This window comes from Acomys minous (genome assembly GCF_964271855.1).
Source record: "Acomys minous genome assembly, chromosome: 9".
Taxonomy (NCBI): Eukaryota; Metazoa; Chordata; class Mammalia; order Rodentia; family Muridae; genus Acomys; species Acomys minous.
Window position 1 is genome coordinate 120,303,288 of NC_140490.1, and position 1,153,433 is coordinate 121,456,720.

A 1,153,433-nucleotide genomic window follows, 5' to 3' on the forward strand; every position below is an offset into this window, starting at 1 on the left:
GACCGAGGGGGACCTCCTCCCCCAATAATTATTTTTATTTTTAGTGCATCTACTGTAGGATAATTTTCTTCTTGGAACAAGAAAGTAGTAACTTACAAAAGACGCGAACTTTTCTTCCGTGTACCGCCGGCTCAGCCGGCCGCTGCCCGCGGTCGCAGCGCCGCCTGCTGGACACAGGCTCCGACTGGCGTCCTGCGGGCGGCTCCCTCCAGGTGGCCCCGAGGCGGAGGCTCTACAGTGAGGGCCGGGCGGAAGGGGCGTGGCCAAGTCCCCGGCCGGCGCGTGGGGGCGTGGCCCTTGAAGTGGGTGGGTCTTACGGCTGGAGAGAGCGCACCTAACTGGCTCGTCTTCCCGGAACTTCCGGTGCGCTGAGCTTGGGTATGGCGTCACTGGGAACCTGAGCTCCCCGCGTGAACTTCGCAGAGTTGGTGAGGGTTTTCGGAGCACCCGGGTGGAGTGGTTTTGGCGCGGCGGGGTTTCCGGCCCAGGCGGTTCCGTGGGCTCTGTTCCGCTGACGTCTCCCAGGCTGTCTAGCCCTCGTGGGCGGTGGACCTGCTCGGTGTCCAGGCCTGAGACCTCGCGGCCACCCCTCGGCAGGTTCCCTGTTTTAACTGTGTCTTCATCACTGTGGTCAGGTAGCGACTCTGCCAATCCCTGGTTCCATTAGGCTGTGGGTCTCCTCTAGGCTTTCTGTGTTTCCAGCTTAGCAAGCGTCTCTTGTCTTTCGGGTCTGTGACGCTGTCACCTGTGTACACTTCATGTTGATGTTAGTATTATTTGTGCACATGAAATACCTGTGCTTGAGTGTGTGTACGTACTATTTGTCGGTTCTTTATTCAGGGTTAGTAAATGATTAGTGAATACTAGATGAGAGGTTAGATGGGGGGTGGATCTTAAATAAGTTGAATGGCTATAGTTGGTTTTATTACTGTCATCATGTATATTCTGTTATATTTTGAAGCATAAGTACTGAGTTCGAGTGTACGTATATTGAGGCTGAACTGTTGGAAGTTTTAGTCAAGATATAAAATATGAGCAAAAGAAAGGCAAGATAGGACAGATGTTAAACTAGAGTCAAGAGTACTAAAGGTATAATAGACCAAGACATACTCCCCGTATGTGTTAGGACAACCATTTATGTTTTAAAGTTCAGGACGATTTATCATTTCATAAACCATGTTTAAAAAAATTTTTTAAAGATTGCCAGTGTAGCTGGCTTGTGCAAAAACTTGGGAAAGTTTTAGTAAAGAACCAGATAAACAAACACCATTGTTTTTGTGGGTCAGAGTTACAGCAGAAAACCACAGCCACAAGCTGTGCCTATGCAGCAGTAGGCAACTTTTCCCTCCATGAGCTGCAGTATGACATATGAACCCTAGTCTAACTTGTATGTTTTAAATCTTTGCATCACTAAACCAGTAAGATGGGGATAATAGTATTTACCACAAAGGGTTTTGGTGAGGAATAACCAAGTTAAACCACATAAAATTGTAGTCTAGGATAGTTTATACAGTAAAAGCTCAGTAAATGTAAATTATTGTTATTTTGAAAATTGTTTCTGAGGTGAATTCTTAAACTTAACAGAAGCTTCTAAGTATAAAAAAAATGTACAGAAATGTCAGAGAAATTGTTGAAAGGAATGTGAGGGAGGTAGGAAGTACTAACAAGAAGAAAGAGTAAAAAGGGAGGAGATAGTATACGTAATATATAATACAGACCAGGATAGTAGTGCACGAACTTACAGAATTGCTGCCTGTTTCTGCTGTACAATGCTGCAGACAAAAGGTGGTCTGCATCCCATAAACTGGGTGTCTAGACCTGGTGCTAGGGATGCAGGAAAGATTGGTGTGCCTGCCTCATTCACACAGCAAAATGTCTAAGAGTGAAAGACATAGGATTTATGTAACAACTTTTAAAATAATCGGAATTAAGATGGACATTAAAATTGAGTAGCCAGGCAGGCAACAGTGGTGCACTCCTGTAATCCCAGCACTTTGGAGGCAAGGCAGATGGATCTCAGTGAATTTGAGGCCAGCCTGGTCTACAGAGCCAGCTCCAAGACAGACAAGGCTACATAGAAACCCTGTCTGAAAACCAAAGCAAAATTTTAAAGTTGATTTTTGGTTCAAAACCTAAGCAGTTTAACTGAACCCCTTTCTTTTCTAGATAATGGCCAAGAACAAATTAAAAGGGCAAAAGCCCAGAAATGTATTTCACATAGCCAGCCAAAAACCCTTCAAGGTTAAAAACAAGGCAAAACCAGTCACCACTAATCTTAAAAAGGTGAGTACTTAAATTCTGACTTTATTGTTTACAAACAAAATGTAGTTAAACTACTGAACAGTGAGATTTTGCTACTTAAATTAGAATTTATCCTTTCTTACCAGGGAAGATTATTTTTAAAATGTTAAGATAAATAACTTCCTTTTTAAAATACAAATTTAAGAGGGTAGAGACAAATTTAAAAAAAAAACACCCACTAACTGCATAAATGAAGAGGTTCCACACAGCAGCCTAGTAGCTGTCTGGACCTTAGAACTCACTGCTAAGACAGTATGGAGGACAGCTCCTACTAGTTCTCTCTGAATTATATTCAAGATTCCACTAACAAAGGTGTACAGTGGCAGCCAGCAGCTTGGCAGCCATATCTTGGAACTTAGAAGCCTGTAAAATGAAGAATTTGGTTGAAATACAAAATTTGAAAAGAAAGTTTCTTGTAGAGGACCAAGGTTGTAAGCCTCCATGGCTGGAACTCCAGTTGTAGGGGATCTGATGTCCTTTTATGGCCTGCGGCACTCTCATGTATATGGTGTACATAAACTAAGTGCAGGCGCATACACAGATAAAGATAACGAATCTTTATACTTCAAAATATGAGAATTTCTTCTCATAATTGAATATATTCTGTATACTCTTAGACTGTTTCCTATCTTAAAAAATGAGCCAACTCTTTAGGATGCAATAGTTGTCTTAACAGTCCATTAAAACCTGGCTTTTGGCTGGGCAGTGATGGCACATACCTTTAATACCAGTATCTGGGGAGGCAGAGGCAGGCAAATCTGAGTTCAAGGCTAGCCTGGTTTACAAAGTGAGTTCCAGGACAGCCCCGGCTACCCAGAGAAACCCTGTCTCTTGAAAAAACAAAAACAAAACCCTAAAACCCAAGAACTTGACTTTTATATCTCTCAAGAACTTGGATACACTTACTAAAGGAGATCTGGGATTTTATAATTATGAAGGAAGTAAAACTGTATAAAACAAGAGGCTGGAATTTTTCACAGGATTGTCTTTATAATTGCAAAGACCAACAGAGAGGAACTAATAATACTACAGAGCTAGGAAATCCTAGGAGCAGCATCTTTTAAGAATATTCCTCACCCCATGTGATGAAAGAGTGTAGTCTAGTCTATTTAAGGAAGATTACTTTTTTGAGCTCTGAAATACTAGAACATAAGCTGATACAATCAGAGAAAATGTATATCTAAGTAGGTATAGAAATAACCTAGTTGGAGTATCAGTTTCTTCAGAAAGTGGCTTTAGAATTGGTATAAATATTAGATTGAAGTTTATAATAATCAATTTAATGAAACCAGCCAGCCAATTGTGACTTTAATCAGCTTAAGAGCTGGATTCAGAATTGTTCACTTGTGTTTAGCCAGGTTACCAAGCAAATTTTGTCAAAGGATAAAAGAGAAGGAAAAAGAAAAGTATAAAGAAGTGATTGAGTAATAGTGAAGGAATAAGGTGAACTGTGAGGATTGTAAAAGTTTTAGAGTGAACTTCTATTGCGACTAGAACAGGTGAACTGTAAGTTGAAGGTATTTCCTTGGAGCAGAAGTTGACTGAAAAAGATCCCACAGCCCTGGACCTTTAGGCAGAGACTGTTTGCTAGACTGGGTTTGTTGAGTTCACTAAACAAGTGATTCCATGCATAGAGTAGTCAGTCAGCGTTTTGAAGTCTTTCACAAAGCAGCCAATGGTGTTTCTGGGTGACAGTAGTCAGGGAGGAGTATTGGTGTTGTCATGAGGATTGTAGGACAAAGGAGCCAAGGGGCTTTTGTGGAGAAACTTCTCTGCTTAGATTCCAGAGGACCACTGAGGTGTCCATTGAGAGAAGGGGGCCCAGAAAAGGGCTCAGAGAGTCTACTATTCAAAAGACCTAGGAGCATTAGATCCAGGTTTCTTGTTTTTATAAAGAGCTAAGCACCATGGCCAGGACTTGTCACATTAAAAAAAATTTTTTTTTCCACGCCAGGTATGGTGGCGCACGGCTTTAATCCCAGCACTTGGTAGGCAGAGGCAGGTGGATCACTGTGAGTTCAAGGTCAGCCTGGTCTACAGAGTGTCCAGGACAGCTAAGACTGCACAGAGAACCCCTGTCTTGAACAACAAAGACCAAACCAAACAAACAAAAAAAGTCTTCTTTCCCCTTAATATGTTAAATGCCACTAATACGTGGCCTGCGGAGCCCAGAGAGGGTGTAACGTTACCTAGGGAATGGGAGCTGCACATGGCAGCCAAGACTGAACGGGTCCTCTGAGCCATCTTTCCAGCCCCAGATCATGTATTCTGATCTTTGATCAGTTTATGTCAACAAAATATTAAGTATGAAGTAAATCCACAGAATTGTTAGTATTGAAAACCCAAACCTTCTGACTAAAATTCCTAATAAGACAAGTAGTAGTCTTAGTGTGAATTATCAGGTGGAGTCAAGAGGTTATTGGCTTTTTAAAGGCTTTTTAAAAATTGTGTGTCTGTACTACATGCATGACATGATAGGAGACAGGTGTTTAGGTCAGATGATCACACTCAGGCCACCTAGCATGCAGAGCAAGTGCCTATACCTGCTAAGACATTGGGGCAGCCCAGTACTTAATTTTTTTTTTTTTTTATGCTTAACAAGATTAAAACATGAGTAAAATTTATCTTTACTAGTGATAGGTTTTGGATGTTTTCTTTCATAGATAAACATTATGAATGATGAAAAAGTCAACAGAATGAACAGAGCTTTTGTAAATATACGGAAAGAACTTGCAAACTTTTCAAAAAGCCTTTCTCTTACTTCTGTGCAGAAAGAACTGGTAAGTAAATATTAGTTGCTTCCATGACTGGTCCTTTGAAGGTGAATAATAGTTTTGAAGCGTAAGTTATGCATGTTCTGAACAATCAAAGAAAGAGAGCTACTCCAGGATGAATTAAGGCTTTCCTGGCAGCAAGGAGATGACAGCCTCTATAGACTGAATCTAGAACAGACTTGCAAAAGTATATTTATTAATTGTTCCACAAAAGTTGTTTTTGGGTGAAACAAGTTCCTTATACCAAAGGAAAACATTACACCCTGTAGATTTTGTCCTTATTGTACACTGTTGCAGGACCCAGCAGTGCAAGACGTTCCAGGTGTGCCAGGGCATCTTGTGACCAGAGCCTTGCAAAGGCTCCTTCAGAAGAACAACTCTTTAAGTCACATTTCTTCAAGGTCTAAGCACTTCTAGGAAAGAACTAACTATTCGTTCTGATGTTTACCCTGCACACAGTGATTCTACTGGAATCCCACTATAGTAATTTTTACTTGGCATTTTGTGTGTGTAGCACATTCAGTCATATTCAGGCTCAAACATTACATCTAAATGTAGAATGAATTGCATTTCTAAAGTGTACTAGAGGAATTAAACTAGGTTAACAGTTTATATTTCAAGGAGGTTTGGTTTGCTGCTACTTAGGTTTTTGTTTTCTTAATTTTTTTCCCTTTTGATTCCTCAGAAGCACCGTGAGAGTGAACCAGCTAATGTTGACGAAGCAACACGACTAATGGCTCAATTGTAATATAGTGACAATATATCACATTCCCCAAAGATCAATAAATTGAGTGCTTCATACAGCTTTATTTTTAAAAAATCTTGTTAATGTACAGGCATTGGCACATTTAAAAAACAAACTACATAAAGAGATCTTTCCTATACTCTAGGAAAGTGGAATGTCAGAAGTCAGCAAACTGATAGACTTAAAGTGCTAAAACAGAAGGCACTTCACAAAAATCTGTTCACACAACAGTGACATCCTTCATTTTATATGAGGCAGTGAATGTCTGAAGGACACATAGAGACAACTCTGTGGCAGTAAAAACAAGACAAATCGGTGGTCTTCTGGGCGATGTTTTGTTGTAATGACCTGAAGCCTGCTTTAATTTTCGGGAGAGGAAGCTACAGAGGAATGTAATTATTGGAGGGCGTGCTGGCAGACAGTTCGTCATCGCCCTCGCAGCAGTCAGAGCCCTTTTCAGTTCTGTGAAGTAAAACATTAATGCTAGGGAAGAATACTTCAGAGTCAGTGAACTACAAAGGTGTTACATTCATAATTTAAATACTTAGGTTATTAGGAATCCTAAAACGTTACAGTTAGAGGTAGATAACAGTCCCAGGTTTCCGTGGAATCTAGTAATTTAGTATCTGAACATCAAAGAGATCACAAACTCCTTCATTATCATCTAAATGAAAGTTGTAGTCATCTGCTGGGGTAGGAGAGAGCCGTAAGAGAGGGAACACTGCAAAGGAAAAGCAGAGTCGCTGTTAGAGTCGGTTTCTACATAGGAATTATGATGACTAGCAGAAAACCTCTCAACTCTGAATCCAAAAACTGGTATAAAAGTCCAGAGAAATTATTAACAATTGATTTTTTAATAATTCTCACAATACATTTCAAAAAACACTGGCTAGTTTAATTTTAGTAATAGTTCAGTGATTCAGGTGGGCAGCTTGAAATTACCTGCTGTGGGTGTGTGCACAGAACTGTTGATGGATACATGCTCCTCAGTTACTCTTGGGCCAGTGTGCAGTAGTGTTCAATAAAAGTGGTAAGTGTTCCTTATGGGTTCTTTCCCTCAAAATGCAAGTAAGTCTAAATTCTGAAAGATGCCTGTATAATACTGAGTCACATGGCATTTAAACTGTAGGATAGCGATTATATCCACTAGGAAAATTTTCAACTACTCACCATCAGAAGACATCAGTTCATCAATGATGTCTCCACTAATAGATCCTGCTGGAAACACAAATGTGATAGGGCAATTATGTTTCAGTATTGATAGTCACATCACTAGTTTGATGGGCAGGATAAAACTGAAAGTACTAGAGCATTGTGGAACGACGATGTTCATGAGTACCTACTTTGTTGGCATCACATTTAAACTTCCAAACTGATGACACAGGCAAAGCCTCCTCATTCTTCTAAAGCCAAGTCTGTGTCACAAATGTGATATAATTCTACTACTCAACAGCACTTCCTTTCTCCTGTTCACTTTATATCCATATCTTAATACATCAAAAGTTACGTTCTTAGCCTAAACAATACTTGTCCCATCTGTTCATTACTTCTCTTTCCTATCCCCCGGTATCCTAGCCTTACTGTTTTCTCAGCTGCAGTAAATGCAAACATCTAGTCTTCAGTCTCTGAAGCTTCTGAAATGCTACCTTGTGCTTCCCAAAAGCACACTATTTCCAAGTCCCCCTACCCTCATGTCCACCACCATTGACCCTTAACTTTTACTTTCCCATGTACAGATCTTAACTGGCATTTCCCCTGATACTCAAAATGTCTAATGTGCGCCCCCCCCCACCACCACCACCAAATGAGACACAGAAAGTACTCCAATTTGCTAAGTTTTTTGTTTAATGCTCTGTGGAAGCCAAAATACCAACTGGGTTTAAGCTAAAGCATATACTGTTTGTTTACCTTATATATCCCAATTAAACTGAAATTAATTAGTACTTTAAGATGATATTTTCTCCTGTGCATCTCTTCAGCTATAGCATAAAAATACTTATAGAAAGGAGTGAGATCTATGTCCAATTAAAGCCTTTCTAGCTCCATGTTACTAATTATGAAATCTCAATAGAAACAATGAGGTTTATCCCATTAGCAAACAATATAAATTATATGTACTACAGCTTTTAATATCTGCTGTGGTGTTTGTATTTGCTCAGAAACAAAAGTTCTCTAGTTTAGCACCTGTAACTGATTATATTTCTGTAATGTGCATATACACATATATGCATGTGCATGTACATATAAACACATACATGCATATGTCTAACAATATAGGAGACAAGATCTGCTTCAGAATCTCCCTTACATCCACTCTAGAGACAGGCGTATAGACTAGAGAAGATATTAAATTAAAACATGGAGTAAGATTATTTTGCCTCAGATACAAGAACTGACAAATTCAGAACAGCTCTCTGATCTGTTTCATATAGTATTCATATTTTCATTGAAGTTTCTATACCAAAGGCTTTCTACCAACCTGAAGCTATTCCTGTGGCTGGTGTCTGCTGGAAACTCTGGCTTCTTTCAGAAGCATGCTGCTCAGGCAGGTTCTGAGCAGCCATGGTGGATTTCTCTGGAGTCACTGATGGGGAAGACTGGGAGGAAGGCTGTGTGAGGTCGTCAGGCGGGGGGACAGGAAATACCACCGGCTTAGATGAACTGGACTCCTTATTTATAAGCAGCACATGGATAGGTCCTGAGTGGCTCTTTAAATTTATCTGGTATTTCTTTTGTCCATTCTGACCCTTTGAAGTAATTGGGTATAAACAAATGAGTATGACCACTGCTAGCTAGCGTGAAACAAAGGCAGGCAAGGTCATTAGGGTCTAACAACTAGATTCACACGACAAAATCATTCGGTTCCAGCACAGGAAGAAACACCACGCAGAATGGGAATACTAAGGTCTGTGAAAGCTATGTGCCCCTAAAAGGTAAGCGTTGCTCAAATGATGGTCATCACAAAGGTACTTGTAGAAGTCTACACAGCCCTTTCCTCGTCCTCTTCCACTTCTTTCCCAGCCCTCATTTGCATTTTTACTTGATAGACTTTCACTGTCCAGGTTGGCTTCAAACCCCAGTCTCTCACATGCTGGGATGATTACTACCCAGGTACATTGGTGTCCACGTCACTGTAATGTTACCTGGTAGTGCTCAGTAATGCTCTGTAAAGTTTCCACATGCATGATCTCCAGTTTCTGGAGAAAACTACCCAACTGTGGTAATTTCAACATCCTGTTTGAATTTACAAATTTCTCAAAAACTTTCCCACCCATCGAGCCACAGACAACTGACTTGATTTCCTAAGTAGGTTAAAAAAAAAAAGTCTTCCTTTTCAAAAAGGTAATTTACTTCTTGAGGCTTTAATTCCTAAATACATCAAGAATAGGGGAGAAGGGAAGTCGAGTTTCATTCAGCCACTTTTACCAAAGTATTGAAAATGTCCAAATTCAGATATCAGTGCTTTCAGATATATATATATATATAGATATATATCTTGATAACAATAACTCAAAAGTGTTCATAGTCTTAATTCTTGTTCAGCTCAAGTAAATACATCTGTCTCTCTTAAGACAGTAGGTCTGTTTTTTTCACTTGTAGAACAGCTGTGCTACATACCATTTCTGGAATAGGTACTTCCAGCTGTGTACCAGAAGGTGCCTGAATGGCCAACAGTGTATCACCTGGCAAAATAAATACATACTTAACAACTGTAGGAAAGCTGCAGATCAGAATAGATGTGGTAAGAACGGGAGAGCTGGACTCAAAGCTGTGGGTTTAGCCCCAGGCTACCAAGGGTGCTGGTGTGTGTCTAACCTCAGCACTCAGGAGGTGAAGGGAGGAGAACTAAGAGCTTGAGGCTAGCTCGCTCAACAGTGAGCTCTTGGCCAGCACAGGCTACTTGAGAATTATCTCAAGAAACAGGCTAATAGTGTAGCTTAGTTGGTGGAATGCCAGCCTACTAAAGAGCTCTGGGTTCCGGCCCCAACCCCACACACGCCAGCACATGACTATGAATTCCAGTGCAAAGGGGAACAGACAGGAGGGATCAGAAGACACGGTCATAACTGGCTACACAGTGAGTTTGAGGCCAACCTGAGACCCGAGACCCTGTCTTAAAAAGAGAAAAAACCCAACAACAAAACAAAAACAACTTAGGCCAGATGATGTATGTCAGTTTCAATAAAAGGAAGGTCATGACAATATGGCTGTACCCTGGACATTAAATGAGGACATAAAAGAGTCACATTCTCAGAATTAGCTGCTAGTCTCTTTAATTAAAAATTAGCTCTTTAATTTTTCTTATCCTCGGTGTTCTGTGAAGTCTGAGACTGTACAACCCTTTGAATCTTATATAAGTACGGTTTACTTAAATCAGTCAAACCATTTAAACAACAGGACACTAGAGACTAGGTATGCTAGAGTAACAGGTTGCCTTTAAGTGAATTTATTTTTTAAGCCATATTTTACAACAACTTTTATACAACTTCAGATTAATAAAGCTTTCCTCAAATTTCATTAAAACACTAAGAACTGTGCTGGTAAAGTAGGACAAGGCCATATGGGTTTCCCACAGTCCATATGTTTGCATTCGAAAAGATAACTTGGCAAATTTATTACTGTGTGGGCAGTATACATGCTATCTTTTTAGTAAACACACATAATATTTTAAAATTTTGTGATAGTCTCCTCCACTTTATTTAATGCATATTGTCACTTCAAGTGGTAAAGATGAGGTACAGAAGATGGACCAGGACTAGGAACAAGATTCCTAGTCATAAAACAGGTTCACTTCACTGTCCTCACTGGGTGTCACCTGCTCTAGATTCTCATGAGCCAGTGCTTGTGTTTCAGGCTCCTATGGTCTAGCAAGCCTTGTTGTTATTGCCTGTGAGCTTGAAAAGTCTGGCTGCTAAGTCCTGCTGATGTAAGTTCCTCTTCCCTTGGCTCCTGGCCCTCCCACACATGAAGTAAAAGCTGTGAGAAAGTTTACTGCCATGAAAAGAGAAACAGAAGCAGACTATCATTACACCCAGAGAAAGGGAAAACTAGTTCCAACTCCTAAATATACTGACAGGCAGAGTGTATGGAGAACTGTGAGAATCTACAGTCAACAGGTATGTTCAAAGGAAGAATGTAGCTGGATGATTGTGGCCCACGTCTTTAATCCTAACAAGTGAATCTGAGTTAGAGGCAGCTTGGTCTACACAGAAAAACCCTGCCTCTAAAATCAATCAATCAATCAATAAATCAATAAATGAGAAAAGGCTGACAGTACTTACCATTAAAGCAGTTGCAGATGTCCTCGTGAGTTACATAGGAAAATGTACTGTCATGAGAATTAAGGAACAACATTTATATTGAAGTCTACCTGTGTAATAAGCCTGAAGGCCAAACTGGAATCCCGTGACTGACAGTGCTGCAGCAAGGTCACACAGAAAGTACCACTCTAAAAAGACCAGGACAGAGGTCTGTAGGCTGAGTTTCTATGTGTTGTTCTAAGAAGCAGCCATCCTGGTTTGTGACATCTGAGGACTTTGGGGTGTGCACAGAGAATGGATGGGAAAGACCAGCACTGTGGCTGAGAGCAGCCACACAGCTGCATCTGCCTGGGTAACTGCTTCTCTTCTATGAGCTGACTGGCCACAGAAAGAGAAAAGAGGCTCCGGAAAACCAAATATATTATACTCAGCTCCTAGAGACCTGTGACAAGTGTCACAGGTCACATGGGAAACAGATCAGTGTGGTAGGAAGAAAGCATCAGTTCCGTACCTGTATCAGGTCTTCACAGGAAAAGCAAGGTGAGGAAGGAAAAACACTTCAGAACTGGTTTTGTTTGAATAGCACCCCAGGTTGCCTGGCCTTGTGATGAGGAAGACAAAGCATTATTGCCTGCTAGCTGTGTGGGCCAGATAGGAGGCAGATAAGGTTCAGGACTGAAGAGTCTACCACAAGTCTGCTCCTGGCTGAGCCCATGCCATTTCTAAGAATTGGCTAAATCACAGTGTAGAAACCTGGGCATGGCCAAAATCTTGTAAAATATAAAGCAGGGCAACAAATTCTAGATCATTTCAATGGTTCTGCATCTTCAGGTTCCACAGAACAAAGGTTGGAAATCCCCCCTGTTCTCACATGATTATGTTTTGACCACTACACAAAAGTAACAAGTAAGACGGCATAAACAGTGTAACACATACATTACTCAAATATTTCTATGAGGTGAGGAAAGATAAACTGCAGTTTCCATGAAAGTCCAGGTGACCAAGCACAGAAGCTGATGTGTAAGTAAAACATGGACCACATCACTACTGTCCCCTGTGTAGAAGGAGAACCCATTCCTGGGCTAGTATTAGGCAGAGGCATCATGAATTATAAATTTATGATACACCTTTAAACTAAACTTGTTTTTCAAAACTGAAAGCTGCTGAGTTTTTACTGCCCCAGAACTGCACATAATTATTTAAGGAGCCTTACACACTTACTAGCAAATACTGCATCACGTCAGTTGTTTCACTGAAAGTTCATCTTTCTCGCCTCTCTACCAGAATGTTACTATTACTATATAACTTAAAATGATAGCATTTAAAAATACCAGTCTAAGTTATTAGAAATTATGAAATGCTCTATTCATTTGTAAAATGTAACTGCATAAGCACCAGATAGCTGACATGAGACTAAAGAAACATGGCACCTAAGTATTCTGCAACTATGCATATAACTTACTCGGAAGGATATCTGTTATTAATGGAGTCTTCCATCACATTTTTGATGCTTTGCTGTAGCCACAATTTCTGCTGATCGAGTTCTCTTTCCTTCAACTCTAGATCTTCAATTTCAGCTTTAAGAAATCTTAATCTATCTATAACTTCTTTAGTATTACAGCCAGCACCTACACCCCTTAAAAGCATGAGAATAAATATCCACAGAATCAGACAACCACTTAAGTATCATTTAATTTTCTAGCAATAAAGCTGACATATAGATTAATCAAAATGAGTTTGCAGTCTTCTGAAAGATCAAACATTAAAATCCATATAAAATTTAAACACCAAAGCTCTATCTAAACATACTTGCTTGGAGATTTACTGACGGGTCTGGAGAGATGGCTCAGCAGTTAAAAGTACTGGCTGCTGTTCTTCCAGAGGACCCAAGTTCAATTCCCAGCACCCATATGGCAGTTTATAACTATCAGTCCAGGAATCTAGCACCCTCACGCAGACATACATGCATGCAAAATACCAAATGCATATAAATAAATAAATAAATAAATCACATTAGAGCCAAAGAGCTAAATTTTACACTCTGCTAATAAACATCAAGGTGCTGGTAAAGTTTGCTATAAACTTCTGGTATTTGGGCAGAATTCTAACAAAAACTGAGGCCAAAGCAAGTAAGGTCAGTCAAAATATCATGTCATAGTGATAAATGCCACAGTGGGGAGAACACGGAACCATCCAGCACACAGTGGACAATGACGCAGGTCTCTGTCTTTGGACAGAGAAGTGTTCGGTATGATTAGAGGACTAAAACTAAGCATTTGGGAAAAAGAAAATTTTGAAGTTTGATTTTTATTTTATCAAGTACAGTTTTGAAGAATGTTGTAACTTACTTCCACTGGATACTGTTCTTTGATTTTTTTTCAATTAGATCAATTCCTTCTAAGACGTTGGTAATGTCATAAATTCTTCGCTTTTGCCTTACAGCCAAAGTATCTGCAGCCTGTTTAGGACAAAGAGAACAAAGAAAGCATAGTCTATGTTTATATTTTTAAAGTCAAAGAGAGTGTTGACTGTCAAGGTCACACCAGGAGTGTCTAATCCCAAATCCAACCCACTCGGTGTCTTCAGAACAATAGCTAGATATATTTGAAGCATTTCCAAGATTTTGCAAATACCAGCCAAGTTTCTCCACCTAACGACTAACAGATGTTGGGAAGAAGAAAAAAATTAACAGCATAACATAAGGCCCACAAAAATAAAAGATCATAGTAGTAACTCTGTCACTTTGTGTAGTAAGCTGAGGAAAAACTATACTGTCAGTTTCTATTTCTTTCTTCAGAAAAAGCTTATCAAAAGACAGCCTTACTCTTATGTACCTGGGCCTTTTGGCAATTAAGGAGTAAGGGGAGTCAGAATTATGCACAAATTATAAGCCCACTTAATTATAATCTGCATCTTAAAAGTTCATACTAAAACATGGATGAATTATTCCATCCCAACATCATTAAATCAATAAGAAATAAAAACCTGTAACACAGTGGAAGTTCTAGCAATGATTTCAAAAAAGCATGGTGGTTTGTTTCCTAGAAGTCTAGAGAAGGTAAGATTAACACAAATATTGAAGCAATGGAAGTCAGAAACTTAACTTTGAAGACTGTAACATGCAAAAGGAGATCACTGGACATAAGAGTGTAGGCCATGGAGGAGAGCCAAAGCTACAAGGGACACACAAGTAAGACATCAATTTGATTGTCATCAGGAGACCGACATCTCAGGAACAGGTGGAATCCACAAGATCCACCTAACAAGGGAATGAAGTGTGAAAAATGAAAGCAACCTGACCCCGACACAGCAGGACATGTGGGCAGGGATGGGGGTACTCGAAGGAAGGAAGGGTAGGAAAGTTAGAGCTGGCCATTCACTGCGGAGAGACAAGGCTCAGAGAAGACCACTGACCCCTGCGGTGGGACGAGGCTCAGAGAAGACTACTGACCCCTGGACGGAACGATGCTGGCAGGGAAAGTGGCTCTCATGGACAGAAGGAAAGCTAGCATGGATAATGCCTTTAAAATGTCCTGCTGCAAGGAGGAACAAAGACGGAAGGCCATAACTGTGGGCATCCTGAGGCCTCCAAGAAATTTATTTTTTCTTTTGAAGATAGGTGCTACTTCAACCTGCGTGTACACGGATAGGGATAATCTAGCAAACATAAAAAGGTAATTAACAACACAGAAGGGAAGAAGTACGGTCCTGGAACAGACTGTTATGAGCCAGACGGAAGGGATACTAGCAACTGAAGCCCAGCACTAGGCTAAGTGCAAGTAACAGAGCAGATGATTCCTTCCTAGTTATTTCTGATTTTCTAATCGACTTTATTGTAGACTGATGGGAGCAGAGGAGAAAGTGAAGTGCAGACACACAATAGTGGACAGCACAGAAGGAATGCTAGGCAGTACTACTGCCCTTCAAAGTTAGTGGTTATGGTTATTTGAATAGGCTTGGCTCCCAAAGATTTGAATGCTCGGCCCATAGGGAGAGGAGTGGCACTATCAAGAGGTATGGCCTTGTTGGAGGAAGTGTGCCTCTGTGGGGTGGGCTTTGAGGTCTCATTATATGCAAGTTCCACCCAGTGTGAGTCAGTCTGCTCCGGTTACCTTTGGATTGAGATGGAGAACTCGTGACTCCTCCAGCACCACGTCTGCCTGCACACTGCCATGCTTTCTGCCACAGTAATGAACTGAACCTCTGAAACTGTTGAGCCGGACTCAGTGAAATGCTTTCTTCTCTAAGAGTTGCCGTGGTCACGGTGTTTCTTCAGGGAATGGGAACGGCGACTAGGACAGTGACCGTGAACTTAAAGGGGAGACTCATGTGTTGTCACTTCTCTGATGCTGTGATAGAGCACCATGATCAAGGAGGGAAGGGGACATTTTGGCTTCTGGTTCCAAAAGAACAAGAATCCATCACGGCAGGGAGGCATGTTAGCCAGAACAGAAAGCTGAGCGCCCACACCTTCAAACACAAGCGTAGAGTAGAGAGCACAAACAGGAAGTGGCAGAAGGCCTTTTCTCTCACACTGCCCACAGTAATACACTTCCTCTAACAAGGCCACTCCCTATAAACTTCCCAAACAGTGCCACCAACTTGGGCCCAAGTGTTTAAATAAAACCATAAAAGTTGCATCTAACTATCATACAAATCAGTTTATAGTCAAAATAAACAAGCTCTAAGATAGCCCTCTGGAAGAAAGTTAACTCCCCTCTAAATATTGGGTGCTTTTTAAGATTGTCTTTCACAAATGGGAAACAAACAACGTGTACAGACAGAGCTGTATTCAACCTTTGGGATGCTGTTACCAAGTGGGCAGGCCAAATAAAGTATAAACTAGGACCAATAAAGTATGGTCTAAGTACCACAATTTTGCTTAATGAGGTGACACCTAAAAACAAGTTCAGACAACTTCCTGGACTTCAGATTCTACCTGCAAAGCAAGTTCTTTGTTCTCTCTCCATCACAACAGGTAAATGGCATGCATTCAATAGTCTGGTGACTGAGACTTACAAACTTACATGAAGACATGAGCCAGAACCCCAAATTAAAAACACTGTAACAGCAATGCTCTATAAAACCAAAGACATTCCACCTAAAAAGGAGGCGGAAGCAGTGGCCCGGCAGGTGAGAGTGCTTCTTGTTCTGGAGGACCCGAGTTCTGTTCCCAGCACCCACGTGGCGCAGCTCACAGCACCCTGTCTAACCCCCACAAGCACCTACACCAACAGCACAGACACCCACACCAATACACAGACATATAAATAAGGAAAAACAAATCCCTGAAGTATTAAGGCAGGATGGATCTTAAGTGCTACACCAAGATGGGACAGAAAATATCTTAACTAGAATAAAAAACTTTAACACTTCAAATGTGGAACATGGCATTTTATGTTCATCCATTTTCTTAAGTTAATTACTACCTAATTTCAAACTCCACTCATTATAATTAATGTATAAAATGTTTCATTTTAACCTACAAGTGTAGGTTGTAACGATCCTACAGATGTTATCTATTGGAAAACCTAAGCGGCAGGCTCACCTTCAGTAACCTAGCAACAGCGGCATGTCATCACCAACCACCAAAATGCAACACATTTTTTTTTTGCGACACATTGGTGTTGACAAGGAGTTGCAGATTCTTCCTTTGCGTGTGCGCTCTACCCCCTTATAGAAAGCAGTGCCTTCTTTTCCTGCTTGGTCCCCGTCCACCCTTGCTCAGAGGCAGCCTCGGTATACCCTCTTCCCCAAGAAAATTCTTGCATGAGATCTGCTGTATGGTGTGTGATCTCTTTGCGGCATACCTTGGCTCAGACTTGCCAAGGTACTTCTGACAATAAATCATAACGTTATCTAATGCAACACTCAATAGTAATTCTGCAAAGTACATTTCTCATTTTATAGAGAAGCCAAAAAAGCTAAAGAATACTGGCAGAATTTGACATTAATGTTCATTCATGAAACAAACTTATGACAAAAAGTTTTATGCAATTCAGAAGACTTTAAATAATTTGCACATATAAGTCAGTTATATACTTGTACTGAATAAGGAGTTCAAATACAACACATCTATAGGTTCCATAAAGAGTATGCAGAAAAGCAGAAAATTTAATTTCTACTTATTTCCTTATTAAAGAAAACATGCATATTTAAGTCTGTGCCTACGTAGATAATATATCCTAGGATGGGGTTTAAAACACTAAGCAGAGGGAGAAATGGCGTGGCTGTTAGGAAAAGCACTTGCTGCTGTCCCAGGGGGTCTGTGTGGTTCCTAGCACCCACATGGACGTTCATAAGAATGGGTAACCCTAGTTCCAAGAGACACAACTACCTCTTTTGACTTCCATGGGCACTAAATACAGGTGATACACACAGACCCACATGAGGCAAAACAACAGTACAAATAATTAAATAGATTGCTTAAAATAAACACATAAATTGAATAAATCTTTAAAAAGGAAAGAATAATCCAAAAACTACAGTGATAACAATTGCCAAATATGTGCCAATCCCTATCTTAAAACCCTAGAACAAAATAAGAGAGGGAGAGAAGGTCATGAGCACTAGAGATGTTAAAATGCTATAAACTGGTGAAGGAGCAGGAGAAGGTAAGGTGAGGGCAAAAGAGAAAATTCCTGGGAGAGGCCAACATGTCTTCAATGGGCATGTAAACCAACAAGGAAATGGCATACTAAAGACTGCTGACTCTGCAGGCATGCAGCCCCCTCCTGAAGCAGCACCATTTATTGACACAGTAAATGTTTCAAGCTGCATCAATGCCCTAAAGAAACTGCACCGAAACATAAAGAATAATAAGAGGAGAAAAAAAAAGATAGTTGGTAGTGTCTATTTAACGAGGAAAATCATAGTTATCACTTGAAATCTAAAAATTCAAATTTCTAGAGATTGTTTGCCTACATCCACAATTGTATAATTTGAGAATCTTGTTATATAATTATTTTGGCTGGCATACAAAACAAACAAACAAACAAAAAACCCAAACGGTTACACTGTGACATGTCATTATATTTAATCTGTTATTTGACACCCCTTCCCCTTTATCTCCCATCCCCTCTTGCTGTGTGCTCACATGGTCTTTTCTGTTTGTGAAATGCCCTACTGTCTCTCTGCATCCTAATTTGCTGCCATAGGGACACTGACCAGATTTAAAGAGAGCACATCCTGATGGTGTCACTTAACTCAGGCTTCTGTCTAAGGACCTACCTTCAAATGCAGTTCCATTTTAATGAATGGGTATGGGGCGCACTAAGTGCAAGTGCGTAGGTATTGGGGTGATCAGTTTAGCCTGTAACCCTTTAAGCAGCTTCCATTCTATACTGCCCTATCTTTTGGCTGACACTCCTCCTTTGTCACTAAGAATCTGAGTCCTTAAATAGGAATCACACACTAGGGGATGGAGATGGATCAGCAGCTAAGAACACTGGCTGCTCTTCCAGAGGACCTAGGTTCAATTCCCAGTACCTAAATGCTCACTCTCAACCATCTGTAACTCCAGTTCCAGGGGATCTGATGCCCTCTTATGGCCTCCACAGGCTCCACACCCATATGCAGTGCAGACATACATGCAAGCAAAAACACTCATAAAGTTTAAAGTCATTAACACTTTAACACTTATTACTACAGAAATGTTTGCACCTTTAGGACAGATCCAGATAACCAAAACAAGACTATTGAATATCAAACTTGTGCTATTCGATGCCTGAGCCTGCTGCCATACATGGGAGGGAAGCCATATGACAAAGTCTAGAAGGGAGGACAGAGGTCATTGGTTTCTGATGAGCATGTTTCATGACAAACCATTAAGCCCCAGTTTTACCTGGAAAGCCCTGAAATTCTCTTTTTTTTTTTATACTGGCAGTCACCCATTACAGCTGAATTTAACTTTGAACAGCAGATTTCAATGGGTGTTCCGTAACATCTGAGGTTTCTCCGCTGACATCATTACTGCCGGTGAAACTGGAAACCATACCATTTGAATTCATTACAATTTGAATATAGTAGATACCCACTAAAGCACTTTTAAGGAGGGAAAGAAGAGGTTGGGGAGGGGAGGGAAGAGAGTACAAGGAACTTTCCAAAGTGAAAAAAAAAAAGTTCCAAGAATTACATTTCCAGGCTGGAGAGATGGCTCAGAGGTTAAGAGCACCAACCGCTCTTCCAGAGGTCCTGAGTCCAATTCCCAGCAACCACATGGTGGCTCACAACCATCTATAATGTGATCTGATGTACATTATATACACAATAAATAAACAAATATTTTTAAAAAAAGAATTACATTTCCAACTAAGAATAGCCACCCACTGCCATCTACACCCAGGAAAAGAGGGGGCCACCCAAGTGCCAACAAACCAGTGCCTCCCCTGGTCCACAAACAGGAGTACACTCTGCAGGAGAGCCGGGGAAGACTGGCGTCTCTGGCTCAGACACTATTTGAGTTGCCTTGAGGATGGTAAAGGCCTCGAGCCAGGAAGGTACTCGGTCCCTAGGAGCTTCCAGTTCTCCCAGTACAGCCAGATATAATTAGAAGTCGGAGGGGCGATCATCTGTGACTGCAGACTCCTGAGCAATTTTGTTTGTTTTTGAAGTATTGGCTCTTTCTTAACCTCCATGTACTAGCTGAATTTTAATTCACAGATCACATACTTTTTTTTTTTTTTTACCCCCTACGGATGTGGAATCCTTCCAAGTCTTGCCAGGAACGGTTAAATCTCTGTATGACTGAATAGCTTTTGATGCACGCTGTCGTCTTAGGGAAAAAAAAAAATCCTAACTGTAGCAGAGAACGAAGTAAACATACTTCTAAAGCCAGAAAAAAGTGTAGTAAGTAATTCCACCCCTTAGTCTGAAAGCAACAAAACCCCTCTTGGTGTGACGGCAAACCTCCCATCTAGAAGGCCTTAAGATTTCAAATTAAGTCAACAAATCACTTTCCAGCCACCGATGAAGAATTTTCCCTTCTAAAAACTATTATTCCCTCCTTTCACTCGAAAGAACTGGCACGAAAGTTCTTGAGACATGAATAAAGTCGGACAGTGCGGTGCATTAAGGCATCAGTTTCCAACCGCAAACCAAGCCCGGAGTGAGTCCAGAGCAAAGCGCGAATTCCTGGGCGCCGCACTCGGGGTGCTTCTTTGTGGCCAGGGCCGCGCGGTGGGGACCCCGCAGCTCTCCCGCGCCCCCCCCCCCACGCTCCGGGACGCTCACGGCCCATCCCGCCCCAGCTCCGGGCTCACCGCCTTGAGATCCAGGACGCCGTCCTGCGCCTCCTGCAGCAGCGACACGAACTTGGTGGTGAGCAGCCCCAAGCTCTTCTCGTGCCGGCTGCTGCCCGCCGCGAGCCCCGCGGGCGGCTGCGAGGATGGCGCCCCAGGCGGCGGCGCTGGCGGGGGCTGGGCCTGCGGCGTGGGCTGAGCAGAGCTCGCGGGCTCCGCCGCCGCCATCGCCGCCCGCAGAGGAGGCGTGCGACTCCGCTCCCGCCCGCCCGCCCTCGGCGTCCCGCGTCCCGCAGCCGGGAAGCACGCGCGCCGCGCCACACTCACTCCGGCGAGCGGCCGGCGCCTCGCGCGGAGGGTGGGCCTGAGTTTAAATGGCAGGAAGTGACGCCTCGGCGTTGCCTAGAAACGCACTCTCCGCGGAGGGGCGGGGCGGGAGGCGGGGTTAGGGAGGGAACTGTGGTCCAGCATAGGCCCTGTCAGGAATGCCTGAGGTTCCAGCGACTCAGCTGTCTCTTTTACACCTGCATCAGGTGCAAGTATTGTAAGGCATGAGTAGAAGAACTCAGCTCCTCGGAAGTTTCTGGGTTCGGACGCTCAGTCCTTTCGAAAGCCCTTTCTGCACAGAAAAGAATTTGAACCTAGAGGATGGAGGCGGTGGATGCCCCAACTCTTGCCTTACCTGCCCTTAATTAGCCTTCGTTGGCAAGTTATGTTGTCTTTCCCCCCAATAATCATATTACTTGTATATGTATAAAGCAGCATCTTGTGCTTTAGTGATATCCTAAACTCTGGGTGGATAGCGAGATCACACAGATATGAGAGGAGGAAATATGTTCCCAACCCTCATTTTACTTTCGAATTTGAGAATCAGGATTAAAAACTTCGACAACTTGGTCTTCGCACCCAGTGAATATCGTTCACACTGAGCAAATATTAGGTCAAGGCAACACAGAGAAACCCTGCCTCGAAAAAACAAAACAAAAACAAACAAACAAAAACAAGTATTAGGCAACTAAAACGTCATTTGGTAGGAATTGATGAAGACATATCCTACACTCAAAAATGCCCAGTTTAACGAGAGAGAGAGAGAGAGAGAGAGAGAGAGAGAGAGAGAGAGAGAGAGAGAGAGAGAGAAATAAGCAAAATGAGAGGGGCCAGCTGACAGCATTAATCATCAAATCCTGGAAATCGTTTTAAACAAAAATATGTTTTCCCTACATAAATACTAGTTTATTAGTCACTGTTTTAGTCCAAAGAACACAATAAGCAAAGTTTGGGATTAAAAATCTGAAATAAAAAGAAAAAAATCAGTTAATACAACTAGATAATGTTATATATAGTAAGTAAATCAAATTTTACAAATTAGTTTATTGATTATAAGTTTCTTGACATTTTATTTTCTTAATGGCATCTTTCCTTTTTATTTATTCTTCTCTCATATGCTATATTCTAGGATGAAACCTGCAGTTTCCCCTCCCTCTCCTTCCACCGTTCTGTCACTCCCTTCCCCCCTTCCCCTCCCCCTCCCCCTTCCCCTCCCCCTCCCCCAGCCCCGCCCCTTCTTCACCTCCTGTAAGAAAAGAGCAGGCCATCTGGGGACTTCGACTAAATACAGCATAGCAAGCTACAATAAGACCGGGCGCATATTCTCATATCAAGGGTAGACTAGGCAACCAAGTAGTAGGAAAAGGGTCCCAAAAGAGAGGCAAAAGAGTTAGAGACAGTCACCCCTGCCCCTCCCCCTTCCCCAAACCCCCCAACCTCCCCGCTCCCATCTGTAAGGATTCCCACAAGAACACACCAAGCTGTATAAACATAGCGTGTATGCAGAGGACCTAGGTTGTGGTGCCAGCATGGAGCTAGAGTGAGGTTGTGACATGTCCAAACCCCGAAAACCTCAACCTTTAGCCAAGGAGTAAGGATCAGGGCCCCCCTCTTCGGTGCCTGAGTGCCCCGGCCCACATAGTCCTGCAGCGGCAACCCTCACAGTTCTCAAGGCAGTAGCAAAGCACCTGGAAAGCCTCTCTATACAAATGAGGCATCTCAGCACCTTAAGCCCCAGCCAATGAAAAACACTCACCCCAGAAGTCCTTTCCCACTCCCCAAGGTTCATATAACATTTGTTCACTCCAAATAAACAGACACAAGCTAAGAGCTTCTATTCACCAGGAGAACTAAGAGAGCGGTAGCACTGGAATCCCCGGGAAAGGCATTCTCCCCAGTCACTCCCAGCCTGACTCGGATCATGCAGACCCCGCCCATTCCAGCCCATTCCCAGCCCCTGTGGGGAGAAAGCAGAGCAGAGCACAACACTAGGTCAGGCGTCTCATACAGGCTGTGCGGTCTTGGTGTACCCACTTGAGTCCTGGTCAGTCAAATCTGTGGGCTGTGTTCTGGTCATGTCCCTGAATCCTGTCTACTCCTCCAATTCTTCCTTGCCTCACCTAGTGTTTGGCTGTGGGACTCCGCATCAGCTGCCATCAGTTACTGAATGAAGTCTCTCTGATCTCTCTGATGATGATTCTGCTAGGCCCTGTCACAGCACAGCCCGAGGCAGGACAAACTGTGGGTCTGAAGTTTTGTGTCTGGGTTGGTTTCCCAATCCCTCCACTTGAGGCCTTAACCCTCTTACAGAGGATGGCCAATTTAGGCTCCATGTCCCATTACTAGGAATCTTCGCTAGTTTCACTGGACTCATAGATTCCATTGCAGTAGGCTTCTACCTTACTCCTGAAATGCCCTCAAGTTCCAACATCTTTCCCAGGATTCTCTCCCTCAACCCCACACCCTCCCTGACCCCTCCTGTTTCTATCCCTGTCAGCTAGTCACACCAACTCAACTGGCAGGGAAAGACCCCCCTCCCCTTGCCAAGGATTCCCTTTGAAAACTTTGTCTGCATTGTAAACCCTCAAGGCACACAAAGGCCTAGGCTCCAGCCTGAGGAAGTCAGAGGCCAGGCTCAGACTCCAGACTTCCCTGATGGCCCTAAAGATCATTTTCTAAAGGCTGTAATGGCCAGCCAGGAGGCAGAAGACTGGCCAAGCCCTGCCCTAAAGGAAAAAAAAAAAATCACAAATCCCTGGGTTTATCCCAAAGATTAGGCCACATGTTCCCTCCAATCCCAGGCCACCCTGAACAGCTTTGTCCCCACCACCCATATAAACCCTGTGTTCTGTGCAGTTCTCTGCTGCTTCTCACCCTAGCAGAGGCAGCCACCATCCTGGCCTTTTTCCTCCCAATAAATCTCTTTGGTAAGCTTGTCATGCAGTGTGACCTTGTGGTAGTCCTTGGATCCAGACTGCCAGGATACCTTTCAGGGTCAGAGCTGTAACACTTTCACTGGGGAAATTTTCCCAAACTGGAGCAGAGCTCTTACACTTGCCTTGGGGGAATTTTTCCAGGCCTCTGGAGCAGAACTTCTGTAGCAGAAGCCTTTTCTTTTCCTTCAGAGCTGCAACACATACACCCCCCCCCCCCCCCGCCCAGTCCACCTGCAAGTTTTATTCTATTTCCCCTTTACCACAAAGATTCTTATGCTTCCCACCCCACCCCTACCCCCCAAAGCCCTCCTTGTTACTTAGGCTTTCTGGGTCTGTGGACTGTAGCATGGTTACCCTTTACTTTATAGCTGGTGTCCACTTATAAGTGAGTATCTACCATGTTTATCTTCCCAGGTCTGGGTTATCTTACTCAGGATTACTTTTTCCAGTTCCATAGATTTGCCAGAACATTTTATGATGTCATTTTTTTGTTTCAATCAGCAAAGTAATACTCTGCAGTGCTAAGATACAACTATTTTTTTTTTTTAATTCATTCCTCAGTTGAGGGAACTCTAGGTTGTTTCCAGTTTCTGGCGATTACAAATAAAGTTGCTATGGAGACCAATGCCGATGCCGCTCCCGTCCAGCAGGAAAGACACCAACACCGGGAACTCTTCTTGCAGCAGTTTTTATTCAGGATCATGGAGTGACCCCAGGAAAAGCTCCCACAGAACCTTTTATAGTGTGCCTGTCCTATCAGAAACTGCCACGTCGTCACTCCTGGTTGGTGCATTCAGATCACACCACCTCACGCCATGCCTTGTCAGATCACACCACCTGACGCTATGGCTTGTTTGAATCACGCCACCTCACGCCATGCCTTCAGGCATGTGCATAAGGGGCTTGCTCACTGCGCATGCGCATAAGGATTACTCACTGCGCATGTGCAAAAGGTTTTCTCACTGCGCATGTGCAAAAGGGGGTGCATTGCGCCGGTGAAGCAGCAGGGGGCGCTGCTATCTGTGGCTCTCCACAGACCAAGAAGGAAAGAATAGGCTGAGATCAAGGAGTTCAGTGGGAGAAGGAGCCAGAGAGGTCAAGGACACCACAGGAAGACCTACAGAGTCAACTAACCTGGGCCCATGGGGGCTCACAGAGACTGAACCACCAACCAAAGAGCATGCACGGACCGGGTCTAGACCCCTTTCCCATGTGTAGCAGATGTGTAGCATGGTCAGCATGTGGGTCCTCTAACAAGGGGAGTAAGGGCTGTCCCTGACTCTGTGACCTGACCTTGGATCCCTTCCCCTTGGCTGGGCTGCCTGAGCAGGCTCCAGTGGGAAAGGATGCTCTTAGTCCTGCTGGGATTTGAGGTGCCAGGGTGGGTTGGTACTTCTTGGATGCCTTTCCTTCTCTGAGAAGAAGAAGAAGAGAGGGGATGGGAGGAGGCCGGCTTGAGGGTAGGACTGGGAGGAGAAAAGGGAGGGGGTGGGATCAGGCTGTAAAGTGATTAAATTAATAAATTTTTTTCAAAAAGCTGCTATAAACCTAGTTGAGCAAGTGTCCTTGTGATAGAATGGAGAATCCTTTGGGTATATGCCCTAGAGTGGTATAGCTGGATCCTGAGGTAGACCAGTTTCCAGTTTTCTAAAAAAAACAAAACAAAAACAAAAAAAAAAACCCACCATATTGATTTCCAAAGAAGTGATATTAAGTTTGCACTCCCAACCAGCAATAGCGGAGTGTTCCCCTTGCACCTTCCTATTCCCCATTAGTGTTCTATTCAGAAAGTTGTCTCCTGTGTCAATGTTTCCAAGGGTATTCCCCATTTTCTCTTCTTTCAGAGTCAGTGTTTCTGGTTCATGCTGACGTCTTTGACCAACGTGGACTTTAGTTTTGTGCAGGGTGATAGATATGAATCTATTTTCGTTCTTCTGCATGCAGATATCCAATGAGATCAGTGTCATTTATTGAAAATGCTCTCTTTTTTCCCCCATTGTATAGTTCTGGCTTCTTTGTCAAAAATCAGGTGTACATTAATGTGTGGATTTATTTCTGAGTCTTCAATTTGATATCATCGCTCAACAGTTTTTATGCCAATACCATGCAGTTTTTTTTTATTGCTATTGCTCAGTAGTACAGTCTGAAATCAGGTTTGATGACACCTTCAGAAGTTTTTTTATTATATAGGATTGTTTTAGTTATCCCATGCTTTTTGTTTTTCCATTTTAAGTTGGATAGAGTTCTTTCAAGGTTGGTAAATAACTGTGTTGGAATATTGATGGAGATTGTGTTGAATCTGTAGATTGCTTTCAGAAGGATGGACTTTTTTTTTATATTGACCCTACCAATCTATAAACATGAGAAATCTTTCCGTCTTCTGATATCTTCTTCAATTCCTTCATCAAAGACTTGAAGATTTTATCATAGAGTCCTTTCCCGTGCTTTCTTAGAGTTACCCTAATTTGTGGTTTTTGTGAAGGGTGTTACTTGTCTGATTTCTTTCTCAAATCCCTTGTTATTTGTATATAAGAGGGCACTGATTTTTTAAAAGTTAATTTTTTTATCCAGCCACTTAGCTGAAGATGTTTATTAGCTGTAGGAATTCCCTGGCAAAAATTTTGGGATTAATTTTATACTATCATATCATCTGCAAATAACAATACACTGGAAAAAATCAATACATTAACTTCTTTCTTTATAATTGGAATCTGCTTGATCTCCTTTAATTGTCTTATTACTCTAGCTAAAACATTAAGTACGATATTGAATTGATATGGAATGAAAAGCCCTGTCTTGTCCCTGATTTCAGTGGAATTGCTTTGAGTTTCTCTCTATTCAGTTTGACATTGGCTATAGACTTGCGCTGTACCCCCTTTACTAATGTTAGTTATGTTCCCTTATTCCTTCCTCTCTATGGCTTTTTTTTTTTATCATGAAGAGGTGCTTTTTGTCAATGTCTTTTTCAATATCTAAGGAAGTTATCATGTGTCTTTTTTTTTTCTTTCGGTTTGCTTACATGCTGGATTACCTTGACAGATTTTTGTATAGTGAGCCATTCCTGTGTGTCTGGGATGGAATTTACTTGATCATCTTGATGTATTCTTGGACTTGATTTTTTATTGAATATTTTTGCATCAATGTTCATGAGGAGACTTGATCTGTAAATCTGTTTCTTTGTTAAGTCTTTGTGTGGGTTGGGTATCAGGGTGACTGTGGCCTCATAAAAATTTTGGCAATGTTCCTTATGTTTCTGTTTTGTGGAGTAGTTTGAGGAGTACTGGCATTTGCTCTTCTTTGAAAGTATGATAGAATTCTGTGCTAAAACCATCTGGCCCTTGCTTTTTTTGGTTTGGAGAATTAATGACTGCTTCTATTTCCTTGATGATAATAGGTGTATTGGTTGTTTATCTGATATCAATTTATCTTTAGTAAGTGATATCTATCAAGAAAAATTTCGATTTCTTTTAGTGTTTCCAATTCTGTGGAGTGCAGGTTTTTGAAGAAAGAGCTAATGATTCTTTGGATTCTTCAGCGTCTCTTGTTTTCCCCTTTCCATTTCTGATTTTGTTAATTTGGGTATCCCTTCTCTGTCTTTTCATTATTTTGGGTAAGGGTTTGTCAATATTACCCATTTTCTCAAAGAACCCTTTGTTTCATTGTATTGTTTTCTTTGTTTTTAATTTGATTTCAGCCCGGAGTTTATTTCCTGTCTTCTACTTTTCTTGGATGTTTGCTTCTCTTTGTTCTAGAGCGTCTGGGTGTGCTGATAGTATGAGATCTCTCCACAATTTTTTGAAGCACTCAGTGCTATGAATTTTCCTCTTCACATAGCTTTCATTGTGTCCCATAAGTTTGGGTAGTTGTGTATTCATTTTTAATTGAATTCTAGGGTGTCTTTATTTCATTTCTTCCTTGACACAGTGGTCATTCAGTATAGTTAATCAATTTCCATGAGTTTATAGGTCTTATGTTGTTTCTGTCATTGCTGAAATTCAGCTTTAATTTGTAGTGGTCTGATAGGTTGCAGAGTGTTATTTTCAAATTTCTTATATCTGTTGACATTTTCTTTGTGACCAGTATGTGTTCAATTTTGGAGAATGTTCCATGAGGTCCTGAGATGTATATTCCTTTGTGTTTGTATGAAATGCTCTGTTCATATGTTAGGTCCATTTGGTTAATAACATGTTAGATCATTATTTCTTTTTAGTTTATGCATGGGTGACCTGCCCATTGGTGAAAGTAAGGTATTAAGGACTTCCACTATCAATGTATGAGGATCAATGTGTGATTTAAGCTTTAGTAATGTTTGCCCTGCAGGAGCATAGGTGTTGAGAATTGAAATTCCATCTTGGTGGATTTTTCCTTTGATGAGCATGAAGTGTCCTTCCTCATCTCTTTTGATTAATTTTGGAGTCTATTTTGTTAGATACTAGAATAGGTACACCAGCTTGCTTCTTGAGGCCATTTGCTTAGAAAATCTTTTTCCAGTCTTTCATTGTCTTTTTATTGGGGAGTTGAGTCTGTTGATATTGACAGATATCAATGACAAATGATTGTTAACTCTTGTTATTTTATTGTAGTTGTTGGTAGTGTGTGTGTGTGTGTATGTGTGTATGTATGTATGTGCCGTTTCTTGAGATTTTAATTAACATTCTTCTATGTATGCGAGGTTAGAAATTGATGTAAAATAAAATTACTGTTTCTAAAACAGTTTGTGTCTTATTTAGCTCATATTGTTATCCTGCACCAGAAACTGGTCACTTAAACTCTGTCTATATTCCCACAGTCTAGGAGGCTACACAAGCCTAAGTTCAAGGTAGAGAAATTCCTTAGTTCTGGTTAGGACCTCTTCGGGCTTGTGGATGGTAGATTTTTGCACTGTGTCTCCAAGTAGCGGGTGAACAGCTTTGAATTTCTTTTCTTTCAAAGGCACAAACGTACCATGAAAACTTCACCCTCATGAAGACATTGTCACGGTAATGATCTCTTAAAGCATCTCCAAACAGCATAGAGGAGAAAGGGCTGGGGGCTGGAGGGTAGTTGTGGTTTTTATAATAGAATTTTCACTTGTTCAAATTTTCTCAGTTTCAAGTATAAATGTATTAATGAATTAACAAACATTTCAATTAGCCATCAAAATCTTTTGTGTTTTGTTGCCTGATCTTAAAAAAAATTATAATACTATTCCCTAATTTCAGAGATAAAAACGGTTATAAATGTAGACTTTTTGCCTTTATTCTTTTATTTGTTGTAAAAACATTTTATAGATGTAAAATTTATACACAATACAATTCAGTCTTTGAGTGTAGGTTGTAATATATAGCTAGAGCTGTGCCACTGTCATCAGCATAATCAAACACAGAGCAGTGAATGGCGGTGCTAAGTCCAAGCCCTCAGGAGCACATCCGCAACTGAGAGAGATGAGACCATGACCTGGAGGGTGGTGCTTTCCAGTCTCAGTCCTCCCGTGCCCAGTCACCCTGCGAACAGTGAACAGCACAGTGAAAAACAGTGACGGTTCTTTTCCCCCAAACATCGCTGAAAAGGAGATTGATGGTGAAAAAGTCTTTCTACTACTAGTGGATCTTTTTTTGAAATTTCTCATCGTAATGCAATTTTTAAAAACCAGAATACAAATAATGTAAAGATGCTACTGTTCACTTAACAAACACTAGCTGACTAAAAACATGTTTTTGGTTTCAGTATGATGTCAATTTCCATGTTCTATTTGCTAGTATTATGGAGACAGCTCTCCCAAATGCGCCTGTGCTACAATTAAGTGTGCCTTTTTGGAGGAAAGCCTTAGAGGTCTTTGCCTCAAGTTAGTGTTTAAACTGGTTGGCAAGCTCCAAGCCAGATGTTTGTGCACTTGCTAGTACAACGGAACTAACCTATATTACACTGACCTGTACAGTAATATTTCCATGCTAGCAATCTCTCAAGAAATTTAGGTTAGTCTGAGAGTTGTGTGGACAGATACTGTGATATGTTGTAATATTATTTAATGAGTTTTCATACATTTTAGAAAATAACTATGTAACTCAGGACTCGGTTGTTAGATGTGTTACAAGCATTTTGTAACGAAGAGAATAATTTGTAAGTTCACAGCTTATTGGGCTTGAAGAACATAACATTTGTGAAAGATCACATATGCCATTATCATGTACATAGGATAAACTAAAATTATGTCCTGTCTTGTCATAATGTAGTAAATATTTAATAGACATTTTTATTTGATGGTGGCAATACACTGATTTTTTTTTGCTACCCCTCCCCCCACCAGGAGGGCAGTACTGAGGATTGAACCCAGGGTCCTGTGCATTCTAAATACATGCCCTAGAACTGAGTTATGTCCTCCAGCATAACTGAGTGAGTTTTAAATGAATAAGCCTATTCAATGGACATGGATATTTGTAACTTTCAACTCTTAGATCTCCCTTGAGCTAATGGCCCATCAAAAGCTTCTACGTCAGTACATTACCTCTTTGTAATCATTTAAAACCAAATTTACCTGTTTTTCCTTTCAAATGCTTACATCATATAAACATTTATCTTCTGCATTTTTCTAGGTGAAAAATGTAGTTAAAGATGTTTCAAGGATAGTTAATCCTCTTATGATAAATGCCCCTGTTCATGGCACTCATGGCACAGAAATATGACAGATAATGCAAAGGCCTTTTTCAAGTTTATATCCTGTGACTACAAGCAGGAAGTACAGGCTGTATTTAAACAGAATTGTCACATAGTGGAATGATTTTAGTCTTATACTCTTGCTTTGCTTTGCCAAAAGAATATATATCATAATAGTTAATTTAATAAAATGCTGCCCTCGAAGAGTGGCACTGAGAATGTTTTCCATTTTGACATTAGTTTTTAACAGTAGCATTCATAGCAATGGTTTTTACGAAGGCACCCATATATATATATGTATGCATATACATACATATATACATACATATATATATGCCACTATTCTCATTTATTCTCCCCTCACTGCTTTTCCTTGTGCCCTCCCCTTCTACAGCTGTTTCGTACCCTCCGTCTATTTGCTTTCCTATTCCACGCATTCCATTGCTTTATTTGCCTCCTTTATATCTTTTCATTACCCTTATCTTGATACAGAACTTACAAATATACATGTGTGCATTCTTGTGTGTACCAAACATATATTAATAAAAATATCAACATATAATTATATATAGTTCATTATATATTACTCAAATATACATAAAATTTAAGTCCTGCATGAGATGAAATGTATTTTTCATTGAATCTGTTCATCTTGCTTAGGAATGATTCTAATCACATCTATTTCCCTACAAATATTTTTGTTCTTTCTTTATAGTAGCACATGTATTTATGTACCACATTTTCTTAATCCCTTCATCTGTTGATGAGCAGTTAGGCTGGTTCCAGTTCCTAGTTATAGTGACTAATATAGTCATCTGTGTGGTATGCTCACTTAGAGTCCTTTGGGTGTTTATCCAGGAGTATACAGCTGTGTTATACGGCAGGAATCTCCATGCTTGACTTCCAAAGTGCTTGCAAGAGATTACGTTCCCCACCACCAATAAATGCTCCTTTCCAACATCCTTCTCTTCTCCACATTGTCACCAGCATTTACTCTTTACTCCCACTCCCCCCTTTTTTTTTTTAATACAGTGTTGTAGTCCCAGCTGTTCTGGAACATGCTTTGTAGACCAGGCTAGCCTTAAACATAGAGATCTGCTTGCCTCTGTTGGGATTAGAGGTGTGGGCCATCACTGCCCAGCACCATTTATTTTCTTGAGGACATAACATTCTGACGAGGGTGGTATGGCCTAGCAAAGCAGTTGTAATTTGTATTCAGGTACATATTGGCCATGTTAGCCCATTTATTGGTTAAATAATTTGCAATTTTTGGTGTAAACTTTTGTAGTTCATGTATCTTTCATTTTAATCCCCTAATACATGGTAAAGCTTCAGTTTTCCCGTTCTTTAAGCTGTCTTTTCACTCATTCTGATAGTTATTTTCTTGGCTGTGCAGAAGTTTAATTTCATGCAATTTCTATTTAATAAATATTGGAGTTCTTTCTTGTGCTTTTGGGAGTCTTTCAGAAGTTGTTGCCTATAGCTATACCGTGAGATGCATTAGCTGTTTTTCTCTGCAAGTTTAAAGTTGTAGATCTTACAATAAGGTCTTGATCCATTTTTTAATTGATCTTGTGGAGGGCAGTTGATATTGACCTACTTTCTTCTACATTTATAAACCTAATTCTCCCGGTGTCATTTGTTAAAGGGGATGTGTCTTCTCTAATGTTTATTTTTTGAGACCTTTATCAACTGTTAGCTCATTCTAGCTCTGCAGACTTACTTCTTAGTCCTCTGTTTTCCTTAGATCTACATATTTATCTTTATGCCAATGTGATGATGTCTTGTTAAGCTCTGCTATACATGTGGACATTAGGTATTATTCATCTTGCTTTGTTCCTGATAAAGACTAATTTAACTATTTAGAGCTTTTTGTGCTTCCATATGAATTTTAGGATTTTTTTCTAGTCCTCTAAAGAATTCATTGGGGTTTTGATGAGGTTGCATTGAATTGGTAGACTGCTTTTTGCAGTATAGTCACTTTTTACAGTATTAGTTCTTCCAATCCTCAAAGTCTTTCAATCTTCTTGTGCCTTCAATTCTTTCTTTAGTATCTTAGTTTTCACTGTAAAAGTATTTCATCCCTGGGTCATCTTTCTTTTTCTATTGTGACACTGAGATTTTAAAAAATGCATTATATTTGTGTGTGTGTGTGTGTGTGTGTGTGTATGTGTGTGTACACAAGCGTGTGTATGTACTTATGTGAAGTTCGGAGGTCAATCTGTGGGATTAATTTTTTTTTCTTCTGCTAGGTGGGTCCCAGGGACCAAACTGAGGTCCTCAGGTTTGGCAGCCAGCGCCTTTACTAGCTGACCCGTCTCACCAGCTCAGCAATGAGAATGGGATCCTCACTTTCCCTATGCTAGTGCTTATGATCTGCGAAGTGAAGCCTGAAATCATACACATTAGAGCATAGACATCATGCTAATTTGTTATGAAAAGAATAATTCAACAAAAATATACTGCAGGGGCTAGAGAGATGGCCTGGCAGTTAAGAACACTGGCTGCTCTTCTGGAATCCCTGGGTTCAACCCACATGGCAGCTTACAACTGTCTGTAGCTCTGACTCCAGAGCATCGAATATCCCTTTCTGGTCTCCATAGGTACCGGGCACACATGTAGTGCACATACTTACATGAAGGCTAAACTCTCATACATAGGAAATAAAATAGTAATAAATTAAAACAAAAAAATATACTAAAAATTTCTATTTACGCCCCAGCAGCCTTAAAGTATATTCTTGTGGGTAAAATGGAAAAACCAGACTGTGGTCATTTATGGAAGCTGATGTCATTGAGACCCATATCTTATCCCTAATTGTATGGCTAATGGACAGCAGAAGGAAATATAGCCCATAATTCCCATGTTTCCACATCTGCTGCTGGCATAGTATGCCCATCAATAGTAAATCAGATGAGTTATCCAGATTTCTTGATGAAAGTAAGCCAACTGAACTGTCACCACAGTGTTGGCAATTTTACTTTTACCCCACTATATGTACATCTCTCTATTATTTGTCACAAAATGTCTTTTTTAACATGGCTTGTAAGAATATTGACATAAAGGCATTTGTCATTAGCCATAAGTGATGCATAAAATGCCACTATAGTTGAGAGCTTTGATCTGTATTCTTAGGCATTTTGACAAAAAAAAAAAAAAAAGTGAGGAGTTAAGCTATTATCCTTCAAAACATTCCGGATTTTGCCCCATAGAAATGTATTGGAATTCCAACGGATAACAGTGACTTATCTTTTCTAGTTATTGCTCAAAGCATTCAACTAGCCCTTGGAATCTAACATCTTGGGTCGGTAGAAGTTTAGCAGTCGCAGAGAGGTGATCCTGACTTTGGGAATTTGGTTAGCTGTATGCATAACTTTTGAGTTAGGATATATTAGAACACAAGTTCATAGAATAGTATGTAAGTTCAAAGATCATTAAGATTGGTTGAGGTAAAAAAACAAAACAATAACAAGAAAAAAGATTAGTTGAGGTACTTTTAAGTCAAGAATTCTTGGAGAATCCTCTAGATTAAGAAAATTTAGTGATTCCTAAAACTGGACTTCAGTGACTGTATGGATAATCTGACTCCTCCCGCCCCCAAACCAATGGGTTTTCAACATAGTCTGCTCCTAATCATACCACAATCCTATGATGAACTTAAGCACTCCATTTCTCCTTCTGACAAATAGGGAAGCCCAGGACTCTGTTGACAAGCAGAAGTGATGAGCTCAGGATTGTGGTAGTAATTAAGCAAGGTTCAAAGAATGTTTGCCTCTGTAGAGATCACTAGGGGATTCCACAGCCTTCCTCAAACATCCTCCATTTTATAGTGTCTGTGGTGACAAATCTGTGCCAACCAAATTCTGAGCCTACCACCAGACAGAAAACTTATGGATATATGAAACTGGATATGTCAGGCACTGGTTAAGGTAAGAATTAGACTTACTGTCAGCTACCATTTGGTTACAGTATGTAGCTCAGTTACAACAAAAATGTAAGACCTTCTCTTCAGGAACACTTACAGAATTGGGTTCCATTTACTTTTAAAAAATTAGTTTACTAATGATACTAATTTTCAGATGTGTTAAGTGTTCTTCCTCTCAGAAACATCACAGGGGTAAGGACATATGTTTACCAACATAAGAGGTGACAACGGCGAACTAGCAATACAGGAGCAGACAGGAAGTGAATGAGTGTTTCCAGTTGCAAGGATAGACGTCTTTTCACACAGTGACTGGAAGTGTGAATGAAGGTCGGCAGCTGTGCTCTTCTGGAGCAGACAATATGTATAAAAGTATAGATATCACTTTTAATAAAACAAACGCACTAGAAACCATGTGGAAATAGCTTAACCTCTTTTCTAAATGACAACACATTATTTTTTCTTTATCATATAGACTTTAAATATTTTTGGGCTATATCTTACATATACTTTAAAAAAACGGAGCTCCATCAACTAAAGGACAACCTGTAAATATTAGTTTTGCACTAGCACAAGGTCAACAACAACGATTACTTTGTCGTATCGTTTTTATAGTCAAATTCTAACATTCCTTTACAAGTCTGCAAGGGACTGTGTCATTACCAAGATACAGCACAGACACAAGAAAAGGTGCTTTAAGGCTAGCATTAGGATAGGTCCTTCTAATAAACATAATCATTAACATTTTATTTTTAAAAAACCTACATATACAATTAATAATTCATCAAGTCTCTTAAAATATATTCATAGTGAATGTGTAGAAAGAGACATTTCAAAGTCACAGCAGTTACTACTGTTACAGTATTTAATAGTTTTCATAATAGGTCTGCTGGTCCATTTCAATTGAGTTTGTTCCCACCAACATCACATTTCTTTCTGAATGTCACTTATAGCACTAGCAAGTTGCTTAATTTTTCCTTCCATGGCTTGTTTGTTCTTGCATGTTTCTTCCAGAAGTCCTCGCATTTCTTCTTCAATTTGCTGAACCTAAACCAATGTATACATTTTACATTTTAATTTTCTAAAAGAATGTTTAAGTGCATTTGAAAAGTCAACGATGTATTTTATGTACTCTATAATTTGTGGTTCATTAAAAAAAGTTAGTAAGATGCAACTTTTTTCAAATGATAAAATGGCAAAGTATATAAAGTACTTTGGTGTATATTACCTATTTAGTCCTCATAAAAGTCTCCTGCAAAGGATAATTTATTGTAACTGCATTTTGAGTTTAGGAAATATGAAATTTGTATTTTACGGCAAGAACAGAAACCCATTTTCCTGAGTCCACCATCCCACTGCCCTGAACTGCCTCTCAGCACTGAGCTAACTTAAAGCACCGTTCCTTAAAGATTTCCAACTCACACACTTCCTTCCCAAGGCGTTTTCTTCACTTCGGTCCCTCCAGCATTTCTCAATGTTTTGTTGGGTTCTGTCGAAATTTCATCTTTGAAATATAATTTTAAACATCCATTCTGCGCCCACATTGCCCTGAGATCTGTGTCTTCTATACTACAGACCTCTGCTTGAAAGCTTCTATTTAGCTCAGCATGTCTGATACAGCTACTATGACCACCTTTTTCTGCTACTTCATTCTCCATCCCCGTAATACATATCCCCTACTTTCTTTTCTCTCAGAAAATTCTTTCTTAATTAATTTATTTTTAATTTTTTAGATTTATTATTTTATGTGTATGAGTGTTTTGCCTACATATATGCAGGTTTACCACAAGCATACCTAGTGCCCGTGGAGATCAGAAGAGGGCATAGGTCCCCTAGGAGTAGAGTTACAGACGGTGTGAGCCACCATGTGGATGCTGGTGACAGACCTTGAGCCCTCTCTAAGAGCGACTAGTGCTTTTAACTGCTGAGCCAACTCTCCAGCCCCAGCTTTCCCTAATTGAAATTGTTACCTCTCTGTGATGCCTCAGGATCTGTATACTTCCTATGTCTGAATATTATTTTATGCTCTGGTTCTATTTTTCTAACTTTTAGAAAAAAATTTAAAGTGGTTTTGTTGTTTTAGAATCAACTGTATGCCGTTAGTGCAGAAGCTGAGGATGCCTAATGTTTCCAGCTCTATCAGAATCAGGTAGAATTTGGTATCCACGTCCTTTCTGTTCATCTCAGAGGCTTGAGAACAGCAACTGCTTTCTTAGTTATGTAGAGGAGGTCTTCAGGACAACCAGGCCTTTGAACTCAAGATTCTCAAGAGCTTATTACATCACGAGACAGACTTGTGCGGCACCGGGGAGTCACCCAGGACCATCCTGAAAAGAGAGTCTTGTAACATCTAACACAACAAACTTGAGCGTGTGTCCAAACCAACAGAAGAAAGCATTTCTTCAATTCTTTACCAAATCATGTTGGTAGTAAGTCCAACATTATACTCGGTATTTTTGAGCCAAAAGCCCAATTCATGAAGTTTTACTTGGTATTACTCACAGAACCTTTGTATCATGATAATAAAAGATCTGAAATTCCCACTGACTTCAAGTGAAATAGATCATTATGCTGTTTACTATTGATGATGTAAGACTGTTCTTTCTCTTTGCAGAGAAAATGGTAAAGGTACCGCTGTCTCTAAGACTTACTTACTTATGTTCATGTGTGAGTACCTGTCTGTATGTGTATATGCACATTTGTGTGTGTTTGCAGGCCAGAAGATGGCACTGGATCCCCCAGAACTGTAGTTACAGGCACTTGGCTTGTTACACAAGGGCTCTAGGATGTAAGCTCTGGACCTTAAGACTTCTCAGTGCTCCTAAAAGCTCAGGCATCTTTTCAGCTCCTCCTCCTATCTTCTATGAAACAGGCTTCCTGTTTAGTGCAGTCCGGCATGAGTACTTACTTGATCTTCTTGTCTCGTCCTGAGAGCTGAGAACACAGACTAAGCACGCATCACATGTTTTCTGTTCTTGCTTTCTGATTGTTCATTTCTGACTCCTATGCACCGTAGTTCTTTTTGTTTTTTCATTACCACTTGAAAATTGATGAAAATTTCAAGTATCTTTGAATCTAGTTGATCCCAACAAAGTGGTCATATCAGAATATTTGTGTGATTGTTAAAGTACCTTGATCTGACTCCTTACCCTCCTGAGGTAATACGCACATGATGGCTGACTTGGCAGCACCTCAAACTCCTTCTTATCAATACAAAGCTGATTGGTTTACACCCTAATGGATAGGGAAGTGGTCACTGAGAACTTTCTCAACACAGCGGTAGACTGAATCTCACTGTCCCCTGGCCTGTGATCAAAGGGATGTTCACGGAGACCGCCTGGACCACGGACAGGTGCACACAGGGCACTAACGCACTTGTCAGTTCACTGGAGTTATTACCTATATGTGATCCAAGTGTTGCTTGGATTCATGGTAACTTCGCAACATATTCTGTAATAGTTGTGTCATTAAAATATGCAGCCTTTCCTCTTTTAGTTTCTAAAAATCTAATTAATTTAAACATAATTATTTCATATTATTAAAATCAATCTTAGCTTACAGTACCTTTAAATTTGCATTGTCAATATATTTCTGCTTCTCACATGCTAGTTGTATTATTTCAGCTTGATGAGCTTCAACAATTGCATCAACTTGTTTTTTAAAGGCATCATCCATGTTTTGCAGCTTTTCCATTGTATCCCTTAAAAAACAAAAAAAGCACGAAACACCTGCTACACATATGGGTACACAGAATTAAGTGTGCTTCTTCTTAGGTGCTGTGAGAAGCTATCTGCAGGCTTTGTCATGAATACAACTCTGCATCTTGAAATAAAAACTAGTCATTAAACGTTATTAACTATTTTTTATATAAATTCAATATTATAAATTATATATGTGTGTATATATGTATATATAATAAACATATATATATTTCATACCTAATTATTAGGAGAAACTATTGCTTATTTACTTTATAGATGGAATGGAATAACTTTTTTAGCAAGTTACCCCCTGCATGTCTTTGGCATTTTTCTCTCTTTACATGCATCGCACCCCTTCCAGTGTAGTACGCATGCTTAAAGGGATCCCACATCCTTCATGACTTAATGCTTACTTTTGTAGCTCAAAACTTTTGTCTCTCTCTGCCTTAAGTTTCTTTTCCTTGTTTTCAAATTTTTCTTTTACTTCTTTTACTTGTGTTTCAAGATGAGAGAGTAGTTCTCCTTTTTCACGCCATTTCTGATTTAGTATGCTAAAAAGAAAAAAAAATTGACTTTAAAACTAACCAAAGAAGATAAAATCATTAATCTAAAACTTTTTCTCAGTGTCAAGTATTGTATAATACCTGTATGCTTTTCTGATTTCTTCCAGTTCTAATTCTTTTGCTTTCAACTGTTGTTTTAGTTTTTCCTTTCTTTGATTGTGTCTTTCCAATTTCTCAATCACATTATCTAGTTGTGAACATTTTTCATTAAGTTTCTCTTGAGAAGACTTTTCTACAACAGTGAGCTTTTCTTGCAGCAATTTGTTTTGCTTGTCCTTTTCTTGTAAACACTTAAAAAATCAGTAATTTGTTTTAGATGTTGCATATGGTATAGGTTAAGATCTAACAGGATATGGAACATAAAATATTAAATTTTCATTTGATTCCTCATCTTTTACTGATGACTCATACTTTGTTATTTCAACGGACAGGCTTGGTGCCACATCTCACTGAGTTTTAGGCTAGCTTTGTACCTAGCCAGCCAGGAATACCCTGTCTCAAAAAGCAGTAATATAAAAACCCAAACAAAATCAAAGGAAAATTCAAGTTAAGAAGTATCAGATAGTAATTTTAAAAGCAAGGGTGAAAAGCTATAAAAGGAAACATTATATTCTGTCTTTAAAATCTATACTAGTTGAGAAACACAAAGACAAATTATTGTTTTTCAAATCTGCCACCAGCTTTTTTCCCCAAAGAAAATGTTAAGCGTACGTCTTTTAATTTTCTGATGGTTTCAGTTTGGTCGTCAATGATTTTGCTCTTTATTCTCAACGCATCACAGTCACTTTCGTGGGTTTTTCTCAGAGATTCATTCTCTCTACACAAACTTTCAATTTGGGCTTCTAATTTCCCACGACTCTGGGCTAGTGACGAGCCTAAGAAACAATTACCAGTTAGAAACTTAATATACCTTGGGGATTTTTGCACATTATGAAAGCTTAACATAATAAGGTAGAAAAACTCATTTAAAACCCAAAGTATACAATAATGCAAATCAACAGAGAAAGCCTTTTATACATTTATACATCTGAGCTATTAAAAGCTCTGTATAGGTAAAATGAAGCAAACACAACCTCATTGGAAACTACTGTAGAATAGTCAATGCTTTATTTTAACCAATTATCTAACTATTCAAAAATGTTAAGGTATCTATATATGTCAAGACATAGTATTTATTAGCTTTTGCTATATTGTAGTTGGAAAGTAAATAAGACTAAGGGTTTACCCAATATTTACAGTGGTTTTTCATTCATGCACAATTTTACTTCCATCCATACAAAATGTTATGTTACAAATATGAATACTCATTTTAGATGCTGTATCCCATGAAAATGTACACTTTTTAATTTTTTTTAATCTATCAGTTAAAAACAAGTTCAAATAGAAAACTAAGTATCAAAGCTATGGTCCCCTTGGCTCGTCTTGAGTGACCTTCGTTTTCAGCCTGCAGAGCAGCAGCAGCTGTAGGCCTGAGTCTCCAGGCCACTTAGACATCCTGACTGATGAAGTGATGGATTTCCTGAGGGGCGGTCCTCCTCCTCATCCTAGCAGCCGACGACGCACCGCTCTTACCTTAGCACTAGTGGGCAGTGCGGCGCCCTTTTCCCCAATGCCCACGTGTACTTGCTTTCTAACAACAGCTATTTTTCACTGGAAACCTTGGGACATTTACCTTGATATGCCAGTTCATGTCCCCATACTTTTCTTTCTGTCCTTAAACCATAAATCAGTGACTCTTTGGCTGCTAGCTCTGAAATAAGCTGGTTTTTTTCATGCTTGAGAAGTTCTATTTGAATGCTCTTCTGCTTGTCATCTTCAATCAAAATTTCAACAGTATTGATTTGATTCTATATACCGGAAAACACAAAACACCATTGATTTAATTTAATTATAAACATTAAAATGATATGCATAATAAAATTTTAAAGTAGCTCTTTTTATATCTTATAAAAAAAGTGCTCTTTGAGCAATCAAAAAGTAAACATTATCAAGCTTTACAGCAAGTTCTAAGAAACATGCTATAAAACAAAATAAAATGCCAATATTTAAAAGGCTATATAATTGTAAGATAAAAATTGAAGCTGTAATTGTCAAAATTTCTCATGAAATATTTAAATCAACAGTCTATTTTCAAGGATTTGAGATTTTAGGTGAAGTAGCACAAATATTAAAGGATGATTTAACAGCTATCGTGGCTAAGAATATCTGAGACCATTAGTACCATTATCCAGTTAACAGCAGAAATCCAAATACTGTTTCTCAAATCTTAGCACCTTTTGAGAATCACTTTCCCAATTTTTGTCATATCACTGTATAACTGGTAACATCTTTATTTTTATTTATTTATTTTTGAGATGGGGTCTGGCTAGGTAGGTGGATCTAAGCTTGAAATGTAGACCACAGTGGACGTGAATTCAGAGATCCATCTGCCTGCCTCTGCCTCCCAGCAGATGAGGCTGAAGGCATACACCATCATACCAATATACGCACACATTTTGACAAAAGCAGCATCTATGAAATCATTAATTCCATTAATACACCACAATGTATGATTAATACAATCTCCAAGTTAATCCTGACTACTTTCCTAAAAGCCACTGCTCACACTTGAGGTAACGTGAATGCTCCAAAGGAACGACACTGCAGATTCTTGCCTGTAAATTTGCCGCTGCTTCCTGTTTCAATTTGGAGACTTCTGAGAGCTTTGTCTTCTGTTGCCTCACCATACAGGTCAAATCTTTAATTAAAGAGGAAGATTCGTTTTCTTTTCGTTGAGCCCAAATAAGAGCATGTTTGCTTTTGGCTAACTCAGTTGCAACATCTTCAAAACCATGTTGAACCTGTATTTCAAAATCATATTATAAATAGCAGCTTTCCAAATTGAAAATATTTGCTTCTAGAAACAGTTTACATTTTTCCCTTTAAAACGTTTCAGCTTTAGCAAAACCAAACTCAGAGGTAGCTTGTTTCAATCTAGTAATATCTAGAAGCTAAAACACAGACCCAGGGAATTTGCTACTCATTTGTCTAGTTACCCAGGAGTCACTTGTATGACACATATTCACTGAGCAGCTGCTGTACGTCAGCCACTGTTTGGCACAGCAATGTACCAATGGACAAAACGGGCTAATCTGTCTTCTGGTAGGTAGGGACTAACAACCCTATACCAATAGGCACAAAGCAGGCATCGTGAGCGTGTGTCGAAGGAATATGCTTTTACTAAACACAGAGCTTACAGGGAGAGGGCAAGAACTGTAAGGGGAATGTTCACTGTGAAATGACATTATTATCAAGAGGTTAACAGGAAATTAGAAAAAGGATGTGAGAACGTAGGGCAGGTGTGCTAGGAGGGAAGGCGCTTCGAGGAACAGTACAAGGGCCGGTAACTTTGGAGTGCCAAGACGACAGCATGAAATCAGACAGGTCATACTGAGTAAAATGTGGGGCAAAGAAGTGTTTGAGTGTGGAATAACATCTAACTTACTAATTCTAATACAAAGGTGGTAAGAAAGAAGGCTATATATTTTTAAAATAGTATTACAGAAGCTCTTGATGTTTTGGAATTTCAGAGAAGAGGAGTTAAGATTAGCACTAACAATTTGACATAAGCACGTAGAAGGCTGGGGAGAGCATTAATGGGAAATGGAAACACTGTTGAAAGTAACTGTGGAAAAACTCCAGTTCAAAGGAGATGCTACAGAGGCAGTGGGCACCTCCGGCCTGGGAGGGGTACAGGACCGTCAGCTTTGCTGGCCCTGCTGCTGTCCAAGTGCAGGGTTCCCATCCACACCCTGGCTCTTACTTTATCTCACCTGTAGTACTATAATTAGTTTTTCCAACAAGCAGCAATAAAAAGTAGCTATTACTATATGAGGAGATAAAAAATCTTAAGAATTCATTTTTGTAGCCATCATATAGTCATCTAAGTATGGGTGGGATTCTAAAACGAGGCCTCTCATCAGCAGAGCTAGGCACCAATTCTTACGTCTCTGAATCTTCTGGCTTCAACAGTTAAAGCAATACGGAATTCGTTTTCTAAATCCAAATACTGCTGGTTTAATACATCGATTTTTTCTTGGTATTCTTTTACTTCTTGCTCATGCTTCCTTTCTTCTTTGGACATTTCCTTAGCCAGTATGTTCTGGAACTCAGCATCATTGAAAAACTCCCTAGTTTCAATTTCTTTCCTGAAATGAAAACCAAAGCAATGCATGCGGTTCACATAAATAGAAACTCAAAGGTCTTTCAATAGCTTTTAACATTTTGTATTACCTAAGGTTAATGGAAAACCAATTCCTTCTTTTAAAACACAGAAATAGTACAGACAAGGTTTACAGTCTATTGCTTTAGAAGAATAAATACTGATTAATTTTTACAAAGAATTATTTGGAAGTCAATTAGCATAGCTTCCTCTCTATATGATGAACAAGTTTTGGTCAAAGAGGAAATGTAAAAACCAGGTGCGTTATTATAACACTTACTTTCTTATTGACACTAAAGTACATATTTGTTTTTTAGCTGCCATTTCTATAGGACTGAATCTAATGCAGATACAAACATGGTATTTTCCATGAGTTAATTCTGATTTTAATCTTTCACTATATTGACTGGCTGATGGATTAAGTATTCGTGTGTTATGCACAGAAGTCACAGGACAACATATGGGAGTCGGTTTCCTTCTATCATGTGGGTCCCAGGACGTGAACCTGTCAGGGTTGGAGACTAGGCCATGGCGCCTACTGTCCATGAGTTAATTCTGTCAGACTTCACCAATGGTCATCACTGGGTGAGGACAGAACCAGAAACGTTGTTTTACATTTTTAAATGGCAGCATTAGCTTGATGAGCGTATGTTTCAGTTACCTGTGTTCCTGTTCTTTCAGTGCCAGAAGTTCATGGAGTTGTTGCACTTGCTCCTTTTCTTGGTGAAGAGAGGTTCGAAGTAAGTTTATTTCTCTATCAGCAGCTGAGGCTTTGAGCTCCACCTCTTGGATTAGTCTCATCTGAGTGAAGGACACATGATCACCAGTCACAGTCATCCCTCTGCTCCTACAGTCATCTCCCTGCTCCTACTTTACATCCAGCCCCTGTGTTTAAAGGCCATTAATTTAAAAGAAAGCCACAGAGCAGGCAAACTTGAGATCTTTCAGCTGCCTAGAGGAGCAAGATGGAGAAGAGGGCGAGGAAAGAGTCATGCCCTTTTGAGTTAGGCATGGGGGCCAGTCGGGCAGGCACAGATGACAAGTGAGAGGTAGCTTTGCAGAGGCTGAAGCTCAAAAGTGCTAGAGCATGCCCAGACTCAGGCCAGTACTAGAAAGAAAGAAGGAAAGAAGACAGGAAAGAAAAAGAGAAAGTCCTCACTCAGAAAGACGGGCAGCCTGAGGAGCGTCATGGCCACCTCAGTAACCACCCTGCTTCTGTTTGAATGCCAGTGTCTACATTTTGATTGGATGGCATAGTCTTAACAATTAAGCTGTTTTCAAACTTTATTGAATTAAGAACACTATTATTAATATAGAAGCACCAAATTTACCGGCATCAATTACTGTTGATTTGTATCACATTTTTAAACTCAAATTTCATGCCAAAAGCACGAAAGTGAAAATCCTTCAAGTCCTCCACATACTTGAAAGCTATTTCTTTCAAAAATATGATCCTACAGACTCTATGACTGTGATATTAAAGGTAACAGTGATATAATTTCTGCACACAGCCTGTCATCAGCCATGACTGTCTACGCACATCCTGGTCCATTCAGGGGTACCTGCGCCTGCTGCTGCTGTGCTTTCTGCTTCTCCATCTTCTCCAGCGCCCTTTCCAGGGTTCTCATGTGTCTGGTGTGGTCTTCCTGCTGATCTCGTGCTTTCATTAACTCAACAGTTAGTTTTTTAACTTCATTTTGAAGTCTGTGAACCATAACTTCAAGTTGAGCCTTGGAATGTCTCTCCTTAAAAATAACATCCTTTAGTCTGAAGCATAAATTATATATGTAATGGTAAAAATGTTACAGGTGCAAAAGTAATGAAAATTGTAGACAATGTAAAGGCCGAAAACAGTGATCAATATCTGAAGTATAGTCAGACTCTAATTCTACTAAAAAGGGAGGTGGGGGTTACAAAGCAATATATGCATTTGTTCTCAGGCTAACATTTTGCTGTAAGGGAAAAACATTCATCATAAAGAAACATAGGCAAACTTATTATTCCACAGCAATACTTTATGTATTTCAGCTTTGGGCTGGATGTAAACTTTTTTTAATTAAACATTTTTTATTTTTTATATATACATTTATATTATTACACATATATACAATAAACTACCTATAGCAAGGAGAAGAATCATGACACAATCAGGAATTATATGTTACATTCTTGGTGTTTTGGCTATTTGTATTTGACAGCCTTGAAGAAAACATCTTTCCTATCTTGGTGCATCTAAAATTCTGAATATAAATCAATCTCCGTCACATCTTGTCATTATCAACTTAAAACATCTATCTTGACCTAAAAATATCTTAACCCATAAACTAAGCCTCATTGTAAAACTAAACTACCTGATCTTCAACCCCATCAGAGACTTTAATTTTAGATACAGTGGTATAGAATTCAAATGTTAGATTACTCTCTCTATATATACACACACACACACATATATGTGTATATATATGTGTATACACACACACACACACACACACACACACACACACACACACATTTCTACTCTAATATGAGGTATTGTACCCATATAACTCAACTATAATACAAGGTTTACTTCCAATACTTTGAAAGTTCTACTGCAGGCTATTTAGGATAAATAAGTTACACAAGTTAATTGTTTGTTGAACAAATCATGGTCATGTGAATTATTAGTCTACTTTTATCACAAGAATGTACATCTTAGGTGCAACAGATAGATATGATTCTATAGAAAGATAAGGTAAAATAGATAAGGTCTTTGAAAAACTCAGAGACATACAGAATATGGCATTTAAAAATGTTTTTATTATTTTAAGGATTCACTGACAATGAGACAGGTTAACTCCTGGCAACACCCAGCCTACCTCAAAGAGGATGATGAGCATCAAAGAACCTCCTTATGGAGATGGCTTCAAATGTGGCAAACACACCACTGGGAAAATTGTCCTCAGTTCTACCACAGACAAAATTCTGCCTAAAAATGGACAAGTTTGGATATAGGCAGAGTCGATGGCCAAATTCTGCCAAGACTGGGTAAGCAAATCCACAAAAGTTTCTGTCTCACAAATATATGTCAGATATATTGGGCCAGAAGGCTGAAGAAGATGCTCCAAAGTTATGGAGAGTTTTGGGTGACTATTTAGGTAGAAAACTGTCTCGGTCATCTTCTCATTTGGAAAGCTACTAACCTGGACTCCCTGCATACTTACATGTAAACTTTTTAAAAGCACTCAGTGTGAATATCCTATAGTGACTGCCCTCAAAGAGCTTGTGTAAGGCAGAAGGAACCAACTTGAAAGTGCTGTATAAGTAGCTAGCCAGCCTGACCTCCCTGTATCTACCACAGATGAAAATACTGGTCCCAGCTTTGTATGTGTTAGAATATTTTGAGTGCAACTGAAAACTTAACTAATTTAAACAAATAGGGAACATTTTCTGGCCCATATAAGAAACTTAGATAAACCTACCACTGAACCCAAGACTGTAAGTCCCAACAGGACTGTACCACAGAGTTCTTAGGAGCAGGCTCCAGTGTTCCAATGTGCCACAGTGTGACAGCAGTTAAGGGCAAGCCACAAACATGTCTGAGTTTATATTCTTTAAGGCTTTTTACTCATTGTGTTTGTATATGCGTGTGTACACATGTGAATGCACGAAGGTCTGAGAGCAGTGTTCAGATGCAGGTCTCTCCTTCCACTGTGGGTCCTACAACTGAATTTAGGTTGTAAGGCTTGTGTGGCAGGTGCGTTTACCCACTGAGTCATCCCACCAAGTCTGGGTTTACATTCTAACATTCACAATAAGATATTCTTTGCTTAATTCCACTTAGAAGAGCCCTAAGAGACTCTGATTAGCTCATTTTAATTTATATACCATTCATTGTGAACAAGGCTTATCAGATCACAACTTAACGAAAAACTGTTTTTGGAACAGTCTTATGAATTACTGAGCTAAAGTAGCCACCACAAAGTTTATCAACTGTAATTTCTAGGATGTATACATACATATTTATGATCAACTGCTCTATGATGGTAATTTTTCAATTCTTATTATCTTTCCTTTTGTTTTTAATGAGAAGAATTTTCAAAATAGTCTTCCTTTATTAACTCGATTCCAGTTTGACACAAGAATGTGTTAGACAGGGCAAAGAGATGTAGGTAAGTAGGACTTAAATAATTACCTAAGTAACAAAGCCTAAACTAAGGGGACAGTTTTAGGATACCGATAAGAAACATATCAATACCAGCTGGCTTTGAGATATAAGAAAGAGGCAGCAGAACAATTGTTTCTAGTTTGGGGAGAGGACAATATTAACGAGACACCATTTATGAAGGCAAAGAATACAAAATAAGCAAGATGCTTCTCTCTCAGGAAGGGCTAATCTGAAGCCACTTATGAGAAATAGAGAAAAGCCATTTCTGGTAACTGATGAGATCAGTAAGTCCAAGGAGGTTGAAGCAATAAAGATAATAAATGAAGATTCCCTAGCTGTCAGCCTTAGTATTAAGGGCAGTGGGCACAAGGCACACATAAGAACATAAAGAGCTGCGAGGCATCATCTCAAGGTACCAAACAAACATGGGTGTAGGTAGAGACAGCATCAGAACAACCAGGAGTGACTTTTCAGGTGAGCAATGAGCATGGAAGTATGTTCCAAACCTCCCAAACGCAATGGAATATGGCAATTTCTCCTAATACGCTACAGTTATCTATAAAATGAAATAAAGCAAACTCTATTCACATATGGCAAAAACAAGAGATCAAGAATGCTGAACTAGGCACAGTGGTACACGCCTGTAATTCTAGGCACCTGGGAGGCAGAGACAGGTGGAGCTCTTCTGAGTTCTAGGCCAGCCAGAGCTACAGTGAGAAACTGCCTCAGAAATGCAACACAACACAACGCAACACAACACAACAAGAATGCTAACACTCAAAGGAATTTCAACCATGCAAGAGGAAATAAAATTTAATACGAACAACTTCTAAAACAAACTTTGCTTCATCCCGAAGAGGAATCCTGTTTTCTGTCTTCCCGAGGCTCACCCTGGGATCTCTACAAACAGGCCTCGTCTTCTGAGAACTCTCGAGCATTCTTCCCTTCCCCATGCTGCTGCCTCACTTCCTGACCAGGATGCTCTTGTGTCTATTTAGAGTGATTCCTCAGTTACAAATGAAGCAGGTCGGGACAGACGCACTCACACAAGCGCACAGACACCTACATACGCAGCCACAGTGATTCTCACAGTGGACCTATTTAGGTAGCATGACTGCCTTTCTCATATTACGCAGAAACGGCATATAAAAGAAGCAGTAGGAGTTTTTTTGTTTTTAGAAGTATCAGTATCATACAACCAAATGTATAAAATGAATTAGGGATCAGGGTAGAAACTGTTTCCCTCAATTTAATACAAGATGAGGTCTTGTAAGAATTAAGCTAGTAAGCAACTTCCAAATCCTACTTATGGGCAACACCAAGTCTGAAGACCTAGTGTTCCTTTAGATACAAGGACAGACAGAATTTACAAAGAACTCTGGGGAGAAACAACTATATGAAGCAAGAATTACTATTTTCATACTATACAATAAAACAGATTTATATTAAAGAAAGTACTAGAGTGAAAAAATGCTCAGACAAATAGGAAACTGAATAGACAAAAAAAAAATAAATAAATAAATAAAAAAGGAATTAAGAAACTTGGGCTATATGGTACCAAAGCTAACATAGGAAATTAGTATCTGATGAGATTAGGACTCATAAACTTTAGAGAGAAATTTGCCAGTGCCAGCCCTTTATAAATACAGCACTCCACAAAGCATGTTACTTCCACGATACACTGGCTTTTCTTATTTTTTACTTATTGTACTCACCTGTCTGACAGCACCCATTGACACTGTTAGGAGTAGCACAAGAAGAGCAAGCTACACAACAGCTCAGGTTCACACAGGCTCCCTGGTTGTCGGTTCAGTGTCTGTGAGCACGTATGAGCCCAGCTTAGTTGATCCTGTGGGTTTTCTTGAGGTGTACTTGACCCCTCTGGCACCTACAATCCTTCCGTCCCCTCTTCCACAGGATTCAGAGTCCTGTTTTTTGCTTACCTATCTGTGGTAATGAGAGCCAGGCTGTGAACATCTTTTTTCTCGCTTGCTTGCTTATGTAGCTCATCAATATAGTCCATAAGTTTCTTTTCAGTTTGCTCAGCTTTCCACCTCATCTCCCTCTCTTGATCTAACTGTTCCACCAGGGACTAAAAGAAAACAGCAACGTATTATGAGTTTGGAAGAAGTTAGGACACTTCTCATTGCATCAGTTTTTTCATTTGCTTTATAAAACCAGTGGCTATTGTAGGAAATCACAGTGCTAACTAAACCAATGGATGTAAAGCACACAGAATGGAGCAGAACAGTGCTGGGTTCATAACCACACCACACGGATGCCAGCTGCCACCGACGTGCGAGTCACAGAAGGCAATCCTATTATTACATTTCTACAGTGCACAGTAGAACATAAGAATTGTACTCCAACATGTAAGATGAGGGCAAGTTAACTCATGTATTTAGTAAGTCTTGAGTTTTTAAGATACTTTGAGCATCTCTGAATCCTTTCCAAAGCTGGGTTTAAGGACAACTAACAAGACAGTACACAGAATTCTCCTTTGAGATTTCTTTCGCTATCTTAAAGGATCCAGGATCTCCTTCAAACTAGGAACTATTACTTTGGGAAACAGGAACTGAATAATTCCTAATGCTTTCTCCTGCTACAAGAATGCAACATCAAAAACAAACAAAGAATGTAACATCATTTCAGCTGATCTAACAAATGTAAAAGGAGTATTATTACACAAAATCTGCAAATTGGGAAGGAAAAAATTAGCCAATATCTATCACTATGAATATCTAACTATGAATAACATTTTTTTTTTGCTCATAAAAAATTGGTTAACGTTCTAGGACTCCATACTTTTAAACTACGATTATTAAGCTTTTCTTGACGTTCTAAGCCGTACCCTGTAAGTGGTGTCATCCAGGACACACTTGTCTGCTTTCATTATGTCAGTCTTCTGCTCATCTAAGTCTCGTAAGACATTACAGTTTGCCAAAGATGATCTGACGTACAAATCTTTTAAGTAAGGCTGTCTCATTTTACGATTACAACTGCAAAAAAATCAAATGCAGAAAATAAGCAAAAGTACAGTTTATGCTTTCCAGTACAAACATCTGGAGCCACATATGTAGCAACCTTTTAAAAATATTAATTATAGGGTTAGAGAGATGGTTTAGTATAAAAGCACTGGCTGCTCTTCCAAAGAACCTGGGTTCAATTCCTAGCGCCCACATGGCAATGCATAATTATGTGAAAGCCCAGGCCCAAGTGATCTAGCGCCCTCTTCTGTTCTTAGTGGACACTAGAATGGTGCAGACACACACGCAGGCACAACACCTGTACCAACATAATAAATACTACTTTTAACAAAACAACACATTAAGTAAGATAACAGTAACTTGGAAAGCTAATCCATAAATTTTATAAGGGATACACTTTGTTGATTTATTATTTCGTGTTTCAAGATTTTTAAAAAAAATTATTTCATATGTGTAGTGTTTGATATACTCAAGATGAAATAGACTATGATCATATAATACAAAAACTTGAAAAAATGATTCAACTGCCCTATGGAGCTTAAGAGTTTAAAATTGGCACAATACAGCAGAGTAAACAGATTCTATCAGTACCCAGAATAAAAAGAAATTCTTGGGTATATCGTGCTTGTTAAGAGGACTGGATGATTTTTATATATGGAAGTATAATTGGACCACTATGAAGAACTGAAGTAACAAGAGTTTACATTTAAAAAAGAATTATGCAAAAAGTGGACTGCACTGGCTCCGGGGCAGTCTGTTCTGAACAACCACCACGGTTGAAACCCTAGCTAGGAAAATACAGATTTCTACATCTGCATGTCAAAAGCATAATCATCTCACTTGCCTGTGATCCTAAGTCAGCTGGTACTGTTTAAGCAGGCCTTGTCTCCCAGCTAAAATCTGTCTACAGATACAGTCAAGGAAATGCAGGTGTATCAGCCTTACTTCCCACTGCAAGTAATACAGTGAGTGGCCTTTTGTTTGGTATTATACATTAATTTCTCAACTTTGGTAATGACAAAGCGAAAGTAATCTTTTATATGAGTATACAATTCTCTGCAGAGATTGGCTGCAGAACCACCCACCAAGTACTAAAATCTCTAAGTGCTCTAGTCTACTATAGAGAATGGCATAGCATTTTATATACAACACATTTAAGTACATATTAAATTATGTAGACAAATTTTAATATTGATATATTATCCACCATATAGCTAATAAAATTAAGTTTTTATACTGCATTATTTAAGAAATAACAAGGATGTTCACTCATGAGCAATAATTTTAAACCTAGTGAATGGTTCATGTCGGTAAAGATGTATTGCTTTTGTCTGAATTTATTTGATCAGTGGTTGGGTGTATGCATGGATACAGAAGTGTAACATACGAGGGACAGATAGTTGACCAAAGCTGAGCTTCCAGACTGAAAAGGAAAATGTCTCCGATGTCAAAAACGGACAGGTTTCTTGTCATGAAACAGTTAAGAAGAAACTATCTGTTACTCCTGCCTATGTGTCTTATATGTGCTACCAAGACCAAAGCAAGTACCTTACAAAAGCACCGCTGTTTTTATTGTGGTGTTTAATAGTTTGAATAGTTCTGGAATAATACGGACTTTTCGTTCTTCTAGGAATTCTTCTGCTGCACTCTTTTCTGTTTCCATAGTCACTTTCAGAAGTTATATCCGTGTCTCTTTTTGGTCTGAGATCTTTCTCAGGAACATTATCTATTAAAGAATTAGAAGTCTAGAATATTTCAAAAAAAAAAAAAAAAAAGAAAGAAAGAAAGAAAAAAGAAAAAAGAGGGAAACCCTGTTAAAAGGCTTTTTTTTTTTTTAGTTTTTTGAGACAGAATCTCTTGTAGTCCTGGCTGTCCTGGACTTGCTTTGTAGCCCAGGCTGGCCTCACAGAAATCGCCTGCCTCTGCCACCCGAGTGCTGGGATTACAGGTGTGTACCCCCACTCCCCGCCTAATATTAAAACGTTTACAAGATTAAAGATTTATAAATTATATGCCTTTGAAACTGAAGAAAAAACTCAAGTTCTGGCAAGGAGAAAATGGGGGAAAAAAGAGCTTTTAGTAGTTAAAAATCTCCTACAGACAATTATAGAACCCTGGGAAAATGGAAAAGAAACAAAACAAAAAACAGAAAAAGGTAAAACTATTTAAAGACCTCAAAAATGAAAAAAATGGGAGCTGATATCTACAAAACTGACCAGAATGAGACCACGCTTCAATCTGAGGTTATCGGGTTCCTGTGGAGAAACTGTAACCATCACGTATAAAAAGTAAAGACTTTTGGGGGAACCACCAGAGGTTATAAAAGACAGTTTCTAACACATGAACTGACACCTAACAACTAAGGAAGGAAAAACTAGAATCCTCATGAATTGCTATTAGACACTCAGAATGTCCCAGCAACTGTGAAAAATCTGGCAGTTCCCCAAAAGGTAAGATAGGGACACGCAATTGCACACATAGGTACACAGCCAAGAGAAATCAAAACATACATCCAGTTAAAAACTTGAATATAATGTTCATAGTAATATCACTTACTTGCCAGAGGGAAACTAATCAAATGTCTTATGAAATGTGCCCCATTCACAAAACAAAACAAAAGAAAATAACTGCTGGCAATACAAGTGCTGACACTCATGGTGAAAAGTAACAAAGAAAATGAGTGAAAAGCAAATCCCATAGTTTTCTACCACTGTGACTGTATATAATTCTATTTCTGTAAAAGAACAAAACAAAAACAAAAACCCTAAAATACAGATGCAGTTAACCTGCTGCTGCGGGTTGGTGAACTTATGTATAATTTCTACTTTATAAACCATTCTTTTTTCAGTAAACATATATTGGGCTTCTGAATAATAAAAACCAATTACTTCGTTGAGAAGCTGGAGGATTTGATCATCTAATTTCTGAAGTTTCAACTCATTCTGAAAATCGTTTTCATGATTAATTTTTTCTGGTTCAGAAGATGGACACACAGATAAAAGTGAGGTCAGAACATTATCTTCTGGTGTACTTGTGAACTTCTCCAGAGGAGGCAGCACGTCCGCTGGTGGTGCTGCCATCGGCATATTGTCAATGACCTACAGCACGGAAACAAGCCCAAGGCCTTTCAAGTTCATATTTGGACACATTAACACTTGAAGTTATCTTTCCTCTTAGAAAAGCACCAATACACTACCTCATCTTCACTTATATTCAGGGGGGACTCAGAAGAAACTAAGTTATCCAAAAGACCTTCAAAGCACTGTAGGTGTGATGAGTTCATTTCTTCCAAATTTACCAGCTCACCAAATATGTTCTTGCAATCTAAGATTCTCAGCTGTGGTAAAGTCTGGAGAATGATTGCTCGGTACCCTTGGAGACAAAGAGTTCGAAATCAAACCAGAAGTACTTTAAGATATTATTCTGAAGCAAACCAAACTACTAGGCATATTGCCTGAATAAGACCACTCAGCACTAACAAGCTGGGGATAAACATTAGGTACTCAACATCTTCAATGTGCGGTCAGTAAATACAGGAGGCAAAGCATGCCCCACCCCACCCCACCCCACCCCACCCCAAACACCATTTCTGATAAACCCAGATCACTGAATCACCTTGTCTAAAAAATTTCCTCAGGTTTTTAAATGCATGAAACCCCTGGCATTCTACTTTGAGAAGGAAGATAAACAGGTTTTTTTTTTTTTATTTAATATGACTATCATAAAAGGAATCAAGATGGCAGAATTCCCCATAGTGAGACACTAGTGAAATACCACACTTTTTCTTCTTAATAACACATAATATCAGAATATACAACATATCAAGTATCCAAGAAAAAAATACATTCACTTTTCTTAATTAAACAGCCAGGTGCAATGTTCACATTTGTAATCCCTAATCCCAGCTCTCGGAGGCAAAGGCAGGAGGATCTCTGTGAGTTCGAGGCCAGCCTGGTCTACACAGCGAGTCCAGTACAGGTAAAACTACACAGAGAAACCCTGTCTCGAAAAACCAAAAGGTGGAGGGGGAGAACAATTTAAAGGAGAAATCTGTCAAATTAGCATTACATTGCTATGTAACCTAATAGAAACATTCAATTTTTTTCAAGTAACTTCTATCCCTCCTTCATTAAAAAAACCAGTGTTTAGGAATTCTGACTGTCTGTGATGTCTATGTACATGTGTGCCTGGTTCCCCCAGTGTTTAAGAATTCTGACTGTCTGTGATGTCTGTGCACATGTGTGCCTGGTTCCCAGCACAGGGGGTCAGTACAGAGGGGAATGAAGGCTGTGAGCTGCCATGTCAGCTCCAGCACTGAGCCCCGGTCCTCTGCAAGAGCAGCCAGCACTCATAACCACTGAGCCGTCTCTCCAGCCCCCTCAACCAATTCCTTCCTTCCCTTCTTAAATGTGTGTACGTTAAGGGGCAACTTGTGGAAGTCATATTTCTTCCTTTACCATGTGGGTCCCAGGAACTGAACTCTGGTCATCAGGCCTGGTGGCAAGCTATACCATCTCACTTACCCCTCAAGTAATTTTAGTAACAATTATTTTTCAAAATGATCAATCAAGTGGTTGGAATGACTCCAAAAAGGAAAGATTTAGAAAAATCAAGGCTAGAACTTTTTATTTTTTAAGATTTATCTTACGGATTTGAGTGTTGCCTTTATGTACGTATGTGCCACATGTGTGCCTGGTGACCATAAAAGTGAGAAGAGGACAGTGAATCCCCTGGAACTGGAGTTATGGACAGTTATGAGCCACCATGGAAGTTTAAGCTTTCAAAAGACCTATTTATTAATAATCTAATGAATTTACATGGCATAAAACTCAAAAGCTAGATAACAGAGTTTCCCCAACACTTCTCAATGTCCAGCTTTTAAGTCCTGCTACCAGGAGTTACTGTGCAATCTTCTAGATGTCATGTACTCACATACAGGTATGCACAAATACTACTTGCTTTTCTTTCTCTTAATATTGGTGGGGATACGTGGGCATTAGCAGATAGGTATACGCTACATTCTCTTTCCATGACAGTATTACAATACTAGAGTATACTTGTGAGAGTTTGAATAAAAATGCCCCCACAGGTCCATAGGGACTGCGTTAAGAGGTGTGCCCTTGTTGGAGGATGTGTGTCACTATGGGGGTGGCTTTGAGGTCCCATTCGGTTAAGCCACACCCAGTGTGGCTTACAGTCTCTTCCTGCTGCCTGTGGACCCAGATGTAACACTCTCCACCAGCTCTGCCACACCGTGTCTGCCTGCGCGCCACCATGCTTCCCGCCATGATGACAATGGACCGAGCCTCTGCACGGTTCCAGCCCCAACTAAATGTTTTCCTTTTCTAAGAGTTGCCGTGTTCGCAGTGCCTCTCCACACCAACAAAACCCAAAGAGAATACCATAGTCATAAAAATGTAATTTTGAGCTATTTGCTCACTAAGCATACAGACTGTTTAAATAGAATCACCAACCTGCTCTCCCTGCTGGGGATGGAGCTCGGTAGAGGACATGCTTAGGATGCATGATGCCCTGGGCTCAATTCCCAGCACCGCATATAACTGGGCACAGTGGTGCACAGCTGTGGAGGGAGGAGTCATGGCTAACCTCTGCTCACCCCCAGACAGTCTGGGAGATAGGAGATATTGCCTCAGGGGGTAGAGAGAGGTGGGGGACAGGGGAGGGGGAGGAAGAGGGAGACAGAGGGAGAAGGGGAGAGAGGGAGAGGGAGAGGGAGGGAGGGAGGGAGGGAGGGGCTATTTATCCTATATACTTTAAGCAAAGAAGCAATTTAGTTTTCTTCAATACATTCTTTAAAATTATGTTTTCCTAATACACACACACACACACACACACACACACACACACACACACACACACACACACACACAATCTCCATAAAGCTTGAGACTAAAATGAAAGGGGTCATAAACACCAATTTCAGGAAATGCTTTCACATTCAAGTGTTAGGAAGGTATTTAATTAACTGTTTCATACCTGGTACATGACAGACAGGATTACCTTCTCCATCTTTTTCCAAGATAAGTGTGGTTAGGAAGTGCAGTCCTACTGTGCACTGAAGCAAGTGGTGGATACTATCTAAACAGTTGCTATGTAGGTCGATATATCTAAGCTTGTATTTTAGGCCATGAAGGGGCATCAAGCCTGCAACAAGAAAATAAATTCTTTTAGGGCAGAACATCAGTATATGAGGATAATTACTGAAATTCTCTTAGTTCTAACAATTGTGAAACTTTATTAGTTCTATCACTTTAATAAAAAAACAGGTAACAGTTTCAAAATCCTCCTAGACATGGTGAGGACATGAAAAAATTATTTTAACTATTACGATACAAGCCCCTGGGAATCATCCATACCTATGTTGTATAATGTAGTAGTCAATAGTTGCTTTTCTATTTAAGTTAAAATTTAATTAAATCTTCAGTCCCTTGCCCCACCAGTCACATTTCAAACCAACAGTCACATCTGGCCACTTAAAATTTAATTAAATCTTCAGTCCCTTGCCCCACCAGTCACATTTCAAACCAACAGTGACATCTGGCCACTGGCAGCCACAAGAGAGGGCACCGAAAGTTTCCATCACTTGAGGTGCTAACGGAACCACCCCTTCTAGTGAGTATAGCCGTGAATTATTTACGTTTTCTCATGACCCTCCTACAACAGGTTTTCCTCGCTGTAGCTTTTTCTCCTGCTGATCTTACTGTTGAGGCCTGGTCCTTTTGGGCGTACTATAGTCATTTTTGTTTCAGCCCTAACAGCCACATCATCTCAGCTAGTTGCTGATACAGAGCGATCTCTACTGCTGCTCTAACAATACTTGTCTTTATTTCTACTTTTTACTCAGGTATTGTTTTTGGTAGCAACAAGAGTTTTAGTAGAAATACATTACTTGGATACAAGCCTTGGTCAAAAGATCACTATGCTTTGAAGTTTTCCAACATGGAGCTGCGTCCTCACACCTTGCAAAGCTGCAGTTGCAGAAACAGAAGTAAATCTACTTACCACTGAGATCATTTATGTGATTATAAGACAAATTCAGTTTAGTCAGATTAACCAGTGCTTCAAGTCCTAAAAATGAAGGGGGAGGGGGAGTAAAATATAGCCTTTATAAGGTTTAAATAAAGAAACAGCCTATTTCACATTGATAGTAGTGAAATCAACTGTTGTTTCTGGAATATTTAGCTATTTAAAAAGACATTTTCATGGAAAAGACCATTTTGTATAGTGAGTTTTACGGTCAATTTATGATTCTATTAATTCCACTCTTAGAGTAAATAGATTCCCCCCTCCTTTTTTTTTTCCTACACAAAATACCACATGTAATAGTTTACAAACCTTCTATTCTTGTGATCAAATTGCAGGACAAATTTAAAGTGCATAGTTTTGTCAGTGTGTTTAGTCCTTCAATTTGACTTATTTGATTGGATGACAGATCCAAATGTCGTAGGTTCCAAAGGTGATCAATGGATGTGATCTTGGTGATGTTGTTACAGTGCAGATTGACGGCATGTAGAGTGGAATCTAAAGATAACTCTGATATACTGTAAAATAAAATATTATAAAAATACATTTCAAAAAGCACAACCAAATAGTTAAAATTAATCAAGTAGCATGATGGTAATGAGTATGTACTCGACTCACTTTAGAAAAAAAGAGTCCTTCCTGTTTCTGCCTTACAATGTCTCATTGCTTACTGCAGAAACTAATATCCTGGTCCATTTATACACAGAGATAAAGATGGGTAACTGAATATTCTAGCTTGTATGTGCTCACTGTCATACAGTAAAGGCAGTGTTGACCAGGCAGTGATTATAAAGGCTCCTGAATGCTAACACAACATTTCACATTCCTGTTCTGCTTCCTTCGCTATTCTGAGCTTCTGTAACCCCGCCCCCTCCATATAAACCATCTTAAAGAACTTCATACTTTTGATCATATTGACTCTCCCTCACCTCTTCCTTTCCCACCCAGCTTTGTGTCCTTTGTGGTGGGTTTGCTTTCACAATCAAGGCCCATTTCTGCTGCCCAAATATCCCTGTACAGCCTTTCATTAGAGTACAGTAGGCTTATCAGGAGGGACATTCTTAGAGCAAATTGACCCTTCGTCTTCTGGTAGCTAAAAATGAGCGATTGCAACCTTTAAAGCGGTTTCCTTCTCTTATTTAATTTTCACAATTCTTAAGCAGCTGTGTCTGATTGTGGCGAAACAGACCAACAGAGACCTGCCCGGCATGAATCCAGATCTTATGCATGAGTTTATAACTTTATTTTCTTTACTGTCTGCCATAGCTAGTTAGTCCAGAAGGTAGGCAATTTCTAAGAAAACCACTAATTATTGCTCTTTCTGGCGAAGAGGCTCTTGTCCTCTCTAACTGCAGGTTGGAATGCATTTCTCTAATTATCTCTTAACTCTCTCAATTACCACTTACAAGTGGAACTTGCCTGCTAAAACGCAGCAGTGGCTCCACTGAACCACAGTGCTCAGAGGTGCTAGAGGAGCTGTTTGGGGCCAGCACACACAACAGCAAGGGCATCTGTGGTAGATTCTGTGCTGCCTACTAAAAAGCTGCAAGAAACCTACTAAATGGTCGCGGGGAAACATTTGCAAACCTCAAAACACCAATTCCTAAAAGTGTCTGTTTGAAGTACTTGCCAATTACCTAATAATTTACAGATCTTGCATGTGTTACTATATGCGCTTTAATAGCAATTTGTTTTCTAACACATCAGAAATTAATACTGTTTTACTTAATTGTTCACTTTTTCCACTGTCAGGCAAATCATATCCAAAATATCCCAGATTCATTGCTTACAATAAAAACAGCCTTGCATAATTACAATGGGGATTAGTAGTAAGGCACCTAACATTCACATCGACGGCATCCTGGAAACGATACCCACTATTAAATATAAATGCAAGCATTCCTTTGGAAAACCTCTTCCTTGGCAAACCTTAAATTGGAACTGAGACTAAGCTGTTTCATTAGATTATAAATACCAAGGTTCAGATCGAGTAGGGCATCTCCACAAAGACATGGAGACTCCAGCAAAGGAAATGCCTGGACCTCAGTAACAGCCACTTTAGCTGTTCAGTGAAACTCAGGAAAGGGCCTAAGTTGAACCGGTAAGCAGGCTTAAGGAAAACACTGATCCGGGCAGCACGAAACAGGGTCATACACCGTCACCAGGTATATATGGCTGTGTGACCCACACTGCCTTGTGCAAAAGAGATTTAAAAACGGGTGAGAACTGAGGCAAGAGCTGCGAACAGGGAACAGACAAGGCTTGCTGCTTGCCGGCCCGGGATGCAAGCCCCAGATGCCATTTTCAGGCACAGGGAAAGGAGATCCGGAAGAGCAACAGCTAGCGGGCGTGAAAAGGGGGACGGGCAGGAGACACGGAGGATCCAGGGAGGAACCCGCTCCCCCCCCCCCCCCCCCCCGCCTAAGCCCGAGGTCCAGCCGTGTCGGGGCACCTACCTCTGCAGGCCTTTGTCCATGAAGCACATGTCCCCGCAGCTGCTGTCGCCATCCTCGGGTTCGACTCCCGCATCCACCGCCGCCTCCATGGTCCCGGCGACGGCGGGGAGTGGTGGTCACGGGCGCCCAGCGCTGGGTCCCTCCCAGCCTGCCCACTAAGGCGGAGTGCGGGAAGGCAGGCGGGGGCCGGGGCGGGGCTAGGACTCGCCAACCGCCCGCGGCACTTTTCCCGCCTTTGCGCTGCCGCAAAGCAGCACAGAGACGGCTCGGCTTTTACGGCATCTGCCTTTAAAGCACAGCCTCCCAAGCTGGTTGCTTTGGGAGAGAGTGTGTCTGTCTGTCGCAGGTCGGTGTACGTGAGCCAGGTTTATAACCTACCACCATGTGAAGGTCTCTCCACAATAGTCTGGTTTTGTTGTTGTTGTTGTTGTTGTTGTTGTTGTTGTTGTTGTTGTTGTTTTGTTTTGTTTTAACTTCGTGACATGATCTTGCAGACAAGTTTCACCTTTTGGTCGCTGGATCTCCTGTTGACTCCTTAAATATCTGTCCCCTACCTTTATGTATGTTGGTTCTCCTTGCATTGAGGGGGAAAAAGTGTTTAGGTTTTTAAAGATTTAACTCAGGAGACACCTTTTAGGTCTCTGCAAAGCGAGCACTCCAAAGATATGTCACTGGGGCGGTTCCAAGGTAGGTTTGGCAGTACAATGGGCTTCCCTTGTGGATTTGTGTGTGTGTGTGTGTGTGTGTGTGTGTGTGTGTGTGTGTGTGTGTGTGTGTGTGTGTTGATGACAGTCATGAAATAAGTTAACCCCCTTTCCCTCCCAAATTATAGGTTGCTCTCCCTTCAGTGTATTTATTTCTGCACTCCTTCAGAAAAGGTCACAAAATCGGGAGGGGATGTTGAGACATTGATGAAAATGATATTCAATGGAGCCAAAGCATTTGCCCATCCTGGCGCGTGCATAGGGACAGGAAACTGTCCCGATGCTTTAGTTTTTTATATACTCGGGCCAACCTGTCTGCAGCCTCGAAGATGCTTGGCCACAAAAGGACACTGAAAAGGTAAAGAAACAAAGCCACCAAAATACAGTTTTCTTAGTCACCACATACGTGACTTATTTTGAGACAGTTGAAGGTCCTGTGGTTGATGTCACGATAGATTATTCGTTAAAATATTTTGCCGTTTTAAAAATAGAGGTTTTGAGGCCGTGGAGATGGCCACGTGGTTAAGAACATTTTCTGTGGAAGCAACTGAACCTGAGTTAAAATTCCAGACCAGAGATAAAAATCAGTCATGGTTGGGCATGGCATGTAACGCTAGCACTCTCAGTAGGCTGAAACAGGAGATTCCTTGGGGCTCGATGACCACAGCCTAGTTCCACGTACAGGGAGAAACTTTTTCTCAAGGCAAACAGTGGTAGAGTAGGGCACCCAAAGTCCTGATCTCAGGATCATATATGTGAACATATCAGCACAGGTCTGTGCATACCATACACACATGTACCAACCTTACATTTGTACACATACACATACACACACACACACACACACACACAGAGAGAGAGAGAGAGAGAGAGAGAGAGAGAGAGAGAGAGAGAGAGAGAGAGAAGGGAGAAATGTTAAAAATTGATGTTTTATATTGACCGCTGAGCTAAAGTTCTACAGAAGATTGGCAGGCTGTGACAAACAGGAAATAGCACTTAGGCTATTTCTTCACTCAGATCCACTTACATAACTGAAAGGGCCAATGATACACATAAAACCACAGTGATATTTAATTTCTTGAGTTCTTTATATATTGTGGATATTAGACCTTTGTCAGATGTGGGGTTGGTGAAGATCTTTTCCCATTCTGTAGACTGTCGCTTTATTCTCTTTACCGTGTCACCTGCCTTACAGAAGCTTCTCAGCCTCATGAGGTCCCATTTATTAATTGTTGACATTAATGCCTGGGCTGTTGGTGTTCTGTTCAGGAAGTTGTCTCCTGTGCCAATATGTTCCAGGCTCTTGCCCATTTTTTTCTTCTAAGTGATTTAGTGTCTCTGGTTTTATGTTGAGGTCTTTAATCCACTTGGATTTGAGTTTTGTACAAGGTGACAAATATGGGTCCAGTTGCATTTTTTTACACATAGACATCCAGTTAGACCAGCACCATTTGTTGAAGATGCTATCCCTTTTCCATCGAATGGATTTGGCTTCTTTGTCAAAAATCAAGTGACCATATGTGTGTGGATTCATATCTGGGTCTTCGATTCGATTCCAATGATCAACCAGCCTGTTGCTGTGCCAGTACCATGCTGTTTTAATTACTATTGCTTTATAGTACAGTTTGAGATCAGGTATGGAGACTCCTCCAGAGCACCTTTTATTGTACAAGATTGTTTTAGCTATTCTGGGTTTTTTGTTTTTCCATATGAAGTTCAGAATTGAACTTTCAATGTCTTTAAAAAATTGTGTAGGTATTTTGGTAGGGATTGCATTGAATCTGTAGATTGCTTTTGGTAGGATGGCCATTTTTATTATGTTAATTCTCCCGATCCATGAGCAAGGTAGATCCTTCCATCTTCTCATGTCATCTTCAATCTCTTTCTTTAGGATTTTGAAATCTTTTTCAAACAGGTCCTTCACTTCTCACATACTCTGGTGCCTCACCTTTGACCATGTCCCCTGGATGGGGAGACCTGGTGGCACTCAGAGGAAGGACAGCAGGTTACCAAGAAGAAACTTGATACCCTATGAGCATATACAGGGGGAGGTAATCCCCCTCAGGAACAGTCATAGGGGAGGGGAATAAGGGGAAAATGGGAGGGAGGGAAGAATGGGAGGATACAAGGGATGGGATAACCATTGAGATGTAACAAGAATAAATTAATAAGGAGGAAAAAAAAACTCTTGAAACTGTAAAAAAAAAAAAACAAAACACAGTGACCGATTCTGGCCAGGGAAACAGGTAGGCTAACGACAGATCTTCACCTCTTTCCTCCCTTCCAAATCCAACTTCCCAATCTCATTCCCAGCTCTGCGTCCCATTCTCCATCCCCAGATCTGGTGGAACATACAGATACTCCCATCCAAACTGGCTTCCTCCCGTTCATAGCTTTACCTGAGTCATCCAACTGCAGCACACATTCCGTGGAACCCATAGGACATTCACTCTGTCAGGTGAGTGGGTAGGCTGCCTGCAGACCTTCATCACTCCTCCCTCGTCTCTAAACCCAACCCCCTGATTCGCACCTCCAAATCACCTGTGGCCTCTTCCTTCTCTCTGTTCCTCTCTGCAGTGGAGCACTTAGACCTTCCCCTCCAAACCTCCTCTCCACCATGTTATTCCAGGCCCTAAGCCCAGTAGGCATCCCTACTTATGTTAGAAACACTTTCACTTCACTGATCTTGGGAGACTTCAATACCCCATTCTTACCGATAGACAGGTCATCCAGACGAAAACTAAACAGAAATGCTAGAGCTAAGAAATGTTATAAGCCACATGGGGCTAACATATTTACAGAACATTTCACCCAAACACATACAAAAAAAAATAACTTTTTTTCTGCACCTCATGGAACTTTCTCAAAAATTGATCCTATATTTGGACACAAAGCAAGCTTCAACCCAAGAACATTCAAATCACACCCTGCATCCTATTGACACTACAGATTTCAGCAAGAGTAGAAAGCTCAAAGTGTCATGGAAACTGAATGAAAATAAGTCAAGGCAGAAGTTAAAGATTTTCTAGAAATCAATGAAAATAAATAGAAAACAGACCCAAAGTTTTGTATACAGTGAAGGTGATTCTAAGAGGCAAATCTATTGCACTCAGTGCCCACATAAAGTGACTGGAAAGGTCTCATATTAGTAACTTAATTACACACCTGAAAATTCTAAAACAGAAAGAAGTTATACCCGAAAGGAGTAAGTAGATCACAAGAAATAATCAAATACAGGGCTGAAGTCAACAAGATAGAAACAAACAAAGAAAAGTGGAATTGGTTCTTTGAAAAAATCAGTGACACTGACAATGCTTTATCCAAAATAACTGAAAGGTGGAGAGGGATGACAAAAATTAAAAATTAAAAAAAAAAGAAAGAAAGAAAGAAAAGAAAAGGCGATGTAACAATATATATCAAAGAAATCTAGAAAACCAAAGGACATACTTTAATAAAACTTTTACTCAACCAAATTGAAAAAAATCTAAAAGAAATAGATAATTTTCTTGATACATATCACTGTTGGGATTCAGGAATAGCCCACACTGACCACTTGGACACCAGACTCAGGTAGATGGAAGTTTATTGAATATTGAATGAAGACTGACCGGTCAGGGATGCAGCGTGGACTAGGGAGCCAAACTGTCACACTGGTCAGTTTTTTGTAAGAAAAACCATAACCAGGTAACCAGGTGTAGGAAGCAAGGGGAGGGTAGCACTACATCATTTTTGCTGGCTAAACATAGCATTTCTAACTGACCTTTAATGTAATTGGTCCTCCTACACTTGGAGCTTCTTAAAAGAGGCCATGGGTCCAAAATGTGAGGAAATTCTCCCTTCAGCCTCAGAGGAGTGTGTAAATGTAAAGGAGGAAAATGAAAACGTAAAAACCTTTCCTGTGAACGAGGAAAGCCCTGATCACGAGCAATAGGAAGAGGATGATGACCGTAGGACCGCAACTGATGAGCATTCAGATCCCCAGGATGAATCAGTTTCAGAAGGAGAAGATGCTAAAAATTATGATTTTAACTGCCTATTGCTGATGAGCTCCAAGCCCTCCAGTAAAAAGAGACCTTCTATGTTATCGTTTACAGATAGAGGATTGAGGGGACCCTCGAAACAAACTCAGAAGGATGAGGACATGTCCTTTCCAGTTACATTTGATATTAAAAAAAAAAAAAAAGCATCGCACACTGGGAGCCACTCCCATACAACCTGTTAAAGGTGATTAAAAAAAAAAACAACAACTGATGAGTATGGCCTAATCTCTCCGTATAGTCTCACAGTGGTGGAAGAATTACTTAACACATGAATGACTCCTTATGATTGGGTTCAGGTTGCAAATCCTGCCTTACAGCAGGCAACTTTTGCTATGGAGGTAGAATATAAAGAGTTAGCAAAGACGGAAGACATAGACAAGGGGCCAGTGGATATGTTAACCATCACAGGAGAGTATACTTCTGTGGAGATCCAAATACAATATTCTAAACTTCTTTTACATAAAATATCTGCCCTGGGATTTGCTTCTTGGCAGAGGCTGCCTGTACATAGTCAAACTCTCCCAGGCATTGTTAATGCTAGGTAACAGGCTGATGAATCATTTGAAGATTTTGTGGCCAAGCTTACTAGAACTGTTGAGCAAGCCATCACTAATCCTGAAGCTGCTCATATGATAATAAAGCAGTTGGGTTTTGAAAATCCTTCTCCCACGTGCCAAGCTTTTATTCAGTCCATTAGAAAGACAGGAGACATCACCAGTTATGTTAATGCCTGTACAGAGGTAAGCCCCTCTTAGTGGGCATAGCCATAGCAGCTGCCATTAAAGGCCAACGCATCACACAATTTATAAAAAAAAAAAAAATCAGGGGGGAAGAAAAGCAGGAGTTTCCAAGACCCCCTCCTGAACAGAGGGGAGCTTGTTTTAATTGTGGACAAATGGGCCACTTTAGTAAACTATGCCCAAAGTGATTACCTATAAATACAGTTAATGCTGGTGCCTCTCCTGATCTTCCTAAAACCTTATGTTCACTATGTCATTAGGGGTTTCATTGACTAAGGGAATGGCTTTCTAAATAGTACAATGATAATGTTTTGCTTTCTGCTGCCAGACACAGTAATATAGCTAATTTCAATAATGAGAGGTCTACTACCATTTATCATCTGGGAACGATTTGGGAACAGCATCAAGCCCCATGAAAAGTGGTGTTGGCCCGTAAGTTTTCAACCATGAACCCATTTGCACCACAAGGACCATGCATGAACTCCACAGAGTGTACAGCAGGAAATGCAGGATTGGGTCTCTCTTCCACCACCCCAGCAGTATTGACAGCTGATTCTACTGCAGTTTGTTTACCCACCAGGATAACAGGCCTGCTTCCATTTAATGTGATGGGCCTTATACAGAGAAGGAGGAGGAGGAGGAGAAGGAGGAGGAGGAGGAGAAGGAGAAGAAGAAGAAGACGCTCCACTTCCTCACGGGGGATTCATGCCATCCCAGAACAATTGATTCTGATTTTACAGGAGAAGCTAAGATCATGATTGAACCCCCAAACTAAATTGTCACGATTTACCTTGGTCATGGAACATGATCAGCGTTTGCTGCTCCCCTTTCTTCGTGCAGGAGCTTGTATATCTAATGAGGCCTGAGACAATCAGGGTTTTGGCTCTGGTGGAGCCTCTGATGTTGCTTTTTTTTGGTGTGGAAAATAAAAGACCAGCATTCTACTGAAGTATGTAAAGAGCAAGGAAAACTGACCTTGTGATCCTGTGAATACAGGCTGATGTGTCGCGCCCAGCTGGGAAAGGCTGGCCTTCAAAATGGCCTCCACGAGTCACCCCCTCTGTCTTAATTGGGTTTGGAAAAGTTGCCAGTGTGGGCAAAAGCTCTCAGCTTTTAACATGGGAGGACGAAGGGAACAGTGTAGCTTTTGCCTGTGTGCTCTCCCTTCCGAGTTCTTTCACTCTATGGGGATGAAGTGCCCTGAAACAGATGGGGGGGGGGTCTTTCTATTAGTTCCTCCGATAAAGTTACAGCACAGATGTTACAGATGGGATTTTGTCCAGCACAGGTCCTGGGAGAAGGACGCCAGAGTGGATCGGTTCCCATTATGACCATAGCTAGAACTGACAGGACCTACATAGGATATCCACAAGATTTATTCTAAGGGCCACTGCTCAAATAACAGCAGATATCATACGATGAAAATATTATGTTCCAATACAGGTGGGTAAGTGGCCCCTTGTTAAAGAAAAGCTTGATACTGCCATGATGTTAGTGGGGGAATATATTTCCAAGGTTAAGAAAACTGAAACCCCAAATTTTAATATGTGTTGTTTAAGATTTTTAGGTTTATTTATTTTTCTCTTTTCTCTTTTCTTTTTATTTTTCTTTACGCACATTACATCCTGACCACAGCATCCTCTAGTTTCATCATTCCTCCTCCTCCTCCTCTCACTTCCCTGGATCTACTTCCTCTCTCTTCTGCTCCCTCCGCCCCCCAAACAGCCTCCCGTGGGTATCAACTGAACAGGGCAAAACAAATTACAGTAAGACTAGGCACACATACTCCTCTAAGGTTGGATGAGGAGACCTAGGAGGAGGAAAAGGTTCCGTGCATAGGCAAAGAGGCCCACTCCTGCTCTTAGTGGTCCCACAGTAACATCTAACCACACAACCAAAACATTTATGAAGAGGACCCCATGCAGGCCCAGACAAGGTTGGTGATTGTTACTTCAGTCTCTGTGATCCCCTACGAGTGCTGTTTAGTTGACTCTGTGGGGTGTGTTCTCCATGGCGTCCTCAATCCCTCTGCATCCTGGAATTCTTCCTCCACCTTTTCCGTGGGGTTTCCATAGCTCTGCCCAATATTTGTCTGTGGGTTTCTGCATATGCTCTTATCAGCTGCTGGATGATATCTCTCTGATGACAATTAGGCTAACTCCAGTCTATGGGTGTAGCAGGATAGCATCAGGAATTATTTCATTGTTTTTTCCCAGTAGTATTTAGTTCTGGGTATCTGGGCTGGCTTGCCTCTGGTTTCTGGCTATGCAGGCAGTGTCAGGCATGGGCTTCCTCTGTGGCATGGGCCTCAAGTTGGACCAGTTATTGGTTGGTCACTTCCACAAATGTTGCAGGGTATTTGATCATATTGTGGACCTTGAGATTGTGAACTAAAAAGACATGTTTCTTGTTGTGGAGTGGCTCAGACCCAGAACACATCTTTAACTCAAGAGCTTTCTGTTTGTTATAAACAAGCACTTGTAGTGAGGCTCAGCCTTAGCACACACCTTTAACCCAAGAGCATCCTGTAAACAAAAGCTAAATAAAATCAGCCATAGGTCAAGAGGTGGAGCAAGGAGCCAGCTGACAGGGAGCGAACATAAGAAAATACATGAAGGAAGGACATTGAGTTGAAGAGTTTAAGACAGCGTAGAGAAGGAGAAGGGGCTTTTTGCTTCTGGGATGCTGGCTGAGTAGGATGGTCAGCTGCATGCTTTCTCTTTCTCTTTGAGCTCGCAGGCTTTTACCCTGATATCTGGCTCTGGAGGTTTTGTTGGTAAAATAGAATATTTGGCATTTTGTTAAAAACAACAACAACAACAACAACAACAACATACAAGTTCTGTGCCACCATTACTCCAGCGTATCTTACAGGCAGGACATATTGTAGCTCAAAAGTTTTGTAGCTGGGTCAGTGTCCCAGTTGCAGTGTTCGGAGCCTGGCCTGATTACAGAAGATGGCCATTTCAGGATTCCTTTCCCCCACTACCAGGAGGCTTTGCTAGGCTCGCTCATAGATTCCAGGGAGGTTCTACTGCATAAGGTTTCTACATTGCCTTCCAAATTGGGGGGGGGGGCAGAGTTCATGCTAAAGGCAGTCCCAGGTCTCCCCACAACCATGAAGAATGAGCTGTCCCTTGGCCATATCTGAACGGGGGCTCTAGGTTTACTGCATGTGTTGTCTTTGAGCAACAGCTTGTGCAGGACCCCTGGGCCCGTATCTGATGGCCTTGATGGTCTCCTTGTGGGGCTCCTGAACTCTCTGGGTCTCCATGCCCCCCCCCCCCCGCCATTCTTGGAAACCACTCTCAGCATTCCACCCAAAGTCCAGAACGAGTCCTAGCATCTGTCTCAATCCCCTGATCGTTGGAGTTTCTCAGACGACATCTCTGTTGGGCTAATATCTACTTATAAGTGAGTATATACCATTGCCTGTCTTTCTGGGTCTGTGTTACTTCACTCAGGATGATAATTTCTAGTTCTATCTATTTGTCTGCAAATTGTAAGATTTCCTCAGTAGTATTCCATTGTGTAAATATACCACAGTTTCTTTATCCATTCTTCAGTTGAGGTTTGTTTCCAGATTCTGGCTATTATGAACATTGTTGAGCAAATGTCCTTGTTGTATGGGATAGCGTCTTTCAGGTATATGCCCAGGAGTAGTATGGCTGGGCCTTTAGGTCGCACTCTTTCTAGTTTTCTGAGAAAGCACCAGATTGATTTCCAAAATGATTGTACATATTTGCACTCCCACCAGCAATGGAGCAATGTTCTCCTTTTTCCAGATCCTTGCCAGCATGTGATGTCACTTGAGTTTTTGATATTAGTCGTTCTGATAGGTGTAAGATGGAATCTCAGAGTCATTTTGATTTCCAGTTCTTTGATAACTAAGGATGTCGAGCATTTCTCTAGGTGTTTCCCAGTCACTCGATGTTCTTCTGTTGAAAATTCTCTGTTTAGCTCTGTATCCCATTTTTTAAGTTGGATTATTTAGTTTGGTGGTGTTTACTTTCTTGAATTCTTTATGTATTTTGCATATGAGCCCTTTGTTGGGTGCAAGATTGGTGAAGATCATTTCCCAGTCTGTAGGCCAGCAGACCCACCATTTACAGATTCAGCTCTCGTCTTAGTGAGGATGGAGACTTGGTGGCACAATCTAGTGTTTCAGTAGCCTCCAGAAGTTCAAGACAAGGCACTAACTGATAGCAGCCAGCAGGCAGCCAACAGGGAAAGCTCGGGGGCACCCCTGAGGCCGAGTGGCAAGTGGCATGTGCATGAGTCCATGGTTTTCTTTGCTCTGGGATTCAGCTATTGCCCACATTTTCAAGTTTATCAGGTATTTCAAGAAGTTAGTCCTTGTGTAAAAGAATGTTAATTCAGAACATGGATGTTCTGTTAAGAGGTCACACCCAAAGATCGCCTGTCTTTGTGATCCAGCTGGAATACAAACACGCCTTTAATTCAGGAGACAGAGGCAAACAGGTCTGAGTTCAAGGCCAGCCTAGTATAGAGCAAGTATCAGGTAAAGAAAAGCTTAGATCCAGGCATGGTGATACATGCCTTTACTCCCAAATAAAGGTAAAGTTAGTTTGTAAAATAAAATACCCATGTTTGAAAGTGATGTCTAATTGAGTGGAAGAAAAGTGACAAATCAGAGATGAGTTGACAGAATAGGATACACCCAACTCTCATGAGAAGAGAGAAAAAAGGGAAGCTACTTAAGAGGCAGTTTTTCAGAGAGAGCAGGCAGTTTTACCAGGAGAGTAATAGAAAAATGGGTTGCAGAGAGAAAACTCAGGTAAAGACAGAATGAGCCAGAAAATGAACCAAAAGATTAGGACAGATTGATGAGTTAGTTTGAGGCCGAACAGAGCAATTCTGGGCCAAAAGAAAAGCCAAATTAAGTACGTCAGCTGGGTGAGGAGTTTAAACCGGAACAGCTGAGTTGAACCAGCCAACCCAGAGCTCAGAAAGAAAAAGGGTGAGGTTATTATTAAGCAGTGAGCCTCCCAGACAACAATTGAGCCAAAAGAATAAAATTTACTCTTACAATCATGGGTATCCTAATAAAGAACATAAAATAATTCTCAACCCTTTCGGGGAGGTCAGTGGACCTTTTGAGCCAATTAAGAAAAACTGCAGTTTTTACAATATATCACAAAGAGGTAGAAAGACTCATTTGCACAGTCAGTGCAGATCACTTGTGACTTAAAGGAAACTTCTGTAAATTATATATTATATATGTAGTAAGAATGATACATTTTCTTTAAAAAAATAACATTCTTTAAATAAACTATGTCATATAGAAAACTGTTGTGTTCTATAATGATAAGGCATATGGGAGTCAGAAAAGTGCCCAGACCCTATATTTAGAGATCTTGATGCTGAAGGAGTTCCAATGTAACTGCAGTCACTTTACTATAGACTGTTAAATGTGATTGAGATGTGCAGATTGTTGGTTGCCTCATGAATGACTGCATTCCTATAATTTTGCTTGCGAGCCTAGCCTTTAATTTCTCCAACCCATGGCTGTATTCTTAAGACACCCTTGACTGTGTTCATTGTCATGATTGATTTCCAGGATGGGATTTACTTGGCCTCCTATGTTTATTTCAGAATTAAACAGGGGTAAATAACTAGACTATTGTATATTGTCAAAGATAACTAATGCAGTTGACAGTCAGATATGGTCGCAAGATAGTTAATAAAGTAACTTAAAAAGAGAGACTTGATACCCTGTGAGCATATACAGGGGGAGGAAATCCCCCTTTGGAACTGTCATAGTGGAGGAGAATAAGGGGAAAATGGGAGGGAGGGAAGAATGGGAGGAGACAAGGGATGTGTGTGTGTGTGTGTGTGTGTGTGTGTGTGTGTGTGTGTGTGTGTGTATTTATACAACGAAACACTATTCAGCTATTAAGAAAAATGAAATTCCCTAAAATTTACATGAATCAATGGATCTGGAAACAACTACTTTGAGGTAACTCAGACTTAGAAAAACCAATGTTATTTTTTATGTCATCTATGAATAGTAGCTTTGGATCTTCAGATGTGTTTCATTTGGAATTTTCAGAGGCCAAGAAGTTACTAAGGAGCAATAGGGAAGACCTTTTAAAGGAGGTGAGATAGAATGTGGTGAAATAGGGGTTAATCAGGGGTGTTGGAATAGGAAGGGTTAAACTGGGGTCAGGGAGCAGAGTAAAAGGTAGATTAGAGAGTACCAGGAAGGCTGAATGACACTAGAGACCATTTGAAACAGAAATATGGGAGTAGAAATAGAATACTTGCAAATATAGAGTGTCCTGTAAAAGGGCAGCAATGGCCCTTCTAGACACTAGAGGTTAAAAACCAAAAATGTAAGTGCCAGTAATGGGATACTTCTTTGGAATTGATGGCAAGCGAGGTCCCACAAATTCCTAAAGATTATAGGTTAATGCCAATGGTATTGGTTTTCCTTCTGAAGTTGATGGTAAGATATTAATTGCTGAAGGTACCACATACATGAGTCATGCATGGAACATAGAGAGCCAAATCTTCTACTGATTTGAAAACTTCACCCATACTTTGTAGTGCTGAAAGGTGCTATCTATGCACATAGTAAGAGGAGAGAAGTAGTCATGAATCATACTCAAGTATGTACCATGTGAACTAAAAACGACTGGCCTCTTTCTGATTGGATATATGCCATACTTTACATTAATTTATACTCATTTGTGGTACTATTATTGGTCCAAGAACCTATGGATATCCAGGCCATAGGCCACAGGAGACAGTTTACTATTATTAATTTGCTCCATGGACATAGAATTAATTCAAGCAACTCCTAATGACTTATTGTGACACCCATAGATCAATTCAGTTCTCAAGCTCTCATCTGAAAAATGTCTTTTTGCAGTAGATGGTGATTAATGCAGTGACCTACAACTAGCCATACCCACTGCCCTCTAACCTCAGTAACCTGGGATCGTTGTAGAAGAAAAGGGGACAAAGAGTACAAGAGCCAGATGCTGCTGATGAGTATGAAGACATTTTGTCTTTTGGAAACAGCAGGACAGTTGTACATAGACACATACAATGGTTGTAATAGCTTGTCAAAACCTGTGAAAGCCAAGCCCGACCATTTGTGCCTAAGAATGGAGATGAGGGTTTGGAGTATAAAGTCATTCATAACTGTGGAGCTTTGGTAATTGTTTGCTGCTGAGAAAGGGGAAAGATAGTTTTCTTTAAGAATGCTGTCCTTGGATAAATTGGCCACATTCCAGTGAATATCCAAGAATATTTGAGAAAATCCAAGTGGTCCTGAAAACGTAAATAAAAAATAAAATAAAAAAGGTCTCAGACGTAGATGGGTATGAAAGGGGACATGGAACTAGAGTGAATTGTGGTATAGAAGTAAATATGGTCAAATATAGTATATGAAACTTGCAAGGAGGTCAAAGTTTTTTTTTAAGTTACAAAAAGATTACTTAAAGTTTTTCTTTTATGGAAAATATATATGTTTCTCATACAATATATGCTGTGTTAGTTAGGGCTTTATTGATGTGAGTAGATGCCATGATCACAGCAACTCTTACAAAGGAAATAACTTACTTGGGGCTGGCATAAAGTTCAAAGGTTTAGTCCGTTGTCATCACGGTGGGAAGCAGGGTAGCACAGAGGCATACATGGTTCTTGAGAGACAGCTGAAAATTCTGCATCCAGATCCAAATACAGCAGGAAGAGAAAATAATACAGGGATTGACGTTAGATTATGCAACCTCAAAAACCACACCCTGTGACATACGTTCTTAAACAAGGCCCACCTCCAGCAATGTCACTTCCTATGAGTCTGCAGGGCTATTTTCATTCAATTCACATGTCTTAGAGTTTTATGACACATGGTGAAGAAACACCGTGATGATAACAACTCTTATAAAAGGAAATATTTAATTAGGGCTAGATGACAGCTTCAGAGGATTATTCCATCATCACCATGGCAGGAAGCATGGCAGTGTGCAGGCAGTAGGGATGCTGGAAGAGCCGAGAGTTCCACTTCTTGATCAGAAGGTAGCCAGGAGAAGACTGTCACACTGAGCATAGCTTGAGCTTTTAAGACCTTAAAACTCTGTCTCCACAGTGACATACAGTCTTTTTTGGACCATAAGATGCACATTTCCCCCCAAAAGTGGGAGAAAGGGAAAATTAGGGAGTGTCTTATGGTCCCATTGCTGTCTATTGGACATCAGCAAAGAGGTCACTTACTGATGTCTTCAGTGTGCCAGCCAAGGAGCACGCATAGGGTTCGGCGTGTCTGTGGGAACAGGAAGAGGTATGAGCATTTCTCTGAGATCCCTTGTCACACAGAGCTTGGTCTCCACCCACCCCCTCATCCTGCCACCCCACCCCCCACCTCTGCTATCGTGCTGATCTGAATGGTATGATGATCTTAGCCTGCCTTATAAGCTGGTGCAGGGCAGCTTGCTGCATGGAGCAGGGCAGGGGTAATTCAGTAAATTGTGTAGCAATAAGGAAGCTCTATTTGTCCTTCCTTGACTCCAGTGGGGCCACATTCCTATGCAGAAGTCGTTACTGGGCATATGGGAGAAGACAGAATTGTTCATTCTGCATATGTGAAAAGACAGATGGATTGAAAAAGTGTGGTCCAAACGTCCTTCAGGGCTTCTGAAAAAATCTGCATTATTAGTGCTTGACCAATTAGCAAAACAACACATATTTTTGTTGAGGTCTTTAATCCACTTGGATTTGAGTTTTGTACAAGGTGACAAATATGGGTCCAGTTGCATTTTTTTACACATAGACATCCAGTTAGACCAGCACCATTTGTTGAAGATGCTATCCCTTTTCCATCGAATGGATTTGGCTTCTTTGTCAAAAATCAAATGACCATATGTGTGTGGATTCATATCTGGGTCTTCGATTCGATTCCACTGATCAACCAGCCTGTTGCTGTGCCAGTACCATGCTGTTTTAATTACTATTGCTTTATAGTACAGTTTGAGATCAGGTATGGAGACTCCTCCAGAGTACCTTTTATTGTACAAGATTGTTTTAGCTATTCTGGGTTTTTTGTTTTTCCATATGAAGTTCAGAATTGAACTTTCAATGTCTTTAAAAAATTGTGTAGGTATTTTGATAGGGATTGCATTGAATCTGTAGATTGCTTTTGGTAGGATGGCCATTTTTACTATGTTAATTCTCCCTATCCATGAGCAAGGTAGATCCTTCCATCTTCTCATGTCATCTTCAATCTCTTTAAAACCAGAGACACTAAGTCACTTAGAAGAAAAAATGGGAAAGAGCTTGGAACATATTGGCACAGGAGACAACTTCCTGAACAGAACACCAACAGCCCAGGCATTAATGTCAACAATTAATAAATGGGACCTCATGAGGCTGAGAAGCTTCTGTAAGGCAGGAGACACTGTAAAGAGAACAAAGCGACAGTCTACAGACTGGGAAAAGATCTTCACCATCCCCACATCTGACAAAGGTCTAATATCCAAAATATATAAAGAACTCAAGAAATTAAATACCACCAAACCAAATAACCCAATCGAGAAATGGGGCATGGAACTAAACAGAGAATTCTCAACAGAGGAATATCAAATGGCTGAGAAACACTTAAAGAAATGCTCAACCTCCTTAATCATCAGGGAAATGCAAATCAAAACAACTCTGAGATTCCATCTTACACCCATCAGAATGGCTAAGATCAAAAATTCAAGCGACACCACATGCTGGCGAGGATGTGGGGAGAGAGGAACACTCCTTCATTGCTGGTGGGAATGCAAACTAGTATAACCACTTCGGAAATCTATCTGGTGCTATCTCAGAAAAATGAGAATAGGGCTTCCTCAAGACCCAGCTATTCCACTCCTTGGAATATATCCAGAAGATGCTCCAGCACACAACAAGAAAATTTGCTCAACCATGTTCATAGCAGCCTTATTCATAATAGCCAGAACATGGAAACAGCAGAAGTGCCCCTCAATAGAAGAATGGATAAAGAAACTGTGGTACATATACACTATGGAATACTACTCAGCTATTAAAAACAAGGAATTCCCGAAATTTGTGGATAAATGGATTGAGCTAGAAATGATCATAATGAGTGAGTTAACCCAGAAGCAAAGACTCAAATGGTATATACTCACTTATATCTGCATATTAGCCCAAGGGGCATGTCCCATGAAAGCCTTCACTTACCAGGAAACTGAGACAGAGGAGAGGACATTCTAGTGGGATTCTAGATGAGAGAATCATGGGAGAAAGGCAAAGTAGAAGGACCCAGAGGGTCCTAGAAGCCTACAAGTAGAACATTATGATAGGCAGATTTGGGCACAGGGGTCCCGCTCAAACTAAGGCACCAGCCAAGGACAATACAGGCGGTAAACCTTAAACCCCTACCCAGATCTAGCCAATGGACGGAACACTCTCCACAGTAGAGTGGAGAGTGGGATATTACTTTCTCACGTACTCTGGTGCCTCACCTTTGACCGTGTTCCCTGGAGGGGGAGACCTGATGGTACTCAGAGGAAGGACAGCAGGTTACCAAGAAGAGACTTGATACCCTATGAGCATATACAGGGGGAGGTAATCCCCCTCAGTCACAGTCATAGGGGAGGGGAATAAGGGGAAAATGGGAGGGAGGGAAGAATGGGAGGATAGAAGGGAGGGGATAACCATTGAGATGTAACAAGAATAAATTAATAATAATAAAAATAAAAAAAACCAACACATATTAGCGGAACAACAACAACAGAAACAAAACAGATTTAAAGAGGTGAAGACCCTTCTAGTTGTAATTCCTGGGAGGGGGGTGTCTTACCAGCCAGTTGCAACCTCTTGGTGTTTCAATCAACAAACCACCTAAAGTCTTTATGAGAGAAGAGTGGAACAAATGGCTGGCTGCTGGGAATCATGATCTGACTCCAACAGGACGAATGAAGATGCCTGCTATCACTCAAGTTTGTGACTGGGTTAAAACATCATGATAGTCAGTGAAGGAGGAAATCATACGATCATTAAAAATATGTGGCATTAGCCCAGCTTTAGATGGAACTGAAGATAATATCATATATGAAGATAACAAAGAAAGTGATTCAAGTGATTGTCGGCAGCTGAGCTTCCTAAATTCTGACACAGAAAACTAGAAAAGTGCTTGAGTCTCTGAGTCTTTCCTCCTGTTGAGTTAATGCTGCTTAGTATTACCTTATTTCATTATATTTTAATAAATATTTTATTATACTAGTGCTAATTTGGTTCATATTATGTTTTTCTTGTTTTACTGCACTAAAAACTGAATGCATCTTATGGTTAGGTGTGTCCTATGGCCTGAAAATTATGGTAAGTCTAAAAGGTCTTTCTTTATATGTTACTTGGCAATTTTCTCTTGCAGCTTTTAATATTCTTTCTTCATTGTGTACATTTAGTGCTTTGATTATTATGTGGTAAGCAGACTTTCTTTTCCAGTCTGGTGTTCTGTAAGATTCATGTACATTTATAGGCATCTCTTTAGGTTAGGTAAATTTTCTTCTGTGATTTTTGTTGAAAATATTTTCTCCACCTTTCAACTGGGAATCTTCTCCTTCTATAATTTTTATTATTACATGTGGTATTTTTATAGTTCCAGATTTCCTTGATGTTCTGTGTCAGGAGCTTTCTAGATTTAGTATTTTCTTTGACTAATGTATAAGTTTATTCTATTGTATCTTTAATGCTTGAGATTCTCTCTTTCTCCTGTGATATTATGCTGGTGATGCTTGCAGCCATAGCTCCTGTTCACTAACCTAGGTTTTTTTTATTTCCAGTATTCCCTCAGTTTGTGTTTGCTTTATTGTTTCTACTTCCATTTTCAGGTCTTGAACACTTTTTTTCCATTTCCTTTTCCTATTTGATTGTATTTTCCTATATTTCTTTAAGAGATTTATTCATTTATTCTTTGAAGGCCTCTATCGTCTTCATAAGATTGGTTTTAATATTAGTTTCTCTTGCTTCAGCTGCTTTGGAATATTCAGGGCTTGTTGTAGTAGGAGAGCTAGGCTTGTGTGGTGCCATATGGCCTTGGGTATTATTGATTGTGTTCCTTCCTATGTTGTCCTCTGGTCATCTGGGTTTTGGGGTTATTGTAAGTTTAGGTGCTGATTTCTGAGTTTATCTTTGTTAGATGGGTGTTTTTGGATTTTTTCCTTTGGTTTTGATTTCTTGATTTTTGGCCTGGGTGGCTTGGGATTCTGGTGACAACTGAATCTTCTAGTCCTTTAGAGTATCTCTGCTGAGTTTTTGTGTCCAGCATTACCTCTGGGACTTGGAGTACCCATGTTGACTCTGGGTTCTCAAGAACCTGCATGACCCCTGGAAAAGCAAAGACCTTTTACTGAAGCTGTGGGTCCAAATTTGGGGCCCAGAGTATGAGGTATAGTTTACAGCTGTTGAGTGCACTTTAAGGAGTTGGTGAGCACGGAGCACAGAGTAGAATCTTACCTGGTGTCCCTGGTGCTAGCATGGCCTTCAGGAAAGCATGTGTAGTTGTGATCCGGAAACTGTAGCTCAGAGGATGGGGTACAGTTTATGGCTGCTGGATGTGCTCTAAGGGAAGTTGGAAAGCACAGGGCATAGAATGGGGTCTTACTTAGAAGTCCCTGGTGCCAATGTGGCCTCTGAGAAAGCAGGTGGAGATGAGGGCTGGAAAGTGGAGGTCAAGGATGGACTGCAAGTTACAGCTGCTGTGTGTGCTTCAAGGAGAGTTGGCAGCCACGGGGTACAAAGCTGAGTCTTATCTGGGGCTATTGTGGACTCTTGGAAATCACTCCTAGCTGGCTCACTAGGGTTGCAGTAGGGTAAATTCTATTTTCATATCTTGATTTTGTTTCTTACCGAATTCATCAGTTTATTTATGTTTTTATGCTATTCATTCCAGAATTTATTGCTATCCTCATTGAGTTTCTTGACTTTATTTATAATTGCTACATTAAATGTTTTATTGTCCTGTGTGCCATCTTTTGGAGAAGATATATTGTCTATTTGTGTTGATTGTGTTTTTATGTGTGACATGTGTATCTCAAGTTAAGTCATTCATAGTACCTTTTGGTATGGAGTGTGTGTGTGTGTGTGTGTGTGTGTGTGTGTGTGTGTGTGTGTGTGTGTGCTTTACTTAGTAAGAGTTTGAATCTCTGCTTTCTATTCCCCCAACATGAATTTTTGGATAACAGTGCTGATCGAGGTAAAATTTTTGGGACTACTCAGTGTTGAAGTGCTAACGAGGTACCAGAAGCACTTCCAATTATATCATTGAATTTAATCTATTTGATAAGATACTTTTCCTGGACTAAATGAAATAAGATGGCCTTTAATTAAACTGAGGTACATGGACCCAGATCTACGTAGGCCTTATCAAGTGAATCAAAGTGCTAACATTGAGTTTCTCCCGTCTGTATATAAGTACTACTGTATGCATATTGTTTCTGGTTACAAGCTCAGTCTATGACAAGATTTCCTTGATTTAATAGCTTAGTAGTATTCCATAGTGTAAATGTACCACAGTTTCTTTATCCATTCTTCAACTGAGGGTCATCTAGGTTGTTCCCAGATTCTTGCTATTATAAATAAGGCTGCTATGAACATAGTTGATCAAATGTCCTTGTTGTGTGGTGTAGCAACTTTTGCGTATATTCCAAGGAGTGGATTTTAATTTCAGCATTTAGTGGTATCAACCTCACTCTTAGAGTTGCTTTCATTGTGTCTTGTAAGATTAGATGTGCAGTGTATTTATTTTATTCAATTCAAGAGAGATTTACACTTCTTTCTTTATTTTTTCTTTTTCTTTTTTTGGTCTGAACCCATTTTTGATTAAGTAGAGAGTTTTTCACTTTACACCTGAGCTTTCTGTTTCTTCTGTAGTTGTTGATATTCAGCTTTAATATATGATAGTCTGACAGCATGCAGTTATTTATTACAATTTTCTTGAGGCTTGCTTTGTGGTAGAGGCTTGCTTTATGGTCAATTTCAGAGAAAGTTCCATGAGGTACAGAGTAGAAGGTATATTCTTTTGTGGTTGAGTGAGAAATGTTGTGTAATATCTACTATGTCCATTTGGTTTATAAAGTCTGTTAGGACAAACGTTTCTCTGTTTAGTTTTTCTTTGTTTTCCCTGTCCATTGTTGATAATGAGGTATTTAACCAGGTTATGAGGGTCAATATGTCATTTTACCTGTAGAAATGTTTCTTTTACAAACTTCTGTAAGGCAAAGGAACTGTCAACAGAACAAAATGACAGCCTACAGAATGGGAAAAGATCTTCACCAACCATATATCTAACAAAGGGCAAATATCCAAAATCTATAAATAACTCAAGAAATTAAATACCACTGAAACCAATTAATCCAATTAAAAAAACTGGGTACAGAGCTAAATAGAGAATTCTCAACAGAGGAATACAGAATGACTGAGAACCATTTAAAGAAATGTTGAAAGTCCTTAGTCACTAGGGAAATGCAAATTAAAATTACTCTGAAATTTTGTCTTACATCTATCAGAATGGCTAAGATAAAAAAAAAACCTCAACTGACAGCACATGCTTGCAAGGATTCGAAGAAATGGGAACACTCCTCCATTTTTGGTGGAAATGAAAACTTGTACAACCAATTTGGAAGTCAATCTGACACTTTCTCAGAAAACTGGGAATAGTGGTACTTGAAGACCCAGCTATACTACTCCTGAGCATTGCCCAGATGATTCTCTACCATACAAGAAGGACATTTGCTCAACTATGTTCATAGGAGTCGTATTTGTAATAGCCAGAATCTGGAAACAACCTAGATGCCTGTCAACTGAAGAATGTATAAAGAAACTATGGTGTATTTACATTATGGAATACTATTCAGCCACGAAAACAAAAAAAAACTTGAAATTTGCAGGCAAATGGATGGAACTAGAGACAATCATCCTGAGTGAGGTAACCCAGACTTAGCAAGACATGCATGGTATATACTCACTTGTAAGTGGATATTATCCTAACATAGATGTCCTCTGAGAGACTCTACCCAGTGAAGATTGGGACAGATATTGAGACTCAAAGCTGGACTTTTGGTTAAGATCTGGAGTTATATGGAAGAGATGGGGGACGGAGGGACAGGGTGGGGTGTCAGAAGCTCCACATGGAGACAATCAAAGCTGGCAGTTATGAACCCAGGGAACCCTGCACAAACTAATGCACCAACCAAGGACATTCCAAGCAGAGAACCTGGCTCCCTGTTCAGATGTAGCCAATGGACAGCTTTTTCTCCACATGAAGAATGGGAGGGGAAAGCCTCTGACTTGAACTCTCGTTCCCGAGAGTTGATTGCAGCCCCTTGGTGGAGAGGCCCTGTGGGAACACAGAGGAAGGGGATGTGGGTTATCCAGATGAGATTGGATAGGCTGTGGTCAGATGGTGGGGAGGAGGACCCCTTCGGCCAGAGATCTAGGTTAGGGGAATAGGGCAGAAGAGGAAGGAATGGTGGGAACAGGTAGACAAGAGTGAGGAGATTACAATTGAAATGTAATGTAAATCAAGTATAATAAATAAATAAATAGTGAAACCACCATGAGCTCAAAAGAAAATTGAAATGTAGAAAAATCTGGCTTTTAGGACTACAAATGGCATCACCCAATACATACCTCATCTCAGTAGCAGACTGTCAGAGACTATGGACTAAATGAGTGACCTGGCTGATGACTTCAAACACCAATTTCTGTGTTTCCTGCTTGAGAGGGGGTACTCCAGCACAAGGGACACACAGTTGAAGCCCATCCCACACCACAGACGGCTACAGTGTCCAACAGGCACATGTGATCCTACAGTCCCTGGACTCCACACTTATTGCCTACTTGAACATGTCTTCTGAGTTCCAGAAACCTAATGCTCTAGAATCCGGACCCCAGACTCTTCCTACCTCCTAATAACAATTACCAGATACCAGGGACAGAGTCCCAGCACCTGGTCCATGGTTCTATCAGTCATCCTGTGGAGAGCCACTGGGCAATAAGAGCATACAGGGCCATGATCCAAGATGGCAGTGCCTAGCAGAGTCTGAGCACCAGAAGTGTATTGTCTGCAGGGCAAGCAAGCCACCCTGCTGACTCTAAAATGACAGCTTCCATTTGTGTTTACCCAGACAAAGGAGAGCATACAGGCTACCAGATGTACCACTCTCAGATCTCCTGGATATGCAAATTTAGCCTATTGTTCAAGGCTCTTCCAATTATATTGAGGAGATTTGCAGGACCTCATAGATTAGAAACTTGTACCCTAATTCCCTGCCTATAGGTCTGACTGGGACACAATCAGCAGAGCAGAACAGAGGTGTAGGCCAAGTGAGGAGATTCATCACTGTGACCTAGGGCTCTCTGAAGAATTCCAGGAGGATCCAGAAAGTCAGCGAACACAGAGACAACCAGATGGCTAAAGACCATAAATCAACAAAAATGAGTGCAATATGGCAGCAGCTCTGCATATGGTATCACAATTGAAACATAGAACAATGACTTTAAATCTATGCTCATAAAGACGATAGAGGCCTTTAAGGGGAAACAAACAAGTCACTTAAGAAATACAGAAAAACACAATCAAACTGATGAAGGAAATGAATAAAACCAGTCAAGACATGAAAATGACAATAGAATCAACCAAGAAAAAACCAAACTGAGGAGATCCTGGAGATGAGAAACTCAGGGAAGAGAACAAGAGCCATGGAGGTAAGTATCAGTTTACAGAGTACACGAGATGGAAGAGAGAAGCTCAGGCTGAGCAGATTCAATGGAAGAAACGGATACATCTTTCCAAGAAAATACTAAATAAAAAAATTCCTGACACAAAACATTCAGGAAAGTAAGGGCACCATGACAATACAAAACATAAAAATAATAGGAATAGAAGAATGAGAAGATTACTTGCTCTAAGGACCAGAAAATATTTTCAAGAAAATCACAGAAAAAATTTAACCAACCTAAAGAAAGAGACATCTTTAAAAATATAAGAGGCTTACAGAACATCAAAGAGATTAGACTGGAAAAGAAATCCTACTGCCATATAATAATCAAAACACTACATGTACAGAACAAAGAAAAATATTAAAAGATGCAAGGAAAGCTGGGCATGGGGGTGCATGCCTTTAATGCTAGTACTCAGAAGGCAGAGGCAGGCAGATTGCTGTGAGTTCAAGGCCAGCTGGTCTACAAAGCGAGTCCAGGACATTCAAGGTTAACATAGAGAGACCCTGTCTCGAAAAACCAAAAAAAAAATGTGTTAATATAATAATTTTTTTTTAAAAAAGAAACAATAAAAAGATGCAAGGGAAAAAACAAGTAACATATAAAGGCAGACTTATTAGGATCATATATGACTTCTACAGAAACTGTAGAGACCACAGATGTTAACCCAGCCTACTATACCAAGCAAAGCTTTCAATCACTGTAGATGGAGAAAACAAGATATTCCACAAAAACCCACAAAATTTGAACAACACCTATGCAAAAACCCAGCCCTACAGAAGATATAAATAACTTCACTACAGCAAGACCCAAAGAAGACAAGTACCCAAAAATGCTACCAACACCAACATCATAATAAAAAAGCTAACAGTCATTGGTCATTATTCTCTCTCAAGATTAATGGACTCAACTTTCCAATAAAAATACACAGGATAACAGAATTGATTGTTAGTAGACCCAACATTCTACCCAACCAACAGTACTTCAAACTGTTGGTTGAAGAACTGGCTAGAGGAACAAGTTGTTGTGGAGAGGTTGAGGAACAGAGGAAAAAGAAATACTTGGAGACTCAGGCAATCTGGTACAAGCTGAAGGTCTGAAAGCCCAGGAGAACTTTATTTTCTGTCTCTCTATCTGCCTTTTCTCTGTCCTGCTTGCTGTCTGTCTGACTCCTTGCTCATTGTCACCCATGTTTATCTCTTTCTTCCTGCTTGCTCTTACTCAACTTTGTATCTCTCTTCTTGTTTAATGTTACCCAACTTCTCTCTCTCTCTTGTTGCTTGCTGTTCCCCATCTATCTAACTCTCTTCTTCACAAAATTTGCAGGCAAAGAGTAGAACTAGAAAAGATCATCCTAAGTGAGGTAACCCAGCCCCAGAAATACACACATGGTATGTTCTCACTTATAAGTGTATTTTAACCATATAGTGCAGGATAAACATACTATAATTCATAAAACCAATGAAAATAAGTAACAAGAAGGACCCTGGGGAGGATGCTTAAATCTCAACCAGAAGGGGAAATAGAATAGACCATGGAAGATGGCAGAGGGAGCGCTGATAAAAATGGAGGTGGTGATCACACCTTAAAAGAGTGGGTTGGAGGTGAGGACGGAGAGCTTGCGGAGAGAAGAGAAACTATGGGTGGGTGGTCTCTGTGACAACCTGGAGATTTAAGACAGGGTAGGATTCTGGGAGGATATGGGGTGACTCTAGCTGATACTCCAGTAGCTCATGGGTCCTTAAGACTAAACAGGATGCCCTATAACTAGATTGGACTCTTAATGGAGGGAAGGGAACACCAACTCACCCACAAAAACTTCAACCCAAAATTTACCTTGACTGTAAGGTATGCAGGAATAAAGATAGAGCAGAGCTGAAACGAATGTCCAACCAATGCCTGGCCCATCCTGAGACCCCCCCTTGGTAGACAGCCAACCGCTGACACCATTAACGACACTATCATATGCTTACAGGAGTCTATCATGGCTGTCTTCTGAGAGGCTCCACCCAGCAGTGGATTGAAACAGATGCCAAGACTCAGAGCCAAACATTGGGCAATGCATACGGGAGTCTTGTAGAAAAGTGGTGGCACAGCCTGGCGTGGTGGTGCACGCCTTTAATCCCAGCACTCAGGAGGCAGAGGCAGGTGGATTGCTGTGAGTTCAAGGCCAGCCTGGTCTACAGAGTGAGTCCAGGATAGCCAAGGCTACACAGAGAAACCGTCTCGAAAATTAAAAAAGAAAAGAAAAGAAAAGAAAAGTGGTGGTAAAAAAAAAAAAAGAAAGAAAGAAAAAGAAAAAAAAAAAAGAAAAGTCGTGGCAAGGATAGGGCTCCACAAGAATATTAACAGAGCCCAACTAGCCAGGACCCAGAGTGGCTGGTGGAGGCGGAAGGACCCAACCGAGGACCACAGCTAGACTGTATGTAGCCCCCCTACACAGATGTAGCAGATGGACAGCTATGGCTTCATGTGGGTCCTCTAGTAAGGGGACCTGGGACTGTCTCTGACATAGACTCTGTTGCCTACTTTTTGATCACTACTGCCTGGTGCAGCTGCTTTGCCAGACCACATGGGAAGAGGACATGCTCCGTACTGATGTGACTTAATGAGTTGGGGTGAGTTGATGAAGTGAGGGCTCCCCTTTACTGTGGAATAGGAGATGGGGGATGGGGAAAAGAAAGGGAAGGTAGGATCAGGAGGAGAGAAGGGAGGGGTTACTATTGGGATGTAAAGTGAATAAATACATACATATACATACATACATACATACATACATACATACATACATACATACATACATTTTGGAATGACTCAGGTGTTGTGGCGTGTCCTGTAATCCCAGCCCTCTGGGAGGGGGAGACCGGTGGAGCTTTGTGAGTTCGAGGCTAGCCTGATCTACAAAGCATGTCCAGGACAGCCTAGGCTACACAGAGAAACCCTGTCTCAGAAAAAAATTTAAATGTATTCTTGGTAGACTTTATTTTGATGATTATGTAGTGTCCTCTATCTCTGTTGATATGTTTTGTTTGAAGTCTATTTTGTTAGACATTAAGATGGCTATACTGGTCTCTTTTTATTTTAATTTTGATGAATTTATACTGTCCTCTATTTCTATTGATGTGTTTTATTTGGAGTCTAATTTGTTAGAAAATGGCTAAACTGGTCTCTTAGGTGCATTTAGTTGTTATATTTTCCTCACCCCTTACTCTGATTCAATGTCTATCTTTGATGTGTATTTCTTGGGTGCAGCAAAAGCGTGGGTCCTATTTCTCCTTCCGTTCTCGTAATCTCTATGCTTTAATTTGGGAATTGATACCATTGATATTGTTGTTGGTGATGGCAATGATGCTGTGTGTGAACATGTGTGAGTGTTTTCCCTTCCTTTGATTTTGATTTTCTGTATTGTTTGTCCCCTGTATTTTCATGGTTGTAGTTAACCTTCTTAGGTTAGAGTTTTCTTTGTAGTATCATGTATATATCTGAATTTGTAGAAAAATATTGCTTTACTTTGGTTTTATCACAGACTACCGTATTTTATCCCTATATGGTGCCTCAAGGTTTTACTGAGTATAGTAGCTGGCATGACACATGTCACCTTGGAGAGTATCCAATATATATGCCCAGGGCATTCTTGTTTTAGACTGTTCATTGAGAAGTCAGGTGTAATTTTAATAGGTTTGCCTTTATATGTTACTTGTTTTTTCTCCTTTGCAGATTAATATTCTTTCTTTGTTCTGTATGTTTAATGTTTTGATTACTATGTGTGTAGGAGACTTTCTTCTCTATCCAATCTATTTGATGTCCTGTATACTTCTTGTATAGGCATCTCTGTCTTTAGGTCAGGAAGTCTTCTATGATATTGGTGAATATATTCTCTGGGCCCATAAGCTGTGTTTTATCTCCTTCCTCTATTGCAAATATCTTAGGTTTGGTCTTTTCCTGACCTAGATTTCCAGGATTTTCTTTTTTATGTCTCTCAACAATTTTAAGCCAGTATTCTTTTTAAAAAATATTTCATTTAATTTTAATTTATATGCATTGGTGTGAGGATGCCAGATCTTAGAGTTACAGACAGTTGTGAGCTGCCATGTGGGTGCTGGGAATTGAACCCAGGTCTTTTGGAAAAGCAGGCAGTGCTCTTAACCACTGAGCCATTGCTCCAGCCCCGCCAGTATTCTTTTGAGTGCAGTATTTCATGAGTGCACAAAAAATCTCTAGAATCCATATGACCTATGACTCTTAACAGATGGAACACAGCTGTTTGTTTTTACTTTTATATTATTTTAACTGTATAAGTGTTTTTCCACATGTATGGTTATACAATACGTGTACATGTTCATGACTGTAGTCTTCAAAGCCCAATAAAGTGGTGTTGGAACCCCAAAACTAGTATTACAAAAGCATGTACAGATCGTTGTGAGCTGTTGTAGAATCCAGCTTTGATGTAATAGTTTTTGCTCTATTCTCTTAGCTTATGTTTTCTTATGTTTAAGGATGAGTGAATGGAAACCTAGCCATTAGGGTAAAGGTCAACAACTGAGCTATATAACTTGTACCTGCTAGGAGAGAGAAAGTCAGTTTTCTCCAGTTATGTGACCATTGGTGTATCAGCCATTGTAGGGCAGGCCTGACATTCAGGAGTAGTTGACTAACATGTAATTAACTCCCCAGTTCTGTTTGTGGATGCTTTTATTTTGTTAGAGTTTGGTGTTTTGTGTGTGTGGTTTAATATTCTTTTCTTGGTTTTGGGGGATTGTTTTGTATGTTTTGTTAAAATAATTTTTGCAAAATCATAGAAAAGACACAAACAAAGGAAAATGAGCAGGCAAACATCAAAGCAAGAACATAGCATCAGAGACTAGCAGAGAACTAAGGAAGCTAACATGCGAATATGGAAGTCCCAGGAGAAATCAGATATAAAAACATACAAAGAAGTACCATCTTAAAACTTTCCATGTCTTATCTAATATCTGGCTTTAAATAAAAAGCCAGAGGGACTGGAGAAGTGTCTTAGAAGAAGAGAACACTTTTTGTTCTTCCAGAGTTCAAATCTCAGCATCCATGTCAAGTAGACTTTAACCTGGGGACCTGATGCTTTCAGCTTCCTGTCATGTGCATATACCCACATACATATACATAATTGAAAAAATAATATTAAAAATCTTGGGAGAGGCTGGAGCCATGGCTTAGTCATCAAGAGCATTGGTTCCTCTTCCATAGAGCCCAGATTCGGTTTTTCTTTGCACAGCACTCATGTGGCGCTCACACCATCCGCCTTTCCATTTTTAGCCATCATGGAGCGCTCACACCATCCATCTTTCCATTTTTAGCCATCATGGAGTGATCACACCATTTGCTTTTCCATTTTTAGCCATCATGGAGTGATCATGCTTCACAGCGGCTTCTTTGGGATTCCATGTCAGAACAGTCAGAAATCTCATCCCCATAAAAACAAACAATGAATTCTAGGACTGATGTGTGGAAAGAAGCCAAATATACTGCCAAAATGACTGTGAACTCATTGGACTATAAATAAATTACCTTGGAACTTTAAAAAAAATATAGAATTACCACATGCTCAATCTTTGTGTCCTCTGCATATATAGTCAAAGGATAGAAGCTAGCCTACCACAGAAACACTTGTATACACATGTTTATTGCCACTGTCTCAAAACTTTAAACATGGAATAATCTGTTGTAGAAACAGAGAGGAAATTACTTTGAAGGAAGTTGGGAGCCGGGAAGGAGAGACTTGAGAGATGGGAGCCTAGTGGGGACAGTAAGTCTGTCAGCGTGGAGGGAGAGCAGCCAGGCACCGAGCACTGACTGTGCGTCTGTCAGCGTGGAGGGAGAGCAGCCAGGCATGGAGCACTGACTGTGCGTCTGTCAGTGTGGAGGGAGAGCAGCCAGGCACGGAGCACTGACTGTGCGTCTGTCAGCATGGAGGGAGAGCAGCCAGGCATGGAGCACTGACTGTGCGTCTGTCAGTGTGGAGGGAGAGCAGCCAGACACAAAACACTGACTGTGCGTCTGTCAGCATGGAGGGAGAGCAGCCAGGCATGGAGCACTGACTGTGCGTCTTTGGCTAGAGAACACACATTCCTTGGCTCAGCCAGCACATTACACATACTTTCCCTTTTAGTGAAAATATGCTACATATGACTAGGGACAATTCTACTTAAACGTCCTATAATTTGCTGAGCAGCAAAGTACATTTACCAACATGCAAAACCAGGTATGTCTCCCTTAGTGGGAAATAAAATTTCCATACTTTTAAAATACCGTATTTAGAACATTTAGTCCCATTTCTACAAACTATTCATAGGAAAAAGGTGTTTAAGAGCTGGAATTGAAAATTTTCAACAAAATTTTGGTGTGCACATAATGTAAACATACATTGTGTTTAAGAGCACATACGTCAAAAAACAAAATTGCAATAAAATTGTACTCATTTTAAAAAACATTTGTTTTGCTTCCTTCTTTCAAATATACTTCTTTAGGATCCTGGGAAGGAATTCATTTGTCTTGCTCTTCAGATGGGGACACATTGAAAAGCAACTGCAAGTAACACGCGATTGTGTCAAAGCAAGCGGTGTGTCTGCTAAGGCGAGCTTGAAGCCAGTAAACCAGAAGTCCACAGAAAATGAAGGCGACCTGATAGACCTGCTCTATACCAGGAGACTGAACTATTGGTGTGAAGATGAGAAAAGCCGATGAAGCTATAGATCCAAATACAAATGGCAGCCACACCTGAAAGAAAAAAGAGGAGTAAGAGTTTTTTGGTTTCATGGTAAGTTCCTATAATAAATAGCACAGTAAAGATGTTACAGAAGTCAGAGGTGAGTGCATGAATACCTTCAAAGGCTTTAGATACATTGTCAGATATTTTTATTTAACAGTCTTGGTATTAGCTTATAGAAAGTAAATTCCTTGCAGATTAAAAATTCACTATGAAGGTACCTGCAGTGTCCGTAAATTTTTAAATCTATTTATCACATCAAGTCTTCATTCACTAAAGCTAGTACTTTATTTTATTCTTTCATGACATTTAGTGTTGCTGATGAATGACCTGGCATGGCTTTGGTGTGCTTGGACTTTAAAAGTCAGTGTTTCATTGCAAACCTCAGAGAATTCGTGCGATCCCTGAGTAGATCTCCCTCATCACAGGCACTCTTCCTCCATACATTCTTTCTAGGATGTACGTTTCTGGTGCTCCACCCCAACTTATCTATTTATATATAATAGTCAGGAATTTGAGAGGAATTGCGCAGGCTGTTAATTAGTGATTTAATCAAATTATTCTTCAGAAGATTTATTTTTATACTGATAAATTAATTTGATTTTGATATTAAAATCTATATGAAAGAATCACATTCACCAGCAGTGTTCAGTAAAGTGAAACTTCTATATTGATCTTGACTGATGATTATACGCTTTCTTTTTATTCTTATATAAATATAGTAAGACTAAAAAACATTTCTCCCCATACTCTGAATTACATATATTAGTGTCTGAAATATAACAGGGATATTTATCCTATTTATATTTCCCCTTTATTAACACCTGAGGAAGAAGTGATTACAAGAAAGTAGAATGTAGAATACGGTATAGACTGACACTTCTTAAAATACGTCAGTATTTCATTATTTATAAATATCACAACATAGGTTATTTCAGTACACTTTCCTGTGGCCCCACAGAGACTGAATGATTCAGAATCCATAAGGGAATATCTGTGAATATGGATTTTATTAAAAATACACATGTTTACTGTAGTCGCTGTCATAAAATACAGATTTTCAAAAAAAATTTCATCTTATCTCAGAATCATGATATAGCCCAAATCTTGATAAATGTGTAGGGGTATTGATGAGAAGAGCAAAGATGATAGAGCTTCCTTGGATGTCTGTTTTGTCAGTGTGTGAATGGTACAGTACAAAGACAATATAAGTGAAATTCATCCAAGACTCGTCTTTATTTAAATTCTTGAATTAAAGAAAAATAATTTAAGGAAATAAGGAATAAGAGGAAGCGACCTCATTTATGTTAATTAGGAGGTGAGCAGGTTCATTTGGGCATGGAAACTATTGTTTTCTCTTTAGTATTATTGTTTGGTTCCAGGAAGACGATGATGACATCTGTATTCTTCGCATTGTATCATTTTTCATTTTTCACACAATAAAAAGAATACTTAAATGTCCATATCATAAAATTGTGAAGGAAGACTTAGCACAGTTGTTTCATGTATTGTGTTTGCAACTGTTTAAAAGAATCTAACAGAGCTTGAACAAGGTGACATTCAACATTAGTATTTACGTGTCGACTTACTTTATAAGGTCGTGGTAGATCAGGGTTCTGATATCTTAATTTAAGCAATCCAATCAAAGCCAGCAAATATATACACCATGCTCCTAGACCCACGTATTTCACTAGATAGGTTAAATCTGAAGTTATTATTGCAACAGAAGATAAAACGATACTCTGGACGACAGCTACAAGAGGAGAGTGACGGTCATTAAGCATCGTGTAGATGAGAGGAAGTTGTCCCTCTTGACTTGCACGGTAGAAAATTCTAGATGCTGAAAGTATTCCACCAGAAATGGTGCCAACTATAAATTCTGAGATCAACAAAGAAATTATCCATTTCATGGATGGAAAGACTCTGTTCATCCACATGACGGCAACAGAATCTACAAAATATAAATGAAAATTCAGAATGTCTAAGTCCCTTTTGCTTGACAGAATTTAGAGCAGCATTCTTTAATTTTTCCTGCAGCCATGAATTCGGTATTGTGACTGTCTGTGAATGGAGTCTCTTACTGTTTGAATATGTAGTACATTGTGATTGGTCTTGTCCAGTAAAGAGTGTTAGAACTGCCAGACAAATCAGTGTCAGCAGTATCAGTTCTTTTTCTCTCGTTGTTAAGTGGCCCATCTCATGTATTAGAATATATTACTAACCTGGTTGTCAGTAATAAGCAGGAAAGAAAGGCCACTCTATGTGTGGAGCTCCGTCACTACCTGATAAGCGATCCCAGTCAAGTGGTCGACAACTCAGCTACTTTGCTGTAGATCAAGTAGTGAGGTTAGTGCAATGCACACTTCCTCAGGTCTTCCCTTTAACTCCCTGGGTTGCAAGTATAGTTGTAAAAGCTCCAATCCAGTGTCTGCTTTGACTAAGGGCTCCCTGCCAAGTATATCTTTAAATTCTATGTCATTTGAAACCAACTATAGAAGAATGAAAATATTCTCAAAAAACTATATGTGCCCCCTTTGATTATCATACTTTGAAAATCGATGGCCTTCAGAGGAGACTTGATACCATATGAGCATATTCAGGGGGAGGAGGTCCCCCTCAGACACAGACTTAGGGGAGGGGAGGGGAGTAGTAGGGGGGAAGTGGGAGGAAGGGAGGAATGGGAGGATACATGGGATGGGCTAACAACTGAGATGTAATATGTATAAATTAATAAAAATGTATTAAAAAAAAACTTTCCTCAATAATCTTCTGCTGAAGGAACAGAAAACCAAAGATCTAGTTTAAACAAGAATAGGCAATTACTTCCCAGGAAAGGATTTTATTCCTTTTTGACAGCTTGTCAGTCAGTGGTGAGTGAATGAGGACGGCTGCACATTCCTATGTGACTGTGGTGACCATCTTTGGAAGAGTGAACCATGAAACGTGCTGCTCACATTAACATTCTAGACTACATCAGTGTGCTAGACTGTTCAGAGTGCGACTGAGAACTGGATGTAACTCACTTTCTGCCCCATTGTAGATGATGCAAGTGAAAGCCTTACCTAACTTCCTGACACTAGTTTCTACATTTAAGAAACTAAGAAGCGGTTGCCTATTTGAGCATCTGAATTATTGTAAAAATGCAGATATACCCTGAAAGATGAAGCATCTGTAAATAATATATGTGCCTTGTATCCTTGTCTGCTCATATATCTTGTCATCTTTATCTGTGCTCATTTCCTCCTCTTCTTCCTTTTTCCTTTCTTTCAGTTTCAGTTGGTATATATGTTACTTGATCTATAATTTAGTTGTTAAAATGTGACTGTTTATTTTTTTAGTTGATGGTTTTGGTTATGTTTTTCTAAGATTCATTGAAAAGCCCAAAACAAGCATGCACACACACTACACACTACACACACACACACAGACACACACACACACACACGGTTTCTCTGTGTACCCTTGGTTGTCATAGGCTCTCTTTGTAGACAAGGTTGGCCTTGAATCATATCAGCATTACAGCATTCCAACTGTCTATGCCTCTCTGTGTGCGGGAGTTAAAGATGGGTGCACAAATCCCAGCTGCATAAATATTTTTATATCACAGTAGGTATACAAAACATAACATCAGCATATTATATTCATCCCTGATAGAACACCCTTTTAAAATGGTGTCCCATGAGACTTCTGAGTACTTGTGAGAAAACTTCAAGAAAGGAAGACTAGAGTCTTTCTACTTGAGTTTCTGAAAAACATGGAATTGTTCTTAGAATGTATTGTATTTTCATTTTTAAGATTTTTCTTTACTCAGAACATTGGGCACTTTATACTCTAAGAGTTGAGTTGGCTATTACATGAGAGCTTAGTCTGTTCATTTTGGGTCCTACTTTCAAGTTCATGATGGTAATTAGTTCATCAAACTCACCCTCACCACAGTTTTCCTGAGCACAGAGGCATATTTATTTAAATTTACTCCATCTTACCTGAGGAGATGATTTCCTGGGGTGTCAAAACTGCCAAGTATGATATATTAGTCAGTAAGTACAGCACAATCACAATGGACAGGGAAGAAATTATAGATTTTGGAATTGTTTTAGCAGGATGTTTTATTTCCCCTAAGAAAAAGAAATAAATGCATCATAAAAGGATACACCAAACATGTGAAGTTTTAAAATTCCATGTCATAGAGACAGTGACATTAGGTCTTTGATAAGCTAATTATTTCTGTCACTATGGATTGTCTATTGTCTTCATTTCAGTGATATAGAAGCATTGATGCATATAATATCCAATACATGTCTTCATGCATTCAGTGAGCCTACGGGATGTAAAGTAGTGATTTGGTGTCTTTTTTGCTTCTTAAACACAAGAATCTAGCCATATTAACTCTGTTTTTTAGAGTTATTAGAGTTTTAGAGTTTTTAGAGTCATTAGGTAGAATGAAATGTCTCACGAGACAATGTGAAGGAAACAATTTTGTTCATTCAAAATTACTAATTGTATTATCCAATAATCTAAATATATAAGCTTCACATAATAAAATTGTAAGTGACATTAATGTGTTGTGGTCTCTGATATCAACTACCATTCAGGGCAGTATTACCAGGGCTTAGGTTCTCAAATATTGGGTTATTCTCACATATGGGGTCATTTAACTCAAAGCAGGGATCACAAGAAATTGGCAACAACTAAAGTCTTTTAGATGTGATACGCCTAATATTTATTCAAAATTAAGTACAAACCAAACTTCAGGTGTCTCTCACAGTGCTCAAACTTGTTGGATAACACAATTATGCTATACCCATGTATCTTAAGTCATAACACAAGCACACTGTGTACTATAGGGTCATCACACAGCACAGTATCAACAAATTCTAACCACAATACCTCAGCTCAGATGTTACCCATTTGGATGTATGAATTTGACTGTACACATATTGTTTTCCCACCATAATTTTAGGAAGATATATGTCCAATGGACATGTCATTGGACACCATTGATGCAATGTTTGATATGAATATTGGTGATTGAATTGCTAACCAAAGTTTCATAATTTTTATGATAATTCTAACCACAGTTGATATCTCAACACTAGGCAGAAGGATTTCATTGTGGCCCATCCCTACATGAAGAAAGATTTAAAAAAACGTGACAACTGCTGAGAGTAGGAAATTTATTCTTAACAATGAGTGAGCCCTCTAATTGGGGTGGCTACCCCTAGAATTCTGTATATGCAGGAAACTCTAAATGTGCTCAGCAAGTTATATTTATATACCTTTATGTGTATATATGACAAAAATGATTAAATCAGTTGAGGCTATGAATTAGAGAGAGGGTGGAAGGGAGGAGATGCAGGGGAAATAATATATTTACATTTCAATTAAAAGAAAATTAAATGTTAAAAGAAGTCTTGAGATTAATACAAAATTTCTAATAATAACTGAGCAGGCCCCACACTACTTAATTTCTACTGCTGTGACAAAACACCATGACCAAGGCCACTTATAGAAGCAAGGATTTATTTAGGCTTACAGTTCTAGAGTGATGAGAGTCCATGACGGTGAGGAGCCCTAGGCAGGCAGGGTAGTTTGAATAGGATGTTCAGAGCTCACATGAAGAAAACAAGCAAGAAGCATAGAAAGAATGCAGGTAGTGGGGTGGGAATATATAGAAACTCAAAGCCACTCAAGCGATGTACCTCCTCCAGCAAGGCTCCATTTCAAGGGCCTGCCATCACTTTAAATAGCACTACCAACTGAGGGGCAAGTGTCAAATACCATGAGCCTCTAAAACACATACTCATTGCAACCATCACAGTCCCTAAAAATACTTCTGCTATTTTGTTTTTTCTACAAATCTATCTGAGATGGCCTTTTCAGTATTAACAGTTATGAAACCAAAATATCAACTGACTAGAAATAAACCCACACATCTATGGACATCTGATTTTTGACAATAAAGCCAAACCATAAAATGGAAAAAAAGATTGTATCCTCAACAAATGTTGCTGGTCTAAATGGATGTCTACATTTAGAAAAATGCAAATAGATCCATATCTATCACTCTGCACAAACTCATGCACAAGTGCTTCTAATACATCAATATAAAACCAGATACACTAAATCGAAAAGAAGAAAAAAGTGGGGAATAACCTTGAAATCATTGACACAGGAGACAGCTTCCTGAACAGAACACCAGTAATTCAGTCTCTAAGATCAGCAATCGATAAATGAGTCCTCATGAAACTGAAAGACCTTCTGTAAAGTAAAGGATGCTGTTAATAGAATGTAAAGGTACCCTACAGATTGGGAAGAGATCTTCACCAACCCCAAATCTGACTGAGTGATAATCTCCAAAATATATAAATAACTCAAGAAATTAAACAATAGCAAACTAAACAACCCAATTAAAAAATGGGTATTCAGAGCTAGAGAGAGAATTCTGAGCAGAGGAATCATGAATGGCCAAGAAACACATAAAGAAATGCTATAATGTCCCAAGAATAATCTTAGATTTGAAGTTTATACCAATATATCAAAACTAAACTTATTTTGCATCAATATACAAATTCTATATCAATGAATTAAAAATAACCTTATTTATGAGCAACAATTAAGGCCTAGAGTTAGGGAGTAGAATTCAATAATCTATCTTTTGTTTTACCATCTGTCTGTTTTCCTATATCCCTCTTTCTTTTGTTTCAGCTCCTATCTCCTTACCTATGAAAGAAAGATGAGGAAAAGAGAGACACCCCTGAGTTCAACCTAGTCAAGGAGCTATTGAAATTGATAGCTGGTGGAAGAGAGAGTGTTCTTTAAGATTATAGCCCGTAGTTAGTTAACTACAGTACACCTGAAAGCCATAGTCCGGCAATGTACGGAATCCAAAATTGGACTTGATGGGTTAAAAAAAAAAAAGGAGACACTATTGAGTTGGTTTGGAAAGAAAGTAGATTTTGGGGAGAGTTGTGATAGGCAGGATGCATATGATCAAAAGACATTTTATGGATGTCTTGAAGAAATAATAAAGAAAACAAAGGAAGAAAAGACCCTAAATGCCAAGAAAACAAAGAATCCCATGTCTGTATTTATTGTTGCTCTATGCACAAGAGCCTGGAAATGGAAACAATCTATATATCTAATAACAGATAGTTAAAACACAGTCCATATATGTTGAAATATAATTGAGCTGCAATTAAAATTTTCAGATAAATAATCATTCTGAGTAAGAAAACTGAGACCCAGAAAAATATCACGTAGTTAAGAAAGCCAGGGTTTGCATTTGTGGTCCATTTTCTAAATGTTGAAAAATTCCTGTCTTAATAGGAGTCCTGTGTGGGACAGTCTGAAATGCTGGACCCTTTGGGGTTAGATGCTTTCTACAGCGCTGTCCTGGGAACTGTCCTGTTCTGATGGGTGACAGCAATTGAGGGCTGGAACATGGAGGATGCAGGATATCAGTATCCAGCTCCCTGAGAGGAATGAATCCTGCCAGGTCTGATCAGGTGTCAGTGTCTGGTTCTTCTGTTCTGGAAACATAATTTCTCACAAGAATTATATTATCCTCAAATTATAATTGGATGAGGTGTGTGAGACATACAGAGCAATTAAGGCTCGTTGTCTGCTCTTTGTATGAACAGAAGTAAGACATCTCCAAGTCTTCAATTATGCCATATGAAAAAAAGCATCTAATAATAAGTCAAAAAGAACCTGTGACCAACACAAAGCCTTGTCTATGCATACACCTTCATATCTCAGCCATTCTCAGAGCTGATCCCATGTAGTAGGATTACCAATATAAATCGCCTGCTTGTTCTGTAGTTTGAATTCTTTTTGTTGTTTTGTTTCTCTTTTCTTTTCCTTTTTCTTTATATATATATTTATTAATTTATTTATATTAGACCTCAATTGTTATTCCATCCCTTGTATCCTCCCATTCCTCCCTCCCTCCCATTTTTCCTTACTTCCCTCTTCTATGTCTGTGACTCGGGAACCTCCACCCCCTGAATATGCCCATAGGGTATCAAGTCTCTTCTTGGTAGCCTGCTATCCTTCCTCTGAGTGCCACCAGGTCTCCCCCTACAGGAGATGTGGTCAAATATGGGGCACCCGAGTTCATGTGAAAGTCAGACCCCACTCTCCGCTCAACTGTGGAGAATGTCCTGTCCATTGGCTAGATCTGGGTAGGGGTTCGAAGTTTACTGCATGTATTATCCTTGGTTGGTGTCATAGTTTGAAATTTTTGGACAAATGGGTTGAACTAGAAATGATCATGAGTGAGTTAACCCAGAAGCAGAAAGACTCAGATGGTATATACTCACTTATATCAGGACACTAGCCCAAGGGGCATGTCCCATGAAAGTCTTCACCTACCAGGAAAGTGGGACAGAAGGGAGAACATCCTATTGGGATTCTAGGTGAGAGAAGCTTGGGAGAATGGGGAAATAGAAAGATCCAGAGGGTCCTAGAAACCTACAAGTAGAACACTATGATGGCCTAATCTGGGCCCAGGGGTCCTGCTTAACCTATGGCACCAGCCAGTTTGAACTATTTACAGCTCAAGTGTAGCTCCCTCTCTCATCGCTTTCCAATCCCATTCCCTCCCTAATCTACTTTCCCTCCCTCCCCTACTTGTTAAAAAGGGGCTACTTCCTCCCCTAACATTTGACCTCAGCCTATCCAGGGTCTTCTGTACACTGTAACCTCTTCCTCTGTGGCCTGGCAATGCCACCCTGCCAGAGGGCAAGTGATCAACACTAGGAGACCCAAGTGCATTTCAGAAGTAGTCCCTACTCCCCATATTGTGGGACCCACAAGGAGACCGTGCTGCCTATCTACTACATCAGAGCAGAAGGTTGAGGTCTGTATCCTACATGGTCCCTGGTTGGCGCATCAGTCTCTGTATTGTAAAATGGTTAACCTGAATTAAGTGGCTACCATCTGCTTATGAGTGAGAATATGGCACGTGGGCCTCTGCCAGAGCACTAGTTCAACAGGTTCACACAGCAGAACATGTTAATCAGCTTTCAAAAAATGCGTTCTTGGGACTAATCAGTCAAGAAAACATTGATACAAATCTCGAGGGTAGGGTAAATTATTTGGGAGAACCAGTCTTATTTATAGGTAGTCAAATTTTAAAAATTAAAGTAAGATTAATTATTTCCTGTCATTCACAATTTAAGTGGATTTGTGTCACTCCATTTCCACACAATGCTTCTAAGTGATCTGGGCACAGGTAACTTCCCACCTCCATGGTCTGTGGAAGAATTCTGAGTTAGCATGCAGTCTTTACACCAACAGATTACAGCCACAAGCTCAACACCACTGGAGCCCACCTAGGCTTTCGAGGTTGCAAATAGATTCTTCCACTCTCTCACTTCTTTTCTCTCTGGACAGAGCTTTTGATTTATTATCATCAGTTTGGTGGTAATCCTGGGAGTTGTGCTTATTTGACTCTTGTCCTTTCAGTCAATATCTGAGGACTGAGAAAAGCCCTACATGCTGCACAACATGATCTATAGACCCGTTAAGTTAACAAATGAAAATGCGGTGAGGGAGATAGCACAGCCATATTTAATGAGAACAGCAAAAGTCATAAAGGCAGCACAGAAGCTTGACAAAGGTCCAGCAAAGCTAAGCCGTATGATGTAAGTACCATCATGTTGTCTTTCACTTTTGGTCTTGATCTTCCTGTGTCACATGCTCGGGGTGTTTTTATATTTGCACTATTTGGGATATTCAGAACTGGCTTTCACCAGGGCTGGCTCCTGGTATGTTTTCCTTTGTGTAAGATGAAATTTAAAGTTTTTATATTTGCATTGTTCTAATTGTTAAAGATAATAAATACTTTTTGAATATTTTTAGTCATTTTTATTTCTTTTACTGAAAGGCTCTTTTTTTTCTTTTAGATTCCTATCTTATATTTTAAAATAGGTCCTTTTTTTCTTTGACTTTGTTTTGTTTTTTTTTTAGGTTTTTATTGTGGATATTAATCCTCTGTTAGAGGTATAATCACAAAAGTTCTCTCCCATTGTGTGGGTTTCTTCTTCCCTTGATTATTTCTTTACCTGTACAGAAACTTTAATATTTCTATGAAGTCTCAGATGTTTATTGTGGGCTTAATCATTGACAAGTGGGGTCCTATTTTGAAAGACTTTTCTTATACCTGTATCTTTTAGGTCACTGCGTAAATTTTCTACTAGCAGTTTTAGTGCTTCAGGTTTGAAATTGAATTCTTGAATTCACTTGGTTTTAATTTTTCTGCATCACAATAAATATGGGCCTAATTCAATCTTCTTCTTGTAGATATCCAATTCTAAATGCCATTTAATGGACAAACAAATAATAAAAATATTGTAAGGGAAACAATGGAATATTATTTAGCTGTGAATAAAAATGAAATCAAGAACTTTTGAAGTATGCCAAATACAAATAGCCAAAATATTGAGAATACAACATTTATATAATTCCTGATTGTGTCATGATTTTTGCTATAGGTAGGTTATTGGATATAGGTGTAATAATATAAATGTATATGTAAAAATAAAACAATATTTAATTAATGTAAAAATTTCAAATGTAAAAAATAAAATAAAATTGACCTTCCAAAGATAAAAGAAGAAGAAGAAAAAACAATATCAGAAAACATGTTGTGAGACATTTTCTGACTGACTAATACTAGAACACTTATAGTCTTATGGATATGTTAAGGTGGAAAGGTAAAAATCACAGGGTCCAATTGCTATAGAAAAATCTCAAGAAAACAATGATTATTTTTGGAAGAGAATTTGCCTCTCTCAGGAAGGAACTACCTTATTGTTTATCTACTACATAATGCTTAGCCTTGAAGTCATGTATATGAACAAAATAAATAGATTCAAAAGATATATATATGTATGTATATATGTATATGTATATAAAAGGAAAAGAGGCTATCAACTTGAGAAGGAGCAAAGTATGGTGAAAACTCAGGCAATTCTATTCCCATTAAGACATATAAAAATAAAATTATATCTGTATGTGTGTTTAAGTAGGTCATAAAAATAGAAATATTTTAAGGAAAGATGTGAAAATATGGGGGGGTGTCAGTAAAAAGGATCCCAGACTATATGTGGTAAGAAAAGTGTAGGACAACAATTAGAAAGAGGAAGTGGAAGCAGCCACACAGTGGCAGGAGGAATGGAAGAAAGTTACTGGGGAGAAGACCAATTGCTGACAAACTATGATGTCACATGTAGTGCTGCTTACTTTTATGTCAACTTGCCACAACTGTGAGTCATTTTAGAAGCAGGAATCTTAACTGAGAAAATACCCCCTCCAGGCTGGCCTGTTGGAAAGCCTGTGGTGAATTGTGTTGATTCATGGCTGATGTGGGAAGTTACACATCCCTGTGGGTGCTGCCACACTTGGCTGGTGGTTCTGGGCTCTATAAGAAAGCACAGTGAGCTTACAACAAAGAGGAAAGAAGTGGAGAGCATCTGTCATGATCTTTGTATCAGTTTTGCACTGGGCTGCTGCCCTGAGTTCCCTGCATGAGGAATCTGTAAGATGAAATAAACCCTTTCCTCCTCAAGCTGCTCTTTTGGTCACAATTTTTCTATCACAACAATAGAACACAACTGAGATGTCATGATGAAAATCATCTCTCAGCATGTTAAGTACATACTTCATGGTTGGCTGTTGTCTTCTGTAAGTCTGCTTTTGTTCTGAAGGGAAACGGGTGTGGGATGGGTTAGAAGGAGAGGGGAAGTGGGGGAGAGCTTTGAAGAGTGGGAGGAAGGGAAACTGTGACCAGGAGGTATTGTATGAGAGGATCTATTTTCAATAAAAAAGAAAAATAAGTAAAATGTACACAGCACACAATGAATTCCTTTCTTTAAAATTTTCAGATATTGCAGGCAGAGTTGTGTGCCGTAATTACCAAATTCTCTTGATATTGTGACATCGACATGAGAAGTCCTGCTTCTACACAAGAAATATTGAAAAATTTCAAATGTTCCTCATGAAACCTCTTTCTAGTATTAAAATGTCAGAGACACTTGAAATGCTCACCATAGTGACAAGTATCAGCTCAGAATGTTTAGGTAACATTTTAATAACATCTAGTCTTCCAAGACAATAGAATTTACCTGGTATTTTACTAGTCCCAGTGACAAATATACAGGATAGCAAATATAGTTTTCAGGGTAAATGCTCTAAGAGTGATGATGATCCATAATAAGTGTGAGAGTGGGCATTTCTGGGAAGAGAAAACATCCCAAAGGGTTGAGGTGAAATACAGTAAAATCTTAGTCCTGGGGTAGCTTTATAAGTGTGCATTTGATAATATATTTCTTATGTAATTAGTACTTAAGTCAAGATGGTGGAGTTGCATGAAATAGAATTGAGAGTATTGTATGATCATAGTTCTAGCTTGAGAGTTCAGGGCATCTCCATGTTTTATATAAAAGGGGTGACTTGAAGAATATTAAAACCAAAGCAGTCTTAATTATAACTACAGTGTAGAGGATACTGGACTTCACGGCAGTACATGAAACCATCATGCTAACCATTCCCCAATGTCTATGCATATTTTTAAGAATGCATTTACCTGCTATTGACAAATCCTTTGTACAGTATCAGATATTTTTATGTATTATGATTTACCTGCTATGTTGAGGATGACTGATGATCCTAAGTATGAATAGAACACTTGCAGCATGGCATCTGCAATCTGCGAAGCGTTAGGAAGTTCAGCGTCGAAAGCGTTCTCAAACCTGGAAAGATGCTCCTTTTTCCCATTCACTATGAGCACAACCCCAGTTAGAGAAAAGACACAAAGAATACTCGTCTTCATCAAACTGTTGATTGTCTGAAACCAAGCTACTGTTTTAATCCCTCGAGCATTGAGAATTCCGAAGCACCACAAAAAAGCCAAAGCCAGACACTTCTTTGGGAGCTCTGGAGCTGGGCACCCAGCATAGAAAGACTGTATCAAATTACCAGCTGCTGCTAAGCAAAGAGCACCAATGCCCAGAAAATGAGCAAAAAGCTTAATCCAAAGACTGAGAAAAGCAGCAGAGGGTCCAAGTGATCTTTTGAGGAAATAATAAGATGCTGCACTCACAGGGAAGGTAGTACCAAGCTCTGCAAGACAGACAGCATTCATCATGCTCAGCAGGCCACAACCTACCCAAATACTGAGACAAACAGGGATGTTCAGTGAGGAGTATTTTAACACTCCTGCAGGAATCACAAAAATCCCTGTCCCTATGCTTGTAGTAAGTAGCAGCATGTGTGCATGGAAGAATCCTACTTTCCTCAAGAGTTTCATAGTTTTGTCTTTTTCTCCTTTTCAAATCTTGAAGGACAGAGTGTTTCTTTATGATGTTTCTCTCCCAATTTCAGCACAATCCTGTCAAGGGCATTGCCTTGAAGAAACCATCTATTCTTTATGAGTATATTTAAGTCTGACGTTAACTTGGGTTTGACAATAATTAACTTTTGAATTATCCTTAAGTTCTATGACTTTTTTTCAAAGGCCACAGCTAACATATTGCCTGTTCGTAGTTTTTAAAATATCAACTATGCCAACGACCATGTTACTTGACACTGATCAGGAGAAGCAATTTTAGTAGTTCTGAAACTATGGAGGTAATGCTAGCTGTACTAAAACAAATACATGGAAAGTAATTGGCAGGAAGGAAACAGGGGTTTTCCAGTACCTGATTTTGGAAGAAAAAGGGAACATATTCCAATTACTACACACACACACACACACACACACACACACACACACACACACACACACACACACACACGCACACACGAGAAGTGAGGAGAAAGGAGTGAAGGGGGGGAGCAAAAAACAAACAGGCAAACCCAAACAAACAAAACTCAGGTAAGTAAAACGTGTGAACAGGCTTTTTTTTTTTAATTTTCTCCTTTATTAATTTATTCTTGTTACATCTCAATGGTTATCCCATCCCTTGTATCCTCCCATTCTTCCCTCCCTCCCATTTTCCCCTTATTCCCCTCCCCTATGACTGTTCCTGAGGGGGATCTCCTCCCCCTGTATATGCTCATAGGGTATCAAGTCTCTTCTTGGTAACCTGCTGTCCTTCCTCTGAGTGCCACCAGGTCTCCTCCTCCAGGGGACATGGTCAAAGGTGAGGCACCAGAGTATGTGAGAAAGTCATACCCCACTCTCCACTCTACTGTGGAGAGTGTTCTGTCCATTGTCTAGATCTGGGTAGGGGTTTAAGGTTTACCGCCTGTATTGTCCTTGGCTGGTGCCTTAGTTTGAGCGGGACCCCTGGGCCCAAATCTGCCTATCCTAATGTTCTACTTGTAGGTTTCTAGGACCCTCTGGATCCTTCTACTTTGCCATTCTCCCAGGCTTCTCACAGGCTTTTATAAGGTGGTGCAAAGGGCAGCAAGACAGACATGCTGGGAAAGGCTCACCATGCCGCTCTGTTCCTACTTTCTTTTTGCTTTTCTTGACTCTGTCAGAAGTAATGCAATCCATCCCGACCTCCTGGACCTTGTTCCTGGAATTCTTCAATCAAGTGCACTTTTCTACCAAGTTAAACATTATGAAAACTTACTCTTTCTCAGTCGATGTAAACGGCCGAGGAGTGAAGAGCCCTCCCCATTCTAATGTGAACTGGTCAGAAGGATGTTCTGGCTTTTGTCAAGCAAAACATAATTATTCAGCAGTGAAACTTTTAATCAGTTAGTCTTGATTTTCTTTTTTTTTTATTAATTTATTCTTGTTACATCTCAATGGTTATCCCATCCCTTGTATCCTCCCATTCTTCCCTCCCTCCCATTTTCCCCTTATTCCCCTCCCCTATGACTGTGACTGAGGGGGACTTCCTCCCCCTGTATATGCTCATAGGGTATCAAGTCTCTTCTTGGTAACCTGCTGTCCTTCCTCTGAGTGCCACCAGGTCTCCCCCTCCAGGGGACGTGGTCAAATGTGAGGCACCAGAGTACGTGAGAAAGTCATATCCCACTCTCCACTCAACTGTGGAGAATGTTCTGACCCTTGGCTAGATCTGGGTAGGCAGTTAAAGTTTACCGCCTGTATTGATTTTTTTTAGAATTTAGAATGCAGTATTGAAGGGGCAGTTTAGTCTGAAAGGACAGCTCTGCAGGGAGCAGTTCCTGTTGTAACATCATTAAGCAAACCTAACATACCACCTCATGCATTTACACAAAGACAATGTCTCATAGCTGGAGTAGATATTGTCTGCTTTGGATTCAGTGGGCAAAGATTTGAACTTCATTCTGCCATTTAACAATTTTGGATAAGGTGCTGCTATTTCAATTTCAAGGAATGAATCCCCACACCCTCATAGTTATTGCTGCACATTACTCATACTCATCAATGCATTTCAACTGTGATGGTTTGCCACATGAGTATGTTGTGCTTTGATTAGCACAGAGGTTCTCAGTGGTTTCCCTTTGAGGTGATTTCTGTGCTCTTTGTAAATTTGAACAAAGTGAGAAAGACAGGGGGTCCTAGCAGTGACTTTTTAATTTTCTTGAATGGTGGGAGTAAAAACGTAAGCTAACTTCACAGGATAGGATCAGGCTTGAGTAAGCATGACAGACCAAAGCCTTACCACACCTGGAATCACCAAACATGATAGGGAGGAGTGTTAGACAGCCTTATCCTTTTAGGCTGTAGCAGATGGTTGATTAGCTTTCTTCAATCCTGGATTTGGTTTGTATAATTCTTGGGATGGTCCAGAGCAATTCTTAAATGGTTTTTCTTGACTGTTGAGCCCTCAGATTAACCTCCTTATGGAACATAGTCTTGTGAGTACAGCTTAATTTTTCTACTTTGTCTGTGCTGGAATAGTATGATCATTACAAATCCCTGTGAGAAGATGAAGCACAGGAGACAGAACCTTCAGCAAGAGCTGCCAATTACAAAGACATATTGTCTCAGTCTATTAGGGATCATGGACTCTCACCTTAGATGATCCAGCGGAGACAGTGAAACTTAAATCTAGTTACAGGATCAATCTCAAGCCCTGACATAATAGTTGGATCTTAGTAGTATCAGGGTAAGAAGAAAAAGAAACAAACTAATTTAGAATTTTGATTGAGAGGATCCAAACAGCAGAACTAGGAAAAACATAGAGAAGAGCCATACCGAGGTAAAGAAAACAAAACAAAACAAAAACAAAAACAAGGCATTTGATGTTGAACTTTGATCATGAGTCTCATGATTTAGATTGCTGAATTTTGTGAGAATTGCCTATTAAATATTGTGTTAACATCTTTGGCTAGTCATAGCTGGTTAATAGAAAATATCATTCTTCTTCAAGGAAGAGACATAGCACCCCTTTCAATTATTTAAGTGATAAAATTCCCTTTAATTTTGAAAGCTCTTTCCACTAGTGAATATATTTGGTTTTGAAAGGTAGAAATACTCTGAGTAATGTCTTGTGAGCTATCAGAAGGTTCTGGACATGATGCTCTGCTGATGTGAAAGAAAGGGGGGAAGACACTGACTCCCCTACTTATTCTAGTGATTAATTGATCCCCCTTTCTACAAGAAGGAGAATTAATTGTAGTACTACCCATTTAGTCCTGAAAATTACTTCCAAAGAAAGCTAAGTTTTTGGGTTGTTGTTGTTGTTGTGTTTTTTTTTTTTTTTTTTTAGAAATTAGTCTACAGTAAGTGTTAATTAAGTTGGGGTGCATGTCCCCACTCAGTTGGCTGAGAAGCATAGGGTAAGATGTGACCCAGCACATGACAGAAAATGTTAAGTTTCAAGGCCAGTGTTGGAATTAATTGTGAATATATGGGTGAGGCTTTCAATTTATTTTCTCAAGGTAGATTAAGATGGCAACAGGATAGCCCTAGTCAAACATTAAAAAGGGCCCTACAGGATGTCCTATGTTTCAAACCTGGTTTTGTTTTCACAATGTATGAAGTTTCTTTTGGCATCTAGCAACATTCATCCACTTAGGGTTTCAGAGGTGAGTACTCTTTAAGTGTCTGTGGTTCCAAGGTTAGAATCATTATCCCAGGGTGAAGTGTTCGCACAGAGTACAGGCTGCCTTATGCAGCCTTTTACATTTTATTTCTATGATTAACTTCTATAATTAATATTGCTTACAATTAACCAGAATATTACACAGGTTTTCAAGGCATACTTTCTAAGATACAGTTAAATAACTTGACATGGGGATTGCACAGAACTTCCCTTCAGTTTCTGGCTATTCTGATGCACTGGGCTACCTGGAGTTGGAGTATGGTCTCTGAAATTGGAGGATTGTGTGGATGTTTATTAGTCCTTAGAGAGGTAAATGGAACATGGATCCTCGGTTGAATTATTTTGTTATGCCTTAAAATCTTTAATCATTCAGTTAGTCTATATACATTTGCATGTAATTGTAGTTTTAACAGTACATTTATTTTTGTATTTTGTATTATGTATATGGGTATTTCCCATGTGTAGGCAGTTTCCACTGGGGCTACAAGAGTGCATGATACTGAGTCAAAGACAACTATACTTCTTCATGGGAGTGCTCAGAAATGAACCTGGGTCCTCTGCAAGAATGACAGGCATTCTTAATAGCCGAGTCATCTCTCCAGCCCTCATATCTATAGTTTTGAGAAAATAAGGGTCGTTAATATTTATCTTATGAAAGAAGCCATCTCTGTCGTATTCTGGTGGAAAGTCATTGGGTTAAAATTGGGTCGGTACTGGTAAAACGGCTGATTGAATACGGAGAAAGGTCAACAAAGACTAACTTCCTTCTCCGGCTTAGGATTGAAGTTATTCATAAAGACTTGGTGGGTTGAATTTCCTATTAATGAATAACTATTCTGGGAGCTAGAGTAAATATAAACACTCCTGGATGTTAGGAAAGATTGGTCACATTTTATTGAAATGGTAGGACACAATTTTGATTAACAATTATGCATTGCTTTCAAATTTGTTTCAAGCATGGAGAAGAAGTAAACTCAATGAAAATAAAATGATAGCAAGCAGGAAAAGGAGCAGAATAAACGTGGATTTGTTATTTGCTATGTATTTATTTATCTATTTTTATTTCTTTTTTTAAGAGGATTTGAAGCTGTCCAGGCAATCATAAAAGTATCTAGTTCTAGGCAAATTGTTTGGTTGCTCAGGTGTACCTGTGTTATTAAGACCTTGATCCAAGACAGATGATTCCAACCTTCCTGCCACTGCAATTGCTGCGGAAGTGCAAATATTGGTGGCTATCATCTCTTACATTTGGATTTAATTGATAAATGAGAGTGCACAGGCCTGGTCTGTTTGTCTAACTATTGATATTAAACCCATCCCAGATAACAGTCTATTTACTATAACCACAGTGATATCTCTTCCCATTGGGAAGGAATCAAGTTTTGCCTTTATGGTTTTCCACTGGATTATCCTAGGAAAAATTAGTTGGATTCCTGTAATCCACCAATATAATTCCTGTGTGTTTGTCCTTCACTATTTATCATTTTCATTTTTTGACTGTGTATACGCTCTGTAGCTTATGCTTAGAATGGAAAATGAGCAAAATATGAAGGGACTACCACCTTAGTACTATCTGTTTTGCTCCCCCCCTCCCCCCAGTATATGGACATGTAGCATTTAAAGCAATATTTTTTTTTCTTATTGAGTTTCTGTTAGATCTTCTGTTGGGTACCAAGGGCATCTCCAACTATGCATGCCATAATTTTGACTTCTCATTTTTAAAAATTGGTTTGTTTTCTTACTCTAGTTTCTAGTTGTTAGAGACCATGAATGTCTATATCTGTATTTGAACTGTCCGATGTCTCATTTGTAACTTCTTGAACTTTCATTTAATATATATTAAATAAAACACACACACACACACACACAAGTCAGTGTTGGAATCAGTTTCTGCTTGAGGGGTCTCTGCTCAATTTGTAACTGGAGGTGTTTGACAGAAAGCCATAAAAGTCTGTTTGTGTGGCACTTCAACTAATTTGCTTGTCACTTCAAAGCACATCTAATTGCAACATGGTATTGTAATTTAGGCTGCTGTTAAAGATTCATTACTTTTGGTTGTCTAACTTATATTATGGATTTACAGTATTGTAAGAGTGGAGAAGATCTTTTCTTTTTTTCTTTTTTAATTTTGGCTTACTGGATCAAATTCTTTCTAAATGTTTATGATTATAGCCAGGTGGAGATTCCAATGGTATTGAGAAAAAGGGTTTCTCATAATAGTCTACAAGAAAAAAATTGGGAAATCTGAGGACAAGGGTGTTAGAGATCCCGTGATCCTCTAAAGGTATCTCTCTGAAGCACCTCTGGACCCTCCCGTGAGTCCTTTAAGCATCTCCATCTGTTCCTCATCTTTGTGTTTCTAGATGCCTTTAATACTTAGGCAGTCTCTGGTCCCACTTTACTTGGAGCTAGCTTAGTAGGGTATTGTTTATCTCCAAGTATTGAGTGTTTGATCTGAGATCTTTGCATTTTGATAACTCCAATATATCATGTCTGACCAAGATTTTCCAATATAAACATTTTAATGTATAGTAGCAACCAGGATAATGGAGGGGGCATTTTTGGCAAGACTTAGGAATATAGTCTCATCTTATTTCCTACAAAGTAAGCCTACCAGATGTTGGAAGACAATGTTTATTAGGATTATATCTCTCCAAATTTTGCTATGAAAAGTAATCCCAACATAAATTTCCATGGAAATCTTATACATCTATCACATCACATGTGTCATAGCATATATAATCACAGTAAGAAAATACTGTAAATGAATTCCATAACCATCTATCCAATGGAAATATTAGCTTATATCAATTAAAGATACTTGATTAAAAATATTCTTTTCAAAGGTACACATTAGTAGAGTACTCACTTTCTAGGGGAAATGAAATATAAAATTCTTATAATTATTTTAATAATGTTTTTTCTAGTTATTTTGATTAGAATTACAGAATCTTAGTGAATTTATTGGTTGTATTCTTATCTTTTTTTTTCTGTCTTCAATTGGCTTGTGTTTAATTTTTGGGAAGAAGTTTTTAAGTGATTTCTGTACCTTCAGATATTATTATAAGATGCTTTTTGTAGCAAATCAGTTTTCTTATCTAGAAAGTATGGATGGGACCAAGAGATGAGGATTCTTGATACACACACACACACACACACACACACACACACACACACACACACACACTTTCAGCAAATGTTTCAGCAACTAAAAAATACAATATTCTATTTAGTCTGAGAATTTCACATACATATGTAATATTTTGCTTCAATCTATGGATTATTACTTAGGAGTTGTGCTATACTCAACGAAATTTTTTTCTTCCCACTAACTTTGTGTCTTCTGTTTGTGAAATTGTTTTCATATGTATTAATTATGTGTACTTCTTTTAAAATTAAGTTTTTGTGCAGAGAATCTAACCATTATTATGGGATTTCTACTTCTGACATATTTCTGAATTCTTCATATACTAATATTAACCCTGATATAAAAATTGATTTGAAGTGGACAAAATTTAGAATTTTCATTTTATATTTTGTAGTCATTGTTTTATGATGGAATGATTTTCATTTTAGGTAGATAGATAGATAGGTGTGTGTTTGCATGTGTGCATATGTAAAAATATATTTGCCACACTGTTGATTGTCTCTTAGCTTTATTATCTATGTTCTTTGCTAATCATAAGGTTGTTAATAAATTTCATGTAATCCTTCCCACATTTAAATTCTTGTTTTTACTTCTTCAGCTACTAGAGCCCTATTTAGGAAATGCTTACTAGGTCAGTATTTTACAACTATTTTTCTTTAAGCTGCCTAGCAGTTTTGCATTTCAAGTTCTATATTAAAGACTTTGATTTTTCTTTAGCTTTTTTTTTTTGGTAGAGGGTAATAATTGAATACTTTCTATGTACACGTGGATATCCAGTGTTCTCAACATTAATTGATAAAGAATCTTTATCACTTCCAGCAAGTATTCTATACTCCTCAGTTAGAAAGTAGATGCCTACAGATTTTGGGTTCGTGTTTTTCTCTTATAATCTATTCCATTAGCCCAGTTATAACTTTTGAGCAATGTCATACTGTTTTGCTCATATTATGCCATAGTGGATATGGTCCAATTAGTACTGCCTCTCAATATGCTGAGAAACTCTGTGTTGAAAAAAAAAAAACCAAAACAAAACAAAAAAATCAGTAGCCCTCCTTTATACAAATGATAAATAGGCTGTATAAGAAATTAGGGAGACAATACCCTTCTGAATAGCCACAAGTAATATAAAGTACCTTAGTGTATCTCTCATCAAGCAAGTGAAGAAGTGCCATATTCATCAAGCTCCTGGCTCTGAAACAACATCACTGCTTCCTCCCTCGAGAACTAAGCACTTCCAATGACTACAGATAACTTTATTTGCTAGGTAGGGATTAGGGTACTCAGCACACAAATATTGTATTATATTAACATGCTCAAAGAATGCGGAATGAGAATGCGGAAATAATTAATTCAAAGACTGAAGGAAACAACTGATCTAAGAGGGATCGATGGAAAACAGTAAGGTGCTGCACTCACAGGAAAGGTGTGTCCCCAGTCTACCTAAACAACCAAGCAAACAAACAAACAAAACCACAACCAAAAACACTCACCATACTCATCAAGGCACAGCAACCCTCTCAGCGAGACAGCTATGCACGCTGAATAGTAGTCTAATACTGTTTTCAGGTACACAAAGAGACACCCATTATGGTATCAAATAAGAAAATGTTCTCATAAAATAATCCTGTTTCTCTCAATAGCTACATGTTTTTGCCCCTTTAAAATTGTATCAAGTTAGAACTTCTCGCTATTAGATATGTTTTACATGTTCCTCCAATTTCTACAAAGCTTCTTTGAAACCAATGTTCTCTCAACTTAGTTCTCTAATTCATAAATAAAACTTTACTGTTTTTTTCCTAACTAGGCTCTTTAAAAAGTGGTTAACTTTGAATTGTTTTGTGATCTCATTCTGAAGCAAGACGTGGGCTTGTTCTGAAGCCATAGTGAAAATGTGTTAGAGGATAATTATTCATCAAAGTTATATATGCAACTATTCAAGTTAATCACTGCTGCCTACCACTGCAGGATTTTTATTACTTCCAGAAATGTTTAACACCATGAATAAAAGAATTCGTCAAAACCAAATTAGAGTTAACCAGTTACCAGCTCTCTTTTTTTCACCATGGAGGAAGCTAGTGCCCACTCCACCAATAAGTGACTCAAGAAATCAAGTGTTTTGAAGGACATTGATACTGAATCATGGTATATGAAGACAACAAGCTCACAATTAAACGATGACTAGGATGTTTTCATCTGGACATATTTCCTCTTTTTTAAAGATGAAAATCTAGCAGGAACTCTGGATGCCACTTTGACTTTTTGAGGCAAGTTGCTGTCATTCTTTAGACAAATTGTTTTCTGCAAGTTAAACATTATGGTAAGTTGAATGATTTTTCTTAGATACAAAGTACAAAGGATTCAGGATTGCAGCAATAACCATTACTGTGTTCCATGAAATTTGGCAACTGTTCCAGGCTTTGTAAATATAAGAAAGGTTATGTAAAACATTAGAATTTTAGTCATTCATGTGTATCTTTGCTTAAAGTTAAGAAAAATAGTGCCATGTACCCTGGACACAAGACCTAAAAGACTCTTGGTAGTTCTGACTTGAAACGCTCGTTCTGTGAAGACCTGGTCTATAGTATGGGATTTTAGTATCTAAGATTCCAAAGAAGGGAAGTTGCCAACAGGCCTTCCCTCCACTTACCCTTGTGAGCCAGTATTTATGACCAATAAGACACAATAACATTAAGGGCTCTTATATTTTGGAAATAATAGAAAGATCTCTAATTAAATTAAGACCCATTCAACAGATGGGAGAGATAGTGAGGTTATAGATCTTGGAGGAGAACTTGATACCATCACTTTACTGAACCAGTATAATTCTTTTCTGCTTCTAAATATTTATACTCAAAACCAAGTTGGTTTTGTGCCAACTTGGCAGAAAAGTACTGTAGTCAGAGAAGAGGGATCTTTTTGGGGTCTGGAATCATGTAAACAAAACTCCAATACACTGTGTAGTGGAGCAAAATGTTTATTTTTCAGGCAACAGTTACTGGCACCTGAGACACAGTTTCAAAATCAGGGTTGAAAACCACAATCATGAGCAAGGTTTTATAGTCTTTTTTAAAGAAAAACAAAAAACAAATAAAAAACCAACAAAACAACAGCAAAACAAAACAAAACATAACAAAACAAAACCCCTAGAAGCAGAAAAGTTTGTACAGGAAGGAGGAGAGTAATTTTATCTGGACTGGTTAGTAACAGAAGGAATCCTTATGTTTAACAAGGCAGAAGTTGGCAGGCTCTGAAAGGGAGTCAGCAACAGCAATCTATCTTGGGACTAGAAATATCTGCCTGTCCTTGGTTAATATATGGTCTCTTTGTTTTCCCAGAACTTAAGGTCTGTGTGTATTAAGATGGGGGAAAGGGCCTAAGATGGCATTAGGGCTGTTAGTTTTTTCATTTTCAAGTGAGAAAATACATCTATATCATCAAACTATATGCAACATCTTAACTAGTCATTGATATAGGACATTTTCTTAATTAGCATTTGATGTAGAATGCCCAGCACAACCTCTAATTGGTTGTGGGTGTTAGTGCTGAGATAACATTCATGGGTTCAAGATCCAAGATGGAGGCGAGCGGTGTGGACTGTGTTTGAAAGCTCCAGTGAACAATTCAGGGAATTGCACAGATTTCTGAGCCAGGAACACCAAGGTCCCCACACCACGGCAGCAGAAGTGCTCCACGGTTCGGAGGGACCAGGGTGTGGAGGACCTGCTTGCCCCTGCACACGAGAGGAGCGCGGACTTTATCGGATCAGAGCAGCAGCGGCAGAGACAGCAGTATCACCAGCGGCACCAGCGGCTCCAGCGGCTCCGGCGGCGGTGGCTGAGGTTTGCAGCTCAGAGCCTTCCAGTGGAGGCGATTGGTGTGGTGGAGGGTGGGAGTTGCTGCGGGAGAGGGGACTCTGGACAGGATTTGGGTCTCATGGTGCCTTGAGACCCAAACTGGACTCAGCAGACAGTTCAGCCCCAGAGTCCTGGGTTTGCTCAGTGAGCTGTGCCGTGGAGACACTGGCTCAGCTCAGCAAGCAATTCTGCCTGAGGCTCAACTCCCCTGCTGTGACACAGGCTTAGCCGAGTGCTCACTTCCACCCTAGGCACCAGCTCAGTGCAGCCGCAGTTTTCCTGCTGTGACGCAAGCTGGGTGGAGCGTTTAGTTCCACCCTAGGTGCTGGCTCAGCGCAGCCGCAGTTCTCCTGCTGTGGCAGATGGTTTAGGCCCTGAGAATCTAGCTGAGCTCGATGCGAGGTTCGGGCCCAGTATCCCTGACTGGACTTGGCAGGGGACCCAAAAGGCTGTGGATACCTTGGCCTGATCCAACGCTCATTCAGAGACCCAGAACAATTGCAGGACCCACAGCAAAGGGGAGCTGAGGATCACTGGCTGTGAGAGCCCAAAACGACAGTGCTAACCTCCTGCAATCCACACCAGTGAAGTATCAGGGCTTCCAGCCTATGGAAATCATGAGAAAACAAGTGAATCTATCATCAGACTCCCCCCCCCCACCCAATTCTGGAAGTTACCCAACAAAAACAGAGACGGCAAGATGTCTAAAGGATAGCGTAAAAGCATACACAAAAAACCCCAAAACAACATGGCATCTCCAGTTTCCAGCTATCCCAAAGAAAACAACCCAGATAACTCAAATACAACGGAAACACAAGAAAATGACCTCAAATCCTTGGTAATGAGGATGATAATGGAGGAAACAAATAAAATTCGAAATCAGATGCAGGAAGACGCAGCCAAGCAGGTGCGAGACATAAAAGAAGCACATAGAGTGGAACTGGAAAATTTTCAGGAAAATGTAAACAACCAGATGAAAGAAATAAAAAAATCTGTTCAAGATATGAAGATGAAAATGGATTAAATGATAAACACACAGACAGAAGAAAAACGAGAACATGAGGCCTCGGAGAAGAAGGCGAATGACACAGTGCTGAGCTTTTCTAACAGAATCCAAGAGATGGAAGAACGAATCTCAAGTCTAGAAGATACAATCACAGATCTTGAAGCAACCATTAAAGAAAATGCCAAATCTGGAAAACTCCTGACACAAAACATCCAAGAAATTAAGGACACCATGAAAAGAAGAAATCTGAGGATAACAGGCATTGAAGAAAGAGAAGATATCAGACTCCAAGGCCCAGAAACTATTCTCAACAAAATCATAGAAGAAAATTTCCCCAATCTAAAGAAAGAGATGCCTATAAACATACAAGAGGCATACAGAACACCAAATAGAATTGACCAGAAAAGAAAAACTGTCTGTCACATAATAATCAAAACACAAAACATACAGAACAAAGAAAAAATATTAAAAGCTGCAAGGGAAAAGGGCCAAATAACATTTAATGGCAAACCTATCAGAATTACACCCGACTTCTCAGCAGAAACCATCACAGCCAGAAGGGCCTGGACAGAGATCCTGCAAACCCTAAGAGACCACAGATGCCAGGCCAGACTACTTTACCCAGCAAAACTATCAATAACCATTGATGGAGAAAACGAAATATTCCATGACAAAACCAAATTCAAACAGTACCTATCCACAAATCCAGTTTTTCAGAAGGAAAACTCCATCCCAAAGGGTCAAGCTACAAGCAAAACTACTCAGGAAATAGATAACTATACCATGCAAAAACACAACTACACAAACGCTCGACTGGAACCAACATCAAAATTAAGACTCTTAACAGTAACTGGTCATTAATATCTCTCAACATCAATGGTCTCAATTCTCCAATAAAAAGACACAGACTAACTGAATGGGTGCATAAACAGGATCCAACCTTCTTCTGCATTCAAGAAACACATCTCACCCATAATGATAGGCATTACTTCAGGATAAAAGGTTGGAAAAAAATATTCCAAGCAAATGGTCACAAGAAGCAAGTAGGCGTAGCCATTTTAATATCAAACAAAATGGACTTTCAACCAAGATTAATCAAAAGGGATGAGGACGGACACTTCATACTCATCAAAGGTAAAGTCAACCAAGATGACATCACAATTCTGAACATCTATGCTCCCAATACAAGGGCACCCACATTTGTAAAAGATCTGCTAAAAAGGCTTAAACCACACATCGATCCCCACACAATAATAGTGGGAGACTTCAACACCCCACTCTCTCTGAAGGACAAGTCATTGAAACAGAAACTAAGCCGAGAAATAACATCATTAACCAATGCCATGGGTCAAATGGATCTAACAGATATCTATAGAACCTTTCACCCAAACAAGAAAGAATATACCTTCTTCTCTGCACCCCATGGAACCTTCTCCAAAATTGATCACATCGTAGTTCACAAAGAAAGCCTCAACAGATACAAGAGGATTGAAATAATACCTGGTATCCTATCAGATCATCATGGGCTTAGGCTGCAATTCAACAACAGAAATAACAAAAAGCCTACACGTATGTGGAAACTAAACAACTCTCTGCTAAATGACACCTGGGTCAGGGAAGAAATAAAGAAAGAAATCAAGGAGTTTCTGAAATTCAATGAAAATGAAGGAAAAACATACCCAAATTTGTGGGATACATTGAAAGCAGTGCTAAGAGGAAAATTCATAGCACTAAGTGCCTTTAAAAAAAAATGGAAGCATTGCACATAAGCACCTTAACGACACAACTGGAAGCCCTAGAAAAAAAAGAAGCAGAAACACCCAAAAGGAGTAGACGTCTGGAAATAATCAAACTCAGGGGTGAAATTAACAAATTAGAAACTAAGAAAACAGTCCAAAGAATCAACAAAACCAAGAGCTGGTTCTTTGAGAAAATCAACAAGATAGACAGACCTTTAGCCAAACTAACTAAAAGGCAGAGAGACAGTATTGAAATCAACAAAATCAGAAATGAAAAGGGAGACATAACAACAGACACTGAAGAAATACAAAGAATCATAAGATCCTACTTTGAAGGCATATATGCCACAAAATTTGAAAATCTAAGGGAAATGGATGATTTTCTTGATCAATTTCACTTGCCAAAGTTGAGTGAAGAACAGATAAACAAGCTAAATAGTCCCATTTCCCCTACAGAAATTGAAGCAATCATTGATAGTCTCCCAACCAAAAAAAGCCCAGGGCCAGATGGTTTCAGTGCAGAATTCTACCAGACCTTCAAGGGCGAGCTAATACCGATACTCTTCAAGCTACTCCGAAAGATAGAAAGGGATGGAACATTACCAAATTCATTCTATGAGGCCATAGTCTCATTGATACCTAAACCTAACAAAGACTCAACAAAGAAAGAGAATTTCAGACCAATTTCTCTTATGAACATCGATGCAAAAATACTGAATAAAATACTTGCAAAATGAATACAAGAACACATCAAAGATATCATTCATCATGACCAAGTAGGCTTCATTCCAGGCATGCAGGGATGGTTTAATATATGGAAATCCATCAATGTAATCTACCACATAAACAAACTGAAAATAAAAAACCACATGATCATCTTTTTAGATGCAGAGAAAGCATTTGACAAAATCCACCACCCATTCAAGTTTAAAGTTTTAGAGAGATCGGGAATACAAGGCACTTTCCTCAACATAATAAAGGCTATATATAGGAAGCCAATAGCCAAAATCAAAGTAAATGGTGAGATACTCAAGGAAATTCCTCTAAAATCAGGAACAAGGCAAGGCTGCCCACTCTCTCCATATCTCTTCAATATAGTACTCGAAGTTCTAGCCAGAGCAATAAGACAACAAAAGGAGATCAAGGGTATTCAAATGGGAAAGGAGGAAGTCAAATTATCCTTATTTGCAGATGATATGATAGTCTACATAAGTGACCCTCAAAATTCCACCAGAGAACTCCTACAGCTGATAAACACCTTCAGCAAATTGGCTGGATACAAAATTATCTCAAAAAAGTCTGTAGCCTTCCTATACACAAATGACAAGCTTGCAGAGGAAGAAATTAGGAAAACTACACCCTTCACATTAGCCACAAGCAATATAAAGTACTTAGGAGTTACTCTAACTAAGCAAGTGAAGGACTTGTTTGAAAAAAATTTCAAAACTCTAAAGAAAGAGATAGAAGATGACATGAGAAGATGGAATGATCTTCCTTGCTCATGGAACGGGAGAATTAACATAGTAAAAATGGCCATCCTACCAAAAGACATATACAGATTCAATGCAATCCCTATCAAAATACCTACACAATATTTTAAAGACATTGAAAGTTCAATTCTGAACTTCATATGGAAAAATAAAAAACCCAGAATAGCTAAAACAATCTTGTACAATAAAAGGTGCTCTGGAGGAGTCTCCATACCTGATCTCAAATTGTACTATAAAGCAATAGTAATTAAAACAGCATGGTACTGGCACAGCAACAGGCTGGTTGATCAGTGGAATCGAATCGAAGACCCAAATATGAATCCACACACATATGGTCACTTGATTTTCGACAAAGAAGCCAAATTCATTCGATGGAAAAAGGATAGCATCTTCAACAAATGGTGCTGGTCTAACTGGATGTCTATGTATAAAAAAATGCAACTGGACCCATATTTGTCACCTTGTACAAAACTCAAATCCAAGTGGATTAAAGACCTCAACATAAAACCAGAGACACTAAGTCACTTAGAAGAAAAAATGGGAAAGAGCTTGGAACATATTGGCACAAGAGACAACTTCCTGAACAGAACACCAACAGCACAGGCATTAATGTCAACAATTAATAAATGGGACCTCATGAGGCTGAGAAGCTTCTGTAAGGCAGGAGACACTGTCAAGAGAACAAAGCGACAGCCTACAGACTGGGAAAAGATCTTCACCAACCCTACGTCTGACAAAGGTCTAATATCCAAAATATATAAAGAACTCAAGAAATTAAATACCACCAAACCAAATAACCCAATCGAGAAATGGGGCATGGAACTAAACAGAGAATTCTCAACAGAGGAATATCAAATGGCTGAGAAACACTTAAAGAAATGCTCAACCTCCTTAATCATCAGGAAAATGCAAATCAAAACAACTCTGAGATTCCATCTTACACCTATCAGAATGGCTAAGATCAAAAATTCAAGCGACACCACATGCTGGCGAGGATGTGGGGAGAGAGGAACACGCCTTCATTGCTGGTGGGAATGCAAACTAGTACAACCACTTCGGAAATCTATCTGGTGCTATCTCAGAAAAATGGGAATAGGGCTTCCTCAAGACCCAGCTATTCCACTCCTTGGAATATATCCAGAAGATGCTCCAGCACACAACAAGAAAATTTGCTCAACCATGTTCATAGCAGCCTTATTCATAATAGCCAGAACATGGAAACAGCCGAAGTGTCCCTCAATAGAAGAATGGATAAAGAATCTGTGGCACATATACACTATGGAATACTATTCAGCTATTAAAAACAAGGAATTCCCAAAATTTGTGGATAAATGGATTGAGCTAGAAATCATAATGAGTGAGTTAACCCAGAAGCAGAAAGACTCAAATGGTATATACTCACTTATATCTGCATATTAGCCCAAGGGGCATGTCCCACGAAAGCCTTCACTTACCAGGAAACTGAGACAGAGGAGAGGACATTCTAGTGGGATTCTAGATGAGAGAATCATGGGAGAAAGGCAAAGTAGAAGGACCCAGAGGGTCCTAGAAGCCTACAAGTAGAACATTAGGATAGGCAGATTTGGGCACAGGGGTCCCGCTCAAACTAAGGCACCAGCCAAGGACAATACAGGCGGTAAACCTTAAACCCCTACCCAGATCTAGCCAATGGACAGAACACTCTCCACAGTAGAGTGGAGAGTGGGATATTACTTTCTCACATACTCTGGTGCCTCATATTTGACCATGTCCCCTGGAGGGGGAGACCTGGTGGTACTCAAAGGAAGGACAGCAGATTACCAAGAAGAGACTTGATACCCTATGAGCATATACAGGGGGGAGGTAATCCCCCTCAGGAACAGTCATAGGGGAGGGGAATAAGGGGAAAAGAGCAGGGAGGGAAGAATGGGAGGATACAGGGGATGGGATAACCATTGAGATGTAACAAGAATAAATTAATAATGAAAAAAATTAAGAAATAAAAAATAAAATAAAATAAATATTCATGGGTTCTATAAAAATGCAGACTCAGCAAATCATGTGCGGCCCACCAGTACACAGCAATCCTCCTTGGCCTTTGCATCAATCAGCCTCTGTCTCCAAATTCCTGCACCATCTGAATTCCTGTCCTGCCTTACTTTTATGATTAACAGTAATGTGGAAATGTAAATCAAATAATCTCTTTCCTCCCACCTTTGGTCATGGTGTTTCATTACAGCCATTGTATTCCTAATTTATACAGAAATTGGTACCAGGATTGTGGGATATTGTTGTGACAGTGTTGACCATGTTGTTTTGGTTGTGTGATGGAAGGACATTGGAACATTGGGCTAGAAAAGCTATTGAGTGTTCAAAGACTGATAAGCTTTTCTGTCTGAGCTCAGAAGACAAGAATATTGCATGCAGTGCAGAAGGTAAAGGCCTAGTTTGTTAAGTCCTAGAGGGGTATTTGAGAGGCACTTAATGAATCTTTATGGAGGCCTTTGCATAGTTTGAGTTGAGAATATATGGTTCTTGTTAGCTGTGGCTGAAGAATCAGCTGTGATTACAACAGATAACAACCACTTTTTATAGAGTTTCTGACCCCTGGGACCTAGTTCAATTATAATTAAAAGATTTATTGGTTAGTGCTCTGGAGACAATGAACTCTAAGCCAAACTTGATATTGCTGTGTACAAGGAGTTAAGAGAAGGGTTTTTAAACGCAAAAGCCACAAGAAGACCTTCATTAGCTGCCCGAGGAAGCCAAGACTCTCTGCCCTGCTAAGATTAGGTAGTCAAGGCACCCTCAAAATATTCCTTGAATGTCTGCATAAGTAGGTGAGTTATATTAACCAAAAAGTAGATAGTCATAACATAGCAAGTAGATGATCATGGCTGTATATTTTGGGGTTTTAGGAGGGGATTATTGAGTCAAAGTTACTGGAAACTTATCTTCCAGGAACTGGAGTGAAAGGCAAATGGCTAGTATGTACCAAGATGGATAAATAGAATAAAACAGAGTTTCTTTTGTCATCAAACAGTTAAGTAAAACCGTTGCTTTACTGGGATGATTGATATTGGTTACCTGGAATCAAGACATCAGTGGTGATTTAGAAGAGAGTAGCATTATTGAGGTTAAATTTTCTGGAGAGTGTCTTCTCAGAGTTGGCATAGAAAAGCTACACTCCAGAGTTGGCTAAGGTTGTACTTCAGTCTGGAATCTGGGCTTAGTATCGTGTCAGAATCACCCAGAGAGTGCTGGTTTTGAAGGCAAGAAGGAGTCGTGAAAAGCAGCTGAGGTTTGGCACTGTAATAGACCATGATAGGTCATTAGAGAAGATGCAGCCTTGTAGCACTTGAAGCCCTAGCATTGTAGGAGTCATGGAGAGATGTAGAAGCTTGGTACCACAGAGAGAGCCAAGAAGTTATTGGGGAAAGTGAAGCCCACGTATATCAGAGAACCCAGTGTTTTCGAGATGCCAGTAGCATAGGATGTCCACCAAGAATAACAGTCTGATGACCCCCCTCAAAAAAAAAAAAAAAAACAAGTTGCATGTGCTGTAAAGGGTGGAGCCAGAGAAGTGACCTTAGCCCCTTAGAGGAGCCCAGAAGATTATAAGTGAATCTCAGATATTGGAACTTTAGCTATTTATACTTTGGAGCTTGTTTTTGCTTTGCTTTGGTTGTGACTGTGCCCTGCTTCTTCCCTTTTGAAGTAAGAATGTATTTAATTTAGTTGTGATTTCCCAGGAGCCCACAGTTGAGAGACTTTGAACTTTAAAAAATTTTTGGAATTTTAAAGACATTTTATATTTTAAGGAGACTGAACTTTTAATATGTTTGAATTTGTAATGACTGTGGAACTTATTTTAAAATTTTACATTGCGATAGTAACATGCCAACATGGTATATATGAGAAAGGAAAAGTATTAACTGGAAAGTGATGTGTTTGTGTTTCAGAGTAACAAGAGGTCAGTTGTACTGGCTAGCTTTATTTAAATGGGTCAAGATAGAGTCACCAGAGGGAAGGGAGCAGTAAGTGAGAAAATGCCTCCATAATTTGGCCTGTGGGCAAGAATTTAACTTCTGAATGATGTGAGGCATTTTCTAGTTGGTTACTAATGAGGGAGGACCCAGCCCATTGTGGATGGTGCCACATCTTGACAGACAGTCTTGGGTTTTATTAGAAGACAGGGTAAATAGTCAGAGACCATTACAGAAGGCCATAACAGTGGCTCCAAAATGTAAGGGAAACTTCATTTATGATATCTCAAAACATGGTTGCCTAAACAATATCAGAAGAAGTACAACTCTGATATTTATGCTAACTACAAAGAGGAAGTCTCTTGAGCCCCAACACCTGGAGAAGCTACAGGTGACTAAGGAGTGCTGAGAGTAGGAGAAATAATAGAGATGTTATCCCTGTTTTAGGGCTTCTGTTTTTGTGATGACACACCATAAGGAAAGCAATTTGGGGAGGAAATATTTATTTGGCTTACATTTCTACAGCACTGTTTATCACTGAAGGAAGTCAAGACAGGAACTCATACAGGACAGGAACCTGGAGAAAGGAGCTGATGCAGAGGCCATGTAGGGGTGCCACGTACTGGATTGCTCACCATGGCTTTTCCAGCCTACTTTCTTATAGAACCCCGCAGGAATCAGAAAAATCCCTGTCCCTTTGTTGGCAGTCAGTAACAGCATGTGTGCATGGAAGAATCCTACTCTCCTCAAGAGTTTCATAGTTTTGTCTTTTTCCCCTTTTCAAATCTTGAAAGACAGGGTTTTTCTTTATGATGCTTCTCTACCAATTTCAGCACAATCCTGTCAAACAGGGCATTGCCATTAATAAGCCATCTATTCTTTATTAGTATATTTAAGTCTGAAGTTAAATTGGGTTTGAAAATAATTAACTTTTGAATTATCCTTAAGTTCTATGACTTTTTCATGATAATTCTCACTGTATTTAATTTATTTCTTAATAGAAATGGGGATATATAGTAGATATAAACATGTTTTTGTTTTGATCTCAAGTGTGAGATGTTAAACAGACGTATAACAGAACACACGGTGTTTGTCTACTGGAAGAGGAACTGCCTCTTGATCTTTCCCCACTGATAAATATCCTAGTATGGACTCTGAGAGAATATGTGTGTGTATATATCTATATCTACCTCTATATCTACCTCTATATCTATCTATCTATCTATCTATCTATCTATCTATCTATCTATCTATCTGCCCAAAACAAGGGACTTTACTTTTTTGTTTTGGCATCATTTCCTATCACTCCTTTTGAGGTGCTCCTAGAAAGAAACAATCCAGAGAAAGCTTCGAGGTTCTGGGTTTAGGCTGTTGTGCTTGCAGCTACCTTTGCTGAATTGCTGGTTTGCTGTTTAAGGGGACTGCTGGAATCCTGACGTTGAACAGTGGAATAGATCAAAAAAAAAAAAAAAACTGAGTCTGACCATGTCTACTTCTCCTGTTCACGTCAGCCTCTGCTCCTTCCTGTCTAGGGTTGGAAGGGAGGGTTATTCCTCCAACTAAGGAACCCCAGATAAAGCAGGTTTGAAAATGTTCAAAGCCCACAAGAAAGGCCGTAAGCTATGAAGGCATGAAGCTCAGGACAAACACAAAGTCTCACATGTGTTGCTCCGTGTGCGCTTCAATACCAACGCGGACGTATTGCTCTGAAAAACAGAGCACTAAGGAAAATAATGAGGAGGCTGCAGAATATGCTAAACTTTAGGCCAAACTAATGAAAAAATGCAAAAGAGAAACTCCAGAAACAGACTGCCAAGAGATCTAGTCTGTCCTCACTGAGATCTTCCACTTTTACATCAAAATCCAGACAAAGAATAAGTTTTTAAGAGGAACAACTAATCAGACCTTGAATATCAAAAAATTAAAATAATGAACAATAAAACTGACAAATTAAATTTGATAATTTGATATAAATTCACTGTGTGTGATTACAAAATCAGTATTGTTAAATTTTAAATTTACTAAATGACAATTTTATTGATGTTTAATAATAATAATAATAATAATTACTTAGGAAGTACATTGTGAAATTCAATGGATGTTAAACTCATAGAAAGTAATAAAGGATGAAATTTAAAGTTGAGAGTTTTTATCTAGCCCCAGCTAGCCCCAAATAATTGACACAGAGACTTTGGTTTTATTAAAAACTTGTGCACATAAAATAACTGACCAACACTATTCTAAATTTATTCTCTAAGATAATCTAACTGCCTCCTAGAGTAAATCCTGTGTTACTTGCATTTCAAGGCTTTCTCTGTTTCAGGTGTTTTCTCATCCTGTCTTCTGGACCTTTCCTCATGCCTGAATCCTGCTAATTCTTCTCCTTGCTGAAAACAGAGTACAGCCCTACCTCTCTACTGCTCAGTTGCTGGCTGATGAGTTTTATTGACAAACCAGACCTTAAATGAGGAGCAATGTCTATACAAATTTGAGACAGGAGATTCTTAGAATAAGTCTCAAAATGCTATGTCTAGATTAAAACAAGATATGAGGGCAGAGAAATCAGCATTCTAATAATACAAGAATGATTTTTACGTAGTGCACAATAATATTGTGCCAACAATTTAACATTTTTATATAATTTAATTCTGTGTTTAGAACCTTTGAGTTCCTTGCCTCTTGATAGTCACAAAAATTACTGAAGCTCGGAGGGTACCTTGTGTCACACAATTTTAGGATGTGGCAGATAGATGTTTATGTAGTAAATGATTACATAAAATGTACTAATTCAAACAAATTATATTGTTTTATATTTTAATAATTTTTATAGTACTTTTCCTCTAAGACATAAAAATTTCATCTATATTTCAGGCGGAGAAACATTAAATAGCAATTGCAAATAACAAGTGATCTTATCAAAAAATGGAGAATGTCGATTAAGATGAACATGAAGCAAGTAATACATAAATCCACTTAAAAGAAAGATGGCCTGGTAGGTAATCTCTATCGTGGGAGTCTTAAACATTGGCAGAATAAGTATAAACAAATTAGACGATAATGTCCCAAGTAGGAACGGCAACCACACCTACAAGTAAAAAGAAAATTAACATAAGTCATGAATCTATTTTCAAACAAAAATTTTTTTATGGTTGACTAAGAACTATAAGAAGACTAAAAACATGTCCTAAAATATATTTAGTGGCTCAGGCTCAGCTTCACAGACTAAGAAGAAGATTACTCGGAGGCACAACACTGTAATCAGAAGTGACTCCATTTACTCCACATATTTTAGGAAATTCTCTCACTGCATAAAACTGTGACATTCGTCCACTAAAATAAGTGCTCTTCGCAGGCATAGTTGGATGGGAGTCTTTAGAAAATATAATCCTCAGAAACAGAATTTATCCTGACTGTTTTTGTTATTTTTGTTATTTTGTTATTTTGTAATTAGTTATTGCAACTTCTGATTTGGGTAAATAGGCCTTAACTGTTGTAACTGAGTATTTACTCATAATACATATTTAAAGCAGTGTGGACTAACTTATTCTGAAGCATCATCATTAAATAATAAAAATAGAAGAAGTACAGGACTCACAGATACTGTGCTTGAAATACAGTAGTCACTCTCTTGGTCATATATGTCTCCCAGAGTTAGCCACAGAACAGCACCCGCATGAAACGTACGGACTTGGTTACATGCTTAGGACACATAAAGCAGAGTCCTGTCAAGAAAGTTAGCTCTCACTCTCCAGCCTTGTGTTCTGGGTCACTTAGTGAATCAGTCACTCATAATGTTGATCTCTAAAGTCCATTATGAGAATCATATTAATATACTTCAGGATAGTGTGCTCCACAGTATTTTTATAATTCTATTCTCCATCTTCCATGAAACTATTATGATGGTTGTGATGTAATATTGGTCCCCATTTTTTTCTGAACCACTGATAAGAATGCCTCAAACAATTGAGGCACTCAGATTGTATTTTTAAAATCAATGCATGAATAAAATAAAAAAAATATATATCACCACTCAACATGGAGAGTCGTTAAAGAAGATATCTTAGAAAGAAAAGAATGTGAGAGATTTAATAGGTTAGTATTTCTTAAAGCATTTCTAGTGTACCAATCTATACAAGAATCCCATAATGAATAATATTTTCATAGCTTAATGGAAAAGAAATAAACCTGTATTTCCAGGGGTCAGTCTGTGAATTTAAATTTCAATAAGAAAACACAAATATATATTATAGTGACTGACAGGAAGCATAGAACTATCAGTTTATTGCAACTTCAAATAAGAAAGTATCTGAAATTTACTATGATTATAATATGATTAAGTCATAATGTCTATGACATCTCATATGATTCATATTGTAGCAAGGTATAGCTTGTATTTGGATAAGATTGATTAAATAAGAAAATAAGGGCTGGAGAGATGGCTCAGAGGTTAAGAGCCTGCTCTTCCAGAGGTACTGAGTTTAATTTCCAGCAACCACATGGTGGCTCACAACCATCTGTAATGTTATCTGATACCCTCTGCTGCAGATAAAGCACTCATACACAATAAATACAATAAATAAATCTTTTTAAAAAAGAAAATAAAATGAAGGAAATAAAGATACAAAAAGGAATATAACTGGTTAAAAATAAGGCATGCCACCAAGCTCCAAGCTCTCTATGCATTCTGAAAGCAGACACCAAAAGTGCTGTAAAGGCTCACATGCTTCTGTGCCAAAATTAGAGTAAATTTCCACAATATGTTCCTTACAAAATAACATATTCATCATGTTAGGAAATGAACGTGTGGCTCTTGTTCCCTTTTGTTAGTGTGCTTAGCATGAGACCTACACTTATCTTGTGGGTGTGTGTATGGGGGGGCATATTGAACAAAACATACCAGCTCTCTGGCTGCGTCAGCATGCTTGCTTCTTGTTTACTGGATATTCTGTTGTCAGCAAGGTCTTTTCAAGAAAAAGCTTACATTAAACATGGCTGGCTGCACCTATCATAATGGCAAATATATGTTGACATCTATCTTTGTTCAGCACACTAGGCTTTGCCTCACTTTGCGACTGCAGCTCACTAGTGGATAGGTTATTTCAGGGAACATATGCTGGGCTCTGTGCATACAGGTCAGTTGTAAAGCAGTTATCTGATTGATGTGTTTAGTTCCAACCATAAAATTTAAACCTGTGAACAAAAAATGTTCTAAGAGTTTATAGTAGTGATTCTATCTTGTTAATAAAATGAAAAAAAGTTTAAAATCACCTAATTGATGATTTCATTATCATCTTACAGAAATTAGGTACATCTAGAAAGAAGATAAGGGTAAATAATTTATATTGGGTTGTTAACTAAGGAGATACTTTTGAGCATGTACAAAATTTTAGCATCCTCTCATTATTGCATAGTCTAGGAAAGTTGAAGAAAATGACATTTATTTTTCTGTGAAGAATTAGTGCTAAGCTTTTACATAATAAAAAGCAAGCAGAATGATCCATATCCATAAGCTGTAGACCCATATTAAATGTTTTGAAGACTGGTATCACAATTGGTGAGAGGCACATATACAGCTGAAACAATATTATTCATGTAAAGCAAGGAGAAATGTAAAGCCTTTGTTTTGATTTACCTTGTAAGGCCTATGTAGATGGGGCTCCTGGTACCTCAGTTTAAGTAAAGCTATCATGTATAGTACTTCGACAAGTGAGCTTGCCAACATTAAGTATTTGATTAACTTGATTAAGTTTGAAGGAATTACTGCAACGGAAGATAGGATGATGATCTTAGTGACAGCTACAACTGGGCAGCTGTGGTTGTTAAGCATGGAGAAGAGGAAAGGCAGCTGTCCTTCTCGGCTCGCAGAGTAGATGATCCGTGATGCTGAAAGTATTCCACAGACAGTAGAGTTCAATATTGAGAGGGAAACCACCAAAGAAATGACCCACTGCATGAAAGGGCACACTCTGTCTATCCATATGCCAGCAATAAAATCTATGAAAATTAAAAAGAAAGTGAAAACGCCAAATTCAATGTCACAACAATAACAATTGTCTATTTCTTCCCCTATAAAAATGTGACTTAGAGGCTATGTCCTTGAGCCAGAGTCTCTTTCCTCACTTAGTGACTCTCCTCTGTCCTTGTGTGTTTTGACCCAACAAATGAATCCAAAGTGGCTGCTTGCCAGCTGGTAGCCTACGCCTTGTGAGGTGTATCATGGCTCTTGTCCTTCTTGTGTGCCACACTGCATACATTTGTGTACAAACAATGGGCATTTCCAGCTAGGTTATCAGGGAATGGGGCCATGCTAATTCTAGAGCAGTGACAACACATGAAATTGTCTTGGAATCACAATTGTCCTAGGGCTCAGACATGTCACAATGGAATATGTTATGGTATTTGTATCAAAATCGTGCTCCATCATCCAATGACCTTGTGTGGCAGGCACTCCAACTCTCATTTATCCCACATGGTTTTGTTTGTGCTAAAAGTACCCCTGCACATCTTCCATCCAATCTTCATGGGTATTGGCTTCTCATTCTCCTTCCTTCCGTTCCTCTTCGCTGCGGCTCTGTCACATTGCCCATCTAGATTTCTTCCTCTTTTCTTTGGCACAAACATTTGCCCAAATGCAGTAATCACACATATAACACTAGTTTAGAATTTGCTTCTGCAAATGACAGGAACTAACCTCTTGGGGAGACTTCAGGGTCCATGGGCAGCCTGATCATGGTAGCCTTCTAAACTGCAGCAGTCTACAGACATGAAAGGTCCTACAGAGAATAAATGTGCTCGGCTGAACATCTCCTAAGCAGCTAAGCTGAAGCATGTGAACTGAATGCATGGTTTTCATATGCCAGAAAAATACCTAAAGATCTGTCAAGAACCAATAGGCAAGTGAAATCGTTGAAACTCTTGTGATGTAAATTGAAGAGTCCGATATTTTCTGTAGAAAAAATATCTTCTTAAGTAGTAAGCATAGCATAAGGAACATAAGAAATTTCCAATATGCTTTAAATTTGATTTAAAAACATGTACTATAAGATTCTTTATAAACTGAAGTCAAAACAAAGTGAAAAGTTTAATTTATGAAAGGCTTATACTTTTCATGACAATTTGATGAACTAATAGCTTCAGAACTTTCCCCTATTTCCAATAAAAATAGCTAAATACCTAGCATTTTTCTCCTGTTTACTGCAAATCTCGTGTTAAGCTTTTTTTCTCTGACATGTCTGGTCCAATATGCAAAAGGACTGTTATTCAGATGCATCATTACTATCAATATTTGAATACAGTCACTTTAGTCCATTTCAAATTTGGAAACTACCTACAAGGCTCCCCAGCACAAGATACACTTATAATTCACAAACAAAGCATTTGCACTCAGTGACCATGACATTAGAATCAGTCCTAAAACAGGCAGCCAGAAGGCTTGTGGTCCAGGCTGTCCATCCAGGGGGGGCATGATTGGGCAGGCAAAGGGGAATGAATTTGTTCTGGAAATAGCAATTTTTTTAGAGTCTTATGTGCCACTGTGCAGAAGAATCCCAAGGTTTTTCTGAGTAGGAAGATCAAACTGTTTCCTGTGTGTGTATATACATGTAACACATATGTATGTATGTGTGTGTAGTGTTTATGTGCTCACTTATGTGTGTACATGCCCATGCAGAATTGTGTGTATGTGTGTGTTGTGTGTGTGTGTACATATGCATGCAGGAGTATGTGTGTGTATGTATATACAGTCACAGTTTTGTTTGTATACAAGCATATACAACTGTGTATGTACACACACATTCAGGAGTATTGCGGGTGTGTGTTTGTATGTATCTATATATGTTTATATTATGTACAAGTGCAGTTGTATGTTTGTATGCATGTGGGGCATATGTGTATATGGTGTGTGTGTGTGTATGTGTGTGTGTGGTGTGTGTGTGTGTGTGAGTGTGTGTGATTATACTTACACGTACCTGAGGAGATGATTTCCTGAGGAGACAAGACTGCCAAGTAGGACACATTAGTCAGTATGTATAAGACAGCCACAGTAGACGTACCAGAAATCAAAGTTTTGGGAATTGTTTTACCAGGATTTTTTACTTCTCCTACAAAACAAACATTAGCAAAAGGATGTGTCATTGTAAAACTTGAATGTTTCTTTGTAAAAAGTAGTCTAATATTGTTTTTTCATTTGCTTGGTTTGATTCTGCTTTTTTCTTATCCATCTTCCCTGGAAAAATGGCATTTTCTATAATCTTACACTAAAAATGAAAGGATGTAAGTTAGTGAGTATTCCTTCCTTCCTGTAAGAGAAACAGAAACATTTCAACCTGCTATTGAAGAGAGGATAAAACTGTGGTTAGGATAGTTCTATCACCAGAGCCTGCTGTCACCACAATGGATATGGTGATGCCTCAGAGACCAACACACGGCCTGTCTAAAGTCAGGCACACGTCTCAACAAAGTAGCCTGGCCCTTGGACGTGTATGCCCCCTCCAAATTAAGGATCAGAAAATGTGGCATTACTTTTATTGGTGCTAATCAAAAATGTCAAAGGGCAAATGCATAAATCCATAAAATTCTGGATCCATGAAGATCCATGAATTATGTTATAAGCAATATTGGTGCACGGCTAATGTGGCAGCTAGCTCCATCCAGTGAGGGTTTGTGATTCCGCCCTGTTGGTATGCTCTTTGAACACATGTGCCATCAAATGCAGCAACCCTTAGTTTAAAACAATAGATTTATAACCAGCAGTGATCTCAAAATGTGAATGTGTCCTGGTGCAATGTGATGAAGTTGGTTGGGTTAGAAAGTTATAATAAAAATTTTCTGGATTGGCAGAATCCAAAGTCTTGAATAGATCTGGGTCAGCTTCCACGAGGTTGTTGATTTTATTAGTTAGGTTTTTGTTACTATGGTAAATACATGACGAAACAGGTTGATTTTGGTTCACGATTGGAAGATATAGTTAGTTCACCGTGGAGGCAGGAGGCAGCTTAGCACACAATCCACCGTCAGGAAGCAGAAAGTGGTTTTGTGAAAAATGAACATGCAGTCTGGGGAGGCTCTGCTTTATTAAGCCTTCAGGCTCAACTGGAAGACTCAGGAAGCCAATGCTCTGAGATTGTCTTTAATCCAGTTTCCTACGTGTATAGACTGTACAACATCATTTTTCGGCTTTCCTGTTATTGGCGGGTGATAGGCTTGGATGTTAGATGACAGCACTAGGGCCACTAGGAAGCAAAGCGACAGAACTGGGGTAGTTAAGGTGAGAACAGCTATTTTGTGCCTATCTATTTCTAAAAAATTGAGTTTCATCTGAGGTGGGAGGTAAGATTTCAGAGGAGGGATATGGAATATACTATTATTAGTCAAAAATACAGTTCATGGTTTTTTTTCCAATTTTTCTTATCAGAACAAATGCCAGAGCCAATCTTTTTTTCTCCTTTTTATTTATTCTTTAACTCACTCCTATTGGATACTGTCCACAGTTAAAGGAATCTTTCCATTTGATTAACCTAATCTACACAGTTCTTCACAGATATGTTCAGATGATTCTAGATTCTATCAGTTGACAATATTAACTACCATATTAATTACCAGCTTCTTATTTTCTAGTTTTGATAGAAGAACAATAGCCTCTAACTTTTAAAAAAGACATCTGCCTTCTATTGAACCTTTGCTAACTAAACATCTCTTTTCTCAGACTATAACAGACTCTTCTAGGGAAAGTCTTAAGCTCCAAACAGAGGAGGGTTACATCTAGGAAAACCACAAAGGAAGCATCGTCAAGAAAAAAAAATCAGAGAAAGAATAACTAATATAATGAAAGTATAAAATTGCTATAAGAAAAAATATATATAATGGTTATTTTATTGGATTAAATATGTATTTCCTAGGATTAAGAGAAAAATAGAACTGACAAATTTAATATATATTGTTTAAATTGTTTGAAGTTTATTTTTATTTTATGTGTATGTGTGTATATTTGTGCACCATGTGCATGCAGTGCTTGTGGAGGCCATAAGAAAGTTTCAGATCTGGAACTGGAGTTACAGTCAATCATCCGGCATTTTGGTACTTGATACTGAGCATGGATCCTCTGGAAGAACAGCTAATGCTATCAACAACTAAGCCATCTCTCCAGCTCCAAATGCTAATAGGTTCTGATAAGTATATGCAACTTGTAATCATTAACAGGTTATATAACTTTATAAGGCATACGATGAATATAAAACGTGTTTCTAATATATAACAACAAAGGGCCATTTTATAAGAACTATGCATTTATAGGAGAAGTACAGAGATAATTTAAAAGGCAGTTCCCTTAACAGTCAGCATGTGGCAACAAGTCGAAAGTTTCTTTATTGTCTCCCAGCGCGCCGGCCCCCCCCCCCGTGTGTGTGTGTGTGTGTGTGTGTGTGTGTGTGTGTGTGTGTGTGTATACAGTTTACTGTGTGATACTACCTAAATGTATATTGCTATTTGGGATATCATTTTCTAAATGCAGAATGCTAACGATCAGGAGAAATGTGAATTTTCAAATGAGGGTCATGTCAAATACTAGTCCATTTTTGTCACAAGAATATACATCCAAGCTTTAACAGATAGATATGATCCTATAGATAGATAAGGTAAAAAAAGTTAAATAAGGTCTTCAAAAGCGTGAGAGACCTACAGAATATGCCATTTAAAGATGCTTTTAATAGCTTAATGATTCTTTGACAACAAGACAGGTTAACTCCTGGCAACACCCAGCCTACCTCAAGAAGATGATGAGCATCAAAGAACCTCCTTATGGAGATGGCTTCAAATGTGGCAAACAAGCCACTGGGCAAAATATCCTTGTTTCTGCCACAGACAGAAGTCTGCCTAAAAATGGGCAAGCTTGGATGCAGGCAGAGTCAACGGCCAAACTCTGCCAAGACAGGGTAAGTAAGTCCTCAATAGTTCCTGCCTCACAAATATGTCTGTCAGATATATTAGGATAGAAGACTGCAGATGATGCTTCAGTGTTATACAGAGTTTTGGGTGACTGTCGGGCACCAAACTGTCTCTGTCATTTTTTCCCTTTTGGAAGCTGCTAACCTGTACTTCTGGTTCACTTACATAATTAAGTTTTATTCCTTCTCAAGTCTCTGATGGTGTTGAAGACCAGACAGTTTAGTCCTACAATTAAGCTTAGTTGTTTTTTTAGGGGTTAAGAGGTTTTTAGGTCAAGATAGATGTTTTAAGTTAACAGAGATGAGATATGATATATATTGATTTTTATTCATTATTTTAAACTCACCAAGAGAGGAATTATGTTTTATACAAGGTTTCCAAATACAATTAGTCAAAACAACATTAATGTAATATTTTTAAAAAATGGTATCTATCACTTATCAGTTGCTTTATGATAGTTTTATAAAAATTTTAAGTATTTAATAATATTTTATGTTATATTAAAGACAATTATGTTTTCAGACTTTTAAAGTAAAATATATGCATTAATTTAAAAAAGAAATGTTAGAGGATAGTAGAGTAAGTAGTTACAGATATATTTAACCCATTTCATGTATCTTAAAATCATATATTAAATATATGCAAATCTACTCTTAAAGTAAAAATAGAATCCTTATTGAAATATCCAAATATTGACAAATATAAATTTGAATCAAGGGATCTTTATGGCCACTATTCCTGAACAGGATACAAAAGCCACAGTGAACATGCTGAGTAGAAGAACAGATGCGTAAACTCAATACTCAAGCATGAAAAGTTTCAAGGAATTTTGATCTCAGTAATGAAGAGAGAAATAAGCAATTCATAGACACCCACTGTAGTCTAAAGCCGATGAGGATGGGAACATGTGCACAGCTGTAGCTCTACTGTCTAGATTAACGAAATTAATCTCAGCGCATGAGCTTAATTAATTACCATTAATTAACTGAATTCCAGAGACCTACTATGGGCTTTACAACAAGTCAAAAGAACCAGATAAATACACAAGAAAAGGTGGAGTCTGGGGAGTTAGTAAGCCCGTAGTTTCACATAATAAGATAAACTTCAACAAAAATTTACTATATTATAAAACATGGGAACCCACCAGTTTTAAATACTTCAAAATTTATACTTAAATGGCTAGCAGAAATCATTTAACTTAGAAAAAGGTAATTAATTGATCAACATTCTTATACTGCAGTGTTTTGTTGTGCAGCACAGTGGTCTAGCTGAGACAAGCAGCTGAAGAAAAGCCCTATGTGTTCTGAAGAGCACGAGACAGGTCCAGATCAACAGCCCTAAGAGTATAATATAGAATTATAAAATACATTTTAAAAGTAGCAGGAAAAAGGGGTGTATTTATGTTGCTATATGGAACTGTGCAGCTATTAAGATCCAAAACTTTAGCAAAATATTAAAAGGCTCAATAGTCAAAGACATCCTTGAAATAGGTCACACACACACACACACACACACACACACACACACACACACACACACAACCAAAACAAAACAAAACCAATTTTCTGTGCCATTTTCACATTACAATATGAAAATTAGGGTCTTATGAGCAATGAAAAGATAAAGAAAAACTTCTCAATCAAAGATGTCTTAATTTTTCCTTTTCAAAACAAATATATTTGTTTGTTTGCCTCTTTTGAGACAGAGTTTCCCTGTGTGGCCTTGGTTATCCCGGATTTGCTTTGTAGAACAAGCACTGGCCTCAGACCCAGATATTCACCTGCCTCTTTCTCCCAAGTGCTGGGATTATAGGCGTGCCCAACCACGCCTGGCTACTTCTGTATTTCTGATGTAATTAATTTCTTTAAAAATATCTCAAAATGATTAATGCAAATGGGACACAATTAGAAAATACAGAAAACATTAACTTACTTTTGAAAACCTAAAACTCTAAATGTATGAGAGCCTAAGGAGCATGCAATTCCACGCAGTTTACTTGAAAGACAGAAGTTCAGCAACAGCCATATAATACAGAGAAAAATAAATTCAATTACAGAGTGTAAAGCTATCACTGCTATCTTTCCACAGACATTCTGACAAACACATTTTCCTGCTACCAGATAGGTTTATGGATGTATTTACCTGCGATGTTGAGCAGGAATGTTGTTCCTGAGTATGCGTATGAGCCTTGGAGAATGGCTTCTGCTATATGTGCAGCATCAGGAAATTCCGTGTCTAAAGTATTTTCAAACCTGGACACATTCTCCTTTTTCCCAATCACTAACAGCACAACTCCAGTAAAAGAAATGAAACAAAGAAGACTCATCTTCATCAAATTATTGATAGCATTAAACCAAGACAGTGTATTCACACCTTGAGCGTTGAGAATTCCAAGTGACCACAAAATGGCCAAAGCCAGACATTTCTTTGAAAGCTCTGGAGCTGGGCTTCCAGTATAGAAAGGTTGAATTAGAAAACTTGCTATTAGTAAACTATTAGTAGCCAATCCAAGGGAATAACTAAACACATTGATCCAAAGATCAAAGAATGCTATAGAAGATCCAAGAGACCTTTTCAGGAAATAATAAGGCGCTGCACTCACAGGGAAGGTAGTCCCCAGCTCTGCAATACATAGAGCATTCATAATTTTTAATAGGGCACAAATTGCCCAAATACTCAAGGAGATAGGGATGTTCAGTGAGGAGTATTTTAATACCCCTTTAGGAGACACAAAGATCCCTGCCCCCACTATCGCACCAAATAAGAACATGTTTCCATGGAAAAATCCTACTTCCCTTAGGAGTCTCATGTTTTCCTATTTCTTCTTTCTCAATCCTCCAAAACAGATTCCAAATTTCATATGAGATACTACTGCCACAATTCCTCCCAACTGCAAGTCTCCCTAACGTAGCATATTCTCTAGACTGAGCTGTATTGTCTATTCCACATGACATTTATTTTTGAACTTGAGTTGCAAATAATTAGCTTGAGAATTGTCATCATATTTTATGATGTTTTATTTTTGAAACCAGAGTTAAAGTAGTTAATGTTAATAATTATTGTTTTTGTTGTTGAAGATTGAACCAATGTCCTCACCTAGCCTAAGCAAACATTTTATCACTGAGCTGCATCTTCAGCCCTGTTAATAGTTTTTGAAGACACACATGCCATTGGTTAAATAAGTAACTCCTAATATTGAAGCTAAGGTTTTAGCAGTCAGTCAATGGGAAGATTATCAGAATTTTTCAAGGACCAACACTCCAAATGCAGGGAAAACTTTTATTTCATTAAAAAGTATACCTTGGGAAATTAATGACTGGAGTGACTTTTATAGAGCATAAAAGAAAGTGCAGAGGCCACAGTTGGTCCCCTATTTTATTTCTATATCCTTGGGATTCATCCAGCACTCCTGATGCAAACTCGTGAGTCCTCTAACTCTTTCTCCTTTGGCATCCTCAGCCATTTGTCCAACTCATCCTTATTTCTTTGTCACCCACTGCTGACTACAAACCTGTTGTTTTCCAGGGAACTTACAGTGACTACACTTGGTGGGGACTTAGGTAGGCAAGTAAGGCCCCTTTCTCTCCTCCATCTGGTATGTGTAGTTAGGAGGGTTTTGTGAACCCACCAATGGTAAAAATAATGACACAGAGACTTTAATATAGTTTAAAGCCTAGGCCTTCAGCTGGTACAGATTCTCAGTCACCATCTAGACTTAACCTGACAATTCTCACCTGTGGCCCCGCCACATGCCTACCTCTCCGGTCCCGTTCACACCCACCTGCTCTCTCCCTTGTCTGCTTCTGAATCTCCCATGTCTGGTTTCTTCTCCCACTGTCCCTCTCTTTCCTGGGTGCTTCACTCTGCACTCTCTGCTCCAGCCATTAGCCATCAGATCTTTATTACAGTCAGTCAGTGTTGCTTGACATTCAAGTACCCGAGCAGATGTAGAAGGACAAATACTTACAAGTATAAAACCAGTGATCAGCCATAGAAATGATGACAAAATCTGCCAGTACAGAATTTACAACTGAAAATACAGAGACCTTTCGTCACACAAGGTGAAGAAAAAAATACCTCAACATCTCCCTCTTTTAATCCAAGAACAACCTTATCTTTAACAATAAGAACAATTATGAGAACTGTCAAGTAAGAGCTGCACGCACGTTGTCAGGTCCATTTGTATTGGGAAGCCATGGAGAATGCTCCACTATCTGTACTGTCTTGGTGAGCCCAAAGTTCTGCACCTAAATATCTTCTAACATTGTTCAAGGTTTTATATCCCAACCTCAAAACATATTCTTAGACCCTAAATCATTTTCATAGATCCTAAATAACTTAAGCTTTTATGCCTTTAATCTTTACAAACTTTACATCTTTTTATGAGTATTTCTCTTCTGAATTCAATAACAAGGAAAACTGTAAGACTACAATTATCTAGTCTTTAACTTCAGCAGAGACCCAAGAAGGAGAAGGATAAATTCTACCCAAGAAAACCAGAAGTACAGAGCAAGCATCTTTCAAATCTGTAAAAATTACAGGGACTAATGGGTATCTGGTCAATCACCCAAAGTTCCTTTTTATCAGTGAGGGATCCATCTTTGGCTGTCAGGCCCAGAGGATCTGTCAGACATTTCTGTGAAGCAGTAATTTAGAGGGACTGTCTTACTTGACCTCAACAAAGTTAAGCAATTGCCTTTCAGGTTTCATGCCTGCCCAGAGTTTGTACACCATGTGTCAGTGCTTGAGGTAAGGGGCAGATTTTTTTGCCCAATGTCCAGCTTTTCTATATTTGAAGCAATCTCCAAGTAGAGGTACTTTGATGCCCATCATCTTCCTCAGAGTAGAATGGCAGTGCTGCCAGAGGCTGATGTGTCTCTCTGTCAGAAAATCCTTTTATCATTACAACATATTAAATTCCATATTCTTCTGATATCTTAAGTGTTTGAGGACCATCTGTTCACCTAAAGTATATCTAAATAGAGAAATGCTGCTTTGTTTCTTAAAGTCCTGGTTGTTTCATGGTGGGAAGAATTGAGCAGGCAGGGAACAGAGGGTTAAGGGAAACAAACTATTGGTGAACAACTAGCTATAGCAACTAGTCCTTGAGTAGAGACTGAAAAAAGGAGAAGAAAAGAAATACTGAGACCAGGCATAAATTGTGGTACAAATTGAAAGATCTTCTAGCCCAGGAGAACTTTATTTTCCTTCTGCTGCTTTCTTTCTTGGGCCAACCCCTGCACTTAATTTAAAGTGAATTTTTTCCATCACAGATGATTTCTCATCTTTTACAATCAATGAAGTACTTCAAAACCAAAAGAGAAAGAAAACAATCTAACACAGAAATGTAAAAGTTCTGTATTATCTACAAGAAAGCATATACCCAAACTTAATCAATATCAAATCAATGGTCAGCACGACCTGATTATTATTTCATAAAGAATACTTGGGAAAATTTACTCATAAATTTCCCTGGGCTAAAGATATTGTGTTTACATTATTGTCATAGTAACTTGAAATTAAATGCCCTTAACACAGAAAAAAATTGACTTTCTTTCAGTCCCAAACCATCAGGTGTGCTATCCAAACCTAGGCTAACTTCCAAGGGTTCCTCTGTTGTAAAATATCTATTAAAGCATGATGTTCCAAGCTCATATTCTGTTACTTTCAAAGCAAGTTCTAAAGAAACAAGTTTTACTTTTCTACATCTAACAATATTTAACCAAACACTGTTATGTCAAAGTCCTAACTTTCTTTTCAAGCAGTTTCTACTTGGCTGCTCGCAACAGGCAGAGCCAGGACTCTCTCACTGTCTCAAGCCTTTGGCTAGATGCCTTCTTTCAGTATTCTCTGTGGAAAAATTTTCAAGTTTATTTTTCATTATCTCTCATAGTCAAAGTAAGAAATAGAGAGAAAGACAGTTTTAGGGGAAAAAAACAGATTTCAAAGTAGTTATTAGGCAAAATTACACCCAGACCATACATACTATTTAAGGGAAGTGATGATTAGTTGGACATCTTTGGAGCTTTGTCAAGCAAAGCCGTTACAACTTGCCCTCATGTTTGTGATGGAAAACATAAGCAGGAGGCTAAATAAATTGTATTTGTGTAATTAAGTAAACTAGTACCTAAAATCACTACAAGTGTAATTATTATAAATGAATGACTACAAACTTAAAAATTTTAAATTATGCTTAAGAGTTTACAATAGCTTTCATAATACTAGGACATTACATTAATTTTTAATGAGTTGCATGGGCACAATACCTTAAGCAAGAGTTACATCATGTATGCAGTATGTTGTGGCAAGCATAACCTTTATTTCTATCAATATATGAAAATACATACCAATATAAAATATTTGAGACTTGTAGATTTTTAGTCTAACTGAAGACCCAATAACCTACCCATTCTTTTCCCTTGGAAGAAGATACAATTTCTGAATCCTTATAGCCCACATTTCCCCTTTACCCTCTAACACTAGATAGAAGAGAAAGGATAGAGGGGAGAAAGAGATCCTTGAATCAAACCACCTTTACTTTGATTCCTCCGTGATCATAACCAATAAAAATGTGTAACCAGCTCTCCTAAATGACAACAAACAAACATAAACCACCAAACAACCAAAACCACCCACTTTACCTTTTAGGAAGAGGATGTCATGTTGTTTAAGTTGCTTCCTGTGACCACTTCCCCCTGGTAAGGTGGCCTTGCCACGCCACAGAGGAAACGGATACAGGTAGTACAGATGAGACTTGATAGGTAGAAGTGAGATGTTAGGGAGGAGTGCTCCCCTTCCTGAGGACTATGGGAAGTAGAGAGAGGGGAGGAGGAGGGAGGGAGGTACAATCAGGATGTGAAGAATTCAGACTGCAGAACAGGCAGGTAACTTATACTGCTAATCCCACTACATGTGAATAACTCTGAGGCTGAGACATGAATGTCTAGGCATAGACATTGCTTCTTGTTGGCTACAGAGTCCCTGTGAATTATTACTAGATGCCATTCTTCATATGGTATGAATGAAGATTTACAGATGACTCCTTTTTCTGTGCATACGAACAGCAGAGGACTGGCCTTAATTGTTTTGAGCATCACACACACATACACATCTTAAACATTTATAATTTTTAGGACTGTATAATGCTCATAAGAAAGTATATGTTTTGAGAACAAAACAACTGGGCACTGCTGCTGGATCAGACATGACAGGATTTATTCCTCTCAGCATGCTGGACACTGACATCCTGCATCCTTCATGTTCCAGCACCACGTGCTTCACTTACTATGTCTCATCAGAACAGGGCAGCTCCCAGGACAGCTACAAAGACAGCTTCCAATTCCAATTGGTCCAGCATTTTAGACTGTTATACACAGGACCATAAGTAAGCCTAGAATATTTCAACATTTAGAAACTGGAACACAGATGCTATTCCTGGCTTGTTTAACCATTTCCCCCCAATTTTATTTGGGGCCCTATAACAGTATTGTTTGTCCGAAATGAGCCAGAAGAAACCTTAAGAGGATGACACCGCATTTCCCTTAAGAGGTGTTAGGTAGGTTTTGGGTTGGTTTCTTGAGTGATAGATATTTATTTTGATCAGGAGTTGGTTTTAAGTTATTATTGGCCTTATTTAGAGAGGAAACAAGGTTGAACTCAGGGATGTCTCTCTTTTCATTTATCATTCATTCTTAGGTTTGGAGATAGGAGTTGAAAAGAAAGAAGGGGGAATATAAAAAACATAGGGATAATAAGACAAAAAATAGAGTAATGAATCTACCCCACAACTTAATGCTTTAATTGTTACTCACAAGGTTATATTTAATTCACTGGCATTGAATTTTGTATATAGATGCAAAATAAGTTTAACTTAAAATACAGTGGTATAGAACTCAAATTTAAGATTACTCTTTATACACTATATATCTATTTTTACTATAATATGTGGTATTGTACCCATACAACTCAATTATAATATAAGGTTTCCTTCCAACATTTTGAAAATAACTTAGAAATGCAACAAGTCCAACTTCAAAATTTCCCATAGTCTATCAGTCTGAGTGCTATTTAAACATCCAAGTCTCTTCTGAGCCTCATGTAATCTCTTAAAAATGAAATTGAAAAGCGGATCACATACTTTCAACATACAATGAATGGCACAGAATATACATTTCTTTTTCAAAGAGAAACAAAGGTATCTTAGTCAAGAAATACTGGAGCAAAACAAGACCAAAACGAGCAAGGAAAACATCAAACTTTACATCTTTAAATCTGATGTCAAAACAATCTTCAGATCCCCAACTCATTTCAGCTTTGTTGACTACAGTTTATTTCTTTTCCTTGGGCTGGTTCCACTCCTTGTTAGAAACTTTCTCTAGCAGGTATCCCAGGGCTCTGGCAACTCTGACATCTTGGGTTCTTCAAGGCAATTCAGGCTTCCCCTTACAGCTTCACCCAATGGGCTCTCCAGGCCTCCACTCAGGGATAGTCCTGCCCCACTCTTGGACTTAGCAGCTTCCTCAGCCATGAAGTGAGACTCTATAATCTGTTTCTTGTATTCTTGACTCTGAAGTCAGAACAATGTAGCTGATGCTGCCAAGTTCTGCTGCTTGCTGGGGCTGGAACATGGCCTTCTCATTGAATGACATATTGACACCAGCTTCTGTTTTTCAGGGATTCCATCATTGCCTAAGTTTGACTGTTCTGAAACTCACTCTGTAGACCAGACTGGCTTTAAACTGAGTGATTTTTATACCTCTGTATCTTGAGGGCTAGAGGTAAAAGTATGCATGACGACACCTGGTTAAACTTCTCTTTAATTCCTTTTAACAAATTGGAAGTTTAGATGGGTGGAGTTTTGCTCTGAAGTCAACACTCTGTTTATTTCTATTAGCATTGGCCTTTTCTCTGATCTGCTTTAACTTCATGGTACTCCTTTTCTCTTCCAACTACACATTTGATATTTTTTTCTTGCTTAACTTGCTCCTTTTTATTATTGATCTGGAAAAGACTGAACAGAAGTAGCCACACTCAATGCCAGGTTGTTTGGAAATCTATGCCAACACTGTTAATTCACGACACTTCACTTTAGTCTTACGATTACTTTGGCAAGGGTAGAAATCAGCCATGTTCCTCTTCAAAATATCACTAGAGCAGTCTCAAGGTCACATAAAAAATTCTTCACCTTTGAAACCCTTGAGCAGGGCCCCATAGTTCAAATCATCCTCAACATAACTTTCTTCATGCTCCTACAGTGTGGCTCATTAAACACTGTTTAATGTGTTCAACTACTTTTCTTTTTTAAAATTTTTAAATTTTATTGTAATATATTCACATTACATCCTGATTGTAACCCCCTCACTTTTAGCCTCCTGTTCCTACCCTACCTCCATCTCCTGCCCTATTCCCCTCCCATAGACTTCTGACTGGTGGTGTCCTCCTGTCGCTACCATCTGACCACACCACATCCTGTCTCATGTTGATAGCCTGCATCCCCTCCCTCTGTGTTCCCGCAGAGCCTCCCTGCCAGGGGGCATTCATCAAATCACAGGCACCAGAGTTTGTTCAGGAAGTTGTCTCCTGTGCCAATGAGTTCAAAGCTTCTCCTCATTTCTTCTAACAGATTTAGTGTGCCTGGTTTTATGTTAAGGCCTCTAATCCACTTGGACTTTCATTTTGTGCATGGTGATATGTATGGATCTATTTGTATTTTTCTTTATGTACATATCCAGTTAGACCAGCACCATTTGTTGAAGAGTCTGTCTTTTTTCCAATGTATAGTTTTAGCTTATTTTTAAAAAATCAAGTGTCCAGAGGTGTGTGGGTTTAGTTTTTGGGTCTTTGATTTGATTCCATTGACCAATCAGCCTATTTCTATGCCAGTACAATGCTGTTTTTATTATTGGTGCAGTACATCTTGAGATCTGGTATGGAGATTCCTACAGAAGACCTTTTATTGTACAGGGTTGTTTTAGCTATTCTGGATTTTTTGTTTTCCATATGAAGTTAGGAATTGATCTTTCAAGATCCGTAAAGAATTTTGTATGTATTTTGATGGGAACGGCATTGAATCTGTAGGTTGCTTTTGGAAAGATGGCCATTTTTATCATGTTGATTTCCCAATTCATGACCATGTGAGATCTTTCCATGCACTGTTATTTTCTTTAATTTCTTTCTTTAGGTACTTGAAGTTTTTTTATACAAGTCTTTTACTTGATTGGGTTAGTTACATGAAGATACTTTATTGTATTTGTGGCTATTGTGAAGGGTTAGTTTCCCTAGTTTCTTTCTTTGCTAGTTTGTCACTTGTATACAGGATGGATATTGATTTTTTAGGTGATTTTGTATCTAGCCACTCTATTGAAGGTGTTTATCAGCTTTAGGAGCTCCTTGGGGTCACGTATGTACTCTATTATATCATCTGCAAATGGTAATAACTTGATTTCTTCCTTTCTAATTTGTATTATTTTAATCTCCTTTATCTGTCTTTTTGCTCTATCTAGGACTTCAAATACTATATTGAAAAGATAGGGAGAAAGTGGACAGCCATTTGGTATTCTTCTGTTGAGAATTCTCTGTTTAGTTCCAAGCCCCATTTCTCATTGGGTTATTTGGTTTGGTGGTGTTTAATTTCCTGAGTTCTTTATATATTTTGGATATTAGACCTTTGTCATATGTAGGGTTGGTGAAGATCTTTTCCCAGTCTGTAGGCTGTCATTTTGTTCTGTTGACAGTGTCCCCTGCCTTACAGAAGCTTCTCAGTCTCATGAGGTCCCATTTATTAATTGTTGACCTTAGGAATTATATTGGCAGGATTTTTCTAATCTCTCCTGCAAAACAACATTACATTTGCAAAAAAAAAACCCAAAAAACAAACAAACAAACAAACAAACATATGTTTCATGATATCTGATCACACTATGTACCCCAATGTTGTGGTATTTACTTGAAATAAAAACCTCTTTTTAGTTGTGTTGTGGCTCAGCCCTTACACACACCTTTAATCCAAGAATGTTCTGCTTGAATATAGTAAACAGGATTAAAGAAAGTCAACCATAAGTCAGGAGGCACAACAAGAAACCAATTGACAGGAAGTGAACAGAGGATTATTAAGAAGAAAAAAAAAGAGAGTAAGAGAAAGTCAGGATGACAGATATGAATATGCAAAGAAATTAGAATGGAGGAACATTTTGGTTGAGGGGTTTTGAGATGGCATGGAAGAAAAAGGGGTATCTCCTGGGACATTGGCTGAAAAGATTTTTCCAGGGAACAAACTCAGCTGGGTGCTTTTTCTGCCCCTCTGGGCTAGCAGGTTTCATTTCAGAGTGTGGCTCCTGAATCTTTATTGGGAAAAATGAATGATTGAGATTTTGATAAAAACTGGGAGATATTGACTGGCTACTTTCCATAACCGGATAACTACTCAAGAGCTAAGTAATTTGTTTCCTACATTACAAGGTGATAGGTATTTAAGTAGTCCAAGGAAATCATCAGCTGAGGTAGAGAGGGAATTGGCTCTGGTAAAAATAAATTACAAGATGCACATGTGAACCGCTTAGGTTTACAGCTGGACTAATTTTTGTTATTTTGGCTTCTACTAATTCTCACACAGAAATTCTTATTCAGAGAAAAAAATAATATCCTAGAATGGATATTTTTAGCACACAGAGTTAAAAAAATGAAAGGCCTATGCAGGAAAGAGTTCTGAATTGATTCTGAAAGGAAAAATGAGATTTTGTCAGTTGGTAGGAATAGAGACAGAAGAAATCGTGGAACCATTTAATAATATGGATTTTGTCTCATTATAGAAAGAAAATGAACATTGGCAAAGAGCTTGCAGTAATTTTTTGGGAGAGATTAACAATAAATATCTCAAAGCAAGAGACACGAGTTTATAAAAAAGAAATAATTGGATTCTTGCTAATATAGTAAAAAGGATACCAATCTCTGAAGTCTCTACGTTCTATACTGATGCAAATAAATAAGGAAAGCCTGATTATAACACAGGAATGATAAGTAAAATTCCTCAAAGCCCCGTGGTTCAGTTCAAAAATCAGAGCTGCATGCCATTCTTGTTGTGTTACTGTATTTTCCTGACAAAGATGTCTGGTCATGGGAGGCATGGGCAGAAATGGAAAAACCTAACAAATTTATGCAAGACAGCAAATTTCCTCTAGTTTATACAGGCAAGATAGACAAAATGTCTGGAAATAATGAAATAGTGGAGAAATTGGCATCATGTTTAAGATTAGAATACAAAGATTTTTCCAGGGAACAAACTCAGAATAAATTAGCAAGAATGATATTTGAAAAACTTGAAAGTTTTCCTGTAACCCTAAAAAAATAAGGGGAAATGAAGAATCAGTTAAAACAGTATAACCCTAATCCATAGCCAGGCAATGGTTCATGCCTTTAACCCTAACACTTGGAAGGCAGAGACAGGCACATAAGAATTACAGTGATTTAAATTCCAAAGCTTCTTACAACCTTTTCTAATCCCTGATTTAGTGGAATTTCATTGAGTTTCTCTCCATTTCGTTTGATGCTGGTAACTGGCTTACTGTATATAGCCTTTTTATGTTTAGGTGTGTGCCTTGTATCCCTCATCCTTCCAATACTTAAATATGAGTAGATGGTGGATTTTATCAAATACTTTTTTGGCATCTAAGGAGATAATTATGTTTTTTTTCTTTCAGTTTGTTTATATGATGGATTACATGGATGGATTTTATATATTGAACCATCCCTACATGCCTGGGATAAAGCCTATTTGGTAATAGTGAATGACATTTTTGATGTATTCTTGGATTCAGTTCATGGGTATTTTATTGAGAATTTTTGTGTCAAGGTTCATAAGAAAAATTGGACTAAAATTCTCTTTCTTTGTTGGGCCTTTATGAGGTTTAGGTATCAAAATAATTGTGTCATGGTACTGCCATAGAAACCGGCTGATTCAAATAAAATTGAAGACCTAGAAATAAACCCACAAACCTGTGTACACTTAAATTTTGACAAAGCAAAAACCATACAATGGAAACAAGATAACATCTCCACCAAATTGTGCTTGTTTAACTGGATATGTACATGTAGAAAAATGCAACTAGACCCATGTTTATCACCCTGCACAAAATGAAAGTCCAAGTGAATTAATGACATCAATACAAAGCCAGACACAGTAAATCTGTTAGAAAAAAAATGAGGAAGGGCCTTGAACTCATTGGCACGAGAGACAACTTCTTGAACAGAATACCAATAGCTCAACCTATAAGATCAACAATTAATGAACCTAAAAAGCTTCTGTAATGCAAAAGACACTGCCCACAGAACAAAAAAACAGCCTACAGACTGAGAAAAGATCTTCAAAAACCCCACATCTGACAAAGGGCAAATATCCAAAATATATAAAAAACTCAAAAAATTAAAAACCACCAAACCAAAAGAGCTAAACAGAATTCTCAACAGAAGAATATCAAATGGCTGAGAAACACTTAACTGTTCAGTGTCCTTAGTCATCAGGGAAATGCAGCTCTGAGATTTCATCTTATTCCTATCAGAATGACTAAGATCAAAATCTCAAGTGACAGCACATGCTAGAGAGGATGTGGAGAAAGGGGAACACTCTTTCATTGGTGGTGGGAGTGAAAACTTGTACAACCAGTTTGGAAATCAATCTGGTACCTCCTCAGAAAGTTAGCAATCGGGCTACATCAAGACCCAGCTACTCCGCTCTTGGGCACATACCCAAAGATGCTCCACCACACAAGGACATTTGCTCATAAATGTACGTAGCAGCTTTATTCTTAATAGCCAGAATCTGTAAAAGAAAAAAAAAAAAAAAAAAAAACCTAGATGTCCCTGAACAAAAGAATGAGTAAAGAAACCGGCACATTTACACTATGGAACACTACTCAGCTGTTAAAAACCAGGAAAATTTGAAAATTTCAAGCAAATGGATGGTACTAGAAATGATTGTCCTGAGTAGGGGAATCCAGACCCAGAAAGACGTGCATGCTATATACTCAATTATAAGTGGATACTAGCACAAGTAGATGTAGCCTCTGAGAGACTCCACTCAGCGAGGGATCAGGACAGATGTTAGGAGTGCTGAGAGGGTACGGAAGATGGGGTGGAAGTTCCCAGGGGGGTCACAGGACCATCAAGGCTGCCAGATCCGGGCCCATGGAGGCCTACAGAAACTGTTGCACCAACCAAGGAGAATGCATGTAATAACCCTAGAAGCCCTGTTCAGATATAGCCAGTAAACAGCACTTTCTCCACAGATGGTTGTAGGTAGAGCAGAGCTAGCATTTGACCTGAACGCTGGTGCCCCAGATTTTGTCACTTCCCTATAGTCGGGAGGCCTGGCGGTCGGGGCACACAGAGGAAGGGGAAGCAGGCTATCTGGATGAGACCTCACAGGTGGCCATTTGGTGGGGGAGAAGGTACCTTCTGTCAGAGGACTAGGGGAGGGTAATAGGGCGGATGAGGGAGGGTAGGAATGGAAAGATACAAGCAAGGTTGACTCCCAAGTCCACTGAATACTTGGTTATGGTCAGTCTTGGGATGTGGCAGTCTAATGAACCCTCAAAATCTCAGTGTGGAAAAAAAGCTCCTTGTAAAAAGTAGGCTAAAATTCAAAGTGAATGTCCTTTATGATCTAAAAATTGATACACTTAAGTGTTGAACTTATATATAAGAAAAATAGAATTTTTATCCACATATATGTGTCTACTTTCAAATTTCAAAAAAAAATTTTTTTCTTGAAATATTTTGGGGTTGAAAGACCACAGCACCCACCCCCCTGAGTTAGGTCTGGGATAAGGCTTTTCTTGTATCTTCCTAGGAGAATAAAAGTATCTAAGTAAGGAATTCAGAGACCACTGGGAAAATGAAGTATCTGAAGAAAAAGGGCAGATCATCAAAAGAAAATGTCCCAAGAAAAAGAACAAATTGGACAACTGGTATAGCCCATATCCAGCAGGGCTCTGCTGCCCTCTACAGACATAAGTGACAATTAAAAATTAAAGTTGGCAGCTTTGAAGAAAACATCTTTCCTATCTTGGTGCATCTAAAATTTGGAATGTAAATCATATCTCATCAGTATCAACTCAAAACATCTATCTAGACCTATAAACACCTTAACCCCTAAACAAATGAGCACAATTTTAAAACTAAACTATCTGGTCTTCAACCTTATCAGAGACTTGAGAAACAATAAAACCAATTACCTGAGTATGCAGGGAGTGCAGATTAGCAGCTTTCCAAATGAGAAGATAGCCAAAACTTTATGAATGTAACATTTATATAATTTTTCCTGATTTTTGTGGTTCTTCTTGCTATAGGTGATTTATTGTATATATGTGTAATAGTATAAATGCATATATAAATATAAATAGTGTAAATGTGTTTTTTGCAATACAGAAAATTTTTATGTATTAATGGTCCCGCTTTATAATTATTGTTCTTAGGGCCTGTGTTATTAACTTTATTGCAGAAAACCTTTTCCTGAATTATTGAGTTCAAGACTATTTGCTAATTTCCCTGGCATTGGTTTCGGTGTATGTGGCCTATGGTGAATTCTTTCATCCACACACTTTCATCAGTGTATTTTGTGCAGGATGCCATATATGGATATATTTGAATTTCTCTCCATGAAGTTATTGAGTCTGAACCACACAATTGCTTGAAAATGACATTTTCCCATTGTGTACTTTTCACTTCTTTGTCAAAAATAAGGTGTCCATAGGCATATAAATTAATGTCTGGTAATTCAATTTTATTCCATCGATCAATGTTTTGTTTTTGTGTCAAACACATGATATTAATATTACTATACTTCTGTAGCAGAAGTATAATCTTCCAGCAGTTCCTTTATTGTTTGTTATTGTTTTAGATATGTTAACTTTTCTGTGTTTCCGTATGAAACTCAACATTTTCTCGACAATTTCTGTAAAGAACTGTGTTTGAGTTTTGATGGACGCTGTGTTGAATCTGTGGTTTACTCTGTGTATGACAGCCAAGTCCATAGTACTAATCCTGCCTATGAACATGCGCGATCTTTCTACCCTCTGAAGTCTTCTATGAGCATGCGCGATCTTTCTACCCCCTGAAGTCTTCTTCAATTCAATGGCTTCAATTCTTACTACGCAAGTCTTTCACTTGTTTTGTTTGACTTACTTCAAGGTGTCTTCTTTTGTTATTTGGTTGTTGTTTTTGCCTATTGTACAAAGTATTGTTCCCTTGATCCTCTTTCTCTACCCATTTGTCATTTTTATATGAGACGGCTACTGATACTTCTCCGTTAACCTTGCATCCCTGCTATTTCACTGGAAGTGTTTATCAGTTGTTGACACTTCCTACTGAAAGTTTTAAGGTTATTCATGTACACAACAATATCATCTGAAGATAAAGATACTCTAATGTCTTCCTTTGCGACTTTTAATCATCTTGTTATATTCATCAGTTGTTGTGTTGCTTTAGCTGAGATGTCAAATACAATACTAAGGAGCTATGGCGAGAGTAGACAGCCTTGGTTTGTTCCTGATTTTTCTGTAAATGCTATGAGTTTATCTCCATTTAGTTTGATGTTGGTTATGGCTTTTAGCATTTTGAGTTGTGTTCTTTGTATTCCTAGTCTTTTCAGGAATTTATCATGAAGGATGTTGGATTTTGTCAAAGGCCTCTTCTGTATCTAATGAAATAAACACATGGTTTGAGATGTCTGTTCCCCAGCCCCACTACTGTGGTTAATTACATTTGTTGATTTTGTTTTTTGAACCATCCCTGCTTTTCTTAGATGAAAATTAAATTATTATGTTGGATGATATTTTGATATATTTGTTAATTTGGCTTGTAAGTATTTTATGAAAATACTTATATCTATATTCATAAAAGATTTTTTGTCTGTAATTGTTTTTTTTGGGGGGGTCTTTATGTGGTTTAAGTATCTGGTAAACTTTGGTCTTATAAAATCTTATGAAAGAAGCCCTTTTTATCTTGTGCAATAATTTAAAGAGTCTTGGTGTTAATTCTTTTAAGCTCTGGTAGAATGTTGCACTCAATGCATTTGGCTCTGGGCGTTTGGGGGTACATAGTCTTTTATTTGCTCTTCCTCTTTCTCCAGATGATATGTATCTTTAATTGCTGGTTGTATCTTGGTTTACATATTCATTTGTACATATCAAGAAAATTTTCCATTTGTTTTAAAATTTCTAGCTTCATCAGATACAGATTTTTATGGACTGTCCTTATAATTGGTTGGGTCTCCCCGAGTTCCTTCTCCCTAAGTTCTTAATGCAGCCATTGTTTCCTTCCATCTTCTTTGTACTTTTATATATTATGCATGCTTTTTCTTTACTGACCTTTTAAAAAGAAACAAGAGACAACACGTAGTGTAGGATTTCAACTTTTCTAAAGATTTGTCATTCTATTGTTAACCACTAAAGGTTTAGAACAACCAATTCCATGTCATTCATGCGGCCAATATGGGTATTAAATTTATAATCTCATTCTTCGCTGTTAAGCTTCTTTTTAGATTTGAAGCTATATTTCACAGTTAGCTTCAATAAATAAAATGGACACTAGATGTCTCCATGAATGCATAGACAATGATAATGAAAAAAAGTCTCATTGAGCTGAAGAATTTGAAGACACTGTGACTGTGAAATTTTTCATAAAAATGAAAATTTATGGACAGCTTAACTAAAATAAAGTAAGTTTTAAACTACTACTGGCTTATGAGTTACAATGCGCAGGGTTTTAAGTCTCCTTTGTTGACGAAGACTCTCTACTGAATGCCTACCAAATGCCAGGTACGGGCGGCTGCGCTATCGGGACACGCAAACCGAATACATCCTATCCATGGGAAGCTTACTGGCAAAAGAATCTGGAAAGCAAACAAATGATTATTAGTAACTAACTATGACATTTTAGCTCTGCAGAATTCTATGAAAAGTTGCAAACTTCAAAGGGAGCACAACAAGATATCTAGCTTGGTAAACCTGGGTGAGCAAAAAGCATCAACAGTTGCTATTAATCAGGAAAATGTGTATCTTATAGGGCATGTAGGGCACTCGTGATGAAAGCCAATATACAGAGGACTATAAAAGTTATAGTCTGAGGTCATAAGAGAAGAATAGGAAATAATGAAGTAAATGTTAATTTTCATAATAAAAGACTGATTTTTCAATTTGTGAGTTTCTGGGTTCACGATGGCTTGGCAGAAGTATTTTTCTGAGCAAGAGTATTTAACTAGCAGTACAGTGTTATGTATAATTCTGAAGCAAGTTTTGAGATACTCGCTGTGTCAGATGTTATCTCTTCAGCCTATGGGTAGGTGGGCAGAAGGAAGGTAGGGGTAACTTTCCTTTCCTTTTCATTTTTCTCTCTCTCTTTCTTTTTTGAAAATTTATTTTTCATGTTTTACATACACATTTATATTATTACACATATATCCCCTAAACAACTAAGCTTACTTTTTTTCCTATTCGAATGTTGAAACTTTCTCTTTAAAAATTCTTGCTCTAGGAAGATAGCTAAAACTTTCTTAATTATTTCATGAAGCCCTTTTCTTTTCAGCTTGTGAACTCACACCAATTCTGAGCATCATTTTTCTCTTTCATGTTATCTGGGTGTCTGATTGATTCATTCTCTGACTTGTAAAGAAAATAGGCAATAGTGATTTTGATACTATATAAAAAGAAAAAATTAATAAATCTGTGATAAATAAAAGTTTGTTTTATCATTGCTAAATTAGTTTCAAGATACACAAGCCATATACTTTTGGCATTGCTGGAGCTGGCCAGAGGGTTCAGCAGATCACAGCCTGTCCTGGTCATGTAGGAGACCTAAGTTCCACGTCCGCACCTGTGTCTGTAGCTCACACAACGCACACGCCCAGCTCCACAGCCTCTTCCTCCTCCAGCTTCCCAGGGCATGTGCACTCACACGCACAAACCCATGCACATATACATGATTAAAAACAAACTAAATTTCAATTGTTTTCTCAACTTTCTCTCAAAGTACATGTAGAGTATTTATCACAATTTACTTAATGCAGGTTTCCTTTCTGCTAGGATATTTTTGTTTCCTCAGTAAGTTCTTCTTAGGGAAAAAGCTTGAAATCTGAATGTTTAAGGGTACTCTGGGTAAATCTCATGAACAATCAAATTATGAGACATGGGTCAGCTTAATATATTACATATTAACATATATAATTATTAGACAATGCTAAAGACCAATTAAAAATCAGCAATAGTATTTTTAAGGGAAATAGATTTATATTTTATCACATTGATGCTTTAAAAAGATGCTGTAGGAAAATTTGGGGGCAGGTTAGAAATAGATTAAAAAATTCCACTGAGGACACCTAAACCTTAAAGACACTTAAAAAAACTTACACATTGGGTATCCTCAGCGAAAAATTCAGTGTTGTCTTATAAATACAAATTCAGCATCTATATTGTAGACCAAACTTAATTTCAGCTCATTAAGTAGTAACATTCTCCTAGTTATGTGACACTCTTTTTTTTTTTCCAGAAAGCAAAATAGAAGCTGTGTCTCAGAGGGCCATAATTAGCACTCAATCAGTCTTGTAAATTTCCCTTGCTGGGACGAGTTGTAACCTTTCATGGTTGTTTCCTAAAGCTTTTTCTCCCCACCCCCATTTGTGAACTCACACAACTTCTGAGCTTCACCTTGATCTTTTGAGTCAGTTGTGATGCTGACTGATTCATTCTCACACCACTGTTTCTTTCTTAATATATTAGCATTTAGGCCGTGGTGGGTCAAGTATCTCTGGTAATGGACTTGGAAGCTGGCATGTTTCCAATACTGCAATATTAAAGAAAGTAGGGTTATTTAAAAACATATAAACACTATAACTGTATACGTAAAAAATTAAAAATATGAAAACCCCGCCTCCATATACACACTCTTCATGCTATTCTTCAAATAGGTTGAAGCATCATATGTAGTGGATGTAAATATGTTTTTATTTTGATCCCAAGTGTGGGATGTGAAACAGACTTGTGTGAGGGTGTGCTGTGTTTGTCCGTTGGAAACGGACTTTTGAGAGAACACGTGGTGTTTGTCCGCTGGAAGAGGAACTGCCTCTTGGGAGGACATGGTCTTGGGCAACTGATAAGCATCCTATTATGGACTCTGAGAGGATGGGCCATTTGGTCTTGGCATTGTTTCCTACTGTTTGGCTGTTCATTGCTCCACCTTGAGATGCTCCTAGAGAGAAACGTCCCAGTTCTGGTGGTTGCTTGGGATTCCAGCTGCTGCGGTTGCAGTCACCTTTGCTTACTTGTTCGTTTTCTGTTTAGCAGGTCTGCTCAAATCCTGACTCTAGTCACTCCGAGGAACTGAGTCTAAAAAGTTCTACTTTTTTCCCCATTAACTTTTCTCTCTTATCTAGGCTAGGTGGCTTGGAAGGGAGGAACATTAAAGAACCCCAAATAAAGTGGGTTTAAAAAATTCAAAGTCTACAATCATATTGGGTTTCTCAATAATTATGAGTCACACAACTGTATTCATGCTGACACTATGTGACTGTTGATGAGATCATTTCCGCAGTGGTGTATTTCATTAGTAAGCTGTTCATATTACTGTCGCAGACTCACAGGCCCCGCTGGGCTCTGGTTAGTTGGCTCTGTTGATCTCTTGTGGAGCTCTTATCACTTCTAGGTCCTTTTACCCTTCCTCCCACTATTCGCCTGGACTCCCTTTGCTTGTCCCAGTGTTTTGAGATGGAAGGAATGTCCAACCAATGCCTTACCCAACCGAAGACCCATCCCACGGGAGAGAGCCAAGCCCTAACACTGTTAACTATACTTTACTATGCTTGCAGATAGGTTCTTATTAGGGTTGTCATCTGAGAGACTCCTCTCATCCCTGGTTTGATGTTGACACTCACAACAAAACACTGGGTAAAGATTTCATTTGTTAATTGTTGATCTCTATACCCTTATAACCAGTGTCCTGTTCAGAAAATTTTTATGAGTTAAAGACTGTTCTGTATTTTCTCTTCTGTCAGATTCAGAGAAGCTTCTGTTGATGCCCTTAATCCATTTGTAGTTGAGTTTTGGGCTTGGAAATTATATATATATATATGTATGCAACCATATTATCTGCAAATAAGGATACTTCGACTTTTTCTTTTCCCATTTGTACCCCCTTGATGTCCTTCAGCTGTTTTGTTGCTCTAGATAAATCTTCAAGTACTATATTGGGTAGTCACTGAGAGAACCAATAGACTTGATGGTAGTTTTAGTGAAAATGTGTTGTTTCTCTACATTTAATTTGATGTTGGCTGTAGAGTTGTTGTATATATCCTTTATTATTTTGAGCTATATCCCTTGTATCTGGAGTCATATATAAACTATCTCAAGCATTCAAGAGCTTTGATACTGTGATGAGAAGATCTGGTTTCTTATCCTACTTCTAATTAAAACTACGTAAGTGGTGATGTGGAAAAATGCTGAGCTTTTTTTGTGATTCTGTGGTTCCATGCAGAATGAGAAAATCGGTCTACATAATTTCTAAAACACTTTTTACCTTAAGAGCTAATGTTTATAAACATCTGCAGGAGCCACTGTATTTAGAAATAGTGTCACAGGGTAGGTAGATTTCTCATCCTGTCCATCTCAATTTAAATTGTAATTAATGGCATAGCTCCCGAGTTTTGTCATCATGTATGTGCTTTGAAGGCAAAAAAGACCATGTCATATCATGACTGCTTTGTATTAGTTACTTTTCTATTGATGTGATAAAACATCATATGTTAGACAACTTATAAAAATAAATCACTTAAGTAGGATTAAAATTTTATTTATTTTTCATTTAATTTTTTACATTTATTCACTTTACATCCCAATTGTAGCTCCTTCCCTCATCTCCTCTCAGTCTCACCCTCTCCCTCCCTCTTCCCCCCATGCCCCTTCCTTGGTTCTCAGAGAGAAAGGGAGTCTTCTTCCTCTACCAACTGACCCCAGCCTATGATGTCTCATCAGGAATGCCTACCTCTTCTTCCTCTGTTACCTAGTAAGGCACCCCACCAGGGGTAAGTGATTGAAAAGCAGGCAACAGAATCCATGTCAGAGACAGCCCCTGTTCCCCTTACTAAGGAACCCATATTGAGACTGAGATGCCTATCAGCTACATCTGAGCAGGGGACCTAGGTCGGCTCCATGCATGGTCCTTGTGTGGTCCATCAGTCTCTGCAGGCCCAAATGGGCACAGATTTGTTGGCTATGTTGGTCTTCTTGTAGGATTACAATACTAAAGGGTGTGAGTCTATGGTAGAGGAGAGAAGGCATGGTGGTAGGAACACCTGAGAGCTCACATGTCTAACATCAAGCAGAGATGAGAAAGACATGGGTCTTTTCAAACCTCAAATCCTGCCATAAGAGACATACCTCCTTCAACAAAACCACATCTTTTAATCCTTCCAAAACAGTTCCACCAGATTTGGGATCAAGTATTCAAGCATATGCGTCAATTAAGGCTGTTCTCACTCAAAAAGCTAAAGGAGGCTATTGAAGAAGAAGCAGCATCAATTGGTATTGCGTAAGCACTGACTCAACAAGAGGAACTTATCTGTGAACATAGTCAAATGGGTCAACCACCCACTTTTGCCCGTTATGGCATGCATATTTAAATTTCTGCTAGGTTATAAGCAAATCACTGACGAAATTGTATTTTTCTATTTTTTATTCCAATTTTTAGAACAGTAGTATTATTCTTTTAGTAGACCATAAATCATAAATGAATAGATAAATAATCTTCAACATCTCCTTATGTCTGACAATGACAATGTGTGGAGTCATGTTGCATAGCTTTTGGTGACAAAAAAGCATCCGTGAGCACCTCTGTATTCAGAAGAAAGCTGCTAGCCACAGGAAGCAGCTACACAGATACCCATGGTACTGGAATTCTCTAACCTCTAAAGATTTTACCTCAGATAGTCAATTTCATCTTATAACATAAATTATTAAAGTTTCATCTTTTTATTAAAATGTATTTCAAGGGCAAAATCTAATCTCTTGAAATTTAAAAACTGACACTTTCTAGTGAATATTTATAAAGAATACTGATATAGACTAAGTTTTATCAGTATCTCAGGGCTGTCTTTTTTATCTCTCCTTGATAATGTGTTATTTCCACACAAGCCGACGAGGGCTGAAACATCATTTTAAATTTATCTTGGAATCAACTATAAGACACACACACACACACACACACACACACACACACACACACACACGCGTGCGCGTACACATACACACATATACATGCACTCACATACATAACTCATGATGTGATGGCTATGTTCTATGAGAGCATACTGGGGAACAGACTCCATGTTGTGGAGATGTATGGACCATAACCACACTGGCATCACAGGGCAACTACTCCTAAGGCTGGGTTGATGAAAACAGTAGCTACTGAGCTGTTTTTGGCAGCCATGTTGGCTCTTGACCTCTGTGCCCTCAGTGAAGCACTCCTCTGCTTACTCCTTAAGGTTCCAGTTTCACAGTCCCTCCTGCTTTGCTCAGAACTGCACTTCAAGTGACTTGCTCCTGTGAGCCTGGCATGTCTGTGTCCCAAAATTTCTCCTATTCTGGGTACATCTTCTCCTGCCCTCTTTGTGCCTCTGATGCTGAACTTACAGAAGATTCCTCCTCCTTTCAGACCTCTCCTCCCTTCCAACCCATCCCTTCAACTCCCAGCGCATCATGTGGTGGGAGATTTGTCCCTTTTCACCTCAGGTGGCTTTGGTCTGGAGATGCCTCTGGAGCAGGGAAGGATGGGGGACTCGTGCCCTGTGGGCCTCTGAGCTGCCTGCAGGTAGACCTGGTGCGGGTCATGTGCGACCCTTCCTTTCCCCCAAGGATCGTGAGCTGAAATTGGTCCACAAGGGCAAAAAGAGGTCGAGTGAACAGACGATGCTTCGCTGAGGGGGTGGGGCGCAGAAGCCCAAGGGTAGTACAGAATGACTGATTTCCGGAGGCATCTCCAATGAGGCAGCTCAACTTTATTCAGTGTGAGCGAGAGTTATATCGTTCTTGGGGCGTGGGTGAGGGGTTCCCACGGTAGGCGTATGCTACTGTCTAGGGGCCCAAGGTGACAAGAGTGTTGTACACATCAGGAATTACAGATTACTTATCAGGCTCGTTTTTATCAGGAGAAAGGAAACCGAGCGTGCGTTTTGGCCATGGGGATGCAATTTCCCTCAGGGTTGGGGGCTCAAGCTTAGAAACACTCTCCAGATGAGCTCTGGCAGAGAGAAAGAAGCCCCTTGATGAGAACGGGAGTCATCTATTCTGCACTGAGCTTGAGAGAGCTTTCCAGACACAGTACACTGTGACCTCAGACAGCGTGGTCTTCCAATACCTGCGCAATAGCTTGAAGGCTCAGCGGAACATCGACAGGGAAGGTGTGGTGTATGTGGTATACCTCCTCTATTAGCTCAGGCCCTTGGCTCCTAGAAGGAGGCCGAACCCAGCTCTGCTCCTCCCACATGTTCTTAACTAATTAGTTCTTCCTAAGAATAAAAAAAATGAATAAAAATAAGAAACAATAATTATGTAAGCCATTCCTTCCCTTTACTCCCTCCATCCCTTCTCAAATATCCATTCTTGCTCTCTGTGAAATGATGTCCTTTGTTTTCATTGTTTTTTCTGTTGTGAAACCTCTACTTCGTTACATAGCTCACTTTATAATTTAGTTATTTGTTTACTTGGTGTTTTAGTTTAGTAAATTATTTATTTTGGACAATAACTCCATTGCACGGATAGCTCTCAGAGATTTTCTTTCATTCTGTGTGTGGCTTCATTATTCCTTGGAAAGTATTTTTTTTCCCCTGTATAGAAGCTTTTAAGTCTCATGAGTATTTATTTCTCTATGTCCTGTGCTAGCGGACTCCTAGTTGTAAAGTTCTTCCTTTAAACCTAACTTTAAAAGTATGCTCCCTAATTTTTACAGTATTTTCAAGCTATCAAGTCTTATGGTGATGTCCTTAACCTGTTTGCTATTTGTGTAAAGTGAGAGATAAGGGTGAAGATTTTTTCTCATATTAATATTTAGGTTTCCCAGTACCTTATATTGAAGCTGCTTTTTTTCTATAATGTATACTGTTGAAATTTTTGGGGGAAAAGGTATTTATACTTGTACAGACTTATATCTGGGCCAAGGATCCTAACCACTGATCCTTTTGTCTCTTCCTGAGCAAGCAGCAGCTGCCCTTATTACTATCGCTCTAAATTATAATGTGAAATTGGGTGTGGTGATGGCACATACGATATTCTTTCTCCTCAGGTTTCTTTTAGGCTATTGTCATGCCTTTGTGGTTCAAAAACAGTTCTTTTTAATTTTATATGTTTGATACTTGAAACATTGTTTCAGACGTTTTTTTGGAATTGCACTCTTTCCAATTTTTTCACTAAAAGCAAAACTGTGATGCAAGACACTTGTCACCAGGTGGCAGTGCCACAGAACTCTTTGTCAATGTAAATAGATAATATACTACAATACTTTTTGTGTGTGTGTACATAGTTGTGTACATAATATGTGTTGAAAATCAGAAGGGTGCAGCTACTAGCTTTTAAAGGCCCCATATAACATGCAACTGAATGTTTGAAATATAAAAATGAAATAGCCAAGGCTAAGATTTGTAATTAAGTGTGCATGCACACACACACACACACACACACACACACACAGAGAGAGAGAGAGAGAGAGAGAGAGAGAGAGAGAGAGAGAGAGAGAGAGAGGAGATTATCTCTTAGTTGGAGTCAGTCTTTTTTCTGAAAGGAACAAAATCCTGCTTTATTACTCAACATGCTATCTGAGGCTTTCAGTAAATTCACCAAACATTCCTCACCCCTCAAAGGACAAGCTCTTTCAAGCCAGCATTAGCCGGTTGGCCTCTGACATCACAGATGGTTTCAGAAGTCAGCTGTTGTATGTTGCCTTCTCAATTTCTCTTTTCTTTTTTATCATTTATTCACATTAAATCCCAATTATAATCCCCTCCCTCATCTCCTCCTGTTCCCAACCTCCCTCATTTTTCTCTTTATCCCTCTGAGTCCTCTGAGAGAGGAACCCTCCTTCCCTTCCATCCAACTCCAGCCTATCAGGTCTCATTAATAGTGTCTGCATCCTCTTCCTCTGTGGCCCAGCAAGGCTGCCCTTATAGGGGGAAGTGATCAAATTGCTGGCACAAAAGTCCATGTCAGAGATAGACCCTGCTCCTATACTAAGGGACCCTCATGGAGACTGAGCTGCCCATGGGATACATCTCAACAGGGGTCTAGGTTCTCACCATGCATTGTCCTTTGCATTGTCCTTGGTTAGTGTATCAGTCTCTGCAGCCCCCACCCCCCAGTCCAGATTTGTTGTCCTTTTGGTCTCCATGTGGAGCTCCAGTCCTCTCCAGGTATTTCTATCCCCCTACTATTTCATATGACTCCCAGTGCTCTGCCCAAAGTGTGGCTGTGAGTCTGAGCATCTGCATTCATCCTCAGCTGTGCAGAATCTTTCAGGGAACATCTATGTTAGGCTCCCATTCCATCTTTTTGTATCTTCTTCAGTTTGTTTCTTCAGAGACTTAAAATTCTTCTAGTGCAAGATTAATTAGAGTTACACTAAAATACTTTATATTTTTTGTGGCTGCTGTGAAGGGTGTTATTTCTCTAATTTCTTTCTCAGCCCATTTGTAGTTTATATACATGAGGGTTACTGATTTTTTTACGTTAATTTTGTATCGAGCCTCTATGCTGAAGGTATTTTGGGGTCACTTATGTATATAATCATATCACCTGTGAATAGTGATACTTTGTTTCTTCATTTCCAATTTGTATCCCCCTGATCTCCTTTAGTTGTCTTATTGCTTGCTCTAGCTAGGACTTCAAGTACTATGCTAAAGAGCTATGGAGAAAGTGGACGGCCTTGTTTTATCCCTGATTTCAGTGGAGATGATTTAAGTTTCTCTCCACTTAGCTTGATGTTGATTATACGTTTGCTGAATGTTGCCTTTACTATGTTCAGGTGTGTGCCTTGTATCCCTGATCTTTCCAAGTTTTTTTTAAAAAACCATAAATGGTTGTTAGATTTTGTCAAAGGCTATCATTCATTGTGTAGTTTTTCCCCCATATACCATGTGAGTCCTGGGGATTAAACTCTAGTTGCAAGGCTTTATGGCAAGTATGTGTCCCTCCAAGTCATCTCTATAGTTCTAAAACCAATATATGATGATACTAATTTTCTATCTCCTACAACCTCATTGTACATATATGAAAGGCAAATGGAACAGTTGGACATTTAGGGGGAGACGTGGAAACCTAGAACCTATGATGGTGACCCTAGCGAGGACTCCTAGTGATATAGGACATGGGGCCAGAACTGGCCGTCTTTGTAACCAGGTGAGGCTCCCAGTGCTGGGGCTGTGGCACCTACCCAGCCCCTAGACCTACTACCCACAACCTGTCCTGTCTGCAAGATTCACTGGGTCAGTGGTGACTCAGAGCTTGTAGAAGTGGCAAACCAAAGACTGGGCTAACTTGATTCCTAAGCCAGCAGAAGGAGCCCATGCTCAATGCTGCCCAGATAGCTAAAGAATCAGAAGTTAAAGCTGGGTGGCTCAGAGATATAGGGTAGAACTGAACAGTGCTGACCAAAAAACAAAACAAAACAAAACAAAACAAAAACAAACAAAAAACAAAAAAACAAAAAAAAAAAACCCAGTGAAATGATTCCTAATGATATTCTGCCTATCTGTTCCTAGCCCAGTTATTAGCTTCCTGCAGCAGATGGTGGAGATTGATGCAAAGGCCCAGAACCAAACACTAGGCAGAACTCAGGGAACCCTGAAAAAGAGCAGAGGTGAAGGATTATCAGAGCCAGAGGGGTTGATGACACTAGAAGAACACAACCTATAGAGTCAACTAAGCAGGGCTCATAGGGCCACACAGGCACCACAGAGGCAACCACTGAGCATGCATGGATCTGCAATAGGCCCTCTGCAGCTGTGTTATGATTATATAATGTGTTGTTCTTGTGTGACCCTTAACAATGGGAGTGGAGTGTGCGTCTGACTTTTTCCCTGCTCATGAGACATTTTGCCTTCTACCTGTTTGTCTCATCCAGCCTTGATATGAGGTATTGTGCCCAGTTTTACTGCATCTTGTTATGTTGTGTTTGGTTGATATCACTGGACTGTGGGGGTGGCTGTTTTCTCAGGAGAATGAAAGGATAAGCAGATCTGGAAGAGAAGGAAGGTGGGTAGGGACTTGGAGGATTGGAGGAAGGGGAGGCTGTGGTTGGAATATATTATATAAAAGAAGAATAAAGAAACAAATTTTAAAGTCCAATGATTATTTTTAGCTTCCTGTTAGCAAATTTGTCATAAAGAGTCCAAAACTATCACCAGGAACATGGTGCACCTTTTTCGGCCTAGTCTCATGATTTTTATTGTTCAATTGTCTCATGACTTTTCTGTGTAAATGTCCTTATTGTAAAATTAATAAATGGAGATAGGAGAGGGATAGCCGCTTACATAACAGATTTGTGACTTGAAAGTTGGAGTTTTGAGTCAGTAATCAATATTCTTATGAAGGACGCACTGTCATGAGCCAATGCATAAGCCATGCAGCTTTTCCCTAGAATGTACTGACCACTATGAATCCTGCATCCTGATGACTCTTGTGGTTTCTTCTGAGTTTAGCTGATCAAGGTGTTGTTTTGCTCATGTTACTATGAAATCCTGTTAAAATAGTCGACGTTTTGTTAAACTCTTCTGTATTTTTAAGAAGAAATGTTCACACTTCAGAAATTAACCAATAATCAAAACATCTAGTTTCTGGTGTTAAATCTTGGCTCTTTCACCAAGTGTATAAATATCTTTCAAAATACATTCTCACTGCTTCCATTTTTATGTGAAAAACGAGCAGTTTGAGGATGTAAACTTGACTGATATTATAAAGTTTTTAACATTGGGTAATTTCTGGCCCACTTTTGCTAAACCCTTACAGCATTATTTTAAGATATTGCTAATGGTAAGTAGCATCAAATCATTAGAATAAAAAGTCTTGGGGTGCACAAAAGTCTTCGCCTACGAGGAGATTGGGCTAGATGTGAGGACATCCTACTGAGACTCTAGGTAAGAGAAATATAGGAGATGGGGAAATAGAAGAACCCAGAGGGCCCTAGAAACCTACAAGAAGAACATCATGATGGGGGTAGATTGGGGTCCAGGAGAGTCTGCTCAAACTATTGCACTAACAAAGGACAGTTCAAGTAGTAAACATCAAACACATACTTAATCGAACTGATGGACAGAACATTCTACACAGTTATGTGGAGAGCAGGGACTGACTCTGACATGAACTCTGGTGCATCATATTTGACCATCTCCCCTTGGTGGGGAGGCCTGATGCCACACAAAGAAAGAATAAGCAGGCTACCAAGATGAGACTTGATAGCCTATGGCCATATAGTGGGGGAGGAGATCCCCCTCGGTCACAGTCCTAGGGGAGGAGAATAGGATGGATTAACTTTTCATCACCATTGATTTTGGATAAAGATGGATTAACTTTTGTTCTCCATTGGAACATTATTTCTTCTGCTGGACTTGTGTGATCTCTGTATAGTTGGTCCATTGCCTACACAAGCTTTGATTTTGGTCTTCAGAATTATCTCAGAATACAACCTTTCCAGGATTTATCAGCTAAATTTTAGTATACAGACATTGATTGATGTAATTTTCAGACAGAGAAACACTACATTATTAAAAAACTCAGTTATTTCAAAATGTTTTATTTTTCCAAGACATTAGAAAGATACTTATGGGAGTCCATGAACTCTGAAACTTACTCTAATCAGTGGACTCTGTATGTAAGGGCTGTCTTTGTTGATGTGTCGATAAAAGAAAATCTTTGAAGAGCAACATACATTTTTCACATAATCAAGACATTTACAGCTTGGTATTGGTATTGGAAGAAACTAAAAATTTTAAAACATAGGTGAAAGAAGTTAGTGGTAACGAAATATGTCTTCAGTATCCAAACACAGCCTATATTTCACTACTACGTGCTTCTGAGCTAGTATAGATTTTAATGAATCACCTTGCTTTCTAAGCCATTCTGCTACAGCTAAATGAAAAATGATATTAATATAAATATATTAACACCGATTTAATGAAATATAGTAACAAGGGACTAAAGCTATTAAGTCTGACATTTTGATAGTGTACAAAGGTAAAGGTAAGAGATCAAATAACCAAACTAAAATGACTTTTAGAAAACAAAATACCCCCATACACTTTTATATGTGTATATTTATGGAACAGTTTTTCAAAGTTCTTATATAGCAGTGTGTCCAAAAAGCCATAATCTGTCTTACTACATTATATAGCAACTGTGATGGGAGCTCATTCTACTCTCTAGATTTCCAGTATAACTAATCTATGATTACATGTGGAACCCAGGAAAGCAGAATTGGGAGTGATTTTCATAACAACAGATGAACAGATTAAAACACAACACAAAATAGATATAGTGAGTACATGATTCCTGAAAAACTCCATAACTATTTAGTTTATTAATCCTTAGACAATAAATAAAATAAATACAGTAGAAACAATTACTAATTGACTGTATCAAGTAGAAGAAAGACTATGAGCATAGAAAGAGAAGGCAGAAATTCTGTAGTCATGAATTTATACAAACAAAATAAAACAGCATGGTAGCAATAACTAAGAACTTGGGGACATGACCAAGAGACCAAACAGAAGACTTATGGTGTACAAAGGAAGCTGTGATATACCGTAAAGTTACAGGAAGCCGATCCAACAGTTTATAGTTCCCAAATATAAGAAAATGTATGAACATAAGCATAAGAGACATTTAGAAGCCTAAGTAGGAACCATCAGAGGACATTTCAATGACACATTATAGTTAAACTAGTAGAATACAGAACAATTAATGAATATTAAAACTTGCAAAAGAAAACTGTCGATTCATTTGCAAAGGCACACTATCAAAAAATATCAGACATCTCAGAAGAAACTCAGAGAAGCATGAAATTACATATTTTAAGCCATGAAAGTAAATTAATGGGCAACCTACATTGTTAAAGAAGTTATCCTTTAAGAAATATCTGTGATTATTTTTAATTTTTGTTAAACCATTTTCTCCTTCCCATTCTTTCCTCCAATTTTTCCCATGTATACCCACTTTTTCCTCTCAAATCATGACCACTTTTTTTATTGTTACACACACACCTCTAAATATATAAAAACTTGCTTAGTCAATTTATGTTTACTTATATGTTTATAATTTCAGGAATGACTATTTGGTGTTGGTTAATCAATTAGGGGTCTCATTGGTCATCTGTGAGAGATACTATTTCCCCAACATTCAGTATTCCTTAGTTACCTATAATTTTGGCTATGGGTGATATTCCCTGAGATTTCTCCCTTCAGTGTTAGAATATCTATCACTGTACTTCATATTTTTGTTATTGTTTGTGTGTTGGCAGTCATATTGTTAAGATGTCATAAGTGAAGCTTCCCTTTCATTTCTAGAAAACACATTTTCAAGCAGAGTTGTAGCTCTTTGCCTATTTCAGTGTTTCCACATACTCTTTGGTGATGTTTTCAGAGTCTAAAGTGCAGGATCTGTGTTGTAGATTTATCAACTCTGATGGAGTATGACACAATCATTTCTTCTCTGTACTGTGACCTGTTGTCATGTTCTGTAGTAGTTTCTGTCTTTTACAAAGAGTTTTTTTTATGAGTGGTGAGAGTTTTATTTCTTTTTAAAGTTTATGGTGAAATAAAGATACTTGAAGAAGTGCGTTAGCTGGATTGATCATTGGTTGTCCACTACCATAATTTCTGCACTGTCTTTATACCAGGACCTCGTATAGTCAGGATAAATTGTAGGTCAGAGGTTGTTGGTTGGGCTGATGACCCAATTCCTCCACTGGCAGTTACAGGAGAAGGCCAGTTCAGGCACCATATCACCCTGTACTAAGAGTCTTATCTGGAGTTAGCCTTGTAGATTCTTGGGAGTTTCTATTGCACTGGAATCCTGTATCATCCACAGATGCCCCTTAATTCCAGTCTCTCCCAGTGCTCTTCTCCCTCCATCCTCTCCAACCTGGACCATCCTGTTCCCATCCATACTCACCCCCACTACCCCCACAATATGCATTCTATTTCCTCTTCCCAGGGAGGTTCATGCATCTCCTCTCAACCCCCATGCCCATTGAGCACTTCTACTTAGCTTCCCTGGGTCTACGTAGCATGGCTTCCTTTACTTTGCAGACATTATCCATTTATAAGTGAGTAAAAGCCTTGTGTCTCAGTTAGCTCACTCAGGGTGACTTTTTTAAAAATTCTATCCATTTGCCTGAAATGTTCATGATTTTATTAACAGCTGAGTAATATTACATTTATGAAAATACACCACATTTTCTTTACTCATTCTTTGGTTGCGGGACATCTAGCTTGTTTTCAGTTTCTGGTTATTACAAATAAAGCTGCTACAAATATAGTTGAGCAAATGTCCTTGTGGTAGAATGGAGCCTCCTTTTGGTATATGCCCAGGAGGTATTGCTGGGTCTTAAGGAAGATCAATCTCCAATTTTCTGAGAAACTGCCTTATTGATTTCCAAAATGTCTGTAGCTGTACATGTTTGGACTTCTACCAGCAATGGAAGAGTGCCCACCTTACTCCATATCCTCACCATTATGAGTTGTCAATTTTGGTTTTAATTTTAGCCATTTTGGCAAGTTTAAGATGGAATCTCGAAGTTGTTTTGATTTGTATTTCCCTGTGACTAAGGATGTTGAACATTTCTTTAAGTGCTTCTTGGCCAAATCTCTGTTGAGATTTCTCAACAGAGGAATCTCTCTCTAGATCTCTACCTAATTTTTAATTGGATTATTTTGTTTGTTAATGCCTATGTTCTTGAGCCATTTACATATTTTTAAAATTAGCCCTCTTTCATTTGTTGGTTTTTGTTGTTGTTGTTGTTGTTTTTTGTTTGTTTGTTTGATTGATTTTGGGTTTTGAGACAGGGTTTCAAAGTACTATTGTAGTGGATATGAAGATGTTTCTGTTGTGATCACAAGTGTAGGATGTGAAACAGATATGTGTGAGGGTGTGTGACGTTTGTCCACTGGAAACAGACTTGGGAGAGGGCACATGATGTTTGTCCTGCCTCATGTGCGGGCATGGTCTTTGCCAGCTGATAAACATCTTGGTATGGACTCTGAGAGAGAGAGAGATGAGCCCATAACCAGATGCTTGGCTTTTGTTTTTTTCATCACTTCACATCACTTGGCTGTTCATCACTTCGAGATGCTCCTAGAGAGAAATGCTCCAGAGAACTCGTCTAGCGTCTGGGTCCTGTCCTCTGCAGCTGTGGTTGCTTTTGCTGAGTCTCTGGCTTGCTGTTGATCGGTTCTGCTGTTATCCTGATGACCAGGAGTGGAATCCACTCAGGGAACTGAGTCTAGAAAGATCCACTTTCCCGTCTCCGTTAACCTCTTTTCTCTCCTAACTGGGCTAGGTGGGTTGGAAAGGAGGTATAGGCATTAAAGAACCCCAAATAAAGCAGGGAAGTTGACATTTCAAAATTTGTAATATTATTTTTGTTTTAAAAGAGAACAAATAGAAGTTTATCCAGAGAGGTTGGTCAGCGACCCACAGCTAGGTCAGTAGCACAGTTTGAGTGAGGTCCCTTGTCTGTTCGTGTCAGAGATATCATTGGTGACACTTCTCACCAACCTGAACTCTAAAGGCCAGAAACTCCACCACATCACCAAATCAGATCTTCCCTAGTGTTAAATATGTGCTCTAGACACATCTGTGAATATAGCAGTGCTGTTTATCGCATGATGACAATTGTTTAAGAGTTCAAACATTTTCTTAGAGCAGCAATGACAATGGACATTAAGCCCCTTTGGGCTGAAATGGTTTTGAGAGTTTAATCAATCATTTTAGGAGTGACAGCAATATTTTCATTAACAATTAATTTTGGAGACTGACTTTACTTACTTTTTCAAAAATAAATAGAAGGCCAGTTTATGAGTAGGACTGTTTTCATTCATTTCATGGGTATAAGATATTTCCGTAGTCAAAGTAGACAAGTTCTCCAGATCAATTCACTTAAAACTTACAATTCATTTAAATTTGTCTTTTTTTTTTTTTTAACCATTTCTAGGCATGGGCACTCTCTACTTTCTGTTTCCCCTCAATGTCCCATCTTTCTCTTTATTTCTTCTCTTACATGTTTTCCCAAAGAGAGTGCAAATGTTAATTCCTTTTTTTTCTTTACTTCTACATTGTTTGCTTAATTTGAGTGGTAGTCACAATGTGTGCTCCAGTTTTTAAACAAAATTTATTTGCTCACCATGAAATTTATGGTTGACAAATCAAAGACAATTAATGCATAAAAACATCAAGCTAATTACCAAGTGTAGAGTAATTCTTTTATTTATCTTGATGCATGCAATGGCTTTTATGTGAAATATTTATGTGAACTGAAAAATATGATTTCTTTCAAGGGTTCAGAAAACAACTTTAAAATTTAGGCATGAAAAATAAGAATTATAGGGCTGGAGAGATGCTTCAGCGGTTAAGAACACTGTCTGCTCTTCCAGAGGTCCTGAGTTCAGTTCCCTGCCACAACATAGTGGTTCACAACCATCGACCCTGGGATCTGATGCCCTCTTCTGGCCTGCGGGTATGCATGGAGATAGAACACTCACATACATAAAACAAACAAACAAACAAACAAACAAATGCTTTTTAAAAAACTAGTTATGCTAAAAAAGAAACCATGAATTCTGAATTTGGAACTGGGGAAAAGAGAACTAAAACTGTTAAAACTGTTTAACTCAGTCAAGAGTTATACAGACCTTAGGGAATTAAGGTGCCTAGAATCACACATCTTCTCTACCTACCTGCGTCCTGGGAAAGGCCTGACCGTAAATGAGTGGAACCTGGAGACCTGCCAAGTGTTAGGAAATCACAAAGATGCTCCAGACGATTTGGATGACCACGCTGTAGTTTTGACTCCCATTGTTGTGATAAAAATCCATCACCAAGCCCAACTTGGAGGAAAACAGGATTTATTTAGCTTACTTTTCTTCATCAGACAACATCAGCAAAGGAAGTCGAGGCAGAAACCTGGAGGCAGGAACTGACAAAGGGACCATGGGGAAAGGTAACCGGCTTGATTTTTATATTGCTCAGTTTTCTTTTTTTTTCATCATGGTATCTCCCCTGCCAGGTGTACTCAGTTTGCTTTCTTGTACAACTCAAGACAAATCTCCCAGGACTAACACCGCCAATTGTGGTCTGGTCTCTCCCACACCTATAAATAATCAAGAAAATATGCCACAGACAAACTCACAATAGGGACAGATTTTTCAATTGAGCTTCATTCTTCTCAGGTGACTTCAGTTTCTATTAACTTAACAAAAATCAGTGAGTACAATTCATTTCATTGGTTGTTAATATGAATAAACTATTTATAAGCACTTCATTTTGTAGCATTTATGGATGGCATTTCCACGAATAATTTTTCTAATTTACATAATTCTTAAGTAATGATTATGGCTGTTAATTAATATATTCTGTCTATCTACTGGAAGGCTATGAGTGTTGCCACGGAGTCAGCAATGAATTTGACAAAGCTGACTACAGTGTACATGGGGAATATATTTGTGAGTTTTCTTTCTGAATGACAAAATATTGGCTCCAAGCCCCTTCTCTCATCATATAAGTTTTGCATTATATTATGTTACCAGTTCAGGCAGCAATTCAACGTTAATCAATGCAAGAAATATGAGAAAAATTGTCTCAAATATATGTAATTTATAAGATTTCTTAAAGGATACAATATATAATGTAAAACAGAGTAATTTTATCATAAAATTATATTGTAAACACTTAGGGTAGAAGACATTGTCTGTTTTGTGGTTGCTGTTAGCTTTTTAAAAATTATTTTTGTTTTTTTAAATATACATTTATATTATTACACATTTACACAATAAACTACATATAGCAAGAAGAACCATAAAATGATCAGGGATTGTAATAGATGTTATATTCCTAGTGTTTGGCTATTTGCATTTGGGAACATCTTTCCTATGTTGGTGAGTCTAAAATTCTGAATGTAAGTCAATATCTATCATATCTCATCTCTATCAACTTAAAACATCTATCTAGACATAAAAACATCATTGTAACTCCTAAACAACTAAGTTTAATTGTAAAGCTAAACTATCTAGTATTCAACTCCATCAGAGACTTGAGAAGGAATAAAATTAATTACCTGGGTAGACAGGAAGTGCGGTTAGCAGTTTCCAACCAAAACGAAAACAACATGACAGAGATAGTTTGCTGACTCAACAGTCAATTGTATTTTAAAATGGAAAAAAGTAAATAGTAAATGTAGGCTTTGAGCTTTCACAAACCTATTTTATTTGGGGTTCTTTAATGCTTATACCTCCCTTCCAAGGCACCCTAGATAGGAGAGAAAAGATGTTAATGGAAACAGAAATCAGCCTTTTTAGACTCAGTTTCCCCTTGGAAGAATTCCACTGACCTAGTCAACAAAATACCAGCAGACATGTTAAACAGCAAACCGGCAATCCAGCAGAAGTTACTGCAACGGCAGCCACAGAAGGCCAGAGCAGCAGCCAGAAGCCGGAGCCTGGAAGCACTCACTGGAGTGGCTCTCTAGAACTGGCTCAAAGTAGAGTGATGAACTGCCAAAACCAAAAAGCCCCACCTCTTCTTTTGGGACCACATATTTATCTCCTCTCGTAGTCTGTACTAGGATGCTCATCAACTGGCAAAGACCGTGCCCCACATGAGGCAGTTTGTTTTCCAGTAGACAAATATCACCTGTCCTCTCACAAGTCTGTTTTCAGTGGAAAAACTCCACACACGCTTATACAAGTCTGTTTCACATCCCACACTTGGGATAAAAAACAAAAACATGTTTAAATCCACTACAAGTAAGTCTAGGCCAAGTTAAACGCAAGTTTGAAGATTTTCAAACATACTAAAAATAGAATTACACAATATTCTCATCTATACTCAATATTCAGATAATTTTCAATGTTTTGTGTGTTTTATGTATGCATTCCTTGTTTCCTAGAAAATTTAAGGTCATGCAAATCATATGTGTTTCTAATTGATAGATAATCTTGCCAAACTTTTAGAGCACTAAAAAAAGTTCCAGGGGTGAGAAATTACATATGGTGCTGTCTCCAGCAATCGGAGCCTTGTTGTTAGTTTGTGGAGAACAAACTGTTGCATTTCCAACAGCTTTTTCTATTGCTCATCCAATGTCTGGCACCTCTTCTTTCCATTTCTTGTAATCTGTTGGTAAAGCTTGCCTCTGTGGTTCTTGTGCTAGTCCCTAAGATTTTCAATTTTCATATTTTCTTTCAGCTTAGTTTTTTTTAAATTGCATTTCTATTTTCAGGTCATGAACAGGTTTATTTATTCCCTTCCAATCTTCATTTGTGTTGCCATGAATTTCATTAAGGGATTTCTTTGTTTTCTCTTTAAAGACTTCCATCATCTTTTCCTCCTGGACTTCCTGGAATGGAGGAAAACCAGGTGAGACCGCTCTGCCTAAGCCCCAACTTGCTGGGTCTCCTGGGATAAACTCATTCATGGTGAGCTGTGCCCTGCCCCCTGTGTGCTCTGTCTCCTGGCCCACAGCTCTGTCTGAATTCCCAGAGGCCTGCTGGCACCCCTTAGTCCCCCGTCTGCCACGTTCTCCCTCAGGGCAATCCTAGCAGCAAGGATCTGTGCCCTGTCCCTGTGCACTCCATGTTCTAACCCGTAGCTCTGCCTGCGTTCCCAGAATCCTGTTTGCACCAGGGAACACCAGGTCATATATACCCTTCCCTGCCTGCCAAAACCCTGTTAAGCACACCCAACAATGGTAAGCATCATCCTCTCCTCTGTGCTCCAATTTCTGGAGCCCTCTCTTCTTTGCTGAAGGCCTGTTGGCACCAGGGACAACCAGATTACTAGAGACCATGAAAGCACAGTCAACAAGAGCTTGGGCGTTATGGCATCACCAGGGCCTCGCCATCCTACTACAACCATCCCTGCATTCCTTAGAACAGCTAAAGCACAAGAGGATGACTTTACATTCCATCTTAGGAAGACGACAGAGGCCCTGAAAGAGGAAATGAATAACCCCCTTAAAGAAATACAGGAAAATACAAACAAACAGATGAAGAAAATGAATAAAACTGTTGAAGACCAGAAAATGGAATTAGAAGCGATAAAGAAAACATAAACTGAAAGAATCCTGGAGATAGAAAACCTAGGTTAGAGAACAGAAAATACAGCTGCAAGCATCACCAATAAAATACAAAGGATGGAAGAGAGAATCTTAGGCATGGAAGATCTCATAGAAGAAGTTAATACAATAAATAAATAAATAAACAAACAAACAAAACCAAAACCAAAACCAAAAAAAAAAAAAAAAATGAAAAATAAATTGAAAAAACACAAAAAAAGAAGTTGATACACTGGACAAAAAAAAAAAAAGTTAAATCTAAAAAGTTTATGACACAAAATACCCAGGAAATTCAGAGCACTATGAAAAGACCAAATGTGATAATAACAGTAATAGAAGGAGAAGAATCCCAGCTCCAAGGCCCAGAAACTATTTTCAACAAGGTCATAGATGAAAAATTTCCTGACCTAGAGAACGAGATGCCTATAAATATACAAGAAACTTACAGAACACAGAGTTGACTGGACCAAAAAGAAAAAGGAAAAATGAGAGAGAGAGAGAGAGAGAGAGAGAGAGAGAGAGAGAGAGAGAGAGAGAGAGAGAAAGAGGGAGAGGGAGAGAGAGAGAGAGAGAGAGAGAGAGAGAGAGAGAGAGGAGACTGCAGCAAGTGATCAACTATAGAGATGTAGATGATACTAGCGGATCCATTCTGAGAGGCAGAGTAAGGAGAGATCTAGAGTCAGCCGACCTGGTTACCTGGCAGATGTAGCCTTTGGTTTACCAGGGGTGCCTCCTGGGTAAAGGAGCTGGGATAAAGCTACGAATTGCAGGACGGCTATACAGGATGGAAAATCTGTCAGAGTGGTAATCCAGAGGAGATGAGGGCAGGGGAGCAGAAAAGCCTGCAACAAGCTGTTCTGCTGCAGAGCTGGAGTGAGGCTGGGGGATTGATCTGTGGGAACAGAGGGAGAGATGAAGGTCTCCAAATCATCACTAAAATGGAAGAGTATGCAATGTGGTCCTTTTAAATAAATACAACTCTTCACAACCTACCTGGTTTCCTGACAGGAATGGCCTGTATCTATAGTTCTATATTTTAATATAGTTGTCTTAAAACACCCTTCCTTATTGCTTGGTTTGGAATATCTTTAAAAGCTCTCTTAAAAGTACTTCTACTCGAAGCAGATTTAATACAGCCATGTTCTACAAGGAGTAAGGAAAGTATACAGATACGTATGCATACAGAGAGAGAAAGAGTGCAAATGAAATACTTGATTATTCATATACGAGCACATATCTGCATATATTCACACAGATACAAATAGAAATGGACGCATATATGAAGCTGCCTGACTAGCATGCTGTGTTGACATGGCATTAATATGCAGGCACTGCCTTCTGGATGATATGCACCGATACACGTAGAGAAGCATCACCTGTAAATAAAAAGCTGGTGACGTGTTAGCTGAGGCAGGGAATAGGAGGTGGGAGTTCTCAGAGAAAGAGGTGAATGCTGGGATGGAGTCAGAGGCAGGAGAAAATCACTCTGGACTCTGAGGAAGGCAGACTCATGAAACGGAAGAGAGGTAAGCAGCCATGTGGCACACATAGAATAGAAAGTTATTCATAAGTAATGTCTTGGAGTCATTATTTTGAGAACTGGGGTGTGCAGATACATCCAACGCTCTTGCCAGCAGAGGCTGTCATCATCATGGCTGTCCTAATCATGGGAATGCCATCATTGTGATGACCTGGCTGTCTTTGCCATGGGCCTGTGAGATCCCTGCTTTGGTTTGATGTCTGATGAGGTAATATGTATCTACTGCTATATGTACCAAGTGGGGTGAGACTGACTGAACTTCTGATGCACTTGAACATTTGATGGAGGACGAGAGATTGAGGAAAATGATGAAAATTTTGGAGAACTAGATGATCTTCATCACTTATTATGTATATTTGAGATAAAGTCATGAATAAAGCGTTATAAAATATAGGTAAATGTAACTATGGGTTTTCCCTCCCACACCCCAGTTCCAGAAATAATGACTTTGAGATTTTATTATTCATGATTAAGTAGCTAGACCATAAGCTTTGGTTCATTGCCTGACGAGCTGAGCTCACAACTTATTTTGATCTTTTATTCTCTTCTCTGTGGGCCACATGGCTGGTTACTCTCCTCAGTTTTTTTTGTTTTTAGTTTTTGTTTTGGTTTGTTTTTTGTTTTTGTTTTTTGTTTGTTTGTTTTTGTTTGTTTGTTTGTTTGTTTGTGTGTGTGTGTGTGTGTGTTTAGAGACAGGGTTTCTTTGTATAATAGCCTGGGCTGTCCTGGAACTCGCTTTGTAGGCTAGGCTGGTCTTGAACTCACAGAGATCCAGCTGCCTCTGCCTCCCAATTGCTCCTCAGTTTTATGTGTCCTTCATTTTATGTGCCCTTGTTCCTCAGAGTACAGGGCAAATCTCCCCTCTGACTCTATCCCAGCTCTCTACCTCCTATTCCCTCAGCTAGTAAACCACCAGCTTTTTATTGACAGGTGTTGCTTCTGTACAGTACACAAGGGATTTGTCCTACAAGTAAACATCCTAAAGGGCATAGCTTATTTAATCCTTAAGTATGGTTAATCGATGCCAATGAAATTGCTTATGCTTCAAATCTCATTAAAATTGAAGAATATGTAAAGTGTCTCTTTTAAATAAGCACAATTTTTCACTTTGAACTTTCTTATTGTTCTTGAAATATAAAATTATGTAGTAGCATCTTCTCTTAAAAGCTTTTGGGCTTCTTTGTCTATAATACATGGCTTTTGTGGCAGAAAAATACTTTTTAACTTGACACTGATCCAAATGGTAAGTACATGTAACATTTGTTTTGCAAAATTTTTGAGCACACACTTAAAATTTTCTAAATTATCTGTTATATGCATACATATTTCACAAAAATGTTTTAAAATAAGTAGGTACTTATTTTGAGAAGTGTTTAATTGCACTAAGAATGTGGAAATAAAATTAGTGTTATCTGTACATTTTCTCTGCCTAATTTCCCCTTCAATATAAATACGGCTTTAATTTTTATAATAAAGTTTAATCATTATTTAATTAAAATAGAGTCCGATATTTTACAGTAAGACATGGTGAATACCAACATGTAGCAGAAATCATAAGCATGTTCTTTAGTCAGATGTATTATATAAACAACTCAAGCTTGTAATTAATCTTATATTGTGCCTATGTAAGCACTTGATAAAATAAATATACTTTAGCTGCATCTTGTCATAATGGATATGCTAATTTTGTATCCTAGGCCAACAACTTGCTATCTAAATGAGTCTTACCATGATGTTCTCTACTTTAAATGAATACCACAATATTTGTCTTCAGACCAGTGCAAGGATGACAAGTCAGCTCAGTGCACTTTCTAATAAGGCTGATGACTTGAATTCAGTCTCTGAATGGTGGAAGGAAAAGTCTGACTCCCGTATGTTTTCTTCTGACCTTCACATGTGTGCACAAGCATATGTGTAAGCCTACACACACATAATATATATATGTATATATATAATTTTTAAAAAACTAAAAATTATTATGATAATAAATGTTTTTCTCTCCACTGCTGACTCCAAACTTCTTGAAGTCATATGAACTAAAGATAAAGCTTTGTTATAGAATAAAGGCAATATTTTTAAGTTGTGCCTATGTACATCGCTATTTTGATGTTGATAATTTTGATTTATGTTACACGGGCTTTTCCTTCTCACAAACACTTGGTAATGACAGCCTGTTATTTTTTTAATCTCACCTTTCTTATGATCTATGATATCATACCTATATGGCTATCAGTTTTTATGTGCTTTCTTTTCCTCCAATTCTTATTGAAGGTTAAATGCTGAATAACATACCACTCAAAATTATGATTAATTGCTTCATGTTGATTACATATATTGCTTATACATAACCTTTTTATACATCAAGTCTGAAGAAGAAATATAAATATAATTATAAGAGAACAATAAATCTCAGACTTATAGTGCTTCAGGTAGTTTTAAAATAAAGCCTGTCATTTAATATTGAACACCTTAGGCTAATTTTAAAACTTGATTAATGGGACTTTCATCTTATAATTTAATTTTATCCAAAATAAGCAAAGAATTTTTAGTATAAGGAATTCAGTAACTGTTGATGTTAATGGCAATTAATTGCATGCAATCAATGAAAGTAATTTGACAATTCTGTCAGTAATTGAGCATAATCTAGGCCTATAGGAGTTTGTTGCTGAGTTGTAAACTGAAAGGCAAGCAGTGCTACTTCCATTGTTTTTCACAAATAGCTCCTCAGTTCCTGCCAGGAAAGGGTTTGGTTTTTTTTTTTTCCCCCCACTGAAGTCTAATTAAAATTCTAGTTTGGTACTAAATTCTTTTATCCTCCAAACAATATACTTCTTTAATGTGTATTTGTACATTCAAATTAGTGTGGTTTTCTGAACTCCCTTTGTAAAGTGAAATTGATTTGTGTAGAAACTGTATTGTTTTTATTGTGACGGAGTGTGAAGTGGACAATGGCTGAGGCCTGGGTCATTTGGCAGTATGCTCCTTCTCACACCTCTGTCTTCTTCCTGGTCACTAGAGTGCATGTTCACTTTTTATTTGGCAGGTTATGATCCTTATAAAGTTTTGGTGTCTAGATAATTATTTTTGAGAGTTATGGCACCACTCTGTTTCTTTATCTTCACTTCTTAATTTCTACATTTGCTAAGTGGATGCATTGCCAATTCTGTCTTCATTGTGTTTTCTGAGCTCTAAATATGCTAACATGTGCAAAACTTTCTGAACACACGCTCAGGCGTGTGGGCAGTGTTAAGTCTCAGACCCTGAGACAAGTGGCTGAGCTACCTATTAAAGCAGCCCTGTCCGCCAGGTTCTCCCAGCATCTTTCAGCCCCTGCCTTTTATAGGGTACAGCTGTCATGCCTTGTCCTCAACCCTGAACTCCGCAGCCCAGAGTCTAGACTGCGCTTACCCAGATGCTTTTCCTGTATAACCCAGCCGATTTACTTATCCTCCCTTTTTGTACCTTTGACTTCCTGGCTGCCGAGCCTGATTCCGTTCTAGCCCCTCTCTCCTCTTCTCCCCCTTCTCCTCACATGGTGCAGACTTCCCTACCTTTTGGACTCTCCCAGGAGTCTTTGACTCTAGCGATCTTCTCTCTTTTATCTACAACAAACACTCCTCTAACATACCTAGTAACGCCCTTTCTGCTTTATTTCTTTTTCATTCATCTTGTACCTGGTTTTGAAACCCTGGAGAGGCATAAAAGAAGGAACTCCGCCACTCTGCACAAATCTGCTGACTAGACTCTTCTAGGGCACGTATGAATCACTCATTTCTGGTGGCTTTGACACCCGCCAAATTCAATTCTTGAATTGGCCTCTTCAGTTCTTTCTTCCTCCCACTTTATGTAACCATCCATGTCTCCTTGTCTATTCAGCAAATGTCCGTTCTGTCTGCAATACCTTTTGGGCCACCTAGCACATGAGCATCTCCCTGCAATGCATTTGGGTTCCGACAGCGTCGTCAATCCTACTCAGTAAGACACTTGCTCCATTCCCATTATTGGAACCCTCATCTTCAGACACTATTTCCCAGTGTACCTCCCTACCTGTTTCTCCCTCTTCCTGCTCTAACGCCTTGTCTCTGCCCTTCTATTGGTTAAGGGTCACTACGGAGCAAGTAGCTTGCCGACACAGGGGTGCCAGGAAGCTTCCTCTCACCCTGCTTTCTTACCATCCCATGGAAAGAAATGCCTCTCCTCTGTGATCCGCGACAATTCGCTCGGACAACTCTCTCTGTCAGCTTGGGGATGCCCAGGATCGAAACTCTTGCTAAAACACTTACTGTAGCTTCTGCTACTTCATGTGTCTTCTTAGCTCCTTCCTGAAACCACCTCCTAGGAGCTGTCTACTAAGTTCCATAGCTTTTCTACCTGTCTAAGGGCTTGCAACCCTTTCCTTGCTTTGCTCCCCCTTGGAATTACCTGCTCTGTTTCTTCTTGTGCCTGTACATTGCCAATATCCTTGCCTCGCTCTAGGAGTTGCCTGTTAAGTACCACAGATTTTCTATGCCCCTGTGACTTCTACAATATTGGAACCCATCCTCAGGTGGAGTTTTTTTCTTGCTCCTCTTTGTCCCTTATGGCTATACTGTTCTCTGTTTCTTAGCTGTCTAAACCTTCTTTATGGTAGAGTTCATTTTGTAATTCTTCCTTCTTTTTTTCTGTGAACTGAATTTCATTTTGGGACTCAAAGGTTTTCTTCAAGCCTCACACTCCTACTGAAAATGAATTGGCCTCAAGTATAGCTTGAGAGCCAAGGATGGCTCACTCTAGTTCCAAATTATTGCAGATTGTAACAACTTCCAGCAGCACAAACAATTCGAAAGTCTCTATCTTCAAGGTTCTACAACTTTTCACTTAAATCTTTTATCTCCATAGTTTCTCTGCCCTTTTCTCTGAAGAAATCTTTTAAGACTATTCTGTAAACAGTCTTTATCTCAGGATTTGTAAATTCATTGGGTATGGTTAAAGAATCTGCAAAATTCAACAAAATTTGGCTTAAAACTTACCAAAATTGGTCTATATTTAAAACCTATATGTAGAAAGAAATAATTACTCTGTACATATTAATTAATATAGGAAATTATTATGGCAGCAATTTTCTTTAAGCAGCCAGTTTCCCAATGATTGACACAGAGAGACTGTGATTTATTATTATTTATTATTAATCTTTAGGCACTCTGCTGGTCTAATTCTTAGTTATTCTAATCCCACTACCCTTAAAACCCACATGAAGGCCAAACACTTGCCAATCTGATGGTTTGTGGATGGCGTCTTCTCAGTCAGTCTGTCTTCATGGTGAACTTCCTTTCACCTCATGCTCCTGGTCCATCTGCTCCAACAGCTGAGAGCTCTTTCGCCCTCCCTCCTGCTACAGATCTCCTGCCTCTCTCTTCTCGTTGTGGTCTTCTGATCCCTAAGCACCTCCTACCTCCCTTCTATCCAGTCACAGGCTTCAGCCTCTTCATTAACCAATCAGGAATAATAGTTCAACATTCATAACAATGTCCATGGCAGGGCGGTAACCAGATCACAGAGCACTTAAGTCAGCATCTGAAAACACAGTGCATAGACCCTCCTCCAACACCTATACATGAGTATTTTAATTTGCTAGACTATCCTATCTATGTGACTCAACTCTGGTTTAGAGTACACTGTATATAAAACTTGGAATTAACTATTGTTTAAAAATAGGTCTACTAAGAAATAACATGTTTTAAACTAAAACCACGTGGCTGATGACCTCATCAATATGTGAGCAGCCACATGACTGGCAGCCATTTTTACTAAAGTTAAAAAGCACATGACTTGTAACTTTACCATTTTAAGATGGCCACATGGTATAAACAATAATTATAAAACTTCTCAGTCCTTCTCAGTCCTTAGTTTATCATTGTATTTCCTTTTAGACTGAAGAAGAAAAAAAAGTCTTCAAAATATTTTGAACTGGCATAGATTTTTGTATGATAATAAAAATTTAAGGTAATAAAAGAATACTCAGATTAACAAAAATGATTTCATTATTTGGTATTGAAAATTTTAGACTAAGAAAAGATGACTTAGATATTTATACCAACTTCTAATGTCTTTGGAAAGTGTTCAGATTAACAAAAGATAATTTATGATATATGTGTAACTACTTATGTTTTTGCTCACTGTTCAACAACAGTCTTCTAGGGAATTTAGGTAAGTAACAACATATGTCCATGGTTACTTATTCTCCAAATTTTTATCTGTTGTAGAACTCTGTAATAATATCCGTCTGTTGTAATAAGGTTCTTTGGATGAGGGGTGAGAGATCTGTGTTTCTCTGAGTATAAGGATACGTATTTAGAATACAGTTAGAAACTATATTGATTTAAGAAAATCATAGGGGCTGGAGAGATGGCTGAGAGGTTAAGAGCACTGGCTGCTCTTCCAAAGGTCCTGAGTTCAATTCCCAGCAACCACATGGTGGCTCACAACCATCTATAATGAGATCTGGTGCCCTCTTCTGACCTGCAGGTCTACATGCAGACAAAATACTATATACATAATAAATAAATCTTTTTTTAAAGGAAGAAAGAAAATGCTAGTGCCTATGAAAATTATGACTTTTAATTTTTTCTGAAATATTTATGAAACTATCTCATATTATTCTATATTCTCGTCATTTTGTTCATGTAAAGTAGAAAAAATATTCTAGAACAAATTACCATGAGTCACTCATAGAGGGCTGAGTGTTTCTGCTTCAACTGTGAGGCATCAATATAGTAACATATTCTTAAATAAATGAATCTCCCATACATTAACAATGAATATTGTCCCGAAGCTCAAAACTTTCCATACAGAATCCAAATATAGACTGAAAAGTCTATTTTCATTAGTGCCATTAAACTGGTGACTTCTGTTCCTTTATAAAATGTCTAATAGAAGCTGTGATCAAATTAATTATGATGAATGGAGGACTTAATTCCAAATGAAATTAAAAAACTTGAAGTACCATTTTCCCCACATGTTAAGCTACTGCATTATTCATAATTGCTTAACCATTCTTGGTTCTAGAGATCATTTACCAAATCACTGCCTTGATTTCATGTGCATGAACTCAAGACATATAAATTATAATAATTTTTTACTGTTCCAAGAAAACCCATTTGGCACTTCTTTAAAAAGAGCTTATTCATATCAGAGATATTTGTGCACTAAAGTAAATGCTGACAGCTAAAAGCACAGCATGAAACATCTGAAAAATGCTTGCTGTAGGCAACAGGACTTTAGGGCGATCATGCTGTTTGTCCACATGCTCTGCAGCTCTTCATCTTCAACCACGAAGATGAAGAGAAGAAAAAGAAAAATGCTTGAAAAGTGAAAAATAATTCTTTCAGATCTGTTTCGGCATTCTGTTCAATATTTATAGCTTTCTTGACTCTGAAATCTTCTTTGACTATAAAGGACAGAATTCTAAATATAACTCCATAGGCTCTTATTACCTAATAAACTGGGAAACAAATGCCTTTTTCTTTCTCTTCCAGAAAAATAAGAGATGGCCAAAGCTAAGCACTTGCCATCATTTCATCCACCTAAGAACTTGAAGGGAACTCCAAAGTTGGATACAATGCTTAATCAATGAGCACATCACAGGGGTGTGTACCACAGTCTGACATCGTCACCGATAGCCCCTGATTTCTGTTGTCTCTCCCTCTACTCTCTCCCTCCATTCTCCACCAATTTATTTCTCCTGCTTTCATACCTATCCCCCTCACCAAATCACTCCCACAAAGTCTACCCATTAGGTGTATTCTATTTCCTTTTCAGACTGAGATTCATGCTTTATTCCTTGAGTCCTCCTTGTCACATAGCATCTCTGGGTTTGTGGATCGTAGTATGATTATCTTTTTCTTTACATCTAATATCCACTTATAAATGAATACACACCATATTTGTCTTTCTGGGCCTAGGTTACTCACTCAGGGTGATTTTTCCTAAATCCATCCATTTAACTGAAAATTTCATGGTGCATTGTTTTTTAACAGCTGAGTAATACACTGTGTGTAAATGTACCACATCAGCTTTATCCATTCTTCAGTTGAGGGGCACCGGGGTTGTTTACAGTTTCTGGCTGTTACAAATAAAGCTGATCTGAGCATAGTTGAGTAAGTGTTCTGGTATGGTGGAACATGTTTTTTGGTATAGGCCCAGGAGTGGTATAAATTGTTAATAAACAGTTTGTCACAGGTATAGGTTGCTCTTGAGATAGAAGTAGTCCCAATTTTCTGAGAAGCCAATATATTGATTTCCAAAGTGGCTGTGCAAGTTTGCATTCCCAGCAGCAATGGAGAAGTCTTCCCCTTTCTCCTCCTTTTCTCACCAGCATAAGCTATCACTTGTATTTGGTTTGTCTGTCTGTTTGTTTTGCTTTGTTTTTTATCTAAGCCATTTTGACAAGTGTAAGATGGAATCTCAAAGTCATTTTGATTTATTTTTTCTCCATGGCTAATGTTAATCATTTCTTTAAGTGTTTCTTTGCCATTTAAGAGTCTTCTGTTGAGGATTCTGTTTAGATCTGCACTTAATTTCTTGATTTTGTTTTTGTTTTTGTTTTGTTTTGTTTCAGTTTTTGAGACAAGGTTGGTCTGTGTAGTCTTGGTTTTCTTTTGTAACCCAGGCTGGCCTCTGCTTCCCTGATTGCTGGAATTGCATACATGCTGCCACTACCACACCCACCTTGTACCTCAATTTATAACTGGATTATTTGGTGTGTTGATATCTAGTTTCTTGAGTTCTTTATATATTTTGGAAATTAGTCCTCTGACGTATCAATGACTTCAAGTTCTACTGCAAAGCAATAGTAATAAAAGCCACATAGTATTGTAAAAAAGCAGATAGGATGATTAATGGAACTGAAGACACAGACATAAATCCATTCACCTATGAACGCTTGAATTTTGACAAAGAAGCCAAAATTATTAAAAAAAAAAGAAGAAGAAGAAGAAGAAAAGAAAAAAGAAAGAAAGAAAGAAAGAAAAAGAAAAGAAAAGAAAGTGGATATTGGGATTTGGGAGAATGCAAATAGATCCATATCTATTGCCCTGCATAAAAGTCAAGTCCAAGTGTATCCAAGGCCTCCACAAATAAACAGATAAACTGAACATCATAGAAGAGAAAGTGTGGAATAACCTTGGATGCATTGGCTCAGGAGACAACTTCTTAAACAGAACACCAGTCATGCAGACACTAAGATCAACAACTAATAAATGGGACCTGATAAAACTGAAAAGTTTCAGTAAGGAAAAGGGCAAAATAACAGCCTACAGAATAGTAGATTTTCACCAACCCTATGTCTGATAGAAGAATCTATTTTCAGTAAAAAAAAAAAAAAAAAAGAAAAAGAATCCTTGAGTCTAATAGCACATACCCCTGTGATTATGTAGAGCTTTCTATTAGTCCTTGGAATTTTCCTGTCTTTGATATTATAAAGAAATCAGGAAAATTTAGATTCTTATATGACCTCAGATCTATCAGTGCTACTGTGCAGGTAATGGGGGCTGTCCAGCCTGGTCTCCATGCATCATCTGCAGTCCCTCATGGATAGAATATTGTCACTGTAGATATATTACTACTGTACTACACTGCAGATCAGCTAAAACCTGAATGACCAAATGAGAATATATATTCATGTCACTGTAGATATATTAATATCTACAATATATCTTCATTCATTCCTCTAAATCTGGAGGACAAAAATTTGTCTTCTCCATGATTTTAATTAATAATAAAGCATCTATGAGCAGATACCTATGGAAGGTGTATATACTACCTATGAGGCGATATCAATAGAAAGTATTGCCACAGGGGATGAAAGGTGACCAGTGACCGTATGTGATCCATTATATGAATAATATTTGGGTTGGTCACCCTGAGCAACAGCTCTTATAGTTCAAGCCTACTGTCCCCTAATGGGGACCAACTGGACAATAGGATCATACAGGGACCCATTGCAAGATACTCAGACCCAGAAGAGTCTGACAATGATGAGCACAGTATCTGTGTGTGAACAAGCTGCCACTCTGTGGACTATGAAATGCCAGAATCAATTCTCGTTTCTCCAGAGAGAAGAGGGGTCCTGACTGCCACCTTCAGACCTACAAGATACTCCTGACATCCTGAGGGCAACTTCAGATTTCAGAGATGTGCAGATACATCCCACAGATGTCAGCAAAGTTTCCAGTCACTATAGATGGAGAAAACAAGAAATTACAAAACAAAAGCCAAATTTAAACAACAGTTATACACAAGTCCAGACCTACAGAAAACACTAGAAGGAAAACTTCAACCCAAGGAGGTTAAGTACACCCAAGAAAACACAGATATAAATAACTTTACAACAGCAAAACCAAAATGACAAGCACATAAACACACATCATTATCATCATCATAAATAACAACAACAACAACAACAATAATAACAACAATCATTGCTCATTAGTGTCTTTTAACACAAATGGACATAATTTCCTATTAAAAAGACAAGGCTAACAGAACATATGTATACATATGACACAACATTTGGCTTCATACAAAAATCACACCTCACCAAAAAAAGATAGACATTACCTCAGAGTAAGGGGCTGGAAAAATGTTTTCCAAGCAAATGGACACAAGAAACAAACTGGAGCAGCAATCCTAATATCTAATAAAAGAAAATTTCAACTAAAATTAATCAAAAGATATGGGAAAGGACACTTCATACTCATCAAAGGAAAAATCCACCAAGAAGAGATCTCAGACATGAACATCTATTCCCCAAATAAAAGTATACCTGCATTTGTAAAAGAAACATTATTAAAGCTTAAGTCACACATCAGTCCCCACACATTAATACTGTGTGAGACCTCAACACCCTATTCTCACCAATGGACAGATCACCGAGACAGAAACTAAACAGAGAAATAATTAAACTAGCAGATGTCACGAATCAAGTGGACCTAAGAGACATCTACAGAACTTTTCTCCCAAAGACAAAAAAAATACCTTCTTCTCAGCACCACATGGAACCTTCTCCAAAATTGACCATACAGTTGATCACAAAGCAAACCTCAATTGACTCGGATCCAAGATGGTAGAACCGAACATAGACCTTGTTTGATCAGAAGGACAGCAGTGACTGTACAGAAACCTAAGGACCAAACTGAGAAATACAAAACACCTGTGCTATTGATTCACAGGTGAACCGTGTACAAATTGTGAGCAGCACAGGTGGGTCTGGCCTCAGGCCACCCTTGGTGTGCCTTGCAAGAGTGCAGTTTCTGACTTCCGGAGCCCAGAGTGATTGGTGTGCTGCAGAAACTCCAGCATCTGTGGCTGCTGACTAACTGAAGATCCCACAGCCTAGAAAAAAAGTGGATCTGACTTCAGGGTCCCAGACAAAACCACAGAAGCTTCCACAATCCCCAGAGGCAAGAGCCCGGGCCAGTGATTGGTTGGTGGCAAGTTGCCTGCCTTGAGTGTAATCTTGCTGTGCGTGCTGAAAGCAGGCGGAGCTGACCTCCCATCCCAGGCCAAGCCGCGGAGGCTTCCCTGCTCTCTGCTTGGCTAGCTTCAGTACAAACTCTGATCTCCTGGGCACAGAGGGAACTGTGGGCTGCTAAACCACCAGGGTTACACGTTGTCCTCCAAACCCTAGAGGCAAGCTGGCTAGCTGTTCTTATAGCTCTCTGCCTGCTCCCCAGCCTACCTTGGTCACAACCAGGGAGCCACCAAAGACAGAGACCAAATAGAGGTGCCTGACCTCTCTGGATCATAAACAGGGAGCCAAAGAGACAACGGTCTCAGCAGAAGTGAGTAGGGAGTGGGGCCGAATCCCCATTGTCTATACCTACCCCTAAATTGTCTGACGATCAGCTAACACCGGAGTCATGCCAACGGGAATAGCTTAGGACATATGCTTCCTATGAACTGCGTACAGACTTCCATAAAAAAAAATGTTAGAGAAATGAACATAGAATGCAGCTATCCACACTGTACTTTTCACATACTGAGTCACTAACTCAAAAAAATTAACATATATTTGTACACAAATTTTTTTTTCTTGGAGCAGCTGTCCAACCAGGCCTTATAATCTTGCCCTACAAAACATCAGGTAACTTTTATTAATTAGGGCTATCCATAGAAACAGAAGCAATGAGGACAGGCACGTATACACAGGCTTAGCAGAAGTAAGTGACACATTAATTTATGAAAGGATGAACCACGCTAAGATCTTCAAGTGATTCTTCAAACTGCGTGGATCATGATCTAGGAAATATTTGAATTTCAGTTTTAAATTTGTCTGAAACAACAGCAGCAGCAACAATAAAACTGAATGTCTCAGTGATTACAAAATCTGCAGGGGGAGGGGGCACATGTTTCTCTCTGGAGTTGTGTTTGCCAAACATGCCCAAGGAATTGAGTACAGTATAGCACTGCAAATACCAAGCCAAATGAAACAAGAATGTGATTGCAGGTTTTGTAAAGTGCACTAGCAGGATTTTATTACTATTTCAAGGTAGAAGTGCTTCTGCTATTGCGCTTATGCTATTTTTCCTGCATCTACATAATAATTTTATTTTTTTCAGAATTTTAGCGTTTTATTTTTATTTTTTAATTTTTAAAAATTTTTTTTATTAATTTATTCTTGTAACATCTCAATGGTTATCCCATCCCTTGTATCCTCCCATTCTTCCCTCCCTCCCATTTTCCCCTTATTCCCCTCCCCTATGACTGTTCCTGAGGGGGATTACCTCCCCCTGTATATGCTCATAGGGTATCAAGTCTCTTCTCGGTAACTTGCTGTCTTTCCTCTGAGTGCCACCAGGACTCCCCCTCCAATAAAACAAAATAGTAATTCCTTCAACAAGAGAGTCCAATTTTGTTGCCGAAGGGCACTTGGCACCATCTGGGGATGAGTTTCATCTTTACCGCCTCCTCACTGTGGCAGTGTTACCTAGTGGGTGGCAGCATGGGATTTTCTTACACGCGCTGTACAGCACATCGTAGGCATAGGTAGAGGAACAGCCTGGTCCCTGACAGCAACACCGCTGTTTGGAAAAATCTGCAGTGTTATCCAGAAGATAGTTAGTTGCGAACATGTACTTTTGTCTATCTGAAGAGATTCTCACTGAAAAAGAGAATAAACGATTTCAAGGGTGAAAAGTTAAAACAAAGTCCTGAAATTGGCCGACTGTCTTGATGATGGTGACCTGAGATACTCTCAGCTTTCCCCCTCAGATTAATTTTCCTTCAGCACGTGGCTGAGTTTCTCTCAACGCCGATTCTTCAGATCTTCATTAAGCTCAGTATGAAGGCCGGAAGTGTCATCAGCCTTGACTAAGAAGTACTTTCCTCTTAATATCATCTGTTAGCAAAGGGGCTCATTGGTACCAATTATCATATAGACAATAATACTTCCCAAGCCTGCAACCTCTGTCAAGTCACACTCAGATATCCACCATGTTCCTTGGAGGCGATGGATGTAGTAATAGTGTGTGTGTTCTCTGTGTGATTTTAGGGCTGAGCTGTTAGACTTTGGAGCTGAGGTGTTAGGTTAAGGCTGGATTCATGCCTGTTAGTGTTCTTCAGGAGAGACCCTGGAAAGGGTGTGATATGGGATGCTACTACAGTCTCCATCCCAACTCCTTACGTCAGCTCAGCTGAACTCCAGTATCTGTACACACACACACACTGTAAAGGCCTCACTTAGTCATAAAAATGGGAAGGAAATTATTTTGTACAAGATGAAACTATCCTTCTTAGAGTGATACCTTTACAATTGTGTATTGGGAACATAAATCAATTACTCTTTTCATCTGCCGCTGGGACCCAGAGCCTTTAACAACTGGTCAATTTTCATAGTATGGCACCGATATGCCTTTTCTTATCAATTTTGAGATAGTAATGAGAACTGTGAAGGTTATCATGTAAGTAACTTATTTATGTTAACAGAGGCGTTCTACTAAAATGTAATGTGTTTGTTCCTATTTTCAATCAAACAATCTCATTTAGATTTCTTATCTGTGAAATTTATATATGTAGATTTCTATTATAGCTACAAATCCGGATGGGCAAGTCATAAAAGTAGAAAAGCACTTATTTCAGGAAATATGATGACTATAGTAACTGGTCACCAATAAGATAAGGCTATAGTGATGACTTTTCCAAAAACTGAGGTTCTGGGGATTTTATAATGAGACTATTTATTCTAATATCTGGCAGGCTTCATTTTCACAACTTTTATTTTAATATATACATGGATTATTTCAGCCTAAGGTATTTTATTTTTATTGTCTGGAAGACTATAGCTTTTCTTTCATCTATGAAAGAGACTGCATAATATCTTTCTAACTTCAATGTACTCTTCAAACTATAGTGTTAGTCACGCATAAAAGCTCATAAATAGCAGGAATATCCTTTGTTCAAAAGATATATTGTATTATAATCAGGTCATTACCTGTAGTGAAATGGTCATTTAGCAGGAGGAAAAGTAACAGCCATTTTTTGGCTCATGAAGCCATAGCTTAGATCTAGACAAAATTAAATAAAGCATGATAAAATTCTTCTGAGATGAGAATTTTGGTTTTTTTTCCTATTTCCTAGTTTGATTTCAATAAATATGTTCCAGACTTATTAATTTGATCGGGACTCTGCTTCAATGAGCCTGAATCTCCTTTCAGTTTTAGCTATCGATTTTTCCTTCTCCTACTCAATTCACCCCTCTTTTCTCACTTTTATTCTATATTAGCAGATTATGTATCACTTATTAATTCCAAATCTTGTTAATAGTTTAATGTAAGAAATTATCTTGAAAGCTTAGTAACTTAAAATGACAAAACAAATATGATCTAAATTAGTATCTAATTTGTAGCTGTACAAACAAGCTTTCTTGGGAGAATGCAGTCTAATGCAGGCTGCGGAAGTGGCCGCTTGACAGCTGGGCTGTGTTGGACCTCATTTCTAAAGTGGCTCTGTAAGCACTTCACGTTGCTGGTTGTGACTACAAAGTCTCAATTCCTGGCTAGATTTTTTTTTTCCTCCAGTGCTGTTGGAGGGACACGAGGAGAAAGAAAAGGTGGCAGCATCTCTGTAAACGGGTGTGCAGTCACACCTGCCACTGGTTCTACTTTGCTGTGCGTTAGAAGCAAGTTGCTTCCCTTCCACGTGTCAGGTTTCCCCTGTTGGCACATGATGTTGCAGTCACATGTAAAGCATCCCTCCCTACTCCATGGTTTTTAAATGGCTTATGGAATTATTACTTCATCGTGAAGAATGGCCCTTGTTCGGAACCTTGTCATTTGTCCGACCCTCGTGCTTTTGAGACTAAGTGATTATAACTCCTTTATCGTAGCTCCTCAAGATGGGAAACTTCGGATCAGAAAGACTACCTGCTCAAGAGACAAATTTCGTTTTCTCTAATTTGGAAGTCATAGGACAGCAGGACTGGCTATTAGATAAAGAAGCAGTTCATATTTAAAAAGAGGGCATGTGAAATACAGTAGGTCACGCATCTACAGAAGCTGTGAAAATTCTGCTAGGTAAACAATGGACATTCCTCAAGGAAGAAACAGTTCTAAGTCTGGTCAAGAATAACCCTCCATTATGCTTTACTGTAGTCTCTCCTCTGGTGATTGCATTATTTTAGTCTCCTTCAAGAATGTTTGACTTGTATAGTTTCTTACAGTCTCCAAGTGTAATTTTCAAACTTCTAATTGGTATTAGTTCTGTGCTTTTAGTCTAAACTAGAAGTATTTCTGCAAAGAAAATCTTAATTTTAAAACCCTGAAGTTTCTTTTTGATATCAGTGCTAGATAAATTGACATAGCCATGCGTCTTTTTAGGATAGACGTTTTCTCTGTATCTTAAGCTTCTGCCAGTATGGAAATAGTGGCCTTTAAGCATCGTGGACATATTATTCATATGTCAATGAGGCACATATCCTTAAGCTCTTTACAAGGCTTTTGTCTGAGGAAAGGGCCTCTCCTAAGCCCCTTGCTTATCTCAGGAAGGTGCTAAACGTGATGACAAGTCCTGAAGCCAAATCCTCTGCTTAATACGTTGTGATTTCCTTTCCATGTCCTCTTCTTACTTTTCCTTCTGCATGTTTTCACAGTTTAGCAGCTTTTGTACTCTGCTAAGGTTCAGAAATAAATAATTCTAGCTGGTTTAAAAATAATATATTAGTAATAAGCTGTTTCTTTATTGAAAAGAATGCTTGTGTTAGAACTGGAAACCTGTCTCCCATGCCTATTTCCTTAACCCCACTCCTGTATTTCTGAATGTATGTAAACATGATGATAAGCTATTTTCATATAACAAAAGATTCTCCTTCCTACGGATTTTAATATCATGTCTGTCATTTTTCCTTATGGCCACACCAGAAGTCTACTCCCAAGATCAAGGTCATTCTAAGTAACATAGAAAGTTTGAGGCCAGCCAGGTCTACACAGACTCTGTCTCAAACCACAGCATCCCACCAAAATAGACTAGAACACTTGTGGCGTTTAGCTCCTGACTTTTGAGGATGTTTGTTGCATAGGAAGAGATTAAAAACAGAGGTTTTGGTAGCTATAAATTCAGTGTACCAAAAGACAATGAATAAATATGCGGATGTGGTAGTGAAAAAGTCTGGGAGGACTTTAAGAAATGTATTAGTGAAAATCTCAAGTGTCATGAATTAACTCTTGCTAATGGTGCAGTTAGTAGCTTTTGTAAGATTAAAATTTTAAGTTTTATCTTCGTTAAGTTTGAGTCTTAGAACAACAACAATTTCTGAATTGAAGCCCTTTTAGTACCAAAATGAAGCTTTTAATCATAAATGCAGTCCACATGGAGACTGGCAACTTTACTTTCCTGGTCATAGTGCACCACTGTCATTCAGTGTCCAGTGGGTGGCTTAGGTTGCACATCTGGTGGGTCAGTCCAAGTGCTGCTTGATTCCAGTGGAGAACAGACAGGCCTTGACCAGCAGTCAAGCCCCAGGCATCCAGCAGCAATTCATCCGGAAAACAAATGGAGTCTCAGATGGTCATGGTGGTGAATGTGTCTGATTTGCTCTGTCTAGGGTTTCCACAACACTTAATTTGCATACGTTGGTAGAGTACCTCATTTACATGCAGGAACCCAGGGTCCTATCACAAGACGGAGAACACAGTACTTAATTACCCCCATGGCTCAGGGAAGAACTTCTAGGTACAATTAAAGGTCATTTGCTTAAGGCTCAGATCTACTCAGCAGAGTGGGGCATTCCAGGAATCCACAGATGCTTGCTGAACAGGTTTCTTATGAGGAAATAGTGGGGCCTGTAATCTTTCCCCGATGGCTATGTGCTCTTCTTAGAGTTTCTAGGGTTCTAAGAGTGGACCATGCTGAGAAAGAGAGTTTACCATTATAGAGTTCAGAGGCTATCTGGAAATGTTAGACTTCAACCTCTCCAGTGGTGCCCTACACATCATTACAGGATATAACATTCTTATATGGATCAGTTAATTAAAATAGCTTAAAAAAGTAAGCAAAGACAAGAAGGTTAGAAATACACTTTTTTATTTTTGTAACCAACAGTTAGAATATTATTAAGCTGCAACCTATTTGGATACAACAAATTGTCAAATTTTATTTGTTGTAATTCTTTCTTTCTTTTAAAAATTTAATTAGATTACATCCAGATTGTTATCACCTCCCTTGAATCTTCCCATTCCCACACTCCCTCCCTCTTCCAGCCTATTTCCCTCCTCTAGACTTCTCACAGAAGGGGACCACTTCTCCCACCATATGACCACAGCCTATCAGGTCTCATCTGGAGAGCCTACTTCCCCTTCCTTTGTGTGCAGCTGGGCCTCCTCATCAGGAGGATGTGATCAAATCCAGAGGATCAGAGTTCATGTCAGAGGCAGTCCCCACTTTCCCCACAACCTTGGAGAATGAGCTGTCCATTGGCTAGATCTGAAGAAGAGGTCTAGGTTTATAGCTTGCATTGTCCTTGGTTGGTTCCAACAGTTTGGGGCAGGAAGGCCTGGGTCCAAATCTTCTGGCCTTTTTGGTCTCCTTGTGGGGCTCCTTAATCCTATGTGTCCTTCCAAACCTCCATTCTTCCATACCAGTCTCACCCAGAGTCAACCAGCAAGTCCCAGCATCTGCTGGATGGAATCTTTTAATACATGGGACCTCATGAGGCTGAGAAGCTTCTGTCAAGCAAAGGACACTGTCAACAGATCAAAGCAACAGCCTACAGACTGGGAAAAGATCTTCACCAACCCTACATCTGAAAAGGGCTAATTCCAAAATATAGTGCATGCCTTTAATCCCAGCACTTGGGAGGCAGAGGCAGGCAGATCTCTAGTCTACAAAGTGAGTCCAGCACAGTCAGGTCTACAAGAGAAACCCTGTCTCGAAAAACCAGGAAAAAAAAAAAAACCCACCACCACCACCACCACCACCAACAACAACAACAACCCAAAAGACCAACTCAAATTAAATACCACCAAACCAAATAGCCCAATTAAAACATGGGGTACAGGGCTAAACAGAGAACTTCCAACAGAGGAATATCAAATTGGTGATAAACACTTAATGAAACAATCAGCGTCTTTGGTCATCAGGGAAACAAACCAAAACAACTCTGAGATTCTATCTTATACTTAACAGAAAGGCTAAGATCAAAGACTCAAGTGACAGCACATGATGGCGAGGATGTGGAGAAATGGGAACACTCCTCCATTGCTGTTGGGAGTGAAAACTTGTACAACCACTTTGGAAATCTATCTGGTGCTTTCTCAAAAGACTGGGAATAGTGCAACCTCAAGACACATCTATAACACTCCTGGGCACGTAACAGAAAGATGTTCCACCATATAATAAGGACATTTGCTCAACTAGCAGCCTTATTTGTAATAGCCAGAATCTGGAAACAACCTAGATGTTCCTCAGCTGAAGAATAGATAAACAAACAGTGGTACGTTTACATAACGGAATATTACTCAGCTATTAATGCAGTGGCCCCTCAACACAGTTTCCCACGTTGTGTTGAAGCTCAACCATAAAATCATTCTGTGGCTATTTCACAGCTGCAATTTCAGAACTTCTGTGAATCACACTGCAAACACCCATCATGCAGATGGTCCTTAGCTGACCCTGGAAAAGGGTCTTTCCACACCCAAAGGGTCATGAGCCATATGTTGAGGACCACTGTTCTAAGGCCTTTGTTAGACTGCCTTTGACAGGCTGGTTACACAGTTTCTGGTGTAGTATTTGGTGCTCATAGCTGTGGGCTTAATTCTTTAGCCATTTATTTATTTATCTATTTATTTATGATCACATATAATGGATATAAAACATTTTAAAACTTAAAATGCCCCATAGCCTTATTAAGGATTTTTTAAAAAACATGTTCCCCCCAAACTCCAAATTTTAAATTTAAATTTTCAGTAAAACTCAAATTTTCTTCTTAAAGAGGTTTAAAATCTCTCAACTGTGTGATCCTGAAATATCAAAAATAAGTTACCTTAGTTACTTAAACAGGGAAATAAAACATGGCACAACTATAATCTGGACAAGGCAAAACCATACTCCACAATGCAAATAATTCAATACTCCAGACCTGTAACTCACTCCTAAGGGGACTTCTCTAAGGGGTCTGAGTCTGCTCTCTGGCACCAGCCTCAGCTGAATGCCCTGCCTGACTCCTAGACCTCGGCTGGCTCCATTTCATTCAGGCTGGTGTTTCGATGACTATCACATTGCACGTGTAGATTCTCCCATTTCACCTGGGCTCTCTTTAGGAACTCCAACCTTGCCAAACACTGGCAAGTCTCAGCTGTTTTTCATGACCCCATCATGTATTTAAAGTCAATATTACCTGGGTGGCTCATATATTACAACGCTTGGCTGCCATTGCAAGGTACATTCATGTATATGTATGCATGGAGGGTCAGCTTTAATAGCTTATCAAACAAGCACTGCTTTAAAATCTTCTTTTATAGCTCTTGCTTTCAGAATAGGAGCTATTATACAAAGATCCATCCTAATCTGAAATATCTTCGAGACCAATTGTTGATACTTTGGTTGGCCCACACCATATTATCACCTTAATCAAAATGTTATCTTTATGGCCCTATTATGTATGGTTTCAGGACTGGCAATTTTGTATTGACAATAATTAGCATGCTCTTCCATGGGGCAGACAATTTCTCCTTTTCTCAGCTATCTTTAGCTACCTGGAGTTATCTGTGTAGCATTTAGGACTTGTGGTGTTGCCATTGTCATTTTTTCAGCTCATAGTATGGGTTATTTAGTTTTCTCCATAAAAATATATGTATGTATATATGTAGTTAGAGGAATATATATATGTTTGTATATTATTATTACTTATATATAAAACAATAGTATATAGATGTATGTGTGTGTGTGTTACAGTGGTTTGTATGTACTCCTTCCACACCAAGTCTCTATACCATGAGGTAATCTTAATTACAAATTGGGTGACAGTAGAAATAACTGGTTTAAATGAGAAATTAGAATTGATTGGATGTGTAACATGATAGGCACCCTTATAGAAAGCTGTCCATGCGATTGAGAAACACACATGGGCCATGTATGACAATAAATGTGAAAAGCATAATGATGTAGCTCTGAAGCAAGAAGCACCAAACACTGTCAGCATCCAGAGTCTAGAAAGATGCTGGTCTGGAGCTCTACCTGCTAGAATAATGAAACAATGTTTTTGTCTGTCTGTTTGTTTCTTGTTTTGTTGGTTTACAATAATCACTTTAATAACCATAGGTACCTAACACAGTCACATTTGCTTAGTTTTTTTTTTTTTTTTACAAATCTTTTCATTTCCTCTTCTAAGGATAAGGATTTTTTGTTGTTGTTGTTAAAGGAATTTTCTTTTTCTAATATATGATAGTTTTTTCATAGAAGGAATCTCTTGTGTATTGTATGGACACAACAACTGTCAATTTAAAAAAAAACCTATGGCCTGTGGCTAAGGCAAGAAACAGGTGGGGCATCCTGCAGGCAGAAGGGAATCTGGGACATAGCCAGGTGCACCAGAAACCAGCCCACCAGATGGGAAGAGAACGGGCTTGTGGTGCCTGAGCTCAGGTACCCAGCCACACGGCAGGATGTAGAACAGTATAAAGGGTTAAGTCATGACCTAGCCAGAGAAGAGCCTAGCTGTGTGGCTTTGGTATTTGTATAATATTTAATGAGTCTGTCCCAATGTTCTGGGAGCTTCGGGGTGGGAGTAAAAACCACTTGAAACATAGTGCCCTCCTACTAGTGTCTTGTCAAGGTCTCTTCAGTTTTTAAAATTTGTTGCTTCTCCTCAGGACCACCACTCTCTCTTCCAGATTCAGTCTCTGGGTTCCTTCATCTGCCTTTCTTTTTCCAGTGTGACAGTGAATAACACATCAGAGCTGCTTTTAGCAGTTTCTACTGACAGAGAAGCACTTTCTTTCTGTGACTTCACACTTGCTGGTCTCACTTTCTACCTCTGAAGACTGCACTAGAATCATCTAGGCGCATTACACACGTTTCCCCAAAACGCTGTTGTCTGGTGCCAGGGTTCTGGCTGCTCTTTACATACAAACTGGATCCCATGGGATGTTTCATCCTAGTAACCATGTACGGCATGAAAAAAAATGCTTTTATTTGGGAGCCTATACAGAATATATATTGTGTGAAATCAATACTATATTGAAACTTGAAGTAAAGCTAAAATGCTATGCTTCTTACAGAAGACACTATCTGTCCTAATTATTGCTCATCTACTGTGCTTTAGGCTAATTCAATAAATCCTAGTCCATCTGTGTGGTTATTTAGATAAATAGCTGGATAATGAGTAACTGGCGCATTACTAATGATATGAATGAATAATAACTATTAATAATCATCTGACAGGTATGGATAGGAAGGAATTCAGCAGGCCATAATATCCACTTGTATACCCACTGGTGTGACCACCACGAACAGATGATTAGACTCAAATATAAGATCATATGCATGGCCCTAATTATACTCTGTAGGACACTAAACAAATTCCAAACTAGTAAGTAGAGGAATGAGATTTGTAGGTAGGAGGGGAGCTACTAGAGACAGGAAGAAACGAGGAAAGATTAGTAGGGGCAGGGGCCAGAATACGTCATATGCATCAATAAAATTGTGAAATAACAAAATTTACTAGTCAAATAAAATTTAATAATTAACTTTAATAGGTTCTTGAGGATATTGGTCATTGACAGTATAATAATTGTTTAGTTTTCTAAGATGAATATGGCTTTTGTTTTTCCTTGTTAATTCATGTTGTGTATGTCACAGTATAATTTTTATTACGTGTACAAGGTTTAGTTGGTATGGGCTAAGGCAAAGATTGATATTTGTCAGAGGGCAAAATGCTCAACTTCCTCAGCCTTTGACAGCCACTTTAATTTATTTGCCGTGTGTGTGTGTGTGTGTGTGTGTGTGTGTGTGTATTTGCCAACAAACACAAGATCATTTAGTTCACACTGTTGTGTATAATTGCTTTGTGTCTGCCAAGCCCTGGGTGAGGTGATCAAAAATTTTGGTGTTAAAAATGTACTTGCAAATTTTATATTTTCAAAAACTCAGTTATAGTCGCATATTTTCATTCTTACAAGAGTTGGGTTAAAATGAAAATAATTGAATTTCAAGCTGTAACCATCTTCACTTAGGGAACAAACTTAGTGTTTGTCCCACTTGGGGAACACTTATGGGGACTCAAGTACATTTAGAATGAATATGCACCCCATTTGGGGACACTTATGGGGACTCAAGTACATTTAGAATGAATAGGCACCCAGTGTGTTATCCATCTTTTTTTCTGGAAAATATTAATTTCTCTATGTCTAGTGTTTATGTTCTTCATTTAATTCTTTTATGGAAATTCAGTGCTCATAAAAATGTTCATGTAATAGAAACACAATGTTTTTTATTCTGCAGTGACTGGGCAAACAGATGTTAGGTACATGTTCTGCCTATTACCACACGGACTTTAACTGCAATTTAAGACAATAATGTGAAGCATAGTTGAACATTTTTATGCACAGTTATTCTTGAATTCTGTTCACTTGCTGGAACATCACTAGTCTTTTGCTATAAAGCAACTACGGTCATCATTATAGTGACATCAGCTTAGTTTTTACTCCCCAGGTCTTTGTATATGATGCCCTGTTCAGGTGTGGAAGGAGGAGTGCAAGAAAAACAATTGACTTTGATTTTCAAAGTGTGATCCTATGGTTTAGCCACACACAGTCACCACAGTAGTCATGCATAACACATGCCTTTCCTTAGATGTATGACATAAAACACCATGTCTCTACTAATTTTTTAGTGATTTAAATGCAAATTGAGTTATAAAGAAACACTAACATAGACTTTTGTAGGATGGGATTTAATTGTCTTGCCCCAATATTCATATATCCAGCAGAGTAATTATTACTGGCTTCATTAAATGACTCTGGACCATATAGTATTTACTTGCTTGCAATATAAAACTACAGCTGCAATTGAAAAAATTCAAATTCCTTTAATATCTAGTTTCAAACTAGAATGGATTTGTCTACTCATTCTTTACAGTGATTTTCCTTAAGATTTGCACTTAAAGCTTGGAGGTTGTGGTAGTGCACGCCTTTAATCTCAGAACTTGGGAGGCAGAGGTAGGCGGATCTCTCTGAGTTCAAAGCCAGCCTGGTCTACAAAACGAGTCCTAAGACAGCCAAGGCCACACAGAGAAAACGTTTTTTCAAAAAACAAACAAACAAAAATAAAAGCACTTATGAAGCAAATGCCTGATGTTAAAATTGTATCTCAATGTCTTATGAACAGGTGAAATCTGTAAAAGCAGCAAACAAAATGCTGAACGTGTGGAATAATAATATGCGTAAGGCTCATCTAAGACTATGGGATTAACCTGCCATCCTACGTCTGCTTAGCCAGCTCAAGCTTACTCGGCCATTAAGAGAATGTTGTAATCAACAATATAAGCTGTGTGTGGGGTTTCCCTTACAACCAGATTTTACAATCTAAGCTAAATTTGTAACTTTAACCCTAAATTATGTATTCTTCTACTCTGACTCAGAATAAAGTATCTGTGTGTTATGGTAAATTTTTTTTCTGTAAATTGGCAACAGGTTGGAAGCAACCTTAAACAACAAATATCCACCATAATATTTGGAAACAACCCGAGGTTATAGGTCTGTGTGGTATATGGGAGTATGGCGTACGGTATATGGAATGTGGCATATATAGTATGTGGTGTGTGATGTATGTTTGTGATATGTGTTTACATATCGTGTGTTTCTGTTATATATTGTTTGTGGTCAAAGGTATTGTGTGTGAGATGTATGTGTGTGAAGTGTTTGTGTTGTGTGTTGTACGTAATTACGTAGTGTATGATGTATGCCATATATGTGTGTATGGTGTGTGTGTTATGTGTTTTGTGATATGTGGTTTGTGTATCATGTATAAACTTGATTTTAATAAATATTGTCAGATTTCTTCCAAAGTAACTAACAAGTTACTGTTGTGTGCGTAACTCACTTGGTGCTCCTATTCCAAGGTCAGTATCAGGCATGGAATGGCAGGAGATCCATTTAAATGATCTATCCCATACTACTGTGCAATCTTAAATAAATTAAGACTTTTTAAAAAGCCTCTCAACATTAAAGGAGGAGTGATTGATAGATGCCAGATTTTATTTCTAAATAACTGCTTCTGTGAGAAGAACAAAACTGCATCAAATAAGGACTTCTGCATCTAGCTGAAGATGTGAGTGTAATAGTTTACTATCTATGCATGGACTGGATTGAACAGAAATTCAGATTATAATGAAAACACTGACATTTATCATTTGTATTTACAACTTAGTTTGAGATCATAGAGAGATAATATGTAGGACCAGCCTGAAATATATTCTTCCTATGAAAAGATTTATGTCTGATTTCATCTGTCCCAAATTTATGTTGCTGAGGTGACATTGCTGGAGGTCTTCCCAGGACATAATTTCTTGAATTCACAGTCATCAGTATGTACTTAGTAATTGCTGACTCTGCACATCCAACTTGTCAGAAACTGAGAGTAAGCACTCTCTTTTCTTCCCACATGGAGGAGGTTAACAGATCCTTTGATAGCTAGTTTTCTCTGTTTTTGTTTCTTGTGTTCTTTTTTCCCCAGTGTGCTTTGCTTTCTTTATGCCTCAGACAAACACTGCTGATTGCAGTCTTCTGGGATGCCCCATTCACAAATATTTGGTTTTGTTTATTATAACATCAGACCTCAGCCTCTCTGATGCACTTGGCCTCATCAAAGGTGAAGTTTCAGAGCAGGCTCGGGATGGATGGAGAGGCTTGAATGTCTTTATTCAGGGAGTGATACACATGTGACCCATGTATAGGCCTGTACACAGTGCATTGTCACCAAAAACTGCAAGAGCTTTGGATACAAATTACAAGAATGGTAAAGGGAAATCCCACTTTCAGTCATACAGAGTGATGGTGAGATATATACTTTTTACGGTGTAGCGTTGGAGGTCCTGGTCAGAGAATCAAACATCCACTAGGCAATGGCTTTCAGGGAACTTGTTGCTCAGGAATCAAATGAAAAGAATAAGTATTACATTAAGAAGAGAGATTACATTAAGAAGGAGGTCGTAGACACTTGGAAGCACCACATGAATTCCTCATATGTTTAAACAGTTTTAAAACCACAATCAATTTCATGCCGCAACTCTGGACTTAAGAGGTCTGATCACCAAGGGTCAGAGCCCTTGGTGCAGAGGTTGGAAACAAAGGCTATGAGAACCTGTTAAGGATACAGATATGGCTCAAAGAAATTTGCAATTAATCAATGAAGATGGAAGGATAAGGGCCTTTTGCAGCCCTCAGAACAACTGCAGGGAGGATGGGAGTTTATCCCATTCAATGAGTGGTACCTGTGTGGGGAAGTACAAGGGCTTGAAAGTGCTCTTCAGGACAGGCTTCCCTATGACACCCATGAGAGTGTCTACACCCTGCGTCTGTATGCCGGCTATACCAAGGCTATGCTCAGAGCAATGAGTTGATAGGGATCTCACTTGAGTTTTTCCTGTAGAATTCCTTCGTCTAGTATCTTTAGCTATTTGACTTCTTTTATTGGTTTTAATATAAACTTTTGGTGATTTAAAACTCTTTCTTTTTTCTCTGTGTCTCTGTCTCCCTGCCTCTGTCTGTCTGTGGGTGTATTTCTCGTTGTCTTTCTTCTTCCACTCCTCCAAAGCAAATATCCACATCTCCACCATAATCTGATGCCTCTGGCCTCCTATATACCTCCTACTTTTCCCTCACAATCATTTTCTTTAATGCATCTTTGACATGTTTAACCTTATCTTCAGGCCTACTTCTTAGAGGAAACTGGCTAATCCAAATTCTAATTAAATATAGTATAGTGGGATTCTGCAAACCCTCAAAGGAAACGCTGCATTTGGAAGTCTATGTATGAAGTTTTTCTTTGAAGCTTGTTACACAGATAAAGAGATTTCCATTGCAGAATATGAAAACATTTACTCTCAACTAACACTCCGCAAACTGTTTACTACAAATTAAGAGATGCCATAAGGGAAATAAAAAGTTCTTGAAATTAAACATACTTGGAAATATCGTGTTTGTTATTGTGAAAATTCATGATGTGCATTAGTATGATAATGTCTCTGTCTGTAAAATTCTTTAGCAAAGGATCTTTATTTCATTTAGTAATACCCCTAAATATGTAGCCACCAGCTCTTCCCACACAACAGTGACGTGTTTCTAACCCCTTGGAGAAGAATACATTTTGCAGCACATGGTGCCAAAACCAGGACAAGGACATAGTTTGTTGCTCCAGTTGTAATGAATTTCTTTGAAGATGTAGATCATAGAAACAATCAGCTTCAAAGTTAAACTTTTTATCTTATATAAAAATTCCCTGATTCATCTCATCTTTTTAAAGGCATTTCTTATGTAAATATACTTAATCTGCAACTTTACCTTTGCCATTTCTATTGCTACTTTCTCATCCATATGTTAAATCCTTTACCTTCTGGAAAAATAATCATGTCTCAGTAAAAATCCATGGACCAAACTTTAGGAAGAGGACATAAGTGTCCACTAGATTTACTTTCTTCTTTCCACAGTGACCTTGTAACTCCAATGGTTATATTGAAAGTTATATATATATATATATATGGCACATACTATGCTTTCTTTTTAAGATGTCCCTGACAAATTTTTTGAATGCTTGATGATCTGTAGCTTGTCCATTATTAATTTGACACCTCACAGACCATTCAATTTGAATAATTATAATACGGTGACACTTTCTTCAGAGCTGTTTTTTGAAAACTGCATAAAACAGGAATGAAAGTAGCAACAAAAAGTGCTTTTGTGGTAGCTTAGTCAATGTTCTTTTTCTGTAAAGAGACACCATGACCAGAGCAACTCAACAAATTAAAACATTTGATTCAAGTTTGCTTGCAGTTTCATTGGTTTAGTTGATTAACAACACGGTAAAAAGAAAAAGCCTCACAGTAAGCAAACAGACATGGCACTAGAGAAGAAGCTGAGGTATCTACATCCAGATCTGCAACGGACACTGGGCCTGGCCTGGAATTTTTAAACTTCAAAGGCTACTCCTAGTGACACCCTTCCTTAAATAAAGTCAAACCTACTCTAAGGAGACCACCACTTCCAAATTCTTCCCAAGTTGTGTCACTCCCAGATAACTAGGAATTCAAATATATGGGTTTATGGGACCATACTTATTTAAACAACCACCTTTAATTTTCTGGTCCCCATAGGCTTGTAGCCATAACCACAAGGTGAAAATTCATTGAGGCCAACATCAAAATTCCCCATAGTCATTCAGTCTCAACAGTATTTAAAAGTCCAAAGCTCAAAGACTCTTCTGAGATTCATGGCTATTGCTTATCTGTAACCCCCTTTAAAATCAAAATAAAAAAGCAGATCACATACTTCCAACATACAATAGCATAAGATACAGTATCATCCCGAAATAGAAGAAAGGGAACGTAGTGAGAAAAAAATTGGACCAAAGCAGTACAAAAATCACCAGGACCAATTTCAGGTTCTGCATACCCATGCCTGATGTCAGAGCATTCTTCCAATATCCATTCCTTTCCAGCTTTGTTGACTGCAACACTTTTCTCTCTCCTTGGCTGTAGCCTTTCTAGAAAGGTATCCCATGACTCAGGTATTTTCAACACCTTGGTGTCTCAAAAGTGATCCAGGCTTCATCTTCATTGCTTCACCCAGTGTCCTCTCTGGGCTTCCACTCATGGGCATGTGTCGGGGATATACATACAAGTCCTCAGGCCTTGCTTGCCAAAGTTCCAGAGACCTCACACTGCCCAGCTTGAGCTCTGGATACCCAGAACAGCTGTTGAAGCTTTGCTTTAAATAGTTCTAAATATCTCCAGCTGATCACCAATGCCCTTAAATATTATGAATGGTCAAGGTGTAATTTTGCCTAAAAACTATTTTGAAATCTACTTTTTCTCTAAAACTTTCTATTTCTCAGCCCTAATGAAATTTACACTGGAAAACCTTTTTTCCCACAGAGACTATTAAAAGAAGGCATCGGGTCAAAGGCTTGAGACAATAAAAGAGAGAGTGTGTGTGAAGAAAAATCTTAGATTTAAATTCTATACCAATGTATCAGAATTACACTTATTTTGCATCCATATACAAAATTCTATACCAATGAATTAAAGATAACCTTATTTGTGAGTAACAATTAAGACCTTGACTTTAGGAGTAGATTCAATAATCCACCTTTTGTTCTATCCTCCCTCTATATTTCTATATCCCTCCTTCTTTCCTTTCAGATCCTATCTCCTTACCTATAAAAGAAAGGTAAAGGAAAAGAGAGACATCCCTGAGTGCAACCTAGTTTTCTCTCTGTATAAGACCAATAGTAACTCATAACCAACTTCCGATGAAAATAAACCTCTGTAGACCAAGAGAAAAAACAGAAACATACTCAGCCCCCGTTAGAGGAAATGGGACATCATTCTCTTAAGGTTTCTTCAGGATGATTTATGGCAAATAATACCGTTGAAGCCACTCCCCTCCTCGAACTGAGGAAAATGGTTAAGCAAGCCAGGCATAGCATTTGTGGTCTAGTTTCTAAGTGTTGAGAAATGCCGGGCTTAATAGGAGTCCTATGTGAGACAGACCGAAATGTAGGACCAATTGGGATGAGAAACTTTCTACAACACTGTCCTGGAAGCTGGCCTGTGCTCGTGGGTAACAGCAACTGAGGCACCTGGGGTTGGAACATGGAGGATGCAGGATGTCAGCATCCAGCATGCTGAGAGGAATGAATCCTGCCAGGTCTGACTCAACATCAGTGTCCAATTCTCTTGTCCTAAAAATGCCTTACAGCAAGATCTTATGGGGTCATCTTCTCAGTTGAGTTTTCCCCTTCTCAGATAACTGTATTTTGCTTGTCAAATTGACATAAGATCAACCATCAACAATATTTAGGATTGTTTTTGTCTGTCTTGGGAGGATTTGTGTTTTTATATGAGAGAGGGAATAAGAGGAAAAGGAAGAGGAGAGCAGAGTAGGAGAAAAATGGAGGTAAGGAAAATGAAGATAAGAGGAATTTGTCGTGGTACTCAGTGACAGGCACCTAAAATTTTATCAGTTGTTTAATTTAGGAAATATCTATTTCATATTTTATATCCATGGCTGATCTAAGTCAATTGAAACCACATGCATGGATGGAGTTTTAGAACTGAAAATTTACTTCTTTCCATTACTTCCATTTTTTTTAAAGCTTTTATCCACTAGAGCTTTAAAATATTCCTATTTTTTCGTATCTGCTACCAGGCCCTTTGGTTTTAAAACCTGTCCCTTTTCTCTTCTGTTTGTTTGCTTTCTGTTTGTTTAGTTTTTGTTGTTCATTTATTTTTATTTATTCTTTTTTCATACAACACATCCCACTGCAGCTTCCTTCTCCCTCCAGTCCTTCCTGCTCCTATACCACCTCCCCTTTCCCCTCCAGAACCACTGCTTCTTTGTTTGTTTGTTTTTTTTTTTATAAGAGGAAAGACTTCTCAGGGATATCATCTCACCATGACTTAAGTAGATGCAATGAGACCATGTGCAAACCCTCAGGTCAAGGCTGGGTGAGGTAAACCAGTAGGAGGGAAAGGGTTGTAAGAACAGGCAAAGGAGTCGGAGATAACCGCACTCCTACTGTTAGGAGTCCCACAAAAACCCCAAACCAAAAAGACCTAAAAGTTAAAAAAAAAAAAAAAAGTAATGTATGAAGAGGTTTTAGCATACAGTCTCTTTGGTTGCTGCTTCTGTCTTTGCAAGCCCCTGTGAGGCCTTCTTAGTTGAACCCGTGGATCCTACAATTCTTTAAGGTTCAGTGAGATCCACCTAATGTTTGGCTGTGGTTCTCTGTATCTGTTTCCATCAGCTGCCTGCGGAAGCCTGTCTGATCTATGAGTATAGGAGAATGCCACTAGGAATCATTTCATATAATTTAATTGACTTCTTTTCCTTTTTGTCAGTAGTGTTTCATTTTACCCTAGGTCTCCCAGCTATCCAAGTTCCTGTTTCTGCTGATCAAGGCAGTGTCAAGCATGCATTCCATCTCTTGGCTGGAGATTCAAGTTACACTAGTCATTGGCTGACCCCTTGTACCAGCTCTGTGCCTCTGTTTCCCCCATCATGTCTTCCATGCAGAACAAGTATAGGTTAAGGTTTTGTGGGCGTGTTGGTGCCCCACCCTACCACTGGGAGCCTTGCCTAGTTGTAGAAGATGACTCGTCCAGGCTCCACATCCTCCATTACTAAGAGTCCTCTCTAGAGTAACACTCATAGTTTCCAGGAAGCTTGCAGTGCACTAGGTTTACACATTCCCACTAATGCCCACCTACTGCAGCCTTCTCTTCCCATATTCTCTCTCTCTCCACTCCCCCCCTCCACCCATTTCCTCCTCTTACCATCCCCATCTAGCTGAAGGTGTTTATCAGCTGTGGAAATTCCGTGGTAGGACTTTTGAGGTCACTTATATATACTATGATACCATCTGCAAATAATACATTGAGTTCTTACTTTCAAATTTTTATATCCTTGACCTCCTTAAGTTATCTTACTGCTCCAGCTAAAACCTCAAGTAATATATTCAATATGGAAAAGGCAGACAGCATTGATTTGTTACTGATTTTAGTGAAATTGTTTTAAGTTTCTCTCCATGTAATCTCACATTAACTATAGGCTTGCTATAAGTTACCTTTATTATATTTAGGAATGCCCTTTGTATCCATAACATCTACAGTATTTTTATCATGAAGGGCTGATAGATTTTGTAAAGTGTTTTAAGCAACTAAGAAGATGATCATGTGGTTTTTTTTCTTTCAGTTTGTTTAAATGGTAAATTACACTGACAAATCCCTGCATGCCTACTTGATCATGGTGGATGGCCTTTGTAATTTGTTCTTGGATTCTATTACTGTTATTATTATTGTTGCTATTTATTCTTCTCTCATATATTATATCCCTACCACAGGTTCCCTCCCTCCTCTCCTTCTAGTCTGTCCCCCTCAATTCCCTCTTCCCCATATTCACTCCTCCTACATCTCCCGGCAGAAATGGCAGGTAGGCAGCAAGGCACATCTCCTCATACTAGGCTGGGAGTTGTTGTTGTTTCTGAATTTTTTTGTGTTGGGGGGAATAAGGCTGTCTGTTTTCTTATAAAATAAATTGGGAAATATTCTTTCTTATTCTTTCTGCTTCTATGTGAAATAATTCTGCACTATAACCATGTGGCTCAGGCTTTTCCTGGGGGCCGGGGGGTTGGGGAGACTTTCAGTGACCACTTCTGTTTCCTAGGGGTCTATTTAAGTTATTGATCTGACCTTGATTTAACTTTGGTAGTTGGTTTCTACCAAGAAAAATTATCCAAGAGAACGTTTCTTCTGGCTCTCTGTCTGTCTCTGCTCTGTCTCACTTGCTGCCCATCTGATTCCTTGCTCCTTGCTAGCCTGCTAGCTTGGTCTCTTTCTGTCTAACTATCTCTCTTCTTGCTTGCTGTTACCAATCTTACTTTCTCCTTGCTTGCTGTTGCCAATCTTTCTAATTTTCTTACTTGCTGTTACCCATCTACCTACCTCTCTTGCCCTTTCCCATCTATCCGTCTCTCTTGCTGTTCCCCCATCTCGCTCTTACTTACTCTTTCATATCTATTACTTGTTTGCCCTTTTCCTTGGGCCAACCCCAGTATTTTATTGAAATAAAGTTGAATTTTTCTCATTACAGATTACATCATGACTTTTTTTTCCATCTTTACAATCACTAGGGCAATCAAAAATCAACAGGGTAACAAGGAAATACAAAAAGTTCTGTGACCTACAACAAAACATGCAATAAAAATCAATTAATTTTCAAACAATTAATTTCCAAACAACAGTCAGCATAACCTGCTCATTAACTTTTAAACAATACATGGAACAATTTAATCATAAATTTCCCTGGGCTAAAGCCCATGTGTTTACAAGATGGTCATAGCAACAAAGCTTGAGCTAAATATTCTCTAAAGAAAGAACTTGACCTACTTCCAATACCAGACCAACAGGTATGCTATCTAAGCCTAGGCTAACTGCCAAGGGGTCCTTTATTGTAAAATATCTGTAAAGCGTGACATTCCAAACCCAGCTTCTATTGCTCTCAAAGCAGATTCTAAAGAAATGTTTCTATAGGTAACAGTATCTAGCCAGGTACTGTTAAGGTCTTAACTTTCTTTCATGCAGTTTCTGCTTGGGTGCTCACAGTCAGAGCAAAAACCTCTATCTTTGTCTCAAGCCTTTGACCAGATGCCCTCTTTCAGCATTCTCTATGGGAAAAACTTTCTTCCTGCATGATTTTCCTTAGGACTGAGAAATATAGAGAAAAAACAGTTTTGAGAGAAATAGTAGATTTCTAAACAACATCACGCCTGGACCATACATAATATTTGTGGGCAGTGGTGATCAGCCAGAGATCTTTGGAACTTTGTCAAGCAAAGCCTCAACAGTTGTTATGGATGTGTAGTGATTGTGTTGTACAGTCTGAGGTCTCTGGAACTTTGTTAAGCAAAGCCTCTATGACTTATCTTCATGCTTGTGATAAGACAACTTTCTGAACAGAACCCTATAAGCTCAGCCTCTAAGATCAACAATGAATAAATGCAACCTCTTGAAATTGAAAAACTTCTGTAAGGCCAAGGACAGTGTCAATAAAATGAAAAGATAGTCTATGGTTTGGGAAAAGACCTTCACTAATCCTACATCCAACTAAAGGCTAATGTCCAAAATATATAAAGAACTTAAAACGTTAGATACCAACAAACAAAATAACCCAAGTAGACACAGAGCTAATCAGGGAATTCTCAACAGAGGAAGCTCCAATGCCCAAGAAGCACTTAAAGAAATGCTCAGCATCCTTAGTCATCAGGATAATGCAAATCAAAATGACTCTAAAATTCCATTTACAATTGTCAGTATGGCTAGGGTAAAAATCTCAGTGATGGATGTGGATAAAGGGGAGCACTCCGCCATTGCTGGCAGGAGCACAAACTTGCATAGCCACTTTGGAAATCAATCTGGTGCTTTATCAGAAAATTGGGAAGAGCTCTACCTCAAGACCCAGCTATACCATTCCTGGGCATATACCAAAAAGATGCTCCACCATACAACAAAGACATTAGCTCAACTATGTTCATTGCAGCTTTATTTATAATAGCCAGGATCTGGAAATAGCCTGGATGTCCTTCCATTGAAGAATGGATAAAGAAACTGGTACAATTGCACAATGGAATACTACTCAGCTATAAAAATCAAAGACATCGTGAGATTTTTCAGGTAAATGGGTGAAACTAGAAAAGATCATCCTTAGTGAGGTAATCTAGACCTACACATGTCATGTACTAACTTACAAGTGGATTTTAGCCATAGGATAAACACACTATTATTCACAGACCTAAAGAAGATAAGTAACAAGGAATTCCAATGGATGATGCTTAAATCTCACACCAAATGGAAAATAAAAAAATTCAGAGGTAGTTGTTTTAGAGAGGGAACAAGGTAGAGGAGGGAGTGAAGAGAGATCTGAGGGTGGAGAGCACACATGGGGAGATGGAGCGTGGTGTGCGGCAGTGGACAGAAGGCTGCAGAGCAATGAAAACTGTAGGTAGGGCATGCCTCTGATGAACTGGAGATCCACTTCAGGGTGAGTACTTGGGAGGATATGAGGGAAAGGGACTCTAGTAGCAGGGGGCCTTAAGAGACTGAAGAGGACACCCTCTAACTAGCATGTCTCCTAGTAGAGGAAGGGGAACACCAACCCACCCACACACAAAAGTTTCTACTCAAAAATTTACCCTGCTTACAAGGTGGGAAGGGATAAAGATAGAGCATATAGAGCAGAGATTGAGGGAATTCCCAGCTGTCTGGGCCAACCTGTGATCCATACCATGGGAAAGAACCATTCCCTGACACTATTAATGATACTATGCTACGCTTGCAGAAGCATCGCCTCAAAGCAGATGCTGAGACTCACTGCCAAACATTGGGTTGTGTGTAGGAAGTCTTGTGGAAAAGCAGAAGGGAGGAGAAAAGAGCCTGAAGTTGACAGGAACCCACAAGAGGACCAGCAGAGCCAACTATGAAGGGCCTGGAGTGGCTAGCTGAGACTGAAACGTCAACCAAGGAGCATACATGGACTGGACCTAGGCTCCTACAGAGAAGTAGCCAATGGCCAGCTCAGGCTCCATGTGAGTCCCCCAGTAAGCAGAGTGGGGGCTGTCCCTGACATGAACTCTGTTGCCAGCTTTTTGATCACTTCCCACTGACGGGACTGACTTGCCACAGGGGAAGAGGATGTGCTCAGTCCAGATGCAACTTGATGAGCTGGGCTGGATGGTAAGGGAGTGGGGTTCTCCTTTTTTGAGGAACAGGGGAAGGGGAGAGGGAGAAAGCATGGGACTGGGAGTTGAGGAAGGATGGGACTATGGCCAAGATGTAAAGTTAATAAATTAAAAAACAAAACAAAAACAAAAACATTCTATTATAACTTGCTTTCATAGAGTTTATAAATTAAGAATTTCCATCTTCAGCCCTTCATAACTTATATTTATATGCCTCCAAAATTGTTAGACTATCATAATTTTAGACCTATATAACTTGGGGACTAGGAAAGGTTGGTGGTCATATAGTTTCCTGACATAAAATGTAGGTTTGGATCCAGGTGGTGGTGGCACACGACTTTAATCCCAGCACTTGGCAGACAGAGTTGGTGGATCCCTGAGTTTAAGGCTAGCCTGGTCTACAGAAAGAGCTCCAGGACAGCCAGGGCTGTTACACAGAGAAACCCTGTCTTGGAAAAGCACAAAGCAAAACATAACAACAATGTAGGTCTGGATTTGATTCTGTTAAAAAAAAAAGTCATATCAGCCTGAGTTGAGAGTCAGGTGTCTTTGAAGAAAGGACAGAGGGATTTAATATTAGTATGAACCATTTTATGTAAATAATAATAATGTCCTGTGTTGAAGAAGGGGTAAGTATGTTGATTTCTGGGCTTTGGACGAGGGTAGCCTGGAGGGAAGATGAATGAGCCATAAACAATGACAGCAACTTGACTTACTGTCATATCAGCACTATTACTGTCTTTACAGATGAGTTTTTGATAAGAGATGTGCAGAGGGATAGGACCTGAGCCTGGAAGTAATTAGATCCTTTTCAAATTAGGAATTGAGAGAGAGAGCAGGAGGAATAGACTGTGAGGGGTCGTAGAGCTGAAAGGAGAAATGGCCACATGCTACCATTTGTAACTCAGAAGCAATCTCCAACTGATAAGGCTCCAAGGGAGTCTCACTGTGAAGACAAAACACTCATAACAATAAGCTTAATTCCTCATTATAAGTGTCTAACAGAACATCAATTCAATGGCATCATTGAAGGTTCCTTATGTCATAAGGTCATCTCTGGATTCTTTTATTAATTTTATTATATATACATACAATTTTCTCCTCTCTTTTTACCTTATAGGCTCTCTTAATATATATTTTGCCTTCCAGTTTAGTGTTTTTATGAGATTCCTGAGTGTAGGAATGGGTTTGCTTCTGTTTATTGTGCATTCTCTGGGTTCTTTTTCTTTTATTTGTTTGTTTTGTCCAATTCTAATGTGTTATTTTTGTTTTATATTATTATATTATATTTTGTTATTATTACACAGACTCCTACTTGTTTTCTAAAAAAGAGGCAGATGACGTGGATCCAGACGAGAAGGGAAATGGGAAGAGGTTAGAAGGAGTAGAGGGAGAGTAAACTGTAATCAGAATATATTATGTGAAAGTCTATTCTCAATAAAATGAAAAAAACTGTAAAACCTTCAGACACCTTGACATTTTATCATAGTTATAAACTTATGTAAATATATTTAATATAAATATAAAATGTAATATAAATATATAATATATTATTATAAAAGGTCTATTGTAAAAAGCCTTGTATTCATACTATAAATATAAAATGTCTCTTGTAAAATCTCTTTAAAACAATTTAGGTGTTGAGGCCTATATCCAATGCTGTTAGGTAGTAATGTATTTTCAACCACTAAATATAGGATCTGGGTACAACAGAGGATTGTTTGCAGATTATAAATTTAATAAAGAAGTAAATGTTTGCCTATTTTCAAGTAACACCACACTCAGGAGGTTATAAAAGTATCTTGCTAATTCTATTTTATGAGTTTTTAATTACATGCTTTTTGAAAACTAATTGTGCAGTGACTAATAACTTGATAAATATTTTCTACAGTTGCACAGTCAAAAATACTTATATTTTAAAAATATATATCTTAAGTACTATTTTGCTAGATTTGAAACAAACAAACAAACAAAAGAACTATGTGTTTGACCTGTAAAAAGTATACCTGTTACCAGCTCAGAACTATAAACAAAATTTCACTCTGTCAATGAACAGATATACCTCCCCTTTCTCCTCGATGCACTGCTCTTCCATTTTCCTTCAGTACAGAGCAGGCCTCCCAGTGACATCATCAGAACATGGCTCAATGGGATGCAATAAGTCAAGGCGGAAACTCCCATATCAAAGCTAGTTGAGGCAAACCAACAGGAGAAAAAGGGTTCCACTTGCGGGCACTAGAGTCAAAAACACTGCTACTCTCATTGTTAAGGGTCTAACAAATCCACAAGTTAAACAACCACAGCATGGGTACAGAGGGCCAAGTGTAGACCCGCACAGGTTCCCTGGCTGCCATTCCATTCTCTCAGAGCCCCTATGATGCCCGTGGGTCATGTTCTCCTGGTGCTCTCGACTCCTCTGGGTCCTACACCTCCAACCCCTGCCTCCACCTTCTATGGAGTTCTCTGAGCTCTGCCTAGTGTTTGGCTGTGGGACTCTGTATCTATTCCAACCACCTGCAGATGATGGAAGCCTCTCTGCTGACCACTGGGCTAGGTACTAATCTATGAGTGTAGCTGGCTAGTATTAAGAATCATTACATTGACTTCTTTGTTTGTTTGTCAGTTGTGTTTGGTTGTAAGCTATGTCTCTGGATTATCCAGCTTCCTGTTCCTGGTCATCCAGGCAGCGCCAAGCATGGGCTCCCTCTCACGGCATGAGCCTCAAGTTAGACCGATCATGGTTTGGTCACTCCCACAAGCTGTGATCCACCATGGCCCCGGTGAGTCTTGCAGGCAAGACAGGTTGTGGGTCACAGGTTTTGCAGCTGGGTTGGTGTTTCATCTTACCACTGGAAGCCTACCCTGTTTACAAAAGATGGCTGGTTCGGCCTCCATATCCTCCACTACTAGAAGTGCACACTAGGGTAATACCCATAGGCTTCAGGAAGTTTCCACTGCGCTGGGTTTCCACCTTGTCCCCTGAATGCCCCACTATTCCAGTGTCTCTCCCCATACACTCTCCCTCCAACCCTCCTCCCTCCCCCCATCCCTCCTGTTCACACCCCCCACCTGGCCCCAGGCCTCCCAGGGAGATCCTCCTAGACCTCTCAACTTTATCTAACTTCTCTGGGTTAGATATGTGGGTCCTCTGTGGATTGTAATATAATTTTCCTTTACTTAGCAGCTAACATTCACTTACAAGTAAGCGTATTTGTCTTTCTGCATCCGTATTGGTTTTTGGAATAATTTTTTTTTTTTTAGTTCCATCCACTTGTCTGTAAATTTCATGATGTCAGTGTTTCTAACAGCTGAATCGTATTCCGCTGTATAAATGTCCCACATTGTCTTTATCCATTATTTGGTTGAGGGATGCTGAGGTGGTTTCCAGTTTCTGGCTGTTATGAATGAAGCTGCTATAAATATGGTGGATCAAGCGTCCTTGTGGTAGAATTAGGCATCTTTTGGGTATTTGACTAAGAGTGGTACAGCTGGGTCTTGGTGTGGGTAGATTCTCAACTTTCTGAGATACTACAACATTGGTTTTCATAGCGGCTGCACGTGTTTACACTCCCATGAAAAATGGAGGAGTGCTCCTCTTTCTCCACACCTGCACCAGCATGAGCTGTGCTTTGCACTCTTACCTTCAGCCATTCTGACAAGTGTAAGGTGGAATCTCAGGTTTGTTTTGATTTTCATTTCTTTGATAGTTAAGTATACTGAACATTTCTTTAAATGTTTATCAGCCATTTGAGATTCATCTAATGAGAATTCACAGTTTAGAACTGTACCTCATATTTTAGTTGGATAGCTTTGTTTGTTGATGTCCAGTTTCTTGAGTTCTTTATATATTTTGGATATTGACCCTCTATTGGATGTAGAGTTTGTGAAAATCTTTTCTTATTCTATTGATGATCTTTTCTTTCTTTCCTTCTTCCTTCCTTCCTTTCTTTCTTTCTTTCTTTCTTTCTTTCTTTCTTTCTTTCTTTCTCCCTTTCATTTTTATAGAGAGGTTTCTCTGTGTAGCCTTGGCTGTCCTGGACTCACTTTGTAAACCAGGCTGGCCTTGAACTTACAGAGCTCCACCAACCTCTGTCTCCTGAGATCTGGAAGCCATGCCCAGCCTTTTTTCCTAATCCATAGGCTGCCATTTTGTCCTACTGATGGTGCCCTTTGCCTTACAGACAGTTTTCAATTTCATGAAGTCCCATTTAATAATTGTCTACACTAGTGCCTGAATGGTTGGCATTTGGTTTAGGAAAAGGTGTCTTGTGCTAATGAGTCTAAGGCTACTCCCTATTTTCTCTTCTATCAAGTTCAGTGTCTCTGGTTTTATGTTGAAATTTTTAATCCACTTAGAGTTAAATTGTGTGCACAGTGGTAAGTATGGACATATTTGCATTCCTCTACATGCAGACATCCCACTAGACTAGCACCAATTGTTGAAGTTGTTTTCTCCTTTCCATTATGTACTTCTGCCTTCTTTATAAAAAATCAGGTGTCTGTAGCTTTGTAGATTTATGTCCAGGTCTTTATTTCCAGTGTGTCTCCTTTTATGCCTCTACCTTGCAGTTGTTGTTACTGTAGCTCTATGCTGTAGCTTGACACTGGGTATAGTTACCTTGCAGTTGTTGTTACTGTGGCTCTATGCTGTAGCTTGACGCTGGGTTTAGTAGCACTCCAGGAGTTCTTTTATTGTTCAAGTTTGTTTTAGCTGTTCTGAGGTGGGTTTTTTTTTTAAATATATGAACTTGAGTATTGTTCTCTCAAGATTTTTTAAGCACTGTGTTGGAATTTTAAGATTGTGTTGAATCTGTAGGTTGTTTTTGGGAGGATGACTATTTTACTTTGTCAATTCTACATTAAAAAAAACATTCTTCATGTATCTTTTATTAGGCTGGATATTGAGAATACAAAACAAATAAAATGATTATGTCTTTGTTCTCCAAAAATTTATGTTTTATAGGAAACAAACTTACAAACACATAACTAAAGCACAATGTAAAATAAAAGATATGAGAAAAACATACTAAGGTGTGGTGGAACTGGCTGACTCTTGGCATTAATGAAGAGAGGAAGTGATGGAGCCTTGTGGAAGGTCTCACACGGCCAGCACCAGAACTCTATTGTGTTAGCATTTGAAACTGTATGCTGGATATTTTGCTTGGATATGAAATTTAACATTTTACGCAAATAAATACTGTCCCATAAGCCGTGTTCCTCAATCTTAATGCCAGGATTTATAATTAGAAGGTCTATGTTAGTATTAAAAGTTTAATTTGCAACTTGCCTGCTCATGTCTGGAGCATCCTTTTTTTCTATCTAACTTACTTACACTGTCATTTGCTGGTCACTTCACCACAGGCACAATGTAACAAAGCCAGATTGTTAGCTACATGCTGGGAACCACAGCTGTGAGCCAAATCTCTTTTCTTTTTTATGGAGTTTCTTAGGTGTGGTTTATAGGGAAAATAATCTGGCTATTTTATTTAAAAAATTGGAACAAAAGCTTATACTTTCTGGTAATAATTGACATTTTAAACATTTTATTTCATGTCTTTCAATAGCGTTCTTTAAATTTTTATAGTCTATTTGCATTTGTTTAGATTTACCTTGAATCTTTCAGATATTTATATATATTAATATTTTGTTTGATTTAGATTTCCAGTTTCAAATTTTCAATGTTGCTATAACACAAAATTAAACTGTTTGCTTTCTTAATTTTACTTTTGAGATTACAATATAATTACATTTTCTTTTCTTTCTTCCTTTCAAATCTCTGAATATATATATATATATATATGTATATAGATATATGCATGTACATATATTTCATATTATACTTTATGTATGTATAATTTTATTTGTATCTATGTTTTCAGGGCTGACCATTTGACATTAGACAATTATTGTTCTTTTGCCTGTGAAAACCCTACCACCTTACTTGTTTTTTCAAAGCTTTTTACAAAGCAGTTTTAGGTTTATTGTTAAAATGAGAAACAGATGCAGATATTCCCTATGTGCCTCCTGACTTTATGCTTACAAAGCCTCCTCCACTCTCAGCATCCTCTTCCGTAACCGTGTGTTTGCTACAACTGATTCATCTAAAATAGTCTACCGTAATCAAGGCCTGCAGTTTTTATTAATGTTACTTCCAGGTATTACAGATTTGTGAGTTGTAGAGGAATTTTAATCCAGCAACATGGCTACTCCGGGAAGAGATCACATCCAAAGACCTAGGTCTATGTGTTCCAACTGGAATGCAGATATGTCACAAATCAAAATGACTCTGAAATTCCATCTTACCCCTATCAGAATGGCTAAGGTCAAACACCCAACTGGCAGCACATGCTGGTGAGGATGTGGAGGAAAGGGAACACTACTCCATTACTGATGGGAGTGCAAACTTGTACAACCATGTTGGAAATCAATATGGTGCTTTCTCAGGAAATAGGAAATAATTCTACCTCAAGACCCAGCCATACCACTCCTGAGCATATACCCGAAAGATGCTGCACCATACAACAAGGACATTTGCTCAACTGTGTTCATAGCAGCAGTTCTTAATAGCCAGAATCTGGAAGCAACCTAGATGTCCATCAACTGAAAAACAGATAAAGAAACTTTGGTACAAATGGAATACTATTCAGCTATTAAAAACAAGGAAATCTTGAAATTTGCAGGCAAATGGGTAGAACCAGAAGTGACCGTCCTGAGTGAGGTAACACAGACCCAAAAAGACATGCATGGTTATATACTCACTTATAAGTGGATATTAGCCCAACATAGATGTCCTCTGAGAAATGGATCCTGTGTGTTTTAATTCTTCCCAAATTTTTGGGAAGCTATTGTGATATAACTTTACCATCATGACAGTTTTTAAGCATGGTCCATTGCTAAACATATTCAGAATGTTTTGCCTCCATCACCACCATCTTTTCACACAGGTCTATACAGCGTGAAATATTGAAAGTTTGTATCCCTGCACAGTAACACCTTGTCTCTTCTGACATTAGTTATCAGCCATTCTTTCTATGGCTGTGAGCTTAAACCTTGAGTTTCCCCTAGCTTTCTATGACTGGTGTTATTTACTCAGCACGAGGTCCTAAAGGCTCACTCATTCTCTACATTTAAAAGTTTGTATAATACTCCACATGTGTCAGTGCCACTTTATACCATTTCTTACCTCAGCAAACACTTCTATGGGCTCTAAGTTTACCCACTATGAATAATGCCTCCTGCTATTAATATAAGTATAATCATTCTGTTCTATTCTTTTGGGAAATCCACAGAAGTAGATGTACTAACTCATGTGCTAATCCTATTTTTTTTTTAAATTTCTTGAGTAACAAAAACAAGATTTCTTTGCATCAATACACACTATCTTCAGACTTTGAAAGTGAATACTTTCACTTTCTCAGTCCCACTGGAGCCAAACCTAACAGTTGCTCGTAGGCCACAGTAATGTAGATACAACTGGACTGCTGAATTATTTATGTCAGGAACAGATTTATAGTATAGGAAAATTCAGATAATTACTATTAATGTGTTCATATATTGTAGTGTTTTCCTTTTGCTGTGTATAATCTGCTCTTAATCCTATGCATTGTGTTTCCTACCTTGTAAACTTGGTGTGTCATTCATCATCTGTGTGTCTATTCATATGCAAATTTCTCCCAGATTCTTGAACATAATAAATTCAGTTATGATAATTATTTTAATATTCTTATAAGTTGATTATATAATCTGTGTATGTGTGTGTGTGTGTGTGTGTGTGTGTGTGTGTGTGTGTGTTTGTGTGAGTGCAGATGGGTATCAGAAGACAGATTTTAGTATTTGTTTCCCTCCTTCTGGGTCCTCAGGATTGAATTAAGGTCATCAGTCATGCCTGGAAGCATCTTTAACTATTGAACAATTGCATGAGTTTGGAATTTTAGATACATACACATGTATCTCTGCATATATACATATATATATATATATGTGTGTGTATGTATAGAACGTTTGTGCCAGACAGTCCTGTACTTTATAAGAATATATTTGGTGGGTTAATACATAGAATGTGTATTCAAATACAAATCATATTAACCAAGTTCTAAGCCTAGAGAAATCAATGAAGGCATCTGGAAGCATATGGAGGTGACTTTAGCTGAGGCTCCTAGCAGAGGGGGACATCAAGACTGAAATGTCCAGCTCATAACCAGGCAGGATTTCTAGTGGAAGGAGTTGGACACCAACCCACCCACAGAACCTTAACCCAAAATTTACCCTACCTAGAAAATATACAGGGAAAAAGATGGAGCAGAGATTGAGGCAATGGCCCACTAATGACTGGCCCACCTGAGACCCACCCCATTGGAGAGAGCCAACCTTTGACACTAGTATGATACTCTGCGATGCTTGCAGACAGGAGCCTAGATTAACTGTCTTCTGAGAAGCTCCTCCCCACAGAGTATCGATACAGATGGCAAGACCCAGGCCAAACATTAGCCAGACCTTGAGAGTCTTTTTTTTTTTTAATTACAGGAAAAGATTTATTTAGTCTCTTGTATATGTTTTCAAGGTTAAGCAGATTGTGCATAGCTAGAAACAAGCAATATTTATCTATTTAGATAAACTGAGATAGATAAATTGATTGTTCAGTTTACATACATAGATAGACACGCTTGGTTATTCACTATGGTAAATACATAGATGGTCTTCCAACACTTCAGAGATTTACAGAATATGGCATTCAATAAGAAAGGCCTTTCCTGACAGAGAGACACAGCTGCTTCTGGCGGCACATGAGAGTCTTGTGGAAGAGTGGGAAAATGATAGAAGGACTCGGAGCTGGCAAGAACTCCACAAGACCAACAGAGTCAAGTAACCCAGGCCCTTGGGGCATGGCAGAGACTAAAGCACCAATCAAAGAGCAGGCATGTGCTGAACCTAGGCCCCAATCTTATTTAAAACTGAAGGGCAGCTTGGTCTTCATGTGGGTCCTAGTAAGTGGGGCTCGTGCTGTCTCTGACGTGGACTTTGTTGCCTGTTTTTAGATCACTTGCCCCTAGCTAGGCTACCTGGTCTGGCCTCAGTGGAAGAGGATGTGCTTGGTCCTGATGCTGCTACTAGATGTCCCAGAGGTGGGTTGGTTCAGGGGTGGTGCTCCCCTTTTCTGAGAAGAAGGAGATGAAAGAGTGAGAAAGAGGGTGGCAGGGTGGGCCCAGTAGAAGAGGACTGGGAGAATGCCCTGTCCATTGGCTAGTGTAGAGTGGGGTCTGACTTTCACACAAACTCTGGTGCCTCATATTTGACCAAGTCCCTTGAATGGGGAGACCTGGTGGCACTCAGAGGAAGGACAGCAGGTTACCGAGAAGAGACTTGATACCCTATGAACATATACAGGGGGAGGAGGTCCCCCTCAGTCACAGTCATAGGGGAGGGGAGTAAGGGGAAAATGGGAGGGAAGGAGGGATGGGAGGATACAAGGGAGGGGATAACAATTGAGATGTAATATGAATAAATTAATAAAATAAAATTTTAAAAAAGAAGAGGACTGGAAGAGCTCCATTTGGGTGTAAATAAATAATTAAGCTTAAAATAATTAATAAAATAAACAGTGGGGGGAGGGAGAAATTTAGCATTGCACACCAGTGGCCCATCAGGTTATGAAGTTTGCAACAAAGCCTGAGATCTGCATTTGTAGAATGGAAAGAGAGAACTCATTTGTTCAAGTTGTCCTCTGATCCTCCACGGAAACTTTGGTGCATATAAACACACACACACACATTTAATATATAAAGTAGATAAATAAATAAATAAATGGAAAACTTAAAAGTAAATTTAACTGCAGAACACTTGCGTAATTGTTTTGTTTTGTTTTTCATAAAATTTCCAAAATACTTTATTGACTCAGGGGCCAAACATGGCACCATTTGGTCAGTTATGAAAGGCACCTCATTGAAAAATACATCACAGTGCTGTCAGGCTATTCCAGTCCCAGGATGTGAGGGTGAGAAGGACAGTCTTTGAATGATTTAGTGCAAGGCATTTTAGCTCCGCCCCCTCACTGTTTATGCAGCTGAGCGGCACGCCTAGCCCTTCTTCACTTATTTAAAGGGTTCCATGGATGAATGAAGGCAAAGTTGTAGGACTAGTGTGTGCAGGGTGGCTGCTGCAGGCTTTGCCAGCAGAGCGGGTGACTGTAGCACATAAGAAGCCGTGGGATCTGTCTCCCTTTGCTCCCCACAATTCCAGTAAAAATGATTTGCTGAACCACCAAGAGAAGAAATGTATTTAAGGAAATTGCATTAAGGAAGTAATGAAAGTTTAGTCTGATAAAATGTCTCAGACGCATTTTGCCTAACACTCCTTGCGGTTCTCATTAGCGTTTGATAATTCATGGTTTATTCATCAGGGTCTATGTTTCTTTGAGTGATTTGAATCAGGCAGAGTGGAAACATTCCTTGTTAGATAGAAACTCATTAAAACCCAGAGGCTCTAAAGGAAGGTGAAACAATGTATCCTGCAGGGGAGCTTGCTAAAATTCAGGAAGTAAACGATCCGGCAGCTACAAGAAGAATCTGAAATAGACCAAGTTACCAGATTCCCTTTCAAGCTTATGTAAGGAGGAAGGATTGCGCAGAGACGGTTTTCAGATGGGCCAAGCTGCCTTAAAGACCCTGAGACTGTGAGAGCTGCCTCTGCCTAGAAGAGGAGAGAACAACTGAACTGTCTGAAAAAGGCATGCTCCAGTCTGGTGAGCTGCGGGCAAGCTGTTTACTGAGCTTCAAGTTTCCAAATTTCATGAGCTGCTACGCTCGCTGAGGTGTGCCTCCGGTGATGCGACTGTCAGTAATTTTTGCTGTGAGTAACTACCCGTCATTACTCCTATAAGTAACCCTAATTAAACTTTTAGCTTTAGCAAGTTGGACTTAGCAGTTATTCAAACTTTGTCCCACTGTCATCAGTTCTGTATCTTGGGGGAGGAGACACTCGTCATGTCTCCCCAGAAATAATGTCACACAACAGCACGAAAAAATGACTGACAGAACTTTAAGTGAAGCTACACAAGTTGTGCTTAAGCCAAGTAGAAAGAAGTGTATGAGACTGGACTCCTAGAAGTAAAATGGAAGCAATCTCTCAATCAGTTACCAACACTGACTGTACACAAAAAGGCAACGGGAGATGACTGTTCACCCACCGCCCTAAGTATACATTGTGTCCCCCTCTCTGATTCATGTCTGCCTTCTGTGGTTTTTCTTGGAGTTAAGGAATTCTCCACTGGTGTGAATAGCAGACATAAGTTTAAAAGTATTATAGTAATTTTACCCTGCAATGATTATTTCTGTCAAACTCTTTAGATTGTGATATTTTTAAAAAACACATTTGCGTAAGACCCAAATGTTTTTAGGATGTGATAGATAAACACATGTCAGCGAGTAAATGAATAAGCAACTGTTTAACATCCTCCTTACATACAGTGGCCTTCATAAAAACGCACACACCTACCCTTCCTGGTATTATTATTTTCAGTTTTGTTTTAATCATATATTTCATCCCACATTTCCCTCTCCCTCCTCTCCAGTGCCCCCCCCACCTTCCCTCTCCCCCAGATCTACTCCTTTCTTCCCCTTCAGGTAAGAGCAGGCCTCACAGGGATATCAACAAAACATGGCATTAAAAAATTACGTTAAGACTCAGCACATAGCCTCGTATTAAGACTGGACAAGGCAACCTAATAGGAGGCAAAGTGTCCCCAAAGCAGACAAAACAGTCAGGCATAGCACGTACTTCCAGTGTTAGGGGTCCTACAAGAACATTAGGTGGCACAATAGTAACATACATGCAAAGGACCTAGGTCAGACCAATTCAGGCTCCATAGTCCACAAAACCAGGAGTCCTCATTAGGGCCACTTTCACAGATTCCATGAAGTTTCCACTGCACTAGGTTTTTATAACTCCTCCCAAATGTCCTTGCCAATCCCAGTCACCACTCCCCACACTCTCTCTCTCTTACCAACACATGTCCCTCCCAGAAGACCCTCACATCTGTCTATATCCACCCACAGCCCAAATTCACAAGCCTATTTTATTTCCCTTTCTCAGGGAAATCCAAGTGCTCTCTCCTTGAGCCTTTCTTGTTGCTTAGTGTCTCTGGGACTATATATTATGGTATGATTATCCTTTACTTTACAGCTAATATCCACTGTTGGCATAAGGTTGTTTTGTAATTTAAATGCTTATTTTTGTGCCCTCTTTATCTGGTTCTAAGCCTTGTTCTGAGAGTCCCTTGTCTCAATGTTGTATAAACTCTGTTCCCTAATTGCCCTCTGGTATGCCAATAAAATAGCTTACAGCCAATCACTGAGCAGGGGAGAGAGTAGGGCTGGACTTCCTGCCAGCCAGGGGATTCAACCTCAGGCAGAGGTGCAGGGGAGATGAAGAAGATTCATCTGGAGCAAAGAAAGAACTAAAAAACAAGGAATGGGGGCTTTGACAAAAATGAAGTGAGGATAACATAGAAGGTTTGGAACATACGTATATTGCTCAAGATTGTGTTGTAAAGCCTCATAAACAAGTATAAAAGTCTCAGTTATTTGGGTGATATCCAGATTAAGAAATAAACACAATTTTATAAAAATAACTTGAACAGTCCTCTTAATAAGTGAGTTGTATACCATGTTTGTCTTTCTGGGTCTGGGTTACCTCACTCACAAAGGTTTGTTTGTTTGTTTTTTCTAGTCCAATCCATTTGCCTGAAAATATCATTATGTCATTTAAAAAAAACAGCTGAGTAATGCTTCATTGTGCAACACAGCACATTTTCTTTATCTATTTTTGGTTGGGGGTTATCTAGGTCGGTTTCAGTTTCTGACTATTACAAATAATGCTACCATGAACATAGTTGGGCAAGTTTGCTTGTGGGGGGATGGGGCATCCTTTGCATACATGCCTGCTTCTTGAGGTACACTGATGCCCAATTTTTGAGGTACACCGATACCCAATTTTCTGAGAAATTGCCATATCATTTTCCAAAGTTGAAGCACAAGTTTGCATTCCTACCAGCAACGGAGGAGTGTCTCCTTGCTCCGCGTTCTCACCAGCATGTGCTGCCACTTACCCTTTTGACCTTAACATTTTGACAGTGTAAGATGGAATCTGGGTCATTTTTATTTGTTTCCCTGGTGGCTGAGGATGGTAAACATTTCTGTGTTTCTCGACCATTTGAGATTCCTCTGTTGATAATTATCTATTTAGATATGTACCTCATTTTTGAACTAGAACTAGTTTATTGATGTTGAGTTTCTTGTGTCCTTTATATATTTTGGAAATTATCCCTGTGTCGGATGCGGAGTTGGTGAAAATCTTTTCTCATATGGCAGGTTCCCTTTACTAATTCTTGATCTTAGTGCCTGTGCTTTTGGTATTCTGTTCAGGAAGTTGTGTCCTGTGCCAATGAGTTCAAGTCTAGTCCCATTCTTGCTATCAGTAAGAACAAATGGACAAGAAGACCATGGCGTCTCAAGAGCTACTAGAACATCTGCAGCCTGAATAGAGTGTGAAAATAGTGTTTTAATATTTTAAATACATGTTCAATTCTACTGACATTAAAGAGTAAATGTGTTAGTTTTTAGGGCGTATCATAGTTCTAGCAATCAGAGACATTTAAAAGAGAGTTTCAGAGTAAATAAAGGGCAATGACACAGCATCTGATTCCTGGGAAATGTAGAAACAAGTTTTGATGCATTTTAGAAGATGAAGCTTTTTAAATTAACCGCAGACCTAATTTCATTTGACTGCCTTGAATTCTATAGTTGTCAAGAAGGAATTTAGTGCATTAACAGAAATTTAGAAAAGCCAAAGAGAAAGCCTGGTTTTCACAGTCTTAGGACAAACTGTCAAAGACAATGATTATGGCTATTTTTCTTTCTATTTGTTTGTAAAAAAAAAATTGAAGCTTTTTCCATTAACACCTAAAAACAAAAGTCATTAAAGTTAATAATGCATTCTTTCAAGCATAAAGCTAGACATTTTAAGACGCCTAAAAATAGGATAAATTGAACACATGCACATAGGAAAATTAAGACTCTAGCTAGAATTTCTATGTCAATATTTTCTCCACTAGGACAGAAAATTGACAGCACATACAGGCCAGACAGTCCAGTTTGTATTTAGATAGTACACTGATATAGACAGCGGCTGTGAATCAGCTAAAACATAGCCAACACTAAGAATTCAAAGGACCACAAGTCAGATAAGAGTGGCTGAAACCAGATGTCATTGGAACCCAAAAGTGAACACTTGTATAATCAATTATATATATAGTTGAGTGTGTCAGGGTTTCTTACTCTCGTGTAGTTCTGGCTGAGGGGCTCTTTATTAGTTTCTGTGTGCTGTAAAAAGCTTCTCTGATGGTGCTTGATGACATACTGACACCATCACCAAGTGTATCATCAGAATATTATCAGGACTCATTTTATCACTACTTTTTCTTTTCTTTTCCTTTCCCTTGTTTTCTGTTTATGCTTTGTTATGTTTTTTGTCTTTGTCTCTGTTTTTTTGTTTTGTTTTGTTTTGTTTTGTTTGAGATGGATTTCTCTGTTATAACCTTGACTGTCCTCAACTCACTTTGTAGTGGAGCAGGCTGGCCTCCAACTCACAGAGATTCACCTGTCTCTGGCTCGCTGAGTTCTGGGATTACAGGCATGTACCACTGCACCAGCTTTCCTTTTTATTTTTTATATTTTAAATTGTTTTTATATATGCATTTACATTGCTACACATATATAAAATAAACTACATACAGCAAGAAGAGCCATAGAACAATCAGGAATTACGTTCATGTCACATGCATAGTGTTTCAACTGTATGTATTTATGTATTTGGCAACCTTTGAAGGAAACGTTTTCTTATCTTGGCGAGTCTACAATTCCGAATGTAACTCAAAATCTATCATATCTCATCTCTTTCAACTTAAAACATACATCTAGATTCAAAGACATCCTAACCCCCAGACAACCAAGTTTACTTTTCCTTTTTTAAAGATCAGTATTGTTTGATTTTTACCCTGGGTCCTTGGGATATCTGGGTCCCAGTCTCAGGTTCTTGGTTGTATCAGGTGTGTTGTAGAGCGGCCTTCAGTCACATCAGTTATTAGTTGGTTGCACCTACGCATTCTATGCCACTCTTGCAGGTAGCACAGCATTGCAGATCAGAGGGTTTGTTCCTGGTTTCTCTTTGTACCAAAGAAGATATTTAGGCAGAAACCAGGGCTATAAGATATGAAATTATGAAAAGAGAATAGACTGAGCACGAATGTAGATGATGAAGCAAGTAAATATGTCAGTAGATAAAAGTAGAAAGGAAGAGAGAAGCTGCCTCTCATATCTCCGGGATTTGTGAGTGAGGAGGTAGTGTTACTATTCATAGGCCTCACTGGAGAGAGACTGTTCCAAGTGGAAACACAGGATTTAATTTGAGAGGATTATGTGGTCTCCAAATGAAAACATCCATTGAGAAGCTGGCTCTAGATTCAGAGCACAAAGCCTTACACCTACTTCTGCAAATCAACAACATATTATATGGCATTAAAATCTGAGAGAGAGAGAGAGAGAGAGAGAGAGGAGAGAGAGACAGAGAAACAGAGAGAGAGAGAGAGAGAGAGAGAGAGAGAGAGAGAGAGCGTGCTCTGAGTCTTAGAGGAAGTTTATACTGAATCAGTGTGCAAAGAACCAGCATGTTTATAATGTCAAACTTACTATGTAAATTTGTTTGTATTTTGAAGTCCAAGATCTCGGGAAGTAAGCCTGTCTTCTGTTTTCTGGTTGGTGCCTTTCTGCAACCCACGTAGGAGGAATTTGACACACTATTGCCTCTAGGCTCAGAGGAGGACAAGAGACTTACTACCAACCCTCTGGTCCTGGTTCTGGGTCCAGCTAGTTGGGACATCTGGGTCTTTTCCATCTCTTCCCCACTTTATTGGTTGTTCTTTCCATGCTGGTCTTTCCATGTCTGCTACTTTGTGTCTATAATTTTGTTCAGTTTGATTGTTGCTATATGTCTCATATTTAGGGAAGTAGGCCAAGCTTCATCTACTGGCTATTCATACCTTGACTTAGTCTTGATTCATTTCAAAGATTAAAAAAAAAAAAAAAAAACAGCTAAATCAGGATGACAAAACCCCAGTACTGTTGGCATAGCCTTGTCCCTTGCCTGGATCAGGCTGGTGGCAAAGCTGGGATGTGTCATTGCTGTGGTGGGACCAAAGCCAGTGGCTATCCCTAACAGCCCTGATGTCCGATGAGAACTGAATTCATCAGATAGGAATGTTCTCCTTTCTTGAAATTACAGCTGGAGGAAAAAAGGAAAGCTTTGTCTGTCTATTTTAAATGTATAAATGTATGTGGCCACTATACGTTTGTTACCGATTACTCCTAAGTGTATGAGTTTATTGTACTGTATATGTTTTCATTATAGAATATTGACTTATAAGTTATTGGGAATGGTTAAAACTCTGTAACATCTGTAAAACAAACAAACAAAAAAGATGTTGGCCTAAAACTTGTAATTCACTCTCTTTTGGTTTGGAAGAGCCTTTTTGGAAGGAGCCCCAGGTAAGAGATAACGATCCTCTCTGGGCCGGCAAGAACAGCACAGAAGCAGCTGGCATGGCGTAGATAAAACAATATCTAGGAAAGAGACTTCTGGGGTTTAGAGTAGCTCAAGAGAAAGCTAGACTATCTGGGTAGAGTGACACAGATAAAAAGTGATTTATAAAGAGCTAGTAGTTTATTTGTAGAATCAAGTTTGTAAATAGATACAGTGTATATAGTTCAGAAAATAAAGTTACCTGGCTGAGCTAGCTGATTTTTACTTCAGTTTACATCTCCAGTGTCTTTATTCCTATAAATATTAGGTGTTTTTTCCTTAATCTATTTATTTACTTTACATGCTGATCGGAGCTTACCCTGCCTCCTCTCCTCCAAGTCTTTCCCTCTCACCTTCCCTCCTCCTATGCCCCCACCCCTTCCTCCTCAGAGAAGGGGCATTTTCCCATGGATATCAACACTCCTTGTCATTTCAAGTTGTAGTATGGTTGGGTGCATCTCCTTCTATTGAAGCTAGGCAGGCCATCTAGTTAGGGGAAAGAGATTCAAAAACAAAACAAAACAAAAATCCAAAAACAAATAAACAACTCCCCCCAAAAAACCCAAAACAAACAAACAAAACTTGTAACTCATCATCGAAGCTGTTCTCAGCAGCAAAACTTGGCATGAGCCAACCAAGGATTAAGGTCTCCAAAGATACTTTTAAATTGAGATAAGAATTTTTATATAATTCCTATCCTGTCACAATCAGGTTTATAAAAGATAGTACTTAAAACAATGCTTGTTTAATGAAGAATCAAAGCTGTACTGCCATATATCCATATTTAGGAGAGTATTTTGCTGGCATCCAAACTTTGTGCATAAGAGTAATCTACTTGGTATTGATTTTAAATTGTTTACAGTGTTAAAAACAGGTTTTGACTTCTACAAATTATGTTTGTGCTCTGTGTCTTCATTCTTGAAAAAAAAACTCAATACTTTATTTTGATATTGCAAAGACACTTATATTGAGCAGTTTTAAACTTCCTTGAGTTTTGTTGTTTACAGAAAATTAAAAACTAGATACTTTAAAAAACAGTTTTTAAAGTGTTTAGATTTAGGGGCTCCAAGTACGCGCAGTATCTGAACAGCAGGACAGCAGTGAGAGTAGAGAGACAACATCTGTTTCCCAGGTGATACAAGAGGCCAAGGTCAGTGAAACTCGCAGGTACAACCTCAGGTCACCCAGCTAAACCTGGGGAAACTCCCGGGTTCCCGCCCTTGTTGTGTCAGCCTCAGGCCACATACCTTCCGTGGATAACTTCCAGGCACCACAGTGGCTCATGGCTTCAAACTCGGACCATCACATGGAGAGAACACCTGTCTGGTAACAGGGCACACAGCTCCAACCTCGGGCTTCCCAACTAAGTGAGCACAGTGTCTGGACATCGGTACCGCGTTAACCTTAGAGCAAGAAAGCCAATAGCTGGGCAGCTGATTCCAGGACTTCGCTTGGTAAGAGGAGGATCCACAGGCTCCCGAGGAGCCCACTTGGTCCCCAGGAACACACATGTAAGAAGAGCCCCAGCCAAGACCCTGAGAACCACCCACTAGTCTGAGGCCAATCTGAAGAGGCCCCCTACAGGAAGTAGCTTCCTGATCAGGGCTCTTCTGCTCCCCTCCCCCCAACCCGCTAAACTCCAGCGGGCAAGAATATCTACCAGCTAACACATGGACAACCAGCGTAAAAACACAATCAATAAAAACCAACGGCAAAGAGTCTTGTATCCCCTAACACAACTGAACCTCAAGAAAATGACATTAAATCTATGCTTATAAAAACGGTAATGGAGGACACAAACGAAATCCTTAAAGAAATGCAAGAAGGTACAAGCAAACAGTTTGAGGCCTTTAGAGAGGAAATTAATAAACCACTAAAAGAATTCCAGGAAAATGCATACAAACAGGTGAAGGAATTGAACAAATCGTTAAAGAAATAGAGGAAAATACAGTCAGGCGAAACAAAGTTCAGGCAGAGCCCTGGCAAATGATGAGGCATTGGTGCTGCTTTGTCCAGTGGTTAGCAATACCGCAGGCCAGGTAGAGTTACTCATTGTCTTCTTGGAGATGTTGGTGTCATTGCTAGGATCTGAAAGTCTGTCATATAATTTTATCTTAAATGCCATATTCAACAACTTCTGACAGCTTTGAGGGCTAGTATTCATCAATCATATCTGGGTTAAATAATCCTTGCCTGTTATTATTTGTTTTAGGCTATACCTTAAAGTATATACAAAAGGCTAAATAAGGCTTATTTCTGTAATTAATTACAATAGTAATTTAGTTTGACTAGAAGCATAATTCTGAAGACATTAAAGAAATTGATTATTTATAAAGCAACTGACTTAATTTGCACTTCTTAATTATCCTTACTACTTTTCAACAAGTTATTAGTTTTTATAAAACTAGGACTTTATGTTCCATCGCTGTTAGGTTAAGCCTTAAAATAATGAGCTGATGGATTGATTTATGCTCTTAAATACTTTATTATCATTCAGCACTTGGAAGGGCAATACATATTCTTGAAATATGATTTGGATTGTGACTTTTGTCAAGGATTGAAGGACATATTATGGTCTTTGTACATCAAGTTAATGTCCATGCCATGAGACAAGTGGAGAACATACCCAGAAGATATTTCAATGAAGTTGCACTGCTTTATTATTGGAATTGTTTGTATGTTCATGCTGAATATTAAAACAAGTGCAACCCAAAGGAAAAAAAACCACACACCGACTTTGTTTTAAAAGAACCAGTATTTATTAAGAAATTATGTGCTGAATGGGGCTATAGCTGGTGGGGATTGTCTCTCCCATATCCGCTGCACAAGACAATAGCAGAGAGTATTTGGAAAATGCAGTGCTTGGGAATGGAGGGTTGTGAGACCAGGAGATGAGAGGGAGGGGTGTGTGCACTAACTGAAACTTCTGGGTCCCAGTACAAGACAACCTCTTTCTCTTTCATCTACTTCTCGTCTGTGTGAGTACTGAAAACTGTCCACAGAATCTCAGTCAGACTCGAGTCATAGGCAATGATAGGATCATTTCAGCTCACTAGAGCCAAGCATGCTCACGGGTCAAACCAAAGTCCTTAAACTGTTGCACCACTTCTGAAATAACCGCGTTCGTCATTAATAAAACGGTGCTTATCAAGGGCAGAAATATAGCTTTTCAAATAGTTTTCCTCATGGTCTAAGGTACTTTATAAATTAGAATTAAATTATAAAAACTAGCATACAATGTATATTTTTTCCTTATGACATTGTTGGAAACAAGCTTTAAATGGGGAGCTGCAACACCACGTGACTGTGTGATCAACAATGACACATGCTAATCATAAAAATAGCTTTTACAAATATACATTTGTATACAGTGTCTCTTTCATCACTCATTAATGTCCTTCACAATCTGAGACTAAAAAAAAAAAAAACTAAGCAAAAGAGAAAACACATTTACAATGTAAACGATAAAACAACAATTATACAGCTTGTAACATAGAGGAAATGGCATTTCTGAAAGTGAACAACACTGTCCATATAACTGGGGATTTTACATAAACTGAATCGGAGATGCTTCTATGATGAAACCATCTTGCTCTCCTTTCTCCACATGTCACAGTTTCTGTTTTCTTCTTTTGCATTATTGTACACTACTTCAGATCACTTTATCTGTAGAAACTAAGAAAGGAACAATTATTTTTTAAAATGCAGGAATTTATGTGTAATTGTTTTTAGCATGCGTTGTTACAAGTTAAATCTGAAGAGGAAGTTAGGCATGAAAATAATGCAGTTTAATCATATTCACCCCTTACTCCTCCACTAATTCTTCCCATGCCTACCCCATCCCAACCTTCCTCCCCTCCCTCTCATAACCTATAAAGTATTATCTGTGCCCATATACTGATGGTTATGGGACTATTCACCAAAGCATCTAAAATGCAAATTCTAAGAATATACTAATCAAGAAACATTGATTAGAAGAGAGCTACAATCTTCATTGGATCCACATATGTAAATATGCATTTGATCAAAACCATATAAGTGTGCAATATTAAATTATCATTTGTAATATATACTTTCAAAGGATAGTGCATTGGGATACTACTAATAAGTAATCAATGTGAAGAACTTTACACAAATAAATTATGTGGAACTTCAGAAATGACACAATTGGAAAGAAATGTTATAAAATTTATAGATACATTGTTGGAATCAGTGACTCATACTGAATGTATATCTGGGATCTGTATTCTAATTTCATACCAGAAAATAAATGTTGCTGTGAAGTTATTTGGGATGGCTTACTGAGGGTTCAATCTACAACATGCAAACTGAAACAGTAGGTTTTTTATTGATCAGGTCAACTAATACTTTGTTTAATTTTAAAATATTGAACTAATAACTGATTTGAAATGCCTTCTAATGTGTAACTAATCTTAATTTTAGGTCATTTAAAAATAATTGTAGTTAATGAGCCAATAAAAACGTGTTTCTGTTAATTGTTGAGGTGTTCCAAAGGGACCCTTTATATATTGAAAACTTATTTCAAAATAATCATAAATTGTGCCAATTTTACACTTTTGTCAAACCAAACCAAATGAAACAAAAATATTAGAGTTACTCTTCCCCCACAAACTTCAAATGTCTTGGACTAGATGGAAAAATAATATATTTGTCAACAGCCAAAAACATGAAATCAAGGAAAAGACTAAGAGCAACTGGTGGTGCTAGCTGCCCTGGCTGAACTCAGTGACCTGGGCAGTAGTTTCTCTTCCTCATCCTACTCATCCTTTATGCTATGAAGGAATGCCAATCACATGAAATGCCACCCTCATTAGTAAATGCATACTTTTAATTATACAAACTTCAACTATGTATAAAACACTTATTGGACTGTCAGCCATACTGTTAATACTTTTACATTGAGAAAACAATCTATGAAAGTTTGTTCCCTTAAATACTTGATGTAGTGTAATGGTCTTGTGGCCATATTATTTAGGACATACACTGAAAATCTGATTGAGTCACAAGGTTTTAGGCTTTGGTTTTGTTTTGCTTTCTGAAATCTTACTATGAATATTCTGTTGGAAACTTAAGAAAGCTAAGTCATACTGAAAATTTTAATATATTAGGTAGGAGGACCTTTTTCATTAAAAAAGACTACTTGCCAAAACAAACAAAAAATGCCTGTAAATAAGATACCAAATATATTAAATCACAATTTACATTTAAAATGTTTGAACATCAAATCATTAGTCAAGGACTATTATAAGTGCTTTATGGAGTTTATGTATTTAGATGTATTATTGTAAAAATATGCATTACAATTTTGACTTTTCAACTTCAGTAAATTTTACTTAACTATAATTTAACTTAACTGTGAATAAAACTTACATCTGTATAAAAATATCAACATAGGAATATGTCAAAATGTACTTTGATACTGTATTTCTTTTCATTCTTTTTTTCTTTTCTCCTGTTTTTTCTCCTTATCAACCTATACTATATACTTCTTAAACATACATTTAAAAATTAAAACATTATTCAATAGTGTTCACCTAATTATAGGATGTACTTCTGTGTATAGAAAGATTCAATTAGACTATAAAGCACAATGTTTTGAACTCCTGCTTCAAAATCACATAGAATTGTGAGTGTGGAGTAAAGGAAGTTGTGTACATAATTGCAAGTTCATGCCAAAACAATCTATCATTGTGAAATATAATACCTTAAGCAATGAAATTAACCCACAGATGACTGGGAAGGTGTGGAAATCGGTCATTGTAGTACTGTAGTCTCATTGTTAACACTTGAGTGGAGGAAGGCACTAAGGCACCTGAAAGGACTGTAATCATCACAGTTTTTCTCCAAAGCATGCACTAATGATTTTCTTATTATGAAGTAAAAGTGCTGAAATTACTATTGCACCTGTGTTTGTAAAGATTTCAGTCATTGTATTTCTCCTAGTTACATTCATGACACAACACTGGTTTAGAATATCCACACATTATCCTGCACATTTCAGAAGTAATGGAATACCTAGAAATTATATACACTTACCCAACACTCACACTGCCTACAAGAAACACAGGGATAAAGATAGAAAAAATAGAGCAGAATTGAGGAAATGACCAACCAATGCCTGGTCCAACTCAAGACCCATGCCATTGAAGAGAGCCAATCCCTGACACTGTTAACAATACTCTGCTGTGCTTGCAGACAGGAGCCTATCATAATCATCCTCTGAGAGGCTCCACTCATCAGGGCTCTGAAACAGATACTGAGAATCACAGCCAAACATTGGACAATGTATTAGAAACCTAGGGTAAAAGCAGGAGGAAGGATAAAAGGACCTAGAGGTGGCAAGAATTCCACAAGAAGACTGACAGAGCCAACTAACCAGGGCCCAGAGGTGGCTATGGGGTCTGAAACACCAATCAAAGACCACACAATGACTGGACGTAGGTTGTCTACATAGACGTAGCTGATGGGCAGCTCAGGCTTCACATGAGCCCTCTAGTGTGGGAAGCAGGGCTATCTCTGACATGGATTCTGTTGCTTGCTTTTTGATCACTTCCCCCTGAAGGGACTGCCTTCCCAGACCACAGGGGAAGAGGATGAACTCAGTCCTGGTACAACTTGATGCTGTGGGGTGAGTGGGCAAGGGAACTTCTCTTTTCTGAAGACAGGGGAGGAGAAGGTGGAGGTGCTGGGGGGGGGGGTGGTGCGGATTTTGCCATAAGGTTATTGTGTAATTCTAATGCTAATTTCTGTATCCCCATATCTTGTTGTAGGCCTTATTCTGAGAATCTCCTGCTCCCCAGTTGTTCCCTTGCATGTCAATAAATTAGCTTACAGCCAATCACTGAGCAGAAGAGAGAATAGGGCTGGACTTCCTGCCAGCAAGGGCGAAGAGGAGCTAGAAGAGGAAGTAGGGGATTCAGCAGGGGATACAGCCATAGGTAGAGAAGCTGTACAGATGAAGAAGATTCAACTGGAGCAAAGAAAGAACTAAAATGCAAGGAACTGGGGGATTTTGGCAAAGATGGAGTCAAGATAACATAGAGGAATAAGAACGGACTAAACCTGCTCAAGATTGTGCTATAAAGCTTTATAAATAACTATAAAAGAGCCTCAATTATTTGTGTGATAGGCAGGTTAAGAAATAAACTAAGAGAAACAAACACAGTTTAATAAAAAATAGTCCTCAACAGGGAGGAGAAGAGGTAGGGGGCTATGACTAGGATGTAAAGAAAATAAATAAATGAATTAATTAATTAAAAAGAAATAATAGGAGATCTAGCAATTATCTTCATTATTAAAGAGAAAACTAGCAGGCTGCAGACCATTGACCATCTATTATCCTTAGTACACCTTTAAAATTTTCTTCCTTTGTTCTTTAGTTATAAACAATTTTATTAAATGCTGATTTTAGGAGGAAGAAAATAGGGCCTGGAAATAATTTACTAAAATTTTCTTTCCATAAAGCTATAAAGCCTATGTCTAGTATAAAACAAAAACTTTACTTAGTGATATGATGTTATTACCCAGATAGAAACATCACATGAATATAAATGTTCTTATCATCAAACAATGAAAAGTATATTCTCAAAGATTCCATAGAATTTCTGATGTGAGAAAGGCTTCCTTCTGGCTTCTAAAGTCCTGGGGAGAAGGAGCAATCTGTGAGATTTCAGATGCTTTAAAACAGTCATTTACAAAATTGGTTTGCTTAGTATAATTGTGCTCTCTTGTGAATAGTGAGTAATTTATCTCCTTGGTGTATGGAAGCTTGAATGGTTTTAAAATGAATTTGCTTGGTGATGAATGTTTTATCAATTCTCACTTACTCGTATTTCTGAAAAACAGCATAGGGAGTCACTTACATGGGACTAGATTCTTTTCCTTCCACCTGACAAAGGTAAAGAAGACACCATAAATCCCAGGACAAGTCTGCTTACTTTTAAACCCCTGTATTCATATAAGTGCAATTAAAGAGGTAAAGCAAAAATGTGAAAATAAATACAACTTATTTACAGTTTTACAAAAAGATAATACTTTTATAGAGGTTTTATCATTTATCCGAAATGTTTATCTTTCTAAATTGGGATGTTTAACTCATAAGAAATCAGAGAATTTTGATATCACGTATCATTTGTGCAGTATCTTCAAAAGAAAAAATGGTGAAGAAACAAATAATACTGAACACATACATAATCGTAATGCCGAATCAACATTGTTCACATTACTAATGTCTAATTACTTTGACATGCATCCGTTTATGAATCTTATGATTATAGAGTGCTTTAATACACTTCTCATTACACATGAGATAAAATTTATTTCGTGTTTTTAATAACATCTCACAAAATATATTTGGTATTAATCAAATATATCAATAAACTTTTGGGACCAAATTTTATTTTTACTTTTAGATCCAAGAATCACTTCATGTAATTGAATAAAAGACAAGTTGACAAATAACATTAATGAACAGCCAAAAATGAAGGTACATAGGACATCATATAATTCTCGAAATTGAACAGACTAGGTCCTGTAGCTAATGACCATTGAGCTTGTTGGAGGATATGGCAGGGAACAACAGCACAACCTAAAGAGTGGTAGCCAATAAAAAACATGGAAGTGAGGAGTTTAGTTTGTCTACTCAGTCTTTAGTTTTAATCGTCAGATGCATGTGATAAAGGTAAACTATGAAATCTTGAACGGCAGTGGGCTTGCAGGCACTTGAGACATGGCTAAAATTTAACCAATACTTATTCTATCAGACAAAGAAAAGGGATGTTGATCAGAAAAATAGGGGAGTCTTGGAAGGAAACTTGGTTGTGTCCACCCACGAACTATCCACAAAGGTGTCCTAGTAGTAGTCATGAGCCTGGCCTTGGGCAAGTGTGCTGCTACAGATAGGTACAGCAGCAGCCCATGCATATTCAACCATGGCCAACTCCACTTTAAATCCATGTCTTGAAAAAGAATGTCTAACTTTAATGTCTAAATTTTACAAACTGGGAGAGAGTGCTTAGGCCAGAGACCTGGCATGTTTAGTTATCAGACTAACAGCAAAATCAGGAACAGACATGGGTATATATATATATATATATATATATTATTATTATTATTATTAATTGATTCATAATTACATCTCAATTGTTATCCCATCCCTTGTATCCTCCCATTCCTCCCTCCTGCTTACCCCTTACTCCCCTCCCCTATGACTGTGACTGAGGGGGGACCTCCTCTCTCTGTATATGCTCATAGGGTATCAAGTCTCTTCTTGGTAAAAAATATGGAATGCTTCACGAATTTGCGTGTCATCCTTGCGTAGGGGCCGTACTAATCTTTCTGTATTGTTCCAATTTTAGTATATGTGCTGCAGAAGCGAGCACCAGACGACATGGTTTTTAGGCTACTCTGCGGTAGTTTCCACTACTGTGACCACACCTCTGAGTAACATCCACACAATGCCAGAAATGTTTACCAACATTGTTCTTTCAGTTTCTTGGGATTTGCTACGTGGTTGGTTAGTTTTTGGATGCCAACCGTTGCTTTTAAATTTGCAGCAAGGCTGAACTATCACAGGAGAATGGCATTACTCAACTCTTGGAACCTGAGGAGCATAGATAAAGAGGGGCAGAGACGGGTTCTACCGTTTAACTTCATGCCCAATTACTACAACCAGACCCCACCTCTTGACCACTCATTCAGCTACTAACCTATGAATGCATCCTTGAAATCCACTTATCTTTTGAGATTATCACTCGTTGGGGATTAAGCCTTCAATAGAATGGCCTTTTAACGAAATATATCTCATCAGAAATTGAACACAATTGATTACTAAGTAGCTAATTACCATTTGACAAAGGTATTGGTACTTAAATTCTCTGGGTCTGTAAGACTAGTCTCAGACTGTGGCCTGTGGAGAAAAGTCATAAAACTGTAGACCTGCCTGTCTGCTACTTGATCCTGTCTGGATTTATAAAATTTGCTTTATATATTTCCAAAAACCTGATGAAAACATTTTTTGAAATCATGGCAATGTGCATGGGTTTTATTGAAATTGAACAGAGTGAAAAGCTGTATAACTTTATTTTTAGATAGATGAGTGAGATATTAATATCCAAAGAGTTTGAAGGACAAACCTAAGAAGTTGCTAGAAGCCCTGTAAATAATCAGGAACCTGAGTGCTTTCAGGAATCCCTAGCATTACTTCTGTTCATTAAATCTACTAAGCACTAGAGCTGTCAAGTGATCTTTAGAGTGCTAGATTCTGATTTACCTGTTCCAGGACAAAACCAAGGATCGAGTTTCCTCGACTTGTCATAACTTTATCTGGGCCCCGCCCTCCTTGAGACCTGCTCCACTTGGCTGCTGGGAGGTAGTCCCTTGGCCACCACCCCTCCTGATTGTTCTTTCCCAAGGACTTGCAATTAGTCATTTTACTGACAGTCTTTTTAAAAAAACTAGGTACCTCATTTCGGTAGGGCATCCTCTATTCCTGAAATGTAATTTGTCTCTCTCTCTGGACTGCTTACAACACACTGAACAGCTGGATTTCCTAACATCACATTCTGTCTCTGTGATGTGCCATACAGCATGCAGGATCTACCTGGCCTTCCATCTTGAATGTAGGTTTTTACTTGGGACTTAAGGCATGAGATCAGTCATCCTGTCCAAAAGCATTAAAGGTCTTTATTTGAGACATGACTAAAATATAACCACGGCTGATTAAATCAGATGAAGAAAGAAGGCATTGATCAGAAAAAGAGGAGAATCTTGGATGGAAACATGGTTGCATCCACCCAAGTACTATCCACAAAGGTGTGTTAGTCTATGTTTGGCTATGTGGCCAGTAACAAGCATGTTACTATAGATGAATATATCAGAAGCCCAAGAATATTCATATAATAATATAAAATGATTCATACTGATTTAAATACAATTAGCAAGAAGATCTCTATTATTCATGGTATTTTATTACCTCAAGAGTCTCTTGACAACTCCTAGAAACTATCAGATTTTTTTTTTGGCTATGTGGCTTTGGAGGATAGCCTGATTATTTGAAGAAAAGCCAAAATCTTCTGTACTAACTATAAATACTGGAAACATTAAGCTCACATGATATGATAACTGCAGCGCTTCTTGACAAGCCATGGTCCATGGTTTGGTTTTTTATTTATTTATTTTTTTCATCACACTTGGCCCACTGTGTTCAGGGTGTGTTGGCTCACTCCCTCTGCTGCTTTCACTGTATTCTCACTCTACTTCTTCAATTTCATCATCTTCCTCAACTACTTACTCCTAACTGTTCAGCTTTATAACCCCAGCTAATTGCCATGTCCAATAACTATTTTCATCTTAATTTAGTGTTTCTTTAAAGAATTGCAACCAAGAGAAGGAGCCTCAGTTAAGGAAATTCCTCCATGAGATCCATCTGTGATAGATTTTCTCAATTAGTGATAACTGGGTGAAGGCCCAGCCTCTGCTGGTGGTGCCTCCCCTGGACTGGTGGTCCTGCGTTCTATTAGAAAGCAGGCTGAGCCAACCATGGGAAGCGAGCCAGTGAGCAGCACCCTCCACGGCCTCTGCACCATCTCCTGCCTCCATGCTTGTTTCGCTTGGTTTTAAGCCTCATTTTGAACTATGTATATGGTTATATTTACTTTTAAGAAAAATTAATAAGCCAACATTTTTCAAAGCATTAAATGGAGCAGAAGAGAGGCCTTAGTTGGCAAAGTACTTGCCACATAAGCATGTACACCTGAGTTTGGATCTTCCGTTTTCATGGTAAAAAGCTATGTGCAGTGTAGGTTTGTCCAGGCCTGTACTCTCAGGCAAGAAGTTCCAGGGTTCTTGATGGTCATTCAGGCGAGCAGAGTCAGTGACTGCCAGGCTTACAGAGAGACATTGTCTTAAAAATCAAAATAGAGAGAAATGAATGGACATGCCTAACTTCTAACCTCCATGTTCATGTATACATACAGATATAGACATATTACATACATACACACACACGTGCATGTGCTCACTGGCAGAGTCACAAAAGCATTAAGTAAAATCAATACCAATGGTATATAGATATAGCAATATTAAAAATTTAAATTAATTGAATTTGTACACTATTAATGTATCTAAGGCTGCTAGATATTCTGGCTTCTGTTAAATCTTTATTCTGAATTTTAATAGAGGCATGATTTTGAGCAATTTACTTGGCTTTCTAAAATCAGTCATTTAGTAAATACAAACTCTTTAAAATTATTTTACTCATAATCAGGATGATATAAATAAAATCTCTCACATTGGGAGTTGAATTTTTTTCTTCCTCTTTCTGTGTCTTCTTCAATGTGTGCACTGAGAAATGAACTCACGGCTTTTACAATCTCTATCTTTGAGCTACATTCCTAGTCTTCGTATGCTTGTCCTTCGTGTCTAGCTTCCTTGTCTCCAGGTCTCAGATGTTGCCCAGGCTACTCTCACGTTGCGATCCTCCCGCCTGAGCTCTGGACTAAGGGAGATGATAAGCCCGTGACACCAGCTATAGGGCATTGGTTCTCCATCTCATCCTGTCCCGTAGCCTGTGGTCGTTGTGCAGAACCATTCTGAAGATGGAGAGGTTTAGGGAAGGACCTTGGCTGAGCTAGCTGGAGGTGCCTCATGACTCCAACCCTTGAACGTTAAGCGGACACACGGCTTCCACTGTCTGAGTGATCCTTGGCGGTGCAGGTGTACGGAGCAGAAGGGGAGCGCAGACACGCCTCTTCGCGCTGTGAATTTTGCCTGCAGACACACTCTGTGCCACTGGGTGAAGATATACGTTTTAGGATTCAACTTCTAGAACATGGAAATGATTCTAAAAGGTAAGAACCCTTCTACATGATAAATCTTTTTTTCCATTGTGATATTCTCTGTGGAAATGAATAAAACTGGGAGAGGAAAGCAAAGCAGCTTCCTTTCTTTAAATTTCTGAATTAATGAAATGTTTCAAATCTGTTTTCATTTCCTCTGCCACAGATGACTGGAGTAGTTGAGCAGGGATGATATTAGTCTCCATAGGAAATACTATTGTTAATGACTTTTCAGTCTGCCCAACTAGCAAACTGCCTTTGGCTCGTTCATTTTCTTTATTATTGTAAGAGTTTTTTAACCATATATTTTATTTTCAATATAATTTAGATAGTCAGGGGGAGAAACCAGTAAGACCTTTCTGTGTGTTGCTTCCTATGGAATGGATCCTCAACACGTGGGAGATTTTAAAAACTTGACAAATATTGATTTGGCAGACCAAGTTTTTAGGCTACTATCTCCAATGACTGTAAAGGCAGTTAAAGATCAGCATTTATAAGTAACTAACTGTCCCTGAAATGTCTGTTTTCTAAACCCTAAATACGATGTTGGGATTTTTTGTGTGTGATTTGAATATATTTTATTTAAGGCATTACGTGAATGAACTGTTTGATATACTAAAAAATAGCGTTTTCTATATCTATATAGAGTAATTTACTTGTAAAATTGTGAGTTTAAGATAAAATAAAATGTATTAACTAAATGTTATTATAGATCTAGTATTGTAAGTAATACTGCAGTATTGTAAGAAAAGCAATGCTATTGTGGAGAAATGGAATAAGAAAATGATGATAATATTTTTAAAGTTAGTATTCATGTAATACTAGAGTTAGAAAGTTGTACAAATACATAACTGCGGCAGGAATACAACATGTGCCATTTAAGAGAATGAAGGGAAGTGTTTCTATACACATACTTTATATAGCAATCAGCTGAAGATACGTGAGAGTTTGGAGCCTTGTATGTTTTTGCTAGGAACACAAAGTAGTGTGTTCATTATCCAAAACAGTGCAGCACATTGCTACAGAGTAAGACTGCATCTGCCCGATGACACCCTGGGTCCCCTCTTGCGCATTGACTCAGAAGAACTGAAAGTAGTTTTCCTCAATATTCTTCATTGCAACTTATTTCACAACTGCCCAGAATTGTCTAAAAACTACATGTCTACTGATAGATGACTGTATTTCTTAAAAAGTGATATATATGTCCAGTGGAATATTGCTGGGGCATAAATGAAGATGGTTTGGTTTTTATTAACCCACACAGTTTAACCATGAAGTCATCAGGCTAAGTGGAAAAAAGAAGGCACAGAAAAGCAAACATGGCTTGACCCCACTTATATGAATCCTATGAAATACCCAGATTCAGAAAATCAAAGAAGTGTTGACTTGAGGCCTAGAGGAAAGTAAAACAGAGTCGTTAACCAAAGGTAAATTCTAGAGTTCTTTTGTGCAAAACTGACTATTCTGCAGGAGCACGCTGCTCTCTAAACAGGGCAGAGCGTACACCTGCCTCACTGTGCACGGTTCTCTGTTTTAAACACTGAAGAGTTAAAAGGTCCCAAGAAGAACGGATACAATGTGACACAGTGAACACGGGTCTCACTAGAAACCACAAAATGAACGTAGAAAATGTAAGGTATGCATTTCATGCCTCTGAATGGTATTTCCACAGTAATGGTTCCATTTTTTAAAATGCCTTTAATCAAAACAATTTGGGAAGTCCTTACCATAGTCTTTTGCCACAAACTCTAGGTAATTCTAGTTGAAATGATCCTTTAAAAGGCAAATGAGGCATATCTGCAGCTCTCAGGCAATGGGCAAGGTATGTCCTCCTCACAAGTGACTGACAGAAACATGGAAACATTTTCAAAATATATATATTAAGTTTGCAATTTAAACTACAAGCAAGGGTTCATGTATTTTTAAGTTGTTTTGTTATCTTGCCTGTAATCCCAGCACTGAGAGAAGCAGATGCAGGCAGATCTCTATGAGTTCAAGGCCAGCCTGGTCGACAAAGCAAGGCCTAGAAAGCCAGGGCTATCTGAAGAAAATTTGTCTCAAAAACAAAAACAAAAACAAAATGAAACAAAGCAAAAAACAAAACAAAACAAAACAAAACCCAAATCAAAACAAAAACAAACAAAAAAGATTAATTAAAAAGAAGGACAAAGCCATAAGAAATGCATGTGAAAGCAGAGGCACACACATTTGAACACAGAAGAATCCTATAAAAAACCCAAAGCCTTTTCCTTTTTTTTTTTATTCCCTGCCTTTTTCTGCAATCACAGTGGTGACCAAACATAGTAATTCCCTAATGCATTTCTATGCAATGACTGATTAAAATGTATTGTTTAGTATCTAGACTTTATTGTTATAATTATTTCTTAGGTTATTCAAATTTCTAACACCTATCACTTCCACACAATTTTGTAACCTCATTTAAGTGGCAAATTCAACAGATTGATCTTTTATGGGCCATTCCTTTCATTTGATTATCTGAAAAACTTGCAAAAATTTCTTTCAACAGACATCCTGTAGCCGTTTTCTCAGAGACTGACGCATCCCCTCCTGCAGGGAAACATCTTTATTTTTAATTTTTATTATTATTATAATTTATTCACGTTACATCCTGACTGTAATCCCCTCGCTCTTGCTCTTATCTTCCTGTTCTCACCCTCCCACCATTTTCCGTTCTATTCTCCTCCCCTAGACCTCTGACAGGTGGGGTCCTCCTCCCATCTGACCATGGCCTCTCAGGTCTCACAGGGTAGCCGGCATCCCCTTCCTCTGTGCTCCCATAGGGCCTCTCCCCTAAGGGGCAGTGAACAAATCAAGGCCACCAGAATGCTTATCGTAGGCAGCCCCCTTCTACCCCCCTCCTCCTGTGGAGAATGAGCTGCTCATTGGCTGCATCTGAACAGGAGGTCTAGGTCTTCTGCTTGCAATGTCCCTGGTTGGTGCATCAGTTTGTGCAGGTCCCCTGGGTCCAGATCTTCCAGCCTTGATAGTCACCTTGTGGAGCTCCTGACAACCTGCCCCCCATAGTCTTTCCATCCCCCAACTCTTCCATACAATTTATAGCTCTTAACCCAGAGTCTAGTTGCATCTCTCAGGTCTAATGCCCAAAATATATAAAGAACTCAAGAAACTAAACACCACCAAACCAAATAGCCCAATTTCCAAAAATGGGGCACAGAGCTTAAACAGAGAATTCTCAACAGCGGAATATCGAATGGCTGAGAAAGACTTAAAGAAATACCCAACATCACTAGTCATCAGGGAAATGCAAGCCAAAATGACTCTGAGACTCCATCTCACACCCATCAGAATGGCCAAGATCAAAAACTCAAGTGACAGCACATGCTGGTGAGGATGTAGGGAAACTTCTTAAACCAGAAGGTTAAACAACTCAAAACAGCTTCAGGAAGACCTGGAAATTGCCTTCATCCATTTTCCTGCATATTTCATGATGCCCTTGTTTTTAATAGCTGGGTCGTATTCCACTGCGTGTATGTGAGATTTTGTAGCCTTGCCAGATTTCCAGCTCATTCTCTCTGTTCCCTTTGTGTGGTTACAATGTGATCTCTCAGATTCTCTGTTCCTGCCACTTGCCACTGTGCCTTCTCTGCCATTATGGACATCTAGCACTCCGAACTGCAAGCCAAAATGAGCTTCCTTCTTTACTCTGCTTTTGGCCAGTGTTTTACCACAGCAACAGAAAGTAACTAATATTGGGTGTTGTCTTCCTTGCCTGTCTATCGTCAAGATGAAACATTTTTTTTCTAACGTTCACCTGCCATTTATCCATTCAGACCTGTCAGTTCAGACCTCTCCATATTGGTGTGATGATGTCTTTGGATTGGCAGTGTGGTTTTACTTCTTAAGTTTCATAAATATCTGGAATCCAGTAGAATGTATACTTTAGATTGATTTGTTTCCTTCCAGTGCCATTTCTGTGCTTCTGTGTACATAAGACTTAACTTTGGATTGCCACTCATTTACAAGGAATGTTAGATCCTTTCTGTCTTCTTTTTCTCTTGTTCCCCAGGCACAGAAACTTGGAAATGATTAAAATATTTCGTTTCATTTGGTCTTGTATTCACAATTCATTACCGGCCCCCGAGTATATTAGAGGCAGACTGAAAATTTCACATCTCCACTGGTCTTTTCCTCTCTCTGTTCCCACAGATTCAATCCTCTGCAACAGAACACCAATTGCAACCTTGCTTCATCCCTGCCCGTGTCTCCCGGGGATACCATAGACCACACCCATCTAACCTGCTTCCACTCTTTGCTAGATCCCATCTCCCAACCCCAACATGTACTCCTTGCTAAGCCTTTCAGAAAACCAGGTAGGCTGCCCTCAGACCTTCTCTTCTCTCTCTGTTTCTCCAGACCCAATCTTCTAGTCTGGTCCTCAGCGCTGCAGCAGCACGCCATCTTCAGCCTACCCTCATCCGTGCTCACACCTCCTTGGGATCGCACAGGCCATTTCCTCCTACGCTCCCTTCTGCCACTTGTTCTTTTGAGACTCCCTGCCTCAACTCCAGCAAATATTCCCTACTAACCCAAGGGCTGCTTCTCCTGCGGCATGAAGTAGGCTGAAGGCAGACCCACACCTCTCCTACTGCTCCTGAGATCCAGAACCAAAGCATCGCCCTCAGCTCTAAAGCTGGAAACCTCATGAGACCTCCCTTTCCTCTCTGACGCATCTTCAAGCGGCCACAAATACCTTCCCCTCCAACCTTTCTTCCTCACACTCATCCCAGTTACCAAGCCTTGAGCACCAACAGTCATCCCTGTGGACACACCAGCTGAACAGGCCCAGAAAAGAGACAACACCCAGCCAGAACACTGCCCTAAAATCCACAGGGGAAGCAGAAACCAAGAGAAAAAACCCAAAGCACCTATCTAACAAACACAAATCCAGAAATCAGCACCTTTTTTCCTTCAGTTATTTTAATCCCTGATGCTAAGACACCAGTTTCAAAGCACAATCAACAGCAGCCAGGACGGTATGTCTCCAGGAGAACCCAGCTATTGACCATACTGAAGCAAAAGAAAAAGACCTTAAAACAGCTTTAAGGGATATGATAGAGAGTTTTAAAGAGGAAACAAATAAATGCCATAAATCTTGACCTCCCTAATGCTGCAGTCCTTTAACACAGCTCCTCATGTGGTGGTGACCCTCAACCATAAAATCAGTTTCGTTTCTACTTCATAACTGTAATTTTGCTCCTAGTATGAATCATTGACACAGGAATTAACTTTCTGAACAGAACTCTGATAGTACAGGAATTAAAATCAACAATTAATAGATGGAACCCCATTAAACTAAAAGGCTTCTGTAAGGTAAAGGATACCTTTATTCAGACAAAAGTGGCAGCCTACAGAACGAGAAAAGATTTCTACCAACTCCGCGTCCAACAGAGGACTAATTTCCAAAATACATGAAGAACTCAAGCAACTAGATAATTCAAATAAACAGTAAGTAACAGGTCTAAAGAGAGAATTCTCAGTAGGAGAATCTCAAATGGCAGAGTAATGCTTGAAGAAATGCTCACCATTCTTAGCCATAAGGACAATATAAATCAAAACTACTTTGATATTTCATCTTACACTGCCAGAAGGTTTAAGATCAATAACACAAATGAGAGCATATGCTGGTGAGGTGGTGGAGTAACGGGGACACTCCTCCACTGCTGGGGGGAGTGCAAACTTGTACAGCCACCATGGAAATCAATATGGCATTTCTCAGAAAGGTGGTAATAAATTTACCTCAAGACACAGCTACACCACTCTTGGGCATATACCGAAAGGACCCTTCATCCAATTCAAGGACACTTGCTCAAACTTGTTCATTTGGGCCTCATTCATAATAGCCAGAAACTAGAAATAAAGTAGATGTCCTCCAAAAGAATGGAGAAAGTTATTGTGATATATTCACACAATGTAGTATTACTCAGCGGTTATAAAACAAAATGGCATCATGTAATTTGCAGGCAAGTTCATGGAACTATAAAAAAAAATTTCCTGAGTGTGGGGACCCAGACCCAGCAAGATAAATACGTCATGTATTTACTAATAAGTGGATATTAGCCACTGAGTAAATGATAACCAAGCTGCAATTCATAGATCCAAAGAGCTTAGGTAAAGAAAAGTCTAGGGCCAACACAGGAGTCTCGCTGTGAGGAGGTGTGTGGTGAAGGGTGTGAGGAATCCTGTAGGAGAGAGGTGGGGTGGAGGGAACAGTGTGCGCATGGCGGTTGGAATTGGTGGGGTGGAGGGAAACAGTGTGTGCATGGCGGTTGGAATTGGTGGGGGCATTTCAGGGTGGGTGTAGAAACCAAGTGCCGTGGAAACTTCCTGGAATCTATGAATGTGACTCTAAGGAAGACTCCTAGTACTGGGGGATAAGCAGCCTCACCTGGCCTCACTCTTGCACCCACCCAGACAAAGCTTCCAATGCAGGCAACTGTGATGCATTAAATTGAGCTGTTGGCCAAGAGGGAGTTCCATGCAAATCCCATATAATCTGGGCTGAGGCTAAGACAAATGATTACTCTGTGAAAACTGTCAGCAGCGGCCCTGTTTGCTGAGAACATCTACCCAACTCATTGAACACGGAGAACCCAAGCTGATGCTTACATGGAGCTTTCACTCCTAAGTTCTAGTCTCTTTGATGCAGGAAGGCACTGTGTAGGTCACTGAGAGAGAAACAGCAACACCAACCCAGCCATAAAACCTTTCTGTCCTGGCTACAAAATATGCTAGGGCAGTGGTCGCACAGAGCATGAGGCCCACTCCAGAAAAAGGAGCCCATGACGGACACTGCTTGGGTAACCAAGAATCAGAGACTAGATAGCCCAGAGAACTAGGGTAAATCAAAATACTACTAGGCTAAAACTAAATTAATTAATTAATTAAGCTAGTAACTATTTAATTAATTAATTAAAAAGAAAAGAAAATGGCCAGGCCAGGGGGCCTTCACCCTAAAGTCCATTTAAAAAAAACATGAATCTGAACCTTTTGTTCTTTTATCTGTAGTATACATCAAAGCATTTTCCTTTTTCACCTGGGCACACTTTAGTTTGAATTTTCTAGAATCTATTTTTGTGTACACTTGTGTTCTTTCATGTGTTTGTGTTCTCTGTACTTTTTGCCTTTGAGAATCAGGAGTTAGAGGCAGGTTTATGTTCTGGCTTGCTCAGTTAAAATTCAGATTACTTCTGGTTTGCATTTTTATCACTCATGGGAGATGATTCTACAGCAGCAGTGAAAAGGAGTGGAGCAGAGTCAAGACTACCTTCCAGGACTTGCTTTGAAATCTCCCATTTCCCCCACAGTGTCTTCAAGAGGAAGGCTGTCTGTTGCACGAATGTCCTTGGGAATGTTATAAAAAAAAACTTGTTTGCTTCTGTTTGTGTAATAATCCCCTAAGTCACAGAGAGAGTGCATATAGAGTAGTAGTCAGAGCACAATCTAATCACAACTGACAGTAAAATATGCTTAAAATGATCATAACAGTATGTGGATGATTGAGGACAGTTTCTCTTTATATTTCTCTGAGCAAGTGTTTATTAATACTGATGTATGCTAAGTGTTGCACTAAAGAAAATTTCAAAATAAAATAAACCCTGAGAGATTTGCAAATCAGTGTAGCCAAGAGAAGAAAAATCCTTGTTTCTGTGCAGCAAGTTAAATATGACTCATGCGCTGAGCATAAAGAAAGGAACACAATCAATAATTGTGTGATAGCTCACTGGCATATTCATGGAACAAGTGACTCTTGATATGCTAAGATGGCCACAAAGAGATGACATGTATTCTGGACAGATAAAATAGACTGGAGGTTATTGAAGTAGGGACAAGCAGCATATGTGAGGGATGCACGTATGATGCAGTGTGTCAGAGAACACCTAGAGTCCAGTACTCTTTTATTCTGCATCCCATGCAGTCATAGGGTACTAAGTGGTGTAAAACAGACTGGAGAGAAGGGCCAGCCTGGGGATGAATTTCCTGTCTAGAAGAAATGACAGCTATGCTGCAGCAGGCATCCTAATGGAGAGCCTGTGGTGTTATCTCCAATTGGCAACACCAGGAAGCCTTTGCGGCATTTGTATGGTTGGAGTTGAGTAGTGATGGATCCTCACCAGGATAAGTGCAGAAGTATATTCTAGGAAACACAAGCCTTCCCCTAACTAGCTTTTGTTATTTTTGTTTGTTTAAATGTAACGATACAGTTCTGGTATTCACATCCATTCCTGCACGTCATGATGTCAACCCACGGAGGCCACTCTCAGGAAGGGAGTTGCAGTGTTATCTGAGACTGTTTTCAGGTGATGCTTTCTAGAAGACTGATGTTTGTAGGAAAGTTTGCATGTGCTTACTTCACAGGAAAAGTAATCTGTTTGCCTTCCTTCTTTGTGTTTGAGTTGCTGGACCCAATGCTTGCTATCCCTGGTCATGCATGCAAACTTGTCAAAAGCAATCATCAATATTTTAGGTATAGAGAGGAGCCCAAGTTTCAACATATGGCTTCTACTCCAGAGTCCTCAGACTTCAGCAGGCAGAAGCCTTGGATGGGATGCCTATTGGAACACAGATGACTAGAACCAGGTTCACTCCTACTGTTTTATAGGCTGAGAAGTTGTATTTCCATAAAGGCTTCACCATGTGCTGTGATCCTCGTAGTTCCAATGCTTTCCTGCAAACAAACAAGCCGTGCCCCAGGAGGTTCCCCTAATTCTTTCTAGAGTTTCTTTTTCCCATATTCTGTTCTCTCCCGTGGAACCGACTGTGAGCCAACCGTGCAGCTTCTCTCAACCTTAGTACCGCCACCTGTGAAACCAGAGTATGGGAGTCACCTGTAGCCTCTTGTAAATGAATTAAGTCATGACCCATGTCACTGTCATAATCCGTGTAGCTTTTCCTTTAGTTAAGAGCTGGCTCAAATGGTCAGAAACTTTGTTCAGGAGAACCTGGAACGGCCTGCCTTATTTTTCCAATCTCTAGCCATTGGAAATACCTGGCCCATTAATAGTTTGTCAATATTTTACTTTCCAAAGACTTCTATAGTTGTTCCTTTAGAAATTATTTTATGCATAAAGGTGCTTTTTCTGAATGTATGTCTGCATGTTATGGGCATGTCTGGTTCCTGTGGATGCCAGGAAAGGGCACTGGATTTCCCAGAATTGGAGTTACAGGTACTTGTGAGTTGCTATGTGAGTTCTGGGAATCAAACCTGAGATCTCTGGAAGAGAAATCAGTGATATTAACTGGGGAGCCTTTGCGTCAGCCCTTTGTAGTTGTTATTTCAATGAATTAATGACTGGATGGCTAAAGAAAATGTGACATCAAAGGATTTTTGCATATGAAGATAGTCTATAAAAGAAGTTGATTAATTTGTGAAATTTATAGTTAGGAGCAAAAAACCAAAATTGAACATCATAAATCATTGATGACTCTGGTTAATACTGTCTAAAAGACAAAGCCATGGGGAGAGCGCACTAAGTTCTTTTCAATTGAATGGGTTGGCAACTACTGAATCAAAGAAATACTTAATAAAACAAAATCAACATATATCCCAGAATGTATTATACTTGTTTATTGACTGCATTCATGTGAAATAAAAAGCAGTTGTTTATAAAGTTTTTAACATTCTGAAGTTCCTTAAAGATACAATGCCCTGCACAAAATTGAAGTTTTTGGAAATGCAGTAATGCTTTGCTTTACTTGAAAACTACAATACCAGAGGCCTACAGCTTCTAAATTCTCACATTGGTGGATTTTCGAGATGGTGGCAGGGGAGGAAATAAGGACCAGATAAAGTTATGAGGGTGGGGACCATGTAATAAACTACAGCCCTCATGAAAAGAGAGAGACATCTAAACCACCTAGCTGTTCTGTGCTAGGAATCAGCTGAAAGGCTTTTAATAAATACCACAGTGACATTAGCACCGTGATCCAGGGCTTGCTGGCTTCCAGAACTGTATAACTGGAAGTATACAGAAATGTATAACTAATCCAAACAAAACATTTACCTGTACACGTAACAAGGCCTGCGTATTTTGTTATAGCAACAAAAAAGGAACTAAATAATAAAAATAGCAAAAGTGGTAACAGTGGTTAGAATTTTCTTGTTCACTTTGTACCAGTTTTTCATAGACTATATAGAATCCCCCTTTTTCCTTTTCAAGAGTACTGTGAAAGGATAAGAATATAGCTCACGGGAAGAGCACTAACCTAGCAGGCAGGGTTATCTGAGTCTGATCTCCAGCATTCACTCTCCTTCTCTAGTGTTCTCTCTCTCTCTCTCTCTCTCTCTCTCTCTCTCTCTCTCTCTCTCTCTCTCTCTCTCTTACACACACACACACACACACACACACACACACACACACAGGGAGACACATAAAAACCAACCTTATAATGTAGTTTTTCTTATTCCAATGTCATAATTATATCAAGGCTAAAACAAGTTAAATACTATGGTCAAAAGATAGCCTATAATCTTTTCTCTAAACAGGTTGTCAAACAAAATCCAGAAAGTCAGTTGAATTTGAGGCCATCACAAATAAGAAAAAATGTTGTATAAGTTTATTCCATATGACACATAAAACATGAATCCATCACAAACCTATTCATTATTATTCTGAAATGCAAATTTAACTGTGGGGTTTGCACTTAGATGCTGCCTCTGACGATGCCACATCTGTATCATTCCACAAACAATTTACCCCGACCACCAGGCAGCGGTACCTGCTAATCTTCTTGTCTATACAAGCAGGTTCTAATTTACTCACTTGATATCTGACAGCACCGAGGCCCTCGTGGCTTTGCCTCTGTTCTGCTCCCCACAGTCTGAGAGGCTATGTATGGCCAGGCTGTGGGGCAGGAGCTGAGTCCTATGACCCTGGAGCGGGGAGAGCCAGGTGCCAGCCGGAGAGATGACTGCATCAGGTCATACTTGGCCATGTGAGAACTTGCTTTTACTCTGAGCCAGGAGGTTATTGGTGGTGTTTAAGTAGGCCCATCTGGCTTGCCTTCAGCTTTACAAATGCATATGGAAGCTCTTCAGAAAACAAGCTGAAGAGAGGAATTCCTGGACCCTGGGGCAACAGCTCATGTTACTTTTCTTGACTGTAATATTCATGATTCAGGCACAGACCCTGGGATCTGAATAATGTGTCCGCAACAGGAATTTGGGAGAAAACCATCCTTCTCCTAGCTTAGGTATTGAACGTGCTATGGCTTCTCTGAAACAGTGACTCTGTTTTTTGTTTTGTTTTGTTTTGTTTTTTTGGTTTATCGAGACAGGGTTTCTCTGTGTAGCCTTGACTGTCCTGGACTTACTTTGTAGACCAGGCTGGCCTCGAACTCACAGCAATCCTCCTGCGTCTGCCTCGTAGTGCTGGGATTAAAGGCATGTGCCGCCACCGCCTGACCGAAACAGTGACTCTGAAAGGGGCCTGGCAACATCTGCTCCCTTTGGAGACTGTATCTATCTTTCTGGAGGAGACCATATTGTCTCGGAGCAACATCCTCAACAGAAAGCAGTTGCTGGATGTTTCAGCAAGGCGGAATTATCAAGAGGAAAGCACGTAGTGTGAAGATAACAGAACCATTTAATCATACTTGATCCTGACTGAGTCACTTCTCAACCCCAGAAACATCTAGGGAAGGCCGTGAGCGGGAGGGGTGCACTGCGGCTTTGAAGAGGCTGACGAACAGCCAGTGCTTTGATTATTAATGTGCTGTGACTAATGTTACTAAGCCAAGTTCGGTCTGGATTGGTAGCATTAAGGTTACTAAAATTAAAAGGAGCGAGAGAAGATAATAAAATGAAAATATACAAAAGGCACCAATTTTTACTGCAAAGTCTTGTGTAATTTCTAACTGAATGTCTTTGCGACAGGGTCTCAAGACATGTCATTGCTTCTCCACAGAGGCCCTTGATCAAACGCGTGATTGTCAACTCTGCTTTACATACAAAAGCCCTGAGTCCTGCGAGGTCTCGGATAAGCAGCTTCTACAGAGTTGTGAGGGGTTTGGAATTGTTTTGCAGCACACTGCAAACAGAGGCCTTGGTTATGAATGATGTCACCTGCAGCCAGGGGAGAATGTTGTCTAATGGGTTACCAACATTCTTTAGCTGAAATTAAAACTATTCGAATTAGGTGAGATGTCAAGAACGGCGAGGCTAGAATTTTTGATGAGCAGCCAATTCTTTTTGGAGTCAGCAGAGCTCCCAGAGCGACAGACTCCAGGGCGGAAACCAGAAGTGAGATACCACCGCTCCTGTATTACTCTTCTGTTAATTTTTCAAGAAATATAACAGAAAGGGTTTATTTATTTTTTTTTCACAGTGTGACAGTACAATTATCCTTTCAGGGAAAGCATGGCAGTGAAAGCTTGCTCCCAGCAGCCTGGCTGTGAACGCAGATTAAGGGCAGTGGTGTGCTGAGGTGTCTTCCACTATTGCTCTCCAACTTTATTTATTTATTTATTTATTTATTTATTTATTTGAGACAGAGTTTCTCAGAAAGCCTGAATATTACTACTTGGCCTATGCTGGCTGGTCTCTTAGCTGAGACCTGTCTGTCTCAACCCTTCAGCCCTGGGGTTACAGTGGGCACACCACCATACCTTGTCCTGTGACTTATGTGATTTTGCGCCCAGGGTCCTGTGCTTGTATAGCCAGAACTTTATCCACTAAACCATTTCCCTAGCCTCACCATGTTCTCCTTTTTAACTTAATTTCGGACTCCAGCTCAACCATGGATGCTGCAACATTTCAGGATCTATTTCACAGAGGTGTGTGTTATCAATATCAATATATAATAACGAGTGTGTATCAATCCAATCAAGTTGACAAGCAAAACCAACAATCAAGAGTCCTCCCTTTGTCAAATCAATACACACAAACACCTTATCCATCTTCATCTAAGCCCATTTAGCTAGCACAGCTTTCATCAAAGGCCCAGCCACAGCCAGCAGCAATGGAGGAATGCTCCCCTTTCTGCATGTTCTCGCCAACATGTGATGTCACTTGTGTGTTTTATCTTAGACATTCTGAGAGCTGTAAGATAAAATCTCACAGTCATTTTGATTTATGTTTCCCTGGTGACGAAGGACACTGAGCATTTTTAAGCGCTACTTGGCCATTTGTGATTCTTCTGTTGAGAATTTCCTGTTTAGCTCTGAGCCTCATTTCTTAATTGAGTTATTTTGTTTGCTGGTGTTTAATGTTTTTCATTCTTTATATATTTTGGATACTAAACCTTCGTTGCATGTAGGATTGATGAAGATCTTTTCCCAATCTGTAGACTTTCATTTCATTCTATTGACACTGTCCTGGCCTTGCAGAAGCCTTTATTTTCATGAGGTCCCATTTATTAATTTTTGATATTATGTGGAGCCTGAGCTGTTGGTGTTCTGTTCAGGAAGTTATCTCCTGTGCCAATGAGTTCAAGTCTCTTCTTCACCTCTCTTCTAACAGATAGAGTGTATCTGGTGTTACTTTGAGGTCTTTAGATCCACGTGGACTTGACTTTTGTGCAGGATAATAAATATGGATCTACTTAAAGTTTTCTACATGGAGACATCCAATAAGACCAGCACCATTTATTGAAGATGCTATCTTTTATTCCATTATATGGTTTTGGCTTCTTTGTGAAATATCAAGTGTCCATAGGTGTGTTGGTTTATTGCTGGGTCTTCAATTGATCAACCAGTCTATTTCTATGCCAGTACCACACAGGTGTTATTGCTGTTACTCTGTAGTGTAGTTTGAAGTCAGGGATGGAGATACCTCCAGAAGTTCTTTTATTGTACAGGATTGTTTTTGCTATCCTTGTTTTTTTTTTAACTTTATAATATGAATTTGAGAATTGCTCTTTCAGAGTCTGTAAAGAATTGTGTGGGTATTTCGATGGGGATGGCATTGAATCTGTAGATTGCTCGTGGTAAGATGGCCATTTTTACTATGCTATTCCTACCAATCCATGAGCATGGAACATCTTTCCATCTTCTGAAATCTTCTCCAATTTCTTTCTTCAGAGACTTGAGGTTCTTATCATAGCGGTCTTTGGTTTGCTTGGTTAGAGATACACCAAGTTACTTTATATTATTTGTAGCTATTGTGAAGGGTTTAGTTTCCCTAACTATTTCTCAGCCTGTTTGTCATTTCTATACAGGAGGGCTACTGACTTTTTTGAGTTACCTTGTATCCATCCACTTTGATAAAGGCAGTTATAAGCTACAGGAGTTCTCTGGTGAAAATTTTGGAGTCACTTATCTACACTATCAAATCATCTATGAACAGCAATACTTTGATTTCTTCCTTTCTGTCTTCTATCCCTTTGGTCTCCTTTAGTTGTCTTATTGTTCTAGCTAGAACTTCAAGTACTATATTGAAGAGATATGGAAAGAATGGGTAGCCTTGTCTTGTCTCTGATTTTAGAGGGATTTCTTTGAGTTTCTCTCCATTCAATTTGATGCTAGTTATTGGCTTGGTGTACATAGCTTTTCTTGTGTTCAGGTATGTGTTTTGTGTCCCTGATCTCTCCATCACTTTTATCATGAAGGGATGTTGTATTTTATCAAAGGCTTTTTTTGCATTTAATGAGATGATCATGTGATATGTTCCCTTCAGCTTATTTATATAGTGGATTACATTGATGGATTTTTAAAATTTAGATTTATTTATTTATTATTTTTGGTGTTTTGAGACAGGGTTTCTCTGTATAGCCTTGCTGTCCTACACTTACTTTGTAGACCAGCCTGGCCTCGAATTTACAGATCTGCCTGCCTCTGCCTCCTGAGTACTGAGACGAAGTGTGTACTACCACACCCGGCCTCATTGATGGATTTTTGTATGTTGAAAAATGTCTGGATCTGTGGAATGAAAGCTAATTAATTGATCATGGTAGATGATATATTTGATGTGCTCTTGGATTCACTTTGCAAGAATTTTACTGAGTATTTTTGCATCAATATTCATGTGTGAAACTGGCCAGAAATTCTCTTTCTTTGTTGAGTCTTTGTGTGGTTTAGATATCAGAGTGTCTGTGGCTTCACAGGATGAATCTGGTAATGCTCCTTCTGTTTCTGTTTTGTAGAATAGTTTGAGGAATATTGGTATTATCTCTTCTGGTAGAATTAAGTACTAAAACCATCTGGCCCTGAGCATTTTTTGGTTGAGAGACTTTTGATGACTGCTTCTATTTCCTTAGGGGTTATAGGACTGTTTATACTGTTCACCTGATCATGATTTAACTTTGGTAAGTAAAATGTATAACCACTTTGGATATCAATTTGGCACTTTCTCATAAAATTGGGAATATCTCTACCTCAAGACCCAGCTATACCACTCTTGACTATATACCCAAAAGATGTTACACCATAAAAACACGGACACTTGCTCAACTATGTTCTTAGCTGCTTTATTTGTAATAGTCAGGATCTGGAAACCACCTAGATCTCCCTCAACTTGAGAATGGATAAAGAAACCATGGAACATTTACACAATGGAATACTACTCAGCTATTAAAACAAAGAAATCATGAATTTTTCATGCAAGTGAATGGATCTAGAAAAGATCATCCTGAGTGAGGTAACCCAGACCCAGAAAGACACACATGGTATGTCCTGACTTATAAGTGGATTTTAGCCATATAGTACAGGATAAACATACTACAATGCACAGACACAAAAAAGAAAAGTAATAAGGAAGATCCAAGGGAGGATGCTTACATCTCACCCAGAAGGGGAAATAGAATAGACAGAGGTAGTGGTTGAAGAGAGGGAACAAGGTAAGTGAGGAAACAAAGATATGAGGATGGAGATTAGACCTGGAGAGAGCATGGAGGGTTGGTGGGAGAACGAAGGCCTATAGAGAGAAGAGAAAATGTAGGGCAGGGCATATTTGTGACAAACTGGAGACCCTAGTCAGTGTAGGCTCTGGGTTGAGAGCAGAGATGAGCAAAAAATATGAGAGAAACTCTAGCAGGGACGCCCACCTAGTGTCAGGGGCCATAGCGACCTAAGAGGACACTCGCCAACTAGACAAGTCTCCGTGTAGAGGGAGGGGAATTCCAACCCACCCACAAAAATTTTGACCAAAATTCACCCTGCTTACAAGATTTGCAGGTATAAAGATGGAGCAGATGGATGAGAGATTGAGGATATATCTCACCAATGTCTGGCCCAACCCAAGATCCACCTCATGGGAGAGAACCAACCTCTGACACTATTAATGATACACTGCTTTGTTTGCAGACAGGAGCCTAGCCAAGTTTTTGTCTGAGAGGTTCCACCAAGTAGGACCTCAAAACAGATGCTGAGATTCACAGGCAAACACCAGGTGATATTTAGCGAGCCTTGTGGAGAAGTGGGGAGAAGAAGAAAAGGACTTGGGGGTGAGAGGAGCTTCCCAGGAAGACCAACAGAGCCAACTAACCAGGGCCCAGGGTCCCTGCTGAGACTAAAGCACCAACCAAGGGCCTTGCATGGACTGAACCTAGGGCTCCTACAAAGATGCAGCCTATGGGCACCTCAGCCTTCATGTGGGTCCTCTAGTAAGGAGGGGGGTTAGGGGCTATTTTTGACACAGATACTCTTGCCAGCTTTTTTATTACTTCCTCTTGGTACAATTGCCTTGCCAGGCCACAGGGGAAGAGGATGTGCTCAGTCTTGACACAAATTGATGGGCTGGGTAGATGGGAATGGTACTCCCCTTTTCTCAGGGTTAGGGGAGAGGAGAAAGGGGATTTGGAGGGTAGGTGGGACTGGCAGATGGGGCTATGGCCAGAATGTAAAGTGAATAAATAAATAAAGGTATTAACAAACAAAACAGCCACATCTCCTTTCTGCTGGCTTTTTTTTTTTTATCCTATTCATGACACTGGTCATACTATGAGACGACTTTCCTTATTTTTAGTCTCTAACCTAAGAACAGGAACAATGTAGCACTGGCTAGACTGGCTGAGCTCAAGGGAAGGGTCGCTAGAAGTCAAGTTAAAAAAAAAAGTACCTAACTTACAAGGATTAAAGAATCACTTTTTTTACTTCCCTGTGATTTGTAATTCTAATTGATTCATTTTCCTCTAGCCAGCATTTTAATTTAAATGATAACAAAAGAAACAGAAGCAAGGAGAATATCCAGGTGAAGGATTTCACCCGAAAAAGGTAAAAGAAGTTTTTAAAAAAGATATCTGCAGGCTTGTTTATAAAGAAAGGCCAACAATATTGATCAGAATGCTTTGTCCTTTTCAGTTTTCAGTGATTTTACCACAATGCTTACTTTGAGTTCTCTTCAACTGCAGGATTACATTGTGGTCAGACCTTTCCTAAAGTGCATAGAAATTCAATATCTGGAAGACTCTGGAGTCTCACTGCTTACTTGAATGCTTTTTAAGTCCTAAAAGAGGAATAACAATAGAGTGCTCAGTTTGCATGTCTAATCATCACATGCCTAGCTAGGTAATTCTGTGATTCTTACTAATATTGCCTTGATTAGGTGGCTTGTAGTCATCAGAAGGAAATGTCATTGTAAATAGAATTCAAAAGAATTCAAGTTCTCCCTAATCCATTCAGATGCTCTGTGTAGCTACAACATCTCTAGGGCATGAATGATTTTGCTTTGTAGTTTCAAACTTCAGCCTGATGTAAGTACTGATTCCTGGACAGCTCGTCCAGATGGACTCACCGGCTTTTTAGTACCCAGTAGGTATTACATGTAAATTGGCCAGGGAAGAGTGTGTTCATCTTTGTGAAGTAGCAGAAGGCTAAGTGCTTTTCTAGCTACTTTATTCATGATTATATTAATTTCTATAAAAAGAATATGTTTGGTGGAAGTAAAAAGAATGGAATCACTTGAAAAGGAAACATGTTATATGCGAATTTACATGTCCTGTCACATGAAATGTATAATCTACATTTTCTTTCTCTTTGTGTGTGTGTGTGTATGTGGGGGCGGGTGACACTAAGTGTGGTGTATGCAGACATGTGTTAGTATTTGTCCATGCATAGAGGCCCTATGTGTAGAGGCCACAGGGGACATTCAATGCCTTTCATTAACATTCTCTGACTTACTGTCTTCAGAAAGAGTATCCTACTGGGCCTCGAGCAAGGCTGACACTGGCAATCCCAGAAAGGCTGTCTCTGCCGTGAACATTGGCATTACAGGCGCACACAATCCTGTTTGGCTTTATCATGAGTTCTGAGAAGCCGAATTCAGGTCATCAGAGCTGTGCAGCAAGTGCACTCACCTCCTATGCCATCTCCTAAGGCTTCGGAAGGATTTTCAATTTTAAGTAGGTATTCTCTAAGGTTGTGTAGAATAGTGAGCGGTGATTAGAAAACTCTTTCTCTGACAGAAGCATTGCAGTCTCTTTAATCTGACACCTTTCAAGGTGGAGCTGGAAGCTATTATGCCAGGACAGTGAACTATCTGTGCTCAGTGTGTGCTATTCTTCTCCTAAGAGCTCTTTCCCACATTGCTGTCACCACCTTACCTTCTTTCTTATACATTTGGCTTGTGGTCTTAAGAATCAGCAAACGCTTATCCCTTTAAGAAGTAAGATTTTTCATTCTTTTTTCTTACAGCACAAGTTTGTGACATTCATTTAATGAAACCTTGTAAATGTTTGCTAGTGGGTATATTTACAGATAAGAGTAGAGTGGTGCTTTGGTAGTGTGCATGTAGCACATTGGTATTGAGTTTAATTGTAAATAAATTCTAATTTGCTTTCAATGTCCTAATAAATAAATTGGGATAGAGTACTATAGCTTCATGAATTTTTAGCTTTGGGTGGTTTCTCATAAATAAATGAAGACCAAGTCTGCTTTTTAGTGCATGAAAGGATTCTGCTATGTCTCTGCAATACTAAGCTACCCAAGACAAGAAGTCATTGCCTTAGTGTCATAATTTCACACTTGAAGCAGTCACTGTGGCAATTTTTGCAAGTCTTGACAGTACCATGTTGATGCTAAGGAAGTTTCTAATGCTTTATGATTAGATTGACACGGGAAGTTGAATTCACTTGGTGGATATTCGGTAGATGTTGCTTAGCAGCCAGTGGTCATGACTTCAGCTCCTTCTTGTCCCACACAGGACCTGTTAGCTATCCCACTAGCTCACTGTGTTGGACCTTAGTTGGTTTACATTGGATCCCTACTTCCTTGTTTATTCTCCTGGAACAGAATTGTGCTTCTGCCTGAGTAACCACCTGGGCATTTGGGAAGCAGGTTATCTTTTGATTTCTGTCCCCTGCTACACTGCATCACGGTGTCATCTATCTGCATAACTATATTATCCTCTGTTATGGCAAAAGAGGAAATCTGTGCTTTTACTTCCACTTTTTGAACATCAAGAATGAATTCATTCATATGGTTGGCAAATGAGAAAATAGTGTAAATACCACCAAGAAATATCTTTTCGACTAATAAATGGGAGGGAGAGACTCGCTAGGTTTTGGTTTTGTAGCAAGGACTCAACATTAAAAACAATCCATACTTATTATAATCTAAAACCCAGAACAAAGTAAAGTACTCTATATAATGAGTTAATTCTTTAGTTCCTCAAGCCTCCAATTATAAAGAAAAGACTCAGGGTGGAAATCTTAGTGCATCTAGTTACCAATGTCTCTAATCAGTCCTTTCTTAAGGCTTGGGATTATCCACATGACTGCATGATCAAGTTCTACCCTATTAAACATGTTGCTTTTCTGACACATGACTCAGATGCATGGTCAAATGACATGGATTTTGACTTGGGATGGGGAGACAGCGTGGCCTGTACACTCCTTGCTGTACAAGAATAAGAAACTGAGTTAACATCTCCAGGACCCATGTGAGTATGTCAGGAAAGAAAAGAATGGAAGGCTAAACCAGGAGTAGGGATAGAGACAGGCAGATCCCGACAGTCCCCTGGCGAAGCAGTCCAGCCTGCTGGTGAGACCCAGGTCCACTGAGAGACTCTGTCTCAAATATGGTGGAAAGAGAGCAAAGAAGACAATATTGATCCCGACCACCCGCCAGCACAGGCAGGGACATGTCCACCCACACAGGAGGACCTGAATAGTCATGGGCTCCCACACATGGCACTGCACACACATATGCATACACATATGCACACACATACACACACACACACACACACACACACACACACACACACACACACATACACACACACACAAATCCACAAAGACATTTCTGACTTAATCTTACTTTGTTGAACACAATAAACTTAAGGCTCAGCAAAAGATTTGATTTGATTAGAAGGTGACAGATCTGGGCCTAAAACCATACATGCAACATTTTTTTTGTCAGTCCAGAAAACATGTGAATCCCTTATTTCTTAGGATAGTTGGAGGGATCTCATGATGGCCGAGATGATCCACTCCTCACCTGGACCCCAGTTCTTGAGATTTTTATCTGTGGTGACTTGTGGTGCTGATACTTCCTAATTGCCTTTCTCCATTTCTCAATTCTGTAACCCTGGTGGCACTTTTTTAAAATACATTTTTATTAATTTATACATATTACATCTCAGTTGTTAGCCCATCCCATGTATCCTCCCATTCCTCCCTTCCTCCCACTTCCCCCCTACTCCCCTCCCCTCCCCTAAGTCTGTGTCTGAGGGGGACCTCCTCCCCCTGAATATGCTCATACGGTATCAAGTCTCTCCTTGGTGACCTCTTATCTTTCCTCTGAGTGCCACCAGGCATCTCCGTCCAAGGGACATGCTCAAATATGGGGCACCAGAGTTTGTGTGAAAGTTAGATCTCCTTCTCCACTCAACAGTGGTGAATGTCCATCGGCTAGTCCGGGTAGGGGTTCAAGGTTTACTGCCTATTTTTTCCTTGGCTGTTGCCACAGTTTGCGGAGGGCCCCAGGGCCCAGACTCGTCTGTAGTTTTCCAGGACCCACTGGATCCTTCCATTTCCTCAGGGACATATGCTCAACCATGTTCATAGCTGCCTTATTCATAATAGCCAGAACTTGGAAACAACCTACGTGTCCCTCTATAGAAGAATGGATAAAGAAACTGTGGTACATTTACACTATGGAATACTACTCAGCTATTAAAAACAAGGAATTTCCAAAATTTGTGGACAAATGGATTGAACTAGAAATTGTCATAATGAGTGAGTTCACACAGAAGCAAAAAGAGCTAAATGGTATATACTCACTTATATCGAGACACTAGTCCAAGGTGTACGTCCCCATGAAAAACTGTACCTACCAGAATAGTGGGTAAGAGGGGAGGACATCCTATTGAAACTTTAGGTGTGAGAACCCTGGTGGCACTTTTCTTCTCCTTGTGCAGGTTATGAGACACTGCCTTAGTGCACAAGCTGTAATTCTGAATGTGGGCTCTACAGGAACAAAAAGCAGCATCTCTGCCTTCATTTTGTATCCGTTTCCTATGGGGGGTGCGTAACACTTCTGCTCAATTTTCCACATGTGTATATTCAATCATGAAAGGAGGGTCTGTCTCAGAACATGATACCCAATTTATCTCATCCTCTTTGTGGGATTAAAGCAAAAAGTCAAGAGTAACCAAAGCATCCTACTGTCAATGCTGTGATGTCTTTCTACACATTCCCCTCAAAAAGTCACCTGAAAGTCTCTAGTTCTTGTTTGAAGACTGAAGCCCTTTGGGTTCTGGGAATAGAAAAAACTCTCAGACAGACAATTCTGGGCAGAGGTCTCTCGTACATAGGAGCAAATATTTCAGGAGGACTAGACTGTCTTTTCTAGTGACAAGGATATCTCCAGAACTACCCTGAGGATCTAGAACAGAGGTAGCATACACGTCCCTCCCCCAGTCCTCCACACCCTGAGGATCTAGAACAGAGGTAGCATACACGTCCCTCCCCCAGTCCTCCTCTGTGGAAGGCAAAAGCTCTTGTTGAACACAGAATGTGCTGAACGCTGGGCTTCCTGTTTTCCTACACGGCATTTTGGTTGTAATGCTTTCCTTTCATTTCCTGTTGTTTGCTTCATCTGGGGCCAGTGGCCACTCAAGCCTGAGAGAAAGAGTCTGAACAAAGAAGTGGATTCAGTCAGGGAATTTGTGGTGAATGCATACCTCACATTTTGCTGTGATTTGGAGGCAGAAGTAATAAGTAACAGAAGAGGAGAAATAACATCTTCATTTTCACTTTCATAACTGTGTACGTGGGCGACAGTGTTTACTCAGTGAGGAAGATTTGGAAAGACAGCAGGAAAATAATCAAGACTACTCTGGCCATTTGTTTGAGATGTTTACTATCTCAAACTATCACTCGATTAGAAATACAAATGTAGATTTAGAGTTCCCTAGTCTGTAGAAAAAAGTTCTTAAAGTTCTGATATTTCATGATTTCAACTTGGGAAAGTGATAGGAATAGTAAGTAGCAACCACAACGCTCTGGCCTACTTGGGCTAATAGGGAGGATTGCGTAAGAGGTATGTCCAGCAAGGACTGCGTAAGAGGTATGTCCAGCAGAGGACTGCGTAAGAGGTATGTCCAGCAAGAACTGCGTAAGAGGTATGTCCAGCAAGAACTGCGTAAGAGGTATGTCCAGCAGAGGACTACGTAAGAGGTATGTCCAGCAAGGACTGCGTAAGAGGTATGTCCAGCAAGGACTACGTAAGAGGTATGTCCAGCAGAGGACTACGTAAGAGGTATGTCCAGCAGAGGACTACGTAAGAGGTATGTCCAGCAGAGGACTACGTAAGAGGTATGTCCAGCAGAGGACTACGTAAGAGGTATGTCCAGCAGAGGACTGCGTAAGAGGTATGTCCAGCAGAGGACTGCGTAAGAGGTATGTCCAGCAGAGGACTGTGTAAGAGGTATGTCCAGCAGAGGACTACGTAAGAGGTATGTCCAGCAGAGGACTACGTAAGAGGTATGTCCAGCAGAGGACTACGTAAGAGGTATGTCCAGCAAGGACTGCGTAAGAGGTATGTCCAGCAGAGGACTACGTAAGAGGTATGTCCAGCAGAGGACTGCGTAAGAGGTATGTCCAGCAGAGGACTGCGTAAGAGGTATGTCCAGCAGAGGACTGTGTAAGAGGTATGTCCAGCAGAGGACTACGTAAGAGGTATGTCCAGCAGAGGACTACGTAAGAGGTATGTCCAGCAGAACAGATGACAGTGAAGACACGGTAAACAAAGGAAATCTCGGAGTAAAGGAAGTATGTACTTATGTGCAGTCCTGCTGAGAAACCGATCAAGAGAATCAACCATTGGAAACACAACATGAAGTCCTCCTGGCAGACCCCTCAAAAAATACTCAAAGGGATGTTAAATGAGAACACATAGGGAAACTATGCTATTAAGTTAGGCTTTTGTCTACAAAGGCACTGAGAAGCCTTCGTCCTTCTTTCTTTGATCAATTCATTCCATTATAATTCCACACCAGTAGGCAGACCTCACAGTTTGAAAAACCTCAATCTGAGGCGAAGGTTTGAAGGAAACATGGTAATTGCCGAAAGCTTATATTGGAAAAGCTTAAATGAGTGTGCCACAAAATTCAAATAATGGTGGATGTTAAAAATCAATATAGAATGCTGACATTACAACTTAACTGAATTGGTTGAGAACTTTACCACCATATCAAACAATGCCAATAACCGTAACAAAATTACTTAAGCAATAATAGGTTTTAAAACAGATGGGAATATAATATTACTAAGAAGAACCTGTTATTACACATTTAGTAAATATATGCATATATAAGTAAGATCATCTATAGCTACAATTGAGAGGTAACCACATACAACACACACCTGAACATACACTCTAACATACAAATATTCATACTTTCATCTACCTTTACTAATTAAATTCTTTGTGATATAATATTTAATTTCATGGTTGAAATATCAACATGTTTTTACCAAGTGTCTACTATAGTTGACAAGGAAAGAGTGCCTGGAAATGAACAGTATACTAATTTCAACATTGGAGAAACAAAACACAAAAGTATGGTCTTAGCTAAATTCCTAAACAATAATGATTGGTTATCAAGCAACGCTGACACTGGAAATGATAAGGTCACCATGGGTTGCCATGGCAGGCCAGTTGTGGAGAGGGTGGCTGGCCACACAGCTAGTGCATGTGACTACTGTCAGTAAGTAAAACTGTTGAGCTACAGGTATCTGGAACTCCAAGATGGCTCAGTGGGAAAGTGTGCTCGCTATAAGGCTGACAACATGGCTCTTCCCTGGGATTGGCTAACTATAGCAAGTTGTTCTCTGACTCGCATCCATGTGTTAAAGCATGTGTGTACATGCATAGACAAAAATAAATAAGCAAACAAAAATAAGTAAAAGTTGTAAAAAGAGGATCCATGTATCTTGCAAGAGATGTTTTTTTTGTCACTGGCATATTATGTGTACCTACACATTTAACTATACAAATGCAAAATTTCTCCCATGATAGAGAATGTGGGAAAGAAAGCCTTTGATTTGGGACTTTATGTATACCTAACATTGGATATAGTACTCATATTTTACATTCATTTCTACCCTCATAGTTTAAATTAAAAAAAATATATATATATTGAGCACTTGCTATGTACAAAGCACCATAGTGATGTGCCTTTAAATATATTCATACAAGATTTTAAAAAGCCTCACATGATCTCATTGCTCGTTGGATATAATCAAATGCTACTGCTGCCACCCAGCAGATGTGGACTCCATGCATTGCATTCCTACCAGCTCGTGACCCCCGTCTTCGTCGAAGTCCTCCTCCACCCCGTCAGTCATCTCTCCTCCGTCCGCCTCTTGCCCTCCTTCAGCAGGCTCCTCTGTGGAGTGGTCTGCGTTCTCGGACACACACTCATCTTGTATCAGCTCTATTCTCTCCTCCAACTGCTTCTTCTGAGCTTCTAGGGGGCAGAAAGCACATGGCTACTACCTTGGGTTGCTCATAAGTCGTTTAGAAAAACCACGAAAGAAGAAAAAAGAAAAACAACAACAACAACAACAGGGAACTCTTAAAAGGGGTGAGCTGTTGAGAGCCTGTGAAAGACATGGATATATTCAGTAACTTATTCAATCATCTAACTACATGCATATGTCTTTGTATGTTTGCATGTAAGCAAATCTATTTAGAAGTGAAAATGGGAAAAAGTAGGGTCTTGAGATGGTAAGAATATATAAATAAATATTTACATTACACTGATCTACCTATATACATGATTTTACATGAGACTCTGAGAAAGGTAGTCTCTCAGTGACAAGCCTGGTCTAGAATCACAGTCAGGATTTATTACTTAGTGGGAATGTGGTGCTTTACAAGGAACGAATGATTGCCCTGCTATGTGCCTAGCTTCTCTTCTCTGCGTGTGATAAATGCTTCCTAAGCTCTTAAGGTTTGATGCAGAAAATAAAAGCACTAGTCCAGTAGTTTGCAAATAGTAAGTGCTCAACAAGAGAAACCACACTCCACACTAACAGAATTCCCTCTGCCGGATTGGTACATCCCATTTGCAGAAATTCATACATGCAAGTAATACTGGCAACATAGCTAGCAGTTATTTCTCTACTGTTTTTGTCATCTCCTGTGAAAATTCCAAGAAACAACGGACAAGTAAGATGATATTTTGTTTCTCTTTCTCCAGCTTTCCCCTTTGTGCTCAAACTGCTAAAAGCTATGTTGTTTTCATTAATTTTGCATACTATTATTTTATTGAAGTATTGTTCCACTGTTTGATTTGAGCTTTAAATGGACTGCATTTTAAGCTTACTTACTAACTTTTCATGACAATGAAAACAACTTGAGAGTAAAAATCCGGAACATCCATTTCCTATTTTTCTCATAATGTGAGTTAAGAGGATATTAGCCTTTGATCTATAATATTTGATGAAACATAATAAGCTTTGAAAAAGGTTTATTAAATAAATACACAAATAAATAAATAAATAAATAAATAAATAAATACGCAAGTAACCTTTTCTACACATTGTTGAATATTATCACAGTATTTTTTTCTATAAATAATGTGTGTCTATACACTCTCTTATTTCAATTCTCCAAATGATAAATGTGGTGGGAAAAAAGGCAGAAAGGTGTGATATGGCCCATCCTCTGCCAGATGATAGGGCTCCAATGGTATTTAAGTTACTTAGCAGTGGCACTGTACTTCATTCTAAGCTTTGCCGTGTAATTACATCCTATAAACACATTTGCTCTCTGAAGATTAATAATATATAATGCAGAAAATATTTTAGAGACTACCAAGGATGGCACCAATGTGTATAATTGCATTAAAGGGAGACAGTGCAATCTCTCTCTCTCTCTCTCTCTCTCATATATATATATATATATATATATATATATATATATATATATATACATATATGCATACATATATATATTCAAGCCTCAGCACCAGCAACAGTATCAGTTTGGATCAGTGAATGATGATTAAAAATGTTATAGATATCAGGCCTTGTTTCAAAATATGGCCACTTTCCTCACAAAGTCATTGCTAGGCTCGTAGGAACAATACAAATGTTTAATGCAAACGGAGGTTTATTTTAAGGCAATCTGTTGATACATTCTGTTATTCTTATTTTATATGGCTTATAAATAGAAATGGTGCCATAAATATTAGAATGTAAGACATAGGGTACATATTTCTGCTAGTTACTACTTCAATGAATTGTAGTTTTTGTTCTAAAAGTTGAGCTAAAATGTAGTATTAAATTCCCAAAGCAGTTGTTTTCTTGAATGATGAAAAGATGTGAATGTGCCTTTAACTGCAGAGGCCACAAAAACACACAAGCATAGAAGAGCAAAACAACTCTAAAGTGTATCCTTTACTATTTGATTACTATACAGAAACTATCTTATAAAAGTATTTACTTTGGATTTTTGAGAATGTACTGAAGAGATAATTTTTGTGTACTGGCTTTCACATGACCTTTTTATTTCTGTTTAAACAAATGTAAGATATTAAATTACTCAACTGTCTTTCGTACACACAATATGCATGCAATTCCTTTCAGAGTATATTTCAAAGACAACAGTGCGTTAATACAGTTCAAGTTTAGAATAACAAGCCTGTAAGCTATCCTCCATTCATTAGCCTGAAAGCTTAAATGCTTAGCAGATATTATCTGGGCTGAAAATATACCCCTTAATTATGATGGTAATTGATTCATGGGATTTTGACAGAAATGAGGCTAGCCTGCATTTTTGTAAGGTGTGGTCAGCATAGACCATTGTCACTGGCTCAGTGGGTGTGGGGTGTCACAAACCCTGAACAATTGTAGGATCCATGAATAAATCACACATGAAATCAGTTGTTCATTAAGCTGCTGTTTTGCCTCTGAACAATCAACTTTGGTTCAAAAAATATTTTGTTATAATTAAGGCAAAGAAACTAATTCTGTTTTTTGAATTATTTATTTAGTTATCTATTTCAGAAATGAATAACATTGTTTGATTTAATCTAAATTTTGTAGCTTTTGTTTTATATGCATAATCCTTTGCATAAACATGTGAGAAAATACCTACATATGTGTTGTGTGTATGCGTATACACATGTGTGCGCATTTATATTTATCAGCAGAGATTCTTTGGGGCAGAAATATTGGTATATATATTTTCTTTCTTTCTTTCTTTCTTTCTTTCTTTCTTTCTTTCTTTCTTTCTTTCTTTCTCCTTCTCTGTTGTCTATTTTGTAGCCTTACATAGAAACATTTTCGAATATATTCATCAGTTGTATGGAATCAAATAATAAAAACCTCTGTCTTCATTTCAAATTCTTCTTACACAAACAAAAAGACAGTTGAATTTGGCACCATTGTAGCAAACTAAAGTTCTGAGGAGTCAAAATAAGCATTACTGCCACATCCTGTACTAGAGCCCATAGCCAAGATGGTACTCTTAGAGGAGAATTGTTCATGTTTGTACTGACAACTCCTCAAAAGAAAAATAAATGTGGAGTATCTGTGTGTTCTGGAAAGGTGCTACCTTTGTATTTTGGCATCTCTTAGAGCCTCTCTGTTGTGTTGTTTATGTCAAAGTGATGGATTTCTTTTCTGAGCAGAGAAGTGAGTTAGTGTTATAGTTTTGTTAGAAGTATGGACAAGGACTGCAAGAGCAAGCAGTTAATGCCAAACATAATATGCAGTGTTACCTAAACTATAAGATTATTACAGCAGGAAAATATTTATAATGACCACAAGTTAGTGAGGCAGTGAGTTCTTCTAAAGTGATGACCATGCAACGCATGGGCGCTAGTCTTAGAATACATGTCAATAAGATATTATTGTTCATTTATGCACAGGTAAACTGAGGCATAAGTGAAGCAAGGAGTAAGAATCCATAGGAAGACTTCTGATTCGGGAGGCAGGCTCTGCTGTCTCCTAAGCATCACCGGGATGCAGAGGAGCTTATCTGACATTCTGCAAGATAATACTTTAACTTTCTTCACGGAGGGGATAATCTCCAAGCTGAGAATGAAGAAATCCCTTCAGTAAGAGAACAAACTTTAGCTAAACAATGACTGTAGAGAAGAAGGAATGCAAATGATTGCCATTTTTGTTTAAGGGGAAATATTTATGGCTCCAAATGACATGAAAAGAAATCATTTTTTTCCTCATATTAAAATATTTTTCAGCATATCTAATTTTACTTCAAACACTATATATTTACTTTAAAAGCTATATTTGATACTGGAAACAAATTGAAATTGTTGGAATTTGTCACCAAAACCTTTCTATTAAATTGTGGTTTTGTCACAGTTATCAATATAACTGAAAATTGGTTGAGGTGGCAATTAGCTTTCTGGCATGCTTGTTTATTAGATAATTACCAGCTGAATGGTACCTAGCAGATGACAGAAAAGACTGTTGATACCAAAACACTCCCATTATTCATTACAGTTAAAATGGTATTCTGAAATCATTTTGCATACCAATATGAAATTTTTGAAAAAATATTCTATTTTAAACCTCTATATGAGTTTTAATTCAAGGATTTAAAAATGCTGCTACTAAATATTCAATTCATTACAGATGGTATTACTAACAACCACATGAATAAAATTTCAGGAAGATTACATATGAGAAATTTCTTGATTAAAATATCAGTTACATAAATGATTTTTAGAGAGAATAACTCCAAGTTGTTCACAAGGCTTTATATAAATTTTAATGTAAATTATTTAAAAACAACAAAACATGATTACTTAAATATTGTGATTTTGAGAAAGATTATTGTTTCTTTCATCTTGTAACTTTTGTGAGGAATTTTCGAAATGTCTCAGAACTAGTCAGTTAGATTCAATCTCTATGGGGCACCTAACTTTGACTCACGCTTATCTGCAGCCTTCTGTTTCAGTAATATGGATCTACTCACCATAGGGAAGATGAGCCAGACAGGAAACAACTGAGGGACTAAAACGTGTCTGAAGTGAATTGCGATGGTTGGACCAGTCAGTGAAGTTATCACGTCACTGGGTGATAGTCTTAAAGTGAAGTATATGTGGAAGACACTTCAACAAGGATATTACGGTGCAGGGAGCAGGGGAGGCTGCATCGACACTGGATGTGCAGAGTGGGCTTGGGGAAATAAGAGCTATCGGATGGAGTGAATCTAACAGAGTAAGATTGGGAAACACTAGCTACCCAAATGATAGAAGATAATGCTGAACGCGGAGCACAGACAGGACACAGAGCAAGATCATATCTGGTGTAGCAACCTAACAGTTCTCACCGACAGCTTCTGTGCCCCCCTGACCTTATCCAAACTTTACGGAGGCTTCCTGCTGACCCCAGACTCCCTCTTAGAATCGTCACTTTGGCAGTTTTAGATTTAATCTTTTTTCTTTGCCCAATTACGATGTTTATCTTTTTCACCCATGAATGTTTTCCATTTCTAGGACCTAGCCCCTGACTGGTCTACATATGGATGGACAGATTTAGTCTCTCAGTCTGTTTGGACATAGGCGCCTAACTTTGCTAAAGGCAGTTGTCAGTCACAGTTTGCCTAACCACATTGGCCAGATGCTGCCAACACCTCACAGCACAGCTCAACCAGTTTATCTGAAATTTGAATATTTTCTGGCCTGATCTTTACTCAGAGTTGTGTTCTGCGCCCAGCGCAGATTGCAATAGTCTTGAAGAGAGTCTTGCTAATGGCCTTTGCCTGTGGTCAGTGTATGTATGCTTTTCTGTATATCTGAGGGTTTGGGAGAAGATTCTTGACAGTCTTCCTCAGAGTCAGCTTCTTTACAAACATGCAGCTTTTGTAGTCTAGTATTAATAAGTCCTGTTTTGAAGAACAGGATGTAATCTGAATAAATTATAATAAATTAAAATTTTATTAATACATAATTAAATGTTAATACATCTAATTTCAATGTGTATTTTAACATGTGACTTGTTGGTAAGGTTTTTTGGTAGCCTGCATATCTGGAAATACCATTTAGTCATCCGCACCCTTAGTAGTTTGGGTATTAGAAATAAGTATTAGGCGGTCAGGTCCTTCCCCAGTATCTGCAGGCCTGGTCCCTCTTTCTGTCTCTGTCTCTCTTTCTTTCTGTCAATCTCTCTCTGTCTTTGTCTGTCTCTCTCCCCCCTCTTCCCTCTCTCTCTCTCTCTCTCTCTCTCTCTCTCTCTCTCTCTCTCTCTCTGTGTCTGTGTGTGCCCTCCAGCTTTCAGGGTAGCTGGTGGGAGGACATACTCTCTGGTTTTTTCTCCTTTTCCTCACAACTTCAAGATTGTCTTTCTGTCTCAGGCTCTAGGATACACAATGACATCATATGGTTTGCATCTATTTTCATGTGCTTCTTTAGGAACTCAGTAAGTAATTTCAAACTGGTTAACTGTTAAATTCTCTCTCTCTCTTCTCTCTCTTTTATTCCATTTAGTATATATTTCTCTCTCTTTCATCTTCGTGCCCAGCTCTATTATAGCCTTTCTCCTGAGTTTCTTCATCTTTGCCCCTTCAACCACTAAGTTATTTATTTATGACACCATAAGCTAATTTCTATAAGCTTTGGTGTGCCTTTTGAACACTGAGTCTTATAGGTTTGTTGCTATTTCACCAGCACAGTTCTGTCTCTCTTCCCCGAGGATATCCGTCGGTTTTGGTTGTTTTGCTTCCTGTTGTGTTAGAGGCTTGTTGTCCTGTACCCTCTGCTTCCTCTGAGCTCTTCCTTCTCTTCTGCTGCTGCCCTGTAACGTTTTCTTCCACCTGGCGATCATTGTAGTGTTAGGGGAGTGCTGAGGATTCCTAGCTGCTATGCAAGCACAGAGGGGTTTTGTTTCTGTAGGGCGGTCTGCTCTACCACTTCCTTGGAGATGCATTTCGAGTGTTTCTTTTGGGTTATCTGGTCCCCAAATGTATGTTCCCCTAGTATCTTGTGCTGAGGGGAAAGAACCTGGTACAACCATTGCAAAGCTATAAACTTTTCTTCCCTCTCTCTCTCCTTTCTTTCTTTCTTTCTTTCTTTCTTTCTTTCTTCCTTTCTTTCTCAAGCTTACTTATTATCTATGGACCCCGATACCTACTGTTATAGCTTTTCTATGAAAACTTTTTAGTCCTCAGGCAAATTATGGCAGGGACAACTGAAGAGGACCTCGGATTATTTTATATTCTTCCACACATCTTCACCCATTTTTATTTATCCCTGGGATACACAGTACATTTAATTTAGAGCCTTGTGGGAATTCTGATATTAAAGCTGGACTTGGACTTTCAGGCGGTATTCAGTTAGATACACAAATCTCTTCTGCAGTCTGACATGTGAAATGTTATTCTGTTTTCCTTGTGGTGGAGCTTCACTTCGCAGCGTTATCACTTCTGTCAAGCAGTGCAAGGAAGAAGCTGGGTTCAAACCACTGTGTCTAACTGTGAGCGTCATGGGCTGCATTCAAGGACTCAGGCAGCAGGGATGCACACCGGTGTTCACAAGAGAGGAGGAGAGTGAGGATCTGCCCCGAATACTCCTTCCTTTGAGATTCAAAGTCTGAGTTTGACTCACTGTAGATGGCCAGAGAGGAGTGATGCTAATAGCTCAGAACACAAAATAAACAAGAGAAGCAGCTAAGTGACTTGCTGATAGCGTCTTAGGCATGAGCTTCAGAGGGGATCCAGCCAAAACTTGAATTCAGTTTAGATGAACTCACAGGTTAACCATGTTAACTCCTCTTTCCCATGCGTTGGAAAGGTAAAAGCATTAGAGATGCTAAGATTTTTAAGTGACTGTTATATGTACATGGCATTAGATGACAATAAAGAAGAGTTGAGTCAGTTAAAAGCCAAAAGACTTCTGAACTCTGTAATGGGCAAGCAGCTAAAGCTATTGTGTGGGCTGGATGCACAGCAGATCTCACTGAAAAGTCTCTCAAGGTGTAGACGTTTCAAGCCTGAATATCAGGGTTAAATTTTTCAATATTTTTTACTGAGAAGTCCTACAGTTTGATATTTACTTATAATATAGCCATTTTTGAACACTACTGTTTTAGAATGTTATGCTGCATGAAAACATACGGGTTAAGATCCATTCATCCACTCTGACTGAAGTTTGTGGCCTCTGTGATAGTCAGTCTAACTCTCAGTTTAACATTGTAACCGTGCAGGCAAAGCTGCTGTGTATGTATTCCGTATGCTCTTCAGAGTAAATCTAGACCAAATAATGTCCACCGTCTTTTGCATCCTTCTGTGATAGAGATTCGTTTTTAATGTAGATTAATTCTGCCCACTGCATGATGTACAATCTCTGCCTTTCCTTCTTGCAGTTTGCCCTTCTGGTTATTTCATAATATAAACGAGCCGTATAGACATACAGCTATAAAAACTGTGTGTGTGTGTGTGTGTGTGTGTGTGTGTGTGTGTGTGTGTGTGTGTTTGTGTGTGTGTATGTGTGCGTGCATGTAGGATAAGTTACATTTGATTCCATTTAAAGAAGCATCTAGGAATAAAATCTAGTTATAAGCTACACTGCTATGAAGAGCTAATTGTTGTTTTCCATAATCTACCTTCACTACATCCTTCGAAATTTGTTTTATTCAGTGGAAAAACAATATATGCATGGTGGAATCATAGTAACCATAATTTTAAGTGACTGAGTATGAGTTGCAGGACATTATCTGTTCCTAGAGTTTCAAAGGTCTGAAGCATTGCTACACACTTTGTCATAGTAAATGATTCTACAATGTGTAAAATAAGGAAAAAATATGACCTTGTGCATAAAAAGATTATACTGTAAAATAAAGAGACAGAGATCTGTTAAAAGTAGTCTACAGTTTAGACAGTCTATAGTGATATGACTGTTTTGTAGCAATTTTGTAAGACAGTTTGAGAATTCACTTTGAAATCAGTGGGGAATGAACCCTGTGAAGCTCACCCCAAACCTACCCCATTTCATGCCCAGGCCAGGCTCTGCATTTTCTTTCTCATCATTTGTTTCCTACCTCACACTCCATTTATATTGGAAACATTCCTTATTAAATGCCTAATACCAAGTATGGGATGAGATATATAAAGAGCGATAATGAAGAATAAGTGCTAGCTACCAAATAATTAGCTTTCAACTAATTAGGCATAAAAATTAGTGCCTCTGAATTTAATAAGGAGGCTTTGAGTACCCGTCAGTGAATTTTAATGCATTTCATTCCTCTCTCCCAAACACAGTGTTAACTCTTTCTATATAATTCTGGTTTCTTTGCACTGAGAAAATATAGGAAATAAAGAAGAGGTTTGTATAATCCCTATAAAAATAGACGGTACTCAGGAGACAATTATGATGACAATGAAATTACAAATTAAATACCTTCATTTTCTTCATAGCATGTAAAAGAAGAGAGATGCCAACAGCAAGGACAAAACTTGTCATTTTGAAAGTAACAGTCTCATGACTGAGAAAAGTTTAAATATGAGCAAAGGCAAGATGACAGCTTTTATAAAAGAAAATCAGGGCTTGAAGTAGTGTTGCATTTATAGATGATCATCCAGCAAGATCTGTGGCAGGTATTATTCATTGCAGGAAACCGGAAGGTATAATACTCTGGAATAAGGATCACATTTTTCTCTTTGAGGTGATTTATATTTAAATGAGTTCTCTATAATCCTTTAAACTGAAGTGCAAATTGGTTATCAAAGTCTTTTGCTGTAAGGGTTGTTTTACATAATAATGAATTCTACAGAAGTTCCTCAAAGGGAAATATTGACTTAAGCAACATCACAGGATATTTCAGTTACAGAGACGCTTTAGATTATAGCCATAGACAGTGCACCAAAACTTTTTAAAACTCTAAATTTCTTTACGGAAAGTATAAGCAACGTAGCTTTTCTCAGTATAAATTATGCACTGTAAAATTTTTCAGTAAAAGTTGTTTAATCTATCACGTCTCTTTCATATTAACATGCTGGGGAGAATTACTGACTCCTGTTATTTTTTATGAGATATTTTAAAGTATAGGATGGATATCGTTATTCTGAAGTACTTTTGACTAGAAATGTTCTATAGCTCAGCCAGGAGGCTTCAGTTCTGGTCAAGAATCAATAGGGAGGCCGACTCTTGCTTAAACTTCAGGTTAAGGTCTGTGGGTTCAAGCCAGGAGCCCGATGGTCCAAGCAGGACCCTCATCCGGGACTCTAGTCCCCATTAGTTCTCAGCAGCTAAAAGTAACTTAGTAGCTCCACTTCAAGGATGCAAGGAATACAGCTGTGAGGAAAATCCGAGACCTGGTCATAAGATCAGGTGTGTTACAAACCACTCCCATGGCTGTAGCAATTGAATTATGCCTATAAATCTTTGCTTGCATTCTGTGAAAGGAGCTTGGATTTAATAATAACTTTTCAAAATTGTATTGTTCATTGACTTGATTTTTTAAGAAGGGAAACTGCTAGTAAGTTAAGTCCCATGTGAATCTCAGTAGTACACACACACACACACACACACACACACACACACACACACACACACACAGGGTTATCAACACAATCCACAATCCTTGGAGCAAGGCTTGAGAGGAGAACACACAAGACTTGGTAAACACAAGTCTCAAAATGTGGAGAGGCTCTGCGTTCATCCCAAACATCATTTTCTGTGCTCTTAAAAACAACATTCAGGAAAAAATGTAGTAACTGTGTTAAAGGAGGAGTTATGCTCAGAATTCAGAAAAGGCCCACTCACTGGGCAAGGAATAGCCAATAATTTGACCTGCAGTTGCCAAGGACATGCTGCAGACTCCCAGGTTTCTGAAATTGGGCAAAGACAGTTCACAAGGTGGCAGAAAAGACATAAGTTGGGCTTTGTAATGATGGCTTTTGGAATTTTTTTTATTGTTCTGTGGTTAATTTCATGAAATGTAAATATTATGTTAGCCTGATAAGGCTATTCACTACTTACCTTTATTTTCTTAATTAAAATACTTAGTACAGAGATAGAAATTTTCAACTGCGATTCTACTATTATTGATTATCCCACTAAAATCCTATCCTCTTTGAAATTCAGCCTTAGAAATACTGGTTCATATTCCTCAAAAGTAGTTTCATTCCATCAGCGCAGTTCTTGGCTTACAAGAGTTGTTCGTGGCTTTGTGTTGGCTTAGTGACTCAGTTGATGTCTCTCTGGCCTGCCTTCCATGACTGGTAGTGTGAGGTTCATTCCAACTGTCTGTGACTGCAGATCTCTTTCCACTCACCTGCTTCTGCGTTTTGCTGCTTCTCGATCTTCTCCAGGCGCCCTAGCAAGGAGTCAATTTTAGTTTTGATCTGGGTCAATTCTTTCTTGATTGTCTGTAACTCATCTGATTTCACTGGAAGGGGAAAAGTGGAAAGGAAAACAAGAAGATATCAAATGGACCACTTAGAACACAATTCAAGGCACAGTGCTTCTCAAGACTGTCTTATAGGATTCCCACTAAATCCTCGGCTTCCTGTTACAGCTAGTCATCCTGAAATTTTCATCTTTGCTATTCAGAAATAAGGATCTTAGTGACATAAGAATATGATACTCAATATTCTAACTGCAGGTCACGTGAAACAATAAAAGAGTCTGACAACATTTTCGATAGAACAATGCCATGTCTTGACTTGCTCAGGCAAGTCAGAGAACAAGCCTTCGCAAACCCTCAGTTGGAAAAGTGACTTAGTTTAAGGATTAGTGACACCTGTCATTAATACTACTTTGAATCATCATCTTGTGGTGTTACTATTCCGTGTGTTTTGATTTTGAGACAGGGTCTCAGTAAATAGTCCACGATAGAAAAAACACTCCTCCATTGCCACCGCTCACGGCTAGACAGAAGTGAGTTTTTTAAACCAGGTCTTGGAAGATCGATTGATACAAAAGTGTAACACTTGTCCTCTAGAGAATATGCTACTTCCTGATCTATTTCCAAAAACCAGTGTGACAGTTGTGCACACCTATATCCTTAAACCATGGAACTTGTAGGGGAAAAAAGCACAAAGGAAGTCCACCCAATTATTTTTATCAGAATTTAATTGGTGATTACCTATTTATGTATTTTGAGATAAGGTGCCCTTGAATGCCCCATCCTTCAGCCTCAGCTTCCTGAGTGCAGGAAAAATAGATACATAACATCATATATCACCTCACTGATCTATGGATGTCATCAATTTGTTCCAAGTCTAGCTTTTCAATGTTTAATCTGGTTTCCAAACAGAAAATGGGGTTTGATATGAATGGCAACTTTTAATATTGATAAATGGCATTGCCAAACACAACAAGCATGTGCTGGATATTTAGCTCAGTGGTTTGTGTTTGACTTGCAAGCAAATGGCTCCACACTGAGCCCCAGCAATGGAGAAGAAATGACTAAATATTAGATAAGAGAGCCACACATATCTTATCAAGTCTTTGTCAATTAAATTAAGCATTTATTTTTTAAGAGGCTTACAAAAAACTCCTGGGCATATACCCAAAGGATGTTACATCCTGCCATAAGGACACTTGCTCAACTGTGTTCATAGGGACTTTATTTGTAATCTCTGAAACTGAAAAGACCCTAGATGTCACCCAAAGAGTGGATAAAGAAAATGCGGTATATTTGTACAATGCAGTATTATTCAGATGTTAAAAAAATAACAACATGAAATTTGTCAGTAAATGGATGGAACTAAAAAAAAAAAAATCATCCTGAATAAAGTACCCCACACTGAGAAAACAAAGTATGTACTCACTTATTTAAAACTTTAGATGTAAAGGATAATCATATTGCAACCCATAGACGCAGAGAAGCTAAGTAACAAGGAAGACTCAAGGGGCATGTGGGGCTCTCCCTGGGAAGGGGAAATAGAATAGATTTTGTGGGTTTACTGGGGGCCACTGTGCATGGGAACAGGAGGGATCAGGGGTCAGGGTGTGGAGGGAGAGAACACTGGGAAAGACGATGGAAACTGGTGGGCAGTTTGGTGCAAAGTAGAAACCTTCTGCGATGGAAACGACCAGGAACCCATGAGAATAGCCCTAGCAAGGACCCCTGGCCGTGGAGGACTTGGAGCCTGAACTGGCATCTTCTGTAACCAGGAAAGGCTTCCAGTGACAAAATCTTCCCCAGCCACAAAAATCTTCAACCTACGATTTGTTTTGCCTGTAAGATATACTGGGGTAAAAGTGGCACAAAAATTGTTGGAGTGGTCACCCAATGAGTGGTCCAGCTTGAGACTCACGCCACAGCAGGGAGCCCAGCCCACGCCTGACACCTTCTGCAGAGTCAGGAGCCAGAGGCCAACGGTAGAACCAAACACAATGACTGGCAGAAAAATGAACAAACAGACCCCCCCAAAAGTCATTGAAATGATTCCTAATGATACTTTCCTATGCTCCTAGACTAGAGCCTAGCATAATTTTCAATAGACAGGCTTCATCCAGCAGCTGATAGGAGCAGAGGCAGAGATCCACAGCCAAACATTAGGCAGAACTCTGGAAGTCCTGTGGAAAGGTGGAAAGATTGCAGGAGCCAGAAGAGTCAAGGACAGCACATAAACATGACTCACAGTATCAACTAACCAGGGCTCACAGGGGCTCACAGAAAACTGACATGGCAACCAGGGAGGCTGCATGCCTATTTGTTATGGTTGTGTAGCTTGGTGCTCTTGTGTCATTTTTATTTCAAGTTTATAATTACACCAGGTTAGATATTTTCCAGTATTATGAATAAGTTAGTGTTAAGTTTGAATCATATATATTTGTCAATTATAATATGTGAAGTATTATACTATACATAATATAGATGGTGTCAAAAGATAGAAAGAAAAATTTCCCAGTCCAAAAATAGAAATACTTTCTTATTATTAAATCAGAATTTTAAAGCTAAGTTTTCTTTCTAGTGCAAAGTACTTTGTAACATAAGAACTGTAGGAAACAAGAGTCCCCTGCAATTCCATGTTAGAATTGCCTAACTAAAAGGAGAATGCACTTTAAACAGTGACTCACTCTGGATGTCAATTATTTCACATATCAAAGTATCATTGTTGAATTGCAGCTAAATTTGAAAAACATCATCTGTCACTCCAAGAAATTGATTCTGCTTTGAAGAAAGATATTCATTTCTTTGGTGGAGGCATATCATGTAGTTTTACTTAAACCTATCAGATTTAATAGAAAATATTTTATCTGACAAAAGGCTTCAATGATGGAAAATGGAACTGTTCTAGGAACTAGTAGAACCTATTTCTCAGGAAATAAGCCAATCCTTAGCCATAATAGATTAATTTCAATTGATTTATCATATTAGAAAACAAAACTTGATAAGTCACCAACATCTCAAATGATTAAACTGCATTAGAATGAACCCAGTTTTCATGACAGAAACCTGTAACTGTCCTGGGAGCCAAGGCTTGAGGTTTAGATTACAGGAGGTTCAGATTCAGGTTTTGTGAGACTAGAGAGGGTTATGTTAATATGTCAGTCTAATTAACATTGCTGAAGCTTGAAACAGGTGCTCCTTTGCTCTTCCTATATTTCTAGACTTAGAATCTTAGAAGTCTGCAAAGTTGCTATTTATGCTTTTCCAAAAACTGCACGTTAAATAAGAATTAAGCACACCTGTAGCTCCAATATATCTGGATACATGTTTATTTACTCTTATTTGACCTGTGCTTTTCCACTCACCTTGCCTCTTTCAAACAGTCCTCAACATAACATTTAAAAACCACCAGCCTTGTACTTGACTGAACACTTCCAGAATCTCTCTCCTTTCTAGAGCAAGAGAGGCAAGAAACACATATTTTAGCAGTGTTCTTATATAATCCCAAATGTCTTCCATATGGTTGGAGCTTTGAGAACGTTTGGCCCAGCTGGTGGCGCTATGCTGACAGGATTCATAAGCTCTAGGAGATGAGCTACGGCTGGAAGAAGTCGTTCTCTGGGGATGCGTCTCACGGGTACGTTTGTCTTGTCCACGTCTCTTGTTTCTTGGTTCTCTGTGGTATGAAAAGTTATTCTCTGCTATGTGCTCACCTACCATGACATTCCCTTCAATACACTAGGCCAAACCATGGAGAGCCTTCAGGAACCCTGGGGGGAAAGCAACCTTCCCGGCTTTAACTTGCTTCTAGAATACGGTCACAGTCCAGGAAAGTAATTAATGTACAAGTGCAACTCTTTTACAGTGGTCTGTGGGATCTTCTGGAAGTGTGTGTTGAACTCTCTGCTACCTGCTTTCTCTAAGCCCACCTGTCATTAACAGGACAGCTTCCTGTTCAAAGGGAAAGCTATGTCTGTGTGCCCTGGGGAAGTGCCCTGGAATGCTAGGTGAAGTTTCTCCATGGCTGCATCTTCTGCCCACTCCCTTACAGGAAATAAGCCCAACAGTCTTAGTACCATGTTCACAGCATCAACAGGAGCCCTAAGTGGTAATAGGACTTTATGCTATTATTATACCATATTATTTTGTAAACATGCTTCTCTGATCAAAGGCTTTTTCTGTTCCCAAATGTGTCTCTAAAAATCTGTCCAAGGCTTTAGGGTTTAGACTTGTTTGCATATGAATTTCTCTTTTACAAATCCACTGAGGGGTGAGTCTCTCACCTGTAATCTATTTAATGGTACCTCGCATTTACTGCTACATGTTCACTGATTTTTTTTTTTTTTTTTTTACTTTTCTTTTGCATGTCTGTGTTCCACAGTAAATGGTAAGTTTCTGGAGTGAATACCTCTTGATTAGGCACTCAGGAAATTCAACAGCCTCATTCTATGTGTTTTGATAGCTCCCTCATCCTGGTACTGATTAGTGGGTTCCTGCCTTGAGGTTTAGGCATTGAGTCAGTCTTCTTTATTTAAAAATGATTTTAGTGGCTTAAAAAGAGATGTTAACTCAGGTAAATTGCCAAAGGAAAATTCGTGTCTTGTTCTAATAAATCTGATTCTGAAAACGTGTAAGTAGGATTTGGGTGAGCTGTGAGACCCAGGTAAGTTGGCCGCTGTGGCCATCCTCAGGGGCGAGCTGTGAGACTCAGGTAAGTTGGCCGCTGTGGCCATCCTCAGGGGCGAGCTGTGAGACTCAGGTAAGTTGGCCGCTGTGGCCATCCTCAGGGGCGAGCTGTGAGACTCAGGTAAGGTGGCCGCTGTGGCCATCCTCAGGGGCGAGCTGTGAGACCCAGGTAAGTTGGCCGCTGTGGCCATCCTCAGGGGCGAGCTGTGAGACCCAGGTAAGTTGGCCGCTGTGGCCATCCTCAGGGGCGAGCTGTGAGACCCAGGTAAGTTGGCCGCTGTGGCCATCCTCAGGGGCGAGCTGTGAGACTCAGGTAAGTTGGCCGCTGTGGCCATCCTCAGGGGCGAGCTGTGAGACTCAGGTAAGTTGGCCATTGTGGCCATCCTCAGGCTCCAGAACGAGAGCTGTTCTTCGGGAAGAGCGCCTGCAGTTCTGTCTTTTCTGCTATCATATGAACATTAGAAAGTTTCCAGTCTCTGGAAACAGTAAACAACAGACACTAGAGAACTGCAGCATGTATGTATGCAGTGTGGCCATTTCATTCTAGCTTCAACCGGGATAACACGCGTTACCTTCTAACATATGTGTATGTGACAGAAACCAGAATTCATAACACACAAGTCCTAGGAGCTGACTGGCAAACCAGGAGACAGTAAACGCCCAAGAGGTAGAAGAACCATGTAGCTGTAGCTATGCCCTGTCAAAATTTTAGGATAAAAGAAAAGGCAAGTACAATTTTGGCAACTAACTTTTAAATTTTTTCCTAATTTCTCTTTAATTCATAACCCTCATATTTGAAGATACATTGCATAAAGTACACTGTCCTTTCTAATTAAGTGTGAAATAGTTACAGTAGAGAAATTTTGAAAGTACTTAACATTTTCGGTCTACTTACTGTTGGAAAATTATGGTAAATTATTTCACTAGCAACTGAAAAATTAGATGTAACTACTAAAGATTATGAGTTTTATCATTGAAAGTTTACAAATTTGTGAACGTTATTTGTTTCATACATTTGCAGAGCATGTGCCCCACTCTAACCTCTGCCTTTTGTTTTGTTCGTTTTGTTTTATTTTTAATACTCAGAGGCTGTATTCTCAGCTACTGGCCATCACTTAAATGTGTCATGTAGTCTCAGACTTGTCACTTTGACCTGGAATAAATCAGTCAGTTCTGAAATAGTTCGAAGTTGCCCACACTAAGTGTGTCCTCATCCCCAGGGTTGCTCTTCAGCAGGTCACCCTCCTCCTCCTCCTCCCAACCTAACTTCTCTCATCCGTTATTACTTCCACTTCTTTTTTTTTTTTTTTAAACATCGTTATCTGACAAGATCATGGTTGTTTTAACATAAATGCTTGAGATATAACTGAAAATATTAATGGAAGTATATTATTGAAATCTCCCTCCAGGAAGCGGCAGATACTGTATTGGGCAGTAGAAGAAATTCCCTATAGCTATGGAACTCCTATTTTGGATGAAATAAGGCATAGATAGAGATAAAGAAGAAGTTAGGAAGGCCCTGGCTTTCATTTTATATGGAGTAGTGGGTGTTAGTAATTGGGTACGGATGACAAACAGGACAACAGGCATCTCAGCGGCCACCTCAGAAACCCAGCGACAGCAAAATACATCATCGCCAGCCTCTAGAATGCCACGGTCCCCGAAGGCGTGTGTGCCCTTTCTACACATGCGCTGGGTCACCTTATAAGGGGACTTGTTCCCATGCCTGGCTCTCTCTCTTGTATTCCCCAGGGACAGTCAGTCTCTGTAATCCCCTCCCATAATAAAACCTCTCACTTGAATCACCCAGGTGCCCTGATAAATCCTAATGGTGCCACTGGGGCTACCGATCCTGCCTCTTAAGCTCCAGAATCCTTTCCTCCTGTTCCTCTCTGGACCTGCCTGCTTGCAGATCCATTTTTCTGCATACGGGATAGCCAGGTTTCTGCACTCAACACAGAAGGAGTTGGCCCTTTTTACTCAGTGTAAACACTTCCCTTTGTCCTAGAGACTGATGGTACCTCTCTAGTTCACTGCGTGAGCAGAGGTACCCCAACCACAGTCTTCATGATTGTGGCTGGCCGTTCATGATGATCTTCAATTAGGACTTTTCCCTTTGGGTGAGATCTCCTCTCTGGCAAGGTGTGCCTCCTCCACCAACCCCCCTACCTCTCCTGCTAAAATCCTAGTGTGTTAGGTGAACTGTGTCTCTGGGCTAAGCTCCTTCCTGTTGGGGCTGTGCTCTTGGACTTTGACCAGTGCTTACAGGTAGTTGGGAAAGATGCACCAATATTTGAGTTAGAGTCTGCTCTTGGGATACCTGAACACATCACCGACTCCACTTCCCCATGGGTACAGTCCATCAGACTGTTCCTCCAGGTTCCTGTTTGGAATATCTTCTGGACAACTTCAAGTTCCTGCATCTAGCACCCACCTTAGGGGCTTCTGAACCTACATGCCTCTGCCATCAAATCTGACCTCAATATCCTTTAGATAATGAATCAAGATGGCCAATTAATGGCACACTAAATCCCAGTATTACACAGGACCTTTTAAGCACTGCCAGCAATTGGGCAAATGGAAGGAGATTCCCTAAGTTCAAGCCTTCTCTCCTCTTCGCTCCAAACCTGCCCTCTATTCTTCCTGTTCCTCCACTCCCCTCCTTCTAGCTATAAAGCCTCAACCCCGGAATCCTCCACCACTTTCTGTCCTGCTGATGAAGCCCTGCCCTTCTGCCTTCAACCCACAGCTCCTTCTCTCTCTCAAGGTCCTTGCTCCCCTCTCAAGTTTCTTCCTCTCTCCCCATCTTCCTCAGCCTCCTCCCCTCCAGCCTCCTCACTTCCCTCTCCTGCAACAGGCCACTCGAACTGTCCTACTTCGGCTAAGAACTTCACACCACCAGCAGCTGTCAGTCCCCGCATCACCTGCTCTTGCTCCGCAGAAAAACCTCCTCCTCCTCCACCTACTCAAGCTAAACCATCTCCACTTCTTCCTTGGCGGGAGGTGGCCAGCATGGGTGGCTTAGTGGGGGGCGGGGTGTTCCCTTCTCACTAGCCGAACTCTCTCAAGTGGAAAAGAGACTGGGATCCCATACATCTAATTCTTCTACTAACATTAAAGAATTTCAATATATCACGCAATCCTATATATCTCTATACACACACACATATGTATATATGTATGATATTACATATATCTTACCAACAACCTACCACCTGAGGAGTGTAGGCAAGTTTGGGAGCAGGCAGATGAGATACACCAAATTAATACAGCACACTTGGTCACGGTTCAGGTGGTGCCTGACCTGGACCAAAAATGGAATTATAATATCCCAGGACGCCAGAAGGCTTTTCCACCAGACACCAGTTTACGACCTGCCTCCTGGCTTGTCTCCACAAGGCTGTCCTCAAAGCCAAAAAAATTATGAAAAATTCCAAGACGTCATTCAAGATAAAAATGAAAATCTGTCCCAATTTCTAGAGTGCCTTACAAAGGCCCTCTTAATATATACAAATTTAGACTCTGAAAATCCAGAGGGCAAACTACTCTTACTGACCTATTTATTTTTCCGGAGTTACCCCAACATCAGGGCTAAACGTAAAAGTTTGGAAAGAGGACTTCTAACTCTGCAGGGAGAAGACAGCACTGGCCTTTAAAGTGGACGATAGGAGAGATGAAAAAGCCAGCAAACAAAATACCAAATGCTGGTCAGGGCCATCTGACTGGCCCCGGCAATGACCCATGCTTTGCATCTCTGTGACTCAAGGCCACAGGGTCCCTGTTACAAATGTGGTCAAAGGGGTCACTATGCCCTGGCCTGCCCTAACCAGTGCAGGCCAGGGAGGCTTTGTCCAAAGTGACATCAGGAGTGACACTGGGCTGATACCTGGCCCGTGTCTTCCATGACACAGGGACATCACTCGCAGATCACCCTCTGGTTGGTATCCTAGGCCTGGCCACAGATAACTGAAGGTGCCCGGGTTCCCTCACTCCAACCACTGCCATCTCTAACAGGGAGCCATGGGTAGGGTAGTTATGATAGTATCTGGACACCCCATCTCCTTCCTTGTGGACACTGGAGCCACGTAAACATGGCACTGACGGGATACTGGTGACCAACCTCTTCTTTTCCCCTATTGTCAGGGTTGGGGGACAGCCTCGCCAACTTTGCCAAACTCCACCACATAATTGCATTTTCAGGAGTATTCCCTTAATTTTTTTTGTGTGTGTGTTTAAATTTTTATTAAATATTTTATTTATATTATTATACATATACTCAATAAACTACCTCCAGCAAGGATAATGATGACACAATCAGGAATTATATAAATGTTACATTCTTAGTGTTTTGGCTATATATAATATAATATATGATGTATATACTACATACAGAATATACATCATATATTATATACATATTATATATAGTATATATAACATATATACTGTATATATTATAGATATACTAATATATATTATACTAATACATCATATATAATATATAACATATATACTGTATATGTTATAGATATACTAATATATATATTATATACACACTATACCAGCTACTTGGTGTATCACCCAACCCCAATACCCACTCCATCTCAAAAGCCTCAGGGGACTCAAGCCCATATATCTGGCCTTCTGGCCTTCTAAGAGAAAAAATTTATTCGTCCCACTTCTTCTCTTTTTAACACTCCTGTACTTACAGTGAAAAAGCCTAATGGAACTTTCCATCTGGTTCAAGACCTCTGGCTTCTCAGTTCTGCAGCCATCCCACTCCACCCTGTGTGGCTCACCCTATACTCTGCCTTCGGCTGTTCCCTCAGGGACATCCCAATTCTTAGTCCTGCATCCAAGGACTCATTCTTTTCCATCCCCCTTGGTGCTCAGTCACAAAACGTCTTTGCTTTTACCTGGGCTGACCCTGACACCCACTCTCTCAGCTAACCTGGACTGACTTCCCCGGGGCCTATGGGTCAGCCTGCACTCACTTTCCCCGGGGCCTATGGGTCAGCCTGCACTGACTTTCCCCGGGGCCTATGGGTCAGCCTGCACTGACTTTCCCCGGGGCCTATGGGTCAGCCTGGACTGACTTTCCCCGGGGCCTATGGGTCAGCCTGCACTCACTTTCCCCAGGGCCTATGGGTCAGCCTGGACTGACTTTCCCCGGGGCCTATGGGTCAGCCTGGACTGACTTTCCCCGGGGTCTATGGGTCAGCCTGGACTGACTTTCCCCGGGGCCTATGGGTCAGCCTGCACTGACTTTCCCCGGGGCCTATGGGTCAGCCTGCACTGACTTTCCCCGGGGCCTATGGGTCAGCCTGCACTGACTTTCCCCGGGGCCTATGGGTCAGCCTGCACTGACTTTCCCCGGGGCCTATGGGTCAGCCTGGACTGACTTTCCCCGGGGCCTATGGGTCAGCCTGGACTGACTTTTCCCGGGGCCTATGGGTCAGCATGGACTGACTTTCCCCGGGGCCTATGGGTCAGCCTGGACTGACTTTCCCCAGGGCCTATGGGTCAGCCTGGACTGACTTTCCCCGGGGTCTATGGGTCAGCCTGGACTGACTTTCCCCGGGGCCTATGGGTCAGCCTGCACTGACTTTCCCCGGGGCCTATGGGTCAGCCTGGACTGACTTTCCCCGGGGCCTATGGGTCAGCCTGCACTGACTTTCCCCAGGGCCTATGGGTCAGCCTGCACTGACTTTCCCCAGGGCCTATGGGTCAGCCTGCACTGACTTTCCCCAGGGCCTATGGGTCAGCCTGGACTGACTTTCCCCGGGGCCTATGGGTCAGCCTGGACTGACTTTCCCCGGGGTCTATGGGTCAGCCTGCACTCACTTTCCCCGGGGCCTATGGGTCCGCCTGCACTGACTTTCCCCGGGGCCTATGGGTCAGCCTGGACTGACTTTCCCCAGGGCCTATGGGTCAGCCTGGACTGACTTTTCCCGGGGCCTATGGGTCAGCCTGGACTGACTTTCCCCGGGGCCTATGGGTCAGCCTGGACTGACTTTCCCCAGGGCCTATGGGTCAGCCTGGACTGACTTTCCCCGGGGCCTATGGGTCAGCCTGGACTGACTTTCCCCGGGGCCTATGGGTCAGCCTGGACTGACTTTCCCCGGGGCCTATGGGTCAGCCTGGACTGACTTTCCCCGGGGCCTATGGGTCAGCCTGCACTGACTTCCCCGGGGCCTATGGATCAGCCTGGACTGACTTTCCCCAGGGCCTATGGGTCAGCCTGGACTGACTTTCCCCAGGGCCTATGGGTCAGCCTGGACTGACTTTCCCCGGGGCCTATGGGTCAGCCTGCACTGACTTCCCCGGGGCCTATGGGTCAGCCTGGACTGACTTTCCCCGGGGCCTATGGGTCAGCCTGCACTGACTTTCCCCAGGGCCTATGGGTCAGCCTGCACTGACTTTCCCCGGGGCCTATGGGTCAGCCTGGACTGACTTTCCCCGGGGCCTATGGGTCAGCCTGCACTGACTTTCCCCGGGGCCTATGGGTCAGCCTGGACTGACTTTCCCCGGGGCCTATGGGTCAGCCTGCACTGACTTTCCCCAGGGCCTATGGGTCAGCCTGCACTGACTTTCCCCAGGGCCTATGGGTCAGCCTGCACTGACTTTCCCCAGGGCCTATGGGTCAGCCTGGACTGACTTTCCCCGGGGCCTATGGGTCAGCCTGGACTGACTTTCCCCGGGGTCTATGGGTCAGCCTGCACTGACTTTCCCCGGGGCCTATGGGTCAGCCTGCACTGACTTTCCCCGGGGTCTATGGGTCAGCCTGGACTCACTTTCCCCGGGGCCTATGGGTCAGCCTGCACTGACTTTCCCCGGGGCCTATGGGTCAGCCTGCACTGACTTTCCCCAGGGTCTATGGGTCAGCCTGCACTGACTTTCCCCGGGGCCTATGGGTCAGCCTGGACTGACTTTCCCCAGGGCCTATGGGTCAGCCTGGACTGACTTTCCCCGGGGCCTATGGGTCAGCCTGGACTGACTTTCCCCAGGGTCTATGGGTCAGCCTGCACTGACTTTCCCCAGGGTCTATGGGTCAGCCTGCACTGACTTTCCCCAGGGCCTATGGGTCAGCCTGGACTGACTTTCCCCAGGGCCTATGGGTCAGCCTGGACTGACTTTCCCCAGGGCCTATGGGTTAGCCTGGACTGACTTCCCCAGGGCCTATGGGTCAGCCTGGACTCACTTTCCCCAGGGCCTATGGGTCAGCCTGCACTGACTTTCCCCAGGGCCTATGGGTCAGCCTGGACTGACTTTCCCCGGGGTCTATGGGTCAGCCTGGACTCACTTTCCCCAGGGTCTATGGGTCAGCCTGCACTGACTTTCCCCAGGGCCTATGGGTCAGCCTGCACTGACTTTCCCCAGGGTCTATGGGTCAGCCTGCACTGACTTTCCCCAGGGCCTATGGGTCAGCCTGGACTGACTTCCCCGCGGTCTATGGGTCAGCCTGGACTGACTTTCCTCGGGGTCTATGGGTCAGCCTGCACCTGTTTGATTAGGCTCTAAGCTCTGATTTACTCTCCTTGTCTCTCCCTAACTCTAAACTTCTAGACATGAAGATGACCTTCTCCTCTGCAGCCCATGCCTACAAATTAGCCGAACCTCTGGCCTCCTAAATTCCTTGTCTACCCATGGCTATAGAGTCTCACCTTCTAAGGTCCAGTTCTGCACCTCAGGTCATCTACTTGGGACCAATAATTACCCCAACCCACAATGCCATTGCCTTAGATTGAAATCACCTAATCTGGTCTTCAACAGTTCCCTCCATTAAAGAGGTGATTTTGCTATTCCTAGGAATGGCTGATTGCTTATGCTCCTGGATCCCTTCCTTTTCCCTTCTCACCTGCCTGATTTGTGAGGCAGCCCAAGGCCCCTTATATGAACACCTTCTCTGTCTGTAACCAAGCCCTTTCCCAGGCTCCTACGGACCCTTCTCAGGGCCTCAGCTTTACATCTCCCTGACCTAACCCGCCTCTTCTCCCTCTGTGTAACAGAGAAAGAGGGATATGCCCTTGAGGTCAAGTCATCAGCTAGGGTCCTCCTTTGCCTCTGTAGCATATCTGTCAAAGAAATCGGACATAACCACCCGGGGATAGGCACTTTGCATATGTGCTTTAGCTGCTGAGTTCCTTATTTGTGAATAGAAATAACCCTAACTTTTGGGTCACCTATTACTGTCTTTTCTTCTCACAACCTCTCCCACCTCAACATAAAAATGCTTACAAACTCTACCCCCTTCTAGAACCTCTCCCTCCAGGTGGCACTAGGAGAAGACTCTACACTTACTTTACAACCACGCCCCCTCTTTATACAACTAATCTTCCCAAACCTAATCCTAATCACTTCCCAACTTATTCCTGAATTCAACCTTAGAGAAACTTTTGCCCCACCCCTCACACATCCAGGAGGGCACATTGTCCCAGGCCCTCTATAGTTGGTACACAGATTTCAGGTCCTTTGTACACAAATTATCTCAAAAAACTGGTTTTGCCACACTGTCAAATAGTGAGGTTGTTGAGGCACAGGCCCTCCCTGCCCATACCACTAATCAACAGGCAGAAATAATAGCGCGTACCCGATCCTTCCAATTGGCACAGGGATAATCCTTAACTATCTACACTGACTACAAATATGCCCTTCATATCCTCCTGTCCCATGCTGCCATCTGGAGAGAGCACAGGCTATTTACAACAAAGGGAGAATCAGATTATGGCTATGCTAAAAGCCTCCCACCTTCCCACAGCTATTGGAATGGTCCACTGTCAGTCACACCAGAGTGCCAATTCCATAATCTCTACGGGGAGTAACTGGGCTGATGAGGCAGCTAGGGCTGTGGCCTTTGGAGGCCTAGACTCATCTTACCCACCACAAGAAACCGTTATACTGCATCCCACACACCCTGGGGGCCTCCTGACACTCAACAAATTCTGTCCTAATTACATTTAATCTTTTATCTTAATAGCCAAGCCTCATATAACTTTGTTAATAACCAACCTACAGCCCACTTCTGAAGACTTATGTTTCTTAAAGCCTATTACTGCCTCCTGTAAGGTCTGTCTGATGTCAGACTTCAGCAACAGATATCACAGCCCCCCTTCTCCTACCCACCAGGCTAGGGGTGCTCTCCCCAGGCCTGATGCAAGAGAAAATTTTTAATTAGCATTAAAGCAACCAGAACAGCAGAGCTCTCTAACTCATAAGTGCAGGTCAACAGGTATTCTAGCCCAAGGTCCCAGATGATAAGTCACAAAGAATGCGGAGATAAGAGACAAAGGCCTACTGAGTGTTCCAGGGACCGGCTGGCCATAAAAGATAGGGAGGATACACAAGGACAAATTCCTGAGAGAAGCAGGTACCGGACATGATCAAGTGAGTAATGAGCCAAGACCCCTCATCCAATTTTATGGTGTTTACTTAATCCTCTTTGAGGCCCGCACACAATGTTCCAGGTTTGAGTTTAACCAGATGTGTTGTCAGCTCAGATAAAACATCTACCCTCGGGTTTCAAGAAAAACAGGAACCAAGGACTGTTCCCGTATGATTAAGTCTGAGCTTACCCCAGATCTGCCTACGCAATTTGCTGATGTTCAAATGTTTGAAACAACCAATCGTGTGTAGCCGCGCCGAAACTTCCCACTCCCCCCGACCCTTGCCCATATAAACCCCTAACCCCTGGGCTTCTGGGTCGACCCCTCTGTCTCCTGCGTGAGATACGTGTTGACCCGGAGCTCCGCCAATAAACTGCCTCATGTGTTTACAGCAAGATGGTCGTTTGTGTGTCTTTGGGTGCGCGCCATCCCGAGGCTTGAGTGAGGGTCTCCCTTCGGGGATCTTTCACTGACAGGCAACTTGATATTACCCACATGCCCACAGTTAAACATGCCAGGGATCTCCTGGTTCTGATGGATACTTTCTCATGGTGGGTGGAGGCCTTCCACACTACTAGCAAAAGGGCTCAGACAATTTCTGACCATGTTCTTAGCGAGATCTTCCCTCAGTTTGGAGTCCCCGCCTCCCTCTAGTCAGAGAATGGTCCTGGGTTCACCTCTCTGGTTCCCCAGACCTTATATAAAGCACTAAATATTCCTTGGTATTTTCATATTCTACACCACCCCCAGTCCTCAGGGAAGACAGAACGCACTAACTTGTCCTTTCAAAACATTCTTATCAAACTGTCATAGGAACTTCATGTCAACTGGGTAAAACTCCTGTAGCCCTTTCTAGGCTACGGGCTCTCTCTAAAAGACCTCTTTTAATTTCATCCTTTGAGCTCATGTATGGACAACCAGCTCTAACTCCCGGGTTTCAACTTAATCTTTGCTCCTCCTTGATCATCTACTGTGGGGACCCATGCCAAATTCTGCCGTGTCAGAAATCCTGTGCTTAGGCTGTATGCTGTGACCTTCGAGTTGCTGACCTTTACCTCACCATGAGGTCTTGTGTTCTAGGCTATCCTTGGACTATTTACCTTTGAAAGAAGTAGAGAAGTCTCAACTTGGAACCACCCAGAGGATCTAGGAAGTTCTTACAAGGAACTACTCAGAGAACTAGGAAGTTCTACAGGGAGCGATTTAGGCTATTGCATTCATGCCCGGGGGCTAGGGTGGGTGAGATAAGAATAGATCCTATTGACCTTGCCCTATATATGTTCCTGCTAGTCGGCAATAAAGTGAATCTTGATCAGAAATTTCCTGACTTGATTTGTTATTTCTCGTGTCTCTGTATCCTACTTTCAATTCTCACCCCCTCATTCAGGTGAACCCTGATTCAATTTTCCCGTGGGCTGGGACCTGACAATCTACTCACCCCCTTATTCTGTCGTCTCTGCTCCCTACTACGGGACACCATTGACCACCATCTATTTTCACCCACACACCAACTCCTGTCCATCTCCAATCAACATTGAAGACCAGGCTCGTATTTCCATTCCAGACCAATGTCCCTCAGCTCTTTCCGCTACATGGCAGGGCCCCTTCAAAGTAATCCTCGCAACCCTCACAGCAGCCAAGCTGGAGGGCTTTGCTCACTGGATCCACCGCTTACCTCAAGCATTTTGACCCCACCTTTCAAGATAATGTCCATTCCTACATATTAACTCCAACAAGATCCTGCTCCCTTAAGCTCCAGAAGACTCCAAAGTCAGCCACCTTGTTTCAATTCCAGAAGTATGAGGCTTTACTCTGGGAACCATATTCCACCCTACTGGATTGGATATGTACTCCCCCCCTTGTCTATTCCTGCCCAGGGCAACCCATAAAGATGGACATTCAGGGTTCAAGAAATGCTCATTCATAACAAACGCTCTCTCCAGATAGGGTCAGGAAATTGCTTGACGGAAGGCTGTCAGAAGCTGAGTGAAATCATCAACCCCACATCCATCCTTTATTTCTTATTTGATAGAATTTTTGTTTGCTTCTCCTTTCACCAAATAGAAAGTCATTGCAGGGAATGGCCAGATACATCTCGGCCCGGTATTGGTCCTCCCAGATCCACACTCCAGCACAGAAGAAGCTCATTCACCTTTTTAGGAAGATCCTCTTCTTCATCCAGGAGCTGTGGGATCCCAGGTGGAAACGGGCATCCTCGGCAAACTACCACCTCTACTCACCTGAACTTCTGATAAGTACAATTTATATCCAGAGAAAATGGATCCCAATTACCCAGTCCTTCAACATGGAAAAGGTGGAAAAAGTGATTAAACACTCTTCCAAAGTCATTGCCTGTCTAACATGCCCTTTCTCAATAATACAAACCTGTCATTTCATCTCTTACTTCAGACTCTGACCTTGGCCTATGAGAGCTCCTTAATGTCACCCAGCCTGGCTGCTTTGTATATTGCTGGCTGTGTGTGTCCCCTGGGACCATCTCAGAACTGCTATTAACAGAATCCTCAGTTACCCTGTTAAAAAAAAAACCTCACCTCACCTCGCCACTCATCAACTGCCCTAACTCTGGTATTGGCACAACTACCTACTTTTTCCATATCACCCTCTTTGGCATGGTAGGCTGTTTCAAAGCATCTGGGACACACCTTGAAACATCTGGGACATCTGGGACTTAACCTTCTATAGGAAAGTTAAGTTTCCTAGACTGCAACACAACTATAACCCTCAATACCTCGTCTCACCCCCCAGTGACCTACCACTCATAACACCTTGATTCTGTGTGATACTCAGATCTACCATCATCGACCTCCTGGTTTGTCAGGGGCTTGAACATTGGTGCTTCTCTTCCAAGAGTTTCAGATCTACCATCGTCGACCTCCTGGTTTGTCAGGGGCTTGAACATTGGTGCTTCTCTTCCAAGAGTTTCAGATCTACCATCGTCGACCTCCTGGTTTGTCAGGGGCTTGAACATTGGTGCTTCTCCTCCAAGAGTTGGAAGTGATACATGGAGAGGCCCTTATAATTTCTAGTTGTGGACTCAATTGCCACCTGGCATAGTAAGAGTACAATTCAAATCTTACCTCTCCAGGCTGTTGCGGGACTCACTGTGGGTATCAGAACCAGGACAGTAGGACTGGGCACTTCACTATATTACCAGCTTTCTTCCCAATTTATCCATGACTTCTAGCAAGTGGCTCAGACATTACTAACTCTTCACAGACAAATTGACTCTTTGGTAGCTGTGGTACTTCAAAACCAACGAGGGCTAGACCTCCCTACAACTAAAAAAGGTGGCCTTTGCCTCTCCTCCAAGGGGAAAGTTTCTTTTATGTCAACCAGTTGGGTACAGTAAGAGACAAAATTCAACAACTCCAAGCAGACCTCCAAAAATGAAGGGAACAATTCAAGGTCTCTAATCCCTGGACCCTTGACAATCCCATATGGAAGTGGATTCTGCCCTTCCTGACCCCTCTCCTACTCAATTTTTTTTTGCTCTATTTGTAGCTTTATTAACTTCTTCTTTGCATCCCTCCAGTGTCAAATGCAAAAGATCCCTAACCAAACCATTCATCAGTTATTTTTACAGGATTATCAACCCCTGGCCACAGAACCAGATGCTGATGACTAGCCAATATGCCTTGATGGTGAGGATCATCTGTGCCCTGAGAATGACAATGCCTCTGTTCATCAGGAAGCAGGTCGGTTAACATGAACTTCATCCCCACTCCATCTCCTCACCATCACCATCTTCCCTGGATTTGACTATCACAGGGGGCTTGATACCCAATGGGACAACAGGCATCTCTTAGGCCACATCAGAAACTCACCAATGGCAGAACATATTATCACCAGCCACCAGGATGTGAAGGTCCCCTTGGCCATGTGTGCACTTTCTGTGCATGCGCTGGGTCATCTTATAAGGGGACTTGTTCTAGTCCCCTGCTCCCTTTCCTTGTATTCCCCAGAGACAGCCTCTGTCATCGCCTTCCCTAATTAAACCTCTCTCACACGGATCTGCCATGTGGAATGATTTCTGAATTTGTCATATAGCTACATCCCTTAAATCCTAACAGTGAGGAGATTTTCAGCGATAACAGGATATTTCATCAGAAATCTCAGTGAAAGGAGGAAACAGGCAGGGGGAGTTAAATGTTGGTTGTTGGGGCAGATATAGAACAGAACAGTATACACACAGGATAGAGAAAGAGCATAGGACAGAATTTGGAAAATAAATGAATGTGCCTGGAGGAAAATGACTAAGTGGAAGGAGTGTGTAAGGCCTCAGTGAGTGAAGCAGAGTGGAGAGATGGTTCTGGGTGCCAGTTGGAACTGTCATGCAGCTAAGAGCTCCATATTGAATTTTCAGAGTCTGTAGACTGATGGGCAGATGAGTGGATCACTGCTTCTCTGAGGATAGGTCCAGGGAGACTGATGATTGGTCAGACTGGACCAAAGCATTAGTGTTTGTGTGAGGTATCCAAGTACAGGAGAAAACTAAGCCAGCTGAGTATGTGACTATAAAGTTTAGTGAAGAGGTAAAAGGTGGGAAAGAAGCTACGGAGCTGACAATAAGAGGTGGCATTCTTGGTTAAGATGCACAATGAGTCTTTACTAATACGCATACAATACTGGTCATGTTACAACATATTTTAGGAGAGTCAGTAATGACACATTCAAAGAAAACCTCATTGTATAAATTATCCAAAAACATGAAGCATTACAAGAAAAGCAAGTATCTTGTCATAATAAAACCGCTTTGTCCTGTCCTTTTTATGCACAATTCCAGTGCCTGAATTTAGAACTACTAAATAACATCAGAAGACTGATAAATAAAAATAGTGCTAGCTCATAAGCTCCATTAGATTTTGTAGAAGGAGGACTGGAACTCAAGAAAGTAGGAGTCAGTTTTTAATCATACAGATAAAGTAGTTTTCCTAAAGTACCGCCATGGAATTTTGTTAAAAAAGTAAAGCCATGTCAAATCATTACAGAGCTGGTTTCTCTAGAATACACTGATTTTGTGATAAATATTATTGCATTTTGATACAGTGAACAAAATTATGATTGGGCCTTTTTTGTAACATGGGATACGATCTATAAAGGAAATTAGGCATGCAGGATGACACCATCTGCCTATATACAAATCTCTGATTTATGTAGTGAAAAATAATTCAAATTATTTTAGTCTCCTCTAGATATCCAATATACCCAGACACAAATAAAGAACCTGGAGATATGTCTCCAGATCAATGGTTTTTAATGGAGGGTGACTTTTCCCTGTAGTGGACATGCTACACTAACTAAAGAGAGTTTGCACATTATGACTGGAGTGTGGTATCTAATGAGAATTTGATCTGTTGACTACAACGCACAAGCTGTCACACCATCATGCAAAAATTTATTGGACAAGATAAATAGTAATAATGCTATATCTTTGAAATTCTGGGTTTCAAGGGCGGAATGTATATTTGATATTCCATGTTTGGTATGCATAACACTACAAATCTATTTTTCTCATCTTTTTGATATTAAAATACAATCAAATCATTTGTTTCTTCCCTTTCCTGAATCCAAAATTTCCCATATATCCCTACTTACTCTGCTTCAAATCCATGAGATATATTTTTCAATAATTGTTGTTATGTGCATACATGTATATGTATGTACATATCAGTTCCTAAGTATAACTGGTTCAGTGAGGGTATGAGGAGCGACACTGAAACCTGAGTCAGAACGGTCAGGGCCTCCTGTCCCAGTTGTCAGGCTCCATATCAGGTGGGTGATACAGAGCCCTGTTCAAATCTCTTCAATGTGTAAAGGCAAAGTGATTATGGGAAAAGGAACCAAGTCAGAACCATGGTGCACTGAGAACTCTCTGCACAGCCTTTCTCTAGGCAGAACCACCAAGGACCCTGAGGGCTGGCCGGTCTGAGTCGCCCAATCTCATCTGATGGCTCTTGGACAAAGCAAGCGTTGGGCAGGAATGGGCAGCGAGGGAGTTGAGGAGGAGGAGAGGAGCGCCTCTTGATAAAGGTATGGAGAGGGAAGCCCTGAGTCCATAACCCAGGGCCAATTTCAGGTGGAGATGATGGGCATCATCTAAGCTTTGTCCAAGGCTGGGAGTATAGGAGTGGACACAATGACTTCAATGGGGCATCACTTAAGACCTGTGAAAGCCGCGGTGCAGCCAAAGTGCACACAAGTCCAGCTGTTGGTCCACGGCTGCCACCTAAAGCCTTCCCATCTATTTTAAGGTCCACCATACAGCCATGGTGGGGCAAAGGCAGAACCAGCCCATGTGCCAGCAGCAGGTGATTGTGTGACGGGTCTATTCACAGTTGCGTTAGCTGTGCACACCTCTCGCAGAGGAAACTGATTTCAACACACCTTTTTTAACCCCAGAAGTTCAACCAGGCAGACAGCAGTTACACTCGACAGATGTTACACAGTACAACTTAGGTATTTCCAATGGACAGGAACTTAGTATCAGAACATGTCTCAGGATGAAGTCTGAGTAGAGCTTCCTCTCCAGTACTTTGAGGTCTACAGATGTATCTAGAAAATTCACTACTGTGGAAAATGAAGACTTAGGTTGGATGGGGAGCGGAAGCCAGGGCCCTGGTGACTAATCGCTGCAACACTGTGCTTTGGGCACCTGTGGCAGCTTCGTGTTCTCTTTTGACATCATCAACCATCCAAGGTCCTTCAGGATGACTTTGATGCTGTGGCAGTTCTGCCACTTTGCCAGCCCTGCCATGGCTCTTGGATCCACCACTCCATTTGAACTACTCACTCCGCTCATATTGACCTTTATTACAAATCTCACAGACATGGGTGCTTCTGAGGATTTAGGCTCACATTCTATTTTAAGGCTGTATATTTGGTTTTCATAAATGATTCTTAGAAGCCCAATTATCAGCCCTGTCCACCTTGTAAGCATCATGTCTTTGTTGTCCTCTAGACCTCCTCTAACTGTGCTGTCACCTTTTCCTTTCTGGCCTTCCGGCTGTTTTCCAACAACCAGAAATTTTGAGAGACTTTTACTCCTGAGCCTGTGGTAGCTGCCATCTTGCATCGCTATTGCTTGAAGGCCAGCAAAATGAGCTCATTTCATTCAATAGCTGTCTGTTAGTTATCCATTCTGTGCATCTATTCATCTATCATTTATTTAGATGATGTTCTTTATAAGATATAAAATATTACAGGCGATAACATTTACTCCTTATGATAAATATGTGGAGCACATATTATTAAAACACTTTGTGAAGCATGTATTGTTAAGATTACTTTGTGGATTAAAACAGAATATAAGAGAAGTAATGTACTTAGGATTACATAGATCGGAAGCATTGAAGGAAAGTTTAAGGAGGAATGAAGAAGACTATGTCTGCCCGAGTTTCTCTTTACCCTTCAGCCATGAACTACTTACAGTGAGCTGCTTTCCTGACCTCGAGGGATTTATAGTTGGTGGGAAAACCATGAAAACAACTTATAAAGTATAAGAAAATAAATAATTAGGTAATGAGAAATGTATGAAACACTCCTATTAATTGACATTGAAAATATGTCATCTTCTCATTTGGAAAGCTACTAACCTGCACTACCAGCACACTCAGCTAATCAAGTTTATTCCTTCTCAGGTCTCTGAAGGAGTAGAAGACTAGGTAGCTTAGTTTTACAATGAAGCTTAGTTGTTTAGGGGTTAAGATGTTTTTAGGTCTAGATAGATGTTTTAAGTTGATAATGACAAGATGTGATGGAGATTGATTTACATTCAGGAGTTTAGACGCATCAAGATAGGAAAGATGTTTTCTTCAAGGCTGTCAAATACAAATAGTGAAAACACTAAGAATGTAACATTTATATAATTCCCGATTGTGTCATGGTTCTTCTTGCTATAGGTAGTTTATTGTATATATGTGCAATAATATAAATGTATATATAAAAATGTTTTGATAAAAGAAAATTCCTCCCAATAAAGTATGTCCACCAAATCATAACGTTTTAATAAAGAACCATGTTTATTTTTTCTTTGTTATATTAGTTCCTCAGTATGTCTGCTTCATGTATGAAAAATAAGGCTTATCACATGGTAGGTGCTAATTGAAGTTGTGTGAAATATTGAGAAAATAAATAATAAGTTATTTTTATGGAATTTTATTATTGATTTTAAAAATAACCATAATATACTAGACTCCTGATCTAGACTAGAAGGCTCTTGTAGACTTCAGCAAGAAATATAATTTTCATTAAAATAAAAGGCAGGTCTTATTGGAGAACTTGAAAGTACAAAAAAGACTGATTTCTTTTACACTTTTAAGAAATGGTCAGGGCAGGGTTTGCCTCCATTTCTCTCATTGACTAGATGTAGTTAGTAACTCACATGTTAGCTTTCAGCATTGTGAAAGCTACAGTTCATATTCAACTGTGAAACAAACAGATAACAAAGTCAAAATTGAAAAAGCAAAAATATCAGTAGTATGTTCTACAAATATTTGAGTAGACTCTGAAAGATTTAATTAACTTAGCTACATTTCTCTAAAAACAGGAGGATTATATGTAAACATAAATAATAAACAAGAGGCATGGGGCCCAAGTCCCATAAGATCAACAACTTGCTCGAGTTTGGAGGACAGTGATGTTGAAAGGTCTAAATTTGGACACAGAATACTGCTACCTGAGCTGGACCTTGGATATAGGGAAATTGTTAGAAATATTTATTAGTGCATTAGTAACATAACACAATGATCCAATAAAGTATTTCTTAAGATGAAGGAGCACTTTCATTTAGAGTGTTTTCAATTAGAAAACTTAAGATTCCAAGTCATCTCAGGAAGTGTGTGGAGAAGAATGAGGGGACGAACAGGCCAGAAGCTCCAGGAGAAACAATTGTTCTGGATTACTTTTTGGTGATTGTTAGTAATTTTGATTTTGGTGTGAAACTGGCAAAGATGTAGGGTTTTGCTGCTTGAAATACAAGAGTAATGAAGAATACGAAGTCAGGGAAATAAGTCAGAAGTCTGTTCGAGTAGATTCCATTCTGCTTAAGAATTGCCCTGGTTATAAAGCTGAGGAGAAGTAGAGGTGTGCTATAGGGTTACTGGCAGAACCTATGCTCATCATAGGTTTGACAATTCTACGGTGGGATGACTGGATCCATCTTGAGTGTTAGTGGAGCTCAGAGATGTCTTAGAGTAATTTAAAAAAAATAATAATTTATTAATGCAGCCTTGATAGCAGTACATATTTGCTTCATATAAAGTATGAAGATAGCTCTATGGTAAAAGTCTTATTTTGAATATGAAACATGGAAACATTCCTTAAAAAACATACCTTAAAATAATGTCACAGCCAACACATGATTCTATACACAGCAGTTTCCTATCCCATGCTTATATTTAACAGCTCTTTTTTTTTTTAACAGAGTTAATTCACTTTATTTTTCTTGTATAAAAACCCCTATGTGGTAGCCACATCTGAAGCCAGGTCCTCTGAACAGAGACTATGGTATCGGTTTTCACAGGATGATCAGTGAATTCCTGTTGAGCAATGTTTTGAGTGGATGTAACAACTGTCAGTAAAGCAATGCTTAGCCAATCCACTGGACAGAATGACAGGAAGTGGAAGGTGGGACTTCCAAGAGAGGGGGAGAAACCAGGAGTTTACAGTTGACTGGGAGTTGGAGGAGAGAAGCCACTGAGAATCAGATTGGCAAATGCTTGGGATATACGTAGGTTATGAGGATTAGAGTAGTTTATTTTAGTTTATTGTTTAAAAAGTAGCAGTTTAGATTCTGCCCAGTTTAGTGCTTGCAACTTTGAATTACATTTCAGTCTCTTTGTGTCAGTTAATGGCTTCCAAGGCTGAACAGATACATTTTAATGTAACAAATTGGCGCCCAACCAAACACACTTGAAAGAGCATACTTTGTTATAGTTTGGTGGGGGGAATAGGCCACCCTGGGCCTACTCAGCAACCCTGAACTCCAAAGGACTCTGTTACAAAGACTGAGGACCATTTTGGCAGCTTCTGGATCCCCTTCCCCCATCTCCTCCCTGGACTAGGGGAAAAAATGCCTTATATGTAAACCCTGGGCTTTCATTAGCCACGCCCGCCCCACTATCACACAACAGCTTTACAATCTCCATGACTGTGATTACCTCAATGAGGCAGAAAAAAAAAAGTCCCAATTAAACTTCTGGCTTAGTCCATTTCTCCCTCTACTCAGGACTCTGCCATGAATCTGGAATTTCGGGCATTTCCAGTTAATGTCTATCCCACCGAGGCTGGATCCCTCCTCAAAGTCAGATTGCCACTGTAAACAGTTTTCTCCAAGGGAGCCTAACAGGCAGCCCTGCCAACAGGATAGCATGATTAGTTAGGCCTCCATGGGTTTCCAGCACAAGACCCCACCTTGTCTAGCCTGCACACCCTTGCCATCCTTCCTACCTCCCTTTCTCAGTCAATATTCCAAGGAGTAAACAAACAAAGAGGCTGCCCCCTCCCTGCTTACCTGTTAGACAGTGCTGTTACAAAGCCAACAGGCACATGCCTGTGGGAGCGGAGGTCCTTTGGGATATACATGCATTGCTTTCCCTGCATAATGCAAGGCTTGGAGGGGACACCAAAACAAACCAAACAAAAGGCAACGTCTGCTGCAGAAGGGAGGGCATGGATGGTGACAGAGAGAAAAGGATTCCTGGGGAGCCACAGACACAGCCATATGATGCTGAATCCCCTAGCTAAGGCTGCACATACCTATTGCCTGTCAGCTTTTTCTGCTACAGGATTGCCTACACAGAGCAGCAACATCTAAATTCCAAGAATGACAGACAGGGGTTTTCTGCTGAAGCAAGAAATACCACAGCTGGCCCATAACTTAGAGTTTTCTTGCTTTTTTGTTTGAGTTTTGTTTTAAAAGTTGTTTTTCCACTAAAAGTGGGAATACCTTCTTATCAATGACCTCTTGAGGGGAGAAAAATCTAGGGTGAGCTAAACTTCTAATATAAAACCAAACACAGTCAAGACATAAAGTACCAAGTCCATGGTGTTTAAATCTTCAGTATTAGTCATTCATTAGATGGGTGATATGTTACTGGTTGATTCAGAGGTAGATCCCTTAAGAAAAATATTTAATAAAATAAAAAGCAGTTTTGCCTTTTTGGGGATTGCAGATTGCACCAAAAAAATACCAGGAGACGATTCTGCTGATTATATGGTTTATAGGATGGGCCTACGAGGAATCCAACCGCAGAAGGTACAGATCAAAAGAGATCCTTTGTAAACTCTTGGTGGCTTTCAAATATTGCCTGTGGATATTGACTGGCTACGGCCCACTATGGGGTCAGCTACTCAAGGGCTGAGCAGTTTATTCTAAGCCTTACAAGGTAATTTGGATTTAAATGGTCCAGGAAGATTATCAGCTGAGGCTGAAAGAGAATTGGCTCTGACAGAAAAAAAAAATTCCAGGAGGCACATGGTGTTGATCGCTTGGATTTAGAACTTGATTAAAATTTGGTTGTTGTACCTTCTACTTATTTTTTCCCACAGAAATTCTTATACAGAAAAAAACATATCTTTAAATGGATGTTTTTCGCACATAAACAGTAAAAACTTAAAAACATAAATATAATAGGTTTCTAAGTTAATTATAAAAGAAAGAATGGGACTTTGTCAACTGGCAGAAATGGAGCCAGAAGAGATTGTAGGGCCTTATGTGATTACCTCATTATGGGCAGCTGACGAAAACAGACAAAGAGGTGCAATAAACTTTGGGGAGAAATTAACAACAACAACAACAACAACAAAAAACACCCGAAGCAAGTGACTTTGATTAATAAAGAGAACTAATTGAATTCTCCCTCGTATAATGAGAGAAACACAAATTTCTAAAGTTCCTGCCTTTTATAGAGATGCCAGTAAATCAGGAATGACACGTTATAAATCAAGAAATATAAGTAAAGTAGTTCACAGTCCTTATCCGTTAGTTCAAAACTCAGAGCCATGGTTCTATTAGATTTTCCAAAATCTCTTAATATAGTTACTGACCATCAAAATGCAAACGCACTGTTTCACATTTAGAAACTACTAAACTTATTCCAGATAATTAAAAATTAGCTTTTTTATTCATACAACTACAATTAGAAGCTTAAAAAAAGGATATAATGTTAATATTAGGGGCTTAAAGAAAAAATTTTCTATAACCTGGCAACAGAACAAGAAAATTATAAAAAATTATCCTACTTGTTCTTTAAATATTTCCATTACCTGCTGGGAGTTACTTGAAAGGTACTATGTCCTCAAATGACAGAGGGATACGTGTCATTTTGCAGGTTTAAAATATTTAAGTATGTATATCATACACGATACCTATTCAGGATTTCCATTGGTTTCTGCCTTGAGTTCTAAGAAGACTAATTCTGTTATTACACATTCATGAGAAGGAATGACCGTCATACGAATGCCTTAACAGATTAAAACTGATAATGTTCTATCATAAGTATCCAATAATAACACAAAACATGTTACTGGTATAACTTACAACCTTACAGGTCACACAATTATAAAAAGATCTAATGACACCTTAAAGTAACACTTCATAAAACAAAAGAGGGATATAATGTCTCCAGAGATAGGTCACAGGATGCTCTATTGACTTCAAATATTTTTAAATGTCAGTGAGACAGGCAGCCCAGCTTCAAAAGCAAAACAAAACAAGACAAAACAAAAACCCACTGGATTTTAGAAAAGACTTTTGGTTTAAACCAACCCATATAAGTCAGAAAATGTTTTGCACTGGGAAAGAGGTTTTTATTATGGTTATTTTTATAAAATTGTGTCTGTTTCTCAGTTTCTCTCTTAATCCAGCTGTCACACAAGTAATTGAGACTCTTTTATATTTGTTTAACAATAAGCTTCACGACTGCGTAGTTATCACTCTATTCTTTTTTTTTCCTCAAGTAGAATTTTTTATTTTTTTGCATTTTTTCTCCTTTATTAATTTATTCTTGTTACATCTCAATGGTTATCCCATCCCTTGTATCCTCCCATTCTTCCCTCCCTCCCATTTTCCCCTTATTCCCCTCCCCTATGACTGTGACTGAGGGGGATTTCCTCCCCCTGTATATGCTCATAGGGTATCAAGTCTCTTCTTGGTAACCTGCTGTCCTTCCTCTGAGTGCCACCAGGTCTCCCCCTCCAGAGGACATGGTCAAATGTGAGGCACCAGAGTATGTGAGAAAGTAATATCCCACTCTCCACTCTACTGTGGAGAGTGTTCTGTCCATTGTCTAGATCACTCTATTCTTTTTTATTTTTTATTTTTTTATTTTTTTCTCCTTTATTAATTTATTCTTGTTACATCTCTATTCTTAACCCTGTAACAGAACCTGGCTTCCTCCCAGCGTACGTCCCAGAGATACTTAGTGTTGACTCTTCCTGTTCCAGCTGTCTCTCCTAGACATCTCCTGTGACCGAGTCTCTTACTTCCTCCTCTAACTCTTCCTCCCCTGGCTGGCAGGAAGTCTAGACTTATTCTCTCCCCCATCAGCGGTTGCTGTAAGCTGCTTTATTGGAACATCAGGGAGCAATTGGGAAGCAGAGTTTATAAAACATAGAGAGCTCAGATTCTCAGAACAAGAATTGCAACCAGAATGGGGGTGGGGGGTGGGAGAAGATACAGAAATTGGCATCTGAACTACACAATAACCTTATGCTAACAGGTTTTGCCCTTTTTTCAACAAGAAGCAAAAACATGTGGGCTCCTTCAACGTTAATTAAGATTAGATTTAAACAGGGAAGACCTCCATCCTAAAACTTTTGACTGCTGACGTGGAAGAATGTCTGAGACCTGAAAATCTCTGCAACAGCCAGTGAATCTCTTTCGCTGCTTATTATTACCCACCACCCATTCATACGGCATGGATGCTGATTCAGGTACATTACAGTTTGGTGACTCAGTCAGAAATGGACTGATAAAGTTGATAGATGCCTTTTACCTGCTCAAACATAAAGAAGAGAACCATCATTTGCTTATTTGTGGACCGGACACAGCACCTGGCTGAGAGTTTACAGGACAAGCTTGACCAGGCTATGGCTTCCACCATGGACACCCTTGAGTCCCTTCAAGTGACAAATCTCCTCCCCAGCTGGGCTTGTTCTCCAAACTGGAAAGCTCTGGACTTGCTGCTGTCTGCTGAGCAGGGAGGGATTTGCATTGGGCTCGGGGAGGACTTTTGATTCTACATCAGAGAATCTGGACTCATGGAATAAAACGTACAAATGCTCCAAGCTCTGGTGAGATCTCCAGGCACACTACCTGCCCAGCATCCCTATCCATGGTACTGAAATCCCCTGAAGGCTAGGCTCCTCCCCTTCCTTTGTCCTGAGTTGGCTTTTGAGACCCTGCCTCATCCATTTTCTAAAATGACAGATAAGCAGCATCGCAAAAATCACTGCCAATCAAGTTCTGATTCAATGCCATACTATTCCCAATATAAATATTGACCATGATGCTTCTTTACAAAACAAAAGGGAGGAGCTGTGGGACTGTAATAGCCCAGGGCTGTGGACAATGTGTTGAGGAAGTTTCAACCCCAGATCTCATAAAGAAGGGAGGAGCTGGCTACCTCCCTTCCCCAAACGTGGTGCCAGAAAGACACCACCATCAACCCTAGTAGGAATTTGTTACCCTGACAGCTATAAGGTTTCATTTCTTGTTTGACCTTATAAGAATTTTCTCCAGATCCTATAGCCTCAGAGTATGCAGATTAAGCATCTTCCAGTGCCCTAGGCAATGACACATGGCCTCACAAAATTTGCCCCTTAGACCATGGCCACTTCCCGAGAAGAATAAATATCCCCCACAATAATCTGAAACAGTTCTCTAAAGCTGTTCCCGGGTGTGTATATTTCCTGTACATTACCACTTACCAAGCTCCTCCACTGCACCCACCCATGCTCCCACACTCTAGGCCAGCTCGGTGCCAACAAGCCTGACTGCCGTAGGGAGGAAGCACACTTGGGGCAGGACTAGACAGCCAAGCCTCTTATCTCCTTTGATACTGCCTTCTAGGAAGAATAGTGTCTGGTTTCATTTTTTCCAGACCAAATAACCTTTATAACCTTAATTTAAAATTTTTCTAATAGGCTTTCTATAACTACTTTGGCCAACTGTCCCCACTGTTTTTATAGTCTCAAAAGCTGAATATATTAATACATTGTCCTAGATAGAGGATTGACGGAGTGCTTGTTGTGACTTTGTCAAATATTAATGATATGTCTTTAAGTGATGTTTATACCACCATAATCACATATTTGTAAGGAGGCTCAAACTCAAAAAGTCTTACTATTGAGAAAAGCAGTCGATAACCATTTCTTATACTTGATTGGTCTACTTCTAACTTCCTGTAGAGGCTTTGTGGCTTTTAAAATAATCTGTCACTTATTTTGTCATTGATGTTCCCTGAAGGATATCAACTGTGCTTTCTCCACGCTCTACTCCCATAGGCATTATATTTAACTTAATTGAAGATATTGATTAGTTGGTCCTTTTTCTCTAGAAGAAAAAATAATTTTGCAATAAGAAAATGCAGTTAATGTGCATGGGTAATTATGTCTCAACTTTTATAAGGTGATTATCTATAATTTGAAATCTTTATTTTATGTCTGTGATATAGGGTGGGCAAAGTGGTCATAGTTTTAGTCTTGGCAATTTTAAAAGGAAGTGAAATACATATAGGAAATATAATTTTATCTAGCCATTTTAATTATTTTAATGAAAATTATTCTTAGCCAATACACTGAAAAATTGTGTATATTAACAGTATAGAATGAGATGCATTGTCTAAAGTCATTAAAGATAAACATTTCCACAATGTATACATATATATACATATTAGCAATTTTATGTACTACACGGGGGAACACATATATTTCATATACTACATTGCATATATATTTTCACATGTGTATGCATGTGAATAATCACTGTATTATGCAAGGGTATGTTATCAATACATATTAAGTATTGAGCTTAAATGATACTTAAATCTGCAATGGTGAAATAATGGCATATATCTATATCTATATATCTTGGTTTAAAGGGTAATTGGATATAAGGCCCACTCAACAGGAAGGAATCAGTGCATAGTACTGTAAACTCAATAACTATGCATTGCTGGCGAAGACAAGAAAACTGGAAGTGAACCTACTTCTGCCACTTTCCAAATCCATCGTTATCTTTTACTGTATTCTAAGTACTTATCCTGATACCAGTACTAAAGTGTAGCTCTCACCTGTATAAAAAAAAAAAAAAAACTCGCCCCCACAATTAATTAATAATCCCTGTGCTGAAAAGCTCAGAGAATATCAAGGAAAAGGGAGCGGAAAGAATGTAAGAGCCTATGACTGTGGCTGTGGGGGACCTCCTCCCCCTGAATATGGTGCTAGAGTATCAAGTCTTTTCTTGGTAGTCCGCTATCCTTCCTCTGAGTGCCATTGGGCCTCCCCAACAAAGGGACATGGCCAAATATGGGGCACCAGAGTTCCTGTGAAAGTCAGTCCCCAGTCTCCACTTAGCTGTGGAGAATGTTCTGTCCATTGGCTAGATCTGGGTAGGGGTTTGATGATGGGTGAAAGTGGGAGGGAAGGAGAAATGGGAGGATGCATGGGATGGGATAGAAAATGAGATGTAATAGGAATTATTTTTAATTTTCAATAAAAATGTGTTATTATTAAAAAAAAGGATGTAAGAGCCATTGGATTAGGACATCTGTTGATCAGTTTTGATATTGTATCACACACAAACACACACACACGCACGCACGCACGCACGCACACGCACACGCACACGCACGCGCACACACACACGCACACACGCACACACATGCACACACATGCACACATGCACACGCGCACACTCACACACATTATATGTCAGGGAAGCAGCATCCACAAAACCTCCATGAAATGGTTCTTGTTGTCTAAATGAACTGAACAGTAAGAACACCAGTGAATATGCTAATACGATGGGGCACCCTCTCACAAGGGATCAGCTCTAAATGAAGAGCTGCTGGTCCTTAATGAGTATTGATAGAAAGATAACCAGTCTTCCCCTAACATGAACCCTCTAAATAATGATCTATTACCAAACGCCAGCCCTAAACACACATACTCATAGGCACATGAGTGCATGCACACATGTGGGACTCTGCTGGATAAGGTTGAAGTCTGACTTGCACGGATGACTGTCTCACTATCAGCCTGTGAAGGCAGGGTTCCCACTCGACCTGGTCAGGTAACCCCAGATTTCCTAAGGAGTGCCATATGGCCCTAACAAGGGACTTCATCAAGCGCAGGGAATTCCTGGAAGTACACCACCCTGTGCTGAGACCCTAGTCTACAGCAAATGGCCTTGATTTGTCCCCGGAAGGCATTCCCTTACACACAGAGGATAAGCGCTGTTTTCTCCATCTTGTGATAGAGCCCCATGTTCCTGACTATACATGAGGCACTGTACCACTGTGTGTAGATTAAGTATCCTGGCACTGTTAGCCCTAGGAATCAGACACATTCACCCTCAAAACCCCTCCCCACTGCCCAAGGCTTATCAATAAAGGCTGGCTGGCTTGTGGGGGTCATTCTCATGATCTCTTGCTTGCCATGACCGTCTGAGACTCCCATGTATTCCAGGGGAACCACCACTGAACACTTGGCTGTGAGGCAGCAATGGCGGAACTGCGTTCGCAGCCACTGGGGCCTGCTCCATCACCACAGCTGGCTAGGTGCTGACCACCGGTGAAGTACTGCCAGCCTGTGTCTCACCAGATCTGGCTGCCAGCAAGTTTCAGACATTTGCCTGCTTCTGCTACTGTGCTTGGCATAGCAGCTCAAACAAGGAACTGTAACACTTGGTATGATCATGGGTCTGTGGAGCTCCCGAGTCTCCATTGCCTTTTGAGACCTGCAGTCTCATTCTAAAAAGAGCTAAGCCATGACACCCTGTGGAAAACTCATTTTTCCGCCTCCTTCAGAAAGGGCAGAAACTTGGCCTGGAGCCCAGACTACAAGCCTCACCCTAAAGCATTCTAGCCACCGGTGATGGAGAAATGGAACGCTTGATCTTGAGGCACATCCAGTCTCTTCTGCAAGTGAGCAGCACCTGGGCTAACCCACAGGATGTGGACTCAGGACACCCCCACAGGATTCTGAAACAGACAGACAGACAGACAGACAGACAGACACACACACACACACACACACACACACACACACACACACACACCAGTGAATGAATTCATCAGGTTGTGTTTATATGTAAATATGTATATATACATTTCATTACATCTTTTTCATTAATCCTTTTTATATAGATACTTATTCCTAAACACATAGAATCAATTCAATCTGTGTAATGTCATTTGCATGCATGTTTTCAGGGTGAATAAATGTATGATAGCAGGTAACCAATTGATGTTTTCTCCCCTGGGAGAAGACTGGTTCTCCCAGTCTCAGGTTTCCTTAGTTTCTCATATTTCTATGTATGGGGTTGAGGCTTTGTGTACTTCCACAAATCAACATTAGCATGACTATTGGTGTCTTTATTCAGCTCAGGGTGAGGCTTTATGGATATAGATAAATCCTAGGAGATACAGTCTCACAGTGAACCACTTGATGTTCCAGACCTTACCTCTCTCTTCTGCAGTGATTCCTGAAACTATATTGTAAATTTTTCCTTGGGTACTAGGCTTCAGAACTCTGTGTTTTGATTATTGTGGTTTTCTGTAATGATCTCTGTCTCGGGCAAAGGAAAATTTCTTTGATGAGTTTTAAGGATTATGCTTATCTGTAAGTATAAGGACATACACGGAATGCATTCAGGAGTTCTGATGGTTTGATAAAGTGCTGCTTGTAGGTTTTACCCCCAGACTGACTGATTAATTTACTAGCCAAAGGGATTAGGATAGGGTTTCAAGACAGGTGGGCTTAATTTCCCTCTTGTTGCGTAGGTCTTATGTGCAATTAGAGAGCACTAAGACATGCATGCAATCGCACCCTTAGCTAGAGCCTTGCTGGGCTTCATAGCGTGGTAGAATAGGTCCTAAGTTCCTTCCTTTGGAAGACTGCAGGGTGCCTTCTTGTAACATGGAAACTAGTCCTCAGAGAGGAGGTACTCAGAGGGCTCTGGGCCCATGGTATGGAGTACATGGTATCTTTACCTATAGGGACTTACTTTCTACATCTGGAGGGCAACCAAGAGCAATAAAAATAACTTACAATGTTGTTGGTGTCTCTTGGACAGCCCCGACCAACAGTTCAAAAGAGGCGGAACTTGATTATTCCTAGAAAATGGGACTAATTATACAATAAATCGGATAGAGCTGGAAACAATCACACTGAGTGAGGTAACCTAGACCAAAAGACAAACACTGCATGTTTTCTCTCAGTTACGGATGTAAGGTTTGAATTGTCAGATATATACATTTCATTTTGAGTACCCATAAAGGTAACTTTACTTGACACCAGAGATAAATAAGTAAGTAAATAAGCTCAGTGTGAGGAATGGGTTACTCCTTTTGGTATTCTTAGCTAGTGAGGAGCTATCGTTCCCCCAACCTTACAGCACAGTGCCAATGTTCTCGGTTTCCTTCCAGAACTTGATGGTGGGAGCCACACACCTGAGTCGTAGGATATGAAGGACACGAGCTGGTACTAATCAGGAAGCCTCAGCTCTACTGGCTAGTTTTCATAGTGATGGAAGGTGCTGTGCATCCTACCGGAGGAAAAAAGCTTATCCCTCTGTGAACTTTGTGGGCTATAATAATGACAGGCCTAGAAAGACAACCACTGTTACGACATTGGTACAAAGCATGTGAGTGAGTTCCGTGTTCTGATTGGAGAAGCCCTGTTTCAGAAGACGAAACTCAAACCTGGTACAATTATCAGTTGAAGAACCAATGCATAAATGGGACATAGATTCTAGGGAAGAAACTAATAATACTATTTTGTTAAATGGACATGGTATCAAATGATCCTCTAATTACTTTTCATTATAATCCTAGGTTATTGCCTCTCTCAATGCTCACCAGTGAAAGTTCAATTTTCAGTGGATGGTGATAAACTGGAGACCTACAACCGGCCAAGATGAAGACCCTGGAGTTCTCAGCCCTGCATGGAGCATGTATACCACATCCCTTCCTGCCAAAGTCCAAGTATCATGCAGAAAAGGAAGCAGAAAGAGTGCAAGAGCCATGGGGATGGAAACAGTGTCTCAGATACACATGTGAACTCAGCAGTTACGACAGCATGGACAAGACTTGTGCAAGTCCAAGCCAGACCAAATCCAAGAACAGAGAGGACATGTGGCCGGAAACCTCAGCCCTTGGCAAGAAGCTGTGGGTAGCTGATAGCTCATGGTGGGGGGGGGAGGGGAGGGAGGGAGGGAGGGAAGGAGGGAGGGAGAGGGAGGGGGAGGTGGGGAAAGGAGGGAGAGGGAGGGAGGGAGGGAAGGAGGAGGAGGAGGAGGGAGAGGGAGAGGGAAGGGAGAAGGGAGGGCGAGGGAGGAGAGAGTTCTAAGAGGGTAGGTAGGTCAACCATGCTCTAGTGGATGACTAATTATCCACAAACATTTGGGCATGAAAGTATATTCTTCTTAATGGGGAAAAACACAAATATTGGGTACATTGGAAGGAGGATGTTTATTGAAAAAAATGAGGAAAGGGGAAAATATGGTGAAATATTATAGAAGGATGTAAAAGAACTACTTCTGAGCAGAGAAGAGAGTGAATATAGAGCAGACTGTGCTGTATCACAGTCTTAGAAGGCCTGGATGTACAGCCTCTACATCCCTGTTCCTCTAGTCTGCCCGGCTTCCAACTGTTACAACTTTAGGAAATTGATGTAGGAAGCAAGACAGAAAAAAAAAAAAGAAAGAAAGAAAGAAAGAAAGAAAGAAAGAAAGAAAGGAAATGCAACCCAAAGATCCAGATGGCAAGCACGAAGTAAAAGCATCACACAAAGTAAAATTCAAGGTTAAAATAGCAAGTTCAGTATTATATATTATAACAATTACAGTTCTGGAAAGGCACAAACTCAGACACTTATGCCATGCACCAGAAGCTTGTGATGTGGCTCCTGCCTCTGTTACTGATAACTCTGTGGTTTGCAGAATGTTTCTGCCTTTTCACACGTGTAGAATGGGAAGATTCTACAGATGAGAATATTAGCAGGATATTCATGAATAATGAATAAACTTATATATATGGTATTTGAGGTTACAGCTATTAGAAATACTAAAATAGAATTACATATTATTTTCCTCTAAGTACATAGAAACACCTAAGGAAGAAAATGAGGCATGCACATGATGTACATGGAAGACTTTACAGACGTCCAGAAGTTTCGGGATTGCATATATAAACCTGCTGCCATGAAAGCAACTCTAAAGAGGATGTGTATGTTTCAATCTGCACCCTATTTAATACCAAACATGGCTCTATGGCACAGGAGAAAACAGTCTGCTTGTGTAGAAATCATTGTTTTAGACCTAAGAGAAATTCTTAATATGATCTTGAAAGGGAAGTTGGCAGTTCTTATCTTCTCAATATATCTAGAAATTTAAAAAGGTTGATAATAAATAAAAATTTAAATAAAAGGAGAACAGGGCTAAGTAAATGATTTTAATATTGAGGTACTGGCTTCCAAGCAACCTTTAAAAGCTCCTGTTTATCTCAGTCTCTTGCTAGTAATGCAAGGACAATTCAGCAGGTGAGGTTTATAAGGTTGCACCTGCCATAAAATGGCCAAGTCATAAACCAAGTGTGTTCTTAAGTCAATGCCTCCAAAACCAGGAGGGGCCATCTCTGCTCACACACTTTACGCTGAGCTGTTGCACCCTAGGCTTTGAGGTGAGGGATGATAAATGTCCTGCAGAGTTGAGGTGAGACTCAATGCTGAGCTGAATATTCTGAGGCCAGTGGTGTTTCTGTGGATACATCTCTGTACCAGTGAGCTCGGGACAAAAGTATATAGTGATTTTGATACTTCTCTTTTTTAAAAGTTTAACATAAAAAAAAATGATTCAAACCCAGAGTGAAACCTGGTCTTCATGTTCTCCCAAGAGCAAATTCAATAGCTCTGCTAACTCTTAATGACCATCTAAAGGCACATTAGAATGTTTAGGTATTTACAAGACACGAATGCTCTCTTATGCTGACTCAAAACAAAACTCACATCACCCACTCACAGAATAAACTTGATAAGGGCATGCACAAAGATGTTTGCTGTGGAGGCTGCATTATCTGAAGCTCAGGGAATGTAGCAAACTTGAGTGTCCAAAAAGCATTTGTTGGCTCTTCTTGAACTATTTCATAGGTCACATTTACAGAAAAATAGAATAATTTGATGGTGAGCTTTAATATTTCTAACGATGTGGCACTAAGTGTCATCTACGTCTTGGTGTGAGAATCAAATGCCTGGCTTCTGGTTGTGACCGTGCTTACTGTCACGTAGCTGTTCTCTCTGTGTGGACACATTTCCTTTTGAAGAGAAGGTCTCTATGACTCAGGCACCAAACACAACTTGCATGTCTCTGGAAGCTTCTGTCATTTACAAGATATATACCTGCTCCCTCCCAACCCAGGCTTAAACAAGCTATAGCTCCATTTATCTATCTGTCATTTATCTATAATATATGTACATGTAATATATACATAAATATATACATGTATATGTGACATAAATACACACATATGTATGTGTGTGTGTGTGCGCGTGTGTGTATGTAACTGAGGTGCAAATCATGCAGGGAGTTGGAGGCATGCAGCTTTCTTAAAACATCACCTATGCTAGGTGCCTTTAAGTGACATGGCTGCTTTTAAGTCATCAACACTCCTATGAATAACCACACATCCATGCTCCTGTAGCCCTAATAAACTCATTGACTCACTAAGATGGACTTGGACAGAATTGCTTTTTTGGTCTGTCATTAGTACTAGATCTGGGTCGAATAAATGCTTGCTGTCGTCTTTACATTTCCATAGGAAAAGCCACACATTTGCTTAGCAGTAAAGATGGGACGTTTGTCTCCCATGTCTTGTGATATGGACTAAGCATAACTCCTATCTAGCTGCCCTGGGGCAGGCACTGTGTTCTTGTCTTTAGCCACAGTCTCCAGTCTCGCTTTTTTTGGCTTCAGCGGTTTTTTTGCTGTTCAACTTTGACAGTTTGGATGTCTGACTACCATCCCTTGGCTTGCCTGGTGTGCTAAGAGTCTGTCCTTCTGCCCCTCAGGTCTCAGGTTTCTGTCCAAATATCCCTGGGTGCAGACAGCCGCAGGCCACCACGTGAACGATAGCTTCCCCAGCTTCCTCTAAGACTTCTGTTTTTATATCCGCCCAGTGTATCATCTTATCTCTACTTTTTCTGAATTAAAATATAATTTCAAGGAAGACAGAAAATTTTGTATTATTTTCTTTAGCCATTGTATCCTAATGAAAATGTAGAGATTTTCTCAGTCAGTCCATAGGAAACTTTCAAACATACATGCTTAGTTAGACAACTGTTGTCTTTACATTTTACTGACTTACGTGAAATCATGTACAATGTTTTAATTATTTAGGAAATATATAATCAGATTCATATGATTTCAAACGACCCAGGTAGTTGGTAAGTTATACTTTAAAAGCTCTATTGAATCATTTGTCCAGTTTTAATCTAATTATTCTGATTCTAAAGTATTCAATGTAGATATTTTTCACATCTTTCTCTGAAAAGAAAATAGTCTATACTCTTTTCAAGTGATGGTATTTCCTTATTAACAGCAACACATTCTATTTCCAGGCTCTATATATGGCAGAGAGCACACTGTAATTTACAATGATAAAAATTCCATTACAATCAGTTCTGGGTTACCTTTTTGATTACCTGTCTACTCTATGCAACGTGGTGAGAATCAGGAATAGATAATTATTGCCGTTGTTGCGCTAATAACTACCAGGTAACCATTCATTATAGGTCTTTATGTGATGATGGTTATTCCTACGTTACCGACAGGGAAATAGAACAGGTGTGTTACTTACATTTAGAGCCTGATGAAGATGACCCACCAACAGCAGATCTGGATCCCCCCTTCATGGAAAAGACTCCTTTACCCCTGCGCGTGGTGGTGACTGCCACTCTGGGACGCTTAAGTGGGATGACGGCTCGGGGAGGCGGAGGCACACGCCCATGGTAATCAAACAACCTTCGCAAACACAGATCGTTGAAAGTTGGTAAGATGCTTAAATATTATATGAAACATGGATTATTCAGGTGACGTTCTAGTAAAATGTTATGGCAAATGTTTACTATTTGGACAAGGTATTTATCAGTCAGTGTATTTTTCAGAAAGCAACAAAATGCTCTCTCTGCTTGCTAGAATTTGACATGGCTCTCAACTTTCGTAACATATGGAAGGGCTCTGCTCTGATAGCTGTATGAAATCTGTCCAACTCAAGCTGACTTTTGTCCCCTGATATATTTCCTTAACAAACAAATTTACCCTAATACTGAACATATACCATCTTGTACCCTGGAAACTTATATTGCACTGAGTGTGGAATGGTTGCACAAAATCATGAACAAAGCGGCAAACAGAGTCCTCAGCGTAGATGGAAGGAAGTATACGGACCATGTCAGAATGATGCCCAGCCTCCTAAGGACCCACCTCTGACCAAGGCTGGGTTTAAAGAAAACAGAATTAGCACGGGGGTTCAAATATGTTGGCTGTATCATTAGAAGGAACTGATAATTAGAACATGCCATTATTCTGACTGTTTTCCAGGAATGTAAATTAAAATAAAGTCATTTGTAGAGTTAGCTACTAACATGTTTTTTAGCTGAAAAGAAAATCAATAAAATTCCTACTCTGACTAAAAGAAAAAAATGATTTTACCACAAAATATATTTCCATCAAACACCAAAAGGAATAAAAGTATGTGGATGTTAGCTCACATAGAGAAATATGTGAGTCATATGATTTATTCTGCATACTTATATGCATCAACATTTTATATGATAGCATATTTGAGAAGCATAACAGCTTAGTGACAAAATGCTAGGTTATACTTACTCATTAATTTTTAAAATACGTACTAACAAACAAGATATATAGTTATATTACCCAGAACAAAAGAAAAGGCATTGTTGATTTATATTCATGATTGTTATATATTTTATTTTTGATAACATTATATGAATTTTAATTTTGCAACTGATTTAAAGCAGTCAATGAATAAATCAATGTGACATTCAGAGAATAAGACAATATAAAATTCAGAGAAGAGAAACTAGAATAGGAAAAACATAATTAAAACTTTTCTACAAGAAGTTTTTCATAAAAGAATATCTGTGTACATATGCTTCTGAAAATATAACACTCTTTTGGGAAAATAATACATGAAACATAATAAAAGTATAAAATTGTTTTCACTGGTCTGGTAAAAATCCATTTATAGATATTGCATGATAAAATAAAAGGGTAATGTTTAAGTTTAAAAAGGAAACTTTTAACACAAAGACCATCTCCTACATGCCTAGAAAGGAAGTCAAATGTGACAGAGGTCCAGAGGGGCCCTATGTTGTGAGAACTGTCAAAGTCCAATAGAGCCGAGGACCTGCTGGCAAAGAGCAGTGGATGTCAGCACACCAGGGTTTTCTTCAAAGTCTACACCTGGATGAGGAAGAAAGGGTTGTGAATATAATCCACACCAACAGAGAGCTGGGAAGCAGAAGGGTCAAGAAAATTTGCCCCTCATTTCAATCACAAAACAAAGTGTACATTACTTATTTATAAGGTGAAATCACAGAGGTCCCTAAGTCAGTGGACCAAAACACAATACCCAAGGCTATCAGGAAAAGGAAAATATGACATCTAGCTCATCTTCAGGTCAGAAATTACCATTTGAGGTAAGAGATTTCCCTATGTTTTCACATGCATTGAGGAGGTTCACTAAGTAAGAAAACCTAATAATTGGGTGGAGGAAATCCCCAGAGCACAAAGAGATACACAGAGAGGTAAGAACTCTGTGGTGGATGTGCTGAGCAAATGAGCTTCCATAGTCACTGCCGTTCCAATTACCATGCCCTCCAACCCTTAGCAATGTCTTCTCGGCCCCTGAAACACCTGTCGATGTTTTATAGCACTCTCTATGTGCTGCGTTCCAGAATCTTTGTCTAGTGCTGGGTCTTCGCTCCTCTCATCTCTCAAAGGCAAGTGGCTTTCTTCAAAGAATCCCTTGGGATTTTCACCAACTCCATTGCCACTCTGATGTGACTGTAGGAATCCTAAGTGTTTTTGAAATCATATGTGACACACTAACGAGATGAAAAGGAGGCATGGACACCTCAAGTGTGGGCAAAATTCTCATTTTTATAATATCTAATGCCAGTGGAAGCTGTCTTAAATATCTCTGGACACATTTGAGTTTATTTCAAATATAAGGAAGGACATTGGGCTCTAATGCATAAAATTTAACATGACAGATGGGAAGGGGTCAGTTTTTCTGGCCTTGGGAGTTGGGCTAAGGTTTCTAAATACAGAGGGTAGTATATGTGGGGGGCAGGTGAGGAAGAAGGAAACAAACTTTTTTTCAACAGAAAAATTTATCTACAGTAAATTAAATTAGTTTATCTTTATAAATAGCACTGGGAATTAGGACAGCTCATTTGAAATTACAGGCTGAATACAGAAACTACAGCCAGCACAATGCGATGGAATCAGACTTTCAAAGGTTGGTTCAAATCCTTTAAATGGCTTCTATCATCACTGTATAATTTCACTCATTCTCACAAGTACATTTCTACTCCTTTCCTTTAGGTATCCTTAATTTTCCCTAATAGTGGTTATTATTAGGTTATTATAGAAAAAAGTGTCTTCTAATACTTGTTGAATAGATAAGGGTTATTATGAAGCCGAACATATAATTGTTCCTTTCCCAAAGTTAATTTTAAAACGAATGCTTGAAAACTCTTTCTTCTACTTGCCAGTGAAATAAATGTAATAAGAGTTAGTGTAAGTACAGTCCTTAGAAGAATTTTCAGAGTTCTTTACAGAAAAATTTACAAGTTTCAAGTCAACTTATTGTGTGTGACTCTTATTTGCTTTAAATAAAAATAGAGATTGATGATAGTATTTCTAAGCAAAAGTTAAAAGATGATAAGCCTAATTTTGGTTGATAAGATTGTCGTAGCTTGTCTCTTAGAAGGAGATTAGTTTTCATCCCTTCTCATCAAGGCAGGTGTGCTATGGATAAAAGTGATTTAGTGCCATATTAACATAGGTATAGAAAGCGAATATAACCTTCCTCTCTCTGAGAATAGTTTATTGCTAGGCTTTAGCAATAATGGTGTTTGGGGAAATATATAAACAAAGCCCATGTCCCTCAACTTTTTCCAATGGGGCAAATGCTATAGTCTTCTGAGTTCTCCCTTTATCTATTTATACCTTTTTCCCATAACCAAAACTATAGCATATATATATAAACATAAACAAAAGATATATCTGTCTGCTATATTAAAAAATTTCTCAAGCTTCCTAAATGACTTTATTTATGTTTTTGATGCATTTATTTTTTTAAATATAAGCTCTACTAAATAAAAGCCAAGTTGGTGAGGGTTTTTTGTTAATAACTAGTAAGATTTCAAAAATTAAAAAAAAAGAGGTTGAAGGCTAAAAGTTTAAAATGTGCATATATTTTATAACCAAGTGATAAACTTTCAATGATAATTTCAAGAGCTTTGATAAATATCCATTTGATCCTAAATTTCCCTCTTGAAAATACTTATTTCTTTTCTCTACTCATGAATCAAACTTTTTTTTGCAATATAGTTATTGCTAACAAAATGTAATATGGAGTAGAAGCTGCTCAGAGGCTGGCTTCTCATAGCACTATCTTTGCTGTATCCTGTTTCATCCTTAAACTCTACTTTAAGCACACTTGACTTCAGACAAAGTCCATTAGACAAGTTAAAATGCTCATTTCATTTATAAGAAGGTCTACATACAAAATCAAAACAAATTATTCTCAGAAGTCACCACTATGAGGTGGGCAATTTTATTGCTTTTATTTATTTTTTATTAATTACTAAACTTCTATAAAGTTTTCAGTTTGGTTCCTCTTGTTTGTATGCAAATATTTCCTGACCTTGCTTTCAAAGGCAAATAGTTGCAAATTTGAATGACCATTTCTGCAGGTTTTCACTTTAATGTAATTTAATGTAAACTGTAGTACTTTTTATTTAGCTCATTAATACAGGGTCAGAATATTCCAGAATTGAACACTGACCATTTTCAATCATTTTATCAATATACAGCTTGTGTATATTGTGAAACATGCATGTTAGGTTTGTTGTTGTTGTTGTTGTTTTTGTCTTACAGAACTTTATTCTTCACTAGTGTGTATAAAGTACTTGGTGGTTTTTTGTTTGTTTGTTTTTGTTTTGTATGTGTGTGTTTTTTGTTTTTTGGGCATTTTTTTTTTTGGTGGCACTAAAGTAAGTATTGGATTAAACTGCCAATTACTCAGAAACTGAAGACATTTTCTGTGAGCACTCGGCATGCTTGGGGCAAATCTCTTTTTACTTTACTTGCAAGCATATTTAGGTCAATGCTTGGTTCTCCTAATATACAACTGCCTGCATTCAGCTGTATCAACTTTCCTTAAAGAAAATACCAGTGAAGGCTGAAAAAATATTAGATATTTGCTTTTTTTCAATGCAATACTCAGAGTAAGTACAAGAAAAAACTATGTCTGGGCCCGAGTCACCCAATTACATTAACACCCCCGAACATGCAGACGTGGGGTGGAAATATGAACATCTATGAATCACGTATGAAGCCGTTGCCTCTGAAGGGCGACCTCCCTGCAGCCACAGGTGGGGTTGTGGTTCCCCGGGACCATGTTTCTGCAGTGCGAGTTTCCGGCTTCCCATTTGACTGGGTATGCTAGAACAGGAATTCAACATGGATCAGGAAAACGAAACATTTGTTAGGCCTACCGTTGGTACTATCACCTCTGCTTTGATTCTCTACCCTGGCAATAGCAGTTTATTCCAACAGCAGCAGGAGGATCCAGCTGGAAGGACTTGTGTCATTTGTTTCTTCACACACCCTCCAAGACACGTATAGCAGTGCTCCTCCTTGTAGGTCCTATTCATGGCTTTAGCTCAGCAAGGCCCATTTTGTACAGTCAATTTAAATATCAGCAAGTGCCTTGCTTCTTGGGATTGCTAATTTGATTATGCTAAAATGTTTTTGTTTTGCCCTTTCAGATTCTTAATTCTTATTTAGCAAAGATTTTTTTTTAAGCAAGTGTCTCTGCTAAACATAACCAGTGTCATTTATTTAATTTTTTCCTAAACAAAGAAGCATGATCTTAAGAAATAACACCACGCTCATTTCACTATCTCTCTGCAGGAGTGCTGAGCTACAACTGAAATGCCAATCAAAGGCATGACCATGGCCTGTGATGGAACCACTCTCGCGTGATGATCTTATTGCCTTGATGTGTAGACATGGCCACACAAATGGCAGTATAACACACATTTACCATCATTGTTAATGTTGTTAATTTATGCCAACATTTGACCTTGATTCAGCACTGGAAACATAGTAGGAATATTGCTAGTTATTACATAATTTTACAAATGAAAAACAAGAATGTAACAAACAGCAGGTTTTGCCATATTAAGTAACATACCCCAGTTTGCAGTACTGTACAAAATATTTGGGGAAAGCCTACATAAACACAAGCTGAGCATATCGTAGGCAGAATAATTGTTTGACTGCTGCCATGCCTCCAGGTCCATGTATCTCGTCCAGCCCTTCTTGGTTGGTTTCCCTTTGTGGGATTCTGTGTTTACAGGGAGCTAAGCCACTACTGGCAGATGCTTATGTCTCTCTTAGCCAAGTGTTTGAAAAGAGGAAGAGAAACTAATGAGAGCACATACTGTTTGGATAGCCTGTTAGTAACATAATCATGATTACCTACTGCATACTTAGAAGCGAAACACATTGTATATCAGACAAGCAAGTAACATTGAAAATTGGCTGTAGTTAGTTTTTTTTGTGTATGCAGTGGAAAGTCCTCAGAGAACTGCAGGCTCCATAATATTTTGACTGCATAAGGTCCTCAGTCTTTGCAAAGTAAGGTCTATTTTCCACCTTCCACCTTAGATAACTATTTTATAAACAGTAAAATAGATATCTATCCTTTTTAATTAAATAAAAAACTAATTAATTACGTGTGTGTGTGTGTGAGAAAGAGAGAGAGGGAGAGAGAAAGACAGAGAGACAGAGAGGGAGGGAGGGGAGGAGGGAGGAAGAGAGACGGGGGAGGAGAGGAAGAAGAGGAAGTGTGTGCCACATGTACTGAAGTCAGAGGACAACTCTGTGGAATCAGTCCTCTTTGTCTGTCTTTCTGTGGGTCCTGGTAATTGAACAAAAGCTGCCAGGCTTGCATAGAAGACGCCTTTACCTACTGACCCATCTCACCAAGGCGTCTGTATCTTGTCTTTAACAATGAGAAAACTGCATATTGGATATTTTACAAGCTCAGAAGTCTTAGTGTCAAACATGTTTGCTACCTTATAAAACAAAAATCATTTAAATTGAAATTCACTTAGAAAATACTTAGAAAAGGGACCAACACAATGTAATTTTATGTAATTTTGATATACCATTAGATAACATACATTAATTGAAAACTTATTCAGTGTAATTAAGACAATGTTTTGTATCCTCATTAAATTCCAGCAGGGAATAGTTTTAAAACTATCAAAGGTTTCATCAAATATTTCAGAGAGAAACTCAGAGTTTTTGAAATGCTAGTAAATTGAAAGCTTTTTTTCTGTTTATTTTTTTATTTAAATAATTTATTGAGATTACATCTTGATTGTTATCCTCTCGCTTGTATCTTCCCATTCCCCCCTCCCTCCCTCTTTCATCCTAGTCCCCTCCCCTAGGTCTGTGACAGAAGGGGACCTCCTCCACCACCATATGATCACAGCCTATCAGGTCTCATCCTGGTAGCCTGCTTACCCTTCCTCTGAGTGCCACTAGGCCTCCCCACCAAGGGGAGGTGGTCAAATAGCAGGCACCAGAGTTCTTGTCAGACTCAGTCCCTGCTCTCCACACAACTGTGGAGAATGTTCTGTTCACTGGCTAGATCTGAATAGGGGTTCTAAGGTTTACTGCATGCATTGCCCTTGGTTGGTAAAATAGTTTGAGCAGATTCCCCCCTGGGGTCTGCAAGGTCATGCTTTTAATCCCCTCACTCAGGAGGCAGAGGCAGGAGGATCTCTATGAGTTCGAGGCCAGCCTGGTCTACAAAGTGAGTCCAGGACTGCCAAAGATACACAGAGAAACCTTGTCTCAAAACAAAACAAAACACCCAATAACAACAACAACAAACTATCAAAAGTTAGAGTTTTCCAAAAAAGGTATGGGAGAGAGAGCTGAGCTGGATGTGAGAGGGCCCAGGGAACTCAGTTCAGTCTGGGAGTAGTATTTCCAATGCGCCCTAAGACATGAAGTCAAGTGAAGGAGACGGTCAGAGTTCTGAGGTGGAACAGCACACAGAGAGGACACATGGTTGTCTTGTGGAAATGAAATATTCTTCATAAGTGGGAAGGAAACCCTCAAGGGATCACGAGGCTCCTTTGCCCTTGGGATCTATTAACTCACAAAAGCCCAAATCAGCTGTGTGTGACAAATGGATAAACAGACAAATGAAGGGATACGTACAATAAGGCAAGCATTTCCCCCTGACTTTAACTACAAGTACTATTAAAACAAAGGCATCCAGGGACTTAGATAAAAACCAGGGGAAAGGTTTTTAGTAGGTGATAAAGGGCAAAGGAGCCTAGTGATCCTTTGCAATAGGTCTGCATATCCAAAGATCTTGAAAGGAGACAGTGCACAATTAGAATGAGGCATTTGGGCTGATGTAGCCTCAAAAACAACCATGGTAGCTCACAGAGCACAAGACCGATATTTGCTCCAGATCCTAAGTCACCTGATGAAAGGACACATGTCTCTTCTCTGTGGAATGGTTTTGATAAATTTTACATAAAGACATAAAACAAATTCTCATTGTCATTTGCCCCTGGACTTTTAGTGCAGAGCCTCAAAGGATTTGTGGAGTTCTGTTGAGCTGCTGGCTCTAATCAATTCAATGTGTCAGAAAGGTGGATGGGTTTTAGGTGTTGTGTCCTTCCTTCCTTCCTTCCTTCCTTCCTTCCTTCCTTCCTTTCTTCCTTCCTTCCTGAGTCATATTAACTCTCAACTTTGAGAATTCTAAGTCAACAATTGGTCTAGAAAATAATTAAATGTTTAAGATGTTATTCAAATATTACCAACGAAAATTTTGGCTTCAGCAACTCTAATGTTCAATTCTAATTCCAAGACCTACTGCATGTCAACATATATAACAATACTAAGAAAATATAAATATATCTGTGTGACAGTTGTAGAAACTTCACATTTTAAATTTGCAATCATAAAATCTTATTTCAAGTATTTTAATTAATAGCTTCACTAAGTAAAATGCATAACATAGAAGATAATACAGGTTACTGAAAAGAAGATGAAAAATTCACATACCGATTGTAGAAATCATCTCTGTAGTAATCATAGTCAAAGACATAACCACTAAGGATGAAAAAAAAAAAGAGCAGCAGTCAGTATGTATTTATACCATGTTTGTTTTAATATTCACTTTTTATTTTATTGCAAGAATAAACAAAATGGTTACTTTATACCAACACATTTTAATGTTATTAGCTTATAAAGGGCATTATGAGATCAAATAATGTTCAATTTCCTATATTATATCAGACTATCATTACAGATTGGCAATTTATGGTATTAAAATGGGTTCAACACATGAATTTCAGTGATGAGGCTGTTAAGCCCAGCTTCCTAGAGAATAGAAAGCGAGGACTACCTACATCTATTTGGATAATGATCTTCTGTGAGGCACTTTATATGCATTTTAATTTTAGTCAACAAAATTACTCTGTTGTATAATGTAACTACAGTATAGAAGACCCATGTGGTCAACTGAATTCATTTTGTTCTCTGTGTAATACCCCTGGCTGACCTGGACTCACGTTGTAGACTAGGCTGGCCTCGAACTCACCAAGATCTGCCTGCCCCTGCTTCGCGAGTGCTGGGATTAAAGGTGTGCACCATCACACCTGTCTTGAATTCTTATCGCTACCAAGTGGCAGTTGAACAATTTGTGATGAAACCTGAATCCACATCTGGAGCAATTTTTACCCTTTCAGTATTCCCAACAATAACAAATCTAAATTCCGTAGTTTATGTATTTCATAAACTATAGAAGGCAGTAGTTTTATTCTGTATTTCTTAATTTAAGTTTTTGTTTAAACTAATTTTTAAATTTTACATATACATTTATATTATTACATATTTATAGAGTGTTTAACTGTTTTCAGAACCCTTTTATGACTTAAGGATAATTATATATATATATATATATATATATATATATATATATATATATATATATTTATAACCATCACTTATTTTGTAACTACTTTCATACCAGAAAAATTGAAAGCCAGTATTAAAGTGGGATTGTCATTCTTGGTTTTAAGAGCAAATGTACGCACATCTCCTCAGATTTACTGCCTACAGAAAGAAAAGGTTTAATGTCTATGTGAGTCAGCTGTCCTTAAGTGCTGCCTAATGCAACACAGGGGGTCTGAGTCGAAGTTTGGAAAAGTTAAGAGAAACCCTAGTTCATATTAAGTATGTGACTAGAAGACTGCACAATTCTGAGTTCTGGCTACAGGAATGCCGTGTCTATTTCTCAATCCCAGAAGACCAATGCACTCACTGCTTAGAGAGCAAAAAGTAAAACAAAACAAAACACAAAACCTCACCTGTGCTTGTTAGTACAGATTAGTAAGTGGAGTGGTGTCTGCTGTAGCTTGTGTTGCTTGCATGGACATGACTGTGTTGTTAACTGAGGGATTTTTCAAGACAACCTATTGGTTATCACCAAGCTCTGTGACATAAGTGGTGGGACCTTCCTAATGCAACAACGCATAACTTTCCTCCATTGAATAACGAGTATCCTCAGCAAAGCGGACAGAAACACTCGCCTAAACCTTCACTGGGTTGCCTTTTTTCACATTAGACTGCTCGCTCACTTATCCTAGGTGTCTGTGTCTGATGAGTTTTTAGACTATGTGGGTAAAAGACAAATACATATGCAATAGAACTGATATTTGTATAGTATCAATGAGGTCTCCACAAAATAAAATAAAATAAAATAAAATAAAATAAAATAAAATAAAAAGGCCAAGCCAAGCATTTCATTTTAAGAACTTTGAACAGAATGCGTTTGTAAGCCAATGACCTGGAGAGGAAAATATTCTAATTTAAATTGATATTCTTTGTACATTTATTATGTAATCCCATTTAGTCCTCACTATGCATAAAAGATACAGTGATCTCGCTTCAAAATTTGGTAAACAGCATGCCGTCAGGAGGGAATAAGGCACTTGGACCCGGAAGCAATCATTTCTTCCTCAGACTGAATGTCAGTCTGGTTGTGTCAAAATAACCCCCTTCCTCCTGCTTCAGTCAGATTTTCTCCGCTCCAGCCGAGTTGGCTCCACTCCAGCCGAGTCTGCTCCACTCCAGCCAGCTTTGCTCCACTCCAGGGCCGTGGCCTCTGGTTTTTCACGGACTTTAGGAAACTTACATTGACCGCTCAGTCTCTACTCCTCTAGGATGTAATTTCAAAGCTCTCTCAGCTTGACCACTAAGGGACAGTTTCCTTAAGTGCATGGGTGCCTTCCCATTGATATAAAATTATCAATGGCGACATCTGAATGAAACTCCTCTGTGTCCTTACTTTTGCCGCCTGCCCCACAGCCTCCACTGGTCACTAGTACACTCTATCTTGTTAAGGGAATTAACTCTTCTGTCTTCCTCATATGAGAGGATGCATAAGCAAGCAGGCATTCTACAGCAGGTGCTCCTAATTTTTTTTTCTACTTGCAGCCTCCTTTTCACTCTAAAAATTTTATATGTTAATTTTATAAATTGATTCTTTAGTATGCATCTAATTTTACTATTTATTAGGGTCAATTTGCGTGCCAATATGATACATATTCACATTTGCTTTTCCATAAGAAATTAAATCCTGGATGAATCTTTCATACTGCAAGATGTACAGTATTTTCAGCATTTTCTGAGGTGATCAATATTTTAATTTATACTTATCAATGTTAGAATTCAGATTCACATCAAAGTTGCAGAAGTGCATTTTTAGGGGCATTTGAGATAGTTAAAAAAATTTTGTCCTAATTACAAACTGAATTTAACATAAAAACATTTTATTTCATGGAACTTCCATTATAAACTCAAGGGGCAATTTTGATGATCAAATATTCTAAAAATGTAATACAATGATATAATAATTTGCTGCACACTAAATAATGATAATAGGAAGATATTAAAATTTACTAGAAGATACTAAAAGGTTTGGTTTTATAAAATTAAGCCATTATGTATACTTTTTCTTTTCTTTTCTTTTTTTTTTTTGAGACAGAGTTTCTCTGTGTAGCCTTGCCTGTTCTGGATTCACCTAGTAGACCAGACTGGCCTCGAACTCATATAAATCCACATGTCTCTGTCTCCCCTGAGTGCTAGGATCGCAGACATGCTCCACAGCACCTGGAAAGCCATTATATTTCAGCAGTGGCAGTAAAACTCTTGTAGCTATTAGCGTGAAAAAGTCTCTAATCTGCCAGTGGTTTTTAGGCGGAATTTGCTGGTCGGGTACAATGTCACAGCACACACTGTTTAGAGTGAGCGCATCATGCTTAGAGTCAAGGCTGCAATGAAGTCACATGGACTGCATGAACAGATGCATGCTGTCAAAATATCTCAGATTCACGATGCGTTTGCTTTCAAATCATCATTTGCTCAGAAACCTTCTACTGCTGCCAGTTTTATTCATGACTTCTACATTCAGTTTTGTGACCCTATATGAGGTCACAAGATCAATTTAAGAAGCTCTAGCAGAGTATGGCCCTTCAGTCACAGACGGCTTACGCCCATTTTGAATAAGGCAGGGAGGGGGATGATCATTCTCACTACAAAGAAAGATGGGTGTCTGAGGTGAGGAATGCAGGGACTACCTTCCTTGACTGCTATCCACCATGTGTGTGTTTTGAAATATCACACTGTGGCCTATACACATGTACAATCATTAAGTGCTTTTTAAATCAAAGGGAAAGATATTTCCATTCACTGCCTAGGTGCTCAAATTAAACAAGGCCTAATTACCAAGCACGGATCTCCCTGACCACACTGAGCAACCCCCCTTTCTTTTTGAACCAGCTCAAATCAGCTCCTAAGAACTCACTGGCCTTATGTTTGAGTGAGGTTGAGTTGAATTTTTGTCCCTTTCTGCATTGTATGTATTTCAAAGTCTTCTTTGCCTATCTCTCTGAAAACGGTCCCCATCTTGCCGGCTATTAGGCCTTGCAGTTGGCCATCTACTCAAGCATGTCTGAAGCCATTCCTTAGATGTGATCATAAACAAGTCTCTATATTAAGCCTGTTTTGTAAATGCACTGCTTTCATCCTACACACACTCTGATCAGTCTTCATAAAGATTTAAGGAGGTTTCTGTATAGTGGCACATTTCTCAAGAAAATTGGTCATATAAATATTAGCACATCATTAGTACATTATCACATGGACATTGCTTTTTCTGAGGTATTAAAGAGTATTTTAAGGCTTTTGATTAAGATGACACAAAAGTTTCGATTTTCAACTTTAACAGTTACAAATGCCCCCTCTCACACTTCCTTTCTTAGCTACATTTTCCTGGTGATGTCTAGAATAAATGTGTAATAATATAAATCGAAATAATATCAAGAGAATGATATTGAGCAGTTATTAATTCTGACAGCTTCATTTGAAAATTGTACACCAGATACAACTCTAGAAATAAGAGATTCATTAAGTAGCTACTGAGTAATGGGAAAAATCCTTTTCCTTTAGTGGAAATTCTTAAGATATTCAGATGTTTGGGGAGCTATTTCCATAGTTCAAGAGAAAGAATATATGGGTGAATTGTTTTTATTAGCTTTTCTAAAAGATAGTTTAATTATAAAAATAATCCATGACACACTGGATAATTAATAAAGAAGTTATTAATATAGATGACAATAATGTTTATACTCAAAAGCACTTTTGAGAAATGCTTCAATAAAGTAAGGATCTTCTGGAAATGGAAAGTGTGCGAGAAGAAAATTTTCATTTTCGCTTTTCTCATCAGCGATTTAAATTATCTTGTCTAGCTTACTTACTTTCTGTTCCGTCCTGACTGTAGGAGACGCGTGTGGTCATGAGTTAGAATGAAGTGTCCTACTCTGTGTGTGATTCTGACATCCCACCTCCTGCCCCCATGAACTCAATTCTGCCTGTCAAAATTAAAAGGGAATAGAGTGCACACTGTGTGGCTGTCTCGGCAATCACACAGAGTCTGCTCTTCTCTTAATAGCTTGCCATAGCGACTACTGCCTGAGACCCTGAGCCATGGGATCACCCTAAATTTCCAAGAAAGAAGAGATTCCAAGATCTGAAATGTGACCCCCTGTAGCCCACGTCTCCTCAATTATGCCTCTACAGCATCCCTCTGTATTCTTCCATAGACTCTGCCTCTCTCTCTCTCTTCTCCCTGCCCCCCCCCCCACTACAACCACCATCACCACACTGTGGAAATCTCTATTTAAAATTACCTGTCAAATGATGGTAATCAAATTTGCAAAGTGTTTTATGTATCATAGCGTTGTATTGCAGGGAAGGAAAAATCGGTCTTTCGTTAAATATCCAGGCCAGCCCACATTCCTTTTTTTTTTCCTCTTAGTGGAAGAAAGGTATTGCTTGGGATAGTACTGCTATAATCTGTGAAAGTTCTTTATATATAATCTTATTTAATGTATTTTCTTTAAATTAACAATGAGTAATCTTAAGATGTGCTCTCTCTAACTTATGGTAAGAATCTCATAAAAATGGATGCTGACATTGCTAATGCCATGTATAAGGAAACATCAGAAATATAAAGCCCAACCATCTCAGATTATTAATGACATATATTCTTATGAATATCAATTATGAGCCAAATATAACTGCTGTACACACTAGAGGCCATTTTTAAAGTTGAAAAATACATATATAGAAAGAAAATAAATTCTACTCCAGAGGATTCCTCTTTCCGGTTAAATATTTGTTAATATCGTGTAGACAGAACTGTTATTATAACCCAAGCGAGACCATGTTCAATTTCTTTCTTTTTTCAAAAAAAATTTTTATTCAACTTATATCCTGATTGCAGCTAAACTATTTGAGCCTATAAGACAGGACTCTTTTTCATTTATAATATCAGTAGTGTTGTATAACAATCCAATCTCAGGCACCACTGGAAACAAGGTGATAATGAGTTGGATGTTCAGGGCACTGTCTAGGCAGAAAGTAAAAGCACGAAACGCAAAGGTTTTGTTTATCGGGTCACTAAGGCAGGTAAGAGATGAGGAAAAGTGAGTAGAGTCCTTAACATCAACAAACATTTCATGCTGATCCCTTTAAAATCAGATATTCACTGTACTTGCTAATATACTTTTATTCTTTTTTTTATATGCTTTCATTCTAATAGCTTAGATTTCCTCAACATTTACTGGAAGTATGAATTGTACAAGTAATTGGCTAGGATCATGAAGACACACTATTTCTTTTATTGGTGAAGATTAAGTGAGGACCAAATAACTTTCTTGTAATTTAATTTAATTTTTTTATTTATAGAAGAAATCACAATTGATTGGGTTTTACAATATATGCAATCAACTTTAATCCCTTTGAATTAATAAAACCAGTTTTATTTGAATATACTAATACACACGGCACTTTTTTTTTTGCCTCACAGAACTTCATTAAAACATAATCTTACGAATATTAATAAACACTCTCACATAAGCAGAAGGCGGATCACTGGTTTCTTAGCAGCCATCCTGCACATAATAAATCTTACCAGTGCATTCTCAGTTACTGTGTCTGGCTCCTAAATTAAATTGAAAGATCAGTTATTGAGTCCTTATTTTAAGTCAGGTATATTAGTCAAAGGTATTGATAATGACAGCTGAGAACCTCAGGGAACGCCAATCTAAGTAGAAAGTATTCACACATGTGCTTGTACTCACAAGCAGAGTTCAGGAAATGAGTAGACAGAGTAATGTCAGTTTTCTTAGTTAGTGAAGGCACACCATAAGGCACCTCTGATAAAGGAGAGCGTTTCAGAGGATTAGCCCACTATTATCATGGCGGGGAGCACAGCAGTGTGTAAGCAGATGTGGTGCTAGAAAAGAGCTGAGAGTTTTAGGTCTTGACTTGCAGGCAGCAGAAGGAGACTCTGTGTCACAATGGGCATAGTTTGAGCATATATGATGTCTCTAAGGCTGCCCCCACAGTGACACACTTCCTCCAGCATGGCTACGCCTACTCCAACATAGCCACACCTCCTAATAGTGCCACTCACTACGGGTCTATGGAGGCCAATTACATTCAATCTACCACACCTGCTATGAGATCTCACAGGTAGAAGAAACAGGAAGTTACTCAAGAGATGTAGATCAAACTAGGCTTGTTGGAAATGATGTAATTTTTATCATACTTGTAAAAAAGAAGGATACAAAGTAATTGTTGAAAAGCTAGCTTTTTGTATGTAATTATGTATATTCATGGTAGAAAAATGTGAGACAATTGTGGATAGGACAAAATGAAAGTCACATTTAGTCATTTTTCATATAGATAAACACAAATATATGATATATGCCGAATTTTAAAAGGTTATAGCAAATCAGAAGTATCTTCAATTGTACCTATAAAATCATTCCTAATTCACACTATTCATAGTTGAGTAGATTTATAAACTTCAAATATGTTCATTTTTCATTTAAAAGAAGACACATAAAACTGTATATTTACTATGTATTGGCAATGAATTTTGCTATGTACATATATTCCAAAAATAAGATTGATGAGGTAAATCTCTTAGTGTGACTTCCATTGGCAACCGTTACTCCGCTCCAAGTGTGGTTAGAATAGAGGGGGGGAGGAGGAGGAGGAGGGACACTAAAGGATTGCAAAGTATTCAGTAGACGTGTTTTGAATCCTAACTAGTTGTGGGTTAGGATTGTTTTTTTAACTTTAAGAAGGCTGGAATGGTTCGAGTGACAGTATGATTTCCTAAAGGCTCGTGTGCTTGAACACCTTGTGCCTAAGTGATGATGCTCTTTGAGGAGGTCATTGCATCTTTAGGAGGTGCAGCCTTGATGGAAGAAACGCAGTCACTGAGGCCTGGCTTTGTCTTCTGCCTACTTCCTGCTATATCTCTGGACAGTTAGGCTGGGATATTTCAGCTTCCTGTTCCTTTCCCTGTGGCCCCTCCCACCATTATAAATTCTCTCTCTAGAATGGTGAGTGAGGCTGAAATGTTTCTGTCTGTCGCTTGCTTTTGGTTATGGTATATTATCATAGCAACAGGAAGGAGACTAACACTAGGCAAGGACAGAGGGGAGGACATCCTATTGGGACTCTAGATGAGAGAAGCATAGGAGAATGGCAAAGTAGAAGGATCCAGAGCGTCCTAGAAACCTACAAGTAGAACATTAGGATAGGCAGATTTGGGCACAGGGGTCCCGCTCAAACTAAGGCACCAGCCAAGGACAATACAGGTGGTAAACCTTAAACCCCTACCCAGATCTAGCCAATGGGTAGAACATTCTCCATAGTAGAGTGGAGAGTGGGACATTACTTTCTCACGAACTCTGGTGCCTCACATTTGACCATGTCCCCTGGAGAGGGAGACCTGGTGGCACTCAGAGGAAGGACAGCAGGTTACCAAGAAGAGACTTGATACCCTATAAACATATACAGGGGGAGGTAATCCCCCTCAGGAACAGTCATAGGGGAGGGGAATAAGGGGAAAATGGGAGGGAGGGAAGAATGGGAGGATACAAGGGATGGGATAACCATTGAGATGTAACAAGAACAAATTAATTAAAAAAAATAAAAAAAAATAAAAGACTTCAAGCAAGTGAAATAACCCACAGGAGCGAGATCTGCAGGAGGATCAGGAGCTTATGCTGACTTTCAACAACCCTATAAACTGCACCTTGAGCTGCAAAAACACCTGTTTTAAGACACAATACAGAACGACAGCTGTTTACGTCCCTTACATCGCTTACTCTAGTCAGCTTTTCCACATACTTAAAACTGTACTTCAACTGAAACACCACCAATGCTTCGGGAGAGGAGTGGAGTTTGCATATCAGTGAGAAGGAAGAGCAAATAAAGTTTCTGTCTCTTGGGTGGGTTTACACAGTTTTGAGTTTGTACGGTCTGTCTTGAAAGAATATCAGTGGTGACCTTTCTCCATGAAATACTACTCTGCGAGGAAAGGTATTAAAACATGCAATTCCCAAGCGGCCGTGATCTTTCTCTTCTATCTCTGGGTCTGTAATGAAGGAAAAGAAATGCATACGTATCCAGCTCACGATTTTACATGGCATCCTGGTTATTTTCTCTCACTGTAGTGAGAATGAAGAAGAGCAGAGTGGTGTGTACCTGGTCAGAAAACTGTCACGGTGAGACAAACCAACCCAACCTGCAAGGGTCTCGCAGGCTTGATTTAGAGATGTCCGAGCTCCACAGGACCTGCCTGTCTGGATCCCAAGAGTCCTCATGTACTCTGACCATCATTCTTTTCTTGCTAAAAACATTACAGTGACAGCTCAATAGCAAAGTTGTGTCAGTTACTGCCCAAAGTCTGTAGGACAAGGTACGAACTTCTCCAGGGTCAGGGACTCCTCTCATGCAGCTCTTTCTCCCGTTGGTCTCTGCATCGCTCAGCGGCTCAGGCCGTCAGCAGTCCTCAGCACCTGCTGCTTCCTTGGCACTGCTCTGAGAGCGGAAAACCTCAGTATCTGTTTGATATTAGCTCACATCTCCCACAGCATTAACTTCATCGATTGCTCAACAATTCTTGCATCTGCCAGCGTATGCCACATCTCCTTGCTGTGGAAAATGCATCCATTTTTTAAAGGGTGTAACTCAAGCTCCACATTTTCCTCATTTATAAAATTTAGTTAGATTAAATTCCAATTCTGGAGCTATCCTGAGGTTCTAGTCTTTCTGTATTTATATCTGACCCACTCTTGCCAGCTCTCTGCTTTTCTTGTCCCACAGTTTATCTGTACAAATTCATTTCTATCAGCCTTTCCCATCACAAGCCATCCCTTCTCTCCCATTAATCATCTTTGTCTTTTGTCTTTAAACTTAATCCAATTCATCCGACTTCCTTGGCACTGAAGTTTTCACCTAAATACTCTGGGAGGGCCCACGTCAGAATGCAAGAGGGTCCTATCCATCTCGTGTTTCACTTGAACTTCACGATTAATGTTCAGGTCTCAATCTTATGGCATATTTTGCACAGTCCTGTGGAAGCCGAAATTGCATTTGACTATTTATAAAGCTGCCTCACTCCATGATAAACTCTGAAAAGGCAGAGTTTTGGCAGCCAGCCAGCTGACAGTTTGTGAATTCAGTGTTCCAATTTCATGGAACTTTCTTCTATTCTGCTAGTATCTAATTTTTGAAATGTTTGTATTAGAGTATAGGAATGCCTAAGTATTGAAATTAGAATTATGACACCATTACAATCACCAGTTTGGGATACGGATACGTGTCTTTCACTTATCAATTTATGAGCTCTCTACATGTTACTTTGAGATTAAAGGAACCAGATTCCATAATAATTTCTCCTCTTCTGGGGCACATCATCACACACTGCCATCACAGACAATCAGAGGAAAACCTAGGAATAGGAAAGAGGCAAGGGCATCTGCTTCCATGTCCCCTCACCTTTTCCTCTTCCTGCTGTGGCTAGCTCACTGCGGGTACCAGTGACCATTACTGTCCAACAGAGGCTTCCTACTCATCTCTTCAAAGGCCAGAGGACATTTAACCAATTTCTCTACTGTTCCACTAGGGGCAACTATATCCACTTTAGTGGAAGATGAATCTCAGCCTTAAGGATCTCTTTAAGGTTGCTCTTTGCATCTTCTGTTCAGTCTCCTTTTGCACCCTCTTTGTAAGGAGGGTTTTAAAAAACCTATTTCATAGTGCTTTATACTATATTATTTGTTATTTAGATTTCTGGCATTCTTTTGATTTCCACTCTTTTAACTAGATGCAGACGGATACTTTTCAGTCTGGGTACTTTTGTATTCTATGTGTTTGAAAGTGGCTTCTTGTCACATATAGTAAAAGGGATTGTGCTGCTTACAAAAAGGCCTTTCATAGCTCATGCTATTTAATTTTTTATTATAATGTTCTTACTTACTGGAATACATATAAATATACATAATCCTTTCATAAATAGATACTTTGCACAGTTCATAGCATTAGTATTTGATTATTATCAGTTAACTTACTGGATTTTAATTTTTTTAAACAAAGTTTTTCTTCCAGGATAAAAATATAAACTGCTCAATTTAATATGATAAGGATTAGCTTGAAAAATCATACATATTGATGATATAAAATATATAAGTTGTTATAGTTAACAATAATAATATTAACAGTTAACATTATTCGATAATGTTATAATACTTTATATATACCAAATCATGTATTTTAAGAATCCTGTGATTCTGGCATTAATTTTGTATTTTTACAAACAAAATAAATAGGTATTAAATGGATCAATTAATGTTCATAGCATAATCACATTTGTGTTGCTCCATTATATAGGGATGTTAAAATTGCTCAGGTCCTAATTGTAATTGTTAGTTAAATATCACTGTAAGCCATGCATCAGATACGGAACTTCAAAATCTATTGAAAGTTTAGTTGTCCAGTGTAGTTCTTTTTCTAGGTAATGATTCCACTGCACTTGCATGTTTGATACATCACTGGGAAAATTAAGTGTAATATGTCAGTGCAGTTCTGCAATGATTTAAACATCTGGAATACATACAGTTAAGGGAAATTAGAATTATACAGTATCTCCAAGCAAGACCCAATAGGAAAGTAGTCATTGAAGAAGGTTGCTTATTCTAGAGAAGAAAGTCTTTGAGAAGGATGGCGGCTACTTGACTATTTCAAATGCTGTTAAGTGGAAAAGCAATGGATGCTCTTCATTGTGGCTCTAGGAAGCAGTAAAAGCATTAATGAATAGCAATTATGAGGAATAACATTACTGCTGATACAGTAAAGAAATAGATTAATGTTTCACATAACCTGAGCAGGAAATACTATGGCAGAGCCTTGTGTGACCCAGCATGATACACAGACATGCATGCACCAAGAGGAGCCTAAAATCATTCCTTAGGATTTTGCAAAGTTGAGAGTTGATACATTGTGCATTTCTGGAATATATTACAAGATAAGTTTTAATTATAAAATTATTGGTTTTAATAAAATCCAATTATACTACTTAAATGCAGCATCCAGGTGTTCAAATGCAGGCTGGCTCCTCCTGCTTTCCTTAGTGGCACTTATGCTCTCCAAAAGTAAGTCTCCTCAGTCATGTGAAAGCCAAATGTGGGAAGAGATGCAAAAGAACGCTCACATTCCAGGAAGAATTAAAAGAGCTTGCAGAGCATTAAAAACTCGACAAAAAAAAAATGATAGTTTTTGATGCTCTTCTCTTTAAAGTAAGAAAATGAAAACTAGGAACTCAGCCCTATTTACACAGGAAAAGCTTGAAATGTAATAACCCAAAGTAGGCCAGTGAAAGGAAATTAGTGTCAGGTTCAAGCCTGCAAATACGCCAATACACTCAAGCACACTGACAAACAGAAAGAGGAAAACTGTGATTCTATCAGTACATGCTACAGACTGTTGATAAAATTTAGGTGGTATTTCTTAAATTCAAAGTAAAATATGTAGTATACTACTAAAAAACAGTAGCCCATAGGCCAAAAATAAGTGGAAATACTGTTTTCCATTGAAATAGTGAAAACACTTAGCCTAACATCAAAAGAACAGAATTCATTGCCAGAATTATTTAAATTGTCTCGAAGGTTTTAAGTAAATCTTTTTTAAAAATTTTTTCCTTTATTAATTTATTCTTGTTACATCTCAATGGTTATCCCATCCCTTGTATCCTCCCATTCTTCCCTCCTTCTTCTTTTCCCCTTATTCCCCTTCCCTATAACTGTTCCTGAGGGGGATTACTTCCCCTTGTATATGCTCATAGGGTATCAAGTCTCTTCTTGGTAACCTGCTGTCCTTCCTCTGAGTGCCACCAGGTCTCCCTCTCCAGGGGACATGGTCAAAGGTGAGGCACCAGAGTATGTGAGAAAGTAATGTCCCACTCTCCACTCTACTGTGGAGAATGTTCTGTCCATTGGCTAGATCTGGGTAGGGGTTTAAGGTTTACCACCTGTATTGTCCTTGGCTAGTGCCTTAGTTTGAGCGGGACCCCTGTGCCCAAATCTGCCTATCCTAATGTTCTACTTGTAGGTTTCTAGGACGCTCTGGATCCTTCTACTTTGCCATTCTCCTATGCTTCTCTCATCTAGAGTCCCACTAGAATGTCCTCCCCTCTGTCTCAGTTTCCTGGTAAGTGAAGGCTTTCGTGGGACATGCCCCTTGGGCTAATATGCAGATATAAGTGAGTATATACCATTTGAGTCTTTCTGCTTCTGGGTTAGCTCACTCATTATGATCATTTCTAGCTCAATCCATTTATCCACAAATTTCGGGAATTCCTTGTTTTTAATAGCGGAATAGTATTCCATAGTGTATATGTACCACAGTTTCTTTATCCATTCTTCTACTGATGGACACTTAGGCTGTTTCCATGTTCTGGCTATTATGAATAAGGCTGCTATGAACATGGTTGAGCAAATTTTCTTGTTGTGTGCTGGAGCATATTCTGGGTATATTCCAAGGAGTGGAATAGCTGGGTCTTGAGGAAGCCCTGTTCCCATTTTTGTGAGATAGCACCAGATAGATTTCAATCTTAACTAAAGGTGAACAATCTACTTTACATATTCTCCAGAATTGTTGATTTGTAGACATAAGTGGAATATTGGAGCTACGAGCCTCATACAGTGGGTAAAGTACTTGACATGCCAGTGTGAAGACCGAAGTTACTCTACCCAACCCCCATGTAAATCAGATGCATCCCTGCACGTGTAATCCCAGTGTTCTTATGGAGAGATGAGGACAGAAACAGGAGAATTATGGAAGCTTCCAGGCCTGCTTGTGTGGTGTACACAAGGCAAAACAAGACTAGTGTTTTGATATAAGTGAGTATATACCGTTTGTCTCTTTTTGCTTCTGGGTGAACTCCCTCATTATGATAATTTCTAGATCAATCCATTTGTCCCCAAATTTCGGGAATTCCTTGTTTTTAATAGCTGAGGAGTATTCCATAGTGTAAATGTACCACAGTTTCTTTATCCATTCTTCTACTGAGGGACATTTAGGCTGTTTCCATGTTCTGGCTATTATGTATAAAGCAGCTATGAGCATGGTTGAGCATATGTCCCTGTTGTGTGGTAGGGCATTTTCTGGGTATATTCCAAGGAGTGGGATAGATGGGTCTTGAGGAAGCCCTGTTCCCATTTTTCTGAGAAAGCGCCAGATAGCTTTCCAAAGTGGTTGTACTAGTTTGCATTCCCACCAGCAATGAAGGAGTGTTCCTCTCTCTCCACATCCTCGCCAACATGTGGTGTCATTTGAGTTTTTGATCTTAGCCATTCTGATGGGTATAGGATGGAATCTCAGTGTCGTTTTGATTTGTATTTCTCTGATGATTAACAAGGATGAGCATTTCTTTAAGTGTTTCTCAGCCATTTGATATTCCTCTGTTGGGAATTCTCTGTTAAGTTCCAAGCCCCATTTTGCAATTGGGTTGTTTGGTTTTGTGGTGTTTAGTTTCTTGAGTTCTTTATAAATTTTGAATATTAAACCTTTGTCAGATGAAGGGTTGGTGAAGATCTTTTCCCAGTCTGTAGGCTGTTGCTTTGTTCTACTGACAGTGTCTCTTGCCTTACAGAAGCTTCTCAGCCTCATGAGATCCCATTTATTAATTGTTGACATTAAAGCCTGGGCTGTTGGTATACTGTTCAGGAAGTTTTCTCCTGTGCCTATGTGTCCCAGGCTCTTCCCCACTTTTTCCTCTAGCTGAATTAATGTCTCTGATAACCGCTTATTTTCAGACTCTGGTTTGTATATTTGAGAATTATGTGTTAAATGATTTTAACTACTTTAAAAAGTAATATGAACTGCAGAAAAGTGATCATAGTAGATACTTATCAAAATGTATTTCAGTATCATTCTTATAACATTGTTAACATAAATGTTTACATTCTCTACTAAATTCTACTATAATAAGAGCTTTTGTTTATGATTATTACAATATGGATGGAAGTCTGCATGTTTTAGCAGGAAACAATTCCTTCTCCTGGATTGGTGCCAGCAGTTCATATTGTTAGTGATCACATAGCATTTTTACATACTCCATGCCCATTAAACAATAAATTTGTGTCCTTGATGAAATTGGATAGTTGTTCCTTGCACAAAAGTCAACAGTGCTATCACATCTTTTCTCTTGAGCTTTAAACCCACAATGACAGCCTAAGAAACAGAAATGGGGATGGTTGCTTTGTTTTATGAAGCACTCCCTTATCTGTGTCTTGGCAGCCTCCTGTTAGCAGCTGGAGTGCTTAGCCTTCCTCCAGAGACTAATACGGACAATCCGGGCTCCTGATTTACAGATTTCCTTTAAATTGCCTCCCTGGAATGGCTCACTTCTAAAAGGCATTTTAAGATTTTTAGTATCTAGGTGAGCTGTATAACATGCTTCATTGGAATATTTTAGCCTGCGTGATATGATAATTTAGCCAGGATCTGGAAGAAATGTGTTCTCAAGTGTTTTGTCTTTTACGTTCTTCTAGCTGGTGCTGAGGGGAAGTTCTAGCCAAGAATGAAAAAACATGTTGTATTTTTAAATTCATCTGTTTTTGTGAATAGTTGGCTTTTTTTGACTATGAGGCAATTCCTTTTCTGATGTAGAGAGACTCGTCTCAAAAGTGTGAAAGCAGTTACCAGACAATAACCAAGGGTGACGGTTTTAACTTCACCCACCTTCTCCTCTTGGATGCTTGTATGTGTATATTCTCTCTCTCTCTCTCTCTCTCTCTCTCTCTCTCTCTCTCTCTCTCTCTTATTTCTTATTTCCCTGTAGATTCACAAATAAGTTAACAGACCCAGAGCCTTACCACCAGCTTTTAAGGCAAGCAGGCGGAAGTTTACATTAGCCTGGGGAGCTCTCCACTGTGGTTTGCCCCTGTCCAGGAGCTGATCTCAGATTAAAAAAAAAGAAAAGAAAAGAAAAGAAAGGCCCTTTACAAACTGTGGTACATTTACACAGTGGATTACTACCCAGCCCCTAAAAGCCAGGGAATCCAGATCCAGAAAGACACATATGGGATATACTCACATATAAGTGGATATTAGCACAACATAGATGTCCTCTGAAAGACTTCACCCATCAGGGATCAGTACAGATGTTGAGACTCACTGCTGGACTCTTAAAGGAGAGTGGTATGGAAGAATAGGGGGAAGGAAGGACCCAGAATGTTCAGGAACCTTACAAGGAGACCATCAAGACTGGCAGATCCGGGCATTCTTCACAAGCCCCTCTGTGAATGTGTGTGCCCTAAGAAGTTCTTGAGGCACAAGTGCTCCCTGGATTTGGCTAATATTTGGGAGCTCTTGGTTGTACTGGATAGCTAATATGTTCTCCAGAATTCAGCAGAGAATCATTTGAATCAAAAGGCATTTCTGTGCTTTGAAAATGTTATTAACACTACTGAAAAGGCCATGTCTTGAGACTGATGACACATCAGTCGTTTCGTGGAATGAGCAAAATATCATTTGGAAATGAGTCTTTAACACTTTCTTAACAATTTTATAGTGAAAATATTCAATACACAATGCCTCAAAAAACAAACAAACAAACAAACAAACAAACAAAAAACAGTCATTACCTTCCAATACATAATTATTTCCTGAATGACTCACAGGACCACTTAGACATTTAGGACGATCCAGTGACAATGTCCTGCAGCTGAAGATCTGTGTCTTGATGAATATGACCAATCTCAGCAGCTCAGTGTTATAACAGGAGGAGCAATGACAAGTGTTTTATCTGCACGAGACCCAGCAGTCACTGGCTAACAAAAGTAAAGGACAACTGACCTTCGGGTCCCTGTTCTGTGAGTGCTACTTCTGTTGCTAGAATGGATTTGTGTAATCATCTGGAATTCAGCTGGATAGTTGATTATGAATGTTCCATGAAGGCAGGAGGAGGATCATCTTTTCAGATGGAATTTACTAGTTCTCTTTCTTTTAACATGTGTTGAAGGTGGATAAATGAATGCAATCCTCTTTACTTCTTACTCTATCTCCTTGTGAATGCATGTTCTTTGTAAAAGAAAATATGTGAAAATAAGATTTTTATATTTCAAAGAGACTAGGTTCTCCATGTATTATCTCCATATACAACATCAAAATATATTTATTCATATACAGTATTTCCCTCATTAGTAACACTACCTTTTCCAGTGTGGCATATATTTGAAAAGGCTCATGATTAGGGGTTGGTGGGAAAGCTCATGGAAAGAGCACTGCAAGACTATCAGTTTAATTTGTACGCCTGGAAAAGAACAGTAAAGCAGCCGAGAATAAAACCAATTCCCAACCCAAGAAAAGGTGCTGGTAGCAGTAGCAAGACAGTGGTTATAAATCTGTCTACATCTTACAGCTCTGACTGTATTAATTTGGTTCCATAGCACTACTTATTTGGCTCTTCTCAAGAGTTAGATCTTATACATTTTAAATATGCTTCCTGGTTTCTTATGTATGAGAATTTCTTGTCAATAAATTGTGAATTGATTTATAATTGTATGGTACAAAGTGTCCCCCAGGCCTCCACAGACACAGACTTCAAGCCTCACTCTTTTAACATTGTTATCTGGCAAGGATGCTACCCAATGGCGTTCAGAAGTTAAATTATTTGGCCAATGTCATTTTTTATATTTTATTAATTTATTCATATTACATCTTAATTGTTATCCCATCCCTTGTATCCTCCCTTTCCTCCCTCTCTCCCATTTTCCCCTTACTCCCTCCCCTATGACTGTGACTGAGGGGGACCTCCTTCCCCTGTATATGCTCATAGGGTATCAAGTCTCTTCTTGGTAGCCTGCTATCCTTCCTCTGAGTGCCACTAGGTCTTCCCATCCAGGGGACATAGTCAAATATGAGGCACCAGAGTTCGTGTGAAAGTCAGACCCCACCCTCCACTCAACTGTGGAGAATGTCCTGTCCATTGGGTAGATCTGAGTAGGAGTTCAAAGTTTACTGCATGTATTGTCCTTGGCTGGTGCCATAGTTTGAGCATTGGCCAATGTTATTTAAGCTTACAATTTTGACAATATTTTATCATAGACAGACACATAGCATATAATATCCTGGATGACTCTCTCTCTCTCTCTCTCTCTCTCTCTCTCTCTCTCTCTCTCTCTCTCTCTCTCTCTCTCTCTCCAATCCTCTCTCTCCCCAATGATGAACATCAATCTCATCTCAATTTTTTTGAGGGAGAAGTTTCCTACAATATACAACAACAAAGACCCTCAAAGGGAAACTAATATAGATTATGACATTTGTGTTAATGTGACACTTTATTACATGAACAAATTAGACAGTACTGGAAGTGCTGATAATACTGTTTTGAAATATCATCAGCTATAAAGTAGTACACCATTGCTTCCTTTACTGAAAGAACTTAAATAAATCTGCTTAATGATCCTATACATTTTTCTCTCCCCATGAAGCTATTTTCTTTTCTGCTATAATCTGCAATTATTTCCTTTTCCCTGAGGAGAAAATTTCACCAAAGAAATAAAAGCCATTTCACTAACAATTGTCTTCTCTGTACCTTACAATATTTTTCTTTTATTTGTAGAGACTGAGGAAGATTCTTTAAGATGACTCTACTGTGTTTTATTACTGAAGAGTAATGAGAGCTTGCAACTTAAAAAATGGGGTCCTGGGGCCCATGTTTTCAAGACACTTCTGTCACAATATGCACACACATGATTGATTATCCAATTTATAGGTAATATTTCATATGCCATCATGGTGCAGTTTAAATGATTTTGACAAGTACAGAAGAGTGTCATTGACAGGTGCAGAAATAAATGATGGGTTTAAGCCTTCAAATGTTTTTTACAGCATTTCACTGAGTGGCAGGTTGATAAATTAAAATTACAGTTGGAGCATCAGGCCTGAAAGCACAACTGCTTTAGATGACAAAAATAGCACTGCGGAAACTTTGTGTACTCTCTAGAGAAGTAGCCCAGAGGGCCCTGGGAAAGAATGAAACCAGTGCAGTTACTAAAGAAATCATTAATTTTGTTGTAGTGTTGTTTGAGTCTATAAAACAACAAAAACATATTTTTAGGAAAGGAAAATTGGCTTTATCTCTTTATTCCTGTTTTCCTTGGAGATATGTAGAAAATTATAGCCACACTATCCACAGTACCAACCGACAAGGATTGAGTTACCCGTCAGTGATACAAGATGGTCATGTTTTAAAAGGAGGCTAATTAACCTTCTCTCAGTATCTACAGTGCAGCCAGACCATAGCTTAGACTGTTGCCCTGGCTCAATACAGGCCAACCAAGAAAACAAACTACCACATTGACACTTATTCTGATGTACTCAAAGAAAATGATTGCTGCAGGCGTTTTCACTGTTTTAACATTTATTTCTAGCTTATGTATTTTCAAGCCATCTCTAAAGTATTGTAGTTAGTTCTAAGTGATCCTAGACATCATCCTTTTAGAAAATATCACTCTTAAGCTAAAACAAAAAGGCAAGTCTGTGATCATGCAAAATACATTGTATGCTTTAATTTCTACTAATCTTTGGTTTCTCTTTGTTGTTGTTGTTGCTGCTGCTGCTGTTTTGGTTTGCTTTTTGTTTTTGTTTGTTTGACTGTTTGTTTTGAACCTTTCAAGTTTGCTAATATATGTTGGGCTTAGCACAACGACATCTCTCCTGTCACCTACCAGATATTTTCTCCCCAAAATGTCATTTTCAACACAACTGTACTAACAGCTTATCTCCCCTTAAACATGAAAATAGCTTCCATTTGTGCCTTGAAATTTTTCCAAATATTCCTCTCAATGGTTTTTAATTCTAAAATTTGTAAAACTTCTTAATTATTAAAAGAAAAACAGACATTTGTGTAATTATACTTTTACATTAGGCTTTGCCTTGATGAAAGCCTGAAGTCAGCATAGTTTCCTACTGTCCACATTTCTATTACGAAGGGTTTAGTATAACACTCCATACTATACATCAATCTGATATATTTGTTCGGACTTCATCTCTTTGTGATGTGTCTTGTTTTTCCTTGGCTGCATCCCTCAGAGACTATATGCACACTATGCAAATTTCTATGCTAATTTGATTCTTTGTTGAACTTCTCTTCTCATGAGTCAGTCTCATCACGGCCGTGATGTAATATCCAGATACTTGGATTTTTATCACTTAGAGTTTCTATGACTCAGTAAAACTTACCTCTTGGGGAAATACCTTAATTTATCATTTCACAAAATATTAATAAAAATTTGTATTTGTTTCCTGTTTCCTTTGTGTCAAATGTTGTTCTAAGCATGTGGGGTAAGATCTTATTGATCATGACCATGTGAATTATAGAATGCCATAGGGTGAAAACAGATTCAGAGGAGTCAAACCAGATTTCGAAGTTACCTAAAAATGCCAAGACGGCACTCAGATAAGAGAATCAGCTCACAGAGTTTGGACTCTTAAAGCACGCAGCTAATAGTATTATGATTTGAAATCCCTATACATTAAGATTGCCTATAAAGCTTGGAGTGATATCCTTGAATTCAATAAGAATTTCAAGGTTTAACTGAGCTCTCATAATGTGGGGCCATTTTTCAAGTAGCACCATTTAATGAAACCTAGCTACTAGCTTCTTGTGGTCAGTTTTGGGTATATAATGAATTCTCCTATCCCAATATTATTTGGTTCTGTAGTTTAGACTTAGTCAAACAGCTCGTGTGCATCTATGAGTCCCAGAGGTCCAGGTATGACTGGCCTTGATAAGCTCATTCATACAACCTATTATATGAAAGAGAGAGATACACAAATTCTTGTATTTTTATCTCTGGTGCATTGTTGCACGTTTTCCAACCAAAGCTCAAAAATAACATTAAAATTTTCTCATATATATCAGCATAACTTTTAGATTGCTCAGAGCTTTAGAAATTATTCTAACATGGTGAAATAGGCATGGAAAACTTTACCCATCTAATCATCATCCTCAAAGTAAAGATACTCATGGAAAAACTCATCAGCTGGAAGTTTAATACACTGTCTCATAATAAAAGCATTTTAGGAATGTTGGCTTCATTTTGAGAGGGTAAGAGGAAATAACTCAAATGGAAAATTTTCTTTTTCTCTACTGAATGTACTTTAAAAGGGTCTAAGGGTCTCAAAGTGTCAACAGCCCCAGTGCTTGCACCTGAGGAAAATTTATGGGTCTTCTTGAAAGATCCTTCTCTCTCTACAAAGTGGACGTCAAACTTCCTGTAGTGGCATGAGCCTTTCCCTCTCATAATCATGTTACATTTGAAGATACTGGGAAGGTTTCAAAAGGCAAGACTTTGTTTAATTAAGTTTTTTTCTAAGACTGTTACTGGAGACAATCATTTTGCTCTTATTGCTCTAAAAGCAAACTTGACTCTTATTTTCTCGAAGTTTCTTTTCGATAATCACTATTTATTTAATGGCTTATAAAGTGAAGTATCTAAAAGCCAAGTTTAATTAATTTTTCTAAAATTTAATATCCTAAAAATGATTAAAAATCAGTAGTTTAATGTTGCAAAGAAATATGAGTAATAATGTTATTTTGTTTTACTTAAAATTATATCTACAGATGTTTAATGTTATGAATTTATATTATTCATGTATATTAGATGAGTGTATATGCACATATGCACGTGTATTTCTTCTATTGCTTTGGGTTTATACATGTGACTCAAAGAACTGATATATATATATATATATATATATATATATATATATATATATATTTATATATTGTTGTTCTCTGAGATATTGCAGTGATAACTGATTGAGTTTTTTTGTTTTGTTTGTTTTTTAAGAGATTTGTCATATACATCCTGAAGAACTGTAACAAAAGCTGACATTTGTGAACAATTCATGTGTGCCAAGAATAGTATTAACTGTTAATTCCAAGCATATTCCTTAATCTTCAGGTTTCATATGAGAACCTGATTCAAAAGAGTTCAAGAAGTTATCTAAAGAATGCAGCTAGCAGGTAACCAAGAAGAGACTTGATACCCTATGAGCACATACAGGGGGAGGTAATCCCCCTCAGTCACAGTCCTAGGGGAGGGGAGTAAGGGTGCAGCTAGCAGCAACTTGCTGAGACTAAGAGAGCCAAGGATACTTTTGTGAACACATATTGACAGATATTTTTATATACTGATAGATGATGGATTATAATATGCACTATTTGGGGGATTTTTGCTAACATGATTTACATGGGTTTTATTGAAAGCAAAGTAAACATATGTGGGCTAAATTCAACATTGCATATCTATGTGTCAACTAATTTATCTAACTGTAGACATGCATTTTTTTGTTTCACTTTGTGCCTATAAATTAATTCATAAATCCAAATTTGTTTTTACAGACTTTTTGGTATCTTTTAGGTTACAAGATCAAAAGATCTTATTAAGCAGAGGCAGGAAAGACATACATGTATACTTTAAAACAATATTCTTTAAAATAATGATCTCATAGGGAAATGGAGATATTTATTTATTAGTTACAATATTCAATTAGCAAGAACATTTTACCTTTAAGACATATGCAGGAAACAGCAATATACAGTTAGTACCATGCCGATATTCCCACATGGAGCATTTGCTGAGTTACACAATATGCTTTTAGGGATAGCTTCGTCTCCTTACTGAAATACTGAGCACTAAACACTTGATAAGCTTAAAACAAAGATTGCTTAGGATTGTTCTTTGTTCAAGAGAGGTGTACTATAAATAGATGGATCCGTCTAAAGTAATGCAAACAGAAAAGGCTGCAGACACATTATTAAGTGAGGCACGAAGCAAAGCTATTTCAGCACTCTTGACTGGAGGTCAGACAAGTATGCATCCAAATAGGATTTCTTTGTGGTTACAGATTGTTAACAATAGGGGCTGATGATCAAAGCAGGACAGAAGTAATCTGCAATGATTTTTTTTAATCATAAGGCCAACTTGATCTTTACTTTTTCATGAAATTCTATAATAAAATACATCTGCCCCCTTTTTAACCTGCCCTAACAATCATTTTGATTTTCAAGAGGTGAAAGGCTCACTGAAAAGCTTTGATGAGCGGAAGAGATTTGGGAACCATGTTGTTCAGTAGATAATAGAATACTCTAGAACTGTGAACAAAATGAATTTTTTAAAAAATTGATCTGAGGATTTCACAGTCTGTTCCTGTTCAGGTGTCTGATCACTAAGCATGTACACAGTGGCTGCAGCATTGTACCTTTTCCTGGGTCAATTAAGACATGACTGTTGGCTCAGTTTATTAACAATTAAACTTTATTATACAACCCAACTAGCATATACAAGAAGGAAAAAAAGGTTAAAGGGACAGAAGATTAAAACCTCCTGGAATCCGTTCGGCAGGACGGGTCCTTAGGTGTCTCAGTCCCACGAGCTGGTCCGGTCCCTTCCTCTCTCTCTGCGCCTCCTCCTTCTCTCCTCCTACCTCTTGTTTTTCTCTCCCCCACCTTCCCAGTCATATGCAAAGTGCGGTCCCTTCTCCCTTCGAGGGTCAATTAGGAAAACAATAGCCACGGTGGGGTTCCTAGGTAGGCTTCCTGAATTCCAAGCCCAGGAAGGCTCCAAACAGTCTCTCACAAGGTATTCATGGTGTGCCCCAAGGGTAAAGCCCGCCAAGACTGCTTCCACCTGGGACAAAGCTTAATCTTTCCCACACATGACAACAGTTTTCGACTTTTTAATGCAAGCATTATATTGCTAAGCAAGTGCTGACCTTGTATGCATATTTGTGTAAAAAACAAAGGATTATTCAACACACCAAAAAAGATACAACACTACTCACTCTCAGTTTTAACAGCCTAAGAATGCATGACGTTAGAAGAATGCATGGCGTCACAAAACAGCATCAGGAGAGCTTCAGTTAAGTCTTTATGAAACAAAGCTAGCATTGTCTTTCTGGAAGTGGCAGGCAATGGTTGCAAATATGATGCTACATGATTAGAAATATCACTTATGTAGTCCTGCTAAATTTAAATTAAAATACTCATTTAAAACATTTATTTGTAGACTCACCCAACAGACAGGAATGGCTCCTTTGATTCAAGCCTATAAAATAAGAAAACATCATTTTAATATTACAGTTTGCTAGATATTCAAACATTAATTTTTATATGGTTATGGCAAAATATTGTACTAGTTTGTATGGAAATGTGTTTTATAGCAGTAAAATTATATATACATATTACACATATAAATATATGTCTCACATCATTTAATTTGCATATATAATATATAATATAGTATTTACTATAGTAAAGGTCCATACACACTCATGTTCTAGTTGGATTGGGAAAGCTAAATTAAGTCAAGGCCTCAGAATGAAAATGCAACATTTAAAGATGTTATCATGGTGAGAGTGAAAGTCTAATTCTTAGGTACACTTTGTATGTAGCTACATTTGTTAATAGTGGCGATTTTAGTATATCTATTAGTTGTAATAGTAGAGCAATCTTCAGTAAACTTGGTTAGATATTAGCTGGGTAATTGATTTCTAGGGAATATACTGCACAGTGAGGAGGAAGAGGAGGCGCCATCGTCAATCATTTGCTTGGGGTGACACCTTGGTGGAAGAGGTAACGTCACACCACAGACTGGAGTCATTCCTCCCAAAGAGCCTGGTGCTTCCTCCACCTCACGAGAGCTCAAATCTGCAACGGCTGCTTAGTTGTGACATCTGCAGACTCTACAGGCCTCTGCAGCTCACTCTTCAAGAAATCATACAGAAGCACTTCCAGCTAATTTCCTGGTTTTCACGTGACAACTCCACATTCCTTACAAAAGGTCAGTTTCTGGGTATATCTGAATTAACAGCTGAGGATATTTAAGGCAGGTATGCATTTTTGTTATAAATTTCTTAGGCAATTATGGGCCAAATTAGGTCAATAGTGAAATGTTTTAACTGAGTACTGGTGTTTCGTGTTTAAACGCAAGGCAACCAGAGGAGAACCACTGACGTCATTCCGCAGGAGCCAGCCGGTCCAGTTTTTGAGACAAATCTTATCATTGGCAGAGAAGTCAGTGAGCAGACTATGCGGGCAAGCCAGCAGACTCCAGAACCTTCTGTCTTCACTTCCTCAGCCCGGAGATTACATGTGTGCCACCATGCCTAACCGTGCTTGTGCTGGTTCCAGGGACAGAACTCAGGTTCTCCTCTCTACAAGATGAGCACTTAAGTGGCTTAACTATCTCCTTCTCCCCTATAATTAATATATTTACAATGGTTATAGGAAAATGACAGGAAATGTAATTACACATCACTTACTGAGTGGCCGTTATTTTTATATGTTCAGGTAGGTAACAGACATAAATGGCTGCATCAGCATCAGACGGACCATGTCCATAGGTTGCCATGTATTAAAATATGACCTGCTGGCAACACATCTCAGCGCATTGTGGACAGAGCCTGGATGAACTCTTCACTCAGACCATGATGCCACAGCACAGAGGAGGATGTGAAAAACAGGAGCCCTAGCAACTGCTCTCTACAGCTACCAATAAAGAGAAGCACGTTAAAACAACAGTTGATGCTGATGTCCAGGGATGTGTATTTATGTAGCCTTTTCCCTTGGAAAATTTTAAGTATTCACATTTATACCTTTAGGTAAACTAATGAGCATCTTTTATTTGTTTGTTTTTTCTTGTACATTTGTGATATTGATAAGCTAACAAACGTAGAAGGGATTATGGAGATTAATAATGACACAGAAGACTTTGCCTTAATTAGACCTGTGCTTTCCATCTAATAACCCTGAGAAGCCGGGAATATATGGGCATTACTTGGATTATTTCTCCAATACTTGCCCATAATTTTAGCCTAATGTTTCCAGACTTTAGTGTAAGTGTGAGATCTGCATGGATGAGGTGAAATGCTTTAGCTTCTAGTGAATTCACTTAAGACCTTCCTTGAACTGCATTCCTTAAGAATGTCACACATAACCCAAATAATAGCAAGGCTTCCACTGTACTTTTACTCACAATTATTTAAAACCTTAGTTCAGAACATCTTTGAACTCCTGGCTTTTGTTGTTGTTGCTTCATAAGCATTTATTCTGGACTTCCCATGATTTTAAAAAATTTTTTTTTCATTTTAATTTGTTCACTTTATATCCTGATTGTAGCCCCCTCCCTTGTGCCTCCTGGTCCCACTGTCCCTCCCTTATCTCCCCTCCCCTCCTCTCCGGGTCCTAAGAAAGGGGGGCACGCCTCCCTAAACCTCTTAACAAAGCCTATCAAATCTCATCTGGACTGTCTGATTAAATTTTCATATTTTTTGAAGGTTTCAAATGCAGTTGTTACATTGAGACATGCAGGGATGTATGCTATCTTACTGCCTTTTAGATGTTACTGTTTTTGGCTAGATTATCTAGCTTATTGCCTTTCATCTCTTACTGTTTCATTTACTTGACTATTTTCCTGTAATTATTAATACTAATTATCAAATTAACACAGTCAAGAATTATCTAGGAAATGAGTCTCTGGATATGACTTTGAAGAAACATATAGACTGAGTTGAGGTTGGAGAACCCATATAAATTTAGATATTCCCATCTTTAGATTTGGGGTCTTGGACAGAATAAAAAGAATTCGAGATGAACATCAGCGTTCTGCACTCTGCGCTTCCTGAGTCCTCATGCAGTGTGACGAGCTATCTCGTGTTCCTGCTCTGAGGGACTGTACCTTCAAACTGGGAACAAAAATACACCCTTTTTGTTCTGTAAGGTACTATCGTCCAGTATTTTGTCACATCAACGAGAAAAGCGACCAATACATCTTTCAAAGGTTTCATCAAATATTTCAGAGAGAAACTCAGAGTTTTTGAAATGCTAGTAAATTGAAAGCTTTTTTCTGTTTATTTTTTATTTAAATAATTTATTGAGATTACATCTTGATTGTTATCCTCTCCCTTTTATACCCCTGTTGCCCTCTCCCTCCCTTTTTCACCCTATCCCCTCCACTAGGTCTGTGACAGAAGGAGACTTCCTCCAAATATGATCACAGCCTATCAGGTCTCATCCTGGTAGCCTGTTTACCCTTCCTGTGAGTGCCACCAGGCCTCCCCACCAAGGGGAAGTGGTCAAATGGCAGGCACCAGAGTTCATGTCTGAGTCAGTCCTCGCTCTCTACACAACTGTGGAGAGTGTGCTGTCTGTTGGCTAGATCTGAATAAGGGGTCTAGGTTTGCTGCACGTATTGTCCTTGGTTTATAGCAGTTTTTGCAGCCCCCCATCCCGGGTCAAGATCCACCTGCCTTGATGGTCTTCTTGCAGGGTTCCTGGACCCTGTGGGTCCTTCTCTCTCCCCATTCTCCCATATCTCTCTCACCTGGAGTCCAAATAGCAAGTCCCAGCATCTGTCCCAATCCCCCGCTGACTGAAGACTCTCAGAGGCCATCCATGTTGGGCTAGTGTCTTTGATAATTATTTTAAAACTGAGGTTGCGGTATTTGCTACATGCCTTTTATAGAAAAAAATCCCTATTCATACTACCTAATTATATTTCTTTAAGGAAATGGAAGCAGCTTTTCAATGAAATAGTGACGCTACTTTTAAAATGTAGAAAGATCTCTCCCAGATTTAGAAATTCATAGTAATTGTAATTGCTTCTCTGTTTCTGCAGAGACAGTGACAATTTCCTCCAAGATACCACTTTCAAATCATCATATTTCTTGACAATTTTTATAATCACTGGATGATGACAGAAGCTTCTAGTGTTTCCCAAATGTGCACATGCTTGTAATTATCCCTAGCCCTTTTCCAACAAAACAATTCACCCAAGAGTAATGGCCTATTTGATGCCCAGTCTCTCTCTCTCTCTCTCTCTCTCTCTCTCTCTCTCTCTCTCTCTCTCTCTCTCTCTCTCCCTCCCTCCCTCCCTCCCCCCTCTCCCTCCCTCCCTCCCTCCCTCCCTCTCTCTCTCTCTCTCTCTCTTTCTCTCTCTCTCTCTATCTCTATCTCTTCTGGTTGTCTAGGGTCTTTGATGTTCTAGTTCTATAGCAAAATGTTGTTTATTATCTTTCCCTCTATGAATGATGTGTTAAGTTTATGTCAATATAACATCTTTCCCCACAATGATCTCTGGGTTTCCACTACTCAAAATTCTCACTGGGACATAGTCTTGAAGTATGTAATATATTAAAAGCAAACATGGAGTTTCATTAAACCTGGCAGAAATACTAACATGGATCTCAGCTGAGCAAAGAGACTGGTAGCACTTTAAAGCTTGTCTTTCTTTGGATTCTACTTTACGATGCTTCATGGACTAAGTAGGAAAGATGATATTGGCCATTAGTCGTGAGAAGCCATAGATTCCAGTACTCCTAAGCATCTTGATGGTGAAGCAGAACAAAAACTTATAAAAAGGAATTGTCATTGGACATCAGAATGTATCTTCTACGTGAAGACACTGCAGAAGGATGTCACAGTAGCTCATGTTGAATGATTCTCTGCTTTGGTACCACATGCTCACTTGTGGGTCATCATTTTTCATTGCAGTCTCTAGCCTTGAAATATAAGGAATACCATCTATGATTATGGTTCCCAATTATATGATAGATACCCTTACCAATCAAGGTGCTATTGTGAACAATAGGAGATTCAGTGCTTAGAGCATCTATCAGAGTTCCTGGCACTGACTGCATACTGTGTATAGGTCTATGCTAAAGACAGATTACTGAAACTAAACACAAACTACAAAAGTGTATGACAAGCTTGTTTCAATTCTGAAAATTAAAGAAATAATGCAAAAGAAACAAGCCAATATTTCTCAATTTAGTGCTTAGAAACAGGTGTACATTGTGATATGCCCAGAGAGAATCTGAGTTTTTATAAAGTGATTGTTTTATGGAGAAAGGGTTTGATTTTATCTTTCCTAAGATTTAGTTTTCACAAGAAGTGAGTAGTGAATTTAATAATACTTTATTCAGGGCCCATGAGAATTTAGCAGTAGAATAAATGCACCATAGCCCTTAGAAAAAAGTGGAAAAATGGTAAAGAACATAGAATTAATACCAATATGGATAATTAAAAAGATTAAAACCATATTTCACTGCAAACTAATTGATATTTAATAAGGAGCAGCCATCATTCAAAATGCTTCATCATCACTGACTTACTTAAAGGTTATAATATTCTTTGAGGCAAGAATTACTATCCACTTTAAGAAACAGTCTAAAAGACTATAAACATGTATCTTCTCTCAAGGTCACACAACTGATAGGTGGTTGAGAGTTGAATTGAGGAGCTCTGCCTCTACAGTCTCCACCTGCAGTCCTGTGTGGTGTGCTGCCCTACAGTCCTCTACCTCACAGTTTGCCTCGTTAACACAGCACTGAGGTACGACTGCATCTTCTCAGTTGATGCTCTTGTGCTCTGTTGAGAACCCACAATTGTTCGCCCATGACATCTTCGAACTTCACAGACTCTGAGACTTGTGTCCCTCACACCGTTTGCTTCTGATATATGACCATGAACATCCAGCAAACTTTTGCGAAGAGCCTCTAAGTTGAGGGGTTCTAACTGAAATTCACGTTCTCCCCTTGTTCCGCTCTTCCTTGCTTATTACCTAACTCTGACACTATGGCACTCGAGCCAACGAACAAGGAATGTGGGATTCTTCCTCAGGAGAACCTGTTCAGCCATACTCACTTCCAGATCTTCATAATGCTGTTTATTCTGCTGCCAAAAGACTTTTTTCATTCCGTTCTTGGATCTCTGGCCCCAATAATCACTCTTAAAGCAATCCTCAAACTCTCATAGGAACTTTTAGGAAAGCTTTATCAGAGACTTTATTCCTTCAGTGATCTTTGGAGTAGCCACCTCTACCAGTAGAACTGCCTTCTTGTGCCCAAACACTCTCATGTCCCTTCTCTCGTCGCTGCACTGGGAGTGCTCTTCGGAAGTCTCACCATAGGGCACAATGGTTTGTTTTGTGACTACGGTCACAGCATCCTACCATGCTTAGCCATATTTGTTAACAATGACTAGTGTGATTGAAAAGTTCCTCATGGAGACTGTGCCCCCTACAAAAGGGTGAGCTCACTGTATTACTTGCCTTATTTGGTTAGTTTTCTGAGGCAGGGAGCTATTTTATCCCACATGCTGACCTTGAAATCATCATTCTCCTGTTTCAGCTTCCCAAAAACAGGGATTAAGAGCATGCACCGTCATGTATAACATATTACTTATCAGAGACTCACAGGAATGGTTTGCCAGTAAATGTTCATCACTTTGCCAGCTCCTAATATTGTTCTTATAGAATAAGAGACAAAGTCCTTAAAATAAGTGATTTTGTGCACAATCTATATTCAATGTAAGTCTTTGTCCTTAGAGTTTCACTGTTTCTGTGTCTGTGGCCTGTGAACCAGCCACAGTGATCAGACTGCTCATTGTCTAGGTGGTATTTTGATTTCTCATCCTCTTATTGTGTTTTTATAGACACAATTTCTAACATTATTGCTTTTCTAGAAAACTAAAACATTGTAGACAGACTTAGAACTATAAAATGTGTACTATAAATATGAATAAATGTTCTTTTTATAGTTACAGGATCTTACAGTTAAAATGCCAAGTAATGATACAATTCACTGATATCTGATCCATTTCCTTTAGCAACCACAGCCTAGTGCACATTTTGCATGCACATGGTAAAGAGCGGAGGGACTCCTGTATTTGCCTAATTTTATTCTCACTGTGGGGCTTCAGAAAAATAAAGAACTTATCATTGTGGCTCACTTGTCTGAAATGGGGAATACAAATAATGGTAAATCCAGCTGGCAGGCCTGCTTCGTTCAGGAAATATACACATTCAGTTATGAAGTAAAGAATAAGTAGACTGATGATCAGTACATGTTGTAAACCCGGACAATCACAGGACTCATATCAAAGTCAATGCAATCTTCTTTGCTAATCTTTGATGTTCTGTGAAGATGAAAAGAACCCAACAGTTGCCACACCGGCTAATCTTCAATAAAGCAGACCTTATAAGGAAGACAATGATGTCCAGGTCACTCTGAATTATCCTTTAGCCAACTGTTTGATAAATTGAGGGATAATTTAACATACTAAAGATTTTGAAGAATGAAAGAAGCCTTATTTTGATATTTAAAATCTATCATATGTATTATAATCAATTATTTGTGGTCTACTTGTAGACCACAGGAAACCTTCTTCAAGACACTGATTTAAGCAAGACTTTCTTTATCTTAATGAAGTGTGAACAAACAATGATGTCTTATAAAAATATAAATACCTGCAAAATAAATTTTAATCTCTTCCATATCGTATATTTTGTGTATCAAAGTACAACACACTTCTATTGATCTGCTTAGACAGTCCTTAACTGGCAAAGGAAATTTTTAAAAGATAAGCTTCTTCATGTAGCTAGAAAAGGAATTCATGGGCAACTGTAGTGTTTGTTCTGAAGTGCTGAAAGTTGGAATTTGTCTTTATTGAAACAAAACAAAACAGTCTTGTGATCCTGCATTAATGATCTAAAAATGCAAATACATCCATATTTATCACCCTAAACAAAACTCAAGTCCAAGTTGATCAAAGACTTCAATGTAAAACCTGATACACTAAACCTATTAGAAGAAAAAGTGGGGATCAACCTTAGACTCATTGGCACAAGACACAACTTCCCTGAACAGAACAAAAAAGGCTCAGTCTCTAATATCAACAACTACTAAATGGGACTGTATGAAACGGAAAAGCTTCTTAAGGCAAAGAACACTGTCAGTAGAACAAAATGGCAGTCTACAGATTTGGAAAAGGTCTTTGCCAGTCCTACATCCAAAATTTCACGAAGAAGAGGAAAGAGAATAGACAGAGGGCGTGGCTGAGGAGAAGGAACAAGGTAGGAGAAGGAGCATAGAGAGCAATGAGGGTGGAGATCAGACCTGAGGGAAGAGCGGGCAGGGGAACAGAGGGCCTGCAGAGAGAAGAGCGCTTCAATAGCTAGGAGATAACCCTTTTGGAAGAACAAACGTCTAATTAGAGAAAAAGGAAGTTTCCTTGCTCTATAGCATGAGATAAAACAAGCACGGACTTCCTAACCTCTGTCCAGACATTGGCGTTCATCATGTTAGCTCAGATCATTCTTTGAAACAGAGTCCAGGATTCTACAGTACAAAAGCTTGGCACAGGCACTCAGAGTTGATTCTTGTACCAACCACATCATTTCTCTAGTTATGGCTACCTAGATTGGCACGGCATTGAAATGCATTACAGGGACTATCCATAGAACAGTCATTTCCTGTCACCAACATTGAGGAGTTGGTGGCAAAGAAAGGGTCTGTGTTAGACTGTGAGTGGACGTCTGGGAAGCTGCAAACATGAGCAACCATTTCCTTAGAGCTGGCATGCTCCAGAGCTGAGAGGTCAAAGAAGCTCTAATTTTCTTGTCAGCTCTGATTAATTGATGATGGCTGCTGGGAACAATGTGTTGACAAGAACTCTAAAACCTTCTTGGGCCCGAGGATGTGAGAGGGTTGTAATTAGCCTATGTCTGCTGCATAGGTTGAGGGAGAGTAGGGAAGGAATTTGTCTAAATATGTATTTGTCCACATTGTATTGACTGAAAGCATGAAAATTTATTCAGGGTTCCAAAAGGAAGGAAATGTTCAAATTCTCTAGTATAAAAGATTTACAGACCATGTACCAATATGAAGATAATAATGCATAATTTTTTTTAGTGTCTTCTACTTTATTGGGACCATTTTTAATTTGGAAAGAGGCATTTTAACACATTTTAACCCTTTGAACCTTCTGGTGTGCAAAGTTGCCATCATTATTATTTCTGCTTTATAAGTGACAAAATACAAAAAGGATTGTTTGTCTTTCCTCAGCTCATAAAGCTAGAAGAAAACATTTCAGAATAATCACAGAAAGCATGCCCCCAGTCTTAATATTTCAGTATATTTAGGTCTTTTCCTGTATTTGTTTGTTGACCACTAATAAACCAAACTAACCTGCAGCTCTGAAGAGAAACAAGCTTGTTCACTCCTGTGGTAGAATATTTCTCCAGTGGATTCAATTTCTTTGGAATAAAAGGTAGCTTTGCCCTCTACTCCTGTAATACCATTTTCAAGTGCTTTCATGCCCAATTGAAATCTCAGCTGACGGCTACCATCAGGCCTCTCGGTAAGCTTCATTTGCAGTTACCACCATCTGCACTGCTGTCCCCAGGGACAGATTAATAGATGGCTGTGGGATCAACAAAGAAGCTCAGTGAGGTTTTTAACACTCACAGTCCTGACTCTTGCCTCATTGGAAATTGAGGCTGCAGGGCTCATATCCCTTGGACAGTCTATAATGTTATTTTGTGATTCTGCCAGAGGACGTAACTATAGCGAGAAAGGAAGCGAGGCTTCAGAAGTACCTCCTGGCAAGAAAGATCATTAGCTCTTGTAAGATTCTCTTGGGAGGCTTAAAATACTTTATCTTATACCTCAGGGGTCTTCAGCGGGAGTGGGAAGAACATTTGACCAAGGCAGCTTGGTGGCTTGTGCCTTCTCCAATGTGACCCTAAGATGCACTTCATTGTTACACAGTGGAAGCGAAGAAGACATTTTATTTGTGCAGACATTTTTTATTAAACTAAGAAAAATAATTTCCTGAAAAGAACTCTCAAACTCAATTGTTTTCAAAAGGACATTTTCTCATTCATGTTCTAAGCTTAGGATGAGAGAAGAGAGGGACACAGGAAAACCAGCCAGCGGCTTCTATGTTGTCTCTGTCAGCTATGTTTAATTCCTTGCAAATGGCTAATAAATCCTACAGATCAAATCCATCTACCCAGAGTGTCATCTGGGGAAGCAGAACATCAGTCACTGAGTTATACAGTTTTAGATATCAGTCCTCGGTCCTGTCTATTGCCCAATTACGGTACCATTTGTCATTGTTATACATTTGGTGATAAAGTCAGTACAATTCTATGTAGTCATCTGGTGACCAGTCATGCTAAGTCATGGCACGTATGAATATGTGTATCTTCAGGACACAGTAAAAAAGCAGAATACCTGATATTTGCCTTCCCAGGGATCTGAACTCTATTACCTTTTGCCCTATACTCTGCAACTGTGTGCACCTTCTCCCGCACTGCAGACTCCAGGTTCAACATTAATCTCTCCTCTTCTCTTAGCAAAGTGCATAACACTCATTTATATTAAGTTGTAGCTAATAGTTGATAGAGTGTTTGAAAATAACAGTGTATTTTTGTGTGCATTTTCTTAGCAGGATTGCTGTCCTCTTCCTAATAACAAGTTAGTCTGGTAGATTAATCTGAGTTAATACATTGGTAACCTCAGTTTCTTTTTTTTAATTAAAAAAAAACTTTTATTAACTATTCACTTACATCCTAGTCATAGGCCCCTTCCTCCTCTCGTCCAGACCCCACCCTCCTTCTTTGTTTTCTCCTCCACTCCTCCTTAGAGAAGGGGAGCACCATAACCTCCCAGACCAACATATCAAGTCACATCAGGACTGAGAGCATCCTCTTCCCCTGTGGCCTGTTGGATTAGTTATATGAAAGAAAAGTGATCAAAAAGTAAAAAGCAGGAAACAGAGTCCATGTTTGAGACAGCCCCCATTCCCCTTAATAGGAGACCCATATGTGGACCAAAATGCCCTTTAGTTACAGCTTAACCCCAGTTTCTTTTTGTTATAGCTTGCAAGTACCTGCCCACATACACTTAGCTTCCTAACAGAATCAAATATTGGCACCTAATTTCGAAATATTATGACTTTACATCTTTAAATGCATTTATTTTTATGTGTATGGATGTTTGTCGGCAGGAGTGTCTGTGCAACATGTGCATGCAGTGCCTGTAGATACTAGAAGATGGCATCAGATTTTCTGCAATGAGAGTTGGAGGTAGCTCTGAGAGGCCGTGTAGGATGATGGGACTTGAATCTAGGTTCACTGGAAGAGCAGCCATTGCTCTTAACCACTGAGCCAACTCTACAGCCCAGAAGACAGTGATCTTCCTTGCCTTATGTTGATTAAATTGTGAAGTATCAATTACCAAAGGAGTTATCCAGAGTCCCTTCATCCTGGAAGAAGACCCCCTAACTAACTGGCAATGCAAATATCTTTCATCTCCCTCTGAAACTCTAGGTGTCCCAAAGCACATGGGCAGCTTATTCTAGGTCCCACTCTTTCTGACTTCTTTCTGTATTAACCTGAAGAATTGGGTTAAATCTTTAAATTTGGTGAATATTAGGTCTTGTTTGTTCTTTTCAAAATCTTTAAATAGCTTCCACAATGCAGAGTCCATAAGGAACTGTAAGTCAAAATAAACTTTGAAGAACATTTGAGTCAATATATTGTTACTGGAAACATTATTTACCGGTTTCACACCATTCAAAGTGGCTCCCTAGTTGTTCCTTTTAAGCTGCTGTTTCGTACTTCATGAGTTAGAATTCTAGAATGCACTGTCTGAAAGTCTATCTTTATGCACAGCTCTTCTTATCCCTTCTATTTGAATTTCATTTATAAACAGTTGCTTATGTACACACCCAGTCCAGACTCTTTTTCCTAATTCCAGACTTGATATTCACCTCTTCACTTGACAGCTTCACGCAGCTGTCTCACAGACATCGCATCGTCAACATGTCCTAGAGCTGAGCAACATTCACCCTCTACGACCTGCTCTATCTTCTCTAAAACCTCACTGTCTCACTGACACGACTCCATACTTACTTGACTCAAGATTCTTACTCCTAAGACTTTGGATGTATCTCAGATAATTAGTCTGATGGTCAGTAGCTCCTTTCTTCTGCACATCAAGAGGCAAAAACCAGTCTATGCACTTGTAACTGGCCCTAATGGAAAGAGGGCGGCGTGGTGAAAGCCGTGAGCCTCCTGCCTCAGCTTCCCGATTTTTGGAATTCTAGATGTATGCCATGTCCAGCTTTCTTCCTCTTTCTTGAAGTCATTCATCACATAAGAATTCTAACTACTTCAAGTTCTCCTTAATGTGACAAGTTCTTCACTAGTCACAGGAAAGGCTATGTGGAGAAAAAAGCACAACCAACACAACGACTGCACCACTCTAACTGATGCACCAGATAACACCAGCCATTTACTCACCACACAGAATAGAGGGTTTTAACTAGACATATACAGACCACCAAATACATACATTTAAGGTAATTGGCAATACATGACAAAAATATGCTTGACTCCATTCTTTCTCTTAGAGTCCACATCCACCATGCCAGCACTCTTGTTGGCTCTGCTTACAAAGGATGCCTGAATTATCTCAGCAGTGTCACCCTATACGTTGCTTGGTTTTGTATATTCTACCTTTAGTTTTCTTCAGAATATTTTCAACACATAGCAACTATGACACTTCTAGCTATATTTTGGGTCTACACCCAAAGCTTGCACCACTCCAACGTCTTCATTTCACTCCGAACAGAATAGAGCAAAAGTATTTCATAGGCATTCAGACCTTCTCTCATTTGTTATAGCTTCAACACCACCCACATTCCTCTCTCTGCTCTGCTCCAAAGACATTGGCCTTCTGTTGTCTAAAATATGGGAATATTCCTATGATACAAGCCCTAGCCATTCCCTTTACTCAGAACCCTTCCTCCGGTATCAACTATCCAGCTCACCAAGCCTTCGAGTCTACCCACCAATGTCACGCCAGAGTGCCCCATTCAACACCGTTGCACTTCCTGTGGCTCACTAACCTTCCCAGGTTACACAGTTCTATGACATCTGCTACCTCCCATTTGCAACACAGTGTGAAGGCAGTGTCAGGGATTTGGGGCAATTTTGTTACCTGGTACATATTTGGTAACAAAAATATGTAAATTAATCACTATTGGTTTAATTTAAAAATGGCAATTTTGTCTCATCTTTTCTTCCACTCCATGGGTTGAGCAGGTATCTCTAATATGAGGGGAAGCTTATTAATCTCTGAGTTGGCCTTGCTGACAGAAGCTAAGATGTTACCTATGTTTTCAATCTTCGGATATTATTATCTTCTCAAAATTGCTGGGGTCAGATGTCTTTTCATCTCCAGTGTTTCCAGTGATGACTCATTTGAAGGAATTACTTGCTCAGTCATCTTTCCATTGACTTGGTCTGTATCTAAAATTAGAGCTGTGCATCACTCCTAAGTACTAATGCCTGTTACGTCAAGCTCTGTCGTGGAGACCAGCTACTTAAATTGCCCAAATGCCTCAATCTTTTTTTTTTTTTCAGTCAAAATCTCAGAGCTGAAGTTTTGTTTAGGATGGTTGTCTGTACCCAAAAGGCCAAGTGGCTTCTTTTCTTGGGAGTGATGCTTTCCAGTCAGAAGATCAACTGTCCAGCAAATTGCCTACCTACTTGTAATTCATTCTCACACCTCATTTTCTTATGTCATCTGTTTTTGAATTGCATGTAAAGATACATATGTCTTCTTTTATAATTTAAATGAATGTCTGCTGTAATTTATTTCTAATATATAAATTTATGGCAATTAGTTTAACTTTGTTGCAGCAGTTTAGTTTGTGTTTTCAAAGGCTAGTCATATGTACATTTACTCAGCCCCTAAATAAGAGATGTTTTTCTAATGAAGAAATATAATAATTACAGGATGATAAAAGACAATCTTCAACAATCCAACAGAAATAATACAATTTTACATATCTCTCTGTAATTGTGTCATCCTCTTAGTTACATCTTTGCCCTTGGTTTAGTCAGTTGTCCTAGTTACAGAACTCAGGGAGCCAACACCACTGTGTAAAGCAATCTTAGACAGAGTTCTGTCTCACGCCTGCTTATTTTTAATTTGTAGTAATTTATTTGAAGAAATAGAAATTTATTTGTATTCTTTACAAATTCAGGAATTGGCTGATGCTTCATTCTTAAAAAGCTTCCAGGTGTGTGTGTGTGTGTGTGTGTGTGTGTGTGTGTGTGTGTGTGTGTTGCTCTTTGTTTTCTGTTTGTATATGTGCTTTCCTTTACTGTAGTTTATGTTTTTATTTGCCCGTATTTCTTCTAAAGAGAGAAGTAGTAGGCATAATGCTGGTAAGTAGAGAAAACACAGGACTAGAAGAGGGAGGAGAATGTCATCAGAATATAATGTATGAAAAAAATTAATTTCAATAAAAATAAATTAATTTTAAAAGCCTTTATGCTGATGCTATATCTGCCGACTCCTAAACAAGGTTCTCCTTGTTCAAGTGGACTCATGGCTATGCTCTGCATACTATGGCTTCAACCTGGACAGATGCAATTGTTGCTTGTAAATAACATCCATTGCCTCCCCTCACAGCAGCAGAAAAACCGAGGGAATCACAGGTTTAGGACAATGAGGGTCAATTGGAGTCAGGCAGAAACACTGTCCTGTTCTTTGCTTGCTAACCCCAACTCAGAGGTCATCAGCAAGCATCGCTGCTTACTCACTTCATTGCAGCACTTTGATGGCTAATCCAATTTGACTTTTTCATTTTTGAGGATGAGATCAGTTCATCTGATCTCTGCATACACCCTGCTCCTCCATTCTTTTTCACAGGGGAGACCCATGTCCTATTCTACTACTAAGTGACTGACACAGCACTTCAGGCAGTTAGCTCTGACAATGACTTTATCTCCACATGGGTGGCTGGCCAGCACTGAACTGTAAGACTGAAGTTAATGAAGTTGCCCTTTTAGAAAATTAACTTTTCCCCATAACCGTGGGGACTTGTGAGGATGTGGGGTTGTATGGAGCATTAAAACAAATCGTCACTGCTTTTCGCCTGAGTGCTTGTGCATAATGCGTATCATTTGCAACTGGAACAATCTGCTCCTTAATGTGTTTCTTTAGTTACAAAAATACCTCTAAGGAAATTTTAGTGTTAGGTAATAAAACTGGAAGAAAACACCAGCTAAAGTCCATCACAGTTAATAATTTTGCTTTTTGGCTCTTCACACATCCTTTAAGTACATGTGATGGTCTCTATAAGAAACGGTCCTTATAGGATCATATATCTGAACACTTGGTCTTCAGTTCATGGGGCTTTAGTGGGAAGTTATAGAATATTTTGAAGGTGTAATTTTGCTGAAAGAAAATAATCACTGGGCAGTCTTTAAAGGTTTACAGCCTCCCCCACTTCCTGCTTACACTCTCTGTTTCCTGTGTGTGGTTGTTATGTAACTTTTTTTTTTTTTAAACAGAGGATTAAAGGTAAGAGATGGCTTTGAATCTTAAAAGAGATTTAGGGCTTCTGACTTGGGGTTTCTGGGCACTGTTGAGCCTGTTAAGGGTTGCAGCGGTTTTGCATTTTGACCACATATTTGATTGTGATATGAGCATGAGCCTATGTCAGTCAGGGGTAGATTGTCATGGTTCGAACAGGAAATTCCCTTACAGGTTCACGTATGTGAATATTTGGGTCTCCAGTTGGTGTGTTGTCTGGGTGAGTTATAAAACCTTCAGGAAATGCAGCCTTGCTGGAGGAAGCTGTGGCTGGGGCAGCTTTGGGAGTTTGTAGTCTCGCCCACAGTGCACACTCTGTACTTTCTGTGTGGGACTGAGATGAGATCTCAGAGCTTCCTGCTGCAGGTGCGCGCCTTTCCTGTCACTGTAATCCAAAATAAATTGTTCTTTTAGACGCTTTTGGCCATGATATTTTATGGCAGCATCAGAAACTTAACTAATACTGTACGTGTAGTCATAATTTCATATGGTTTCTTTTCATTTCTCTAGTCAAATGTCTATATCATTTTACGTCATTTTCTATGTCATTTTCTAAATATCTTTTGAGTGGTTATTATGATCAGCATATGCATTGTTGGTCCACATTTAGCTAGATCAGATTATTTTGTGATAATAAATAAATCTGAAAACAATATCTTGGGAACAATTTAATATTTTTACGTCATATCAATATCTACTGTTATCTCCTTTCAGTGTACACAGTGTCTTACTTAGAATATGTATTTGGTCTGTTGTATAGTCTTTGAAAGAAAATGTGGATAAATTCCACAGTGAAGCCTGGCTGTTCCTCTAGCCCTGAACAGGAAAACAGTCTTAGATGACTGACAATGATGATAAACTAAAAAAACTGTAGGTCGGAGTCCTTCTCTTAATGGCAGAAAAAATTACATAAAGGGGGTTGAATTACTTGTAACTTCAGAGTTGTTGCAAGAGATTAGCCTCATGGCTGCAGGTTCCAGGACATCTTCTCATGGCTGGTAATTCTGTCACAAGTGCTTATTCCTGCCTGAAGAAGGAATGTTTATGAAAATATTGAAGCAGAAACTCTGTGGCACCTCAATGTCTTAGGTTTAATGGACTATGATTCTCCTGTATTGCAAACAGCAACAAAACAGTCACCGACTTAGAAAAGGAAGATGCCTGGATATTCCGAAATGTAAAAAGGCCAGTGAAATTGATTAACAATCATGTAATTCCACTGGAAAGAATGTTTTGAAAGTTTAATAGTTCATTTCCCATGGGAATGATTTCAAAAGTGGGCAATTAATAATCCAGGAAGGCCACGATGCCTCTTTATCTTCTTCTGTCTAAGCACAGGGAAGGAAGCATATTTGGGTTTGTTTCTTATAGATAATGGTCAATCAGAAGAACTGCCTTTTAAAAGGAGCCAGATAACTTCCACAAGAAAAAAAATTGGACTATGCCTAATAAATATATTTTAAATCAATCTGAACTAAGATATTATGAACTTCAATTTTCTAGGTACAGACTAGTATAGTTAGCCTTTAAAAACTTTACAATATAACACTTTATATTACCTTGTAGTTTGTAAGAACAAATTTCAGTGTTTAATTGACCAGGACAAAGTATAAATGACATAAAATAATCTAATTTTATAAAAATAATTTTGGGGTGAAAGTCATCCACATTAAAAGGTGAGGACTGAGGAGAGAGGAGGAAGCATCATATCATTTGTCACCATCCCGTCATCCATCAATATTTTTGTGCACTTTTAAGTAGATTTTATTTATTCACCTGCCTATTTCTTCTACTCATAATATGTAAAATGGGTTTGAATGCTCTTCTACATATTCACATTTTTCTTCTTATTTATCTTGTTGACATATGATAAACAACTGAAAGAACATAGTTATGCAATGGTGGTTTCTCAGGAAAAGTCCTGGTTGCCAATTTTACAAAGCAATCCTGGCGGCAAATGGTCCCAACTAAGGTGAGGGAGTTTCATAAGAGCTTTCCACAGGTGTTACAGAAGCCTGCCCTCACACCACACTCACCTGTGCAGCCTTAAAACTGCAAAAGACCTCCAAAACACTTAGATTTTAAAGGAGAAAAATATGAAAGGAATTTTGGAAATCAAGTCAGGAAATCTGGGTCACAATTCAGTGTCTAGGATGTTTTGTCTTACCTTTTACTCTGAACTTGATTTTCTCCTGCTTATGGGGGCAAATAGGACTTAAAGTGTGAGGCTTCTTCTTATTGCAGATATGCAACCTTCCTTCTCTTTTCTTAAGTAAACACACTAACACCCAGGAAAATGTTTAGTGAAAGGACTTTCCCGTGTGTGTGTGTACACTAGAATTTCAATTTCTTAATTTCGTATGTTTCTTAAGAGTCTCATGGAATTCAGAATATTCATATGTAAACTGGAATATCAGGAAGGATTGGGCTCCTGCAGTGTATGTGTATATGCTGTAATGTGCTATAATTTATATGGAAAGTGAGGTATACATATTCATATTTTGGGCCTGGATCCCAAAACGACAATAATTAGATCTGTGGTTTTGGAGACAAGAATGCATACAGAGAGGTGTGATTTCATCAATGAAATAATCCACTGATGGGTTTTTAATTGGATATCACTAGTGGGAGGTGATGAAAACAACTTTCATGATCTAAAACTTTTGAAACGTCTGCCCAATCTTTGCTGGAGCTTTTCTTCTTTTAAATTGTGTCATTTAGGTTGTGAGCCTAGCCTTTAATGGCTGAGCCATCTTGCCAGCCCTGACTGTTTAGTGGATCTTCTTGTTGTATCTCGCTTATTATATATATATATGTGTGTGTGTGTGTGTGTGTGTGTGTGTGTGTGTGTGTAATAATTTAAATGTATATGTAAAAATTATTTTTCATTTCCAGAAAAAAATTGTGTCATTTGTGTATTCACAATGATACAACCCTAACTGAATACAAATATACACCAAAAAGACTGTAGCCTGAGCACCTGAGTGCCTGAGCGCCTGAGCGCCTGACTGCCTGACCGTCAAGGACAGAACAATTTTGGATGCTGTGGGAAGAGTTTGGAAAAGTTTAGAGATGTAGGCTGGAGAAACCCTGGAAACAATGATGTATGGAGAGATCATGAAAAGAAAAAGAATGCTGACAGGAATGTAAAGAGTGTAAAAATTGTGCCAGAAATTTCAGGTGAGAATTATATTGGGAATAAGATTACAGGATATTCATGTTTTTGCCAAGAATCTGTTTACATTCTGCTCACGCTTCAAGACTTTTTCAAGAACTAATTTAAAAGTAACAAGCTATTTGATTTGATGGAGAGACTTTCAACACTCAGGATGTGGTGTTACTGAGTGCGTTTAGCCAGAATTACTGTGATAACTGAGTGACGAGCGAGCACGGTACAGAGATCTGAAAACTTGTTAGAAAATAAGTGTGAATAATGTTGTAGCCAGTGAATGTGTGGTTTCTAATGAGATAAGCACCATCACAAAGAATCCAAGTACATTGCACATGGAAGGAAATGTGCTATGACTACATCTCAGAAACTGGCTAGATCCCACCTATCCTATGTCCAGGCATATAAAGAGATAAACCCTTCTAAATGACTTTGTTTTTGAGAAGAGTGAACCAGGATTTCTTTCTTTCTATTTGTCCATATATTTATTTTATTTTAAAATATATTTTATTAATTTATTCACATTACATTTAAATTGTTATTTCATCCCTTGTATCCTCCCATTCCTCCCTCCCTCCCATTTTCCCTTTACTACTCTCTCCTATGACTGTGACTGAGGGGGACCTCCTCACCCTGTATATGCTCATAGGGTATCAAGTCTCCTCTTGGTAGCTTGCTATCCTTCCTTTGAGTGCCACCAGGCCTCCCCATCCAGGGGACATGGTCAAATAATGGGGCACCAGAGTTCATGTGAAAGTCAGACCCCACTCTCCACTCAACTGTGAAGAATGTCCTGTCCATTGGCTAGATCTGGGTAGGGGTTCGAAATTTACTGCATGTATTATCCTTGTCTGGTGCCATAGTTTGAGCAGGACCCCTGGGCCCAGATCTGCCAATCATAATGTTCTTCTTGTAGGTTTCTAGGACCCTCTGGGTTCTTCTATTTCCCCATTCTCCAATACTTCTCTCACCTAGAGTCCCAGTAGGATGTCCTCCCCTCTGTCCCACTTTCCTAGTAAGTGAAGACTTTCATGGGACATGCCTCTTGGGCTAGTGTCTAGATATAAGTGAGTATATACCATTTGACTCTTTCTGCTTCTGAGTTAACTCACTCAGTATGACCATTTCTAGATGAATCCATGGCTGAGAAACACTTAAAGAAATGCTCAACTTCCTTAGTCATCAGGGAAATGCAAATTAAAACAACCCTGAGATTCCATCTTACACCCATCAGAATGGCTAACATCAAAAATTCAAGCGACACCACATGCTGGCGAGGATGTGGAGAGGGAGGAACACTCCTTCATTGCTGGTGGGAATGCAAACTAGTACAGCCACTGTGGAAATTTATCTGGTGCTATCTCAGAAAACTGGGAATAAGGCTTCCTCAAGACCCAGCTATTCCACTCCTTGGAATATACCCAGAAGATGCTCCAGCACACAATAAGAATATTTGCTCAACCATGTTCATAGCAGCCTTATTCATAACAGCCAGAATATGGAAACAGCCTAAGTGTCCATCAGTAAAAGAATGGATAAAGAAACTGTGGTACATTTACACTATGGAATACTCCTCAGCTATTAAAAACAAGGAATTCCCGAAATTTGTGGGCAAATGGATTGAACTAGAAATGATTATATAATTATTTTCATGTAGAAGTGAATCTCTCTGTAGCCTACATTGACTTAGATGTCACTATGTATCCCTGATTGGCCTTGAACTTGTGACAATCTTTGTGTTTATCTTCCCAAGTGGTGGGATTAAGGTAAACCACCATGTAGTACTATGTAACCTAGCTCTTCACACAACACACACACACACACTCTCACACACACACACTCTCTCTCACATTCTCTCTCTCTCTCTCTCTCTCTCTCTCTCTCTCTCTCTCTCTCTCTCTCTCACACACACACACACACACACACACACACACACACACACACACAAACCTCATAACTAGGATTCTGTCATGAATCTCACAGAAGAATTTCAACTAGTACTGGAGAAATGTTAGTGTTTTGAGAAACTGAGTGTTCTGAAGATGAGCTAAATACTTTTGACATAAGAGGTCAGCCTAACCCTCTAATGGGAGCTGTAATGTTATGACTATGATATGCATAGTCTCCCAAATGTCTTATGTATTGACTCTTGGTTGCCAATGGTCAGAGAAAGGGGTTTTGGGAAGTGATTTATCATGATAGCTTCGACTTCATTAAGGTGTTAACCTACTATAGATTCATAATTTGATGACACGATAGTTATGGGATACAGTGGGTATTAGGTCACTTGAATGTGGACTTGAGTCATATTTCTAGTGCCTGGCCTTTTTTTCTGTTCTCTTGCTTACCACAAGGTCAACATTTTCCTTCCACAAGAGGCACAACCATGGAAACAGTGGATCAAGGACTGAATCCTCTGAGTTCTGAGTGAAAGTAAATCTTTCATGTTAAAATCATTTTGTCAAGTATTTAGTCACAGAAATGAAAGGCTAACTAATACAGACTGTTTGTAGGAGTCTAAGTTCAGGGGGCACCATGTCTTGAATAGTCAAACTATCTCCTGTCCCTAAGACATAAGAAGGACATTTTTCTTCCTCTGGAAGTGAATTAGGACTCCATTACCCAGGAATATGAGCATGAATGGTGCTGTGTCCTATTATTTCCATTTTAGTGACTATCTCACATATATTTGCATAAGTGTTAGTTGATTGGTTGTGAACACGTATTTTGCAAATTGTTTGTGATATGAGGTGCATCATGGTTTCAAGCCTTTTCGTTTTCTACCACATTTGTGAACACAATTCCTGGGATGGAGAAACATTTTGATTTAATATCTTTGTTAACAGCAGAGTGAAATGGCAAACCCCTCACATTGCAGTGTTTACTGTTCACTCTCAGTTTGTTATACTGGAGAATTTAAGCTCACTTCCATTTCTTTCACAATCACTCCCTCATGGTCCTATGGAAACGTAATGACTCTAGAATAAATGGATCACCAGACATGGTGATAATTTGACATAAAGGTAAGCAAAAGAGGGGTGGGATGAAGCTTCCAAGTAAAAAGTGACTATGAGGTGGCCTTTCAAAGTAAAAGGTAACTGACTTGTATCTCATATAGCAACCACAAGGACCAAAATATTTTACCAAGTCTCTTCTATAACAAGAAAACAAGACACCAGATTAAAATGCAGTAAAAAGAACAACAAAAAAAGGTGAAGAGAGCAAATGAGATGAACACAGCCAATAAAGAAATTTCAACCTATGAGCAATGAGTAACATTGTTTATTGAAAGATAAAAAATACAAAGCATCTTCCTCCGATCCATGGAAAAGATGAGATGCACATCCCCATAACTAGCTCTGGTGTAGACATGCAGTGTCCTGCCTGCACTGGAACCTCAGTATCCTTAATCTAAGGAGAAATCTAACATCTCAGTGCCAGGAGCACACAGTGTTAAAGGCTATATAGGAGTCTTTTTTGATTAAATGATTTGGTTCAAAGAAAAAAGACCATGTATTTTCATGTATGAAAGAAAACAACTAGTTAAAACAATCTTCAGGCTGTAAAGTGAAACTTCTATCTTATTTCTCACCTGCAGACCAAGAGAGTGCGATACAAATTCCATCCTCCTCTACATCGTGATAACAACGTGTTCATCCAAGTTTTCACTTTGAAGAAGAATGAAGTACAGTTTCATCGGCCGCTGTGTGAAACGTGTAGATACTCAAGCATGCTTGTGTGTTCTATAAATTTGAAGACTAGATGAATAAGCCATCAAGTGGTTATCCCCAATTTTTATGTCTTCTGTAAGGATTCAAACTGGTGGGCAATTTCAGCTCAGGAGACCCAGAATTTTCAACCATCTGGAACTCCATTGAGAGAATTCTATTAGGTGGTAAATTTGCCAGAGGATGTCACAGGATGGAAAAATTGCCTTAAGTGAGTTATAAAGGAATCTTTGCTGGCTTCTTTGTGATAGTTTCCTTAGCTGTGACACTTCATGAGAAAAATACTATCAACATTAACTGTTTCTCTCTCTCTCTCTCTCTCTCTCTCTCTCTCTCTCTCTCTCTCTCTCATGTGTGTGTATACATGTAAATTCCTGTTATATTAGATGATATTTGTTATATTTATAGATGATGACACTAGGTAAAACTCTATGCAATACATTTCTGCCAGAAAAGAGAATAAAGAAAAGTAAATTCTCAAATATTCGAGTACTTTCCTTTACTACACAATTAGACAAATTATTATCCCTCCTTTTTAAAAATTGCCTGCCAGGAATCTTGTAAAATTTGATACTCCCACGTTATCCTTTATCTTTTAAATTCTGTGTTCTGGGGTTCATCTAGATAATTTTTATTGGCAAACATTTCTATAGGACTGGTCAGTTTCAAAGAAGATATACTGGCTTGATCTTTCGCATTGTTTTAATTTTTGTGATGGATTGAGTAATGGGCTTCTTTTCTTAGTTCCAAGTCAGGCTGGACTCTGGAGAGAGGCCTGTAAACCTTTGTAATTGTGTGCATTTTCTTCATATAATTGTTTGTCCTGATCCTACCTCCCCTTTAATTCCTGAGCTGTTACTTCCATATTCTTAAAAAATTGGCCTCAAACTGCACAAACAGATGCTGGGATTTTTAATAATATGAATGGCAAAGGTCTTACACAGATCCTCTGTGCTAAGGAACTGCATGCAGCAACCCTCTATCAGTATCATGTCCTTATCCACGGCAAGGAAGGCAATGCTAAGTATTTGTACAGTAACCAGAAAATGGCAAAGAGGCCATTCCTTAACTTAGCAGAGAATTGCCTGCAGCAGGACTATTTTTATTGGTATTGTGTCAGCATTTCTTTGAGCACTTTCAATGAAAAGGTCCGTAACTTACACTTGCTTAGCATTAAATTATGAGAAATGTACCATAAGCAAAAGCATTAACAACCTTTTGCTTTAGATAACCAAGTGGCAGCTCTGAAAGCATGCACGCATGTAACATTCTATACACTGAGCTTGTTGAACTTATGTATTTAGGAGTGTGTGTTGGTGTGTGTGTCTCTGTGTGTGTGTAACAATAGTTAATAAAGAAAGAGGTGGTGTATATTGGAAAAAAGGCAAGGGGGTTTGTATGGGAGGGTTTGAATGAGGAAGGGGAAGAGGAAGTGATATAATTACAGTACAATCTTACAAGATAAAAGAAACAATTTTTAAAATAACACAATACCTACAAGATGTAATAGAGTACAGGTCAATAAAAAAACCTTTGCTTTGAGAAGTTATAGGATACATTAACTGATTTAATTGATTGTGAGTTTATCAACATTAACACATCCAACTGTTCACCTAAAATAATCTTGTTTGTCCCTTTCTGCCTCTGATCTTCCCCATTGGAGGTCTCCATCCCCAGCTTCGCATGAGCGTTTTTCATGAGCATCCTTCACAAGCATTATGCCCAATGCTCCTGTTCACTGTTCTGTGCCCTCACCAATGTCCCTTTTCCTCAGTTGGTTTCCTTTAGTTTCCTTAGAGTTCACAAGTTTATGCTGATGATTACAATTTCTGTTGCAGTGGCATTGCCTTTTGGTAAAATAAATCTGATTTCTAATGTTTTGAATGCACATTAGACACTTTTAATGTGTAATTAAAAGCTGCTCTAATTTTTTAAATCATTTCCATTCATTTTTAAAGCAAATATAGTATAATATGTAAAATAGATGATTTCTTTCAATAATCATAAAAATGAGCATAGTTAACATTGTATAATTGCATAAAAATTCCAAGCTCAAAAGCACATCCTCTTTTAAGGAAACTATTATTTTCTTCCCTCATGAAGCCAAAGAAGCTGAGGAATGAGAGGTGAAGTTCACAGAGCTGGCCATACTGTGTTTGCTAAGGAGCTGCTGTCCAACACTGAACCAAGACTACTCACATCAAATATTGGCATAGCTCTAAGCTATCAATGAACTGCGTGCTTGGAATCTGTTCCGCTAGAAAAGCATGGCAACATCCCTAAAGGAATGTCCTAAAAGTTCTAAAGAACCTTAGTGTGAGAGACTTTATCCTGAAGTACACAGATTTATTAAATTTTAAATGTAAACACTTTTTTGGTACTTTCTCTTAACAGTTTTAGCAACTATATCTCAGTAATTTTTAGGTATAGGAGTACATATGAAATTTATGCACAGACCCAGCACACATGTATGTATGTATGTGTGTATATATATGTGTGCATATGTGTGTGTGTGAGTGAAATAAACCAGGTATGCCTGCCAATGCTGAGGTCCTGTCTAAATTAGGATAGAATGCACACATGCAGGGATAGGGAAAAGCACTTCCCTTACATACTCACATTACACCTGGAAAGTAGCCTTGCGAGTGGCTCTACATAACTAAAAAGAGGAGAAAGAAAGATGTCTTTGCTGGAGCTGGAGGGCCCACAGAGTGAATAGACTTTGGCAAGTGAGGGTGTTTTTCTTGACACTCTCAGAGAAGTCAGAAAGCAAATACAACAATCAAAAGCTACATGGTGGTCAGTGGGCAGAGGAAGCCAACAGGCTAGAGATGTCCAGGACACATCTTTTGCAAACTGGTTTCATTTTCAGCAATGAATGAGAACTTAAGCCCCATAACTTTAATTTCTATTGTCAAGATCCTGGAAGGCACTCTCTGATGGCTGGGAGTTTCTTTTCCTTGCAATGTTCCAGAACCATTATGAAATATTACAGAATTCATGTTGATGGAATGAAAAATAAATCACCACAGATACTTTACTATAGTCACTTTGCTTAGACAGGCTCTGATTTTGACCAACAAAATAACCTTCGCCTCATCTATGACTTCCAGTAACATTGAGGATAGCCCAGAAAAGATGATTCTGGTACCCAAAGACTATCATTTTCCAATTTTAAAAGTCAGGATTTTTTTCCTGGGGTCTTGAATAGTCAGGTCTCCTTGGGTACAAAAGGATATGTGTGATGCTCACAATATTTCAAAAATGGCACTTAATATTCTCTGTGAAATTAATGAAATGAATCTTTATGTGTCATCCATCTTTCTAGCTGTGTTCTCTCTCTCAGAAGCTGCCACTACTTAACTAAAAAGCCTGTATTTGTTTATCTCCAATGAATATCCCTTTGTCCTTTGGTATATTTGTTGTTTTTATAAAAGCCAGAGAGGAAAGGCCTGTCTGCTTTACAAGCAGAAGCAAAACAGTCAAATAATAATTGTCATTTACTGATTATTTAGCATTAATTGTAACTTAGCATGTTAGAAAACTTACTTCTTAGGGGAGTATAATCATTTCAGAGCACCATAGATAGTTTGCAGTGTGCACAGAAGATTTGAAGGAGCAATTTATTAAAAGTTACAGTATTTTCCCTGCAGAATGGATGAGCTATTCATGATTAGGACTAGGTCCAATATTTATGAAATATTCAGAAATGATTAATTATATTTCATTTACAACTGGGCTCTAATGGGAGACATTTTTTATTTCAAGGGCTATTTTAATAAATTGCCTGTCTCTATGGGTTCATGTTCGTGGAGAATCATTTAATTTTTCTCCTTTGTACAGACTTTTTACATCTGAGCTTTCAATGCTTATCATGTCATTCCTGTTTCTCACTTCTGTGATCACTCCCTGTTTGCTTAAGCTAGAAATTCTGGGCATTTCTCCCTCCCTAACACCTCATTTCCAACAAGTTAAATATTCAAAGTATCCCTTGTTGTCCACAGAATAAAAGCCTAATATTAATATCATGTATAGAGGTATTTACATCGTCTACCAACATAATGTCCTTGGTCCCTTCCAGGTTAACCATACGAGCTCTCACTGTGGAATTCTCCTTTTTCTCCTCCGTGCTTCTGCCCTTGAATGTTTTCTTTGCTCATTGTGCCTTCACTTTTATATGAAGGCCTTACTTGTTTAGAAGCCAGCTCAAGCAGCCTCTTTTCCTTCTGATTTCTAGAGGTTTCACTTCCTTCCACTCAGAAATGAGGCAGAATGCTTTCACTTATCTTCTTCCAGAGGGCATGCAGGGACCTAGGTTTGTCCTCATCTGTGTCTGTACATAACTTGTGCATCATACAGTAAGGTTATTTTAAGTCTCATTATTTTTTGATCTACTATTTTTTTTTACCATGTAACTTAAGCATACAGTAGGTGCTAATGAAAGTTGCATGACCGAATTGAATACCTCTCTGAAAATGAGATATAAAACATCACTCTGTGTCAGTGGGCCATTAGTGGGAAGAGAAGAGTGTGGCTGAAGACAGTGAATGACAAAATAGGCAGTGGGGATGGGCGGTGAAGAAGATGCTACCGTGGATTAGCCACGGCCCCAAAGGAGCAATGTAGGCTCAATTTTCTTAACACATATATTTTATTATGAACTTATTAACTGAGAGTACCTAACTTATAACCCAACTAACCTAAACAATAGGAAAAGGAAATTAAAGAATACAAAAATGAAACTGTAAGGATATGTGTTCCAAGGAACGATTCTCCTGGCATAATCAGCAGGATTTTTTTTCTGCTGAAACCTGGAGCAACCAGAACCCGGAACATCAGCTGGAGCCTGGAGCCTCCAGCGGTTCTCTCTAGGAGCATCTCGAAGTGGAGGGATGAACAGCCAAAACTATCCTCAGTCTCCAAAGGCCCCACCTCTTGTTTTTGGCTCACATTTATACCTCCTCTCAGAATTTGCTCACAGATGTTTTTCAGGTGCTTAATAACCAATTTCCCGCACATGGTGGTTCGACTTCTAAGGGGATAAACATCACCTGCTCTCTCACAAGCCTCTTTCTCACTCTGCACTTGTGACCTAAACAAAAAAATATGTTTATCTCTCTTTCAGGGCATAGTTATAGAGATGCAATAATTTAAAGCCCTGTAATCATAATAAAGAAGTGTTCTATGGATATTTTAAAGTATGTGCATTAGCAGCTGGTTGAACAAGCTGACCTATGCTATTTCAGGGAGGTTAAAGAAGTAGACGCAAAGCTCCAAACACTGGAAAACATAGATTGGGCCATCCCAAGCTGACATGGCCTCTTCTGAATGAAGCAAATTATTCCATCTCACCTACAGAATCTTTTATGCTCAAGAAAATTACAGCTTGGTCTCCTGATATGAGTGTGTGTTATTCTAGGTTGCTAGAACACTGAGGAAGGAGAATCACAAATTCAAGGCCTGACATGTGTTGTGGTGTGAGCTCAAGGCTGGCTCGGGCAACTTATCTACTGTGGTCTCAAAGTAAAATAAAATAAAATAAAATAAAATGAAATAAAATAAAATAAAATAAAATAGAGAAAGCTGTGTAGCTAAGTGGTACGACATGTGAAGGTCCCTGACTGCAATGTCAGTATAGAAGAAAACAAGAAAAAAGGAAGGAAGGAAAGAAGGAAAGATTGGAAGCAGTGTGCTGGATAACTTGCAGCTAAGATCTTACTATTGCACAAGTAGATGCCAAATATTGTGATGTATCTAGTATGCCATCCTTGCTCTGTCAGCTGCTGGCATGGTATTCACAGGCAGAGACATGGCTGGTTATTGGTGCAGGTGACTTGAAAGCCAGGTTTTGTACAATCTGCTTTTGATAATGTGCTAGAAGGTGAGTGAATGTTAGATGCCGTGTTCTAGTGACCAAGTCACTGGACTTAGAAGCTGATGACCAGACTTCAGTTACTAGCCTTGCTACCTTGCATTGAAAAAAATATACTGTTCTTTTCAAAACGTAGATTTCTTCTTTATACAGCAAGGTGCATAATCTCAGCCTGCAGGAATTGTGTGCTGAATATATGAATAATGGCTGTGGAAACATTTTCCCTATAAAAGTAAAATACTGTTAAACCTGTGTAAGAATGAGAAAATATGTAAAGGAAGGTGGGGCTTTTTTGGCTGTACATCTTTTTTGCTCTCTTTGTTACTGTTTGTCAATTTCCATTTACCTCAACTTTATTTTCTTAAACTGATAAAGCTAGGACAAATGAACATTTTTCCCACTGATTGTAATTTATATATAGTACAGCATATTTAAACAAAACTTGTTTCTAAATCTTTTTTAGTTTATAACTCAATATAACTTGGTAGTAGAAAAATAGCAAAAAGACAATAGTGTCTTGTCATGAGCTTTCAGCTCCATAAGGAAATCAAAACAATCTAAGAACACAGAAAATATGAAAAGTAATACCATCCTACAGATACTAGTAGTTCTGTGATGAGAGAAGAAAGAAGAAAAAAGCACGCCAGTTTGTTTTGTTAATAATCGAGTACATGACTTTCAAGATTCTTCATTAGCAACAGATACATATGCACACAATTAAAATGAAACTGAGCAGAAAATAGTTTGTATTGCTTAGTTTTGCCTCAAACAAGGTGAAAACACTGCCATTTATTTGGTTAATGATTATATCCTTGTCTTTTCCTGTCAATGAAAATTACTTAAGGGCCAATTATCAGTATTTATTTTTGTTGCTTATTGTTTCGTATAAAATATTTTACTTAGATTGGATATCTTTATTTACTTATTTTCAGATTGAGTACACTGAAGCATCCAAAATAAGAAGAAAATACATTACTTTTTTTTTCCACAGTGGCTATGCCTTGGATAAACTTAGGATCTTCAGTGTACATAGGACTTTCCTTGAAATCTGTTTATAACCTTTATCTTCTAGTTTGGGAAACGAGACTGTGTGTCTGCTCTTTGTTTAGAGAGCGCAGTCAGGAGGACAGCACTGGACCTTCTGGTGAGCACTCCTTTATACTGCTCCTCATCAGAACACAGCAGTCAGGAGGACAGCACGGGACCTTCTGGTGAGCACTCCTTTATACCGCTCCTTATCAGAACACAGTCTATCTGACAGCACATTGCTTAGTTCCCTCCTAAGGAAATGATATCCATGAAAGAGGAAGCCTTGCTCAACACTTCTTTTAGCTCTTTCGCTGTGGATACTCACTGAGTGATGAAACATATCTGGGAGAGTACCAATAAATTGGATGATAGAGATCTCAATAGCCCGGAACTACTTGCTAAATCTAACTAAAGTGAATTTTACAGAGACAGATGCAAAGTCAGCACTTAAAGTTAAAAAAGAAAAGTGTAAAAGTACACGAAGTGGGTCATATGGCTTAACTGCAGAGCAGGCTTAAAAAGTGGTTGTTAAAACAAAACAAAAACAGCAACAACCAACCAACCAACCAACCAACCAACCAAAACCCTTGAAAGTTTTATCACGTCACACTTGTCTTCTTTCCTAGACCAAGCACATTTTACATTTGTTAATAAGAATACATACAGAGCAATCAAGGTCTAAATAGAATATACTTTGAAAATAAGTGTAGATACTGATGAACTGATACAGAAATAGGAGAGAAAAACAGGATGAAAAATTATAACCACTAACCTTAGTACAACTGTGGTGGTTTGAATAAATATGGTCCCCATGGGCTCATTGGGAGTGCCACTATTTGAAAGGATAGGAGAAGTGCCCTTGCTGAACTAGGTGTGGCAGTGTTGGAGAAAGTGTCACTGGGCGTGGGCTCTGGAGTTTCAAATGCGCAGCCAGGCCCAGTGTTTCACTCTCTTCCTGATGCCTGCTGTTTCCGATGTAGTACTCTCGCCTCCTTTTCCAGCACCGTGTCTATCTGCTGCCCCCCCACCCCCTTCCTCCCCTCTCTCCTGCCCCCCTCCACTGCTTCCCACATGAGGAAAATGGACATCTAACCTGTAAGTCAGCTCCAATGAAATGTTTTCCTGTTTAAGAGTTGTCTGTGGTCATGCTGTCTCTCCACAGTAATAAAATCCTTAAGTGAGACAGACACTAAAGGGATTGGATTGTTTAGACAAGAGAACTACGTTTGTCTTTCTGAGAGAGAAAAAGACGTGAGATGATCTCAGACGGTTTCACAAAACAGGCTCGATCAACTTATACTTGGAGGAAAACTGGAGCGCGATGTCTGCTGATATGGGCTTGACTGCTGGGTATCGTGCTCACTGATAGCCTGACCTGACACAAACCACTATGAAATGCCCCTTCAAGTTCTTGGTCTATCACAGAGTACTGAAATAAAAGCACACCAAGTAGCATGCAGACAGCGCAGTACACTTAGGAGGTGGTCCGCAGTGCAGATAATTCGTGGTCCTGGCAGCACGACTCATCTTCTCGGGAAAAGCTGCAAGCGTTCCTTACCACTGAGCAATCGGTCTAGCTTCGTGGAATGTTCACTGCCGAGGCTGGAATATGAATGACTCTTTCAAAAGCTTACGTGTTGAGCCCTTTGTTCCTAGCTGATGGCACTGTTGTCGATGGGATGGGGTTATGAGGATGCCGACTGAATAAATGTACTGCGTTCATACTGAGTGGGCTAATAGAATGCAGGTCCAGTTGGAGGAAGTAAACCACTCAAAGTATGCTTCTGGAAGCCGAGCCGTACTTTGATTCCTTTGTTGTCACCTAGTTCCTGCATTCCACGGAGAAGACAGTTGTGTTCTTCCCTGCCCTTTCTCAAAAGCAAACTGTCTCACGATGAACCCAAGAGCAATCCAGCCAGCTAACTGTGTACGGAAACGTTCACACCATGGGCTGAGATGAAGTATGTCTTCTTATAAGTTGTCTCTCGCAAACATTTTGTTATAGCCACAGAACACAACTGGCAGGTATATCAGAATATGTGAGGGGGCCGGAGAGATGGCTCAGTGGTTAAGAGCATCGGCTGCTCTTCCAGGACATGGGGTTCAATTCCCAGCACCCACGTGGCAACTCACAACTGTAACTCAAGTTTCACTGGAGCAGACTCCCTCACACAGACACTCATGCAGGGTCAAACACCAGATGCACCCTCTTCTGACAATCTGATGCCTTCTTCTGGCAATCAGGTACACATGCAGCTAAAGCACTCATATACATTAAATAAAAAAGTAAATCTTTAAAAATGTTTAACATTTTTTTGGTAGAGTATTTTTTCTGTTTGGATTTCTTTTTTAAAGATTAATTTATTATAATTTATTTAGATTATAGCTCAATTGTTATCTCCCCACTCTTGAGCAAAGAGTGTTGTTTTAAATTACTTAATTGTTTGCATATCATTATTGTCTTATAAAGTGGCAAAACTTTTATACATGTAATGGGATGGTATTTCTTACTTACCTGTAAAGTGCAGACAGGGGCCTCTTGTTTCCAGGCTTTGGTCTGTATGGTTTGGGTTCTCCTGCCATGTTAATATCTGAAAATATAAAATAGCATGGTTTAATGCAGCTATTGATAAACATTTTGCAAGTATTATATCTTAGAGTTTTTTATTTACTTTTGTAAATCCGTTTGCAATTTTATTTATTAACTTATATTGTGTGTCTCTATGTGATGTTTTATCTATGGCGCTTGCATGTGTTCATGAACTTCCACGCGAGCACATAGGCAGGAGGCCAAGTGGGCACATATATGGAAACCCTGGGCCAAGAACTGGTGCTTTCCCTTGATCTCACCTTTGTTTTTTGAGACAGGGTCTCTGACTAAACAGAAAGCCCATCAGTTAGTGAAGGCTTTCTGGCTTCGCTGAGCATCATGGATCTGTCTCTACCTTCACATTAGTACTAGAATTCTGGGAACAAACCTACTTCCCAGTCCTTTGATGTGATCCTGTGGTTTCGAACCCAGGTGTTCATGTTTGTGTGGCAGATGACTTATAGGCTTAGAAATGCCTCTGTTCCTTCTTACACACATCCTGTATGCTATTTACTCTAAAATGTATGGAAACTCTCGTCCATGAGACACTTTGTGGGAATGGTCACACATGCATAAAAAGTTTAGATTGTTGCTCATCTGGATTTTATTACCAGAAACTAAAAAGAAACTAAAATTTGCCAGCACAAACTGTTACAACAACAAAAGACAGTGCATGCAGCAAACTCAGACGCCCTGTTCAGCTCTACCAATGGACAGCTCATTCTCCACGGTTGTAGGGTGAGTGGGGACCACCTCTGAAATAAAGTCTGGTATCCCCTCTTTGATCACTTCCCTTTGGTGGAAGCACACGGAGGAAGAGGAAGCAGGCTGTCCAGATGAGCCCTGATAGGCTGTGGTCATATTGTGGGGGAAGAGGTCACCTCTGTCAGAGGTCTAGGACAGGGGAATAGGGCAGAAGAGGGAGGGACAGTGGGACTAGGAAGATACAAGTGAGGGGATAACAATTGGGTCATAATCTGAATAAATTATAATAAATTAAAATTTCAAAAAGAAATTCAAACAGAAAAAAATACTCTACAAAAAAATGTTAAACGCTTTTTAAGATTTACTTATTTATTTAATGTATATAAGGGCTTTAGCCAGAAGAAGGCATCAGATCACAGTATAGATGGTTGTTAGCTGTCATGTGGTTCAAGGGAATTAAACTCATGGCCTCTGGAAGACCTCTGGTACTCTTAATCACTGAGCCATCTCTCCAATTGGAAGTGTTAAACTTTTAAGAAATTATAAAGCTGAGCTTTAGAGAAAGTTTTCTGTAGTTCAGGATGTCCTCAATGTCATGGTACCCCTGAATCAGCCTCCAATGTTTACTATAATTTGTCACCATGATAAACTTTTTAATGAATAGGGTTATAATAGTTAGGTATTTGAAGGGCTGATTATAAAGTTGAACCCCTACTTTCCACTATAATAAAGATAATATTTAAATATAAAAAATAAAATATTTAAAATTTAAATGGCACAGATATGAGAATGCATTTAAGAGCTTAAAATATGGAGTGATGATCTTATACCAGACATTAAAAATACAATATTCATAAATGTATGGCCTTAAAATATAATACTTAGGAATTCTATTACATTAAATTGGCATTTTTCTTATCAAAACTCACATAAAGACAGCATAAAAAAACTAAGAGCCTGTGACAAAGGATTTGTGTTTAGAATACATGATGTCTCTTCATCACAGGGCAAATGAGTCAAAACACCAAAAATAAATTTGTCAAAACCAAAAACAATTAGTAACTCTACTAATTGGAAATGTGATAAATGAACAAATAAAAATTCCTCATTTTCATCAGTAGCAGTAGGTCTAACGGTATATCTAAGTTAAAAACAATATGAGTATTGAGTTCATATTTCCTAGACAGATGATATCAAGAGCTTTGCAGGGTTGTATATACAATGTATGCATAGGTATAAATTAGTGAAGCTACTCTGGAAATAATTTTCCAGCTTTAAATGAAATATAATGTTTAAAATTGATACATGTGAAGACTGTGCTCCTAAAGAAATTATTGCAGCACATTTCATGGTTTTTTCTTTTAACCTTCAAGAGCAAATTGAGTTGAACTGAATCTTCCTTGTCCTAGTAACATTGTACAAATAATGGCTTAAAAAAAAGTTGTAATGCCTCTGGGTGGATATAATTTTGTGCTTGTATTTAAGATTAAAAGTTAAATAAATCACATCAGCTTTCTAAAAAAAAAGAAATTATTGCATATGTGTAACATATGACTTGGAAAATTGTGTTCAGAGAGATACACTCATGGGTAATAGGATAGATGCCTTGAGCCAACGCGTAATCTACAGGAGGAGATCTTAGAGGAGAGGAGAGGGAGTAAGAGCTGCCGGCAACAGCTGGCTCTGCTGAGGAGCTCTAGAGTCACAGCACAAACAAAACAATGTCCCTGAAAAACACTGACAACATCAATATTTTATCTAACTTAAGGTGAAAGTGGAAGAACTAAAGTAAGAATAAATTGTATGCGATCTGATTAACTAAAGGGCTTTATAGAGGCAAGCGATGGATTCAACAAAGGATTACCTCTCAGAGGGTAGGTCTGGGAGACCATGAAGAACTTTGATATCAAATCATAGGTTTGATAAAGATTTTATAGAGAGCATGGATTAACATGACAGTATTATTCTTAGTAACAAATATTTTATATATTTTATGGTAGGTAGTGAATAACTAATACTTTTTTAAGTTTAGAATAACAGTGACAATATTTATACGTTGCTATACATCTGGTTCAGAACCACCAAGGTTCGGTGAACAAGTGAATCAGCAGCAGCTGGAAGCTGGTGAGGAGGTAGGTGGCAGGGAAAGTGTCATACGTCGGGGGTGTATTATTGAGCACGAGAAAGCATTTGAGACTCTAGTTAAAACTTCAGATTTGATTTGAGTTGGCTATAATATATTATGCTTAGCTGAGAATAAATCAAACGGGAAATGACTCTTGTGTGATTTACAATAAGGTCCTGCGGATGTTGAGGCTGTTTTTAATTTGTCACATGTGCTATAGTTGGAAAAATACGTGAAGACGGTGATGATGGCAGAGGTGGCCTGTCTTTGAAAGTATAATGATATTTACTGTGTTGTTCTATTTTAGATATCGTGACTTACAAAATGAGAATGTGAAATTATCCTCATAAGTAAATAAAAATATGAGACAAGGCTGTCAGTGAAAAATATTGTCAGTATCCTTAATTTTTTTTTTTATAATGTGCTGTCAGTGGTTGTGAAAATAGGAGCTGACAATATATTAAAACCAGAGAAAGCCTTTCATGACAGGCTGTTAAATATGTACTTCCAGACATTATTAGCTTCCCATCAAAGGTAATAAAAATGACGTGAGGGGCAAGAGAGTTGGCTCCGCAGCTGAGAGCACTCGCTGTTTTGCAGAGGTCCCAGGGTTGAATTCCTATCGTCCAATGGCAGCTCAACCTGTAACATCAGTGCCTGGGGATCTGATGTCCTCTTCTGACTTCCATGGGCCTCAGGCATGCACGTGACCCGGCCACAATGTGCCTGCAAAGCACCCATAGACATAAAGAATAAAATAATATCTTTTAAAATTACAAAAGTGCACGAGTCCTTAGTTTCTTCTCAGCAAAGAACAGTGCTTAAATGCAGGATTCTCCTTCAAATACATCAAATTTATATTTACATGTGCAAATGTGTATATTGGCAGTGCTGAATTGACCCTCACCTAAAGTTTGGATTTATTGGACAGAGACCAGCATCTCAGCTAATCATTATGAAGAGAGAGCATTGGCAGAGGATAAATGAACCAGCCTTTCCTTGAAATGATCGTTAGAGATAGAAGATTTAATGATGTTATGCGAATAACCAAGCTTTGTGGGAAGTCAGTGCTCAAATTCCTAAGTATCACAAGCTATTGTCCTGAAAGAGTAAATGGCATTGTGGTATTGTTGCACAGACCTGCTGCTTGCCTGGCAATGCGTAAGGTGCAAACAAGCAGAGTAAATGAAAGGCAAATTAACTTCAATTTGTATCCACTCTGCTGAACTAGGGATGTTAGAGTGAAATGCCTATACATAAAAAACAGAAAAGGACATTTCTTAGGCTCCAGGTTTATAGATTTCCTACTAATATTTAGAACTGTTCTCAGCTGGTCTGACATCTTATAATGAGACATTGTCATCTACAGGGTTCATGTTTTACAGTCACACATTTCAGTCACAGATAAACTTAAAAAAAAAAAAAAGAAAAGAAAGAAAAGTAAAGCCACACATAATGAGTTGAGTGAGTTTGTGATTTTTATGTTAGACTATATTTATTATACCATTTAGACAGGATGTGCCTTAAATAATTATCAGCAAATTGTTTTGGCATATCTCCCAATTAATATTTCAGCTTCTGGTCACTGAGTATAAGTACATAAATGATAATCATTGGGTGACATAGCCTGATTTTCTAGCTACTAAAATCATATCCTCCTGAAAAGTACCAGTAAAATCAGGTAACCTTCTGTGTGTGTTAGTGTTGATGAGGCCAGTGTGGGTACACGTCATGCACTCTTGTGGATAGCTTTTTGGTCCACCCCTCCCAGTCATAGAAAGGAAACAGAAGAGAAAGAAAGCTGTTCTTGTTTTTAGGAAATAGCAAAGCACAGCTTGCTCTCACCTAGAAATGGGGTGTTACAGCACTTTTTCATTAGGTGAATTTTATAAGCAATTACAAAATGCTCAATAGAGTAGATGTGCCCTATTTCAATGTAATTTTGATTTAACAATTGATTTTACTAATTCCAATTAACATGAAAAACTGATGAAGTAAAGATATATTCTAAAATTATATTTATTAAGCCTCAGGTTCAAACACCATAAAAATACATCATTGGTCTAGTTGCAAGCATACCTCCCAACAGTAAACTGAATTGTAACACATGCAAACCATTCTCAAAATTCCACTTTTTATTTGGACTAAATAAGCAAAACCATGCATGATACCATGGCAGAGACGGAGGTAAAGGTGCAAAACGATGAAGAGTCAGTGAGCTGGAACTAACTTTTATTGAGGCAGATGAGACAGATTTTATTCTGAAGTGTCTTTCTCAAAAGTAAAACAAACAAACAAACAAACAAACAAACAAACAAACCCAAAATAGGGACACGCATCCATCTGTAAACCCTCGGCAGAAGACTCCTGTCACTTCTCCCGTCCTTCGTGAGTCTGATGCTGAGACGATTCCCCAACACATGCCATTGCACCTTCGAGCCCCAACTTAACTTTCTTATTCTCATTGCACAGACTACCACTATTTGTGCCCTTTGACTTTGAACTTCCGAGGAGCTGTCACCATGTCGCCAAGCTCTGCTCCTCGGTTCCTGCAGTGCTTTTGCCCAGCGACTGCTCAGTCATTTTATTGCTAACGTAGAGTGTAGAAACCAGAAGGCAGGTTTTGTGTGGAGCCTATGGCTCCAAGCAAAGTATATCAGTGCATTTGCTAAAGTGATAGTGACCTGAGTTATGTTTTGATGATGCAATTAAGTTTCCAAATTAACTACTCAGTTTAAAATAGGCTAGAAAAGTGCTATTTTGTATATTTTATATTTTCTTGGATAATTGCCAGAACATTAACAGATAAATTCCAGAAAAGCAGAAAATGAAGTATATTCACTCATGTATTACTCACGTGTACGGTTCTAGAATATTTTGGAACAATACTGCTGTTCATATTTAGTAAAATATACCTCACATTCCAGGTTTGTGAGATACTTTGACAAATTGAGATTTATTTATTTGCCAAAGATTCAATTTGAAACATTCTAATTTTAAAGGTTTATATATATATACATATATATATATATATGCCATGTGGGAGACATATCTAGTCTACCAGGATATTCAAATCGATAATGCTACCTTCTGAATTAACAACAATGTTTTTTCTGGGGAGTTACTTAAAAAGAAAATCTTTATTCTGAGAGTTATTTCCCTCCTCTTTCCTATATTTAAATAAATATCTAAATAATTCAGCTATGGCATATAGAGTGCCACGGGTAGTCATTCAGAGTATTTTATTGTTCACATTTAGAAGATTTAAGGACTCATTACGATTCAGTTAAATGAAAACTCAGGAGATAAAGAAAACAGTGTGTTATGTTTGACAAGGGAATGCATATAAGCATATAGTACCCAAGCACAAGCCTCGTCCTGTTAAAAAGCCTTTCTTTCCTGTCATTATTAGTTTTGATCCAAAGACTACCACAAAATAAATAGAACAGGGATTATTATTCTCCCTTTATACACTTAGGTGTTTTAGATACCGGGATGTCAATATCATTAGCTCTATTTGCTACAAATGTCTTTATTACTGAGCACACCCCATGTTCAGAGCATTCAACTAGGAGAAAAGGACACACCGTGTCCCTGCATAGAGAGATGACTATCTTAGGGTTGGCCTTGAAAGAGACTGCACCAGACTAACAGAATTACCCTGAGCTTACTGTGTCTCGTTGCTCTTGGCCACCAAAGTCCAGTTTGTGGAAAGCAGCCTGCAGAGCAACTTACTCTTGAGTTGGAGTGCTCTGGTACTATAGGGAGGGTGGGAATGTGAGTAAGTGGGGGCTGCAGGGAGATTTGGGAAGAAAGTCTGTTAGAAGCACTCTGGACTCCCCGCAGTGCTGTCTAAGCCCGCCTAGCCAGATGAGTTTATGACCTTAACGTTCATAAGCTGGGCTGCATAGAAGTGCTTGTTACTATTAGTGAAAAAAAAAAAAGCAATGTTCTTGCAAATTCTAAGTATAGCTACTCTGTGCTCTAAAATTTCGAGCAAATCAAGCCAAAAGCTGAGAGTAAAAACAATTTTATACTGCAAAAGCAAATGGCTTCCTAATCTTGTTTTTCCATCCCTAGAATCAAAGCTGGTTTTAACACTTGAAATATGTCCCTAATAGTATGTTAAAATATTCACAGTTATGAGAATGAAACTGTAGTCTAATTTTACTGGGCAGCCACTGAATTGTGACCACTTTAATGAGCCTGTGGACCCAGTTTCATAAATTAGTTCTGACACGGCACCATGGTGCATTGGCCTCTGGTTATTAGAATGCTAATGCAAAGATCACTGACTGGCCAGACTCCCATTTGTTACCGGAGCATACTCTGTGCTGGCTGGGTCTCTCTGCAAGGACAAATAAAAGGGGAAACCTGAACTTCTTACTAATCATGGTAAGTCTGGTCCTTGTGTTTTACTTATTCAGACTCAGACTGATTTCTTCCCCAGCGGAAACTGAAGTGAAAACAAACAAAAATAAAAAGTACAACTATCCAGCCCTTTGGTAGTTCTATGTTTTTCTAAAGTTTACATTAAGAATTCATTTTTAATTTATTTTTTTTTGATAAATGCATACATGAGTACTGTATTTCCACCAACTACATGGGGTAGTGGTTGGAGAGAGAAGAAAGCAATAATCTTTTCTCCAACAACTGAAGACTAACGAAGCCCAAGTGCCACAACATGGACGCCTCCCTTCACTGTTGCGCAGTGCAGGGTAAGATGTAAGGAGTAAGTATGGGGAAGAAACCATACAGGCCTTAGCCATTGGCTGTGGCTGCCTCACAGAACTTGGCGGTAAGTCCTGTTGCAGAAGACACTACATGCTTTGGGCATGGGACTTGGAGGATTGAGCAGGAACTGGCCTGCAAGCCTCCTCCCTGAAAACCAGAGGTGCTTTGCAGGCTTCCAAAGAGAGAAAAGCAATCAACACTTGTAGGTGGCTGTCTAGTCTATGAATCTCAATGACGGCTTTGCAAGACATGCCAGTGTGGAAACAATGTCACTTATACCTCAGGATACCAGATGATATCTAATTCGCCCACTCAGTAGAAGGGAATCCATACCTCTTACTGTAAACTTACCTGAGAACCGTGGCTGCAGAGGTCATAACCACAATTGGTCAAAATTAAGGGAATAAGAGACCACGGAGTGCCTAATACCAAATGGGGTATCTAAAAGTACATAATCAATCATTCCTTTTCATTGATCAATTAACTGTTTAATATACAAAACCTGCTGGTCCTCATGAGAGTGGAACAGAGAGCAATGAACCAACTGCTCCCTTACACACGTGATGCCTCATATTGAAAACTCTGGCTTCACTTTCTCTGAGCATCATGACCCTCTCTCTAGATGAAAACATGCTGCAGGGCCCCTTCTTGGTCCAGGAGAAGACTTACTGCAAAATGCCAATTCCAAACTTAGGTTTTTCACAGAAAACCATCTCTTACCTCTGAAAGTCTGTTCTATGAATAGAGTAGAGGTGACCAGTTTCTACTCTTCCTTCTCCGAGATGTGCATTTGCTACCAAAGCTCCTATCAGCCACGTGTCAACATGTCCTCTAGTCACCTAATGACCTTGAAACAGTGCGACTTTGGCACGAGCTTAACAACTGCTCTTTGACTCGAAAGTTGCTAAGCAGAGAACACAGCATGAAAGCAAACACCACACTAAAAAGTAAGTACCAAATGGTCCTAATTACAATAGCTGATCATACTTAATTACTACAAAATGCAATTTGGTTAGCTCTTTTTCAATTATCTTGTATTTAATTTTATAGGCAAATTTTCAAAAGTATTTCAAATTTCATGAAGATCTTTATTTCTTTAAAGGTTGACATTGACGACTATACTTTTTATTGAGATTAATTTTCCAGAAACCAAGCTAATTAACCACAAAATCTAGATGTATGCTAGGAGTACCCTGAATATGTCAAACACTTTGACCTAATAGCCATTGTTATACCTGCTGGAGATTTGCACAAGTGTGACCAAAATCATTTCGTCATTAACTGAGGAGGGCTAGTAGAGGTCCAACACTCCAGAAAGACTATTGACAGCTCTTGGTTCCTAAAAGAATAGGGAGTCATTTTCTTCAGTAGTGTAACCACTGACTGCATATGGTCCAATAAAGAGGCCATCACATAAGATCATTTAAAGGAGCTTAACTAAACCCAGTAGTAGAGTGCACGCACACGCACACACACACACACACACACACACACACACACACACACACACAGGCACAGACACAGAGAGACAGAGACAGAGAGACAGACAGAGAGGACAGGGAAAAGGGAGGGAGAGACGAGAGACAGAGAGACGAAGACAGAGAGACACAGGGAGAATAGAGAGAGGGAAGGAGAGAGGAAGGGAGGGAGATACATACATCTACACATTCACATACACACATATAGATTCACACATACATACACGCATGCTTTTAGTGATTTATGGATCAATAGTAGAAACTGTTATGCTAATTAAGAGTAAAATTATATGGCACAAAGCCAATTAGGTTATAATCCTGGAGTAGTGACACATTCAGACCCTGCCTCAAAACAACAACAACCCTAACTGGACTTATACTCATCAAGAACACACACCTTTAGCAGTGCTGATTTCACCCCATGTATCACAGTTCCTTAGTTTCAGATATAAATATAACCATTTAAATCAAATTCAATAAAATATAGATTTCCTTGAGAACACTCAGTTCTTCACACTAGTGAAATACAGACCACAATGTGAATATTTTTTCCCACCTCTCAATTCTTTCTTTTTATATGTGAACTTATATGTTTTTATTAAGTTCTGTTATTTAGTGCTCTAACTAGATATTCACAACACCTTAATTGTTGTGCTGCACGTGTTATAATTTACAAACGAAATGCTAAACATGTTTCCTGCACAATAGTACATGCCAGAGCAGTTAGCAAACATCCACCATCTTCATTATGCGGAGGCCTGTCAGGAATTGGGCATCCAAGTTCTACGTCCATCACAGAATCTGGGGTGTGACAAGATCCTAGGTGACTTAAATACACATTTCAGAATATGGCATCTATCCTACAGTTACTCATTTTGACAGTTCCCTGTATTTGTGTAATGACTTTTAGCTGCATTCTCTTCTTGCTCTCCCCTTATCTTCCTCTCCCTCTTCTCTGGAGTTCTTCTTCTCAAGAATTCCTGTCCTTCTCGTGTGTCTGCCTTTCATAAGTGGCCCACTGGAATTAATTAGAGTTTCCCTAGCCTCTGTGGGAAGTTGTTCCTTTAGCAAGGGCACCCCATGCATGGCTAAGCCACTGAAAGCAGACCACACTCCCTCCCCAGCAACCTTCAATTGGCTGCATTTCCTTAGGGACAGTTGGTCCTGATGACCCCTCGTCCACCTGCAATGTAATGGTGAAGGGTAGAGGCTTCTGCAGTTCATGAGTGCAATGGCAACCTCGGGTCCGAAAGATGTCTTTTTTACTGCATGTCTCATGCAGATATGTTCTACAGTCTAAAATTTTAAAGTATTTTGCAATTATAGTATTTAGAATTCTGAGAAGAAAAACAGCTTTTAGGGATGCCCTTGATATTGTTTAGCTAAAGGATTAGTATATAATAATGCCAGCTTAATTCCATCTTTGAAAATTATATATATTGCTATTATATATTTATGATTTAATACTGAATTTTCAAACAGGCACATAGAAGTGTAAAGACTTTGTATTGTGGGCTTTACTTTACTTTAATGCAGTTGAAAATAATATATTATTTGCATAAGATATTACTAAAAAGAAATATTATCAACACTCCAAGCGATTACTTAAACACTGTATTCTGCAGATGAAACATAATTTTAATTTAGCACATACATTGTCTATAATGTATAAAACACATTGGCAAGTGGTCAATTATTTTGCAGTTTTTCATCTTAAAATAGATCATTTTTTATCCTGCCAAAGAGCATGTGTAAAACCAAAAAAAACCCATTAAATTAAACTATTAACTAATAATTTGAGACAAGGTTACACGTATCCTAGTTTCTCCTTTAATTTCATATCTTCTATCCTCTTTCTCCCAAATGATGGGATTACAAGCTTGTGCTGGCAACTCTCATTCAGAATTTCAGGAGATGCCCAGACTTTAAAGAGTTCTTCAGACTGAATATGTAAATCTGAAAGATGGAGGCAAGAAGCAAAGAGATACAAAATAATGACTATTCCCACAAGGCATGAACGGTGAACATGAGAGGTCTGAAAATAGAGAGCCAAGCTAAAATAAGGACGAGAGCGTGGGAAAGTCAATGAGATAAAGCTCCTTACGGTTCTGCTGAAGCGAGCACTGAGGTCTCAGCAAGCTCCTGAGGCCGTATCACATGGTTTGCTACTTCTCCCTTCTTCCCATCATCCCCATGTTTTTTTTAAAGCTACAATAAACAGTTAGATATTCTTCTACTTTGGCCATTTTTCTCTCCCCTGGCTAAATCTTCCCTTCGTTATCCATGAATCAATTCCTCTTTCTTCCACTTCTCTGCTACTGTTACTTTCTCATTGTATATTAGTGCCAAGTGTTGGTCAGCCTCCTCCTCATCCAACCTCCTGACTTAATCTCTGTTTTCCAAAATACTTATCTCCTCCTAGTGCATGATAACATGTTACATTTATTGTCTTTTGCTCATAGTTATGACATCTTCTTTCTGCTCAAGTGAGGACAAGAATCATTGATACATTCATAAATATATTTCAAAGTATCTTGATTATATCACAAGTATCTATAATAATATTTGGTTCAGACATAGGGCTTCAGAGGTTTTGAGCTTAGGAATAAATTAATTAAGGAATATAATTGTATTATATGAGCTTCCTCAGCAATACAGCTGAGTAATGGGCAAGGCTACATGTAGGGAGGCATTTGTGATTTAGCGTCTAATTTAAATATTTTCTTGGGAAGAAAAATGTCTTTTAGCTAAAATTATTAAGATGCATAGTTTTGAAAAACTAATTATTGGATGAATAACTTTGAAAGTCACTAATTATATAAAATGTAACTAAGGATTATTAAAATATTTTAATTCTTTTTAATTTTTAAGGCAACATTAAAAGAAACTTTGACAGACTATTTAAATGTTCACAGTGGAGAATTAAATGTTTCTGCAACTTGTTGTTTTGTATAGTGTGTGAGTGTTTTGTTTGATTGTTTGTTTGGGGGACAGATTATGACTGTGTAGCCATGGTTGGTCTGAACTCCTATATAGGCCCTGTTGGCTTCAAACTCATAGAGATCTGCCTGCCTCTTTCTCATAAATGCTGAGATTAAAAGCATGTACCACTCTGCCCCAATCCTTTATCCAACACTGTGGTAAAAATAAATATGCAATATTTATTTTTCTCATTTGTAGCTTTCATTAACTCTCTTAGATTTTCAGATATTTAGTATTGTGTCCTTATCACTGGTTGCTTTCACACTCTTGACATTTACATGGGATTCTGAGTAGTAAAGACATTTTTAATTAAAAGAAAAGTAATTCCACTAATAAATGCTTAGCAAATTTGATAAGTAAAATTTCATTTATGATTTTATTTTGAAATGTGCAAGTATTTCAGTCCAAATATTTGTATTGGTATTATGTTTTAACCCATATTCACAGAGTTTTTTTGTTTCAAATGAGATAAAATTTAACAAAAAATTCTGAACATTCTTATTTCTTGGTAACTATAGGTGCCTCCTAACCACTGGCACTGAGAATTTCACTCCAGTATACTATAGAAGAGATCCACTTAATTTCAAGTAGGAACTACAGTACAAGATTTTCATTTCCAGCATCAAGAGATTTTTAAAGCATTAATAATATACATTAAGAATGCACAGTCAGGATATAGTGTGTGAGAAAACATCTATTTAATAAGAGGAAATTGGAATTAATAAAAGTTGTATTACAAGTGATGGGAACATGATAATGGGATTTTAACAGATTGGTTTGGTCAAGAGTATATTTAAAAAATTAAAACACAATAAACTTAAAGCGGCAGCCTACAGAATGGGAAAGGAGGATCACTGGGCCACTTCATCCAGCCTTAATAAGAAGGGAGTGCCTAGCCTTATAGCAACTCGATAGGCCATTTTGATTAATGTCCCTGGGAGGCCTGCCGTCTCCTGAAGGAAAATCACGGAAGTGTGGGTGGGGTGGGAGGGTAGGGGACTGGAAGGGGAAGCTACAGTCAGGATGTAGTATATAAGAGAGAATAAATTAAATTTAAAAAACGAAAGTGTAAAAAAGGAATAGAGCTCACATATTCTGGATATTTCATTGTCTGATACGTTTGCTTTCTGCAAGAATAAATTCATCTTTTACTTTGTGAGACTTTCTTAGTTATGGGTATTTATTTTAAAGATTTGAGAGCAGAAAAACTAGCTCTGGAGCTCAAGATACCTGCCATCAAGTCTGATGACCTGAGTTTTATGCTTAGGACCCTCATGGCTAAAGGAAAGAACAGCCTGCCAAAAGTTGCATGGATGGATTCACAAATATACGCAACACACACACACACACACACACACACGATAAATGTACTACAATATTTTTAAAAGTAGATATTTGCCCCTCACATAAACATTTTAATTTAAAGTTTTTAAGTAGTTTCTAACCATATGTAACCTAAGTTAAAAATATTTATTAGGTTATTCTTCAAAAGACCAACATTCCCAACAATTCAATCCAACACAGTGCTGGAATTTTTAATTTTGTTTTTGCATAGCATGTATATAAAATAGTGATAAATCAGTAAAGCTTATACGCATTGATAGAATAACTGAGTCTGTGGATCCAGTTATGAATATTTGTACACTACAACCAACTCCAAGGACATGCTTGTTTCATGGGCTCCCCAAATCACTAGGAATAGTGTCACCACTATGCTCTCTTCCATCCTGGTTTGTGATAATATTATTTTTGAAGAATAATCCCATAAGTTTATCTCAAATGTTGCATTTATAAAACATGTAATTCATGTTATCTCCAGAAACACTAGGATCCCCTAACTTTATAAGAACTATGTGCAGGACTACATTAGTTTATGATCTGTTAGCGATTTCTTAATTAAATAACTCATCATTGCTGTCTAAATATCTTACAGTTATTATTATAAACAATAACTGCCCATGAAACAGGAAAGCAGGAGAAAATATGATTTTTTTCCTGGTCATTATCTGTCTCAGTGACTCCAAGGGAAATCACTGGCCAATTGTTAAGAATACAATTTTAATGTAATATTACTCATTAATGATCAAAATATATATGATAAAATATAATAATATAACAGATCTAAACTTCCTTAATAGAAGATACTCTATAAAATTGAGCTTCAGCAAAAGATTAAGAAATCAATGATGATGTGAACGATAAGTTGCTATGTACAGTTCCTATGCAATGTCAATTTTAATTTATTAGGGTTTTTTGGTAGAACACAAGCAAGAGAACACTTTTCCTAAAACTGCAGAACAGAACTTAGATTAGATAGAAATTGGCTTCTGACTGCAGTGATATGCTCTTTAAACCTAAGAAATCCCACCCACATTAGAGAAGGGATTTTATTTTGTCGCCGCTGGCAGCTGCAACTGACTGAGAGAGCAAAGCATGGTTGTTTATCTCCACCGGATTCAGAAGCAAGTGCAGTCAGCTCCCAGCCTGACGGGTGCTGATTAGATTTCTGGACTAGATCCTTCAGGTTACATCCTTCTGAAGTAAAAATTCGGAAGGATCATGTCCTAGTTACGGTTTCTATTGCTTCATTGAAATGCAACGAACAAAAAACAAGTTGGAGACTAAAGGGTTTATTAAACTTACACTTCTAGATCGTAGTCCATCAGTGGAGGAAGTTGGCGGGAACTGAAACAGAGCTGGAACCGGGAGGCAGGAGCTGGTACAGCGGCCATGGAGGCCTGATGCTCAGTGGCTTGCTCAGCCTGGGTTCTTATACAGCCCACCCGTAATTGGCTGGGCCTTCCCTCATTGATCGCTAGCTGAGAAAACGCCTTCCACCTGGATCTCATGGAGGTATTTCCTCAACTGAGGCTCTTTTCTCTCCGGTTACTCTAATTTGTGTCAAGTTGACATGCAAAACCAGCTGGTACAGGCCAGGATCCAGAGAGAGAGAGAGAGGGCAGGGACACGCACGGATATGGGTGAGTGCAAGTGTGAGAACGTGTTTGTGAGTACTACACAACTGCATGTGGGTCACATTTACAAAAGCATGGCGTTCATTCCTCCGAACCTGCTGGGGATGTTCTATTATGTAGTAACTAAAGTGTTCTTGTTTGCTCAAATTTTCAACTATAATCTCTAAAGGAGGTCTTACACAGAGCTGGAACTATACAGAGAAAGCTCCCCAAGGATAGCCTGTGCTAATTTTATCAAATATGGGCATCGTTTTATAAGGACACAGATCACTGAAATGTTCATTGTTTAAAGATTTCTTGGTGTTTAAATATTTCTCCAGTCTGTAGGTGTCTGAATCCAGCACCACTCTGGAGATTGACGCATGTGTGTGACCCACTCTCTCCTAGCCCAAGACCGTACCCAATTGTGTGGCCTACGCACCTTCCCCTGTGTAGTACCAGTCAGCTCTGGACTGTTTATTATAGCTAACACAATGAAGAAGTATAGAAACAGTGATCATTCCATGTTGTTTGGAAAGCAGTGACAAGAAAAGCCTGTATTTGTTCATTCCAGGCTAAATTATGAAAGACAGTTGAGGAATGAGGCCACTGTTGGCTCCATAAAAACTGAGTGTCTTTGACATGGTGAACTGGACTCCAAGCCTCCTCACATCGCCATGTACTTGTTCGCAAGCAGTGGAAAGCATAGTATGTGACAGTTTCAAGGGCTTTTTAAAAAATATTATTTATTTATTCAGTTTATCTCCTAAAAGCACCCCTTTCCTCCTCTCCTTCCTGTCCTACCTCCACACTCTTCCTCTTTCCTCCTCTCCTTCCTGTCCTACCTCCACACTCTTCCCCTTTCCTCCTCTCCTTCCTGTCCTACCTCCACACTCTTCCCCTTTCCCTCCTCCCTTTCTCATCAGAAAGGAGACACCTGCCCCCTTTACCAACCAAACAACTGTATCACATCCAGTCACATCAGGAATAAGCGTATGCTCTTCCACTGAGGCCAGACCAGGTAGCCCAGTTAACGGGAAGTGATTCAAAAGCAGACAACAGAGTCTGTGTAAGAGACAGTGCCTGCTCCCCTTGCTAGGGGACTCACAAGAAGACTAAGCTGCCCATCAGTTACATATCTGTTGGGGGGGGGGGCCTAGATTCAGTCCATGTATGCTCTTTGCTTGGGGCATCAGTCTCTGTAAGCCTCTATAGGCCTAGGTTAATTGGCTCTGTTGGTCTCCTTGTGGAATTCTTGTCCCCCCGCCCCCCACATCCTTCTGTCCCTCCCCCACTCTTCACCAGTCTCCCTGAGCTCCTCTTAATGTTTGCCTGTGGGTCTCAGCATCTGTTTTGGGTCTCATCCATCTCCTGGGTGGAGCCTCTCAGAGTATCATTAATAGTGTTAGGGGCTGGCTCTCTGCTGTGGGGTGGGTCTCAGGTTGGGGAAGTCATCGGTTGGCCATTCCTTCAATCTCTGCTCCATCTTTATCCCTGCATGTCTTGTAGTAAGGTAAATTGTCAGCCAAAGGTTTTGTACGAGGGTTGCTGTCCTCCTCCCCCCACTAGAAATCTTGCCTGGCTCTGAGATGGCTGCTTCAGTCTTCAGTTTGGGTTTGGGTAGTCAGATTGAATATTTTTAAAATCTATTTTCTATCCACAACTGTTTGAACCACCAGGCAGAGGGAGTTTCAGATACTTAGGGCTCAGAGCATTTGGTAGTCAATTGCTCCTGTGGCAGGTTAAAATGTATGCCCACAAATTATGTGATGCTCATGGTAGGCAGATAAGTTTCCTGGAGAGTTGTTAGTTTTTTGTACTTTAAAATGTGTTACATTATGTAGCAAAGGGAAAATAAACTAATTTCAAAAGAGTGGGATAAAGTGAGTTATCAAGATAGACTCAAAGGCAATAGTAAAATTTTTAAGTTAAGAACGAGAAAGAAAGAGACAGAATACCTTTGACTGTGGGAGAAGGGAAGCATTATTGAGGACACCCCAAAATCATGTAGAAGGAGGAAGGAATATGAAAACATACTCTGCCCTCTAATCCTGCAGAGCAGAGCCTAACACCAGCTTTAGCTCTCCCACAGGCGTATGCTGGTGCTGCCCTAATCTCCAGAACTGTCAGGTGATGCCAGCACACTCTAAGATCATTTTTATTCTTAATTATGTGTATGTGTGTGTATGTGTATGTATGTGTATGTGTGTGTGTGAATGTATGTGAGGTATGTGTGCATGTGTGAGATGTGTGTTAAAATATGTGTGTGTGGTGTGTGTGAGTGTATGTGTGTGTGATGTGCGGATGTGTGTGCATGTATGTGTGTCTGCATAAGCATGTGTGTGCCTGTGTGAATGAGTGTATATGAGGTGTGTGTGAAGTGTGTGTGTGTGCATATGAGGTCAGTGTGTGTGTGTGTGTGTGTGTGTGTGTGTGTGTGTGTGTGTGTGACCCACAGAGATCCAAAGGCATCAGATCTCCTGTATCTGGAGTTACAGGCACTTGTGAGCCTTCCTTGTATGTGGGTGCTGGAAACCTAAGTCAGGTCCTCTGGAAAAGAATAAAAACTGTTAATGGCTGATCCATCGCTCCAGCAAACAACCAAGATATTTAAGTAATTGAATTCATGATCATTTGCTACAGAAGCAAGAGAAACCTGATGTCATCTCTATCTTTAAAGAGAATGCCAAGTGTTAGCTGGAATCAATGATTATTTCAAATAGATACAAAAGAACAGAAAACAGAATACCTTGTCCCAGATGGTAATGAAATGCTGGGATTCAGCCAGGGTGTTCTTCTGTTTACTTTGGGGTTTTCTATCCACGGAAGGGATAGAGGGGGCTACAGAGAAGCCACACAGTGAATAAATATCAGGATTAAGGGAGAGAATCCTGCCCAGCTAAACCCTCACTTTCATCCCTCAGCAGAAGCCACACTTGCAAAAGCGAAACAAGCTCCAATGAGGTGATGCTGTCCCCGGGTTTCCAGCCCACACTGGAGGAAAAATAACAAATGTTGAGTCCTCCTTCAGGTGCTGGTCGCTGGAATAATGTTACGCACTGATAGAGAACTAATTGTGCTGCCCTAAGGTTTTTATTTACTTAATAAGGGAAATCTGCACCCAAAGCAAACACTGCTCATTAGAGGAGTATTATTCTTTCCTTCCATCTAAACTTTCCTGTGAATGTGCATATTCTATTGGAAAGTCATGGGAAAGTCATCCCTTATTTTAGTATAAGGATGCATGCTGACATTTCTATAAATATGTCTTAGTCAGATTTTATTCAGATTGTAAGTGGAATTATAACCTCATTGTTGAGAATAAAATTTCTCAAAATATTAAATCTTACTGAAGATACAGTCTTCCATTTTTATACTTTTAATAGAGATAAGCTGTCAAAATAATTGAGATCACCAAAGGCAATTAAATTTTAATTTGCCTTCTGTTCTATGTTTTCTTATATGTTGCTTTCCCCTGGAATTTTGTAACAGAACAAAGCATGAGCAAAACTGGGGTTAAGCAATTAAGTTTTTTTCCTTTCCTCTATAAGAATGTTCTCCAGGTTTCAACTTGAAGTATAACGACTTTAGGATAACACATGTGTCCAGTGAACAAATAAAATACCTTATGATACCATTACAATACCATATACTAGGTAACAGGTTGAACTGGCTGTTGAAAGAACCCTTTCTGAATATAGTTGTCATTGGCTAAACAAATAGATATACTATCACACTTATTACATGGTGCCATGCCCAAGGTTTCTCCTAATTTTTCATATAATTATATAAATATTCTGATCACAAATTCAGTATTAACAAGCCTTTAAGTGCTATTTTATCGATTATAATTTCTGGACAGTTGAAATGTCATTTAGTAGATAATTCTCCCCTCTACATACACACATGTAGGAAATACAAAGACTTCACTTGGAGACACAGGTTTTCCCAAGAAAGTGAATGAAGTTCTGTTTTTAAACATTGCCTTAGAGAAAGCTGTGTTGTTATAGAAAGATGTTTTAATTATTTTTAGTCTTAGTTTATACTTTTTGAAATGAACTATTTTTACATTCTCTTCTTTATATTAATGTGTCTGTGTATGTGTGCATGTGCACACATGTATTTGTGTTGGGGGGGGAGAGGGATAGGGAGAGGGAGGGAGAGATCAAGCATGTGCCAAGGTATGTATGTGGAGATCAGAGAACAATCTGTTAGTTCTATCATTTTACCACATGAATCCCGGCTAGAACTAATGTTATAGCAATGCCTCTACCATAAGCTGGAACAGTTCATTGGATATTGATCATATACTTTTAGCTTGGAAGGGCATCTATTACTATGGTGATATTTGTATAACAATTCTCCTGAGTTCAATTAGAAGGAGATAGTTTATATTAAGAATTGTCAAAATATTTCTAAATTTTGTTTATACTAAGAAATAAACTAGATCTGTATGCTCTACATGGAAGCATGTAGAATTCAGCTATGCAGAAGCACTTAAAAGCTGACTTTTCAATTCAGATTCCCCTTTTTTATTTTTGTTTTTGAGAGGAGCTAACTTTGCAGCCCAGAAATGTCTTCAAATTCTCCTGTTCCTTCAGCCTCAAGTGCTGGGGTAGCAGACATGAGCCACCACACTGAGCTCCTATATTCCTTGGTACAGTGTTAATGTGACCATGATTACTGTTAATGAAGATAGATTACTGTCAATAAGAAGACAGATATCCAACACATGGTTCCTAGATTAAGACATTAGTAAAGAAGAAAAATATTAGCTCACCTTTTTAAAAGGAAAACTGTATTTGCTTTACTCAAACAGTAATCAAAATGTACTGTCATTGTGTAGGCAAAATGCTCTAATCTACGAATCAATTAGTTCTGCTAATGAAAACGTAAAACAGTATTTTAAAATACAACCTCTTATTATGTCTCTGCCTCCCAAAAAGAGTTTAGGTAGTAAATCATGACAAAGAATCATTATCAACAGTGTGAATATTAAAACATAACTAATTAGGCATAACTTCTTCCTTCTGAGCAAACGCTCCAGCACCAACAGGAGATGTTGAATGAATCATCAGCTAACAATTCTGCTGAAGGACGTAGGCTAGTGCTACTCATGGACTCAGAATATATGCACATAAAATTGCATAAAGCCATGGACATTAGCATTAGAAAGATTCAAATCCAGCACAGCAAACATGTTCTAAATATAAGTGTGGTTTGCAAAGATGATTTATTGCAACTAGAAGGCTGAGCTTGTATTCCAGGAAAAAGACATGGAACTCTACTTCAGGGCTGGCATGAGCCTCTTCAGGTGCCATGACACTTTGCAGGGCTTGTGTGAGCCTAGATGAGCCTTTCTCATTCTCACTGCCTTGATCTATGCTTTGATCCCATGATTATTTCTTGTCATTTTGTTGACTGTTTAGAAATATAATTATTTTTTTAAAATTTTTGTTTTTTTATTAATTTAACTTTTTAACATATACATTTATATTATTACACATATATACAATAAATTGCCTGTAGCAAGAAGAACCATGACACAATCAGGAACTATATAAATGTTACATTCTTAGTGTTTTGGCTATTTGTACTTGACAGCCTTGAAGAAAACATCTTTCCTATCTTGGTGTTTTTAGGTCTAGATAGATGTTTTAAATTGATAATGACAAGATATGATGGAGATTGATTTACATTCAGAATTTTAGATGCCCCAAGATAGAAATGTAATTATTTCTTAATCGATTCATTTTGCTTCTTTTGTTTGTTTGTTTTTAATTAAGGCCCTTCACACATATCTGCAAATCCATAAAGTCTACCTAGAAGGACATAGGACTTTACTTCTGAGTAGCACTTAACTAAAAGTTAAATCCTCCTTTTTATTTTAGTTTTTATGAGACAGTTCATTTTGCAGTTCAGGCGATTCTTAGATTATTTTGCTTCCTCGTTCTCAACCTAGCTAGTGCTGGGACAACAGCTGAGCCACCACACCTGACTCACTCCATGTCTCGGTTCCTGTTCGTTTTGTTTTGGAGTAGTGGGTGGATGTTAGAAAGTTGATAAGCAGCATATTGTATTGGTCCAAATAAATTTATCTTATAATTTATGCATCTACAACTAATCTGATACATTTAGAACTATTTTAAATCCTGAGCTTTCTGTGGGTTTTCGAAACCTCAAAGCCCACCCACCAATGGTACAACCTCTCCAGCAAGGCCACGGATCCTAACCCTTTCCTCAATTGTCCACCAACAAGGCGGGAGACACTCGCTGTATGAGCCTGCAGGGGGCATTCTCATCCAAACCACCACATTACTGAAGGCACTCGTAAAGAAACGGATGTCAGATCACCTGAAGATGGCCAAAGAATGATGCCAGGAGAGAAAAGACAAGACAGAAAAGTCTCCCTTTAGCATTGGGTTAAAAACACATCAAAATATAACTAACCATGAATGTAGTCATGGTAATGAAAAAGAGGAAACATCTGATGGGATCCAACCCCTAGACAAAGAACTGCAGACAACTAATGACTATTGGGAGAAGAAGAATTAGCCTTTTCCAGAGCTGGGCCCATAACTGGTTATTCAGTATAAAGTAATCAGCCCTCACATCATATGCATAGAAGCCATCCTAAACAGCCCCAGCTCATTGTATTTATATATTTGTCCAACTATCTGTTTATGTAAAAACAATAATAAAAATGAAGCCATATATTTGAGAAGGAGTGAGGGGGGATTGGCGGAGTTGACAGAAGAACATGAGATGTTTTGGAGGAAAGAAAAGAGAAGTAGAAAGTAATGTGATAATATACTAATTAAAATGTATTTAAAATACAACCAACAGGTTACATAGTAATTGTGCTACTATAAATACTACAAAAACTTGAATTAGAATTGCCTATTTATCACTAGGCATTTATATTCATCCAGAGAAGGATTACATGATTATGGCCAGTGGTCCAAATAACAGACCTTTTGGGAGTTAAAACGCCCAGTCAGTCCCGGCCTAACCGTAACCCGTCCTGCTCAGGCCCCACCCTAACCCTTCCTGCTCATAATAGCTGCTTGTACGTAACACAGAATTTGAGATTCGGCAAAACGAGTTAGGATCCTCATAGATCATCTAATCTGATAGAAGCTTCCCAAAGATTAAAAATGCCAGAGTCTGAAGGCAAGCAGACCACTTCCCCCGTGAACAGCTCCTGTGCTAGCTTAGTCGCCCTGCCCTTCCTGTACCACCCAAGCGTCCTGACCGCAGAAGCTGCACAGCTACCCCTCCCTACCTGTCCGATTAAGAACAAGAGTCTGAAAGCCATTCTGACGGGAAGTAGAATCCTTTCCTCTGGTAAGATTAGAGGACTTGACTGCAGCGGAGCAGGAATTTATGTACAATCTAAATGGAGCCAAAGAATTCAATCTTTCCTCCCAACCATCTGGAAAACGGTTTAAAGGGATTAAGATAAAACTGGACAAGTAGGGACAAGCGATTCACCAAGTTGTAAAAGCAATTCTCAGCTGAAATGTGTGGACTTGGTTTCTGCTTTGACAGAACAGATAGAAATCAACAGAGAGAGAGAAGCCGAAGAAACTCGGTTAGAATCTGGAAAAGTGTGGAATGAGGTTTTTCTTTGGATCATATATGAGTAGGTCACGTGTGTCCAATCAGAATCTTAACCTGGCATCTATCTCTTTCTTCTTGCTTATTTAAAATTTTGTAAATTGATTTAAAAGTTAGAAAGGTAAACAAAACAAAATGAAGTCAGAATTATTTTATTTCTGTCCAATTTTAATATTTGATATAAAATTATAAAATACTTCATTTAAAAATCAAATATCAACATAATTATCCTAAGTTGGTAACATCTACAAGAATTACTTGAGCTTCAGGAAGACTAAAACTCTTGCATGCTAGATTTATAACTCTTACATTTCGGATATTTAAAATGTGGAAAGATACTTCTGCCACAGAAGCAGGGTAGGCTAACCGCAGATTGTCACTTCTCCCGCCTCTCCTCACCCCTGGTTCCTTAGCAGATGACCAGCTGTGGCTCCCATCTCTCTCTGCGCCTACCAGCTGAGTGGATCACACAGCTTGTTGTCCCTTCCAGATGTCCTTCCCCTCAAGCACGGTGTTTCTACCCCTGGACTACTGCAGGCATTAGAGGGCCCCGGGCCACTCCAGCCAGTCAAGCCAGAAGGCAAGCTTCAGAGCTTCACTCTCCCTAGCTCTCCGTAAACCAAGCCCCAGTCTCATCCCCAGCTCTGCAGCGCACTACCTGCTCCTCCCTCCACTTATATACTCCGTCCCCGTTTCCAGGAGACTAAGCAGATATCGGTGGAACACCCTGCTTTCTTCTCTCCTCTGAGCCCCCTCGGAAAGACCGTTCCTAGCTGATCTCCATCCTAACTATCAGTCGCTGATTCTTAGGGGCAGTTTTACTAGGAATCTACAGTGGCCACACACAGCAGGCTCCCAGAAGATTTTGCCACCAGGCAAAATACAGCCATCATTCTCTTCAAAGAACAAGAGAGGGAAATAGAAACCAAACAACAAAATACCCACACAATAAAGACAAGGGCAGATATAAGCACCTAGAATTATAATTCTCCCGTACATACCCAGATACCAACATCCCCGGGTTAAAACACAAAAACAAACAGCGTATCATGTCTCCACTAGAGCCCAGCAACCTCGCCACAGCAGGCTCTGAGCATTATAACATAGCAAAAACATAAGACAAAAACCTAAAATACCCTTTATAAGTAAGATAAAGGTCCTTAAGGGAAACAAATAACTCCCTTAAAGAATCTCTGAAAACATAAACAAAAAGTGAAAGGAAATAAAAAAAAATTCTTCAAGACGTAAAAGCAGAAATAGGACCAACATAGGAAACCCCAACTGAGGGAAATCTGGAAATGAAAATTTAGGGACTCAAACAGGAATCTCAGCGGCAAGCCCCCTCAATGGAAGAGGTGGAAGAGAACCGCAGACACTGAGAAATAAATACCAAAGTCAAAGAAAATGCTAAATCTAAAAATAAAAAATCTTGAAACAAAACACCTAGGAAAACTGGGACACTATGAAAGAATAAACCTAAGGACATCAAGAATGAATGAAGAAGGGGCAAAAACCAAAAAACCAAAACCAAAACCAAACCAAACCAAAACAAAACAAACAAAAAAAACCCCACACAGCACATAGGTTATTTTTCTACAAAATCATGGGAAAAATAAACTTTGTCTGACATAAGGAAGTAGATATCTGTCACGGCACAAAATAGACTGGATCAAAAAAGAAAGTTCTACTCCTGCATTGCTGGTGGGAATGCAAACTAGTACAACCACTTTGGAAAGCTATCTGGTGCTTTCTCAGAAAAATGGGAATAGGGCTTCCTCAAGACCCAGCTATTCCACTCCTTGGAATATACCCAGAGGATGCACTACCACACAACAGGGACATATGCTCAACCATGTTCATAGCTGCCTTATTCATAATAGCCAGAACTTGGAAACAACCTACATGTCCCTCAATAGAAGAATAGATAAAGAAACTGTGGTACATTTACACTATGGAATACTACTCAGCTATTAAAAACAAGGAATTTCCAAAATTTGTGGACAAATGGATTGAACTAGAAATTGTCATAATGAGTGAGTTCACACAGAAGCAAAAAGAGCTAAATGGTATATACTCACTTATATCAAGACACTAGTCCAAGGTGTACGTCCCCATGAAAAACTGTACCTACCAGGATAGTGGGTAAGAGGGGAGGACATCCTATTGAAACTTTAGGTGTGAGAAGCCTGGGAGAAAGAGGAAATAGAAGGATCCAGCGGGTCCTGGAAAACTACAGGCGAGTCTGGGCCCTGGGGTCCTCCGCAAACTGTGGCAACAGCCAAGGAAAAAATAGGCAGTAAACCTTGAACCCCTTCCCGGACTAGCCGATGGACATTCTCCACTGTTGAGTGGAGAAGGAGATCTAACTTTCACACAAACTCTGGTGCCCCATATTTGAACATGTCCTTTGGATGGAGATGCCTGGTGGCACTCAGAGGAAAGATAATAGGTCACCAAGGAGAGACTTGATACCGTATGAGCATATTCAGGGGGAGGAGGTCCCCCTCAGACACAGACTTAGGGGAGGGGAGGGGAGTAGGGGGGAAGTGGGAGGAAGGGAGGAATGGGAGGATACATGGGATGGGCTAACAACTGAGATGTAATATGAATAAATTAATAAAAAAATGTAAAAAAAAAAAAAGAAAGTTCTTCAAAACACTGAACTTACACCACTAGGAAAGAATATTGGAGTTGCAAGGGGAAAAAGCCAAAGGAACATATAAAGGCAGAACTGTTAGAATAACATCTGACTTCTTCATGGAGACTCTAAAAGCCACAGGGGACCAGACAGATGTTCTATAGACTTTTAGAAGCTCCAGATGCCAGCTTAACAAAATTTTAAATTACAATAGATGGAGAAAATAAGACATCCCACGACAAAATCTAATTTAAGCAATACCTATTTACTAATCCAGCATTACAGACGGTGCTAGAAGGTAAACTTCAACCTAAAGGGGTTAACCAAACCCAAAAAACCCTGACACACACACACACACACACACACACACACACACACACACACACACACAGAGAGAGAGAGAGAGAGAGAGAGACAGAGACAGAGACAGAGACAGAGACAGAGACAGAGACAGAGACAGAGACAGAGACAGACAGAGACAGACAGAGAGGCACATACACACATACCAAAATGATAAAATCATAGAAATCAACAAGCTCCTGATTTATACCTCTTAGTATCAATGATCTCAATTCCCCAATAAAGAGATACAGAGTACCAGAATGGATGTTAAAACAAGATACATCCTTCTGATGTATCCATGAAACATACTTTAACATCAAGGATAGACATCACCAAATGCTAAAAGGATGAAATAAAAAGATATTCAAAGCAAATAAACCGAAGCAGCAAGCTGGTATAGCCATTTTAATATCTGATATTATAGAATTAAAACCTAACTAATCCGAATGGATAAGGAAGGACACTACATACTCCTCAAAGGAAAAAAAAATCACAAAGAGGGCATTATAATTCTCAATATCTATGTAGCAACCACAAAGGTCCTCAGGTCAGAAAACAAGCATGAATGTAGCCTAAATTACATATTGTTCTTCACATTGATTTTGAGAAGCATTAATACTCCATACCTACCAATAGGTCATCCAGACAAAATCTTTTAGAGGAATTTTAACCTAGAACATGGCTTCTCTGGTAAGAGATCACATTCAAAGACCTTCTATAGTCTGTGTGATCCCACAGAAATACAAACACTGCTTTAATCCAGGAGGCACAGGCAAGTAGCTCTGAGGTCAAAGACAGCCCGAAACAGAGCAAGTTTCAGGTAAAGAAAAGCCTAAATCAAAGCAGTTTGGTACACACCTTTAATCTCAAAAATATTGGTAAAGTTAGTTTGTATAAAGAAACACCAATGTGTGGAAGTGATATCTAATTGAGTGGCAGAAAACATGGTGAAGCAGAGAAAGAGTTGACAGAATAGGATGTTCCCAACTCTCAGGAGAAGAGAGAGGAAAGGGAAGCCACTTCAGGGCAATGCAGAGAGAGAGAGGTAGTTTTACATGGACAGTAATAAAGAGACGGGTTGCATAGAAGGAAGTCAGGTGAAGACTGAATGAGCCAGAGAATGAGAAGGAGCCAAGAGATTAGAAAAGATTGCTGCAGTTAGTTTGAGGCCAAGCAATGATATGCAGAGGCTGGGATCAAAGCCAGATCAGATAAGTTAGCTGGGAGAAGAGTCAGCCAGCACAGCTGAATCAAACCAGCCAGCCCAGAACTCAGTAAGACAAAAGAGGTGAGCTTGTTCAGCATTCTCAGAGGATGAAAACATTCTGGGAATAGGTTAGATTGTACAGAGGCTAGAAACTTCCAGGACTAGGCCTAGGTAAGCAGATGGAGGTGTTAAGCCTCTGAGACAAGAACTGCCTTGGGAGAATAAATGTTCCATTTCCAACAACTAAACGGAGAAATGCTGAAGATAACCAACATTATAAGCCAAATGGGCCTAACAGATATTTATGGAACTTTTCAACCAAATACAGAAAAACATATACCCTCTTCTCAGCACTTCATCGAATACTCTCCAAAATTCATCGCATACTCTGACTGAAAGCAAGACTCAACCAGAAAATTGAAATAGCATCTTGATGCACACACAGAGTCAACGGCCAAACTCTGACAAGAAAGAGTAAGCAAGTCCTCAATAGTTTCTGCCTCACAAATATGTCCGTCAGATACACTGGGCCAGAAGGCTAAAGATAGTGCTCAAGTAGCAAACTGTCTCTGTCATCTTCTCATTTGGGAAGCTGCTAACCTGCACTCTGATTCACTCAGGTAATTAATTTTATTCCTTCTCAAGTCTCTGATGGGATTGAAGACCAGGTAGCTTAGTTTTACAATTAAGCTTCATTGTTTAAGGGTTAAGATGTTTTTAGCTCTACATACATGTTTTAAGTTGATAATAACAAAATTTGATAGAAATTGATTTACATTCAGAATTTTAGATGCACCAAGATAGGAAAGATGTTTTCTTCAAGGCTGTCAAATACAAATAGCCCAAACACCATGAATGTAACATATATCTAAGTCCTGATTGTTCCATGATCCTTCTTGCTGCAGGTAGTTTATTGCATATATGTGTAATAATATAAACATATATGTAAAAATAAAAAATATTTTTACATATCCTGAATTTTATCAGGCCAGCAAAAATTAAAGCTGCATATCAACAAAAAGAGCAAGAACAGAAAGCTTACAAACTCAGGGAAACCTAACAACTCACTGTTAAATGTAAAATGGTTAAAGAAGAAAATTAAAAGAAATTAAAGACTTTCTAGAATACAGAGAAAATGAATACACTGTATACTAAACTTATGCAATACAAATATAGTTTGAAGAGACATGGTCATAGCACTGAGTAACTGTGTAACAAAATTGGAGAGATCCTATACTAGTAAATTAACACATGAAAACTCTAGAACAAAAGGAAACAAAGAAGTCACACACAAATGGAATAGGAGGCAAAAATCAAACCAGGAGCTAAAATCAATAAAATACAAACAAACAAGCAGACCAAAAAAACAAAGAAAAAAATGAAACAGTTGATTCTTTGAGAAAATCAATAAGATTGACAAAAAACATTTCAAATTAACTAAAAGGGAGAGAGAGGACATCCCAATCAACAAACTTAGAAGTCAAGGTGGGGATGTCAAGAGACAGTAGGGAAATCCAGAGAACCATACAGATGCACTTCAAACATCTGTACTACACCAAATTGGAAAATCTAAAAGAAATGGTTACTTTTCTTGATACATTCCACTTAGCACAGTTAAATCAAGATCAGATAGGCAAGTTAAATAGATGTATAAGCCTAGTGGAATAGAAACTGACATTAAAAGTCTACCAAGCTGGGGGAAAAAGAAAGCCCAGGGCTACATGGTTTTAACGTCGAATTTTACCAGACATTGAAAGAAGAGTTTATGTGAAGACTCCTGAAATTATTCTGCCAAACAGAAACAGAAATTCATTTTATGAGGCCACGGTTACCATGATACTCAGGCCACATAAAGGCCTAAAAAAGAAGAACTGTAGAAAAATTTTATTCATGAGCATAGGTGCAAAAATTCTCAATAAAATACTTGCAAACTGAATTCAAGAATACATCAAAAAGACCATCCACCATGATCAAGTAGGCTTCATGCCAGAGATAAATGGATGATTCCATCTATCATAGAAAAGAAAGAAGAAAAACACACACACACACATGATAATCTCATTAGGTTAAATATAAAGGACCTTTGGCAAGATCCAACAGCCCTGGAGAAAGGAGGGATACTACAAGAGACATAACTCAACATAATAAAGACAGTTCTCAGCGAGCCAACACCTAAAAATTTAAATGGATAGAATTGGAAAGGAATTCCACTAAAATCAGGAAAAACACGAAGATTTCAACTTTCTCTGTACCTAATCAATATCATACTTGAAGTCTTAGCTAAAGCATTTAATGCAACTGGAAAAGATCAAAGGTATGAAAATTGAAAAGTAAAGATTTAAAGTGTCTTAATTTATAGATAATATGATAGTATATATGTGAAACAAAAAAATTCTACTATGAAATATCCTCCAATTATTACTTTCAGCAATGTAGCTAGATACAAAATTAACTCAAAATCTAAGTAGCCCTCCTATATACAAATGTCAAACAGACTGAGAAAGAAATCAGGACACTCATATCTTTCTTTTTTTTTTTTTCTTTTAAATTTTTTAAAAAATTTTTATTCATTCATTCATTTTATATCTCAATAGTTATCCCATCCCTTGTATCCTCTCATTCCTCCCTCCCTCCTGCTTTCCCCCTACTCCCCTCCCTTATGACAGAAACTAAGCTGAGAAATAACATCACTAACCAACACCATGAATCAAATCATATCTTTCTTAATAGCCTCATATAATATGATAATATCTTGGAGTAACTAACACGTATGTGAAAAAAATTGTATGATACAAATTTGAGACATTCAAAAAAGAAATTGAATAGGACATGAAAAGATGAAAAGATCTGTCGTGCTCATGAATTGTAGGATTAGCATAGTAAAAATTGTCATCCTACCAAAAGCAATCTACAGATTCAGTGTCATCCCAATCAAAATTCTAATACAATTCTTCACAGTTCTTAAGAGAATAAGTTTCAATTTCATATGGAAACACACACACACACACACACACATGCACCTGCGTCCACACAGCTAAAACAATCTTGAATAATAAGAGAACTGCTGGAGGTTTTATCTCCTTGATTTTAAATTGTCCTACAGAGCTATAGTAGTAAAACTGCACGGCGTTGGCACAAACAGAGACATGGTGATAAATGGAATCAAATTGAACAACCAGACATAACTCCATAAACTTACAGATACCTTCTTTTTTATAACAAAGCAAAAATACACATTGGAAAAAAGATAACGTCCCTGGCAGATGTGCTGGTCCAACTGGAGGGCTGCATGTGGAAGAATCCAAATAGATCCTTACTTGTCACCCTCCATGAAACCCAACTACAAATGAGTCAAAGACCTCAACCAAAGACCTATTATAAGAGAAACGCTGAACCTATTATAAGAGAAAGTGGCGGGTAGCTTGGAACACACCGGCACAGCAGAAGAATTTCTCAGCAGAACACCATTAAAGCAGGCACTAAGATCAACAATTAATAAATGAAACCTCAGACCGTGAAAGGCTTCTGCAAGGCAGAGGACACCATCATTGGACAAAGCAGCTGCCTACAAAGTGGGAAAAGATTTTTATCAATTACACATCTGATAAAGGGCTAATATCAAAAAACATTTAAAGAACTGAAAAAGCTAGATATCAAGAAAATAAATAATTAAATTTAAAACTAGGGTACAAATCTAAACAGAATGCTCAAAAGAGGAAACTCAAATGACTGACAAGCCTTAAATGTTTAACGTCCTTAGTCATCAGGGAGACACAAATCCAATTTGTGAAAAAAATTTTAAGTTTTTTAAAAAACTTCATCTTACACCTTTCTAAGAATGTCTAAGATCAGTACAGTGACACTAGTGCTGGCAATGATGTTGAGTAAGAGGAATATTCTTTGATTGCTGGTCAAAATGCAAACAAACATGTACATCCACCATGGAAATCAATGCAACACTTCCTCAGGAAGTTAGGAATTGATCTACTTCAAGACCCAGCTATGCCACGTTTTGGCAATCTACAGAGACACTTGCTCAGTTAATTGCTGGTCTGTTCGTAATAGCCAGAAATTATATTCAACCTAGATATCTTTTAATAGAAGACTGCGTAAGACGATGTGGTAGTGCATTAACACAATGGCGCATTAGCTGTTAAAAAAAGGATATCATGAAATTCACAGGTAAGCAGATAAAATTAGAGAAAAAAAAAGCCATCCTGAGTGAGATAACTCAGACCCAGACACACAAATACGGTCAATCCTTTGCTCAGCTATTATGAGAAAACTCTCTCTCCTGCAGCAGATGAGAACAAATACAGAAGCCCGTTACACAGAGGGAGACCTTGGAACACTCAGTCCCAGTGGGATGGTTCCGTCAAATCTCTCCCCTGGTGCTTGGGGAACTGCAGAAGAGGAGGCAGGGAAAGTGTAGGAGCCAAAAGGAATGGAAGAGACTAAGAAAGCAGGACCCTTTTATTCAACGTGCTGGAAGCTAACATGAGCCCACAGAGACGGTAGCAGCATGCCCTGGGCCCGCAAAAGGTCTGCACCAGGTCCCATGTGTATACATTACAGCTTCCACTTTGAGTGTTATGGTATCCCCGAGTGTGCAAAGAATTGGATCATAATGGGAGGGGAGGTGGGAAGTGATTGGGAAGAGTAGAGAGGGAAAACCAAAACCAATTCTTTTTGTGAGAAAATAATCAATCTTAGAAAGAAAGAAACAAAGAAACAAAGAAAGAAAGATTCCTGAAGTCCTATTATGGTTCCAAACACTCAGTAACTAGACCCATGTTGGACCTTTGCTCTCTTTTCCAGCAATAATTCACAATTTTCTGTTAACATTGGCCTCTTTATTGGAGGCAACTGTCCATTTAAATCTCATATTAATATATATATATATGTGTGTGTGTGTGTGTGTGTACGCACACACACACACACACACACACACACACACACACACAATGATAGTGGTCACAAAGAAAAAAAGGACGTCTAGACCTACAGGACTGATGACCATATGAGCTCACAGAGCGTGCGGCAGCGTGCACAAGGCCTTCCCTAGGGCAGGAAGAAGAGGACACATGCACTAACCAGACCCGAGGACAATTTCCAATTGATAAACACTTGCAGATGAAAATTTTGTTTCCACCAAGACAATCTCACTGGGGAGGCAAAGTACTCTTAAGTGTAGGCTCCACGCCCAGCAGTAGATGGCCAATAGAAAACAAAATCAATGCCATATTTGGAGGTTTCTCGTCTGATGATATGGAGTTAGAATTTTTTTTAAATCTTATTTTAAGATCAAATATGCTTTGTTAATAAAAGGGCACATGGACTGTGTGACTGGACAAACTAGCCTGGCGCTAGAGTAAGGTCAAGACATACCCAAACCCTGAAGAGTCTCAGTCTCGAGGCCAGCAGGAATAAGGCTTGCTCACCGCCTGCTCTGTGCCTCCATGGCCAGGGCAGCATGTGGTCTTGCATCCCCCAGCTCCACAGTTCTCAAGTTAGTCATGTAGCCAAGCAGCTGGAATTGCTTTCCATGCAAATGAAGCATTCTCAACACCTCAGCCTGAGCCAATGATGTTCAGTCACCAGAAAAAAAAACCCAACAACAACAACAACAACAACAACAACAACAACAACAAAAAACCCAGTTCTCCAAGATGTAAACAGCCCCATTTGCTGCCAATAAAAAGAGCTGTATCACTGGAAGAGCTGTGCTGCAGAAGACGCGCGCAGGGCTGAGAGGGTCCTGCTGGCACTGGCCCAGCTAAGCTTCCTTTCCTCTGGTTCAGCACCTGGACCGTTCGGAGCCTGGACACTCTGAGGGGAAGACAGAAGACTCGGGCTCTGGACCATGCACACACACACACACGCGCACACACACACACACACACACACACACACACACACACACACGCACGCACGCACACACGCACAAATATATATATATATATATATATATATTTTTTTTTTTTTTCCAGTTCATTGTCTTCATTGGACCCCTAAGTGTGAGCATGATAGGTCTCTGTTTCTTCTGCCTTTTCTTGGGGTTCTTTCCTTCTGTTTGTTTTGTCCAACTCTGATGTGTTAGTTTTCATTCGGTCATATATTATATTGTACTTTATATTATTATCTTTTAGAAGCTTATTTGTTTCCTAATAAGAGACAGGAGTGCTGGATCTGGATGGAAGGGGAAGTGGGAGGGACTAGAAGATATCGAGGGAGCGAAACTGTAATCAGGATTTATTCTGTTATATGAAAAATATACTTTCAATAAAAATAGGAAAGAGAAAAAAAGTAGCATTTAAGTATGAAGGAATCTTTCTACCAATAAACCCCAGGAGACCAGGAGACAGGCACAGATCTGGTCTTTTTCGAACCCCTTCTGAAGGAGCATAGCCAGATTCATGTCTGGAGCCTAGTTTGCCAGCCGTTAGAACTATGAAATGGTACATTTTTGCTGTTTGCAATGCTCAGTTTATGGTACTTTGCTACAGAAATCCTAGAAAACTAATATAGCCACCTATGCCAAGCCTTAAATTAAATTAACACACAAATAAATATTTCTAGATGTCACTTTATAGTAACTTAGCAACTCAGTTCGTTGTAATTACTGAATCACTTTGTGTATGAGACAAGGTGTTGTTGTGTGGCCATGAAGTCCTGTTTTCACTCTCGGATCCTCCTAAGTGTTGGTGTTATAGGCGCATCCTGCCGTTCCTAGTTCCTGGTCCAGTCCTGGATCTGTTTTCTCATTGTCATGTCTAGTATTGCTACTTCATTACATTTTTTAAAATTTCCTATTGGCTACACTTCTTTTTAAAAATTAAATTTGTCTAAAAGTAAAATAAAATATTGAAAAACAGGTATTAATTGTATACATGATGAAGATAATATAACTAGCTATTAAGTTTTATCCCTTCTCAAATCTCTGATGGGTTTGAAGACCAGATTATTTAGTCTGTCAATTAAACTTAGTAGGTTAGGGGTTAAGATGTTTTTAGACCAAGATAGATGTTTTAAGTTAATAGAGATGAGATATGATAGATATTAATCTCCATTCTGAAATTTAGATCCAAAAAGATAGGAAAGATGTTTACTTCAAGTTTGACAAATATAAATAGCCAAATCACTATGAATGTAACATTTACATAATTCTGGATTGTCTCGTGGTCCTTCCAGCTGTATGTAGTTTATTTTACCCATGCATAATAATATAAATGTAATGTTAAAAAAGAAACATAATAAAAAATTTAAACAAATATAATAAAAATTAAATTTGTTTAAAAATAAAATAAAAACATTGAAAAAACAGGTACTAATTATCTGCATGATGCAGACTATATAACTAGCTGCTTACAATGAGTTAACACTGTGGGAGCATCAGTGTCTTCAAAGAGAACCAGCCTGAGGTTTAACCACAGGACACAGAGTGTTAACCTGTCTCTATGTCATCTCCACATCTAGGGGCTGGTTTTAAAACACGGTGAGATGAATCAGAGTTCCTAACATAATTAAACTGTACAATGTGACTGAATAAATGAAATGTTAACATTTAAGTGTGTTTAACATCATGTACATAGAAGTAGTTCAATGGTTGTTAAATGTCTTAAAAGGCTGTCTCATATTTGGCTGTTAAAGGAAATGTGAGCTGTCCTTTTCCTGGGTGTGCTGTTATTGGGGGAAGCAATATCAGATTCCCCACCACAGGTCGTTCTATGGTCTCTCAACTCAATGCGTAGAGATAGGTTGTTCCTGTGCTATCTTCAGGGAACAATAGGTATTTTCATTTTTTTTAAGGAAAAAATTAAAATTTCTTTTTGTTGCCTACAATTTCTAAAGAAATATGACTTCATAAAGCATTGACTTTGATGATATACACTGAGAGGCTAAGGGCTGCCATTTATGGGTCATGACTGATACCTTGTTTCCTCTTCACCAAATACTGTGCTTGAGTCTTGATTTGATGGAGAAGCCATTGTGCACTTTGCAGGGAAGAAAATTACTTTAGCAAAACTGTCTGGCCTGAATTTCAGAAACAGAGAAAGCTATCTGTCAACATTTCATCAGAACTCAGGTTCTTTTATGCTGTTCACTATTCAGCTTTTGTAGCTGATATGAACATAGGCCAATCTCTAAAGATTGTGTCATGAAACTAATATTTATTGCACATTATTATAATAATTATTATTTCCATTTAATTTTGAGTAACTTTCCCATCCTGAGCAAGTTACCTACAGTCTTTGGAGAGCATTTGGTTTGTACTACAGGAATGCAAGGAAAAAAATTATGAAACAAGTTTTGTATTTTACATCCAGATTACGGCTTTAGAAGCTGAAGGCAGAATATAATCACAAAATCCAGGCATTTAAGAGATAAGGAGATTTCCTCCATCCCATTACCCCTGTGAACGGCAAGAGATAACCCACAGACTCCATCACGGGTGCTTTCGCATTCCTGAGCGGATAAGGCGCCACTAAGCTGGCTGACCTGTGGGTCTGCTTGCCTCAGGAAAAGGACGGACATGCAAGAGACATCGAAGCTAAAACAGATGCAGGAGTGGGAATCGTTTGCTTTGTTCTCCAAAGGGTGTGGGAAGAAATCGGAATGGATATGTATTGGGAATGAGCAGTGGGAGGCAAACGTCTCAGGTTCAACAAATGGACTGAAGGAAAGAGAAAGTCACTCGAGCTTCTACAGAGAGCGTGGAAGTCAAAGGACATTTGCATGCATGATAAGAAGTGTCCCGAGAGAGTAAAATTCTGTATAGACGTGCTGTGCAGATTGGAGACCTCATATAAAAGCACAGAGTGGTTGCAGAAAAAAAAACACACACAAAAATACATTTTTCTTGCATGACCGATGAGTCAAGCATGGACGCATGACTCCACCTTACCTAATACAAGCACTTTTTTTTTTTAGTATTCGTTAGTAAGAGCAGCCCTGGTGCATTTAGTAGCTTAGGTTCATGGGTTAATATGGCAAATAACAACAATCAGGAATTCTAGTAATAATATATAAAAAAAATGGAACCAATTTAAATGGCTATATGGCTTTACATGTGTGAAAGCATTACTGAATACATAAAGGCTACAATAAAACCCATTTTGGCTTGAAAACAGACCCACCATTTTCTTGGAAAATGAGTTTTAGAAGAATAACTATGCTTGTGAAATAATGAGAGCTATAGACGGAAGGTTGTCAGAGATACTAAATCACAGCAGTCTGACCCCATGGGCCTGTCCTCCTCTGGGGGTCACCGTATATTTACATTATGATTCATAACGGTTGCAAGCTTACAGTTATGAAGTAGCAATGAAACAATGTTACAGTTTGGGTCAGAACAAAGCAACGCACCAGATTACAGGGCCATGGCGTGAGGGGGTTGAGAACCACTGGTATAGAAGGTAGAAATACCAGAAACATGTGACTGGGATTATTAAAGATCCAAGGTTTTATTCAAGACTTAAGAGGTGTGTGTGTGTCTGTGTGTGTGTACATCTGTGTACTATTACTATTTATATAGATTTAGGAGAGGCATTACCCTATGGCTGGGGTAATGTTTTGTTGAAATAAATCTCTGTGTCAGGACACAGAAAATTCATAATATGCTAAAAATTGTTTCCATAGGATATTGATTGCTTTTGAACAGATTGGAATTTTCACAGCAAGTGCTCTAGCAGTATTGCTGCTAGTTAACGATTTCCCCATCAACTTCTCACCTGTGTTGTCTCTTTCGAGAACACAAAATGTTCAGAATGAGAGCCATCGGACTCCATTTTTGAGCACCACACTCCCATAACTAGGATTCATTTTCTCACAAATGGGAAGCATTCCTGGGCTGAAGCTGAGAGACTCCGGTCTTTTGTCGCTAGACTGGCAGTCTCTAAAATGTGTCTGACTGATGCCCACGTGGAGGTCCATATCCAGAACGCTATCATCTCTTCCTTATGAACGGCAAACACGCCACGCATGAGGGGGGGGGGGGGAGCTGAAATATCTTAACATCTTTAAAATGTATCTTGCTTTGTTTGAGTGAGACCTAACAAGAAGACATGAAAGCAGATTTATCTAGCTAGGTTCACTAGCATTTTTAAGCAAAACAAACACCCCCTGATTGGTGTTGAGAGTTAGGTGGTGGGCTCACACTCCACCCTTGTACCTGTCTCAGAAAGACTAGTGCTGAACCCTGTGAGCTGTGAGGCATCCCAGGGACTTTGACCTGACCTCAGATCAGGGATATTACAGGCTGAATATTATCTGAAGAGTTAATCTACTTCCTGCTCATCCCTCTCACAGTTCTCCGACGTCGATCTTTCCTCCAATTTGCTTTTCTAAAGTGCTTTAGATTATGGTAAGATATGCATAAAATAAACGTCACAATTTTAATAATCACCTGTAAGTGGAAACTTGAGAGGGATAAGAGCACACTCTTATCATCCTGGAACCATCTTCACCAGCATTGCTTTTCAGATGTGTTCCACCTTCCTAAATGTAAATTTGGAGCCACGAAGCACTAAGCGTCCACTCTGCCTCTCTGTAAGCTCTGCTAGCTGTGTTTGCAGTCTTTGTCTATAGATTTGACTATCTTACATAGACTATGCAATGAAATTGGAATTGTTCAACATTCCTCCATTTCTGAACACAGGGCAGTGCCTCCGAGGTCCATGGGTCACTGGCAGGTGCATGGATTCTCCATTTCGGAAACCTGAATATCGTTCTGCCTAATTTCCTTTCAATGTCAATTGGAAAACAGAACATACTAACTTCTTCTGCATTATTATATGGGCATAAACACCTTCCAAAGGTCATTGCCAGAAGCTTGGTTGCCAACCGATGTTGTAAATGGGAGGTGCAAGCAGCTTCAGGAGGCAGGAAGATGAGAAGGGATATCTCATTATGATGTACCCTAAAGGGCCGCATTGAGACACCCACACGCTCTTTGCTTCCTGGAGGCCACGAGGTTAACAGTCCCCTCCATTATGTGTTTACACTGATTTAATAATAACCACAGGCCTCAAGGCACCCAAGCATAGACACATAACCTTAGGCTGAAATCTCTGCATGCACGAGACAAAAACAAACATGCTTCCCTGTAGCTTGTTTGCTTCAGTTACATTGTCACTGGCAAAGCTGACGGTCCCATTCAGATCCTGTGTTCTTTTTCTGTCTTGTATGGTCTGGAATAAAATAGGATCAAATACTCTTCATTGCGCTGGTGGCCTGAGTTGAAATGAATATGTGATCACTTCACATGCTTTTCTTCAGAATCACCTGACCTATTCAGTAAACTTCTTAGCAATGAATAAAATTGGGGAGTAAATTGTCAGGAATCATCACTTAGGCCAGCCCATCTTCAAATATTGATCTCAAACAGACAATGTCTCTATATGAGACTCTTTCAGCTTGATAGAGAAAGAAATTCAGTCTGAATGGTAAGTGACCTTTAGTCATTAGTTGTATCTTTCATTTTTGGGGAGTTCTTAGAGTCAAACACTGTTTGAAATGAATGTGGAAGAACTCAATAGCAGAATGACCTTTTGCTGCTGCAGAAAATGTAAGGAGTGAAAATCTTCTCCATTTCTCATTATACCTTGTCAGGCAATCACTGCCTTATTTTAGACTGCTGTCAATTGAAAGCTTTGAAACACTGTTCAAAGAAATAATTATAATCATCCTAAAGTCCATTTTCTGAGTTAGTACATATAACAGCTATCAAAAGTGCTTTGAAAATAATCGAATACATCCTTAAAACTAACAGATACCATGACAAGAATTTACTCTCTTGAGATATCCAGGATATAGGCAAGGAAAATAACTCTGTCAGGCAGCAGAACGAGCAGATTGACTAATGCCAAGCTTCATGTTAGTCAGTGACGTCACCTGGGCAGTGAAGAGAGGTAATGACTGCTTCCTGTGTCTGTCCATACCAGGAGCCCAAAGCATCCTAGCCACTTGCTAATTTTTCTTCATTTTAACTTTCTCTATGAATACCAGCCTGACAAAGGGCTGACAGCTCTGAAAGGCAGCCTGCCCTCCTGTGTCCCAACACTGAGAGTAGCATGCGATCCGTGGTTCCAAAAATATCTCATTTCCCTTGGGGAATATTCCATTTCACTCAAACTTTCTTCCTTTTCATTTTTTGAGACACACGGAGATCATCGACCTATAGTAGTGGTGTCTGCTCAAAATATTCCCTAGTTCCTTACCACTCTGTGGAGACAGAGTTAGGGCACAGAAAGAACATAGATGAGGTATCTGTTATGTGGGTGGATTGCTCTTTCTTCCCCACGTGTAGTTAGCTTCTTTATAAAAGTGAGTACTTTTAAATGTTTCCTACTGGTAAGTATTGGCAAATATTTTAATAGCTATGAACTTTGCCAATTATAGTAACATCTACTGTCATTTTATTTGTTGCTTGCTTATTAGTGAACACTTGTAATTATTTACTCTTTGCTATGGGTATCTTTCCAGTAAATTCAAAAAATATGTAGTCTCGAATGTTTTTAAAGACACAGTTTGACTGAACAGTGAAGCTTTTTTGTTGGCAATTTTAGTGATTAGAGACTCTAGCTGTTAGAAGTGCGAGCTGCCATATAAAATGATAACCAACCGTCCATGCAGACAGAAGGATAAAGCTGTATGCAACACAGTTTGCTGCTTTTCTACTTAAACAAATAGTAAGCAAGATTGTCAGGGACGTTTAAGTGCCTTCAGAAATTAATTCTTACTCGACTTCAAAGCTATCTTTCAAAGAATCCTATCCCTTCCTTATCTTTTCTCATGTCCTCTTCTTACCCTACTTGGCCCATCTCAGTCCAAAGATTTAAGAGAGGATTAAACCAAAATGAAAACTTAAAATAATATTCCTGGAGTAAAAGGCTTGTCTAATTTCTAAATCTTGGATGTTACTGAACTCCTTCAGTACAAAATGTACGTATTAAATCTTGTTAAATATAGCATTTCTTTCTGTGACCCTGTGTCTCTTTGTTTAATTATGACTATATGTTCAGTAGCATCCGTGTAACAAATAACAGGGAGTTGGGAGCTATCAGCAGTGCCCGGAAGGTGAATAGCAGGGTCCTTATGTTCTTTGTCCCATCCCAGATGAGACACGGCCTGTTCTGAGTCACAGGCAGAAAACAACTCCAAAGCTATTTTCAGTGGGGATGCCTGCTCGCATCTAGTAGAACATTTTGTTAACTAGACCAAGGTAAGATGACTCTTTTTTTTTTCTTCTTTTGCCCCCTAATAAAAGTTACTCTTTCTTCCCTCCCCCTTTTCTACTTTCTTTGATTCTTGTCCCTCAGGTTCCACAGACCTCAGTGTGCACTACATAACAGAATAAATAATTATAATAATCAACTAAATCTGATACTTCAGCCGCACTAGGCAGTTAACCCTTGTGTCGCCCGAGCTTTCTCAATGCTGACAACCACATAGCTAGTCTGTCATACCATCATATTCCCACAGTGCTGGGCCAGGGTAGCCCTAAGGGCTGCCATTTGGTTTGACTGTCTGCGGTTAAGACACTACACAACGTATTTACTTAGGCTCATTCTAACCCCTAGGGTTATTACGCAGGTTCAGTGACACCCGAGCGTGCTGTGGGGATGTGGAAGCTGGTATACAGTCGGGGGAAAAGATTCAGGTCTGGAAATACACTCTGGGACTTGTGTTCAGTTAAAAGTGCTTTATTGTGCATTAATAATGTAAGAGCATAGCTGTCATCTTCAGGCTCTTACCTCAACTGTAATAATAAAAGAATCTTCTGGAAATGACAGCTTTCGGCTTTAGAATGGGTTGTGCTCTGAACTGTATTCTCCTTTTCAGGGTATGCATTTATTCTGACTTCCACGTGCCTCTCTTCTTCTGATTTTCAGACAGTAATCTCTAGTACTTTCTTTCTCAATATTTGTTACTCATCTCTGACAGCGTTTGATATCGTCTCTTTGCAAGGGGACGTTACATCCACCTGAGTATCGATCAGGGAACGGAGCCTGTCCTCCTAGTTCCCGGCCACCTTGACCAGCTGCTCCCTGAGACGCGCGCGCTTGGCTGTGTTGTTTTGGGCGTCTTCCCTCCTCTGTACAGTACGAGGCTTGGCTCTTGGGCTTTGTTCTTTCATACTCATTTTCTGCTTAAGCTTGGAACTAAACTTCCAGAACAAGATTTTCTTTCTATTTTAAAGTATCCCTTTAAAACAAACTCATTATACACAGTGTGCTGCCGGGGTTTCCTGATCAATTAAATAATTGTTTTCATTACTACTTGTATTGTTATACTAGTTTATTAGATTATCTTAAAATGGCTTTTTAGAGGTTTCCAGGAAATCATACTTCACCAATATGGTTATCATTAAAAAGGATTAAGCTGCTCATTTAAAAATATTTTACCTTTTTTGTTTGTTTCTTTTTGTTTTTGAGAATTACATTTGAGTACTGCAGCTATTTTGTTTTAACCACACTGCTTAAAATTATGCATAGGCATAGTTTTAGCATTCTGTCACCCTGTTTCCATTGAAACTATATTTAGATATTTAAATTTCCAGACGGAATACCCTTTTCATTATTCACTAGTCAGTAATTTTCACTATTTTTTCAAGACTTGTACAAAAAGTCAATTGGAAAAGTTCCCTATAATTCATACTTTTTCCTGCACATATTGTGTATTTTATTTGCTTTTGTTTTATTTTTTACTTTATTATCTAATTTTTGTTTCTATTGAATTTTGCCTTTTCTTATTTTTCTTTTACTGAGTTATAAGCTGTTCCAATTAACAACCAATTTTGGAGAGATATTTCTTTCTTTCAAATGATAATATCATGTCCAGAATGTGTCCATTATTTTTGCATAAACGAAAACACTTGATAATTCTCTATGAGCTTAGAAAAAAACACAGTATTAAACCTAAATATTTTCTTCCAAAAATAATCATTGAAATGAGCTTAATTCTCAATATGAAGTACGGAGGTAGCAACATATGAATGCAAAATTTTTAAGTTAAAAATACAGCTTAATCAGGCACTTATTAGCTTTAAATTTCCATTATTTTATTTTACACTTTTTAATTTAAATATCAATTTTGAAATATTTCTTTCATGGACACTTAATATTTTAATTAGTATTGTAATAATTTAATTAGGATGATTAATTTAAAATAAATATATAATTTTGGAATTATATTTCATCAGTTAAGAAAATATTCAATTTAAAACTTCACAAAAATTGTAAACACTAATTAACCTATCAATAAGTTTGGGTAGTTATTTGGAACTCTTTCCCTTGGTAGTTGGGATATTTATAATAATATAATTACACAAATGTCAGAATATTCAGGGTTGTAACTTACAACACTTACAGTATGGTCATCTACTGTAGTGAAATGGCTTATTTATTTATATGAATCTCATATTAGTAACAATATGTGGCAATATTAACCAAGACATAACTAAATTGTGTTCCTTTTCTAATCTATGAAGAAAATAAAAGTAAAAAAATGAACATCTAAGAATAACATCTGTGAAAGCATTGTTGATGATGGTACAAATGTGTGTGTATCTGAAGAGTGTCTGTGAGAAATGTCCCTATTTCCTGCTGAGAGTCCTGCAGTGACCACACATGGGTGTCAAGACCACGTTTGACACTGTCACTTTAGCGCTGGAGTGAGTCACCGCCTCTCTGACTAATTTTTATTACCACGTCTCTTATGTCTCTTACAGGTTTGCTGCCTTTCTTCCTGGAGATCCTCTGATTTTTACCTTCAGTCATTTCCAACCCTCTTTCCCCTTAATTCCTACTCTTCAAAGCTCAACTCGAAGATTCTCCGCTTTCTCCGACGATGTCTTCCAATGTGGACGGCACCCTCCCAGCCTCCACGGGCTGCTCAGCACCCTTCTGTCAAAGGACTAAGGCAAGTTTTTACTTTTCTAAGCCTTTTATTAGCTACAAGCTCATGATGGAGAAAAGGCTTTATTTTGTTTGGCTACCTGACAGTACCAATACAATGTCTGATGCTGTCTTCACCTAGACAGCTTGTGATTGTTGCAAATGTATCTCTCAATATCCTGGATGGTAGGCTGTCCAAGACTAAGATGGTAGCAGAGGAAGGGTGTAATAAAGGTTGAATGCTGGGTAATAGGTGGACAAATATTTGTTTTTTCCTCAAGTTACAAAGAGTCAAGGGTCTTTCTGATGTGGTTTTTAAGGGTGTCAGGTCACATTCCATTCCCCATGCTTATCGCTTCCCAAAGGCCCAGTTCCTTCCTTCCTATTGGCGCACTAGATAAAATATAGAAATGTTTAGAATAGCTTACTAAATATATTCATGTTAAAAACAAAACAAGCAGTCTCCTTCCATTTTGACTCCTGATAATATGTAGGGTACAACAGTTGCATTAAAGGTTAACATAATATTTACATTTGTCAGCATACTTTTCAGGTTAAAATTAAAGTAAGCAATTTTTACATTTTAATTTTACTGCAATGAAAGGTAAATAGAAGGACTAAATATAAAACTGAGAATTTCTTCATGTCCTATCATTTTAAAACATGTATCTCTTAAAATCGTGGTACTGAGTGCCACGGGATTAGTAGTCACACAGTCCAAACCTTGTCTACTGCTCGCACACCTCTGAAGTCTTCTTTAACTGAAAGACCAAAGCCTCATTTGAAAGTAGGAACATCATATAGTATGGGGCCAGGTATATAAGCAGGCCATAAATATACCGCCATTTTAGGAATATTGTTATGAACTCGCTGTCTAGCAAATCTTTCAGAGGAGTTGGTTAGGGTTTAAGAAAAGAAAACAAACCCAAAGGCAATTAAAGTTGTTTGTGGCCTATGAGCTGGAGAAGAGATAAACTGTTATCTGTCTTGAACTATGACACGAATACTAATGACTTCTCTAAACATCTAATTAAAGAATGTGTTAGATGAGGCAGGAAGCTGTGGAGAACTCATTCAATAAGCTTAAACAAATGCGTGCATATGCACAAACACGTATATATGGAGAGATAGACAAACAGACAGAGAGACAGAGATAATGTTTAAACAGAGTCACACTGTAGGGTTGACGACAGCGTTACTACACACTACAAGCTAACAAATACAAAGCAAATACAGCAATGGGCTATCTGCTTTGAAGTTATTGACCAGTGAGCATCCAAACATGCCCAGCTGCTGTCAGTGCTGCTGGCTGCTCCCCAGAATTTGAAGGTATTATCCAGATGCTAAAGATACCACATGCCTGAACATGGGCAGATGGACCTAGTACTGACCTGGAAGCTTCGTCCCTAAGGCTAGCTGTCATGGTGCCAGAAGCTACCGGATATACAGTGAGTGCAGGAGGTGGAAAGTAGGCATCAGTCTTACCCAGCTGTGACCCCTGTGAGTGGCAGGAACATATGGCAAGACACGCCATCTTCTGCAACAGCGACATGAATGTCTGGAGTTTAAACAACCATTTTGGGATGGAAAGTACAGCTCAGTCCATTAGATAAAACCCATATCTAGCATCGCTAGGGGGTCAAAGAACCTGTGGCTTACCAGGGTCTCGGCCTAGGGAAGAACCCAGTGCTGTTATTGTGTTAAGTGGACACAGATTTAAACCACCTCCCGATGACTTATTGTGATTCTCGTAGATTAATGAATTTATGAACCCTCATCAGAAAAGTTTCTGTTTAGAGTAAACAGTTAAGAGGAATCCACAACTTGTCTAAGTGCATAGAATACGGGTCCATGGAATAATCTGCCCTAAATGGGGCATCCACATCCTACCGATCCTCCCAAGGCTCAAGGACCAAAAAGGAGATAGAATGACTGTTATATAAGAAGAGACGCCTGAGTGTGAGATCCAAGAGGTAGTGGACAAGCAGGCCAGGCACACACACAAACTTACAGTGGTTGTAACAGCACGCATAAGGCTTGTGCATGCTCAAGCCAAACCAAATTACACCATGACATAGGGGTATGGGCGTTAACCCCCAACGCTAGCTATTGGTAACCGATAGTTGCTACAAGAGGGAGAGTCATGTCTCTATAATAATGTGACCCCTTAGAAAACTGACCGTGCTCTAGGGCAAGGCTACGCATCCAGATAAACGTAAGTAGCACAAATCGGACTAGATGGTTATAAACGAAAAATTGGGAAACAGAAGTTGTGGTCTAATTGTGGGTAGAGAGGGAGTGTAGAACTGGGAGATGTTGGGGGAGAAAGTGCTTATGGTTGGCATTTTCATGTTATCTCTGGGTACTGTGAAGTGCCTTAAATTGATTACTTTTCTGTGTCTCTTCCCACAATATGTGTTTACATTGATCCAGACCTTCAGCATTCACCTTAGTGGAAACCTGATGTATTAATACTCCCTTGTTGTCGATAATGTTATTTTCACTTAGAACAGCCAAGATTCAGAGTTTGACCATGCTGTTGCTCTAAGTGTAATCACCACACCTTTAGTACTATTCAGAACTGGAAACCATCCCATAATAACTGCTCTTTGGTATTCTGTACTGAATATGTTTCTTGATTAATTCTGCTTTTACCAGGATTAATGACAAAGATCTAGCTCTTAGAGTGTGTCATTTCTATTCACAGAGCCAAAACTGTAATTCATGAGTACTATGAAGTGTGTGTGTGTGTGTGTGTGTGTGTGTGTGTGTGTGTGTTTGCATGCGTGCGTGCGTGTGTGTGTGTGTGTGCACGTGCGTGCGTGCGTGCGTGCATGTGTGTGTGTGTGTGTGTATGTGTGTGTGTGTGTCTATGAAGCGCGTGTGTGAAGACCAGCAGTTTACTTGGGGAATTGTCCTCAGGCATCATCAGGCATCATGCACCACTTGTTTCTGAGACAGGAGTTCTTACTAGCATGGACCATGCTACAGAGGCTAGACCGTCTGGTCTCCAGGTCTAGCAACCTCCTTTCTGTCCTCTGATGCTAGAATTTCAAGTGCACACCACAAAACCCAGATCTTTTTATATAGGTACTGAAGATTAAGCTCAGATCCTCAGGGCTGCAAAGAAAGCATTTTCTCAAGGAGCTATTTCCCAATCCCTGTAGTATTATGTTTAATTTTGTCTTAAAAAATGACTATGTATAATAAGAAATGAAGAAAAAGGAAGTTACAAATATTTAAAGGTGAGCAGTGTCTTCTTGCCAAGCCACTGTAATTTTTTCCCTTCCACATATAATTAATCTTCCTCGGACTAGAGTGATCTCTTTATTCTTCCAATCTTGTTAATTATTTGGGAAAATTCCATTCCAAACCAAGCTAAACAGCAACCAATTTGTCAAGGTCACTTTTGTACACCTCACCTCCACAGCACTGCCCAAATGGTTCTGAAGGCGACATTATAATTTCCATTGTCAGGCCACAGGCACTGCATCTTTAAGACACTCAAAGATTCTTCAGACACTGAAATATACAGTATATAAACTCATAATTTCCTAAATATCCCCGAAACCTGTTCTCTTGTCAGTGTGAAAGACAGGCTCTGTTTTCTTTATCTTTCATAAGCCTCTAGGCTTTCATGTCGTTCCTGTCTATCCAGGTAGGTCCCTTATAGTTTTGTTGGTGGTGTTTATATTCTTCATTATATTCCTCTCTCTTCCTTTGCTTCTTACAAACTTATTTTTCATTTTTTTGGAAGATATAGTGAAGAAATACCTATTTATAGGCAGCACAGAAGGCCACTCTTTCTCTCTCTTCACAGCTCTTTGGTACTCAAGTGCTGAAGAGCTTGCCTAGTGAGAAGATGGATATCTTCGGGATGAGGCTGTGTCCCAAATTGTTATCAACATGGCTGTATCTCAAAAGTGATGAATCGCCTCAGCTTCCTTATCTTAAATGTAGTGTGACTATTTATGATACTGGAATTGGGTAATAATTTTTAGTTTTGTTTTGTTTTTGGAGAAAGGGTTTCTCTGTGCAGCCTTGGCTGTCCTGGACTCAGTTTGTAGATGAGGCTGGCCTCGAACTCACTGAGATTTGCCTGCCTCTGCCTTCCAAACTCTGGGATTAAAGGCGTGCACCACCACCACCCGGTGTGTAATGATTTTTTATATGGAATTGTTGAGAACAATATCTAGTATATGACAATGTAAACAATTTCATGTTATGACCATTGTAAGGGAATACATATTTGAAAACATATTATAAATCTTATTATAACATCTGTGGAAAAAATAAACAAGCAGTAGATCCTCAGCTTGACAACTTCCCTAAGCACTGCTTCCTGCCAGGAAAAACAAATGGCTACAATTTGACAACACCTCAGAGATGGGAAAAAAATTTAAAATGTTAACAGTCAACTCATTGGATATGAGCAAATGTCTTCAAGTATTGGCGTTTTGTTGTTGATAAATACTTTTTTATAAATTTCGCTATCTTTATTTGGTACTCTTAAATAGCATTTCTTATTTATTCTTTGAAAGTTTCATACATCTATGCAATCAACACTATTGATTGTCATATGTTTTATTGTGGTCAGACCTTTTCTGGAGGTCATATTGTTCTGCTTCCTCAGCAAAAGCTAAGCTTTGCAAAGTGTTTCATGCTTGGTATCATAATAGCCCTGACGCATAGAAACAGAGTACTTTTACATCTCTAAAAAACAACAACTATATAGTAACAAAAAGATTACACAAACTGACACAAAAGGACCAAAAAAAAAAATCCTCAATTGGAATGAATTATCCTAAGAGAAAGATAACAAAGAAAGAGCAATAAATGAAGTCTTGGTCTTAGCCTATAATATATTGTTTTAATGAATAATGATATTTTCTCATTGTGAAAAAAACTATTCCATTTAGTAAATTAGATTGTCAAAAATTTAAATTAAGGGGTGATATGCACAGCAGGAACAGAAAATGGAATTAACAATGGATGATATTCCAGTACAAGCAGAGATAAATCTGCCTGCCCACTTGCTGATCTAAACAGATGGCAGAAGGTTTATGCTACAGTTTGTGTGCATAAATCATGCAGGTTTTTACACAAAGATCAGCGTACTTATTAACAACAGTATCTTCCAAAAGATTGAATGCATTTTCAAAAAGAATACTTTGTTTGTGGAATTAACTCAGTCTCTTTGCATCTCTTCAATGATTTTTGTCAATCTCCTTCGAAAATGTAGTGCATCTGCTGTTGACACCTTATGTACTAGAGAAATATCCCATGAATTGGTCAGTGGTGGGAGGCCGGGGGCTTCCTTGCTAATGACACTAATGGCTTCCATCAATCCAATGCTCCTTGAGTACCATGCACAGCACTGAGGAAGCTTATAGATTTATTCTTACTTTAAAACCCCACTACTATCACTGCTATATAAATCAGAATATATATTGTTCACAGATTCAAATTTAAATTTTAAATTTCCAACTTAATTTTTTCTTATTAGTACCATGTTATCAGTTTCTCATATCCTTAAGATACACAACTTAGCTCACCTTTCTCTCCTCAGAACATATTATGCTACATCACTTTATAATTATATGTGTTTCATAAAGAATTTTTCAGAATATCTTGATGAGATAGATCTGGGGTGAAATCATGGATTGTAAAAATGGTAAGAGACCCTGGAATGCAGATAGCTTAACTTCTTAATAACAGAAGGGAATCCAAATACCAATATGGTATGTGAGGAAGTCTGTCCTAAAGATGGAATAACGACAGGAGTGGTTTGCTTGAGTAGGTCTGTTTATTCTGGGCGTAGTCTTTTCAAGCATGGTTCTTTTGGGCGACAGTCATAATTGCCATGTGTCCGACAGCAATAAGCTTTCGCACACCAAAATGATCATTTAATGTTGCACTGATCCAAAATTCCATGTTAATTTATCTCTCTAAAGTTTCCCAAACTAGATTTTCACTCTGTAAAACCAGTGTGGGATACATACCTGTCAGACTCTGTTGTTAAGGTCGAAGTCTGGCCTTACCAGAAAGCCCCTGAGCCCAGTGCTAAAAGACCACTCCCTTTCTCATCTCCACCTGATCTGAGGAAACTGCTGGTCCTCTAAGGAGTGTCACATAGCCCGCAGGCAGATTACAGGCCCAACCCTTTCCGATAAGGAACTCCCTCAATGTGCACCTGGGTATTCCTGGAAATACCCTCCCCCGTGCTAATGAGATGTCTTCTTCGTACCTTTAGAATCTTTCTCTCACCCCCTGTTGCCCATAGGATAATTAACTACAGCACTTCCTCCTGTAATAGGACTGTGCTGCTGCATGTAAATGAAATATGCCTGGCACTTAACTCCACGGAATCAAACACATCCAGCTCTAAACCCCTCTCACTGGCCAAAGGCTGATCTTGTCCCTGAAATAAGCTCTCTCTCCCTCCATTCCTCCAATGTGATCATCTAAGACTCATCATTTATTCTGAGGAAAGAGGGCCTCCCCAAAGAATTCTCTACCGGACCCTCAGGCTTGACTTCCGGTAAGGCAGCCAGGTGTTGCTGGCCGCCTCAAGCTTCCGCCATTCACCAGCATGTCAGTGTGGTGTGCTGCCAACATTTTTCTTGGGCCACTTGGCCCACAGCAGTGCCCCTCTATGGAGGTGAGTGGCCAGCAGTTCTCAGAGCAGCCATCCTACCTACCCAAACCAACTGGGCTCCCACCACCACCACCACTGCCGCCACTGCCACCGCCACCGCCATCACTACCGCCGCCGCCGCCGCCTTTTGGTGTTGGATCTCCAAGTCTCTGTTTCCAGCTGTTCTTGAAGCAGCCATTGACTCATCTGAGTCAGGCCAAGTCCTCGCTGCTGCCTGGCTTGGGTTTTGGAGCCCTGAGCTCCCTGCTGCCACTTGGCATGGTGCTGGCAGCCCAGCTAAAAGAGCAGTCACATTTACTGTGGAGAAATGTTTTGTTCCACGTCTCCAGCTGAATCAGAGATCTTCTCACATGAATCTGCCATGTTCCACCTTTCTTAGCCTGGAGACTGGTGAACCTTTGACTCAGTGCTTCACCCTTTTCTGCCCAGAAACCTACAAAGTCCTTGCCTTCCGGAAGAGGAGCGCGCACTTCTGGTTCAATGCTCTGTGGGGCCCGAGCTTCCCAGGAGAGTATCCAAGAAGGCCCAAACTTCCTCCAAAGGCAGGACACCATATATCTATTTTTTTTAGAGTACCTATTTAATGATGGTCATATTCATAAGCTGAATTTTGTCACTTAAATTATGTATTCCAACCTTGTCAGAACAAGTTTGTAGGGACAAGTTTCTGTCCCCTAAGAATGTACATTAGTGAATGAGCTTCTGGATTTTAAATGCAGCCTACATTTCCTATCACGTGTGACCCATTAAAACTGCCAGTCACTAAGAACTTTATGAGATACAGGTTCTCAGTATAAAGAGTGAAGACACAGGATAATTTCTCATGCTGCTCTTGAAAGGAGAACCAGATGCTAAACAATTGTCACACAGATAACACAGGGCCTGATAACAGTCTATGAAAATAGAACTTGTTCTTGGGGTGAAGGAAGAATTGAGAAAAGATAACTCTTAACCTGAGGGCTGAGGGTCCTCAAGGTACATGTTAAACAAGAAAAGGTTAGTAATTCAGGTAGGACCAAGGGACTAAGGGAAATAACAGACTGAACAAAGTCTCGTTATGTTCCGGAACAAGAATCGAAGCCACAGTGAGACATACCAAGAGGACACCACCATAGCAGCCAGGCACAAAACACCAAGAGCTCCATTGCAGGGAAGGCACAGAGAAGTGGGTGAACTGTAGAACAGGCTAAGAGATAAAACCAGTAATGCTTGGTGATCAATTAAAAATGGAGGATAAAGGAGAAGGTTTCAGCGATGATTACTAAATCTATCACTCACATAATCCCTGCAGATACTGTTTGTGGTTGCTTTCCAATGAACAGAAAATCTTACTGCATGCTTTTTGGTGATAGAATTTCCTGATTTGTACCTTCAAATAAGCAGAGCTAAACAGTTGCTGTGAAGGGCAAATGGAAAATGTTCTGACGCAGCCCAGCGCTCAGCTCCCTGCACTGCTGGTTCCAGGCCACAGGCAACTGGACTAAGCTTTCCTTTACCCTTGAATGAAGGTGCTACAGCATCTATCAAGTAGAGATGTCCTTAGAAAACGCAACTGTCCGTGTGGCTTAGTTCGCTGTTAATTTGCCTTTTATTAAATGGAATTTTCAAGAAACATTTCTGCTCTCCCAATACACATTCTTGTCCGTGTTTTCTCTCTTCTGGACTTGCTTCTGTATTACCTTTATTTTCTCTCATATCACCCTATCTACTCATTTTTGCCATCACTCTTCTACCCATTATTCTTCTCATCCTTGTTATTAACTCACTAACAGGTTTCTGTCATCTCAACTTGATTTTTTACTTCCTCTTTTATATTAACCCCATTTTTTTCCATTTTAGTGTGCTAGAAGCTATTGACCATCATTACTTTATATTGCTGGATAAACTGCGTCATTAATTTTTCTCTCATGAGTTTCCAATCACTGTTAATATTACTGGTATATTAATATTTCTAAACTACTAGAGTCATAATGTCCCAGCACCCAGTACAGGACAACCGACAGACAATAAAAAGAACACATACCCTGACATAAAAAGTTCATTTTGTTTTTTGGTTTTGTTTGACTTAGGTACTGTATCAATAAGACTTTCTGTCATGGTATCACTACTTGAGAAAACAATTTAAAAGCCAAACTAAGTGTTTGGACTAACTGTTTAATGAGTTCCAGCACTTAGGCAAGTGGCTATTATTGTGGGCTGTGAGAATCAAAACACTGTCGCTCACCTTATGGCAGCTGGAAAGCAGAGAATGAAACGGGAAAGGCTCGGCCCCAAGACACAGCAGTAACCTCCTTCATTCAACTAGGCCTTCATTGCTCCAGTTCCAATCTCTCTCAAAAGCCGACTGAGATTCTTAAAATGGTTGGTTAGGTCATTATTACTCATGAACTAATCGTCTCTGGAAATACATCATAGACACATATGTAGAGGTATGCTTTATTAACATTCCAGTGCTTTTATTGCTCTTAATTATAATAGCACAGAAGGATCTTCATTCAGTGTTTGCTAAATGAACTCACAAATTTAAAGCTTTTGTTATTTAAAATAAAAAATACATGGGCTAAGTCCATGAAAAACATTGAGTAAATCTAAAAGGAGTCAAGATGATTCCATCAAGGCATTAGAAACTGACATCAGCCTTGACTGAACTGATTGTATAGCCATAAGACTCAATGGCATCTTCTATAAAGTTGACATAAAAATCCCTTACAGCTTAGGTCTGAAGACATTTTTGAAATTTACTCAGACTCTCAGAAACATATCTCATATTTTACTGGACATAGCTGTATCACTATCAATCGTTTATGCATTTTGGACAAACTATTGAAGATCTTCTAAATCCGATGCCTACTTGAATTGAATCTCATAACTTTATTTCCAGCAAAGTCATCCAAAGGAAATGCTAAGCTGATATGAACTCCAATTATCTTTTTAATTATCTAAATATACACAGTATCTTTCCCTTCTTGGGACTGTTTCTTTATATATCTTTTTTCCTAGTACACTTATTTAACTGTCTCTCAATTTTAAAAATATATCAGATATATTTCAATTCTACTAGGACCTAGTAGGATATTTTTATTAACTAAGTTGTAGTGTTGTTCTGTAACCTTTGTGAGATCAGAGACTATCTTTATTTACTTTTGCCATCACCAAATAGTTTAGCATAGAGGAATCTTCATTTGATAAATGTTTTCTAACTCTACTCACAAATTTAAAGCTTAAAATAAAAAAATACCCAGGCTAGGTCCATGGAAGACAACTAGTAAATCTGGAAGGAGTAAGCAGAATACATCAAAATCACTGGCTCTTCTATTAAGAATAATAATTAGACCCATCATACATCTTATGTCTATGTTTATATACAAATTTAGTTTTGTGCATCTGTATATACATACACAAATATAATCTTAATATATATTATGATTCTGTTATTTTTGTTTTCAAACATAAGTGCATGCTAGTTTTGTTTTATAGGCAGTTATTAAAATGACACATTGATATTTTTTCATTCTTTACAAACACAAATAGAGTTAGAATCATGTTACGTTACAGCTTGTATTTTGCATTCTTCCAACAGCTAAGGATATCTGCAATAGTACCTGACAGATACATGCTTTGTGTTTCCTCTCTGTTCTTAATACTTATCTTCAAGGCAGACATCCCATAGTATTTTATCTATGAAAAAAACCTTTATGTAACTGTAATCAAGATCCATTTAATTACTATTTAATGAGTTTCTCTAGGTACCTAACTATTTTTTATATAATTTATTCATATTAATTACAAGAAAATTGTTGAAGGATTCTTGATTTTGCATAAAATTGCCCCTTCATCTGCATGACATTGACAGAAATTCACTGATGTTCAAATCTCTTATATATAATGAGGCAGTAATTTCACACAATGTTCACAATCTTACATCACCTATTTAAAATACTAAACAAAGTAGTATGCATGTACACAGCACATAGGTAATCATTGTAGGGTTAACCAAATAACATAATCTCAAAATTGCTGAATTCACAGGAATAGGACCCTGTGAATAGATACAGAAGGCCAAGAGTGCTGAAGTTGATAAGAGCATTTCAAATCAAGAATCCTTAAAAAATTCTCTTGTAATTGATATGAATAAATTTCATATATTTGGATTTACTTTTAAAATGTATTTTTCTATTTATATCTGTATGTGTGTATGTATGAAGTGTGTGTGTGTGTGTGTGTGTGTGTGTGTGTGTGAGTGTGCACTCATGCTATAGAAGACATGTGAAAGTTAGAAAATAACTTCTGAGAGTCAATCGATCTCTCTTTCCACCATGTTGGTCCATGGGACTGCACTGAGCTCATCAGTCTTTGTGACAAACACTTTTACCCACTGCGCCACCTTGCAGGCCATGAGTTTACTGATATAATATGGAATGATTTAGTTGGTTTAATTTTTGAATAACTAGAAATACTTTATCTCTTTATATTGAGCAATGTAACATTATATCATTGGAACATGTATTTTTACTGTCTTTATTTTACATATAATAAGAATAAGTGATTTTTAAGTAAGATTGATAAATGTTATTGTTTGTTCTTCCTATATATGCTTACAGAAAAAAATATTTTTGTAGGTTATTTACCAGCTAGAATAATTTTCCACGACCTCGTATTTATGAGTAGTGAATATGGCGATCTATATTAAGGCAACTATATAATTTCTCATAGCGACTCAAGCTTCTACCAAATGAGTCATAAAAACACATGACAAATATCCACACCCAATTAGAACATAACAAGGTCAAAATGAGTGTTACTAAAAGAAATAAAGTTAACAAAATTAATTTTTCCGAAAGGTGCTATCTGTCCGAGGATATTGTCCTTTGTTTAAGCATGGACTAAACCAGGTAATCTATTTTCTTAGTGATTCCAATCTTATGTAAGACCCTGATTAATATTATGCTTGCTGCTTGATAACTGATTGTGCTCTTTGTTCAAGGTAATTAACTACCTTTATCACAAATCAAAGTCTCCCAGTAATGGGCAAAGCAACAAATGTAGCCTACATCAATTCCTGATAAGTCCTTTGTCATGACAACAAAACTTCATGTACAATTTAATGACCCCAGCGATCACATTATATTTATAAAGTAAAAAATAACTCCTTCAGCCATTTCATCAAAACTGAAAAAGAAATCTTCAATAAAATTTGAGCTGAAATAATTAAAGCTAGTATTGGTCTAGGTAGATCTTAAACCATAGAATAATTTATAAAATATTCATGCAATACATATAATTATAGCCTACATAACCAACCTTCTTACCTGCCATAAAAGCATACTATCTTAAATAGCAAGATGATTACACATCAAAGCAAAATTTATACTTCATAATTAATGAATGACTGTGACATAAGGAATTTTCAATGTTCATAATACTGTTACCATTATGAACAAAGCATTATATGTTCTATTGGAAGCCAAATTAAGCATTGTGCAAAGTACAATAAGGATTACTGACTTATTTGATGATTCTTTGGAACTACCAAGCACAGATTCCAGAAAAATGAAGAATATACATTTAAGATATTGAACAACCTCGTTTACATACTGTACAAAAAATGATGAAATATTACTTTGTGGATTGAAATTTTTCATCATTGTAGTGATAAAAGAGATATGTACTTATTTGGCTTGGTTTTTGGTGCTTAATTACAATATAATTATCTAATTTTCTTTTCTTCTCCTTCTTACTATCTCTCTCACGTGTCCTTTGGCTGCTCAAATTCGTGAGGCTCCTCTTCTTTTAACTATTTTTGCTACATATACATGTAAATTGCCCTAGACTGTTTTATGTCAGCTTGACAGAGTCATCTGAAAGGAGGGAATATGACCTGAGAAAATACCTCCCTGAGATCCAGCTGTAAGGCATGTTCTTAATTGGTGATTGATGGAGGAGAGCGGAGTCCATTGAAAGTGGTGGTGTCTCTGGGATGTTGGTTCTGGGTTCTGTTAGAGGGCATGCTGATCAAGCCATGAGGAGCAAGCCAATAGGCACCACCCTTCCATGGCCTCTGCATCAGCTCTTGCTTCCGCGTTCCTGCCCTGTTTGAATTCCTGTTCTGGCTTCCGTCAGTGATGAACTAAAATGTGTAAGTTTAGGTCGAATAAACCCTTTCTCCCCAACTTGATATTTGGTCATGGTGTTTTTATCACAGCAATAGAAAATCTAAGACAAGTTGGTAACAGGATTGGGGGTAGTTCTGTGACAGACCTGACCATGTCATTTTTGGGGAAGATTATGGAAGGATTTGGAACTTTGTGTGAGAAATGTCATTGAGTGCTCAAATACTTGATGATCTGTTCTTTAGTAGCTTGGAAGTGGAGAATGTTGAAGGCAACGCAGAAGGTAGAGGCCTAGCTTGCAAGGTTTCAGAGAGAAGTGTAAAGACTCTATTGGTGTCATATGCTATTTTGAATTAATGTTCTGTGGCTTTCCTTAGCTGGAGCTGAAGAATCTGCTGTGATTAACAAGCTAACAGAACCCTCCACATGCCAGTCTTGTGTGAGTTCCTGTCCTGGCTTCCTCTGATAATGGACTGTGATCTGGAAATAAAAGCTAAATAAACCCTTCCCTCTCCAACTTGTTTTTTGGTCGTGATGTTTTGTCACAGCAATAGAAACCCTAACACATACATAAATGAGTAAATATATAAATACAATCTTCTGAGTCTGTTCATGGTGCCTGCTTATATTTTTCTAGGACTAACCACTTGGTGTTGGATATGCCAAGCAAGCCATTTCTCCCACCTTCAGCATGCCTTAGTTGCTCATAGTCCTTTGTCTAGGGTGGGACCCCAAAAGATTTCCCCCTCCATATTATCATATTCATTATTGTACACGTTTATTATAGCTTCCCTTGTCACAGCTAGAAGTCACAATAGTGCAGCACACATCCTTGTCCTGTGGCCCTCATCAACATTCTGCCCCATCTTCCCTGATGTTTCTTGGGCCTTAGATATGAGGGTTAGATTGCAGACGTTATCCATTGGGCTGGGCCTCCAGTCCCAATTACCTAACTGAGTTTTAACTATCTGTGGCTTTCTTTAATTGTCTCCTCCTACTGCTAAAATAACTCAATGTACCTACTGTGATGTGAGATCAAAATTTATCTGGGAGGAATAGACCAAGAATAAGTAATAATTATTTACAGTAAAGTTAAAAACGTACACAGGTTTCAGAAAATCCAATAGGAGGCTCCATTTTCAGATCTATGGCCTATCAAGCCATAAACGTGTTCTATGGAACAGTTTAAAATTATCTGGCAAATAACAAGACAGCTCGGAATCATCGATTTAGAACTCTTCAAACAAGGTCCATGGTTCTGGGCCAAAAGAAAACAAGAGATGAATTCTGATGAAACGTCAATGATGAAATTTTAAGTTTGTTAGAAATTGGACAACAATCAAGAACCTTGGAAATTTTCCACTGTCAAAATGGTCAATATAACAAATATTCCATTATTAAATTTTTGCATGTTAAGATATTCTTAGCATTCTAAAATGATGAATGAATTATAGCGTATTGTTGTTAATTAGAAGATGGAGACTGTTCTTTGTGTGACTTCTCAGAGACAGAAAATGTGAGGTTCTTATCCTGTGAATGAGAATTCTTATTAAGTTGCTATCACTGAGCATTTATACTTAACCATTTATAGCTACCTTCACTTCTAGAAACTTCTAATAATATTATGGCTTCCTCAGGTATAATCTCTCAAAAACAATCTTTTCTTTGCAGTTGTAAATGCTTTGTGTTCTGTGAAATTCTAACTGTGCAAACTCGACACTAGTCAGAAAGAAAGTTAACTTGATTGAATTATGCTACATTCAATAATTAAACTGAAACCAAGTAATTCTTAATCAAACATGCTCATTTTCATATAGACACACACTGATACAAGACATACACAAAGATCATCCGATGAAATGTATACAATTGAGGCATTAGACCTTGTAGATCTAACTTGCCTGACTACATTCCTCTTGTTTTTCTTTCTGTAATGGAACATGGCCTTCTCTAAAGGCATCCCAGGAAGAGTATAAATATCCCACACTACACGGAATTCAAACCTGGTCCCCAGCAACTTCAGTTGGCTGGGTGCTAGAACCAATTGGAGCAAGACATCTATTAAATTATTCACAAAGTTAATATTTTATTTATAGTTCTTTATTGAATGATATATTACTTCTCTAATAATTTTATGATTTTTACATTATTTAGGCTAAAGAGTAAAAATTCTTGGAACTTTCAATCATCCTTAGGACACAAATAATAATGTATATTTATCTCTTACACTTTGGGTTGTGAGTCTAGTCTTTAATGGCTGAGCCATCTCCACATCCAACAGAAGACTGATATCCAACATAAAAAAATTCAATTAACTAAGCATCAACAAACCAAATAATCCAACTTAAAAAGTGGGAGAATTATCAATAGATGGCTTAGAAACACTTAATGAAATGTAATACAAGCTAATTGTTAGTTGGTCAAAACGTGGTCATGTCAATTGCTAGTCTATTTTGATCACAAGACTATGTATCCTAGCTTTAACAGATAGATATGATTGTATAGATATATAAGGTAAAATAGTTATATAATGTTTTCAAAAGACTCAGAGACCTACAGAATATGGCATTAGGGATGTTTTCTATTATTTTAAAGATTCTTTTACAACAAGACAGGTTAACTCCTGCCAATACCCAGCCTACCTCAAAGATGATGAGCATCAAAGAATCTCCTTATGGAGATGACTTCAAATTTAACAAACCAGCCACTTGGCAAAATGTGTTTGTTTCTGCCACAGACTGAATTCTGCCTAAAAAGGCGCAAGCTTGCATGCAGGCAGAGTGAATGGCCAAACCCTGCAAAGACAGGGTAAACAAGTCCTCAATAGTTCCTGCCTCCCAAATGTGTCTGTCAGATATATTGGGACAGAAGGCTGAAGATGATGCTCCAATGTTATAGAGAGTTATGGGTGATTATTCGGGCAGCAAATTGTCACTGTCATTTTTTCATTTTGGAAGCTGCTAACCTGCACTTCTGGTTTACTCAGATAATTAAATTTTATTCCTTCTCAAGTCTCTAATGTGGCTGAAGACCAGATAGTTTAGTTTAGTCTTACAATTAAGTTTAGTTGTTTAGGGGTTAAGATGTTTTTAGGTATAGATAGATATTTTAAGTTGGTAGAGATGAGATATGATAGATATTGATTTTCATTCAGAATTTTAGACTCACCACGATAGGAAAGATGTTTTCTTCAAGTTTCCCAAATTCAAATCACCAAATCACTATGAATGTAGCATTTATATAATTCCTGACTGTTTCATGGTTCTTTTTGCTGTATGTAATTTATTTTATTTATGCATAATAATAAATATATATATGTAAAAAAGAAATATAATTTAAAAAAGGAAAGAAAAGAAATGTTTCACATCCTTAGCCATCAGGAATAGATGTGCAAATCAAAATGAGTCTAAAATTCTATTTTATACCTGTCAGAATGGCTAAGATCAAAAACTCAAGTGGACGCTCATGATGGTGAAGATGTAGAGGAAGAGGAACACACCTCCATTGCTGGTTGGAGTGGAAACTTGTATAACCACTTTGGCAATCAATTTGGAAATTTCTCAGAAAATTGGGAATAGTGATACCTCAAGACCCAGCGCTACCACTTCTGGAAATAAATCCAAACGATGCTCCACCAGAATGCAAGGACACTTGCTCAATTATGTTCATAGCAGCTTTATTTGTAATACACCAAAACTGGAAACAACCTAGATGCTTCTCAACTGAAGAATGGATCAAGAAAATGCGGTATATCCATACAATGAAGTATTACTCACCTATTAAAACAAGGACACCATGAAATTTGAAGGCAAACAGACAAAGATGAGAAAAAGAATTTCCTGAGTGAAGTAACTCAGACCCAGAAAGATAAATATGGTATGAACCCACTTATAAGTGAATGTTTGTCACCGCATAAAGAATAACCAGGTTCCAATCCACATACCCAAAGATGCTAATTAACAAGGAGAGAGAGCTCGAGGGGAAACACGTGGATCTCACCGAGAAGAAGAAATAGAATAGACTTCGTGGATAGAGACAAGAGAGGAGGCTGAGTGGGGTTGAGGGTGGGAGTGTAGGAGGGAACGGGAGGGATCAGGTCCAGGGAGGACAGAGGGAGAAAGTGCTGGGAGAAACAGGTAGACTTGGGCAGTGTTTGGGGGCATCTCTGAGATGAGCTAGAAACCTAAGGCTATAGAAACACGCAGGAGTCTGTGTGGGTGACTCTAGGGAAGACTGCTGGAAACGGGAGATACAGAGCCTGAACCAGCCATCTCCAGGCAAGACTTCCAAAGGAGAGAGTGGGACACCAACTCAACCACAAAACCTTCAACCTGCAATTCGTCCTGCCTACAAGTTGTGCAGGGGTAAGGACAGAGCAGGAATGGACGGAAAGGCCAACCAATGACCGGACACACTCTGGAGTCATGACATGAGAGGGACCTACCCTCGACAATGTTAATGATATTCTGCTATGCCTGCAGACAGGAGCCTAGCGTAATCTTCACCAGAGAGACTCTCTACCCAGTATGTGATGGAAACAGATGCAGAAACCCACAGCCAAGCATAGGTGGAGCTTGTGGAGTCCTGTGGAAGAGGAGGCGAAGTGATTTTAGGAGCCAGAGGGGTCAAGGACACTACAAGAACACCTACAGAATCAGCTCACCTGGGAACATAGGGGCTGAACTGTGAACTGGGGAGCATGCATGGGACTGACCTAGGTCCTCTGCACTTTTATAACAATTGTGCAGCTTGGTCTTCGTGGGTGACTCTTAACAGCAGGAGCAGGGCCTGTCTCTTACTACATTGCCTGCCTTTGGGACGCTTTACTGCTACTGGGCTGCCTCTTCTGGCCTCAATAGAAGAAAACGTTCCTAGTCTTCCTGCAACTTGACGTACCAAGGCTGCTTGATATCCATGGGATGCCTCCCATGTTCTGAAAAGAAAAGGAAGGGTGGACGGGGGAGGGAGGTCAGGCTAAGGACTGAGAAGGGAGGACGGAGGGGAAACTGTTGAAGTCTGGATGTGAAGTAAATTAATTTAAAGAAAGAATGTATAGTAATTTCATTTTTTAATAAATATGTGTGCATATAAATGGATTATATAAATTATGGATATTTTCTTGTATTTATGTCTTGTTACCACAGCCATGTGAAACAAACACATCACAAAGATAATTCATACAGGATATCTGTAATAGGAAATATTCTAAGTTTTGTGCATTAGGTTTGATGATACTCTAGGAACAGAACAAACAGGTACAGTAACATTACAGAAAAGAAAACCTTTTTATAAAAACACCTCAAAACCTTTACTTTATTCCAACGGCCTTTTTTTCACTTTTTAAGTTTTCAAGTTGAGAATGTGCCAATGCTGAACACAGTGTATGAAGTCTCGGTTTCGGTCTATTTAGTGCCCAGCATTAGTTATTGAAACAGATTCTACAGCCTCGTTTTGAATCACTGGAATCCTGTGAAAAGCTTTTACCTGCAATGACTTTAAATGGTTTGAAAACAAGGGGCACTTTTAGTTATAACTCAAGAACTTCCCAGTGATAATAGTGCAGTGTAGCAGGAATATAGAAAGGAGAGTGAAAATAGAGTTAAAAAAAAAAAAGGAGGCAGTGAAATTTTATTTCTATCCTAATGATAGTCCCAGATTTCAGCCCTGAAGAGCAAGTTAGTGACAGTGACTTATTACATACGGCACAACGCCTTAACCTTCATAGTTCAGGCAGTGCAGCCTGGATTTGGTTCAATGTATTCATCCCCATCTATGTCGTCGTGATGTTGAGGTCTGAGGAAAAATCAATCACTGAGTTACTGCTGAAATTAGTAGCTACAAATCTGTGAAGAAATAAACAATTTGTTCCTCTAACTGATGCAAAATTGATTTAGGGAATAATGAAGCTGAGCCACAAAGCCAACCTTGGAATGAGGTTGGAGGATATAAAATGTAGAAAACAAAAGTTAAATTATAAATGTGTTATCAAGCCTTTAGTTTTTGAGCCACAATTGAAGCAATAATAATGACCTCTTAACTTAACCAGAAACTAGTAAGTTGTTTAAGGATTAAATTTCAAATAGTTATTGGGGAAAAGCAATCGAAGTAATTTATTATTAGTTCTAATATATGCTTTAAATTTGCGGCTATCATTGTGAAGTTACCAGGATATAATTTAAATATTTTCACATTCTTCTGAATCTCTAAAATATATCCTACAAAATATTTTGTGATTTTGTATTTTCATTTTAATTGTGAGTCAGCCTTTGATTAATTAGAGATAACTAATTATGTACAACTAAATATTACAATGCTGTTTTATGCACCTATAACCATTATATTTTGAAATTTTTATAAACTTAGGGTTGATTTTTACACAAAGTTTCAAGAATAGTTCAATCTGATAGTGCAAGTAAAAGAGGTAGGACTTTTAAATTAACAAACAAATGAATTGAAAGACACTATTCTACTGTGAGAAGAAAAATGGCATGAAGGAGGCAGAAGCGTCCAGAGAGGTGACTTCAAAGTCAAAATTCCCATAGTGCTCACAGTCTATTACTAAGACAGATACTGGCAATTTAAAAAAGAATGTGTGTTTACTTAAGGAAATGCACCCAGCTGTCCCTCTAAGGCAGTTTCAAGTTCACCAGGGTGTCAAAAAACCAATCTAATATAAAATATAACATTCCCCAATGATAAGTAACCCAGAGCATGAGGCATTAACAAAATATATGCTGCACACCATAAGAGGGTTTGAAGAATGCGATCCTTATCTTGAATCCAGATGAAATTCTGTATGTAACAGAAGGCCAGTGCTAAGGAACAAGAGACACATTACAGCACTGCGTGAACTAAACATGTTAGACACTCTAAAGTCGGAAAAGCTAAGGAACAGGAGACACAGTACAGCACTGCGTGATCTAAACATGTTAAAAACTCTAAAGTCAGGCGTGCTAAGGAACAGGGGACACATTACAGCACTGCATGATCTAAACATGTTAAAAATTCTAAAGTCAGGCGTGCTAAGGAGCAGAACACACATTACAGCACTACATGATCTAAACATGTTAGACACTCTAAAGTCAGGCGTGCTAAGGAGCAGAACACACATTATAGCACTACATGATCTAAACATGTTAGACACTCTCAAGTTGGGCGTGCTAAGGAGCAGGAGACACATTACAGCACGGCGTGAACTAAACATGTTAGACACTCTCAAGTCGGGCTGTAAGTCCAACTCTGTACATACTACTTATTTTTTTGTAGTTTCTGTATCAGGAGCTAGAAAACAAAAAGCAAACCTACAGTTTAATATTCCACAGTTCTGTAGCAAGAAGAAAGTTGCAGTGTGTATTGACAGTGACTTGCTTGCTGCAGGACACTTCACTTTTCTCTGTCTTAGAACCTTTCACTGTTAGCTGAGAAAACATCTGGAGGCATCTGTGCTCATCTGTGCTCTTGTATATGCATACACATGTGCATATGTGAGTTTGTGTGTGTGTGTGTGTGCATGTGTGTGTGCGTGTGTGTGTGCGTGTATGTGTGTGCGTGTCTGTGTGAGTGTGTGCATATGTGTGTGTGTGCGTGTCTGTGTGAGTGTGTGCATATGTGTGTGTGTGCGTGTCTGTGTGAGTGTGTGCGTATGTGTGTGTGTGCGTGCATATGTGTGTGTGTGCGCACGTATGTATGTGTGTGTGAGTACGTATGTGTGTGTGTGTGTGTGTGAGTGAGTGTGTAGGATTGAGCAGGATTGGTTTTGTTCCATATCTTTTAAGCAGTAAGAACTTTGTCAAACATCATTTTCATTTGCCTTTTTATTACTTTTTATTAAATTTTTTACATATACACTTACACTATTACACATATATACAATAAACTACCTACAGTAAGAAGAGCCATGAAACAATCAGTAATTATATAAATGTTACATTCTTAATGTTTTGGCTGTTTGTATTTGGCAGCCTTGAGAAAACATCTTCCCTATCTTGGTGCATCTAAAACTCTGAATGTAAATCAATATCTATCATATCTCATCATTATCAATTTAAAACATCTATCTAGACCTAAGAACATCTTAACCCCTAAACAACTAAGCTTCATTGTAAAGAGACTTGAAAAGGAATAAAGCTAATTACCTGAGTATACAGGGAGTGCAGGTTAGCAGCTTCCCAAATGAGAAGATGACAGAGATCGTTTGCTGCCTGAACTCATTTTTTCTTTTGTAGTCAATCTCTCAGTTTCTTTAGGGCACATGTAAAGTTTTATCAGTACACCTAGCTTAATATATTTTTGAACTTCCTATTTCCTAGAGATGAAAAATGATAACATTTTAAATTATAACTTATAGGTGAATATATTCTTGTATATTGTAATGAAAAGTATAAGTAATATATTCTTGAATTATGCTCTTGTTGATTACATGATCATTTTTGTTATGGAAATTACATCATTCATCTGTAAAGATTAAAACAGTGCTTTGTATATAGTAAAATCTGGTATACGATTAATTTCATTTTGTAATTTTGAGACTAATTTACTTGCAGTAATTTCATTTCCTATTTGGATAACAATAATACTAGAATATTAAAATTATATTATGTTGGCTCTCAGACCTTTACAAGGAGTACTTTAAGTTTAGTAGCAGGTAGAGTTTATAATTCTCTGATCATCTTCAAAGTTTAAATAAATCACATGCAAATAAAAGCTCTTCAATCTATATAAGCTGAATACTCTTTGAATTTCTTCATAAAAGTCTCAACTTTACAACACCATTTTCTCACACAAGTACATATTTTACTACTTTAAGTGGTAATCTTCAAATCAACTTTAAATGCCTTTGACCTATAGTAAAGGCATTTACTCCCACCTTGTGTTGCTCATTTCTATGGTAGCTGGTACTCAGATATAACCATGTAAAACCACCATCCTGTCTTATTAACACAACTTCATGTAGTTCAAATAAATATATGTTCTTCAAATTATAATTATATGAGTTCATGTTGTTTGGTTGGTTGGTTGGACTGGGAGAAGGGAATCTCATGTCGCCCTGACTGCCTTCAGTTTTCCCTACATAGCAGATTTTGCTGTTAAACTACCGATCCACTTGTCTCTATGTCCTCAGTTTTACATTACAGGTAAGTGTATGGAGCTGGAAATAATCATTACTCATGGTGTAGTCTAGACACAGAAAACAGAATTCCCCAGGTTCTTTCATTTCTAGATGTTAGTCATGAATATTCAAATACCTATGTTCCATTTTGAAAAGCCCATGGGTTAAGAGCTTAGTAAGAGTGCTTGTGGGGGAAGGGCTTTCAAAAGAGGGGAGGTAGAACACAGTGGTGTAAAAGATTAGAGTAGAATAGAGTCAAGAAGGTTAGCATGGGGAGGTGTTGGGCAGGAAGGGACAAAGACAGACTATGCGGAGGGGCAAACATGGAGAGGTGTTGGGAGGGCAGGGACAAAGACAGACTATGAGGAGGGGCAAACATGGAGAGGTGTTGGGAGGGCAGGGACAAAGACAGACTATGAGGAGGGGCAAACATGGAGAGGTGTTGGGAGGGCAGGGACAAAGACAGACTATGAGGAGGGGCAAACATGGAGAGGTGTTGGGAGGGCAGGGACAAAGACAGACTTCGAGGAGGGGCAAACATGGAGAGGTGTTGGGGGGGCAGGGACAAAGACAGACTACGAGGAGGGGAAACTAATGCTACTGGATTTTTTGAAAATGTCCCCGTACAGAAGCTCCCTAAAACAAAGAAATAGACACATATAAAAAGTGTTATTCTACAATGGTGGGACCAGATCCCAATTAGACACCTCATGTCAGAGTCAGTCCCTACTCTCCACTCAACAGTGGGGAATGTCCTGTCCATTGGCTAGATCTGAGTAGGGGTTCAATGTTTACTGCTTATATTTGTCCTTGGTTGGTGCAGTAAAAACTTGCCACTTTAAAAAACAATGATTCTATTTTATGTACATATCACGCTTTATTTTTCTGTGTGTATCTTTGTGTGCTATTGTTTAGAACTTGAAAAGAATAAGAGGATGCAAAGAACTTTCTGAAATCGATTCTATTTTATATTTTGAGTGTATATATGCAAAATTGGTGGATTTTGTAGTTCTATATTTTATTTTTATTTTTATTTTTTTACTTTTTATTTTTTTACTTTTTATTTAAAAAAAGATAATAAAGAAAATTTCAACCAGTTTTCCACTATGGCTGTAACCATGTGTATTTTTCTTCACATCTTTTGTTACTCCTTATCTTTCTGATAATTATCATTTTAACAGCTGTAAGTCAATATCTCATTACGGTTTTAATTTGCACTATTGTCATTGCTGAACAACATTTTGTATATATGTATTCTATACATATCTTCTTTCAGAAATTATCTTTTGGGTCTTTTGCTCACTTTTCTCATTAGGCTATTTGTTCACTTACTATGAGCTGTTTGAGTTCCATACATATTTTTGAAATTAAGAAGTTATTAGAGAAACTGGAATAGAAAAAAAAGCATGTGCCAGAATACCCCAATAGTTATCACATACGTAATCCACATATTTACGATTAACTGATTTTTGACAAGGGTGCCAAGAACACGCAAAAGGTAGAGGAAATTTTTCTTCTAAAAATAATGTAGGGAAAACTTAATTTATACCAAGAATGAAATAAGATATTTATATCCTGGCACATTTCTCCTTTAACAAAAAACATGTCAAATGGATTAGAAAGTCCAGTGTAAGATTAGAATTGGTAAAGTTAATAGAAGAAAACAACAGAGAAAGATTTCCTGACACTGTTCAGTTATATAGTCTTAGAATGAGCACAAAAATACAGACAATCAAAGAAAACCAGACAGACGAGATCACCCTAAGTAAAAAGAGCTTCTGCACAGCAACAGAGGAAATAAATCCACAGAGGAAGAGATAACCATGGGGTGAGAGGAGATATTTCTGAATGACAGACTACAGGGTGCTGAAGAGTTGGGTTGAACTCTGCCTTTGCCAGCAATCTCATTTTGTCACCTGCCTAGTTTGTTTCATGTGTATAATTTGTTCTTAGTAAATATATACGCATATTATTTTTAACTGTAACATTCCTTGAGTAGATAAACGACATTCTGAACCTTGTGCCTGAACACCTGGGGAAAGAGCCAATATCGTGATCTGTATGCGAATTTAGGAGTCGGTGCAGAACAGAATTTTAAAACATGGGAAATTAGAAGTCGTTGTTTGAGATTTGAGTTTTTGTTGGATAATAGAGAGGAGAAATGTTAAAAATGCAAAAAGTGCTTTCCTTCTACAAATGAGATTTGTGTGTGAAACATTGTTGAGTAGAGAAGAGAGAAAGAGAAGAAGAGAAGAAAGGAGGGAGGAAGGGAGAGAGGGAGGGAGAGAGAGAGAGAGAAATAATAAATCTGTGTTACTTCTGGCATAACTAGCCACTGGCTAAAGCCTGTAAAAGCCTGTGGTTACGCACGAGGCAAACTCTATCTATTTGCACTCAAGGTCAATCTGTTTCAGGAGGATTATCAGTCAGCATTTGTACATCTCTAACTCAAGGCCGGCATTAACATTCCCAGTACGCATACTCAAAAGAACATCTCGAATCTACTCATGTAGATGGAATTCCATGGAGGAATGTATAAACCTACAAATCCTCAATCTATACCACTTACAGAATTCATATTGGAAAAATAAGCAGGCTAGAGAAATTTCAGTTGTCAGACCAGAATTTGCAAAACATCAATACTAGAGAAATCAAGAGCTGAATTTCACAGTGTGCTCTAGAGAGGTTTCACCAACAAAGCTTCAAATCAATCAACTGTGTAGAGTAATATTAAAAATACTTTAAAGTATAGATAGTGTCCGTCATTAGATGTATAACAGAAATTGTCAGTATTTCACATGTGAACTAATTTGAGAATTAATAGCTAATGAATCACATAACCATCATAGTTAGAAAGAAATCACTAGCAATAAATATCTGTTTCAAATAATCTTTTTATCTTGATAATTTATAATAAATAATTTCATTAAATAACTATAATAAAATAAACCCCTGTCTAAACTTGACACAGCAATAAATATAGAACTGGAAGTTAGGGCAACTCATTTTCTAACAACAGAACACTAAGGGTGCTTGTTCTGCACTACCTGAGACTTGAAGCAGGCTTCTTTGACCTTTTCAGTAACCAAGACAACTTACAACAGTTCTACTAAGTTACTAATTCAGTTTCTATAATACACTTTATAGATGGGTAGGGTTAATGTATCAACAATACAAAGATACTAATAAAAATAAAAATTTAAAGAAAAGAAAATGTACCTAGTTAAATAATATATTGTGACCTCTGAACATCTACAGTTGCTTATGAAATGTAAAGATAATTTTTCCTCCTCCTCTTCCTCCTCTTCCTCCTCCTCCTCTTCTGGCTTTTTGAGACAAGGTTTCTCTTGGTAGCCCTCTCTGGCCATCCTTGAACGTGCTTTGAAGACCAGGCGAGCCTCAAACTCATGAGTGCTAGAATTAAAGGTGTGAGGCACCACCACTCAGCAAAAATGCCATTCTTTTGATTGTTTATTGTGTTCTACAAAGCTGTCTCACGTAAGTCACTTACAAGTAGATGCACGCTATGTGTATACTCAGTTACAAGTGAGATGCAACTACATCCTGGTGCTAGGTATGTTCTATTTGCTCTATACTTCTGATACCTTTGACTTCATCTGCTTCCTCTCATTTCACTTAAAAAGTCCTGTCCTTCAATTAGCCCATGTCCCCCGAGGGACTTTCTTGCTTATATTGTTCCATACATCCTTGCACACATCCTAGACCTATAACGAGAACTACTTATTGAATCCTTTAAGTTATCTGATTTGATGCTGTCTTGCACAGAGTGGCATTTCACAGCTATACGATTCAGAGCAAGTATCTCGTTCCACCTTCCAAATTTTCTTTGTTTTTTTCATATCAAATATTTACATTGTGTGATTTGTACTGTATCATCTTCCAGTGACCAGAAAAGCACTATATCATACACTACTGTAGCGCCAAGACTACAGTGGTCTCTGAATAGTAATAAATGATTAAATAACAATTTTTGAATGATTAAACTTTTCTTAAGCATGCACCAACTTTTTGAAAATACCTCAATAGAAACAACAGATTATTGGAATAAAAAGATAATTTCATATGTACAATAGAGAAAAAAAAGTTGTCTACAACAGTGCAAGGTATTATCCCAAAAGATGAAACAGTTTACCTACAAGTTAGAGAAAAATAACTAAAATGACAATTTGAGTGACACTTTACACAGACAAGATATCTGCATATTCAAATGTATCCACAGGAAGAAACATGGTCAAGGCATAGAGACAGGGACTGAGTGCCTGTCAATACGTGTCAACAGGAGGTACATGGCCAAGGTAGGAGATGCAGGTTTAATTCAGGTTTAAGCATGATCCATCGGTCTGAAAAAGACCAGATGACATATTGGTAGTTTCAGCAGACAAACAGCAAGAAGATGACTACTCTGTAAATATGCATGTCTATATTCACTTTCTAGGTCAGTAATTTTCTGTTTTTCCTAATATAGAATTCTTAAACACTGAATACGTAAGATGTGCCTATCACAAATTCAGTATCAATAAGAATTTTCACCAACCAAGTATCCACTTGTATTTATGAATTGCAGTGTAGTGTTTTGATTATATTTAGTGGCAACATTTATATTTATCTAATATTATCTTTAAATGCAATAATTTATATTAAATTTATTTTAGAACCTAAATAGTTACATACATGTATGTGTATATGTACATACATATCCATAGGAATATACATATGTATCTCTCTTCATTTGACAGGCAAGAGCCAACATCCATGTGGATTCAAGAGCACTTTAAGGCCTCTGTGGTCACCCTTGAGTCTAAAGACTACAAGCTTAGAACCAGGGTGCCAGTCAGGGAGAACCGTACACTGCATGGGATTGGAATGACAACGCAAGGCTTGTGTGGTGGAGGAACTGAAGAAACAAGATGGAAGACACCCTGGAAAACATCTTCCAGCACAAGTTACAGAAGAAATTGCACCCTGAAGAAATGATAGACAGTGGGATGGATTATTTATAAGGAGCTGTGGTGGCTGATACTCAGCTCCCACAGTAACCACATCAATTTACTCCACGGTGTCTTACATAGGGTTTCTATTCCTCTGACAAAACACCACACCCAAAAGGCAAGTTGAGGAGTGAAGAGCATTTGGCTTATACTTCCATATCACTGTTCATCATCAAAGGAAGTCAGGACAGAAACTCCAACAGAGAAGAAACGTGGAGGCAGGAGCTGACACGGAGGCCATGAAGGGAGCTGCTTACTGACTCCTTCCTCATGGCGGATTGCTCAGCCCAGGGCTGGCACCACTCATAATGGGCTGGCCCCTCCCCTATTCACTGATGAATGGTTTGAAGACCAGATAGTTTAGTTTTCTAGATAAGCTTAGTTGTTTAAGGGTTAAGATGTTTTTAGGCCTAGATAGATGTTTCAAGTTGATAATGACAAGATATGATAGATATTGATTTACACTCAGAATTTTAGATGCACCAAGATAGGAAAGATGTTTTCTTCAAGGCTGCCAAATACAAATAGCCAAAACACTAAACATGTAACATTTATATAATTCCAGATTGTTTCATAGCTCTTCTTGCTGTAGGTAGTTTATTGTGTATATGTGTAATGATATAAATATATATGTAAAAATTAAAAATATTTAATAAAAAACAAATTAAAAAAAAGAAAATGCCTTACCGCTGGATCTCATGGGAGAATTTTCTCAACTGAGTTTCCTTCCTTTCAGATAACTCTAGCTTGTGTCAGGTTGACATAGACTAGCTGTACCATGGTAAAAAGGAGAAGGTGAGTGAGCTCATCCAAATGTTCCATTAACAATAACAAAATTTTAAAAGCCAGAGTAAGATTTTTAAAACAGGGTTATCCTGATCTTAATGTCCTCTGTAACATGCCAAGTGGGTTCTACACTCCTTGCCCTCTGTTTTTATTCCTGAAACACATTCATTTTTTAATATCTAAAAGTATGCTTATATGTCTTTCAAAAGGCTCCCAAGATATTTTCTCAAGGTCATCTGGAGTTTCAGTGAGGTTCCAGGTACACCTTGTTCATGCATAACATGAGTTTTCCAAAAGTTAAATTGTACATTTTAATAAATATCCTTTTTAGAATATATGAGAATTAATATGAAATACAAAGGTTAAAAAGTCATACATACTAATGACTGTTTCCCAGGCAAACTAATATTTAAAAAATACATACTGAGAATTAGACTTTCATAAAGTGATCTGTTTGGCTTCTGCAAAAATCACTGCTTGACACATGCAAACATATTCCAAAACCACTGAGCAAACCACGTATCTGAGAGCTGATTTGCATTTGTGCAGTAAGAAGTTCACTGAAAGAACACTGAGGGTGAGCATTTCCCAATGCAACTGCTCCTCAGATTTAGGGGGCAAAGTACATTAGCCACCTAACTAACTAACTAATCCAGATGTGAGTGAGGATTGATTTAAACATCCCACATGGATCTTCAAAGGTTTAGTACAAATTATATTTTACATTCTCTCTTACAAGATGCTTTGCTTTCCCAGTTTTTCAAAGCTTTGACACGGCCATGTGTACCTTTTCATTCATCCTGCTGGCTTCATTAAAAGGAGATTGTGTTAGTTTACTGAGAAATATTTATAAATATCTTTAGGAAATGAGAAAGTTGATGTATGAACCATTTTGACTTAAAAGAGAATTACAAGAATACATTATTTTCTATCAACAGTGAAATTTTGTTAAGTGTGCAATTATTGCCTTAATTGCAGTACAATTGCCTTGGAGAACATAATGTGTTTTACATGATCAAACACACATATGAAAGATATGAGAAGGGGAAATGGCTTGGAAGTTGGTTACATGGTGATTTAGACACCTTCTATACCCACTGGATGAAAAACAACCATATTACATTCTTCTCTCACAAATACTATTTGTGCAAGATACAAATTCATTTAAGGATTCTATCTTTTCTGCTAGGCTTTTTATACATTTTAACTTCCTTATATCCATGGTGTCTGATGTTGTTCATTATTAGAAAATAGAAGCAGTTAATAGAACATAATGCAGTTAACTGATACAATTGAACATAAGTAACACCTTGCATATTTTTAAGCTACAGCGTTTTAGTTCACCCTGCTGTGCTCTTCTTGTATAATTATACATCTCCTGGTTTGTCTCCTGTAATTCACCATTTCCTCCTGCTGCTTAATCGCAGACTTCAGCAAGCACATTTTAGTGGGAGAAAGACTGCGTGTGATTTTCCTGTGAATCCTTTATTTGCTATGTGCATTAAGGCGATGATTACTCTCAAGGGGAAAAATGCGGGGGTGTATGAAAGATACAGAGGTATAGAGACTAGAGATAGGTTTAAAGCCCATGCATAATTTAGATTCATTCTTGTAGGAGGAAATCACGAGGAAATTAATTATCAATATATTTGTACACTTAACACCAATTATGTTTATGGGGAAAAAACTATAGCAGATTGCAATATTATATCTCGAGTCTAAGCCAGTATCAAGCCAATAGCCCTAGCACTCAGAGGTTTGTGTGGCACATGAAACTTCTCTGAACAAGGACAATATTAGTTCTGAAGTCTAAAGTGAAAACATACCAAACAGTAAACGATGAAACACAAGACTACATCTCTATCAGGTTCGGGATTTTTTGACAGATGAATTGCTGCTGATACTCTTTCTGCTTCTGAAATAATTCTACAACATCTAAACACACTGTAATGAAAAGTAATAAAGCACATATTTGGCTTAAGAACGGGATGCCAATACCTGTGTGAAATGGCAAACCCAGTCAGCGACAGGCCATTTGGAGCTCACTGGTTATTTTCACTTTCCACAACAGAAAAGACAAAGCAAGAAAGTTTTACTTACTAGAGAAAGATGCAATTGGAAGGTTTTCATGGGAGGTATATTGCTTTGCCATAAGACAGTTTTATGGTCAGTCTTTGATTTTCAATTAAATCCTGAGGGTTTGGGTTCCATAATCATCTATGTTGTGGGACTTAGCTTCATTCCTTTTAAGTGAGAATCCTTAGGGAGGATGCCAGATGATTCCTTTTAACCCTTTGAAACAGTGCCCCGAGTGAATTATGTTACAAATACGCTCTGGACCAATAAGTTTGGCATTGCATAGCCTATTAAATATTCACCTTGTCATTCACGGCTAACTATCCCTCCTCCGTTCTGAACTGCTTTATTTCCCTTGAGGTTTTGTAATTGAAGCTGGAGGCATAAATAGAAGTTTTACACTGGCTTCCCAAACCTTCCAATAGGCTTCCAAGAAAGAAAAATCTATCACTCATAGAGAAAAGAACTGTCCAGCGCCCTGCATGAATGAAGGCTGCTGAGCTAGGCTGAAACTGCATTGGATCTGTTTCTCTGTTGATTTTGTAAACCTTTTCAAGGGTTACCATAGTAACAAGCAAATTATCTCCTGTCTCCTAACATCTTTCAAGCATGTAAGGGGGTAAAGATAAAGGTTAGGGTTAAAAGAGCTACAAAATCTCTCCTACTACCAGCGTGTATCGGAAGGAGTCATGATTAGTCTTTTAAGAAATCAAGTATGTTTTTCTCACTACAGTCATATGAGAAAGTTGGGTCAGCAGCTACTTACATCTCTGATGTCTGCGTTTGCTCCTGTACATGGTCATCTGAAAACGGGAATGCCGACTTTCTAAGAAGTAATTGGTTTGACCACGGAGACAAAGAGATGGGTTCTGCTCCTGCTTTGCAGTGAGGCTGTTGCTCGCTGACAGAAGGTAACCAGCAATCACACAGTGAAAGCCAGGGCAATACCATTCTTGTAAAATTACAGGGATGTGCCACTGCCTGTAACTACTCTGTCCAATGCAAATCTTCCAGGGAAAATTATAATTTGCTCACCCTCAACCAATATTAGTTAAGTTTCTTTTTTAAAAAAAAATAAGATCTAGACTACTAAAGTGTTGTGCTCAAAGCAATGTTGAATTAGAACCGAAGCATACAGTTAGGGGGAACAGTAAAGCTGAAAATTAAGAGTGTGAAACATCAATTCCCTTGTTTGGTATTTTCAAATATTAAAAAAGTATCTTAGGAGTTCCCAGATCCTTTGGCCACTCAAAACTGCTGAGATTTGCATTTTGTTATCTTTAATAATCCTTTCCTTCTTTGCCCCCTCATGCATTTTGTATATTTAATTACTAAAACAGTTATTACTTTCTCTGGTGTATATTTCCTCAACTAGTGTGTACTCTGACAACAAAGCTGAACTCCATGTTTAACATTTGACCCAAAAAAATGGAGGAGTACACAGTCGGAACTCAGACTCAGAGAGAACCTAATTCACACTAGGCACTATGCTGCTCCTTGTCGGAAGTTTTTCCAGAACCTTCCATCTTGCTGAAGCCTCATTTCAGTCCTGTATTTTCACAATATTGGGGTGAAACCTTACCTAAGCATGTTTCACTGGCTCCTTGGATAGAAAGTATGGCCGCTGTGACTTTACGTGCAGCACACTCTACCCAGAGAACAATCTTGGGCAACCAGCTCAGTGACAGGCCTTGCCAGGTGTGTCTGAATGTTCGTTCATTTGTTTTGTGGGGTTTGTTTGTTTGTTTGTTTGTACATTCACACACAACAGTGAAGCATTTCTTGGTAATAAGACATCTAGATTTTGTAGTCAGTTCCCCCTTCGGTCAGCGGAGCAAACATAGCCATGTTCAGGTGTCAAAATTCTTTCTTTAGTGAGAATTGATACAGAAACATTTTTTGTGTACCTTAATAAAAGGATTATTTGAGTGTAAAGATCATTTTATATTCTAGTGATTACTACGTTCCATAATTGGAGATGTCAAGAATGTCATCTACTAGGTTGTCAGTAAAATGCACAGCGCCCTACACTTTGCCCCACTGCACTCTTCAGCAAGGCTGCGAGAGACAACACTGGATCTGCTCTCAAAGAACAGCTGCTTTCTGCACGCTACTTGCGTGTTCTTGCATGGTTTAGCATGTGTCCCATAAGCTTTTCTCCTGGTTAGTTTTCTTCATAATATTTGGCAATTATCTATAATCGTCCATGTTAACTTGCTTCAATTATCTCTTGTATGAAGACATTTGTTCTTTATCACAGAACTTTGTTTTCTTTAGTAAAGAATATACAGAGCTCAAAGTGGCAACTGGCACCGACTAGGAGCTCATCACTTGCATAATACACTAATTTTAATAAATTATAAAGTCCATTAGTTATAAATTATCCATGAAGTCAGACAAGTACAAATATATGTGTAGTGACCTTATTAAATCAATACTTATTTTTTCATATATATCTTTTGTTCTTTGAGTAACCTTAATGTTCTCTGATTTGCATTGAATTGTGAAGGTGTAGTTTAGCTTTACTGAATCAAATAGACACTGATATGGAGAAAAGGGAGTTATTGATTATTAGGTAGTGGTAGTCTAAATGTTATAAGGAACACTAATGCCTGCAATTATAGCATTGCTCTAGAATTATATATAGCCAATGTATAAATTTCCTGTCTACAAAAATAGTTCTCATTTTTATCATTAATATCAACTTGAACAATTTTTATGCAGCCCACATAATTCATCTAGGTTTTCTCACACCCCTCCATCATCACAGCTGTTAAGTAAATTTCCCGTCATGTATTCACCTATAGCTGGCATCCCTTATCAGGTACAATTTGTACCATCATTGGCTTTTTCAGCGTGCATAGAAGGAATCCATTTTATCAGTCTTTTCTAGTGTTATATTTCTCACATCACAGCATACACTCCTGAGTTTCATAGTTGAGCCTAGTGCCTTAGACTATAGTAATCGGGCCCCTCAGACATGCCTGGGAAGACAAGACCAGTAGGCATCCACCTTGGCACAGTCATAAAGGGCAGGAGAGAGAAAGCCAGATGGAAACGAAAGCATGTGGTCTTCTAAGAGTAACCACGTAATGGACATGTGTTCTGGGAGGCGGGTGGGCACTGAGAGGGAGAAACAGAGGCAGAGACAGAGAGAGAGAGTGCACCCTTGTGCACCTTTGAAACATACACATTTCAAACTTTTTAGAGAACTTCTTTTCCTTAGATATCACTATCGTAAATTTGGAAACAAGAAAACATCCATAGCATAGTGACAAGTGTAGGGTGGTGTACATCTTATGTATCTGTGCTGTGACAATTTTGTTAGGAACTACACCAGTAAGAATTAAGTCTACATAGTGGAAGTGCTGTGGGTAACTTCAGGGGCTGCTTGTTGAAGGATCCTCTAAGGCACTGGAAAGGCACAGAAAAGCGCGCGCACGTTTCCTGTGCTGTGTGGCTTAGTGAGAGCTGACACTGAGAGAGAACCTGGAAGATTCTAGACTCCCCTAAATTTTATGTGAATGACTCCCAAATACCAAAATCACCCTCTGATACACGGGTTTCTAGTAATGCCTTTTCTAATATCATCATCGCCGTCATTCTCAATGTTTAAAAAAAGTGAGACTCAGAGTTTAAGTCTCACACACAGCATGATGTGCAGTGTCCTGCTTCGAATCTGACTGAATGTTCTTAGACACAGCAGGATACAGAGTGCCTTCTTAAGGTGCAAGGGATATGATCAGAGCTGTGCAGGAGATAAGTGAGAATCCCACCCCTCCAAAATATGTTCAATAACAATTAGTAACGTTTAGGATAAATGACTGTAATAACTGATATATATGTGCATATATGCATATGTAAGGAGAGAGAAACAGGATAAATGAATGGAATAACACACATATATACATACACACATACATACATACATACACACACAAACATACATACATACATACATACATACATACATACATACATACACAAACACACACATATATGTCTCAAGTTTGATACCAGAGCTTATTTGGTAGACACAGCGAGTCTCTTCAGCTCAGATGGGATGATGATTTTCCTTTTATTTATGCCCTTAACTGTCTTCTCTCCCTACCACATATAAGACACTAAACATCTCTCCGATGTCCACAATGTCAGATTATTAGTAAATCTCAATGTCCTAACTGCTTATATGTTGTAAAATATTAAAAAATCATCTTCCCCAAAGTTTCTATGAAATTCAAGACACCAAAAGTTCTATGATTTTTTTATTATTGTATTCCTCTTTTAACATATATGTTTGTATTATTCTACAGTAAATAAAATTAACTACATGCAGCAGATTTTATCGTGACACAAGTTAAACTGAGGGATACCAAAATATGTCAAATAAATATTAGAGCTGAAGTGATATGATGTTACAGCACCAAGATCCTTGGGTGGGTGGCTGGCATACAACTGGTGCCTCTTTTTTATTTTTTTATTAATTTATTCTTGTTACATCTCAATGGTTATCCCATCCTTTGTATCCTCCCATTCTTCCCTCCCTTCCATTTTCCCCTTTTTCCCCTCCCCTATGACTGTTCCTCAGGGAGATTACCTCCCCCTGTATATGCTCATAGGGTATCAAGTCTCTTCTTGGTAACCTGCTGTCCTTCCTCTGAGTGCTACCAGGTCTCCCCCTCCAAGGGACATGGTCAAATGTGAGGCACCAAAGTATGTGAGAAAGTCATATCCCACTCTGCACTCTACTGTGGAGAATGTTCTGTCCATTGGCTAGATCTGGGTAGAGGTTTAAAGTTTACCACCTGTATTGTCCTTGGCTGGTGCCTTAGTTTGAGCGGGACCCCTGGGACCAAATCTGCCTATCATAATGTTCTACTTGTAGGCTTCTATCTGGTGCTATCTCAGAAAAATGGGAATAGGGCTTCCTCAAGACCCAGCTATTCCACTCCTTAGAATATACCCAGAAGATGCTCTAGCACACAACAAGAAAATTTTTTCAACCATGTTCATAGCAGCCTTATTCATAATAGCCAGAACATGGAAACAGCCTAAGTGTCCATCAGTAGAAGAATGGATAAAGAAACTGTGGTACATATACACTATGGAATACTATTCAGCTATTAAAAACAAGGAATTCCCGAAATTTGTGGATAAATAGATTGAGCTAGAAATGATCATAATGAGTGAGTTAACCCAGAAGCAGAAAGACTCAAATGGTATATACTCACTTATATCTGCATATTAGCCCACGGGGCATGTCCCACGAAAGCCTTCACTTACCAGGAAACTGGGACAGAGGGGAGGACATCCTACTGGGACTCTAGATGAGAGAAGCATGGGAGAATAGCATAGTAGAAGGATCCAGAGGGTCCTAGAAACCTACAACTGGTGACTCTTAAGAGCCGCTGATGGAGAAATTCAGTTAGAGAGATGTTGATTATCTCAAGGACTTTGCACCATGGAATTCTAACAGGGCTTTGAAGCTGGGAGCTTTTCAAGCATCACAGAACACACCCTTGAAAAGTATTTGTTTATCTTCAGTGTTGTGAGTTACCCATATCTTACCTCTGCTTGCCTCAGTTCTCCTCAGATCTGAACAGCTACCACAGCTTACCTTTGCTTTGTGGCATTCTTACCGTGAAAAGCAAGGGTTGCTCATAGCATATTCTATCTTATGCCAGCTGCCCCCCTGGTACCACCACATCTTCTCATGTCTCACATAAAGGCTTCTTTCATGGCTGAAATATCTCTTTACAAGTACAGTTTATGTTAGCTGTTGACACCAACTTAGTATCTGCTCAAGGTGACAACCAAATGCCTTTCAACTGCTGAGTAAGATTCATCTTGCCTTTTCAAGAACTGAAATGCATAAAAATACCTGTACCATGTCTCAGACGTATGCCCACTCACTTGACATCTTGTCCAAGTGTCCTGGTATTGGACTCACATGTACTCACTAGAAGGCAAGTGTTCTGATAGTTGATAATCTAAAAGACATATCCAATAGCTATCACTTTAAGGTCAATTTCCTGCCATTTCATCTAGAACCTCATTTTATTTTCTACACTAAATGTATCATTTTTAAATGTATTTTCACTTCTTTTAAATGTACTTCTAATAAGCATTGGTTCTGTCATACAGTGAAGGTGTAAAATAATCGTGGATGAGTCCCTTTAGGGTGACAAGCATATTAAGGGGCTATCAAGTGCAATGAATTAACTCACAGGCATATGAAAACAACAATATCACCTGTTGGCAGTGTACATTCTCAACTATTTTCTGATTTTATGACTTTCCAACCAAGCTTATATTTTGAAATGTTTTTTAAGGGAAGGAATATAAAAGTACCTCAAGTTCATTTGAACTTTTCATTTTTAATACTAGCTCAGATAAAACTAATTTTCAGAGTAATGCTTTTTTATTCCTGACTGTGAGTGGGGTGAAGTAAGAAAACAAATCAGATCTGTAATCATTGGCTTCTTCTTTTGTTTTTTGTTTTTTTTTAATTAAATATTTTAAGTCATCTGCAAAAGGAATTCTTTTGTTTTAGAAAAACATAATTGGATTTTATTATGAAGCCTTTATTCATGCCTCTGGAATTTCTCCAGTTCCTTGTGCTCTAACATCAAAGAAGTCTTTGAAATAATTAAGTTTTTGAAGTATTTAATGCTTATAAATATTAGGCAAAGCTAAATCGTGTCTTCCTGAAAACTCATCACACAACCCATCTTAGTTTCAGTAACTATCGTCAGTGGCAGTGCGTCTTGAGCCTTCCTTCCTATTGCTTCCCCCCCCCCCCCTTTGTCAGTGGCAGTGTGTCTTGAGCCTTTCCTTCCTATTGCTTCCCCCCCCCCCTTTGTATGCTTGGCATGAAATCTTATTTAAGTTTCATCTATTTTTCTTAGCTTGTATTTAATTATCCAGACTCAGACATAGTGTGTCATTGTTTTGAAATGTATTATTTTCCATTTATATTAAGATTAATTTGCGGCACTGAAGAGTAGTAAAAAATTTCTCCTCTAAGTGAATCCTTTGGATATACCCACATACTTAATAATATACAAATAATTTAAAGAAAATAATACATATACATATATAATTAATCTTGAATTTATTAAAGAGTATTGCTAACATATGAAATAAATTAGTTTTGTTTGCATAGATACGTACTTCTTTTAAATATATTTTTAACAAGTGATGGTTCTATCGTGATGGTTCTATCATACAGTGAAGGTATATATAAAATAATCCTAGACTCAAAAGAAGCATAAGTCTCTTAGGGTGACAAGCATATTAAAGCACAAGCACAAAAACTTTCAATGAATTAAATCACAAATATATGGAAACAATAATATCTCCTGTCGCTGGTGTACATATATATTATTATTTATTCACACACTACATACCGATTGTGAGGACTCTTATCTTCCCGTTCCCGTATTCTCCCTCCCTCTTCTGCCCTATTCCCCTCCCCTATGCCTCGGTGAGAGGGGGGATTCCTACCCCACAATCTGGCCACAGCCTATCAGGTCTCATCTGGATAACCCGTATCCCCTTCCTCTGTGTGCCTGCAAGGCTGTCCTGCCATGGGGCAGTGACGAAATCACGGTTCCCGAGTGCCCATCAGAGGTTCAGAGACAGTCCCATTCCCCCCACCACCGCCACCACTGCTTTGAGAATCAGCAGACCATTGGCTCTATCTGAATAGAGGGTCTAGGTTCTCTGCATGCATTGTCCTTGGCTGGTGCGTCAGTTTGTGCAGGCCTCCCTGGATCCAGATCTGCCGGCCTTGATGGTCTCCCTGTGGAGCTCCTGACCCCTCCCGGTCCCTCCATTTCTAGTTATTTTCCGATTTTATGACGTTCCAGCCAAGCTCATATTTTGAAATGTAATGCTCGTGGTGATGGTATTTGGGATGGGAATTTGTGGGCGGTGATTATGTTGTGAAGCAGGCTTAATAATGAGGCCTGTTTGCAGCAAACTGTTTCTGTCATCTTCTCGTTTGGGAAGCTGCTAACAGCAAAAATGCAAATGATGTATTTCAAAATAGAGGATACTTAAGAGAAATTAAAAAAAAAAAAGTCGAATTTAAGTATCTAAAAAAAAAAAAAAATGAGGCCAGTGCTCTTGTTCCAAATAATTAGAGAAACCTTTCCCCTTTCGACCAGTGAGGCTATGCCACGACACTGCCTTCCTTGGTCTAGAAACGAGGTCTTTCACCACAGCTCTGAGTCGCCCAGGATCTTGACTTGGACTTAAAAGCCTCTAGAACTCTGGTTAATATATTTCTACTAGACTAGGTCAAGCAGCTCACTGCCTTTTGCTTCAGCCATCTAGGTAGACTGGAAGGTGTGTGGAGGGTTCCGTGGTGCACTTTCTCCTGCATAGCTTTCGCTTTTGTGTGTTTGGGAGATGAAAGGTACTCGACGCACTTACAAAGGAATTAAAAACTTAATCTACTGCTAGTTTCTGTGGCCATGAAAATTTGGGGCTATATTTTGACATCACAAAACTTGTAAAATGAGATGTGTATATTTTTTGTCTGTTGGAGTACCTCTTCCTCCATCTATCCACGCGTCATCTGTATGAGGATCTATTAATTTATGTTAATAGACACCCAGTTGTTGAGTGTTGTGGAGCCATACTAGGAGCTGCTGTGCCTGCTGGGTGAGTGCTGCTCCAGTGGACAGTGGGTAGGAGAAGATCGGAGAAGGCTGGCCATACAGATGAAGACCAAGGATGCTGAACAGTAAAGAACACTTAAGGAGCAGGCAGGCAAATGCAGACAACTTAAGTGGACATATAAATGCTAAGTAAAGTTTTACGCAGGTTTCTCCTCATTTTCTAGAGTTTTCCTTTTCCTTTCCTGTATTTATAGGTAATTTCTACCTTCAAGCTTGCCCGGACTTTCTTCTTTCTATGCTTGAGCAATATCACCACCTAGTTTACTATTTTTTTTTAATCAGGTTTTTGCCCTCTCCTGTGTTTTGTCTACTGTCAACCTTCTCCATCTCTAGGTCCAGTGTCTGCAAATTGAATACACTGTAGATAAATTATACTTGAAGAGAAGTTGTATTTGTAATGAAAGTGCATGAAATGTACTCTTCTAAAATGTAGCACATCTATTTATTTATTTGTGTGACTAGTGGGTTAGTACGACTGTGCGCATGCAGAGGTCGGAGGACACCTTGTGAGCATTGGCTCTTCCATCACGTGGGTTCAGGAGGACACCTTGTGAGCGTTGGCTCTTCCATCACGTGGTTCAGGAGGACACCTTGTGGGCGTTGGCTCTTCCATCACGTGGGTTCAGGAGGACACCTTGTGAGCGTTGGCTCTTCCATCACGTGGTTCAGGAGGACACCTTGTGGGCGTTGGCTCTTCCATCACGTGGGTTCAGGAGGACACCTTGTGGGCGTTGGCTCTTCCATCATGTGTTCAGGCGTCAAATGCAGTCTGTAGGCCTAGTGTGAGGCACCTCTCCTGGCCGAGCTACCTCTGCAGAGGTCGGAGGATACCTTGTGAGAGTTGGCTCTTCCATCACGGGTTCAGGCAGACACCTTGTGGGCGTTGGCTCTTCCATCACGTGTTCAGGCGTCAGACCCAGTCTGTAGGCCTAGTGTGAGGCTCCTCTCCTGGCCAAGCTACCTCTCTAGTCCCACACATTTATCTTGCCATTAATCTTTAAACATATCACATTTAAAATCCTTAAATAAAATTTATGCTATAATAGGTACTGTAGGCTATATAGAGGAGAATTAAAGCATATCAGAAAATCACTATACACATCTGTAAACAATTTGCCATTTTGTGTGAGGAATGTCACATTCGTTACCCACAACAAGAGGACTTGGATGCCATCCCATCTGGAAACCAAGGGAGAAGTACGTGTAAACTTCTGGTTGTGTACATGCAACGAGTGGGCGTGATTGACATTGAGCTCTTACTGTCATGTGTGAGGGAAAAAATACATGATGCTGTCAAACGGATGAGCTACAATTGGATCATAGTTCAGATCACGTTATAGATGTTTTTTAAATTTTATTTTATTAATTCATTCATATTACATCTCAATGGTTATCCCCTCCTTTGTATCCTCTCATTCCTCCCTCCCTCCCATTTTTCCCTTATTCCCCTCCTCTATGACTGCGACTGAGGGGGACCTCCTCCCCCTGTATATGCTCATAGGGTATGAAGTCTCTTCTTGGTAGCCTGCTGTCCTTCCTCTGAGTGCCCCCAGGCCTCCCCATCCAAGGGACATGGTGAAATATGAGGCACCAGAGTTCATGGGAAAGTCAGACCTTACTCTCCACTCAACTGTGGAGAATGTCCTGTCCATTGGCTAGATCTGGGTAGGGGTTTGAAGTTTACGGCCTGTATTGTCCTTGGCTGGTGCCTTAGTTTGAGCGGGACCCCTGGGCCCAAATTTGCCTGTCATAATTTTCTTCTTGTAGGTTTCTAGATTTTTTTTGGCACCAGGCCTAGAGTCCACCAATATCAGCTTTATAATATAAACACTGGATTAAATACATATGAGAAGTTTACATTTAAATGGTTGACTGACTAGTTTCAGAACTGTAATGGAATCACAATCAGGGAGTATTTTCATTTTGTCTTAGAGTTTATTTTTATTATATTAATCTTAAACATATAAGAGGGTAAGACTCACCATCACATTTACAGACAACGGAACTGACAGTCAAAAGTTGAAATCAGAAAACTGGCAAAAAACAAACACACTAACAGAGCTAGGTAACTTTCTGAACCACAGAAGCCATCTCTCAGCCAAAAAAAAAAAAAAAAAAAAAAAAAAAAAAACACTTCCCTATGAACTACTGCCGATGAAGTCAAATTCAGAAAGGTTAAAGAAAACACTACCAAATATTTCACTTTAGTTCAAACTACTGAAGGCTAATATATTTTATTTCAAAGCTTAAGAACATGAGAAATAAATTCGATCTATTTTTTGTTAATACAGAACATATTCTGACAATCATCTCTCCCCCGTATTTCAGATAAATGATCTTAGGGTTTCACATATTACAGTTTTAGAGATAAAATTAATGTCAGAACTGGTGTCAACCAATGCATAAATCCTACTGAAATTGTGTATTTAGACTAAAGTGAATAATGTGCTTCGGAAATAGGTATCATACAAGTTAGGATAATGTAGAGGAAGTTCTCTATTAAAAGAAAAAAAACTAGGTCTGAAAGTGTCACACATACACAGACATGCAGGAGAGCACAACATTTTGACAACATTGCTTTGGGTATTAAGACACATCCCTCATGGCTCAAACCTAACAATCCTACCCATATAACGAGGGCCACCATGGTGATATTACTCTAAGGGTTCAGTAGAGGCACTTGCCTTCGCAGTAACTGACATCTCCCTTACTGGACTTTAGATCTGCTCATCAAGAGGGAAATCAAAGCTAGTACAGGAAACCGAGACAAATATCTAGAAGAGTCATGGTTCCTCAAGGATAAGCTATGACCACCTCTTTACTAAAACAGCACGATGATCCCTAACCACATTCTAAATGCCTGCCCTTATGCCTATAGGTCAGTGTAGTACTAACTTCCGTTTGGAGATCATCATGTGCAGGAGCAACTGGTCAAATAGAGAGGGTTGCGGAGCCCAGCCCCAGTGGATACGCTTACAAAAGAGCCCCTGCACCTAAAGCTCAGGAAGCCCTACAGGAAATGGGGCAGAAGAGCTGTAGGAGCCAGATGACAGGAGAGGTTGCAGTGAGATTGTGTCTTCTAGGAACATCAGAAGATACATACGTAAAGTCTATTTAAATATGAGCTGGGAAAAGACAGCGAAAATAGGCATGCTAATGTTGACAGGGGAAATGCCAGGAGGCCCTAGCCCGACGCTGAGGAATACAGGCAATAAACAAATGCTGAGAATGGAAAAAATGGTGTCCAGAAAAGAGCATACCACTTGGTTATCCAGTGCTCAGGCCCGAACACATATGAACAGTCGACACTGTACAAACTTTGAAGGTAATTAGGAATATATATTCTTAAGAATAATATATGTGTATACACATATATGTGTATGCATACCTGCGTGTGTCTACAGCAACAAATGATGAGAGAGAGAGAGAGAGAGAGAGAGAGAGAGAGAGAGAGAGAGAGAGAGAGAGAGAGAATTGAAAGAGATCAAGGAAGAACACATTGAAGGCTTAGGAGGAACAAAAGCACAGGAGGAAATGATGTAATTATAGTATCAAATAATAAAAGTATTTTAAATGTCAAGATCAATTACCATATATGTTGTTCTCCACATATTAAAATCTTCAGCAGTTTTATACACCGTTGTAACGACTGCCATTCAGTTTCACCGCTTGTTCACTTCTCTCAGCCCGTACCTGTCCCGTGGAACTCTCCCTCTCAGCCCGTACCTGTCCCGTGGAACTCTCCCTCTCAGCCCGTACCTGTCCCGTGGAACTCTCCCTCTCAGCCCGTACCTGTCCCGTGGAACTCTCCCTCTCAGCCCGTACCTGTCCCGTGGAACTCTCCCTCTCAGCCAGTCTGGCTGCCTTTCCTATGTCTTGTTTTTCAGTGTGGCCCACTGAGTTTAACTAGATTTCATTGCCCAAGAAATGGGTGGGAAACTTTTACTGGAGAAAGGCACTGGCACCCTCCTTTAGCAAGCATTGATGGTAACTAATCAGGGAGGGCTTATGATAGTGCTAAATAGATGACGTTAAGTATACTGTAGTTTCTAACTACAATTATAGGCTTACTCTAAAATTCCAAACATTTTCAATGTAAAATAACATTTTCAATGTATAATTGATTTTGGATTTTTGCCTGTCTGCAAAAGTAGTCTTGACAGCAGCCCTGTCCTACAATTGCCTTTTCTATTCATATTTAGTTACAATTATCACATGCACTGCTTCAGCCTGCTGACTTGAATAGAATGCACGGCCAGGTATAATTTGGCATTGTACATCCCCAGGGGTATTTTAGGAACCCATCTCCAATTTTCATTTTCTGTGGACCTTTTTATTATTATTATTTGCTAAGGGGCTTAGAACAACCTAGATATTCTTTGACCTCACACATGTGTTTGAAAGACAACTATTTGAATAAACTCTGCATTTGCCATTACCAGCACAGCAGTATGCAAGCAGTAAATATGTAAATGCAATTTAAGATTCCCTTAGCATAATAAAAAAACAACTTTATATATTTACTTAAATTCCTCTTTATACAGCAAAAAAATAATTATGAGAGGAGAAAAAGACTGAAAATTTAGTTTCAAAACTGTCCTTTAGTGAAAACTAAATTTATGTTTTCTTTAAATGACATTCTGGGGGCTTTGGAAATCCCCCGAAGTGCTTAGTAAATATTAAATGAGTCACTAGAAAACTCCTACAATATGAACAGAAATAAAGCATATGACAAAGTGATAATTCAATTAAAGTTAATTTCTATTTCTAAAATCATTTAAAGTCATTTTTTGGTAAGAAAATAAGATAGCAACAAAAAAGGTACCAAGGTTTCAGCTTGTAACTGTGTGGTCTCAGCTGAATAAAATACATCTGTGTGGACATTTTCTTAGGTTAATGTTGCATCTACTCCAGTATCATAAACACCTTCTTCCCAGCGGGCTGAGATTAATTGAAGCCTAATAAATCCCATAATTTTAAAATGAAATATAGACGTTCATATGAGATCTCCTTTGAAATTAAATAAACTTGAATTATTTTCATATATTCAAATTTGTGCACTTAAATAGTGTCATCTAATTAATGTAATCATGATCAAAAGCAGAGATGACTGCTCCTGTGGAGCTTATTCTCAGAAAAGAATACACATACTCCTGCCCCTAGCGCCATTGCACGTGTGGCTGCAGTGTCACGTCTGCACCAGTAGGTGGCAGAGAGGAGAGAGGCCATGTCTACTCACGGTGTTCAGACCTGGGAACATCCAAGTGGTTAGTAGCCTGATTATAGCAAGCTTGAGGCGACCACCAATCCAATGGCCATGCGTGGGGCAGCAGTGAACACGAGAGAGATCACTGGGGCCACTCATGTGGGTCAAAGCACGGAGTGAGCCAGAGACACCCACCAGAGTGGGCCAGGGTTATAGCCTGAAATTATCACCAGTCTGGCACCGTGCAGAATATGCCTGAGATGACACCTGCCCAGTGCCATGATGCATAAGCAGGGCACAGCACTCCTGAGACAACCCCCAGATACTCAGAGACCCTGGGCGCCCTGAGAGGAGAAATGGAAAATAGGAATAGAAATATGTGGGCACAATGAAGAAAGGCAGAAGTGGAGGCATGAGGGTAGTGAGGAGCTGCCTGATGTGAATAGCTGCGGATGCCACCTTGGACCACGGTGGGCTCCGGGCCTGGCCTGCCAGAGGCCTTGTTTGAGCCCATGGCCCTACATCATCAGGGGTTTGCTATCCCCAAAGGCCAAGTGGATATCCCTGGTCTGGGCTCCTGCCCGGGGGCATATTGAAGTCTGAGGCCTGTGAAGAACTAGCTCCACTACCTACCTGAGCATCTTTGGAGAGCTGACCTTGGGGTCATGAGAGCAGGAGAGCTGACACTGCCCGTAGGCAGCTTTGGTACTCAGGCTAAGGGACTAAGCACATTGCAGGTGTTGCATGTGAGCCTCCCAAGGATAAGTGCGTCAAAGAGCTGGCCTTGCTACTCATCTCCCATGAAGTAGCGTGGACTAGGAAGAGAAACCCTCCTTCTCCCTCACCTCATACCACCTGTGGCACATAGCTGACCTAGCCCTGGGGTCACAAAAGCAGGCTAGCTGTTGTTCCCCCTCACCAGAGCATACCCTGTATCTCACTTGGGTAGCGCAGTATAGCTGACCCTGATGACTGGGTTATGGGAGAGCCAGACCAGAGGGTATGAGCACCAGAGATCTGACACCACAAGTTGTCTGCCACTCTATGATCTGGGAGAGGGAGGGTTGCCCTACCCAACCTTCACACCTTGTCACCTATGGTAGGTGGGAAAGGTGGTCCTGGAGTCACAAGAGCAGGAGATCTGCCCCTACCTCTTGTCTGATGGGCTGTGGAGCAGAAGAGGCAGGACCACCCTCCTCCTCTTCCTGGTCCCTCATCATCTATGGCAGGCAGGAGAGCTGACCTCAGAGTCATGAGATTGGGAGAACTAACCAAGTGCCTCACTAGTTACAACACCTGTGTGAGCAGGCCATGCACCTCACCTGGGCAGAAGAATAGAACTGGCCTTGGCTGTTGGAGTTCCTAGTGAGCTGAGGGCCCTAGGGCTTGATAGTAGGAGAGCTGGCAGGCTGACCAGTTCAGATACCTCTCAAGCCCAGATCCTATTGGTGAACTATTAAAGAGTACATGAAGGGGCTGGTCCTACAGATCCAAAGCTACAGGATCCGCATGACACAAGACAAAAGGCTGTCTGAGAGGAGTCCCAGAGAGGTCCCAGTGTTGAAAGAGTATCAGAAGCCAGAGGACTCCTACCAGGCCCAGGAGTTACTGATATAAACATATCAAGCAAAGAAGCATAGGCAAAAGCGTATGCAGCAAAGGCTACAAGGGTGGAGAGAGGGTTTGAGGGGAGGGACGGATGAGTGGGATTCGGGTACATGATGTGAAATTCATAAAAAGCGATGAAAAGGTTTTAAAAAAATATTTTAAATACAAAATAAACACAAATACTAATCAATTATCTCACGAATTAGTATAATCTGTCTAGCACAAAAACAGCAAGATAAGGCTTAATTCCTATCCAACAACTAATGGTGACAAGTTTTTTGGACGACAGATCCATTATCCCATTGACCATTACTTTCTCTTTTTTTCTTCTGAAAACCATATACTTTTTTATATATGCCACATTTCTTTCACCTATGCACCTCTTGATGGGCTCCCAAAAGGTGATTCCATATCTTAGCTACTGGGAACCGTGCTACAGTAAATATGGCTGAGTACGTTTCTTTCTTTCTTTCTTTCTTTCTTTCTTTCTTTCTTTCTTTCTTTCAATTTTTATTATTTAATTAATTTATTTAGATTAAACCTCAGTGTTTTCCCGTCACTTGTATCCACCTGTCCCTCCCTCCCTCCCACTTTCACCCTATTCCCCTTCCCTAGGTCTATGACCGAGGGCGACCTCCTCCCCCACTCTATCACTTATCTGGAGATTGGGATAGATGTGAGAACTTCCTATTGGGACCCTAGGTGAGAGAAGTATGGGACAATGGGAAATAGAAGGACACAGAGGGTCCTAGAAACCTACAAGTAGAACATCATGATGGGTAGAACTGGACCCAGAGGGTGTCTGCTCAAACTACTGCACCAAGCAAGGACAATACATGCAGTAAACATTGAACCCCTACTCAGATCTAGCCAATGGACAGGACGGTCTCCACAGTTCAGTGGGGAGTGGGGACTGACTTGGACATGAACCCTGGTGCCCTATATTTGACCACTTCCCCATAGTGGGGAGGCCTGGTGTCACTCAGAGAAAGAATAAGCAGGCTACCACCATGAGACTTGATAGCTAGCCTATGACCATTACTTTCTAAGAGAGTAATAATTAGAAGGTGTGACCCTATGCCCCTATTAATCCACACAGGAGTTCAATATGCACTATACCAAGTACAAGAAGACAAACCTCAAACCCAGGGGAGACTAAGCGGAACATTAATTTACAGTGGGTGTGACATGAACCTCTACATCTCTATAGAGAATATCTTACTGAAACTATTTGATATCTATATCTAGATGGAGAGGAGTATGGCTTATCCAGTATATCAACACTGCAAATGGTGGTTCTACTTCTGCAGACATGGCTGTCAGGGGAGAAAGAATACCTAATAAGCTAACAGTGAATATACCACAGGACTCGCTCACTCACATGCAGACCACTGACCCAGCATTTGCCAAACTTTAGACGCAACTTTATAAGTCATTTCTGTCTTAGAAACCATTATAGAAATTTGAGGTAGTATGATAGCTGGTCACCACGCCATAATTTAAACAGTGACAGCTATCCAGTACGGTGGAAATGCTCAACAAAACAGATGGGTAAAATGTACCAAGCCATGGCGTCCTACAGTTAGTGAGTAACAAATACAACTTTGTAAAATGAGACTTGTAAATCATTGATAAGATTATCGAGTCAAGATTTTGGGTAATTGTCTTCTACTTGATATTGCTATATGATAATATTAACTTCTTCCTTTAAATTCCATTCTTCCCAGCCACACTCATTGTTCACTTCTCAAATTTGTATTTATGGGCCAAGTATCTGTAAATTTCCAGTGTCAAATTAGGCAGTTATTAGGAGCCTGGTGATTTACACCTCAGATTCTAAAGGGAAAACATTCAGTTACTTGAGTCCAGTTCTGCTCTTCTGTGACCTGGACCAGTCTGCCTCATAATTACCCACTAGTTGACTCCACCAGTAGTGTATTTTCTTCTATTACACACACAAACGAATACACACATGTATACACCAGTGTCATCAGAAAAAAAATTCTTCCTTTGCTATTTTACTACATAGTTTTTATTTTTCTTACTTACTTGCTCTGGCTAAGAATTCCAGATGCAAAATTTCTAATTCATACAACATTACATATAAGTGATAATAGTATATTTATTTTTTCTGTTTTTTAAATTATAATTTATTTAGATTACATCTCGATTCTTATCCATTCGCTTGTATCTTCTCATTCCCCCCCCTCCTTCTATTGCCCTATTCCCCTCCCCTAGACTCTACAGAAGACCTCCTCCCACACCATATGACCACAGCCTATCCAGTCTCATCTGGGTAGCCGGCTTTCTGTGTGCCACCAGGCCTCCCAATCAAGGGGAAGTGATCAAATTGGGGGCACCAGAGTCCATGTCAGAGGCAGTCCTGCTCTCCCCACAACCATGGAGAATGAGCTGCCCATTGGTTTGATCTGAACAGGAAGTCTAGGTTTACTGCATGCATTGTCCTTGGTTGGTAAAACAGTTTATGCGCCGCCCCCTCCCCGGGTCCAGATTCACCAGCCTTGATGATCCCCTTGTGGGGATCCTGGACCCTCTGGGTCCTTCCATTCCCCATTCTTCTACACCATTCTCACCCGGAATCCAGCAGCAAGTCCCAGCATCTGTCTGGATCCTCACTAAGTGAAGGCTCTCAGAAGACATCTATGTTGGGTTAATTTATCTTGAGTAAAATGTTTGTAATAACGTTGTCATATAATCTCTTCAAAATTCTCTCATATATTGCATCACATTGGAGTTTCCCATCCCTCCACTCTTCTAAGCCCTTCCCCAACCTTTCCCCCATATCCACTTGTGTGTTTCCATTCAGAAAAGAGAAGACTGCTCAGGGATATGAACCAAATATGTCATATTGATTAGCAATAACATTAGGCACCAACCCACCTAATATCAAGGCTTGTTGAGGCAACCCAGTAGGAAGACACAGGTACCAAAAGCAGGCAAAAAGCATCAGAGACACATCTTACTCCCACTGTTAGAAGTCCTACAAAACTACGAAGCTACACAATCATAACATATATGCACAGGAACCAGCTCAAATGCATACAAGCTCTCTGACTGTTGCTCCAGACTCTGTGAGTCCTAGTGAGTCCTGCTTAGTTGATTCTGTGAGCCATGTTCTTGACTGCCCTCAATCCCTCTGGCTGCTACAATTCTTCCTTTCTGATCTTCTGTGGGGTTCCCTGAGCTCTTTCTAAATTTCACAGTGGGTCTCGACATCTGCTTCCATTAGTTGCTGGATGAAGCCTTTCTGATGATGGTTTGGCTAAGCTCCAGCTTATGAATATAGCAGAATCCAATTAGGAATAATTTCGTTGGCATCATCATCATCACCATCATCATCATCATCATCATCACCATCATTATCATCATAATGATCACTATGATCGTTATTGCCAATTGTGTTTGGGTAAATCCTAGGTCCCTGGGTATCAAATCTCTGGTATGGTCTTGGTAGAGTTGAAACATGCTACTTTTACAGCAAATTTATTGAAGCCTTCTCTTTTTTACTTATTAAAAGACAATTTTGTGGATGCTTTTCAAACTGTCTGTCTACGTGGGAGAATACAAAGAGATCCATACTTGTCACTCTGTACAAAACTCAATTCCAAATGGATCAAAGACCTCAACACAGATAAACTGAACAGGATAGGAGAAAAAGTGGGCGATAGACTTGAACTCATTGGCATGGAAAAGGATTCTCTTTACAGAACAACTATATTAAAGACACTAAGATCAACAGTAAGTGGACCCTCATGAAACGCTTCTGCATGGTAAAAGACAACATTATTTGGAGGAAGCGGCAACGTACGGAATGGGAAAATATTTTTACCAACTATACACCTGACAGAGGACTAATATCCAAAATATATAAAGAACTCAATAAACCAGATATCATTAAAGCAAATAACTTAATTTACGAATGGGTTACAGACTGAAACAGAATTCTGAACAGAGGAACTCAAGTGGCCGAGAAACACTTTTAAAAAATGATAAACGTACTTAGCCACCTGGAAAATGAGAGTTGAAACCACTTTGAGATTTCATCTTAAATCTGTCAGAATGGCTAAGATCAGAAGAAAAATTGTCATGCTGGCCAGGGTGTGGACTCATCCATGGCTGGTAGCAGTGGAAACGTGTGGTTCCTCGGGAATACTAACCTTGCCTGAAGACCCAGTGATAGCTCTCTTGGTCATACATCCAAAGGATGCTTCTTCCTACCACAAAACACTTGCTCAACCCTGTTCATCGCAACTTTACTTATAATAGGCAGAAACTGGAAACAGCCTAGACGACTTTCAACAGAAGAATGAATAAAGAAAATGTGGTACATTAACATAACTTTGTATTACTAGGGTAAAGCTAACAGCCGAACTGTTGCTTGTACCTGTTGAGAGCTTTCTCCAGGGGTGGCGATGAGTATGTCCACCACTCCAGGACTAGGTCTCATGTTTAGGGGCACATATAAAGGATCCCACGACACTTCATGTGCTCCTCTTTTGTTAGAGTTTGATGGGTTTGGGTTTTTTTTTTTTTGGTATGTTTTTATTTTCTTTTCTTAGTATGGGATGTTTTTGTTGTCTTGTTGGGTTTTTGTTTGCTTTAGAAAAAGTACTCACAGTTGGGTGGGCAGGGACTGAGGAGGATCTTAAGGAACATGGGGAAGGGAAGAATATGATCAACTATATTTAAATTTAAATTTATTCTAAATGATAGAAATATAATAAAAATAAACAAATAAATCGGAAAAAGAAAGAATAAAGAAAATATTATGAGTTTTTGCTGGCCTAATATATTTGTTGGCTCCTGTTATTGATTCATTATTTCATCCTAGTGCTACTTAGTCACGGGTAGCGATTTATTTCATTCAGTTTGCTAGTGTTTTGATAAATATTTTGTTAGCATTTATATTCTTCAAGGCTATAGGCATCTGCTTAATATTTCTTTTTGTATCCAGCCTTGCTTTGGCTCCAGGGTAACATTGGCCACATAAGATGAGACCTCTCAATTTTTCATTTGATGCCACATGTCCAAAAAACAGCCCAATGTTTGAGATATATGACTTTATCCTCAGCTACATAAGAAATGAATTGAGATATTAGTTTTCCATTGTTTCTTTAACAACTTATCACAATATTAAAGGCATAAAATGACAGAAACCATTGCTATATTCCTGAGAGACAGGAATGTTAAATAAGTGATTGATTAGTCTACACTCTATCTGTAATATATGTGCACATATATTACATGCACACACGTGACATGTTTGTGTGTTGTAAGTGTGCCTGAGTATGTGTCTGTGCACCATGAGCATGCTAGAGCCCATATAAGCCCAGAGAGGGCATCATATAACATGGGACTGGAGTGAGAGGCTGCTGTGAGTCTCCCTGTGTGGGTACTGAAACCGAAGCCAAGTTCTTCACAAAATCAGCAATGTTCTTAATGGCTGAGCTATATCTCCAAAGTTCAATGGAGAATCTGCTGTTGGTTTCCAAATTCTGCAGGTAGTACACCGTTTTGTCTCAGAAGACCTCCTCCATATTCAAAGTACATCACTACAATCACTAAAATTTGTATGTTCTTTACTTTGGCATTCTTCATTTCCATAGTAAAAAAAAAAGCACTGTTTACATTGCCCCACCTAGATCCCCCAAAATAATTTCTACCTGAACACTCAATTTACAAAAGAATATAGCATATGTATAGGGACTGGGGATGAAGATGTAGGCAAGTTTGGTACATTGTTACTCTGTCTACCAAAAAATGTATCCTCTGGTTTCCAAATACCCAATCACATTTACGACATACAAATGATATACAAAATACATGTTTTAACATTTTAAACCATGAAAGCATGAATTCAAAGTCATGATCTCACTAACTCTAGTGTCTAATATATCACCTAAAAGCTCTAAATCAAACATAAGTAGGACTCTGAGTGTAGTCCAATCTGGGCTAAATTTCTTCCCATTTGTGGATCTCTGAGACTAGAAAACAAGTTCCGATCTCAAAAGAATGTTAATGGTGAGTCACGGATGGAATAAGACCTACAGACATTATCAAAACCTGGAAGGAAGAAGGAGGAGTCCTATTATCTTTCCTCTGACTGCCGCCAGGCATCTCCATCCAAGGGACATGTTCAAATATGGGGCACCAGAGTTTGTGTGAAAGTTAGATCTCCTTCTCCACTCAACAGTGGAGAATGTCCATCGGCTAGTACCGTATGAGCATATTCAGGGGGAGGAGGTCCCCCTCAGACACAGACTTAGGGGAGGGGAGGGGAGTAGGGGGGAAATGTGAGGAAGGGAGGAATGGGAGGATACATGGCATGGGCTAACAACTGAGATGTAATATGAATAAATTAATTAAAAAATAAAATAAAATAAAATGTTACTTCTCTAAAAAAAATGAAAATGGTCAACTGGAAAAATAAAGAAGCACAGCCATCTTGAAAGATTAAAAAAAAAAAAAAAAGCAGGAGGAGTCCGTAACTAATAGGTATGAGAAAACTGCATTAGGTTTCACATCCTGGGAATGATCCTTGTGACATTTGGCTCCTCGGGACCTATCTATCACTCAGTGATACATGGCAGTATTGAATCATTTCCATTGAACTAATGAGCTTCATGGAACTGAATCCAATGAATTAAATACAATAATAATGAGATGTACAAATCAGTTTCTTCTCAGAAAACATTTTCCAAATTTTGTTTGGGGTTGCTTTGCATGCAGAAGAGCAGAGTTCATGCTAAGTATATTCATACATGCACACACACACGTACACATGCATATGCTCGTAGTTTGACACCTAAAGTACACACCCTAAAGTCCATAAAAAGGCTTCCCTATGTACAACCAGGTTAGTGTTTACACTGTGGTGTAGCACAGAGAAGTGCAGGGATGAAATCTGTAGAGACTGACACATTTTCAGTAAACACACTACGTAACTAGTACAAGACATTTTCTCTTCCTCCTTTTTCAGACTCAGAATATTCAAATTAGAAATAACATGAAGAATTCTTATGTTACTCTTTTGAACCTCATCAATTTAAAACCATGCACACCTACTACATGCTTTTATAACAGTCAGCTATACTGGTGTGTTTTACAATTTTCTGTTCATTTTTAAACTTATTTGCTATCTGATTGTATAAATAAATCAAAACTCATTTTTCTATTCTATTGTGGCTATAATTTTGGATTCACACTTTGGAAATATTTTAAATGGCAATATCATAAATATATGTTTTACTTTGATAAATAAATGTAATCATTTGTGTGTACATATTATTACTGATATATAATTATGAGTTTACAATGTATTATGATAAAGTTTACTAGAAATTACAAAGACTCTATATCTTAATTATTACAGTTTTACGATGTTTAACAAAGCATTCCTAAACATTAGATTTTCCTAGAAATGTGTGAGTTCCAATTCTTCTATATTTTGTATTTATTACAATCATATATTTTATTTTACTTATTTAGTTTTAATACATTCATTTCACTTAGTTCAACTTATTTTATGCTAACTATCAGTAGATGAGTAGGAGAAATCATCATGGTGTTAGTTCACAAACTCCTTTAGTAAATCATGAGCTTCTGTGACACTAAGTTTTTGATCTGCATTTCTTTTCATTTTTCTGTTGATTTCTCTATATGTGTATTATGATAACCCTTTGCTAGTTCATAGGAATTCTTTACAGGTTTTGAATGTGAGTCTTTCTTTTGATGTTCACATTGCATGCATTCCTCAGATGCCTCCTCCAATATTAGTATTAACATGCAAAATGATACATTTGATAAAAACTTCAAAAGGGACCTTTTAAAAAATATATTTTCTCTAGTAGTCATCATTTTTATGATCTACCAGAAAGGTTTGCCCTCAACAAGATAGTGAAAATAAGTTTTTATGACTACTTTTCAAAGCTCTATAGTGTTTACACCTTGATTTCCAACTTAATTGTAATTAATTTGATGTTTGCCATTTACAAAGTGACCTGGATTCTTGCTTTCTGAAAGAAGATTCAATTGACACAGAATTTAAATGGACAATGTCATTACTACTCTACTATGGTAGAGTAATACATTTTAGTTAACTAGATATATATGATATATTTATTTCTGTATTCTATTTTCTGTATTCTTAAATCTAGTGATTGATCATTGCCATATACTGCTTTACTTTTATTGCCTTTAATTAAGGCACAATGTTTAGGTCTATTAAGTCCATTTACCTTTTTCATGATCATTTTTATACTTTTAAACTTTATATTTCCATGCTAAATTACAGAAATGATCATTTTTAAAAAGGTCATTGGGAATTTATGATTGGGTTAACTTTATAGATTAATTTGTTGATAAATGACCTCTAAGGTCTTCAAATCTTAACACAGGTTTTTAAAATTTCAGGATTCATCTCACATCTTTCCATAAATTTATTCTGAAAATTGGAATTTTAATAACATCATTGCTCATGGTTTCCTTTTGAAATGACTTTTTCTATATTTCTGTTGTTATCATGTGCATGTAGGAAAAAGATTTTATGTACTGACATTTTGAAATGACTTAACTACTTGTAATTGATGCAATTCAAACAGACTACATTGCTTTAGATTTTTCTATATCCAATCAAGCAATCTATAAACAAAGCTATTTTGGTCCTTACTGTAGTAACCAACCTTCTGTGAAGTATTAGTATCAGAGTAATGAGTATGGCAGCTTGTTCTCATCCTTGTTTCCAGAGCAAATATTTCAATAGCTCTTTACTAAGTATGATTATGTTAATGTGCATGATTTTTTATTTTCAGAAAATTCATGTTCCACTGAAGATACTCTCCTTCAGTTTTCCAAGAGTTGTTTTGTTGTCTGTTTGTTTTAATCCTGATTGGATATTGAATTTGTTCAGATATATTTACTGCATCTCCCGATGCATTTTTCTCACTTATTTTGACCTATTTAGCTTCACTTTAAAATGCCTCATCAGATCTGCTCTTCTAGAATAAATTCACATGTGATCCTGATGTCGTAATCTTTCTATGGATGATTGCATTTGATTTGCTAATATTTTGCTCTTGGTTAGCATTCTTGCGTCTACTTTGCCACTGAGTTGTTTTTGTATTAGGTATCTTGTGTCTACTTTAACTACTCACAGTATTGCTTCTCTGCCTTTGCCCCAGGAAACGGACACATGCTTTCTTCTGTGTTTACACAGCACCTTAAACAGCCCTCTCCTAAGGATTTCACCACCTCCACTGAAGACTAAGGGAGAAAGTAATTGCAGCTTTGCAGTTGCTCGGTGATCTTTCTTAAACACAAAGAGGCTGTTCTATGTTCCTTGTAAATATAGTCAGATAATGACTGGAGATCTCAGACTTTATTTTTGAGTTATTGAATCCTTCCTCAATTCATTATCATTTCAGCTATTTAGAGATAAAAACATAGTATTGTTATTGATATGCACAGTTGAATTATGTTACAGCAAGAGTTAGAAAGTTGAAATGTAATCTGTGCTCTCAACTAGCCAGAGATAGTAAGAGTGCCCTGCATTCAATCTCCAGAGAGTCATGTGGAGAAAGATAATACTCCTTGCAGTCGTGAACGTCATACTTTATGTATGGCAGAAGACAAAATCCCTTTGGCTCTCCTTTGGTAGCAGCTCATCACAGGGCCATTTATCATTTTTCGATCTCTTATAAAGCTATCCAGACAAACACCACAAAATGTTTGTACTCCAGTAAAAGTGAAGAAAGTAATTTTAACTTTAGGCTTAATAAATACAAGCCATGTGGAAATTCTCCAAACAGTGTTACGACTTCCCTATGAAATATTGTAACTGTAAAGTGCTCACAAAAGCTGGATTTCTTTTCATTTTGACATAAAAAAACACTCTTATATAGATGAGGAATTGTATCAATCACACTACTTTAAAGTAGTTTCGTTGTATTTCTCTATCCCTCTGGCTTTTGATTATTGGACTTAAACACAGATTCCTATTTTTTATTATTTTTCTGTATGAGACAGCAAATAATCTTTTAAAAGAATTATTATTGTTTTGAGTAGAAATTTTCACCACTTTTTTGTTTTTCTCATGTTATTAAGAAAATATACAAATGAAATTTAAACATATATAGAATCCAGTCTGGTATTTTGATAAAAATATGTATCATCTCCCTCTCTGTGTACATGGCCTTTTATGTGGTAAGAGAATTTAAAAATATACATGTTAACCTATTGGAAGTGTATTCTAGTCAGTTACTGGGACTAGGTAAATATTTACTAGTCACAGTTGCTGTAACGTCCACTGGATCTTTGAGGTTTTTCATCCTACATGACTGGGGCTTCATAACCTCTCACCAGGATTGCCACATTCTCCCTGTCTCTGCACTCCTGGAAACACCAACCTATCCCATGATTGGTGCTTCCATGAGTTCAGGGCTCTCTGAGTCTCTACGTAGGTAAGATCATACAGAGCTCATTTTTGTGTTCCTGGCTTGTTTTACTTTGTATCACATTGTTTAGTTTCATCTGGATTCCTAAAATTAATAGAATTTATTTATTTTTAATGCTAACTCACTTTTCATTTCACATATACACATACACAAGGTGGTCAAGAAAAACCCAATAAAATGGTGGCACTCAGAGGAAGGACAGCAGGTTACCAAGAAGAGACTTGATACCCTATGAGCATATACAGGGGGAGGTAACCCCCTCAGGAACAGTCATAGGGGAGGGGAATAAGGGGAAAATGAGAGGGTGGGAGGAATGGGAGGATACAAGGGATGGGATAACCATTGAGATGTAATAAGCATAAATTAATAAAATAAAATTAAAAATATCTTCTCTGCTAATTCAGGATGAGCTAGAAAATGAAAAAAATCACTCTGACACATTAACTTCACTTTGGTCAACATATCTGGTCTTGGCTGATATATACTCAGTTGTGAGACTGGAATTTACAAAGTTGCATGGCAGTTACTTTTAATTTTTGAGGCATCCTCATGCTCTTTTCCATAATGGGTCTACCAGTTCATTAACATCAAAGATATAAAAAAGTTTTTCAACCTATTCATCAATATTTGGTGGTCTTTTAACACGACAATTAGTAGTATCAAACATATTTGGACATGTGCTTTTTTCCTTCTGGAAAAAAATCTTTCCAGATCATTTTAAGAAAAACATTAGTTTTCTTAATCAGGTTGCTTTCTTTCTATCTATTTTTTTATCCTCTGTATATTTTGAACATCTCTATCATTATCAGATAGCTTGCCAATATTTTCCCCAATTAAAAAGGCTATTTTTTATGCCATAAATTGTGTTTTGTTGGCTGAACAGAAGAATTCTATTTTGACACAATCAGAGTCATTTTACCTTTGTAGATGAGCTTTCAGTCTGATAACTAGAAACATCAATGCCCAAAGTAATATTACAAATGTTCGAATTATTTTGAAGGTTTTAAGCCATGTGCCTAAGTGTCTAATTAATTTGGGGTGATTTTTATATGCAGGATTATATAAGATTCCTCTTTCTTTTCTCCTCCATACGAATATGTAGTTTTTCTATTTATTGAAAATGTTCTTTCTGTATGTTATAACATACTTTAATTAATCCCACTGTATTTTTTTCTTTGTGTGTTTTTATGAACTTTTACTGACTATCCTATACTTTAGTTATTATAGCTCAATGGTGTGGTAATTTTACAAAGGTGTTGGGAAACCCTGATGCTGAGGTCCAAGCCTGACAAAAAACAAAACTGTGGAAATGACACTCCCTTTGTCAGCAAAGTTTCCTTGTCTTCCGCAGGGGAATCTGGAACCAACACCCTCTCTCTGCCTGAGGAATATCACACTTAAGGAAATTACAGGTCCAACTCCCTTCCTCCCAGTTCAGAAAGGGCCTGGGGTTCCTGGAATGTCCCCCTATGCCAACAAGCTATCTCAGCAGCTCAGCCTCTCAGCTAATGACTTTACACACCTAGGATATTCCTACTCTCTCCCCAAAGTAGGATAAAAGCTTCAATCACATGTACACACACACACACACACACACACACACACACACACACACACACACACACACACACACACACGCACACGGAATAAAATTGGTCTGCCTCCCCGAAGCTCATCCTAGAGTGTTGTCATTTTTATTTGTACTCATAAGGCTTCCAAATTCTTCATCTGCCTCCCTGTTCCATTTGCCCTTGTGGACTGATTATCTGCCAAAGAACCCCGGGGGGCAGGGAGGACCACACACACAGTGCTAACCTCCCTAACTTAATATGCATTTTAATTACCCCCGTCTCTTTTCCCCTCCCTCCCTGCTCCCTCTCTCTATACATACATACATGCATACATACATACATACATGCATACATACATGTGTGTATATAATGAGAACTACATGCAAATATACAGTATACATTTGGACATATAGATATAGATATATAGATGTATGTATATAAATGAGAGAGACATTACCAATATTAGTATCATGACCAATGTGAGTTTCCTGTCATTCTTATATTATCCTCATGGGTAAAATGGCAAAGGTATTAACTTAGTGAAAAGCAGATGAGGAAATGAAAAATGAGAACTGGAACCGAAAGACATTATGTCTTCGGATGGTAGCACACAATGACTTCTCTACCTGGGCAACTTCTGAGCTCATGGGAGGTGGTTAGAAAGTTCCTAATGCCCAGAGCAATAAAAGGAAACAGATTTTTGTGGAAAACAGAAGACGCTTTAGACTACCTCTGTAGAACGTTTTCTGAAATCCTTAAGGAGAGAATGACCCACTAATATTTGGAAAAGGTTCTTTGAGTTTGCTACTGATAAAGCACACTGCCACTTTTGTAGCAGCTCTGTATCTCAAGCACCTATTGCACTTGATATTAATACTCGCTGGTAGGAAGCAATAAATTGCTAAAAACCTTGAATAAAGGTGTCTTGAAAGCAAGAGACAAAAGGTCTTTGATAATCTGTGAGAAAGATAGCCTATTTCCATCAGAAAGTCAATTAATAAATTATATTTGCATGAATTAATATTGCTTTTCTCTCACATATTTCTTTCTCATTCTTGGTACCTTATCAGGACAGCTTTGAACTCATACACATGAACACCCAGGGGAGAGCATTCGGAAGCACCGCTCACAAAATGTAAATTTGAGAGCAGAAACCATCTACCCCTCCCAAGTTTCCTTTCTGTGCCCAGGTGTACAGAGGATGTTATCTATTGAATAAACAAGTATTCCCTTCACAGCGCCATGGTGGAAGGATCAGGTATTTATCAACTGCAATTTTTATGATGTCCCTTGTGCATAATTTCTGGTTCAAAAGTAATATTCTGAAGGAAATACGAAAATAACAGAAACTCAAAAGACAACTCTGTCTTGAAATAGTCACGTGCTTGTCCTGTCCTTTTTGTAAGTTCTTTTGTATTTTATTACTTCTTATACTTTTTGTGACATAGTATAATTATGTAATTTCCCTTCTCTTTTCTCCCTACACACACACACACACACACACACACACACACACACACACACATATATATGTCATTGCTCTCTTCAAATTCATGACCTCTTTGTTCATTAATTGCTGTAATATGAATATATGTATACACATGTGATACAGTACACCTAAGATACATGTTAGAATATATACCAAGATATATATTTATAAATACAACCCCTGTAGTCTGACTATTGTCACTTGTATGTTTTCAGGGCTGACAATTTGTACTGGACAAGGGTGAACAAGGACAACAATACGCGTGCTAAATCAAACAGAAGAATTCCCAGGAGCCTTATTCATCCCTACTCAAAGAATTACCCACAACTAAGGAATGCTGAGAGTGGGGGAAAGAGTATTATTGTAGGTTCAGAACCACTTCCCCATTGTTTTTCCTATAAGAAAGCCACACTGCTCAGTATACGCGAGGTCATTTGTACAGTAAGAGCTTCGTTAGGCTGGCAATTTATCCATTGCAACCAAGTTGTCCATTCCCTTTATTCAACCAGGATATAGTTGGAAAGTCAATAAGACCAAGAACAACAACAACAACAACAATTAACAGATTTTGTGGAAAATAAATAAACGTGTGGGCTTCATCTGTAGAATATTCCATGGAATCCCCTCTGCACAACTTTAGCAAATGATACGGAAGCTTCAATCCTAGATGAAGAGCTACAAACAATTAAAAACCACCTAGAAGGGGATGAGCCCCTTAGGACGTGATCCAACATCAAGCGGTCAGTCCTAAACACACACACACACACACACACACACACACACACACACACACACACATGACCCACGATACACTTAGCAGGTTGTATTTCCATATTTATTCACCCACATATGTGGCAATAACAATTCATAAATGAGATAGCGTGACTTTGAGAGAGACATGGAGGAGGGGGTAAGGGAGGGGTTGGAGGGAGGACGTGGAGAGGGGGAAGTGATATGAGTCTTAATTAAAAGCTAATAAAATAGAAACAAAGAGTTTCTTTGTAACTTATAATATATTTAGAATGTGACGTTCTGAGCTGATGATTTTTTTCAAGTCCACTGGTAATAGAGAAAAGTAATATTGTGGGGCTTCACTCTGAAACATACATTCTAAAAAAATCTATAGCCCCAGTAAGCTTAAGAAGTTCAACCTCCTGAAAAACAGAAATAGAACAAGGTTTATTTTCCACTTGTGCTGTACGTGTTTATTTCTTGAAAAATGTCATGTGCAGAGGAAAAGGGGCAAGTAGATCAGGCTAATAATTCAAACTGGAAGAACATTCATTGAAGCATTGAATTTCCCATAAAAAGTCATCACGTCCAGGAGACCCAGGTTCACAGTGTGCCAAGGAGTATTTCTTGTAAATAGCCTCCACTGAAAAAGTATCTGAAGTAACTGCAGTTTTTATTTTCTTTTATTGCATTAAATACCAATGACTACTACTGGTTCTAAGAATTTCCTATTAAAAAACAATATTATGTTTTTATTTCTAAGTTTATCACTAGTTTAATTTGTCCAAAAGATTCTGTTTTAGATACATTTTTCTGAGTTAAAATGTTTCTGAAAATGATATTTTGCCATGATCATGAATAGGGAAATTATTCCTAATAATGTAACACACATTTTCCAATTAGATAACTCATTCTCACTCTAAGTTATGTTGTTCAATTTTCTTTTGAAGTATATAAATAGTAGAATGCCAAGTTGGCTTATTTATACCATTTCTACACTTACTGTTCTGGAGAAACAATATTGCAACTCAGTAAACTCTAAAAATACAACTTATTTTAGTCTATTTAATGAAGGTAAAGCCAAGATTAAGTTTTATCCTACCAGAACACTGATAATTGGAGACAGATTAGTTAAACCCTTAGTCTTAACACAAATGTCTTTGCTTTGATGAGGTCTTCCTCTTCTTGCCTTACTATTGTTTTAATTCCTTATTTTTTCCTCTAACATGTGAAATTTCATTACACTTATACATGTATACATAATCAAACCTGGGCAAATGAAAACAGTTCAAACGAATTACTAATTCTGCACTTTTTTTCTGTCCTCCTCCGTGATGCTACACACAGAAACCTAAATAACAATTTTTCTTGAGGCATAAAAATGGCAGAGCCAGCTACTAGTTAGCCTCTTATTATGCATAGTGAGGTAGGAGTGGATGGGAAGTGTAAACTGTCATTTGCCACAAATTGTACTCAAATCCCAATCTGTAGAGACAGACTGAGGTGTGTTCTGGATTTGTGACTACACAGGTTTGGTTGTGAGATTTGGGAGAACAGTGAGTGGAGGTATTCAACGGAGCATAATAAGCTTACCAGTGGTCATAACCTGGAGTGTCGAGGAAGGTGTGGGGGAGAAGAACTCTTTCCTCCTTCGGCAAGGCTTTCCTTGTGATGGTGCCTCAGTAAATGGTGGGGCTTGTACAGCCACACTTACCTAGGGCTTCAGCTAAGCCCATATTTCAGCTGTTTTGATCCTATGTCAATCTTATATAGTTAATCGCACCTAGTTAGCCACATCCTGTAGGGCTCGTGGCTGTGCGAGCGATATCATTTGCAAAAGACAGCGTTTCACAACACCATTGCTTATCTTCTGAACAGTCTACGTACAAATTAATTTCTTAAAAATATCTCAAAGCTTGAATGATAACTTTTACAACTTAAAACAAAATTTAAAACAAAATCTGGGGAATCAGACATAGTTCATTTAGTTCCTTTATTCAAAAGGCATTTAAAATTACCAGGATCAAAAGTTATTGTATGAAAAATAAATAAATAAAAATGATTGAAAACTAATATAATTATTGGATTGATTAAACAACCATAAGTATTTTTGAAAAAAGTAATTCTTCAAATTAAGATCACAATTTATATTATCCAATTCCATGAAACTAAAAAAGACTAAGCAAATCTAATAATATTGACATAAAAGAGAACTGTATTTTTCAATTAATGCAAAATTTAAAAAAATCTCTCAAACAGCTTTTTTTAAGTCTTTTTTTTTTTACTTTATTAATTTATTCTTGTTACATCTCAATGGTTATCCCATCCCTTGTATCCTCCCATTCTTCCTTCCCTCCCATTTTCCCCTTATTCCCCTCCCCTATGACTGTTCCTGAGGGGGATTACCCCCCCCTGTATATGTTCATAGGGTATCAAGTCTCTTCTTGGTAACCTGCTGTCCTTCCTCTGAGTGCCATCAGGTCTCCCCCTCCAGGGGACATGGTCAAAGGTGAGGCACCAGAGTATGTGAGAAAGTAATATCCCACTCTCCACTCTACTGTGGAGAGTGTTCTGTCCATTGGCTAGATCTGGGTAGAGGTTTAAGGTTTACCGCCTGTATTGTCCTTGGCTGGTGCCTTAGTTTGAGCGGGACCCTGAGCCCAAATCTGCCTATCATAATGTTCTACTTGTAGGCTTCTAGGACCCTCTGGATCCTTCTACTTTGCCATTCTCCCATGCTTCTCTCATCTAGAGTCCCAATAGGATGTCCTCCCCTCTGTCTCAGTTTCCTGGTAAGTGAAGGCTTTCGTGGGACATGCCCCTTGGGCTAATATGCAGATATATCAAACAGCTTTTTAAGTATATAAATTTAAGGTAAAATAAATAATACTTGTTATGATATTTGTTTTTAAAACTTTCATCTTAGTGTATTGGCAAACAGTGATATATTAGAACCAAAATAATTAAAAATAGATAGTAATGAATTTATGTCTTTTTTTTGCCACATATTTTGTAACTACACTTAAGCACTAGCTTTTTACAGATATATAAAACAAATTCAAATCAAACTGTATTTATTTTGAAGAAACTCTTCAAAGGTGTTTTAGAATTTTGGCTTTCACACACTCTCTCTTACTGAGTACCCTGAATACACTAAAGACTGTTTTAAAAATGTTCATCATCTTGGCCCCCATAATCAGGCATTTTTAGTGAAACAATCATGAGGAGTCCATTTGCGGTGCATCTGGGGTGCTTTGTCATCATCAAGGCTGCGTGATTTGCCTCGTAGAAGAAGGAGAGACAGAAGCCTAAGAAGACATAAGAGTGCAACATCTGAGGACTTGATGAAGAATGAGGGCGGGGCTAGAGGAGGGATACAGACAAAACAAACAAACAAAGAAACAAAAAACAGGGAATAGGATTCTAGACTCTCGGACAGTTGTGCCATTCGGAAGACACACGTGAGGGGATAACAACAGGGATGTCATCTGAATAAATTATAAATATAAGTAAGTAAATATACAATGGACATATAACTGTAGAAGAAAGAAACAAAGAAAATACTCTCTTTCTAAAAGGCTCAATTTAACACCTGTAATGTATAGAATTTGAACTGTCAAATATCTAAGCACATTTCCAGTTCTACAAACGCAACGCCTTTGTGATAGCTTTGTGAATAGGCTAAATCAAAGCCTATGCAAATCCACGCAGCAGATTTACACTAACGCATTATAAGAAAATGCAATGCCTTATGGTATACACATTATAAAGTTCTAGTTCTTTATAATTATCATTAGACCTCCTGAAAGTTCTCTCCTGAAATTCTCCCAGAAGATGATCATCAGAAATTGTTAACTTCTTTCCAAGTATTATATTCAATAGAAGCTAAAATTCAGGCAGAAAAGGTTATGAATAATTCTTAAAATGGAAAGAGTATAAAGAAATAACAAGAGACCTTATACATAGTCCCAGCGGTATTGCTAGGGTCTGAAACTCTCCACTTGGAGACCACCGCTCACACGTACAATTGGCAGTAGTGGTTTTATTTGGAGAAAGTAAGAATACTGCATGCAGGGGTCAACCACTTTACAAAATGACAACTATGAGTTGTGCTCACAGGCTCTTTGCAAGGCCAGGGAGGGGAATTCCAAATATAGGTAGGTCTTCATTCCCATTGGTGTAGATTAGAAGCGTGGGTACAGGTGGACTGGGATTGGCTGGTGCCATGTCAGGAGTTAGTCACGAGTTAGGGACCTACTTAAACCAGCAGCTGAACCTCCTCATCTCCTCTGGCCCGATGTCTTGGCCGGTTCTGATTGGCTGCCCATTTTCTGTGGTTTTCTCCCCTGTAACTGAAGTCTCCATTTCTGATAAACAGAAAGTTAGACTTAGGCTGGCGCAGTGAGAAAATGAGTCCCTGTCAGTCATGGAGTCGGTCAGGCTTATGTAAGCAGAGGAAAAACATTAGAACGGACTCTGGGCTGGATCAGGGAGGGCTTTCATTATCCTGTTTTATTTTGCAATGTGACTTGGTAACATGAGCATACTAGGCCTCAGTAGTTGTGCAGTAAATACCTAAAAATGTATGGAGAAAGTGAGGTTGAATAGGTCGCTTAATCTCCATCAGCACTCCTGATACATAGCTTTCCTTTTGAGAGATCTGCTCTCCTCTCCCTCCCTCCTCTCTCTCTCTCTCTCTCTCTCTCTCTCTCTCTCTCTCTCTCTCTCTCTCTCTCTCTCTCCCCTTCCCTTCTCCTCCCTTTCTCTCTCTCTCCTTCTCTCTCCTTCTCTCTCCCTCACCTTCCTCCTCCCTTTCTCTCCCTCTCTCCCTATCCCTCCGTCCTCCCTTTCTTTCTCTCCCTCCCTCCCTCTCTCTCTCCCTCCCTCCTCCCTCTCTTTCCCATTCCTTCCCTCCTCCCTTTCTCTGTCTCTCCTTCTCTCTCCCTCCCTCCCTCCTTGTGTGTGTGTGTGTGTGTGTGCATGTTAGTGTATTGAGTTTTTCTATTTTTTAATCTCACGATGCCTACAGAATGCTCACCTGTGTGCGTTCCTGAGACATTCCTTATCATCTCACCAGCTCCAGCCATGCTGAAAACCGACTCTTCTCACTCACTCTTAGGAAAACATGGTAAGCCTCCATTAGCGTATAAAATGCACGGAACAATGCCGGTGAATAACTGGATACTAAGCCTTGAAATCTCAGTTTTTAAACAGCATCCTTAAATGCTCCGTCCCATTAAAGCTCCTCACTGGCTGTTCTGAATACGGGTCAGCAAGGGCAAGATGACCCAAGGAGGCTTTTGGAAATAACTATGTCATGATTTTGAATATCAATACCAATTTATACATATATATTAATTGTCTGTAAGCTACTGCACTGATGCATGACCAAAGAATTGACTAGGGAAAGAAATCTACTAATACAAAAATATCAACTAAATTCAGGATTAATAGAAAATCGATAATCTGTAGTTTGTGATGAAATATTGAATTTAGAGAATTTTTAAAACTATCTCTAAAAGTCAAAAGATACTTAAGCAAATGGTCACTGGATGAAAGCACTTCATTTCAATTACTCAGCTCAGCGCTGGACTGAAACTTCTGATAAATTCAACCTAAAGGAGGAAGGGCTGGTTTTGAACTTGTAGTTTAGGGGCACAGCTTGTCATGGTAGGAACTCACAGAGGAAGTCAGGAACTTGAGGCTGCTGGTCATGGGGTTTTCATATGCAGGAAGCAGACAGTAATGAATGTTCTGCTCCTTTCCCCTTTCTGTTCAATACAGGATTCCATTCCATGGGCAGGTACCCAAAGTAGCGAAGGCCCGCCTCCTCACGTCAGCTAATCTCAGCATAACTGCACAGGCATGTCCAGAGACAAGCCTCCAAGGTGACTGTTGATCCTATCAAGTTTCAATCAATATTAACTATCACATAACTGGAGATAACTTGATGCTATCACTGAAAACTTTTTACTAAATGTTGATTGTTGACATTACTCATGGTGCCACGCATGAGTAATCCTACTACTTGGAAGGCAGAGGCAGGGCAGAACAGCATTAGTTCAAGACCAGTGTCTTACTTAGGGCTTTGGTTGCTACAGTGAAACACTGATCAAGAAGCAAGCTGAGGTGGAGAGCATTTATTTGGCTTATACTTTACATTGTAGCCCACCATTGAAGAGAGTGAGACAGTTTGGCAAGTTGACCCTTTGTTAACTTGACAAGGAAACACATTACTGTTACCGGTTGTTACATTTTTGTTCTTCCCCCATATTACATGTAGATCACACATTAATATCAACACTACAATATAAACATTTCAAATTTTAAAAGTCCCTATAGTCTTTAAAAATCCAAACACTTAAAAAGTCAGTTATTTCAGTCAGTCTCTTTAAAATCTAGAGTCTTTTCAAATTCAAAGTCTCTCAAATAGGGGCCATTCAAGCAAGCCAGAGCAGGTCTGAAGTTCTAAGTTAAATAAAAGGCCATGTCCAGATAGATAGATAGATAGATAGATAGATAGATGATAGATAGATAGATAGATGATAGATAGATAGATGATAGATAGATAGATAGATAAATAGACAGATGATAGATAGATAGATGATAGATAGATAGATAGGTAGATAGATGATAGATAGATAGATAGATAGATAGATGATATATGATAGATAGATGATAGATAGATAGATAGATAGATAGATAGATAGATAGATGATAGATAGATAGATAGATGATAGATAGATGATAGATAGATAGATGATAGATAGATAGATAGATAGATAGATAGATAGATAGATGATAGATAGATAGATGGATGATGGATGGATGTTGGAGTTTGTCTGGTGCTGTGTATTCAAATGCTAAACACTATGCCCCCCAGATCCTATTGCTGCCCAGATGTAGCTATTTGTATTAAGGAACCAACTTTAAATTGAGGAGCAAGATTTGCACAGTAAAGGCTGGTGTACCTGAGAATGCGCTCATCTGGGGACCCTGGGGACCAGCATTGAGAATCTGAATACAAAGCGCCAGATAAGCCCACAACAGGTAGAGAGCTGTTGCTGACGATTCTGACATCTGCTTATCTCTGTTCTCCACTCATACATACCATGCAAGGGAAAGTCTGCCTGCAAACATATGTGCACAACAGACAAACATATGTCCACACAGAAACAAGGGCCCTTCATGAAGGGTTAAGGTAACTGAGAATTGCCGGGCTATCCTGAGAATGGTGGTAATGTGTTGGGGATTCAGTGATACTCACAAAGACAACCTACACTAAGTGAACATAATGACAACTAGAAGACAGCCTGCTGAGGAGTCATGAGTATTATTGGTTCTCACATTTTGGAATTGACTTATTTCATTTTTTTTAAGACAATGGAAATTAGAGCTCTTACAAAACCATGAGGAAAGCTGTATTAAGACTAAAAAAGGCAAAAAAGAAAAAAGACAAAAATGTGGATGTTATTAAGTATGGCTGGTCCCAACTTAAGGAGAAGAGAAGAAATGGGGTAAATGATATAGAATATTCTAGGAGTTGCCACATGTGTTAATTTGACACACACACACACACACACACACACACACACACACACACACACCAACCAATCAACCAAACAAACAAAATAAAACAAAACAAGACCAAAAACAAAAAACAAAAACAAACCCACCAAGAAATAAGTGGTCATAGCAGGAGCTTCCCTCTGGACCTTAAAAACGTGTGTAGTAGAGAAACAATAGGTAAGAAAAAAAGTTACCTAATGAAAGACACATCACACTGAAATGAAGTCACTGAATAAGTTAAATACAAATCACACCAAACAAAAAGAAAATAGAAGCTGTTAGAACCATAAAATGTGGTGGATGTGCAAACCAAATTGTTCAGACGGCACACATATTGGACTGTACAATCATACAGTGGTAAAGATTTATGTCTCAAGACATATAAAGTAAAACTGAAAGAAAAATGTCAGCAAAATGAAAACAATTTATCTTAGGAAAGAGGTGACCTTAGTGTTTGTGTCTGAGTCCCCAGCTCACCAAACAAGAGTTCTTCTCTCTCAGTGTGTAAATTATCAGTAATATTATAATGCATTTTAAGTGTGTACAAATATACTAAACTGCATGTGAAAGTGCCCTAACTGCTTTTAATTTTCCTTGGGACTATAATAAAACCTGCACCCTAATGAATCCCAATTATAATGTCAAAGACTAATAATTCAGAAAATTACATAAATGATAAAATATATTACTGATTGCTTGAAAAACAAAAGGAAAACTGAGTATTAAAATTAAAATGATTCTTAACTTTACCTACATGTTTAAAAATGTAGGAGAATAGCTTTATTCAGAGGTATGCCAAAATAGAGCAGACCAATCACAGTGGGCACTGCACACACACACACACACACACACACACACACACACACACACACACACACATACACACACGTGAACATTGCAGACTCATGCTTGTTTCTAATGCAGCATCCACCTCCTTCCCTGGAACACATCTTCCAGTATTTCTCCTGCTCAGCTACTTTTTTCATCTATTGATAATCACTCTACATTCAAATATCAAACTTACTCTTCTACTTCTTTTCCCACTGATGATGAGAGGGCTGCTGACTTCTGACGCTGCCTTTGGGCTTTAGTAAACCTTATCCTTTGTTCTCTCAACCTTCAACTTGTAAATATCATTGTCCACCACTTAAATTTTTGATTGTTAACACACTGGGTCTTGCAACTGTAGTCTTCTGAGTTAACAGGTGTAGTATGAAACTGAAAAGCAACAAATTGCACCCTGGAACCCACAACGTTGAATGTAGAAGTTTTTCTTTCTGTAGAAGTTTTTCTTAATCCTCTTCTCCTAGCTCACTGTGTAGTATTCCTTTTTTCCCCTCACAGCTGCTGCCTGTTATCAGCTCTGGAGTCTTAAGCTGTTTTAACCCTTATGACTCCTTTAAGGAAATCCTGCCTTCCCAATGGAAGTGCTCCTGCAAACTTGCCAGTCATTGGAAGGCATCCATTTCTCATGACCAAGACATTCTCATGAGCCCTTATCGGATGACTAATCCACAAGGGATAAAAAAGGGGGGCTTCCTATTCTCCCTAGGAGATGACCTCCCCAGTTACCATTAGCTCCTGTGCTGTGCCTGGGACAGCCAGGACTGCAGATAGTTCATGTTTCCCCGCTTCCTTATTCCTCTTCATAAGAGCTTCGTTCCCCACAGCAATTCCTTACACACATTTGACATCTTAATTTCTGCCCAGAATTTAAGTCTTTGAAACCCAAGCCAATTCACTTCTGTTAGTTGGCCCAGCACCTTTGCTAGCAGCTTAGAAGCACTCTGATACAACCCATGCCACCAGAGCCCCGGATCACCAAGGAGACATGCTGTCATCTGACAGTCATTGTGATACGGAAGTTAGCTTTCTAGTCAAAAGCCAGAACTAGTGGCACAAATGCCCCTCATGCAATAGTGTTTCCTTATAGACCGCTTCTGTTCTCTTTAGGGCACCCATATCGAGCTGCAGACAAAAAGCCACAGGGAAATCTAATCTCACACGTGAGCAATATTCCATGGCAGCTGCTCACAGGACAACTCCTCTCTTCACTGCCGTCTCTGAAGAGTTCTATCCACAGTGCCCATCAATAGCCTTTTAACTTTCCTTGTCCTCACTTTCACCTTTTTAATATTTAACAATTACAATAAACACATAGTTTCTTCACCTCCATATACACCTCCTGCCATCTATAAGAATATGTGATGTATCCACAACTTATTGTCTATACACATTCTTAACATCAAGAGTGGAAATGGCATCTATTTTCAGAGAAAATGGTCTGCACTGTTGAGGTAGATATATACTTAATAATGAAGGAGAGCAGTCTCGGCCTAATCTGGGCATCTCCACTGCTTGCAACACCCTCTTCCTGACACCTTCATCCCTCCAGCCTGTTCTAGTAGTTGATGGGGCCTTCTTCAGCCAAGACTGTCTGTTGCCTATCGCTGCCACAGTCTGATCTAGAGTTGGATTCACAGCTTCCCAGGCTGCTCTCTTCTTTCAGGAGTATGTCCCCGTTTAGGAGGGATCAAGTGACACCATGCCTGTCCTTCAGAATGGAACTTTCCCTGATCTGTTTCCTTCTCAACTTTGCTCCATCCAAACTTCACAGAGTAGAAATTAAGCTGAGGGCATGCATCTGTAGGAGAAGCCTGCTTACAACAGACACACTCCCCAATTTCTTCACACTTGCCCTTGCATGGTCTTCCAAGACCTGTTAATAATATAGTGCTGTCAGGAGAAATCGGAATCACTTTCTGATCATATAGATGATGTCTCAGACAGCTTGCCCGGCAAAAGCACTGGGGTACTTGCAAGAAAGATATATTCCCTTTGCAATTATTCTTGAATTCTTCAATATGTTTGCCATGGACAATGTTCTTTTCTGTGGCAATAAGAGAAAACTAATTTAATAAGTGGACAAATACTTCAGCAATTACTTTATAATGGATGAGGCTCTAGGCAATTACTGAGGGTATAGCATATTGAGAAAAATTTGCTATTCAACTAATTTATAAGAGAGGTTTCCATTGAGATAGTTCAGCAATTTCTGCATATTTTACTCTAAGTCTGTGAATACGCACAGAATATCAGCCTGCTATTAGATATATAGCACAGATGATGGATCTCTACACTCAATAGCTGAACTTTCTTTTATTCTTCTAATCCTGAGCTCTGCAATATTGTTAGCATTATGTAAAATCTGACTCAGCAACTTAGCATAAACTCATTTTTGTCATGTAAATTTTTTCATTGTCCCAGGTTTTAGCTACTAATTGACAATGACAGTCAAGCAAAATAGAAGGGAATAACCTAGGCTTCCATAACTGTTTAATGGGAAAATAACTAATAGATTGGTTTCGTTCAGTTTCTTAAACCCAATGAATGCTAAATAAGATGTAGCGAGTTTTGTTCATTTTATATACATTTTAATAATATTTAAATTATACGGGTAGCTCTTTCATTAATTTTCACAGTACACTAATTATTGTCTTAAGTTCTTGGGCACACTTCCATTCCTTCAGTAGGATAATATTTGAGCTAGAACAGGATGCAGGGGATAAACAATTTCTACCACAAATCATGACACTAGTTCTTCAAATGCCTGCTTTAATTGTCATTTTTGTTTTAGTGTATATTTTTAAATGTTATCAAAACTACAACAGTCAGAATAATGTAGGTTGGTGAACCTCAAGGAGAGTAAACATCACATTCAGAATCAAAAATAGTTACTATGTTGCCTGTGATTATATTACATATAAAGTCAACAAAGGGAAGGTTAAGCTTGATTGGGAATAAGACGGCATCACATGTCAGTAATGTTTATCTCAAGTGACTTAAAGGACATATATGTCCTTCCCCTCTTTACTAGATGGTGACCTCCAGTACTTGGGTCACAAGTGGGGTCTGACTGCCTCATGCCAATTCTTATCATTTGAAGTCTGAGTGACAGGCACACCAACACTCATCCAAGGCAGGCTCAGAGCATTGCCCAAGGCAGGCATGCCCAACGGGGACACGGTGGGGAGACAGACAGAACAGGCAAACCACAGGCACACCTGTAGTTCTTTGTGATCTTGTTGCTCTTCCTGGGTGTTAGGTACACGGAATGAGGGAAGACAGGCACCCAGTGAGTGGGAGGCAGGGCCAGGCACCAGGTCTGACACAAACACCTCCTCAGGATGCCATCCTACCCTGCTGCTGCGCCCTTTGGCCATCACTGTCCTTCCTGCTGTGACCACTGGATGCTTTGTGCTCTCTGTGATGTGTCACTTACTGGCTGTCACTCCCCTGAGCATTTGCTCAGCCGCTGATGTAATGTCTTCACACCTACTGCCGCATCTGCAGAGTCACCAGCTGTTATCCCTTTCTGGGCCTCTGGCTACTACTCCTAGGAAGTCTTTCTGACTGTCACTTTGACAACGTCTGTATATTTGATTCTTTAAAGTGTCGTTTGTATTATCCTAGTAATATCATATAGTAACACTATTCTAATGTTGTTATATAGAATGATACAATAATAATAATAATAATAATAATAATAATAATAATAATAATGACAATTTAAAGAATCAGAAAGTATTCCCCTCCCTAACCCATTCATACTTCAGACAAAGCTGTAAATACAGTCTCCATGCATAACAATGTGAAGCTTTGGTATTGTCATGCATATTCTGCAAACTACACAGGGCTCTGGAAACTGCAGTGACAAGCGAGCCTCTGGCACCATCTAGGGACAGCATGGCTTCACTTTCACACCAAAGCACATGAAATCAGGATTAAAGGAATAATTCTCAGCCCTGGTTTTTTGGTAAGTAATGCAAGCTTCAGCCGTCAGCGCTGACAGCTGTTGACGCATTGAGCATTCAAATGTACCAGCGAGTTTATGCTTCACCTGGGAACTCAGTGTAGCTTTTTCTGACTAATGGAAAACACGTTCCTGTGTTTGCAACGGCCAATCACTGAGAGGTATTTATGCTGAAATATCCTCCTGAGGCCAAAAATAGGTTTGCTAGGGTTAATTGGTTTTGCCAAGTGGCTTATTTAACTTCAGATACATGGGAGGGTTATTAACATAATCTTCTGTGGTACTGGCTTTGTAACTAACAGCCAAAAGTCATCCAGATTAAAAGTAATAGTGAAATATTATTACTTATTGAGGTATTTTGTCACCAAGCATTCAACTTATTCCTTCCAACAATGTAAAAGTACAAAGCAATTAAACCCTTATATATTTCAGATCTTTAAACTGAATGTTACCTTTATGTATATTAGTCCCCATTAATCTTTCTTGAAACTTTAAAATATCTCCAATGATTTTATTCCTTCATTACTATATAAAAATCACGATGATATTGTGCATATTTTCTTTGCAATGCTTATAGTTTTCTTTCATGGCATATAAACTCTAAGACTGCGGTTTCATAACTTTCATTCACGATAACCACCAAAACTGTTGTCAGATCATTAACTGGCATGCAGTCCATATCCACATAGAGTTTTTAAAGGATTGATGTATAGATAGTGAAAAATAAGCTAGGAGTTGACCATGGACTAAATGTACCCAGCACACTTTAAACGTTCTTTCTACTAATAGGAACTTTCATAGTATGTACAATAAAAATCTTTCTATGTATTTTATTATTCTAACTGTGAACTACTCTAGCATGATATCATGTTGTGGTAATCTTTTCTTTCAAATGTCTCCTCATAAACGAGAAAGAAGTATCTGAAGTGTCTGAGAGCAGGAGAAATTATTTGTCCCAGGGAAGAACATCACAACTGTTTATCTAATAACAAATGATCCACCTGGAAATATACATACAAGTAATATCATACAGACTTACCAGATTATCACTAGGAATATACACAGCTATACCAACAATACCAATTAATGAAAAAATAGATAAATTTTAAAGAGAGCAAGAAGAAGTAGCATATGAGAGGGAAGAAAAGGAATGGAGATGTGATGTAATTATATATTTTTTAATTTTAATTTTAATTTATTATAATTTATTCGGATTACATCCTGACTGTTATCCCCTCACTTGTATCTTCCCATTCCCACCCTCTCTCCCTCTTCTGCCCTAGTCCCCTCCACTAGGCTTCTCACAGATGGGGACCTCCTCCCCCACCATATGGCCAAAGTATATCAGGTCTCATCTTGTTGGCTGCTTCAACTTGCCTCTCCACAAAGAGTTGTTCAGTTCCCATGTGTGTGTATGCATTTGGTTATTTTTGTTGTTGTTGAGGTCCAGCTTTATTCCATGGTGGTCTGGTAGGATACAAGGTATTATTTTGATCTTCTTGTGTTTGTTGAGGCTTGCTTGGTGACCTACTATATGGTCAACTTTGGAAAAAGTTCCATGAGGTGCTGAGAAGAGTGTATAATCTTTTGTGTTTGGTTAAAAAGTTCTGTAGATGCCTGTTAGGTCCATTTGATCCATGGCATCTATTAGCGTCATTACTTCTCAGTTTAGCTTCTGTTTCCTTGACTTATCTTTTGTTGAAAGGGAGATGTTGAAGTCGCCCAGTACCAATGTGTGGGGATCAATGTGTGTTTTAAGCTTTATTAATGTTTATTTACAAATGTGGGTGCCCCTGCATTTTGGGCATACATGTTCAGAATTGTGATGCCATATTTGTTTCCTTTGAGGAGTATGAAGCATCCTTCTTCATGTTTTTTTAATTAATTTTGGTTGAAAGTCTACTCTATTAGATAGTAGATATTAGAACAGCTACTCCATCTTGCTTCTTGGGTCTATTTGTTTGGAAGACCTTTTTCTAGTCTTTTATCCTGAGGTAATATCTATATTTGCAACTGAGATGAGTTTCTTGACTGAAGCAAAGTGTGCCTTGTTTATGGATCCATTCTGTTAGTCTGTGTCTTTATTGGAGAGTTGAGACCATTGATGTTGAGAGATATTAATGACCAGTGACTTTAGGTCCTTTGATTTTGATGTTGGTTGTTTGGTTGTTTAGCTTGATATGTGTTTGTGTATTTGTCTGGTTTTTGTTTTGCTAAAGTGAAGTTATCTATTTCCTGTGATTTCCTGGGTGTAGTTCGCCTCTTTGGAGTTTCTCTTCTACTATCTCTTGTAGGGTTGGGTTTGTGGATAGGTACTGCTTAAATTTGTTTTTGTCATGGAATATTTTATTTTCTCCATCTATGGTTAGTGAAAGTGTTGCTGGGTATAGTATTCTAGACTGGAGTCTGTGGTCTCTTGGGGTTTTCATGACCTTTGCCCAGACCCTTTTGGCTTTTATGGTCTCTGCTAAAAATTCAGGTGTTATTCTGATAGGTTTGCATTGTATGTTACTTGGTCTTTTTCCCTTGTTGCTTTTAATATTTTTCTTTGATCTGTACATTTGTGTTCTTACTATTATGTGGCAGGAGGATTTTCTTTTCCGGTCTACTTTATTTGGTGTTCTGTAGGCCTCTTGTATGTTTATATCCATCTTTCTTTAAATTGGTGAAATTTTCTTCTATCATGTTGTTGAAAATATTTCCTGGGCCTTGGAGCGCAGGTTTCATCTTTTCATGGTGTCCTTGACTTCTTGGATGTTTTGTGTCAAGATTTTTTTAGATTTAACATTATCTTTGATGATTGCATCAAATTCTTCCATTGTATCTTCTATACCTGAAATTATTTCCTCCATTTCCTGTATTCCATTATAGATGTTTACCTCTACAGTTCCTGTTTTCTTCTCTAAGTTCTTTCTTTCCATGCTTTCCTTGGTTTGTGCTTTTATTATTGTTTCCATTTTCACTGATTTTCTTCACCTGATTGTTTGCATTTTTCTGAATTTCTTCCAGTGATTTTTTTTTTCATTTCCTCTCTATAGGCCTCTGTCACGGCCTCTCTAAGGTCCTCAATCTATTTGGCTGTATCTTCCTGTATTTGTTCATGGATTTTATTAATTTCTTCCATCATCACCTTCATTATAAAGGATTTGATGTCATTTTCTTGTGTTTCAGTTGTGTTTGAGTTTCTAGGGCTGATTGCATTGGGATAAATGGGTTCTGGAGATGCCATATTACTTTGGCTTTTGTCATTTGTGCTTTCACACTGTTCTTTAGTCATCTTGCCGTTTCTGGTTTTGGGTGATTATTTCTGGTGTCCTTCACTGGCTGTTGCGAGCAGCTTCTAATTGAGATGTTTGTTATACATTGACCTGTGGCATCATGGAAATCTTCTGTGGACCAGGAGGAGGACATGGGTTCAGATCCAGCACCCCTCTGTGGATTGTGGTGTGCCTTGAGGTCACATCCACACGTGTTCCTCCAGCTAGAAGACCCAGACACTGGCACCTTGAGACCCACTGCTTGGTCAGTGTGAGTGTGTTATGTATCTGCAGAGGTGCGGCCAAGGGTTGGGGACTGGTCCTGTGGCTGCATCTGCTTGGACCTGGGAACTCTTAGTGGATTGGCCTGGTGGCCTGAGGTCAGATCTACCTGTGCTCCTCACCATGGGGTCTCCCCTGGGATAGCAGACCCACACACAGGTGGCCTGCAGCCCACAGTTTAGTCTGAGAAACTGGCTCCAAGACTTATATGCAGATGCTTCTAACAGGCAGGCATTCAGACTCTAGCACCTGGGCACAAGCCCACAGGGCTCCAGGGAATCCTCTGTGGACCAGCTGGATGGTCCAAGGCCAGACCCACAAGTGATCCACACAGTTTGGACCCCTGTCACCCAGGGTACTGCAGCTCTGGTGCTCTGTAGTTCCCAATCCATCCCTCGGTTCATGATGTAATTATATTATAATCACACACACACACAAAAGAAAATTAGAGAAAAGACAGTAAAATTCAATAAAAAGGTTAAATTTAATATATGAACTATTGAAACAAAAATAGTAGAAAAGTACATAAATAACGTATAAGAATAACAGAAAAACCCACATAGATAAACAGAAAGCAGTATTTTTTTAAATGCAGGGACTCTAGAATAAGATGCTGGGAAAGACTTGGGGTTCAAAGACTTGGGGTTCAATTCTTTAGATGTATCAGTGAATGTGATTAGAATGAAACTAAAAGAATAGTTTTAAAGTGGCTTGTAAACCAAGGCCAAGCTCACTGCTTTATACAAGACAAACCTGTAAAAAATTATTCTAGAAGTTTAAAACAAAATAATGAGGAAATATTTTATAGGCATAAAAAACATAGAAATTGGGTCTCTAATTCTGAGCCAAAAAATAAAATAATAATAATTAAAATATAATAATAACAACAACAACTCAAGGCTCAGATGCTAACTATGTAAAGGATAATAAGGTTAAAATCCCCTACTTGCAATCCAGAAATCTAGACAATCCATGCATGGCTCTTTCCTTCCTGCTGTGGGTGGGTGGTGTTGGCTGCCTGCCTCCTGGTACTTGGCAAGAGTGTCCACAATTCCAGAGGCTGAAAAGGTATCCCAGTCCTGAGGTGGGACAATGTCCCAAGGGTACCCTGAGGCATGGGGGCTCTGAGAGAAGGCCTCCTCCACAGAAATGCTGCACCTCCCAGGGGAAGAGTTGTCCCAAACCCTGAAGAACTGAGGAGCGCTGGAGTCTGAACTCTGCTGCTCCTCCGTTGCAGCTTCCAAGGAGAGTTACTCAAAACACCTGAGCAGGTGAGGCAATTAGGAGCCCTACTCCTTCTCCCAGGTAGTGTCTGCCCCAAACACTGAGAAGCTCAGGAGCCTTGGAGCCTGAGATCCACTCCATCATTTCTCCTTTCTTCTTCTGATGAGAGAGACACATTAGGCCATAAATCCCTTAAAAGAGATTTATTGGAGGGACAAATCCAGGAGTGGCCACCTCTGCTCCTGGGACGAGACATCAGGGAACTGGGCAGACACCGCCTTTATATAAAGTTTCTTAGGGTCGTCACAGCTTCCTGGGACAGGGAAAGTGTGGACTGGTGGGATTTCAAGCCTGAAATTGGAGAAGTTCAAGGGTTGGTGGGGGTTTTTTTTCCAGACTTCCCATTCCAAATTAAAATAATCTGCAATGAGCCCTACTGAGGGGCTGCACATGGCAGTTACAGAGGTCTTGGGGGACCATGGGAGGGCGGTTAGGCTGCTGGAGCGTTCTCCGGCAGAGGTCTGGCCACTTTTCTACCTTGAGGGGTAAGAAAATTTTCCAAGGTGTCCAAAATTTAGAGAGTTTATTGTGAAAGCAGTCAGCTGAAGCATTAAAGGTGGCTGTCGTCATCGTGGACAGCTCCCGTGGCGGCGACAGGCTTTTTCCCAGTAGTCTGCTGAAGCAGTAATGGTCACACCATGGACAGCTCCCATGGAGGCCGAAGGAAAGATGTACAGAGTCAGTTGAAGCTGAAATAGTCACTATGGACAGCTCCCAGTGAGGTGCTGACAGGAGCCACCATTTTGTCTTCTGTCTCCAAGCCCTGTGTGGGAAGGAAGGGCTGACTGCTCTGCATGAAGCAGGAGGGAAGGAGGACCGGCAGTGGCAGCGATCATTTTAAGTTTTAGTGGCCTGCTGCTCATAGCTCTTGCGGTGGTGATACAGTGGGACAAAGGGCAGCTTGGGGAAAGTAGCATGTCACAAGGCTGCCGGGAGTGTGAGGGCAGAGGGCAGCTGAAGCAGCAGGCCACTACAGCTTGGATATTGACCAAAATGGCTATGGGTCAGACAACTGTTGATGCCCCAGGCAGATCCTTGAGTCAGCGCACCACGGCTTCCACCTGAGTGGGAGGTACGTTGTGGTGGTGTAAGGCTCAGAGCCACCCCAGTGGGTTGCTGCAGCTCTGGTTTCTCTCGGCTGCAGCAGCAGCAGGTCTGATCTAGCTGTGGCCTTGGCAGTGGAGTTAAGAAATCTCTACATCTCCTTCTTGAAAGAATAAATGAACTCATAATGCACAAGCCAATTATGAATCTAATAATGATTTATTACTAGAATGCCAGCCTCTTTGGACAGACATTTCAGGTGCATTTTTAAAAATTCATTTCTGTCATTTTTGAAAAACAAAAGTCTAATACATTTTGGGAGCTCATTAACTCTGTGAAATGAGAATAGGAGTTCTGATTTTTGCATTTATGATGCAAGTACAAAGAGAAGATATCTAGTTTCATCAAACACTTGGATACATTCAATATGGTTTCTATAACTAATAACAGTGCCTGGTATCTAATTTCCTCTCATCACTTTGAACATGATAATATAGGTCTGAAAGTATAAAACACATAATGTGCTACATGAATGGAATCTTCATCAAGTGTTTTTATAAAAAAGCAAACAGTTTTCAAAATGTAGCAGAATGGTCTCTTACTTGATAAAAATCACACTCTCCCATGATGGAGCATTAAGGATACAAACTTTCACTATAATAAAATGCTACCAAGTATTTTCTAACTATAGCAATTGAGTATATCTACATATAAAGTTATGAGAGTAAATAAAAAATGAGTTTATAAGCCTATACTGTTTAACTCATTTTCAGTGATCAATAAATAAAACATTTAGTAAATGGAGTTCTTATTTCATGGCAAAACTAAAAAAATCAAGAGTCTCATGACTGCTGTCAATTATACTATCAGCCAATACCAGGCACTGCTGTAGGATCTTCAAGTTCAAACAAGAATTATTATGTAGTGTTAAAGTCTCCCATCCCGTAAGTGCAGTGAGCGCCAACCTGACTCAACATGCGAGTTTACTCTCTCCACATCGTTAGTGTATCAGAAGAGGAACTGTGGATACAAGGGTTATCTGTCAAATCAATATACTGACCTCTTCCCTCTCCTTCTGGCCCTCCCTCTCCCCATCATTTTTCTTTATTTTTAACAGTAACATTTTTTGTTTGTTTTTCCTCACTAGATTTCTCTGTGTAGCCTTGTCTGTCCTGGACTTGTTTTGTAGACTAGGCTGGCATCGAACTCACAGAGATCCACCTGCCTATGCCTCCCTGAATGCTGGAATTACATGTGTGCACCACTGCACCCAGCTTGAGTGACCTTTTATTAACTTTTAAAATAAAAAAATATATAAATATATCATTGATCCTCATATCTTCCCTCTAAGCTGTCACATGTACCCCACTCCACTCTGACTGATGGTCTATCTTTCTGTGATTATTATTGTTACATTATCTTATAAATATATAAATTCAGCCTGCTGAGGCAGTTTACTGTAGTTGTTATGTATATAATTTCCAGCCTAGCTAATTATCCTCCCCAGCAGTCATTGGTTGCTTGTAGTTGTTTGTCTAGGGGACTGATCTCATGAGATTTTCAATTTCCACTTTAGCACGCCATTATCATTGTGCAGATACTGTGTAGGTAGCCATAGAGATGAAATTACATGGCTGATGAGCCCATCCTCATTAGGACCTAACTCAACACAACTCCTGCACTTAAAGCTCATGAAAAATCAAGGAAGAGGGGGAGCTGAAAGATTATAAAAGCCAGAGGATCAAGAGACTGGCTATAAATCTATGTCTTTTATGAATGGCATGGTTACTAGACTGTCTTAATGCCATGGACTTCTATTTTCTCTCTTGATACATTTTATCATGGTTTCCCAAGTAACTTTTTGCCCATTCCTTATTACTATGTTACTGAACATTATGCTGTGTGAATTTTAATCCTAGGAGCTTCTTAAGGATCTCTCTCTCTCTCTCTCTCTCTCTCTCTCTCTCTCTCTCCTCTCTCTCTCTTTCTCTTTCTCTCCCCTTTTCCCTCTCTCTCTAATTTCTGTATTTAAAATCATTATATCACATATAACATTTATGCCAATGGCTCAAAAAATAGATTTACTGTTGAATCCCACTGGTGAGTATAATAAATCAATTATGTCTCTACTAACTACAAAAATAATACTTTTGACCATTATTAATGTAAATAAAATATCTTACAGAAAAACTGAGCACTTTCATGATATCAGATATGTGACAATATGTAATAATCTAGTTCTTATCTTCAAATCCCCAAAACAGATTTCGTGGGAAATCAATCTCAGCCATTTGTGGGGTTTTATTTTCATCTCTATGACCAGCCTTTGAGTGGATGAGCCAGGGGGATTACTTGAGTTCAAAAGTTTGAGACAGGCAAAAGCAATAAAATGAAACCCTGTTTCAACAAAAGAGACAAATAACAACAAAACAAAGAAATGAGCAAACACTACAAAAATAGAACAACCTCAAATTAGAAAAATGTTTTTCAAATTATTCTATTAGGATAAATGTTTTCCTCACCATTTCTGTACAATGCAAGACGGAGTTCAATGCTTCAATAAGTCAGAATGTTTACTTCACTATTAACTCAACTACAAGTAATCAGAAATAGAAGTCATTTTATGTATATAACACATGCCATATCCTATATGGGTCTACCAGGCCTTGTAGCATAAGGTAATTATGAAATTTATCAGCTATTAATAGGAAATGTGGTAGAAGCCTCAGAGTTTCATAAGAAACACACATTAACTGCAATGATTTGAAGCAAAGATTTTTTTAAAATAACTTGGCAACAAGCAAAAAAAAAAAAAAAAAAAAAAAAAAAAAAAAAAAAAGAAAGAAAGAAAGAAAAGAAATGTCCTACCTCTTACTGGTATTACCAAAGTACAACACTTGCAGGATGTAACACAAAAGGTACCCAGACAGATGCTTTTTGGCAAATAGACGTGTAGGCATAAGGTTATTGTGTAGTTTAAATTCTGATTTCGGTCCCAAAGTTGTGTAAACACTGCTCCCCAATTGTTCTCTGGTATGCCAATAAAGCAGCCTACAGCCAATCACAGAACAGGAGAAGGAATAGGGCTGGACTTCCTGCCAGACAGGGAGGAGGAACTAGAAGAAGAAGTAAGAGATCCATGGAATCCAGCCACAGGCAGAGGTGCAGGAGAGATGAAGATTCAGCTGGAGCAAAGAAAGAACTAAAAATCATGTGACTTGGAGATTTCAGCAGAAATGGAGTCAGGATAACATAGAAGGTTAAGGACAGACTTTCTCTGCCTCTCTGAACTGCCCGGCTTTCACTCTGAAATCTGGCATCCAAGTCTTTGTAGGTCAACTCGAACATCTGAGATTTTGTTAAAACCAGTATCTTGGTGTTCCCACCTCAGAGGCAATGCTGCACTCTGAGCTGAGGACCTTGCTTGTGGCCCTTGGGACTCTATACTGTGTTGTGATCACTACAGTAATTTTATTGCTAAGGATTGTTTTGATGGCTTGCTCAGGCTGTGGTGATGCTTACTTAATTTCTACTAAAAAGAAATCCTTGGCTTCTACTGGCATGACTAATATTGGCTGGTTCCCAGAGAAGGGCACAGTTTGCAATTCACACAGTTACTTAGGCTACATCTGTACTGCTCCTACTTTACAGTGCTGCCTTAAGGCTGCTTCCAGTAATGATCGACCACTTTTCATTACCATCCGGTCTCAGGACTTAATGAGGATTAATTGTTGTCAGAATAAATGAAAAGACTAACTTATTCATTCCTTAATTTAATTTTTAAAAGATTTATTCATTATTTATACCATGTTCTTCCCACATGTGTGCTTGCATGCCAGAAGAGGGCACTGGATCTCATTACAGATGGCTGTAAGCTACCAGGTGTTTGCCTGGTAACTGTCTTCAGAACTTTTGGAAGAACAGACAGTGCTCTTAACATCTGAGCCATCTGTCAAGGCTCCCTTAATTTAATTTTTAACTGTGTTCTAGGTCGATGCATCCTGACTGAAATATTGAGCCTGCTGCACAGTTGGGCAGATATTTATTGCTTTCACTCATCTTTTTTCTATTCTTAAGGTTCATAGCTGTATTCTTAGAGCTAATGACTGCCAGAAGTGTGAAACAGTGGATAGCAAAGTCTTTAGTTCAAACAAACATTTCTCTCGTATTGCTCCCTGTTATTGATGTCTATACAGAACAGCTTGGAAGATATTGTAGTGACATGCTGAGTGCAAGTTGTCATTATGTGCCATGGAGAATGTCAAGTTGAGTTACATGCATCCTGGTATCAGCAACGGAGGGGCATTTGGAAGAAGTGAACCTCAGTTAAGAAAGTGCCCCTATCAGATCGGCCTGTAAACAAGTCTGTCATATACCTTTTTTCATTGGTCACTGATATGGAAGGACCCAAGTCACTGTAGGCAGTGCAGTTTCTGTATTCCATGGTCATGGGTGCTGTACGAAAGCTGTCTGGGTAGCCATGTCCCCACAGCCTCTGCGTCAGCCCCTGCCTCCAGGTTCCAGCCCCACTTGACATCTGACCCTGATTTCCTTACGTGATGGAATAAAATGTGGAAGTGTGAGCAAAATTAATCATCTCCTCTGACATTTGCTTCTGGGCATGGTATTTCATTACAGCCATAAAAACCCCTATTTAAGGCAGTTCCTCTAGTTACAATATCAAAGTGCCCTAGACTGGGTGTCATATATCCAACAGAAACTGACTCCCAACAGTTCTTGTGTTTAGGAGCAACCTACCTTCTGGGTCACTGATGGCCTGATCCAGCTTTGCCATCAAGGATGTAAACAGAGAGGGAGTTGTTCATAAGGTACTAATGTCATCCATGACCTTATCACCTCTCAAAGCCATATCTTCTAATGTCATCTCTTTGGTCTCAATTTCAACATGTGCATTTGGGGTTTAGGGGGGGGGAAAGTCAGATCTTTGTTGTATATAAAATCATTGCATAATGAAAATATGTAATGTCAGCTTGGATTGTACATCAGGTCCCAGTGTGTGTGTGTGTGTGTGTGTGTGTGTGTGTGTGTGTATGTGTGTGTGTTTTTTAGCAATAGTACTAATATTTGAATTAATACTACATAAGTCTTCTCAGAACCTATACGTAGTAAGTCTGCAGAAATATAGTGAGTGCCATTATATGTTTTATGTGTTTACTTTTTATATTTAAGATCATTTTATGTGTATGTGTGACTATGTGTGCGTATGTGCGTGTGTAGATGCCTCTGGAAGCCAGAAGAGGGAGTTAGATCCCATGAAGCTCAAATTACAGGTTGCGAACCACCTAACATGCGTGCCAGGAACTGAAGTCTGGTCCTTTCCAGAGGAACAAGCACTCTTAACTCCTGAGTAAAAGCTCCTTGCATATTATCAAGAATGAAATGTTAGACTCAAATGGATAAAGACTGTGTGTGGGCCATCCTCAATATACTAACAAAGACATTTCTTCAATTTAATACTCTCATATTTCCTTTATGCTGAATCACTATATCTGTATATACATATCTATGTACATATATGTATGTGTACATACCTATCATGGTCTAAGTAAAAAACTACATTTTAGCAAAATTAAATAAACCTTGCAGAAATGCACTACACACAGTAGAATGTAACATGGTCATAAGTAACTATTCACAGATTTTAGATAAGAACAATCCTAATTTACATCGTATATCTTTATTCAATCACTATGAAAAAAAAGCTGTTTTCAGTAGTTTATATTTATATTTTATTTTTCAACAGTCTCTAAAAGCTCATGGCTGACTTGTGTTACCTCTTAAACAAAATATAAACGTTCCTAGAAATTTTCTGACAGTCTAAATATTTGACATTACATATACCATTTCATTGAATGAATTAAAAAGCAAAAAACAAAAAACAAAGCAAAACACACACACACACACACACACACACACACACACACACACGCACACGAAATGTGAGGAAATGTGAAGAACGGGTGCCATCGCGTGGTCAAACGTGGTAATGCAACATAAGCAAAGCATAGTAACTCAAATTTCTGTTAGAGGACCACAGCAGAACTGAGACAACATAAGTACTGCAACGTATCTGACTCGTGACAGAGCTTGGATCTCCCACGTGCACCCCAGTGCAATGCGCACACCTTTCTCCCAAATTGTGTGCTATGCCGCTTACAGGCTTTTACGACAGCTAAAACCGTTCAACTTTTTCATTGGCAATTGTTCCTTTTCTGCTTTCCACTCAACCCCATCCCTATATATAAAACGATGATCACGTTCTGTAATTTAAAACCTTAAACTTTTTCCCTTATGGCAAATTCACTCACTTTTCTACCCTGTTGTCATCCTTATCGTCATCAGGGCCACCTTCCCTTAATTAGCATGCATTCCCTAGCCCTTAACATTTCCCTCCGCAACGCTAACACAATATCTCCAGGAAAATGCAACACAGCTTGATGTTGAGGCTCCTCATTTCATTCCAAGCCGAGAAGCCCACGTCATCACTGTCTCAAGATCAAGCTTTAGCCAGTGTTGTTCTTGCTGTTTCTTTCATCCGTGCACTGTGACCAGATAGTGCTGAGAACCGGTGTGGTGCGTGGCGGAAATGGAATCTTCGGTTTTAGACTCCCGTGGCCTGGGACACTGGGTTTTAGTACACACTCTGTTAGCAAATCACTTTCACCTTTATCTCTTTCAGTTCACAGAGCTGAGAATCGTTGTGGCATTAAGACGAAGAAGCCGGAAACTGTAAGTAAGCTTGCACACAGTAATCACCGATCGAAAGCAAAGCAATTATAGCTGCTCACTGTAGTATCCTGCTATGTAGTAAGCGAACTCAGTGCCCGGTGTTCCGAGCCACGGTGGACTTTATTCTGCCACTCGCCCGATTTAGAATGCGTTTCCTGTCTAAACTCCGCTGACAGCTGTTCAGTAAAATTTGCCTCAGGTGGGGATTCTAGTACAATGGCTCAACCGCCCACGCAAAGCTACTCAGACTGGTTTTCTCAGATCCTGATTACGCTGTCATTTCACTGACTATAGTAAATCAAATTATTTGGGACCATTTCTCCCAAAAACCTTTTGGGTGGAGATTATTCAGGAGATAGTTAGTAAGATCTGATAAATGGCGGTGGAATTGAGCTGAACTGAAACCAACTTATTAGAAACAGTTTTATCCCCCCCTGTAAATAAACGCAATGTCCCCTTTATCTGAATTTTTCATAGATAAAGAAAAATATATGATGAATTTCCTTTAGTCATTTAAATTAATTTATTTTCTCTGTACTCTGATATATCAAGGAAACGGTTGCATTTATTCCTCACTATAAACAACTGGTGTTGGCGTTCAAAGGATGGCTCAGCTGTTAAGGTAACTTGTGGCTTTTTAAGGTGGACTCAGATTTGATTCCTGAAATCCACACAGTGGCTCTCAATCGTCTATCATTTCAGTCCCAGGGGATCTGCTGCCCTCTGCCGGCCTCCGTGAACACCAGGAGTGAATTAGGTGCATATTCATAGATGTGACAAATTACTCATATTCATAAAATAAAGTGCATACCTTTAAATTTTTTTTAAGACTGATGTTCAGGCCACGTATGTATCTGGTACTTTCTTATGGGCCCCATACATTAAGAGGAATTTTGCGAGATGCGGCATGTTTTCCAAGGATGGAATGGGTGTGAAGTTGGACTGTGCCTATCAGGGAGATGAAGCATTCCTCCAAGACAGGGGACAGGGACAGGACATTATAGCGGCTGAACCCTTGTAAGAGAACTCCGTTATGGCGAAGGAAAGGCTGTATTTTAGTTTTGGTCACTAGTCTATAAAGTAAATCAAGAGCAAATGAACAAAGGGACTGAACCTAATATAAGCATGGTTGGCAGAATACAGCGCACACGAGTGCCCAGGCAATAATTCCCGGGTCATGCGCAAAGGTCACTTTATAGGACAAAGTTAATACTCACTGATGCACTTAAGGCTATGAACTTTAAGATGGATGGTCCTGTATCCTGTAGAGACTCCAGTGTAATCACCTGAACCCCTCCTTCCACACGTGTGCGTTATCCTGCATTCATCTCCCTTTAATGAGGAGCTCTCTGCCCCTCTGGGCCTTTGCTACTCTTAGAGATGATCAGGTCTGATGCCCCTCCCAGAGCCAATGGCATGGCGGTGCATCCGTCAGCCTTCCAGCATGAGCCTGCCCTGCAGACGCTGGACTCTGCTCTGCCACTCAACCCTTCATCCCCTCCCACTGTTTCCCCTGCAGGGCTGTTGGGATTATCTCTCAGTGCTGAAAAAAGGTCAATGACCTTTCTGCTCACCTTCCCAGAAAAGCCCTTCACAGAGTTCGATGTAATTCATGCCTTGGACACATTTTAGTTGGTAATGTCCTCTCTTTATCAATTCTCAGGGTCGTTGATAATATCAAAATTATGCAAATACAAAATGAATTTCACTTGCTATTGGTGTCTTGCCACTGGACACTCAGGAGGAGACTGAAGAGGGAATTGTTTTCAGAACACTGAGTTGAGGATTTATTAGTTTCATAAATATAATTATCCTTCCGACTAACCTTCCTGCACATATCACAGAATGAAAATGAGAAGTAATCATTATTTTGTTACGTGAACTGAATCAAAGTAGTGTTTCATGCTTTGAGACTCATTAATTCTTTACCTAATGAAAAATCTGCTCAACAAACATTTAAATAGTGAAGTGAAAGAACATATCGGATCCTCTATAAAGGCGGGGCATGCAAGTGAGCTCATCTTTGAAAATAAAATAAAATAAATAAAGCAAGTTCTTTATTCAGCTCCATACTTAAAGTCCTGATACAACGACCAGCATTTTCCTCACTGAGGCTCACGGATTCCACAGATGACTCTTAATTATTTGTGTCTTACATCTTAAACATACTTAGTAGGCCATGGGTCCGAAGAGTAAAATTAATTAAAAAAAAATTTAAAGTCATTAAAATTTTAAAGTTGAAATCACTTAAAGTCATTAAAATTTCATGTAAATATGCTGGGAAAGCACTGAAATTGTAATTTTTCTAAAAAGCTTTGATCTTATGCTAGTATGGTTTTTACAGGCAGTTTATTATTATGTATGTAAAATCCTCATATATGCATCTTAACTCTAGAGAAGATATGGGTGTGCCTGGCTTTAACATTAAAACATACTTCTGATTTTCACTTGTTTCTTTATTTCATTTTTAGTGTTAGACACTTACTGTAATTTGAATGTTCAAATGATTAAGACGGCATGGCAGAATAAATAAACTAAATATGCACATAAGTAATACACCCCTTCTCCAGTTTTGAGCCCTAGACACACAAACTCTAGAGGCAATTTTTTTTCTTTTCCCTCATGTTTGCCAAATCAGATTTTGAGAAGTCAAACCAAAAAACTGTAAAACCTCCTCAGAATCCAGAATCCCAGATCACGTGTTCAAGGTAAAGCCTGGAAAACAGCCTGGCCTAAGTAGTAGTTTTTTCATATCTGAGTGTGAATTCTGAGCTCAAAGAAAAGCGGACTTGGAATTTCATTTACCTTGCCTTACAGCAAACCCGGCTATGTTCTTCTTTATGTATGGCAAACATGCCACTCACACAGGCACATGAATTAACAGCGGGTGCTCAAGCTGGCCCTCTTAAATAGGGACAGACGTTTTGAGTGGGGCCCAGCTGGAAGTGTTAAAGCTCAGGGACAAGACAGACTGATGAGGAGTCTGTGACATTTGCGTTTCTTATCTTACCTGTGGCGGTTAGTGTTGCCTGTCAATCACCTGGGAAGGTTGGTGCAAGCTGTCAATCACCTGTGAAGGTGAATGTTAACTGTGATCTTGATGGGACCTTATCAACTCTTACATAAGCTTCCGGGAATATCTGGAAAGGATTATTTAACCTTCTAGTCATGTCTGTTAGGGATAATTTTGATTCTACTTGTTGATATGGGAAGATCTGCCTTAGCTGTGGGGGAAACCCTTCCTTGTCCTGGAATTCTGGAGTGAGAAAATGATGAAAATGAGCTGAACATGAGCATATATCACTCGCTGTGCTCCTTAACTGTGTATGCAATGAAGTCTCTTCAGTCATCTGCTACCTAGGGTTCCTCGATATAGTGGTCTTTTATCCTGAACTGTGAGTTGAAATAAATTCTTTGCCCATTGAGTTGCTTTTGTTATGATATTACACTGTAGCAACAGGGAAAGAAACTAATGTGCTGTCTTTCTGTCCTTAGCTGCTTCTCCGATGATTGCTACCATAATTGCTTCTTCACTGGACCAAATATACTAAATACCTCGGACCAAGACCTTCATCACCGAGAAACATCAAACCTCTCCTGTTTTAAAATATTACCTCAGTGTTTCCTTACCACAGCAGAAATCTGACCATCAGAACCTCCTACGAGGCTTTGGCCAAGCATAGTCTAAAATAAAACAGATAGCCTTGAATTTAGTAAAAAAATAAAATGTTAAAGCAGATAAATTATTTTTGTCAGCACTCATTTGTTTTATGAAATCTTTTATCTTGGTCCTTACAGAATCTGTTGGCTTCTGGTTGACAGTACGTTACTTAAATGGATTGACTTACCTCTTCAAAATAGTCATAAAAATAGAAGCCAAAATTGACTACTAAGGGCCAAAGTCCCACTAAGGACTATCGTGCTGCCAGAGTTTCCATTGTCCGCACCTGTTTATCTTTTTTTTTTTTAAATAAAGATTTTAAATATAGAAGCAGGAAATGGACTGTCTAAAGCAGATCCATTTGAGACATAAATGCTAACACAAGTAGATGATTTTCCAAGAGTACACTGGATCTAGTTAAGTTACTCAAAGTAAACTAAGTGTAATAAAGTATAGAGAAGTAGGTAAAGTATGGGACAAATGAGACTCGGAACCAGGGAAACAGGCCTGGAGCCTGAGTGAGGTCGGCATCTGTCCAAACCTTGAAAACCTCATCTTGAGACTGGCAGGAGTGAAGATCTCTCTGTCCCTGTTCTGCGCCTGCGTGCCCTGGTGGATGCATAAAAGCCTTGCTTACCTCCACTTCCGCCACACTTGCAGTAGTCATGTAGCCTGGTGGCCAGGTTTCAGGCTAACACTTCCTGTTCCCTTATAAAGGACAGGCCCAGCTACCTCCTGGGATTATTCTAGGAGCAATTGAAGCAGTCCCAGTCAGTGATGTGAACTCACGCAGAAAACACCTACCCACCTCCCCAAGTTTTATAGCCTTTATTACCCTGAATAAAGAGAGCTGTTTCACTGAAAATCAGCACGGAGAAGGATTCCCTACCACAGCCACACTCGCCGCATACAGAGGTCATGCTTCCCTACCCAGCCAACATCTATGCACAACAGTGCCTGGATGTCCTAAGGCCAGAAGCAGAACCTGGAATGGCAGTAAAAGCCACTGCATAATATTTCATAAAAATGTAAGTGACCGAGGAAGCGGGTCATTTGGCAAAATACTTGCTGTGCAAGACAAGGATATAAGTTTTTGTTCCCAGTTCGCGACTGGAAATTCCAGATGGGGTAGCTTGATTCTGCAATCCCAGGTCTGTGGAGCTGCAGACGTGAAGTTCCTTAGGGCTTGCTGAATTAGTGAGTGAGCACATCTCAAAAAATAAGGTGGGGGCGTTTGAGGAAGACACCTAATGTCAACCTCTGGCCTCTCTATTTATGCACCCACATGCTTGTATGCCTGTGTATGCACACACAAATGCAGATGAACATACTCAAGTGTATATACATATAGTCTAAGTCTCCTATAACTTTGTGGGAAAATACTACTAGAAGTTAAAATGTAGCTAATGTCGATTTATTAAATAATTTTTGGATGTGCTCTAGCTATCAGGCATAATGAGAAAGACTGAGATTATAACAGCAAACAAGGAAATAACAATTTACACCCATAATCCCTGTTTGTTTGTCATTCACAGACACTTTGAAAGGAACTCATTGCTTTACAAAGGTCAGGCATGCATGTGGGATCCAGTCACCATATTCTCCTGGCTAACTGAGAAAATCTGTTCTGTGGGTTCAAACTATTTTATAAAATGTCACACCATCTAATATATGTAAATGTTTCCAAAGAATACTGTGTGAAACAAGAGAGCTACAGCCTTCGTTCCTAAGGGGAATGGCCGACCCTGATTCGCCAGGCCTCTGTGAAAGGACGGATCCAGGGTTCAGGATTTCTTAGGTCCTTTTTAACTTCTCTAAGTAGGAGGCAGTAAATCATCCTCAAGTTAAATAATCTATTATTGAGAAAGGCAGAAGGACAGGGTCCGCCTGGGTGACAGGGGAGGCACACACAGAAGGAGAAAAATCGGCCTCTGTTTCCCTACTTTACAGAAACGTCCAAATGCTGAAATTGATATCTGAAATGAAAAGGCATCTCAAAGCAACGCATCGTACCGCAAATAGGCTGACAGACCTCAAGTTCAGTGGAATTACAAACCCTGAGTAGTATCTGCTTCAAGGCTCCTGAGATAAACTGTCCCTGAATATAAAAATGTAGGGACGTTCCTGACTGTAAAATATAATCCTGAACAAATTAAGAAAAGATCTGAGTGGAGGTGGGACCTAGGAGGATGTCAGGACTTCAACCGGTCACTGTTATTTACAATCGTCCTTCCTTTCAGTTTGCTCTTGTAAGGGATCAACAGAGCTTCACCAGTGAAACAGGGTCTTCCCTTAGTTACACTGAACCATCATGTGAGGTTTCACTGTTCCTAAAGACAACTTACTTCCCCTTGACATATCAAAAACGAGGGTAGCAGTAGTTGCTCCTTCATTAAATGCTACTGAGGCTTCAGTTAGTTACAGCATGAGAGGCACTCCCTAGATTGTGTTACTACTACGACCAAGACAGCACAGCTCTGTAGTGTGAATGTGGAGAACGGATTATTTCACAAGACAACTAGTTATGCCCAAAGAGTTAAAACTTTTGTGTTTTCCTTTCTTCAAGTGAGGGTTTACAGACCTTAACTTTATTAAGCATTCTTTTTTAGTTTTCATGAAAATTGAAGATTTGGGGTTTCAGACAATACTTCTGGAAGACAAGTGTGACTCTGCCCACTTATATCCATTTACATTGAAACTCTGGTTGCTTATATATCTTTGTCATATTTGATTAAATTCTTTACTTAAACAAGTCATAAAATCTTAATCTTTTCAGGAGCTTCTACTGAGCCTAAACTTAGATCACAAGTAAATATGTTTCAATCATCCTAAAGGGAAAAGGGAAGATAATCCATTTTGCACAGTGGATTTTACAACTGTAACTGAATTAGTATTTACTGAAAAGGACAAGCAATTTACATGTAGTGGCTATTTTGTTTGTTTGTTCTTGGCACAGTGTCACAGTAGATTCATTCTCATGCATGTAAAAACAACATTAGCAATGCTGCTTCGAGTGCACTGAGCAGAAGTTGTTTCATTCTTTTTATTTCTAGTTTATTCTGAAGACATGTAAATGTTGCTTGTAATTTTCCTTTCTGTACTAACTGATATCAAGTAATTCTCTAAGAAAATATAGACCTGTATATTTTCTAACTTCTCTTGCAATTAAAGTAAACATTCTTTAAGAAAGGATAAGATGCCAGCCATGGTGGTGCACACCGTTAATCACAGCACTCAGGAGGCAGAGGCAGGCGGATTGCTGTGAGTTCGAGGCCAGCCTGGTCAGCCAAGGCTACACAGAGAAACACTTTCTCAAAAAAAAAAAAAAAAAAAAAAAAAAAAAGAAAGAAAGAAAGAAAAGAAAAGAAACTGCAAGTGTGATAAACGTCATATCTACAAGCAGCACTGCTTGCAGCGCAGGTTATTATCACAAGAAATGCTTTCCAATTCAACTATGTCTTTTTGAACAATTTTATGACATTTGCCAACCTGGTAACTGATGTAACCATGTGTATTTATATGTTTTATAGTCAACAAATAATCATGAGTATTTTGATGCTGTCATTATGGCAACTGAAGTTTCTTACACTTCACTGATACACATTATAGATAATAAACTATAAAGAAATAAAACTAAATTTGAGTACTAGAAATATAGAAAAGTTCTTATTATAAAACATCATGGCAGTAAGTCAAAGCATAACCAGAAAATGATTAGTTTATGCTAGAAAACAAGCTAATAGTCTTGTATTTAAATTTTTTCTTAATCAAGCTGGTGTTGGTCAGGAAGTTTTATCCCTATTGACTAGCATTTATAGTGCTAAAACGTGCTAATTATGCTGCTGGAGGAGAAAGTTCATCATCAGTCTTAATCAGGTGAGAAAACTGTAAGGTATAGTGATGACCTTCCTGCCACTGGCATGGTGTGCCTACTGATGCAGTAGTGCTGCAAATGTCATGAGAATAAACAACCACTTCCTGATGGGATTTAAGGTGCACTCCACAAGATAGAACCCATGCCTGTCACAGTTACCAGAGCTGAGAACTTGTGGCTAGGCAGGCCACAGGCACGGAGGAAGGACCAACTGCTATCACTCTGCTAATGAGACAAAGTGTAGAACTGATTCCTAATGGTTTCTTATTACACCCTTAGAGTAGTGTACTGTTTAAAACTCCATTAGTGAAGCTTCTGTTTGCAGTAGATGACAATGAACATAGTGGCCTACCACTAGTCAAGGTGCAGAAATGCATGACTACAAAACGGCCATCCCTAAATGGAACACCTGTGCTACACATGCTGTACCCAGGGTGTGAGAATCATTGCAGAACAGGAGGAAGGTTTATTACAACAGCCACAGTCTTCATATGTGTGGGGAATGATACCAGAAAATGGTGGTTTCCAGACACCACAGTATAGTTGCACATGTGAACTTACGGCAGTTACGATAGTTACATACAAAGATCTATGGAAGCTCAATCTACATTTAGAAAAAAGAAGTCCAAGCATGGAAAGGCACATGGACATGAAGGTCCACTCTGAGTTGAGGAGCTGTTAGCAAGAGAGATTTAGATTTCTTTAAAGGTCTGGTAGGCCTAACACTGTCCGGTAGATGGCCACATACCAAAGAGTACACAGTGAGTTCTCATGAAGCTCCGTGGGTTAAAAATTGATAGGGACAGAACTTGGGTGGGAATGGAATGAGTGTGGGAGGAGATGATGAAAGGGAATGACATGCTCAGAACACAATGGATGAATTTATGGTTTTTAAATATAAATTAAAATTGGAGAAATCTTATAAAACTCTTAATAATAAGAAAGATAAACACATAGAACTATTTTAAAGTAATGGTAAATTAATTTTTAGAAATTGATACTTCCAAATACACACGAAATAGTATTTCTTCACAGTTACAAATTCCGTATTTGCTTCTCTGGAGGCGGTAAGTCACTTATAAACAAAGCTGGAAAATTATGCTACTTGGGGCACAAGATGCTCAGTGAGTGAAACATTGCCGTCCAAGCCAGAGGACCTCAGTTCAAACCCCAGAGTCTACCTAAAAGTAAAAGGGAAGAACAAACTCCTCAGAATTACCTGCATGTGTATACGGTGGCACGTGTACCCACACACACATATCATTTGCACACAACAATAATGTGAAAGTATTAAAAGAGTAATCTGCTAAGTGGTGCCCTCTATGGAAAGATTCTATCATCTATCTATCCATCTATCCACCTATGCACTGATGTATACACACACACACACACACACACACACACACACATATATATATAACAGAGAAATATGCATTCAATAAATCTTATAAAAAGTAAGTAACAGATATTCTGGAAAAGTACAATGTGTGTAAATAGGCAATGTTTGGCTATACCTTACTGCAGTACTCAAATGTAATAAATTAATTCATCAATGAAATTACTAATTTGTAATATGCAAATATTTATTCAGTGTCTTTTTAACCAAACCTTTAGATACTATGATGAAGTGTCCAGCTACAATCCTAGCTTTCATATAAATACTCATATATACATGTAATCAACATGCTTATATGTATCTAATTTCTCCATGTAATACTTAACTATACGTTTTCTGAGCTATGAGTCAAGTAGCAAATTGTCAATGCTGACCCTGAATTATTTTCTGTTCTAGATCTGCATTTCTTAAATCTTATAAACCAATGTGGTCTAAGAAATAGCAAATGGCTGCCATTCTAGGAAAAAATATCTGGCAAATTTTTTTGTGTGTGGAGAATGTGCATATCAGCACTGCTTTTCTATAAAATTAATCAACATTATTTACTTAAGACAGATAAAAACTTCTTAGAAGTTAGTGGCATTTTCATCATCAAGCCTCATGGCACCAGATGACTTATCTGAAGAAATACATCTGGAATGCACTCAGTGACATTTTCTTGAAATGTTACTTTAAAAAACATAAAGGGTAGAATTAACTATGATAAAAAATAACACAGTGAATGTAGCCATTAAAATCCAAATAACTAAAAGCAAGGGAATTCTAGTAACGAGCACTGTTGGGTGCATAGCTGCTTGCAGGAGGAACAGGAAGTAGATAGTGTGAGCCTGTGGCATCCAACACCACCAGATTGCAAGGACCACAATGATAAACAGCACAGTGTTCTCTCTCTCTCACTTGCCTTCTGATGGAGACATGTAACATGGGCATCAACTAAAAGTGCTCCATATGCTCAACAATGGGATGATTTGAGCAACCAAATGAGGATGTTGCCCAGCAATAAGGTAACCTAATAACTCCACGCTGATATAAGTAAGTGATTGACTATATTGAATACACTTATATGTACAAGTAACTGCAAATGAATATATTTACTCCAAATGTAAAGATGTATGAATTCCCTACTTCTTACATGTGGGCTTTGCATGATTACTTCCTCTAATAAGCCCCTCTAAGAAGTTCTACATGAGGAAGCACACCGAGGCCAGTGATTTTCAGTGATAGAGCTGAAAGCTGGTTTCACGATCAACCAAGATGAGCTTCCGTAGGTCCGTCTTGTGGTTACAGGTGCTCTAGATTGGAATTGCACGGGTTTGACGTCTGTGGTTTTCCTTCCACACACCCATGAGAGAAATGTCAAACAAGACGCAATAGTAGAAAGTCTTACAAGACACCTGAGCATTTCTCCTCAAAGCTATCAGGGTCATAAAAGCCAATCAGAGCCTGAGAAATCTTTAGTGGTGGCACACCTAAAGAGACACAAAACACACTGCAGCATGGAATCAGAATGGGACCCTCCACCAAAATAAAAGCCTTCAAGTTAAAAAAGGAAAACCTTTATGCACTGCACTTGGCTAACGATGCAGGGATATCAGTTCATGATTCACAGCGCACATGTCATGATAATGCATGGTGTTGGTTCAGGAGCTGCCCTCGGCTTAGAGGATTGTAAATTGTTTTGAAATATCCAAATTATGGCCCATAAATTAGAAATCAAATTCCAAGCTTTTCATCCATCACAGTGAATTTGAGATGACTAATAAATAACTTTGTGGTGGCACATTCATACTGGTGTGATCCATACGTCAGGCACACAGAGGCAATATGAGCGGACGTGTAGGTAACACAAACTGAAACAAAAGAATCTGCTAGAACTCTATAGTGGAGCAGTAGGGAACCCTTCTGTCCAGCGTACAGTGCGCCTCACCAGGTCCTTTCTATTTAACGGGTCAGAAAAAGAAGAAAGGAGATTTTATTTGATGAGTTTCTAATACAAGGCACTATTAATGATGGTTTATGTCAGATTATCATCATCCTTATTAGTCATAGCTCTGGCACATGCACGAGTCTCACTCCACACGTTCCCAAACTCCAGATGTTGACTGAAGAAAACTATGATGCTGATGCTTGAACCCCAATCACAGCTGTTCCAGCTCTGAAGATCTCCCATTATCCATGCCTCCCTATACCTTAGAAAGAACTTATCAAACCTTAGGAACTCCGCTGACTGTGCACATCGTGTGGCTATAGAAGGTCATCTATAATGCTTCAAACAAGTCAGAGAATTCTCTTAGCTGTACTGCATGCAATGAAGAAAGATGAACAAAGATAGAAAACTCCAAGTTAGAGTCTGGCTGTCTGCAAGATCTTAAATGTTTATTTTCTGCAGCTGGAGGGTATTTGTTTCAGCTCAACTCTCTGACTTTCACACTTAACACCTGTCAGAGTTCAGATTCTGGACTCCTTGGATATATGGCCTTGGCTCTGTGCAAAGCTCTTTTCCTCAAGTTTTTATCTACGTATTGAATACATAGTTTACCAAACTTTTTGTTTATGTAGAATATATTAAGTGGAGATAAAAATCTGTGTTTCCAAGGATGACTCTTATCACCAGTAATTTAATCTTTCAAGATAAATTATTTTTATGCTTCCTAAGAAGAGGAGTATATATTTAGTGGTCATTAACATATGTTTTAATTAAATAGAAATCAGTCAGAGTAAATAAAACCTATATTTTTCTTAAAACTCCTGAAAGTGAGCATCTGTATAAAGACCTGTGGTGTATGCAGTTTTTAAAAAAATTAGGAATCACTATTGCCATGACAAATATATTTGCATTGCTTAAGATGTAATCTTGTAAAGTCTCAGAATCATATGCATTTGGAGAAAAATAAATTAATGATATTTTAGTATACTAAGAAAAACACATTCCAGCTTTGTGTCCTCTGTTTTTATAAGCAATTATATTATTATAGTATTTAATTTATCAGAAGTATTTACATGTCACTATCACAGCACTATATCAAATACAAAAATGGGTCAACTTCCTTACTATGACAACTTAATTTGATTTAGACATAATTAAGTTGTGTGATTGAAATATATGGCAGTGACCCATCCAGCTGTGAACTACTAGCCAGGCCAACAGGTCTCCTCTGCCCAAATGTCTCATTTAAAAATATTATTGTCCTAAATATTTCTGACTGCCTTATGAACTTGACATAAGGGAGAGTGAAGCAACTGGCCTTCCTTTATCACACTTCAGCTTTAGGAGTAAGCAATTTTGAAATTCAAGTTGAATGACACTGGAGCCATATTTAATTACTTTCCAACTTAAACTGCCTTTACCACTTCCTCCAGTTCACCATCAAATCACTGCAAATATAACTGACAGCTGACCAGAAAGGGCAAAACCCACGAAACAACAATGTGAGGAACAAGGATTCTTTTCTGGTTTTATTCCTCTTATAGCATACAGGAATGGGAAGAAAAGAGAAGCAATTGAGAAGGAAAACAAAAGCATCCATAAATACAGCACGAAAAAAATTAGAGAGAAAAGTAATGGTGTTGATCCAATTAGGTGAGATAAGAGCAGTAAAATAACCATCCTAGAACGACTGAAGGAATGCCTCTTGGGTGGGCAAATTCAGACTTTTCCTTAATCTCTCTCCACCTCTTCCTTTTCTCCCTCGCTTCCCCTCTCCTTTCTCTTACCCTCTCTCAATTTTCCTCTTCCTGAAGCACACATTCCTGTGAATAGACGGTATTCATTACCCATCTGCATAAAATCTTTGGACTAAAATAAAACGCTGCTCCGTGACTATGGGAGCAAACCTAGAACTCAGTTCTGAGACTCTGAACGCTTCCCTGTGTCGCAGACTGGTTTACCCCCATGGGACAACTCTAAGCATCTATAGTATCCTGCTCCTTAGTGACTGTGCCATTGGAATTCTAGATGTAAACTTAAACCCCTGTATCAGCATCTCTTACTTGCATACAATCAAAGGGCTTTGAATAGAAATCACAGGTTGGATAAATGCGTAAATGCATATAGCATCTACTTTGACACAGGAACATGCAATGAAAATATCCTGTAATTATTTCTGGGAAAAGATGAAACAAATAATATTCAAGTAAATTATTAGGAACTTTATATCACCTTCTTCATATAAGAATGCTTAGTGTAGTACAGGGCTCAAAAATGTATTTCTTTTGTTTGTAAATTAAAAAAAATTATACAAAAATATCCTCAGCCACTACTAATTTTAAGACTGGAGATACATGCCATCAAATAAATTTAGATGTTATTCCCAAAGGCAATGTCAGTAGTACCTATACTATATTCCTTCTCAAATAACTAAGGATTTTTGTTGGTGATTGTTTATTCTGTGTCTATAGAGGAGGAAGTTAATAAATTCTTTCGTTTAAGGTCAATTTACCAAAGAAATAAAGTGGAGTAATTCAATGTGCAAAAGAGTACTAAAACATCCTTGCAATAGCAAAGTAAATACAAACTGAGTATGATCCAGACCAGGAAACAATGCAGAAGACGTGGGCTACCCTGCGGTAAATGTGAGATCAACAGTATGTGGGGAGTGGACATCCATGTGAGGCCGGCTGGTGTAGGGGGTACAGGCTGGTGCAGAAACCTACAGGTTGCAGTCTTAACTAGGGTCAGAGTTGGGAGCTATGTTTTAACCCAGTGTAGAACTGGTGTTCTCGGTTCTTCACAACGGCTGGAACAACACTTTGAGAAGGACAATAGGTTAGCCAGTGACCGGAACATTTTCAGAGTGTGCCCCTGACATGACAGACTTTAATCTAAACAATGAAATTAGTAATGAGCAAGGATGAGTGGCAAAGAATAAAACCAAAGTTACAGACAAGACCTAAACAATATAGTTTAAAACATCTAAGCTGTGAGTAGGGCTCAGCCTGCAGGTGGACAATGGGTTTATATGGTAGTCTACACAGAAGCTGTAGGTTGACAGGTATGAGAATCAGGAAAATTACAGAAGGAAGGAAGGAAGGGAGGGAAGGAGAAAGGGAGGAAAGGAAGGAGGGAGGGAGGGAGAAAGGGAGAGAGGGAGGAAGGGAGAAATGGAAAGGAGGGAGGGAGCAAGGGAGGGAGGGAGGGAGGAAGGAAGGGAAGGAGGGAGGGAGGGAGGGAGGGAGGGAGGGAGGGAAGGTAACACTGAGGGAGTAAGAACACATAATGTGAATACAGTGATGACAAGTGATAATGATGGAGGTGATGTTGGTCCTCATGCTGATGAATAATACAACAACTATGATGTAACGACAGTGACAGTGCATCACAGAAGATTTTCATTGGATAAAAATAACTTTTTTGAGAGTTTCTAGAGAGTTTTCTCTGTGATACTCATTCATGTTTGTAAGTAAACACAGAGGACTAATGCCTGTATGGTTATACTTAGGTACCCAGACCCGGGATTATGTACTAAGATGGAAATCCTAATAAAATTCATAGTTTAGATCACAAACTGTAGTCACTAATAATCTTATGTATTTGTTCTTATTCTCTTATTGCACATTAGAAAGGAAATGAGGAAGAAGGTGAAAGAGGAGGAGGGAAGAGAAAAAGTGAGAGTAAAGAAATGAGGGTTGGCTGAAAAGTAAAATACAATTCCAATCAAATTTGAAGACCTCTCTTATTCACTTTATAATAAAAATGCACATTTCAAGGGTAGTGAGACAGCTGGATTTTGGGAAGGTAATGGAACAAAACCTGTGTGTGCACACAGAACAGAATGAAGGACCAGAAGGCCCAAAATCATCTCCACCACATGATGGCACCAAAGAGCTTTGGAAAGGTTTCCCTTCTGGCCGTCCAGCATGTGATGCACTCACTGTGTTACTTCATTTATCACATGTAATAAGTAAAAGCTACAGAGCATTCCTCATTGCCTAAAAGGGAACTGGGAACCTGACAGTTAAGTTTCCCTGGGTAACAAATCCCAAATGTGATGCATTGATGGATTTCAAATCGATACGAGGTTTAGACAGGGGATAAGAACAGATGGAAAACAACACTATTAAAATATAATACAATTTCCAAGATAATAATATCATGAAGAGGCTGTGGTACACATTTCTATGTTTAAAATATACTTGGATAAATTATTTAAATTAAAATGCAAATTAGAAGGAAGTAACAACATTCCTAAGAAAGACTGACTGACATACTCTAGAGGCAGCAGCTGTTGAGGGAAGGCTCTATTTTTGGCAGTCAACATGCAGATGGCAACCGGTGCATCTCACACCAACCTCACAGTTGCAATGAGAATATTGCTGGAAATAGTAAGGCTGCGGGTTGCATATATAAACAAGGTGCAGAGGCAACTGAGGTAAGTACAAAAAATCCTAAAATGGAGATCTTGTTTTGACAGCTTATCAACCACATGATATTAATGACATCTTTCTTTCAAGTAACATAAAATAAACTGTTATTGTAAACAAGGCATAGAAACACTCGCGTTAGAAAGCTGGTCAGATATGTTGACGGTTGTACCACTAGGAGAAGGTCACTTACAAAAAGGAGAGACATCCTTCTAATTTCCAATTAATACAGAACACATTAAAGGAGCAAGAAACTTAAGAGTAACTTTAATTTAATTTCTGGCTTCCACAATGTTAGTCAGTTACATATTTTGTGTTCATTAACTGTAGTCTAATAATAATAATTTAAAAAAAAGACCAGGCTAAAAAGTAACACTATTTTAAAAATTGAAAAAAAAAAAAAAGGAAAAAAGAAATGAAAAGAAATTAGAAAAGAAGACAAACTAAACCTGAAAAGCGGCTTTGAATAGATGGTTATATTTGTGTAAGATGCATGCATATCCTTATGAACAGCCATTTTAGCAGATTTGAATGAAGTGACAGTGACCCACACAGATAAAGCATCAAACTGTAACAAGAGGATGCTCTCTCCAGCTGCAGTGCAAATATCCATCTGTGTCAGAGGAATGTGGGTCATTATTTCAGTTTTTCAAACAAAGGCCAGGCTGGACCCCTAGCCTGCAATACTTAGGGCGCATGCTGGGTCTTTCTGTGGCTCACCTGGGATAGCAACGCCTGCCCTGCTCTGTTCCTCCCTTCTCATACACACGCAGATTGTCAGCCCTTTTGTTTCTTGATCCAAGTTAAATCTCATTCCATAACAAGAGTCTTTTCCTCCTATTTTCTTCTATCTGAATTTTTTCCAGCCATCTATAGCCATAGTACTTGTACAGTGTAACAGTTCACTTATCCGTTTATCCAAGAATCATTTGTTATGTTCCAATTATACTTTAGAGTCCATGAATGTATATGTATTTTTATTATCAAAGTGTTTGCTAGACTACACACTAAAAGGTACTCTTCCTAATATCACATTATACAGAAAAACATTTCTATAGGTTACTACAGTAATACTGCATCTTACTCTGTTGTTTATTATGGACATTATTAAAAGTGTTTTTAGTTGTGGATAGGCACCTCATAATCAGAACCCATTATGGTTTTCTATAATATTCTTCCTTTGCTGCAAAGTGAAGCTACTTTGGTGTGTGAGAGATATTTTGACACAAGCTACTTATCTGTGGGTTTAAGGGTAATTTTTAGAATGTAGTTTATTCTAGTATGCTAGTCTAATGTCTTAGGGTTTTATTGCTGTGAGAGATGGCATGGCCATGGAAACTTTTATAAATGAAAACATTTAGTTGTGTCTGGCTTACAGTACAGAGGTCTATCTAGTTCATTGTCATCTTTGTGGGAATCCTGGTGGCATGCAGGTGGACATGGTGCTGGAGAAGGAGTCGAGTATTCCCCACCTGGAAAGGCAGGCAGCAGGAAGAGACAATGGCATTGGGCCTGGCTTGACCTTCTGAAACCTCAAAGCCCTCCTGACACACTTCCTCCAACAAGACCACGCCTACTCCAACAAGGCCATACCTCCTAATAATGTCACGCCATTTTCATCCTAACCACCGGGTCTAGTAAAGTGGTAGTACATTTCCTTCTATAATATAGCCCCAGGGTCATTGGCTAGAGCTCCTGAACCTGAGTGAGACTCAGGAAACATCTTGGAAGAGAGAGAAGAAAGTATAAGACCCAGAGGAACAAGAGGTATGCTGTGAGACTGTATCCCGTAGAAACGATGTTCATTTCCTAGAAATCTTAAGGAGCCCTACTGATGAGGCTGAGAATTAGTCATCCATAGGGATAAGACTTTTACAATGCTATCCAACCGAATCATCTACATGCAAGCAACACTGAATGAATCAGCAGATTGCATTTATATATTTATGCATTTATGAATATATGTAACAATAATAATTGATGAAAACAAGGCCATGAATTTGACAGGAAGCAAATGTGGGAACACATGGAAGAGTTGAAGAGAAGAAAGGAAAGAGAGAAATGCTGTAATTATATTTTAATCTAAAAATATGTGTGTATAAAATCTTAAATTAAAATAAAATGTATATGTGTGTTTATGCCTCTCCTCACTGTATGAACAGATAAGGTGATGTTCATATTCCAAAAATATTAGCCTGATTTTTCACATACATCACATGCTTAATTTCTATATCTTGACCATATAAATGGAAATAATTGTAATTGGTAGGCATAAAGAAAAAATGCATTATATAAATAAATTGAGGTCTAGTTTTCAGTACACCTTAAATGCTCTGCAAAGTTCTGGAACAAACTTCATGGACAAATGGCACTCAGGTGTTTCCATTAGAGACCCACTTTGGTAGCCTTCTTGGTAAACTGATTGGAATGAATTGAGGCAGGGAGATCTATTAAGAGCCTGCTCCAGATGTTCAGGTGAGCAATGCTACAAGGAGGGAACACATAGATTCAGGGTTATTACAGATAGAGAAATTTCTTTGATCCTGCCAGAAAAAAAAGGGTGGAAATGTGGAGATATCTGAAATACCTTCTAGGTATTTGACTTAGACAAATGAGTACACAAAATGGCAAATATTCAATGTTTCAAAATTGGAATTATTGTTGCTTGTGTTTTGGTGCAATAGGAATTCCCTGAAGTACAGGTGTAATAGTCCGATGCATATGACGTCACAGGGAAGGTGATTTCACTGTGAAACCGTGTGGTTCTGTGACAAGATAGGGGCGTTAACTTGGAGTCAGTACGCTGAAAAACCAAGTGCAGCAAGAAAATGTAAGAGGCCAAGAAAAAAGCTTGGGAAATGTCATTATTTAAATAAATAATATTATTTAACACAAAGGTAATTAATCAGTCAACTAGTCTAAAAAGCTAGAATGAAGATTTCAGGAGCAGGAAGATGAGGGAAGCACCAGTAGTTTGTTATGTGTACATTTTGATGTTCACATTTGTATTCAATAGTAAAGGGCAGAATATCCTCCTAACTAATCAAAATCATTAGGGATTTATTTCTCTCTCCTAGCAGTAGGTGGAGAGGAAGACGATACTGGTTACGTTTGGTAATTCTTCTAAGGTAAGCTCTATCTGGGCGTCTTTGTCTCTGACTCTCTTTCCCGTCCCTGCCTCATTCTCTCTCTTCTCTTCCTCATTGTAAAATGGTGGCACCAATTGTATCCGGTACTTTTGTGTACAAGGCAGAAAAGGCTTGCATGCGACAAGCAAAGCCATCTGATCTATATATGATCTGCTATAAATCCTGTACCAGAATCCTTGACAGGGGATTGCTGAAAAAGAGGGTGTGAGCAACCTCTGTTACAGCTTCTGACATGGTTTCAACTCTGTATCTGACTTTATTTTTCTTCAAGTTTGTATCTTATCAGTGAATAGTATAAATTTGAGGACTTGACCAGTCTATGTCTATCAGTTTTCTTCATCTATATTTTCCCCTACAAAATGGGATTATCCTTTACAAGATTATGATAGATAATATATTATAGATGTTAGTAAAGCTTTAGCAAAACCTTGCTTTATATATATTGTACACTTCATCAAGTGTTTTCTGAATGAATGAAAAAGTTAAAAAGCCTAATTATTATTGTGTTAGCCAAAACGACAATTATGTAACTAATTGAACTTAAGCCATCAAAACACTAAACTTGCAGCTTTTCCAAACAAGTGGACATGTCAACAGTTGCTGACGTTTATTTTTAGGGACAGACTCTGATGGTTACTTCCAGTGTGAAATTGCAAGTGTGTCAGCTCAGAATCATGTCAATCCCAGTGATAAGCTTTGTTTGGGAGAAGCAACATTATAGAAGCAAGTCTTCAAAGTTCCCTCCTCATTTTCTCAGACCATCCAGCCCATCTTGGCAAAGGCCTCTTTTAACAGATGGACTGAGCACAGAATCCCAAAGGCCTGCCAACACAGATCTGGAAGGAGAGAAAAATGTCAGCCATGCTGCAGCCTTCCCAAGAGAATGTTCTTTTGGAATACCAGTCTTGCTTTACCTACTCTCTTAAAGGGCAGACCTCATGTGTAGTCTACAAAGGATCAGAAGGAAAAGAAGAGAAAGTAAAGGTAGTCACAATGTAAACTTAAGACATAAAGCTGAGAGATAGAGTCTAATGCAATCAGAAGATGTATGATCCTAGTTCACAGTCAGTGCAAGCTCTGTGTGGTAAAGAACAAAACAAACAAACTTCTCACCCCCTGAGGAGATGGTATAGTCTGACATGATTTGGGAAAAGTTGAGAATAGAATTTGGTGACTGCAGGATAAGTCCTGCTTAGGAGTGAGAATTAAAAATGGAGCAGCTTACTAAGTATTAGATCTCCCTATGTCCTTAGTTTTGGTTGAACCTCACGCCACCTCTTCCTCTCTCTTACTTGTTGCTTAAACCTTCCTTTCATCAGTATGTTTCCTTTCAATTTCACACTACAGGTGTTCTACTACCCTCTCTTCCTCTTAACAAACAAGGTTATATAAAAGTGTTTAAAGAATAAATTAGCTTTAATTCATTTTTATTATTACTTTATTGTTGTCATTTTTATTATCAATCTTTTTGTCCATTTTTATTATTTCTTTTGTGTTTTGAAATTATAGTATAAGTAAATCTTTTTCTCTCTTCCATTTCTTCCCCACAAATCCTTCTGTATATGTTTCTTTGCTCTCAGAATTAGTGGTCTCTTTCTCCATTGTTGCTGATATTGTTTTTAACCTTGTATAAAGTTCCACCTAAATACTTTAAATGCTGTTGGTCTACTCAAATATCGAGTATTTTCATTTATTTAATACACACTCATAGATCCATTACTAAGTGTAAGACTGATATCCACTGAGGTGTAAAAGAAGAGCTTATCATTCCAACAAAACTAACATTTTTGTGTCATAGTTTCATAAAATATCCTGGCAATAAAGTTGCAGAATATTTTGGTTGGAGACAGTGTTAGTTATTATTTCATTGAGACAAAACAATTGACAATGATCTTAAAGGGGGGTAAGGCTTATTTTGGCCCACAATTTTAAAGAGATCTCCATCCTTATGGTGCATAGGCATGGAAAAGCAAATGGCTTAGTTTATGGTGCTCGTGAGGTGGTAGTTTGTTCACATAGTCAATAATGGGAACCTGAGAGCTAAACTGAAGCCAGTGACTGGCAGAGCATTCAAGGGAAGGCCCAAGTTACCTGCCTCACTCAGCCAGCGCATATATCTTAAAGAATCCAAAACCTTCAAAATAGTCCTATAAGTTGGGGACAAACATTCAGAATAGAAGTCTGTAGGGCATATTTCAGAGTCATACATCAATAAAGACCTAGAAAGATTCATTGGATGAGATCAATTAAATTTTATCAAAGGAGAGAGAAACATTTAAGGAAGAGAAATGTGTGTGATTCCACGAAGGGGACAGAAACCAAGACAGAACTTAGCAACATGTTGAACTTCTGCTGGGGTGACTGAGGTTCAGGTGTTATGTTCAGGAGTCTAAATTTATGCAGCAGGTGGTGGAGTACTAATGATATATTTTTGAATAGAAAAGCAACAAGGTAAATTTCTCTTATGGCCACCTGGTGAACATTTGGGACTTTGTAGACCCTTAGTCTCTGTTCTCACTAATGATCTACGCTATTAGAGAGCTAAACCCACAGACCATGTACACTTTCATTGTACACAAATGAAAGTGGCTATGCTCAAATAGACAGACATTGATAATGAATTTTGTGTTAGTTTAACATTACAAAAATGTTACTCTTCTTAGAATTTCTGAAATATTTAAAACAGGAAAATTTAATTTTGTTTGTACAGTATACAAAGGAACACAGCTGTCATATTTGGCTCATAAGATATAGTTAGCTACTGTTCATTCTATATTAATTATTATGACCAAATCTCCAGAATATGGTTTTGAAGAAACAAGCCTAGAGTCCATAAAGAGGCATGTCAAAATACTATTTCTACCCCTCATTGGTACTTTAGAAAAATATTTGTCTTCTTTTTCTATTCTGATGTTCATGGATACACTTCAGTTTGTTAATTTAAACAATTTATATTTTTTAGATTTGCACATAAGTTGGTTCCCTAACTTGTTGAACCTTTTCGGTCTAAAGTCTCTTGTGTTCTGTCCTTAATTACCTATTTATATTCTGCTATGTTCCCATCTTGCTTCTTTAGCAAGGTGATCATCCGCTTTCTGAATCATCCATATCAGGAAGATCTCTCCAGCTGCTGTACACAAAGTAAGCCCCAGGGAGAAGGCCTTGAAAAGTAAAAGAAAAATCTGTGAAAAAAACCATGCAACTCAAGCCAGAAATTCCTTGCTATTTACACATAATGTAAGTGAGAATTATTCTTGGGAATTGAAAGAAGGAAAAAAAAAGTCTGTAGCTATTAAACAGCCAATTGTAGAAAAACAAGACACCCAGGGAAATGTAAATCACTTCTGGTTCTGTAATTTGGGTTGAGTTAGTTTCACTTCTACCCATGTTCCCACAATCTGTTTGGCCACAAGGGAAGTAGAAATAATCAAACAGTTTAATTAAGGCCAACGAATTTAGGGTTACCTAAATTGGAATTTCTTGGTAATAGGCAGGCATAGCTTAAAGAAAGGAGTAAAGGTGTTGTTTGCTGAGCATAATTATTTATCCAACCCCCCCCCCTTGACTGATAGCTACTATTCTGTCTCAGTGTGATTCAGAGGAGCTCACATGATGGCTTTTCCAGAGAGACATAGTTTTCAAATAGCTGCAGTAGCTGAGGAAAATCCACACAATGGAAAAAGCCAAAATACAGACCAACTGTCATATGGATAATGAATAAAAATATAGCAAAGCACCCTGTGTAACTGGTGAAAATAGCCACTCCAGTAGGTTTTCCTGAAACATGCTAATATCCATTCTAATAACACTGTCTGTGTATCAGAGTAAAAACGTCTCTGTTACCCATTTCTTTTTCCCTTTATTGAGACAGCACAAACTAAACTGAAACTTAAAATATAAAAATATTGTAATTTTATAATTACATTTTAGTTTATTTCATGGTGACAGAATAGGTAATAGAATTCCTTATATAATAAATTCTCTGCTAAGAGTTGAATATTGATCAGTACAGAAGATGACAGCACTGAGTGCATACTGTATCTGAGTAGCAGATCAGAGACTGTGGATCAGGTGAGTAACCTGGCCATTGGCTCCAAAACACCGAGGCTGGAGTTTCCTGGACAGCAAAGGACAGGCTGGGAGCTGGGGAAACACAACTTCAGGCGCCATCTTCAGCTGTCTCCCAGGTCCAGGAGTAGCACAGAGTCCTGGTCTTGCAGCCTACTGCCTTTCCACAAACTCAAATGCAGATCCCCAGTTCCAGAGCTGCTCTGCTCCAACAATACCTCAGGTTCCTCCTGCTTTTTGAGGAGCTGTATGGAGGAGACCAGCAGGACCTCACTGGAACACAAAGGTGAGAGAAACCCAGCAGGTTCCAGGAATTAACAGCCAATTCCATGGACAACCAGATGGCTAAAGGCCACCATAAGAACACAGTTGACAAAACCCAGGGCAACACGCATCCATCAACCCCCTCCCAAAACACTAGCTATTTTAATGCACCTGAAACACAGGAAAATGACCTTAAAGTTATGCTTATGAAGTACATTGAGCCATTTAAAAGGGAAATGAATAAATCCCTCAAAGAAATACACGGAAATACAATCAAACTAGTGAATGAAATGAATACAATGATTCAAAAACTGAAAATGGAAATGGAATCACTAAACTACACACACACACACACACACACCAAAACAAAAAAAACCAAAACCAAAACCAAACAAACAAACCTGTAGATGGAAAACTTCGAGAACAAGAGCCAAAGAGGTAATCATCACCAACAGAAAACAAGAGATGGAGGAGAGAATTTTGGGAGTAGAAGATACAATTGAACAGATCATACACCTATCAAAGAAAATACTGAATTGAAAATGTTCCTCACACAAAACATCCAGGAAATCTAGGACACTGTGAAAAGATGAAACCTAGAAATAATAGGAATAGACAATGGAGAAGATTTCAGGCTCCACAGACCAGAGAATATTTTCAAGAAAATCATAAAAGAAGATATCCCCAATCTGAAGGGATGCCTTTAAACATACAAGAAGCTTCCTGAACACCAAAGACATTAGATCAGAAAATAAATTCTTCTCACCACATAATAGTCAAAACACCAAATCTACAGAACAAATAAAAATATTAAAAGCATAAAGGAAAAAATGCCATGTACCATATGACGGCAGACCTATCAGAATCACACCTGACTTCCCCATAGAAACTATGAAAGCCATAAAGGCTTGCACAGATGTCATGCAGACACTAATACTAATACACCACAGATATCAGCACAGCCAACTATATACAGCAAAACTATCCATCACCATAGAGGGAGAAAACAAGATATCATATGGAAAAAAAAAACACCCTACAGAAGATACTACAAGCAAAACTCCAAACCGCCAAGGTCAACTACACACAAGAAAACACAGGATATAGATAACTTCACAAATCAAAGCTAAAAGAAGACAAGCACACAAACACATATTACCACCAACACCACAATAAAAGGAACTAACAATTAGCGGTCACTAATATCTATCAACATCAATGGACTCCACTCTCCATTCAAAAGACACAGGCTAACAGAATGGTTGTGTAAGCATGATCCAACATTCTGCTGCATTTAAGAAACACACCTAAGCAACAAAGACACCCTACCTCAGAGTAAAGGGCTGGGCATGTTCTTCCAAGCAAATTGACCCAAGAAGCAAGCTGAAGTAACCATTCTAATACACATTAAGATAGACTTTCAACCATAATTAATCAAATACATAGAGAAGACACTTCATTCTCACCAAAGGGAAAATCTACCAAGAGGATATCTTAATCCTGAACATCTAAGCCCCAAATCCAAAGGCGCATGCTTCTGTAAAAGACACATAATTAAAGCCTGAATCACACATCGATCCCCACACATTAATACTAGAAGAATTCACTCTCAACAATGGATAGATAATCAAAACTGAAACTAAATAGAGAAATAATAAAACTAACAGAGGTCATGAATCAAATGTACCTAGTAGATGTCTACATAATTTTTCACCAAAACACAAAGAATACACTTTCTTCTCGGCACACCAAGAACTTCTCCAAAATTGAACATAAAATTGTCATCTGATATAAGAAAGTTTAATTAACCCATTGTTCTTTATCATATCACCTTGGAATAAAGCTAAACATCATCAAAAACAGAAATAACAAAAGCCTACACACTCATGGAAACTGAACAATTCCCTGCTCAATGACTACTGGGTCAGAGAAGAAATTAAAAGAAAAAAAAAAAGAAATCGAAGACTTCCTAGAGTTCAATGAAAATGAAGGCACAATAGCCCAAAACTTATGGGATGCAATTAAAGTAGTGGTAAGAGAAAAGTTCATAACACTATGCACCTTCACAAAGAAATTGGAGAGGTCCTATTCTAACATCTTAACAGCACACTTGAAAGCTCTAGAACAAATATAAGCAGACACACCAAAGAGGAGTAAATGGCTGGACATAATCAAACTCAAGGCTTAAATCAATAAGTTGGAGACAAATAGAATGATACAAAGAATTTTTCTGAAAAGCTGGTTTTTGAGAAAGTCAACAAGATAGACAAACCCTTAGCAAAACTAACTAAAAGGCAGAGGGGAAGTAACCAAATTAACAAAATCAGAAATCAAGAGGGGACATACCAACAGACACAGAAGAAATAAAAAAAAATTATCTTACTTCAAAAACCTATATTTCATAAAATTAGAAAATCTAAAGAAACTGGATGCTTTTCTTGATAGATTTCACTTACCAAACATAAATAAAGATGAAGTAAACACTTTAAGCAGTCCTATAACCCCAAAGGAAATAGAAGCATTAATCAAAAGCCCTTACAACCAAAAAAGGCCCAGGGATAGATGGTTTTTAGAGCAGAATTCCACCATGCATTCAAAGAACAGCTAATACCAATACTCCTTATGCTATTCTATAAAACAGAAACAGAGTGAGCATTGCCAAACTCATTCTATAAAAACAGTCACCCTGATGCCTAAACCACAGAATGACTCAACAAAGAAAAACAATTTCATACCAATTTCACTCATGAACATTAATGCCAAAATACTCAACAAAATACTCCCAAACAAAATCCAAGAATACAACAATTACATTATCCACCATGATCACATAGGCTTTGTCGTAGGGATGCAGATATGATTCAACATATTAAAATCTATTAATGTAATCTACAGTGTAAACAAACTCAAAGGAAAAAAATCACTTCATCATCACATTAGATTCAGAAAAAGCCTTTGACAAAATCCAACACCCCTTCATGATGACAGTCTGACTGGATGGCTATGTGTAGAAAAATACAAATGGATCCTCCACCGTACAACAGGGAAACCTGCTAAACTATTTTCATAGCAGCTTTATTGAGATAGTCAGAATCTGGAAACAACCTAGATGTTCCTCAACTGAAGAACGGATAATGAAACTGTAGCACATTTACACATGGGGATAATACTAAGCTTTCAAAAGCAAAGAAATCATGAACTTTGCAGGCAAATGGATGGAACTAGGAAAGATCATCCTGAGTGAAGTAGACCCAGAAAGACACCCATGGTGTGTACTGATTTTTAAGTGGATTTTAGCCATATAACACAGGATAAACATACTGCAGATCACAGGCCCAAAGAAGATAAGTAAAAAGGAGGATCTAAGGGAAGAAACTTAAATTTCACTCAAAAGTAGAATAGACAGAGGTAGTGGCTGAAGAGAAGGAACAAAGCAAGAGAAGAAGCACAAAGAGATAAGAGGGTGGAGATCAGACCTGGGGACATCCAGGGCAGCAGGACTGTGGGCAGGAGCTTCTCTGTGACAAGCTGGAGACCTAAATCAGCTTAGGCTCACGAGGGAATCTGAGGGGGACTCCAGCAGATACTCACTGTAGCAGGGGTCGTAGATACGGAAAAGGACACCCTCTAACCAGACAAGTCTTCTAGTAGAGGGAGGGGACCACCTACTCACCCACAAAAGTTTTGACCCAAAACTCACCCTGCCTTCAATATGTGCAGGGACAAAGATAGAGCAAATAGAGCAGCGATTGAGGGAATGCCCAACCAAAGCCTGGCTCAACCCTGTGGAGAGAGCCATCCCTTGACACTTTTAAAGATAAACAGCTATGCTTGCAGACGGGAGGCTAACAGAGTTGCCCTCTGAGGGGTTCCACCCAGCAGCACTTCGAAACAGATGCTACAACTCACAGTCAAACATTGGGCAATGGGTAGGGAGTCTGTGAAAAAGCGGTGGGAAGGAAAAGAGAATGTGGAGGAGAGAGCAGCTCCACCAGAAGACTGACAGAGCCAACTAAGCAGGGCACAGAGGGGCTTGCTGGGATTGAAGCATCACCCAAGGACCATGCATGTACTGAAACCAGGCCCCCTACACAGATGTAGCTGCTGGGCATCTCAGTCTTCATGTGGGTACTCTAGTAAGGGGAATGGGGGCTTTTTCTGACATAGACTCTGTTGCCTGCTTTTCACTCACTTTCCTGTGGCAGGACTGCTTTGTCACCCCATGAGAGTATATGTTCAGTCCTGATGCAGCCTGAGGAGTCGGGGTGGATGGGAGTTGGAGGGGATGGGGCATGAGGAAGAGGGAAGGAGAGTGCGACTGGAGGGATGGGTTATGACCAGGATGTAAAGTGAATAAATAAATAGCTTAAACAAACAAACAAACAAAAATGTTGAGTATTGCACTGATCTACAGGTATAAAAAAAATATGTCATTTAGAGTCACCATATTTCTACGTTCCTTTAGCAGACTAATTGTAGTAAGGTTTTCCATGGAGCTCATGACCACTCTAGTCTCATGTTTTAGTCATTTTTGGCAGTGTCAGGAATGGGCTGCATCTCACAGAATAAGTCTTAAATCCAATTTAAAAAGAAAGGAAAAAAAAGCAGTTGGTTACTCCATAACATTCACCCATGCAGCTTGCAAATAGGTCTCTGTTGTAGGCCGGATGGTTTATAGATGGGTGATATTGATGGCTTAGTTTCTTTACTGTTAGTGTCAAAGTACCTACCAACACCATGAATGCTTGCTAGTAGGTGTGATTAATTTATCCATGCTTAGTCACATATGTAGGTGGTGTCTTCAGAAATACAGCTTTACTGTTAGATTGCAGAAAGTACTCAGTAGCCTAAGCAATAGCCAAAAGTTCTGGGAGGATCTGTGGTACCTATTTGGTGAACAACTCTACAAGATGCAACCCATTTATGGACTCAAAGTTCCACTCCTAACCAAGACATTTTCAATTAGTGCCACTGGGTAATGGAAAAATCAGGGTTTCATTCCAAATGAAGTGTCACTGATAAACATGCTAAGGAGTAGTGAGTCAATACAAAATTAATATGTTTTTTTTTATTGTTTGGTTGGTTTAATTTTGTAGGTTTTTTTTGTCTTAGTTATTTTTCTGTTCTTATTTTGATTTTTTGTTGAGAATGATGAGGCTGGGAGACTCTTCCTGTTTGCTTTTCAAAAAGAAGTTTTGAAAATGAAATCAAGGAACTAAGATGTTAGTCTGGGTTTCTGTATCCAAAATTCCATACAATGTATACTAAAAAACCATCTAATCGGTACCTAATCATCTCAGTGATCCTTCTATAAAACATCTAAATTCATTTATAGGAATTTTGTTCTTATACTGTGCCAAATGCTGAAATGCTTCTTAAAATTAGATTGATGCACCAATGTGTATCAATCACAACATGTAGTACTGTTTTTTTAACATGTTTAATAAAATCTGAGTTTCTGTCCTGGTTTTTCAGTTGCTCTGATTGAATATTCCAACCAAACTTTGGATTTTACATGCTAGGCTTCAATTTTGTAAACACCGCCCCCACACAAAGACACAGAAATGAAATCCTTGAAAATGTAATGAAGACATTAGCATGGGTCCCAATTCAGTTTGAGTAGTGCCTTGTTAAGGACACAACATCCCCACACACAGGCACACAGGCACACATGCAAGTGGGGCGGGAGGTGTTGAACAGTGTGTCACATGTGTCACAGACATATAACGGCTTGTGCGTCTTCCAGTATCCACCAGTCAAGAAGCACACCAGGGATGCCAGCCAAGGGAGACGCATCACATTTTCCTTCTAAGAGTTGGAAAGAGCCAATTCTACTAGTATCTTGATTTCTAACCTTCCGAACTGGGAGGAAATAAATTTCTTTTGTAAACCACCCATCTTGATGTACAATGTTAGAACAGTCCTTGAAATCTGACACAGTGCCCGAAGGTGACATGTCTGACATATAAAATAAATTCACTATGGCCTCAACTTTCTTTTCCAGAGACCTTATTTCACCTTGGAAAGTCAGATTTATGGAACACAGTTTTCTAAACTATGGTATTGTGAACACCAACACTTTGTCGCACAACTTTATTTTAACATTTAAGGAGTGAATGAACAAAATAATCAAACATTTATTGAACGTAAACTTTACTGAATATAAGGCACAAGTCAGAGAGATGTTTTTCTTTGTGTAGCATGGTCAAGGAGAAATATTTATAGAAGTGAAGTTCCAGGGTTATATTTAGAAAAGCTATTTTTATTTTCAGAACCTCATCTTTATAACCCAGTCTATTCTGGGAATAGCAAAATTATTTTCTTTCCATGGGATGAGCATAGCAGAATGCCATAATATCAAGGAGTCGAAATATTTAAGGCACTCTGTTATGTTGACCCTGACTTCAGTTGGGTGCACACGAGGGTAGTAACCATCTGATTTGTTCCTGCCCCACATTCGAGGCTCTCTATTCTAAGTACCTAATTCAAGAAAAGCAGATTACTTGGGAACATCTCAATTGGAACTTTGGAATTCCAGAACTTTTAGCATATGGGATTAATGACAGGTCCTTAGAGTACTGGTACATACTGTCGTGGGAACTGTGTGACTCTTCCAACATCCTGTTTTACTTTTATGTAAATGTGGGTTTCCGCAAATTATACATACCATCCTCACCATAGGCTATTACAATCATATGTACGTGCTCTTGAACTCAGAATTCCCAGATCCTCTAAGTCTCTTTTATATTAGTTCATTATATTAGCAGATATAGCTGGCTTATGCACCAACAGAGGAGTGTTAATGCTGTCTGTAAGAATACTATACATCTCCTCAGAAAGACACTATTGACATTTTGACAAAACCAAAGCAACTGATGGTTGCTAAGGAGAAAAGTCAGTTTCCTTCAGGGATTTGGTTCCTGAGAAGCTGTCTACGTGCCAGTAGATGGCCCTACACCCAAGCATATACAGGTAACGTATGTGCTCAGTGGTATTCACCTAAGCATGTCACAGCAATCTAAAAAGCAACGTATGATATACATGCATACATATATGTTTGTTTTTTATTTTCTTTTTTGTCATTTATTCTCAATTCACAGATTTAGAATTCACCTATGCTGCATACAAAACAACCACATTATAAAATGCTATCATACACAATTATCACTGAGACATATAGGAGAAACGGACTGTTGGGAAATCAAAGCTTCTAGAATTCCAGAGAAAGAAAGGATGAAGAATTGCAGTTCACATTTTACAGAATCCACTACATTGAAATCATTAAGGCATGAAGCCATGTAGTTAATTAGGGAAACACAGGTCACATGTTATCAAAATGACACACTCTGCAGAAACCACTTGTGAAGGACCTTAAAGTCCCACCATCGTTACTTGCAGATATGCTTGCAGAAATGCTTTATGTGATCAAATTTATCAAAAGACTTGTGCAGCTGTTGTCTGGAAGGAGTTTAGGATTCCACCTTGCAAAGCAGCCACTCTGTTACTTGAGAGCTATGTGTGTGGTCATGATATTTCTGGAATCCACAGCCCTCTGAAATGAAATTCCTGTGTTCCTCTTGCCTGCCTCTTACTGTCCTTCCTCAGGACCACGCTGCATGTTCGTCCACTCATTTCACACTGCATCTCCTTACGCCATATTTGAAGAAATGATCATTGTTGTTAAATATACAAGTTTTAAGCACCTTAGCCATATACCATCGTGCTGACTTTTAACCCTGAGCTATAGCCTTTTGAAATATTTTTTAGTGTTGATTTTGAGTTGTGGCAATGGCAAGGTTCCAGCATCAGATTCCGAATACAAGATATACTACAGAAAATGCTGAGTTTTGTTTTACATTTAAATTTCAGACCAAACATATGTATATGGCTTATGGTTACTGATCATGTAAATTTAGTAATGACCAAAAGAAACCACTTTCACAGCCTTTGCTGGCCCTTGTATAGATGTCGAACTTCTCTGATATTTTTCTTTTTTATTTTTAGGGAGATAATAAATTAATTATCTTATGGCTTTCTCTGAAAATCTGAATCTTAAAGACTATATATCTTCAAGTGTGCAGAGGAGAGGAATTAAACCACAGAGAGCTCTGTGCTGTTAATGATAATCTACGGTCACTGGAGCTAAAGCGCTTTCACATGCCCTCTTCACAGCTCTCAGTAATTAGATCCTCTCATTAGAACATAATCCATTCATCACTCTCAATGCACAGATAATGAGATGATTGATGTCTTTGTCATTGGCTACATGATATAGAAAGATTATATATGGCTTTTTAATAATCAGACAGAAAAAGATTGTCTACATATATTTCAGAGTCATGTGCTTCCTATTGTCTTTTGGTATACTTATTTTTCTAAATTGGTATGGAGAATTTGTTTCATTAATCCTCTGGTTAGAGGATATCCATTAGTAAAAATTAATAATATAATTAGGCTTTTAGCTATGAGTTGGGATAATATGACATGATTTAGCAATTTCAAGGTGCTTTTGATTCTTAATATGTTATACAATCTGATACATATACATATATATTACTATAAGGCAATTACATTTATATTGCATATACTTACATGAAAGCTATACAACAATATATTCTATATACACACCTTCCATTTTGTTGATATAATTTACCAAAAAGATTATGAAAAAAATTTAAGCCTATTTTGTGTTATCTATTAATATAATCAATTTTAATTTTGGGCTAAGCCTGTTGTCTCTAATTGTCTTTTTTGAACAGTATGAAAATAGTAAGATACAAGCAGAAGAAAGCTGCATTTGTCTCTAGTCTCCCAATTGAGGATGTTATTAGGATGAGCCCTTTAAAGCTAATGACATGAATTTCCACAACATCCTCTATGAGGCGCCAGTCAAGCCTAACAACAAGGCAGATTAGCAGGTAAACAGGAGCCAAGCTACATCCCTGTGAGTGACAGCTCCAGCCTCGAGAACATCTGATGGCACACTTTCACCCAGGTGCTGGCCATTCCTTCCCCTTCCTTTTAGCTTTGCAGTGGGACTTCAGAACCCCAGCTGGGAAGGTCTGTTTCTTCTGTTGTTAGTTTTCTCCAATTTTCACTTTTTGGCTTTTGTCCTTTCTTAGGTAAAAATGCCAAAGTCAAATTGGAGATGAACGCATCAGTCACCTGTAGCAGGTCCTCTGCTGCTCGCACCTGGACATTGCCTCTGACCTTTTGCAAACACTAGCAATTCTGTGAGACAGAATTGTGTTTTCTTCCGAGGTATCACCTGCCACTTATCATTACGCAGTGAAGCCTGCTTTCTGTACTTGAATTATATACAGCCTAGAACACTTCCCACTTCTGTCAACCATCCCTATTTGCACCTCTTATCTCCTGGATCTCCTGAACCATTTGACCCACTGTAAAGTCCAGTAGTGGGTGTGCATGGAGGTACAGACACACAGCTTTTTTCCTCCTTAGTTTTGCATTTCTTTTTAACACACACACACACACACACACACACACACACACACACACACACACACACACACAAATCAGTGACTTGGATGAATATTTGTATGAGGCAGCAGGAATAGTTCAAATGTGTACATACTCCTTGCAGAATCTTCTCTGGAAAGCATCTGTTGTTCTCACAGTTTCCTTACCTCACCAAGACATCAATCTGGGAGAACAATGCCATTCTGGATCTTCAAGGAGAACATGAACTTGAAAGGGATTATGTAGATTGAAGAGGTAGCAATATCTCCTACGTTTTTGTGAGGTATCTGGGGTTAGTAAATATCTCAACATTCTTTAGAAAATAACATTGTCTGATCTTTGGCCATCCCTTGCAGGGGCTGATAGAAAAAGCTGAGGGCTGATGAGCACCCCAGTATTCCACTCTTTTGTCTGATGATTTCTGCTAGATTATGGATACTTAGAATCTATTTTCAGTTTTAGACATTAAGTAGCAACATGACATGCATGGAAATAAAAGCATCTAACTTAAATTTTAGAGATCACAGATCATAGTGGATTTCCTGGAAAATCCTCAGTGTTAGTATTCTTTTTTTTTTTCAGAAACACAATATTTATTAAAACTAACAACAACAACCACCTTTAGTTAGAAAACAAAAACTAATGAAGTTTCATATTTCATGTCAACAATAGAATTTCACACTGATTCCTGTCTCACAATGAAAGTTTTCCATATCATATCATTTTGGAAATACTGCATGTTATAACACATAGCAATATAACATACAGGGAAATGTTCTAAGAAATATCAAAATTACATTTTTACATAATTCTCACTCAACCTTTCCCAAATTTGTTAGACTTCACAGTAATCAGTCTGTATAAACTGCTTCAGAGCAAGTACTTATGGGTCATAATTTGGGGAACCTATCTTCAAAAAAAAAAAACCCAAGATGTTCCTCAACTGAAGAATGGATAAAGAAAATGTGGTACATTTACAGAATGGAATGCTACTCAGATATTAAAAACAAGGAAACCATGCAATTTGCAGGCACATAGAAATAGATGGAACTAGAAAGGATCATCCTGAGTGAGGTAACCCAGACCCAAAAAGACACACATGGTATGAACTAATTTTTAAGTGGATTTTAGCCATATAGTACAGGATATAAACATACTACAATTCACAGACTCAAAGAAGCTAAGTAACAAGGAGAGAGCAAGGGAGACCCTTCTTGACTCTCACTCAGATGGGGAGGTAGAATAGCTAATGGAAGTGGATAAAAAGAGGCAGCTGGGAAGGAGAGGGTGTTGGGAGGGGAACGAGGTGGGGGGATCAGATGTAAGGGGAGCGGGAGGCCAAGGTGAGAGGGCTTGGAGAGAAAGCGGAATCCAAGGGTGGGAAGGGGGAGCGGGAGGCCAAGGTGAGAGGGCTTGGAGAGAAAACGGAATCCAAGGGTGGGAAGGGGGGGTGTGATCTCTGACACAAGCTGGAAACCTGTGACAGGGTGGGCTCCAGGGAAGATATGGAGATGTCTCCAGCTCAGCCTCCTAGCAGTGGGGAATATGGAGACTGAGGAGGCCACCTTCTAGCCAGGCATGGCTTATAACAGTGGAGGGGAACACCAATCCATGTACAAAACCTTGAACCCAAAATTCACCCTGCCTACAAGATACACAGAGATAATGAAAGAGCAGAGACTAAGGGAATGTCCAACCAAGGCCTGGCCCAGCCTGAGACCCACCCCATGGGAGAGAGCCAATCTCGGACACCATTAATGATATTCTACTATGTTTACAGACACGAGCCTAGCATAACCATCCCTTGAGAGGCCACAGCCAGCAGGTGATTAAACCAGATGCTGAGACTCACAACCAAGCTTTAGGCAGAGATCAGGGAGTCCTGTGGAAGACTGGTGAGTGTGTGGGGGAGGGGGAGATAGAAGGACCCAGAGAGGACAAGAATGCCTAAAGATGACGAACAGAGTCAAATAACCTAGGCCCATGGGGGCCTACAGAGATGGATCACCAACCAAAGAGCATGCATGGACTGGGCCTAGGCCCCTTACACATATGTAACCGGTGGGCAGCTTGATCTGCATGTGGGTCCCCTAGTAATTTGAACAGGTGCTGTCTATGACTTGGACTCTGTTGCCTGCTTTTCGATCACTTCCCTTAATGGGTCTGCCTTATCTGGCCTCAGTGAATGAGGATTAGCTCATTCCTCAAGCCACTTGATGTGCTGGGTGGGTTGGAGGTTCCCCTTTTCTGAGGAGAACGGGAGGGTTGAAACAAGGAAGAGGGTGGGAGGGTGGGACAGGGAGGACAGGAGGTGGAGCCTATGGTAGGGATGTAAAGTGAATATATAAATTAAAAGTGAATTTAAAAAATTAAATAAAACACCAACATATGTGGAGGCATTGATCTGTGATTGTAGCTACTCAGGATACTTATATAAGAGTATCACAAGGTCACGATCTGCTTGAGCTTCCTAGTGAGGATATTTCTCAATTTTTAAAAAACAAACCAGAGATGTAGGTCAGTGTCAGATCATTTTACTATCATACACAAGCCATCAGTCTCAGTCATCATCATCATAAAATAATAAAGTGAGAGGAAGTCTACTAAAACAGGATGATCATTGGTGGCCATTTTAAAGGGGAATCAGCTTAATAATACTTTAAAGTGGGCTATCAGTGCCTCAAGCTGAGGGTCTCTAGGAGAGAACCTTTCACAGGAAAACCTATAAACCGTAGAAACACTCGCCTGAATGTAAGCTCTTACATTAAACTGAAGGGCTGGCTCAGTTTTGTAATCTGAGTGAATGGAAGAGCATTCCAGTTTAGGTGCAGGCTTATTCTATAAGCTGTGTTCTTTTTTTATTACTTTTTTATTAATTTATTCATATTACATCTCGATTATTAGCCCTTTCCCTGTTTCCTCCCATTCTTCCCTCCCTCCCACTTCCCCCCTTCTCCCCTCCCCTATGTCTGTGATTGAGGGAGACCTCCTCCCCCTATATATGCTCTTAGAATATCAAGTCTCTTCTTGGTAACTTTATAAGCTGTGTTCTATAAGTAGATGAAAGTAAACCTCAAGGAAGAACAGATGCTGACTAAACCCTATTTACAATCTCTGTTTCTCAAGTGTAAGTAATGTTCTGTAAAGCCTATGGTGATGTCACTGAATGCTATGTTTAATGATACATTCTGTAGTGATCAATATTTTTGCCTTGGACAGTAGAGACACCAATACTGTTATTTAAAACAGAAATAATGAACCAAATTGAGCCATGTTCTTTTCTTACAGTGAGATATCCATTACAATAGTAAACGATATGGTATTCACAATGCTGAGTCAAAGGAGAAAAAAAGAACACATGGTTCTGCAGTAGACTTGCTGTGTAATTAGAACATTACATTAGCATTTTAAAGATTAGGAGGACCATGGGATTTACTTCCAATCCTAGAAGTATAAAAAAATCCAAAATGTACTGTTTTTCAAAGGAAGCAATTATGATGATTTCTCAACTCAATTGCACTATCTTTGCAATAGGAATAAGCATTTAATAGTGAGATTTTTAAGAACCTAGAGAAAAAAAATTAAAGTACTTGACATACAAGCATCTGGGTTTGAGTTCAGATCTTTAGAGCACATGAAAACAGCTGGCATGGCAGGCTATGTTTAAATCCAGTCAAGGAGATGGGCTCCTGGAATTCCCAAGCCAGCCAGCCTAGCCAATGACCTCTAGTTCAGTGAAAGCACTTGTCTCAAAAAGTAACATGAAGACTTATGGAGGAAGATACTTTATGTCAACCTCTGTGCTCAACATGCATGTGCTCACATGTACATGTATGCCTGCATGTACATGTGCCCCTACATTTACCACACATAAATAAATAAATAAATACATAAATACGAAAATACTAGTTTTTCTTCTTCTATAGACACTATCACTAGTTCATATTATAGATTTCTTATATATCTATACCTCCATCAAATTAAATATAGGTTCTTTAATGTAAAAGGCTATTATTCCATGAACCTAGCTGTAGTTCCAATTCTGTGCATTCTAAAAGCACAAAGCAAAGAATTCACTCACTCATACAAAGTGTCTAGTCAATAAGTGTGACTGACTTGTACTCTATTTCTGTTCTATGAATCCCCAGAAACTAATCACAGGCTACTTAAGTTTTTTTTCCTTACATGAAAACAAAAACAAAAACAAAAAACCCATAGAACAGCAAGTATCTACTACTTAAAGTTCTCTATCTCATATGTATTAGTGCTCGGTATGGTTTGCAATCATCCAGAATCAGGAAGATAGTATGAATATTATGTTTCCAATGCACCATAGAAAGACCTTTGCATACCTGATCTCTGTGTCAGTGTGTCGGACTCTGTACGGCAGCTGTACTGTACTTAGCTTTAGAGAATGAAACATTTCCTGATTTCTCTTTCTCCAATATGTAACTGGTTGCTCAATATATTTGAAATACTTGTTATCACGTAAATAAAACGATTTTTGAATGAATAGAGTAAAAGACCATACAGGAAACCTGCAACTAGAGACAATCCAGAGACCAGTGGATCATGAGGAGCCCAGCACAGATGGATACAGCTAAACCATAGCTCCTGCAGCTGTGGCTCAGGAATACTGCAGGAGAGAGGGATGGGAGAGGGTAGGAACCAGACCACCAGGAGGCCTGCCGCAAGACAATCTCTATTACAAATGGCTACGTAGAAAGACTGAAATGATTGCAACGACAATAGAGGTGCTAACATAGCAGGGGCGAAATACCAACTACCCCTAACCCTGAGCACAGAACTACAGGCGACAAATGACTTTTGAGAGGGGGATAATTAGCTTTTCCCAGGGATGAGCCTCCTAATGTGTTAACCTGTGCAAAACTGTCAGTCCTGATTGGATCACACAACAAAAATGAGCTCTTAGCAAGTTGTATTTATAATTTGTGCATACATATACATGTATGTGAATCAACAATAATCAATTTAAAAAGATGTGCTAAATTTGGGGGAACACGGAGTAGGGGGGATGGAGGGAGAAAGTGGTGATTGGAAAGTGATATAACTATATTTTCATTTAAACTGTATAAAAAACAAAATACTAGAAAATTTAGTGTGTGTTATTGCTTGAATATTATTTCAGTATAATTTAAGATAAATGTAACGATGTCATCAAAACCATATCCACTACAATATGGACATGGAAAGTAATAATCACTCAACATACATACATATATGTGTATAAACACATATATGAGTACATCTTAATCTCAATATATTAGCCTCATTAGAGAAATGTTGTGTTTAATTATCTCCCTTAACTAATAATGCTAATTATTATCAGTAATAACATTGGCAACCATAGTCATTAATAAGCATTTACTAAGCTCATAAGATGAGTGAATAATGTACACAACACTAAATCAGATTTTTTCCCCAGATGCCTTTCCTTCTAAATTTCAGAGCCAAGCTAGAAACAAACATGAAAGAATAAGGCTGACAAGTTAAGGAAGGACTAAATGATATCAGCCTTATATATTGTCTCTTGTTACTTAAAACAAAGTAAAAGACTATAAATTGCCTAACCCAATTCCTCACTATCTCAAAATAATATCCCAAGAAATTAATATGGTGGATACACAAAGGACTTCAAGGACCAGTTGCCAATAGCGTCCTAGGCCTGTAAATCACTTCTATACCTGTGATGCTTCACTTTCCCCAAGCTTTCTATGAATGGCTTGCATTTGTTCAATAGTGAGATGCTCGGTGCCTATGGCAAGGCTTCTCCTGTTTCCGCGTCATCAGCGAGACTTCCTGAAATCATCCTGGTTCTTGTTGGCATAAAGCTTCTAAATGTATACTTGAGTTTTGTGTTTATCCATTGTCAGTCATTTTAGTATCTTGAACTTTACAGACACGTATTATAAACAAGCACTAAACTTTTCAAACTGAAGACCTCTGGCTAATAACTGCATCCTTTTCAAGCCTCCATATCATGGATGATTCAACAATTAATTATATACCAAGATTGCTGCAAGAGTTTAATAATATAAGATATTGTAGTCGCCTCGGAATATTTATCCTAGAGCACACGATAAAAGGTTAATTTCTAAAATATATTTTGTAGTTGTGCTACATGAATGCTCCAGTGCCCCAGAAATAAAAAACAAATTAAAGATTTTTTAAGACCTCAAAGTAGATAGAAAAAGGGTTTATTAATCAAATACTATCGCAATTTATTATTTTCACTTTCTGTAAATAACCGGGTTTCTGAAAGTTTTCTATAAATCTCATCAATAAGTAAGTTATAAAACATAATCTCACAGTGGTATTGCTAATTTAAAATTAATTGAAATTAGTTAAGGAGGTGTTCTCTGATTTGAAAAGTTTACAAGTAGCATGAACTAGGTCATTGATTTGGGCCAATTAATCATAACATTGACTCAGAAAGTATCACATATTCCTAACAATGTAAATCAAAGAAATCATGCAACTAAACGGTGTGGGGATCTTCAGCAAGGTTAGAGTTTACTCAAGAGGCAACCCACAGCCTTTTCCTCCAATTAAACTATATAACTGAAAAGTAAACTAGTTAGAAATAGCAAGCAATACTGTTTATGATATGAAGTGGATCTTTATGGATATATGCCTTTGTTGTGTTTAGAAATATACTCAAAATTTGAACAAAACTCTCTGTTTTATATATCAGCAGCTGCATATGGTTTCAAGCATTCTGTTTACAGATAATGTTGACCAACTTTAATTTTTTATTATAGTTATTGGAAGATACAGCTATGTTGAAACATGCACAAAGAGAAAATCCATCAGCACTCTAGTGTATTGAAATACACAATACAAAGTTTTGATGAAGCTTTGTTTACATTAAAGTAAGAATCAGTCATGTTAGAGACAACAATATCTACAATTGCATTTATTTAGCTATATTTTTTCAATAGATGCCCAGTGAACTGTGCTATGAATCCATATTTTATTATTACAACAACACAAATGATCTTCTGACAGCATCTTCAGAGTTTCTAACAGGGAGCACAGCTTCTTGTATACCCTGTTAAAGACTAATCCTCCAGCATCCGAGGAGGCCGTAAACATCCAGGAAACGTATACAGAGCCATGGGAGGATGGACGCAAATGCAGCAAATGAAGAGGAAGGGAACATGGCCAGACGGATCCGCCAGATCGGGCATGGTGATCAACAGAGGGACAGGTATCACTCCCTGATCACTCTCACATCCAAAAACTGATCTTTTACATTAGTACATGTCAAAATTAAACTAGAAGATTGTACTATCTCTATTAAGTATAATACATAACTGCTAGCAGTTTGTGTTAAAAATTCAGGAAAAAATATATAAAGCATTTGTTCATTATGTACCTGACACAATTACACATAATTTTATTAATAATTTCACTTAATATCATTGATTCCTTATTTCAAAATTTAATCTTATTTTTATTAAATAGAAGCAGAAGGTGAGAGAATTCAAGTAATATAATAAAAATGTAGAGGTCATAGAGACTGAATTTAAATGATTTATTATGATTATAATAGTCATCTAAGACACTATTAAAAATTATTGAACATGTCAGAATCTAATGTCTCTATAAGGCTCATACTATATCTTAGCCAATATAAATCCTTGAAACTATGTACCGGGCATGCAGTAATGTTTATGTCAGACTGCTGTGTACAAAATTACATCTCTTTATTTATGTGTGAGGACAGTTTACATCCATATGGAGTTACTATTGTATTACTTCATGTATTTAATAAATAAACAAATAGGTGAGAATGAATTATCAAATATTGTGTTATTCTCTGTGATAGTACCCAGCATCTGTGACTATTGATCAGACTGTAATGCTCTATGAGCATCAAAATGTTCTATAAGGAACATGCACACAAAGGTTGCAAAACTCAAAAATACAAAAATTTCTAATGATTATTTTATTGCTTAACCATTAAAATAATAACATTTTAATATCACTTCAACAGCTCTGTATGGAATCTATGTTAAAATGGTAACAATTTAGGTAGTAAGTGAAATAAATGCACTATAAACATTGTTTATTTAACTTAATCTTCCTTATTTTTCATAGAACATCTAGTACTTGGCTATGCCTCAGCTCTCTGGCTCATATCTTTATTTTTTAAAAGCACTGGATTGAACTAATACTTGTTTAGGAAGGTTATTAAAAGTGAATGAAATAAAAGAGGAGAGAATAAAATTAACACTCTTCACCTGACAATTTAAAAAATACGAAAAGCAAGAAGAATGATTTTAGTTGATGCAATGATTTCTTTATTCTAAGACTTTTGGTTGTTTCAACTTTAAACTAAGCATGAGAGACTGGATGGTAGAAACATTCCACATTGCAGTAGAGGTGATGCCGTCCTATGAGGGACCGTCCTATGAGGGACCGTCCTATGAGGGGCCGTCCTATGAGGGGCCGTCCTATGAGGGACCGTCCTATAAGGGACCATCCTATGAGGGACCATCCTATGAGGGGCCGTCCTATGAGGGGCCGTCCTATGAGGGGCCGTCCTATAAGGGACCATCCTATGAGGGACCATCCTATGAGGGGCCGTCCTATGAGGGACCATCCTATGAGGAACCATCCTATGAGGGACCGTCCTATGAGGGACCATCCTATGAGAGGTCATCCTATGAGGGACCGTCCTATGAGAGGCCATCCTATGAGGGACCATCCTATGAGGGATCATCCTATGAGAGGCCATCCTATGAGGGACCATCCTATGAGAGGCCATCCTATGAGGGGCCGTCCTATGAGGGACCGTCCTATGAGGGACCATCCAATGAGGGGCCGTCCTATGAGGGACCATCCTATGAGGGGCCGTCCTATGAGGGGCCGTCCTATGAGGGACCATCCTATGAGGGACCATCCTATGAGGGGCCGTCCTATGAGGGGCCGTCCTATGAGGGACCATCCTATGAGGGGCCGTCCTATGAGGGGCCGTCCTATGAGGGACCATCCTATGAGGGGCCGTCCTATGAGGGACCATCCTATGAGGGGCCGTCCTATGAGGGGCCGTCCTATGAGGGGCCATCCTATGAGGGGCCGTCCTATGAGGGGCCGTCCTATGAGGGACCATCCTATGAGGGGCCGTCCTATGAGGGGCCGTCCTATGAGGGGCCGTCCTATGAGGGGCCATCCTATGAGGGGCCGTCCTATGAGGGGCCGTCCTATGAGGGGCCGTCCTAGAGGCCATCCTATGTGCTGCCAGATTTCAGTGAAGTCAGGGTACTTTCTTGATTATATTTTATTGTTCTATTTAGAATAATATTTTTAAATGTATTATTTATATTTACACTTAAATATTAGAAAAACAACAGTTTCCAAGTATCTTAATTTTCATCAGCTCTACATTTATTTGTTCTATTGTCTGTCCCTTGTTCTTATAGCTTACCCATTTTTCTATATTTTTTCTGCCACTTAAAGCAGAGGTCAGCTTGATAAAAATCCATAAAAGTTCATGATCTTTAGAAAAATTCAACACTTTAAGAAATATTAATATTTTTAAGTATGAGCACTGAAATTGTTCATAACCCATGGCTAGGGAAGTCACAGGCCTCAGAGGGAAACCTATTGTTTTGTTTTTCTAAATATCCATGCTTTCCAATTGCCTTCAAATGTTTATGTCCCTGCTCATAGGTATTTGTGGCTCCCAATCTTGGCCAGGGGAGCTTCTTATTGCCGTGGGTAGCGGTCAAAGCTAAATGGCTTAACTCTTCAGCCTTAGCTGGGGCGTCTGAATCAAGGGCCACTCAACATTCTGAAGACGAGGAAGAATATAAGCCAGAGGATGGGAAGAATGCCGTGAAACCAGCTCCCCTGGGCATGACATGGCCGCTGCCCATATGTGGCTGGCTGTGTTTGTCTTCACAAGATGAAGCTAGTTAAAAACTCCAGCACTGGGACCTGGAGTTCCGGAGGGCCCCTTAGTTCGGGGATGTCTGGCAGTTGGTGGATGCAGGGAGAGTGAGAGTCATTTTTCTTTAGGAAATAGCTCCTGGTGGGCTGCACTGGATGACACACGTGGCCTTGTGCATATGGACTGACTTGACTCAATGGGTTATATAATATAGATACTTAATAAAATATTATAGAAGGAGAACATGAAGTTCATATGTGGGGCTCTGGGAGGAGTCGGACGGGGAGTTGGAGGTTGATTCCAGTTGAGATATATTGTGCACATTCACGAAAGTTTTAAACAAGTAAGATTCAAAAGCAAATAAAAAGTTATTATTTCAGTAAAACCGTGGCAGAGGACCTGTAAAGACGGAGGTGTTTTTATAAGCTCAGATTAGCCTACAACTACGCGTTTGCATCCCTAACCTAACCTCCGACCACAGGTTGTGTTCTTCTAACACCAGCTAACACTGCCTGCCTCCATTGCTCACCATTGCGCTATGTTCGTTCTGGACTTCACTGCACCTGGCAGGCCGCTACAGAGCTGCCACTGGGCTCATGTTAACAGTCTGACGTTTAGCTTTCCCTCCTCGGCTTCAGTCAATCAACCATTTTAACTTCGTGGATGCACCTTGCAAAAGAGGTGGATAGTGTCAGTCTGACTAAAACCTGAGAGATTTGACTGTTTCCTTCCCTGGAGGAAGTATGTAATTATGCCAAGGGCAACTATTGCCTTGCTTGTCTGATGGCCTTTCCTTCAGATGTTCCCCTCAGAAAGACCTGAAACCTGTCAGGTAACAGCTGTGCGGAGGAGGCGGCGTCACCTCTGAGAAAACACCTGTCAGCTTCTATGTAGAGTCACAAGGTCGCTTAAAAAGGTGACAGAAACGTGGTAGAATTGCAATAAGGAAAGGAACCAAGGGCTAGAAAACACACTGACCAGGAGTGCTGCCTATGGCCACCGGCTGACCGTGCTCTGCGGTAGTGTAAGATCTCGTCAAGGTTCAGGAGTTAGGTAAGCAGGGTATATCCGTGGAGAGGCCAGATGTTACTCCCGCAGCAACAACTGGAAGGGTTAGAATGTAACTTTACGCCGGCGACTGTCTCAAGAGACATTTGTCATCTATCATCTCTCTTTATATTTATATGCAATACACATATACACACGCAACACACATTCCATTAACCTTGACATAAATGCTGTGAACTGGAAACCCCGATTGCTTTCGTTTCATATATAGGTAAATGATATGGGACCGAGGGTACACAGAAAGCAAATATTGAGTCCACTTCAAGCTGCCTCTAGAGGCCATGACATTGCTTCTGTCACACTGTGTCCACCTGAAGAACAAGTGACACCTGGAGGCATCAGTTTGGGTCACAGAGCAAACGCATCCGTCATCCACATTCACTACAGTCAGGCAAAATAAGACTTGATCCAATTTTTCTGAATTCAAGGTGTATGCTCTCATCTGTTCTGAAATTCAGTGTAAATATTCAACTCTGAAATTCTGTCTATTTATGAAAGACAATATGCGTTCTTTAAAGTGTCTCCTTATACTTAAATTTTTTTCACATTAGATTTGGTGCTTATCTCTGGGATTTTGTTTATATTTCTGGGATATAACAGAAGCTCACATAAGGCTCACAGTTTACATACATGAGCATGCTCACATTCATAGCCAAAATTGAAGCATTTTATTGAGTGTCAATTTTTTTTTTTAAACCAGAAGAAGGTGTTTGGAGAAAGGTATGCCAATTTTTCCTTATAATAAATGATTTTATTATCAAATACAGTATTCCTCATAGTAAGTTATTATAGAATAAAATATGCAGCACTTTCCTTCTCAATATTAATGACTGAACAAACCATTATAAATGTTCTTACTGCTTTTCAATTAAGAGAAAGTATGAGAGAGTAATCAATGATTCTATATACAATGTTCCCTTTCTACAGCTAGAAGGTAATCAAAACTGCAACTGGATCGAATTATTAGCTCTCACAAGCAATTGCCAGATTTAGACAGTTGAAATCACTCACCCAAATCTTTAGAAGTTGCAGTGATAAAAATAAATTTCCCTGGCCAACCCCGACCTGATTAGTAGAAAGGGCTTGGCCTTGCCACAGTCCAGCACAGCACACAACTCTCACTGATGCACTTGTCAATGCAGAAAGAGATCTCACCATATTACCAACACAAAGCTTCAAACAACAGTCCCCTACTGATGAAATTGTCCACCTCCCAATCTACACTTAACCTCTCACTGAGCAGCAGTGAGGCCTCCACGTGACCAGGAAATTGTTTCCAAGAAAGTTTTATCCTCAAACTAAACTAAAGGAAAGCAATAGGATTGTATCTAGAAGTTATATATATATATATACAAGTCAGATCTTAGTGGTCTTAGAATTAAACACTCGTTATTCCAAGTTTTATGTGTATATTTGAATATAAATAGGTTTGGTTGTGACTTAAAAACAAGCAGCAGACATGAGCTTTTTATGGGAGAGCCGGTAGTACTGGAAGAAGTGATACAACACTTAATTTGTCTTATGGAATGAAAGGTAATGGTATTATGAAAGACACAATCATTTTCCTATCTAATTCACAGTCTAAAGCTACATATAAACCATCTTCCTGGCACTGAAGGAGATGAGAGCCTGAGACTATTGAAACACCAAGTGAAAACAACCAGACATTTCTGCATTTCACAGGGGTTGCTTGATTTGATGCAGACGCTGCTATTGTTGAATATGGGGAGGGAGCATGAAAAAAAATCTTGAATTTTATCTTTATTAGTAAAGCGAAGATATATCTAATTTTTTTAAAGACTAGAAATGTGAGAAATAAAACACTCCTACTATGGTTAAACATGGAAATCTCATTAACTTAGTCTGCCATCGCTTCAGAAACAGCTGCAAACCTGGGCAGTATACGTGGAACAATGCTGAGAGGGAGGCTACGCCAGGAGACAAATTAATATGAACGTGGGCATGAGTCTTGGCACTGCCTACATTCTGCCATAACCTGCTTTCTGATCACAGTCCAGGCAAGGTGGGAAGGGCCTGGGCAGGGACAGGCAGCAGTGAGAAGCTTTCTCAGATAGGGATTTAGAACACACAATGAAAACTGAGGCTGAGGTTGGGAGAATACACAGGGCAGAGAACAGAGGACGGGGATAACTTGGCAAAGGGGACCCAGAGGTCTGTAACAGGACCGCTGACTCAGTTAGTGTGTCTATAAGCCGAACATTGTGGACAGAAATCCTTAAGATTAATAGTAAGAGACAAGCATAAAATCTGTTATAAAAAGTCTAACACTAGAGTTCACAAAGACCTGGAGACCCTTGAATGCCCATTAGACAGATTGTGAACAACCAGGACATTAAGAAAATAAAAATCACATTCAATTGTTGCATAAACATAGTTCACCGTGAGAAACTTTTCAGATACTCATTAAAAAAAAACCCAACTAACAAAGTAAATTAATTGTTTTCAGGTTAAATCTAAACACAGGTTAAAGCAAGATAATTAAACTCAAAAGGATGCAGTGATAGCAACATAAGTTGATAATGTCTGGTAAAAATATTAATCTTACTAGTAAGGTCATGACAATATTCTGCTGAGAACTACAACTAGATAGAAAAGTTAATTGGCAACAGTAAAAGTTGACTTATATTAAAGTACATGAAAATAATGAGAAATAAAAGGTACATAGAAGAACAATTTCAAGGCTAAAGCACTAGAAGTAATGAATTCATTAGAGGAGACTCCTGGTTCACCGCAGATCGTGCAGCGACAAACATCCAAAACAAGCAAAGATGAAACCATGGTAAGAACCTCAGTATCCCAAAGACATTTAACACATACGGATTTCCATAGTTCAAATATTTTGAGAAATGTTATGGCTTAGGCTTTTCTGAGTCTTGAAGAACTCTTACAGAATGCAATCATTTCATAAAGTCTTTGAAAGTAGTGGATAAAGACATCGCTCTCACTATGGAACTCATTAGAAGAATGGGGGAGTAAGTTCTCATAACACTAATCCAAATTTCCTGAGAAGTGATTCTTCCCTATCCAATATAAATACAGAATGGAAAGAAGTATTCATAGAAGAAGAGATATTACAAAGAAAATATATGGGAGATGCTGGCAGACAAATGAATAAACATAGCCACTTGGAAAATCGAATGCAATTGTGCATTCAAAAGCATAGGCTTACAATCTAGCATGACTGCCATATTTTCAAGAGGAAAGGAAAGAGGGCATGAGTCCAATAATTTCAATAAAAGAAAATGATTATTTCCCTAAATGTATTACAGTTAAAAAACAAATATTATACTACCACACAAATTTGGGGTTATGCACTGTTCAATTCAGCTGCTTTCTTGTATTCCTTCATTGACTCAGATAATTGAACCCCAAAGGTCAGTAGCAGTTTTAAAAACTAAACAAAAGAAGTATCTCTTTTGGTTACCTTATCCTCTGAATGAACACCAGAGAACCCATATATATTTGTAATAATAATTTAAAAAAAAACATAGGCTGCGTGTTGCCAGGAGTTAACTTGTCTTGTTGTCAAAGAATCTTTAAAATATTAAAAGCTTCTTTAAATACTATGTTCTGTAGATCTCTGAGGCTTTGAAGGACTTCTCTAACTATGTTGTTACCTTATCTATCATAAGATCTATCTATAGGATGTACATTCTCGTGATGAAAATAGGCTGGTAGTTGACATGACCATGACTTGATCAATTAACAATTAGCTTGTATCACTTAATTATCCTAAACAGCTTGCAGTAGCACTTTCAATGTACTGGAAGTAAGCTTTGTATTATAATTGAATTGTATGGGCTCAATACCGCATATTACAGTAGAAATATATACATATATGTATAATGTGTGTGAAGAATAATCTTAAATTTGAATTCCATGCCAATGTTTCAAAGTTAATCTTATTTTCTATCAATATACAAGATTCTATACCAATGAATTTAAAATATCAGGTTGAGGACATCAAAGGACCTCCTTATGGACATGGCTTCAAATGTGGCAAACCAACCACTGGGCAAAACATCCTCATTTCTTCCACAGACAGAATTCTGCCTAAAAATGGGCAAGCTTGAATACAGGCAGAATTGATGGCCAAACTCTGTCAAAACAGGGTAAGTAAGTTGTTCTCAATAGTTCCTGTCTCAAAAATATGTCTATCAGCTATATTGGGCCACAAGGTTGAAGATGATGCTCAACCGTTATAGAGAATTTGGGGTGACTGCTCAGGCAACAAACTGTCTCTGTCCTCTTTTTTCATTTTGGAAGCAGCTAACCTGTACTTCCTGTCTATTCAGTTAATTAGTTTTATTCCTTCTCAAGACTCTGATGAGGTTGAAGACCAGATAGTTTAGTTTTACAACCAAGCTTAGTTGTTTAGGGGTTAAGATGTATTTAGGTCTAGATAAATGTTTTAAGTTGTTAAAGATGAGATATGACAGATTTTGATTCATACTGAGAATTATAGACTCACCAAGATAGGAAAGATGTTTTCTACTAGGTTGCCAAATACAACTAGCCAAAACACCATGGATGTAACATTCATATAATTCCTGATTGTTTCGTGATTCTTCTTGTTGTATCTAATTTTTTATTTATGTGTAGTAATATAAATGTATATGCCAAAAATAAAATAAAATCTAAAAAAAATTGATGAGAAACTACAACAAAACAAACAAACACCAAGGCTCCTAATGCCCTATAACAGCTAAATTGTGAGTTAGAAAGATCAGTTTCTCTAAAAATTGTAAATACACAAAACATATTCTCAGCTTTGTCATAACTTTGTAAACATAATTAGCCATTCAGTCTTTAATTCTGCTTCTAGTTTTGGAGAAGAGCCCACTGACTTGCTTGTTTTTTCAGAGCTCCTATACTCAACCTCACAAATCTGTCACAGTGTGAACACGTTTCACTGTCCTTCTGAGCTGCTGAAGAGCAGCGCATTTTCAGGGTGTACTTTTGGAATATTCTTGCTGCAGAAACATTCTCTTAAGGAGGCAGAGAGTCAGGGCAGAGCATGAGAAATCACGGAATGTTCTATGCAGCTCAAGAGCATCGTTCTTTCTTATAAAGACATCCAAACGGCTCACTGTCTAATGGCCCCTGTGGAAATACACACACCACACTACTCCCATTATCGGTCGGCACTGGCGGCCAAATGACTGAATTTTTCCAAATTCAAATAAATTGCTTTTGTGTTCAATATACTAAGGCAGAAGGCAATTAATCCTTTTCATCTTTAATTACTTTGGGGGCAGCAGAGAGAAGCAAAGAGAAAACTCATAATTTTGTGTTTTGTTTTGTTCTGTTTTATATACATTATTTAACACTAACAGTCCTCTGAGTATGTAGATTCAGCTACATTCTACAGAATCAGAATTAAAGGAGTTCAGAAAGATCGCTTTTATTGTTTCTGATTCATAGCGTAACTAAACTGCAAAGTTGAAAAAAAAATTAGCCTGAATTAGCAGGACTCCAAGTTCCTCTCATTTGAAAATCATATGAAAACTGCAGTGTTGTTAATTACATTAGGGTGTCCACTTACTGTTCACCATTGGTGTTTTTAAATCCTCACCCTCAACATGTTACCAGCTGAAGGAAGCACTTCAGAAGAACAGGCCATAATGATGTGTGGAGTAGGCCGATCATCTGAGTCAGACAAAGTGAAGACTCCAGAACTGCAGGTCAGGTGAGCTAAGAGTTTGACATTCTTGGGATGAACTATACTCTGACCGCATACCTAGCATAATTTAGGAGTGTGCCTGAGGACAGCATGGGCTTAATGTGTGTACACTTCACAGTTCTTCCGTTTGAAATTCTAACCTCCAATATGATGGGGACTGGAGCAGGTGTTTGACACATTCTTGGGTCTTGATGGCATAAATGCACTTTTAAAAGTTTATCAAGCTGGGCATGGTGATGCACGCCTTTAATCCCAGGACTTGGGAGGCAGAGGCAAGCAGATTGCTGTGAGTTCAAGGCCAGCCTGGTCTACAAAGCGAGTCCAGGATAGCTAAGGCTACACAGAGAAACCCTGTCTCTAAACCCTACCCCCCAAAAAAATGTTTATCAAAGTTGTCTGTTATCCTCTGCTGTGCAAGAACACAGCGAGAGGGTCTGCAGTGGCCTGTCATCAAAAACTGACAATAACCGCACCCTCATCTCAGGCTTCTGACCTAGGACACTGTGAGAAATTTCTATGGCCAAGCTACCCAATCTCTGGTGTTTTCTTATCACAAGAAAGAACCCCTCATGAACAGTTTTCCTTTTTGCTTCATGTCTGTGTACTATATTTATCTCAGTCCCCTCCTTCTTCCCACTTCAACCCCTCCTGTGTCCGCCCAAACCCCTCTCAAATTTGTGCTTTTTCTTTAATCATTATTGTTACACAAACACATACACATATGCATACATATTTATATACATGTTAATATACAAATGCATTGTGATGTGTCCATTTGGTGCTGTTCATATGTCAACCTTTAAGGCTGCTCATGTGGTATTTGATAGACAAATACTGACTCATCCTTGGGGAAGATGGCCTCTTCCTCTTTCAGCTGTCATCAACAGCCTTTAGTTCTTCCATTAGGAGTGGGGCCTTTTGAGGCTTCCCCCAAGGATAGTGGCCCGTCAACTGGTGTTGCCATTATTCAGGACTTCTTTAGGCAACCACAATATTGAGATTTCATGGTGTAGCTCCCCTGTCATTCACAGAAGATACGATTTCACAGCAGATGTTCTGGTCTTCTGGTTCTAACAATATTTCCGTTTCCTCCTCTGTTTTGTTTGCTGGTCCTTAGGTGTAGTGGTTGTGTTATATAGTTAGCAACTGAGAATGGGTCCTCCATGGCCAATTGTTCTCTGTATTATGGGTAGCTGTAGATTTCTGCAATTATCTATATTTGCTGCATAAACAGCATCTTTAATGAGAGGCAAGAACTACATTTACCTTTGGGCATGAAGATAAGGATTTAATATGCCATTAGAAATTATACTGGTGTAGGAAACTGGCTGTGGTAGGATCTTCTCCGGATTTCATGGCCTCACCAGTCATGAGTAGTTGACTAGATGTCAAGTGCCAGACATAAATTCCCTCCTAGAGACTGGACCTAAAGTCCAATTAGACCCACAAAATAAAAGTGCCACTACTGAATATATGAGGACATCTTGCTGTGCTGCTGAGAGAAAATTCAGTAATTTGCCTTAGAATCATTCTTCGGATGTTTGAAAGAATTCACTAGTGATAGTCAGGAACCTGATACTGGTTAACAGTAATTTATTTACCTTTCAGAATTTCTAATTATTAAGCTAAGCTGAAATTCTTGTATACCACTTATTTAATATCAGAGTGCTAGGGTATATGCTGAACCTCATGTCTGGACATTTCAAGGTCTCAGAGAGCACCAAATGCTATTTCTCAGAAAAAGTCCCTGCATGCATGATACAGAGTTATGCTCAACTGGAATACTGGCAAACATCCTCCATTGCTATTTTCGTTGTCATGGACACTCCAGTGTTATCAATGGACCTCGTAGGTAAGGAGACATTTGCTGTGGGGCAGCTTAAATTGCCACAGACCTTTCTCCTTCTCTTTTGTCCCCTTAAACCTGTGAGATGGGTTACTTTGCAAGCAGGTCGAACTTTGTACTCAATGTATTACACGCACTTGAATAAGCTCTAAAAGTAGTACTATGCATTAAACCACCGTTTAGGTCATAATTGATGTAGCAACTTTAGTTTTTAGTCTGTGGGGTGTTAAACACAGGCTTTCACGCATGCTAGTCAAGCACTTTACTGGTGAACTACATCCACAGCCCTGACAACTTGCCTTTTATCTTGATGTTTATTTCTAGTTTGCCTTGGGCTAACATGTGCTTCAACAGACTTTAGGAACTTCACTGAGATGACGAGATTACCATGACTTACAAGTCCATTTAAAGTACTCATCACTTCTTCCTATTAGATTCAAGTAGCATAAGATCATAAGAGTAATTGATTGGGAATCTTTAGTAGAGACAAACTATGAAGATTCTTTATGCTATGTAAATGTAGGAGTCAGGAAAATCAGCCCAAACCACAATGACAAAGGGGTAGAGTTATACCAGCCAACTTCCAGACCAGGAAACTGTCAGTAGCAATCTACATTGTATTAAAATTAACATATTTACCAGTTGTACCTATAGTGAGTTCAGCAGATATATAATTTTACTTATTTTGATCCAACTTTCATAGAATCCATTCCTGCCTACACTTTAGGTCCATGACAGCATGGAGTATCTTCAAAGAGTTGCCGTTCTTTGGCATGTAAAACATTACTTCTTGGGCAATATTTTTGAAACATAGTAAGATGTGATCATAGTATGGATTTAGTCACAGTAAGAAATAATCATTATTTTCAAATTTACACTTGAATTTAGTTCACGTTACATTGTTTTCAACTTCTGGAGAGAAACACAGAGAGAAAGAGGAGAGAGAGAGAGAGAGAGAGAGAGAGAGGGGGGGGCAGTCAATCTAGTCTCTTCAAATACTGGAAAACATGTCATTTTTAGTAGGCTACAATTCTTTCTTTCTTTCTTTCTTTCTTTCTTTCTTTATTTATTTATTTTGGTTTTTCGAGACAGGGTTTCTCTGTGTAGCCTTTGCTGTCCTGGACCCACTTTATAGACCAGGCTGGCCTCGAACTCACAGCGATCCACCTGCCTCTGCCTCCCGAGTGCTGGGATTATAGGCGTGCGCCACCACGCCCGGCAGGTACAATTCTTAACAATAGATTTTGTCATTTAAAAATTAATACCATGTCATTTTTATCAACCACCATCTTAACTCTGATAGGAAGTATTTATTAGGATTGTGAATTCAAGTAGTACTGCAATACTACAATCCATAGATGGCATTTTGTGTTTATTAGCAATTGTTTTGTGAAAATAAGAGCTTTATTTAAACCTCATGTGAGTGTTACCTGATTCACAAAAAGCAATCTGAATTGAGGGGTAACATGCCTGAGTTTGTCAATTTCTCCTAGTCCTTCCTGAAGCGCATTTCATACCATAGCTGTTAGTGTCCTCCAAGCTAACAGTTGAAACCATATAGATGTCACTAGCATGAGCTGCAGGTAAAAGGTCATTACATTACATTACAGGCATTTGTTCAAGCATGAATTTCATAAATACTGTTACATCTTTTTATTATTTATTTAGGGTGTTTTGAAATTTTCAAACTCCTGAAGTTTAATTTTGTCTTCAAGAAAAGTTCTAGAACAATCTATTTTCAAGTATATGCTTTTAAAGCTATTAATAATTCTTTATAATTTATAATGGTTTAAAAATTCACAAAACTTTTTTTTATTTTCAGTGTACTCCTGTTTAACCATAGAAATATTCACAAACAAGACTGAGCTGTAAAAAGATTTAATCATGCTGAAATAAATATTTTGTATTTGAAGCCAGAAACAGTACATAAGCTCATTGTTCAAGAAACTGAAAATTTTGATATTTGACAATAAAGTTAATATCTTTTCTTTGCATGCCAAATAAGTAATTTTGGGGGAAAACGTACTTTAAAAAACATACCTTGGCAGAAGTATAACTACTGGAAGTTCTATAAAAGCAGTGTCAGCTGATGAGCCTGGTTTACCATTGTCTGTGTTTATGACGAGATTGTTTGAAAGTAATTTAACACTATTCACTGCCCTTCAAAAACTAAAAGAGTTAACTCTTGAGATGGCTGCTAACATCTAAAATGTACAATTAGCTAGGCAGTAGTGGCGCATGCCTTTAATCCCAGCACTCAGGAAGTAAAAGCAGGCAGATCTGTGAGTCTGTGGTCTGCAGAAAGAGTTCCAAAACAGCCAGGGAAACTCTGTCTCAAAATACAAAACAAAACAAAACAAAAAGAGTGGGAGTTTGCACTCTAATAAGGTCTCATGCAAAAGGTTTGACGATGTCTTATTAAAAAAATAAAAATTTAAGGCAGTTTTATAAAGGGAAGTTATGAATGCAAGCTAACAAATGCAGTCTGTCTTTGAACAAAGCAAAGCCTTGGTCTTACATTAAGAATATAACCTACATGGACACAATATAACATAGCATTTTTGTTAAATCTGAAAAAGATTATTTTATGCAAACAGAATTGTTATATTTTGGCTTCTGAACAACCATTTCCACCAAAATCAGATTATTGCTGAGTATTAATTGAATTTGGTGCAGCTTGGGAGAGCAAGGTCCCAGGATGCATTTCTCTCATTCTGTCAATGCTTTAAAATACCTTTATTAGGATGCAATCCTTATTATTTACAAAAGCTATTAAAATTTTGAAGGAAAAACTGACAAAAATAAAAATGATTATTAAAATGTCTGAAAGCAGGGCAGAGGAAGAATTAGTATAAATTGTGCCAGAAATGGGGGGAGTGGGGAAGGAGAGACAGTGATGAGTGTATTAGCTCTCTTTTCTCATGGCAGTGGCCAATTGACAATAAGCAACTCAGGCAGGAATGACTTATTTGGGCATATAGCTTTAGGGACTCACCTACCTCATCATGCTGAAGAAGGCAGAGCAGTGAGCAGACAGGCCAACCGGAAGCAGCACTGATAATCACACCATGTCCTGCCCACAGTGGCACTACCTGCAATCTACCCAGCTTCTGAATTTAACAACCCCAAACGGTACAATTGTCAGTCAGGTGAAAACACATGAGCCATCAATCATTTTACCTTGCAAACTGTAGCAATGGCAGTCTTCAAATATCTGAGTTTATAATCACATGGCGTGTGCATATCTAATCTAAAGATGCACATGGTGAGCTTGAAGAAATGCGTTAGTGTCAGAAAATAGAAACCTAAATGTAGTTCAGGTTTCAATTTCAAATGATTGTAGTTTGTTCTTGAAAGAATTTATACCCTATGAGCATATACAGGGGTAAGAGGTCCCCCTCAGTCACAGTCATAGGGGATGGGAGTAAGGGGAAAATAGGAGGGGGGGGGAATGGGAGGATACAAGGGATGGGATAACAACTGAGATGTAATATGAATAAATCAACAAAATATATTAAAAAAGAATTGATGCATATCCTACAGAGGTGTGACAATGCTGAAGATGAGATTGTGTTAGAAGTGTTTAAACATCCCCTCACTTTCCAAAATGTATCAGTTTAACACAGAAGTGGACCTATGACCAAGTGGAGAAAATTTGGACCGAGATGACTAAGAAAGGTAGAACTGCTTAACATGTTCTAGTACCAGCTTTTGCATCAATTATGACAATGCTGAAGCTATGATTGATAGAAAAAATAATTTTGGAAGCATGAAATGTAAGAAGCAAAAATATAGTTATAGTTCATTTATATGAAAAAATGCTTCTGTTAATGTTGTGTAGGTATGTCCTTAGTTCTGAAACAAACACAGATACATTTTATATAAATTTGAAGTTATGAAAAATATAAAAACTATAAGAGCTAAGAGGATGACTTTAGTTGTAAGTGTGTTGGCCTGAGTTCGAACCCTAACATAGAGGTAAAAAGCCAGTTATGGTTGCGCATGCCTGTAACTGGCAGAAGGTGACAGGGAGGTGCCAGGAGACGGTTGTCCAGCCAGGCTAGCAGAGAGCTTTTGTCCCAGTGAGAGACCCAATCTCAAAGCAGTGACAGTGAGATAAGTAAAAGATACTTAGCATACTTCTCTGAAATATTTTACACGGTTGCCATTATTACTAAGAATAAAATTTAAACAAAACAAGACATAATATGTTACAAAATATTTAATAAAATCTGTGATCCAAATACACCCCACTACCATGTAACTAAATCCATGGAATTATATTTTTTGACTTTCAACAACCTAGAGACATCACATAAAGCATTAACTACAGCTTATTGAAACGAAGGTTTATTTCCAGGGAAGCAATTTCCTGCACATAAAAGCAACAAAGAAAAGATCTAAGTTCACTGCACCATATCAACTTCTGGGACTTAAAGGAGAAATGTTGCCCAATTTAACCGTTCAGCTTTGCTTACACTGAAGCTCTAAGTTAGCCCCACACTGGAGATATTTCTAAAGCAAAGCACAACATTTCTCTTGGGATCCCTTGGAATCTGAAGGCAGCATTCTTGATAAAATGGTTCCAAGACAGTCAGGTTAAATACCGGAAGAGGTACCTGTCCATGCAGCTATATCGGAAGCAATGGGCCTGTTCCCACTTCCCCTATCATCTTTCATGGGATTCAATGATAATTTCCATTTAAAACAAATAAAATTTATTCATATTTGTATAGATTCATGGGTATAATTGCTGTTGTAAGTGTGGTATCTATGAATTGATGAAATGTTTTCTACTTTTTAAAAATGATTTATTTTCTTTTTGTTCATATATGTGTGGCATGTATGTATGTGTGTGCGCCTGGGTTTATGTGCACATTAATGCAAGTGCCTGCAAGGGACAGAAGAGAACATTGGATCCCTAGAGCTGTAAGCATCTGTGAAATACCTTACGTGAGTGATGTGAACCAAACTAGGGTTCTCTGTAAGAGCAGTAAGTGCTCTTAAGCACTGAGCCATCTCCTCTGCCTGGATTTCTATTTTTTTTATGAACTGATTTCTATCCCATATGAAGGTCCTTCCATACACTGTGTTGTGCTACATTCTCTGAATTGAGTATATTGACTTTATTGGAATTTCTCTGACAAAGAGTCTCTGCTTTTCCCCTTTTTGAATAATATTTATCTTCACTATGAGGATTTACATCATAGCTTGGCTCTAAGACAGTCCTTCTGAAGGCATTTTCTATTCTCCTTCATTCTTTCAGCCTGTGGAGATTGACTGAAAGCTGAAGCATAAGAGACACCAAGCTAAAGAGAGAGATTGTCTCCGAGTGCCCAGAATATTGTGGTCACTGCCTTGGCCTTCATGGCACCTATTCTAATCACTGAGAGGGATTCTATAGCTTAAATACAGTCTCTATGCTAAGGTTTATTTTTAAAATTATTTTTATTTATTAATTTATTTATTAATTATATTTTAATTTACTTATCTACTTTCCATCTCAATGGTGGCCCACTTTATCCTCTCCTCCTGGTCCTACCCTCCCTCCCTCTTCCCTATGTCCCCATTCCCTTACCTTTCAGAAAAGGGAAACACCCCACCCACCCCACCCACCTACCCATCCCAGCACACCAAGTCTCATCAAGACTTAGCACATCCTCTAACATGACCCACCAGGGGGAAGTGATTGAAAAGCATACAAGAAAGTCTTTATCAGAGACAGCCCTGCTCCCCATACTAGGGGACCCACATGAAGACCAAGCTGCCTATTGGGTATACATGTGTAGGGGACCTAGGTCCAGTCCATACATGGTCCTTGGTTGGTGTTTAGTCTACAAGACCCCCTGGGCCCAGGTTAGTTGGCTATGTTGACCTTCTTGTAGAGCTCCTGTTCCTTCCAGGTTCTTTTATCCTCCAACCTGACCCCGCCCAGTTCTCCACTCTTCCACAAGGCTCTCTGTGCTCTGTCCAATATTTGGCTGTGAGTCCTGGCCTACGTTTTTAAAAATATATTTTATTAATTTATTCATATTACATCTCAATTGTTATCCCATCCCTTGTATCCTCCCATTCCTCCCTCTCTCCCATTTTCCCCTGACTCCCCTCCCCTATGACTGTTCTTGAGGGGGATCTCCTCCCCCTGTATGTGCTCATAGGGTATCAAGTCTCTTCTTGGTAACCTGCTGTCCTTCCTCTGAGTGCGACCAGGGTGTTTTGATCTGTTGCTGGGAGGGCCTCTGAGGGGACATTCATGCTAGGCTCCTGTCTGTAAACATAGCAAAGTGTCATTAACAGTGCCAGGGTTTGGCTCTCTTGCATGGTGTGGCCAGGCATTAGCTGGGCATTCCTTCTATCTCTGCTCTCTCTTTATTCATGTCCATCTTGTAGGCAGGATAAATATTGGGTAGAAACTTTTTGTGGGTGGGTTGGTGCTCCCTTCCCTCCACTAGGAGTCCTGTCAGGTTAGAGGGTGGCCTCTTCAGTCCCCATGTCTGCTGCTAGGAGGGCTCTCAGCTAGAGTCACCCCAATCCTCCCAGGAGCTTGTCCTGTCACAGGTCTCCAGCCTGACTCAAGAGATGCCCCAGGCCAGTTTCTCTTCCTTGTGCAAGCCCTCTATCCCCTTGCCCACCCCCACATCAGATCCCCACCCTCTTTTCCTAGTCTGCTCCTCTCTTTGAGCATGTCCGCTGTCTATTCTATGTCCGTTTTCAGTGAGATGCATGCATCCTCCCCCAGGTCCTCCTTGATGGTTGGTTTCTTTGGGTCTGTGAATTGGAGTATGTTTATCTTGTCTATATGGCTAATATCTATCTATAAGTGAGTACATACCATGTGTCTTTTTCTGGGTCTGAGTTACCTCACTCAGGATGGTCTTTTCTAGTTCCACCCCTTTGCCTGCCAATTCCACGGTTTCCATAATGCTCAGAATATAACTATCTCACCAGTAAGTCCTAAAACGCACATACAACAATGTCCAAGCTAACTGACTTCCTCTGAAGGAAATCAGATACAATTTCCTAAGTCGGCTCTAAAGCTTCTACCTCCGAGTGCCCAGCTTACAGAGGAGGCTTTGAGCAGACTAAGGACCGTTTTGTCCTGTTTAAGTTTCTATTCCAGGAGAGAGACTCCTATTTCTACTAATTGAACACTCATATCTCCTTTTTTAAATAATAAAATAGCTACACTCATCTGTCTTCACCTAACAAGTTCCTCTAGTAACACAGCTTCTCCAGATTTGATGAGATTTACATACTTGCTATCAGTCACTTCCCCATCTCTCTCCTGCCCCGAGGAAGAATGTTTTCCTGGTATCAATTCTGTCTTCCCCCTCTTTGGCTTTGCTGAAATAATTTTAAAACTCACTCTGAAGAATTCCTGAGCTTTTCTGAAGCAAACACTCTCCACTAAGATTGAAACAGGCTACAGAAGCAAGCACATAAGCAATCTGTGCAAGCCACCGCTCTCTTCTGCGTGCAGAGGACATCACCTTATTTCTTTAAGTCTGTTCTGAATCCTGAAGAATGCTTTCAATGGAAACTATCAATAGTTTGAGAGATATTATTGTCCGGGTGGAGGTGTCTTCCTCAAGCTCATGTTAAAACCTAATGTCTAAGGTGGCTATATGAGGTAGGTGTTCTTTGGGCGATTCCATCAAAAGCAGAGCACTCATGAATGGGATTAGTGACATAACCAATAAATAGAAATGTTATTCTACTGTCTTTTATTTTCTACTGATTCACAGGAAAAAACTAATGCTAGATCAGGCTTTTTAATGTTTTATTTATCTATTTATTTTTGCATGAGAATTTAGGATGTTTCTTCAATCTTGAAGTTTAAGAGCTTTATTAGAATAAATACTTCCTTTAAAATGCAAGCTTTTCTGACATTTTAATAATATACTGGTGGCTCTGGGTAACATGTCTGTGTTAAACATTTCATCGTAACCATGCTTATACTGTCTATCCCCCAGAAAGCCATGTTTCTTTCTCTTGCCTCTAGGTTTTTTATCTTACAATATTTCTGCTCTGTGCTGAAATCGCTCTTATTCTAGATATTGCTCAGTAACAATGCTTAGCATTTATTTTTAAGTCCTTGGCTGAGTTTCATGTTTAAATTGTTTTGCATTTCAGTAAAAGACTCTGTATAAATTAGTTCCTTAATTGTTCCTTAGCTGTTTTTTTTCCTAACAAATGCTTAACGTGTTTCTTTGGTTGGTTGGTTGTCTGTTTTGTTTTCCACTCATTTCTAGGTCCTCTTTAAGGACACTTCTAAGAAAAGTCTCTATCTTTGTTCACAAGTATACTTTGCTAAAAAGAATCAGACAAAATAACCTGCATTTCTATTCCTATGGCCTGAAATAAGCCAGGAGGGGAAGACCTTGCAGTCCACCACCCAGGCTATTTGGGCGATATCTCTGCTCCAGGTTTCCTTGAGGCATAATCCATCACTACCACATTGGAACTGTGAGACATCCCGATGCCTGTGTTAAGCAGTCCTCAGTATTCTTAGGACCACGAAGAGAACAGTGAGTATCATTTCTCTCCAGAATATGTTTCTCATTAGGCCACTGCAGGTCTTGTGACCAACCCAAGGGACACTATGTCATCACACATTTTTCCTAAGTCTTTTGTGCTGTTCTTCACAGTGTCCTCTCCAGGTCTAGGTCTAGAACTTTCTGACTCTGTGGACTTTCTTGTGATTATCTGGACTGCACACTAATAAAAAGCCATGGCATCAGTGTGACATGTAAGGAAGTTTAGACAGATGCCTCAAGAAATTTTTTTTTGTATAAATAAGAGATTGTGTCAAGTTAAACATTTAATGTGTTTACAGTTACCAATGCTCTTTTTTAAAAATGCTATTTACAAAGTCTAAAGAAATCTGTATCTTACCAAATGAATAGTTGTGTAGCTCATTCTCATTAAATCAATAAACGCACCCTGAAGAACTTAATTTTCAAAGTACTCTGCAATTAATTTTATCATATTAGGTACGTTCTTACATTAAATGAGGCATGTATAAATTAAATCTGGTTATAGCATTCATGGGATAAACTCATAATTATGCCTCTCTGAAATAATCTGTAGATTACATTAATGCAATGCATTGGTAGAAATATCAAACTGCCAGTTTCAGTGGAGTAGGTGTTGCACTGCACCATACGTGAAGAATATTGATAATACTGATATTTATGTTTCTGGCTGAGTGCATTAAAAGTGAAGCTATTCAGCAGTTAACATCAGAGAAGCCAGTTTTAATTTCACTGGCCAGAGGCCTCATATGTCTTTGGCAAGTGACACTGTAATGAGTAAACGAGTAAAACAATTAGAAAATAAAGCTGGAGAGCTAACTAAATGTTTTGTGTGCATTTATTGTTGCTCCGGAGGATCCAGGTTTGATTTCTGTCCCCTATGTGACAGCTCACAACTGTCTAACTCCAGATCCAAGGATTGAGGTTGCATGACACAAATCTAGTAGCAGTTTGTTCAGGGTTGTGTTTTAAACACTCGTGTAAGATGTGTAGATAAGCGAACATGCGTGATAATTAAGTGGGGTTCTAGTTTCTAAGAATTGGCTTGGTGAACAGTTAAATAGAAAGAGAAACCCGTATCTGCTACAGAAAGAGAGTGACTCCAGGTAGAGAGCCTGAAAGGCTCATGTGCAGCGGCATCCGCAAGGATTTGTAACTGTGCAGATGCATTCTGTCTCTTTGGTTATGGGCCCAGCCTTTAATGGCTCAGCCATCTCGCCGGCTCCATGGATGCTTATTTTATTGGCCCAGGTGCCTAGGTACTTTAGTCATGAACTTTTTGAAGATAAAAATGGCATAAAAATCTGTGTGTATATGCTGTACTTTTTCATCTACCAGAGCAATTATTGTCTAAACAGTATTTTAGGTGTAGTATGTATGCATTAATAATTCTAGTTAGAATCCTGTATTATAAGGTTAGACTAACTGACCATTAATGCTAGTATTTTTTAGAAGAAATGTGATTTTCATGGCCCTTTTCATTATTGTTCAGAATGATTTAATCACACAGATTAAAGGTTTAAGCCATTGTTCTTTGAAACACATACATCATGAGCAAATTACTAGACTTAAACAGTTATATAGTAAGAACAACTAAAATTGTTCTCTTGGTAAATTTCCATTATTCAACATAATTACTATAGTCTTCCATGATAAACATTAAGTTTTTAAAGGTATTCATTCAACATGATGAAAACTCTGTGCTCTCTGACTTACATTTATCCATCTTCTCTATTCACCCCCAGTCCTGCTTTGGCTAGTTGACCAGTATTCCTTCTTCTTTCTGTTGCTAAGGGTTCAATGTTCTTTGAGATTTACATAAAAATCAGACGTTATCACACACACACACACATATATATGTGTGTGTGTGTGTATATATATATATATATATATATATATACATATATATATATATATATATATATATATATATAAACTCTAATAGACAGCATCAATATCACTCTTATGAGATGCCTGAGTCAGGAAATATTGATGTTTCAGAGACTAATACTAATGGTACAATGCTTAAACTATTGAGTTTAAGGGATGAAAGAGACATTGCTGGAAGAAGAAAAATAAGATCTATTTTTATATATAACATTTTATTTTTTAAGTATACATTTATATTATTACACACATATAAAATAAGCCTCATTTGGCAAGAAGAACCATGAAACAATCAGGAATTAGATTAATGTTACATTCATAGTGTTTTGACTATTTGTATATAGGAACCTTGAAGAAAATATTTTCCTATCTTCATGAGTCTAAATTATGAATGTAAGTCAAAATCTATTATATCTCATCTTTATCAACTTAAAACATCTATCTAGGCCTAAAAAAAATCTTAACTCCTAAAGAACTAAGGTTAATTGTGAAACTGAACTATTTGGTCTTCAACCCCATGAGAAACTTGAGAAGGAATAAAATTACTTACCTGAGTAAACAGGAAGGGCAGTTTAGTAGCTTCCAATTTGAAAAAAAATGACAGTGACAGTTTGCTCCCTGAACAGTCACCCATAACCCTCTATAACATTGAAACATCATCTTCAGCCTGGCTCAGTATATCTGACAGACATATTTGTGAGGCAGGAAGTATAGAGGCCTTGCTTAGCCTGTGTTTGCCCATCAACTCTTCCTGCATCCAAACTTACCTACTTTTAGACAGAATTCTGTCTGTGGTAAAAAACAAGGAAAAATTTTCCTAGTTGTTTGCTTGCACATTTGAAGTAATCTCCGTAATAAGGGTCTTTGATGTTCATCATCTTCTTTGAGGCAGGCTGGTTAGGCCAGGAGTTAACCTATCTTACTGTCAAAGAATCCGTAAAACAATAAAACATCTTGTAGGTTTCTAGGACCTTCTGGATCCTTCTACTTTGCTATTCTCCCATGCTTCTCTCATCTAGAGTCCCAATAGGGAATAAGGGGAAAATGGGAGGGAGGGAAGAATGGGAGGATACAAGGGATGGGATAACCATTGAGATGTAACAAGAATAAACCAATTTAAAAAACAAACAATAATACATCTTTAAATGCCATATTCCTTAGGACTCTGAGGTTTTTGAAGACCTTGTCTAACTATTTTACTTTATCTGTCTGCAGAATCATATCTATCTTTATACCTAGGATGTATATTCTTGTGATATAAATAGGCTAGTATTGACATGACCATGATTTGATCAATTGACAATTAACTTGTATAGTTTACCACCCTAAACAGCCTGCAATAGCACTTTCAAAGTATTGGAAGTAAAATTTGTATTCTATTTGAGCCGTATGGGTACAATACTTCATATTAGAGTAGAAATACACACACACACACGCACACACACACACACGCACACACACACACACACACACACATAATGTGTGTGAAGAATAATCTTAAATTCTATTCTAATGTATCAAAATTTAACTTATTTTGCATCAATACACAAATTTCTATACTAATCAATTAAAAACAACCTTGTGAACATAATTAAGGCCTTAAGTTGAGGAGTCGACTCAATAATTTACTTCTTGTCCTGTCATCCCTATATATTTCTAAATTCCCCCTTCTTTCTGGTCAGCCCCTATCTCCAAATCTAAGAAAGAAAGATAAAGGAAAAGAGAGACATCCCTGAGTCCAACCTCGTTTTCTCTCTGAATAAGACCAATAGTAACTTATAACCAACTTCTAAGCAAAATAAAAATCTATAGCCCAAGAAAGCAACCAAAGATCTACCCAACCCCTTAAGGGAAATGGGGCCTCCTTCTCTTAAGGTTTCTTCTGGTTGATTTGGGACAAATAATACCTTTGGATGGGCCCAGATAAAATTGGGGAAAATGGTTAAACAAGCGAGGAATAGCATTTGTGATCTAGTTTCTAAATGTTGAGAAATTCCAGGCTTAATAGAAGTCCTGCGTCTGACAGTCTGAAACGCTGGACCAACTAGGATTGGAAGCTTTCTCTTCTTACTACAATGACCTCCCTAGGATTTCAGGCATCTCTCCTCACTCAAGGAACATTCTTTTGCTACTCCAGCACAAACCTGGGTGAATGGGGGAAAAATCTTATTTAGCTCAGGGTTCTTGTCAGATGCCTTATGTTCTCAGACGCACTTGCAACTCCCTGTCCTTCCAGTACTCCAGTCACAGGCTGCATCACTGCCACCGTGGGGGCTGACTCACACTTTCTGCCTATGCCCATTTCATCCTGGTTTTGTGAAATCTGTATTCAATATCAGATGCAATTGATACCATGTTCTTTTTTTTGTCCCCCTCCACCATGTTACCTTGGATTAAAATGTTTTTGACTGTAGAATAAGATGGAATCCAATAGAAACAGGATAGTTTTCTGGCAAAGGAAATCACTAGCTTTAGGGGAAATGGGTTTCCTTAATAAAGATGTCATTGTGTTTGCAGCTACAGTGTGTCTATGATCTGTGTCTCTTCAGAAGCAGTTTGGTAGAGTTACCTCTCACAGCTTTATCTTCTTGTCATTGATGATATTTGTGAGTATCCAGACCAATTATTTAGCTATTTTTGCTTTGAGAAACTGCATATGTTATTGTTTATGTAGCTTAGTAAGTGCTATGGGCTGTAGAGAAAAATAGTGTCTGGGTAAACTAAATGGTTGTACACTCTCTTCTTGATATTAGACCATTGCACAAGAGGGATGGAAAATGTGCTTCCCTTCTGTTCAGAGAGCAGCACTGTCTATTTGCCTACAAAGAGTCGTGGTGTATGTTCCATGCAACTAGGGCCAGAATGTTTTGTCTAAAAGGCACAGTGAGTGTCCAGATACCATGCTCTTTCCAAACTCTCAGCTCCTTCAACCTCAGCATGTCCTGCTGGATGCTTGTTCCTTCATCTCTTGCCCTTCATGGTTGGCTGCCATTAACTCCATATCCTGACATGATTTAATCACACTTAAACATGTGACCATTTCCTTGTCCCAGCCTTTTATGTCTAACCTTTCCCCACATGAATCTCTGAAAGTCGAAAATAAGTATTGTCATATTTAGTAAAAACTTTCAACAGCCAGCTCTTTGTCCAGTTACCTTTCATTCAGTAATTATATATGCTTTTCAGGCTACACTCTATCTTTTCCAGTGCTCACATTATTGGTCAAAATTGGCCAGTCTAATAGTCTAAAGTCACATTAATTTAGATAAAAATTTAATAAGCATAAAATGCACATTCATTTCACCTGAAGTACATATCAAACAGCTGAGAGATTTATATTTTGTTAATAACTTAAAATTAAATGAAGAAATGAAATGAATAAAAAGTGAAAGTGGTATCACATCTGCTTTTTGGTACTTTTATTAATGATATCCTATAGCTCTATAGAAGTTACATAAAATTCCTATTGGATTTTCAAATAATTTTATTCTTATTTGCCCAAGTACAATTATTTTTATATTTCACACTGTATACTTCTATGACTTTGGAATGATTACTAGCTTATGCCTATTCAATAAAATGATTAAACTGGAAAAAACTACATAGCTAAAAATCACTCATACAAATAACATTATTATTTTTTTCAAGTAACTTGAAAATATCATTCAATGACTTTTATAAAAATGATAGATAAAGAAGCATGCAAATTGGTAGAAAATAATACTCTGTTAATGGACACTTAATTATTTTATAGACAATGATAATGACATGAAACTATGATGAGTGTTTAATGGGATGCATTGTATTATATGTGAGTTGCTGTTATTGCTGATTGTTAAGTTTCTGCCCTCACCATCTCAGCACCATAGAGAGGCCAAAGGCTGCGGGCCCCTTCATCACAATGTGGAGAATGGTTTCAGGTGCAGCTGAACTCAAAGCAGGGTGTCAAGGATGAAATCAGACAGTGCTAAAAGCAATTACAGAGGACAACCGCCACTGAAATTTACATCATTTGTTGAGAACTCCGCTCATGCCACCTAATTATCTCTGTAGGAGAACTTGCACCTCCAGTGACAAAAAAATTTTAAATTCAAATTTCACTCTATAGAGGCCAACATAAACCAGTGTGGCGGGGGAAAGCCAGTATGATTGAAAACTGGGAAATAATTTAAACCCTACCGACAGGATTTGGGGCCAATAGAAAGAGTACATAAATGGTTCAGCTGGTAAAGATAAGAAATAACTTGCATAGTGAATCTATAAAAATTACTTAACTAAGGAGCAAATAAATGTGCTGTTTGTTTATAAATAAAAAGGAATGTGTGCATGAAATGGCCAAATAATTCACATGTAGTGATTTCTTACCTTTCAAATGCCATTTTTCAAGGTATCTATATACTAAAAACTATGAAAATGATAGTAGTAACATCTATTTTCATACTGTCATGAGGCCCTGTATATTTACAAATTGATGCTAATAAAAATAGGCAAATTTATGCTTTGAAAATACTGTTTTGTGTAGGAACTATGGGGCCCATCAAGTAAAAACATAATTCTTGATAAGCTGAATGTTGAAGCATTTGATATTTTTTATGTTACTTAAAATGGATCAACATGAAAATAGCTACAGGTGTTGTGCTTGCAGCTCAAGTATAAAATAAAACAAACAAAAAAATGGTGATATCAAAAATTCAAAAGGTCAGCTTATTATAATGTGATAATGGCACATCATGCTGTGAAATTGCAGCTTACAAGATGAATGCATACTTAACGTGTCCCCAGAACTCTAGTACAGATCACTACAGTATATATGATTATTATATTTAGAAGATCCTCTTTTTCTTCTTTCAAAGCGGATTTTTAATTCAATAACTCAAGCATTGCGCCATTAATACTAACCTCTGAAACATCCATGCTTCCTAAACCCAGGGTTCTCACAAAGTGACAGTTACGTGCTTCTTTTAAATATTTTAAAATTTTCCTTTGGGTCAGAGACTGAAAGTCTTGTAACTTCTAATTTTACTCAGATGTATCACTATCCTCTTTTATTTTCATTTCTTATTTTGTAATTAGGCCAGGAAACTAGACTGGCAATATTAAATTTGTGTGCAGAAACTTAATATTCCCTGTTGAAATAGAAAAGAACAGCAGAAAGTGCTAATTCTAATACGAATACCAACTTTACATAGGAATCTGGTACATACATAGTCCTCGACGGATCAGATTACAACGTGGGTCACTGACTAGACATGAAATGATACATACATATTGTTCATGGAGAATGTGCAAAACCACAGAAAACTTCTCTTAGTCTGTATGGAAAGCAATTATAGGGATATAATGAAGACATAGCCTAGCTCCTCAGTGTGATGTTCCCTTCCCTGTAGTCAGATTCCCATCCTACCTCTTCCACCCAGCAACCTCTAAACTCATCGAGTCTACCTCTGGCCTGCCCGATCAAGGAGAAAATTACTTTGAAGAACACATGCACGGTAAACTGCAGTCCAAAGAAATAATAATAACAACAAGTAGGATAATTTATGAAGACTTTCTGCATGCAGAAAGCTGTGAGGCAAAGTAAACAAATATGCTACCTATTCCAAAAATAAGGGCACATGTTTACAGCTACACTATTGGCTGGCACAAGGACAGCAATACTGTTCTGCACACCTGTGATCTGCAGGATGGAAATATAGTTCTAAATCAACTCTTTACCATGAAAGGTGTACGGTTCTACCGAAAATATACAGTTTGGTGTTATTACACAACCAGGAGTAACTCAGAAATGCTTGTTAGAGTGAACATTCTCCGCCTACAATGTGTTTCGGTTAACATAAAATATTAGTGTTAGTACTTATTTCCCATTTGGGTGATATGCCGGTCACAGCAGTTTTTACGGTGTGTGTTTGCATCAGGCAGTGTTCGCTGTTGTGGGTCTCCTGGTCATACTGATGAAGTAACCTTGTCCAAAGCAGGCCACAGTCAAAGCAAAGTACCAGGATGGCAGAGCTGAAACAAATACTGTTTAAATTTTATTTTTAAAATATTTTTATCAGGCTGGAGAGGTGGCTCATAGGTTAAAAGCACTGCTTGCTCTCCTGAAGGTCCTGAGTTCAATTCCCAGCAACCACATAGTGGCTCACACCCATCTATAATAAGATCTGATGCCCTCTTCTGGTGTACATGCAGACAAAGTACTGTGTACATAATAAATAAATATTTAAAAATAATATTTGTGTCACTTTATTCATCTATGTGTGTTTTGGGGGTATGTATGTTTTGTGTATTCATGTGCTTGTGTGTGTATGTGTTGTGTGTATATGTGTGTGTACGTGCATGCGTGTTTGTCCATGCATGTGTGTGTACGCACGTGTGTGTGTGTGTGTGTGTACCACTCACTACAAGTGGTTCAATCTCAGAACACGCCTGGCCAGAGTCAGTTCTCTCCTCCCTCACTGTAGGTCCTGGGGACTAAACTCTGTCCACCAGGCTTTGGGCTCATTATCTTTATATGCTAAGTCATCTCATTTGCTATTACATGTAAAATTAAAACTATTTCTAAAACAGTACCTATTAAGATCATCCAAACACTGTAATCCCAAATAAATTTTAAAGAAATTCTGACAGCAATCAGGGAAAAATAGTCTTCCTACTGGTATTGTGACAAGAGTGTCAAATACTGAGACTATTATTTAAAAAGTTATACAAAGCAATGATTTGGTGGCAAGTAAATAGCAACACTCCTTTCTCTCTTTGTCCTCAATTATGGAATATTGTATTAGACTCAAGAGGGCGTCTCTTCCCCAGCTAGCTCACTAATAGTCAGGAAAGACCTTTTCGCTTTATAACAGCTTTCAAGCACTATAACTGGGCAGGTATCCGTGCTCTAAGCTGTTTTCCTATTTCCCAGGCACACAGCCCAAGTTACTTGCCATAACTGTTCCTGCCTGGGCTGCTTCTGTTCCATCAGGTCAGCCCTCTTGGCCAGGTGCCACTTCCTTCTTCCTGACGTCTCCTCCTGCTATCTCCTCGCCTCATGGTCCCCTTCTGGCTCCTCACTCCCCCTACTTCTCTTCTACCCAGTTAAAGGCTTCTAGCTAATTTGTTTAACCAGTCAGAGAATATTTGCAAGCAAACTTCACACATTGTCATTTGATATAAGTGAGAATGCACTTGTCTGGGTGGCAACCAGATCTTGGGGGCCAGTAATAGCATTAGAATACGTAGCACCAGACCAACCCCCAACAGTGCTCCATAGTAGCTAAGAGTTCATTCTATGAAAGCAAACTGTTTTAGTCATTCTCCCACCCTTAAACCAATTAACTGTTCGCTGAATTGCACAATCTCCTGTTAATTAATATACTTTGGAACTAGTAAATTAAAAATACCTGTACTGCAAGGCCATCCCTCAACAAGGATCAAATTATAAACTACGGTTACCCTTCAGATGTCTGAAGCTTCACCATGCACTGATATACTTCCCATCCCTGCTCCATCATCCCTGCTCCATCATCCCTGCTCCATCATCCCTGCTCCATCATCCCTGCTCCATCATCCCTGCTCCATCGTCCCTGCTCCATCGTCCCTGCTCCATCATCCCTGCTCCATCGTCCCTGCTCCATCATCCCTGCTCCATCATCCCTGCTCCATCATCCCTGCTCCATCATCCCTGCTCCATCGTCCCTGCTCCATCATCCCTGCTCCATCATCCCTGCTCCATCATCTCTGCTCCATCATCCCTGCTCCATCATCCCTGCTCCATCATCCCTGCTCCATCATCCCTGCTCCATCGTCCCTGCTCCATCATCCCTGCTCCATCGTCCCTGCTCCATCATCCCTGCTCCATCATCTCTACTCCATCATCCTCCCACTTTGTTTAAAGAACTGGTATGTCCAGCTCAAGTATCCACATTGATAACAGTTAAGACCATACGTCATCTTTGCCCTTATCAACTTAAAAACCTTTGTTTTACTTTTATGAATTGCCACATTATTCCTGTAGGTGTACAGGTTATGGCAATGATCCATAAAAAGACTCTAGAAATCACACAGGAAGATACTAGAAGGGGAAGCACTTCCCAAGAGCTACTGCTCTTTCTGGTACTTATGACTTATTATAAAAAGCAATCTACCTAAAATAGTGCAGAATTTGAGCAATATGCTGGCCTTTGTCCACCTGCCATTACTTTATTTCACTCTAAACTTCCAGCCCACAGCTTAATATTTATGTATCAATTATTTTGATATTCAGCTTTAGAAAAAATGTTATACAGGATTAAAATGAGGGTCATAAACTAGAGAGATGATCTATCCAGTGAATATGTGGTTATTTTCAAGAAAGTCTCAGAGACAAAGTTTTAGAAGCTAAATATATCAACAACAGCAACAAACTCAAGCCACTTTGGCAACTATTAAAATAGATATGTAGACTTTTCTCAGCAATAACACAGTATATTAGACTTTCAGGCAGTCACATGTCCACTGTTTAGGAAAACTTTCTCCTACCAAGGAACATTGTCAGTTCTTAGAGATAAGTTGGAAGTTTTCTGCAAGAGTGAGTCTGTGGCATTAAACAGCCTGGTGAACCTTCCAAGATCCCATCCAGCAAACAAACACAGGTACAGAACAGGCCTTTTGCCAGCCTGCTATCAGGACTATAGTGGTGCATAAAACAGAGACTGCACATATTGTCATGGAAATTGCTAGATGAGTGTTAGGGTAATTGAGGAGTCATATCATATAATCAGGCTACAAATATAAGTACAACGTGGAGACAGAAAATAATTCTTGAAAATGCCTCAAATTGTCCAAAGATACAGGTCTTACATTATTAGAGCTGACCTATCAGCATACATGTAGACTCATCTTTTGTGCAGAAATAACTTATGAAAACTCAATAATATAGGCTTGTAATGATGCTTGGGAGTCTGAGGCAAGATGGTCAGTCACACCATGCAGGCCAAAGTACACAGTCTGATACTATATGAAAACAATCTCATTGGGCCCAAAATAACATTTTACCCCTTTTCTCTAGTTTTAATGTTGCATTCACCTAGGATTTTGTATATAGGATACTTTTGAATTTGATGGTCTGTAGAGTGTGTGGATGATTGTCATTTTGATAAGGAAGTGAACTGTGTTATTGCTGAGAAAAGTAGTCTGCCCTGGTGAGTGAGCAAGGCTCATAGGAGCTACCTGTGCTAAGAAGACGCCAGATGGTTTGCAGTAATGACACAGCATATCAACAGGTGAAGACCTGTTGATCAACATTTGTATACATTTTGGCTCATTTATTTGAAAATACTTCTTAAAGAGCCAGCCATTTCATTCTTGGATTAACACTGTATGTACTTACATTTAAAAATAATATACAGTTGGTAGTTATTAGTCCAGTTGTCATGATGTCTTTTATTCCTTCAAAGGATGTTTGCTAAATATCCAAATAAAAGAGTCTGACTGTAAATAGCTAGTTCCCAGATCCTTAAGTGAATGATCATCTGATTAATGTAAAGAAAAAAATTCTGAAATGATCTGAGCTAGTGACAAACCATTACTGCCTACCCGTGAAAATAAATGTCTTTCAGCCGTGATCATTTAATTTTGCCATTATAAATTACTATTGACTCATGATAATCAAGTTTCTAAAAGAGGCTTAATATGTTTTAATTAAGTAAGAGAATTGAAGGAATATGAAAAAATAAAGCTCTATTAAGGATATGATTTTTGTCATACTGACCCCTCTGTCTTAAAAATTGTTTTATAGATGAGTTTAATATTCTAAAACATTTTAAAATGCTTATATGGATGTAAAGGCGCTTCACCTTGCAGCAAAGGTTGCTACAGTAACTGCCTTTTCTGACTCTGTGACTTTATTTCAGTAGGCCAGCAGAGTAAAATATCTACTACCATTGATACACGTGTAAGAATTGGCCAGTGACAATAAAATATCTACTACCATCGGTACACATGTGAGAATTGGCCAATGACAGCACAGGCCAAGTCCATTAAATTATTCTAAAGGTCCACTCTCACCTAGAGTGTGACTTTACTTGATTTTATTACCTAACTTTCATTAAATTCTCATCAATTTTTCCAGTTGTCACATAGGTCAGGAAACTAGTGAGCTTCATTTGTCCTACATACATCAAGGAAGGGATGCCTCCTTCCCTTTAGAGGTCACTCAACAGCTTGTAAGTTACACTTTCTGGGACCGTCTCCACTTTCAACTATGTTTAATCAAATTGAAATAATCTGAGGTACACTGGGTCCTCAGAACAGGGTCCCATGGGAAGGTATCAGGACACAGTAGAAGGTTCTCCTGGAGACTTGTCTTCACGCCGCTCAGCTCCCCCAGGCTCTTCACTAACAGCAGCAGGGAGAGAAGCTCCACCATGTGTAATTTCTGTGAGCTCAACATTGTATGAAATTAATATAGTTCAATGCTTCGATACATTTCCCACTTTTACACATAAACCCGTGTGTGTGTGTGTGTGTGTGTGTGTGTGTGTGTGTGTGTGTGTGTGAGGGTGGGGGGTATGTGAGCAAGAGAAGGAAGATGTCCTCCATCCCTCCTTCAGGGCCTTTCTTCCTGACCTTTGTTGATGTTCAGCCATTTTATTTACCATGAGAGGTTATGAGAATGAGAGAATTTGAGGGGGTCACATGGGAGAAGTTTGTGGGGGATAGGGAGGAGTGGAATGAGTAAACTATGATACTCACATATAGAATTCTCAAAAATAAAATAAAATGAACATAATGTGTAAGCACATAGGGGCAGGATACCAGTGTTCTCTTTCATTCTTGTCTCCCCCCATTTGGATTCCTCCATTAGTCCAGTAACTGTTTATCGCTGACAGCCATCTCCTCTCAGCTTGTCTCAGTTCCTCTGGGACTTGCCAGATCCATACCAGCCATCACACTTGACCCAGATTCCAGAGTTCTGCAAACTGCCTTACTGCAACGTCCATGACTTCCTTCCCATCTTTGAGACACAGTACCAGTCCGTACTGCCAGGGTAACTCATACGAGGCTCTTCAAACTGTTGATGGCACGTGGTGGTTACGGGGAAATAGACAGCCTATATAGAAGCTTTATCTAGAAACACCAAGAAAAACTGAGATACAACCCTAGTGTGAACTGGCTCCATCCTGAACTCCCTATGCACACATACCCACCTAGCCACGGTCACTGCTACCTTATTCTCGATAGCTAGTAAATAGAAGCAGCCGAGAATCCCATCAGCTGATGAACAGATAAAGAAAATGTGGTATATTTATGCAGTGGAATATTTATATCAGTGGATGGATTGAGCTGGAACCAATCATTCTAAGGAAAGGACTGCAGATACAGGAAGACAACCATCGCCTGTTTCTTTCACCTGTGGATGTGAGATTTGAGTCTTCAGATAAGTGTACCTTTTTGGAATTCTTTTCTCTTGATATATCTGTTCTTACGCATTGTTTTCCCTTTTGAGAAGAAATGTGGCCTTCTGTTATAGTCTGTTTTAAAGACACATGTGTTGGCTATTTTAATTATATGTGAGTATATGCATGTGCTCTTGGGAGATTAAGGGATATGTGCATGAGAGTGTGGTTTCCTGCAGAGGCCAGAGGTATCAGATAGACATGCACTGTAGTTGTATGTGGCTGTTAGTAACCGGACGCAAGTGGTGATAATCACACTCAGTTCCTCTGACAGAGGGTATGTGCGCTTTAACTGCTCTACCATCTTTCCAGATTGGTCTTTATATCTTTTTTTTTTTTTTTTTTTTTTTTGGTCTTTATATCTTAAACCTGGGTCTGTTCAATGTGAAAATGCTATTGGTTTTTCTCATTGTAATGACTTACTTTAACAACTACCATCTCTTAAATAGGCTTATTGATATTTTCTAATGTCACACAACATATTCAAATATTCAAATAATATTTAACTAATATTTTAATTATGTTTACTTGAAAATTACATCGCTCATATCTAGAAATAAATTTAAACATTAGAAGAACTGGTAGTAATCAGCAATTGCTTTAATTTTGTCTGATGTGTCTTCTCTTATTGTGTTAGGATTCCAGCTTTACTTCTGTATATCAGTCTGTGTATATTCAGTATTTGAGAGAGAAAGATACAGCATTGCTCAGAGATTGGGAGTTGCGAAGAAAACAGAGCATTAAGGTAAATGTGTGCTGAATTTTGTATTTTTAGCATCTATTTAGATGAGACTTTTCTCTGTAAGTCTTTAATTGTAAAATGTCACAACTTATCAATGAAATCTCTAATACAGTACCACAAAGCATTGCTCAAATACACCACACTTGATTATAACATGTTAGAGATTGTGATGTTTAGTTCTATTAGAAAAATTTTAGGGTATTTATACTGATTATTTTTTTACCCATTTCACTTTGTGTTAACTTCAATGAATCATTGTACTATACTTTGTGTATCCTATTTATTTGGAAATAGTCCTGGGTTTGGTGGCATCAAATAACCCAGACCTAAGTATGTTTTTAGGTTAATAATATATTTCACACTATGTGCTAAATCTGAATTTCTTAAATGTTTTTTCACCTGAGACATGTTATGGAATGCTGGGCTTAAACATACAAAAGGGTATTCAACTTAACAGTTTGAAGATTGTAAATACCTAAAAAATAAATATTTTTGTTATTTATAAATGTAATGGTGTCACTCACTACACATGAAAGAAAATTTACACATAAGTGGAATGAATGTACTAACTTGTTTTTATATAAAGAATTACATCTTAACTGAGTACTTCCTACTACAAGATACACAGCATTGCCAATATTTTTCTTAATTGGGTGACATTTTGATTCAGTCTTCAGTGAGGAATGCACACTTCATATAAATACATAGAGTAAAATGGCGGACGTATGCTATGTTCCATTTCAGAAATTGATGGAAATTCTGTCTTCATCTCAATACAAAATTCATTTAATGACTGCTTTTAATGAAACCACAGTCATCAACTCAAGGAGTGATTTTCAAAATCAATCATTCTCAAATAGATTAATTCAAAGTTATAATGATTTTATCCTAACATACTGAGATATGATGGCAGGGATGTAGTCAAAGTTCTTGTTTTCTAATATTAAACCATTACACTTATAATAGGACGTCTTCAATTTGACATAGAATCCCATACACGGAAATTCTTATGATCAATGATATTAAGATAGAATGTATGTCTTTGTCATCTTTGATGAACAAAGATAAATGTCACCATTTCTATCCTTCAATAATATTCTCGAAGTACTATAAAAAATAAAACTACAGATTTGCAAGAAGCATTTTTGTAGACATAGAGTACATGAAAATATTATAATAAATGCTATTTAATGTTAATAAATACTATAAAAAGCATAAGTATTATAATAAATTACAATTTATGTGTAGAAATGATACCTTGAATATGCTAAAATTTACTGTAACATCAGTAGTTTTAATATTATATAGAAGCATATATGCAACTACATCTGAATTCAGCGATACATATACGTTGTTTACCATGTATTTATCTATCTAATCTATCCTCTGTGTATCCATTCCTCCTTCTTGACTTACTATACTAGCTATCTAAACTGGCTTATTGTATTTTTACAAATCTCTATGTCTCAAAAGGAAGGAAACAGCAATTTCTTAAAAAAAACAAAACAAAACACTTGTTATGTACTTAAGTGATACTCAGTGAAGGAATCACACTGAATTCTATGTAACATACAAAAGTCAACTCAAAAGTATTAAAAACTAAATGTAAAATGTATAAACAACACATAAAAAGTCGTTCAGAATGAGTCAAGAAAGATGTGTTCATGGCCGTGGAGTGTGCTAGCTGCCTGGATACACAGCCTCTGCGACTGACACATGGACTATTCTCATCCATACAACTGCTCACAAGGGAGGAATCAGGTCCAAACAGGGAAAGTTTACAAAACCTCAGCCCCTGGGAGAGTGAAAGTCTCGGACAAGGACCCAAGTGTTTTAATTCATTTCTTCAGCATGGTTTCAGATGGCTTTAAAAAGGGGCCTAGGCCACTATCTCTTCTGGAAGCCTACATCCACGCTTTCTGCCATGCCTTGGGTTCTTTTGAGAAAATTATTTATTCCTTGTACATAAATCTATGTTAAAATATACTTATTAAACTCAAAATATAATTCATAAAATGAAAGAGAGTTTGATGTCTAGTTCACTGTTTGGGTTTCACGACATTGTCTATTTTCATTGAAATGTAATCATTTTATAGAAATCGATGATTTAGTTCATCCTCATCACATCCTTCGTATTGGCTCTGCTCTGAGCACCCCCAGTTCAAAGGCAAGTACGACAAGCAGGCGCTTACCAATGGTGACAGACATAGTAGCTGGGAAGCGGGGATTCTAACACTGTAAACCTCCCAAATATTTTTAATTTCTGTACTCTGAATCTTATGAGTACAGTATCTAGGATATTTCTCGAAGATGATTATTCATGTTTTTTCACTTATGACAGACTAAGAAACAGCTATATTAATAACTATATTTTCTAAATGGTCCAATTTGATAACAGTATCTGTTTTTCTGTTCTCATAGTGCTTGGTAACGTGCATTTGATAATATAATATATTATATTGAACTCTCCATATCTTTTTTCATGTTATTTCAGAACACCTTTATTACACAATTGCCCCAATAAGAGTTCCTTAAATACAGTCAAAATTCTTTAACCTTTAATAATGATCAATAAGTATATTTTTTCAAAGCCTGTGTTACACAGTGATCATACATTTCCCATCTTCTTTTACATATATATTTTATTCCAGAATGGAAATTTCACCAAGAAGAGTCACCATGATTCTGTTTCATGTCTTTATTTCTTAAGGCAGGACAAGGTGTTTAGAGGCCTTTGGGTAACTTATGGTTACTGAGCATCTAACATTATTGTCTCATACAAGTGCTGCAGATTCAACTGCTCATGCCAGGGCAGCAGTGTGAAAATGGCTCAAGAACGACCTTCCCTCATTTCCTTCCCCAGCTTGAGGTTTTGCCTTTACTTGTCGTTATGTCTAACTCATGCTAGAGATTAACCACAGGTAACTGCACCGACTAAGACTCCTTTAACACTGCTCAGGGATGGTCAGAGGGAAGACGCTGCACTCTCTGCCTCTGCATTTTCTAAGGTAGGTTCATGGATGGAGTCAATACCCAATTTTAGAAGCAGAAAGCCAATCCCCCAGGGTTTATATCGTACGTGAGGCCAAGCATTCCCATGCCTGACAGAACTCCAGTTCTGTAACTCACTCTGTTGTAGAAGTTTGCTAATTAGCTTTTGTTTATAACATTTTAAGTGGCTCTGCTTAATTACTGGAAACTTGAAATGTGCTGTGTTTTACGGTCTGCAGAGCATTGCTATTTTAACACTTATGAACTGATGGCAGTGAAGGATGAGGGTGAACAGCTTCTAAATAATTACCAGATAGTGTGTGCAGTCTTTGGACAGTACAATTGAGGTCTATGTTCAGTATTTTGAGATGTTAGTTTAAAAAAAATTCTATAGTGTTTGTCTTGATGAAAAAGACGTTAAGCTCTCTTCAGCTTTTATAATATGTTTGGATTGCCTTTCCTGACAAATGAGATTAACTGTGTAGGTACTTGAATTAAGGAAAGCCAGGTAGATAAAGTTCTTAAGTGTGGCAGGCTACACCTTAAACTCCTTTAGAAGATGATGAGGATGTTTTACAGAGAAGTAAAATATTATTACAAGTTACTAATATGTAATTGTGATATTCTGTACAGCTACGGAGAAAAATAAGGAGTGATTTGTCCTTAAGAGGCTCTCATAGTGACTTCTTTACAATTACTTCTGTGCTTTTCAGCCCTTCCTCATTGTGTGCATAGATTTTTTTCCTCTAAAAGCAAAGGAATCACCTACATATGGCATCCTGAAATTAATAATCACTTAGAATGTCTACATTGTTATAATATAATACAGTACAATATAATATATAGCATGTTGGAAAGTTGCACGTGTGAATTACAAGGTTTCAGTAGATAACTATTTAGGAACAGAAAATTTTAGAATGGATTATTGACAGCTTCAAAGACTAAGGAACATTTAAAGAAACACTAGTTACAATACGTTTATATCCTTACTGCCAGGAGTGTTCACATTAGCTGAAGGATGTGCTTTCCACTTGTTTCATGAGAAGCTGAAGCTCGCTCTCACCCTAAGCAAAGCCCATCACCCTACGCGAGCACGCTAGCGATGTGTTCTTAAACACGAAATAAAAGCTGGGATCTCTTCCTTGTTTTCCATCAGTTCAAATAATAGAGTTATATAAGCATGGGTTGATAAAAGTGTTCTTTATAACCAGCCACCGTCTTTAGATATTTTCCGTAAGATTTTTGTGACTTAGACATTCCCACAGGGTTTGTGAGCCTCTTCAGGTGATGATGGGAGGGGTGGGGTAATAGAACAATCCATTGTCGGATGTGATGATCTGACCTTGTCACGTTACCCTAGGCCTTCTGTCAATCTGCTCTCACTAGATGTTCAAACTCTGTATCTAATTTGTACCCGAAGGGATATGCTAGAGAATAGCACTTCCTCAGACAGAAGACCATGGTGCAAGGGAGGGCGGAGTGAGTGATCTAGGACATAAAATGCATATGCCACAGCTCATAGTTTTTCACAATAAAATTTATGTTTAGTCCCTAAACAATTAAGCTTAATTGTAAAACTAAACTATCTGTTCTTCAACCCCATCAGAGACTTGAGAAGGAATAAAATTAATTACCAGGAAGTGCAGGTTATCGGCTTCCAGAAGTGAGAAAATGACAAGAGGCAGTTCACTGCCTAGACAGTCACCCAAAACTCTCTATAACCTTGGAGCCTCATCTTCAGGCTTCTGGCCCACTGTATTAGAAATTTAATGTATTTAGGTGGTATCAATGAAGAATATATGTCTGAGATTGAGTGCTTGAGTAATCTTAGAACTCACAATATTTTTTTAACTAAACACTTTTGTGACTCTCTTTTTCTTCATAAGTTTGCATGGTGTTCTAATATGGATGGATGGAACAATTTAATGGGCAAGAAATCACATCTCCAAAGGGCAATCTGCCAAGATAATGAGAACAATGGCTTTTTTACCAGTTAGATTTAAAAAATATAACAGTATAATAGATGTGTCGATTTCATAGGCATGCCAATTTTTTCTTATTTTTGTATTTTATGGGATCAAAGATACCTGTTGAGACAAAAGGTAGGCTATGGTTACAAATATGTCAAAATTTCTCAGTTATTTAGTTTTATTTTTGGATAAGTAGAATGATGTATTTTTACACTGTTATGATTTTTAATTTTTTAAAATATATTTTTTTTAGTTTTTTCAAGACAAGGTTTCCTCTGTAGCCAAGATCCTGTCCTGGACTCATTCACTTTGTAGACCAGGCTGGCCTCGAACTCATAGATATCCGCCTGCCTCTGCCTCCCCATTGCTAGGATTACAGATGTGCGCCACCATGCCTGGCTATGACTTATTGTTAGAGTAAAAACAACAACAACAACAAAACTGTCTTAATGTAGTTGAATTGACTAAAACTACTAGAAGATTTCTGAAAATAACTGTTGCTTATTTAGGTATTTAGTTTGGTTAGTTAAGTCAGTGATGATTTCTAACTGTGGGCGATGTGTTTCTTGAGAAATGCTACGTAATGCCGTGTTTCCTTATCACAACCTAGAAGGAGTGTATCTGGTATCTCACATATGAAGTGGGTAGACATCATATAATGCATAGTACAGGCCTACAAGTACAAGCACTGCCAAGGCTGAGACATAATGCTATACTATTCTAGAAACATTTGTGTAGTGCATGCACTGCAGAGGAAAATTTGTGTGTGTGTGTGTGTGTGTGTGTGTGTGTGTGTGTGTAGTGTAGTGTATATAAATAACACAGTGATATTATATATATTTCACTGTATTATTCAAAAGAGACTTAGGATAAAAAAATTCCACCAAAAGAATTATAGTTATTTAGTGACACATGTCAGGAATTCTAGAACTCAGGAGACCAAGGAAAGGGACTCTCAAGTGTGAGGGCAGCTCGGGCCATAAAATGAATTCAAGAGCAATATGAAGTACACAGTGCAAATCTTGCTTGAGAAGTGGGATAGATATGCTTGTGATGAAAGAGTTCTCTTACCATTCTTAAGGACCCAGGCATGCTGGGTACTCAGCAATCGGTGGGGGTGGGGGTGATGACCGTAAATAACTTATACAAAGTAGGTTACGTTTTCATTCCTGAAAGACTTCATCTGTGCAGATGTCCTTTGTGAATTTAAAAAGAATAATTAGTAAACAAGTAAACAAACAAATAGATATATCACTAGTGAGAGAAAACACTGTGCACATAAATGACACATTGCAAAAAGAAGAATATAATAGTCACATAACCAGTAGCCAATGTGAAATAGACATTTGAAGCCAACCTTCATTATACTTAAGACTCTTTTTCAAGTATTTATTAAAACTTGGACTCAGCATTTCAGACATTTGAACTTTTCATAAAATGGCACCGTTTTTCCTCTCTCACCTCATTCCTGTAAGTGGTCCCTGCCAGAATTAAGACTGAAGTATAAACATTCATCCACCTGGAACTATTTTTCTGTCCACCCCCATCCTTTTAAAATATTTAAAAATCCACTCTGTATAGAAAGCTTCTATCAGCTTTGTACCAATCTTGTTTTCTACCCCTGTGACTTCCCATAAGCTGTACTTAGCACATGTCTTAGCTACTTTCCATTACTGTGATAAGGGACAACATTTGGTGTGGTGACTAGGATACTCATCCCTTGGGACCCTGCCTCCTCTCAGAGATGGATGTAGAAGATGGAAACATCTTTTTGTCTTGATCCCAAGTGTGGGATGTAAAACAGACTTGTAAGTTGTGTTTGACTGCTGAAACAGATGTGTGAGAAGACACGCGCTTTTTGTTCACTAGAAGAGGAACTGCCTCTTGCATGTCTTTGCCAACTGACAAACAGTCCTTGTACAGACTCTGAGAATGTGTGTGTGTGTGTGTGTGTGTGTGTGTGTGTGTGTGTGTGTGTGTGTGTGTGTGTATGTGTGTGTCCCAAAATAAGAGGCTGGGCTTTTTGGTCTTTGTGTCCTTTCCTATCATTTGGCCGTTAATCACTCCACTTCGAGATGCTCCTAGAGAGAAATACTCCAGAGAAAGATTTGAGGATCCGGGTTCCAGCTGCTGCTCCCGATTCCAGTTGCTGTGGTTGCAGTCACCTTTTCAGAGTTGCTGGTTTGCTGTTTAATGTGTCTGCTGAAATGTTGACTACAGTCACTTTGAGAAACTGAGTCTAAAAAGGTCAACCTCTCCTGTTCCCACTAGCCTGTTTTCTTTCCTATCTAAGGTAGGTGGGTTGGAAGAGAGGTATAAGCATTAAAGAATCCAAAATAAAGTAGGTTTGAAAAAATTCAAAGCCTAAAAATGAGATACCTTCCCAAGCCTCGGGGTTGTGGGTTTCCTGAACACCTTCCCACCTGATCAGGAAGACCAACAATCCTGGTGGTGAAGTAAAGGCACAGCAGTAGGAAGAGTGAGAACTTACATCTTGATTAGCAAGTAGGAAGCAGAGAGAGAGAGGGAGAGAGAGAGAGAGAGAGAGAGAAAGAGAGAGAGAGAGAGAGAGAGAGAGAGAGAGAGAGAGAGAGAGAGAGAGAGAGGACAGACAGACAGACAGACAGACGGACAGAGGGACAGATGTTGGAAATGATGAGAATTCTTTGAAACTTCAGAGCCCATCCAGAAAGACAGACCTCTTCATGTAGGGCCACACTCGTAATCCTTTTCATTACTTCCACTGGTTTGAAACCAATTATTAAAGTATATACTATAGGAGCCATTCACATTCAAACCACCACACACAGCATAAAATGATGTTGCCAGAACTAAATGTGCATACAGATTTTCTACAACTCTTATAGGATTATTTCAGAGACTGAGATCTCCATGCATGAGTCTTTTCAACAGTATATGTAAGCAAGGTCCAGTAATGTCAGAGACATCTCAGTTGTATCTTATTCTCTACAACAGAAACTCTAAACTATTCATCTTAATGGCTAAAATAAACCCCAACTTCTTATTAAACACTTAACTCCAGGTGATAAAGAAGCTGTCTAACAAGGATTTCACTTGTTCTGGTCACTGAATTACTCGTGGAAGAAGCTTTGCACCCAAACTCTAGTAGATGAGGTCAGGTGATCTAAGCCTGAGGAAATGATACTATTATTTGAACTGCAAAATCGAGCACTTCCTTCTGCTATGAACATCCAGAAGCGGTCTTTTGGGGGATGATTGGACCATGAGCATTCTTACTTCATCACTATGTGTTCAATTCACGAGGTTTCATGTTTCTGAGACACTGGGAGATCATAGAAACTGTAGAAGGGAAGGTCGGCCTCCCTGTTAGAACGTAATCACTGGGATTGGCCTCTTGCAGGATGCATTTTATCCCCTAACCCTCACTTTCTGTCTCTCTGTCCCAGCTAGCAAGATGTGAAATGCTTTATTCCATAACACCACACAGACACACACACACAGACACACACACACACATTTTGCCATGGTCTGCTATCTTCTAGAGGCTAAAACAGATATATCATCTATTTGTGACCATGAGCTGAAATCTCTGAAATTATTAGACAAAATATATGCTTTCTCCTTCGGAGTTGCCTTTTAAATCACAGTGATAGAAAGATGACTAGTTCAGAAGAAGAAGGATTGCAGGCAGGTTCTTCACTTACAAATGATGCTCATAGGGGAAAAATGTTTGTGTGTGTGTGTGTGTGTGTGTGTGTGTGTGTGTGTGTGTGTGTGTGTGTCTTTGTAACTTCCTACTATTTAAAGCTGACTTCCAAAGTTCATAATTTCTGTTTACTTCAGGCAATGGAACAGTGAGATAATCCGAGAAGACAGACATTACAAATGTTTATTTATAGCCCATGAGTAATCAACCAGTGTAATCAGTAGATGCATGAAATCAGCACTGATCTACTTCAATTTCTATCCTGATATCTATGATGTGTTCCTACAAAAGAAGAATTTTTGCAAATTCTCATCCATGAATAGTGTGAAATATTTTTAAAGTTTATTTTACTCTCCAAGGGAATGTATTTGACAGAATAAAAGTTCTTATGGTTAAAATTAGTTTTAAAGTATAAACACACATTTCTATACTTACAAGTGAAAGAATCAAAATTCAGTGAAGATTAACAAGGATGTGTCAGAAGTGCACGTTAGTTAAATGAAATTTTATTCAAGTCAGTTAAAAAATCAAACCGAGATACATTTTTATTTGAGAGAGATGGGATCTATTGGCAACTTTTGATTCCATCTCTGTGCTATGAATCCAGAAGAAAAAGAGAGCTGTTCCAATGGGCAGTGAAGACATGCTGAAAATTTTCAAATGAGTATGTAATGAAATTGTACTATTCCCTTCCTTATAAAATCCAAAATACGATATTTTGAATTGTTTTAAAAGGCAGTATTACCAAAATGAGACTACATTGGCGTTATGCTATCCAAGAATGCATGACAAATGTTGCTTATGAATTTCAATCCAGCAACATGGGTGCTCTGGCAAGAGATCATATCCAAAGCACTTCTCGGTCTGTGTGATCCAGCTGTTATGAAGACGTGTAATACCACACATCTTTAATCCCTCTGGCTGGAGCACAGACACGCCACATCTTTAAATCCACAATGACCTGCAAGTGTGTGGTAGACAGATGGGAGAGAAAGAGAAGGTGAACCGTTTGAACACTACGAAGAGACTTGGAACTGGAGACACAAGGATGGAGAGGGACAGCGTATTGTATGCAGCCAGTCCTGCGTCCTGAGGCCATTGTCACATCACAGGCCATGCTGCCACCAAGGGCCGCGTCTTCACTCATATTACCACTAAAGACCGTGGCCACGGGGATGTCCTTGGTCTGGGCTACTGCCGGAGACGAAGGTCTGTGCATAGCTGACCCTGCCCCTTCACTGGCTACATCCATCTGGAGACCTAGATCCACCTCTCACTGGCTCAAGCACTTGGCAGAGCAGGTCCTATACCTCACCTTGGCAGCACAGTAGACCTGGCCCTGGTAGTAGAGGTGAAGGTGAGGGTGAGCCCACCCCGAGGGCATGAGAATGGGAGAACTCCTCTTTCCCCTTGCCAGCTTCAGCATTGAGTGAGCTGGTCAAGGCGGTGCTGGAGAGCTCCCACTGGTGGTGTGGATGCAGGAGGCTGGTGGGATGAACAACTCAGCTACCACCGTAGGCCCAGATCCCAGGCTTTGAGTTGGCCCACCCAGCGTCTACCTCAAGCATGAACTAACAGCTGGAGCACATGAAGGGGCTGTCCCTGCAAATCCAAAGCTGCAGGATCTCCATGCCACAGGGAAAGAATGGAATATCCTAGAGGAATCTCAGTGAGGGAACAGTACTGATAGTGTAACAAAAGTCAGAGGTCTTGAACCAGACCAGTGACTTATTGAGATGAACATTTGCAAGTGAGATGTGCGGACAAAAGGGTTTACCATGGAATACACTACATTTCCTTAAAAAGATGTTTTTTGTTTTTTTTTTATCTTTTCTTGTTGTGTTGTGTTTATTTTTGGTTTGTGTTTTCTTTAGTGGGTGAGATTGCAAGGGCAGAGGGCAGACATGAAGGGACAGGGAGATGAGTGGACTGGGGTGCACAACGTGACACCCACAAAAAATCAGTAAAATGTTTAAAAGATAGGGGAAATGTGAACGACCTTGAAACTGTCACAGTCTGAAGAGGTAGCTCAGCGTCACTCGAGGTTGCCTGAATGTACTTTGTTCTATAAAGCAAAGGCACAAGCTTTAAAGGAAGTATAAAGGTAGCTATAGAAATATCTACCTCACCACTGAGTCTAGGACATGCTTTAAATAAAAGTTATCAGTGATTTCACATGTTGTTGTTTGAGTTACATACCCCCACTGTGGTCCAAACAAACTAGATGAAAAACTTAGAGACACGAAATTGCATACATTTACAATACCACTAAATGTCATACTTGTAGTAAGTTATTTATCTTAAGATTAGTATTGTGATTAATTTATAAATTAAATTTCATCATAAGTTTGATTTAATTGGAAGATGTATGATACAAAGACCATTCAGTGCTATTTGTGTGGTTTCAGAAATCTACTGGAGGTCATGGAAAAATTCCCAAGTTGTAAGGAAAACTAATATAAATTAAAATAAATAAAATAAAAAAAAGATGCAAGAAAAGACTGTCTTTATGGTTTAAACAAGCAAGTATTTTTGCCTTTGTTTAATTACTTGGTAATAATAATAATACAGAAGACAAGCCCTAAAGAAAAAAAAACTCTAATTTAATTATTCTCTATATGATATACATCTCTAAAAAAACTGTTAGAGAACATTGAAGTTTCTCATGTTGACAAACTGTGTGGACCACTGAACTAAATGAAGGTATCTTTATATATATATATATATATATATATATATATATATATATATATATATATATATATATATAAATTCTGAACTAGGACTTAGGAATCTGATTCAGTAGAGTAAGAATTAAAAAGAGAGCCAGTAGCTAATGAAGATCAGATTGTGACCAACTAGCAAAACCCAGAGTAGAGGGAAGGCTGAGCTCCAACTCCTGATCAACCACAGTTACTTTGTGCTCTGTGACTTGAAGGCAAATTTTAATTCATATACAATAATGCCTTGTTGTATATGAATTAGAAAAACACATAAATTATATCTTTATTTGGTCTGTCAAAACCAGAATTGTGTAACAGTTTCATAGTAGATGCTTTTACTGGAATAAAAACCACTCTATGTGACAATAGACATATGGAATTGGTACTGTAAAAAATTCATATAGAGAAAAGCCCATCTGGACCAAATCTTCAATGTCTGGCTTTCAATTGATCTCTGGAACATTTCTATCATGTTAATAATTTTGTTGAAGACAGGCAGTGATACTTGGCTTGATAAATGTTTTCTACAATGCAGTGAGAATTGGTCAGACAATACTGACTTAGAAAGAATTTTATCCTAAAAGGCATCTGATATATGTATATATATATGATATATATAAAAGATATATATATATAAGAGCACTTTTATTAAAACATTCATAACACATAAAAGATAAATCATTGGAGATCTTTGGTAGTCTAGCAATGACAACTAAAGTACATTACAGCTAGCACATCAGCCATCTAACATAGAAACTTTAGAAAGATTGTAGTCTGTGCATTTTCTGATGCTGCAATAAAATACTTTATTAGCACTTCATAGAAAGAACAAAAGTTATATTTATAAGACTCTGGCTCTCCCACCAAGATTTCAGTCTTAAGGCGAGAATTTTTGAGAATTATTTCCACAATAGCAATGCTTCAATAGCTGTTCATTCCTCCGTTTTGCTTTCCTGCAACTTTTGCACTCCCGAGCTTGACTGAGTATGAACTTCCATCAGCAACAGTGGAGCATCACCACTGTCTTGTTGATGTGAGATCAAACCAACACAGGACTATATTGTTGGGTTAATTTCAAGCTCCTGAGGATACAAAGACAGATAACCTGTGCGGGAACCCTGCGACTGTCTGCATAAGCTGGCTATGGATGTGTGGAGGCCAACCATGTAGTAGACACATTTTTTTTTCTGTCCTCACAGTAAGTGTCCTCTGCAGTGTCTGCAGTCTGCTGCAGGACAGACCTCAACTGAATCTGTGTGGTGGTGAATAACGGTTGTCGGCTCCACTGGCTTTGCGGTCACCTGGATAACGCACCTCTTACAGAGTCTTTGAAGGTGCTTGTAGAAAGAATTGATTTAGGATAGACCTCTAAAATGGGTGACATCATCCCATGGGCTAGGGCTCAGACTCAACAAAAAGGTTAAAATAAATAAATAAATAAATAAATAAATAAATAAATAAACAAACCACAATCTGAATGTCATCACTCACCTCTTTCCACTGAGTATTCTGTTAAGAAAGGAAGAAAACTGATGGTTTGTGGGATTTTGTTAGACCAACCTCCCCACACCAATGACTTGAAGAGAGTTTTCCCATCCTGGGCAGATTTTTGTTTTGTTTGTTCACTGTTACTTCTCCTGCTGCTTTGCTGTAAGGTAGTCTATGAATCTTGGGAAGTTCAGTCATACAGAATGATATCAGCAACTATTTAATATACATAGTGTAACATATGTATTTTGTATTTTAAGTAAGCTTATAAAGTAATTATCCTTTATGGCTTTTCGACTATCCTTGGTATTATTTATCTCTCCTTTTTTCCTCTGCCTCTGTACTATACTCCCTCCTCACTGTTATCTCAGATCCCCCCCCCCCCCCCCCCCCGTCGAGACTCCACACGTCTCCTAACCCCCATTTTGGGGCTGGAAGTGGTATGTGAAGGACCACAGCTAGGATGGACACCAGCAGGGCCGCAGGGATAGGGCAAATTCAGGAAGAAGTTTCAGAAAGTGCATGCACACTAAGCTGGAAAATGAATTTTCATTCCAGTCTTTGCCGGGTGTTTATTATGTTTATTAGAAATCTTCTTCCTAGGAAACCACTCGCACCTACTGCATCTCATCCAGTAGTCTCTTCCCATCCAGTCTAGGCCACACGGGAAATGTATTCATCCCTAAACCCTTAGCGCAACTTGTTTTGATGACTCATAATTATTACCCTTTGTTTAAATGTCTTGGCTACTTGGGGGCATATATTTGTACATATGCCCATGTATCTTTGAGGATGTCAGATATCCTGACTAAAAAAAAATGCTCAGTCCCGAACTTATACTTTTATATCAAAACATTTTTCCTCTGGGAAAAATCCTCTCATCCTGCAGACTTTGTATGATTGTCCAACAGAGAAATGTAGGCTTGTTCTTGATTTTTTTTCCATCTTTAATAACCAGTGAGAAACTACTTTCTTAAGTTTTAGTGAGATTACCTCTTCTCCCACTTCCATCTCCATAATATGGAACTTGAGTTTGTTGTAGAGTTCCATTACACACCTATATTTTTACCACACTAACCCACCCACCATCCTGCTCCCTGACCTTTGCACTTGCTGACATCTCAGCATGCTTTTCCCATCCTCAAATTCTCAGTTTCTTCTTGCACTTACAGCATCAATATGCTCAATAGTAATATCTGCCACTTAATCAACAGCATTGGATTCATCACATGATAGTCTCATTTTAAGCATCTACCTAAGAAGCTAAGAACTCGCATTAGGATGTTGACTATTCTTTAGGAGAACTGATGTTTAACTTTTAAATTCTATTTTAAAATACATGGAGAGGATTAAAAGATTGCTTTGGGAAGATGCGTACATGATTACTCATTATATAAGATACAAATATTAAACATAGGTTTAATAATTCAGGCTTAATCTATTTGAAGTCCTCCTACTCTAAGGAGAAAGAAAGGCTTAGACAGCACGTGCTTTACATCATAATAGCCCATCATTATGTCCATCATCAATTCACTGCATGTGGTGGCAAGTCTTGTTGTCTTATAAACAATTAGTTTGAAAGTAAATAATAATTAGGAAATCAGTCAACTGACCAGGGCGCAGAGTGTCCACTATTGAGGGAAGTGAGGGTTCTCTCTAGCATGGACTCTCTTACCAGCTTTTTGATTAGTTCTCCATGAGGGACTGACTTGCCAGGCCACAGGGGAAGAGGATGTGTTCAGTTCTGAAGCTGGGGAGGGTAGGTAGGGGAGCTCCCTTTTTCTGAGAAATGGGAGATATAGGGGAGACGAAAGGAGGCTGGGTCTGGGAGGTAAGGAAGAATGGGGGGTAGCACCAGTAAAATGAATGAATGAATGAATCAATCAATCAATCAACCAACCAACCAGGAAGTCAGCAACCAATTTATGTGAAGTCATGTTTTGCCAAAACGCATGGTAATTGAAGATGGAGGTGAGCATGCAGCTTGGAAAATGAAGCTTTAATCCCACATTAGTCGGGAATCCACTCCAACTGAGAACAACAGTATGTCTTGCCTTTGTCTGAATTTCTAGTGATCAGAGTTAAGAAAAGATGGTTATATTCAAGTAATTGACCTGAAATGCAAAGTTATTATTTAAATTTTGAAGCACCTACTTCTTGTAAAAGTCTTCCCGCCACAGCAGATGAGGTTAATAAACTAGATTCCACCTAAATGAATACAGTCTTTATCATGGATTTGGATATAAAGTCTGATTGAGGCATATGCTCTGGAGATTGTCCTGTGGGAAACACTGAGAAAAGGCACACTTATGGCTGAGAATAAAAACAAAACAACAAACAAACAAACAAACAAAATGCTACCATGAGAAGCAGGATTTTACCAATGCACTGGAATCTGAAATCATCATTTGTATGCCTTGGGTTTGCAAAGTCAAGACACTAAGGCTGGAGTTAGATTTCTGTCCCTTTGTCTACTAGATGCTTTTAAGGTTAATGATCAGCTGAGTGGTGACAGAACACAAGACCCCAAAGATTTATTAGATACAGTTCAGTCCCAAGAGTATCAGCACTCGATTGACTTTATAGCAGTAATTATTTTAAAGAGAGTAATACGCAAATGTGTTTCTACAAGGTCACGCTAGTTTCACAGTAATGAGGATACAGGCAATAGATTGACCCTGAAGTTACCTGGAATGTAGCTCTGAGGAACTACAATACTTTCTAAATGCTTATTACAATGCGTCTAAAAAAACAAGCATCCAGAAAACTCCAACATCAAGGTATGTATGGGAAATGTAGATATTAAAGAAACCGACTGAGCACCTGGAAAACAGACTGGACTATTGGAAAATATCACCATTCCTTACACTAGAGAAAATGAACAATGAAGTTGTAAATGAAGACTAGCATTTCACAGAATATATGTTTGGGATTTATATCAGATAATATATTTTAAAAATTTACTTTTTCAAAATTATACTTCAGACTTCACTCACATTTAATAAATACCTTAATTTCCCAATGTTTTTTTCTCTCATTGTGTAACCCAAGATTATTTCAGATTTTCCATCTTTGTATCTCAACCTCCTCTGTGCCAGGATTTACACTTGTATTCCACTATTCCTTGCAGCAAACATTTTCCTCAATTGATCAAATTTGATAGTATAGTATTTTTCATGCTTGTCTCACTTGATTATTCAGTACTGTAAATTGTTTCTTTCACACACAGTTTTGTCTTTATGCTTGTGGACATAACAAAGCAACATATGATATAAAATATCTCATCTAGAGAGTGATGAAGGCTACAAAGGCATTTGTAACTGTCGAGGATCTGTAGTAAAGCAAGCCTTTTAAGCTGGTCATAGAGGTTTCTATGAGGAGGTAGTTCCTAACAATCAAGGGAACAGATAAGTAGCAGAGAGCAGCACAGACCCAGAGCCTGTAAAACAGGAGCACTCCTGCCATAGAGGAGGCACATCAAGGCGGCCATTATGACTGGAAGAGTGTAGGAGGACAGGGCAGGGGACAGGACTGAAGATGTGACATGTAGAGAGGTTCACAGGACAAAGATGGGACATGATAGAGCATACACACTTTCTGTATGGTATTCCATGAAGGATTAAAAGCAAGTTGATGACATTTTTATTTTATAAACTAAAAACAGAACATTATCCCAGAGCACAAAAAGCAGAGCGGGCAGAGCCTTTCCATGGGGCCCTGGGATTCAGCTACACAAGATGGCCTGGTAGCACAGACTGAGACAAAGGCAGAGCTTGGGATGCACTTGACATGAGATATTAGTCTGCAACTGAAATATAGGTGGAAGGAAGAGATTGAGGTTTTTATCTTAAAATCTATAGCTGGGAATTCTCACAATTAGAGAGACGTTAAAAAACCGTATATGGGAAGATGGAGTTATATTTAGTCAAATGGTATACACTCATATCTAGACACTAGCCCACTAGACACTAGCCCAAGGCACATGTACCATGAAAGTCTTCACATACTAGGAAAGTGGGACAGAGGGGAGGACATCCTATTGGGACTCTAGGTGAGAGAAATAGGGGAAATAGAAGAATCCAGAGGGTCCTAGAAACCTACAAGAAGCACATTATGATGAGTGGATCTGGGTCCAGGAGTCCTGCTCAAACTATGACACCAGCCAAGAACAATACAGGCAGTAAACATCGAACTCCTACCCAGACCTAGCCAAGGGACAGGACTTTCTCCACAGTGGAGTGGAGAGTGGGACATGACTTTCACATGAACTCTGGTGCCTCATATTTAACCACGTCCCCTGGATGGGGAGACCTGGTGGCACTCAGAGGAAGGATCAAGAGGAGACTTGATACCCTATGAGCATATACAGGGGGAGGAAGTCCCCCTCAATCACAGTCATAGGGGAGGGGAATAAGGGGAAAATGGGAAGGAGGGAAGAATGGGAGGATACAAGGGATGGGATAACCATTGAGATGTCATATGAATAAATTAATAAAACATTTAAAAAATTAAGATAGATGTTGAATTTTCAAAATAGTATATAATCTATTTGGAACACAAATCTGTCCAGGACAATAAATATAGACTAGATAAGCATTGATTGTATTTGTCACATGGGAAACTATATAGCATTTTGATGTTTCTGTCTCTTCAATAATTATAAATGTTTTCTTCTCATTTTTATTTCACCTCACATGGTACTGTCTTTTCTTAGCAAAAACTCAGTATTAGTCCTTGGGCATGAAGCATAAAGTGAGCACTAGGTGCATAGAGGATGCATAATATACACCATCCCTAACCATTCAGGAAAAAGTGAGTTGAGATCCTTTCTATTCTGGAAAAATGTATATATTTTTTACTATTTTTAGAACTTTCCTCCCAAATAAAAATTGTAAATAAAGACAATGAATTATTCTTTTAGGACAAATCTTATACTCAAGGACATTAAACTCACCATATGTTTTGTGGAAGTTACACACTATTTCAAGTCTAATAAACTTAAATCAGATATCTATATTGTATGTGCCTGTATCAAAATCGGTGGTATCACAAATAAATTTTTAAACACAAGCTTTTATGTTTGTTGAGATAGCTTCCTGTAAAATGATACAATCTGCACTGGAAATTTATAACAGAACAAGTGGTTAAGGAAGCAGTAGATATTATAGGGATTTTAACTGTTAACAACTTCAGCCATACAGCCAATGTGGGTAGACTAGAAAAGGGGGAAACGCTCAGCTGAGCACGGCTTACCAAGAGGCTGGCCCGCGATGACTCTGGCGTTTTCTCCAGCCACAGCAGCTCTCGCATGGCGCTCACTCATGTACTGGACGAACGCGTACCCTTTATGAACAGAGCAGCCGACGATTTTTCCATACTTTGAAAAAATTGCTTCAATATCGACCTTCTTGACGATGGCTGTATTTAAGTTCCCGATGAAAACCCTGGAGTTGATGGACTTGGGGTCATTCTTATTGGTAACGTTGCTGGTCTGTGTCTTGCCCGTCATGGTTGGCTCACCTTGTTTTAATCCTTAAACAAACAAACAAAACATACTAATCAGAAAATAATATAAATAAATTCATAGATATCGCTGGTGTTGAAAGGTATCAAATTGTTATCTGGAAACAAATCCCTGAGTAGTACTGATCATTTTGTTTTAAAAAATTAGTAGTATAAAAGGTACACATCACTTGACTAAATCCTGTTGAAAAATTCTCATAATTAATTACATACAGTTGTTTTTTAAAATGTCTCAATTTTGTATACACTACTCAGCTCCAAATATGACTGAATGTTCTTCATTTGTTTTATTTTTAAGTATAACTATATTTGTTTGCTTTTTTTTTTAAAGGTACCGAATAAATCATTTTATTCTGTAAAAAGAAGCAAAGACCATGAAAGTACGCATGCGCTAGTCTAACGCATGCATCAGCAGAGGCATCCTGCGGTCAGAAGCCAACAACTCATCAAAGGCTATGGAACAGAAAAGAGAAAAGGTGTTAATATCAGGAGTGTGATGAGGATTATTTTTCCATAGGGAAAGAATAATTAGTTCTATTTATGATGTTAAATTGAACCAATAATATATCTTGCCACAGTTAAATGTAAACAAAAAGTCATATTCTGCTATGACTCATCAATACTCAAAATTATGCAGTAAAACTGGTGATTTTTCCCCTCAACTACATGTTTTAAGTAAACTCAATGAATCTTTCATTTGAAGGCATTATTTCTTTTCACATCATTATTAATTTTATTTGTTTACTTTTTAAAAATTTTATTAATTTATTTAGATTACAACTCAATTGTTATTCCATCACTTATATCTTCCCATTCCTCCCTCCCTCCCTCCCGCTTTCACCCAATCCCCCTCCCCTAGAGTCCATAGCCATATTTATTGGTTGTTGATGTTTTGCTTGGGCCCTTTTGCTTAGAGAAACCACTATGTGAAATAATAAATTTATGAGGATTACACTCGGGTGGGGTCAGTCTTTGTTGAAGCTGACCAATCTGCAGTTTCTTGATGATAGTTACAAACACTCTTTTAAAACATTGCAGCTATAAAATAACAACTGCAACAAAGCTTAAGAATAGTTTTAAGTGACACTTTTCATTTCATTCTTAATCTACTAGAAGTTTCAAAGCCACATACAGGATTTGCTTGAAGATTCACTCACTATGCATTTAAGTGTTTTTGAAATCAAGCACAATCTAGTAGTACTAAAATATTTCAAATAAAGCTATACATTACTACATCTAAGGTTATTATAACTTTACTTCAAAATAGGCCCTTACATATATCATTTTTATGAAGGTATATATAATAATCAAAACATTAAGCCATTTACATGAAAATTAAAGGAAATTATTAAAAAGAATGATTTTAAAACTGCCTTATATTATTCCAGCTTAGCTACATTTGACTTGCCCTTTCATCATGAAATATTCAAGCTAGAATTATAGAAATTAAAACTAATACTTTTTCCCTAGTCATTAAATTATACCTACTGCATAACTCATGACAAATTTTTGAAAATGCAAGAAGAATTAAAGTACATACTAAAACATCAGCTGCTTTGTATAATCTAGTATAGATTCCTTTCTCACTAGTACAGACCAATGTCAGTAATCTAAACTCCAGAAAGCCTGTTTTCATTTTATTGTTGTATGTCAAATGCTTTCTGAAGTACCATATCCGTGATATAGTCAAGTGTAAGCAATTCTTATGGCTGACATTTATTTTGTAGTCAGGGGCCTGCTGGTTAGGAAGTAATCGTGGAGACTTTTGGATGAGGTCACCTGGCTGAGGTCAGACTAATGATTTGTGGAACAATTCAATGTGAGGTTGCACTTCCACTCCAAGATCTCCTTATAAATGTCACTGTGCTACCTTTATACCATCTTCAACCAAATATATGATTCTCAAGACAAATTTAAGACATCAAATAGAGCTGAGGACAGAGTGTATGCCTTTATTCTCAGAACTGGGGACACAGTGACAGGCTGACCTCTGTGAGTCCCAGGCCAGCCAGACATAGCACATTCCTGGCCTACACAGAAAGACTCTGTAAAAAAAAAAGAAAATGTTGTTTTTGAGCATAATCAGGAATATGAAGCACTCTGAAATTTGTAGGCCTTTATCTCTCCCTTTAAAACTGCTTTGTAGAAAACACTATGCCTACATGCATGACAATGGCAGTTCTGTTGAAATTATCTGGATATCATGTCAACTTTTTTCAAAAATCTATCCTTGGACTGGTTGCCGTTTTCTTTTTCCTACACTTCTACTGAACTATCTAACCCGGGCACCTCTATTACGTAAATTTTTAGACCATCAAAGAAGGGCTCTCGCTTACATCCGTGATGATATAATGGCAACCAAATGTCTCAAATACCTACAAAAGCAGGTAACTATAAATGAAGCGTCTGTTACTCAGACAATACTTATGACTGACATTCATCTCCTAGGCAAGGATCTACTGGATGAGAGGTGAGATACAAGAACAATTCAGTGAGAGCTCCAACAGTGAAGAGCTGTGGCATCTGAAAGGAGAAGGAAGGCCATGGTTCATCCCGTGTGTCTGCCTGGGTAGGTGCACAAGGTACGCAATAGATGAAGATGGTGTGGACCACTGCGAGCACACATGGTAGACTCGCAGACACGAGCAGTCGGAAACAAGACTTCAATGTGTCTGAGAAGGCCACAAATGATGAAGTAGTCTTCTTGAGAAAAGAGCTATGCAGAAAAAAAAAGTGAAGTCTGTTGAGAGAAGATCCTGAATCTATGTTGATAGCTAAGACTGAAAAAAAAAAAGAGTCAGATGTCAGGTCATAATTATAAAGCTGTTGAAAAGCTGTAAGCTGGTGAATTAAAAGACCACGGATATTTGAGACTAAGCCAGGTTCCTCCCAGGAGCGGTAGAGGATCACCACTAATTCCTGGGTTGTTAAGATTAGAAGGCCTGGGCCTTGGTAATGGGCACAAATAATCCCTATTACTTTCTATGGGATCAACATTGCAAAAAAAACCAACCAACCAACCAACCAAACAACAACAACAACAACAAAAAAAACCAACCCAATATGTGTATCACCACAAACACATGAAAACATAATGATCAAGCTCTGCTACAACCCAAATGCTTTTCAGCAAATAGCATATACATTCTTTAAAAAAAAACCACAAACTAACAGAACTGGAATAATCAACCACGTAAGACTCGCCATCTTAAGGATGCAACTAAAAACTCCTATAGTTAATCAGTTTAAGGAATATTACTACTTACCAACAGAAAAAAAATTAAAGATGAATCTAATAAAATTTTAAAGATGAAAACTCTTATTTCTAAAGTTTGAAACATATTCAATGAATATATGTACATATATACATATATATATTACAAATAACAAGTCTCTGTGGGACAGGTATGTAAATTTAAGGCTGTAGAAATATGGAATATCCCAAATGTCGTAAAAAGGGAAAACACTGGGGGAAAAATGTACTAAGTAGCTTCGGAAAGCTGAGTGAATGGTATTGCACTGTTTATCATACATATATCCAGAGTCCTGGAGGAGCTAGCAGAAAATATTCAAAAATATGATGGTCCTCAATCCTCATAAATTTCATAAAAATGATAATATCAAAGATCTGAGAATCTGAATGTATCCTGAGGAGAAAAAATATACAAAGGAAACCACACGAGATGCATCATAATCAAACTGCTGAGAGCCAGTCTGAGGAGATGCTAGGCATTGGAAGCAAGCCTGCATTCTGACAGAGAAATGGGAGGAACAAAGACATCCCGTAATGATAAAAGAAACGTAAACTCTTCTCAAGGGAAACCCTTTTTTTCCTTTTGATCTTTAAATAATAAGTTTGCAGGGAGCCATAGGGTCTGTGAAAATGCTGTGAAATAAAATAAATTTTAAAAAAATTAAATTACTGTATTGGGGTTTGGTCCGGTTGCTGCCCAAAATGAGGAGACTCATTACATCCCAAAATGTTTGTAACATTGCCTAAGAACTTACTCCTGTTTGACCAATAAAAAGCCAACACACTCAGGATAGAGAGGTTCTTGGGAAAGAAGCAGTCAGAAACCGGCAGGGGACCTGAGGAAGGAAAGAGGTAGAGGAGGGCAAAGCCGGCAGCCGTGGGTGGAGGTGGAGGAAGAAGCACGCGGCCAGCATGGATGGAGCATCTGGCCCAGATGAAGCACACTAGCAAGTAGTTGGGATTATTGCTGGGAGGTAGCTCGATAGAAATTCTGAGAAGCAGATGACACGGGATTGGAGCAGGAGAAAAGGAGGTAGCTTAGGGGATTCACGTCTGCCCTGCCCCAGGTGAAGGATGGCTAGTTTAAAATAGAACAGATGTCTGTGAATTCATTGATGAAGAGTGGGCTAGAAAATACCACTGTAATAGTAAACTAGGCTAAAAATAAACATTTCTTAGGCATTACCTTTAAATTGACAGCAGCACTACTGTTGCCCCATAGAGCTTTGTGTGGAGTTTGTACCTACACTACCCAGAATAAATCTAATTAGTGTACCTGGATTCAGAGTTCTTGAAATATCACAAGCATAATTTGGGAGCTGAAATTTAGATGTTTTCCTTAATTTAAAATGGTTGCATTCTACTGGAATAATCCACTCAAAAGATTGCTGGAATTTTGAACTTTGAATCATGTCAACATATAATCAGAAATAATGATTACATATGCTTAATTCATTCTTAGAGAATAAATATGTTTTGAAACTTAAAATTTAGGGCTCTGGTGGTATTAGATATAGTTTAAATAAATAACAAATAAAAAGTCCAAACACTTACTATTAGGTAAGTACTAAAACTACTAATGATTTTCATTTTCAAAATAGAATGAGTCAATGAATCCTCTGGAAATCATGAACAGTGTAGTTAGAGTAAACAGGCATTTCATCTATACATGAAAGTTTTATGCTCAAAATCTAGCAAGATACATATAAACTAAAAGAGCTTTGGTGTGGTTTAGAGAAAATACTTTTGAAACAGACAAATTGGCACATGGTAAATCCATCCTTCCCCAAGGCTCAGTGGGCCCGATGCTGACAATCATAATTGCACAGATACTCATATGCTCACTGAATAAGGAGCAAACGACAACAACAAAAATACTCAGGCACTTTGGAGAGTCACCCAACAACAGCAATTCATCTGATATTCGTGAATTCAGAAAAGGGCTAAGAGGATGCATGAAAAAGAATAAACTGTATCACAAAGGCGATCACACGCTGCAGTCTAGAGCTCTTGTCAGTATTGCCCTACAGGTGCTACATATCAAGTACTGCAAGAGAGGAAAACTGAACATGTAATTCAGAGAAAGGAAGATAGATACAGAAATGGAAAGAGAAGCACGCAGCAGGCACACAGCTAGTTAGTGCCCATCATATGTGAGCGTGCAGCAGGCACACAGCTACTTAGTGCTCATCATATGTAAGCATGCAGCGCGCACACAGCTACTTAGTGCTCATCATATGTAAGCGTGCAGCGGGCACACAGCTATGTAGTGCTCATCATATGTAAGCATGCAGCAGGCACACAGCTACTTAGTGCTCATCATATGTAAGCATGCAGCAGGCACACAGCTACTTAGTGCCCATCATATGTAAGCATGTATAGGCACACAGCTAGTTAGTGCTCATCGTATGTAAGCATGTATAGGCACACAGCTACTTAGTGCTCATCATATATAAGCATGCAGCAGGCACACAGCTACTTAGTGCTCATCATATGTAAACATGCAGCAAGCACACAGCCACTTAGTGCTCATCATATGTAAGCGTGCAGCAGGCACACAGCTACTTAGTGCTCCTCATATGTAAGCATGTATAGGCACATAGCTAGTTCTCAGCACACTTAAGCAGGCAGTTGTTTTCTAAGGATTTTAAACTAGTCTACATATATTAGATTTTTAAAATTAAACTTGTTAGCATAAGATTACTTATATTCATTATCAGAAAACATGGGTGCAGATCTGAAACAAACTAATGTACTTATTTAACCTTATGTTGTTTAAGAAAAATAAGTCAAAGTAGTACCACAAAGCGCCGGATTAATTCTTTTTTTTTTTTTTATTTATCCACTTTACATCATGATTGTAGCCCCTCCCTCACTCCTCCTCACCGCTCTCTCCATCTTTCCCCCTTGCCCTTCTGAAGTCCTCAGAGAGTAGAAGCCCACCTCTCCTCCCAACTGACCGCAGCCTATCAAGTCTAACCGCCTGCATCCTCTTCCTCTGTGACCCGGTAAGGTACCCCGCCAGGGTGAAGTGATCAACTAGCAAGTAACAGAGTCTACGGCACAGATAGCCCCTGCTCCCATAACTGGGGGACCAGGATCCATATGGAGACTGAGGTGCCTATTGGCTACATCTGTGCAGGGGGCCTATATGTCCTCTCCATGCATGGTCTATGCATGGTCCTTGATTGGTACATCTGTCTTCCCATGCCCACCTGGGCCCAGATTTGTTGGTTGTGTTGGTCTTCTTGTGAAGTTCCTGTCACTTCTAGGTCCTTCTATTCCCCCAACTCTTCCATAAGACTCCTTGGGCTCTACCCAAAGTTTGGCTGTGAGGCTCAGCTTCTGCTTTGGTCCCCTGCTGGGTGGAGTCTTTCAGAGGATCTCTATCGTATGCTCCCGTCCTGTTCCCTCTTCAACCATTTCCAGTGTCTAATCTACTTGCCCTTCTGAATGAGATTTAAACACCCATAAGGTCTTCCTTGCTGCTTAGCTTCCTTAGGTCTGTGGATGGTAGTGTGGCTATCATCCATTTATAAGTGAGTATGTCCTTCTGAGTCTGGGTTACTTCACTCAGGATGATCTTTTCCCATTCCACCCATTTGCCTGAAATTTTCATGATGTTCTTGTTTTTAATAGCTAAATATTATTCCATTGTGTAATGTGCCACAGTTTCTTTGTCCATTCTTGAGTTGAGGGATATCTGGGTTGTTTCCAGTTTCTGGCTGTTATGAATAAAGCTGCTATAAACATAGTTGAGTAAATGTCCTTGTTATATGGTAGGAGCATCTTTTGAATATATGCCCATGAGTGGTAAGGCTAGGTTCCTAATTTTTTGAGAAAGGGCCAGATTGATTTCCAAAGTGGTTGTACAAGTTTGCACTCTCACCAGAAATGGAGGAGTGTTCCCATTTATCCACATCCTTGCTAGCATGTGCCGTCACTTGAGTAATTGATATTAGCCATTCTGGTATGTTTAAATGGAATCTCGAGTCATTTTTATTTGCATTTCCAAGATAACTAAGGACTTTAAGCATTTCTTTAACTGCTTCTTGACCATTATTCATCTGTTTAGCTCTGTAGCCCATTTGGTGTGTTGGTGTTTAATTTATTGAGTTCTTTATATGTATTGGACTTTTCACCCAAACACAAAAGAATGTACCTTCTCAGCACCTCAAAGAACCTTCTCCAAAATCGAACATACAGTTTGTCACAAAACAAGCCTCAACACATATATGAATACTGAAATCCTTTGTATCTTATCAGACCACCATAGACTAAAGCTAGAACTCAACAACAATGGAAGTAACAAAAAGCCTACACATACATGGAAACTGAACAGCTCTCTACTCAATGACAAGTGGGGTCTGGGAAGAAATAAAGAAAGAAATTAAATACTTCCCAAAATTCAATGAAAATGAAGGCAAAACATACCCAAATTTTTGGGACACAATGAAAGCAGTGCAAAGAAGAAAGTTCATAGCACTAAGTGCCTTCATTAAAAAATTGGAAACATTTCATACAAGCAACATGAAAGCCCTAAAAAAGAAGCAGAAACACACAAGAAAAGTAGATGGCTGGAAATAATCAAACTCATGACTGAAATCAATAAATTAGAAACAATGAGAATAATTCAAAAATCAAATAAACTAAGAGCTGGTTCTTTGATAGACAAGATAGACAAACCCTTAGCTAAACTAACTAAAGGGAAGAAAGACAATGTCCAAAAACAACAAAATCATAAATGAAAGAGGATCATAACAGACATCAAAAAATCCAAAGGATCAGTAGGTCTAAAAAGACTATATGCCACAAAATGTGAAAATCATGCACGATTTTGAAAAATGTGTTTTAGCTTCTTACATCACTGAAATTTTTTCAGCAACTTGTAAGAAATAACTACTTAAATCATGCTAAAATGTCAAAACAAAACATTTATAAAAGTATTTTAGGAAAAATATGTTGTTTGTTTGGCAGTGGAAAAGAAAATCACCAGAGGCTATTGGGTAGTAGCCCCTCTATTCCTAAAGATAAAGATCACATCTATAGTAAACAAGTAAATCTTAAACTTTAATCTGCTTTATGGAATAAGCCATATGTAGCTTCCAGTAAAGATTTGTGGAAAATGTAAATTTGAAGGATTATATATAAATAGCAGAGAAAAATGTAATCCCACTTTGAACACACATGAGATTTACAACTTCGTGTTTTATCAGTTTTAAATTCTTAGAAAAATATAAATTAAGAGAATGTCATTAAAATCTGTATTTCATATATCATTCCCTATTATTTGAACATTTTATTATTCTCTTGTCAAATAACTCTGTTATGCAAGACTTAAGGGGTTACATATAGAACTATACAGTTTTTCTATATACTTCTTGGCCATTTGTCTAATTTCTAATTTTCAAACTAAGTAAGCACAGATTGGCACAGCTAAAGCTCTGTAGGTGGGTGATATTCATCTCCAGGCATTAAGTACTTTCCCAAAGTGTTAAGAGTTCTCCAAGCATTGTCTCCAACCCATTCTTATCTGGAAATGTACAGAAGATATCTATGATCTCTTTTGTTAAGCAAATTCTTTATTAAAGCTGCAGAATAATGTTAAACATATGGATGCTTGAATAATCTATTATCTTCTTTTCTTTCTCTCTCCCTTTCTTTTTCTTTCTTTATCTAGTTCTTTCTTTCTATAGTAAATATAGATTATTTACTATCTATCTATTTTCTTTTTTCTTTCTTTCTTTCCTTCCTTCCTTCTTTCTTTCTTTGTGAAAAATGCCAGATAAAACGATTTAAGTTTTGGGTTACAGTAGGAGACAGTATAGTATAACATGGTGGTGAAGCCACAGCATTGAAAGCTTGAGACATTTGGTAGGCAGCTGTTCACTTTTCATCCAGTCAGAAATCATAAAAAGAGAAATGCATGAACTCTGGTGCGCCATTTTTGACCACTTCTCCATGGTGGGGAGGCCTGGTGGCACTCAGAGAAAGGATAAGCAAGCTACCAAGATGAGACTTGATAGCCTATGACCATATAAGTGGGGAAGAGATCCCCCTTGGTCATAGACCTAGGGGAGGGGAATAGGGTGAAAGTGTGAAAGAGGGTGGATACAAGTGAGGGCAAAACAATTGAGACGTAATCTGAATAAATTAATTACATAATTTAAATAAGAGAAATGCTTGTGCTTAAATAACTCTCTCTTTTTACTCCCTTTCACGGAGACTGGGAATCCAGCCAAATCAATGGTATTGTCCATACTCAGGGTAGATCTTCCCTTCGTAGTTAAACATCTGTGAACACTATTTCACACACAGACTTAGAGGCATTCCTCGTCAATAGTGTAGATGATTTTAAATCATAATTAACCATTACACTGGTCTTCTATGATTATTAAAGAGTTTGAGTGTTTTTAAGGAAAATTAAAGCATTACATATACAGCCTCTATCTTGGATGTTGGGTCTATGACTCAGTAAGATTGGCTGTTGAGCAAACATGAGGACTAGAGTTCATATCACCAGTAAGAGATAAGAATCCAGCTTATGGTCAGATTCAACTGTCACCCGAGCACCGTGGGGCACGAAGCTAAAGAAAATTGCCAGGGCTTACTGGCTGTCCACCTAGCTCCAGTTTCAGTGAGAGATCCTGTCTCAATGGAATGAGGCAGAAAGCAGGAAACCTGACCTCCAAGTTTGGCTTCCATATGAAGGGGAGTCCACACATCCACACATGTATGCATATACCACACACACACATAACACACAAGTGTTCACATGCAATACAAATGTATCTTGAGAAGTTAGCAGTCTTTTCATTCCGTTATTACATCTATGAATAACAGACACAGTAAAAATAAAATTTCATATTCACTGTTTTAAAATATTAATTATAGTCACAGTGAATTCAGAGTCTAGTAACAGTGAATACCTGTATGTCCCAGCTCCTGCATCTATGGGTAAGGGAATTTTATAGGAGAGGTGTCAAAAATATTCTAAGAGCCAGAATACAAAAAGGTCTACTATGAAGCAGTCTGCATAAGCAGCTGGGTAAGGAAGACAGGAACAAAAACAGTAGACATTTTAACATGGAAGGAGGAAATTTTTTTGGGTTCCATTCTGAGATAAAGAACAACAGAGAACTATTGACTCCCAAGAGAAGAAGAATTAACCTCTCTCAAGGTCAGCCTTAAGAACACATATACACAACCAACAGAAATGGACCCAGCAAGTCTGATCTATATATATTTTGTGCACGTGAGCACACATATCTATTGTAGTAATACTATGGTATAGAAAACTAACAGTTCAATTTCAATACCCCTCTTATTAACAAATTTATGTATAAAATTGTACAATATATTTTGTTTTAATAAGTGACTAATTAGCATAGAGTTGACATAATAAATTTCATATTTAACTCAGTGAATAGAACATGGAAAGTGTTTCAAAACAAGGCAAGTGATACTTCATGTATTCCATGACATTGACTGGTTTCTGTTATTTTACTTGTCAAAAAGCCATGAAACGTGAAGTGTTGTTTCTTTACTTTGTGAATGAGCAGCATTATCCAATGGAAAATAAATCTGTTTGAAAAGGCTCTTGGCCCTAAGATAGAATTATGCATTCAGAGTAATGTGGAGAAGAAACATTCAATACTACCTCCATTCTCTGAACACGCCATCTTTTATTTTAAAACTTTCTGCATATACTGCTAAAAAGGCCCATTATGGAAGAATTTAAAATTTAAAACAAAAAAATTATTAGGCTACTTAAAAAATAATACTATATAACTTAGTTTGTATGTAGTAAGCACAGCAACTTATTGTAAACCTTCCATTGGCTTAAGTACTTCCTCAATATTCATTTATAAAGTAGTTTTCTTGTTAGTGCCTCTTGCATCTAGAGTACGTCCAGTAAAATATAGGAGGGTTTTTAAGGAGATCCTGAATGCCACAATTAATCATGTGAGGAAGAATTTTAATCCAGCAACATGGCCACTCTGGCATGAGATCATATCCACAGACCTAGGTCTGTGCGACCAGGTTGGAATACAGATGGGCCCACAGTGTACACCTTTAAAGGCTCTGGCCAGAGTACAAACCTACCATTAGTACACACCTTTAATCCAAAACAATGACATCTAATTGAAGGGCAGACAAACTGATGAATCAGAGAAAGATTTGGCAGAATGAGTCAGAGATAAGATATTCCCCACTCTCACAACAGGGAGGCTACTTACGAGCTGTGCGAAGAGAGAGTCGGACAGCACAGTACAGAAGGAGAGTACAACACAGGAATACAGTACAGTTTGTGCCGTCATCACTGTACAGTTCAGTTCAGTTCAGTCTGGTGCACTACAGTTCATAGAGTTCGGAGGCAGCTTTTCTAAGCAGAGCCATTCAGTGAAAAGGCAAAAGGCGCCAATTAGAAGCTTGGAGAGGAGTTGTTGAGACAGAGCAGAGGAGCTGAGCCTGTCAGCCAGAGCTCAGAAAGAACTAGAAAGGCTGAGAGACTGAAAACCTTCTAGGCCCAGGTTTGCTGACTGAGGCTGGAAGCTGAATCCTTCAAGGGCCGGGCATGCAGAAGATCAGACTATATGGAGGCCTAGGCCGAGGGATACTTAGACAGAACTGATCTGGGCTAAGTCAGAGCTGTTTATTAGAAAAGCCTGGGTAAGGCCCTCATCTCATTATCCTACCTGAGGAAATAAAAAACATCTGCAACTAAGGGGGGTGGCTACAAACTGCCCGGGTTTCCTTTCCTTTATGGTTATATGGAGAGATGTCACTAATAAAGTATATTTCAGATACTCAGATATTATTCATTCATATTCTCTCTGTCTCTCTCTCTCTCTCTGTCTCTCTGTCTCTCTCTCTCTCCCTCCCTCCCTCTTTCTCTCTCTCCCTCCCTCCTAAGACTTCCCTGCGTACCCCTGACTGTCTGGAACTTCCTCTCTGCAGACGAGGCTGCCCTCGCACTCAGTGCTCCTCCAGCCTTCACCTTCTGAGTGCCAGGATTACAGGCATGTGCCACCACTGCCCATGCTCAGATATCATTTTAAAATCATTATCTAAAAATTTTGTCATTTTTATGCCTTTTTAAAAGTTTAGTTTCAGTAATAGCTTGTAGAAAACACAATTTTGTATCCACCTTTTCCTGAGTAACTACTCAGGAGTAAATGGTTTGGCATTGATTACGCTCATGAGGTTTAGTGAGGCGAGAATCAAGACAGAAATGCTGTTATTATGCACTTGTAAGTAATCTATTATATGATGCCAGCGGTGGAGAAATAATAAGAGGATAATCCTTTCACATACACTGGAATGGAGATTGGCTACAGTTCCCAAACTCATTCACTGAATAAAACATTTCTCTCCATCTTAAATTTCCAAGCTATTTGAAGCTGAGTTTCAGGAGCTTAAGCATTGGTAAACACACAGGAAACTTTCACCCAGTTTTAGTTAATAGGTCCTTTCTCTTTTTTCCTTTGTTCAAACTGCCAGTCATGACAGTTCCCTCAGGAGCTAAGTGTTGGCCCTGTGTGATTTCACGCCGGCTCCTGATCTGCTGGCGGAACGGAGCAACTTACAGCCATTGCTATGTTGTTCTGGCAGACTATCCCGGAGCCAAAGGTCTTAAATCCCACAACCAGTTCCCTGACATCTTTGCTTCTTGTAAACCATCTTTGTGTGTGTCTGTGCATGTGCGCACACATGGATACACACACACATGCACACACACACACGCATGTGCTTGCAAGCACATCTGTGTTTTCATTATTTATCTATGTGTATTTATATATGATAAAAAAACTAGGGGTTTACAATAATACAGTCATATAGTCAAAGTCAAAAACTTCTGAAATTTAAATAGAGAACTATTGGAACTCAGGTACAGTGTTCAAAAAGATTCAGATTTAGGGGTATTTTAGATTTTTAAGTGAGCAAAACTCAGTTGATGAAGTTTATACAAGAATTCAAAAATCTGCTTAACACTAGCACCCAAAATTTGATCTGATACATTTCCTATTTTAATTCTTTTTTTATTAAATGCTTTTTACCTATACATTTATATTATTACACATATACACAATTAACTACCTACAGCAAGAAGAACACAATCAGGATTTATATACATGTTACATTCTTAGTGTTTTGGCTATTTGTATTTGGCAGCCTTGGAAAAAAAGGCTTTTTCTATCTTGAAAGAAAAGGTTTTCTATCTTGGTGCTCCTAAAATTCTGAAACCATCTTTTTACAATATTTGGGATGGAGAGTCTACTTCTGTAAATGTGAATGTTTAGCAATTACTTTTTTATGTCTGTAGATCCCATTTACCAATCCTTGAATCTTAACAGTATGAACATAGACCCACTGCTTACATATATGCACCTCGCTAAAGGAGATTAGGTCATTCCCACTGCTTACATATATGCACCTCGCTAAAGGAGATTAGGTCATTTCTTAGGGGAATAAGTTCTACCACTATTGAGGAAAGAACTTATGAAGACACAGATTTTACTTTTCCTTTGCCTCCAGCTGTCTAAGTTAAGCCACAGTTAAAAAAAAAAACACTTAAGAGCTATGGAAATTAAAAATTGAATATATTCTATATATAGCAGATACAATGTTAATATATTTTATATCCATTTATAAGCTTAGTGTGGCTTAAGATTTAAAAGCTGTTTTAATCTACAAGTAACAGTAAAGAGAGTGACACTAACCACGAGATAATTCTACTACCAAGTGGCATAGCGCACTGGGCACTTGTAGTCTGCACACAGACTCTTGCTGCCTTTTAACACTCGCGTAATCAATGGCATATCTTTTCCTCACTTGCAGAAGAGAACCACTTTCAGTTTTAAGGATGCTTTGTTATTATGGTTATACAAGCAAAAGTTCAAATGCCAGGTCCACCTTTTCCCGGGCGAGTAGCTTTAAGAGTCTATTGAGCCTCTTTGATGTGAACCTTCTATGATTTAGACATAGCACTTGTTGCTATGCCTTTGGGCATTTAAATAAGCTAGAGTATGATCTTGGCACATAGTAAGTGATCAAAATGATAGTATATTGCGACTATAGATAGTATAGTGCGACTATAGATAGTATAGTGCGACTATAGGACTATAGATAGTATAGTGAGACTATAGATAGTATAGTGCGACTATAGATAGTATAGTGCGACTATAGATAGTATAGTGCGACTATAGATAGTATAGTGCGACTATAGATAGTATAGTGCGACTATAGATAGTATAGTGCGACTATAGATAGTATAGTGCGACTATAGATAGTATAGTGCGACTATAGATAGTATAGTGCGACTATAGATAGTATAGTGCGACTATAGATAGTATAGTGCGACTATAGATAGTATAGTGTGACTAGATAGTATAGTGCGACTATAGATAGTATAGTGTGACTATAGATAGTATAGTGCGACTATAGATAGTATAGTGCGACTATTCATCTTCATTGTCAACTTGATGGAATATAAGATCATCACACTACAGGTTATGGCGTATTTGTTTGTTTTTCTAGAAAGGATAAACTGAAGAGAGAAGACGCACATGGACTATAAGCAGCACCAGTCCCCAAGCTTGTGTCTGGGACTGAGTTAAAAAAAGAAAAAAAAGACAAATTTAGCTAAGCGCCAGCATTCATCAGTGTCTGTTTCCTGCTATAGCTCCCTCAAGTCCTTGCTACCACCCCCTGCACACTGCAGCTACAGTAACTCTTCCTTCCTTACATTACTCCTTATCAGGTTACTTTGTCACAGCAACAAGAGATTTAATTGATCCACATAGCTATTTATTCAGAACTAGGGTAAAAGAGGCGTCCATGCTCTCAGTATTGTTTTGTTGTTGTTGTTTTGTTTTGTTTTGTTTTTAGATTTTGTATTTATTTTATGTAGATGAGTGCTCTATCTGCGTGTACACCTACATGCCAGAAGAGGGCATCAGATCACATTATAGATGGTGTAGCGAGCCACATGCAGTTGCTGGGAATTGAACATAGCACCTCTGGAAGAACAGACAGTGCTCTTCCCCACTGAGCCATCTCTCCGGCTCTCAGTGATGCTTCTTTAACTAACGTGTCATTTGTTCTGTTCATACATTTGTTAAAAAGGAATCTGTCCAGGTCAGGCAATTTTCTGACAATTTTCTGTAGGTTTGAATACTAATTCTTGATGTTTTTCATGAGTTCCTATCCAAAAACCATTTGAAAGCTCCTTTGGAGATACGGTATAGACTGCAGTAATATTTTATATGAGGTTATTGAAATGTTGAAGAGATTGTTGTGAATCGGTTTTACTGAAAGGTGCTTTATAGAATCATACAGAGTCATTGGTTGATGGTTGCTCTTTGTTCTTGAGCAGTTAGCATTTGCAAGTATCTTGTCTTTCACATTGCAATCTACCCTTAGTATTTCAGTGGTGTGCAAAATAAAAGCACAGTGTCATAGAAGTTTTGGTATTTGATTATGTATAAACATTCTTATAAACATTTTATGTTTTTTTTTTCATGATCTCATAAGTCTTGATTTTTGCATGCAAAGACTTGGAAAATTTATATGAGAACCAGCATGGATAGGTAAGTTTCATGTGGAGTGTGCTCTAATGGACTCAAATAATTATCATCAACAGGTGATGTGTGTGTGTATATATATACACACACACATTCATATGAAAATTTCCTTCAAAATATATATATATATTTCCTTTAGCAATTGAGATACTACCATATAGTACCTACAGGAATGGTCCAGAGAATGTCAGATTCAAGAGATTGCCAGTTTATTGTAGACTGTCTTTCATTATTTATTTGCTATATTGACAGTTTTCAGTTCCTATTAGCTTCCGACTCTATAAGTTCTCTATGTGGGTAAGTTCACTCCTACCACAATAAAACTGGCTTCCAGTTTAAAAGTGCTGGGATGGGACTGGACCCATGCTTCAGTGGTGAAGGGCTCTGGCTGCACCTCCAGAGCTGCCAGATTCAGTTCCCAACATTCACGTGGTGGCTCACAACTGTCTGTAAGTCCAGTTCTAGGGGATCTACAGAACTCTCATCTGGCCTCTTGGCAGTGTGCACGCACATAGTGCATATATATATATATATATTTGTCTATTATATATAGGCAAAAATAGCCATAGACCAAAAAATTAAAATTAAAAAATAAAGAATTTTTAAAAATAAAATAAAATAATAAAGAATTTGCTAAGGCAAAACAACATATGACTAAGAGATTTGTGTCTCTCAGGGCAACATGATACCTGGAGCACCAAACCAAGCTTGAGAAAGTCCTATGATTTACACTAGGGTGTGTGGGGCTGGGGGGCAGCACCTGGGGATGAGGAAACTTGCCCTGGTATACGTTAGAGAGGTCCTCAGTTTACTACCTGCACAGAGGACTTCTATCATTTTGTCACATTAAATAGACATAACTTTTGCTTGATCCATTATTTTTTATACAATTATCACTGGAGAGTCTCAAAGTAACCCCTACATACTAATTATTTTCATAACATATTACTATATAAATTGTCAAAGATTATAATATGGGAAAATTTACATAGTTCTAAAATAATTTCTGCATACTACATTTTCATTAAAGAAATTAACTGCTTTGGCTAGTGAGGTGAAAACAATTTTGTAAGGGTTAACTATTTATACATTTGATTTTTAACTAATTATAGGGGAAACCGTATAAAAAGAAATAGCCATCGTTTTCAATGCCCATATAGTAGATTTTAATGACTGTCAAAAATATTAACGGAAACAAAGATTGTGAAGTAAGGGAAAAAAATCCTTGTGGCAGGTTAACATTTATGAGAGTCTCAGTCATAACTCGGAGCTGGGAAATAGGTTTTTCTTCATTGCGTCAACAGAAAATTTATTCCCTCTTATAAAGTCTATATCGAGATTGTTTCTTCTTCTTCCTTATATACCAAGCTAGCAATGTCCTTTCTGGTACGAGCAGCTAAGTCAAGCACAGTGGCTGCTCTGTGCCGAAGAGGTGGAGGACTCCATCTGGCAGACATGAGCGTGTTTGCGAAGGGGGGGGGGGCGAGGGGGGAGGGGAGCAGAAGCACACTGGAGACTCAGAGAAATGCAGGATTACCTGCCACTATTACCTAAAACTATTACCTAAAATGCTCTGATTTTAAACAGTGTCAAAAGCAAAATAAGCTAAATACTGAATTAAGACATGAACAATGCTCATTTCAAATGGCACTCGCTATTTGAAATGACACACAAAAACATACACTCATTCAAAAAATACATTATCGCCAGGGTACACAATACACAATACAGGGAAGTAAATGCTATTTTAAAACGAGCATGAAGTGGTTTCCTCTAATAAATGAAAGAAAATGTTTCGTTTTGCTCCAGCAGTTTTCAGCATAATTGTGATCACCAGGTAGCTATTGTTTACTTAGTGTTTCTGAAGTGCATTTGACAAAAGAAAATTGACTATCACTTAGGATCATAAACACAAGCCGTAATGGCCTCAGCTTTTGAAGGATTTATACAGAAGAGTGCAGGTGTAGCAAGCACATGTGTACATTTTTAAAGCATGAAATTCCCAAAGCCACAAGGTCTTTAAGGCAGTGCTGATGTTCCCTTCTGTCTTCATATGCAGGAGGCACATTGGCTGATGAGTCTTAGGGCGCATTCCTCGAGGTCTTTAAAACACTTACATATAACGGCTAGGTCTTGGGCTCCATCTGCTAGAAGAGCCGGGGCTTTCGCGAGAAGCCTCTCATCTATTGCAATGCCCCTACCTGTTAAACTCCGTCTCTTTCTGAGGCAGCCGACTCCTGTACACCACATTTCACACACGACAGGAACGCTACTCAAAAATCTTCCTTAAGGGCACTCAGTGCTTACTCTCAAATCAAGATAAAAACTGAAATTGATGATTTAATGTACATGTTACTCAAAAATTCACAAGATGAAAGTTACACTCCACAGTCATAGCTTTAACAGCTGGGATTGTTGGGAGGTAAATTAGAGGAGAGTATCCTCACGAGGGTGATGAGAAACCTTACTGAAAAGCTGAGTGGGCTAGGGGAATGGTAGCTTGTTGTCCTAGCATAAGGACCTGAGTTAGGACACACAACACCAATTAACAAGGTAGGCTCAGGGGCATGCACCATACTCCCAAATAGAGAGAGGCAGTGTAGGGGATCTTTGGAACTTACTCACCAGCCAGTGATGCTGTCATAGGAGTTTCAGTTTTGCGGAGAGACCTCGTCCCTTTGTTCAACTTCTGGCCTCTCTATATAATCTCACACACATGCATACCCATGAACATGTATAACACACACTTGCACACACACACGCACACACACACACGCACACACACATTTAAAAAGAAGTTGAATGGAAGGGGCTATTCTCCTTTGCATGTGTGTCTGGCTCCAAGGAGAAGGCCATATTCAAAGTGCCATTTGGGAGGCCAGGCCATGGGCGTCACAATAAATCAAACTTAAGAGCCTTGCCCATGGACATCCTAGACTCTAGAAACAAATGGCTATTCTTTATAAATTAACTACTTTCACATAGCTCATTATAGGAGGACAAACATATAAGCCAGAATCTCTTTTTAAATCACTAACATGTTGGGGCTTACAGCAATGCATTACTCAAGAGCTTAGTACATTTCATAATTCTCAGAACACTCTCTGTGAACTGCAATTGAAAAGTATTCCATGTGGAAGCAGCATTTCCCTTTCCCCCTTGTAAGACTTCCAAGAGCCAGCCTAGTCTATTGAGACCTGCATAAATCTGGAGCCCAAGGCCCACAGATATATCACACATCAGTTCCTTGAAGAATTAGAAACGTTCTAAGTTATATTTTAGCTTATATGACTATTTAAAACACAAGCCACATCACTCTTGCTATTTCTCTGTGTGTAAAGGGGCTGTACAGTATTGCTGCTATCTTATAAAAAAAGAAACTAAGGTTCAAAACTGTAGAAGAATTAATGATAGCAGTGGGGTTAAGCCCAAGTACAGTTGACTTGACAATGCACTCCTTCAATTTGAGCTGCATCTTTGGGTAAGCAGCAAGGTGAACTCAGCTTTGGTTACAATGTGGTCTCCATCTCTTGGATGAGAAGGTACCTACTCATAAATTAGCAGGTTATTTTCTTCTTGTGTAGAAACTTAAACTTTATGTAGTACAAGAACTTTACCCTGTGAGATATTAATTATTTTTAAAAAATCAGTGTTTCTGAAGTATCCTTTCATGTGTCTATGGTGTTTTACCTAAAATTTTCCTGGAACTCATCTTTCCATTATGATAGTAACAAGAGCACATTGCCCAGAACACATATGGTTTATATGTGCTGACATAAATTCTTTGACGCTGGCGAATAAGGTGTCTAATCCAGTAAAGGCACATGCTACCAAGCCTTACAACCGGAATTTATTTATTTATTTATTTATTTATTTATTTATTTATTTATTATTTTTGCTTTACATCCTCAGAGCCCCATCCCTCCTCCCCTCCCATCCCTCCTCCCCTCCCATCCCTCCTCCCCTCCCAGTCCCTCCTCCCCTCCCAGTCCCTCCTCCCCTCCCAGTCCCTCCTCCCCTCCCAGTCCCTCCTCCCCTCCCAGTCCCTCCTCCCCTCCCAGTCCCTCCTCCCCTCCCACCCCTCCTCCCCTCCCATCCCTCCTCCCCTCCCATCCCTCCTCCCCTATTCCTCAAAAAAGAGGAGCCCAACTCAAATCCACCCCAGGTCATCAAGTTGCACCAGGACTGAGAACATTCTCTTCCCCTGTGGCCTGGCAAGGGAGTCCCAAGAAGGGGAAAGTGATTAAAAAAAAAAAGCTGTCAACAGAGTCTATGTTGGAGAACCACCCCCCACCCCTTACTAGAGGACCCACACGAAGCCTGAGATGCTCACCCTGCCTACAAGATGCGCAGGGATAAAGATAGAACAGATAGAGCAGAGATTGAGAGAACGTCCAACTAACACCTGGCCCAACGCAAGACCCAACCCCTTGGGAGAGAGCTAACCCCTGACATTATTAACCGTACTCTGCTATGTCTGCAGACAGAAGTCAAGAACAGTTGTCCTCTGAGGGGATCCACCCAGCAGCACTTCGAAACAGATGGTGAGACTCAAAGCCAACATTGGTCAATGCATAGGGAGAGTTGGGAAAAACTGGGAAGAAGGGAGAAAGGACCTGGGGCAGACAGGACCTCCACAAAAAGACCAACAGAGCCAACTAACCAGGCCCCAGAGGTTCTGGGTGAGATTGACGACAACTGGAATTTGACCCCGATGACCCATATGGCGGGAGGAGAGAACTGACTGCCCAGAGCTGTGCTCTGACTTGAACCAGGCCACGGCATGCATATACACCCCCATTACAACACACAAAGTAAATACATGCAATTTTTAATTACTGGAAATAAATACACAATTTTATGCTGACTCTTGTGAAGATTAGCCATTATTCTACAGGAGGACAAAGACTTTGAAAAGGCACACTTAATTTCCCTCTTTCCTAAGGGGTTAGTGTTGTGTGTCTAAGACGTGGGCACTGGAAATATTCACAACCTCCTTACTGGAAGCTGTCAGATATACTAGCCTTATTCCTAGTCCCAGCCCTGCCATGAGAGGTAAAAACGAACCTCTCTTAGCTCTGAAATCACTCAGGCTCCTCTCCCCAGCCATGGAGCAAAGGCACAAACACAAACTCTGCGTACTTAATGAGACTTGATGAGCCATCCTTGATAGCAAATTAATACACTTTGTACTTGGGTAGACCTTTTTATTTCCTCCTAATTACAAGATGCTAACCATATGCCACAAGCTAAAACTGCAGAGTGAATTCCAGCTATGGTTTCTCTGCAATGTCTCAATATAGAATCACATATTTAAAAGATTTCAAAATTGAGGCGGAGACAATGGCTCAGTGGTTAAGAGCACTAACTGTTCTTCCAGACAACCAGGATTTGATTCTTAGTATCTATGTAGTAGCTAAAATTCCAGTTCCAAGGGATCTAATTACCTCTTCAGATAAGCATATGGTGCACAGGCATAGCTACACACCTACACATATTTTAAGTAATTAACTAAATTTAATTAATTAACTAAAAAATTCAAAATTGTCATTTTATAATTTAATAATTCATTATAATTTTTAAAAGGTCCTTTGTTCCCCAATAATACATGTTTCCATTTTTAATGTATTATTACACTTTTCCACAGCTACACAAAGAAAAAAAATCAAACATGTCTTCACACTCAAATAATTGCATTTTTATATTTGCAGGGAGAGAGAGGTTTGAGTATAGCATCTTACTCATTGCAAACCTGCATTTATGAGTGGTTTTTTAAAAAAAAAACAGAAGGTAGGACAAGGGATCTGCACAGCAGAAGTAATAGTTAACAGTGCAGAATTCACCATCATTAGTTAGCCAGGTAAATGGGAATGACTCCCAAATCTGCAGTGTGTTCTAGTCACTGCTCAGAGGACATGGACCCCTCTAGGCAAATGCCTGCTAGATTACAGTCACACTGTGATCATATACACACACACACTTTTGTTATATGTTGTTATGCCTAGTCACGGGTTTCAGATGTAGGTTTTTATATTACCTTTGTTACACTCAGAAGACAGGAAAATACCTGTCATCCTGAAATTTTATTTGTCAGGCATTATAGGCTAAAAAATTTCAATAAAAATGATGCTGAAAATTAATGATCCTCAAGTGAGCAGTATAAAAATATCAGTACAGAATTTCTATCAGCACAGATTTTTTAAAATTCTGAGTAACAATTTAAAGTGTATTTCAACAAAGCTGAATTAGTCCATTGTGATCCCAAATAATATTGTTTACCTTGAATTTCAACTTTTTAATTCCAATAACATTAAGATAAGAAGTTTATTCCCCAAGTAAATCCATTTATAGCAAAAATATTTCCACATCTCCAAAACAAAACTACAATAGTTCACTAAACATCTTCTCATTAGTAGTTTAGAAAACTAAAGATTTGAGTTTTGAAGTTCAAGATAATTAATGACAGATACAGATTTGAAAACCCATTATCTATTAGGAAATTACAGATATGGAAGCAGTAACCTAATATTAAGAGCATAGGGCATAATATAAAGTGGCCTTAGTTTATGTATAGCACCATTTCCTGTCAGCTGTGCATGTCTGAGAGCATTACTTAGCTCCCTGAGCCACTCCACTAGAAACACTGGCCATGGAATCATATTTAGAGACGCAGGAGTAGAGTCTTCTCCAAAGCACTTGCTTAATGAGGGTGTCGGGGGCAAAAGAAAGGTCTGTTTGATCAGAGGCTAAAGGAACACTGCTGAGGCTGAGGTGCAGAGCATGACATCAGAGCATGGCGTCTTCTAATGTCACCACCAATTTGACACATGTTGAGCTTGTCCATGCTACCATCATCAAGGTAATTGTGGGGTTCCATGTCACAATATGTTAGAAAATATAGAGCATATTTTTTAAAAGATTAAAAGAGCATCAAGCAAACTTAGTAAGTATAAATGTACATGAGTAAAACTTCCAGTAAAAGCCAAAGAAATATGGTTTATATAGCTGAAGTTTCATTTTCTTGAAGAATATCAGAAATCTATCATACTAAATAAAGGGGTTTTTGGTGGGGCTTTAGTTGTTTCTGTTGTCTTTTGTTTGTTTGTATGTTTTGGTCTTTGCTTTGTTTCATAAAAACTGGTGCTGTTTCTCACACACACCTAAAGCACATGCAATGACAGTGTCTTTGTGTAAACTCCAGGGAAGATGGTCACTTACAGGCTCCTGTCAACGTTATTAAACCGAATCCCAAAAGTAGTAAAAGGATGACTTGATCAAGTTTGACAGCCAGAATTGAGACTATTGTTTTATATCATCTTTTCATTCCAAACAATTAAAAGTACGTATATGTGAGGTTGTATATTCTCAACTTAGTCCTGTCAACAAAATTAATTCTTTGACAGAACTAATTATTTTGAGATTAAAAAATCCACTCAGCAGGGACAGAAATTACACTTTTACATGCAGGCTCAGTTTGCAGGCCATGTTGCCAGAACACCCAGCATCACATTTAATTTCCATTAGTGAGTCCTGTCATTATTCTAATATGATTACACAGTCTTGTAAAATGTCCCTTTTTATGAAAGGCAATTAATTTTCATTTAGTAACATTTCACATGCCAAATATTTAGAAGTGACTCGGAATAAAACAGGTTTTCTTCGACAAATATTCACAGCAATCCTGATATCAGTATCAGACTGGACATGGGAGTAAAAATGTAGACCTGACTTTGAAATGCCACTATTTCCCCTAGACTGATCAGAAATAGTCACCCAGCAGAACGCCAACAGCCAAAGAATGCTTCTGGTACAAGGGGGTGTGGGCTGAGGTCTTAGAGGGTGGCCCTTTAAGACAGTGCATTTAAGATAGGTCTATATGGGAATGCAATAAGCATGTGGGACGCTGTCTCATCAGACCTGATTACACACTGATTGTCGATGCGCTAGATTATTCATCCTTGATTATCAGTAAGGTTACCAGATGCTATAAAGCAAAAGAGCAGAAAAAGGTTTCCAAAATAAACATTCACTTTCTGAGACACCGAAAATAAGCTACTTCCAGCATTTATAAAATTAAACTTTTAAATATTTGCATTTTCATTTTATGCAAAGTAGTCTGAAACATTGCATACCCGGTGATGTTTTATTCTGCCATAGATGATCTTGGGTGCATTATAAAAGAAATAAAAACTTGCGTTGTTTGCCAGGTCTCAAACCAAGAAAACGCTCTGTTGTTCTGAAAAAATTGCCAATGTGTCTTCAGAATGTCTCAGGTCACAGACGCTACGGCAGACCCTGGGAACAGAATTCTCTTGGCCTGTCCTTCCCTCAGGCAGGGCCTGAATCTCCGGGCAGAAGCACCACCCTCTCTGCTATTTCTGCTCAGTGTTCTCCAAGTGCGAATGCCTCCCTGGCTAACTCGTGTTATATAGTCTAATGAGTTTAAAAGTACTGATATACCTCAGATCTCAGTACTGACTTGTTCATAATCTCTAGTTTGTTTATTAAGACTTGGTAATAAATACCACAATTCACAGTCATAGGGGAGGGGAGTAAGGGGAAAATGGGAGGGAGGGAAGAATGGGAGGATACAAGGGATGGGATAGCCATTGAGATGTAACAAGAATAAATGAATTAAAAAATAAAATAAATAAAAAAAGAAAGAGCCGGGCGTGGTGGCGCATGCCTTTAATCCCAGCACTCGGGAGGCAGAGGCAGGCGGATCGCTGTGAGTTCGAGGCCACCTGGTCTACAAAGTGAATCCAGGATGGCCAAGGCTACACAGAGAAACCCTATCTTGAAAAACCAAAAAAAAAAAAATAAATAAAATAAAATAAAATAAATAAAATAAAAAATAAAATAAACAGGCAAGATACTGAAAAAAATAAATACCACAAATTGTTAACATATTTGCATTTCCATTTTCCTCAAGCCAGAATCCTACCAAGCATAAAATCATTGACCTATGTTGAGGAGGTATCCTTTTTTATTTTTTATATTCAAACAAAACTTGTACTTATGCAGAGTTCATAGCTGGGAAAGACTGTTGACAACTCTTCAACCCAGCAAAGAGTAAATTGAAAATCACGTGTTTTTTTTTTAAAAAACATAGCTGGCCTCATAGTCTCCATGTATTCCTAAGACTGGCTTCTTAGTGTATATTTAGTAAACTTTTATTAATGAAGCCTGCTTGTTTAGGAGGCATATGGACAGGACAGTAGTATGGAGAGCAGGGACTGACTCTGACCTGAACTCGGTGCCCCTTATTTGACCACTTCCTCTCGGTGGGGAGTCCGGGTGGCACTCAGAGAAAGAATAAGCAGGCTACCAGGATGAGACTTGATAGGCTGTGGCCATATAGTGGGGGAGGAGGTCCCCCTCAGTCACAGACCTGGGGGAAGGGAATAGGCTAAAAGAGGGAGGGAGGGAGGAACGGGAGGGTCCAAGTGAGGGGGTAACAATTGAGATGTAATCTGAATAAATCAATTAAATAAAAAATAGTATCAGTGAGATGACTCAGAGCGTGAAAGGGCTTACCACAAAGTTGAGTCTTAAACACAGGCTCCACATGGTGGAAAGAGAGAACAATCTCCAGCCAGTTTTTCTATGGCCTTTATACATACATGCTGTGTGGTACATGTGTATGTATGCACACACACATACACACACAAGTACACAAGCATACACACTCATGCACACATGCATATGCACACATACACACATATACACTAAATAAAAATTATAGTTTTAAATTGATAAAAAATCACTGAAACAGTTTCCCCAGTAAGTAAAGTGAATGAGAATAACAAGCCACGTATATTTTAGTCATAGTGAATAGCTTTTGAATATTTTCTTTGGGAACTACACAAAGTTTACATTTTTCTTAGGAAAATGCAAAACTTCCACTGTCATAGCGTTGGGTCTACAGTGTACATTCATAATGCTGATAATGCATGAGACTTTCCCTGGAAGAATATTTCTTTACGATAATCATCTTAGAACATAATTCCCATTATACAGTTATATCTCAAAAAAACCTAACTATTGCGCAAGATCAAGTGCTTCTTTCCATACTTGGCACCTTTTCTGTGACTGACATAAACAAAAATTATTATTTATAAACCCCTCTAATTATTGATTGGTTGATAGAACAACAGACAGTATGTGAAAGCATTGTTTCTTTTATTTTGTTAATTTAGCTCTTATTTTGTTAATTTTCATTAATTCACCACAATTTCTAAAAGTAATTTACAAAACATATTTTAGTGTATATTTGACACTAAAAAGCAACTTAATTTTTAATTCTTACTGATGCCACTTTTAGAGCATCATTATAATTTATGGGCTAATTATCTTTTCTTACTTTGAAACAAGAAGCTAGCATTTCTTTCTCTAGTTAAGTCCACTTGTTCTTTGGAAACTGTATTCTCAGAATCAACTGAGTGGTCTTCCTAATTATTTTCTGCATGATCTCAGAAAATTCATGCTTCTGAGATTGGAACAGAAAAGACTTTAATGCTGAATTACATCTGTCTTGTCTACGCCCATTGAGTGCAGAAATGATCACACACACACACACACAGAGATAGACAAAAGTAAGGGATCTGGAAGGCTCCGACGATAAAGGATGCAAGTCTCAGAAGTCTTCCTCAGAGACAGTAGAAGGTAATTTCTGACCTTCTTACAGGAGTAGAATAATGGCAGAAACCAGAGCCAGGAATGTCTGAAAATGGAGATTTTCATGTAGTACTTAGTGAGTCCCAACTTCCATCTACATTTTCTTTAGGACAGGAAACTCGACGGACACAGAAGTTGCGGATGTTGAGGACTAAACATATTAGCATCTTACTAACGTGGATAGAGAAAATTCTTGCAACTCTTTGGGCAAGCACAACTTTCACTCACATTGTGCCACCAAATGTGTGCAGCACACCATACAGTTTGTGCAGAAGCAGAGAGTATTTTAGCTATAATCATTTCCAGATATGAACTGTTTGTACCTTATCTTTCTCTATGAAGTGAAGTTATAAATCATGTCATGATAAATTATTTCCTGTCCCTCTAGCTTGTATGGATTCCAAGTGCACTGTCATTTTTTTTCTTCACTGACTGTATTTTAGTTCCAATATTAATGCAAACACCAATAATGTTTCATTTTCCTACTCCATGGATTAAAAATATACCAGTTGACCTCACAGTAAGGTCATTATAAAAAAGATTATAATGATATCATTTGTACTCTTCCATGTGCTCCCTGCAGGCCCTGCCATGTACACTCCCACTTCCGTTCTTATTCAAATTCATAATCTCATGGCCTCTTTTTCTTTAATTGTGTATGTGTATGTGTGTGTGTATTTGTGTGTATGTGTGTGGGTGTGGGTGTGGGTGTGCATGTGTATGTGTGTATGTATGTGTGTGTATGTGTGTGTGTATGTGTGTATGTGTATGTGTATGTGTGTGGGTGTGGGTGTGCATGTGTGTGTGTGTATGTGTATGTGTGTGTGTATGTGTGTATGTGTGTATGTGTATGTGTGTGTGTGTTTGTGTGTATGTGTGTGGGTGTGGGTGTGCATGTGTGTGTGTGTGTATGTGTGTATGTGTATGTGTGTATGTGTGTGTGTGTATGTGTGTATGTGTGTGTGTGTGTGCATGTGTGTGTGTGTGTGTGTGTGTGTGTGTGTGTGTGTGTGTGTGTACCTGGGCATACAAGTGCAGCCTGCGCTGTCTGTTTAATGATGCTTGCATGTACATTCTTTCAGGAGTATTTGCTGAGCCTTTTCTTCAGGCCGACAATCTCTCCTGCTCTCAGAGTTCCTTAGTGCTTGTAGTGCTTTGTCTAGGGCAGCAGCCTTATGAGCTTTGTCCCATCCAGATTAGCATCTCTACGAATATCATGCTTATTTAGGTCCTGTTCAGGCAGTCACATTGGTGATGCTCTGGGGTGTTTTGTTTGTTTGTTTGTTTTTGTTTTTGTTTGTTTGTTTGTTTTTAATTTATCAAGACAGGGTTTCTCTGTGTAGCCTTGGCTGTCTTTGACTCGCTTTGCAGACCAGGCTGGCCTTGAACTCATAGTGATCCACCTTCCTCTGCCTCTAGAGTGCTGGGGTTAAAGGCCTCCACCACCATGCCTGGCTTTTTTTTTTTTTTAATATTTCTAGGAGACACAATCTAACAGCAAAATCCCTGCACTTTGGCTCATAAAATCTCTTCATAGTCATTTTTAAAGCACTGTTTTCTCAGATGTGCCTCATGGTAACATCTAATACTGTTGAAAAAAATTCATTTTAAATTAAACTTTAACACACCCAGCTCTTTTCAAGCAATGTAACAGATATTATATTTGCAGATATTTGTATGGAGGCACAGGTTGTTTAGAATCTTGGATTTATAGGTTACTATATATCTATTTTTATTGCTCAGTTATCCCTTTGTAGGAAACTGGCATCGACAATACATAAATGAATGAGTTTGGATGTCTCCCAGTAAATCTGCATTATTAAAAACTATTGGAAAGTCATGTTTAGCCTATGTATCTTTGTTGTGTGATCCCTTTGTTGTGTGATCTTTGTTGTGTGTACTAGATGTCAGTACTAGACATCTAGTAAAAGACTGAGAAATGATTTAACATGTTGATGGCCAAGCACTGAACTATACCTCACTAAAAATGCAAATGTCAACCTAGAGCTTCTGCCTGGCATCAATTAGTTAAAAACATCATTGCACTTGGTCCAGCCATATCAAGAGAGTTACTTCAACACAAAGAACATGTTTTCTCCTAAGTATTTCAGTTCCAGTGGTGTACCAATAGTAGAAAAAAATGGTAGAAATCCACCAGGGTGCTACCCTTTTAAACTTCAGTAGGTAAAAATATGTTCTCTTCAATATCAGTAAGTCTAGCCACTGTATAAAGAACAGTATACTGTAAAATAAGTATTTACAATTAGAACTGCTGTGCAATCAAGCTATCTCACTCCTGTATTTATTTCTGAGAGAAATGAAATCAGCATGCAAACAGAAGACCATACTCGTATACCATGTTTACTGCGGCACTATTCACAAGGGCCAGGCATGGACTCAGCAGAGCTGCCTGTCTACCCAGGGATGGTGTGATGGCTCTTAGTTCTCTTTAATTGCTGTAGTCGATCATGAGGTTACCGCTAAGTAGCTGAACACACAAAAGTGGAGCAGCATACCTATAAAGGATTTTTGCTGAATTTGAACTGGGTAGATCTACTTCTAATATGGATCTCTTAGGTGGGAAAACCCATACTTAATCTGGTCCACAATTCTGCTGGGAGTCTATATAAGGACATAGAAGAAGGGAGCTTTTGATTTTTTTGCCTGCCTGATCTCACCTTTCAAGCAAGTGCATTCCTTGACTGGCATCACAGCCTACTTTCTGAAATTCTGGAATATACTAAAGACCAATGGAGACATCCAGGCTCATTGGATTAGCGGGACCACATTCTAATAAGTACACAATTTTTCCTGGTTTTCTTTTCTAATTGCCAAGATGATTAGTTTAATTTCATGATTCACAACAAGTATAGTTTTGTGGAATCTGGGGACAAAAAAAAAAAATCAAACCCAAAGCTCCAATGTGTTTGTTAAAATATTATATACAAAGCTACAATAGTCCCTAGACTGAGAATGGGACAGATCCTTTTGTGGCATGATGCCTATGCCACATTGTCACAATCTTAATCTTACTCTGGAACAAAGGAAAATTCTTTTTTTTTTTTTTTTTTTTTTTTTTTTTTAGTTAGAGGAGCCAACAACATTTTGTAACTTACATGGTAAAAATGGATGGTCACCCTGACAGACTTTCTGACTGCTTGTTATATTTGAAAGGTATTGAGATGGATGTAGAAGCCAGGCCTGGTGACACACATGGGAGGCAGAAGCAAGTGAATCTCTGTGAATTTGAGTCCAACATAGTCTACAAAGTGAGTTCCGGACAGCCAGGGCTACACAGAGAAACCTGTACCGAAAAAGAAGAAGAAGAAGAAGAAGAAGAAGAAGAAGAAGAAGAAGAAGAAGAAGAAGAAGAAGAAGAAGAAGAAGAAGAGTTAATGTAAATATGAAAACTTTGAATTTGACTGTATTTTTTAAATATTAAAAGATGGATGCAACATAAAATTATTTGCATTATTAAAATTGTTCTTCTGATTATCTATGTTTATGTTTGAGACCTGTTTCCTTCTTGAGTGGTTCTAGACTAAGCAGCATCCCTGCATCCACCTGCCTGCCTCTTCTCATACCCTCTCATCCAGGGACCGCTCCTTGATGAGTCCATTTTCCTCTGCATAGCATATCCACAATCTGTGACTTCCTCTATGCCAATCCCTTTGTGTTTTAAGCATGCCTAGTATTACTACAGTACTGTACAGTATGTGTGATAATGGAGTCTCATTAATTTTTTACATATTTAACACTCAAGGAGTTATGAAATTGTGATTCTGTCTGTCTTTATTCCGGTTGTCTTACTAATTCATGATCAAACATACATTTCAATAAATATTGTCAAATGAATTGATTTATTGAATGGTCATAATATCTTCTTTTACTTAATAGTTGTTTACAGCAAGAAAATCTATCAACTTGATAAAATCCTCTTCTAGAAAAGCTAAATTATCAACATATGCCATTTTAAAATTAATCTATGTAATAAAGTTATATGAATATATGTTGATATTATTATGTAAAATATCTAGAAGTAAAATGGTGTAGTCTGCTTTAGAACAGCACCAAATACAACCAGTAGGGTATTCAGATGAGCTTTAATTCTCACAGATATGTAATAGCTTCTGCCTGTGTTCTTTCTTGATCATCAGTGATCTTCCATGAAACTTTCTTCTATTCTCATCAATTAGTATGTCCCCACCTTTGAATTGACAATCATTTTGCTTGGATTTAAATAGGTGAGGTTAGTCTTAAAATGAGAAATATTGCCCCAGTGATTTATAATCACTGGTGTTATTATAAGAAACAAGACTCAGTTGAAACTTTTATAGAATTACAAGCCAGTGAAAGCTATTAACCAACCTCACTTTAGGGCCTGAGTGACCACAAGTGTACAGCAATTTCACCAGATGCACACTGCACCAGCAACTAACATTTTGTATATCCAGAAGATGAGGAGGAGAACAGTTACACAGTAGGTCCAACTTATGTCTAATCTTCAGAGGGAAAAATAGTGGTTACGTTGCCAAAGCACCAGCAGGACCTCATACTGTCCTGTGCAGCCATTTAAGCCAAAGAATCTTACTCTCACATTTAGAATCATGTTGTAATTTGCAGAAAAACTGATTCAAATACTCATATGAATAATTTATTTAACAATAATAGTATTCAATTTTCCTGTTCTAACCATTTTTTAATCTTATAAGAATCACAAAATTATTTCCCTTACTTACAAAGTTGATTTAAATATCATACACAATAGTAATATAGTTCTCATGTGAAGTGTCCCACCCGTCTAGATAAAATATCAAGATGTTATTTTTCACATTATGGTTACTTAAGGTTTATTTATTAATAATTTGTTACTTAAAATATTTACATGTATGTTACCTACTCCTATAATAGCACAGAAACAAATATGCTATGCCATAGGCACAAATTAGTTGGAATTTTTTGGGTTTTCTTTTATTTTTATTCCTTTTATTTTTTACATATACAATTTATATTATTACACATATACACAATAAACTACCTATAGCAACAAGAACCATGAAACAACCAGGAATCATAAAAATGTTGCATTCATAGTGTTTTGGCTGTTTGTATTTGACATCCTTGAAGAAAACATCTTTCCTATCTTGGTGCGTCTAAAATTCTGAATGTAAATCACTATCATATCTCATCACTATCAACTTAAAACATCTATCTAGACCTAAGAACATTTTAACCCCTAAACAACTAAGATTAATTGTAAATTTTTAATGGGGTAACCATATATCGATAAAATCAAGAGATGAGAAACATACACATAAATATCAGTAACAGTTTAAATATATAAATTTGAGGTACTGGGAGAAAGCTCAGTGGGGAAGCATTTGCTGAACAGGCATCAGGGCCCGAGTTTCATGCTCAGCACTCATGGGGAAAGCCAGACACAGTGATGTGCTTATGATGTCAGTGCTCAGTGATAAAAGCCAGACACAGTGATGTGCTTGTGATTTCAGTGCTCGGTGATAAAGCAGGAGAATTCCCTGGGTCTCCATGGCTTGGCAGTGTGACTCGCATGCTAGCTCCAGATTCTATCAACAAAATCTCTCTTGAAACATAAAAATGCAATTCAAATCAAAGGAAAATCAAAGTGGATGGTGCTTAAGAACCACACTAGAATTTGTACCCTCCCCTTTACAAGAATGTGTACATATATGCGCATGTACTCACACACATATACATACACACAAACACACACACAAAGAATGGCATGCATGCACACATGAACACATACATGCATACACACGTGTACAAACTTGCACACAATGCACTCCCATATATGTGCGCACACACACACACAACTGTATATACACTTATGCATATAAATTAATTACCATGCCTCACTACTAAAATCACATCTTGTTAATCTCTAGAGCCTAACTATACTTATCTGTGTACAGTGTTACTGCCATTCATGACCCTGTGAGCAGGTAGAGTGCAGAGTATAGACTAATAGAGATTTCTAATTTTTTAAGATGTTAAATGTTGAGTGAACTGAGTGGTTAATTACATAAGTTAATGGTATAATTTTCAATAGTCAAAAACACAATAAATATAGTATTTAAGGATAATTGAACATACCAAAATAGCTCAAATAAATAAAATTAATACAGATTCATATAACGAAATGTGGGATATTGGTGTTACATAGGATATGTAAGAAAAAAAAATAAGCTACTATTTCTCTGTTTACAACACATTACTGTCTTACATTTTTCCTGAGTGTTAAAATAAAGCAATAACTTTTAACTGAATAAAAGTTGCTTACTAAGTATAGTACTTTCCTTCTATAAGTGTGCCTATTAGTGTATGAATTGATGTTAGGACACTGTCATTATGTAAATTTTAGTTTTTTCTTATTAAAATTAATCATTTATATATGCTTAAATGTATAACAGCTAACTTTCATGAGAGTTGTCATTCATATCCATCTATAAAACACCACCAAAGAGACATGTAAGACATTTATGTCAGTCATGAATAATATTCTCTTGTCTGTTGATGGACACCTTCAAAATTCAGATAATTACCTTTTTAATGTCCATCTCCATAAAACATATTGTCATGTTAAAGTATTATGTGTATACTTTAAGCCTAGCTTCTCATGCTTTGCAGTTTCTATAAAAATTACAGTGTGGGAATATATATCATTAGTACTTCCTTTATTTTGTTGTTGAATATTTCATTATGTGGATGCACTGTTATTTATAAAACATATTCTCCTCTCATATATTACATCCTGAACACAGTTACCCAACCCTTTCCTCCCAGTCTGCCTGTGTCTCCCAATTTGTCCTGCACAGCCCCACCCCTGCGTCCACTCCTCCTCCATTTCTCGACAGAAAAGGGTGGGCATCCCATGGACATCAAGCAAACATAGTGTATCCAGTTACAGTAAGACTAGGAACCACCCTGGACTAGGCTGGACTAGACAGCCCACTAGTGACAACAGGTTCCCAAAAGCAGGCAAATGAGTCAGAGGCAGCCCCTGCTCCCACTGTTAGGAGTCACACATGAACACCATGCTGCACAACAATAACATACATGCAGAGAACCCAGGTGGTCTACACGCAGGCTCCTGGTTGTCAGGTCAGTCTCCTCGAGCCCCTGTGAGCCCAGGTTAGATGACTCTGTGGGTTTTCTTTGAAGCCCTTGATCCCCGTGGTTCTTAAAATCCTTTTTCCCAGCATGTGGTGTCGCTTGAATTTTTGATCTTAGCCATCCTGATGGGTGTAAGATGGAATCTCAGAGTTGTTTTGATTTGCATTTCCCTGATGATTAAGGAGGTTGAGCATTTCTTTAAGTGTTTCTCAGCCATTTGATATTCCTCTGTTGAGAATTCTCTGTTTAGTTCCAAGCCCCATTTCTCAATTGGGTTATTTGGTTTGGTGGTGTTTAATTTCTTGAGTTCTTTATATATTTTGGATATTAGACCTTTGTCAGATGTAGGGTTGGTGAAGATCTTTTCCCAATCTGTAGGCTGTCGCTTTGTTCTCTTGACAGTGTCTCCTGCCTTACAGAAGCTTCTCAGCCTCATGAGGTCCCATTTATTAATTGTTGACATTAATGTCTGGGCTTTGGTGTTCTGTTCAGGAAGTTGTCTCCTGTGCCAATATGTTCCAGGCTCTTCCCTACTTTTTCTTCTAAGTGACTTAGTGTCTCTGGTTTTATATTGAGGTCTTTAATCCACTTGGATTTGAGTTTTGTACAAGGTGACAAATATGGGTCTAGTTGCATTTTTTTACACATAGACATCCAGTTAGACCAGCACCATTTGTTGAAGATGCTATCCCTTTTCCATCGAATGGATTTGGCTTCTTTGTCGAAAATCAAGTGACCATATATGTGTGGATTCATATCTGGGTCTTCGATTCGATTCCACTGATCAACCAGCCTGTTGCTGTGCCAGTACCATGCTGTTTTAATTACTATTGATGTGGGGAAAGAGGAACACTCCTTCATTGCTGGTGGGAATGCAATCTAGTACAACCACTTTGGAAATCTATCTGGTGCTATCTCAGAAAAATGGGAATAGGACTTCCTCAAAACCCAGCTATTCCACTCCTTGGAATATACCCAGAAGATGCTCCAGCACACAACAAGAAAATTTGCTCAACCATGTTCATAGCAGCCTTATTCATAATAGCCAGAACATGGAAACAGCCTAAGTGTTCATCAGTAGAAGAATGGATAAAGAAACTGTGGTACATATACACTATGGAATACTACTCAGCTATTAAAAACAAGGAATTCCCGAAATTTGTGGATAAATGGATTGAGCTAGAAATGATCATAATGAGTGAGTTAACCAAGAAGCAGAAAGACTCAAATGGTATATACTCACTTATATCTGCATATTAGCCCAAGGGGCATGTCCCATGAAAGCCTTCACTTACCAGGAAAATGAGACAGAGGTGAGGACATTCTAGTGGGACTCTAGATGAGAGAAGCATGGGAGAATGGCAAAGTAGAAGGATCCAGTGGGTCCTAGAAGCCTACAAGTAGAACATAATGATAGGCAGATTTGGGCCCGGGGTCCCACTCAAACTAAGGCACCAGCCAAGGACAATACAGGCGGTAAACCTTAAACTCCTACCCAGATCTAAACAATGGACAGAACACTCTCCACAGTAGAGTGGAGAGTGGGATATTACTTTCTCACATACTCTGGTGCCTCACCTTTGACCATGTCCCCTGGAGGGGGAGACCTGGTAGCACTCAGAGGAAGGACAGCAGGTTACCAAGAAGAGACTTGATACCCTATGAACATATACAGGGGGAGGTAATCCCCCTCAGGAACAGTCATAGGGAAGGGGAATAAGGGGAAAGTGGGAGGGAGGGAAGAATGGGAGGATACAAGGGATGGGATAACCATTGAGATGTAACAAGAATAAATTAATAAAGGAGAAAAAAATCCTTTTTCCCTATCTCCCTCAAGATTTCCAAGTTCCACTTAATGTTTGACTGTGGGTCTCTGCAACCTTTTCCATCAGTTTGCCAGATGTAAGCCTCTCTATGCCTTACTGTTTTTATCTATTTAATTTTTAACCATTGTTTTCTGGATGGATATCTGATTTTTTTCACATGTCAATTATTGTAAATGGGACTTCTGTGAGATTATTTATTTATTTATTATTTTACTCACATCTTGGGCTTAGCCACATCCTTCCCCACCTCTGGTCCCACGTTCCCTCCCTCTTCCCCGTCCCTCTTCACTATTCCACAGAGAAGGGGTATCCCCCCCAACCCATCCAGCCCAGCTCAGCAAGTCACATCAGGACTAAGCAAGTCCTCGTCCCCTGTGGCCTGACAAGGCAGTCCCTGCAGGGGAAAGTGACCCAAAAGCAGACAACTTAGCCCACGTCAGGGATAGCCTCTGTGCCCCTCCTAGAGGACCCACATGGACCCTGAGATGCCCACCAGATACATCTCTGTAGGAGGCCTAGGTCCACTCTATTCACGGTCCTTGGTGACGTTTCAGTCTCTACAAGTCCGTCTAGGATCTGATTAGTTGGCTCTATTGGTTTTCTTGTAGAGCTCTTGTCACCTCCAGGTTTTTTTTCTTCTCCCCCCCCCCCACTTTTCCAAAAGACTTCATCTTACACCTATCAGAACGGCTAAGAGCAAAACCTCAAGTGGCTGCATGTGCTGGTGAGGATTTGGAGAAAGGAGAACTCTCCTCCATTGTTGGTGGGAGTGCAAACTTATACAACCGCTTTGGAAATCAATCTGGTGCTTTTGCAGAAAGTTGGGAAAAGCTCTATCTCAAGACCCAACTCTACCACTCCTGGGCATACACTAAACCAATGCTTTACCACACACCAAGGACATTTGCTCAGCTAAGTTCATAGCAGTTTTATTTGTCATAGTCAGAATCTGGAAACAACCTAGTTGAACCTCAACCAAAGAATGGATAAAAACACTGTTGTACATTTATACTATAGAGTATTACTGTTAAAAACTAAAAATCTTGAAATTTGCAGGCAAATGGATGGAACTAGAAAAGATTACCCTGAGTGAGGTAACCTATTCCTAGAAAGACACACATGGTATGTATTCACTTATAACTTGATTTTAGCCATATAGTACAGGATAAACATACTATAATACGCAGACCCAAAGAAGGTAAGTAACAAGGAGAATCCAAGGGAGGATGTTTAAATCTCACTCAGAAGGGGAAATAGAATAGACAGAAGTAGTGGATGAAGAAAGGAAACAAGGTAGGAAAGGGAGAGCAGAAAGAAGTGAGGGTGGAGATCAGACCTGAGGTGAGTTGGCAGGGGGTGGGGGTCAGGTGCCACAGAAGGACAGCAAAGAAAAGAGAAAATGTGAGTAGGGTAGACTCCTGGGAGGACAGGAGGGTGACTCTATCTGCAACTCCTAGTAGCAGGGTCCATAGAGACTGAAGAGGAAATCCTCTAATTAGACAAGACTCCTAGTGGAGTGAGGAGAACACCAACCCACACATAAAAACTTTGACCCAAAGTTTACCCTGTCTACAAGACGTGCAAGGATCAAGATAGCAGAGGCAGAGCAGAGATGAAGGCACTGTCCAACCAATGCCTGGCTCAACTCAAGACCCACGCCTTGGAAGAGAACCAGCCCCTGACACTATTAATGATACTCTGCTATGCTTCCAGAAAGAATCCTAGGAAAGCTGTCCTCTGACAGCCTCCACCCACACTGTTTCCAAACAGATGCTGAGACTCACAGCCAAACACTGAGTGATGAGTAGGGAGTCTTGTGGAGAGTTTTAAATATTGTCTTTTGGCTTAAATTTAAGAGGAATGAAAGAGAATTTCCTTAACCTGATAAAATTGTTAGCTATGTAACCTACAGCCAACATTATACACAATGAGGAAATCTTTCCCTAGTTTGTCTCATAAGAAAGATGTATGTATGTATGTATGTATGTTAATGTATGTATTATGCATTTATGTATTTGTCTGTGAAATTATTGTTCCACTATGACACTAAAACCACCAGCCAGTTCAAGTTAAAGAAACAAGGTGAATAAAATTTGAAAAGAAAGAAACACTGGGTCTGACTGACACTCATTGTTGATAAAATACTGTTATAACTGATATAACTACAGGAAAGAGCTAATGCCTTGGTTACAGGATGTTATTTGATAAAACGTGGACTCACAAATTGACATTGTAGTGCTTTACCATCCAAACAACAACTGAATAGTGAAATGTGGAACATAATTCAACAATTCCACAACAAGAATGATAAAAGTACATTTTTTCAGGTTCAACTTGTCCTTTTTGAAGCCTTATTTTGATTAAGACTTTTAGAAAGCCCTGTTTACACACTAAACTACACATCTCCTGTTCATGGTACCAATACATATATTCTGAAGAATATGTTTATAGATTTGTACCCGCAGACAGAACTCAACACTACAGTTGACATGATAACAACTAAGGGCTATGAAAATTACCTATTTATTTTAGATACTTTTCTAAGTACTATTATTTTCCTAACTCCTTATCTGACTACATCAACTGTCAATGGCAGAGGAGATTATTTACAACAAAAATAACTGTTTGTCTCAGGCATATCTTCATAGCTGTATTTCAGAATCATTGTTCTGTAATGTTATTTTATAAAAATAATTTCTGCTCTTGCATGGCCTTCTGCCTTGTACAGGATCTATAGAAAATGTTTTTGTTTTTTCGTTTGAGATAAATAAAATGCCCAAACTCTCCCTATCCTGAACCCTGGCTATTACCACATTTATTATCATTTTCATTTTCTCTTGATATATTTGCCTACAATCTACAAAAATCTTGCCATTTTCCTGAAGAGTGTTTTTGTCTCAGAGCATCTCAGCTGTCCTTGTAGGATTCAATCTAGGATGTGAATGGAAGTCTTTAATTACAAAACCAAGAGCCTTAAGAAAATTGGTTCCTAAGCAAAGTGGTTGTATTCCTTGAGAAATCTAGATAAACCTTAAAATAAAAACATTTTTATCATTAATATAATGTCCCTAGAAACACATTACACAACAATCTAATGCAAAACCATTTATTAGCCATCAGCAGTTTCCCATGATAATAATAAATGCTAAGTTATAATTTGCTTAAAATCAAACTGTGTTATCATATTCAGATATTCTTTATAATGTTCCAGTTAAGAAGGCACATAGGTGACCACCTCTGAGCACTTAAAAAATGACTGTTCATATTCACCTTAAAAAGGTTACAAAGAAAAACCCTCTTTCCTCCACGTACCTAGCAATTAAAACTGAAGGTAAGGCTGGGCCCTACTGGTCTATTGTTTCATACGTTTGACAACTAAATAAAACATTACAGGTAACCACGTTAGCAAGGCATAGCTACATGTTCAACTAATATCTACAAACTAATGACATCTTCTATAGAAACTTTCAAATTCCCAGTACTATATTCTGTCTCTCTGTCTCTCTCTGTCTCTGTCTCTCTTCCCATATCTTCTTCTTCTCTCTCAATATTAACTTGCTTTAATCAGCTTCAAATTCAAAATCTTCAAAAACAGTGTGCAGAGGTGATCATACTCAGTCTTGAATAACGCTAGTGCTTTTAGTTAGTTAATGGTACTAGCTATTTAGTGGACAAGGTAACCTCCCCTGGAAAGGTTGCAAACATGTTAAAGCCTGTGTTTGTTTAAACAAACTCTTAAGATGTATTAATATTTCAGTATATAAAAGCCAGATAAAAGGGATGGAAGAAACAGTATAAATAGCAGCTAGGATTTGGTTAAGCAAATTTTTTCTTCTGCTATTATGCATTTTTGTACAATAATATTCATTATAGTCATGAACCATATACAAACTGTCAGTCAATGGATCATCTTAAGTGTATCAAAGAGAAATAACTGTGTTCATTGTTTCCAGTGATAAAATTGGAAAATAGTTTTAGAATATCTGCACTATTTAATCAAAAGCATGGGTTCTAATTGTTTTAGAAATATAAACATGTAGTGTGTTTATACTTAATAGAATAGTTGGCATAATGATCTTTCTAGTATATAAATAGGTGTTTTGTTGCTCGTTTTTAAATTTCATTATCTGTGGGAGAACAAAAGAAAAACTGACTTCTATACTCAAAATTGGAGATGTTTAAAGAAACAGTGGCCTTGAGTATAATGAGAATAAACAGACAGTAACATTTGAGTGTAATTGCGATAAACAGTTCAGATCTCCAAGAAAAGCAAGGTGAACATAGGTGAGGGTAATTTAAATGAGTTTAATATTGCAGGGATATTGAAATTAAATGCAGTCACTGAAAAATATAGAGAGTGTTGCATCAAGGAGAAGCAGGCTGAGGAGATCTGATGAGAGCCACTTAACAGAATCTGAGAGAGAGACAGAGAGACAGAGAGAGAGAGACAGAGAGACAGACAGAGAGACAGAGAAAGAGACAGAGACAGAGAGACAGAGAGAGAGAGAGAGAGAGAGACAGAGACAGAGACAGAGACAGAGAGACACAGAGACACAGAGACACAGAGAAAGAGAGAGACAGAGAGACTACTCAGGGCACATGAGCACAGGCTACCTATTTAGAATGCACATTAAAATATCCCTGAGAGCTTTTCAAATGCTGTGAAAGAAGGGCTTGTATCTCCAGGAATCTTAGCTTGTTTTACTTATCATGGGCAGAGACACTCATTTTAAAGTGAGCCTCTATGATTCTGGTATATTTACAGTATTTATGGACTACTTCCTTATTCTGACTGTAGACAAATGGTAACCACAGGGCACTGTGTTCTACTTATGACACTGCCTGTTCCCATCACCTCTGCCACTCAGTTGTCCCCACCTGTCACCCGTCACATAAAATATGTGTAGGTCCTTGTATATTACACTTTACTCGTCTTTGTCTTTGCTCAGTTTGGGCTAATATTTTTACTTCCTTAAAAATTTAGTAGTGTTCAATCCTCATATTCTTAGTGAAAGCAGGTGTAGACTCAAAAGTTACCCAGACATTGCACATAAGGGATGCATGCATTAGCATGTATTATTCATTTTACTAATATAACCCACTGATCTATATTCTCTATAACAAAGCATATTTTTGTATTCTCTTGCTGAAGCCTCATTCTTAGATAAATTAGGGTAGTCTTTTAAATGTAAAAGAAATAAATCAAGGGGTCATTTTATTTCTGAAATTAAAACAAGTTCATTCATTCAATAGATATTTTAGTTAGAAACATGTGGATGACATGATACTTTAGCTACAAAATATAGGGGCTACTTTTCTGAAGTTTTCTTGCTCTGATTTTTAGTCTGATGATATTATAAGTACTGATCTGTCATGAATAGAGATTTCATTGGTAGTTACTTTATGAAAAGTATTGCTAGAAATGTTGCTAGTTTTGCACTGAGAACCAAGACAAAGTGCTAAAAAGCATGTTAGGTGTTAGTTTTTATTTAGCTCTTTTCACTGATAATAACTTTTTTAAATTGTTAGTATTTTGCCATTATAGGAATTAATTATGAAAAGGAATGTTGTTCGCTAGCACCTAATTTAGACATATGGCAAAAAGGGTTAAAACAACAAAAACCTTCACACACAAGAACAACAATTCGATTAACAAAAATAAGACATGACTGTCTGATATTAAGAAGTAAGCTGTGTCAAAGTGGCACATATAACCACTACACAACAATGAAGACAAAAATTAGATTCTTAATTTAGAACATAATGCTTAGGTTAGGCTGGCACTGGCCATATAGAAATAAATAGAAAGACACAAGGAAAGGAGGCTGTATTATCCCAAGGCATGTGCGAGGATTAAGGATTTCAGTTCGGGTACTTCCTTTACCCAAATTTCAGGTACTTCCTTTACAAATAATCTCTCCGCATCACTGTCATGTCTTCCTAATCCGTTGTATTAGTTTACTTTTCTCATGGCTCTGACAAAATTTCTCAAGAACCCACATAAAGAAGAAAAAAGTATTGTATTTCTCAGGGCAATTTCGTCCATCCTGTTAGGGATCCCATGGCAGCTGGAGCCATTTGGTCTGTATCAGTGGAACGGAAGGACTGGTCACCCGCGCAAGGCAGGAAACACGACAGGAAACGAAGCACCGCCAGAGCGTAACCTCCAAGGCTATTGTGTGCGGTGATCCCTTATGCCAGTCAAGATCCATATCCCTAAGACTACACAACCTCCAAAACCAGTGTGATCACCGGGACACAGCAGCAAAATTTCCACATAAATATCACACGCTACAAAATCCAGTTAGCTACGTATTGTACTAACACTAAGCTTAATCATTTCACGCAGCTTCTGGGTTTCATCTGAAAATATGCACAACTAAACTAAACTAAACTAAAACTGCCATTTCAAGTCACTTTACTTCCTGTGTTTGTTCCCACAATGCATAGCAGTGTGGCCATCTCCAGATAATTTACATATCTTGGAATGTATAATAAGGGTACCTGCTATGAATCCAGGGAGATTTTTTTTTTTTTTTTTTTTTTTTTTTTTTTTTTTTTTTTTTGGTTTTTCGAGACAGGGTCTCTTTGTAGCCTTGGCTGTCCTGACTCACTTTGTAGACCAGGCTGGCCTCGAACTCACAGCGATCCGCCTGCCTCTGCCTCCCGAGTGCTGGGATTAAAGGCGTGCGCCACCACGCCCGGCTATCTTTTATCTTTTTAAATTTTTATTTCACTTATGTGTGTGGATGCTTTGTATGTCTGATTGTATACCATGGTTATTCAGTGTCTGCAGAGGCCAGAAGAGGGCAGCAGAAAGCCAGGGATCAGAGTTTCAGCTGTGAGGCACCGTGTGGGTGTTGGGAATCCAATCCAGTTAGGGCTTGCTCCAGGCCCTCTGGGGACGTTATTCAAAATGTGGCAGCCTGGCATGGTTGCACAAGCCTTTAATCCCAGCACTCAGGAGGCAGAGGCAGGGGGAATCTCTGAGTTCAAGGCCAGCCTGGTCTACAAAATGAGTGCAGGGCAGCCAAGGCTACCCAGAGAAACCCTGCCTCGAAAAACCTAAAATAAAATGAAATAAAATGTGGCAAGTTACTGTATAGGAGAAACTTGGCAATTAAGATATGAAAATACTAATATTGGTATGAAGAAACAGTAGAGAGTAAATAGAAAGTAAAAATAAAAATCCTGAAATGCATGATTTGAAGAGAGGAGACCCTGCGGCTCTCAGATGGCCTTAGGAAGACGCTGGCCTACAGGATGAAACTGTAAGATGAGGTTGCATAAAGAAAATACAGCTTCCATCTTGGCTTAGATCTCTTTAGAAACTGACAGAGATAACACTATTTTTGTGGTTGAAGACTTTTGTGTATTCAGATAAATTGCTTACGGGTCATAACAGTACTATCTATCAATGACTCCGTGGTAGCTTTCATTTGATATGGCCAGTCAGACTTCTAAAACACAATGATATTATTCCAACTAGCATTTATCTCTGGCTACACCTCTATGGCACTTCAACTTCTCTGTTATTCGTTACCTTTTTATGTCGACAACTATCCACCCAGAAAGCCCCATAGACTTATTCTCCTCTGTACCATGTCTGTCTTGGTCCATCCGGAGTTAAAAGGCTGTGTTCGCTTTACTCTTTAATTTGCCCATAACTAGTAGAGAAGAATCAAATATGCTGAATGACTGCATGCTCTAGTTTTAGACTTCAATCCTTTAAGCTAATCTGTCAGTGTCTCTGAATTATTTAGTAGCTTTAATGTCAAACAAAAAAAACCTTGCGATTTATAACTTCGTTGACTAGGAAGTTAGCAATTTTACATACAAGAGAAAATTTCATTCTACAATATGCCAGGATAATTCAGGAGTTTAGGAGCTTTCCACTCGAGAACCGGGAGAAAGTAGTCATTCTGTAAGTCTTATAAAATCTGCAGACATATCTCTTACAGCTGCATTAGGTAGTATTAAATATTTTATTTTTAACCAGGAATCTTTGCAACCACCAATTGTTTAATATTCTAACAGTGTTTCAAAATGCTCAATCTTTTTAAAAGAAAATAAATTAACATTCTATTTAATTAGTATATATTTGAATGACTACTGCTACTTTTCTAATCCTTCATGAATCAAGAGATATTTGTCTTCAAAGACTTATGGTAGAGGGGCTGGAGAGACGGTTCATGGTTAAGAACACAGGTTGCTTTTCCAGAGGAACATGTTTGATATCCAGCCACATGCCAAGTCACAACTCTGTAATTCCATGTCTACAGAATCCAAAGCCCTCTCTGGCCTCTGTGGATACAAAGACTTCACATGGTGCACAGACCTACATGCAGTCAAAAAAATCATACATATGAAATAAAAATCATTATATGTAAAATTTATTCCTAATGTTTTATGTTAGAAATGTCTGTGATCTGTCTCAGCTTATTTTCCTATTATTAAATGATTTCAAAAGGGAAGTGTAGTCACAGGCACTCTACATAGGACAGTTTCCAAGCTAAAATGACATCATGAAGGGAGCAATGTCACAGACGCTCATAAAAGTGTTTCTAGTGGGAAGTTTGCAATTCCATTAAGTAGATACTGAGCCTATAGTTTCTGAATGTAAGTTAATTTAGTAAGTGTAATTCAGTTTACTGCCAGATCACAAAATTTTTATATAAAAGACAGTAATAAAAATAGAGGGAAAAAAGTGGTTTTATGTGCTTAGTAAGCATCTAATGGCCTTTAACAATATTAATGCATTGGATCCCCATAAAGCAAATTCTCCTTGTGCAGAAAACAAGGATTGAAAGGTTAGTTCAACAAAATGTGGACACAAATCCCAAATTTAACCAAGGAGCTATTTGCAGTTGATACTTTCTGGGAAAAGAACAATTGATTCTCTACAGTTAAGTGTCTGGAATATGAGCCACACCCAGGGTAGGCCTCATGTCCAGCTGTAGTTGGGTAACACATAACAGACTCCGTGAGGGTTTTGTTTGTTTGTTTGCTTGCTTGCTTTTGTCTTTGTTTTTGGTAATTTTTGTCTTACTGTTTATTTAAAAAGAAAGAGAACATGAAGTTGGGTGAATAGGGAAGCTGGAAAGATTCTGGGAAGAAATGAGGGAGAGTAATGTGATAAAAATATATTGTATGAAAATAAATTTTTTAGATTTAAAAAATTATTAATTATAATATTTTTCACATTGCTTCCTGATTTTTATCCCCTCACTCTTATCTTCCCATTCCCACCATCCCTCCTTCTTCTGTCCTATTCCCTTCCCCTAGACCTCCTCCCCCACCATCTGATTCAACTCAACAGGTCTGATCAGGATAGCCTGCATCCCCTTCCGCTGTGCGCCTGCAAGGCCACATCAGCAAGGATCAAATCGCCAGCACCAGAGTTCATGTCTGAACTGGATGGTGCACCAGTTTGTGCAGGCCCCTCCTGAGTCCAGATCTGCTGGGATTGAATGAAAATAAATGAATAAAAAGAAAAGAAAGGAATTAGTGCAAGGTGACAGTTATCATGCTTGAATTAGAAGATGATAGTTTGTTGCTGCTGTTGTTGTTGTTATTGTTTAGACAATGTTGACTATTTCAAGTTCTGTATACCCAACTTAATGGTAAAGTGGTATTCAGGGGAAGGAGAATTGTCTAATTCGCTTGAAAATTTCTAAATATAAATTTTTTAAGATTAAAAAAATCTATATTTCAAACAAATTTGAAAGATGTTACTCCCATGGCTGGAGGATAGCTCTGAGCTAAGGTCTAAGCTGGAGCATCACGAAGCCTGGGTTTCCATCACATCACAACGCGTAGCTAAAGAAACAATCAGGCTCTTCCATACACTTTCAACTTTGCGTCACGTGACTCGATTCTGTATTGTAAAGTAAGACAGAGATTTTCTCCTCAGGTGAAGAACTGCATTTTAGTACACGCTGTTGTATGGATCCCAGTTAAGCGAAACAGCTTTAAAGTGAACAAGGGAAGGTAAAGATGGAGAAATGAGGAAGAGGGGAAGCCAGGATAACCAAGCTTCCTTTCAGAGCATCAGCAGGTTCTGATGTGGTGACCTCCAAGCCGGTCACAAGCCATATGTGTTTCATGGAGGTAAGTGGCTACAGAAATGGTTATAGGAGACAACTAAGGCTTTATTTGATAATGAAACAAGTGTGGTTTTTATTACTGTGGGTCAGTTATGCCTCTAGCATGTAATGACACCCAATGGCAGGTAAATTAAAATGCAAAACTAAGAAAAATATGTTCTAGCTTTCAGATTTAGAGGAGCAAGCTCAAGAACACAAACTAATATCTGTAGTCACTCTGCTGGTAAGACATGGGAGCTACTCAAGAGGACAGCGTAGAAGTCAAGGGAGAACAGGCGCTGTTCACAGCCAATGAGCCCCCCAGGAGGCTCACGGCCGACAACGTCAGTAAAATATCACATTCCCAGCAGGATTTCGCGCTGCTACTAAAACTTGAAGTGTGCAATTACTTTAATTTTATACCTTTCTTTTTCAGCTCAAAAAGTCTTTATAGTCAACAGAAAAAAAACTATTACACAATCAATCACACCTTGGGCTTTCAATCCACATATTGCAAGAAAACCACCTCCTGTTTTTAATTTCATCTCAAACTATGGGGGTACAAGCATTGAAAAGTTAGAGCTGTCATAAGCATACGCCAGAGAACTCAGTACCATCTGAGAAAAAGGTGTCAATACATTTTCAGAGAATAATTAAATATTATTGCTTATATGATACACAAATAGTTGTGTATCTTTAAGTAATGCAGGCACCTAACAACTCGTTTTGCAAGTGAATTTGTCTTAATTTTTCATCAGATAGTTTAAATGGATTTCAGTAAAATTAAAATGCTTTATATAATTAAATAAAGGCACAATGTTGAGATGGCCCACAACTCAATGTTTTGTTTTGTTTTTTGTGTTTTTTCTTTTTTTCTTTTTGTTTTTACTTACAGTTTGGCAATTTAAAAGTTGTAAAAAGTAACTGCACTTAGATTTCTGAATGTTTATACTTTCCTTGGCCTGCGGGGTGCATATTGATTGAACTGTAGTTGTGAGCCTTTCCTCCCAAACATCTACACAATTATATGGGTAACTCACCACTGTTTCGCAAACACTAGGGCTAAGTTATGATCTTCATACATACTTATATACATAACTTATATGTATAATTTATATATTATACATAACTTAAAATAGAGTGATTAAATTTTGAGACATGAACTCATATAATCAAAGAAAGTTTGTACGGATCCATATGATGACATAAAGTGATAAAAACCACACCCAACCTGATTACATTGATACAATATTCTGGAAAGAGAAAAAAAATTGAAGAAACACTACTAAGGATATCAGTGGATGCCTGGGTTTTACTGCAAAGAAGTACAAGGAATAGTTCTCTACCTTGACTGAAAGACATATGAGTATGCCATAATAGAACTATACAGTAAAAGGTACATTGTATTTAAATTATTCCTCAGTAAAGCTTACTTCAATTTATTGTCACATACATCTTTACATTCATTTCCCCCAAACTCATTAGGAAACAGAAGGGCTAACTATTTGCTTAACATTATTGTAGGCCCAGCATAATATAATTTATCAATGAATACTGCTCATGGAATGAATACTCAGTTTATAGTGAATGAATGGGTCGGTGGGTGATTTCTTAGGGCACACAACATAAAGGTGGATTGATTTGTAAAGTAATAATTGCATATTTGATGTCAAGAGCTTCAGGAATACTATGAAAGAGTATCCCTCCATATATATGTGATTGGAAAACATAAGAAATCTTTTCTGAAAGTAGGGCATATAAAAAGAAAACGTATAAAACACAGAATATAATTTATGTACATTTATATATAAAGCATATTTGTATATATGCAACATATAAGCTATTAACATAATTTATAAAAATAGAAAACATGCTATATTCTTTATAAATGGGATCAGAAAGCCATTTAACAACGTAGGATACAGATGTTTTTACAAAACCAAGCCTCTTTGAGGAAATGATGATGGAACAATGGGGGGAGGATCTATTGTAAGCGCAGACCTTACAGCTTCCACAAAAAATAACTTAAAAGGAATTATAAACTAGTACATACAATCCTAAGCTTCCAAAGTATTTGATGCACCACACAAAATCAGGAAGGCAAGGAGAGGGAAGGGGATCTCAGAGGAGGAGTTAGGGATGGGAATAGATACCATCAAAAACCACAGCATGCAAAATTCTAAAACAATATAAGAAAATAAAGCAAAATCTCTTGTTTGGTGATAGGCTATTAAAATAGAATAATTCATTAATTAGGAAAACATATGAAATGACATATCTGAGAAATAACTGGCTTCTAAAATACGCAAAGAAGCCTTAAAATTCAGTAGTAAGGAACTAAATCTGCCAACAGAGATTTGAGAGATCTGAACAACCTAATTACAAAAGATCCACAGGTGATACACAATCATATGAAAAGCTGCTAAACATTTTGTCGTTAGGAGCAACAGTGACATGTCACTGTGAAGCTGTTAGAACGGCTGAAAGCACAAATAGGAGTGAAACACAATGGTGGCAAAGTAAGGGACGCTCCTTGTCACCTACTGCAGAGAAAATAAGGGAGCGTAACATGGGCCCTACGCTGTGTCACACGAGGAAGGCGGATAGAAGTCACTGTGAATTTGTCACAGCCACAGAAAGTACGAAATAAGTTAACCCAAATGTGAATTATAGGCTTTGTCACTACATTAATATTGATTCATCTATTGGGACCAATATACCATGTTAACATACAGAAATTGGAAGGCTGGATGGAGGTGAAGATTAACATTATGTGAGCAGTTCATGAGTTTTAAGCAGAATATTCAAAGACTCTAATTCGGATTATAGTACATGTTAATGTTTGAAAGATTAATTTTTTGAAAGTTATATTTGAATGATCATAGAATTGTAGGGAAGAGTGACATAACAGGTATGAGAGATCATGAGGAAAGGGGCAAAGTTTCTGAAATCAGATTGCACTGCATACATGTATAAAGTTGTCAAAATAAATTTAATAAAAATAAAATTTAAAGATGACTGATCATCAGTCGAGTATATTTTTAGTTTTTGTCTTCATTTAATGACATGCTTACATTAACTCTGTAATTTTATATGAAGGATTTAGTAAAAGACTTAAATTTACATAATAAATAATAATATATTTAGTAGTCTTGCTCCTTTTGGCAACTTAGCTAGGGTTAGGCATGGGATATACCTTGACAGTCCTACCTACTCTAAAACCTGAAATATTTCTTCAGACAAAAGATCCAAGACCAGCAGGGACAACAGAATGACATCTGTTCTAAGATAATAAAAAAAAAGTAAACAAAAGCCAAAGAAACACAAAACTCAACAGCTTAACTTGATAACACATGCCTAGAGACCTAAACGCATACAAGTGTTCAGTGGATGGTCACATGATCCTGCAATGTGAGACCATCATGGACAACCCTGGTGAGCCTTGTTTTCTCAAACAAAACATATTTAGAGGTAGAAAACTATATTAATTTAGCAATGTGGTAGTAATAAGTTCTCCTATAGGGCCTCTCACAGTCTTCAGCCATAGGTTCTGGCTAACTTATTGTGCCAGGCAAAAATTCGCTCCCATTGAGTGGTTCAAGGAGATATGTCTTGATTATTTTCCTACCAGCAAGCTACAAGTGACATTATTTTACTATGGACGAATATCTTGCCTATGCCGTAACTGTTGTGGTATAGAGGTTTTATAATTGTGTAAAATCATTGATAATTTTTCCCTTGGATGATTGCACAACACCTTCACCAACAGTGAGAGCTAGCCTTCACGGAAGAGGCTTCCATGTGAGTACCAACTTGACATCTCCAAGTCCTGAGACTCCACTGTGTGCTGTCTCAGCGGGGAAAAAAGGCTTATTATCATGTTCTGGTATGAAACCAAGAATAAGGGAAATAATCTACAGGGGTTTGGGGGGGTCTCTTTGATGTCCTTCACCAATAACTCAGATATTTCTGGATTCCTTTTAAATATCTATCCTTATATCTACGGATGAGAGCTGTTCTCACCCCTCAGCAAAAGAGCATCTTTATGCAGGGGAGTGAGGTTTCTACAGAGATCCATAGCTGGTCAAAATGCATAAAATAAGTCGTCTGTGAGCTGTCTATCTACAGCACAACTTCTTCACTCACGGTTCTGAAAGCATCAACAAGAGGTGAAAAAAAAAAAGATTGTAAAAGCCTGAGATCAGGTTGGCAGTGGTGAGGTAATGTCTTATGGACATGGCAGAGAGGTCGCAGCCATGAATGCTTAACAGTACAGCTACCTACAGAAGACCTGCAATGACCACTCTCTAGTTAACACACACACATACTATGTGTGGAAGTTTTACCCTACATGAAGAGCTACAAGCAATCAATGAGTATTGAAGGAAAGAGAATCCAGTTCTATTGAGGAGGAAGCCTATCCTCAACACAGGTACATGTGGACAATACTAACTGCACTCAACACATTGCATGCTGTACATATGAAAATATGTACATATGTAAATATGTACAAATATATATATATGTACACATATATTTTGCACATAAATTGATATAAAAGTATTTATAGAAGCATTCATGAGTTCAAGAGGAAATGCAGACTTATAGGACCAGGGTTCAAATGTGTTAAATATAGTGTACTCATGTACATTCTCAGGAAACTGAAAATAAATGTAAAAATAACAAAAATACAGAAAGGTAAGTGCGTGTATAGATGCTAGTGAAAGTGGCTGTTTGCCTTGTTTTCAGTTATGAAAATGTTTCTTGTCTTGTTTCTTCAATTAAAGTAGAAGACAGAAAAAGGACACACACTTAAGAAAGTGTATGAGCCTCCCAGAAAGGTACCGTTCTACAGAGAAACTGTGAGGAGATAAGAAGAACCCTTCTGCACTTAGTGGAAAGATGCTTCGGAATGTCTGGGACAAAATGAAAGACACTTTTGTAAGGAATAGAAATAGCGAGGCAGTGCTTAAAATTAAATAGGTTACCTCTTTCAAGTAGTAAAGACATTTTCCAAATCTGTTTACAATCAGGTTTACAAATAATTTAAGCTGAGAAACGTTAATCATATAAATTTAAGATGGATTGAAATGCTAGTTGTAATCTTTCTCGTGGGTATACATTTAAAGATTCATAAATGAGGGAAGAACACAGTCATATTTCAGAATATATCATAGAACAAGTTTAGTAAAATGCCCACTTATTTCTGAGACTCAAGATGCTATAGACATAAGTCATCATAGTTTCATGAACTATGTTTACATGAACATGTCACATAAATTATTTATTTCCATTTATATTCCAGTTGCAAATGTGAGTGCCCACCTATCTTGTGGTGAACTATATGAATACTGTGTCCCTCTTCACTAGAACACTTCTATAGCTATTTTTCTCATAATATTATTTTAATTTAAAATAGTGAAGAAATATGAAACATGCACAGTAATTCTTAGTGGGTAAATCTGTGACTGGTCTTTGCTTAAAACGGGAGTTATTACAGAGCATCCTAACTTGTTCTCATTAGTATGAAAACCATCAATTCATGATTTCCATATTTAAGGGAATGGAGTTTCTCAAGTTGTCTGAGAGTAAGATGTTTGGTTACTGTTGATTTTAAGCTCCTTTAAACAATGAAATCTATGGTATATTTGTCTGAGTATAAATCATTTGTATTGGTTTGTACATTCAAATTTCCCTTTAACAAAAATAAATAAAAATATTTGGCAATGCAATCTTACCACCAGAATATGACAGTAGCATTTTACTGTGCTTCTATCACACACAAGTAATTCTAGGAGAATTAAATTCCTGAAAATAAAAACGGTGGAGTTGCTTCAGATTATTGATTATTTAAATAACTTTTCATCAAGTATCTCAAATTATTCCAGGTGATATTCTTGAACTAGATAATATCTACAAAAATAAAATACACTAGTTCTTCATTATGCTCCCTTAGTCCCTTCAGGTTTCAACCTTTACTCCTTCCAAGCATTCCACACTGCCAGAATTCCTAATCTCTTCCCCGAATTCCATCTCCACTTCCTCCTGTGTGCAGCCAAGATCGTGTGATTCATCCTTTCAACCATCTCCAACAGCCATTTTTCCCCCCTCTCTCATTATAACTTAAGCTTCAAATCAACCCAGCAAACATGCTTTCTATGCTTTAGGGCATGATACTTTTCTGTGCTTTCTCATCAGTTTCCAATCACAGAACAAAACAGTGTGATGCTTCATCCGACAACACAAACAGGAAGCTCAGCACAGCCAGCAAACACCCCTTACACGTTTGCTCTTGGTCCACTTTCCCCACACATGATATTTTAAGTCTTCGCCACTTGCTATACACACTCTATGACACCCTTTCTTTCTCACCCACAGGACATGATTTTTAGCACTTTATTTATAGATTAAATAGAAGGCACTAAAGTGGGGTTTCTGTCAACCCACTGCCTTCCCTACAAGTTTCCATTCTTTATAGCTACAAAATCTTTACCATCTGTACCCCAATTTGGCCACAGCAGAGAACAGTAAGAATGAAATGGCTGCTCCTGTTGGAAATCCTTTGACATTTTAGAGACAGGCTACTCCACACATCTTAACATGGCTCTAATGCTCTGAAGCTGCTGCCTCTTGTTTGTACCTCTGTTCATTTCCCTTGGGAGCTTCTACTTGCTGATGCCTCCCAACTGCCGTGCTCATGACAATTTTCGGATTGTCAGTTTGCTGACCATCCCCTCTACCTTTTTCTGCTCACCCAGTCATGCTTTCAAACTCTTTGAGACAGAACTCACGCAACGTTTTCTAAAAAGCTTTCCTGAAGTTGCCAGTCTTGTTTAAGGATCCCTTCTAGATGGCCTAACTGTCCTGTCTGGAGTGCGACATGGATCTCTCCGTGTGCTTGGGATACCTTGGGATGTTGGCGACTGAGACCTTCTGCTAGATGAAAGTTAGGGGAGGACGGTGATGGGATAAAAGCAATAAGGGAAACCGCTCCTGCCTCCCATGCATTTGGAAGCTCAACAGTTCATGTTAAAGCTGGGGTTACACAGTGGCTGTGGAGAGAGATGGCGGCCTTTGAAACTGCTTATCTGGTCTCCGAGTCATTGCTACAGCTGTTAGGGAAGAGGGAAAAGCCGCCTTTACTCCCCTCATTGATGGAGAGAAATGCCACGTTCGCAGTCTACATTCTGCCTTTTCTTTGGAACTGCAATTGGCCTGAAAAGTACAATTCCAGAAATGTTACTGTTGCACTTGACTGTTAAAAAGGAAAAGAAAAAGATGTTTTTGAAATAAACATTTGCATTGTCAGGATAAAAATAAGATGAAGATTCTTAATTTTAGATTAGTCTCTTTATTTTCAGGAAGCTTTCAAACAATTTTACAAATAGATATACTGATGCTCAAAGAATCTGAAGCATTGACTGTCCACAGAGGACAACCAGGATTCTTCACAAAATATACGGTGTTGTTTTTGCTGGAACTATATGCCTACGTGATGAAGAATGACAAGTTTAGCTACTGTAATGGTATTTATTCTGAGATGATATAATGTAGACTGAAATTATCCATAAAGCATTGAGAACAAATGAGGACTAGAAATATATTTCAGTCATATCATCAGAATATACACTATCCATCAGAAAGTCATCATTTATAAAGTCCTAGTTACTGGGAAACAGTGGAAAGCTATTAATTATGTTCTAATTCAATAGTCAGAGTTATCAATATATAAAGATAACATGACCAAGAAAAAGCAATCATTCAGTGTCCTATTGGATGAGGAGTCAATAATCTACTGCCTTCATAATTAATAATCTATAACCAGGTCAGAGAATTGAAGTTATGAATGACAAGTATGCACTCTGGGCAAATGTCTAAATCCAGCGCTGCATTTATGCCATTTACTGCTTGTGTGAACACCAGGGTGTAACGTCACCTTGCCGCTCTTTGGTACCATGGAGACATAAATATTAATGTTCTCAAATACTCTCTTTCCTTCCTCCTGTCACCTGAGCCTCTGCCGTGCTCATACTATCAGCACCACCTACCTGACTGGGTACTGAACTCAACTAGTTCATTAACACTGAGCTCAGAAGAGGCGCCTGATTGGAACTGGAGAGGCCACTCATTGCTGTGTTCAAAACCGTCTGAGAGCCTGCAAGGGGTCAATATTTGTGCTAAGCACTCAGGGACAACGTCCCACACAGTCTGTTTCAGGGAGCTAAATATTTCTCTTTGCTACACTGGTCTTTGTCTCCCTGTGTTTTAGAAGAACGAGCGCGGTTTGGGCTGAGCTCTGAAGAATGGTTTTGCTACTCATTATCAGAGAACACGGAGATGAGCTGGTGGTTCCCACAACAGAAGCAGCATGTGAGACAGACGGGAGCAGAGTACTAGTCTGGGAAGATCAGAAGTCAAAGTGGATGATGAGCCTTAGGTAAACCATGATATAAGTCAGTTTGGGGAAACTAGAGATTATGGTAGAACAGATAAAAATTACACTGGAATTGGCTCTAGGATCAGCTCAATTACTATCAGCCTCGCCTTCCGAAAGAAAACAACAACAACAACAACTACAACAAAATGGATAGCTGAACTTCATGTTTAATGTATAAGACCTACACTGTTAATGTTTAAAAAGATAAAAAATATGAAGAAGTATAAAGATTTATCTTTGTTTATCTTCTGTCATGTATAGGCTGTTTAATTTTTCCCTTAACCATACAATGGCATAGTTCTTTGATATGAATAAAATTCACTAGTATCCCATAAATTACTGTGGTTTTTTTTTTCTAGGAATTCCATAATATGAGTCACTTAGAGTACTTGTTTAGCAAAACACAGCTGTTTGGGGAAATGACTAAACCGGAGTTTTCTTCTATTTGAACTTCTTTTTCTTTGTTCTGACTAAAAGGATTTTCTTTTCTCATGATGAACTTGTGTTTCCTGCTGGGATACTAATACCAAATTTCCAATTTAATATTCCTCATTGCAAATCTTATCTTATACACTGGACTCAAACTATGTCTTACCAAGTCCTGATAAACCATTTCAGTTAGAAAGGATTAACATGGAGAAAGTGCCATCTGTCTTGAAGTGACATTACCTGGACAATCAAGGGATGCCTCTGGATTCTCACAGACTCACTTGTGTAACAAGCCTCTACCTCAGAACTGACCTTCAATTGATTCCCTTGAATTCTGTGAAGCAGAAGGCTCATGTTTTTGCCTACTTTGCATGGCAGTGCATCTCAAACTACGTAAACTTAGCCAAGTTCATGCCATGGGCTGTAATTCAATTCAAAGTCTATGAAATTTTGATGCCCTTAAGTCTTTTAGAAACTGTGGCAATTATTCTTTGCATCAAGTTTCTAGTATATAGAGAAATCTGTTCTACTCAACCCTTTGTCTTTGTTCATCCCTAAAGATCCTTGAGAACTCCTGCCTGCCTGGCACGGCTGGAAACAGTGCTTTAGCGCTGGATGAGACAGTCCAGTCTCCACAGATGTTGAGACTCAGTTATTGAGAAATAAAGACATACCTAATAAAGAATGCTAATGCAGGGCTTCCTGAAGTACTTGCTGTATGGATTGCCTCTTCTCTACATAAGAAATGCCATTCCAAGGGACAGACAGTACCAGAGACACAAACAAAGGTTCAACCCTCTGGTGCAACCAGGTATAGTGAATGATCCCTGATTCCAGGCTCACATGTGGAAGATAGGTTTTACTTTAAGTATAAATCAAGCTACGTTTCAGGTAAAGGGAATCAGCAAGCATTCCACTCTTCCTGTCCCTTCTCACTTCTGTTCCTAAGGCCAGCAACTGTTTTAAGTAATCCCTGAAAGCCAAGAAGTTTTCACAGTGATTTGCAGGAAAGTACGGTTATCTAGGGAGTTCACACACACACACACACACACACACACACACACACACACACACACACACACACACCAGTTTTTAATGTTTGTCCTGTCTCCTTAAACAAACACAGACTTTACAGAATTCGAATCTGTATCTATCTCTTGCAGATCATAAATGACCCTTATTGTTAAACTCCAACCATCAGATTATGACCTCGGCTAACGTTTGCTTCCTTGGCATGTCGTCTGCCCCAGTGGAAAATGCTCTCAGTCCTCCTTGCTGGAATGCACTTGGCTGATCACTGCTGCTATAGCACATTAGGTTTATTATAATAAGTGCCCAGGCTGCTGGAGAATACAGCTGTTCTACCTCTGAGATTGGAGTTTATGAAGTAAATGAAAACCATTAACTAGTAATAACTCCAAAAATGAATCCATACCTGAATTATATACCTGTATGGTTGAGATTGAATTGGCCTACACCAGAGTTTGGCAAAATAAATAAATAAACAAACAAACAAGAAAATAATGACCCCAGATATTTGAAAGAGTAAAGTGAAATTTCAGAGCTATTTAGGGCTATAATGAATTCTGATTCTCTACATTACCTGGATACAGTTCCACTTTTTTAAGCTGCTAAGTCCTTGTATCCCTAAACAAGCTATAGGTTGAAAGCATGGCCTATAGGGTGGTGGTATAGGCAGATGATAAAACCAGCCAAAGGACTGGTAGACAGTTTTTGGCCTTGGGTCATACACTCCAAGGAAATAGTGGGTTTCCATGTTTTTGTGTTTCCTTGATTACTTTTTGGCAAGGAGGGGAATAGTTTTGTTTTGCAACACAAATCCAGAGCAACTAGACAATTGCTAGCTGACTGGTATCTTGAAAACTATAAGCACACAAAAAATCAACCTTTACTTTTGATTACTTGATTATTTCAGATATATTTTTATAATGACAGGAAACTAGCAGATAGCAACACATATGTGCTGATTGAAGTATTAATGAAGCCAGCAGTCTAATCTCTTTCTGAATAAGAGATATTTGTGTCATTAGCACTATGTTCACTGAATAGAAATATTAGTGTTTATCCACAATAGTAGTTCAGACTAGATGTTGTGTTTATTTTTATGTTATGTCTCAGCACTTTAAGACATGTGTTTGATCACAATGTCTGGTTTTAACTTCTTTATGAATTACATGTGCTTATATTTATTCTTCATTGGTTTGAACTCTGTACAAATAAATGATAGTTTGATCTTGTTTATGAGTTTTGGCAGGAAAATGCATTCATGATATATAGGTCACAGAAAATGAACTAGACAAATGAGTAGATGATGTGATAGCTTGCTGCAGCCATTTTTGCCACCTCCACATTCAGTCCTCATGCACCAGACTTCTATTTCCAACTAACACAATAGCAAACTTTTTACTAGTTGCAAGAAGATGAAATACATTCCTAATTATAGTTTAAAAAAATAGTGTATACTGAGTTTTATAATAATAGCAAAAATGGAAACACCTGTAAAAATCTAAATGAGTGTTGATACATTTTATATTAGGCATTTAATATATATATATATATATATATATATATATATATATATATATATATATATATATAAACAATATTAAAACGAGCAGCAGAAAATAAAGTATGCATTTGAAGACAATTGTCTGGGACCCAGCCTGTACTAAATGGAGTTAGAATTCTAGTTAGCAACTAGAGTAGACGGCATCAACAGCCCACAGCTGACTTACACTCTGAAGAAAGCTGGAAAGGTCAGTATGATGTTTTGATGGTTAGACAGACTGCCTTCCTGGTGAGCACTAAGAAAAAGAAGTACGTACAGAAAGAGAAGTGTCCCCCATGCCTGATCTGCGGGGAAGCGTTTATCAAATGGGTCAAGGAACACATATTTCAGGGGAGACAACTGGCAATAAAGGGCACAGATCTAGTGTGTAATAAACACCAGACTGATGTTCACTGAAATAGCAGTTAGGGCTGCCCTTTAGAACACTGAGCCAGCACTGGGGAACACTGGCTGAGAACAAAATAGCAAACACAAAGCTAAACCAAAGGGGAAAAAAAGCCTGCCGAGAGCAGAGGCGACTGAGAGGCACTGACAAACAGTCTCGGTTTAATGTGCCAGCTGCACCTCGCAGCCCAAACCAAACACCTTTATCAACAACAGTGAAGTTAGAAATGCTCACTTCAAATATCAAAATAATTAACTAAATTATTTACTGAAAGCTCTTATCTTTGTTATTATTATGCACAGTGATGCGGCTTACTTGGTCTTGACCATTCTGCTATTAAAGTAACTTTATCTTATTCAGAATTGAAGCCTGTAAATGCACTATTTTAGGACAAGTCCTAACTCATAATGTCACTGAACTATTCGGGAAACGCATGCACGATGTCCGCAAGTAAAAAGAAATCCATGATTAAGTTGATATTTGTCTTGTAACTTTACCTGATGATTATTTGGGGGGGGGGGCTGTAGGTCTGAAAATATATTGGAATCGCTGAAGGTTATTCTTTTTCTCTTTTTCCCCGAGGGAGGGGTGGTGGTGGTTATTCATTTTACATATTCTGGGCGGTCGGCTAGAACACGAGGCTAGAATCTGGCAGGTGCAGAGGCCATGGAGGGGTGCTGCTTACTGGCTTGTTGCTATTGGCTTGCTCATCCTGTTTTCTTATAGAACCCAGGACCACCAGCCTAGGGATGGCACCGCCCACATGGGCTGGCTTCTCCCACAATAATCACCAACTAAAAAAATGCCTCCTAGGTTTGCCTACAGCCTGATCTTCTGGAGGCATCTTCTCAACTGAAGTTCCCTCTTCATGGAAGACGCTAGCTCATGTCTCTCTCTTCCTTTTCCTCCACCCTTTGGTCTCTTTTCTCTCCATTGTGTTTCTTTTATACCACTACCTAAATACAGAAAACAATCGAAAGGCTGATAGGAATGTTGCAATAAAAACAAATGCTTAAAAATGATAATTAAAAATAATTTAATATAATATCATTTTTTAAAATTTTCTTAGTGCAATGTACGGTAGCAAGGAAGCTGGAACACCAACGACTGAAGCAGACAGAAGAAGGCCTGAGTAAGCCTGTAGCCACGCACCTCCCTCTACAGTGAGTGCTAATTTCATCAATTCCAGAAGGAACTGGAAGTTACAAGCCTAGTCATTAGCCTCACAGATCGTGGTCTGCACATGGACCCACCAAACTGTGCTCTGACCGCTGCTTCCAATGGAATAGTCCCAGACATTGCAGAAGGATAACTTGGCATAAGCCATGTCCCACAAATGAGGCAGAACTGCATAAAACAGAAAGAATTAACAAAAGGGCAATGTCTTTTGTTAGAATGTTAAATTTTGCAGTTTTTTTTTTAAAAAGAATCATTTGATAGGATCCTTTAAAAAAATCACCTACTCTATTTACAAATTAAGTAGAATTAACCAGAATGAACAAAACTTAATAAGATGCTGTTTTTCTTCAGTTTGAAGTTCAGTAAATTCCATAAAGTACCTAACTTCTGCATGAAATACGTGGAAAATGCAAAGATATTTGCTCTTTTATAGGCCTCCAGAAAAGCAATTTAAAATGGAATAAAACAGGAAGATATTATCTGAACTGTAGGTATTGTGAAAATTGTGCTGTGAAAATTAAAATACTAGTTTGCGCCTAGCCATAAATTACCAAACTAATTATCTAGTAGCAGGCATAACTGAATCATTCAAAGGGGTAATTAGCAATCAGACATAATGAGTGCTGCGACTATTTCTTGTCATACTGTATTTAGCTTCCACGCAGCCTGGGGGAACTGAATTATTTCCTATCCTAGCAGAGGGCATTACTGCTAGATTGAGTGCATCGGCCCATATTATTACTCCCCGTAGTTTAATTCTTCACTGGACTGCACACTTCTGATTTTCCCTGTCAAAGTTTCCCATTCTCCCAGGCCTTTTACAGCAGCCATCTTCCTAGCAATCATTCCTTAACATATATGTGTAAACTGCATCCGAATCATATTAAACACTTCCTTCAGTAGTTTCGCAAAATTCAAATTGAGTAATATGGATAGGGTCATTTAAAGTAATATTTTCCTAGACAAGTCTCTATCCATTTATAATTTTATGTGTCAATTAAAGTCCTCTAGGACGGTTTTATACCTTTAAACATCATTGTTTTACTAAATGCCTTCTGTTAGTGTCGACGTCAACCTGTGCCCTGGGGAGTTAGAAAGATTTTGGACATGTTCCTGAAGAACGCCTGTCCTAGAGAGCTAGGTATTTACTGTGTGACCAATGCCACAATCAGTGATGCAAGAGAGACAACCTAGACATGTGAGCATACTGCCACGAGCCACTTCAACATATTACCTTATCATATTTTCGACAAATCCAAAATACGATGCAGAACGAGAAAAAATAATTACCCAACTCTGTGCGAAGTGAGAAGGCAGACGTCACAGGAAAAGATGAAACTGTGACTGCTTTGTGTGCTCAGCTGGGATTCTTTACACATATATACTGATGTTTGAATCTTACCATCAGGGGGGTAAGTTAGGAGTTTCAAACTTAGACTCTCTTAGCGGGAGAAAAAGCTTCCGGCGCTGAGCCCAAGAGCCAACCACAGAACTACTAGGTACACACACTGAACTGCTACAGCGAGGACATCCTAAATTTAGCCCCTCAGATTTGTCAGAGAATCAGTAGGGGCACTTAAGTTGGAATAATGGCTGCAGCCAGGAGCCACGCTGTGCGGACATGGAAAAAGCTTCTCAGGCAACCCTGGAAGAGGTCTTTCCTCCCTGGAAATCACCAGGACTTGGCTCCTCCCCCTTTCCTGTTGCCTGGTGAAATTGTCAGGGCTCTAAAAGCCTCCACACTCACATTAGACGAGGGAGGCCAATCCTGCCTGGGTCTGCTGGCACTAAAGTAGCATTTTAGAGTAGGCAAAGATCTCTAGGGATTTAACTCTCAATCTTCTCAGATATCGTTTCGTGATTAGCCCATCATCAGTGACACCAGAGATCTAAGGAGATCGCAAAGCTCAGCGCATGCACTTATTCTGTCACCTGAGCTGGACCAACCACATGTTGCAGAAATCTTGGTGACTATACGACAGCAGAGGAGACACACGCTGATTATGACTAGGCATCATGAGTCCTCTGGGAAACGATACAAAGCAAAGAGAAAGAGAAACCGATCCTGTCGCTGACTCTGGCTGCAAAGGACGGAAGTGTGGCGTGTGGAAAGTGCAGAGACAGGCCGGAAAGCCCCACGTGCTCACGCTCTCAGAGGCAAGCTCTTGAACTTGGAAAGCAGAAACTGGTGAGTCAAGAACAAACATTAATTGTTCTTTGCTTTTCTTTTGCCCATTTTACCTAACAAGGCCAAATGATGTCACAAACCAGAGACAAATTCAATGCTTCCTAAACTCAATGCCCAAATGGCAGAAGAAACCAGACTCTACAGTTGGACATGGGATGGCAATGTTCTATCGTCACCATAGGGATAGTCTATCTTGACAATGGGATAATAATACGTTTTATAAGCTGAATACCTTTGTGTACTCAGCATCTGTTCATAAATTGCCTTCTAACTAGATGTCGAAGTTTCACTGAGTTAAAAAAAGAAGAAAAAATATTTTTAAATGAATATTTTATGTGGAAAATGTCAATAAACAGCTCATCATTTCAAGCATATGAACATCCAACCTGGAAAGCTTCCTAGCGTTCTGCTCCCACAAGCCTAAGCATGCGTGTATGCACAGCAGGTGCATCTGCACTTGCACACAGCCACATATCGCTGAAGATGAAAAACCAGAACACAGGGCAAGAGACGGCTGTGGCTTGATTACAATTTGTTCCCAAGAGCTCCTGATGAAGTCTGCTCCCACAGTGACGGTGGGAGAGGGTCACCAAACAACCCAACTATTACAAAGGCAAAATTTTCTTAGCACTTCACAAACACACAATAACACAGATGAATCACAAAAAAAGTAAAGCCAAACCATTCTTCCTTTTCCGTACTTCCACACAACTTGGAAATTTCAGTGAATGCCACGCTATAACATATTAGTGCGAAATAGAATAATTGATCAAATATGGGCCCTTTATGTATACATTTATTATTTTTATTTTTGTTTAATTTTTATTTATTTATATTTATTTTATATTATTATTAAATAATAGTTCAATTTAATACTTTATGCATAATATTATTTCTGAATAACTGAAAGGCCACAGAGAGATATTTAGTTTGCCATAACAGTTTAGAGTCATTGACTTGTCACAAGAGGGAGCCCATGGGTTTCAATTAATGTGAACATATCAGAAGTAAATAAAGTAAAATCAATTTGATCCTGAGAGGTATAATTTTATAATACAATTCATATTGATAACAAGATCGAAATTAATACTAAGTATCAATAGTCACAGCTTCCTTTCAATTTATCTTTCTAAAACCATCTAGCACAGTCAAATGCAGGAAGAAACTGGATCCATCCTTTTCTTGAAAGATATTGTGTTTCCGAAAACTAAGTATCCTTCATTTATAAAATAAAAATATTGAGTTATTTTTTCAGCAGGATTATTAAAGTTAATGGATACCCTAAGAACTAAGAATGTCCGCTGCCTACAAGATGTGCAGAGATAAAGATAGAGTAGAGACTGAGGGAATGTCCAGCCAATGCCTGGCCCAGCCTGAGACACACCCATGGCAGAGAGCCAACCCCTGACAGCATTAATGATACTCTGCTAAGTTTAAAGACAGAACCTAGCCTAACTGCCCTCTGAGAGGCTCCACCCAGCAGCTGTCTCGCCTGTCCTCAGTGGTGAGGAGCTCAGTGCTGATGCAACTTGATGTGCTGGGATGGGTTGGAGGGGCTCCCCTTTTCTGAGGAGAAAAGGAGGGGAGAAAGGGGGGAGAGTGTGGGGGGTGGGAAGAGAGGAGGGAGGGGTCTATTATCGGATGTAAAGTGAATATACAAGTTAAAAATAAGTTATAAAAAAGAACTAAGAAGGTCAGTGCCCAGCGTTCTGTAGTTGCTAATAAAAGGCAAATTATTTGCCTATTGTGTGGATATTGTAAAAATGTTTCTCATGACAGATATCCTTTGTTTTCTTAATAAAATTAGCCCCTCTTCTGATTGCCTCATCTCTCTTTCACCCATTGATCTACATTTTACCTATTGATTAGAACTCCTATAATTTTCTTTCTAAACAACGATTTTCTGAAGTGCAGTGTGCATTCTTATCTCTAGATCCACTCACCCAAAAAAGTCCTCATAATAAATTTCTAAGTGAATTCATGCTGCCAAAAATAAAAAGCATTTTCCATCTTTATGTAACAGGATTCTTTGGCGGTATGGGATTTCTCCTTGAAGTTATTTCTGTGCCACCATTATGCATTCTTTCTGTTCAGTGTGCTCATCTCTCTGGTGCCCCTAATGCTGAGTGATCACCAAAGCATCTTTGTTTCTCCTAGTTACATCTCCCTTCCTGTTTCCCTCTTGCCTCCAGGGAAGAACACAGGTGAACAAATGGAGCTGCTAGAATCATCAATCTAGCATGCAAATCCACACATTTTTCTTTCAGGGTAAAAATACTCTAGTTTTCTAGGTAGAGGCAACTTGCTGTACTGCAAGACTAACGTGTGTGTGTGTGTGTGTGTGTGTGTGTGTGTGAGAGAGAGAGAGAGAGAGAGAGAGAGAGAGAGAGAGAGAGAGACAGAGACAGAGAGAGAGAGAGAGACAGAGACAGAGACAGAGACAGAGACAGAGACAGAGACAGAGAGACAGAGACAGAGACAGACAGAGAGACAGAGACAGAAAGAGAAAAAAATCAAGTCCGGGCTGGGTCAGATACTTGTGGTTCATGTAACATTCAGCATATCTTTATTTTAATTATTTAATAAAAATTGAGATAATGCATAAAACTCCACCCTTTTTGTATTTTCAATACTGAGCCTCCAGTAATGAGGCACAAGTACATAGCAAATAGGGCGTCAGTCATTGTTACTCTTTCAGACCACCTCATCAGCGTTTGAGGTCCCATTCAACAATGCATGAGTTATTTTATTTACAAAGACAGAATTTTTAAAAAAACATGATGTGAAACAGTTCTTCACAAAGGAAGCAGGTAGAGTACAGAATATTGGGTTTTGTAGATAGAGAGAAAAAAAATGAAAGAAAACAATCCGTGTCTAAGCGCCTGATGAAATGTTTATGAAGTTGAGTCATTTGCTTCTGTCTGAGGCCACCAGAGTGGATTCCAGTGGCAGGACGTGCTCTAAGAGGACTCAGGGGTCCATTGTGACCCAAGTAGGGCGTGAGAGACATCACTAAAGAACCCAGTGGGCATGTGCACATCTCATGTATATCAAAGTAAGCATGTGTGATGTAAGCCACAGTTCCCAAGTGAGTCACAAGACAAGGGACGCCCTCTGCTGTTCACTGAGGGGTCCAACAAATACTTAAAAACAGTAACTGAAAACAAAAGACTTTCTGACACGTCCCTCTTTTACCTTGCCTTGCCTTGCCTTCATCTGGAGCCTTTTGCTTAACGGCGAGTTACTGATTCCTCAACCCAGAGCCTGAGAGGCAGTACACTCCAAAGTCACTTCCATAGTACGGAAAACATAACAACAAAAAAAGGGACCTGAGTTGAAACTTTAGTAATGGTACAATACCATCTACTGACTCCCTTTGGGATGTGAAGTTTGTCACATTAACTCCCTTAACTATGTGCTCATTCTGTTAATTAGGGAATTGATACCCGTTTCATAAACTGGTGGACATAGCGATGTAAAAATGGTAGCCATCTCGTACTAAGCACATGCAATATGCTAAAATCTTCTCAGTGGTATCAGGACCAGCGTCTTTAGCTTTCTTCTGAAGATGGCTCCTCCAGACGCTCCTCCTTACAGATGAGGAAACTGGGGGGCGGTGTCTTAGTTACCTTTCTATTGCTGTGATAAGACACTGTGACCAAAGCAAGGGTTTCTTAACAGCTTAAAGCTTAGGTTTAGAGTCCGTGACCATCATGGTGAGAAGCATAACGCAGGCTAGCACTGGAGCAGAAGCTGAGAGCATACATCTTGGTCTGCAAGTACGAGGTGGGGGAGCTAACTGTGAATGGTCTGAGCTTTTGAAAAGTCAAAGCCCACGCCCCCCACGCCCCCCACGCCCCCCACGCCCTCCACGCCCCCCACGCCCCCCACGCCCCCCACGCCCCCCACGCCCCAATGACACTTCTCCTTCAACAAGACCACACTTCCTAACCTTCCCCAAAACAAGTAGGAACTAAGCATTCAAATGTATGAGCCTATGCGGGTCACTCTCAGTCAGTCTACCACAGGCAGAGTGGGAGCTCACACACAGGAAGAGGGAACGAACCAACAATGGGTCCAGCAACTGTGGCCCCACCGACTGCTGCGTTTTACGTTCGCCAATACACTACGATGATTCTTACACAGAATGCAGAAGGCTTATATGGGTGTTTGCAGCAGGTCGCATGAGTGCTTCAGGGCAAAGCCCAGGCATCCTTTACTCCACACATTCATCTGTTCAGGGAAGAGCAGCACAGTAAAGGCCTCCCCCTCCTCAAGTTCACATACAAGAATGACACTCAGAATTTCCTCATGCAGAAAACGAGGGAAGGGTCTATGTCCTAATCATTAGATAAAATCCAGAAATCATGAACTCAGCTTCTGTCTCTCACCGTGCCCAGAAGCACCAATAGAAATGTTTTTCCCACTTGAGAACAAGCACCTTAGGGTTAGAAACTATGTTTTTTTTAGTTTTCTGCCCTCACAGCCTTCCATTAATCCTGACATGTGTAAGGCAGCAACATGTTTGCTGTATGAAGAATAAAGAAATACACTTACTTTTGAATGTCTGGGAACATGGAATATATATATATATATATATGTGTGTGTGTGTGTATATATATATATGGTACATATGTATGTTTATATGTATATATTATATATCAATGGATTATATGTATAGATATAAGTACACATATGTGGAATATATGCATATATATATGTACATACACATATGTGTGCATATGCACATCTACATATACATGTATATGATTTAAATATTGAAGCATTTAATTAGAATCAGATTGTAAAATCTAAAATGTAATTATTCTGAATTTAAATTACTTAAATTTAGCTATATTTCCTCCAGCCATCATTGGGAAAGTTCCCTCTTTCAGTAGATGGGGACTAAAACGAAAGATCCTCAACTGGGCAATCAGCAGAGAATGAGAGATGTGAGGACACTCACTGTTAATTGGAGTATCTTCACCAAACACTCCCCTCATAGCTCGTGAACTTTGAGAAAGAGGAGACAGAAAGATTATAAGACCTGATGGTGACAAGGAAACAGTGTCTTCCAATCAGAACAGGACGTACACACCCATGAGCTCAGAGAGACTGTAGCAGCATGCACAGGACCTGGACAGGCTCAAGCCAGTCAGGAAGCCAGCGCTTGAAGGAGGAAGTGGGCACGGGCTCCCATCCCTAACAAAGCTACCTGGAACTGATACTCACTTGTGAAAGTAAAACTAATTTTTCCAATGGAGTCCTCCTAGGTATATAAGCAGCACTTAAAGGTGGGCCTCATGCCCATCAGTACATGACCAACACGAAATGACATCAAGGGTGTTTTTGTAGGCTTTTTGTGTCATGTAGCTGTGTTTGGGCAATTTTTTTTTGTCTTACTGGACTCTTGCTTGTGTATTATGGTTTATTATTTTCTGTTTTTATAGACTTAGTGTAGTATCTGTATGCCTGTTTTGTTTTGTTTTGTTTTTGTTTTCATGTATGTTCATGAGGGGGGTTGGCTTTTTTGTTTGCTTGTTTGTTTTTCTTTTCTTTTTGCCTGTTTGTTTTCTAAAGAGAGAGAGAAAGAAAGGGCATGGCATTGCTGGTTGCGAAGTAAGACTCTCGGAAAAGTCTGGGAATAAAAAAATGGTGATCAAAATATACTGTAGGAAAAATAACATAAAAGTTTAAAATGTGTCTTTGTCTTAATAATGGCGTATATTCAGAGTCTTTTCATATTTACAGAGAGTTGAAAATGCATGGCACAAATTACATAAGCATCTGGGAAGGAAAAAAATTATACCAGTGAGCAGCCATCACCCCAAACAACTTCCACGGCTCGTTCTCCATTTATTTATATATTTCCCTGCTGCTTAATATCCAAGTGCTCACTGGTATAATTTTTTTTCAGAACAGCACTTATTCCATGAGCGTTTCACTGTCCTCATACTTTACATGTAATGCTTCATGTGAATAAAACTGTGAGTAAACCAGGACCTAGAAACACTTCCACAGATGATCAGAGCCTAACATTTATGCTTCAGCATCTCAGAAGCGTCCCAAACGCAGGCCAATGTGACCTGAGAGAAAAGCCTCGCAGCCATCATAGAGCATGAGCTGCTGTGAGCAGCAAAGTTGGCAGCTAAGCCGGGAGAGTTTCAAAGAAAGCTTCTAATGACAAATGCAGATAAACTTAAAATATAAAGGTTTTGTTATGCTGTTGATATCATATCATCACAATATGAAAGCATTTACGATTTCACTCTGTGCTCTGCTGCTTTTCTGATTTCAGGTCTTTCGAATCTGTATGGCCGCATGTCCCTCATGCTACAGATATGAGAGCTTTGTGTTCATGTATACAACTTCTAAAACCAACTGAATAAGCTAATGCTACTTAGTTAACCAAACAAAGTTGGTACATTTGCATGTCCATGCCTGGCCTTGCTAACCTTTCTTCCATGCCATTGCTGTGCCTTTATATATATATATATATATATATATATATATATATATATATATATATATATATTCTGGAAAAGTCACACAAGTTACTGTTCAGATACTGGCCTAAACTCTGAACCTCCATGTGTTCTGATTGTGGGAGCCAACCCAGTGTTTCATATAATGCTGAGCATCTTCAAGGCAGAGCCTATTACGTGGTTATAAATTTGTAGTAACCTTCACTACCACACCAGGCTCCCAGAGAATAAAAATAAGCATGCAACCTTTTTGTCTTGGAAAGCACTGGTAGAAACGTGAAAATCTTAAAAGAAAATGTATAATTCAAATCCCTAATGAGACTGGAGGTTAATTCCTAAATAAATCCTTACAGAAATATATATATATTCTGTTAAAAGCTTTTCTTCTACTTTCTATGCAAATAAGGATGCACAGTTTCACTACTTGTATTCAACATATGTTGGACACTTAGGGAAAATATTAAGAATTAAAAAGGGAAATTTTTAAATCAGATTTGCAAAGAAATTAAAGTATCCTTGTTGACAGGCAACATGACCTCATATTTTTAAAAATGTAAATATTCCACCAAGAACTAATTATATCTCACAAGAAAATCAGTAAACTGCAGATTGTAAAAATAAACAGATCATATACACACACACATAGTGACCTTTCTGAAGAAAGAGAAGATTGCAATCACATTTGTTTTTTTCCAAGATATATATTATTTTATTAATTTGTTCTTGTTACATCTCAATGGTTATCCCATCCCTTGTCTCCTCCCATTTTCCCCTTATTCCCCTCCCCTATGACAGAACACCAACGGCCCAGGCATTAATGTCAACAATTAACAAATGGGACCTCATGAGGCTGAGAAGCTTCTGTAAGGCAGGAGACACTATCAAGAGAACAAAGCAACAGCCTACAGACTGGGAAAAGATCTTCACCAACCCTACATCTGACAAAGGTCTAATATCCAAAATATATAAAGAACTCAAGAAATTAAACACCACCAAACCAAATAACCCAATTGAGAGATTGGGGCTTGGAACTAAACAGAGAATTCTCAACAGAGGAATACCAAACGGCTGAGAAACACTTAAAGAAATGCTCAGCCTCCTTAATCATCAGGGAAATGCAAATCAAAACAACTCTGAGATTCCATCTTACACCCATCAGAATGGCTAAGATCAAAAATTCAAGCAATCACATTTGTAATAGCAACAATAATATTTAGGCATATATTTAGTCAAGAAGACAATTTCTATGTAAGATGATTGTGTGTCTATGAAAGAAAATGAAGATGAGAACACATGGAAAAACACACTAGTGGGAAGAAATAACATCATTAATATGTGCAATTGAGCCAAAATTTAAGGATTCAATCTAATCCTTATCAAAACAGTAATCACATACCTAGGGGAAACAATCCCAAACTCAGATGAATCTACAAACTCTTCCAGTAATGAAAACTATTGAACATACGGAACCAGACTGGGGTATCACTCCCAGGGCCTGTGAAACACACTGCTCTGGTAACATAACCAGAGACAAATGAAGAAGAATGGAAAACCACAGAACACATTCTCACTCTGATTGCCACTGAAGTTTACAAAATTTACTGTGTAATAGAGAAAGTACTATGTCTTCAATAAACAGTGCTCAAAGAACTGAAAGTGTTTATCTATGACTATAATCCAAATATGTGAAATAATGGGAAGATGCTACAAATAAATGCTGATCCTATTACAATACTATCCAGATTTAAATTTCTCTAAAATTACTTATTCACCTATCATTGTATATTACTCTACCATGAACACTTAAAAATTCAGAATACATGGAAAGTTTGAGGCATGCAGTAGTAAAGGATCTTCAAGTATAGATTAATTGTAGTGAATGAAATGACTTTTAATTATAAAGAAATCCAAATATCAAACTCATGAAAAAACATTTGTCTTGTGCATGCACATCAGCATCTGACTAGGTCAACTGAAGAAAATGCTGTCTTCATGATCTGCATTTTAATTATTAAAAGGAATAAATCAATGGAAAAGTGAATAAAACATAATACCATATAAGCAAAAGGCCAAAACAAAACAAAACAAAACAAAAACCAAAACACTAACACACTCCAGAATGGAAAGAGAAATGCGAACACAGAGCTATCGTTTTCAGAAACAAGGACCATTCAAGAAATATGATACAGAAAATAATTAAAAATCACAATGAGTGTATAGAGAAAAACATGTCAATAAGCAACTATGGAGTATATTTTATTTAGCTGAAAACATTCATTTGATAAATTTGGATACTTTTAGGAACATCTCCCAGCATGCCACATAGAACAAGGACTCACTGGCCACCCAATTAGGGAGATCATGTCAGAGAAAAAGGAACAAGCTGTAATAATAGTGTCCCCGTGGTTGATGGGAAGACATTAGACAGGTTCCCAGAACAGAAAGCATTCTCCTATTCAATTCTGTATTGTCTGGTTTCTTATAGTACTGGGCACAGCTATAGTCTGTTAGGATGTCCTTTCTAAATATTCTCTTCTATTTACTCTCAAACATTCTGAAACTACAAATTGTTCTTACCATTTTTCTTTTCACAGAATGTGAAAATTTTTTTTGTCTAATATTTGTAACAGTTCCACCAGTAACAAAAATGGTAATGTTGTTCACAAAAGGTTCTTTCCAGAGAAGAGGTCATTTTTATCTCACAGGCAAAAATGATTTTGCATTATATGTAGCTAAGCATCTTAATGTCTGAGTAGGCTGGTGAGATCTCAACGAGGAGCAGTGAGAAGGCTCCCACCAGCACAGAGAACTACACAGTGAAACTTGTAAACGCTGTCTTTTTCCACAGTAGATAGTTTTCTTTCTCTTCAAAGTTCCTCTAAGCCCACCCAACCTGTCCTCCAAGAGATTGTCAACTCAGTAGCCTGAACATATTTCGGCAATAGCAAACATCATGTTATCTTGCTGTTTAAGCATCAGTTCATGTATTCAATCAAGTATTCAACAAAATAAAATTTCACTAAAATAGTATCAAATAAGAAAGAAAACTTAGCCAGGCATCCAGATGTGGCAGTACATGCCTTTAATCTCAGCACTTTGGAGGCAGAGGCAGGTGGATCTGTACGAGTCCAGCCTGATCTACAAAAGCGAGTCCAGGAAAGTCAGGATTGTACACAGAAACCATGTCTCGAAAAACTAACAAAACAAAACAAAACAAAACTTTTATAATGTTTTTTTTCCTTGTCCAGATTGCCAGGTTAATATTAATATATTTTTCTTTCATTTTTTTAAGCAGGGTGTCATAGAGTCAAGGCTAGCCTGGAGCTCCCTATGTAGTTGATGACCTTGCTTGCAAATACCTTCCTCATCCTCTTGCCATATCTCTGAAGAACTGGGATTATAGCCATAATCCATGCTCATATGGAGAATCAAGTTCAGGATTGTACACATTCTAGAAGAAACACCATTGATCTCTTAGCACTCTTATTTTTCAAATTTTCTTTTAAAGAAAATTGTTAGTTGAAGTTTTAACTCTTTTGGAATAGCTGTACAATGACAAGTAAAAATAGAATATATTTACTGCATATAAGTATGATAATTTGTATCTCTGTGTATTATTGAATAATTAGGTTGATCTACTTAGTATATCCATGACTTCATATATGTCAGATATTTCTCAGGATTTCCTCCAAAGAGTCTGAAACAAAACAAAACAAAACAAAACAAAACAAAACCTAGCTCAACTTTCTGTATGAGGCTGAATTTAAATGTTCAAATAGCATGTTGAAGTCTTAGCCACTAGAGCCTCAATATGTAACTACTGTAGGCTCACTTTTCTTAACAAATATATTTTATTATGAAGGTATTAAGCAACAGTCCTCATGTCTAACCTGACTAACATAAACAATAGGAAAAGAAGATTAAAGAATACAATAATGAAACCATGAGGATATCAGTTCCGAGGAACGATTCTCCTGGCGTAATCAGCAGGATTTCTTCTGCTGGAACCTGGAGCAACGAGAACCTGGAACCTCAGCCAGAGCCTGGATCCCCAAAGCCTTCCCTGGAGCGGTTCTCTCTAGGAGCTTCTCAAAGTGGAGGGACAAACAGCCAAAACTATCCCAAGTCTCCAAAGGCCCCGCCTCTTGTTTTTGGCTCACATTTATACCTCCTCTCAGAATTTGTCCAAGGATGTTTTTCAGCTGGTTAGTAACCAATCTCCCCCACATGGTGGTTCGATTTCTAAGGAGATAAACATCACCAGCTCTCTCATAGGTCTTTTTCTCACCCCCCACTTGTGATCTAAACAACAACAACAACAACAACAACAACAACAACAAAAAACGTTTATCTCTCCTTCAGACTACACTTGGAAGTAGATCCTTAAACAGGCAATTATATTAAAATGGGGGTCATTTAGAGTTGGCACTTGTAAGAAGACATGAAGACACATAAAGGCCTCAAGGGAAAACCATGATGAAAACATGGCTTCCCTTAACCCAGCGAGGCAGTCTAAGCATAAATCAGTCTTGCCAGCACCTTGACCTCGCACTTGAGCCTTCAATAACAGTGACACAGTCTGTTTCAGTGTTTTAAGATGCACAGTCTGTGTCATTTGGTTACAGTCCCCATGACAGACTGGAAAGCCTTTCTGTATTCTGTTCTCATTAGTAAACCACCCATGGGAGGAGACAACAGACAAACATCGGGTGTGACTGCAAGAGGCTGTAAGTACAGCTGTTGTGGCCACAAGGAGGTGCTTGAATATGCCCACATACTCACGCATGCCCGTGGACTCCGCCATGCATGAACACCATGCTGCTCTCACACCTTATCTCTTCCCTCTACAGATTTCAAATTTGAATACAGTAAGAAAGTGAGTGCTACAGGGCACTGTATATGGCCAAGCATTCATCTATGTGCCATACATTGTGAGTGCTCTAAGAATGAGTTCTGGGCATATCTGCAGTTCTCTTAAAGTGAATAGAAAATTCCTGCTTTCATAAGGTTAAGGTGTTCCAAGGACAGTATGCCTGTGAAGGTTTGATGTTGGAAAACTATATATAAGAAGAGGTTTAGTTTTAAAAATATTTCCATTCTGACATATTCTTATACCACTAACCTATATGCAATTAAGATTTAGGCCCAGGCTAGATGTGGTGCCTCAGGACACGGGTACACCGCTATAATTTTGAAGTGATTTACATAGTAAGTTCAGAACAACAGGAGCTACACAGTCAGGTTCTGTCTCAAAAACAAACAAGTAAATGAATAAGTACCCTAAATTAAAAGAAAAAAAAAGACACAAAGAAAAGGGATTTACCTTTATGGCTATTATTTAATTGTAAACACTGTTTGGTTAAGAATGGGAAAGATTTTGCACAGCAAATATCAATAATGTTTTAACACAGCAATTATTCGCTTTGTTTCCTCACCCACTAGCCCTCTGGCTACTACTGCAGCAGTTAGGTCTGAGGACAACCTTCTGAGCACTCCGAGGCTGTTAAGACAATTCCAGACACGCAGAAGACCTGGGGCACTCTCTCACATCTGTGCACGTTGACAGGAACAGAATTTTGGCCTTTACCTTTAAAAAATCCCTTCCAGGCCCCAGCCAGGGTCTCAGTCCCAAACCGGACCATGGAGCCTGTGGACCACTGCGGATAAATAAAATGTTGGGCAATTATAACTCCATAGAATTAAGGTGATGTCATTTGGCACTTTCTAACTCCACCAACAGCACCTCTGTGAGTCTCACTTTCTAAGTTCCCCATCGAATTTGGATCAATCTGACTGTCCTAGGTATGTTGTATTCCACTTAGCACGAGGGCTTCTGTGTTGCTGCAAACGATAGGATTTCTGGGGGTTTGATTGTTTTATTTTTCTCTCATACAGTGCATCACCAGAGCAGTTTCCCATCCCTCCACCGCCCGCCAATCTTCCCACCCCACCCCGCCCCACCTCACCCCACCCCACCCCACCCCGCAGATCCATTCCCCCTCCATTACCTTGAGAAGAGATCAGTCCTTCTAGGGTTATGAATGCAACACTACACTACAATATGGAGGAAGCCTAGGCACCGACCCTCATATCAAGGCTGGAGGAAGCAACCAAGTGGGAACCCAGAGCAGGAAACAGTGTAAGAGACACACCCACTCCCACTGGTAGAATTCCCTCAAAAAGTCTAAGCTAAAACTACCACAACATATGCCAGACACTCGGGAGGCAAAGGCAGGTGGACCTTTGTGAGTTCAAGGCCAGCCTGGTCTACAGAGCAAGTCCAGGATAGCGAGGACTACAAGAGAAACCCTTCTCAAAACACCAAAAACAAAAACAGCAAAAACAAACAAACAAACAAAACAAAACAAAACAAAACAAAACTACCATAACATATACTCAGAGGACTTGCATGGGTCTGTGTAAGACTTCTTTTCTTTTTAAGGCCGATTGATATTAACCATCCATATATAAATGGACAATTGCCTCCATGTTCTGAGTACTCTGAATAATGCTTTATTAAACATAAGAAAGAAAGAAATATTTGTGTGTGTATATATATATACACACATAGTCTTTTGGGTAAATATCCAATATGTAGCTGTTTGGACATATGGTAGTATGATTTTAATTTTTCTTACTGTAGGATGGCCACCCCATTTTCTGCAGCTCCTATCATACTATGTCCCTGACAAGAGCGAGAGAGAGCCATGTGGTGTTTTCTCCTTTTATAAGGCCCTGGGCAGGTAGGCAATGACATCACAGATAGGCGGACTGAAGCCGAACACTAACATTCCTACCTTTTCCTATAATTAAAAATGAGGAATGTTAGATGGTTTTATATAAGGTAACTTAAAGTATATAAATGTAGGTTTGTTGGAAACTGCTTTTGGCTGCCATGTAAGGTGAAAAGAGAGAGAAAAGTAGGTGGAGTGAAGCAGAACACAAACAGTTACAAATACAGAGCAGCTGTCCTGCTGCTGGATGTGTGTGTGTGTGTGTGTGTGTGTGTGTGTGTGTGTGTGTGTGTGTGTGTGTAGTGTGTAAATACTGTGTGTATATAGTTTATATATACATATGTTAATTCACAAGTATTATATGAATTTAAGTTGATATATAGACCGTATATGTATATGCATACATGCATGTGAAGTTATACTAATATGAAGAAAATAATTTTTTATTACACTGTTATTTTACAACATTCAAAATACAAAATCAGTTTAGGTTACCATCGATGTACACATGAGTAGAGAAAACCCTAACTGTACAAATAAATTGAAACAAATGTGTGATTGAGTGAAATGCCATCGGCAACCACATGGAGAAGACTGTGCTAAGGAAAATAAGCCAGGCAGAGAAACAAAAAGCTAAACATTTACCAGGAAACTGAGACAGAGGGGAGGACATCCTATTGGGACTCTAGATGAGAGAAGCATGGGAGAATGGCAAAGTAGAAGGATCCAGAGGGTCCTAGAAACCTACAAGTAGAACATTATGATAGGCAGATTTGGGCACAGGGGTCCTGCTCAAACTATGGCACCAGCCAAGGACAATACAGGCGGTAAACCTTAAACCCCTACCCAGATCTAGCCAATGGACAGAACACTCTCCACAGTAGAGTGGAGAGTGGGATATTACTTTCTCACATACTCTGGTGCCTCACCTTTGACCATGTCCCCTGGAGGGGGAGATCTGTTTGCACTCAGAGGAAGGACAGCAGGTTACCAAGAAGAGACTTGATACCCTATGAGCATATACAGGGGGAGGTAATCCCCCTCAGGAACAGTCATAGGGGAGGGGAATAGGGGAAAATGGGAGGGAGGGAAGAATGGGAGGATACAAGGGATGGGATAACCATTGAGATGTAACAAGAATAAATTAATAAAGGAGAAAAAAAAGCTAAACGTTCCCACTGATGTGTGGCGCCAAATGCTACTTATCCCATTAAAGCAGAGAGTAGACAGCAGTTGCAAGGATGGAGTAGAAAAAGAGTCCTAGGCCAGTAAGGAACTAAAAAAGAAAAAAAAAGGAATTTTGGGCTGAGAGTTGGAAGGCATCATGGTTTAGTGTATTGACATATGATCTATGGAGCCAAATGAGTGGCTTATAGCACCACTTTGTTCTTATCTTTGTTTTGTTATTTTGGGTGTTGTTTTCAAGCAGAATATCATCATAGCAATTAGATTGCTTTTGACCTTTGGGTTCTCTTCCTTTATCTGTCCAGTGCTGACATTACCACATGTGGCTGCAGAAATGGTGCTAATCATTCTTCCCTGTACGAGATGCTCCTGTGTCCCTCGGCTTCTTCATTTTTTAAAACTGATATGACAGCCTGGACTCCTGGAAGCTGGTCTATGTTCTACACATGCTGGTACTAAGGGGACCTAGGACAAGTTGTCAGTCTAGGAACAAGGTAACAAGCAGTATCATCTTATACACCCAGTAAATTTTCCTGAGAATTTAGAGGAATTCAAATTTAAAGATTATGTATGAAACTTCAAGTGGCACAGCAAGGAAATGGGATGCCATGAGGATTGGCTGATGACTTGAGCTCATAGTCTATTCTAGACACGTTAGGAAAAGTGAAAAGCCAGACTATAATATGGCACTCCTCCTCTGTAATAACTGTAGCATTTCTACAAATCTATATACAATTCTGCACTACTTTCTATAATCTCATCTGGATTCTTTCAACAGACATCCCAAAGACCAGAGAACCAAAGGGAGTTTAGAGTGAGAGCCTACAAAGTATGTTTTATGTAATGTTTCAAAAATATTTTCATACAGAAACCAGATACAGTTTCAAACAGAAACAAATACAGACTTCAAAAAACAAACAAACAAACAAAAAAATAAAACCCAGCAAATCGCATGTTTATTTGGAATGGTATTTATGTAATGGGTTGCTTATAAACATAAACTCAGACAAGGGATGACAATTTACAGATGAAACATGAACCTGGCAACTTCTAAACTGTCCTGGAAAAACACTGATGCGCACGGATTCTTTCACAGTGTTCCTGACCAGGTGGCAAAGGTGTCTCAAGTGTAAAGTGAGAAAATACCTTCTTTGTTAAATAAAGTTCTTTCTTCTCTTGAAACAAAGAAAAGAGTGTATTTGCATTTGAATTTAACAACTGAATACAAAATAAAAAGAAACTCCAGAATGCAATGAATATTCCAGAGTCAATTATATAGTTTTTTAATTACCTTCAGATATAACTAATGTTTAAAATAAATGACTCTGTGACTGAGGAGGAAAATAGATTTCTGAGTCAGAATTGTATTGAAATCCTTGCTATTGTGATTGAGGAATTTTTATCAGTCTGAGCTCTCCACTTCTCACTGTATAATAAAGAAAAGGTTATTTGAGGATTGAACTGTATTCATGATCAAGGTAGCTAGGATACTGGCTTGCACAGAGAAGCATTTGACAAATTTGTTTTTAGCTTCTGTGGCAAATTCAGCAAGGACAGGTAAATACCTGCACTGTGTATCTCCACAGGGAACTGAGGGAATCATTTAGCAAACATTCGTAGAGATCTATTTTATAGTTTGTTTCTTTTTCCTTCTTATTTTAGGCAAAATGTTAACACTCAAGGAAGAAGGAAATGTCTATAAGAGAGTAAAAGTTCTGTGTCGTCATGGTATACCACGGCAGTGTGCAGGTGTCGTCATGGTATACCACGGCAGTGTGCAGGTGTCGTCATGGTATACCACGGCCGTGTGCAGGTGTTGTCATGGTATACCACGGCCGTGTACAGGTGTCGTCATGGTATACCACGGCCGTGTGCAGGTGTCGTCATGGTATACCACGGCCGTGTGCAGGTGTCGTCATGGTATACCACGGCCGTGTGCAGGTGTCATGGAAATGGCAAACTTGGAACATGCCTTGAGCTCACATTGGCTTAGAAAATAAAATGTTTTCTTTTACATTTTTGATGAGAACTTTAAGAAAAACCGGGAACCTAATGCCCACAGACATACTTCTAAGACACACACTTTAGTCTCTAAGCCTCCTCGTATGCATCAAAATACCTTTTGGATGCTTACAGTGTGTCATCAACTCCATTTGTGTGAAAGTATGAGGATACAGGCATCTTCTAACATCTTAAGGATGTCAGCTCAACAGCCCCAGCAGGAAACATGCAAAACAAATGAAAAATAAAGGTGTATACCCACTCGTACCTATTTTCACAGGGAGCACAATCTAGACTGGAAACAACTTTTTTTTTTTACCCACTAAAAGCATTTTAAGGTCTCATTTATCTAAGCCTCCATTGAAAGTGTTGACTTGAAATGCACTGGTGCTTTACTCAACAAAGAAATAAAGATCAAAACCGCAGCTACAATATCAGGTTTTTTAAAGATGTCAAATCTCAACAGCACTAAACCAGTTTCTTCATTGTTGCGTGTGCTATTCTTATTTTGTAAGTACTCAAACAGCCTGTGCAATTCTTTCCTGCAATGATTTCCTTTTCAATGATTTAAGCAGTCTATTCTCAAAAGCAATGCTCGGAAATCCAATTACCATTCCAACACCATGCTTTTGTAAGCCCAGAGCATTAAACCATAGAATATGCCTGTTCTTGCCCTTCCTCACACCTCTCCTTCAGGCAACGAGTTTCCCTATCAAAAGAGATTTGGATTTTCTTGTGCAGTCCTTAACTTTCATGAGTAAGAAATCATGTCTGTAAACTGCCTTAAAACAGTGAAAAAACACTATGAGTTTTCCATAGGAAAATAAATCTGTGTATCTAAAAGTGAAGGAGAATTGAACAATAAGCAATGTCCTCTTTAAAGTAGTTTAAGTAAATTGCATCATAGTGTACTAATATGCTTAATTATAGCCTAATTCATCTCCTGTTAATACTGAACATACTGTATTAGAAAAGACACTGAGTAAAGAGCTCCAAGGTAATTATTTGGTAAAAAGTAGCCTCACTAGCCACATGTGTTTATATGACTTCCTTGATCCATAGATACTGTGTGTCTATATATCTGAGTGTGGGTAGATGAAAATAAATGGTAAACATTAAAGAGATAATACATGCAAGTTTAAATTTAATATAGTGACGTAATAACCAAAGACACCACAAAGACAAAGGGTCAAGGGATAGAGAAAATAAATCTTTAATTGGATTGATGCTGACTAAATCCATTTACATGAGCTCTGGGTGTTAGATTTTGTCTAACAATGAGTCATTCTTAACCTACTCCAGGAAAGACATAAGAATGCAAATTACATAAGCTCTATTTCAGAAATGAGCCAATTTTCCATAGCCCATGTTAGGATGAAGTCAAATGCATTCCCAGCTCCTTGGGGCTATGAAGGAAAACTTGCAGTTATAAAAGCAAAATTCTATGATCTATGCCTGTCTGTCCACAATGGCATTTTTTTTTAGTCTAAAATTAGCAATGAGAAGAAAAAGGTATTTTAAACCTCAAATGAATTATAACTACCAGTGAATATGAGCTTAACATTCTCAAATGGTTTTATTACAAACTTAAAAATGTATTATGTATGTGTATGTGTGAGAAAGAGACAGAGAGAGAGAGAGAGACAGAGAGAGAGAGAGAGAGAGAGAGAGAGAGAGAGAGAGAGACAGAGAGAGACAGACAGACAGACAGAGAGAGAGACAGAGAGAGAGAGAGACAGAGAGAGAGAGAGAGAGACAGAGAGAGAGAGAGACAGAGAGAGAGAGATCTGCTTTAATAAGAGCATGTTTAGATAAACATTCCTCTAACATTCTTTACAGAAGAAGTATCTGAAACAGTTTAAGACAGACCCATTGGACATGGCAGTCTTGGATTTAATGTCTCTTCTCTGTAGGCAGAAAGTAATGTATGGGATTAAAGAGGTGACAAACTTGTTTACTTTAGGAGACGACAGTTCCTGTAAGCATGCAATGGGTGAGGAAAGAAAAGACTGAACACAATGTACCATGTAGCCAGCTCGCAAGTCCTATGAAGTGACAAAAGTAAAGAACCATATTTGTGAGGGTGAGTTGGTGAAAATCGCTCAGACAAGGGCAAAAGGGCAGAAGATGCTCCGGTGTAAAGGAGCAACTCGTTATCATCCAAGGCAGGGAAGATAACAGGAAATACACAACATATATGGCCGAAACAGGAGAGCTACTTAGCAATGGTCACTACAAAACTACTACCTTATATCCAACTTATAACCCATTTTCTTCCTGTGTCATGTACTGTTTCTCATGTGACCTTCCTTACAAATACCTCTTACATTTTCATGAATTACTGACCAATGACTAAAGCAATGACAGTTGTCATCCTGTCAGCAGACTGAAGCTGAGGAGTGAGTGACTAGGTGTGTATATGTTTCAAACCAAAAGTGTTTGGGTAGCATACTATAGAGGCTGCTCAACACGTGATTTAGGAAGCAGTAAGAACAGACAGTAAGTGCTTAAATGAATTCTAGATAGTGGAGAGGACTGACAATCCATATATATGTATATGTAGGTATATATATATGTATATATATTTATGTTAGTAAAAATATTGATTTTTATCAAGCTACACAGATTATTTATTTAAGTAAGTGATGCACTATAAGGACAACAGGAAAGAGTTCAGAGCGTGGCGTTCAGGGCGTGAGGAGAAGCCTGAGACGCCAAGCTGGGAAGCAACAGCAGTAGCTGAAGTAAACCGGAACCTTCCACTGTGGTTAGCTGCATATGTGATAGTGTCTATTTTTATATAGTTGAAGTGGACACATTTGTTTTCTTCGAAAGTGATCAAGTGAAGAAGCAGTAAAGTTTTGCTTTCTTCATAGCATTTGACACTGAAACACAGAAGACCAGGAGAGTTCTGAGCCAACGGTCCCTCTCTCCCTGGTGCACACTGCAGCTGCTCCATGGCGTCATGCAAAGCCTGTGCTGGTTGGTGCAGATCCCTACTTGCCAGAGTGACATATACTGGACGGTGACACACCTGTGACATAGACCTGGGCATAGCACAGAGTAGACTTTTCATCAAAACCAGTTGTTTCTTCTTTGAAACATACAGAAAAAATGAAAGGGGAAAAAAAAAGAGACAAAATGTGAGCTAGGGAAGAAAGAAAGAAGTCTGCTATTGTGTGATGCCCCATTCTCAGAGAAACTCTGCAAACAGTGCTAAGAAAGCTGTCCTTCCCCAGGGTGTTCAATCTGCCTCGTGTAATTTTCTCTAAGAGTTTGTGTGCCATGTTAGCACTCGTTTTAGATATTTTTTTTTTACTGCAAAATGTATCATACAAATTAGAACACCTTTGAGAGTAAAGAGGTTGACAATCCAGAAAGCCAAAGTAGGGCACATCAGGGGGAAAGCCATCCCCACTCTCTCAGACCTTTCAACAAATAGAATGAGTTTACCTGCAAAGGCACAAAGATAATCTTCTGTAAACGTGACAGATGCATCACGGACATGTTAGCACTTGTTCTCTATTTTCCCTTTTTTCTTTCACATCCTTCTGTACATCAAATTTTCCTCAGTCATTTCTCTCTTTGTGTGGAGATATATCTAGCACCTTTTGCCCAAAGCAACCTCTTCTAGTCCAGATTATCAGTGTAACCATGCCTGCTGTCATAGAGCTTTAAAAATCAGCAGATAAGTAAAGTTAGAGAATAAATATACATCTCTTTAATTGCCGAAGGAAGTATGGTATAAAAAGCATAAAAATTTCCAATGAATAATAAAATTATCTGCTACAAATTGATCTACAAATGACTGGAACCTCCTTTTAATTGGCCTTCTTAAGTTATTCCCTTGTCCTACAAAGCACCGATATTGAGCGTGGATCTGCGAGCAAATCATTAAATACTATTGGTATGTAAGAAGCACCCAGTGGGTGCGCTAGGGCCTTAACACTTGTTGGAGGAATGTGTAACAGTTATTTTTAGCCAGGGCCAAACTCTTTTCTAATGGTCCTCCATTGTGGCTAAACTGTGGCAACTCCTGACACTCGAGAAATTTAGTTTACAAAACTGGGTTAATGTTTTTCTAGAGTCTTCCCTCCTCCACTCTCACAGAGGATTCCCAGATGGTGTGACTGCAGACAAATACTATACTCTACAAGCTATTCAATAATTATTTGCCATAGAGCCTCCTTCCTTCCTCTGTAAAAGAAGGGAACATATTCTGAGCTGTCCTCAGCGCCCCTACCATGCTGCTGCCTGCCTGCCTGCCTGTCTTTGGTGTGAGGCATTGCTTAGTAAAGCAACTATAACTTTTAAAAGAACACGTTCCTTGACCCCGCCTTAAGTCTGGAGTTTTAGTGCAGGTCTGATGCAGTGCTTGCAGGGGACCACGGGATGACCACAGAAGTGACCTACAGAGTTCCCTCTCTTGGGCTATGTTTCCTATATTTTGTATATAAATGCATTGCAGGACAGACATTGAAACTCTCCTCCTAAGCAACATTTTCATAATTTTGAAGCAATACAAACCATAAACACCACAAAACAAATAAAGAGAAAGACAAACACATTAACAAATGAAATACTTTACAATCTCAGGAACCATCACATGAAACTATAAATTTTAAGATACTGCATTCTTAATAGCAAATGCTAATGTGTGGACCTTAACTATGTCTGCACAACTACAGTCAAAATTATTTATCTTAAGAAAAATAGAAACACAGTCAAAGAAAATGGAATAGCAGTTTGCCTGTGCTATACACAATTCAGTTAAAACTACTTAAACATCCCTTCATTTACTGTTTAACCTGTCATTTTTGAACAATGAGATATAATCATTTGAATTACAGCTGCAAATAAACCTCTGGGCCCAGTCATGTGTTCAAGAGACTACCCTTAGTGTCTCCTCTCCTAGGGAATTCTCAATAGTAAAATATGGACAGAATCTAATGACCCCCGGAAAGACATCAACACTGAAGGCAGCAAAACCAGTAACATCAAGACAAGACTACTGATATTGGAACGCATATTAACAGGGGCATTTGTTTTTCAGGAAATTTTTACAAGTGATTACCAGCAAAAGGTTATAAGGAAATAATAAATCTAAGGGAGACGAAATGAGATTTTGAGACCAAGTTTCTCTCTAACATGCAAACAACACACATTTTTATTGCTGCTTATCTAGACTTTTCTACTTTAACAAAAATATCGGCTGTCACTTTAAAAAATTAAACCAGCATTCTGTAATGAGAGAGCCAACAGAGGAAACCTCCTTTGTCATTTATATCACAAAGAAAATGATAAAATTCTAAACAGCCAAATACACCAGACGGCAAAATCTGAGACTTAATAGTATAGAAAAAGTCCTGGTTCATTACTTAAAATAGAAATAAGAAACTGATCTTGATTACCCTAAGAACAGCCCATACTAACACTCATTTTACATGCAAATCGTTTGTAAAATGATGATTATTCAAGTCATATAAAATTTCCTTCACTGTGAGTAGAGCATAAGGTGGAATTATAGCAACTTATATTTGATTCCTGATTAGTGTGCAACAACTTTTAAAGACTTTCTACAAAGAATATATTTATAGGATCACCAGAAAATAAGATTAAGATAACTCTTTTATCACATGCTAAACATATATAGTGAAAGATGGTATGATTTCAAGATAAGCCCACATATCTATTGGTATTTATATATTCATATATAGAGAGAATTAGGTTAGCAACATAGTTCGACAGAACAAGAGGTGAGACTTTTCATCTTATCTTTGAGGGAAAATGCAGTGCCTAGTCATCAGAATACCTATGTTTCTAAGTGAGTGTGCTTCTATCTGTGCAGATTTATATTTATATGTAAACAATGAATATCTAAATATATCTATAAATATCTTTAAGATTTGTAAATTACTGGGCAGTATGAAAAGATAACTGAAAGAAATTTAGTATTTAGCTTTTTTAATTCCTAGAACTTGATGGCAATTGAGTTAAATTATCAGTTTTTATCTACCAGCAAGTGACCTTGATAATGCATTTTGGATAACAAACTGGTTGGGAGCAGCCACAGTCAAGTCTCTTCGTTCTTCCTTGTTTCCTGTCTATGTTGGAACTTGTTGCCTTTAGATCCAGACTGTAGGGCTTTGCTTTCATAACCTCTTGGTCTATTTGTCAAGTACTGAGAGTGCCTTGGAGTTTCAGGTCAAGCAGCTCTGACTTTGAGCGACACAGCCCCACTTGTGCACTACTCCTTGTATCGTTTAGTGTTGGAAGAGTGTAGCTATGCTGACCCTCAACAACAAGGCTTTCCCAACATATCCAAATCTATTTTCTCTCTAAGGAGTCAAGAACATAGCCACCTAATTGCTTTTAGCCTAAAAGTTATTTGAAAAAGATTGCGGAGCAGCGTTATCATTAATGTAAGGGCTGAGATGGAAGGAAAAGAACCTATAATTACAAGGTTATGAGATGAATTTAAATTGAACTTCAGGATCCCAACTGCTAACATCATTTACAAAGTGAGCACAATATCGGCTCTCTGCAGATACAGATACAGCTCACAGGAATATCCACTTCCACCAAATATGTCCCTTAACAAGTGAATAGGTATCGGTGGCAGACACTACGGTGGTTTTTTTTGTGATTCCCAGAGTCTGTATCAGCATTATTAGAAAAATACTCAATGATGCTGGGTGCTGATGGTACACGCTTTTGGTAGGCGGAGGCAGACAGACCTCTGAGTTTGAGGCCACCCCGCTCTAAAAATCCCAGGACAGCCAGGGATACACAGAGAAACTCCTTCTTGTAAAATGAAACAATACAGAGAAGAAAGGAAGGAAGAAAAAAAGGGAGGGAGAGAGAGACAGAGACAGAAAGAGAGACAGAGAGAGAGAGAACGCTTAATAAGAATAGATACAATCATCTCAGACTTCCCTGATTTTCCACATTGAATCAAATCTTCTCAGGCCATAAAACATCTGCATTGTTATTAACACAGTCTGTAGTGCTATTTGTATCTTTGCACTTTATGGCTGTTTGTTCTTCTCTTGAAAGCAAGAGATGCATTTTATTGCCATTGCACTTAAAATGTGGTGTTAGCACTGAGTAAGGTATTTAAATACCACCCAAAAGTATAGAATGAAGATTAAAAACTATAAAACTAACAGTAGGCAAGAAATTGTAACTGCCTATCATATGTCAAGCACATGTACGTTATATACAGTAGAACACAATTCCTCCTTTTCACTGTCTTAGAAGTAGATTTTCTTATAAGTTACCAGTCAAGAATCGGGCGAGTTTAAATGTCTACACAACACTTGTACTGTTTCCAAGTAGTAATCAGCTTGAGCCCCCAAGAGTCTGGCTGTGACATCTTGTTCTTAACCACGTTATGACTAACTTTTGGACATTAAAGAAAAAGCTGCAGTTTTGACAGTTAGAACCCATTATGCATTAGTTTCAAAGGAAAATACTTTTATTGAATGGAAAGTTAGCAAATACCCTTCTGTTGAGGCCACACTTAGTGTTTGCTTTGGAAAAAGCATAATAGTGGTTATTGATATAAACCTAAAAGATGCTATGTTCCTTACACAGATGGCCTCCCCTTTCACCCCAAGAAGGTAGGATAGTCACAGACCTGCAAAGGTGACTTGGATACACTTTGCAGTATACTTGAGCTGAACAATAAGTTTATTCTAATGAGCAAAATCAGGGTAAAGGGAAAACTCTCCAGGTCGCACCCACATTGATAGGGTTGGTTTATCTTTCTAAAGGCGAGGAAATATCAAGAAAGATTTGAAACTTAGCACTGTGAAATGCTGAGAAACATTCTGTCAGGGCTTCCAACCAAACCAAGTGGAAACAAGGAAACAGAGATTATGAAACCACAGGGAAGGCTCACCTGGAGGCTCTGCTCGGTGGGATGTGGTTCCATCAGCACAGTGGAGACTTTTCCTAGTACTGTGCTGTCACTTAAAACTGAGCAGGTAAATAGATGCTGAAATATAATTAACACTAGGGTTGCATCATGGGGAAATCAAAGCTGAATATAAGCATATATGTATGTTTTAAGCTTTTCTTCTATCTCTAATCTACAGCCACTTGTTGCATTTTAATCACATTTTGAAGAGGACATTGTTTAATTTTCTAAGTATTGGGTAAAATAATGTCTCTATTTTTAGTATTTTGAGGAGGGAAATAGCTCTCAATTTCAGTAAGATTGTTATTAGCTAAAAAGATTCATCTTAGAGTACAATACTTCCACGTTCATTTGTATTTAGATTAGAAATTAAAATTTCAATCGGAAGGTAAATCTGGGTCATTCCTAATAAGAAACCCTTTAAAATTCCAATGTTAGCATTGAGGTCAAACAGTAAGCATAGGTGAATGGCAATGCTAAAGTGTATGCTTTCCTACCAGATTTTGGACAGAGCTGTTAGTAATATTACTTTTAACATAATATGTAATAAGTCCAAATATAGAAACTTCACTCTATAGATTAAATAAGGATAAACCTAGAAATTCAGTTGGAGCCATTTATTTCAACATTATGTGTTACAAATAATAGTGTCTTTTATCTTAACTGGTTTATTTTTTTTATAAACTTATGCTTAAATACAGAATCAGAACTAAAGGGGAAAAGGCTCCTCGAAAAAACTCACAAGGGTAAGACTGTATTTTTTGTGTTTCTAGTACACAGTACCAACTCCAAGGTTTAATATTGATTAAATCGTTCAACTTTTCTTAAAAACATTATGCACTCACTGCTGTAACCAACCCATTTGACAGGAGACTACACTAAGGACCACAGTGTTTAAAAAGTAATCATTGTTCATGAGGTAGAGTCAGTACTGCATTTTCAGTTATGGCATCTGCCTCTACCATGCAGATAATTACAATAACATCACATAATTTCTTTTATGTAGCACAAAGAAAGGAAAACTTGAAAAAATGTGAAATGGGTAGCCTATGTCTTTCATGAAATAAGCACCCAGAGAACAATATTACAATTTTAAGTGAAAATAATGTTTACTCTAAAAACACTTAATAGAGATATGTTCTGCTCATTATATTTAACACCGGCCATACTACTGGGAGACTATAAGAACCTGGCACTTGCTCATGTTTTCTTTGGGTTTCTTCTCATCAAATTAAATATAAAAAGAAACTCTAGACCATAAAATAAAGTATTAAAATCTCACTTTGTAAAACACACATTTAATTCTTAATGATTTTATAAAAAATGATTTTGTTTTAAAAAATGAGTAGACATCTTTGATGCAAAGGTGCCAGAATTCACTTCTGACATATGAAGTTCATAATGTGTTATAAGCTAACAGCTCATATAACACAGGATAGTAGAGGATAAACAAGGGACAATAATTTTCTTGTGTAAAAATGTCGCTAGCTTCGATATCTCTCATTAACATACAGAATTATTTCAGCCAGGTGGTGCTGACACATGCCCTTAATCCCAGCACTTGAAAGGCAGAGGCAGGCAGCTTAGTTTTACAATGAAGCTTAGTTGTTTAGGGGTTAAGATGTTTTTAGGTCTAGATAGATGTCTTAAGTTGATAATGACAAGATGTGATAGATATTGATTTACATTCAGAAATTTAGATGCACCAAGATAGCAAAAATGTCTTCTTCAAGGCTGTTGAATACAAATAGCCAAAACACTAAGAATGTAACATGTATATAACTCCGATAGTGTCATGGTTCTTCTTGCTTAGGTAGTTTATTGCTTTTAAATCTAATAATATAAATGTACAGGTAAAAATATTTTTAAAAATGTTTAAAAGAGAAAGAAAGGCAGAGGCACGGGGATCACTGTGCATTTGAGGCCAGTGCGGTCTACAAAGCAAGTACAGGACAGCCAGTGCTAAAACAAAGAAACCCTGTCTTGAAAAAGAAACAAACAAACAAACAAACAAACAAAAATACAGAATTATTTCAACTGGACTAAAGACTTTTAGCATATAAAGCAATATTACATGAACTCTGAGATAGTTCTGGGGGCACCTGGAAGACTCCCTCCCATGTGAGCAGCAGTCTCACGTCTGTCACGTGTTCCTGTTCTCCACAGTCTCATGTCTAAGGTGTAATAGACATTGATACTAATTTGCAGTCACATACCCCATACTCCTAAGTAAAATCAGAGCAATGGAGTTCAAATAACCCATTTTTGAATAATTTATTTAAAAAGTACTACAGGTTCTATACAGATGGCTGAAAACTCAATAGAAATAAGTTTGATCTGTGGGAAATGTAATGTTAAAATATTTGAATTTCATTTGTATGAAATAGCACATGATCTAGTGATGAGTAGGATGATAGTCTCCTGTCACTGTGCCCTGGGGGAAATCAGGCCTACCCTTCCCATCCTGTAATCAAGAGGTGATTATGGCATGACGGTTTCCATTGAAAGATTGCTGGAGTTAATTACATCGTAGCGTTAAGCACTGAAGTTTGACAAAACCACAAATGTTAATTTGAAAATTTAGGAAATGAAGGATGGGCCTTTTATTCATTTTTATCACACACTGTTTTTATTTGTCTGGTTGCCAGGTTTAACAGATAGAGGGCACTTACTTAAAGTTAAATTTCAAGTAAACAGCAAATGATGCTTTAACGGAATCATGCACCAAATATTGCATCCGTTCCTACATTTTACCCACCAGTTCTTCATTCTGCCTCACACTGTGTTTTCAGACCAATGACCACTAGTTTTGACAAACTTCAGGTCAGTTTGGAACTTAAGTGTATCTCAGTTTGATGATCATTATCTGTTTCACTCTTAGGTTCTGCATTTAACTATACTAGACCCCAGAATTAATTCCATAGCATGAAGATGCTGGTGTCTAATTCTAAAAGCTGTTGTAAAGACATTATAGATAAGGAAAGTATGTCTCGTCAATATGAGCTTATTATAAAAAAATTTGTTGGACAATATTTTCCTTATTTTGGTAGTATGTGATCTTGGCTGTTGTGTTTGTTTTTGTCTTGTTTTGTCTTTGAAACAGGGTTTCTCTGTGTAAGCCTGGCTACCCTGAAACTTCCTTTGGTAGACAAGGCTGGCCTCACCCCTGCCTCCACATTGCTGGGATGCAGCCCTGTGCCAAAATGCCTGTCTGCTAATATGAGTTTTAATGAACAGACAGACATTCCTAATGATGTATGCTTCCTCCACTTTGGTGGCATACAGCTAGAATTTTATTTCAAATTTCTCTTGAATATTACTGAATCCAGACATTAAATATCAAAGAAGCAGTATGCATACACCATTTCCAGTCTGTCCTATGGAACACTTGGCAAAGTTGTTTGACCTTCAAACATTCTTTCTTGCCTGAAATAAACACACACACACACACACACACACACACACACACACACACACACACGGGTTGGGTGAGGGGGGAGAGAATGAAAAGCACCACCAATGTTCCTGGTATAACTGTGCAAGTTTTTTCTTGCATTTCTTGATGTTCTAAATTCTACTAAAACCATTTCGCCTGTGTCTGTACAGACTCTAGTCCGAAAGCTACATTGGAGAAACTGAAGCTTTACAGTGCAAGCAGCCATCATTTTCTCAGGGCCACAGGGAAAATTCCAGCACATGTTGACTACACAAGGCTCCTGGATGACTTAGGATATGTTGGCGTTTCAGTCATTTCAATGTCCCTCATACCCTTAGGCACAGGGCAGTAGAAATGTTTCCTGATTACATAAATATAAGTGCTCAGTTCTGATGACTCTGGATAAGAGCCTGTATGCATATGTTAGTGTAATTGGTTTTATCCTAAATGGTGAAATATATATTGCCCAGAAGAAGCACCTTCTATTTTCCACATACCCAGCACTTTCTGATCAGAATACATTTGAATATATTTACCTTACATGATATTCCCAAATGCTATATATGTAAAGCAAAAGAAGATAAGTTTTCTTCTTTTCTTTCTTTTTTTCATTTAATTTCATCACTACTCTTTCCAACATTGAAATCCCCAAGATGGCTTCCCACTGAGAAACTGAATATTAAAATGCGTATATAACACAAAAATCACAAGAGAAAAACATAATTCCAATTCCTGAAATGTCACAGTCTTTCATCAAAAAGTAGCACAGACAACATAACATCACAGACATACAGACAGACAGACAGACAGACAGACAGACACACACACACACACACACACACACACACTTCATGGATATACAACAAGAAATGTCAGTTTAGCCACTGAATACCCGTGCTGTCAATGTACCTATTTACCAATGTAGAAAATTATCTTGAAAGAGAAAAGATGTAAATATATACCAGTAGTTCTTTATAACAATTTCTCTCGTGAGATCATTTTCTCCTTTCCTTTTGTATCCAATAGTATTTGCTTAAGCAAAATAGTGTGGTACAAAGTCAGAATATACTAGGTGGTGCAGTTATGTTCTGTTTTCTTATTCAGACTAAATAATATGGAATTACTTTTTTCATAATTAGTAGAATGTACAATTTCCTTAAACTGCATGCCAAACTTAAAACCATTATTCAAAAGGGATGAAATAGATGAGTGATTATACTATTTAAATTTTAGGATATATTTGTTGATAGAAATGGTCATGTTATCTCGGCTTTAAAATATGATCCTAGAACCAGGAGCAGTGTCTCACACTTGTAATCCCAGCACTTGGGAGGCAGAGGCAGACAGATGTCTGTGAATTCAAGGCCAGCTTGGTCTAAAAAGTGAGTGCAGGACAGCCAAGGCTAAACAGAGAAACTGTCTTGAAAAATCAATAAAATAAAATAAAATAAAATAAAATAAAACAAAACAAAATGTGTTCCTACAAGAAAATCCTACTATATTCAAGCAATTCTATTCTCTTATCAAAATAAAGACAAATTCCTCTTTAAACTGTTAACTAAAATAACTTACAGCTCCATCTTAGAAGAGTTAAAATTATTAAAGAATTTATTTTCCAAAGCAGACCTTGGAAATGATATAAATAGTGATAATTTCATTACTTCCACAAGACAAGAACGAATGTCTTCTGTTCTATGGGAACAAGTCAGCAATAGATTGATTGAATTTTACTTGAGTGACGGCTTCCTTGAATTTGAATGAAGGCAGTGAGCCAGTGGCATTCACTCTTCAGTCAGTGGATATGCAGTTAAACATAGCAGATAGCAAACAGAGAGTAGAGGGAAAGAATACCTCGTGGAAACTTCTTCAGGGCCCACTGCCTCCAAGTAGGTCACACCTGCTAGGTTTGCATTCCTTCTTAATAGCCTCTCAAAATTAGGAAACTCCCCAGTGATTAGAAAATTACCTAGTAACCCTCATGATCCAATCAACAATAAATTATTAAAAAGAACTACTGGATGTGTATTTACGCTTTATTGCTTGTCGTGATAGTGTTTTGTACATTGGTAAGTAGGTACGCTGACAACAAGAGTGTTCAACAGCTACCCTGGCATTCCTGGGAGTCTGTCATACACCTGTTCTGTGAGTGTGTGTGGAAGGGTGAGATTGGGAGATACACTGAATTTGCTATTATTTGGGTATAAAATACCCAAGAGTCTATAGACTAAAAACTCTAAAACTAAGCAAAAAATAAAGTTTTCCCCCTTCAGTTTTATTTTCTCAAGTCAGTACAGCAGCCAAAAGCTAACTGAAATAATGGCCTTTGATTTCTGGAAACCTTTATTATCAACCTAGGTAAGATATACAATTTAACTCATGTATTCAAGACACACCTACCATGAGGAGGAGGAGTAATTGTCAGTTTAACAGAATCTTTATCTGGGAGGTGGGACTCTGGGCATGCTGGCCGCTGGTGATCCTGATTAGACTAACTGAGGTGAAGGCAACTATGCATTCAAGTAAGTGGTAAGCCAGACTGTATCTGGGGTACTGAACTCTGTAAATGAATAAAGGTGTCAGGCAACCCCACCATCTCACTGTTATCTGCTTTCTGATATGATATGATCACCTGCCTCGGTTTTTTGCTGTTGTTCCTTCCCTGCTGGATGGGCTGGATTTGTACTGAACTGTAAGCAAGGACAAGCTCTTTCTTCCATAAGTTCCTCTCGTCAAAAGACTCTGTCATAGTGATGGAAGAGACACTGAGACATTAAGGATACTAAAGGGTAAGTTTCACTTTTTCTATAACATGGAGCAGCAGTAGTGAATTAGGCATGAGTCAATGGAGTTAGCTTGAATTTCCTGGTATGTTTGCTTTAGGCGCCATCTTTACCATGATATTACTTTTATGAAAGAGCACAAGTCATCATTTGTGTCATTATTTATCGTCTATTTCCCTGTAAGACACCATGTTATTAAGGCAACATAAGAGCAGTATGTCTTGAGGATTGGCATACATACCTTGTAGGAAGAACATAGGGAAAAATAAACACAAACCTCTTTCTCAGCTTGCCCATCCCTTGAGCACTTTTTAAGATTGTGTTTGAGAAACACATGACATAAGCAAGAACTACCAAAGCCTGAAACATCTACACATTTAAGACGAGACATTCATCAGTGATTCACAAAGGAGTTGAGATCTGAGCCAACCTTGAATCAAGGAGGATGTCGGTAGGGTAACTAGAAAGGTGCTGGGCAGAGAAGAACACGCCTTAATCATATAACGATTCCTTTCACTCTAGTGAGCTGTGCTTGCCCACTGTGGGCTCACTCGTGTGTTTGAACTCTTGATTCCCAGCTGGCAGCATCACTATTTTGGAAGATTGTGGAAACTGTAGGAGGTGGGGTAGGCTAGAATTACTGATTCACAGAGGGCAGGCTTTAAGATTTTATGGGCTCCTAGCCTATCCTGTCCACTCTGCTTCCCGGTTGGGAACGAAATGTAGACAGCGGTTTCTCAGTCTGGCTGCTCTGCTTTCCTGCCATGATGGAGGCTATCTTTCCTTTCAACTATAAACCAAAACAAGCCTTTCCTTATTTACGCTGCTTCTTGTGATACATTTGGCTACAGACATGACAAGACTAATGCATCGTCGCTGTACTTTTCAGCAAAGATGCTATTACTATTTTATGTGTTAATATTGTCCCAAGCAGACTAGGATGTTAATGACTTCCCTGACTTAAGACTACTAAATGATAATAAGTTATGTTTATTACTTTAGCTGTTGGGGAAATTTTTTCGAAGTCCTTACATTTTCAATCACTCCTAGTGCCAAATAAGCCTTACAACATATGCAGTCACTATATTCAGTCAAATTCATTCTCCAATAAAAAGTAATAGAAAAGAGAAAATAAGAATAGATCATATTGTAGAAGAACAGGTTGATCAGCCATTAGAAACCTAGTCCTACTGGTTGTTGACCTGTTTAATTTTGGAGCAAAAAGAGCTTAAACATAGCCTTGGGTTTTGAAATGGCACATATTATCAGCACATCAATTTTTAAAACATTGTAAATCTGTTTAGATATAGTCAATGGACAGCTCATTCTCCATGGATGTAGGGAGAGTGGGGACTGCCTGTGACATAAACTCTGGTGTCCCTCATTCGATCACTTCATCTTGGTGGGGAGGCCCAGCAGTGGCACAGAGAGGAAGGGGACGCAGGCTACCTGGGTGAGATGTGACAGGCTGTGGTCATATGGAGGAGAGGAGGGCCTCCCCTATCAGAGGTCTAGGGAAGGGAACAGGGCGGAAGAGGCAGAGAGGGTGGGGAGCAGGAGATAACAGCGAGGGGATAGCAATCAGGATGTAATGAGAATAAATTGCAATAAATAACAAAATTTAAACGTAAATCACATGCATGTCTCCACATAGACTGAAACCTAGAGATCTTAAGACACTTAACCCATTAAGCATGTCTGTCACAATTACATGATAGGAATGTAGAAACTTCAGAAAAAGGGGTAACGACTAATTGCCCTCAAGAAACTACGGTTAATTTACAAGGCAGTGAAACTACACTTTCTTTCCTGCATTTGTTTGATAGCTGACACCTGCACAGTCAAAGTATCTTTTACACACTTTAGCAGTTTAAAGAAACTAATTGTACCTACTGAGCTTCTCTACGATTTTTCTCGGGAGATCTAACTATGCTTTCACCATTAAATTTTAATGTGTAAAATTTAGACAAATTTTTCCCAAGCTCTTTAAAAATGCCCAGTGTGTGTCCTTTTCATGGTTGCTGCAATAATATACAAACATAAAGCCTGGCCTAGAACTGTGCCCCTCTAACACTTCCTTAGTCAACACACACACACACACACACACACACACACACACACACACACACACACACAATTCATGGTCTCAGTAAATCTAAGTGAACGAGCTGTGTGCTCCTTCCCTCAGAGCTCGGCTTTCCTCAGTTCCGTTTCTTAAGTTTGCTGCTGTTTGATGTTTCCAGTGTCTCGTCATACTCTGGCGAGAAACCAAGACCACTAATATCACAGGTCTGAGTACAAAGGTGAGTCAGGCACCAGGAATATAGAGTCTGAGGCGAATGACCTAGGAGTAAAAATAGAGCATGAGGGAGGTTGGCAGATGGTTTCAGACCATGGGTGGTTAGCTATGTTGACTGGGAGCCAAAGAACCCACGTCAGAGGAGGCTCTCATTTAATTTTTGCCAAGAAAACAGTAAAGATGGCATTCCAAAATCACCCCTAAATGCACACCTCGGTGGTCCATGTACTTCCACTAGACCACCGTTTCCACAGTTTCACAAACCATTGACATGAGTATCTAGGGAACACTTCAGATCTGAACTGTGCAGCCACAAAGAAAATCATAAGACATCACAATTATAATATGATCACTAAGAGATATTTAGACTCTATCTGCTGTATGGATTCACTCACTGATAAACTGTGCTGAAATAAAGTGATGATTGTGTGTGTATACATACATGGGTACTCTGAAACCAGCATGTCTTATATATATGCTTGGATTTTTAAAATACATACATACTCATCAACAGATGTATAGTTTAAATATGAATGAATGCAGTTCAGAATCCCTCAAGCCTTCCTCCACCCCACTGAGTCACACCTGTAGACTTAGCGAACCTGTGGCCTGGCACGTGCTAATGCTATTGTGTTAGAACAGGAAAGATGAACAATATGCTTGCTCTGAAAGCACTTACACCTAGGCATAATTTTGGGAATATCATTTGTTGTTGACACCTTATAACAGAAATTCATTGAGTGAAGGAAATTTTAGCAAGTGAAAGAATTATAATAAGAGTTTGGGGATTGGTTTGTAAATGTGCTACATTATACTGTACCATCAATGTCTATTATCTCTAAGGCAATATAGTTTTTGTGTGTACTGTAGATCAATTTTTCATAAATAAATTTAGTATTTAAAATAAAAATTAAAATATGAGCTATAAGGAATATATGACTACAATGGGAAAAGGTCATTAAGATGAAATGCTTCCTAGGTCCCCTTTGCTTTCACATGATTTGCTGAATCATGTGAATTGGAATTCAAAATCCCACCTTCACTTAATTCAAGAGAAACATAAAGGCCAAAGTGGTTTCAATGTTTGGGATATAATACCTAAAGAAAAATGGAGATTAATAAAACATTGGCCAGGTTAGATAAAAATGTGGAAGTGTCCCTTGTAAAATCCAAAAAAATCTCCCACTACCTGGCAAGTGGATTAGAATGCTGGAATTGCTTGGGGAGCAAGCTCCCTGTAAGCTCTGATTTATACAGTGGGCTTCATCATCATGGCCTGCTTCAGAATGACAAACAGCTAAGGAGCTGACGCTGCAATGGCCACGCAGAGATCTATCAGCCCTCTCCTCCTATCTGGAGTCTGTGGCATTCTGAACACTTAGCATTCTGAGCATTTAACACCTCTTGTTGCATCTAAATCCAGATACAAACCCCTTCCAATCAAACTATTTACCTCAAGTGAAATCTGCCTTGAATAATTCATAAGAAGGAAGAAAGATGGCAGTGAAGACAGCTAAGAGAGTTTTAATGAACTCTAGAGTTTGACAAAGCAGCAGTGCAGAGTTCAATTCTCTGCTTGTGTGCAACCGGCACACATTACGAGGAGAGGCTCCTTTTTGTGTGTGACAATTTAAAAACATCTAATGTCTTTATGTTTCACTGTCTTTCTCTCATGCTGTCTCTGAAAATGCCACTGTTAGCTGCAGATTCAATTAGAGAGACACCAAAGGACCAGGGAAATGGTTCAGCATGTAAGGTGCTGGTCAGGTGACCATAAGGACTTGAGTTCACATGTCTAACACCCCCATATAAATCAGGTGTGGTAGCTTATATCTGTAAGAGGACTCTGGAGTTTGCTGATCAGAATTCGTGAATTCCAGGTCCAATGAGAAACCCCATCTCAAAAATAAGATGGAGAGTAATTGAGGAAGATATGCCCTCTAGCCTCCATTGGCACTAGTATTCAAGTGTGCAAGCATGGACATATACACATGCATATAACAGAGAAAGTAATAGAGACAGACAGACACACAGACAGACAGAGAAAGACAGAGAAACAGAGAGGAAGACACAAAGAGAAACACGCACAGACAGAAAACCATCAACAGTTGCAATGTTCTGGACTCTGCACCAGTGTTTACTTTGGGATTACTGGGATTCCTTTGAAGACTAGGTTTCCATACTGGACAACTCCCAGTTAGCAAACCTCCATCCGTTAGTGAGAATTTTTATCACATCAAGTGTCTGATAAAAGAGATAAAGCATATTGTGGGTCATGATTTTAGAGCGTCTAGTCTATGCTAGCTGCTCCATGGTTCTGGGCCTGTGGGAAGTCAGAGCATCATGGCAGACAGGGTGGCACGTGGTACCACCGAGTCCTCACCTCATGCAAGTATGGAAACAGACAGAAGAGAGGGCCACACATGCCTCCAATCACCTTTTCCTTCATCATAGCCCTACCATCCGCAGCTCTCACAACCTCCCAATAGCACATTCTAGGGTGTCTCCGGTCCACAGAGGGAGTCTCCTTCTGTTTCCAAAGAGAGCACCCTGGACTTTACCTCTGTGCCACATCATGCTCAGTTGCACTGTGCTTAGCCTTCCTTCTGGCCTGTGGTAATGGTTCAGTGACCACAGTGGGCCAAGGTGAAGCTTGGATGTAAATTGTAGATCCCTTCCCTCCTCTGTATCACCCTACTGTCATATAAATTAGCATAATTCTAGAGAAACTTGGGAGCAAGGACATTAGTCTACCTATAATAAAGTGCTAATAAACAAATTAGTCATGTAACAGAAGTATATTTATACATTAAGCCCTCTATGACTAGAACTTAAAACAAAACCTGAAGATGGTCAAAATAATAATAATAATCTGTCTAGCCTTTCCAAAGGAAAAAAAAATGGCGCTACTTTTAACCGAGCATAGTATACAGACTTTCAAGGAAATATATTTTTGAGTAACATGTTACTTAAGAAGAATTTGATGCTTCAAACACAGTTAGGAGTTCTTGAGTTAATACTTATTAAATCTTAATAATGTAGTATCATCTTTTGAAATGTGTGCGTGTGTGTGTCTGTCTGTGAGTGAACTGTCTCCTAGATTTCCTGGTAAGGATGCACACTGAGATGATGACACACCGACGTGCTTCTCAAGTGTTTATTGAATACCTCAGTGAATGAATTGATAAATCATTGTGTCACTCCCAGCATCTGCACTGACCCCCTCCTGGGTGGAGTCTCTCACAGGACATCTATATTGGCCTATTATGCACTTGTAAGTGAGCATATAGCATGCATGTCTTTCTGAGTCTGGGTTACCTCACTCAGGATGATATTTTCTAGTTCCATCCATTTGCCCACAAATTTCATGATTTCCTTGTTTTTGATAGCAGAGTAGTATTTCACTGTGTATATGTACCAGTTTCTTTATCCATTCTTAGGTTGATGGACATCTAGGTTGCTTCCACTGAATTTTATGCTGGTGATCAAGTAACATGAGCAGTGTGCTAATTAGTTTCGAAATGCCACCAAATGGCGAGCAGGCTACACACAAGGGATACAGAACTACTAACTCAGCCTTCTCTTTGTAAGATGATAAATATTAAATTTTATAATACAGTATATAATGCACATACATAGTTATGCAGATATTTGCAGATATTGATGGGATAGCTATGCTACTTTAGACACAATGTGTGCTAATAAAATCCAGGTTTCCTTTGTTTTCCTTTCCCCTCCCAACTGCTTACTAACTCTTCTGCACTTGGATAGACCTGTTGACATCTTTGTAAGAAAGCATTAGTTTTTCTGAGCCAGGTTAATGTCTTCCAGTTTAACATATTCTGTGGTAAAAAAATTCATGATTTTTTATTTCAAGCATATATATTTATAATTAATGTATGTACATGTATATTTTTGAGTATATATACATATGTATGTATGTACATGCATATATTCTTTAAAGCTAATTGATATTTGATAAAATAAATGTTTTGTACTCAAAATTGTTATTTAAATAAATATACTCAAAAGTTCATAAAATAACACTTGAAATTATTTTCAAGAGTCCTGCTAAAAACAGAATGAAAAAAAAAAACACACAAAATGGTTACAGTATAAATAGAAAAATCTAAAAATGACTGCAATGAGAAAAGCTAAGACTATCTAATGTCTAAATATTAATCACATTTATGTTAATTAATTAAAACTATAGTTGTAAGTACTAACTTCCATATATTAAAGAGTAGACTTATGATATCTGTCTAAATTACATTAACTATAGATGACACATCTATGGGCTATGGAGGTTTTATTCTCTTCTTTAAAACTTGGGTACTACTAAGCATATGTATTATAAAGTGTCTTTTTTTCATTAAAATATATTTATTAATTTTACTCTATTTTATAAATACAACACTAGGAAATACCTAACACTTTCATTTTTATGTGAAATGAAAGATGTTCACAAAGGAAAAGATGTTTTGATATATATTCAAGAAATATTATGTAGAAAATGGTGACTTCAAATTACATGTTAGTTATCAATAAACACAAAAATCCATAGCTAAAATCATATATAGACTTGCCTTCAATTAATAAACATGTATATCTTACACAATTTTCATGTTAACATTCAAATAAATATTCCATATATAAAACTATAGGAAAATATTATATGCCCCAAACTGTTAGGTTATTTAACTTGGTGATAGATTTAAACAACAAAAAGTATTTCTTCCTTTAGAAAAAAGAGTAAAAATATTCAACTGTAGGAGATTTGCACATACTTTTTTTCATACTGATTGTTGATAGAAATGAGAACTTTCTTTCGAGTTCTCATACTATTATTACTAAATTTTCTCAATATATTAAATTAAATATATTACAAAAAGAGCCATGAAGAAACTATTTTTTTTTAACCTTTCTGGCATTTTCACAACTGTTTTGACAAGCTTGATGGAATCAAGCAGGGTTTCATGGTATTGCTTTCAGCAGTTAGGTTGTCGATAAAGGTACGTAAATTTCAACATATTTTATTATTACCGTTATTATAGCTTAGAACTAATAACATGAAATCAGTCGATAATGATTAAAGGAGATTCACATTATAGACAGTAATTTGGATTTTCTACTGTGTGGGTGTGTACACTCTTAGCATTCTTGTTTAATACTGTGAGGCGAATTCATCTTAAACAGTGGTGGGAAGGTAGTGGCCTACAGCTGGGATGTTTCCTAAGACGGAGCTGTTGGAGTGGTGGGAGACGGGCAGATGCAGGCGAAGGGAGAAAATCAAGACAACAATGTTGTGGTTTCAGATGGACACTAACAGTTGGGCAAGCATCTGAAAGTTGGTGTGGCTTGATTATTAGGTTCCACATGTCCAATCATTTTGTCGTGATGAAATGTGCTATCTAAGAAAGCCTCAGATAAGCCGGTAGTAAGTGGCGGATTGATTGGTTAAGTCTGGGCTATTTTTTCCACTGTGGTAAGTCTCCCCTTGTGGTACTGCTGCCTAGTTCAGTCCTCTGAATGACTTACTTACAACCAACAGTCCATGCAAATGTTGAGAGGGAGTCTTTTATGTATTCAAGTTTTCATATCAAAGGTTGATACGCTACTGCTTTCTTATTTCACATACTATGATGAAAAAAACGCTACAAAGGGATCAGTTCCAATACACGGGAGCAGAGGGACACCCTGGTCAGCAGCCAGCAGGGAACTGGGGCCTCCATGCAATAGTGGCTACCAAAAACCATCCAAATGAGAATCTCTTTTTTTCCCCAAACAATACTTTTACTTTTTACATATATATTTATAGTATTATACATACATATATGTATATATATTAAACTACCTATAGCAAGAAGAACCATGAAATAGTCAGGAATTATATAAATGTTACATTCATAGAGTTTTGCCTACTTGTATTTGGCAGCCTTGAAGAAAACATCTTTTCTATTTTAGTGCATCTAAAATTCTAAATGTAAATATAATATCTACTATATCTCTTCATTACCAATTTAAAACATCAATCTAGACCTAAGAACATCTTAACCCGTAAACAACTAAGCTTAATTGTAAAGCAAAACTGTCTTCTTTCTGCTCATAAAAAGAGCAGAGAACCAGCCCTAATTGTTCCATGCACCACGCACACTTCATACATTCATAGGACTGTGTAATGCTTGAGAGAATCTTTCTTTACCAGTAGTGCTCTCAGCTAAGCTCCTAGGTCTGGTAGACCTACTATTAATTGCATCCTTAAAAGTAATCATAATGTGGAAGTCCTGGCTGCACAGTACCTTGATTTTGAATTATAGGAACCACGAAAAATGACAAATGTGTATTGGTACTAGCCACCAACCCAGACAGTAATTGTTAAACACAACAGGTAACTAATTCCATTCCTGAGTTAAAGACTATTTTTTGTCTGTATATTTTCAGCAGCTACTTATCTTTACATGACCAGCACTGGAAGTGTGCTTGGCAAAAACCAAACAATTCCATGCAGAGCACATAAAATCCAATTTGAATCATCACAAAAAAAGTTTATATAGCAACCTCACTGAAGAATTCAACCAACAAATATTTACTTGTAAGAAATCTATCTATCTATCTATTTACACACACACACACACACACACACACACACACACACACACAAACATCTATACATCCAAGGAAACTTTAACTGATCCTCAGTGGATTAACCTCACAGAGAAGACTGTTTTTCTCTAATATCTCAACAATTCCTAGGACTTATCCAGACTTTTTTCCCCTCTGAGCACTGGGAGAAATATAAGAGTTACAACTGCTCTGTATTAAACTGTTCTGCAGGGGCCATTCATCAGCATATTTTAAACTTACAAACCAAAAGAAAGTTGAGGCTTTTGTGGAGCAGAAAAGGATTTTTTATATATAAAGTTAGAGTTCTCTAGATTTTCTTGCAACTTGGCACTTTTAAATTGGTTCTTGTTGATTAAATTTTCAACTCTCAATCAGTCTACTTTCAAAGGCTAGAACTCTATATTCCAGTGAGGGAAATGCAGCCATCCAATGAAAATGGCGGAGACATTTCCTTGAACACATACTGATGATGGATGGGCAAATAGCATTGAAACCCACACAATAGAAACATGAGACAGAGCTCGGCAGTGTGCGCTGCTTGCCGGGAATGCAGCACTAGCTAACGCTGAATTCCTGCAGTATGTCATTTAACAAACATACACTGGGTTTTCATAACGTGCTAGGTAGTGCGTGGGCTACATCAACTCTTGTTTTCACTTATGCATGGGGCCAATAAACAAGGACTAGCTCAAGCACGGGTGTCAGCTAAGCAGGAAAAGCCTCAATATGCCTACAGTACGGTTTCCTGAGGTAAACGCTTAAATAAATCCTCAAGATCTCCAAAGCTACTTTTCTCATCCTACAAAGGATCAACCACACTCAAAACGGAAAAGTGCAGTGGGCAGAGGATTAAATTTGGGATCAGAATATTCTTGATGTAAACCAGGTTTCGCCTTAGCAACCATGGGGACCATAACTTAGAGTGTGGGTTTATATAAATAGGCACTCCAAAGACTTGAAGCAGACCTGAAGCAAAATGACTTCTTATCTCAGCTACAACCACACAGTTAACAACAGTAAGACAATGTGGAGCTGAAGAGAAGCCACCAAGCCTGATTTTAACGGGTTTCCAAACAGTCACTCTAGCTAGCAACTTAGCTTCTCATCTGGCCCAATGAAAGTGGAACTTCAGAGAATGTTTGATTAGGAAAAAAGTACTCCAGGCCAAGAGGCCCACGGAAGGAAAGGGAGGCAGTTTAACTTATCTCCTCTTTGCCCATGTTTCACCAGCATCACCAAGGAGGCTGGCTCCCACGGCTGCAGTCAAGTTGACCTGTGATCTCAAATTCCAGGCACACGTGAATGCTGGAAGCCTCTGCTCCTGGAGAACGGGAAGACCGGAGAGCAGCTGACCACATGTGTGAGCAGGGGGCACCGGGAGAAGACAACAGACCAGGCAGACCTACATCCAGTTTGCATGGCCTACGGTCTCCGTGGTGGAGTCTACAAGTTGAAACTCTATTTGAATCAATGATTCCACTGCAGAGAACCACCTGTCAAAGTCAGGGACACCCCCAAAATGAGATTCCTGGACTAACTGTTGTAGCTTGGACTTCGTGTCTCACTAAAACTAAAACGCGTGTCTTTTATCTCAGGAATGAGGGATAATGGGAGGGAAGGTGACTGTTGTTACACACACCACACACAAGGTAGAGAGAGCACTTCTGCCAAGGACAGGAATACAGATTCCTAAGTGAAAGCAGAAAAATACAATATCCAAAAAAAAAAAAATTCTTTGTGCAGTGAAAACTGGGGTTGAGAGGCACACCCAAAGTGATGAGAAATACTGAGCTCCAATTACATTTGAATTATAAACAGCCTGAAAAATTTAATAACCTAAAATTAATCTTAACCACTGCAATTAAGTTGTGTTTGTAACTGAAGATCTGAAAATTATGATCTCTGCCTAACATACATCAAATGGTGGATCTGATAATGTAGTTGAAGAATAATAAGAAAGTGCTTTTTGGCTCAAAGAAGAGGCCTTTCAGTGAAATCATTATGAAAAGATTACAGATAATGCCCATTATGCTCCTAGCACAGTGCCTGACACAGCAAATGATTTTAATAAATATGAATTACTGTTAGCTTTATTACTACATCTCTTTTAGTTACTCTACTCACAGATATTATATCCACTCTTTACAATAAATCTATAAGGTGGTCATTTCATGTTTATTTTATAGAAGAAGGGAAAAAGGAAAGAGAGTGGAAAGCAGCAGCCTCCAGTTGAGTCCCAGGAAAGCAGTGCACACTGCATTAACGGTTAATGCAGAATATTGCCAGGTATACTGGCTTTATCCAGCTAAGACATAAATAGCTTCCCAAAGACCTGCTTACCTAAAAAGGAGTCCACCAGTCAGGGGGAAAGACAGGGCAGCTTTTCCAGATGAAGGGCTCCGCAAGAGTTCAGAGTGTCTCGAAGGGTAGAGCGACCTAAGGATTCTTTGTGATCTTCCTTGATAATGCCCTCTGAAAACAATCTGGGGCAAAGGGACATTTTTGAACATGTAGCATTGACAAGTATGTAGCCTTGGAAGAGAAGAAATAGGAAGAGGAGGACTACGAGGAGGAAGCATCAAATAGGGCCGCATGTGTAATACTGAGTCTGCGTACATGGCTCACTGACGACATTCTTATCACAGAAAGCAGGAATACTTGCTATGGATAGGCCACCAGATCCCACATAAGACAGCCAGGCATGGTGGGGCTACATGACCTACATATTAACCTAGTGCTTCAGAGGTAAGAGCCAGCAGAGCCCTCCCTGGGGCAGGCAGTTAAGTCTGATCCAGGAGTTCTAGGCCAGGAGAAACTCTGGAAAATCCAAGATAGGCAGCAACAGAAGAGTAAGACCCAAAGTTGACAGTTAGCCTCTACACACACACACACACACACACACACACACACACACACACTCACACTCACGCAGCATAATGCTGAAGGTTGAAGTTCTGAGAGGCAGTATCAGCCAAGGCTGGGAACTCTCACTCAGGTGTCCTCTGCAATTTCCTCTACTGTTCATATAGTGGAAAGTAAAACCTGCCCTGAAGAGCTCTATTGAAATTCTAAATAAGGGTTACATAGGTCTTTTGCCTTGAGCTCAAAACCAGAAAATGAACATTAAAAATGCATGATTATTTTTTGTTAAATTTAAACATTGAGTTAGTATTAGTCAAATTTTAACTCTAGTTTGATTTATATTACACAGTCAAGTCAATAAATTCACGTTTTTTTAATTTTGTTTTTATGGCATACAATTTCCTAACCAGATTTCACAACTTCTGTTTCTTATATAAATTCCAACAAGAGAGCAAGTGAAAGCATGTTAAGAATGCCAGGATGGAAAGGGGCAAAGGCTAACTATGGAGGCTCCACTGGAGTTCCCAGAGTGGCAACAGTAATTACAGGTTTCAGCTTCCAGCAATTACCGCATGTTCTCAAGAGCAGTGTTTCTCTTCCATCTCTGGATCAGCAGTGGCTTGGTGACCTCCTCCGAGTATCACACAGGACCTAGCTCTGACAGGATGTCTTCTTATCTAAGTGGATGCTTGAAACGATTTGGGTAAGTTTCAAAGAGAGACAGAGGGGGAAAAATCGGAGTTTATTATCAAGGTGAACTATCATGAGAGCAACTGGAGAGGCAGTGCAGGGTCAACGGGGAAGAGCAGGGGCCCTTAGTTGTCAACACGCCCTGGAGCCATGCAGCTTGGTACGCTTGGCTAACAGACTTCAGAACAGAAAAAAATAAGTGGGCAGTCTCAGGACCATGCACAGACCAGTTTATAGGTACGTTTCTGGAGTCGTCAAGGTTAGGTGCATTTATGTGACACCAAGGGCAGCCTGGCCATGTGTAGATTCAGTGCCACAATCCACAGTGCAACTTAGCAACCACTCACTCAAACTCAGAGCCGGAAGGAGCCGATTGTTAGGAGAGTCTACCGGAAGAGAACAGAGCAGAGCAGGGCTGTGCGCCTTTCAGTCTCTCACGTAACTCAAAAGCTGGGAAGCAGGTCCCCGACCAGAGTGCTGAGGACACATAAACGTCTGACTTCTTGTTTCTTTTGTTCTGAAACTGTGCTTTACAAGGAATGAGAAATGGTGAGGGTTTATTTCCATTCCAACCTCTGTTCCTACATGAGTAGATCTAGTGTAAGGATATTGTTAAAACAGAATCAAGTAACTGATATTTTCTGTGTCCCCAAAACCACTTTAACGGTCATACTCTTTCTTGGCTGTGCCTGAATTTAACTGCTTATGATTCAGATTCCAGCCAACATTTATTTTGTTGTCTAAGAAATTTGAAAAGTAAGAATATTCTACTGCAGTAATTAAAGTTCCTAGCCCTCACACCAAATTAAGATGTTTAGTGGAATATATGATTGTATACAAATAAAGTTTTTGAATATATACTGGTAATCATGAAACGTATCTATGCTGATGGAGATTACATCACTCTTTTGTTGTTATTATGTTAAAGGCAAAAACAAGCCCTGTAAGCACTGGAGTAATGCTAATTTGTTAAACGGATGAAGCAATGAAGCGGGGATAAACATAGCATTAAAAATGGGAAAGACTGAGTGACTCAACACCTTTTGAGTTAGGTTCCAAACAACGTCTAATTTCAAGCTCCACTAAATAAGGAGGACAATATCTTATCTTCTGTTTTATAACACCTTCAGTGTTTAGTTTAATTCCTATGACAGACAGGTGGCATCACATGGAGCCCATAGGTGATTTGAGAACTGAAATTCAGAGACTGAGAAAAGACAAAGCATACATTGCCTGATGAAATAATTTCATTGTACCCATATAATATGTAGAAAAGGCAGCTATGAAATGAAATATATAGGGAAAAAACCCTTAGAAGTATAATGGTCCTTGAAATGTGTATTAGGCTTCCTCCAGAGATCAAAAAAATATCTGTAATAGAAACAATATTATGCTTTCAAGAAAATGCATTTGTCGCTGATTAAAATAGAGTCTTGTGATAAAAAATCTTGTGGGACATGCTCTACAGGAATTAGGAGAGTGACATGACAAATGAAAACTGAAGTTGTTCCGGGTTCACACACAGGGCACGGCAGAATTGTAATGGTGACAGCTCGCGTTTGTAAAGGTTTTTTAGTTTTGAAGTACTTTGCTATCTGTCTTCCGAACATGTCTTACAACAACAGGGTGAGCCAGGTAGGGCAAAAACTCACACACTCATTTTAAAGGAAAAAAAAACTTTTTATCTTTTATCTTTCTTAAACAGACAATTTTAAAACTAGAGTGACTATGTGATAATTTGCTTTTCTTGGCACAAAGGGAATTAGAAAAATGAGAGTTAGCGCAGATGAAGTTTGCACTACAAAAAAAAAAAAAAAAAAAAAAAAAGTCCTCAGAGCAACCACCAGCACAAAGAGGTGAGGACGCTGAGAGCAAGTGACTCATTTTCTGCGGAAGAAGACCAAGGGAATGATCTTTTCCATAACAGAGTTTAGGTTGTTCTTTGTGTTTTGGCATTTTACACAATTAGCATCTCCAAATGTTAAGCCCTATCTCCAGCGCACTGTATTTAAAGGGACCTGACAAGCCTGCCTTCAGATGCCCCACCTCTCACACCTTGGGAACTGGCACTCAGCTCTTCCCTTGCTTCATGTGGTCCCCAGGCAGCCCAGGTTGACTCACTGAGGTCAGAGAGAGCTTCACTTTGCACACTGTTCAGTTACGCTCAGATACCAGAGTGCACAAACTGTTTTTCTTTTACTTATAGGCCCTCATTCCATTTCCTTTCTAAGGAACTTGGCTACCGTTCTAAGCCCTTTACATCTAAAGGACATGCCACTCAATTTCCAAGCTCACTCAGGCAGAATCCTCACGTTTTAGACACCTTATCTTCTTTCCTTCTTCGGGCCTCAAAGTTTGGCTCGGCTCATGTGGAAAGAAGCTTCCTCTATTTTAAAAAATATTTTGAGTCTTCTTTCAGGTACCATCTCTATTATTCTGAGTCTCCAAAGAGCACCTAGTTCATCATGTGTTCATAGGGAGCCGGTAACATGTGCAATGCTGAGCCTGTAATGTCAGAAAGGTCCCCCTGCTGCTGCCCTCACTGAGCATCAGGTCTGTTACTACGGAGAAAAGAAACGAGACACTTCTTGGGGGGGGGGGCAAAATCTGGATGATTAAAGCCACAAAGAGAAACAAGCTAGGAGATTTGTTCCATGTTTACCTTACAGGAATCTCACAAATGAAGTGAAATGTTTGCTTCTTGGATCAGACATGCTGGATGAACGTTGCTGTTTTGCATATAGAAGCACAGGGAGACCTTGAATGCCTCATTACATGAAATATGGAGACAGGGGAGATGCTGGGCATTTCAGTCTGACAGCTAGAGACAAGATGATTTATATGGTACATTTTTTTAATGCCTGTGAAGCACAGTGGATTTTACATAATTTGCCTCTTAAATAAAAATGAATAAATGAATAATTACAATTATTCTAATAAGTGTAAAAATAGTCTGAGCAACATTAGAATATTAGTTATCCACAAACTGAACAAATAAATTATGTTAATTTTTGTTAATTCTTCACATTTATACAGCAATCTTGAATTTAACTTGCAAATGTTTCACAATCCAAGTCTTCACAGAACAAACTGCTTAGCCCTTTCTTCATGTTACAGTAGTGTACAGATTCCTACAAGGTGAACACAATTTTAGAGTGTTAACCTTAACGAATGCATATTTCCCAATAAAGAAAACTGTTTCAAAAATGTATTTCACACCAGAAATGCACTTTTATTAACCCATGTTTTTTTTCTTTGCTATGTGCAATTAAAAAATCATTACTGGAAGGAAAAAAATGAAAGCATGGACATTATAAATATAAATAAATACATTATTAATGGTATCAATTTATTCATGACATCGTGTAGAAGTACTGAACAACCACAATAAAAAAGGTTATATTTATAATCATTAATAAAATGTGTATAAGCTATGGTCATTTGCTTTTATTTTTTGAAGAAGATATCTACTGTTCCTATGAAATGTTTTGATTAGGATGACTTAAGAAATAAGGCCACAAAAATAATGAACAAATATTTTAGGAGAAAACTGAGGAAGAAAATATCACATGGATCAGTAGCAGGGAAGTCAGCAAAGCACATTAAATATACCAAGGAGGACACATTGGATGAGGGATAGAAACAGGTTAATTAACTTAGTAACTAGGTCATGCTAAACTTCTGCAGTTTGAATGCTGTGGGGAGTGAATACAGGCTCTGGAGACCAACGACTTGCTATTGCTTCAAAAGACTTAAGTAGAAAATAAAGAAAGCACCTGATGAGTCTGATAGTAATGGAAGTGGCAGGCATGCAGGGAACACACTACGTGTCTATGCAGAGAATCTAAGCAGTAAAGGTCAGCAGTTACTGGGGATGCGCACTGCGGTGCAATTTTGAAAACTGTAGCACGAACAGGTTGGATCAGAATACAGGTAGAAGGATTCTGCCCTTTCAGATAAGGACAAAGACAGCAACAATATACCACATGCAAGTTGGAAACATCAAGGCCAGGTACACTTTGTTCAGATAAAATACTCATGTGATCCACAGAAGGTTAAAGACCGAAACATAAACAGCAAAATGTAAAATTCATGAAAGTACAGAATCATGTAACTTCTGTGAGGAAAGACGCCCCGATGTTCTCACTGAGAGTGGAGGACCCAGGATGACTCTAGCATCTTCACTTCCCCTCGAGGAATTCCTTTTTTTTGTTTGTTTGTTTTGTTGTTGTTGTTTTGTTTTGTTTTGTTTTGTTTTTTACATAGTCATTGATAGTCCTCCTGGTGTCACCAACTCCCTCTTATGATGCCATTCAGCTTGGGTTATGAATGTTAGGACTTCTACTTTGTTGATTCTGTCTCACCTTGACTCTTGGCATACTGGTGGCTCTTCTGAACCAGGTCACCCCCAAACTCTGTCCCTCTGTATTAAATAGGTGGCTACTGTCGAACTCTGCATCCTTTTAGGACATTCTGAGACAACTATGTTAGACCCTCTCGGACATTTCGTTAACCACTACTCTCACTTTTCACACCCACCACTGACATCCCCTATCAAAAGCAGCCAACGCGTTTTCCAAATTTTATATAAAAGAGACAGGCTGGGTACCTTACAATTTCAGTTAAGAAACCACAGGTGCTCAGTGCCTCCTTGTTTTTCTCTGTACTGCAAACTGGCAGAATGAATCATTCAACATTTAGTGAGCATTCACACACATAGAAAGCTTTATAGTCCAGTCGCAGAGCAAGTGTGATGCCTGTGCAGTGAAAGAAACCCACCAAGAAGGACTGCCCACCGCAAGTGGCTGTTGACATATAATTATGGGATGGGAAGATCATCCATTGTTATTGATAGGAGGACAATGATTTCTCTACTAGAGTATTAATAGAATGGTATCCTCCCAACAGCTCCCACAGTGAAACTGCTTAAAAGATAAAGCCCACATGCTCAGACGAGTTTGATTTTTGCTCTGATCCAAACCTCCGTGCTTTAGATATAAAGTCTGGACTTAGTGAGGAAGGTCTGGGGACATTTCCAGACAGACAGCAGGTAGAGCAGGCAGCACAGGGACATGCAGCTGAGAGTCGCTTATCACACACATTATGCAGACTACATGACTTTTTAAGAATTGATGTGTGTGTGTGTGTGTGTGTGTGTGTGTGTGTGTGTGTGTGTGTGTGTGACAGAAGCCAGAAGAGGACACTGAAACTCCTGAAGCTGGAACTGCAGGTGTAGGCTGCCTAATACGGCGGTGAGAACCTAGCTTAGGTTCTCTGCAAAAGCATACAAACTCTTAAGTGCTAAGACATTTCACCAGCCTCAACTATGTATATTGTAAAGAAGAAAATGTTGGTGTTCAATTATCATTCAGCATTGAGAAAAGAGGGAATGAGGGAAATACACAGGATTCTTTCTATTCCCTATATAAATAAATCAAAGCTTTAAAAGAGATAAAACAACCTTCCTAACAATAAAGGCATAAAGTCAGAACCCCAACACAGGTCAAATGCCAATTTTTTTTTCTTTTTACAGAAGTAAGTTATCAGACTTTTTGGGAATCACCCAGAATACCACCACTAAACTTCCTAGCACCTGATAATCAAACAAGCAAAACACATTTAGCCAAAAAATTTGAGAAATTGGGTTTTTCAAGAAAATTCTTGAAAGTAATCTTAAAACACACAGAATTTAAGCACATTAAAGCAATATTTGCCTAGATCCTAAAGGAAAATAGAGTTGAAACCAAACATTTTTCTTTATGAATATCATTTAAAATATTTTCCTAAAGGAAAATAGAGTTTAAATCAAACTTTTTTCCTTATAAACATCATTTAAAATATTTAAAATATTGCTAGATAGACTAAGTTTAAGTTGCATGAATTATGAAGTCTAGTGTCACTATCCTAACTAATGAACTCTCAGAATAATATAAATGATAAAAAGCACTATTATTTCATTTATAAGCATGTTCATGCATAGATTTAATAACTATTGACCTCACTGTCTATGATTAAAAGTTCTACCAAGTGACATAAAGCCCTGTATTTACACCTGTCAAAGCACTTCAGTCTTAATTTGATCTTCATTCTTCCCTTTGATGTTATTGATGATGTGTAAATATTATTTTTATTTTCTCAGATGAGTGGACGTGATGAGAGCTACACCTAATCTTTACTAATACATGGCTTGGGCTGGGCCATTTCCATATAAATATCCCTAGGCCTAGGCCTGGAAGCTTCTAGGCTCCATGCAACCTAGTCTTCTGCATGGATCATGAAGGCTTCAGCTTCCACTCCACCTGCTAGCCAAGGCCCCCAGAATGTTTTTGAGACTTTCTGCTGAACAAAGTCACCCTTAGCTCTTTCTGAATTCTGGCTGGCTGGTTCCACTCAGTTTTTCTGGACCAAAACCCCTCCCCTAACTGAAAGGCTTCTCTTGGTTTCTAACTTAATCGCTCTGCTTGGGAAAGCCTCTCTGAACTCCACAAAGCATACTGTCCGGCACCAAACTGCCCTGAGCCAAACTGCCAAATTGTACCAAACTGTGATGACTGCACGAACTGAACTCCCTCAGCTTCCTCTGTGCTGATCTTTATTAGCTTCTATTTCCTGCCTGTTCTTCTGAGAGTTGGGTGTATCCTACTTCTGACTCACTCTGTCATATCTTTCTCTGACTCTTCACTTTGTCTGTCCCTCAACTAGATGCCATTGCCATTAGAGGTGTGTATTCTAGATGTGTCTCTGTTCCAGCCAGTGGGTTTGAAGGTGTGTACTTCCGCCAGGTCACACAGACCTAGGTCTTTGAATGTGATGCTTTGCCTGAATAATTTTCTCAATTTGTCTGAGTAAAATTTCTCAACAGTGATTAACTAAACAATCATGATTAAATAATCCATTTGAGGTTCACTGGAATTGCATCTTCCCAACATCTCCTACAATAAGATTTCCTAGTAATTAAAAGAGGGGCCCGGAGAGATGGCTCAGTGGATAGGAGAACTGGCTTGCTCTTCCAGAAGTCCTGGGTTCAATTCACAGCCAGATGGTGGCTCATAACCATATGTAATGGAATTTCACTCCCTCTTCTGGTGTGGATTAATACAGAGCACTAATATACGTAAAATAAATAAGTACATCTTTTAAAAAAAAGAACCCTATATCAAAAAGTAATTAAAACATATGGATGGAAGTAGATTGCTGTTTGTTTGGATCAGATAAAAATATTTTCTTGCCATAGGAATGAAGCCTGGTCTAAATGGGAACCGGTCTGGGACATGTGCACAGGCTGTGGAGCATGGATTGACACTTGAAAGACATAGACAGTAATAAAGGCACAGAACTAAGAACAGGCAGCTTTCCAGAACAAAACTTAAGGTGAAAGCCAAGCAATTAATGTAAAGGGGGGGGGGGGGGGAGATGCAAACATTCAACCGGAACCTGTGGCCCAGCCTGCTGAGCCCTCCGTAAACACAGACACCAAGCTCATAACAAGCCATAGACTTTGGTACAAAATTAAGCAGTCCTATGAGGGCAAACTCAAAGCAGGCTGAAGGGTCATTCTCTTCTCAAAAGGGGAAAAAACCCTCAAAGGTTGTCATAAGTAAACAACTAGTTATGAGGTGGATCTGCAGGAGCCATCTGATCCTCCTAACTCTACACTCTTTAGAAGCCTGACACTTCACTCATTCTCTCTGTAAATGACTTTAGCATAAAGCAGAATTCCATTGAAGACACTCCCCAGTCCCTTAACTCCACCATGACACCAAGGGAGATTTAACTTTACATATTTCTTCATACGTGTTTGGCATATATACAATACCAAAAAACTAAATATATTAAGTCTTCCAGTGCCTACTTAATTGTTAATGCTAGATCATTTGATTTATAAGCTGCACATATTGAGAAAGTTAAATGTAGCAAATCATATCCTGTGTTATTTAATTCTCTGAACTCAACACAAGAGAAGACACTGAATGGCTGATCCAATATATAAATTAACTAATGCTTTGTAAAATATATATATATATATGGCGTTGTTAAAGAGAATTAAGAAATCATAAATTATTTTAAGCACAAATATTGCCTTGAAAGAAGAAGAATCAAATGGAAATCTGGGTTTTATCTTAAGTGTTGAGGAGGAATTTGAAAAATGTAGTTCTTCTGTTCCAAAAGACTTTAAAATTTTTATGAGAAAGAAACAACTATATGAAACACTATTTTAAATAAAAACACTGTATTAGAAGCATCATCCAGTTAATTTATTATTGCTTAGCTCAATTCTTTATATAAGTCACAGGAAATGGTTGTTGAATACGATCACACAGTATTTACTTAGGATGGTCACAGGAAATGGGTGTTGAATACGATCACACAGTATTTACTTAGGATGGTCACAGCCAAGCCTGCTCCATCAGTAATTATGACTTCTTCGGATCTCACTACCCCTGTGGGGATTTGTTCTGTGTTTAAGGTCAGCAAACACCAGCTTTACGCGTCTGGAGTTTTGATATTTGTTTGGAAAGATTAGTTCTGAATTGTCAACTGCTTATTTGAAAATAATGCTATTTACTTAGAGGGATGAGTAGGTGGATAAAGTGCTCAGACAACTTTGAGAAATAATATTAAAAAATGCCTGATTTTCATGTTCATGAAAATAGAAACAAAAGCTGGTTCCAAGGATGTTATTTTCGGTTTACTTGACAACAGGTCCCTTGTCAGTCTCTTATCATCTCAAACCTGGAAAGAGGGTGCTATCCAAAGGGGGTAAACTGTATTGTGAGAAAACAGAGCTGTGCTTATGACTCTCTAAACGCATGGCTGCGGATCCAAAGCTGGTGTGTGACATGCCTTAATAACTCATTACAGATACAACTGGCCAGACATTAAGTCAAATTGTTTAAAATGCTCATTACTGATTACCCTGCACTACACTTCGAAGATGACAAAATTCATATAACTAGGTGGTGCATCCTGGACTTGGTGATACCTGAGATGGAAAATCTAAAGCCTATTGGTGCATACTTCTAGGAACTGGTCATTCATCGGCTCCAGTTTTTACGTCTTTATGTCTTATTACTAAGAGACTCTTTTTCAGATTTTTTTCATTATTCTCTATTCTGTAGAATACTGAGATTTATTTATTTTTATTTGTTTTTTGTGTGGTCTATTTTGGATTCACTGTAGTATTTAAAAACATATATAACACCCAAGTAGGGTAAACTGACTGAACCAGAAGGTTCTTCTTAATATGAATGTCCAGGATCAATAATGTGAAAATTCAGGTTCTATTTTACTCCATGGTCAGACACTATTACAAGAAAAGATAGGAAACTGCCTGCAATATATGGAGAATGAAGAAATTCACAGACGTCAGAGTCCTGCTCCACCCTTGGCCTGCTGGCCCTAAGTGTGGCTTCTTGAGGACATCCCCGTTCTAGTAACTGTGTCTCTTTCATTCCAGCAGTTTTGAAGCCCAGACTTGACACCGCACTGAGAGCCCTGCCTACTCAAGAGAAAGGCCATGCCTTATGCATGTGCCAGCCCAGCGTGGCCTAGATTTCTGTCATCAATCCTCTGTGCTAATTACTGCCTTTTGTTCAGCAGCCATGCAGTAAACTCTGAACTCACACACTCATTACCTTCCAAGCCGTCGTCATGTGTTTGTATGATAAAACTCTGACATGGTGTTATTTTCTTCACTTGGCTCACTTTAAACATTTAGGCATACCTGGAAACCCTTAGCATTGTCTGCTGAATCACACATTTTACTCGTTACACACTGTCTGATCTTTTGTGAAATGGAAAATTAAACTGTTAGCAACATGGAGCTTTAGTTCACAGTTTTCCATGGATAAAAGTATCTGCTTCACTTACCACCACAACCACCCCTTTTTTGGACAAGTGCTATACACCTAGCCATGCTATGCTGACTTCAGTTTTAAATGGTCTTTGGTGTGGCATCCGAATACGGGGTTTCCGGAAACTTCAAACTTATCATCTGTAATACATTTTCCTTGCAAACACACTTATTTACTCTTTAAAATACTAACTCTATCAGCTACTCCTTCTCTGAAACCACCACCATCTCCCAACCTGTCCTGGTTATTTTACTTGGTTAGTTTATAGGACAAGAGATTGTGAAAGCAGAAGGCTTTCTGTGGCTGCCGGATCCATGGCTTTCCATGGCTTTCCAGTCAAGGGCTGGTCACATGGCCACTTATAGAGAGCATCTGATAGACTCTGATGAAGGGGTTCTGAGTTTCTACTTACTACTTAGTATACATAAATCTACGTTGCATAGCACTGTCTTTAAAAATAACTTTGTAAAATTAAGTTAAATGTGCAATGCTATTTGTTATGTTTATTATCTAAGTAATTGAAATCAATAGAAATTAAATTCATTCAAAAAGGGCAAACATGATTATATTTGTTGCGCCCTTGATATATCTTTGTTCAATTTTTATAAAAATGGGATTAAAAACTGTATTTATAAATTTCTGCTAGAAATTTTATAGTGTTATAAAAATTCTTTGTTAAAAGCAAGGTCGCATTAAATTATATAAGAAATACCAGCATCCTTTTTTTTTCCTGTTGTAAGAAGTGCTTGTTAAACATAACAATGTGCGTTCTTCCACCCTGTAAACAACTGAAGATGTGGTACATTATAACTATAGGCTTCAAGGAGTTCGTTGTAATAACAGATCATAGGGTTCATTAGGATTTGGCTCACAGTGGAAACTAGGACAAAATGTATCCACCAGAGAGGCTCCAGTATTGCATGTGGATTACAGTCGATATTCTACTTGGCAAAAAAAGGGGAAAATGACTCTTTATATCTCAAGCAGAAAATGACCTTAATGGATGGGTAATAGGTACTCCATGGACTCAGTGGGAATGCAGGTGACTCAGGCTTGAAAATATTCAGCAAGAAACGCTGGGTGGTGAGAACAAACCACAGAAAAGATAACAGAAAGCCTTAAAAGTGCCAAACCTCATTGCTCCCCCCTGTGCTTTTATGTGCAAGAGGTCACTGTTGTGGCTACAAACACATTGGAAATTAGGCATTGCTTCCCTGTGAGTGATGTCATGCTTTTCTGACTGGCTTAGGGTGGGTGGATCAACTGCCCTCTTCTAACAACCTCTTAGGACCAAACATAAATCTTTTTAATATTAGTCACTGAGACTGACTGACACAGTGATTTCTATTAGATACTCTTTACCTGAAAAAAAAAATAATGACTTTCCCAAGAGCAATTAAGAATAACCGTACATATTATTTATTCCTCTCGTGAATCTTAAAATCATGTCACGGTATTTTTAAATAGATTATTTAACTCGCTACCGTCTGAAACATTTTACATCTTTTTAAAATAATGCACTGGGAAGAGTTGATATTCTCGCTAGACCTTTCCACTGCCCACTGCAGCCATTAGCATCTTGTTAGCCAGGTGCACACAGACTCCTCATTCTCGCTCACAGCCTGGGCTTCTCGCTCACTGTCTCCTGTTTTCTGAGGTCATCCTGGCCATCTCACTATGACCATGAAAGCCACAAAACTACACTGGCATTTGACAACTTTTCATTTTTCTTTCTTTTCTTTTCTTTTTCTAAAAATTTTATTTTATGAAATCATTATCCATAAGGGCAGACATTTTGAAAGGGCTTGTGTTTTCAAAGAAAGCACTAAATTCCTAGTGCAGGTGTTTCTTCTAATCAGGGTTGTTGGTCATGTCACGAAATTTCAAAAAATAGTCCTAGCTGGAACAAAGGTTTTTTTTTTGTCCACTCTTCTCAATTAAATACTATAGTCAAGCATATTGAAGACGTTAAATGTACTCAACCTTTAATACTTACTCATTGTAGAAAATAAGATGGCACTAATGCCTTTGACCCAACATCAGTTTCATGAGATAATATTAAATAACTAGGTGTAGTAATAATCAAGAGATGATATTAAGCAGTAAGCCTTGGTCTTGACATAGAGGAGCCCGTGAATAAATGTGGATGGAAAGAATTTGACTTTCTGTGGGTTATGAGTAGACATCTGTGCAGAGGACAAGAAAATAAGGGATGCAGATAGCCACTACTTTCTATGTAACAGACAAGGTGGCCTCCCTGCTTCACCTTTCACTAGTACCTCAACCTCAAGATTTATTTTTAACAGAAGGAATAGTAGTAAAGCTAAGGTACTTTTTCAATCTTTGTTAACGTTAGGCTCCTTTATTAACTGATTGGGTAGTTAACTCCCTCATCTTTTTTTCTATAGTGCAAACAAAGTATAAAGTCTTCAGATTACTTCCAGGCGTCTACAGGCCGGCACGTTCACGGGCCGTGGGAGGACTGTGGACAGCTGTCCGTACAGAGACTCGGGGTTCCTGAGGCTTCCATCACCAGTCTCCTCATATCACTTATTGCCATATGAAATCTTGTTTCCGCCACTCCCATTTCTACCCTTTGATACTTGAATACACTATGCATTAAGTTAGCAGACCAAATTACCTCCTGCCCCATTTTCGAAGCTTATGATTAGTTACACATATATACATGAAATAACCACCTGGTCTGTGGTTTATATGGGGTGGTATGTATGTATGTTTATGGTTTTTTTCATGGTAGCTCAAATTAATGTGGACTCCTCTTTAAGTTAAAGGAACTTCTTTTTCATGACAATCATATTTCAACTGAGTTTAGAAGGTTAGAAAAATCAATTGAAACATGATAATTAAATGTTTACTCAATTTCATGATAAACTGGATAACACTAATTATAAACTATGAAACCAAAAATGTATTAACTTAATATCTTGATATCTTGGTTTAGAACTTTTCATGAGCTTTTAAGAATAACTTTACAACCTGATACCAGCCCCCTCTCTCCACTGGCCCATCCCCCTTCTTCTTTTCAGAAAAGGGGGGGACCTAAGTGGTACCTACACACCCTGGCACCTAAAGTCATAACGGGGCTAAGCACATCTTCTCCCACTGAGGCCAGACAAAGCACCCCAGCTAAGGGAAAGGGATCCAGGCAGGCAACAGAGTCAAAGATTGCCCTGCACCCATTACATACCCTTAGAAAGAATATACTTAAAAAACAACGTTTATTTGTAGCTCACCAGGTTTTGCAAAAGCTTTGCTGATGTTTTCTGGTGTACTTGTTGTGGTTAACATTTGAAACTGGTGGATTAAAATGAAAAAGGTGTCTTTTCTATTCCCCAGATGACTAGAAAAGCAATGCACACAGCTCAACAAGTGTCTGTGGAGCAGAACTTCAAGTTTTGGGAATATGTAAAGGAATGGCGTTGCTGTATCACGTGGAAGATTGCTTCTTACTTTTTTGAGGGTTCTCCATTCTGATTTCTAGAATAGGGTCACCAATTTGCAAATCTTCAACAGATGAATGCATAACAAAAATGTGGTATGCATACACAGTGGAATACTATTCAGCTACAAAGAGAAATGAAATAATGAAAATTCTAGAAAAGAGTATATTGAGGGTGGCAATGTACCCCGAGAGACAAATGCCACATGTTCAATTCCATCTACAGTTTCTAGCTCCAAATCTTCAGAGCTACATATACAATGTGGAGTAAACACAGAAACCAGTAAATTATAGCTCTCATCCCCCACCAAAGAAGCATCCCTTCACAGGAAATGGAGACCATCACAGAAACCCACAGCCAGACACAATGTAGGGAACAATGGCTCATAAGTAGTACAGCCCAAGTGGATGCATCCACCACAGCCCCTCCCTCTGTGGCTCAAGGAAGAAGGAAGGTGGGATATAAAGGCTGGAAGATACAAAATACCAGGAAGTCCACTGTCAAATCTTCTGTCATAGAGATGATGGCATAAACAAGACTGGAACAACAGAACGATGACAACACCGACAGACGTGCTAACTTAAAAGGGGGGGGGGTGTTAACAGGGCTTCACACCTTAGAGAAAGAACTACAGGCAAATAGTGACTGCTGTGAGCGAAAAAATTTTGCTTCTTCCAGGGATGAGGCGCTTAACTGGTTATCCAGTACAGTTGGTCCTTTATGAATCCACATGCACACAATAAAAATGTGCTCAGAAGTCTGTATTTATATATCTGTGTGCGTACACACACACACACACACACACACACCATACACACACACACAAAGGAGGTTATCAATTTGAGATTTAGGGGCATTCAAGGGGCTGGAGGGAAGAAAACGAAACCAATATAATTCTATATTAATTAAAACAGAAAAAAAAGAAAAAAAAAGGCATCTTGCTGCTAGTATGTCCCTGTTTAGTGCTGTCTGTCGTATTGTTGTCAGTACTCCATTTTTCTAAGTGGCCAAAATGATGCTGTACTTTTATTCACCATCCTACTTGACTGGGTAGGGAATAAAGGGATTCCTTACAAGTTTTAATGGTGTGTTATAGGCTAACTCATTGTAATAGGAGAGCACGTTCCAACAGCTGCTCAAACTAAAGCATTATGGGAGAGACTGGTATCTTCTATCAATTAGTATCATTTGTTTTCCTTGCTCTTAGAAAAAGTAGAGGGTTCATTTGTGATGTTAATTTTTTAAAAGTAAATAGACTAATTTTAGGAAAGTCAAAGTAATATGCTTGATTGAAAATCAAGATCAGTGTTCAAAAAACAAACAACTTTATTTATATTTCATAGTGTGTTGATATAATTATCTCAGTCATGTTCTCTTCATTTATCAGACCAGAGGATATTTAGGAACTGACTGAGCTGAGAATAAAATGGGAACTCTCATGAGGAGAAAGTGTCAGTGGAAGTTAGCCTGTCAGTCACAGTGTCTATTGACAAAAAGCTGGAAGACGGCCTCACTGCAGGTTGCTATCAGTCAACCAGTTGTTTGACCTCCATCTGTTATGTGTTTCCTTTTTTGGAAAAAGGAAAAAAAGTTTTCCCACTGAAATTGTTGCTTGACACCTACTCTCTAGTGGAGATTTTAGCGGATTCTTCGCAAGACACCTGTGATGCTCCTTACTAAACAGCCGGCACTGCTGACGCCACTCAGAATCATTTGCTTCCTGTGTAGCACATAGCATGCCTGACTCCTGGTGGGTGATGGGCTATATAAGAAAATGCGTGTCACTCATGGGACAAGTATTCAGTTGGTTGCTGAGCCCCTCAGTTCAGTCTTCTCCACAGTGGTAGGAGGCCCTGCTTTGTAGAAGATAACTAAGATAAAGGACAGTTGAGACTCTGACAGTGTACCAAAGTAATGACCATGTGTGTGAGTTATTTTCTCTCACTGATCTGATGAAGCAACTGACAAAAACAAGGGCGAGTTATTTTGGGCCATACTTCAAGGGGGCAGTCCGTCATGGAGACAAAAACATCATGGCAGAAACAAGCAGAGGTTGTTCACACCGTGTCCCAAAATTAAACAGAGCAAAATGAGAGCTAACGTTCGGCTGGCATCCTCCTTTTATTCATCTTTTATTCAGTATGGAAGACTAGTCCCTGATGTGGGAATGGCCCCTATAGACTCATGTGGTTGGATGTTTGGCCCATTAGAAGTGACACTATTAGGAGGTATGGGCTAATTGTTGGAGTAGGTGTGGCCTTGTTGCAGGGAGTGTGCCACTGTGGAGGCAGGCTTTGAGATCTCCTATGCTCACGTGCTGCCAAGTATAGAATCCAGTCCCCTCCTGCTGCCTGTGGATCCAGCTGTAGAAGGAATGCCCACCTCCCTCTTCAGCACCATGTCTGCCTGGACGCTGCCATGCTTCCCGCCATGATGATAACGGATTAGACCCCCGAAACTCTAAGCCAGCCCCAATGAAATGTTTTCCTGTATAAGAGTTCCCTTGGTCATGGCGTCTCTTCCCAGCAATACAACCCTAACGGAGGCACCTGGATACTGTCACCCTCATTCAAACTGAGTATCCCCTCCTCAGTTGAATTCCTTCTTACAATGTTTTTACAGGCTTACCAGGAGGTCGTTTCCATAGTAATTATAAATTGAGTCAAGTTGACAACAAAGAGCAATGTGAAGACACTCTCTGGCAACCATCTTAGATATAATGTAGACAACTAGTTAAGTTTTCTGTAGATAATTGAAGGGGGTTAAACAGTTAACTTGTTACTTCTATATACCATTGTAGAGACGGAACATTATTAAGTCCTGGATAGCTCTGAGGATTCATTCAAATGAACATAACAGAAACCTAGCTGAAAGGAAAGTAGGTGCAGGTATATACATCTAAATATGTTAAGTCCACAGCAACCATAAAACTGTTATAATAATGGGTGTACAAACAGAATGCATGGAGGGCACGCTACGGAGGGAATGTCCTCCGATAAAATCCTCTGTAGCACCCTCTCCAGTTTTCCCGTCTCTGTTCGTTTTCCTCTCTGCAGCTGAATTACTTCATAAGCCTAGATTCATGGACCTCAGTGACTTGAACCTGTGATGGTTAATCTTTTCCTTGATGGGATTCAGAATCACGTAGGAGATTTTTAAAGTACTGGATGTGTCGGTAGGGTGTTTGCACGGAGGGTGAACATGTGGGACTATTAGAAGCAGAAGAGAGAGGGAGAATAAGCTAGTGCAGACAGTCCCTAACTTCTTTTCCTGTATTAGGTGAAGCATGTTCTCCAGCAAGTACCCACATGGCCCCGAGATGTCGCATGCATACCATGCATGAGGCTGAGCAAGCGCTGACTGTGTGTGCTGAAAAGTGCAAGCAAGGGGGAAAAAAAAACCTTTACTTCCTACCATTGTTTGCATCAGCTATTTTGTCACACTGACAAGAAAAGTATTTTACACAATGTCTCTTCACATAAGTTAAAAATCCCAAAGGAGAATATGATTAAACAAGCCAGGCGAGTGTGTGGTCTCTAAGCATGGGTAAGAGCTCCTGCAGAACACATGCTTGGAAGAGAAAGCAAACTCAACTCAAAATCTGACCCCCATAGCGTGATTTATGTCAAATAAAGGATGCACAGGCAGATCCACATTTAGCCTTACTCCTAAAGTAAGCAACCAAAAAGGCTTGGTTTTCTAATTATTTCAAAGGCAAAACATGACCCCATAAGAATTAATTCAGTAGACAGACTTAAAGTGCACTTGATATGAGGTAATTTAAGTTATTTACTTGTGAATACTGAATACATTTGATGCATAAATAAATTGCAACTTGACTGTGGGTCAGATGCCCTTGGGGGTATTTCTTTAAAACATTCATAAATTATATTTTGCTTTTCCAAAACAATTAGAAAATATGTCTTTCAATGTTTTAGATAAATAGTTGTAGACTAGAATGTAACAGTGAAAATAACAATATAGATGCATAACATATACAGCTCACAATAAAAGCTATACATGTAACATACATATAGATCTGTAATAACTGTCTTTATCTAAGAGAAAAAATCATATCCAAAAGGACACATTCTTTTTTTCTATTTTCCTCTACTTTTCACAACCCACCTCTCAAACGAAGAGTAGGGCCCCTCATACACCTCACACACATCTTGGCAAAGGGCAGGCAAGAGGCTGGTTGGTGGCAGTGGGGAGGTCACGTGGGATCTCACGGTTTTAGAAATGAGAGCAATCTTGAAAATCATTTAAGGCTTCTCTTTCTTGCCAAATGAGAGAATTTAAAAAGGTGTTCCTAAGCTCCAAGTACTGGTAGAATTATGGCTATGAAAATGTGCTTTTAAAGTTTCAGTCCATGAGACAAGACTAAATTTCTAACCCTCTGTGGCTTAGAGCCTTTCTGTATTGGCTGGCTGCTTAGCTGCCTTGCCTGCACTGATAAACAAAGCAAAGGGGCAAGCTAAGATTACAGCAACACTCGGTGTTCCAGGAAGGGAGAGTCTCTGGAAATGCTGTTGCTTTTTTCGATTCACCCTTATTATTGCAAATTGTGTGCAGGTGAGTGTGTCTGCATGTGGATATATGCACTTGAGTGCAGATGCCTGCAGAGGCCAAAGAACTCAGACGCCCTGGAGCTGGAATTTGACGTGGTCCTGGGAGCCAAAGTAGAGTCCCCTGAAAGAGTAGTGAGTGTTAGCTACCCAAAAGTGCCATGTCTTATTAGAAGAAAAAATGGGAGAGTCTGATATGTCTAAACACAGTTTGTTAAAACCCAACGATTCTGAAAAAAAAAAAAAGACTAGATTATACTCCTCTTAATCTTTGAATTTTGATCTTATAAGAGGCAATAATTTGTTTATGATCTATGCAAGGCATATAAATTTGAGAATTTGTATTTTTTAGTTTTATTAGCATATTTTAATTATATGAAATTTTGTTTTATTATGATATTCCTATATATGTATTTAATGTTTTTTGATCATATCCCTACCTTATTAGCCCTTTCTTCCCTTTCCTGCTCATTTTTAATATATACTTTATTGAAAATATTTTCATATATTCTTATTACAGCTGCCCACTACCAGCTTCTATTATCTCCTCCTCAGCGACTCAATTCCATGCCTTGTTTCTCTTCAGTTTATACTGATACCATTCCTTTTCTCAGCTTAGTCCCCTTCCTAATTTCATGCATGTTTTACAAATGAATTTAATTAGCATTGCTTACAGTAGTAGCCTATAAGCCTCAGGGAAGGCTGAGGCCTCTTGAGACAACGTTAAAGGTCCAATCTTGTGAAGACCTTACCAGAGGAATAACATTTGCTGGGACCTTAAGAGCACAATGGTTACTTTTTTTTTTTTTTTTAGATTTATTTTATTATTATGTATACAGTGTTGTCTGCTTGTTTATCTGCAGGCCAGAAGAGGGCATCAGGTTACATTATAGATGGTTGTGAGCCACCTTGTGGTAGCTGGGAATTGAACTCAGGACCTTTGGAAGAGCAGGCGGTAGAAGGCAACACTGCCGGCCACTCTGCTCTTTCCTCCTTTAGCTCCTACGCGCTTTCCTTCAGTCTCCTCTGTAATGCTCCCTGAGCCTTGAGAGGGTGGTGAAATCTATAAAAATAAGTTCAGTACAGCTACATACACATACACAGTTATATATATGAGAAACTGGGGCACACCTCTTCCAAATTAGGAAGCTGGTCTTCTTGTCAAGAGGATTTCTATAGCACGTATGCCCCCAAGCTCTGTACTATAGATTCTCCAGCGCTTGGTGTTATTTTAAAACATGATGTTAAGTGAGGTGAAGTCCACCTCCCACTGTTCCACAAACGTTCTCCTCCGTTACCACTCTTAGGATAGTCTGCCTAACTGCGGTATAGCCCAGGCATTACTACCTGTTCCTCACTATAAACACCTGGCAGATTCAGACGCCAGTAACCTAAGTCACCCTGCCACACACTTCCGCGGATTCCTCTCCCACCAAACAGTCTGCACGTCCTCTTTAGGCAGCATTCTGGCCCCTACCGCTTCAGAGCTTCCTTAGCTTTTGTTGCTGCTGTTTGCACAGAGTTCGTACTCGGTTTCGCTGCACCTAAAGCTTCGGCCGGCCGTTTTAGAGGGACATTCCCGATTTCTCACTGAGGGGAAGGGAAGCTGACTGCAGTTCTTCTTACACAAGGCAGAGTTTTAATGATGTGAATGCAAGTATTATTTATTTTGACAAGGGGGTCGTCCCTTCCAATGATAAGAGATTCTTCCTTGTTTTATGTTTTGGCTTGATCTAGGATCCTTTCTTTCAGAGAAGAAACCAAGGATCTCCGTTATCAGATCAGAATATCCATTAAAGTAGCTCAACAGTTAAATGTCATTATCCAACGTTGTCAATCCAGAGCAAGTAATAAAAAAGAATGTAACCCATTTTTTTTACTGAATTCAAACATATGCATATGTAATGGCCTGATCCAGACATACTTGTGGCTTCAGAGTGGGTTCCCGTGTCCACAAGAGGAACATCATTGTACAAGTCCACAGGTATGGTTTTCCCTATAAACTTCTCGTTTTTTATTATCTTCTTCAGTTCTGTGAGCTAATCACTTCTTCTAAAATCGTTCATTTTGTTCTTACAACCAAGAGCACTGCAGAGGCCAGGGATGGTACTAGGCTAGCACAGAGACTCAGCGACCTTCACAACTTCATTCTTCTCTCAACCTGTGTAACTCATTAGCTTGAGAAAATGTATTTAAGCTGTTTTTATACACATTTTCTGTGACTGTATTCACTTGCTGTAATTCCTTTTTAATTGTTTGGCTTTCCTTTTATTTATGATGTAAACTGTGCTATAATTACTCTCATCAATTTTCAAAAATAGCTTATAGATTGTAGGCAATGTATTGACTTTTATGGCCAATATTAACTTTGTAGCACTGTAAATCTCTTGCAGGCTACAGATGGGGACTGAGTTATAGATCACAAATACATTGCAAAAGGAAAACAAATAGGTTCTTAGAAGAGATGAGAAAGATACCAGGTGAATACATAAGTGAAAAATTTATGTCTTCAGTATGTAGGAAAAGACTGATGCAAGCTTACATAAAATATAAAATGTGTCACACCTATATGCCTCAGAACTATAAACAGCTATTTATTCTACAGGCTGACTAGTAAATGATTTCCTATTGACTGGAAGAAACAGTAAATAATCCAAGGATAAGGGTGATTCATTCACCGACTTGCACTTTCATTTGTTTGTTCCACAATAAACAGTTACAAAGCATCACACATGTGTCAGGTACCTTTTCCTGGGCATGGTGGCTACGATGGTTTGAATAGGAATGGCCTCTATAGGCTCACACATTTGAACGCTTAGTAGGGAGTGTCCTTAGGAAGTGTGGCCTTGCTGGGGTAGGAGTGGCCTTGTTGGGGTAGGTGTGGCCTTGTTGGGGTAGGTGTGGCCTTGCTGGTAGAAGTGTGTTAATGGGCATGACCTGGGCAAGAGCTGGTCAGTTTCAGAAGCCCAAGCCAGTTCCAGTGTTCTCTCTCCATCTGTCTGAAGATTCAGATACGGAACTCTCAGCTACCATGTCTGCTTCTCTGCTGCCATGTTTCGTGCCATGACGACAAATGAATTAAACCTCTGAACTGTGAGCCAGCCCAAATTAAATGCTTTTCTTTATAAGGTTGCCATGGTCCTGGTGTCTCCCCACAGAACAGCATGTGTGTGCAAGTCAAAGGAAAGCTTTGTGGAGTCAGATCCTTTCCTCCAGATTCAAATGGATACCAAGGATGGAACTCGGGTAATTAAACTTGTAAAGCATCAAGTGTCCTTGCCTACTAAGCCATCTTGCCCAGAACAAGAGTTTAAAAAAATTTTTTTTTAAATTAAACCCAAACTAAATGAAATCTGGAAATAAAAATTTAGGAACTCAAACACAAATCTCTGAGACAAGCCTCACCAACAGAATACTAAGAGACAGAAAACAGATTGCCAGGAATTGAAGACACAATAGAAGAAACAAATACCCAAGTCAAAGAAAATATTAAATCTAAAAACCTCCTGACACAAAGCACCCAGGATATCTGGGACACTGTGAAAAGACCAGACTAAGAATAATAGAAGTAGAGGAGAGAGAAGAAATCCAGGTCAAGGCCCAGAAAATATTTTCAAAAAATTTGTAGAAGAAAATGTCTGTAACCTAATGAAGAAGCATAGAGACCAACAAATAGATTGGGCCAGAAAAGAAAGTGACCTTGACCCACATTAGATGGAGAAACATATAAAGGCCTATTAGGCTAACACCTGATTTCTCAGTAGAAGCTCTAAAAGCCAGAAGGGCCTGGACAGATATGTTGCAGATTCCAAGAACCTAAAGATAGTAGCCCAGACTACTATACTTGTCAACACGTTCAAACACAAGAGAGGGAGGAAATAGGATATTCCACAATAAAACCAAATTTAAGCAATATCTACAATTCCAGCCCTACAGAAGGAAATTGACAACCTATTGTGGGAGACTATGAAGGTGGTTTTCACACTAATAACGTAACCCCACACCTGAAACCTTTAGATCAAGAAGTAATCATACCCAAAAGGATTACAGAGCAAGAACTAGTCAAAGTCATGGCTAAAATCAATAAAATAAAACCAAACAACCAAACAAAACAAGAAAACACAAGGAAAAAATAATATCAGACCAGTAAATCTAAGGAGGGGAATCCCCCACCCCCACCCCCGAATATACACACACACCACACCCCACACACAACAAAATAATAGGAATCATCAAACACTCACTGCTCATAGATACCTCTCAATATCAGTGGTCTCAAGTGCCCAAATTAAAAAATAACTAACAGAATGAATGCTAAAACATGACCCATCATTGTGCTGTATTTAAGAAACACACCTGACCATAAAATATAGATATCACTTTGGGGTAAAAGGATGGGAAAAGATATTCCAAGCCAATGGGATTAAGAAGCTGCTGTAGCCATTTTATTATGATGAAATATACTTCTAGCCAAAACTAATCAGAAAAGATAGGAAAGGACACTACATACTCATCAAAGGACAAATGTCCACCAAGAGGACATCGCAATTCTTAACATCTGTGCCTCAAACACAGGGTCACCAAATTTGTACAAGAAACATGGCTACAGTTTAAATCACATACTGACCCTCGCACACTGGCAGTGGGAGACTTGATGATCCCGTTCTCGCCAACAGACAGGGCATCCAGACAGAAACTGTACAGAGAAATGATGGAGCCAACTGATGTTATAATCCAAATGTTCCTACCGTATATTTACATAACATTTCACCAAAACACAAAAGAATATGCCTTCATCTCAGGACCTCATGGACCTTTCTCAAAATTAACCACATCCTCTTACAAAGAGCAAGTCTCAACAGAAACAATTATAAAAAAAAAGAATGAATGAGAAAGAAAGAAAGAAAGAAAGAAAGAAAGAAAGAAAGAAAAAGAAAGGGGGAAGTAATACCTTGCATCCTATCTAAGCACCACGAATTAAAGACGGACGTCAACAACAGGAAGCTTACAAATGCATGGAAACCGAACCGCTCTCTACTGAATGAAAAGCAATCCGAGACAGAAATTAAGAAAGAAATTATAGGAGTTTTTAGAATTAAATGAATACAAAACATGCCCATTGTGGGAAACTATGCAGGTGGTTCTCACACTAGTAACATAACCTCACACCTGAAACCTCTAGATCAAGAAGTTATCATACCCAAAAGGATTACAGAGCAAGAACTAGTCAAAGTCATGGCCAAATCAATAAAATAGAACCAAACAACCAAACAAAACAAAGACAAAGAATCAATGAACAAAGAAGTTGGTTCTTTGAGAAAAATCAGTAAGACTGACAAATCTTTTATCCAAGTTAACCTAAAGTCAGAGACAGAATATTTAAGTTAACATAATTACAAATGAAAAGGGAGACACAACCATAGGCTCTGAGGAAATCCAGAGAATTATGACATAATTCATAAACGTGCACCCCACCAAATTGGAAAATCTAAAATAAATAATTTTCTTGATACATATTGCTTAAAAAGTAAAATAAAGATCAGATGAACAATTTAAATAAACCTATAACCTTTAAGTAGGAGCCAGAACCTTCCAGTATCCCTGGCTCTCCTGTTAGGGATGGTTTTGAGCCACTCCACACAGGTGCCGGGAGTCAATCTCCTGTTAGGGATGGTTTTGAGCCACTCCACACAGGTGCTGGGAGTCAAATGCCAGCCATCTGAAAGAGCAATAAACAACCTTAGCTGCTGAGCCATCTGTCAAGCCCTCAAGCTAGCATTTATAAGATAGATATTTTACAATAATATACGGAACTTTTATTACCATAAATAACTAATCTATGTCATTTCATCTTTTTTTAAACAATATTTTATTTATTTTTAAAGATTTATTATTTATTTATTATGTATACAATGCACATCAGATCACATTATAGATGGTTGTGAGCCACCATGTGGTTGCTGGGAATTGAACTCATGACCTCTGGAAGAGCAGTCAGTGCTCTTAACCGCTGAGCCATCTCTCCAGCCCCGTAATTTCATCTCTTAATGTATTAAACTGCTAGAAATTTTACTTAACTCCAAGAAACAGTTGGACTTCTTATTTTAATAGCAGTCTTCCAATGTTTTTATCTTACATGGGCTAAGAATGCAGAAGGATATGTGTTAATATATATTTCCCTCCAACAGATAGATACATTTTAATAAGTAACTTATTATATTATATGCAATTTAACCAAACTACTAAGACTTTTACACTATAAGTACGTCTCTTTATGTATGCCTCTTGGGGGGTTCTTTAAAAAGCTAAAAAAAATGGTGTTAAGTATTTCTAGTTTTGAAAGTCAAGATTCCATCAGGAAAAACTAGCCAAACCTGTAAAACAGAACAGGAGACAGTAGCTCTCAGCTGCGCCCTACCCTAGGCAGCCGAAGGAAGATCTCAGCGTCCCTGCTGGGGTTTCCTATGCACAGAAGGTCAGGTCCTCTAAATGATCTGAGATTCAAATCTCAGCTGCAGAGAAGTGCAAAACAGAAGCAGTCCTGTGACAGGTGCAGCTAGCTATTTATTTATTTATTTATTTTCAATGTCCAGTATCCCTGAGACTTGACACAGTGAGAACAGAGAGTGACATCACTGAATCCCAGTGGGTTCAGATTTGTGCACATCGGCTTTGCTCTATGCTCATCTGTCCTTGTTTCTCACAGGAGTCCAAGCTCATTCTCCCATTCATCTGCTTCCTGTCCTGCTCCCAGGGTGATGTGCACTGTGCTTGCTCACCAACAGACAACTTCTCACAGAACTTCCTCATGTCTCTTCAATTCAGGAATTTTTTTTTTCCTGTTCTTTAATTATACTTGCTCGACTTTTCCTATAGCCACGTACAAGTGAATTCACTAATAAGTACTTTTATCTAAATGACTGGGCTGTTTGTATTTCAACTGTTATGAGAACGTCCTTAATATCTAGTTGAACTGGCTGCAGTGATATTCAAAGATGAGGGAACTCTAGAGCAGACAATTAAGGTATTCCCGGGTGGGCGAGACTGCAATGATCCCAACAGAAACCTCTTAAGGGCCTCCAAACACTTCCTGTCTGAACCTCTCATGGGCATAGATAACTTCCATTCTCTTATGCCCTTTAAAATAGGTTCCTGGGTGGATTCATTAGCCCAGCGTGCTCGTGTGCTACTTCACAGTCAGGCAGTGTAAGGCTAATAAACTGCTGACTTCATCCCTTCGCGTTGGCCCTCTGCCGTTCTGTGAGAATTCAATAAACACTGGAGGATACACAAAGGAATGACACAATGACTCTACGCTGAACAGACTCCCCCTCTTCGGAACACTCAACCCAACAACCCAACAAAGAGGATACAATATGTTTCTACTGAGTATCATGCACATCACTGCTCAGTACTGTCATATGACAAGCAGGCACATAAGCATCGTTATTAGACTTTACAGCTGAGACTCACAGGCAGAGTGTGGGAATAAGCATGTGTGGGTCTCTCACCCCAGAGTACACGTTGGTATTTTTCATCAGACTGCGGCATTAGCCTCACAATTATCTCAATTTCCTCACCTGTTCGTTGCCTCTTGTTCCAGCATTACTGTTTTTTTAAAACACTTCTTGTTTATTGGCTTAACTACAACCATGGTTCTCTGCAGACTTAAAATGCCCTCTAACTGCAGCTTTTGAGTGCTGTTTTCCCTTTACTTTTTGCCTTGTGAGCGTGACTCACTCTGACCTGCTTCTGCTTTCATTTTAAACTTGGGTAAGAGTTACATCATTGGAAAAAAAAAACACAGCCATCCTCTGTTTTGAAGAGTCAGGGCCCTAGGAATAGTCCTTGCTATAAAGGATGCCTGGCTAGAGTTCTGGCGGCCCTGACTCATGCCGTCCTCCATGGCAGTGCGCTCAGCTCCAACAGCCTACATCCCTCTCTTTTTAATTGCTCCCAGCGACTCTGGTACGTGGTTTTGGGCCACTTCCCAGTTCCCTGGTTCTCAGTGGCACTGAGCTGGACACTGGCTGCCTCGTTTCCAGCACAGCCAAAAAACGTGAATATTGGAGTGTTGGAATAAATTCTACATGGCCTAAACATCAAACTGAGGCCATTGTGATAGAATATTCTAGTACAAAGAATCAGCAGAAGTCTGTGTGAAACTAACCGTATGCCTCATTGTTTCATGCTCATTTTCAAATTTCAATTAGTGCAAATTTCTTGAAACAGTGGCAAGAGAAGGATTCGAGGTTCTGTTGTGTCAACGCTTACACTACAATGCAAGTCATTCCAGTTCTAGCAAGGAGGTAAAACGCTTATCTGCCTGCAAACACACCGCTTCCTTTTGGAGTTTCTTATTTATTTATTTATTTTTATAATGCATATGAGTATTTTGGCTGCATATATGTCTATATGCCACGTGAGTGCCTGGAACCTGTGGAATGGGAGCTACAGGCAGTTATGAGCCACTTTGTGGGTGCAGAGAGCTGAACCTAACTCCTCTGCAAGAGCAGCAAGCACTCCTAACGACCAACCCATCTCTCCAGCCGCAGCGAATTACTAATTAATAAAGTAAAGCATTCACATTTTATACTGTCAATATTTGTCTTTCTCATGCTTGAAAAGTTGTCAAATATCAAGTATTTTTTTTATTTTTAATTTATTCACCCTATATCCACTCCCTTGTCTCTTCCCTGGCCCACCCTCCCTTCTCCATCCCTCAGTCCTAAGAAAGGGGAGCCCTCCCCCCACATCATCTGACCCCAGCCTCTGAAGTCTCATCCTGACTGCCTGCACCCTCTTCTGTGGTTTGGCAAGGCTGCGCAACTAGGGGGAAGTGATCAGCAAGCGGACATCAGAGTCCGTGTCAGGGGTCTGGGGAGTGAGGCAGAATTTTATCCCTAATTCACTCCTTCAAAAACTAGCTTGAAAATCTGACTCTCTGAATGACAGAGGAAGACCTCTCCTGTCAGGGCAACGGTCCTCTTCAGGCATTTGACTTACTGATGTGAAACTACAGTGCAATGGATCTGGTGCGTCCGCACACACAAGCCTGCAGCCATATCACTTGCTTCCCCAGGGAAGTCAAAAGGTATTCTTTTAGACACGAGCCCCCTCGCTTAACGCAGAAGCTACCGCAAATTGATAACTGTTCTACAAAGGAAAAATTGGGGTTTTTTTTTCAACAGTCCTACTGAGTATACAAACCGTACTTAAGGGCAGGCTCCATGCCTAGGAAATAACTCGCAGGAGCATATTTAGATTTGTTTGCTTCTCTCACAGCATTTTATCTGGGCGATTTCTAAACCCAGTTACAGAATCTTTGCTTATGTATTAAGATTTCTGAATTTGTATTTATGGGTAGTCTGTGTGTGCAGATGTTTGTCTCTCAGCATCTGTATGTGTTTCTTTAGGGTTTTGGTTTGTTTTGTCATATTTTGTTTTATTTTAACTTTTAATATTATTATTATTATCATTATTAATTATTATATGCCTGTTTATATCTGAATGAGATAGAAAAAGAAAGTATATGGATTTGGGTGGAGAGAGAACTTAGGTGGTCCAGGAAGAATAAGGGGAGGAAAAATCATAATCAAAACTTAATGTATGGAAAAAATCAATTTCCCATAAAAGTTGTTTTAAATGAGAAATCCTACTTTTTAAAGATTTCTAAAAATATTATAGTTTCATTCAATAAATTCTACCAGTGCACAATTATTTTTATTATTAGGAAACATTTCTTTAATTTTAAGTAAAGTCATTTTGCCTTGACCGTTCCTAAGCCCTCTCCTGTCCCTGTGTCTCCTGCTCAGAGACGGAATAATGAATAGATGATCAAAGTATTGACCCATTTATTGACCTGAATCTTCCCTGCAATGAGCACCTCATTAGAATGTCCATGGGCATTTTTACCAATTTCAAGATGTTTTATTAAAGCGTGCTTTTTGGTGGATGTAAGGGCTTATAAGATTCTAAACATTTACTGAGTTAATCAAACATGTTCATATAGATTGTGCTACCACATAAACTCTCACCTCGGGTTTGTCAAATAGCATCTTTAGATATCTGGTAAGCGTTAAGTGTTTCAAAATTCTCAAATTAGCTGCACAAAGATCCCTGAAAGCACAAATAATGTGCATGTAACACTTCCCAGACAAGGAAGACACATTACTGTTCCTTAGTCTTTATTGATTTAATACAAATCATCACAGATGCCTAATTGCACCTGGGTGAATCTGTAAGATTATTATACAGAGATTTTACTTGGATCTTACTAAACTTTTAAAAAGTATAAGCTTTTTTCTCTTCTAGAGCATTAGCGTGTTAATGTTTTAGTAATTTAGATTCTCAAAGTATCTATTTCCTACATATATGAATAGTATATAATTTTGTCTATAGTTGTTTTAGTGAGATGTTTTCAAAGTAATTGGATAAGGTATGAAAGTGCATACTTGAATATTAAACATAATTGCTTTTGTTTCAGAAGAATTAACAAAAGAAATTGCGCTTAGAAATTGTAGATGATGTTAGAAGTGTAAATATTAAGTTACTATATAAAAGACATACTTTTCAAATAGAATTAATGTTTCAGTTTTTCTACATGTTTATTTGCATTTTCAAGTAAATAATTAGGCCCACAGCTGATAATTTAATCTTTTTTTCTATGAACTTCCAGTGCTTTATGGCCAATGTAATAATGGTCTACTTATGCGGATTCAGGGTTAATCTACAAAACAAGAGCAATAAATTACAGAAAAATTTTAAGTTTATTTGGTCTTTTCAAACCATGTCTCAAAATCATTGGTTTTTAACTCATAATCTTCCATCATCACCACACCTGCCTTCCTCGTCTATCTCAAGAAAGGACTTAGTATTTTGCTCTCTGAAATAAAGGAGAAAAACTACTTACTTTAATTCAAACTTAATAAAGTGACTATATAAGTAGAACACGTGACTACAGTTTAATTCCCCATTACTAGGTTCACTGTATCATTATTCTCAGGCTCAAAGGAAAAATCCTTTTCCCAAATTCCAAAAGGCTGAAGGGACAATTTGCTTTCTCTGTGCCTGTTAGCATGCTGATGTGCATGATGGCCTGTAGCTCCATCAGTGTCACAAGAACCTGCTACATATTTCCATATTTCAAAGCATTCTGTCTCTCATTTGCTCCCCTTTCTTAGGACTGAGGGATGTGGAAGGGAGGGTGGGGCAGGAAAGAGACAAGGGAGTGAGCTACAATTTGGATATAGAGTGAATAAATTAAAAATAAAAAAATTACATTTGACACATTTTCAAGCATGAGAAAGACAAATATTGGGGCTGGAGAGATGGGTTGCTAGTTAGGAGTGCTTGCTGCTCTTGCAGAGGAGTCGGGTTCAGTTCTCTGCACCCACAAAGTGGCTCATAATCATTAGCCAAATATAAACTGAAATTAAAATCTCAGTTTCGTAAAGACAGAAATACAACAATCTGATTCCACCTCTTGGTTAAGCAACCATCCGAGAAAGAAGACTGTCCCCTCTTGCTACTGGGATGGGAGGACCCTATTGTGCTGATGAGGAAGTTCAAGGTGCAGAGCAATTAGAGGAAACCTTGAGATGGAAAACGGATTCAATAAGAATGAATCACATAGCACAGAAAATATTCACAGTAGGAACTATTGAGTGAGAAAGCCCTAGTTGGGGCTCTAGAATTTTCCATGAGAATAAGAACTCAGCAGGTGGATCTTGGGAAGATCTTCTCTACTACTTGAATGTGGAGAAAAAAGCAAAGCCAGGTGGAGATTTCTTAAGTGGTTTTTCTGGGTGATGTACAGAGTTTAATTCAGCCACGACCTCACACCAGGAACAACATACAGAAGAAACTCACACGCACAGTCCGAACTGAGTTCTATATTTTACTCCAAGGGAGACATGTGCAGTATGGACTTTGGAGAAGAGGCATTGTACCAGAGATGGGTTACAAGTGAATTTAGTTTTAAAAAGTCATATGAAATATATATACATATATACTACCTACATACACACATACATATGGAATCCCCTCAGTCACGCCAATGAAGGCCTACACAAGAATCTTTGCCGCAACTAATTCACGTCACTCTTAATTTAGAAACGTATCAGGCTTCCTAGTGACAAACAAGCCTAATTTTGAAAACCCAGAGTCTCATATTTTTGTGTGCTACCCAGTAGCTTTCAAATAGGAATAAGGACATTTCACAGGGATGGGGACTGGGGCAGCAGATGGGGAGGTAAAGAAGATCTGAGTGTGTACCGCCAAAAAGCACACAACAGAGCTGAGTGTGGTGGCATGTGTTTGTAACTCCAGTGCGGGGACAAAGACGGAGAGATCCTTGCACTTTATGGCTAGCTAATATACCGAAAATGGCAAGCTCTGTGCTCAACGAAGATATTCTGTTTCACAATGTGTGGTAAAAGGCAACAAAACAAACAAACAAACAAACAAATAAAAACCATGACAACTAATGTTGATCTCAGTCCTCCACAAGTGCATGCTCAGGACATGATCCTGTACACAAGTTCACACACATGCTTACACATGCACACACCAAGCACATACTGAAAAATGCTTTTATAGCCCTTCACTAAATATGAATGAACATATTTCTATCTCTTTTTGGAGGCTTCTATCTAAGGCTGATGCACATAAACCATAACCTAGCACAAACCTGCTCACGAAACAACTCTCAGCCCCCTAAAATTGCTCTCACTCCCACTTTTCCAGCCCTTTGAAATCATTTTCATGAGTCAGGAAGACCATCAATGACCAGTTTCACACCTTGCATCTTCGCATGCCCAACAACCACAGAATGAATCACACATTCAGAGTGACTCATTGATTAATCACAGATTTGCATTTCTAAAAGTAGAAACTTGATGAAAATTTCCAGCTACAGGAAAATTATAAACATTGTCACAGCTGGAGTCTATTTCAGGAGAGGAATAGATTTTAGGAAAGTGTATGTGTCATATGTCTGCGGTTGAGAAAAGTGTTACAGAAAGTGTGCACTGGGAATATTGGTGTGGTAGGTAGTATGTGGGTAACAAAAAGGAGTCAAAGGTAGCTTTGATCTCATGGGGGCACAGAAGGTAGGAGGAATGGGGAAGGGAGATGGAAAACATACACATAGAAGCCAGACAGTACTGATGAAAACTCTAGAGCCAGCTAAACGATGAAAGAAAAACTGCAGAAGTTCAGTGCAAGTCTAGAGTTCGGCCTTACATTCCTCAGTACTTGGAACACAGTCTGAGACATAGCAAACATTCAAGGAATGCTTGTCAAATTCGTGACAATTAACGGGGAGAACCATTCTTGTGTGTATGAATATGTGTGCTTACCATATTACTTGCCTTTGTAAAATTAAAAAAAAAACTCTGTAGAATATCTGGCCACTTCCAGATGCTGGCAAACCCTGAAGAAATACATGGAGTTCCAACCAGGTTTACCAGCTTGGATTCTTTTTTTTTTTTTTTTTTTTTTTTTTATGTGTTTTTTATTCTTAGTTTATTTCTTGACTGGATTCTGTTCCACTGCTGTTTATGTCTTTGTCCAAAGCAGAATTATTTCCTTGACTTCCGTAAGGTTTTAATTCTTAAGGATATTTTATTTCAAATGTATTTTCCTACTAAAAATAATTTATAACCTGTTTGTAGAGCACAAAGGTGTGGGTTTACCTGCCAGCGAGGTGTGTGCAGGTGCTAGCCTTGCTGCCTATGAGGCAGACAAGATGGCTTATGTTCTAAAATGGTTTCATTTTCTGGATAGGAAGTGTCTAACCAGTACTCTGCGAGAAGCAGATGGCACCAATTGGTAGCAGGTAACACAGTGAGAGGTTTGCACTCATGGCTAACAGGATGCACATTCTTTAGTATTGATAAGCAGCTGATCATGTTCCATGCTTTTCAACAGCATGTAACAGTTCCTTTTCCACCTCATCAGCAGTTTTTTAAAAAGTGTAAATACAAAGTAGATCTATTTATCTGGTTTTGACTACCTGCTAGTAGAGAAATTATTGAAAATTTTTACACAAAATTTTCTGTCTGTAAGGTGTGGAACAAAGTGGTACCAACATTTAATGTACCACAAAAAGCACATTAAGTGACAATTTAAAATTATTTAATTATGTTTGTATGCTGTATTTGGATTTTAAAGTTAATTTAAATAATTTTCTATCATTTATTACTTCTCATTTTTAAATTTTTATTCATCAATAAGAACGGTCCTATTTTTTAATCTTTTTATTGGTTCTTTGTGGGATTCAAATTGTGGACTCCAGGGCCACTCATCTCCCTGATTCCTCTTGCCCTCTGTCATTGCAACCTCCAAATAATAAACAAGCAAAACCAAAGCATAGAATACATCTCGTCATGAAAGCTGTAGTGTGTCAGTGTGTCCCACGGTATACCCATCTGTCCATACATCTTCACTGACAAATGTTCACTGCGATGAGTCTGAAATCATTTCCCTGAGGCAGAGAGACAATGTTGTTTCACACCTTGCCAGGTGTCTTAGCACGGGCTGGTTCTAGGCCTCTGGCTTTTGCCACTCCATCAATACTGGATCTTCACGGGGACTCCTCCCGCTGCTGCCAGTCCTAGTGGTAAAATGAAACGTGTGCGACATGAAAGGTTACTTGTGGAAGGCACCTTGGCTTCTCAGAGGTTCTGAATAGTAAGGTTATAACCAGAAACCAAGTACCTAATGCAAAACCAGGAAGACTCTCTCTTTTAGAATTTAAGATGATGTTTGTAAGAATAGAAATGCAGCAGTAAGGTAGAAGTGGGAGGGCTTCCCAGTGTCCCCATGAATAAGGAAAGAATCAAATGAAAAATCTATTGGTCAACGACACTTCCTTAATTGGGTAGCTCTCCCAGTTCAACTTGCCTTAAGGTCAAAAAAGCAAGCTCCCACAACCTGCCTCCCCTGTAGGTGAGAGTCACACTAACTAGTACATATATCTCTCCTGAAATTAACAATCATTTCATGCTGTGAAATTAACTTCCCTAGGTCACCTTGCAAGTGCTCACTCCTTTCCCAGTCAGTCTCTATGAAACTGTATAACGCTTTTCTTGTTTTTACATAAACTGCAAATGTAACCTGTCTATTTAAAATGCAAATGACTGTAGCAATGAATGTGAGAGACAGTGCACATGTGTAGACACTATGGTATCCGCTGCACTAGTGGATATAGCTTATATACCATTGGATGAAGTTGGGAAGATCCATAGTTTTCAGTGGATACCAAGAGCGATGAAACAAAAATGACTACCTTGAGAAGAGTTAAGGAGGTCAAATCAAGTGAAAAAGGCTTTAAAAGTGCTGAGGGGGGTGGCAGTGATTAGATTAATATCACGAGAGAGCATTAGCTATTACTGTCTAAGGCTGAAATAGGCTACATTCAGAACTAGCCATTGAGCTGCGTTCTATGGATATTGGCTCTCTCCCGTGGCCTGGCTCTTGGGTTGGACCAGGCACTGGTTGGACCTTCCCTCAATCTCTGCTCTATGTGTTCTGTCTTTATCCTGCACATCTACACAGAGTAAGTTTGGATAACAGTTCCTGTGGGTGGATTGGAGTTCTCCTCCCTCCATTAGCAATCTCGCCTAGTTAGAGGTTGTCCTCCTTGTTCTCCATGGCCTCCGCTAGTAGGAATCTCAGCTGTAGTTCACCTTCTGTCCTTCCAGAGGCCTATTCTGACCTAGACACAGTACAGAAATCCTCCCGTGGCAAAAACAAACAAGCAAGTAAGCAAACAAAAAAGCACTGCCTTGCTCCACACTTCCCCAGCATCTGGCTCTTACAGTCTTAGCCTCTTTTCTGAAAGACTTTCTTTAAGCCTTGGTGGGGAGAGGCATGATGTACGTGGATATCACATACGTGGTATACCGGAAGTACGGTATGCACGTCCCATGTAGGGCTGTACTGGGCACTCCGTTGAGATTTATTTCCAAATTGAGAGTTGTCATAAAAGAACTGTGGGCCGGGGCGTTGTCTGTTTGCCATGAGAAGATGTCTGTGCTTACAAAGGTAGAGGAGGTGAGGATGCCGGCGTATGGACGTGCTCAAGGTGAGGCCAATCACAATCTGGCGTGTGTAGGGGAGGAGGGCACAAACCCCACTCCTGACTGTGTTGGGGACGACACTGGGTGGATGCTGGGGTTAGGGGAGGCAGTTTTCTTTAGGGGTGCAAATTGCCACATACCAACGGGCGCAAAGGCAGCATTAATTTTTTTTTAAAGAAAGAAGATATTTAGTTGGAAAAGAGACATGAAGGGCAAATCTAGGAGGAGCTGGAGGGGAGACTGGTGGGTGAATATAATCAAAATACATTGCAGGCTTGTATAAAATTCTCAATAAACAAATAAAAGTATATTAAAACAATAAATGCCGTCAATAAATACCCCAAAACAGACTTAAAATAAGAGCATGACATCATTATCTATTTTAGAAAAATGACAATAGGGAAGTACATTTATAATTCTTTTTTCCCTAAGGAGACAAGGCCTCTTGCCCAGGCTAGTTTAGAATTGCCTATGCATTGAAAAATGACCTTGAATTTCTAAATCCTTCTTCCATCAATCAAGTGCTGGGACTATAAGTATACTTGACCATGCAATCTTCCTCTGCTGCTGGACTTGGGACCCAGAGCCTCCTGAATGGTAGGCAAGCCCTAATGGATCTCCAGCCCCAGGCCTACCTAAACATATTTTTAACACAATAACTAACTAATCAGATTCAAAGTGGCATTAAAGAATAGTTCAATGTGAAAGCAGTTTCACGGGTCTATCATAAATGAACATTCTACCTTAATGCAATATTGCATCATACTTAAATATAAAAAGATGAATACACAAATAAACAAAAGGTGATAAATAATTTGTGGTAATTATGTATGTTTCATGGTATATTTTGCTACTTAGAGCATACTTTCAAAGCACAGTACCATTTTACAAACCCTTGCCCCACTGCTTATAACAGACCATCCTGGCATGCCCATACCAGAGGTTTTCAGAGTACAGATTTACTTCTCCCTCCAGAGGAACTCCATTATTTCTACTGAACAATGAGAGCTAGAAAAGCTCTATTGGGCATAGAAATAATTTGTATTCCTCTCCTTCAAATAGTCCTCCAGATTCTGCCCCCTAATTATAGTATTTCAGTCTACACAAATGTACTTTTCCTTAATTACTCTTCTCTATTTTATGTTGGAGAGTTTTACTTGTATTTTACTTATTTGAGAGTATTGTCACAATACTAATGATAAGCTCTTTTATTAATGTGCCTTTGTGACCTTTACTGGTGCTGTGGTTTGAAAGCAACATGCCCAAGGCTTGAATTACTTATTTCCTTGCTGGAGGGTTTACTACATTCTTTATTTTTATCCCTAGTAAATCAATTTAGTATCAAGTCAACTGGAAACAATATATATTGCAAAATATATTCTATATAGCCACAAAAATAATCACAAATGCGGGTGACACAATTTCATTATCCAAAAAGCCTGGCAAGGTGCTGCTCAAAATCAGCTGCTTATGCATAGAATGTTTGTCTGTTGGAGTTGAACTTGGAAGTCTCTTAGCATCTCAGACTATGATGAATGGATGCGGGAGTGGAGCCTGTGTAAGGACGCGGTGTGGGGAGCATCACAGGGTTCTAACTGTGGTGGCTGCAGCTCATACAGGGCTTCGTGTTGTCCATGGAAGCATGCCCCATGTCTTCACTCATCAGGAGATTGGGAAAGATGTGAGGACATCGTACTAGGACTCTAGGTAAGAGAAATATAAGAAATGGGGAAACAGAAGGACACAGAGGGTCCTAGAAACCTCCAAGAAGAACATCATGATGTGTGGATTGGGACTCAGGGGGGTTCTGTTCAAACTATGGCACTAACCAAGGACAATACAAGTAGTAAACATCGAACCCCTACTCTGATCTATCCAATGGACAGGACATTCTCCACAGTTATGTGGAGAGCAGGGACTGACTCTGACAGGAACTCTGCTGCCCCATATTTGACCACCTCCCCTTGGTGGGGAGGCCTGATGGCACCTAAAGAAAGCACAGGCAGGCTACCAAGATGAGGCCCCCCTCCATCTTAGACCTAGGGAAGGGGAATAGGGTGAAAGCGGGAGGGAGGGAGGAATGGGAGGATACAAGGGATGTGATAACAACTGAGTTGTAATCTGAATAAATTAATTAATTAATTACAAAAAAAGTGCACAGGCACTTGAAGACCAAGTTCTACCATTCCAATGTTCTTTACATTATGAAATACAGGTGCGTGATCATGGCAAAAGAAATCAAATACCAAAAATAAGCTTTAAAAAAAAGATGCTTGTAACCAGGTTGAATAGCTTCTGTTGTATTGGGAATTTCCAGGTACTACAGGGGTGTCTGAGCACACAAGCTGTGCAGCATGGAGTTCGTGATCAGGTTTCCTTCCGGGTGCTGGGTGATCCATTCCTCTCGTTTTCCGACAGTTAAGAACTTAATTCTCTTGAGACCAATTGTGTGATATGCCTCTAAGCATATCTCATGGAGACAGTTTTTTTTCACAGCCATCTACCAATTCTGTGATCTACTAATATATTAAAAATAATTAAATTTAGTATTTAAAATATAAATGTTGCTCTCAGTTCAGAACCATGACTAGTTTTGATTAGGTACAAGAATGAGGTGAGATAACATTATCAGTGAGGGTGCCTGAGACTGAAGCTCTATGGCTACCCAGAAGTCACTTGATGCCAGAGATTCCATGGGCACCCCACTGAATAAGCTGTGAGAGACGCGTCCTCTACAAAGTTAAGTCAGAGCCCAAACGGGGTTTGAAGTTCAGCCCTTACAGTTGTGCAGTTTTCTCCAAGCTGCGGTGCACAACATAATTGTAACTATTGAATCTAACCTATGTAATTACTTAGCCTGAGTTCTAGGGGAAGTTACACGTATGATAAAGGGAAGGGACAAGGGAAAACTGCTGGATGAAGTATCTGGTGTGAAGCACCTGGAATCCCAATCAATAGGATGAATTTTAGACTCATTACAGCTCTACATGTGGTCTCAAAATATAATAAGACCAAGGTAAGAAAGAAAACCTACCAAGATGGCAGGATTTGAAAGTCTGTGAGTGCAGAGCTCAAACTCCGAAACTCAACCCATGCAGGACATTCTCTTCCCTGCCTAGCTCAGGGCTGAGTGAGTTATGTAACACAGTTATGTAAAACTATGGATGTTACATTATTAAACATAAAGAATGTGCACTCACGTATATCCAAACACTCCAATCATGCAAGATATACACACACACACACACACACACACACAAGCCCTACCCTCACAATTGTGTCACAGATCTGCAACTGCAAAAAAGTTGGTTCTACATAGATACTTGTGGGTTTGATGAAAATGTTAAGCCAGATTTTACATTCTGAGATGCTACTAGAACATGGCACTCTTGTAATTTCTTTTTACCCTTGTAATTTTTAATCTATGAAAAAATGTTTACGTGCTTTCTAGTGGTTTTACTGAATGGGCATTGTGTAACGATTTCATTTGTTCAACACAGACTTCCATACATTCTAAGGACAATTAGCTGGTAAAGTCACACTGAGTATGAAACAGCCTGGGAGGAGCAGATATGATTGGCACACCCAGTTGAGGTTCAAATGTCATGTGAACTAGAACAGCAGAGAGTAGAGAGTCAGGAGAAGGCATACTCAAGACAACTTCCAGTGTGATTAAATCTCAAATTACAGATTCCACCTCTGCTAAAAGTCATGCCCTTCATCGGTGCTCGGTCTCTGTAAGCCCTATGAGCCATGGCTAGTTGGCTCTGTTGGTCTCAGGGAGCTTCTGTGCCCTCCCTTCTGTACTTCCCCGGACTCTCCCAAAAGTTTGGCTGTGAGCTTCCGTATCTTTTTCAATCGGCTGCTGGGTGGCGGCTCTCCGAGGATAGCTATACCACCCCGAATGCATGTAATCTCTTCAGATATGCCCTTAGTACACACCTTTAATTCCTAACAATGAAGGTAAAGTTAATTTGTAGAAGGAAGCACAGATGTTTCATGACTGAAAGTGATGTTTAATTAAGGAGCTGACAAAGTGACAAATCAGAGAAAGATTTGACAGAATGAGTCAGAGATAGGATGTGCCCCAACTCTCAAGAGAAAAGGGAGGAGACCGAGCAGCAGAGAGAGAGAGAGAGAGAGAGAGAGAGAAAGGGAGGGAGGGAGGGAGAGAGGAAGAGAGGGCTTATTTGCACCATACTTAATTATCACTTCTCCAAGAACCTGGTTTTAAAGTAGTGGAAAATAGACAGCAGTGAGGAAGCAACTTCTATCTCAAATCCTCCCACAGGGTGGCAAAGGCTTCTAGAAAGTAAAATTTCATTTGTTCAAAGTTGCATTAATGACAATACAAACTCTAAGACATGCAAACCCATTAATATATACACACATTTATATGTGTATACAAATATACATATAATTATATTTATATAGTATAAATGATTATATATTTTTATGTTTATATTTATATGCAAATATAAAATTAATATATGTAAATATATTTTTGTATGTGTAACAATACTAATTAAAGAACAAGAGGTCATGAGTTTGGAAGGGAGAAGAGGGGAAACCGGGGGACTTGGGGTCATGAGAGAAGGTGGAGTGATGCACGTGTGATGCTCATGTCTGAGTTTCTCAAAAAATATTAAATGAAAACACTTCTAATAAGACCTCTTAATGTAATGATTTTTAATCCTTAAGAAAAGTACCAGCCACTTTATTTCAAATTAGACAAGCTGCGGCTTCTCTCCACATTATCAGCTAAGCAACTGCTATGTCTCAGTGTCACTTTCTTATCTAAGGTTTATTTTGTTTTGTTTTAAATTAAGAAATAATAATAATAATCCTGGTTGTAGATAGCTTTCTATTTATAGTGCTTTTCCAGAAATGGAGAATTAAGGAGAAGAAAAGAATAATAAAGAGATACAGAATTGGTTCACAGACAGCTTTACAATATTCTGCTGTAGGATGCAGCACTGCTAACCCTGCCAACACTGAATCCTGTTTTTCCAGTTTTATATTATTTGGATGAGTCCTTGCTGAGCTAGGAAGAAAGGCCTCAGTGTCAGGATTGATAAATCTATGTACGCTATTTGCTTTTCCAAGTGTAAGGGATTTGTATCGGATACTCTAGGCTTATCTGTGCTGGTGAAGCTCTGCTAAAATCCCATAAATTTTAAGAGGCCAAGCAAACTAATATATCATACTAATATGAATACATTTTTCTAGGGATATAAACCTATTGACAGTAAATATCCTTGGTATGGACATTTCTGTGTGTGTGGGTTTTCTTTGAATTCCTGTAAAGAATAGTCTATACACCTTTGACAAAAAGTATGCCTTAACACCAGAATTTGCAACATCAATATGATGCTCCCCCTATATAAATCTATAAAGAATAATTTCATTCTTCACTTCTCTGATGACCACTGCTGCATGATCAGTGTCTGAGTATCCTGTTACTCTGCATAGTCTCTGTGCTCTTGAAAATAACAGTTTTGTATAATTCTGCCATGACTTTTAGTTCAAATTTTCAATAGCAGCCAAAGCTGAATGCCTTACTGAAGCTGTGCTTGTCTTCACAGTACAAGAGAACACACACACACACACACACACACACACACACACACACACACACACACAAGGGCAGGGACAGGAGAGAGGGAGGGAGGGACGGAAGGACGGATGGAGGGAAGGAATATCTATCCACACCAATAAATTGCCCATCAACAATATCTTTTTCTACACTAGACTGATAGACCAAAGGAAGACAGAAGAGTGTTCTATTAGAACTTACAAAATATCAGCCACAGAGCAGAAGTAGTGACAGGACGCCACATCTTCCCAGCAGTGACTAGACTGGCAGCACAAGCCAAGTCCTTGTCTGTGAACAGTGAGACAGCGCAGAGGTTTTGTTTTGTTTTTTCCCCCACCATCACTTGAAATTAAACATGTACTTCAGTGTTTTCTCAGATATTAGAAACTCATTCCCCTCTCTCAGCACTGAAGTTCTTAGCTTGTTTGCAAAAAATTTTGGTGCGATGTGTTCAACACTGCCCTGTTATCTCAGAATATAGAAGCCATAGACAACTGTTGGGCCATGTGTTGTACTGCGCTGACGTTGCACAATTCATGAGTTAGGGCCTTGCTGTTCTTGCAGTGGATGTCTTGTGAAGATGGCCTTTACTGCTTAGGTTAGCCATTTCTGCTTCTTTGAATTTCTCTAAAATAGCCTCACCTGTTTGTCTCTTTGATGATTTGTTTGTTTCCCAAGTAAAGACCAGTACTTTATAGAGTGCACAAATACTTATTGCATTATAAATACAGTAGATGAGAAAACTGAGGAGAAAGGCACCAGTGAATATCCAGTTTTCTACTTGCTCACCTACTCCTTTATAAAGGGTAGTTGTTACATTTCCCATAAGCTCATAAAGTTACTGAAATGTCTTCAGAAAATACTATCAGCCAGAGTCACAAAGATCTTTCTGAACACAATAACAGAAAACAAACTTCTCAAATGGAGCTACAGAGCACTAAAAAGCTTCTGGACCGCAAAGCAAGCTATCTGCCGACTGACCAGAAAATATCCAGCAAGAACGGCAGAAAATATTGCCCACTACAACCCAAGCAGTTGTTTAATAACTGGAATACATAAAATTGCAAAAAAAACAAACATAAAAAATAAAATTTATAATCCATAAATGGCCTAATGTGCTGAGTAGACCAAATTCAAAAAGAAAAAAAAAAAAAAAGAAAGAAAGATGAAAGGTTTGTAAATATTAGAAGGGCTTAAAATCCATAGCCACCAAGGAAATGCATATTAAAACTTCTTTTAGATTCCATCTTATCACAGTCAAAATGGCCAACCCTCTGAAAAATTAAACAAAAGAAAAAAAAAGACAACAAATTCTAGAGAGGATGAAGGAAGGGGAATCCTCATTCACTGTTAGGAGTGTAAACTGGTGGGTGCTATGGAAACCATAATTGAGCTTATTTTTTTTACAACATGAGAAACAGAACTATACTCTGACCCAGTTAGCTACATAACTCCCGGGCATATGCCCAGTGCTGTTTGAGTTGATGTAAAACAAAAAATTCCTTGCGCATTTATGTTTGCTGGTTCACTGTTCCTACTAGACAATGGATGGACGCAACCATTATTCCTAACACTAAATACGTGGAAAAATAAAATGTGATTAAAAAGATAAATGGAGAAATCATACCTGGATAATATAGAAAATAAAATATTGATATTTGCCAAGACTACAGATGAAACTAGAAATCATAATATTAAGCAAAATGAATTGGACACAGAAAGCTGCATACCACAGGCTTTTTCTCTATGCAGATCTTACGAATTTAAGTTTTATATATGTGGGCAAATGGTAGGTCATGAAACTACGAAGAGTGGCACATCCGAAGCGAGGTTTTTAGGGAATCTGAGAGGGCACAAAAATAATGAAACCCATTTAACATGAAGGGAGTATGGGGCGTCTGTGAAGAGGAAAGGGGTGGAGGGGTGGGCAGTGGAATGGGAGAGAAAGACCACCAAAATGATTCTACATAGGATTTTCACAGTGAAACCCATTACTTTGTATGTTCATTCAAGAGTAAGCTAAAATAAAAATATCACCCCAGTCTATGGCGTCATCTCTATGTAACTTTCCTGAGCAATAAAAATAGGAATCAGGGTAAATTTTGTTTCATATGATTATACTCAATGCCTATATTCTAAAAGCATTAATGAAAGCTATAAATAATAGAGTAATTGAAGGTATAATGTCGTCCTTAAAATAAAGAACTTTTAAAAGCAACAAACACAAATTTAATGCTGGCATTGTTTATGAACTCCACAGCTTTTCCACACTGCTGTTTACAATTCTAACATGGCATAGTTTCCCATTTTCTTCTGTGCTCATGTGAGTGGTGATAATTACCAACAGCATAAAATATATGACAATATCCACCATAACACTTGGGATTTAGTAAATGCTAATGAATATTTTTTTCCTTATATTATCTCCCTTTAAGGAAAAGTTGGTGGTAACATGTACAGAAAGATAGAGAAAAGAGAGCATTCATGCCTTTAAAAGGTGAGTGGAGTATCTTTGCTGAGCGTTTGCCAGGTGTATCACATGCCTATTTACAAAAGTAAGGAAACTGTCAATTTGATGAAGTACAACTCACAACTCATTAGTGTTGAACACAGAAGAAGTATTTCACATCAAAAACGACTGCTGAAGTATTCACAATTACCAGCTGCTCAGAAACCATTTTATATGGATAAAAAACATGTCACATTTAATTTATCAGATGCTCTCTGCTGTCATACTTTTCTTTCGTTCAATGTACTGAAAAGTTATAAAAACAATTTCAGTCTCACTGTAGCCATGTATAGACATTAAGAATAACACAAATCCATTATCCTCCACAATATAATTGTGTCTACATGGATGAATAATCTTCTGTAGCTTCTTCTCACTCAATACTGAATTAAATATTACTTTAAAGATATTTGAATACACAACATTCAGTATATCTGTTTAAAAAGGAAAGAAAGACTACCATTTCAACTACAAAGTCAGGGAACCACACTAATTTCTGAGCTATGGTCCCTGAATAAGCTAGCATTATTAGCACAATTTCTATAGTGACTATAAAAGGATGGAAATATCATCAGAAAAATAATGCAACTTTACTTTCCTAACAGCATTGAATTAAGGCAAACATACACTCAAACACTTGTAAAAATATCACGGTAATAGTCTAGACTTCCACTCTAATTCTGTGTTGTGAGCTTCAAATAAAGGAGGAGGAAGAGGAGGAGAAGGAGGAGGAGGAGGAGGAGGAGGAGGAGGAGGAGGAGGAGGAGGAGGGGGCAGCTGCTCCCTCTAGCCAATGTCCACACATTTAGGTAGGTTTCATTGTGTAGATCCAGCACCTCCCGCCATTTCTGCTATACCACCTCTTTCAGCCTTTCCACCTAGGCTACCTCAATTTTTGAGACCCTCCATTCCACAGATGGAATGTGGGGAGGGACAATGAACACTAAAGGCCTTATTTAAAAGGAGTTAGCATGTAATAGGAAAGAGAATGACCCGACCTGACACTGTTATTCTTGTAGCCAGGAATCTGAAAGTAGACAGGTCCACTGTATAGGCCCAAGGGATAAGGTCTATGGTGATAAAGCTACTCCCATAGATCCCTGCATACCATTCAACCCTCATCAGAGAAGCTTCCTCCGTCAGTAGATGGTAATTAACACAGAGGCCCATACTTGGAAATATTTAGAAAGTGAGAGACTTTGAAGCACATGGCCAGAAATGAGGCTTCTATCAAACCCTCCTTGTTCTCTGGGCTCAGAATGCACATGGAAGAGGAAACAAAAAGACTGTTAAGAGCCAGAGGTGTAGGATGACTGCATTGAAACAGCATCTCCCAGACATAACAAGGCTGATACATATATGAATGCACAGACACTGTGATCATATACCAAAGGCCTACAGCAAAGCAAGGCAGACATAACCCCATTGCTGAAACAGGGAGGTCAACATAAATTTCCACCCTTATCCAAGAAGCTATTTGTAATTGATACTTTCTAGGAAAAGTAAAGTCATCTTTCTCTAGTGGAGAGACGTTGAGTATATCAACTACATTTTAAGGCAGACCACATGACCAGTAGGAATTGAGTAACACAAAGTAGAAGACATGGGGTGTGTGTGTGTGTGTGTGTGTGTGTGTGTGCCTGCTTGTGTGTGTGTATGTTTGTGTGTGTCTGTGTGTGTACGTGTGTGTACATGCATGTGTGTGTGTTTGTGTGTGTATGTGTGTGTGCGTGTGTGTGTGTGTGTGAGTTTTGTTTTGTTTCATTTTGTTTTGGTGTATTTTGTCTCAGTGGGGGTTTTGGTTTTTATAATTCTCATCTTATGTGTTGGCTTGTTTCTTTGTTTAAGAGAGAGAACATGAAGTTGAGTGGGTCGGGACGCGGAAGAATCTAAGAGGAGTGGAGAAGAGGTAAGAAGATATTGTATGAAATATTTTAAACAATAAAAATGTTTTAAAAGGCAATAAATTGATTGTATTTACCCATTCCAAAATTTAGCAAACACAGAAAATTCCTAAGCCTAAAATAAAAAACTGAAACAAACAATTAGAGAGATGGTAGATAGACATCAGATTATATATAGTGATAGAGTGTGTCTAGACAGATTCCCCCACAAAAAAGAATCACATAGTCAAAGAGAAACGAGTGCACATGTGTCAGTGTTACATTTAATTCTCTTTTCACTTAGTGATGTTCCTGTTCTGGGCTATGGAAGCCTGCTCTCCCGAACTCATCCAAATGAGAAGCGAGCATCATATCTGCTCAGCTCCTCAATTAAGTGGCCCAGGTTAGTCACGGATGTAATAATGGGCAGTCTTCACTGTCTGCTCTCAGGGACAGCTGCTGCCATGGTAGTAGCTTGTTTGTTAATCATGGGTAGAAAACGTATAAACCTACAGAAACAAGGAGGAAGGACTGGTGTTAAGCCCAGTGATAGAGTGTTTGTTAGGTATTCACAGCAAGAATGAATTGCACTTTTTCCTCCTTCCTTCTCGGTCTCCTCAGTGATAACCCTAAGGTGTTCAAAATCAAGACTGCCAAGGTAAACAGGAGGAGAAGAGGGAAGAGTAATTGGAAGCACATGGTAAGGAAGGAACAGATCATCTCTCTTCCCAGCTTAGCATCCCATCCAATTAGATCCTGACACTCGGATCATCAATGTCCCAAATGTTCCCTTAAGTAAAGGCTCACTCTCCTTGGTAGCACCACAAAAAGTGAGGGAACCTCTAAGAGGCAGAAGTGCACTGAGAGGTTTTTAGGTCATTTGTCAGACTGGACAATACAATAGAATACAAATAGTACTGAAAAGAACAAACTCTACTTCTCTGCAGTAATTATTAGAGAATAAGGTTGCAAATAGGAAAGGTAGAGTTAAGATTTATTTTGTGACACTGATATCAACAACCGAGACATGATAAAACTTCTTCTATATGGACCACATCTCTTACCAATCATCAATGTTTAATTATTTAAAATGAAATCAAGTAAGAATTTTCTGTTAAGATTGATGTCTTTGCATACATCATGTAAGAAATAATTCAGTGTTTCTCAAAATCTGAGTATCCTCATAGTATTAAAAGTTGTCATAAAGATAACTGTTTCTAGAAAGTTATCAGTAGTTTAAATAAACAGTGGCCTACTCACCCACTGATAGCCACACAGAATCCATGAACTAACTATAAGGCAGATCAAGGGCTAAAGAGATGGGTCAGCAGTTAAGACAGGGTGATCTAAGTTAAGAGTCCCAGTTCTCATACCGGGCAGCTCGTAAGTGCCTATAACTATACCTAATATTTTATGGCCTCCCCAGGGAACCTAAATATAGCACGCACGTGCACACACACACACACACACTTTACTAAAACAGCATAATCCCTAAAAACACTTTGTCCTTATGCACACAGATAAGTGTAGTCTCCATGCCTCATCAAGTAAATGTCTTTTTCATTTTTTATTAATTTTTAAATTTTTACATATACATTTATATTATTATACATATATACAATAAACTACCCATAACAAGAAGAACAATGAAACAATCAGGAATTATATAAATGTTACATTCTTAGTGTTTTGGCTATTTTTATTTGGCAACCTTGAAGAAATCATCTTTCCTATCTTGATGAGTCTAAACCTCTGAATATAAATCCGTATCTATCATATCTTGCCATTACCAACTTAAATCATCTATATAGACCTAAAAACATCTTAACCCATAAAAAACAATGCTTAATTGTAAGACTAAACTACCTGGTCTTCAATCCCATCAGAGATTTGAGAAGGAATAAAATTAATTACCTGAGTATTCAGGGGGTGCAAGTTAGCAGCATCTCAAATGAGAAGATGACAGAAACAATTTACTATTTAAGCAGTCACCCAAAACTCTCTATAACATTGGAGCATCATCTTCAGCCTTCTGGCCCAATATATCTGACAGACATATTTGTGAAGCAGGAACTATTGAGGACTTGCTTACCCTGTCTTGGCAGAGTTTGGCCATTGACTCTGCCTTCACCCAAGCTTGCCCTTCTATAGTCAGAATTCTGTCTGTTGTAGAAATGAGGACATTTTGTCCAGTGGCTTGTTTGCCACGTTTGAAGCCATCTCCCTAAGGAGGTCCTTTGATGCTCATCACCCTCTCTGAGGGAGGCTGAGTGTTGCCAGGAGTTAACCTGTCTCATTGTCAATGAATCTTTAAAATAGTAAAATCATTTTTAAATGCCATATTCTGTATGTCTCTGAGGTTTTTGAAGACTTTATCTAACTATTTTACCTTATCTTTCTATAGAATTATATCTATCTCTTGTACCTAATGTATATATTCTTGTGATAAAAATGGACTTGTAAGTGATATGACCATGATTTGACCAACTAACAATCAATGTGTATAACTTAATAATGCTAAACAGCCTGCAATAGGACTTTCAAAGTATTGGAAGTAAACTTTGTGTTGTAATTGAGTTATATGGGTACAATACTGCATATTAGCATAGAAATATATAAAATGTGTTTGAAGAATAATCTTAAATTTGAATTATATACCACCATATCTACAATTAAACTTATTTTGCATCTATATACAAAATTCTATACCAGTGAATTAAAAATAACCTTATGAGTAACAATGAAGGCATTAAGTTGGGAAGTAGACTCACTAATCTACTTTTTATTCCATCTTCCCTATATATTTCTATATGTCCCTTCTTTCTTTTCAAACCCCATTTCCAAACCTAAGAATGGTAGACAAAGGAAAAGAGAGGCATCCCTGAGTCCAACGTTGTTTTCTCTCTTAAGAAGACAATGGGAGCTGGTTATAAGTTATTATTGGTCTTACTTAGAGAAACCTCTCATTTTCAACATATGGAGACCATTCCAGAAGACAACAGTCAGTCAAAATGCAGAGTTGTGGATCATGGCACCAATGGATACATCTACAAAACAGCTCCTGCACCTAAGTTTCAGGGAACATTGAGGTAGAGTGGGTAGAAAGATTGTAAGAGGCAGAAGATTAGGGAGCTGGCTGTGAGACTATGTTTCCAAGGAATCTTAGAAGTGACCTCTGTGAAGTTTCACCAACATGCCTGCTTGAATACGAACTGAACAAAGACAAGAACAAGAGATGACAAAATGGTCGGGAGGGGAAGGGCGGGGGCGGGGAGCCCACAGAGCTTCTACCCCGCACAGGTAACTACGGAAAACTAAGAAAGGCGAAGAGTGAGAAAAAGAGTCTTCCCCAGGGGACAGCACATTAACTGGTTATCTAATTCAAAATGGACACCCTGAAAACATGAATACAAGCAATATTATACATATTAAACTGGTAAAATTCAGGACTACATATGTATATACATTTATGTATGTGTGTACTATTGATGAGACTAGATGCCATGAATTTGGGAGAGAAGAGGTGTATAAGGAAGGTCTTGGAGGGAAGAAAAGGGAAAAATAGAAAAAAATTGTAGTCTCCAACTTCCACATAACCTGCTCAATAAGATTTTAAGAAAATCAGTCTTATCAGATACAGATACACACCTGTCATGTCTGAACTTCTACAAGACCCACATGCATTTGAGGGGCCCTCACTCCTGACTGCAACAGACAGAATGAAAGGAAAATATCTTGGGGCTACTAATAGGAAACTCATAGTGAAAAACTGGTAATTATTTTAAAATTGAAGTCAATAGAATTTATTTGAGTGTCCACTACATTTTTCAGTTTTAAATAATGTCTATGTGCATGTATTTTTTTCCTCTGTTAGACTGAGAACCCCCTAAAGACAGCTTCAATTTTTAATTTATCAAAATAGTTGTCTTGTTACCTAAGAACATTTGACTTGCAGGAAAACCAGTGATATAACAGGGCACCTACTGCAGAGGTTTTAAAATGTACTTTCACTATGTTGTCATTAATCATCATGCCAAAGATAATCTGACCATGAACAGAACGCTGCTAAGTGTCCAACATATGCACAGAAAGACAAGGCTGTGCACTGATACCGCAAGTGTTAGTTTAGGTAGTTACAACACCTTTTCATCGCCAAAGATACCTGCTACAAACTGGGGACAAAACAAGTCAAAGGTTGTCCCTCCAACCAAAAAGTGGAAGTGGAAAGAGAAGAACATATGCAACCAAACGGAAAAAGCATCTGAAGCAGGTGTGCCTGCTCTTCCGTGACGTACTCACCACTGCTTCCGCTGCTTGTTCACGTTTGGAAGTCCTGGCTTTAGTAAGAATGCGTAACGGGAGGTCTGCATGCCTGCTCAAGTGCATTCAGATAACATGGCGGAGGACGCGGTACAAGGCAAATCGCCCAGGAGTCTTCTCTAAGCTTTATGACTGAAAGTTGACTTACGGATCTTTGGCTAATTGGATGTCAGCTTCCCTCCATCTCGTTTTCTTCTGATTGCTCAGAAGGCCCCACAGGGAACTGTCTCTATTTCCATTATTTGCGCACACTCCATCAATCTTCCTCCGCTGTGGGATCCTCTGCTGGGTCACCAGGCAGACAGCACCAAGAAATATAGGGGAGCAGAGCTTTAAGCATAGTAAACTTGAAGACTTTAAAAAGGGAGAATCTTGAAAAGTAAAACACTGTCACTCGTGATCTTTTTTACATGATACTAACATGAAGATGGCTAGCTTGTCTCCTCATTGATGGTCTAGCTATTTCCTTTCTATTTTACCTCATTTTTAAGGTATACACAGGTAATTTTTCATTTCTACTTTTTATGTTCATAAGTCCTATCCTTTGTCTTCTGTCCTTAGGTGCTGGACAGAGGCAGTGTGATGTGGGGGAACCATTTGTAACACACTCATTTTCCTTTCTTGGGCTATTTCTTCTTTGATTTCCCTTGTGCTTTTATTTTTTTGTTGTTGAGAACTGAGGCTTGAAAATTCTGAAAGTAAATGTGTGGGATAGGAAACCAGGTATATAAATTTCCAAGAGTGTTATATGACATATCGGAATGACAGCTTTACAGACTGTCTTCTTTACACAGGGAAGTCCTTGCCCGTGACACCCCAAGAGAGAAAGCATTATACGAAAAGCTGTGTGGCCTGTAGTGGAAAGAGAGCCTGAAAAACTCCCAAACGATGTGGAAGGACAAAAATCAATGTAAGTGATAAGAACTCCAAATCAATGTTATAATAGGGCTTTTATTTTGAGGCAATGTAGAAAAAACTAATTTAAAACTCAAAGACATGAATGTAAGTTTACACAATTCAAATACATAGTATATGCCTGTTTAGTGTAGTCTATAAATTTAGAAATTTATGAATTGTGTAACAGCAATTATCAAAAATATGAGTTTGATTAAGATATTTTGATCAATTAAAGATATACTTAATTCATCCTACAATCTTTGATCATTGTCATTGTATGTATATATAATATATATATGTATATATATTTTTTATATTAACTCTGTACTATACTGCTTACTAAATTAATTTTGTCCTATATTGCTTACTAAATTTACTTCAACAACAAGTCTGAGAAAATGAACCAACATCTGCCATGAGATAGGATTTTATTTTCTTTCCTTTTTACATGTGTTATTTATTTTATGTAGATGAGTGCTCTATTTGTAGGTACACCGGCTTGACAGAAGAGGGCATCAGATCCCAGTATAGAGGTTTGTAAGGCAGGACCTTTGAAGAGCACACAATGCTCTTAACCTCTCAGTCATCTCTTCAGCCCAGAGATGGGATTTTCTTATTCAGAAAATTGTCTTAGATCCCGCAAGTAATCAGACTGTTAAGAACACAACCTTGATTGAACCTTGAAGATAAAGTTTTATGGACTGTTTGAGGATGGTTTCAAGGTATTATTTACAAAATACTCAACAATAACCCAACAACAATTATTTTTAAAGGCACCACTAAACTTTATTTAATTTAAATGATATGAGAATGATTATATAAATTCAATACTATAGTTGGAGTCAATATATTCAGAGTTACATATATAGTTAGACAAAGTAAGATGCATGCTACTTTTGTAATCTCAAACACAATACTTATGGCTACTGACTTACTAATAAGGCCACACACAGTTGTGACAAATGCAACAACTCTTCAAGTACAATGATCAACATCACAGTGGCTAACTGCTGAAACATATCCTAGTGGACTAGTTATATCAGTATCTGTGAAGACATTTGGCAATGCTGCATATTAATCTAGAAATAGAATGTACTAGAATATGTTAAGTTTATTTTTGGGTTCTGACAATTATACTACATGTACACTATTCCCCTGATCACAGATATTAAGTACATTAATCACTCAATAAAATCCACCTGAAGTTTTTCATTGATTCATGTTTATTTTGCATGTACTGTTAATTTATTTTATTTCATGAAGATATAGCATTTCTCCCTTCCGTGTCCTTCCACCAAGCCCTCCCAAATACCCTTCTCCACTCTCCTTCAAAAACAATCGCCTGTTTCTAATTTTAATTGCATGCATATATGTATATACATATATTCCTAAATATAGCTGTTTCAGTCTGTATAATGTCATACACACACACACACACACACATACACACACACACATACACACACACATACACACACAGACACATACACACACACACACACACACATACACACACACACACACACACACACACACACACACACACACACATGCTTGTTTATGGAGCTGACCTTTTGGCAGTCCTAGCATATATATATCTATAAAACACTTCCACACCTAAGGCTTAGGAGACATTGCAGAAGAGGGGATAGAAAAATTGAAAGGCGAAAGGTTGGGTAATCTGTTTGAGACTGTGTCCCCTGGTAATATTTTAATATATACCTAGAGATTCCCTAGCAGGGCCACCCAAATGTGAACAAAGATGACATCAGTGCACATGCCTAAGTGAATGAGGAAAAGCCTATTAGGACCCAACCCTACAAAAAGAACTATAGGCAACTGACTAGGCTGGGAACGGAAGAGATGGTCTTCCTTAGGGGAAAACACATCAATTACTTTTCCGTTATTCTGTTAATTTTTAACAGCACAGAGAGCCAACCCTGAATATTCTCACAGGATTCTAGTCCTACATGTGGACAAATGAGATTCAGTTTATAATTTTCTAGACTCCAGACTAAAATTCCCCAGGCACATATTAATTTCTGCCCTCTTATCCATGTACTTCCTTTGCACTGAAAGTTTTAACTTCTGGTTACTACCCACTGTATTGATTTCACGGCACAAATGCATTATCAGCCACAGTCTGGAGAGAAAGTAAGAAGGAAAGTGAATGTTGGGTGAAACATTCAGAAATCTAATTGTAAGATGACAGCTTTCAGACAGACATAAAAGTTAGAGCCTGAAAAAAATAAAATATGCTATACAGGAAGCAATTCTTTTTTTTTGGAAAAAGTTAATTGAAAAAGCTGTTATTTTTGTGTGCTATTTATAGTAGCTGACTCATACCCATTGTATCATGTGTGCCATATAATATGCTGTCATCTCTCAAAATACAAAAACGTTGGTCTTTTCCCCATCTTATCAGCAGTCGTGTTAGTAGTGCTGTGATGAGGACATTTAGCCAAGTGTCTTTATGCACTAGTTTTCTTTAGCATAAACTACTGCAAAATTACTAAAGTCAGTATGCTAATACCATAACAGTTAAAAGACATCATTTCTCCAGCCCATCTCTCTAGAGGAAGATGAAAGATCACACTCCTGTGAACGGGTTATGTGAGTGTATTTTTATGAACCCTAAGAGATACTGGAGGTAATGTTTATTTTATTCACTTTGTGGTGGAGTATCATTAGAGAGTCATAATACCTTGAATTTTCATTTCTTTTAATCTAATGAGGCACACATCTCTTCAAGTCTTATTAATCCTTGTGAATAGGCTATGGATTGAATGCTCACATATTTGTTTAATTTCAAATATCTTTATTTATGGTTTTCATGATATCTTTATATAGTCTTAATAATAGCCTTTTCCTAGATTTACTAGTTTATCTTTCATATTTCAATTATAAAGTAATGCTTTTAAAATATGTCCTGAGGTGATCCATCATTTCCTAATCAAGAAGAGTTTTTCTGAAAACAGAGAAAGCAGAGCTGCATCTAAAGATATCTGATTAGATTACAATATCCAAAGGAATACAACAGTTGTCATTTAAAGCCCATGAAACTCATGAGCAGTTAAGTCACTGTGGGCAATTCTGGAGTTCTAACAGTCTCCTCATTTAATGAGTCATAATTTTCACTATTATAATATATTCTCACAACAATAAAAAAGCCTCTCAAACTATGGCACCAGCCAAGGACAATATGTGCAGTAAACTTTGGACCCCGACCCAGATCTAGCCAATGGAGAGGGCATTCTCCACAGTTGAGTGGACAGTGTGGTCTGACTTACACATGAACTCTGGTGCCCCATTTTTGACCACATCCCCTGGATGGGGAGGCCTGGTGGCACTCAGAGGAAGGATAGCAGACTACCAAAAATAGACTTGATACCCTATGAGCATATACAGGGGGAGGAAGTCCCCCTCAGGCACAGTCATAGGGAAGAGGAGTAAAGGGAAAATGGGAAGGAGGGAGGAATGGAAGGATACAAGGGATGAGATAACAATTGAGATGTAATATGAATAAATTAATAAAATATACTTTAAAAGAATAATTTGAAGAAACAAGATCAAAACATATTTTAATAAACAATGGTAACATGAAAAACAAAGAAAAGGAAGAGTGGAAATTAAGGCATTATATTTCAAGAGCACATTGGCCAAGGCAAGAGTTCTTTTTTACTATTTTAATCTACAAATATAACACTGCAAAGTGATTGTTGTTGACATGTGAAACTGAAGCTTACAGAGGACAAAAGAAATGCAGTAGGCAGCAATTATTTCAAGCACAATGTGTGTCAGACTCATGTCGACTTAATGACTGGTGCTCACTCTGGCCTACAACCACATGACGACTTCATGAAGAGCTCTTCAAAAGCTTCTGGCTCAAGAAAACCTGAGGTGACTCAGTTTTTAAAAGACATCATTCTGAAAACCGACAGATTATTAGTTCCAGAACTGATGAACTGGCCCAGGTGTTTCCAAAGTTGTCCAGCAATTCTCAAGGTCCAAAGGTCTGTCCTGTAACATTCCCCATTGGGATGCATGACAGTGCACAAGGTCAGTGTAGTTCCCACAATCAATATTGCAGCGATGAGGTATAAGTGAAAGACAAACCTAAGAAATGATTAAAATAGTAACCAATGCCCTTTCATCCTTTCAAGTAAAGTTCTGCTTGCCCTTTTTTTTTTCTTCCAGAAACACCTTTGCTTATGAAGGCTCTAACTTTTGACCTTCTCTTTATTTAGCTTTTATAGATCCAGTCAAAAACAATGTTGGAATATGTATACCACCCTTCCTATGGCTCATGGAACATGAAAGAAATAGAAAGAATATAAATGTTATATTCAAGGCAAAATGGCCACTGAAGAAACGTGATTTTACAGTAGTTTTGGTTGCATGCATTGGGCCAGCCCAGCACTAAACTTGGCGTTCCTTAGTCTCTGATACTGCACTGGTTCATGGGCCTCTACCCTTCACTGCTGACCTATACCTACTGATGGATTCTAAATAAGAAACACTTGTTGTATTCTCTCTGTTTTTATTGGTAAATCCATAAGATTCCAATGGATAATTCCAGATGTCAGCAGTTCAAAACACACAACAAAACACAGTGACATGAATGTGAGAAGGAGCTATGTGGGGTAGGAGCTCTAGAGGGTTCTGAGTGTCAGCTGGAGATAAGAGGGGAGAGAGGAAAAGAATAATTAGAATACGCTACGCACATCAATGAAATGTATTCAAATAAAGGAATAAAAAGTACTATATTTCATACTACCTTCGAGACAATCCTCTCAAATTCTCTCTGTGATACTTCTCTTGGTTGTGGTAAACACATTATCACAGTGGTTGCATTCTCAAGACTTTCACATTCAAATATCTAAGCACGGTCCATGTTAAAAATAAAAACATAGACATACATGCCAACAAAATAAGGAAAATAAGAAATCTGCTGCCATAGACAAAGTGAATGTGTTAATGGGTATAAATTGCTCTGAAACTTCCAAAGAGTAATCTCTGTGGAGGAAATAGCATGGTAACTTCCTTCCTTCTTTCCTTCCTTCCTTCCTTCCTTCCTTCCTTCCTTCTTTCCTTCCTTCCTTCCTTCTTTCCTTCCTTCCTTCCTTCCTTCCTTCCTTCCTTCCTTCCTTCCTCTCCTCACTCTCTCTCTCTCTTCATTTTTTTTTCTGTGTAGCCTTGACTGTCCTGGAACTCACTCTGTAGATAAGGCTGGCCTTGAACTCAGAGATCCACCTGCCTCTGACTCCCAAGTACTGGGATTAAAGGTGTATGCCACCAACACTCCCCGCAACCACACATACATAGCAATTTCTTCTTATTAAGAGTCAGATAGAAATTGCCTCCTGCGTTGTGTGCCCTACAACTTCTGTGACAACCGTGCAGCCACTGTAGATAAACCACACAGATTAACAAATTGTGTGGCTATGGTCATAAACATTTTACAGAAGAGGCATCAGGGTAATTAGACACATAGGCCTCCCTGGATGACTCATAGTACAGAGAACAAAGTGAAAGAATGCATGGCTATTTCTACTCTCCTCAGAGGCTATGTCCATAACCTTTTAGCTCATGAGTCCTTTTATAGACTACAGAAGCATCCTGTCGAGCATGTCTCTGTTTTTTCAGGTACATCTGACTATGACATAGCATGTTCACCTTATATATCTAACCACATAGAATCTTACCAAATTTTTTAACCTGGAATATGTAATGTTAAGCTTAAAGTAAATTACAAATGCCAAGTCCCTTAAAAGCTTTGTAATACTTTTGCTATTTCAATTGAAAATAAGTTTTCACTACAGGGCTTTGACTATACTGTGTTTTTATGCTTGCTGGAACTTTGACCATGCATTGTTGATAAATCTGTGGCCATACTCCACACACTTTCATGTCCTCTAAATCCAACATGGCACATGATGTCAACAATTTTTTAAACATGACAGTAGAAATCTTTTGAGTATTGGAGACATTTTCCTACCAATACTCAACACTGTAGAGAAATATCTGTTTCAAGTCATGTTCACATATACCTATAACAAAAACTGCATTTCAAATGTGCCTTGCAGACAGTCTTTGCCAAATAAAGTCAAGGAAAACTCAGAAGAGTATTTATAAACTGTGATCAGTGTCCTTAAAAGGAGTTGAATATCAAATAGTTTACTCAATTGATAACATTGAATAACTAGAGTAGTTTGTATTAAGAAATTATTTCCTTGAAAATAAGTAAATGGCATAACTCTTTTTTTTTTTTCCAAGACAGGGTTTCTCGGTGTAGCCTTGGCTGTCCTGGACTCATTTTGTAGTCCAGGCCACAGCAGTCTGCCTGCCTCTGCCTCACTGAGTGCTGGAAATACAGGCATGTGCCACCAAGCCTGCTAGCATAACTTTTTTATTGTGTAGAATTTTTTATCAAAACCCAAAGATTAACCATCATTTGCTATCTGTGTAGACAAAGTAAAACTGTCATTCAGGAAGTAAAAGCCACCTTGGATACTAACTGGATTGTACTGAAACAAGTTATCCTCAGCAGTAACCCAGTTACAGACAGCAAAAACAGCAGTCAGGGTCAGGCATGAAATTCACTTTCATGTTTGTCCACTGGCAGTCAAGAGTTTGTCAGATGCGAAGCAAATAGGGAGACAGTGTGGGAACGTCTTTTAAACTGTCAACTTAGAAATGCAGAACTTCTGAATGTTGACATTTTCCAAGACCAAAATTGCCACTGGGATGCACAAAGAAGACATGTCCAGCTAGTGCAACTGAGGACATCAGAGGGCTGAGCTTGGGAGTTAGGCAGCTCTAAGTAGGGGTTATCACCAGACAGAGGCTGTCAGGAAACAGAATCTTACATAATTGAAGAAGAGAATAAGTCTAAAATTCAACAAAAGATATTGGCAAAGACAGCACAAACACAGGATAGTAATAGGGCTTGATAATTAAAAGGAGACATACTGTTTTGATGGTAATTAAATCTGGAATGAGAAATAACCTCAACTGACGATTTCATCAGTGGGGCTTGGCCACTTCCACGGAAGAGCCCCACAGAAAGGTGACATGGGAAATATTAGAAGAAAGAGCTCCCCTTTCCTAGCACCACAGCAATTTTCACACCACGATGTAAGAGTGAAGGTTGGATGAAGTACTTCCGCACATTGTATTTCAGCTTAATAGAATCAAGATTGCCAGAGGACATGGCAGGGAGACAGGTGCAGAGTAACTAGAGCCTTCATAAGTCAGGACCTGTCCTGCTGAAACCACATTATAAGCTATGTGGATCGGCATGCCAGTAATAGAATTATGGATGCAACACCCATAATCAAGACAGCAGCCACACTGGCTGGAAGCCAGATTCCCTGCATGGGATGTTCTCTAGAAGGTTCTCTGTGCTCTCCTGGGAGTTAAGACAAGCAGCAGCGACTAGGGAAACTAATAACCCTGAAGCCGCCCCATTAAATAAGAGAGAGGGAAGCATCACATGGCAGCCACAGGCGAGTTGGTGCATCTCATTCTGAGTGAGGAAAGTAAGGTGTGGAATTGTTAAGAAACGACACTAGGAATGCCTCTAAGCGACAAAGCTACTCAGAGTTCATTTTGCTTCAAGCATAAATCTGTACATAATGCAAGCTCAGGCACAAGGTGAAAAAGGGAGAAGGTGGGGAAGAATTGAAGAGGGAGGGGGGCGGCTTAGCTGGATTTAGTGTTAAGACAATTTAGTAGTAGGTTACTATCGTCAGCAGTCTACAAGTTTCTGTTTCTCTCACTATCACAAATCCATCATTCATGCAAACGGCACCAGTTAGGGAAACAAAGAGACCTCGTAACTCACTAGTCTTCCTTATTCTGTAGAGATCCTGAGACCCTCCGAATAACACAAACACACACCAGAAACCACGACAGCACTGTTTTACTAAAGCTTGCCATATGGTCGCAGGTGTGCTGTGCAATCCAAACATGCCAAAAGACACTGAGAATGACTCTCTCTGGCGCAGTGGCATTCTAGTGTCTTATAACACTTTCCAGTATTCTGGCCCTATGCCTTCTGGAATAATTGCTGTGCAGAGTCATAGTGAGGAACTCTTCAGTTGTAAGATGGCATGTTTGACATTCCAACTGACAAAAACACTTGTTTGGTGATGGATGATACCAATCAGAACTGTTACGAAATTTCTCTTTCACCGGAAGAATCCCTGCGCAGTCATAAACAATCCACAATTGTCCTCATTTGACTTATTTTAAGCTATTTGGTTTAGAAATTACTTTTGAGCACTATTACCAGAAATTTGTTTGTTTACATATTTCACTCCCCACTCTGTTTAACTTTTTTTTTTTTTTTTTTTTTTTAAGATTTTACCTTTTTGCAGGGAAATGGAGTGATTTTGTTGAAAATCAAAGGAAAACTTTCCAGGTTCTAAGGATAACTCTTACAGTAAACTAAATCATTCTATCAAACGTTTTTTCAATTTAGGGGAATAAAAAAGTAGTATTTTTAGTACAATCTACTTATACTTAGCCAACTTTATGTTGCTCATATATGAACAGCATATTATGTTCCTTTCTATAAAATGTATGTAATTTATTATACATTGTACTTTGCATAAAGCTTTAAATGTTCAAGGCCAGTCTGGTCTACAAAGCAAGTCCAGGACAGCCTGTCTCAGAAAAAAAAAGCTTGAAATGTTTTACTCTTTAAAATATTTATGAAATATTACAATTCATGTATTATTTACTAAAAAAATTAAAAAATCACAGTTCCTATTTTTCAAAGCTGTATTTGGAGTAAATAAGGGAATTACAATGAATAATCTACAGTCATTACCCTTAAGAAGCCTGCCAGTAATGACTGTATTTTTGAGGACTAATAATTCGCTAGAGATAAAGGAAGGCTTGCTTGTTTGATTGCTTGCTTCTCCTCCTTACCCTTTCCATTTTCCCCCTATAGTTTGATTTTATCAGCTAAAGGTGGAAAGATAGTGACTGATCAAAATATCTGAAGTTTTGGAAGATATTTTGAAGCAGTGGTAACTTTATGAAACTTTCATATAAACTCCTAAGTTCTGCAAACTAATCCAGCCTCACAAGAGCTAATCTCAGTTCTACATTTAGAAAGCAAAATTCTGGTTATAGTAGCATCTTAGGCTCTAAATGTTGGCTCTGCCACAGATTACCAAAGAACTTCTTTGAATATGTTTCTTCACCCGTGGATGACGGGAAATGTCCAAACCAGATTAAACGATACATTCTATGTAAAGATTTTTAGAAAACAACCTACATACATACAGTAAAAACAACTATTTTTTGTTTTTCAAAAATGTTCTCTTCTCCTGCCTATGGCTGTATTTTGCCTAAATTATCTCTACATACATTTTCTTCACATTTCCACCCCTTCCATGCCGTCTTCTTTTTTAGGGAATGGCGTCTGAATCTTGAAGAATGTTCTGTGTGACCTTGAGAAAAAAACGACCCAGTCATTTTATGAAGCATTATACAAATATCCATCAAGTGGGAAGACTTACACTGCAGCTCTCATCACTGAGACTCTCTTCTGAGTGGTCCAATCTGCACAGTATTTGAAGATATGTGTTAGACTCCAACTATAACAATAAATTTATTCTTTGCTGTTTTCTTTTCTATTAGTTTTATGTCACATGTTTTTATATTTTTAGTGACATGCATGTTAAGGGTGGTTATGTTTTACAGAACTTAATCTCTTGTCAGTAAGGCATCTTTCTCTTTCTCTCTGATTTTCCTTCTTCTAATACCCATTGTGTCTAAAATTAGAATGCTTCCTTCAGCCTTCTCTTGATCATGGCATATTTTCTCTATTAAGCCTGTGTTTTGAAGGCAGTTCAGTCACAATTCAGGAATATTCATTGGATGTGTAATGGTGCAGTGATGACGAACTGAGAGAAGGAGGCTTTGCAATGTTGTGATTACATTTCCATACCGTGTTAGTCCTGCACCCCTGGCTGTGAGCTCCCCTGCATCTCTTAGCTTTCATCTCAAACCAAGAGAAATGGTAAAGGATACATTGATTAAAGAACATTCTGTCCTAAGTGGGACAGGAAAGATCTGGAAAGTTCTTTTCCTTGTGAAACAGGTCACTTATAATGAACATTCTAGAAATTATTTCACAATCATAATTCTTCCCTTATTCCTTCATAAACCATGAGCAACTCTGGATGTATAATCTGTGTAAATATATAGCTTTCTCCAAGAGTGCAGCTCAGGGGTTTTCTCTCTCTAATGCTCTTCCTTAGGATCCACTCAATTTGCAAACTCACCTTTTTAAGGTGTCTACTACTTTATGGCTCCAATGGTTTCTACTTGAGAAGAACATATGTTTTAGATGTCTGCTGTCAAGATAAGCCGGTTTCTCAAGATCCCAACACAGCAGTAGATGTATAATGAAGAAGGTCACTAATATTCTGCCTGTTTGGCTTTTGCTCCTTGTATTTGCAAAATTATAATTATGTATGTTTTGGATATGGAAGCTAAAACTTATGTTCTCCATTCCTGCCTTTCAAACTCTTGTTTTTCTTATCTTCACTGGCATTGTCCTTTTCTCTTACTCCTTCTTCCTTATTTCTATTACTATATAAAGTAGAAACTTTCACTATGATACAAATGACAGTCTTCCTCAAAATCTTAGTTAGAAACATGGAGAATTTAGTATTGCTTTCAACTTACTAACTTCAGTTCATATGCACCAATCAAAAGAGAAACAAACAAACAAAAAAAACCATTGAGAATAATTCTCAGAAAGACATTGACAGCATCTAAGACAATGAACCTGTGACAGGAAGAGGGTGTAGCACTCTCACCTACATCAGCAGTTGTAGAATCATTTGATGAATGGAGAAACAAATGTCCTCCAATGATTTTAATTTCAATGGCTACTATAAAAATAGATTAGATTATATGTTACGTACTTGTGTTAAATTGTGTTAAAAGTGTTACAAAGCCAAAAGGCAACACACACATACACACACACACACACACACACACACACACACACACATTTATAACCATCTCTGAATTGAAACTTCATTGAGTAAAGTAAGTTGAAGGTAGAATATCTGTTTGTTTATGTATATGTATCCATATCATTTTTGTGCATGTTTATGATTATAAAAATAAATAGACATACACATATATGCTTATTATATAGGTCATATAAATACATAGTATATATCCAGCTGCATATATAATGAAAAAAGAATGACAGAGGAAGGAAAGCAGCACACGGAATATGTTGAAATTACTGCTTCCTCTCTACCCTGTCTTGTGCTTCACATTACTCTGGACAGTGCAGGCATTCAGAGTGACAAAAACTAAGGATTGCAAACGTGAAAGGCCAAATGATTTGGATAGACACTTGTACTTTCTTCTTAAGTTACTGCTACTACAGAAATTTGGAATTTCAATTGCATGCTTTAGAATTCAAATGCATAGAAAGCAGTTACATAGGGCAGGTTTTATAGACACCATACATTTTATTTAGGGCTTGTGGACACTGACATAATTTATCTATTTCAAAAAAATTATGTATATGTCTTTTACACACACACACATTATTTAAAATATTTTAAAGCACAAAGAAGGCAACAGACCAGCAGATTTGAATTCCATTTTCCCAAATAACCTTAGAGAATCTGTATGTATTCAAACAGAATTCCTTTATAACTAACACAGCTCAGCTGACACCGCTCAGAAGTTTAATGAGGACATGTTCTGATACATTTAAGAGATGAGATAATGAAAACAGTGTTCTCTCATCTTAAATAATTTCCTTCTTTCTGGGCCTTTTCTGTGTACCTGTTACTATGAACATCAGTTAAGTTTTACTAATTTTTGGCCAGTCTTGGCATTTCCTGCACACATCTCTCCCAGTTGTGATGAAAGGAGTCCTAAGTGGAAACGATGACCAGCAAGGGCTTGTGTGCATCTGCAATAGTGCTAATGACATCAGAAATCAACCTTCTGACTCACCACACACTAGAGGAGAGTTACCCAACGGGTTCTGTTCATAGTCAAGATGCTGTTGAGATTCACTCCAAAAGTCACACCACTATTAGCTCCCAAGTAAACACAAAATGGTCCCTTGGAAAAACTGGGCAGTTCTTTAACAAATTTTCCCAACTAAGTTCAATATTGGAACATTTTCACTATAAAATGCTAATGGATACTCTCACACTTAACATTATGGATCAAACTACTGTAATTCCTCCATTTTTAAATACAAGTGAAATTAAACTACTTAGCCCAAGAATATGGAAGGCAAGCGAAACTTGTTCAGTACACACAGCATACCCTCCATGCTAATGCCTCTGTAAAGTGGGGTGAGTGGTCATACGGCAAAGCCATAGGTAGATTTCAAATTCATTAAAAAAAAAAGTTCCTGATTATCAATTTTAAAAAGTGTTCAGAGTCTCAATCTCCTTATCTCTGTTCATGATTAAACCAAACTCACAGTTACAGGCAGCTCCAGTGTCCACAAACGTAGCATATAATGCTTCTTGAGAGAGGAGCACATAATGAATTATTTCATTGATCTAATTTCAAATATATATAAATAGGACTGACATGCTAGCTTCATAGAGTCATCTAGTTGACTAAATTGCAACCATGTTGATAAAGAGCTCTATGAACATGTTTTTGGCTCATTTTCCATTACCTCATTGCTATCATATTGACGAATGTTCTCCAGATTATATATCTACCTGCCTACATGGTTGGTGTTTTTAATTTAAAAAAATAACGTCTTTTATCTTCTTGAATAAATGATAAGCAATAAGAAGGAAAAAAGATTTAAAGTCTGCAAAGTAAGCTGAGGAGATGGCTCAGCAAATAAAATGCTCACCACACAATTGTGAGGCACTTGGTTCGTGCCCACATGTGATATTTAGCTAAAATACTAATGTCCCTACTGTTAGATGGCAAGAGAAGACCAGAGCATCCCCCCAAAATGTAGTCTAATATATGCAATGGCAAACAACAATGATATCTCGTATCAAACAAGAAGGATGGTAGGGCTAACACCTGCAGTTGTTCTCAGACTCCACAGAAGCACTGTGGTACACGCACACTGGCACTTACACACCGGACGGCATGCACATCTATGCGGCTCACACACTCAAAACATTCGTACAAAGATTAAAATAAGCATGTCAAATATAATTCCATTTCTGATCATTGTAACCTCTCTCTCTCTCTCTCTCATATATATATATATTATAGATTATATATATAGATTATATATATTATAGATTTCATCATGGTTTTTAAGGGAATGTCATGCACACTGTGAGCAGAAAGTTCAACAGGGAAAGAGGCACAGGTAGAGAACAGAGACTGTAAACGCTGTGGGAATAGGAACCAGTAAAGGAAAGCTGGCTGGAGCTCAGAATGCCGAGGGCTAGGACCGGTACAGTATAGACGCAGCTAGACAATTGGGCTGGTGACCTTTCAGCCAAGTCAAGAATGTGGCTCCTCATTTGAGGTTTTTCAGGGAGGGAGTCTAGGTTACACAGCGGGGGCCCAATTCAACCATAAAGGAGCCTGTGTAGGTCCACGGGACTACACTTGCTGGGGTTGCCTTTTCCAAAGAATTTCAGCGCAAAGTCCTGCCTGACTGCAGAACTAAGGCGCTATTGGCACCGTGAGAGGACAGCAGGAAGGCACGGCCCACACTCAGAGGCGGTCCCCAGTCTCTAATCACCAGCTTCCAAAATTCCAACGTGCCTTCATAAAATTCCCTTGGTATAATCCTACTAGAGGCCATGCCCTTGAGTTTACAGTCTGTTTTCTTTATCTCTGACTGACCCTAGGATATAACAGTATTCTCAACCTCTCCACTGCATCCTGCGGTGTGAAGGATGTGTTAATTTAGAAGCTAAAGATTTGTGCAGCTAAAGCCTCGCAGGGTCGTATTTGGTGTTGATTTTCATGTGCTTCTCCCTGCAGCTCTCACTAGATTCGTTTTCACATTGGATCACGTTGAGTAAGAAATGGGCACTTTTGCTTCTATGAATAATAAAATCTGGCTTGGGAGGGCTTCTGAGAATACCTAACCTAATTAAATGAAGTGTTATTAAATTTTAATTAATGTGTGTTATTCAGAATTAATCAGATCCATAACTGTATCCATGCTTGGCAATCGCGTCAAAACCAGCTGAAGCTCTCCAGGGACTCGAGTTATATTTTATTTTTTAAAGGCTCCGTATATTATTTTTTTCTACTAAAATGAGGACATTTCTCCTTGCTCCTCTTTAGACCATGACTGATAAGGTTCTACATGTGAAGAAATGCAGTCTTCTACATTTCCAGTTCTTGAAGGCTGCTTGGTTCAAACCTTGACTCATAGATACTGAGTGGAAACTAACAGCTGGGCGTGCTGAGACAACAGTAAACAGGCACCCCAGGAAATAACCGCAGTCCCCGTGAACAATGCTGAAACTATTAGGCTGTAGATAGCATGTAAAGCCAAACAATAAATCATTTAATCAGGACTAAACACTGTTTGTGCAACAAGAAACTACTTTTACTTGCATTTTGTCGAATTTATGTATCAACTAAGATTTTAATACAACTAATATTACAATATCATCTTCCCTTAGCTTATGGAAATATAATTTCTCTTTCTCATCTTCAAGAATAGCACTGTACACTATTTTCTGAGGGAAGCCTAGTAAGTGATTTAGAGTTCATGAGAAGTCATTAAAGAAAGACTCCCACCAGCAATTTTCCATTTATTTTATAGGCGGGATATTTGAAATGAATATAACCTGTAAAGAAAAGAGTTAGGAAAGTTTTAGATAAAGATACTAAAGAAGAAATGAATCAGCATAAAAGTCACATGTGCTACTTCCAAGAAGTGACAGTAAATATGGCACTGTAACAGCAAAATAAGTGTGAGCTTTTAAGCTTCTCCCAAGTGTGTGATTACCTACTTCTATTTAAGAGAAGCAAGTTACAAGTTTTACACATATCATTAATCACAAACATGTGCAATTCCCCAAAGCAAAGATAATGATTTAAGAAAGAACTAGATTATTATATTTCACTCAGTTACTGAGACTTATTATCAGATTTTACTTAAAGCTAAATTTTATTTCACTTTCATCTGTACAGGGAGTTTAACCTGAGGTCTTGGGTGTGCTACCCTAGTGTTTTACCCCTGAGCTACACTGATGGGCCATTGAAGGTAAACCTGACCCTGGCTTTTAATTAAGTATCATTATAAAGGTGGGCTGTAATTGTCATTAAAATGAAATATTCAAGGAGATACTTGAATTTCAATACTTATGTCTTTGATATAAGGAAGGACAAGGCAGAGTGACAGTTTTTTCCCTCCAATTAAATATTCAACCTTGAGTATAACTTACACAGTTAGTATGTGTATTCTTCCTGAAAGCCATAGCTCTCTGCACTGTAATAATGAAATATAATTAGCTGGTCTATGATTTTTAAAAAATCAACAGATTATTCATTCATCTGGTCAATGGATAAATTCCTCTGGAAATAAAAGTCCTTACACAAATGAAACATTAGGAAATGGGTGGGGTGGGGTGGGGTGGGGTGGCTTTAGAAGACAATTCGCAGACTTAAATATCCCTGCTGACAAGTTGCAAAATTTCAGTTTTTGCATATAAATTTGGGTATTTTTTTCATATGTGATGAATACTGTGAGCATCTTTTTCATACAAATTAATCTTGTAAAGATAATGCAAATCTTAACAGACATTTGGCATGTAATTTAGACTAACTGGAAAATTTCTTCACATCAGAATACAGAAGCTCTGCAAGCCTCTTAAAGCCACCTATAATTACCTAGAGTGGAGGAATATAAATTATACATATCTAAGTATGCTTATAAGAATTCTTAGTATGTGGGAATTAAAAACAAGATTTTTTTCCCTTTCTAGAGTATTGAGGAATGTAATCTTTGTTTCTAGTATGTTGTTATAAATAGAAATGAGTAAAATTTTAGTATCTTCTTCTTACACATATTCTGCTGTCCTTATAAGAAAATTAATATGTACATGGTAATCTCAACAACCGTCGATGAACCTGTTGCCCACCTCTGTAGGAAATATATAGATGTAATTTCAACTTGTCCATCAGAGAATGACTTTAAGTCCATCTCACATGAGTAAGAGCTGTTTGGCTTTTGTAAACTGTTTATCTTTTGTCTACTTTCCCTGTTGATTTTTTAAAAAAAAAATATCGTGCTCTTTATCTACTTACATATAAAGAGACCTTCACATGAATCTTAGGACAAATTTAAAATCCGAGGCAGAATCTCCACTCCCAGACCTTGCTGTTCCCAGCAGTCTACACAAGCGTCTTCCTGTGATTACTCTCCGTTTTCGTCACCTTGGTTTGGGTGGACAGGCCTCCAGTCCTCATGCTGGCAAAGCGAGCATGTGATGCTCTGAGCCATCCTCTTTGTCCTCTACATCTCCTGCCTTCATCTGACACAGGTCCTAGCATGCCTTCCTTTACCCTTCATCATGATTTCATGCTACTTCAGTGTCTTCATCCAAATCACACAGTTTGTGTTAAACTACTGCAGTAAAAGGAATTAAGTGATGCTGTGATGAAGACTCCAACGACACTTGGTTAATACCCCATTGCCTTTCCGATTACTCAGAGTAGGCAAGGCATAGGGTCAAAAGCTAAATGCTAAATTTTACACATATTTTGGTTGGATTTGTTCCCCAAAATTATCTACCTACATTAGAAAATAAACTCACACAATGCAAAAATTTAAATTTATACATTTTAAAAAGTTTTTTCTTATTTGCAATTTCTATTTCTTTTCTCACATTCAAACAGTAAAATATATACATTGTTTTCACAAGCCCCTCTATATATTCATTTTGTTAAAGTGAATTTAGTCCTGTTTCATAAGTAACTTTGATGGCCCCTATTTCCTAAATATAGTGTTTTAATTTTATATAAATGAGTATTGGCTGATGAATAACTGTCAGCTAAATAACTAAAAAAAAGATTAAACAAAGGAGTCAGTGGGAGCTGGAGATACATGTAAGCCTTTTATTATTCTGTGTTTAAAAATATTAATGAAAACCGTTTGCCCTGAAACAGAAAAGGTTTCTGATTCAATTTTCACACGAACAAATGTGTGCTTAATAAATCTTGGTTATATGCTTGACTGAAAGGATGATTAAACAAGTAGCTAACTTTTTTATAACCTAGTCACTCATGTGTCACCTATATTTTGAGCTTCAAACAAACAAAAGAGTTACAGCTGATTTCTAGTTTATCACATCAGGTTTTCACTCAGTTAGGTTCAAGGACCTTTAACAAACCAGCTTTGTAACTTAGTTTCCCAAAAGACATATGAAAAGATACTTTTAATAAAAGAATTGAAAAAGAGATAATGAATTTGAGATAGAACTAAGGGGTGAGTGACATGGGATAAGTTGAAGGAAAAAAAAGAAGGGGAAAGTGATGTCACTCTACGTTAATTAAAACATTAAAATTACTAATTTAAAAATAGTGTAACTTGACAATAAAATCCTTCCTTGTTCTTACATGAAATTTTACGTTTAGAAGCCACCTAGTGAAATCCCTTAAGGTAAATATGTATCTGGAACTGTCCAGAGTAAAAGCTTTCATCTGTCTGCACATAGACATGAGCTCAGTTACTCAATGTCATTAGCAGTCATCACCTTCTGTTATTTCACAACCCATCCATTTCACTTTATTGGAATCAATTTTAGCATTAAAAAAATGACACCAAAAAATAATAAAGATATATAGAAGCAAAGAAGCAAGACTTTTAAAAAATTGATATAACATTGAGAGAACATAGATTAGGCAGTCTCTTTAAAACACAGTGTATGGTCTGGATGTAACACCATGGCAGGGAGTGAGTGCAGTGGGCTTGCAGTCCAGGCTTCAGTCTAGTGCCTTTGAAGCAATAGTGTGTGTGGTTACAAAAATCAATTTCTGGAGAGAAATTTAAAGTAATTCCCCTGAAATTGGGGGCAAGACAAAGCTGCCAACTCTCTCTGTATCTCTTTAATACAGTACTTGAAGTCCTAGCTGGAGCAATAAGACAACTAAGGAGAACAAAGAGATAAAATTGGGGGAAAAAAAGTCAAAGTATCGCTATTTACAGATTATGTGATAGAATACGTAAGTGGCCACAAAGATTCTACCAAACACCTTCAGCAAAGTGGCTGGATACAAAATTAACTCCAAAATATTAGTAGTCTTTCGGAATACAAATGATGAATGAGCTGAGAAAGAAATTAAGGAAATAGCACCCTACACAATAGCAACAAATAATATAAAATGTCAGTGTAACTCTAATCAAACAAGTGAAAGATATGTATGACCAGAACTTCAAGTGTCTGAAAAAAGAAATCAAAGGCGATATGAGAAGACTGAAAAATCTCCCATGCTCATGGGTCAATAGTATTAACAGAGTAAAATTGGTCATCTTACCAAAAGCAATCTAGAGAGTCAATGCAACTCCCATCAAAATTCCAACACAATTCTTTACAGACATTGAAAGAACATTTCTCAGCTTCATATGGGGAAAAAAACCCAGGATAGCTAAAATAATCTTTTGCATTAAAAGAACTTTTGGAGGTATCTCTATCCATGACTTCAAGCTGTGCCAGAGAGCAACGTAATAAAAAACTGCATAGAATTGGCAATAAACATACAAGTTGCTGAATGGAATCAATTTGAAGACCCAGAAATAAACTCACACACCTATGGACACTTGATTTTCCACAAAGAAGCCAAAAACCATAAAATTGGAAAAAGATAGCATCTTCAACAAATGGAGCTGGTATAACTGGATGTCTACATCTAGAAGAATACAAATAAATCCATATTTATCACCCTGCACAAAACTCATGTCCAAGTGGATCAAAAAACTCAAAACAAAACCAGATACACTAAGTCTAGTAGAGGAGAAAGTAGGGAAGAGCCTTGAACTCATTGGCACAAGAGACAACGTCCTGAACAGAACACCAATAGTTCAAGCCCTAAGATCAACAAGTAATAAATGGGATCTTATGAAACTAAAAAGCTTCTGTAAGGCAAAGGACACTGTCAACAGAACAAAATGACAGCCTACAGACTGTCACCAATCCTACGTCCAACAGAGGGCTACTATCCAGAATATATAAAGAACTCAAGAAAATTGACACTAACAAATGAAATAACCCAATTAAAATATGGGTTCAGAACTAAATAATTTTCAATGGAGAAATCTCAAATGCCTGAGGAACACTTAAATAAATGTTCAACATCATTAGTCATCAGGGAAATGCAAATCAAAAACAACCCTGAGATTTTTTTTTTTTACACCTGTCAGGATGGCTATGGTCAAAATTCAAGTGGCAGCACATGCTGGCAAGGTTGTGGGGAAAGGGGAACTCTGCTCTACTTCTGGAGGGAATGTAAACTTGTCTAAACACTTTGGAAACAATCTGGAAATAAACTGTGAATAGTTCTATCTCAAGATCCAGCTCCACCTTCCCTGGCTATATATCCAAAAGTATCTCTACAATACCACAAGGACACTTGCTCCACTATCTTTCTAGCAGTTTTATTCCTAAGAGCCAGAAACTGGAAATAACCTAGATGCCCCTCAAGCAAAGAATGGGTAAAGAAAATGTGGTACATTTATACAATGGAATACTACTCAGCTATTAAAAACAAGGACATCTTGAAATTTACAGGAAAATGGATGTAAGTAGAAAAAAAATATCATCCTAAGTGAGGTAACCCAAACCCCAAAAAACATGCATGGTATATACTCACTTATACATAGATATTAGCCATAAAGTACAGGATAACCATGTTACAATCCACAGATCCAAAGGAGCTAATTGAAAAGGAAGGCCCAAGGGAGATTGTGTGAATGTCACTCAGAAGGGGACATAAAATGCACATCTGTGGAGGTGGGTGGGAGGGACAGAACCGGGCAGGAGTGGGGATGCGGAGGGGAGCAGGGGTAGAGATTTGGGGTAGGGAAGTTAGGGGAGAGAGGGTAGGGGGCATCTCTGGGATTTGCCAGAGACTTGGGATTGGGGAGGCCTGAGGATATCTATGGAGGGTTACCCAAGCTGCAGCTGCGACTCTTAACGGAGGGGGATATGGAGCCAGGAAGGACTTCAGTAGAGGAATAAGGATGTCAACCACCCACAAAAGCTTTTACCCAAAAGTTGTACTGCCTAAAAAAATGTTCAGGAACAAAGATGGGGCTAAGAATGACCAACTAGTGGCTGGCCCTGATTGAGAATCACTCATCAACACTATGAACGTTACTCTGCTATGCTTCCAGACAGGAACCTAGCATAAGCCCTCTGAGACGCTTCACCCAGCAGCTGATGGAAACAGATGCGGAGACCCAGAGCCAAACATTAGGCAGAGTTTAAGGAGTCCTATGGAACAGTTGTTGGAACAATTGAGGGTGCCAGAGGGGTCAAGGACTGCACAAAAAGATGGGTAGAGTCAACCATCTTGGGCCCATAGAGGATCACAGAGACTGAACCACCAATCAAAGGGCTTGCATGGACTGGTGTGAGGGTCCATGCACATATATAAGAGACGTGCAGAGTGGTCAAGTCAACATGTGGGTTCCCTAACAACTGAAGCTGCGGCCTTCTCTGATTCTGAAGCCTCCCTGACCCTGGGTAACTGGATAGTTTTGCCTGGCCTCGGTGGGAGAGACGTGCCTAGTCTTGCAGTGGATATATTGCCAGGGCGGGTTGGTGGCCATGGGGGACCTCCCCTTCTCTGGGGAGAAGAAGTGGGGGGAATGGGGGAACGGTGTGCAAGGAGGAAACTGGGAGGAGAGAAGATGGATTGCAATCAGGCTGTAAAGTGAATAAATACATATTTTTTAAAAGAACCCATTTTACAAGGAACAGCACAAAGAAGCTGCAGATGTGCTGTTTATCTCAGATTCATTTTTAGAAGGGAATGCTAAAAACTTCACTAAACTAACTGATTGTGTATGGATTTTATGCCACAAAATAGTGAATAACTGAACAAAATACACAAAGTTAATGTGTATTAACTGTATACTTTAAAATATAAAAATTATAACCTTTTTATATTTTATTAAAACATTTCTAATAAAAGGTGAAAATGTGAGTTTAATTATGTTATGCTATATTCAGAAATTAATAGAACTGCTCATTTGTATATGTGTGTATCTTCCTGTAACCATGGAGAAAAATTATTATCAATAAGAAAATAGAAATTAAGTTTTAGCTGCTTTATCCATGATAAGTATAGGATTATATCCACAGTATTTGGAGTACGGCCTTTACTGTGCATTAGTTTCAGGTCACACATTTTTCTTTTAAATTTCTTAGCATGGTTTAATGAAAGACTCCTAAATACCTACATCCCTCTCTGATTAGCTATCTTAGAAAACTAATTAACTAATCAATAAACAGAAAGGGTATAAGTCAATACAACTGCTGATAAGCATGCATGATCTTCAGCCTACAACAACACAGTTGTCAGCAATTACAGCGGAAGGTGCATCTTAAAGTTCATTAAAGACACACTTGTAAAGCCATTAAATGTTATCTGGGAATGTTTCTATGCTATTTATAGCTGTTTTTATTACTAAATTTTAGCTCAAAATTTATTTTTAAGGAAAATAATAAACAACAAATACTATTACCCAACTCATTGGAACGTGGTTAGAGTAACAGAAGGCTCTGTCACTAAATTATTCATTGATTAGCATATAGTTACATTGTTTATACTACATTGCAGATGGTGTTCTACTCACAAATGCACACACATAACAATGTCAGTGAGTCAGCTCTCAGGCTGTTGTTTAGTCAGACAGACTCATAGAAAAACTTCATTCATTATGATAAGTTAAATCTATGTTTAATGTACCCTAATCCAAACAACATGATGGTAATAAAACGATAGTATTAGGTTTACTATTAAAACAGCCTAGTTCATAGCTTCCCCACTGTATAAAGAGAATTAAGATTTTTCTTAGGAGCTGGATGGTGGTGGCACACACCCTTAATCCCAACCCTCTGGAAGCAGAGGACAGTGGATCTGAGTTCATGCCAGCCTGGTCTATGGAGTGAGTTCCAGGTCAGGCTGAGGCCCCCAGTTTCAAGAAAAACAAACAGAGAGAGAGAGACAGAAAGAGAGAGAGAGAGAGAGAGAGAGAGAGAGAGAGAGAGAGAGAGAGAGAGAGAGAAAGAGAAGCAAATAAACAAACAGAATGGTTGCCATGGTAGATTTTTGAGGCCAACCTTGTCTAAAAAGAGAAAAAGAAAAGCTGAAACCTCCCTGAGCTGTGTGGAGGTCACGCCCCTCTTTAGCTCCAGCTCTCAGCGGGCAGACGCAGGTGGATCTCTTAGTTTGAGTCCAGTCTGGTGTACAGAGGATTTCAAAATGTTCAGGGCCACACAGAGAAAATCTGACTCAAATAAAGAAAAGGAAAGAAAAAGAAAAAAAAGGAAATAAAAAGGAAAAGAAAAAAGAAAAAATTGTCATCACAAGGCCTTTCTTTTTAAGAGGTCTAATATTTGCTCTTGATCAACTACAGATCACTCTGCTGCAGACCCTTATGACCCGCCACTAACACAGAGGCCCAAAGAATGTTCTCTCTGAATCCACAATTAACCACCCTCAAAACTTTATACTATTCTTCCTGAAGTGCTACAAGCAGGCCTTCTCTCAGAGTGCAGAACCCCCGAACTCACTCCTGCGTTGACGTGTTGCCTGTCGGCAGCCTTGTCCTGTCATTCCCATCTCCCGAGACGTGCCCGTTGACCTCAACCTCAAAACTGTTCCGTGTCACCAAATGATCAAGAGCTGCATAATAAAAGATCAAGGATGAAACCAAGAACCCCAAGAAGTTTGCACAAGTCAGAAGGGAAGACACAGAGTTTGGATGAGCAATGACGGTGAGGAGGCCAGCCCTCTGTCCAGTGCACACTCAAGAAAAAAACGAACAGTCGAAAACATTGGCAAGTCATTGGCTCAACAGGAAGAATAATTTCCCAATAATCACTATTTTAGTGACCATGTGACATTACTTTAATGAAAGTGGCATCACATCTCACACATAGTGAGACTTTCAACAGAGAATTCCCTGTTCTGAGAGAAAGACAGAGCTGCCAGTGTGGCCTTTTCCCCACTCCGACAATACCCACACTTCAAGTCTTTTACTATTTCAAGAAGTTAAACATTTAATACACTGTATATATTTTGGAAATACGTAGATTTACTTGAATAACTGGGCTTACAACTAAGAAATAAATTTTAAATTTCATTACCTAAATTTCCAATTTAAATTGACATTTTTAACTAGATAAAATGGCTTTTTATCTTTGGATTTGACTTATTTTTTTAACTGAGCTTTAAAAGTTGTCTATTTATTTTATGTCTCTGAATGTTAAGTCTTTGCCTATCTGTACCATGAGCACACAGTGTCCACCAAGGCCAGAAGATGGTATCAGATCTATAAAACTTTCAGTTACAGGGAGTTATGAGCCACCCCTGGGTGCAGAGAGCTGACTCTAGGGCTTCCACTAAACAGCGCATGCTCTTCACCTCTCTCTAGTCTAAACTTCTTAATCTTAGAAACTAGTGTATTTTAAAATGTGTGTGTGTGTGTGTGTGTGTGTGTGTGTGTGTGTGTGTGTGCGTGTGTGTGTGAGTGTGTGTGTATGTGTGTGGGTGAGTGTGTGTATATGTGTGGGTGAGTATGCATGAACATGGACTACAGGTGTCCTTCCATGTCCAAGGACTCAGATCTCTTGGAGCTGGACTCAGAGGTGCTTGGAAACTCCCCTGCATGGGTTTGAGAACTGTACTTGCCTGAGTCTTTGATGAAGAACCTTCTCTTCCAGACTGTTTCAGTTCTTACAGGCTAATTAAACTTAATATAAAATGTGAATTATTTGTTACACTCTTGGATCCTAAATTATGTTAGAAAGTACTAGAATTTAGTCAGTTAGTGAAACTTTTTCTGTTCATTCTGCTTAACCGCACATCAAAATCTCTAAGACTGGATTGATGGCCCTAGTGATCAATTCGAAATCTTCAGTGTCTTGCTTGTCTTAGCCACCGTTGCAATCAAAATTCTCTGACGTTCCTTTATTAAAAAGTTACATTGTCCCACTTCCACTGACTTCTTTTTGAATGTAATTAATCTAGCATATTTAAAATATGCACAATATTCCTGAATATATGAGACATGTTTTTTCTTTTTTTTTAATGTTTTTAGTATTTCTTTTTTTACATATATATTTATATTATTACACATAAATAAAATAAACTACATACAGCATGAAGAACCACGAAAGAATCAGGAATTATATAAATGTTACATTTATAGTGATTTAATGTCTTCAGATACACTGGGCAAGAAAGCTGAAAATGATGTTCCAACGTTATAGAGAGTTTTGGGTGACTGTTCAGGCAGTAAACTGTCTCTGTCACTTTTTCATTTTTAAGTTGCTATCCTGAAATTCCAGTTCACTCAGGTAATTAAGTTTTATTTCTTCTCAAGTCTCTGATGGGGCTGAAGACCAGCTAGTTTAGTATTACAATTAACCTTAGTTGTTTAGGGATTAAGATGTTTTTAGGTCTAGATAGATGTGTTAATTTTATAGAAATGAGATATGATAGATATTGATTTTCATTCAGAATTTTAGACTCACCAAGACAGGAAAGATGTTTTCTTCACATTTGCAAAGCATATGTTTCATTAGATTTAAAAGTTTAGTAGTGTATGCCCAGCTAATTATATATGTCTGGTTTGAAACTTTCTTGATGAATACACCAAGAGTTTTTGGCTTTTTCTTTATTGTAACAGATTTCCTTGATCGTCCAGTGGCCATCAAATTAAAGTTTCCTGTTTTTCTCTTTTCTATTTTTTCCCTTGTAATTTTCCATAATTAAGATAAGTTGACACTAAAATATAAATTCAGGATAATGAATAAATATTTCTTTCTTAAGTAATGGCCCCTTTTCCTTTTATTACATCACAAAATAAAAGAATAAAGCAAACCTTTAACCTAGCTGGAACATTCTCAACAATCTTTTAATGAGCAAAACTTGCAACCACAATACTTCACTTGAATATGCTCACTATCCAGAGTCTTACTTTAGTAACCAAGCATAGTTTCAAAGTACATACTGTCTGCGATTCTGTGCCATCTTTCAGTCTTGCTCCAGGAAAGCAGATGTGCATCAAATCAGCCAGTGTTCAGTTCACCCTCATCTGTCACTGTGCCCTCTTTATTATTTCTGACAGACTGTATAGTGCAAGGTGGTGTTTCTTCTTTGTTTCTCAATAATAAAGCTATATGACATGTTAGAAAACAAATAATGAAAGGGAAGAATTGGTCAACAAAGATAAGACTATATGAAGCAATCAAAAAGCGACTTCTCTGTAAGCAAACTTCTTATTGAATGTGTCTGTCCTGTGGTTATTTTGGGTAGAAACATCTGAGCCAGGAATATAGATCTTACTGCCCCCAAAAAGACTGAATAAACTACATACATATTTAAATAAATCTACTAAATATGAACATATGGACAGAAATAAGGAACCCCGGGTAACAAAAATCATGAAATTATCCCAGAGAAATGACAAAGGCAAATGAAATTAGAGAAATTTCACATATACACCATGGTATCAGACATGAAATAGATAAAATACTGCAACCTGATACTGACTTAAAAGTCGGTATGGACATTCACCAACACATAGAACAAATATTCAGGACGGCTTCTCACAGTAGAAGATGAGGATAAGTCCTGTAAAATTATAACTTAAATATCCAAGAGACCAAATACCTCCCCAGTACAGCTGATGTTTCAGATATACAATACTATGCAACGTAACCAAAACATGACCTATACTGTTCTTGATTTCCCATAATGACTAATTAGTTTTTATAAGTTAAACGTTCATAACTTTAAAAGTCACAGGGCAGTCATAAAATATCGTCATGGGTTTTAATGTGCCTTGCCTAAGTTAGTCTTCTGTGGTTTTTACAGTCTCTTGGTAGACTGCAGAGTTAGATGTACCATAATTCTAGTCTTATAATTTTCCAATTTAAAGTTTCTTAAGTGTTTCATTAATGTGTGAGTACTGTGTGCACATAATTTGCAACACTTCTCCCCAATCCAACAAGTTCTGTGTTCCCCCTTTCCATCCCATTTTTATAGTCATTTCTTTTAATTATTATTACTGTACATATATGCACAGGGTGAGCCCATTTCTTCTTGCTTGAATGTTCAAGTATTTGGGGCTAACGACTCAGAATGGAATAACCTCTCAAGTGCTCACTCTCGAGGAAAAAGAATTGCTTCTGTGAATAACGACTGCCTGTAGCTCTCTCCTAGGAGTGTGGCCGTGAAAGTCCCTATTCACATTGCTGTGGCAAGTTGTGTTGGTGCCATGCAAGGCTTATTTAAATAGTCATACTGTGCATATTTCATGCGTGCCACTTCCCAGGCATTTCTAGAAGACCTCTGCCCTCTCTGACGTCTTGATCCACTGGTTCTCTTTCTACCCTATTTTCCACCGTTTTTCCTGAGCCTTAAGCACGGCAATTGTTTTACAGACCTACCAGTGAGGTGACAAGTGTACCACTGTCCTGTGTTCTCTGCGTTTTGACCAGTTGTGAACCTCTACAATAGACTCCACCTGCTGTAAAAAGACGTTTCCTTGATAATGTGTGAGAGCTACAATTAACTGTGGGAATAAGTGTTTATATTCACAGTTAGAAAATATATTGGTTTAAGAAAATGTGTCTATGGGAGTCTTTCCTGGAACCTACAGCTTCTACAGCCACAGACAATTGGACACTCCACCTAAACTCTCTCCTATTTTGCTGTTTTAAAAACAGCTGTTGGCTATTCCTGGGGGGGGGGAGGGGGGAGACATTTTGCACTACTGTGGAAAAGCTTGGCCTGGCCATTGCCATGACTCGTTGACTTGACGGCTGGGGAGCCTTCCTGGCGGCTACTCTCCTTGGCAGCTGGCACAGCAGCTTCAATGCCTACGAGAACTAGTGCCTAGGAAGGAGGCTTCCAAATATGCTCTAAATCAACTCATCGAAGCTCCTTATCTGAGGTGTGCTATGTCTTCAGCCACACAGTCACAGCGCCAAGTTCTGGGGGAGAGGGCCGCTGACTGCAATATGATAGCCTGTATTGTTTTAGGAGGCTCTTGAACTTCCTTGACATACAATGCAAGGGAGGTTTTTCCATGGCTGGTACCAGGGCTTTTTTTCAGAGAGCCTATAGCTTTTGGGGTCTTATATTATCCTACTGTGTAACACAACTCACTTTAACACACACACACACACCAGTCCACCCAAATGAATCAAACACTCCCCCTACATACAGACAGTAACACACACACACACACACACACACACACACACACACACACACACACACCCTATATGCTTCTTTATGGCTTTTTTCAAACAACCTGAGTGTTAACTAGCTGTCCTTTGCTCTCTCTCTGCTATGCCCACTTAAGTTCTCCTCCCCTCCATTTTCCTCCATTTCCTCCTTCGTACTACCTGTAAACAGTAATGTTTAAATCCTACTAATTTCTTCCATGATCAAGCCAGCTGGTGCCTGTGAATTTAAAGTTCATATTCAGCCTTTTTACATGAATGTGTGCTCCAGAAAAGAACAATGCCAGTAAATCTATAATTCTGTAGACAACCAATCAAACTCTTAACAGTCTGCTGAGTACCAGTGAATGCTCATTTACTGATGAAGTAAAGTACAGTTGTCCCTATCTAACTGATAACTGGACGGTTTAAACTAAGAGGAACATACATTTATCCCAGATTTATACAGGATCAAATGTGATAGAAGAGGTTTAAATTTCTGAAATGCCTAGAAATATACCTCTCAGTCAAATAACAGTAAGGAGAAATTGTCTTCTGCCCTTGGGATTGGGTGAAAGAGGTCTTTTTATGACTCATAGTATCACCTCTCAGCATGCAGCGCTCTGGAAATGGCGAAAAATAATTAACATATGGATCCTGGGGCATTTTGAAGGAAAAGAAAGAGGCACATGATGAATAGGGGAAATGTTTCAGCCATAGGGAATATGTGCCCTGGGATTTATGTGTGTGATCTAACCACATCGTTCACTGAGATAATTCTGTTTGCCTGAAATTTTTTTGTGTTTGAATTCTCTCGTCTGAGCTAATTCTATCATTTAAGTTTATTTTAGGGGAATTTACATAAACTGAATAATTATTAGCTCTTCAGGAAACTTCCATTCAGCCAAAAGCATATACCAGGTTATTACTTCATAGGGTACACACCACGGACTTCCATGAACAATACGTACATTAAAAAGTGTGTGTTGGTTATGAATTAATGAAAAAAAATGTTTTCCCTCATGGGCACTCTCAGGCCAATGACTCTTTGACCTCTACGAGGACAATGTCTATATTGCTGACTACCCACCAGCATCATCACGGCTTCCTCACCTAAGCGAGGTGTCTTTTATCAGTTTCAAATCTCGTGATTCAGGCTGGAGAAAAGATGTGCAGTTCCTGTCGCCACATTTCAGACACAAAAATCATAGAGTTGCTTCCAACCTAAAGAAGATGATGTTCACTTTTATATTCCTCAAGTACAGGATCAAGATCAGTAGGATACAAAGATTCCCACAGCCACAGAGGAGAGAGCATTCGGTGGAGCACACAGAATTGGCTCATAACACTACTAGGAAACGGAAGTTTGAGCACAACACTGATAAATGTCCTTCTGTAAATGTGTGAGCTTAGCCTCACTATGACATGTCTTTGCAGGCTTCCATGTAGAAAAATGATATCTAAACACATCAACACAAGATATGGCCCATGGAGAACAGGAGCAGAAACTCTCTAATGTGGCAGTCAGCTTATCCATGGAAAACCAACCACCCATCATGGCTGTAGTAAGGTGCAATTGCTCCCTCAGTCAACAATACAATAGCTCTTAATTCTCAGAAGTCCCTTACTCTATGAATTTTTATTGTTCTGTATGGCAACAATTTATAACAATGTCTTCAGTGGGAATACCAATAAGTAACTGAATCGCCTCCATATCCTGGACTTGTTATTTCAACAAATTCTGGAATATCATAGCCACATCCTACCCAACTATAGTCAACTTTTCTACCCTGACAAACCTGCTGTAAGCCAAACTTTCTTTTCTTGACAAACTCTGACTTCACGTTCCTTGGCTTGAAGACACAATCAAGTACTGATAATAAAAAAAAAGAAAAAAGAAAAAAAAAAAGAAATCTCCCTTGCTCAGTTACGGAATAAGTTCAGTTTTGACATATCAAATGTTTGGTAATGTTTGAGTGGGAGAATATGTTGTGGAAGTTTTGGATTGTATGTAACCAATGTTTTTGTTTTAATCCCAGGTGTGGGATATGGGGGCTGCTCCAGTTTGTCCACATCTGATAATTGCATCCTGAGAGGACAGGTGATGTTTGTTAGCTCTGAACTACCTTGTATGGAAGGCATGGTCTTTGTCAGTAGGAATAAAAGCCAGACCCAAAGAGAAACGAAAAGCTCTACAGGACAGAAGGCAGCTGTTGATGCTTCCCTCTGAGGCTCCTGGTTGCTGCTGATGTAATGAGATGAGAAGTCAGAGATATCCTGAAACAAAGATGGACCTGTCCCAATGGATCTGATGACCTTAAACAGCAGGAAGCAGCTAAGAAAAACTATGACAGCAAGGTGTGGTGACACACACCTTTAATCCCAGCACTCGGGAGGCAGAGGCTGAAGGATCACTGTGAATTTGAGGCCAGCCTGGTCTACAAAAGAAGTTCAGGACAGCCAAGGCTACACAGAGAAATCTTGTCTTAAGAAAGAAAGAAAGAAAGAAAGAAAGAAAGAAAGAAAGAAAGAAAGGAAGAAAGAAAAAAAGAAAGAAAAACTATGACTCTCTGCCCTCTAACCTTTCTACCCTGCTTGATGTTGAGATGTTGAAAGAGATCGGGGTGGGGACTGGGGTGGAATATGGAGAAAGAGATTTAAGGAACCCAAAGTAATAATAGGTCGTTAAAAATAAGCCAACAAGAATGTTTCTCACTATACAATCTAACCACACAATCTCTTCAACATTTGTCCATCAGGGTAGGACTTGGTCACACACAGCCAACTCTCCTGTTTTCCTGATAAAGAACATTTTAACACTCTCAGTACAAACAGCTGCCCTGGAGTTTCTGTCTGCAAAGACAATCCAATGGTCAAACAACTGAAATCTTGCCAGATTCTTTTCTCCTTCTCTCCCCCTCCTCCCTTTTTCCCCTATATATTTCCCTTTTAGGAATGAGTTGGTAGCATGCTTTCACAAATTCCAGTCAAGCCCTTAATAGTAATAGGAATTGCTGAACACTTTTCCCACCCAGTTTCAATGCTAATAGAGTTCTGATACTCTTGTTATCTTTTTGAAATACTAAATTTATTTAGAATTGATCATTCCTGACTATCATACCATTCACATGCAAGATCAGTCCTCAATTCATGCAACTATTATATGTGTGTGTGCGTGTGCATGTGTGCGTGTGTGGATGATTAATGTAATATAATCCTATATATACACATATATTTCTACATGCATTTCACTGTTTATTCCTATATCTAGCTATCATGTATTTACATAATCATAATTTACTCTTCTACTTCAGCGTCATTTACCGCAGCACAAAATTGTCAATTCCATTACCTTTTTTCACCCTCTTATATGTCTGTGATATTTTCTAAGTACCTATTTTTGAACAAAACAGGAAAATAAATCAAAAAGGAGAAATAAGATTATAAAAATTCTCATTATTCTTAAAGACATGAGAGGGAGGAAACTCCTGTCATTCTTATGAACTGTGAAACAATGTACCTTCCAAGAAAAGTACATAATTTTTCCTCAGGGTGAATGACTGCCCAAAGGCTGCTGCAGGTTGCTTTAGTATAAAAAGGCAAGGGCTTGTTTTAACAGAAAAGAAATTGAAAAGTGGAATTTCACGTATCATAAAATCTGAAGAAACAAATGAAATTATGACGGAGGGCTGAGGGTGAGGGAGGGCACTGGGCTTCCAGAGCAGGTAATGTGTCTTCAGCCCTTACCCTGACATTTCAGGGAAGGAAGAAATCGATGTCTGCTACAGAGAACTCCAGAGTGGGGATGACAGTGGAGGTTAACAACAGCAATCTGATAATCACACACACGCCACTGTTCAACACGGCCTCACGTTCTGTGAGAGCTTCCCCAAGTGTTTACACAAACCGTGCCACATCCAACAGCTTTGCAATCATAAATAGTTCGGTGACAAAGAAAGCTACGTGGGTGTTTGAATCATGACATAATATAGAAAAAAATAAATGGGTACTGAGAATTCAGTTGAAATATTAAATCAGGCTGAGACATTACTAGAAGAAATGCAGATCTTATGTATTTCTGCAGAGAGAGAAAAAGGACTTTAACAGTGGTAGGAAAACAGGCCTACACCTCATGTGGATATTAGAGGAATCAGCATTAACTATTTCTTTTCCCTTCCTTCATTTCCTCCTTCCTTCCAGCAAACTGGCTGGCCTCCCTCCCTCCTTCCCTTCCTCTTTCCCTCTGTCCTTCTCTTTCTCCATTCCTTCCTTTCTTTTTTGTGGTCTCCGGAGTTTATTTCCCTACTTACAAACTTCAAAGACAGAAACATGCGAGTAAGCAGAAAAACATATAAAAAGCTATTTCACTGGTATCTATTTCATCTTTATGTTCTCCATTAATCCTATTTTGGTAGTAAAAAAAAAAATCTATGCAACCCAAACATCAATGCAGAATATAAGGAAAAATATAGCATTGACTTGTACATATTTTAAACTGAAATTTTAGCTATATCAAATCCAACTACAAAAATTTAAGTTTACATATATTTCATATAACACATATATTACATATATAGAACGTAATTCTGACCTGCATAATGTATATAACTTCCATAGATTACATATGAAGCATCATAGTCGCATCTACTTCCTGGGTTTGAACCATTATGAATATGAGATATGATAAGTAAACAGCATCCCATCACAGAAAGCACACTGAATTATTTTTTCCCTTAAGGCTCCACAAAGATACATTTTGTTGATTGTAAATGGAGGCCATAATCACACTGTTTTTAAAAAGCCAGCCATGTGATCTCTCTTACCCTTTCCTCATTTCACATTATTTACACACTTGTAGAAGCCTTTTTCTGACACACTGCATTAAAATAATGTGCTTACAGAACTGTCTCACCTATACGTTTCAGGCTCTCATTTCAAGTTGTCAACTGAATAGTGTCTACTTAAGAATAACAGTTATTTTAGTAAAGCGATGGGAATACCGAAAAGACCCAAAGAAGAGACTGTTCGAGATAGTTTAGAAATAAAGAATAATACTATGGTAATATAGCAATGTTCTAATATTCAAGTAAGAATAATATTGTAATAACGCAATAACTTTCACCTTATTAGAGATAGAGAATGTCATACTATATTTGTATAATTTGTTTATTTCTTTCTAGTAATCAACTTCATATATTTACTGTCTCCTATGATACATGTTTCTTTCTGAGGCATATCAAAGTTTTCATAATTGAATTAATATGCAACCACAGGCTTTAAAATATACAAACAATAAGTGGATATAGAAGTGTTAATAGCCAACAGACTTAGCAGAGCAAGTTAGAGCGCACAGCATTACGTACGGTGCTGTATGTAATCCAAATTAAGGAGCTTAGTGGTAAAGGTATAAAATATTTCTTCAGACAAAATACTGCCTAGTTTTTATTAGCTGTTTGTATACTGGAGTTTTCCCCACTACTAAACCACACAGTTTATGAAGAGAATAAAGGAAAAATTACATTTTCCTAAAACGGCAACTCACCACAGAAGAATTACAGCTAGACAATACACATTTCAAAAGTTCAATTCCACTGGTAACTCAAAGTATGATTTGCTATTGTTTACTTTAAAATTGGTCTACAAAATTAAAGTCAGAGTTATTCCTTCTTTTAGCAATTATACACTGGCACATAAACAAAAAAATAAAGAATTCTTGTAAGCTATTTGCAGAGGCATAAATTTTAAAACACAGCATTTCAGAGAGCAGTTTTCCAACATGAGCCAACCATTTTTAAAGCATTGCCTCCTAACAGAGAAAGTCACACTTTTCTTGAAAAGTGAATATAAAACCTGAAATAAGCACCGCTTCTTAAGTGTTCCCTCAGCCCTCAGCATCTTCCTGCCTTGGGCCCTGATCTGCCTTTCCTTACAACTGTGGCTCTCAACCTTCCTAAAGATGGGGTCCTTTGATACAGTTCCACATGGTGTGGTGTTCCACAACCATAAAATCTCATAGCCACCTCATACCTCGGATTTGCTATTGTAATGAATCATAATGTAAATATCTGTGTGTTCCGGAGCTCTTTTTAATAAAAGACCCCAAGCTCACAACCCCCCCATAGAGCTTGTGATATTGGAAATATGTGATATTGGAAATATTGTATTTTTTCCTTCTCTCCTTTTGTTTGGTTTGGTTTGGTTTGGTGGGGGAGCTGGATTTACAACCTGAAGATGCCTTTCTCAAAAGCCTGGAAACTCTTTTTAAGCAGTAAACAGAAAACATACTTCCAGATTCTGATGAAGGAAAGCAGCATGCGTTTTCAGGTTGGAGCCTTGTCCCAAGTTACACAGTTACATCTGTCACAAAGTGGAAGAGAATTTGTTTCCTTCTCAGTATAGCCAGTCAGCAGACACTGATGTATTCCCGTTTCCTTCTCATTCAAGCACTTAAAAAGCCTTATTACTCTGTTTTTCAGCAAGATTTCCTACTGTAGTGGCTTTAAATTGTTTTGTCTGCTGTTCAAATGTATTCAGTGCAGTCTTTACCTTGACAGCACCAAAAGGCAGGCATTGCTACATTATCATATTAAACATTAAAACATTTTAACTATCACAGATAATAAATTAATTATGATTATTGAAAAACAAAATGCAACTGAGAAAATGGTTTCTATCATTTTATGAGTCCCTATGTGCAGATTTTTGGGGATAGGGAGTTAAATAATTTTTAAACATAAATATTTTTCATATTTTCGAACTCTTGATGTCAACATCTTCATTGGATAATTGTGGTTTGAAATAGGTCAAGAAAATACAAAGCAATGATATGCTAGTAAAAACACCAAAAAATTAAAGTAATACATCATGACATTATAAATCTTCTACTGGTACAGAGTTCCAAGTAATTGATGGATGTGACATTCCGTAACTATTTATGTAACAAACTAAGCCACTGAAAAATGAGGCCTTGTCACGGTTGGAGCAGATAAGACCTGAGGAGGGAAGAATCTGCAATGATGGCATGACAGATGCCTGCAGTGATTTGGATAGCAGAGGTCTAAGAGAGCCAAGAGCACAGAGCCCCACCCCACCCCCCCAGCTTTTCTGCCGTAAGATTCAGTATGAGGAAGAATTTCATCAAGCAGAGCCTGGAGTGCAGGTAGAAAGTCAACATTTAGAGCCCCCAGATGTGCAGAGGGCTTGGAGAGGCACTGTTGTCACCAGCATTCTGTGTCACCTCCATAATGCCCAGATGTGTGTTCTCATCCCTCAGAACTGTGCCCGGGACACTGACCACTGGAGCTGAGATAATCTCCTAACTCCTTTCGCTCCAGACTATCCTTGCTTTGCACAGTTCTTTGGTAACTGGTGTTTAGTGGTGACATTTTATGTCAGTAAACAAAGAGCCAGGTGACATGGTATTCACCGTGAGAATCCCAGAGTCCACCATTAGCCTTTAATCCCAACCAAAATAAGTTTCCAATTTTCTAGGTCGCACTCGCCTATCGCATCTCCTAACTTTCTTCATTGCTGGACACGTGACATCTTCTATATGGACACGTGAGATCTTCTGTATGGACACGTGAGGTCTTCTATATGGACACGTGAGGTCTTCTATATGGACACGTGAGGTCTTCTGTATGGACACGTGAGATCTTCTATATGGACACGTGAGGTCTTCTATATGGACACGTGAGGTCTTCTGTATGGACACGTGAGGTCTTCTGTATGGACACGTGAGGTCTTCTATATGGACACGTGAGGTCTTCTGTATGGACACGTGAGGTCTTCTGTATGGACACGTGAGGTCTTCTATATGGACACGAGGGATCTTCTATATGGACACGTGAGATCTTCTATATGGACACGTGAGATCTTCTATATGGACACGTGAGGTCTTCTATATGGACACGTGAGGTCTTCTATATGGACACGAGGGATCTTCTATATGGACACGTGAGATCTTCTATATGGACACGTGAGATCTTCTATATGGACACGTGAGGTCTTCTATATGGACACGAGGGATCTTCTATAGTAAAACACATGCCCAACTATCAGGAATTTATTTGCCTATAGACTCTCTCTGAATTAACTCAATAATCTTTTTAACCTTGTCTGTTCCTTGAGGATAGTACTTTTATAAATCAACTGACTTAATTTCCCTTCTCTCTAGCATCTCTTGAAATAACAGATTGCTCCTCTTTTGACCTCCATTTCCCTCCAGTCTTACAAAAATCTCCTCTTCCGAATCCCATGTAATCAATTATCATCAGTCTCCCAGATCTCTCTGAAATCTTTTGCATCTACCAGTCACAAATTAGTCTCAGGAATATTATCACTCTCTCCATTGTTAGCTTATAGCTAATTGTTATTTCCATGGTCTCTGTGACAACGTAGACTATATATTGTTACACTGTCATACTGTATATTTTGATCATATTCTTTTCATTCCCCAACTCCTCTCTGATGCTCCCAACCTTCCTTCCCACCCACCTTCCTATTCTTTCCCTCTTCCTTCCTCTCTCCCAAACAAAACAGAAACAAACAGCAAACAAAAACTACAGGGGAAAAAAACAATATAGAACCAAAAAGTAATAGTGCCGCAACTGTTACAGAGGTGACCAACCAGGTTTTTGATCGGTTTTAAAAGTGCTTACTTCACGACATGGAAGCCATACCTGACATGGATAAAACGACCAAGACCCTGGGACTAGACAGGTCATAACTCTGAGGGAAAACCTGCCACTACTGTTCTGCTAAAGGAGGAGAGCAGTGGAGTGAATCTTAAGGAGACATGGCACCACACGTTCTTGGTTCTTTGTTTTCCCTGATATTGGTTCCCTTTACCTCTCTGCTCTTCTCACTTCAGTTTCACCTCTAACTTACACATGTCAAATTACCTCGTCTATAATACTGATAACTTTTCATCTTACACACACAGTTCCTCAATACCTATCAGACTAGGTCATCCTTATACTGTAAGAATGTTATTTGTGGTCACCTTTAAGTTTTACTGTACTTTGTTTCTCATTGCAGCTGACTAAAAATGGCCAGAGACAATTAGAGTCACTTTTGGGTCCTCTCCATCCTTTACCATATAAGTTAATTTGATAAATTCTATTAATGAAAATATGATTCTTTGTCTAGAATTTTATCATTTGTTTCTGCCTACCCTTTACTGGGGGGGAAAAGCCAAAATAATTTGTTATAATTATTACTTCCCTGTCTTCTTTTGGGGTCTCGCAGGTATTTCCATTGACACAGCATCTAGAGCTGTCTTTCTAGAAAGCGTAAGTCAAAATCCAAGCCTGGTAACTTACTCTTACAACTCCAGAGCTTTTGGAGCTTGAGGTAGGAGGGTCAGGGGACAATCAAGGACAGTCTTGAGTACATAATAAACTCAAGGCTAGCCTGAGCCACCTGAGTGCTGTCTGTAAAGAAATCAATAAATTTAAGTCAAATGTACTAAAGCCACCAGTGACTTTCACTGTCACTGCCGACACAGTTTTTAGCAGTGTGTCCAGTGCCTCTTGTTTGTCTGACCTCATCCCCGTGACACTGCCCTAAGTTCTCACTGGTGAATCTCACCTCTTGGCCCTTTATCCAACACGTTCACTCCACAGCTTCACACTTGCCTCCAGTGTGTCCAGTGCTTTGTCTGACCTCATCCCCGTGACACTGCCCTAGGTTCTCCCTGGTGAATCTCACCTCTTGGCCAACACATTCACTCCACAGCTTCACACTTGCCTCCAGTGTGAATCATCATCTTAAGATAACTCTTCACACACACTTTCCCCTTGTTCAGCCTTTCATTAAATGCCATCTTCTCAGCACTATTTTATTTGGATTTGGGTCCCCCACCCTAACATCCCCCCCTTTTCTGTGTCCCAAAGCATCTTTAGCGGCTTGACTTTCTAACCTTCTCCCCTCTAGGAAATAGCTTTAAAACATGGGAGACCATGTAGACCTTAGGAAACATCACCATCTCCTACTTACACCTCTATAAATTATGATTTAATAACTCAAATTGCAAAATATTTTCTGTCCCAAGAATATGTGCTTGGATGCTGCTTAAGTCTTTAAATCCATATAATTTCATATAAAGCTACAATTCCCTCTTTTCATCGTTCATTCTGTAATTTTTTGTCCCACATAGAAATGTAATTAACTTGAATGTTAGAGTTTGAAAACTGATATTCAAGCAGACCTTATGTTGAACATGTTCCTCATTAGAAATGACACTAATTATAGGTTTCCAATTATCATATCTTTTCCAGCAATTAATGTAATTCAAAGTGGATATTTTAAGATAATGGAAAAATACTAGTTATAGAGAATGAATGCAACCCTGACCGTCTTTTGCCTTTGTAGAGAATATATAGCAATCTAGGAAATAAGTTTCAACGCAAGCCTCTTTACGTAGAGTGAATGCATGGATTCCTTTAATCCACATTTCAGTATGGGCTGTCCATGCTATCTGTGCTAATGTGCTACCCCTGGCCTACGAGTCCTCTGCAGGGAGCACTGCTGTCAGTTACCACACTGCCTTCACCGTAAACAGCTCTGCTCTGCATATTAGATGTTTTTAAACAATATTATTAGAGGCTTCCTAACTAACCTTTATATATTTCTAAGTGATTTATTGCAATATCAAAACATTTCAATAATTAGCTAGAAATGCACATGTGTGTTTAACAAAACACAAGTGTCACTCATAGAAGAGAACAAAAATGAAATGGATATAGCTTAAAATCATGAATTTCTCTCACGCTGAACCACAATTTATTTGGAAGCTAAAACACAATCATTTGAACACAGCAATTTTCTGCATTACTGCTTGACTTTCTGCAAATAACTAACCTTTTACATAACAGAAAATTGAAAGAAAATAGTACTAATAAATAAGATGTTTTCACACCTGGTCACCAGTATAGAGTAAGGTAGTTTATGATCTATTATTTTTCTTTGTGGTACTTTCCTTACCAACAATTTACTATCATACAAAGACAATTCTTTAAGATTTACTTTGTCACCTATCACCACCATTTAACCAGGTGCTCTATATTTTCTTTAGAATTACAGCAAAATTACTCTTAGAGAACAGCTAGTGGCAGTGTATGGGGAACTAGCCTTTATGCATCCTGCTATGAAAGAGAGAAAAATCTGAGAGGACCTCAGATCACATAAAGTGAAATATCTTGGGGAACTTAGTGACAGAAATGTGGTCCAGGGAATCATACTTATAGGTTAGGCCCAAAGCATCTTCATCCTGGCCAAAAGGTACTTGGTATAACACAACATCAAGGAAGCAAGTGTGTCCTTGGAATCAGGCTCTGATTATATTTCTCATAATGTTATATATTCTAGTTCACAGCAAAATTATATAGAAAAATCCAACTAGGATTACTGAACAGCAGTCAAGGTTATTACAGCTTAAGATAGATGTAGTCATGTCAAGCTGATCCATACAATAAATGTGCGTTGAATCCTGAGTTTTTAAACTTTTCTTTACTACAATCTTTCTTTAATTGATAAAAGTAATCCCCTGTTTAATGAACAGACAGACAGCTTTGATTGTCAATCAACATAAACATACACTTCTTGGTGTTACCCTGTACAGGAATTTTAATCCAGCAACATGGTTGTTCTGGCAAGAGAGCATATCTAAAACCTTCTAGGTCTAGTGGTGCAGACAGTAAGTAGACACGCTGTGGATTACAGTATGATCTGGCTAGAAGAATAGAGAGGAAAGGGTTCATTTCAACTTATATACCAAGGCCATTATCAAGGGATATCCTAGCACAGAAGCTCAAGCAGGAGTCTGATGGCAGGAACGGAAGCAGAGATTACGAAGGAAAGCTAGCATCCTTGCTCCCAGGCTCCCATTCAGTAGAGAAAAAGGGATGAGGCTTTGACTTATGGAGCACACAGTCAAATAACACACCGTGCACATATACCAGTGGGCAGGTTTTTAGGGCTTGTGTGTGTGTGTGCACCATATATTCCATATCAGTAAAGGCTATGAGAGGCAGACTCTTAACATTCCTAGGGGAGCAAGGTCATCTATATGTGTGTCTCACAAATCTAGTCCACAGGACAAGGAGACAGACAAATTAGAGCAGTGCAAAGAGATTTACAAGGAGAAAAAAATACTGTGCAAATTCACCAGGCGGGCAAAAGATTGCATGCTCAGAAAATGGAAAGGATGCATACTTGGCTAAATCTGGGATCAAAAAAAGTGGGAAACTTGTCAGGGACTGGGACAGTACCAAGGGACCCAGACAGTTATTGAAGTTATTGAAAGCAATGAAAGATCAAGTTGTGTGTGTGTGTTTGGGGGGGGGGGGGAAGTAATGTATATCTATGTTATATACTTGTACAGTCTCCAATGTCTTCACATTATTTTCTGATGGGTGGATTTCAGGAATAAAAGTTAGAGATGGATCATCGAGAAAGGTTGCTTTCTGCTAACTCTTCCTACAACTCCTTGTCAATGCATGCACTGGGATTTTAAGATTTTTCTAGAAAAAGAAAGGCTAAAGCATAATCTAGAGACAGAAATTAAAATGTAGTATATGTCCAAGAAAGAACTCTTTAGATAGAGTTACATATAATTAATACATAGCACTCTTTATCTGTTATAAATCTTACATTTTCATATATTTGGAAAATACGGCCTATACTTCATTATAGTGTTTGCTAAGCAAGGAAACATGAAATGTTTATCTCATTGCTCCTACAAGACACAGTCCTTAAGAGATTGTGCATAACTTTTATAATAAAACTAACTTCATAAAAGTCTTAACTTTGTTCAAATATTTGTAATTATCTAAGTCTATTTAAAATATTCCAGTGCTCCAAATTTCATTAGAAATTTGATCTACAGAAATTCATAGGATTAGCATACTCTTCAATTCAGAGTGAGCCACAGAATACAGGCCAGGAGTCAGGCTGAAGACAGATTCCCACACATAGATGCTAACATGCCTTTTGGTGCTAATCAAAGTGTTGCATAATATCAGCAACCCTTGTTGGGGTGGCAACATACCTCTACACATATCTATTTGAGAAAGCACAGGCTCAAAATATCCCAGTCTCAAAATTGGAGAATAAACTAAGTGAACACAACCAGTTGTACTATTCTCTCTGTTTTTTGCTCTTAGGATAATAAATAATTAAAACTGTTCTCCCTCCACAAATCATATGCTTTTATACTAACTAATTATATTAGAGGGTGAATTCACCAATTTTATAGTTTAAAATATACACATATATGGATATACATAATGTGCATAAATATACACATTCATGTATCCATAATATATTCATAAATAAGGTGTATAGTATATGAATGTTATATATTTGTATTTATTAGTGTGTGAATATATAATACTAAACTGACACTCTTACCCAAGAACCAGTAATATATCCTTGAAAGTTGGAAGCACAGTTCTGGGCACTGTGAATTAAAAGCTGAGCTATACGGTTCTCAGGGCAAAATCATAAATGCATAGATAACGTTGGGCTCTTTAAGGTCTAGCAGAAAAGTCAGCCTTACCCTATGTATTTTAATGTGAAAATAGTTAGATTTATTTCATTTTAAGTGTCAGTGAAAAAAATTTTAAATCCCTACACATATGAGAAAAGGCGTTATATTGTTTTTGGAACTCTGAGCAGTTCTAATCTAGGGGCCTCAGAAACATCACTACCTGCTGAGATTTAATGCAAATATTTGTTTTCAAAACCTTTCAAAGGCAACTGAAAAAGACTGAACTGTTATATATTCACTATGGAGACATGAATTCAATATTGTAATAAGGCATCAGTATGCTCCATAAAAGCCTATGAAGTGAGACTTCAGAAAAACCCACAGCAAAATTAGTCAGTTCTTTCGGCATTTAGGTTTCAGGCGTACTGTTTGTCTTCAGCAAAACCATCTGTGAGCACCCAAGGAGAAGGCAGCTTGACTATTTTACCTTAACAAAACTTTTATCAGTAACCCAAAAAACTGTCCCCAAAGTTGCCATGCCCTAATTCTGGGAACTTTTAAATAAATTACTTTATACAAAGAAGAGACTTTGTGCATGCAATCAAGGATGCAAAAATGGAAAATTCTCTAAATTATTTATATGGACCTCAATATATACACAGAGTACTTACAAGACAGAGGCAAGAGGGTCCATATCTGTAGCCAAAGAAGTCTCATTGAATTAACAGATTGGAGCGGGGCTAGAAATGCAGGAAGAAACGTTTACACATGCCTACAGACAGAAAGTCTCCACAAATAACACGAAGGCAGAATGGTGAGACTAAGGGTCGCTTCACAGACTGTTCAGTCCTTGTTATGATACGTCCCTTAATAAATGTCTAAACATCACCAAAAGCTAAGGTTAAATAATTTTATAACCACCTACTACTACATTTTCTTCCTCTGAAGTTTCTGTAGAACAGTCCACATTTTGCTCGACCCCACTTGGCTTGTCTCCCCTCATCCTTGTGTCTCCTTCTTAAATCCCCTTTCACATCATCATCGTCTGCTTACAAAATCCCTGTTACTGTATCATACCTTGTTCTGAAGTCACTTAGTGAATTTGAAAATGCTGCAACCCGACCTCCCATTTTCAAGTTGGTGTCTCAATTTGTTTGGGTGCACACAAGATGCGAGAGCTTTCTCACTTATTACGGGATGATATTGTGAGGTCCAAAAGGCACAAGTTAAAGGAAAGCACTTCGTGAGATGTAAAAAAAAATATTCTTGGAGGACAGACAAGAGACTTCGCACCCACTGAGCCCCATTATGTTTGGCAAAGGTACCTCACGTTCTGCAGGATGTCACCTTCCAACAGTATAATTCAATAACACGAGGCTCAAGCACAGTAGAACACTTCACATCCATTTCAGCTAAGAAGTGGCACAGCTGGCATCCAGCCTGCCTCCAAAACTTATCTTTATTCCAAAATATCAAACATTATTAACACAGAAACACAAAACAAAATAGCTTATTACCAGTGAGCTCTTTGATTACTGAGGTTCCAGCACATGTAAGATAGAATGTATAGTTACGAGAGCAAAGTTATCTTATTACAGTTCAAGAATAACAACATAGTGATGGTAGTGGTTCCAACTTCATATGCCATTAAGTGTAGGTTCTTGGACCAGTAGATGAATGTATTACTAACTAACTATTTGTAAAGTTAGTTTTCCAGAGTAAAGTTAATTTTTTCCTTATAGAAGCAGATTCAAAGAATAGCTCAAGGCCACTGAGACCACGTTACCTCAATTTGAAGAGATATTTTTAAACAACATATTAGGAAGCTAGAAAAAGGATATTTCATCCTTTCAAGGCTATCCTTGCGAAAGAAACCAATGTCCACCGAGGAAAGCTGAGGGCAGGTTTGGGTGTTGAGTTGCTGCTTATACATTTACATTCAGCATTTAATATGATTATTCAGCACATGCTCCCCACCACCTCCAAATATAGTTATGAGACAGTATCTTAGCTAATTTGACTTGGATTTAATACACTTGGAGAAATTACCCAAAAAAGGTGCATGCTAACTCTTCAAATGTGTGACAGCTTGGGGGTGGCTGTGGCACGCTTGCATTGCTTTCCTAGACTTCTTCACTTTTCCTCCTTCTCTGATATGTTTTCACTGATGTGGAGTGAATTCACAGAAGGTTTGTCTTCTTTGTACAGAACTTTTTATAGTGTATGTAAAAATAAAAAGATTGGGCTTATAGGACAAGAGAGAGTAGATAGCTCTTAAGATGTCTGTGTGACATGCCATCTGCTTGTGCTGACCAGTAAAAGAAGAAACACCAGACCCAGCTATAGTCAGGCACAGGCTCATTCTCATCCTGTGTGAGTGACTGACCCCAAGTGGGACACTTGGCCCAACCCTGGGCCATCAGAGCGAGTCTCTAGGGTCCTTGCAGAGGTGATGGTAGACCTGAGACTCATGAAGCCTTGAAGACTGCCTCTCTTGTGTGCCATATGGTGAGAACCTGCAGTGAGAAATGAGTCTTGGCAGAATTATAGACAGCCATCCAGCTCTGATTTTAAATTTTTCTGTGGTAGGAAAATGTCTTCCAAAAACACTACAATTTTTTTTTTCCTGTACTGATTCGCATTGAATTTCTTTGCCTTAGAGATATAAACTTCCTGGATTGTACCAAAATGTCACCACTAAAGTAACATTCACTTATGGTGTCATTATTAGCCAAATTTTCTTTTAAGATTTTAATTTTCTGTATTTTTTAAAAGAAATTTTAGTCACAAAATATTGAGTATTGGATTTTAGTTCAAAGGATGAAAATATTGTTTTGTTTGTTTGGTTGGTTGGTTGGTTTTTACTTATTCATTATCTGCTGTGAGAGTCTGAGCTTCAGGGTACTGGGCATTTTATGTAGGTGGCGTTCTAGATTCATACTCACAGCTAGAAGACCAGAGGGTAAGCGAGGCAACATTAATGTACTTTTTTCTCTTGGTTACTATATCCTAATAAAATTCATATTAGATGCAAAGCAAACTAATGCTTTAGTAAATACAATATTATTGAAATACATTACTAAGAAAGGGAAGAAAAATCATCTTACTAAGACTTATCCACCAGTGGCTCCGAAGCTGAGAATCTCCCATGTACCACCCACAGAGCCACTGCAAAATAAAGCATTATGATATTCCTAAAGTCATTTAAAATATTTCTTTAGATTTTATTTATTTTATGCATAAAGTTGGTTTGTCTGCATGGGTGTCTATGCAGTATATGTCCATAGAGTCTCTGGAGACCAGAAGAGAAATGTTAGATTTCTGGAGCTACAGCTGGTGGTGAGCTGCCGTGTGCGTGCTGGGAAGCAAACCCAAGTCCTCAGCAAGTACAGTCAGTGCTCTCAAACAATGGGCCATCTTCCCACCCCGTCAGTCTTTATAATTTCTTATATTTCAACAATCATCAGTTGATTTCTCAGTTCATAATAATGACCTTGGGGAAAAGGTTTGGGGGAGAAATCTTTTTTCTTATGGCTGGCTAGAAAGGTTAAAAAGGTATAGAGCAGGATCAGTACCCAGATCCAGCCAATAGACAGGACAGTCTCCACCGCTGAGTGGAGAGTGGGGTCTGACTTTCACACAAACTCTGGTGCCCCATATTTGACCACGTCCCCTGGATGGGGAGACCTGGTGGCACTCAGAGGAAGGATAGCAGGCTACCAAGAAGAGACTTGATACCCTATGAGCATATACGTGGGGAGGAGGTCCCCTCAGTCACAGACATAGGGGAGGGGAGTAGGGGGAAAGTGAGAGGGAGGAAGGAATGGGAGGATATGAGGGATGGGCTAACAATTGAGATGTAATATGAATAAATTAATAAAATATTTTTAAATGGTTTTGAGCACTTTCTCTTCTTGCTCAAGATCCAAGTCAGTTCAGAATTCCCACATTAGGCATCCCTCAATTGCCTGTAACTACAGTTCCAGGGGATCCCATTCTCCGTCTGCCCTCTTCAGATACTGCACTCACTCGGCTAAGATGAGTGCTTAAGTAGGGTCTAAGCTTTACTGGTGCCACAGGAATACTCAAGGCAACAATCTTGTCTTTATCTATAAAACATCATGAGTAACAACGGCCCCAAACAGAGGAGAGCCTGAGGCCTCTCTCATGCCGAGCAAGTGTCCCACTGAGCCACATCCCAGCCATTTTAACTTGTTTTTCAGCCAGAAATCAGGTCTCACTAAATTGTCTAGGCTGGTCTTGAACTCGCTCTGAAGCGAGAGCACGCTCTGAGCTGGCAATCTTTGTAAATTAGCCTCTTTAACCCTTAAAGTGATGCCAGACTTGCAATACCAGGACAGGTTTTTTGTTTGGTTTGGATCTGTTTTGTTTGGTTTGGTTTGGTTTTGTCGTCCTTTCCTGAAGAGTTTCCATGTGCAGCTCAGGCTCGTCTCAAACTCATTATGATGTGTGAAATCAAAGCTGAGTGCCAGGATGAACATGAGTACAAGGAGTCTCCCCTGGCCTCACTCTGTCCTGGTCACATAAGCGCCTTAAATCTGTGGTAGCTCTGTCTTCAAAAAATGCTATGAATAATGAAGAGGTATATGATATGACTGAGACACTGAGTAAAATTAAACAAACAAATGCTAGTTTATTTACTATTAAGGTTTCTAGAAATAGTACAAGCAAATATTTGAGCTCAAATTTTTCTGTGTCAGTGATTAAGAAAGCAAGCATCAATTAAATGTCAACATTGATACTAGTCTTCTTTAAAATAATCTGGTACTAATACATTTGGAATTTTTTTAGTAATCTAGAGTATTAACAGTCATGTTTCCTGGAAAATGTTGATGAAAACAAGGAAATTATTGACCTAAATATAATATCGAATACAGAAAACAAAAGTTAATAATTTTTCTTAAAAATGTTAACTAAAATTGTTATACCTTAAATATACTACAGAAGTGACTTTGATATTACTAAGCTACTTACTAATCAGTATGAATTGTTAATTAAACTTAATGGGCAACATTTACCTGTCTCTGACAGCATGTTTTAATTCTTTAAAAAAAAAAAACTTGAAAATCAATAACAGAATCAAAAGCAAAATGATAGAAATTGAAGTGACATAGATTTAAATCAAACAATATTTACTTTAAATGTTGCAGTCATTAATAATAATGATAATAAATAATGATGATGATGATGATGATGATATTATTATTAATACCTATGACTCCATCTGTAGTCAGCAGGGCAGCAGGGATCCCACCTCCACAGAGCTCTCTTTAAGTGCCACCATGATTTCCCTTGAATAATGCAATTGCATACTGAAGCATTCACTGTGTCATGTTGTGAATGGCCACAGCCCATGAATTCTAAATTAATTAGTTTTTAATTCATCTGTATTCAAAATATAATGCTGGTCTGATTATGAGGTAAACTCATTCTTCAGCATATGAAGTACATAATTCCTACTGGGTAAAGTAGAGTTCTAATTCTTTTTTTTTTATTATTATTCACTTTACATCCTGGTTATAGTCCTCTCCTCCCTCTCTTCCCCTCACTCCTCCCCTATTCCTCAGAAGAAGGGAACCCCCCAACCCCCAACCCCAGGCTATCAAGTCACATCAGGATTGAATGCATCCTTTTTCCCTGTGGCCTGGCAAGGCAGTTCCATCAGGGGGAAGTGATCAAAACTCAGGCAACAGAGTCCATGTCAGAGACAGCCCCTGCTCCCCTTACTAGAGGAGCAACATGAAGACTGAGCTGCCCATCAGCTACATCTATGTAGAGGACCTAGGTGCAGTTCATGCATGGTCCTTGTTTGGTGCTTCAGACTCCACAGGCCCCTCTGGGCCTTGGTTAGCTGGCCCTGTTGGTCTTCTTGTGGAATTCTTGTTGCTTCTAGGTCCTTTTATTCTGCCCCTCCCCTTTTTCCACTAGACTCCATATGCTACACCCAACGTGTGGCTGTGAGACCCTGCATCTGTTTTGAACCACTGCTGGTGGCAGTGCAAAGTTGTACAACTGCTTTGTAAATCAATATTATGCTTTTTCAGAAAACTTGGAGTAGCTCTACCTCAAGACCCAGCTGTATCACTTCTGGGCATACACCCAAAAGATGCCCCACCATACAACAAGGACATTTGCTCATCTATGTTCATAGCAGCTTTATTTTTAATAGCCAGAAACTAGAAACAACCCAGATGCCCCTCAATCAAAGGGATAAAGAAAATGTGTTATATCTACACAATGGAATACTACTCAGCTATTAAAAATAAGAGTTCTTGTTCTTAAAAGAGCTGAAGCCAATAAGAAGAGGAATAGGGTGTGACTGAATTGCCGTCACTCAGAAGCAAAACAGCACTTTATTGCTTTTGGATATGTGATGGGATCCCATAATTTTTGCTGAGTATTGAAAAGTTAGTACTCAATTTTATTCCACAGTACTTGATACAAAGTATGTATTTAATGGTGATATTTCCATGTATACATTTCATGTTACTTTGTTCCTGTTCATATCTCTCAGTCACTGTCATAGTCTAATTCTCTTACCCTCTTCTGCCTCTTCCCAAACAGCCTGTTCCCATGTCATATGTATCCCGCTGTACTCTTTTTCCTGTCTTTTCTCCTTTAAGACCTCTTCCTCATTAATACGTGATTGTAACATGTTCAATCCTCCTATTGTATAGAATTCTACTGAATAATGCCTTCTTTGCATTCATACAGTATCCATGCACTCACCCATGGATACAAAAATTAGTCATTGACAGATTAATACTCTGTCCACTTGGCTGAACAGAACTGGAGTAGGCTTTCTCCTAGGGTCTGTGACATAGCTATGCAAAGGTTCATGGCCAAATAATGGTGATAAGTTAGTGGTTCTTCTTGTCAAATGGGCCTGAAATACAAGCAGATTATCTGTGCCAATATTGCACCAGTGGGCACACCTTGCCAGGCCAGCCATTTTTGTGTCTCCCTGGCTTCACATCTGGGTAAGATTCATGTGTCCTCCCTTCTCCCTTTGTATTGTTTATTTATTAATATTTAATACACTGAGTTCAGTTACTACTGAAGCTAAGAAAGTAGAACCAGGCTTTCAGCAGGGAAGGTAGCAGGATACAGTTAAACTTTAAACATGTGAGTTTGTCAGGGCCTGCTGAAACAGTACAGTCTTCTCAGTGATGTATATAAACATGTGGGTTTGTCAGGGCCTGCTGAAACAGTACAGTCTTCTCAGTGATGCCTGAGCAGGGCAGGCTCATATAGGAAAAATACTGATAATCAGAAGAATGCTTGATTCATAGAAAATGTTCATTAAACTAGGCATGATGGCTCACGACTGAATGAAAATTTAGCATTCAGGATGCTGAGTCGGGAAAAATGTGACAAGTTCAAGGCCAGCTGAGATGATCTATTAACTTCCAGGCCACTGTGGACTATAAAGTAAGATCCTGTGTCAAAACAAACAAAACAAAACAAAACAAAGGTGCTCAGTAACTATTTGGGTGAGGGCTGTGGTAGAAACAGTTACATACACAACCCAAAGTACGGAGCAGTGAGCCCTCCTGGTGCCTCACTACAGCAGAATATAACTAAGCAATAAAAGTGTAAATGAAATGCACACCACATAAGTGTGACAAGGGAGCAGTTCCTCAGTCACGTGGTCAGCATGCCCAGCACCTGCTTTCAGGTCTAACAGGCTTCAAAGGCTCACAGGTGACCAAGGCTCAAACACTGTGGGACAAAGCTTTGAGAATACAATCAAAGCACTTTGGCGAATTCTCCATGATGCAATCAGTGACACCTAAAACTGAAAACAACAGGAGAGAGGTTTCCATTCTTTTTTTTTTTTTTTTTTTTTTTTTTTTGGTTTTTCGAGACAGGGTCTCTCTGTGTTAGCGTTGGCCGTCCTGGACTCACTTTGTAGACCAGGCTGGCCTCGAACTCACAGTGATCCGCCCACCTCTGCCTCCCGAGTGCTGGGATTAAAGGCGTGCGCCACCACACCCAGCTTGAGGTTTCCATTCTTATACAATGAAGGAAAGTATTTCCTTGGCAGCACTGCAAGAGGTCTCATTGCTCCTCCCCTAAAAGTCTGAGGACCCACTGTGCAGCAGGGCACACTGGGCTCTTGGGTTTGAGGCCCACTGTGCAGCAGGGCACACTGGGCTCTTGGGTTTGAGGCCCACTGTGCAGCAGGGCACACTGGGGTCTTGGGTTTGAGGCCCACTGTGCAGCAGGGCACACAGCGGTCTTGGATTTATGACTCTCCTCCTCCTTCTCCAGGCTACACCCAAATGCAGATCAGACAGATAGAATCCTTTTGTTTCTCACATCAACTGGAGAAAGCAGCATTTCCCTACTGAGACTGTAATTTGATTTCACCAGGAACTCGTAATCTCTGTTCAGGTGGAGGAATGACAGACAAAGGGTCAAACACCCATGACCACCGCCCAGCCTGAGTTGTCTGGCCAGGCTTTGAAGGCTAAGATGGGGGGTTGGGGAGGGGTGGGGAGTTGGGGAGGGGTGGATGATTCAGATTCCTACCTTCAAAACGGGAAAGAAGATGACGGGGCAAAGATTTTCTGACAACACGTTTTATAAGAACAAAAGACGTATAGCACTGTTCTGTCTGTCTTAGAACGCTGTAGTGTCCTCTTCATTGTTATTTGAAGAGCAGAAGTACAATCTCTTCTCTAGGTGAAGCGTTTCCTAATTTGGAAGACAATGACACAAAGAGCAGCCTGGTTTGAGTAGGGAACGGGTGCCAGGGAGGAGTCTGTACCTTGAAGGTGAGAGGAATGAGAGAGGCAGAAATCACACTGGCAAAAGCCCAAGAGGTATATTTAAGGGTTCCGAATGAGCCAACTTGGCCAGAGGAAATGATTTCTGTGGAAATATAATGGGATATGAGGCATAATAAATGGAAGCTGAAACTAAGCAGCAGAGTACCTTGAAAGCCTCACCAAAAGGAAGCCTCTAACTGTCAGGGAACCATTTAAAGTTTTTTGACTCAGGGAAAGCACCAGGATAAAAAAGAATCTTTAAAAGATCACTGTGGAGCTCAGTCTAGACAAGAGAAGACAAAAAGGAAAAAGAAAAAAGACAGAGAGCGTATGCGCATGCGGCCGAGAAACAAAGACGTAAGCAGCCCAGGATCAGGACTGTAGTTAGTGGAAAGGGAAGAAGGGATGAAGACAAACATCACTTAAATACTGCAGCCTGTGTCCTGATGAACAAGTGAACGTTAACAGAGAGATATTTGGAGATGGGATACGTTGTAATCCTGTTCCACGAAGGGAAGGGAGAACCTACTGAAACTTGCCTGAATAATGAAGGAAGTGTTAAAACTATGCCAAGACCCAGGAACAGGTGAAGAGGCATGCTCAATCATTTTATAACTCCTGTACACAATGCTGGATAAAAGACACAAACTTGTGAAGCTTTCTCCCTGTGCTCAGGCACAGAATAGACCTAAGGATAAGAGGAAGCTGCCCTTTGCAATTCCAGTGCAGCTGTGACATTCTTCTAACACCCATCACGATGTTCTTCTTGTAGGTTTCTAGGACCCTCTGGGTCCTTCTATTTCCCATCTCCAGGGAGGTCTGTTCAAACTACTGCACTAACCAAGGACAATACAAGTAGTAAACATCGAACCCCTACTCAGATCTAGCCAATGGACAGGACATTCTCCACAGTTATGTGGAGAGCAGGGACTGACTCTGACATGGACTCTGGTGCCCCATATTTGACCACTTCCCCTTGGTGGGGAGGCCTGAGGGCACTCAAAGAAAGAATAAGCAGGCTACGGAGATGAGACTTGATAGCCTTTGACCATATAGTGGGGGAGGAGTTCCCCCTCAGTGTTAGCAGTGAAAGCAAGAGGGAGGGAGGAATGGGATATTACAAATGATGGGAAAGCAATTTAGTTGTAATTTGAATAAATTAGTAAAATTAAAATAAAAAAAGATTCTTCTAACACACTTCCAGATAGCAGCCTTAGGTCAGGGGCTGCACGCCCAGCTCCTCTCGTCACATCTGTGCAAAGCCCATGCTCCTGTCTCCTCTCGTCACATCTGTGCAAAGCCCGTGCTCCTGTCTCCTCTCGTCACACCTGTGCAAATCCCGTGCTCCTGTCTCCTCTCGTCACACCTGTGCAAAGCCCGTGCTCCTGTCTCCTCTCGTCACACCTGTGCAAAGCCCGTGCTCCTGTCTCCTCTCGTCACACCTGTGCAAAGCCCGTGCTCCTGTCTCCTCTCGTCACACCTGTGCAAAGCCCGTGCTCCTGTCTCCTCTCATCACACCTGTGCAAAGCCCGTGCTCCTGTCTCCTCGTCCTACTGCTAGTTCACTCAGGGCTCAGGATTAGGTCCTCATCTTCTCAATCTAAACTATATTACAACCTGCAAGTTTTTCTGATTATTCCATTCTTTTTCTGGAATAAAGTTGGATGTAATGGAGAGGACTTAATTGGCCAGTTTAGTATTGAACCAAGACAAAATTTGTGTATCACCGGCTAATTTAGATTTTTCTCTGTGAGTCAGTCAAGTATCTTTTGGTCAGTAACACATATCTCTTTGCAAGTGCTGAGACAGAAGAAACATTACACCAACATGCCATCGCTATATCAGGTACAGACAATTTTAACAAGGTACCATTAACTTAGTGGCTTAAAAACCAAAAACAAAAGAAAACAAGAACAAAACAAAAAAAAACCTCCAAACTAACCAATTCACAGCTAAGTCTGACCTGGGTCTCACCAGGCTAAAATCAATGTCACCTACTTCTCCTCCTTTCTGGTTACCCCAGAGAGGAATTTATATCCTATTTCTTCCAGTTAGTGAGAGAATCTAGGTCCATGTGAGCAAAGGACTGACTTTCCTGTCCCTGTACTGGCTTTTTGCTGAGGGCTGGTCTAGCCTTTGCTCGTTACCTGTCTTCTTCTTGTGGAGGGCCCTTCTCCCACCTTCAAAGTTTACAATGGTACATTGCATCTTTCACAGCAGCTTGAGGCTTTCCCCCCTGTCAGAGTTCTCTGACCACTGCTGAAGGATTCACTGCCTTTTCCCCACACAATTAATATGACCACGTGGATATTCTTAGAAAATTGCTCATCTCAAAGCCCATATGCATAGCCATATTTTCAAACCACTGTTGACTGTAAAGTACCGTTTGTAGATTCTAAGTGTTGAGACCTAGACCTCTTTTCGGTGCCATGATTCTGGCTCCAACAAAATCAATTCTGGAAAGGGGCTGTTTCACGATTGAAACAGAGAAGGTTGTGGACCAGAGGCTTTACTAACATTCTACTTCAAGACAGGAATTGCTACTCCGAATTTTCATTCACTCTCAGACAAACACTTCAGAGGACCCGATTAAAAAGGGAACAACCCCATTTTGCCCCCATTTCAGAGTTTCCAGTCCATAGGCAACTGCTTTCACTGTTGTGGACCTGAAGCAAGGTGAAGCATCATTGTCGCAGCGTGTAGAACAAGCAACTGCCACCAAGGTGAGCAGGACCACACCAAGAAATTAGATCATCCCTGAGAGTGGCAGAGACCTGTGCTTTCTCCCAGCCCCCAACTCCTATTGTTTCCATTGACTCTTACTACAGAACCACATGCCGAGGACCTAGGCTCCATGAATAGCAAGCATTTCCTACTCACACCCCAACAGGAGTCTTCAGAGACATCACTGCTCAGTTTAGAGCACATCACAAGTCATGGGCATAAAATTCTCCTTATGCCATAATCTAATCCTGCCATTCTTTAGCTCCATGTTAAATTCAAAGGCAAGGTCACGGTATTTTAATGTCATCTAAACTAATTCATTCATTATCCATTCAGCCTCCACTGCTTCCTGAGAGCTTGTAAAGAAATGACTGAAGGTCTGAGTCATAAATATAAATATGCATCACGGACTTCAAGACTGCTAGCATTTCCTACGCATTCAATTTTTTTCTTTTCAACTAAAATGTTAGCTTCATGACCAAAGAATAATTGTAAACTAGGGTATGGCCATGAAATGCAAGATTGACCAGCTAACAATAAAAAGATATTTTTACATCATTCCCTGATGATAGCATATTAATATTTTAAGCAGAAACTGATGGTTTAAATTACATCCAGAATTTTAAAAATGTCATGTTTCTTATTTACTTTATCTTATTTCCAAAAGTATTTGCCAAGATAACATATAGTTTTAGAAACACTCTTATGTGTTACTATCACAACTGTTTCTGTCCTATAATCACATTTCTGCTTATGAATCAGAAGTTTCCTGTCATAATACTTCAAGAACCAAGAATCACTGACAACAACTATCTATGGTTATGAACAATAAGTGAGAAATCAGAGGTATATCAGCAGCTAAAATTCCATATTCACTTAGTAATATTTACATCATAATCACACACATTTTCTGAGTAAGAATGGCCCAATCTTAATGGAGTCAGTGGTTCATCAAATCATAATTGGAAACACTGACCAGATGAAAATAATTGGTGTTTTAGGCGTTCTTCGATTTGTTTTTTATCTGATCTTCCACTGAAGTTTTGTCTGATCTTGAACTTCCAATCCTGCTGCCAGAGTCATGGGGCTGCAAGTGAGCTTTACTAAGCTTGGCCATGAATTAATTTTAATCTTCTTACTGAAAAAACTTAAAAAGTAGCTTTCAGACTGATCGACCACATCCCTCAGATATTTTTATAGCAATAAATCTTTTGGTTTTATTATTAACTTGCTATAAACTGGAATCATCTGAGTAGGAAGCTTCAGCTGAATCATGGTCCTGCCGTCTTAGCTGAGGAGGGAAGATGCATGTCCCTTACAGGCAGCACCTTCTGGTGTGTGGGGATAAACAGGACGGCAAAGGGAAGATTACCTGATGCTGGTTACTCATCCTCCCTTCCTGACACTGACTTGATTTCCCCCTTTGCTGAGCATGCTTATATCTGAATCAGCATTTCCAGGCTTGTAGAGTAAAGATCAGCAATGTTTTAGGAACTGCCTAGGATTTTTAAAGCCAACTGGGACCGTGACACAGCCAGATTCAAGTCTTAGAAACTGCTGCTTTCTCAGCCACCTGGGTGTGATGCAGCTGTTGTTATTTTAGCCTAGACTGGATTAAAAATTACATATGCATATAGTTTTATAAATTATGAGTATATTCTAATATATTATTATATATTATAGATAATATTGTATGTCATGGTATATAACATATTATATATTTTATATATATAATAATTTTATATGACATACACATATATATGAATCCCAATGGTCCTCTTTCTCTAGAACAGTGGTCTCAACCTTCCTAACATTGCAATCCTTTACGATAGTTTCTCTTGTTTTAGTGACTATAACCATAAAATTATTTTGTTGCTACTTCAGAATTGTAATTTTGCTACTACTGTTATAAATTGTAACATATCTGATATTCAGGATATCAGATATGCAACCCCTGAAGGGGTCATGACCCACAAGTTGAGAACCACTACTCTAGAGAACCCCTGACTCCAGGACAGCAACCAACTATACATTTGTTAACAGATAAAATAAAACAATTCACTGATGAAGCAACATCCTTTCATAGTATGCCTCTACATTCTTCTACACTGTGTTCTCTTAATTTTATTTTGCATGAAACGGTAATTTAATCCACAAACTGATTTCATGACCTCAATAATAGTTCATCAATAGGTAAAAGAAATCTTATTCAAGAATATTTTATGCAGTTTATCTAAGAAATTGGAAACATTTTTATCAAATAAAATTTTGGTGGAAAATAACTCAATTATTTTATAGAACATAAAATAATTTATTAGACTATAATAAAGTACAATGTTTTATTATAAAACATTTGTAAAAACAAACTTTGAAAGACTTGTTCATTTTTAAATTTTTATAAATATTAATAGATTAGGATTTTATTCAGTATTTATTTGTTACTCCAGAAAAACTACCTGTAAATATTCAAATATGCATACTTAAAAAGTGTCTGTTTCCAGTTTAATTTTGTAAATACTTTTTACTCATTAGCAGGGGGAGGTGAAATTTTGAGTCTCCAATGTGAATCATAACAAAAGTTCTTACATATAAAATCTGCCATAAAATATATGCAGTGTATTTTTTTCTGCTAGAATGAAATGTTCAATAAGAAAAACAGACTTTACAAACAAATGAGTAGCATGTGACAACAGAAAACCTTATTGAAAAATTCTCTTCTGGAACCCTGACTCCAAGTTTCAGCAGTTTTGTAAAAGATTCTATTAAAGAAAAAAAGTTGACTTTGTTGCTTTGAAATATTCATAGTTTGATGCTGATGTGCCAGGAGGATTATTTTTCCAGCTAACTTTAGTGTTGTGACCAAATTCCCTCTGCCGTGTATATTCATAGTTTGACTAGGAAAAGACAGCAGATATGCAGGAGATCTAGTGTTTGTTCAGATATAAAGAACTCAATCAGGTATTTGTTAAAATTTTTATGATATTGAAAGACCCCATTTCTAAATGTTGTTTAGTCAAATAGTTTAAGGCTTGTGTAAAGCTATTTTGTAAGGCTTGTACAATGGTTCAGGGAGGTCACCTGAAAGGCCCAGTCAGACTGGAAAAATACCACCATGTCAGAAGGCTCACAGATGTCACAAGTGGTCACGGTCACCCACCATTTCACAAGGCCTGCATAAACGGTTCTGGGAAAGAAAACAGGATGTATGACCTGTGGGTAGGCTACTGGTAAAAATAGCCCAACCATTTCCTGATTCCAAAGCCCTAACCAGAACTAAATCTAGCCGCATTAAATTAGCCAATCAAGACCCTGTAACTATGCCTCTTGCCTCTGTAACTCTGCTTCCTGCTTTCCACCCTATAAAAGGGTCTCCTCCCCTTCACTCGGCGCGCCAGTCATCCGATAGACTGAGTCGCCCGGGTACCCGTGTATTCAATAAAGCCTCTTGCGTTTGCAACCGGACTTTGGTTTCGCTGGTTCTTGGGAAGGGTCTCCCTGACGAAGGACACTCCGGGAGGAGGGTCTCTCAATATCAATTAATGTTAAACCTAAATTTATTTCATCTAAATGAGACTAAATAATCAATCTAAATGTAATCTTATATACTTAAAATAAATGACAATGGCAACAGTTTAATTTGTTCACACAAACATGAGTGGGGATAATGCTAATTCTGTTTGTGTAAAACCAAGAATCAGAGGCCACAACACAGACAGTATTCAGTATGTGAATAAAACACATAGGCACAAGTCCTTCCCAAGACGGAGCGTGACAACAGCCTGTCTTTTTACGAGCCAGGAAAACACACAGGGCCACCAAAACCAGCTGACTAACTAAAGACAGCAGCGGACGAACACTAGCAGGGAATAGAAGAGCGCAAACGGGAAAGGGACAAGAGAGGACCATGGAGAAGCAAACAGGAGAAAAGCACATGAAATTCCATAACGAAAATTACTTCTATAAACATTACAAAAGAGAGGGCAAGGGATGGGTGGAGGTGGGGAGGGAGAGAAGAGAGATTGAATTCCAATATCAAACTGAGAATCGGCTGCATATCAGGAAATTTATACCTATAATGACCTGAAATTGAAAAGGACAACTATATAAACAATAAAAACATAGCTATAATCCCAGAACTAGTGTCAAACGACTAACTCTAAGAAAATCAAGATTATTATGAAGAATTTTAATCAGTATGGCTGGTTGGCACTCTTTTAAAATTCAGCACAATTCCAGGATTCTGATGTCCACTGCAGTCCCGCGCCCTGTCCCCACCCTGGCTGCTCACTGTAAGTTGCTTGCAAGAGCACCCAAGAGCACCCTCACATCTCCTGTCAGCTCAGCTGTGTCCCGCGCTCCTCCCCTCACATGACGCAGGCTTATTTCTGCTTCCAGTTGAGCTGGCCTTGTGACTAGACACACACTGATTTACACAATGTAGACAGGGAAATTGTCCTAGACTTCAGAGTCCAAACAAAACGAAAAGGGAAATTCCCAAGTTCTCTCCCAGTCACAGGCCACCGTGCTATGAGTAACCATTGTGAGCCATCTAATAAGTAGGCCGCATGGAGAACGAACTGGCTCCAGCTAAAACTACAGGCACACCCCCTGCTGACGATTAATGGTGAGTGACTGATCACACATGAGACTAAAGAGAGGCAGTCAGCGACCACAACCACGAGCAACAAGACGTGCGGTGTGTTGAGAACGTGTGTTCTAGGGCCGCATGCTACACAGGGAGAGGCAATGGAAACCATCAGCTAATTGCCTTCACACAGTTTCAAACTAGCTCCAGGATATAGCAAATTTCTAAGTTCCATCTCACTTAGGCACTTACAAGTTCAGAACCCAGACAGTCTGGAGTGAAATAAAATGTAAGACAGGCGTTTGGTTCAGTGTAAATGACTCGTCTCCATCCATCTCTCGTAGGGAGTATATTGGAGCCATCAGATCCACCCAGACTGAATGATCCTAGGCTAGACCATCTCTTAGAGGTCTGGACATGAAATAGGAAATACACACTCGGAAAATTAGGATCTACTCACTCTACACAATACACTGGCAGCAGACACACATGGCATCTTATCTGTGCTTCGTTATAGGTTCAATGTTCTAATGTTACATACTTTTCAAACTGTTGAGAATTATTGATAAGTATGAAAATTGAAAGTGGCATAAAAATTACCAACAGCAGTTTCATTAGTAAAACAAATCAAGCTTGTAGAAATGCATAATCTAAAAATAAAGCACATTTCATAGTGAAAAAAAATCAATAACTATGTTCCCTCAAATGTCAAAATAATAATTTTATATACTCCCTCTATAAATAAGTTACAGAACTACTCCAAAGAAGATTATATTCTGGGATCAAATTTAATGCTGACTGAGTATCCCTGTTCAAGTCGCTTAACTTCTTTATGCCTCATTTTCCTCAGCAATTAGAATGATAATACCTTTCCCTACATGCACCACAGGAAATCAGTTCAAATAAATGAGATAATATATATGAAAGTGCTTTTGAAGACTACCTAAGAGGGTAGTAAATGACACAAGAGAAGAATGTAAGGCACAGAATACAAGAGTTGGAGGGAATTCCGAGGTCAGGCTATGCTACATTCCCCCTGCATTACCAGCCACTTGTGCTTGACCTACATTGTAAAGGCAGGTCACTGCATTCTCAGACAGCTCTAATTATTAGTGATGAACTCAAATAATCTGTGCCCTTGTCATCACTACTTTTTGGCCCTATTATTTTTTCACTGGAACCTGAGAGAACATTTCTACTTTTCTCTTGCTCAATTTCAAACAAAAACACTGTAAATGTTGTTTTTACATCCTCTGAAGGGGGAAGGAGATAACAGCCATACTCCATCTGCACAAGGACACAGCTTGGGCTGAGCCCAGAGCATTTCCTCCTCTGTTTTAACTCTCCCTAAGCCTAGGCCTGGAACTTTCTCACTTCTGTACAATCTAATCTTTTTTTTTTTTTTTACTTATATATTTGTGTTTTGTGTATTTTGTTCTTTGTTTTTTTTTTAATACATTTTTATTAATTTATACATATTACATCTCAGTTGTTAGCCCATCCCATGTATCCTCCCATCCCTCCCTTCCTCCCACTTCCCCCCCCTACTCCCCTCCCCTATGTCTGTGTCTGAGGGGGACCTCCTCCCCCTGAATATGCTCATACGGTATCAAGTCTCTCCTTGGTGACCTATTATCTTTCCTCTGAGTGCCACCAGGCATCTCCATCCAAGGGACATGATCAAATATGGGGCACCAGAGTTTGTGAAAATTTGTGGACAAATGGATTGAACTAGAAATTGTCATAATGAGTGAGTTCACACAGAAGCAAAAAGAGCTAAATGGTATATACTCACTTATATCGAGACACTAGTCCAAGGTGTACGTCCCCATGAAAAACTGTACCTACCAGAATAATGGGTAAGAGGGGAGGACATCCTATTGAAACTTTAGGTGTGAGAAGCCTGGGAGAAAGAGGAAATGGAAGGATCCAGTGGGTCCTGGAAAACTACAGGCGAGTCTGGGCCCTGGGGTCCTCCGCAAACTGTGGCAACAGCCAAGGAAAAAATAGGCAGTAAAAACCTTGAACCCCTACCCAGACTAGCCGATGGACATTCTCCACTGTTGAGTGGAGAAGGAGATCTAACAATCTAATCTTTTATAAACCCGAACTACTTGACAGCTTCCACTTCCATCCTCCATCTGCTAACCGAATGTTTCTGCCTCCAAGACGTACTGATAAATAAACTCACTCTTTCTAGCTCTTCCTGAGCTTTCACTGGCTGACTCAACTCAGCTGTTCCAGGCCAAACCCTGCTTCAAGCTGACTGATTCAAACTGGCTTCTCCTGACTTCTGACTGCATGGCTTCAAATGACTTCAGGCAATGTGTTATAATCTTCTGGCTCTTTTTCATTCTCTGGCTCGTTCTCTCTATAACCTGTCTCTGTAAAACTGTCCCAGTAAGATTGCCACGCACAGTACCCCAGACTACACTATTCCTCTTCTCTCCCTGCGCTGCTCTGAGGTAGCCTCTCCTTCCTGTGCTGTTATCTTAGAATTGGGAGTATTCTATCTCTGACTCACTCTGTCAAATCTTTCTATGATTCATCATTCTGTTTGCTCCTCAATTATACATCAAACATGGCTGCTTCTTTCTACACGCTAGCCTTACCTTCACCGTTGAGATTAAAGCTATGTACTAAGGGCACGTCCGCATTCCTCCCAGATCATTCTGTAATCCAGAGTGTGTCTGCAATCCATCTGGATCACACAGACCTAAACGGACAGAGCAGCCATGTTGCTGGATTAAAGTTCCTCTGCAAACACATTCTCTGAAACTAAACAAAGACCTGGTCACAGATTTGAAAATGTATTTTAGTAAATTTGCCTAGATATGTCAAACCTTTCTATCAATACATTAATGTTCGTCAATGCCCCAAATGTTCAAACAATAAAGATTGGGAAGGAAATAAACATCACACACACACACACACACACACACACACACACACACACACACACACACACACCAGAGACAACTTACTTCCTGCGAACATGAAGGAAGTCTTCACAGATTAGGGTTTTCTAGAACTGAGCTTTGAACATGATCATAGGAGGGTCATACAGGTTAAAATTAGGAAGGTAATTTCTGAAAAAGAGAGCCTGCAATAATTCTTCAAAGACAGGGACCCAGCATCATGTCAGTGAAAAGCTCTTACCCACTGACATTTTCTTTATATTTTGCACTTATTTACCTACTTCCAAGCCACGTGAACTGATATCATTTATTTGAATGTGTCACAGATGTTGAGAATAAAGGTAAAACCAAAACTAAGTGTTTAATAAGATCTTTCATTGATGCGATCTAATTCTCTAGAGGCAGGAAAGAAGTTGGAGAGGGGCTTATTGCTATATGAAGCTCTAAAACCTAAAATAAGCAAACCCTCAGTTAAACTCTGAACTAGGAACTGTAATGCATGGCTATGGGTTATTCTGCACAACGTCATTTAATATGTCAAATTAAATATGGAATCTAACGTTTTATTCTACTGTTTTTCTCTCTTCTTTGTTCCCAAGTGGTGTTCCCAGCTGAATGGAATGTACTGACGTGTAATTTTTATCAATCATCATACATATTACTTATCTCATTTCTTGAGAAGATATTTGAGGGCCTGGGGGGAACGAAGAAACACAAACTTTTTATGGACTCATGTAAATCAATGGTTACTTTCCAGTGTGTGTGTGTGTGTGTGTGTGTGTGTGTGTGTGTGTGTGTGTGTGTTTGTGGGGGCAGAGACCATAAACAAATCCAGTTCCATGATATCCATGCACAGAGAGAGCATCTGCTGAAGAAGAGAGCATCTGCTGAAGATAGCGTTGGGAATGTAGCCATCTTGAGTCTCCTGCTCATGAAGCAAATATGATGATGTCACTGTCATATTTCTCTGAGTTCCTGAACTATTTATTTAGTTACCTACCAGTATTTAGTTACTTACAGGGGTTTGATGGGGCCTACCTTTCAGCCTCCATTCATTTACGGATTATTGACTCGTAGAATTGGGAAATGGCCAGTATTATTAGCATTTGTAGCCTTAATCTGCTTTTCTAGTTACTGTTTATCTTTCCTAGGCACTGTTCACCGTAGTGGTGAGTTATCATTGAGGAATGATAACTCATTAATTGTTTTACAAAATAAATTCACCCCAAATGAATTGTTTTAAGGACACATAATCATACATCCATGAACATTCTTGTCTTTTTATAATATTTATTCGAATTTTTCTATTTAATGTAAAAGCAGTCTCAGCTAGTTTCCTGGTGCTGTGACAAAATATTCTCATAAATGCTACATGAAAAAGGAAGGGCTTATTGCCACTTATAGTTCCAGAGTATCATCCATCACGGGGGAGAATTCAAGGCTAGAGAATTATTAGTTATATAAAATTAAGGCAGTTGGCCATGTTGCACCTGCTGTCAGGAGGCCGAGTCGATGTTTGCATTTGCTCAGAACATTTTCTCCTTCTTATAATGTAGACTCTCAGCCCAGGGAATGGTGCGAACCACAGTGGACAGGTCTTCTCGTTTCACTCACATTACTAATAGGCATGCCCATGGTCCCACCTTCCAGTTTATTCTAGATCTTAACGAGTTAAAAGTTGAGGTCAATCATCACAGGCCAGTCATAGACACAGAGCTCATGGATAAAGAGGAAACACATGTGTTGGGCATCGCCATGCATTGCCTGGTACCCTGGGATCACTTCCTGATAGACAGCGGATGGCCACAAATCAAGCGTGATGCCATTTTCTGACCTGGTACCAGAAGGCATATGTTGGCACAGCCAGTGGTAATATTTATAAAAATTTATAAAACTAAATGGATTTCCTGCTGTAAACTCTCAGTATTTTATAGCCACCCTTGGCTTTTTCCTGTCCCATTAAATAATTAACAGGATCTTCAGTTCTTGAAGGTGTCACTGTTCCCAATATGGTTCTTCCACTCTCGGCATAGTCTGCTGAAACTCAAATTTAGGTGTGCGAAAACAGTGAAATCCTGAATAAATTTTCTTCTGTCACTCTGAGATTCAATTATCTGTGACCTAATGTTCCATAAAATAACTCAAGTGGAATGTGGGGCTCCAACAACTCTCTGAGCATCTAATTATCTTCACTGGCCAGGTGATTCTTTTTTTTTTTTTTTTTTTTTTTTTTTTTTTTTTTTTTTTTTTTTTTGTCTACCAAGTGATCTTATCCAGAATAGTTTTGTTTTTTATTTAAAAATTAACTATAAAATCTATACATTATAAAAGGTCACTTGCAAAGCCAAAAATCATTAATAAATATATGTTCAGACATTATCTCACTCAATTCCCAACAGAACGCCAGGAATAGTTAATATTCCACAGAAACAGGAGAAGTGGGGAAAACCAAGGGCAGTCCACACAGTTGGCGTCTGTGCAGATTTCTAGGTTCCTTATGTCAGTCTCCTCACTTAGAGCGTGAGGGTGGTATAGTTGTGTTACTCCCTCGGTTTGTCTGACAATTAAGCAAGTTGATTTACTTAAGGACCTTAGAAAAAGAAAATTGTTTCCAGATACACAACGTTTAGCATTTCCTGAGTCAGAAGTTTGTGTTGTTATTTGAGTCTCATTGAGAGCTCACTGTCCACTAGGCTGCAAAATACTCTTCTATGCTTTTAAGCATGATATGATTTTAAGTCAAGAGGAGGATGTCAAATAGAGCTGTGCTTACTCCTCAGGCTTATAAGACAGACCCCTCAGAAATCTTTTTATGTCAGGAAATGCCTCAGCTATCTCCAGCTATTCCATGGGAATCCCTTTACCCGGCCTTTGATCGAAGAACATACTTTGAGTTAATAAAGCTGTTGGAAGCAAAGCGCAATATGTTCCTGAAAATTCTGTTCAGACACTAGAAACGCCACGCTTTGTGTAAGAAAACTATGTTAGAAGATAGATCTGAATATATTATATATATAACTCCTATCTTGCCAGGAATACCTGAATTTTTTTATTGAATAAAACTAACTGAACACACGGTCCCCGGCAACAGCTGACAGGTGTTGGTAAACAAGCCAACACCTCCAACCCTTGCCAACCTCGGATGAGCATACCTTCCCAGGAATCACACTTAGCCTTCACTGCTCTGACCTCAGGAAGGCCCCGGTCAGGGTAAATTGCTTCCTCTGCCATGCCACTCACCCACACATGATACTCAGCCGTGCTTTTCAAAACAGTGCTAAATGAAACCCTACACATAATGATAATAATTTTGTTAAGTGCCATCCTTGGTTATGTTTCTCATTATTTAGAAAATGGAAAAAAATCTTCTAATGCAGGCTATGGTGGAATTAGGTGCAATATTATATCCCCCCCATTTTTATATAAGTAGTTTTGAGAAATTTATGGATAAAACCATGTGGTGTGCAATTACAGTCAGTTTTTAATTAATTTATTAATTTATTTCACACAATTACTTGATTGAGTGTTCGCTCTAGGGGCAAATTCTTTCAGTTGGAGACAAATAAAGCAAAGATCTTTTCTTAAAAAAAAAAAATCCAAGTGTTTGCAGAAAGCCAGGTTCCACGGTTTGACTATGAAAACCCTTTCCATGGGAGCTTTGTTAGCTCTTTCTACACAGATATAGCATGGCCTCTGTCAGGGATTCTCAGTCCTAGGCACACGGTGTCTCCTCAGTCTTGAAATTCTGTGTTAAGATTATTTACTCCTTCTGTTGGTCATGAGAGTTTCCTCAAATTTTTTTCTCTCTAAAGTAAATGCATCCTTGGCTCTGAAATCTTCCTTACTCAAGTGTCTTTGAAATGGTTGTGTGGGAACACTCTTCTGTGTATATTATCTCATGGACCTACACTCAACAGTTTCACTCCCTGCCTGCACTGTTGAGGCAGTCTTTTATGGAGCTGTTTTCTTTTTGTGTTTTTTCTCACTTTGTGTGTAATTTTATAACTATTTCATATATAATTTGCATTTGACACAAAATAGTGTTTTCTGATATAATACTTTCATGTCAATATTAAAAATATATCCAAAAGTAAGAGCACAAATGAAATAATTACTAGTAATTACAAAGATGTGGCTTCTTAGCAATGTTAATAGTACCAAAAATAGTGACAGACAGGCGTTTCTCTTAGTGTCCATAAATATGGCACACCAAAATATAATTGAAAATATATAACTTGGAAATAAAATATGTCAGTTCATTTTACATAGTATTTCATTAATAATATTTGTGAAACAGATGAGGAAAACATAGGAGAAGAGTGAATTTTTAAAGTTTTATATATTGTTAATATGATTTTATATTTAATATTAATAGACTACAGAGTAACTTTTTTAAAATATCTAGAATAAAATTGGTAGTTTGTTTGAAACAGAAGGAAAAAATCCTCAATTCTTCTGTCCTATTCATAAATGTGAGAGTGAGAATAACTAGAAAGCGCTATACATACAAATGAAATTATCTAATTTAATAAAAATTTTAATAAAATTTATTGATATTAAATTTCAGAGGAATTTATTTTAAGACCAATTTAGTATATGTTTACAATTATATAATTTATTCAGGAATAAAGCACATTTATAAAATAAGAAAAAAGAATAGAAAAAGTGAAAATAAACTGCATATTAAAATAAGAAAATATCCCCGTGCCTGTGCTACAGAGAGTATAAGGCCAGCCTGCTTTTTAGTGTGAAGTCTTGCCTTTAAAAAAAAAATCAAGGAAAGAAGCTAATGCACAAAATTATAAGCAAGATAAGAAAGTAGAAAATAAAATAGCATTACCAACTATGACCAAAAAAATGGATTAATGCCACCATGAAAATGCAAGGCCTTGCATAATATGAATATAATGCAACTATATATAGTTTAAAACACACTTGATAGAAAATGTTGCATAGGACCAGAGACATGCTCCAGCAGACAGTGGCCTGGCAATGTGAGTGTAGTTCCTGGAACTCATTAAAACTGGACAAAATATCAAATTCACAACGTTCTTCTCTGGCCTTCACATATTCCACAATGTATTCACGCACACAGACATTACACACACACATACACACACACACACACATGCACATGCAAATCAGCTCTTCCCCCCCACCCCACCCCACACAGACAGAGACAGAGAGAATGACATGGAAGAAGATAGGGCCGAGTGAGCAGACGGGAATTACACAGAGGATGTGACGGCATGGCGGGCTCCACTCCTCAGGAGTTTCCTCCATTTATTCTAAACGTCGCAGTCTGTTTCCCTGCGATGTTTTGCAGACTCTGCCTGCAAGAGTTCTGCCCACTGTAGAGATGAGCAGGCGAGCCCCGTGGCAGTGGGGACTACGTGTTTTCCTCAGGCATCCCCCACCTTACTGTACCACCCGGTACTTTTAGGTCATGCGAGGGAGTTTACTTAGTTGGACTTCACTCCACCTGAGTGTAGCTTCCAACCTCACCCAGGCACAGTCCAGGGAGCGTCAGCAGAAACAAAAGCGCAATACGAATGCACACAATATAAACATGGCACATTTGCTCGGAAATTAAAGCGTCGCACACAGAATGCGTGGAAAGCATAGACATGTTGGACACTTTGTGGCAACTACAAGGTGATTACGTTACGTGCTTTGATTATCTCAAGTTACCGTGCTGAAAGCACTATTTGTACTGGAATTGTGTTTTATTGTCAATGAAACCACAGAGCACAATAATATGCCTACTAAAGATCCTTCTCTAAAGTTTGAGATCCTGGTCACTGCAGTGTCAAAAACATGAAATTCTAAAGTGATGCCACGTCAACACTTTATTCCACGTCAACATTTATTCCAATATCTAGCATATTTTTCATCAAATTTGGACTTGTCCATTAAAAATACTACAAAAATTCAAAACAAGTGTACTAACATTGACTATTTTCTCCTGGATCCACTGAAATAGCAAAGTAACTTCCCGGGGGCCACAGGGCTTCTTGCTCCAAGTTGGCAATGTCAATTCTTCAGCCTCCGTAACATAAAAGCTACACCCAAATGCCATTTGCATTAAGTTTTTTCGGCTCTACAAAGGAAGCAATGGTACCTTCCCTCCTTACATGTCATGAGATTATTATGAAATGAAAATGGCGTCCTCCATAAATACTGAGTCGTAAATGTTTCCTGTTGCTTTGGCATCTGTCATGCTGCATAAAGATGACACTCTCTTAACATCATCCTATTTAGAACATTAAGAGTATATTTAGTATTGAATAACTAGGCAAATGGCTTTGCAAAGAAAGCACAGAAGCCAAGTGACATACTCAAAGCAGAATCCAAGGCCAACCAAGAAATGGACTGTTCTGAACAAGGCTTACAGAAGGCTTGCTCTGTGACACAGGAGGCTTTGAGAATGAGACCGGCATGCTTGGCATATATTACTAACATCTTAATTTTTTTATTTAACTAGTTGTTAAATCAATAGGAAAAATCTCCATGAATGTACCAGCAGGCTGGGAAATCCATGCTTATATACCGGGAATCAGCGTGGATGGCAGCACGGAATGCTGCCTGAGGTTTGTAACGTGACTTACAGATGTGTTATGTATTCATTTCTCCTTAGTCCTAAAGCAAAAGCCCACTAACATTCCTATCTTGATATATAATAATCAGCATAATTGGTTCATATAATTAACATATTAATCAAAGTTTTGTCCATAGTATTATCAAAAAATGGCCATAACTTTTTCTGGACTGAGAGGAAAACTCACTTAAGGCTGGAATATAACATGTGCACATGACATCTGGTAAGAATGACCTTGCATCTGTGTAGGAAAGGCAGCACACCTCAACTTGTCCCCCATGTCCTCTGCTAATTTCCTATCAGAGACTGGAGATATATAGATATATATGTACATATATATATATATATATATATATATATATGTACATATATATATATATATATACATAAATTCTTGAACAATATCTGAATTTCTATTTGATTTCTACACTATTAAAACCACCAGATGATTGAAAACCTGTTTTCTAACGTTAAAAATGTACCATAACATAGCTTAGTAGGTTTTCTCATGCTATCTCTAATATTTAATGAAACAGCAAATGAGACATTATAAAACATTAATTTAAAAATCAAATTATAAACTTGTACAATATATGTATAACATTTTAAGCTTATATTCATTTTGCTTGTCTATTTGATTTTTCAAGACATGGTTTCTCTGTGTAGCGTTGACTGTCCTGGACTCATTTTGTAGACCAGGCTGGCCTCGAACTCACATCGATCTGCCTGCCTCTGCTTCACACATGCTGGGATTAAAGGCGTGCGCCACCAAGCCCGGCCTTTCATATTCATTTTTATTACCAACTTTTTTCATTTTTGATACTTTCTTTTTATAGATTGACTATATATTGAAAAAAAACCCTTCACTTATAAAATGCGGAGCAAATGTTTATTCATCGTATTCTATTTTAAGACCCTTTACTTTGTCAGCTCATTTGTTGTTTTAGTGTGATGCTGGCTATTAAAATAGTACTGTAGATACAAAATTTAAATGTTCGCTACTCTTCCCAGCAATTATTTCATACATTTATGATTTAATAGGTTAGAGATAAGGGAACAACTGGGCCACTGCAGTATCTTATGGAAAATTTTACCAAGAATTATAATGTTTTATTCTCCTGAATGTTGACCTTGCATAGGTTAATAAAGAACATTTAAACATTCCTGTTTTGTTGATTCTTTTATTATTATTTTTGAAAAAATAAAACTGTTAAGCCAGGGTAAACTTGTCAAATACTTGCCTCTGCCTCTCCAATGTCAGTATTAACCCACGACCTGTCACTCACATAAATTTTGACACAACTACATTTAGAAATCTTATACTTCTTAACAGACATCAGATAGTCAGGGACATCCTCATGGCCTTGGATAACAACAAAGCCCAGTGCTGCAGGGCCATGAACCAGAAGTATATGCCGCTGTATCGTGCTACACACAGCGACTTCTCAGGGGACAAGTAAAGAATCTGTGTCACTTTCTAACTTAATTTGCCAGTTTCCAAGTTATTTTGTTGTAATTCCTCATGCTAATAAGGTGGAATATGTTTTTGTTTTCTTGAACATATTTTGGCATGCCCAAGATGATGCTCGCCTGGCACCAGGAGGTGCGGGCAGCTCATAGCACTCCTCCACAACTCCAGGAACCCAGAGGCCTGGGCGTCACCAAGATGAGCAAGTAAGCGGTGGAGAGATGGAAGAGAAAGAAAAGCAGAACTTTGTGGGCACATTGAAGAGACAGAACTGGAGACCTGACAGTGAGGAACAGCCTGATGTGAACAGCTGGAGATGCCACCGGAAGGCATGGTGAGGGCTTGGTTGGTGCTGCTGCCAAGCCCTCGAGGTCCACTTTCTGGTCTGTGCCTTGAACAGTGGGGCGCTGTTACCATCAAAGGCCATGAGGACTTCCTGGGTCTAGGCTGCCACCTGGGGCCATGTTAATGTTTGAGGGCTGTACAGAGCTGGCCTTGCCCCTTGCGTGGGCATCATGGGAAAGCTGGCCCCGATGGGATGAGGGCTGGGCCACTCGTCTGCCGCTTGGCTGTGTGGGTGCAGAAGAGATGCCCTTCTCCCAACAGTTCACAGCCTGTGGCAGGCTGGAGAGCTGGTCTCACCTCTCACTGGCTGCAGCCGTGGGAGATCGGGCCCTTTACCTTGCTAGGATCTAACAATAGTGCTGGCCCTGGTGGTGTGGGCCTGGGTGCGCTGCCCTCAAGGACATGAGAGTGGGAGAGGGCAGGCCCTGCCCCTTGCTTGTTGCGGATTCTGAAAGTTAGCTGGGACAGTGCTGGAGAGCTTGCCCTGGAGGTATGGGCTTAGAAGACTTGGCGGGAAAACCAACTAAGTTACCACCCAGGCTCAGATGCACGGCTTTGAGCTGCCTCACCCCAACATCTACGACTTCTAAGAACTGCTGCATAAAGGGGGCACTTCGTGCTGATCCAAAACTGCGGGATAGATCTACAGGACGCAGGGCAACAACACGGTATCTGAGAGGAGCCCTGGTGAGCATCCAGTATTGATGGGGTAGCAGAAGCCAGCAGCCCGGAAGCAGACCAATGACTCACGGCAATAAACATCTTCAAGTAAAGATGAGTGGACAAAAGGTTATATTGTGGGACACACTGTGACACTGTGACATAATACAGCACCCAGGACAAGATGTTTTATTTTGCTTTTAATTTTTATTTTTATATTCTTGAGGGTAGGAGGTTGCAAGGGTGGAGACAGATATGAAAATATAGGGAGATGGGTGGTATTGGGGTGCATGATGTGAAATTCACAAAGAGCGAATAACTTCATAAAAAGAAGTTAACAATAAAGAAGTCTACTGCAGTAGAATTAAATACTAAAAGGAGAGGGGGGTGGGGGGTGAGAACGTGTTTTTTTATCCTATTTTATCTTGACCTGTTTTAGTGTTGTCTACACAGCTTTTTATAACTTCATTCTTTTTTTTTTAAATCACAATGGAAAAATACTTTGGTTTAAAAATATAATCCCTCAATGACTATGAGATGAGCTAATACATAAAAGTGGGTATATGAATACAAAGTGGCATTTTTTTCTTTCTACTTTGATAATCAAGATGGGATAATTTATGTTTGTATTATATCAAGCTAGTTTTAAAAGACTCAATCCCCGAAGCTGGATTTGTTGATTATGTCTTCTTTATGTTCTATAACTCAAAAGAAAATTGTAAAAATTTTCCATAAAATGAAACTGCTGCTTCTTTATACTCTCATTTTGAAAGCGTATAAATATGAGCATGGCTTACACAGAGAATTCTAGCCAACCTTCAAGATGATTGATGCTCAGACTATCCAATGGTATCGAGGATAGACAGGAAGAGACAGGAGGAAGAGGAAGACCGTTGTCTAGGCCAGGGCTTCACAGTGAAAATGCACAGCAGGGGGTTTGGTCAGAGAACAGGATGCCTAAAGGTCATACGGGAGCAGACCACACTGCCAATGAGAGGAAGGGATCCAAACCAGTCCCGGGACCATTTTGTGAGGACAACGTGAGGACAATCACTAATGACCTGTGATTCTGACAAAGGAGTACCCTGCAGTGAATTAATGTGCGTATCAGGTGTCCTCCACGGGGAACAGCACGGATTTGTTTACCTATCAAAAGGCGATTTGGCCCAAGCTTCACCTAGTTGACAAACAGGAGTACAACCGACTAATCTTCACTTCTAATTACCCCCATGAGCTCCCGGAACCATTACCCAAGCTGTAAGCTCAGACCTGGCTGGCTTCTTGCTGTGGGCCTGAAGAGGAATCCCTGACAGCCTAAAGCGCTCAGCAAAGCCTAGGCAGATGCTTTGCATCCAGCATGTAAGTTGGGAAGCCTCTCATTTCTTCCTCTTAGGTCCATAAAGGCTTCCATCCTCTGGAGAAAATGAGGGGAAAATGCAGGTACAAGTGCCTTACACACCAGAACACTTATTACACAGACTATAACAAGTGCCTGACACACCAGAGCATTTATTACACAGACTATAACAAGTGCCTTACACACCAGAGCACTTACTACACAGACTGTAACAAGTGCCTTACACACCAGAGCACTTATTACACAGACTACAACTCATCATTTCAAGAAACTTCAGCACATGATTGTTTTATTAAAAATATCTTTTCAACTGGAAAAAGATCTTTTATTAAATATATTTATTTGGTGTAATACAGAAGGGCCATTTCCACATTCTAAAAACCTCACTAAATCTTTGAGAATTTTATACAGTATATTTTTATCATATCCATCTTCCTATCTTCCCATTGTTCTCCAAGTCCCCCAAAATCTACTCTCTCATCTCCCCACACCCCAACTTCTTCTTCTTCCCCTCTCTTTTGTTCTTCCATTTTCACTAATTGTTATTGTTACATATATATCCACACATGGGTGTCATTTTTAATAGTTGCAGACAAATGCAATGCAAGGGTCACTAGGGCTTCACTGTTATTTTATTTTCCTAACTGAAACTCTGTCAGGCAGGGTTGTTTTTTTTTTTTTTTGAGTGTGTGTTATTCCTGTCTAAATAGCAGATCTGTGAGCAGATGGTGAGCTGGTTCACTCTGATTAGACACGTCTGGGTTATTACACTTGAGGAGGTGCTTTATTAAAGGCTCTTGAAAAATAATAAAGTAAATTCCTGTTAGAAGAGAATTTGGAATAATAGTAAATCATACATTTATTAAACAATTCACTAATAATTAAATTCTATATTCTATTATTTATACATGATTTTCCACATATGGGCCAGCTTACTATAAAAAAATTCATTAAGTCCTTGCAAAAGTTGCAGGCACATATTTCAAATATACTTAGTACTGCTAATGGAACACTTATGTTACCGTGAGAAAATTCAGTGACATTGTGTGCATATGTGTGTGTGTGTGTGTGTGTGTGTGTGTGTGTGTGCGTGTACACACAAGTGAACAACATGTAAATACTGGAAAACTTTTACAGCATGAGAAAAACAGCAAAGGAAACTGTGTCAGTCAGGTCAACGCAGGGGCACATGATGCACTAACGACACCCCAAAGTGCAGGAACTGTTACTACTCTAATGAGGACTGTGCGTAAAGGGTTTGGTGCTTATAGCAATATCCATCCAAATTCTTAAAAGCTTCCTTAAAGGTACATGTGAGCAGCATGCATTTCAAAAGACACTGTGTTGACTAAGCTATGAACAGAGATACAAATACTACACGATCTCACTTACACGCAGCATCTGAAAAGCTAGTGACATAGGAGCAGGAGGCGGCTCCTTCTGGGATGCTGGCTTGAGCATTACAAAATGTGTGCACTAATTAAAATATCACATCTTAGCCTATACATGTGTAGTTACAGAACCTTTTTTGGGGGTGGGGGCTGGTTTTTTTGAGACAAGGTTTCTCTTTGTTGCCTTGGCTGTCCTGGACTCACTTGGTAGACCAGGCTGGCCTCGAACTCACAGCAATCCACCTGCCTCTGCCTCCCAAGTGCTGGGATTAAAGGTGTGCGCCAGCTTCCCCTGCAAGACAGTAAACCTATTAATTCTGTGTACTATAAAAAGAAACCTTTTTCTTTGCTGTGTCTTCTCATATTTGGCATCACTATTTTAAGAGTCTTACATAATTGTAAGTTGCTGTATAGCTCATTTTACAAATGACGATTTAAGGCCAGATTTTTCAGGTTCCTGCAGGCAGTAGGGGAGGAACCTAAGATAAGGAGAAGGTCAGGGTCTTTTCAGAGGCTACTGACTTCTATGATGCTCTCTGTCATTCACATAAATATGTGATGACAATTACAAAACAATGATGGTAGATAATCTATCATTTTACTTTAAAAAGTCAGTTCTACCGAACAGTGTTGAAAGGGATCCACATCTGACACGTATTCCCCAAGTCTTTAGCACATAGCACATGCCACATCTGGACCATGGCAGGAGGTTCAAGGCCTTTGCACTGACTTTCCGTCAGTCAGATGATCTGCACACGGAAGCCTGACTCACGTTCTGGATGCTCCAAGCTCAAATTAGGCCATGCCAGTTGCTGGCAGAAACTTGGCCTCAGCCACACTGACCTTCTGTCTATTTCTAACTGTGCTGATATCTTCCCCTTCCTTTCCTTCATCATAAGCCCCCCTTTTTTTTTGTAAAATTTATGGGTCTATATTTATGTCTCCTCTCAACAATACTTCCCCTCAGAAGCTATTTTTGTCTAGCAATCTAATACCATTATTTCTCATAAGTCTCTTCCTTCTTACATCCTTTGTAAACTTATGACTTGAGATCAGGAGGATAGTGTGTTTCTCTTAGTGTCACGTATGTTTCTTCAAGGAAGAAATACAGGGGTGTGTGTGTATGTGTGTGTGATCTGATATAAGGTCTGAGCACAGTACCAGAGAGAGCCATGTACATGTTCATTTGATATTTTGAAAAAAAAAAGAATAAAGAAAAGAAAACCATAGAACAGAGACGGAGCATGGAGGAAGTCACAGCAGAACCATGTAGGGAAGAGCTCACGCCTTAGCTCGCTCTCCACTGGCATGCTGACTGCCTGGTGAGAGTAGCCATGTCCTTGCCAGCTTCCGCAGGCACATAGGCGTTATCCTGTCACTTGTCAGATTTAAACCAAACAAATGCCAGCTTCCCCGGGAAGGAGCTCTTCTCTCCAGGGACCCAGCGTCACTTCCGTTTACTATCCACTGTTGGCTTTGCAGTCCCAACACGCGAAGGTGTTTGTCAGGGCTGGATTTCCCCGGGGTGCTTTCCCATGAAGTTCTTTCCATTTGCCTTCAGGAAAGCACTCTCCCCCTTTTCAATTAGGATTCTTCCCAGACTGTGCTTTAATTATTAAAAAGTCCTTCTTTGTAGTGAGAGTGAATTGATTGCTTCGTAACTCTTTTCATTGATCTTGAGTCTGTATTCTGGAGTGGTTTAAACCTTCCCCGAACCCAAGCCAACATTCCTTCATACTATTCAAACATGGTACCATACAGGCCCTGAATCTACCTTTCTCCAGGCCAAATATTTCCTTTCATGCTAATAAACGTTCTGGTGAAAATAATGTCACGAGAAACTAAGCATTTTTGAAGTGATAACTCATATCCATTTGCTCGACCAGCTAATGGCAAAGCCAGTAGAACAGCATACGAGGATATGAAGGATTTTCTTTTCATTAGACAGTTGGCACCATTTGGGACTCTGCTATTTGCAGCCTTTTCTGAATCAAAGTCCCCAAAGAGAACTTGTCTTATATGTAGCCCACCAATGTGAAAATCCAAACTCCACTGTATAAATTACACTCTAGTGCTGTTGCCATTATCCTCTGCTACCCTAACAGACCAGGTGCTACTGCGGCTGATTACTATTGGCTTCTCTTTGTTGGGAGAATTTTTTGTTTTGGTGTGTGTGTGTGTGTGTGTGTGTGTGTGTGTGTGTGTGTGTTTGATTGTGTATCTCAAGTCGTCTTTCAAGACTTGTGTCTCCCTCTCAGAAATATTCTCTCTGCACTGGGGGATATAAAAGTCCATATATTCAGTATGTTTGGCAGATACATTATGTGGAACGTAGACTCTAAAAGGGATGACTGCCAAAATGACATCATTCACTGAAAGTTAAGATTCGTGTGTCTTGTATTCCTTATTTTTCCTGGAAGCAACAGCAAAATATAGCAGTAGAGTCCAACCCTTCAAGAGATCACATTTGAATAGTAATCTCCTCATCTACTAGATGGGTAAGCTCATAGGCTTACTGGAGTTGTTTTTAAAAAATGACATTCATAGCACATCCACTTCCCTTTCAATGCAGCAGAGGAAAATGCTTGTTGCTATCCTGTCTCTCCTCAAAATTTGTCAAGTTGACAGTAAAAAAAAAACTGCAACAGAAAACCATTCCTAACCCTTATCTAAAAATTACAAAAGAGAACAGCAACGGTGGATGAAAGATTATATCCACTGTAGTTGATGGACAGTTCTGAGACCATCACCTAGGTTAGCAGAGCGTGGTGGTGTGAACAGGAATGGCCGCCCACAGACACATGGACTTCAAGGCTTGGCCTACGGGGAGAGGCACTAGTAGACGGCATGGTCTTGTTAGAGTAGGCATGGCCCCGCTGGAGAAAGTTTGTCACTGTAAGAGTGAGCTTTAAGGTCTTTGATGCTTAAGCCTAGGTCAGTGGGCTGCCTGTGGATCAAGGTATAGACAATTCTCAGCTATCTCTCCAGCGCCATGGCTGCCTGAGTGTCACCAAATGTCCGGCCTTGACAATAACAGACTGAACTTCTGAACATAAGCCAGCCCTAATTAAATGTTTTCCTTTATAAGAGGTGCTGTGGCCATGGTGTCTGCACAGCAGTACAAATACTCTTTTCCTGTCCTCAGAAGGCAACAGTACAGGATGATTGTTGTTTTTCTGGAGCTTCTACCTTACAGGGTTAGGTCCTAACTCTATGAAACCAGATAGTGACTTCTCTTGTCATCGAACCCAGCTACAAAGAGGGATAGATTCTTAAACAATAAAGTCTAGAAACACTGGAGAATACAAAGGAGAAGAGAAGGAAAACTGAATCAGAGAGCTAACTGTATGGAGTTAAGAGAGGAAGGGAACGCGGAGTGCTGCCTGTGTATCTAATGTATTTTTCAGCCGTCTACACTTAGCTTCTAAAACAAACAGACAAAAGATCTCCCAAACAGAAGACTACAACATTACACTTGCACAAATATCGTAACAGAAATAAAACACTACAGAAACATTAGGGAAACATCCTCTATATAGATTTTAGTCCTGGTCAGTGGTAACACTCTAGAAAACTCCTAGCTGCCCAGCTCACTGCAATGCTCACAGAACACTTACTTCAGTGTTTCTCCCTTAAATATGAGTGCAATCACGATGGTCAGACATGATATAAAGCCTCCAACGTGGAGAAGTACAGGCCAAGGCAAAAGAAAAAGAACCTTTCCTATCACCAAGACTCTTCTCTGTACTAAGTTATTTCTTAGAAACATTGCTGCCCTTATTGGCACTCAATAAATACCAGTTATTGGAATTGATTTTAGGAAAAAGGCCAAGTTTCTTCATACTCTGGCTGTCAGGAAGTCAGGAGGCCAAAACCAGCAACTTCTGATTGACAGTAATTAGAGTTCTACAAGGGGCGTAACTTAAGACTGTTGAACACTGTATTCTTTAAAATATCCAACACGAAACACTGTTTTTACAGAATCCAAATTTCACATCACATATAATCACCATCTAAACTTTATGCCTTTAGAACTCATTTTAAGACACAGACCTGCCAGGTATTTTTCTAGTATTTATCTATCTCAGTTCTGCTTTATCAAACATAGAAATTTAATCCACATAGAATAATATTAGCAAACTCTTGACAGATCAGGTTACAAAACTTAGGCAAAAGCACAACTAACTCACCAGGGATTGATTAAAGCATCGGCCTCCTATTTTGCTTTGTCGTATTGTAAAACTATTTTGAAGAAGGAAATTACTATGTCTTACGCGAGAGCAGGAAGTCTCATCCTGAAGACAGGCAGAGAGGAGCGGAAGGCTTTGGAAGGGCCTGTTAGCATCACTAAGCCTCAGTTCCTTCATCGGCACCAGGGGAACAATGTCAAGCATTCACTGCCAGGGCCATTAGGATTGGTTGAGTTGACCCATGGAAAAGGCAGAGACCTGCCAGCCTGATGTGATCCCTGGATATACAATTCATGAAGGGGGGACTTCATCATTTTCATCCACATACTGACGAGGATCCGTTAGTGAGAATGTGTCCTGTTCTTTCCTGTGAAAACACTTAAATTTCCTCAGAGAGCATTTCAGGTTTAAAGGAAATGTTCTTTATAGCTACTAATGATGGCAGTTAGTAGAAGGTTCTCAGCATTCCCAATGCTGTGACCCTTTAATACACTTACTCATGTTGTCACGACCCCCAACTATAAATTATTTTGTTGCTACTTCCTAAGCGTAGTTTTGCTACTGTTATGAATGGTAATGTAAATATCTGTGTTTCCCGTGGCCTTGGGTGACCCGCGTGAAAGGGGTCATGAACAATAGGTTGAGAGCTAATAAACTATGGAAAGGTCACATCATAAGAAGCCCCAGAGGCCTGCTCTGTGGCCTTATGCCATTTTGATCCTACAAGGCTCATCAGATCCTACAAAAGGAAAAGTTGCTGCCTCTCATGGGAACTGTGAAGCACGTGTGCAGGAAGATGCCGTTAGCATTCGGTAGCCCTAGGGAAGACCCGCAGCAGGACCTCTGTGCCACACCAGCAGCAGCAAGCGAGTTACTGCTACAGAGGGTCACAGAACATACGGATTTGCCATCTGTCACTAATAGAGTCAGCAGCTGCTCCTGCCACTGTGTCCTGTTCAGCCTGTTGGAATCTCAGTCCACAGCCCTTTCTACCCTTATTTGTTGGGCTGACCGTGAATCTTGAGACAAGAAACATTCTTCTTTCTGAGGGTGTGAGTCTCTGTGACGGATAAGCAGAGGACATCGTCTGGGCTTCCAGGAGCCATTTGCGGCATCATGAAAGGTCTGGAAACAAGTGTCTATCCTCAAGAAAGTTTTAGTCCTTGGAAGAAAACTTGCATTACATCTGTATATACATTATATATAAATGATGACCATACTTAAAGCAATGGACTATTGCACACGAGATGCAAGGGATGCTTTAGAGGTACTTTAGAGATCCTTCTCTGAGTTTTCATTTACTGGTGAATGTTTAGAAGAATGTATAGTCTACTTATTTTTGTTTGGTTTTTATTTTTTTATTATTATTGTTATTTATTCATATTACATAGAGATTGTAGTCCCCTCGGTCTTATCTTTCTGTACCTACCCTCCCTCTCGTCCCTATACCACTCCCCTAGACCTCTGACAGATGGGGTCCTCCTCCTCCACCATCTGACCACAGCCTATCAGGTCTCATCTGGATAGCCTGCATCCACTTCCTCTGTGTTCTCACAGGGCCTCTCCATCAAAGGGCAGTTATCAAATAGCAGACACCAGAACTCCTGTCAGAGGCAGTGCCCCGCTCTCCACCCCTTCTTCCCCATGTGTAGAATGAGCAGACCATTGGCTACGCCTGAATAGGGTGTCTAGGTCTTCAGCATGCAATGTCCTTCATTGTTTCCCAAGTTTGTGCAGGCCCCCCTGGTCCAGACCCCCCAGCCTCAATAGTCTCCTGTGGAGCTCCTGACACCCGCCTCCCGCTGTCCTTCCATCTCCCAACTCATCCATATAACTCACAGCTCTTTGCCCATAGTCCTGCTGTGAGTTCCGGTATCCATCTGAATCCTCCGCTGGGTTAAGTCTCTCAGAGGACATCTATATTGAACTAATATCCACTTATAAGTTACTATAGACCATGCATGTCTTTCTGGGTCTAGGTTACCTCGCTCAGGATGACTGTCTCTAGTTCCATCCATTTGCCTGCAAATTTCAAGAATTCCTTTTGTGTATAGCTGAATAGAATTCCACTGTGTAAATGTATCAGAGTTTCTTTCTTTTATTTGTTGAGATTTTTTATGATGTTTTTTAACATATACATTTATATTACTACACATGGGTAAAATAAATGACACACAGCAGGAAGAACCATGAGACAATCAGGAGTTATATAAATGTTACATTCATAGTGATTTGGCTATTTTTATTTGGCAAACTTGAAGTAAACATTTTTCCTATCTTGTTGGGTCTAAACTTCTAAATGGAGATTAATATGTAGCATATCTTATTTCTATTAACTTAAAACATCTATCTTGATCTAAAAACATCTTAACCCCTAACCTACTAAGCCTAATTGAAAGACTAAACAATCTGGTCTTCAGACCCATTAGAGACGTGAGAAGGGACATAACTTAATTGAGTGAACCCAGACTGCAAGGTTAGCAGCTTCCAAAAAAAAAAAAATGACTGAGACGTTTACCTCCTGAACAGTCACTCAACACTCTCTATAACATTAGAGCATCATCTTCTGCCTTATAACCCAATATATCTGACAGACATATTTGCGTAGATATGATTCTATAGATATATGAGGAAAAGATGTTTTTATTATTCTAAAGAGTCTTTGACAACAAGACAAGTTAACTCCTGGCATCACTCAGTCAACTTCAAAGAAGATGATGAGCATCAGAGAACCTCCTTATGGAGATGGATTCAAATGTGGCAAACAAGCCACTGGGCAAAAGGTCCTCATTTCTGCCACAGACAGGATTCTGCCTAAAAATGGGCAAGTTTAGACGCAGGCAGAGTCGAGAGCCAAACTCTGCCAAGACAGGGTAATCAAGTCCTCAATAGTTCCTGCCTCACAAATATGTCTGCACCATTTATCCACTCTTCAGTTGAGGGACATCTAGATTGTTTCCTTCTGATGGTAGATCATTATAGGCTTTTGGTTGATAAAGGACACAACATATTAAAATATTTTGCTTACAAAGTCATATGCACCAATCTCAAATAAGCACCATCTGTAAAATGAATGGTTCTTTGTAGGGCCACAGGTTAAAAGTTAATCTATTTCCCTGTCTAAACTTGTTTTGAAAGAAACTATTGGTTTTTAAAAAATTTTTTTTCAAGTTTGCCGTTTTTAATTCTTGTTCCATATTTTCCAATTTTTGTCTATTTATGTTCTGAATTATTGAATTTCTAGTTTCAAATACTCTTTTCATATGCAAATGATTGTTTAAAATTTATTTAATGTTACTTTTTCCCTTCCCTAGGACGAAACATTTTGGAATTGTCATCAGATTAAAAATAGACTCTTCCATTTGTTTTTTTCTCATACCAACCTGGTTCAGATGTTGACGAAAGCATTTTAGTTCCCTTGATTTTTTCTTGGGGGTTTCCTCACCACCATTAAAAGGATGTAACACACACAAAAAAATCTGAATCATGTGACTGTCATTGTCAAAAAGTCCTTGACTCTGGTCTAATAAAGTACACTTTATATAATTAGCAGCTGGCATGGAGGAGTGGTCAGATCACGCAGGTCTGTGGCTCTTTTTTTTTTTTTTTTCTTCTCTCCAATTTCTCAAACTGCTGTTTGCCCTCCTTCCCCTCTGGGGACTCCTCCGACCTCTTTCTTCAGAGGCGGCACCTTCCAGTGGCTGGCCATCTACCTGTGCTTGATGCCCAGACACTTCCTCTCACACACCCAGTACCTGACTATCCCTAGCCTGCCTCCGCCTTCCCTGCTGGATACTGTCTCCACGTGCTCCCACTGCAGTGGATCAGCACGTTTCCTACAGATAATTTCCCACTTAAAAGTACTTTGATGTGCACAGTATTTTGTCTCCTGGTTATCAAGCATCTGTATTTGCTCTCCTTAAGGTCTAAGCATCTATTGTCAGATGGTTCCCCATCTCAGAGCTACGTCAGCCTATCTACTAATTAGGTACAATCTGCGTGCACTATACTATGGCATGTTGCCTCCGTTTAAGAAACTGTTAATTACATGCATGTTATCGCTCATTATCTTGACATACACATTTCATCTGTTTGAGGCTTGAAATAATTTTTGTTTTCCAGGCTTTTCTTTTGCACTTTTATAGAATCTCTTGTACTGTTTCATTGCAGTGAAACGGTGTCACTGACTGACAGCATGAGGACGCTGATTAGAAAAGTATGCTCAGCGGTGTAGAGACTAAACCAATGCCATTTTGTGTTCAGGGCCTGAGAACTTGACCCTCCACCCCTTGCCCTGGCGTTTCCAGGCAAACATACAACTAGTAACCATTCCTAGGAACTTGCAATGGGGGTCAACCAACCAGATCTACAGGTCACAGTGACCAAAACAAACACAAACCTACCCCCTGCAGTCTGGGCCCAGTCCTCTCTCTTAACCCTTCAGCCTAAAGGGCGACATTTCTGTACTGCTCTGACCTATCATGTAACAACAAGAACAACCTAGAAACCACCCCCGCCGTCTGCAGGTTTTCCTTTAAAAACCCTGTTCTCTAGCACTGGGGCCACCATCTTCCCTCCCCTTGAGGGGGCTGAACTTGACTGATAAAGGAGACCCTGTGTGATTTGTATCCGGCTGATTCCTGGTGGTCTTTGGGGGTTTCACAACTTGGGCATCACAGTGGCACAAAGAGTCCTTGGTTCTACTCTTGTATTCACAGGGTGATTGGTGGAAGTGGATTCTTATAGGCCCTTCCATCCTCTCTCTCTCTCCTTCCAGATCAAGTCCTAGATTCTTTTTTCCCCCAAGCTTTAGAAAAAGAAATGGTTTTTTTTCATATACATTTATTTTATTACCCATGCATAAAACAAACTACATACAGCAGGGAGAACCATGTGACAATCATGAGTTCAATAAATGTTACATTCAAAGTGATTTGGCTATTTGTATTTTTCGAACCTGAAATAAAACATCTTTCTGGTCTTGTTGGGTCTAATTTTCTGAATGAAACTCATCTCTATTAACTTAAATCCTTTATCTTGATGTAAACAGATCTTATCCCCTAACCAACTAAACTTGATTGTAAAACTAAACTATCTGGTTTTCAACACCCTTCAGAGACTTGAGAAGGAATAAGACTTAAATTCCTGAGTGAACCAGCAGTGCAGGTTAGCAGCTTTCAAAATCAACAAAATGGCTGAGACAGTTTACTGCTTGACCAGTCACCCAACACTCTCTGTAACGTTGGAGCCTCATCTTCAGCCTTCTGGCCCAATACTCTGCCAGATTTATTCACAAGGCAGGAACTATGGAGGACTTGCTTACCCTGTCTTGGCAGAGTTTGGCCATCGACTCTGCCTGTATCTAAGCTGCCCAATTTTAGGCAGAACTCTGTTTGAAAGCCAGCCCTAGATTCTTACAGAACTGAAAGTGGTATCTGAGTCACATGAGCCAGAAAAGGCTGCTACTACAAAATAGTGAAAACTGTAATGAGCAAAAGTTTCTCCTCCTCTCAAATACCACTGAAAGGCAATAAACCAACACAACTGAACCTGCTGGGCCTAAGCCATTCGGCCAAGACAGTGAATCTAGATTCAGAATGAGTCTTCAGTCAGTGAAGAAGTGCGTTTTCATATGATCCCTGAATGTACCTCATATACACTTTCAAAACGCCCTGTGGCACAGAAGCGGTGCCTGAAACCTACAGGCAGTATTTAAAGACTAAGGCAGAGATAACTACCACTGGACAGACTGGACCACATAGTTTCATGCCTGCCAGGAACAGACAAACCTCAGTGATTTCTGTACATGGTTTCTTTTCTACACTGAAATGCTTTATATTACTGGACTAATATAAAACATATTCAAGAATTATTCATACATACCTGAAAATTCACAAGTCTTAGCATCAGCTTTCTCATCTTTTCAAAACTCTTTTTAGTTCCTTTGTTAAAACGTACATGTAAATCACAATATGCTGTATTATTATTAAGATTGACAAAATTGAAGCTAGGGAAATGGCTCAGTGGTCAAGAGCTTTTCCAGCATGCAGAAAGTCCTGAGTTGGAGGCCCCAGAATCTACGCTGATGTCGGGTAATCTTGGTAAGCCACCTCTAATTCTAGCTCAAAACCCAGAGGCATCACAAGAGCAAGCTGGGTACAAAGACTAGCCAAATCTGTGGGTTCTGGATTTGACTGAGAGATCTCTACTTCAGGATATAAAGGAGGACCGCACTGGAGGATGCTTCCTGCCACCAATATCAGGAATCCACATGCAGTTGCAGACACATTTGCGTAACCACAAGAGACATGACCACATACAAGCAAACATACATAAACACACATGCACACACCTACACACAAGATGTAGTGCTGGGTGTTGAATAATTAAGCTATTTGCTACCATAACAAATAATGCCAAAGGAGTAGGTTTTACCTAGAACCACTTGGTAAATATAAGAAATATTGACCAGACAATATCTGACTCTTACACCAACTAAACTTCATCCCCTCTGAATTGATAATTCTTTATTTAAAGAATACTCTGTTCATTATCAGATGCTGTGTTAGGAAGTGTTACCAATCAAGTTCACTAATACGAGCGAAGTTTTCATTTCTGTATTTCTATTATGATCTATATAACTTTTATATCAAAGTCGCTCCCCCAAAAAATTCTGATCATCATAACTTCAAGTTGTCTTCAAGCGATAACATAAAATATTTTAGTACAGACTGTATTATAAACTTCAGAAGATAGGCTGTAGCTCAGAATGAAAGGCATTTGTCTGTCTGATGACCTTTCTGCAGGAGTCACAAGTGGCCATTTGCTGTGTAACAGGACAAAAGGACAAAGTTCAAAGCCTTGTACTTTCGGCAAGAGAAGCAGAAAAGAGTCACAGAGCAGGTCACGTGGCTGGCTTCACGTGCTCTGTACGCAACTCAGTACCCTCTACTCCTACCAACCCTTTAACGAAACACCATCACCCTCAGCTAAAAGTAACTTTTCCATTATAGTGAAGTAAAACTTAATTGTGAAAAACGAAAAGGCCTTCACTGGGAACTTCATAAAATATTCAAAACAAGAAAAAAGCAGAGATACCAGGAAAACTATCTCTAAAATTGTTAGTTCTGTAACGTCTCCTAAAAAACTCAACTGTGTATCCTCTTAGAAAATTGATGGTGAAGCATTTCAAATTGAAATGGTAATCGGAAGGGATAGAATGCTCTAATGAAGGCAAATCACCCAACAATAGAATGCCTTTCAGAGATAACAACTGAAGCCTAAAAAAAATCCTACCCACCCCTGAGGCCTGAGACTTACCGACGTTAATTCATGACTTATTCTCGTATACACTTCAGACAGAGATGTTAGATGATTTAACTGTAAAACCGGAAATGCTAAGAGCCGTATTGGAAAACCTAGAGAGCTATAGTTTCAAAAGCCTGGAGTCCCCAAAGCTAGGAGGGGAAGGCAGGATGGCCACAGGTTAAAGTGTGGATTTTTAGATAGTGAGACCCTATTTCAAAAACTGGTTAAGTAAATGCATAACTGCTTAAATTGTAGCCAAAGTTCCCATCACCACTAAGCTGTGTTAGTTATAAAGAGTGACTTTAAACGAATTTCTGTACAATCAGTACAGATCACAGAGTGAGTTAAGTTCCCACAGCGCTTTGTATAGTGGCCTCCTGTGTTGAACACTAAGGCTGCATGCTTAAGATGCCTTGGGGGACGGCTCCTGTTCTACTGAAGACTGTGGATTATCTCATCGGACATATTAGATAAAGAACAGAGAAAAGGGTTTCTAATCGAACTCGTAGAACAATAAGATTCCCATTTTTTTAGATGACTCAACAGACAGATGAGCAAATGGGATAGGCTGCCAAAGCTAAAAAATAGATGGGCTGAGAGGAGTAATTAGCAATGACCAGACTCTCGAGAGTGTATGAGCAATTTAGCTGTGGATTTTTTCCAAAAATCCCTAATGCACTGAAAATTAGGGAGTTATCTGGCTTTCTTTTATGATAGCTCCTTTTATAATTTCTTTTGTAGAGTGAACAAAATGATAAATAGGCAAAAAAAAAAAAAAAAAAAAAAAAAAGGAGCTGAGAACAGAGAATAGGAAATAAAGGCCACGAGAAGAAACCATTTACGGATAACACGTGTGCTCAAGAGTGGCCTCAGCCCTTGGGCAACAGCAGCAGAAACACCAAGTTAACAGCGAACTCAAAATAAGTCCCAGAAAAGAGAAGAAATGGCACATTATCAACTATTTTTATCAGTGATGTTAAAATAGCTAAAAAAAGAAAAAGGAAAAAGAAAAAAGAAATGAAAAACCACTAAAAAATGATCATCTCACTGTATACAGCCTCCATTCCCACCAGTGTAAGGATGTTAACTCATAAGCCAAAACTCCTGAACATGAGAATTAAAGGAACTTCATAAGCAATGAGGGTGACTAAGACAAAGGACAGCTCATGGGGAAGCTGCTGGCAGTTTGGAGCGACAGGACCCATGAAGTGACGATACATGGTAACAACCAATGCCTCCCCTTTCTTTTTGTTGCTATAAACCTCCAAGCGCATTCCTAGTTCATCCTGTGTGGTCCTTAGGCTAAAGCAGTGCTGAGAGTTTAATGTGGGACTCGCCCCTTTACAGGCACTTGAGTGTAAGTCTTCCAGCGGGGGCCTGCCTCACAGTGAAACATCTCTACCACATGTAGCCATCTTTTCCTTATGATAATTTGATTTTTCCCGTGAACATGAAAAGGCATCAAAAATAAATATTGAAATGAAGAAAAGAAATAAGTGATCTCTACTTTACTAGGACATGTGCTAAGGCTTTTCCCCATGGTCACACATATTATTCTATTACATTTTTAAGGCCCAAAATGGTATTCAACCATAACACTGTATACTTACAATGCAGTATTAATATAATCATATATGCTTCTATTTAATAGTGTTTAGTTCCTTGCTTCCTTGGAAGTGAAGTTGGTTTTGATTGTGCTGATCTTTTTGATACTGTACAAAATGTCATTGCTGAACAATATTTCATTAAATTGTTTGATTATGTCATAAAGGTACATTAAAATTATGTATAGCCTGTATTCTTCAATACTTATTTTCAAATCATCTACTACTAAGCTATACTTATAATGATTATGCTAATTTATATGCATGTAATAGAATATTCCATTGCCCAGTTTACTCTTTCAGGGCAACACTGAATATTAACTTTTAAAAGGTAGTTTTGACCAGATTTTTAAAAAAAGATGTCATCACATTATTTGCATTTTATAGATCATCTAACATGAATGCATTTGAATATTTTATTGGTCACATGAAATATTCATCTCTCACTACGTTTCAAAACAATTTTCACAGTTTTCTTTCAGTATATAGTTATTTTTATGGCAGAGTGCTTTTCAATTTTAAGGTAGTACATTTACCCTTTCTTTCTGTCTTGGATATCTTTCACTGAAAACCTTTCCACGTTATAACCCACTAGATCTTTATGCTGGAGCTCTTATCTTTTTCTGGATTTACAATTAAATTTTCTTTGAGCATTTAACTCTGACATCTAAACTAGAATAAGTCTTAAAGCACTGATCTGACTTTTCATTTCCCCCAAATAATTAGCTGCTTTTGTCGGGGCTGATTTCTGAATGATTTTCCTTCCTCTGACTAGCTGCATTGCTCCCTATGCCAGGCACCAAAGCCTCTGTTCCAGTCATGCCAAGACAGGTTGCTTTTTGGTGCATCTCTTTTTCAGCTCCTTGATGTACACTCCAGTTTTTGAGGTAGGCAGAGGAGCCCAACCTGAACTGTGAATTCTTGGGGCTCCTTCTCACTCAGCAGACCTGCAGTGGGCGAGTTTGATGATCTCAGAGGCAAGCCAAAATCCACAGAGATATTTGTAGATAGAGCTATAAACCCAATCTAGTGTGTCGGAAATAAACAGAATTCAGTGAATTTACTTTAGGGCATTGAACCACAGCTCTACATTTTTAAAGGGGAAAGGTTTTTAGAATCTCCATTGCCAATTAATAAATGGGACCTAGTAAAACCAAAAGGCTTCTGCAAGGCAAAAGACACTGACAACAGGACAAAATGTCAGCCTACAGAATGGGAAAATATTTTCACCAGCTCGACATCTGCCCTAATTTTTAAATTATATAAGGAACTCAAGAAACTGGAAATCAACAAACAAAACAGATCTAGATAGAGGATTCTTAACAGAGAAATCTCAAATGGCTGAGAAGTACTTGAAGTTATATTTTCAACATACTTAGCTGGCAGGGAAACTGAAATTACAACAACTCTGAGAATCAGTCTCACACCTGTCAGAATGGCTAAGATCAAAAACACAAATGACAGCACATGCTGGTTAGGACATGGAACAAGGGAAACATTCCCCCACTGTGGGTGGAAAAACAAACATGCACAGCCACTTTGAATCCAGTGGCTTCTCAGAAAATTGGAAATCGATCCACCTCAAGACCTAGCTATACCACTCCTGGGCATATACCCAAAGGAAGTTCCATCCACCACAAGGACATTTGCTCAACTGTGTTCATAGCAGCTTTACTTTCAACAGCCAGAAACTGGAAACAACCTAGATGTCTCTCAACTGAAGAATGGATAAAGAAAATGGAGTATTACTTGGCTGTTAAAGACAAGGACACCATGAAATTTTCAGGCAAATGAGTAGAATTAGAAAGAAAACAAAAACATCTTGAACAAGGTAACTCAGACCCAGAAAGACAGACATGGTATGTACTCACTTATCTGTGGATATTAACTGCAAAGTAAAAGATAATTATACTACGTTTCATAGACCCAGGGACATTAAATAACAAGGAGGGATCATGGGGGATCTATGGATCTCCCGGGGAAGAAGCAGGATGCATATAGCACTGTGGGTGGACTGAGGGCCAGTGAAGACTAGAGAGATGGGGGCGGGGGGAGAGGACAGAGGGGAGAGAGATTACTGGGAGAGACAACTGGAATTGGGAAACAATTCTGGAACAAGGTAGAAACCTAGTACATCAATGGAAATTCCCAGGAATCTGTTAGAGAGACCTGAGCTAAAATTCCTCACAATAGAGGAATTCAGAAGCAGAAATCAACCCTCTATTATAACCAAATAAGATTCACGTGGAGGCTTTGGGCTATCAAGCCAGCCACAACCTACAGTTTGTCCTACCAGCATGACATTCTGGCGGAAAAAAGGCACAGAAATTATGTGAGTGGCCAGCCAATGACTGGTCCAGCTTGAGACCCATGCCAGAGAGTGAGCCCACCCCTGACACTGCCTGGAGAGCCAGAGGCCAGAAGTCGTATGACCCAGAGACAGGAGAGAACCAAGCAGGGTTGGCAAAAAACAAAAAACAAAACCAACCACGTCAATGAAACAATGCCTAATGCTATCCTGGTACACTTACAGATTGGTGCTTACCCCAATTGCTACCAGAAAGTCTTCATCCAGAAACTGATGGACACAGATGCAGAGACACACAGCCAAACATTAGAGTTTGCAGAATCCTGCTGTAGAAGCCATAGGGCTCAAGGACAGCACAAGAAAACCCACAGAACGAGCTAACCTGGGCTCACAGACACTGAACAACCTGGATCCCCGGGTGGGTCCGAACTAGGCCCTCTATACTTTTTATCCTTGGGTAGCTTAGTGTTTTGTGGGATCCCCCGGCAGAGGGAGTTGGCTGTTTCTGAAGTTTTTGCCTACTTCTGGAACCTGTGTCATCCTACTGGGTTGCCTCACCCAGCCTTAATATGAGGGGAGGTGCCTAGTCTTATCGCAAGTTGATATAGGTTGATATCCCTGGAGGCCTGCCCTTTTCTGAAGGAAAACAGGCTGAGTGGATGGGAAAGGGTGAGGTGGGCTGGGTGGAAGGGGTGGGGAGTGAAGGGAAGGAGAGGAAACTGCAGTTGCGATGTAATGCATGAGAGAATACTTTTTTTTACTTAAAGCACTTCTGTCCCTTTAAAGATGCTATCTAATAACCAAAAGAAAAGAAAAGAAAAGAATCTCTGTGGCCTCTACCTTCAGCCACAGGCAGACAGCTGCCTTTCCCTTCTTTCTGCACCACGGATCCTGTGAGTGCGTTCTGTCTTTTCATACCGTAAAGTCACCAATAATGCCCACGTGGGTATGAACATGTTTTTAACATGAATAAAACCCACACATGATATGACAGTGTGCCTGGCTTTTTCCTCTAGCTACGCTTCTTGCAGCACTCACTCCACACTTAACACTTTTCCATGCTGTGCTAGGACTCTTAATCTTTTCTCTGATCTGGGCAACCATTTCTTATGCTGCCAGCCTGCGTTGTCCTTACATTCATGGTTAAGCTTGGCTACTCCTAAGAAGCCTTTTCCTGGTGTTCCTACGTAGGAACGGTGTCAACTTTGATGCCCACGCTTCTACTACATTTGTTGACTAAATGTCATCTTTTCTAGAGAATGTTTAGAAAGTCCTGTATGCCTTGCTATCCCCCGTAGCTTAATGGGTTCTAGGATATAAAGACTCAATAAACACATGGGGCCAGAACACTGCAGTGAGGCACCAAAACGCAAGAGCACTGGCTATGAAAAGGGAGGGATATGGTAAAGTAAGCCTGAATGATTTCATGGTAGCTTGGGGAACACCCTGTTTGTAGACTCAATTTTTTGAACCAATATATTTTATAATAGCCTATTAACAGAGCGTATGTCACATGTAACCTGACTAACCAAAACAATAGGAAAAGAGGATTAAGGAACACAATAACAAAACAAAAACCTTAAGGATATCAGTTCCGATGAACGATTCTCCTGACGGTCAGCAGGATTTCTTCTGCTGGAACCTGGAGCAACCAGAACCCGGAACCTCAGCAGGAGCTGGAGCCCTGAAGCCTTCCCTCGAGCAGTTCTCTCTAGGAGCATCTCGAAGTGCAGCAATAAACAGCCAAAACTATCCCAAGTCTCCAAAGGCCCCGCCTCCAGTTCTGGGCTCATTTATATATCTCCTCCCAGAATCTGTTAACAGGATCTTCCAGCTGACAACAATCAAGCTCCCTAACGAGGTGGTTGGTCTTCTAGTGGATGAACCTCACCTGTTCTCTCACAAGACCATTCGGAACCTACACTTGGGATCCTAAAAAAGAAGTTTATCTCTCCTTCACCTGTCCTCCATGAGATTCTGTTTCCTCCTCTAGAAAATGACAATAAATTCTCAGGGATACTGACGAAGAGCGATAAAGAAGTTTAGGAGGCGCTTGACAACTGCAGCTGCTAGCACTGAGCACCATAGGGGCCCCTGCATGAGAATCAAAATTGACAAAGGGAAGTGATATTTCAACAGAATATTTAAGAATAACAGGGAAAGACTCAGGTAAATAAGTTTTAAATAATGGGAGTTGATTCTCATATTATTCACAGAAACCATCATAATGGCTTATATATTAGATTTCCAGATAAAAAAAGTACTGATTTTTCTAGTTACTTTGTTATTATTGTCTTTATTCAAATTAAATGAATATCTATTTCCATAATTTTTCTGTAACACTTATCATACAATGAATAACTATATTCATGAAATTCATAAAAGTTTAATCAATTTATTCAGTGAAATACAACTGTCCTTAATTAAATCAGATACCACAGAAAATGATGTAAAATTAAGGGTGGTGAGATTGCTCAGTGGGTAAGCCCTGTCAACTTGAGTTTGCTCCCCACAATCCACAGGTGAGAGGAGACTCCTGGCTCCCCAAAATTTTTTTTGATCTCCACCTGCATATACAGGGCCATTAGTGTGCTTTCAATTATACATACACACACACACACACACACACACACACACACACACACACACACTCAGAGTTACAAACTTAATTCAGAAAAAGAAAAATAGTATAAATGATTGCATTCATTTATTTGGTTATCAAGAATTTGAGTGAATTTCTGTTATTAAATGTCCATCTCTAATAGTCCTTAAAAACAAATCATATGATTTCTGGATTATATTGTTTCATTTATATGAATATGAATTATTTTTATGTATACCTAAGCCACTTTAAAATTAATTTGTAATATAGCCCAAATAAAATTATGTGCACACATTGTTCAATAACACTTCCTTCACTGGCATTTTGATGAAGTTCTCAGGTTTTATTTCTGCAAATGGAATCATATAATCAGATTTCCTTATTGGGAAAGAATGTCACCAAAAGCCAGAAGCCCCCAGGATTATCTGCCTGTCTGGGAGTGTGCTCAGCCTCTGGGCTCATGCAGCTCCCCCTTAAAATAGCATTGTTGGGCTGACACTATGGTTTGTTTCCCCTTTGGATTTACATATTGTGAGTTTTTTAAAAATATATTTTATTAATTTATTCATATTATATCTCAGTGGTTATCCCATCCCTTGTATCCTCCCATTCCTCCCTCCCTCCCATTTTCCCCTTACTCCCCTCCCCTATGACTGTGACTGAGGGGGACCTCCTCCCCCTGTATATGCTCATAGGGTATCAAGTCTCTTCTTGGTAGCCTGCTGTCCTTCCTCTGAGTGCCACCAGGCCTCCCCATCCAGGGGACATGGTCAAATATGGGGCACCAGAGTTCATGTGAAAGTCAGACCCCACTCTCCACTCAACTGTGAAGAATGTTCTGTCCATTAGGTAGATCGGGGTAGGGGTTCGAAGTTTATCACACGTATTGTCCTTGGCTGGTGACACAGTTTGAGCAGAACCCCTGGGCCCAGATCTGCCCATCATAATGTTCTTCTTGTAGGTTTCTAGGACCCTCTGGATCCTTCTATCTCCCCATTCTCACATGGAGATACATATTGTGAGTTAATCCTCAGTCCCAAGTGTTGAGAAGTGATGCTTGGTGCTGACATCCTATCTGACACTAGAGGCTAAAGGGCTCTTCACCTCTGTGTGAAGGGCTTGCTGGAGTGGCTTTTCCTGTCTCTCTGCTGCTTAGTCATGCCAAAAGCTGAATCCTCTTCTGGCCTTTCTGATTTCCTTTCGGTGGAGGTACAACAAAGCCCTCAGCAGACACTATTGCTAGAGACTCAATTTGGGAATTCTTAGACTTCAAAGCTGATTTTTATGCTCAAAAGTTAACCAGCCTCAGTTACTCTGTTATAGCATCAAAGCAGAAGAGAGTAGGAAATATTCCAGACTCATTTCCATAAAACATCTTTTTTTTCCTCCCTCTGAGATCTATTTTCTTTTTTAACTCTGAAAGTCCTCCATTATTCACCAACTACTCAGAATTTAAACTTGAGTCACCTTAACATTTAGTAAGAGGTACGAACAGGTACATAAATAATTCTGATAGGAATGTAAAAATGGGGCTGTGAGTTAATACAGTCTGTTCTTACAGTTAATGACCCTTGAGACTACAAATGGAATGTTAATATTCTGCAACAAATAGTTCCAAGTTCTGTCCTAGTTGAAGCTATGTGAGAGCTTGGTTACTATCACCATTGTGTGTTTCTTTTCTGTGAAAGTGCATGTTGTTTGTTCTTTATTGTGCACTGCCATGTTCAAATTCTGCTCATTATACTTCCTTTATGCAGTCTTCCTGTGTTCCTTCCAAGCACCCAGGGCCATTTATGTACACTTCTGTCATGTCTTGGAGAAGTATTCTCTTTTCAAAAACATAGACTGTGCTTCAGATCTTTATGCCTATCAAATAAATTGTTTGTTTGGTAAGTTCTACCCCTAGAACGGCTGACACTGGATGATTGGTCAGCTAAATAATTCATGATTTCCAGCAGGAGTTTGAAATAATGACATAATGAATGAACGGCTAATGTAAAATATTAGAAAGAGCAGGAAACAATGGTAGAAGTTCTTAGTTACATTGTGCATGTGTGAGATGTGTGTGTGTGTGTACTAGTGAAGAATGTCAAACCCTGCACTCTCAAAGACCAAGCATGAGTGAGTTTCTCTACACAGAAGTTTAGAATGGTATTCCAAATGTTGATATGATTAACCTGGGTTGACTAGGTAGGAGTCCTTTATGGCTAGCTTTTCTTTCTGGGGTGAAACTTACTCTCAAGACTCTAGCACTGACTCAATGGCCTTGGAAGGAGCTTTTGGTCCACAAAGCCATCCATATATCCTGTCATCCTTATTTTTCATGAGCACTTTCACACACTTGAAAGCCTCCCATCTACAGTGCAGGAAAGTAGGGTCTGTAACCTGGTTCACTCTTGCTACTCCATCTCACACCCCCCACTTCCACATGCCATGCTATTTTCCCTGACTATACCGTTAGCTATCACAATCATATATTTATTTTGATAAATCATGTTTTATCTTCTATGTCTCTGTTTAAAGGACAAAGACACTTAATTGAAAATTCAGCAACAGGGAGGCGCACTATCACTCCCTCCCTTACTGCTCAACAACTTGTAGCCCTTGCCCTCTGTATACTGAGGCCAACTGCTTGCATTTTCCACTGCATGGTCCATGTACCGGGGCATCGTTTAAGTTGTCCTGGAAGGCACATAACAGTGTTTGACTAATATTTCTCAAGAATAAAAAAGTGGCATACGTGATAGTAATAATTTAAAAATCAAAGTGTAAACCATCATTATAAGAATGAAGCTAATTTTGAAGGTTTGATTTATGGTACTTAATGATCCATAACAATTGTAATTGTAATTAATTGTTATAAACTTTATGTAAATCTATTACATTAATAGTATACTCATGAGGACTAGTTAAGTAGGAAAATGCCTTCACATAATGCTATTCAGTACTAAAAGACTGGCAGATAAAATGCCATGAAATAAAAATATTAAAATAATGATGGAAGAAAATCACACGGGCTTTGTTTGAAAATGTTGCTTGAACATAATACATTTCGGTAATAGTTAAATACAAATATCTGTGAAATTGTATGGAACAAGATGGTACTATCTACATGACTAAGTTAGCAAGAATGATATGGAAAGTTTTAATTTGTTCTTTATCCTAGGCTAGTCTCAGTCTCACTACGTAGCCAAGAATACCCTTGACCTTCTGACCACTTTCCTATGGATTTGCAAGTGTTGGGACTACAGGTATGAACCTGAACACCGTGGTAAGTTCTGTGCTGTGCTGGAGACATACCTCCAGATTTTGCTCAGGCTAAGCAAGCACCTCCCTATCCGAGGTACATTCTCAACCCTGTGCAAGATTTTAGAGTGACGGTACCCAATGTTTAAATGAAAAGGCGCTTTATGAAATTGTTTTTCTCTTGATACCCAACACAGAAAAAAAAATGTGAAGGAGCACAAACATCATGAAGGCTCCCCTGTGTGGCCAGATGCACACACCTATGTCTGTGTATGCTTATGGCCAGTGTTGCTATGCAAAGGTGAAATTTGAAATGCTTCTTAACCCCCAAAACAGTGACCATTTATTTGATCTAAATAAATAAGGAATCCTTCTTGAACATTTTTTTTCACTAGAAGCAACATATTTTATAGGCTGCTGTTCACAGCAATGACCACCTCACGTATTTGTTAGACTGCCTCAACCTTGCATTTTATTTCTTCTCAGGTGAGGTCATTTTGGTCTTGAATGCTCCCCAATGGTCCATTAAAGTTTGGTTTTAAAGATGGAGCCTGAGACGGTTATGGCTTAATGAAGTGTGAGGCCTGGAGGGAGGAATATAGGTCGCTGTGGACCTTGGTGGGAGAGGAAGGCAGACAACCATAATCTCCTCCATTACTCCTCTCATTCAGTTCCTTCTCTGCACTGAAATCGTGATGTGTTGCTTCCTTTCCATGGTCCTGAGGTAAAAGCAACCACAGGATGAAACCTACAGAATTCTGAGCAAAGATAAACATTTCACTTCTTTCTCATTATCTTAGGTATTATACTGCAGTCATTCATTTCTTCAAAATCATATCTTTAATATGCTCATGTCAGACATATGCATCAATGATAAGGTGAGAAAAAAGGGAGGGCACAGCTTCTGCTCTCATTGATTTCCATTCCACAGAAACAAGTTGAAAGCAACAAGAAAAGCAAGTCCTTCCATTCGAGAGGGTGTGTTGTGTGATACCGAGAATATGACCAAGGAAAATGCCAAGGAAGACAGAAATGAAAGAAGGTGAAGCTAAAGACTGAGGTTGTATATATAATATAATGAATATAACATAATATAATAAGTGTGTGTTTATGTATCTGTGATATCTATATATGAATATAATAATATCTATTATATTTGCATATATGGACATGTATATATGTAATAAAAAAATCAGTGCCTTTAAAGGTAAGAAGAAATGAGCTGTATCCAGATAAAAGGAAAAGTCTTATTTGCAGAAAGAGAGACACATAGAAATAGAGGGAAGGGGCGAATACCAATATTCTGTACAGAAATGAAGCTGCTTTAATGCACCAAAGCCTCTGCTAATGAGATAGAGACATCATGAGGCAGCATGACAAGGTTGGAGCAATGGGCTAAAGCCAAACCAAGCTGGGCCTCTTAAGCCACTGAAAAGATTTGGAGTGTGTTCTAAGTATAATGAAAACCTGCTAAAGGACTAAGCCAATGGGTGACATGATCTGATTTGCATTTTTGAAAGATCATCACTAACTGCTATGTAAAGAAAGGATTAGGCAGTGTAAATACAGAAGTCAGGCTAAGAGGCTCTTGCAGCAAATATTGGGGCAGAAATGGCATTACTGCCCTGAGGTGACTGCCACATTGATGGAAAATGGTGGGAAAGTTCATTGCAAAATCCGCAAGAAGTCTTTAAGACTTCCTTCTGCTGCACAGTAAAGGAGAGGCAAAGACAAGAAAATTTCTCTCTGGTTTCAACCTTGACGATGGTGCTGTCATCAGTAGCAGCGCTAGGCAGTGGTTCTCAGCCTTCCTAACGCTGTGACCCTTTAGCACAGTGCCTCATGATGTGGTGACCCACTGCTACTTCATAGCTGCCACTTTGCTACTGTTAGGAATCTTGATGAACTGTCTGATATGCAGGATATCTGATATGTAACTCCCAAAGTGGTGGAGACCCACGGATGGAGAGCTGCTGCATTAGAGGAGGGCAGAAGCATCCTTAATATCAGCAGGCCCAGGCTAGATTCCAAGTGAGGACATACAAACTCTATGCTTAGGTATATTAACTGGAGTTGCAGATAGTTATGGGTTGCAATGTACTTACCAAGCCTAGGTCATCTGAAAGGTCCTTGAAAGCACATTTTCCATGTCACCTCTCCAGCATACCATCATAATGATCGTTACACATTCATTTACTCACAAAATATGTCTTGAGCAATTACTATTTGGCACTCACATGCCATGCTTATAAGGTGTACAAATAAGAAGAATCTCACAGCCCACGGACTACAGCAAGACAGGGACCTCTAACTCACTGCACAACCTTAAATTCCTGAAAACAAACACTTCCCTTTTCTGAGACCCACTAGAAACACTGTTTCATTATGCAAACTAAGACACTGAGGACTTCATTGTTCATGGCGCAACACCTACTCTGAAATTCTTTCTGCATATAAATGTTCAGCGCTTGACTATTTTAAGACAAATATTCACGCATGCCTGCACGCATTCATTCATTTATGTATTTGTATTTATGTGTATGTGTGCCTGCATCAACTCATGTGCATCAAGCGTGTGCAGGGGACCACACAGGTCAGCAGGGGATGCTGGATCCCAGAAACTGAAGTTTCTTAACTGCTGAGCCCCCCGCTCCTCTCCCTTTTCTTGAGGCCTGGGGATCTGGGACAAAGAAAAGATGACATGGGCCAAGAGGACCCTGTCCTTCTCTTCTGACCAAAAGCCTACACTTTCAAAGCCACATAAAACACTGGAGAAAACGCTCGCAGAGTCCAGGTTAGTGTCTCCACTGTTGAGTGGAGTCTGGGGTCTGACTTTCACATGAACTTTGGTGCCCCATATTTGACCACGTCCCCTGGATGGGGAGACCTGGTGGCACTCAGAGGAAGGATAGCAGGCTACCAAGAAGAGACTTGAAACCCTATGAGCATATACAGGGGGTGGAGGTCCCCCTCAGTCACAGTCATAGGAGAGGGGAGTAAGGGGAAAATGGGAGGGAGGGAGGAATGGGAGGCTACAAGGGATGGGATAACAATTGAGATGTAACATGAATAAATTAATAAAATATATTTTTGAAAAACTGGACAAAGTCACCTCCTAGTTCTGGATTCCAAAGTAACCCCTGGATCTGTGACACATCTACAGGGCCCTCAACTCACCAAATAAGGCTATAACCCCAGTAACTCACAAAGACATCCTAAGCACTCCAACTCCTTTTACGAGGCCCCTAGCGCTGCCCTCAGAACCCTGCCTTTTTCCTATGAATTCAGCTCAATTGGAAGGATTACATAGTTGGAGAAGCCATTCAATAACTAGGATTCCAAGCTCTTGTCCTCATCTTTGCTCTTTCTTCCCTGCATACTGACTGCCACCAAAGAGAAAACTGTCCCTCCTGGACTTGATCTCACGCCAAGTGAACAACAAAGCCTGGAGAAAAAAAAATGAGTTATCATAGGATATCCCAAAAATGAAACAGAGATGGGAGGAGAGAGAGAGAGAGAGAGAGAGAGAGAGAGAGAGAGAGAAAAGAACCGAAGGAGGAATGAAAGAAGAGAATATTCCCACTTGAAGCTTAAACACGTGAGTTATCTTAATAGAGAAATTCTCCAGTGGAAATCACTACAGGCAACAAAGGTGTGTAGATGGCTTTTCTGCTAACTGAGTTTAAAACATGCTTTTGGGGGGGGGCTTTATGTGAGCAGTGTACTTATGTTAGTAACAGCAACACCATCACTATTTTGCAAGAAAATATAAAATCTTTAAGTGCGTCTACATGTTTTTGTGTGTAAATTCTTGTGCGCGTTCCTGTTCGTGCACATGTATTTGTGCATGCTGGAGCATGTGAATTTGTGTACATATGTAGAAGCCAGAGGCTGATGCCAGGCAGAGTCTTATATTGCCCTATAATTATTTTTTTTAAAGCCAGGTTCTTTCAATAAACTAATTCTACAAAAACATACTGGGCAGCCATCCTCAGAGGTCTTCTTGTCTCTGCTTTTGCACAGGTGTGATTACAAGCGGGCGCCTTCACACCCGGCAATTTTAGCCTAGGTCCTAAAAGCTTAACTAAGGTCCTCTTGCTTTTAGAACAAGCATTTTACCAGCTGGTCATCTACATCATTTGTTTTTCTTAGTAAAATGAGATAAAAACATTTTGCCTATATGCCACTTAAATTTAACCATGAGGGTTTTGTGAAAACTCTGTTAAAATCCCCTGATAGGATAAGGTAGCCACATTCCCAGGCTCTCGGGTGATGCTGTTTCACCTGCGTCATGTGCTTCATCCATGATGTGTGTTCCCATGCAGAATCAAAGCACACGAACTTTGCATGTGCATCCCAATGCAACAGACAAGAGTAGCAAAATATGTGCCATTGAGCAAAGGAAGTTAAGTACAGAACTAACTGGATGCCAACTTAAAAGAAGAATAAATGTGTCATGGGGGGGGTGTTCAATAAATAATTGATAATTTAATTAAGTTACATGGTTACCCTTACTTACATTCATCACAGAATTTTCCCATATGTGTTGTAATCTTTTAAGTTATGTCCGCATAACACGTTTATTTCATAAAACATCGTTTTAGAAATAAACAAACTATATTTTCCTCAGAAAGTAATGAGGAGGTCAAAGCTAATTTATCCGTCATAGATAGATAAGCAGTGTTCATTTACTTATCTTTCATTACAGGCATAACATCCACTTGACTGAAAAATAAAGTAAAATAAAATAGATGACGAGGCCTGACCTACAATAAATTTTAGGTAGTCAAAAATAGAAACTAAAGGTCATGTATGGAACACAACATTTGTCTACTGTGTGCTAAGAATCCTGACCAAGAGACCTTAAATGTAGCTACATTTCCCAGCTACCCTACATCCCTGTCTGTGGACCTAACAGCACAGTAGGTGTTTCCCCTCCTATTTTAGATTTCTCTTCCTGTTTGTTACAAGAAGACGAGGAGAGAGCAGTAACGTCCCTTGCACATCTGATACTGATACTTGACATAGCGTATTTATTGCCCCCAAGAACAGTTTACGTGCAGCACCTTAATTCCTTAAACATTATCTTCAGGGCATCTTTTTTTTTTTTACATTTTGTTTTGTTTTTCTTCTATTTTATGTTGACAAAGCCCAGCTGTAGGGAAGAGAAGTAATTTATGTAGGATCTCCCAAATGCTAATCAATAAGGCAAGTCTGAGCTCCAGATTTCCCCAGAGTCCATGCAATTAGGCGGCCCGTATGCCGGCTTCATCTTCATCAAAGGCCGCCCCTATCACCGCCATTTCTGGGAAGAACTGCACTGCAGCTTCTTGTCTCCGCTCTGACCATGAAAATGATATTTATGTGTAGGGCTCACCCTCCTTGTGTGAACAATTTATACAGAGTACTTTCTATTTCCCTATAAGGTTAACTTATTTTTTTTAATGTTGTTTATGTTGGTACCGAAGTCTCCCAGTGGAATTAATTAACTGATATTTTCTATTGCTTTGCAATATGCAAAGAAATAAATGCCTTCCCAGATTAATAGCCGAAGCAAAACTAAGGTATTTAATGAGTCTCAAAGCCCATTTACTGTGAGGAAATAGTGATTATTGTTCTTTTACAGTCAACCATATAATTAGAGGAAATACAAGAAAAATTATATTTTAGCTCACCTGAAATTGTTGGAAATAATATTTCTTTGAAGTGTTCAGCAAACTATATTTCAGTTTACATAACATAAGAATATTGGTAGCAATGTTTAATTGATTTACAACTTGGTAATGTTTATTAATACAGTATAGTCTACATTAATAGAGTGAATATGAAGAATAAGGTAAGAGAAATTTAAAAATTAGTCATAATAACGAACTATTAATCCCTTATGTACAAATACTATTTAATATTCCTAGACTCTGGTTAACAGAACTGTACATGTTGTATAAATTAATTTTATAACACTCACTGCAGAAGAAACTCAAATGAGTCGCTAGTTCTTAAAATGAATAAAATATGTTGACATATAAGAAAACTAAAAAGGTTTTTTTATATGTGCACAACAGCCCTGCTCTGATGTGAAACTTAGGAAGATATTTGGAAATGAGTTTATTTCTTTTCCATTATTATTTAGTGTCACTCAGTAAGAACATGACAAATGATAAGAACCATGTCAACAATGTTCAAGATTATCACCGTCTCTAGACAGAGCCATAGAATGTGGGATTCCATGCCCTTCTAGCCATGTAAATAGAAATATGCACGATTTCATGATATATATATGTATATATGTGTATATGTATATATGTGTATATGTGTGTATGTGTGTATATATGTATATGTTTTAGATCTACAGCCAACTCAAACTTTGTACATCATATCAAGTTAATGTGTTAAAAATGTCATACTTACAAAAGATTGAATATACAAATATGGCACGATGTATTTGTTTTTAAAGAGTTCATGATATCAACATTCATATCCCAATACGAGAAACAAATACAAATGATTGGTGAGTTGTCAAGCATCATTCCATACAGCGGTAAAAAGCACATGCACAGATCTGACCGTCAGGTTATGTAAGCATAGGTTCACAGCCCTTCACTGTGCCTCAGTCAACTCTTCACTGACATTATTAAGTTAGGAAAGTCAGGCACCTTGGCATGGTATTTCTAAACAAAGCACAGAGACCCACTTTGTCATCCGTCCTTCTTTTCATCATGAAGACATAGGAAGAACATTTGATAATAATTTATTTTTGCCTATTATGCCTTCTGGCATCACAGCTGTTGGACAGAAACAGTGATCTTCTGACTTCAATAGCCTTGTTTAATTATAATCTATATTCCACTTTTAATTATCCTTCTTTCATAATTTTCAGACTACTTTATTCCCTTATTTTCAAATATAAAGGGATACATCATGCACGCTTATATTTCCCTTGAAACAAATGTGCTGCCCTTACACTATGTTAACTATCATGCGTTCGTACACACACACACACACACACACACACACACACACACACACACACACACACGGTTTATCAAAGATAAATTTATAGTATTAGATCAGAAAAACTAAGCAAATATATTATTGCACAAGTACAACCCAGAAAAATTATAAACTTAATGACCTCAACTTTTCTTGCCTGAGCTTTATTTTATTTATGATCACTATAATTTAACTCCATACATTAACTTGTCATTGCATCATCCAAAAGCATGCACTAAATTTTGCAGGTTTCAGTGTAATTCTGGAAATATTATTCTGATGTGGGTAAATCACCCCATTAGTCATTCTTTGGAAGCATTTTAAAGGAAAACCGTCATTTGGTATTGTCACTATTATATCACCAGTTCCTTTGTTTACTGTTCATTCATCAGAGTCACTTAGCACCAACCAACATCCTGGGCACTGTGCTACAAGCTTGCAAAGAGCTATCAGATGTCCTCAGAGCTCTGAAAATTATGCAGTGGTACAGAAGATCAATAAATCGACTGCTGAGATAAGCTTCAGTGGCTTTGCACACACATTGTGGGAGCTCGGAGAGGGGTATTTGAATCAAACTCGAGTTAGAAACATTCTCTAGAGGGAGGGAAATTCTGCTGGAATTAATACCACTAGGGCATGAATGTCTGTCTGATCTCAGTCTGTATGATTTACACATACACACATACATACATACATACACACATACACACATACATACACACTCACACACAGGGGGTATTTTCTGGCAGGAGGAGAATTACTGTATTTCAAAATATTTTAGTCACCAATTCATCACATTTAACTAGATTTACTAGACTGAAAGATCTTCATATTCAGTTCAAGGCATGGCAATGCTGACTCAATGGCATATTTGACCTTGAGGAAATGTTAATACATCTTATATTCCGTGGCATTTTCAATCTGTTAACATGCAGAATCTATTGTTCTTTGGGACACTATCTGGCCAGTACTTCTGGGACAGCAGAGCCCTGGCCAGGTGTCTGCAGCTACAAAGGCGCATGCATCATTTATCCCGCCATCCTCTTAGCTGTGGCCTTGGACCAGCTTTCTGACTGGTCCATAACTCCCAGACAGCACTGAACCTTACTGCTCCTACTTCTCACAGGGGAAAAGTTAAATCTTCTGACACCTTCCAAAGAGAGTTATTTTCCTCCAGAATACTCATTTAAAAAAAGACTATGTATTTGCAAAGTAGTAAAAGAAAAGATTAAAAATATATAAATAAATAAATAAAGGAAAGATTTTAAATGTTATCCCTACATTAAAAAAAGTGAAACAGTGGGTATGATAATGCCCTTGAGTGATAATTCCATAATGTACATATAAAACCGAAAAATGTCAAAAGAGGGCAATCTTTTGGATGCGTAGTGAGAACTAGTTAATAAATGGACTATCTTACAAGGACTACAGTACTTTTGTCCAAAACCAATACTTTGTAAGCTGATTATCAACTGACATTAAAAATTAGTTATCTTTGTGAAAAACTGCGTAATGCGATAAAGTTTTTCCTAGGGAAAGCCACTGTGAAATATTTTCATAGCTTCTTTCTCAGCTGTGAGTGAAGACCACAGCTGGAAAAAATACTTACAATAGGAATAAACATGAATAATTATAAAATATCTTATACTCTTAAGTTTAACATAACTATTTTCCTCTCAGCTTTGTACTAGAGTCCAACTGTAAGTGTTGAACGCACTCGGTTCCTTAACACAGTACCATCTGCCCTTGTCCTCTCTTGAGTGCTTTGTTTAAGACAGTCATATGTCTATATACAAGTTAACACTGGCATTTCCGGCATATGTTATTTCGTTTTAATAGTCTGAGATTTGCTTACAAAATTAATATGTATACAAGAGAAATTTTAGTATGTATCCTACATGAATTTTGTATTGGGAAATTGTAACTCTTTTCCTAATAAAAATGTCATTAATTTTTTTTTTAATTTCAAAAGACTGAAGTTACAAATTAAAATGCAGTGTGTGCTTGCCTGGTAAGATTATTTATGGAGCAGCAAGGGCGCACTAAGTGGATGGCAGTTCTGAAAGCTTATCTCCTGAAGATGAAATCTGCATAGCAATGAAACAGCAGGCTCGCACCAGCTCATAGGCTAAGCTGGACCCACTGGCTTCTAGTTAAGAGTGCCAAGACCCTGAGGCCATTGTGTTTAGAGCAGAGGTTGGCAGGTGGTGTAGGTGTGATAAGTTAGCTCCACCTTAACTTCAGGAGTCAAGGAACACAAAAGCTGGGGTCCTCTGCTAGTCTGTCAAGATGTAAGTAACTCACATGGGTTGATGAGGGCAAGAACGGGCTTAGTATGGCGTCCAAGTTTCTTGGTTTGTACCTGAGATGTGAAAGTTAGTATTCACTGCCTGTAAGCACCTATTCAAATGTTTTTTTTTTAAGACAGTGGGCCTTTAGCCGGCATAAGGTACACTTGCTCCTCAACTCTGCACACAGCTCGTCCACGTAGTTTCACCTGAGCATCCTTTCACTGTAACATATTCTACCCCACCTTCTGCCTGCTACATTTAAAAAATGTAAGTTCTTGGACTTGTAGTCTTCTGTCCTTACGGAGAATTTTACATCTTCTTTATACCTCCGTGAGAGGTTGATTTAAAAGCAGTTATATTTCCTCACGACCATGTTTCGTGGCCTTACAGTGCTATAAATCCGTTCCCTCACTAGTGTTATTATATGCATAATTTAGAAAACTACTGAATTTTTTTTTCAGCTAAGCATATGTTGAGCTATTGTATAAAGCTTGGTAAAAAGTCTACAGGGTCTATCATCCTGAACTCTTCTCACGGTGCTGCACTCAGCTTCTTCATCTTTGTAGCCATTCTGTTAAATGAGCATCCTGTGTTCATCCGCAGCGCAAATCACATCCCAAACATGCCCCACCACCAATGAAAAGACTGTTGGTGAAATGCAGAAAACAGGTAGGACTACAGTGGTGGACTTGCACATAATCTTACTACGAAGCAGTGCAGTCTAAGAATTCATTTACATGAAATTTTCACTGTATTAGGTATCTGTCTCATCAAGCGATGACTCAAAGTGCCTGGTGGGGTGCGAAGAGGTTAAATGTAGCCCCTGTGTCATTTTCTCTAGGATCTGGAGCATCCAAGGATTCTGGGTCCTGACGAGGGCCATGGAACCCAGGGTATCTGAACAACAATCACGAAACCTGGGCTCACTGAGGAGAAAACAAAACAAAATAAACATGTGCAGTATAACTAGGAAGCTCAAATGGCACGGTTATATTGAATATTTCCTTTTGAATATTTCTTGCAGACTGTAAACTCTGAAATTATGTTTTTATACAAGTAATCAACCATAGTTTTTTTCTAAGAAATTAGTGCAGTGATGAGAAGAAAGCTCTATTTTCAATCTTATGTGTTCTTGACTATCTTATTACTGCTGTCTGTCCTACATATTCACTACTTCTTTAAAAGGAATATATATGCACACACTCACATACACTCACACACATGCACACACATTCACATACACTCACACTCACATAGACTGACATGCTCATACACATTTACTAAGATTTTACTAATCTTTGTCTTCCTTTCTGCGTTTCGAGGACAAATTAATGTGGGTAGTATGGCCCAGAAATCACATCTTACCCATGCCTCCTAATTAGAGAAAATATATTGGCTGGCTCACTTAAAGTTAACAAGGAGACAACAAAATGTAGCACCAGAAAAATGGCATGATTTATAGACAGAAAAACGAGAATGTAAATTGTCACAGAGATAAGGAAAGAAATAGTTAAAATTCAAATTGAACCATGCATGCTGTACATAGTCCCCACAAGGATATTTGTCACATAAGGTCCTTCAGGACAACAACTTTTAAGATGCAAAAAATTTTTTGCAAACTGAAAAAAATTGTAGTCTATGCTGAGGACTGTTTCAATACATGTTTTATCATTAAAATGTTAATGCCACTTTTTGCATACATGACATTTATGCACATATTACAGTTGTCTAGCCAGGTTGATAATATTAAAACACACATCATATTTTCCTTGTGGTGTGGGGCTTACTAGAATAACAGAATACAGCATGACCCAGAGAGACAGGCGGAAACACACACCCCAGGCGGGCAGGAAAGAGCCCTCTGTGCTAGAGTCCCTTCCTGAAAGGCTCATTTTCTTTCTCCTCTCCCTGGGGACCCCACATAAACATTAATGTGATGACTATTTCAGTGGTGCCAGTACAAGAGATGGAATATATAATCTAATAAAATTGCCTGAAATAATTCTTATCACTTAGGTGCACCAGGCCAGCATTCGACCACCGAGCGCCATTCCCAGACCCAGTTCAGGTATGCAAATGCTGCAAGGCTACCCTGGCAAAATTACATTCAATTACTTCTCCCAAATCTTCAAACTAGTATCTGGCATTTTTCACAGCATGTAGGAATATCAAGCTTTTAGGGATAAATATATGACTTACACATAATAAATATAAAGACATATGTAGACATATTTTACTTATTTGATGTTTATAAATATTATAGAACACAAAGATGCATTTCATCCATCTATATCGTCCGTCCAAATATCACAAATCAAGTTAGATCACAAAGCATAGCTGTGTTTCTACCATCAATTTTGCATATACAATTTCAAATTCTGTATGCACTACTGATCAGTTTTTATTACTCAAACTGGATTTACATGTGGCCTAATTATCTTATTTTATCTTTTCCACCCAAGAGTATCAACTGTTCTATGACCTAATTTAGCATGTTCTGTAAGGAACTAGCCTGCAGCACTAGGTACAGGCTGCAGCAATTGATAATAGGAACAGACCAGAGGCCCAGTAAGGGAAATTAGCTAATGATAAAACAAATCACAATATTAATGATGTAGAAATGGAGCAGGGGACATCAGTTATGATTTTTTATTAAATCTTATTGAACATTTTTCTTTACTCAGCTCCCAATAATATTAATGAAAATTTCATATTTTATTCATGAAAGAATTATTTTTATAATAACAAAATATAATGTGAGCAGTCATACTGCAGAAACACATAACTGTTTTAAGTAACTTCCCACATTTTTGTCAGTTTTGAGCATTTGAGTACATACTCAAACTATACAAATTAACTATTTAATCACACATCTCAAAGACTCATTAATGAGAAATACATAAAATTCATTTTGGAGTAAATGTGTGTGCGTGCATGTTTTTGTGTGTATGAGAGAGAGAGAGAGAGAGAGAGAGAGAGGGAGAGAGAGAGAAAGACAGAGAGAGAGACAGAGAGACAGAGAGACAGAGACAGAGAGACAGAGAGACAGAGAGACAGAGACAGAGACAGAGAGACAGAGAGACAGAGACAGAGACAGAGAGACAGAGAGACAGAGACAGAGAGATAGACCCATGTGTAGAAGTTTGCTCACTGAGACTAAGGAAGAGTTATGGTGACTTTTCAAATATAGGGAACAGTTTTGAAAATATAAAACAAAAATAAAGATAGCACTAGCATCTTCAATGAGACAGAATGTAGTATTTCATGTTAAAATAATACATAAGATGAAATATAAAATAATAAATATTCCATTCATTTGTCAGAAAACTCTATGTGATTGATAGAAAGCAATGTGTACATCAAGAATTATTGACTCTTGTGCTGCAAACCCGTGCTGGAAAATCTGCTCCTTTTACTTACCACAGGGTACCCTTCACACAAGCCTTTTAAAGGCAGCACCACCAAGGTTAAAGTGAACACAGACGGAGACTGCCCAGGTGGGCACCCTGGACTTTCTATTGTCTGGTTATGGTCTTACTTCTTTATGCCTCAATTTCCTCATTAGTTATTGGGAAACCACGGGTTCCATAATACAAGCAGTGCACCTACAGTACTGCTGGGCAGTAGATAAATACTAATGTTTTGTTACATTATTAATACTATTACACAGCCCACAGACTATCCCCTTGGGACGATTTCCTGCTCCATATCCTTCCTTTTCTACAATCCAAAATATATTTCCTGCAGTTATGATTGAATACAAACATTTTATGCACACCCATATCAAATCATAACATCTCTTGGTGTCCACCAACAGGCCATTTCCTGGATCCTATGGAACTCATCCCCATTCGTCAAGTGTGTAATTCTGAATCTCGGTACAGACAGTTAGTGGATTAACCCAGCAACCATCATCAAACATGGAGCAGAGAGTTGCTTATTGCTTAGAGTGGGGAAATGTGCATGGTAATCACTCACATTGTAATCTAATCACCAAATGATAAAAAACACAAGGGAAGGAGGCAAAGTGTAAGGGCTGGATGTAATTACATTACTATTCAGCAGCCTGACGGAGAAGACAAGCAAGTTGCTGTAGTCATTTATACAATCAAACACTCAATAGAACATTCTAGGACCTTGTCCAAGTTGTGACTGGAAAGCTCATAGCTGTGCATTTCAAATCAAGGACAGTTGTTAGAGAATCAACTCTGTGGCTCTGGGAGCTCTAAGTGGGACTCTTAATTCCTATGATCTTAAGGTAACCGTCACTCAGGAACATAGGTTATTACGGTGTGCCACGTGCAAGAGGGAGCCAGTAAGCCAGAGATGTTTTGAAATCTGTGCCCTGCTATCTGCTAAATGACCTGAGGAAGTGACCTGATTTTTTTCTGTTCCATTATATGAAAAAACAGGAATCATAAAACAGTCACTTTCTAGAAATTTTTGTAGATTAGCAGGCGATGGCCTTTACATACCCAGTATTTGATAATTAGGGCTGCTCATGTCGGTAATCATGAAATGCTTAAAAATAAGTTAGAAACCAATGGTCAAATATTGCACAAAACTACATTTTTTTACTCTGAAGACTTGGATAAATAATGCCAGCGTTATGTCTGAATGGAGCCTACACTGGGCACACACAACTAGTAACAGTGCTATGGATTCTCCCAGTCGCACCCGTGGAGTGGTGAAATGAACAACTAACACACATCAGCCTCTCATCCAAGAACGAATGTCAAACGTAGAATGAAATATCAAACTGCCGGCTTTCCGTGGCTCGTGGCCTTACAGTACATTATTATTGAATAAAGCAGAGTGAACATTAACTTCCTGCAACGTTCTATGCTGGTAAAGGGAGGGGATGATCCTGAAGAGTGAGTGATGCAGGCTTTAGTTCCACTTGGGACTCATGAGTAACTTCTTGCACTAATACTCTTTACAGTAAAGTGGAGTTGTGTTTTGCTGGAGGGCAGGGAAATACTACTTTGTGAATGAACCTCTAACGGAAGAACAGAAGCAGCATACACTGCATCAGTGCCACTGGGCCCTACAGAGCCGTAAGAACAAGCCGTGATTGAGAGGGCATGGGTGAGGCTCAGTGGCACAGCATCTGCTTAGCAGCCACAAGGGGCTCAAGCCGCACAACAAGCAGAAATGTTCAAACTCAATTTTGAGAGTCCTAAACATCTGAGTGAAAGTGTGAAGTCCAACGTGGAGCTCCACAGTTCCTATTCTGAGTAGCAGCTCTAAGACATTTAGAAGTTCATTTAGTTGCACTGTCTCTGGACATGGTCAAATGTTCTGTGTGGTGGTTAATATTTGCAGTGTTTTTATAATAAAGTTAAAATAAATTTTAAAGTATTAAATATAGTATTTTAGATGTGCAACATAACAATACAAAAATTTATAAAGCATCCTAAGTCACTTGAAAAGTAATTAAGAAAATAAATGCGTACTTTATGTAAATATACACATATAAACAAGTGTAGGTTTATTGTTTACAATTCTGAGGCTACAACAAATGAGACTCACTTTAAAAATATCATACTGTCTACCCTGACATATATGCCACCAGAACAGTGCTATTCACTTTGGAGATATATTCACTCTAATGCAGTAGATGCATATCATCTTTACTAAGTGCCTCTGCCTCTGTGTGATCCTCACATGGGGAGAAGAGTGGCCTCATTAGTCTGTAAGAACAGTATTATAGTTGCCACTAGGAGCAGTAACAGAAGATGAAAACTACAAAGAAACAGCAATGTTGGACAGAGGATGGCAACTGCCACCTGGAGACATTTTATTAGAACGCATGCATGCGTAGTTAGTGTGGAGAACGGGAGGGGACACTGCCTCAATTTTAACTCCACTCTTTCATGTTTTTATGCATATATTGATGTCATAGAATGTTTCTCGTCTGAAAGTGATTTAAACAGACAGAGAAACACGCAACAGGATTTTAACCAACTAGTTTAGTACTAGTTCAGCTAAGAATCTTTCAGTATTCTCAATAAAATTATGAAAACTCTTACCAATTCACTGTGTATTTACCACATCACTCAGGTTCCTGTGGGCGTCTAGCTCTAAAGGGCATAAAATCTGACAGACATATTTGTGAGGCAGGAACTATGGAGGACTTGCTTACCCTGTACTGGCAGAGTTTGGCTGTGGACTCTGCCTGCATCCAAGCTTGCCCCCTTTTTAAGGCAGTATTCTGTCTGTGGTAGAAATAAGTACATTTTGCCCAGTGGCTTGCTTGCCACATTTGAAGCCATCTCCAATAGGAGGTTCTTTAATGCTCATCATCCTCTTTGAGGTAGGTCGAGTGTTGCCAGGACTTAACCTGTCTCATTGTAAATGTATCTTTGAAATAATAAAAACATCTTTAAATGCCATATTCTGTATGTCTATGATGTTTTTGAAGAACTTAACTATTTTACTTTATGTTTCTAGAGACTCGTATCTATCTATCACACCTAGGATAAATATTCTTGTGCTAAAAAATAAAATATGTTTGTCAGATATATTGGGCCAGAAGGCTGAGATGATGCTCCAATGTTGTACAGAACTGTGGATGACTGTTCAGGCAGCAAACCGTCTCTGTCATCTTCTCATTTGGGAAGCTTCTAGCCTGTACTCAGGTAGATAATTTTATTGCTTCTCAAGTCTCTGATGTGGTTGAAGACCAGATAGTTTAGTTTTACAATTAAGCTTAGTTGTTTAGGGGTTAAGATGTTTTTAGGTCTAGATAGAAGTTTTAAGTTGGTCATGAGGAGACATGATAGATATTGATTTACATTCACAATTTTAGACTCACCAAGACAGGAAAGATGTTTTTCTCAAGGCTACCAAAATACTATGAATGTAACATATACCTAATTCCTGATTGTTTCATGATTCTTCTTGCTGCAGGTAGTTTATTATTGTAAGTATGTGTAATAATATAAATATATATGTAAAATTATTTAACAAAAATTGGAAAATTATCCTTTGACGGGAAAGGGAAATTTATGATAACATTGCTAACATTATAACACATTTGAAACTTTTAGGTACAAAGAAAACCCTGTACTTAAATTAATATCTAGTAAGTAAAATAAAAAGTCATTTGATATTTGTAAACTTGTTTCTTGTTGGTCATAACAATTTTAATGCAAAATTTGCTATCATTGGTTCTTGAATTCAATATTCTAAAGAAAAGAGCTACATGCAAGGCATCAGTCTTCAGATTTATTTAAGGAGTATCATGGGATTCATGTGAAACAGCACTTTAGAAACTCTCGAATTGTTATCCAGAAATCAGTGGCTTTGATCTGTACTTGACAGCTGTGAACATGATTTTACAGCTTAAAATCTTCCCTCCTACTAACAGTGTAATAAATCAGATGTTTTTATAAACTCTTCAAACAGCAAATGGAATTTTATCTTCATAGGATTTTTGCTTCCCATAATCCCAGTGGCACTAAAAGATAGCTGTCTCATAATAATTACATGTATTTGTAAGTATGCCATATAATGTTTTGACACACACTGTAAAACAGTTGCCATAATCAAGCTAATTAACATATGGTAAACTTTAGAGTTACCATTGTAGGGGGCTAAGAGTATATGCATTCTATAGTTTTTGCAATTTTAATATCACAGCATACTGTGTTACACTTCACATTGGCTCTTCAGATCACATCACGCCTGTAGAAAATAACTTTTGCGACCCCCACCCTTCAGTACCTGGAAGCCAACCACACTATTGGCCTTGGCCAATAATAAATGGGACTATAGAGTATTTATCATCTGTGGCTGCCATAATTTTCTTAATGTAATATCCTCCATATTCATCCATACAGTCTCCAATAATAGGATTTTTTAATCTAAATTATGTGGGGCATGTGTGTGTGTGTGTATGTGTGTGTGTGTGTGTGTGTGTGTGTGTGTGTGTGTCTTTACTTATTCACGGACCAACACCCCTATACTTACTTAATCCATCATTGGACACTTACATTGCTTCCATTTCTTTGCTATTGTTGATAATGCTTCAGTAAAAAATAGTGTACATACCTATTCAAAACACTGGTTTCCTTTGGAAATGGTTTCCTTTGGATTACTAGATGGTACTATATACTCCCAAAAGAGATCGCTGGATTATATGCTAGCACTATTTTTAATATTTGAGTACTTCCCGTTCTGTTTCCTATAGTGGCTGAACCAATTTCTATTCCATCACAGTGGACAAGTATTCTTTCTATCTATATTTTCATTAACATTTGCTGCCTCTAGAATTAAGATTATAAATTAATTACAATGTTTCTCCCTCCACTTCCTCTCTCCAGCTCTCCTATATACCCTTCTCCATTTTTCTTCAAATTCATGGCCTCCTTTCGCAATCAAAGCCTATGAGGTGTCACTATGGTCTTAATCTACATTTCCTTAGTTACTGGTGGCATTTTATCAACGTAAGTTTTGGGGGTTTTGTTTGGTTTTTGTTTTTGTTTTTGTTTTTGGCCAGTATCTCAAATATCAATACACAAAATTGATGAAATAATTACATTTCCTAATAAGGAAAGTGCTCTCTTAACAAGGGCAGTGTTTGACTGATGGGGTATAGAATACTTCCCCAACTATTCACATGAGGGATCCTGCTTAGAGTACCTTGAGGGAAGTGGAGACATCCTTACTGAAAAAAATTTATTTTCCTACCTGGAGGATTTCCTTATGATAGTTTCCCAGTGTTCATGCAGCTACACAATCTCCAGCTTCATCAACGGTTTGTCTGTCTTTGAGTGTCTAACTTCAGCCTCATTCATGATGAAACACTGTGCTACAAGTATTTTTCTTCCCACAATCCTTTATGTCCACATATTTCCATGTTTACCTGTGCTACCAAGAATCTTCTCCCGACAGATAGTTCTAAAGACTGTATTCAATCTCCAATGAAAATGCATTTATGCTACTTCAACTCCTCACCTAAAAACCTGAATTCATATTATCCTCTAATTAAATTTACTTTTTCCATTAATTCAGTCTTTATTCATATGCTCTCACTGAACTGTTTTTTTTTTCTAAGATCTCATGTACACAGACTTGATGAAATAATTACATTTTCTAATAAGGAAAGTGCTCTCTCAACGTGAGCAGCTTCTGAATAAATGGGTAGGGTATATTTACCCAACTATTCACATGAGGTGTCCCTCTTTAAGTATCACGAGGGAGGTGGGGAAAATAGACCAGAGGGCACACATACTTAGAGCTCTCAGGCACAGTGCTTGCAGAGCTCAAATTTCTTGAGATCCTAAGCGAGTATGTCCCAGAGGATGTCTCACGCTGCTTAGAAAGTGATGTTCATTACTGAATTGTACCCACAAAGGTTCAAAGTTCATATGCTAAAGCTCTAATTCCCAACATAAGCCATCAAAGAGATAAAATGAGGTCTCAGGACAGGTTTTAACCCCAAGTGGCAGGAGTTCATACAGTGGATATTTGCAAAAAGAAATTGAGACCCCAGGACAAAGGACAGAGTGAAGACATAAGAAGGTCCATCTGCAGCCACTCATGGGCCTCAGAACATTGAGCCTGCCAGCGTCCCTTCTAACCTGCCCAGGAAGTCAATCTTCATAGTTTACATCTGGGTTGCTGTGGAGATACCCTGGATGCTGACATTACTGGGTGGTTACTTGCTGATTTGATTAAAAATTTAAAACTTCTGATTCTTTCTGCTTCTCAGACCAAGTTTTTAAGGGCAGAATCCCAGAGACAGATAAATTGAAATTGGGGGATTCCGTTTGTTCTCCTCAATGCGCTATAAATCCACGGTGTGGGTAACCCTCACTTCACTTCCCAAGACCTTCACGCCACCCTCATCCTGTCAAGCTTATTCCTGCAGATCAAGCATGTCACCTGAAAGAGAAGACTCGCTGGAACGTCAAACCTCCTAGTAAAATACGAGGAGTACCATCTCCTGTGGTTACTCTGTCGAGGAGTTGGAGTGGACTGGGCAGTATTTAAGGTATACAATAGCTTTGGATCACTTCCTAAGTCAAATCTGATCATGGATTCACTGGTGAACGGAAAAGGGCGTTATGCCATGTGTGTTCAGCCAGATGGTCTTCCTTATCGCGACTGAGTCATTTTGTACTACAATACTAAAACCAAAAGCTATAGGAGGAGCACGTTCTGGAGACCATGTCAGCTGGCTTGAGCCACAGTCTAAAGTATTCCCGAACTGCATTTTGAAAACATTACCTGTGGCCAGTGGATTTGAAGACATTTGGAAGTATCAGCATGTGTTTTGTGAGACGTAAAACGTAACAGTCGCTGCAAATGGAAGAGCAGGTTTTGTAAGTACCCCAATCCTAGCTAACCCCAGATACAGGATGAGAGAAGAGCAGTCTCGTGAGCCAGATGTAAAGGCTGTGCAGGTATGCTGAGCTCAAGCTTCCGGTTTCCTAGGTACCCTCTCCTTACTGAAAGTGGTTCCTTCCCACTGAGCCGCCAACCCACCATATATAAAACATGAATAGCGGTAGTAAACCTCCCAGGACTACTCTGAAAGCCCATCAGCAAACAAACACACTTTGTGTGGCCTGGCCCCAAGTAAGAATTCATAGTAACAGCTACATGTCGTTTTAAACTAATTTTAGTACTATTATTCTGTCTTTGATTACTGAATTATGTAAGAGTGAATTATTTCTAAAACAATTATATTAATATTCACATCATCTTCATACCGAAACTAGAGGCATCAGGAAAATATAGGACATGCACAGAAAAGATACGTTTAGGAATTTCACCGATGTTATGAAGGAACTAACTAATCATCAGACTGGTGCTCAAGGAGAGATGGTATGGGGAGACATTTTTTATGCTACAAACAAGATGAGGCTTGTACTTTCTAATCGCTAACAAATAATTTTTATAGAATACAATAAAATAAATTATTTTTAAAATACGGAAGAAATAATACAAAGACATACTAGACGTAAAACTATTCACTAAGACTGCAATGGGAGTCTCAATTCCTTGCACCAAAGCAACAACCAACAACTCCATCAGCCATGGCCAAGCATTCTACACTGATCATAAACAACATGGTGAAGAAAGCCCTCCTTAACCTACAAGTAGGCAACAGTGTAGTGTTTTGGAAGATTCCATTAACTATGGTTAATCTCCTAGTAAAATCAATATTTCTTCAAGCATTTTACGGAATTTCATAACAATTCACTCCACAGACAGAAAACTACACCAAGTGTCTCTCAATTTCAGCACACTTTAGTGACCCTGGCCTATGTGACCCATAGACATAAAGGGAAGCCCTGTGTGCAGGACAGCGTCCCTCTTTACGGAGGATTTAGAAAACCAGGCATAATCCTTGAGGATTCAAGTCACCTGAGTGACAAATGAACAGTGCTGTCAGACTACTGTTCATGACCACCTGTCCTGCTCTGCAAATAACCAACATTTGTTGTGTTACTGGAAATGTCTAACTTGAAACTGTTCAAACATTAAGCCCCTGCTCTCTTCTTAATCAGCGTTCACTACATGCTTTAAGAAAGCTGCATGTGTACATAATACACTACTCAAAAAGAAGTATTTGCTCTAAAAAGCTATTATTAATACTACATTGTGGGGGTTGGGGATTTAGCTCGATGGTAGAGCGCTTGCCTAGCAAGTGCAAGGCTCTGGGTTCAGTCCTCAGCTCTGGAAAAAAAAAACAAACAAACAAAAAAATAATACATTGTGGTAACAACTTAAAGTGAAGTTTAAAGGAGAGTCAGCAATATTTTAGCTAAATGTTTATAGGCTACATAGAGTTTTCATTGCTAATCTGGGCTAGAATACAAGAAAAAAGGTTCAAATGTCATGTATGTAATTTTCAGATGAAATATGACTAGATAGAATATATCCTGGTGGCTTACTTCTAAATTCATCACAAAGTATGTAAAGTTGCTTCTGAAAATACTTTACTGTATCACATATTTATACAACACTGTGGAATTATGTAGAACTTAAATATTATCTAAGAACAACACACCTGACATTTCCTCTAGAGCTCACTGAGAGGGCAAAGTCTTTGCTGGACACTGGCTGAGTTCTAGACCTGTTTCCACCACTATATAACCACTGTGTTAATTCACATGAGCTAAAAGTGCACTCAAAGGCCTGGAGAAATTGCTCAGAAATTATGAGAACTTACCTATGATGCCAAAAATCAGGGTTCAGTTCCTAGCACCCCAATGGTGGCTGACAAGCTCCTATTACAGACCTAGTTCCAGGAATTTAAGAACTCTCTGACCTCCGTGTGCTCCTGCACACATAAGGCACAGACATATACACTCACGCACACACTACACACATAAAATACATAAAAAATTTTAAAGTGCATATGAGACCACAATGCCAGGATATATCATTCCAGAAAATAAGGAGAGCCCTACACATTTTTTCCTTCAAAATGACAAATAGAAAGTGATGAATGAACTGAGAAGGGCCACAGTAATTCAGAATGGTATGCAGGCATTAAAATCCTCCTTTCCATGAGTAGCCAAACTCTGTCTTGTCAAAGTTACTTTAATTTAATATGTGTCAAAGATATCTTAAAGACAGAGGATAGCAGTGTCAAATAAACGCACCCCAAAGATTGAGAACTGCACATGTGACTTGATACTTGGACAATTACGTACTTAAAAGTCCTGTTCTAAAATTGTCCAACAGCAGCTGATTCCAAAACACACTCTCATCCACACACTCCTGCTCACAAGGGAACACTTCCCTCACCCCTGCAACGGTTTGACCAGTGAATGCTCACTTATTTTTAGCTCAGAATAATCAAGGCAATATGAGTGATAGAAATCCAATGCCTACATTTTTTTACTAAATTCTTGCCTCTTCAACTTGTATAGACAGACACTAAATCACTTTAGTCTCAAAAAGTAAAGAATTTATTTAACAATTTACATACTTAAAGCACTTTTTTCTATATATCACTTTAAGTATTAGTTTGGCCTTTTTTACTTCACACTGAGTCATATTTGCAATTAAAATTACAAAGAAAAATTAATCCTTAGAATTAATTAAAAAAAAAAAACAAAACTGTCATTTTAACTCTTAATTTTATTTCTACTTGGATACTCAAGGTTGTCTGGCTTTTCCGCACTTTGTAGTTTGCTATAACATGCATTCTCCTATATTATATTCTCACAACCTGGAAGGCTGAAAAACTTAAAATAAAACTTATCAGATACATAATAAATGGAATGAAATGAAAGAAGCATTTTATAACCAATGTAAAAACTGAACTCATAATTTGGAAGCTGGCAAATCCTGTAAGTCAATGATTGGTCAATATCACAAAAATATTGTCAATACTTAGCCTGTACTGGAACAAAAATAGTTTTATAATCCTTTAATTTGTATATTCACAAACTACAATAACTTCCCAAAGACCTCTCCAGTAAGATAGGATGCGTTCAAGAGGCAAAATATCAGTACTATTTTGTTTGATCCCTAATTTTCTTAATTTGGACATATCGGTAAATTTTTAAGTGAAAAATGTTGAAACAGTTGTAGTTTTGCTAAGAGAAAACCAAATCAATCCTGTTTTGTTAGAACTTTGTCTAAATTGAAAATTCTTGTATATTTTAAGTAGCAAAGGTTCATACAGTTGCATTTCAATTAAGCAATAAAATTAATTCAGGATAAATTTGTAAATAGTTAAAACTCTTGGCAAAAACTCTCAAATGTATTGATTTTCAAATTTATGTAGCGTCACAACACTTTCACTTAAGAAAAAATTTTAGATTCTTTTTTTATTTTATTTCAATAATTTATTCAATTGTTGCCCCCTCACTTGTATCTTCCCATTCCCCCCTCCTTCCCTCTTTCACCCTATTCCCCTCCCCTAGTCCTGTGACAGAGGGGACCTCCTCCCCCACCATATGATCATGACCTATCATGTCTCATCTGGGTATTATAGAAAGAATCTTAAGATAAAATTAAAAATATCAGAGGACCAAGATGGTAGTGAGCAGTGTGGACCGTGTTTAGAAGCTCCAGTAAAGATTCAGGGAATTGCTCAGAATTCTGAACCAGGAACACGAAGGTCCCCACCCCACGACAGTGGGAGTACTCCACAGTTCAAAAGGACCGAAATTCAGAAAACCTGCGTACCTCTGCACACGGGAGGCGCGCGGATGTTCTCTGACTAGAGCGGCAATGGCAGCAGCTGAGGTTTGCAGCTGGGAACCCTCCGGCAGATACGATTGGAGTGGTGACCGGTGGGAATTGCTACAGGAGAGGGGACTCTGTGCGGGGTTTGGGCCCCATGACCCAAGCTCAACTCGGTGCATGGCTCCTGCCCTGACACGCAAACTGGACTCAGCACGCGGTTCGGCTCCTGAGACTCTAGCTGAGCTCGGCGCGCAGTTTGGGCCCAGATCTAGCCAATGGACAGGACATTCTTCACAGTTGAGTGGAGAGTGGGGTCTGACTTTCACAAGAACTCTGGTGCCCCATATTTGACCACATCCTCTTGATGGGAAGACCTGGTGGCACTCAGAGGAAGGATAGCAGGCTACCAAGAAGAGACTTGATATCCTATGAGCATATACAGGGGGAGGAGGTCCCCCTCAGTCACAGTCATAGGGGAGGGGAGTAAGGGGAAAATAAGAGGGAGGGAGGAATGGGAGGATAGTAGAGATGGGATAACAATTGAGATGTAATATGAATAAAATAAAATAAATTTTAAAAAATTTAAAATATCTATGTAAACTTATTTTAACTTAATTTTTAAAAGGTTGTAGTAGGAAGTGAACAGTACCCAAAATAAGGTTGGTCTTCCTGAAGGCAAAGCTTGCAACATCTTTCAATACTCTGGCAGTCTCAACAGCCCCTCCCCCAATGTATTTTATGTGCTATTCTCCATTATGCATAGTCCTATCTCATAAAATGGCACCTGTCTAACTATTTTTAACTGTTACACGCTCATGATGCCCTAAAATACTGTCCTAGATGCTTAAACAGGAAAATGTAGAAAACTCTGGCCTGTTTAATGTTAATACTTTGAACTTTGGCTATAAGTTTAAGAAACACATAAGACTTATGATTAGGTAGGAAGCTTTTCTAACTATTCAAAGTAAATAACGAAAATTAAGTTACGAGCCCCTGTTACCTCAGGGTAGACTGTTCCCTTGTGTCAACTATGGTAGACACAAACTGAGTGCTTCCACGGTGTTGGCTACTTGTGTCCCTACAGTTTTGAACCTGAGCGTCCTCAATCACAAACGAGGCAGTGAGAAAAGAATTAAAATTGGTATAGATGTAAGTTCTAAACTTACAGACACTTACCAATGTAAGTAACCCTATTGAAGCTTATTAGCTTATTAGCTAAGTAAATTCACACAGTTTGAGAGTTTATGTACTTCTTGCTGGAGAAATTAAGCATTCCTTGATGTACAACTATAAACAGCTGCAACCGGTGGCGATAACTGGTGGTAGCTGTTGTCTGTTTGGGTTCGGTTTGGTCTTTGCCTTCAGGTGTTAAAACAATCCCAAAAATAACTGGAAAATATATCTAGTGTCTGGAGCCATCAATGAGGACAATCCATGTTCACTGTGTATATATGAGCACCTATGTGTCCATATGGCACATGTACATATGTTCACATGTAACCGTGTAAGTACAGAGGTCTGAGAACAACTCAGCTGTTGATCTTTTCTGTCTATCTTGTTTGAGACAGGGACTCTCTTTGCTGTTTCCCATCATGGACACCGGGCTAGCTGTCCATGTGAGCTACCACGGATTTTTCTGTGTCCACCTGCCATCTTGCAGTCTGAGGGCCACAGGCTCATGCTGTTGTGCCTGGCATTACAAGCATGCAGGGCATTCTCACTCAAGTCCTTGTGCTCTCACAGCAAGCACTTTACCCCTGACGCCATCTCCCCTGCCCTTTGTTAGCATTTCTATTATCACCATAGTACGTAAAGCACAGGCTGTGAAAATGCTACGGCCCTGCCTCTTTAGGTCAGAGGCTGGACCTCCTCACGGAGAAAAGCCCTTTCAAGAAAAGTCTGAAAACATACCTGAGCAAGGGCCAGAAAAATCTCAACTGACAGAAGCAGAAGACTTTAAGCAGGTAAGGTTTAGGTGGCAAAGGAGGAGCAGAGTATGAAAGCTTCTTATTTGTCTACATTTATGGATTTCAAAAAACACAAAGCAGGTTATGACACTCAGAAAATGCTATCTCACTTCTAAATGATTTCTGAAACTAAGCAGGCAACGGCCACTGAATCTGTATGTAAATTAAATTCATAAATAAATCATTCTTCTTAGAACATCGTGAATGAATGACTCTGTAGGACCCTGGACAATTCTCACCAAAACCATAAAGCGCCAGGAACATGTCCTGAAACAAAAGCCCCAATGACAACGTCCATTCGTGGCATTAGTGCTGTTTCTTTATATGTAGGACCAAGTTATGAATGAATTGATTGGGGAAAAAAAAAGCAGATTTGGGAAAGTGGATACCTTGCTTCTAAAGAGCAATATCTTCTCTAGGTAAATTTGATATTTCTTAGTCAACTGACCATATTTTAGGATTAGTTCTTAGTACAAAATGAGTTTGAATGGATTTCAATTTATATTCTTAATAAAAAGTGAAAGTTGAAATTGAAACAATCAGAGAGTATTTTAAAAATCTATCTTGGCTATGCTCTGAAAACGAATAAGATGTCTAAAAGAGTTTAAAATCATGACATAGTCCTGAGATTTTTTTCCCTAAGACCTGGACTTTGTGAGAGCCACAGAAGTGTGTGCACATACATAAACCATGTGTTTCTCAGCAAGTATAATATAAAAACCAGATTTCAAAGACAGGACAGAAAGGGCAAGGTATGTTTGAAATAATTTTGTAATGATGATATGTTGAAATCATTTTTGATGCATTGGGTTAATTGGGTTAGATGGAATATAAAAATTAGATTTATCTGTTTCACTTTACTCATTTCTTATGTCTAGGAAATTCCAGATGTGGGAGGCCTGCTCCGTTACACCACAGCTCTACTCTATAGTGCTTGTCAAGAACGCTTGTCATAATGACGTGCTTGCTTCTCCTTCCCCACCCACTCCTTATTTCTTTCTTTTTTTCCCTCATCCTAGAATTGTTTCAGGTGTTGGGACTGTAGTACACGGGAAACATCAAGAAATTCTGAAATAAACAGATCACAAATGTGATACACAGGGTTCTAAAGTGGAAAAAAATGAATACATATTCATTGCCAGGTTTCATTAATTCAATTTAAATAATTAGCATAGTTATATTGTCAACCATATTAAAAATATAAAGAATTTCTCAACTAGTTTCACTTAATTGATGCCACTTATAAAATTAGATGCAGAAATTTTAGACTTTGAGTATTTTAAGTATGCTACAAAATTTCCCTTTTAAACAATGAACTATGTATTAAAGCATAAAATGTTTGTGAAATAAAGTACAGAATCATAAATATTGTACCTTTACTCTGGCCTTCTTATTGTCCTCATAATGTTACTACTGCCCTTTGCCTCACAATTTTATTCACAAATTAGTGACTCAAAATTTTAATGTTGAGCCACGCACAGTGCCACATGTCATTAATCCTAGCACTCAGAAGGCAGAGGCAGGCAGATCTCTGTAAGTTTGAGGCCAGCCTGGTCTACAGGGAGCATTCCAGTACAGCCAGGGCTATTACACAGAGAAACTGTCTTGAAAACACACACACACACACACACACACACACACACACAAACACACACACACATATATATATTTTGTTCTCTTCTTCTGCCCTCTAACGTTCCTCCTGCCCATCACTGTACAGTTTCATATGTTACAGAATCTAGAATACCTCACAAAGGAAACATGAGCCAAGGAGATGCCTCAAGCAGCAAAAAGTGTTTACTGGGAAAGCCTGCTGGCTGGTTCGATCCCTGGATAAGGTAGACAAGATAACTGATTCTATAAAGTTGTCCCCCGACCTCCACAGGCATTATATGGAATGCACACACCTACCTACCTGTCTATACACACACACACACACACACACACACACACACACACACACACACACACATCTACCTATGTATACACACACACTTACCTATGTATACACACACACTCACACACACACAATTACTTTGCTTAAAGAAAGGAAAACAGAACACAGAAACATATACCCTGCTAGCAGAGAGCCACTATGCTCCAATTACCTCATGTTCTTAGCAATCTGAAGAACTGTGCACTCATCTCAGCTTAATTATCATCTCTGTGAACTTTCTCATTACATCCCAAGTAAGTTCTCAGCTCAGAAGGGGGAGGACACTTTGTTCTGTTATATTTTGCAGCTTAAAAAAAAAAAGACTACAAAAAGTAAACTGCCTCCGCTGTTAAAAAAAGAAAATAAAACCTTCTCCCAGTAAATAAATCCCACATAAGAAATACTGTGAACACAGAAAAATCATAGAAGACTCTAAAAATCAGGGCCACTATCAGTCCTATGAAGTCAGTGTTCATGCTTAACTGTCCCTATCTTCTCCATGAAGGGAGTGGAGGTGAGACAGTTAATGATGCAAACTTGTCAACTGTGTTAGGGAAATGCCAGTCAGTCATACCCAAACCAAAGCTCCTCTTTTCTTCTCTCTCCTAGACAAACCACAGAACTCCATACTCACATTTTGGAATCAACACATCTCAGTTCAGATCTCACTAAGCAACTTTATGCCTCTGAGACGTTTTGCAGGTTGCCTGTTGCTCCCAGTCCCCTCCCACGTCTGGATTAGGTTAAAACAGTGAGGAACAAGATGTCCAGGTGTCATCTCTCTGTGTGGTCCTGACGGTCAGTGAATACATTTACCAGGATGGGCATGGAGCAGCCACAGGCCAGAGACTACCCATTGCTTCTGAAACCAAGACTTATGACCTAATAAAACTAACATATGAACTGCAGTCTAAAATGAATTAGCAAATACGCTGTGCCTTGGTTTTCATCTAATTGTTTTCTTTCTATTGAGTGCATTTAATTGTAGTATACTATATTAGACTTCCTGGCCCTGATCAATGACCTCTTTATAAGTGACTGACTTCATTTCCACATCCAGTGATGGTTTTATTTCTGTGTTACCGGAACAGTATGAAGACATAAGTAAAATGAACACACACACTGAATGACACTGCTCTCTTAATAATATAAAGAAAAAAAAACCCGTAAGCTGCAAATGAAAATAAATTCCCTGCTATAGATTATAAACATACAGAAAATTCATTGGTCCTTTTTATTCACATATTTATAGGTTTCCTTTACATTTTCCTGTTGTCCAACTATGATTTTTTAAAAACAGCTTTTGCACTGAGTCTGGGTAAACAGTAAGTTAAAATATCATCTAAGTATTTTTCTTAGCTACCTGTAAGCTGTACCATACTCGAAAGTGTGTTCATTGCTGCCTATATTTCACTAAAACCTACATGCATAAACTTCTCCTCTGAAGCTGCAGCCATTTGCACTGGGTGGAATATTACCCTTCCTGCTCCAGTCACCTCACAGGCTTGTGCTGGCCTCCTTATCCAAACCAGCCTTTATACCTAGATAACCCCGTGTCTTTGTCTCGCCGTTCTGCGTGGCTGGTTTCACATGCTTACTCGACCCTTTGGTTGCCGGTCTTCTTCTTGACTACAAGTGACACAAATGTGCACTGGGCTAAGTTGTCACCGAGGATCTGATTAATCTTGACCTAACACCATGCTTCCAAATATCTGAGAAGACAGATTAAGTAGCAGTGGACTAGGAGCACAGCAAATTAGAAGAGATGACCATGAGCTCTCATGAACTGCAACCAGCAGTGAAGCCCGTTTCTCTAGCAACACTAAGCCCATAACCTGAATTCATGGAGAAGGCTCCTGAGATCTGTGCAGTGTGACACAACGCGGGCGCTATTTAGTCAGCGTGTGTAACTAATATCACTTACCTAGGAAATCTGTACAACCAAAAAGGTAAGCTTAGGTTTGGCAATTGTTAGAATTTTGCCTTTCAACATGGTTTTATTTATATCACTACAGATTTGTGTATTTTACATTACTTAGTGTTTGGTAATTCATTAAACTTGCACTTAATATGAAAATAAACCCAAATTTGGCAACTCAAAGACCCTTCAAACTCATGTAACTTATTTACCTTTGAGTATTTCTGTTGCTTTCCAGTGTGTGATATCCCAGATATGGAATCAGAGACTTTTCTGCCAGATCTGGCTCCCTACAAGCCCTGATGTATCACCAGGTGTGTTCAGTGTTCCTGGAGCCACAAGGCCTTGAGGCTTTTCCATTATACAAAGATAATGAAAGTATATTATGCACCTTTTGCTCTTTGCAGGGAATTGCTATACTTAGGTCAGCCTTTGCTTTGTTTATTTCTTTCTTAGAATAGCCTTACTTATTTGTGAGCTTTGCTTTATTTTTCTACATATTTACAGAAAATGTCTCTCTGCTCTTCCTGGGAAGATTGTGTTACACATACAAATACACACATTCACATCCATACCACATATGACTTTTGGAAGATATCTCTTTAAGGTGTGAATACACCATATCCAGAACAATCAATATCCCATTCATTTGTTCAATTCTATTATCTCCCCTTGGTTTACTTTTTTAAAAAATTGAGTAATTTTAAGCACAGATTCAAGGAACCCTGCTTCTTCAGCTCAGGTTCTTTGTGTCCATGCATTACCTCTATCGACTACAATACACACACACACACACACACACACAGACAAACACACACAGACACATACACACACACAGACACACATAGACACACACAGACAAACACACAAACACACAGACACAGACACATACACACAGGCACACACACACACACACACACACACACACACACACACACACACACACACATACAGACACACTTCTTGCCAGCAATTATTTTTCTACCTTTTACCATTCCCTTGTACATCACAGTAGGAAAGTACGGGTATTCACCAAACATGTGCTCCTGCCCTGTCTTTTCTCCTCCTAAATGTTTTCATAGACAGTTGTGTAACATGTTCTTCCAGACTTGCCTATGCTATCTTTCAAATGTGCACTGCTTATTTCTTCCTAAGTTAATGTTAGGACTTCAAACTTGTGTGGCGTGTGATACGATACGCAGTCTCTCATCCTCAAGTACACGAGACTTCCTCCACAGACCAGCTCAGCTCTTGCTTTCTCACACCAATTTCGAAGACATCCAGATTCCAACATCAGACAGGAGATGTTAGCCCTGACTTGACGTTGGCTACTGACTTTGTGGACATGTACGTTGGTACTGAAAGGTCTCCAAAGCCCACTCTTCTCATTTGTCCTGCCCTCATTCTGTTTCGCATTTCTCACTCTTCACAATATTCACTTCCTTAAGCCTTAAGGAAACTACTGCATAACAGAAGTTTTCACACATCTGAAACAGCAATTAAACACGACATCTGATAATAGCATTTTGCAGTTGTGTTTCACATTATTAACAAACAGATAAAAGTGAGCTCAAAAAATGTCACATCCAAATAAGTGTAAGAGTGAAAAATCAGAAATGGAGATGAGCTGATGGTGAGATCTTGGCAGACAGAGGCAACACCTGTATTTATAGCCTTGTAGGGTGATGAAAGAAAAGCCTGTTTAGTGACCTTGCCCAAAAGACTCTTTCTTTTTCCTTCATATTATTCCCTTAGAGTTTGAAGTAAGGATATTATATGCACATTTAAACAAATTCTGGATGTTTTTTACGGAGTTTTACAAAGCAGCTATAGACAGTCTGTTTCATCACAGTCTCAGATGCCCAGCTAAGATAGCTCACCATTTTCCCTATATGGGTCTGTACTTAAAGAGTCCTGCAAAAATGTGTGCTAACACAGTCCAACAGTGAGATTTTTTTTTTAGTAAATTCTCGATGTGATACTACTTATTGTTATTTCCAGCTATGTACTCACTAATGAAAGGTACTCATTAACAAAACCTTGCCAAACTATAGTCTCCATAATGTATCAAGAGTAAACAACATAGACATTATTTTATACAAAGAAAAGCAAAACAACTCAAAATCGCATCTACACACAATGCACACAAAAAGTGGGCCAGGGTATGTCATCAGACATCTTACTTATTACTTGATCCTTGGGCACCAGTGTGAACTCTGGAAGTCTACTTTATCTTTCAAAGTACCTTTAACACAAGAAACAGGGATGCACTTCTTACTACTCAGTGGGGAAGAACAAAGCGAAGGGCAGTCATTTTGCACAATGTCATGCTAGAAGTCTTGTCCCCATTGGGTAGCCTTCATAGTGACTGAAGGTGCTATACAAGATGCTGGAGCAAACTGTCACCAATTATCTTAGCTAACTCTGGACACTGTATACTACAGCAGTAATCAGCCAAAATGAACCCACCAATATTACAGTGGCAAGTTTGTTATAGAGACAACCAATCATTTTCTGAGTAGAGTTAATATTCATCTCAGAGTAGGGGACTTAGGGGACTTATGTGGGATACTGTTACTATGGTTAAAATATCATGGCTGGTGAGGTCTCAGGCCCTTGTGGGAGAGCGGCTTCTGCTGTTTACTGAACAGACATGATGCTTTGCACCAGTGGTCTCTAGTGACTGCAGAGGCTCATAACTGGTCAAAGTACAAAGAATAAATGACTGTTGAATGCCCGTCCACAAATAACACATTTATAACATCCCCACAAACCCTTCCAAAGTATAGAGAGCATCCATCACAGAAGGAGCAGCAGGAAATAAGAGCTGGAGGAAGGGAGATCTGCATGTAAGGCTGATTTCGAGCTAGAATGCTGCTGTAGGCATCAACTCAGCAGCTGTGACTACATGCCCAAGCTCTCTCCACATGACTGCGACTATCTACGCTCTGTGTTGAAAGGGCCTCTCATGGGTTTATATAGAGAGATAACAGATAGTGGGGACGGATACGGACACTCTGTACTTGTAAGTAACTGGTAAGGTGCCTATATTCCTGTAAACAAGCTATGACTGCGTTACTATTTACAACCTGATATATTTATCGAGACACACACACATGCACACACGGACACGTGTGCGCACACATACACGCACACAGACACATAGACAGATGGGGGGGGAATGTGAATGAAGAGGAAGGAGCTAAACAGGAAGACAAGGAAACAAGAATACATGAATAGGATGAATACAATTGAAATACACTGTGTACATGTATGAAAATGTCCTAATATGAATTATTAATATATTTTATTAATATATGTCAATAAACAATTTTAAAAATAAATGTTAGTTCTTTTCCATTTCTTTGTCTTTGATATCTTATTAGAAATAGCATTTCTCTGTCATAATTAATAAAATTTCCAGACTAGCACAGAAATATGCTGCCTCTATATATGTATAGCACGTAATTATCAAAATGTACATAAACATTTTATCTAAAGATATGCAGTATGCTTGATATAATTAATTTCCACTGTGAGTTTTCGAGAAAAAAAATCAGCAATTTTATTCTAAACAAAAATAATATTAACTGGTGAGTTTTAATTATATTTTACTAAAAATATATCTGCATATGAACTCTTTACTTTTTCACTATTTTAACTGTGCTTTGTGAGGTATTCCATTGCACATTTCAGGAAATCAGTAATCAGGACAGTGTTTCTACGCCCTTTGTTATTTTCCTCTCCCTTAGATTTATACATGGTAAGAGAAATAATTCTTGCAGTGTTGACTCCAGGTGAGGAGTCCCCAAGGACATGCCAGAGGACATGCATCCTAGACAAATTTCTCCCACTTCCATCTCTGCTAGTAACAGAGAATAAAAAGGAAATTAACCTAGATCAGTATCAGAAAAAACAACAACAACAACAACAGGAAGATAATCCAGTGCAAATAAAGATTTTACGTATCTGGAATAACTGTAAAGCACAAAGTCAATTTTTCTTAAATATAAGTTTAGTGCTTAGCCTAAGGCTAACAAAACAAAGACAAAAAAAAAAAAAAAAAAAAATCACCAGCATTGTGAATGTAACAAAAGCTAACAATACCTGAATTAATGCTATGTCTTATACAAATAAATGTTGGAATATCTGCGAGGTTATGGTGGGAGGTGTGCAGATGCCACCTGCTGAGTCTGTAACTAGTTACTGAAGCCATAGAACCTCCCTGTTCCTCAGGCTCTGCCCAGGATACTGTCCCTGTGCTTGTGATACAAAGAAACCCAACTACTTCCACTAGCCCTACTGGGACACTTTATATCACTGATGCCAAGGATTTCACAATCTATTAAATCAAAGAATCATGATAAATTATGAAAATTTAAAAACATCTTTACAAGAAGCTGGAAGAAAGAGATAAAAACAGCATGAGGTTAATAACAGTTATGGGAAATGGGTACAAGATATTTTTGTAAACTTCACTTTTTCTTACTTTCTGGAGCTCCGTAATCAGTAGGGGAAAAAAATCGGCACACCTCTGGTTTTTCATAGGACAGTATATGTTCCTTAATGATAGTGCAACAAAAGTCATAATTAGCTATTCTTTTGGGGAAAAAAAACACATTTTGAGATAGTTAGTTCTTATTCTACAAGAAACTCCTCAATTTCTTATTATTTGTAAGTAATTCTAAATATCCATTTCACTTGTATTCTCCCTCCATAGCAGAACTTTAGAATACTTGAAGTCTCACTTGATTGATGGACCGTAAAGCATGGCCCCCACCCCACGAGCTGGAAATCTTTCAAGTACAAGGACTCCACATGCTTTTTACCCCCTTATTCAAAGCATAACTGATTTACCTAATAAATTCATATTCAGAGGCTAGAGAGATGGCCCCTAAGGTTGAAAGCACTAGCTGCTCTTCCACAGGACCCAGGTTCAATCCCCAGCACCCACAAAAGTTTTAAACTCCAGTTTAGGGGATCTGACACCTGCTAATGGCCTCAGTGGGCACCAGGCATTCACACAATGAACAGACACACAGGCTGGCTGTGTCTGTAAAAAGCAACAAAATACTTTTTTTTTTAAATAAACAAGTATATATTCAGCTAACATGTTTCATTTGACTAAGAAAAAATTTTGATGGTTCAGATTATTCTTCAATTTATTTTATATTGTTACACTCATTTACAATACAAAATTTCATGTTTAAATAGTCTCTTTGAATAACTAGTCTTTCCAAAAATTAAGCCAACAGTTTACAGCAGAGTAACAGCTTCGGTAGTTAAGGATATTGATGAGTATTTCTAAAGAGTGCTTAAAACTTTTGCACTTTATGTAAAACACCAAAATAATGTAGGCAAATGAACACAAACTCAAGTTTTTTAAAAAAGTAAACAACCTGATTGCTTAAATATAAAGAGAAATTTTACTGAAAAACACTGCAATGACGAAAGTTTATTTTAAATATATATGGATAAACCACACATACAAAATAGACCCCAAATAAGACTTTGTTTCTCTGCAATGTTTGAAGTTAGCAGAAACTATAGACATAATCACTAATCAAACATTTTTAGGAACACCCACAGTACGTATTTCACATACTAGACATCCTAGGAAACTTAACAAGTAGGTTTAGGTTTATAAAAACTGCATCAGAATGCACTAAAATAGGAGCAGTTAGTTTTGGCTCAGCAACTAGTTAATGCCTGCCCTCTACACTGCCAAACTCATTCTCATTTTAAAAATCCCAAAATAAACAGTAAGAAATAAAATGAGTGATTAAGTGGATGAGAATTCTGTTGGAAGCTTGGTCAATGAAAACAAGCAAGTATTTTCCCATAAGAAACCAGTAGGCGGTGCCAACTATAGTATATTATCTTTTAAACCCAAAACTCCAGAAGAAGGGATCACCGTACAGGGCTGAGCAGCTCCCGGTTCAGTTAGTGGAGGCTGGGATTAGAATTATTTGGAAGCCACAGATAGAAATGTAAACTAATATTTACTATAATGAAAGATCAATAAATGAAATGAATGAAAGCATAGGAAGACAAAAGGTATGGTCTTTATGTAGAGTATTATACTGGAAATTTCCTTCTCGTCAAATGACAATTGTTGGTCTCTGAAACTAAAGAAAATATGCTGAAGTTGGGACAAAACCAGCCTGTGAGTGGACACCCAGGTTTTCTCACACAAAATATTTCTTTCTTCCTTGCTCTGTGTCTTTTTGTTTTGGTTTGATTTTTCAAAGAACTGATTTATCAGCATATGACCTACAGAAAGTATTGTCTATATGCATCATTTTAAATGAGCATTTCTACATATGTAAAACATCCTGATTTAAAATATTTTTTTAAAAAATAATGTATTGTAAATGATTTTGAAAAGTATTTTTGTTCGCTGTCTGATCCATATGAAAAAGTCCGTATTTGAGCAATGGCCTGGCTGTAACATATACAGGGGGAGGTAATCCCCCTCAGGAACAGTCATAGGGGAGGGGAATAAGGGGAAAATGGGAGGGAGGGAAGAATGGGAGGATACAAGGGATGAGATAACCATTGAGATGTAACAAGAATAAATTAATAAAGGAGAAAAAAATTAAAAAAAAAGAAATTCCATATTTGGGTTTAGAGTCATAATACAAGAGCTTCAATTTTCACAGCTATGCATTCCAAGCAATAGACTGGTGGTTTAAAGAGACTAAAACGATCTCTTTCTCGTCTAAAGGTGCAATGGGACTTCTTAATGAAAAGCCTCTTCGCCACAAGATAATATGGATGGGTCAGTGAGAGAATCAATGAGTGAGTAAATAAGCAACCACATATGGATGCAGCTTGGAAGGATCTTAGAGCTACACAAGTGTGGCGCAGGTAAAAGCCATAACTTCCTCCATGTTGCACCACTTTAAACTTCCCTCGGAGTCTTTACTCTTTCGCTGCAAAGCATAGAACACACAGCAGTATCAAACTTTTCACGACATAGCTGCACAGAGATTCCATGAAACTTCCACTTGAAAAAAAATCTATAGAATAAGTTATTCGCCCTTTTACTACAGGTCCTTGTTTTTAATGAAGTTTTGTTTTTATTTTTATATTTTTAGATAGCCTAGAAGAAAACTTAGTAAGGAAAGCAAAAAGTAATTTCATTTGTTTACTTTATCGTATCCCAAACAGTGCGCGTGAAAAATTTAACATTGAACTCATTTAAGGTTGGAAAAGGAAGAAAATGAAAGGTTCGGAACCAACCTATTCAAACAGAGATTCTTCTCCAGATTCTAAGGTTCAGTCTACGGGGACGAAATTTCCCCCACAGATTCTGTTATTGTGAAAAGTGGAGAAAAGGTTTCTTGGGTTTTGTTTGTTGCTGCTGCTGCTGCTGTTATTGTTGTTTTTAATTTACAACTAGTGCATTTCTGAAAAGTGTTGCTCAGTTTACCAGAGGCATGCAACAGGGCACTCAAACGCCATAGAATGCATTCAACACTGAGTACTTCATCACCACCAACAGTGGCCACCTTCAGCATCCCTTTTGCCCAGCCCTGTCATCAGGCCTGGGGGGCGGGTGGGGGGAGAAGGGAGTCACCCATATAACCAATATCCGGTGGATAAGGAAAGAGAAGCATTGTCCATTTAAATTAAGAAGAGATAATGGTCTACCTTGCAGGCGTTGTCTCATTAAACCCAAGCGAAGCACCGGTACAAGTGACCATTCCCTCTCTTGCTGGAAGACACCAGCAAGGGCTTAAAACCAACGCGGCGCCGCCGCCGCCGCTGGGAAAGCGTGAGGAAGACGGCACCGAAGATGTACACCCTCCGGGGCTAACGGAGGCGGCTGGGAAGGACCTACGGCACTGCTCGCGCGGGGCGTGGGGGCGCGGGAGCGACGCTCGGGGACCGCTGGCATCCTAGAAGCCTTCAGCCCGGGCCGCCCTGGCCAGCGGCCAGCCCCTGTGCGCCCGCGGTCCCCGCCCCTTCACCTCTCCATCTCCCGCGCCAGGAGGGCTGGACCGCCCCCACAGCCAGCGGCTCGCCCGGCCCTCGGCTTCCGGCGCTGCGGGCGGCTCGGGCCAACTTGCCAGACCTCCCGCGGCGCCCTGGACCCGGGCAGCCAACACAACCTAGGCGCTGGGGAGACCCGGCACTGCGCGCACCTCCAAAACATTCGGAGAGCACTTTGGTTCTGGCTCCCCGGAGCAGCTTTCCAAACCATTGCGGGGCTCAGACACAGCCCCGGAACCGGCGCGCACCCGCGCACACACACCCTCGCACACGCACACCCGCGCGCGCACAGACTTCTTGGCCAGCGTTGCCATCACACACCCGGGGAACGCCATCGAGGGGGCCAAGTACCTGCTCTCTGCTAGCTGTTGTGCTGTTCACTTCATCCTCCGTTGACAAGGAAACCAAACCGCACTTCTTTTTTTTTTTTTTTTTTTAATTTCCATAAAAACCTTCCACTGCCATCATTTGAAAATTGATTTACGGGGAAGGGAGAAGGAGGAAGAAGGGATAATATAGATATAGATATCAGGATATCTATTATAAAATTATCTCGTTTTTTAAATAAAAAAGTCAAATGTGCAAAAGTCGCAGTTAATGTAAAGGAGGGAAAAAAAGCTTATGCTTAAAAATAATCCCATTAACTAGCTGCAAGAAAAGTTTCATGTTATCAACTGATATCAAAAACGGGAGGGGAAAAAACGAAATATTTCTCACAGTCTTCCAAAAAGGTCATAAAAATGCAAAATTAATGTCTTTTTGCTCAGTGGTGCGCATCGAATCGCAAGACGACAAACTTGTGGACACTGCTGGAAAATCCCACCTACACAAAAATGTAACCGGAAAAAGAGTATGTAAAAAAGAGTTAGAAACATGCTTTCTTATCTTTACAAACGGGAAAAAATAGGTACCATACTTCACAACGCTTTTTCCATAAAACCAGTTGCACATTTTGCTGGACTTGGGAGCCGCTCGCAGCGAGCACCGCTACTGCGGACTCCTAGACACAGCACCTTGTCTAGAGAACCATCGCATGCTAGGAAAACTTGATTCAGGAAAAGGCTTAAGACCATGCTCGTCAGCTTTCCCAAATACAAACAATAATCAAAGAAGTGGGAAGAAAAAAAAAGAAGAAGAAGAAGAAAAAACAAAAACAAAAACAAAAAAAAAAAGGACCAAAAAAAAAAAAAAAAGAATAGGACAAGAATGCCACTGAGAAGGTACTCACCGAGCGGGAGTAAAATGTTGGAATAAAAATGAGATTTAGGAAAATACAGTATGGCGGTGGAAGAAGGAATGAAGCGCGTTTTTTTCTCAGTCTCTGCCTCGGGCACTGACACGTGACTCGGAGCCAGGCGGACTTGCAGGCGGCAAGAAGTGGGGGACACTCCGGCTGCTGGGCGACCTCGGAGCCCCTCCAAGCCCTCTTGGGCGGGCGCGGCGGTGGGAGCCGGGCGAGGCGGCCTCCTCGGCGAGCCGCGACTAGCAGGTGCCGCTCACGCTGGGCTGAGCGCACGCACACGCACACGCAGGCGGGCAGGGCGCGGGCTGGCGGGGACCGCGCGGGGCGGGCCGGAGGCGCGCAGCTGCCGCCGCCGTGGCCGCCGCCGCTGCTGCTGCTGCTGGTGCCGCCGCCGGTGCGGATGCTGCGGGCGCTCCGCCAAAAGCAGGGCAGTTTAGGGATGCTCGGCAGAGGCCTCCGAGGGTGCACAACTTGCTGCCCACCGCAAAGTTGCCGCCTGCCGCCCCTTTATTTCCCGGCAGTGATCTCCAGGTAGTTTTCCCGTGGAGAGCTCCTGCGCCTCCTCTCCCCCAAGTTTCACTCTTCAAGCCGGATTTAACTAGATCTTTTTATTCATTTGAACTCGGGAGTTCCTTTTTCTTGTAAACTGATTTGCCTATGTCACTTCCTTCCCCCCGCCCCTCCCCAGGACCGTTTTCCACCTTGTGATTCTTAGGGAACCTAGATCTCTGCTACGCTTTATGGGGCAGGGGGGCGTTGTCACTGCAAAGCCAGCGTCAATCCCTTTGGCTGTATTGGCGTGATCCTCATTTGAAAGATAAACAAATTTCTTTTTTTTTTTCTTTTTTCTTTCTTTCTTTCTTTCTTTTCTTTTCTTTTTTCTTTCTTTCTTTTTTTTTTTTTAACAATCCCAACCCAGGTTCTCTTTTTGCTTGCTGCACGGTGATGGGCCAGGGTGTGTACCTGGATAATTTATTCTTTAGTGGGCCAGGCATTGTTTGTTTTGTCTGCTTGAGCACCAGCTTGGACCTGTCTGGAAGGCTCTGCCAGTGAAGGGTCCTTCCTGACTCCTGCAAGTTGTTTTCTCGGGCTGCAAGTCCAGGGAGAGGAGCGAGGGGAAACAAGTGAGTCCATTGTGTGAGTGCTTGCCCGGGCAGCAGGCACCTGGTGGATGGTCGAGAGGGGGAGATGTGCGCCACTCACCAGAAGGCAGTCAAAGCCTAGCCAGGAGCCAGGCGGCTGAGCCGCGCTTTGGAAGGTGGAGGCAAAACAGGGAGTTCACCCAGCGTCTGCTGCGGGATGCCAGTAGCTGGAACAAAGATGCCATCAGCCAATCACGGACTGCTTTGGGATTCCTCCACTGCTGCCTGTTGCAGAACCAGCTTTGTGGGTTCTGCAATGCATTAATTTTTTTCCCTCCATCTTTCACGTAACATGCATATCAAAATCATTTCTCCGTGTTGCTTTCAATCTGGATTGTACAAAAAATAATTGCCATGTCTGTATTCTAAAATGAAAATAAATACAGTTTCTTGGCTCTCACGGTTCTGCTCTGATCTTCTTCTCACTCTTCCCAACGTTGATGTTTAAGATAAAATGTCTGCACTGGAAGCAGGAGTCTAATGTGGACAGTTTCAACATTTAAGCATTTGTTCATTTCGGAGAGCCCCGGCAGTAAATGCTTCTCCAATATTCTGGGCAAAATGTGTAGGTCAAATAAAGTATTAATCCTCAATTTAAATAAAAGATATTTTAAAATAGCCATTAGAATTATTAAATCCTTATCTTGGTACACACTCCCCAGAGAGGATGTGAAGTGTTCACAGAGACGGGTGGGTGCATCAGAGTGGGTTCCAGAACCTCCGGAAGCCTTTAGTTATGTTCAGAAGCCACTGCATAACTCAGAGCAAATGCTGTGAATTGTTCTGTGATCTTGTTGGTCTTTGTTCTTTTTTATTTGTTTGTTTGTTTTGTTTTTTAAATAGATCCCCTTCAAACATGGCTCTTTTTCGTCCAAGTCTCATGAATTAAGCTATTTAAACCTGAGTTTGTTACATTTTCTAGATTTTCTACCCCAGCAAAATGCCCCCGCTCTAAACACACTAAAGAGAAGTCGGTTCTTTCGCATATCTCCCTCCATAACTGATGGAGATGCCAGAATGTGAGCAACTTCACTTTCAAAATGAGTTTGGAGCTTTGGATCAGGCCAGGCAGTGCCTGCATTTAGAGAGTTATTCAAGAAGAACTTTGAAAAACAAGCTGTTTAGAATTGCACTGCAGTAATGGCCCCCAGCCAATCACAGTGATTGTCAGGCTTTTATTATTCAATAAAATGACCCCCCTTTATGTTTAACGAAGCTCTGCTGAGGACAAGCAAGCCATCAATATCCTCCTTCACTTCTCCCGTTTACTTACATAATTGCAGGCCAGTGCTCAAAATATTCCACTATTGCTTATTCCCAAGACGCCGTTCTCCTCCTCTTAGGTTGCACCGCCACATTAAAAATGAGAGTAAACAAAGTCAGATTGAAGGAACAGCTTTTACAAAGCTGAGGCTGCCGTTTAATTCTTATACAGCTCTGTGGCACAGGCGTGGTTAGCCTCATTTTAAAGATTTAAGAAAACAAAGTCAGAGTTTAACTCATTTGCGCAAGACTCTATTGTTATTGCATGGAAGAGATATAGCTGGGCCAGACTTGAGTCCTCGTTTTACAGCGGAATAAGCTGCTTCAGAAACTACACAGAGGAAGATAACTCTCAAGGACTGCTGTTGATACCTCTTAACAGAAGCATTATTTTCTTAAATTTAGTATATCCAAAGGATACTGTAGAATTAACTGAGCTGCGTGTTCACCACAAATAACAGTTGTAACACGTACAGTTTTATGTTGGCATTTTGGTTCCATGAGACAGAAAAAGAAGTACATAAATATTTAAATATGATAAGATACATGTGACACACATAGGATAAAGCACACGTAAAATACATTCTAAGATGGAGAAAAGAACGTTTAAAAGCTTTCTAGGCAAAAAGCAAGCAAGTAAACCAAAATCTCCAAAAGCCGTGGCTGTGTCTTCACGCTCTGCTCATGGCTTCACAGTTAACCACAGCAGCTTTCTGGAGGACTGAACAGACAAATGCCTTTTCTGAATTCAACCACGCAGCCCATACGAGCATGAAATATACCTAATTTCAGATGAGACCGCTAGGTGATGATGTTAGAGGAAAAGTCTATTTTGAAATCAAGCTGTGCAATCTCAACTTTTTTTTGTCAGAAAATATTCAAGACATATGAAATATTTATGCGCACAAACATATGAATACAGACTTAGTTGGAAATGACGTACTATGTAATAAAGTAGTTTTACATAAGCATGTTCAAATCTAGCGCCCTGAAGTTACTCTATTAAAAATATCTTGATTTGTAACTTTTACACTCTATTCTTCTTAACTTTTCCTATTTTACCTTCATTATTTATTCTCTTCCTACTAACCATCATTTGTTTCATGTTTTTTTTTTCTAAAAATATTTTATTTAATTTTAATTTATGTGCATTGGTGTGTGGGTGTCAAATTTTGGAGTTACAGCCAGTTGTGAGCTGCCATGTGGGTGCTGGGAATTAAACCCAGGTCCTTTGGAAGAGCAGGCAGTGCTCTTAACCACTGAGCCATCTCTCCAGCCCCCTTGTTTCATGTTTTGATGGTACTGTGTATGTTTCCCAATCTTCCTACCCAAAGGAACTACCATACCAATAGCAAAACCATCATGAATTTATACCAGTTGCCCAAAATGACCAGATGCTATGAAAACATACATAATGCAGCATGGGTAAAGAAACGCAGGAAGAAGTATCAGGAATTATGTGTTATTTGGTTGTAAATATCTTACTTGTCACATAAAAGAGTTTACAGAACTCCGAAACATTCAGATGGATGTATAGGAAAGTAAACCAAACTTTTATGACTTATGTATTTGCACTTTAAATGAATAATTATGTCTATTGCTAAGAAAGTGCATATAGAACAAATCAGTATGCATGCTACTATTACTACTTGGGTGTATTTATTTCAATGAAATGCTTTGCAGCTCTATGATAAAATGACCTATGCATTAGAAGTATGTACACAAAACTGAGCTGATAGTTTCTTCATAATACAGTTGACAGAGAGCAGGGCAAGTCCAACCCTGTTTTATCAGTCATTGATTACTGACCTGACAGTCATTCACTTTAAAGTGTATATAAGATGTGTCCCTTTCTCCATTTAGAAACTGGGAATTTTTCCAAGATAATTCTTTAGATTTTTCCAATGAAAATGAAAATGTGGCTGTCTTCAGGCTAAACATAGGCATATAAAAATCTTAAATGTTAAGAATATTAAGGTAATTTAAAAATAATTTAATACAAATTAAGATAAGCAAATGAGAGGCCTTCAGGGATCAAAGTGATGGGGGATCTATATGAGGCAAAACAAAATATGATTGAGAAAGCTCATTATGAAAACCATACACCATTCAATATTTCATTTTTTTCTGATGCTTTACATATGTGCATATGTGATATTAAGAAATCTTTTTATTTTATTTTATTTTATTTTTTTGGTTTTGGTTTTTTGAGACATGGTTCGTCTTTGTATTCTTGGCTGTCCTGGACTCACTTTGTAGACCAGGCTGGCCTCAAACTTATAGGGATCTGCCTGCCTCTGCCTCCGGAATGCTGGGATTAAAGGCATGTGTCACCACACCTGGTGATATTAAGAAATCTTATAAGTGAAGATTTTCATGGGACATGCCCGCTGGGCTAGTGTGTAGATATAAGTGAATATATACCATTTCACTCTTTCTGCCTCTGGGTTAACTCACTTATTATGATCATTTCTAGTTCAATCCATTTGTCCACAAATTTCGGGAATTCCTTGTTTTTAATAGCTGAGTAGTATACAGGGGGAAGAGGTTCCCCTCAGTCACAGTCATAGAGGAGGGGATTAAGGGGAAAAAGGGAGGGAGGGTGGAATGGGAGGGTCAAGGAATGGGATAACAATTGAGGTGTAATATGAATAAATTAATAAAATATATTTTTAAAAAAGAAATTTTATGAGCTGGATGGTGATAGAGCATGCCCTTAACGCTAACACTCAGACGGCAGAAGCAGATGGATATTCTTTAATACCAGTGATATTACCAAATAAACCCAATTTATTCTCAGTTTCTGGTTTAAAAAAAAAATGGCTCTCTAGTAAAGAAATTTCTTTAAGCATGTATACTTCTGGAATTGGCATGAACGGGAGAAGGTACAAGAGAGGGGATAACAATTGGGATGTAATCTGAATAAATTATAATTTAAAAAAGGAAATTGGCACGTTCGAGGCATATATGCAGGAAAGCAAAGCACGAAGGCTTGGGGAGTTCGAAGCTGAACTGTCAACAGTACGGTAGTTAAGTTTTATCACCACTCATTTCTTCCGGAAAATGAAGAAAGTGAGACTCAATGAAATAAAGTGGCCTAGAAGCCAGGAAGGCAATGAAACACAGACCCAAGTCTACACGGCGGTGCAATCTGGTGGCGAACAGAATTCACCTGACCCCGTGCTTTCTATCTGCCTCATGAAAAATTCACATTCATCTCTCCAAGCTTCAATATCCTTTCCAGTAAACAGAAATAATAAACCCCACGGAGTGGTATGAAGTTAGCGTGTGTGGAGTGCTTTCAACAGTTGAGGTGTAGAATAGACTTTAGTTACTCTTGTATGAGCCATGCTGTCCTGCCCTTTTTTGCACACATAGGAAAACAAATCCACTCTGAGCAGGTCAGAGCTGTGTAAAACTCCCTGAGCAGCTTCCATTCTTCTGAAACTGCCCGAGTGAACAGATCATTTGGTAAACAACCTGTGTCTTTGGAGTGAAGAGGCTCGGTGAACACTGGAGCATGCACCAGTGATAACGAAAGAAAAGGAAGAGGGAAGGGAGAACAGGGCAGAAAGGAGAAAATGGGGTAATGCAAGACCGAAGGCCTGGAAAATCCTCCCCAGAACACCTACGAATGTGAGACAAGTGCAAACACTGGACAGATTTGGGTCACACAGATGAGTCCTAAACAGACATGTGACAAAAATACCTTAGAAAGACACTCAGACTTCACAAGGAGCTGCTTTCCTGAGTCTGAATATTACCTAAAAATCTCCACAGAGCATTTCTGGCTGAAGTTAACAAAACTCTACCTTAAGAACTAGCACTTATTTTAAGACTAAAATCACAAAGCGTTATCTCCATGTGTGTCTAAAATTCAAGAGGTTTGCTGTCCTAAAACACCCAGTCTGATTATCATTGCAAAATGAGTTTTATTCTAGAAGAGAAATCTTAAAAATTGATGTTTTCCTGTCCTTTTCCAAGATCTTGAAAAAAATGATGGTGGTATTTTATAAATGCACAATATATTGTGGCACTTACTCTCCAACGCACCTCAGGGCACCTTGAAGAAGTGAAGACAGAAAGACTGAAAGAGACAGATTAGGGATGACTGCTGTGTAGCGGCGTCATCCATGGCAGGGCCAGTGTACTCGGGAGCTCACACCATCTTTGGTTGATGGCACAAGAATGAGATAGTTAGCCTTCAAGCATGGTTGGTAGCTCACAATGCCCCAGAGTTTGCTGAGGAGCTGTCAGTAGCTTGTGGCTTCTGGAGGAAAGGGAGTCATTTTTAATGTACTTTTATTTATTTATGTTTGAGATTATAAATACATCATTTCTCAACTCCCTTTCCCTGATCCAAAGCAGCTGTTCTCAACCTTCATAGTACGGCCACCCTTTTAAAACAGTTGCCCATGTTGTGGTCATCCTCACCCGTGAAATACTCTTGTTGCTACTTCATGACCATAATCTTGCTACTGTTACGGATTTTAGTAAAGATATTTGTGTCTTCCGATGGTCCCCGGTCGCCCCTGTGAAAGGGTTGTAACGGCCACGGGTTGAGGATCATTGATCCAAAGGATTGTGGCCCGTGGCAGGCTGCCCATGCTTCAGTGAATGGCCCTGTAAACTCACACAGGCAAAACTAATTTGGCTCAGTGTATCATGAAAAATACAAAGAACAAGAGGTTAGGAGGGGGACATAGGAAAGACCCGGGAGGAGTTGGATGAGGGGAACTGAGAGGTGACTTAATAAAAATAAGCCATGTACATATATGACATTCTCAAAAAATAAATAAAAATATGTTTTTAAAGCTTGAGTACTGTGACACGCTATGGGGCAGGATCACTGAATAGATAAGAGAAGTAACATAGCTCAAGGATAGAGTGCGGCAATCTCAAAATCCCGAGGCTGGTTTTCTTAGCATGCGTGAGGCCAAGGTTGACCCGCAGCACAGCTCCTATCTGTCCACCAAAAGATACTAACTGATGCCATTTGATAGTAATGTGGATCTGAATGTTTCTAGGAATGTAAGCTCAACACTTGGGCATATCCTTAAAATTGTGATGCGGTTTTAAAGCAGCGTTGATTGCACTGATCTGGTAGTTCTATAATGTGCACACTGAAACCTCACTGTAGAGCCCCCGCTGGTCTTCATGATGTGAGGTGGGAGACACCCAGAGGACTAGACACCATTAAGATGAGAAAGGAAGTGGTGGGGAGATGGGAGAGAAGGAGAGTCAGGGTGGTGTGTGCACAACGAAGAGATGTGGAACTGAAGGAAAGTGAGGGACAGTCTGTCGTGACGTCAGTTGTGCTGCCACCCGAGGCCATTGTGAAGTGCTGGTCTGTGATATAGCCAAGGGTCGTGTGCATGCATGAGTGAGTGAGTGTGTGTGTGTGTGTGTGTGTGTGTGTGTGTGTGTATGAGTGTGTGTATGAGAGTGTATGTGAGTCTGTATGTGAGTGTGTGTGAGAGAGTATGTGTGTGTGAGTGCGTGTCTGAGAAAGAGTATGTGTGTGTGAGTGTGTGTGTGAGTGAGTGTGTGTGTGTGTGTGCGTGTGAGTGTGTATGTGTGAGTGTGTGTGAGAGAGAGTATGTGTGTGTGAGTGTGTGTCTGAGAAAGAGTATGGTGTGTGAGTGTATGTGTGTATGAGTGTGCATGTGAGTGTGTATGTGTGAGTGTGTGTGAGAGAGAGTATGTGTGTGTGAGTGTGTGTCTGAGAAAGAGTATGTGTGTGTGAGTGTGTGTGTGAGTGTATGTGTGTATGAGTGTGCATGTGAGTGTGTATGTGTGAGTGTGTGTGAGAGAGAGTATGTGTGTGTGAGTGTGTGTCTGAGAAAGAGTATGTGTGTGTGAGTGTGTGTGTGAGTGTGTGTGAGTGTGTGTGTTACTGTGTGTGTGTGTGAGTGTGTGACTCTGTGTGTGTGTGTGTGTGTTTGGTGGTGGTAGGTGGGTATGTCCTAGGCCTGTTAATCCCTGGCCCTGCCACTCATCTACTGTGGCACTAGAAAGAACGCCCCACACCTTGCGTAGACAGCACAGTAGAGCCGGCTCTGGTTGCAGGGGGATGCAGCAGAGCTGGCCTATGTCCTAGAGGTGGCTCACTCCAATGCCTACCTCATTTACTAACTGCTGGTCTGTGTGGAGGAGCGGCCCATGCAGATCCAAAGCTGCAGAAAATCCATGACAAAGGGAAACAGGACACCTGCGGGGAGTCCCTGCAAGGATCCTGTATAGATAGTAGAATTCATGACTTGAGGGTTATACTTGGCAGTTCACTGTCTCATCAACTGGCTTTTATTGTTGTTTATACAAAATATATTGTAAGTCACATTTAAATCATGGTGTGTTACAGTGGCCCATGCTTCACAGACTAACTTATACTTTCTAGCTGAGTCAGCAAATATACTTAACTCGAGTAAACTTTTGGTCAAGTTGAAGAGCCTTCATCTTTTTCCAAAAATTAAAGTATACAATTAGTTTTTAATAAATTGTCTCTAAAAAACAGACATTCCTATATATACAAAGAAAAATAGTGTTTTTGAATCAGGAGCTTTAATTTTAATCAAACTCCCTTTTTTTCAACTTAACATCTTATAATATTTTGGTAAAAAACATTTAACTTCCTGTTTTATGCCTTAAATTATGATGTCTTTCTTATTGTACTAAAAATGACAAAAAGCACAAATGGCATTTACTGGTAGGAAAATGTACCAAGTTCAAAAATTAACCTTTTTATAATGTATGTCTTACTGTTAAATTTTGGGACCATAACACTGTTGACTTTCAGTCATTAATATAACCTCTGTCTACATGTATTAATATGCGTATATGTATATATTTATGTATACATGCTTATGTGAATTTCTAACTTTTTGAAAAGCAAAACGTATTGAACTATATCAAAGTTTTGTAAGTACGTACATCTAACCAGTCACATTCATACACTTAGGACAAATGGAGGACGACTTTGTTGGGATGTGAAAGTGGGCAGAAGTGGGTACCTGCTTGTAAGCTTAATGTCTGAAATATTCATATTTGACAGCTGGCTGGCTTACTAGTAGTTCGTCATATTTTATTTGGAAAGCCTGTGTTTGCTCTTTGCTCTGGTTTTCTCTGGAGCTTTAAATTAATAAAACAACAAATAATTTACTGTGTTGAAGCCAAGCACCAAGGGCTATGAGAGTCTCATATCTTCACAAGTTGAAATCAAGGCCTTTCTCTCTCTCTCTCTCTCTCTCTCTCTCTCTCTCTCTCTCTCTCTCTCTCTCTCTCTGTGTGTGTGTGTGTGTGTGTGTGTGTGTGTGTGAATTTTATATATTTAGACCTGTTGTGAGGTCCAAAGCATGCTTCACACTCTGCTTTTTTTTTTCCACACAGGGAAGCTGTTTCTTTGGCTCCTCCCCCCTCCATTTCCCTCTGTTCTCTCAGCCACCACCTCGTCTCCTAAGCATGCCTTGAGTAGAGCTAGAACTGACAGAATAATCTGAACCTTTTAAAGGGAAGATGAAGTATGAAGATGAAGTATATACAGAGAGAGCAGGTGAAGATAGAGGCTCATGTTTGGTAGACTGAAATTAACGTTTTATTACATAATCGGATATACCTGGTATTCCAGGAGTGATCCAGAAAAGGCTGTTAAATATACAACCATATGGCATAGTTACTATTATTATCCTCATTTCATGGGGATAATGATGCATAGGGAGGCTGTGCCATTTGTCCACAGTTAAGCTCCATCTGCAGTGTGGCATCAAGCTCTTCGTTCCCTCCCCAAGATAACAACAACGAAGAGGAATGCAATGGAGTTTCTTGAAGATAATAAAAAACTAGGGCAGTTTTGATAAGGGAGACCTGTTCAGGACAGGCAAATGTTGCTTGGTATTCAAAGAAGAGAAAATATTTTATGCTGAAGCAGATGACATAGGGGAAAAAAAAACCCACTGATGATCCTTAAAATATCTTATGGGTAGAAAGTACATCTAAGGACATCTGTAGTTAAAGAGATGTATTACCTCTAGCATGCTCACCAGAATGCGTCGCAGGCGTGGCTAAGGGGACAGCTGAAATGACTTGAGGACTGACTTTTGAAAACTTGGGAAGAAGATAATTTGATGTCACATGCTCCTTAGAAAAATGGAGGAATTATTACTTAAAACAAACAAACAAACAAACAAGAGGTTTCAGGCACAGGTAGATGTTGTAACTTGCTTGGGAAAAGATATTAAGTTGTTTTGGGGACACATTGTGTAAGCAGTGACAGGAAGATATACAAACAGAGTTTCTTGGTTGGTAATAAGAACTTAACTAATTTCCCAGTTGTCCTTTTAGAGTCTTGAGAGCAATTGGCATAGATTTTTGTGAGTTGAAAGTGGTTTTGGATGGATGAGATCTGCAGAGAAGGTACCTGGAGGGACCGTGGTGCCTAATGTGCCCTGAGTACAGAGTTAAGGCAACAGAAGGGGGTGAGGAGAAGAGCAACTGGAAATGACATCTCAGAGAGCAGAAGTCCAGGACATGCGTATGTCTGCGGACCTTTAGTTAGAATGTGATCAGTGATCAGAATCAGTAGAAAAATTCTATTATTATATTTCCCTGATTACTCAAAGTATATATCATGTGGTAATATATTTGACTGCATCATATTTCATAACATGTATAGATATAAATAATATCTTCTCCCCTATTCTTGAAAATGTTTTACTAAATAAGTATATCATTTATTTGATACCATCTTAAAACTTTTAAGCGCCAGTTTATTGATACTTGAAGGCTTTCATTTATAATTAGTAAATATTTTGTCATGTTAACAGAAAGTGTCTGCTGTTTTCCTTCATATGAAATCAGTTTATGTAAAGAAAAAGGAGGCTACAGTATTTGGGGACTGAGGCTATATTAATAAATTATTCAGGGGATCAATGGTAGGAAATAAACATCAATGCTGCGGTCAGAAAAGTGAGCTGCACTGTTTATTTCCTCCATTTACTGCTCTGCAAATATCTAGGAATAATACAGAGATAAATGTGGATATCTGCTACATGCGCAGTTAATACTCTCTACTTTTATAGTATGTGCAGGAATAAGGAATTGTAATTATCATGAAGCATTTTAAAACAGGTTCAGAAAGAATTAGCCATAAGGAAGACACTGCAGAGATGCTTATGAAAGCTATGGAGTTGTCCCTTGTGATGGGCTTTGTCAGGCAGAACTAATTATCTGTGGATGATAAGAGAAAATATGGTGAAAAACAGCAGCCATTTCCCATGGCGGGAGTATCCATTTAAAACCCAACAACTCCCTGAACCATGAGATAATTGAAACAGTACCAAAGCCAGCGTGAATAACAAGGCGTGCACTGTCATTCGTAGAAAGTAACAGGGGCAGCTTGCAAAATTAACTTCAAATGCATTCCAGAAAAAGTACATTTTGCCCGGCTTGGTGGCACACAGCTATAATACCAGTCTCTGGGGGGTCCAGGCATACCTGTGCTGTCTAATAAGACCTGGTCTCAAAAGGCAGAACCCAAACCAAAAAGTACTAAGAAAGAGTCAACAGTATTTGCAAATGATTTGGTTCATTCATTTAGAATAAAAGAGAAATTGCTAAGTGCATCCAAAGTAAAAACTTCATTTATCAAAGTATGCAAATAGTAAAACCATGTCTCTAAACTTTTTAGTTTTAATACAAAACAAGCATTAAGACATTTAGTAGAGCTTTGTGCATACAATCAGCAGTTGAAACTAAGATTTGTTTAGCTCAGTGAATATTTATTTTGAATTAAAGGAGATAATATGTTGGCACATTTAATATCCTAGCAGAACTTTAAAACTTCATCAGAATCAAATTTTTTTTTTGCTCCTCAGTGTCAGATAAAAGCAAAAGAGATGACTCATGAGGGTCTCTGTTGCAATCCCCCGTGACGCTTTTGGGCCCCACCACTTCCCTGACAGGGCCCATCTCAAGATGCCAGACCACTCTTTTGTGATATTTAAATAATGCCTCTTATTATGTTACCACAGAAGCTACTGCAGGAAAATGGTTGGCATGTAAGGGAACAGACTGGATAGCGACTGTGTTTACTATCATTTGGGGAAGTCAGGGTCTTAGTCAGTGTTTCCACTGCTGTGAAGAGACACCATGACCAAGGCAGCTCTTATAAGGAACATATTTAATTGGGACTGGATTACCGTTTCAGAGGTTCCGCCCGTTATCATGGTGGGAAGCATGGTGGTGTGCAGGCAGACATGGTGCTGGAGGAGGAGCTGAGAGTTCTTCCTTTGGATCTGAAATCAGAAAAGGGGACTGTGTGTCACACTGGGAATTGCTTGAACATATATAACCTCGAAGGCCCCACCCTCACAGTGACATACTTCCTCCAGCAAGGCCTCCTGAAAGTGCCGCTCCCTACGGCCAACCACTCAAACACATGAATCTATGGGGGCCGTGCCTATTTAAATCACCATAGTCAGGGATCTGGGGCTGCGATAGTAACACTTGATATTTATCTGTTTATTTAAGATGATCTGAATGTTGGAGAAGAATCAATGAGACAAGTGCAAAACTATTCAGTAAAAACGCAACAAGCATTTCTTGAGTCAAATGAAATAGGAATGAATATGTAGGATGTTGACTGGACATTTGAACATTTTCCAATGAACTTTCTATGTTCTTTGTGAACCTTCCATTATAGGAGATAATAAAAATGTAACAAGTGAAAATGTTGTAGTCTACTGTGTTGTTTACAAAGATGGATGATGTTATAAAATTGTATTATGATTAATTTTTAGAAAAAGGTTATTTTTATGTACATTTGAAATAGTGAGATAATAACAAGATGGTCTTTCTTTTTAATATTCACTGCTTTATTCTTGCTGAATTACTAAAGGGAAATGTAAGTCATGGTAAACCACTTTGATATTCATGTATTCCTTTCTTTTCTGGTGTCTATCTCCTTTCTCAACAGAAAGACGGCATATTTCTCCAAGCTGATAAGAATACTCACATTCAGTTTAAATGCAACTTGCAAGAAACAATATAAAATCAATGCAAAATGAGCAGTTTCTCAAATCACTTCTTTAAAGAGAGATTAAAAAACAGAAGATGCATGCTTTACAAATTGTACCTGGGATATTTGCAAACAGTAATAATATTCACATATTAAGAAGCTGAGGTAGATATACTGTAAAATTGGTGATGGTGAATAGCATAATTAAAATATAAATGCTCACATAATTGTCTTGAATAAGTAAATATGCTCCTTTTAAATATAATGCTCATTCATCATGAGAAAAATATGTCTGTCAAGAGAAACTAATTGGCAACATATTTAGGTAAAATAGACTGTAAAACGGTAATTACAAACTTTGCCACTTTATGAAGAAATAACAAAACTGACTTCTAAAAAAGAATCTCATCTTTCAAGTAAAACTTTCAGACCAATCATTGAAAACTATCATTTAGGTTGATATATCATTCAAGTGTTCCATAGTATTATGTCCCTATAGTGATTTAAACAAAATATTTACATTTATTTTAATTGGTTAATATGTATATTCATTATATTTTCCATATGGCATGTATTAAGAGGCTGAAAACTAATTACATAAGAATATAGGCAAAAATACATTGTAAATTATACAATTTTAAACTACCATATATTCAAGTTGCAGTAAAGCACTCATCACAAAATATCAATGACATGTAAGAATTTTTGTGTTTTTGCCTAAAGTTGTAACTATAATTTGCTTTGAGATTATCAGTAATACAAAGGGTTATCATTATTTTGTATGTACAAACATATACATATAAAATGGGTTGAAATTAAATACTGGGACTTCATGAAACTGAAAAGTTACTATGCTGCAAACAACAACAAACACTACCATTTGGACAAAGCAACAACCTACAGAAAAGGAAAAGATTTATACCAACTACACATCTTTATAAAGGGTTAATATCCAAAATATATGAAGTAAAAATACTGCGTATCAAGGAAACAAATAGCCCATCTTTAAAAAAAAGGAGGGGATACAGATCTAAACAGAGAATTCACCAGAGGAAATTCAACTGGCAAAGTAACACTAAAGAAAGGTTCAGCATCCTTAGTCACCAGGTTGCTAGCACAATGTTCTTGTGGCCAGTGTGCAGCCTACCCTTGTTCATGAAAATGCTGACTTCTCTACCCCACTATCTGGTTTCAATCAGGACACCTTATTGTGATGCTTATTCTAAGTATCTTATGTCTCCAATTTGTGTAAACATGTCACCATTTATGTTCTGCATTGCCAAAAATATCCAATTAGCCAATGCTGAATAATACAGAGAACAGGGTGGGACATCCTGGTCCTGTGAGGGGAGGAGAAAGAGCAGGAAGGCAGGAAGCTTGGAGGTTTAGGATGAAAATAAATTATTGTACAATATTTTGCTTTAGGTTAATTAAATTGTTGCAAGTCGCTTTGTGTGGATATTTGGTTATATAGCTGGTTTAGGAGTAACTGCTGATTTACTAAAATAATAAATATTAATAATAATCTTTCAAGATCAGATAAATGCTAATCAAAACTACGTTGAGATTTCATCTTATATCGTTAAGAATAGCTAAGATAAAAAAAAAGAACAATAACAAATAGCATATCATTCTAAAGAAAATGTGGAGTAAGAGGAACACTCATCCATTGCTGATGTGACTGCAAATTTGTACAGCCACAATGGAAATCAGTATGGCAGTTGTGCAAAGTGGAATCGATCTACCTCAATATTTAGCTATATCGTTCTTGGGCATATACCCAAATGGCACTTGACCCTATCACAGATTCTTATTCAACAATGTTTATTTCTGCTCTAGTCATAGTAGCCAGAAATTATAAACAACCAAGATGTCAGTTAACAGATAAATGGAAAACCAAAATGTGGTAAACAATGGAATATTACTCAGCTGTTGAAAGAAAATGAAAGCATGAAATTCACAAGTAAATGGATAAAACTAGATAAATTATCCTGAGTAAGGTAACCCAGACCAAGAAAGACAAATATGTATGTATTGCCTTACATGTGGATAGTGGCTGTTAAGTGAACAATAAACAAGTAGAGTCCTTAGAACCACAGAGATTAGATTAGTTTATATAAGGGTCTAGCATGGATTATAGGCATAAGGTTATGTAGTTCAAATGCTGATTTCTGTCTCAATGTCATGTAAACACTGCTCCCCAATTGTCCTCTGATATGCCAATATAAAGCAGCTTCAGCCAATCACTGAGCGGGGGAAAGAATAGGGCTGGACTTCCTACCAGCCACGGGAGGAAGAGGTAGAGGATTCAGTGAGTAGATTCAGCTACAGGCAGAGGTGCGGGGAAACATCAGGAGAGAGGAGATGGAGCAAGAAAGCCACAAAGTGCAAGTATCCCTGGGATGTAAACTGGGAGGAAGCCAAATTAGCTTAGAGCATTAAGAATAGATTAATAGCTGCTCAGTTTTTGTGCGGTGAAGCTTATTATTAAACAAATATAAAAGAGTCTCAGTTACTTGTGTGATAGCAGGGATAAGACAGAAAGAAAAGAAGCAAACATGATTTTACAAAAATAATCTTCAACAAAAGACAGATAGATATCTTTAGGAAAGAAAAATAGATAGTTATGGATGAGGAGGGATTACATTAGAGAGTCAAGTAGAGAGGGTAAGAGAGGAGAGAGTCATTGGAGGGAATCTAGAGAGAGACAACTAAAATTAAGGATCATTTAAGGAGCTGTATTGAAACCCAACACAGTAACACTTCATGAAATATATACATATAAGAAGGTTCTTTAAATAATATCATCAAATAATGGAGGAGATAGAACCACAACTGGACCTTTCTTGTCATTAAATGAATTCTGTCCTTGGATTGGGTAACATCTAACTGAGTTCTTAGAATCCCATGGGAATCCCCAAACAACCCAGGCTGTTGCCAAGGCTATAGGTTTCTCTTCATCAAATTATGGCGAAGTCCTATTGCTGAAGACAACAACTCCACAACTCATTGAATAACAAGAAATTTAGCTTATGTAGAGACGTCACCCCTACAGGCTATGGTTTTGGTACTGAAGGAATGGCACACATTACCCAAGGAGAAATCTAAACACCAACGCAGCTATAAACACATTAATCTAAAATGCGGTCCTGCCTGAAAGATATGCTAGTGTAATGTGTGTGGGGTGCACAGGTTGTGGAAGTAATCAACCCAACATCTGGTTTGAATGAAGACCCACTCCTTGAGATGAACCTATGCCTGACATTGTGTGGGTATCCAAGATATCGGAGAGTAGATAGCCCAAGGATATAGGGAAAAGCCAAATACTACTGTTCAACTAAAGAAAGGTAGCAACAAAATGACTCCTAATGACATTATGTTATACGCATAGATAATGCTTTCCTCAGAAAGCATCAGAAATTCCTCTTCATGCAGCAGAAGGGAACAAAATCAGAGGTCCATATCCAGGGAATATACAAAGAGTGAGAGGCTTTGGAACACTCAGCCTCAAAAAGGATGTCCCTGTCAAATTCCACCTTTCAGGGAGCACTGTGAAAGAGGATGTAAATACAGTGTAAGAGTCATAGGGGATGGAGGACACTAAGGAAACAAGGTTCTGGAAATCAAATGTTTCAATGCACATATGAACTCAGAGAGAAGGAGGCAGCATATACAGGCCCTGCACGTGTCTGTACCAGCTGGGCCCTAGAACAGAAAGGAGAGGTGGGCATATGCTCCCATCTCTCACCCAGAAGCCATCTCCAGCTGATAACCACTAGAAACTGAAATTTTAGTTTTCTCCAAGGGCGTCTCACTGGGAAAATAAAGTACTTCTAATGTTAGGATGAATGCACAGCAGCAGACACTCAACAGAAAATGAACTCACCAGCATTTTAAGGTTCCATATCTCATTATATCTTATAAAGGCTCTCTATATTTCTTTCTTTCTTTCTTTCTTTCTTTCTTTCTTTCTTTCTTTCTTTCTTCCTTCCTTCCTTTCTTCCTTCCTTTTTTTCAAATAATGCCTTCTCCCTTCTCTCTCTCTCTCTCTCTCATCACTGTGCAAGTCCTTTGCATATTGTGGTTTCCTGTATTTTGTTTGTTTCTTTGTTTTGTTGTCTGATTATTTGTTTGGTTACTTGTTTTAGTTGGTACGGTTAATGACACTCCTGAGAGTAGGTATCTGCATCCATATCTGTTTCTGGTGCCCTTTCTTAGGCTCTTTTTATTGTTTATTTGTTTTGCCAAATTCCAATGTTTTTACTTTTGTTTAATCTTATTTTATTGTTATCCCTTAGACGTTTGTTTTCTTTCTAATGAGAAGCAGGGTAGGAGTGCATCTGTATGAGAGAGGAGGTGGGGAGGACCTGGGAGAAGTAAAGGAAGTGAAAACCAAAACCAGGGTATATTAGATTCAAAGGAAATTTATTTTCAGTAAAATAATATTTAAATAATGGGTTGAAAAAAAACCCTATGTGCTCTAGGCAACCACTTGGCAGAAGAGAACATCATATTCATTCCTCTTAAAAACACATAAAAACTCTCTAATGGTAATTAAAACTGAAAATGGTGGCGGTTAGCCCTAGGAGGAAGGTAGAGAAGAGAGCAACACCGTCTTCTTTTTGAGTTATGAATTTACACTCTACAAGGAAAATTTCTGCCCCAGGAGAAGAAATCTACTAAAACAAAATGCCTATTTTTAAATGCTACTTGACTAAGTAATTTAATATAGGTATGAATTCGTTTGGCTTTGAAAAAATCTTAACATATTTTGTTTCCAACATTTTGGCATATTGTATTGCTCATAGTAATTGGTTTCATAAAATGTTCTCATTTAGGTATATTTGTTTGTTGACCAAACCACCTTCACCTAACACCTCTACTACACTCGGAGACACTGCTAACAAGACCTTTAAATGAAATACTTTGGTGAAATTCTGTACATAGAAATTGTATTGTATAGAAAAATTGTTCTTTTTTTTTAAGTGGTTGAATTCTTGGAGAAGTGAATATTAAAAGAGATGGAAAGTCCATGAATCTTAGGGAATCTACAATGCTGTAGAATTACAGTGGTCAGGTCTTGGAGTCTACCTCCAAGGTGGCATGTTTCCCTCTGTTTGTCTTCCCATGTCTGAAGAAGCCTTACAGGCTGGCTTAATCTACAATATAGTAGCTTTTATACAGCTAAACTCAAAATCACATTCTCAAAATTTTCTCTGATTAGTAACAAACTATAATCTCTCATACAATGAGCCTATTAATTGTGCATTGTAAGTGATTTCTGCAATGCTTTGAAAAGTCACAAATCATAGGTAAGCTAATCTACATTGTATTTTATTTTAAAGAAAGTATCTTGGAGTTGTTTATGTATGGTGCAGCTTGATTATAAGTCATTCTTCATGAAACAAAGCACTGCCCCTCATCACTTCTCATTTGCTACTCGTTTGAAAACAGTGAACCCCCGGGTGTCCAAGCAGTCTTGCATTTAACGCTCCACTTCTCCAGAATTGATGGTAGATTATGGTCAATGTTTGTTTTTTACATCATAGATTTTATATGTTAATGGTGACTTTTGTAATTTACTTTCTGTTTTTTAGTAGACTTCAACAAACTTCTAAAGACTTTACCTGCCCCAGAAACTACAGGTGTTATAAACTCTTGGAATATTTGTAGGATTTCAGCTGTTTAATTTGTATAATAGTTTTTGTGGCAGATTTATTTCTAGTGCTTTAACAATACAAATAGATAAATGGCTTTTTTCTCTTCTATTTTTTTTTTACTATGTAATACCATGGAAGACATGTTGTGTGGATTAATGTCATAGTATGAAGAGCTTTAATAACAAATCTTTTTTACTTCAGAGATGAGGGCTGCACTGAGGCTGAGAAGAAGGGTTCAACTGAGGGCTAGTAGAGTATAGGACTGGACTGGAGGAAGGGAAGGCACAGGAACCAAATGGAGGGGGTTGATGATGTACCCATCAGCTAGAAGGAAAATGGACAGCATAGGGTTCTCTGGTAGGAGAAAGAAGGAACTAGCATGAATGGCGAGTGATTTCCTGGCAGTGAATATGAGCAGTGCAGAGGTTAGGAAAACAGCAGGGAAAAGAGGCAGAAAGTGACCCGTGACTGTCTTGAATGAGTTGTACTTAGAGTTCAGTGATTTGTTTCACCCAATTATGTTATTTTCATCATCTCTTTATCCTCAGCAGGCAGTGTGAGATTTCTGCTCAAACAAGGGAAAGAGCTATGCTAGTTAGCAGCAAACAGGTAGCAGCGTAAGGCAGGAAAATGAATCAAGTTCTTCAAATGGCACAGACACTGAAAACCATGGGATTATAACTCAGATTCCCAACACTGGAGGTGTGGCATAGCCCAAAGAAATGAAGGGGCCCTGAAGCTGCTGGTATGGGACAAATGAAGGATGCCAAACTTCCACGAGAGAGTCCTCCAAACCGTACCGTGATCTCAGTTTCTAATAATGTTCCCTTGTTTGTTCTATTTGTCTTGGTCTCTACCAGGATTTTGCTCTGTAGCACAGGCTGACCTCAAGGGTTTTTTCAATTTTCCTGCCTCTGCTTTTTGAGTGCTTGGGTTATTGGTTTGACTGTCACAAGTGGCTCCAGAGGATTTATGTAGAGACCCGCCTTCATGGGGCTGAAAGAAGTTCACTACTGGAACACAGCTTCACGTGATGTCTTCTTTTTAAAATTTCTAGTCTAGAAATGTGAGAAAACGTACTTTTGTGGTAGAGAAACCTCACAAACAGTACTTGTGGCAAGTGGATCAAGGCTCATGCTAACCATAACGTTTTGTTTGTAGCATGTAGCCTGGCTGAGATAGAGTGAGGACTACATGTTTTGTTCATTGAGGCAAGAAATCAGTAACAAGGAAAATTCAGCAATGATAATGATGCTTTTAGTGTGAATTGAGTAACACACACAATATATAATAATAAACACCAACTTCTTTTACTCTTTCCCCCAATTCTCCCACTCCCCTTTCTAGTAAAATGTAACAGATAGAAGTCCTTTCCTGAAATCAATACTTTCACTTCTGCACATAAAGATTAAACTAGAAGCCTTCCAAGGTATCTCCCTTACTTAATATCTATGTGCACATTGAGTAAGACATCCTGATTCAGTCTACTCACACCTCAACTATAGATTAATTCAGCACAACTGACAAGTGTGATCTAACTTTTAATCACGAATCAGACATGGCCTGTAATACAATGTTTTAAACGACTTCTGAGAAACAAAGGTAAAAAATCAAAATGATTAAGAATGCTCATAGCCCTTGAGTTGTCCCACCCATGAGATTTGGTATGTAGTACAGATCAACTTTTAACCTCGTAAAGAGGGATTCCTCCTGGACCTCGTGTGAAAAGTCTTTTCATCTATAATCTCACCCCTGAGATCACTCTCTCTCTCCTTTTAAGACGATTATTCCAGGAAAAGAAACCCAAGTTGCGGAGGGCAGCTATACTGCCTGTAAGGTATTGGACCAGAACAAAGGCCTTGGTGTCCTGTGATTTAGAAGCCTGGGGAAGGAGCCAAAATGTGAGTTAAATACCCTTTTGCTGCTTTCATTTCTGCTTCTAGTGCTGTTTCTATAAACATAACCAAACGATTTCCCATCTTCTTCGCATGTAAATATTATTTTTGCCTTCTCACATACACTCTACTCCCTTTTCTTTTTCAGCAGCAGTAGCATCTTTTCTAGCCTTGTTCAAGTCAGTTGGACTAATGTGTACAAAACTGTGGCTTCATGCCTTTTTAAATGTTTTTCATAATTGTAATACTAGTTCTCTTGGCAGGAAACTGTTTTGTTTAAGCAAAAATATTACATAAGTAATACCATAAAAAGTATGATATTTTTATTAATCTTTTTATGTATTCTTTAAATTTTTTATGCATTTTGGTCATACTCATTACCGTCTTTCAACTTTTTCCAGATCCTGTACCTCCTTCCTACCTATCTGACTTTATGTTCTGTTTCTTTCTATTTAGAAAAAAATAATCTAAATTCAGTTTGTAGCGTTTGACTGCCTCTGCGCGTGCGGCCTGGCTTGGCGTTTGGTTGATCTGACAGGTGTCACTGCATTGAGGAAAACTCACTGTTCCTCTCCCAGCAACCATCAATTCCCAGCAGCTCCTTGGCAAGGGTAGGACTTCCGTTCACTTTACCTCCTTCTTACTGAGAGTTTGGTCTGGCTCGAAATCGCATAGACCTTTTATGTGCCATCACAGTCTCTGAGTTCATATGCACATGTCTGGTTGGGTCTGGAAAACACTGTTTCCCTGGAGTCGTCCACTTGCTCTGAATCTTAAAAACTTTCAGTCTCCTCTTTCACATATATCCTTGATAAAAGAGATTTATTTAATAAAGGTACCCCATTTAAGAGTGAACACAAAAAAGTCTCTTATTCTTTTTATGATAAACAGCTGCGGGTTTCTGAGTTATTTACCATCTACAGCAAGAAGAAAGTTCTTTGATGAGGGTTAAACAATGCATTTGTCTATAGCTGTATTAATATATCATTAGAAATCACTTTATTCATTTAGTAGAATAATACTAGTGGGTTTTCCCATATAGGGCACATAATCATTTAGTCTCAGGTTTAGACCTGGTTCTTGGCCTCATTAGTAGTGTCAGTTTTCATCTCCTGTAATGGCTTTTAGATCCAATTTAAAAAATAATAAAGTGGTTGGTGACTCCTGTACCATCCATGTCACAATCTCACCAGAGGGAATATCATCCAGGAAGTTCATTATCGTCACTCACAGAGTTCAAAAGTAGGTGGCCCCGATGATTATTTTGTGCCACTGATAGGATTTACATCACTTTCCAGCCGTATGAATACTAGCCAGTAAAGGGAGGCATGCCCACTAGAGTAAGAGCTAGATTTCTACATGGGCCACATGTTCATGTTCATAAGTATATGGTATCCTCCACAACAAGGTGTTACCGTGAGCGTTGGAGGGGAACCAACAGCGTCAGCAATAGTCTGCAATATTTGGGAGGGTCTATGGATCACAATTAGTCAGCAACTCAATAATATGTTACTCGCTACTGCTTCTGCTCCTAGAATCAAATATGATAGGATAGTTTCAAACAGAAAGCTTGAGGATGAACGTATAAAACCCTTCTACGTACATTGCCTTAGTCTGGATTTTTATTGTTGTGATAAAATGCCATAACCCAAAACAACCTGTGCCTTAAATCCAACTAAAGAGTGGTTGGCTACTCTCATAATATGCACCGCTGTTGCAGCAGTGGTTATATCCTCTCTTGCTGATTGTTATTGCTGCTCACAGGATTCACAGGTGTGTAAGTTGATTAATTTTCTCCTCCAGCATCATACACAGCCCCTGTCAGGGCTATGAATGCTAGCCAGGTAGGAATGGCATTTCAATGTTGGCCCCAGTCTGACTACTCAGTGTCCTGTGACTCTAGTAAGTGGTATCCTCAGCAATAGAGGTTGTCATCAAGTTCTGAAGGGTAACAAAGAGCAATGGCTGAGATGACACTGGGCACCAAATAGCAAAGAGGTAACCAGTACCTGGAGCTGGAAGTTCTGTTTGATGTACCATGTGTCTGGGAGAGGGATTGTTCCCTATTGCTCTGTAACTAACAACATTTACACACAAAGTTATTTGAGTGACTTTAGCACAATTGTTTACACATGAATGCAATACATTTAAAACCCTAATATTTTTATAACTAATCAGAAGTACATTGAGTGTTTTGTAACATTTTCTAAAATTAAAATGGATCATTTTAGTATCTCGTCATGATAATTTCTTCCACTTGCAAGGTTTGTTCACATTTCATATGGATATAAATCAACAAAAAGAGATATAGTATCATCCTGCAGACACACTATTGCTAGTAATTTAGTGAGTACAGACAGAAGCATAATGTATATGTCCTATAGAACTCTCAAGTTCAAAGCCAATTTGAGACAAGTAGGTTATCCAGGGTGAGAAGTACTTATACGGCTGAGGGGAATGGGAGAGCAGGTATCACAGACATCCTTTGTGTTTCCATCCCAGTGGCTACAGCCAGATCAAAAGGCCTCATTGTAGGAGCAGAATTTTTTATAAGCATTGCTTGATAAGATGAAAAGCTAAGTTGGAGCCTTTGGCCTAAGGAATTCAATACAATGAGCGTTATGGTGTCTATGCCAGTGTAGCCTTTGAAAAAATTAAATAAAATCACCTTTTCTTTCTTTCCTTTTTTATTAGTTCTTTGAGACTTTCTATATGTGTTTGATCACATTCACCCTTCCCACAGACTCTCTTCGAAGGTTAATCTCTCTTCCCTTTACACTCAATTTTGTGCCTTCCGCTGCCCCCCACCCCCACCATCAAGGCCAATTTTGCTGCCCAAATATTCTGGGATGTGTGGCCTTCATCAGTTGACTTAACAAGAGCTAAACTTTCAGAGAGCACCGACTCTTCCTATGTTAGTAACTAAGAATTAACAATGGCTTTAGAGCTAGAGGTGGAACTTGTTGTTCAACTCCATCTCCATGCAAGGCTTTAGTCTGGCCTAAGTTTGCACAAGTCTCACGCATGGTATATCAGAACTGTTTAGTTCATATGTGACTTTGCTCTGTTGTGACCTGAAGACACTGTTCCTTTGTAGCAGTCTACCCCCTCGGGCTCTTACATTCTGCCCTTTCCTCTGCAATGATTCCTAAGTCTCTGTAGGAGAAAGAGAAATATAAATAAATACAGGTTAAAGTTCTGCAGTCCCTTACTTTCTGCGTGTTGTTCTCTCTGCTGATTATATTGTACTGAAAAGAGAAGCTTCTCCAATGAAGGTTGGGAGATATGATTACATCTGCAGGAATAATGATGCATAAGAGGCTGGTTAAATACTATGCCATTTAGAAGATAGTAGTAGGTTCTCTCCTAGGATCTATGATCTGTCTAGCCATAGGTTCTTGGCTCAATAATTGGAACTGGCTTGGATTCAATCTTGTGGAGTAAGATTTAGTGTCAGTCAAAATCTGGCTGCTTACTCCCATGACGTTTGTGCTACTACTGCATCAGTAGGCATACCTTGCCACCAGTTCTTATTGAAGTGTGCAGACTTCACATTTTGGTAACACCGATGACCAATTTTCTCCTATAATAGCTTACATAGAACCTACAAGAACTACAAAAGTAAGGATGATGCTTCATTGTCAGTAACAGTTAGATTCCTGCAACTATGTGATGCTCACTAATAGAGTCATACCAAGTTCTGGATGGTACACAAGATTGCTGGGAATAGCTTACAGTGTGCGTCAGGTCCACGGACCTCACTCACCAACACATTTAAAAAGAGTCAACCCATTCCTAGCAATGGGACTTTTCTTTGTTACACTGTGGTGTCCAGCATTGATGGATCTTTTTGACTCTTTGCATGTCTTTATATAGATATATATTTAGGGAGTTCTTACAGAAGTAGGTTTCCATATGATTTTTTAAAGTCTTTGGTGGGTTTTCTCCATCTTTTATTAAAGGCAGGACAAATAGTCATCATTTTCACCATGTGGAAAACAAGGCTGCTAAGGCTTGTGGCAAATTCACAAGGATCCATGGAATACTGCAATTATTTCATGATTTTTTGTTTATTTGTTTTGTTCTGTTTCTTCAAGGAACTGATTAATTCCGAGCACTGAAAATGCGGTACCTTGTTCCTCAGTTGAAAATAAAATATATTTGGTAATTGAAGATTATGAAATGTGACAGACGATTGCTGCATGGTTTGGTCTAGAAGACATATTTCTAGTACTCAGAGAATAAATTCACACACGATTTGCAGGAAAAATACAAACTATAGGAAGAAGCCTTTCAATCCAGGAAGAATTAAATTGACTTATTTGTAGTGTCTTTTAGCAAAGTACCTTACATTTTAGTAAGCTATTTTTTTAATTGAAGATGTATGTAAATTATCTGGTGTTTTGCATAGAAATCTCACCTACCTCTGATGACCTTTAATATTAGTTGGCTGACCAATTTATTTCTGGCAATTATTTTTCCTCCTACATTCCAATGCATAACCTCAAGAATTACTAAGAGAACATTTAAATTTTAGTTATGTAAGTTTAGAAATCAGCAACACTAAAACATTTTAGCATTATTCTATGTACAAGGGATATGCAAGGCCCAATTCAAATATTAAGTTGTATTTATTCTGTCACATAGTAGTAGCGTATTCTCTTCTTACCCTCTACATATTATTTGACACAGAGTTTCTAGTATCACAGTAAATCTGAAGGTGCTGTGCATCAAGGATGTGCTGTGAGGTTCCAAAAACAGTGGTAAAGCCTTTGGCTACATAGCATAATATATATGTCCTCAAGTAAGAAAACTATAGAGAGCCATTACAGGTAGATCACTCTACAGCTGGGTCACCAATTATGCTATTTAATTAGTTGTAACCAGAATAAAGTGAATTCTGTCTCAAATCTTTATACCAGGATAGTTTGTTACTTGAAGAAACATTTCCACTGAGTTTAAGCCCATTCTGACTCTTCTTTCAAAGGAAAGATATGTGTTATATTTCTCCTTTGATGTATGACTTTCTAATGTGTGGCTCCCCAGTCCTTGGGAAACTTATATGTGGGTCATAAAGCTGACAAGGGGTCTATCTCTTTCAAAGGGGTTTTTGTACAGTCCAGAGGAAGGAAAAAGTACTAAAAAGCCTTCTAAAGTAAATGTTCTAAGGAAAGGAGCAGAGACTCGTTTCTTCCCTTTCTTTCAGTAAGGAAAGGCAAGCTTCCACTTTATTATTAATGTAGTGTCCTAGAGGTACAACTTGCGTGCAATTAAATATACTCCTTTTAAATGAACAGCGTGAGTTTTGGCAATGAATGTCACCCTTTAGCCTTCAGTCAAGATGTGAGTCACTGCAGCCAGTTCAGGTGCCTAGTTCCTTGTGTGGTCACTCTCCACACTCCCCAGTCTCCCTCCCTAGTCTCTACACCTGCTATAGGATGTTTGCGCACTCGGCATTGAGGTATCACTGACAAAACAACTTTAGTGTGCATTCTATATACCTATTGTCATGAAATGACTGTCGTAGTCAAGCCAGCTAACATATCTGTCATCTTTTTTTATTGGAATCTAAGGTTTACACTACTATGAGAACACCGGAAGGGACTAGGTTTATTTAAAGCCACCATGTTATGAAGAACACGAAGGACACGGTCAGTCTCTAACATCTGTGTCTCTAAGTCATGGAGAACTTTAACAGAGGTAAACATTGGAAAGAAAAACCACAATAGTTCTTAAATGGGCCTGAATCTTGCCTTGGTCATCTTAAGGGTTTCATTGCCTTTTACAAGTAAGAATTCCACAGTGGACTTTGCTCTCCAGAGCCTGAGAAATATTCTCTACAGCCACAAGGGCTCGGGTGGGGCTTGAGGCAGAAGGGATGGAGGAACCTCTGCTGCAGCCTCACAGGGTTTGTGCGTGTGTGCGCGTGTGCGTGTGCGTGTGTGTGTGTGTGTGTGTGTGTGTGTATGTGTGTGTGTATGTGTGTGTGTATGTGTGTGCGTGTGCATGTGCGTGTGTGTGTGCCCGTGCGTGTGTGCGTGTGTGTGTGTGTGTGTGTGTGTGTGTGTGTGTGTGTGTGTGTGGTGTGTGTGTGATCCCTTTCTTATCTTAACTGTATTTGCTCCTACAATTTCTGCTCATTCTTACATTACTCATATGTGGGTTTTCTTTCAGAATTATCATGCTAGGTAGACAACGTTTTTCTTGATATGTGCTTTACAAAAATAAGACCACACTGGAAAGTCATGTGTATTTGGGCCTTAAGCATGATTCATTGTATTTTTAAAAACATTTTCATTTAAAATATGACTAAGTACAGGTAATACTATATCTATTTAATACATTCAGAGAAAATGTTTTAATTGTGCTGTGACTCCAGTCTTTCACATGTCCCCTCAAACTTCCCATCTTCCTATTCTGCCTCACTTTGATTTTTTCTAATCACTGCGGCAAACTGACTCTTTTGAAAACTGCAACTATTTAATAATTGAGCTTTTCTGCTATAATCAAAGGCTTAGGAGAGATACTACCTCTTTTCTTTTTTTCCAGAGCTGAGGACCGAACCCAGGGCCTTGCGCTTGCTAGGCAAGCGTTCTACTACTGAGCTAAATCCCCAACCCCGAGTTGTTACCTCTTTATAGTACAGTGTAAGTATTTTACATCTTCCTTTTCAATTGAAACTTTCCTTACTGTTCATTTGTTTGTTTTTGACAGTTTTTTTAAAAGTGTAATCAAAGCCGACCTCAAACTTGAATCCTCTTGACTCTTAATTACTGTGATTATAGGCGTGGCTAGCATACCCTGTAGTTATTATATTAGAAAAATTAAATTATATGCATTTATTGTGTACTACATGGTATTTTAAAGTATATGAACAGTCTCAAATAACTAAATATAGGTAAACTTTACAAATTTAGTGTTCTTAAAGAATGCATTATGTTATGTATAGATACCCCAATGTAGAAGGGACCCTTTGGACTTATTCCTCATAAATAACTGAAAATCCTTATCTCCTTACTATCAGAATTCCATGGTCAACAACAGATGCTATAATTCCTAGGGGTCAATGCTTCCAGTTAACCAAATAAAAGACAAATGGTGGTAAAACAGATCAGAAATTACTCAGCATGGCCAAACTAGGGAAAAGACAGCCCCAGAATGTTTAGGAAAGGACTGTCATTCTTTGTGCTGTCTTCGTCTCTCCTAGGTGTGTGCTGCAGGTTCGTGCTTGTAGCGCATATGGACAAAGGCAAGGCAGGGAGGAAGCATAGCCAAGCAGTTTTTGTACAAGTTGATGGTTAATTCTCTATTCATGACACTGTCAATCTTGAAGGAAGTTTACCAACTTTAGGTAAACTTCTTCAAATAATTAATATGCCTGTAGAGAGAGCAGAACATGAGCCTGACCTAGAGTTTAATACAATAAAGGAGCTACACATTTTAGACCCAAGTGAGAAGTTACTTCTATTAGCAAAAACATCGCATTTATACCTTTTGCCTTTGCCTAATGTGCTGGTTAATGTTTTGTTGACGTGATACAGCTAGAGTCATTTAGAAAGGTGAAATCATTCCTCCATCACACTGGCTTGTAGGCAAATTTCTAGGGCACTTTCTTGATTAATAGTTGATGGAGGGCCAGCTCACTGGGGAGGGTGACATCACAGGAAAGGTGGACTGAGCTGTACAAGAGAGTAAGGTGAGCAAGCCATGGGCAACAAGCCACTGAGCGAAATGACTCCATGGCGTCTGCTTTCACTCTGCTGTAAGGGCCCTGCGTTAGGTTCCTTTCTGATGTCCCTGCAGGACGCACTGTGGTCAGGACATGCAAGTCAACCAAACCATTCCCTACTCAAGTTTCCCTCCCTGGTCATGTTGTTTTTAATCACAGTAGAAGAAAACAGAACAAGCACACACACAAACAAGCAAGAACTAAATCACCCATCGTCTTTCTACTGCCTCCTATCAGGAGTCACGGCTCCAGATGACCTCAGTTCCTGTAGTACACCAACATTTTAGATAAGAGTAATAACATTTGTCTTTATGCATGTGGCTTATTTAATTTAACAGCGCGCCTTACAGCTTCACCCACTTCATTGAAAGTTTCCAGGATTTCCTTCATTAATAACTCACTGTATGAATGTGTCCATTAAATGATTGCTTGTACATTTGAGAAAGGAATGCTAAGAAGGCTATGAGATATTCAGGCCACTGGCCACGTTCTCTGACTAAACTGTCTCCTCCTGGTTTGCAATTCATGAGAAAAACCACAACCCTCAGCTTTACAGTCACAACCAGCCTCCTACATCTTGCTCCTAGGTTTTTTTTTTGTTTCATTTTTATTTTAATTTTTAAAAATTTATTCAGATTGCATCTAAATTGTCATCCCATCACTTGTATCCTCCCGTTCCTCCCTCCCTCCCTCTTTCACCCTATTCCCCTCCCCTAGGTCTATGACCAAGAGGGACCTCCTCCCGGACTATATGCTCACATCCTATCAATTATCTTGGTAGCCTGCTTATCCTTTCTCTGAGTACCACCAGGCCTCCCCACCAAGGGGAAGTGGTCAAATATGGAGCAAGATCAGAAGATGAAAATGGAAACAATGATAGAGGCTCCTTGCTTTCTTATAGTGTTCCCTTATATAAATTCTTCAGTTCCTTCATTCACCACCATGTTAAAAATGGAGGTTCCCCTCTCAGGCAGTCTCATTCTCTTCTGGGCTTTAGTCTTCTTCATAACCCTCATTACATGTGCTATGATACAAAGGCTGATTTATGTTTCCTTTTGGTTATCTCTCTTGCCAAGGTATAAGTAAATATCCTCATGGCTAGACCTGGTTTCTGATTGGCTTGGAGTTGGGAATCTACTTCCAAGTAGAGTTCATCACCAAAGTACATTTGATAAGCATAGAAACCTTTTTTAAACACACATCCCTGTGGTTGTTAAGGCATAGATAAAAGCTGTACTATTGGGCAGGTAATAGAATGGAACTTTGTGAAGATGGAAGCCCAGATAAGTGGAGATGATGAAGAAAGACCATTTTAAAAAATTAAATTATATTATGTCATCCTTTATTTTTAAGTTACTTACTACTTAATTTAGCAAAAAAGTAGCTGTGATTTAGTCCTAAATATTGATATCATTTGGGTTTGAAAATGCCCCATGTTGTGCTTACTATGAAATATGTTATACGTTCCGTCAACCAGAAGTATATCACGACATGTAAATGCAGTAAGCAAATACTTTTCCCAATGACCAAAGTGTGTCTCAAGCAGAAAACCACTTTAGGAATGTTCTGTGCATTTATAGTCCTAACTGTTAGGGTCCCAGAGTGTGAGTCAGGAATCTCATAGACTTTTCTCTAACACAACTACTAACATTCAATAATAATAAACTACAGGAAAATTGTAAGTGTTATCTTTCTGTTTTTAAATAAGAGGTGAGTCTATTTTGAGTAAGGAGAGAACATATTTATTTGTAATGGAAAGTTTATGTGAAATTTGCTTAAGTGTTATTTTGAAGTGTATTTGTCTGAGATATAGTGAGCAATTTGTGCCATCCCCAACTCCATCTCACAAATGTTTATGTCTAAAAAAATTATGGCCTATAAAAATGATCTCTCTAAAAAATATATATGGCATAGGATAGGAAAAAAACCTCTGTACTTTTTACTTGACTTAATTTTATATCCTTGCTTATATTTGAGGTATTAGAGGCAATGAATGAAATATTGTTATTGGTCTTAGGCAGGTTCACTGCTATTAGCTGTACTCTGCATTTTATGTCATGACTTATGCTCCCTGTAGCAGTGCCAGATGACTCCTACATTTGATAATATACATCAAATATATATTTGTATTGAGCAAGAACCAATTGTCTCCATCTGTTCCAGTTACAGAGAACACATCTGAAATAATTTGTCTTGGTGTTATTGTTGTAAACTCATGATTTTTATCTAAGTGAATTAATGACAAGTAAAGAAGAAATATTTATGAAGTATTTTTATCATAAGTAGTAGGAAGTTTAACAAATTATCTTCAATGTTAATTCTTTTCAGTATTTCAAATTAATATGTGATCTTAAAAAAATTGTTTATCACTTTGAGAATTAATCATTTTTAAAGATGCACATAAAGTTCCTATCCTTAATCTAAAATACATTAGTTCTTTCCTGGCTACAAAGTTAATAATTTATTTTCCCCTGTCTATTAATGAAAGAGTCATATCTAACTTAGTCTCCTATCATACAGTTTGTAGCAGAGCTAAGTTTATAACTGGTATAAAATAAGTATTTTAAATTAAGTAATTAATAATGACACAACCAAAATTCTCTGATTATTTACAATTTTGAAGGAAATTGTACTATTAAAAAGGATAAAATTTACAAAGTAACTTGAAAAATATCTCAGAACTAGTTAGTAGTTTCATTTGTTTTTAACTATTAATTTTCACAGATATCCTTAAGATATTTTTTCATTTCCTCGTGCTCTGGAAACCAGTACATCTTAGTACAAGTAAATCAACCCATGAGTATATTGGGGGCACAGGGAGCCCCGGTAGGTCATTACAAGTGGTCTCTTCACAGGTTCATGTGATTTGTACATGGTAAGTAATTACACTTGGGCTCCCCTGAAGAACTCTTTAATTTATACTGCATGTATTTATGTATTGTGTGCGTGCATGTATGTGTGTGTATATGTTATGTGCTTATGCATATGCAAGTATGTGTGTACATGTGTGTGGTGAAGTGCTACATGGGTCACATTTCATATGCAGAAGTCACAGAATAACCTGTGATAAAGTTTCCTTTTTTAAAACATATGAACCCAGGAGATCAAATCCAGGTTTTCCAGCTTGCTGGAATGTGCCTTTAGCCTCTGAGCCAATTGCACATCTCTCTCTTGAAAATGTCTATAGATTTATTGCATTCATAGTGACATGTTGAAACATTGTTACTCTACTCTGGACCAACGCTGATACAGAGAATACAAGATCATCTTGGTTCCGGCTCTTCTTCCTTCCTTCCTTCCTTCCTTCCTTCCTTCCTTCCTTCCTTCCTTCTTTTTTCCACTTAAAAATAATGTATGTATATGAGTGTTTGGCTGGCACGCATATATGTGTCACATATGCATGCAGTGCCTATGAAAGCGAGAAGAGACCATAGCATCACCTGGAAGTGAAGCTATAGAGAGACACGAACCACTCTGTGGGTGCTGAGAACTGAAACCACAGCGTCCTCCGCAAAGGCTCTAAGTGCACTACACTGCTGAGCCATCTCTCTTAGCCCCCTGCTTCTGAATTCTTACTGCCACCATCACCATGGTGACCAGGATTTTTAAAGTTCCCTCTCATAGTTTGAATGCTTATACATATTTCAAAAGCTGGCTTTCCTATAATTCTAATAGTTAAATGTACGAGGAAGGATCATACTAATTGCTATTCTGTAATTCATTCAGGAACTGTGCCCCACATAGCGGAGCCTGAGATTTGATTCATGTGTTATTATGGAAATTTAGAAGTCTTCATCCAAAAGTACCAGATGCTCCCCAGCAGCAACAGCAATGCTCTTGGCATAACAATGAAGGACCCAGTGACACATGAGGTGCTAAGAAAATAGCTTATGTTCTTTTTCCTATTATTAATTAGAGAAATTGCCAAACATCTAAACTGACGTTGAAAACTTTGTTCCTTTTAGAAAAAGCCGTCTGATTTTCCTTAATTTGTAAAATATTCTCAGTATGTCTGGGCCTGAGTACAAGTTGTCAATAATATAAAAATAATTTATGTTTTAAATATTTTTTTAAAAATGCAAGTAGATCCATATTTATCACCATGCACAAAACTCAAGTCCAAGTGCATTAAAGACCTCAAAATAAAACTAGAGACACTAAATCTGTTAGAAGAAAAAAATGGGGAAGAGTCTGGAGCTCATTTGCACAGGAGACAACTTCTTGAACAGAACTCCAACAGCCCATACTCTAAGGTCAACAATTAATAAATGGGACCTGATGAAGCTGAGAAGTTTCTGTAAGGCAGAAGACACTGTCAACAGAACAAAGCGGCAGCCTGAAGACTGGAAAAATTTTTTCACCAATTCTGCATCTGACAAAGGACTAATTTTAAATAATTTTATATTATTTTAATAATTTAGTATTAATTAAACATATTATTTATAACTTAAAATAATTTATTATGCAGAACAGCCTATACTTATGTCTTATATGAAAGACTTTGCTTATGGCCTTTGGTAGGAAAAACTCAAACTTTTTCAAATAATCTGAATAATATATTATTTAAACCAAGCACTTTCATATTGGAAGGAAGGAAACTGTAATCTATAAAATCTATGAAGGGCTAGTTTCAAATTTCTATATTGAGTGTTCATGAGGACAAAAGGATCACCTAGAATTTGATGCGTTTATCTTTTTGAATGTGTGCCTTAGTGGGTAAAGGACAAGCTTACAAGTAGATCTGACCTTGAGTCCCAAGTCATCAGCTGCTGGGTCTCTTACGCAGACAGGTGGGGCTGGAATGGGAGGGGACTCAGGCCCTCAGGTTCCTCTCCCTGGGGCGGAGCGGAGTGGAAGGGTGAGTGTCCTCTCCTTGGGTGCTGAGCAGACCGGTGAGTGTCCCCAACCCAGGCTCTGCCTATGGGCGTCTCCTTGGAGTGAGGACTCAACTTTACTACAGCGGGCTTTTCTTATATAGAGTATAGGGAGTGGGCAGGGCGTAAGGGGTCAGGACATATGAAGTCTCCCAGGATGTAAAGTGTCCTGATACTGTGGGACCAATCAGTTTGTGTTACGTAGCTGTTGGCAGGCAGGATTCGCACCAGAAGTGCCCGGATGGACCCAGATAGATCGTGCTGAGTCATGCCGAAGTATTTACCAGAGACTGTTGCTGAAACTCGAGCTAGGCTCGGTTCTGTCCTCAAAGCTTCAGAGGGCCGAGAGGCCGTGGGTTCTAATAATCGGCTCCTAGCTTTCTCAGTCGGGCCAGTCAAGTGATGTTTCCCAGCTTCATTTTCATTGCTTGTAAAGCACAGTTGAACTTGCTGGCTTGTAGGAAGTGGCCGCGCTCCCTGAGATGATATCTTCCAAGTGCTCAGGGCGATGCCTGACACAGGAAAACACAGTACCATTTCCCTCTTCTTTCCTTGAAGGGGAGACCAACATTCTCTATTTTCTGTCACATCTTTCTTTCTCTTCTATCCTAGTCTCTAAAAAGTAGGACATATATGATATTCAGTAAGGTCATGCTCCTGTCATTTAATATAAATTATAAAAACCCACTATAAAACAAGCGTTTCCTGATTATATTATTTTTAAACATTCTTCATAATATTTCTTTCATCTCCAGAAATTCTAGGAGTTTATTGAGTAAAGTTCATCCCGTGTACCTTTCTTTGTAGATGTGCTGGTGGATTGTTTTGAGGAATGGAGGCCATCGGTAAGACGTGAGTTAAGTGGTGAACAGAAAAACTGATGAAAAGGGCTTTTCAAGATCCTTTCAAAGACCATTCTTCTAACTCTACTATTTGGATGAGAAAAGAAAATGAGGGAAATTGAGGTGACAAAAATTAATCTTTCAGCTGAATATTGTTACGACTGTTAGATGTAACTGCCAATTCCTAACCCAGAGCATTTCTTCTTGTTTTTCTTTAAAATCTATCTTAATGACTACACTATATTGAATAGGTATTCTGATATACTTTGAAAATAAGTCTTTAACATTTCCTTTATTCAAAAACTCAATAAAAATAAATAGCAACGATATAATTATCACTTAGAAAGGCAAAAGAAAGAAAATAAAATAAAAAAGAAAGAAACTAATATTAACACTAGGTAGTAAATGACAGACAATATAAAGTGCATTTTTCTGAATATTTTCTTTAAAGTCTTGATTTTCTATATTTGCCAATGGAGGTAATGGATGCTAAATAACCAACATCTTTTTAAAAAAGAAAAAAAAAAAAGAAAACATTTACCTTGAATAGCAAAGCGTTTAACAACATTAGTTGAAATATGTAGCATATGAAAATAAAATAGCTAACTAAATTCCAATTATTTTATTTATCTTCCTAATTTGACTTCTTATGTCATAAATGGAGAACTGGGCTTTACTGCTTTTCTGCCTCCAGAGTGCTGAGATTAAAGGTATGTGCCAACACACTCAGCCCTAGATCTTGAGTCTGATTTCATTTATATTAACATTGCTTCAGTCTTCGACTAAAGAGAGCGGTAACACTAACAAGATGAGATTGTGGCCACAGGAGAAGTAATGATGAAAAGATCCAGGATTCCGTGACTGCAAGTCCACCTATGGGGCATTCCTTTGAACTTCAGGGTAAACCGAGGAAGAAGTTTGACAGAATAAAAGTACATATTAATGAGCAGTCTTGGCCAGGGTGTGGCCTGGCTGATCATTGTCCCTTTCTGGTTCTGCAAAAACTTGAAAACTTCCTCACTGTTTGGGAACAGCTGGATTCCATGATTACTCCTGCTTTAGGGATGATCTCATCACGGGGTGAGCTCATTATGAGACAATCTGGAGACAAGGCTCTTCTCTTTCTGGAATCCAAAGTGACTGAGCGGTTAGGGCAATGCTGTATACATTCAGATACTTTCTGGAAGTCTAGAATAAACAGGGCATTATAAAAGATGACAGGAAGACTTATGAGTTGCTCTTACTCTTAGTGTCTTAACTTGTTTTAATATTTCAGAAACTGAGAGGTTTTTTTCTCATATAATTTATCTTGATAAGGGTTTTCTCTCCCTATACTCACAGTTTCTCTCAACCTCCTCTCCTATAAATATCACACCACTTTTTCTCCTTAGAAAACAAACAGATTTCTAAGTAATAGTTAAAATAAAATATGTTAAAACAAAATCTAACATATTCGAAAGAGAAAAACCAAACAGATGCAAGAAAAAGAGTACAGGAAAAGTCACCAGAAAGACAGCAGCACAAGGAACTACTCAGGAATCCCATGAAAGCACTATAACACATACGCAAAGAAGCCAGAGGACAAAAAGAAAATATGTAAATTACAAAATAATAATACAATAATAGTGATGATGGTGATGATGGTGATAAAAATAAAGAAGACATTACATTATTTGACAAGGAACCTCTAAAGGTCCCCTAGAGTTAATTTTCTGTTAGGTGTCTACAGTTAGACATGTGGCCTACCCTTTGGAGTAGATTGTTTCTCCAGTGAGACTCTCTTACAGAAAACTAAATTTCCATTTGCAAGTGGTTATTCACTAGAGACAGCTCCTGTCTTGGGGATGAGGCCATGTGTCATTTCTTTCCGCTCTAGGGCCCTTCCTGCTGCAGACTAATGCAGTTCCTGGGCATAATGCCTCAGTCTCTCTGAATTCACATGTGCGTCTATGCTGTTGATTTCAAGGCCTTGTTTCCTTAGTGTCTCCATCCCCTTTGGCTCTTACACTCTTTTTACCTCCTCTTTCATAGAGTTCCCTGAACACTGGCAGGGCAGATTTGATGAAGACATCTCTTTCAGGGCTGAGTGTCCCAAAGTTTCTCACTCTCTGCATTTTGTCTGGGTATAAGTCTCTGTATTTGTTTCCACCTGCTACAGAATGAAGCTTTCCTGAAGATGGCTGAGAAAGGCACTCATCTATGTTCATAGCAGAATGTCATTAGGAGACATTTTATTGGTATAGTCTTTTAGTAGGACAATAGTATCTGGTTTTACCCTAGGTGCCTAGGCTAGCTAGTCTCATGTTTATGGTTACTCAAGCAGTATCAGGTATGGGTTCTATCTCTTGGAGTGGGCCTTGGGCCAAATGAGATTCAGATTGATTTCTCCCACAAGCTTAGTACCATCACTGCATTAGCACATCTTGCAGGGAGCACACCGTTGTAGATGAAAGGGTTTATGTTTATATCTTTCCTTTGGTAGCATGCAGAATAGCTTCCTGTAGCACATGAAGAGTGAAGACTCTGCAGGCACCAACTCAAGCTCTCCATGTTCAGCGAGCTGTGTAGGTGTTGTCATAGGTAATATAGCCTTGCTGTCAGTTTGCAGAGACAACTTATAGACTTGGCAACAGTCTGGGTTGTTTAATGTTTCACGTGGGACTCCATTGGCAAACAACCAATTAAATGTAACCTATTTATGGCACTGGAATCTTTGTAACAAGAGAAGTCCAGTTGGGGCTCTCTGTATTCCTCATTATTTGCCTTCATATGTGCATATATTTTAGGAAGCATCTATAATATTAGGCTTCAGTTCTGCCCCTCAAATGGCGTTTACATTTAGAGCGCTCTCTCTCTCTCTCTCTCTCTCTCTCTCTCTCTCTCTCTCTCTCTCTCTTTCTCCCCCCCCTTATTTCCTTCTTTATTCCTCTCCTGCAATCACTCCTCCAGTTTCTGCTACCTTACCCCCATCCAGACATAACTGTCTATTTTATTTCCGTTTTCTAAGGTGATCTATATGTCCCTACTAGCCCCTTACTCTATTCCTAATCTCTGCATTCTTATGGGTTGTAGCTTGGTTATAATTGAATCAACAGACATGAGTACATGGATGAATATGTGCCTTATTTACCTGCAAAAGTTGTTATTATTATTATTATTATTATTATTATTATTATTGTTTTAATAGAAAGAGTTTTTCTGTGTAAGCCTGAGTATCTTGAAACTCACTTTGCAGACCAGGCTGGCCTCAAACTTATAGAGATCCACCTGCCTCTACACCCTGAGTGCTAGGATTAAATATATGCACTACCATTTCCAAGATATTAGTTTATTTATTAATGTACCACACTTTCTTTATCCATTCAGCCACTGATGGTCATTGACACTGTTTCCTGTTTCGGGCTATTGTGAACTGAGCAGCACTGAACATGTTTGAGTAAGTTTGGTAGGCTAAGGTGTCCTTTGGCTATAAGCCTAGGGGTGATTATGGCTGGATGTTGAGGACAATCAATTCCCTTCTTCCTGAGGATCTGCCACACTGATTTACACAGCGGCTGTACAAGTTTTCACTCCCACCAGCAGTAAATGAGTGTTCTCCTTACTCCACATCCTTGCCAAGCAGGAGTTGTCATTTGTCTTATTAGTCTTAGCTGTTCTGAGTTTTTTAAGATGAAATCTCAAAGCAGTTTTTGTGTTTCCCTGATGACTAAGGAGTTAAACATTGATTTAAGTGTTTCTCAGTCATTCGAGTTTTCTATATTCTGTTTTAGATTCTATATTCTGTGCTTCATTCTAAAATTGGATTATTGGTTTTTGTTTGCGGCCTAGTTTCTTGAGTTCTTTCTATATTTTAGTTAGCAGCTCTCTGTCAGATGGGGATTTGCTAAAGATCTTTTCCCAATCTGTAGACTGCTGGTTTATCACATTGACAGTGCCCTTTGTCTTACAGAGGCTTTTCAGTTTCACAAGGTTGCATTTATTAATTGTTGATCTTAGCTCCTGTACTTTGGGTGTTCTATTTAGAAAGTCTTGAAAAATGAAATTAATGGTTATGTTTTCACAAGGTCATTTGAGAGATGGATGATGAAATATTGATGAGATATATGGCAGAGAGTTATATAATGAAAAAACAAGAGATCAGTTAAACAACTATTAAATAATATCTGTAAAAATGAAGATGAGAAAGACTGCAAAAGACCAATTGGAAGATGATGCATTGGGTCTAATCATGGTTATTTATCCCTCTTAACACTCCAGGGCAGGAAAAGAAGACACTGCCCTACTGTCTTTGGGCTAGTCATTAACGAAGCTTTAATACTTTCAAAAACCAAGAAGTAAACAAAATGAAATAGTCAAACATTTTCATGAAATTTCAGCTTTGATCTGTATACTGTTATAAAATTTTTGAGTTAGAAAAGAAGTAAATATATTGTATTCTTGTATATCAAAGTGGTTTCACAGATTATAGTCATGACTAAGGGATGCTCAGAATTACCAAGTTTTATCTGACACGTTTTAAATCTTCATGCAAGTTTCTTTGAAATTTCTAAATTTTGAAATGCAATTTTTATTGAATTATTAACTAGATAGTCAAAATACTGTTTTTGTTTTTACCTTTGTAATGTATTTCACTAGAAAACACTGGGATGAGCACAAATGAACCAAATCCATCTTTTCTCTTCGTAAAAGCTTAGATCTAACCAAATGAAACATATTCACCACCACACAAGAAAGCCTATGCTCTTTATTGCTGTTCTTTGTACATTCATGAGGGGCAGAGAGATGCAATAGGTACTCCACATGTGCTCCTTTTAAAGTCGTTTTATCTTTGTGTAACACATAAGGATGCTCTGAACAAGGATGACAAAAGTTAACTTTTGGTAAATTAATCCCTCTATTGAGTAATACAGCTATGATAGAAAATGTCATTTTTAGCAATAGTGAAATAATTAAAGGCAAAACTTTTCATTGCATATGTATGCTTCTCTCCTCTCTCTCTCTCTCTCTCTCTCTCTCTCTCTCTCTCTCTCTGTGTGTGTGTGTATGTGTGTGTGTGTGTGTGTGTGCATTTGTGTCCAAGCTACTGTTTCTTTGTTCAATGATTCTGTATAAACATTTAAGTCTTTTTGCCTCTTGGATGTAGAACATAATCAGCATACATGTGGGTACACATATTTTTTCATGATCCTAGCTTCAATTGTGCTAACTATTTGCTCAGAATTGATGTTACTAATCATGCTTTGGGTGTTTTTACTAGTTCTGTGTATAATATTTTTGAAGTTTGCACATACTTCAAAAGTTTGAAGTTTTCTATAATGGTCATATTTTTCATTTCCATATACAACACCCAAACCATAGAATAACAAAACTATCAAATTTGTGGAGAGACTACAGTGGTAGTTGCCAATTTTGAAAGAAGGAAGTAATGAGGATTTGTAGTACATGGAAAATAATGTTTCAGATATACAGCAAAAATGAATTTCAGAGAACTGCTATGCAAACATGGTGCCCACATTAGACATCACAGCACCCTAAAACTTTAAGTGGACATACCTAGGTTATTGTGTAATTAAAATACTGATTTCTGCACTGCCCATATCTGGTTGCAGGCCTTGTTCTTAGGATCTCCTGTCTCAGTGTTGTATAAACTCTTCTCCCCAATTGTCACCTACTACGCAACTTATAGCAACATATAGCCATTCACTTAGCCTGGGGCAGCACAGGGCTGGACTTCCTGCCAGCCAGGGGAGGAGGAGTTAGAGGAGGAAGTAGGGAATCCACCACAGGAGAGGTCCAGGAAAGCTGAGGAAGATTCAGCTCGAACAAGGAAAGTTACAAAATCCAAGTATCTCAGAAGTATGCTGGGAGGAAACCTGATTAGTTTAGAGGGTGAAGAATAGGGTGATAACTGCTCAGTTATTGTGTTTTGAAGCTTGTTATTAAACAAATATAAAGGAGTCTCAGTTATTTGTGTGATAGCTGGATTAAGAGAGAAACTAAGAGAAACAAATACACATGTTTTACTACTGTGTTGCTTTTTTGTTGTTTTTGAGACTGAATATTTATGGTGTCTTGTCTGTCCTTCCAGAAATTCTCCAGTTTCAGCCTCTGGAGGGCTGATGTTGGAAGTGCACACAGCTGGACTAGTTTTTATTTAACTTTCAAGCAAAGACAACAACAATAATAATGACAGTAAAAACAAAGCAAAAATATATATGGTTTCATATTGCTTCTTTCTAGTTTTTATAAACATGGGAAACTAATGTTTCAAATGTTTATTTGTATTTAAATTAATATTTTAACATTTTATATTTATATTAACATTTAAAATTATTTTTGAGATTATAATACAAATACATTTTTTTCTCTCTGCAAACTTTCCCATAAACTCCTTCTTGCTCTCTTTCTAATACATGGCCTCTTTGTTCTTTTGTTCTTTGTTATTACATACATATGTAACATATAATACATATAATATATGTATATATAAGTATATTCCTAAATGTAGTCTGCTTAGTCTGTATAATGTTACTTGTATAGTTGTTTTCGGGGCTGAAGATGCCTTGTAATGCTTTTATTTTGAACCTTTATCACAAGTAAGCATTATTATTATTGCATTTTAAACATGAGCATGATGAATAGGGTTAAGTAAAAATTAAAAGGCAGATCATTTGGTAATGGATGACCAATTGGTGAACTTTTCTTATATTTGTTAAGCTACTGCCAGCTGACTGCTATCAGTCAATGATATACAAGGCCTGTTGCAGTGTTTAGACTGGGATAAAGTGTTATTTGTGGTAGATTAGGAAAAACTAAGTAAAAAAATCATATGGGTATCTTTGGAAGATTATGGATAAGTAAAGGGGATGATATTATGAGACTATGTTAGAACAAGGGATAATCCTTTAAGATTTTTGAATTGAGTTATTTCAGTAGTCTATACATTAGGGTTTTATTGATTTATTTATTGAATAGCTGATTTATTAATCATCTTTGGCAGCTTAGCAAAGGGCCTTGTGCATGATTTTTATCATGAACCTTTAAAACCAGTGCAGAATTATTATTTTTTTTAGAAAATGAGCAAGATGAATGGGATTACGTATATTTTAAAAAGACAGCTTTTAGTAGTTAATTTATAGAAATGACAAATGAGACATGCTTGGCGTGTATATTCCCAGCAGAATAAACCAGGGCCTGTGAGGCTGTTTGTATATCTAGCTGTACAGGTGATTAAGCATTTCTCGCCAAGGTATGGCTTAAATATCTGAATATATTCAATGTTGTCACAGGTCATTGACTTCTCTCACAGGTCTGGACAATATGAACAACACCTCTGCCATTCACACAAACAACATGTTTTACTCTGATAAACTGAAATGTCTCTTTAAAATATTGATATTAATTTTATCTCCTGTATATTAGCAATATATAGAGTTTGTGTAGCAACATTTACAATGTAAAATAGAAGGGATTAAACCTCCCAGACAATTACTCTTTATTAGTTTCTTAAATATAACTTATATTTAAACCTGAATCTAAGTTACAGTACTGGTGTCTGATTATGCTGTTTTGTTGAAAAGATGCTATTAGCTGAGATCAGTTTCATAATTGTAAATCATTTTTCTGCTCTTAAAGATACAATGTAAATATAATCATGTCACTCTAGAGTATAATAAACATACTTGCATGTGGAATTGATAAGCCATTGAAAGAGCAGTGTGTTAGCCATGATTAAAAAGTAGAGCGATGAATTTAGAAGTTTTGTTAGCAAATAACTGTTTATTCTGAAGTGTACAGTCTTTGTCTCCTGCCCACAATTTTGGCTGTGAAAATGGAGTAGCTTGTGGTATGGGTTCTTGCAATGTTTCTCTTCTTGGTAGGTTTTGTCTCACTCTTCTTTTTAATTTGGATAAAATACATTCTTCCAAAAATGACCTGAATCAGAATCAGTGTTCATTTTGAGTGAGATTAGAAATTTCATTTTGGAAAAAGTAAAACAGATTTTACAAGGTTAAGTCAAAATTTCCATCAAAAGTGGTTGGTCATGTTTCAAATCAGTTATTTAAAGAGCATTTGATATAAATGTATTAGAATATATCATAATATAATTAATTTATATTTAGAATTTACAAATTTGTACTCAGAAGTGTTGCAGAAGTCTGTCTTTTTATTGTGTATGACACACACACTTGCAATATACACTCATACCACACACATACCACACACCACATACACATGCATATACACTCATGCATGCACACTGTTACACACACACACACACACACACACACACACACACACACACACGCACACACACACACATTCAAGCCTTCAGGGGAACTATCACACCTATATTGAAAAGCTGCTAAATTTTGCACCTCAGATGGAGATAACAGTGATACATTCTGACAAAGGTGTCAGATGGTATGAAAGCTCACCCTTATTGTGAAAAATCTCTGGCATCAAAGAAACATGTTGAAAATAGACTGCAGTTGTTATTGTTGGTGGTTTTGTGTGTGTGTGTGTGTGTGTGTGTGTGTGTGTGTGTGTGTGTGTGTGTGTGTAACAGTGGAGAAAAGCATTGTTTTTAAATGAATATATTTTTACAAAGAATTAACAATAATTACAATGATGAATAATCAGTATGAATGAGAGTTACCATGAACTTTCTCCTTCAAAACTCCAACTCAGAGTCCTAATGACGTCAGAATCACTCAGTTGCTATAATTGTGCCTTCAGTTTTCCCATTGTTTCCTACCCTACTTCTAGTGATCACCACACCCTATTTTGATGATATGGTCCGAGTGAGAATGATCCCATAAGCTCATATATTAGGATGCTTAGTTAGTCCTCAGTTGGCAGACTTGTTTGGAAAGGATTGCTCGTGGTGGCCTTGTAGCAGGGGGTGGGATTCGAGGTTTTCAAAGATGTGTGGCATTCCCAATCTGCCTTGTGGCTGTGTCTTAAGGGGTGAGTTCTCATTAATAGTTCCATGGGCCCATGCCTGTGAGCTGCCTTTCTCCCTTCCGTGATGGTCATGGACTCTGAAACTGTAAGCCCTAATTAAATTATTTCTTCCATAAGTTGTCTTAGTCACATTGTCTTATCACACAGCAGTAGAAAAGCAGCTAGGACAAATGATTGATTTCAATAGGCAACAGCTTGATTGGATATGGGGCAAGCATTTGGGTAGATCAGAGAGGATTTTTCCCTGCAGAATTAACTGAGGCACGAATACTCATCACAATTAGGCTGCAGCTTACAAGATATAAAGGTACAAGGTGAAAGCAACACTTTTTACTTGCCTATTTTTAAAAAAAGATTTATTTCTTTAATTATTATGTACACAGTGCTCTGTCTGCATGTACATCTGCAGGCCAGAGGAGGGCATCAGATGGCATTATAAATGGTTGTGAGCCACCATGTGGTTGCTGGGAACTGAACTCATGACTTCTGGAAGAGCAATCAGTGCTCTTAACTGCTGAGCCATCTCTCCAGCCTCTCCTATCTACTTTTCATTGCTGTGGGATCCATCTATTGCACTGTTGCGTTTTCCCTACTTTGCCAGCACCAGAGCACAAGTTCTACGGCCTCTCAATGCAGACTGAAGCAGCTCCCGTGGGACCCTAAGAAGTCTTCAGAACCGGAATGGGGTTGTTGGAATGTTTGTCCTGTGGAGTGACAGCTGCTGGCTGTCTACCCTATCAAGCAAATGGGCAGCCATTGTTTTCATCCTGATCCTGTGTAATATATGCTAACCTCATTAATACCATTCTGTAATATATAATCATCTATAATTTGCATTCCTCTACAAGTCATTGCCTCATGCATCTGCTGATCAAACAAGCCATCAGGGAAGAGAAGAAGTCTAACTCTCTTCATTGTATCTATTCCATGCTGATGTAAGCTTTCTTCAGATTTTTCTTAGATGACTGTAGCAGGCTCTCAAGTATCCCTCCCAATAAGTGAATATAAGGGAGCAGTTTTTAAGATAGAAATGGGATTATAAATATGCTCAAAATACTCTATGGTCTCTCGCAGAAAACTTAATATGCTTAAAATTGCCTCTATCATTCACTGGGATCCAGTACATCTCCTAACCCTGGGCTTATCAGAAAATGATTTGCTTATAGGAAAATAGCAAATTATAGATTTCATATTTTAGGCTTGGGGTCAGTCAGCCATTTATTTAATCAAGTCACTGTTTTGCTAGTTGTTACAATAATATTTATTTACTTATCTACTTATATACTTACTCTTGTAATTTTTTGTTTTTACGTACATATGTGTGTGTGTGTGTGTGTGTGTGTGTGTCTTTTGTGTGTGTATATGCAGGTGCCTTGGCATATTTGTGGAACAGTTTATGGGAGCCAGTTCTCTCTCTTATCACGTGAGTCCCCACATGGAACTTAGGTTGGCAAGTTTGGCAGCAGAAACCTTTACTTTCTGAGGCACTTGACAGGCTCTTTTATTTTAGATACAGACAAGGCATCATTCAAATGTTATTTAAGTCAGAAAGTGTTTTTGCAAAGGGTCCGCCCATAGCTAGGAACACAGGTTATGAGAGTTATTCTCTTTGTATGACAAGTCATCTTACATGTGACCACAAGTCTTTGTTTAAGTGTTGTTTGTCACTCTGGTTGTCTCACTTGTTATTAATAATTGACTTTAAGAACATTATCATTATGCATTCATGAGCCCTTAAACATTCATGACTGATTTTCTTCAAAATTGATGACAAAAATAATTTTGACTAGTTATAAAACCTGCATGGTTGCTGAATATTTGAGGCATGAGGTGCCTCAAATATATATTACTTTAGCTTCTGAAAGTAACTCATTTCTTTTCTTGTTTATTTTAGAATTTTTTTTATTTCTAATACCACTTTAATTTTAATCACCATTATTTCTGTACTGTATTGTCCTTTGCTATTTGGTTGATTTTCTTTTCCTTGTCAAGTTATCTTGATGCATTGACAATTTGTAGACATTTCAGATGACCTACCCTTTTTTCTTTATGGATGCCAGGGTATTTCTTTCTCACTTTTCATTTCTTTCTTTTTATAACAGGTTTATCCTTACTACTGGTGTTCTTTTTACTTTCCTGTGAAATTAATTTAATCCTAATGGAAATTTAACATTAAGCACCTAAATCTTTTTAAGTAAAGAGTTAGAGATCATAGTGACTTATTTCTTGTGATCTGGCTATTTCTTTACCTCAATTTCTTGCAAACTGCTTTTACTCATGTTTGTTTCTAGCTGGTGTTTTGTTGTTGTTTTTGTGTTTTGGATAGAGACACGGGATTTTCTCTCTAGCCACAGAAAAATGGTTGAAATACTTCTGAGTGCTCATAAAGAACATTCTACACTACATCTGACATTACCTTGTGTTCTCACCTCCCACTGACATTCTCACTCTGCCTCTTAACTCCATGTACTAAACAGAGTGACTGTTGAGCCTTCAAGTGACGAAGTGATGGCTGTGTATCCTGCGATCTCGGCTTCATCTCATGTGAATACTTTAATTCTCCTGGAATGGTGCTATCAGAGTTCTGTCCCCATATTCTTGTGTCTTGGTAATTATAAATACACCACGTCAAAGCCTTTCTGTTACCTATGACTCCTTTACTATCCCAGTTGCTCTTGGTGTTTTGCTTAACCTTTTCCCACAGTCCTCTATTCGTTTTAATTACTTAATTGATTTTGCCCAACAGCTAGTCAGGGTTGTTGGGTTTTGATTTGGGCTCGGCATCCTGACAACTGCTAATGTTCACAGCAGTGTATTTAACTGATACTACTCAGAGAAAACACATTGGACCTTTGGTCATGTCACCTGCGTGTATGTATGTAGTGTTAAGCATACACAAGCAGTCATTGTAGTCTTGACAGAATTGCCTTCAGTAAGAGAAGTTTAGACCTCATCAAACTGCAGTAAATTGAGTCTTCATAAACCCAGTGGGGGAAAGGGCATAAAATAAAGTGACATGATGCTATTTTCACTTTTTAAATAAAATCCATGACAGGAAGAAGTGGTACAAACCTTACAACATGTCTGCAAGTCTGCAAACAACAATATTTTGTGCAGCAGTGGTCAAGCATCGTCCTGGACACACAGGATTCTGAAGCAGAAAAACAAGTGTAGGCCAGAACTCTGAAGTCAGTGGTCCTCCTCCAATGGGAAAGATTAGGGAAGAAAGCTAGGAAATGGCTTTTCAGACCGCAAAAGGCGAAGGAATTCCATTGGCAGAACAATTGATTTCAGTTATAAAGGTATGTGAATGAAAATACTCACAAAAGATAGTGAAATCTCTCTTAATTGTTACCCCATTTCACACAATTCAGAAAAGCCAGCAGCATAGTGATCAAGGTAAAAAAACAAGTTTATCTAGTTTTATTGGTAAGACTGGGTTCTTCAATAAAATGTGACCCATGGATGACACTAGTGGCAAGATGCTGAAATGCTGAACAGAATATCCATCTTAAATGTCTTTAGCCCAAGTCAATTTAGAATAACTTGACTCTCATTAATACTTATCTGCTGGATGCTTTTTCTTTCTTTCTTTCTTTCTTTCTTTCTTTCTTTCTTTCTTTCTTTTCTGTTCTCTAATCACAAAGCATGAACAAATTTATTTAGATCGTGGAGAAAACTGCTTGCTTGTTCTGCTCTGTGGACTAACTATCGCCAGAAGGCACACAGTCTACACTACTTTCCCACGGTATGCGATTAACAAAATATCAGACGTGGGGAGACTTTAATCATCTGTTCTTAGGACTAGGTAGGTCAATCTTAGAATACTTATTACCTGAGGCACTACTACCATAATCTGTAATCAGATTTGCTGGCGATGAGTACATTTTTCTTTGGCTATCTCGCTGCTCTAAATTACTTTGAAGTTGACTGTAAGTTGATGAGTAAAAGAACATTGTTTCGTATTTTAGTCTCTTAGTCATAAGCTCTCCATGCAATGCACTACACAAAAGCCAAATAGGAAGTGCTGAGAATGCCTCAACCCAGGAAGAACACAGTGCTTCGTTCTCTATGTAGTAGGAAGAAACGCTGCATTCACATAATGTGCTCGGCTTCGCAGAGGACTTCAGACTGGCTCCTTCTGAAAACAGTCCCATTGTGTTTCCTATTCTATTGCCACTTGGCTTGTGGCTAGATCTTCATAGCATGCTGGTAAATGATTTGTTAGGTGCCTTTGACTTACACAGTAGAGCAGAAATCTGCTTTGTACTCGTAGCTTTAGTTGATGCAAAAACAAAAAATAGGTCCATGATTTTGAAATACATAGAAGCACTTTTTGCTGGAACTGGAAACTATTATGAAGTTAGAAGAAGCACTTTACTTTAGGAAGAAAACAGAGAAGAGATATTTTTCTTGAAAGTACCAACATCCTATAACCAAGCCTGTATTTTGAGTCCAATTCTTTAGGATGATTTCTAGAAATCACTTTTAAACATTATGCAGCTTCTGTGCTTGTTCTCCCTGAGATGATACACCTGCTGAGAGACAGAGGGCAGGACAGCGTTCATATTTGCATGCACCTAGAAATCTGCTAGAAAAATTACTTAATGAAGTATCATCTGAAAATATATAAGGGCTTTTCATACATGAATACTCAAAGCTGCCAAGTGTCCTTTGGGCGTTCAGCTTTCACCTGTGTGCATCCTCTGTTGGAAGGCTAGAGTTATAATAAGAGACTCTGGGACTTCAAACATGTTCTGTATTGATCACTGTATTGTCATCAAATACTCAAACAGTTAAATGTGGGAGGTTTTGTTGTGTTTGCTTTTTTTTTTAAAGTTCATCCCTTACAGTTTATATTAGGACAAGCCGTTTTCTGAATCTATCTTAATAGATTTTCTCTCTTTTTTTTTTTTTTTGCCACATATGCTACCATAAAACCAGATTATAGTAGAAAAACACAATTTATATGGATTACTAAAAAGGATTTTGATTGACTTTTTTTATCACTTACTCCCACTAAAAAAGGAGTTTCTAAAATCTCAATGATTGTGGCACTCCTCAAACTTAACTGTGAGTGAGTTTGTGTTTTATGAGACACATCAAGCTGTATTATTAGCGTGGTATAAAATGCCTTCTAAAATACACGCAGTCCATCCACTTATCACTCCTCTCTCTCCTAATCTGCATGACAGAGGTAACTATTGTTAATTCTATGAAAATGCACTTAACACTTTGTTCGTATTGCACTTGATTTAATCTCTTTCTCCCCACTGAGTATCTGCATGGTAAGCGAGCCTTTAATGTTTATATCAACATTTTCTTTTCATCCAGCTTTTTTTATTGTCTGTTATGTTTGTTATTTTGATTTCTGAAAATTGGCTTTCTCCTCTTTCCTACTAGGTCATGAATTTTTATTTTTTATTTTCTAATAATGATATTCTCTATGATATTTTTTGTTATGCCTGATTTTTTCAGGCTTTAATTTTTTTAATTTTATATATAAATATATTTTATTAATTTATTCATATTACATCTCAATTGTTATCCCATCCCTTGTATCCTCCCATTCCTCCCTCCCTCCCACTTTCCCCCTCACTCCCCTCCCCTATGACTGTGACTGAGGGGGACCTCCTCCCCCTGTATATGCTCATAGGGTATCAAGTATCTTCTCTGTGGTATTTTATGTCTTCTAAATTATTAAATTGTGTATAATTGTATGTGTTAATGACTTTGTGTTTGTTATGGGATGATGGTCATATTTGTCATGGTGCTTCTCCTGTTCCTTTTCTCTTTGTTGTGGGACATCTTACATTGCTGGGTCCCTATCTGATTGCTACTGGCCATTCTATGAGTGATGTCACCCAAACCAATATGCTTGTAAGGAGAAAATGATTCAACCTGTTTTCTGGTGTAAAAAAGTTTTCTATGACACAGGTATGTTTTCTGGAAAAAGAAAACAGGGATTAAAAAGTGAAAAGGACAGAAAGAGAGAGAGAGGAAAGAGAGAGAGAGAGAGAGAGGAAAGAGAGAGAGAGGAAAGAGAGAGAGAGAGAATGGTTTTAAGACTCACTCCTCACTGCATTACAGAATGAAGTCCACAGTTCTCTTACACTGTGGTTTCCACCGTGATTCGGCCATCATTCTCTTCCTGGCAATTTGACTTATTTATTGGGTTGAAGGAAGAACATAAAGTAAGCACTTGCAATTATTTTCATTGCCATTGAGTGTGTGCCACTTTTCTAGAGTAGCGCGGTCTGCTAACATCGTCATATAAGCAGTAATTATCTTCTCACGCACTTTTTGACCTCTACTGCTAGTGTGGTCCAGGAACATGGATATCTATCAGTTTCATAGAAGGTGATAACTGAGTTTTGCTTCTCTCCCTTATAATAATTTTGAGTGATTTCTGAAAAAGAAAGTAGGGGATGTCATCTTCCTTCTGCTGTCTTGTAAGAAAAATGACTTAAAGTTATTAATTACTTGAGGATTTTATTTTATAGAATGAGAATCTCAAAGATGAAAATTTTTTCCTTCTATAGTTTCATGCAGAGTGGTACAGCTATGCTGCTTGAGTTTAATGTGGCCTAACTGAGGAATGGAAGGAGACAGGCAGCATGCTGCTAGTATTACAAGTTGAAGATGTGACAGCCAGACAGAAAAAAAAAATATATCTAAAATAAAATGTTCATGGCATGTAATACTCCATTCACTTTGGGAACTTGATGCAATGCAGTTTTACTTTTGTCCATCTTATTAACTTTTGGAGTAACTTATCTTTCTTATTTTAGAAATTTATTTTGCTTTGATCCCTTCATGAAATCTATTTTTGTTTGATCCTTTCAGTCACTGAACTGCAGAATATGCTTCCTTTCCTCAGAAGGTTTCTTTGAGAGTGAACTTGTGAAATTGCTGTATGTTGATCATGTCCTTTTCCAAAGCTTGTAGAAAATATATTTTTCCCAGTAATAGTAAGCATGACAAATTCCTCTTTTAACCTGAGTTTTAATAATCAGTTAAATCATAACTCCAAAATGTCTGCATCATATTTTCCTTTTTGGTTCAGTTTTATTTATTTGTTTGTTTGTTTGTTTGTTTGTTTTGCAGTCTGTATAAGACAACTGAGAGCACAGCCAGCAAATACAATGTTGGCTTCATTTCAGACCCTCATGGCTGACCCACTACAGAAATCTTTATTTTAGTATATGAAGGAGAGATAAACATGTTTTTTGTTTAGATCACAATTGGAGTATAAGAAAAAGACTTGTGAGAGAGCAGGTGATGTTTATCCTGTTAGAAGTCGAACCACTGTGTGGGGGAGATTGGTTGTTAACCAGCTGAAAAACATCCTTGAACAGATTCTGAGAGGAGGTATAAATGTGAGCCAAAAACGAGAGGAGGGGCCTTTGGAGACTTGGGATAGTTCTGGCTGTTCATTGCTCCACTTCGAGACGCTCCTAGAGAGAACCACTCCAGGGAAGGCTTCCAGACACCGGGCTCTGGCTGAGGTTCTGGGTTCTGGTTGCTCCAGGTTCCAGCAGAAGAAATCCTGCTGATTATGCCAGGAGAATAGTTCCTCAGAACTGATATCCTTACGGTTTCATTATTGTATTTTTTAATCTTCTTTTCCTATTGTTTAGGTTAGTTGGTTTATAAGTGAGGTACTCTCACTTAATAAGTTCATAATAAAATATATTTGTTAAGAAAATTCAGCCTAAAAGTATACTTGTTAATATATATATAAAGCTATTGCATACATTTAATTATATAATTTCATGTAAATAATAAGCATCAGGATCAGATATTTTTTCTAGAATCAGTTATCTGAAACTCATTTTACTGTTTCATAGAGACCTTTACAATCAAGTATTAGTTAATTATGACATGCACAGTTGAGCCTGACAATATTTACAGCAAATAATAAGCTTTACTTTTATTTCCTCAGATTCTTCAGGGACTCTGTTCACCCAGTTTCTGTTCTTACAACTCAGTATTGAAGATTCTGGCCAACAGTTCTCTCACACAGTATTGTCTCCACAGGACAAAGCAGCTACAAATATTTGAGCTAAAATGTCATTTGAAATAAGAGAAGAGAAGAATTTTTTACTTAATACAGCATTTCCATGCTCATCACCAATCATCCTTGTCAAAGTTTTGCAGATAAAGCTTATTTAGAAAGTAGTTACACCAAATTTGGTACTGTGTTACATTAGTACGTTTCTATTACCAGCTCACCAACACACCAAGAATTAACAAATGTGCCCCATAAACGAATGTAAATGTTCATTTACATTTATTTGTTTATTATGCAATTGATAATGATGTTATTATAATTGTGTGTGTGTGTGTGTGTGTGTGTGTGTGTGTGTGTGTGTGAGAGAGAGAGAGAGAGAGAGAGAGAGAGAGAGAGAGAGAGAGAGAGAGAGAGAGAGAGAGAGTGAGTGTGTGTGTTAATGTATTGGATTGTGCAAGTGCACATGATGTGTATGAACATCATAGAAAAAACTTAGATATTTGTCCTCAGGTGTTTTCTACCACTTATGTGAGGTAGGGTTCCTCATTTTCCTTGAATATCATCTCTTGGGTCCAGGCTAGCTAGTCTATGAACCTCCACTGATCCATCTGTTTTCACCTCCCACCTTGACATCAGTGGGGTTTCAGGTAAGCACAACCACATCTGGCCTTTTTATGTAGATTTTGGGATTGAGAACATAATTCCTCACAGATGCTACAAATGCTTTTTACTAATAGATCCATCTCCTCACTCACTGTGTGCTCCATTTTATAAAAAGATTATGCGACACCGTTCCCAGGTAGACATAAGCAAATATCTACACATCCATCCATCAGAGCAAACTGAGGTCAGACCAACGTAGCAATACTAAGATCCAACCAGTGAGTTTTACTGAGGAACACATAAGAATATGAGTGAGATATTACTTACGGGAGCAGAAATTATTAAAAGCAGCTGTGTCATCAATTGCTCACCCCCACATGGGTGACAACTCATGAAACTTGGGAATTTGGAGCCCAATGGATAGCTTGCAGCAAGGTGACAGGTTGGAGGGTGTCTCTTTCAGGTAATCATCCTGCCTTCTTAGAAGCTCAGCTTCTTTGAGAAAGTGTCTCAGCTATCCTTACAACTTGAAGATGCTTGAGGAAGAAGAGGTGTAATCTGGTTAGCTTCCAGGAGTTCCTAAAATTCCCGAGTTGTTTACTTCCTCTGTCATAATCATACTGCTATGGTATATTGCACTTTCTTTAGAACTTCCTGCATTTACAAGCTTCCTTCCAAGATGAAAAATGTTATCTTTAAGGATATATATAATAATGCCAAAACCATATTTAATATAGAGTAAGTAAAGACATAATGTATGTGAAAATATGGTACATTAAGAAAAACTGCAATTTACACCATTCTCATTTTTTTTTATCATTTAAGACCTTTTAAAAACAAGCATAATTTTATCATATTACTCCAAAGCCCCTGGCCCTTTCAGATCCTCTTCCTCACCCTCCCTATTTAATTTTAAGTTCTTTCTCAAGAACAAAAACCCAATAGAAAAACAACCCTCTAACAATGTATTCCATACACATATATTGGTCAAAATCCACAAAATGCACACATACATATAACCTGTATCTAATTAACTTTTAGAACATTACTGGTACCCACAGTTCAACTTATATTCCTTCTCAGTAATGACAAGCCAACTATCAACACAGTTTTATTAAAATCGATTAATTTTACAAGTTTTTGAAACTAATATAATTGTTATATTGTATATACAGTATTATATTTTTGAAATATTTTGTACATTGTAAAATATATAGACACCAAAATTTGTGTTTTGTGCTATTTGTAGGGGTTGGGCTGCTTCTGAGTTATTAAAAAGAAGCCACAGAAGACTGGGAGGGAAGAATGTGCTGTATGTCAGAGGAGTAGAGGATACCATACAGCCAGCGAGGCTCAGTGTCAGACCAAATCCTGTATGAGTCTGAGCTGGGTGCTCCGCATATGTCTTATAGCTGTAACACTTGGTGTTCTTGTGGGACTCCAGATGGGGGCAGTGATGGGTGCCATTGACTCTCTCACCTGTGCTTGGTATATCATTCTCCTCCTTGGTTGTGTTGTCTATCATTGATATGAGGGGTTGTGTCTAGTCCAATTACAGCTGGTTAGGCCATGTTCCATGGATATCCCTGGGGGCTCTGCTCTTTCATTTGAAGGGAAATTGAGACATGGATCTGGAAGAGATGGGGGAAGTGACTGAGAGGAGTAGAAGGAAGAAAAATTATTGTCTATGGAATATATGAGAGAAGAATAGAAGAAAACAAACAAGCAAAGAAAACAACATCAACAGACAAAAATAATGAAGCTCTCTTCTGTGGTGGTTTGAATTGGAAATGTTCTCCATACGTTTGAGTACTTGGTCCCCGGTTGGTGGACCTGCTTGGGAAGGGTTAGCATATGTGTTCTCGATGGAGGAGGTGTGTTACCGTGGGTGGGTCTTGAGCTTTCAAATGCCCATATCATTCCTAACTAGCTCCTTCTGTCTCTGGCTTGTGCTTGTGATCAAGATGTAAGCTCTCAGCTTAATAGTATCCAGTGCCCCTCTATGACGGTTATGGCTAACTGTCTGAAATTGTAAGCACCAAATTAACTCTTTCTTCCAAAATTGCCTTGGTCTTTACTGTCTTAAAATAGCAATAGAAAAATGTCTAGGACACCCTCTGGGTAAATTTTTCATAGTTTTATAAATATGTTAAAAGTGATCATGTGCCCTGGTATGGAATAATTAAGTTGCATGTAGTTGGTTTTTTTTAATGTACACTGTGAAGCTGGCCTCCAATCCAGGTTTCCATGTGTGTCAGCTCCTATTTTTGCCTTACATCATGTTTACACAGATATGGATTTTCTCCATTAGTTGCCTCATGGATTTCAGTTATCCTTGCATGACAGTTACTTGTCTTTAGTTCAACTTATCCAGTAAATAGTTAATACTAATTTCTCAAATTATATTTCCAGGCCCCCAAATAGAGTAGTTAAAATATTAGTGTGAACTTATAGTCTACTTCCATATAAATACATATACGTTACAGATCATTTTAACAGTGGTTAGACTTCGCATAAGTAAGAGTGATAAGAATGTGAGTTTTGTGCCATGGGACATTGGAAGTCTATTGTAAAAATACTCCAAACTTTTATAAAGAATGCTAAATAAATTATGGAAATGGTAATTGATTACATCAGGTTGAAACTATATAAGTTCAGCTTTATAATAATATCTCTATGGATGTTTTCAGGAAACACTTAATAAAAGGTAATTATAGATGCCTGTAAAAATGATTGCTTAAGTCTTAAAGTTAATTATAGGCTATGTTCATCACACATATTATTGTAATTTTAATTTTAAGTCACTATTATGAAAGATTTTAACAAGAAAAATTGACTCAATGTTCCTCATGTATTTCATGAAAGTGAATATAAAACAACTCAAAATAAATAGAACAATAGATGTCTATGTGTAAAAAAATGCAACTGGACCCATATTTGTCACCTTGTACAAAACTCAAATCCAAGTGGATTAAAGACCTCAACATAAAACCAGAGACACTAAGTCACTTAGAAGAAAAAGTGGGGAAGAGCCTGGAACATATTGGCACAGGGGACAACTTCCTGAACAGAGCACCAACATCCCAGACCTTGAGGTCAACAATTAATAAATGGGACCTCATGAGGCTGAGAAGCTTCTGTAAGGCAGGAGACACTGTCAAGAGAACAAAGTGACAGCCTACAGACTAGGAAAAGATCTTCACCAACCCTGCATCTCACAAAGGTCTAATATCCAAAATATATAAAGAACTCAAGAAATTAAACACCACCAAACCAAATAACCCAATTGAGAAATGGGGCTTGGAACTAAACAGAGAATTCTCAACAGAGGAATATCAAATGGCTGAGAAACACTTAAAGAAATGCTCAACCTCCTTAATCATCAGGGAAATGCAAATCAAAACAACTCTGAGATTCCATCTTACACCCATCAGAATGGCTAAGATCAAAAATTCAAGCGACACCACATGCTGGCGAGGATGTGGGGAGAGAGGAACACTCCTTCATTGCTGGTGGGAATGCAAATTAGTACAGCCACTTCGGAAATCTATCTGGTGCTATCTCAGAAAAATGGGAATAGGGCTTCCTCAAGACCCAGCTATTCCACTCCTTGGAATATACCCAGAAGATGCTCCAGCACACAACAAGAAAATTTGCTCAACCATGTTCATAGCAGCCTTATTCATAATAGCCAGAACATGGAAACAGCCTAAGTGTCCCTCAATAGAAGAATGGATAAAGAAACTGTGGTACATATACACTATGGAATACTATTCAGCTATTAAAAACAAGGAATTCCTGAAATTTGTGGATAAATGGATTCAGCTAGAAATGATCATAATGAGTGAGTTAACCCAGAAGCAGAAAGACTCAAATGGTATGTACTCATTTATATCTGCGTATTAGCCCAAGGGGCATGTCCCACGAAAGCCTACACTTACCAGGAAACTGAGACAGAGGGGAGGACATTCTAGTGGGACTCCAGATGAGAGAATCATGGGAGAATGGCAAAGTAGAAGGATCCAGAGGGTCCTAGAAGCCTACAAGTAGAACATTATGATAGGCAGATTTGGGCCCAGGGGTCCCGCTCAAACTAAGGCACCAGGCAAGGACAATACAGGCGGTAAACCTTAAACCCCTACCCAGATCTAGCCAATGGACAGAACACTCTCCACAGTAGAGTGGAGAGTGGGATATGACTTTCTCACATACTCTGGTGCCTCACCTTTGACCATGTCCCCTGGAGGGGGAGACCTGGTGGCACTCAGAGGAAGGACAGCAGCTTACCAAAAAGAGACTTGATACCCTATGAACATATACAGGGGGAGGTAATTCCCCTCTGGAACAGTCATAGGGGAGGGGAGTAAGGGAAAAATGGGAGGGAGGGAAGAATGGGAGGATACAAGGGATGGGATAACCATTGAGATGTAACAAGAATAAATTAATAAAGGAGAAAAAAATAAATAGAACAATAGTAAAAGTTGTTAGATCATCCATATGTTGAGACATTTCTATGTCTACATCTGGAATTTAACAGATTGGATCTGACTGAAAAATAAAAGATTCTTTGGGAAAATGTAATTACCCACTTGTGAATGCTTTGCCTAAATATTTGGACTTTTATTTTATAATATTTGTCCTAGTTAGTGTTATTATTACTATGATGAAGCACAATGACTCAAATTAGCTTGGGGAGGAAAGAGTTTGTTTGGCATATACTTTCACATTTTAGTCTATCATTAAAGGTAACAAGAGCAGGAACTCTAAAAGGCCAGAAACCTGGAGGCAGGAGCTAATACAGAGGCCATGGAGGGGTGCTTCTTACTGGATTTCTCCCTGCACTCCTCAGCCTCTATTCTTAGAGAATCCAGGGCCAATAGCTTGAAGGTGGCCCCACCAACAATAAGTTCAGTCATACCATGTCAATAACTAAATTAAGAAAATGGCTGATAGGCTTGCCTACAGGAAAATTTTACAAAGGCATTTTTTAAATAGTGACTCCCTTATCTCCAGTGGCTATACTTTGTGTCAAGTTGACATAGCCAACAAGGTATTATTAGTAAAAAAAAAAAAGTATATCAAGAAAATAAAATTAACCACAATGAAAGTGAGAAACTTGATATAATAGTATATTAGTCGGTTTTCTCTTGAGTAACAGAACTAATAGAATGAATCTATCTATATTAAGAAAAGGTATCCATCAGAATGACTTATACATTGTGGCCAAGCTAATCTAACAATAACTATCCATGAACAGAAGGTCCAAGAATCCAGAAGTTGTTCTGTCCATGAAAACGGTTGCTTCAGCTGGTCTTCAGTTATGTGGAATCCCCTAAAATTGGGTTCTCATGCTAGTGAAAAATGGACTTGTTACCAAGGTGAGAGCAAGCAGGAGAAGAGCAAAAGCCTTTTTCCATGACCTAATATAGACTTTCAGCAGAAGATGTGACCCAGATTATTGTTTCCTCTTCCCACTTCAAAAGATTTTAATTAAAGATATATATATCTTTATAGATGTAGATATGTATACCTATCTATATATATACATACATATTCTCACCTCAAAGATCCAGATTAAAGGTGTGTCCACTTGGAAGATCAAGATTAGAAGTGGATCTTCCCACTTCAAACTAAGGAAAAATCACTCACAGATGTGTCCCTCCAATTTTGGGTTTAGTTGACTGCATCCAAGATATAGTCAACTTGGCAACCAAGAACAGGCATCACAAGGAGATATACTTTCATTTGTTCCACAGATTATTCTCAAATGTCTGTCTTGATTAAATGAGATTTTTCTGAAATCTGAAAAAGGGGTTATTTACAAGTGTTATTAGGCATAAACACTTCTTATGTTAATTTATTTTCAAGCTTCATTTAAGGGAATAGAGTGATGACTCATCAGTTGAGAGAGCTTGCTGCTTCTGAAGAGGACTGGAGATGGTTTTCTAGGACCTACACGATGGCCTCTATGAGTGCCCTCAAGACACATGCACGCGCGCGCACACACACACACACACACACACACACACACACACACACACAGAGAGAGAGAGAGAGAGAGAGAGAGAGAGAGAGAGAGAAACAGAGAGACAGAGAGACAGAGACAGAGACAGACAGAGACAGAGACAGAGAGACAGAGACAGAAACAGAAACAGAAACAGAGATGTAGTGGTTGTAAACATGTTTTTGTTTTGATCCCAAGTGTGTGATGTGAAACAGATTTGTGTGAGGGTGTGAGGCATTTTCCCGCTGAAAACAGACTTGTGAGAGAACAGGTGGTGTTTGTCCAGTGGAAGAACCACCTCTTGTGGGGACATGGTCTTTGCCAACTGATAAACATCCTAGTACAGCCTCTGAGAGGATATATATATCCAAAAGAAGAGAGCCTTTTCTTTTTTTGGTCTTGGCTATTCATCACTCCACTTCAAGATGCTCCTAGAGAGAGCTGCTCCAGAGAAGGCTTCGAGGCTCTGGCCTCCAGCTGCTGCTCAGAGTTCCAGTGGCTTCAGCTGCAGTCACCTTCGCTGAATTGCTGGTTTGCTCTTTAGCTGGTCTATTGGAATCCTGCTGACTATGCCAGTGGAATTGCTCCAAGGAACTGAGTATTAAAACGGTCTATCTCTTCTGTTCCTATTAACCTCTTCTCTCTCCTATCTAGGGTAGGCGTGTTGGAAGGGAGGGGTAAGCATTGAAGAACCCCAAATAAAGTAGGTTTGAAAAACTTCAAAGCCTACAGAGAGAGAGAGAGAGAGAGAGAGAGAGAGAGAGAGAGAGAGAAACGTCACCATATATGTCATTGCATTTAGAGCCTTAATAGGTATTTTCATTCTATGTTCATCAAAAATATATGAAGGGATTATATTTCCCCTCTTAATAAAAATAGATTATTTTCTTATACCATATTTACGGATCACAGTTTTGATTCCCTTCGCTTCTCCCAGTTCTTTCCCTGAGCCTCTCCCATCTAGATCCACACCTTCCTGTCTCTCGTTAGAAAAGAACAGGCTTCTAAGAGATAACAACTAAAGATAACATAGCATAATGTAATATGATAAAACAAAAGCCATCACATGGAAGTTGGACAAGGTAAACCAAAAGAAGGGAAAGAGCCACAAGTGAAGGCACAAGAGTCAAAGACCTATTGTTTACATACTCAGGAGTCTCATAAGAACACTAAACTGAAGGCTCTAATATATACACAGAAGACCGGGTACAGACCCATGTGTTCCCTGTGCCTTCTGCTTTAGTCTCTTTGAGTCCGTATGAACTTGGCTCAGTGCATTTAGAAGGCCTTGTTCTCCTGGAGTTTTTCATCCCCTCAGGCCTTTATACTCTTTCTGGCTTCCTTTCCTAGGGGTTTCCTGAGCTCTGAGTTGGAGGGATATGATGCAGACATCTGATTTAGAGCTGTGTGGTCCAAGGTCTCTCTGTGTCATGTCTTGCTGTGGGTCTCTGTATTTTTTCCCATTTTATGCAGAAGGAATTTTCTCTCATGATTGCTCAATATGACACTGATATATAAATGAAGAGACAATTAAGGCATCAACTTATCATTGAGATGACTATAAAGTTTGTGATATGACCAAGTTGTGTATAAATGTCTTTTAAAGTAATTCATATGGCAGCACACATTTTTTCTATAGTTTGGAGTTCTTGGTGTGCATGGTTTTATTTTTTGTTTTCTCTCTCCTCTCTCCTCTCTCACTCCTCTCTCTCTCTCTCTCTCTCTCTCTCTCTCTCTCTCTCTCTCTCTCTCTCTGTGTGTCTTTTTCTCACCAATTAAACTGGTGGAAACAGAGTAAATCGGTCCTGTAATCTCCACAAATGCTCTCTGGGCCTTGCATCTAACACCATCTGGTCACAAAGACAGCATTCTATTTATTACATACCAAAGCCTGGATTCTGCTGATGCATAAACAGTAATTAAAACACAAGCCAACCATGCATGCCAGATCTGTGTGAACTATCCTTTGAGTATCTTAGAGTTTCCATGCCAATGGGCTTATTGAGAAATTGGCTAGTGATTTAAAGATTAATGATTTATGTCTGTAAGCGAGGTTCATTTGCTGCTTACTGAAATATATTTGACAACCTCTTTGTGATTTTCCTAGAACCCATAGTCACAGAGATAATTATTCTTAAAACAATATCTCAGTTAATTTTAAACATGAGCTTGAGATGTCAACATATATAATCACGGGTATTTTAATGTACATTTGTGGTGACAGCAGCCACTTTTCCAATGCTCTCTTGTATAACTATGCTTACTTTCTTTCATTAAGCATAACTCTTACATTTTCCAAACTGGAGCAAACAACCATTTAAGTTTTTTTTTCAGCATTGCTTCTGTAATTCGTATCTGCTCTGGCTGGTCACAGTCTCTGCTTAAAGCAATAGAACATGATAGATGAAAAAGAAAAACATTGGTGGCATTTACAAAGAACCCTGGTGGTGGCATTGGTTAATCAGCATTTTGCTTTTTAAGGTGTTCAGATTTTTCACAATTTGTTGATTCTCATGAGAAAGCAGATACTGTTGAGAATTACTCAGCTATCTTTAAAATAAACTAGTAGTTAATGATAGGGATGTGTGTGTGTATGTATGTGTGTGTGTGTGTGTGTGTGTGTGTGTGTGTGTGTGTGTGTGTCTTTTTATCTAAATACAGTTTCCCATCTCTCTGTTCCTCCTAGTTTATCCTTGACTTCTCTCCCATTAGGATATACCTAGTTTATGTCTCTCATTAGAGAAAAACAACCTTCTAGGAGTTAATAACAAAACATAGCAATATCAAATATAAGAATAAAAATTATAGTATTGAGGCTGGGCAAGCCAAGCCAGCAGAAAACATAATAGAAGCCTAAAAGAAGGCACAAGAATCAGAAACCAAGTCCTTTGCACACTAGTAGTTCCCGAACAGCACTAATCTGAAAGCTATAGGAGAAATGCAGAAGCCCTAGCGCAGGACTGTGCAGGCCCGGTGCATGCTGCTTCAGTCTCTGTGAGCTCATATAAGCCTTGCTCAGTCGTCTTAGAGAGCCATTTTTCTCCTAGTGCCCTCCATCCTCTCTGTGTTCCCAGCTCCTTCTGTCCTCTCTTCCATGCAATCCTCTTAGCTGTGAGGGGAGGGAATTGACTGAGGCATCAATTTAGAGCTATGTGTTTCAAGTTCTCTCTGTGTAACGTCTTGTTTCGAGTCTTTGTATTTGTTCTCACCTGCGGCAGAGGAAACCTTCCCTAATGACGACTAAATGAGGCGCTGGTCTATGAGTGTAACAGAATGTAATTAGGAGTCATTTTATTTGTTACATTTTTCCAGATCAGGAGTGTTTGGCTTTACCCCATGACTCTGGGGTGTGTAGACTCTGGTTCTTGGTTCCCATGCAGTGTGTGCTGTGGGTTTATCTCATGGAGCGAGCCTTAAATAAAACTGGGCCTTGGTTGGTTACTCCCACAAGGTTTGTGCCAGCTTTGCTCTATCACTCTCTGCAGTCAGGAGACAGATTGTAGATCAAAAGTTTGTGGCCGGGTTTACTTTTCTCTTTTGGTAGTCTGCAGGGTACTTTTCTGAGTCACTAGAATATGGGGGTGAAATATCCATGGAGGCAGTAGCTTCGCCTTTCTATAATTCAGCAGTGTCTTTGCAATGGGGTGATTCTGTCAGTTTGTGGTACAACCTGTTGTACTGACAACATCCTGGCTTGTTTGGGAATTTCACCCATCATCCACTCTAGTCCCACATCTGTTCTTTGTCTCCCTCCCAGGAAGAGCCTAGTCCTTTCCTCTGTGGCTAACATTTCTGGGTCTATTGGTTGTAGCTTTGTTATCATTTATTTAATGGCTAACATCAGACATAAGTAAACACACACCATATTTATTTTTCTAGGCCTTGGTTACTTTGAAGGAAATCAGCATGTGTCCAGGAAGGAAAAGGAGCCCCTAAAGAGATGAGGATGAGAAACCCAGTTCAGATTGACTTTATCAACCTGGATGAATCTCCAGGGAATCTGATGCCAGGCAGCTCATTGTCAGCATATTTAAAACACAGTACAATTTGGGGAAGAGGTTTTAGGCAACATTCTAATTCCGGGTGCACAATAAAGCTTACCGTGTGACTACACAAAAAACTTCTTTACAAAGTATGTGTGACCGTGAGCTTGGGTTCTATAGCTAGAGGGCCAAAATTCTAATGTGGTCTCTGACTGAGATAGCAGAAGTCGTCAGACCAGAGGTACATTTGACATTTTCCCTAAGGATGATGGGCAATGGTCTAAGGAGGGAAGAGTCTGTGATAATCACTCTGGGAAATTTGGGGGAAATCTACCTCTATAGCAGTGGTCCTCAGCCTCCCTAACGCTGCAGCTCCTTAATACAGCTCCTCCTGTGGTAGTGACTCCCAATCATAAAGTTATTTGTGTTGCTACTTCATAACTGTAATTTTGTTACTTTTATAAATTGTAATGTAAATATTTTTGTAGCTGGATTCTTTCCAAGGGGTCAGGATCCACATGTTGAGAACTACAGCTCTATGGCAAAAGGTAGGTGAGGTATGCCTACACAGATAGGGGAAAGGTTACTAGGTTTGTAACAAAATCCATTCCCAAGGAAGGCCTAACAGAGGATGCTTGAAGCTCTCTGAGAAAGGGAAGTAAAATAGTCATCAGAGGTTGAAGGAGGGAGGGAACTGTATAAAGAAGGGATTGGGAAGGGAACTGGCAGGGGATAAGGTGTGGGGTTAGTGTGGGGAGAAGAAATAATTAGGAGAGCATCTCTGGGACATGTTGGATTCATTGGACATGGGAGGGACCTGGGATCTTATCTGAGACTCCTAGCTGCAGGGCATATGAAGTCTGAAGTGGCCACCTCTTATAGCCAAGCAAGACTTCCAGTCGAGGGAGGGAGACACTAACACCCCCACCCAACAAAACCTTTAACCCAAAATTTACTTTGCCTACAAGATGTTCAGGGAAACACCAACCAATGACTGGCCCGACTTGAGACAGATCCCATGTGACAGAACCAACACCTGCCACTGTAACTGATACTCTGAAAGGCCTCATCCAGCCCCTCTTGGGAACACATGCAGAAATCCACAGCAAAGCATTCTTGGTGGAAAAATGGGTATTTGTTATCTCCACTGAGAACAGACCCTATGTCTTTAAATATTGAGGGTTTCCTTAGTGATCTGTGGGCACAAGGAACTTGGTGCCCACAACATTACCTTACTCGGATGATTTTTTTCAGTTACATTCATTTTCCTGCAAACTTCATGATATCTTTGCTTTGTTGTTATAATTGAATAATACTTTTGTGTAAATGTACCACATTTTATTTATCCATTCTTTTGTTTAGGGACATCTAGGCTGTTTCCAGTTTCTTGCTATTATGTATAGAGCAGCAATAAACATGGCTGACTCAGTGTCCCTTTGGTAGAATGAAGCATCTTTTGGGTGTATGCCCAGAAGCGGTATAACCGGATCTTGAGGTAGATGGATTCTTATCCTTCAGAGGAACCATAACACTGATTTCCATAGTGGCTATACAAGGTAGACGGTTGCACCCCCACCAGCAATGGAGGAGTGTTCTGTTTGCTGTACATCCTCACTAGCATAATGTGTGATTTGTATAACTGATCTTATTAGCTGGGAGATAAGAAACACACCTTGTGCTTCAGAGTAGAGTGTAGGTTATTTGTTTTGTTTTATTTTGGGGTGTGTGTGTGTGTGTGTGTGTGTGTGTGTGTGTGTGTGTGTGTGTGAGAGAGAGAGAGAGAGAGAGAGAGAGAGAGAGAGAGAGAGAGAGAGAGACTTACTATGCAATCTTAGCTGTTTCTATGTGCACTAGGTTGGCCCCCAAAGTCAGAAATCCTCTGCCTCAACCCTTTATATGCTGGAATTAAAAGTGTACAACACCACACACAGCCACAGTGGTGCTCTCTCCTCTCTCTCTCTCTCTCTCTCTCTCTCTCTCTCTCCTTCTCTCTCTCTCCTGCTCAATCAGAGCTATTGAAATCACTTTACTCACTCATATCTACCACAAATATAATTTTCTTATAAATACAGTAAATTATACTGTGAAAATATCTCTGACCTCTTTATAACCTTAATGGTTCTATAAATACTGAACAGAAATAATTTATAAAGCTGTTAGAATTAATTCTGCTATTAAAATAAGTTCCATAGTACATTACATTATTACTGTGGTAACCGAACTATGAACTTCTGAGTCAGCAAAGGGAGTGCACAGTGACGACTGCTAATGGCAGCTACGACTCAGGATGACAGCTTGGCCTGGTCAGGAATGTTCCATCTCCCCATGAACTGCCCTGTCCTCGGGGACTATTCTTCTTCCAGGTTAAGGACATTTTTACAATGTACTATGTTCTTTAGCTTGAAGAACTAACTTTGGTAAGTACGTATTTGGCCAGATCGTGCTCCTTTTGTTTACTTCTTAAGGTTGCTATGCTGACTGATTTATGGCAGCATGTTGTCCAAAAACAAACAAACAATCCCCCCAAAGTTACAGAAGTTAATACATAGTTCCTGAAGTCCAGTGCCTCTCTAGACACAGCAACAGCTTCATCAGTGGATGTGATATTCACAGAGATGCAGGTGGATTGACTGTATCACTCCCAACTCCATCCCACACTTCCAACATACAAGATTATGAATTAGCACAATTATCAATAGTCACTTATCCTACACAGTCACTTCCTATTTGCTCAAAGCAGAAATGCTGGCCATTTGGAGATAGAAATTAAACATTTTCTATGAATAAGCAGAAAAATACATAGGGGAGTAAGCAGATAACACCCAAATATGTTTTTTAACTGTTAATACTACTTGAATTGCTTAAATTGATTCAAACATATATAAGAAAATAGATAAAAATAAAAAATCTGTAGATTGGTACTCAGAGATGCACATGTATGTAAGTGAAAAGAAGAACTCAGACACTATTACAAGGATAATGCATTTTTCTCTTTGTGTGTTTGTGTGTTTGTATGTGTGTGCATGTGTGTATATTTATCTGTGTGTGTGTAAATGTGATATGTATGTATATGTACAGGTGGTATGTGTGTGACTGTGTGTATGTGTGTGCATGTGTGCATATGTGTGCACAAGTGGGTGTGGTGTGTGCATGTGTGCATGTGTGTGTTGGGTGACTGTGTGAGTGTGTGTGCATATATGTGTGTGTATGAGTGTGTGCATACATGGATGAGCATGTGTGTCTGTGTGTTTTAGGAAGAGGTTGGGGATCCTATATGACAAGATAAAATAAAGGTAATAGAGACTGATGGAAAATGTGCAGTTTAGTGAGAAAGGGGGAAAATTGAGCTGAATGAAGCTTTATTGATAAGGAAAGATGACTAAAGGAACCTCTGGGGAGGTCTCCAGACCTGGCCAAGGCGATCTGTTTTATACTTGTCTTTTCTGCAGGTGCAGACAAGTACTGAGTCTTCTCATGATGGTCCAGTTTTATTTTAAAGAATCCACACCTCCATCCAGACATGGACACACACACAGACACACAGACACAGACACACAGACACACACACACAGACACACACACACACACACACACACACACACACACACATATATATATATATATATACAGACACACACACACACACACACACACACACACACACACACACACACACACACACGGTAAATGCAGTTTTTAAAATGACATCAGAGTTCTCATCAACTCCTGAGTGACATTGTCTCTGTTTCTGTGCACTAAAATACACAGCACAAGATCTTACAACTTTTCCTCATTTTTATCGTTCATCGTACAGACAAAAGCATTCTAACTGATCAGAATGTGATCAGGTAGCAATTGCTGCTTGGTGTTTGTTCTTTACAGCCTATGTCTCCTTGCCTTGTAGCCTCCCCATTAATGAGACAAATATAATTCGTGTCATTGGGTTTTGTGTACTGTGATGGGTGACATAAAGTAGACAAGCAGCTTAAAGTAAATCATGACTTATTTTTCTGACTTTATGTCCGACATTTCTTTTTAAAAAGATGCAGATTTAAACAAGCAGCACTCATGGTGCTAATTTCTGACCTAGGTCTTTATTAGACAGCTTTCCAAAATACTTGGGACAAGCTAATGATTTCAGAGTACTAAATATGTAGCAAGAAGAGAGTAGTTTGGCAGTGCCTCAGCTTCTTCTCATTATTAATGAGATTATTATTATTATTATCGTTGCTTTGATTTTATCTTAATCTGCGCTCTGGTGTGAGGTCCTGAAGCCTTAGTGTCTCTTGACATTTTACATCCTTGGAGACAGAGGAAATTTAAATAACCAGGTTTCTGTTTTCAAATCCCAGATTCAGAGAGAGCAGTCTCGCTTTTAACTCATCTTAGTGATTCTCTTGTGTTCTAGCTCTGGGTTTTCCTTCCTGCAGCCAGAGGATGAACACCTTTCTCACATGACAGATACATGGATGTCATAGCTTCTGGGCGAGAATAAGTTCTTCCACTTCTATGGTAATGATGGGCCACGGGTCAGGAACCACATACGCCTCTGCAGCGGTTCCCACGTTGCTGTTTCTCATGCTCTATCATCACAGGAACCGTTCTTAACTAGAATGATCTCCTTGGAAAATAAATCACATTTTGTCAGCCTATGCTCAGGGACTTCATCACAATCCGGTGAGACCAAACTCTGCTCCCCAACTTCCTGTTTTCTGTGCTCTATCTTGTCTTCCTTACATTTGACATGCTCTTCTTGTGGGACTTCAGAGCACACTGTATCCTATGAAGAATGCTTTTTACTACAAATACCCTTGATTTTTATTTCTGTAAGTATTTCCTTAAGTATTTCTTTCACAGCGAACTGTTTTGTGGATGAATTCAAATGACGTTTTTCATGCCTGTAATGATTGTTCCAGCATGTTACATATTTCCTGTGAGCTAGTATCTTACTGTCCAGTTCTAGCAGAGCGTCTAGCTTGTATATCTTTGTATTGTCTGTATTCCACCATAGTACAGCATGCTTTAAGAGATACAAAGCCTTAATGCATCCTCCACAGTCATCCTGATAACACAGTGGCAATGGGAAATTTATCTTACCAAGAAAAAAATCTGTGCTAAATATATACATCATGGTTTCTCAGGTATTCCCAATTATTCACCACAAGTTGACCTACTATTTGGACCATGTGCTCATTTTTATTTCATCTACAAAGAAAAAGGCAAGAAGTATATGGCACGAGAGAAATTCAAAATGGGCCAAATGTTCTGAAACTCATTTAGAATAAAACTTCTTATTGACAGATAATATATAGTTAATACCAGGCAGCTATACTCTAATACATTTAGATAACAGACAACTTAGATTAGCTTCATGTTCTTTTAATTTGTATTTCTCAACAAAGAATAGATATTACCAAATGCTAGTAAATACAACAAAGAGCCCTATTTTATGTCATAAGTTATATCGTTTATGTTGAAAATAGTAAAATATATTAGGGTTTGTACATCCAAAAATGGACTGTTTCCTTTAGTTATTAAATTAAATAATTATTGAAATTATCTTAATCTTGTGTCATGGTACAATGCCAGTGACTGAAAATGTCAAAAGTATCTGTGTTATGATGCCAGGTTAAGCAACATGCTATTGCTCGTTTCCTGATAAAATGTGGTGAATCTAAAATGTAAACATCTAGTGCTCCATGTGAGCCCAACTCTAGATGACCAGGACAGACATCTGGAACCTCTAAACGCATCTCTTCCTCCTTCATCCATCTCAGTCTTGGCTGCAATTTATTATTTCTTTCTGAAGAGTAGTTAACACAAAAAGAAGAGGCATCAGTTTACAGAGGAGAGTTCCACAGACACTGCCCTTGCGAGAAATCAAGAATAGCACTGTCAGTTTGATAGCATGCTCTCTTAAAATATTGTGAGGCAAAAACCCCATTCCCAGGATAGCCCTCCTAGATACTTAGAATCTTGGTCATCCATCAGATAAACAGAGCAAGCAAAAACTCAACTTGAGAGCCATTGGAAACCTTCACTACTGTACTCACAAAACTGTCAAGGTTCCCCACGAAATCTGTGAAATTGCCACAGGTCAGACTGAGACAGCAAGATTCTCCTGAGGCTGGTCCTGGAAGTTGAGCTAATAGCTATGTAATAATGTTCCTTTATTAGGCATTTCAAAGCTAATGTAAGACAGTACAGAGTGAAAATGGGATGGCTCTTTTCTCACCTCTATAAAATTGAAGACTGATTGTATTTTTTTTAAGGTTCATTATAGACGTATGTTCCATTCTTGTATCTGTAGAAAAACTGAGTAGGGATGAAGGAAAGAAGAGAAGAGCGGAGGGAGGCAACTGAGGGGAGAGCACAAGGGACAAAGCGAGAGAGAAAATCAGTCACAGAGAGACCATCAGCCGGCAGAGAAGGAAGAACATCTGAACACTTTTTTGTTTCCATTATCAAGTAGCAAGTCACTAGTAGGCTGGCTTCTACTAGATATTTCTAGTCGGTTTTATTCTGCTCATATATGTGAGTTAAGGTTAGGTTTTGGTTTGTTTATCTACTTGAAGGAAGACTCATGATTTTGGTAGCCATGATGGAAAATCTCAAAAGTCTGTTCCCTGACTCTGAAACAAGTACACTATTGCCAGTTAATGTTGGTTTGAGATGGCTTCCCTTTCCAGCTGGTTTACACTCACAGCCTGCAACTAATTGTGTGGGTATGTTAGGGATTATTTCATCAAATTAAACATGAATGCTCAAGATAATTGTTACAATTATCCACATTACTTTTGTTTCTAAACACAACTATGGTGGTTTGATTTTACTTGGGTATTCTAAGGACCATTGACACCATGAAAACCTTTGGAAAACATGGAATTGTCAAATACACTAAATCATTTCCAAGTTATAAAAATTTTGTCAATTTAATCAGTGCTCTGTGTGTGTGTGTTTGTGTTTGTTTGGTCAGTGTTGGAGACTGTTGTAATTCAAGTTCAAGGAAACAACTGTTTCATTAATTTAAATATTATTTGCTTTCTAAAATTAAATGTATAGATAGATATTTTAAATACTTTCTTTTATCATGAAAGAAGTAGTCCAATGTGTAGTTTTATCAATTATTATGTTCATATTTTCACTTTAAAAATATTTCTCTGGCTTTATGATAGTTGGTCCTTCATTTGTGCCAACCACGCTTACCTTTGATTCAGCACTTCTTATTACAGTGGTAAAATCACACTGGCTTTTGTCTTAGTTTCGGGCTGAAACAAAGAGGGCAAAGTGGGAACTACAGAGGACAAGAACTCTGATGCAAATGATAAGACTAGAAGAGGGACACAAGAAAACTGCTTTTGTAGAAAAGGATTGATTTGCACTGGCCTGTGCACGAAGAGTGTGCCCTTTAGCTAAGTATGCTCCGAGGAAGAACAGAGCTCAATGATTAAATTCCCTAAGCCCAAGGACAGGGCTACAAAGGACGACAGGCAAGACAAAGGCCTAACTTGTGCATTTTGGCAAACTGAAGGCAAAAGTGTCAAGGGCGGAAACATCAGGACAGTGGGAAAAAATGCAGCAGGTGTTGTTCACCCCAATTTTGGGGTCAAGGTGTGTCATTCCTGGGAGCCTCATGTACATTTGAAGTGGTTCTGGGGGAGATTTCTAGTAACCTGCCAAAGAAAAGGCAGTTTCTATCAGTAAGGTCCTAAGAGCAATGCCACCAACCAACCAACCAAACAAACAAACAAAAAACCACCACCACCACCACCACCACCACCACCACCAACAAAGTTCACATTAAACATGAGCCCAGGTCACGAGGAATGAACATCAGATCAGTCTAGGACTTTCCAGTAAACATTTCTTTCTCTTTCTCCAGTTTATTTCCTGGGGTTTCCTCTTCAGCAGTAGGGAATTCAGAAGGAATTTAAGAAAAGTGGGTAGCCAAGATTACCCTCTCCACCTTCCTGCTTGAAGCTGATGATGGGGGAAGGACTCTGTCCTTCCGATGGCCTGTAGAGTCACTCTCCCTAGCCTCCCTTCCTCCCGTCAACTTTCATTTAGTCTCTCAGAACAAAGGGCTGATGATACAGAACACTGACTCTAACCTGGAGATTTACCTTTAAATGAAAGCTGGAGTTTATTTTGTTATCCTGGACTGGAACTGTTATTGAACCTGGAGGCCTTTTTTATCGTCTGAAAATAAGTGGAAAATCATAGGGCTTGTGCAAGATTTCATTCTCGAGGAAGAAAAGAGTCTACTCCTACAACATGCGCTTGGCTGGGCCCACAGAACAGGGAGTTTTCCTAATCCAATCTTGCTCACTGAACGTGCTAACTACTTAACGACCTTTCACTAGCTAATCCTCCTTGGTTTATATTATGTGCAGTTGCTACTGTTCTTCTGCAATCCAGCATTCTACAACATGCTACGCATAGTTTTGACCTTGTGGTACAATTGCTTACACTGTACATTATTGTTACACTGTATATTATGCTCATTAATTATGTTCATTCTGCACCTTGCAAAGAGTGAGCTGATCTTTAACGTCCTACAACCTCAGTTGGCTAGTCTTCTGTTTCACTTGCCCTGTAGTGTCATTATACAATTGCTTATTCACATCTGAGAAAATTTTTATAAGGTAGTGATTATGAAAATGTGTCCTTTCTTGCTTTCTTACAACACAGCATTGTTTCATTCAAAGCTGCCAGCACATATCTCTGCCCTTTAGCTATAGAAAGCTCATGGGCTTTAGACACTTTCTTTTGATATTTTTTTTTCCTTTTTCTGTCGTTGTTCAGAGTCATCTCAAGGATTTAAGATATTTTAGTATCCATAAAAATACTGCTTGCATGAGCTAGGTCCTGTTTGTTGTTAATATTCACAGTTCTAATTTATTGTGATTGGGAAATGCGGATGAGGGACTGTGCCACAGGGGAGTCACCAAAGGAGCTCTTCAAGGGTGGTTTTACCTCCACCACACAATGCGAACTTCAATTTCTGTTCTTTTTCAAGCTCTCATATATGACTCCTTTCAGGGAAGAGGCTCATGAGTACAGGGGTCTTGGAAAATGTTCCTATGAAGGAGGCCTTGCCCATGTCGCTAACTCACTTCCATTGCCTTTAAATATATTAATTACTAAAGGGCTTTTACAATGTTGTTCAACTTCATGTTTCATATAAAAAATTTTAGTAGTCTGTGATATTTTCTTGTACTCTTTTGTTATTCGCTTTGTTAAACTTTTAGCAAGTGTCAAAATGTATCTATTTTTAGTATAGTCACACACACATCATTGTATTATGACTATAACAACCATAACGTCTATTTTAAATAAAAATCTTTAATTTATTTTAATAACAGTATGCCATGAATTCTTCAATGTCATTGTGCCTTAAAAATAGTTATTTTGTTTTAATTATGTTCTAATTTTTTATTTTCATATTGTTTGAACTCTTTTTCTTAAAAGATTAATATATTTATCATGTAAGTAAAACATGAAAAATAAAATGCATTATTATAGCCTTGAGAAAATCACTATTACTATTACATAGATTTTTAAATTTTATTTGAGTATTTTAGTATCTAAAGAAAATCTGTACATCTTTTAATATGTTGAATCCTGATTTAAAACATTAGCATTTAAATCTTTTATTGAGGTATTGAAAATGCTAGTTTTTTACATTAATTTTGTGTATTTACCTATAAGAGAAAATTTTTAATTGGAATTATAAACAGTATTGTAAGAAATTAAAATTATTTGGAGTTCTTTAATGTTTATACCTCCCTTCTAACCTACCTACCCTATGTAGGAGGGAAAAGAGGTTAATGGGAACAGGAAAAATAGACCTTTTTAGACCTAGTTCCTTGGAGTGATTCTACTCTTGTCATCAAGATTTCAGCAGACCTGTTAAATAGCAAACCAGCAATTCAGCAAAGGTGACTGCAACAGCCACAGCTGGAATTTAGAGCAGTAGCCAGAATCCGGAATTATGGAGCATTGTCTAAAGCTTTTCTTCCTAGGAAATTCTCGAAGCAGAGCAATGAACAGTAATGATTATAAGCCTAATAATAAGCATTTATTAGGCAATGTCATTAGAGAATAGCAACAAGCGGGGCGAGGTGGCACACGCCTTTAATCCCAGCACTCGGGAGGCAGAGGCAGGCAGACCAATGTGAGTTTGAGGCCAGCCTGGTCTACGAAGTGAGTCCAGGCCAGCCAAGGCTACACAGAGAAACCCTGTCTCGGAAACCCAAAACCAAAAAATAACCCACCATATTTCTCTGTCTATTGGACTTAGTGGCCTGGAGATCTGGTGAGTAGCTAATTTTCATGTACAATAGGGTATCTTCTCTGGGGATTTTGTGGCCTGTGTGGCTTCTGAGGCTTTGAGTGTTAACCTTGCCTCTGGGGTACCTAGTAACAGTGTGGTCAGTGTGCCCAGCACTGGTGATCTTCTTGAAGAGCAGGCCAAATTGTAGGCTGGAAAATGGAGTCCAGGGCATGGAGTGCAGTTCAAGGCATGTTTTAGGAGAGTATGAGGGACAAGGGCTTGGGGCAGGGTCTTACCTGGCAGTCGCAGGAATTGAGGAATGCAGGCAGCCTCCTGGGATGGGAAATGAACACAGGCTGTGAAGTGTAATTTACCACTGTTAGGGGTGCTTTCAGGGGAGTTGCAGGCAGGGTCTTGTAGGGGGTGGTGCTTATCTGGTGTCAGTGGTAACCATAGGCCTTCAGGAAATGAGATAGGGTTTTGGAGCAGGAAATGGGGAATTGTATGTGGTGCTGTTAACCTGTTGGTGTTGCTACTTCCCTGAAGGGGAGCTGGCAGAAATAAAAGAAAATAGAGGCAGTCAATAAAAATCTTCCAACAACAACAACAACAACAACAACAACAACAACAACAACAACAAAAAGCCCAGGACCAGATGGTTTTAGTGCAGAAGAGTTTCAAAGAAAAACTAATACTAATACTTCTCAAACTATTACATGATATAGAAGCAGAAGGAACACTGCCATGTTGATTTTATGAGGTTACAGTCACACTGATAAGTAAACCATACAGAGACTCAACCAAGAAAGAGAATTTCAGATCAATCTCCCTTATGAACATTGTCCACTTTCTTTATATCTATTCAATATTGTATTTCAAGTTCTACCTAAAGCAATAAGATGACTGAAGGAGCTCAATGGGAAACAAATTAGAAAGGAAGAAATCAAAGTAACTTTTTCCCCCAGATGGTATGATTGTATATATTAGGAACCTCAGAAAATTCTACCAGGGAACTTCTGCAGCTGATAAACACCTTCAGCAAAGTGGCTGGATATAAAAATTAACTAAAAAAGAAAGTCAATGTGCCTCCTATATACAAATGATAAAAAGGATGAGACAGAAATTAGGGAAGTAACACCTTTCATAATAGTCACAAATAATATGAAATACCTTGGGTAATTCTTAAAAAAAAACAAGTGAAAGTGAAGTGAAAAGAACTTCAAATCTTTGAAGAAAGAAATTGAAGAAGATACAAGAAGACAGAAATAGCTCCAAGCTTATGGACTGGTAGAATTAACATAGTAAAAATAGCCATCTTACCAAGAACAATATTCAGATTCATTGCAATTGCCATCAAATTCCAAAAGAGTAATTTACAGACCTAGAAAGAACAATACTCAACTTATATGGAAAAACCTAAAAATCTAGGATAACTAAAACATTCCTGTATAATCAAAGAACTTCTGAAGGTATCCCCATCCCTGATTTCAAGCTGTGCTATAGAAAAAAAAGTAGTAAAAGTCACATAGTATTGGCATATAAACAGACTGGTTGATGAGTGGAATCAAATTGAAGACCCAAAGCAAACCCGTATATCTATCAACACTTGGTTTTTGAATAAGAAGGAAAAACAATACAATGGGAAAAAGAAAGGATCTGTAACAAATGTTGCTGGACTAACTGGGTGTCTGCATGTAGAAAGATGCAAAGAGATCCACACTTATTACCCTGCGCAAAACCAAAGTCCAAGTGGATTAAATATTTTAACATAAAACCCAATACACTACATCTAATAGAAGAGAAAGAAGATAATAACTTGATTACAATGGCATAGCAGACAACTTCCTGAACAGAACACCAGCAGCTCAGGTCCTATGATCAATAGTTGGTAAATGTGACTTCATGAAACTGAAAAGTTTCTGTAAGACAAAGGACATTATCAAATGGACTAAATGTAGCCTTCAGAATGGAAAAAGATCTTTGCTAACCCTACATACAACTGAGGGCTAATATCCAAAAGTAGATATCAACAAACCAAATAATACAAATAAAGGAGAAATACAGATCTAAACATGGATTTCTCAACAGAAGAATCTCTAATGGCAAAGAAGCACTTTGAAAGTGTACAACATCCTTAGTTATCAGAGAAATGCAAATCAAAATGACTATGAGATTCCATAACAGCTGGGTTTCTAGCTTGGCTCAAGATAACCCCCTGGCCAGTTCCAGTTCTTTCTTCCAGTTTTACACTCATTGAAATGGCCAGGGTCAGAAAACTCAAGTGACAGTATATGCTGGCAAAGACGTGGAACAAAGGGAACACTCTTCCATAGATAGTGGGAGTGCAAACTTGTAAAACCACTTTGTAAATCAACTTGGGAGTTTCTCAGAGAACTGGAAATAGTTCTCCCTCAAAACCTAGCTATATAACTCCTGAACATATACCCAAAAGATGTTCCACCATATCACAAGGACACTTGCTAAACTATGTTCATAGCAGCGCTATTCGTAACAGCAGAAACTGGAAACAACCTAGATGTCCCTCAGCTGAGGAACTGATAAAGCACATGTGGTTCTATTACTCAGCTTTTTAAAAATGACATCATGACATTTGCAAGCAAATGGGTGGAACTAGAAAAGATCATACTGAGCAAAGTAGCCCAGACCCAGAAAGATAAAGGTGGTTTTAATCTCACTTATAAGCGAGTAGTACTGAGAAAGTACAGGGTGCTACAATCCACAGACCTACAGAAGCTAAGTGCAAGGAACAGTGCTTGGATCTCACTGAGAAGGAGATATAAAATAGTCATCAGGGGTGGGTGGAGGTAGGGAACCAGATGGATGAGCAGGTGGAGAGAGGAGCAGGATAGATCAACTGAGGGAGGGATGAAAGGAGAGCGCTTTGGAAGGTAGAACTGGAATTGATGAGATGGGGGCATCTTTGGGAATTGCCAGAAACCTAGGAAAATGGCAACTCCTAGGCCTTCTGCATATACAGAACAGTTGTGTAACTGAGTCTTAATGGGGGATGCTAACAAGAACTTTCTCTGACTACATTGTCTACATTTGAATCCCTTTCCCTGAACTGGGCTGCCTCATGTAACCTAATAGAAGATGTTTCTATTTTATTTTAACTTGATATACCAAGGCTGGTGATCTTCTTCTTCTTCTTCTTCTTCTTCTTCTTCTTCTTCTTCTTCTTCTTCTTCTTCTTCTTCTTCTTCTTCTTCTTCTTCTGAGAAGGAGATGAGGGACGAAAGGTGGAGGTGAGAGGGAGGAACTGGGAGGAAACTTTGGTTGAGGAACATCTAGGTTGTTTTCAGATTCTGGCTATTATGAATATAGGTGCTATGAACATAGTTGAGCAAGTGTGCTTGTTATATGGTGGAGCAACTTTTGGGTATATGCCCAGGAGTTGCATGGCTGGGTATTGAGGTGTCACTATTCCCAATTTTCTCAGAAAGTGCCAGATTGATTTCCAAAGTGGTTGTACAAGTTTGCACTCCCACCAGCAATGGAGGAGTGTTCCCTTTTCTCGACATACTCGCATGTGCTGTCACTTAAGGTTTTGATCTTAGTCATTGGGATGGGTCTCAGAGTTATTTAGATTTGCATTTCCCTGATGACTAGGGATGTTGAGCATTTCTTTAAGTGTTTCTCAAACATTGGATAGTCTATGCTGATAATTCTCTGTTTAGATCTATACTCTATTTTTAATCAGATTATTTGGTTTGGTAGTATTTAATTTCTTGAGTTCTTTATATATTTTATGTATTATATATTAGCCCTTTGCTGGGTGTGGGATTGTCTCCTGTGCCAATGAGTTCTAGCCTATTTCCCACTTTTCTTCTGACAGCTTTAGTGTGTCTGGTTTTATGTTGAAGTCTTTAATCTACTTGGAGTTTATTTTTGTACAGGGTTATAAATATGGATCTATTTGCATTTTTTACAAGTAGAAATCCAGTTAGTCTAGCACCATTTGTTGAAGATGCTATCTTTTTTTCCATTATATGGTTTTGACTTCTTTGTCAAAAATTAAATGACCATAAATGTGTGGATTTATTTCTAGGTCTTCAATTTGATTCCATTGTTCAACTGGCCGTCTTTATTACTATTGCTATGCAGTACAACTTGAGATCAGGGATGAAGATTGTTCCAGAGGATCTTTTACTGCACAGGATTGTTTATTCTGGGTTTTTTGTTTTTCCATATGAAATTGTTGAATTGATCATTCAAATTCTGTAAAAATGGTGTAGGTATTTTGACAGGGATGACATTAAGTTTTTGTTTGGTGTATGTGAGTCTTTCATTTTAGAAGGTAGGTAGCTTCCCAAATGCAGAATCTTGATGACTCAAGGTAGGTTTCTCTCTCATTATTATTGTTCAATTTATCTAACACACATTTCTTCAACACCTGCCCTGGTTACTTTTCCATTAGGCTGCATGAGGCTCATGAGAAGAGACAAATAACACATTTATAATGCAAGCTTCTATTAAGAAGGAAGGGAGGACAACTTTTTCTTAGACAATTTGTCCACTAGAGTAAATTGCTTTTGTTCATTTGAGGGTGATAAATATAGGTATATGTGCATTCTTCTACATGTAGACATCGTTAGACCAGAACCATTTGTTGATTATACTTTCTTTTTTCTATTGTATGGTTTTTGGCTTCTTTGTCAAAAAAATCGGTGTCTATAGGTGTATGGGTTTATTTCTTGATCTTCAATTTCATTGATCAGAAGACCACCTGCACAGTAAACTAAGCTGGGCCCAAGGAGGCTCACAGAGACTGAACCACCAACCAAAGAACATGCATAGGCTGGACCTTTGCCCCTACACATATGTAGCTTGGTCCTCATGTGGGCCCCCTAACTATGGGAGGAGGGGCTCTGTTACATGTCTTTGGGTCCCTTCCCCCTCGCTGGGCCACTTTGTCTGACCTCACTGGAAGGAGATATACTTAGTACTCCTGTGACTGAGGTGCTAGGGTGGGTTGGTAGCCCTTAGGGGCCTTTCCTTCTGTGAGAAGGAAGGGATAGAACGGCGAGTCGGGTATTAGGGCAGGACTGGGAGGAGAGGAAGGAGGGGCCTGGAGTCAGGCTGTAAAGTGATTTAAAAAAATAAATTGAAAATAAAAGAAAAGGAAAGGAAAATTCAAAAAGTGTTTCCTATAATAGTTGAGAAAAGGTGGAAATTAGGATTGTCATAAATTAGGAGTCTGAAATCGTGAATCAGTTTATGCAGTTTTATTGTTCTACTCCTTAAATTATTTAGCATGAATTAATAAATTCTGAAATAAAGATTTCAATATAATTAGAATTTCATAATACATGAAATTAGATGTGGAAAATAAAAATGTGATAATTTGAAAACATATTGGACACTTTGTCTTGACATTAAACAACTAAAGCATTAAAATAGTTTTAACAAAGTATGTGTAGGTATAGAAATTAAATGCTTCACAATTGTTCATGTAAATTGGAATTGAAAATGACTCAAAAAAGGCAAAAGGTGAAATTAAAGTTAATTTGTTTGAAATCTCAAAATTTCCTAAAATCATCTATTATATTTATTTGATAACGAGAGGGCACTAACAATAAAATATGTATTTGTACCAACTGTGGTGTGAAGCTCAAATCTCTAAAAACCCCGTTAAAAGCAGCCTGGTAATGATGTGCCATATGTACTGATCTGCTTGCTGAGATATCTCTAACCTGCATCTCCTTTTCTGTCACATCACCTTATTAAATAAGAATGAGTTGAGAATGTTAGCTTAAGTATTCATAAAGTTGTGGATAATATAAAGCTAGCAATTAGAGCAACACATGTTTTTCTTCCTTCCAGATGATGCATGCCATATATCTATTTTAATTTGCTATAGATGATTGTCTCCAAAGAAAATTTTCGATCTCACAAAGCCAAAGCTATTAATATGAAAAAAAGGACAAATTATTCATTCAGTGTAACTACAAATTTATGTATTCATACCGGGAAGGGAGCTGGTTAAATTCGACTAGTGCCCAGGTCTATTAATCAAGGCCCTGATCAGAAGTCATGAAGAAAACATTCCATACTTCATCACATCTTCCGAGGAGACTGGTTTCTTTGGGCTGCTTTGTTATTCGCCTTTATAAATAATTCAGTGCATGTTGTCTTTTCCATGCACTTACATCTCTTTCATTAACACCTGTGAAAGTTGGAATTTCACACTGAAGGGCGAAAAATGTTCAACTCCAGTGGAACATTTTCTTTTCTTTTCTTTTTAGATCTGAGAACTTATGGATAAATAAGCTCTGTGTCTATAAGATAAGCAAAACAGCATTTATTTATTTACATTTCCTGGACAAATGAGTGGCTTACTTTATTTTCTTTCCCTGAATCTCGTGTTTGTTCTTATTAAACAGATATGCTGCCTCCAGGTTGTCTGCACAGGTAGAAAAGCACCTTGAGGTAACAGCAGACCTGTGCAGGGGATCAATTAGGCCACGGGGAAGCAATTTCCTCTCCTACCATGTTAATTGACCCGTTATCCACATCTGTGAGCACATTACATGTTTTGGAACACCATCACTATTTACTTCCACAGGAAACTTATTAGATTCTCTGCTACCAGCTAACATGACCAGAGGAGACTCATGTGCATGGCTCTGAGATAGTAAAGGTTTATTGTTCATTCCAGGATGGTGTTTCCTCTTTCCCTTTGTCCCCATCCTTCTTTCTTTTAGGTGAGTAGTTCCAGAAACGCTTTTGCATTTTGGAAAAGGAAAAGGCAGTAGTGGATTCCTCCTGCTTTTGTCTGCCTGTTTGCACCCCACCCCCGTTCTTTTGATATATTTATAGCCACAAAAGGCTTAAGGTAAGAGTGGATAAATGTTCATTTATATCCATTTGTAAATAATCATGATTTAAGAGCTCGCTTCTGTTTATCAGTTTACTTACAGACACTACAGTATAAGAGGTTCAAGGAACTTTTTCTGTAAAAGGTCAGTTAGTAAATATTTTCTATTTTGTGACATGGAGAATATTAGTATTCAAATAATATTTTTGTTATTTTAGAGCAAAACAGTTTAAAATTATACATGTATAAATGGGTGTGAATATATTTCAAAACAGTCTATTTAACAACATTAGTATTTCCATGTTTTGTTATTTTTACAAGTCAAATATTTTATTTAGTATATTCAGTATGAAAAGACAGCAAGCACTCTTAAGTTTCTGACTACACAATAGTACTTGTCAGGCTATATTTGGTAAAAATCCCAGCAGGATACATCATGAGCATCTTTAACAGCTTCCAGTTACACCATGATTGTGGCAAGAACAATGGGAAAAACAAAAGCCTACTATTCAAATCTCACTGATTGAGTCACAAAGCACAACACACTCATAAAGCCAAATGACTCATTTCCACACATTCATAGGGTGTTAACACAGATTTGTTTACCTATAATGATTTTACATGTGTGTATATATGACAAGATGCTATTTGTAAAATATAATTAATAGTAGCATTTTTCAAGACATCACCTTAAGGATGTGTCAGCTCTATATGGTAAATACATTTAAGAAATTTATGATTGTAGATTTGGAAATATTTTGCTATTATGAAATATTCCTTATAGATTCCATATTTCTGGGTCCTTTCATTTAAAAATTTATCTCTTTTCAGTCATGGTTATTTAGAGACACTAGAGCTGATTAAATGCTAAGTTTGTTCATTTTTTTCTACCATTACGTGTAGACTTTCAAACTCAAGCTTGATTATTTTGTAAGTCTGCTTGAGCAGCACTGAAGGGGCACACTTTCTTGTCTGGTCTACTGGAAATTATGTTTTCTAATTATTTTTCTAAGAGCAAGTTTACAGGTCACAGCTTGGAAAAGTATTGCTTCACTTTTTGTTGATAGGGCAAATAAAGTACTGAGCACATGTTATGGTTAAGGTTATATATTTTTAATCACTATTGATTTTGTCTTCAAATTCTCTATTCATTTAGATTGTGCATAATAAATCTTGAATGAACAGAAACATTTATGCTTTTTTCTATTTCATCATATTGTTGCTACTAGAAATATCACTTGATGAATGTATAGTTGGATATGAAATATCATTTACAAACACGTATGTTTGACTACTTCTGCTACAGCTTTGGAGCTGATAGAAGCTGTGAAACCTTTGGGACATGGTACCCAGCTGGTGAAAAGAGGCTCCTCTGTCAAGTTTTGAAAGCTATAGTCTAGCCTGGCCTCCAGTTCTGTGCCCTGTGTCCTCTGATCCACTAAGATGTGAACAGATTCTCACAAGCCCCCTCACTACAGATGGAGCTCCCCTATCCAGCATGGCTTCTAGGCTTTTCAGAAACAGTGAATCAAATTAAATATTCTTCTTTTAATCTATTTTTGTCAGGTGTCTTATCACAAGAAGAAATGCCATAATACAGTGGGTAATGTTGAATGGTAGATGTTCAGACTCCTCAAGCCTGAGTGAAAAACAATATGAAAAGCTTGAGCTTTGGCTATTTTCACAGATTTCAGGGAATATTTTTGTTTATGTTATCATTACTCTTTACTTTATTTCTCTTTTTATTCCCTTCCACTTCCCTTCCTCCTTCCCTTCCTGTCCCCTTTTTGCATTCCTTTCCTTATTTCTATCTGTATAGGCCTCTCTCATCTGACACTCATGGTGTTCCCTGGGCTGGTCTCAAACTTTAAAGCTACAGATATGCCATTGTGTGAACTTTTGTGGGGCAAGGGCTACAGGTATATGCTACTGTCAGATGTCATTTCATAATTATATTTTAGAAGTGAAATAAATGTAACTTAAGGTGTGTTCATCATGCTGTGCCATATATTTAACTACAAGTTTTAGTCTTAACAGTGGCATATCTCCATGACCAAAATTATGCTAGAAGTTGTGAATAATCATGAAAGAAGGAATGTTATCCAGATTTAGAACAAGAACACACACACACACACACACACACACACACATATATATATATATATATATATATATATATATATATATATATAAATGTTTGATGGTATATATTTATGTGTTTGATGATAATGTAAATCTAGAATAAGGCTTATTTATGTGTTCCTAATCATAATACTTGAAATAAAAATGTAACGTTCTTTATCCATTTGGAGTAGTGTTTTGTGCAGAGTAAGAGATAAGTATGTAGTTTAACTCTTCCATAAATAGCTATCTGGTTTAATGAGTACCATTTGTTGAAGATGCTCTATTTTCTCCAGCAAGCATTGTTGGGCAGTTTGCCTAAATAAGGTGGCTTTAGAAATGAGAGCTTGGGTCCTCAATTCTATTCCATTGATCAATGTGTCTGTTTTTATGCCAACAGCATGCTGTTTTTTTTTTTATTACTTTAAGTCTGAATTATAGCTTAAAATCAGGGATGGTGATGGTTTGTGCAATAAATTACAGAAGAAGGACTTAAATTTGGAGGGAGATCCTCATGGGAAAGGAGTATTTGGAGTGTTGGAAAGAAGCACTAAGGCGCCCATAGGGTCAAGATGTATTGTATACATATATCTTAATTTTCTTTGATATGATATGATAAACACCAGGACCAAAAGGCAACTTGAGGGTTAGAATTCACTTCATCTTAAATTTTTAAGTGGCAGGCTACCGCGAAGGGAAGGGAAGGCAGCTACCTGGAGGCAGGCAATGGAGGAACGCTGCTGACTGGCTTGTTCAGACTGATTTAAAAAAAAATACAGTCCTGGTCCTGGGTGGTACTGGGCCCTTTTATTATCAAACATTAGTGACAGAATTCTCTATAGATGTGCCCATAGGGCTATATTCTGGAGGTAATCACTCAATTGGTGTTTCCTCTTGCCTAGTAACTCTAACTTCTGTTAAACTGACCACAACTAACTAGCACAACATATATAAAGTTGTTAAAGAATAGGAGAGAAAGCTATCGTGGACACGATGACGGCACGCAGGCCTCTGTGTGTGCACTTCATGCCCTCAGGATGCATGGCCGAGGCCATCACTCAAGGCCTCATCCAAACCTCTCCACTTCAAGGCTCGGGGCTGCCAGACGACTCGCTGCAATCAGGAGGTGCCACAGAACTGCTCATTGTCGTCTTTGCCACCAAGCCCCAAGTCCTGCCAACTGTTATGGCAGAGGTGGCTCCTGCAGTCACCACAAAGCACATCGTCTTGTCTGGCTGCTGTGATCTCTCTGGACGAGCTGCTGCCCCCAAACACATGATGATTGTGTGTCTCTCCCAATCTACCCTGCCTAATACAGGCGGGGAACACGGCGATGACACGGGACCACCATTCTGGGAATGATGATGCTAAGCTCCTACAGAACTTTCTGGAGGGCTGTGGGCAGTGCATAGAGGTTCCTGAGTCCTGCGTAGGTTTCCACCCTGGCCTCAGTGCCAGTGGTGTGGCTTCCATGTGTCCATTTTCAGAGGCCCTCGCTGAAGGTGCCCTCAAGATGGGCATGCCCAGTGACCTGACCCACCACTTTGCTGCCCAGACAATGCTGGGGACAGCCAAAATGCTGCAGAAGGAAGGGAAGCCCAGCCCAGTGCCCCACAGATGTCCTCACACCTGCTGGAACCACCGTCCCTGGGCTTCATTCATGCCCTAGAGCAGTGTGACCTTCAAGCAGCCATGAGCAAGGTGGAAGTGGCTACTGGCTGGCCTAAAGAATTCCGCAAGGAGAAAGGCAGGCTTCAGATGAGACCATAGGCACTCTGCACAGCTACTGCCTCTGAGTGGTGAGATTAGCCTTGCATGGGTATGGTAAAGTGCCGTCGTCATCCAAACGTAATGGCTACCATCTTCATTAGAGAAGCTGGGGCTACTTGTCAAATACCCTCAAGATCAGGTCTGTTGACTGTGACATTCATTCAAGGAAGGGAAGGTGGGGAGGGTCATTTGACCCTTATCTGAGACTCCAGATCCTCCCTTCTGCACTGCTCAGCCAGGTGTACTTGTGTCCTGATTGCACAGGGCCTCATGGTCTCAGGAGGTAGTAGAATATGTAGCTGTTGACGATTAACTGAGGCACGAGAGGTTTCCATTCATTGCAGATATGGGAACATCATTTTCCATGCTGGAATGAGATGTTTTGATGGTGTGGCTGCTTTGGGGTCACTCACACTCCTGTAAGCAACACCCCATCCATACTCTGTAAGCCCAATAAAGTCATTGGTTCCCTGAAAAAAAAATTTCAAAGAATACATAAAAATTGTTTTAAGATATATTAGGCAGGGGATATATACTGCATTTGTGCTTATTGCCAGATATGTTGTTTACTAATTTTATTGAATTATACATATGGTAGTTTTTATACTAAAACTAACGTAGTTGATTATAGTAAAAGTATAGTAAAAGTAATTATCAAGTTCATCAGGAGTATACTTATACTTGAATTTCTAGATTGTTTTATAAATTTCCAATATTTATTTTATTTGGAGCTACATCAGAATCTTTTTTGTAGGCAGTTTATGAGGTAATTTTTAGTTCTTGCACATAAATAATAAAAAAGTGTGAAGTACTATGAGCCATCACTTTGATGTTATTGAATCAAGACTATTTATTCAACAGGACAACTTTAAACTCATGCCCATAAAACAAGATTATGTATGGATTGGTTGACAAAAATATCGTGAGCACAGGCTCATAGCTTTATATTTCTCCCAGGAGCAGTGTCCCAGGTCAGCCTTCTCTAATTCAGTGTTTGCAGTGCTTGTATAGAATAAAAAATCAAAAGTACAGGCAGAGTTCAAGAGAGTGTAATTTCTTTGACACATAAAAACATACTGATTGCGTTTTTTATGTTGCCTGCATGTTGGATGACTAGGAAAGTCATTCTTTGCAAAGATTGCAGTCAATTATAAGGGACAAGAAGGAAAGAATGGAATAATATAAACCTCTTCAACGAAAATAATACGATGTCTGGGTCTGATACTTTAGCTTCCCTGTTCCCATTATTTTCATGTCATACTGACCAAGGCGTCTTGATCCTTCCCCGCAGGCCTCACAAAATCTCTAATGTTTCCTTCTATCAGCCCATGCATACGGTTTTCTTGGAGGATTTGTGTTAGACAATTCAAAACTGGATATTCTCTCTTCTCTCCATTGGGATGCACATATCCCCAAAGATTTGTGTGTGTGTGCCAGTTTTACACACTTAAGAATGTCTTTATCAATTACCTGAGAGTCTTATCTTTCTGTAGAATCATAAAAAAAAACATGGCATTTCTGTAGTTTGGAAGCCTCTTGTGGTGGGCTGCAAAAATCTCATGTGTGCACAGGCGCATACTCACACTAGACTATGAATCAACAAGTTGTTCCAATGAAGAGCTTTGGGTACCAGAGTCCCTTAGATCGTCAGCAGATTGTTCATATATAGAGACAAGAAGGCATGGATTGTGGCAACTGACTCTTGTACGTATGGATGCTAAGAATCCCTGTGATAAAGCATATTTGGAACAGAGAATGAGGGAAGCTATCACACAGTTCTTTCTAACTTCAAAGACCTGATAAACCTCTAGAGTATTTGGTTGTTGCTGGGGAAAGTTCCAAGCTCTAAAAGCCAGTCACTGAGGTCCTGATGTTTATGGGCAGTAGAAGAACAGTGGCTAGATATAGATAAAACACTGGCTCTTTTTCTCCTTTTTTATTTTATTGAGTTCTTCAGTTGTATGGACTGTTTAGTGCTGAGTACAGGTCTTCCTTGTGAAGTCCACTGTTTTAAACGCCAGTTTGCCCTGGAAATGCCCTCAGTGCTATTCCTAGAGCTAATGATTGACAAGTCCTTAACTCAGTCGAGTTAACACCTCATCACAAGTGCTCAGGAGTCATGCCTTGTTTCTTAAAATTCTTCATTGGGAAAAACAACCATGCACTCAAAGACTGCACTTAGTGGGACGAGTCAAACAGGATTGTGCATTTAGAGAGAGGTTAACTCGCTGTCGTCAGTTATAAGCAGCGTCTCCTCGTCTCCACTTGCAATCACATCTCATTTGGGAAGAACTGCAGATGCATTACAGCTTGCCTCTTGATGAATTGGGGCAGCATGTTATGGCCAAAAGAATGTTGTGTATAAGTGAGTTCAACTGTATCAATGGCAAATAAAAGGAATACTATTTTATTTGGCTCAGGAGTTTATAGAATTCAGCTGACCTGGACAGGCTCAGCTAACCTTTCTGTCCCTGGTCACGCTTCACTGGTCAGGAGTGGGTTACCTAGGCAGTTCTATGGATCCTTCCAGGTGTCACACGTGCAGCTAAGGGGGTCTACCAATAATGTCCTCAGTTGTGTCTGTTATGGCTTTTGTTTCCTTAGAGACTAGCTAAGGCAAAGGTTTGAGAAGAAGAAAACTAATAAAGGGAAAGACACCACAAATTCCCAAGCCTTTTGTATTTGCTATCATACTGTATATTGACACCTTACAAAGAAAAGCAAAGTGCAAAAAATAATCCAGATTTATAGTGGCAGGAAGATGTGGATGAAGGTGGTTGTAGAAAATCCTGAAAGTCATACCAAAAATGGTGTGAGTACAGTGAGGAACAAAAATATTAGGCTATTCAAGTGAATCTACTGTACTAGAGATATACTTTTTTATACCTGTTGATGTATCACTTAAATGTACAGTGCTTGGAGGAAATTACCTATAATCTTACAAATACACTTAAAAATATTAGCCTAATGGTTTAATCCAAAATACCATGAGCTCTATACTATACTATACTGAATTATAAAACATATAATAATTACAAATTAGTAATTATGTTTATCTTTGCTGGATTTTTTTGGTATACTAGGAAACTTTACAAGAGTCAGGATGTTAAATATTAATAAAGTTTTCCTGTTGAAGCATTTTAATTAAACTTCAGGCAGTTTTATAGTAAAACCTTTTATATTATGTCTCACTTTAGAAAAATTAATAAAAAGGGCACATAGTGTTCATGGCTTATTAAAAAGTCGGGCAACCTCAGATGAAATAGGCATATGCTTCATGCAGTATTCTTATTTGCACACAGTGCAATGACTCGCACTTCTCAGAACTCAGCAGCTAAGCTCATCTGAGAAGATCTTCTGCCTTTTCTGCATTCACAAACAAAAAGCTGCAGCCCCATTGTTTATTTGATAGATAAAATGATGCAGATGTTGAACCCTTTGTGGTCCACATTTTTCTTTATCATCCTGCATTCTTGTGGGAACAGCGACAGCGGAATGCTTTCTAATTGCAATCTCCCTAGTCAGCCATAAGCAGCTGGTGGAAAAGAAATCATTTTGTAGTCTTTGAATTTCCCACTCTTTTAGTTGAATTTGCACAAAACACAGTGACAGCCATGTTAATATGAAAACCTGCATCAGACAGACAGTTTCCCCCAAACTTAGGATGCATGACCAGGAAAATAAACACTTGTAGAATTCTAGTTCAAAATGTGTAATAATCTGTGAAAGGGACTTGGAAAGCAAAAGTTCTCCTTATGTGTGTGGGTGTTATATAATCATTAATTACAGTGTTGAAATGGTTTTGACTTTGGGTAAATTAGTTTTTAACCAAGTACCTCAATGACATAGCTAATAAGAAGCATGTGGAAGTGCACTATAGGTCTGTGATAGAAACTGACGTGAAGGGAAAAACTTGTGTCCCTACCTCTTTTTTATTTAGTAATGATGTGCTTTAGTATAAGACACCGTTAGTTTTATATTGGTCAAATTATTTATATATTGATTCAAATGTAATTCAAATGGCAGCTGGCTTTAAAAAAACTTACCAGTTGACTCGTGACGAGTGGATCGGGGCCCAAGGGGTGTCGGCTCAAACTATGGCACTAACCAAGGACAATACAAGTATTAAACATTGAACCCCTACTCTGATCTACAACACATTCTTCACAGTTATGTGGAGAGTAGGGACTGACTCTGACACAAACTCTGGTTCCCCATATTTGACCACCTCCCCTTGGTGGCGAGGCCTGGTGGCACTCAAAGAAAGGATAAGCAGGCTACCAAGATGAGACTTGATAGCCTATGATCATACAGTGGGGGAGGAGGTCCCCCTCAGTCATAGACCTAGGGGAGGGAATAGGGTGAAAGAGGGTGGGAGGGAGGAATGGGAGGATACAAGTGATGGGATAACAACTGAGTTGATATCTGAATAAATTAATTAAATAAAAAATAAATTAAAAACCTACCAGTTGGATAATTTGCTATGAATCACACAGTACATTGTGTGTATCAATTCTTTATCTTTTTTTCCTTTTTCTTTCCATTTCTTCTTATTGAGGTTTTCTTGCTTTTGTTGCTGCTGTTTTTGTTCATTTACTCTTTAAGATACAGTCATTGTCTTGATCACAGTCTGACTCCCTCTGTAACACAGCCTAGCCTGGAGTTTGTGAGGGCTCCTGCCTCAGATTCCTGAGTGCTGACATCACTCATGGCATCATAATGCGCCAACCCCAGTTCTTTAATAGGAGCTTACAATGACCTGTCCCTCAGGACACTGTGAGGATGATGAAGGTTCTGTGTCAATACCTGACGGAACTCTCTGTAGAACTGCCATTCTCATTGTACCCTCTGGAAGAACAAAAATCCATACAATTCTGAAACCGTTTTAGCTTGCTAGTGTAGCAAAGCTCGGGTACACCCCACAGTGCCCCATCAGAGACATGTTACTCACGCATGTGTGCAACAAGCTTGGTATATTTAATCACTTGATAAGTTAGTAATCTGTGTGTTTAAAGAAAATAGTAATTCTTAAATACTGATTGTAGTCTAGTAACTTTTATCATAATGGTCAAAATTTGTTGAGAGTGGCTTTAGAATCCACCCACTGATAAAGAATAGTACTTAAAATTGTGTTTTCTATATGAGGAATTCATTGAGTTTGCAATTTTGCATAAGAAAAATAGTTCTAGATATGTTCAAGTAAATTTCAGATTTTTCTGCATATAAATTTGTTGAAATGGTATGCTCTGATAAAAAATAAGAGACCGTAAATCATATTCTCTGGGAATAAATTTATATTTCATGATGGCAGCTCAATTAAATTATATGATGATCAAATAAGCTTGCTACCAATTATCTTTATTTTGGTGTGAATACTATGAAAAGAAAGGAAATTCTTCATATTTTGCGAATACTCATGAATTCCCATGGAACTGGAACTTTGTGAAATTGCAGTAAAGTGCCAGTCATTGATGTAACTTGACTTCCTCTACCCAGGAGGTATTGTGATCAACACCGTGCACACCTTGTCACTTTTCAGAGGCTGCTAACTCCACACTTTGTTGTTCTTGTTGTTGTTGAAGGAAAAAAAAAAAAGAACTACTTCTCTATATAATGTCATTGTTGAGCATCAAGAGGATTCAGAACAGCACGTGCACATCAGCTTTGGTGCTGAGTGCGTTTGTTATCATCCTATAAAGGAAGATGGAACACGCAGGTATCCTTTATGGTAAATTATATTACAAGTTTGTTCTTTTCTTTTAATGTATACACAATAAGAAAAAAGGGTTGGTACTACAGAACTTTAATCCTAACATTTTCTTTGAAAACACAAAGTATAACACATGCATGCATGGAACAGCAGGCCGTGTGAGAAGCTCAAAGTAGCCTTTGCTGTTAAGCAGGAAAAAAGCAATTGTAAGGCAACATGCTTAGACACACAGCCGGCTAGATCTTGCATCAGTGACTACTGCAGAGTGAAACAGCAGGCGTGAGCTACGGAATCACAAAGGCAAAAAGGAACTGCTCAAAGTAAGCATTAAATATTTCACATGGTATTTAGATAGTTTAATCTAGATGTTCCATCTCAGTCCGAACGGTTGTATTGCAATTCTTTTATTGCTGCGCTGTGCTTCCTCCTGGTCTAGAACACTTTGGAGTCTCATGGTAGCCCAACTGACTTCCTTATTTCCAGGGCCTCTGAGACCAGGAGGTCCATTTCCACTTCTCATGCAAATTACCGGATGTCTCCTTTGGCTTTTCCACAAGGCATCTGACTTGCTGTTTCGGTATTGCTTACTATTTTAATTAATAACCCTATGAGGCAGCCAAGATAAAGACTTGGGGATTAATGTAATGATCTTTCAACACATTCAAATATTCCTTATCAAATGTTGTGTTTTCATGCCCCTCCCTATCATCATTAATCCAGTATGGCAATGCAGGATACAGTACTGATGTTTACTATAAAATATTGTCGCCTCACTGTGCCATTTTATGGTTAACCTATTGGTAGATTGAATGTTTGTCATAAGATGTTTTCTTTATTTTATTTAATTAATTACATACATATTAATGCTTGACTAAACTGCATAACAGGAATTATGTGTAAATGATATCTGAATTACTATGAACTAGTCAATAGATACATAGAAACGTATAAAATGTGGCAGAATATGCTGTTGAAGTAAAACAAAAGGAATATGGGTCCCAGACTAAGTCAGCACTTCAACGTGAAGATGTTTATCATGCCCACAACTCAGATCCAGAAGCAGGCTGCAGGTGAGGAAGGGACAGGGTATTAGGAGATAACAATTTTACCTTTCATGGGTGATAAATACAGAATCAGACTAGGTCTTCTCAAACTTTTGATTCCTGAGTTCATGATTCACAAAGCCATGAGTCTTTATAGTCAATCCTGCTCCTTATCAATTTCCAACTCTGTCATGCCTACGAAGACAATCCTTCCAAGTGGAAGCTCTGGTGTTGACTGTTTCTGAGAGCCATGTGGGTCATGTATAAGCCTGTCAGTCTTGCATAATTCAAATATATTCTGTCATTTCCTTTTTCTTTTAGAACACATACTATAATTGTACATATTTATGAGTTTAGAGTTGTGATTTAACTATGTGAATATTCTGAAATTAGGAAACCAGTCATTCTTCACCTAAAACATTTACTGTTTAGCTGCAGAAATGAGTTTCAAAATCTTTTCTTGTAATTTGAATGTGTGATGGGGATGGTGCTATTTATATATGACAGTGTTAATCCCCTGTGTTTGTGAACATTGGAACTTATTTCTCACACCTAACTTTCATTTTATATCAATTAATTGAGCTCTGTCTGTATTGTTCCATCATTTCTTTCCTCGCCTCTGGTTATGATTAATCTGTTCTCTACATCTACTTTGTCCTTTTCTATTTTTTTTCATAGAAATAAGATTATATAGTACTTGTCTTTCTGCATTGGCTTATACTTAACATAAATATCTCTAATTACAAATGTCATACATGATATGGTTTCACCATTTTAATGGTCTATTATACAGAAGCTTCTTAGCCTCATGAGGTCCTATTTATTAATTATTGACATTAAAGTAGAAGGATCCAGAGAGTCCTAGAAACCTACAAGAAGAACATTATGATAGGCAGATTTGGGCCCAGGGGTCCTGCTCAAACTATGGCACCAGCCAAGGACAATACAGGCCATAAACTTCAAACCCCTACTCAGATCTAGCCAATGGACAGGACATTCTCCACAGTTGAGTGGAGAGTGGGGTATGACTTGCACACGAACTCTGCTGCCTCATATTTGACCACGTCTCCTGGAGGGGGAGACCTGGTGGCACTCAGAGGAAGGACAGCAGGTTACCAAGAAGAGACTTGATACCCTATGAGCATATAAAGGGGGAGGATGTCCCCCTCAGTCACAGTCATAGGGGAGGGGAGTAAGGGGAAAATGGGAGGGAGGAAGGAATGGGAGGATACAAGGGAGGGATAACCATTGAGATGTAACAAAAATAAATTACTAAAATAAAATTATTTTAAAAAGTAAAAAAAATGGTCTGTTATATATACAAAATAAAATTGGGATAGTTCTATAACATAGAAACTCATATTTTAATATAAAGGGTCTCATAGTCATGTAAAAAATCCAACATGAGTAAATATTTTACATCTTTTGACTTTTCAGCTTTGAATATAAATCCATAGTTTTGATATATAGTTTGCATTCATTTCACTAAGGAAATGAAAGAATAAGAGATATGAAAATTGTTCATAAGTATATACATATTTACATATTTATTCTTAAAATGTCATATATATGTACTCTATACAGTACAAATGAGATTATAATACTATTGGATAAAATTGTCCTGAGAGATGTTTTTAGTAAGTTGTTGAGTGAAAACATTTCTGAATCCACATGGTAAGAATTATTTACTTAAATTTTTTATTGCATTTATTTATTTGTGTATGTGTGGTTAGGTGCATTTTTATGCTGCCTTTTTAAAGGTCACAGAACTATTAACATGAGTCATTCTCTCTTTCTACCCTGCAGGTACTAGGGCTAGAATTCAGGTTGTTAAGCTTACCAGCAGGAGCTTCTATCCACCTTTGACCCATGAGGCATCTCAATGGACAGTGGACTTTTATATTGGGTAAAAAGTATAGAATGGATGGCTACACATAAATAGACATTAAGATAATTTATTATTATGTTTTATAAATATTTTAATAATGTTTGATATTTGCCTGGTAACATATGTATTCGAATTCTATATCTATAACAGCATTACAAAAAATAAAATTATGCTAAAGATTAACTACTGCTCTAATGACAAGTTATAACTGACATTTGATATAATTTTTTTACCTATAGATGTTAAAAGAAGTCACTACGATTCAAGAATCTCCCAAGCATATTTCACTTACTGTTACAAATAGCACAGCAAATGATCGACCACAGGCACAGTCCTGCCTGGGAAGAAGCTTGCTTGTTCTGCAAAGGGCTGTGCCTGTTGGAAAGTCACAGTATGGGCTGGCCGTCTTATGTTGGTGAGTAAGTGTCTCCTGGTAGGGCAGAACAACTCGGGAGGTGAAAAGTGTCTCGTGAGCTTAGTACATCTCTTTGGTGTTTATATGATGACTGTTGCCCATCTTCTCCCTCATTCTGGAACTATGTTAAAATTAAAAGGTTCATGTTTTCTGCTTTATATCCACAGTAATCCATCCCAATAAATTACTACATTTCCTTAAACACTTCTTCTCTTATACATTGACTGTTCTTCATCCTACAGCAACTTGAATTCATTGAATTTCAATGAAAAAAACATTTACTTGCAAAACTTTTCTGTGCACTTCACCTAAAATTCTAAGTAAAGAACTATCTATTTTTAATGACCCAAAGCTCTTTTCATGACAACACACACACACACACACACACACACACACACACACACACACATTTAAAAGATACACTGTACATGTCAATGAAATTTGAAAATTTGATATTACAGCGTTTATAGTCACAAATATATTTTACAAAATCAAAATGCTCTTCATTTTCCTTTGTGCCTTTGCTGGATAGGCAAAGATTCAGGGATTTTCAGTCTTCCTCTGAAAAGTGTACCAACCTTGTTGTACATAGAACACCTCTCTGGATGAGATGACAGTTCTGTGAGGGTGTTGATGCCGTCTGTGGCATCAACAGAGACTGCCAAGTCGTGCACCACTTGCCAACTGGCACCTACTGTGGTGTCTTTTCCCTTTATGATAATCAATTATCAACTGGAAATTTCATTCATTCATTGGCACTATAAATTTAACCTCAGTGTACGATGCAAGCTCTGATTTCTCCAGCTTTTCTGTCAATGAAATTATTGGAGATTTTTTTCATTAGACTCGTGTTTGAAAACATTGTATTGTTGGCTGATTTGGATCCTCTTCATTGCACTAATTGTTTATAAAAATTATACTCCATAAGCTTTTTGAGGGAACAAGTACGTTAATGAGTAAACCATTTTAAAAATTGAAGATAATTTCCATGCAGTGGAAACACAGATACTAGGAATTACTCTCAAATTATTTTAAGCACATTATCTAGTGATCATTATTTAAATTTATTGTAAGTAAAAATCAGAAGGTCTATGCTGCTGCAATTTAAAACGTACATGAATGAACTTCAGTGACCATTAGCACACATCAGGAGACTTACTTCCGTTCAGTTCATCATGTCTGCTATTGACCAATATGCAAGACTGAAAAGGTCCTGCTAGTGCAAGGGAAGGCAAAGATGCCAAAGAAAAGTGTGTTTATATTCAAGATCCTACACTGTTACAATGTAGACTTCAATCACCACTGTGATTAAAACAAAGTTGAAAAAAACCATAGAGTCTTCCTTAAAAAGAAAGAGAAAAGAAAGTTGAAATGGTTAAGAAGAAAGTGTATTCTATTGATCATGAACAGGTATAAGAAGAGAGGTTTTCCTTCTTTAGCAAATTGTGGAGATAAAGACCCTTTGAGAGACTAAGGATATTAATGAACCCCTCTAAAGCCTCATAGTCGACATGTAGAAGGAAGTAGTAGTGACAAAATCACAAAATTTAAAAACATTGAAACTACAGTATTGTAAAACCCAACTCAGAAGAGCTTCCAAGAGTGAACTCTGACCTCTTCCCTGCACTAATGACTTGAAAATGTACATGGAAAAATGCAGTTGTGCATATTTTAGTGGATAAATATTTCCTTCAGCATGGATTTTAAAAAGCTTTTATATTCTCTGCCTTTCAGTAGAGACTGTGAGATCTTAAAAAAAAAAAGCTTAGGAGTATAACATGCTACCAAGAAGAATAAAAACATAATAGAAAACTTAAAAATAGATAGCAAAAGTGAATCTCAGGCAACACAAATAATATTAGGTGAAAACTGCTTCTTTTATGCAATATATTTGATCAGAATTTTCCTCTTCCAATTCTTTCCAGATCCTCCTTGCCTCCCTACTCTCTCTCTCTCTCTCTCTCTCTCTCTCTCTCTCTCTCTCTCTCTCTCTCTCTCTCACACACACACACACACACACCTTTAAAAATTAAGCAAAACAAGCTTAAAATGCAAAGAATGAAAACCAAACCAGACCAAAATCAATAAGACAAAAATTTCAAGACATTACAAAATAAAACAAACCCCCACCTTTTTTATTTTGTTTTTTGTTAGCCAAATACATGTGGGCATTGGGCCTGCCCTGGTGCGCATGCACACACACACACACACACACACACACACACACACACACACACACACACACTACACTGAACAGAAGTGATTTTCCCTTGTTTAGTAGTTATCCAGGTATCCTTACACATAGCTCCTTGGTTAGGAGTAGGAGCTCATGTGTACCTGCCACCTTCAGTTACTGACTCTGTCTGCCTTGAAGCTGTGTAGATTCTATGAATGCTGCTGTGGTCCCATGAGTTAATACGTGTACAAGTCCTGATGAGATGAAGACACTTCTTACCTGAGTCATCTTTCACCTCTGACTCATAACCTTGCTGCCTCCTCTTCCATATAGATCAGTGGTTCTCAGCCTTCTTAATGCTGTGAGCATTTAAGTTATGGTGACCCCTCAACCATAATGTTGTCCACGAGAAACCACCCTGTTGTAGGATAGTTGATCCCATTGTGAATCCTGAGACTGTGAACTGAAAAAACCTGTTTCTAGTGGTGGAGTGGCTCAGCTGTAGCACACACCTTTAATTCAAGAACTTTCTGTTTATTGTAAACAGGTGTTTACGGTGTGGCTCAGCCCGGCACATACCTTTAATCCAAGGCCTTTCTGTACACAGGATTAAAGTTAACCATAGGTCAAGAGGCAGAGCAAGAAACCAGTTGACAGGGATTAAACTGAAAGGAAGAACACTGAGAGAAGAGCATTTAAAATAGCTTGGAGAAGAAGAAGGAGGAGGAGAAGGAGAAGGAGAAGGAGAAGGAGAAGGAGAAGGAGAAGGAGAAGGAGAAGAAGAAGAAGAAGAAGAAGAAGAAGAAGAAGAAGAAGAAGAAGAAGAAGAAGAAGAAGAAGAAGAAGAAGGAGAAGAAGGGGAAGCTGGCTTTTTCCTTCTGGGATACCAGCTAACTAGTAAGGTCAGCTGGGTGCTTTCCCTGCCTCTCTGAGCTAGGGAGTTTCACTCCACCATCTGCCTCCCGAGTCTTCCTTGTTTAAAAAAAATGGTTGGAATTTTCTCTGTTTAAAGCAACATCAAACACTTCTTTTTTCAAGCCGCACTTCATGAAATGGAAGCCATACCTGACAGTGATAAAGTGGCAAAGAACTTGAGACAGGATAGATAATGAGCCTTGGAGAAAATCTACCGTTGTTGTTCTGCTAAAAGAACACAGCACTAAAATGAGTCCTGATGACACTTTGGGACATCCGTAGGCCATTGCATCACTGGACCCTCATCACAGAGGCTTCTTCTTCTGGTAGATTGGAGCTAACACAGAGACCCGTAACTAGGTGAGAACCACAGTCACCAGTGTGATAAATGAAGCTAGAGGAAACAATACTGGAGAATTTTGGCAGACAGATGGACAAGTTAGTAAACTGTCCAAAGCCAATGTTACAGCCAGAAATAATGTCACAATAATGAAATTATTCTGATGCTTTGAAAAGCTCAGGAAATGATCTATCTACTTAAACTTGTAACAGGCGCCTTTAATGTTATGTTCTAGAAGAAAAACATTTAAATGTGTGTTTTGATCACCATATTTAACTGCTTCCAGAATATGTATATTCTCTATTTGTAAATTATATACAAGATGGTTACTGAGGCTTTCAAAGGAAGCCTCCTTAAAGTTAGATGTTAAGGAAAAGGCAAGTGTTCTTGCACAGAAAAAGACGAGTCACATTACTAGGAAGGCTTAACACAGCCCAACTCTTGTAGTGACAGGTTCACAATATTTACATTCTTATCAAGGACAATGTGTGCACAAGTGCTTACTTTTATTTATTCATCAGTTTATGTTTTGTCCCACACCATGCCTCAGGGTGTGAATTCAAAATCTAAAATCAGAGACAAATTTGCCAGTTTCCAAAATGAAAATAGAGCCATCATGTAGGCACACATATTTGTAGGAGTTCAGCCAATGCAACCTATTGCCTTAAGCACGTCTCTATTGAAAGCCAACTTCTGTGTAGAAGTTTGCTGTCACAGGGCAGAGAAGTCTTATGATCCAGATATTCATTGGCATCTGGATACGAGAGAGAGAGACGCCAGGGAAGCTGGTGTGATTGAGTCATTGGCGAGAAAGCCATTCCTTGGACAGGGTGTCTCTGCGTTCTGCCAAAACACGGCTCTCTCATTTGCTTATTTTGTGTGTATTTCTACTGCTAACATGGTTCTCTGAAAGAAGTATTTGTCCTATTTACTTTGGATCCTTTCTACATGTGCTAATGTAACTTTGTCCATTTAACCTACATGATAATTTATAATTATGGGCCTCTGATCCTAATTTTATATCCGACTTCACAATGTAGACTTTATTATACCCTCCATGCTTAGCAGAACTTGTTGTTGTTGTTGTTGTTATTATTATTATTATTATTATTATTATTATTATTATTATATAGTTTTAGTCTAAGAATCTGGCTCATTTATCTATAATGTCTTTTAAATGTAATCTCCACATTAACATAATCAGAATTTAACAATACTTTGCCTATTTTAAATAACCACCATACCAATGTGTAAGTTAATATCTGACCTAATCTCATTTTATTTTTAATAAATGAAGATATAACATTTGTAATTTAAAATACATTTTTATTTACTTCTAACATACCTTAATGTATAAATTAATAAAACTTTGATATAGATTTTTTCAATAGCATTATCTTAAGAAATGTGAAAAGAAATAATATCAAGAGAAACCTCTATGCCAGTTAACTTTTCTGTTTTTGAAAATGTAACAAAACAAAATTCATTGATTTCTGAATATATGTACTAAGATGAAAGTGACAGCTTTGGCCTTGAGGCAGTTTGCTTTAAATAAAAATGCTAGTTATTCAGATTTTGTTGGAGAGGAATTGATATCTGTTACTAGATCTTAATTTAATACTTTTTATCATGTGGAAAAAAACCATATTAAAGTGAACCACAGAATTTTATAATATCAGTAGTTTGTTAGCTAATTCTGTCTTGGTTTCTATAATAAAATTGTTATATAAGTAAGGATATGCTCATTGTGAAAGCTCAGATTCCCATGTCTGGCTGCCATGACACATCAAGCGTAGTTTAACTTTAGGCCAGTCCTTGTTAGGTTAAGTAGGGTAGTAATTTGAATGAGAAAGGCCCATAGGGTTATATATTTGAATGTTTGGTCCCTAGTTAGTGGAACTGTTTTCAGAAGAATTAGGAGGTGTGGTCTTACTTCAAGAGGTGTGTCACTGAGGGTGGCTTTTGAGGGTTCAAAAGCTCATGCCAGGAGCCGACTGTTTCTCTCTCTGCCTCTAGATGTTTCCGCTACTATATTCCAGCAATATGCCTGCCAGCTTGCTGCCTTGCTTCTGTCTGTGGTGGTCAGTGACTCACTCTCTGGGACTGCAAGGAAGCCCACAATTAAATGCTTCCTTTTATAGGTTGCCTTGGTTGTGGAGTCTCTTCTCAGCAATAAAACAGTAACGAGACCAGGTAAGAATCAGAGACAGGAAGGTGGGAGGGAAGCTCAGTGTTGAGTATTTGCTTACAACATGCAAGGCCCATCCTGGGCTGGATTTCCAACACTACAAGGCAAAAACACAAGAGACTAATTAGGAACTAAGAGATATCTGCTGCTATTTTGACTTATCAATTTAGGAGTATAGCCTGGAAGGAGAAATACTAGGCAGTCATTGTCATAGCAGAAGGGCTTTGCTAGAGTATATTTTTAAGAGATAAGACTTAAATATATTATTAGAAAATTTCAAAGACAGAGAACTTCAGGATGTGTGAGCCACATGCTGAAAGTTATACGTGAAGCTGAGGACGGAATCAAAGAACCGAGAATGCTAAATTTGTGGATAAATGAATTGAGCTAGAAATGATCATAATGAGTGAGTTAACCCAGAAGCAGAAAGACTCAAATGGTATATACTCACTTATATCTGCATATTAGCCCAAGGGGCATGTCCCACGAAAGCCTTCACTTACCAGGAAACTGAGACAGAGGGGAGGACATTCTAGTGGGACTCTAGATGAGAGAATCATGGGAGAATGGCAAAGTAGAAGGATCCAGAGGGTCCTAGAAACCTACAAGTAGAACATTATGATAGGCAGATTTGGGCACAGGGGTCCTGCTCAAACTAAGGCACCAGCCAAGGACAATACAGGCGGTAAACCTTAAGCCCCTACCCAGATCTAGCCAATGGACAGAACACTCTCCACAGTAGAGTGGAGAGTGGGATATGACTTTCTCACATACTCTGGTGCCTCACCTTTGACTATGTCCCCTGGAGGGGGAGACCTGGTGGCACTCAGAGGAAGGACAGCAGGTTACCAAGAAGAGACTTGATACCCTATGATCATATACAGGGGGAGGTAATCCCCCTCAGGAACAGTCATAGGGCAGGGGAATAAGGGGAAAAGAGGAGGGAGGGAAGAATGGGAGGATACAAGGGATGGGATAACCATTGAGATGTAACAAGAATAAATTAATAAAGGAGAAAAAAAAAGAGAATGCTTTCAAGCACCAGAGATGAAAATGATACCAATAGACTGGAGATGCAGAAGTAGTGGGACAGGAAGCACACTGGAGAGAGCCCTTCCTTCCTGCTGTCAGGATAATCCCTTTTGACATTTACATAACACTCGAATACTTTCATAATTAGTTTTAGAGTTTCCTTATGGTATCACGCTTCCTGTTGTGCAGTGTGATCATTCCGCCCCATAGCAGCGCAGCGCATCTCATTCTCAGCTCACTCAACACTGAACTCTTCCTTCCAAAGTAGTCGCAGTCTTATTCTCACTTTTCTTCCTTCCTTTTCCCCTCCTGTCTGTCCTTCCTTCCTTCTCTCTCAGTATTTCTTCCTTCTTTCTCCTTCCTTTGTTTTTGTGCAGCATTGCCCACGCAGACAGACATAGCTGCTTTGTGTTCACGGCCGCAATGTCGTGTCACGTCCCTTAGACGGTGCTTCATTTCACTTTCCTATATGCTTCCCTCACCCAGTCCTTCATCCTCTGCTTTATAATGTTCCATAGGACCCGGAGGAGCTGACAGGATCTCAATACTGACTGGTCACTTACTTTAAGCATTTCATTATAGGAGTGCTTGCCTTGACATCATCTGCTACCGAAAGAGACTTTTCTGACCAAGTCTGAGAACTGCATTAGTCTATGTGTACCAACATATATTCAGAAAGCAGTTTAACAATGCTTATTTAGCAGAATGACAGTATTATATCACCTCATAGGGCCTGTCACCTCCATAGCTGTAGTATTTGACCATATGTATATATATATATATATATATATATATATATATATATATATATATATATATAATTGCTGTGGAGTGGGCCTGAGGCCCAGTCAAGTAGTGTTTGGTTGCCCTGGGTCATTCATGCCGCTATTGCACATATGCTGCTAATTAGTTCAATATGATAGTACACAGGCTAATGTGGAGCAGATTATGTGGAAGACAGAATATCAATACATGGAGACAAGACAGAAGAATTCAAACACGCAGGCAAATAAAATAAGGTTTTTTCTAATGCATGAAAAGGTGTAGACATTTTTACTTAGAGTTAGAAGGATGTAGGTATCTTCACTGAAGCTGAAAGTGACTTCCAAAGACAAGTTGTTTTAAAGGCTTTTGTACTACATGTATCAAAGAGATGGACCCAGAGATAAAGAACATTGAATACTCAGAAAAGGGCTGAGAATCTTGTGCATAGTATAACATAAAGCCCTGAGACTCTTTTTTTGATCAGATGGAATGTTACTCTGTCTTACAAGCCTGGATTTGAGCACGAAATAACAGAGAATGCAAACGCTAGAGCCCACCAGGGTACCAGGAGTGTAAGGAAGAAACAAATGTTCTAGGGACAACTGTGTTCTGTCTTTTGTTTCATGGTTTCTATATACTGCAAGATGCTAACACCTATTTGGGGCAAGATACTGAATGCTAGACTGAATGCCAAACTTTAAATATATCATTTTTCTCTGTTAATTTCTGTTTCCTGGCTTCTTTTGGAGGTAGTGGTTTCATGCTGCTAAGTGGAAAGTTACAGAGGCACCAATGAGTTCAGGCAGTCATGACCCATAGAAGAGAAGCTATGTTAGAGCATTATCATTGTGGTTGACTAGAAGATACTTTGGAGTCATAGGGATAGGAAGGTGTCAATTTTAATCTTTATTGTCAACTTGGCTATATTTAGAATCATCTAGGTCACATATTTCCAAGTGGATGATCAGGGAGGCTTCACTGAACAGAGAAGACCAACTATATATATTTGGTCCTCAGTTGGTTCCCTTGTCCTAGAATGTTGTAAACTTTTAGTAGATGGGGCCTCCCTGGAGGAAATGGGTAACTGGAAATGGACACAGGAAACGTATAGGTCAAATGCACATTCTATTCCCTGTTTCCTGACTGCAGTAACAACATGTCCAGCTGCCTTATTCTCCCACCACTGTCTGCACTGACCGCTCCCTTCCACATTATAATGGAATGTAACCCTGCCCTAAATTCCTTAGACACAGCAAGAAGAAAAATTTCTAGTACATATCCTATGATGTACATTCAAGCCATGAACCAAAATGAACCCTTTCTCTTCTAAGTGACTCCTGTCATGTGTTTGGTCACATTATCCAGGAACCAGCAGTTTAGATAGTGATTTGGGAAGCTCTGTGTTGCCTAGGGTGGCTTGGAAATCAGTGCCCTGTAATTAAAAAATGAGACTAATCTACATAGTCATGTGAGTTTTAATAATATGCTTAATTTTGGTTTCCTCTGTAGTTTACAAAGAAGAAAACATAAATCAAATAAATTGTTTTATTAAAACACTGAAAATTGTGGCTTCTTTGATAATAATAAGTTTGCAAAATAAAGTATTTTTTCTGAACACTCCATGATATATTGCTTTACAGTTGTGACCCGTCAGAAGGGTCATTTAATCAAACTCCATTGTGGTATTTCATTATTTATTTTTTGATTACTTCTAACAAGTTTAGACACCACATTCTATTCTATTTTATGTTTACAAGTTTTACTAAATGCATGAATGTTACTAGATTTTTTTCACAAATAATGACAAGATCGAGATGTGACTTAAGTTAATGACATCTAGAATTAGTTTCTTGTAATTAACTTCTTTTCATCTTACTTTGAATAGATCTGATTTTATTACGTCAGATGTTAAATGAAAAGGTCAAATTTTGAAGACAGAAGACTAAACACACTTTAATAGCTAGTTTTTTAAATAGTCTCCAGTATAAAAGAAAATGAAAGATGACAAGGAGAAAAGAGAGCACACGGGCTGGACCTAGACCACCTACACAAACAGCAGATGTGCAGCTTGGTCATCATGTACCTCCGCTAACAGCTGGGTCAGGGGCTGTCGCTGCCCCTGATGCCTGCCTTTGAATCCCATTGCCTTATCTGGGCTGCTTTGCTTGACCTCGGTGGGAAAGGATGCACTTAGTCCTGTGTCAGAGTGGGCTGGTACCCATGTGCGTGTGGGGTCTCTCCTTCTCTGAGGATAAAGGGAGGCGAGTATGGGGAAGCAGCTTGAGGGTGGAACTGGGAGGAGGGGAGGGAGGGGCTGGGATCAAGCTGTAATGAAATTAATAAAGTAGTGGAGGAAAATATCTACTCATCTACTGGCGTACGTATTGATGAACAGTAAAATTTAGAGTGAGAATGCAAGCAGTAGGTCAAGTGCTGCCAAGAGCAGACAATCACCCTTAATAAACAAGAAGTGTCTGCGGTCCCTGCTCCTCACTCTTCTCTAAGAAGTGAGCAACTACCGAGGCTTCACACAAAACAAAGCATGCTACTTTCTAAGAAACAAAATTACAGGGTGTTAACCTGTATTGTAGTTTTAAAATCATAATACAGTACTATTTGAAATTTATATTTTGTTACCCCAAAATTTGAACAGAATATTTACTCTTTGGTGAGTTTTTACTCGCTGGTAAAACTAGTAATGGGATCTTAAGATTTTAGACAGCAAAATTTAAATTGGATCTACATTTCTTGACAAAAATTTCCAGCTACCCCTTTGATAAATTTTATGGTTGTAGAAGCCAGAAAACTGACTCTGTCCATGGGGTGCTTTAGTGCCCTCCTGTGAAGCCCCAAGACTGCAGCTACGGAATCATCAGGCAGCAGGAGGAAGGAGGGCCAGCTTTCCCAGCACCTCAATCCATTCACAGAGGGCTCTGCCTAAGCAGCCCTGTGTGGTGAGCAAACCAGTCTCTACAGTGGGACATCCCAACCTTCTTTCACTGCCATTGCCCTACATTGCTAGCTCAACTTAATTACTCTTGTTCTGCTTTTCCTTAAAAGAAAAAAAAAGCTGCTAACTACTGTTGTTCATGTACTTGGTGCCATTCTACCTGTTTAGCATGTGTTTCTTTAACCATGACAGCAGGGTATCACTTTGGGATAGAAAAGTGTTTCTTACTGTATCCAATTTCTTTCCTTTCAGTTGACTATTAAGCTTGAAATGATACTTTCTTTTTTTTCTTTGGTACTGTGTAGTCATTTTCTCTGAAGTTATAAAGTGCTTATGCCTCTTGGAAAATGGTTTGGGGCTGAATGCTGTGACCAGGCCAACAATTCTATAACCACAGCATGTGATGCTCCTAATGGGCAATGTGTCTTGCTGTCTCTGTGGAGAAGATGGGTACCAGACGTATCTACAGGGCATCTCTCTCACCTGGGTTTTATTTCATCATGTCTAGATTTTTCTAAATAACATTAAGAATTCCTCTCAAACATAGATAATTTCATATTGGGCCATTCCCTAAGCTTCATGTAATTTAATTTAATAATTTAAAATTAATTAATAATCAAGATCATTTTTATGTATAAAGAATATATAAAACTTTAATATAAGTAGTTATTTGTTTTGGTTTTGCTTATAATTACCCAGAAGGATATATATATATATATATATATATATATATATATATATATAACTCTAAAAGTTATGTCTGACTTTAATATGAAGTAGAAATGTTCACTTAAATCTAAATTTGCAAAATTCATCTTTAGACATCAAGTACATTTATAATTTATAGAAATGTCAAAGCAGAACTTATCTAGTCATGGATTGATGAAGAAACATCATTTATGATATGTTGAAAGAACACATGTAAACACGTAGACAAAATTGTTCACGATGTTTTATGAGTTCTTACTCATCAATAAACTCTCCAAGAAAATGAAAGAACAATCTTATGAAACCAGAACTAATGAAGGCGATCAATCAGAAGTAACCGAGCCATAACAGGTTCTCTTTCTTCAGCCAAGTCTAGTTCTCTTGTGACAGCCCCCTGAATTACTGGTTGTGTATAATATATGTTTGAAGTAATATTGAAAATATATGTATAGCTCCTATCTCAATTAATCCTCTTGAGAACTAGGTATTCTAAAAACATGTTTGTATACCTAATCGTTTGTAGTTAGAAAGATGATAAAAATAAACATGGCAATATTCATTATACCATTTGTTTCATTAAAAGCCTGGAACCGAGAGCAGCGCATTGGAGGTCCTATGGATCTGTGACTTGCTTCTACAGTGTTTGGAACAGACCTGGGACTCCCTCTTGGTTAGTCTCCATCTGCCTTATGGTCTCTCCAGCCACAGCCTCCAGGACCAGCTCCTCATCGCCCTCAGCTGCTAGAACCAGCCAGCACCAGTCTCTTTGTGACTAGCTCCATACTGCGGATCAGCCATAATGTCCCAGGTTTGTCAGAATTATTCCACCGAAGTGGAAGCTGTCATGAACAGCTTGGTCAACTTACACCTGCGGGCCTCCTATACCTACCTCTCTCTGCGCTATTTATTTTAATGGGGATGACATGGCCCTGGAAGGTGTAGCCCACTTTTCCCAGCAATTGGCCTAGGAGAGGTGCAAGGACATCTCCTCAAGTTGCAGAAAGAGCATGGCAGGGAGCTGGGGGGAGGGCGCTGTCTTCCAGGATGCCCAGAAGCCATCTCAAGATGAATGGGGTAAAACCCAGGAGGCCATGGAAGCTGCCTTGGCCCTGGAGAAGGACCTGAACCAGGCCCTCTTGGATCTTCATTCCCTGGGTTCTCTCGCTCACAGACGCTCATCTCTGCGGTTTCTTGGAAAACCACTTCCTGGATAAGGAGGTAAAGCTCATCAAGAAGATGCACAACCACCTGACCAACATCTTAGGCTGGCTCGGCCGCAGCCAGCGCAGACTGGCAGGCCACTCTCAAGCACAGCTAGGAGGCCTCCTCGTCTTCCCAGGGCCTCCCTCCTGTGGTGTGCACCAGCCATCCTTAGGTCCTTCACCTGAATGAACCTCTCAAGCCGCTAGGCAGCTTTGTAACCGCCCCGGAGCCCCTCCCAAGTCTTGGACCATGTAAAAGTAAAGCCTATTGAACTGGGGTGGGGGGGCGGGGGTGGAGCCTGGAGCCTCGAATAAGTAGAATGCTTCTTTGGTACCAAACTATTATTTTATTCAATATTTTTAAGTCCTTGCCAAAATAAAAGCTCTTTTACTTTCCAAATAGGCTTTACCAACTAAAGAAATTAGGGAACACTTCTCACTTTAGGAACACCAATAACTTTTAGATAGCCCTAGTTGCCACAAACTCATGATCCTCCTGCTAGGGGATCCCGGGTCTGTGACTACAGGTGTACGCCAAGAATCCTGGCTCAAAGCAAAGATTCGGCTCTTTGATATACAGACTTCTGGAACAAATGATAGCAAAGTATTAAAAACATTTTTGGTGAATCCTTTCTCAAAATTTGGATTCTTAGGCAGAATTACTTTGTCTTATTTAAAATTAGATGCTCCTAGACAGGTCTCAAGCCCTCTTTATAAACTTCCTCCCTGATGCATACATTTTTATCTTTAATATTTTATTTAATATATGATTTATTACCTTCTCTATATATTTATGTTTTATTTATACATGTAAAGATTGTTGTTAATATTTCATGAAAAGTTTGTTTTCTGCTATCAGTAGGTAACTTTTATAGGAAAAGTCCTTTGTTCACTTTTGAATTCTCGGTGCTTAGAACAGTCCTTGGCATAGATGAGACAGTTGACGGACTGTTATGGATGAACACATTATTGCTATGTTAGTACTCTATTGACTAACTTTCCCTCTTGAAATATTAATTTTTCAAAAGATTCTATAGTTTCCAGGTGTGTGTTATTAAAAATAGATTCTCCTCTCATACAATATACCTCAGCCACATTTTCCCGTCCTTCCATTCCTCCCAGCTCCCCTGAGAGGCTCTTTTCCACAGATCTACTCCTTTTCCATTTCTTCTTCAGAAAAAGGCATGTGTCCAAAAAAAAGACAGCCAAACAACAAAACAAAAACAAACAAACACCCACAAAACACAAGAAGACGAGGAAAAAGCCCTCATGTCAAGATAGGACAAGGCAACCCAATAGGAGGTAGAGAGTCCCCAGAGCTGGTGAAAAAGTCAGAGATACATCTGCTCCCACAGGTAGGAGTCCCACAGCACCCCAAGCTAACAGTTGTGACATGCATGCAGAGGCCCTGATGCATCCCCACTCAGGCCCCATGCTTGTCAGCTCGGTCTATGTGAGCCAATCTGAGCTCTGCGTAGTTGATTCAGAGGGACATGTTCTCCTGGTGTCCTCCATTCCCTCTGCCTCCTACCTTCTTTCCTCCTTCTCTTTTGTGGTCAGTCTCTGATAAAAGGGGGCCTGATAGAGACCTCCACTTTATACTCTCTCTCTCCATAATGCCTGGCTCTGGGTCTCTGCACCTCTTCCTGTCGGCTACTGGAGGAATCCCCTGTAATGATTACTAGAGACACTGATGTAAGAGTACAGCAGAATATCATTAGGAATCATTATATACATACATATGGTCATTTCATATATGTGTGTATGCATATACCCAAATATACACTGTCTATACCTATACCTAAATCTACATATATCTACATATATATGTTGAGTACACACACACACACACACACACACACACACACACACACACACACACACACACACCAAACATTGGTTGCCGACTCCCACAAGTTCTGAGCCACCACATGCCTTTGCATATTTTCAGGCAGGAGGTATTTGTGGCTGGGTTGGTGTCCAGAATTCTCTTTCGGTGGCCTGTAGAGTATCTTTGCAAACCAAAGATCCTAGAAGGTAAGGAAGAAGGCTCCATGCAGGCACCAGCTTGATCTCTCCAAGTTCAAGGAACTGTGTGTATTGCCCTTGTCAATGGGGACCACTGCTAGTTTTCAGAGAACAACCTTCTGTCCTCTCATCATCCTGGGTTATTTAGGAATCTCCATGAAACCCCATTGTTCAACAAGTCAATCAACTGCGAAACAAGCCAGTTCAGAATCTGTTCCAGTGTCTACAGGTGTGTGAACTTATGTCTGGGACTTCTGTTTGATTTATTTATGCCAACAATATGTGATTTTTATTACTATAGCTCTGTAGTACAACTTGAAAACTGGGGTAGTGATTATTCCTGCTGCTCTTTCATTTTTCAGGATCCTTTTAGCTATCCTGTTTTTGTTGTGGCTGTTTGTTTTGTCTTGTTTTTACATATGAAGTTGAAAATTGCTCTATCAAGGTCTGTAAAGAATTGGAATAGTGATGGGAATTGCATTGAATCTGGAGATAGTTTTAGGTAGGATGGCCATTTTTACTATGTTAGTCCTACCAATCCATGAGAATTGGAGATGTTTTCATATTCTGATATCTTCTTTAATTCTTTCTTCAAAGACTTGAAGTTCTTGTCATAAATATCTTTCACTCACTTTGCTAGAGTCACACCAAGATATTGATATTATTTGTATATCACAAAATATCTACTGTGAAGGATTGCTTCCCTAATTTCTTTCTCCAGCCCATTTTACATTTGTCTAAAGGAGAGCTACTCAATTTTTAAAGTTAATTTTGCTTCTACACATTTTGCTAAAGGTGTTGTCAGCTGTAGGGATTCTATGGTAGAGTTTTGGGGGGTCACTTATGTTTACTATCATCCCTGCAAATAGCTATACTTTGACTTCTTCCCTTCCAATTTATATTTCCTTGATCTCTTTTTGTTGTCTTATTGCTCTAGCTAGAACTTCCAGTACTATATTGAAGAGATATGAAGAGAGTAGACAAGCCTTGTCTTGTCCAAGATTTTAGTGGAATTGCTTGAAGTTTTTTCCATTGAATTTGATGTTGGATGTTAGCTTTCTGTATATCACCTTCATTGTGTTCATGTATGATCTTTGTGTCCCTGATCTTTCCAAGACTTTTAACATGAAGAGTTGTTGAATTTTGTCCAAGGCTTTTTCATCATCTGCTGAGATTATCAGGTTTTTTTTCTTTAGTTTGTTTATATCGTATAGTATGTTTACTGACTTTTTTGTGTTGAACCTTCCAAACAAAAATTATTTGAGGAATATGAACATTAACTCCTCTTTGAAAGTCTGGTATGATTCTGTGCTAAAACTATATAGGCCTGGCCTTTTATTTTTTTCTTTGTTTCTTTTCTTTCTTTCTTTCTTTCTTTCTTTTTTTTTTTGTTGTTATTTTTTTTGTTAGGGACTCTTAGCCACTCCTTCTAATTTCTTAGGAGTCATAGGTCTGTATAAATTATTTATCTGATCTCCATTTAACTTTGGCAACTGGTACATATTGAGAAAATTATTCATTTCTTTAGATTTTACAATTTGGTAGAGTACAGGTTTTTTTGAAACCTGAAATATGATGTAATGATTCTTTAGATTCCCTTGGTGTCTGTTATGCCCGCTACTATATCTGGGTTTTGCTAATTTGGATATTCTCTCTCTGTGTACTTTAATTCATTGGGATAACAGTTTGTCTATCTCTGTTGATTTTCTCAAAGAACCAACTCTTTGTTTTATTGACTTCTGTATTGATCTCTTTATTTCTATTTTCTTGATTTCAGCTCTTGGTTTGACTATTTCTTCCTGTCTACTCCTCTTAGGTCAGCTTTCTCCTGTGTGCTTTAAGACCTTTCAGCTGTGCTGGTTTTAACGGGCTAATGTATAATTGGGACAGACCTGACCATGTTTTGGGGAAGGTTTGTAGAAGGACTCTGGAACTTTGGGCTAGAAAAGCCATTGAGTATTGACAGCTCAACTGAATGTTCTGTAGGAGCTTAGAAGATAAAAATGTGCAGAAGATGGGCGAACTGGCTTATGAAATATCAGAAGGAAGATTAAAGACTCTACGAGAGCAACCATGATTTTGATTTAAGATTCTGTGGTTCTGATTTTCTGGGGCTGAACAATCAGCCATGATCAACAAGATACCAGAACTATCAAAGTGAAAATTTTTATGTAACTGGGACAATTGATGCTGGTTAGCTAAGAAATTATAGACGATTAAGAAGAGATCAGCACCACTGAGTTGAAATTATCTGGGAAGTATTTTTTGAATGCACAGAGAAGCTGTGTTCCAGAGGTGGCCAAGGTTGTACCTCTTGCTTGCAGTCAGACTTGGTAATGTCTAAATGTCACCCAGGTGTTCCTGTTTTGAAGGCATGAAGAGGTCATGGAGAGCAGCTGAGGTTCGGCACTGTGAGAGGCCAGGAAAGGCCCTTTGTGAAGGTACAGCTTCAGTGGCAATTGAAGCCCTAGGGCTGAAGGAATCATGTAAAGAAGTTGAGGCTTGACACGATGAAAATAGCCTATGAGAGGCTGTTGGTGAAAGTATAGCCTAATTGCATCAGAAGACCCCAGCATGTTGGAGATCCTGGTACCATGGGAGGACCACCAAGGACAGCAGCAGCAGTGGAGTGGAGCCAGCCAGAGCCTAGAGGATAACCTTATGTGCTTCAGAGGGCAGAGCTGGAGAAGTGACTCAAGACCTTTGGAGGAGATCAGAAGATTGTGAGTGGATCACAGACACTGGATAGTTGGAGTTTGATTTTGATTTGATAGTGACTATGCCCTGATTTTTCCCTCTTGAAGCAAGAAAGTATCTTATTGGAGCCCACAGTTGAGAGACTGAATTTTAAAAGACTATGAATTTTGAGAGATTGTCTATTCTTTATATATATGTAAACCACCTACAGCAGGAAGAACCACAAAACAATCAGGAATTCCATAAATGTTACATTGATAGTGTTTTGCCTATTTGTATTTGGCAACCTTGAAGAAACCATCTTTCCTATCTTCATGTGTCTAAATTTCTGACTGAAAATCAGTATCTATCATATCTCATCTCTATCAACTTGAAACATCTATCTAGACCTAAAAACATCTTAACCCCAAAGCAACTAAGTGAATTGTAAAGCCAAGCTATCTAGTCTTCCACCCCATCACAGACTTGAGAAGGAATAAAATTATATCTGAATAAACACAAAGTGGAGATTAGCGGCTTCCAAAATGAGAAAATGATAGAGACAGTGTGCTGCCTGAACAGTCTCCCAAAACTCTCTATAACGTTGGAGCATCGTCTTCATCTTTCAATTTTAAATGAGCTGACATTTTCATGTTTGTATTGGTAAAGAAATATCTTGGTGATGAATAAAAAGGAAAGGTTATAGCTTAATATTGATGTGTTTGCATGTCAAGTTGACAAGGGGTCAGATGTACTGGCTGTCTCTTGGTATAGTGGAAAATTATCTGATGAAAGCTTGATGTACCACTATGTACATCTATGGAGACAAACGTGAATGTCTAGAAGTCAGTTTGAAAACAGAACCATATTGCTAATCAACGGTATTAGGATTCTATTTTGGGCCTATGACCTCCTCAGCTATGGGCTTTATAGAACCAAGACTGAGGTCTCTCTTCCTGAGTGGGACTCACTCACGCCTAGTCAGAAAATGATTGGCTATCTCCTGTCTTAGTTTTTATTGCTGTGATGATAAACCCTGACAAAGCAAACTTAAAAGAAAGAGTTTATTTAGGGATCACTTATAATTGCATAGGGTTAGAGTTCATGATCATCATGACTGAAAGCACAGCTGAATTCATGCGGGCATTGTACTGAAGTGGCAGCTGAAAGCTTTTATCTTGGTTCATAGGCACAAGACAGATTGAGATAGAAAGACTGCTAAGAATGGCCTGGGTAATTGAAATTGGACCCTCAATGCCCCTCACGTGACAGACCTGCAGAAAGGTGTATTCCAAACTGTCTACCAAGTGAGGACCAAACATTGCAGCATATGGATGTGTCGGGACTCTTTCTTATTCAAACTTCCATACACTGTTGCAGAAAGTGAGATACTTTGGAACATTCAGCCCAAATGAGAGCTCGCTATCAAAGCCTCTGCACAAGACTCAGAGATCTATGCAGAAGAGGATGTAGTAAGAGTGTAAGAGCCAGAGGTGGTAGATGACCTCCAAGAAAATCGTGTCTCCCTGATGTAGGAGGTCAGGGGTATATATGAACTCACAGAGACCCTGGGAATATACACAAGACACTCACAGCTTCAAACCATACAAGGCCCTAGCACCAGGAGGAGGAAGTAGATATGGTCTCCTGCTCCAAACAAAGAAGGTATATTTGAAATATATACCTGATAGCAAAGAGAAAATCAACTACATTCTAAAGGAAATCCCCAAATAGCTTGTTTTTCTTTCTTTGTTCTTCTTTCTTTGTGTGTGTGTGTATACTGTTTGTCTTATTTTGCAATTTTCTCTCTCTCTCTCTCTCTCTCTCTCTCTCTCTCTCTCTCTGTGTGTGTGTGTGTGTGTGTGTGTGAGAGAGAGAGAGAGAGAGAGAGAGAGAGAGAGAGAGAGAGAGAGAAGAGAAGAGAAGAGAAGAGAAGAGAAAAGGAGAGGAGAGGAAGTGAGGAAAAGAACATAAAGTTGGGTGAGTGGATATGGAAGAGGATCTAGGAACATGTATAAAATATATTTTACAGAAAGTAATTTTAATTAAAAATCAACTGTACAACTTCTTAAAAGTATATATTGATATTGTAATACGAGGACAAAAAATAACAAAAGAAAGAGAGAAAACATAGCTCAGTTGCAAATAGCATAATGACAAATTTTTCTCACTACTCAGACTAGCAGCTCTACATCTCCTTCTAGGAAACATTAGGTTCCCATTCCTCTCCAGATGATTAATCATTGCAATAAAAGAATGTTTATATAGCATGTGCTATTCCAGTGCTGAGGTGCAATGGAAAATGTAATAATATTTTTATTTTATCAGTATGAAGTATTAAACTAGTTTTTGTGAAGGCTGTTGGAAGAAAATATCCTATTTCAATTCTGTTTAGAGTGATTTACAGAGGTGGATTTATAGATATAAAATAAGAGGGCTGCAAAGCAAACAACTGTTTCAACCCTCTAATAGGTGATGTCATTGGCTGCTGCTGCTGTGATTGAGATATCAATATCTATCAACAGGATAGCCCATATGATGGGACAGTGAAGCCAGCAGGTTATCTTCTTTTGGGGAGTAATGTGTGCATTTGTATGTGTATATGAATGTTTTTCAGCTTACTTACTTTTACCAATTAAGAGCCTCAGTATGACCATCAGAGCTTGCAAAATTGCTACTACATGTTCAGGTAGACCAATGATAGCCTTTGTGAAACTGTCACCTTTTTCCAACATAAAGAACTGAATACACAAAAAATTAAATATGCTTTTCTGCTGAGCGTATTGGCACACAACCACAAAACTTTAATCCCAGCACTCAGGAGGATCACCATAGTAAAAATGGCCATCTTACACAAAGCAATCTACAGTATCAATGCAGCCCCTATCAAAATACTACACAATTATTTACAGAGCCTGGAAGATCAATTCTCAAATTCATATGAAAAAAAATGCCCAGAATAGCTAAAACCATCCTGTACAATAAAAGGTCTTCCTGAGGAATCCTCATCCCTGATCTCAAGCTGTACTATAGAGCAAAAGCAATAAAAACAGCATTGTACTGGTATAGACATAGACAGTAGAACAAGGGAATCAAATCAAAGACCCAGAAATAGACCTACACACCTATAGACACTTGAATTTTGGCAAAGAAGTCAAATCCATATAATGGAAAAAAATATCTTCAACAAATGGGGCTGGTCTAAGTGGATGGCTACATGTAGAAAAGTGAAAATACATACATATTTGTCACCCCACATAAAACTAAAGTCCAAGTGAACTAAAGATTTCAATATGAACCCAGACACACTAAATCTGTCATAAGAAAACGTGAGGAAAAGCCTCAAACTCATTGACACAGGAGACAGCTTCCTGAACAGAACACTAATAGCTCAGGCTCTATGATCAATAATTAATAAATGGGACCTTATGAAACTGAAAAGCTTCTGTAAGGCAAAGGACACTGTCAACAGAACAAAACAACAGCCTACAGACTGGGAAAAGATCTTCACCAACCTTGAGTCCAACTTCTTTACTTTCTTTTTTTTTTTAATTTTTTTAATTTAAATAATTCATTCAGATTACATCTCAACTGTTATCCTCTCACTTGTATCTTCCTGTTCCCCCTCTCTCTCTCCCTCTTTCACCCTATTTCTCTCCCCTAGGCCTGTAACAGAATGGGACCTACTTCCCCACCCTATATAAAGAACTCAATAAATTAAACATCACCAAACCAAATAACCCAATTAAGAAATGGTGTTCAGAGCTAAACAGAGATTTCTCAAGAGAGGAATATAGAACTGCTCAATGTTCTTAGTCATCAGAGAAATGCAAATCAAAATGACTCTGAGATTCCATCTTACTTACACCCATCAGAATGGCTAAGATCAAAAACTCAATTGACAGCACTTGTTGGAGAGTATTGGAGAGAGAGGAACATTCCTCTATTGCTGGTGGGAGTGCAAACTCACACAACCACTTTGGAAATCAATCTGGTGCTTTCTCAGAAAATTGGGAATAGGCCTACTTGAAGATCCAGTTATTGCACTCCTTGGAATATACCTGAAAGATGCTCCACCACACAACAAGGACATTTGCTCAACTATGTTTATAATTTCTTTACTTTCATGATTGACAATAAATATAAAGTGAGAGTGGGATCAATAACCACTTTCCATGTGATGTCTATTCTCTGAGGATGCAGGGTTTATCGCCTTCTATCACATCCCCGAAATACAACCACAATGGAGACAAACATTCAATACATGATGAGCTTGTGTGGCATGTCTCCCATTCAAACAAAGTACTGACACAGCTCTTTAATGCCATGTGGCATCTTATACACATATTTTGTCTAGTCTATCTTCAGGAGTCCCCAGTGTTTTTAAAATTACATTTATGACATTTACTGAGATTCAGTGTGAGAATCTCGCCATGGGTACCTATAAAATTCAAAACACAAATTACATACTTCTAATATGTAATGGTAAAGAATGAATATTTCTATTTAAAAGAGAAGGATTTGGACAGAAATTAAAGATAAACCAAAGTATGAACCTATGTCAATGAGAAAGCATCACATCCTTCGATCCTGCATCTGATTTCTGCGGCACATGTAACAATATCAGCTTCAGTGGCTTCGACAGCTGTGGTCATGTGAGCTTCCTGAGTGAAGCTCATGTGGCTCCTTTCTTGGATATCATCCTTATTGCTTTTCCCATTTCTATATCAAGTGGTGCCTGAAAGGACACCAGTCTCTGTCTATGCTTCTCTAAAGCTAAGTTTAGGATTCCTTGACTCTATGATTTTTGCATTTTGCATGTCTACAAGCCCAGCATCATGTGGATGACACCAGGGTCTGATGCTGGCTTAGGGGGTAGCCGAGTCTCTTGGATCATGGCTTTGGTTACATAAGGTATTTTTAAAATCCTATAAAGACTTTTATTTGACTGTGCAAGCAGGGTTCCTCAAAGCTGCTACATTTCCAAAACAAGATATTTAAAATAATTGTAATTTTACACACTGAAGCCCATGAAAGCTAACATCTGAAAAATTCCCAAGAGACTCTTTAGATATCTTTCATGTGTTTCTAGGGCAAAACTGTGATGGTCTGAATGAAAACAACCCCCATACACTCATAGGGAGAGCGGCCTTGGTGGAGTAGGGGTAGCCCTGTTGACGGACGTGTGCCACTGCTCATGGGCTTGGATGTTTCAAGTGCTCCAGCCCTTTCAGTCTTGCTGTCCCCCTACGGCCTGCTGACCCAGATGTAGAGCTCTGAGCTACCTCTCCAGCACCATGTCTGCTTCCATGGCACCACACCCCCTGCCATGATGATAATGAACTGAAAATCTGAACTGTGAACAAGCCCCAATTAAATGTTTCCCTTTATAAGAGTTACCACGGTCATGGTGTCCCTTCATTGCAATACAACTCTAATGAAGACAAAATGCTTAGGATTCCTTTTAAAGGTGATAATTTTTTTTATCTGCCATAATTTTATTTGATCCAACTTATTGTACACCTTTTTTCTAGGCAAATTATGAGTTTATCATTTTTATGTTCTTATATTTGTTCCTGTGTCTCTAAATCAAGCTAAGGCTCAACATTAATCATTATGCAACCTGAATTCTATATTGCCTTGAAGTTTCTTCCACCAAATTAATTAGATAACAGCTTTTAAAATTCAACTTCATGCAAAGCCTCAGAGAACAGGCAAGTTATAGATGCCTTGCTATTATGTAATACAGATGGCCTCTAGTGAAATTTTTAACTAGAATTCTCATTGCCACGTGAAACCCTGTAAGCACAGTTTTAACAATTTGTATTTCTAGCATCTTTGACCCAACTGGAATTTTTCCACTGTGCCTTGCTTATAACATGCTAGGGCCTCTCTAGCTTGCTTTTCAAATCTTTTCTAAATTCTAGCCACAAACAAGATCCAAGAATGCAGAGCCACATGGACAGCTTTGCTTGTAGCAATAATTATACTTTTAATTCTAATGTTGATTTTTGTAATCACTGGTCACTCTGGTTAAAAAAAAAAACCCAGCAGAGGAAACTTAAGGAGGAGAGGTAGATTTGGCTCCTAGCTTCAAAGACTTCCGTCTATGGGTATTTAGCTCCATCCTCTAGGAAAGAGTTCTATGGAAGTGGTATTGTGTCGGGAGGAGCCTCTTCTCTTCATGATGAATGAGCACTGAGACCAGGTGTGATACTCAAAGCTTAAAGCCAAGTGACTCATGTCTTCCAACTAGTCATGTCCTAGCAAAGTTTTCATCACTGCTCAAAAAAATACTACCATCTGGAAAACAAGCAATTAATCTCCAAGCCTGGGAAGGTTACTTCCTATGCAAAGTATAGTTTCAAAGACCTTTCAAAGAGCCATGCTTCTGTGCATTTCCCTTACAGATATCACTACTATGTGATATGCCCTGTGTCTAAAGTTTCTTAAAACCTTTACCACCTCCCAATTTCGTTGGTGTTCTCCCTATAAATATTGTATCCCTTATTACCCACTAACACTAGTATCTCAGAAGGTAATTTTAATGTATTTATCCTCAATATTCATATTAATGCAAATCAACTGTTCTTTCCCCTCATCATGGTGGATATTGATAACATTCTATATGACAAGTAGAATGGTCACATTATTCATTTAGTGGATAGGTGCTTGTCGGGCAGCAGGCCAATCAACCTTTCACATATTCATGAACGGCTCACTGGAATGAGAGCCACAGATGTGTACTCAAAACTTTATTGATTAAGCAAAGGGTTTTTTCTTTTAGATGTTATCCAGGATTTTAAAAAATCTTTTATTTATTTACAGTTTTAAAAATTATTTTTTACGTATATATTATATTATTACACACATATAAAAAATAAACTACCTACAGCAAGAAGAACCACAGAACAATCAGGAATTATATTCATGTTGCATTCATAGTGTTTTGGATGTTTGTATTTCGCAGCCTTGAAGAAAACGTTTTTCTATCTCACTGAATCTGAAATTCTGAATTTAACTCAATATCCATCATATCTCATCTCTGTCAACTTAAAACATCTATCTAGACCTAAAAACATCTTAGTCCCTAAACAACTAAGCTTAATTGTGAAACTAAACTATTTAGTCTTCAACCACATCGGAGACTTGAGAACAAGTAAAATTAATTACCTGAGTCAACAAGAAATGCAGGTTAGCAGCTTCTAAATTAAACAAACAAACTAACAAATCACAGAGATAGTTTGCTCCCTGAGTCCAATCTGAGGACCTTTTGCCCAGTGGCTGGCTTGCCATACTTGAAACCATAGAAGGTTCATTGATGCTCATCATTACCTTTGAGGTAGGCTGGGTGTTGCCAGGAGTTAACCTGTGTTGTTGTCAAAGAATCATTAAAACAATATAAACCTCCTTAAATGCCATTTTCTGTAGGATCCTGAGGTTTCTCGAGACCTCATCTAACTGTTTTACCTTATCTGTCTATAGAATCATACTTATCTGTTACATCTAGGATGTGAATTTATTTAACTCAATGTTTTAACAAAAAGTTGTGATATGCTGCTGGTACCTTTTAGCAATGTAGAGAGATTTGTTTTCTGATGATTATGTAGAAAGTGAAACATTTCTCACAGCAAGGCTATAGGAATTATGTCTTTAATGGTATGATCCAAAAATGACATCTACCAGAGTCTAGATATAGATCAAGATCCAGGAAACTACTTTTATATCAGTGATAACCAGGGAACAGAATCTTTAAAGATGAGGCTTAGACAATGAGATTGCCAATGGTAAAGACCTAGTGAAGGAATCCCTCTAATTATGAAGCCGGGAAGATGGAGCCTCTTATGATTATAGCATCTATAATTCTGGTAACCAAGCAATGGTTATCTCTAGTATATTTCAGATTGGAATAACTTATGGTGAAACAAAAACTGATGGTGGCACCGGTTGTAGGTACAGGAGGTGACATTTGAAATGGAACAGTGCAGGTTATGGCATCTACATCAGTGAGACCCATGTGATGGATTAGGTAATGACAGGCCTGTGGTGGGCCAGTGCAGGTAGAAGTAACACTAAGAGCAAGCTTCAGACAATGGCCTTTTCAATGATGTAGCCTCAGTGATGGTAATGATGATGTTGATATATTTTCAAGAAGTAAGTATATTCTATTAGTGAGGCTCAGGCGGTAACTCTGTAATGATAAGATCAAAATAACAGCATCTCCGATGTTGACACCAGGGTGATGACAACTATGGGATACAGGCTTTGACATCTCTAACAATTAGTTCTAGGAGATGATGTCTCCATTGTATTCAGCCTACAGAGCCCTTAGTGGAAAAAACAGGTAATAACATCTCTGAAAAAGGTATCATTAAAAGTGACGCTCAGGAAATGACATCTATAGTAGATATGTAGAAATGGTGTCAAGACAGTTAGGCATAAGCAATACACTTTCTAATTGTGATCCTTAAGACAATAAAGTTAACAATAATTGATAGAAGCTTTGGCATCTCTAATAGTGTGATCAGAGGCATGGCTGCTTTATTGGTGGTATAGAGACAATATTGTTTCCAATGCTGTGATTCCATAGATACCCTTTTCAAAGATTAGGATTATTTGATTGCAGCTCTGACTATGAAGTCCATGGCAGTGGAATGATTAGTGCATAGACCCAGTTGATGGCATCTCTAATAGTGTGGCCATGTCTGAGAGGGATTAGGCAGTTTGGGGTTGTTGGAGGAGCTGTATCTCTGAGAGAGGGCTCTGGAGTTTCAGAAGCCCAGCTTGCCCAGTGTTTGTTTATTTTTCTGCTGTCTCTGGACCAGGATTATCTACAACTCCAACACCATGCCTGCCCACCTGAGAACATTACTCACATTGTGATGATCTTCAACTAACTCTCCAAAACTAAAATCAAGCTCCAATAAATGCTTTCTTTTAAAGCGTGTTTTCCTTATGCTGATCATGATATGTAGAACTGTGGTTTGCAAATCACGTCATCTCTAATGTGAGTTTCTGTTGTCACAGTGCAAATGACAGCATTGCAAATAGAACTCTCCATTGAATGTTTCATGGAACCCTTAATAGGATATTACACTTGACTCAGGCTATAGCATAAATGATGGTTCAAGGCAGTAGTAGCATCTCTAATGGTGATGTCTACATGACAGCATTTCCAATAATATAGTCCAGATGACAATAACTTTAACACAATAATGCCATCTACAGTTGTGATGTTTGGATTATAGTACCTCTAAATGTGTGGCCCAGATGATAATGTATACAGTGTTGAGTCCACCCAGTACATGGCTTTTCCAATGGTGGAGCTCAGCTTTTAGTATTTCTATTGCTGGGGCTCAGGAGATGAACTCTTTAACAATGAAGTCCAAAGCTACCAAATCTCTAAAGGTTTATAGAGGTCTTGGCATCTCTGATAGTGGGGCCATGGCAATAGGACTTCAAACAACATTTCTCAGGCAATGCTATCTACAGTGTTAAACTGTAATATATCACCTTTCCAAGTGGGACCACTCAAAGATAGGTCTAAATGTGAGATGTGAAATGACCAGATTGATGATATCTCTAATACTGACATCCCAAGCCTTGCACTGGTACCTTCAATAGAAAGCCTAGGTGATGGCCTCTCAAGTACTGAGGACCAAATAATTCCATCTCTAATGCTCAGTTTCAATAGCTATCTTTACCAGTTATGACCTTTCCCACTGTATGACCTTGTTTCCCTCAAGGGATCATGTCCTCTCTGTCACTCTGGGAAGTTATTAGGTCCACAAGTGTTTGCTTTTCTAGCCAGTAAGAGTCAGGCCAGCAAGAACTCCTTCTCTAAGGGACTTAGCACCCTGCCTGAGCTAGGAAGGTCTGACTCTGAGAAGCTTGTTTGTTTTTAAAGGGCGACTTTCTTTTTCTTTTGTTTTGCCTCCTCAGCAGTTTGTGTGTATCAGTTTTGCTGCACTGTGGGGGCTTGTCTAATCAGGGAGCCTTGGGCTCCTGCCTTAGAAATGGCAGTTCCTCACGGTTTGAGCAGAACTAAGAAACTGCTCTGTAGTTTTATTTTCTATATAAGTTCTTGCTGGATTATTGTAAATTCTACCCCATGCTGGGTGCCATTTATTGAAGTTATTCTTATAAAAGTATTTGTTTCTTTTTAGCTTATTATTAAGCCAGCTATCACACAAATAATTGAGACTTTTATAATATAATGCTTTACAACACAATCCTGAGCAGTTCTTAACCTTTTGTGCTATTTTGTGTAATCCCAGCTCACATCCAAGTGATACTTGCAATTTGTAACTTTCCGTAGCTCCAGTTCCTTCCATCTGATTTTCCACGGATCTCTTCCCATGGCTGAATTCCCTACTTCTTCTAACTCCTCCTCCCCTAAATATAGGCATAAGGTTATTATGTCGTTTGAATGCTGATTTCTCTATGCCCTCCCATATTCTGAGAATTTACTGTCTAAATGTTGTATAAATTTTGATCCCCAATTGTCATCCTGATATGTTAATAAAGCAGCTTATGGCCAATCGATGAGCAGGGTAGAGAATAGGCCTGGACTTTCCTGCCAGCCTGGGGAGGAGAAGTTAGGAGAGGAAGTAGGGGATTCAGCCATAGGTAGAAGTCCAAGGAAGATTAGGAGGAAGGAACTAGAGCTGAGGAAAGCTACAAAAAGTGCAAGTATCACTGGGATGTTTGCTGGGAGTAAGACAAAATAGCAGAGAGGGTAAGAAGAGATTTAAACTGCTCAAGATTATGTTGTGAAGCCTTTTATTATAACAGAATCTTAATTATTTGTGTAATGTCTGGATTAAGAAATAGGCTAAGAGAAACATACACTGTTAGATAAAAGTAACTTCAACAGCAACGGCTAGGATATTGCACCTCCATTAGTGGATCCCAATACATAATGGTGCTGAGCAGGCGATGACAGCTCTAGTGACGGGATTGAGGTGATGGCGTTTCTCAACATGTGGACTAGGCAATGGCATCTCTAATGGGATGCAGAGTTATGGAGCAAAGACGATGATGTCAGCAATCTTGTACATGGGGAGAGGAACTCTAACTTTCAGGCCCAGGTAATATTATCTCAGAAGAATAGGCCTGTTTAGTGGCATCTTCAAATATTTGGTCAGGATATGGCTTTCCTATTTGTGGTATTTAAAATGCAGGTATTCACAGGATCCAGAAGAGGGCTTCAACTCCCTGCAGCTGGAGTTATAAACAGTTGTGAATTACTCAAAGGGGTTACTGGGAATAATAATAAAAATAATCATATTAAAAATTAAAGGAGTACCAAGGTTTCTTTCATATTTCAAAGTTTTCTCTGTCTCTGTCTGTCTGTCTGTCTGTCTGTCTCTCTCTCTTTCTCTCTGTCTTGCTCTCCCCGTGTGTGTGTGTGTGTGTGTGTGTGTGTGTGTGTGTGTGTGTGTGTGTGTATCCTAGAGCCATAAAGAAACATTCTACCACTGGTCTATACCAATCCGTATATTTGGTTTATATAGATTCTATGAATTTTCTATTGTTTTCACTCTCGTCTTTCACCATTCAACCTAAACTAGTATGAAATTCTGGAGTATAGGCAATATTGACTACCAAGATCTTAGTGTGTTTGTTTACTTGAAAATTTTCAATAATCTTTCTTAAAAGAACACACGTTATTTTCTATATTATAGATATATAATCTTTTAAAGATATTCTAATTTCCCCAGTGAGTAACTTAGGAATTAAACACCTAGTTTAACCATACTAAAGAAGTAATCTCTGATAACAGTATCCTTTCATAAACTTTTACACTTCAAAAATAAGCACCAAAAGAGTAAAATACCTTGTAAGAGAATTTTAAAAGTAACTTCCTCTAAATTTGCTGTCGAGGCATAAATATCATCTCCTAATCTTTCCAAACATACTGTAACATTCACACAGGAACTCCTTGCTTCTTTGTTTGTTTATTTTTTATTTTTTGTTTTTGGTGTTTTGAGACGAGGTTTCTCTGTGTAGCCTTGGCTGTCTTGAAATCACTTTGTAGACCAGACTGGCCTAGAGCTCACAGAGTGCCTCTGCCTCCCAGAGTGCTGGGATTACAGGTGTGTGCCATCATGGCCAGCTGAATTCCTCGCTTCTTTATTCACTAGCTAATTGGACTCCAGGAATTAGTAACAAAAGTGAAGAGAGAACATGAAGCTGGGAAGGATGGATGGACGCCTCAGAGAAAGATGGGGCCAGGTGGTGGCAGATGGATATCATCTATACAAACTGCATAAACATGTGACATTTTCAAAGGATAAAAAATAACTTAAAAAGCAGTGAAAATAAAAACCTGCAACAACAAAACAAAAACCAACCCTACATATTAACCATGTCAACCTAATTTTCATGCTTAGAAGTTACGTAATTAGTTTTGCCTCTACTGAGCTCTCTCAATCTTGTCCTTCGGGTTTTTTTTTTTTTCATCATTAGTCTTTAGGTTTTTGTGTCTCGTGTCTCTCTATAACTGTCTTTTGGTTTCTATGTGCATGCAACTCTGTGTGTGTGGCTCTGTGCTAGAAGTGTTTAAAAAATGGTGCTCCTGGTTTTCACTTTTAAAGAATCATGACAACTTTTGTTGGAAAATGTCTGTCTGCGTTGATAAAGTCCATAAGAATTATGACAGTTGGGATTCCTTTGGTTTTATTTGGGGCATAAACCTGAATGCAAACACCCAAAAAATGGTTAAAATACTTAGGTTCACTGAGTCTGATTTATTCCAACATGGCTTTTACACAAATGTAACTGGAGAAGGAACCCCGTGGACTTTGACGGTGGGGATGGAATGAGTGCAAACTAAAACACGCAGAACAGGACACCCAAGCGTATTACTCACTGGTGTCACAAACATGCTTGCTATCTCCATAGTAAGAACATTGTGCAGGATCAGGAAACGCCTACACACACCCACAGATCCCCGTACCCAGGATGGAACTCAGCTTTTTGATGCCCTATTGCTTAGATGCCTACCAATCAGCATAATCACTACCGTAAGCCCAACCCACACTCCGTCTTGCAAGTTACGGTTTTACAACCATGTCAAGAGAAATTTATTAAGTGCTGTGTTAAATCTTCAGTGACAGAGTCAATGTTATGTTTGTTATCTATGTACACTAATCTTAGTTAAATGCAGGAAAACCACCTTTCGTAAGATATCACCCATACATTTACTCCTTAAGTCACCCTGGAATATCTAATATATGCTTTCCATTGTGGCCAACACTGTCAGATTTGTTCTTTGGCTTCAAATAGCTTATGGGAGACCTGAAAACAGATAGAGCAATTGTTCCTGGAAAACTAATTCTAAACATTACAAAAAGGCAAAATTTTCACTTCACAAATAAAGCCACATGAGTGGATTAGATATTTTTAGTTTTACTGGGAAATTTACATACATTACTTCACAAAAGTCCACACTGATAAATGGGCAATAAGGACTGAGCTGAGCTTGGAAAGTGAATTATTGAGTAGATAAACTTCCTTAGCCTTATAATATTTAACTATTGATCACTGATCATTGTCTTTCCTGTGTTATTAAAATAGGAACTTTTAAAATAACAAAGAAAGCAGTACTGTGTATAATATCCAAGTATTCATATTAATTTTTTCTTAGAGAAAGGTATTGTTGCTTCAGATCTATTTAGCATGTCCAACAGCATCCTCATACTTAAAATTTATAGGAAATAAAGTATTATAATGCCCACTGTGTATCTTCAACAGCTATTTGATTCTGTCAGAAACTTGAGAACTATTAAATTACCCTTTCCAAATACAGAAAAGGATAAGTAGTTGATATCTTTCTACTTCTTTAAAATGTATAATTTTACCAAGATATAAATTTACCAAGATAATCTTATTATCTTGGTAAAAATGAAGGATGTTCATTTTATTCACAGATGATTGAAAATTAAGCAAGAGCAAGAAAGGAAACTAATAATTATACCCTGTGTGACAAAGTAACAATATTCACACATGTATCACTTATAACAAAGAATGTAGAAGAAAAAAATCATTACAGTCAATAGAACATCAAATATTTGGACTGATATTTTTGATTTAATAATTAGTATACATTTATTTGTATAATACATATCTGAAGTTCGTCTCCTTAATGTTGGATTTGATATTTTTTGAGCCCCAAAAAACCATTATTAATTTTCTTAATATTTAAAAATTAGCTATTTTTGCAAGTCAACAAAAAATTGAAGTTCAGAAAGATTAGTACTAAACACAATCCATTTATCTTGGATTCAGTTTGTGTTTTAATTAGCTTCCTAGTAAGTAAATTTTTCAACTATAGAAACTTTGTTCCATGTAATTACATTTGTGCTTTATTATTAGAGAAATTTAAGTGTATCTTGCACCTTACTATTTCTCTAGTTATAAATTCTGTCAAACCATTGCCCTTTAACCAACCATGGAAAAGTTGTCAACTTTCCAACTTAATTTTGAGCATTTTAATTATTTTCTAATAAAACAAGTAAGTTGTAGTCACCAGAGATAAGCAATATGGGCTTCATGTATAAACCTTTCTCTAGTGAGGAATCAAGACCAGCAACTCAGGGCCACCAAGGGTACAAAGATCCCAAAGGAAAATAAATATCATTTAACAAAGCAAGAAACAGCTTCTTTTGGGGAGGAAGAACTCACTTCCAGTGTGCTTCTTATTAGAATACATAAGACACAGTGTTGAACGCCATGTACGTTGTTTTCTGATTAATCCCACCCCTGTAATTTGAAAATTGATTTTTTTCTCTGCTCTCTCAAAAGACAGGAGGATTTTCTGAGCCATCAGTTCATTCCCTATCAGAGTTTGAAATTGTTTATAACATGATATTGCTTCAGTATGCAGACAAAGGCAATTTCTCCAAATTAAATATTATCAAAACAACAATCAAAACAATCACATAAAGACATAATCTAAGATCCATAGCCAGGAATGTCCTAGATGGAAAAATATGAGATACTGAACATAGAGAAGTTGGCATTTTTGTCTGTAAACACAAACACTTTTGAAAAGAGTAACTTATTTCTCCAAGCCATTATTAGATAATTAAAGGACAAATAGGGTTTGTAATGATTTCTGATGCCTGAAAAATATTACAAAAATATGAAACATTTGAGCCAGTACACTGTCATTCTTACCCCTGTATTGTAGTGTCACTGTTCCATGTGATGGGTTTTTTGTTGTCTTAGTACAGACAAGTTATGTCTAGCTAGTGGTCATAAGAATTGGAGTCTTTCATAGCACCTGTGTCGTACTTTATGTAAAGCAGCTTCCTGACCCCAACCCCAACCCCAACCCACCTCACTCCCACCCCAGCCATGGGTCTGTTTTACATTGCTGTTTTTTGGTGGTTTTGCCAAGGAGCAAACTCTCATCTAAAGTTTTTGAAGCTAGGATTCAAAAATAAGAGAATATATGATAGTTGTCTTTCTAGGTCTGGGCTACCTTACTCAGTATGATACTTTCTAGTTTCCTGTTTTCACCTCAGCACTTCACCGTGGGGGTCAGGGTACTGTGGGCTCTGGAGGAGCTGGTCTTGAGCAGTACTAGGGTTGAGTCAGTGTCCACTCCCTGCCTTGCCCCTAGCCTGCATAATCACTGCCTCTGTCCCTCCTTTGCTCCTACCAGAGGAGGTCACTTAGTCACAGCCAGGTTAAAGGTCCCCCTTTCTTATAAGGCCAAGTTCAGCAAGCACTTGGGATTTTGCTTCATGCAAATAAGGCCTTCCCAGCACCCTATCAATGGCCAGTGGTGTACAATAACCCCAAAGGTTTACATTCAGAATTTAGACACACCAAGATAGGAAAGATGCTTTCTTCAGAGCTGTCAAATACAAATATCCAAAACACTAAGAATGTAACATTTATATAATTCCTGGTTGGGTCATGGTTCTTCTTGCTAGGCGTAGTTTATTGTATATATGTGTAATAATAAATGTATATGTAGAAATATTATTCCCACTGCTCCTAATAAAAAAACTTTGAATAAATATTTTCCAGAAGCAATAAATAAATAAATAAATAAATAAATAAACAACCTTTGTTTTGCCCAATTAAACAAGCTGCTTAAGAAAGCCTGCCTCTCAAGAAGTCTGTGTCTCCCTGAGGAAGAATCTTGCAATTTTCCTGCATCATGTGTAGATGACCACATCTGTCTTGTCCTCAGGCCCATTTGTAGGATGTTCTGTGTTAATATTTTTATTAGCAAAACATAGAAAAACTACTTTGGAAAATATCCATTAAATATATGCTGGATGACAACTGAACACACAAAATTGAAAGCTAGTCTTCCAATATTGCATTACTATTGGAGGAGAAGTCCCCACACTTTACTACTACTTACTACTACATAGTGTTGTTCCAGCTGTGGCCATAGCTCAGCCTACACTATTCTTGTTAGTGACTTAATCTCAAAAACAATAAGATAATGTTGGTAAAACTTTAAAATTTAGTAGTGACCACAGTATCAATATTTCGAAATACCAATAAAGTGAAAACAATGACTATGTAATAATTTTATATTAAATATTGTATCTGATATCGTAGACCACAAACTGACAGCATAAAAAGAACACAACTCACTCTCATTCAGCCCTGCATTTGCCCAAGGGAAAGAAGGTGGCCTCGGCCCCTGCCGTCATTAAAACACAGAAGCGCAAAAAGATCATCAATCCTCTGAGAAAAGGCCCTAGAACTTCGGGCATTGGGCAGGATATCCAGCCCAAAAGAGATCTCACTCACTTCCTTAAATGCCCTTGGTACATCAGGCTACGGCATAAGCTGCTCAAAGTGCCTCCTGCCGTTAACCAGTGCACTCAGGCCCTGGGCAGGCAAACAGCTACCCAGTTGCTTAAGCTTGCCCACAAGCACAGGCCAGGACAAAGCAGGACAAAAAGCAAAGGCTACTGACTCATACTGAGAAGAAAGTTGCAGGGAGAGGGGGCATCCTAATAGACCACCTGCCCTTTGAACACGGGTCAGTATAGTCATCACCTTAGTGGAGAACAAAGAAGGTTGAGCTGGTGGTGATTTCCCGTGACACAGACCCCACTGAGCTGGTGGTTTTCCTACCTGCCCTGGTCTCCGACTGCATCATCAAGGGAAACGCCAGGTTGGGGCGGCTGGTCCATAGGAAGACTTGAAGGACTGTTGCCTTCACTCAGGTTAACTCGGGGTGGAGGGGGGTGGGAGAGTGGGCAGAGCGTGCTCTGGTTTAGCTGCTGGAAGTTATTAGGAACAATTACAATGACAGATGCGGTGGTATCCGAAACCACTTTGGAAGCAACATCCTGAGTCCTGCCGAGCTGGAAAAGGCAGAGGCTAAAGAACTTGCCACTAAACCGGGTTAACTGTGCACTGCTAAGTTTTTTGTATATAAATATAATTACGAAATTAAAAGAAAACGAAACAAAACAAAAACCCACAAAGCAAACCTCAAGCCCGTCTATGAGCACCATGTCAGGGTCAGTTTAAGTGATTAATTACACAAAAAATAGCCTTGAGAGGTTTTTCTCCAATTATTTTTGATATTCTTTCTTAATGTTAGCATTAAGTATTGTTTCCTTGATTAGTTCCAATTTTCTTTGTGATTGACCAGATAGAACAAAATCTTCAGCCAAGATTAAGGACATTATGTTAATAAGTAAATCTATTTGGATAACTAGGAAAAGAACTTCCATGTAGCTAATGAAGTGAAAAAATGTTAAGAACCAAGAGAGAAGATGAAGGAACTGAATTGACTCTGACCTTCTGTCAACTTGGTAACTCCAGAAGAAATGATTGTTATGAGGTTCAAAGACTGAGTAACTAGAGATTCTTTCTATCTGACAGCTGAATCTCCCATGTGATAAGACAAGGGACATAGTGTTAGCTGAGACAGGAAAACTCTGGAAAAATAACCTGGCTTTCTCTTGGCAGGACTAAGGTTAACGAAGTGTGAGAAAATTAGAAATAGTTAATCTTTTAAAATTTCTGAAGCGCAACTTTGTATTCTTTGAATTCTTGACAGACACAGCGTCAGCTATAACAGTAGGAACATAAATGTTCCTTTGAACTAGGTGTTATCAGGAAGAATTTGAACAAAGAGTACATTACAAAGTACTAATTCTTTTTTTTCATTTTCCATTTTGTTTCTTTTTTAACATATACATTTATATTATTACACATAAATAAAATAAATACATACAGCAGGAAGAACCACGAGACAATCAGGAATTATATAAATGCTATAATCATAGTCATTTGGCTATTTGTATTTGGCAAACTTGAAGAAAACATCTTTCCTATCTTGGTGCATCTAAAATTCTGAATGAAAATCAGTATCTATCATATCTTAATAAAGAGAGGGAAATGTGGAGGAGCATGATTTTAGTAGCCTTGTGGACAATAGTACATCCTTTGGGGTCGTGGAGAGTGAATGTTGATGCTGAATGGATATTCATTGAAATACATAGTGAGAGAAGCAAAGAGCAAATGGTGTTGATCAATGGAAGCTATTCTAAATGGCATGTCAGACACTTCTACTATTGTTGAGCTTTACAATTAAGAGTTATTATGGTGGTCCTCTTCAGCACTGGATAGAGTGATTCAGAAAATAATCTATGTATTTGTTTACACCATAGTTTGATTCATGATAATTTGTTGAGTTGAACATTTATATTTTATGTCTTATATGTTTTATTGTGCCCTACAGGTAAAAAACCAATAGAAATAAGAAGTAGTATTCTTGATTTTAAAAAATCATGTGGAATATTTTTAACCTATTTTACAAATGAGACTGGAGACATCTTAGTGTCAATATGAAATAGCTAATATCCTATGGCTATCAAACAAATATTACCCAAAGTTATTTAGGACAGTATGTTTTTCTATAGTCTTTAGGAAAAAATAAACTAGGTGGATTTACTTGTAGCCATACTTTGCGCATTTAGGAATATATCGAATATTTGGAGCCAAGTTTTCCTCTTCTATTGGCTTGTATGTACATTTACGCTGAGCAGTGTATCTCCTAACTTGAAATCTCACGTGGCGCACCTTGTTTCACTAACCACTGACAGAAAGTTCTTCCCCATTCTCCTCTATGTCTGCTTTGGAGGACACTTGCTCTATCTTTGAACGTGTCCACATTTATTATTATAAGTTGTTCTCATTTAATTGCCAAGTCCAGATTGTTTTATTTCTAATCCAGACCTACGAATGTTAAGTTCCTCTCCTAATTAAATTTGCCACATATATTTCTTTGTTTTTTTTAAAATTTTTATTATTTATTTATTTATTTTTGGCATTTAAGAAAACTCAAGGAACATGAAACGATATATCCAGAATCACTTTTTATTTAGCAGAAATTGTGGCCATACTCAACAGCTACATCCTAGCAAACACCATTGTTATTAAAATCAGACAGATATAAGACCACACAGAGATATGGAGAACAAAGGATGTGCTGCAGTGCACAGTGAACTGCCCTATGTTCTATAGAACTCCACTTAAATAAATGAGGCCCGAGTAACAGAGTTCTCTTCTATTCATCTTTGTTTGACTTTTAATTTTTGTACAGTAAAGCTTGTAAGTCAGTGACATTGTCCTCTCGTCACAATGGTGCTGCATCCTTTGCACAGAAGTTCTTTCTTATTCACCAGGAAATAATGTTGCCATTGAAAGTTTGTACACACAAGACATGCTTTAAATATACCCACAAATATTGGAAATGTTTTTTATTTTGCATGCTGACTTTGAAATATTATTAAAATAGTTTTGCAAGCATTATTCTTTGGAAATTAGACTAAATTTAATGCACCATCAAAACTTTGACCTTTCCAATGTAGATATATCATTAGTAATGTTAAAAAAAAACAGTATTTTCTTACTATATAGTTTGATTGCATAATATCAGAGTGGAAACTATTTTATTAGTATTCCGTCTCACAACTTGAGATGAGTTATGTTTATGATATGAAGGACAAATTTTAAATTTTATTATACATCACCATATAAACACTGAAATTTATTTTTTCATATGATAAGTTAAAAACAGTCATCACTAAAATAGAAAATGCTGACGTGGCAGCATGAAGTAGATTTGGTTTTATTGATAAATGATGTGCTTTTTGTGATACCTTTAGTCTTCAAAAATAAACAAAGGACTATTGTTACCAAAAAGAACTGAGGGAAAACAAATAGAAAACCTAGCAGTGTTAATAATTAAAAAACAAACCAAAACAAACAAACAAAGAAAAAACCTAGTAGTACTCCCAAAGCAGGGACATGTATTGGATTTGACAGCCAATGGGGTCCTTGAACACTTAGAGGGGTGTTTCAGAGGCAAAGATCATCCCCTGCCCCACCACGCCAACTTGTAGATTGGAATGATGTCACCATTTAGACATGTGATTAAAATTCTTCCATATGACACACTCAAAAATAGTAGCTCTTCTAAAAATACCAGAACCAATAATAGAAAATGTATTTCAAAACACAGCTGCCCCAGCACTCATGCCCAGTGCTTATGATAATGTGGAATGTATGTATCATTTTCCCTAAACTCTAACTGTGCTGTAGCTGAGATTAATGCACCAACTGAAGGTGAGATAACAGATAGTAAGAAAATGGAATATTTAACATGTGGAAATAAAAGAGTATATCAGTGACTATTTTAGATCAGCAATAGCTATGGACGTAGCATTTAACAAGTACAATATTCTCTACCTAGTTACTCATTCCATCTAGACAAGACACAGAATGACAGAAGGAGGCAGAATCTATATTTGAACCTAAAATACACAGCCCAGGAGAATATCCTGTCAAATATAAGATGACAGATAATTCTTCTTCCACCAAGTGCATGGAGTAATGAGTTTAAATCTGACTGAAATAGGTCCATATCCCAGAATAGTTACAGAATCTGTAGCAAGAAATGGGGGCAGCTATAATATTTTTTACTTCTTCTGCAGATCTGAATCTATAATGTTAGACTAATGAACCACTAAGTCTATGCCTTATTTCTAAATATTAATTTTATTGATAGACATTTATAGATTCATTATCTATGTAAGATGGAACATCCCTAAAAAGAAATTCCAAATAATAAAATTTTTGTGTATATATAAATTAAATTACATACCTTAAAAATTTATCCTTATTTGAAACTATGAAAAATTTTCACATTTACTGTAAAGAGGATTTTCTATTTAGAAAGACTGCTTTTGTTATATCTATGAAAAACTGAAAATTCCATTTAGTTAGTATAATCTTATGAGAATTATAATTTGGACCAGTCAATATCAGATATTTATTGTTAGGGATTCGCATGAAGGGTTACGCTTAAAATTCTTAATTTTTCCTTTTCTTATAAGAAAATTATAAAGTGAGGAATTATACAGTAAATCATAACATCTTGTTATACAAGTAATTCTAGGGAGTTTTGTCTTTGGTTATTATCTTGATTTCCCTTCTTGCTGCTTTGATAAAGCCTCCTGGAAAGGCTACTGTAAGGTAGAAACAGAGTACTTAGCTCGCAGTGCCCTCGTTCACGGTAGGCAAGTCACGGATGCAGGGAGCTGGAGCAGTTTAATCACACCATTTCCACAGACAAGAGCTGAAAGAGAGTGGATGTGCGCTGTGGTGCTCGGCTTGCTCCTCCACCCTGCAGCTCAGGGTCTCCTACCTGGAGAGGGAGGCTACTCACGGAGGCCAGGCTCGCCCAGATCAGTGAGCTTAGTAAGGCACACCCACAGGTCAAACTCATACGCACAGTTCCTTCTTTGAGAGTCCCTTCTCAAGCGGTTCTAGATGGGTTCAGATCGACAGCTAACAACAACTATCACAGCCAGCGTGACTTACTTCATTCCACCTCCAGCTGAGCTTTTATCCTAGGAAGAGCAGCTGGATTTTTGTTTCCCTCTGCATCTGATTAGATAGATCTTAGTCTTCAGTCATACCGGGTCAGTCTCCTCTTTATCATTTTTTTCTTTCTTTCTTTTTTTATTATTCTCTCATTACTCTTTGTCTTTTTAAATCCTATATTGATTTGTGTCCATTTAAGTTGCAATGGGCCTTTTTTAAAAATTAGGTTAGAAAGATTAACTATTGAGTTTTTAGTACCTTTAACTGTAAATTGCTCAATATTTATATAATTTTGTGCAGTGTTAAGTAGATTGATCATATTTTATTTCTTACTATTATTTATCCTTTTTAAAAACCAATACCTCATTCTTTCTAGAAAAACACACCCGGAAAACTTTGACAGGGGTTAAGAAGTTGCGGGCTGTCAGCCAATAAGAGCAGTTTAATTATGTGTGGTGCAGCTGCTTGGGGGATTGTTTAATTTCAGGCTTCTTTACTGTGTCATTTGACATTTTTTTCTTCAGAGAAGACATTTTTGACCGGACTGTGTTTATAGGGTCTTTACTCTCTATGAACACAATCATACAGTAAATCTAGTTTATGCTGCTGCCACATTCCTTGCTGTGTAAGAAACAGAGACAATTTCTAGCATACAGAGTCAGGTAATTCCTTCACAAGTAGGTATCAAACAAAGCAGTGTTTCTCAGTAGTTAGTGTGCTGACCACAATTAGAACACGGGAGCAGAACAAGTTTGTAAGTACCAGAAGGACATAAAGGGTCACCCACTGTATAACCCGGACAAGCTCGCTGCTTGCAGCAGATACTGCGTTTGTATCTAACAGGAATCAACTCATGTGCTTTCCTGATCATAACGCCTAGATTAAGATTGTTTTATAGTATTGTATAACTGGGGTCAGGATGATTAAAGAGTTTCAGCTTTCCAGTCCTTTGAGAAATATAAATTATCTGGTTTGTGTCAGGTATGTCCCTTTGCTGAGGGTTTTAGGGCAGTGAAATAACTAGGCGCAAGCTTGGCTCTCATGGAGGCAAAACTGCTATCAGTGCTGGGAACATCAGACAAAGAAGGGCCGCCTTCCAGCTACCCCTCTCTTCCCGCTCGCAGGCCTTTACATAACCTAATGAGAGTGCTTATCTCTGGTTTCCACACCTATTGGCTACATGAACATCCTTAAAATTATACCCTGGACCCCCCAAAAAATGTGCAAAAAATGTACATGTTGAGCAGCATTGAGAGTTTTCTGAGAACATATTCTAGGATATCTATGTTTAATTTAAGATTAGGAAAGTCACACTAATCATCACTGGTGAAGAAATATGAAAGGAGAATGGCAAAGTGTCTCAACATATCAGTGTTTATGTGACATTTAACCCATCTCTGCCACCTTCATTACAGCCTATTATATCATGGCAAATGTCATTTCTTCTGCATAATTCTGTTCGCATTTGTCCACTTTAGAATTTCAGTCTAAAGAACGTACATCGCACACCTGCTATGTCCCATCACTGCATTTGGAGGAAGCACAAACAGAGAAGGATGTGGGCGCCTTTCTGTGGTACCGCGACTTAGTCCACGGAAACGCGACCACAGGTTCTCCTGATTGTTCACTCTGTTCTGACCAATCTGAGCTTCCAAGTGACTTTGCAGCCGTTTTTCCGGCCCCTCTGACAGACAAGATCTACATCTGTGAATATTATCGTGTCTTTAAGTTTCACTGGGTATGTCAGCTCACAGTGTTCTATTTGCGATGCAAGTTAGTTTCTGGTTCCATTTAAATAATCTTTTCTCTTCTTTCTTTCTTTCTTTCTGTTTTTTTTAAAACTAGGTTTGAGACTAAATCCTCATGAGATAAACACCCTATGTATTCTACCGCACAGCTGCATCTGTAGCTTACTTTCCACTTTTTAATCTTGAAACAAGGTCTCACAATTTTACCCAAACTCCTTGTCCCAAGCAGGCTTCGGATCTTCTGATACTCATGGCTTTGCCTTGTGTGTGTGGTTTTTCTGGAGAGGTCAAAGTCTGGCACTTCATGATAGCCTCTGAGCTAGGTGTACAGGGATGGCACTCCCTTTCTCGGTGGGTTTCCCTCTTTGAGCCCTAGAACCACCACAGATCCCACAAAGCCAGCAGGGAAGGTTACAGGCCTCACCTTTTCCTGATACAACCTGTTTATGGAGCACCTGGGGATTCCTGGACATACCCACCCTATGCTAAGAAGACCATAGCCTTCAGCAAATGACCCTTAATTGTACCTGGAAGTTATTCCCACACCCATAGGATAATTAAGCACTGTGCTCTTCTTCTTGTGATAAGACCCCTTGCAAATGAGGTATGTAACCACCACATGTAAATCAGGCATCTTGGCACCTCTAGTTCTAGTGAATCAGACACATTCACACTCGAACCCCTTCCTGCTGCCCAAGGTTTATAAATCCCTGATTCATGAGTAAGGGTTGGATTGCTCTCTTACTCCACCTCAACCATCTGGGATTTATTTTGGGGAAGGAAGGGCTCCTGAAGAACCAACCGCCGCTGAACCATGCAGAGCTTCTGGACAGCCTGGGCCTTGACTGCTGCCACAAAGGTCACCATGCTCTGCTGACCTGTGAGCTGCCACCATCACTGGCATGTGGAACTGTCCTGCCAGCTGTTGAATCCCACCTCATTGTGGCACGGTTGGCGCTGACGGCCTGTGGGTCACCCTTGGGGCCTGGTTCTCGCCAGACCTGCCGTCCCTGGTAGCCGCCTGCATCCTCTGCTCTTGCTTATAGAGCTGTGACCCTGCGGTATCACCAGAGGCCTTTGGAATGCCCGAGTTTCCGCTGCCGTCTGATACCAGCTGTCAATTTCATTCTAAAAGAGCTAAACTGTAACACTCAGCGGCCCTAGTGCAAGGGGCCTCACCCTGACACTCTAAGCTGCCTTTGTGCTAGAAACAGGGCGTTTGATCTTGAGGTCAATCTGTTCTTACCCCAAAGCAAGCAGTGCCTGCACCAGCCTTCCTGACACGGAACCCAGGCCACCCACTGGACGCTGAATGACACTCCTGAGACACTGAGATTAGAAACCTCGGGAGCCAGTCAAGCTCTCATTCACAGAATAGGAGCTGAATTATTTTTCTTACATGTTTTTATTGAATATGTAATTTATTGACCAGTAAAAATGAAACAGAAACAAACAAAACCCAGTATAAAACCTCCTTCTTCCCATCAATACGTAGTGCTGTGCATTCTGATTTCCAGACAGCTTCCAAGGACACTTTTTATTGCTGTAACCCCTTGCACTGACATCACTGGTGGCTGCAGCCTCTTCTTCCCTGGGAGTACCCTTTCACATATTTTTATATTGTTCTCCTGACCCGCAAGCCCGCGGCCTTTTACTTTTTTGAGAAAACACATCAGAAGAAATAATGCAAAAGATCCAACTTAAGTCAGTCTCATTTTGTATTTCAAATAAACAAAGCAGAGCCTTGTTTGAGGATGAATGTAATGAAGGAAAGGAAAGGAAAGGAAGTCTAGGGCTTTTGTACCTTGGACCAATCTGTTTTTCCTGAATCCCTGAACCACAGTCTGACCAGATAAGGTCAGATGCTGGTGAACTCCCACCAACGGCTCTGAGCGCCTGACGATACAGCCATTTATTGTCTGGAGTCACCGCAGCCATCTTGCAGATCAAGGTTAAAAGCTTCCGCCAGTGAACTGCTTGCAGAAACATCACTAAAAGTGGATGTCTATCGTGAAGCCAATCACCGCAGCTGCTGCTAGGCTCCCGTTTCCTTGTGCATGAGCGTCCATGGTCTCTAGCAGTGAACTTCACACAGGTGTGGCATCGGGAAACTCAGCGAGAAACGGGCTGGTGAGGATACCGCAAGCATAGAGATCAGAGCAAAGTAGGCTGACCATGAAGAGTGAAGTGCTGTGATCAAATGTGAGTACCAGATTTCCAGCCAGAGGAAAAACTCCTCCTAGACTTGCTTGCCCAGCTGAGTTACAAGGGCTGTGCGTGATGTGGAGCGCAGCGATTCGCTGACACACGAGAATGCTCTTTCGTTTTCCTTCAGAACGTGAACCTCTGGAAGCGTTGCTTGTGGGAAGTCCTGTCCCTAATTCACAAGGCTCACAATTATAATTGCTGTGGGAGCAGGGAAATGCTGGCCAAAATCACCAACAACAGCAAGAATATATCTCAGAAGTCCTATTTAGAAAACAAACAAACAAACAAACAAACAAACAAAAAACCTATCCAAGGATGTCAAAGATCTCAGTGCTGAAAGGTCTAAGACACTGAAAAGTGAAACTGAGAAATCTAGATGATAGAAACACCTTCTGGGGTTCTGGAGAAAAGTGGGTCCTTTCACTATCTGGCATTTTATGCTTTTGACTTGTGAATGGAGGTGGTACAAGGGAGTTTGCTTTAGTACTTATCACCACCTGTTAAAGGCACTAGATAGACTTTTTAATCACAATTATTTTAAATATTGAAATTTTAAATATATTTTAAATATTGTATTCTTTTAAGTCGATCAATTTAAAGACATTATTTTAAGCAAGATTTTTTATATCAGATGTTCTGTCATTTCCTAGTTTATGACTCATGCGTATGGATTCTATGCCATATTCATCATAACATTTTGATTTATTCTGAATATGACAATATTTTAAGATTCGATGTCTATTACTTTAGGAGAAAAACTTCTAAATGTGATCTGTTCTAAATCTATCGGGCATCTATGACACCAAACACTCCATGAAATGGCTAATTATTTTATTTCTAGAGGCTGGTTAAGAGCAGATGTATAAATTTTTAGCTGTAGGGTAGAAATTGGATTCTCCATGTTATTTACTTATTATTTCCAATTATCATACAAGCTTCTGTTTTGTTTTGTTTTTTTTAGTCCCGTTGAGGGAATGCACACAAATTCATTCGATATGACATTTAATCTACAAAACTAATTTAAAATCCTTCATTTCTGGTAGAAAAATAGAAGCAGAGGCAAAAAGCCAAATTTCTCCTCAGATCCTGGCATGAGAATGTTTGTTGTTCCAGACTAGGGAGGTGCAGAGCAGTGCATGCTTCCTTTTAGCAGTCACTGTTTATCACCAATCCTTGTCAGTGTAGACAACTTCCTTAATTCTTTGATGTAAAACACCTGCAGCTGAACTGTCATCCTCACACACACACATTGGCCCGAAAGGTCTAAACTGATAAATGGCACTGAGCAGTTGCCCCAGAGCCCTTGTTGTACACATTTCTGTCACTTGCTTATCCCTTAGGATTGGCCGTAGGTGACACTTCTGAGCACCCATGTGAGAGGAGTTCCCTTGTTCCCTTGTAGAGAAACATTTGTGCATGCTAAAGTGTTATGATGTTGAGGTTGTTGAATAAAATTTACCCATGTGAAAAATTTGTAGTATTTTGGAAGGAAAAATTGTCTTTCTCTGTTTATAGGCCACCTTCCCTCCCTACTTACTTCCAATTTTGGGCTTTGTCGTACAAACAAAAAAAGTGCTGCTACTTTAAGTATTTCTGTGCCTGTTAAATTCAGTGTAGTAGTTCCTATGTGTAGTGTAATAAGGAATTAAAAAGAGCTAAGTAATCATTGCCTTTTACCGTTAACTACTCAGCAAATGTCAACTAGTCTCTGAAATGTTAATAAGGCACATATGCAGATGGGAGTGCACACACTGACCTACTTTTGCCTTAAAGTAGACTCAACAAAATAAGATGAAGAAAAAGTGTACAGTTTTAATATCTGAAATTACTGAACTATATTGTAATTCATGAATTAATAGCAAGCTTTCCATAAATGACAGGATGACAGTAAGTGATCACTCTTTGATTTTATCGCATCGATGTTCACTCCCCGGGATGATCTGCTTCTAAACTAACATTCTATCATCCTATCATCTAGACTTTTTAAAGCTCAGAATTAATGTAGCTGCTTGCCTTGATGATTAGCTCACACCAAAATAATTCTCAGAAGCCCCAGCAAAATACTTCTTCCTATGAGAAGATACATATAATTTAGAAATCTGGATACTATTTATATATTGGTACTCTCTCTGTCTCTGCCTGTGTGTTTCTATCTTTTTCTGTGTCTCTTTCTCTCTCTTTCATCACTCTGTCCTTCTATCCCTCGCTGAGGCAGCGTAGTGTGTTGGGTGGACATGTGCACAGTTGTATCTGTGTGAAGTTCAGAGGAAAGACTGGGGTTCTGTTCCTCAAAGATGAAGGTTTCTCTGGCATGTAATTCACTAAATATGGTAAGGTTGTTGCAGAGTAATGCTCTTATGTAATTTCAAGAAGGTATACATTAAAGGTAGTAATGCTAAAGTATTGTGCTTCTTAGTTTGCGAGCTAGGAAAATTAGATGTACAATATTCAACCAAAATGATCAGCTTTTTAAAAAATGTTCATTTTACTGTCTATGATGAAATACTGTCACTTATCTGCGTAATTAATTATATTTTATTCATAAACTTTTTATATTTCTACATGTAACAAATAATGGAAACATTACATTAGTTAGGAGTGCGGGAATGTGCACGGAAAGGTGAAAAACAGAGAGAGCAGAGGAGGGAGATTGTTTAGACGTAGACGAGAAGGAAGAGACGTGGGAGTAAAAGGGACCCAGGGACGAAGAACAGGGATGGGGAAAGGAGAGAAGAAAACTTAAAAGAAAGAGGGGAGGTCAGGAGAGGAGAAATGGTAAAGTGAGGAGGGTGGGGAAGTAAAGAATAACAAGAAAGAGAAGCATAAATAGGCAGAGGAGGTAAGAAGAGAGGAAGGGAAGACTGGGGAAGAAAGAGCAGGAGGGAGAGAGGTGGCAGAGGGAAGAGAGTGGAGAAAGTACAGAGGAGAGAAGGGAGGAGCGCAGGAAGGGGAGAACAGGAAGAGAGTGAAGTAGGAAGTCCCAGAGTGCAAAAAGACAGGGAGAGATGAGAAAGACAACAGAAAAAGAGAATTACATGGTCTTCTTGTAGGGTTTCTGGACCTTCTGGGTCTTTCTATCTCCCCATTCTTCTATACTACTCTCACCTGGAGTCCAATAGCGAGTCCCAGCATCTGTCCCAATCCCCCGCTGAGTACAGTCTCTCAGAAGACATCATGTTGGGCTAATATCCCATTATAAGTAAGTGTATACCATGTGTCTTGCTGGGTCTGGGTTATCTCACTCAGGATGATCATTTCTAATTCTATCCATTTGTCTTTGATCTGCACAAACTGTTGTGCCAACCAAGTACAATGCATGCAGTAAATCTAGACCCCCTGTTCAGATCTAGCCAATGGGCAGGGCATTCTCCCTGGCTGTGGAGAGGGGGTAGTGCACCTGCCATGAACTCTGGTGCCCCCTATGTGACCACTTCACCTTGGTGGCAAGGCCTGGTGGCACTCAAAGGAAAGGGAAGCAGGCTATCTTGAGATGTTACAGGCTGGGATCACATGGTGAGCGAGGAGGTTCCCTTCTGTCATATTCCTAGGGGAGGGGAATATGGTGAAAGGGGGAAGGAGATGGGGGAACATGAAGATACAAGTTAGGGGATAACAATCAGGATGTAATCTGAATAAATTATTTTTTAAAGTAAAATTCACCACAGAGAGAGAGAGAGAGAGAGAGAGAGAGAGAGAGAGAGAGAGAGGCAGAGAGGCAGAAAGAGAGATAAAGAGAGAGAGATAAAGAGAGACAGAGAAAGAATATTAAATGGGAGGAGGTAGAGGCCAGAGAGGGGGTCACATATGTGCAAAAGTCAGAAGGGAGAAAGACTTTCAAGGTGGGAGATTGGGGAGAGCAGAAAAGAGAAAGTGTCGGAAGACAAGGAAGGAGGGGAAAAGAAGGAAGAAGACCAGAGAGGGAGGAGGAGGAGGGATAAGGGTGAAATGGGATTGTGGCAGAAGAGGAGAGCTGGGGAAGGATTACTTTTTGTCTAAAAAAGGATAAAGAGAGTGTAGTTAAAGGGAGAAAGGAGAAAGATGAAAGCCATCGGGCAGGAGGTAAGAAAGGGGTGGTGTGGGGTTAACTTAAACGGTACACCTAATACAAGTTTATTATTATTATTAAATAAAGACACAGACACATGTTGTAATTTTTTTCAGAACAAGCTTTTACCTGGAGCATAGCTGATATTAACCTTCTAAACTAATTTCACCTCCCAGCCCCATCTCAGGATGCCTTCCATTCATGATCCCAAAATACTTGTTAATATTCTCCATCTCCTCCATCCATGCTGACCCAGCCGTGTGCTCCATTCCCACTCTAACCCATGGCACAGGTCCATTTCCTTCTCCTCCAATCCTATCTTGCTTCCTCCTCCTTCTCCTCTCCCTATTGTTTCTTCAACCCCAGCCTGGGAACCCCAAACCCTGCTTCCCTTTCTTCTGCCAAATCCCAACTTCAGTATTTTTCTTATATTAACCAATCACTTTAAATTAGGTGAAGTGAGGTTTACGCGAGAAGGACAGGGAGAGTGATAATGTGCTCCTCTGAGCAGGGAGCAGATCTTGGAGGCCAGTAATTAGCATTAAAATACACAGCATCAGATCAGTCCCCAGTAGGATGGAGAGAATAGATAATGAGAAAGAGGAGAAAGAGAGGGAGGATAAGGCTGATAGAAATGTAGGGGAAAGTGATGGAGGTTGTTAGGTCAAGGTGAGATAGTCGAGGGATAGCACAGAATAAAAAAGATTAGTAAATGGAGGGGTGGGAGAGAGGAGGACAGAGAAGACAGTGGAGTTTGAAGAAAAAATAAGAAAATAGGGAAAGGGGAGAAATGAAAAAGGAAATTGGAGAAGGGTAGAAAGAGGAGAAATGGGAAAACGTGGACAGTTGAGAGAATGAAGTGCAGAGAAGAAGGCGCAGGCAGTAATAGAGAGATGAGGAGAGGGAGGAGCAATGGAAGGACCAGGACGAGAGTAGTTGGAGAGGAGACGGAACGGGGGAGGCAGCGGGAGATAAAAGGGCTTGGAGATACCGCAGAGGAGAAAGGGAATTCAGTGGACATTACACAGGAGAAAGGAGGGAGAGAGAGTGGAAAAAGCAAGAAGAAAGAGCACAGAGAGAAAGGGGGAAGGGGAAAAGATCACATCGGAAGAAGTGGAGAGAGGAGGTGAGAGGGAAGAAAGGAGAGATTAGAGACAGGTGGAGAGAGTAGACATGAGAGAAGAGGCCAGAGAGGGATAAGAAAAGCAACGAGCAAGGGAATTAGAAGCAGGTTAAGCAGAGGTCAGAAGAGAGAGTAGAAGTGTTAGAGAGGTGAAGGGGAGAGAAACTTGTTTCCCAAGAGCGGGATGGTGAACGGTCTCGTGAGAGAACAGGTGAGGTTAATGCACTAGAAGACCAACCACCTAGTGCAGGAGCTTGATTGTTTCCAGCTGAAAAGATCCCGTGAACAGACTCTGGGAGGACATATGTAAATGAGCCCAGAACTGGAGGCTTACCTTCGGATAGTTTTGGCTGTTCACCACTACCCTTCAGGAGGCTCCTAGAGAGAACCACTGAGGGAAGGCTTCAGGGCTCCGGGCTCCTGCTGAGGTTCCGCGTTCTGGTTACTCCAGGTTCCAGCAGAAGAAATCCTGCTGATTACACCTGGAGAATCGTTCCTCGGAACTGATATCCTTACGGTTTTGTTATTGTATTCTTTAATCCTCTTCCCCTATTGTTTTGGTTAGTAGGGTTATAAGTGACATAAGCTCGGTTAATAAGTTTATAATAAAATATATTGGTTAAGAAAATTGTGCCTACAGAGGGGAATGAGAAGAGAGAGAGGAAGACATATAGAGAAAAGAAGGACACAGTGTACTAAAGACAGTAAAAGGAGAGGAGAGAGGTCAAGGAGAGAGGGAGAGGAGCAAAAAAGGAAGTGGTAAGAGGGGAGAAAGGGCCGAAATTAGAGAGCAAGACTATAACAAAGGAAAGAGAGTGGGCAAGAGAGAAGGCGGAAAGGGGGCAGGTAAAGAAGGAAGGACAGGTAGTGAAGACAAAGAGGAAGTTTCAGAACGGGGAGACGGGAAAGAAAAGGGGTAAAATTGATAAACATGTAAATTCAAGAAAGAAGAGGGCAAGGAGGAGAGGCAGATGGGAAAATTTAGAGAACGAAGTGTAAGAAGGGGGAAAGGAGAGGAGAAATGCAATTTATGCATTGATTTACAAGAATCATCATTGCTGGAGCAGAGGAGCCCCTCTAGATTTCCATCCAGTGCTGCAAACTGAGAATCATTTTATTAGTTATCTGGTATATGTTTCTCCCTGCCATTACAGAAAGGGCTGGTGAGACTGTGTTGTTACTTAAATGAAGGTCCAAAGCCAGGTCAGCTTTCACAGACTCCCAGTCAGAGTGGCATTTTCATATACTTTTAAACCTACTTTTGCTTTGTTAATTTTACTTAAAGAAATAAATATTTAATAGAAATATCACTCGTTGGGTGATAAGGAATCTTCTCCCACTGACATCCAGTGTTGTTACTATATGCAAATTTTCCTTTCTTACTCTCATTAAACTACTGATTAATTAATTAGGAACGAATAAGCTTCTTTCAATTTGTTAATTTGACTTTCTATAAAGGAACCACTACTACTTAGTTAACCAACTAAATATTTTTAATACTATATCTTTTTATATTATTAAATAAAATAAGAAATGAGACTTACAATGTTTTTATTCAGAAAAAAATTCTAGTATATTTTTCCATTACACATTTAATTATCTCATTCTTGATATTCTGTCCTTTAAACAACAAATATTCTTTTCATTTATAATTTATTAGAACAGTAGTTATTAAGAAAAATAATTTTAAAGTACTTATAACATTTGAGTGTGTCAAACTTTTATAGGAATGGATTACAAAACAGGGAAAATACAAATGTATATTTACTCTGAGAATCATTCTAGAACGAATTTACTCTAATAACATGTGTGTTCTGTAGCCCTTGGGGCTAGAAGCCAACAGATTCATTAGAGCCGGAGTTACAGATGTCTGTGAACTGCCATCTCAGTGCTTGGAATCTAATCCAGACCTTCTGGAAGAGTAGCCAGCACTCTTAATGCTGAGCATCCCTCCAGTGTCAGATTACATGAGCTTAACAGGAAGATACCTTCATTGTTTTCTTATTTGAGAAAGGAAACAGGAATAATGAGAGAGTGGAAGGCGTCCTTGTCACATTCCCGCCGCCGTGGGCATTAACCTCATACTCATTAGGGAATGAGAACCATTTACTGACCTAGAGGACAAAGGCAGCAAAACCACCAACATGACTCGTGGTTGGTGTAGTGAGTGGCCCTTGCACCTTATGCAGTTATTGGAGGAAATTAACATTGACTTTATTTAAAACGCAAGTGACATTTACTCATTTTATTTGGAATACCCAGCATAGGAAGTTGAAGACACGTCTGTCTACATAATCAGGAAGAGGATAAAGGCAAGGTGTGTAGGGTGAATGGCTATGTGTCTGAATGCAATAACTTAAACAGCACAATTGTCACTCTGCTGATAAATGGAAAATATTGTGCAGCCATAGACATGATGGCAGGGGCTTGAGCCTGGATGAATTTTTAAACACTTTACAGTCATTTAAACAAGCATATTGTCAATGCCTGTATGTTACAGGATTCCACAAATATCAAATGTATTGAAAAGGAAACTATTCAGTGTGTGAAAGTCTGTTGTTGCTTCTCAGGGACTTGAGGGGAATGAAGAGTGGATGATGGCTTCTCAGCATGAAGTTATTTCCTGAGGAGCAAAACTGCCAGACAGAGATGATGTTTCTGTTGCTGTTGTTGTTGCTTGCACATATGTGACATATTTGTTAATTCTCATACACTCCTCTTAATTTTGTTCATGCTGTAAAATTATTAAACACAGTAACAAATAAAACATCACAATTCATTGCTGGCTTTTCTCTTAAGTAAGGGGAAGCTTTACAGCACCTGTGGTGTAATCCTAGCACCAGAAGGCGAAGGCACGAAGATTGTCATGAGTTCTAGGCCAACTTGGCTTATGAAGTGACCATGTCTTCATAAAGAACCAAACGTTGCATGTGTCCCGTGAATAGGTAGTTTAATGCAGAATTCTACAGCAATGAACAGTCTGTGCATCTGGAAATGTTTCAAGCTCCCACAAGGAAATGCAGTTAAACAAATTTGAAATGGTTTGAACCCACCTTCTAAAAGTGATAAAAAATATTTTTGCTTAAAAGTTTGGCATAAGGCCATTTGTATAATTATTAAAATTGACGTTTAACACTGCTCTGAGTGTGTCATAAAAACAGCTTCTTAGTCTCCATTTGGTGGATGCCTAAGAAGGGTGCTACAGAAATTGTGTGTGTGTGTGGGGGGGGGGGTGTGGGTGTGTGCGCGCACGCGTGTGCTTACATATCAAATGTAAATGATTCATACAGAACTTGGTATGCTCGTACGTAAATGTCAGCTAGCATAACTATGATGGAAAACATTTGGTAGTCATCTTTAAAAATGAAAACTAGAATAACCATATGGCCCAACACTGAGCACTCTTATAAAGGAAATAAAATCAGTATGTCAGAAACTTAGCTGCACCCCCAGGTTTCTTGAATCAAATAGCTAAAGTAGCAAACAATTAGCAGAGTGGGTATCTGTACACTGCCAGGGTCAGGAGTAGAAAGGGAAGGGGAGTGCATGTGGAAACTCATCAACTTAGGCTCACCCCTGGCTTAGACTTCTAGCTGGGCTCTTTCAAAGCCAACTCAGGGCTGAATGGATTGGTTTTAGCTTACTAAAGTATGTGGAATATGTGAAAATTCACATTAAAAAAACCCTTTTGACTAGGTACCCTAAAGATGTAGATATTGTGACTGGTAATTGGTACAATATATGACTTAAATTAAAATACAAGTAAAATAATGGGAATAAGCCAGGTTGTAAGATTAACTACTGAATTTAATAAAAGAGGTTAAAGACATTAGTTTTCCTTTATCTGACATAAAACCTATTTGAAATTTCATTCTGGCTATTAATTATGTTATCACTTTCCCCTTATACAGACGGGAGGAACTGACTTGTTTTAAACTGGGTTTTGCTTATGGTAATCACAAGAGGACAGAGTACTGTAACTTTTTCTAAAGAGACACAAGGAATAAAGAAATGCATTTGGCATTTAAATTTTCTTCCTAATGACTTTGTGTTTTTTCCATTCTTGTACAAGTTATTCATTATTCAGTGAAATCTAATAAACACCAAGGAGATTTGGGCCATGCCCTAGACAATGTCATATTAATACTATCTTCAAATACACGAAATGGAATGAAAACATGAGGCATAATTGGGAGGTATTGAAATCATGCACTGATGGAGGAACACGTGACTTTATCAAATGCTGCTGCTATGATACCCTCAGCAATGCGGTGACTAAGGCCTTTTGATAACTCTCCACAGTCTAATATTTTTGTTCTCATGATGTTGTGAATTTTTATTTAGAATTCAAAATTAAGCATCATCTTTAAAAACAAAGCAGCTACCTTTTAGCTAACAAATAAATGATGTAGAAACAAAGATTCCAATTTGTCAATGAACGTTGATGACACCTATGATAGTTTCTCTCTCAAATTTAAAAATGTTGCATAACCTTAAATTTAAAACACAGCTCTGAAGTTTTTTTCTGGTAAAATTTTATAGAAATTTATCTTTTGATGGCCATTCAGTTAAGAATTTCTATTGAGAATATTTTGCATCGTATTTGAAGTCACCCATTTGTCTAATTGCATGTTTATGTGCTGTTCCTCAGAATATTTTCTATTCTACACAACAAGATCTAATCTTGTATTATGAGCTTTCAGTCCTGAATTTGCAGTTTGAAAGGGTCTTCAAAATATGGGTACTCTCTTCAGAAAGCCATTTACTAAGGAAAGGCATTTCAGCTGCAAATTACCTATTATGAACAAAGTGAATGCACCCTTTGAGTCAATAATGAACACACAGAAATAGATCTTCCTGAGTAAGGATAGACGCTTTACACACAGTATAAGCATTGCTTATCAAATTATAACTGTACACACAACGATTTTCACATTTAATTTATTTTTTCTGTACTTAACATTGAACTTCCCTGGAGATCAACAGCCAGAATTGCTGTAAGAGCAGATGCCAGTGAAGAAGTGAGTGTCTGTTTTGTTGCCATACAAATGTGTATCATTTCATAATCTATTGAGTAATGGATTTGAATTTCTATCTCAAGAAAACAATTTTATTTCGGCATTAGCTTTGATTTCCCTGTTACATGAAGTACCCAGATCAAACTCTCACACATATCTTAAAATATATTCTGTGCTTTCGTGTTTATATTAATAAATTGACATTCATTTGGAGGAATTCCTTAAGACTCATCTGTCAAAACCAAACATTCCTAAAAGAACCCACTGCAATTGCTCCCAGAAATAGTTCATTCTAAAGCGTAGATGCTATCAGCTAAGAGCCTAAGTACGGCTTTTATTGCCTATGACCTGTTTACTTTCAACAGTCTTCTCCCTTTCTGTGCACTGTGGGAGAACTGTGTTCCTTCATGTGTGCCCTCCAAATCACCTCTCAGATGGCCTTTAATGGCACCCTTTACTAATCAACAATTTTACCAGCTCCGTTTCCCTTAGGGGGCTGCACTCTTTAAGAGCTGGTGATATTATTTATATCTCCTTCCCAGACAGGATTTCCTTTAGACCAGACTGGCCCTAGATTTTCTGCATGATCAAGATTGGCCTTGAAGTTCTGACATCATTGCAGGAGTGTGTGCTAGTGGGACACTGGCTTCATATAAACCCAGGTCTTCCAGCACGCTAGTTAAGTGCTCTGCCAACTAATATACATTTAAAAATCACATATAACATGTATTTGGATACCCTTGGGTTAAAAAAGCCTCTGATGATTTCCATGCAGAGCATCTATGCTCGTTGGATGAAACTCACAAACTTCATCATGAGGAGTTTTATTTAGGTCTTTGATCGTTTTTGTGTTTTTTTGGGTTCAAATTCCACATTTCAGTTTTTGAGTGACTATTTGCATCCTAATGTTAAATGTATCATTAATTTCCTTAAGAAGTTTTAATATAGTATTTAACTTCAAACTTAGTCTGGAAACTCTTTCATGATATCCAATATTTTTTCATTTGACTTATGATTCCCTTACCATTTGCATGTAAATTTCTACACACTGTCTCTGCACAATACTCTAACAGTTTTCTAACATTAGTTTACTCTATGCTGTGTCTTTCATTTGTTCTCTTCTTGATATGAGTCCTTACATGACATCTGTGCAATTTTATGCAGATCAACTAAATTTTATGTCTAGCCATACAATGTGTTGCATGCTTAAACTTACTATTGTGTGCCTAACATAAGACATAGAAGTGGAAAATGCTGAATTTCATGAATGTAATTTGTCCAAATGGTTTTGCCTTATCCTTCAAACAAGAAAAATCAAATGAACAATAGTAACCTTATTAAGTACAGGGCACTATGGAGTTAGAGGGCAGTAAGGGGAAAAATGAAAATCAAAGCGACTGGAACTGGGGAATATAAAGTGGAACGCAGGCGAGCCTCAGTCATACCCACACAGGCTCTCTCAGTGTCAGCTATGTTTCAGTCATCACTTATGAGATTTGCTGTGTATGTTTTCTTGTGATGTTCTTGACCCTTTATGATCTACAATTCTTCCTCCTATTCTTCTGCAGGATTTACCAAGTTCAGCTTTACGTTTGGGTATGGATCGCTGCATCTGTTTCCATCAGTTGCTTGATTTTGTTAAAAATATTTTGTTTTGTTTGGTTTTTTAGCATTTTCTAGTTTTAACTGTTGCTTTGAAGCATACACTTTTTCAAAGATGGCATATCTGGGAGGCCCTGAAGAAGAGAAACATTTGATGATATCTAAAACAAGTGGGCTTAGCCACAAGGTGCATCACACTCATGTGCACGTGAATATATCTCCCCCCCCCCTCTCTCTCTCTCTCTCTCTGTGGCTTTGTACACAGGGTTTCTCTGTGTAAGAGTCCTCGGTGGAACTCAGTGTGTAGATCAGGCTGGACTTGAACTCACAGAAATCTACCTGCCTTTGTCTGCCTTGTAAGTGCTGGTATTTAAAGTCTGTGACATCACCACTCAATGCTCTATCATTTTTATAAGCAAGATATTGACAGATTAATCCATCACATGCACACAAATTATGCAATAACATAAATGAAGCTTTCTGAAAATTCCTTTCTCCATTTGTTGGGAAGTGTTTGCTTTTCCAATGGTGTCAATAGTAATTTCACATCTGTTGAGAAATCATAGTGTTCTTGTTTATTTTATGTTCCAAACCACCCAAGTAAAACTACAAGAAACTATAGTAGATGTAAACATATTTTTGTTTTGATACCAAGTATGGAATGTGAAACAGACTTGTGTCAGGGTGTGCAGTGTTTTTCCACTGAAAACAGACTTGTGAGAGAAGAGGTAATGTTTGTCCACTGGAAGAGGAACTGCCTCTTGTGGGGGCGTGGTCTTTGCCAACTGATGAGCATCCTAGTACAGACTCTGAGAGGATGTGTGTGTGTGTGTGTGTGTGTGTGTGTGTGTGTGTGTGTGTGTGTGCCAAAACAAGAGACAGGCCATTTTTGGTCTTGGCTGTCATCAGCGCTGGCTGCTGCTCAGGTTCCAGTGGCTGTGGTTGCCGTCACCTTCACTGAATTGCTGGTTTACTGTTTAGCTGGTCTATTGGAATCCTGCCAACTGTACCAGTGGAATCACTCCAAGGAACTGAGTCTAAACAAAGTCTATCTCCTCTGTTCTTATTAACCTCTTTTCTCTCCTATCTAGAGTAGGTGGGTTGGAAGGGAAGGGTAAGTATTAAAGAATCCCAAATAAAATAGGTTTGAAAAAATTCAAAGCCTACAAGAAACCTCTTTATATAAGAATGATTTTGGTTTATTTGCTTGTTTTGTTTTGTTTGTTTTTCTTTTGGTTTCTCTCGAATTTTAGTGTAAGTCAATCTGAGGTTCTTCATAAGGCAAGGTTAGAAACAGCAGAACGTGTATTCTCTAAACAGTCACACTCTGCTGTCTGATAGGACAGCATGCTGCCTGCTGGCCTGATGGTCTATCTCCCTAGACTCTAAGTTATGTCTTCCTGATAGCTAAGCCAATTCCTTTTGTTTTGTTTTGCTTTTGAAACAGAGCTTCTGTCTGTAGCCTTGGCTGTCCATCTTGGACTTCCTTTGTAGACCATGCTGGACTCAAACTCAAAGAAATCCACCTGCTTCTGCCTTCCGGAGTTCTGGGATTAAAGGTGTGCACTACCATGCCAGCTGCTAAGCTAATTTTTTTAATTACTTAATTAATGTATTTGATTTACATCTTGATTGTAGCCCCTCCCCTCTCCTCCCATTCTCACTCTCCGTCCCTTATCCACTTCCACCCTCCCCTACTCCTCAGAAGAGGGGAGCCCCCCCTAACCCCCCCCCCAGCAAGTCAAGTCACAGCTGAGGGACAGGCTTGTGTGCCTAGCCCTTGGTGTAAACAGTTTGGAATAGTGCTTCCTGTTTATTTTGATAAAGGCTGAAAACTAATGTGGATGAGTCTGGGTAGCGAGGGATTAGATGGGTAAGCCCAGAACCCTGCAGCAGCATGCAGATGCTGTCTCTCCTGACAGGGAGCTTGCCTTTTAAAGGCCCTTGACAAGCAGATAAGCAATCCTTTCTCTAGCAGAAACTAAGATCCTGGGGTTGGTGATAGAGGCACTCACCCAGTTACCACACAGATGCACTGAAGATGGATCTCCATGTGAGAGAACCTCTGTGGCACTATGCATGCACCCTTTGTTGTGGTTTTTATGTCCCCCTCCATTTGTGAATATTTCAAGACTGCTATGGGACAGCCCCCATGAAAACGCAACGTGGCTCATAATTATTAGCCATCACCATCATGTGTATTCATAAAAAAGTCTTAAAGTTCCCCAAAGAGAAATTCATGTGCTGCCATGCCACATTAGCAGCACTGCAATCACAATCTCTCCCTGAATTAGGCAGTTCTTTTTTTTCCCCTAAATTAACCTTTACTAGAATTCTGCGTCTTGGCTTAACCCTTCCCCAACAATGACTGAAGAACCAACGAGGATTCCTTACCCAGTAGCATTTATATCTGCAGAAATGAAGCGCTTAGACATTTACATATTTTTTATTTTAGATTTATATATTTGTTTATTCTTATGTGTACGTGTATAAGAGTGTTTGAGTATATGTGCATCACGTGGGTATTGAAAACTTCCGATGTCATAGTCCCTGCCTAGTCCCCGTCACATGTAGTCACGGTAGTTATAGGCAATTTTGAGCTGCAATGTGAGCACTAGGAAATGAATATCTGCCCACGCCACCTCTCCAGCCTGTCTACCTAAATTTTGTATAACCAAGATAATTTGCATGAATCTTTCTTTAATAAAACAAAGTTTTTACTTGGAAAGAAATATTGTTGCCCCCCCCCTTTTTTCTTCTTTCAACCTTCTCTAGATCATAAGTGGTAAAACCAAATTTTGTGCCTTAGCACAGGCATTTTTCCCATCCTGCGTGGCTGCATCATGAAGATGATCTGTGTGGTGCAACTGATCATCTGGCTTTAATAAGGACATAGTCTCAGCCTAGCTCTACAGCAGGTTCTTCCTGGGTCTGGGGATTTACCTCTCTTTTATTAGAATGCTTACAATGGAAAAAAAAACCCTATTGTGTATTCTTCTCTGATATTTAAATTCTTTCCCAATGTCTCATCACTTCCACATGCAAGAATTCTCTCTTTCAAGAGCCTAGTAGCTAACCATATTAGTTTTCACAAAGGCAGACTCATGACCTCCCAGTCTCTGCTGGAACAGAGTAGCCTAAGTCATAACCTGGAAATATGCACACACAGATGGCCACATCACACTGACAACCTTTCCACCTAACCTCAGGGCTGAAGGGTTCTCTTTATGATTCACGAGAGCTGAAGGTCAGACTTTCTCTCCTAGAGAAAAAGCCTTGGATGACCTCTTATTGCCTCTTTAATTTCATCCAATGCATTTTTTGATGTTCCTCACATCCCAAATATCTCAGAATAGTAAATAAGCATATTTAATGTTACAAACACTTTCAAGCATATCATGCATGCTCAGAAAATTGTCCTATCATTTTAAGTACCTATCTGCTTCTTAACTGGTCAAAGCTACTCTACTATTTTGTGATCATACCATGTGAATTGTTATATGTATATATACATATATATGATACATATACACACATATATATACATATACATATTTGATAAAATGAGGTTTTGTGTACTTCTTTTTTAAAGGCCATAATATTATAGTAAAAAGAAGGAATCATATCTATGGTGCGTTGTTTACATTGCAAAGTATTAATATTTTTAAAATCATTTGTAAAGAGTTTTCAGATAATTCACAATGTTTTATTACAAACTATAGAATTTTTATTTATTCCAAAATTGAATCCGTGACTTAATACATGATGAATTAATTGTGTAAAACATTCTATAAATTGTATTTGCTCAAAAAGAACCCCAAATGACTACTTTATCAGTAAAAATGTCTTAAAAATAATCTGTATTATCCCTTGGGTTTAGGGGATAGCTGCTGACAGCAGCAACAAAACAAAATAAGTTCCCATTCTTTTGAATTAAAATCTATTTCTGGAGACCCATTTTGCAGTGTGAAATAAAGCTATCAATCCATCAGTTTATCCATATGTATTTTTTTTCTTTCAGCCTGTATCAGGAGATAGAAATACAAAGCTCTCTGCTAATGGCTTCCTTAGTAAACTTTTGTCTACCTGCAGTGCTAATCTCCAGCTTTGAATTCAGGATGAGATCTACTTTGTTTGGGATTTGCTTCCATCTAAGTTTCATCTCTCCTATTTTTATTTTAACAATGTGGTGAGGGAACAATAAGAGGCCTGCTCGGCCAGCATCCCACACTCACTTTCCCTCTAGCAGCCTCTTTTATGTCACATCTCACAGCAGTATTTTCTCGTTTATTAGCTCCCTGATTGGTGAGATTTCAAAATACTAAAATGCAATAAATAATCCATGTTGTTCGCTGTGTGTTTTATTTGGTGAGTGAGGAGTGATCCACAGAGCAATATACTAATCTAAATAACATATTCTCATGTTCTCACATATAACTATTTTTGTATGCTGACTTTTGTGGCTAATTATAGAATAATTTTTAAGTGTATATTTTAAACTTAAACATATATTGTTTGATAAAATATGCTTACTAACAATTGTGCTTAATTAGTGATCTAATGCAATTTGATTTTGATTGATGAAACATCAAGGGCTGAGGTTGTATCGTGTTACTATCTTAGTCTTTTTTATTAGCCCTGTGCATGGGCCTAGAAATTCAAACCCAAGTGAAATACGTGTCTTCTATTAGAGTCTATCCAGAGTGCTCGCCACCTACTCTGCAAGTTAAAATTCCTTAAGAAACCATGAAGGTACTTTGGCCCTTCTTGTAGTAGATGACGACGGGTTAAAAACAAAATAAAACAAAAGAAAATGTATTCAAATAATATGAATGATTGTCTTAGATCCATTATCTACAGTCTGAAACAGAACGCTAGTTCATGAGCTGGATTGTAAGGTAAGAGTTTTGAAGTACTTTCAGAAAAACTCAACAATACGGGGCAGATAGGGAAGGAAACCTAAGTAGATGTTGAGCAAAACCTGTCAAAGGAGAGCCAGGTTTGTAAGAACCTACTATGCACATGTTAGCCTTTAGACAGGACAGCCAGGCTTGTAAGAACCTACTACGCACCTGTTAGCCTTTAGACAGGACAGCCAGGCTTGTAAGAACCTACTATGCACATGTTAGCCTTCAGACAGGACAGCCAGGCTTGTAAGAACCTACTATGCACATGTTAGCCTTCAGACAGGACAGCCAGGCTTGTAAGAACCTACTATGCACATGTTAGCCTTTAGACAGGACAGCCAGGCTTGTAAGAACCTACTACGCACATGTTAGCCTTTAGACAGGTCTGTGCTCCTTCTGCACTGCTCATTTGGGATGGCAAGGAGACCAGGTGGCAAGTCGCTAACAGTAAGTCCATTTTATGATGAATATTCAGGTCTACAGCTACAAGGAGCAAAATAATGTAAAGGATAGGAAGGCACAGGCTGAATAGGTAATTTTAAGAGTTGCACGGATGATAAAATGTTACAAATCTAGGTAAACAACAAGAAAATAAAATTCTTCCCCTGCTAGTTGAATCTTCACCATCCCCTGCCCCCACCAAGGCAGAAGTACAAAGTGTCCTTGCAAACAAAGAGTATGCTGAGCAGCTCTGATGGTGCCAGAAATTCACTACCTTTCTTTACTTGTTTATTCAGTAAGGCAGGTGGGGTTTTTTGTTTTGTTTTGCTAATTTTAAGTATATCTTCAATATAAAGAGTGCATTTCTGAAACAAAGTAAGAACTTGGACACATCTTAAACTTTATTCCTTCCAAAAACAACGAAGGAAAGAAAAGTGAACATTCAAATTTACAACGATAAAGAGAAATTAATGAACAAGAAGAAAATAGAGCCGGGCGTGGTGGCGCACGCCTTTAATCCCAGCACTCGGGAGGCAGAGGCAGGTGGATCGCTGTGAGTTCGAGGCCAGCCTAGTCTACAAAGTGAGTCCAGGACAGCCAAGGCTACACAGAGAAACCCTGTCTCAAAAAAATCAAAAAAAAAAAAAAAAAAAAAAAAAAGAAGAAGAAGAAAACAGATGATTCTTCATATATTATTTTTAAAATTGAGGAGTAGTTGTTAAGAAAGTCAGTGGGGCAGGTTAGGCTAAGTAGCAGGCCACAGCCAACAGGTAGGAGGTCTGTTTTATGGATGGGGTAGAGGGCAGAGTCAGTCTCTGAAGTGCAACCTTAACAATAGGAATGAAAGAGAAGGTTTAATTACAAATCAATAGGTCCAATGGGTGACTGGCTACTTCTCATTGCAGACATTTGAGTGCACCTGCTCATCACTAAAGACATTGAATGTCGTCTCTGAAGAGAGGCAGGTTAGTCAATATGGCTGGCTAGTGAGTTGATTAGTATGAACCTTGGGTCACAGTACTTTCCAATGTTAAGGCCCCAAAAGGTCTAGAGAACATGTCAAGCATACTGTTTACACACTAACCTGGGTTCTTTCTTGTCACCTTAGGTCTGAAAATGAACAGCATTTTGATAAAAATTTCAATGTGAAAAACTCAGTGTTTGAATTGAAACATGAAAGTTGCCTTTGATATAGGAATGAAAATGTAGCAATAAAATTTTTTTAAAAAAGAAAGTGAAAATAAATTTGTAATGTCAAGGAAAACCTTGACATATTAGATCTTTACAAAAAGAAAATTAAGCAACAGAAATGAAGTTACCAGGAAGTGCTTAGATGGTAGTAAACAGTATGGAATGTTTAACATGGGTTTAGAATTCAAGTTTTCTTTTTTTATTAATTAATTGATTTTTACATATACATTTATATTATTAAACTACATACAGCAATCAGAAATTATATAAATGTTACATTGATAGTGTTTTTGGCTATTTGTATTTGGTAACCTTGAAGAAAACATCTCTTCTATCTTGGTGTGTCTAAAATTCTGAATGTAAATCAATATCTATAATATCTCTGTTCTATCAACTTAAAACATCTATATAGACCTAAAAACATCTTACCCCTACATAACTAACTATCTGGTCTTCAACCTTATCACAGACTTGAAAAGGAATAAAATTAATTACCTGAGTAAACAGGAAGTGCAGGTTGGCAGCTTCCAAAATGAAAATATAATGACAGAGTCAGTTTGTGACTAGAACAATCACCCAAATCTCTGTATAACATTGGAGCATCATCTTCAGCCTTCTGTCCCAGTGCATCTGACAGACACTGGAGCATCATCTTCAGCCTTCTGTCCCAGTGCATCTGACAGACACTGGAGCATCATCTTCAGCCTTCTGTCCCAGTGCATCTGACAGACACTGGAGCATCATCTTCAGCCTTCTGTCCCAGTGCATCTGACAGACACTGGAGCATCATCTTCAGCCTTCTGTCCCAGTGCATCTGACAGACACTGGAGCATCATCTTCAGCCTTCTGTCCCAGTGCATCTGACAGACACTGGAGCATTATCTTCAGCCTTCTGTCCCAGTGCATCTGACAGACACTGGAGCATTATCTTCAGCCTTCTGTCCCAGTGCATCTGACAGACACTGGAGCATTATCTTCAGCCTTCTGTCCCAGTGCACCTGACAGACAAATTTGTGTGGCAGGAACCACTGAGGACTTGGCAGACTTTGTCCCTCGACTCTGCTTGCATCAAAGCTTGCCCATTTTCAGGCAGATTTCTGTCTGTGGAAGAAATGAGGACATTTTGCCCAGTGGCTTGTTTGCCACATTTGAAGCCATATTTGTAAGAAGGTTCTTCGATGCTTCTCATCTTCTTTGAGGTAGGCTGAGTGTTGCCGGGAGTTAACTTGTCTTATTGTCAAAGAATCTTTAAATTAATAAAATCATCTTCAAATGCCATATTCTGTAGGTCTCTGAGGTTTTTGAAGACCTTATCTAATATTTTACCTGATCTGTCTATGAAAATCATATCTATCTGTTAAACCTAGCATGTATATTCTTCTGGTGAAAATAGAGTAGTAATTGTCATCACCATGATTTGATCAACTAACACTTAACTTGTGTTGCTTAATTTATCATAAACAGCCTGTAATAGCACTTTCGAAGTACTGAAAATCAACCTTGTATCATAGTTGAGTTGTATGGGTACAATACCTCATGTTAGAATGGAAGTAAATATACTGTGTGCAAAGATTTGTATTCTGTGTGTGTAAGTTTCAATTCTATACCAATGCATCAAAATTATACTGATTTGCATCAATATACAAAATTCTATACTAATAAATTAAAAATAACCTTATGAATAACAATTAAAGCCTTAAGTTGAGGAGTAGATTCAATAATCTACTTTTTGTCTACTTCTCGTTGGTTACAGAATCCTGTGACTTAATATTAGATGTCATTCTTCATATGACATGACTGAAGATTTACAGATGTCTTTCTCCTGCTCATACAAAGAGCAGAGAACCAGCCTTAATGGTTCTGTGCATCACACACGCCTAATACAGTTATAATTTTAGGACTGTATAATGCTTGTGAGAAATTATATGTTATCAGAACAAAAGAACCAGACACTGACACTGGATCAGATTCATACCTCTCAGCCCGAAGAGCTTCAGTTGCTGTTCCTCATCCAAAAATGCCAGCTCCCTGGACACCTTTGAAGAAAGCTTCTGATCCCAATTGTTCCAGTACATCAGACTGTCCCACATAGAACTTCTGTTAAGCCTGCAATTTCTCAACATTTAGAAACTGGACCACAAATTCTATTCCTAGCTTGTTTAATCATTTCCCCAATTTATTTGAACCCCTACAAAGGTATTTTTGGTCCCCCAAAAGTTGGAAGAAACCTTAAGAAAATGATACCCCATTTCCCTTAAGGGGAGTTGGGTAGGTTTTTGGTTGCTTTCTTGCCGTATGGATGTTTATTTACACTAGGAGTTGGTTATGAGTTATTATTGGCCCTATTCAGAGAGAAAACCAGGTTTGACTCAGGGATGTCTCTATTTTCCATAATGTTTCATTTTTAGGTTTGGAGATAGGGATTGATTAGAAAGAAGGGGAAATATAGAAGTATATAGAATTCAAGGTTTCATCAAACAGTTGGAAAACAAAGGAAACATCCCACCAAAATGTAGTAGACAGGCAGCACAGTCACCTTGTGGGTCCCACAATATGGGGAGTAGGGACTACTTCTCACATGGATTCGGGTCTCTTAATGTTGCTCACCTCCATCCTATCAGGGTGGCCTTACCAGGCCGCAGAGGAAGAAGTTACATGTAATTCAGAGGACACTGGATAAGCTGGGGTCAGATGTTAGGGGAGAAGGGCTCCCCTTGCTAAGATAACTAGGGGAGGGAGGGAAAAGGCATGATAGAGGGGATGGGATCGGGAGGTGATGAGGGAGGAGGCTTCAATCAAGATGTAAAGAATTCAAAATGTAGAACAAGCAGGTATCTAAAATTGCTAATCTCACTACATGGGAATAGCTCTGAGACTGGCTGAGATACAAAGGTCTATGAATAGACAAGTCTTCATGTTGGTCACAGACTCTCTGTGACTTATAATTAGAAGCCATTCTTAGTATGTTTTAAGTTAATTCATATGAAATAGGATAGATAGATTGAAGTCCCTATTCAAAATGTTTGGAAGAGAGGAACACCAAGTTATAAGGAAGATATTAAAAAGCTCCAAGTGAACAAGTAAAGTTTTGTTAATGCCAGAAAAGAAAGTAAATTATAGCAGCTTTAAGAATTTATAATCAACAGTGACTTCAAATTTTATTAGTTTCTTATGATAGTTCTCTGCTTGGAAAAAATTATCATTAACATAGAACGAAGACCTTGGGTATTTAGTAGTTACATTGTCGTATATCTTTAGAATTTTGTGGTGTCAAAATAAGAGAATAAATAAAATAATCAGAAAGGGAATTTAAACCAGACAACTGGCTTAAGAGAGAACAGAGGGCAACTGCAGCCCAGAAGCACAGAGCAGAAACTGGCAATGGGATGTTATGAGGGAGGGATTTCCACAGATTCAAAGGCAGGAACAGCAGTTCAGAAAACAGACTGGAAGGACAGGCTAAGACTAAAGAGTTGATTTATTAGAAGCAAGTAGTTAATAACCGTAAATATTTCCAAGAATTGATTAAGATAGTGTCATTTTCAAGGTTGATGTAACAAATATTTTTATATTCGTAATAGCATAACCAATATGATCATTTCAAATTATACAATCAGTTTAAAATCAAAGAGCACAGGAACTAATTTCCTTGAGTAGAATTAACCTTGACTTTGATTGTGCACAGGACAGAGCTGAATAAAACCAAAAATAAATGAATAAATAAATAAAATCACAAGTTTAATATTAGATGTTTTGAAACTTTGCTTATAGTTAAAGTTACTATATTTGCATAACAGAATAAAAATAAAAGAAGTTTGTTTTATCTGTAGTTAACCAAACTATTCTATATGGCATCTGAATTTGTCAGTTTAATTATACTAAACAAAAGTGATAAAGCAAGATTGATTGAGATAACTCCTCAAGGAAAAGCCACACTGATTTCCACAGTGTCTGTATCAGGCTTTGCACTCCCACTAGCAGTTAATAAGCATTTCACTTTCCCCATATCCATGTCAACGTTTGTTGTCTTCTCCTAGCCATGCTCACTCAGGTAAGTTAAAATCTTATACTCTGAAGGTTCGGGAAGAAAAGCTAGAAAAGTCAGAAATTCAGTGATTCTTAAATCTTTTAAAGAAACCACTCATAACTACTATTGTAGCTAAAATATAAAGTGTTCTTCAAGTGTGTGCTTTAAACAGCTAGTGCCCTGATAGTGACAGTGTGCCCCTATACTGACAGTGTCAGGAAAGTTATAGAAAACGTAAAAGGGGTATCCTACTTGTGAGAAATAGATTTTCTTTTGTGGACTACTATGGGTTCGTCGTACTTTTCATGCACGATCAACTTCCTGTCTTCTGGGACCTGGGTACTTCTCCTCCACCACATGCTCTCATGGTCCTCACTCTTATCGGTGTACTCTCCTCCTCCACAGCACCATTCAAGTACTGACTCAATGAACTCCTAAAGTCACGAGTCAAAATAAATCTTTCTTTGCTTAAATTACTTCTGTCTTGCAGTTTGGTGACAGGTGAAAATCTAAGAATGTTACACAAGAAAATCTGAGCTGTAGAAATAAACATCAGGGGGAAAAAAAGTGTGAAAAATTATGAAAACCTACCACAGCAAGTTAGTATAAAGCTATTTTAAATACAAGTGCATAAAACAAATGTGAAGATTCATCCTTTTTAATGGAACGACCCTTCAAAGAGGAATGCGTGGTATCTCAATAGCGTTTGTGGTGAGGGCCAGCTTTTGTTGAGGACAGTTATTTGTATATCAAAATTTCTCAAGAGCACTATGGTTTTTGATCTCACGGTTTCTTTCACATAATTTGCTCTGAACACTTAAGTTACAATAGGATAATATGTACATATATATGCAAAATAGATTATATTTATTTTTCACAATTGTTCTGTATGATTTTATTCTATATCACATCATTGAAATCTTGCTCTACATCATGATGCCTCTCTTCCCTCAACATGAGATCTGGTAAACATAAAACATAATAGAATGTGTGCAAATCAAACTTACTTGTCAACACGATTCTATTTTTACCACTGAAAGATACCTTCATTATTCATTAGTTTGGTTTTCCTTATAAATTTGCAAAAAACAGGGCTATTTTGAAGTGAGGTTGTTTGTACGTTTGTTTATTTTGAGACATGGTTTTAGTATGTAGCCCTGGTCACCAGCTAGATCAATCTGCATTCAGTTCATGGATATCCTCCAACCTCTGCTTTCAGAGACGAGATATAATTTTGTATAATATCAATAAAACATTATATATACACATATAATATATTATTGATTGTTCAAAACTTATTTTAACCAATATAAATATTTGAGAAATGTCCAAGTATTGTATTCCTAACACATATTGCTATATTTGAATATTACTGTATTATGCAAACATATTTTATGTTTATAATAAAATCATAGAGTTATACACTTATTTTTATCCCTCTGTAAATATTTTACTAATTACCTTTTATTTGATATGCATGAAATCATTATTTAACTAAAATTTTCTCAGTAAAAATATTAGCTTGGGGATATGTAAACAAAGTTAAAGTTAAATTCTAAAAAAGTAGTGTAATTAAAAAATAAATTTTGAGGATAAATTTAGAAAAACTTACAGGAATTTTTAATTTAAAAAAATGACTATCATCTCTCTTAGACTAAGAAAATGTGCGTTTAAGTAAAATGTCCCAGAGATGATGCATGTATCTTAAAGTCTCCGTCTGTGGTCGTACCCAGGCCAGGCTGAAGTGCAACAATTCCTTTCTATGATGATAGCTTTTGCTTGCAGTGTCCATTTAAATTTCAATTTATTTTAAAATACAATAGTATGTATAAACAGTAAAGTCTCTTGATGGCCTTCAGTAGAAAAGTTAATTCTCACACATGTGCATACTGTAGTCTGGTGACCACTCCCCTCTCTCACACATTCTCCTAGTGGGACAGATACTACCTAGGTAAGGGAACAGGCGGACAGTGGCTGGGGCTGGGGGCACAGGGCAAGTCTGTAATCTCCTCAGGAATTATGTTTCACATATAGTCATTTCAATATCCTTTCCTAGGAAAGAATAATACAGAAACTTGAAAAACAATGCATACTCTGAGAGTTTTTCTTCTTTCTTTTTTAATTCAAGCAAGTATGTTTATTCTTGACTCTAGATATTTGAATAGATAAGACATGGTGAGTTTGAAAAACCAAAGTTTCTGAGAATGTATGTATTTAGCAACTTGAAATTTACAAAATATATAACTGAATTTAGTTATATCAATACATAATCTATTTATATGAAATCAAAATTACATTTTAAATATTTAATTTATTATGAATTTGCTTATGTTTGACAAAATAGTCATTATTTTTAATGAGAAACCTATCATACTTTGATCAATAGCTTGGCAACATAATAAAGGCAATATACGGCAAGCCTATAGCCAACATCAAACTAAATGAAGAGAAACTTAAATCAATTCCACTGAAATCAGGAAAAAGCAAGGCTGTCCAGTCTCTCCATATTTCTTCAAAATAGTACTTGAAGTTCTAGCTAGAGCAAGAAGACAACTAAAGGTAATCAAGAGGATACAAATAGGAAAGGAAGAAGTCAGACTATCACTATTTCCAGATGACATGAGAGCATACATAAGTGACCCTAAAAATTCCACCAAGGAGCTTCTATAGCTGATAAGCACCTTCAGCAAAGTGGCTGGATACAAAGTGAACTTTAAAAAAATCAGTAGGCCTGCTCTTTTTTCTTTTTTTAACCTTTACATATTTTTATTAATTATTCATTTTAGATCCTGGTCATAGCCCCCTCCCTCCTCCCTTTCTAGCCTCACTCTCCCTCCCTGGTTTCCCCACCCCCCTCTATTCCCTAGAGAAGGGGAACCCTTCACTCTCCCCAGCATATTGTTATGCCCAAGTCACGAGACCCCTGAAGACCACCAGAGACCAGCCAGATGCAATTCACACAGGGCCTTTTTTTGAATAAGCTCCGGAGCTTGGGCTGATAGTTCCCCAGTAACTGGGGATAAGTTGTCTCCTTGGGGTGCAGGGTTTACAAAAGCAAAAACTGCAAGCAGGACTTTCTAAGCCTTGGCATTACATGATTGGGTAAGGGGGTTACAGGAAAGTTGGCCTTAAAGCTTGATTGAGTAGGGGGCTTGGGCCAACCCTCAAGGGGAGATTTTTATCTATCTTGACATTGTGGTCTTGCCCCACTTGCACCTGATTGGCTGGCCCTGGTTGCAAGTTTCCGGGAGCCGTTGCGAGGTGTACTTTTGTGGGTTTTTTGAGAACTTGGGGGGGTGTTTACCATGGGGGCAAGATGGAGGCCTGGTATAAAATGGCATCTGTTTGGTCCCCACAATATCAAGTCACGTCTGGACTGAGGGGATTCCCTTCCCCTGTGGCCCAGTATGGCAGCTCCACCAGGGGAAAGTGACAATGAATAAATAAATAAATAAAACAAAACCAAGAATCAAACAAGCAGCAGTCTATATCAGAGCCAGACCCCACTTCCCTCACTAGGGTACCCACATGATGTCCAAGTTGCCGTTACCTTCATCTGTACAGAGGGGCCCGGTCTGGTCTATGCATGGTCACTGGCTAGAGTCCCTGTCTCACAGGCCCGCATGGGTCCTGGTTAATTGGCTTGTGACAGTTTTCCTTGCCATCACATTATTCTCTCTGCTTTCTATTTATGGCAAGCCTTCCCTGCATCTCTCAATGGGATAAAACCCAAGTCAAAGAAGTAGCTTCCTGTTGATTTCTAGACCAATAATGCGAAACACAGGCCTCTAGTCACTCAGCAGTTTGAAAAAGCAGAGCATGGCTGCAAGATGTGTTCTTATATTATGTGGTAAGTGACATTTGTCAAGTACCCACAAAGCACAGCCTCGTTCCAGCCACGTTTTAATTTAGCTCAAAAGCTCTGATGATCTTGGCCATCCACATCTTTGCACAAAGCTGCTCCATCACCTGGCCCTGTCTCGTCCAAGCCCTGTCTGGAATATGCCCTGGCCCTACCACAGCTCCGGGACTCAGCCAAGAATATTGCTATTTACATGGAACTTCAAGAAGAAACACAAGGGGCTAGAGAGATGGCTCAGCCGTTAAGATCATTGGCTTGTTCTTCCAGAAGACCTAAGTTCTACTTGGGGAACTGGTATGGAGGCTCACAACATCTGTTAACTTCAAACCCAGGGGATTCAACAACATGTTATGGACTCTGTAGCACCTGATGCATATATAACATGGAGGCAGAACACTCATCCACATAAAAAATAAACAAAGAAATAAGTGTGTTGTTGTTGTTGTTGTTGTTGTTTTATAAGAGGAAAGGGCAAAGACTGGTGTGAAATAACAATGTTTCCTAAACACTGTTAGAAGTCACACATGACTACTATTGTGGACTGAATATAAAATGCCCCTTGTGATCTCACGTTTGATTGGTTGGTGTCTTCCTGTAGACAGTTAGGAGGCAGGGCCTAGATGAGAACAGCAGGTCCCTGTGAGCCGGTCCGTGGTGATACCTTCCCTGAGTTATGCATGCTGTACTTCCTCTCTGACTTGATGTGAGAAGCTCTCCCTTCCATGGCCTCACAGCTTTAATCTCCATGATGCTCTTCCAGATGCAGTAAAGTCCCCACCCACTCAGTGCTTTTGGAAACGTGATCAGTAAAGATTTGTACTTGATGATAGTATAACTGCTTCAACTTACTAGCAGGCTCAGGTCCGTTCCAGCCCCACCCCCATCATCCCTCCTCTGCCCAGACTCCTGAAGGGTCCATACCCTGTGACCCAGCCGAGGCCCTGCTCCAGCCTAGTCAGGCCCCAGCCCTTTCCTTTCTTTGCCTCTACCACTTGGAGATGTATTCTGTTTCAGAGAGTCAGCAAGTGGATTATCCTCTTACCTTTGGCTTCAAGAAATAAAGACAATCAAATAATACAACAAAAATTAAGTACCAAGCACATAAGAGTAATGAGCTATCAACTCAATACAAAACTCTTCAGCTTTAAGCCACAATTGATAAAAATGTACCATGGTTTGAATAAGGGCTTCATGGGAGGACTTAAAGGGTAAAGTTGTGATGGGATTATACTGTAAAAGAAACAAGAAATTATTTATTTATTTATTTATTACTTTATTTTTTATTTAATTAATTTATTAAGATTATATCTCAATTGTTTCCTCCTCACTTGTATCTTCCCATTCCTTGCTCCTTCCTGCTTTCACCCTATTCCCATCCCCTTGGTTTATGACCAAGGGGGACCTCCTCCCCCACTATATGGTCATAGGTTATCAAGTCTCATCTTGGTAGCCTGCTTATTCTTTCTCTGAGTGCCACCAGGCCTCCCCATGACAGAGAAGTGGTCAAATATAGGGCACCAGAATTCATGTCAGAGTCAGTCCCCACTCTCCACATCACTGTGGAGAATGTCCTGTCCATTGGCTAGATCTGAGTAGGGGTTCAATGTTTACTGCATGTATTGTCCTTGGTTGGTGCAGTAGTTTGAGCAGACCCCCTGAGTTCAGATCCACTCATCATGATGTTCTTCTTGTATGTTTCTAGGACCCTCTGGGTCCTTCTATTTTCCCATTCTCCCATACTTCTCTCACCTAGGGTCCCAATAGAAAGTCCTCACATCTATCCTAATCTCCTGGTAAGTGAAGACTTTCATGGGACATGACTTTTGGGATAGTGTCTAATTATAAGTGAGTATATAACATGTGAGCCTTTCTGCTTCTGGTTAACTCACTCAGTATGAGCATTTCTAGTTCTAACATAATAGCCAGAACCTGGAAACAACCTAAATGTTCCTCAGTCAAAGAATGGATAAAGAACTGTGATACATTTACACTATGGAATACTACTCAGCTATTAAAAACAAGAAAATCCCAAAATTTGTGGACAAGTGGATGGAAGAAATACTTCCTTAAACTTTGGAATAATATAATTTGTTTCAGCATGGGTGGAGCTGTCGGTAATTATCCTGTATGAACTAAATCATTTATGTCCAGCTTATTTTGATGGCCACAGAAACAAAAGCCAATATTATAAGAATTTTATTAAAAGAACAGAGGAAAAGTAATAACTATTAATATCAAGGGAAGTACAAAACATTAATGAAGGTTAAAACACATTGTAAATAAAACCTATAAATAAGAGATTAGAAATTCATACAATCTTGAAACATAAGGACAGCAGGTTACCGAGAAGAGACTTGATACCCTATGAGCATAACTAGTCCATGTAACTAGTCCACCAACCAGTCCAGCTGGTCAGTTATTGGGGGGCCGAGGGGGGTCGCAACCTGTAGTTAAAGATATGGGCGAGAGAGACGCAGAGCTCAAGCGAACAGTTGCTTGTCAAGAGCCGTTTATTGAAGGTAATGGCAGGCTTTTTAAAACCTGCTTTAGGGAGGGCGGGGGTACGCAAGGAGAGTAGTGGAAAAGTACAAAATCTTCTGGGGTTGAGCCCCGGGAACATTTGCAAGGGGAGGGGTCTTCCAGGTGAGACAAAGGAGGATGTCTCTGTGGTTATCTCAGGATCTGATCGCTCTTTTCACAGGACTAAGCCGGATGCCTTGCATGCCTAATGAGTGGCCCAGCAGGATGTTTGCTGCAAATGCTGAATGGGTGGGGGTCAGCCTCAGGCCCGTTTGGTCCCTGGCATGAGCATATACAGGGAGAGGTAATCCCCCTCAGGAACAGTTATAGGGGAGGAGAATAAGGGGAAAATGGGAGGGAGGGAAGAATGGGAGGATACAAGGGATGGGATAACCATTGAGATGTAACAAGAGTAAATTAATAATAAAAAATTAAAAAATATCATGATAGATTAAAAACAAACAAACAAACAAACAAAAAACCATAAGCCTCATATTAAGGGAGTTTCTACATTTTGGTCTCTAAAGCATTTTCAGTCTCATAGCTGATATTTATTTTATTTGGAAAAAATCAATAGTAGATGTACTTATATATATGACAAATATGGATATTTAATGACTCTTCCAATTTCTGCAAAAACTGGTTTAATATAAATAACAGCATATCCTGTATATAAAAATTAAACATTTAATAATTGACTTAAGAATTATGACTTAAGCAAAATATTTAGTATTAATGGCACTGAGCTGTTATTTTATTGCTATGGCACAAGGATGGTCACAAAAGATGCTGATCCTCACTTTGGGTTTGTTGTGTAATTCTTTCTGACACAGCTCTGTTTCAGTCTCTTCTTCATAAACGTGTACCTGAACATTGTGAATGCTAAGGTTTTCCTGGGGGATGAAGTAAGTTAATAAACACAACGCTATAAAAATTTCCTGTTACTCAGTAAGAGCTGAATGCAGCTCTTAGAGTTATTCTACTTAATGTTGATTTACATGAGCAGGTGTCAGTAAAAGCAGCAAAGAAGCAAATGCTACTGTGACATTTATGAATTGCATTGATCACAGTTTAAGCTGATGTAGATTTTGATTTAGACTTTTACATGGTAACATCATTTCAAAGAACAGTCATTTACATTAACTAAAAAAATCTAACAGTTGTATTTTCTATAAGATTGATCATGCACTATTTATTAAAAACTTATCAAAAGTTGCAACTGAAATGCTAACATTATACTTAATTCTTGCTTGAAAAATCTGTCATGTTACATATGAGATTGCATTGAAAATAAAGTGAGACAGAGATACACAGTCATCTCCTTAGGCCCATTATTTCGTGCCTAAGTAACCTAAGACCATTTAGACGTGTGGATTGATGAGGGGTTAACAAATATGCATGCACATATTAGTACAAAGGTAAAATTTTATAATAATTAATCATTATATGGCTGTTAAAATAATGTTTATGAGCAACTATGAGCTATTGCAATGTCCATTGCAATTATTGTTTACTTATTATGGCAAAGAGGTCCTGTTTCCCTCTCAGGACTGATTGGTTTCTCACATATTTCATCAAACCTACTACACTACTTCTGAATGTTTAAATGTATAGGGTTTGACCTAATTTATTTAATACTGTTTTCTTTTTACATTATTTATTATTTTAATTATTTTATTTTAATTATGTCTATGTTTGTAGTCATGTGCACCTGAGTTCAGGTGCTGCAGAGTCCAGAGGCATTAGGTATCACTGGATCTGAAATTTCGGGAGGCTGTGAGATGCCTGATTTGGTGCCGAGAATCACACTTGGGTCTTCTGCAAGAACAGTGCATAACGTTAACTGTTGAACCGTCTCTCCAGCTCTGTCAGTGTATTCTAAGACTATAACTGTTTTCCTATGTAATTATACATAAAGTTGTCACATGATGTTATAATATGACTACAAAATGTTGTAGCATTTTAACAAGACTCATCTTTGAGTCATTTCTATATTTTAAAATTTTTCGTTTTCAATTTTTTACCACAATATTGTATTACTTTCTATGATTAGAATGCCAGCAACAATGAGTAAGTAAACACCAGGGAAACTCCGTGTGCTTATAATAATCACCTGTCCTCACAACCTTATGGCTGAAAAGGCAGCCTCACTGTCAAACTGAGACTGTCATAGTTTTTTTTTTTTTTTCTGTGTTTTGCTCTCTTTAAAGAAAGACTAAATTGGAAATCATTTTAAGTTCCCTTGGTGTGAAATTCACTGAGAGCTTAACTAAAGCACCAGCAGCCAGGAAAATAGGATGGCTCATACAACTTAAAGGAAGTAAATGCTCGGTAAAGATCCCCACTTCTTTCTCTAGTCATTGCAAACAGCGCAGAAGAATGACACTATACTTACAGGAGAAAAATGAAAGATTCTCAAACAAAAACTGAACACCTCAAAGTTGCTTAATAAAATGAAGGCACTCAAGAAAATTCTCACTCACCAATAATTTCTATGAAGTGACATTCTCATGAACATTTCTAGTCTCTCACTTTATACATCTTCATCCCAGATTCTACACAGTTTTCCTTTTCCATCTGACAGTGATATCAAAATGAGGAGTATACAAATGCATGTTTAACAGCTATAAAACTGGAATAATTTTAACATTTGAATATTTATGAGGAAAACTAAAGCCTACTGTAAGGTTTTGTAACGAACATTCGTAGTTGATATAAATACATTCTATCCCATTGCATTAAAGACAGGGAAGACTAATGCTGGGTGGCAAAGGGAACGTTGTGCTATTTTAGGTTAATTTCAGGAATTCCTTACCAAATCTACCTACAGCTGATATTGAGAAAATATCAATTGGGACTGTTGTTGAAATAATTTATGCTTTGCTTTAATTTGACATGTCGGGAGTCAAGAATTAACATGTTACTTTAAAATACATTAAGCGGTCAGTGACATCTAAACAATAATTTTATAAAGCCAGGAAAAACCTTGATCACATATAAAAAACTTACATGCTGCCACAATTATCTTATTGAAGGCTCAATGACAAATTAAACCTGACAAAGTAAAAATACAATTAACATACTTTGAAATGGGCACATGTTCACTCTAGTGGATTACTTTCTGCGCTCACCTGGCCTATTTCCGCTTCAGCAGCAATGAAGGGACATGTTAGTAAAGACATATGAACCTGTAGCTTACTACATGGTGCGCTCATTGATATGATTGCTGCTGTATTAGTTCCTCAGTTAAAGGCCTCATTTTACATATCTTTGTATTTTCACTGTGGATTCATGGTATAGTTCAGATCTTATCTAAAACTACCAGTTTAGCGATGGCATCAAATGCAATAAATTCATCTTTTTTCTACTTCCATCTAATGGAAGCTTTATTCTCTGTGCAGGTATAAAATATCATGAAATTGAATTTCCTTTATGTCTGAAGCTGACCTATCATGTATTCAAAGGAAGGCATTAAAAACACATAGGAAAATTTCCTACTTTTAATTTTATACTGTATATGATAATACAAATAATTTATATACGTTTTATGATAGAACTTTCCGTGAGTGCTACAAATTATTATAAATACATGCAAATTTTGTTTTTAAAAAAAAAGACAACTGAAGAACAAACATGTTTACTTTGACTTTGGGTTAATTTGTGATCATAACTAGGACCAGTCCCTATTCACCAATAATCTCTCAATTATTATTATAAGTCCCTAGAGATTATGTGAGTTGATTTAACAATACTAAACACACAGAAAATTTATTAGAGTGGCTTACAGGGTGCTACATGAGTAGTTCAACAATCGCCGAGGATTCAGTAAGTGTTCAACCTGCAAGATGGTTGCTTGAGTGTCAGGGAAGTCATAAAATGGTGCCCGTTTTGTTAACAAAATTCCCCCAAAGAAGCTGGACCTTCACCTGAGCCTTCTTCAAAGCTGATTAATTTATTACAATTTCAATGACTGAGGATATCTTAGAATAATACATGCCTGAGTCTTTTCTACGTTTATTTTTTTGTGTGTGTTGAAAATAAACTTTTTTATCTGATTATAATATATTCTAGGCTCTCCTCCCCCAACTCCTCCCCCTCCCACCCAAATGAATATCTTTTCTTTTTTTGTCTCATTAGGAAACAAACAAGCATCTAAAATATAATAATAAAGTAATATAAAACAAATCAGAACTGGACAAAACAGAAAAAAATGACAAAAACAAAACCGCAGAGACACATACATTTGCAAACACAAAATCCCTCAAAAATACAAAATTGGAAAGTATAATGTATGTATGAAAAACTTGTAAGGTTTAAAACATAACGCCCTGAAAAAGCATTATGTGAAAAATAAAACATCAAAAATGCCATTGAATACATTTTAAGTTAGCCATCTACTGTGAGACCTACTGAAAGGCACAGCACCTGCCCTTGAGCACTTTGTACATTGTATGTACTTAGTTATATGATGAAATTAGCTATAGAGTAAAATACAATTATGCTACAATTGACAGATCAAGAGAGGCAAAGGAAAAAGGAGGGCTCAAGGAAGGACGCATGAATCTCGAAGAGATATTGTGGTTAGACTGGGGGCAGGTGGCGGTGGGAGCAGGAGGGACCCTGTTGGGGAAGAATAAAGAGAGAGTGTTGGGAGAGATAACTTGAATTATGGTGGGAGAGCATTTTATGGAGGAGGTAACCAGTGCCTTCCAGTGGAGGCATTGGGACACCAATCCAGCCACAGAACCTTCAACCTATAACTTGTCCTGCCTGTAAGATATACTGGGATAAAGGTAGAACAGAAGTGGTGGGAGTTGCCAACCAATGACCATCTTGAGACCTATGCCAATAGAGACGGAGCTCATGCCTGACACTGCCTGGAGGGCAGAAACTAGAGGCCTGGTAGCCCAGAGATTTAGGATAGAATAAAACATGCCCAACAAAAACAATAAATAAATATATAAATAATGAAATTATTCTTAATTATATTCTGCTATATTCATAGAGAGGACCCTTTAATAATTACCTTTAGAAAGGCTTCATCCAGCAATCAATGGAAACAGATGTAGAGACTCGTAGTAAAACATAAGGCAGAGTTCAATGAATCCTGTGGAAGAGGGGAAGAAAGGATCATAGGAGGCAGAGGGGTCAAGGACACCACAAGAAAACCCGCAGAATCAACTAATCATGGAGCCTGCAGGCGTCTGACCTAGGCCCTCGGCATACATTTTATGGTTGTTAAGCTTGGTTTTCTTGCAAGGCTCCTAACAGTGGATAAGGGTCTGTCTACAAGGCTTTTGGTGTTTTGGGAGTCCTTTTCCTACTACTAGGTTGTCTTGTCCAGACTCAAACGAGGGGAAGTGCCTCGTTTTGTTGTGACGTGATATGCCATGTTTGGTTGAGATCCCAGGGAAGCCTACCTGCCCTTTTCTGAAGGGAAATGAAGAAGGAATAGGGAAAAGGCATTTGGGGTGTAATATATGAGAGGTTAAAAGAAAATGGTTTGTATGCCTAGGGAAACTCCATTGGCTTAAACTAAAGTATTCTTTTTCTTTGCAGGGACACCCTACTAATAAGACAAGGCTACTTACAAAGACAGTCTAGGATTCAAAATGTGTTTCTCCTTGAAGTTAATAACGTTTTTCTTAATAATGTATAATAATGCCCTTACTGATCTAGAAGATGGATACACACTAATTTTTGGATTATGTAAGGGGAAAATAATGTCACATTGTGCTAAAAGGCCACCAGTCTCCTTAGAAAGTGGGACCCCCCACAGGAAAGACTGATAAATTAAATTAATCTATACTTATTACTTCAAACCGAAGGACAATTAGGTAACTTACGTTACTAATCTTGCTTCATAGCAATAACTCTGACTCTGGCTGAAACATGAATGTCTATGCATGGACAATAATTCTTGTTGGCTACAGAATGCTCAGGAATTATTGTTACATGCATCTTCCATACGGCATGAGTCAAGATTTACAGATGTCTCTCTTCTGCTCTTACAAATAACAAAGGACCACCTTTAGTTGTTCTGTGTATCCTGCACGTCTCACATATTTATAATTTTAGGACTGTATAATTCTTGTGAGAAATTACATGTTTTTAAAACAAAGGAATGGGACACTGATGACACTGGATCAGACTTGACAAGGTTTGTCCTCCAGGATGCTGAGATGCTGGCACATTTAATCGAGCATCTTGCATTTTCCAGCCTCAGCTGCTTTAGTTGCTGTTTTTTCCAAACCTGTTTCCCAAGACACCTTCAATTGATCCAGCATTTCAGACTCTTCCAAACAGGACTTCTATGAAACCTGGAATTTCTCAATGTTTAGAGACTGATCCACACATGTAATTGCTAGCTTGCTTAGTCCTTTTTTCCCAGATTGTATTTGCCCCCAAAATGTATTCCACGCCCTCAAATCAGCAGGAAGCACCCTTGAGAACAACATCCTATTTCCATTAAGGTGGGGTTACTATGTTTTGGTTGTTTTCCTTGGTAATGGATACTTGTTGTTTTAAGGGTATTTGTTACAAGTTATTAATTGTTTTTTCAGAGCGAAAAAGAGGTTAGGCTCAGTAACTCCTTTGTTTTCTTTTTCTTTCCTCTTTCTTTTGTTCTTTCTTAGGTAAGGAGAAAGGAGTTGAAAAGAAAGAAGCAGGAATATCAAAATAGCTTATAGAAATAATAATAGAAGATAGGTTATGCATCTACTCTTCAACATAGAGATACTGTTATATTTAAATAAGGTTATTTTGACACATTGGTATAAATTGATACAAATTCAAGGTCACTTTGTTACACACACACAAATATATACATCTCTATCTCTATTATCTATCTATCTATCTATCTATCTATCTATCTATCTATCGATCTATCATCTTCTATCATCTGTCTATTTATCGCTACGCTGGTATGAGGTACTGTACTCATACAATTCATGTATAAGGTTTCTTCCAGTACTTTAAAGCAGCTATTACAAAGTGTTTAGGATAAGTAAATAATACAAGTTAATTGTTAGTTGATCAACTCATGGTCATGTCAGACACTAGTCTAATTTATCATAGGAATATACATCCTAGGTTTAACAAATATGTATGATTCTATTAATAGATTATGTAAAAATGAATAAATAGATGTCCTTCAAAATCCTCAGAGACCCTCAGAACATGACATTCCAAGCTTTTTTTTAAATTATTATTTTCATGCCTCTTCGACAATAAGACAGGTCAATTCCTGGCAGCACTTCGCCTACCTCAAATGAGATGATGAGCATTGAAGAACCCCCCTTAAGAGATGGCTTCAAATGAGGCAAGCAAAGCATCTGGGCAAAGAAATGCCCTCATTGCTACTATAGACAGAATTCTGCCTAAAATGGATGCAAGTCAAGTCAACTGCTGAGCTCTGCCACGACAGGGTAAACAAATCTTTAATAATTCCTGCTTCACAAATATGTCTGTCAAATATTCTGGGCCATAAGTATAAAGATAATGCTCCACCAGTATAGAGAGTTTTGGGTAACTGTCCAGGGAGCAAATTGTCTCTGTCATTTTTAAATTTTGGAAGCTGCTAGCTTGCATTTTCTGTTTACTCAGACATTAATTTTACTCCTCAAACTCCAATGTGGTTGAAGACAAAATAGTTGTAATTTTACAATTATGCTTAATTGCTTAGGAGTAAGAAGATGTTTCAAGGTCTAGATAGATCTTTTTAGATTGATAGGTATAGGAGTGATAGAAAATAATTTAGATACAAAACTATTGACGCACCAACATAGGATAAAAAATATTTTTTTAAGGTTGCAAAAAACCTTTTGACTTGACATTAGGTATGTAAGTCTTATCTATTGGTTTTATGTTTGTTTCATAATTGTTTGTACTGTATGCTATTATATATAAAAATAGCCTTTTTGTTTATACAGAAAAGGGGAATTTTTGGAGATTGGTCTTGGTCTGGTGCTTTATATTTGCTAATTGCTTGCCTGCTAAGATTCTTACTGTGTATGAGCAGTCTACCATGTACCACAAGCATTGATGTTTAATCTTGCCTCCCTGATTGACCAATAAATGCCTATAACTTGGGCAGGGCAGAGTGAGGAGGTGGGGCCAGAGTTCAGGGCTTATGAAAGAGAAAGATCTTGGGCAAGAGACAGGTTTCAAGAGGAGGAAGAATGAAGTTTGCCATGGGATAGGAAAAAGTCAGAAGGGGCTAGCAGGAGGAATTCTGAAGTTCTGTATGGAAAACAGTGGTCCAGATGAACAACTTAACCACATATTTTGGGATCTTGGGTAGTAAACAGCCCAGATATAAATGATTAAAGCAGATGGCATGGGATGGAGGCTGGGAGATAGTGGAATGTAGTTTAGGGGTTTAATGTCTGTCCAGCCTCAGGTAAAATAAGGCTTATTCTAAAATACAACAGGTTTCTATGTCTTTTTTATTGTGATAGCAGTTTAGATATTACTGCCATAATAATTATAAGACCAACAATAAACATAAATAGGCTTATTTTTAAATTAACCACTAAATATTCTACTTTTACTTCTCACCCCACATACTTCAGAACATCCAAGTACATAACCCACATAACAACATACCTAACCCTTTTCCAACACAGAATAGGCTCCACCAGCTGAGTCCCCTATAGTCATTAACTGTCCAACACTCTGAGCAAATCATATATTCCCCATTATAAAATGTAAATAAATCCAAACTCTCTCTCTCTCTCTCTCTCTCTCTCTCTCTCTCTCTCTCTCTCTCTCTCTCTCTCTCTCTCTCTCTCTCACACACACACACACACACACACACACTCATGGCCAAGCTGTCACTTGAGTCAAGGCCCTCCACAAATTCACTCCCTTCTCACCTTCACTGATACCTCTTTCAGTGCCTCCGATTCCTTGTTTTGTGCCTGTCTCTAAACCCCTCCATCACTCACAATCCCTCTCGCTGCCAACACCCCAATTGCCAATTCCTCACCCCCACTACCCACTGCTTGTCCTTTAATTATTTACATATCTCTTTGGGAACTAAAACCAAGTTCTCTCATCCTTTTTACACATCAGTCGCAAAAATCTGTTACAGACCTTCCCTCTCACCATTTGCCATTCATCTTTCTAAAATATTTCAATTTCAAAACCCACCTAAACACTGAAGAAAAACTATTCTGGTGCAACAAAAGCCTCTGAAATTGTATTCTCCCCATCACAACTGGACCTTATTTTCAGAGAATAGTTGTTACACAATTACTCCTATATCCCCCTTATTTAATCTGTCCCGTCTCCTGAGGCTGACTACCAAAGTCCAGCTATCAAAGAACCAGAGGGCCGAGATGAACACACAAAGCTGGGCTTAGGAGAGCAGTCTATGTTGGAGGGGGGTTAGGTAAGTTGTTATCTGAGTTATGTAGTGGAATATCCTAGAGAAAAGTGCAGTGAGTAGTGAATGTGGGGAGAATAAAAAAAGAGGGAATATCCAGCAAGCAAAAGCCCCCTTTAGCTCACTTAAATAACATTCCCAATTTAAATTAAACATCTCATCCTCACAGGAGGTTTCTCCTTGTACCCTATAAACTACCATTTTTCTGTACCCTATAACCTACGATATCTGTTTCCTCTCTATCATGAGACAGTCTTTTGTCTCCCTGGGACAAATTTTCCCTCCCCCTTTCCCTTGCCGCCTTTCCTCCCTCTTCTTTGTTATCTTTCCCTTCTCTCTCTTCCTCTATGTCTTTGTCCTTTATCACTGCTCTCTGGGACAAATAAATCTCCTTTGTGCTGAGAACTTGCTCTTGGCTATCCTGAGCTAATACTTTTTCTTTCATTATCCACTTCCTGTTAACATCACCAAGCCCAGACTGTAAATGACGATGGCGATATTGATGACTGGCTGTACATCAAATTCTAGCTCCATCTTTCCTACTCTGTTCTAACAGTAGTGGTAGGGAAATGGGTATTGTGTTTAATAGTATCACCTACTGTAGGTGGGGACCTGTATCATCTACACTTCTCTGTGAGATAAGTGTGCTCAACCCAATCATTTAAGATGAGTTGTCTGCACACATTTTCTATTGTTGTACTTGGTGCCCCTCTCCCATACCTCCACTACTTCTTCTGGTAGCTGGAAGAAAGATGACAGTGTGTTCTGATAGGATTGTAGTGAAGGTTATGGAATCAATATGAAGGCTGCTTCAGACTTTTGACCTTTAGCATGAAATTCTTGTAATCCTGTTTGGTCTTTGGTGCTCTATGTAGCTCATAAGAATAAACACAATTATTGTTGGATATGAGGGTTTGTTACATGTTAATAACACTGCTTATCTGGTTGCAAAGCAGAAAAAAATTGGAAGAAAAAGACATAGTAAAACTGTGATATGGAATTCTGAAACAGGGGATAAAATTGTCATTTTCAAAAGCCTAGGAGATATCATGTTTTGAGCTTTTACATCGATAGGAACTATTTGATGAAAATACTAGAAGGTCATTGTCCTTGAAATATTTCCTGTAGTTTTTATCAATAGATATAGGCGATAAAGTTGCATTCAGAGTGATGGGTTTTCAAAGAAGATAGACAAATTAAGGTATGGGCAATGAGACATCTAGACCCGGAGATTCCTAGCTTGCTATTACATATATTTTTATAATGGAGCCATCATTTTATTTTGACTGAGGTTTAGCCGTTATCAGAACACATTAAAAAAAAAAAAAGGAAGCTGGACCCTCCTATGCCAGTCATTAACCTTGCACATAGCCAGTCTATTGGTGGCATTTTCGGAATTGAGATTACTTCTCTTAAAATAATTTTATTTTATGACAGGTTGACATAAAACTCCAAACACAACTAATTCCTTGTCAACTTTATTCACAAATGCACCATTTCTATTGTTGTTGTTGGTTTTTTTTTTTTAAGGATTTTTAAAATAAAATATATATGGTATTTTGCCACACAGTTTCTCTGTGTAGCCTTGGTTGTCCTGAGTTTGCTTTGTAGGCCAGGATGGCATTGACTCATAGAGATCTGCCTGCCTCAGCCTCCCTGAGTGCTGGGATTACTGGTGTGTGCCACCACTCCTGGCTACAAACACAGCGTTGTTAATAATAACTTGTTTTGTTCATTGCCAAAATTTCATATTAACATTAATATGACAATATAAAACACTTACATGTTTTAAAACCCCAATATTCAAACATTTTAAATGTCAGTCTCTTTAAGACATTCAAAGTACAAGCCTCTCTAAAACATTCAAAGTCTCTAAGAATCACCATACTATCTAAATTTCCAAAACCTTTATAAAACTCTAAGGTCTGTCAGAGTCTCTTACCTACAGCTCCCGTAAAATAAAAATGAGTAAAATACTTTCTTCCTCCAAGAGGGAAGACCTAGGACTCAGTCACAATCAAACAAAAGCCAGGCCAAAAGTCATCAGTATAAAAAGTTCAATGCGTGGTGTCTAGAATCCAATTACTGCCCTCAGGGCTTCAAACGCCCAGGCAGCTGGTTCTACTTGTCTGGCCATCTGCACACGTGCAGCCCCTTTCCTTGGCTCTGGCCAGTTCCACTCTACAGCTGCTACTGTCCTTAGCAATCACCCAATGATACCCAATAAAACCCCTGGGGTCTGAGAAGAGAGATGGCATCTTCACCAATAGGTTTTCCTTCAGCCTCTTCAGGAACTTTGAGCCTGCCACATGGTACCAAGCCTCACCTTTCCATGGCTCATTCAGTGCTCGGGCTTCAACTGCAGCTCAGGCTACACCTTCTGTGGGATTCTTCTCAGGGACTCCATCCTTGATATAGAGTGTCAGTTGACCTTTCCATGCTTTCAAAACAATCCTGAAAACTAGTATCACCACAGTGACTCTTACACTACCTAGTTCTATTGCCTGCATGAGGGGCAACCTTGGCTTCCATTCTGTTCTGAACCTGAAGAAGCACCTCCCATAGTTTCCTGCCTCAATGATGCTGGCCTCTTTTTAATCATATTTGACTCATTAGCCACAGGCGACAAGAATCAATTATCTCCTAAAAATAAAGCTTTTATTTTAGTAGTTCTTAATACAAATTATCAAATGGCCCCAATAGTGTCTTTGCAGGATTTGCAAACGTCTTCTGAATCACTGTAAGCCAGGCCTCCATCACCTGCATGCACTGACCTCAGATTTATCTTCTAAGTTCAGGCAGCATCCCATTAAATTCTGAACACTCAAGGGTTTTTCTAGCTTATAGTTCTTCCACAACTCTCCCCAGTACATGGTCAGTTCCATCATAGCAATAGCCTGTGACCTGGTACCATTTATGCTTTGGTTATGGTATCTATTTCTATGATAAAATATCACAACTCAAAACCAGCCTGAGGCAGAGAAGAGTTTATTTCATGTTAGAACTTGAAGTTCATCATTCAAGGGATCCATGTCAGGAGTTCAATGAATGGAAAGGGGTAGAGGCCATGGAGGAGTGCTGCTTGCCAGCTTGTTTTTCATGGCTTGCTTGGCCTGGTTTTTCAGGCATGGAGGAGTCACCTGCCTAGGGATGGCACTGTCCACAGTGACCTGAGCCCTCCTAGGTAAGTCACCAAGGAAGAAAATGCACCACGGGCTTGCCACAAAGCCAATCTAGAGCATCTGTTTTCTCAACAGAGAGTTCCTTGAGCTTGTGTCAAGTTGACATAAAGTTAGCCTGTACACATGCCAAATGTTCTGGATACAAAATATATCAGCCCAGGTTTTGAGATGAATTTATTGCCAAAGAAATTATGATATTTGACTGAAATACTTAGAACTGTTTAAACCTTAAATTTATGTTCGTGTTACTAAAGTTATACTTCTAGATGGAAATTGACACCTCATGGTAGCCCCCCTAATTTCCACAAGAAAATATATATCTTATCACTTAACACCTTACCATGGATTAGAAGGTTCATGAATCTTAGAGAAAGGGCAGGAAATTATCAAATGAAACCCTACTATAATAATGGACAGATAGTGTATGGGCTTGCATTTCAGTGTGAATTATTTGTTGGCTATGTTGAGTGGAAAGCATGGACATTAACAAGCTTCAACTTAATTCATTTTTAACCCCTTTTAAAGGATGCATACTGTGTATATGGAGGATGGCCTAGATGCAGTGAGACTGAGCTACTATTGAAAATAACCTAGGTGAGATTACATTGATTTATGATAAGCAGACATGGTGAGCAAGTCTTAGAGTCTCTTGTCCAGATAGACTTCAAGAGACATTGTTTGTTTTGACTTATATTAGGATATAAACATTAAATAGTTCAGAATTAATTTTGGGGAGTGGTATTGGTTGAATCAGGTAAGACAATAAGTGGAGTAAATTTAAGTGGATGCCAACACCTCTGTTTTGAACATGGCTAAAAATAGAAAGTAAGAGTTGCTCTTCTATAGCTGTGCTAAGACAGCAGGTCTAAAGGAATTTATAGAAGCACAAGTTATTGGGCTTACAGTTTCAGATGGCTCCATTTACTCTTGTGGTGGGGAGCAAAGGAACAGCAGGCAGGCATGGCACTAGAACACAAGACGAGAGCTTACATGTTGAGGCAACAGCCACCAGGAAGAGAAAGAGTTTCTTAGGATTTTATTGCAGTGAAGGGACAACATGACCACTGCAGCTCTTATAAGGGAAAATATTTAATTTGGGACTAAGAGGTTTAGTCCGTTAAGTCTCCACGGCAAGAAGCGTGGCAGCACGTAGGTAGAGGTGGTGCTGGAAAAGCTGAGAGCTCTACATCTTGATCCACGGGCAGCAAGAAGGAGACTGTGTCATTCTGGGCATAGTTTGAGACCTCAAAGACTGCTTCCACAGTGACACAGTTCTTCCAACAAAGTCACACCTACTCAGGGCTAAGGTCATGCATTCAAACACATAAATTTATAGACGTCATATCTGTTCAAACCACCACAGATAGCCAATTGGAAATAGCAAAAGCTTTTGTCTTCAAAGCTTACTCCCAGTGACATACCTCTTCTACAAGGCTACATGGCCAGATCTTTACAAGCCCACCAACTAGGGACAACTCACTGAAATACATTGGCCTGTGGAGTTCATTGTCATTCAAATTACCACAGCCAAGTTGAGATACCTATTACATATTAAAATTAATAGTTCAAATGTTCAATTGGATGGAAGTCTGTTTTTTTTTAGTTCAAAATCTGTGATCATCTTATTTTACCAATAAAGACTCAGGAGTCAGATGCTGTGGTAAAAAACCTGCTGGATCAGAGAGGCAGAGAAAGTACCCAGCTGACTTTTCTACTCATCTCATGTCTGAATGGAGAAGCCCCAAAAAGGCTACCTAGCTCAGCTGGCATCCCAGAACAAAGACCAAAAATCCCAAACGCAAAGGCTTGCTATGTCAAAGCCCAAAACTCAAGGAGCTGAGGAGCTCAAGAGCTAGAGACCTAAGAGCCAGGCTAAAATTCCAAGCTGAAGAAGTACCAAAGACCAAAGTCCTCTTCTACCTCACATGCTGTCTTAAACACCCCTCAACTCAAAGTCCCTACAACCCTTTAATCCCTGTCAGGTCATTTCTTGCTCCACCTCTTGACCTAGGGTTAACTTTATTAAATCCTCTGTACGAATAGCTTTCAGATTTAAGGTATGTGTAAGGCTTGATAAATCACACTTTAATCACCTGTTTTCAATAAACAGAAAGTTCTTGGTTTGAATGTGTGTTAGGAATCAACCACAAGAAACAGAGATTTATAGTTCAACATCTGAGATATCACAATGGGATCAGAGGCAGATTTTTACATTTCCCAATCAAAGGGATAACATTGGGATCAAAGGTCCTGTAACAAAAGCCAACTGAAAAATTTATTATTTAGAAACAATTTTCCTACTTAATTGTAAATTCTTATGCTTGCATTTGTATAACTGGTAAATTGTAAACAAATCTTAGGTAGCATATAGTCATGTATCTTATTCTGTTTAAAATGATTCTGGTTCAAATAATAAAATCTAAGTAAGTTTTATACATTTTTGAGAATTATATCACACAGACTACAGAAACAGAATTGGAAGTTTCTATTTAATTTTAAAAAATGAGGTTATGTTGGATTTTTATTACAGTCTTGGGGTTTCCATTGCAGTGAAGAGATACCATGACCAAGGCAAATATTATAAAAGCAACCACTTAGAGCTGGCTTACAGTTTCAGAGGTTCAGTCCATTGTCATCATGGCGGGGAGCATGGCAATGTGCAGGCAGACATGGCACTAGATATGGAGCTGAGAGCTACACTTTGATCTACAGGCAGCAAGCAGGAGACTAGATTCCACACTGGTCAGAGTTTGAGCACAGAAGACCTCAAAGCCTACCCCCACAGAGGCATTCTCCAACAAGGACATACTTATTCCAATAAGTGTATACCTTCTAATAGTGCCACTCCCTATGTGCCAAGCATTCAACTACACGAATCTCTGGGGGTTAAACCTATTTAAAGCTCCACAACTAAAAACCTAAGTTTGAGAAATAAAGAATTAGGTAAAGAGATGGAGATTTTAGAAGTTTGAATTAGCTGTAGAGCACTGACTTATCAAGTCATATTATATAAGTCATATTCTAATGCCAGGGTTATAACAAAATTACCAAAGCCTCCTGCTAATGACTGTACAAAATTTAAGGACAAAATTTTGAAGAGTTTCCATTTCAAGAAGTCAAAGAGAAGCTTTGGAATGAGAAGGTTAGCAGCTAAGATCACTTGCTGCTCTTACAGAAGACCTAGGTTTAATTTCCAATATTCACATCAGGCTGCTCACAATCACCTGCAAGTCAAATCGTGTGGGGCCTCACACCATCTTGCAGTTTCTCTGGACACCCAAAACTCTTGCAGCACACATCTATGCACATAAAAAGTCTAACAGTTGTAAAATATGAAATATAAGAGAATGAAATGAGAAAAGAGTATGAGAGAAAATAGCTATTTTCACTCAAGAGGCAATGGGGGTGTCAGGAATGTGTTGAGCAGTCTAGAGGAATCTGGAGAGGGTAAAGTGTCATTATGCCAGCACCAATGCCGAGATAAGAGTATGAGATAATGCTTAGGGGAAGGTGCTCCATTGAGTTAACCCACGTAGCTATGTCTTTTCAATGGAATATGGAAGAGATATGGTTTGAAGTCAGAAGCTTTAAGATGTTTCAATCATACACTTATTTTAACCCAGTATGATGTAAGAAAAATCTAAAATAAACAAACAAACAAAACCTCCAGAGTACTGTAGGTCAATCTGATTCTTGGAAATACAAAAAGTTTGGGACATAATCTTTGCTCTTACCACCTGTCTGTGAGGCACAAACAGCACTGCCATGTCTGTCCCAAGCATACGAAGAATGCATAAAACTTACAAAACAGCAGCAGCAGCAGCAGCAACGGAAGTTATTCAGGCATTAAACTTAAGAACATGTGCATTTTTATAATTCTCTACAAATTTCCATGAAGCTATATATTTTAATTTGGGGATATTTCTTTTCACATTTTGAGATTTCTCTCTTCAAATATTTTCAAAGGAGCCAATGATGTACTCTTTAAAACTGTGTAAAATTAAGAAAAAGAAGCACATTTAAAATAAATATTATTTAATTCCCATGTCTTTTAACCTCATGTTACTTTATGAAGATACTGATTCCAAAACCTGAAAGAATTTACCAATGTATAGAACTGGGGTGCTATGGAAAACATTGCATTTTAAGAGACTCAGATTTGATCAGAAAGGCATAGCAATGCTGCTATTTGCCCTTAGGGTGAATGGATGAAGATATCACATCACAAAACCAGCCTAGCATATTCAAACCCAAATCCTTCCCTAAAGTCTGGCCCAGGATTCTTGATTTCAGATCCACTGTATTTTCCTAGAAAGTGTAAGAGTTATGAAAAAGCCTTTGTCCCAGCTTAGAAGGAAGACTTGTTTTCAGAAGTTATAAAATATTAGAGTATTTTTCTTTGTCCCATTGACAACCACTGCATCCTGGGCCTCTATCTCTCACATTAAACTGTAAGGTGCTCTGCCATCTGGCAGTCAAGTGCCATCCTGATTACCACAGCTTATGTTTGTGAATAATTTGATGTGTGTTCTTTCAGGGTTGAGATATTATCAACAATTCTTTAATCCAGCCCAGAGTATTTAGACACTTAAAGGCATAACAGAAACTACAGGATTCAGGTCAGACTTTAGAGAACGACATGGGCTCAAGTTTAATAAGCTGGTTTTGTGATGTGTTATTGGCATCAAGTCACCCTAAAAGCAGCTGGGAGCGTTGCCATGCCTTTCTGAGAAATCTGAATCTCTTAAAATGAAATGTTTTTCCAGGACACCTCGCTTCTGTAGATTCCCTGATTCTTGAAGGCTTTTGGATCAAATTTTCCTTGAAGAAAAGGCAAAAGTTTGTTTTTCTGTCCCCCTTTGGCTTTCAGCTTGCTTCTTGGTGTGTGGTGTAAGGCCTGACCTCTGTGCAGGAAGACAACCATTCTGTACTGGAAAAAAATGTGTAGTATCTCTCAGATTAATTGAGAGATGCTTTTATCCTTGTCCTAGAGTCTGACTCTGTAGCGTGGGAAATACTTAAATTAATGTGGATAGCCAGGTGATAATGTGAAAAGAAAAGCTGGGAAGCACAGGGAACAAGGCGGCCTGCCTGCCTAACAGCTACACATCCAACCATCTGCCATCTACCTGTCGCCTATCTGCTATACTTCATTATACTTATCAAAATGTATTGGTCTACAGGTGGGAATAACTGCACATTAAGTTACTTAATGTATTGTATGGATCAGCCAGAAGGAATGTTGTGTGAGAAGGCAACTTTGCTAGGTGGATGTAACGAATACTAGTTTATTGAGTCACAAAAGTAAAATATCTTTTTTTATGTGGTTAGTAATTTACAGAAATATTTAGAATCAATCCAGGAAAACAAAAAGGCAATGTAACCATACAAGTGCTTTAATACATTTTTTTCATTAAGAACAATTAAGTAAACATTTTAGTGGAGAATAAGACAAATGTATCTCATTTATATAGTAATCTATCCATCATCTACACATCTTACTATGTCTCTCTCTCTCTCTCTCTCTCTCTATATATATATATATATATATGTGTGTGTGTGTGTGTGTGTGTGTGTGTGTGTGTGTATCTCATATCTTATTTATCATCTATCATCTATTTATCTATCATTATGTGCTTATCTTCATATCTATATAAGTATATATCCTCTATTTTTATGTATATTTCCAATATTCTTTTTTACATTCATTCAAAATCTACCAGTTTAAATTCGGAATACTTTCATATTGAATTATTTTAAAATGCAGCAATTCTATCTTAACCATTAACAGAAAATTCTTTTTTCCCATATGTCATTATGTGCTTTACTTTTTCCCCATGAGTCTGACAGTTGCAATAGATTTCCATCTATACTTCATTCAAAAAGGAATGAATATAGCTCAGAACAAAAAGCTGGGGGAATTTTTGGTTTTTAAACCTCATAAATGAGACAATAGGCTTTCGATACAAAGCAATTTTACTCACAAAAGCTGAAATTTAAGAGTTCGAATTGGATTTAGTGCCTAAAACTTAGTATGAATTTGATATGCAAAGAATAAAGTTGAGAAAAGTAAAAATAGTATGAAGTGCCATTTTTATTCCATACAAAGGACTTACAGATATCTGTGCCCTCTGGAAGGAACTTCAAAAGAAATGAAAAGGAGAGCCCAGAAGCCCAAATGATGTTTGGCATCATAACTTAGGAAGTAATGGAGGTGGGGGTCCAATGATTGCAGAAGATAATATGTTCTTCAGAGAGGTGATAATTCTGTCCTGAAGCTATAACTGTAACTAAAGAGGTGAACAAGTCACTGAGGCCTAAGAATGAACAATCTCCCTTGATCTTTCAATGTGTATACCAAAAGTGCCTTATATTTTAATATTGCTGAGACAAAACAAAGTGCCTGAGAGTGGATGAGAAAACTCCCAGAAGGTTGCCCAACATGATAAAGTGATCTCTGTGGACATACTAAAACACATCTACAACATGCTAAAAGAGGTGCAGTTATATGCACATTTGTGATCATGTCTGATGACCAGAGCTAAACTGCCCCTCACAAGCACATCATAAGCTTGTCTCCGTGCCCCCTGGGACATTAGATAAGTAAGAAATGGAGGTGAAAAGTAAACAATGCATTGTATGGTCTCGACTTATTAATTAACCAAAAGAAGACTGATTTAATAGAAAAATCGTGGTTGACGTCAGAAGAAAGTAGAACTCATGAGGCAAATAAACAAAAATAAAGGGGTGGTTTTTCACAACTGAATTTTGTGATTGTTATAATTGTTATATTTTTGCTTTATTATAATACAATAATATAGGTATAACAAATAACGTACAATGTTTCACTGTTGAACACTTATATGCCTTATACATTCCATTCTTGTGGTATAGTTCCAATAGCCAATAACTTAAACTGAAAGATTAGAAATCTTTCAAATCATTTCGTCTTCCCGTGTAATATAGATTTGATCATAAAAGCTGACTCCAGTAATTTTATTTCTTAGGAGTTCAAGGCCAGTGTGTGCTTGACAGCAAGTGTAGGCTTGAAAATTAGGAAAAAAATTAGCAGAAATAGAAAGAAAGAAAGAAAGAAAGAAAGAAAGAAAGAAGGAAGAAAGGAAAGAAGGAATACAGACAGACAGACAGAAGAAAGAAACAATGAAAACTATTCAAATTTTTAATTAGGATGGAAGCAACAGGCTTAGTTTATGTTCAAGATAAGATTTCTTTCAAAGAATAGTAACATCACTCTTGCCCATCAGTAAAAGGAAAGACATAAGCAGCTGTTATTCCTACCTCAATATATAACACAGGGTTGTATATTACAATACACACTATAATACATTATACTAACTAGTCAGAACAACTGACAAGCAAAGAGTGAATAACCTGTTTTTTTTAGTAGCTGATGTGAAGATAATTGTTAAAACTTGAAAAAAACCACTCTTATGCACTAGATTTTTATAGAACTCAAAACAGAATAAAGCAAAGAATAATGTATCAGAAAAGGAAAAATAAGCAACCGTGAAACAACATGCTCAAATTGAATTGTAAAAATTGAACAATGAATACACTGTCTTTCATCAACATACAATTGGACAGACTGAAAAAAGCGGGGAAGAGCCTTGAACTCATTGGCATCAGAGACATCTTCCAGAATAGAACACCAACAGCTCAGGCTCTAAGATAAAAAATTAATAAATGTGACTACACAGAAATGAAAGTTTCTGTAAGGCAAAGAACACTTTCAACAGAACAAAACAACATACAGCCTACAGGCTGGGAAAAAAATCTTCACCATACTTACGTCTGACAAAAGGCTAATATCCAAAATATATAAAGAATACAAGAAATTAAACACCACCAAACCAAACAACTCAATTAGAAAATGAGTTACAGAGCTAAAGAGAGCAGCTCGGGGGCGTAGGGCGAGGGGTGCTGAGAGAGATCAGAGCTCAAAGGTGCTTGGGCTCTCTGAACTTTCTCAAGAGGCAGCTAATGTGGATTGTTTCCGGTGCCAGGACTCAGCTCTGCCTGTCTGCTCCCAGTCTCATACCTGACAAGCAGTAGATGGCCAGTGAGAGCCCAGAGCTGCATGGATATCCCACAGTCTTTCCCAAGATGGTAGCTAATGTGGTCTATCCCCCGGGATTTTTCTGCGGGTTAGCTGGGTGGCCAGGTGTCTGACCCACCAGTGCTCCACACAATGTGGATCCCTCTCACCTGGGAATCAGGAGCCCTGATGTTTTGTAGAATTTGGTCTTTAGGTTGCTGTGCAGTCCTGGTTTTCCTTGTAATCAGATGCATTGTACAGCCATCTTGTGTCTGGGTGTTTAGGATAATTAAGTAATACAAGTTAATTGTCAGTTAATCAAATCATGATCATGTCAATTACTAGTCTGTCTTTATCACAACAATATATACCCTAGGTATAACAGATAGATATGACCCTATAGACAGATAAGGTAAAATAGGTAGATAAGGTCTTCAATGCCTCAGAGACCAACAGATTATGGTATTTAAATTTGTTTTTATTATTTTAAAGATTCTTTGACAACAAGACAGGTTAACTCCTGGCAACACTCAGCCTACCTCAAAGAAGATGATGAGCATCAAAGAACCTCCTTAGGGAGATAGCTTCAAATGTGACAAACTAGCCATTGGGCAAAATGTCCTTAATTCAGCCACAGAGAGAATCTGCCTAAAAATGGGTAAGCTTGAATGCAGGCAGAGTCAAGGGCCAAACTCTGGCAAGACAGAGTAAACAAGTCCTCAATAGTTCCTGCCTCACAAATATGTCTGTCAGATATATTGGGCCAGAAGGCTAAAGATGATGCTCCAACAGTATACAGAATTTTGGGTCACTGATCAGGCAGCAAACTGTCTCTGTCCTTTTCTCATTTTGGAAGCTGCTAACCTGCACTTCCTGCCTACTCAGGTGGTTAATTTTATTCCTTCAAGTCTCTGATGGGGTTGAAGACCAGATAGTTTAGTTTTACAATTAAGCTTAGTTGTTTTGGGATTAAGATGTTTTTGGGTCTAGATAGATGTTTTAAGTTGATAAAGATGCGATATGACAGATATTGATTTACATTCAGAATTTTAGACACCCAAGATAGGATAGAAGTGTTCTTCAAGGTTGACAAATGCACAAAACTAAAAAACTATGAATGCAACATTTATATAATTCCTGACTGTTTCATGGCTCTTCTTGCTGTAGATAGTTTATTGTATATATGTAATAATATAAATGTATATGTAAAAAGAAATAAAAATTTACTATCTAAACAAATACGATTAAAATTTTTAAATGAAAAAAATGAAATGACACACTTAAAAAACCCACATGGAAATCTAGACTTGATGAAACAGTTATAAGCATGGGCAAACCCCTCTCCCTGTTTTGGAGGACATAGAAGGTTTCTGGGATTCATTCGCTGAGTAGCCTAGCCAAGTTATTGAATTTCAGGGCTGAGTCAGAGATACTGTCTTCAAAACAATGAGGGTATCCATCTCTTGAAACAGCACCTAAAGAGGACTTCTTCCTTAAACAGGCACACACACACACACACACACACACACACACACACACACACACACACACACGTCAACCTTCATACATCCATGCACTGGCCTAAACCTGAACACCCACATATACATACTCACATACTCACACATAAATGCTTCCAATCAAAGCAAAAGTTATTTTCATTATCATTTGTATATTTCTAGCCTTTTATCACTCATTTCTGAATCTGGCTACCTGTAGACTATCAGATCAATGGTTTGGAATGAATTCTTAACCAACTTCTAGTTTTCACTAATCCGAGAGCTAAAAATGTCATCAGAATGTATATTAATGTTGCAGTAGAACGTTATTCCCTGCCTTACCTGCCAGCTTGATGGTAGTTTCAATGATTTATGACTTTCTCTTTTTCTCTGATTGTACATGCTCATATAAACTTCTTTTATGCTAGAAAATGAATTTGAAATGTCCTAAAATCATGTTCCTGGAGCATGGTCAACAATATTTGCATCAGAAATAAACAATTCCTTATTCTCCACAAGGAAATACTATGCTTTGCATCAATATTTACATATATAGTGCTATCAAAAGTAAGTGCATTGAATTGCTAGTTTTTCTTTTAGTTTGTTTGTTTTCATCTTTAACCAGAGTAAATTGTTTATTTCTTGAAAATTTGGGTATAGCTATAGGCTTCTCCATAAGATAGTATGAATGTATCCTTATTTGTTCTCAGCATATACTTCAGGCATAAATTAATAAATGATTAAAAATTTCATTTCTTAAGATTTAATTATCAATTTTCTCTACAAATACACAACTCATTAATTTAATCACGGGACTATATTTTACAAGATATCTTGGTAGGAAATTAGGTTTTGTCCTATTAATGAATCCACATATTAACTAGTTCATTGAAATGAATATAGAATACATTTCAGCAATTTTCCCTGGACTTTGAGGTTATTTAAATTGCAGTTTCAGGAGCATGGATGGCTTTTACATTTAAAGTACAAAGTATAAATTGAAATAAACATTTCTGACATCACTTCTTAATATGAAACTAAAATCATGATACTTATTTCAAATTATACAATGGGACTAGAATCCAAAAGTAGAAGAGAAAATATCACATCTATCTTCCTGGGTCTGGGTTACCTCCATTTGTGTATAGTAATTTTCGGAATCCAAGGAAGTAGAAAGGCACAAAGCAGTAGATGGAGAGAAGGAGCTCTAAAGAGAAGGGCTAGGACGGGAAACACACACGGGCATGCACACACACACACACACACACACATACATGCACATACACACACACATGCACGCACACATGCATGCACACATATGCACACACACACATACATGCACATACACACACACATGCACGCACACATGCATGCACACATATGCACACACACACACACACATATATATGTACAGGAAGAGAGAGAGAGAGAGAGAGAGAGAGAGAGAGAGAGAGAGAGAGAGAGAGGGAGAGAGAGAGATTGAGAATAAGTGGGGTTATACAAAGATAATGATCTCTCTAAAACTCTAGACTAATTTTAAAAAATCCTTTGCGCCAGGCATGGGAAGCTTTTCTTCACGTTGCTGGTAAGGGCATGGGAGAGATTCCTCTAACCATGTAGCCTGCTGTCAACCTTTAAGAACCTGAAATCATCTTTTGGGTAAACACCAACGAGTGCTATATCTGGGTCCTGAGTTAGAACTATGTCCAATTGTCTGAGACATAGCCAGATTGATTTCCAAAGTGGTTGTACAAGCTTGTGCTCCCACCAGAAATGGAGGCATGTTTCCCTTACTACACATCAAGTGACAGCATATGGTGCCACTTGAGTTTTTGATTTGAGCCACTCTGATTGGTGTTAGATGGAGCAGGTTGCAATCAGGATGTAAAGTGAACAAATAAACAAAATAATTAAATAGAAATAAGTAGAAAAATAGAAAGAAAGATATTAAAAAATAAAAGGAGAAAACATTTGGATAATAATTTGCATTACTGTTTCTTCCTTTAAAAAAAAACAGTCAAAATCTAAGAATTTGTAATAAAATTTTATTGAGGACTTAAAAACAAAACAAAACAAAACAAAAACCAAGACCCTTCAGTTGAAGACATTATACACGTCAGATGTGGGAGTTACAGGAATCAAGCCAATCCCAGGCTGAATGTCACCTTCCTGAAGACTACTTTTCATAGTACTTGAAGGTGCTATGCAAATAGCCCAGGTGGAAAAGGCAATTAATAGTCTTTCTCAGCTGTAACATCCAAGAACTACGACAATGACTAACCAAGAAAGCCATTGCTATTGGTACAGTAATGTCACATTTATCATGCAGGTAGAAAACAGCTATCAAGTTGAACCTAATGGCCACATAACAGGAAGTAATTCATAACTGGTACTGTAAAGCTAGCCAACTAACCATTGCTGGAGAGGTCATACATATTTTAGGACAACCTATTGCTTCCATTTTTCTAAAGCAATATGATTCTCACTGTATTATTCTTATCTTTATACCAAAAATAATTGCACCTCTCACCCTTTATCAGAGAAGCTTCCTTTTGCACAGATGTTGAGTATTAAAGAGATCCACAATTGATCAAAATGCAGAGAGCAATGGATGTGATATACCCATCCCTGAATGGTAGACACATCTGTGAGGCAGCTGGTGTACTTAAGGCTTAGGGAAAGTCATAGAACTGGCCATGGATAGATTTTAAAAGCAGGAGGGTTGCGACGTCTGTCTGCTATGGGTAATATATTTGAGATGAGACAGGAAATCTGTGCTCTCAACAAGATGGTCACTTAAACAAGACCTGTAAAATGAGAACACAAGGTGACCTGTCAATGCACTTGGGAGAAATTTCATAATTCCTCACCTTTAGATGAAGATCTATTGGAAATTAATTGCTGGTCAAACAGTGAGATTTCATTTCCTCCAGGAACAAGCCACTGGTAGTTTATCTAATTCCAAAGCCTCAGCACTAAACACAAGAGCAATCAAGTAACACTAAATAGATTCAGTAGATTATATAGTATATTACATATACAATATATTCATACATATATAATGATAATAATTAAAGAAAGGTGCATAAACTGGAGAAGACATGGTAAAAAGAGTTGAGGATTGGGGAGGTTGACATGATGTAAAAATCTAAAGAAAAATAGTTATTCATGCTATCTTTCTACATTAAAAGCTATGTAATAACAGACTTCTATGTGTATTAGTAAATATAGATATGTCATCACTGACAAAATTATTGGTGGATGTTTCAGTGGCTTACTTTTGGCAGCTCTTTGTTCTATATAATAGACACAGTTTTTCAAGTCTTTCTACTTTCTTCCTTTCAATGACATATTTTATTTATTATTTATTTATCTATTTATTCATAATTTATTTATTCACTTTATATCACAATTGCAATCTCCCTCTTTTCTCTCTCCAATTCCTCCCACATCCCCTTTTTTCCTATTCTCCTCTCCCCTTTGGGTTCTAACCTATGCTGGCACATCAAAGTTGCTACAGACTTGCCAAATCATCTCCCACTGAGACCGAACAAGTCAGCCAAGGAAGGGGAAAGGGATCCAAAGGCAGGCAACAGAGTCAGAGACAGCTCTTACTCTCCTTGTTAGGGGACCCACATGATGTCCATGCTGCACATCTGATACATATGCAAGGAGCCTATGCATGCTCCTTGGTTGGTTCCCCAATCTCTGTGAGCCCCTATGGGCCCAGGCTAGTTGGTTCTGTAGGTCTTCTTGTGGTATCCTTTATTCTACCGGCTCCCTCAAATCCCCACCCTTACCCCCATCTTCAACATGACTTCCGGACCTCTGCCTAATGTTTGGCTATGGGTCTCTGCATCTATTTCCATCATCTGCTGGGTGAAGCCTCTTGGAGGATTATTATGCTAGGGCCCTGTCTGCAAGCACAGCTGAGTATCCTTAACAGTGTCAGGGTTTGGGTTTCTCCCAGGAGATGGGTTTAAAGGTGGGCCAGTCATTGGATGGCCATTCCCTCAATCTCTGCTCTGTCTTTATCACTGTATATTTCATAGGCAGGACAAACTTTGGATAGAAGGTTTTGTGCATGGCTTGGTGTCCCCATCCCTCCAGTGGAAGTCTCACCTGGCTACAGGAGGTGGCCACTTCAGGCTCCATATCTTTTCCTGCTAGGAGTCTCAGCTTGGATCACCCTCATAGACTCATGAGATTTCTTCTTCCCACAGGTCTCCAGCTCATCCCAGAGATGACCCACCTAATTTCTGTTTTTTTCTCAATCAGACCTTTTCCTGTCCTCACAACTGATACCCCTATCTTTACCCACCCTTTCTCCTACCCAATTTTAAAATACAGCATTTAACATTTATATACATAAAACATTGAGATCATTACCATACTATGAAGGTATCTAGTTTTGTTCTGTCTCTGTCTTCTCATTGATGGAAATTTTACTTCAATGTATTGCAGTGAAACTTATACTCCTCAGTTACCTACTGCTGGTCTTGGATCAAAGGACACATTATTGAACCATATAACACTTCACTCACTGAGTTTCCCTATTAAATTAATTTTTTCATTTGGTTTCAAATATTATTCTTACAAATTATAAGGATTATCAAAACAGTGAAATGACTAAACATAAATTATAATTGTTTTATTGTTCATCATTTTGAAACAGAAATATTAATCCAGCAGTTCTTAATCTGTGCATTTTGACCCCTTTTGGGTGTGAGGGACACTTTCACAGGGGCTGCCTAAGACCAGCAGAAAACACAAATAATTACATTATAATTCAAAACAGTAGCAAAATTACAGATACGAAGTAACAACGCAAATAATTTTATGGTTATGGGGTCACGACAACATGAGGAACTGTATTAAAGTGTCACAGAATTAAGAAAGTTCAGAACTAATGTCTTAATCCATAGCTAAGTAAACTTATCTTTCAAGCTTTGAAATCTTGATTCTATTCATACTGAACATATTATCAGTCTTTAAAATACAGTTTAGAGGATGCTAAAGTCAGGATATGTGCAACAGAACTGCCATGCTGTGAAACGAAATTACAACGCAGGGTGCATTTATTCTCTTTCATTTTCTAATTTGTTAAAGAAACCTATAATTTAAAAATGTAAGAGGATTAATGGCTAATGCTATTATTACTCAGACATAACACAAACTCAATTGAAACTATTTAAACAAGAGCACTAATGAAATACAGTGGTAATTCTGAACTTTTATATTTGGAACTTGATTTCATGTCAGGTCATGTTTCTGTTGTCCTCAAGAGTTAAAGACAAGAGGAGATCTTTAAAAGTAAATGACCGCCAAATTATGGAGTACGTATAGGAGTGGGACAAGACATTGGCTACAGAAAAAAAAACTTCAGTCACATTTATTACACTAAATTTCAGTTTTTTTCTGTTGTACTTCAGTTGTTCACTGTGTACAGTCATAATTATACATTTACTAAATGGATACCAAGGGGATACTACCACATTTGGCAAGAAGCATACATTAACTCATCAGTCTTTACAATAAGTAGGTGATGTGTGTTTTCCTATGTTTTATATTTCAAAACACTGATGTTTGAAGATGTCAGTTATGCTGGATAGTTTCATTTCTGCATGGCATCAGCTAGACTAGATTTCATTCATTGTCAAGCATTTGGTGCGTTTCCTTGGTTGATGATTGATACAGGAGGGTCCAAGTCACTGTGGTGGTATCACTCTGGAATAAAAATGTTGGGTGCAAATGAACACAGGCTGACCAAGCCACGAGAAGCAAGCCAATAAACAGCACTCCTCCAAAGCCTATACATCAGACTCTGCCTTGAGTTCCTGCGTTGACTGCCCTTGATGGTGGTACATAATATGGAAGTATAAACAAAATAAACCTTTTCTTCTGCTCGTTTCTTTTGGCCATGCTGTTTTATTACAATAGTAGAAACCTCAACTAAGACTTCCAAAAACTACCTAGCAAGGAAACACAGATTTAGAAAGAAAACTCAGCCATATGTCTTTTATTTGCAATGCACTTATGAGGATACAAGGGATGGGATAACCATTGAGATGTAACAAGAATAAAGTTAATAAAAATTTAAAAAAAAGAATTAAGTGAAACCAGTAAAGATTGTTTTCATTCATTGTTTTAAATAGACTAAGGAGTCCATTTTATTATTCTTAAGATCCTAACAATTTTTACCATGCCTGCAAGAGCACAGTGAAGAAGCTGAAGAAAATCAAAGTCAAGAGGATAGGTAATCATAATTATTAACAGATTCAAAATTCCAGTTGGCTAGGTAGCTTTATGGTTGGCTACATGTATCATAGAATTCATAAATATGAAAGATGATGGCAAGATGTAACTCTGTGATGACATGGGAAGTTGTGTGCTGAGCAATGGGTGCTCGGTGCATCACAATGTTGTAATATTGTAATTAAAACAGATCTACTGCACATAGGGGGAATCAATACCTACTAGAATTGTTCATCTTTCTTCTTTGATTTTTGACTAAGATCAAATATATAATTGTTTGGTAGAACAAATTTTGGGAGAATTGTGGGGCCATCATAAAAACACTAAAATAAGCTGAAAAACCAAAAGGCAACGTTGAAGGTCAGGCTGAATGGAGGTTTTAGAAAGGACTGCATTATATTGGTTTTGTACTGTTTTACACCAGCCTTCAAATTTTGAAAATGGCTCAATCTATGCTTGTGTAATTCACAACCCCATATATTTTCCTCTAGACAGAATTTAAAACACTGAATTATTCTTTATGCAATTACTATAGACTGACTATACAAATGTTAAGTTGCTTTATTGTGCTAAACAGTACAGGGAGCATGCTGTACCTGTCATAGAAACATCTGGCACTCGTGGCATGTGTTAGAGGAGCAGCAAAGAGACACAGAAGGAGCCTCATTATGGCAGGAGGGCAGAACACATATTGTTGTCTCATAATCCATATATATTTCTCCAACTTTAGGATGCCCCAAAATAACGTACGTACTACATTTCTTTTAAGACCTGATAGGCTGTGATTAAATGGTGGCAGAGGTGGTCCCCTTCTGTCACAGACCTAGGGGAGGGGAATAGGGTGAAAGAAGGAGGGAGGGGGGAATGGGAAGATACAAGTGAGGGGATAACAATTGAGATGTAATATGAATAAATTATTTAAATAAAAACATTGAAAGCTTACAGAATGAGCATATGAGTTGAAATGTGAGTCAGTATGTATTAGAATTGAGAATCTCAGGCAAGACTTTCACTGAAATTAATGTTTAGTGGGTGGAAGGACACACTGATGTTTGGAAGTGGTAATTGAGGATGTAGCAAGCAGAGAATCAAACAAGATAATAATTATGGGACTAAGGAAAGCAGTGAGGTAAAGCTGTAACTTAAACTGAAGACACCTCCTGGGGCTGATCCTCGTCAAGAAATGACAGATGTACCAACATCTAGTAAACACAGGAAAACTTCAAGATGAAGAACAAGATGGACTAGGACAAAAGTCAATTAGGATAGATTCCAACAAAGATGTTGTTACATCTTTTCCAGACAAAGGGACAATGCCTTATGTCTACTATTTCTGTGATAAAACACCATAGCCAAAAGCAATTGGGGAATAAAGGGTTTATTTATCACATGCCTTGACATCGTAGTCGATAACTGAAGGAAGTCAGGACAGGAACTCAAGCAAGGCCGATGCAGAAGCTATGGAGGGGTTCTGCTTACTGGCTTCCTCCACATGGCTTGCTCAGCTGCTTTCTTATAGAACCTGGGACCACCAGACCAGGGATGGCACTATTCACATTGGTCTCGGCTCTCCCACATGAACCCCTACTTAAAGAAATGTTATATAGCTGGTTCTTGTGGAGGAATGCTCCCTCAGTTGAGGTTCCCTGTTTTCAGATGACTCTGGCTTGTGCTAGGTTGACAGAGATCTAGCCAGGACAATTGACTACTTGTCAACTTGTCATATAAACACAACACTGTTAAGCCATAGCTTTCTGCTTTCTTTCTTTCTTTCTTTCTTTCTTTCCTTTTGTTCACCCCCAACATGACACATTAACATCATTACCACAATATAAATATTTTATAAACTTTGAAAGTCCCACAGTCTTTACACATTCAAACACTTTAAAATTCAGTCTCTTTAAAAATCCAAAGTCTCTTTTAAAACCTAAAGTCTCTTTTAAAATTCACTCTCTCATCTGTTGAGTCTTATAAAATAAAAAATAATGTGCTTTCTTACTTCAAAAGGGAAGATCAGGGCACAGACAAACAAATAAAAGCAAAACCAAACTCCAAAGTGTAAATAACTTCATGTCCAATGTTTGAGATTCACTCACAACTTTAGGTCACTTCTCCAACTCTTCTCTCTGCAACACACGGAGCTAGTCTTCTAGGATCCGGCTGACTCTACTCCACTGCTGCTGGTGTTCTCAGTGGTCATCCAATGGTACTAGCTTTTCCACAACACTGGGGTGTTTTGCTATAACAGGGCTGCAGCCTCTCTAGTTCTCTCATGATGCCAACGGTCTGCTGTTTTCCACGACCATTTCATGCCTTCAAAACCAGTAAGCTGGGATGAGTTTACACTACCAAGTTTAGCTGCCAGCATGAAATATGACCATGACCACCTCTGTAACACAGGTTCTGTGTGCTCTCAGGAAACACTTCCCACAAGATTTCACCTCAGTGATGCTAACTTCTTCATCATCTTTTTAAAATTTATTATGATTCATTCAGAATATATCCTGATTGCTATCCCCTCACTTGTATCTTCCCATTCCCACCTTCCTTCCCTCTTCTGAGCCTCTTTTTCTTCCCTAGACTTCTTACAGAACCTCCCACCTCAATCATTAATTAAGAAAATTCTCTACAGCTGGGTCTATGGAGGCATATTTTTTCAATTGACATTCTCTCCTTTCTGATCATTCTAGCTTGACGTAAAACTAGTCAGGACAGAGTAGTATCCTTAAGCCTTGTAAGGACAATGAGCCAAACGTTTTTAAATATAAAAAATATTTTAACTAAGAAAGAATATAGTGAGGGAGGAGATCCCCCTCGGTCATAGACACAGGCGAGGGGAATAGGGTGAAAGCAGGAGGGAGGGAGGAACAGGAGGATACAAGGTATGGGATAACAGTTGAAATGTAATATGAAGAAATTAATTAAATAAAATTAACAAAATAAAAATAAATAAATAAAAAGTGTAAAAAAAAAAAAAAGAAAGAACATTCTTAGTGGAAGCGTTTTAGTCAATAGTCATGGCGATGTTTTAGAATCCTCGTCTCTGGAAAGCTGCATAGCTAATGAAATGATATGTGTGAGGACATCGAATCAGCCTAAACATAGACCTTAAAAACTGAAAACCTCCCATTCTTCCTTCCCTCCCATTTTCCCCTGTAACAAGAATAAATTAATAAAAAAAATTATTAAGAAAACCAACAAGTGAACACACACCCACAATTGTCCAATTGGTTGTGTTTCTGTTGAAGGTAGTATAAAAAAAAATTCCAAAAGTGCAATTGATCACTATAGTTTTTATATATAATTAAAGAGCAAATGGAAAGAAAAATATAAAAATCAAATCAGTTCATACAAGCAACGCAGCCTATTTAAAGATGGAATGATTGAATTTGACATAAGAGTTAGGATATAGAGAGGCTGTGGACGTTGCCATGGCATTCTGTAAGGGGAAAGTACCTGAACAAAGGAGAGACCACTGAGTGTAAGAGTCATGTTTACGACAGGGAAGCAAAGTTCACACCATGGCATTGACTGGGGAGACCCTTTTGTACATGCCACACACTTCGTAAAGGCTTGTCAGTTCTGTTCTCAAATACCTCTCTAGCTCACAGTCTCTTCTTGGAAGGTGTTCTAAAAGGGATAGCTTATAACATTCCCCATTTTCTTAACCGCTCAGTGTGTTATCATTCTCTGCTTGTCAGTCAATTTTTCTTATAACTTCAAAGACCCTAATAATCTGCCTCCCGCTTAAATGTCTGAACTCATCTATTCTTCAGTCCACCTTTATTCCTTTACACAGGCCAAGAGGTGTTTCTTAATTTTCTTGGACATACAAAGCACCTTTTACCCTGTCAAATGTTTCACTAAGTTTTATTCTTTCTTCAAGACCCCTTCCACTTCTCTATTAATTCTTCCCCTTTTTCACTTCCCTATCACTTCCTCCAGAAGTATGGTTGTGTCAATAATGAAGTGAGTAAACAAACTCCCCTGTTATTGTTCACTAACTCATTTTCAGTCTATATGTTAGTATTTTCAGCATTTAGTCCCTTGTTTCTATTAGTATTGGGGCCTTTCACTGAGACATCACAGACCAAGTCATGAACTTAACATTTCTATTATGTAAGCGACAGGAGTCACCAGTGACAGAGTGATTTAATGGATACCCCTCAGGAAAGGGAGAAGGGGACAGGTACTTGGAATGGTGTTTATGAATAGCATTATCTGCAAAATACATAGGTTGAATATAGAGAAATCACAGGAGGTTGGTACATAGGAAGAATCTGATCTGTGCACTAAATTTTTTTGTACTTTTAAAACATTAATTTTAAAAAGAACTTCACCCCTAGAACCTTATGCAATCAATACTAACAGATTTTCTATAAAGTTCTATATTGAAATATTTGACCATTGTCTGTTTTAGAAGGATAGTTACTATACCATCCTTACAGATGCTTTTCTTGAAGAATGATGTTAATGCACTTCAAATAGTTGTTTGTGTATTGTGACTCTATTGCACTTATTATCAGTGTTTTGACATAAGTGCTGCTTTAAAATTTTTCATTTAATAGAAGTGGGTGAAGAAAAAGAACATGATAAAAGATGTATAAGTTCTCAAATAACAACTAGAAACAAATTTAATTACATACTTTCTTAATTATTAATGCTCATTTTTAAAAATTAAAAGCAAAGAACAGGATTATTGCACATTTTTATTTGTTTTGTTAATTGTGTTGTTTTTTGTTTTTGCTTTTTGTTTTGTCTTGTCTTGTTTTGTTTTGTTTAGAGACAGGTTCTCTTTACATAGCCCCTGGATGTACTGGAGCCATGTAGACCGAACTGGCCTAAACTCACAAAGATCCGCCTGCTGCTGCTTCCTCAGAGCTGGGACTAAAGGTTTATACCACCATGCCTGGAATCACATTGATTTTTTTATGTGTATATATGTGAGTCCACTTTTGTATAAGTTTATGTGTCCCATGTGCATGCAAGGATCCCATGAAGCAAAAAGATATTGCCAGGCCCCTAGAATTGCAGTTCCAGACATCTGTGAGCTGCCATGTGTGTGTTAGGAATTGAACTATGGTCATCTGGAAGAACAGTCAGTGCTCTTGACCACTGAGCCATCTCTCCATCTTATTTTACATCTTTTCTGACATAATTTCATTAAAGGAAGGCCAACTAAAACTGTTAGAAGATAATATTAACTGTAAGTGATACTTAGATTTGATTTTTATAAGGACTTAATCTATTTAATTTTCAAAGCCGTATCTACTTACAAAAATAAATAAATAAAAGTTAACAAAAGAAATCAGTAATTACTACATAAACTAATATTCTGTTTGCTATTAGTTTTCTAGTTTTTGTTGCATACCTCTTCATACATCATAATTATCAAATCAATGATTAGTGATGACTAAATGGATATTGTGTGGCTCCAGGTATGTTGTGTGTCTGGCACTAATGCAGTGAACATTTGGCCAATGACTAGCTTTCCTCAATAATGATAGCACAGGTCAGTGTAATTTTCCTGTTTTGGAAGCTGTGCAATGAGTTTATTTGCAAATCAATATAAATTCTATGGAGGGTGAAATTGAAACTTAGAGGTTAAGTCATGTATTTACAAAAGGATATTAGTATGACTGAATTTGTGGAACCCAATCTCTAAGCATCTTCTTAAAGAGCCATGCATATTCACAATTTTATATGTTAATCAAAAGTTAAACATATAAGCATATGTTTTTGTTTTCATGTAGTTATTTAGTAAATTTTAATTTATTGGAATGATTTTTCCACTCACTATTTTAAACTTGCTTAAAAATATTTCTTTGATAACAAAGAAATATGTGCTAATACTTGAAATTAAGGGGGTTAAAAATATAGACTATTATCTACTTTTACTTCTGGCAATTTTAGTTTTATATGAATGATAATGAAATCATGTGCGCAGGATGGCTTTACTAGATGCTGAGAAGTGTCAAGAGACATTTGAGAAATAGGAACAATGAAATAGAGATGCTTCAAATTTCTACAGAAAGGGATTGAGTCTACATACATGTTTTGTACTATAACCTTATACATATATATGTGTGTGTGTATGTATGTATGTATGTATATGTATATATGTGTGTGTGTGTATTCGAACTGCATTGTTAAATTGTACCACATTTAGAATTTAAGTAAGGATATGAGGGGCTTTATATGACTCCTTTCTGTGATCCATAAAAAGACAGTAAACATATCTTAAATTACAAATTAATATTGTAAGAAGGTGAAATAAAAAAAAACAACTGTGTAATTTTCAAAGTTAAATTAGCCAAATAATGAAGTAAGAGAGCTGTGCTTGTGTGTATTTTTTTTTTCAAGAAATTCATGGCTTAAAGGCATAAGACGAAGCTGAAAAGTGACCCAATTAATTTGACAGAATCATTTAGAAGCTTCAAGGAATTGGTAGCACTATATATTTGGGTGGTTTGCTAGCATTCTGATTAAAAAACAGCAAGGCATCCAAATGGCCTCCTTCAGTCCTTGGTGCTAAGCAACTTTCTTTCCATCCATCTTGTGCAGTTAACAGACTAATCAATACAATGAAATAATACTTAGCAAGGGAATTTTATTTAGTGGTAAACTGGAGAACGACAAAATATTCAGCAATAAAAGAGATGGAGTTCTAATGTATATATCAGCATGCAAAAACTTGGACAGTAGGTGAACAAAGAAATACTGGATATGAAATGGCCAGTGTGAAGTAATAATTGGGAGCATATTAACCTTGGCAGGGATTTAAGACGAAGGAAAGTGGGAAATATGTGGGATGAGCATGGGTACAGCATTTATTTTGATGGGAACAGAGCGTTCTAACTCTATGATAATGCTCATACACTGCTGTATACATAGTGAAAACACACTCAACTGACTAGGTCCGATGGGTGAAAAATGCTATTTAAATTGTGTCTCTTTATCCTAGCTTAACAAAGCATGGGCCCATGGTATTTATTCTGTGTAGAACACAAAGGTGAGGATTTCTGCTCAAAGACAGATGAGGTAAAGCTTAGAGAAGCACTGCCTTGTGGGCAAGGAGTAAGTTGTATATTCATACATTAAAGTTCAATTTGTTTGGAGTTCTCCTTTTAATCATTTATGTTAAGTAGACTGACATCAACCTTTTGAAGAATCTCAATGTCCTTCTTGGGGAATCTGATTGTTCTAAAATAAATTCCTGGACAGAAATGCTAAAATATCTTTCCACACTGGTTATTTACTTAGCTAACTATATGGGAGCTTGATGTACAGTCACAAAATAAGCATAAATTACCACTCATGGTCAAATTTTCTACTTGTCTTTTATTGGTTTAGGCTGAAAAATGAAAAAAAAAAGTCCTACTCAGATTTTTACTACCTCAACAAAAAATCAGAATCTACATATGAGAATTTAAATTAGTTTTTACTTCACGATGCAGACTTTTACTATGATGCTGTGGTTGGTCTTCAACTTATTACATTACTCTGGCTGGTCATTGTCTCCTGCCTCAGTTTCAGAGTTTTAGGATTACAGGATTATACTACCTGTCTCTAAACCAACACAAAAGCTAGTGGAGGAACCATGGTCTCATAATCCTTTTCATGGGTGTACTAACTGTGACCTAAGAATCCTCACTAGTCTTAACCAACCCTTAAGGATCTGCCATGTCCAATAGCACTTCTCTGGGGACCAAGCCTTTAATGGTTAAACATCCAAAGGACAGTCAACATCATGGGAATTTCCACAGAACAAATAAATACATGAAGGTAGTAAAAAATGCACAGAGGAAAACAAATGAATAATGACTACAAGGAAGATGTATGGTAAATTTAAAAAACAAAACAAAACAAAAGTCAAACCAGGGTCTAGAGAGAGCTCTCAATGGTTAGTAGTACGTACGTCTTTTCTAGTGGACCCAAATTCAGTTCAATCACAAACATGACACTTTAAGTCCTGCTGAAAGAGAATCCAGTCTCTGGCCTCCACAGGCACCTGCACAAACATATACATGTGTGCACACGCGTGCGCACACACAATACACATAATTAAAAATAAACACATCTAAAACACATCTCTCATTAATATCACTACAGTGTGACGAAAATATACTGAATACATGATACACATAATAGTTTTTAAAATTCTATAAGATCTTTTAGAAGCTGAAATCATGAAAGAAGAAATGAAAGCTTCATGAAATGTATTGAATTAAAGTAATAAAAATTCCAGAAATATTTTATTAGCTAGTGAATACATGAAGAAATTTCGGATCTGAATGAAGGAAGCAGAGAAAAATCCTTAGTGAAACAGGAATATATTTTATAGCTCAAAGACAAGGAGGATTAAAACTTGTAGAGCCCTGGCTATGTAAGAAAATAAGATTAAAACAAGAGCCAGGAGAAGCAGACTCACACAGAAGTCTTAGTGTGGCAGGCACAGCAGTAGACTTTGCACATGAAAGAAAGGGTGAGAGTTAGGTGTGTGGACAACGGGCCCACTGCACTGAAGAAGCCCTGGCCAGAAGGTCAACTGTCCTAGGTTGATGTGGTAAATATGAAGGAAAAGTTGAAATGAAACAAAAGAGGTTGTGTTTGAGAAGGCGGTGAAACCATTATCTCAGCAAGGTGCTGCTAAGAGTGTGATGTAAAGGAAACCTTGTCTGATCCTTTTGGTACCTCCCAGAGACCAATGGGAGAAAAGGAAGTGGAGGGTTCAGGAGACCTATGTGCTGCAAGGCAGTGGATGTGATGAGCTTGAGCAGACAGTCCCTATGGTAACAGTCAGTGCTCCCCAAGCCACGCACAGGGAAAGCCTCTGTGGACATATTGCCTATCCACAGCGTCATGTGTCAGTGTAGCCGTAGAGGACAAACCTAACAAGCTTTCCTTTCACCGTGTAGCTTTCTTTCTCCTGTTCAACTGTATACTTCTCTATGAAACACCAGCATTTCCACGTAATGATCTGTCGCTTTAAAACACTTAGGAAATCACCCTTGGGAGGATGACTCATAAAGGCCGTATTTGGCACGACTTTATATAAATAATAGCATCAGAAGGGATTTTGAATTGCATTTTTATATCAGACTTTTAAGTAAGGGTTCCTGTCGCCGATAAGGACGTTTTATTATTTGGTTGCTAGGATATGAATCTACTTGGAGGACATAGTTCTGGGTTAGAAGAAAGTAAGTGAAAAGTTTACACACACACCCCCGCCCCGATGGGGAGCACCGGAGTGGCGCTTCACAGGGGGAGAGCGAGTAAGGTAGGTGAGATGGAGGACGAGTCACAAGGCACGGGCTCCGAGTGTGACTGGTCACAAGGGAAGGACGGAGCCTGCATGTCCGCCTTGATCCTATGTTTGGAACTAAATGTTTGCTCTTTGAGGTTTAAAAACAAAAGAAGAAGGATGTGGTTGAATGTACTGACATAATTTCTATGATCATTTTTCAAAGCTTTAGTTTTCCTTGATTAAGCAAAAATATGTTCCAATTTTCACTCTTCGCTAATGGACCAAGTTCCCTTTTCATTTAAACCTTATTTTTCCTTGGAACAAACTGTACATTTAATTTAATAAAGTATGGCAATTGTAATAAAGAACAAGGAAATGAAAATCACAATAGTACTTAGGCAAACCATTATTATGCTCATAAAGTAGAAGAGAAAATCAAATTTTATCTGAATCTGAAATAATCATCACCATGAGTTCTGCACATACAAAATATAGAACTTAAACTCATTAGATTCTACTGATTTAAGGAAGGAGAATATAGATGAACAAGATGAAAGTTCCTGAGACTGATTTACCAGCACAACAAAATAAAACAGAATCCAAAACACAAGAAACCAGCAGGGTATGGTGGCGCACGCCTTTAATCCTAGCACCAAGGAGGCCGAGGCAGGTGGATCTCTATGAGTCCAAACCAGCCTGAGTGAGTTCTAGGACAACCAGGGCTCTTAAACAGAGAAGCCTTGTCTAGAAAGAAAGAAAGAAAGAAAGAAAGAAAGGAAGAAAGAAAGAAAGAAAGAAAGAATACTAAGGCAAACAAAACTGAAATGACTTACATCTAAAATATAGACACTGTTACACTTTTTTAATCTTGGAAACTTATGTGTGACAGTTCTTTATTTTGAACATCCATTTTACAACATTTAAAGGAATAATAAACCTTGAAATATGTAGAGAATAGTATAAAAAATCAAAATGTGATTCAAGCTGATGATAATTATTGAATTTATTTTCCTATTTATATGAATTATGTATTTTAAACATATATAAAATATTCACATCTATATGACAGTTTAGTATATTTAGTTTTATAGCATCAGGATTTGTTTTAGGATTATATTTTAGAGGTATTTTCTAAAATTATTCAGAATTTTTCTAAAATATGTATATGGCATAATATTACAGTATGCATTCACCATGAATTCTCCCCATTACAAGGGCTATGTGAAATATAGCCCTATAGCCACAGTATTATGCAAAATTCTGCCGTTAACTTTATGATTCACAGATAACACCATAGGCTATGTATATTGTGTGTGCATATTTGCATCCGTGGGCTAAAGTACCTTACTCACGTATGTTCATACCAGTTTCTACATGTCTTGTGTACACCATGGAGCCCTCACTTAAGTTCCTGAGGTTGGATGCTTCTCTATCTGATTCACAGGCACACTTACATGCCCTACTGCTGGTCGTTCTGTTAGGAGGAGTTTCAAACGTATAGCAGCTAATTTTCATCTTTTGTTTTATAATAATATAATTACATAATTTCTTCCTTCCTTCCTTTTCCTCCCCCTAACTCTCCTGTATACTCCTCATTCTCCTGTTTGGCCCAGTATTCACCTATGCATTACAGCAGAAAGCTAGCTTTGGAAAATGAGAACATTGTACCACATGAAATTTTTTTTCCCAAGAATTTTTTCCTTAAGCTTGGAAGAAGGAGCCTCAGCAGAAGTCAGAGACTGTGCTCTGTGGATAGCCCTGAATCTTACTTTTTACAGAAATTTCCATACTCATTCTACCATTGGCAATTAATATAATGTCTTCCAACTAAATTTTGCTGCAAAATCTATACCTACCGTCAAATTTGCAGAAAGTATTGTATGAAAAAGTAATTCAAGAAGAACACTGGCTGGCACATGACAGGGAAACAGTAAATGATGATGATTATGATTAGTGTTCATTATCGTCTGTTGGGAATAGGCCTACTTTCTGAAACTTGATATCAGATCCCTAACAAGTAGAAGCCTATAGGAAAATACAATAGAATGACAAATGGTTCCCATGAGGACTGTTATGAAATCATGACATCATTTTATAACAGATCTCTCTTCTATATCCTATTCAGCAACAATCAAAGACACAGACAATTTTAATTATATGGGCCTCAGGGAAGTAATAAATGATCATTAGCAAACATTGCCAGCGATTATCATGGGCTTCCTCCAGATTGTTGGAAGTGAACTTTATTCAGTTCTTTGGCTGGGGTCTGAGGATGTTAAAAACACCCAACATGGGAATCTGTGTAGCCTCCAAGTAGGCTAAAAACATGCTCTGGAGATGTTAAAAACACCCAACATGGGAATCTGTGTAGCCTCCAAGTAGGCTAAAAACATGCTCTGGAGATGTTAAAAACACCCAACATGGGAATCTGTGTAGCCTCCAAGTAGGCTAAAAACATGCTCTGGAGTGGCTCAGATAGATATGATACCTACCTCTTGCTTACGTTAGAATAGAAGGTTATTATTATTAAATGTCCATAGGTTATCTATCAGCTCAATGTTACTGTGTATATTCCTATATTAATTAAGCTTTCACATCAAAGGAATAAATGTGTAATCTAATTGTTGTTTTCTCCTTTCTCCATTTTCCTAAAACATTGACAAATTTGTGCAGTGTGATTTTATGGCTGAAGCAGCTTTCTATCAACAAATGCAATTCAAATATAAATAAGGAGAAATTACTTAAGTAAAAGTGTATGAATATTTAATTTTTCTAATACAATAAAATTGGGCACACATAAATATTTTAGAAAGAAATCATAAATTTTTCAGCTTTAGTTAATTAAAGAACCATTAGTTTCTAGTTCAGTTAAATAGCATTAACACAGAAATGTGTCAGTGCTCAGACGATAGGAGACTAGAGAAATAACCTTTCTTCCCTCACGCTGTTATGGCTTGTGCATGATGAAGCTAATGCACATCGCTCATCCAGAGGACGCTGCCAGCTCAAATAGCACAGGAAAGGACAGCAGTTTCCCGCGTCTTCAAAGGATCTGCAGTCTAAAGCTATCTTGGGTTATTAGTGAAAGATTTCAAATGTACATTAAAAGGCAATGCTTTGCTATAGAGGGGAATGGATAAATAGCCAGAAACACAGACACACACCACAGAGAGAGAGAGAGAGAGAGAGAGAGAGAGAGAGAGAGAGAGAGATATTCAGCACATGTATTATAAAAGATTAGTTTGATGACACATCACATCAAAGGAATAGTTCGTATTTAACTGTTGAGGTGGTCTAATAACATATCCTATAGAGTTTCTGTCATATGGAGTTCTTCACGTTGCACACATTTAGGTATCCCTCAATAAAACTGTAGATCTTATTCCATGTATAAAATTCTGTAAAGTTTGAAAGTATTGTGAAACACCTGTTTTATTACAAAGAAGTCATACTTAACTCGATGGTACTGTTTCATTTATTTAATGTTCTCTAGAAACCTAATAATAATAAAATCCAAAATCAAAGTAATTACCATGAAACATTTTCTTAAACTTCCTTAATAAATATCTAATATATTTGTGGTTAGTTAATTTAAAGGCATTGCTTTATGCCAATAAGTTTTCCAAGTAATGAAAATTAATATTGTGACCAGCTTAAAATGACATAGCCACTAGTTATTTAGGACATACCACTTTAAAGTTATTCATCCAAAATCAATATACTAGTGACAGTAACAAATTTAACTACATGGATTCTTAAATCAAATTCGCTAGTTTTGGCAAAATACTTTTGGCTTGCCAGCTATTTAATCTTGCTTCTCTGCCTTTTATTATATATAATATAGATAAGATATGCTACCCAATTCTTCATGTTTTGTGAGGACAAAATGAGGCAAATGAACTACAATATGTGATGATAACTAGGGTTTTTAACCTATTTGATATATTCTGGATGTTATGATTATTGCTATATTGTTATGAGTTTGCACATGGACACTAAATGTCAGAATTATCCCTATGGGATCACTTAACTTTCTGTAATTTCTGTTGAGTAATAATAGCAAAGTTGGGTTTTCAAAACTTGACATTCATTTTTGTTACACTCAATTTACTGAAATGACAGTATTGGGGTGTGGTTCTGTGTCTCCCAGGAGACCCATTAACCACTAAGACAGAAGTAGGCTCCTTTCACCAGACAGTTGGAGCACTATCAGTTTCAGGATGGAACTCATAGAGTCCCAGGTTCGGTTTCACTCTGGAAAAGCAGAAAAGTAGAGACCGAGTCCGTGCACCTTCCGATCTCACCGGGGATGCGGAAAAGAGTTTTTCCACTATGTTACAGTTAGCTCTTTTTAACAAGACTGCCGATACCAGATGGCAGCAGGAACTTGGCGCTCTGGGCTGGAGTTGATACCACAGTGTTACATGTAGCCTTTTGTTAAACTGCCGTATTAATGGCAGAGGGCGTGGGAGAATGCCTGCGCCTGATCTGGTGAGAGGTCTGAGCTGATCAAAGGAGTCAGGAAGCTGTCTCTCAGCTGCTGGTCCAGCTCTGCCCGTGACCAAGGTGGTTCTGCTGTGGTTGCCTGACTGGAAGTCAAGCCTGCAGGTCTACCAGATAGTCCTTCAGGGAGGAGGAAGCCTTCTTTCACCAGAATAAACAAGGAGCCTCTGATCATCTTTGGTGAAACAGATGGTGATCTCTGTTTATTTCTTGTGAAACAGAGACTTACACACTTTGGGCAGTGTGAGCAATTTTGAGGATGAGTGGATGTCATTGGCTGAGACTAGGGTGCTGGCAATGCTGTATTTACATGGGGAAAGATAACAGCAGACAAGCTTATGTGACTGACCCTGCCTGTAGCCCTGAGTGACCATGTCTAACCTTGGGGCTGTATCATATGCTCCTGACACAGGCACAGAAAACAGCAGGAGAGCTTTGTCCCACACTTTTCATTCCCAGAATGAGATCTTAAGTCTCAAATGTGAGATTTCCGGGCTTTGAACACACTACATCTTGGCAGCTCTGTGCCAGCTCTCCTGGAAACATGGCCCCTGAGCCCCACGTTGGGGACATAATTTTATTCATAACTGAACATGAAGTCAGTGCATTATTTCAGTCTTACAGAAATCCAAGGGTACTATCAACATGTGAATTTATCAACAATGGGCTGGACCTGGGTAATTTATGGTGTGGGCACTCCAAAGATATTGTGGGTTTGGCTCTTGTTATTTTGTTCTATTTGTTTGTTTCCACATTTTATTGGTTTTTTTTTTTCACTTTCAATATCACTTACCTTTAATTCTACTGAGTACCATTATTTATGTCTCACTTGCACAATTTTATTTTTCTTTTTAGAACATTATAGGGAAGTGGACAAAGTAACAAGAATTGTTTTGGGAATGAAGGCTATAACTACAAAGAGAAAAATAATAAGATTAAAAAAAAACAAATGAAAATTGCTTTTTTAAAAGATGAGATAGACATTTAAAATATATCATTTCTTTCAAGCTCATTCTTTTTTGTGTCTTTTACTTCCAGAAATATTTCTATCACACATTTTCCCATTAATGACATAAAAGTTTATGCAAAAAAAATAGTTCTGCATTATATATTTTAAGAAAAAGTGAAAATATTTTCTAACTGCATGATGATTTTTCCTGGAAAGTTTGAGAAACAGGAACCTTACATTTTTTAGCTATTTTTTTTTTTTAGCTCATCACATACAAATACCCAGGCTTGTCTGAACTAGACTTCTCCACATTGAGACAATAATACTTATATTTTATGCCTCTCTTCACACTGTTTTCACGCTTCAGTATAGTGTCTCTAGTTACAAAGGATGATTATTGTTTTTGTATACTTGCAGTCATAAATAACAGAGGAAAAGTTAATTTTCTATTCTCTCATACATGTTAAATAAGAAATTTCAAATTTGAAATCCAAATGTTTATTTAAAACTGTTAAACCACTTTATGTTAATGTTAGAAAATACCCACATGAATCCTTTGACCTTATAAAAAAGAATAATATGTGTTTTATAAAATAAAAGGCATAGTTGTCACAAATCTTTAGTAAGCTTTTTTGAAAATTTCTACTACATAAGAGAGTCTATCTATACACGTGTCTCTCATTGTCATTCAGAAGCTAAAAGCTCTGATTAAGTATGTATTTCAGAATGTATTTGCAATGGCTAGTTTCTAACAACTTGACACAAACAAATGCTACGTGGGGGGAAAAAACCCACCTCAGCTGAAGAATTCCTTCCATTAGACTGGCCCTTGAGCATGTACTTAGGGCTTTTGTTACCCATTTATTGATGTAGGAGTGCCTCATCCACAGCGGGCAGTGCCCTTCCTAGGTAGAAGAGCCTGGGTCACACACAAAAGTAGCTGACTAAGCCAAAGGAAGCCATCCAGGAAGGTGAGTTCCTGACTGTTAATGTGAGTATCTGACTCTAGATTCTTCCTTGGTGTTCTGTCCTGGCTTCCCTCAATCGATGGATTGAAAACTTTAAGCCAAATGAACCAATGGTCTTCACATTCTTTTTGGCCATAGCACTTGTCACAGCAAAGGGAAAGCAACTAGGGTAGAAATTGGTGCCAGAAGTAAGGTGTTACATTGATTGATGTGACAATATTGGCATGTTTTATAGGAGAACAGTGAAGGGGTTGGGAGCTTCTAGATGGAAAAGGCATTGAGTGCTCAGAGTTACGTGAACTGTTGTGTGAGCTTTGAAGATAATGTTTAGATTACTATAGACAAAGGAGACCTGCATTGTGAGGTATCCATGAAGTGTTTAAGAGAAATGTTTATGACTCAATTCGGTTCATTAAAATGATAGTTTGAATTAACAATCTAGCTGGATATGGAGATGCATGCATTTAATCAAAGCACATAGGATGCAGTGGCAAGTGGACTTCGGTGAATTCAAGGCCAACCTGGTCTGCATAGGGAGTTACAGGACAGTCAGAGAGACATAGTGAAACCATGTCTCAAAGGATAAAATTAATCCATGGTTTCTGATAGTCTTGGTTTGCAGTATCCGTCGGAATCAATAAGAGACCAGCATTCCTAAAGTGGAAACTTTGCTTTGCTGAGAAAATCAATACTGGTTATCTAGAGCAAGAAAATCAACCATGGTTAATAAGAGTAGCCAATTCTTTGAGGTGACATCTTGGAAGTATTTTTTTTCCAGGATCACCACACATCAGCGAAAGATACATCTCAAGATAGAAGCTTTGTAGCATGTTAAATCTCTCATGTGGTAATGGTTTTAAAAGCATGAAGGGGTCATGAAGAGAAGTTGGGATTTGTCACATCAAGCGGCCATGAAGAGCCACAGGTATAAGTGCAGTCTCGGTTATTGTGGAGACCCCATAACCATGGAGGCACTAGGACTGTTGTGTATGCCAACAAGAGCAGAGGGGGAGTTGGGTTAACCATAGGAGACAAGGTTGTTTGCTGAAAATCACTGTCCTCTGTGGGCACCAGGTATGCCCATGGGGTATAGACATGTATACACGCAAAATACACATAAGATGAAAGAATTTTTTTAAATTAACAAGAACAAAAAGAACAACAATAATGGAACACAAATCCAACTTTTCCCATTTCTGCTGTTGCAAAACTATTTTACTTGCTAATTGCGAAGTCACAGTAGTTCATTTCTCACAGAAAGTGGAAGCTGAGAACTCAGTTCAAGATGAAAAGTTTAACAGAGTTTTCAGATGATGATGACACATTCTCTGCTGCTTCATGATTTCAGCCCCTTCAGTGAATTCAGAGGCAAAAGAGCAGCATGTGAAGAAATATTGATGCTTCGGAAATGTTACTAAACCCATTCCTTAGTTTGAGCCTTCAATATCTAATCAACTCCTAAACGCACCACTTCTCAGTACCATCATGTCAGCAAGATTTTAACACCTAGAGCTTTGAAGACATTGTGCAACCATGACAACAACTTTTTGCTTGTTATAGGAACAATGAATGCTTCAAAGTTTGGAGATTTTCAGATTTTAGAATATTTGCCTAGACTTTACCTGTTGAATAACCTGAGAAGTAAACCAAGAAGTACGAAATTGCCCATCATCCAAAGCATTTGATCATCAATGTGTTACCAAAAATGTTTGAGGGTAATCATAGAAGAAGAAGAGAGAAGGGTAAATTACAGTCCGGATCTCTGAAAAAACAATAAGCATTCACGCTATTAACTATCTACCTAAAACAAACCTAAAATACAGGTAAGTATGTTTATAAACTTGCATATATAATTTAAATGTAATATTCTTATCTGGGATGAAAATGATCCCTCTAAGACCCCCAAACTGTTTAACAAAAATCTCTAATTCCAGGGATGAGAAATGTCTCTTTTAACTTGCTGGTCAGGGATATTACCAAAATGCTTCACGCTATCATCTTCTTTGATTGATCCACAGAGACGTAAGATAAGTCCCTGATGCTGAAGATTCCATACATTTCAGACAGAGAGCTCTGGAACTGACCTAAATGCCTCTCTAAACACTAGATCCAGCCGATGGGCAGGACACTCTCCACAGTGGAGTGGAGAGTGGGGTCTGACTTTCACATGAACTCTGGTGTCCCATATTTGACCACGTCTCCTGGATGGGGAGGCCCGGCAGCACTCAGAGGAAGAACAGCAGGTTACCAAGAAGAGACTTGATGCCCTATGAGTATATACAGGGGGAGGAGGTTCCCCTCAGTCACAGTCATAGGGGAAGGGAGTAAGAGGAAAATGGGAGGGAGGGAGGAATGGGAGGATGCAAGGGATGGGATAACAATTTAGATGTAATATGAATAAATTAATAAAATATTTTAAAAAGTAAAGAGAGAGGACCAAACTAAAACAAACAAACAAACAAATAAACAAACAAAACACCCACGAGCTTTCATGGTATCACCATACTGGCTTTCAGACACTGGATGCCCTATATAGCTATGATGCCTATGGACTACATCAAAAACCAGCACAGCACAATAACCCTAAGGCTCCGGTGGTAGTGGCATGAACATCTGGGTGTTAGCCGACATATAATTGCATATAAAGCCTTCTCAATAACAGTGAACTTAAGCTTGTTATTGGAAACATATTTAGTGCTGATGCCATCGCCGATCTTGAAGTCACTTCTTGTAGAAGTCACTACGACTATCAGCGTAATCTTGAACCACATTCTACATATTTGTCTTTGTAATCTGACATAAGTGTTAGTCCTCACCCTCATCAGGAAAATTTACAAATGGGTACCATTCTAGAAAACTACAACCAATCAAATTTAAGAATTATGGCACCCTGTCCCACTAGATACATCAACAAACAATTCCCATACCTAAGCATCAGGGAACATTGCAGAGAAGGGTGGGACGGTAAGAGCCAAAGGATTGATTCAGCAACCAGATTCGTGGAGCCTGCATGAGTGTTATGCCCTCTGCATATGCGCTACGGTTGTTTAGGTTGAGTTTTTGTTGGACTCTTAACACTGGGAGTGGGGGGTGTTTCTTTGGCCTGCCCCTAGGACCCTTTTCCCACTAATGGTTTCCCTCATCAGCCTTTCTGTGAGGTTTTGTGCTAATATTATTTCATAATGTTATGCTGTGTCCTGTCTGGTTGCTAACCTTGGGAAACTTGCTCTTTTTCAAAGGGAAATTTAGTAGTAGTGGATCGGGGGGCAGGGAATGTATGGAGGAGAACTGTGGCGGGGGGGAAGGAAGGAGTCTGCAGTCAGGATGTATTTTACAGGAGAAGAATAAAGAAAAAAAAGAGGCGGAGCATCAGTGAGTTTTGTCTGAGCCTGTGTTCTGGCTTGTAAATCGCTTCACCCATATAATCTCACCAACATGACTGCCAAAGTGAGCTGAACAAGGAAAATGCAGATATGTCTGTGTTTGTACTATACATCTTATATTTTGGCCCTTGAGTGTACACTGATAAAGTCAAAGAAGAATTATCAGATCAGAATGTTGTAGATATATTTTCTTTAAGGCTGGCTTGCTGGTAACAGTAGTAATAGTATTGAAGTAGAATTTTAGAGCAACACTCTATTAGGACTTGATTACATTTTTTTTTAACCAGCACTAGAATTCTGAATACTTTACTTGATACCTATGAGTCCTCACTTCTTGCTTTCTTGGTTTGTTGTCAGAATTGAGTAGACTTCACAATGATTTTGTAAGCTGTGAGTGTTATAGACATGGAAGATCTAAGCACCACATTCTACAGAGTTCAGTAGCAGCAACCCAAGGGTAGAAGAGAGAAGAACTGTCTTTGAGCATTGATAGAGTACACAGGATGCATTTAGGAGCCAGAATGTTCTACGTCTAGGAGACTGAAGATAGGACAAAGATCAATTATAGAAGATTTAAATTTTCACTTGAGAACGTATTGAGATAATCTCCTTTTAAGTTCAATATGCATTTTTTGTTGTTGTATTCATGTTCAGAACTACAGAGGGCTGTGGATGCAGTAATCAAGTGTTCGCCCAGCATGTACAAGGTCCTGAGTCTAGTGCCCAGAACCACAAGAAGCTAACAGGGAAGCCATACAAAGTGTTTCTGAGGTATGAATAGCATATGTCTTGCCACAGGCAGCAATGCATATAATGGACTGACATAAATATACACTGTGTTGAGCCAAATGAAGAAAACAAAGTCATGGATATGTATTGTCACTTTTTGATTTTCATAGTAATGAGACAGCCATTTATAAATTTAGCTAGGATGAAATTTTCTATGACTTTAAAACTAAATTAAGTTAATTTTCTTTAACCTATAAATTTCTGAGATGGAAGGACGGTATAATTATCATGAGGTAAGGGAGATCTCTGTACTACTTTCTTCTCCGGGAGGGCCAGAGAAAGGGAAAACAACAACAACAAAACCAAAAATGTTCTACCAGTACCCCCAAGTCCATCTGAAAAACTACTTACTAAAAAGTGAAGTTGGATTAAATAGGCCCATGGCTATTGAAAATGTAGGTTCTGAGGCTCACCTTCAGCAATTCTAGGGTATTATATATCTTAAGAGGCACACTACATGATGAAGGAGGTCCAGGTACCACAAAGAAAATATCACAGACTGGAAATTCAATATCCTGACTCTTTGGAGAGGACAAAGAACCTGGGAACAATACATAACAAAACAGCATATGATAGAGTCATTGGCAAATAGTCAGGAGATGTTGGTATGACATCTATTTCCAAATCTCAGTTTTTATCCAAGATCATCTCCTCTCTGGTCTCATGAATAGGCAGGGAAGGACATAAATGATTTTATCAATTCTCATCTCTCTATGCCTCAGAAAACAGAATTAAAAATCTTTCTTAGGATACAGAGACATAAGAAGCAAACTTAATCTTAACATAAATGTAATTAAGAGAGTGTATCCAGCTACCACATTCTCATTGTGGGTAAAACTATCATCACCATATCAATCTCTAAATATAACCTTGGAGTTACACACCTGTCCTCCCAATATTTAAGAGGCTGAGGGCAGAGTGTCATGAGTTCAAAGCTATTTTCTATCATGGGATATATAATAAAACCCTGACTAAAATACCAAAACCTCCAAACAAATATAAATAACAAGTAATAATCCCCAAAATATGTTGACTTCACTAAAAATTATGTAATCTTCTCAAATTAAAATCAGATACAAGCCTGGCATGGTGGTGCATGCCCTTAAGCCAAGTACTCAAGGAGGCAAAGGGAGGTGGATCTTTATGTGTTTGAGGCCAGCCTGGTCTACAAAGCAAATCCAGGACAGCCAAAGCTACACAGAGAAACCCTGTTTTGAAAAACCAAAAACCAAACTAAACCAAAACAGAATAACAGATGCATCTAAACTTTTATTCTAAGAGGCACAAAACATGTTCACTCTCAAATTTTTATTCTTAACTGAAAAGTAGAATGTCTTTTTAACTGTCTCACAGTACCATTATATCACATTCTATTTTGTAAAGACTTTCAGAAAGTTGTTCCTCAACATTGTGTTCTAAATTGTGGGTTATCAAAATCACCATTAATGATTTATTCCATTGATTGAAGTGCTTAAAGGGCTCAGCAGTAAAATGACAAGCATTTTTTGGGGTGTAATCTGTGGGATAATTGAAGTCTTTAGAAAAACTGTCAGAAACAATTCTAGGTGTACTTTATTGAAAGAAGAAATGCCTTTCAGTGGTCTAGACACAGAGCAATGCTTATCTGTAACCTGATTTTCTCATCTTTGTTAAAGTCGAAATAAAATTATATTGTTAGACAAATGTAGAATAGAAAAATTAAAGCTTAGAGTTTTAAGGTATACTGCTACCAAATAATAACAACAGCAACAGTAGCTGCAGCAGCAGCAACAACAACAACAACAAAAGATTCTAAAACTCCAGACTTTGTGGCTATATTCTGTTGACCTGAGGTCCCACTGATAAACACTTTAGTGAGTACGTGGTATGTGCATGCATGCATGCATGTGATTGTGTATGTATGTGTGTGTCTGATAGTAAAAGAGGAATTATACATATAAATAATTTATCTGTGGCTTAGTGCATAAGTACTAACTGGGCAATTCAATACTACATAAATATCATCTAGTATTTTCTACTTTAACCCACACATGTTAAAACTCTCCTCATAGTCAAAAGTTGGAAATAATCATTGTTGGTCAAGACTGGGAGACCAAAGCACTTTTTAATCTCAATATATATCAATCTCAAGAGAAATGAGAAATGTACAGAGTTCTAAAGTAATACAATACACATTTCACAGTTTAACATAGTTTATGTTGGTGTTAAACACCACTGTTGGTAATGACCCATTTGAATAACTATGATTTTTATTTATTGTTATCTTATGTTTTGCGTCTTAGATGCTTAATAAATACATATAGCCAGTTTATCTCAAAGTGGAAAGCTTGTGGGATGACTGATACTCCTTACACATTTTCAGAAAGATCTGTATGTAGGAGAACACACAAGAGCAGGAATGGGAATTTCAAAGTGTCATTCAAAACCTTGTCCAATGTTAAATAATGTATCAGTGAGATCTATTAAATACATCTATTGTACCCAGGTCCTCTTGGAATTACTAAATGACATTGTTTCTTCTAATTGTGTTATCATTAAATAGTGGCAGTAGATTCTGTGATTTGTGACTTTGTTAAATTCAACATTGCTCTCTAAAAGCATGGAAGATGGTTTCTCATATCATGTTTTCTTGAATAGAAAAATATAATGTCCTTCTATCCCATGGTTTTTTTTTCAATTCAAGAAAGCATGATATGAAAAACTGTCTTCAATGAGCTCCAACAGAGCGAACAAATCTGGACCCAGGGATGCCTACAGAGAGTAATATACCAATCAAGGGCCATGCATAGAGAAGACCTAGACCCTCTGCTAAGATGTGGTGTATAGGCAGCACAGTCTCCATGTGAGTCCCATCGTATGGGGAGCAGGGGCTGCCTCTGACATGGACCCTGTTGCCCACTCATTGACCACTTCCCCCGATGGGGTGTCCATGCCATCCCATAGAGGAAGAGGATGCAGGCAGTCCTGATGAGACTTGATAGATTGAGGTCGATTGCTCTCTCACTCTGAGGACTAGGTGAAAGGGGGAGAGGAAGAGGGAGGAAGGGTCGGACCAGAAGAGAGGGGGCTACAATACGGATGTAAAGTAAATAAATAAAAATAGACATACTTAGTATGAAAATAAATAAAAATTGTCTGCATAAAAAAAGAAAAAAATCATGTCCGTATTGTGCTTATCCAGTTCACTAATGTGTAGCATTGCATTCTCTCGGTGTTTGTCACTGAATTACACCTCATGTTTACTAAACTCAGTAGCACTTAACTAGGTGTGTCTTTCTTTCGTCTCCATGAAAGCATGATGTACAAGAACTCACACCTTACATAGAAGAAGCCTCACAATAATGAAAGAATTGCTGTCTTATACAACAGAGATGCACTGATTCCTTCCTGTCTTCTGTATTTGTGATGACCTCTGAACCAATATGATGTCATAGTATCACATTCACGGCTTCACACCAACATCGTTAAGTCGTCTGGGTCACTTCTGGCTTCACAGTAAGAGACAAAGACGACCCAGAAACATGACTTTAGTGTTTTCAACATCTGCCACAAAGGAAGCCCGACAGAAAATATCTCAAGGAAAATGGAGTACTTAGGTCTACCTTATGTGGCACTATCTGCAGCGTACTTGGAAATATTATATTTTATAGTTTTCTTTCCTTCACAAACTCTGGGAAATTTTTCTTAAAATTTGAATACATCTTGAGTCACAGGATGGTGTTTGGGGAGGGCGGGGGTTGGGAGTAGAGCAAGATAAATCAATTAATGAACGGCGAGGCTTGGTTAAAATGGGCAATGGGAGATTGTCAAGTTAAGACAGAGTTGGTGCCTTCAGCTGTGTGAAGAGCAGCCTGTAACATCACCAGCTGGGTTTCTAAGGCCAGATGCTTAATGATTATGTTGTATAAGACAGCAATTCTTTTTTAAATTTAATTTAATTTTTATTATAATTTATTGACGTTACATCTGGATTGTGATCCCCCGACCTTATCTTCCTGTTCCTATCATCCCCACCCCTCCAGTCTATTCCCCTCCCTTATACCTCTGACAGATGTTGTCCTCTTCCCCCATGCATGGTCTGACCACAGCTTATCATGTCTCATCCAGACAGTTTGCATCCCCCTCCTTTGTGTCCCCACAGGAGCTCTTCTCTAAGGGGAGTGATCAAATCCCAGGTGGGCACCAGAGACCTTGTCAGAAGTAGTCTCTCCCAACCCCCTGCTCCCCCTTTCCCATGTGGAGAATGAGCTGACCATTGGCTACACCCAAACAGGGGCAAGGATTCCAGGTTCTCTGTTTGCACTGTCCTTGGTTGGCAATTCTAACATTCAGAGTGGTGTTTATATTCTTTCTCAAAGTAGCTATCCTTAAAATATCGAGTATTAATTAGAATTAGGCTTTACTCCTTTATATATGTTTGTTCAGTCTCTAATGTTTTCAGTAACTTCATGGTATTTCTCATTTGTCAAATGCTTTCTCAGCCAAAGCACTTGAAGTAAAAATTCAAACAATAGTAAAAGTGGGATGATTAAAACTGGACCTGAGCATATTCAAGCTGGACAGTGATGGTAGTGATGAGAGTCCAGCACCAGACCATGTATGTGCATCTTGTGCGTCACAAACACAGGACCTTGGACGTTCTTTCTGGGCTTTCTGTAGTTATCTGCCATCTCCGTGTATGGCCCCTTTCTTCACACCAATGCTGATCTAGTTACAATAACTTTCAGCTCTATGTTGAAATACATGATTGGGTGTATGTCAAAGTGACTTGCTTCAATTTCATCTTTACATGATTAACTTCAACTTAGTAACTTATTATGTGAATAATATTTTGCTATACATTTGGCATATAATAACTAACTTGTATTTAAATGTAAAATTTGACATTGTGTCATATGATTCCTTATGAAACTAACTATACTTGAAGATAATGAACAAACCTGAGAACTCCAAGTGGCTGTCCTCCGGCATTTCACGGTTTTCTTTGTTTCTCTGTCATAGTTACTTCTGTTATTTAACAACCAAAAGAATGCTTTCATTTTGCTTTCAGCTATTACATATTGGTTTATTTGTTTGAACAGTGTATGGCTTTTATATAATAGAAGCACAGCACATTCTTTATTGCCAAGACTATTTGCTTACAAACCCCTGAGAACCTGAGTTCAATAAGCAGAACCGACTTACTAGAAGCAGAGAAGACATTCCTTCAAGGTGACGTATGATGGCACGCATGCAGTATCACATACAATAACAATAAATAACTAAATTTAAGGGGAAACAGATCAGGAAGATTTATTTTGTTAATAAATATATCAAAATTGTCTTCCTTGTATAATTGAGTAATATTTTATCCTATGAACTTATCTCATTTTGTGCTCAGTCAATAATATATTGATAGGTATTTTTCAGATTTGTGAGACTCTTGCTATCAGTCTGTATGAGTGTGTGTGTGTGTTGTATGCAGTAAAGGAGGACATTTGGTTTTTCTACTTTTTCCTGTTCTTTCTCTTTCTTTTTCATTTAAGACAGAATTTCTTAGTAATCCTGGGCCCTATTGTATTCGATTGACTGGTTAGCTGGTGAGGCAAAAAATTCTGGGGGCACTGCCTGACAAAGTTCCAGTGTCCGACAACCAGGTGTCCTAAAGGCCTGCCTGACAAAGTTCCCGTGCCTGGATGCCCTGGATTGGCCTTTCACTGTGCAAATTCCTCACTGTTAGAGGCTTCGTTCCAAAGGCTAGAACTGGAAAATAGTAAAAAGCTGATGTTAATAAAAAAACTTAATAAAGTTATTGGTGAGTCCATGGGAAAATATAGCTATGCAGAAAATTGAGTCTTCTATGACTGTGTCCGAGGGGGACCTCTTTCCCCTGGATATGCTCATAGGGTATCAAGTCTCTTCTTGGTAGCCTGCTATCACAGGGGAAGGGGGTAAGGGGAAAATGGGAGGGAGGGAGGAATGGGAGGATACAAGGGATGGGATAACAATTGAGATGTAATATGAATAAATTAATAAAATATATTTAAAAAAATAAAAAAGCAAACTCCTCAAAAAAAAAGTTAGCAATAAATTGACCTGAACCTTTACATTTGAAAAAAGAAAAAAAGAAAAAAAAGAAAGAAAATTGAGTCTTCTATAGAATTTATTCAGATTCATTGTTAGATTTTTAATAAATTATTTTGGTAAATGATTTAGAGGATTTTAGAATAATTAATAAAGAAGAAACATTTAGAGAAACTTTGATACCTGACAAACTGTAATTAAAATCACTAGGTCTTTGTGCTCAGCTTCAGACACTAGGAACTAGTTTAGAAAGAAAGAGATTTTGATCATGCCATTATCAACAGACTTTGGTGACTGCCTAAAAGCAAAAGAAAACAGTTTTAAAATTCTAATGTTCTTTTACAGGATGATAGTAAAGATAGAAATTGTATTGAAGTAAAAGTTCATGATGTGGTTAAAGGAAGACATTGGAGACAGTCCTAAAGTCCTAATAGTTTTCTATTCGTTATAAAACTACAGTAAAAATAGACATTTTATTGATACAAGAGTTCAAGACAAAGTCACAGAGACTAGCATGTTGGCTCAGGGAACTGCCTGCTCTTTTGAATAAACTCGACAGGCCAGGACTTTTCTGATGTTATGGAAAGACAAAAGGACAATACACTTCTAAGTAAAAAGGCTACATGATATTTTTAAATTATAGTTTTATTTTAAATATAAAAAGGGAAAAGAAAGGATCAACTAAAGGTTAGGAAGACAAGTTTAGAGTATCAGGTGGAGGGATTGATCTTTGATTAATTATATGCCAACTTAAAGCAGTTCAAATAAAGTCACTCTAACTTCTGTGAGCACATGTTTTGTAAAACTTTCTTATAAGGAAGAGTTAGAAGAAAACTGATTTTATCCTAAAGTTAATTTTTGGTTCTCAGGAAATTTGCTGTTTCCTTGCTTTGTTCCCCTTGTTCCTATATAACTATGTGACCAAAAATTATTTCAAGCTGTATAATCAATGATTAAAGTCTATAAAGAAATTATTTTGTGTATAAATAAAGTTTACAAGAGATACAAATTGGCAGAGCAGGTAAAGCTTCCTCTCTGTCCCGCGCCTGCTATCGACAGAAATCCAGTGATGTCCCGGGCTGATTCTTCCTTCCCTCCTCACTCTTACATTCACACTTCTTCAGGGCCGGACCCTCATGCGGAGCTGGACTCCAGCAGCCGTCACAGAGGATCGCTTCTCCTGTTTCTGTTCCCCGCAACGCCGGGATTACAGGCACACATGTCTGTGCCCAGCTTTTGTGCACGCCTCTGGGGATCGGAATCAAGTCTTCACGGTTGTGTAGGAAGTAGCCTTATCCACTGAGCCATATCTCTGCCCTCAGATCCCAGGTTCTTTTTAAATTACACCCAATAGTTTTATAAGCTTAATTCATGTTCAAACACACTTAAGGACACAGATTATTTTTTTTAAGTGTATATACTTAGCCCCGTTATCTATGGATCACAGTTACCCACTGCAGGTAAATATTTTATGTCAACAGTGTATTCCAACTGAATCCTAAATAAATCAATACTTTGAAAAGAACCTGCAATTTTGTTTACTGCTATATTTATAATAACTCAAATATAAAAGCAATTTAAGTTTCCAATGATGTACAAATGTGTGTAATATATAAATATATATATTCATTTACATCTGCTAGAAACAGTATGGAAAAACATAAAGGTTTGTGGAAAATATGGAACTGTTAATGAAATAATGCAGACAAAAACAAAAATGAAAAAAGCATCCTGTGTCCTCTATCTGCAAAGAAACCTGTAAACAACTTGAGCAGAGAGTGGCATAGTGATTAACAAGAATAGAGTGGGGAGAAGCGAGGAGCTGCCAGTCAGTGAGAACACTTTTAATACATAGGCGTAATTTAGGTTTTAGACATTTAATAAAGAACAAGGCACTATTATAATGATAGTTTATTAAAGACTTGATTTTGATTATAGTACATTTTAAGGACTCTCACCACCAAAAAGATAAATGTTAGCAGGCAGGCCTTTACTTTTCCGCTTTTGGTTGTTAGTAATGCATTAGAAAAGTAGAAATAGACATGCATTTATAGAATGAGTTAAATAAAAGTAAGTAAAAAATAAAGTATCAAAATCTTTGAAAAATATTACAAATATAAAGGCACAGCACTGATAGTTTAAAACGATAACGTCATAAAACCCTAAAAATTTTTAAAGAATCCAGACATTATTTAAATGCATTAACATAACCAATCCAACTTTAGTACAATTAGAGTTGCCAGGAAGAGATAAATTACAGAATACTGTGGCTGGGCATAATCATGCATTTATCCTTTAATCCCAGCACTTGGGAGGCAGAGGCAGACGGGGTGAACTCACAGGGGTGAGTTCAAGGCCAGCCTGATCTACAAAGTGAGTCTAAGACAGCCAAGGCCACACAGAGAAGCTCTGTTTTGAAAAAACAAAACAAAACAAAAACAAAAAACCAAACCAAAATAACAAAAAAAAGACAATGTCATAACACTCCAAAAGGGATTATATTACATGTACAAGAGGAAAGAGCGGTGAAAGGAAGGATGGAAGGACAAAAACAATTCAAAACATTTTAATACTGAACTTATGTTCTGAATACAATAGATTTATATCAATATTAACATTATAAACACTGTCAATAGTGTACACATTTACATAAGCAAATATAGTAATGATTCATTGCCACTTATTTAATAATTTGGTTCCCTCTTATTAAAAACTACTTTTATAGGGTACTACATTCTAATTAAAAGTTAGTCTTAGCAGAAAACATTAGATTTGCAGCTGCCTGACATAATTGATTCTTACATAGTGCTTATTTTATATAAACTATTTTGCATTAGCAAGGCCATGGGACAGACTTGAATGGCCTTCAAATTAACAAAACATGTTACAATTTGGAGGCATACAACCGATAAAACTGAAAGTGTTTTTTTATCATCTTAATGAATTCACACTTTATTTAATCCAATATTTTCCAGTTTTACTTGAAAATTGCTTTAGTATATTTTAAGACACCTAGAGGTATGAATTTAGTCACAGTTCCACCATCAAGAACACAGATGTTACATTATATGAATAACATCTGCTGATCCAGCTGTTGTCACCATTTAAGTTCAAGCCTTTGCCAAGAAGTGCTTTTCCCCATTGCTTTATTTGTTCATTTTGGGAGAATGATCTGGGACCTAGTGCCAATGCTAGATGTGATGATTACAGTAGAGAGTGATTTGGTGAGCCTCAAGTGGGCCTTCATGTCTTTGCAAATCGAATAGTCTGACTTGCTGCCAGGCACTTTGGAGTGCACTTTATAGACACACTGGAAGGCTCCACTAACAGTGATGCTGAAATAGTGTGTGATTGTGAACTCTGCATTGGAACCTGCTAAAAACATAGTCATTTAACCTGAGTGGCATGTCTGCAATCTGCAGGATGCAGGGAACATCCCGGGTTTGACACAGGCAGAGGAAACAAGTGCAATTGGAGTAGAAGATTCGATAATATTGGCAAGAAAAAGAAATGTTCACATCTTCTAGGTCAGATGTCCGCATCACCACCTGTCATCATTGATTTTTGTCAACCTTACTCAAAACCACATATGACTTTGAAGAGGGAACCTCAATTCAGGATTATCTTCATCAGTTTGACACGTGGGTATGTCTGGGGGCACATTTTCCTGAATTCTGATTGAAGCAGGGAAGTGCAGGCCCCTGTAGATATGGCTACACTTGGGAATGTGGTTCTGCATTGTATAAGGAAGGTACCTAAGCAAGAAGAGGCAAGTCAGCTCGCTGTATCAGTTAGCACTGAGATTGCTATCTTGCTTTTACTGCCGTCAGTGATGAACTATAATATGCAGAGTAAAATAAGTCCTTTTCTCCTTAATTTGCTTTTGGTCATGGTATTTATCACAGTAAAAAATAAGCATACTAGTGCACCCACTCCCTTAAATTTGTGTTTGAGTCTAGTCCTTGCAAATAGAATTTAATAGGCATCATAGTCATTTGGTTTATATTAAACAGATATTCTAATATCAACCAGATTTTTTAGCAATTATTCACCATGAGAATGAGACCAGACATATAATTATTTTTCTTTGTACTTTGCCTCACAAATATAACTTTAATTAGAAAGGAACAGTGATCTGAATGAATTCCTTGTTAATTTGCCCAAGGCTATTATGGCCTATCCATCAAGAAAAATAGCAGCCGAGTCTAGATGCTAAGTATAATAGGTTCAACTCTTTAACCTGTGATACAAGGAAGATTCCACTGAGAAGAAGGATATCAAAACGTTCTCTGGACCAGTGTTTTCTCCCTGTGGTAAGAGAAAGGAGACACCACAACACGGAATGACCTACGTGCCAATGATTTGTAAAAACATCCATTTAAAAATTGATTTAAGTGCACTACGAGGTTAAATGTCCTCTGTTTAAAGACAAACACAGGACTTTCATGCTACTCATGCTAAGTTTGTAAGGCTCCCCAGGAGCACAAGTTTGCTCTTTGCTTTCACTAGGTCAGTCTCTGTGGACATGCTAAAAGCTACTATTGATGAGCAGTGTTACTGAGACACCGTATAGGAAACTCAAGGTCACTTATGCAGTTTTGACTCCATAAAATCTAACCTGGGTAGGAGTTAGCCTTGAAGTATTAAGAAATTAGAAGATGATGAAGGTGGATGAAAGCTGCGAAGAAGTAAACTCTTACATTAAAATAAACAGGGTATTAGAGAGCAGCAGTTCTCAAGCTGTGGGTTGTGAGCCCTTTAACAAACCTCCGTCTCCCCATGTGTTCACATTGTGATTCACCACAGTAGCAAAGTTACAATTATGAAGTAGCAACAAAAAGTTTTACAGGCAGTGGTCACCAATTCCATGAGGATTTGTATTAAAGGGTCACACACAGCATTAGGAAGGCTTAGCAGCACTGTTCAGCGGGAAGTGCCTAAGTCTTGGAATGACCACGGGCCTTCTTCCTGTCTATTAAAGAAAGAGTCTCCCTTGTGATGTGCTCTTGCAGACATGGCTCTCAGTCTGTCTTTGCAATAGTGATATCTCCTTTCTGCTTCTCTTTCTGTGTATTTAAATCACCGACTGTCTTTTACTCTGCTACGTACAAATGTCACTCCATCCGTTTCCTGCTTCCCCTGTTCTGCTTTTCCCCTCAGGGTATCCAGACAAGGCTGCACACTGGACTGGAGCGCATGAGCCTCAGCTGGGGTGGGTGGGTTTGGCAGGATCTCATCAGCACTGAGTTGGGGAGAAACAGCTTTCTCCAGATTTTTTAGCTAAACAGCTCTCTTTATTGGGATATATATATATATATATATATATATATATATATATATATATATATATATATATATATAAGATCTATATAAATCTTGGTTGAGTGTACATCATGGGCTGGGGTGAGGTGCTGGGAATGCTTCATTTGCATGAAGGGAAATCCTAGGTGTAGCTGGACATGTCCTTATAGAGAAAGCAAGCTAAACCTGAAACCTGGCCACCAGGCTACATGACCACCTCTAGGGCAGCAGAAGCGGGTGGGTCATACGCCTTACATGCACAGGACATGCAGGCCCAGAGCACAGAGGAAGCAGCCCCCCCTTCTGCTGCTTGGATCACAGGACAAGATTTTCAGGGATCTCTACGAGTTTTGACTTCACACTTGCTCCTGACTGGCTCCCCTGTCACATGACTTATTGGCTCCATAGTTTCTAGGAGTTAAAAGTCTACAGATGCTGTACAGAAGATGACACAAGTAGATTTTATTTGTTTGTTTGTCTAATCACTTTACAACCTCATACCAGCCTCCTCCCTATGCTCCTCCAGGTCCTGTCCTCATGTCCCCATCCTCCCCATCTCCTGTTTGTCTTAGCAAAGAGGAGGCCCCAAAAGGGTAAAGACCCACCCTGGCACTTTCAGTCACAGCAGGACTAAGTACATCCTCTCCAACTGAGGCCAGACAGGGCAGCCCAGCTAGGAGAAAGAGAGCCAAAGGCAATCAACAGAATCAGAGCTAGCCCTTACTCCCATTTTTAGGGGATCTATGCTGCACATCTGTTACATATGTGTACAGGGTCTAGGTCTGGCCCATGTGAGCTCTTTGCTTGGTAGTTCAGTTTGTGTGAGCCAACATAAACTCAGGTTAGCTTATTTTGTAGGTTTTCTTGTGATGTCCTTGACCCCTCTGGCTTCCTCTATCCTTCTCTCTCTCATAAAACTCCCTGAGCTCTGCCTATTGTTTGGCTGTGGGTCTCTGAATCTGTTTCCATCAAATGCTGAGTGAAGCCTCTCAGAAGACTTGATGGTTGGTCTGGTTGCAGCCCAATGAGCAGAATCCCATACCCCAAAATATTTCTAATCTTGCCTAAAAGCTTATTCCTGTTTGACCAATAAAAAGCCAACATACCCAGGCAGGGCAAATGGGATAGGCATGACTATGGTTCACAGGGTTTTGTGACAGAGAGGTTCTTGGGAAAGGAAGCAGTCAGAGACCAGAAGAGGATCATGGGAAGGAGAGGAAAGGAACAGAAAAAGGAAGGAAGCCACCATGGGTTAGGTGGAGTAAGAAGCACATGGCTGGTATGGAAGGAGCATTTGGCCCAGATAATGAACATTAGCAAATATTTGGGATTATGGATAGGAGGTAGCTCAATAGAAATTAGAAGAAGCAGATGACATGGATTGTGGCAGGATATAGGATACCTTCCCCAATATGGCGGGTACTTTAGGGTATTAATATTTGCCCTGCCCCAAGTGAACCAAGAGTATTTTAAAATATAATAGGTGTCAATGTTTTTATTGAATGAAAACAGGTTAGAAAAGACCACCATAATAATAATTAGCCTAATAATAAATGTTTATTAGGCTGTACTTCTAAATTAACCACAACAGAAGACAGTTAGTGAGGCTGCTAGCTGCAAGCATTGAAAAATATCATTGATAGTGTCAGGGGACGGGTGGGTCTCAAGTTGGCCCATTAATTGGTTTTCCATTCCCTCAATTTCTTCGCATTCCTTATCCCTACACTTCTTGGAGGTGAGACATATTTTGGGTTGAAGGTTTTATGGGTGGATTGGTGTCCCTCTCTGTCCACCGGAAGTCCTGTCTGGTGGTAGATGGTGAAAGCTTGTAAGTTCAGGTTCCGTTACCTCTGCTTTTAGGAATCTCAGCTAGGGTTACACCTTTGACTCCCGGTGTCTTTACCTGTCCCAGAGATGCTCCCCTCCTGATCCACACCAGTTACAGTCTGCAACCCTCCTCCTGAACAGCTCCCTCCATTCATATACTTCAGATGGTGATTTTATTTCCTCTTCTGAGTAGGATTCAAGCATCCTCCTTTGGGCCTTCCTTCACTTCTTTGGGTTTGTTGATTGTAGCAGTGTTATCCTGTATTTTATGCCAATGTCCACTTATCAGGGAGTACTCACAATGTGTATCTTTCTGGTTCTAGGTTATTTCACTCAGGTTGATCTTTTCTAGTTCCACTTAGTTTCCAGTAAATTGTGTGATGTCTTTGTTTTTAATTTCTGAGTAATATTCCATTGTGTAAATGTTCAACATTTTTTTCTACCCATCCTTTGGTTTAGGTACATCCAGGTTGTTTCCAATTTCTGTCTATTATAAATAAAACTGCTATGAACATAGATGAACAAAGATCCTTGTTGGTGGAACATTTATTTTGGTGTATTCCCTGAAGTTGTATAGCTGGGTCTTGAGGTAGATCTATTCCAGGTTTCTGAGAAACCTGTAGATTGATTTCCAAAGAGGTTGTACAAGATTTCAATCCCAGCAGCAAATGAAGGAGTGTTTCCCTTGCTCTACATCCTTGCCAGTGTGTGCTGTTATTTGAGTTTTTGATCTTAGCCATTCTAACAAGAGTAAGATGAAATCTCAGAGTTGTTTTTATTTGCCCTGATGACTAAGGACTTTGAACATTTGTTTAAGTGCTTCTCTGCCATGAGTGACTCCTTTGTTAAAAATTCTTGGTATAGCTTTGTACAACATTTTGAGTTGGATTACACAATATATTGGTGTTTAATTTCTTGAGTACTTTATATAATTTGAATTTAGCCCTCTGTTAAATGTAGGGTTGGTGAAGGTATTATCCCAATGTGCACGCTGCTGTTTCTGTTTTATTGACAGTATCCTTTGCCTTACAGAAGCTTTCCAGTTTCATGAAGTCCCATTTATTAGTTGTTGATCTTAGTGCCTAAGCTGTCTGTGTTCCGTTCAGATAGTTGTCTCTTGTGCCAATGGGTTCAAAGGTATTCCCAACTTCCTCCTCTAATAGATTTAGTGTATCTGGTTTTATATTGAAGTCTTTATCTACTTGGACTTGAAGTTTGTGCAGAGTGATAAATATGAATTTATTTGCATTCTTCTACCTGCAGATATTGTCATTGAATAAAGGGTTGTTCAGTTTCCATGAGTTTGTAGGCTTTCTGCTGTTTCTGTTCTTGTTGAAGATCACCTTTAATCCATTGTGGTCTGATAAAAATACAAGGTATTATATCACCTTATTCAAAATTATTTCTCTTTCATCTTTCAAGGCTTGCTTTGTGATTGATTATGTGATAAATTTTTGAGAAGATTCCTTGTGGCTGAAGAAGAAGGTATATTCTTTTGTGTTTGGATAGATTTCCTATAGATGGCTGTTACATCCATTTGATTCATAGCATCAGTTAGTTTCATTATTTATCTGTTTAGTTTCTATCTCAATGACCTATCCATTGGTGAGAGAAGGGTATTGTAATCTCCTAATATTAATGTGTGCTATTTGATGTGTTATTTAAGCTTTAATAATATTTGGGGTTTTTAAAATGTGTTTGCCCTTGCAATTTGGGCATATATGTTCAGAATTGAGATGTCATCTTTCCCTTGATGAGTATGAAGTGTCTTTCCCCATCTGTTTTGATTAATTTGGGTTGAAAGTCTATTTTATTAGGTATTAGAATGTCTACTCCTGCTTGTTTCTTGGGTCCATTTGCTTGGAAAACTTTTTCTAGCCCCTTATTTTGAAATAATATTTAGACCATTGATGTTGAGAGCTATTAATGAGCAATGATTGTTAATTCCTGTTATTTTGATGTTGGTGGTGTTAGTCTCTCTCTCTCTCTCTCTCTCTCTCTCTCTCTCTCTCTCTCTCTCTCTCTCTCTCATCTCTCTCTCTTTGTGTGTGTGTGTGTGATGTGTCTGTATGTACTCTTTCCTCCTCCTCCTTCTTCTACTTCTTCTTCTTTTCTTTCTTTCTTTCTTTTCTTTTCTTTTTGCTCCTGAGGAATTATTTATTTCTTTGTTTTCTTTCTTTCTTTTTTCTTTTCTTTTCTTTTTTTCTTTTTTCTTTTCGAATTAGGTTCTCTCTGTGTTAGCCTTGGCTTTCCTTGACTTGCTTTTATCTTAGGTGAAGTTACTTTTGTTAGAATGGAGTTTACCTTCTAGTATATTCTGTAGTGCTGGATTTGTGGATAGATATTGTTTAAATTTAGTTTTGTGTTGGAATATCTTGTTATCTATCATCATCTGTGGCAATTGAGAGTTTTGCTGAATATAATAGTAGGTTGGCATCTATGGTCAGTTTGAGGCTCCAAACCATCTGTCCAGGCCCCTTCTAGCACAACCACAACCAATCAAAATACAGAGCTGCAGCCCAGTCCCAGTGGATAAATCTACAAAATTTTCTCCTGTATGAAATGGTCAGGAAACATGGCAGAAGAGAAGAAAGAATGATTTTACAAGGCAGAGAATCAGGGAGTTTTATATGAGAGTTGTCCTAGGAATGTCAGAATATACACCCATAAAGTCTCACCAGCATGACTGTCCAAAAATAAACTGAACAAATATACCAACAAACATGCCTCACTGAAAGCGGAAAAGGCCAGGAAGGCTCAACTCTACACAAGTAACTCTGGGTAAACTGACAAAGCTGAGGGCGGGAAAGGAGGTCATTTCCATGGAAGATCATATCAATTAGTGGCCTGGTGACAAACACTCAGCCTTGAAAACTTACAGATGAGTAACATTGCATGGGCTCAACGGGTTATGCTTAGGATTATATATGTATATACAAATTCATATATGTATGCAATAACAATTAGTAGAAAAGGAAGCCAGGAATTTGAATTGCATGGGAGGGATAACTGGGAGGATTTGGAGGGAAGAAAGGAAGGGGAGAAACATTACAGTTAAAGTCTAATCTCAAAAAAAACCAAAATACCAACAACAAAGTATATGTTAGCTAGAAATGATGGACATGCCTAGGTCCCCAGCACTCAGAGGGCAAGAGGAACATCAGCTCAGGCAGTTAGCTGACAAACTGCTTTGTTATGTGTTTGTAGGTAGGTAACACCTGAGTACCTAAAAACTGGGTAGAAGCTCTTCAAACACTGAAAAGTGTGAGTGACAGTGGAGAAGCTTCTGTGAGCTGCGTGTGTGAATGAACCACACTTACAGGCCAGCCATTCCCTGTATATTACAAAAGTGCTTCTGTTTCTTCTCGGTATTGCTTTGCATGGAACTTTCTTCTAAAAGATTTGCCTTCAATTTTATTGAAACTCAACTCTCCAAGGGGAGAAAACGATGTTAACTTAAATAGGAAACATGATTTTGATATCTTCCGATCCAACACTTATTCCTGTTTAAGGAGCCCAGAGCTTAGAGGTACTCTTTGACAATTTTTAAAAAGAGTGAAAGTGAAATTCAATCTCTTGCTGATCAACCAAAAGGAATAAAACAAGAAAAAAAGAATCAGTTTACTTTTTTAAAATTTTGAAAATTTATTATTTATATTTTGTAATATTTAATAATTTAATAGTATGATCAGTTGTAATAGGGGAAGTAAACATAAGTAGTACTCTGAAAAATAATTGGATATGTACACTAAATATTATAAGTAAACAATTATGCATAATTATTGAGTAAGTTTGTGGAAGGCACAGAAATATTGTGATATTTAATAAGTAAATATTTTCTTCAAATAACAGATAACATTTGGGCACATTCCTAAGAAGAAATGTGGAGGTACAAATGACAATTTGGAAGAAATGTGAGAAAAATTTTTCAAAGAATATATGCATGTTGACAGGAATTAATGTTTGAATTAAGGTTATGAATTTTATCCTTCTTTAATCAAAGGACTAGTGGTTTCATTTTGCATGAAATTTGACAAGGCTATTAAATTTTCCACAGATGTTCATGCCTCAGAAATAGTCACATAGTCTCCATGTGCAAGGAAGAAAAAAGTTCTTTTAACAAAAGAAATCTATTTCGACATCACTTATATAAGTATTTCTTGAATTTTCTAGTCCCTGGAATGAACCAGGGTTTGGACATTACAACATTGTGCAAATGAGACACAAAAAATTTTAAGAAAGAAGTTAAAAATGAATTAATTTCAGTTTTTTCTTCACACCACTCTGAGATATATTTAATTAAACCAAGAGCATACCTTTCAATCACTGACCTTCATACATACATTATATATGTGTATATATATGTGTATATATACATATATGAATCATAAATTTAATCATACATTTAACTCCATCTATTTCCCTGCATCATAACAAAAGTTAAAGATTTCCCATTTGCTGTCATATACAATACAGCAGACTTCTATTGCTTATGCATAATGTTTAATTATTCTTAACCATGTTTGTAATTTATATTTAACTTCAGGTTTATATTAATGTGCATCTACTTCATATAAATGAGGATACGGCTATTATCAATTCTTAAGGTCATTAGTACAAATTTCATCCTTCTATATATTACCATGTCAACAAAAAATTACCTAACATTACTCAATAATGGAACAATGCTAATAACCAACAGACTTTAAGTGCTGAAGGCCATGCATGAAGAACTGAGTTCAATCCACATCACTCCTCTGAAAAGTGAGGACACTGTAGTCCCAACCCTGGAGAGAAGACAGGTGGCCCTGGACATTAATGGCAGCTCATCTTGTTAATCAGAGAGCCTAGGTCTCATGGAGTGAAAAATATAAATGGCCTTTAAGTAACTTAAATTGGCTTTCTAGTTCCCACATGCAGAAACCATATACATATTATACCAGAACAGACATACAGATATGAACACACACACACACACACACACACACACACACACACACACACACCATTAACAAATATTCCAAACCAAAATACATATAGGCAGAGTTTTTTTCCACCAGAAACGCTCAAGGGATAAAGGAAAACAAGCCTCATGATTTCAGTTCTTTCCCGAAGCTCTCAGCCTAATATGTGGTGTGAACAAAACAATCTACACTTCTCTGACCAAAGAGTCTTCCTATTTCAACACTCGTGTGTATCTGGCTTAAGCACAAAGAGGTTTCAGAATGGGAGATACTTCTTTTTCTTGTCAGGTTTGTATTTGCAGCGTTCAGATCTGAGCTTGCAATCCACACATGGTCAACCGGAGAGCTCCTGGCTGCAGCCTGTTCTGCTGGAAGTGTATGCCATCCTGCACGAGGTTATGCCCTTGGACATCAGAATGAGACTTTCCTGATCATTTATTCTTGGTTTAAGTTAAGAATTTGTAAAGATGCTAGTTACGGTTTATGTGCCCCTTGGTCACAGATGTTCTGTGACATGTTATTTTATGCTACACTTTATGATAAGAAAATCAGATTGGCGACATTAAAGATGAATAGTTCATTTCCTCATGTCAATTTCATTTTATATGCAAAACTATGTAGTTAAAAATTTTAATTTCAAATAAAAATAATAAAATTGCCAGCATCTTGAATCATAAGCACAGCCACCTTTCTACCACGATTCACCTCTCGGCAAGACTTAGCTGAACAAAATGATATGTTAAATAGGCCTGGAACTGTGAGGATGCCACAATATTTGTGGTGTTTGTGTAAGCTATTAGCTACAAGGGATTTAAAGGACACAGGCTTCTCTGCACCTCAGAATCTTCTCTTTGAACCCCCTGCATCTTTTGAGTGGAGAGGAGGAAGAACAGAATGTCCAGGCTGGAATGCAAGACAACGGTGAGGCTGTACGTTAGCTTGTGTACGCAAAAGGCTGGAGGAGCAGAAGTGAGGCAGAGACACTGGTGCAAGCTTGGACTGTTTGCTGTTGTTGGTAATAAGTCTCAGTGCACTTGGAACTTCACCATCTGCTCTCTGAGACCACCTCAGAGAAACTGACTGCCTTCTAACGGAAGCAGTCCTTGTTGTGACTCTGCCCAGGACCTGTGCCATTCTGGGCCAATTTTTGTTCTCAGGTATGGCCAAGCTTAAGTTCTGTGCAGTAAATTATCCTTTTCCATGGCTCAAGTGAGGAATCAAAAAAGGAAAATAAAATGAATAATTTAAAAAGACAGTTTGTACACATCATATGGGTATAATATTATACTCTATTGTCCCCTAATTAAAAAGTTTAAGTTAAAAGGAGCAGAGAATTATAATAAGAAAATATACAGCAGGTTACCAAGAAGAGACTTGATACCCTATGAACATATACAGGGGGAGGTAGTCCCCCTCAGGAACAGTCATAGGGGAGGGGAATAAGGGGAAAATGGGAGAGAGGGAAGAATGGGAGGATACAAGGGATGGGATAACCATTGAGATGTAACAAGAATACATTAATAAAGGAGAAAAAAATAAAAAATAAAAAAAGAAAATAATGACAGGATTGAAAAGTTACTAAGAGCAATTGGCACAGTATCACTGCAATTAAATTTCTTCCCTTACATATGGGTAAATAATGTGTGTTCTTTGTGCATTTGTGTGTTGGGTATGTGTGCACATGCATGTGGAAGTCAGAGGTCAACCTCATGTGTCATTTCTGTCATTCATCCAGAGAATAAACAAGGTATTTTAACCCAACAGTGAGATATTTTATACAGTTTTCACCATAAATGGAAGATTTATTGAGGTTCAAATGGGGCAAAATTAAATAATCTTACTGTCTAACATGTGCTATGATGAGTCCAAAGTGTTGAGTAGCCCTAGGCAACGATGAGGGTCAAATGAAACTGTCTGGGATAATCCTGAAAGCATGAATGGCCATACAGCGTAGCTTGCTCTGACATCATAGCGTATATATATATATGTGTTAACAGAGATAGATTTATGTGCACATTTAACATACACACACACATGCACACACACACACACACACACACACACACACACACACACACACATGTGTTTTAAAGAAAAGGCAGCAGTATGCTTGCCAGCTCTACCTGGAGAACCAGGAATAGTGCACGATTGCTAGTTGTGTGAATTTGTCTTATGTGAAGCTGGTGAGGCTAGAAAGCTGCAGAATTGCTGGTTATTAGATTAAGTCTGTCTGTACTTTAGCGGTTGGCTAGCAGAGAAGCTTCCAGTATAGCCACTGTAGGAACAAATGCCAATGAGCATCCCAACACACACAGGCAGGCGAGCCCCATGAGTCAGCCTCCCTGTGTGTACTGCTGTTGGGTGATGCGCTCCACACAGCAGGCACACACGCGTGGATTGGTGTGTGGGTGAAGCAGTCTTTCTCACATGAACACATGACAAGAATAGAAGGTTGATGTTTAATAAAAGACAGTTCAGTACACTGGAGCCGAACCGTGTCACAACTTAGGTGTTATGAGGAAACATGACAAATTTCATTCTGTTCATAGTTTTTATTTCATAGTAAAGAATGGTACAACATATCCAGATATACTTAAAACCTTGGATTTCAAAGGAAGCTTTGTAGCTGCTGCAGGCCCGTTTCAAACCCTTCCTTCCACACTCTGAAGGCAGCTGAATAACACATTAAAAATCATTATAAATTGTTTAAAATATGCCCTAGATAGGAGACGTAGTCTCTACTCAGTTATATATGAAATGTACACATTAATAATAAACTTTATAGAGCATTTTATTAAATGCATTAAAACGTGCATTGGCAAACTGCATTAAATGTATTTATAAATCAGATAAAAAAAAAGCTAAGCCCTTGAATCTGGCTATATGATAAACATGCTATTAATAGGAAATGGATCTGAGTAGCTACATAAATTAATCATAGATAGCTTACTGCAGGGACTGGGTTTCAAACAAATTGTCTAAGCTCTGGGTAGACTGCTGGTGTAAGCAGTAGTGACATGGATTCCAGGGTCCCAGCTCTGACCTGCAGTTTCTATTATTATTTCCTCTTCATGCAACAAATAGTTCCTTTCGGGAACTATTGGATCTTGTGCAGCGTTCACTTACATTTCAAGAGACATGTCTGCTAAGGAGAACTTGTAGACTTCTTTGTAGCTATGGTTCTCACAGGCATTATTTAAATGGATTGCTCACAGTCATGTGGTCCATGTTCATAAAGCCTTCACACTTTTCCCAGCTGAATTCTCTTAATTCTCTTTAGAAAACACATCTCTGAGGTTCTAGACCAGTGAGGCTAATGGACAGACCATTAGTGTAGTGGTTTGAATGAAAATGGCCCTATAGGCTCATATATTTAAAGCTTAGTCCCAAGTTGAACTGTTTGGAAGGAGGAGGAGTAAGGTCTTGTTGGAGGGGGTGTGTCCCTGGGAGTGGTCTTCAAAATTGCAAAGCCCCAGTCTCCCCACTGCCACCCTCATGCCTTGCCCCTTCTGCCCGCTGAAGATCAGCATGTAAATCTCTCAGTTACCTCTCCAGCACTGTGCCCATTTATGTGTTTCATGCTCTCTGACGGGAGGAGAATGGGCTAACCCTCTGAAACACTAGGCAAGTCTCAACGAAATGCTTTCTTTCATAAGAGTTGCTTTGGTCGTGGTGTCTCCTCAAAGCAGTGGAACATTACGACTTTGTTATCTAACACTGACTACTTGTGTTCATAAAAATGTGGCCAGACATGCTTTTAGCTGTCTTCTTGTTGTTGTTACTATTCTCTGGGAAGTTTCACTAACCAAGTAGCTTGTTTTTAAATAAAACACACCAAATACAAATGCATCAATGAGCTTTAATACTTTTGAGACATAATATCTCTTTGTTTCTCTGCCTCTGTCTCTCTCCTTTTTCTCTTTATTTCTTTCCCTACCATCTTTCTTCTGTCTTCTCTCTTCTTTATTGGTGACATGTTTGATGCACAAACAGGTTTAGAATTCTTTGCTCCCAGAAGCACCTGAGAACACTTCAGCACCCTTACCCCTGCATTTATATTTGATCATGTGCATTTTTCTGAGGGCTCTCTACTGTTTACTATTGGAACATACAACAATACAACTGTTTTATTTAGAATAACAGTAAGGAAATAATACAGATGCCAAGCAACAGAACTTATGGAAGGTTAATGTGTGTGCTAAGGAAGCACTTGCATTTCTGTCCTGGCCCCTAGGTTTGAGACTGAACTACTTACTAAAGCAAATGTTTTCAGTATCAAAAAATATTTTAAAACACAATTGGACACGGTTTGTATTACACACTAAGAAGAACTTGCTGACATATATTTTTTTCTAAACCACAGTCAGTTCTCCCTTTAGATTATTATCCACAGTTATGTCTGTCTTTCAAAAGTTGAGTTAGGATTATAAATGTGCAAATCCTGAAACACTGTCATGGAAACGGAACTGGTGTTTGGTTCAGAGCTTCTGATTCAGGCTTTCTCTGGAGTGGAAAACCCTCCTCCAACCTCTCCAAGCTCACGTATTCTTTAGTGGCACCGAGGGGGGGGGGGAGGGGAAGGGGCTGGCAAGGAGGGTTGAAGAGAACTGGTGGCCTTGGAACTGTAGTCCTCTCTGACATGTCAATATCATTATTTTAATAAACTTGAATGGCAATGAACATGTCTCAACATCCTTAATTAACTGAAAGAAGCCCATCTGGCATTTTTACACAGGCTATCTGTTTACCAGAGAAAGACTAACGATCACATGGACATGAACCCCACTGAAAGAAACCCCACGGGGGGGGGCAGGGGCAGAGCACTAGAACCAGCTCCCTTCAATTCAGAAGTGGGGTGGGTTTATTAAAATGTGTAAAATACACGTAGGGCCATTCCCAGCAAGCATGCCATGGCACACCCTTCAGGTGACCAAGAACTTGTGAACAAGGCAGGCGGTAGCTAATGTAGTCAGGACAGTGGCTCCAAAGCCACCTGTCTGACCAGTGGGTATACACAGACAGGGTAGCTGTGCTCCCTAGGGTGGAAACTTGCAGTGGTTTGTTGTGGGACATGACTATAATGACAGGTGAGAGGCAAGCTGACCAAACTCAAGTACACAGAAAGCCTGTCTAAGTACCCTGTTTGCTACAACTACCCAGAATCCCAGGCACAGGATAATTAACTGTGAAACGCAGCTGTGGAGGGATGTAAACAGGGTGGCAAATGGAGGAGATTTTAATAACTCTGAAAAATAAAGTAGAAAGCTTTCCCCAAGAAATGAAAGCTTCATGGTAAAAATGAATTAAAGATGGCAATAGATACACAGGAAACAATTCTAATGCAGACCACAGTCTTGAACCTGCAGGAAGAAGCCTACGTGGTATTAAATATTATCACTACCTGACCTTTGTGTCAGACAGAGTAAACAAATGTCTAACAGGAATCCAGCGGACATACAAAAGAAACTAATTGGAACTCTGCTTTAAGAAAGAGTAACTCATTCTTAACTCTGTGTCTATGGTCTCAATTACCAGGTGCACCTGAAAAATAACAATTGCAGTTATAAGTAATACATGTAAATAGCATAATAATATAATATAATAAGTAATATTTAATAAATAAAAATAATATAATATAAATAATAAAATAGCAAAATGATTTTGCCATTACCAGTAAAATTAGAGAATTAGTGGATCCAATGTCACATTAGCAAAAGAGAGGTATTACAGATTTGTAAAAATATTTAGTCTTACTAGGGATTACAAATTATAGTTTGTCTGTAGTTGCTAATAATTGACGGTTGGGTAAGTATTTATGACGTTGTTGTTGATATACAAAATCCAGTACCAGGAGCTTTGTTTTATTGATCAGAATTGAAATTTTGAAATAAAAATTTCAAAAGCAAAACAAGAGATTAAAACTAAAATTTTAATTAAAATTAAAATTTAAAAAGACACAAAATAGGTAACTTCTAGCAGCTTGATCAAAGTGCTCTCTCTCTCTCTCTCTCTCTCTCTCTCTCTCTCTCTCTTTCTCTCTCTCTCTCTTCCTCTCACTCTCCTCTCTTGTTCTCTTGCCCTTCCTCCCTGCCTCTTTCTTTTTCTCCCAATCTACCATCTTTAGCAATAACAATGAATATTAGGCCACACTATCTCTCTGATATTGGGAAGAGAATAGATTTATCAATTACATATTTTTTACATTCTACTTATTCTACAGAATATGGTATAAAAGTTAAGTGTATACATTAATGAGAATTTTAGTATCTTATCCTGAGCTGGTTCTGAATCTAGATGAGCAAATTAGAAAACTGAAATAATTTCTTTTCACCCAGGTAAATCCTTTGATTTCAGCTGAAAACTGAAGAAAATATTCAGCATGAAGGCCTCCCAGCCTAGGGATTTTGTCTCATTACAGAACCAGTTTGACTCGAAAAGAGGGGGAGGACGCCTGTCTACTGCCAATGCAATGCAATTAGGCTGTTGTGGAATAGTTTAATTGCCACTACAGAAACACAATGGGATACTGGCAAATCAAATTTCATCCTGGATAAATCTATCGCTATAATTTTTTTAAGGAGCTCTCACATGTAGACCAAAAGAAGATACATAACCGGATATCCAAGAACATCTAGTCCTGAAACTTAATAATTTTTCATAATTCCATGATACCTAAGCATTGTTTTGTACTGCATGAGCATGCTATGCTAATGTTTCCTGGGATTCACTGACAAATGTCTACTCACTAGTGACAGATCAAAGAATCAGCATAGCTGATGATATACTGATAGGAACGTCAGCGAGGTACTTATACAGGCATGCCGGGGAGAGTAAGCACAGGAGCACGACTGAGGAGGTACTCACAGAAGCATGGGGAAGGACACATCACCGAAGCGTGATGAAGGAGAGACACAAACACGAGTGACAATCACAAAACCATGGAGACAGACACAGACCCAAGCATGAGGGGTGCTCACATAAGCATGGTAAAGGATACATACCCCATTTGAGGGTAGTCACAGAAGCACGGCGAAGGACACGTACCCAAGGACGAGGGATACTCAAAGCAGGATGGTGAAGGAAAAAGATGCAAGGATGAGGGGCAAGAACAGAATTGTGGCGACGGCTACAGACTCAAGGATCAGGGGTGCTCATAAGGGCATGAGATGGGGTTAAATTAGGGCAAAATGGGTGAGAGGCTACTCACAGGCTCCTGACCAACTTTTATGCTGCTTAACCATAGAAGCAACGCCTCAGTTGCCCAGCAACTATTAACAGCATTGATGTTCTCAAGGCAGGGACACCTTGTGGCTTCTGCTTTCTGTTGACTATTAATTCTCCATGTATTTTTTTGGAGGAGGCTTTTTCTTCATAGAAGAGGCTACTGATGTGTGTTTGTTTGGATATGATCTGAGTAGTCTCAGCTGCTGATATTTTAAGGTCACATCATTTTTCTTCCCCCCCCCCCCGCCCGCCAAAGGGAAAAAAAATAGCGTTCCACAAAGAAACTCAACAAATACCTTTGAGTAACATAACTATCAATCTAAATCTAAATAAATAAATTTTAGTTTGAGACTATGTCAGCAAGTTTCATGTGAAAACACATGGTTATAGTGTTACCTGGGGAATACAGCCACAAGTAGGCCGAGAACTAAGCTGTGGCATCAGCAACTGTTTTTTCAAAAGTACATATATCTGGTCACATTGAAATATTTGAAAAACTGGAAAGAATTAATGTAACACTCGTACATTATTGTGTTGAAGCTTTACTTTAAAAGAGATATGTTTCAGAGGGGAAACAGAAAAAATAATCCTTTGCCATTGCTCAATATCAATAGATGCCGCATCTTAGCCATTGGCTTTGAGTATTTGTGCTTCTTATTCTGACATTTTTGGTGAGTTTCACAGTTGAAATGAGATATAGCCTCTACATAATAACATTCTGTGATAACAATGTACAACTTACACACTCATCATTTTTATTGTGGCCATTATCTTGAGGTTTTTTTCATAATTATAAACAAGTATATATAATTTAAAAATACAATTTATTCTACAATTAAATGTACCTGAATTGGAGGGATAAGCAAAAAGAATATTAAAATAATATAAATTATATTAAATATAAACAAACAACGTTAAATGTTCACTGTTGCTGTATTGAAGGAGATTTAGGAATGTTTTATTCACAAGAACTAAAGTAAGAATGCTTTGTTCAGGATTTCTGCTAATAATCAGATATGTTTAATGCAGTCATATTCAGTTGCTGGGGGCTATACAGAAAGATATAAACTGGGAAGCAACAGCCCTTTTGTGCAGTAAGACAGAATTTGCACAAAAACTAGAATTTACTGAAGGACTTTCAGGCTGTCATTTGATTTTTCTCATAGTGGTTTCTAGGGAGCCATCGGTTGCTAATTAATCCAAAGAGAAGTTAATTATGTATGGCAGGGTTATTAGCATGCCCATTTTACAGATGAGGAAGCAGAGGAAGGGGCTTGGGTGTGCCACAGGCCCCACTTAAAAGACGGCTCTTTCCACTGCTGAGTGCTGTTCTTGGAGGAGTCAGAGCACTGGACTGTGTCACTAATCCTCTTAAAGTTACTTAATGTGGCTGGTAGGGCACATGTAAGATTACTCTTGTTTCACTTTAAGAAGAATGAACTGTTCTCACACAAATGTGTTGCCCTGGATTTTGGCAGACTTTGGAATCAGCTTTACATTTTTAATTGAGGAAATTTATTTTTGCTTTTCTTTGGGATAATTTACTGTTGAACACATGAAATATAAGGATTTAGAAGCAAGTCATGATAGTTTTTGATATCTTGTTTTTGTCTTAGCTACTGCACAATGATTGCTTTTCTTTTTTCATAGACATGAATAAAGCTTTAAAAATAGTTCCTGCAATAATGATAATTGACAGTATTTTATTGAGTAGTTTTTGTCAACCTGACACAAACGTAGACATAACTGGGAAGAAGGAATGCCAATTAAGGAGCCATCAAATTGGCCTGTGGGCATGTCTTAAGGGCTAATTAATCGGTGGAGGAAGGGCTAGAACACTGCATGTGGTCCGAGTGACCTTTGACTCTATATGGATAGTAACTGAGCAAGCCAATGAGATAAAGCCGGGAGGCAGCACTCCGCCATTTTATCCACTGTAGCTCCTCCATACAGGATTCTGTTGGAATTTTTTTCCTGTTTTCCCTTGAAGATGGTCTCTAACCTGTAAAACATAATAAACCCTTTCCTCTATCCTCAAACCACAAATAATGGTACTTATAATTGCAACAAAAGCTCATGTATAGTCACTTAAATATGTGAAAAGTAGTGTAAAGAGCATGTGTGAAACACTTAAATGAAATAGTAATTATATTTAAATCTTACTGGTGCTATGCATAAAGTTTATGAGATAGTAATAAATATTTAAATATAAAGTTGGTTTTGGTAGCCTCACTGCTTTCTCTCCTTTGGTCAAGGTATTCACTTATAATATTTCAAATTTGTAACTATTTATATCTTATTTAGATCATCTGATCACCAAGGATAGAGTAAACACGGTTTTAGAGCAGGAAATTAATTTATAATAAAATTAAAGACATTTAACAGAACTACTTTTCACATACTAAAATACAAAAGTGATATCAGAAACTTAACGTTTATTTTCCTTAGCTTTTACTAGTTATTAATGAAATTCACTCAGTGCGTTTCTGTCATGTTCACCTTCCCTCCTCTCATAGCCATATTTTGTTTCCTTTATGCAGCTGTGCGATTTTCCTTGCACTGGGATCTGGGTGTCTTCTTTTTGTTATTTTGTTGTTGTTGTTGGGGGTGGTGGTACAGTTGATGCTGCCTGTATAAACTTTCCTGTGTGGACTCCACTGGAACATGTTTAACCCAAAAGGTACTAAGTTCATTTGTTGTTGTTGTTTGTTTAATCCTTTGAATATTTAACTTTGTTTTTCTCTTTTATTGAAAATAGGTTTTCTTCTCAAATAATATATCCTGATTTCAGTTTTCCATCCATCTACTCCTCCTAGTGCCTTGTTACTTCCCCTCCCATTCAGATCAGCTCCTTCTCTGTCTCTCATCAGAAAAGAACAGTCCTCTAAGAGATAACATTACAATATAACAAAGTAAAATAGAACAAGATAAAACCATCACATTGCAGCTGAACTGGACAAACCAACAGAAGAAAAAGAGGCCAAGAAACGGCACAAGAGTCAGGCAGAGATCCCCTAGTTCACATGCTCAGGGATCCCATTTAAAAAAGAAAAAAAAAAAAAAAAGACTAAACCGGAAAGCACACTGTACACACTAAGGGCCTGGTGCAGTCCTGTGCTTGCTGCTTCAGTCTTTGTGTCTAAGAGCTTTGACTGCATTGCTTCAGAGGGCCGTGTTCTCCTGGGACCCCCCACCCCCTGTGGCTCTTACACTGCTTCTTCCTCCTTTAATGTGGAGCTGCCTGAGGACCAGGGGAAGGCTGAGCGTTTTAAGATCTCTAAGTCTAAATAACATCCAGTTGTGGGTCTCTGTATCTGTTCCCACCGGCTGGAGGAGAGGAAGCAGCTCTGATGATGGCTGAACAAGCCCTAATCTATGAGGACAGCAGAATGTCGTTAAAGTTATGTTATCACTACAGACTAAATAAGAAAAACAAACCCTGCTCTTTCAGCAGCTATCAGTTCCAAAAGCTCCTTAGCTAGGGGAGTGGGATTCAGTGTCTGCCTCCTTTCCTCACATTGAGATTGTATCTGGCCTGAGCTTGCACAGGTCTTGTGTTTTCTGTCATCCATATTGTGAGTTAACTGCTTGACTGTGTCTGGAAAACACTATTTCTTTGTCATGGTCTACCACCTTGGGCTTTTATTATCTTGTTGTTTCCTCATTAGCAATGACCCCATTCGCGGCTAAGCATTCTACAGCGTTTTATTATGCATGTTGGCCAGCTGCAGGTCCCATTGTTAATTATTGCTGGATAAAGAAGCTTATTCTGTGTTGTGAGATGCACTACTCTACAGGTATAGTAATTAACTACTGCACCACTCTACAGGTATAATGTTAAACTACTATAGGTAGTAGGTTTAATGCTATGTTCACGTAGCAGAATAAGAGTGATGCGTTCTTTACCAGGGCCTGTAATCCTGATGCCAGGTATAGGTTTGAATTAATGAAACCAGCTGTACCTGTGGGTGTGTCTTGCCAGGCCAGTCACTATTGTAGCGCACAAGGTGGTTCACCGCTAGGTAAGATTAATGATTACTAAGCAGTTGTGGTAGTGTGAGCACCCCTTTCCGGAAGCATGAAAGCTAGCCATTAGGGATGAACATTACACGTCTACACCAGTTTGACTTTTCCATGCTCTATGACTCATACATGTTGTCTCCTCAGCCCTAAGGTCTTACAAAAGGTTCTAGAGGGTAACAAGAACATTGACAATAGCTATTAATATTTGGGAATCTAGGGGACTTCAATGACTAACTATTCCAAAAGAGTATGTGGTTTTGGCATCAAGCATTTTATTTGTCATCCTGTGATATCTAATAAAGGCTCTGTTGCCCTAATGTAAGGAAATTTCACTTTAATTCTTTGTATATGTATTTAGTAAGCTTCTACAGTAGTGCCATTTCTATAAGACCTTTCCAAATTATCTATAGCATTACTATCCCATCAGGCAGTCTCTGCCTTCATCTCTAATCCCTTACCCCATTTAACCATTCCTGTCTGATCAGAAACCCTAGAGACATTAAACCACTGTTCTGTTTCTCTTACCTTTTATAACATCTTTAGGTATTCAACACTGATCACCCATATTTCAAGACTTAAAACTAGCATCAATAAAGGAGTGAAACTTGTGACCTTTGTCTGTGTCTGAGTTACCTCACTTTAGATTATCCTTTCAAACATTAACTTTTGTTTTCCTTAATTTCTGAACAATCAGTTAAGCTTTTATCTCTCTGTATATACTGCCTTCTCTCATTTTGCACAAAACTCAGCTCTAAATATCTCCATAAACTCCAAATAAGGCCAGATATTCTGAATCTGACAGTGGAGAAGTAGGCAATATGCTTGACTTCTGCTCAGACTACAAGAGTGTAAGCAGGAAGACTAACAGTTTATATGTGGGAACTAGATTTTTGTGTAGTGCATAGAACACCATTACTTCAGTGAAGATGGAGCTTGTAGTTGGAAAAATAATCTTTAACAACCACACATCCTGAAAGGAATTAATGCTTCAGATATTCAGAGAATTCGATGGTCCATGGTGGTGCATGCTTTTAATTCCGCACTCAGGGAGGCAGAGGAAGGCAGAGCTCTGTGAGTCTGCAAAGCCAGCCTGGTCTACAAAGTGAGCTCCGGGACAGGACAACCATGGCTGCACAGAGAATCCCTGTATCAAAAACAATTACACAAAGAAACGAACAAAAATAAAATAAAATAACAAATAAACAAATGAAGCATATAAACAACCCAATCAAAAACAGGGCATGTAGCTAAACAGAGAGTTCTCAAAAGAATAAATGAACATAGCTGTGAAATGTATAAATATGTTCTATGTCCTTAACCCTTAGGAAACTGTAAATTGGCACCACCTTGATATTTCATCTTTCCCTGGGCAAAAAGAATATTTAAGATAAAACTAATGAATGATGATAAATGACATCATAGATGTCAGAGCGAGGAACATTTATCCACTGCTCATGGGAGCGGGCACTGGTACAGCCATTATGGAAAGCAATGTGGGGGATCTTCAAAAGTTGCGAAAACATCTCCACATTATTATGTAGCTATACCACTGTTGTGCATATTTTCCAAATATTCTATATTGCATTATATTATACTTTTCAAAAGCAATGACCATTTTCTTCTTTGGTAAGTATAAAATCTTTTTAAATTTTTAGATGAATTTAAAATATACTCTCCATTAGATCCAGCCCCAAATGAATACAGATAGGAAATATTTCAAACTGTGCTGCTGAGGTTGTGTTTTAACAGAGAATAAATGTGGCAAACCCTAATTCCAGGCTAGTATTCGCATGTCACTGTTTCTGTTCATATATGCCACTCTCTTTTCAGCTCCCTATTAGCTGTTGGAGAGTGCTTACTATAGATAATCTATATTACATTTATTTTGTACATGGTATAATTTGAAATAATACAATGAGCACTTCAGTGTGGCAGTGCACTGTTTCTTCATGACAATATTAATGACTGTCTGAGACAGGAACAGAAGATGAAGAAAACACTGAGAACATGTGTAATCTATGGAACGACACAGAGAACAAGCCAGACACTAGTCAAGAATATGGAAGGTCTCAATGTAAACACAAAATCAAAGGTAGAAATTATTTATTCTATCGCCTATGGCACTGAAAATTAATGATAGCAAGGGCCAACAGATTGAGAAGGAGGTGTGCACAGTAGGAGCTATGCCAATCAAGCTGAATACACTACAACAAATCTAAAACAGGCATGTGCAATGCTTTAAGTATATCTGTGCAAATGACAGTCATTTTAATGTAAGAGAATGATTCTGCAACTAAATTAATGATTCAAATAAGCTTACTTGGATTCTCACAGGGCAGAATTCAGAAGTCATTTCCTCCTCCTAATCCTTTATAATACTGTGTCACTCACAAATGAGATGGCTCCCATTAGCTCATGTGATAGACCATAATCAGTCTCTGATTAAGACTATGCTAAATATTCATATCAGTTAAAAAAAATCCTATAGTCAAACCCTAGTGGTTTAAAAAATAAATAACTTAAATAATAAAAAAATAAGTAAGTAATAAATAAATGGTTGAGTAAACAAAAGACAAAATATTTACTTACCCTGAGCTTACTGGTGAATAAACAATCATACAAATGGTTTAGTATCTTGTAGCTTACAGAAGAGGAATCTGACAAGGGCTGAGTTAACTAAGTTAAGCAAGAATGGCTTACGTTAGAACTTGGTTCTAAGTTGTTAGAAAGAAAGAATAGTAAAGTCAGTGTTCACACCCAAAGGAGAGCCTGACACCTTGAACATAGAATACATCCTGGTTATTTCTTTGTGTGGGAAACATGTTTTCTCAAATTGCCAAGAGCTCTGTGTTCACAAACAACTAATGGTTACACAGATATACACTAAACCAATGTAACGGATAGCACTCCATGAAAATGTGAAAGAGAATTTCTGCCTTAAAGTCTTAGATGTATACCATTCCATCAAAATCAAAAGAATAGTGAAAAGAATATGACAAAGGAATGCATGTGAGGCGTTAATAGATAGGCAGAAACCACACTAGAGACACAACATAAACAACTATTTAAGCCTTCATACTAGTCAAGAGTGGTCAAAGATGACTGAGAATAGTATTTGTGGGTATCAATACCGGGAGCTATAGGGAATGCGCTTAAACAGTTGGTTGAACAAGCTGGGATAGTTTTGTTGGCCATGCCAAGCAAGATCAACTTTACATTGTAAGCACTCTGAGTGGAAATCAGATACTGAAATAGAGATGTTTTACTTTTATTCTGCAGTAGGAATCAGGGTCATATGTTACAGGAGAAAAAGCCACTAGGTAAAGAAGGGAAAGAAACAGAAGAGCAACAGTGTTAATCTGAATATTAACTAAGAGTTGAATTTCAGTGTTTGCAGATAATATATAAGAAAGCAATATCTATTAGTATACTCACACATCTATATATGTGTATATAATATTTACCAATTTTCATACTCCCAGAGTTCCAGTTCCATTTGCATTATAGAGAGCCTTGGCTGAAGGAGAGATGAACATGATTTTTGTTTAGATCACAAGTGGGGGGTGAGAAAAAGACGTGTGAGAGAGCAGGTGATGTTTATCCCCCGAGAAGTCGAACCACCATGTGGGGGAGATTGGTTATTAAGCAGCTGAAAAACATCTTTGAACAAATGCTGAGAGGAGGTATAAATGTGAACCAAAAACAAGAGGTGGGGCCTTGGGAGACTTGGGATAGTTTTGAGTGTTCATCGCTCCACTTCAAGATGCTCCTAGAGAGAACCACTCCTTCGGGGATCAGGGCTCCAGCTGAGATTCCAGGTTCTGGTTGCTCCAGTTTCCAGCAGAAAAAAATCTTGCTGATTACGCCAGGAGAATCATTCTTTGGAACTGATTATGGTTTCATTATTGTATTCTTTAATCCTCTTTTCCTATTGTTTAGGTTAGTCGAGTTATAAGTGATGTACTTTTGTTTAATAAGTTCGTAATAAAATATATTTGCTCAGAAAATTGATCCTCCACCTGGCAGGTAATATATTTTTCTCCTCTATTTATAATGGGGAGACTGAAGCCTGAACTTCTGTGGTTTGATTATGTGGAAAGCAGGGCTAAGTTCACTTTTCCAGTGTGTATTTCATCTCCCGGCCTGTAAGTGATAACTGTAGATGCTAATGAGCAGAGTGCTGAGAAATAGTGGCAAGTGCACTAAATACCATACTTAGGGTTGGGGGCACACATTCATTTTTCAGACCACTAGGGCACCATTCAGTGTAGTGCAGTAAATTAGAAAAACCCAGCTTGAGTCCAAGGAATGTCATAGATACTGGAAATTATGAATCTCCAAAGGATCATAAAATCCTGAACCAGAAGAAATGTTAAAATATGATACAATCTATTTCTTTCTTCCATGAAGACTGACTGAACATAAAACATATCTAAAAGGTGTAGGTGATCTGTATACTCCAAGCCCATGACTCTGAGCTGGAAGAGACTCTCACAAGAGTGAAAGAGGATTCAGTGAAAGCTGCCCTGATTATTCCTCCTAAGGTAACTACAGGACAATATGCTTGGCAAACTTCATGCTTGTTCTAGAAATAATGGCGTATGGTGTATTTCCTGGCTGTTCTAGGAGAGGGACTGATTTTAAATGCGCTGTATATGAACTGGAGCTAAGCAGCAGGAACTTTTTAAGCTAAGCTCCTAACACATCATTCTGACAGTGAGCAATATCATTAAAGGAAAGGAGCAACAGAATAAGGAAGCAAGGCGGGAAGGAAACTATGAAGCACAACAGTAGTAAAATGAGATAGGATCCCTTTTGTTTGAAAAAAGCTTATTTTACTTTCCTAGATTGATTTTCCACAGTGGTTGTAAAATGTTTGCTTTCCCACCAGCGACGGAGGAGTCCATCTTCCCCTTGCTCCATGTCCTCAACAGCATGTGGTGTTACTTGAGATTTTGATCCTAGCCACTCTGAAGGGTGTAAAAATAGAATCTCGGAATCATTTTGATTTGCGTTTCTCTGATGACTAAATACCCAATATTACTTTAAGTGTTTCTTGGTCATTAGAGATTTCTCTTTTGAGAATTCTCTGTTTACACACCATTTTTTAATTGGGTTATTTGGTTTGTTGGTGTCTAACTTTTTGAGTTCCCTATGATTTGGGATATTAGCATTCTGTTAGATGTAGGGTTGGTGAAGACCTTTTCCTAGTCTGTGGGCTGACAATGTGTTCAATTGACAGTGTCCTTTGCCTTACAGGAGCTTTTCAGTTTCAAGAGGCTGCATTTATTAATTGTTCATCTTGGTGCCTGAGCTGTTGGTGCTCTGCTCAGGAAGCTGTCACCTGCACCACCAAGTTCAAGGATACTCCCCACTTTTCTTCTATTAGAGTTAGTGTATTCAGCTTTATGTGGATCCACTTGGATTTGAGTTTTGTGCAGGATAATAAATATACTTAAAAATCCAAGAGAAGGTGAGGAAAGTTACTGGTGCCTCATGTACAAGGTTGTGTTAAGAGACAAATAAAGCAACTGTAGAAAGTAATCTGGGAACCAAAATAGCAAGTGTGCATGGATGTGTGCTAAGTGCAGGCCATCATTGTGAACTGACCACTTGGGTCAAGGCTCCCATACAAGAGTGCAGTGTTCTCCTGCCTGCAGTTGTGACCTGACCACACAATGTGGGTAATGATGTGTGCACATACTGTTTATCTACTTCAAATCTGGCAAAAAAGGGTCGATCAGTGGAAAAGTATAAATTCCACACCACTACCATGAGCAATACATTGACTAAAGAAAAGAATATGCTTACTGTACAAATGTGTCATAAATCAAAACACTCCTTCATAAAGTGCTAGAGAGATTTGATACAATTAAATGAGAGAATTAATTCAAACTGCAATAACAGATAACAATATGGCAGCTACCTCTAAAAATGTCTATCATATATAAAGAAAAAAGTTTCTAAGGAGAGAAACAGCGTAAGTCTTGTATGGGACAATGTTCTAACAAGTGACTACACATGTGTATACTCTGGGCATCAACTTACAATACTTGAGATTTATTCCATGTAAATTGCATCTCACTGACACTTTTGTTCAGGTTCTATTTTTACCACTGACCCTAAACAACACACCCTCACCTCTTAAAGCATAGGCCATGTTCCCTCAGAGGAACTACCTGCATTCAGGAAGACTTCTTTGGAAAAATAATGTGGACTTTTGTCACTGCTTATGTCCTTAACAGAAATACCTTAACCTTCTTTATTTCTGTGTAAGTTATGACAACTTCCACACTGTTAACTCAACATAAATGTGTCTTAGTGCCACTTGACAAAGTCACTTCTACTCCAATGAGTGTGACTGTTGTACTTGCTTTGACCACTATTCATTTGAAAACTGTCTGTATCCTGCTTTGAGTTGTAAGAGAATATGGGCAGCTTTAGCATTGCAGTGGCCGCCCAAGGTTAAATGAACACTTGTAGGCTGAGTTCTATTGGTGGTTTCCCTCCACGGAGCTCTAATATTATACTGTAGCACTCTCGGGCCATTCTACCAGATCCTCTGCCAACTTGCTGTAACCTGGATTTTGCTCTTTAACTCTCTATGGACCCTACTCTTTGGTTTAATGTCACTGTGAATTGTTAATTTAAACAATTATGGTAAACATGAACCCCTGGATGGAGAGACCTGGTGGCACTCAGAGGAAGGTTAGCAGGTTACCAAGAAGAGACTTGATACCCTATGAGCATATAAAGGGGGAGGAGGTCCCCCTCAGTCACAGTCATAGGTGAGGGGAGTAAGGGGAAAATGGGAGGGAGGAAGAAATGGGATGGAATAACCATTGAGGTGTAATATGAATAAATTAATTTAAAAAATTTTAAAAACCCAATTATGGTCAAATGATAGAAGGCCCTGGTATTTAGAAATAAATAAATGACACAAGAAATATAACATTTGATGTTTTTGTAATGTACCAGCTAATATTTTAATAAACAACAGATGAGAGTTTGCTAGCGTCAGCAATTTCATATCTTGTGAAGGATCCTATATTTTCTAAGTTACTCTGTTCTCTACCTACCTGTCAGTTCAGTGCCATGTGCTGTACTATAGATAACATTGATATGAACAAATTTGCTCCTGTATTAATTTCTTCAGTGTTCACTGAAGTTTAGGAATCCACAGCAACACTTCAATAAGCAATTTAACATAAAAACAATCTTCATGCCTAAAAGGTAAGGAACACTGTTAAACTTGTTTTAGGAATAAAAAACAATGGTATATGGAGGTTGTTTATTTCTTATACGACACACAAAATGTGTGATATAAATGAAAATAATTAGCATTGTTAAAATATCTGCCTTCCTCAAAACAACTTACACATTTGATAAAATTTCCATTAAAATGATATTATTTGAAGACTCAGAAAATAATCAGTCCTTGAATTAATGTAGAAATAAAGGATCCTGAATAGCAAAAGAAATCACAGACAAAAGAGAAATACTGAAGTCAGGCATAACATTGCACTGCCTCAAAAATACACTCTAATTATATAGTAATGAAAGAAACATGATATAGGCACAGAAATGTACACAACAACCAGCAAACTCTTATTTTAGATGTGCTTTCATAAATATAATGTAGAACTAAGGACTAGGCTTCAAACGTGTCTGTGACTGAAATTCTAGGATCCTTCATCTTTATGAAAGTGATGTTATGTAGTAAAACTGTCACTAACCCACGTCTAAATTCCCACAGTAAGGAACCCAAACAAACTATTTTTTTTTTCCACAAAAGTGTTTGGATGTTTGTCTTAAACCAACTCTTAACTTCATTAGACCTTTTGTACACCCATAGACAAGAGCTCGGACTTCCTGTTCTTAGCTTTGAATCCTATTGCCTAGCAGAGCGGACATTATAAAATATGCTTTATGACCATTACAAGAGACAGACATATGAGGAGTCACCATATCCTCACATAATAATTCCACTTCCCTGGGTTTTCAGACCTGGAACTTTCTGGTGTTGATTTGTCAGTTTCCCTAGCCACTTAGTTTTGTTAATAATATAAATTTGCAGTTTAAAATGTTCTTTACATTATGCCCCAGAAAGTCACTTTTTCTTTTGAAAACAAGACTTAACTAGAGACATTCTATTCGCATGCAACATTATTTATCACAATCAAATACTTTTTCTACCAGTTTCTGTATTAAACTTTTGGTTTATTTTATGTGTTTATTGTTTTGGTCACAAATGTGAGATGTGGAAATGTTTTCAGTTCATCCTCAGTTGAAAACAAACATATGATGGGGCACATGATCTCGGTCAGCTCAAAACAGACTGAGGAGAAGCACATGACCTTTGTTCAAGGAAAACAGACAGGTGAGAGGGTGCAGAGTGTCTAGAAAGACCATAAATAGAAGCCCACAGACAATGAGACAAGCCTTTCGGATCACTAGACTTTGCAACAGTTTACATCACTTTGCTGGTCTCTTTACAGTGAGGGATGTTCCAGAAAACTTCTGGTAAGTCGGGGGAGTATGGCCACTTCCACTGGCTCATGCCAATTAGATGGAGCTTTGCTGTTCATGGTGAATGAAGCCCCTTCTACTGATCTGTGTTGCTGTTTGCTGCTTGCTATTGACTGGACTGCTGGTATCCTGACACAGCAGAGTGGAATTGGATGGAAGAACTATGTCTGAAAACGTCCACATCCTGTCGAGGAACGCCACAAGAAGAACATCAAGGCTGGAGGATCTGGACTCGGGGGTGCTTGTACAAACTGCTGTTATCAACCAAGGACAGTGCATGCTGCAAACCTAGACGCCCTATTCAGATCTAGCCAGGGACAGCTCATTCTCCATGGTTGTGGGGAGAGTGGGAACTGACTCGGACATGAACTCTGGCGCCGCCTATTTGACTACTCTGCCTTGGTGGGGAGTCTTGGCGGCACTCAGCGGAAGGGGAAGCAGGCTATCCCAATGGGACATGATAGACTGTGATCATATGGTGCAAGGAGGAGTCCCCTCTGTCACAGGTCTGGGGAAGGGGAATAGGGTGAACGAGGGAGGGAGGGGGATGGGAAGATACAAGTGAGAGGATAACAATAGGGATTTAATCTGAATAAATTACTTTCAAACAAGAAGAAGAAATAAATAAAGACATGAATAACAAAACAAAACAATAACAGCAGCAACAACAAAAAGTCCATATCCCCAACTCTATTAATCTTCATTTTTTTCTTACCTCTGATTGGGGGTTGGAAGGGATGTAGAGGCATTTTTAAAAACCCTAAATAAAGTATGTTTTTTTAAAAAAAATAAATCTAAGCCTACAAGTTTCCAAAATAAAATAACAGTTACCTTGAAAATAATAAGGCAGTGATGTACTTCAACATCTCAGAATAAACACAATCAAACCTTGGTTTCTGTAATGATGAGTGCTTTTTGTATACACTTAGAGCATTAAAAGAAAATAACATTTATAATTAAAAATACAGAAGTTATTTCTGTTTTGCTATCATAAATCTCATAATGTTCTTTAGCCTTATGTCTTTAAATATAATGAAAACTACTCTGTGGATATATATGGAATATAAAACTATGCTGAAAAGTTTAAAGTTTATAATGGATGTTGAAATAAAATTAGCAGTTGCTTAATTAAATAAGCAAAGTTTAAATCATTGTTTTTTGTTATTAATTACGCACCCCAGCTCTTCTCTCTTTGTGACTCTTTAAATTTTGTTTTTGAAAATACAAATATAATTACATCATTTTCTCTTCTCTTTCTTTCCTTCAAACCATTTTATATATTTCTCCTTGCTTGCTTTTAACCAATTTGTAACGATTTTTATTGATTGTTTTTATGCACATAGACACACATTTCTAAATGTATAACTACAACTTGTTCAGTCTGTGTATGTAAGGGTAAACCATTTGGTGCTGGATAACCAAATAAATGATGTGCTCTCTCCTGGGGAGGAATATTGCTCCTGTTCTCAGCAGTCCTTGGTTTTCTGTAGTCCTCTGTGTAGGGTTAACGCCTTATAGTCTTTCAACAGTTCACTCTGTGTTTTCTTTGCTCAGCTTACCTTTGGACAATTAGACTGAAGAAACTGTCTGAGCATAAGATCTGGCGTTGCTAAGAAACACAGTCTCACAGCAAACTCTCTGATTTCTGGTTTTTAACATTTTTAGTCTCTTGTGCTGTGCCTGGTGACACCTGGGGAAGACATTGCCCCTGCCTCAGTTTTTATAAATGTCTTACTCAAGTTCAAATCTCCAGTTTGTGAGTCAACCATGTCTCTGACTTGATAATCAAGTATTAGGCTTTGGCGGGAGGGAGGACCGTAACATGAACAACTTCTTGTTGTCTTCCCCCCCCCCCCATCATTGTAAATAACTTGTAATGGCCAAACCCTGCTTTTGTCCTTTTTTTTTTTCTAACTGCTAAAACTGTTCTCTGCCACCCGGATTTACTCTAACACTTGGAAAAGGAATAAATGTTTTTAAAAAATGGTCTACCCCTTCTCCTGCAGTGTTCCTTGAACCTAAGGTGTTAGAGGTTTTGTAGATGTTTCTACTGGGAGCTGTTCTATAGCACCACAGTTTTCATAATATCATGTTATTTTTAAGAAGCAAGCTAAAACTTATAAAATATTAGTAATATAATTCATGCCTTTTCAAATATATGAAGCAACATAATATTGAAGGCAAAGTAAATTACAGTAATATTTAAATTTCCAGCAATATGACATTTTTATTGCCATTTGCATTTAGACTGATTTATCTTTCCTTCAAGGAGGAAGCAATTTAGAAGGTTGTGACTGAGAAGTTAAAAGATGGTTATGAGACACATATAGAAAGGAGAACTTGCAATGCTATTTAGTCTAACACATAGTTTCTACATACATTATATGATCTAATGCTTCAGGTAAAATCTGAAGTAATCCCAGTGCATGTCACCCACAGTGTCCACTCTTGACTACTCAAAGGCTGACACTTAAGGTCAACTTTTAATTATTTCAATTACATTATTCAATTTATTGTTCTCTGCGGGTACATTTTATGTGTGTATATGTTGTCGCATGAATATAAAGGACACGTTAGTCTGCTTTCTCCTCCTATTCTAACATATAACTCAAGGCATCAGACATGGTGGCAGCAAGATTTACCCACTGAAGCATTTGGCCAGTCCTCAAGTTCAAATGCTTAACTTCTCCACCACAACTTAACAACAATAAAAATGCTGCATTTTGGGTTTAAGTTGAGCAGTCTTATTTGCCAAGCTGATATACCGAACTGGGAACTACTTCCTCACATCCCGGATGCCACTTCTAGCTCCTTCATAAATCCTCACACAAATTGTGCATCCTGCTTGTGAAATAGAATAGAGAGTAAAAGCTACATATTCATAAAAGAGAATGCTTAATAAAACCAGATATACTGTAATGAACAGAAAGCAGTGGGTAGAAATGATTTTAGGTGTGGTATACAGTATACAGTCCTCTGTGCATTACTATTCTCCTACGTACAACACAGCCACATGTTAAAGATTTTGACGTATATAGGACACGGAACGAAGATGAGGTTTGATAACTTCAGATAAGACAGAGTGAAAAATCGAGCTTTACATCCAGAGTTGTTGAATAGTTCTATAATCCCATGGAAAAGGAGGATGAATCAGGGCTACACATTAGCTTTTAGGTCATTCCGCAAGAAATAGAGCTTCTTCCTCCCTGCCAAAAAAAAAAAAAAAAAAAAAAAAGATTCAAAATTAATCAGAACTGTTTGTAGAGAAAGAACCAGGAGTGTTACCAATTTCTAATCAAGCATTTGGAGGTTGAGCTCTAGTAAAAGCTGAAGGAAACAACCTCAAAGGCAGCTCCAGGAGGTTCCCAGAAGGCAGAGTTGGGACAAAGATCTCCCTTCAAACATCTCCATGAGTTAGAAATCAGATTAATGACTGCCAAGAAAAGTGAAAAGTTTGGAAAGTCAAGTATGGGTCCCATTAAAATATAATGAAGAATCCAAATGATCAAGAAAGGCTCAAAAAGGCCACATGTACTAACTTTAAGTATAATTACTGAACCCAACTTTTGATCTTGAATAAAGTGCCAAGGAATGGGAGAGAATTCTGCCTTAACTGTGAAACCATGAACAGAAGAGAAAAGGAAAGGTACCTTGAGTTTTTTATCTTAGCCATTCTTGTTTTCATTTTTTTAAAGTTTTAAAATAATTTATTGAGATTACATCCCAATTGTTATCCCCTAACTTGTATCATCCCGTTTCCCCCTCCCTCCCTCCTTTGCCCTATTCTCCTCCCCTAGACCTATGGCAGAAGGGGACCTCCTCCCCCACCCTATAATCACAGCCTATCAGCTCTCATTGGGATAGCTTGCTTGCCCTTCCTTTGAGTACCACCAGTGCTCCCCACCAAAGGGAGTTCCCGCTCTCCACACAACTGTGGAGAATGTGGTTTTCATTGGTTAGATCTGCATAGGGGGTATAGGTTTATTGTGTTCATTGTCCTTGGTTGGTACAGCAGTTTGTGCAGGCTACCCTGGGTTCATATCTGTCAGCCTTGATAGTCTTCTTGTAGGGTTGCTAGACCCTCTGGGTCCTTCTAATTCACCATTCTTCCAAACCACTTTCACCTGGAGTTCCAATAAGGAGTCCCAGTATCTGTTCTGATCCTCCACAGAGTTAAGACTTCCAGAGGACATCCATGTAGAGTTAGTATCCAATTGTAAGTGAGTATATACCATGTGTGTCTTTCTGGGTCTAGGTTAGCTCACTCAGGATGGTCATTTCTAGTTCCAGATTTCCTTATTTTAATAGCTGAGTATTCCATAGTGTAAATGTACCACAATTTCTTTATTCATTCTTCGACTGAAGGACATCTACATTGTTTCCAGATTTTGACTTTTACAAATAAGGCTGCTGTGGACATAGTTGAACAAATGTCTTTGTGGTGTGGTGGAGCATCTTTCCAGTATATTCCAGGAGTAGAATAGCTGGGTCTTGAGGTAGCCCTATTCCCAATTTTCTAAGAAAGTGCCAGATTGATTTCAAAAGTGGTTGTACAAGTTTGTACTCCCAGAAGCCATCAAGAAGTGTTCCCGTTTCTCCACATCTTTCTCTTGTCACTTGAGTTTTTAAACTTAGCTATTCTGATGAGTCTAAGATGCAATCTCAGAGTCTGTTGGTTTGATTTGCATTTCTCTGATGACTCAGGACACTGAGCATTTCTGAGTGTTTCTCAGCCGTTCGCTATTCCTCTGTTGTGAACTCTCTGTTTAGCTCTGCATCCCATTTTTTAATTAGCATAGTTGATTGGGTGGTGTTTAATTTCTTGAGTTATTTATATATTTTGGAAATTAATCCTTTGTCAAATGTAGAGTTGGTAAAGATCTTTTCCCAGTCTGTACGCTGTCATTTTTAATGTTGACAGTATCCTTTGCCTTATAGAAGCTTTTCAGTTTAATCGGGTACCATTTATTAATGGTTGATCTTAGGGCATGAGCTCTTAGTGTTCTCTTTAGGAAGTTGTCTCCTGTGCCGATGAGTTCAAAGCTCTTCCCCACTTTTTCTTCTAACAGATGTAGACATCCAGTTAGACCAGTACCATTTGGTGAAGGTGCTATCTTTTTTCTATTGTATGGATTTGGCTTCTTTGTCAAAAATCAAGTGTCCATAAGTGTGTGGGTTTATTTCTGGGTCTTTGACTTGATTCCATTGATCAACTAGCCTATTTCTATGCTGTCTTTATTACTGCTGCTCTATAGTACAGCTGAAGGTCTGGGACTGAGATTCCACCAGAAGATTTTTTATTGTACAGGATTGTTTTTAGCTATTCTGAGTTTGTTTTTTTTTTTTTTTTTTTTTTTTTTTTACCATATGAAATTGAGAATTGGTCTTTCAAGGTGTGTGAAGAATTGTGTAGGAGTTTTGACTGGAGTTGCATTGAATCTGTAGTTTGCAGTTTTTACTATGTTCCCCCAATGCATGAGCATGAGAAATCTTTCCATCTTCTGATAGGGAATAGTGCTACCAAAAGACCCAGCTATACCACTCCTGGGCATACACCCAAAAGATGCTCTGCCCTACAATAAGGAGACTTGCTTAACTATGTTCATTGCAGCCTTATTCATAATAGCCAGAATCAGGAAACAACCAATATGTCTCTCAACCAAAGAATGTGATAAAGAAACTATGGTACATTTACACAATGGAATACTATTCAGCTATCAAAAACAAGGAAATCTTAAAATTTGCAGGCAAGTGGATGGAACTAGAGACGATCATGCTAAGTGAGGTAACCCACACACAGGAAGACAAGCATGGTATATACTCACTTATACGTGGATATTTAGCCCAACATAGATATACTCTGAGAGATCCCACCGAGAGAGGGGTTGGAATAGATACTGAGACTCAAAGCTGGACTCTTAGTTAAAAGTTGTGAGTTGTATGGAGGAGACGGTGCATGGAAGGTAGGGGGTATCTGGACTCAGTAGGGCCTGCGCAAAGTGAGGCACCAACCAAGGACACTGCAAGCAGAGAACCTAGATCCTTTGTTCAGATTTAGCCAGTGGACAGATTATTCTCCAAATGGAGAAGGGGAGAGGAGAGCAGGGTACTGACTCTGACACGAACTCTGCTGCCCAAGATTTGATCACTGTCCTTTTTGTGGGATCACAGAGATAGGGGATGTAGGCTATCCAGATGAGACCTGATAGGCTGGGGTCAGATGGTTGATAGGAGGACCACACAAGTCTGAGTCTAGGGGAAGGGAATAGGGCAGAAAAAGGAGGGGGGGGGTGGGAACAGGAAGATCAAACTGAAGGGATTGCAATCAAGGTGTAATATAAATAAATTATAAATAAAAAGGAAAGGTACCATTAACAAGCACTTAGCAAAAAAAAAAAAAATCAAAACCTTATACAGGGGATCTGGAAGTTGTAAGAAAGTTCAAGAGTAGTAAGAGTAATAAGAGGAGTAAGGGTACCTGTTTGTTCTATAGCTAGGGCTGGGGCTAAGGAGTGAGCAGACTCAGAGACAACCTATAAGGAAATCACTTTAAAAGAGAGTAGACATTTTAATATTATTATATCTCCCAATCCCAAAGCTCTCTGCACCACAACTATCAAAGCAAGTACTACCCAGAGAATCATCATGATGACAGAATAGATACCCTGGTCTGCAGGACATATCAAACCAGCATTCACTTGAAAGAGGGTCTGCGAACTGGAAGAGACAGAGACACATGGGGTAAGAGGCCAAGATAGATTCTGATCAAGACCCACTTTATTAAAAGATAGTACTGTTTATACAGCAAGGATGCCACAAGCTCTATTACAATCTCACTTCCCGTAGCCCCCAGGCTAGAATACAATCCTCTGAGTACTTCCCTGTAAGAACTTCCTTAATCCTCTGAGTACTTCCCTGTAAGAACTTCCTTAATCCTCTGAGTTCTTCCTGTAAGAACTTCCTTAATCTTCTGAGTACTTCCCTGTAAGAACTTCCTTAATCCTCTGAGTTCTTCCATGTAAGAACTTCCTTAATCCTCTGAGTACTTCCCTGTAAGAACTTCCTTAATCCTCTGAGTTCTTCCCTGTAAGAACTTCCTTAATCATCTGAGTTCTTCCCTGTAAGAACTTCCTTAATCCTCTGAGTTCTTCCCTGTAAAAACTTCCTAAATCCTCTGAGTACTTCCCTGTAAGAACTTCCTTAATCTTCTGAGTACTTCCCTGTAAGAACTTCCTTAATCCTCTGAGTTCTTCCCTGTAAGAACTTCCTTAATCCTCTGAGTTCTTCCTGTAAGAACTTCCTTAATCTTCTGAGTACTTCCCTGTAAGAACTTCCTTAATCCTCTGAGTTCTTCCCTGTAAGAACTTCCTTAATCCTCTGAGTACTTCCCTGTAAGAACTTCCTTAATCCTCTGAGTTCTTCCCTGTAAGAACTTCCTTAATCATCTGAGTACTTCCCTGTAAGAACTTCCTTAATCCTCTGAGTTCTTCCCTGTAAAAACTTCCTAAATCCTCTGAGTACTTCCCTGTAAGAACTTCCTTAATCTTCTGAGTACTTCCCTGTAAGAACTTCCTTAATCCTCTGAGTACTTCCCTGTAAGAACTTCCTTAATCCTCTGAGTTCTTCCTGTAAGAACTTCCTTAATCTTCTGAGTACTTCCCTGTAAGAACTTCCTTAATCCTCTGAGTTCTTCCCTGTAAGAACTTCCTTAATCCTCTGAGTACTTCCCTGTAAGAACTTCCTTAATCCTCTGAGTTCTTCCCTGTAAGAACTTCCTTACTCCTCTGAGTTCTTCCCTGTAAGAACTTCCTAAATCCTCTGAGTTCTTCCCTGTAAGAACTTCCTTAATCCTCTGAGTTCTTCCCTGTAAGAACTTCCTTAATCCTCTGATTTCTTCCCTGTAAGAACTTCCTTAATCCTCTGAGTACTTCCCTGTAAGAACTTCCTTAATCCTCTGAGTTCTTCCCTGTAAGAACTTCCTTAATCCTCTGAGTTCTTCCCTGTAAGAACTTCCTTAATCCTCTGAGTTCTTCCCTGTAAGAACTTCCTAAATCCTCTGAGTTCTTCCCTGTAAGAACTTCCTTAATCCTCTGAGTTCTTCCCTGTAAGAACTTCCTTAATCCTCTGAGTTCTTCCCTGTAAGAACTTCCTTAATCCTCTGAGTTCTTCCCTGTAAGAACTTCCTTAATCCTCTGAGTTCTTCCCTGTAAGAACTTCCTTAATCCTCTGAGTACTTCCCTGTAAGAACTTCCTTAATCCTCTGAGTACTTCCCTGTAAGAACTTCCTTAATCCTCTGAGTACTTCCCTGTAAGAACTTCCTTAATCCTCTGAGTACTTCCCTGTAAGAACTTCCTTAATCTTCTGAGTACTTCCCTGTAAGAACTTCCTTAATCCTCTGAGTACTTCCCTGTAAGAACTTCCTTAATCTTCTGAGTTCTTCCCTGTAAGAACTTCCTTAATCTTCTGAGTACTTCCCTGTAAGAACTTCCTTAATCCTCTAAGTACTTCCCTGTAAGAACTTCCTTAATCCTCTGAGTACTTCCCTGTAAGAACTTCCTTAATCTTCTGAGTTCTTCCCTGTAAGAACTTCCTTAATCCTCTGAGTTCTTCCCTGTAAGAACTTCCTTAATCTTCTGAGTACTTCCCTGTAAGAACTTCCTTAATCTTCTGAGTACTTCCCTGTAAGAACTTCCTTAATCCTCTGAGTACTTCCCTGTAAGAACTTCCTTAATCCTCTGAGTACTTCCCTGTAAGAACTTCCTTAATCCTCTGAGTACTTCCCTGTAAGAACTTCCTTAATCCTCTGAGTACTTCCCTGTAAGAACTTCCTTAATCCTCTGAGTACTTCCCTGTAAGAACTTCCTTAATCTTCTGAGTACTTCCCTGTAAGAACTTCCTTAATCCTCTGAGTTCTTCCCTGTAAGAACTTCCTTAATCCTCTGAGTACTTCCCTGTAAGAACTTCCTTAATCCTCTGAGTACTTCCCTGTAAGAACTTCCTTAATCTTCTGAGTACTTCCCTGTAAGAACTTCCTTAATCCTCTGAGTTCTTCCCTGTAAGAACTTCCTTAATCCTCTGAGTACTTCCCTGTAAGAACTTCCTTAATCTTCTGAGTACTTCCCTGTAAGAACTTCCTTAATCCTCTGAGTACTTCCCTGTAAGAACTTCCTTAATCCTCTGAGTACTTCCCTGTAAGAACTGCCTTATTTCTTTCAAAGGTGAACAATCCGAAGATAGCCTAAACACAAAACATCCTTCAGTAAAGGTCAACAACTTCAAGGGCACAGCATGCAGCCTAAGCAAGGTATTTCTAGCATGACTGAACTTAACATGGCTCCCCACCAAAAGGAGCTTGTCTAACTGGAAACTCGGGGTGTGAACACAAGAAACAGGGACTGTGACTCTGAGAAAAAGCAAGCAGAACTCAAGTTAGATGAGAAAATCCGCATGTATAGGTGGCTAAGAGCACAGCCAGGCAGTGGAGGCTGAGAGGCAGGGCTTCTCAAGCTCTGGGCTATCAGATACTTACATTCTGATTCATAACAGCAGCACACTTACAGTTATGACGCAGCAATGGAATAACTTTATATAGTTGGCATTCAGGACATGAGCAACTGAAGTTTTGTAGCATTAGGAAGGTTGAGAGCACTGGTTACCAGTACACTCCTTCGGAGGCTGAGCAGCGGCCCTGCATTAGCCTCAGATACAGGCACGGAAAAGTGTGGGAAGTGTGAGTTGAGGGCTTTAGGGTGAGGAGCACTCCTGTCAGAGCCCACCTCAGTAGGTGAGATAGGCAGAGTAAGTATGGCTTGACATCCACGCTCATTCAACCCACTTGAAGGCCACACAAAGGTAATTAATTTTGTTCAGCAAAGTCACATACGAAAAAAAAAAAAAAGCCAAGGGATGAGGAACTACGTTCTTCTGAGGTCTCAGGAAAACCAAATATTGTCTACTATGTACAAATTATAATTTATGATAGATAGATATGATTTTATTTCTTAATGAAAATATAAAATTAAACAGGATAGCTTAAACAAAATAGATTCGTAAAATTAATTTCTTTTTTATGAAATTTTCTTTCATTTTCCTCTTACATTCCCTCTATCACCACAGCCTCTTATATAACCTTCTTTGCTCCTTTTCAATTTCATGGTCTCTTTATTTATAAATACATACATACACCTATTTATAATTTTAAGATTTTTTTGTCTATTGTTTCCTGTTCTCTCACCTATTTAATCATTATCTTTTTCTTTCTCTGATACTGTCCTCCATTTCCCCTTCTTTTTCATCTTACTTGCTAATTTTAGCTTTAAGATTCTTTGGCTCCTCACTTATCTTATAATTATCCTAGCTCCTTTGCTTTCTAACCTTACTGATAATGGAAATGAGATATACAATTGCTTTTTACTACATTTAAATACTTGAAGTTTTGTCAGATCATTGCTTTTCTTACTGCTATCTGCTACTCACCTACAAATGAGAGAAGTTACCATAAGCAATTGAGTAAATCATCCACTAAGAAGATGCACATAAAATAAAACAAAGACTTGGACAAAAAATTTTAAAAAGAAAAAAAGTTAGTTTTATTTCAAAGACTAAAAAATGATCAACATTCGTAAGTCAATAGATGTAATATTACATATAGATTCAAAGATAAAATTAACATGCTCATGTAAACGGATGCAGGACAGCCTTTGACAAAGTTCAATATCTTTTCATCATAAAGTCTTTAAAAATTATAAATAGTGTAAACATAACCCATTATAAATAAAGGTTATATGTGTCAATGCTATGACAATATTATACAAATGTGAGAAATTGAAGTAAATTCTTCTAAAATAAAGAATGAAACAAGATGTTTCTAAGTACTATTCTCTACAGTACTTAAAAGTCTCAGTCATAATATAAGGCATGGGAAAAACAAGAAGAGAAAGTCATATTATCTCTACTTGCAGATGATCTGACTAGATACCTAAAAGACCTTAAAGACTCCAGCAGAAAAATTATAAAAATCATAAATGCAATCAGTAAAGTAACAGGATATATTATCAACTTAACAAGCCACCAACTATTGTATATATGTGCATAACAATAATGGTAATTACAGAAAACATTTCAGGAAAAATATGCAATTTACAATATTACCAATGAATATGCAAGAAAAAAAGAGTGCTAACCTCAAGTAAAGAACTGAAGGGAAAGCCCTGTCCAGTGAAAATTTTAGAATATTCTCAAAATAAACTGGGGAAGGAACTACAAGACAGAAGACCTTCCATTGTGAAATGTTCATATAACTAAAAACTAATGTACAAAAATAGCCAAATTCCACTGAAATTCTTCATAAAAACAAAACCAAAATGAAACCAAAAACAGTTTATAAATGTACGTGTAAACACAAATGACTCTGAGTATTCAAGGAACCCCTAAGCCAAAGATATTACAATTCTTTATGTCAAATTAAAGTATACATGTCATGGTCACAAAAACTATGATATCTGCACAAAGCAGACATATAGTTTAATGGTCTAGAATAAGCATCAGGAAACCCAACTAGCACAGCTACAATCACTTGATCTTTGACGAAGGAACCAAAAGTGTACACTGGAGAAAAAATTGTCTTCAACCAATAGCGCTGGGCAAAGGGTAAGAACACGCATAAGAATGAAGCTAGATTCTTTTCTCCGACCCTGTGTCAATTTAAAATAGATGAAATCCTTTTCTGTAAGAACTGTAACTCTGAAAGTCCTAAGGGAAATAGTTCAAGCATTTCAAGATCTAAGCACAGCAAGGAATTTTTGAAAATGAATGAAAAGTTTCAGAAAAAAAATAACAAGAATTGACTAACAATATTGCATGGAGTTGAAAAGTAAAGGAAATATTAACAAATTGAAGAGAAAACCAAGGAGAGGATTATTACTTAAAATCTATAAGGAATACTAAATGTTCAACATCCTCAATAAGAAATGAAGGTGTTTATAAAGAGAAAGAGAAATGCTTATGTTATTATGGCAGGAATTGGAACTACTATAGCCAGTATAGATATGAATACAAAGGCTTTTCAGAAAAGAAAAGTCGGGATTACTGTGAGCTCCAGCCGTACTGCTTCTGAGTATACTGCCAAAGGAACCTCAGTCAGCATTTCACAGAGATAACCTTATGGGCATTTGTCTTACGGTGCTATTAATGGCACTTTGCTTTGTATGTAGTCAGCCTGACATTTCATCTACAAGTGAGCAGTTAAAGAAAATATTACATATATATATATGCATACCTCCATGCAGCTGTACATCCATAATATATATCCATAAAGAATCTTATCTAAGCCAGACTTCCTTTTTTTGTTGTGAAAACTGGATTGTATACACTTGTTAGTTAATTTTCTCATAGACAGGAAAAATCTTGACCAAGCAATATATGGAAGAAAGGGATTAGTTCTGATCACAGTTTGAGTGTACAGTTCATTGTAGTACAGAAGGCATAGCATCCAGAGTGTGAAATAGCTGGCCACACTGAGTCTAACATCACATGCTCATTTCTGTTCACATTGGGACCTAACCCATGGCTTTGCTGGAGCAAACATTATGCCAGAGCAGTTGCTTCTCTCATTTAATTTTTGTAAAGGTACCATGAAGATAGTGACTTGGAAAAGCTACAAGATAAATATAGAATCCACAGAAAAGAAAGACAGTAAAGTTTATGAAATAAGTTAAGCACGGAGGGGAAGGAGGCATATGCCCTTCAGAGAGTCCATGTGGAGAGTTCAGTGTGACCTAGAGCTCTGAACAACACACTGTCAGCAGGTACCACTGGCCTGACGGCTGGCTTTTGTAGATATTATGCTCTGCAAACTTAATTTGTTTGCCACTGTCCCTGTGGGCAAAGTTAATTAGCTGTCTCTCTTACCCTCTTGTGCTTCTTGAAAAATTGCTTCAAATTAAAATCCAGGGCGGTGGAAAGTAATTGACTTAGCATTGATCATATGCATATATCCTAACAATCAAAGAAGACAAAATAAAAATAAATAAATATTTGGCCTTTCTGATTCAGCTCATTGGCATTCCTCAAGAGGTTAAATATCCAAAATAGAATCAGAGGCAGGTGAACATTGAATTATGACTAAAATTAATAAGGACTACTGTAAATCTATATCTCTTTACAAGTTTTTGAAAAAAATCCAGCTTACTCATAAGGCTCATTCAAAGTTTAAAATAATGTTAGAGAGTAGAAAATGATATTTAACTAAGTGTAGAGTAAATACAAAATCTTTATTATCATAATTGAAATGAAAAAGAAAAATTTACAACACGATATCAAAGTGAATGTATATAACTTAATTAGTTTAGTTAACTAATTAATTAATGAACCAAGCAAAGAAATAATTTAATGATCTATGTCTAAAAATATTCATACCATGTACTATACTTGAAAGAAATAGTAGACCCAAATGATTAAATAGAGTACATTCATGAAGAAAATTTAAAAATTAAATTATTAACAGTTTGCTATGTTCATATATTGGAATTTTATATTTTGTGTCCTTTCTCAAATAATTTCTACATCTAATCCAAAAACATATTGTATTCAAAAAGCTCTTTTCACAAAGAAATCCATAATGTTATTCCAAAATGTACATGAAAACATGAATGATTTGGAGTAGGCAAAGCAACTCTGATTTATTAAAAAAAAAAAAAAAGCCTTAGAAACCCTTAGAATCAGTTTCTAAATTATTTTAACTAAGATAATCAGATGAAGTTTCAATAAGATGATTAATGCTACAGCTAAAATCCTAAAATATGTTCAGTTTTTTTGTTTGTTTGTTTATTTGGTTGTTTTTTCCCATGCACTAATGCAATTCAATGAAGAAAGAAAACTTTAGAAACAAATGGAACTCAGGATGGAGAAATACAAATATCAGCATTTATATCAAAACATTCATATACATGAATTTCAATACATTATTAACCTAACTGTCAAAATCCCAAATACCTAGCATCCTGAGAAAATTATAGGAGTCACATCCATATTCATGATCATGGTATAGGCAAGTAATCTGCAGAATGCTGAATGAAGTATCTATTAAGCAAATATTTGTGTCATATTGCATATTAATAACTTCTGCTTCTTAAAACACTGCACTGATATCACATGGTTATCCAACAGAGCAGCACTATTTAGATCTATTAAGGTATATATACCTAGAAAATAAATTCTAACCAGAGGCACAATGAAGACGAATATACTTCAAAATTAGTACACAATCAAACAAAACCCATAATGTGATAAAATACTGAGCTGAGAAACATAGTGAATACCTTAAAAATATTCAGTATTATTAGAAAAAGATAAAGCCAGTTTATGGACCTCTGCCTCTTAACAAGTCTGAGGATATTGTCCAACTTTAACACCATGGACCATTTGTGAAAACATAGTATAGTGAGAACTCAGAAACTGATAATGAGAGTATTAAATGTCCAACCTGGAAAGAGCATCTGAAATTTTTTCTTAAGACTTATTTTTATAGTGCCTTCAATTTTGCAGCAAAATTATGAGACATCTGGCATTATCCATGTAACCTTTGCTTCCAGTGATGCATAACCTTTAACATTAAATGGTAGCCCTACCGTAGCCGGGCTTGTGTTGTTGATACCAGCATCACGTCAGTGCTGCAGCTTAAATTGGCTTGATGTGTTGATGGAGCACATGCTAGGACGTGTGAATAAACACCCTCCATCACAAAGTGGTCTTTCTCTACTCTCAAATCCTATGGACTTCCTGCTAATTCCTGTCAGATAGTAATCTTTCTACTGTTTCAGTGATTTTTTTTTTCTTTCTGGAATTCCACAGTGTACTAGCTAGTTTATGTCAGCTGTAGTAGAGGGAGCCTCATTTGAGAAAAATGCCTCTATAATATCAAGCTGTGGCCAAGCCTGTACAGCACGTTTTAAATTAGTGGTTGGTGGACAAGGACTAGTCCATTTTAGGCGGTGCTGTCTAAGGGATGACCGTCCTGGGCTCTGTAATAAAGTAGGCTGAGCAATCCACAAGAAGCAAGCCAGTAGGCGGCGCCTCCCCGTGGCTTCCACACGAGTCTCTGCCTTTAGGTTCCTGCTCTGCTTCAGTCCTTGTCCGGATTTCCACTGACTATAAACCGTGACGTGGAAGCCCGAGCTGAATAGACCCTTCCCTGCCCACCCTGCTGTGATATGATTTTTCACACCAATAGAAATCCTAACTAAGATAGATAGCATGGAGCCTTTTCTGAAATTCCACATAGCTAGAACTGCACAGCATGGAGCCTCTTCAGAAGAGAGTTTCTGACTTAACAATCACGCATTGAAATTTTGTCTGTGTTTTCTCAGTGTTTGGGAGCTCTTTTCTCTGTTAACACTCAACAGCCTCCTGTGTATTTATACACTCATATATCAAAGGATGTACCGGTTTCAAGTTCTGGTGGCTCTGAATGAAGTAAATTTAAGGATGGGTTCAGGCATTTACAGAGGTAGGGTTTGTTTGTTTGTTTTTGTTTTTGTTTTTGTTTTTGTTTTTTTGTTTTTTAAAGCATACCTGCTAAAGGTCAAGAGACATGTGGAAACTGTATGCTTCCTTGTGCAGCAACTGCAACGTGTCCTCCAACGTCACCCTGCCATTTTGTAGTTCTGCTTGGAGTGAATGAGCATTTCTGTTTTTACACAAACTGTGTGCTGGTTGGTGCTGTCATTTCTGGACCATGGTCTTTCTAATAGATCTGAGTAGTTATTATTTCAATTTCCATTTAGACGATGACATATGATGCAAGTGATCTGTGTTGGTTAATACTGACCTCAACTTGAGAGGATTTCAAATCTCCGAGTGAATAAATTTCTGGCCACAGGGATAAGAAATATCTAGGCTAGAATAATTGGGCAGTGTAGATCCATTTAACTGCGGTTAGTGGCACCTTGCAGTGGACTAGGGTACTGGACCGAATTAAAGGGAGAAACCAAGCTGTGCACCAATTTTCTTTCTTTCTTTCTTTTTTTTATTAATTTATTCTTGTTACATCTCAATGGCTATCCCATCCCTTGTATCCTCCCATTCCTCCCTCCCTCCCATTTTCCCCTTACTCCCCTCCCCTATGACTGTGACTGAGGGGGACTTCCTCCCCCTGTATATGCTCATAGGGTATCAAGTCTCTTCTTGGTAGCCTGCTGTCCTTCCTCTGAGTGCCACCAGGTCTCCTCCTTTTCATTTCATTCTATTTCTTTGCTGTCAGTGCAGTGTTGTGACCTGCTAACTCATGTGCAGTGGGTGTAAACATGTTTTTGTTTTGATCCCAAGTGTATGATGTGTAACTGCCTCATGTGAGGGTGTGTAGTGTTTGTCCCCTAGAAACAGACTCAGGAGATGGTGCAGTGATCATAGTCAGCTGGGAACGGCTTCATGTGGGGGCATGGCCAGTAGTCCCCAAAGCAAAGAGAGATCCAGTTTTCGTGGCTTTGTATCTCTTGGCTTTGGGAAGCTTCCAGAGAAATGCTCCAGAGTCTGCTGTGTGACTTGACTTGACTGCTGTAATCCTGTCGACAAAGGGAGGAATTACTCCAAGGAACTGAGTCTAAAAAGGTCTAACTCTCCTGTCCCCATCAACCTGACTTATTTTGGAAGGGCGGTTGATGCATTCAGGAGCCCAAAATAAAGTAGATTTTAAAAAATATCAAAGCTTTCATTCGTGCTGTCACTGTGATGGTTTTCTTACTAGGTATACTGTACCCTGCACCTAGGACCCAAGGCAAATCCTCCCTTGGTTGTTATTTTGCTTTTGGCAGTATTTTGTCAAGTGCTGAAGGTTCTTGTTATATACTTATCTGTCGTGGGCACAGCTGTTTGATGAAAGTATCTGTTAAGTTCAGAATATTCTGTCTTTACCTGGTAGCAGTTTTCTGAAGTGAAGTTAACTTTAATGTGAAGTTCAAAAAAATTTACTCCTTACTGTATGTTATTCTTTAACAAGTTTAAGCAAAACAAATCTAAAAGCGTATACATGCTACCTAATGCCACTGCCATCTAAAATACCATATTAGAAACAACCAAAAATTTGTACGTTGTTTAGCAGAAAACAAGACCTAAGTGCAGGATGTTGAAATTCCTAAAAATGTAAAAATTGAGTATTAAACATTTTAGACAAGGAACACAGTATGGAAAAAAAATAAATCTAGAGCAAAGACTCAGAATAGTTTCTTCATCTTTGAACTCATATCAATTAATCACTGCTAATAGCAAAAAAAAAAAAAAAAGTCTTTCAATAAGGTATTTATCCATACAATGTCATATATTTCTATTTTTCATCAATTATATTGCACTGATACTTTGTAGTCAAATAACTACTACACAATTAAAAACTACTTTACTCATGCATTAAAATTCTAGAAGAAAACTAGAAGTTTGATTTAAAAATTATATTCCATGTATTACTGCCTACATTCCAACCAGAATTTTCCTTCATAAAAATGATAAAGAGGCTTATTATATTTTAAACTGTGTACATCTTTTCATTTTTAAGTATAGCTAAGTATAAATGACAGAAAAGGCCAGAAGTTATTGGATTCCGTGGAGGTGGAATTACTGGCTGTGTGAGCCACCAAACACGGGTGCTGGCGACTGAGTAGGGATTAGCAAGAGCGTCATGCATGTCTCAAACCGGCTCTTTAGCTCTGCATAGTAGATTTCTTAACTCCAATGTAAAGATATTCCTGTTACTTCTACACACACACACACACTCTCAGACACCAAGTAAAAATTTATTATAATCAGAAAGTTTAAAAAATTAAAAAAACATTGCCTCATTTCTAAACATCACTTTTCAGAACTCTGTAAAATATTTAATATTTAATGATTTTGCCTCTTACTCTCCAAATTTTATATGATTGTATCCCAGAAAGAACAATAAGTATGGTGATGTTTAACTTACACCTGTAGTGTCTTTAAAATTCAGAAGTTCTGCAGTTAAAAAGGGATTCAGGAGCAGAGTATCATTTAAAGGGGCAGGGTGATTAAATTTAAAAAAGAAAGCATACCAAATACAAAACCTGTGCAACTGTCACAATTGGACATATTGTGCAGTAAAAACTTCATTCACAAGTCTTCCTGTCCTTTTACCTGACGTTTAGCTCAGTGAGGAAAGACCTTTCTCCAAAGCACCTAACAATGCTGGTTTTTTTTTTCCTCTTTTCTGTGGCAGTTAAATAAGTTTGGAGAAATTGCCAAAACAATCAAACTCCACCATCACCAAAGACAATACGAAAAAAAAAAAATCTTCAGAATAAAATGTCCACTTGAGTCTAAAAATCCTCCAAATATTCAGCAGATTTCCAAGGCCTTACACCACACTGTCTTATTTAGGGTTTCTATTGCTGCCATTAAAAACAAAAAAAACAAAAAAACAAAAATAAAAAACAAAAATAAAAAACAATAAAACAAAAACACAAACACAAAAACAAAACACAATGACCAAAACCAAGGTGGGGAGGAAGGGTTTATTGGCTTTGGCTTCCATATCACCATTCATTATGTAAGGAAGTCAGTACAGGAACTCAGAGTAGAAACGTGGAAAGAGGAGCAGATACAGAGAGAGGCCATGGAGGAGTGCTGCTTGCTACTCCCTGCATTGTGTAAAGATTTTTTAAAATTTATTTTTATTTTTATTTTATTTTTTTACAATCAAGTTTAGTTGCTTAGAGGACAAGATCTTTTTAGATCAAGACGAAGGATTTAAGTTAATAGAGATGAGATATGACAGACATTAAATTTCATTCAGAAATTTAGACCCAACAAGACATGAAAGATGTTTATTTCAAGTTTGACAAATACAAATAGCCAAATCACTATGAATGTAACATTTATATAACTCCTGATTGTCTCATGGTTCTCCCTGCTGTATGTAGCTTTTTGTATTCCTGTGTAATAAAATAAACATATATGTTAAAAATATTGTCTTTGTATTATTCAAATGCTGATTTATGAATGAGCAGAGATCTGACTTCAGGCCAGACTTCGATATTGTTTTTTAAATACACCCTCCAACACCTTCTGACTGGTTTAATAAAGAGTTGGATGGCCAAAAGCAAAGGTAGGAAAGGGAGACAGGACTTCCAAAAAGAGAGAAATTCTGGAAAAGAATGAAACAGGAAAAATGTCACCAGTCAGACACAGAGGAAGAAATAGGTGCCTGGACTAAGCAGGGAGAGATAAGGAGCCACATGGCCAGCTGTGAGCTAGTTCATGAGCAAGATGAAGCTATGGCCAAACATTAATACTTAATAAAAAGTCTTGGTGTCATTATTTGGGAGTTAGTGGTCCAAAGAAAGTCCCACTGTAAATCGGCTTCATGTAGAACACAGGGCCATAGTCCAGGGATGGAACTGCTCATGATGAGCTAGGCATTCATATTAATCAAGAGTTAAGAAAGTTCCTAATAGCTGGATCTTATGCAGGAATTTTCTCAGTCGAGATTCTATCTTTTCAGATAACTCTAGCTTGTGTCAAACCCAATTAGGACACGCCAGCACACACCTAGTCATGGCTTACTAACAATTTCAGGTATCTCTAGGACCTCACATTTTTTCCTACAACTAAAGCACAACGGAACCAAGGAGCATTAGACTAAGCCTCAGTGGAACGTAACAGGTATGATTTAGGCTTCACCAACATTCAGACTTTCTCATGCAGGTCTCAATACACATGTTTTCTTAACGGAATGGCAGCATGCAAGCTTCTACATGATTCCTTCCCCTCTTGGCAAAAGTAGGCAGCCTCATGTTTAGACACTAAACACAATTTTGACACATAACTAAGCAGAGACATCAGTCTCCACACTCCATAATTACGCATGATTCAGCAATGTCTCTAAACCAAGAACACTCATGAACGGAGTCAGCAACAATAAAATGTATGCATGGATGTGGGTAAGAGCATGGGCTTCTCATTCAAAGGACATAGGTTCGATTCCCAACACCAACATGGTTACTCACAACTGTCTATAATCCCAGCATCAGAGGTTCTGCCATCTAATCTGGCCTTTGCAGGTATAGTACACTTGTGCTACATAGACATGCATGCAGACGAAGCATCCATATACACAGAATAAAAATAAAATCTTAAAAACATTTAAAATATTATAGATGAACTAATTTCAGAGTATCTATATTGTATCATTTGAAATGTTTAGTTTTCACAAAGCATTAAGATAATTATACAAAGCAACAACAGCAACAACAACAAACAACCTAACCACATTATCTACACACAGACTAAATATTAGTCAAAATAGGTCTGTGAAGCTGGACAGCACTCTGAAGGAAGTCAAATTTAAGAAAGCATATATTTATTTTAAAATACATATTTATTTGATGGATTATTTTCTTTTCCCTTAGTTTGAAATGTCTAATTGGTATTTTACATTTAAAGTAACGGTGATTACCGACTTTGTAGTCCACGTTGCTTAAGTCATTGTTAGTTAACACAAATGGGACCATGTTACTTGAATAGTGAGTTAAATAATTATTTAGTAATTCAGTTGAGCAATGAAAATTAAATATTGGCTTTTCTGAAAAGGTGAATACCAGAAACGCAATATGAGTATACGCTGTAAGACTCTACCAATTTGTCATAAAACATAGATCAAACTTCAGCTGCCATCAGATTTTAATTACCTTTCTTACAGCTTTATGTTCTTTGGTGAGGAAGTAATCGATTAATCAGTTTTCAGAAAAATTGATTCTTGTTAATAACTGTGTCAACATTAAATGAGATGCTTGGTCGTGCAACTTATCAAAAGCTTCACAATTAAAAACACTGTTTAAACCATCCCGTCACTGGGGACGAAGCTAAGGAGGGGTAGGAAGCAAAAGAGGTGGCAATTTGCAGTGTGTCCTGGGGATTCCTCAAGGATCCTACTGGAATTTCTGTTGGAATATCTAAAGAACATTTATAGTTTAGATTATAATAAAGCAATTTAAGGTTATATATAAGGAAATATATATATAATGCATACCTTTAAAAGCATTGATATGGATATCATTAAACATTAGACATAATGTATTTCATCTTAGAACTATGTTACATAATTTTTTCACTCTAATCACTACTGAGCATCTGAAAGACAAACTGGGGTTCAAATATAGACTCGGTGAAACATGGTCCCACATCCCATGTGCAAGGCAAAGGTGTGCTTGGGTAGATGTTCTATAACGCTCAATGAGACACAGCAGTAACATGAATTCCTCATTGCACTTTGTTTTTCTTCAGGGTGCATCGTATATTTTGTAGATTCTTACACCAGAGTGATGTGAATAGAACCAAGGACTCTCTGTATTGCCCATGGCTTACTGATTCATTAAGGCCCCTAAGCTCCATGGGCAAAAGAGTTTTGAAGCAATAGAGATGATATTTTATGAACCAAAATAAATGGCATTTGAGAGTGGGTAGAGAGGATGTGAGAAAATGAAATTCCTTTTATCATGGTTCCATAGAAAACTAATGAGAGGTTTACCTCTTGATGAGTAGGCATTGATTTTGGTTAGACAGCTGCTGTTTACCATGAACATGTGAGGGCCACTTCTGCCCCTTTACAGATATCTTCAGTGCTCATCATTGCGATACATGTGTGACACAGCTGGGTACAACTATTAATTACTTCCCTCCACTGGCAGTTTGCATAATATTTCTTTGGTAGACTACAGGAGGGAGGTTTTTAGGTTAGATCCAGATTAAATTCTCCAAGTCCTGTGTCCTAAGTATAGAGCAGAGTAGTCAGGGATGAGACATTTAGTTCTGAGAGAAAATCAAAAGTAACAACCATAGCATATATTGTTTGGGGAGTCACTTGGCCCATCCTTATCAATCACTCTAACAGAGCACTCGAGGCTGATGACTAAGTTCTATATTAAGATGCGGTTCTTGAGGGGAGCACTGTCAGCCATAATGGCATATGTTTCTTTAATCTGTATATGCATATATGTGTACATTTTTGTGCATTGTATATCATTTTAGGTAGATATGGAATAATAACAGACATTCAAGCTTTATTAAACAACTTTGGTGTTATTGAGCCTTCCTTTCTCCTTTTCTGTCTTGCCATCCCTTCTCAATTGAGGCTTCCCTCCCCATTTCTCCGTTTCCTCCTTCACACTGCGATTCCGTCCTGAGGTGCCCCCTGGCCCTTTATGCTTTTCTGGTTTACATAGTTACTCCATGTTGTGTGCGGTCAGATGAGTACAGGGATTACAGATGGGAGAGACCATGTGGAACTTGTCTTTCTGAGTCTGTGTTATTTCCATCAACATTATCATTTTATGTCCATCCATTTACCTATGATATTTGTGATCAAATAAATATTTTTAAGTTTTAAACTGTGCTGTGTTGTGAATAGTGCAATGGGATCTCACGACCTCTCATTTTATCTTTTTTATACACTGTCGCTGCTCTATGCTGTGTGGGTTACCTGTCGATTAGCTGCTTACTATCTGTAATCAAAGCCTCTCTCTGTAGGCCAGCCTTGGGTCATTATGTTATCCATACTTTATACTTCCTAAAGAGCAAGATTAGTTTTGATGACATGTTAACAAAGCCAAAGAAGCTCTTAGCCACATCCTTTCAGCAAAAGGTAAAGTTTTCTAACTCACATAGGAAAGCAAAACTTGTATGCTGAAATTAATATCAATATTACCAAGAAATACTTTGAGAACATATTCACTTGATTTGATTGTAGCTCTGTCCTATTTTATGTTGCTGCTGTCTTGTATTGTATCTATACGTTAGACTTTACTATAAAAGTATGGACGTACATGTAAGATAGTATGTGGGTCAATGAAACCTCAGGGGGTCATTAGCGATTGGGTTCATGAACACAAAGGGAGCAGAAGTGGTGAACAGGATTCAAACAGCCCGACAGTATGATGGGATGACTTGTAGTCTGGGAGCCAATGAGATGCTGGACAGTGAGTATAAGAGGGTATCATGTTCCTGGAATAAAGGAGCTTGCTTTTGCCGTTTGCTTGACTCCCGGATTCTGTGTCTTGAACTCTGCCAGCTCATGCCCCTGACCCACAAGGGTCCCGAGCCTGGGTTCAATCAACAGTCTGTGATTTATCTGTACATTTTTACTATCTACTTATATATGTCATCTATTCCCAATGTATAAATATCTGCCTTCTGTATAGCTTTGACCTTGAACAACCAAGTGATACAGGAGCTTCAAATTGTAAGTAGTCAGCCTTTTGGTATGAATGGGGTTTGCCATTATTGAACTTGACGTTCATCACATTAATTTGATATTGTGAGCCACATATACATTAGAATTAATTTAAAACCTAAGGTATAAGATTTATTTAATACAATGACAGTTTGAAAAATATGATCTTCACTTCACACAGCGCATTTTCCCAAAAACGTATTCAGGAAGAGTATAGGAGGAGACTTAGTCTTCATGGACGATGAAGGCAATTCCTCTTCATTTTTTTCTGTTTACTATTTTAGGTACCTTTTTTAAATTGCCATGTTTCTACTCTTTTTTTTTCTCCTTTATTAATTTATTCTTGTTACATCTCAATGGTTATCCCATCCCTTGTATCCTCCCATTCTTCCCTCCCTCCCATTTTCCCCTTATTCCCCTCCCCTATGACTGTTCCTGAGGGGGATTACCTCCCCCTGTATATGCTCATAGGGTATCAAGTCTCTTCTTGGTAACCTGCTGTCCTTCCTCTGAGTGCCACCAGGTCTCCCCCTCCAGGGGACATGGTCAAAGGTGAGGCACCAGAGTATGTGAGAAAGTAATATCCCACTCTCCACTCTACTGTGGAGAGTGTTCTGTCCTTTGGCTAGATCTGGGTAGGGGTTTAAGGTTTACCGCCTGTATTGTCCTTGGCTGGTGCCTTAGTTTGAGCGGAACCCCTGTGCCCAAATCTGCCTATCATAATGTTCTACTTGTAGGCTTCTAGGACCCTCTGGATCCTTCTACTTTGCCATTCTCCCATGATTTCTCATCTAGAGTCCCACTAGAATGTCCTCCCCTCTGTCTCAGTTTCCTGGTAAGTGAAGGCTTTCGTGGGACACGCCCCTTGGGCTAATATGCAGATATAAGTGAGTATATACCATTTGAGTCTTTCTGCTTCTGGGTTAACTCACTCATTATGATCATTTCTAGCTCAATCCATTTATCCACAAATTTCGGGAATTCCTTGTTTTTAATAGCTGAATAGTACTCCATAGTGTATATGTACCACAGTTTCTTTATCCATTCTTCTATTGAGGGACACTTAGGCTGTTTCCATGTTCTGGCTATTATGAATAAGGCTGCTATGAACATGGTTGAGCAAATTTTCTTGCTGTGTGCTGGAGCATCTTCTGGGTATATTCCAAGGAGTGGAATAGCTGGGTCTTGAGGAAGCCCTATTCCCATTTTTCTGAGATAGCACCAGATAGATTTCCAAAGTGGTTGTACTAGTTTGCATTCCCACCAGCAATGAAGGAGTGTTCCTCTCTCCCCACATCCTCGCCAGCATGTGGTGTCGCTTGAATTTTTTATGTTAGCCATTCTGATGGGTGTAAGATAGAATCTCAGAGTTGTTTTGATTTGCATTTCCCTGATGATTAAGGAAGTTGAGCATTTCTTTAAGTGTTTCTCAGCCACTTGATATTCCTCTGTTGAGAATTCTCTGTTTAGTTCCAAGCCCCATTTCTCAATTGGGTTATTTGGTTGGGTGGTGTTTAATTTCTTGAGTTCTTTATATATTTTGGATATTAGACCTTTGTCAGATGTAGGGTTGGTGAAGATCTTTTTCCAGTTTGTAGGCTGTCGCTTTGTTCTCTTGACAGTGTCTCCCTCCTTACAGAAGCTTCTCAGCCTCATGAGGTCCCATTTATTAATTGTTGACATTAATGTCTGGGCTGTTGGTGTTCTGTTCAGGAAGTTGTCTCCTGTGCCAGTATGTTCCAGGCTCTTCCCCACTTTTTCTTCTAAGTGACTTAGTGTCTCTGGTTTTATGTTGAGGTCTTTAATCCACTTGGATTTGAGTTTTGTAGAAGGTGACAAATATGGGTCCAGTTGCATTTTTTTTACATATAGACATCCAGTTAGACCAGCACCATTTGTTGAAGATGCTATCCCTTTTCCATCAAATGGATTTGGCTTCTTTGTCAAAAATCAAGTGACCATATGTGTGTGGATTCATATCTGGGTCTTCGATTCGATTCCACTGATCAACCAGCCTGTTGCTGTGCCAGTACCATGATGTTTTAATTACTATTGCTTTATAGTGCAGTTTGAGATCAGGTATGGAGACTCCTCCGGAGCACCTTTTATTGTACAAGATTGTTTTAGCTATTCTGGGTTTTTTGTTTTTCTATATGAAGTTCAGAATTGAACTTTCAATGTCTTTTAAAAATTGTGTAGGTATTTTGATAGGGATTGCATTGAATCTGTAGATTGCTTTTGGTAGGATGGCCATTTTTATTATGTTAATTCTCCTGATCCATGAGCAAGCAAGATCATTCCATCTTCTCATGTCATCTTCAATCTCTTTCTTTAGAGTTTTGAAATTTTTTTCAAACAAGTCCTTCACTTGCTTAGTTAGAGTAACTCCTAAGTACTTTATATTGCTTGTGGCTAATGTGAAGGGTGTAGTTTTCCTAATTTCTTCCTCTGCAAGCTTGTCATTTGTGTATAGGAAGGATACAGACTTTTTTGAGATAATTTTGTATCCAGCCAATTTGCTGAAGGTGTTTATCAGCTGTAGGAGTTCTCTGGTGGAATTTTGAGGGTCACTTATGTAGACTATCATATCATCTGCAAATAGGGATAATTTGACTTCCTCCTTTCCCATTTGAATACCCTTGCTCTCCTTATGTTGTCTTATTGCTCTGGCTAAAACTTCGAGTACTATATTGAAGAGATATGGAGAGAGTGGGCAGCCTTGCCTTGTTCCTGATTTTAGAGGAATTTCCTTGAGTATCTCACCATTTACTTTGATTTTGGCTATTGGTTTCCTATATATAGCCTTTATTATGTTGAGGAAAGTGCCTTGTAATCCCAATCTCTCTAAAACTTTAAACATGAATGGGTGTTGAATTTTATCAAATGCTTTCTCTGCATCTAAAGAGATGATCATGTGGTTTTTTATTTTCAGTTTGTTTATGTGGTGGATTACATTGATGGATTTCCGTATATTGAACCATCCTTGCATGCTGGAATGAAGCCTACTTGGTCATGATGAATGATATCTTTGATGTGCTCTTGTATTCGTTTTGCAAGTATTTTATTTAGTATTTTTGCATCGATGTTCATCAGAGAAATTGGTCTGAAATTCTCTTTCTTTGTTGAGTCTTTGTGAGGTTTAGGTATCAATGAGACTATGGCCTCATAGAATGAATTTGGTAATGTTCCATCCCTTTCTATCTTTTGGAGTAGCTTGAAGAGTATCGGTATTAACTTGCCCTTGAAGGTCTGGTAGAATTCTGCACTGAAACCATCTGGCCCTGGGCTTTTTTTGGTTGCGAGACTATCAATGATTACTTCAATTTCTGTAGGGGAAATG

At 38.6% G+C, this 1,153,433-nt stretch overlaps 7 protein-coding genes, 4 long non-coding RNA genes and 3 pseudogenes across 33 annotated transcripts; 5 read left to right on the forward strand and 9 right to left on the reverse strand.

The window, feature by feature from the left end:
- The first annotated feature begins 271 nt into the window (after nt 1-271).
- RBIS (ribosomal biogenesis factor) lies at nt 272-5,884 on the forward strand. Of its 2 annotated transcripts, none has more exons than XM_084795676.1 (4): nt 272-428; nt 2,167-2,283; nt 4,965-5,081; nt 5,761-5,884. In XM_084795676.1, exons 2-4 carry the CDS (start codon nt 2,170-2,172, stop codon nt 5,821-5,823), a joined length of 294 nt encoding a protein of 97 aa, XP_084651802.1. In that variant the 5' UTR covers nt 272-428; nt 2,167-2,169; the 3' UTR covers nt 5,824-5,884. The 2 variants fall into 2 exon arrangements, with proteins under 2 accessions (XP_084651802.1, XP_084651803.1); XM_084795677.1 differs by lacking the exon at nt 272-428 and adding an exon at nt 435-635.
- E2F5 (E2F transcription factor 5) lies at nt 5,863-20,689 on the reverse strand. 4 transcript variants are annotated; one of them, XM_084795672.1, is made up of 8 exons: nt 20,342-20,689; nt 13,430-13,539; nt 12,554-12,717; nt 11,103-11,144; nt 9,439-9,503; nt 8,300-8,567; nt 6,991-7,035; nt 5,863-6,282 (listed from the first exon to the last, which is right to left on the reverse strand). In XM_084795672.1, the coding sequence occupies exons 1-8, from the start codon at nt 20,546-20,548 to the stop codon at nt 6,041-6,043; spliced, it is 1,143 nt and encodes a 380-aa protein (XP_084651798.1). In that variant the 5' UTR covers nt 20,549-20,689; the 3' UTR covers nt 5,863-6,040. The 4 variants fall into 4 exon arrangements, with proteins under 4 accessions (XP_084651798.1, XP_084651797.1, XP_084651800.1 ...); XM_084795671.1 differs by having other exon boundaries at nt 6,991-7,038; nt 20,342-20,688; XM_084795674.1 differs by having other exon boundaries at nt 6,040-6,541.
- Nucleotides 20,690-28,819: 8,130 nt separating this feature from the next.
- LRRCC1 (leucine rich repeat and coiled-coil centrosomal protein 1) lies at nt 28,820-59,470 on the reverse strand. Of its 3 annotated transcripts, none has more exons than XM_084795378.1 (19): nt 59,238-59,469; nt 57,094-57,299; nt 56,761-56,826; nt 55,735-55,902; nt 52,934-53,109; nt 52,626-52,835; nt 51,286-51,482; nt 49,602-49,749; nt 48,694-48,842; nt 44,166-44,370; nt 43,265-43,404; nt 42,388-42,589; nt 41,057-41,242; nt 40,075-40,249; nt 39,114-39,277; nt 38,484-38,692; nt 38,253-38,390; nt 37,703-37,838; nt 28,820-29,066 (listed from the first exon to the last, which is right to left on the reverse strand). In XM_084795378.1, exons 1-19 carry the CDS (start codon nt 59,324-59,326, stop codon nt 29,043-29,045), a joined length of 2,988 nt encoding a protein of 995 aa, XP_084651504.1. In that variant the 5' UTR covers nt 59,327-59,469; the 3' UTR covers nt 28,820-29,042. The 3 variants fall into 3 exon arrangements, with proteins under 3 accessions (XP_084651504.1, XP_084651502.1, XP_084651503.1); XM_084795376.1 differs by lacking the exon at nt 28,820-29,066 and adding an exon at nt 34,846-35,185; XM_084795377.1 differs by lacking the exon at nt 28,820-29,066 and adding an exon at nt 35,201-37,213 and having other exon boundaries at nt 59,238-59,470.
- Nucleotides 59,471-68,043: 8,573 nt separating this feature from the next.
- Nucleotides 68,044-73,066, reverse strand: LOC311605117. Its single transcript, XR_014781799.1, has 3 exons — nt 72,963-73,066; nt 72,312-72,412; nt 68,044-69,158 (listed from the first exon to the last, which is right to left on the reverse strand). It is a non-coding gene; the product is annotated as an uncharacterized lncRNA (long non-coding RNA).
- Nucleotides 73,067-87,645: 14,579 nt separating this feature from the next.
- Nucleotides 87,646-101,640, reverse strand: LOC311605835 (solute carrier family 7 member 12-like). 2 transcript variants are annotated; one of them, XM_084796692.1, is made up of 4 exons: nt 100,858-101,640; nt 92,196-92,327; nt 89,802-90,163; nt 87,646-88,223 (listed from the first exon to the last, which is right to left on the reverse strand). In XM_084796692.1, the coding sequence occupies exons 1-4, from the start codon at nt 101,522-101,524 to the stop codon at nt 87,990-87,992; spliced, it is 1,395 nt and encodes a 464-aa protein (XP_084652818.1). In that variant the 5' UTR covers nt 101,525-101,640; the 3' UTR covers nt 87,646-87,989. The 2 variants fall into 2 exon arrangements, with proteins under 2 accessions (XP_084652818.1, XP_084652817.1); XM_084796691.1 differs by having other exon boundaries at nt 89,790-90,163.
- LOC311605838 (uncharacterized protein) lies at nt 96,852-149,753 on the forward strand. Of its 3 annotated transcripts, none has more exons than XM_084796704.1 (4): nt 96,852-97,859; nt 131,138-131,336; nt 144,045-144,121; nt 146,192-149,753. In XM_084796704.1, the coding sequence occupies exons 1-4, from the start codon at nt 97,711-97,713 to the stop codon at nt 146,211-146,213; spliced, it is 447 nt and encodes a 148-aa protein (XP_084652830.1). In that variant the 5' UTR covers nt 96,852-97,710; the 3' UTR covers nt 146,214-149,753. The 3 variants fall into 3 exon arrangements, 1 of the variants encoding a protein (XP_084652830.1); XR_014782104.1 differs by lacking the exons at nt 96,852-97,859; nt 144,045-144,121; nt 146,192-149,753 and adding exons at nt 110,586-110,671; nt 123,280-123,400; nt 143,157-143,350; XR_014782105.1 differs by lacking the exons at nt 96,852-97,859; nt 144,045-144,121; nt 146,192-149,753 and adding exons at nt 110,588-110,671; nt 143,157-143,350.
- Nucleotides 110,387-134,266, reverse strand: LOC311605836 (solute carrier family 7 member 12-like). Of its 4 annotated transcripts, none has more exons than XM_084796694.1 (4): nt 133,492-134,266; nt 128,376-128,507; nt 126,041-126,402; nt 110,387-110,652 (listed from the first exon to the last, which is right to left on the reverse strand). In XM_084796694.1, the coding sequence occupies exons 1-4, from the start codon at nt 134,156-134,158 to the stop codon at nt 110,533-110,535; spliced, it is 1,281 nt and encodes a 426-aa protein (XP_084652820.1). In that variant the 5' UTR covers nt 134,159-134,266; the 3' UTR covers nt 110,387-110,532. The 4 variants fall into 4 exon arrangements, with proteins under 4 accessions (XP_084652820.1, XP_084652821.1, XP_084652819.1 ...); XM_084796695.1 differs by lacking the exon at nt 110,387-110,652 and adding an exon at nt 123,206-123,493 and having other exon boundaries at nt 126,041-126,291; XM_084796693.1 differs by lacking the exon at nt 110,387-110,652 and adding an exon at nt 123,206-123,493.
- A 75,824-nt stretch (nt 149,754-225,577) lies between the features above and the next one.
- RALYL (RALY RNA binding protein like) lies at nt 225,578-877,221 on the reverse strand. 7 transcript variants are annotated; one of them, XM_084796699.1, is made up of 9 exons: nt 877,096-877,221; nt 592,345-592,623; nt 373,589-373,664; nt 342,113-342,145; nt 318,162-318,209; nt 309,601-309,764; nt 271,368-271,481; nt 260,415-260,587; nt 225,578-226,516 (listed from the first exon to the last, which is right to left on the reverse strand). In XM_084796699.1, the coding sequence occupies exons 2-9, from the start codon at nt 592,598-592,600 to the stop codon at nt 226,499-226,501; spliced, it is 882 nt and encodes a 293-aa protein (XP_084652825.1). In that variant the 5' UTR covers nt 592,601-592,623; nt 877,096-877,221; the 3' UTR covers nt 225,578-226,498. The 7 variants fall into 7 exon arrangements, with proteins under 7 accessions (XP_084652825.1, XP_084652824.1, XP_084652823.1 ...); XM_084796698.1 differs by lacking the exon at nt 877,096-877,221 and adding an exon at nt 876,219-877,069; XM_084796697.1 differs by lacking the exon at nt 877,096-877,221 and adding an exon at nt 875,526-875,805.
- LOC311605038 (ubiquitin-conjugating enzyme E2 variant 1-like) lies at nt 292,149-292,591 on the reverse strand (annotated as a pseudogene). The gene has a single exon. The product of its transcript is annotated as a ubiquitin-conjugating enzyme E2 variant 1-like (transcript).
- LOC311604654 lies at nt 492,523-504,695 on the forward strand. The gene is made up of 4 exons (XR_014781605.1): nt 492,523-493,049; nt 500,807-500,856; nt 501,409-501,478; nt 504,352-504,695. It is a non-coding gene; the product is annotated as an uncharacterized lncRNA (long non-coding RNA).
- Nucleotides 877,222-910,904: 33,683 nt separating the features above from the next.
- Nucleotides 910,905-935,070, reverse strand: LOC311605839. Of its 2 annotated transcripts, XR_014782106.1 has the most exons (5): nt 934,671-935,070; nt 930,590-930,741; nt 929,438-929,636; nt 911,480-911,613; nt 910,905-911,299 (listed from the first exon to the last, which is right to left on the reverse strand). It is a non-coding gene; the product is annotated as an uncharacterized lncRNA (long non-coding RNA). The 2 variants fall into 2 exon arrangements; XR_014782107.1 differs by lacking the exons at nt 910,905-911,299; nt 911,480-911,613 and adding an exon at nt 928,386-928,558.
- Nucleotides 935,071-959,029: 23,959 nt separating this feature from the next.
- Nucleotides 959,030-960,569, forward strand: LOC311604497 (pyrroline-5-carboxylate reductase 3-like; annotated as a pseudogene). The gene has a single exon. The product of its transcript is annotated as a pyrroline-5-carboxylate reductase 3-like (transcript).
- A 2,008-nt stretch (nt 960,570-962,577) lies between these two features.
- Nucleotides 962,578-964,782, reverse strand: LOC311604498. Its single transcript, XR_014781521.1, has 3 exons — nt 964,569-964,782; nt 964,149-964,205; nt 962,578-962,891 (listed from the first exon to the last, which is right to left on the reverse strand). It is a non-coding gene; the product is annotated as an uncharacterized lncRNA (long non-coding RNA).
- A 16,249-nt stretch (nt 964,783-981,031) lies between these two features.
- On the forward strand, nt 981,032-981,620 carry LOC311605934 (ferritin light chain 1-like; annotated as a pseudogene). Its single transcript has one exon. The product of its transcript is annotated as a ferritin light chain 1-like (transcript).
- The last annotated feature ends 171,813 nt before the right edge of the window (nt 981,621-1,153,433 follow it).

Bases quoted from the DNA above. Each gene is read 5' to 3' on its own strand.
- LOC311605838 (XM_084796704.1), top strand. From the start codon at position 97,711: ATGCTGCACAACATGATCTATAGACCCGTTAAGTTAACAAATGAAAAT. The intron at 97,860-131,137 runs GTAAGTACCATC...TTTGACAACAAG, and splicing joins GCAAAGCTAAGCCGTATGAT to ACAGGTTAACTCCTGGCAAC. The intron at 131,337-144,044 runs GTAAGTAAGTCC...TTTTTCTTTCAG, and splicing joins CCAAACTCTGCCAAGACAGG to TTTGTTTATATGATGGATTA.
- LOC311605836 (XM_084796693.1), bottom strand. From the start codon at position 134,158: ATGAGACTCCTAAGGGAAGTAGGATTTTTCCATGGAAACATGTTCTTA. The intron at 128,508-133,491 runs GTAAATACATCC...TTTGTTTTGTAG, and splicing joins ATTCCTGCTCAACATCGCAG to GAGAAGTAAAAAATCCTGGT. The intron at 123,494-126,040 runs GTAAATCAAAAC...TTTTACTTGTAG, and splicing joins ATCTACATAGGCCTTACAAG to GTGTGGTTGCCGTTCCTACT.
- RBIS (XM_084795676.1), top strand. From the start codon at position 2,170: ATGGCCAAGAACAAATTAAAAGGGCAAAAGCCCAGAAATGTATTTCAC. The intron at 2,284-4,964 runs GTGAGTACTTAA...TTTCTTTCATAG, and splicing joins TCACCACTAATCTTAAAAAG to ATAAACATTATGAATGATGA. The intron at 5,082-5,760 runs GTAAGTAAATAT...TTGATTCCTCAG, and splicing joins CTTCTGTGCAGAAAGAACTG to AAGCACCGTGAGAGTGAACC.
- E2F5 (XM_084795671.1), bottom strand. From the start codon at position 20,548: ATGGCGGCGGCGGAGCCCGCGAGCTCTGCTCAGCCCACGCCGCAGGCC. The intron at 11,145-12,553 runs ATCCTTCCGAGT...ATGACAGTACAT, and splicing joins AGACTCCATTAATAACAGAT to TTTCCTATGTAACTCACGAG. The intron at 8,568-9,438 runs GTATGTAGCACA...ATTACTTCAAAG, and splicing joins AAGTACCTATTCCAGAAATG to GGTCAGAATGGACAAAAGAA.
- LRRCC1 (XM_084795376.1), bottom strand. From the start codon at position 59,326: ATGGAGGCGGCGGTGGATGCGGGAGTCGAACCCGAGGATGGCGACAGC. The intron at 44,371-48,693 runs GTAAGCAAAAAA...TTTATGCTTCAG, and splicing joins GCTCTCATTACCACAGATAG to ACTAAAGGATGTTATTTTTA. The intron at 35,186-37,702 runs GTACTGTAAGCT...ACATTGGTTTAG, and splicing joins TTGACAATGCAAATTTAAAG to GTTCAGCAAATTGAAGAAGA.
- LOC311605835 (XM_084796691.1), bottom strand. From the start codon at position 101,524: ATGAAACTCTTGAGGAAAGTAGGATTCTTCCATGCACACATGCTGCTA. The intron at 92,328-100,857 runs GTAAATCATAAT...TCTTTTTCTTAG, and splicing joins AGTCATCCTCAACATAGCAG to GGGAAATAAAACATCCTGCT. The intron at 88,224-89,789 runs GTAAATACTAAT...TTTTTCTTTCAG, and splicing joins CTTATAAAGTAAGTCGACAC to GTGTGGCTGCCATTTGTATT.
- RALYL (XM_084796697.1), bottom strand. The intron at 271,482-309,600 runs GTAAGTAACACA...TTCCCCTTCCAG, and splicing joins ATCTTCATCAGGCTCTAAAT to TGAAATCAGATGAGTTACAG. The intron at 260,588-271,367 runs GTGAGTGGAAAG...TCTGCCCCCTAG, and splicing joins GCAGCAAAACGCAGAAGCAG to AAGCTCAGAAGAAGCAGTTG.